The 982,069-nt window shown below is 41.2% G+C and overlaps 3 protein-coding genes across 8 annotated transcripts; 1 reads left to right on the forward strand and 2 right to left on the reverse strand.

Annotated features, from left to right (window-relative positions):
- Positions 1–2,920: 2,920 nt before the first annotated feature.
- On the reverse strand, positions 2,921–231,537 carry PATJ (PATJ crumbs cell polarity complex component). Of its 2 annotated transcripts, XM_084636472.1 has the most exons (46): positions 231,496–231,537; positions 227,708–227,821; positions 221,509–221,565; positions 221,254–221,420; positions 219,324–219,518; positions 217,588–217,727; positions 215,838–216,033; positions 214,151–214,279; positions 211,826–212,038; positions 208,156–208,255; positions 207,128–207,219; positions 204,729–204,870; positions 204,289–204,423; positions 186,489–186,565; positions 183,342–183,398; positions 180,890–181,024; positions 175,156–175,323; positions 170,576–170,710; positions 148,065–148,274; positions 145,586–145,699; positions 143,818–144,195; positions 142,111–142,201; positions 133,083–133,236; positions 131,951–132,022; positions 130,281–130,458; positions 128,571–128,681; positions 123,854–123,931; positions 116,654–116,762; positions 82,666–82,862; positions 72,599–72,690; positions 60,946–61,018; positions 57,014–57,106; positions 52,534–52,608; positions 51,913–52,030; positions 50,333–50,469; positions 34,222–34,305; positions 30,205–30,398; positions 28,195–28,342; positions 26,899–26,985; positions 21,629–21,746; positions 20,315–20,355; positions 19,747–19,869; positions 16,856–16,960; positions 10,744–10,850; positions 8,129–8,252; positions 2,921–5,387 (listed from the first exon to the last, which is right to left on the reverse strand). In XM_084636472.1, exons 3-46 carry the CDS (start codon positions 221,528–221,530, stop codon positions 5,241–5,243), a joined length of 5,661 nt encoding a protein of 1,886 aa, XP_084492598.1. In that variant the 5' UTR covers positions 221,531–221,565; positions 227,708–227,821; positions 231,496–231,537; the 3' UTR covers positions 2,921–5,240. The 2 variants fall into 2 exon arrangements, with proteins under 2 accessions (XP_084492598.1, XP_084492599.1); XM_084636473.1 differs by lacking the exon at positions 231,496–231,537 and having other exon boundaries at positions 20,315–20,352; positions 207,128–207,216; positions 227,708–227,883.
- A 282-nt stretch (positions 231,538–231,819) lies between these two features.
- On the forward strand, positions 231,820–268,146 carry TM2D1 (TM2 domain containing 1). 2 transcript variants are annotated; one of them, XR_014712717.1, is made up of 8 exons: positions 231,820–232,085; positions 233,402–233,475; positions 236,468–236,576; positions 240,852–240,943; positions 250,651–250,724; positions 258,564–258,703; positions 264,289–264,444; positions 266,963–268,146. XR_014712717.1 is itself a non-coding variant. In XM_084637131.1 (7 exons), the coding sequence occupies exons 1-6, from the start codon at positions 231,922–231,924 to the stop codon at positions 258,672–258,674; spliced, it is 624 nt and encodes a 207-aa protein (XP_084493257.1). In that variant the 5' UTR covers positions 231,821–231,921; the 3' UTR covers positions 258,675–258,703; positions 266,963–268,146. The 2 variants fall into 2 exon arrangements, 1 of the variants encoding a protein (XP_084493257.1); XM_084637131.1 differs by lacking the exon at positions 264,289–264,444 and having other exon boundaries at positions 231,821–232,085.
- Positions 268,147–321,005: 52,859 nt separating this feature from the next.
- Positions 321,006–785,572, reverse strand: NFIA (nuclear factor I A). 4 transcript variants are annotated; one of them, XM_084637843.1, is made up of 12 exons: positions 785,461–785,572; positions 630,627–631,158; positions 467,292–467,357; positions 432,336–432,410; positions 419,268–419,385; positions 416,243–416,370; positions 382,817–382,945; positions 367,468–367,646; positions 364,796–364,961; positions 356,016–356,107; positions 350,295–350,376; positions 321,006–328,650 (listed from the first exon to the last, which is right to left on the reverse strand). In XM_084637843.1, exons 1-11 carry the CDS (start codon positions 785,554–785,556, stop codon positions 350,320–350,322), a joined length of 1,638 nt encoding a protein of 545 aa, XP_084493969.1. In that variant the 5' UTR covers positions 785,557–785,572; the 3' UTR covers positions 321,006–328,650; positions 350,295–350,319. The 4 variants fall into 4 exon arrangements, with proteins under 4 accessions (XP_084493969.1, XP_084493972.1, XP_084493971.1 ...); XM_084637846.1 differs by lacking the exon at positions 785,461–785,572 and adding an exon at positions 642,373–642,492; XM_084637845.1 differs by lacking the exon at positions 785,461–785,572 and adding an exon at positions 637,274–637,808.
- Between the last annotated feature and the right edge of the window lie 196,497 nt (positions 785,573–982,069).

Here is a 982,069-nt window from a genome sequence, read left to right on the forward strand (position 1 = left end):
TTGCTCTCTGCCTTAATCTCTCTAACTACACTTAATTCTCAGGCAGAGTTGCTCCTAGGTGTTTGGGATCAGAGGCAGTGGTAGACCATTAGGGATCCTAAGCGGGAATATTTTGGGGGGTTCCTTTTGCTCCTCACCCAACCCTTAAAAATACTAATTGCATTATTTCCACAAAACAAAAAAGTATGCCAATGCAACACACAGTAATACACTCATTAAAAAGTCCATGTTCAATAAGAAGAACAGCATTTTGCAGGTACTGTAATACTAAATCAGGGCCATCTTGAGCTGCTTGGAACCCGAAGCAATTGTTTAGTCTGCTTGTGCCATCACTGTTTGGGATGACATTTTAGAAAGAGGGGGATGCCTCTGGGATGTTTGTGAACATTTCTGTTCACAGATTGTAAAGAACTGAGTTACAGTTAGAAAATACCCAGACTCCATGTAATTGATTCTCTTTCAGCAGGAAACCAACCTGCAAATACCCATCATCTGCTCTGACTGGCCAGAGGGGTGACTTTATGTTTGTGATTTCTAACATTTATTGCCTTTATTAAAGGATCTTGCCATTTGCCACTTACGTTATATAGTTCAAGCTAGCACCCTGCAAGGAGGATTTCCCACAATGTCAAAAGAACGTTTGGGCTTTACATTGTCATGCTATCGTTTATTTCCAACACACACCCTTTCACACAGTACATCTCAAACTGCAGTAAAGGAAATCTAAGATACTAAGAGAGAGTTTTGCAGGATTGGAAGGATGACTCTCATTCACAGAGCAAACAAAAGAGTTAATTTCCTTTTGGAACCTGGGGGGGGAGGGGGGAGGGAGGAAGGAATCATAAGTCTGTATGAGAATGATCTTCTCCAGCTCCACCCTGTGGCAGTTTGCTGAGGAGACTATGTAAGTGACCCCAGCTCTGATAAGAAATACAGTTTCTGTGTAAAGAAATAATCTGGTCTCTGTGTGTGTGTGTATTTTATTCTATCTAATGCACCCTAGATGAGTTGTACGGGTTTACACACACATTTTTATTGGTGTAACTATTTTGGAGGGATGTGCGATTTTTTTTAACCAATATAGTTGTACCAATAAAACCCTGCATGTGGAGGCAATTGTATTGATAATAAATGTGCCTCCCTGCATGGGAATAAACTATACTGATACTAAGCACTTTTATAGTAGTACACTGTGGCTCATACTGCTGCAACTATTTAGATTGTAAGTTTTTTGGGGCAGAGACTATCTTTTTATTCTGTGTTTGCATAATGCCTAGTTCAAAGGGGTCCCTGTCCATAACTGGGGCTCCTAGGCATTATCAAAGAGTTGTTAATATACCAGTATACTTAGAGCGGTAGAACTTGTGTGTTTAAAAAAGGTCTAAGACCGTGAAAAAGATCCTTGTTCCTTTTAAGCTTAGAGCATTACAATACACTGAAAAGGTCTTGTGTGTCTTTCTCTTAAATGATCTGGATATCACAGGATTGTCCATAATATCAGAGAACAAAATGTTCATAACGGAGAAGGAAAACAATAAGACTGTTTTAAATAGAGTATAAATGCAGCTAAATTAGGGATATGAAGTGTGAAACTGTGGAGAAAGATGATAATGGAATTATACACCAGTGCTCAGTGCAACTGTAAAAACGAATGTTTTATACATGTGTAATGTTAAATTAATTCATTCCAGTCCTTTCAGGCAAAGGTATATTAACTGCTCCATCTCAGCATAATCATACTACCTCAATAGGCTCTATATGTCACACTTCCATGGTGGTAATCACCATTTGATTAATTACGAGGTATTTAGTGGCATTACAGCTCTTCCTCAAGTAGAAGTATAATTTGACACAATCCTTTTATTATTCCCTGTTAACCTAGTGTCTGGAAGTAGACCTTAAACTAGTGTCCTGAGTGTGTGGTTGCAAGAACATCGTTTTATACTGAGCTGTGGGGTCAGAGAGGCATTGACAACTACAAAGGTGACAGAGCCCAAGATCTTTTGCTCCTTTGGGGCCTGGCAAGGACATAGCTCAAGCTGCCCTGGACTGGGGTGATAGAAATAGAAGGGAGAATTCCACCATTTATTTATAATACAGAGTCAGTCTCTTGCCCTTTTCTATGTGATGTTAGTCTAGAAAGTATAAATAGAATTACTGACTGCCCCTGGTTGTGTCACACAGATCACAGATTATTTACCATTCCTCCTACAACTCCTCTGGCTGCCTGGGGAAGCTATAGAGGGAACTGTGAATAAACCATGACCTTTATGAAAATAAAAGCCATGACAAATGAGGATCTTCAGTCCACAGCCATGGGTCTTTTGGAGAAGACCTCAGATTGGTTTGGGGCTGTGGGGAACAGTATCACCAAAAGCTTTTGCAAAATTCCTGCAACCAGGCTTCCTCCAGCCAAACTGGCTCTTTTGCTGAGCAACCACTTTGACCTCTGACATATCCTGCCACAATGGCCAACCTGTTCCCCATTCACACTTCCCTCCCTCCCAACTCTGTTAAGTACTCTGGATCCCAGTATTCCCAACCTGATTGCTTTTTTGGTGCTTCCCTGCTTAAAACTAATTGCTTAACACCCTAGAATAGTTTGCATCAGAGGAATTAGTGTTTTCAAGGAGTATGGATGTGCACAAGATAGCACATCCACACTCCCAAAGTTTCACTCCAAAAGCAATCTGATTGGCTGGGAGGGATGGACTCAGCTGCCTGTCAAAACATTCTCTGATCAGTCCCATAGGTACAGATGTTCATACCCCTACTGGAAAGTAAGTGAGGCTCATTACTGTCAATAGCAAACATTACACCCTGGGATAAAATTTAATATGGACTAGAAGCGAAATTCTTTAAAAGTACCAAAAAAAAAAAAGAAAAAAGAATGCACAACTTCTTAGTAACTGAATTTTATTTAGAATCTTTGGAAATAATAAAACATCTTGTTTGACTGATATACATAAACATATTATCAGTAAGTTTCATTGGTTTTTTCCCTTGCACAGAAGTAGATAATAATTTTAACAAACCAGAACACCTCGACCCAGACAAGTGTAATTGAAATTTAATTCTAGAATTGGTCCTTTAAATACTGTACTTCCCTTCCCCACATGTTCACTGGTTTATCAATTAGTTGCAATGCAATTTTTGGCAGTAACATACTCAGCACACAGAAAAAGTGCAAGTTACAAGAAGCAATAATATTATCTCAAATCTGAACAATGGGAAGTGCAAAATCTCAGCCCATAAATTCTATATTCTTTATATCAACCATATGTGCATAAGAGATGACAAATGGCCATGTAAAATTTAATAGACCAATGCTGCAATATTTTCAAGTATGCATGTAATGGTTATTTGATCAGAATAGTCATTAGATTTTGGTCATAACCTTGAAAAATTATTTTAACAAGGTGCATCTAAAAAGGTTTACGTAGGTGCATTTAGCTTCGACATACTTGAATGTTCTGGCAACCAAAGGTGGGTAGTTAAAAGTTCTTCAATTCGATACCTCTGGACATTTGATGTGCATCTATAAACAAGATTCCACTAACACTTCATATTAATAAATCAACCAGCACAATGGAAATGAAATCCATTTTAAAACATAAGTCTCTTTCAGGCACTATTTATGGAATACCCACAAAATATTCCAACAAGTTAATGCACTTTGTGATTTGTTATATTTAGAGATAATTTTTAAATGAGAAGGAAAACAACATTTTTAATAAGAGCTCATCATCTCTTCTATGCTTACTACTTTATCACTTGTAACCTCACTTCAATATACTTTTCTTTATACAGTCAGGAGAATATCACATTTTAGCTAAAACATACTGAAGAACAGTAATTATAGGATTTTGAAAAGAAGCCTGGTTTCATTTACCGATAGAAAGGTCTCTCACACAATTGATAATTAAATCAGCTGCCGATTTCAGTACTTTTCCTTGCTGTACCATCATCATCATTAAAAATTAGTCCTCTTAGCCCTACAACACACTGAGGTGCTTTCTGCAAGCCACCAGTTTCCACAAAGTCAGAAAGATTAAACTGCATGGACTTGCATTACCACTTATTTGCTTTACATGTTCACTTGCTAAATCTCTTCGTGGCATTGTACAAAACTAGGTTCTAGCAATCTGAAGCATAGGATACTGGATGGGTGGTTGTTTCTGATAAGTGAAGGTCCCTTTCCCATGCCAGCTGACACCATGCAGACTTCTGGAAACTTGCAAAATGGTTCAGTCTGCCTTCATTTAGCCCTCAGCACTAGGTCACAGCTTACGAGCTTTCACATTAGCTGAATTATAGTACCACATTATGGAGGCAAACTTTGGCCTTTTTAAGTCTAACTGTGGACACTAGTACTGCAATTCAGCACAATTACAAATGCATGTACTGAGCATCTTGGTCATTTCAGAACATTTCTTTTTCTATAAAAAATTAATTAGAACAGAATAAGACATCTTGCTCATGCCACATAAAGATCTTAAAAGACTGTCATGGAAATTTTAAGAGACCTGAAAAAACAGGCCTCCCCCCGCCCTTTTTTGTTTTGTTTTTGTTTTTAATGTTAAAGGCTGAAAATTGATTCATCACAATAATCCTCACTAACTGGCCTGGACCTATCCAGAGAGATAAATATGAAAAGTTAGCATTTGACTGTCAAACTTACTGTGCAGAGCACAAACACTTTCCCAGAGGAGAATCAGATATTTCATCACTTGGAACAGTGGTAATTTAATTATGTTGTTAATGTTTTTTGACATACTTGAAAGGACAATTAGCATAAGTAAATCATGAGTGAGATGACAAGTCACTTAGCATTTATTTCTGCTCATCAGATGAGATCAGATGATGATCTAAATTCTCTTTTGTGTGTGAGCGTTAATTTTCAGTTTCAGCAATTGTAACAGGGATTTCCTACTGATGGGGATAAACTGATGTTTAACTGAAGTAAAACACACACAGTTTATTGAAGTTTTCTAAGTTAACCTTGTTGAGAGGAAACAGAAGCCACAAGATATTAAAGAAGTAGAAAAATTACTGACCAATAAGCTTCATTTATAAGACTAAATGAAACCACAGATGTATGCTAGCCATACAGACAATAGGATTAGAATATATTAATCTTATCTGGAGTTTGTTTTTCATCTCACTCAGGACTGTACATTATTAAAGCAGCTCTACGATGTTTTAAAATAATTGCATTCATCTCCACGGTGCAATGAGATTCATGATAACACTGTTAATGTTACAGATCCTTTCTGGCATTTCAGAATAGCTACAGCTTGCTCATGAGTAACACCTTCCAAAGCTTCTCCATTAACTGCTAAAATCTGATCGCCACGCTTCAATCTGCCATCATCTGCAGCTGCTCCCTACAAACAACAAAAATGACCAAACAATTTGATATGACTTACTTCTAAATTATTTTTAAAAAATACAGCATGACACTGCTCAATAACATCAATTCTCTTTGTTACCAATTTTAAACCTCAACTCTTTCCTGCAGCCATGACTCAGTATCGTGCTGGTAAATGCTGATGGTATTTGGCAGAGACTTGATGCAAGTGGATGGGAGGGCACAGGGGATTTGCTGCTCTGTTTGTGCCCTTTTCTGGGACATCTGTTCCTCTTCAAGGAAAGGGTCAAGTCTTTGAAGCAGCAGGGCTGTACACTTCCTTTCTTCCTTAGTCTGGTGGCTAGAGCCATTGCAGTCCTCAGTGTAGTAATCTGGCTGGGAGCTCCTGAACCCCTTCTCCTTTAACGGGGCAGAGTCCTTTGAAGGACAGTGGGACCTTTCTAGGACTTTCTATCTTGTCATGGCTCTCTGCAGGGAGACCCTTGCCACTCACCACTTCTGAGTCTGAGCCACCCCTTAGGTAGAAGGGTCTAGCAATGCGTGGTTGAGTTGGAGCATGGCCCCACTTGGCCCTGGTTTCCTTGCTGGGATAAGGAGGTGGGCCACTGGATGAGGGCCTTGTGTGTGCTGTTAGGCTAGCTGCACAGGGTGTGTGCCACAAGGCTTGTTTCGCCTTAGAGGCCTGCTCTCCTCCAGTAACACCCTTAGGGTGAGGGTTTTTTGTCTGCTGGAGAGAGAAACAGCTGAAAGCTGAGAGATGGCTTGACTCTTATATGAGTGGGACGCAACTCAAAGTTACAGATCCCGATTCTCATTTACACAATGGCCCCATTCTACACACTCACTTTAAAGCCCTTTTACACTGCCAAAAGTAGTCTAGCAGGACCACCATGCAAATGAAAGCCAGGCCTTTACTGTTCTGTGTTCATCTGCTTATTGGGAAGAATCCTAACCCAAGCATCTGAACTGGTATAGAAGATCAAAGAGAAAAGTATTTATAGAAACCTGGAAGCTTTTAGTTTTATTTATTTATTTTTTGCTCAGTGCCAAGGGTGGACTTTATTTTCCCTCCAAAAAAACGTAGGTAAAGTTACATAAAACAGAGCAAAACACTGCAAGATGTTCCACTAAAACAACTAAATGTATTGCCGAAGGCATAAGGCTCCCAACGACATAAAAGGCAGGATGCATTATTATTATTATTGTGCAGTAGTTCGTGGATGCATCAAGGATGCATCAAGGTTCATGAATGCATTGATGGCTTTAGGACAGGAAAATGACACTAAACCCCAGGCCTTGTGCCAAAAGCTTATAAAGGCAGTCTGCTCTCCATCTGGGCTGCATCTGATGGGCCTTGGAATCAGTATAAAGCAAACCAGTGATTAGAAACATGCCTAGAGAGTCTATGCAAGAGGTTATTTGAAGGGAAAGACAAAAAGGCATTCTGAAATGTAAGTACTAGTCCCAAAGTCTTTTCTTCTATTGAAATTTGGATTCACCGAAGAGAAAAGCAATTCTAAGTGCCTGGAATACTCTACAAAATCACTGGCCTGAGATGTTTGCGGAACTCCCTAAGTATTTATGCAGCCTTACATCAGTCCCCTACCATTTTTTCTGTTCGGTCTCTTCCATTGAGACTGTACCATAAAAGTGACTTTATGCTAACACATCTTTCTGTTACCCATTCCGAATTCAATAGGGCTAGAATTGAATTGAGCCAGAATTCCAGATCTTTACACCAGTGAGTGATGGGGAAATTAGGATGGGGATCTGCACTTCATGGCTAGTCCCTATTTTTACGATAGGCCAAACCAAGATCTTGGATTCATGCATGCCATATCTTTAGGGAAGCTTGAAACCCAATGCAAATTCTGTGGTTCGGTCCACGTTTACACCTTAGCTGCAAGAAAGCAAGACTGTCATGCTGCAGGCAGGAATCATCCTCTTGAACGAGAGCAGAGCACAGGAGGTAAAACCCCCACAGCCACTTTCAGAGCTTTTGAAACTACACCTTTGAAAGTTAAAAAAGGAGAGAAGGGGGAGGCTGTGGTGGTGGTGAGCACTTCCCAAGGGGAAACAGGGAAGTTAAAAATTAATAAAGCCATAGGGCCTGATTCCCCATCACCCTGCCCCTTGTGAAGTCATCTACACCAGTGCAAAGTGTGAAACACTACTGTTGTGATGTGGTAGCATTTTATACCCAGTTTGCACTGGTGTAAGTGACCTCACAACATGCAGGGCAATGGAGAATCAGGCTGACAGCATCTTCCTCTTTCAGAGTCTTTTTTCTCATCCAAGTTGGCCACAACGTGGACGTGAGGGAGCGGCTGACCACAGAGACCTGAGTTTTACTTCTGGCTTTGCAACTAACTTTGTGACCTTAGCAAGATATTTAACCTCTCTGCAACTGTTTCCCCAATGTAAAATGCTACTTATACACTTGTGCACAGCACTTTGAGACCTACAGATAAATAATGCCTTATACAGACTACTTTAAAGACGTTTCCCAAATACATGGAGTAACATGTATTTGCTCAGATGAGGTCTCTCTTTCCACATGTCAGTATAATGAAACAGCAGCTTTTCCCTCATCCTTGCTAGCTGACAGTGAGCTTTGGGTCCAGGCAGTGATGATCAAATCACGCATACCCAGACAAATTGGACACAATTCTTTTGCATTAGACTTATCTGTTCCTAACGGTAGGGTTTTTCTAAAAGATATATGCAAAAAGGAGGAAAAAAAAAAAAAAAAGATACCTTGGCAAATATAGTCTTGACATAAATGGGCAGGTCTCCATGGGGACTTCCATATCCCCCCACAATACTAAAACCCAGGCCATCAGAACCTTTCTCCAAAGCAATAATCTTAGGCTGAGGAGCCCTGAAAAAACAATGAATACCACTTAGAAGAACAATATATATCCAGTGTGTGTCTTTTTGTAGAAGGAACACTTTCAAATAGATTCAGACTTTCAAAGAGATTCAAATGGACACCCATTTTCCTTTTAACTGTTTTTCATAAATTTCACATACCATGGCTCTGATCCCATGTTGGAATGCACTAGCATGGACCCATGAACCCAAGTAGAGTCCCATTGACTTCACTTTGTATATACTTATTTTAATAGGATTCAACAAAAGCACATTATCCCCCAATAGCAGATTGTGATTCAGGAGTAAGGCCCACACAGTTGCTATGTGTTTTTAAATACGATTTGCTTCCTGACAGGTCCATCTTCTGTCCCAGTTTAGGAGAAGTGAATTTGCAACATCATTTCATAGCAACACAACATTATCGTCTGACTTCAGAGGCAATGTTTCTAGTGGACAGAACATAACACCGGAAGCCAGAAATTCCTGAGTTCTAATTTCAGATCTATCACAGCCTTATAGCATGGACCAAAGAGTCACAAAGGCCCCAATTTCTAAAGTTACTCTGTGCCGGTTCAGAAGTCTACCAACCTGGAGCAACATGCAGTATTGGGGCCATAATCATTCAGATCTCAGTTTCCCCATATGAAAAATGGGATATTCTTCTTTCTCTCACTGGTGTTTTGAAGCATTATTAGTTCATGAGCACAAGGTAATTTACAGACATAACACACACTGTAAATAGTGCAGCTGAATAAATAGTTTACAATGAAAAATTTATTTGATGGATTTAGTTTTTCCACTTGCTTAATATCTGAGAAGCCAGTTTCTTAGACTGATTCACAGTTTGGAAAAATATTCAATATTTTTTTCTGTATCTGACTCTTTTTTTTTAAACTTTATGGACTGAGAGTATTTGATTTTTTGCTAATCTAAGTTGGTCAAATCAATCTGATTCGTGCTCTTTGACTGGAGAAGTGCACAAGCACTCAATGCAAATATTAGCACTTGCAAGCTTAAAATAGTTCCCACAACTTCTTAACTTCAAGTGAAAACTCCCTTTTTTCAAATATTTGTGAGCGTTCACATTGGCTGGATGTACATTCATGGAAAGAGAACACAAGAGAGGCATGGATGTTATTCATGCAACAATTTGAGATAATATTTGTGATTTTTTTTTGTTTTTCCAGTTAGCGCTAAGCATTATTATTATTGACTAAAGGAACAATACAATGAAAAAGCTAATGGAAGATGGAATCTCTTTAATATAAATGAATATCTTCAAGCTCAGCAAAATGCATGCAAATGCCAGTCTACCACATTTCTTGCTGTGCAAATGTTTTTCCCTTCCTGAAACCCACTTCTAAAGAAACTAGCAGCTTTGTATTTGTGGAAATAGCCTATTTGAGTCCATGTAGGTAATTTATTTACTAGAACTTAATTAATCTTGTAGAGTAGTGATACACTTCAGCTTTAGTGCAGCATGAGGTTTTCTAGCATCCCACTTGTAGTCTGTGTTCACAGAATGTTACTAGTGTCCCCAAACTGTCCTCAGTTTCTTAAAATAAAGAAATAAAAATCAAACAGCAAAAAAGAAGGGCAAAAGGAGCACAAAATGATAAAGGAAAGATTGGAAGGACCGAGGAAAGGTTGAAAGAGCTAAACACGTATAGCATGGCTAAATGTCTGCAACATAATCTTAATTATATCGTAGGGTGAAAAGAAATTAATCTGAATATCACGGAAAATGATCAGACAGCGAGCTCTACCGCAGAATAGTCTCCCAAGGAAAGGGTTGGGAGCTCAATAGCTTGGAATACTTAAATTTTAAGTATTTTCCTGCTAACTGGAGAAAGCACTAGAGAACATATGGTTGAGAACAATGCTGTGTGGTACAGGGATAGACTAAATGATCTTTGCAGGTCTTCTATCTCTAAATTTTGGTGAGTTTATGTAATAAGTGCAATTTGCAGAACATCTGTAATTTAGATATCTATGATTAGATGTTATTGATCTGTATCTGTAATATTCCTTTATGTTATTAAGGGGAAAAAGAGTCAAGGAACAAAGAAAAATAATTTTGTTGCACATTTTGCAACATTTAAATCAACCCTCCGCTTTCTGAAAACCTCTTCTTCTTTAATCCCCGAGATGGTGGATTATTTTGAATTGCAATTGTCATAACTCATTTCAAAGAGGAAGCTGCAAAACACATCAACTGGAAAATCTACGGAGATGTGCTTTTTGGAAATCTATCAAAAACAAAAGCATGAAGATTCACATTTGAATTACCAGATGAAGGCAGGTATGGTTCCAATCCTTGCCAGTAGAGGACAATAATGAGCATTTTAAAGGTGCTGAAAAATTAGTTGAAAAAGAAACGACAAGAGAAGAGAGCAAATACACTGTCCATGCCTGTGCGAGGGGAAGGGAAATGTTTGAGTATCCTTGAGGCAGTACTCTGAACTAGAATACTCCCACATCAAAGAGTGCATACTTACTCTGGATCTTCAGAATGACCATCAAGAGTAGGGGAGTTAAGATTACATCCAGCAGACATGCTCTCTAATTGGCTGGCTATGGCACTGATATTGGTGTCGGCTACAACCTGAAAGTCGGGATGCAAGAAAATGTCAGCAATGGGTCAGACTGCTAAACATCATCTTTACTTATTACAAAACAAACACTGAGTATGTTAAGAAAAATGGCTACTTTTTACAATCAAAACCTCAGATAAAATATTTAATTAATCTTTTAAGTCCTTTATAAATTGAACTCAAATTACATTCAAATCACGGAGAAATTTAAGAGGACCACCAATTTTCTGCCAGGATACAGCACAACACCTTTATTCTAATTTAAGGCCAGGTTATGGCTTCATACTATATTAAGTTTTGTACACGTTCCTGCATTGTGGGTGGAGAGAGGCCAGGTTCCAGGGTCAACAGCAGATGAAGGAACAGGGGGACATAATGGTGCCCCAGGGCTGGTAGGAAGGTCTAAGAGACACAAATGGGGCATGAGAGTGGGTACGAAGCAAAGGCTATCTAAACAAAGACCCTGATCACTGGTGAATCCCAGAGATACAAGCATCCATGAGGCTGAAACTCCTACTCCTGTAGAGCAAAATAACCCTAACCTTCCAAAGGACCAATCTGTTGGAAGCTACTGAATGGAGATCTCAGTTGTTCTTCCCATTCTTCCCCATATCTCTGGGTTTTTTGTTTATTTCTCGTTGGAGGGAGCAAATCTGGCCTTCATTTTAATCCTTCTGCCCCCACAAATTCTAACGTCTCCTTCTCACTCCACACCTTATATCTGGGTAATCTCACCCACAAACACAAATTCAACTACCATCTCTATGTGGACAATTCACAGATCCACCTCTCTACTACAGACCTGTTTCCTTCTGTCCAAACTAAAATCTCAGCCTCTCTCACTGACATCAGCTTGTGCATGTCTACCTATCAGCTCAAGCTCAACATGGCTAAAAGACTGCTCTTAATCTTGCCCTCCAACCCTTCCTGCTACCTCCTTTCTTAATCACCATGGACATCATTGCCTTTCCATCTGTCATTTAGTCTCATATCCTGGATGTCATCTTCAATTTGGACCTCTCTCTAGGCCTCACATCCAGATTATGGCTAGGTTTTACAGATTCTTTCTGCCTAACACCTTTAAGATATGGCTTTTTCCTATCCATCCACACAGTTAAACTCTTGGCCAGGCTTTCATCATCTCGTGTCTCCATTATTGCAACAAACACAATTTTGACCCGCTGATATCCATTTATGATCCTACTGCTGCAAAGATCATTTCCTAGTCTGTGTCACCCCCTCTTTGCATCCCTTCTCTAGTTGTCTCTTCTCTATCGTACCAAGCATAAGCAATTTTTCTTTGCTTTCAAGGTTCTTTATGACTTATCCCCATCCTACCTATCATCTCTCATTCGGTATCAAAAAATCAGCTCCTGCCTCCAGTCAGCCAATGATGTCAGCCTCCATGCCCCACCTGTTAAATTTTCAAACAAGCACCTTCGTGTTCTCTCCCATGCTGCCCTCATGCTTCGGACAAGCCTCCACAAAACAAATTATTCATTCTCCTGCAAAACCCTTCTTAAAACTTTACTTTGCTGTGAGGCCTACAAAAAACTTGACAACTGTGGGGCTGAAAGCCACCACCTGTCAAGCTGACCAATTTTGTTTCATTGTTTCCTTAGACTCCCTAGTCTGTCAGTATCTATCTGTTGTCTCTTATCTTACACTTAGATAGTAAGTCTTTGGGGAAGGGACTAGCTTTTTATTCTGTGTTCGTACAGTGCCTAGAACAATGGCATCCTCATCCATAACTGGTACTATGATAATACAAATAAATACAACCAACAACAATAGCAGCAAGTAAATTCAAATTGAAACAATCTACATCAACTTTTATTAAAGTTAGTTAAAAAGTTTGCTCACTGCACAAATAATTTGATAGCTAACTATTACTTGAACACACTGCCTAAGTTTTGCAAATCACATGGAAAAGACTCCTGCAACATGTAGGGACAACGGGATTAGTTAAAGACAAAGTGACCGTCTCCACTCGAGAATAATTTTTGGTTCCACAGAACGTTAGTTTTAGATCATTCTCTCTTTGCAGAAAACAAAATGAGGAACTGTTATGAAAGTGGTTTGGGAATCTTCTAAACATTTGTAGCTGCAAGCATGTACATTTCATTCAAATTGAGTGTGGAAAGTGGTTGCTCCCCAACTCCCTCCCTGTCTGGCCAGGCACACTGCTCCTGTTGATGCTCATATTACAACACAAGGAATTGCTGTTGACAGAGTGTCTTTAGATACATGCCAATGACAGGAGTATGCTGCGTAGCTATCATTCCTATTCATGGCCTCATTTTACCACAATTAACGCTCACTTTTGCTTCTCCATAAATGCAGCAGAGGGGAGCACATGGCTCATGGCAGGCAAAGGGACAGATTTTTGAAGTTCAGAAACCCACTCAATAAATAACCAGATCAAAGCTGATGCTCCATGATTCATTCATCAGTGATCAATACCTCCCTCTTCAAAAGGAGTGGATTTTTATGGCTACAAGGTAAGCACAATTTTTAACGTTTTCTAGTATTAGTAATTATGCAGAATATTTAAACAGAAATAAATGAGCTGTATTTTTCTGCTTCTACCTGAAAGCGTGTAAGTAGAGAACACACAGGAAGGAACTTAATACTTTAGATGAAACCAATGACATGAAAGGTGAAACGTAAGGTGAAGCTAAGTTCAAGGATGATTTACTTTCTCAATGAAACAAATTGAAGCATAGAAGGCTTCAACTCAATCCATTCTTTGAATTTCTCTGTTTATATGCCTTGTCTCCAATAAAGTATTTCCCCTTCTTTTCTAGACTCTGTCTGTATTCCTGCAACATATTCTACTTTCTGTGGGCCATGTAAAGGAGCCATGTAAAAATGTGGAGCTCAGAAATGCCTCTCTTCATTATCTAGTAAAGTCCACGCATTAGTGAACAGCTTTTGCTTTTCACTTCCCATGGGTGAACACTCTACTCCGTGATTCAGATGACTCCATGAGATAGCAAACCTGCTTCTCAGCCCCCTGGCCAGGTCAGAGGCAGGTAGCTGGAGCCAGACAGTGCAGGGCAGCTGTTGTGCTGGCTAATGGCATGGAACAGGTGTCCGTGGTGTTTCCCCGTCTCCTGCTGCTGGTGCCCGGGGGCTTCAGCTGCTCCTCAGCATCCAGCCCCCTTTCACTGCGTGTGCAGCCGATAAGAGCCGCCCGGGCAGGTGGAGCTGGCTCCAGGGCTGGCAGAGCCCTCAGGAAACAGAGATTTATAATTTTTGGTTGCACCCTCCCTCAACACAGACAGGCTCGGTGGGCTGCTGAGGTGACTCAGGGGGTGGAGGAGGCACTCCCCCCAGGGCACTGCCCCCCCTCCAAATAGAAATCAAAGTACATCTATGCCCAAGACCTTCCCTCTCCCTGGCGGCCGAAGCCTGGAACCCCACAGGGCTAAAACCCCAAGCTCCCCCTTACCTGGCAGCTGAAGCCCAGAGCCTTGAGGCTCCCCATCTGCTGGCCCTGGAGTTGTTAATAATACTGGGGGGGAGGAAGGGGGGCTCAAAGAAAAAGGTTGAGAACCCCTGTCCTAACCCATCAAACAGTGATTCTTAGTAAAATCATCAAGCAAAAACCAGAATGCCACAGTTTTAATGGGAATTTCATGTTCTAGGTTTCAGGCTCATAATTCATTCCCTTTGGGGTGGTCAGGGCAACGGCAGAAGTGCACATAGTTCAGAAGGTAGGAGCTGGAATAAATTTCTCTACAACAATATTCCAGTAGGGGGGAAAGTTGTCGTATTTCCTTGTTAAATAAAACCCGATGGCAAAATAAATCTATATTCACAAATCTGTGGCAGTAAGAATGTATCAGAGTTCAACAACCTTGTAAAAAGCTTATCTCATTACTACACCTGCAGAAAGCAGATTAATTTAAACTGAAGCATCAAAACAGCAAGAAGGGATGATTGTTCCCCCGAGAACCTAATCTTCCATTTGCAAACTCCTTTAACACCCTTCACAGGGCATCCCGATAATAAGCCTTTCCACCCCAGTGAACATAATTATCTGACCTTTCAGTGCAGTTTGCCATGAGGTGGTCTAACTTGATAATAAATACAATTACTTAATGACATGTCAGTCATGATTATCAGACTGATAGAACTATTCCACTTATATTGTTGTAATAAAAAAAGTATTAAAAAGTACCAATACTTAGCATTAATATAATCATTTCCTGATCATATTTACAGCTTCCACTAATATACCTGAATACTTTGTTTACCTGTCTAATTGTATTTTAAAATATAAAGCAATTTTTTTTTTAATTGTGGAAAAGGACTGCATTGTATTGAGAATAAAAATACAAAATGTGTAAGAGAAAGTAAGCAAATTCTAAGCTATCTAGCAGTTGTGAATGTGAGATGAAAAAACTTCAACTTCTGTATACTAGGACCATTTTCTAAAAAGAAATGCATATTACAAAAATGCTTTCTTTTAAAACTGAATATTTGACAATATGCTTCATTAGAAATCTTAATCTTTAAAAATACATAATGAGCTAGTATTTTTTGCACTCCATCTAATATCAGTACCATTTGGTCTTAAATCATTCTTCTTCATATTCTAATTTGTGAACAGAGTGGATATCAAAACAACAGTACTGATTGGCAGCAACAATATGAGAAACAAAAGAATTTAACACGCAAGATCTGTAGTTGGTGTAAATCCACGTAGCTCCAATTGACTTCAGCTGCAGAACGAGCTCAACTACCACCATGTCACCAGTCCAAGAACAAATATAAAAGAGAACAAGCTAGTCCAAAACACTAGGAAGAAACTGAATAATCCTGAACTCAGTTTTAAATGTTTATTTTAACTTTGTTGAACAAAATAAGAAGCGTAAAAATCTATTAAGATTTGCTTTGCCATAATATTAATAATATATTTTAGAGGGTTTTTTTTTAAAAAAACTTGGTTTCTAATTTTTATAGTAATTTTACGCATCAGCACTACTTTGAACCTCCTCTTTGGCGTTTATTTTCCCCATTTCTTTGTGTAAAGATTAAGCTGGGTTTGTTTGTTTTTTTGATCCCAGTAAAAAAAATAAAAATAGACCAGTAGTAAGTATAATAGTGGGGAACAATTAGACCACTAAATGACAGTATCTTTCCACCTTTCTGCTGATTTACAAACACTTAAGCAAACAACTGCACTTTCCTTTCAGTTTCAAGGTTGAATATTTAGCCTTATATCTAGCACAACTGGAGTAAGTTGCTTTAGATCCATTGAGTTCAATGGAGTTACTCTGATTTACATCATCTGAGGATCTGACCCAACAGATTAATTTGATGTCACTGCACTATTTATCACAAGCTCTCTTTTTGAAATTTTCTTTGTAGATTTTTGTATCCAGTATTTTCCGCTTGGCAGGATCAAGTTGTGTATATTGGAGACATAGAAGAGGGCTGCTGTAATTAAAAAAAAAAAACCTACACGTTCTTCAATAGTGTTTTTTCCCTTCCAAGATTACTCTTAATTGCCACATTTATCAGCTGTGTACCCAAGTGCTGTAGTTTGGTTGATAGTCAGTCCTACACACTAATATATTGAATTGAGATGTAATAATTTATACCAAACACAACTAGAGTTTTAGGTTTTTTTCACTTTCACGAACAAGGAAATTAACACTTTGGACAGCTCAGTCCCAGGCTAGCAGCACAAGAAAAGGAGTCATTCCATGTTTGTAGCTAACTTTGAAAAAAAGTGTTAGAAGCTAAAAGCTTTGTTGCTTTATCATGTGTAGCAACAAGTCGTTTTGTTCCCCATGTTATGCTTTTATATAATCACACTCACAGTCTGTATGGGTGGCAATAAAGAACTTTTGAATGAAAATAATAATTTATTGCTTTCATCCTGTATAATTCACATCAAGAAGCACCCCACTGCGCTGTGATGTCTTGTGCCAGTGATGCTTAGTCTTTTTTGAACACCACTTATCTACCCTATTGCAGCTGCATGTTCAATTTATCACCATACCTGCAGGATAATGCTCCCATAAGCATTCTTTAGGAGATTAACAGCATCAGCATGAGACAGCCCATCCAAAGGTTGCCCATTAATACTGACAATCCGATCTCCAACCTAAAAGTACAACAGTAATGGAAAATTACTAGCATTAAGGAAAATTAAATTTAAGGATGCTTAAAATTCCTTATGAACTTGGCACTGCACACTCATGCTTCTCATATACAGTATGCCTTTTGTGAGGATTCTGTATTTCCACTGATCATTCAGCATTCTTCAGAGGAAGGATAATGCACGTTCCTTAAAAATAACAGCCCAGATAAACAAAGAGGGGTCATACTTGCAAATGTAAGCAATAGACTAAGGAGAATGACATTAACAACCAACCATTTCCATTCCACATGGAAAGGCCACTTGCATGTCCACGTACACGGATAAGGAGAGGGGTGCGTGTGTGTGTTTTAACTCTAATATATGAAAGCAGACACTATCCATATTAATTCATAAATGAGTAAATATAGAAGCTTTGGAGTCTAATAAAAACATATGCTAGTGATATACCGGGCCTTAGCACCCTTGCAGAGTTCCATTAAGCACGGGTCTATGCTAGTGGATCTCATTGTAGGATCAGAGCCATGGCTTTCCTGTGAACATTACATATATTCTTCTTTCAAGTAGGTCATTTCCATAGATTATGATTCAGTTTCTAAGACCAGAAGGGGTCCTTGGATAGGTCTACACTGCAATTTAAAACCCACAGCTGGCCTGTGTCAGCTGACTTGGGCTTGCAGGGCTCAGGCTAAGAGGCTGTTCAATTTCAGTGTCGATATTAAGGCTCGCGCTGGAGCCTGGGCTCTGGGACCCCACAAGTGGGGAGGATCCCGGAGCCCAGGTTCCAGCCTGAGCCCAAATGCCAACACTGCAATTAAACAGCTCCTTAACCCAAGTTCCACAAGCCCAAGCAAGCTGACATGGGCCAGCCATAGGTATTTAACTGCAGTGTAGACATGTTACTGTGATCATTACTCCTCGGGGAATTCTGCACCACTGCATATGTGCAGAATTTTTTTTTCTGCGCATAAAATATATTCTGCCCCAGGAGTGCTGCAGTTCTGCCTTTCACACGCCAGAGGCTGTTGCCACAGCAGCCGGCTGTGTTCTTCACACCACCCTGCCCGTGGAGCCAGTGTAGGAGGCATAGGATATGTGTGTTGGGGGTGGGGAGGAGACACACAAACAGAGCCAGTGTAGGAGGCACAGGATGTGTGTGTGCTGGGAGGGTGGGCGCACAGACTGATGTTCAGAAGGGCTCGTGGGGGGGACAGATTGGGCAGGGCACAGGAGCTAGTGGGGTGACAGCATTGAGCCGGGGCTGAATAGGAGGTAGGGGTGCAGGGCCACATGAGGATGAGGGGGTAAAGGGATGCAGGGAGATGAGGGGGTAAATGGGTGAGGGGCACACAGGGACGGGGGCAGATGTGTCTGACTGAATGAATGGGAGAGGCTAAGGGGTCAGTCAGGGTCTGCACGGGGAGGCTCCCCAACTCCCTAACAATCCCCCACCCCAAACCGGTTTCATACTTCTCCCAACCACACCCAACAACCCTACAGGTTCACTCCTGGGCTCCTTCTCTCTCCCTCAGCTCCTCCATTACCCTTGACTCCCCCAAGCCTTTACGCTGCTTCTAAGGGGTGCAGTAAATACAGAAACGTATTGTAGTTTAAATGAATTACTTAAAGTTCTGTATTAATTTACACAGTAAGGAATCTATTTGTCAAAAAAAAAAAATTCCTGAATCTTTTTTTTTTTTTATATTATTACAGATATACTTGCTGACAGGTATTTTGAAATAAATTACCAAAATAATTATGCTTATATTGTGTTACTTTGACAAATAAAATATGCAGCATTTTGTAGAATTTTAAAATATTGTGCACAGAATTTTTAAATTTTCTGATGCAGAATTCCCGCAGGAGCAGATCATCTAGTCTGACCTCCTGTATAATAATGTAGGATTTCCCTGAAATAGTTATTTCAACTAGCGTATATCTTTTAGAAAAACATTCAGTCTTGATTTAAGAATTGCAAGTGATGGAGAATCCACCACAACTTTGAGAAGTTGTTCCAATGGTTAGTTATGCTTCATTGTTAAAAATTTACATCTTATTTCCAGTCTGAATTAGTCTAGCTTCAACTTCCAGCCATTGGATCTTGTTATATTTTTGTTTGATAGACTGAAGAGCCCATTACCTAATTTTAGTAGGTACTTATAGACTGCAATCATTCTAATAACGATAGTTATCCTGAAAGTCTACCCACTAATCGCGGGATGTTCAGCACAATAGTTCATCAAAAACTGAAACGTAATAGCAACAGTCTTTCGAATTTACCTTATAAAAGCCAAGTGGCAATAGGGAAAGTGTAATTTTATTTAGCTTTGGCACCTGAAAAAGTCAGTTTCAATTTAAAATCAGCTACTTGTTGCCAGAGTTTTTGTTTTGTATAAGATCTAAGGAGTGCCCCAACTGTTGTCCATGGACCACCTATGGCCTGTGAAGCAACTGACTCTGATCCTTGCAGAGCTGACTGGTCATGTAGTGCTGACTTTCCCCTCTGTTCCCAGCTACTAGACTGCAATAAGAGACTGTTGCAAATACATTTAAATACTTCCTTAATGTTACATTTTCACATAGACAATCAATGTAATTGTCACGGGAAGGTACTGCACTCAGCAGCAGTAGGCACAGGCTGTCTCTGATCACGAATGGGACAGGAGGGGGGTCTAAGTGCCTATCCAGGAGTGATCCACACTTACAAATGTTTGAGAACTCTCCTTCTAAATGAGCACCAGATAAAATAGTGACTAACAGAGGAGGCTATCTATAGTCCTCCTTCAACTTACTTTGAGCCTTTGGGTACGTGCTGCTACTCCACTGGCTTGAATCATGGCGATAAAGATTGGAACATCTCCTAATGGGCTTCCCTTCCCTCCTGCTATACTGATACCAAGGGCATCATTTGGTCCCTAAAAGGAAGAAACATATCATAACCATTCACAGTGTAACAATCTATAGCTCTGTGTGTGTGTGCGTGAGTGAGTATGTGTATGTCTATATATAGTCCCCATCTGCACTCAGTGATTCAAGACAACAGTTCTGTTAGGTGACAGCCTGGTCCTTTATATATTACTATGGGACTTACTATAACCAGCCACATTGTACTCATTGTACAGAGAACTATGCTCGGTAGCAGGTGTTTACAGGATAGGGTCCCAAGCCTGTAAAAGAAACAGATACCCAGGCAGGCTGGACATATTTAATTCAGTAACACCACCTCACATATACATCTATAAATAAAACCATAAAGTGCCAACACCAATTAAATAATAATGCAATTTTGCATGCCAAAAAGTAGTGAAAAATTAACAGCTTTCGTTGGAGACAACACCTTTCAGAAAATAACTCACTGACCCTCATTATCTCCACAGTTCTCAGGTCCATATCTACCCCTACTAAAAAAGAAACAAACAATTAGCTTCTGTAATTAAGAGATAACATAATTAAGAGATAACACTGTCAGGTGACAATGGTCTCTGGCTGACTAGCCAAAGTTATCACTGAGCAGAAGCAGAGCCCTTTTGGGCGCTGATCATGTGACAAGGACAGGATTTCTGTTTCACCAAGTGATAAACATGGATACAATCACTCTATTTGATAGATGCCATTGTGCAATCCACCGTACGCAGCAGTTGCTCACATAATCTATTGAATGGCAGTGTTTTGTTGGCCTAGGGAATATAGACCTATTGTGTGTTGCACTCAATTAAAGATCAGCTTATTATTCATAAATCACAGTGTCCCCACCACAAAGGGTACTGTATATGTCTGGTTTATGCCTGCTAAAGTTCTATTGATTTCCTTTTCTAATTTGTGCTGTATTAGTAAATAATAGACATCAAGTTAATCAGTCTGGCTGGCACAGATTCCTCGTGGCACACAACTAGCTACAGCGCAAGCTAAAAAGCACTAAAATTATATGAAAGAATTGGAGATCGTCTAGAAGCAAAAAATATGAAACTGGAGCTAAATGGCCTCAAAGTTTGAGTATTCAGATCCAGAGTTTTGACAGGTAAGTCTCTAGAAAGGATCTCTCAGTAACTGCTACTCTGAAACCTATCAGTAACTGTGTTGGCTTTAATTAAAATATATCAGATATATTTCTGAAGATCAATGGTATCAGTTTCTTTCAAGAATTAATGATTTTGGTTAATATATAGAAGTACTTTTCTCTACAGATTATATGTATATTATATTGCACATACATACAGTACAGAATGGTACTATGGGTTATAAAGGTTCTCTCAGCCTGAGTTTGGGATCGGCACACTGCTAATGAGTTGCAAAGATGGAAGTGAATTATAGAAGGCATGGCAAACAAATGGCAATATTTCAGGCCCTCTCAGGGATAGAGGTAAGTGATATTAACACAGGAAAGAATCTTGCCTATTCTGGACCTCAGGTTAGGGAAACTGGGGAGGAGAGTGGGAAGTCTATATTTAGAGAAGAAGGTAACATTTCTCTGGAAATTTACTTTAAAGTAATGGCATTTGCTGGAAGCTGCTCAGGGGGTTTGGAATGTCAGAATAAATCTTGTGGGAGATGGATAAGGAAACCAGATTCAGCTAATACAGGACTTTATTTTTAAACCAGCATAACAGAGGTTCGTATCTTTGAGGAATAACACACACACACCCCGTGATTTTGGCATCTCTCTCTAGTTTGTACCTGAATTTCTCTGAGATGCATCTGCCGACAGCCTCTTGGTGCTGACAAAGTTCTGTAAGGTAGTGATGACTGGAGCCAGTGCAGGATAAAAGTGACTATGCATGCTGTGTTGGTTCACCTGAAAATAAAGATAAAACCAGTAATTGTGGGGCAAATCAAATGCTATAGCCCCAGGTTTGTTCTTCTAGAAGTGAGGGCCCATCTGTACCAAAGAAGTGAAACTAGAGATAGGTTCGATGGCTTTCAGACTGGAGAGTTCCTGCATCCACAGGGCTCCTGTGCTGGAAATTCAGGCATCTATCTACTCCACATTCCTCTCCAAAGTGGTCTATCATCCCCGGTCATACACGCAATACTGGACTTAGTTATAAAGGGCCAGATTACATTTCTTAGATACACCTATGGTGGGGACCACCCAGACGCTGATCTGATCCTAGCCCCATAGAAGTGGGGATCAGACACCTCCATGGCACAGTTCCATTTGTCTCTGGGATTGCGTGTGAGGATGGATGAGAGGGATGGTGCATTTTCCACTGGCAGCCTGTGGGGATTCTGCAGGTGAGTTAGTACAGCCAGAGGGGACATCAGTTTTGATACCGAGCCTCTTTTGTGCTGGTGAATCCCCCCCTCAAAGGAGTGTTCCCATGGCTGCTGCAGGTAGGAAAAGCAACACAGTCATGCTGCTAGGGAGCTGTAGAAGGCTATAGCTCGGGGTGGCCACACTTGCTGACCCTTTGAGCTGCATACGATAATCTTCAGAAGTTCGAGAGCCAGGTGCACCTGCCGGGATGCAGGGCTTCAGCTCCACGGGGCATGCCGGCTGGGGTTTGCGGCTTCTGCCCTGAGGGAGGCACCTGTCAGGGCTTCAGCCCTGTTCCTGCTGAAACAGAAGCCCTGAGCTCCCCAACACCCAACTCTGGAAGGTGGAGAATGGGGGGGAGAAGAGGGGTGGGGCGCTCTGCAAGCCGCACTTCAATTGTAAAAGAGCCGCATGCGGCTCACAAGCCGCTGTTTGGCCACCCCTGCTATACCCACTGCAGAGGCTTCTGGATGTACGACCCTGTGCCCTTCCGCAGATCCCCAAGATTCAGAGATCTCCGAAGATCCATGAATTCTGGTGGCCAGATGCGACTACCTCTGTAGTGGAGCATGTTACATTTTGCTTCCACTCCACTGAAGGAATTTGGGGAAAAAAAATCTGTGGATTTTCATGGAATTTCCCTGCCTCAGGATTCTGCCAGAGGATTTTCTGTGGAAGGGATGGATTATGGGGCTCATGTTTGGGGACTACATAAAGAGTGCTCAGCTTCCATGTTGAACAAAAAGTTTCTAGCCCTGTGCCTTGCAAAGATAGCCAGGAAAATGCAAATATATATAGTCTGAATTAGGGACGTACGGAACAGCTGCAGGGCTCTAACTTCTGCAGCCGGACGCTGTGGGGTGGTGGGGACCAAAACCTCCTCTCTCCCCACAGACACTTTTTTCACGGTAGGAGTCAATGACGTTTGGATTGTATCCCACAAATCATCTTGCTGAACTTCTCCAAAATTCTCAGTCTGGCCCTGTGCACAAGCGGTTGGGGCAGGAATCGTAAATGCTTTCGGATGGGTGGGGAGTTATTTTGTGGGCCCATCTAAACTCTTAAACCTCATCAATCATAGATTCTCTTCCCTGGGACAACCTGCTGAGGGATTTGTTAGCTAAGGCTAGGATAAATCCACCCCAAGGCCTGGATTTGTATCCAGCGAGGGAGACTGTATTTTTTATGCTACTGCCAGTGGCTTTAATGAGCAACTCTCTAATCCATGGGACAGCCCTACTACCTGAGAGACCCTCTCATGTGGGTGTACTATATTAAAGAATTAGACTGTGAAAGCAGAAAGGAACAGCAAGGGGGCTGGACCAATAAGATTAAAGTTGAGTTTGGTGATGGTAGAGAGAAGCAGAGGATCATAAATGGATACTTTTATTTTGAGTACAGGTCCAATCCATGGGTATAGAAAAAGGACAGAATGAGATAGAAAAGTAAGTGGGACAAAGGGCACGCTTGTTGTTTGGATAACTGGAACTAGGTGAGTGACAAGCCATTTAATATACTATTCATTTCTATCCAAATCTAGGAACAGAGGGGTTCCAACCCGTGTGGATATTTTCTACAGCTTTTCATCCATCCCTACTTTAATCCCAGCGGCCAAGCTGCAGCCATGCTTGCTTTGCACCAAAGAAACATTTCTAGACAAATAGATTTTCAAGCCACAAAGTGCTAATAAAATTTCTGGGGAATCAGGATTAGTGTTCCTTAGAGCGTACGGAGAACTCATTAGCACAAGCTCTCTGCTCTCTGGAGAGCTCCATGGACTAGTCTGGAATAAAGCTCAGAAATAAATGCATGGGGTCAGACAAGTTTCTATTGAATAGTTCAGAGTGAGGCAAATCTTAGTTATGCAGTACAAACAAGGCACATATGCTTATGCAGTGAGAAGGGGACATGTACTGCAGAGTACCATTAAATGGAAACAAAAAAGAGTGATTAATGGATTGTCACCAAAAAATCTGTGTTTACCTATGGAATTACATTCATTGCTGTGTGGTTTTATAAAGCTACAACATCATCTGAAAATCTTTTCTTTATAGTACCACAATTTACAGTAACTGAAGAACTGTTTGCCCAATCACCAAATTTAAATGTTTCGACTATTGGGCTAACGTAGAACATTTTAAAAATGTTGATCCACATAGTGCTTAAAAAGTTAGAGCTTCAACTGATATAAATTGACAGAGAATACTTAAACTTTGGTGGATCTATGTGGAAAACTGAGTGGGAGCCAGGTTTTCAAAAATCATTTCTTAGTTCACATACCTCGGTATTTGCAATTGACCAGCTTGCAAAATCCAAGCTTTGAGGCACTTAGAAATTGCGCATGAAAAAAAGTACAAATGTTAAGGCCACTTTGAAAATTTAGCCCTGGATTTCAAGAATCTACTCATCATGCAATTATCAGAACTCAAATCAATTTTCACCCTACTTCCCCCAACTAATACATACTCTATAGGACAGACACTTTCAGTGTCAATAATAGTAATACTGACCAAAACATGGGCATCAAAAACCCCTAAATCCATATGTAGGCACCCAAATAAAAGGACCAGATTTTCACAGGTGTTGAGTACCTGCAGCTCCTATTGAGTTCAGTGGAATTTGCAAGTATTTCAGAGCACCTCTGAAAATGCCTAAATATGGATTTAGGATCCTAACTTTAGACACTGTGTCTGTATGAAAATGTGTCTGTATGGTTACACAATGATACAGCACTTCTCATCTGAGGAACTCAGAGTTTTACATACACCCCTGTCAGGTAAGTATGATCCTCATTTGGGTAAACTGAAACACAAAGATGTTAAATGAGGTTCCCAAGGTCTCAGACAACAACATGTTAGTGGCAGTTACAGGGGTGTGTTGTATACTGCTTAGAGTAGGGTGCTGGGTATCATGGGTTCTATTCCTGGAGGAGTTCCCACTGTGCTTTGCCACCATCATAATTCTATATATTAATTTTGGCTCAAAGCCTGGCAGAGAACTTCAGCCCTTCTTTCTTTGTAGGGAACAGAGGTTTTCAGGAACTCAGGGTAAAATCTTTCAAAAGAGCATAAGTCTCATTTTCAAATTGATCTAGCACTTAGGAGCTTAAGTCCCATTAACTTTCAGTAAGACTCAGATTCCTAAATGTCACTTTTGAAAATGGAACATAGGCTCCTAAGTGGTTATTGAACAAGTACAATTTTCAAATCATCTTCTCTCTTACCGACTTTGGAGATACATCCATCCAGATCCAGAACGAGGAGTAATGGTCTCAAGTTGCAGTGGGGGAGGTTTAGATTGGATATTAGGAAAAACTTTTTCACTAAGAGGGTGGTGAAACACTGGAATGCGTTACCTAGGGAGGTGGTAGAATCTCCTTCCTTAGAGGTTTTTAAGGTCAGGCTTGACAAAGCCCTGGCTGGGATGATTTAACTGGGAATTGGTCCTGCTTTGAGCAGGGGGTTGGACTAGATGACCTTCTGGGGTCCCTTCCAACCCTGGTATTCTATGATTCTATGATTTCTAGTTCTACCAAGAGGACCAGCAGAAGTTTTGTTTTGTAGGTCTCTCTAACCTTTCGCATCCACTCCAAGACTCCCCACAATCAACACTTGCTTTCTTGCTGACTGACCCTCATCCACTCCCAGTCTCAGTATTTTTCCCTTTTTCAGCTACACTCTTTAACAATTATGAAGCACAGACAGGCAGTACTGGCTTATTTTCCATGGATCAGATTTTGGGCAACTCCTGTGTGGCTTCACAAAGAGGGCAGAAGGCTGCAAAGAGCTCTCTCCTTTTTTCAGGAGATGATCAAGATCCTGCTAGGAAGCAGAGCCTTTGCTTTCTCCCAGCACACATGTGGGTGCTAGTTGCCTGAGAAAGTGTGGGGGTGAGGGGGTGGGCAAGTGTGGGTGAGTAGGAGGCAGTATGCTGCATCTTCAACAGCAATAATATGATCTCAAAGCATTGCCTGGGTGCCCCATGGAGAAATCTGATTTTCACAATGTAAATACTTTGGTGAGTGAGCCAGAGTTCCCAGAAGGAATCTCTGTTATGACCGTAAGTTTTCCTGGTCAAAACAGTATGATTCAGGTGAGACGGCATCCTATAATGCCACTCTCCACTATTGCACACAGATTTCAGTTTTGATGGCAACACCGTTCACAGTGCAAGTGCTAAAAAATTGGACTGGTTGAAAATTGAAGCATTTTCCTTTATTTTGGAAAAAATAAGTGAAGTAGAAAATTGTTCTGTATGTTCTTTGAGTGCAATATTTTGCACACAGCTCTGCTATTATGAGCTAGGCAAAGATACACTTTAGTGTCATAAAGTTATTTTGGGTTTACAAAAATAGCTACAGGAACATAGCATTCTGATTCTGGGGGGGAGGGCAGGTTTGGAAAAGTGATTAAATGTCTGTGGTATGCTCAAGCCAGAGACATGCTGAAAATGAAAGCACTGGCCCATTTCTCTTTTTACTTGCCCAATATTTAAGTGTAGGACACCTGATTTAAACATCTTGTAGACAGAGATTTACTTAAAACTACTGAAAAAGAACAGTACTGTATAATGATAATTTTAAAACAATAATCCACCTCCCAGCTTCCGTCAGCTGCTCCAGACAGACCCTCATCTACATTCCATGCAGAACGCAATGACTTTATTGTCTATTGATACAATTGTCACTAACCTCACTGCTTTGGGGTGTTTTCCTTGATGATAACCAAGAACCAGCTCTCAGTCTTCCAATCTCTAGGTGCACTAGCCCTTGAGCACACTTGGAATATAATAAAATATAATACATGGTATTTATACAGGGTTACAATATTTCAGCTTTCGGAGACTTACTCACATATATTTTCAGGCCACAATGTTGAAGAAACCATTGAATGTTGAAACCTAAAATCTAATTTTTTAGTCCATTTGTTTTATTTGAACAACATAAAAGGCATCCATCCCAGATTCTAGGGACTTCATAGAAAACCTATTGAAATCATTGACTTTCCATTGACTTAATGATCTTTGGTTCAGGCCCTCGATGCCCAGCCACCAATTACACACACAGTCCATAACAAAACCAGTAGCAAACCCCACCCCACATGCCCAACGGAAAACAATATATCAGCAGGAAAAATACCATAAAACAGAATAAATCTGAATTTAAGATAAGCAGATTCAGTTTAATAACACATCCTCATACCCTTGCTTGCTGATTCCTAGGTGGGCCAAATCTTTGCTCTCATGCAAAGCTTGAATAAAAACTTTGCACAGGGAACCTTCATGGGATCTTGAGGACAGAGTCCTCTCCTCCCAATGTAATTTCAGGTAGATGGCAGAGGTAGCAGGCTAATAATAATATTCCCTATGGCCAGAAATAGCATCCACAGTCTTCTGTCCCCTCCTATCTTAACACAGGCATTCTCTCCTTGGCCCATCCACAATGCCCTTTTCCACAGTCCCATGGAGAGTATTGTGCATTTGCAGCAAAGGAGGGGACAGAGTCTCCTTGAGCAGGCTTGTCCATGGCCTGGATGTATTTCTGGCCAGGATTTGTCCCCAAGTATTTTAGGGCAACAGCACCAACATGTTAGGAAAGCCTGGGCTAGAACAAATTTTACACTGCAATTCTATGGCTGCTAGGTTAGTGCAAGCAAAACCAAAAGCATCTCCTTCCAATTCAGTTCCACAATATTATGCCTCTCGGCTTTCATAACATTTTCCCATTGCTTGAAATAAATGGTTACATTCTCAAATAAATGCCTAAAGTAATATCTGTATCTTTATTTTGCTACTATGTACTACATAAATATACATGTAAAGCTAAAACTAAATGAATCTCTCAGTGTAATTTCCCTATCAAATTCCTATCTGTCTCGATAATCGGTTTCAGGTTGTCCTGGTTATGTGAAAATAGCACTCCAAGATAATTACCTTGTACACTGTCAGTAACTGCAGTTTTATATCTAAGAATGTATTATGCACTCACCTTGAGGATAGTGGCAACAACCTCTTGTGAGGCATGTCTCATATCCTCCCCATTAACAGACAAGATCTGATCTCCTTGTATTAATCTCCCATCCAGGTCTGCAGCTCCTCCTTTAACAATGTCAGAGACAAACACTCCACTTCCATTTCTGACAATACAAGAAGCATATGGCTAATTACACAATCCACTAGTCTCTGTGAGTGCAATTCAGATTACATGCATTTATGAGACATTAAAAGAAACTTGGGAGCTGAGAAACACTAATTTTAGTTTTGGGAGCTGAGAAAACTAATTTTAGATTACACCTGACCTTCTGAGGTGATCATAAGCTACAGATTTTAAACTCATTAAAATAGTAAACCATGCACTATTTCCCTTTCCCCTTGTGCTATTAGTTCTGGTGCGTACAATCTGTTCAGATAAGAAAAGCATATGCTACTGTAATATAAAAATACTGCCCAGAAACCAAGGCACAATCTGCTAAGGATAGAGTTAGACTATCTCTTGAGATGCTTGGTAAGAAGTGGCTTCACTACAGATTTTCTTTTTCTCACACAGGGCTAAATGCTCTCTCTTTTCTGCAGCCTTGGAGGGCCCCAAGGCACAGAGAAGAGCACAGAGCACTGCACACAGATTCTTGTAGCTTGAACATGAATTTGTCCACCCTGGGCAGCACAGAGCCCAGCTCTGTGGGATGTCCCATGTACCTGGACCGTAAGGCTTGCGAGAGCATGGTAGAGGTGGGTTAAAACACGAAGGGGACAAGACCAGTCGATCCACCAGCCACAGAACAAGGGAGAATTCCTTCCTCAGACCCTGAAGAACCCCTTGGTACTTAGCTCCGCTACTTCAGCTTGGTGTGGAGAAAGTAAAGGGCCAAAGAGAGGTGAATACTAACTTCCACTTAATGTATACACTATCTTTTATCCTGAAGGAACCTACTACTTGCTTCACAAACAAAATGGTATATTAATACTAACTATACACAGGGATAATTTAATCTACCACAGAAATTCAGCTAGCTCTGGAGGGAACTGCAACCACCACAGGAGCACTACTAGCAATACTATACAACAGTCTAGCATGAAGGCAGTTGTGGGGAGGACTGGAGAATACCACATCAGGTTGCAGGAAGCAGAATTAAATTACCCATATGAGAATCTGCTCACACCACCAGGGTTAAACATCTCCACTCTTGTGGAAACTGCCAGAGAATCTTTACTAACCACAAGCAGTTGGGATAATTACATGATGGGTCTGGGTTTTTTTTGGCAATAAGAAACAGCAGTTGCTGTGAGTTTTATACACAGAGACTGATCAATGACTTTGCTTGTGCTATAAGTTTTCTCTAGCGATAAAAGACTAATTTAATATACCACAGCTTTAGTATAAACAACTTTAAAAGAAATGCTTTAAAAATACATTAGTAAAAAGCCATGTTTACTTTTAAAACAGCTATTACTGACTGTACCCTTTCTGACTCCGCATTGTGTTCTGACTAGTATTTTATAGTTAATGATTGTAGAGCTCTCTAACTAATCCTCAAAACACTTCCAGGCAGTAGGTAGTACTACTATCCATATTTTAAAACTAGGAAAGCTAATCCAGGTAGGCTAGGATTTGCCAGCTGTCACAGACACAATCAAAGTTGGGAATAAAACACAAGAGCGCTTAACTCTCAGTCCTAATTTTGGTCACTAGACCAGACCCTTCACAGACTGATATTCTTAGTACTATTATGTTATGCTACAAAATGCCAAATGCCAAGGGAAACAACCAACAGCCTTGGGAATAGTGTTATTACATGACATACATGCCACTGTTCTTTCTAGAGGAGTCTACATCAAAACCCCAACTCTGAAAACCCCCAAGGAGAAGTTCAGATACCGACTTTTGTGGCTGGAGCCATTCTTTCAGTATTTCACACTCCATGTAACAGCTACAACTGTCTGCATGGCAAAATAAATTCTCATTTGGAATGCAGTTGTGGTAAAAAACAGAAGTTCTTACCGTTTTCCAACAATGCTTAGACCTAGTCCTCTGCCTGTTTTCTTTTGTAGATCCACATAGAAAATCTCCAAATTCTCTTCATCTTTATAATGAGCTTCATCTCTATAAACAACCAGTTGCACCTTTTGAGGTGTCTGTCTCAAGGCTGTGATAGCTTCTTCATGACTAGCATTCCTCAAATCAACGCCATTAACCTGGAATAACCATCAAACTGTTATTTTTCCTAATTACAGTTATTAATGAGCTTTTCATCCCACAGTATGTATTTATCCCTGTAACAGCTTTGTGTGGCAGGGAAGTATTCTTACTACATTTTACAGAGACGGAAAGTGAGGCACAGAGCAAGTAAATGACTTGCCCAAAGTCACACAGGAAGTCTGTGGCAGAGGCAGGAACTGGACCCAGCTCAGAAGGATAGCTCAGTGATTTGAGCATTGGCCTGCTAAACCCAGGGTTGTGAGTTCAATCCTTGAAGGGGCCATTTAGGGATCTGGGGCAAAAATTGGGGATTGGTCCTGCTTTGAGCAGGGATTGGACTAGATGACCTCCCGAGGTCCCTTCCAACTCTGATATTCTATGATTGCCTGGGTCCCAGTCTAGTGCCTTAACCACAACACCATCCATCCAGCTACTGTATTTTAGCCATTCTTACATTGCCCTATAGTTTACAAATTTGATATGGTTGATTATTGACCTTGTGTATTTCAGTTATGACAACCCTTTCTTGGAAAATATGGGTGCAATAACATCACAAAGAGTAAAGTGACAGAATTACCGCAGAATAATTCCCAACGTTATCTAAAACTTTTTAAGTAGGTTCTAACTTGAGGCTTGATCCCTCAGTCCTTACGCAGGTAAAATTCCTACTGACTAAAACTGACTGCAAGATATGTGGTATTCAGTGATTTGGTATTTGCAGATATCTCCCTTTTATTCACAGACGTGAATAAAGAAGCCAGCTAGTGAAAAGCAATGGAAAATTTAATTGACATTTTAGTTTGTCATCCTGAGCGGAGGTGACTGGAATAGCCCACTGTGGGAAAACTCATACTTGCAAATATCCATAGACAAAAACCCACCACCTACCACAACTTCAGGCCAAAATTTTCAAACTTGAGTGCCGAGGCACTACAACTTAGTGGCCTGATCTTTTGAGGTGCTGAGCACCATTTTCTGAGGACCGATACTCCTAAAAAATTATGCCACCAATTTACAGTGCTGAGCTTTACATATTCAACTGTGAGCTTTCCTACGATGCCTTGTACTGGGTCACCTCAACTTGAAGTGAGATGTACTCTTTATGATAACTCGGTCCTGGCCTCTCCTGGCCAGAAAGCTGTTAACTGGTGGCTTTGTAGTGTTCACTCTTGTCTATTGAACAATGGGGAGAGACAACCAAACTCAATTCATTTACATTCATAAAACTACTTCCACTCCTAGTATCAGAGGTGAAAGTGTTCTCTTTCTCCTCTGCACATTATACATTTCTGTTGCTTCTTTGCTGGTATGAATGCTTAGATTCCCCCGCAACATCACAATACTGAAGAAGAGGAAAAACTAAGAAAAAATTAAGTACTGGCTGGAAACTAGATCTTTTCTCATCTGTGGTAAGAGAGCATTATTTTCTAATTCTCATTAGTAGATTCACTAGCTTCAAATGTAAACTTACAAAAAAGTTAGGAAGTGACAATATCTTAGCTTTAAAGAAGTTGCTATTAGATGATTATTTTGCTTTGTTCCAATAGATGGCACACAAGACCACTACAGAAGCTCTCAGTTAAGCTTCTCGACCTAAGATTGAGCTTGAATGGTGCACTGGGTCTGAGCAAATTTAGAAGTACTCAGAAAGTACTGAAACTTGAAATTCTGATTCTAGATCTAGCCAAACCTAATATCTGTATCAATATCCTTTAAAGTAGGCTTTGCAAAATTCAATTTTTATTTTTGCATAATTTCAATGGATATCCATGTTTATTTTTAAATTTTTTAAAATAACATCAATTTAAATTTTCACAGTTGCACAAAATCATGAGTTTTAAGCATCCCCCCCCCATTTTTTTTTATCTATTTAAAATTTTCACAGATGCAGAAAATGTGGGGGAGGAGAGAAAGGGGGAGTGAAAGAGAGAAAATAATTATTTAATGACAGTAGACACTGAGATTCAAAGCGTTAAGGTTTTATACATGGTAATACACAAATTGTCATCATCACATGTCCAATTATACAAAGTAAATATCTTTAAATCAAACTCTAATAAATTCTCAAGCAGCTTTTTTGTTACTTTGCCTATTTGTAAATTTCGATTACCATCAATGGAAATATTCTTTCCTCGGTTTGTGTGTATATGGCAAAATTGACATTTACAGATAAAAATCTAATCCTTCCAAGCCTACTTTAAACCATCTTCAGATTATCCGCTCTGTGCATTCATTTACTTGTCATGTATTAAAAAATTCTAGTGTGTAAAAATTTCAAGGTTTAATAGGGAAGATGAAACAGTAATTGTATAAAGGTATACTACAGTAATTATAGAATGTAATACTAACACGTAAATACAATAGTGTATATTTTTTATAAGTTACTATGCAGGGGAAAAGGTTCTTTGTACTCCTAATCATACTGTAGTCATATATTAATCATAAAATACACTAAGTTCATTCATTCCAAATAGGATGCATACTTTTATGTATATGCTACACATCCCTATATTTTTCTTTACACAGCCATGTCTGCACATGTTGTACATTTGCCTCATTAGAGCAGCTTTAAAGGTTACAATTCATACAAACATTATGGCATACACACATTTGCACCTTCCTGCATGGTCAGTGAAGAATTTATTAACCTTCTCCATTTTTAATCACATGGTTAATAATCACATGTTGTTAAGACACAGTTGTTTATAAAATGAAAATAAATATAACCTTAACATAAAAAAATATTTTCTGTGCAAGAGTTGTAAAAACAACTCTAAGTGCCCTCACTATTTTTCTAACCCCATGCACTACAGCAAAATGGGTGTGCTGGGAATTTGTCCTGATCTGACAGTGAGACACTAAAAACAGCTGCACTAGAACCACCAGAGACTGACTCAAGTCTAATTTGCAGTCAACAACATCCCTTTCTTAACCCTCTCTAACCCTTTCCAACTGTCTCTAACAATTATGGTGTCAGTCTTTTTATTACGTTAAGTTACAAATAAAATTGTTCTGGTGACCACGTGCATACAGAACAACTAGGCAATCAAATTACTCTAATTATATAAGCAAAATACAAGCCTAAGGGTTTGACACCACAGATTAAGCTCCACAGGTCAGCCTGCATGAATAGTTTGGAATCACTCTGCAGTCATCCACTTATTTGCACAGTATCCTGCAAAGCTCAGCTTTTATGCCCATGTATAGTTACAGTTAGACAATACATTAAAAAATAAACTATAAACTCTCCATTTTTCTCAGTATAATGCTTTAAAAGGCTCTGGGGTCCAGAGAAAACATCAAGCTTATAAAAAGGGTAATAAAAACGGTACACATTTATAATTATGTTGATTATTGATGAAACATATACACTGACGATTATTAATCTGTTGAAGATGTTGTACTATTGCTGATCAGAATTACAAGGACATGCTCTACATATATATTGCAGAACATAAAAGCATAACAAAGGTACTAAGAGGTTACACTATAAAGCAGGCTTCTAAATAAAAGATTAAACAGATGATTCTTAACTATTGTACATTCGTACATGGCATTGATGTAACTCAAAACTATCTTGTCTGATAAAATGTAATATATTCTCAATCTGTAATTGGCAGTTTATAGCAGTTTGTGAAAAATTATTTCCTGGGATTTCTTACTGGAGAAAAAAAGCTTTATGAACATAGTGTAACTGGTTTCAGAGTGGTGTCTTCATTACAAGGATCAGAATCTAATAAATGGTTAGAGTGGTCCCCTGAAGAAAGCAATTTTGGATTAAATACAAAGTTATTTAAATAGGCTTCATAATTAATTTACCTCAAGAATCTGATCACCAGCCCAGAGTCGGCCATCTCTAGCTGCTGCCCCTTCTTCATAAACTTCATGTATAACTATAGCATCCTGTAGAAACAAAATTCTCTCCATTAATTCTCATCCATTGCAAAAGTTTCTTAAAATTATAGTTACTCATCCACATCACGCAGCAGATAATTGAGTACCACTATATTCAAAAGACAGCATTCCATGATTTAGTTGATGTGAAGACAAGTAAGGCTATGCTACAGATTTTTAATATGTGAGGATAAGAACATTATTACACCCATTCATCTGCTATCATCTACATTTTGGAGAAAAATATTTTGCTCACCACTTCAGAGTAGTACTTCTTACTAGGTTTCTATAATTTTTATCCATTGGCATCAGCACATATGAACTCTACCTGAACTGGTGCATTAATATCATTTACTTTTTTATGACATAATTTAAAACCAGACTTTTCTGAGTTATGAGTATTTTTAAGGGTTTGGCATAGATGCTTAACATTAGGCAGGAACTTGATGCCTTGTAGTGAATAAGGTTGGTTAGATCTGCAAGAAATGAAATCCAGAAGAAATGAACAATGGTAAATACTAGTTTATTACTGAGGTTGGAAACTGTTGGCCGTGGCAGATGTAGTTCAGGGAAGGTTTCAGTGATACACTCTTATTGCCAGCAGTAGATGTCCCCAAAGAAAAAGCATTACAAAGAGCATTTTCTTATTTTGCTAGTGCTTTCTTTTTGCATTGCTTCCTCTCACCCCCAACCGATAGGCCAATACCCCACTACAGTATGTCTTAAGCTGCAGTTCCGACAACTAGCCTCATCATCAAAAAGATGTGCCATTTTATAGTGTGTATATAAAACTTTTCTTCTTTCCTTGTCCTCTCCAAACACAAAACACTGAAACTCAAAGAATCATCGGCTGCAACAATGCAGCTGATAATCATGTGTAGTGATCTCAGATGGGAGGGTATGAGATACCCATCTCTCGAGTAGATGAGGCCTACAAAAATAGTTTCCAAGTCCCTTTATCGGCCCAACATATTGTAAACAAACAGTCTTTCTCCAAGCTTTGTAACAACAGGCTGTAAGGTAGCAAAGTGCAAACCCTGCTTTGCAGTCCCTTCCTGATTGCATATAAGCAGGAAACAGCTGCTGTTGGTAGCATATAAAGTGTGTTCATGTTTTTAAAAACATTTTTAGATGCTGCCTATGTACATCACTCATCTCAAGGTTACATGACAAGAGAAAAGTATCTTTGTGTGATACTTTATTGGCACACACACGTAGCGTAACCTGAACGGGAGGTGGGTGGGAAATCAAATGCCTTAAGGCTAATCCTGTGATAAAGAAAACATCCAGAAGCTTCCTCCATTTTAGTCTCACTACTGCTTGTTTTAATGATGTAGACCTGTATTTACAATGACTCTGCTCTTATTGAAGCACAGAATCATTATCAAACTCTGTTCTCTGATAAATATACACCATTTATCCAGAGCAAAGCTGGGAAGGAGGCTTTTCATCTTGCTGAAGCTCCTGGGATGATGCTGACAAACATCCTAATCTGAAGCTGGTCATGTGAGGAAAAGTCAGCAGAGTCTTGTGCGTCTGCAGTACACAGCAACAGGTTCATTTTTAGAGCTGGCTGGGAATTTTTCAAGGAACTTGTTTAAAAAAAAAGAAAAGAAAAAAAAATCAGAACATGAACCAAAACTATTTGCAGGGAAGGTCAGTTGAGACGTTCAGATTAATCATTTTTAAAAGGTCAAAATCAGACGATTGACCTGATCTGAAGGTGGTGTTGCTGTTGCTATTTTGAGATGTTTATTTCATGAACAGTTTCAAGATTGATTTTTTTTTTTTTGTCCTGAGTTAGGACAGAGAATTTTTTCAAAATACCAGCATTCTCAAGGGATGGGAAAACTGTTTCCCACCCAACTCTACTCAGACACAGAGGAGCAATAGTAGGGAGATTTACAGCAGATACACAGCACAAGATATGCAGTCTGGGCAGGGAGTTGAAACTCAGATTTCTAAATACAACTTTTCTTTTTACCATGCCATAGCACAGTACGAGCACTCACAATCCTAATCAGGATTATGCCTCAGTGCCCTAGGCATTGTACAAACACATGGATAAACACACTTTGTATCTGGAGAACTGATTTAAGGATTGGAGATAAACGTGTATAAAACATTGCCATTATCACAATTTTAAAAAAATACTTCATTAGAAACTTCGAATACTCAGGTTTCAGAGTAGCAGCTGTGTTAGTCTGTATCCGCAAACAGAAAAGGAGGACTTGTGGCACCTTAGAGACTAACCAATTTATTTGAGCATAAGCTTTCATGAGCTACAGCTCACTTCATCGGATGCATTCAGTGGAAAATACAGTAGGGAGATTTATATACACAGAGAACATGAAACAAAGGGTGTTACCATACAGACTGTAACAAGAGTGATCAGGTAAGGTGAGCTATTACCAGCAGGAGAGCGGGGGAGGGGTCAGGGAACCTTTTGTAGTGATAATCAAGGTGGGCCATTTCCAGCAGTTGACAAGAACGTGTGAGGAACTGGGGGATGGGGGGTGGTTATTCCACAGTTCCTCTAGTGTGAAGTACTTTCTGACTTTGATAATACTTGTTGTAGGGCGATGGTAGTGTTGTCTATACCTTAGTTTGCCTAACAATTTCCGTTGTAAGACCCTGTATTCAATTCCTTTTGTGTAGTTTGTGTGTGTGTGCGCGCGTGTTCAATCTAAGGGCAGCATTCACAGTTCCTCCTAAAACCAGCTAGCCCAGTCAGAGTTACCAACCTTCCCCAATATTATTGCATACAAATCTCCAGATATCTAAAAACACTACTGATATCACCCTCTTTCTTGAAGGCTTAGATTTAGGAAATGTCAAAAACTATTAGCCTTGAATCACTTACATTCATTATTTGAGAAAGCAGTGGGGTCGCCAATCGGTTTCTAACTGGTGTCCCTGCACGTTAGAACTTTAAGTGGGCTATATAGTCACAATTTATACTATAATAAAAAGAACACTGTTGTCATTGTTACACTTATTCTGATAAAGAACTTTCTAGATTTAAAAAAATGCATTCGACCTGCCAAAGTCTTATTTTTCTTACATAGTCTTAGCCAGATGATTTTCATCAGACTTGTCAAGTAGATGAAAACAACTTGAACCAATGGATTCTGATTGCACAGTCAAGATTTTAAAACAGCACTAAGGAAGAAAGTAAGAGACTGGTCTTACTTAACTTACAGTTCTAAACAAACAGTAATCATTCCTCCTATTGTTTCTGGGCTTGGTCCAAAGTATATTGAGCTCTATGGTAGTCTTCCATGGTCTTCAATGGACTTTGGATCAGGCCTTATCTGCACAGAGTATTCTATTATACTGTTTTGACCATACATGTAAAATGATCAAAACACATTTAAGTTACAGATAGGGATTGTCACTATTATAGCTAATATTTAAAAAGCTGTTTACATATTATATGCATGCTATATAGGTGTCTTACGTTCTGTCTTGGGCTTGTGCACGATCCTATTCTAGCCATCTAACAACTGAATGGCAATCTGTAATGATTCTCTTAATGTACAAAGACAGGTTTCAGAGTAGCAGCCGTGTTAGTCTGTATTCGCAAAAAGAAAAGGAGTACTAGTGGCACCTTAGAGACTAACCAATTTATTTGAGCATAAGCTTTCGTGAGCTACAGCTCACTTCTGTAGCTCACGAAAGCTTATGCTCAAATAAATTGGTTAGTCTCTAAGGTGCCACTAGTCCTCCTTTTCTTTCAATGTACAAAGATATCAGGGTTATCAACTATACTACACATCTTGTGGTCCCAAGAACAGAAGCCATGATCTATGGATACCAAAACAAAAACCACAGCTACCGAAGGAGAACATCTACCGAAGGAGAATGTCAACTTGCTCTTCGTCAGAGCTTTAAACGTCTGAGGGCCAGCCACCCGAAGGCACTATACTGCTGCAATGCATTTACTTTCTGATTGTGATTTCTTATATTTATAAAGGAACATATGTGATGATACACACATATTTTTGGTCTGCACTATTTTCTTCAAAACAATCTGCATTTTACTAGAACCACACTGTAAGGGAAGCATGTCACCCTATGTGTGAACAAAAATACTGAAGAGGAGCTCTGGATAAGCTCAAATGCTTGTCTCTTTCACCAACAGAAGTTGGTCCAATAAAAGGTATGACCTCATCCCTCTCATATCCTGGAACCAACACAACACTGCAAGCAACAAAAATACTATATATTTAGAGCCTGATTTTCAGAGCTAGTAAGCATCTGCAGCTCCCGTTGGCATTATGGGTGCTCAGCACTTACCCCTTTCAAAAAATTGAAAAGTTTTTTTTTAAATAACAAGAAGCTCAAAAATATATCAGGTAAAAGGTTCCTTAAAATAAGATTTTTTTTTTTGCTACAAAATACACACTGCTTTGGGGGGCGGGGGGGGAGAAGTGCCACTAGATGTTTTAATCATTGTGTATTTTGACAATGCATGCTCCATTAATCTCGGAACACTATACAAATCAGAAAGTGAAATACTATTTAATAGCTTTCATGTGTGATAGAAGGGTGCAGCGTACATGCCAGGATATGCAAACAGCAGTGCTCCATGTTAGACAGGAAATCTTTAGACTTCTGCCATTTTAAAAATCCATATTTATGGAACCAAGAGTAAAAGGTGATGGGAATATCTTGAAGCCAAGGGAAATTACAGCAAGAGAACGGTTACTTACTTTATAGTAATTGTGGTTCTTCAAGATGTGTTGTTCATAGATTTGACCCTTAGTCCGCATGTACACAAGATCAGATTCTCTTTGGCCACTGGTGTCTATTGGGACTGCACCAGTGCCCTGCATGCCTTCACGCCCACTCTACCTGAAGGCATAAAAAGTCAATGGGCCCAACCACCCCTCAGTTCTTTCTTCAGTGCAGAATCTCATAGGAATAGGACTCCATAGTGGTGGGGGAAGGGTTATGGATTCTGTCCTAGAAGAACCACAGTTATTGTAGGTAAGTTACCTTTCCATCTTCTTTCAGTGATTGGCCGCACAGATTCCACTCTTGATGACTAACAAGCGGTTGTCTATTTACTTGAACATGGGTAAGAGGAAGTCCTACTCGAATAGTGACTGCAGGACAGCCCTCCCAAAATTGGCATCTGATCTGGAAACCTATATGAGGGAATAGTGAGTGGTAAATGTGTGGCTCAATCTCCACATAGCTGCTCTACACATCTCAGATATGGGAATACTCCCTAGACAGGAGGCTGCCTGAGCTCTAACGCACTGAGGTCTAATATGGCTCGGGGGAATCTTTCCTGGATAATTCATAGCATATTCTTGTGAAGTCAAAGACCTGCTCGCATAACCTCTATGTGGATATAGGTTGCCTCTAGACTCTGGCAGCAAAGGTCATAAATAGCCTGTATGTATTCTTGAAGGATCTTGTTCTGTCTGGATAGAATGACCATGCTCTCATTACATCAAGTGTGTGAAGCTTTGCTTCACCCAAGGAAGAGTGAGATTTAGGAAAGAAAACCAGAAGGTGAATATGTTGGTTCATATGGTCAGTGAAGAGAGAACAATTGGTCAGAGATCCCCATATATCTGGGCCTGGAAGTCTAAAAACCAAAAATAGCACAGGCATCAGGGAATGAACATAGTTACCCACAGGCTGTCCTAGCTAATCTTTCAGAGAAGCTGTGTGACTGTGGAAAGATGGGTGAAATCAGCTTCCTAAACAGGAAAAGCTCTGATCTGGTGAGCCCACAGGCTCGAGAATCACAGACAATTGTGGGGCAATGTCACCAGCTGTTCTGACACAAGCCATCTACAGTTAGGCTTATCCCATCAGTGGTAGACCTGAAACTCTACGTTTGTGGGTTGAGACTCCAACAATCATTTGCTGAGAGCTAATGACAACTGAGTTAATCCCTTTGCAATATTTCTTTCCTCCTGCTCAGAAGGACAAGAAATGGCATTGTGACCACAAGCCTCTTCCCAATGCAAGTTGGCAGCAAGACCAGTCAAGACCTTTGTAAACGTTTGGAGGCAATGGGGAAGGAAAAAAACAAATGCAAGGATCATGAAACTAAAATGCACCCCACTAATAAATGACAGTCATCCTCTTTCAAAAGATTCAAAAGAAGTCACCTGGCAGGTAGGGAAATAAGAAGGGATTAATGGGGCAAGGTCTCCACAGAGAACTACAGCTTATGGAACCACTAGTTGAAGAAGCACAGCTCCAGGATTCTGCAGAAGCCTCAATCTGTGTCAGGTCCAGGAAACACTGGAAGTAAAATACCAGGCTCAGTTGGCTCAGAGGACTATGAGATATTGGGGTTCTGGAGGAGGGGTGAAAGGGAGGAACACCTCATTTCAGTCAGCCTGCTTGCTCAAGCTGAAGGATGGAGTTTTGGGGGAGATGCAAGGGAATGAGCCCTGCCTGCAAGAACTGAAGCAGAAAAGAGAGACCAAGCTGGCCAAGAACAAAAGAGGAAGTGAAGAATACTAAGGAAGAGAAGGAAGTGGAGAGAAGAAATCCTCCACTTCCAGAACCTTGGCCTAGACAAGGGAGGAGGCCTGAACTTCTGATGAAGAGGCTTCTTTTGCTGACACCAAATGGTCCTTGGTTACCTTGTCCAGATAGTCCCTGAAAAGCTTCATCCCCATAAAAGGGATGTCAGTTAATTGTGATTTGCCCTGTCTCCAATGTGTTGTTCTAGTCTCTGAGCCAGATATCTAGATGGACCACCAGCACAACCTCCATAAGATCTAGCCACCACTTTGGCACTATCAAGGGCATCATCACAGAGATAAAAAACATATTTGGCTTCTTTGTGTCTGAATCCTTTTTCCATTACCGCTTTCTATATTTTAGTTCTTTCTCTCCTAGTGAAGAGAGAGAGGAGGTGGCAGAGCTGGAGGGCTGAGACAGGTGATCCATGCCGCCACTATCAGAAGACAAAAGCTGAAAGGAAGTAGGTAGACTCCTGCTGATAAGGTTTGTCACTTATGGTAAGAGTTAACTCCTTGCTTCCCAAGAAGTGCAGTTACTTGCATTTCCCGCGGACAAACAATGGGAGAAAAGAGGTATACAACAAATACAACTGTATGGGATGAGAACAGGAAAATAAATGTCTAAAAATATATGATTAATGTTTGACACATTACTTACTATGTCTCAGATTTAAAGAACAATACTATAGAATTTCTTAACTCAGAGGTTTTTAAAATAAACTAATTCCCAGAGGCTCTCTTAAAGGCAGTATTTTATGTCTTACAACTTCTTGTTACTTAGTCACAAGTAGACTTTATTGATATAAAATATGTAATATGTGAAGTATTCTATATGAAATGGAGCATTTCCCAAAAGGGAACTATGGATAGTAAACTATACACATGATAATGTGAGCAATCTTTTGTTTAATATTCATAGTCTTATGAGGAAATACTTTTATTCTGATTTGATTAACTGATCGTACTGTTTGCCTAACCCAGAATAACACATTTCAAACAAATTCACTATGCAGTAAAGTATATTGCAGCCAATAAACATAGCTATTAAAGTTGATAAAGAGGGCAGGACCCTCCAATGATTAGTAGTACTACAGAATTACAGGCACATCCACTCACCCAAGGCAAGTAAAATATCATTAATTGTTTCATTATCATTAATCATCACAGTAAAGGGAGAGAAAACAGATTTTGTGCCTGACCTTATAAATCTGTCATTACACTTTTAAAAGCTGGTTCATGAATAACAATAGAAGCCAACTGGTTGCATGAAGGGTGTCAGTGAAGAATTTGGCCCCATATCAGGATTTTTCCATAATTTAAAATAAATCCAGCTGCTGGTTACTTGTAGGCAGAGGAAGTTACACCAAATAAACTTTGCTACATAGGAGTATTTGTTTCTAAATTCACAGATCTAAATGTAACCCAGAAGACAAAAGTTCAGCAAGAGCAACCAGAGGCTGATTAATAGTAAAATGCCTACCTCATGTAAGTAGTATATTTAACGTACCATGCTGTATGCAGAATCCTTTCCAGAACCCAGATGCTTTGCAATGTCTAACATTCACAAAGGATTAACAGATACCCAAAATGCAAAGCCAAAACACTACTGTAATAAAACAGGCAATATAATGTAAAACTGTATTACGGTGTTAACAAAAATATTTTTCGTTTCACAATACTGAAAAACTTTTCTACAAAAGGTCAAGAAAAAAATCTGTTTCCTATTTAAGTACAAACCCCTGCATGAAATGTTCACTTGCCAAGTTCCATTTAAAAAAAAAAAGGTTAACCCACAACTTCAATATGAATATAATTGTTCATGCTAAAATATAGATTTATTTTAAGGAAATGGATAATATTTGTATTACATGTTATGGGCCTCTATAGTTACATCTGGTCCATATTTATTCAAATTTTATTCAGCTTGCATAATATTTTTGCTTACAGTTATATTCATTAAGATCAGAAAAGCTTAAACTTGAAAATTCAATAGCACTATTCATTAACATTCCTTCAGTCTGCAGTCACAGACATTTGCAAACTCTTCTTTGATTTTGAAATAATAAAACTAAGGTAATAAGATGTTTAGTATAAAAATATATGACTTAAGTAAGAATGATAGAAAGAGCTATGAATCACATGCCAAAGCAAACCAAAGTTTTTGAAAATGTATACATGCTCACTTTAGCGGGAATAATAGAAGTGCAGGACCATGCACAAAATTTTAACACTCTCACTCTCATTTTTTTTAATTAAATTAAAATTGTGAAGGAAAATACCCAGGACACAATGTCTATCATAGGGTAGATCAGATGCATGAAAGTGTATGAGACATGAAGCCAAATGCCAAGTTGCTTCAGCTACCTGTGAAGCACAGCTATTCCTGAAGTCACTTTTGAGATGTCCTATTGCTTTTGAATAGCTTTAGCTTAAATTTGGTCATTGGTTTGTGTTCTTGAAAGTGACTGACCCTCTAAAGGCAGACACTTCTTGGCAAGATAGAGCTCTTGTGAAGGATACAGTTTACTAAGGCTATCAAGTATATGATCTGCAACACTTGTTTATTTTGACTCCTCTTTGTGATGACTTGTATGTAAGTTTTCTTGTTGTGGGTCAACATTCATTAGGAGCAAGGATGAACCCACCAATCTCATTTTTACATTATCCATTCAAGAAACCAATCCTATTCCCCAAGTCAAAGGCGTTAATGCAGCTTTTATCAAATTGCCTCGTATTTTATAAATTTGATGATAAGACTAACAACTCACAATTAATTCACTTATATGGGATACCTGTCCAATCTGCAATCTACACTGGCCCATCTGAACCATTTTACACAACTACACAATTAAGTTAGCCCACACCGAGGCAAAACTATCCAGAATGCTGAAGAATTTTCTAACTGCTTGAAACATCAAAGGCACTATCAACTTACAGTTTTCTATCTCCATTAGCATGTTCCTACAGAACCATATTTTAAAGTTAAAGTTTAGAGAAATTACATTAAGTTTAAACAAGGTTCTAACAATATTAAATGAGACTAGTATCTTATTTAAACACAGCTTTCAAAGTTTCTACCTACTGGCACAAAGATTAAAGCATCTACCGTATAATTCTATTTAATGATTACTGACAACCTTGACTACCTGTTGATTAGCAGTATACTTCATAGACTGAAAACTAAAAAGAATGAGATGAACTTATGTCTTCCTTCCCTGAGTGCACATCATTCGGCAAAGAGATGGAAACAAAGGGCCCGATAATTCTCGCATTTAAGTTAACAGTAAACATTCCCATTAACTTTAATGGTGCCCCCCAAAAGCACATAGTATTTAAGAAGTTTATGTAAATCCCAGAAGTATGATCACAGATACTTAATTCACACAGACTTAAAAAAAACAAACCACCTCATTGATGCATTAAGAATTCACAAAGGCCAAGAGGATGATGCCTTTATGACTACTTTTTGTTCCCAATTGCATTAGTTAATCTAAGGACTCGGAACAGGTCAACTCATGAGACTGATCAACATTTTTAGAAGTACTCTTTTCCACATATGATACAGTATCACAGTAGCATGCTTGTATATGTATATATTTGATATCCAGGTATAGCTATAACAACATCAGACAGAGCCAAGAGGCAAATATTTTACTGCCTACAAATCTCTAGTGTCATTAACCAGACCCAAACTTTCATTAGTAATAATAATTAGCACTTATAACTTTTTACTTTTAAATCACATCAAAAGCATTAATTCATGAAACAACCCAAGAGGTAGATATTATCCCCATCTTGGAGACAGGGAAAACTAGGTGTGAAAAGGGAGTAAGTGATTTCCTGAAAATCCACAGAACTTTCCAAGCCATAATTAGAAGTAACTTCTGGCTTCCAGTGTTCAAACTGCACCTATCAGTTAAGTATGACATTTTAGTTACACCCATCAGATGGCTATAAAAGCATGGTTCAGAAATTAAAATTAAATATTTTACCCTCAAAACCACATCGGCTTCTTCTCTTGGATAATTAAAAAAAAATTAAAACGTAAGATTTCTATAGCCATTTTTGTTTATAGTTTCATTCATTGTGTAATGGTACAAAGTGTTAATAGTCTAATATTTAGGAGCAATATATTACTACTATCCTCAGGGGAACAATAGTATTCTCTTCATCAGTAGAGTAACTCAACAAATGTATTCCATTAAAAATAAATTTTAGCACTAGCTCTTATTAGGGATTGTACAGAAAACCTCCAAAACTTCAACTGAGTGTAACCGATGTAGTCATTTGCAAACAGCCTGAAAAAATGGCTTTAAGAGGTGTGAACTTGCTTTCAAAGTGGTGTTGACCCTGAAACTTAATGATGCCAACTTAAAAGTCAACAGTGTTAACTATTTCACTGCTGAACATTTTAGCAGAAACATTTCTCACCACCGTAAACCAACCTAAGGCTTCTCAGGGTGCTAAAAGCCCTAAACGGTCCCCTACCTGGTACCAATCCCTGCAGCTTGACTTCTTTCCAACAAATTCTACAGTGAAGATACTGTATGCATTTTCAAGAGTGCTCCTCGGTAAATTGAGAATTAAAAATGTTGGGGCACCATAAAATTAAACTTAATACCAAATTTGATTAACAGAGTACCCTTTTGGTTGTGTTTTTCATTTTCATATTTAAATCCATAAAAATGCTCCATTTTTAAAACTTTATCTGAAGCTGTCACAGAACTTCCAGCCTCACACACCACAGAATCCAGGCCCTTTAACACAGAATTTAGGTTAATGTTGCTGTGGTGTATGGGGCCTTGAGTAGTTGCTATGTAATGCCAGGGGGGTTCCTAAGGTTCTTTTGTTGTTCTTTACTCCCACACCCTAAGCTAAAGGAGACTGTTTATATGACTTACTGGGAAGGAAAGGAGAAGCCTTACCACACTACTCTTACAGAATTCATTGCTGGCCAAATTCACACAGAGGCTTGCTGAATTTAACTGCTATAAAGGAAAGACCATGTGTTGAAGAGTTGCAATGTAAGATAAGTGGGAAAACCAGCCCTCAGAATGAAAAGAAATAACTACTCCTCCTTAAATGCCAGGAGAGCACCAAGAAGAGAAGACAGTCCCAGCAAAAATGCTGACAGACATTTCAATTTTTCCAAGGACAGTCCTGACTTCTCCAGATCTGTCCTCCCAATAATTACATTAGTTCTGCCTGGTGCACTCCTGCTTCCCCTTTGAGTGCAGCCAGAATACTCAATTACAATGCATTGACAAGTTTTTTTAAACAGAATATTAAGGTCTTCTTTTCAGTCGACTATATCTTAGTTAAGAAACTGCATTCTAATTTCCTGTGCAAATTAACCTCCCTGCAACATTCTGCCATATTTTTAATGCCTCTAGTTTGTGACTTTTGATGATATTCAAGGTTATAACTTAAAAGTCATAGAATGTGTTTCATTTTTAAGAGGTGCTTATTTTTGCAGGGCTGCCAGATTTACTGGCAGTATATCATAAACTTAAAGGAGCTTCAAAATAATTTTTAACTGGACATTTCTACTCCATGACTGTTCACTGTTGTGGTTCACTAGGGTTAACAGTAAAAAAAACAGAGCAGCAAATGAGTAATTAAACAAATAATTTTGGCTGCAAATGTATTTAAAAACATATTGGGCTAGGTCTTCGCGTTCTTACGCTACCTTTCTTTCTAGGTTAATTTAACAGCCCTAGCAAAAATACACTTCGTGGATCAGCTGTGATATTGGCACATCACAGTAATATTGTGAGCCAAGGTATATCACTCAAAAACCTATTCGTCACAACTCAATGACTACATAATTCCCCCCTCAAACGTTTCCACAAAGTTATCCACACACAAAACACATGGAGGATCAACTGTAACTCTGAAGGAAAGGAAAGCAGAAATATGTGTTACCATCTCATTTTCTGAGAGGGTGGTGCAGAGGGGAATTTTTCAGCCACTTCGATGTGAAAGGAAGTGCCATTTGCACAAGCCTGCTCTTGCTCTACCATTGCTTGCCTATCCCCATATAGAGTACATCTCTGGGACACCTACAATAGGTATCTCATTCCTACCTTCTACCTGTAGCATTTATACTCTAGGGATGAAAGACATCAACTCCCTATCTCTTTCAGACATGAGAGTGTACAGAGTAAATGGAGGCCTACAGGATAGTGCTCCTGTTCCCTTGCTCCCTGACCTCAAGAACTCCCATTGGCTGCATTTAAAAAATATATATTTTTAAAGTATCAAATACAACCATGTTGTGCAAGCCAGCTTCAAATTAACTGCCCTACACTATGGAAAACTATGGGCCATGGGCACAATTTCCTGTCACATAAATAGGACTGAAGTGGCTGCAGATATCTATGGCTCTGAGTATCAAATAACTCTCAAGTAGTGAAGCTACCAGTCAGTTATTTTGGCTTTACAAATATACAATTTACCCACCTATCCCACAGAATTGAAAGCAAAGGACGAAAAGAAGCATGGGACATACTAATTAGCTACCAGTAGTTCCACTCCTTTGTTCTCACCTTATATCCCACAGAGCCAGAGGGAGGAGGAGAAATTTTCCTAACAAACACAGATGGTATTTCCCTCCACCAGCTCCTGGTTTTGTTTTATTATTCTCTCAGTTTTCACCATCACACTACTAAACAATTATTATCTCTTTGCCCTAGTGACAAACATGGCATCAAAATACTGAGGCCCAGGTCACCTGATGGTGTAAATCAGCTCTATTAACTGAGCTAAGTAAAATAAACCTGCTGAAGATCTGGCCCCTTTAGGGCTACAATTTGTCTGTAGTTATGCATATGCATGTCCCACTGAAGCGAAGAGAGATTGTGTGCATGTAACTGAAGAAAGAATCTCGTAGGTCTCCACAGTAAATTAGCAGACCAGACTATGGTCTAATAAGAGCAACTTGTTTACTATGAAGTATTACGGCATGCTTTTGAATGCTCAAAATGAACAAGATGAAGACCAGCTAAGATTCATTTTGGCAGGTCCTGTAACTTAAAAAAGAAAGTCAGACATGTGTGAAAATTTACTTCATACAGATGAATTTCCCTATTGCTGGAAGCAAGTTGATAACTTTATAAATTGTTTTCTTTACAAATTTCTAGGTTGACACTTTAATAAATAATCTAACAAAACACAGAACCCAGTCTATAATAGCTACTGAAGTTACAGCACAGTGTTGTTTGTTTTTCTCCTGTTTGCCCCTCGGCAGAAACTTTATGTATTTCATTAGTATGAAATTTTCAGGAAAGATTTACAATGGATTATTTATGACAGGATGTCACTTGGAATTTGAAAACATTTAAATGAAGAAGCAGAGAGATGGCTCAATATAAAACCCCATATATGAATCCCCTGAGTTTTAGGGATCTTGATAAAATGGAACTTGGACATAAACTATCCCACACTTTTACAAAACCAAAACTGAACCAATGATGTTTGAAAAATTTGAACCAGCTCAACCCAGTTTTGCCGAACTCCACCTGAAGGAGAATCATTTATTGGAACCCTACACATTTTGGAGCTTCAGATAAATGGGACCAAAATTCTGAACTACTTCAGATCTGGGTTCTAATATTATAAAACCAAGACATGGCCTACACTTTATAAAACAAAATCACCCAGTTGTGCCGATCCATCTATCTCCCTCTCATTTATATTTTGCTTAAGATGCGATTTCCTCTGAAATGTTTCAAGTTGTACCTGCTGAGAGTAACAACAGACCTCACTGCTTAATGACGTATTACTATGTATTTTCTTGAATAATCGTATGTAAAGAGATTACAAAGCAACTCTATCAGCTTAACACACTTTATGGCAAAATTCAAGATGACTCAATGCTCAGGCAGACTGCAACAGAGAACTCTAGACTCAATTTGCTGACACTAAGAATTTCATGTTGACAGTCTGTTAAATTATAGTCTTGTATCTCTCCGAGAAAGAGTGAAGAACTAAAATAGCAAATCACCTAGCACAAAGAAGGAAAAGGTTTAGGCTAGCCAGGGGTGCACGTAAGTTAGGGGACTTACCGGTATTCCGAAGTCCTGAGCAGGGGCATGGCCTCAACCGGAAGAGGCGTGGCCTTAAATCCCCAGGCCCTTTAAATCTTGATTTAAAGGGCCCGGGGCTCCATCTGCAGTAGTGGCGGCTGGGAGCCCGGGGCCCTTTAAAACATCCTCGAGCTACCAGCTGCAGAGGTGGCTGAAAGCCCCAGGGCTCGCTGGCGATTTAAAAGGGCCCAGGGCTCCAGCTGCCGCTACCACAGTGGAGCCCCGGGCCCTTTAAATTACTGATGGGCCCTGGGGGCTCCTGGCTGCCAGCGCTGTCCCGGGGCTCTGGGCTCTGGCAGAGCTTTAAAAGTGCCTGGGGCTCCACTGTGGTAGCGGCTGCCAGAGCCCTGAGCCCTTTAAATCCCCTCCGGAGCCCTGCTGCCTGAGCCCTGGGGTAGCGACGGCTGGGCTCTGTCGGGAATTTAAAGGGTCCCAGGGCTCCAGCCGCTGCTACTGCTCCGGCCCTCTAAAATCCCTCCAAATCCCCGCTGCCGCTACCCCAGGGCTTGGGCAGCGGGGCTCAAGCGGGGATTTAAAGGGCCAGGGTGGTAGCAGTGGCTTGAGCTCCGGGGCCCTTTAAATCCCCGCCACCGCCCTGCCGCCACTACCCCAGGGCTTTAAATTGCCATCTGGGAAAGCCGGTCCCGGTACAGCGCACCAGCTCTTGCCGGTACGCCATACCAGAGCATACCAGCTTACTTTCACCTCTGAGGCTAGCTAACCTTTTGAACTTGCATATTGATGATATACTTTAATGGTGCTGAATACAATACAAATTGGGATGGTACTGACAAAAAAAAAATCGAACTTTTTAAGCAGCATGGCTAGAGGGGTAGACTAAACAAAGGAACACACACAAAAGTAATAAAGTTATCTTTGCCAATCTGTGTCCAGCCTTGGGTGGTGCTGACAGGGACTTAGTAGGTGTCCTGCTTAAACAGAGCACAAAATAAGCATTTATGTTTCTAAAGTATGTAGGTATTAGCACAAAGCGAAGCCATGACATTCATTTTGTGGTCCAGTCATGGACGTTTCAGATTAAATAATTTACAATTTCATTACTTTTTTAAAATGAGAGGGAGAAGGCTTATGTGTAAAATAAATAGAGCTCATTCTAGGAATAATAAAAGTGAGCAATGGGAACTCATCAAAACCTTTAATTTATATGGCTTAAATTGTAGAAAATGGGGTACATAGATAATTATGATGGTAATGGAAGATAGTGAAAATATATAGAACTGTCAATTTAAAAGGAAATAATGCATATTTAATCTTACATATCAGGCAAAACTACCAAATTTATTATGAAAGCAGCTGTATGCCATTCACAACACTGAATAATTTAGCAGAGGATTACTGGATATATGGTATTGCTTATTTCTAAATTTTCTTTTCCTTATTTTTTCTGCTTCTTAATTAAGGTAATGAATAATAGCTCAATAAACTCACAAGTGGAGTATCTTTCCCTCCAACAATGCTGAGACCAAGGCCTGATCGCCCCTTGGATATTTCTATAGTCATCTCTTGCCCAGGAACAATTGGGCATGTGGCTGGATCCACTGGCAACAGAGGTTGCAATACATTGCCTAAAAACATTAAAAGAAAAAGAAATTAGTCAGCAATATTAAATGTACATATAATTGATCTAATAAGGATGCACATTAGTAATTTAAGAGCAAAAACTTTCTAAACATCCCTACACAGTCATGTTGGAGGAATACTGTAAAGACAACATCTGAGCTTAGAACTAACTATTAGAATCTGAGTTTAGAACTATTAGAATCTGGTGTGAAATTGACTTCAGAATTGAGATGTGACTTGTGTGATTTTGATCAGTATGACAAAACATGTTGCATTTGGATGTGACAACGCAGTGTCACGACAATGAAACACAGGGAATTTTTCAAGCTTAAATTCAGGATTTTTTTTTTAATCAACTTGTCACTTAGAACTAGACATGGTTCATATGCACTGTTGAAACACTTTTGTTCTGCAGCTGCAAAAGGCAACTATCCAAAACAACAGTGGCCCAAGATATTTGTGACACAAGAGCACTTCTGATATTACTGATGACCATCCTTTTGGCAAACAAAAACTAAACGATCTATGATCAAGTTCTTGTAGTTATTAATTATTATTATTACTACAATGAAGAAAAAACCCTACTGTTTACCAATGGAACAGGAAATCAATATGGAAAGAAAAATTCCTTCAAACTTTTAAAAGAGTATTAAATAATGGTGAAAATGTTTCAAACCTTTTTATATTAAAAAAAATTGTTAAATTGTTGTAAGCAAGACATGAAAAGTAATTCTTCCGCTCTACTCTGTGCTGATTAGGCCTCAACTGGAGTATTGTGTTCAGTTCTGGGTGCCACATTTCAGGAAGGATGTGGACAAATTGGAGAGAGTCCAGAGAAGAGCAACAAAAATTATTAAAGGTCTAGAAAACATGACCTATGAAGAAAGACTGAAAAAATTGGTTTGTTTAGTCTGGAAAAGAGAAGACTGAGGGAGGACATGATAACAGTTTTCAAGTACATAAAAGGTTGTTACAAGGAGGAGGGAGAAAAATTGTTCTTAACCGCTGAAGATAGGACAAGAAGCAATGGTCTTAAATTGTAGCAAGGGACGTTTAGGTTGGACATTAGGAAAAACTTCCTGTCAGGGTGGTTAAGCACTGGAATAAATTGCCTAGGGAGGTTGTGGAATCTCCATCATTGGAGATTTTTAAGGGCAGGTTAGACAAACACTTATCAGGAATAGTCTAGATAATACTTAGTCCTGCCATGAGTGCAGGGGACTGGACTAGATGACCTTTTGAGGTCCCTTCCAGTCCTATGATTCTATGATTGACCCTTTGGAACATCAAAATAAAAAGAATAAAGCAAAACATGCCTAAGGAGGACTAAAACAATCCCAGTTATAGCAGGATATTATAGCTCATTTTGACAGTACTTGCTATGATATTACTGGGTAACTTTGCCATTAATGTAAGCTATCTTGCAGAAAGAAATAATTGGTTCTCACTGTGGCTGGTGAACTCTGTCTCTGGAGAAAGATAAGAAGGTGTTGGTGCCAAAGATATCTCATGTAAACTGATGGGTACTTTGGTTGAAGACTTTGATTGTTTTAACTGATTGAGGACCTGAAAGGAGAAATCAAAATAGTTCAGTTGTTAAAATAAAAAAATACAAAGGTAGCATGTGCTGTTCTGAAATCAGCTGTAGCTATCGATTAAAGCAAAGTATGAAAATCTTTACATTAATTGGATTAGCAATAGAACAATTCAGTTTAAGAATATTTAATATTTTTAAAAGAGCCAAATTGGGTAGGTTTGATACTGTAAATCCAGAAATGCCTGCAAAGAAAGTCTGATGGAATTTCATTTGGTATAAGAGACTTATCTGTGTGAGACAACATTCTGAATTTTTAAAAACAGGAAACTGTATTCTTAACACAGTCTTGCATGACTATTTCTACATATTTAAAGAGAAGGATGTTTTTAAACCATTCAGTGTTCAAATAGGAATTAATTCAATCTCTTCTTGGTTATAGAAGAACCCTAGTTACGTAAATTGTAATACAACAAAAATGTCTTCAATTGAACTCCCCTCCCTCAACCTCACCCTCAAATACAAACACACATACATTTTCTGGAAGTTGCTCCACCAAATCCTGCTGATCTACCATCAACGTCTGTTTGTCAGCTTTGTTTCTGACATCCTAAACAGGGAAAAGGGTAACTTTATTAAAAAAAAGAAGTCACATCAGCTTCTTAATTAAATTTCTTCAAAACCAGAGATATCAAGGCTCTAATTCTGTAATGTGATACTATTTACACATGACACACAATTACACTATGGAACTTCTTTGCTAGTTCATGATGCTGAAGCCAAGAATTTAGGAGGACTGAAAGAAGAACTGGACATTTACATGTAAAACAAGATTATCCAGGGCTATAAGTACTTAATTTAGATGCAATACAGAGGTTGGGGGGGGGGGGGGAAGAAAAGGGGATGAGCTTATGCCACATCTGTCTATTGTGGAGTCTCTTGCACCTTCCTCTAAAGCTTCTGGTACTAGTCTCTGTGGGAGACAGGTTACTGGATTAGATGGACCGTGTGTCTGGCAATTCACATGTTCCTATGTACCTCAGAAATTAGAGTTGGGTATTTGTCTAACTTTAAGCATAATGAGTAGTTTCATGGGATCTTGTGGTGATGAGACTCTATGGGCAATAGGGGAAATATTATGTTCTCAGCAATAAGACATCTTTTTCTTTTGGCCTTGACAGTCACCAATAGACTGGCAGCAGGAATCTCTGCTTAACTTGTCATCTAAAGAATGAGCCATTGAGCACAGACCTGCAATGTTAGCAAAGAGCAAAAAGTTCAAGATCCATACTGCTACTTGAACACATAATTTTCTGGCTCGGAGAAAAGCAACAACAGTTAAGGCACTTATAAAAATGAGTATTTATATAGCCAATATTATTGAAATCTCCAACACCCTTTATCAACTCCACATTCTAGAGTTATTTGCCATGATTCACCAAGCAATTTTCAAAATTTGGATTGTGATAAAGATCTTACACAGCTTACTGTCCAATCGGTCGCCACTATTTTTACAGCCTATTCTGTCCCTTGCTCTAGAGTCAGCATCATCTGAAACCACCAGGATGTTCCTGGTTAACCTAATAGCACTATATCCATCCTCCAAATCCATCTCCCTGTTCCTAATCTTTCACCTTCTCTTCAGTCTGACAACTCCATAGATAGATAGATGATACTGACTCTGGAGTGACTGGATTTACATTGGGGTGAGTTTAGACCATTGAGTGTGAGGTCATTACTGATATATATATATATTTATTATAATGACCTCACACTCAATGGTCTAAATTCATCCCAACATAAATCCAGTCACTTCATTGGATGTACACCAAACATATTCTGGATCAAGACTACATTGCCTAGTGGATAGAGCACTAGACTGGAACTCTGGAGACTTGGGTTCTAATCCTGGCTCTGGAAAGTCAATTCACCACTCTGTGCCTCAGTTTCCCCATCTGTAAAATGGCAATAATGATTCTGAGCTCCATTGTACAGTGCTTTGAGATCTGTGATAGAAAGTGGTATGTAAGAGCTAGGTATTATTATCATAAAAACAATCTTATCTTTCCCCTTAAATTCTTCTCTTCTTGCTCTCTGTCATTGTTGACACACTAACATCCTTCCTAGCACCTAAATTGTAATCTGAGTATCATATTGATGCCTTCTTTCCCCATATCTTTCCATTGTTTTCTTTGGACTCTTTCCCTCATTCATCCATTCCTGTGCACCCCTACTGCAAATGACTTAGTTCATGCTTTCATAACTTCCTGTCTTAATTACTACAACCTTGTCCTCTCTGGTTTCCCCAATTGCCAACTTTTCTGCTCCATTACATCCAAAATGCAGCTGCCAACATAATCTTCCTTTCCAATTGCTCCAGCTACATCTTCCCCCTGGCTCCTTTTTGGATCTCTACAATAGTTTCCACTCTGCTACATTAATCACATACTTCACCTCCTCATTTTCAAAGAATTCCAAAATGCCACCCCCAACTACATCTCTCGCCCTCATCTCCTGCACTGTAATCCACTCCCTAATATATGCCCAAGCTTTTCTCCTAACTGTTCATCTCTTTCACCCACTTCAGACTTTGTGTATTTTTTTCATATTAATCTGTATCTCAGTTTCCCAGCTGCAGTATACCAAATACGGCATGCAAAGTAACAAAAATTTGCTTTTACAGTTAGAATTCATGCATTAAAACTCCAGTTCATTTGTATTCCAGGGTGGTTTGGACAATTCAAATGCACATATTCAACCCATGAGTGCTTTGTCAATCAGGAATACAAACAAACCAATATTAGCTCGGTGGCTGATTTCAATGCTCGAATACTATATCAACTTCTGGTTCTTTGGAAAAAACTCAGTGGACTTCCAAGTATTTGTTGGTAATTTTCAAATATTTTCAAAAAACAAATAGGTTTGCAAGAACCAATGACTTTGTGAAGCAAAACAAAAACTCCTCCCCCAAAACAAACAAAAAAGCTCCATTTCCTTCAGTGAAAATACCTTACATAGATTATGCATAAATAGCATGTCTCAACTAATGCACTAGCTGAAGAACTATACTAAACTGTTGTGTGGGGTAGATGGTTGGGGGGTGGACAAAATAATTGTCCCAACAAATTTTATGTTTCTGTGGGTTAGTCACTCCTCAGCATACCTAGGATTTCTCGATTTTAACCTCTAACAGAGCCTTAGAAAGAAGATTAAGGCACAACCCCAGAAATTCTAGGTTTCTGATAACGTACAATCCTAACACATTAAACCACCAACATGTATCAATGCAGAGTTTGATATTTATTACAGCACACACTCTGACAGTGCCACATTAAACCAGAAGTTATGGATTTGATGCAGAAATTCTATAGCCTATGTTATGCAGGGGGACAGACTACATTATGATAATGGTCCTTTTGATTTTAAAAATCTATGAAGGTAGGATATACATGAGTGTGATTTATAGCCACAAGCTTTTTTCTGGGGCATGGAAGATATTGTCGACAAAAGTAGATGTGAATCCCTTGTTGCTGAGTATAGCTCAAGAGAGGGACCAGGGAGCTGCATACAACTGCTGTACCTCAATATAGAACAAATTGTATTTACATCTCAATCATATGAACAGGTGTAGGAAATCATATATACCTGCTTTTCCTCTCACTTAGATAAATCAGGAGTTACTCACTAAAACTCAATTGCACTACAACCGCGTGAAAACATAATGAGGCCCTGTGATGCTGGCAGACCAGGCACCAGCTCATGCCAAAGTCCCCAAGTCTCTGCTGAACTCTGATATCTTTGTAGCTGAAATCTGGCTCACTTGTGGGTTAATGTTGATAGGATAGGTATTAGAATTGTAAGAAAGTGTTTGGATTCTATTGAATGCTTGTGAGTTGCTGCATGCATTAATCTTATTTGTAATATCTGTGTTCCATATTGTAATGTAATTTTTGAAGGGATGTATTACGAGCCTCTATGACTGCATGAATCACCATACAGGAGAGGGCCATTAATTAGTGTGAAGAGAGAAGCTCCTTGTAAACCCATCCAGAAAGAGGAATCCCATTGATACCAGACTGGCTGTGGTTGGATCTTGGATCACGAAAGCTGATGCTCAAATAAATTGGTTAGTCTCTAAGGTGCCACAAGTACTCCTTTTCTTTTTGCGAATACAGACTAACACGGCTGCTACTCTGATCCTACATCTGGACTGAGGAATGGTCAACAAGAGTACTAAAGGCTCTTAGAGTTGTTCTGCAATCCTTCCCCCACTCACATGACTCATTTTCATCAACTGAATTTGCAACTGAGAGCATATGGCAGAAGAGGGATAAAAACACCAAACAAAAGGAACTAAGGATCTCTATGTTGGAGGGATTTTTGAGAAGCAAGGAGTTTCTTAGACATAAGGAAGAGATCCCCATCTGCTTTTTCTGGGTTAACCCTAATGGACAAATTGAGCTTGCTGGTTATAGAAGCCTCTATTTCCACTTAAAACTTAACTGATTCATGTGTCTATATTCACTTGCTTTAACCTTGTAAATAACTCTAGCTTCTTTTTCCCATTTAATACACCTTCATATAATTTATTATAGGAATGGCTACAAGCGTTGTCTTCCATGTGAGATCCAAGGTATTGGGAAAGTGACTGGTACTTTGAGACTAGGAGTAACATGAATATTGCTGTGATCCTTGGGTTTAAGGGCCATCTATCACAGTGATACCTCACCTTGGTGACAAGACAGACCGGAGTATACAATGGGACCGTCTGTGATTTTGTTTAAGGCTGTTAATACGGCTGAAGAGTTTGCACTTAATGCAGCTGGTTGGTAAAATTTAAGTTTAGGAGTCATGACCAGTCTGGGGTTTGTGCCCTGGTGTTTTAACAGTCTGCCCTGTCTCCCACGCTCTTGCACCACAGTTGGGAGTGTCACAAACCCATAATGTTAGCACTTTTCAAGCTTCGAATTTTGTGGATGACTAAAACACGTTTCTTTAAAGATAGCGTCACTTACCGTTTTGATACATTCATCATCAGTCAAGCTTTTCATGACAACTTCTGAGCTGCTATCTTCTTCACTGCTTGCATGTTCAGTGCCACTGTGATCCTGGTAGAGAGATTGTTTTAAAAAACAAAACATTACCCCTAAATAGCTCATGATAAAATTAGACAGCATTTATGTGATGTGATGCTTGTTTGAAATAAGGAAGAAGATCCACAATGAACCACCACTGATTAAAATCAGTGTTACAAATTTCAGAAGGCAGGTGCTGGTCTTTATTGGTCGAGGATGAATTTATATTAGGACCACCTCTTCTTACACATCACGAATACTGTAATTAGCATTCAGGGGACAACAACTCCGACATTACTGAGGATGAAGCTCATGAACCAGGAGGAAAAGGTGTTTTACTGAATGGTGCTCAGCTATAGAATTCCCTTCTGCAATAGGCGAAGATGAGCACGTTTTACTTCCTGTAGAGCACATGCAACACCCCCCCTTTGCACAGGGGAGGCAGTGATATAACAGATTAGGAGTTTTCTTCCTTTTTTAGAGGTCTCCCACCAAAAAGAGGCCATGGAACATAAAATGTTACCATAGTTGAAGCAGAGAAAATGGTCTTACCAGAATAATGCTGAAACTTAATTTTTGTATTTGGTGCATAGATATTATGGTGACTTGTGCTTTCCACATACACAGAGAGCATAATCATGACGGGGAAATGATGCAGAACATGTGTAAGAAAGGACTATTATGTTTAAAAAAAAAAAACATTCCAAATCAAGAGTATAGGCTAAAATTTCTACTTCTATTGTCTTTCCCTAGCAAACATGCGATATGTTTTTACCTGAGAATTGTATTCCTTTTACCCAGCTCCTGAAGATGAAGAGAGGTTTTTAGGGCTGTTTTCTCTCTCTTTTTTTTTTTTTTAACGTTCAAATGAATTCAAGTCATTGCTCTATATCCCAAGCATACACTTCCTTATAAAGCAAAATTGACTGTATATTACCAATCCAATTTCCTGCAAAGATCTTCACTAGCAGACTTCTTTACCAGGCTATTCTGAATTCTTGTTAGGCATTGAACAGGTAAAACGGGATTTATGCAAATGGCCATCTTGCGATCTGAAGAGGTAATCTACTTCTCTTCATACTTTAGGAGGCTCACTCCATTCGGTATTCACAAATAATGCCTCATCCCAGTGACAAAACATTATGTAAGAGGTGGCTTTATGATAATATTAAGGTTCTTGCAAACAAAGCTTCTATTAGACTTATACACTATATTTTGGTTTAACTAGCTCATTTGGTACCAGTACTATGTCTATTGTGGTCCTGTGCTATAGTTTCACAGAAATAAACATGTCCCCATGTTACAGGAGTGTTTACTAGTCAGCCATTTTTCTCATTAAACTACTTCAATCAAAATGAAGAGATCAACATTAATTCTGTTTAGCAATAGTATTTTGTAGTTATGTAGGCATCATGACATACTGCTAAATTACTACCTCACCCACCTTGTCTCTCCAGGCCTGTTTTATAAGAAAAAACAATTCTACAAGCCACACGTATTGTTAAACATCTACTTAGTGTCTCCTCTGAAAGTGCATAATATAGTCTACATTTCAAGATATGAACAATTAATTTACAGCATAAAGCCCTACATAATTATGACAACCATCTGAAGTATTTTTAAAGTGGTGTAAAAGGTCTGATGGATAGCCCTAGAAATGAAAATCCTGCATTTAGCCACAAAATAGGTAAAAAACGTCCCTTCACTGCATGTAACTTTACCCATCTCCTGGGTCTACCATTAAGGGTCAAATAGCAAAAGGGACAGAATTCTTTGGTTCCTGCAGAGTAGTAGATTTTGGTGATATGGACACTTGACCATGACAACCTGGAATGAGACTACCAAACCGAGCTACATGGGATATGGTACAACTATCACATGAAAACAACAACTTCTAGTCTGATGACTTAAATTAGATTGTAAATGGAGAACTAGAGGTAGAAGGCTCTATACCTATCACCAGTTCCTGAGCTATTCAACCATTCAAGCAAAATGACAAACCTTTCCCTCTCTCCCCTAAATGTACATTTGCAAAAAGCTGCTTCAAAATTTATATTGCCTTTCAGTGAAGATTTTTAAACATCAGGTCCATAGGAATGAACCCTTCAAGGGCAGGATAACAGGTAATACCATGAGGGTGCAAGAACACAGCAGCTGAAATTACTACTTGTCTTACCTTTACTATTTACCAACATAAGAAGGGAGGAGTTCTAGATATAGTGTAGGGGACAACAGAAGGTAAGGAGGTCATCACAAAATGACCAAGAAAACTTTAAAGTGAACCTAAAGGCTTGGTCCATAGAAACCGCAGACTAACAAGGATTCTGGCTGCATGGAACAGGACCCAATGGAGCATGAAGCTTCAGTTCAAAAAGAAATATTCTTCCTTTACAAAATAGATAAATGAAACCCAGGGTTTTAATTAAAGAGTTCCCCTGAAACAAAAGTTAATTAATGTGGCTTTCTGTACAGCATAATAGCACTTGAATTGCATCACGGATGTACAATAAATGGCCTTAAACATTACTGTAACTTGAAAACTGCAAAAAGCATGCTCCAGAACTTCCATCTAATATTTCAAAGCATGAGCTAAGGCTGCATGATTGTAATAATGCTTATTAAAATATCAAAAAGCAAATGTACCAACGACCAGAATTTAACAATTCAAGGCTAGACCAAGCCCCAATTGACTCATAAAACATGCTTTGCTTTATTAGCTCAAGAAGACATAGCATTAATAAGCAGCAGCAAGGCTAGCCATGTGCTATATCTACAAATAAGTACCATATTTCTCAGTTATATTATTATGAGGAGACATCAAATTGATAACGATGTGGTAACATTCCAGATTGCATTGCACAGTAAGCACAATGCATTCATAAAGTTCAAAAGGATAAAAAGAGTCACATTAGGGGTGATGCAACTACCATAATATAGAACAGCACTGTCACGCTGAGGAAGCTCCTACTGTTGGAGAACAATCAGAAACATCCATATGCTTTTAGTTGCATATTATGAATCTATACACTAAAACGCCATGTTAATACGCCAGATAAAGTAACATACTGTCATTTCCACTACAAAAATGTAGTCTATAGTATAGCCATAAATCGTACACATAGTCTAATAGATAGGTCACAGGATTGGGAGTCAGGAGACCTGGGTTCTATTCCTTGTCATGCCAAACTGACAAGTTATTTCACCAGGCTTGTTTCCCCTTACACTCTTGAGTATCTTGGCTATCTAGATTGAAAGCTGGGATGGTCTTTCGCCAGGTGACTGTATGTATGATGCTCAGTGCAATGGGGTCCTCAATCATTGTTGGGACCTACCTCTCTACCGTAATGCAAATAATAAATATGGAAATAGTTCTACTGCCTTCAGTGGGCATTCGCCAGGCCTTCAATATTTATTTTCTAAATTCAGCTACCTAGATTTACTCCTAATGCCTGTGAAAGAATCAAAACCTGGTGGGACGTCTTGGCCTTCACTTACAAGGTGTCTCCCTGTGTCTCTCCCACTGAAAATGACAATTTCTTCTCTGGGAGGACCCTGAGATTTCACTTGTGTTCCAGGCAACACCCCCCCACAAAACTTTCAACCCTCTCAGAAAATAATTGCGACAGGAGACAGCAAGGCTTTCGCTCAATGATTTATTTTCCTGCTGTATCACAGTAACTAAGACAATATCTTGTCACCTAGCACCATGCCAATTGTTTCATTTAAAAAACAAGGGGAAACACACGCATTTGGTCAAGTTCCCACCTGATGCATATTCGCTTTCAGGGATTAATCAGACAAGGTGTTTGAATGTATGTTGTACTAATTAGGATTAATCTAATTTAGTAAGCCCTAATCAAAAAACATCTTACCTCAATGGAAGACTGGGAGCTGTAAGGTAATGGGAAAGGAGTAACAGCCATTTGGTTAACTGCATCTTCATTTCTATGAAACATCAAAAAAGGCAGAATCACTTTATTACACATTCAGACACAAAGGCTAAACTATATTTTGAGTTCGTCCTTGCCTCATGTATTAGGATTCTTTTAGTACAGTTTATTAGTAAAATATTTATCCTATGTAAAAACATTAGGCGCCTAGAAAGGCACACTTTTCATTTCTGTTTGCATCCCTTATTAGTTAATATAGGATCATGGCATGTCACCTTGGAAATAAATTAATTTATGTTCAATAGGGTTTGAGCAATTCAATAGTATTAGAGAACAATAAATGGGAAATGAAAATACATCCTTTAAAAGGCGTTTTGCATGGGTATTTCTTTTCCTGCTCAAAAAAAGATTTCAAAATCTCTTCAGGAAAAGGCTCCTAGTATCTACCCATGGTATGTCTAATGCATTCACCTATCAGGCATATAGGTAACATTATTGTATCTACTACCTGTGTTAGTAAAGTAGCTTTTTCTTTTCAGTTCATATTTGCTATATACATTTCTGAAAATCTGAAACAAACTTAGCAAGATTTTAAGGAGAGGTGGGGAATCAGTTAATACAAAACACAAAATCCATTAGGTATTAATACATTGTTACTCAAAGATAATATTCAAATAATAATTTAAAGTATCTTTTTCCTCTTGGATGACTATGTGTTCCTAAAACGACTGATTACTTTGCAACTATCAAAGATGTTTTTATGGAAGGCTGACAGATATTCATGCTGCCTTGCTACAGGATGTCTTCGGTGACATTCAGAATTGGCTGATGAAATTAGGTAAACACCTTTGTGATCTTAATAAAACGTTACCAAGGAAACTGCAGCTATTATATTGTTTTAAAGAAGTATTTGACACACAGAAAAAAAAGGGAGACTTCAAGTTTTGCTTTAAAAAAAGCTGTACAAATGAAACAACAACAAAAATGTTTTTATTATTTATATTACAACAGTGCAGAGAGGCTCCAAATGAGATCAGGATCCCATTATGCTAGGTGCTCCATAACTGTAGCCTGTAAGCTCATTGGGACAGGGACTGTTTAAAAAGACAAGACAGATAAAAGGAAACATCATCATTCTCACTTTGCAGATGGATGATTGAGATTATGTGACATGACCAAGGTCACACAAGAAATCTGTGGTAGCTCCAGGAAGTGAACCCAGATCTCCCACGTTCCAGTGTCTTAGGCACAAGATTTTCTTTCCTTTAATTACTGGAATATGACATTAGACAAATGTTCATTATAAAATCACTTTTAGAGTGTAAATATCTGGAGGAAAAACCTGGGTATGGTTTGTCAATTATCCCTCAAAGGGTTAAACATGTAAATCCAGGATATCCCGATTACTCAGAAAGAAAGACAATGCTAGATCAACAACCTTCAGTAGAGCAGAAAGTAGCGAATGCAATCATAGGCATTTGAACGGATAAATCCTACATGCAAAGGTTGGTGAATTCATTTACTTTATCTTCAACCAAGCAGCCATAAAGTTCAAAAAAAAAAAAATGGTCTCTGTATTGATCATAATCCCTCACTCAGACTCTCTCAGCCTCTTCTTCTGGCCCTCCTCAAAGCTTCGCAGCACTCAGAAAATATGCTAACATCTGCGCTCCAATGACTAGCGTCACCAACCCATGCATGCAGGAGGCCATGCCAGAAATCTGAAGTAATTGAGCAGCATCACATTTTCTTTTCATCTTCACATCATGATTTCCAAGCATGTATTACTGTACCAGTACAGCATATTAGGCAAGGACATTTCTTCCTGCTTTTCTTTTCACAATGGTACACTGCAATTACATGGCAGTTCTCACATATGAGAATTAATCAGCAAATCTAAGATGTCTAAGAAACCTAGCAATTTTTGCCTACTATTAATTCACGTTATACAGACTTCCCCCCTCCCACCAGCAATGGACAAAGTCTTACATAAGCACTAACAACATGAAAGCTAGCATAACCTACAGCTCATGACGCAAAATGTATAGCCTGATGATAATGCATACATCTTAAAATCTTTGTGAGAAATGCTGTTATAATTCTAAAACATTGCTAAACATAAATCTTAATATCAATATTATAAAATTGTTTTTACTTAATTACATAAAAATAGTTTCTGCTGAACTTACAAACACCATCATCAGGTTTACAAATGTATGTCCTTTTAAACAGACGGTAATTTTTATTCCATATAATAAAAAATTACAATCATTCCTTGGGGGAAAAAACAGGGTTGCAAAAAGTCACAATTTGTAATCTATCCCTGTTGTAATTGTACAAATTCAAACACTTTAATACTTCAACAGAGACCGCTTCAAAGCAGATTCAAAGTGGGAGCATATTTTAAAATCACAGAGCTAATAATAAATTGCTTTTTGTACTCCACTCCCAGAAATTTCCTTGATTAAAACAGGAATTTTATTTAAAATTAAAATTAATTATCATCATCTTTTGATGTTGGAGCAGATGCTTAGCGGTTTGAGGATTGCGTTTGAATTACAGTGGCTGCAAGTGAAAATTCAGCACATTTGCCATCCGTTACTACGGTTACCGCTAAGAAACCTGTTCGAAGATACCACTTCATGCAAAATATTGCCCAACATCAACTTGTTCATAGATTTCCTGGAAGCATTTCATCAGGGTTGAGACAGTCCTTCATTTTTTTCAAGGTCAGAACAACTTTCATGCAATTTACACACTATGCTCATCTTGCCAATATAACCTTAAAAATAAATGTCTCTCCATTTTGCAAGGATGTTAAATGTCCCATAATTTTACACCACTGTCCTTATTCCAACTCTCCTCCACGGTTTGCGTAGGATACTGCGTGCATATTGTCCACCTGATTGTTGACTCACACCAAAGACGTGTCTGCCTTTCAGTGGTGTTGTATGTCTATATGATGTGAAGCACTCTAGGATGGAAGGCTCCCCAGGTTTTCACTTTAGTCAGAGATAAAAGAGTGCTGACTGATTATGTCAATAGCAGTCACTATCTCACAGTACTCAAGCAATAAGAAACTCAGTCAGTGTAAAGGGCCAAGGAAAGCAGGCTGAAGCCAATGCATAAGTGGCAGAAAGCTTGTGCTTTTGGCAAGGCTTGCTTACCCAGCTCTCTCCCACGTCTGTTTGAGCAAGTTACCATACCTCCCTCCTCTTCACCACACTAAGTATAAACCATTAGACATTCCTCTCCCTCCACTCCCTACCAGGAAACAATTTTTAAAATATATATATATATATTGCCCCTCTATAAGCCTGACCATTTCTGTCTAACAACTGTACCTCCAATAAGAAATGGATTACTTGTGGCACCTTAGAGACTAACCAATTTATTTGAGCATGAGCTTTCGTGAGCTACAGCTCACTTCATCGGATGCATACCGTGGAAACTGCAGCAGACTTTATATACACACAGAGAATATGAAACAATACCTCCTCCCACCCCACTGTCCTGCTGGTAATAGCTTATCTAAAGTGATCATCAAGTTGGGCCATTTCCAGCACAAATCCAGGTTTTCTCACCCTCCACCCCCCCACACAAATTCACTCTCCTGCTGGTGATAGCCCATCCAAAGTGACAACTCTCTACACAATGTGCATGATAATCAAGTTGGGCCATTTCCTGCACAAATCCAGGTTCTCTCACCCCCTCACCCCCCTCCCAAAAACCACACACACAAACTCACTATCCTGCTGGTAATAGCTCATCCAAAGTGACCACTCTCCCTACAATGTGCATGATAATCAAGGTGGGCCATTTCCAGCACAAATCCAGGTTCTCTCACCCCCCCACCTCCATACACACACAAACTCACTCTCCTGCTGGTAATAGCTCATCCAAACTGACCACTCTCCAAGTTTAAATCCAAGTTAAACCAGAACATCTGGAGGGGGAGGGGTAGGAAAAAACAAGGGGAAATAGGCTACCTTGCATAATGACTTAGCCACTCCCAGTCTCTATTTAAACCTAAATTAATAGTATCCAATTTGCAAATGAATTCCAATTCAGCAGTTTCTCGCTGGAGTCTGGATTTGAAGTTTTTTTGTTTTAAGTTAGCGACCTTCATGTCTGTGATTGCGTGACCAGAGAGATTGAAGTGTTCTCCGACTGGTTTATGAATGTTATAATTCTTGACATCTGATTTGTGTCCATTTTTTCTTTTACGTAGAGACTGTCCAGTTTGACCAATGTAAATCGCAGAGGGGCATTGCTGGCACATGATGGCATATATCACATTGGTGGATGTGCAGGTGAACAAGCCTCTGATAGTGTGGCTGATGTTATTAGGCCCTGTGATGGTGTCCCCTGAACAGATATGTGGGCACAGTTGGCAACGGGTTTTGTTGCAAGGATAAGTTCCTGGGTTAGTGGTTCTGTTGTGTGGTATGTGGTTGTTGGTGAGCATTTGTTTCAGGTTGCGGGGCTGTCTGTAGGCAAGGACTGGCCTGTCTCCCAAGATTTGTGAGAGTGTTGGGTCATCCTTTAGGATAGGTTGTAGATCCTTAATAATGCGTTGGAGGGGTTTTAGTTGGGGGCTGAAGGTGACGGCTAGTGGCGTTCTGTTATTTTCTTTGTTAGGCCTGTCCTGTAGTAGGTAACTTCTGGGAACTCTTCTGGCTCTATCAATCTGTTTCTTTACTTCCACAGGTGGGTATTGTAGTTGTAAGAAAGCTTGACAGAGATCTTGTAGGTGTTTGTCTCTGTCTGAGGAGTTGGAGCAAATGCGGTTGTATCGCAGAGCTTGGCTGTAGACGATGGATCGTGTGGTGTGGTCAGGGTGAAAGCTGGAGGCATGCAGGTAGGAATAGCGGTCAGTAGGTTTCCGGTATAGGGTGGTGTTTATGACTCTTTGCTATTATGCATCAGCTTGAAAGATTTTTTTCCTACTGACATTGGGAATGCTCTCATCTTTCCCCCTTTTTTTCAGTCTACACTTAACTAGCTGCTTATTTTATGACAACCATTTAAAATGAATATTTAATCTGGGCTGCAGAGTAGGCTGGGTCATTGCCATCTTAAAAATAAGAGAATGAATGTTTTAACTTCCTGGACATATGGACTTGCCCATATAGAAGTACCAAAACCGGGAGAAGCCTAGAAGGAAGTTTAAAAAATAATAATAATGGGAGAATGGGAGAATGTCAAACCTGGAAATAAAGTGTTTGGCATCAGCCCATTTTTGATCTTTTCTGGAAAGCAAAGCCCTACAGAACCTCCCAACAAAATACATTAAAATATTTTTGCTATCACAGTAAAATTTCCACTACTCTTCCAGATTACTGCCAAGTAACATTTCAAAATTTGTCTGGCAAACTGCACCCACTAGGGGGTAACGCTGGGTATTTCAAAAAAGCCTCAGGGAATTAGCTGCTTTATTCTCACTGAATTTCCAATGGGATTTGAGCACCTCTCTCTGCTGGGCTCCTTTGAAAATCCCAGCCAAGATAGTTATTGTTTCCAGTACTTGGGATTCACAAAGACAAGCCCCATTTGCCATATTAGCTAGAAAACAGCATTGCACTGCTACTCAGTATGGTACAATGTTATTTAACATAAACTAAAGGCAATGCTTGAATTGAGCTCTGCTTCCCAGAAAGATTATACTTTCTTTTTTACAATGCTCAGGTGATTTTTTTTTTTTTAAAAAACAAACAAACTATGTTTACAGGCTGAATTTCTTCCAGTTCATTATTGGAGAAAGCCAAGCAACAGCAACATGTGCTGAATCTAAATAAAAACCACAGTGATAATACAACTGTGAACTTTTCATATGCTATTACAAGTTTATATAACTAACTAACGAGGCTGTTGGGAAATAGCACTGCATTAAGGCCTGTGTTTTGGAGTTTGGCCAGAAACAGCTGTTTTAAATGACCACTGTCAACTTTATAGTGGAAAAGATCATAAATTGGCGTGAAAAACTTTCTAATACAATGGGACTTCTATGTTCCTCATTGCAATTACAGCAATTTGTCTCATCAGCAAAAGTTTCGGGAAAGGGCGGTAATGCAGTTTTTAACACTATCTGGAGGTGAGAAAGTATGAGACAAGTTTTTCACACTGCACTTTAGTTTTTGAGCTGGGATTTGTTTCTTGGTAGAAATGGAAAGGCTGAAGACACCTTGTATTTCTTCTATGGTCATGACTGGCTCATCCAACTCTATACATGCAATGAAATGTCCAAGCTCTTCATCTCATTTTACAACCCCTTCACTCTCACTCACTGGACCCTGGGGGATCCATTATGCCTCATATTTGTGGTTGGTTCTTTAGGTGATGTCAGCACCAGTGCACAGGGCTCTTCTTGCCATAGGGATTGCCAACTGCAGGGTTGGAGATGAGACTTCCCAGTGCTTTTAATGGTGGGCTAATTGAAAGCACGGTGCTAGATTCTTGTTGCTGAGAATGAATGGGGTGTAAAAGGAGATGAAGAGCTTGTTAGTTTCAGCAACTCTGGGTTGGCTATCCATAACCCAGTTCCACTGTAAGGAAAGCTCACAGCTAGGGACCACACTGGAAAGTCAAACACTATCCAGTATTGCTGCTTCTTCTATTACATTGGATGAATCGCTATTCTTGAGGCTGTTGATTCTCATCGCCTGTATAAATACCAATCTATAGGGTACCATGTGACAGCTAACTGGAGAACAGTTCATCTGCTTTGAAGTAGCTATTCTGTGCAACATAATGTTTGATCACTTCTGTTATTTGGTTCTGACTTTCTGGTACAATAAGGTAAGGTGGAGCTGTACCAGAAACTCCTTACAGGAGAAACTTTATAGATAAAATTCTTTGCTAGCTGTGAGTGGTTCATCCCCAGTTTTCAAATGTAATAAATGCAATGGCACTCTGCTCTCTCCAGATCTTTAATCAGAGGGACACAGCTGAAGTCATCCAAGCAGCAAACCCATCAGCACAGCTTGCAGTCACTAATATGGTCACCGCTTGCATTTTTAGCTGGAAAAGCTTTTGTATGTGCAGACAGAAAAGATGCATCGAGACTCAAGATGTCTATTGCTCTTCAATCCCAATATTGTAGCAAAGAGGTGTATGAGTTAGCTGTGTTTCAATATTTTAATTGAAATATTATGGGGAAGAGATTTAAGAAAAATCCTTTAAAAGAAGTGAGCAAACACAAGCTTCCAAAGCCCTGTTAAATTGAACCACTTCTGGGGCTGGCACAATTTGGAAGCTGTGTCATCACATGAAAAAATAATGGATATGCATACAAACTGAGACAAAAATCACATACCAAAGAGTTTATAGCAGAGGTGGGCAAACTATGGACATCTGGCCTGCGGGACCGTCTTGCCCAGCGCCTGAGCTCCCAGTCGGGGACGCTAGCCCCCAGCCCGGGAGGCTAGCTCCCAGCCCCTCCCCTGCCGTCCACCCTCCCCCGCAGCCTCAGATCACTGCGCCACCAGCGTTCTGGTCTGCCGCTCCTGCCAGGGAGCACGGCGGCATGGCTGCGAGCTCCTCCAGCTCTGAGCGGCATGGTATGGGAGCAGGGGGGTTGGATAAGGGGCAGGGGGTTCCGGGGGGCAGTCAGGAGACAGGGAGTGGAAGTTCGGGGAGGGGGGAGGTCAGGGGACTGGGAACGGAGGGAGGGGGAGGGTTGGATACATGTGGGAGTCCCAGGGGACCTGTCAGGGGTCAGGGGTGTGGCTAGGGGTCAGGGCAGTCGGAGAGGGGGGATTGGAGAGGGGGTGGGGTCCCGGGGAGGATGGGGGGGGTCCCAGGAGGGGGCAGTCAGGGGTTCTGAGGGGGGCGGGAAGTGGGGGGGGCAGATGGGGGTGGGGGCCAGGCTGTTTGGGGAAGCACAGCCTTCTCTACCTCTCTATACAGTTTTGCAACCCTGATGTGGCCCTCAGGCCAAAAAGTTTGCCCACCCCTGGTTTATAGTCTAAATAAGAAAAGATAAACAACCAAGTAGAAAGGGGAGGGACATGGGGATTTTTTTTTTTAAATGAGAAGGGGGTTTCAGGAGATACAATGACGATGTTTGGGCCCAGAATAGTTTACATTAAGTAGCTTATGGTTTCTCGTATAATACAATCTAACTAGACTTCAAGCTTGTATTTGTTTTTTGCAGGATTTTGAAACAAACTTTTGCAGTGTATTTGGTTTACTTACAGGATGAGTGTACAGCTAGATACAGTGAATTTGCGGTTGTTTTTTCCCCTCTTTTACTGCCTACTCATTGCAGCTGCTGCTCTGATTGCTAATAACACTTTCCCTTGGAGAGCCTTTCTTTCCATTAATATTTGAAAGGGTGCTCAGGTCAAGCAGACAGATACATCCATTGTCAATGCACCATAAAATAATGCAGACAGCAGTGACAAGATGCTTGTTCTGCTGAAGTCTAAAGACATTACATATATTTACAACTTGGAAAACAACTTTTAAAATGACACCTTCTCTCGCCCAAGAGACAGTAACAGGAACAAATTCAATGGCTACACCATTTCTAATTCAGTGTATGTAGTTGAGAAACTGTTATTTTTAAAAAGAAGCTCTTCTCATTCCAATGGATACATTCATAGATGATCAAAACTGGAAAAAAGGAAGATTTAGGCAAGCCCTTCTATTGCCTTTATAGATAAATATCTCTTAAATGTGATCCAAAACACATACTAGAAATTTTCATGTCCAAAGAGACTCCACAGCAAGTGAGCTACCTTTATTAGGAGCCTTGTGATATTTTTAATTACAGAAAGTTAAAAGAAAAGTGTGTCTGGTGGCAGACTGTGGCAGATTTTGCAAGCAATCTGCTCTTCAGAGAGACGGCCTGACAGCCTGCACTATATCTAGTTCTGGGGTTCAGTTTCGTGTGTTCTGCTTCAGCCTCTGGAGCTTTCACACCAGACACACATTCCACATGCAATTAACTTATGGAGAGTGAGTTGTTGTATGTGACATTTAATTTTCAATAGCTAGGGGAAGTAACACAAGAGCTGCAGGCAAAGTCATTAATCACCCCTGAATCCTCTGCACTGCCAAGTACGGCAACTCATTCTTCATTGCACTAACACAGCTCTTCCATTATATTTGTGTGTACTGTGCCTCACAGACAGATGTGTGAGTATAAACACACAAACACACACATGGTTATACATCAATAATAGGTATTTATGAATAAATTATATAAATTCTAGTATATGCCACACAAATATATATGGGTTAGAAGTCCATGTAACCAATTGGTATGGGCATAATTAAACGAGGCAAGCCACAACTAGACTACACACATTTGTCCTAAATTACTCATTCCTGAGTATTAAAGTGTATACAGCCAAAACTGTGTGCAAGGGACAGTCCTCACTCTAATGATACAAGCAGAAGCCCTCCCCCGTCCCCAAATTAGAACAATGGCAGCTCTAATTAGGCTGGGACTATGGTGGAGGAAGTTAGGATGTCTTAATACATTTACAGCCAAAATAATATAGAGAATGTTTTCCTGCTTAGAATAGAATAGAAGTACATCTGGTCAGAAATTTTCCAGTGGAACATGGCAAAAATGTTTGGTCCAGTGGCAAAAATCAAAAGGTTCCACAGGAAAGTGTTGATTCTGATAAATCTTTTGAGGGAAACCAAGCAGGTTTCACTGGTTTCCTAACAGCTTCTTCACACACCTCCCCAGTTCCTTGGCAACCTGGGCTCACTGGCTGCTGCAGAGCTGGGGAGGCTGGAGAGCTGGGACCAGAAATTTTTGAACAGTTCATCTTGGTCCTTCCAAAAAGAATTTTTTTGAAAATGTCCCTCCCAGTGAAAATCGCACATATCTCACTGTTTGATCTGATCTGGAATCCCCCCCCAAATGCAAGTGTTTCTGCAGGACAGAAATTTCAGTTCCTGAGCAGATCTAAAAATAAGAAATACACCCATCTTTGATCCTTAGGAACTGAAAGATACATGGTGCACTGCAGTATCTCATTCCCTCCCCACATAACCACCACAAAGGTGGCCTTTGTTCCCTCCTTGAGTCCATTTACCACATCCCTCTTTAAAAATGAGCCATTCCATCCAAAAAGCACTCTTAGAAGAAGTCACTTCCCATATGAAGCAAGAAGCCTCATACTCCCACCTGCCTACTCTCCCCAAGTGGCTCTCTCTTCAAGACTGAACTTTTCTGGGTTCCATGAAAAGTTCTCTTTATTTTTAACAGTAAGGTCAACTGCCTAACCCCTCCTGAGAGCTGACTGGAACTCATCGCAGACAGCCTAACCTGGTCTTTCCTCCCAGTGGCCAAACCCATCCTCCTCCAGTATCCCTTTGTGGCTTATATATATAAACCCTAGAAATTAGCCATTCTGCATAGGAACTGGTTAATTTTCTATGGGTTTGTCGCAGGCCAAGCCAAACCAGAGAGTCCTACAGAAGCTCAGGGAGTGATTTCAAGAGAAAGAAAACTCATCAGAGCATTTCCCTTCCCAACCAGGCCAGATTAAGACACAGGCATGTGAATATGCAACATAAACATTTGACAACATCAGAATCTTAGTATTAATTTTTTAATAATTTCTAGACCTGATAGCTGCAGAAGAAAGCATGAAACCATGAATGATGCAATGACGTCTGTGTCTGCAGGCAGCTTGAAACCATAGCTCTAAGAGGTGTGAACTGCCCCCTGCATCTCTCAGACTTCCACAAAGTTATTTTTAAGGAACTGCTGAGGCTGGTGACATCATCTGCAGTGACATCACCAGAGGGTGGAACCTCAGGAGGCGTGGGAAGTTGGTCAAGGTGACATTTGGAGAGTGGATCTTGAGGAGGGAGGTCTGAGAAGTCACAGGGAACAGGGAGTTGGAGGGTCAGACAGAAGGTCTGGATAGACTTGCCTGGAGAGGGTAGCTCACTTAAGAAGGGTTAGCAGAACTCTGAGGAGGAAACCTGAAGAGAGCTCAGCTTGGTATCCCTAGCCCCACATAGGTAGATTGAGGTGGGCTTTGGAGGGCAGAGTCTCAGAGGAAGTAACGGGCCCGCAGGTCCTGGCACAGTATGTATGTATATTTGTAAATAATTAAGACGCTCAAGGTAGAGTTACATAGACCTGATAAGATGAGCAGTTTCTGTGTATAAAACTATTTCTTTAAAGCTTCCAGTTCCATGTTAGATTATAGTTGTCCTTAGTGTAATAAATAAGATGCTTTGTTTTTACTAACTCTAAGACTAAATCGGATATGTGCTACTAAGTTATAAGTGATGCTACCTAATAATTTCCACATGCTAGAGTGTATTTCCAGTTCCTAGGGAGAAATGACTAAAACCTTTTAAAACTAAATCTAAGAGAGAAGGAGTGAATACTTGTTGTGCATAATGGTGGCAGCAAAAGGTACCAGATAAACAGTCTCTAAGCATCTCTGTCACCTGTTCACCAGAGGGTGAGCAGGCCATCACAGTTATCCTTGGAAAGAGATTTTAAACAACATTACAGAGATCTTCTCAACAATGCTCAGAAACGTGGTTAAGAAAAAGATTATCTTATTTCAAAGGGGCTCAGCATCTCTGAAAATGAGGCTATTAATGTAAAGGCTCAACTACAATTAGATGTTTTGATGAGAACTGGTCTTACCGTATGAAAACCAACTTGACCTTTGACGGAGCAGTCTTAATTATTGCAGAGGCATTTTGGTGGCTTCTTCCATACAATATCTGATTGTTTATCTGTTAAAAAGAATGGGGAAAAAAACTGGTTCATGTACAGATGTATTTAATTAAAACTAAAGCTAAATATGTATTGTTTTGAATTTAATTATAGTGGGTAATCCAACACTTCAAAGATGACGACAAGCTAAAAGGAAGCTCAAACGATAAAGAGAAATGAGGGGCGCATGAAATATAAATCCCATTGCCTATGAGGATATTAAAAATAGGCAAAGCAGCATCGCACATTACATTTTTACTTTACTTTCAGGAAGACACATCAGTATGCCGGAAGAGGTTTCAAGCACAAATGCACTGTGGTAAAATAGTATATGAAAAAGCAAACAGGAGAAAGTAAACAATGCTAACCTCTGTCAGTGTACTCACTTTTGATTTGGACAGTCCACGCTATTATCCTGCCATCAGTTCATGTGCAGGAAGAGGGGAAGGTTGTGATATTGAATTCAGAGGTAACACTTTATAATACTGATTTAGCTTTTCTATCATTTCTCTTATGGAAAAAATAGATATTGAATTTTTTTGAAGAATACCCTATTTTTCCATCATGACTTCAAGATAGACCATGAAGGTGTAGTTTTAAGACTGAGAAAAATGTTAATTTTCAACAGTTTAGTCACTCTTATTTTCAAAGCAATATATATATTTTTATATTGAGTTAATATTGCCAAGCTCAAAGTATTCCAGGAGAGCTGTAAAATGATTAACATATTGCATAATGCTTTATACAAGAAATTAGCAACCTCATACTTAATTAAGGTTTCAGAGTAACAGCCGTGTTAGTCTGTATTCGCAAAAAGAAAAGGAGTACTTGTGGCACCTTAGAGACTAACCAATTTATTTGAGCATGAGCTTTCGTGAGCTACAGCTCACTTCATCGGATGCATGCCGTGGAAACTGCAGACTTTATATATACACAGAGAATATGAAAAAATACCTCCTCCCACCCCACTGTCCTGCTGGTAATAGCTTATCTAAAGTGATCATCAGGTGGGCCATTTCCTGCACAAATCCAGGTTTTCTCACCCTCCACCCCCCCACACAAATTCACTCTCCTGCTGGTGATAGCCCATCCAAAGTGACAACTCTCTACACAATGTGCATGATAATCAAGTTGGGCCATTTCCTGCACAAATCCAGGTTCTCTCACCCCCTCACCCCCCTCCCAAAAACCACACACACAAACTCACTATCCTGCTGGTAATAGCTCATCCAAAGTGACCATTCTCCCTACAATGTGCATAATTAAGGTGGGCCATTTCCAGCACAAATCCAGGTTTTCTCACATCCCCCCCACCCCCATACACACACAAACTCACTCTCCTGCTGGTAATAGCTCATCCAAACTGACCACTCTCCAAGTTTAAATCCAAGTTAAACCAGAACATCTGTGGGAGGGAAGGAAAAAACAAGAGGAAATAGGCTACCTTGCATAATGACTTAGCCACTCCCAGTCTCTAGTTAAGCCTAAATTAATAGTATCCAATTTGCAAATGAATTCCAATTCAGCAGTTTCTCGCTGGAGTCTGGATTTGAAGTTTTTTTGTTTTAAGATAGCGACCTTCATGTCTGTGATTGCGTGACCAGAGAGATTGAAGTGTTCTCCGACTGGTTTATGAATGTTATAATTCTTGACATCTGATTTGTGTCCATTTATTCTTTTACGTAGAGACTGTCCAGTTTGACCAATGTACATGGCAGAGGGGCATTGCTGGCACATGATGGCATATATCACATTGGTGGATGTGCAGGTGAACAAGCCTCTGATAGTGTGGCTGATGTTATTAGGCCCTGTGATGGTGTCCCCTGAATAGATATGTGAGCACAATTGGCAACGGGTTTTGTTGCAAGGATAAGTTCCTGGGTTAGTGGTTCTGTTGTGTGGTATGTGGTTGTTGGTGAGTATTTGCTTCAGGTTGCGGGGCTGTCTGTAAGCAAGGACTGGCCTGTCTCCCAAGATTTGTGAGAGTGTTGGGTCATCCTTTAGGATAGGTTGTAGATCCTTAATAATGTGTTGGAGGGGTTTTAGTTGGGGGCTGAAGGTGACGGCTAGTGGCGTTCTGTTATTTTCTTTGTTAGGCCTGTCCTGTAGTAGGTAACTTCTGGGAACTCTTCTGGCTCTATCAATCTGTTTCTTTACTTCTGCAGGTGGGTATTGTAGTTGTTTGGCCAATACTAGCGGCTATTTCCATCACTCAATACAAATGAGACAGAATTCCTACACTGCTCAAACCTTTGTTAAATAAAGAAAATAAACAATGTCTGGTGTTCAGAGTCAAATGAATGATCCTTTATGGCAAGTTCTAAAAAAATTCAGCATGAGAAAAGTTATCTAAACACGACTTCTAACACAGCTTTTAACAGCTGATCCTAAACTATGGCCTACAGGTCAAGAGTGGTCAAGTTGCACTTGCTAGTCACATGGTGCTGACTCTTTTCTCCATCTGAGGACAACAAAAACCCACGATACATTTTAAAAGACATTCAGTTTTTGCTGTTGGGGTTATTTTCCAAGGAGGAATCAACAAGTGAATATTCTTCAAATGGTTAAAGTAATCCAGCAACAAATTGTATGGCAATCATATCCATATTTTACAAATACTCCTGCAAAATATATTCCTTATTTCCTCCCCAACCCCCACCCCTTCATTTCCTCACCACCTTTTTAAAAGTTTGATATTTGGGAGTGCCCAAATATATATATCTATTTGCATAGTAAGATCTGATTCTGCTTGCCTTGTATACTCCAGAGTCCCTCTGAGGTCAATAGCAGTTTGAGGTATACAGAACATGAAAGGATCAGGCACGAAGGAAATAACACTACCCTAAAGTTTGAAGAGCTTCAAAGTTATTATTATTTGCAATTACCATACAAGGAGATACAGTTCTAGAGGTGGTATCCTAAACTCAAAGGTAAAGTTTAAGAAATTGGCAAAAAGGGAATACTTCCACAAAGAGATTCAGAGTTCAAATTAGCATATTATTAACTTGTGATAAATTTGTCTTATGTTTTTTCTCAATTTAAAAGAAATTATTCACTAGGGATATTATATCTGTTTTACAAATAGTTTGGATTTAGTTGAATTGCCATCAATTTTTCTTAACTGCCTACTTAGATTAGAATTTGTATTTTTTACACTGGTTAAATTAATCCTACTTTGCAAATGTATCAGAGTCCAAAATTTAATTAGCTGGAGTTAGGTCCGTAAGTTACAATTATTTTAATTATACAAAAATGAAAATGTAGTCAAAGCAATATATTTCCCTTGAGGTTTTCAGCTATCCCATGTAGTTATTCTTCAGTGACAGCCTAAATTGATTGATTTTTTTTTTTTTTTTTTAAAGGAAAGGGTTTCTTTTGGAAAGAAAATTTATCATGTTAGCTGCTCAGATACCCCAGTGATGAAGGATTATAGAAAATCCTACAGAAATGGAACTGCAAGAGAATATCTAGAATTTCACGAGGGGCACCATTTTGAAATCTTTTCTTATTTTCAATGGGAGACATGTCAGCACCACAAAATACGTTAGGATATTTACTTTATTTTGTGGGAATCAAAACCCATAGACAGCTACTTGGAAACTATGTTTGATTTTCTGCATTACAGTTTGCTTATGTTAAATGTTTTCTTTTGCTGAGATGCTTAACAATAACTTCAGAAAGTTCCATTATCCCTTGAAAAAAAAAAGAAAGAAAAAGAGGAAAAGGAAAAGAAACTAAGTAGATATGAACATAATGACTCAGTGGGCTCTCTATAAGGGTTTTTTTTGTGTTTGTTTTTAAAAACATGTCTTCTTGAAAAGATCAGGACTTCACAGAGAGGGAAGAAATTATGTCATCACCTGGTTATGATGTTGTTATCAGGTCAGTAGGCACAGGTTTTTATTCTGTCACTAAGGCAATAGTTATGTTGTTTTATGACGTGCTTGCTGAGTCCAACCAGCATCCAGTACATAGCAACATACTATAGATTTGGGCAACTGAAGTTTTATCTGATGGTTTTATAAGCTTAAGTAGTATCTCGCATGTACTTGCTTAAATCTGTAAATGACATGGAAGTTTATAACCCAGAAAAAAAAAAAATCAGAGGAACTTCCGCCCCTCGTACTTTGATATAAAGAAGTGAAAAGACATTAAAAGTGGGTATTAATATAAGAATATTCTCTTTACCACATAGCTGTGATAGGAACTGTTGTAATAATTGGGCCTATAAATTTATCCTAACTGTAAGCGGTAAGTGAAAGTTTATAAGATGTCACAATAACATTAAACAATGAATATTATGTAAAAGGGAGATAAAATCTAGGTTAGACTGAAGAAAAAGGCCTAGTGATATAATTCAAGGACTGTGTTAAAATCATGCCTGGTAAACTCAAAATGGGTAGAACTGAAAATCAAACCAAAATTGGTGCATCAGAAATTAGGTCTAATTGATTGACAAAATAACGCGTTTCATCCATCATTCCCTTTTGGGGTCTTAAAAGGAATGATTTAAAAGAAAATCAAACAGCAGCAGAAGAATAAGCTGTCTACCAACAACCACTGCAGCAAGCTTTACCACCATGGCTCCCACTCCCACCATCTCCTGAGACTCCAACACTGTTTGGCCATTGTTGTTCTGATCCTGAGAGACTGGGCCAGAGAGAGGGACTCAGATGACATCACTACCTCCAATGGAACTGGCCAACCCCACTTTCTCCCAGACATCCTTTTTCCTCTTCACCTTACTTCTTCTCTTTTTCCCCTTTGTTTAATAAGTATCTGGCTTAGCCATCCATTAAAAAAAGTTTTTGTTTGCAACACAGCTGTAAGCCTGTGACCAGAAAGGCAACTAAAAGCAATGCCCAAAATAGCCCAATCACTGGAACAAGTTTGCCAGGTCTCAGAGTGGCTGATAAGACTGTGCTGTGTTGGAGTTTTTCCAGCAATGAAGCAGCAAGTGAGAGTCCACATCAGAGACAGAAGCTGCATTTTCTATCTTTGCTGTTCTTTTCTTTCCCCTTTTGTGTGTTTTTGTAGTGTTTCATTTTCTAGAAAGCAGGACTGGACTTCAGCAACAGCTCCAGCCCATTTCAACTAACTTATTCTCTTTCCCTCCAAAAGATCAACTATAACCATCTTTAATTCCATGTAAAAGACTGGTTTTTTCCTTCTAAAAACTCTCTATAGTTAAAGGTAAAAGGAACCTGTGGGAGGGGGCTCAGGGCACGGGCAGTGCAGGGTTGGAGTGCAGGGGGTGGGGCAGAGAGGGCTCCAGCTGTGGGTGTGGGTTCTGGGGTGGGGTCAGGGATGAGGGGATTGGGGTGCAGGAGGGGGCTCAGGGCTAGGGCAGAGGGTTGGGGGGGCTGAGGAGGCTCTGGCTGGGGTACAGGCTCTGGCTAGGGATGAGGAGTTTGGAGTCCAGGCTGGCCCAGGGCTCCGGTGGGGAGAGAGAACTCCCCCACAGGTGTCTTTCCCCACAACAGCATCTGGGCTGGGGGCGGAAATGGTGCCTCTCCCTGCCACAGCAGCTCCAGCGCAGCTGGGCTGGGGCTCCTCTCCCCGGTCACGGCAGCTCTGGCATGGCTGGGCCAGACTAGGGGAGGGGCCCCTCTCCCCGACAGCTTCAGAGCGGCTGGGCTGGGGGACCTGTGCGGCCCTAAATAGCCTGCTATGTGGCCATGCAGCTTACAGGGAACCTAGGTGATTTTTCCCCTCATATTTCTTGGGACACCTCTGGCATGGATGCCCAGCAGCAAGGAAGAAGGCTGTTGTCTTTAGGCACCTCTGTCATTTGTGGCAGAAGCTTGGAGATACATCGTGAATAAGGCAGGGGGGTGCAGGAAGAGAAAGCACGGTCTCTTGGTGAAGGCAACTGACTGCTGAACCAGAGAACTGATTCTGTCCCTGCCTCTGCCCAAAACTATCTGCATGATGCTCGGCAAGTCATTTAAACCGAACTTTTCACAGTTGTTCACGAACTGTGTGCCCTGCTTGAGACCTTGGGGTCAGATTTGCAGAAAACTTGGGCACTCAGAGCTGCAGCTGGAGTCGATGGGTGCTGTGCTTTGAACACATGAAGTGGTATATAAAGCTAAGTACCCTGAAAAAATCAGGTGCTAGTCGTCTCAAATCGGGCACGACAACAGTGGGCGTTTTTGATGGTACTCTCTCTCTCTGTGCCTCAGTTCCCCCATCTGTCACATGACGGGTAAAAGATATTTCCCTACCTGACAGGGGTGCTGTAAAGACAAATTCATTAATGGTTGTGAAGCATTCAGATACTGTAAGTGACAAGTGCCATAGCAAAGTCCATAAAAAAGCCCAGGAGGAAACTAACAATGTTTCCATAAATAGTATGGAATAAATAAGGCAGGAGGCCATGCACTGAACAATGAAGGTGTGACAAAATATTGAGCAGTTTCTCATTAAATGAGCCTTGTCCATGCTGTGCACTGAAAGAGGCATGGGTCCTATGGGAAAAATAGAATGTGAACATGTAATTAAAGACCACATCATAACACATACACACAATGGTGATTGAATGAAGATTGCACAGGGAATTTTAATTCTGGCATTTCCTAACTTTTGACTGCTTGACTTTGCAATCTTAATGTTCTTTAAATTATACTATACTATAAATTAAAGGTGGCATTTACTTATAGGCCTGTGGACATGGTTTGTTCTGTTACAGGACGGCACTTTCAGAAATGGTGAGCACTGGTCTACTCTTCCTCCACTGTAGAAATTGTGAATTCTTTCGCAGACTTCACTGGGAGCAGATTTAGGCCAATACCAAGTTCTTTTGCAACTTGCAACCATACAGCACATATGCAAATCCCAAACCCTCCAAAAATCTACTAAGTAACACTGAAAAATAAATATTTATAAAATTCACCAGAATTGAAACATGGCCCATCTCTCAAGGACAGTAGTACCTATGGTTAGAAGGATTATATGACACCGGGAATAATTTAGGAGCCAGGAGAAAACCTTAGAGGCTCCCCCTATCTGTGCAAGCATATTGGTGTAAAAGTCCTCCAAGGTTCAGTGAGCTAGCATACAAAACTACCCTGACCAGTGATCTCTGGGCAGCAAAACACCTACTCTATTTGTGGGTCCATTTTGTTTGGGCTGGTACACACCAGAGATTTATCAGTCTACTTCAACTCATCTTTAATTCTTTGTACATTTCAGAATCTACATTCCTGCCAAAGTACAAACTCCCATAATAAACAAACAATAACTTGCAATCTCATCATGCATTTCCATCTCTCAGACTTAAGTTTTAATGCTCATTCTAGTTTCCCCTGCTTCATCTGAGGAGGTCAAAGCATTTCACAAGCACTAATCATTTTAGCTTTGTAACACTCTTGTGTGGTAGGGAAGTATTATTACCCACCTTTTATAGATGGAGAAACTGAGGCACCAAGAAGTTGATGGAGATGAAAAAGACCACCCAGGAAGTCTGTGCCAGACCCACTAATAGAAACCATCTTTCCCCCAGTTCTTTGTCTGAACCACAAACCCACTGATATCAATGACAGTTCTGCCTGAGTTGAGAGTCAGTAAAGAATACAGGCGTGGGTAGTTACTAGACTTTAGCGAGCAAAGCCTAAAGTATTAGCTTTTCTTTAGGGCTCAAGAGTGAGAAAGGATGACAAATGGCCTTTTAACATTTCTGTAAAATGTAGCGGTCCCTGGAAAGTTATAACACAACAAATCCTGCATCTTGACAAGGGGTTAGATTAGATGACCCTTGCGGTCCCTTCTAACCCTATGATTCTATAGTCACTGAAGCATGGACCAACAGGAATTTGCAGGAAAGGGCAATTTGCCTGTCATTATTTCAGCAAGAGACAGAGTCTTTAAACACAATTTATCACCCTAACAGAGATAAATTTCATACAGTGATACTTTATTTCAAAACAAGCCTTTTACACTTCATGGGCATTGAAAACCTATAATTAGACACTGACAAATCTTTAGATAATTCTAAGTGTTCCCAAGGCATCTCCAGACAGTCAGACTTCTCCTTTTCAGGTTAAGAAATGAGAGAAAATATTCGGTACTCATACAACACAGAGACAGAATTGCTGAAAGACCCAACATCGCTTCCCACTGAGTCCAGTAGGTCAGTACACACCTACTCTTCAGTGAAAGCTTCTTCAGAAGAGAAACATCCACAGGGATGAATGATTTTTTCAAACCTGTAAAGCAGTTATGATGTGGGAACCACTGCAGGAATAGCAAAAGACCCTCAGTACTAAGTGCCACTCTGCAGTAGTCAAATATCAGGTCAAAAGGTTTAAAATGTGTTTCAAACAGGAAGATGAAAAGGGGTGGAGGCGAAAAGATGATGAAATGCTTTATTTGCTGATAGAATAACTTGGTCTGTGGGTTAGTTTGCACCAGACAGCAAGAAAGAGAAAGAAAGAAAGGAAAAAGAAAGAATGTTTTAAATTCTAACAACTGAGTAAAATGGATCACAATATGAAATTGTATTTTCTTATCAGTTGGAAAGGAAGGAAACCCTGACAACTACAAAAGGCAAGACTCATCTTATTTTATATGTAAACTGATTTTTTCCATGAAACAATATATGCAATACAAGGATAGCTGTGCTATTCTCTCACCTGCTTTTCAGTAGTCCCTCCGTAACCATAGTTTGTGAATATTCTGAAAGCACAGACTGCATTGACATCAGTTTTCATAAGCAAGTAGATATGTGATTTTTGTTCTTCACTGAAAACACATTTATCAATCATCCTATTCCTCTTATGTGACACCTGCATCACTGGAGGTTTGTAGACATGGTACCCCATTCTGTATGGTCCTCTGCTAATCCCTTTGTGGATTAATAGCTCTTTTGACACACCCAGGATATCATATCATCCATCCAAGACATACCTTTTCTGCCTCAAATTCTCCTGCCATCAACTTTCTCGGCCAGTGTCAATAAACACGCATCATCCGCTGAACCTCCTAAAATATGCCCGAAAATCAAAACTTTCTTTTCATAAGATCTCTAACTTTCGTTGAGTTCCAGTCATCTCCAATACTTTTTCATTGGTTACTGGTCTATCCATGATATTTGTAGAATTCTTCTACACCACCATAATTTGAAGGATTGTAGTTTCTTTATTATTGTTTGAAAGTCCATGTTTCACAGCCATAATTTAACACAGACCATATATAAGTTTTTAAACAGTCAGAAGTTACGTCCCTTTCTCAGGTCATGTCTACGCTACCCTCCGGATCGGCAGGTAGTGATCGATCTATCGGGGATCGATTTATCACGTCTAGTGTAGATGGATAAATCGATCCCCGATCGCTCTGCCGTCGACTCCAGAACTCCACCACGGCGAGAGGCGGAAGCGGAGTTGATGGGGGAGTGGCAGCCGTTGATCCCGCGCTGCGAGGACATGAAGTAAGTGATTCTAAGTCAATCTAAGATACGTTGACTTCAGCTACACTATTCTCATAGCTGAAGTTGCGTATCTTAGAACGATCCCCCCACCAGTGTAGACCAGGCCTCATTAGATGTTTATTCAAGAATTCACTCTTGCTATTCTGGTGCTGACCTCAATATTTGATTTTCCATCTTCTGTAATACTTCCTAAGTAGCAATAATTTCTCACTTGCTGTATGACTATGTTGTTCACTGGAATATCACAGGATCATTGGATACCACCATAGTTTTTATCTTGTCCACATTCAACTCTAACCCATATTCTTGGTCATATTCACATATAACCTCCACTAACTTCATCAGACCTTCTGAATCAGCCAACAGCATTGTCTCATCTGCATAGTGAATGTTACCCATTTTCCATTCATCTTAATACCTTCTTCTGTTTCTTTGTTCCTCAGCTGACATAAGTCACCACAGTTCCATGAACTGGCACCAAATCTTTATTTTGTATTTCATTACTAGGTTCACAGGCTTTCTTCCCTCTCGACACCAACCCTATCATATAGCCAAAGGAATCATTTACCTCTAAAAGTTCATCACCAATGTGCATTCTTCCATCTCTTCCTGCAGGTCCATCTGGATTGATGCCAACTATGAAAATGCTCATACGAGACCTGTCCTTGTTGCCAGCAAGGCTGAGTCCAAGCCCATTCGTATCTTTCTCAAGCTCAATAATGTGCAACTCCCCTGGCAGATCTGCATATCTTTGTCGGATCTTCTCTGAAAAATAGAATAAAACAAACACAAAATAAAATTATATGCAGCCGACTGTGAACACATCTAGGTACGCTACACATTACCTGACTCTCAGCATCACTATGGGTTTCTGGCATTTGGGGTTCCCAGCATGGAAATTAGAACATAAGAACGGCCATACTGGGTCAGACCAATGGTCCCTCTTGCCCAGTATCCTGTCTTCCGACAGTGGCCAATGCCAGATGCTTCAAAGGGAAGTGAACAGAACAGAGCAATTATCAAAGTGATCCATACCCTATTGTCCAGTCCCAGCATCTAGCAGTCAGGAACTTAGGGATACCCAGAGCATGGGGTTGCACCTGTGACAGTCTTAGCTAATAGCCATTGATGGAACTATCCTTCGTGAATTTATACAATTCGTTTTTGAACCCAGTTATGGTTTTGGCCTTCACAACATCCCCTGGCAACAAGTTCCACAGGTTGACTGTGCATTGTGTGAAGAACCAGTTACTTCCTTTTGTTAGCTTTAAACGGGTTGCCTATTAATTTCATTGGGTGACCCACAGTTCTTGTGTCATGTGAAGGGGTAAATAACGCTTCCTTATTCATTTTCTACACATTAGTCATGATTCTATAGACCTCCATGACATCCCCCATCAGTTGTCTCTTTTCCAAGCTGAAAAGTCCCAGTCTTTTAAATCTCTCCTCATATGGAAGCTGTTTCATACCCTTAATCATTTTTGTTGCCCTTCTCTGTATCTTTTCCATTTTTAATATAGCTTTAACCAGAACTGCATACAGTATTCAAAGTGTGGACGTACCATGGATTTATATAGTGGCATTATGTTGTTTACCATCCTATTAGCTATCTCTTTCCTCATAGTTCCTAACACGGTTAGCTTTTTTGACTGCTACTGCACATTGAGCAGATGTTTTCAGAGAACTATCCACAATGACTCCAAGATCTCTTTCTTAAGCGGTAACAGCTAATTTACAAAACATCATTTTGTATGTATAATTGCGATTATGTTTTCCAATATGCATTACTTTGCATTTATCAACATTCAATTTTATATGCCCAATCACACAGTTTTGTGAGATCCCTTTGTAATTCTTCAGTCTGTTTTGGACTCAACGATCTTGAGTAATTTTATATGGTCTGGAAACTTTGCCACCTCACTGTTTACCCATTTTTCCAGATCATTTACAAATATGATTAACAGAACTGGTCCCAATACAGATCCCTGGGGGACACTACTATTTACCTCTCTCCATTATGAAAACTGACCATTCATTTCTACCCTTTGTTTCCTGCCTTTTAACCAGTTACTGATCCATGAGAGGACCTTCCCTCTTACCCCAAGACTGCTTAGTTTGCTTAGAGCCTTTGGTGAAGGACCTTGTCCATGGCCTTTGGAAAGTCCAAGTACACTATATACACTGGATCACCCTTGTCCATATGTTTGTTGCCCCCCTCAGAGAACTTGTAATAGATTAGTGAGTCATGATTTCCCTTTACAAGAGCTGTGTTGACTTTTCCCCAACAAACTGTTTATCTATGCACCTGACAATTCTGTTCTTTGCTATAGTTTGAACCAGTTTGCCTGGTACTGAAGTTAGGCTTACCAGCCTGTAATTGACAGGATCGCTTCTGGAGCCTTCAAAAAAATTAGCGTCATATTAGCTATCCTCCAGTAATCTGGTAAAGAGGCTGATTTAAGTGATAGGTTACATACCACAGTTAGTAGTTCTGTACATCTGGTCCTGGTGACTTATGACTGTTTAATTTTTCAATTTGTTCCAAAACCTCTTTTATTGCCCTCAATATGAGACAGTTCCTAAAAAGAACAGCTCAGCTCTGGGAATCCCCCTCAAAGCCTCTGCAGTGAAGAGCAATGTAAAGAATTCATTTTGCTTCTCCACAATGGCCTTCTTTTCCTCGAGTGCTCCTTCAGCACCTCGATCGTTCAGTGGCCCCATTGATTGTTTGGCAGGCTTCCTGCTTCTGATATACTTAATATTTTTGCTGTTAGTTTTTGAGTCTTTTGCTAGTTGCTCTTCAAATTCTTTTTTGGCCTGCCTAATTATACTTTGACTTGCCAAAATTTATGCTTCTTTCTACTTTCCTCAGTAGGAGTTGACTTCCAATTTTTAAAGGATGCCTTTTTGCCTCTAATCACCTCTTTTAATGCTGTTGTTTAGCCATGGTGGTATTTTTTTGATCCTCTTACAATTTTTTTAAATTTGCGGTATATGTTTAATTTGAGCTTCTATTATGGGTTTTTTTTTAAAAAAAACAAGTTTCCATTCAGCTTGATGGAGCACTACAAAGCAAATTGTGACACTTTTAAAAATTAGTTGGAATGAAATGTTAGATTTATATAATTGAATGTGCTGGAGAAATTTTCTATTTACATTTTTCCAAAGGGAAAAATATGGGGTAGTTCTCTCAGACTAGCATATGGATTTCTACAACTTGTTCTTAGAAAGATAAGTCTCATAGCTTCTCATTGCTCTGTGCCATTTTGTTCCAAATTCAGCACAGTTTTTAAAGCCAGTTTCATATCATCATCTAATTCCAACACTTCAATGGCATCAAAAAAGGAAATTGAAGTAATTAACTGTGACTGGATATCACTTTTAAGAAGCACACGGTGAATGAGACTGATGCATTATCCGTTAAAAAGAGTAAAGGGGTAGAGGAGAGTATATGTACAACTGTGTCCCTGAGTCAGCACTTGGGCTAGATCAAATATCAGCTATTACCATTCTACTACAGGAAAAGGCACATTAGCAGTACAATTTAACTGTTACTGCATGTTTCCATGGCAACAGGAAGAGTAGTGGAGAGATAAAATAAAAAGTGAGTAAGAAAGAAAGAAAGCTAGCTTTCTCCATAGAAAGAAAAGGAGTACTTGTGGCACCGTAGAGACTAACCAATTTATTTGAGCATAAGCTTTCGTGAGCTACAGCTCACTTCATCGGATGCATACTGTGGAAACTGCAGAAGACATTATATACACACAGAGACCATGAAACAATACCTCCTCCCACCCCACTCTCCTGCTGGTAATAGCTTATCTAAAGTGATCACTCTCCTTACAATGTGGGGACACCATGTGGGTCCTTACAATCTCTCCTTACAATGTGGGGACACCATCACAGGGCCTAATAACATCAGCCACACTATCAGAGGCTCATTCACCTGCACATCCACCAATGTGATATATGCCATCATGTGCCTGCAATGCCCCTCTGCCATGTACATTGGGCAAACTGGACAGTCTCTATGTAAAAGAATAAATGGACACAAATCCGATGTCAAAAATTATAACATTCATTAACTAGTCGGAGAACACTTCAATCTCTCTGGTCATGCAATTACAGACATGAAGGTCGCTATCTTAAAACAAAAAAACTTCAGATCCAGACTCCACGAGAAACTGCTGAATTGGAATTCATTTGCAAATTGGATACTATTAATTTAGGCTTAAATACAGACTGGGAGTGGCTAAGTCATTATGCAAGGTAGCCTGTGTCCTCTTGTTTTTTCCTACCCCACCCCCAGATGTTCTGGTTTAACTTGGATTTAAACTTGGAGAGTGGTCAGTTTGGATGAGCTATTACCAGCAGGAGAGTGAGTTGAAGGGGAAAGGAGTCCAGGAGAGCTGGCTGTATTTCAAGGAATCCCTGTTGAGGTTACAGGGACAAACCATCCCAATGAGTCGAAAGAATAGTAAATATGGCAGGCGACCAGCTTGGCTTAATGGTGAAATCCTAGCGGATCTTAAACATAAAAAAGAAGCTTACAAGAAGTGGAAGGTTGGACATATGACCAGGGAAGAGTATAAAAATATTGCTCGGGCATGTAGGAATGTTATCAGGAGGGCCAAATCGCACCTGGAGCTGCAGCTAGCCAGAGATGTCAAGAGTAACAAGAAGGGTTTCTTCAGGTATGTTGGCAACAAGAAGAAAGCCAAGGAATGTGTGGGCCCCTTACTGAATGAGGGAGGCAACTTAGTGACAGAGGATGTGGAAAAAGCTAATGTACTCAATGCTTTTTTTGCCTCTGTTTTCACGAACAAGGTCAGCTCCCAGACTGCTGCGCTGGGCATCACAAAATGGGGAAGAGATGGCCAGCCCTCTGTGGAGATAGAGGTGGTTAGGGACTATTTAGAAAAGCTGGACGTGCACAAGTCCATGGGGCCGGACGAGTTGCATCCGAGAGTGCTGAAGGAATTGGCGGCTGTGATTGCAGAGCCATTGGCCATTATCTTTGAAAACTCGTGGCGAACCGGGGAAGTCCCGGATGACTGGAAAAAGGCTAATGTAGTGCCAATCTTTAAAAAAGGGAAGAAGGAGGATCCTGGGAACTACAGGCCAGTCAGCCTCACTTCAGTCCCTGGAAAAATCATGGAGCAGGTCCTCAAAGAATCAATCCTGAAGCACTTGCATGAGAGGAAAGTGATCAGGAACAGCCAGCATGGATTCACCAAGGGAAGGTCATGCCTGACTAATCTAATCGCCTTTTATGATGAGATTACTGGTTCTGTGGATGAAGGGAAAGCAGTGGATGTATTGTTTCTTGACTTTAGCAAAGCTTTTGACACGGTCTCCCACAGTATTCTTGTCAGCAAGTTAAGGAAGTATGGGCTGGATGAATGCACTACAAGGTGGGTAGAAAGCTGGCTAGATTGTCGGGCTCAACGGGTAGTGATCAATGGCTCCATATCTAGTTGGCAGCCGGTATCAAGTGGAGTACCCCAAGGGTCGGTCCTGGGGCCAGTTTTGTTCAATATCTTCATAAATGATCTGGAGGATGGTGTGGATTGCACTCTCAGCAAATTTGCGGATGATACTAAACTGGGAGGAGTGGTAGATACGCTGGAGGGGAGGGATAGGATACAGAAAGACCTAGACAAATTGGAGGATTGGGCCAAAAGAAATCTGATGAGGTTCAATAAGGATAAGTGCAGGGTCCTGCACTTAGGACGGAAGAACCCAATGCACAGCTACAGACTAGGGACCGAATGGCTAGGCAGCAGTTCTGCGGAAAAGGACCTAGGGGTGACAGTGGACGAGAAGCTGGATATGAGTCAGCAGTGTGCCCTTGTTGCCAAGAAGGCCAATGGCATTTTGGGATGTATAAGTAGGGGCATAGCGAGCAGATCGAGGGACGTGATCGTTCCCCTCTATTCGACATTGGTGAGGCCTCATCTGGAGTACTGTGTCCAGTTTTGGGCCCCACACTTCAAGAAGGATGTGGATAAATTGGAGAGAGTCCAGCAAAGGGCAACAAAAATGATTAGGGGACTGGAACACATGAGTTATGAGGAGAGGCTGAGGGATCTGGGATTGTTTAGCCTGCAGAAGAGAAGAATGAGGGGGGATTTGATAGCTGCTTTCAACTACCTGAAAGGGGGTTCCAAAGAGGATGGCTCTAGACTGTTCTCAATGGTAGCAGATGACAGAACGAGGAGTAATGGTCTCAAGTTGCAGTGGGGGAGGTTTAGATTGGATATTAGGAAAAACTTTTTCACTAAGAGGGTGGTGAAACACTGGAATGCGTTACCTAGGGAGGTGGTAGAATCTCCTTCCTTAGAGGTTTTTAAGGTCAGGCTTGACAAAGCCCTGGCTGGGATGATTTAACTGGGAATTGGTCCTGCTTGGAGCAGGGGGTTGGACTAGATGACCTTCTGGGGTCCCTTCCAACCCTGATATTCTATGATTCTATGAGTTTGTGTGTGTATGGGGGTGGGGGGGATGTGAGAGAACCTGGATTTGTGCAGGAAATAGCCCAACTTGATTGTCATGCACATTGTGTAAAGAGTTGTCACTTTGGATGGGCTATCACCAGCAGGAGAGTGGGGTGGGAGGAGGTATTGTTTCATATTTTCTGTGTATATATAAAGTCTGCTGCAGTTTCCACGGTATGCATCCGATGAAGTGAGCTGTAGCTCACGAAAGCTTATGCTCAAATAAATTGGTTAGTCTCTAAGGTGCCACAAGTACTCCTTTTCTTTTTTCTCCTTACAATGTGTATGATAATCAAGTTGGGCCATTTCCAGCACAAATCCAGGTTTTCTCACCCCCCCCCTTCCAAAAACCACACACACAAACTCACTCTTCATCGCCGATGAAGTGAGCTGTAGTTCACAAAAGTTTATGCTCAAATAAATTTGTTAGTCTCTAAGGTGCCACAAGTCCTCCTGTTCTTTTTGCGAACACGGCTGCTACTCTGAAAACTGTTTCAAATGATTGCTTCCTAAATAGATATGGTAAGTTCACGATGGGGCCAGCCCACACAAAGGAAGTGGGTGTATGTGGGTTTTTCACACAGCAACAGGGAGAGAAAAACATTTACAAAAGAAATAGTCTCTTTAATAGGAAATTTTTAACACTTCTGTGCTCCTTCCTGCAATGACCTATTATTGTCTTTACCATACCATATTTACTTCTACTCTGCTAAGTAACATTGTGGGGTTGACCTTTGAAGCACTATTTGGCCCTGCTGTTGGAACTTCGTAAATAACAATGATAAGCCACATAAAGTTTAGTTACTTTTTCCTTAGGGGTCTGGAGTCCGTACTAATAGGAGTAAAACATATTATTGTCATTTTAAAAAGTGAATAGGACTCTGAATAAGCAGAACCAAGAAAAAGGTGCTATTTTTATTTGTATATTCACTTCTCGGAGTCCAGCACTGCTTTTAAGTACAGTATGCTGCAGTTTCACGGTGCTGAGTAGAATATTTATAATTAAAGTACAATCTGCTTTAATGCATCAATTATTTTCAGTTCCGGAATAGAACTCCATACACAGGTATTGGTTTTATAAAGTCACTCCAGCAACAAATCTCTCCCCCCGCAGAGTCTGTGTACTCATGCACCGATTGGAGGGGCTATGCTATAACGTGTTCCTTCCATTCACTCTGTTAGAGTCTCAACTGAGTGAGCAGAGGGCCTGACTGCAGGCTGCCCTGGGCTCCTGCTTGGATATGCTGTATTCCGTGCCAGTGTTGTGGCTGCAAAATCAGAATGGGCCTTGCTGATTACTTATCAATTATACTTTTATAATCTTTATAATTCTATGTAAATAGTACAGAAGATTTTGATCATCCTCAAGGTCTACTGCTTCACAACTGATAGAATGAGGAAATCCAGCAGCTAGGGCACAGGGCTCCGGGTTAGGGAAATAGAGGTTGTATTCCCAGCTCTGTTCTGTGACCTTTTTGCTGCTCACTTATCCTCTCTGGCCTCAATTCTCCTAACTGTACAGTTGGTGTAGGAAGCCTCAACCCTTAGGTGAATTACGGAACTATTAATTAATTAGTGTTGATAAGGCACTTTGGTGTTGTATATTTATTTGTGTATTATCCAAAGGGTTTGTTTATTGTTATGAAATTCCTGACCAGGTTAAATAGATACTTTATTACTCTTGAATTCCAGTCGTGTGTCTTAACCACCAGTCCAGACAAAGCTTAGAATTAAGAGTTACTAATAATAGACTCTGCTGATATAACACTGAGCAACTGGTCTTCCTGCACCCTGTAACAGTGCAACTCATAACTTCAGCCTCAAGCTAGAGCATTTAAAGGAGTATTAAGGATCTGATTTTGTCACAGAGGTCACAGATACCGTGACTTCTTTGGCTTCAGCCTACCACAGCGGAGCTGGAACAGCTGTCGCCCCCCCCCACCCAAGAGGAGTAGCAGGGCTGGAGTTGTGGCCTGAGCAGTGGCTGGCGATCTGCCCCTACTGCTGGAGTAGTTGCTGCCAGAGCAGTGGACAGGGTCGGGTCAGTCTCCACCGGAGCAGATGCAATAGCTGCTGTCACAAGAGCAGCTGCCGGTTGGGGGCCCAGGGCTGGAGCCGTAGCCACTGCCTCAGAAGCAGTAGCCAGGGCCAGGTCAGCCCCCAGGGCTGGGAAGCAGCAGCAGCTGCCACCACAGGAGCAGACCCTGGGGCTGAATCAGCTCCCAGGGCTGCTGGATCAGCTCCCAGGGCCAGAGCAGGAGCAGCGGCTGGCTGACAGCAGTCAGCTGTTGCTACAAGAGCAGCGGCTAGGGTGGAGCAGTGGCCGGGCTTGGTCAATGCTGCAGGGTTGGAGCAGTCAGCCCCTGGTGGGTCTCCAGCAGTTAGCTCCCCACCCCACAGGGTGTTTTTAATAAAAGTCACGGACAGGTTGCAGGCTTTCGTGAATTTTTTTTTATTGCCCATGATCTGTCCATGGCCTTTATTAAAAATACCCGTGACAAAATCTTAACCTTAAGTATTATTGACAGGAGGAAGAGAGTGAGAACAGATTAGTCAAATTTCATCTTTCTTTTTAATGGTCAGGCTGAGACACACGTAACAATCAAAACCTATAATTTTCCATTTCATTTGCTAGTGCTAGCAGTCTGTATTTTTTTTAACAGGCTAATTTGTTTTGGAATTGGTGTTTGTGGAGGAATAGAGTTTAACAAATAAATTTTGTGAAGTGTATGGCAGATATCGGTGATCATGGGGTATAGTCTGTGAATCTAAGTGTGTAATTGGTGCATATCTTTATGATTGATTTAGGGGATCGGGGGATGATCCTACGAAGTACTGAGCACCCTCAACTCACATTGAACCAGTGGAAGTTGAGGGCAATTTTCCAGGATCAAACTCTATGGAGAAAGGTTTCAGAGTAACAGCCGTGTTAGTCTGTATTCGCAAAAAGAAAAGGAGTACTTGTGGCACCTTAGAGACTAACCAATTTATTTGAGCATAAGCTTTCATGAGCTACAGCTCACTTCATCGGATGCATACTGTGGAAACTGCAGAAGACATTATATACACAGAGACCATGAAACTATACCTCCTCCCACCCCACTCTCCTGCTGGTAATAGCTTATCTAAAGTGATCACTCTCCTTACAATGTGTATGATAATCAAGTTGGGCCATTTCCAGCACAAATCCAGGTTTTCTCACCCTTCCCCCCCGCAAACTCACTCTCCTGCTGGTAATAGCCCATCCAAAGTGACCACTCTCTTTACAATTTCAGAGTAACAGCTGTGTTAGTCTGTATTCGCAAAAAGAAAAGGAGTACTTGTGGCACCTTAGAGACTAACCAATTTATTTGAGCATGAGCTTTCGTGAGCTACAGCTCACTTCATCGGATGCATACCGTGGTTCCACGGTATGCATCCGGTGAAGTGAGCTGTAGCTCACGAAAGCTCATGCTCAAATAAATTGGTTAGTCTCTAAGGTGCCACAAGTACTCCTTTTCTCTTTACAATGTGTATGATAATCAAGGTAGGCCATTTCCAGCACAAATCCAGGTTTTCTCACACACACCCCTTTTTCCAAAAACCACACACACAAACTCACTCTCCTGCTGGTAATAGCTTATCCAAACTGACCACTCTCCTTACAATGTGTATGATAATCAAGGTGGGCTATTTCCAGCATAAATCCAAGTTTAACCAGAACGTCGGGGGGGTGGGGGGGGAGGAAAAAACAAGGGGAAATAGGCTACCTTGCATAATGACTTAGCCACTCCCAGTCTGTATTTAAGCCTTCATGTCTGTAATTGCACACAACAGAACCACTAACCCAGGAACTTATCCTTGCAACAAAGCCCGTTGCCAACTGTGCCCACATATCTATTCAGGGGACACCATCACAGGGCCTAATAACATCAGCCACACTATCAGAGGCTCGTTCACCTGCACATCCACCAATGTGATATATGCCATCATGTGCCAGCAATGCCCCTCTGCCATGTACATTGGTCAAACTGGACAGTCTCTACGTAAAAGAATAAATGGACACAAATCAGATGTCAAGAATTATAACATTCATAAACCAGTCGGAGAACACTTCAATCTCTCTGGTCACGCAATCACAGACATGAAGGTTGCTATCTTAAAACAAAAAAACTTCAAATCCAGACTCCAGCGAGAAACTGCTGAATTGGAATTCATTTGCAAATTGGATACTATTAATTTAGGCTTAAATACAGACTGGGAGTGGCTAAGTCATTATGCAAGGTAGCCTGTGTCCTCTTGTTTTTTCCTACCCCCCCCCCCCCAGATGTTCTGGTTTAACTTGGATTTAAACTTGAAGAGTGGTCAGTTTGGATGAGCTATTACCAGCAGGAGAGTGAGTTTGTGTGTGTATGGGGGTGGGGGGGATGTGAGAAAACCTGGATTTGTGCAGGTATTGTTTCATATTCTCTGTGTATATATAAAGTCTGCTGCAGTTTCCACGGTATGCATCCGATGAAGTGAGCTGTAGCTCACGAAAGCTTATGCTCTAATAAATTGGTTAGTCTCTAAGGTGCCACAAGTCCTCCTTTTCTTTTTGCGAATACAGACTAACACGGCTGCTACTCTGAAACCTGTGTATATAATGTCTTCTGCAGTTTCCACAGTATGCATACGATGAAGTGAGCTGTAGCTCACGAAAGCTTATGCTCAAATAAATTGGTTAGTCTCTAAGGTGCCACAAGTACTCCTTTCGTCTTAGCCTGGTAAGAGGGCACATGCATCACATACTGCTACAGTAAATGCAATTTTTATGCATGCATGTGTAAAAATACACACACACCCACACCATACTCTGTTTTGTTTTTAAAATTAAATCTCTGCTCAGCAGGGCATACTTACACTATTGGGGATAACAGGAAGTATTGGCTTTTACAAGCTCCACCTATTAACACTCCTTAAATACTCCTCAAAGGGCTGTCCTCTGTGCTAGGTGATTGTAGTGTAAATGCTGCCACACTATTCCCAGAGCTGTCATTATCCAGTCTGCATACAAATATCCTTTGGGTTTCTTCATGATTTCCTATAACATTCTGTTAGTATTCTCAGTTTGCCTCTTAATAAGACTCTCATAAGATCATTTATACAAGTATTTACCTAAACAAACATGCATCTAAGGCATCTTCTTTTTAATACATTTTTAGATGTCTTTTTCCTCCAGCTGGTATCACTTTTCAGTTCTCTGCCTAGCACTGGGGAGCCAGTTAGCATTTGCATTTGCAAGAATTCTATTATCTGCCTTCATTACCAGATACTTTACACAAGGCAATTATAATTCTGTGGTTATTGCATTACACACAAGGTATTAAGTTCTTTTTGTTTTGTCACTGTATGGAGTTGTTTCCACATTCCATGAACAATAAGCTTATCTAAACTTCAGCAGATGCATCTTACAAATAATATTTAGCCAGCTAGTGCAGCATCTACAGAGTTTTTTTCCCAATACATATTATATATACATATATATATATACACACACACACACACACAATTAAATAGGACCATAGCACCAACAAGTTCTTTACTAATCAATCCTGCAATAATATATCCCAGATATATTAGCAGATAATTATTGCATTTTAAACAGAAGCCTTGGAAATGGAAGACCATTGCTTTCAAACAATATGCCATTATGCTGTCACAATGCTTTCCTGCTCCACTAAATATTAGTACATTAAATGGGGAGAAATAAGAAAATAAATAGTAGGAGATATGGCTAGCCAATTACAACCCAAAGTACTTGAACTCTGGTGTTGTAATATTGCAACAAATACAGTGTATCATTATTTAAAGACAGCCATCATCCTGCAAGAAGACAAGAGATTGTTTAAAGTGTAAAGTTTCAAAGATATATGACAGGTTTCAGAGTAGCAGCCGTGTTAGTCTGTATTCGCAAAAAGAAAAGGAGGACTTGTGGCACCTTAGAGACTAACCAATTTATTAGAGCATAAGCTTTCGTGAGCTACAGCTCACTTCCTCAGATGCATATCGTGGAAACTGCAGCAGGCTTTATATATACACAGAGAATATGAAACAATACCTATTCCCACCCCACTGTCCTGCTGGTAATAGCTTATCTAAAGTGATTTCCAGCACAAATCCAGGTTTTCTCACCCTCCACCCCCCCACACAAATTCACTCTCCTGCTGGTGATAGCCCATCCAAAGTGACAACTCTTTACACAATGTGCATGACAATCAAGCTGGGCTATTTCCTGCATAAATCCAGGTTCTCACATCCCCCCCACCCCCATACACACACAAACTCACTCTCCTGCTGGTAATAGCTCATCCAAACTGACCACTCTTCAAGTTAAAATCCAAGTTAAACCAGAACATCTGGGGGGGGGGGGGGGTAGGAAAAAACAAGAGGAAACAGGCTACCTTGCATAATGACTTAGCCACTCCAAGTCTCTATTTAAGCCTAAATTAATAGTATCCAATTTGCAAATGAATTCCAATTCAGCAGTTTCTCGCTGGAGTCTGGATTTGAAGTTTTTTTGTTTTAAGATAGCGACCTTCATGTCTGTGATCGCGTGACCAGAGAGATTGAAGTGTTCTCCGACTGGTTTATGAATGTTACAATTCTTGACATCTGATTTGTGTCCATTTATTCTTTTACGTAGAGACTGTCCAGTTTGACCAATGTACATGGCAGAGGGGCATTGCTGGCACATGATGGCATATATCACATTGGTGGATGTGCAGGTGAACGAGCCTCTGATAGTGTGGCTGATGTTATTAGGCCCTGTGATGGTGTCCCCTGAATAGATATGTGGGCACAGTTGGCAACGGGCTTTGTTGCAAGGATAAGTTCCTGGGTTAGTGGTTCTGTTGTGTGGTATGTGGTTGTTGGTGAGTATTTGCTTCAGGTTGCGGGGCTGTCTGTAGGCAAGGACTGGCCTGTCTCCCAAGATTTGTGAGAGTGTTGGGTCATCCTTTAGGATAGGTTGTAGATCCTTAATAATGCGTTGGAGGGGTTTTAGTTGGGGGCTGAAGGTGACGGCTAGTGGCGTTCTGTTATTTTCTTTGTTAGGCCTGTCCTGTAGTAGGTAACTTCTGGGAACTCTTCTGGCTCTATCAATCTGTTTCTTTACTTCTGCAGGTGGGTATTGTAGTTGTAAGAAAGCTTGACAGAGATCTTGTAGGTGTTTGCCTCCAGCTTTCACCCTGACCACACCACACGATCCATCGTCTACAGCCAAGCTCTACGATACAACCGCATTTGCTCCAACCCCTCAGACAGAGACAAACACTAGCCGTCACCTTCAGCCCCCAACTAAAACCCCTCCAACGCATTATTAAGGATCTACAACCTATCCTAAAGGATGACCCAACACTCTCACAAATCTTGGGAGACAGGCCAGTCCTTGCCTACAGACAGCCCCTCAACCTGAAGCAAATACTCACCAACAACCACATACCACACAACAGAACCACTAACCCAGGAACTTATCCTTGCAACAAAGCCCGTTGCCAACTGTGCCCACATATCTATTCAGGGGACACCATCACAGGGCCTAATAACATCAGCCACACTATCAGAGGCTCGTTCACCTGCACATCCACCAATGTGATATATGCCATCATGTGCCAGCAATGCCCCTCTGCCATGTACATTGGTCAAACTGGACAGTCTCTACGTAAAAGAATAAATGGACACAAATCAGATGTCAAGAATTGTAACATTCATAAACCAGTCGGAGAACACTTCAATCTCTCTGGTCACGCGATCACAGACATGAAGGTCGCTATCTTAAAACAAAAAAACTTCAAATCCAGACTCCAGCGAGAAACTGCTGAATTGGAATTCATTTGCAAATTGGATACTATTAATTTAGGCTTAAATAGAGACTTGGAGTGGCTAAGTCATTATGCAAGGTAGCCTGTTTCCTCTTGTTTTTTCCTACCCCCCCTCCCCCAGATGTTCTGGTTTAACTTGGATTTTAACTTGAAGAGTGGTCAGTTTGGATGAGCTATTACCAGCAGGAGAGTGAGTTTGTGTGTGTATGGGGGTGGGGGGGATGTGAGAACCTGGATTTATGCAGGAAATAGCCCAGCTTGATTGTCATGCACATTGTGTAAAGAGTTGTCACTTTGGATGGGCTATCACCAGCAGGAGAGTGAATTTGTGTGGGGGGGTGGAGGGTGAGAAAACCTGGATTTGTGCTGGAAATCACTTTAGATAAGCTATTACCAGCAGGACAGTGGGGTGGGAATAGGTATTGTTTCATATTCTCTGTGTATATATAAAGCCTGCTGCAGTTTCCACGATATGCATCTGAGGAAGTGAGCTGTAGCTCACGAAAGCTTATGCTCTAATAAATTGGTTAGTCTCTAAGGTGCCACAAGTCCTCCTTTTCTTTTTAAAGATATATGACAGTCCCACAAGAGGTTCAGGGAGCTACTTCACAAATATTATAACTCTGAGCAGCTGGATCTACATCTCCAGTTAAATGAGCTGAAATTAGAAAGGTGGGAAGCTTGCCTCCTCCCCCGCACCCCCAAACACACCCACCAAAAATGTGTATTTTCCTGATATAAAAGAGAATCTATCTAGAAAGATGATGATGGAAGGGGAAGAAAAAAAAAGTTCTTGATGATTGAGCTACTAGCTAGATTTTATTTATTTGTTTTAGAAGGTGCTGAATCATGGCATGTGGGACAGAAGAGAAGGGGGGCCGTGTGCTGACAAATTACATTTTTATACAGAAGGTGATATTGCAATCTCTGAATCCCTGCTCCAGATAACTACTAACACCACATACTCTCTTTTGGAGACTCTCTCATGGCCTCATTTATCCCTCTGTATTTGTATCAAATCATACAAGACATTGTTACAGCCATAGTTTTTTCATGGATAGCTCTACTTGGGCTGCAATACTGCATTCATTGTTCTTCTTTCAGCATTGATCAACATCGGAATGCAGCTAGCGTACACAACATAGAACCAATCTCGCATATCAAACAACTAAATCCCTGCTTAGTTTCACTTTAAACATAAAAAAAAGAAAAGAAATGAAAGAGCAGGGAGTCCCTGGAATACTAACCCTAATGCTGTGAGGACAACATCTAATTTACTGATTACAATTTACAAGAGCCTAAATGAGCACATTAAAAAGGCCATAATTTAACAAACTGGGGCTCCAAATTCTCTTGACATTCAAACAATGAACACATTATACCATTGATCTTTCCACTAGCCGCACATTCAACTCCATGGAGGCAAAGAGCTCCATGAACCTTATCTCAAAAAGAACGCTGCTCATTGTGTTCAAAACCACTGAAGCTACTGATGGACAAAACAATTTCATTAATGTTTACTTAGATGTCATAAAACAAGACATTTGGAAAGGAAAATGAATGAGATTTAAAATAAAGCGTCAATATATTCAGAACCCATGGACTTAACTGGATACATCACCTATTGCCTTGTGGTCAGTCCCCACACCAAGTGACAGGAGAAGAGACACAGGGGCTAGCCATAACTGCAGCTCTTTCACAGAGTGTGAGGCTAGAGGCGATCATCTAGTCTGACCTCCTAACACAGACTATAAATTTCACCCAAATATGCCTATGATGAGGCCAATAACTTTGGTTTAACTGAAGTATTTTAGTTCTTAGGATACTAAACTGCTGTGTGCCACAGGCTGAGAACAGGAGAGACAGGGGAACCACCGGTGCCCAAGGCCTCTATCTGTATATCTACAGTGAGTTTTAAAACCTGCAGCAACAAGTCTTAGAGCCCAGGTTTACAGTCTCAGGCTCATGCTATGGTGCTAAAAACAGCAGTGCAGACATTGTATGTCAGAGGCTGGAGCTCAGTATCTAAAACCCAACCCCTTTGCCAGTCTACAGAGCCCGAGCATATTGACAGCTGTTTTTAGCATTGTAGTGCGAGTCTGAGTCTGTAGATAGAGGCTCTGAGACTCGCTGCTGTGGGTTTTAGAACTCAGAGCAGACATACCTTACAATGGCAGGGAATTAAGTGAGTTATGCCCAGATGATCCCAAGAGATGATTCATACCCCACGCTGCAGTGGAAGACGGACGCCCCCAAACACAAGGTCCCTGCCAATATGACCTGGGAGAAAATGCCTCCCCCAACCCAGATCTGGGGTCCCCTGAGCACAAGGGCTGGGTTAACATCCCACACAGGTACTAACCCCTCCAAAAAGTGCAGGGAGGAAGCCCCCTTCCCCTCCCCATCTTGCACTAACCAACACAGCTAGCTGGCTGAGAAGTGGGGTATAGTGTGCCCCACCAATGAGATGGTGCAGCAGCAGCCTCTCTGAAGCGCAATGGTCTCCTGCAGTTCCCTGGGACTGTGCAACTCCACACCACCCCCCTAGCCACGGCTCTGCTTCACTGGCACAAACTAAATTATTTACCTTCAAATACATTACTTCACTTTTCAAGTGTAACCTCAGCATTTCTATTAGCTGAAGTGTCTGACAAAGACTAATACTCATTCCCAACCCAAGCCTACCATAAAACAAGAAGCTCTCTCACTCTTATTTTTATATATGTATGTCCCAGAAGAGGTGAGAAATTATAGCATTATTTTTAAGTGTATGTGCGCACGCATGCGCACGTGTGTGTGTGAGAGAGCGAGAGCGACGGCATTATCTGTACAAAATGCCATCAATCTCTCATAAGAACGGAGGCAAGGAAATAAGTTTGTATGGCAACTTCCACCTTCTCTGTATATATCTTCTTACTATATGTTCCATTCTATGTATCAAATGAAGTGGGCTATAGCCCATGAAATCTTATGCTCTAATAAATGTGTTAGTCTCTAAGGTGCCACAAGTACTCCTGTTTTTTTAAAGGAAATAAATGTTGATTCCAAAAATGATCTGTGAAAATGTGATGATTTTACCTTGCAAATATAACTAGTCCAGTCATAAAGAAGAACTGTATAACAATATGCACTGAGCATTAATGCCAAAATATCCGTTAAGCTAACTTTCAGGCTTCTTTTGTACCTGTTTGTTTTTTGAGAGTTAATATTATTTGGGATCTTTATGGTCTGCCTTCCTTTCTCCTAACTGCTTCCCTCATCTCTGACTCCCACTCTTAGCTTTCCACCTTTCATGTCTTGTCAAATGCTTGAAATACCTTCTCATTTCCATGTGGCAGGTGCCTTCCATCTCCTTCAAATTTTTCCTTAAATCCCACTTCTCTTTTGCAGCATCTCATTACAAGAGATGGAAAAATGTTTTCTGCCAATATCCAATTCAATTCACAGATTCCAAGTCCAGCAGGGACCACTGTGATCATCTAGTCTAACCCATAACACAAGTCATAGAACTTCTCCAAAATAATTCCTAGAGGTATATCTTTTAGAAAAACATCCAATCTTGATCTAAAATGGTCAGTGATGGAGAATCCACCACAACTCTTGGTAAATTGTTCCAGTGGTTAATTACTCTCACTGTTAAAAATTTACACCTAGCCTGAATTTGGCTAGTTTCAGCTTCCAGACACTGGATCATGTTATACCTTTCACTACTAGACTGAAGAATCCACTATTAAATATTTGTTCCCCACATAGGTGCTAATAGACTGTAATCAAGTCATCCCATAACTTTTTCTTTGTTAAGATAAATAGATTGAGCTTCTTGAGTCAATCACTATAAGACATGCTTTTTAATCCTTTAATCATTCTTGTAGCTCTTCTCTGAACCATCTCCAATTTATCAAAATCCTTCCTGAATTGTGAGAATCAGAACTGGACCCAGTATTTAAGCAGCAGTTGCACGGGCACCAAAAACATAGGTAAAATAACCTCTTTACTCCTACTCAAGAATCCCCCATTTATGCACTCAAGGATCATATTAACCCTTTTGGCCACAACATTGCACGGGGAACTCATGCTCAGTTGAGTATCCACCCCACATTCCAAATCTCTTTCAGTGTCACTACTTCCCAGGATAGTCTCTCCCAACCTGTAAATATGACCTACATTCTTTGTTCCTAGATATATTCATTTACATTTAGCCATACTAAAACAGTGTTTGCTTGCACCCAAACAATAAATCTCTCTCTGTATTAGTGACATGCCCTCTTCATTATTTACCACTCCTCCAATTTTCATATCACTTGAAAACTTTATCAGTGATTATTTTGTTTTTTCTTCCAGGTGATTGACAAAAAAGAAAAAAGTTAAATTGCATAGAGCCAAAAAGTGATTCCTTGCAGGAAACAAGAAAAACACCCACTACATGAGGATTCCCTATTTATAATTACATTGAGAACTATCAATTAGCCTGCTTTTAACGCATTTAATATGTGCCATATTAATTTTATATCATTCCATTCTTTTAAAATCAAAATGTCATGCAATACCAAGTCAAATGCCTTATAGAAGTCAAAAGTTAGAGTGTTGATGTAATATACTTAATTAACCAAATCTGTAATCTAATAAAAAAAGATAAGTGAGTCTGATGGGATCGATTTCCATGTTTGTTTCCTCCTGTGGTGACTGCCTTCCTTAACTTTGATTGAATTTTACTATCACAAGTATTTACAGAAAACAATTTTTAATTGTATGCTATAGTATGCTTCCGTGAAGCATAGGACTTCTTTGCCTTTTGGCACTAGCAAGTGCCCTGGGTGCCCAGCCTAGGGCTGAAGGGGCTCCCTGGCCACTCTCACCCTTCTAGCACACCTGCACCAGGTTATCCATAGTTTAGTCCTTAAAACCTAGAAAGCCTTCTTCATCAGATCACTAAAACTGATGATAAACCAGATGTAAAGGTTTAATGCCATTCTTTCCTGCCTTAAGTTGTGACCGATTATCCTAGGAGCTGTTTTGAGAATAACATGATATAATTTTATAGTGTATAATTCATGTGTTCATCTCAGGACGCACAGTGGTGTCACATCGAGGGAAGTCCTGCAGTGAAAAGGTGTGGGTAAGTGGGCCCATTAGACTAGGAGATGCATGAAGCACTGATGACACCATGCCAGCAATACAAGCTGGTTGATGGTATAGAGGAGATGAGTTTTGAATACTAATTTCGAAGGGGGGAATTCACGATGTGAGGGAACTGGACAGACTGTTGCACGTAGCTGGTGAGGTGACAGTAAAAGATCAAGAATGGAGACGGGGAAGAAATGTGATTAGTCCAGAATTTGCTTCACAGAGATGGAGGTATGTGAAGGGATGAGCTTAAGGAGGCATATGGAGAATGGCTATGAAGGGCCTTGAGGAAGATGGAAAGGATTTTGTAATGGAGGGGGAGTTAGGCAAGGTCCTTTAGGATCAGGCACGAGGTGGTCTTTTTTTGTGGGCATGAGGGAGAAAGTGTATTGTGACATTCTAAATAGAGAGGCTGCAGCCAGGGGAAGGAAAGGGTGAATATGACTTGCGATGGCTGCTGATGGGGAAAAAGCAATGGCTGTCTGCACAAGGAGCAGCTAGCAGGAAAGCACATTCTCTGGTCCCTGCATGAGTGTTTACAGCAGCCAGTGAGCTCTCTCCCTTCTTCCCTTCCCACGCCATCATCTAGCAGCACTAGAATCCTGGAAATCCCAGAGTCTCTATTAGCTTCCTTAGAGGCAGAGGCCAGGGAGATAGATATTCCTCTTCCTGGGATTCTGATTCTGTCTCGGGTGTTACCTGAGCCATGCTCCCAGAACTGCCTCCAAGTAGGACTCGGAGCCAGGGTTAGGGGAAAAGTTAAAAATGATTCAATATTTATTAACTAATGTATTTTAAAGGAACAGATCCCCAGTTGGATGCTTAGAGTATGAATTGTAATGATTTAGAAAACAATATTGGTGTCAAAAATAGAGAACACCCACACTTAGAGTGATTGGTACACAGCCAGTCACTGGCAGAATAAGGAGCAGAACCCAAGAATCTTGACTTTAAAAATATGTTTTATTGGTATTTTCACACCCAGGAGCTCCAGTTATGGAGCTAGGCTCTGCACAGATACTTGTTTCTTCCTTTGTGCAGGCAGGAAAAGATTTTAACAAGAAATTATTATTACTTGTTTTGTGTCAGCAATGTGTTTTTCTCTGCCTAGTGCACAGTAATAAAGAGAGTCTCCAGTATTGCCGACACAAGTAATATTTGGTGTTTTTCTTCACACCCCAGCTACCAAAGTCAAAGGATTACATGGGAATCTTGGAATTTTTATTTATTTATTTAAAATTAATTTTCTAGTTTTTATGGTTGTGAGGAAAAGCTGGGACATCTGACCCATGTGTAATGTAAAGGTTCAAAAATCAGAAGGCAAAGCAAGAGGCCCACACTTATTCTTTTTTTAATCTCCTGATTTTTAAGGCCATCTCATGGTTTTTTGGGGCCTTACTCATAGTTTTTGGTAATAGTGACACTAAGTTGGCAATTGTGACTTTCTCCACAGAAGATCTTACACAAAGACAGATACTTAGAATACAGGACACACTGGAAAGTCCAGTGATGGGAAGAATTTCGTGTTTTTAAATTCCCTGGTAGGCCTTTTAGAAGAAGTGGGGAATTTTAAAGGGGACCGGAAGGATTTTATTTAAAATATACACTAAATAGCAGAAGCAGAGGTAGCTGCATCAGTCGGTTTGAAGGCTGGCCGGGGATGAACTTAGCAAAATATGACCCTGAATGGTTAATGGCACCACTGCAGTTGAGCTCAGAAATCAGGAGATAAACGTGTATAAGAATCATTTCCAAACTAAAATATATATTCAACTCATTCCCAACTTTCAAGCCTTTGTGTTCCATGTGTGCATTATGGTACCTTTGCAAGTAGCATCAAGTGTTAGATACAGCAAAAAACTTGCAGGAAAATACTCCAGAATGGTCAGATCTGCTTGCTCACCATTAGCTAGCCAGAAATGCTTCTTTAGGGGGGCCACAGTACCCACCCCCTCCTCTTCTAAGTGACTTGGACAGAGACTTCTAGATTATTTTTGCTTCTGTCTTGCAACCTTGGGTGGGTCAGCCAATGTTAAATTTTGCTTATCACATACACAACACATTTAGAAAGTGTTGTTCAAACATTAACTAATTAATTAGGCTGAAACTTGGTTTAAGCTGCTAAACCAGATTTTTTAAATTTAAAAATAATTCATTAAACAAATGTAGTTCTTATTAAATAACTCTGATTTTACATGTCTACATAGCCCTACACAGGGTTCTCAGGTGATAGTGAGACTAGCATTCTCCTTTTTCAGATTTCAGAGTAACAGCCGTGTTAGTCTGTATTTGCAAAAAGAAAAGGAGTACTTGTGGCATCTTAGAGATTAACCAATTTATTTGACCATAAGCTTTCGTGAGCTACAGCTCACTTCATCGGATGCATCCTTAGTCTCTAAGGTGCCACAAGTACTCCTTTTCCTTTTTCAGAGGTGCCAATAAGCAGTCTAGACTTTTAGCCCCTTTTCCTCAGCAGAGCTAGAGTCCACATGATGGGAACAATCGTGGCAGAGTTTCCTCTTCTGTGGCTTCAGAAGCCTCTGGTCTTTGCCTTGCTCTGCCATGATGAAGCAGGGGGAACAAACTGAAAGGCCATAGTAAGTGGTCCCTTTAGGGGAACAAGCCCCAGAAATTTCAGCTCTGTAGGGGACAACAGAAAATGAGAAACAACATATTGCTTATCCTTTCCTCCAGATCAGCTTTAAAACCTAGGATTGCAATGGATAAGTGAGAGGGTTGAACTGCCACTCTGTTTGCACCACTGGAAGGAGGAAATCTGGAGCATGGGGGGAAGGCACATAGCCCACAGTGTTGAAGAAAAGTCTGAGCTCCCTCTGGTATTTGCAGGAAGAGGAACACATCCCAATTTTTCCACATTAAGGAAGCATGGATGCCAAGCCAAAAAGCACCGCAAAGAATTAAGGCTTTCACAGCCATCTTTATTCAGTCCCACAGCACACCTCTTCTTCCATCAAATGAACAAGCAGTGTTTGAATACCAATTTAGAGAAGAGCTCTTGGATCTTACTGGTGAGATGAAATCCTAGCGGACAGTACACGTAGGTGCAAGCTAGAAAACCTTCATATAGCAAGAAGAACCTGGGGGAGAGGTTTTCTGTCCCATTTCTGGCTCCCTCCAAAAACCAGTGGACATGTGACTCCATGGCAGGAGTTGTGGAAAGGCATTCTGGAGCAGGACCTGGGGGTTCTGTTAGACTACCTACTTTTGCGTACATGCACCCTGACATGGCTATGCATCCTACAGATGTGCATCTATACAGATCATTCCTGAACCTTAGTAGAAAGGTTGCTGTCATCTATTACAAACATGCATAGTAACCTGACTGTTGCAATATATATATTTGGTACTATTTCAGATTGGCCCGAAAAGTTATAGATTTACAAATAGCAATGAATATTTTTGAATATTTTATATTGTAATATCTCTGGCTTTCTAAAGAACAATGTTAGGTATGTAAGGCTGCCAAATGAGCTGGGAATCTCTCAGAAGACTTGCTGTACTATAGAACAAAATCTTTGAATTTAGAGCAGGTAAAGCCTTCTAGTTTAGCCCCTGAATAATGTAGGATTGTCCTATACAGTGAGTTTTCTACTGCTCTGTCCAGTTACATATTCAACACCCAAAAAGACGGAGTCTCTGCCAACTTCTGTGGGAGGCTATCCCATGTCTAGATGCAATAAAACTGTGTGACGGGTGCTGCTGTACCCTTATTTCAAAATGCTGTTGCCTTTTGTGGGCTCAAGTGTCAACCTTAACATGATTTTAGAGTAGCTGTTTGTGTTTTCATGCAGGATTTTATCACAGGAAAAATGACTTCAGCACTGTTTGATTGCATTTAATCAACCAATGCCAGTATGACGTTCAACCAATTAGTGGGTTTTGTTTCTTTCTAATCTAGCTAAAACATCCTGCGTTATCAGCAGTGAGGCAGTAGGGAAGAAATATGCTGGAAGCTTTTGCCAATCCTCTGCACCAGAGTACAGAGCTCTGCAGGATTCTCAGCTGACCCTGAGACTCTCTATACTCAGCAGCCAGTATTTTACATGAATAACTGATTGGTAGATCAGAGTACCCAAAGGAGGTCACGTCTATGTAGGGGTGAGTGCTTTGATGCTTGTTAATATGAAATTTGAAAGGCAAATAAGTAGGCAGAAGTGAATTTCGCTCATAAGGAACAACTGCACAGCATAAGAGCACACCCTGTACAGCAAATTTTCCCTAGGCAGGCAAAAAAAAAATTTAAAAGATGCTTAATTTTTCATAGATAAGTAGGTGTTTTAGATAGGATCATAAATGTACTTAGCAGTTCACAAAAAACATAAACAGCAAATGTCTCTGCTCCTAAGGACTTAGATATGATATACAATATAGGTATACTGTAATTACAGCCTACTGATGACCCTTCAGGTGCTGGGCTTGAAGTGAGGATATAAGATGGTGGTGCTCTTCCAAGCTCTGCTCGAAAGTAAGCTCCATCTCCTTGAGATGCCATGCTGTATTTGGCTCCTTAGGCTTGCCTTTCTTTTTAGTGGGATTCAAATTCTAGACTTGGTTCTGTTCGGCTCCTTGGGCATGGCTCCTTAAGGGCCTTTGAGGGGGGGGAAATGATTGCTAATGCCATCCACTTACATGACCAAAATGAAATGGCATTCACAGTAGGTTGTGGAGATCCTTATTGTATGGTTCCCCCTTCTATCTTTTTACATGCTTTGATCAGCAATGAAATGCTTAAGTGTTGTCGCTTATCATCAAGCCTCTGAGTTACCACTTCATTCAGATGAATAGAGGCAGTTCTTCCCTCTCAGAGCTATTTCGGGTTCTTTGCAAACTTGGGTGAACATCACAGTATCAATTACTATTCCTGAGGGAATTCTGCACCAAAAAAATTAAAAATTCTGTGCACAATATTTTAAAATTCTGCAAAATTCTACAAATTTTATTTGACAATAAATGTGGAGGCTCCAGCATGGCAGTGGGGAGCACAGGCCACTCCCCTCCCAGGACATGGACTTGGTGGTGAGGTTGCACCCAACCCTGACACAGCACAAGGGCCAGCCCTGCCCCTCTGCACCAGGCATAAGCAGGCAGACTCAGCCCAGCAGGATCCAAGTGTAGAGGGGCTTATTGTTGGGGGGATCCAGGTGTGGGGTTCAAAGGGTTCTGTGTGGGGCAATCTGGGTGCGGGCAGCTCAGTGGGGGATCTGGGTGCACAGGGGTTCATTGGGAGGTTCTGGATGCAGGGGCAATGGGACTCTGTAGGGGCGGTCCTGGTGAAGGTGGTTGGGACTTGGCAGGGTGGTCTGGGTGTGGGGAGGATGGGGCTTGGTAGGGACAATCTGGGTGTGGGGGGCTCAGTGGGGAGGGCATCTGGGTGCTGGGGGAGTGGGGCTTGTTGGGATGGGAGTCTGGGTACAGCTGGTTGGGGCTCAGTGGATTGGAGGTCTGGGTGTGGGGGGCTCAATGGGGTGGTGCAGGTGAGGTAGGAGTATGATGGGCCTGCTTAATGGGAGAGCCCTAGCTGCTGCCTCTTCCCTCCCCCGTTCCTCTGTTCCCCATCCCATCCACCTTTCCCACCGCTTCTTCCCCACCCTCCTTGCCCTGCTTCACCGCAGGAACTCACCATTGTACAGAAAACAGAATAGCTTCTAGCACACAGAAGGACAGTGTGATCAACACTAGGACCTGGGAGGTGGTATCCAGCTGCAGAATCAAGAGAGCTAGAGTGGAACCCTCCTTCAGCCAAGCAGCTCTGCATTCTTAGAAATGGTGGGTGGGCAGTGGCACATGACCCCATGTGTCCCTCCACACTGTGCCTCTGTGTTGGGGGGGGGGGCTATGCCCTTCTTGCCCCCACCCCCAAATACACCCATGGATGTCTCCAAGTTCCCCTTGCCCCCACAGATTTTCCTCTCCACCAGCTGCGCTAGGCACTGGAAACCATGCTGGCATGTGACCGCTCTTGTGGCTTTCCTTTACTTCCCCGTCATTTTCTGCAGGGAAGCGGAGAGTTCTGTGAGGGGACATTAATTCTACATGCACAAAAAGAAAAGGAGTACTTGTGGCACCTTTAGAGACTAACAAATTTATTTGAGCATAAGCTTTTGTGAGCTACAGCACACTTCATCGGATACGGGAAGTGAGCTGTAGCTCACGAAAACTTATGCTCAAATAAATTTGTTAGTCTCTAAGGTGCCACAAGTACTCCTTTTCTTTTTGCGAATACAGACTAACACTCTGAAATCTACATGCACAGTGGCATAGAATTCCTCCAGGAGTAAGTTACATTCAGTTAAGATTAGGCAGGTTTTCTTTACAACCATCAGGGCTGATGACTTATTTGAAAAGAGGGGGTGGGGAGTTTAGATTCTGGACCACGTGATAGTAGTTTGCAAGGAAAGGGAATGCTATAATTCTGTATATTCCCTCTACCCCGACCACCTATTCAAGACACATGGAAACAGCATGTCTGGGAAGTAAATGCAATTCTGTTTGGGAGATATGAAGCAGAGCTGAACAAATAACAGTAAATAACATATTGAATGAAAGTGACTTCATTCTATTCACCAGTTGTCTGAAAACAGATTGTCACTTCTTGCAAATACTGTTTACTCTATGGCTGCCTGTTTGAAATTTGGAATCTGTAATCCAAGTTGTGTTGCTTAGTTGTGTTCAGTCACATAAGTCAAATTATATTGCTTTTTTTGTTGACTGGGTGGGTGTAACTATTGTAATCAGGTTTATAGTAGTTTCCATCCAATCTACCCCTGCACAAGGCCAAGAGAGGTTAAGATTCAGTTTGGGGAAAGAAGTAGCTTTTCCACATGTTGGGACTTAAATCCAATATCTAATGGCCCTGTAGGCCTCGGAACAGAAGCATTATACCAAGAGAAGGGAAGATTTTCTGTTTCCCAGGAGGACTCTGCTTTCACTTCTACTCTGTAAGACCCTGATGTAATGGTCCTTAAAACGGCAACATTTTTAGATTTAGATAAGCAACTTCAGCTAATTTTACAGGTTCTTATGGCTCTCCAAGCTGTGTATTTAGACTCATGGTAATTAATGCACTTGACTTTACAGGTCCAGGGATACAAAAAGTAATCTCAGTGGAAGTTTCAAAAGCTCTCCAAAACATTCCCATAATATTTTTCTATATGTATGGCATCTACAGAACAGGAAACTGTGTGCTACAAAAGGTTTTATTTTGACACTAGTTTGAGATGACCTATACAACTCACTCCTGGCTTTGTCATTATCAGTAATGCAGCCCTTACAAAATCAGGCTGCTCAAACCTTTACTATCCCACCCCCTCACATAGTCCATATGTTTATATACACATGTGCACACACATATGCTACCACCAAAAGCACAACAAATTGCCATGGTCTTCTAAGGTCCCCAGAAGCTCAATGATTTGATGACTTTACAGCCTTAGTAGTAATTTACTTTTGGTAGGAGCAAGGAGAGCAAATTTCAGCCTCCAGGCACTGATGAACTCACTCATGATGTCTAGCATTATACTAACAATTAGAGGCTCATTATATTTCTACAGTAGGATAGAAAATTGACTGCCCTCTGTTCCCACTGTGTTTCTTCTAATTCTAATTCTGTACTGCACTTAGATACTATGGAGACAGGTGCTTTAGAACTGCTGATCGATTAGAAAAACAGATGTCAATCTGTGTGATACATCATGGTCAAATTGCCAAGATGCAATTACTTTTCAACACGTATGTTGGCACTCCACAGGTATAAAAGCATACTTTAAAACAGTCAGTCATTGTGTTATGTATCTCAAATACCTATGACTAATAATTCTAGTTCAGCCTTTGGGTGTATTTCATAGCGGTACAAAGCTGAAGGAATATTGATGACTAGTTATTAAGAATTAGTATGTTGGATCAAGGGGGAAAATGCACATTACTGATATTCAAGAAAAATAATTTTGACTCTCTTGAAGAGATAAAGAAATTACGTTGGACTGCTGTCTCAATTATGGTCATGCTATGGGAAATTTAATAACTGATCTCTCTATAAAAAATATAGACATTAACATTTTTACTTTTCCTTCTTATAGAAGATTATTTGCACTTTGTATTCCTAATAGCTACTGCTTAAACCAAGTGTATCTGGAAGTTGGGCTTTACCTATTCTGGACCAGACATGCTGCATATCTCTCCCCCCCACAAGTAATATAGCATCATTTGTGATGGGTACAGCTGAAAGATGCTATCTAAAAATCAGCTGTTCAGTAATTTAGTCACATAGCTTCTTCCAGGTGTATTGATTCAATACTCATGCAAATACTTAAAAACCTCCTCTCTGTCCGATCATGCCACGTTTTTAATTGCAAGTCATTGCAGTGATACTGTGTTCTTCAGTGACAAAGTGAGAGAGATATCTACTAGTATAATCCTCTCTAAGTCCGTTTGTACAGCAATGCCTTTTGTATGCAGTTTTACAACACAAACCCTACTTTCGACAGTAATAAGTTAAGAGAAGTTAGGCATCTGCAGTATCTGAATAAGATCACATCAGGTTTCTCAACACCCTTACCATGTTTTGAAGAATTTAATATTCAAACCTTTAAGTACCAGGACAAAATATATTTCATGACAAATGCTTTAATACTCATACCTGGATACCTGGCTTGTGTCAGAAAAAATGATCAGACCTAACATCAAATGAGATTTGAGACAACAAAGATTAGATTACACTTCATTGCAATAGCTCTTGTTTGTCTACTACCAAGTTGCATTATTCCCATTCTGCTTCCTTATACAATGAAACTGCTGAATATTCAGTTTAGGTTTCCCCAGCAGCTTTTTATTCTACTCTAAAAATATTTACCTAACACATTTTTACCAGGCAAAGTGAAGAAAATTCAGCCATCTGTCTCTACATTACAAGAACAGTTATGAAAAATAGTAGATTATTCCATATAACAACAAGAAATTTAGTATTAGGAATTCTGATACTTTAGTTTAAAGCACTGACCTGCTGTTGTAAATTTTGCATGCTGGTGTCATGCATTCAAGTATATTATAACAGTGATTTACAATGAAACATAAGACAAATAATTTAAAGGTACTGAATTCACCTAAGAGTCTTACATAGTATATGTACATGCTCTCAGACGAGAAAAATGGTTTGTGCTACTATTCTCTTGCCTTTATGACTTAATTAGTTCTGAATGATCATTAAAATACCTAAAATGGCTTGCTAGCAATAACTACAATGCATACATATATATATACACATACATGAATCCTTACCTGGGAACCCCCCTTGTACCATTGCTGTACCAGCATGTACTTCAAGAGATCTGCATTCCTGACAAACATTCAATGCTGTAAGCAGCTCAAATCCTCATCATACACAGACTCAGTGCTCGTCTTTCTTCCAACGACCTTGGGCCTATTTTTCTGAGAATTTCTCCCTCCTTAAGGGCAATCTGTCCGTCTCTTTCTATTATGAGATGCAATCAGTTACACTAATTTCAAGCTACCCACAAGCTAACAGTTACATCTGTCAGCAGATTAAAGCTGCCTATAAAAGTACGCAGGGAGAAGCAAATCTCTGGTTTCCCACATCTGACCCACTGATGCTCTACGGCTGCTGTTTGTTGCACTGGTTTACCCTGCTAGCATTAAAAATGACATCTCTATCCCAAGAAACACATCTATTTAAAAAACATAACCATTTATGTTTTTCACAGCTAGTTACAGTTAATATTGTGTTTAATGAGCCACTCTTACTGCAGAGAGAGAGAAAGAGAGAGAGAAATAGTTAATGGCATTAATTATATCTGTGCATCCTTTTAGTGCAAATTACAGGGGTTATCAGTGAACTTTTGATAATCCAAGGGACCTGAATAAATGTGTCATCTTATAATTTTCTGTTACTAAACTGTGTTCTTGCATCATTTTTATATGCCAGACACAAAACCATCTTACCATTATTAGCATGCAAAAATTTTCAACTTCATCAGTGATTGTATTTTACCACCACTCTTAAACAGGCAGCATTGGTTTTATTGTAATGTGAATACTGAATTGAAACGTTAAAGAGATGTTAAATTTCTCATTTTGGTCATTTAAAAATGGTTAAAAGTCTTACAGGTTTATATGCATCCGATGAAGTGAGCTGTAGCTCACAAAAGCTTATGCTCAAATAAATTTGTTAGTCTCTAAGGTGCCACAAGTACTCCTTTTCTTTTTAGGTTTATAAGTGTAGTTTCTAAATGTAGTCATGTTAGGAATTTCCTATGCATTCTTTACTCCAAATGATGAATCTTTCTAATGAGTAATTCAGTTATTTTGTATCACCATTAATTCACTCATTTTTAACATACTCTAACCTTTCTTTGTAATATATATGCACAACACACACAGAGAAACCATCTGTTCAGTGGATTATACACATGTACATAGTAAAATTCCAGACACAAATGTTCCCAGTTACAATTTTACCAGTAATTCATTGAGAATGTAATTTCAATATTGCAGCACAACACCAAATTAAGAAAGTTTACGTGTATGATTCAAAAACATAAGAAAGAGGCAAGGGCGTGGACATCAGGGTCTGTATCCACATGTGGTACAAATGCTTGCAAGGATGCTCTAAATTATAAAGCAGTGCCCCTCTGGTCCTTTTATTAGGGGTGAGCTAGAAACCTACGTATTTTAGCTAATTACAAAGTCTGAATAAGAATAGAAAGAGAAGATTAGCAGTGTAGAGACACATTAAATAAGGATTAACATGCAGCTCAAAAATGAAAGTCAGCTTTATTTGTGTAATCCTGGCTATTTTGGATTATCTATGAAGACACACAAAGCTGAATACATTTGTTAGTACATTTAGCAAAATTAAAATTGTAAATATTAGAAATTGTTAATGTCTCAGCCTTTCATAAAGGTTTATATACTTATTTTTGCCTGGTCATATCTTTACACTCTTTGAAACCCTCATTGCTATTTGCTGTTGATTGTAGTGACATCTATTGGAGAGGCAGTGTTTGACTGCAGAAGCTTCCTCGTCTTAGTCTCGGAGTAAACATTTCTATATTTTGCAGCAGCAACGAAAATCACAGAGTCATAGAACTGGAAGGGACCTCGAGAGGTTATCTACTCCAGTCCCCTGCAAAGTGTGTCATGTTATTCTTCTTGTTTCACAATGCAGCCTCACCCAAAAGGACTTGACAATAAACTCTAAGCAACCAGATCCCCCACTAGCTTAATTGATTTATCAGTCAATTTACTCCTTAACACTTCTGACATTTTTTCAAACACAATTATTCAGTAATCTGATTATTCTAATATTTTAATGTTATTAATTCATGATGTTATTTATGGACTTCTTGGTTTCCTTTGTAATTTTATATTTTTGCACATTAAATGTACCGCATGTATTTGAACATTTTTTAAAGGTGTAGACCACATTTGATTTTATGAAAAAAGAATAAGCCATCACATCTCACCAGTTGGGATATTTCTGGGAACATTAGCTTTAGGGAAGCGTTTGGAGGCTCTAACTGAGATCAGAGCTTCATTGCGCTATCACCTGTAAAAACATATACAAAGAGACAGTCCCTGCCCTTAAGCGCTCCTAACTAACCTACAGCAAGAATCCTGCAACTAGCACCATGAAGCTAGACCCCTATCCCTTCACTCAACTCCACTGACTTCAAATTGTCTAAACAGACAAGGCAAAGGGAAGGAAGTATTATTATCTCCGCTTACTGATGGGGAACTGAGGTGCTGGGAGATGAAGTGACTTGCCCAAATGCACACAGAAAATCTGTGGCAGAGCCAGGAATTGAACTCAAGTATCCTGAGTCCTAGACCAGAGCTTGAATCACCATAAACCACTCTTTATAGTAAAAGAAAAACTATTTGTAAAAACCGATATGAATCAATCAGATCAATTTCATTCTCTAATTAAAACGGAGAACTTAATGAAAAATGCCTGTTGAAATGACAGGATTCTGAGCTCTTGCCAGAGTTAATGTCTGTCTGGTTTACGCCACTCATTCTTAATGTTTTTATTTTTGTATATATTTTAATTTGCTTTTTATAGGATAAATTATGATCCTCCAATGTGTGCATATAATTTAATTATAATGTCAAATGAAATTACATAGCTCCTAATGCCTATGGAAAACCGTGAGAAAAACTCTTACAAACTAATTAATTTTTTCCCCCTTCCACTCCCAACCCCTCATGTTAGTAATAAACTACAATAAGGTGTGCATTAGTGGTCTATCTGCAAATTCTTAGTGAAAAGAAAAAGGGTACTTGTGGCACCTTAGAGACTAACCAATTTATTTGAGCATAAGCTTTCGTGAGCTACAGCTCACTTCATCGGATGCTGTAGCTCACGAAAGCTCATGCTCAAATAAATTGGTTAGTCTCTAAGGTGCCACAAGTACTCCCTTTCTTTTTGCGAATACAGACTAACACGGCTGTTACTCTGAAATTCTTAGTGTACATTTCTGGCTTTCAGCCACCAAACCAGCACACCAATGCCTACTGATGTACACCCTGCCATGATTTATTGCTTGTGCAAATGGCTTCCTTTTATAGTATTTTAAAAAAATCTATTTGAAACCCACTGTTCAGGGGGCATGCAGGTTACTAACCTACTCCTCCACCATGGAAAAATCATTCCCAAGAGAAGAATAAAAAAACCTCCCACATACATTTTCTTTAATATTCTGAAAATAGTCATTAAAACACACCATTTTGAAATTTTTATTTCAGGCTGAAGACCATCCTGTCTTGCTGTCTTCTATCCCACATGAACCTGGTTGCACTTTCTAAAGCAGACTGTAGATACACTAAATTGAGAATGTCAATCCCAGCTTAAATGTTACAACCGAGAGTGAGGTAAAGGAGCGGTCTGGAGCTACACATTTGCCATGAAACACTTGGTTGGAACCTTGGCCTCATCAGGCAATGCTGGATCAAGGATCTTTTGTTGAGATTTACATCTGGTAACACCAGCTTCAGGATGGACTCTGCCTCAGTGAAGGGAGGCTGCATAGGCTGATAGATTAAGGACTGAATAGCTTGGTCTAAAGGCAGAAGGTCCATTTATCCTAAAACTGGAGAGAGCTAGGAGTCAAATGCTAGGCATTTCTCCTCCCTATACTGGGTACTCAAACAACTACAGCACCCTGCAATGCCTTTTTCCATTTTCAGCTGGCCCAGATGCTTCATCCAACCTGACAGATAAGGACCTAAGACACTTTTATAAAACTTCCAGGCTCATTTCTAGTAACACTCTGTACTTGGGATTGAAAGTAGGAACTTTGAAAAAGCTCCTAATGGTTCAACATATAGCAGCTCGCCAATTAAGCAACAGAGGTGGACTTAAACACATCACCCTGTGCTCCATGTACTATGGCTATAGCTACACGAGGGAGTTTACAGCGGTGCAGCTGTGCTGATGTAAGCTCTCTTGTGTAGCCACTCTGAGCCAACAGGAGAGAGCTCTGCCATTGACTTAATTAATCCAACCCCAACGAGTGGCTTTAACTACATCGGTGGGAGAAGCTCTCCCACCACATAGTGCTGTCCACACTGGCGCTTAGATCTGTCTCACTTATGTAGCTCAGGGGGTGGCTTATTCACACTCCTAAACAACATAAATTATACCAACGTAAGTGGTAATATAGACATAACCTTAGCTGGTTTCCCAGAGAATAACCAATCAAGATCCTCACCTCCAAAATCTTAATGGGACAGACCCAAAACCATCTTGAGGACTGTCTCAGCCTCTGATCAAGGCTAACAACAACAACTGTGCTTGAGAGGCAAAATAGCACTGCTAACAACAAGGATTAAATTCATAGGAGCTGGTCACAGAGCTTCCTCATCAGAGTCCTATGGCTTTGGAACTTCTATTCACAAGAACAAGACTTAGCCACAGACCTGACCACCTACAGGTCAAAAAGCAAAATGCATCTTTTTCCTCTGGCTTTCCCACAAACAAAACAAAACAAAAAATACCCATACCACCATACACAAGAATACATACAAGTACCAGTCTACAGTGACGGGGAGAGGAACAAGAGGAAAGGAAATCAACACTTGACTAGTTTTTGTAAGTTTCTGTTATCCTGGTGCTGAGTGTGATATAGATAATTCTCAAATTATCTCTTGTTGGTCACCTGAGAGTCACTCGTATTGGGTCATTACTTTCTGTTTATCTAAAGCTAGAGCCACTCAAATCAGGTCCTGAACCTCTAGGAAGCATTGCTGGGCACTCCTGAACAGACACAGTGTTCCAATTTATAGATGCCTGCACTTCCATGCTGATCAAAGCGTAAATCATTGTGAAATATCTGTAGAAAATTATAGCATCTCAGGGATTAAAGGTGCTATACAAAATAAGAGAGTTACCTTTCAAGGAGCCCATTGTGACAGACCTGATAGACGTCGCTTGCTCCTTTTGTTCCACCCAAGCCTCCTAATTACTCATTCTATGCATAGCTTTCTCTCACTCTCCCAGGTTTTACACTGGGGGGGGGGGGGGGGTTTGAGTGGGGGGGAGAGAGCCTCCCCTGCATTTTTTTTTTTTTTTTAAAGAAAGGTATAATGCCTGAACCGTGATGCCTAATTTAGGCTGCAAGCTCTTTGGGGCAGGGGCTGTGTACTGATGGTTCTCAAACTGATCTGCACAGCTGCTACTGTCACAATGCTGAAACATCTTATCTGCCTTCAAGCAGCGACACTCCCCTGCAAATTGTAGGTCAGCTTAGATCTTGTTCATTGCTTTTTGACCAACTGAACTAAAAATGAATCAAGCACCTCTCTGCACTCTGGCAAAGAGGGATGCTCTAGGGTTGCAGTTGGAAGGGCAGGAGCTTCCATCTTAAAAAGATCAGTCCACAGTAAAGAGAAGTTTGAGACCAGCTCTCCACATCATATGGAGCACTACTCACGCAGACGGAAATTAATCCATACACAGAATTTGTAACAACAATGTCACTGCTATGTAGCACCATCACACGGACAGATTATATTCCCTAAAGATACAATGTGCTTCTTAGATAAATGTGGTACTACTTACCCTCTATATAAAAATCCTCCTCCCCCACAGCATCCTCCTCTGACTGGAGTGTTTTGGGTGATTTATAAGGAGGCGGCAACTTCAGCGGAGGTGGTGCCCCCACTTTTCTCTGATGGATGAAAAACAAAATAAAGAGGTTTCAAACATTTTGCCACGTACCATATAAATTACTTTTCTTCTCCACACACTAAAAGGCCACCCCATGTACATACATACCCTTCAGTTTAATACATTTTCTTAAAATAATGCACTTTAACTCCTCTTTTTCAAAGACATTTTACAAATGAAAAATAATTTTCAGAGACTCTGAAGACAAAAAGAAATGAAAGAAAACATTAATAGGAAATGGACTGCACATTTACTTACTGGAACAACACTGGTATTTCATTGTAAACCTACTTAGTGGAGTACAACAAACATGTGACCATTAAGAAAGGGGTTAAAAACATAACATTAAATATTATCCCAGCATGGATTTTAAACCCTTTGTTCGTCTTCCATCACCATTTCCTGCTGCAGTTTAAAATCAAAAACACTTAGCAAGCAAAATCAGAATGGAACTTCTCATTGCTCCTAAAAGTAAAATATGACACTATTTCATCTATATTTTGGTTCCAATTAAAATATAATTTGAATTATAAATTACCTCACATAAATAAAGACAGTTCCTATAATGATGCATATAGCGACGCATATCAGGTATAAAAAGAGGACTCTGGAATCTAATGAAAACAGGAGCTGAAACATCCAAGCAACTGTTTTTATAGGTTCAAAATAATTGGAGCATGCTTTAGGTTAGCTACATGATTTCACTAAATTATGTTCAATTACATCCCCTACAATCACACCACTAATAGCAGGATGCACTTTAGCAAGTGAACAGTGAGTACAGTAGGCCATTAGAGCAACAAAAATGCCTGCAATGAATTTTTTTTTTTTTTTAAATCGCTGGGAATTACCATTTGGGAATCAAACATCAGATCTGAAATAATATTTTCCATTGCAGGACCTGCACGTAGATTCATAAAATATTTTACATCTAAATTTATGTTAAAATATTCTAATCATTAATATGCAATGGCATCTGAATACAAAATTGTAGGAGATAATAAAATATCATCCTGTCCGTTTAAAATTATTACAGCGGAGTGCTGCACTGAGGCCAGCAAAAGAGTAATAAATCAAATGAATTCCACCAATTTGTAGTAAGGGTGTCTAATGAGAGGATCTTAAGACAGCAACAGTTTCCCAAATGTACACAGCAAAAGAAAGCACACATACACACTCTAAAATAAAAACAGGACAAGAGGTCCACCAAGCGCCACTCATTTTCTGTATTCTAAATTCTTTAAAAGGTAGAAATGGAAAACTTGCACTGCACACTTCCAACTGCCTGTGACAAATCAGAACCATTATACTTTAGAGTCCACTTATTAGCTTTTTTTGTTCTTTATAATTTTTTATAAAGTTCTTTTTCAGCACTTTCAAGATCAATATTAAAGCCCCTCAGAGCCCCAGGTAAGCAAGGTGCCCTCTGTTTTCCTATCATATTAAGCTTACAGAACCTTTAAAAGGATTGTAATGGTCTTCATATCCAAAGCAGATCTTTACTGGTCAGGGCTTTAAAAAGGCTAACATCAGTTTGTTCCATCACTTCCTGATTTTTTGTAATCATCATCATGCATAGTCTGATCCAAAGCACGTTGACGTCAATTGGAATTTTTTTTAATTGGACTTCAGTGTGCTTTGGATCAGGTCCTCAAAAAGAGAGCATTTTGCCAATTCACTGACATCAACATACTTAATACAAAAATGTAAATAAACTTCAACCTCTTGGCTGTAGATTCCATTGTGTGAGTTGTGTGAAAGATTCACAATCGAATTTCGGCTATTCAAGAAAATGAAAGTCTATTTTCAAAAGCCAAGCAAAAAGCCCCTAACCCCGGAGTTTCCTGTAAAAGTGGTAAGATTTCATACCGGAGCAGTTCAGACAAGTTCAGAAATGTACCCATAGAAAGGAACAAAACATTTGTTGGGAAGAGTCATCAAAATTAGTATGGGACTTACCTGATTTTCTGTGGGGCTGTAGGATTTAGCTGGCAGTTCCAAGATTTAAAGAAAGGTTTTAAAAATTATGAACACTTTTTGTAACAGAAACAAAGTTAAAATAGCTTTAACCTGGTGTAACCTCTGATTTTGTATGCCATAAAGCCACCCTATTTCCTCAAATCCTACTCCAAACTCTCACTTCTTTCTAGCAATGATTCACACTCCTATTTCAACCTAATAAAATCTAAGTAAATTTGCTACTCCTTACATCTTGACCCAAAGTGGGATTTCAGAAAAGCTTGACAAAGGGCCTCAATAATTTTTTGAAAAGAGACAACATTAATGGTAGTTACATGGCACAAGCCCAAAAAGCAGCAGCATATAAAATGATAAAAATGTTTCTAAATTAGACACACTTTCAAACATGAATAAGAAAAAGCATCTCCATTTAGCATCCATTGCTATTTTGATTGTTGCAAGTTTAAATAATTGGGATTTTTTTGAATAGCAGAATTAGACTGCAAATTCTTCTGGGCCAGAGTTGTCAGATATTTCACGTTTGTATAGCACCTGATCTTAATTGTAAAGCACATACAACAATTCAGGATTTTGGACATTGGGATTTTGTTGATCACGTATTTCATCTTGTCCTGACAATGGGACTTCTTATGTGCATGCCTTGATCCAAAACCCTCTGAAACCAGTGGGAGTCTCGAAATTAAATTGGGTGGGCTTTTGATTAAGGCACACACACTATTCGTACTTTACCTCAGCAACAGCAAAGCTTAACATAATAACAGAAGTCACTAATTGCATTTTTTCCATTTTATGAACAGTCAGGGATCATATCTAATTTAACAGTACAGCCTCTACCAGCAGGTTCCTACAAGATAATTTAAACATTGACTTCTGAAGAAATTCCTAATGAGATTCCCACTTGTCTTGAACAGTGTCCTCAGACCACACTTGGTATTTCATTTGAATCGGGGGCATATTTATAGGTTGCAAAATAAGAAAGTTTCAATTCCAGGCATGGATTTGTAGTATGTATACGATCGATATAGCTCAAAGACAATAAATGAAATTCTGTTAAAACTATTCTTAGAACCAAAACCTTCCCATGTGCCACTCTCCTCTATGCTTCATTTGCTGACAGGGTCCTCATCAGCACTCATGTATTGTGTACTTTATCAGTTTTTAACCCAATCTCTCTCACCATCTCTCGGACATCATCCACTCACACTGGTACAAGGATCAGCTCTGTAAAGTAAAGACTTTCTGCCAGGATCTACAAGCTGGCGCTCATCGTCCACTGCCATATATGGAAAGCTCATTTCCCACATAGTAATGAGAAAGGGGCCTTCTCCGAATTGGCCTCTCCATGACAGCTTTCTGCCTGGTTTTCAAAGTGTTTTGTAAAACTGAAACTGCCTGCCTCCAGGAATGGGATGTACCAGCTGGCCATCATTAGCCAGACAATCTCACATCCCTCTCTTCACTTCCTACTTGTTCTCAAGAAATTATTCCCAGAGGCTCTTATTTTAGTCCTCTTCTCCATCACTTCACCCCAGATCATCTCATTGCTTAAAACCTGGATATAATTTTTACACAAATGACATGTACATTTATACCCTGGCTCACTCTCACTTCTTCTTGATAATCAGTTCCTTGCTTTTGCATAACATCCTGCTACTCTAAGCTCCTAAGAGCTAAGTCCTCTCCCTGAGTAAAAAATTATTTTCCATGCCTGCGATAACTCTCCTTAATTTTGCTCCTAAGGTCAGAAACAGTGGTGTCAGCCTCGACCCTGAATTTTCTTTTATTCCCACGTCTCCTTTATCTGTACATTCACCTCCAGAACACAGGCCAAATTAGACTTTGTTTTAAAACTGCCAATACTGAAATACTTATTTCATGCCTTAATCACTTGGTTAACTACGACTATTCTGTCCTTTATGTAGCTTCTAAATTTCAGGGAATTCAGAATACCTCAGCTAGACCATTCTCACGCTTCAGGCTACGAGATCATCACTCTTAATCTCTGTCATTTTCACTGGCTTCCTTCCTCTCTTCTTCCAGTATAAAAGTTTCTGTCCCAGTTTTCAGTTCAACTCCGCCCTATGCCCTCATGCCCCCAGATCTCTTTGACCACCAACCACTTGCTAAACACCTCCATTGTTGGTCGCCTTCTTGTCTCTTTCACACATCTCTCCCTGAACTGGGTGATGCTGGTTTACTTGTGCCATATATACACTCTTCTTTTCTCTGCCAAATCCCTACTTCTCTTCTCCTTCATCCCCAGAAAGGCCCAGTCATCCCTCACCCAAGTCACACAAGACTTTTTTCTTTTCCCCTTCTGTTTGTAGCTCCCAAGTTTCCAGTGTGTCCCCCAGTATCCCTCTGCCCACAAGATCTCCCAGAAACTTGCCCCAAAATGGCTCCCTTCACTTTAGCTCCCCTCCAAGAGCCCACTTGTCTCTTTCATTCCCTTATTGCCTCTCAAGGTCCTCCCATCTGCCCTCTTTGCTCTGGCTTTCCCACTCTCCCCAACCAAGTGCCCCTTTGGCCTCTGCCTCTCCCTAGGCTCAGCCTACGAGGCACCTCCCACTGAGCCTTTAGTTACTTGATGTAACAGACAAGAATACAAACTTTAAACCCCTTGAAAAGAGTTGAGTTGCAGTTCCCATTTCCTTCATAGGAGAAAAAAATTGCCCGAGCCTTTATAAAGTGACTAAAACGAACGCAGTTTGTGCAACTGCTTCCAGAAAACACACAATAATCTGGATTTTATTTAGAAAACTACACACCCAGCAGGATATGAAAGACAGCACAGTTCACAATTCTACATCTGCTCTGTCTGCAAGGCTTGATCCAAAACCCACTGAAGCAGGGGCGGCGGATATCATAGGCCAGGGAAGGCTAAGCCTTCCCTGTCCCCAGCCACACTTTGACCCCCCCGCCGATCCTGAAGCCGGTGGGGGATCAGCTCCAGCTGTGGCCTGGAGCTCGGTGAAGCTGGCGGGGGATCAGCTCCAGCTGTGGCCTGGAGCTCGGTGATCCGCTGGTGGTCAGGGGCTGGGCCAGGGCCCCAGGCCAGCCCGGGGTCAGCTTGGTCTGGCCCAAGGGTCAGGGTGGCCGGCTGGGGTTGGGGCAGCCGGTGTGGCCCGGAGTGGTGCATCTGGGGTGGCTCAGGCTGACCTGCGGTGGGCCGGCCAGTGTGGAGGGACTCGGGCGGGGGGGGGGGGGAGTTGTTTCAGGCATAAGGGGTGGGGCTGGCAGGCCGATATTCAGTGCATACCCAAGCACTGATACTTCAATGGCTGTCGGATCAGACCTACGGACAGGCTATAGAATCTATCCTGAAAAAGGAAGGCAAGGTGGAAGTTCACATAACTGTGTCTTGGACTCAGCAATTTGGGCTTCTAGAGCATCTAACTACACCACATATTTGAACTGACCCACCATTTCCAAGGCAAAAGCTATGTGGTGTACACAGCACAACTTTTATATTTCGTTTTCACATAAGAAACCGAAGCATTGTAAGCAGCTCTCATAAAGGCTATTTTAAAAATTATTATTTAACACATGTAAATCACTATAGAGTAGAACAAGCACCCGTGAGTAACAGAGGAAGTCCCCAGTAATTAAAAATAATGACCCAGATAAGAACAGCAGCTTTTCCAAGCTGGATATTTTGCTTTCAAACCTAGTTCTTTTCTGACACTTTGAAGACTAGAGTAGAAATATCCATGATTTCCCATAGGAATGCACGCTAATAATCCACTCATAGACATCTTTTTCTACTGAGACTGTCCCTGCTGAAGCACATTGTGTCTGCTTTGTGAATTAATGTTCAAAGCTAAAGAGAAGCTTACACACTTATTCATTGAAGCTGTTCTATATTCTACTCATCACATTACAGCACCCATAAAGGGTTACTTTTAACAGCTTTGAAAAAGGTTAGGCTCACTCATTGACTTTCTACTGTTTTAGTATTCAACACACTGGAATCCTAGAGATTAAAGGCAGCAAAATTGCAAGTGGATGTGCTTTTTAGATTACAAAGACCAAGAAAGGAGTATAGTAACTGCTTTATTTCACGTACTGCTAACTGCCATGAAACCTGTAGCTTCCTTGCTTTCCTGGGATAACGTGAAAACCTCCAGACGCTGAATCACTCTAAAGTAGCCTGCAAAACACTTTCTAAAGCAACAAGGCCTTTGAGTTTCCTTTCAACATTAGAGGATTGAACAAATTCAAGCACACATGGGTCAGCGTACGCAACCTAGCCATGCTGAACTGGCCAACATCCACAATAGTGCTATCCCTACACTGTTTCAGTTGCAAAGCCTTCTGGGTACATATGTCACAATCCCCAGCTTGGTTTCCAGAAGAATGCATTTGGGGAGATTTTGCAAGGCCACTGCTGCATTGCAGGACAGAGATAGGAAACCAGATGTACTGTTTTAGTATGTCTGCTACCACAGTCACTAAAATTAACCAATTGGTTAATTAACCAATTATTAAGTTTGCAGAAAGGTCCTTCATTCTAAGTGATTATTAGACCATTTGTAAACCAACTATAGATCACCTGGGACATTTCTGTTTGTGGACACAAAAAGCATTGTGCTAACTAGGGCAACCAAGTATGAAAATTTGGGCCGGTAGTTTTTACAAGGAAAAAAATCCAAAATTTTGAAAGCCAGGAAATTCAGAATTAAGGCTCCGTAAGCAATCTTAAATATATACCAGCATCCATTGTCTCAACAGAAACACATTACTCCCAACAGCATCAAATATGTGCAAAGACCCACATGATTAACCTTTTTTCAAGAAATTACACAGTTACTTTTACTATTATTCCACTTTACAGCTTGTGGCTGGCAGTTGCCATGACAGAAGCTGTAAAATGGGGATACTGATGCTTACTCATCTTCGTAAAGCACTTTGAAATCTATAGATAAAAGAGCTACAAAAGTGCTAAATTTTATTTATATTAAATATTACTCAATGTAGTTAACATACATAGAATTTTTGTAGCATTTTACCCCTTTTATTTAAGATAAAAAGCCTGGTATTCATTTATAAACTACATTGTTATATCATCTGACCCAGTAAAGCTTGGATATGATACACAAATGGAATAAATACCTTCTCATTTTTGTTTTTGCTTTCTGTGTCCTGATCTTTCTTGACTTTATTTATCTTAGACTGTACCACAGATACCACCTGCAAAACATAAGAAATAGACATGTACGTATTATAGATAGATATAGCTATAGTTGCACAGTCAAGCACTCATAAAATCGGAAATGCCAGAATTAGGGTTGACTTTCCAACCTGGATTCAGGCTTTGTTCTTATTTATTATGATACAGTCTTTAATTACATGACCACATACGGACACTTGCCTCATTCAGGCATAGTACAGAGCTGCCATGGGGAGAATAAGCATTGTGCAGAGTAGTGAAGTAGACTGCTGTGGTGTGTAGTGAAAGAGGCAGGAGACTACAGGAAGACAAAGAAAGTCACATACTTAACGCAGCTGAATGCTGCCTTTAAGAATTGGATTCTATCCCGCTCTTTGTTAAAGAGTGCCCTCTAAGCAAGTTACTTGAAACCAAACTTTTCACAAGTGATCACGAATTGTGAATTCCTCATTTTCTGGGTGCCTGATTTGCAGAAGTGCTGAGCACTCACAACTGCAAGCTAACAACAGGAGTTGTGCTTTGAATATATGAAGTGCTATCTAATGCTAAATACTCTGAAAAATCAGGTCCAATGTCTCAAATGGGCACCCAAAATTAGTACCATCATCTGTCTATCCGGCTCTATGAAATGGGGATAACACCACCCCCTCATCTCATAGGGTTTTTTTGACGATCAGTTAAGATTTGTGATGCACTCAGATACTATAGTGAGAAGCATGAGAGAAAAGCCAAAGAGGAAATTCAGAATGCTGTGTTAGGAGCAGGGTTTGAATGGTGGCAGTACGTTAGGCCACACACTGAACAATGAGGAGAAAAAAATATTGAACAGCTTCTCATTAAGTGAGCATCATCCATCCAGTGCACTAAATGAAGCAGGAGTCCTATGGAAAAACTAGTATGTGGTCATTTAATTAAAGACTGTATCATGATGCATATGCCCAAGGAGGCCAAATTAAGATTGCACTTTCTACCTTCTGATAACTTGACTTCACAACATTAATAATCTTCCCTTAACATAATGTGTGTGTGTGTGGTTTCTTAGGATTTTTTTTTAAATCGAATTTAAAAAACAGAAATTCCATCACGTGGCATCATATTGATGTCCACACGGGTCATCAGCAGGTTTGAAGCATTAGATCCACCACACAGATCTCTGCCACTTTAGCAAATGGAGTAACTAACAACAATAGTAAGTTGTCAATCTGCATGTAGACCAGCTCTAGTGTGGGATGAGACACTCTGCCAGTAGGTTTCATAGGTATTTGCTGACAGCAGAGAAATAGTGAGATTCATGACTCTTATGTTTCATTCCAGGATCTAGAGGGGAATATGCTCAGTGTCCTCTGCCCACTACCCCCAAGTTTGCCACTTTCTGCCCTGTCCTGTCCAACCTGTCCTTGCTCCAATCCTGTCTTCTACACCTGTGACTTCTTGTCCCAGTCCCTTTCTCCTCACCCTTGCCAGTTCCAGCCTCCACTCCTCAATCTTCTCATCGCAGCCTGTCTCCTTGCCTTGCCAGTTCCTACTCTCCCGTTCCAGACTCTGGGTCCCTGTGTCCTCCCTCTCCCAATGTGCCCAGTCCCACCCAACCTCCTTGCACAGCCAGTCCCAGTCCTCCACACACACCTTGTTCCTCATGACTGTCTCTCTCTCCCCCCCATTCCCAGGCCTCCAGGCACCCAGTCTCCACTAGTGCCCAGTCCCAACCTCTCTCTCTAGGCTCCTCATCTAATCTCAGAACTTTACCCCCTAGCCTCCAGCTCCTTTTTCCTATCTTCATTCTCAGAATGGCTGAACCATTTTGCCTAAAATTCACCATCATGAAAAAAAAAAAAAAAATCAGCCTGGCACAGACACCTGACATGGAACAATTCAGCCTGAGGAGTTAAGTTTAGCAAAAGTTATAAGCAACCGAAAACAGGGTCTTCTAAGGTCAAGTACTGGGCAACCTTAAAAATGTGGCAGGAGGCTCCCGGCTTCCCCACTCTGGCCTTCACCATTCTTAAGGCTGCCCAATACTTCCCCTTAGAAGACCTTGTTTTCTGTTGCTTATAAAACTTTGCCAAACTTAAACCATTTAGGCTGAAATTTGAATATATAAGAACAGATTCTCTCTCTTGCTCTTCTCATTATATATTCTTCAATATATTGTAGGGACCCTTAAATGAAATATAAGGGACTGGTCTTGAATTACTCAGAGCCGATTAACGTCCTTTAAATGGAACACCTCAAGCAAGAGAGTACCATGTTTTACTATATATATTGTAAAATGTTTGTTGACTAATGTAATTTGGAACACTTCATCTCTCAATAAGGTACATAATGGTATGTTATTCAAAACAACATGAGAATAGTATTTCACTGTGGCAACCGTTAAAAATGACACAGGAATATGAATACTATAGCATATATTTACAGAATGATTGGTATGACACATGGTGTACCATCCCAAAGCAGGCTGTAGAAATTACTACTAAAGCAGAGCAGGACAAATATCAGAGAGTGTTTTGAACGCCTGACAGGGAAGGAACTTCCTTACGTATAACCATACTATCTTAAATTCAAAACAAACACCTCTGAGACCCTGGCTATTGGCAGTAGAGACACCAACGTCAGGTGCAGTTGGCACCACTGAAACAAATGGATGTCTAAGCACCGGGGTGTGTACCTATACCACATTTGTGGTATTCCCTATACTGAGAATGAGAAATATTGCTAATACCACAGTAAGTTTAACTCCTGCAGATAGTACATGTCCAGCTATTTGAAGTGGCAATGTGCCTCCATCTTCTTCAGTACTGGTGAAGCAGCGTGGCCTCATGCTTAGGCCATGCAAAAGGAAGTAAGGAGTTCTGAGTTTCATTCCCAGCTCTGCTGCTGACTTGCTATGTGACCTGAGGTCATTTACTTCCCTCCAACTGCCGTAATAAATTCTAAGTTTGGGCGCCTCACCTTTGACACCAAGAACCTGATATTCAGAGGTGCTGAGCTTCCACAATTCCCACTGGTCAACGGGAGTTGCCAGCGCTCAGCCATGCTGAAAGTCAAATTCTCGGCACTCAGAAACAGAGGCACCCAAAATTATTAAGGGTCCCAGATTATCTTTATGCCTTTTCAGAGGCCATTTTCAGTTGCCTAGAAGGGTAAGGACAAGAGTCTCAGGAAAAGACTCCGTTTTCTTGACATGCTTCTCAGAAGGGGTCAAATATATAGACAGAAGTTATTGCGTTATCACAGCTATGCCCATTGTATGGTGCCTATGCTTTCTGCCACCACTGCTTGGACATTCTCCTTTCCCACTTTGATTGCTGCAGGTCATCACAGAACACAGAGATTCAATGGGGCTGTGAAGAAGGAGTGGACTTTTTGGTGCCAGATTGTCTACGGTATGGTTAGAGTTGTCAGAGAGACTCACCAGGTCAGGGGAGGGCAAACTACGGCCCGCAGGCCAGATCCGGCCCATCAGCGCTTTCAATCCAGCCCGCGGGATTGCCAGCCCCGTGGTGCAGCGAGCTTAAGGCAGGCTCCCTGCCTGCCCTGGCCCCACGCTGCTCTCAGAAGTGGTCGACACCACGTCCCTGCAGCCCCTGTAGAAGGGGAATGACAGAGGGCTCCAGGCACTGCCCTCACCTGCAGGCACCACCTCCCACAGCTCCCATTGACCAGGAATGGGGAACTTCAGCCAATGGGAGCTTCGGGGGTGTTACCCACAGGCAAGGGCAGCATGCAGCAGAGCCACCTGCCCCACCCCACACCCAGGAGCCAATGCTGGACATGCTGGCCGCTTCCGGGAGTGGCCCGGGGCCAGGGCAGGCAGGGAGCCGGTTTTAGGCCCGCTGCCACCTGGGAGCCGCTTGAGGTAAGCGGCGCCGGATTGGAGCCCACACCTCAAACCCCCCTTGCACCCCAACCCTTTGCCCTGAGCCCCTTTCTGAATACCGCACACCCTCCCACACCTCGCACTCCCTCCCACACGGCAGCCCCCTGCCTCAGCCCTACATTCATGGCCCTGCATACAATTTCCCCACCCAGATGTGGCCCTCGGGCCAAAAAGTTTGCCCACCTCTGCACTAGGTCTTCTGTTACATAGCCTTTTGGTGGCATGGAGTTGCCTGACTGGATATTCTGTATTTGCTCATGAATCACATGAGCTTCTGGGATGGTAAATTATAATTGTTGCCTCTTCTCACTGCCCAGAAGACAAGGAGATAGTTTTCTCTTTTGCCTGTATTTCCTAGTTTTTCCCCTCCCTCGGATAATTATTGCTGATGCTTGTAATTGTACTTTAAGCCTTTGGGGACACAGTTTTTATGGAGGATGCTATTCTACAATCAAGTTTCATTACATGATGTTTAAAAAAAACAAAACAGTTGGCTAATAGAGGAATATTTTTACAATACCAGGTAACACACAAGGGGGCGGATTCTAATTCAATTACCGTGGGGGTAAACGCTGCTGAGTCAACACAGTCAGTTGAATTTACATTGGAGTAATTTAGACCAGAATCTGTCCCAAGAAGTAACCATATGGTCTCTGACTGGAAACTGTGGTTATGGCCAAATCTTGCTGAAAGAAGTTTGGCCATGTTTCAAATAAAAGGCATATTAAAAGGGAATTAAGTTTTGAAAAAACAAAGGAAAGGAAAAAAGGGTAACTTACTCTTGGGGTACTAGACAAACTCTGAACAACAAAAACAACAGGATTTCCTGCATTCTTGATAGCTTCCACTGCTTCCTCGTGCGTGGCATTTTGTAAGTCTACTCCAGACACCTAACAAATGGAGTGTATCTTCATTATTAGACAATCTGTCTTTTTCATAAATTACTAAAAGAGATTTACATGCATTTATTGACAGTGAAGCTTAGCACATCAGAGGAAGTCAACAAAAGGTTTCATAGGGTAGAAAAATACTTTAAAAAACACTACATAAAGTATATTTCTTCAACACTTTGAGGAATAAGCAAGGCAAAGGTATAGTATTCAGGTGCTCACAATTAAAGGCACATGCTGTATTTTACCAAAGACTATTTTCAGATAAAATCAGAGAATGCTTGGTATCACACAAATGTTCAATTTACCTAAGCATAAGCTAGTTATGTTTTGAAGCAACTCTCAAAGCACATCACTTCTGGAAGGCAGCAGACACAAAAAGGACAGTCAGTTTTCTTACAGTGGAGCATTACAGACCTCTCATCCTCAGCTCCCAGAAAGGAGCACAGCAGAGTCAAGTTACCTTTGTTTGCCTGCAACCACAGAGCAATAGGACAGACCGCCAGGATCCTGACAGGAAAGAGAAGCTGGTGCTGCTCTTTATTCCTGTTAATTTAGTTGCATTTCCTTTATTGCTTTGGAGGACTGGAACTATGAGTTTAACCCTGGGGCCGGGCCCCCACTGCATTGAAAATCCGAGTTCCCTGAGGAGATGGCAAGCCAATGTGGGAAATAAACCAGGGAAGAAGCAACAGATCGGACCAGACAGACCTTAACTCCTTGTTACAAGGGTCTCTGGACTGGAACCCTGAGCAGAGGGAGGGACAGGGTTCCTCTACAGCCTCACTGGGAAGATTAGTGGGAAGTCCTCAGACAAAGGGCTGGGAGGATTTTTGAGCCTGGATATGGACTGTCAATCTGTTGTGAGGTCCTGGGACTCTTGGGTGACAACAGTGGTTTACCCAGAAAAGGGTAAGGCAAAAAATGACCTGGCCAGAGGCCAAGGCAAAAGGGGACCATCAGTGGACCTAGTCAGCAAGACTACAGAGAAAAAGCCCCACAATGCTCCACCTATCTTCAAGGCAGCGCATCAGACCTAGTGAATCACGTTGTCACAGTACTTTCAGGGGAGAGTGAAGAACCACAACATGGTATCCAACAAATTGCAACATGGTGTCCAATTATAATGGCACCTATGAAAATTACTGTCCCCTCTCAAAGAATGAGGCACCTGCCAACATGACGGACTCCAAAAGTAATATGTAACTAGCCTGTACAATGAATACTCTCTAAAAATGCCACAAAACTTGCATGAAGAATGAACCACTCAAATCATACAACTATTCCAGAATAACTTACATTCTTCAATTGAATGGCTCATGAAAAATGGTGTGAAAAGCAGGATTTCTATTTGTTTTATTTCAGAAAACATCACTTTTAAAATCAGTGCCTATTTAACTTCTCTGAAATAGTACAATAGGATGCTAACAGAAGCAATCGATAGTCAAGACCTTTTTAAAAAAAGAGATAGAACAATGCACTCTGAGGAGTAAAATCAAATTCACAATATATTCAATGCTTAATTCCCAGTTTTTTCTAGACCGCTCTCAAGCTATGCTCTCTTTTTAAAACATAAACAGGAAACTTATCTGCATTTACCTGAAGTATTTTATCCCCAGTTTTTAGGGCTTTTGTTCTTCCAACTGGGCTGTCTTCCAACACTTGTTTGATAAAGATACCTTTAAGTTCCTCTCCATTCTTTAGGCGCTTTATAATAGTTTGTCCACCAACAATACTGATTCCAAGAGACATGTGAGGTTCTCTGAAGACTTCAACACTGTAAAATGCAAGCAGTGCCACATAATTGTATAACTATTAACAGATTTAAATATATAATATTTAATATTCCAAGAATCTAACATAGTTTTTCAGGTTTCATCAATTTACTAGCAATAATGTTTAAAAGAAGCACCTGTTGCTAGTCTCCAGGTGAGCTCACAGTAAGAGCAATAAAAAAACCCACCTCATCAGTGAATAAATATAACCCAACAAAACTATCACCAAACCAACTTGCTTCCCCTCCTACAACCTTTCCCTTCAGAGAAAGTCTGTGTAAAAAATAGGTACCAAGACAAACAAAGTTGAGCTCTATCACTCAAAGCAAATTCTGGAGTGGCGGGCTTCTACTGAGAACAGATTGCACCAACCTGGCGATACTAATTTGTTAATATTAAGTGTTTCAATACAGAAAACTTCAATTGATATTCAGTTGGCTGAATGTACTAGTGAGAGGTCAAAAAGAATTCCTGCAACTATCTTAGAGTTGTTTGTCATATGTCTGAGGTAACATACATTAGGCTTCTACTTGTGCTGAAGTTTTAGGTTTGTATTATGCCTAACCCTGAATCACACCTTGTTACGTGACCTTTGTACTGCAGGCAGCCAATGTGTTTGAGACAGTACAAAATAAAGCTAAAGTAACCAATTCTTTCTGTAAGAGAAAACGCATCTGATCAATTGGCATATACATTTATCTGGAGGGCAGTTACCTTTCTCAAGGTAAATATTAAAGTATTCACAATTTCCACCGTATTTCAACGTCAGAAATCAAATAAACTGTTCTGATAATAAAACTGTTGTCATGCAACATTATGCAAATAGTTCAGAATTACACAATACTGTCAATTGTATTTTAAATTGCTTTATCTCTGTTCCCCCATTCCCTCTTCAAACTTGTCTCTCAAAACAAAGTGAAATAACCTTGACAAGGCCTTCTTAACTGACAAATGGCCTTTCTTTTGTTAAGGATATATAACATACACTGACTGGAAAGAGAGATATCTAAGGAATTATTTCACTTTGCTATCTAGTATGTAGATTAGAAATATTTTTAGGTAGCTTGAAAGTCAAACACTATTGGACCAAATTTTGTGTTAATTCAGAGTTATGCCACTAAGATTAGCAGAGTAACCCATGTACCTGACAGTGGAATTCTTATGTGTAACGTTTCAAACCAGTAGCGAAGAGCTGAACGAGAACTTTCAACTCAACTGCAACACAAAGCTGGCAGCTTTCTAAAATTAGCCATATACACAGAATATATAATCCTTCTCCACTGAACATCTGTTAACGTTTACAGTATTTAATAAAGCCCAGAGCATCTAACTACCTTAACACTATTCTAGAGCACTCTAAAATAAAAGGGCCATGAAAACAGTCACACATGTGTAAGAAAAGTCTACAGTAAGGAGTGTAATAACTCCTGGAGCCCCCAAGGCTTCAAATGTCTCTTAAACAAAAAAAAAAATAATGTAATTATATCAACATACTTTCGGGGTGGTCCCCAATGACTGAAGTTTGGAGTTTCTTCTCCTTCTCCTTCTTCTCGTTCAGGTAATTCACTAATTGGGAAAAAAAAAACAAAACACCATTGCATCCATGCGACACACACTCACACAGGCTTTGACACTTCTGCCATAGCACACAATACATTCTAGCATATTCATGTTTAAATAAAAAATGCTATACAGGAGACTAGATGCCCATACTTTAAAATATATATATATAGGTTCAAACACAGTTAAGGTTGCAACATAACCCAAATAAGGTGGGGGAAAAGCAAATTTAAAAACTTGTGTGTAATGGCTTAAACTTGTGCATCTTATTACTGGTTCTATAGGACTCTTTGGACTATAAACATTAGCTAATATGCTATAAATGACATGAATTGTGCACTACAAGCCACAAAAAGCAGTCTAGTCTACTGGCAAGTCAAACTCTTCCTAAAGCCAAATGAGATGTAACGTGAGCAGATCCTGAGCATGCCATTTTATCCCCAAGAGTGGGATGTAATTATATTGCTATACCACATGTGATTCATCTATTCAAAGAATAGCCCAGGCTTCCCCAACAGGAGATTCCACTTGCATGTCCCCAAGAGAAAGCAGCACTGGTAGGTGCTCCCACAGAACGAGAGCCCTCTCCACGCATTCTCTGCAGATGCAGAGGGCCCAAACTGCCACAGTTACACTGCAAAGGGGGAGCAGAATGGTGAAAGGTGGGGCAAAGACTCCACATGCACTGCAGCAGATTTCATTGCAACACCTCAGAGAGAAGGTTAGAGGCGGGTCAGGGGAAGGCCTAAGACATGGTCAACAGGTCTGATGAGACAGATCCACTGGCCAAAACCTCTACCAAGGAGAAGCGCAGGGGCTGTAGCCAACGTGATACAGATCTGTTAGTGCTCTGCAGCCTGGGTGGTGAGAGTTCAGGCCATTTGGCTACTGCAGAGATCACCTGCAAAATTCAGTTTACTCTAGCTTGTGCAAGGGTCAAAGATTTGACTTCTATGGATTAAAGTTACATTCAGTTCATCAAAACTTTCTGCTCCACTAATCAGCTAACTTAAAGCAAGAGGAAAATAGAAAAGAAGTAAGTGTAAATCATGCACTTCCTCCATACCTGGACAACACTGCTGCAAGCGGAGTAGAAATGACAGCTCTCCCAGTTTCCTGGTTCCTGGAAAGAATGTAATCCTCCATCTTTTGTTCATCCCTTTCAGCTGCTTCAAGGTAAACTAACTTATGTCTTTTTGAGTCATTCTGAAGCCTCGTACCTGAATGGTAAAATGGCTAGATGTAAAGGTCTCTATATCTATTGTCCTTTTCACTATTAACAGTGTCTAGAAAATACTATACTTGGAAGCATACCTCTCAACTGAGGCCCAAATGTGGAATGTAATGTGTGACTTGAATCATAGAAATGTAGGGCTGGAAGGAACCTGGAGAGGCCATCAAATCAGGGACGGCCCACAACATTTTGGCATCTGAGGTGGGGCGCTCAAATGACACCCCCATGTCCCCTTGCTTGGGCCAAAATTTTGAAAGGTCTAAATTCTGCCTTTTTCCTGTTCTACTCCTCTCATGGTACAGCTCTGCTACCTACCCCAATAAACGAGAACTAACAACTTAAAATGCCTTGTTCAAAAATTTTAAGTAACACTTTACTTTCAAACGCCTGAATAGCAAATGTAACTTTTCTTGTCTGCATAGTAAACATTGGCATTTTTATCTGTTTGAATAATCAAAGTGGTGCTTTCCGTGTCTTCTTGGTTGCAAAGATTTGAACTGCTTTCTGCTGAAGGTCCACAGTCTGGGCCAGTTCATGCTCTATTGAGACGGTTGCAAGGCTGACCAGCCTCTCCCATGTCATTGTGGAGTATAGATGTGTTTTTATTAACTTCAGCTTGGAAAAGTTGTGTTCTCCACTGGCAACTGTTACAGGAAGTGTTAGAAGTTTGCGCAGAGCAACAAAAGCTTTTGGAAAGAGGGCGGTCATCTTATTTGTGCACATATATTCCAGAACAGCCTTTGAAGTTGATCCTGCTGAAATGTATCTTGAAAGGGCTTTCAGTTCATCAGCTAAATCACTCGCATCAATATCACGCATGTCATCATGTGTCAACACTCTCTCTAGTGCCCTGCATTGCTGGCATAGGTCTTCAGGTATAGTGAGGAGTTTTGGAATATCATACAACATCCCAAATATACTGCTGTGTTCCTTGAGCTGCATGAACCGTTCTTCAACTGACTGTATTGCACAATCTAGCACCTGGTTAAAAAATTCAACTTCGAATTGTTGTTTCGGGTCTCTTATGGGATTATTCGTGCTTCGTAATGAAAATGTCGTCTTCTTCGGTGACTCTCGTATTCTTCAATGGTTGGGAAAATAGCTTCAGTGTGAAGTTCCTCTGCCAACTTCTGTGCACTCTTCAGAACGTTTTGAAATCCCTCATCTGACCGGTAAGACTGTAGGTATGACTTTGCTTTGTCCAGTTGTTCCATTCCTCCAGATATAGTCCTGGATCATCCAGACCTAAGAAACTAAACTCAGCAGCAGCTGTTTCTTGCACCTCCACCACACTCTTCTCTGATCTACACTTTTCTTCAGGAATGTGCATGGTTACATCCATTTGAGATGGAAATATGGATGCTGAAGTAGCTGCCAGGTCACCTGCACTCTGATTAACTGAAATATCAGGCATCTCCTCACCACTCACATCCTCACTGGGGCAGGAAGGCTCAGCATGAACATTTGTGTCTATGTATCTCAGGAGAGCTCCTTTCTGCTTAGATAGAAAAGCTTCCTTTGCTTTCTTTTTCTTTTTTTTTTTCTGAATGCTGCCCCAGAGGGGCGTTTTCTTTTTTCACTCATGACTGCTGTCCTGTGCCAGCTATAGGAGCTCTCAACACTCAGTTGAAGGGAACAAATAAGCAGGCTGGTAGCAGGGCCTGAGTGAGGACGATGATAGCATCATAGGGGTCTAACTGGCTCCTACTACTTCAGTTGACTGCCTGTTCTCCTCAGATGGGTTCAGGGAAGCAGCAGGAAACAGGAAGCTCCCTGAGAAGCTGGTGTTAATCAGTCCAGGCTCCTGGAGTGATAGAGAGGTACGTAAGAGGCTCCTCCTCCTCTCTCTCCCTGCAGCTCCTGCTGCTTTCTGTTATTCCCTCTCACCTTTTCTCCCTGCCTGTTATGTCTCTTGTGCCCTCCTTCCCCCAGCACAGCACTCCACCATCGCTGTGCATCTAGAGCAGAGAGAATACATATGCACCAGCAGCAGACACAATTTTCTACACTCTGGGTCCTAGTAGCTCCCCCTCCCCCCACAGTCTGGCATCTGAGGCGGCCGCCTCAGTTCACCTCATGGTAAGGCCAGCCCTGCATCAAATCCAGCCTCCCAGCATTTAGGCAGGACTAAGTAAACCTACAACATCCCTGACATGTGCTTTTCTAACCTGTTCTTAAAAACCTCCAATGATCGGAGTTCCACAACCTCCCTTGGAAGCCTCTTTCAGAGTTTAATTACCCTTTATAGTTCAAAAGTTTTTCCTAATAATCTAACCTAACCTCCCTTGATGCAGATTAAGCCTGTTACTTCTTATCCTACCTTCAGTGGCCATAGAGAACAATTGATCACTGTTCTCTTTATAATAGCCCTTAGCATATTTGAAAGCTATTGTCAGGTCCCACTGCAATCTTCTTTTCTCAAGGTTAAACATGCCTAGTTTTTTTTTTAACCTTTCCTCACAGGTCAGGTTTTGTAAACCTTTTACTGTTTTTGTTTTTTAACTCTCCTCTTGACTCTCTCCAATTAATCCACATCTTTCCAAAAGTATTGCACCCAAAATTGGACCCAGAATTCCAGCTGAGGCCTCCCCAGTGACGAGTGGAGTGGGACAATTACCCTGTGTTTTACATGACACTCCTGTGGATGATATTATCCTTTGTCAAAACTGCATCACATAGTTGGCTCATATTCAAATTGTGATCTACTAGAACCCTCAGATCCTGTGCAGCAATACTACTGCCTAGCCACTTATTCTCCATTTTGTAGATGTGCATTTGATTTTTCCTTCTTAAGTGAAGTACTTTGCATTTGCCTTTATTGAATATCATCTTGTTAATTTCAGAACAATTCTCTATAGTTTTGAATTCTAATTCTGTCCTCAAAAGTGCTTGCAAACACTCCTGGTTTAGCATCATCTGCAAGCTTGATAAGAATAATCTCTCCCTCATTATCCAAGTCACTAATGAAAATTCTGAATTAATATCAGACCCAGCACTGTCTGACCCCACTAAATATGCCCTTCCAGTTTGATAGCCAATCATTAATAACTACTCTGAGAACGGTCTTTCCATCAGTTGTGCACCACCTACAGCAATTTAATCTGGAGTACCTTTCCCTAGTTTGTTTATGAGAAGGTCATGTGAAAATGTGTCAAAAGCCCTATTAAAATCGAGATATAGCACATCTACAGCTTCCCACATATCCACAAGGCCAGTAACCTGGTCAAAGGAGGAAATTAGGTTGGTTTGGCATGATTTGTTCTTGACAAATTCACAATGGCTATTCCTTATAATCCTATTATCCTCTAGCTGCACACAAATTGATGATTAAATAATTTGTTCCAATATTTCTCCAGGTACCAAAGTTAGGCTGACTGGTCAACACCATGGGTCCTCTTTGTTCCACTTTTAAATACCAATACTATCTTTGCCCTTCTTCAAACCTGTGGGACCACACCCATCCTCCTGGAGTTCTCAAAGATAATTGCTAACTGTTGCAAGATTGCTTCAGATACTTCCTTAAGTACCCTAGAATTAATTTCATCAGGCCTGCTGACTTGAATACATTAACTTATCTAAATATTCTTTAACTAAGACTCAACAAGGGACACAGAACAACCATTCATGCAGGAAACTTAAAATGCTGCTGGGGACTCACTCCTGCTGCATAAATAATATAACCTCAGTTCAGCAATTCTATATTTCTGGTGTAAATAATTTTCAGAGACAACAGAGAATGCTAGAGGACTGAAATGAGAGCTGCTCCTTGCAATAGGATACATTGAGAAGTGAGCTTAGAAATACAGGCCTCCATCCTGCAAAGAGAACCATGCAGACAGATGCCTGTGCCTGCCTGGAATCCCACTGAAATCAAGGGAGATGTCATTCATTTTTCATTTCATAGGCTCTGTGTAAGAGCAAGAGAGTCTGTCCACACAGTTCTCTCTGCTGGAAAGGGGGGTGGCATAACAAAACAAAACAAAAATCAATCTCCTTCACCCAGCCACTGAGTGTTTTCCCAGACTGACCAATAAATTACTTACACTGATAGAAGACAGAGCAGTATTTTACCATCAATTTTAAGGAAAATCATGATTTTGGCCTTACAGAGACAACACAAATCATGGAATAGTGGTGAAAATAATTAAATGTCACCAGCTCAGTCCCAAAGATTAAATTATTAAGAAAATGCTATTTAAATTATTTTTTTAGGGAGCACCTTGAGCTTTTCAGGGTGTTCACTACCTCTCATTTTTCATGATCTGTGGCTATCCCTTGTCCTGACATGGTGGCTTAATGGAAACTGCCTGTAAAACATTAAGCCCTGCCAGTGGTGTCCATCACAATGTTATAATTTACTCTTCTGTTCATTCATTATCTACAAAGAGTACCAACTGGATCCTTATTTGGAAACTCCACCCATTTAGGGAATCATAGGACTGGAAGAGACCTCTCAAGGTATTCTAGTCCAGTCCCCTGCACTCATGGCGGGACTAAGTATTATCTAGACCATCCTTGACAGGTGTTTATCTAACCTGCTCTTAAAAATCTCCAACGATGGAGATTCCACAACCTCCCTGGGAAATTTATTCCAATATTTAACCACCCTGACAGTTAGGAAGCTTTTCCTAATGTCCGACCTAAACCGCCCTTGCTACAATTTAAGCCCATTGCTTCTTGTCCTATCCTCATTGGTTAAGGAGAACAGTTTTTCTCCCTCCTCCTTGTAATAACTTTTCATGTACTTGAAAACTGTTATCATGTCGTCTCTTCTTCAGACTAAACAAATCCAATTTTTTCAATCTTCCCTTATAGGTCATGTTTTCTAGACCTTTAATCATTTTTGTTGCTTTACTCTGGACTCTCTCCAAATTTGTCCACATCTTTCCTGAAATGTGGCATCCAGAACTGGCCACAATACTCCAGCTGAGGCCTAATCAGCGCGGAGTAGAGCAGAAGAATTTCTTCTTGCATTTTGTTTACAACACTCCTGCTAATACATCTCAAAATGATGTTGATTTTTTTTTTTTTGGCAACAGTGTACTGTTCACTCATATTTAGTTTGTGATCCAGTCTGACCCCAGTACTCCTTCCTAGACAGTCATTTCCCATTTTGTACGTGCGTAACTGATTGTTCCTTCCTAAATGGAGTACTTTGCATTTGTCCTGATTGAAATTCATCTTATTTATTTCAGATCATTTCCCCAGTTTGCCCAGATCATTTTGAATTTTAATCCTATCCTCCAAAGCATTTGCAACCCCTGCCAGTTTGGTGTCATTTGCAAACTTTAGAAGTGTACTCTCTATGCCAGGGGTTCTCAAACGTCATTACACCACAACCCCCTTCCAACAACAGTTACTTTTTGACCATGAGGGGGGAAGGGCCTCTGTCCATGCCTCGCCACCCCAGGGAAGGGGAGTGGGGGCAGAGCCCAAGCCCCACTGCCCCAGATGGGGATGGAGCTTGAGCCCCAGGTCCCGGCAAGTCTAATTCTGGCCCTGGCAACCCCATTCAAATGAGGTTGCGACCCAGTTTGGAGTCCCAACCCACTGTTTGAGAACTAGGGCTCTATGCCACTAGCTAAATCATTGATGAAGATATTGAACAGAATCAGATGCAGAACTCATCCCTGTGGGACCCCACTCAATACGCCATTCCAGCTTGACTGTGAACTGATAACTACTCTCTGGGAATGGTTTTCCAATGGTTTTCCATTTATGCACCCACCTTATAGTAGCTCCATCTAGGTTGTATTTCCCTAGTTTGTTTATGAGAAGGTCATGTGAGACAGTATCCGAAGCCTTACTAAAGTCAAGATATACCACATCTATCACTTCCCCCTATCCACAGGGCTTTTACCCTGTCAGAGAAAGCTATCAGGTTGCTTTGACACGATTTTTTCTTGACAAATCCATGCTGACTGTTACTTATCACCTCATGATCTTCTAGGTGTTTGCAAATTGATTGCTTAATTAATTGCTCCATTATTTTTCTAGGTACTGAAGCTAAGCTGACTGGTCTGTAATTGTCCAGGTTGTCCTTATTTCCCTTTTTTTCCTGATGGGCACTATGTTTGCCCTTTTCCAGTCCTCTGGAATCTCTCCCGTCTTCTATGACTTTTCAGAGATAAATCGCTAATGGCTCAGATATCTCCTCAGTCAGTTCCTTGAGTACTCTAGGCTGTATTTCATCAGGTCCTGGTGACTTGAAGACATCTAACTCCTCTAAGTAATTTTTAACTTGTTCTTTCCCTGTTTTAGCCTCTGATCCTACCTCATTTTCACTGGCATTCCCTATGTTAGACACTGAATCGCTACTAACCTTTTTTTTTTTTTTTTTTTTGGGGGGGGGGGGGCGCACAGGAGAAGGTCATTTAGCACTCCTGCCATTTCCACATTTTCTGTTATTGTCTCCCCCCTCTCATTGAGTAATCGGCCTATGTTGTCCTTGGTCTTCCTCTTGCTTCTAATATATTTGTAGAATATTTTCTTGTTACCCTTTATGTTTCTAGCTAGTTTAATCTTATTTTGTGCCTTGGCCTTTCTAATTTTGTCCTGACATACTGTGTTATTTGTTTATATTCATCCTTTGTAATTTGACCTAGTTTCCACTTTTTGTAGGACTCTTTTTGAGTTTCAGATCACTGAAGGTCTCCTGGTTAAGCAAGGGTGGACTCTGGCCATATTTCCTATCTTTCCTATGCTCTTGTACCCTTAATAATGTCTCTTCGAAAAACTACCAACTATCGAACTGTTTTTCCCCTTAGACTTGCTTGCCAGGAGATCTTACCTACCAACTCCCTGAGTTAGCTAAAGTCTGCCTTCTTAAAATCCATTATCTTTATTGTCAGGTTTCAGAGTAACAGCCGTGTTAGTCTGTATTCGCAAAAAGAAAAGGAGTACTTGTGGCACCTTAGAGACTAACCAATTTATTAGAGCATAAGCTTTCGTGAGCTACAGCTCACTTCCTCAGATGCATATCGTGGAAACTGCAGCAGGCTTTATATATACACAGAGAATATGAAACAATACCTCCTCCCACCCCACTGTCCTGCTGGTAATAGCTTATCTAAAGTGATCATCAGGTGGGCCATTTCCAGCACAAATCCAGGTTTTCTCACCCTCCACCCCCCCACACAAATTCACTCTCCTGCTGGTGATAGCCCATCCAAAGTGACAACTCTTTACACAATGTGCATGACAATCAAGTTGGGCTATTTCCTGCACAAATCCAGGTTTTCTCACATACATTGTGTAAAGAGTTGTCACTTTGGATGGGCTATCACCAGCAGGAGAGTGAATTTGTGTGGGGGGGGTGGAGGGTGAGAAAACCTGGATTTGTGCTGGAAATGGCCCACCTGATGATCACTTTAGATAAGCTATTACCAGCAGGACAGTGGGGTGGGAGGAGGTATTGGTTCATATTCTCTGTGTATATATAAAGCCTGCTGCAGTTTCCACGATATGCATCTGAGGAAGTGAGCTGTAGCTCACGAAAGCTTATGCTCTAATAAATTGGTTAGTCTCTAAGGTGCCACAAGTACTCCTTTTCTTTTTATCTTTATTGTGCTGTTTTCCCTCCTACCATTCCTTAGAAATAGGAACGCTACCATTTCATGATCACTTTCACCTAAGCTGCCTTCCACTTCCAAATTCTCAACCAGTTCCTCCCAAAGTTGCTCCCCTGGGACAAGGTAAGGTTTGCAGACCAGAACATTTGAGGATTCTCCAGAACTCTGAGGACCAGTGGATGCCCATCTAGGACCACATTCAGAAGATAAGAGAAACTAAAGGGATCATGTAGACTAGGCAGGGTAGTGAACACATCATGAGCTGCAGCTTTCTGAGCGGGGTACCTGCTGCAGAACTGGTGAACTTTGCATTTTTTGTGTTACACACAGGTCCACTGTTAGCACGCCCCAATGACTGGAGATCAGGTGGATGATGTCCTCTTTCAGAGACCATTCATAGAATTATAGAATATCAGGGTTGGAAGGGACCTCAGGAGATCATCTAGTCCAACCCCCTGCTCAAATCAGGACCAATCCCCAATTTTTGCCCTAGATCCCTAAATGGCCCCCTCAAGGATTGAACTCACAACCCTGGGTTTAGCAGGCCAATGCTCAAACCACTGAGCTATCCCTCCCCCCATTCTCCAGGGAACATCTTGGATCTATGACACCAGCCAGCTTTAACGTTTGGGGCTCAAACTGAGAGAAATGTCTACTCTTTCTGTCCAAACATTGAGAGTGTGAGATTGCACAAATATGATGGACAGCACCCCATCATAAAATTGTTAATGGCTCTTATTGACTACAATATTGCCAAATATAGGTTAACAAAAAATTAAAAAAAAACCTGAATGCAGATTTACTTGCAGTAAAAGTTGCTTCATTTCTGAGGTAGTGGTGAAGGTCCTTCACAACCAACAATGGAAAGTGATTTAGGGCCCAATCCTGCAAACACTTATGGAGTGTAAGTAGTTCCAATGGAGTCCTAACTATATAGGGGAAACTGACAACACAAGAGTCAAATGCACATAGCAGACATGCTAAAAACAACAACTGAGAAACAGTAGCATTATTTTCTCTGGTCTCTTTCAGCTACAGTCACTAAGGATTACTTACTTATTACTTACTTATAACAATAAGTAGGTAAATATTTTCAGAGAAACACATGGGATTTTGAAGTTGAGGGGATCCTTTTAAAGGAAGGCATCAAAGCCAGACCATCATCTTGAGAGAGTATGATTCATACTGTGGATACTACCTCGTTTGAAAGATATGAACAAAACTGTATTGCAAAATGAAAGTTAATTTTGTAAATGAGATCAATGCATAAAAAAAAGCCTTTTACAAACCTAAATCCAGTTTGCTTTTTGCTATGGACTCAGTCATTTCAATATCATCAAATATGGCTGTTTGGCAGTTGTTCTCCATTGTGGCTTCATACTTCATGGGAGAGAAAAGAGAAGTTAAAAATTAGACAGCATTGGCCTTGCCCCATAGAGTAGTATTTGACATAAACATTGATTTTACAGCATTCACATTTTTCATAACTACTTAACATTTTTTTGGATAATTATGAACTTAATTGCTCATTTAGGCAATATCAGTGGTGAGTGTGAACAATGTCAGGTGTGATTAAAATACAAAATGAACTTCATACTATGTACCTGTTTTGCAACCCAGAGAGGAAGCAAGGGGGTTTTCACCTGACACTTATGCGGAATAACCACAGTTGCATTTTGGCAACTTTACATAGAGAGCACAGGCCTACAAGAGATGAAAGACCAAACGTTCTATTCCCTGCTAAAACCTCTGTGGCCCTAAATAAGTCACTTAATATTTCTACCTCAATTTCTTCATCTGGAAACTGAGGATAAAATTGACTTGCATTGGCAAACTAGGTGCACGGAAAACTGGTTTCATCCCTTTCTTTTCAGGGGGATGCAGGAACAGAAAGCAAACTCAGAGGGGAAGAAATTCTCAGAGTATTAGAGGATGCAAAATTTTCATTCACATATTGTGCCCTATGCGGTCTCCCTCCCTCCCAGACCCAGTATTATCTGTCTGTCACAATCTCTTTCCCCCTCATCATTTCCTGTTGTACTGCTCCACTCGGTATCTTACAAAGCAGCTGCCCTCAGTGGAACTGACAAACATCCCGATCTCTAAGGCTTGTCTTCATTGCCACATTAGCTCAAGTTAGCCACTCAGTTATTGTCTCTCGAGCTAGAGTAGCTTAAGTAACAGCAGTCCCGCTGCAAAATAATTGAGCCGCACAGAGGGCTTGGATTAGCAGCACACAGTAGTTGAGTCCCCGCTGCTCTACTAGCTCCAGCATCAGCAGCACTCGAGCCTCAACCCATGCCCCCAACAGGCTGGCTAGCTAGCTTGAATTTAAAGCACCAATGAACTCGAGCTAGAGATGTGTGTGCTTGAACAGCAGCTGGGTTTTGGGGCAACACTCGAGCTATAGCTTGAGCTAACAATGCAGCACAGGCAGCCCTCAAGACATTCTGCGCTGGTGCGATAAGAGATCAGGATGACAGTCAGTTTCACGGACGTGCCGCAGCACTGCAGAAAAACAAGAGACAGAAGTTAGAAGATGGCAAGGAGAGCTTTGAATCTCCTGTGCTCCAATAAGAGATGACGGAAGACACACCTGCCAAGTTATATCAAAGACGCAGATCGAAGGGTCACCAAAGGGAGCCATCGTTAGTTCTGCAGCGTTAACAACATAGCAAATTATTTGCCAAATGGTGATCAATATTCAGCAAGAAAATACATTTTAAATTTGAGATTTTAAGAATGTGTTAAGTGCAAGAGAATAATGTCCATTGGTATCTACTTGATGTACTGAGAGATCTTGTCTAAATTATGTCAAAATCCACCTAACCATAAAAAACAAGAGTAAAAAAATCGTGATAGAAAACAAGTCCAAATCCTGCATCAGTATCTGCTAGCTGGTCTCCTACCCACTTCACTGAGACTCTGTAGAGTTACAAGGGAGCCATACTAGCTGATCCTGACGCAGGATTGAAACCCAGGGTAACATTTCTTACCATTTCTTCATCATCATACAGGTAATGTGGGGACTGCTTAGCATTTGTGCTAATAAGGGATCTTAAATCTGGTGTTTTAGTTGGCTCAAGTTGCTTCACCCATTCTCCAATCGAAACGAGGTTCTTCCCAGCAGGTGGAGTTGTGTCCTTTACATGTGATGAGGCATATGTAAAATAATCCGGGTCCACATCATACTCTTCATCCACTAACATTTCCCGCTCTTCACCAATTTCCTCTATTTTAGCCTTAAGGAATTCATGCATTTCCCAGGACTCCTTATGGTCTGTTTCATTCTGAGGTAGCAGAAACGGCATCCCCAAATCCAGAAGTGGTTCATCAACAAGTTCTTCTTGAAAGAGCGTTTCATCTCTAAAACCCTGCATAAAACATTACAGAGTATAGATTTGACATCGTGTTTCCTGCAAGCTCTCTTACAGTTGTGTTTTACGTCAGGCACATTTTAATATTACAACCACTGTTCTGTTTTTTAAATGAGTATCTGTTAGCTTTTACATTTTAGCAGAAGCAGCTAAACTGGAACTTTGAAACTTGCCCTGATTTACCATTTTTACAAAGACAGACATGACTTTTTTAAAACAATAAAGAAATGAAAGTTGGGAGCAACTCAACTATTCCTGGAGCTATAGGAAAAAGCAAGTCTGGGCGGAAGCTGGGGAATGGGAATTGTTAGACAGTATTTTTTTAAGAGCTGCAGGAAAAAGCCTAAATAAATCTAACAAAACATTCTGAGGATTTATCTGCCATCCCACTACGCAACGATGCATATCATCATCAGTTTAATCAGGAAGGCATCCCTTGCTTATTCCACACAATCCTTTAATTAAAAGGCCAACATCTCACCCTCCAGAGTCAGATCAATCCACTCATCTCACCAGCTGAAATACTAATCCAGTAAAGGGTGCCTGCCATTACCCTTTTTAGAGCTGCTTCTTTGAAGTGTGCCAACTTGACACAACAGCGATTAGATAGATTGGTGGGCTGAGGCAATAACTAACACTGGTGAGTGACCGACCAGTTTTGGTGGGGTTTTTTAAAAAACAAACAAACAACGAAACAATTTTACACACATTAGGTTCATTACAAGCCATGACAGCTAGAGAAGTGTTGCAGGAGAATTTGAGACTCTAGGGCCAGAAGTCAATACCTTTACTGCTATTAAGTAGTATGTTACTCCATGAGAAGCCCACTGAAGTCAAAATATGAAGTAAGGTCCTACTGTATCAAAGTGAAGGTATCAAACTCCAGCTCCTCATGTCCCTGAAGTCTGTGGCAAAGCAGGGACTCGCAGATCCTAGGTTAGCACCCCAACCATGGGATAACAAACAGCCTTTTCCTAAAGAAACCCTGCTTACACACCTTTCCCCCACCCTTGAATTAATAATTGATCACTATTAGCAGGAGATCTAACATTCTTACTTCATATCACCTTTCATATTCAAGATAAGACAATGCATCTTAACATAATGGGTTAGAAAATAAGGTAGCCCAGTATCTCTGTAGGCAAGGTGTCACATACACATTCAGCATTAGCTCACAAAAAGCCTTGAATCTTAGAATTTGTTTTAGAGAGGGATTGTTTACCAGAACACACAGCTCATCCCAGACTCCTGTTTTCCCACCAGACAGAATGAACCCTGGATTGACACCTCTCCTGAAGGACACTTGTTTTTGGAAGGTGAAAGGGGGCTTTTAGAATCTCAATTCCTTCTAAACTATTTTAACTAGAATGAAACAGCAGCCAAATACCTGTGGTGCCTCAAGCATTATTGATGAATTAATATCATTTACTGGAGATGCAGAGTTGTCTTTAATAGTGCTGGGATCCACAATGCAAAAGTTCTCCTCCTCTTTGCTTTCTCCCTATAAAGGCAGTTGAAGCATACGTTAGCATTAAAAACACCATCAGGAAGGTAAAAAAGCCCCAAATTCTTAAAATAAATAAATAAATAAAAAGGTGGGGCTGTTGGGGAGAGGGAGGAAAGGACCATGGAGAAGGAGAGAATGAGGAAGGGGAAGGAGAATAGAATTTGTTTTACTATATATTGAAAAGATAAAAAGATGGGTTTACATAAAAAATAAAATAAAAGTAGGGCTGTCAAGCAATTAAAAATAATTCTGATTAATTACACAATTTAAAAAATTGTGATTAATCGCACAATTAATCACACTGTTAAACAACAGAATACCATTTATTTAAATATTTTTGGATGTTTTCTACATTTTCAAATATATAGATTTCAATTACAACACAGAATATAAAGTGTATAGTGCTGATTTTATTACAAATATTTGCACTGTAAATAACAAAAGAAATTAGTATTTTTCAATTCACCTCATATGAATACTGTAGTGCAATCTCTTTATCATGAAAGTTGAACTTACAAATGTAGAATTATGTACAAAAAATAACTGCACTTAAGAATAAAACAATGTAAAACTTTAATGTCCACAAGTCCACTCAGTGCTACTTCTTGTTTAGCCAATTGCTCAGACAAATAAGTTTGTTTACATTTGCAGGAGATAAATGTTGCGCGCTTCTTGTTTACAATGTCACCCAAAATTGAGAACAGGTGTTCGCATGGCACTGTTGTAGCTGGCATTGCAAGATATTTATGAACCAGATGCGCTAAAGATTCATATGTCCCTTCATGCTTTGACCACATTCCAGAGAACATGAGTCCATGCTGATGATGGGTTCTACTCGATAACAATCCAAAGCAGTGTGGACAGATGCATGTTCATTTTCATCATCTGAGTCAGATGCCACCAGCACAAGGTTGATTTTTTTTTTTGGTGGTGGTTCGGGTGCTGTAGTTTCCACATTGGAGTGCTGCTCTTTTAAGACTTCTGAAAGCGTATTCCACACCTTGTCCCTCTCAGATTTTGGAAGGCACTTCAGATTTTTAAACCTTGGGGTCAAGTGTTGTAGCTGTCTTTAGAAATCTCACATGGGTACCCTCTTTGTGTTTTGTAAAGTCTACAGTGAAACAGTTCTTAAAATTAACAACATGTGCTGGGTCATCATCCGAGACTGCTATAACATGAAATATATGGCAGAATGCAGATAAAACAGAGCAGGAGACATACAATTCTCCCCCAAGGAGTTCAGTCACAAATTTAACTAACACATTTTTTTAACGAGCCTCATCAGCATGGAAGCATGTCCTCTGGAATGGTGGCCGAAGCACAAAAGGACATATGGATGTTTAGCATATCTGACATGTAAATACCTTGCAATGCCGGCTACAAAAGTGCCTTGTGAATGCCTGTTCTCAATTTCAGGTGACACTGTAAATAAGAAACGGGCAGCGTTATAAACAAACTTGTTTGTCTTAGTGATTGGCTGAACAAGAAGTAGGACTGAGTGGACTTGTAGGCTTAAAGTTTTACATTGTTTTGTTTTTGAGTGCAGTTATGTAACAAAAAATCTGTTTGTAAGTTGCACTTTCACAATAAAGAGATTGCATTACAGTACTTGTATGAAGTGAATTGAAAAATACTCTCTCTTTTGTTTGTCATTTTTACAGTACAAATATTTGTAATAAAAGTAATATAAAGTGAACACTGTACACTTTGTAGTCTGCATTATAACTGAAATCAATATATTTGAAAATGTAGAAAAACATCCAAAATATTTAATACATTTCAATTGGTATTCTATTGTTTACCAGAACAATTAAAACTGTGATTAATCACGATTAATTTTTTGAGTTAACTGTGATTAATAGACAGCCCTAACAAGAGACAAAGGGGAAAGAAGCTATATAAGGATATAGGCAAGTACATACTTTTTTTTTTTTTTTAAAAAATAGGAAAGAATTCAAAAACCTTGTTACATTCCTCTTTCAGGGCTTCTTTGTCTGTTTATACTGCAAGCACTTCATGGCCTCGGGTCTTATTATATGGCGCTACACAAATAAACTTAATTAATGAACAATAAAGCAGCGTTGTCAAGTCTGCTGTATGGTCCCAAATCCAAAAAGTATCCCTATTCAGGACAGTACTTATGTTCTTAACTTCAAGCATGTACTTATGTCCTACTGATTGGGGGCTTAAGCACATATTTTGAGTTAAACGTTTGCTTCAGTGATGTCTTGAATAGGGACGGACTTAAACAACATGCTTTGTTGAATTGGGGCTTATGTACACGTTACACTCGTATGTGTCACTGTTGTGACAACATAGAATAAATTAAAAAACATAGAATAAATAAGAAAGTCCTTACCACCAAAGGCTTGCAGATGCCAAGGCGAATAGTACCTGGGGGCACAGATTTCAACACTTCTACCGCCTCTGCTAGAGTGGCATTGTCCAAATATTTCTCATTTACAAAAACCAGGCGGTCGCCTGGTAACAGTTCACCCCCGCGTTCGGCTACTCCATCCACTACCAGGGAGCTGATCACAATGGCCGTTCTTGTTGGATCTAGGGGATCCTGAAAAAGCAGGCCCAACAAAACCCAATAAATGCATTGTGTTATTTATTTTGAATATACAAAAGAGTAACTAATCTTATGCTGGGGGGCTATCCCATAGGTTACAAACACACACAACAAAAGGACGGTCCATGAATATAACCACCCTAACAGCCTGAAAGACAGAGAGAGGAAAAAATGGGCACTGTAGCATGCTCAGAAGATTAACAAATCCAGGCTCTGGAGCAAGCTGATTTATGCCTTCCTAAAGCAGCTCTCTCAAGTGAAAGAGGGGACAGGCCAAACTGCAGATAGAAAAGCAGCGCTGACTCCTTCACAACCCCTCTGGTCCACCCTATTATGACCAAAAGTCAGACAATGTCCATGCATATGATTTTCAAGGCTTCATGTCAGTGAACATTATATTAAAAAAATCCTTACAATTTACAGAAGTGTTCAGGATTTAGCAGTTACATTTGCTCAGATTATTGTAATATAGAGCACTATACATTTACATGGTGCTTTACATACACAGAAAGACACTTACAGTGCTAAAAAACAAGACATAGGACTGTTTTAGGAGAGGATTTTTAATGAAGATAAGCAACTGCTTGAAAAGATGGGAAAGTTTAAAATATGAAAGATCACGTGCTTGATAGACCTACAGATTTTTCCATGATCATTGATTCATAAACTGGTTTGAGGGATGCTAATTCCTTTTAGGAATATTTTTCCAATTGTTTTTCCTTCTGATTTATGTCTAAATGTACCACTTCCGTCAAATGTCTACCCATTTGAAAATCCATCCTAATCCAATAAGATAAAATGACCAAAGATTTTAATCATTATATAGTAGCAGAAAACATACATTCAACACCTTTCATAATTGTTAAACCAGGCATCATTTATTTTAATATTGTGGCACACATTCGCTCTCTCTCTAGTGCTTGGAATACCCCTTATGTGCATGCATTGTGTCTAATATTACACAAACACATACTGGTTTTTCACAGGACCCAGCTCATTCAGTGCACAGGATGGATGCACAAGGAGGCAGAATTAAGACTGCACAGGCCATCATAAATTTGGCACTTCCTAACTTTTGACTGTTTGACTTTAAAGAATGTTCCTTTAACTTTGTTTTTATTCGTATATGGTTACACACACAAAAATCAAATCTTCCAAATCAACAATTTACTAGCTTTAAGGTGGTGGTGGGGGGGTTGCAACATCAGCAAAAGACTGAAATTAGAGATGAGTAAATCGGTTCAGGAGAAAAAAAAAAGGAATAGGCCTGAAGCTAAATCAGGTTAAGGTAAAACAAGTTAATTTCAGCCCATTGCAAGACTGACTCTGTTTTATACACTTCCCAAGTACTGGACACTCACTCCCTATACCAGTCCATTCCCTGCATGAACTGGGTCTGGTAATCAGGTCTAGCAATCTCTTTTCCAGGCTCTGATGCACTGCTCACTACATGGTTGCCTGCATGCTTCGACTACCCTATTACTTTTGCTCAGACCTGCACAGTGCACCTCTGACAAGAAGTCTTGGGGTAGAAAACCTTCTGTAGAGATTTGTGTCTGCATGTACGTGTGAACATGCACAGTTGTTTGTTTAAAATGCCAAGCCTCTGAGATTATGTAAAGACTTAATTACATGCCCCCAAGTTACATCTGACACTAGAGAGAAGGGGAATGGGGGAACCCATCAGATTCTCTAAAAACAAAGCGGCGGAATGAGAAGGATCTCCAGAATTGGGAGACTTGTATTCTGTAGAACCCGCAGTGGTTACTGCCCTGCCTGCCTCTAGTAAACAGACACAGCAAGCTTTGTGCACCCTTACTACCAAAGCCATGTTTGAACAGAAGAGCAGTGAAGACAATTTGATTAGAGCTGACCAGAGGACGACAATTCTGTTTTGTGGAAACTTTCAAAATGTGTTGTAGCTTATACTAGCAAAACTGCTCTTATACCAGTATAATTTTCACTGGTTCCCCAAACTGACTTAGGACTGGTCTACACTACAGAATTAGATGGAAGGAAGCAGCCTTAAGTCGACCTGTTAATGTTGGTGTCTACACTGCGAGGTCCTTTATGTCAGCCTAAGTCACCTCTGATGTCTACTTCTGTAATCCACATCTGCGAGAGGTGTAGCGCTTAGTTTGATTTTCATGGGCCGATTGTGAGGTAGTGCAGATGCAGCGTTGTGTAATTCGACTTAATTGGCCTCCAAGTGGTGTCCCACAATGCTCATCTGTGACCGCTTTGGAGATCATTCTCAACTTTGCTGCACTGCAGCCAGATATACAGAAAACAGCCCATCCCTGCTAAAGCCCCATGAACTTCTGATTTCCCATTTCCTGTTTGACCAGCACTAGGAGCGTGCCATCTTGAGCACAGCTGATCATGGAGACTACACACTCCAAACGCGCTCCAGCCTGTTCTGCACAAGAGACAGTGGATCTCATCGCTGTGTGGGGAGAAGAGTCTGTGCAGGCAGAGCTCCGATTCAGCAGAAGAAACACTGATATCTATGCAAAAATCGTTTGTGGAATGGGGGAGAAGGGCTACACAAGGGACACAACGCAGTGCCCTGTAAAAATAAAAGAACTTCGCCAAGTGTACCAGAAGGCAAGGGAGGCGAACAGTCGTTCTGGTGCTGAATCCCACACATGCTTGTTCTACAAGCAGCTGCATGCGATTCTTGAGGGTGACCCTACCAGCACCCCCACAAGCAATGTGGACACCTTACAGGTGTGAGAGTCTAGGAACAGCAAGGAGGATTATATGAGTGGATGAAGAGGAGGGGGAGGAGAAGAATGGGAGATGGGCAAGTGGTAGATCCATTCTCCCTGAGAGCCAGGAAATATTTTTAACCCTGGAGCCCTGTGGGTCGCAGGACATCATGGTGGCTGACCATGATGCCAGGGAAGGCACCTCTGGTGAGTATACAGTTACAATGAAAGTCCGGTTAAACTTTAACACACACACACACACACACGCGCGCGCGCACACGGTTTACATGCATGTTTACTGTGAAGAAAAAGTGAGGACTGCAGTTCTCTGCTCACAAGAGGCCACTCCAGCTACGCAGAGGGTGGCCCCCAGAAAAGACTGTTTATGTTGACAGGGATAGCCTGGGAATCCTCCATGGATATCTCTAGGAAACTTTCATGGAGGTACTCTGCAATCCTTTGCAGAAGGTTTCTGGGCAGGGCATTCTTGTTTCTTCCAACATGGTAGGACAGTTTCCCATGCAACTCCTTAATTAATGGCATCATTGCAGTACGCAGCATAAGGTCCGGGTCTATACCCAGACGCTTGCAGCATCTCCTTCCTTTCCACCTCTGTTACCCTCAGGAGACTGATATCATACAGAGTCGCCTAGGGGAAATGGGGGGAAGTTATCATTAAAAGTGCTCTTACACAGAAGAAAAAAAAAAAGAGCATGTAGACCCACCCCGCCCTCCCACATTCCGGATCACCAAATCACGCGGCCGCTAATGTGCCTTTACTGTGCTCGGCATAGGTCGGCAAGTAGTTTAAAGTAGCTGATGGGGACTGGGGCCCCACATGAAAGATTCTGCAATTTGGGAGTGAAAACATTCCCCCCCACCCTGTTCGTAAACAGCTTCCCGTGGTCCTATGGGGAAGGGCCATTGTTCGACTAGCTACCTGTGCTCCGGACGGGAGCCTGCCATAAACTTCATTAAAAGTGCGGTCACCCACAACCCGGGGGGGGCCTACTCACCATGGCTGGAGCAGCAAAACGGCACAGTGAACAATTATGGATTCTGATTATGTTATGGCTTGCATCAAGTGTAATAAGGGGGTTTTTTGTTTTGTTTTTTATGAAAACAGCTTTGCTATGGAAACATTTTATTAAGTACAATGGCACCTTTATTTTTTCCCCCCGAATGACAGCTGGAAATGTGTCCTTCGGCAGGTCAACACCTGAAAGCAGACTTTCAGTGATTAGAAGGAAGAGAACGAGAATGCAGGAGGATATGTTCACCGAGCTAATGAATGCCTCTGGGACAGCTGACACAGAGCTGAGAGCGTGGAGGATTTCACTGTCCGAGAAGTTAGACATGGACATGGAGAGCAGGAAACGAGAGCGTGCGGCACAGGATGAGATGCTTTGGATTATGAGGGACCAAGCTGATATGTTGAGGCATCTGGTTGAACTGCAGGAACAGAAGCAGGAGGGTAGAGTCCCTCTGCAGACCCTGGTGAACAGCCAGCCAGCATTGCCCGGCACAGAATCACCCTCCCCAAAGTGTTCCATGGGCAAAAAGTCCATTAGCCCTTTCATTTAACCGGGGGGGGGCCAGGGGGGGAAGGGAAGGGTACAAGGAACAGAAGGCACCCATTTACAGACCTTTCAGACAGCTGAAAATGCCTTTCCCGTTCCAACTTTACACCCCTTTTCCCCAAGGTTATCTTTTCTCTCTGTTCTCCCTCTTTACTTATGTTTGTTAAATAAAGCAAATGGATTCAAGAAATAAATCTTCTTTATTGAGTAGAAGCAGTGGGCTTGGGCGGGGGGTTGGCTTTACAGGGACAGTGATACAAGCCTGGTGAAGGTTTGGGAAAGCACAATACAGACAAGCAGCTCACATTACTGTGACTCATTGAACGACGCAGTACCCCTTGCTGTGCTCTTCTTATTGCTCTGGTGTCTGGCTGCTCAAAAATGGCTACCGTGCAATCGGTCTCAACTGCCCACCCCTGTGGAGAATTTCCCCCCCTTTTTTCCAGATATTATGGGGCATACAGCAGACAGCTATAATCTTGGGATTGTTCTCCTCACTAAGGTCCAACCTTGTTAGTAGGCTTCTCCAGTGCCCTTTCAAATGACCAAAGGCACATTCAACCACCATTCTGCACTTGCTGAGCCAACAGTTGAACCATTCCCTCCTGCTGTCCAGACAGCTGGTGTATGGCTTCATGAGCCATGGGAGCAAGGGGTAGGCTGGGTCCCCCAGGACAACTATAGGCATCTCAATGTCGTCAATGTTAATTTTGTGATCTGGAAAGAAAGTCCTGGATTGCAGCTTTTTGAACAGACTCGAGTTCCTAAAGATGCGCACATCATGCACCTTTCCTGACCATCCTACGCTGACGTCAGTGAAATGCCCCCTGTGATCCACCAGCGCTTGCAACACCATTGAAAAGTATCCCTTTTGGGTTATGAACTCTTTGGCAAGGTGGTCTGGTGCCAAGATGGGGATATGCGCGCCATCTATTGCCCCACTGCAATTAGGGAACCCCATCGCGGCAAAACCATCCACCATGTCCTGCACATTTCCGAGACTCACAACCCTTCATAGCAGAAATTGATTAATGGCCCTGCACACTTGGAGCACAGCAGCTCCCGAGGTTGATTTACCTACTCCAAATTGATTCCCCACTGACCAGTAACTGTCTGGCATTGCAAGCTTCCAAATAGCGATCTCCACTCACTTCTCCACTGTCAGAGCAGCTCTCATTTTTGTGTTGCTGAACTCCAGAGCAGGGGAAAGCTCTGCACAAAGTTCCTGGAAGGTGGCTTTCTGCATTCGAAAGTTCCGTGGCCACTGCTTGTCATCCCATACCTGCAAAATGATGCGGTCCCACTAGTCAGTGATTGTTTCCCAGGACCAGAAATGGTGCTCAACAGAGTACAGCTGCTCTGTGACTGCCAGCAGCAACCGTGAATTGTTTTTTTCAATGGCTTCCAGCAGGGCTGCTTGCAGGACATCGCTATGTTCCATGCGGTGGGCCCTACTTTGGCTCTGGAAATACTGCAGGAGAGGGCATGAGGTGTTTGAGATGCTCACAGCAAGAGTGCACAACTGAGCAGACGCCATGCTTCTGGGGTTATGGCATACGCACGGTGGTTTTAAGGTGCAAAAACCACTGCGTTGTTTGCTGTTGATGAGGGAGGGAGCACAGTGCATCATGGGATGTTGATGCAATGTTCCGATTCTCCCCGGTGACAATGTTTTGGTCCCATGAGACATTGCACAAACTTCCCAAATCACACTGCGGCAAGTTGCACTTTGGGATAGCTACCCACGATGCACTGCTTTGTGCATTGATACAGGTGCTGCTAGTGAGGATGCACTCATCGAGACAATGAGCATGGTGTGGCCAGGCAAAATCAACTTCATTAATTCAGGGGCTTGAGGTCGAATTAGATAAAGTCAACTTAATTCTGTAGTGTGGACAAGCCATTAGACTATACCAGCATAGCACAGCTTAGTTGGTGTAACTGCTTTTACACTAGGGTTTGGCTAGCACAGCTAAGTCAGGAAATCATGCTAGCAAAAGTTTCTTGGGGTGGTGAGGAAAAGAGAGTCTGGGTGAAGTTGGCAGTTAGGACCTGGGATGTGGGGGAGACAGGTTCAAATCCTTGCTCTGCAGAGATTTTCATCTCAGATCACTGATAGATGCAAAGCAGGGACTTGAACCTGAGGTTTCCCTTGTTCCAAGCAAGACTGTAACCACCAGCCTATAGTCCGAGTTTCTCTCTCTCTCCTTTTGATGAAGTCTTCATCGAAACCAAAATTTTTCAGCCTTGACAAGACAGCTTTTTTCAATTAAATTTCATTTAGTTGAAAATATACCAACCAACTTGTTCTGTTGCTAACATGGAAAAGGCCAGAGTCCCTGCACAATACTTTATATGGACTTTGTCAGGGTAACATTTCAAAAGTCAGGACTATTATTTTGCAATGTCTCACTTGCCCCCGCTGCAAGCTAAATAGCTGTACATATTAAACATCAGTGAATGAAACAAAAAAGAATTCGCATAAAAATCACTGATCAGGCAAATACAAAACAAGGGTCTCATTCTGCTCTAGGTTATAATTACGTTGATGTTTTCAAGCAGAGGGAGCTATTGTACAGGAAGAGAAGAGCAATGTAAACCACAATGACAGTGGCGTATCAGTCAGAAATCTAAGCAGTCCTCCAGACAAGCTGAATAATTTGTCACCAATAGCCATGCATCACAATGTGATGACCATAAGACGACTTGCCATAACAATTGCTTTCTGTGGTCTGAAGCTATTAAAAAAAAAAAAAAAAAGATTTACCTAGCAATAAATAAGCTGTATAATTGGGGAGGCTAGCTTTGGTCTAAAATCTTCGGACTGCATTTTTCTTTTCTTTTGAAAAGAAAAGTAAAGTGTTTAACGGAGACCCTCTCTTACTAATGACTTAACTCAAAGCTAATGATAACGACACCATGAAAGAACAATACTTGCTAACTCATTTGCTATCAGCATTTAACTCCTGTTCGTGTCTTGTAAAGCATGAATAAAAATTGACTTTAGAAACCTGGCAGCATGTTGACAACACTGTCTGCTAGAATCTTCTATGTAGTCACAGGAGCTGTGCAGGCAATGGCAGTGCAAGCTTCCTCCATACAGCCCTCCTAAGGTGCCCCTGTGCTCTGTACATCCTCTACATTCCTAGGTCAATTTGATCCATGGCCTCTCTACTGACACTAGCAATGAGAGTGCTAATCGTGATGGTGAGTTTTATATCTTGAATACTTATCTTCTAGACTGAGGCTATCAACTCATTTCATATAGGCCACCATTAAGCCGACAGATACAGGTGTATTTAGTCACTAGCAGCCATGTCTGGATTTCAGCTAGTGACTTCCAGGTAAAAGGTTCATTTACCTGGGAGGTAGGATGAGTGTGATTAAATTGGGGTTTTCCCCAGCCTGGGTTAAAATGTTATCCTGCTGGGAGAACTAAAAACAGATTAAGCCAAATTCACTCCCGTACAAGTCCCCTATCTAAAACTAGACACATATGTCTAAGGAAGCACTTCTAAAGTAAACGATAAAATTATTTATAAGCAAACAGGAAAAGCAAATTCATAGGTCTCGAGAGGAAAATGGTGGGGAGCTTCCATTACTATGATTTGGGACAAATTTATTTCCCTAGGGATCAAACAAGACAAAGGATCTGGCACATTTTACCATGTTTACAACTCAACAGACAAGAGGTGGCTGCACCTTCAAACATCCCTTTAGGAAACGGGGCCTGGTAGTTGTCTTTTTTCTTTTTTGATTTTTGCATTAGGCCTGACCTAGTACATATGAACTTGCACATAATGGTCACAATTTACTCAGATTTAAAACAAATGTGAAACATACTATGTCTAACCATAGTTTTTTTCCATTTTAAAACCCACAAACCTTTCCTTGAGCTTGGGTGTCATGTTTGCCTTGCCATTCTTAGAGCCTCATTTGTTCTGGATTCATTTAGCAGTGCCAAGAGTCAAAAAGAGGCCACTTGAATTGCTCTCTCTGGGGATCCTGGTTTTGAACTGCAAGAAGTCTCTTAAAAACCTGAGCTTGCTAGCTGCGGTTATAAACCCCATGAGCATATGTCAGCATAACCCCATGGGGCTGTGCTGATGGAGCTCATACTTTTAGTGAAGCTGAAGCAATAGTTACACATGCCATAGACACAGATGGTTTTCAACTAATCAGCCACCAAGTTTCTTTATACAAAAAACAATGTTGAAGTAAATGATCTACAAAACCTGCATCCAGCATGTTCATGGAAAACCAAATTGAATAGGGTGACCAGATGTCCCAGTTTTATAGGGACAGTCCTGATATTTGGGGCTTTTTCTTATATAGGCGCCTATTATCCTCCACCCCGTCCCTATTTTTCACACTTACTGTCTGGTCTCTCTAAAAATGATACTCATTGACTGATGCCTTTATTATTTTCAAAGCCTATGAAATTTCTGTGTTAACCAATAGAGGGCACTGAAGACCAGTGACAGCACCCACAATAACAGAGGAGTTTTAGGTTAATAACATGCATCCCATTCTGCTGGGCTATCAAATTCTGCAGAACACTTGTTAGGCAGAGGATGTGCATCAAAGTTTTGAATGCAACACCCTGTTAAGTATAGATTTAATGCTAACCGTACGAAGTCTCACGCAGAAAGAGTGTATGTGAAAATATACAACTACAGGTTTCAGAGTAGCAGCAGTGTTAGTCTGCATCCGATGAAATGAGCTGTAGCTCACAAAAGCTTATGCTCAAATAAATTTGTTAGTCTCTAAGGTGCCATAAGTCCTCCTTTTCTTTATACAACTACAGGTGACTGACAATTACTATACACTAATATTCTCTCTTAGTTTCAGAATGTATTAGCTTTGACACCACTTAAAATCTGAATAGGCTGGATCAACTTCCTTCAGCATTGCAACAAACTGTCTGCTGCCTCAAAAGAACTTACTTGTTAACGTATACCAAGAATATTACTGCATGGTAAACAGTCCCAAAAGAAACAGTTTTTCTGTACCAATTTTAAGTTATCTGAACAATTTTGCAACTAGCAATTTGTGTAGTGCAGGATTTGTAAGACAGAGCCAAGAGAAACATGTTACAGATCAGAGGATGTTAATTAGGTTACTGTGACATTACATTTTGCCTGGGATCACTTACAGTACTAATGTATATGAATTTTTTTTTAAACCTTCATTTTGTATCTTGAATACAATAAGGCTTAAAACCTCTCTCTGATATTCAAACTACAATCTTTCACCTCAACAGGTATAAAGTTAATCAAGTTTAACTAGTAATAACTGGGCTAAGGCAAGAAAAATATTGAACAGAAAAAGGAAACAGGATTCAATCAACATAAGCAGACAATTTGCTCAAATTTATTCTGTCCATTAATGCAAATCAGCTTGGCCTGCAATCACATGAAATATATATATATATATATATATATCAGACTGATCTCTGGTTAGTATATGAAAACCAGCTTTGTTACTAAACAAAAAACATCCCAGGTATTCAAAATTTAAAAGGAAAAATCAAACATATTATCAGACCTAAATCTCATGCAGAATTTGTCTATTTGAAAGTATGTTGACTTCTACTAGAAAAAGCACAAAACCAAATATGTAAATTGTTTCCCAGCATTATTTTTGTGAAAGTTTTTCCATATTCAAGAGATCTCCCAAAGACATCAATTTTGCTGTTTCTTCTGTTCTGTTATACGTAACCAAAACCTTGTTTGCCCCTTTGACCAAAATATTGAGAAACTGATCAGAATGTGACTAACTTAAAGCATCTTCAGCTTATTCACATCTCTCGCACACGATCACACGTACTGAGAAAATAACCTAATACACATGCTCTCACAAACTAAACACTGAGCAGTAGATAAATTATAACCCTCTTTAAGCCCCAAACAAAGAATAAGCAAACCATAGATAATAGTATGGGGAGGACTAACCGGTAATTTACCAAGGGCTTGATTTTGACTATCCCTAAAATGGCCAGGGATAGGAGGAAATCCCTTTCCTCACCCCTTTGTCCCTCTCCAGCGTAGCGGTGTTAGAGATGCTTATATCACGGCTTCACATCCAGTGCAGAGTTCAGCAAAAGAACGACCACTATTCCTTCTGCAAAGCTTCCTCAACATGCAGGCCATCAAACTAGTTAGAACTGGGGGAACAGAAGTAAGATGGACCCTGTTCAGGTGTAGGAATCTACCTACTTTCCCCTTGGAGCAAAGAGGAGAGCAGAGGAGAAATTGTGATGGGAGTCCCTTTCACTTCCCAGTACTCTCTGGGGCGAGTGCAATGCTAGTTTAAGCCTAACGGCCCAAATGATCAACGCCCTTTCACTGTAGCGGTCGTGTGAGGAGGGAAGTTAATTCTAAAAACAGTTACAGCTGCCCTAACTCTACAAGATGTCTTTCAGAATTCTGCCTCCTGGAAAGAGCTAAACTAGTTTGTTAGATCTGGCTATTTTCTATCATTGCGCGCTCCACCCTGCAGTCAATCACCAGCAAACTCAAGACTCTGGAGTTTTGTATTGGAATACAAAACGTTTAAGACCTGATTCTGCAACTCCTACTCATGATGAATTGAAGTCACTTACTCATGACTATTCAACACAAAAAGAACATATACCTTAGCAAGTGGGGAAACTACAGATTTATTAATATGTGAGACTAAAACAAAACCTAAGACACAGAAAAAAGTATTCAAATTGCAAGGCTGCATTTTTTTTTCGCTTCAGATGGAGGAAGGCAAAACTTGGGAAATAAAACACGGGTATTTATTGATCTGCAGTGAGGGAATAAAGCAAAAGAATTTCACAGCTGGCATTAATCAAAACTTCTGTTGTGAGAAATATCAGTGAAGAAACAGGAATTCAGAGAAGAAGAAAAAACAAAACACAGAAAAAGAGGAAAGATAGGTGGCAGAATGGGTTTTCTGCACTAGCCCTTCACTCCTGGTGGTCTGAAATCAACACTGTCTTCTACTGTAAGTGGAATGAACTTAATGGCCTTTACCCATTCATCCACTCAAACCACCACCGAGTTTGGTACAGACTAATTACCGCTCAGAAGTGGTTCATGTGCTGGAGAAGTAAGGATGTACCGTAGCTAGTTTGGACTGAAGCGCGCTGCACTTTCTGTAATGCCTTTGGGAAGTGGGCCTAGCTCTTGCAAAGTTCATAAGCCCCCCTTGACCCACTGTTTGTTTTCTATGGAGAAAACAAAAATAAAGGAACGCAATTTGTTGTGTTGTCGTCGAAAGTATTTCTTTGTGGGGAGCCAGGTACAAAAGGTATGACACTTTCCTTCATGAACAATTAGCTATTACTTGTTGAGGAACTAGTCTCGGAAGAGAAGCATTCCATATGGATGTGTACGAAGGATGGACGGGTTTATTCAGGTACACCAAGACCAGGCCTAAACTTCATCCTCATCTTTTTACAGTTTAAAAAAACATCCTGAGTTTTAGCCCCCCACTCACAATCCAACCTTGTCAGCTCCCTCTCACCAAGTACAATAAGCATTCTGCCCAATTTTTCCTCCTCTGCTTGAGGCTAGTTTCTGTCTCTCTTCCAGCCACCCCTTCAAAAACACATTTCCCAGCAACCTGCTCCCTCTACTCTAGTCAAGTTCTGTGCTATCCTCAAGCTCTCTCTACCTTCGGTGATATTCTGTATCCTTTGCTGGGGCTCAGCAGATCTGAAATTCTGGGCTGAAGCCAGCTATCCTCTTCTAATAGCATAAACTCTTAGGCTTCCCAGGATTCGGGGAGCACATTGGATGCTGACTCAAGAACAATCCAGACAAGATTCCAAGCTAATTGGAAACCAGCAGAGGGTACCAATCCCACCCCCAACACACACACAATTTAGACGGGCAAGGGAGAAAACGATAAATGGGGGGGGGGGGTGTCATGGAGGTAAAGGGGAAAATACAAATAGAGTCAATCAAAGCAATGGTTGCACATATCAGCTAGAAGCCCAGCATTAGCGTAGACAGCCTTAGTGCAGCTGAACAGCCAGCGGTCTTATTTCCAATCACATGAATGGACTTCATCAACATTCTACATTTGAGCACGACCCAGACTCAAACTGGGATCCTCAGAATTCTTAAGCAATAACTTCACTAAGTCAGCATTTCCCTGTGGGGCCCTCTCATGTACTTAGCAGTAACTTGCTGAGCTCTTCATTACTATTTATACAGCACCCAAAAGAGTGGTCGGTGTTTTACCAAAAAAAAAAAAAAAAAGAGAAAAGCTTCCTGCCCAGAGGAATTTGCCCTATAAATAGAAGGCAAGCAGTTGAACGTTAGTAAATGGGATGCAGTAAAGCAAGCAAAGATGTTTCGCTAGTTTCTAAAAAAAAAAAAAAACTCTGCCCACTGTCGCACTCATCATTACTCAGTGGAGCAGCAATAAATGGGAAGAATAGCACAGGGTAACAAATAATTTTAAAGATGGGTGTTAGAGGCACAAGGAATTCTAGGAAGGACTGCCATAGGACATAAGCAACAATCCTTCCCTTGAAATAGGGAGGGACTGTGAAATCTAAAGGGGATGTTGGAGACAGGACAAGACAGTTCAGAGATGAGGGTCTACATCAGACGTGGGCAAACTATGGCCTGCGGGTCACATCCGGCCTATGGGACCGTCCTGCCCGGCCCCTGAGCTCCTGGCCGGGGAGGTTCGCCTCCGGCCCCTCCCACGCTGTCCCCTCTCCCCCACAGGCACACCGCACGTGGGCAGCACTCTGGCTGGCCACTCCTACTGGGTAGTGTGGGGAGTGCGGCTGGCTCTGGCCAGGTGGCGCGGCTGCGAGCTCCTGCTGCTGGTAAGGGGGCAAGGAGCGGGAGGTCCTGAGGGACAGTCAGGGAGCAGAGGTTGGGGGGGGGCGGTCGGGGATGGGGAACAGGGAGGGTTGGGAGTGGGAGTCCAAGGGGGCCTGTCAGGGTGTGGATAGGGGTCGGGGGGGGGCAGTCAGGGGACAGGAAGCAGGGTGGGTTGGATAAGGGGGTGGGATCCTGGGGGCAATTAGGGGTGAGGGGTCTGTAGCCAGACAGCCAGCCCCCCCCCCCCTCAGACCAGCATTGCTGGAAACACAGGAGGAAGCAGGAACAGGGCACTTAACATATATTCCAGCACAGCCTTTGAAGCTGTGAAAGCACAGGTGTGCTGCTACAATGTGCCTCTGGGAGCAGATACAAGGATTAAGCTCACAGCAGGCAGAGGCCCTGTGACAGACATGGCTCTTAGCCCCAACTAAATAGCGTGATGCACACACACCAACATCCTAGGTGGGAAAATATTTACCCTGATAAAAGAAATGCCCAGTAGTCGAAACTTATTGTTTCTCTCCTTTGCAAGTGTAAACTACTCTTGCGAAAGCTGGCGTCACCCAGACAGACCAGCCTCAATTTGGCATAAGAAAGGAGAAAGAGAATAAAGGAGTACAGAGGTATAAGTAGGGGACCTACAGCACCATGATTTTTGAGTGCTTTTCACTATCTATCTGCTGGTCAGATAAGTGACAGCCTCCCAAGGCTTCTGCAGCTAAGAGGGTCCCTACGCCTTGTCCCTTATTCGTCTTTCCGCGGAATTGAGTGACCGATCCTGGCTTGGCACCGCTGGAATCGAGAGATGCAAGGAGGGTAAGAAGCACCCACACCTGATCTCCTATCTTTAGTGTACACATATTTTGAAATAGAGCTCTATATTTTGTTTTCTTTCTTTGGGATTGTGGCTTCAGTTTTGTAACTTGTTTGTGTGTGTAACATCTCTACATTTAAATAAGTAGGCACTAGCAATTTTGTAACCACATGATTAGAATCTAGCTTAATAAATTTTTGGTAACCATTTATGCATAAGCCTGACTTGTTTTCTCTGGTTTACTGTAAAGCAGCCAACACAATTAAAGAACCTCAGCTGTTTTGGCTCTAAAGCCTGGCCATTAGGTGAGAGTACTAAGAGCCTAGCGTTGAGTTGTGCCGCCTCCACGGGGCAAACTCTTGGGGCACCTGTCAGTCAATCCTGGCTGCCCGCTGCGAAGGAGCTCTGAGCTCTAGCAGTTAAAGTCACGGGTGTGGAGAGGCTCTTAGTGCTGCCATTGGGGCACCTGTCAGTCAGTATTGACTGCCCGCTGCGAAGGAGCTCTGAGCTCTAGCAGTTAAAGTCACGGGTGGTTAGGACCTTGGGGCATCCGTCAGCCTAGCCCGGGCTGCCCGCCGCGAAGGGACAGTGCGTCCTAGCGGTTAAAGTCACGGATGGTATAAACGGGCATAGCTGGCACCTCACCAAACATCCTTGGCCGTCGGCTAACAGGGTCCCAGGAGGGGGCGGTCAGGGGATTAGAAGCAAAGAGCGCTTGGATAGGGGATGAGGGTCCCGGGGGGGGGGGGCTGTCAGGGGGCAGGGCTGTGGATAGGGGTCGGGGCAGTCAGGGGACAGGGAGCAGGGGTCGTTGGATGAGTTGGGAGTTCTCAGGGGGGCAGTCGGGGGGCAGAAAGTGGGAGGGGGAGGATAGGAGGCGGGGGCCAGGCTGTTTGGGGAGGCACAGCCTTCCCCACCCAGCTTTCCATACAGTTGCGCAACCCCGATGTGGCCCTCGGGCCAAAACGTTTGCCCACCCCAGGTCTACATGCACCAGGACAGACTGAAAGAGGACTGTTGAGAGTGGGAGCTTTGGTGGAGTAAAGTGGTCTCGAGAAAAGGATGAGAACAGAATGGTAGTAGGAAGAATTGTAGAGAGACATAAAAGTGAGGACAAAGCATTTAAATATTGATGTAGAAGGCAGGGAAAGGATTAGAAGAGGTACCGGACATGGTCAGAATGGTAAATCCTGACTGGATTTCATGAGTTGCATCTTTTTTTGGGAGAAGGAGAAGATGCTGAGAAAACCTGGAGATGTTAAACTTTCAGGGACTTTTCTGAACCTTTTCAGGTTCACCTATCACCACTAACGTGTCCCAACACAGATACACATAGAAGTGAAACAGAACTTTAAGAGGTTGCTCGTTCACTGTGTCTGCTTTGAGCCATAAATGAGCTTCCACCTGATCACAGGCAGACTGCAGAACCTTTCTATAACCACCAACCATCCATACAGCTTTTTCTAGTCTCCCATCTATAATATTAGTTCCCCAGTATGGTAGCTTTTCATGACAAATTTTTTAGAAAACACTTCACTTTTTAACTACTGTTCAAGCTACAGTATTGACCCCTTAAATTCCCACCCTGTCCTTCAAGGTAGAGTGACTTCTACAGAATAATGATGATTTCCCATACATTTGAAAATAAAGACTCTTTCTTGCAGCAGACAAGAAATTCAAAAAGTGACCCAATCTGTATTTACTAGAGGAGGAGGGAAAGGTTTCTAACTTTTACTACAACTGTTTATTATTTTAGTTATTTCAAGGACTCTGAATGAACAGATGTTCCAGCCTAATGCCCAAGATCTCTCCAATTCAGGTATTTTACCTGGAAAACTGCCATGACAGTTCATAAAGCAAAAACTGCTAAAAAAACAAGACACATAATCAGAGCCAATTCATAGGATATGGCAGTCCCCTTTACAAATACTTCTGCTTTCTTCTTCTTCCTCCTGTAACATATCATGGGATTCTCTCCTAACTTCTCATTCTGGGAGAAATCAGAGCTACCATTTCCTAAACTTCACCTCAGTACATATCCAAGTCCTCTTAGGACTTCCTGCATCTCAGTTCCTTTTTAGTTTCTTTACAACAGCGAGCTTTTTCTGTCTATCCCATCTGGATCTCATGCTGATATATAAAGCCTCTGATCTGTTGAAGTAGCTTCTGGACTCCTGGTGTCTTTAGAACTGCTGTGATGAGTGACTTTCAAAACCTCAATACAAGTACCCTAGAACTCCATCAGGAATGTGTTCATTCCATTCATCCCCTTTTCAGTACTGAAAAGCAGTATTTAAGCAGAACTATGAGAGAATTTTCTCAATAGCTACATTCATGAACACACTATTAAGTATTATTTTTCAAATGAAGCAGCTTAATATGATTTAAGTGATGCAGAACTTTCCCATAGAGGGAAAGATGCAAATTCTCTGTCAGACAAGATCTTCAGCACAGTTGGCATTAAGGCTTACAGTACTTTGATGTTAATAAATATGGATGGGTTGTAGAGATGGAAGAAAAGCAGCCTTCATCAGATTTTCCAGTACCAAGCTGATAGCCATGGTACAACTGCTTTTTAATATAGCTGTATGACCATGCTTGCCAATAAGCCACTGGTTTCCATCACTTGAACAGGTGAAAGTGTGCTTCATGGGGATGTGAATATGCCTCTCAGTCCAAATTATGTTCAGTTCAAGGTGGCCTAAACCCAAAAAATTGTAAGAGGGCAAAGTGTTTAGCAAGAGGGATGTTATACAATGCTCCAGCCCAAATCAAACTGGTGAACACTCCAAGCAGTAAATGAATGGATTAGAGTGTCTCCTTTTAAAACTCTTGAGGCTTCTTTTGGAAATGATTATGCAATTTTTTTGTTTGTATTCTGCTATGCATTGTGCAACGGCACCTGCATTTGGCCCCAGTAGTCCCTGAGTTTCAGATGTGACTGAAGCAATACAAAGAGTACCTTGGAATCCTTGTGGATTAAAGATGCTGTGTAAATGCAAGCCCAGCTTTCTGCCAATATTCCTACACCCCCAGCGCTACTGTACCACCCCACCCCCATTCTAGCTGTAGTCACATATCAGATATTTTGAAGTACTGTGAATTCCAAATACAGGCAATTAAGCTCCATGTAAAGTCTGTTTAGCATCTTGTTTAATTTGATAAAGGCTCATCAGATCATTCAAGAGTCAGCTTCTGGTTAATACTATCGCACGAAATTTGCAGGACAACGGTCTGGTTCTTCCTATATTTCTGTAACACATCACTAACTGGGTATGGAATCTCTTTGCTCTGCTGGATTTGTGCTAAAAGCTATTTTTTCAGGCTGAATGGACCATCCTTCCTAGTATCTGGTTTCATCAGTCTTTAAATGTCTACATCTTGGGTGCTGAATTTCCTTCCTCCCTATATACCCCCACATGATCATACTCATTTTTATATAACAGTGTTTCCCCTTTTTCCAATTGAAACATCATTTTCTCTTGCCTTTTCCTTAAAAAGGAAAAAAAAATTATCACTACTACTAGCAATGTTGGCTATTCATCAAACATTTATATTTCCTCTGGTTGGGTGGGTGGTTTAGTCCTCTGGTTAAGCCAAACCTCCACCCCTTCTTTGTGATGGTCAAAGTTGCTAATAAGCAAAAACTTTCACATCCTATTGGCAGAGAACAATGTTAATGTACTCATGTATAGCATCTTACATCCTAAACAAGCCCAAAGCACTTTACAGATTAAACATCTGGATCACTCACCCACCACCACAATGTAGTTACCACTGAACATGTCAGCAATGCTACATAAAAGTTAGTTAGGAGATGGAGCAGAGTAACTTCTCCAAGTGAAATTACGGGGAAAATTAAGGGAGATAAAGAATATTACTCAACCTAGAAACTGACCAGGATACAAAAACTTTAGACCATGCCTTCCTTAACCAGAAAGTGGACAGGACTTGTGTTTTAAGATGGAATCTTCAGTAACACCATGCCCCTCAAGACTCCACTGAGATATAGGTTCACAGTCAACTCAGAAGGTGGCATGCTGCTTGTAGAATCTCCATCACCTACCACTGTATCTGGGGGTTTCCTTCAGAGGTATCCCATCCAAATTGTCCCTAAGAATGACCAGGCTTAAATTAAGAGATATGACTGATCTCAGCACTTTGTATTTTTACATCATCAGCATTATTATTCATTTTAAACAACCAAGTCTTGAGCAGGAGGCTGTTATTTAAAATAAACAGACCCCCTCAGGGAGGAATCTAGTGAAACATATCACACAATTTTAGGGGGTCCATCATGGGATCACCTGTTTCTTCAACACGGCATCTTGCCTGCAAGGTTAAGCTTAGTAGTTTTAAAACTTCTCTTTGCAATTTAGTAGATCTGGTGAATGCAAATAGATCTATTAAATTTAAGTGACCATGCAAAGCTGAAAATCCCAAGCTTAAAATTTACAGACAAATGTTCCATGCTAGCACAAAGGCTATGCCCCACTCTTCATGTAGTGATACCATATATTTCAGCAATAGATCCTTCCATGAGGAGCCTGTAATAATAAAAAAAAACCTCTGATTTTAAGTACTTAAGTTACTAAACACAAAAAAAGGAAAACAAAAAAAAATGTAGGGAAAAAGGTAGAAATATTATCGGTCACTCTTCATCAGTATATTTAATTTGTAATTAAAGTTATGTACATCAAGTATAAATTAGCTGATGTTACATTTATACATTTCTCGGAATATCTTTTAGATCACTTGGGATATGCTTATTTATTTTCTAGATGTAACATCATGAGAAGGATAGTCCATTAAAAATTAATATGCCAGAGTAATAATTTCACTCTCTCAGTTCTCAATTCCTATTCTCCACTGCTGAAAGTTTTTATTAGTATTGCTTTTCAGAAGCACGAATGGGCTTGTACTATGAAGTATCAGAAAAAACTTACACTGGGACACAACAGATCTTTCAGGACAATAGTTTAATAGGATTCAATGTCGGATTAAACATTTATGCGGATAATGAGAACACTCACAGTCTGTTTACACAGCAAAGAAAAACCTGCAGCTGGCCTGTGCCAGCTGACTCCGGGCTCGCTACAGGGGGTTGTTTCACTGCACTGTAGACTCCCACCCCGCAGGGTCATAGAGCCCGGGCTCCAGCCCAAGTCCAGAAGTCTACACAGCAATGAAACAGCCCCATAACCCAAGCCCTGTCAGCACAGGCCAGCCATGTGTTTTTCTTTGCTGTGTAGGCATATCCTCACAGTTATATCCGATAACATGCTGTACTGAAAACAGTGTAAAAATTACAAGCTGCCACTTTAAATCCTAAAGGTTTCCCTGGTCCTGCTTGCAGGTTAGGAGGCTCTGTAGGGGAGCATGCAATCAGGGTCTTTCAGAAGTCAGTCTGCAGAGAGACCACCTAGAGTAAGATATGGTGAGCCTGCTTTCATCTCTGTTTTTGGGTTCTTGTGTGTTATCATTCTGAATTCTAAGAAATAGTGTTATGTTGCAACCTTTCAGTGAAAGTATTTTAGGTTTTTAAACAAACTTCTCTATGTGTATGCCAGGAACATAACAGATAGGATAACAAAAATTGAGGAATAAACTCTCTTGCTTCAAGAAAAGGAGTACTAGTGGCACCTTAGAGATTAATCAATTTATTTGAACATAAGCTTTCGTGAGCTACAGCTCACTTCATCGGATGTTGCATCCGATGAAGTGAGCTGTAGCTCACGAAAGCTTATGCTCAAATCAACTGGTTAGTCTCTAAGGTGCCACTAATACTCCTTTTCTTTTTGTGAATACAGACTAACACGGCTGCTACTCTGAAACCTCTCTTGCTTCAGAGTATACACCAGCCATTCAAGGATGAGAGTCAGAAGAACACACACACCCCCAACTGCCCATCCCAAAGGGCAGGTAGTTCCATAAATGCTTACAATGGGGTTTTCTTGCACCTTTCCTAAAGCGTCTGGTAACGGCCACTATCACAGACTTCTGGTCCAATATGCCTATACATTAGAAGCTTACAGTTTAATACCTGAAACACTGAAAGTCACAGATATGGTCTTTGTTCTTCAACAAAATCACCTTTCCTTTGCCTTGCAAAAAATGAGTTTCACTCATTTGGATTTATCATCTAAATCACTCACAGTAAAAGATACTCAATTATCTCACAAATACCAAACTTTAAAATTAAGTTACCGGTCACCTAAATGGACACTATTTATGCACTTTAGGTATGAACAGTGAAAACACGTTGTAAGCCTTATAGTTGCCATTGTAAAGCTTGAATTTTTTTCCAGTAAAGCTTTAGAAGCAAACTACATGGAGCTGGACACTTACATTTTAAAAGCAGTATTAACTTACGAGGGGGAAGTTTAAAAGCATAAATGGGATTTTAGGCACCCAGTTTCCACTGATTTTCAGTGTGAGTTGTGCACCTGTCATTTGTGCTTTTCAAAATCACCCAATGCAAGGAGGTCTGGATAGTTTTCCAGTCGGCAAACTCAGCCCACTTCTTTCCATGCATGACTGAGGACTATTAATTGTTTTTTAAATGAAGCACTCTCGCTCTCTCAGAGCGAACTCCTCATGTACTGGGAAGAGCAACACAGCTTTACAGAACAGAACAGAATAGCCCAATATCTTGTAATTATAGAACTGAGATTAAGTGCATTACTGTTTATTTAATATTGATCTGAAAGTATTTAAATCTGCAGTGATCCAAATATTACTAATGTATTTACATTTGTGAATAAGTAAATAAAAAGCCTGTTATTAAAGCCTTCATTAATTCTGATTATATGGTAACTTAAAAGCAAACCAGCGTATTGCTGCTTTGTAGAGTCCCAGGGACTACCGAAAAGCTGGGACTGTAACACCGCATCTATCAGCAAAAATGAGTAACAGGATCTACTTTCACTAATCTTAAATCACACTGGCAAAATAGGGAATTAAAGTTTATGCATAATACTCCAAGTATTTTTATCTTCATCTGTTCCTGATTCATGTCTTATCGTATAAAATATAATTGATTTTTATATCACTTGACATTTATGTGCAATGATAGACTACATTTTTTTTCCTTCAACCACAATGTTTAGGCAGCGCTCAGATGTCTATGTTATTATGAAAAGCAATCCAGCAATTTTAATTCTTACGAGTCTGGTGCTTAGAAGTTTTAAAATATCACATTGACGGGTAACATTAGAAACGTCATCCTAACCTCAAAATTCTGACATTTTCTATATCTCTATTTAGGGCCAAATTCTTTACTAATGTAAATGGGCCCAGATTCAATGGAATTTTACCCAACTACACCAGCAGAGACTTTGGCTCTTAATTACTAAGGAGCTTTAGGATCATGTCTATGTAATCTGTTCTACAACTTTTTTTTTTTTTTAAAACATAAAAAATATTGGTTTTAAGACTAATTTGCTTTAAGCTATTATTGGGGTCCGAGATTCAGCTCCTCTTAATTAAGAAAAATAATGAAAAAATTCTGTGCCCCAAGTATGTTGGTCTAAAAATTTAAAGCAGTCAAGAGACAACATTATTTAATGTCTATACCCTATTCTTACACAACACATTAAATTAAAGCAATTTATTGCTTTAGTAGCAGAGGAGTTAAACTGGGTTTCACATGCTGCCCCATTTGTCCCCTCTGGCTTTATAACCTCACCATGGAAGTCAATCGTGGTGACCCTTGGTATCAATGGCCCTTAAGTTGGAAAATGAATAGTTGTGCTGTAAGGGTCTGATCCAAAGTCTACTGATCACAACAGGAGTCTTCCCATTGAATTTAACGGCCTTTGGATTCCGCCCTAAAGAACCAATGGTTATTTATTTGTATTACTGTGACACCTAGGAGCCCCTGTGCAAAGCACTGTACTAACAGACTCATCACAAATGTACTTTTAACTGAAGGAGGGAGGGGGGAACTTGACAAAACATTTAACAAATAGCAAAAAAATGTTGTGATACTAAATGCTTTCTCACTACTCAATTATTTATGAAGTAATTCCCAGTGATTCAGAGTACCCATAGCCTTTAGAGTATGATTAACTGCACTTTATTATATCCAGTAATTAGTCTGGCTTAAAACAATGTTCTACAGTATACTTTACATAGTTGGTCCAATGTAACAGAGAAAAATTTGGCCTCAAACTAACAAATAATTTCTCCCAGATTTCAAAGTCCAAGTGCCATGTCACTATAGTATTTTATAAATACATTACCAAATCATCATAATATTTACAGGAAATGTTGAGGCACAGTACAAGGGGAAAGAGAAGATCAGAGGTATTTTCAGTATTTATTGAAATATACAGTACAAGGAAAAGCATACCTGATAATCTAAAATGCTGAATCCTAAGCCTTTATAGTCTTTTTCCAGTTCAATAACTTTCACATCAGGAGACCATAATGCTAGTTCACCATCTCCTTCCTCTTCAGGATGAAGAAGGTCTACTTCTGGTTTCATCTGAAACATAAAATATCTGCTGCAAATACTATCCCTATTTTTAGTTCTGGATGGATGTTTATTCATTCAATATTCCTGTACATTAATGGTTCATCCAAGATGGACCTCATCTGAAATATTATATATCCTTTTTCTCTAATTCCATCCAGACTAAAGTCCTGATCTTGCAAACACTTATGCATTTACTACAGGAAGTCCCATTATGACAACTCCCAACAGCAAAGCTAAACATGTCCATCAGTGCCAAACACTGCACACAAATACTGAGATGTAACATTAAGGATTATTTCTAATTACCCCAATGGCACTAACCTTTTACACTTCAATGGACTTCGGCCATCCCATTAGATGCATAAAAGGAAAAAAAATTTCTCAACACAAGGATTTAACCACCACATAACGGAAAGCCCATGAAAAGACAGAAGGTCCTGAAAATTAAGTATTAGAACCTTAATCAATCCCAAATTGGAACTGAGTACATGACTTTGAAAAACTTTTTTTTTTTTTTTCATTTTTGCTTTAACATTTGAACTCTGGAAGAGAGAGAGAAAAACACAAATCCCTCTGAAAAATAACTGACTTCACAAGTATATTTCAAAAAGCTTTGAAAAAAAAAATCATTTCTTGTTGTCTAAGATAAAATACGGATTACAAATTTTACTGCTATTGCATCATTTGTTTTAGAGGGAAACAATATAGTAAATGTATAAGAAAAAAAGGAAGTCCACAGCCAAGTAGCATGATCTCTTCGAAGTCTGAATGGAAATTGTCATTAGGAAACTTGAGGACCTTCCATTATTAACATAGCAAATCATTTAATTTCAGCTCATTGTATAAGCATGCAGGTATCACAAAGGGATAAAGAAGCTATAATCCCAGACATAGCTTCTTGCTCCCTGGATCAGAAGAAAGTAGAACTACTGTGGAGGTGGATTTAAGGAGCAAGAGTGTCTTTGGGTCATTCAATCCATATCAACTGTTGGCAAATGCACTTAACTGGTGTCATATGGATAAAAAACGTTCAGTAAAAGGCAAAGTAAAGTAGTAAGGAAGAAGGAGTTCTACAGCAGTAGAAGGGACCATTCATAAATGGCACATGGCTCCTCTTTGTGCCTCCACTATCGAACAAAATATCCATAGCGCTGGCCAAACTATCCTCCTAGGAAGGCCATCCTACCAAGCGGAATCTAGATCAGGGAGAAGGGGCAACCAGGAGTAAATACATTTTATAATGGAACAATGTTACAAGATTCAACACTTAATTTGGGATTTTTAAAGGCTTCTACCATGAAAATAACTGCTATGCCTCCTGTTTTCCCAGCTTTGCATAAAATCTTGATTTGCAAGATGGAAGTAATCAGCTAATGGGAACAAGGCTTAGATTTAGTATAATTCAAAGCTCCTGCTCACCTATTAAGCTGAAGAATGATGTACGTGATGTACATAGCATGCTAGCTCAGTGATTTACATACCTTGTATTTATAGTACAATGAAGTTTTTAGCAACCTACCTGAGTAAACCACATTAAAGTTGCAAACATGAAATATCTTTCAATGAAAACACATTACCTAAAATACTGTCATAGCCAAGGAACATGAAAAAGTCAAAGCATCCCTCAAAATCCAGACACCACCTAGTCAAGAATAAATGACAACAATTTCAAGTGTTCCTGGGTCTCTGTTGAACACTTTGTGCTTTAGCCTTAAAGAGAAAAGTCACTAAATTAGTTAGATGTGTTATTGTTTAACGAAATGTAACTTTCACATGCAGATTCACGGTGTTCTATTTAAATTCCAGACTATCATTTCATTTCAACCCACCCAAAGACGTGGGCTATTCTGTCACTACTACACTAATTAAAGCCAAGTCCTGCTCTCATTGAGTTAATGAGTTTGGGACATCCACTACCAAAAGCTATTTTGGCACATTGTGTTTATGTAAGTAAAAGCACAAATGCCACAATGCTCCAAACTTTCCTACCCGATATCGTGTTCATACTTTAATAAGATGTTGAGAGCCCTAGGAAAGTCATACTGTGGTGTATAAGGAAGACAATGGTATCAGAACTGTATGTGTGGCTTGTTCAAACCATTATGTAGATGCAAGGTCAATACTCAGAACTTCTAGTGGTTAAACTGACAAACTATTGGTAAAGGTAGGAGTGTGTCAGGGATCAGCATTGAGCCCTTTCTTGTTTAACCTTGTCCTGGATATCCCCACAAGGACATACAGAAGGAGGCACCTTGGTGCATGTTGTTTGCAGATTATATCATTCTATACAGTGAGGAGAAAAATATTCTACAAGAGGATCTTGATAAATGGAGAGATGTATTGGAGAGACAGGGGCTCAAAATAAGCGGAGGAAAGAGAATATGGCATGTAATTTCAATTATATGAACACTGTAGAATTATCCTTCAAACTAGACACACAGTCAATACTGAAAATGCAAAGTTTCAAGTATCTGTGGGGTCCAGAACCTGAGAAAATAGAGGATTAAATTAGAGAGTGAGGACAATAAATGCTTGGCTCAAAAGGAGAGAGATAAGTAGTGTAGGGTGTGAAAGGAAGATATAAGTAAGCATAAAAGCTGAAGCCTGTAAAACTGTGGTCCATCCAGTTTTCAAGTACAGTGCTGAGCATTGGGTAACAAAGAAGAAACATGAGCAAATGATGTTGCACAGAATTACAAATTTGGAGATAGATGAGTGGCGTAAGCAAGAGAGACCAGGTGAGGAATGTGTATGCTCGAGAAATGCCCAGAGGAACACCCCTAAATGCAAAAAAAAAAAAAAAAAAAAAAAAAAAGTGAATAAAGAAGAGGCTCAAATGGCATAAGCATGTAAACCACAGTCCTGAAAACTGTACGAGACTCCAATATACCAAGACTGAATGAAAGAGAGAGAGGCCAGCCCAAGAAGTGGTAGGATAGCATAAAGGAAGACATGTTAGCATGTGGTGTGATAGAGCATATGTAGGGCCCTACCAAATTCACAGTCAGTTTTGGTCAATTTCACAGTCATGGGATTTTAAAAATAATAAAATGTCACTGTTACAGATACTTAAATTTCACAGTGTTGTAACAGTGGGGTTCACTGGATGGAGAACACTTTTGGGCTAGCCTTATGGGTGGGCGATCACCCAGGGGGCCATGGTTGAGGGCAGGTTTCCATGGTCACACACCCACATAGCCAGCCCAAAGACCTCTTTAATCCCTGAGTGCTGGACCCGGAGCCAGGGAGGGACAGGGGCTTGGGGCACCGTGGCTGAGGGCTCCTACCATAAGCCATGTTCCAGCTGCTGGTCCTGGCCGGGCTGGTGAGGGACAGGACTTCCTCTTCCCCTGCAGAGGCCCTTCCAAAGGTTGGTTCAGACCCACCTGCAGGAATCTCCCCTGGCTGCAGAAAGTTCTGCAGCTGCTGGCTGGGACCCCAGCTCTGAAGGCATCGCCGCTGCCAGCAGTGGTGCAGAAGTGAAGGTGGCATGCTATGGTATTGCCACCTTTACTTCTGCACTGCTGCTGCCTGTGGCACTGCCTTCAGAGCTGGGCGGCCGGCATCTGCCACTCTCCAACTGGCCAGCTCTGAAGGCAGCGCAGAAGTAAAGGTGGCAATGCTGTGACCTCCCTACAATAGCCTTGTGACCCTCCGTCAACTCCCTTTTGGGTTGGGGCCCCCAGTTAGAGAAATGTTGGTCTCCCCCGTGAAATCTGTATAGTATAGGATAAAAGTACACAAAAGACCAGATTTCACGGGGGAGACCAGATTTCACATGACGCGTTTTTCACAACCGTGAATTTGGTAGGGCCCTAAGCATATGGCACTGAACAGAACACCTTGGAGGGAGAGAACTCACAGAGCGGACACCATTTGATGGGATTAATGCAAGGAAGAAGAAAGAAAAGGATTCTGAGAGGTATTTGAGAAACCACAAATGACATCGGACACAGCAAAGTGATTTGAACAAATCAACAGCTTCTGACAAATCAAACAATCAGTGCTGAATCCTATCATCTGGTTATAGTATGATATCAGAGCTGTGTTGTTTATCTTACTGGGATTGGAAACACCAGCCAGGAAGCAGATGTTACCTTTCATGCTTCCAACAGCACCAAGCACACGGATAACCCTCAGGAAATAATACAGTGAGCTTTTGTTAAAGATTAGAAGTGATGACCCTACGTAAGTACAAAGTAAATCCCTCTTACTGAGCTGGTTTCTCACATCTTTTAACCTGCTTGGCATTTCCATGTGAAACAGTGATGAGATGTAAAGACCATTTTACAAGACAGTTGAGTACAAAGAGCTGGTGTACATACCCATGCAAATAGATTTCAGATGTTTTTAAAGAGCTGAAATTGGTTGAAGCAAACAAGAAGAAAGCCAACTGTCCTTTAGAAAGTTAGTGAACTTCTTTCCAACTGAGCTACACAATCTCTTATCACTACCTTTGGCTCCGGAGATGAAACCTCGATGGTGCTGAGCTCATCCACAAAGGATTCGCTGCCATCATCAAACAGGCGCCGACAACAAACCAGAGTGAACGGAGGCGGCACTTCTTTCAGAAAAGAAACTGCCTCACGGCGGGATTTTCCATAAAGCTGAACTCCATTTACCTAGGCAGAAAAGAGAAAACCACCGTTCAGATATTTAAAAGGATATTGATCTGGTTCTACAATAAAAACACTCTCTCATTTACTTTAAATCATTACACTATATGCAATAATTGTCCTCCCCAACTGTATATAAAGGTCTAATTTCACTGAGGGATTCCAGTGAAAGCTTGAGTGGTTTAGTTAATGTACCCCCTAAAATATACATAAATTACTCTAAGACTGTTATTCCATCTCTGGATTCTGGTGATTTTATTGTTATTACATAGTGGTGATCCACGTCTTCTGTTTTAATCAGCTTCCCTTCATTCATTTCCTGCCCTCTGGATTTCTAGGCCCAACACCTCCTACAGCAGGCATTTTGGTCTTAATCCCTTCACCATGGCAGTCATTCTTTCTGGGTTCCTTCCAGGTAAGTTATTCCCAGCCTCCCACAATGCACAGACAGGAAAACTGATTTCAGCAGTACTTGACTCTAGTTTAAAGTGCTTTTAGAAATTAGTCCTAATGTCAGAACGTTTTATTTATTAAGCACTTTTCAGTGCCTGTATAAACTGCTGGCTTGACAGCCCACATGACTGAAGTGCTCTTTTCATCAACAGGCATCCCACTGGCAAAGGCAATGCAAACTCCTGCCCACTGTCCCACCCATGTGCCTGAATTACATTCTACATGGGCTAGGTTGAGAGTGTTATTCATTCTCCATGTCCCAGTCAATCCATGGTTTCTCTGCCAAGTCTGCCAACAAGGATACCAGTTAGGATCAAAAGATGATGATAGTTTTGGTGACATAGGCACATGCCCTCTACGAGCTTCAATCTTCACATAAATCACCAAATAATCCTCAAATTCACATTCATGCTGAAGACAAAGTAAAGGTGATTGGAAATCCCAAAACATTCTGGGGAGGCAATTGGTGTGCTGGCATCAAAAAACTGAATTTGAGGAAATAGGTCACCAAAAATTCAAAATTTGGAAGATTTTGAGCAGTTCTAAATCAAATGCACCAAGTCCAAACTTCAACAACTGTTGCAGGCTTTAAAACTATAGTCAAATGAATGAAATGAGCTAGATCCTTGAGAGAATATACACAAATGCTTTACACAATAAAAAGAAAAAGCAATTACAATAAGCAATTCAGCAGAAAGTCCTGACAAGTTAAGCCTTATCATCCCATAACTTTAGCTGCTCAGTGATAATGGAAGACCGCAAGGCAATCGCTAATGATTTTTACAATCACAGATGGTGGTTATGTAAAATAATATTCCCTTCAAAGTGGCTTACTGCACTAATACTCTTTTTCCCCCTCTTTTTAAAGAAACATAAATATGAAGAGTTTCCACCCTCTCTCAGCTGAACAGTTGGTCGTGTTCACACATAAAGAAGGTATCTAGGTTTTACACTTGGTCGTATTGTAAAAATATTACATACACAAAGAATGCAGAATTTCACCAAGTGTCAATAGCCTGACAAAAAAACTCTGATTGTACAGCTACCAAGTAATGCATACATCTACTGAAGTCAAGATCTGCCCAATGTCATTTCCTATATCTCCATCCCTGTGGATGTGATTCAGGTTGGTTTGGTTAAGATTACATGCCCCATACCATATCATATACCTATCTTCCAGGGTCATCACTTTTCCTCAGATAAACACAAAGCAAAGGAGGAAGAATTGAGCTTATGTAGTTTAAATATGGATTATGCAGTTTAAGAACCCACCATTTTACTCTCAACTTTGTAACACAATTGAGGAGGTAATCTAGAGCAGCGTTTTTCAAACCGGGGTGGCGGTGGAGAGAGGCAAAGCCGAAGCTCAAGAGCTTCAGATCCAGGTGGAGTGCCTGTAACCTGAGCCCTGCCACCCAGGGCTGAAGCCCTCGGGCTTCAGCTTTGGCCCCAGGGGGTGGGGCTCAGACTTCAGCTTTGGCCTTGACAAGTCTAACGTCAGCCCTGGTAACCCCATTAAATCTGAGTCGTAACCCACTTTGGGGTCCCCGACCCAGTTTGAGAACCACTGATCTAGAGTTATACAGTCAGCAGAGCTTGTCAGAAATTTTCTCATAAAATATTTTTTGTTGGGAAATGCTGATTTACGAAACAGAAGCTTGCCACAGAAGCATCTCTGTTTCAACAAAACTTTAATCACAAAGGTTTCTCAGCTCAAGAGAGAGACAGACAGACATGCCTCAGAATAGTCAATGGCCCTGTGACTCAGCTGGGACACGGAAGACCCAGGTTCAAGTCCCTACTCTGCCTGATTCAGAGCAGGGACTTGAACCTGAGGCTCCCCTATCCCAGGTGAATGTCCTAACTATGAGGCAATGGAATCAATGTCTTTATCTCAGCCTAACGATTATTTATATGAAGCAGAACAATTTCAACAACAGGAGAGAGAGACGCACACACAGACCCGGGAGATATGACTACATTACAGCAGTGTACAGAGTACATTCGCTTCACGGCCAACCAACGCAGTGTAGCAGTAGGCAGTGTAGTAAGTAAAATGTAGACAGGAGGCACTGCTTAGGTGAATAGTGTGCTCTACGTGCCTGAACCTCCAGGGTATATACCCCATGTGGCTCTTTACACGCCTAAGCAGTGCCTCCCGCATCTGCACTGGCATTTTTAGCCGTGTAGTGTCCTGCTGCTAGAGCCTTTCCCCATTGCCTTCCCCAGCTGTATGGAGCTACATGTGTAATGCCTGTACTTTACATGCTGCCGTAAGCATAGGCATCGCCTAACTCTATGGTGCTGTTTGGCAAAAACACATGAGAAAGGCCTCGTTTTAGTTCCACCTCAGAACGAAACTGCAAGTCGAAACCTTGACATTTGTTGGGAACTGGAATTCTTGTTTTCCTGCCCTCTAAAATGGCAGATGTTTTCAGCGAGCTCCAGGAACTGTAATCCAGCATTGCAGTGACTGCTGAGCTATTAGGCTAAACCATTACTTAATTATTTAAACAGAAATATTGGTACAAAGTTGTTGGTTTTTTAAAATGCATTTGGAGTCCTAGTGTGGTGGGAAGTTATCATCTTTCAGCATTCTGTGATTGATGGACAAGGGCTACTCTATGCCCACCAGTAGACTTGGGGACTCCCTCTCTGCTCTCTTATAGCTGCTGGAGATCAATCTCTAAGCAGGAAGGGTGCCAGATGCCCCATCCACTGATCACTCCATACTAGCCATTCCACCAAATGACAATAATGGAGGTTTTAGGATTGGGAGAGTGACAAGGAGGCAACGGACACCATGAAAACAACATAAGAAAAATCCGTTAAAATAGAATTTTTAAAAAAATTTTTTTTTAAGTACTATGATTCCTATCATCATGCATCAAATAGACCTTTATAAATGTTTAAACTTGCTATACATTTAAAAATGTATCTCCCTCATTAATTATTAATTCAAACTACCTCCAGTTGTTATATCAGCACCTGTGTAATGCTGTTCGCTTTAGTTAAGGGCTGCCATAATTTCCATTACCAGCCCCTATTTAAGAGGATTTATAGCTTGGCTGTAAAAACATGCTCTAGGCTGAAACTTGGTATATATAGTTTTAACCCTAGAGCATGGTTTTGTTTCAGTTGTTTTTTAAGCTACAGAAGGGGGTTGGGGGGGAGGAGGGGAGTGGTTAAATATTATAAAATTCACTAGTGCTGGATATACTTGTGGACTTGTATAAATTGAAACAAGTTTTTCTTTATTATTTATACAATAAAATTTTTCCAGAGTGTTGGTTTTTTTGCTCTTAGTATTCACATTTTTGTTCAATGGCCAAGATATTTAAATAACACTTTCAACATTCCATTAACCCTGTCATGTGGAAATCCAGATTTCCTCTGTTAAGAAATAATAAAAGGACAGGTTTCAGAGTAACAGCCGTGTTAGTCTGTATTCACAAAAAGAAAAGGAGGACTTGTGGCACCTTAGAGACTAACCAATTTATTAGAGCATAAGCTTTCGTGAGCTACAGCTCACTTCATCAGATGCATATCGTGGAAACTGCAGCAGACTTTATATATACACAGAGAATATGAACCAATACCTCCTCCCACCCCACTGTCCTGCTGGTAATAGCTTATCTAAAGTGATCATCAGGTGGGCCATTTCCAGCACAAATCCAGGTTTTCTCACCCTCCACCCCCCCACACAAATTCACTCTCCTGCTGGTGATAGCCCATCCAAAGTGACAACTCTTTACACAATGTGCATGACAATCAAGTTGGGCTATTTCCTGCACAAATCCAGGTTTTCTCACATCCCCCCCACCCCCATACACACACAAACTCACTCTCCTGCTGGTAATAGCTCATCCAAACTGACCACTCTCCAAGTTTAAATCCAAGTTAAACCAGAACATCGGGGGGGGGGGGTAGGAAAAAACAAGAGGAAACAGGCTACCTTGCATAATGACTTAGCCACTCCCAGTCTCTATTTAAGCCTAAATTAATAGTATCCAATTTGCAAATGAATTCCAATTCAGCAGTTTCTCGCTGGAGTCTGGATTTGAAGTTTTTTTGTTTTAAGATAGCGACCTTCATGTCTGTGATTGTGTGACCAGAGAGATTGAAGTGTTCTCCGACTGGTTTATGAATGTTATAATTCTTGACATCTGATTTGTGTCCATTTATTCTTTTACGTAGAGACTGTCCAGTTTGACCAATGTACATGGCAGAGGGGCATTGCTGGCACATGATGGCATATATCACATTGGTGGATGTGCAGGTGAACGAGCCTCTGATAGCGTGGCTGATGTTAAAAGGACATGCATTAGATCTCAGTGATACAAGTAGACTTTTTGGTGCTAAAGGGTTGATAATGACCAAAACCCAGGCCACTTGAGCCCTGGACCTGAGATGAACTAATCTAGCAAAGGCCCTGATCCTTTTCTCAGGGAAGTCAGTGGGACTTTGTCCTTTGCTGCCTCTAGGAGCAGGTTCAGATTAAAAATGTCCAGTAAGGCTCAATTTAAGAAGTATATTACTCTCACCCCTAGTGAAGACCCACTAAATCGACCGCTGATCACTCTCCCATCAACTCCTGTACTCCACCGGATCGAGAAGTAAGGGGAGTCAACGGGAGAGCGTCTCCCGTCAACGCTGCATACTGTGGACCCTGTGGTAAGTAGATCTAAGCTACATCAATTTGAGTTACACTATTCACGTAACTCAAATTGCATAGCTTAGATCAATTTTTCCCTTTAGAGTAGACAAGGCCAAAGACTCTTAATTCAAGTACAATAGATAAAAAGTATGCCTATTACATAAACCTGACAAGACCCTTGGCAAGATAGAGCAGTATTATTTCCCCATTTACCAATGGCAAGACTAAGGCACAAAGCAATTTACTGACTTGTCCCTAATCTTACAGGAAGCCTGTGGCACAGCCAGAATAGTACAGAATCCAGCTTTTTTGACTCCTAACCCCATGCTCTTCCTACCCATTGATTGTTTAAAAGGTACTACTGTGCACACGCATTAGCCAGCCTAAAATGTCATAAAAGTATATTTTTAAAGAGGCTGAGCAGAAAGAACAACCCTTCATTTCTAGTTCTGTGGACTTTACCTCTAGAAGTTCATCCTCCAGTTGCAGTAGGCCAAGCGTAGCAATTGGACCATCTGGAGCAATTGAAGATATGTAGTGATGTCCATCAAATGTATCAAGTTCAACTCCTAATCTCAAAGTGTGGAGAGGCAATAGCTGCCAAAAAAATAAGCAGTGGCTATGTTTACAAACATGTATTTCTATATGTAACAAATGCATTTAAAACTTTCAATAACTGACCAATTCAGATTAAACTAGCTGCACATTAGCATGTTTAAATCCTAACTCTGACATAACTAGTGTTGCATCACACAAATTTTGCTAATTTTTCTATTCAATTAGATTGCTGTTTTTCCCTTGCACAGTCTGTCTTCTGGAAAAACGTACATCACTATCTTCTTCTCAATAATATCACCACAGTGATAAACTGGAAAAAAAAAAAAAAACCAAAACAGAGGAGAGGTGGATGTATAGGACCGCCCCCTAAAAATAGCACCTGACATCTATCCTCTGTCTAAAAGGGGGTTACTCTTCACTAAAGGCATGCCCAAAGAGGAAGATCCTACTCCTGAAAGCTTCAAGGTAAAGGCACCTGTATTCCCCCTCCATGGTTAATCAAGGACACGCACTTTAGGCTTACAGCTCCCAGTCATCACCTCTCTTAGGCAGAGACCCATGTCCCACGCCCTCCTGATCAGGGATTTTAAGGCTACATAGCTCCTTGCCTTCCACTGTGATATGCCCAGCAAGCCAAATTGCCTAAAAAGGCTAGTGTCTGTGCTTTGCTTTCTCGCCAAGGGCTACGGACAGTTTACTGCCCAAAGTAGTAAGTTACCATACAACTTCTAAGAGACCACATTTATTCATAAGGTAAAAGCATTACAGAGAAAACATTAAAAACAATAAAAGTTCTTACACACATGCTAAAAAAAATTTATAGGAGGTCACACCCAACTCCAGCCTAGAGCTCGGATAGGTTTTAGTCCTTCAAAACCAACCACTAGGTTTCCCCCTGGGTACTAGTTCATATCTGTCTTGCATCCAGAACCAAAATCCAGGCTGGGCAGATCTGCTATTTCTTTATACAGCTTGGCCCTTTGGTCTTGGCATTCTGTAACAGGTAATCAGCAGACAAGACCCTTTTCTCAGGGCATCTTCACAACTCTAGGTTTTTGCATAACCAGAGTTGGAGAATTTGCATTAACCTCTCCTGAGGTATTCCCCAGGAAATCCACTTAACACTTATTGTCCCAGAAGTCCATACTTGTCTTACATATTTTCAGTACAGTCTTTTGAACTTCCAGGTTTTATGTCAGTCACATCTCTCCCCCTAAAGAGATGACATACAATTCCAGCCCACAATAGTACATAAACTTAATAAAGTTTAATAAAATCTGTCGCAGGATCACAATCACTATTTTAGAGGAAGCCAATAAAACCTAAACACACAATCAGTCATCATCTCATTTATTGATGACATTTGTATCTGTCTTTGGGGCAGGGAACATCTCTCTGAAGTATCTTTGGCAAATAGTTGCTTTCACTTGTATCCATATTTCCACAAGGAATTTCATTGATTTTGAGCTGGCCATTTCTCTAGGGACAACCTTAATACCGTATTACTCTCTAGTAAAACTCCACATAGCAAATATCTGCGACCATTAGGAAAACTTTCTTAGCAGGCTAGCTGAGGCTCAATCCAGACAAGCTAGCAGGCTGTGAAGAAACAAAAGATAGCAGAGATAATATCTGTTCCCTTCATTCAGGAACTTTGCCTGCCTTCTATCACTCAAGTTTACAACTTGGTGGTCTTGCTGGTACCCCAGCTACTTCTGGACAGATGCCCATTTAGGCTCTGATACTGCAGTTAATGTGACTCCATACAGTAGTAAGAGTCCACACTTGCAAATCCCTTACAGCATTAGGACTTTACCTAACAAAAAGTTTCTCGTAGTCAGTGCGACACTCTGCTCCATAGTCTGCACTGGTTTCCAGGTATTATTCAAGGTGCCACTCTTGCCTCTCTCCAACTCCTATCCCAATAACTGGCATCAGCTAAAGCACTGAAGCCAGCAGCCCCCAGATTTAGAAGTAAGGGGCCCTAGATTCTTGAAAGTCATGCTCCCCACTTGCCCGACAGAGTCTGAGGAGATTTAGGACACTCTGCATGGCCTATTTTCCTATGTGGGGTTTTTTGGTTTTGGGTTTTAATTCTTTCAGAAAAGGTGTGTGAAGGAATTCAGACCCAGTATACATGAGCAGCATTGGCAGCAAGTGGCAGTATTTCATAGAATCATAGAATATCAGGGTTGGAAAGGACCTCAGGAGGTCATCTAGTCCAACCCCTGCTCAAAGCAGGAGAGATGAGCTAGAGCCAATGCTAGAACTCCCCCGTATTTCAGAAGTATTCATCTCTAAGGTTTTGGTTCATGCCCATCTCAAAAAAAAGAGAAAATGAAATAAGATTCCATACCTTTGAGTATTTCTGGAGCTCAGCATCATCTGTAATTGGCACGTCTACACGAACCACCTAAAAATTGAACACCATGACAAATAAATACTACTAGTACACAAACTTTATTGGTTTCAGAGTAACAGCCGTGTTAGTCTGTATTCGCAAAAAGAAAAGGAGGACTTGTGGCACCTTAGAGACTAACCAATTTATTAGAGCATAAGCTTTCGTGAGCTACAGCTCACTTCCTCAGATGCATATCGTGGAAACTGCAGCAGGCTTTATATATACACAGAGAATATGAAACAATACCTATTCCCACCCCACTGTCCTGCTGGTAATAGCTTATCTAAAGTGATTTCCAGCACAAATCCAGGTTTTCTCACCCTCCACCCCCCCACACAAATTCACTCTCCTGCTGGTGATAGCCCATCCAAAGTGACAACTCTTTACACAATGTGCATGACAATCAAGCTGGGCTATTTCCTGCATAAATCCAGGTTCTCACATCCCCCCCACCCCCATACACACACAAACTCACTCTCCTGCTGGTAATAGCTCATCCAAACTGACCACTCTTCAAGTTAAAATCCAAGTTAAACCAGAACATCTGGGGGGGGGGTAGGAAAAAACAAGAGGAAACAGGCTACCTTGCATAATGACTTAGCCACTCCAAGTCTCTATTTAAGCCTAAATTAATAGTATCCAATTTGCAAATGAATTCCAATTCAGCAGTTTCTCGCTGGAGTCTGGATTTGTAGTTTTTTTGTTTTAAGATAGCGACCTTCATGTCTGTGATTGCGTGACCAGAGAGATTGAAGTGTTCTCCGACTGGTTTATGAATGTTATAATTCTTGACATCTGATTTGTGTCCATTTATTCTTTTACGTAGAGACTGTCCAGTTTGACCAATGTACATGGCAGAGGGGCATTGCTGGCACATGATGGCATATATCACATTGGTGGATGTGCAGGTGAACGAGCCTCTGATAGTGTGGCTGATGTTATTAGGCCCTGTGATGGTGTCCCCTGAATAGATATGTGGGCACAGTTGGCAACGGGCTACAAACTACAAATCCAGACTCCAGCGAGAAACTGCTGAATTGGAATTCATTTGCAAATTGGATACTATTAATTTAGGCTTAAATAGAGACTTGGAGTGGCTAAGTCATTATGCAAGGTAGCCTGTTTCCTCTTGTTTTTTCCTACCCCCCCCCCCCCAGATGTTCTGGTTTAACTTGGATTTTAACTTGAAGAGTGGTCAGTTTGGATGAGCTATTACCAGCAGGAGAGTGAGTTTGTGTGTGTATGGGGGTGGGGGGGATGTGAGAACCTGGATTTATGCAGGAAATAGCCCAGCTTGATTGTCATGCACATTGTGTAAAGAGTTGTCACTTTGGATGGGCTATCACCAGCAGGAGAGTGAATTTGTGTGGGGGGGTGGAGGGTGAGAAAACCTGGATTTGTGCTGGAAATCACTTTAGATAAGCTATTACCAGCAGGACAGTGGGGTGGGAATAGGTATTGTTTCATATTCTCTGTGTATATATAAAGCCTGCTGCAGTTTCCACGATATGCATCTGAGGAAGTGAGCTGTAGCTCACGAAAGCTTATGCTCTAATAAATTGGTTAGTCTCTAAGGTGCCACAAGTCCTCCTTTTCTTTTTGTGAAACTTTATTGGAGTGCTGAATTATAGCAGAGGACTGATTATAAGAACAGCCGACAGTAAAATAAAGACAAGAAAATTATGCTTTTTAATTTTTATTGCACATCTTGGTCCATTTTGGCGCCTTAGAGTTATCACCACAAGATATCAAAATCAGAGACTGGATCTAAATCCCACACTCAGTAATCAGCCCCTCACCTCAGAAGGACTTGGTGGCTGTTAAAGTGATCAGAAAGAGCTCAATCCTTCAAACTCCTAGTAGTCCTACTGATTTAAATGGAGCTGTGTGTGGCAGTAAGGACTGTGTAAGGGTTTGCATTACCAGGCTCAAACCCAACTGTGCGTCATGGTAACATGAGGTGTTCCAAAATGGAGGAGAGGCATATGCAAAGGAAAAAAGCAAAGACTTTGAAAAAGGTGCTGGTCGACCATGACCTTCTATTATTCAGATGGGCCAAATTTAGACATTTTTACTGTCACAACCACATTTGCTACAATGGAAGGAAAATGTGGACCCCTGAGCTTCATGAACCAGCTTTACATCCCATACATATATTGGAAAATGGGATGGTGCTAAAGAAAGTAATGTCAGGCTCTGGCAGTGCAAGGATGGGGATATCTAGCAGTTGGCGTGAGTAACTAGATTTATTGAATCAAAACACAGCCTTATATGGACTTCAAAGTTCTTAAAGGAGCACTAATGGATTGCAGAGAAGGGAGCTCCTCAAGACACCTCTTAATGCTACTTTAAATCTTCCAACAAGACATTTGGAGTGATAGTTCTGCCAAACAGTAAAAATAAAAGAATCTCTGAATCAAGTGGACATGTTTTGCAAAGATAAACAGGTTTTTTTTTTTTAAAGACATCAGAAAAGGATGCTGGCTTGAATGTTTTATTTAAAAACGCACTCAGCTGGCACAGTCTTAAAAAGCAGTAATGAATGCAAAAAAACCTGGTCATTCCCCCTGTGATGATTCATATTTAGAAATGTAATCAATCTCTTCCTTGAAAATTCTCTAATAAGAGGTGAAGGAAAATCTAATGGGCAGTTAGCACCTCAAAGTTACCCCTAACCTGAACTACTTCCTTTTCTCCCAAATACAGCTGATAATAATTCTTCTCATAAAAATGTAAGATTCATTGTGAAACATACGACTCATATCCTGAGCCTTTTCTAAGCGTACAATAAAACAAACAGATCATTAAAACAATCATAAAAATGCCAAATATTTTAAGTGGCTGATACGTTACAAATTTAAAAATGAGGTTGATTTAAAAAGAATAAAAACATTACTCACACTTACGCAATAGTACAGACATAAACAGAACAAAAATGTGTTAATTATAACATCCCTATATTTCATCCTTGAATGTTCAGGGAAAACAAAAAATGCTACTCTACTGATCTGTTCCAACCCCTGAACAGCTTGTAAAGTTAAGCTCACCTCGCTGTAATTTAAAGAAACATAAATGAGTGTACTTTATTGAAGGATAACATACCATGACTTCATAATCAGATCCCAGCAGTTTTCCCCACTTGGATTTCAACTCCTTTTCTGGAGTGTCTGGGTCTCTTCCTAAAATATAAACGTGAATGTTAAATTTACTAAACCCTGCCAAGTACATTTACTTCAATAAAGATGCAGCTTAAATAAAAGATTACGGGGAATGATCAGAAGAATAAAAATACATTAATTTTGGTCTATCAAGCAGTGCGAATCAGAATAGACTTCTGCAAGAAAACAATACAAATGTCAGCTACCGCTGAAGTGAAATTTATTCATTTGAGAAGCATAAAAGGTGATGGTTACACTGATGAGATGTGAGTTCTGTACTGTTTAATACCGTAAATAAATCATTCTTTCAGGTTGCAAAGCAAATTTCACATGGCTTTATAAACATGCTGTTTAAACATTCACCACTACAGAGCAGTGGTGCCCCCCTCCCACACCAACCCCTTTTGAGAAGTAAACACCTGACAAGACATTGCCATTATCAAGGGACTACATCAGCACAATGCAGCGGCAGACTTTATTTATACATTTGGCAGGTATAAAGGCTTGTCTGGTTTAACTAGGCCAGTGAGTAACATGAGCTTTAATATAAGCTCCAGTTCTAAACCAGTCTTCCGTGGGAACTTGGCTATCTTGACATTTATATCTTTTCAGCTTTCTTACTTATGCAACCAAGGCAGTATTATAGTCATGTAAGACAATTTGACAGGGCTAGACAGCATAAAATGACTCGCTGCCCTGCATTTGACCTCATCCAGAAGCTCAGCACATATATAAAGTTCCTAGCCTAAATAATGTTGAGCTGGTAAGAGTCAAACTCTAAAGCAAAATTCCAATGAGCAGCAGCAACTGGAGAATGAATTTACTGAAAACTATTTTTAAATGGCCATAATATTATCACAAGTCTGGACAAATCACAGAACACTTGGTATCACTGACATGTCATCTTACCGGAATCCGAATGCAAATCACAGCAGCCCCTTTCAGTCTTTAAGCGTGTGCATGTCATGTTGAACGTTTTGTTAAACTGTTAAACAAAATACCTTAGGAGTTGGAAGCCTAACTCGCATCAAAAGTCAGGAGGAATTGGGTACCTTTGAAAATCTCCCCCTTCACTTTTCAATATTAGAGGATAGAACTAACAAATCAGACTTGCAACACAATCCTCATTACATCGCTTTATTACTTGGAATTGCAAGCTATTCAATTTTTTCAGTAACAGTGGAAGAATCAAACAGCAACAGTTAAAAACAAAGGCTCAGATTTATTTGCATTACAATGCAACACCCCAAGAGATCTGGTCTCTATGCTAATTATTTTTCCTCCCAATGTTGAGCCCCATGTAGCTTTTGATCCCTACCAACCACTTTCTGTCACACCAGATAGCCAAGTTTACCTCAGCTGCCTAACCAGAATTTCTCTGTACAGAACCAAGCAGTTCAGATTCCAATTTGAAGTCTCCATTGTACATATATATCTGACCACAGACTCAAGAGATACAAGCACAGAAGGATTTCAGGTCAGATTTAGTCAGATCATTGTTTCTTTATTGAACTATATCAAGAATTAAGCCTCCAATAGATTCTTTAGAGGTAGGCTTCTATAGTTACACTACAGATTCATCGAAGAACACACTGTCTTTTTTAACTGGGTCTACATTGAAGTCTCCTGAATTCATGAAATATGGGATAAATATTGTTCTCTTTAAGTATTACATTTAGGTTTCTGTCAATAGATGCTCATCTTTGGCCCCACTTTGCTTCATTATCAGGTACAGACTGATCATGTTTACCTCCCAGCTGCTTCAAGCATGAACCATAATTCCACAAACACAAAAATATACACTTACTATCATGCATCTTTTATCAAACAAATGCCTACCCTTCCCAATGTGCATGGACATCCAGACTCTCCCTCCAACTTAGAGGAATAGCAAGGAGTGTCATCAGAGTTCCTGCTCCAATCCACCCCCTAGGCCCCAGGCTGGGCCCCAGCATTCACCTGTGCCTCTGCTCTACTCTGTCCAGGTATTTTCCTATCCCAGTTCCAGTCATAAGAGGCTCAACCCTCTGGCAGAGCCCCAACTAGTTTGCCATTTCCAGGGTTGTCAATGAATAAAGAGAATTAACACAAATGAACTCTTCCACAACTGTGATAAAAGCTCTTTTTCTTCAGGAGCCCTTGTCAAGTTGTGGCCCCCCACTAAGTTGGCAGGCAAATACAGAATAATAGTGCTCTCAAAAAGTGAATCAGGCCCTCCCATCCTTCAGGGTGGGAATACGAGGCTGTGGCCATCCAAGTTGCTCCTGTCTTCTATCACCCCATCTCCACGAATGGAAGACTAAAGGTCTGTTCTCCTCCCTGTTCTGCCCTCAACTGAGGTGGGCTTCCCCATTTTGAGCTCTTCCTTCCATACCTGACATCTCTCACAGGTGTGGTGGGGTGGAGCCACCTGAGCCCACATCAGCTCATTAACCCTATAATGATGCCCAGTGTGGGGTTTGTATACCCCATCATACACCCTCCCCTTCAAGATGGCATCCAAGGAACCAGGCCAGCTGTCTATGCCCTCTGCCCCTCAGGAAAAACAAACAAAACAAAAACACCTTTTGGTGAGCCTTTCCAGCTCTATGCTGTACTTGAAAGGCATATGACTAGAGAGACAGGTACCAGCGCATAAGGCAGGGATTCGTGTCTTTCATTGCAATTAACCACCTCGAAGGGGCACCATCAGTGTCCAGCTTCAATGGGTTTCGCAGAATGTAATATCAGAGAGAATCCTCAGCCCATTTCACCACCAGACTTTCTTTTTCTATCACAAAGCACACTAGTTCCTGAGGGAATAGCTTGTGGCTAAAAAAATAATAGCATAGAATGTTTCTCTCCATTTACTTCTTGGGATATGATTGCCCCCAGGCCTACTTCTGACACACTGGTCTGCAAAATAAGTTCTTTCAAAAACAGAGCAGGCTGTTTTCTGTTTGGGATGAACTGGACAGGCTCTTTACACAAGTGGCCTTTCCATTTTTTGAATGCTTTTTTGCAGATGTCAGGCTATCAAAACTTCCCAGGGACAGCTGTCCTTAATCAGGTCCATGAGGGATGCCGCTATCAAGGAAAACCCTGGCACAAACCAGCAGTAATAACCTGCGACCCCTAAGCATCTCCAGACCTATTTTTTGCAGTCGAGTTTGGGCAGCTTTTAAGGCCTGGACTTTGTCTACAGTGATTGGACTTGACCTTTCCCCACAGGATATGCCAGTTAGATGATGTCATCCTTCCAATTTTACAAGTTGCTGGGTTTGTGGTTAGGGTGGCTTCCCACAGGGACGGGAGGACAGTGGCAACCAGTTGCAGGTGGGCCTCCCAGTCTCAGCCATAGATGACCACATCCTGTAAATAAACTGCATCATGTAAACCATCAGATCAGAGGACTTGGGTCATTGGAATGTCACTATGGACCCATGGAGGCCAAAGGGCATAGTCCTTAATGGATATAAACCAGAGCAGCAAAGGCAGTTTTCTCACATGATTCTGGTATGAGCCGGATCTGCTAGTATCCCTTGGTAAAATCTAATGCTGTACTATATTAAGTCTCACCCATCCGGATTAGTAGTTCATCCACTTGGGACATAGGATGTCTGTTGAATTCGGAGATTGCATTAACTTTTCTAAAAATCTATACAGAAACTGGATCGTGCCATCCAGCTTAGGGTCCAGCAGAACTGGGCATCATCAGTCACTGTGGGATTCTTCAGTGATCTCTAGCTCCAACCTGGTGCAGAGCTCCTCTTTCACTGCATTCCACAGTTTTTTTGGGAAGTGGCAGGGAGTTCTCCCAGATGCCTTGTCCCAGCTCTATCTGGACATGATGTTGAATGAAGTGAGTTCATCCTGACTGGGGTGAATCACCATCGGGAAGGCATTCAGAAGGTTTCTCCCTTGACCCTTTGCTGTGGATGGAAGTTGTGCCCCCATTAGTATTGAGTCAGGGTCCAGGAATGTGGACGTTTGGGGTCCCATTTCTGGCTCAGATGGATCAGAAGTGATAAACAAGCCCTCCCAGTCCCTCCAGGGCTTCAGGAGATTAATTTGGTAGATCTGCATTGTCTTCCTCTTGTCTGATTTCATATTTAACAGGCCCCGCTTCATGTACTACTTAATATGGATCTTACCGCTTAGTGAGCAGCTTGGATGTTGTGCTAGGGAGCAAAAGTACTTGGTCCCAAGTTTAAATACATATCCACATATCCATTTCTTTGTTAAAAGCTCACCATTGGCCCTGTTGAGAGAGATTGGCCAATTAAAGAGATTCTCTTTGGTGAAGAAGGCCCCCAGGATTTCAAGCCTCTCCTAGAGCTTTAGTATGTATTGTACAACATTCTCTGTTTTAGGAGCCCACTCGTCCCACATCTCATGGACAAAGTCTAAGATACCCCAGGTTGTCTCTTATATAAAAGAGTTCAAACAGGAAGAAATCTAGTAGATGACTGGGGTACCTCCCAACTGTCAAATAAAAAGGAGGGGGATCAGTTGATCCCAGTGTGTAGAGATGCAGTAATAAACTTCTTTAAAACATCCTTTTCAGGTCTGGTTGAACCAATTGACCAAACCATCAGTCTGCAGGCGATTGATGCACATTTGTAGGGTCTTTGTTTTTAATAGCTCACAAGCCTCCTTCAACAGATGGGACACAAAATTAGTGCCTCAGTTGGCTAGGATTTCTTTAGGCACACTGATGCGGGCAAAGACCATTAGCAGTTCTGCTGCAATAGTCTTTGCACTGGGGCAGTGCCATGGGACTGCTTTCAGATATCAGGTGGCATTATCAAGTCTAACCAGTATACATTTATATCCAGCTGCACTCTTTTCTAAGGGTCTGAGCAGATCCATCCTGATTCTCTCAAATGGGAGTGGGACGAGTGGGGCTTTGGCCACCCCTCTTTAGACCCAATGAGCTGTCACTTGAGACACGAGCTACAGACGTCTTTGACCTCTTGTTGATTTCCAGGCCAGTAGAAGCAGCCTAGAATCCTGGCCACAGTCTCCTCATGCTGAGGTGGCCTGCAGCGGAGGCAGCATGAACCAGCCACATGAGCTTGCACTGATGAGACTGGGCAACGAGGAACTGTGATCAAACTTCACCAGCCGCTCAGTCTCTCTCCTGATGATATAGTCGCTCAGCCCGGAGCGTAAATTGTGGGTACTGCTCTGCTCGATGTGGTCTATTACCTCTCTGTTGTCCACGGACAGCTGGTCATAGGCCTGGCTGAGGATCTCATCTTCCCTCTGATCTCTGGCCAAGTTGGTCCCTCTAGTTAGGATGCCCCCATCCTATTGGGGCACTGGCATCATTTCATCACTAAGTGGGGCTTCTGGGGGAGCATCCTCTTGTCCAGACACCCCAACTCCAGGGTGTAGCTCCTCACCTATAGCTAGCAACAGTCAGGAACCGGATCTCCTGAGTTAGCCTCTCTGGGCAATCCAGGGCTATTTTAACTCCGCTCAGTATCTCCGAGAAATACTCCCAATCTTGTCCTCAGATAATGGAGTAGGTCAGCATTGAGGCCAGCCCTGCTAACAGGGGCCTCATGTGTTCCCCTACAGTCAACTGCATCCTCACACTAGGATAGGGTTTAACCTCCCCATGGACACCTGGTAAGAAAATAATTCCCCCACCCCCGTCTCAGGGTTCAGGATCAGGTGGTCCCAAACCAGGGTCCGACTACACCCAGAATCTACCAAACTTGTCACCTCTGTCCTGATTATCCAGACACCGACAGTTTAACCAGAGTTAGCTTACAAACTCGTGGTCCCTTCTGGCTTTATAATATATGAATCTATGAACTCCCTTTTTCTGCTACAAAATTATGGCCTCAACCTGAAAAGCACTGAACATCTGAAACTCCCAGTAGAGTCACATATACACTTCTATGACCACCATGAATGCTCACTCAACATCTCTCAGGATCAGACTCTTAAATGCGTTCAGTTAACTGAAAATTAAGATCATTCCCCCATCCTTAAAACAATCCCGAAATTCACATGTCCTTATTTGATTTTTTGGGGCTCAGCCCATTAAAGAGAACTTCCTGAAAATTTAAAAGATTTTGGATCTAGAGGTTTGGTTCAAGCATATTAATTCCAATGCCTTCACTCAGTACCATGGGATTCCTTTTCCCCCCCCATTTCTTGGTCACTTCTCTGGGTTGGTTTTTCATAGTTTGTGGCACATGCTATATTATCTATATTAGACAAGGCCTCAGAAATGGAATTGCTTCCCAGCAATGGTTTGCATTAGCAGTAACATTCTATATCTTCAGAACTTTACCTCTTTACTCTCTGCTTTCATGTAAAAAGAAAAGGAGTACTAGTGGCATCTTAGAGACTAACCAATTTATTTGAGCATAAGCTTTCGTGAGCTACAGCTCACTTCATCGGATGTAGCTTTTCTTCCCCATCGTACTAGTATTACTAGTTACTTACTAGGTTTCCTGAAATACAACACTTTTTTTGAGGTGTGTTTACACTACAGAGACTTTACAGGCATAGCTCTGTTGGTATAACCCCGTAGAATAGACACAGCCTACACCGATGATAGGGGTTTTCCCATTGGTGTAGAAACACCACCTCCCCGACCAAAGTTAGCTATGTTGACAGAAGCATTCTTCTGTCAACACAGCTGCTCCTACACTGGAGGTAGGTTGACATAACTATGTCGATCAAGGGTGCGTTTTTTTCAGACCTCTGACCAATGTAACTATGCCAGCCTAACTTTTAAGTATAGGCTAAGATCTGGATCCCTGGAACTTTCAAATGCTGACCTCTTTCTTTGTCTTGCAGATCTTCTCTTCTCCCCTTCTCATATGCTCACTATGTAGCAATGTGTCCTGCACTTTGTAACTGTTGGATTAAAAATTTCTCAAACAGCATAGCTTTTTGATTTCTCCAATAGCTTTTTGCTCCCTAATGTTACATGCTGTTCTCTATCCACATTTGGATTCATAATTCTCTCCTCAGGTTTTATATACTGCTGCACAAAACAAGCAAGCACTCGTCCAGTCTTCACACTTACAGATGCAGCTGTATGTTAAATTGCCTCTCTAGTCTGATAGCAGAAAGTTTAAGGCCCCATGCACACTGTTTCCTGAACCATGTATCATGAGAGAGTTGTTTAAAAATGGTTTAGCGGGCCAGCATCACTATTTAATACCTCTTCAGGAAAATTTAATAAAAATGTAGCCCAATTGGGCCTAAAGGAAAATAGTTCGTGTTTTACACAACTCACCTTCTACATTAACTTTTAAAAGGCACTTCCAGAGTTTAGGCAGGGCCTTAAATTAGCAGTGTTTACTTTAGCACCATTACAATTAAGAGCCCGTCAGCATTTCCAAATTAGGCAGCCATTTTTGTAATTTAAACTGGCCATTAAATTCTGTTCCGGGCTGAAAGTTTAGAAATAGTGTTTCAGTCTGAACAAAGTTTCCAACTAAAATGGATGCTTTTAAATGTTAGGCAAGCAAAAGAGATACAAGGTTATGAAAAAGCATGTTGTAGCTGATAAATGTGAGTATCTTGAGCCTTTTTTCTTTTGTAAGGAAATTAAGTCCTACCAAGCAAGGACTCTTGATTAGGGGCTGTAGGATATTATATACCACAGAACGCTTTACCCAGTTTTAAAACCATTCCACTGTCATTAGTCTGTAGAAGTCCAAAGAGTAACAGTACTCAAACCCAGCATCACCAGACTAACTGCATTATCCTGCCTGAAACATCAATAAATGCCTACACTGCTTAAATTCCAGGACATTGAGCTGAGAGACTACAGATCAGCCTTTGTACAGAACAGAAGTACTTACTGAAAAGAAATGGATAAAGAGAGGCACTACCCCTGTTCAGTCTTCTATCTACAACTCGCGCTCTGGCTTCTCCCTCATGGATGTCCTGCCACCACCTCAAGCTTAGTATGGCAAAACCTGCACTCATCTTTCTTCAAATAAACCTCCCTCTCCCCTCCATTATTTTAGCAACTCTATCACCTTCCCTGTCCCTTGGCATCATCAACTCCTTTTCCTCTACATAAGTAGAGTCGCTAAATGCTCTTGTCTTTCCCTCCAGCATAACCAGAAATGCATCTATGCCTTTTCATTCCCACCGCTGAAAAACATCATGGTTTACTACCTCATGTCTTAAATACTGCAACCTCCTGTTCTCCAGCTCTCAAACCCATCCGAAATGCAACTGCAAAATATCCTACGATCATGCCTGCAGCCCAGCTCTTCGTCAAAGCCCTTCACAGCTTTCTTTAATCTTCCACACCATATGCCAGCATCATATGCCACCTTCAAAGCCCTAGAGTGGACTAGATCATACATCTGAGGGAAGGGAACAGAAGGAGACTGCCGATTAGAAGGCATGAGATGCACTGTCCTAGGGATGGGGGTTCCACGACCACTGCTCCCAAGGGAAGGGGGACTGAGCCATCTATCTTTTCCCGGTTGGGGCGGCAGAGAAGTCTGCTGCTTGCCAGGAGCTAGGATTCACAATGTGACGGAGAGACTGTTGAGACTCATCAAGCCCTCGGATTGCTACCCTTCCTGCTTCTCCACATGACCACCAATGATACTGCCAAGAAGGACCTTGAGCGGATCACTGCAGACTACGTGGCTCTGGGAAGAAAGATAAAAGAGTTTGAGGCGCAAGTGGTGTTCTCCTCCATCCTCCCCATGCAAGGAAAAGGTCTGGGTAGAGACTGTCGAATCGTGGAAGTCAACGAATGGCTACGCAGGTGGTGTCAGAGAGAAGGCTTTGGATTCTTTGACAAAGGGATGGTGTTCCAAGAAGGAGGAGTACTAGGCAGAGACGGGCTCCACCTAATGAAGAGAGGGAAGAGCATCTTCGCAAGCAGGCTGGCTAACCTAGCGAGGAGGGCTTTAAACTAGGTTCACCGGGGGAAGGAGACCAAAGCCCTGAGGTAAGTGGAGACGTGGGATACCAGGAGGAAGCACGAGCAGGAGAGCACAAGAGGGGAGGGCTCCTGCCTCATACTGAGAAAGAGGGACGATAAGCGAGTTATCTCAAGTGCCTATATACAAATGCAAGAAGCCTGGGAAACAAGCAGGGAGAACTGGAAGTCCTGGCATAGTCAAGGAATTATGATGTGACTGGAGTAACAGAGACTTTGTGGGATAACTCACATGACTGGAATACTGTCATGGATAGACAGTAAACTGTTCAGGAAGGACAGGCAGGGCAGAAAAGGTGGGGGAGTTGCATTGTATATAAGAGAGCAGTATGACTGCTCAGAGCTCCGGTATGAAACTGCAGAAAAACCTGAGAGTCTCTGGATTAAGTTTAGAAGTGTGAGCAACAAGGGTGATGTCATGGTGGGAGTCTGCTATAGATCACCAGACCAGGGGGATGAGGTGGACGAGGCTTTCTTCCGGCAACTAACGAAGTTACTAGATCGCAGGCTCTGGTTCTTATGGGAGACTTCAATCACCCTGATATCTACTGGGAGAGCAATACAGCTGCGCACAGACAATCCAGGAAGTTTCTGGAAAGTGTAGGGGACAATTCCCTGGTGCAAGTGCTGGAGGAACCAACTGGGGCAGAGCTCTTCTTGACCTGCTGCTCACAAACAGGGAAGAATTAGTAGGGGAAGCAAAAGTGGATGGGAACCTGGGAGGCAGTGACGAGGAGATGGTTGAGTTCAGGATCCTGACACAAGGAAGGAAGGAGAGCAGCAGGATACGGACCCTGGACTTCAGAAAAGCAGACTTTGACTCCCTCAGGGAATTGATGGGCAGGATCCCCTGGGAGAACAACATGAGGGGGAAAGGCATCCAGGAGAGCTGGCTGTATTTTAAAGAATCCTTATTGAGGTTACAGAGACAAACCATCCTGATGTGTACAAAGAATAGTAAATATGGCAGGCGTCCAGCTTGGCTTAACAGTGAAATCCTTGCTGATCTTAAACACAAAAAAGAAGCTTACAAGAAGCGGAAAATTGGACAAATGATCAGGGAAGAGTATAAAAATATTGCTCAGGCATGCAGGAGTGAAATCAGGAAGGCCAAATCACACTTGGAGTTGCAGCTAGCAAGAGATATTAAGAGTAACAAGAAGGGTTTCTTCAGGTATGTTAGCAAGAAGAAGAAAGTCAAGGAAAGCGTGGGCCCCTTACTGAATGAAGGGGGCAACCTAGTGACAGAGGATGTGGAAAAAGCTAATGTACTCAATGCTTTTTTTGCCTCTGTCTTCACGAACAAGGTCAGCTCCCAGACTACTGCACTGGGCAGCACAGCATGGGGAGGAGGTGACCAGCCCTCTGTGGAGAAAGAAGTGGTTTGGGACTATTTACAAAAGCTGGAGGAGCACAAGTCCATGGGGCCAGATGCGCTGCATCCGAGAGTGCTAAAGGAGTTGGCGGATGTGATTGCAGAGCCATTGGCCATTATCTTTGAAAACTCATGGCGATCGGGGGAGGTCCCGGACGACTGCAAAAAGGCTAATGTAGTGCCCATCTTTAAAAAAGGGAAGAAGGAGAATCCTGGGAACTACAGGCCAGTCAGCCTCACCTCAGTCCCTGGAAAAATCATGGAGCAGGTCTTCAAGGAATCAATTCTGAAGCACTTGGAGGAGAGGAAAGTGATCAGCAACAAGAAAAGGAGGACTTGTAGCACCTTAGAGACTAACCAATTTATTAGAGCATAAGCTTTCGTGAGCTACAGCTCACTTCCTCAGATGCATATCGTGGAAACTGCAGCAGGCTTTATATATACACAGAGAATATGAAACAATACCTATTCCCACCCCACTGTCCTGCTGGTAATAGCTTATCTAAAGTGATTTCCAGCACAAATCCAGGTTTTCTCACCCTCCACCCCCCCACACAAATTCACTCTCCTGCTGGTGATAGCCCATCCAAAGTGACAACTCTTTACACAATGTGCATGACAATCAAGCTGGGCTATTTCCTGCATAAATCCAGGTTCTCACATCCCCCCCACCCCCATACACACACAAACTCACTCTCCTGCTGGTAATAGCTCATCCAAACTGACCACTCTTCAAGTTAAAATCCAAGTTAAACCAGAACATCTGGGGGGGGGGGGTAGGAAAAAACAAGAGGAAACAGGCTACCTTGCATAATGACTTAGCCACTCCAAGTCTCTATTTAAGCCTAAATTAATAGTATCCAATTTGCAAATGAATTCCAATTCAGCAGTTTCTCGCTGGAGTCTGGATTTGAAGGTATTGTTTCATATTCTCTGTGTATATATAAAGCCTGCTGCAGTTTCCATGATATGCATCTGAGGAAGTGAGCTGTAGCTCACGAAAGCTTATGCTCTAATAAATTGGTTAGTCTCTAAGGTGCCACAAGTCCTCCTTTTCTTTTTGCGAATACAGACTAACACGGCTGTTACTCTGAAACCTGTCATTATGCAAGGCACTGCATTTAGCCGTATGGAGTGGAAATCTATCAACTGCATGAAAAAACTTGTACAGATACAGACAGACATCATCTTCCTTTCCAAATGCAAACAGATGGACATCGTACCAAAAGGACTGAAGGTAAAAAATCCATTACAATCTACATACCACACAGACTATGCTGACAACTTGTGCCACACGCTCTCAAAGAAACTGCGGAATCACCTGATCAACATCCTCTACAGCAAACAGGGAAAGATTAAGAATGAGCTCTCAAAAATGAATACTCTCATAAAAAACCAACCTTCCACACAAACTTCCTCGTGGCTGGATTTTACTAAAACTAGACAAGCCATTTACAACGCACACTTTGCTTCTCTACAAAAGAAAAAGGACACTAAACTTTCTAAACTACTACATGCTACAAGGGGCCACAGCAATGGTTCCCTCAACCCACCTAGCAATATTGTTAACCTATCCAACTATACTCTCAGCCCAGCAGAAGCAGCTGTTCTATCTCGGGGCCTCTCCTTCTGCCCCTCCGCCCCCACGAACATGATACAGTTCTGTGGTGACCTAGAATCCTATTTTCGACGTCTCCGACTCAAGGAATATTTCCAAAATACCTCTGAACAGCATACTAATCCACAGAGGTCTCCCTACCAACACTACAGAAAGAGGGATTCTAGGTGGACTCCTCCTGAAGGTCGAAACAGCAGACTGGACTTCTACATAGAGTGCTTCCGCCGACGTGCACGGGCTGAAATTGTGGAAAAGCAGCATCACTTGCCCCATAACCTCAGCCATGCGGAACGCAATGCCATCCACAGCCTCAGAAACAACTCTGACATCATAATCAAAAAGGCTGACAAAGGAGGTGCTGTTGTCATCATGAATAGGTCGGAATATGAACAAGAGGCTGCTCGGCAGCTCTCCAACACGAGTTTCTACAAGCCATTACCCTCTGATCCCACTGAGAGTTACCAAAAGCAACTACAGCATTTGCTCAAGAAACTTCCTGAAAAAGCACAAGATCAAATCCGCACAGACACACCCCTGGAACCCCGACCTGGGATATTCTATCTACTACCCAAGATCCATAAACCTGGAAATCCTGGGTGCCCCATCATCTCAGGCATTGGCACCCTGACAGCAGGATTGTCTGGCTATGTAGACTCCCTCCTCAGGCCCTACGCTACCAGCACTCCCAGCTACCTTCGAGACACCAGTGACTTCCTGAGGAAACTACAATCCATCGGTGATCTTCTTGATAACACCATCCTGGCCACTATGGATGTAGAAGCCTTCTACACCAACATTCCACACAAAGATGGACTACAAGCCGTCAAGAACACTATCCCCGATAATGTCACGGCTAACCTGGTGGCTGAACTTTGTGACTTTGTCCTTACCCATAACTACTTCACATTTGGGGACAATGTATACCTTCAGATCAGCGGCACTGCTATGGGTACCCGCATGGCCCCACAGTATGCCAACATTTTTATGGCTGATTTAGAACAACGCTTCCTCAGCTCTCGTCCCCTAAAGCCCCTACTCTACTTGCGCTATATTGATGACATCTTCATCATCTGGACCCATGGAAAAGAAGCCCTTGAGGAATTCCACCATGATTTCAACAATTTCCATCCCACCACCAACCTCAGCCTGGTCCAGTCCACACAAGAGATCCACTTCCTGGACACTACAGTGCTAATAAACAATGGTCACATAAACACCACCCTATACCGGAAACCTACTGACCGCTATTCCTACCTGCATGCCTCCAGCTTTCACCCTGACCACACCACACGATCCATCGTCTACAGCCAAGCTCTGCGATACAACCGCATTTGCTCCAACTCCTCAGACAGAGACAAACACCTACAAGATCTCTGTCAAGCTTTCTTACAACTACAATACCCACCTGCAGAAGTAAAGAAACAGATTGATAGAGCCAGAAGAGTTCCCAGAAGTTACCTACTACAGGACAGGCCTAACAAAGAAAATAACAGAACGCCACTAGCCGTCACCTTCAGCCCCCAACTAAAACCCCTCCAACGCATTATTAAGGATCTACAACCTATCCTAAAGGATGACCCAACACTCTCACAAATCTTGGGAGACAGGCCAGTCCTTGCCTACAGACAGCCCCGCAACCTGAAGCAAATACTCACCAACAACCACATACCACACAACAGAACCACTAACCCAGGAACTTATCCTTGCAACAAAGCCCGTTGCCAACTGTGCCCACATATCTATTCAGGGGACACCATCACAGGGCCTAATAACATCAGCCACACTATCAGAGGCTCGTTCACCTGCACATCCACCAATGTGATATATGCCATCATGTGCCAGCAATGCCCCTCTGCCATGTACATTGGTCAAACTGGACAGTCTCTACGTAAAAGAATAAATGGACACAAATCAGATGTCAAGAATTATAACATTCATAAACCAGTCGGAGAACACTTCAATCTCTCTGGTCACGCGATCACAGACACGAAGGTCGCTATCTTAAAACAAAAAAACTTCAAATCCAGACTCCAGCGAGAAACTGCTGAATTGGAATTCATTTGCAAATTGGATACTATTAATTTAGGCTTAAATAGAGACTTGGAGTGGCTAAGTCATTATGCAAGGTAGCCTGTTTCCTCTTGTTTTTTCCTACCCCCCCCCCCCAGATGTTCTGGTTTAACTTGGATTTTAACTTGAAGAGTGGTCAGTTTGGATGAGCTATTACCAGCAGGAGAGTGAGTTTGTGTGTGTATGGGGGTGGGGGGGATGTGAGAACCTGGATTTATGCAGGACATAGCCCAGCTTGATTGTCATGCACATTGTGTAAAGAGTTGTCACTTTGGATGGGCTATCACCAGCAGGAGAGTGAATTTGTGTGGGGGGGTGGAGGGTGAGAAAACCTGGATTTGTGCTGGAAATCACTTTAGATAAGCTATTACCAGCAGGACAGTGGGGTGGGAATAGGTATTGTTTCATATTCTCTGTGTATATATAAAGCCTGCTGCAGTTTCCACGATATGCATCTGAGGAAGTGAGCTGTAGCTCACGAAAGCTTATGCTCTAATAAATTGGTTAGTCTCTAAGGTGCCACAAGTCCTCCTTTTCTTTTTGCGAATACAGACTAACACGGCTGTTACTCTGAAACCTGATCAGCAACAGTCAGCATGGATTCACCAAGGGCAAGTCATGCCTGACTAATCTAATTGCCTTCTATGACGAGATAACTGGCTCTGTGGATGAGGGGAAAGTAGTGGAAGTGTTATTCCTTGACTTTAGCAAAGCTTTTGATACAGTCTCCTAGAGTATTCTTGCCAGCAAGTTAAAGAAGTATGGGCTGGATGAATGGACTACAAGGTGCATAGAAAGCTGGCTAGATTGTCAGGCTCAACGGGTAGTGATCAATGGCTCCATGTCTAGTTGGCAGCCGGTATCAAGTGAAGTGCCCCAAGGGTCGGTCCTGGGGCCAGTATCAATATCTTCATTAATGATCTGGAGGATGGTGTGGATTGCACCCTCAGCAAGTTTGCGGATGACACTAAACTGGGAGGAGAGGTAGATATGCTGGTGGGTAGGGATCGGATACAGAGGGACCTAGACAAATTGGAGGATTGGGCCAAAAGAAATCTGATGAGGTTCAACAAGGACAAGTGCAGAGTACTGCACTTAGGATGAAAGAATCCAATGCACCGCTACAGACTAGGGACCGAATGGCTCGGCAGCAGTCCTGCAGAAAAGGACCTAGGGGTTACAGTGGACGAGAAGCTGGATATGAGTCAACAGTGTGCCCTTGTTGCCAAGGCGGCCAATGGCATTTTGGGATGTACAAGTAGGGGCATTGCCAGCAGATTGAGAGACGTGATCGTTCCCCTCTATTCGATATTGGTGAGGCCTCATCTGGAGTACTGTGTCCAGTTTTGGGCCCCACAATACAAGAAGGATGTGGAAAAACTGGAAAACGTCCAGCAGAGGGCAACAAAAATTATTAGGGGACCAGAATACTTGACTTATGAGGAGAGGCTGAGGGATCTGGGATTGTTTAGTCTGCGGAAAGGAAGAATGAGGGGGGATTTGATAGCTGCTTTCAACTACCTGAAAGGGGGTTCCAAAGAGGATGGATCTAGACTGTTCTCAGTGGTAACAGATGACAGAATGAGGAGTAATGGTCTCAAGTTGCAGTGGGGGAGGTTTAGGTTGGATATTAGGAAAAAAATTTTCACTAGGAGGGTGGTGAAGCACGGGAATGCATTACCTAGGGAGGTGGTGGAATCTCCTTCCTTTGAAGTTTTTAAGGTCAGGCTTGACAAAGCCCTGGCTGGGATGATTTAGTTGGGGATTGGAGCTGCTTTGGGCAGGGGGTTGAACTAGAGGACCTCCTGAGGTCCCTTCCAACCCTGATATTCTATGATTCTACACAACTTTGCCTCCACATACTTCTCTGTCCAGCTTTTCCCCCCCACCCTCCCTTCACTGTCTTTCTCTGTTCTGCACAAGCTTCAGAATCAACCACTACACTTTGTTGCCTTCACCCTCACTCTTTGTGCCTTCTCTCACACAACTCTCTATGCCTGGCAACTCCTGACCTGTTCATGTGCCTTGTCCTTGACTCAAGAGAATTTCTTCCATGATAGGTAAAAACCCTCATATTTACCTCCAGTAAAAATATTTAGAAAGATTTACAATCCCCTCAAGACTTACATTACAAACCAAAAGGAAATTCATGATTTTATTCCTGTAACATTTGTCTTTTGTCCTTCATTCCAGTGTTTTCTACCATCACTTGCCATGAGCTCTGCATGGGAAAACCTCTATGCCCACACAGCACTCTACTGACTTCAGTTGGGGGGGGCGGGGGGAGGGCGCTTTACATTGTCTACTTGGTGTTTTGCATACAATTTTAGATTCAGAGACATTTTAAAAAAATATCAGAGTGAACATGCACCTGATTATGAACCTTTAGTGGGTGTTACTGAGAACCTCAGTCAAATTCTATCGATTTTACCATTTTTTCCTGTGAAACCAAGCAATGTTCCCTCTTTCAACTCACACTTTAATCATACATGTAAACATCAGTGAAATGCATTTAAAAAAAAAAAAGTTCCAATTCAAACACCCGTCACTATACTGATTAATTTTGGACCTAAATAGCCACAGCAGCATCATGTGTAATCGAGGACACATAGTATTGAACATCTGAATTATCATTTTTCTTCTCCATGTCCAGGTTGTCTTTAAAATGCAATTAAATTTACCAAAAATACAGGGATTTTGAGGATGAAAGATCCTATGATTTAAAAACACTTAATAATTCCTTCTGATCTTAAAATTTATTATGATAATCTAGTTTGATTTCTTTAACATAAGCAATATAATTTCACCCAGAAATTCCTGCACTGAAACCAATAACTTGCAGTGAAATAAGAGCATCTCTTTTAGAAAGACATGCAATTTTGATTTTAAAAAGACTTCAACGGATATAGAATCCACCCCATCCATTGGTAATCTGTTCCAATCATCAATTATCCTGACTTAACCAAACCCCGCCCCCAAATGCCTTATTTCTAGTTTAAAATTTATCTAGCTTTAACTTCCAGCCATGAGGTCACATTGTACCTTTGTCTGCTTGTTTAAAGTTCCCTGTAGCAATCCATGTCCCTTGCCTAGATAGTGATTTCCTACTTCATCTAGCAATCTCTTTTTAGTTAGACTGAAAATATCATTAAGCTCTTGGTCACCCATTCAAATTCAGCCCAAGTTAACAGTGACAAAAACGGATTGCCACTGTACATCTGTGGCTGGTCAGATATGAGATGACGTAGTCCTCGAATTCAGAGTGGGCAGGTATCCACATACCAAAAAGCAACAGCACAGCTGTTACCCTGAACAAGGAGATCAGGGACTGAATGTCTGTGGAGTCTGAACTCATCCCTAAAGGCAGGTCATGCAGATCAGAGTTGAGACACATTGACAGGATAGTCAAGGGAAGCTTGCACAGCCACAGTTTGCACACTATCACATCTGTGTCCATTCCAGAAAGGTGCCCAACATCTCTAAGAATCAGAGCCAAAGGTCTGTGATAGGGCTGTCCATCTGGCACCTTTCCCATGTACTTACAAAAAAAAAAAAATCTCTTGCAAGTAAATGAGAAAACACAGCAATTTTGGTTTTAGTTAAATAAAAAAGCACTGAAGAGTAGAAAATTAATATTGTTCAAGGAAAAGGAAGCCAAACGGTCACATCATTATGAAAATTAGGTTAAAGAAATGAATTTCAAGAAGTCAATAGATATACAGGAGAGGAGAGAAAAAACTACAAGGTGTTTTACCTACCTATTTTGTGTAGATTTTGCTTCTTTTCATTTTCAAAGTTATCTTTGTCCTCTTGATCCTCCTCAGTCTCACTATCCAAATTAGTTTCCGTCTCTACAGCTCCAGACAGGACTAAGCCTGGCATATTTGGCTGCACTGTAAAGATCCAAAAAAAAACTTTCAAGTCAGCCAGGTAGTACACAGGATACATGATATGATAACCAGTATCCACTAGCAGCTTCCTTGTTCAGTTTACAGGAACTTTGCTGTCAACTCTACTTCACTCCCCACACACCCTTCCACCCTACATCAAAGGGTCTGATTCTTTGCAGAAGATCCTTAAGCCCAAGATTTATGGTTGCTCAGCAGCTCATAGGAACAGGCCCTAAAGGTTTATTTTGGTCATTATAAATTGGAAGAAAAATTAAATAAACCAATGGCAAAGGGAGGGAAAGGACTACCTCGCTCTAAAGATCTTCCTGAAGAGAAAGAAGCATGAGGAGGTTTCTGTCGAAGCAAGGTAAGGTGCACCACCTGGCCAGTGCGCCGCAGCACCTCCACCACTTCTTGGTTGGAGCAATCCTGAACATTAATCCCATCAACCTAGTACAGAAACAGCAGATTATAGACATCAGATTATGGTCGAGTTCTAACATTCGCAGAGATATGTAAACCAACAGTGCAACTCATCTCTAACAGTTATACTAATGGCCCTCACAGACTGCAACGTTTGCAAAAGAAGAATTGCATTAACTCAGCTACTTCAAAATAATCAGATAAATGCCATCTTCAAAGTTTATTCTTAAAAAAAAATACAAAAGAAAACCATCTCCTTGATAGCAGCATGGGCAAATACAAAACAGCAATTTTACTAGATTTACAGAAATGTAAAATAAGTTTGCTTTTCAGCAGAGTTACTGTGTGCAGACAGCAACTCGCACACTACTGTGCATAGAGAGAGCTTCCTGGATGAGTTTGAAAGACTAACAGTCTGTTCAGATCATAGCATAAGTTTTCTGCCAACCTCTACCAAGCCTCCACACATAAATATGCAAACAACTATGTACGCAATCAGTGCATAGTGGTTTAAAAAAAAAAAAAAAAAAAAAGTGGGTAGACTCATCTAACCTGGACTCCACAGTCCCCAAATGAGAAGTGGGTAAGCTCTGTTGACCCTTGACTAGACTATGCACACAAAACTGCAGCTGTAAGTACAAGAGAGCACCAAATGAGGGAGAGGCCAGGCTGTGACAGTTTAGGCATTTTTCAGAGTAACAGCCATGTTAGTCTGTATTCGCAAAAAGAAAAGGAGTACTTGTGGCACCTTAGAGACTAACCAATTTATTTGAGCATAAGCTTTCGTGAGCTACAGCTCACTTCATCGGATGCATACTGTGGAAACTGCAGAAGACATTATATACACAGAGACCATGAAACAATACCTCCTCCCATCCCACTCTCCTGCTGGTAATAGCCCATCCAAACTGACCACTCTCCTTACAATGCGTATGATAATCAAGGTGGGCCATTTCCAGCACAAATCCAGGTCTTCTCACCCCCTCCCTCCCACAAACTCACTCTCCTGCTGGTAATAGCTCATCCAAACTGACCACTCTCCTTACAATGTGTATGATAATCAAGGTGGGCCATTTCCAGCATAAATCCATATCATGGTTCCTCCCCCACTCTGAACGCTAGGGTACAGATGTGGGGACCTGCATGAAAAAACCTCCTAAGCTTATCTTTACCAGCTTAGGTCAAAACTTCCCCAAGGTACAAAATATTCCACCTTCTGTGGTGGTAGCGGCCAATCCAAGGACAAAAGGTGGAATATTTTGTACCTTGGGGAAGTTTTGACCTAAGCTGGTAAAGATAAGCTTAGGAGGTTTTTTCATGCAGGTCCCCACATCTGTACCCTAGCGTTCAGAGTGGGGGAGGAACCTTGATATGGATTTATGCTGGAAATGGCCCACCTTGATTATCATACACATTGTAAGGAGAGTGATCACTTTAGATAAGCTATTACCAGCAGGAGAGTGGGGTGGGAGGAGGTATTGTTTCATGGTCTCTGTGTATATAATGTCTTCTGCAGTTTCCACAGTATGCATCCAATGAAGTGAGCTGTAGCTCACGAAAGCTTATGCTCAAATAAATTGGTTAGTCTCTAAGGTGCCACAAGTACTCCTTTTCAGTTTAGGCACTGTATCAGCAAAACATTTACTCCCAAATATTTTATATGCACTTTATAAAAGTCAGATCTCTCTTTTCATGTTAAGAAATCTTTATAGAGTTATTCCTACTTGTATTAGGAATGCAAAGTTAGCCATTTCATGTTAACATGGCCCTGACATTTATCTAACAGGTTTTAATTTTTTTCCACCTATAAAAAACAGGATTTTTTTTAATACCTGCGTTATAATATTTTGAGGACGTCAACCCAATGTTAAATTCTTATAGATGGGCATAAAGGACACAATTCTGTAAGGTCTCAAGCACCTTCAAATCCCACTAATTTTAACAGGAGCTGAAGATGCTCAGTACTTTAATCAGGCCCTAAGTCAAGATCCCTGCTCTAAGATGCTTCAATCCAAACATCTATCTTGTTTTATTATTTACCACTCTCTCTCATTTTTGGCAGTACATTAATAATCTAACCACTGCAAACCAGAGCTATAAGCTCAAATACTAATTCTTGCTGACAGTCATAAATTTGCCAGTGTTCCTCTCTTTTACAAACGGGATGTGCTTTAGCACTGAATGAATGAAGAACAAGCTCTAGTAGAGTGTGTTTTAAAAATCCAAATATATGTAAAATAACCACTAGTTCCAAAATTGGATCCAAATGAAATATTTTACTTACAGCAATAATTTTGTCCTGGACTTGTATAAGGCCACTGTGATCTGCAGCACTGCCAGGTATTATATTTTTCACAAAGATCCCTGAAGAATCTGCTTTAAAAAATAAAACAAAAACCAACGAATGAATAAATAAATGAAAGCACTAATTTGGGCCTTTTGTTAAGCACACATTTATTTAGAGCTTAAGAACCATGCACCTCTGGAGGCCTGGGACCACAAGTGGAATGAAGTTGCACCTCCTCGTAGTCACAAATGAGCATTGAAATCACAACACTCACATAATTAGTAGTTATTTAGGATTCAAAATCTGCACTCAAGATAAGAGCAGCAATGCAAGCCTCCTTATACTGCCCTACTTGATTCACCCTGCTCAGAAAAGGCATGTTAGGTCAGCTTCCATGCCTACACAGGCTTTGACCCACCAAATCACTTACATATGATGAATTTGACTTCAAGGGGAGTATTTATGCTTAGAAGTGAAGCATGTGCTTAAGTGCTTTGCTGGATAAAGGCCTCGCTCATCCTCTTACATTTAGTTTTAGCAATTCAATAATTTAAATCAGAGAAGTCCCTTGTGAAAAATCTCACACAAATGCACTTTTCTATTGTATAGATATATTCTGTAAGAGAGTATGTAGAAATCACAAAAAGCTTTCCTTCTTTCTCATGTGTAGAGTTGGACAAAAGCACTCTGTGAACCCATAATTACGTACAGATATTTTGGTGTGCTCCCAGAGCTCAGACACTAATGCAAAGTATGAAATAGCGGTCTGCTGAAAAAGGATCACCTTGTGAAGATGGCACACACATTAAACACTGTTGAGATGCTCACAGTCCTGCACTGGCAGAGAGATGAACTGGATAATCTAATAGGTCTTCAAATCTCAGACATCAAACTCATTAAAGAAATGAAAGTGCATGTTGAGCTATGTGGCGTGTATCAAAGACTTCAGCAAAAACATAAGGCCAGTCTGGGCATTTGATAAACCTCTGCTCTAGTCTTTCATAATCAGTCAGCATATAACTCACCTACATCAGATGTTCCAGTATATCCAACAATTGTTATACCAAGGCTTTGTCCATCTTTTTTTGTAAGCTCCACATCATAGGTATCAAAAAGAGTGTTAGCCTAGAAATAAAATATTATACAGTTTATAAAACTGAATTTCCACATTACAGTAAAAAAAAAAAGTTTGTTATATCACTAACATTTAAAATTACAGGCTAAGGGTTGAAGAAGTGACCAGTGATTTTGCTAGACCAACTACGGACACCTCAAAAGGGGTCTCACTTCCAGAGGACAGAAAATAAAGGTGTCAATTTGGGCACCCAAAATCACTAGCCACTTTTGAAAATCTTGGCTATATAATATATAGGATATCAGAAACAAGTATCTGTAAATACATAAAATATTCATATACAGCCCAGGGACCATGCTTATCTCAGTACCCACTGTCAGACAGTAAGTGCTTTGGAAAGTCTCTATTGGTTAATTTTTTCACCTATAAAAATAGGATTTTTTTTAAATGCCTGCATTACTAATATTTTGATGACGTCAACCCGATGTTAAATATTTAGAGATGGGAATAGAGAACTGCTTCAGGTACATGACACCATGCCAGTGGAAGAGAGAAAATACTTGGCTCTCAGTCCCCTGGCTTTATCAAAAATTATTTTTCTTGTAGACCCTATTAATGGAAAATATTTTGATTCCTTATAATCATTAAAGAAACCACACACTTGTTCTGTTTAGTGTAAAACGTGCTCATGAGCTCCTTCGGACAGAGATCATCACACTCCTATGTTTGGAAAGCACCAAACATACTGTGGATGCTACCGGAAAAAAACCACAATATGCACTTTTTGGTAATTATATCCAACAAACGCATATAGCACATTTTAAAATATGGTGTTCAAGACAAAGCTAGGTGTGCAAGACACCACTTTAATTTTATATCAATCATATGCATATCTACTTAATTACATTTAAGTGCAAGTTTGAAATGATTACTATCCTGATTTGGACTGGACCGGACCAGACCGCACAGAGAAGTGGAAGCTTCAAAGGACTTGTTTAGAACTTGAAGTGACAACAGGAAGTCAAAGCTACATTAAAAAAAAAATCACTTCCACTGAACACAAGTTAAAACATGGGAGTGGGGAGAAAATCTGGAGAATTTTTAAAAAAGCTGTACAGCTTAAAAAAAAGATAAGAAGATTCATCATAAAAAGGGAAACAAGAACAGAGAAGAATGGAATAGTACATAACTTGGCACTATCTTTTGGCTTCTGAATCATCTGTTCAATGTTTTCTTAACCACAATTAAATAAGGTATTCAGACACGATCTGATCCCAGGAGAAATTTATGGATTGGTCCCCTGAAGCTGGCCCTCACCATCCGCCGTTATGTATTTGCTCACTTGATCTTTGGTTGTTTCTCTCCACGCAGAGCCATTTTGACAGTACAAGACCTTTCCTTCAAAGGCAACACCACAAACCTTAGTGCCAGAGGCACTTTGCAGAATGACTGATGCCATTTCCTAATTCTGCAAAAATATTCATCTATGGCACGTTACTGGAAGTGGAGTAGTAGAATATGGATTTAACGGGTGGATTCTGGGAAATATAGACACACAATCCCAAACATAACAGCCCATTCCCGAGCTGTGGCTAAATTGGTAGGTTGTAGGTATATGCCTTGCACATGACTAACTGTATGAGATTTTCTGTTTCCTTATATACACAGAGTAGTGTGGATTTAGAAACTGTGGTAGAGAACTGAGGTAGCTTAATGCAAAACTAGTGGTTTAATATACAACAAACTAATGGGCAATTCAAGACATATTTCTGCTGATTTAAGCGGTAATCATAAAGCTGGAAAAATCTTGCCGTTGTAAAATTCTCAGCTAGTAAATGCTTTCTCAGAAGTCAGAGTAGAACGAGATTCTGGTAGTAAAAAATTGCTATCTTTCTTGTGCAGTAGATTCCTTGGTGCAAAGTGATTTTCGTGACCTGCCTTTAACAAGTACAATAAATGAAGCAGGGAAAAACACATTCAGATTAGCTACTGCTGTCAATTTCTGCAAAGACTAATCTATCAGCAAATTGACCAGATACTTCTTCAATCTAAATGCCTGGGTTCTGCCAACAAAGAATGCAATACATGTCATGACTAGCAATATCTGAGTTTATTTCTAGATATCTCAGAAACCTGAAAGACCCTGCAAAGCGGTGGAAAAAACAGTACAAAAACTAACAGCAAAAAGGAGGACATTTTAGAAAGCTTGCAGCAGCTAGAGCATGCAGGATTGCTGCAGCTTGATCTATGGAACACATATACTGCTGAACAAGTCAATCTGCAAGGTCAGTCTCTAACACAGGAGATGTGAAAATAATATATGCTAGGGGAGGAAAAGTTAAGGCTGTATATATAGTCTTGGAAAATGTGACAGAGCCAGCAAGTGATTCTACGTGGCTATATAGATTCTTTAGGAAATGCCTGTTTTCAGAGCACTACACATGTCCTGCTTTCAAGACACCAAGCTCAAAGAACTCAGGATGACATTTATTTAACCAATGTCTTCTTGGCTGCATTAGTATCTCCTGAAGGGGTGGAAAATTCGAGAGGGCAGACGAGAAGACAGGAGGAAGTAGGAACATTTCCATTCTCATCCACTTGAAATGTAGGCTCTTTCCATTCCCCAATCCTCTGCTATTACTGCAACCTCACTTCAGAGGAGAACTGAACTGGTTCCCCATTATAGCTCAACATCACCTATCTTCAGAGAGAAGGATCTCTCCAGAGAGAAGTGAGGTTCTCTCCCCCACCAGAAGCTAAGAGATGCCTTTGGAGCAACCTGGTCCAGTGGGAAAGAGTGCAAACATAGGTTGTGTTTTAAAGAACAGCTCCTCTCAGATTCCAAGTTATAATCAAGAACAAGAGAAGAAAGAAAAAGGCTACTCAGAGATTCCACACCTAAATCTAACTAGCGCATTAGTAGCAGATGGCGTACAAGCACAGCTTTGTTGATGTTTCCAGACTTACTGTACACTTAGTGTAGCATTTGTTGATTTTAATTACTCAAAACTGAAGAGGATGACTTCAAAAAAAAAAAAAAAAAACCCAAGCAACTTTGATATGACCGGGAGGAGATTTACTAAAACAAGATTCAAATATTTAAAATACATTTTCCATCAAAGTTGCGTAGACTAGGAAGATGTTACACTTATGTTTCATGAAGAGAAGCAGCTCACGGTGCTGAACAATTCTGTTCTGGTCACAGTGCATGCTGGATTTTAGGAAAGAAAAAGTCATTTTTTAAATCAGCTCAGATGAGCAAGAATGTAATAAGCTAGAAAGGAGATCTAAACGTTCCATTTATCAATAATGTTTATGATCCCGTTAAATCAAATCATTCACTTGGTAATAAATTCTGCAACACTGAAACTGCCCTGGTCATCCTGGCCCTGAGATAATAGGTATTTATAGCATACTGTAGAAGACTACAAAAGGCTCAACTGATGGCTAAAATAAGGATCATTTAATACTATGGTAGGATATTTGGAAGCTCAAATAACAAAATATGTTGCAGTCTGTCTGAAACTCTTTAGCACTTGTGAACGCTGTGCTCTCTCTTTCTGGCTGTAAGCCACAGCAGAACTTATTTGAAGAATTGTGAGGAAATGTCAGATACTTACACCCCTGTCTGGAGGAAAGGGTAATGCACCAACAGGCAAGCTCACAGGGGTTGGTGGGGTCACAGTAATCTCACATGCTGGATCTCTTGCAACCACCATCCTAACAGAATTCCCACAGTTCCTCAGCACTTGGGCAACTTGTTCGCTGATCATTCCTTGTACATTGGTTCCTCCAATCTGTAAGATGTGATCTCCTGTTCTAAGTCTCCCATCCTTCAAACATGGAACATTTAAAAAAAAAATTAATAACTGGACCAAAATTTTACATTGCAGAACTGAAACTGAGTAGTATATTTTCATGGGGCAGCTAGTGCATGAAAATATCATAAAAAATAATCAATGCTGCAAAACAAATAACGTAAGGAAATGCTAACACAATTAATCATTGCTTTTTCCACAGCAGTTAGCAGTTCTACAGCAAACTGATTTAAAAAAAAAAAAAAAAAAAAGTAAAACCATATTGCTCTTAATGGTACAATTAATCAGAAAAAGGTTAAATTTCATATTTACTGGGAAACAAATGCGGACACTGTTTTGTAACCCTGTAGTCTGAGATTTTCTCTGAGAACTATGCTATCCAATAGCAGAAAAGGATTTTAGGGATACAAAGCACAGCATTTTGATTTAGGGCTATTTGAAGAACCTGAACAGCTCAAATGTTAAAAACTCAACCCTGCAGGTCTTACTCACATGACTAGCCTTTACTCAAGTGACTAACTCCACTGAATGTAACAGAACTACACTTGTGACTAGTTTTGCTCATATTTATTTAAAAAAAAAGAAAAAAGAAAAAAAACCAAACAAAAAAAAAGGTTGGATTGAGACCCAATCTGTTATTTTTACTGTAAGAAAGAACCATACTAAACATACATAGGGCCATGTCCTCAGCTGGTGTAAATCTTCATATTCCTGTTGACTTAAGTACACTGATTTATACCAGCTGAGGACTTCGCCCATAATAACTAACATGCACATTAATACTGGTGTTACTTCATTGAGCTTTGGCATATACGTGCTCCATATTTCACATTTTTAACTGCATTGGTCCTCTTGTTCAATTGAAACTGATACAGCAATGTCTTAATTTACAGCTGTCATTGGAAGCCGAAATATTTTGTTCCTCACAGCGAAAGAGGTGTTTCACAGCAAGTGAAAATGTATTCATTACTTCAGACCGTTTTATAGAGGAGGCTCTCAAGCAACAGCTGACTTTTTCCATTCCAGCTCTTCAAATACCCAGTTTTCATCTCTGTTCTGAATTGGAGCATGTGCTATAACCTGCCTCTTGCCTTACATTAATATTTTAAAACGCAACATGTCTTTTTTGCACACCTAAGGTTATGGGCAGCAGTTAGTAACCAGTCATAGGTGAGCTCTCATTGAAATCCCAACCCTGTTAAATGCTTCAGTTGAGGGTAGTTAGTACTGGTCATGATTGGGTCTTTAAAGACTAAGACCCCAAGGCTGCAATCTGATCCAGACAGATGAATCCGTGCACCTGTGTAGGTATCACTGACTTCAGTGGGGCTCTGCGCAGGCCCAAGCCTCTTCACATAAAAATAAATAATCTTTATAAATAACCCATGCACTGGATCTTTGAACATATACTCATGCAACTGGGCTGGCCTTGGGGAAATGATGCCCTGGGTGAACTTGTATTTTGGCACCCCTGGCCCCTGCTGCCTCCCCTACCATCCCACATCAAGCCTGGCCTCCCCCAGCCATTCCAAGCTCCCTTCCGCAGCCTTGTACCCCAGGTCCATCCACTCCTTGCCTCATGACTATAGCACCCCCCTGACCATTGCACCCTGGGCGGTTGTCCACATCGCTCACTCATAAGGCCAGCCCTGCATGCAAGTAAGTGCCATTACTTTAGTGGGACAACCTGCATGATTAAAGATTACAGACATGAGAATGTGAGTTTGCAGAGTTGACCCCTGTAAAATTGTAACCAAATATATATATTCTATACAGAATCTGCATGTCTGTTAAGAGTAGCTGTCCCAGCACGGATGACTAATGGTTGAAATTTTATTGAATGCTAAATATAATGCTGGACAAGCTTTTAATGTTTCTGTCTGATCTGGAATGCAATAAAAGCCCTGCCATGCCGGAGAAGTAACTTAGCTCAGTCCAGTGTTGACTTTTTATCAGTCATCATACCTTGAACATGTATTTATTTCTATATACAATATATATATTGGCATTCAGTCTTTGATGCTATCAGACTCCTTTTGTTTACATATATTAGTTTATTTTAGAACTGTCAAAAGAAGTTATTGTACTTTAAAACCAAATAAGAAGTGACATAAAATAACAAGTTACCCGATCTGCTAATCCGCCTGGAACAACAGTCCTTACAACAACACCATTTGATTTTCCTCCTACAATTCCAAAACCTAATCCTGAGCCATCGTTAATCAGTTCAACTTCTTCAACATGGCCCCACTGAATCTGCAGTTAATAGAAGAGGGAAATTTTAATTTCAGTTAATAATCAGTATTTCCAGTTTTCATGTCTGCTGGGAATTATTAATAATCTTATTCAGAGCAATTTCCCCACATACAACTGGAGCCATATTGAGTCTTGGTCAGTCAGTCAATGGGTTTTGCCTAAATTTTGCTTTTTCACTTTCATAAGACACCATTCTTGACTACATAAAGGCAATTTTAGGATTTCTTACAATAGTAAAGACTACCATTTTAATTTCTGGAAAATCAAGTTTACTGCAACCCATAGGGAGGAAAAAAGTGAGAAGTCTGCATTCGCCTAGTTTTTGTTTAATATTTGACTAGTTTCCTACTTCTGTTATTTTACTTACATGCTGAATAGAGCTCCAGTACACTTTGTATGAATAGCACAATATACATTTTGCCATACTGAATTGGAAGCATCTCTCTAAGCTATTTTGCACTGCAACCTTGTGGCATACAAGACAATCTGAGAACTCCTCTGCCATATGATCACCTTACATAGACACCAAAATGAGGCAAAGCAGGCAGGTTTAAGACTTCTGTGAATAAAGGATTTATTAGCATACTGAAAATCTTGGCCAAGATCAGTTAAAAATCATAAAGGAAGTTTAAAGACCCCCCACAGAGAAACATATTTCTATTTTATTTTGTTAGTCTGTTTGGTGCAAATGCTTTAATGACAAAGCAGTTAAAATTTAATTCTTTAAAATTTTCAGAGCAATAAACAATATTGATTATCCACTAAAACCTTCAAATTTCACTAGCTCTACAATATTCATGAGGGAAGTAATTATCCAGTACAACAAAAATCCCTCTGAAAAAGATCTCCAGCAAAGCTTCCAATATAACAAATTAAGATCACAATATTGCAAACCCCATTCTCAAGCGTGTGTGGCCCTACTAAATTATCAGGACCTGTGAGATTACATAACCGAGTATACAATAAGCCCTCACGCTCAAGAAAGTTAGTGGGTTCACAATTAGTGGAGACTAGCAACATATGAACGTTGATATGAAAAACTGGCAAACTAACCATGCAATCAAGACGTTCCCCTCACAACGATGCATGTATGCGTCACTTTATTTAAATAAGACATTGCTTTGGGGAGTTAATCATATTCTGATCAGTGGAGACTGCTGAAAGTAAACACTGCCTACCCTCTTTTAAGTCATAATCAGAGTCCAATTGCCCAAGGTAAAATGTTTTGCATTAGGTAAATTTGTAAATTGCCCTACCCTGCCCCTCTGTAAGCAGGCTCCACTACTGAGAATGGGTCAACTGACTAAAGCATCAACAACAGATCCCTCACAAAAACCCCAATATCTACTTTACAACAAATTCACGCAGCTTTGCAATGGAATCATCATATTTAGGGCATGATAACTTTAAAATGAAATACCTGCATTCTTAGACACAATTAAAAAGCATACACAGTTAGCTGCTGTAAAACAAAAATAGTTAAAACTGTAAAAATCCTTTCATATGTTTAGAAAGCACTAACACCTTCCAAAAACTGATTTTTGACAGTATAACTCACAGTCTCAGGTGGATTTGTGTCACTTAAGACAGCAGAGGGTCCGCTGTTTCTTTGGACTGACTCTCTAGCAACAACCAGATGTAAAGATCCTGTGGATTGTTGGAGCAGTGCAATAGCCTGCTGATGGGAAATGCTCTTATCCAACGGGGTGCGGTTAATGGCCAGAATGTGGTCATTTTCCTTTAATCTTTGATCCCTTGATAAAAGATTAAAAGAATTTAAAAAAAAAAAAAGGATGTAACTACGTAACAGGATTTTGTCATCTAAACTGGAACATTCAGAATAAACCCTAATGCAATATTAAGTGAATTATATAAAAATGTTAATTTATTACATTGGCTCCACTAGCATACAAGTTATGTGTACACCACATTCTATTTAATAACCCAGACAAATTGGTTTTTGTTGCAACACTACTATGGTACATACGCTTGCTAGATCTTTCAGTGTGTTCCCACGGTAGGTGGGGTGATCAGTGGGTGTTTCATATATAGTTGTCTGTAGTATTCCATTGTTGAAGCTGATTTTGGTGTCCAGGAAGTTGATTCTCTAGAACAGGGGTTCTCAAACTGGGGGTCACGACCCCTCAGAGGGTCACAAGGCTATTACGTGGGGGAGGAGGGGTCGCTAGCTGTCAGCCTCCACCCCAAACCCCGCTTTGCAACCAGCATTTATAATGGTGTTAAATATATAAAAAGTGTTTTTAATTTATAAAGGGGGGGGGTCACACTCAGAGACATGCTATGTGAAAGGGGTCATCAGTGCAAAAGTTTGGAAACCTCTGCTCTAGAACACTCCCACACTAGCGAGTCGAATGGATGGGTCGTGATTATTGAAGTTGTGGTGGAAATCTGAGGGAGTTTAGATATTTTCATCCTCTGGACAGACCATCAGGCATATCACTGGTTTCGTAGTGCATCTCTCCAGAAATTCTTCTTCAAGGTGGCCAATGAAGAGATTGGTATATTGGAGCCATCCTAGTACCTTGACTATAGCCATGGTTTGGCAATGTGTTTGTTGTTGAATATTAAATTATGTGTGAGGATGAATTTGATGATGTGTTTGGGGTGGATATCTGAGGGTTGGCATTATCTTGTAAATATCTGAGGCAGGCAGCAATGCTGTCACTGTAAGGGATGTTGTGAATGTAGCGGAGTTTCTAGAGGAAGTTGGTTGTATCCTGGAGGAAGCTGGTCCTTTGTGTGGTGAGTGATTTGAAGATGGTTTCTATAAGTCTCAACATTCGTTCAGTAAGATGCTGTGGCCAGATAGGATGGGTCTGCCTGGGTTCCCTTGTTTATGTATCTTGGGAACCATGTAGAAGGTCTCTGGGGGATGAGGTTGTAGAGTATCTCCTGAGGTTGTTTGGGGAATGATTTCATGATCAGAAATCAACGTAATGATCAAGAATGTGGTTTCATCTGCTGTAGCTGTGACACTCTTGCGTTCATTTCCCAGACCAGAGAAGAGCTCTGTATAAGCTCAGAAAGCTTGCCCCTCTCTCTCTCTCTCCAAAAGAAGTTGGTCCAATAAAAGATATTACCTCACCCACCTTGTGTCTCTAATATCCTGGGACAACACATCTACAACAACACTGTGTACCCAAAATTATTAGTCATTTTTTAAATCTTAGCCGGTGTTTTTCTTGCAATTATTTTTTTTAAACATGCAAAATCATAATTTTGCTGCACTTCTGAAGGGGGATTTTTAAAAATAAAGGCTAATAAAACACAAATCTGCATATTCTTACCTGGCAGCTATGCTTCCTGGCTGGATTTCCTTGACAAAGATACCAGCTTCTCCCACGGTTTGATTTTTAAGGGCAATCACACTAAAACCAAGACCTCCAACAGATGGTTTTTCTATATCTATATATTCTATTTGCCTGCCCTAATAAAAAAATGTTAATTTGCAACAGTAGAATGATCTCGTTTAAAATTTATGAGTACAAGAAGAACTAGTCTCTCCCCTTCTTTAAAAAAAAAAAAATTCAGAATTTTGAACATATGTTACTTATATGAAAAATAAATAGGAGAGGTTTATAGAACAGAATGCAGTATATACAGGCTGCCCAAGGTTCTGAACCCTCAGGAAATTTAAGAGCGGCTTTCACACTTCATTCACATTATGAGATGAATTCCAAACTGGACAAAAAGTATGTACAAAATGCTGATTAATGCAGTTTATTTAGAATTTCTGGAAACATTGCATAACTAAAGCAAAGAACTGGTCTTTTGGCTGCTTTTTGCTTTAAAAAGGGTTAGTTTTTAGCTTGGCATTCAAAGGCTATGGTTTTTAAATACATATATTTTTCCCTCCAGTACAGAGTTTCTGGGTGCGTTTACTAGTATAAAATACCCATGAAAAAAATACTTTAATCACATCTGTTTTATTTAAAATAATGTTCAGTCTTTAACTCAACCAGTAAAAGATTTAGTTTGTAAAACACTACAGTTACATTAAGGTAGTCAATATTTAATATAGAAAGGAATGACTAATCAATTAACCCAACTGATGAAAATAATGCCCAGTTTTAAATGCATAGGATAGGCCCAGTCCTACATGGTTGGATCCCTGTGCCTGTACAATAATGGCTCTGCTACACTAATATGCTACACCAGGGGTGGCCAACCTATGGCTCCAGAGCCCCATGCGGCTCTTCAGAAGTTAATTGGCGGCTCCTTGTGTAGGCACCGACTCCGGGGCTGGAGCTACGGGCGCCAACTTTCCAATGTGTTGGGAGGTGCTCATTGCTCAACCCCTGGCTCTGCCACAGGTCCTGCCCCCACTCCACCCCTTCCCGCCCCTCCCCTGAGCCTGCTATTTCCTCGCTCCTCCCACTCCCCCTCCGAGCCTCCTCATGCCAAGAAACAGCTGATCGGGAGGTGTGAGGAGGGAGGGAAGCTCATGGGGGGCTGCTGACATATTACTGTGGCTCTTTGGCCAGGTACATCGGTAAATTCTCGCTGCTTCTCAGGGTCAGGTTGGCCACCCGTGCTACACCGTCTATGTTCATGAAGTTAGTATCAGTCTGATTAGGTTTTAAAATCAAGTTTTATTCAAATTAAATTAAGAGGTATATAAAATGTTTTTAATCACTTCTACTGTTTATACCTCTCCTATTCAGCAGCTAAAATTCAAAACTGAAATTTTTTCAGGAAACATCTCTTTCCCATGAAATTTCATCAATGGGGAAAATAATTATGGTTTTTGCCAACTGAAATTTTTCTGTTTTGGGGTATTGATTATAAGAAGAAAAAAAAGTCAAGTAAAATATTTTTCATTCTTGTCAAAGTTTTTCCACCAGGGGTGTGTGTGTGGAGGGAATCCCAACCAACTCTACTCTCTTACTGAGTTATAAGACACCACTCCCCAGGACACAGTACAGAAAGTTATGTTTGGCAATCTATTGCAACACAATGTATGCAAAAGAAATGACATTTGTTGAAAATAAGTTTAAACACACTGGCAATGACAGGACTTTACCTTTGCCATCCGTTGGATCATCATGTTTAATTCATCAGCTCCTAGTTTTGGAGTGAGTGGATCTACTCTGGGTCCAGATGAATTATAAGCCATATACACATTCCCATTAGCAATGGATCTGTCAGCATCAAATACTAGTAACCCTCTCTTAGTAAAATCAAAGTCCACTGAACGGTCTGAAGGCATGTAATTGAGCTGTTAAAAACAAGCAGAAATACTTAGTCAAATACCATCCTGCAGAAGTAAAAATCCAATATAAAAACAGATTTGCAGGTATAAGACTTTGTACAAAACCAGCCATATAAACAATTTATCAGGATTTTAAATCAGAATATTAATACCTAGTACGTACATCAGGATTGCCTAAACTATTTCACCAAATGTATGAAAGGACTAACAGGAACAGGCATGTACTAAGGGACAACATCTAATTTGTGCACAAAATAAAAACAGAAGGAAAAGAAAAAGAGGCAGAAAGAATGCTGAATCAGCTGGAGACAGAAGAAGAAATGCAGCATGACAGCAGCACTAGCCAAAACACAGTTCCTTTGGTATTAAAAAAGAATTAAAAAAAAAAAATACAATCCCTCCATGTTTCAGCTATTTTTTAAATGAAAAAATATTCTCTCGGTTTCCTTCCATTTCATTCTCCCTATATGTATTACATCCCTCTTTCTTGTCTTTTCCTGCTCTCCTGTTTTTCCCCTCTCCTCCCCAGGATCTAAACACATGTGGAAGGAGTGTCAAAATAGCCTTCAGACTACAGGTTAAATTTTCAAATGCACCTTGGTCACATAGGCCTAAGTCCCATGTTCAAAAGAGACTTCGGTACCTAAGGCCAGGTCTACACTTGGAAGGCTTTGCCAGTCTGTCTATAGCCTAGTGTGGACACAGTTTATAGTGGCAAAACTGAGCCAAATAAACTATACTGGCTTATCTGCCAGTATAACTATCCTGGCAAAAGCACAATTGCATCTACACAAGGGGCCTTTGCTGGCGCAGCTATGGCGGTCACAAATCACATCTCATCGTACTCCTGATCAATATAGCTATGCTAGTAATAGTTTGTAATATAGACCTGACTTAAGTCTCACTGAAAGTCAACAGGACTTATGCTAAGACACCTAGGCACTTCTGAAAATTTTATCCCGGGTCTCATGATCCTTCCTCTATTCAGTTATTTCAGTCAAAGTGTGTTACCGCTCAAGTGCTCAGGAAAGCCGAACAAACAGCAGAAGAGCCACTTGTGCTTTCTCCAGTTCACAGGCCACACATTTACCGTGTTCCCCCTGGTTGGGCCTGGTCCACAGGCAACAGATTGCACATGCTATAGTTGCTAGGAGCTGGAATTCAATATACAGCAACACCAGTCAACTAACAAATGCAGAGGCTTTCCCCTAGGAATTACAGATGTTGACATGCCAAGCAGGAGAAAGAGTTCTCTCATTCAGGAGTGTATTTAAAAGGAACCTGAACAAAATCAACTTGTTGAATACTGATTCTGAATATTCCAGAAACTGTGCCACAAACTGTGCTTGCCACAAACTGTGCTCCTAGATGTATTTGCATTTACAGGTAAAATTGTCTTCTACAGCCATATGGATAATGACAGAACACCTGCAGAGCTCACTGGCACCCAGGGCATGCAGAATTAATTCCTGATTTTAAAGTTCATGTGCCTGGTTCAACTAGCCCTATGACTTGAACTGGGTGTGTAGGTGAGCATGCCAGGCACTCGGATCCTCCAGTTATCGGAGCCATAGCCCGGTTAAATACCAACGTGGTGGAAAACAGAACATTCAATCACCCCACTCACAGTTTATAAAGCCAAATGGCAGCATCCCCAGTGACACACGCCTACATACCATAATTTAAATTCCTAAATAAATATAGCCAATAGAATAGCCAAAAAAGGTAACTTTCAACTTACTTGCTCCTTCAGTTGCTTGATGGACTGCTGAAGGGTCAGTATCTGATTAAACAAAGGGCTTCTGAGTGTGTTACATAAAATAGTCAGGTTTTCATTCTGTGAAGTCTCCCCTCTCTCTCGCAGTTTCATTTGCAGTCGATCAAGAATTTGTAGCACCTGCTGCTTATCTGATACATCCCAAAATAATACAGATTAGAATTCCGGCTCCCAATTCTCTCACTACTCAACAAAGATAATTATTCTTAAAACATCTACCTGCTGCAGGATTTTCAGGCATGGTGAATTGATCTCTTTGGAATCAGTCAGAATAATCTAGATGACATTAAAAATAAATAAATAAATAGACTTAGAAACCAAGTGTAAACTAAGTTATACCTTCCAGCAGATTGCTTAAGAGACAGAGTCAACTCAAAAAAAAAATTTTACTGTATCATTTCTATAAGTAACATGTAAGATTACTATAATCGATATTAGAGGATAAACTATTTTTTCATTGTGTTTACTTCACTTACAGTATTGTTTACTTTGTTACAATCAAATGCAGTCAGTTTCACTGCTACTTATAAATAGTCACCAAGTTTCCCTTTGTTGTTTGTTTGGGCTTTTCACAAAGCAAAAAGGACAAAAAAGATTTTTAAACACAGAAAAATGCAACTGTAAAAGACAGAACTTGACAGAGGAGATTGAAATACAGGTATGTCACAGCAAACTATTTTAAACTTGTTTTTAATTGACTACACTTTAAGCAGATGTCCTTTCAAAATACACAACTACTTTTTCCACTGTTATTTTAATTACTGAAATACTGGCAGACTCCTCATAGTTATGGGTCAATCCTACAATCCGATCATGTGGGTGCAACCTTACATCTGTGCGAAGCCCCTCCAAAATCAGTGGTGCTCCACCCAGGCAAAATATATTGTAGAATCAGGGTCTAAAATTGGTCTAGCTGATAAGGCATTGGGCTTGATAAGGAAATCTGAGTTCTATTCCCCGCTCTGCACCATGACCCTGCTGCGTGAACTTGAGCAAGTCACTTCACCTCTGTTTCCCCTTCTGTCCTTTGTCTTAGTTATTTAAATAAACTCTTTGGGGAGGAAAGGAGTACTTGTGGCACGTTAGAGACTAACCAATTTATTTGAACATAAGCTTTCATGAGCTACAGCTGGACCATCTCTTACTATGTGTATGTACAGTGCCTAACACAATGGGACTCCAAATTTGGTTGAGGCCTCTAGGTAGTACTGTAATAATAAATATTAGTGTTCGCAATATGTTTTGTGAGACGATAAAGCCCTAATGTGCATATCACCTTGCATTTACATAGGGCCTGGCATGCTGAGGGCCACCAAAGCAGTTTACCAACTTAAACAGATACACAGTATATGCCTGACTTTCCAACCCCCTATTATCCAAACCTCTGCAGTATCTGAATCCCCAAGGGAGACAAAGAAGGGATATGGCTAATGCAGAGGTCTGGATAATAGAGCAGAGACTCAGGGACACGGGGGAGGCCACCCTGCTACTGAATGGCTCCTGTGAGAGCACAGAGAGCCCTGTGCAGCCCCACTGTCACAAGAGCAAGTGAGCAAGGCCATGACATACAGTTGCCAACTTTCTAATTGCACAAAACCAAACACCCTTCTGTCACCCCTTCCCCAAGGCCCCGCTCCTGCCATACCCCTTGAGGCCCCGCCCACCTTTAACTCCAGCCCCCTAGGGTGTGGGCTCCAGGATGGGGCCAGAAATAAGGAGTTCAGAGTGCGGGAGGGGGCTCCAGCCTGGGGGTGCAGGCTCTGGGGTGGGGCTGGGGATGGGGATGAGGAGAGGGCTCAGGACGGGGGCAGAGGGTTGGGATGTGGGAGAGGGCGTGGGCTCCAGGAGGGAGTTAGTGCACAGGAGGGGGCTCAGGCAGGGGGTTGTGATGTGGGAGGGAGTGCAGGGTCTGGATGGGAGTTAGGGTGTGGGAGGGGGTTCTGAGCTGGGGCAGGAGGTTCAGGGTGTGGGCGGCGCTTACCTCAGGCAGCTCCAGGTCAGCATGTCCAGCCCCTACCTGGAGGCATGGCCAGGCAGCTCTGTGCGGTGCCCCCCCCCCAGCCCTTATTGGTCATGGTTCCCAGCCAATGGGAGCTGCAGAGCCAGCACTGGGGGCAGGGACAGTGCATGGCGCTTCCCTGATTGACCATCTGCCCAGGGGCTGCTGGGACATGCCAGCTGCTTCTGAGAGCTGCATGGACCCAGGGCAGGCAGACAGCCTGCCTTAGCCCTGCTGCGCCACCAACCAGACTTTTAATGGCTCAGTAAGCAGTGCTGACCGGAGCCGCCAGGATCCCTTTTCGACCACCGGTTCCAGTCAAAAACCGGACGCCTGGCAACCTTACTGTGACAGTGGAGCTGCAGAGGACTCCCTGCGCTGCCACTGGACCAGTGACACCTGATCCATGAAGGCGCAAGGTGCAAGGAAGGCTGCAGTCCTGGTGGGGCAGAGCAGAGTCCTGGCCAGGGGCCTCTGCCTCCCCCTACACCTTACGCCTGCAATAATTAGAGTGTAGGAGCAGTAGCACAGGGCTCCCTCTGCAGCCTGGATGTCAATCCTACAATCCGATCATGTGGGTGGAGTCCTTCTCGATTATCCAAACAAAACCCGGATCCCCCATGTTATCTGGGGATAATCAGGAGTATACTGTGTGAGGAATAAACAAGATTAATTCATTCAAAACCAGCCCCTCTGAGGAAAGGTTTGTGCCACTTTTGCAACAATCCCTCCCTAATTCCACGCTGGGCTTTGGTCCTGAATCAACTCAGAAGAAAATACAACAGACTGAAGCACCAAGACCACTCTCTCCTATATTCCAGGCCTGACCTTGCTTAGTTTGAAAATATCTTGTGAGGTTTATCAAACAGGGCAATTTTACCTGCCCCACACTCAAACACAATTCATAGGAGCTGCAAAACAATCCCATTGTGGAAGTAACTGGAAAACACCTTAAAGACAGCTCAAACACAGGAGCTGTCACACCACAAAATAAATTCACACCACAAAATAAATCCAATCTGGCAGGAAACCTGAAGACTCACTAAGGAAGCAGCACATATTCAAGAACCACCTCATCTAGAGGCTTGTGTTGATACTGTCTTGAAGGTGAATCATGTTTGTGTTGTAGTGGGTGGAAGGACAGTAGTGATGACATGGGGTAAGGATTCAAGAGAGAAGGATTCAAGCAGAAAAAATGGGAGTGTCCTTTTGGCTCCACCAAATAGGCAAAAGAGCCCAGGAGAAAAAGAATCAAATGAAAATTTCCACTTACAGCCTTTAACGGTTGACTGGAGCTGCTAAGAGCTATTGCAGAGGCAGCTACACACCAGTGGCAGTTGAAGTGATCCTCATGTACAGTCTGTCTGTCCCAGTCCTCTTTCCTCCCCATCCTATTCTCCTCACCTCGCTAGTTCTAGTCTCACCTCCTCAGGCTTTTCATCCTCAGCTCCTCACCTGTTCTAAATGCTAGTCTTCTTGCCCAACCATTCCCAGTTCTCTCTCTATCCCCCGACTCCTTTCCTCTGGTCTCCTCCTCTTTGCTTCCACCCCAGTTTCCACTGCAACTCCCATGCTCTCTAGCTTCCAATCCTAGGCTCTCCTACCAGGCTTCTTGTTCCATTTTATACTGCCCTTCCAAGCCATCCAGGGCTGAATTAACCATCACTGAGCCCTAGGAAACCACAGGGTTGCACCTCTGCTCATGTTGTCCCATGCCACCCAGGATGATGGAGCAGCCAGGCCAAATCTGAATGAATGCCATTGCAACCTGATGCACGGGGTCTCAGCACCACTCAGGTTTGGGCCCTAGGCACATGAGTAGCTTGCCTATGTGTTAATCTGGCCCTGGTTTTATCCCCTGCAATCCAGCTCTTGTCTCCTCTGTATTCTAATCAGAAAACTTCTCTTCACACTGCCTGGGCCCAGCAGGGTGCCTCTGAGAGCACAGAAGAGGCAGGTTCCCTGCTTTCGGCTCCAGGGCCAGTAGGATTTTTCAAACTTGGCCAGATTTGGGCAGTTTTTCATGGAGATAGCAAAAGATACATCCCTGATGCAAAATGGTCCGTTTATACACAAGCAAACAGTGTAGTTCAAGGGTTCTCAAACCTTTCCATGTTTTAAGTTATCTCTTGGGCACCTCGCCTCTGATTCGCAATTGAACAACGTCTATGCGGCAACTACAGCAATTGCTCACGTGGTTATGTAATATTAGGAACGTTTTCAGCATTTTTCAGTGCAATTTAGCAACTGGGAACAAGGAAGGGCAGTATCATGTGACCAGCCAGCTATCTGCAAACTGCCAGCAAACATTTCACAGAAGAATGCAAGGAGCTCATGGCATGTGCAATGCACTCAGGTCTGCAGGGTGTGACACTCCAATTTCAATTGCAGTAACATCCAAAATGTGTTAGGTACTGTCCAAACACAGATGGAGGCCAGGTCTATACTAACAAAAAGGTTCACCAGCATAGCAATACAGGCAAATCCTAGTGTGGACATAGCTTATATAGGCAAAAAAGTGCTTTTGACAGTATAGCTTATACCAGTTTAGCAAGTGAAATAAGTTACATCAGAAAAAGCCTTTTTATGCCTGCAGTTACACTAGGGCTTTTGCTAGTATATAAGTGTCACACAAAAAAGGTCACACCCCTAAACAACATTACTAGACTAGAAAAAGTTAAGACCTGGCAAAAATACAGTGTCCTGTCCCAAAGTGCATAGAATTTTCTGAACAACTCTGGAATCCTTCAGAAGGAAAGAAGCTATTTTATACAGCCCTGTGGCAGGATAATGTGTTACCTTACACAGTCCAGGAGCCCACACACCTAATCAGGAAAGAATTATGGCCTTAAAAAACAAGACTTTCATCAGGTTATTGTTTAAGACAAAAAGCATACTCAGTGGTGTACAATACACAAAAATATGGACAGTTCCTGCCACAAATTTATGGCTGTGTCTTCACAGCAGAACAGATGTGTTTTCTCCACCAAGATATCTATCTCAACGTAAAGTCCTAGTGGAGTCAAGGCACAGGTAGCTGTTACCTTGACTAGCTACAGTGAGTTAAAAATTACGGTGTATTGTCTCCACTAGGACTTTACATTAAGATAGATGTCTTGGTGGAAAAAAACATATCTCGTTTGCGTTGGAGATGAAGCCTATGTTTAAAGGCACATGGGGCCTGGTTTTCAGAAGTGCTGAGCACCAAAAACTCCAGCCAAATCCATGAGAGCCAGTGGCACTCAGCACCTATGAAAAATGTGAAAGAGAATACATGGAAAACTGGAGAGGTGCAGATAAAGGTTTTACTTTCTCCTCCCAATCCCCCCACAATAATCAAACTAATTTACCTCCGATGTAAAAATAAAGAGCCCGTTACATCCTGGCAGCTACATCTACTCACATGCAGCAGGAGCAGAGACTGGGGGGGAAAATGGGGAAGTATTGCCCCCCCAAACGAGAGCTGACACTTGGGAGGGGACAAAGGAACACGTGCCATCCATATCTTTGCCTTCCATTTAGCACAGAGGTTTTCAAACTCAGGGAGGGGATGTGTGGAGGAACACTCAGGGGGGTATGCGGTGACTTCAGGCAGCCCAGAACAGCCCCACATGGCAGGACTTGGAGAGAGTGGCCAGGTGTCTGATTTTCCACCAAAAAGGTGGTCGAAAAGGAAACCTGTCCAATCAAATCTACTGACTGAACACCCAAAGTCTGTTTTTTAAATATGATAAAGTTGGCAACCCTATCTCCAAACCCTGCCACACGGGGCTGGCCTGAGCTGCCTGGCACCACCACACCCCGCCAAACGTTCCTCCATGCCCCATCCCCAGTTTGAAAACCCCTGTGATAAATGGAAGGCAGAAATCTGGGGGTGGCACATGACCGCATGTGCCACCCACATGTCATTTCTGCCCCCATCAAACTAATCTTATGACAGAGACCTCTGATCATTTCCAGAGTGACAGAAAGTGATCAGCTCCCCATTTCCAAATCAAGCCGGTCTTGGACAGAGTATGGAGTTAAAACCAGAACCAGCTGGCCAAACCCCTTTGGAACCAGTGGGGCTGCTGTTGAAACGGGCCTTGAATCTGAACTGTCCCTGACTGGGAGTAGTTTAAAACTATATTGATTGTGGCTCTATAAAAAGTGCCTAGACCGACAGCTCAGCCCCTGGCTCATCGGGGCTTTGCAGAGCCAAAGCCAGTCCTGCCCGAGGTTCACTAGGTTTGGGGTGCTGTCCGGTGAGGATTAGTGAAACTCAAACTTTCAGGAAGTTCCTGACCTGCCCAGTCCCAGCCGCTGCTCATTCCCCCTCCTACCCTCGGGAGCATTAACCAGCGAGGAGGCAGGAAACGGACAAGGGGGGGGCGGGAGTCCCAGCCTGTGGGGAAGCCAAGCTGCCCCCGAGTGTAATACCTGGTCCGCAGAGGCGGGTTGCAAACGGCCTGGCTGCTCCCGGGTCGTCGTCTGCTCTGTGCTCTCACCTGGGCGGAAACGAGCGGCTGGATTTTGACCGCACCTCACCGTCACCTGCAACACAGGAAATCAGCCGGGCGAGCGCCGCGTACGCACATACCCACAGCGCTGCGGGCCGCGGGCGAGCTCCGTGCGGGGCTCGGCGCAGGGCAGGGGGACTCGGGGGGGAGGGAGGCAGGGAGAGAAATAGGGAAGGGCGGGGGGGCGGGAGAAAGGAGTGGAGGGAGGCAAGAGGGAAAGAAAGACAAGAAAAGCACAAATTATTCCCAAGCAAAGGGGATGATGGGGGATGGAGAAGCTGGGGGGAGTGAAAGAAATGGGTCCTTTCATTTCCACCATGTAAACATGTTCTTGAACTCATACCAGGGCTGGCCCTGCGGGGGAGTGGCCTTTAACTAGGGTCTCTCATTGCCCGAGTACCATATAGGCCCCTGATCCTGCTAACACTTACACGCAGGCTTAGCTTTACTACCATGCCTAGCCCCATTGGTTTCAATGCCACTGCTCGCCATAGCAAAAGTACAAAAGTCAACTCTTCTAATATTTGTTGGTTTTCTTAAAGCCCCAGCTCCTGGATTCAGGTGGTTAGAGAAGAATCTCAGCTTTCATTTAAAAATAAAAAAGACAAAAATAAGTAAATTTCTAGCCCTCATGGCTGTGGAGGAAAACTTTAAAATATGACCCAAATGCACCCTTAATAAAATGAATCCAAAGATTTTTTTTAAAAAAAAAAAATCTCATGAGTTTTAAGCCAATCACGTGATTTCTGGATGTTTGGAGTTGGCAATACCCTGAGCGCATGCAGGATTGGGGCCTTGGATGGAAGCTTTGTATTGTCCTTGAAACCATGGTATTTCAGTCTGTCCATGGACAGTCACTCAAAGTTGCCATTTGGAATTCAGGGGTTCACTGACTGTAATAAAAAGGAAATAGAAAGAGGACACAAAGCCAAGCAAAAAATTCAAAAGACTTTAGGCTGGTGATGTGTTTGACAAAGAACTTTCTGAGATACCTATAAACATAGCGCATAAAAATCTGGATGAAAAGAAAATGTAGTTTTAGAAGAGGCTGTTGGAAAGGGTCGATCAGATCTTCATAGCGCAACAAATCAGTGGCTAGCTAGGATTTCATGGCTGTCGTACCTGAAAGCTGCAGTTGCTTAGAACTTCACAACAGCAACATTGTTCGAACTCGCCTTGTCCTGCTTTAAAGGCACTAGCTCCTACCACTCCAACTAAAGAGGAATGGCCATTAGCCATCAGCAGTATAGGGACTTGGACACACAGTTGAGCCATTCTGATTCTACCCAGAGAGAGCAGTGACACACAAACATACTATATTATTATTATTGTTTGTATTATCTTAGTGCCTAAGACTCCCAGTCATACTGTGTTCCAAAATAAAATAAATCCAAAAATGACTCTTTACATTATTTATGGTTCAAAAATTGATCCCTAGTTCTTTTACATTCATGAAAATTCTCTAGTTAGCTGAGGCGAAGACAGGTAGATACCAGCAAGTATTACCATTCATCTTGGATGGTAAATAATCTCGAAGGGTAAAAATGTGACCCACTATTATAAAACCAAACTATTTTCAGAGGTGCTGACTGATAATTGAAGGCTTGACTTGTTTTCTTCAACACTACAAGAGATAAACTCTAGATGTATGTGAAATAAACTAAAAAAGAGGACAAGGTAGGTAATATGATGTTTGTATTTGAACAAGTACTTTGAAATAATTCTTTGCATTTCTATAGCAACTTTATCCAATTCAGCAGCTGAAAACTGATGCCGCACCCAATATGACATAGTTTGAAACAGCAAGATTCTTTTATGGTAGTGCAGTATATCGACCCTAGGGATTTGGACAGGTGCAGGTACATTGGTACAAGAATCCCCAGTGTGTAGATAAGTTCTGTATTTATTAAAATTTGTGAAGTACTCTGTGATCCTTGAATAGAAAAATGATGGCTAGAGATGACCCTGTTGGGATTTGGAATTTGTGGTTTCGGGGAGCCTGATGTCATGTCTACACTACAGTTATTCTAATGTTAAGAAACCCTTTTTAACACAGGTTTAAATGAGTTTGGTTAAGCACATGTCATTTTGGCCATTGTGGATTGGACATAACTGCACGGTAAACCACATTTTGTAATCTGGGTCATTTGCTTAATCTGTATTTCCGGATGTTGATTTTAAATTATTTTGAAAAAAATTGTATGGTGGGAAAACTAGTCTAGACAGGGCCTAGGTATTTACTGATGTTAATGTGTTTGTCATTTATAGTGATCAATAGGAAGCATTAGTTTTTTCTTTAACATTCTGAAAAGTAGAACACAATTTTGTACCTTTTTGTATAATACTTAGCTGCAGGAAAAGAATGTACCTTGTGGGGGTCAGCTAGAACCAATTATAACCTGCCTGACCTGTCATAGCACTAAAATGTCTAGCTGCATTTTATTTCTTCGGCTAAAAGAAGAACGGCTATACTGGGTCAAACTAAAGGTCCACCTAACTCAGTATCCTGTCTTCTGACAGTGGCCAATGCCAGGGAATGAACAGAACAGGTAATCATCAAGTGATCCATCCCCGGTCACCCATTCCCAGCTTCCGGCAAAAAGAGGCTAGGGACACCATCCCTGCCCATCTTGGCTAATAGCCATTGATGGACCTATCCTCCATAAATTTATTTAGTTCTTTTTTGAACCCTGTTATAGTCTTGGAGATTTTGCTTAAAATTAACCCCCAGTGTCCAGAAACCTCTCTCCCACCAATGAGCAATGTTTGGGTTGGAGGAAAATATGAGGCAGATACTCTTTTTGCTCCTCTCCATCCACAATCCTGCCAAAAATTAGAGACTTCTTTAAAAAATGACATTCTAAAAAACAAACCTCTAAAACAATAACAAATCACATTGGTGGTGGTGGGGGGGGGGGGGGTGTTTTTTATTTTTTGGCCTGCCCTCTGGTTGGTTGGTTTTCTTAACTTTCAGGGACTGGCTGCCTCTTCCCTGAATGACAGGTTTCAGAGTAGCAGCCGTGTTAGTCTGTATTTGCAAAAAGAAAAGGAGGACTTGTGGCACCTTAGAGACTAACCAATTTATTAGAGCATAAGCTTTCGTGAGCTACAGCTCACTTCCTCAGATGCATATCGTGGAAACTGCAGCAGGCTTTATATATACACAGAGAATATGAAACAGGTATTGTTTCATATTCTCTGTGTATATATAAAGCCTGCTGCAGTTTCCACGATATGCATCTGAGGAAGTGAGCTGTAGCTCACGAAAGCTTATGCTCTAATAAATTGGTTAGTCTCTAAGGTGCCACAAGTCCTCCTTTTCTTCTTCCCTGAATGCATCCGATGAAGTGAGCTGTAGCTCACAAAAGCTTATGCTCAAATAAATTTGTTAGTCTCTAAGGTCCCACTAGTACACCTTTTCTTCTTCCCTATGTATGTGATTTTCCCCCACCCACATATTTGTGTCTGAAATGCCCATTAAAAGGACGGAGAGAAAAACTCTCTGTTTGTAATTGAGGGGAACTTCATTTTATCTCTGCTAGTCCCTGGCCTGTGGTCAGCAGGGGATTCAAACCCACCTCCAGGGAGACTGCATCTAGAACACAGCACCTTGCCTCCTTGGCCAGCCTGAGAGCTCATCCCTGGGGGAAGGAGGATGGAGTTAATCTCCCTCCTGTCCCCAGCCGCCTTCCTTCTCATTCTCCCTACCTTGTCCCCAGCCCTTTCTCCCTCTCCAGCCTCTCCTCTCCCTTGTTATTCTTCCTCCAGCCTTCTAAGCGCTTCTGCTCCCCCGCCTGCCCATCCCTCCATGTTCCCACAATGCAAGGCGCTTGGGGGAACGGCAGCCGAGCTTCCTAACCATAGAGAGGAGGGGACGCCCTGAGTGAGGGCTCCCGAGCTTCCTATGCTTTAAATACAATGGGAACGCGGTGGCCATCTTGACTAGGGGCAGCCTGACTTCCACCGGTAGAGGAAACAGAGGCGGCTCGGCAACGGGCACCGCTTGCCTTCAGCGCCATTGACACTCTACGGCAGCCATCTTTGATGTGGGCAAAGTACTCCGCTGCCCACTGAGCCGTCCTTCCCCAGCGAGACAGCCTAGGGCTGAGGACGCGGCGGCCGGGCTTGGTTTCCATGATGGTGGCCGCCCGGCCGAGGCGACGGCTCCTGCTGTTGAGGAGGCGTCAAGCAGCAGCGGCAGCCCGGTTGCTGGGCATCCTGTGGCTGGCGTGTGTCGCCGCGGAGGGCGTTGCCGGCGGGGAGCCTCCGCTCAAGTGCGACGAGCTGAGGCTGGGGCAATATCCTGAGTCTGGCTGGGGGTGCGGTGGGGGGCTCGGTTACCATGGTGACGCCTGGTGTGTGTGTGTCTCTCTCTCTCTCTCTGTGGCTGCCCCCAGCCTGTGTCCCAGGGCCAGCCCCTGGTGCTCCGTCAAAGGGAGTGTGACGAGGCTTGTTAGTCGCCCCCATCCCATGGGATGCCCCCCCCCCCGGCTCTTCAGGCCACTCTGCGGCAACCGCAGCTGAGATCAGCCCCCATACTGGGTGTGGGGACAGAGCAAAGGGTGCAAGATCTTTGCTTGGGATGGTTTGCGTGTCTCTTCTCCCCGCCCCCATTAGTAGGGAAATTTCAGAGGCTCTCGATGGTGACAGTAGCTCAGGAGAGTGACTGAGCTGGTTAATGGGGAAGAGAGGGATTCTTTCCTGGGGTTTTGGGGGCTTTTTTTGGGGGGGGGTCTCCCTTCTGTTTTGTTAGTGTTAAAATCACCCGGGGTGATGGTTTTGCAGGACATAATTCATTTCCAAAATCTGGGAGGAAAGGGATCAGCCTGTAGTTTTGAATCTGCAGGCTGCAGTCGGTAGAAATATGGGGGTGACATATTCCTGTTGGGAAGCTATTGACTGTTTAAAGGGGGGGTCACATCTAGCTCCCACCCTCTCCCTCTAGTAAGGTAATTGTTGATAGTTTTTGACAATAGCTGACATTAATGAAGATCAAAAGTGGAAGGTAAGCGAGGAAAAGTTGACTTGCTATCCTGCTTTATTTGGCCCTTGGAGTTCAGTCTTTGGTAACATAAGTAGGAAGTTTTACAATTCAGTTCCTGTTCAGGATTAGTCTGATGTAGATGTGTAACAATTTATGTTTTTCAAACGATCACTTTACATTCTGTTGGGTGGTGTTGGTAGATGGAACCTGTTTTTAACCAAATACTTGACAGCAAATCAGTCATGAGTTGGTAGACTACTGGTGTGCATTGACACTCATCCTAAAAAATAAGGAAATAAAAGCTGGTTTTGAGGTGCTTCCCTTTTTTAATAGAGAAGGTTTATTTTATTCCTCTTATAAGAGTTAACAACTTATATTTCCCTCAGGTGTTATTGGTAACAGCACTCAATTGTGCAGCCTAGGGCCCTGTGTTTCTGTATTATAGCAAAGCAACAGCTCTGCTATAGTTAAGATTGTTTGTTTATTTTCAGAGCTGTATGAGACTAGGGGAAGGAAAACTGACTGAACTGAGAGCTCTCAAATCTTAGGTGAGTGAAGAGGGTGTAGTACATTGAGTTACAGAACAGTTAGAGTTTGGTACAAAAAATGGTTTTCCTTAATTATTTGAACATATATTTGTGAAGATCCCAGAATAGACAATATCACACAAGAACCACTGAATTGTACAAATCACACAGCATACGGTAAGGCTTTCAGAAGTCTAATATACATTCTGATCAAAGGAATTTATCAAGGAACATCTTCAACTAGTGCCCTTGTAGACCTGCAACTTGGTTATTTTGAAATGTAATACAATACTGTTATTGAATTCATTTTGTATGCAGTTCCATTGAAAGTATAGAGAACCTGTATGGGTTTATTTTGTTTTAAGTAGTGTTAAATAAAATGCTTAAAACACTGGCAGAAATCAGCAGAGCCAAGTCCAGTAGTTTGTTTAGTGTTTGGGTTGGTTTGTTTTTTTGGGGTGTGGAAGTTGGTTGGTTTCTGTAGATCTCTTTGACTTGGGATGTATATTCTCTAGGTTCCTACCTTTCATAAAAATTAAAACAAATGACCCCTCCCCTTAGATCTAGTATATATTTACTAAAAGAACAAACTTCAAAATAGAAGCACGTTGAAGACCTTCATGTTCTTCAGTTATGACTCCTTAAGGGAGCACTCGACTACAGGAGACTTTTGATGTTATTAAGCTATCTTTTTCTGGAGGTGACATATCTGTGTGTATTGGAGTTAAATTACCTGGTACTCACCTAAGTATCACCGGTAAAAATATTTAAATTAATCACTCTTTTCACTTAGAATAGTGTTCATCTTGTCAGATGTTCTCAGACTGAGTGACACAGTGGACTCTGACAGTTATAGACCTGGGCAAATAATGCAAAAAATGTTCTGGGAGCACTCAAATTTAAAACTGAATACACCTTGTCTGTGTTTGTACCCCTCTGGCATTCACTTTCCACAAATATTTGAGTGATAATTTTACTATCTCAGATGGCCACAGAAAGCTAATTTCAAGCTTACACTGTGGAGCATTCACAGATATAGTATTAAATATTGGGAGGGAGGGGGATTTCTCTTTACAGCAGAGGGACAATTCTTGATCAGCGCCCTGGCATACAGGAAACAAACTGGCAATACAAAGTTCTGCAAACCTGATTATCTTCTCTGCTCTGAAAGCTTCCATGCTCCATGTGCTCCTTCAAGCCCTGCTCCTGATTATAAGAGTGAACAGAAACAATACTATATGGCTTGAGACCAGTCACAACTAACAAGCTATTGAATAATTTACAGCTAATTCAGAGTAAATTTGAACAACAGAGAAACTCCAGGAAGTTGTTGTAAGCTCAGACATTTGGTTAACAGAAAGAGGCTAAATTAATTCATCAAGTAAATTGTTCTTTATGAATTATTTGCTCAGCTCTAAGAAAATCCCAGACTATTTATGTGCTCCCTTTTTCTTCTAAATGGACCCTGCAACATCTGTTATCTCTTCCTCCAGAGTAGCATCTCAATAAAAAGTTAAATCCATATGTGGCCATATAATCTAATTACATTGGGGTTGCCAGAAGCTCCAGACCCTATTCTGAAATACCATTTTAGGCCCCACCAATCCTGTGAACACAGATGCTTAACTTCAAGTTTTTGAGTAATCCCACTGAGCTGCAGGATTGGAGCCTTAGTGATGTCAACATTTTGGATGATAATCTGGGGCTTTTACCATTTGAATAAATTACTGCCCTGTTCTTTAAGTAGATCAGAAAACCACCTTCAACCTCTTTGTTTCTTAAACAAAAATACAACTTTGTATCTATCTATCTACCTACCTATGGTACTTATATGGCCCCCATCACGATAGTATCTGAGTGCCTCCCAATCTTTAATGTATTTATCTTCATAACACCCATGTGAGATAGAGTAGTACTGTTATCTCCATTTTACAGATAAGAAACTGAGGCATTGAGAGACGTAAGTGACTTGGCCACAGGATATTTGTGGCAGAGTAGGAATAGAACCTGAGTTTCCCACAGAGTGATGCCCATTACACATTCATGCAGAACCAGAACGGGTATAACATAGCATTCAAAAGTCCACCTTTGCCTCAGATTCCACCTACCAGACTTGCCTAATAACTTAGTTTTTAGTCCCAGTCCAATTTCTAGTGGCAATCTCAGAAAAAAGACTACACTATCTTCTTGCCCCTGGGGGCTATTGTTTGTCAGGCTGACATAAGTTACAAGTACTGAAAGTCAGAATTAAAATAAAGGAAAAAGACATGAAATGTTGACCTGCTTAACGCCTGATTTCAGCATTAGAAAGTGGCAAGTTGTGAACTCAGGTGGGGTTCTGCAAACTTTAGGAAACATCACTTTTCTAATTCTTAACCTTAGCAGTTATTACTTAAAATAAGAGAAACAGTATTTCTCTCTAGTTTGATGAGGAGAAACTGGCCAAATAAAATGCACTTAAGCAATTAGAATGCTTTACCATAGAGAGAAATAATACTTAAGTTGGCTGTGCTGGTTTCTGCTATTCCCACGGTAAAAGGAAAACTTTAAGGATCTAGAAATTGTAACATTTAGGTGAGTCATCTGATTTGTGTGTTTGCTTAACATTTATCCTGGGGGGGGGGGGGGAATTAATGCAAGACAGGTTATAGTATCTCTTTGAAAGACCCAGTCATTAGTGGGAATCTGCACTTCCATAGGTGCTGAGTTTGTAACCTGCCGGGGGGATGATCCACCCCACTCCACCCCTTCTCCCAAGGCCCCACCCTGCTTCTTCCCACCCCCGCTCCACCCCTTCCCCACCCAGTTCCGCCCCCTTCCCCAAGCATGCTGCACCCTTGCTCCCTCCCCCCCCAGTGCCTCTGACGCTGAGAAACAGCTGATCCGAGGCAGGCAATAGGCGCTGGGAGGGAGAGGGAGGTGCTGATCTGCAGGGCCCGCTGATGGGCAGGAGGCGCTGGGGGGAGGGGGAGGTTCTGGTAGGGGGGCTGCCACCATTTTTTCCCCATCGGTGGTCCAGCCCCAGAGAACCCGTGGAGTCGGTGCCTATGTGCACTTCAGTGCACAGGTTGAACTTATTTCTTTCACTTTGCATTTTTGGAATCTCAATGTGCACCGTGGTGCATGGCCTGTTATAGCTCAATTTAAATAATCTATATTGTGTCCTCAGTTCCATGTCATCCAGCACCAAATATTACTTGTAAGGATCACAGTGGCAATGAAAACAACTTTACTGGAAAGGAAGTTGGATTTTACAAACCTATTGCATGTCGTAATGTGTAAGTGAATTATTGTGCTTTGTAATATGTTTGCCTCAGTTTTTATGTTACTAATTTTAAATGGTGTAGCATGCGTTGGCAACAGGGAGGAGGGAAAAGGGAAAGATAGATGAATCTACTTCGTTTCAGTGTATTAGGTGAGAAGAATTAGTTATTAGAAACATTGTTTCACAAATGTTAAGTTAACTAGCATGGAACTTGAGAGATGTTCTAACAAAGCTGTTAAATTGCTTAAAGGCAAAATATATAATTATGTAAGCAAATCTACCTCTGTGCTAGATTTTTTTTCTTTGATATTGCTTCTGAGGGTATATCTACACTGCAGTCGAAGGTGTGATTTGCAGATCTGGTAGGCATACCCATGCTAGATTTAATTTATCTAACACACTGTAAATAGCAGTGAAGATGCAGTAGCATGGGCTTCAGCACAATCTAGTAATGTAAGTACACACCCAAGGGTACCAAGCCGGCTTGTTCAGCCCACTCTAAGGTACATGCGACTGTGTCTTTACTGCTATTTTTAGCATCCCAAATAGATTAAAGCTAGTACAGGCAGGCCTACCTGTGATGCAAATCACACCTTTGATTGCGGTGTAGCCATAGCCTAAGCCTTTGGTTCTATTAATAGCTACTGTGCTGAACAATTGTCCTGAAACAGAAATGCTTCTTGTCATGGAAAATGTGAACTTTAGGAGGACTGAAATCTTGTTCCAGCAGTCCTAAATATCCATTTTACAGGAACCAATTCTCACGTCTTCTCTTGAGTGACTTGATGTCTACAAACACACATTTTTTCATTCCAAAGGGCCTGATAGTCAGATCTGTGAAGATGACTCAACTGACTTAGTTCTACATACAGATTTTGAACAGTGCAGAGTGTTGTCTGGATTCTTTCTAAGCACTGCAATTATTATTTTTACTCTTCAGTATTGAACACTAATATGACAGTACACTTATCAATGTTCTTTGTTTCTCCTCTTTACTGGAATCCTGGAGGACTTTTCTTTATAAAGTTGGTCTTTTTTGTTGTCCAGCTGTAGAATCTTAGGAAATTGTAGTTCCAGCAATCCTAGCTGAATTTTGCCTACATCACTAGTGAGAAAGCCAGTTCCCTCTAATTTGATATTCTTATTATTCATCAGTTTGCTTATCTCAGCCACCTTCTTGCAAAATGTTAGTGTAGTGTAGCTCAGTCCGGTTCCACCGCTAATTTCTCTATACTTATTTTGCTGGACAGTCTAAACTCAACACACTGAAGGCCAACATACTATTTTAGCAAGCCACAGTAAACTGCTTGCATAGTAAATTGTGACCACCAGTTTCTATCAGAATTATTGCTCTCTGCCATATCTGTGATGGAAGCCAGAGAACAAGATGAAATCTAGCCTAATGCAGTAGAATTTGCTCCCCTCCTCCCTAACTGGAATATAAAGCAATTCCTAGGGTTGCTTTCACCTTGTTAGATTTTTCTAAATTAATATTATTCCCAGTATTGTGCTTGTTAAATTTTTATTGGGTTCACAACTGGGAACTAAAAATTCAAGAAATGAAATTGGAACAGTCCTCCTGTGCTACCTCTCGATTAGGCACTAAAAGCAATATTCTTCCCATGATTACTTAAAAGAATTTCCCTGGCTTCACCATTTCCATGACTGTTTATACAGGAGAAGCAGCTTTTAGCTGAGTTTTATTTAAAACTCTTGTAAATTTCAGCTATGGCTACAGGCAGAGTTTTGCATTCACTCTTGAAAAATGTCACAAAGCCATGTAGTGTGCTGTCATTTCTAGGAAGGGTAAATTCCTTAATATTCCCAACTTTCATAGGTGTAACAAGTTGTCAAGTCTATATACAGGTAGTTATAAAGAATATCTGCATAGTTAAAACCATTACCAGTCTTTTATAAGGCCATTTTTATCCCTTAAGTCATGGTAACATTATTCTGCACAGGTATCCTCATATTTGATACTACAACAGTAAACCTACCCATCACTCCAGGTGCTTTTCTGAGCTTTTCCAGTGCCTCATTTGAGTTTTGTTGGATAACTTGACTGTCCTCTACTAGAAAGAAGTGAACAGAATTTAAAACAAGAAAATTTTATTCATAAATAACTTTTTAAAGTGATGGAATTTTCACATTGATATTTATATAACATTTGTCACTTTCAAAGTGGGCAAACACCAGTGAGTTCTCTGAAGCAGTTAAGTATTGATATACCTTAAATATGGGATGGTGAAGAATCAGAGGCTGTGCCTTGCTCAAGGCCACAATTTAGGACTTGTCTACATGGTGTTTTAGTCTGCACAAGATGGGTGTAAATTTAATCCACACTAGCATGCTGTCCACTAACTGGCCCATGTGACCTTGGTAGCATGCACTAAAAGTTCAGTAGTGTCTATTAATCTACATGAATGTGCACTAGGGAATTTTTAGTGCATGCCAGCAGAGTCCACACAGGCCAGTTTAGTGCATGATATGCTAGTGGGCTAAAATTTTACTCCCCTCTGGTACTGACTAAAGCACCCTGTAGACAAACCCTAAGTAGCAGATCAATTATTAGAACTCAGAGCTAGAGTCTCAACAAGTATGTCAGTTCACTAGATAAAGCTGTCTCTCTGTGTTGCTGTTGAATAAAGTGGATACAGCTGCTTCGTGTGTATATGTAAACAGGCATACTTTGAACAAGTGACTTCCACAGTATCTCAAAGAAAAGCCTGTGAATTCTGCATTAGAGTGTTCCATCAGGAAAGGTTGGGAGTCTTTCCTTGTTTGCTCCCACATAAAATGGTTGTTTCCAAATCCAGGAGCGCTCTAAACTGGCATAGCATGTTCTTCTCTGGATAATGTACGTAGGCCCTGCACATGCTTAACTTTAGGCACTGTGAGTTCTGTTAGAGTCAGTAGGATTACTTGGGAAATGGGAAACATAGGCATAACTCTTTGGAGAACTGATAAAAGGCACTAGAAGTTCAAACCAAATGGTGTGATCTTTAAGAACAGCACTTGCTCATTATGAACGGAAGAGGATAACAGTTTTTTGAATGTGAAATAGGAGGGGAATGTGGATGTGGAAGGAGTAAAGATCTCAGTAGTGGGGCTAGTAAAGCCAGATAATAAGCAAAAATGTAAATATTTATTAAAGGTGTTTGCACCCCTTCTTGGCCACTGCCTTTGTGAAAATGAATATTTTATTCATGTATTTATCTAAGACTTTATTTTGGCCACTTTCACTAATTGCTGACACTTGGCCATGCAAGTGTCAGAATAGTGAATTATTGCATATTTTAAGGTTCTAATGACACTTGGTTCTGTTGCGCCTTTCCAAGGCTGGTTCTTCCCTAATGTGGCAATGGATGGCTCTGGGAGTGTTAATAGGAATAGCATCTCTAGGTTCAGTGATTAGCACTAAGCTCACTTCAAAAGTGACTGAAAGTTAGCAGTGGGCATGTCCACATCACTACAACAGTTAATACTAGGTAGCACTCTTTTTGGCAATCTCAGAAGAGAGTCCAGGGAGCCTTTCACTTCTGCTTGTTCCATATCTGTGTGAATAACTAAAGGACTTCCTCCATCTTTAGAGCTATCATTTTGACATCTTCTGCCGTCAGTACATTTTTATGTGGCCAACTTCTTTGTTCATTTGTGATGAATCTAAAAATAAATGTATCCTTATCTTAAATACTTGTCCTTTCTTATCTGACCCTTTCCTCATCCGAGGCTGCTCTCACAACTTTTCTAATGGGCCAGTGCTGACTTCTTCCCCAAATCTCATCCATGAATGCCTACCTTAGGTGACACCTCATCTAGCCCAGGACACTTCCTGTTTCACTGCTTGGCCCTGGAACTGACCCTGCCAAGCAAATTTGGTGCAATTCTGGGGCTTTTCAATAAATTGTGCCCCAGAATACACAAGTGGATAGGAAATACTCTAGAAAGCTAGGATTGTGTCAACAGCTGGCTCATATCTTGTTTGAACGAGAATAATAATCCACCTTAAGAAAAAGGATGGAAGTTCTGCTGGAGCCCAAGTACACTCCTGAGGTCCAAGTTACAGTGGATGTCTACACAGATAATAGTATTATACTAATTTTTTAATGTTGAATTATTGAAGACTGTGCTAAAATTGTGTAAGCTAAACAACACAAGTCTTCTCTTTCATAAAGGGAGACTTAATAGGTATGTCATTTGACTGTCATTTTTAATTGAATTATTCAGAATATACGCAACTTAATATCTTGTTTCAACCACAGTCATCTTTACTTATGTCTTTTGGCAGAAATGGTTACTCATACAAAGTGGCAGTGGCTCTGTCTTTATTTCTTGGATGGTTGGGAGCAGATAGATTTTATCTTGGGTATCCTGCCTTAGGTGAGTTTTTTTTTTCTTGTTTTGATTTTAAATAATAAAACATTAATTCTATATGATTGGAGTTTACACGCATACTTATGTCTTAACTACTGACCTCTGATTCTCACTGTTTTCAAATTTACTCACTAGTGTACTTATTTCACTTTGAAAGCAAAGCCTTTGCAATGAACTAATGTCCATGTTTTTACTGTTTAGAATGGCTCTGTGGCCAAATCCCGCCGTGATTTAAGTGGACATAACTCCTCTTGAACTTAGTAGTGACAAAGGGGAGGTGCTGTAGTTCAGGGGATAGGGCATGTGATTGAGAGTCAGCAAGCCTATGTTCTATTCTCAGCTTTACTGCCCTTCTATTGTATGAATTTGCGCTAATTACTTAACCTTTCTGAGCCGCACTCCCTCTGTTGTGGAATTGTTTGACATCTGTTGATGAGAAAATGTATGTTATGGTTAAGCATTAATTATGGGAATTGAGCTTGCTTACCCCAGGACTGACTTTGGACAATGCTGTTGAGAGAAGCAATGTGGCCTCTGCTCTTTTGTCCTTCATGATGGGGATCCCTGGGTAACAGTCCAAGTGCCTGTGACTAAAAAGGTGATCAGGGTAGTGTAATGATTTTAAGTTGTTTCAGTAAGTAATAGTCTCATTACAAAAATGTATACTGAGAAAATTTAGCTGTCAAAACCCAAGAAATATCAGTTATAATAATAAATGTTCTTCAATTCTATGCAGTCACTTAAAAAAAGTAGGTCTGAAAAGTCGCAGTAAACATTCCAATAACAATCTTAACTGATGCCTTATTTACTTTCACATAGTACAGGTCAACAATTTATACAACTTATAGCACGCTGTAGGAAATCAGTTATATAAAGGCTATGAATCAGTTACTGGTATTCTAAGTATTACATACTTTATATAGTAGAAGATATACTGTAGGAAGATGTGTGTAACAGAAATGGAGCTGCTCTGTAATTTATAAATATTGTTTATGCTGACCTGGTTGTTGGGATGTTTTCTGTGTGAATATATTGGTTGAGTTCAGTTGGGAGCTCGATGGAAAACCAGCAGAAAATAAAAGAATTGTTCAAGATAAATCACTTTCCCTCAACTCTCAAGGGCTGTTAAGAGACAGTGCTGCATAGGAAAAGGCCTGGGAACCAGAAGATCAAAAGACAGGGTTTAAAAGGAAGACTTCCACAAAGAGGGCAGTAGCTATTGGGGAGCCATTGGGGAGAACAGACTGACACACAGGACCTGCTGAGGAGTTGGAAGAATTTAGGCCATCAGGGGATATTAAGCCTTTGGGTAAGGTAGATGTGTTTGTAGGCTATTTTAAAATGCTTTGTTCCTACTGTTAAAATAAACAAATATTTTAATTTTAAGAAGGCTTTTTGTTCACTGGTTTCAGAGTAGCAGCCGTGTTAGTCTGTATTCGCAAAAAGAAAAGGAGTACTTGTGGCACCTTAGAGACTAACCGATTTATTTGAGCATAAGCTTTTTTGTTCACTGAATACCACTGGCCACAGAGTCCTGAAGGGAAGAACCACAGGTGCCAAACCCAGTTGGACCTACTGGGAAAGCATGGTTGATACACAGTTTGGGCCTTGGGCTGCAGCACCCTAAGAGCACAAGAACTACAGAACTCCACCCTGGGAGACATATAGGCATGGGACCTGTTACCTGTAGGAGTAACAGTGGGGGAGGTTTAGATTGGATATTAGGAAAAACTTTTTCACTAAGAGGGTGGTGAAACACTGGAATGCGTTACCTAGGGAGGTGGTAGAATCTCCTTCCTTAGAGGTTTTTAAGGTCAGGCTTGACAAAGCCCTGGCTGGGATGATTTAACTGGGAATTGGTCCTGCTTTGAGCAGGGGGTTGGACTAGATGACCTTCTGGGGTCCCTTCCAACCCTGATATTCTATGAGTGCACTCAGGGACCAGGAAAGGCAAAAGTGCTGCTAGCCCTGTAACGATAATAATGTTTTATCTAAATACCCATTTTAAATTCAAAACTGTGCTGAGTGTCTGAATAATATAATTAATGTTCTGCAATTAGAATGTGTGTGTAATAGAACTTGATATATATTCTTTGTAGTTCAATGCAAGTCAATTGCTATACATTAGCGATGTGTGTGCTGAAATGAGCTAAATGACTTGCACAATATAATGCTATATAAGCTATGTCTTGAGGGTCAAAGTTAAGATGGAATATCTGGTGTGAATTTTCCCATGTCTACATTTAAGAGAATGTGTGAATTTCTACAACGTCTTAGCAGATCATTTCCTTAAATCTTATTGCGTATGTTGTATTAACAGTTCTGGATATGTAACTTTTTAAATTAATAACTGTAGTGATCTTCATTTTCAGGTAATATTTTCTATTTCAAAATACATTGTAATAATTCTCTTTATTTCTATGAAAATGTCTATTTGATTTTTGTGCTTTCTACTAAGATATTTAAATTCCCAACCAAAATGTTGCCACCTTTAGGTGAAATTAGTTAAGAGACTGATTTTAGAAAATCTGTTTTAAGAGTTTCACTCTTGCAGTCATTTCAAATTATTTTTAAATTACTTGTTTCTAACTTTTTTGAAGATATTCAAAGTGTTTATAGATTGCTTTCCACTGGTTTTGAAAATGAAGTACTAGAAACAACCTATAGATTTCTGGACATGTATCTAAACACGTATAGATAAGTGTGTCATATCTAAATCTGCATGACCAGATCCTAATTCTACATGTACAAAACAAGTAAACATGAACACATGAACAGAACATGGGATCTGATCCTGCAAACACTTACCACTCAGGATAGTGCTTACTATTGTTAATTCTGTTTGAAGCTATTGGCTTTAATAGGACTTCCCATAGTGATAAAAATTACCTCAGATAGTGTTTGTCAGATTTATCCACAGGATGAAGAAAATGATGATGGCTTTTTAAGGTACACATAAATCCTATTCTGCTAGAATTACCTTCACTATATGTTAAGAAACTCTCTGTTTAAGCTTCATTAGTTTCTCAGTATGTTACAAACAGTTGCCTTTTTTGTATAACTCTAGATTGCATGATGTAATGGACTGGTGCAGCTAAATACACTAGTACTGCTTCAAGTGGGAGCTTTGAGTTTCTGCCTTCTCCCTGTTCTTATGGGTAATTCTGTGTTAACCCGTGTGGCCTTTTTTCCTGACATGTAATAATTTGCACATTTTTATTTTGCACATTTATATTTACATAAAAAGATTAGATCTTCTAAGATCCCTTTTTTAGAGGCAATTGGATAACTCTAGATGCCCATTTTCTGTAAAACCAATGTTCCAAAATTCAAATATTTTCTTATTTTATCAGTTGGACTTAGAATAAGGATGTGCATTACTTTTAGTGCAGATGTCTGAAAACTTTGCTTTGAATTCTTATATGTATTACACTTAAATTACCAATTGGACCTGAAATATAATTCAGATATTAGCCACAATTAAAAGATTTGCAAGTTAAGCTCTTATAAAGCTTGGAAGCTGTTCCCCTGTGAAAGGATAGAGAGGAGTGAAGCAAAAAGAATACTGGTAACTAATCACACAACTTCTTATAGAGAATTCTTGTGCTTTGTCAAACAAGGTACCTCTTAAATATTAAATGATCTGAATTCCTACAAATTACGTTTAGGAGCTGACTTGCAAAGCAGCAGATTACCTTAAAAATTAGTTGTTGTTTTTCTACTTTTACCACCATATATATTGTTGTTGAATTCATATTTTGAAAACTGTCATTCATAGACTATTCTTATGTGAAGCTGTGTAGTGCTTACTACTTTGTAAATGTGTTTATGTGGCACATTGCCTTTAAAGACAAGATACACACATTTTGCTCTGTATGATACTTTTAAAGCTAGAGCACACATCGATTTTCCTCACTGACCTTTCTACATACAAGAGATACCATTTTTTAACAAGATGGTATAAATCCTGACAATACAAAGGCGGACTATAAACCAGATTTTCTTGCTTCAAGGAACTGTCAGAATAGGATGTCACAAAATAATAGTCTCCTGTTGTTAGATAAATAGTATGGCAAAGGCTTTCACTCTAAGGTATTTCCTCTTTAATTGAGTGAATTTATTTCTCATGAAGATATGGAGAAAGAAAGCATTAGCTTTAGCCGGGCATTGTGAAAGCTTCCCCATGCAGCTCTGTTGATGCACCTTTCTTCTGAGTTGTAAGCCCCCTGCTATTTCCATCTTTGTTAGTCTGTTCTCAAGGGGACCCATGGTGCCATATAGTACCAATTCGTGTTTTGTTTTTGTGAGACCACCAAACTCAGTCTCACTTGGGATTTAAATTAGGATTTGAACTTTACTTGTAAACCTCCATATTTCCATTTGGCCATACAAACAAACAAACAAACAAGGCTTCAGACTAAAATTGCATAAGCCCTCATTCTGAAACTTTATTCTCCTCTCCCCAAACATGAGAATAATTCCGTTTAAGATGAGTATCAAAAAATCCAGACCTCTAACTTAACATTTTAGGTTTAAAACACAGTTTATTTTTTGGCAGTGAATAGCATTGACTACATCATTGTGAAGATCTAGTACAGAGTATACAACACCATACTGTTGAGACTTCTAAACATCTTGCAATCCTGCAACAATCCTTCATTTTTAATGAGCTATCAAAGGTTCTTTGCTCTTACCTCTGCAGGGGAAAAAATTTCGAGTTAACGTGTTTAATTGCAGTGTAGAGGCTTCGGCTGGAGCCCGGGCTCTGGGGTTCTGCAAGCCTGAGTCATCTGGCACAGGCCAGCCATGGGTTTTTAATTGCAGTGTAGACATACCTGTTGGGGCCAAGAAGTTGTATGGATAGCAGAAACATCTCAAGTTTTGTAAGGAAAGCAGGGTGGATTTGATTTAAATCAAATTGATTTAAATCATTATTTTAAAAGACTCGATTTAATCATGGATTTCTACATAAAAGTGCATTCTTGTTGGTTGTTATAACCATAATACATATTCTTCACAACTCAGAGATAGATGTAGGTTTCATTTTTAGAAGGAATACATTATACATTTTTAAAGTGATTTATTCTGAAAACTTTTCAGATTAGTTTTACAGCTGTATCAGAAAATGAATGATGCTTGGTCATTTCATTTACCAAAGGTAATTGAAGCAGATTGTTCATCTCCCAGTGACGTCAAAATATCTCCAATTCAACAGGTTAATCATTTAATATTTGGAGGATTTTCTTGCCATGTTGTATTAGGAGGACATCACCACCAGACAGACATTTAAATTATTTTATTTAACTAAAACAACGTTATGTATTCTGGATTTTTTTCTTCAACAGCAAAGATATAATATTTTGACAAAACAAGCATATGAATTTTTGAATTTAGCTAAACATTCAAGTTTTTTAAAATCAGGTTTGTTTTGTTTTTAACTAAAATAGTTAAACGAAATATTTAAAAACAAAAATTAAATCGACTGTCAGCCAGGTCAACATGAGAAACTTAAAACATTGGCTTCTGCAGCTAACCCCATCATCTTCACCTTCATTTTCCTGTTTGTTCATAATCTGGAAAAGAAAAATAAGCTTTCCTGCTTTTTCAGGTCCCAAACGATTTCTCAGTTTGGAGTGAATTAGTCCAAAGGAAGAGAAATATTCTTTCTACACAAGAAGAAGAAGCTACTGCTGTTAAAAGTGAGATTATCACTTCAACAGTCTCTGAATCCAAGTGCTTGTGTAACTTCCACCAGTTCACTGGTGTCACTTTCTTTAAAACATCATCAGCAAACATATATTTCTTGAATGGTTCTTATTCCCAAATTGGGTCTCTTCTAGTGAGAGAATGGTATGGTAGATCTCAAATCAGTGAAGGCTACACTCAGAGATCTGAAGACTTCTGGAATATGCTGCTCAAACAGTTTCACTTTTGTTTCTACTGCCTGTCCCTCCCTTCTCACATTTATCTCCAGACTTCTTCTCCTTGTCCAGATCTATTCCGCCCCAACAATCTTCTATTCATTGAACTTTTTGAAACTTTGCACTTTTAGAGAGAGGTAAGGGATTAACTCTGTGTACGCAAATTTGCAGAGGGACAATAGGGTTGAAGTCTGTTATTTCTCTCCTTTATATATTATTTATTTAAAAACATTTTTGCTGTTAACAAGCATGTTATCTCTGGAGACAGAAATCCACAGTTTGAGAACTGCAAAACTAAGCATCTCTGATGCTATCTTCTAGACTGATCACTGAGTCCCATTGAGTAGATAGAAAGATTAACCTAAATAATCTATACAGAAGTCCCTTGAACCCCATAAGATTGGGTCCCTAATCCATGAACTATTGGAACTTATTTACAAAACTTTTCTTAAACATTACATGAATATATTGTTTCATACTATAGAATTAGAATTTATAATCCCTATTTCATGATGAGATATCTTTGAGCTATAACATATCTTTATCTTTAGATAGGTTTTTTCCTCAAAAAGCATTTTATAAAAAAATCAGATATAAATTAAAAATATCTTTGTTTTTTTAATTTTTTTTTAAATCATTTATTTTTATCCACCCTGAAAGAAAGTAAATCTTTATGCTTTAGCCAACCTCTAACCAACTGGGTTAGGAAGAGACTTTCTCTGTAGGGCATCTTGCACCTTTTTCTGAAGCAGTTGGTGTTAGACACTGTTGGGCTACTGGACTAGTCTGATCATGTATGGCAATTCCTATGTTCTACAGGTGCTTTGCTTACAAGATGTTCTGAAACTCGGAGTACTTTCACATGCTCTTATCTCTTGCAATATGTCGATTAAAAAAATTAATTTACAGCTACAAATAAGTAACACTATTCACATGTAGAGGAAATAAGTGTAGTCCTGTTTCAGTCTTAGATTTCTTTTTAGACTCCAGCTAAAATACTTTCTCCTCTTCTGCACGTTAGTACGATCCCTATTAAATCTACACTTGCAATTTGAGAGGTGGGACAACAGGTCCAGCCAGAAACTGCTGCTCAGGCCCCAGCAAGGTTTCCATTTGCGATCCGTGGTTTACAAGACCAATGCTCTAACCCCTGAACTATGGAGCCAGGTCCTTGGTGCCCTCAGCATGGGTTGAAGGTTGATTCCAGTAGACGCATGGCTGGCATTGCATATCTTCCAAGAGCCTTGAGCATCTTACATTATCCAGAAGGGCAATAATCCCCAAAATTTCTCAGGTTCACAAAAATTCAGTTACCCTTGTGCTTTATGGTAGTCATCTTTTAAAAAGGTAATTGAGGATTTTTAGCTCCAAAGGCATCCACCCTAATTTTTCTGATATTTTTTCCTCACTTAGGATGGATTTAACTACAAGATCCCAGACTTTTTTACTACAGTAATCAAAGGCTCAAACCCTTAAAGCATCAAGACCTTTCCTGTAGAAAGTCTGAAGTTTGATTAGTGAATGGATTGTTGCAAAATTCTAACTCTTTACCAAGTGTCATTGTTGATATTCAGAATAGCTTGAAGATGGCTGGGGGATGGGCACTGGGGTTGCAGCATTTTATTTTAATATAAAATCAATACAGTGGCTTGCTTGTCAACTGTCAGTTTATTTGGGATCATCCATTCCCTGAAAGAAGCAGAACTAAAGAGTAAATAGTGCTGAAATATTTTGCAGAAATGTGATGAAAATTACAAACACCCATGCAGACAACTTCCCTCTGTTGTGTTTAGAGGGAGCACTGGTTCATCCAAACTACTGAATACAGATTAACAAGTTAGTTTGTTACATGGAAGGCTGGTTTGGAGTGCCTCCCCCTAAACTTAAATAACCCACAATTTTTGTGATATAATGGCCTGTTTTTTCCCCTCTACTCTTACAGTTATTTGGCCACTTCCACTGTTTGTTTATTTTTTCTTCCTCCTTTCTGTCTTTGCTTCCTTTCCTGCATTTCCTCCCCATACTCCCCAAAGCAAAAATTGGGCTCAATAAGTGTTTCTACAACCAATAATGGAGAATGAAAGTGACTAGAATGATAAAATCTTGCAGCTAATTCCATACATAAAGTGCTTACACACTTGGAGCTACTGTCTCTGATTCTGACGCCAGTACAGATGGTGGGGTGAAAGTGGCTTGTTGGGTCCCTAAAATGCCAACTCCCAGTGGGGTTCAGAATATGTATTGAGAGCATGACAAAAGATGGAAGAGTTATCCACGAATACTTTGGGTGGGGAATGCTCTAGTTGCAGAGATAATAAATTTGGTACTCTAGTATTTACCAGAGAAATTGGCGTGCCTCATTTTAGTCCTAACTCAGAACTGTTGTCCCCTGTTGCTGGCATTTGTTTCCTGGCTGTTGCCCTTATGTTTTTTGACACTACAGCCAATACTGATGTCAAAGCTTAAAATGTTTGGCTGCTGCAAGTCCCAGACACCAACCACTGAGAACAATTTGTTTTAAACATTTATGTATTTATAATTTTGTACATATAACATGACTTGTATGCTTCATTGATTGACACCATTTCATATTATAGAGTCATAGTGAAATTATTTTTGCTCCATTGGAAGGCCGGCCTGCTAAATGTTTTTCTTCCTCTTGGTCAAGAGTCACATTCTCATTATTAGGTTTCCATTTTTCAATTTTGTTAACAATATAGCTGTATGTATCCTGTATTTCCAGCATGTTGATTTCTGTTGCATCCAAAGTGTGCTGTGCATTTTACACGCAGGTATAAACTTGTTTTCGCTGCTGAAGACGGCACAGTTCTCCTCATACAATATCGTACAATTAACTTGATCTAGTTAAAGACAAACATTCCTTTTTACACTTTCTAATCTTGGATAAAATTTTCTGAAGAGCCTAAGTGACTTAGGAGACTGAGACACATTTTCAAAAGTAACTTATCCCCTTAAGCTTTATTGAAAGTCCTTGGGGTTTAAGTTTCTTAAGTCACTTTGATGCTTTTGAAATTTTTACAGTGTTCACATACAATGAAGTCTGTTCAATAAACTATTTAAGGCAACCTTCTGCTTCTAAAGACATCCTCTAAGTATCTCCACATTTTATTACAGTTCTGCCTCACCTTTAATGGAAAATCATCTCAGTGAAACAGTCATTTGTTAGTCATGTCCATGTATTCATTCTAAATGCAGTGGAATATGTCTGTAAGTTCCTAGAAAAGTATCTACATTGTTGGCAACCCCTTAAACATTAGTATTGTATACACTAGCAATGAGAACATTATTCAAACCCAGCATGTAATGCAGCAGCTGTTTCCAAAGTCTAATTAGTATGTTCTACAACTTGAGACAGTAGAAAGTGTTTCATGTTAAAATAAGTTTTGGAGCTCCAATGCGCAAAGATTTCTTTGTTCTTTCTTTTAAGATTAACTGTGCATCCAGCCAGAGAAAGGAAAAACTCAGTAATTTAAGTTGACACTAATGTGTTCATTCTCTTCCTTTTCTCAGAATTATGTCTGTTACACTCACTTTGTGTTTAAATCTTTTAAACTAAGCAAGTTTCTTTACAGGTTGGTGCATAAATGTAAAGAAAATGTAAAGACTTTCTGATAATTAATTAAAAGATTCTTGTGTTAATTTCACTCACATGCTAAAATGTCCCGGGGGGGTCAGATGGGGGAAATGCCTATGCACCTGGAAACTGTAAAGTACCATAAACTTTATAGAGAATTGCTTAAGGCTGTAATTAAGTTTTATTTTCCTTTCTAGGTTTGTTAAAGTTCTGCACTGTAGGGTTTTGTGGAATTGGTAGCCTAATTGATTTCATTCTCATTTCAATGCAGGTAAGTTGACACTTTCAAACTAGGATACAAATCCATTTTTTGTTTATTAGAAGTTTGATAAAGTCCAAAAAAGGGGCCAGTCTGTTTTTGGCTTCTTGAGAATTTTCTGACTATCTTACACATTAAAATCCAGGTCCTTATTTCTCAGTCATGATGTTGCAGAGGGTGCATCATAGGAAATAGATTTAAATATAAATAGATTTGACCTTAAAATAAATTGCCAACTAGATATTTCTTCCAGTCACTGCAGTGCAACCACCTCTAGTTGTAACCTGGAAGCTTTTTCACCACACAAAGCAACACTGCATATATGTGTTATGGCAGAGTGAAGACTGATGTATCTTATTAAAACTACTTGAGAACTTAAGCAGAATCTAGTTGTCCAGCACTGTAGTTTGGCCAGGTCACATGTGGCTTGGAGTGGTAAATACCACAGGATCTTATGACTGCTTCTATTTAGGATCCCTGGTTTAACACATCACCAGGAAGACGTGTGTAAATGCATTCAAGAGGGTGCAGGGATAAACCTAACTACCTAGGGTGAAAAGAAAAGGAGTACTTGTGGCACCTTAGAGACTAACCAATTTATTTGAGCATGAGCTTTCGTGAGCTATATCCGATGAAGTGAGCTGTAGCTCACGAAAGCTCATGCTCAAATAAATTGGTTAGTCTCTAAGGTGCCACAAGTACTCCTTTTCTTTTTGCGAATACAGACTAACACGGCTGTTACTCTTATACCTAGGGTGACATTTTCTAAAGCACTTAAGTGCCACAGCCCCACAGAAAGCCAATGGGGACTTAGGCACCTTTGAAGAAAATCTCCTCCTTTCCTTGACATGTATAGATTATCAGAAAAAAGAAAAGGAGTACTTGTGGCACCTTAGAGACAAACCAATTTATTTGAGCATAAGCTTTCATGAGCTACAGCTCACTTCATCGGATGCATTCAGTGGAAATTCACTAAATGCATCCAATGAAGTGAGCTGTAGCTCACAAAAGCTTATGCTAAAATAAATTGGTTAGTCTCTAAGGTTCCACAAGTACTCCTTTCTTTTTGTGAATACAGACTAACACAGCTGCTACTCTGAAACCATAGATTATCAGAGTTTCTTATTAAGATTAACCAGCCTCTGAAATGGTGACCAGTGGTGCTGCAGAAATCTGGATTCTAGTCAGTATTTCTTTGTACAAACACAGCAAGTTACTGGAGACCAGGAGAAAAGAGGCAGTGACAATGCCGAATAGTAAACACTAAAAATGTCCCAGGTAGTTTGTAAAGCGTGTGCATTTATTTCCTAAACTTCAGGAATCCAACCACATGCTTGCTTTGCAAACCAGAATGTGTTGGATGTTGTGTGCCATTTTAAAACTTAAAACAAATGGCTATATCCAGCACTTCTGTTCGCAAAACAGTATGTGGTAAGTATACATCTCCACAGTCATGGTCTGGCTACCCTGCTCCATTTTCATTTCTGCTTTGCTTCTTCTGGTTGGTGCTCTGCACGTTCGCCAGAGTGGAAAGGGAAATACTGTAGTGACTGGTGTTCTATAAACATCAGAAACAGACCTCCCCCTTTCAATCAAAAGGTGAGCTTAGAAGCAGCTTGGTCAGTGTTTCTAACACAAGACGATTGTAGAAGAGTGAGAAAGAAGAAGGCATAACACATGGGTTTTGCGCTGTGGTACACATGCATGTGATGTTCAACTTCTATATTTAATATTTTGAAATAAATAAAATTCAGTTGCAAGTTTACATATGAACAGCTGCTGGCCTACCCCATTACTTCAGGGACTGCAGGGTGGAGAAGGAGAAAGTTGATGTTGCTATTTTATCTATATTTGCAAAAAGATGACCTATGTTAATTGAGAGGGGTCTTTTTAGGATTACTGAAGATTAAGGCCTTCAACTGATATCTTGTGGCCTCACAAAGCGGCAAGAGTTTCTCTATTCCAGGATGGGTCTATTTAGAAGAATTTGTTTGGGTTTGGTTTTTTTTTTGGTTTTTTTTTGATTTCCAACTATCTTTTTTAAATCAGTCCCATCCGGAATAATTAAACTCAATTTTTTTTGTTCAATTTTTGCTTTTTGTACAGTTGGTAGTTTTACCTCAGTATGTGCTTTTTCTCATGAACACTTTCTTGAGGCAAATCATCAGTATCACAATGATGGAATCATGTACACTGGGGAGGAAGGTGAACAAAAATATAGTTAACTCTTGATCCTGGCCAAAGAGAATATTGTAACTTCTCTCTCCTGTGCTAAAATATACAGAATGTATTGTCAGTTGTAAACTTTCTTTACATCTTAATAGAAAGGCACAAATCCTCGCACCATCATACAACCTGTTTTGTAAGGCCACTATAAATTGTGGCCACAATAGGCTAAAATAACTTACCTTTATTTGATAGAATACTTATTCCGGTTGATCATAGACCTTTACATACACTTATTTCCCACACTGTTTAATTTATCTTGGCTCCTTCCACCCAAAACAATTCCTACTCCCCTATGGGGTAGCAACATTTTTTCTTTGGGCCATCATCTCAAACATTGTGTATGGACCAAATGGGAGAAGAAAGAACAGTTTGTCTGTGGTTCATGCTACTGTATTTGTAAAGAAAATTTAGAATAAACGTGCATATTCTTTTCTAATACAGACCTGCAAAAATAAAACCTGCAATGCTGAAGTTATTACCTTAGTAGCTATTGCTAAACTAATTGGACTGAACTAAAGCCCAACTGAGCTTTTGCTGTTTAACTTCATCACTGTAGCCACAAAGGCACATGTGCATTCTATGTCATTTATATTGTCTTCTGTGTTAAAGATTCTAAATCAGATGGTTGTATATGTACATTAAACCACTGTTCTTTAGCTGCCATGTTTGTATGACATTATGACATTCTAGTGTGCTGTCCAGACCAGTGAGGAGCTGTGTCGCCATCTGCCTTGCAACCAGGGATGCCTCATGATGTTTTGCCGCTGTAGTTCCCAACCTGAGCCCCTCACAAACAGCCAGCAGCAGGCTGGGCACACCCCGAGTGTCTGTGTATAGCTGCAGCCTGCCAGCATACTCCAGTCACACTCTGGTTTCCACTAACATTGGTTACCACTTATAGGGCAACCCCAACACACTCCCAGTCCCAATTTTTCCCGCAAAACACATATTCTGTACTGTCTAGCCCTCTCCTGGACAGTTCAGATATTTTAGGTCCATTGCCCCTCTAAGAGGATCAATATCCAGTAGTTTGCTATTTTAAATGGAAAAGCAGCGAAGAGTCCTGTGGCACCTTATAGACTAACAGATGTATTGGAGCATAAGCTTTCATGGGTGAATACCCACTTTGTCAGATGCATGTAGTGGAAACTTTCAAAGGCAGGTATAAATATGCAAGCAAGAATCAGGCTAGGGATAACGAGGTTAGTTCAATCAGGGAGGATGAGGCCCTCTTCTAGCAGTTGAGGTGTGAACACCAAGGGAGGAGAAACTGCGTTTGTTGTTGGCGAGCCATTCACAGTCTTTGTTTAATCCTGAGCTGAGAGTGTCAAATTTGCAAATGAACTGAAGGTCAGGAGTTTCTCTTTGAAGTCTGGTCCTGAAGTTTTTTTTGCTGCAGGATGGCTACCTTTAAATCTGCTATTGTGTGTCCAGGGAGATTTAAGTGTTCTCTTACAGGTTTTTATATATTGCCGTTCCTAATATCTGATTTGTGTCCATTTATCCTTTTACGTAAGGACTGTCCAGTTTGGCCAATGTACATAGCAGAGGGGTATTGCTGGCACATGATGGTGTATATTACATTGGTAGATGTGCAGGTGAATGAACCGGTGATGGTGTGGGTGATCAGGTTAGGTCCTGTGATGGTGTCGCTGGTGTAGATATGTGGGCAGAGTTGGCATCGAGGTTTGTTGCATGGATTGGTTCCTGAGTTAGAGTTACTATGGTGCAGTATGTCGTTGCTGGTGAGAATATGCTTCAGGTTGGCAGGTTGTTTGTAGGCGAGGACTGGCTTGCCTCCCAAGGCCTGTGAAAGTGAGAGATCGTTGTCCAGGATGGGTTGTAGATCACTGATGATGCATTGGAGAGGTTTTAGCTGAGGACTGTATGTGATGGCCAATGGAGTTCTGTTGGTTTCTTTCCTTTTAAATGGAGTTACCCATACAGTTCAATTTGAATGCAACACTGGATTAGATTTGATTAAAGAATAAAACAAGTTTATTTAACTACAAACAGAGTGAGTACAAGTATAAGGCCTTAAAGTCAGAAATGGTTACAGGAGAAATGAAGATAAAATGTTTTCTAGTGCTAAAACTTAACAATTTTACCTTGAACCAAGTCTAACTTGTTAACACATGCTCCCAGTAACATGGCTGACCAAATTCTCGGGCTAGGATCTGCTCCCAAAGTCAAAAGACTGTTTCTTTTGTCATCTTAGGTGAAGGAGAGATGAATAGGGAGAGAGAACTTGGGGTGGTTTTGGCCCTCACTTGTATAGGTCAATCACCCTTTGAAATGCATTTTCCTGAGGATTACCCCTAGATAAAGTTCACTCCTGCTGTGAGGATAGAGACAAGGAATCTTTGATGAAAGAGATTTCACGCTGTTGTTTGCTAAGATGCAGATCTGTTTGTTCCTGACCCCTTCCTTGCCAAAGATTGGCCACTTGACAGGTGATTGGCCATCAGTTTTGATGACACCTGGTAAGAAGTGTCACCTTGTCCTTTGTCTTTGAGATACAGGTTTACCCCCTTCCCAGATTTGTCTGATAAACATGCTTCAGTCATGATTTCAGCTTATATTCATAACTTTACATACAATGTTGCTATAGCCATTTCACCATGATATTATTGACAGTGAGTTATTAGTGATCCCTTTGTGACATTACCCAGAGTACAATCTGAACTGATGAACAGCTGTGTCCCCTCAATTCTTCAACCTGGGGTGCCTTTTACACTGCTTCGCCATGAGAGCTACCACTCCTGGTCTGCTCACATATAGCCTCCAGCATGTAAGTTACTCCCAGCTATGGAGTATGAGTGCTATAGCCAGTCACTCATGAATTACACTACAGAGTAACACCAGCAAATTCCCCATTAAAGACTTTCTCCCAGAAATGTATGTGTTGTACTGCCCAGCCCTCTCCTGGACAATACAAGCTCATATAAACTCCATCATTTTATTAATAGAAAATGATACTCATAAATCTTGTTATCTCAAATGGAGTTTCCCAAGCACACCAGTTTAGATAAAACAGTAAAACAAGCTTATTAACTACAGAAAGATAGATTTTAAGTGACTACAAGTAATGAGGCATAAAAGTCAGAATTGGTTACAAGAAAATAAAAGTAAAACACAACTACTGGCTAACTTAACAAGCTAGAGTGAATTCACAGCAAAGGTCTCTCTCACCACAAGTTCCAACAGTCTTGCTGGCTGAAACTCTTTCAGTCAGGATCCCTCCCCAGTCCTATGCTGCTTCCTTTGTTCTTCAAGTGCTGTTGATGCTGTGGGTAGAGATCCTTCTCTTCTTTGTCATCTCCAGCTAAAGTTCAGTAGATAAAAAGTCTGTGTGGATGGAAACTCCCAGCTGTTCCTTTGTGAAGATGTAGATTTTTTTTTATCCACACCCTCTTTCCTGCCAAAGAAAGGCAACTTAACCAGGCCCATTTGATCTTATTGATACCTGGCTGAGGCATTCACTAGCCTTTTGTCTCTGGAGAACCAGATTGTGACCTCTCTCCAGATTTGGAATATGTCTTAGTAACATCATATAGTAGTATCTTATAGCTTTACATACAACGTTGCCACATATATTTTACTAGAACAATAATGAACAGCAAATTACGAGTTTTCAAATGATACTCACAAGGCATGCTTTGTACAAGATTTATCATAGTCCTATAAAGGGGGTGAACATAGGGGTACAACCTTACAAGGCATAATTTGTACAAAGATTATTACTGTGGTGTGTAGGGTGTGAATATAGGGGTGCATTCAGTCATAGACATACTAGGGGCTGAACCTACTGTTTCTTCCCCAGTGCTAGTCGAAGCAAAACATGGAGCATTTGCTGCTTATTAGTGTTACCTGGCTGTAAATATTCAGTATGGGTTTTTGGCATGTAGTGCTTCTGCTCAGCAGCAGTTTTTACTTGCCTTTCTCCTTCTTCCCTCAGAACCCCCTCATAATTAGCTGTATGCACAGGGACACCATGAACTTTCCTGAAGGTGGTTAAATTCCATGTGTTTCTGAAGGAGATAAAGGCAATACCTGCTGGTCCATCAAGAAGGCATTAAAGGAGGATTGAAGGCAACTTGGTTTAGTTCTGCCATCTGAACTGATTTTTGTGGTGCAGAGAGAGTGGGGGGAAGCTTTGTAACATGTTAAGGGAAGAAATGGTGTTGCCTCATTGTCCTGCTTCTCAAAAGTCAGTTGAGACATCTCTCAACCTGTAACAACCACCATTCTGTAAGGGATTGCTCAAGAAAGCACCAAGTGGCAGGGGTGAATAGCTTGATACATAATTTTGTCACACAGTACACGTTGAATTTTACTTAATCAACTCTGTGGCATTCAAGCACCATCAAAATAGTCTAAAAATCTGAAAGACAACAATAATCAAATCAGATACAATGATGTTCCCACAAAGCAGAGAAACCTTCATCAGCAAAAGGGATCAGTTCTCAATTGGTGCAAAGAATGAAGGGTAGAGGGAGAGAAGGAGTGCCAAAAAGGTCAAGAATAAAGCAACTGAAGTAACTGGGCTTTGCACCATACTCTGAAAACAGCCAGCAAAGGATTGACATTCTAGGGCCTATTCTGTCTTTATTCAGGTTCTTATTCCATGTCCATCATCATGGAATCCAAATGTCCTCAATTATACAGAAGTGAAGCAATTTGCCTAAGATTACATGGTGGAAGAGCTAGCAAACTAATTAATTGTCTTGTGACTCCCAGCCCTCTGTCCTATTCAGTAGACCATGCTGCCTCCCTGTGGGCTAATTTTTTCACTTCTGGACATTATGCTTTCAAGGGAAGAAGATTCTGGGTTCATTCTCCTCCTTCCTTCTGATACTGTTCATGATTCAAAAATCAACTCCCATTAGCTACAACTGGTAGCCTTAGCACAAGAGAGGGCCAGGAATGGAACAAAATTCAATTCATAACTTTCAACGTGCAGGTGTTTTATAAAAGAATATATATTATGTTAGTGTTTTTCAGGGTTTTTAAATTATATATGCTCTAAAACTTTACCTTACGCCAGTAGCCTTGCCTCCCATCAGAGATAGGCACAGTTGAGGACAGTTCTTACCCTCACACCTCCCCCCTGCCAATTTTCTCTTCTTGTTCTTCATCTCCTTGGGCTTTCTACCTCCATTTATCAATTACAGAAAAATCCCAGAGAAGCTCTTCTTTGGCCCCATTCTTTACCAGTTTCACATTCCCAAAATAGCTGCCATCATCTCTTTCTTTCTCCCATCTATCCTCCCTTATTACTGAAATGGAGACATTTTCTGGGGCTCACCCATCTGTCAGAAAGATCTTCTAAAAGGCAGCCTGCTGTGGCTCAAATCCTGATAGGTTCAATCTAAGGCCAGAGTCTAGCAGCTCATTCACCACTGTAATTTGGTTGATTACAAGCCCTAGGGAAGTCTTGCTTCAAAGAGAATACTCACTAAAATGGTTAAACTGCAGCACAATTTCAAAATGAATCCAGTTTATATTTTGTAAATTGAGCATGATTAATTTTGTGAGGGACAAATTAACAATAATTGAGACATTAGCACAAAAAGTGTATACATTTTAATTAATATTGGAAAATCTTGTTTTTTTTTCTAGATTGTTGGACCTTCCGATGGCTCTAGTTACATTATAGATTACTACGGAGCAAGGCTTACCAGGCTGAGTATTACCAATGAGACGTTCAGAAAAACACAGATGTATCCTTAAGTCTGGCAGGAAGTATCATGTATACACAGGTGCATTTTGATTTATTGGATTCAGTAGTCCACTGAAATTCCTGATAACTGATTTATATTAATGACACTTTATTAGAACTATGTAACTGCCTATTAAATGTTGTGTATTGAAAAAAGCAGGTAAAGATATTAGAGAAATGTTATCAAGCGCAAGACTTCACATCAGAGGTACTCATTTTCCAAGTCTCTTCTGTGTGGCTGCTCCATTTCTGTGAACACGTAGCTCATGACTTCTAGGCTGCGCTACTTGTGAGTTATGCAGATATTCACAACGTGCTCTGTGATTGTTTTATCTTTCAATGTGAGTTAGTAACAGCTAATGGGATAAAAATTACTCTGGTTTCAGGCAAAGTATCTGGAGAGAAATTTTGGCACCGTTGAAGTCAGTGGGAGTTTTGGCATTGATTTCAGGAGGCCTAGGATATCACCCCTGTGTCTAAAACCTATGTCACTGTTTCCAGAATTGTAAGGCCTCTGTAACAGCTATGAAATGGACATCTTTATTTTTTTCAAAAGTCAGAAAAAAAAGACTTAAGAGCCTGATTTTAAAAAGATTGGTCCAAAATCTGTGAGGATTTATATAGTTTGCAATCCTATTAATTTAAAGAGGTTTTCCTTGAAGGTAAAGAACAAATTTCAGTGAGGTTGCCTGATTTGGCTCACAGTTTAATAATGATAATCAGCAGCTGGGGAAGGGATAGAAAAGTGTAATACCATAAATAGAACACCCTCATTCAACAGGCACAGTAGACATTATGCATCAAAGTTAGAATAAAACCTGTTTATTTTGCCTGTATTATACCTTCAGTCTCAAAAAAACCCCAAACTTGTTGACTTTCATGGTCAGATATCAACTTTATTATTCTTTTAACCATCATCTATGCTCCATCTTTTTCAAAACAGTTCTTACAAAACATATGTACCTACGTTTTAATGTACCTACATTCATATGTCAGAAGTACAAATTCTTTATACTACTTAAATAGAAGATGTAATAAAATATAGGTATGTGGATTGATCCCTCTAACCTACGCAATAAAGTCCTTAGCGCTCTTCTTTTATTTGGTCCTTGTTGACAAAGGCATCTTGTATTTTAATGAAACATATACCCTTGGCATCTCACCAAATGCTTTGTAACCAAACTTCCGTGTGACGTCCAAGATTTACCAAAAACAGGTCAGGAAAAGATTTACCAAAAATAGGTCATGAAAGATATAGTCAGAAGCTTCAGTGTTGATGTTTGATAGTCAATATCTTCATACTGTTTAATTTAAACATTCCCTTAACCATTTAGTAGATTTGAAACAAGCGAATTACAGAAAAACTGTTTTAATTTGGACCAGAAATCTACATTACATTGTCTTCACTATAACCTATTTCATAACATTTCTGGATTTTTTATTCATATACAACCTTCAAAACTATTTTAGTATTTCCTTATCAATGTTTTCTAAAGCGATTTATGAATTTTCCAAAGACCACTATTTCATAGAAAATTTGTGTCATTTCAGCTATTTAGTTTCCTTTTAACCTAAATTAAGGATAAGTATAAAAAACACCATGCGTAAACATAACCTTACTTTTAAGCAGTCAAGGTGTTATCAGTATATGCCACATGTAAGAAGAGTAAACCATGTATGAATTGGGCTAAAAATTATTTATATTGAGTACATTTTAAGAAAGGTACAGTTCAAGAACAGTTATTTAGCATGTCCAGACTACTTGCAACATTCCATTTTGTTGTCTTTTAAATGACGCTGAGGCTGATTTGTGCATGAAAACTTAAGGTGAATGAAAATTTGACATGTTGGCAAGTCCATCAGTTTATATAAAATGTTTGTACATGTCTTTATTACACCACTCCCAAGAGCAGAAAGTTTAGCAGGGAAGAGTATCTGTCAGTACAGAGGCACGTTGTGTGGAGACTCAGCATAAACAGGTACTATTTTAGGCCTGTCCACCTTGAAAGTGTTTTCATCCTTTATTCCCCCTCATATAACTGCAACAAAACATGGAGTGATTGTTTGTGTCTTTTTCATACTGCTCAGGATTGTGCGATTTTGCCGCCCATTTCATATTCCCTCTCCTCTACTTAAGAGCCTGTGTATGGTGGTGATGTTACACCCAAGGATGACTAGACAGCAAGGCCTTCAAAGTTCTGGCCAACTTTAATTTCTCTCTTCTCTTCAGATTATTTTCCTTTGACCCTTCTTCTTACTAACTGTGTCCCTCTCCTTCACATTCCTCTTCAAAATATGCTGCGTCTATGAAGCCTTTCAGAAGTTGACATTGTCACCGTGCCTCAGTGGGTCACAGCTGAGAATACCAAATTCAAGACAAACTGTTGAGAAATGGGGCAGACCCACCCCAAACTGGTGGTTATTCTTCCATAAGATATACCAAGCCAGTAACAAAAGTAAACTTTTGGTGAACAAGAAGTTAGAAATGCAGTTTCCTTAGGTATCCCAGCCTTTGTTTTACCACCCAGACACTAGACTTAATGATGAGTGGTTATTTAATATCAATTTAATCAAACAAAGGTTTCTTCCAATCCCAAGAGATCAGCCACATAGCCAGGTAAATGTAAAACTCAGATATTACCCAACAATCACACTGTTGCCAGTATGATGCAACATGCCTTTAGTATCTAATATCTAAAGTCTTATTTATAAAAGAAAAGAAAGATGAGAGAGTTCAAAGGAACATAAGAACAGCCATAAGAACAGCCATAATGGACTAAAAATCCATCTAGCACAGTATCCTGTCTTCCAACAGTGGCCAATGCCAGCTGCTTCAGAGGAAATGAACAGAACAGTTAATAATCAAGTGATCCATCCTGTTGCCCATTCTCAGCTTCTGGCAAACAGAGGCTAGAGACACTATCCCTGCCTATCCTTGCTAATACCCATTGATGGACCAGTCACCCATGAATTTATCGTGTTCTTTTTTTGAACCCTGTTACAGTCTTGGCCTTCACAACATTCTCTGGCAGAGTTCCACAGATTGACTGTGCGTTGTGTGAAGAAATACTTCCTTTTGTTTGTTTTAAAGCTGCTGCCTATTAATTTCATTTGGTGACCCTTAGTTCTTGTGTTATGAGGAGTAAATAACACTTCCTTATTTATTTACTTTCTCCACACCAGTCATGATGTTATAGACCTCTGTAATATCCCCCCTTAGTAGTCTCTTTTCCAAGTTGAAAGTCCCAGTCTTATTAATCTCTCCTCATATGGAAGTTATTCCATACCCCTAATCATTTTTGTTGCCGTGTAATTTTTCCAATTCCAATATAATTTTTTAAAATGGGGCAACCACATCTGCACGCAGTATTCAAGATGTGGGTGTACCATGGATTTATATAGAGTCAATGTAGTATTTTCTGTCTTCTTATCACATACATACAAGCATTGCAGAGTTCTTGTATCAGGTTTGAAGCAATGGTGGAATAAACTGCTGGCTTGTAAAGTCTCTGGTAACTTCCAAAAGATTGGACGCTCCTCATTCCATTGATTGGAATGCTCCTTTTAGTGTAAATCCACAGTCCAGAGATCAGAGCAGGAAAGAGGCAAAATGGAGTTGCTTCCAGGGTTTTTTATACCTTCTGCCATGTGAAAGGAACTTCCTTGTCCCAAACAAAGCCCTCAGTGCATTTTGTGGAAAAGTACAGGCACAAGATGGAGTCCAGAGTCAGATGAGCTAGTCACATGCCCTTGCATTCTTCAGTGAGTCATAGAAACGGCCATTACCCATATTCTGACTAAAACATGCACAGGAAGGCCCACCAGGCATGGATAAGCTTCTTCCATGGCCCACTGTGTTCATTAATAGGCCATCAACTTGAATGGTCCATTCACAATGTACTGGCTAGACTGGATGTAGACTACATGGTGGGTGTTACCCGAGGAGCAAACACATTTGAAATACTGGTACCTAGTCAATATTCTTAACTTTAGATACAAAGATGATACACGCATACAAACAGGATAATCACATTTGATAGGTTGTGACTTTTCCATTGATACTTTAATATGATATACTTCGTATAAGATTTGTATAACAGTGTTAGCAACAATGAGAAGCATGTCATATTTTAATCATACAATGTCACAGACATCACAAGAGCTAGTTACATATCTCCTCCAACTTTTGCCAGCACACCATTTTGTGTTTGAACCATCTTGTGCGGCTCAATACATGCATCCTCATGTGATTAGACTTCAGCTGTGTGGTCAATACTAATAATTGGAGAGGCTTAACTGAGCAGGCACATGATAATGACAAGATCACTAAAGAAGTAATGAGGTCTGCATTTTCATGCTGTTAGAGTCAGACACTGAATGTTTACCATAAGGACTGTAAAAACATCTTTGCAAGATGTAAATCCAAACCACTGAATTCATGACAAGTTATCTGCTGTGGTAGGCATCTAAGTGTTTATAATGATTTTCTGAATTGCTGAATGCCGTGGCATCCTCCCATAAGTCAAGCTGCTCACTCTATTGTTTCTCTAGTTTTGAGTGATCTTACTGTTTTAGAACAATCCTCTCAAAGGATTGGAACTCTTCCCTCAATAGTTGGTTTGCCTCTCTCTGTAGAGAAAGGCAATAAAAATCCTAATCATGTATCTAGATAGTTATTTTCCTGCCCCAACTCAACCACCAACACCACAGTATGTGACTGCTTCACAGACGTTCATTAACTTATCCTCTCAGCAGCCCTGTGAGGTGAAATATTACTGCTGTTTTACAGATGGGGAACTTAGGGTTAGAAAGCAACTACTTTGCTGAAGGTGTGGCAGAGCCAGGAATTGAACCCATATTACCTGAATGCCAGTCAGACCACAAGACCATGTATTCTCTATAAACATTGTCATTATTTCATTCTCTTTATCGTAAGGTTTTCTATCTACAGCAGTATTGAAGTGTAGTGTAGTACCTAGTCAAAGGAGTCACTTTGGGGCACATTGCATTGATTTGTACAGTGAGAAGGTGGGTGTATATAAATATATAAATTATTTTAAATTTTTATATAAAAATAGGGAATACATTGTGGTGTAGTTATATGGTTTTGTGTGTGAGTAGGACATGACTGCATTAGTTGTGCGCGTCAACCTGTATACCTCATCATCATAATATGCACATACCATTGTTTTCCAGGAAAACTGTTTTAAAAGCATTTTAAAGAGCAAACTCTCTGACTGCTATTGGACTGCAATGATTTAAATGGCAGGGGAAATAGCTAATGTCTCCTGATGCTGTTTTGTTGACTCTGCTGCTTTTTTCTCTCTCCACTTACTACTCAGAGATATCACTTCCCTGCTTTGATTTCTGTACCCGATAAAACCTTAAAATGCTAGGTTTTATTGTTTCCAAAGGTGTATTGTTGTAGCCTGCCAGTAAAACTGTTCAGATCTGCAGGAAGATCTTTGTGTTTTAAATGTTCTGTCACAGTTTTTGGAAAACATCTGTTGTGACCCCATCAACTATGGTTTCCTTTGTTCCTCAAGAGTATATTGGGTTATATTTGCTTACCCAGCTCTGTGTATTCAGTCTTCTCACGTGTTCCATCTTTTCATGTTTTTTTAGCTTCATTTAGCCCATTTCTGGATCCACTGCCCTTCCTGTTGCTTCTGCTGCAATTTCTATCACTGTTCTGTACACACAATGATGTTGGGAACATTACAGTTGTGTGCTTAAACATTCAATTGGGAAAATGTCAAAGATAAGGTTGCACAGGCAATGGTACGTTTCTGCTGTCTCATAGGCATATATTGTGACTGTAATTACATGATTTGATTATATTTCTCTACTATGCTGTAATACAGTTCTTTCCCTGAGATACATGTGTACAGTCTGGTAACTTTGAGTTCTTACACTCTCTTCATTGTTGTAAAGGTCCATCATATATTTATATGCACCTGTGAACTTAGGCTTTTTACACAAGCTCTTTTCTCTCACTAAAGGCATGTATCTTAATCAGCAGTCATGTACTAGATATATTCTTTTCAACCAGCAGTTGCAGGAGGCAGTTAACCACAAAAGTAACGTAGGCCCCATTCCATCAAAGCAAGTGCTTAATTCTAAGCGGGTGCTTTAGTGTTTTGTTAGATCAGGTTTTAGTCAGGAACTGCTGCTGTTCTCTCTGCCCCCACCCCAAAGCCAGTCTTTGTTACACTGTGATGCTTTCTAGTCCTACCAAACTAAGGCCACATCTACGCTACGCATTTTTTAATGACACAGCTGTGCCACTATAGCCGTGCTGCTAAAAGGCATGCGGCGTAGCCACTGTTTGTCGGCAGGAGAGAGCTCTCCCGCCAACAAAAAAGTTCCACTCACAACAAGCGGTGGTAGCTTTGTCAGCAGGAGAGCTGATGCACCGGTGCTTTTTGTTGTTTTTTGGGGTGGGGGGGTGTTTTTTCACTCCCCTGAATGACAAAACTTTTGTCGTTCAGGTTCCAGTGTAGACAAAACCTAAGTTGCTATCTTTCTTTGTAGTATTTTCCAAATGTTTAACCAGATATTAGAAGACCAATATGATCCATAATATTTCAAGGATGGTTTTATCAGGATTTTTTCACTTTAAAGCATATTTCCATCTATGTGTACATAACTCCCTATTCATTCATGCGTCAGCTGCCAAAAATACCTGTCTCTTGTGGACCTCCTTCCACAATTTCTGAAGGACTCTGGAAAAGTTGGACTTCTACAGAACTATATTAATTAGTATTAATTAGAGATGACCTGGCATCCAGTCAGGGAGTCCTTTACCTAAATGAAGTCAGGAGGACTGGGGCTGGATAGATGACTGCAACAAGCTTGGCTGCAGGTTCTAGACCTGTGGAATAAGGTACTGCAGAAGCTTGAGAGCATGATTTTTCTTTTTGCTTCCTGTAGGTGGAACCAAACCCCATAGCTGAATTCCTAGGTCTGCTGAAGCTGCTCTTTAGTACACAGGCAGACATTTAGCACTCCTGTTCTTTCTCGCACAACAAAGATTAACAGGAGTGTGAATGTGAGGTGAATTTGTGCCAGAACAGGATGCTGTTACCATTGTGTTGTCTCTGTGGACCTCAGGCTGTAACAAAGGAAAGGAAATGGAAAGATAAAAACAAATGCATTCTAAACCTGTTTACATGGTGTGAAAGGAAAACTTGGTTCCACAAATTCCATGGACAAGAAATTAAAATATATTGCACAGCATCTCTCCATCTTAACAGGAAAAAAATAGCACACTCCCAGCTTCTTCTAGGATTTTTTTATCTTTAGCCCCTGAACCTAATTAGATCTTGGACATGCCCATGCCCTGTTTTGATAGTTCTGTCTCTGTAGGTTTGAACGGTCTGTTCTCAAGATTGCATCTGCAGGCTGTAAGAAATGTAGCTAGCAGCCTCTGCAGATGCATACGACACACCAGGTCTGTAGCTGGTATAAGAATTATAAAGATCAGTTTCCATTACTGTAATTACTGTATAAATCCTCTCTTTAAGAGGATTATAACAGGCCTGTTTTTTAACCTTGCCTTGAGCTGAAATTTGGACCCAGTTTTGACGTGTGGCACACTAAGTTCTTTTTCTGTCTCCTCTTCTCTGCAACAGCTTGTTAGTCATTTTTTTCCTGGACTCTGTTCTGCGTTTAGAAGGCTTACATTGGTGGTTGCACTCTGTCACTGTACCTGGTCCTGACCCAAAGGCAAGACAAAGTGGGGTCCATATTTTGGTTAAATCTGGAAAGCACCATTTTCCCCTTTGGAAGCTGTAACTTTTTCTCTCTTACCCACCTGTGCTCCAAAACAGGTGTGTAAGAAGGCTGTGAGATGGATAATCCACAGAATGAAAGTGGAGGTTCCCAATCTTTTTTGGTCATTTGGATCAGCATAATAAACAAAGCTCTCAGCTGAATCAGTAGTGTATCCCTTTAAGTTGTACAGGATTGCATGAAATTGGGGTTTGAAGCAGCCCCAGCTCCCTGGCAGGGTAGAGTGCACACATCTGAAAAGGAGGTTAGCAGTGATGTGCTATTACTGAAACATGTAGGTTGGGGAACCACTGCTCTAAAAAGCCCTGGCACGCTTAGGATAGTTGTAGGCCAGGTGGCAGCTGTAACTTGTATTTATCAGACATATTATTTTAACAAGTACCAAAACACACAATGTTCATTTTGCTGTTCAGATTGACAGTGCTTTGGACATATTTTATGGCAAACATCTTGTACCAAAAATTGTTGGGAATGAAATGGTTACTATTTTCTGTTCTCTTTATAGACCTCTTTCAAACCCCTTGCATTTACTGAGAGGAAGACGTACGGAAAACATGTAATGGGAAGCCACTGTCTGCTAAGGACCTGACTGATACCAACGTCTGTGTGACTGACTGTCCCTGCATAGTCTGAAGAGAGCAGGACTACCCCACTGTATGGCAATAGCAGAAGCCGGGGAAAGGAGGAATCTTTATCTTTTAGGGCTGTCATTTCATGATCTCATCCATTGTAGCCCTATTAAGAGGATGATGTGCACTACTTTTCAGTTATTTTGTTAAATAAGCATGAGCAGTGAACATCATGCTAACAGACAATTCCTAGTATCTAATACAGTATCTTGAATTTAAAAGCATGTGGTAATGTAAGTGTATATCTGGGAAGTATGGGGGCTGGGAAGAAAAGTGACTGACTTGACATTCGCTGTCTTTCTCCCAGCTCCTTTGCAAAAGTAGGAACAGAATCAGAATAAAAAATGTTTGTTTTACAGCTGTACCAAGTTACAGCACACTCTCTCTCCTCCTTCCCACTTGCATCAAGTACATCCTGTACTTTTGGCAACATGTTGACTGGATATTTAAAAGCTGTGAACTGTTCTGAAAGTTTCACATACAGGGTTATGAGCCATGTGTGTTTGATCAAAATTCAATTACTGCACTGTACCATGCTTGGAAACCTATCATCCCAGGTTATGAAGTATGACGAAATAGGCTAATCTAATTGGTTCAGTATGGGAGCAGTATCAACCAAGCTTGTTATGATAAATAGCTTCCTGTGTTAAAGGTTCTCTAGAGCTTAAGTATCTTGGCTCACCTCCTTCCATAAAATAAGAATATTGTTCCCTGAGAACAGTTACATCACTGTCCCTCTTCTACAATCAGAATTAAGGGGTTGTAGAATTTTTCATTTTGCTACTCCTTGAAAATATAAACAATGGATGGATATCTGCCCCATTTCCCACCTCCCCACTTCTACCTCTTCTCCCCTCACTGCCCTCTCCCCTCCTCCAGCCAAGACTAGATCATCTTGCACTCACCCTGGTTGTTGGATCTGTTTTACTACTGTTTGAGACAATCCCAAAGAGGGCATTAAACTTGCCATGGGCTGGAGTTTGGGGGTTGTATGGTTTTGTATTTGGGGGAGTAGAGTTAAATGGTGAAGTATCTAATAAAACTGCCTTGTGACAATGAATTGTATATCTGTGGAAATGTTGCTATCCACTTGGAATTTTTATTTTAGTAGTACCAGTAGTTTAAGTCCATTGTGCAAGTGCTGAAATAAGAGTAGAGATGGGCTAGTGTTCTAAGCCAGGATTTATGATTGCTAAATGTGTCCCTGAAACAATGAGCTCAGTCCCATGAGAAGGCACTAGCTCCATGGTTTTAGCAGGCCCATCTTTGGCAATAACTGATGGTCTGTGATCCTGATGTCAGAGTAATAGACTGTGGCAAGGAATAGAACATGGAAAAATGGATCTTTATGCTCCCTGGCCACATGTGTGTTATCATGCACAGGGTGACGATTTGAGTGAGATTACAACTACTCATACTCTCAAATCCCCTTAGGACAAAATTATTGTCTGGTTGCTATTTTAGCTAAAGCAGAATACGGTCCGGATCTTTTTAAACACTGTTAATATTAGTGGGACTACTCCCATGAGTAAAGTTATTCTCATGCATAAGTGTTGGTAGGATCAGACCCTAGGTGAGTGAGTCTTGGGTGTTTTCCCCAAGAGTGCTTAAAACCTGATTAAATCTGCTTGGTGATTAATGTCCACTTACCACCTCTCTCATACCCCATTGCAATTTGGTTTTAAGCCTTGATCTCATTTTAGTTCACCATTTAAATGTCCTGCTTAACCTTCTGCTTACAAATGTACATAATGCTGAAGTCTGCATTTCCAGCGTGTATGAGATCTTCTGCAAATAATGGCATTTAATGATAAAAAGCAACAACTTTAGTCACCAGAAGATCAGCTGATGACTAAGTCCAGCAGTACAAAATTGGGGAGTTCAGAATTCACCACAATAGACGAATATTCGTGTCCACATAAGATAATAAATATGCCTTTCCTATGCTCCTTAGCACTTTGAAACCCAGATTGGACCAATTCTTTATTTTACAGTGTTTGTTTTCATTATTTTTCTATAAAAATGCAATTAGTCTAAAAATTGAGATTCAGTATAATTCTCCTCAAATATCTCAGATGAGAGTAATCCATTTTATCTTCATAAAGTTCCCACAAGAAATGCTCACAGAGATAGTAGCTTTAACTTCAAAAATAGAATGTGACTGTAGGCACTTATGCTAATCTCTTTTTTGGCAAATCAGCTTTTTTGTATTGGATCTCGCTTGATTGAATAGCACTGGAGCTGCCAGAGTAAATGCTATTATCAGTGTACAGTAATTAAGGAAATAGTCCTTGTCACTCTAACAGTGTCCAGGCTGTGTCTACCGTAACAAAGTTAATGGTAAAGAAATCTCTTTAAAGAGTAAGCTACTGGAGTGTGGTTACTTTTGACATGCGGTGAAACTATGCAGTGTTGAATTATAGGTTATAAGAAAATGTATAAAATAGGCCAATTGAAACCTAAATGCATGCTGAACTGTAATACATAATTACACAACAAATTAAACAGTTAACCTACTGACTCAGAGCCAGTTGATTGACTCTGAATCCCCATCCCCCCAAAAAAGAGACTCTTCTGTCATTCAGAAACCTCAAGACCTTTGCAGCACAGGGGAAAGCCAATGTAAATGGTGAACCATGCAGCATAGCAACAGAGTCAATACATCTGGGCCCTTTCTAACCAACTTGGGGAGTGAATTTAAGTATAGAGGACTCACTCCAATTAACAGCTTGCACCCAAATTCCCTCCCACTTAAAACTGCAGACTATTAGTCTAAGTGCTTCTACTGATCACACTTGTTGTGATTGGACATGGAGAGGGGCAGAGTCCCTAAGTAGTGAGGACAAACCATTTAGGACCTCCTAGATTAAAACCAGCCCCTTCAGTTGCACCTGTAAATAAAACTATGGCACAATAGTGTCATTCTCATTGTGAGAAATGCCACTTAGTACCTGAAGTTTCCAAGTGATCAGTGGAGCTCATTGCAGTAAGATACTATGGAGGCGACAAAGGCATTAATAACTATGACAAGGTCTGCATTTGTGAAGAAAGATTATCGTGTCTTGCCAGGTTGAAATACGTGCAGAAAATGCGAGGTTTAAGCAGGTTATAACCAGGCAAAGTGTTAATTTTAATCAAGAAGTGTGGTGGGAAACATTGTCCTGAGTATAAATACCTGCATTTCAAAAACCACCTCCCTCCCGCCCCCAAGTCTGTAGAGTAGTTCTACAAATTGATATAATGGGAAAGGAGAACAAGTCAGAACTATGCACCAAAGTCCAAAGGGTGGCTGCTAATGCAGTACACCGGTACCTGTAAGAAGCAGTAGAGTAGCCAAAGCTCATGTATGTCTTTTCTTTTTCTTGACCTCATATCTGTGTAACAGGTGTGTAGTAGTACATTTTTCACATGTTATTAAAACACCTAATAGCTTTATGTTTGGCTTCATTATCATCTGGAATTTTAACAATCTCTGCAGTGCTCCATTTTAATGCACTGACATTCTGAAGGCAGGGCATCATAACCTCTCCATTAAATATTTGACACAATGAAGCATCTTCTAAATAAAGTAACTCTGAGCCATCCAGTGTAGTTTAGGTGGTACTTTTAAAAAACAAAACTGGCAGAAATGTTTTGTGTGTATTCAGCACTCGTTTTGTTTCTCTGACTAGAAATAGACATAGGCCCCAATCCAGCAAAGCACATGATAAAGTTAAGCAGATACTTTAGTGATTTCATTGACTTAAGTAGACTACTACACTTAAGTGCTTTGCTGGATCACGGCCTGCGTTCTGTTGTATGCAGGTCACTGATGTTCTGTGCGTTGTTCCAAAAGGATTTTTTTTAAATGGGCCTATCTTGACATTTAGAACTGTATATTGGAATCTGAGGAAGGGGGTGCTGGTCAGAATTCAAAAAATTATAGCACACTAGTGAGGTTTTTTTAATTCAGACCTGCCAAATGCAAAGGCAGATGCTTTCTCATTCTCATGGGTACACATTCTACTTTGCTGTTTCAAGGACAAAGAAAATGCTTATCCAATTAGAAGAGGCATGAGATTGTGACATAACAGCTTTTCCCTTAAATAAAAAAAGTTGGAAAAAGAATTTTGACACTAAGTCATTAAGTGCTATTAAAATAATTAATACACCATAAATCTAAGCATACACATAGGTCATATTACAAGTTGTGCTGCTTTTGTCACTAAAGTTGCTATGAGACTACACATGATTCCAGCTCTACACAAGTTACTTGGCCAAATTGCATTTTAAAGGCCTTACTTTAAAAATGAGCTATATATAAAAGTGTATGCCAATTAAATGTGAAGCCAGACTCTGCTATATATGTAAATTTGATATCTTTATAAAGTTTACCTTGGATGATGTTAAATGTGATATCTTTATCAGATTCCCCTACAGACTGAGTGTTAATAGAGACAAGCAAGATTCTTTCTTTTCTGACTAGTTCTGTGGAGAGCATCAGCAAGAAGAAATAGTTTGCCCAAAATATTTCCAATTTTAAATCATATCAAGGTCATGGCTTTATGGTCTATGCATTTCAAATCTGAGACATAGGCACCTTGGAACCACAGACTCAGATCCCTAAGGTAGTATCCATGTAGTTTATTACAGAGTCTTAGAAAAGTAAAGCTAGAAGGGACCTCAAGAGGTTATGTAGTCCATCCCCTGTGTGCTGAGGCATGACTAAATATTCCTGAACCATCCCTGACAGGAGTTTGCCTAACCTGTTCTTAAAAGCCTCCAGTGACCAGGATTCCACAACCTCCCTTGGTAATCTGTTCCAGTACTTAACTATCCTTAACTAGTCAGAAAGATTTTCCTAATATCTAACCTAAATCTCCCTTGCTGCAGATTAATATGATTGCTTATTGTCCTACCTTCAGTGTGTTAACCAGGAACTCAGATCTTTCCTATGATTAACTGGATGTGCTCTAGGTTCCACACCTCAGAGTCTCTACCCATTAGACTTGTTCCCCAAACCTCATCTATCAACGGAGAGAAAATTAGGGTCAGGATTAACTATAAAGGAAACTGGTTTATTAAACAGTGACTCAAACAGGAAACAGTGACTTATAGGACCCCTAGCATACGGGTACATGTTGGCACAACAAACTGGCATAAAGTAAAGATCCCAAACCCATAAGGACAAAGGGGAATTTGGTACAGGTAAGGTACAGAGGTACACAGCATATTACACCAGGTTCAGAGGAATGGACCCATGACAGAGGACATCACAGATGGAATACATCAGGACACCAAGGTGAAGACACAGGAGTTTCGGATACAGGTAAGATAGGAATCAATCAGGAACTGATAGCTGGAACTATGGAGTTTTGGATCTTCTTCTTATGGTCTTCAGTAGAACCCTTGAAGTCTTGGCTGGGACATGTACTGCGCTGCCACCAGGAAGGACAGCCTTTCCTCTTGGGTGCAGCAGTCTTTTACGCTCTCCTGTTACTAGGCAGAACACAGGCCATGTGACCCTTGCTCTTTCCCGCCTTAGAGAGAAAAAGGCGTCAATTGTCTCAAGAAGAAGGTCACCAACATGATGGACAAACAACTCCTTGCAAATAAAATGGCAAAGTGCCTAAGCAAAATGGAACTTGTTGTTTTTCCCCTACAAGTGGACCTGGAGGACAGTTGATCACCATCTTCTTTATAACATCCCTTACCATATTTGAAGACTGTTATCAGGTCTCCCTGCAGTTTTCTTTTCTCAAGACTAAACATACCCCATTTTTGTAACCTTTCCTCATAAATTAGGTTTTTCTAACCTTAGGCCATTTTTGTAGCTCTCCTCTGGACTCTCTCGAGTGTGTCCACATCCTTCTTAAAGTGTGGTGCCCAAAATGAGACAATACCCCAGCTGAGGCCTCATCGGTGAGTAGAGTGAGACAATTCCCTCCCATGTCTTTACATATGAGACTTCTGTTAATACAACCCAGAATATTAGTCTTTTTTGCAACTGCATTCATTGTTGGCTCCTATTCAATTTATAATCCACTATAACACCTAGATCCTTTTCTGGCTAGCCAGTTATTCCTCATTTTGTAATTGTATGTTGATTTTTCCTTCCTCAGTGTAGTATAATTTTCACTTATCTTTACTGAATTTCGTCTTGTTGATTTCAGACCAACTCTCCAATTTATCAAGGTCTTTTTGAATTCTAACTCTGTTCTGCACAGTACTAACAACCCTTCCCAGTTTGGTGTCATCTACAAATTGTATAAGCCTATGCACCATTCCAATATACAATTCATTAATGAAAATGTTGACTAGTACCAAACTAAGGACAGAGCCCTGCAGGACCCCACTAGATATGTCCTCCCAGTTTGACAGCAAACCATTGATGATTACTCTTTGAGTATGTTTTTTCAACTAGTTGTGAGCCCACTTTATAGTAATTTCATCTAGATCTCATTAGCTTGATTATGAGAATATCGTGTAGTACAGTGTCAAAAGCTTTACTCAAGATAAGTCCCATGTATTGCTTCCTGCCTATCCACTAGGCCAGTAACCCTGTCAAAGGAGGAAATTAGGCTGAGTTGGCATGATTTGTTATTGACAAATCCATGCTGGCTCTTATGACCCTATTATCCTATATGTACTTACAAATTGATTGTATAATAATTTGTTCCAGTATCTTTCCAAGTATCTAAGCTAGGCTGACTGATTCCAAATGCCCCATGTCCTCTTAGTTCCTCTTTTTTGAAGACATACTATGTTTACCCTTCTCCAGTCTTCTGTGACCTCACCTGTCGTCCATGAGTTCTTGAAGATAATCACTAATGGTTCCAAGGTTGCTTCAAGTTCTTTAAGTACCCTGCTGAATTGAATACTTCTAACTTATCTAAATATTTTCTAACCTGTTCTTTCCTATTCTGGCTTGTGTTCCTTCCCCCTTGTTAATATTAATTGTGTTATGCAGCTAGTCACAATTAAATCTTTGAGTCAAGACTGAAGCAAAATAGGTATTAAATAGCTCTGCTTTCTTTGTGTCATGTGTTACTACCTCCTCTTACCTGCTAAGGAGCAGACTTAACGCTTTCCTTAGGGGTCTTTCAGCTGATTCTGTAAACAAAAAATCTCCTCTCTGTGTGGACAATAAAGGTTCTGTGGCTGTTTTTTTTTATTAGAAGAGGATAGTTCTTCCCATGGTTGTGCTGGGTAAGTTCAATGCCACAGTTATGAGAGAGGCCTCAAAAAATCAGGAGATTGGCTTAAAATTCATGCAGTTTTGAAAAATTATAATTCCAAGGTCTTGTTCTTTGCCTTTTGGGTTCTGAGCCTTCAGAGTGCATTTGGGTCATGTTTTCAAGCTTTTCTCTGAAAGCATAAGGGCTAAAACTTTACTTGTTCCTTCAAGTGAAAGCTGGGAGTCTCACGTAATCACATGACTCCAGAAACTGGAACTTTAAGAAGGACATTGTGTCATGAGACTCAAAATTATGAGAATTGGCGCCACTGGCAAGCCTCCCACCAGAAGATTTTGGGAGCACATGGCACCCAGCAACACCACGTTGTAGCACCTTTCATAGGCGCCCCTGTTGAGGGCATCAGTTCTAGACCTGGAGAGTTGTTTTATGGGGCTGGGGGTTGACTGGCTGTTTGGGGAGGTGTTGGAAAAGGGAGAGGGAATAACTGAATAGAGAGGTAGGTGATGAGTTGGCAATTGCCCAGCCCAGTCCTGAGGAACATCAGAGGGCATGGTCCATAGTAGATTAATGGGCTTTTGGTCCTCTAGTACCCTGATGTGTGCAGAGATGCAATCTGGGCTGGCAACGGAGAGAGGGTATCATGGCCTCCTGCTCTCGACCCCTGCCTGCTGTCGGCCAATGCATGTTTTGGATGTTTTCAAGCTTTGGTCCATTGCCTTTTAATCATTTATTGTGGCTGTATACATGAATCATGCTGCTGTCCTATTCTTTTTTATTTGTATCCGATAACATCCCACATGATTTCAACCCTGATACTACACTTCCCCAATTAGCTCTGAATGAAATCCACGCCTCTCTGCCTTCCCTAGTCCTCCTCAGCTGGGGGGGGGGGGGGAGGAGAGGGGGAGAGTCTACCCCTTGCTGGCTGCTAAATCTCTTCAAGAAAATTGGACTCTTCTCCAAAAAATTCAAAACTGTGTTCGATGATGCTATGCACTATTGCATGGCAGAGAGCCACAGTTTCACAAGCAACCTGCAAACTCTTGCATCATAGGCCAGCAGTGCTAGTGACTATCCACTAAGCCAATGTTCCTTCCCACAAGAGGAACTGCCATCTATGTGCACGCAATTCACCAGTAACCACTAAGGAATCTGGGCGAGGGCCTGCTACTAAAAAGCAGTGGTTGATGTGGAGTTACCGAGCTAAGCAACCACCCTCACCATTCAAATCCTTCCTAAAAACTCACTTCTCCTGTGCTGCCTTCACAAATTGTGTTAGGAAAGAAAACAACACTCAAACTCAGAGCTATCCAGGAGCAACTGAGTAAGGGGAGGAAGGATGGTCCAGCAGTTCTGGCACTAGCCTAGGACATGGAAAACTGGCTTCATGTCCCTGCTCTTCCACAGACTTCCTGCGTGACACTGGGCAAGTCACTTAGCTTCTCTGTGCCTCAGTTGCCAGTTGTAAATTGGGAACGAGACTCCTGTGAAGATTAAAGCTTGAGTGTGCTCAGACATTTGAGCGCCTACGATAGATTTAACCACATTATCTTGTTGTAACTCTTGCCACCTCCCCCCACCCTTTTGTTTGTTACCGTCTGTTGTCTTACGTCTACAAGTGAGACTGGAACTCCTTTGAGACAGGGCTGTGCCTGGTACCTTGTGCCTTGGAATATTTGGGGTACTCTATAAAAAAAAGTCATAGCAAATAATCTTAACTCCTTGACTGAGCAAAGTGAAAGCCCTCTTGGTGTAGGACTTGGAGAATGAAGGCAAGTGAGGACTGCTGTTAATGTTATTATTGCTTACTTCCTTATATAAATAACTGCCATGTGGATAGATGAGGTGTTGCTCAATCTCCCAATTCTTTGTTCCCTAGAGAATTTTAGTGAGTTATAAATCTCCTTAGCTGTTGACACTGAAAAAGCCTTTGGTGGTGTAGTGGCATATTTCTAGAAGGTAGAGAGGGTTTTGGAATGTTTTTCCATGTCTCTGATTAGTTCTTTAACAGTTACCATGGCGCAATTTGCTCCATACACATGCAACAGCTGTACTTTTCATCCTGCCATATAGCAGCTCTGCTCCTTGATGCATAAACCATGCAGCAGACTCATTGGTTCAGGAGGTTAAAAGTTATTAACTGAAAATCAATTGGAATAAAAGAGTCACATCTGCCGCAGAAACACAGTTCGCTCCCCCTGACAGACTGCCCCTGCACTGCAGGAAAACAAACTGCAACATTTGGGGAGAGCAGAGATAGCTGCAAAACTGTAACAACAGTGAGTGAGGCCGGATCTAATTAAATATTAAAGCTTTTGAGACAAAATGTCCAGTGACAAATAGTTCAACATGGAGCAAACAAACAGTTCCGTTGTTCACATGACTGTCCTCTGAGATCAGGTTGCTAGGCATTGCAGTGCAGCAGCTACAGGACAGACTGTACTTCTCAGAAGTATTTTTGTAATAAAAGTTTCTAGCGCTTACACAACCAAACTGACCACGTGGGTAAGCTTTGGAAGTCTTCTTCTGTTAGTTTCTTTCAGGAAAAAAAAAATCCCTAGCAATATACAATAAAAGAAAAATAATGAGAAACTAATTAATCATGTTGCCTTTCTATATTTCAATACAAAAGCCCTTGTTCTCTCTGAAAGCTGTCGGAACAGCATGCACTTGCTGCATTACGTAAGAAAATCTGTTATAAAGTAATTTAATTCTGGTTGACTCTCTGGGTAAAAACCTTTATTGTCTAGAGAATTATTAAAAATGTGTAACATGGACAATTTGACAGAGTATTAAATTTATTAAGAACTTTAAAAGTCTTTCCTTAATACACAAACTGCTTTCCATAGGGCAGTTATAAAGGCAGCTTGCAAGTTATTCACAGTCCACTAGATGGCAGCAGATTAACTCTTTGAATGCCAGAACATGCTATATTTACTAAAAAGGACATCCCTTTCTGAGTGGCATAAATGGGTGTTGGACTGTAGACACATTTTATTTATTGTATTTATCATTTGTGTTACCATAGTGCCTAGAAGCCCTAGCCATGGACCAGGACCCATTGTTTCTGCTTATAAAGGGAAAGTAATTAGTAGTTTCGGGTGCTTAATCTGAGATACCTTAAAGGGGCCTGATTTTCAGAGGGTGGGTGACTCATACTGGGCACCCAAAACTGAAGCACCCAAAGAATCACTAGTCGCTTTTGAAAATATGAGCCAAATATGATTCCCCTTTGCAATTTCTTATACATTACATTATAGTGCATCACAAACGGAATATGCGTCAACAATGTGATGCAACTGCAAAAAAAGGTTAACAACGTACTGGGGTTTATTAACAGGAATGTCATAAGTAAGACACGGGAGGTAAGTGTCCCACTCTCCTCGACACTAATCAGGCCTCAGCTGGAATATTGTGTCCAGTTCTGGGTGCCACACTTTAGAAAAGATGTTGGCGAATTGGAGAGAGTCCAGAGGAGAGCAACAAAAAAAATGTTTAAAAAACCTGACCTATGAGGAAAGGTTAAAAAAAAAAACTGGGCATGTTTTGTTTTGAGGAAAGAAGACCGAGGAGAGACCCGATAACAATTCTTCAAATATGTCAAGGGCTGCTGTTAAGAGGATAGTGATCAATTGTTCTCCATGTCCACTGAAGGTAAGTAATGAGATTAATCAGCAGCCAGGGAGATTTAGGGCAAATATTAGGAAAATCTTTCTAACTATAAGGGTAGTGAAGCTCTGGATTAGACTTCCAAGGGTGGTTGTGGAATCCCCATCAGAGTTTTTAAAAAGGGGTTGAACAAACACCTGTCCAGGCTGATCTAGGTTTATTTGATCCTGCCATAGCACAGGAGACTGGACTTCATCACTAGGCCCTTCCAGCCCTTCATTTCTATGAGCCTATGAAAATCACATTCCATTGCATGGATTAATGAGTGTTGGATCTTGTCAAGACTTGGAAAGGAGACCTCCAAGGAAACCTTGGATACTGTAGGAAGCAGAATTGATGACTCAATAATTAGCTATCTTTCTTTTGAGTCAGAACTGAACCAATCCTTCCAACATGGTGTCAGATGTCAAATGCTATCTGACAACATCATAACCAGTCAGGATGTTGCTGCAAAGATCATTTTCCTAGCCTGTGCTTTGACCATGTCACTTTCTATTTTTATCCCTCCATTGGCTGTCCTCCCTTTTCTATCGCATCAAACAAACTGTTTGTATTCATTTTCAAGCCCTCCCCCCCCCGCCTATCTATCACCATTCATTCACTAGCAAAATGTCAACTCCCTCCCTCCCAATGGCCCAGGATGTCAGCCTCCATTGCCCACTCCTTACATTTTTAAACAAGCACCTTTGCATTATCTCCCATGCTGCCCCGCAGGCTTGGGAGGTGGTCCCCCATAAACGTCCACAACCCTACCTCATTATCCTCCCTCACAACCCTCCTTAAAACTCCCCAGGGCCATGATGCTTACAAAAATTTGACAACAGCTACACAACTGGTGCACTGATACCACCGCCTTTCATGATGACCAATATTTTCTCATTGTTTCCTCGTACTCCCTGTCCATCTGTATCCATCTGTTTTCTCTTCTTATCTTAGACTTAGATTGTACATTCATGGGAGCAGGGACCATCTCTTGTTCTGTGTCTCTACAGCACCTAGCACAATGGGGTCCTTAGCGTGACCAAGGCACTTTGGTAAGACAAATAAAAAAACAGCAATAATCCTTCACATGAGACATACAACTAGCACCACGAATTTGTGGTAATTAAAGGTGTTACAATAATTTTTGCAAGAGTAGGTGCAAGGATCTAGCCCTAATGTCCTGGCCAGGTTGCAACAGTGCTTTTTATATCCCACTTAAATACATTTCCCTTGTAGTTTCATTTAAATTATTCTTCACTTCTGTGAGATCGCTGCATTTTATTGGCAGGGGAAATTAAACTTGTATATACAGTTTGCAAAGTACTACCCAACATGAGGAAGAATTGCAAAATTAAGGCCATAGAAAGATTCCCACTGACTTCAGTAGGCTCTGGATCCATCTCATAATAATAAGGCTATGTTTATATAGCACCTTCTAATCAAATCAAGATCTCTCTAATATTATGTATAGTTTATTTAGCCATTCAAAAAAAGAGCCCAAAATGCTTTTGACAAATTTCCACAGTCCTATGTGAGCTATGGCCTCTTATATATCTATCTTCCTATTCTCCCATGTTACTGTTTGCCCTCCTGAACTTTTGTGGACCCTCCACTAAAAGTAAGATTGTGAACGGATTAGGGTGGCCAGATCACAAGAGTAAAATATCAGGACACATGGGGGAGGGGAAGCCACAGGCACACTGCCCCAACCAGAGCCATGGGGTAGTGAGGTGCACAGCCCTAGGAAGCTACGAGGGGCTCATGATCCCAGTTTCAGCCCTGGCTGCGCTGCTGGCTCAGCCCAGCTGACAATCAGCTTACCTCCAACAGGAAGGGACACTCTGGCTGCACAGGGCCAGGCATCTGACCATGCCATCTATGCCCCATTGCCCCTAGCTGGCCCCTTCCCATCGCTCACCTCCTCACCTGAGGGCTGGGGCAGAGGGAAGAGGTGCAGGGGCGGGATCCAGGTGGCGCTTACCTGGGGCAGCTCCCGGGAAGCAGCCAGCGGGTCCCTCTGGCTTCTGGGGTCAGGGCAGCCAGGAGGTGTCTCCATGTGCTGCGCCTGCCACTAGAGCCAGCTCTGCAGCTCCCATTGGCCAGAACCGTGTCAATGGGAGCTGCGGGGGCAGGGCTTGCATGGCGTGGTCAGCGCTCAGAGCCCTCTGGCCGCCCCTGACTCTAGGAGGTGGGGGTGGGGTCTCGACAGCGCCTGGGACAGGGGTGAAGTCCTGGCGGCACTTGCTTGGGACAGCTCTGGGGAAGCAGCCGGCAGGTCCCTCTGGCTCCTAAGGTCAGGGGCTGCCAGGGGGCTCTGAGTGCTGCCCACATCCACAGGCCTCACACCCAGAGCTCCCACTGGCTGTGACGGAGCCAGCTCTGGTAGCAGCTGCAGCATGTGGACTGGAGACCCCCTGGCTGCCCCTGTGCCTAGGGGCCACAGGGTCCTGCTGGCCACTTCCCGAGAGCTGCACCGGAGCCTGCTAGCTAGGGTGACCAATCTACTCCAGCCCCGCACCAAAATATCGGGACAAATGGCATCCTGACCATACATTGGTTGGGACATGGACAAATAACTCAATATCAGGACAGTCCCGATTTTATCAGGACATCTGGTCACCCTAGAACCGCTGAACTAACTACAATGAATGTATGCTGATGTTTTGAGGGTCACCATCACCATAGTAACTGACCATTGTCTGTGGCATGCCCATATGGGGCTTGCTGTCTTAAGTCTTGGGGCTCATCTCCCCAAAAATATGTATTTTTCATTTATAACAACAACAGTCATGATTTTGTGAGGGACCAATAGAAAATGCATTGTGGACATCAGAAATTAAATTGCAAATTAATATTTTATTAAAATCGGCAGTTAAGAAGAGTGCACTCATCCCTTCTCAGGGGGTTGGGGGGACTAATGAACTGGGTTCATTTTTATTACCTAGAATGGCTATATTTAAATTGCCAAACAAATCTTCCTATTGGTAAGTAGGATTCCAGCATGAAACCCTAAACAAAGGGAAACCAACTGCACTTTTGTCTTGTCCATAAATATGGAAACAATTACTTTATTGTAGGAAGGGAAGCTGCATTCCCTCCAAACATCCCTTCAGTTCCAGCCTGGCTCCTAAGGATATATTAAAATGAATTATATAGGTCACTGGGTAAAACAAACAATATTTAGATCTGTACAAATAACAAAAGAAGTACTCTAACAAAATTTATAATACTTCAAGAAAACCAAGCAGTATGCTAGGAAAATGTCATGTGTCCTATAATTCTACCCTTAAGAACCTTGGTATGTTGCATACAGAACCTCATAGGGGTGTTGTGAGTCTTAATTAAGCAATGCAAAGTGCTTTGAGATCCTCTGATGAAAGGGGCTAACTGAGTGCAGATTACTTAGTTATTAGAGATGGGTCAAGCTCATCAAATACCAGGGGTCTTCAGCTATGAGGATTTGATTTCACCCATTATAGCCAGGGGCAGCTCTGGATCCAGATTCAGATTCTGATCTCCCCACTCCCCAATGTGGTTTTGGTTCAGACTCATCTCTAACCATTGTTTTACCTCACACCATTCACTAATCTCATGCCAGACCCCGTGCTCCTAAAATGAGATATATCAGTTTAGTATGACCAGGAAAAAATATTTCAAGAGACTCTTATTGAAAATGTTCCCCTTGCAATGCAATTGGGGAAGAGCTGGTTTGCTGGGGACAAATCACAGCTCTGCCAGTAAAATCAGTCTTTTGATGGTCACTTTAATATGCAGCCTTAGAGCAAACATAGGCCTTGCTGTGTGGTGTGCAAAGCAGCTATGCTGGAAGGAAGAAAGAAGGGGCTACCCAGGCTGTTCACTGCCAATTGGCATAGGCTGCCACAGTCCACACTGTAAAATTAAGCACAGTGATGTCACAAAAGGCAATGGAAGCACAGCTACTGCTCTTGCTCGCTGTCGAAACAAGGGGTGAAAGAGAAAAACTAGGATCCACAGGGTTAGAGGCCAAGACAGTTGTGAATCCCAGACTCCTTCTTTGTCTTTTCAGACCCTACTTCTTGCCCACTCCTTACTCTCAGTCTTCTTGCAGATCAAGGGGCAGTCAATGCACAACCTCCATGGCGCAAAAGAAGCGGCAGGGTTTTGGTATTACTTTGTTCCCTTCCAGGCATTCTTATGTAGGAGAGAAGCATAAGGGCATCAATTTGAAAACTACTAGGGGTTGAGCAGGTAGTGGCAGAACTAGGATTTATTCTGTAGCAATGGCTGGCGCTGTACTTGGGAGTTGTGTTAAGGCATGAGTATCACCTTGAACGAGCCTACCCATCCAGTGGCTGGACTAACAGGACTTCCTTCTACCTGGTACATGTAAGGTTTGGTTCACAATCAGATTATGTCAGATGGATCCATCAAATAGCTGGCAGCTTTGCTCCTGTCATCTATATTTTAGGCATTACCCTCTCGGCCTTATGAATCATTACATTGGCTCTGTTCTGTTGCAAACATGATAGTGACCCATAAGTCTCCAGATCCTCATCTGTGGTTCACTGCACTGTTGCGAAATAGCTAGTTAACAAGAGGGATATTTGCACTCTCAGGAATCTCATCCTCCTACAAGGGCTCATTTGCATATCTCTCCTTCAGGGGGCCTCAACAATCTGTAATTTGGGACCCATAGCTTTTTCTCTCATTCAGGAGAAAGCCTGTAGTTAAAGCTATTGCATGTTGAAACAAAACTTAACGTTGTTATAAGGCTGATGTTACACTACCACAAGACTAGCTAGCTTATTTGGCCTGATTGGCATGAAAGTACATTAGGGCTGTCATCAAGTTGCTCTTGAACTACTCAACCGCACACCTTCCTGACTACAGCTCCTCACGAAAGCTTATGGTCAAATAAATTGGTCAATCTCTAAGGTGCCACAAGTCCTCCTTTTCTTTTTGCGAATACAGACTAACACGGCTGCTACTCTGAAACCGGGCTTTATTTTGTGACGTGTCCAAGGAAAACCTGTGTCTCTGATTGGGCTAGCCACAAAGAAAATTGGCCTGTCCCCCATGATATTTTTTGTGTTTGATGTCCTGATCCAAGCCCATGTGTACTGACTAAGCATTGCCTTTGACCTCAGGCTGAAAATAAGAACTGGCCTAATGCCTGAGTTTCACTGTAGACAGCACCAAATGCTGCATGTCGTTCATCTGCCATATTTTAGCTGTAATTGCAACAGCAGCCTGAACTACCACACATTTTTATGTGCTGATATTTCATGACATTTTATGTACATAATCTGCATATGTTATTTTTAGAAAACTTGCTTCCTGGGACAGCCTCCTGCGCTATACATCTTGTTTCCAAGAACATGTGTTGTAATCAGGATCTTCAGCATTTTTCCTGTCACAATCATTCTTGAAATCATATAAGTCACACACAAAATTGGATCATTTTCTTTCTTTCCAAGACAGAAAAAAAGTTGAACAGGCCCAATTCTCATTTATCCTAAGGGCCTTTTAAACCACTCTGGCAGTGTAAAGGAGATTAGGACTAAATGTCAACAGTAAATCAGTCAGTGTTCCAATGATAAATATACAGAATTTCATTGTGGTCACATGGGAAGAGTTTGGAAACTGGAGATTGTCCATTAAGTCATCCACATCTGACAGTGGAACAAAACGGTTCTTATGTTGTCAGATGGAAAAATATGGAATTGTAATACAGCTATCTTTCCGAGGTACTTAGATGGCTTCCATTACTATCATATTTGAGCACCTTACAATAAATAGTTAATGTATTTATCCTCACAACCCCTGGTGAGGTAGGGAAATGCTACTGTCTACATTTTACAGATGGGGAACTGAGGCACAGAGAAGCTAAGTGGCTTTCCCAGGGTCACACAAAAAGTCTGTGGCAGAGAGGGGAACAGAGGTCTCCTGAATCCCTGACTAGTGCCCTAATCTCTGGACTATCCTTACTATCCATTTAGCTGCTTTTCAGGAGCTGCAGATTTGTGCTTCTGATTCCTTCCGCAGAGTGGACGGTAAAGTTTACTGATCAGCTTCAAACTTCAGTGCCATGAAGTTGTGATAGTGAATGACAAGACCAGGAAGGGCACCTGAAGAGCCAATCTGGTAAACTTTGGGCAGCCTAGACAATGCTTTTTTGAGCAGACTACAATGAGCTCTCCGGAAGATGCCCTGTGTATGTGTGTTTGTGATTAAATTCATACGGAGAAAGCAGATTTTTATAAACATCTAGCTACAATAGCCACAATCATGAACATAAGTTGCATACTAAGGACTTATTTCATTTAATACACAATGTCCTCCCTCCGCCCACCTCCATCCGTTCAATTACTATTCCCCAAATCCATCAGTTCATTTCTCCTCACTCAAATCCCTCCAGTCAATTCACTCCCTCAGAATCCATCTACTGTCTCCCCACCTGTTTCTAGTTAATTCCCTTTTCCCCAGCCTCACATCTGTCAATTCAATTCTTTCCTACTAACTCCATGTTTTATCCACTGGAGGACACTGTTGCTCACTCACCTGGAGCTGGGATGGGGGCCTTAAGGCTTGATGTTAAATGAAAGCTGGAGTTGGCTTGTTGGTGGTCACTAGGCTGAAGCCTGACCCAACCCACCTGCAGAGCACTGTCAGGTAACTTTGTGGGGCTAACCTTCCATTTATGGCTGGATAGTTAGGAACATCTTGTGGAGCCAGGGGAGTAATTCTGCCCCAACTAATTTGTGGGGGTAGCAAGGAGCTGGCTCAACAGATGTACTAATTTCAGAGTAACAGCTGTGTTAGTCTGTGTTCGCAAAAAGAAAAGGAGTACTTGTGGCACCTTAGAGACTAACCAATTTATTTGAGCATAAGCTTTCATGGGTAAAAACCCCACTTCTTCAGATGCATGGCATGAAAATTACAGCTGCAGACATAAATATACTGACACATGAAGAGAAGGGAGTTACCTCACAAGTGGAGAACCAATGTTGACAGGGCCAATTCAGTCAGGGGGGATGTAGTCCACTCCCAATAATAGATGAGGAGGTGTCAATTCCAGGACAGGCAAAGCTGCTTCTGTAATGAGCCAGACACTCCCAGTCCCTATTCAAGCCCAAATTAATGGTGTTAAATTTGCAAATTAATTTTAGTTCTGTTGTTTTTCTCTTTGAAGTCTGTTTCTGAAGTTTTTTTGTTCAAGTACAGCTATTTTCAAATCTGTTCTAGAATGTCCAGGGAGACTGAAGTGTTCTCCTACTGGCTTTTGTATGTTACCATTCCAGATGTCCAATTTGCATCCATTTATTCTTTTACATAGGGACTGTCCGGTTTGGCCAATGTACATGGCAAAGAGGCATTGCTGGCACATGATGGCATATATCACATTAGTAGACATGCAGGTGAATGAGCTCCTGATGGTGTGGCTGATGTGGTTGGGTCCTCTGCTGGTGTTGCTAGAGTAGATATGGGGACAGAGTAGGCAACGAGGTTTGCTACAGGGATAGGTTCCTGGGTTAGTGTTTCTGTGGTGTGGTGTGTAGTTGCTGGTGAGTATTTGCTTCAGGTTGGAGGGCTGTCTGTAAGCGAGGACTGGCCTGCCTCCCAAGATCTGGGAGAGTAAGGGATCGTTTTCCAGGATAGGGCCCTTCGAAAACATACCGGGCATCGACTGGCCACGCAAAAAGGGTCTGCAATTCAAAGCTCTCCATTAGCCTGGGCATGGATGAACAAACAAACACTAGATACTACATGTGATGTGCCGAATGTCCCCTGAGGATGAAAAGAAAAGGAGTACTTGTGGCACCTTAGAGACTAACCAATTTATTTGAACATAAGCTTTCGTGAGCTACAGCTCACTTCATTGGATGCATACTGTGGAAAGTGTAGAAGATCTTTTTATACACACAAAGCACGAAAAAATACCTTCCCCCACCCCACTCTCCTGCTGGTAATAGCTTATCTAAAGTGATTACTCTCCTTACAATGTGTATGTACTAATAACTTGCTTCACTGCCTGCACTCTGCATCCCACCTACCTTTCCTATGAGGATCCTCAGGTACATCCTACACATACATCATGACTTTCCACCTGCGACTCCGTGAGGGGCTGATTTTGAAAGCACAATACCATGTGCACAAAACTCCTAATGACAGTGCAAATCAGGAAGACACAGAACTGTGCCTTTCAAAAAACTGGCCCTGACAAGAGTCTGTGTGTATATAGGAAATGTGTGCTACTGGCTTTATCCCATTAAGTCATAATATTTACCAGTTCTTAGATTGCAATACTATGGTGACATTAATTTTTTTAAGTGAGATGTTTCCTTTGTAGCACCAATTACTATGTAACATATTGTGATACGCATATAAAAACATATGCAGTAACTAAAACTAATGTGTATTTTTATCATAATATTTTACATCATTTAAAAATATTAATTTGGTTTTCTGGGCCAGAGTCGCTGGTTTAGCTATGTTGCACTGAGTGGCGATGGGGCAAAAAGTGGCTTTTTGACACCACTTTTTCCATAGTTCAGTCCGGAGGAACCACTTGTGTTGCAATAATATGTTACTTTTTTTTTAATCACACCTTTTTAAAGGATCACCAACTGTTTTGGAAACTACAGCAAGTATACAGTATATATTCCCAAGAATCACTTCCTCCACCACTGAAAAACAGTCACTTCTGGAATGGAATATGGCAACTCTTGAAAAGTACAGAGCAACAACTAATAAGGAGTTAGGGGGGGAAACCCCAAATCATGGGGCCAGATCCTCAGCTGAAGTAAATCATCTTAATTCCATTGACTTCATTGGATCTATGCTTATTTATACCAGCTGGAGAACCCCCGCTGTAACCAACTTATATTGCAGATGGAATTGAGACAGACAGAATGTGAACACCTGGGATGAAATTTGGCCAAGATGTCAAGGGTAACACATACCAGGGGTATGGATAGTTAATAAATTTGACCTTTAATTAAAGGGATCTCTACAAACCAGAATTGATCAGGACCTCAGGATTTACATCTCATCTGAAAGACAGCACATCTCATTGCCCTTAAGCCCATGCTGAGGCATTGGCTCAATACTAACAGTTCAATCCTTGAGGGGGCCATTTAGGGATCTGGGGCAAAAATTGGGGATTGGCCCTGCTTTGAGCAGGGGGTTGGACTAGATGACCTCCTGAGGTCCCTTCCAATCCTGATATTCTATGATTCTAAGTGAGCTGTAGCTCACGAAAAAAGACTGCCCATGAGTCAATTCCTAATCTCTGTTGAACCTGGTTTTCCTTTTAGGCTTCCTCTCCAAGCATAGACAGCCATAGTACAGCTTAGCTTGTAAATGATACAAGCTGCTCAAACCATAAACTGACCAAACATAGATGCAAGCAAGGGTTGAACAGGGGGCTTCAGAAGTTTAGAGTGAAATCCTAGCTCCATTGAACTCAATGGGATTTTGTTGTTGACTTCAGTGAAGTCAGGATTTCACCACAAAGGTTTGATCCAAAACCCATTGCATTTTCTCCTAAAATATGGCTTTGGCTCATTTAATAAAACTGGTTCTCACTGACCCTAACAATTGCTAGAAAATCTCTGAATTCTTTAGGTTCCTAAAAATCTTATTGTACATGTCAAATCAGACAGAAAGAGTTTATAAAATACAATAGAATAAGTTATTACACATCTATTCTGTGTTATTTGGACTTCTTTGTCATGAGTGTGTAGATGACGGCTTGGTGGGAGATGAGTAATATGTTTCACAAACTTTTACCCAATTTGCTGTTGTTATATAATTGTATGGGTTGCATATTTTCCAGCCAGTAAAATTTCTGCCGCTATCTCATCCGTGACTGTAAAACTTAGCAACAGGTCGGAGATTTAAAAACTAAACAGGGGAACCTCAAGGAGGAGCACAGAGATTACTTCACCTCTATATTTGTCACTGGTGTGACTGCTGCTAGAATACCGGGTCCAGTTCTCCTGCCCACAGTTCCAGGATGCTGACAAATTGAAAAAGGGTCAGAGAAGAGCCATAAGAATGATTAAAGGATTAGAAAGTATGTCTTATAATGGTAGACTCAAAGAGCTCAGTCTATTTAGTTTAAGAAAGAGAAGGTAAAGGGGTGACTTGATTACAGTCCACAAGTATCTACATGGGAAATAAATATTTAATAGTGGACTCTTCAATCTAGCAGAGAAAGGGATAACACGATCCAATGGCTGAAAGCTGAATCTTCACAAATTCAGACTGGAAATAAGACATAAATTTGTAACAGTGAGAATAACTGATGACTGCAATAATTTACCGAGGGTTGTGATGGATTCTTCATCACTAACAATTTTTAAAGGAAGATTGGATGTTTTACTAAGAGATGTGCTCTAGGGATTATTTTGGGGATGCTCTGTGGCCTGTTTTATATGGGTCACACTAGATGATCACAGTGGTCCCTTCTGGCCTTGGAATCTATGAATCTTTTCTGTGAGAAGTACCTATAAGAAACTTAGGGGCCCTTCATTAGTCTTTATGCCTAGACACAGATGGGACCACAAGCTTTTCTGCCACCTTTGCCTAAATCGCTTGCTCAGTCTCATATTAGCACATACTATCAGATGAAATGCAACCTACTGGTACGTTTTCCTTCCATTTAGCTCATACAGCTTGGGGTAGGCCCTTTAGAGAGGCAACATGTAGGAGTCAATATACTGGACTTTTAGCCAGGAGACCCAAGTTCTATTACTGTCTCTTTTATTTACTCCCTGTTAGAACTTGAGTAAGACATATCACCTCTCTGCCTCAGAGTCCCTATCTGTAAAATGGGGCTAATAATGCTAGCCCAGCTTTGTAAAGCACTTTGATCTGTACAGAGGAAGTGCTAGGTATTGCTTTTGCACGCTCCTACATAGCAAAATGCAAGGTAAAATATTCCTCATTCTTTCCTGCCAGTGAATATTTGACAGTAAATGTGAACATTTCTTTTATATTAAATGTTTTAAACCCTGTAGGTTAGATTAAAAGCTCTTCTAGAGTGCTTACAGCCACAAAAAAAAACTCTCTTTTCAGCATTCTAATGAAGAAATAAAATAAATATTTGGTAACAAATATAGCATATGGTATTGTTTGCTACAAGGACAGGGGAAAACATTACTCCATAATGTGGCAAAAATGCTGCAGCTGTAATATCTCATTACAGTGTTTCACTTTATTTAATAAAATAAAATAGTATTGTTGTACTTAAAATTATTTCCCCCTCCCAAACCTGATATATGCTTTCAATGCCTCCTGCTGTAATAGCTTTAGATGGTGTGCATGTGATATGAGTTAGCTCTGGAATCTGTTTTCAATTCAGTCGTTTTAGATTGTATTTTTACAGCGATTCATTAGTCACAAAATGTTGACAAGTAGTTGTAAGTGTGCCATCTCTCTCATTGTTTATATGCAAGTGCAGCAACTAAAATGATTTATTTATGTTTTAATTAAAATTTGTGGATAGAGTAGTGATTTTTAGCAGTGCCATTTCTAATTTGTGGTCTCAAGAAAAAAATCAATAACCTTATACCATTTATATTTTTATCGTTACCTCAGGCATTTATAATGCAGCCCTGCCATTCACCTGCATTCTAACTCAGAGAAGAGCTACCCACTCAATATAAATCTTAAAAAGGCAAAGAGGGTCTATATTTTAGAGCCACTTCCATTCTGTTTAGCTAAGAGAGAGATGTAACGCCTTCAATTCTCATGTCAAGGCACATGTCTAAAATTAATATAACAAGTAAATTGATGTACTGTAAGTTTTACAACACCTGGCTGAATCTGTAACGGATACTTAGAATTTTAATAATTTAAGCACATTGATTTTCCCCCTTGAAATATGGTGCACAATGCTGAAAATATAACCCACAGGGTCTTTAGAAGTAACATGCAAAAAAGCTAAGTTTTTATGGGGAAAGAATGTGTTCTATTCATTGCAGGATCATAAATTGTGATTAAAAAGAGGCTGTGTCTATATGTTTAATTGTGTACACAGTGAAGTAACTACTTCATAAAGGTCCCTGTAAAAATCTAGATAAGGCAGAGAAAAGGAAGTGAATGTTCAGCTATTTGGTATTACAAGATATGACCCCTGGTACCTTTGCAAATCCTTTATTGCTTTGGAGGTGGAAGTCTTCACTTAGAACTATTTGGGAGTATTTTTAATCATTGCTTTTGAGCATTTCAGGAAGCCTGAGCTAAATGCATGTATGTTTTCTGGAAAACAAGGATGTCAGACTCTCAGGGGCAGAAAATTAATCGTTTGGACGAGATGTAAAACCAAGGTCCCAATCACTTGCACTCATGAAAGATTCCATGGCACTATTCACAAGGTAGGGATTTTAACTCTTGTGTCCTGATTAAATCCTGCAATATTCTGCCTCCCTAACTTCCTTCTATATTTGCAGCTGGATATGTTATTCCTTGATGCTTTCTCTAGACTAGTGAGTAGTGTTCTTGTGCACATAGCCCACTCCAGAGGTGTCTGTTTCAGACGTGGATGAAGTAGTCCCAATGCATACAGTACTTGCCTATGCCTATAAAAGCATTCTGGGATTCTTTGGAATGAAAGGTGCTGTATAAATGTCAGATGGTATTTGATCACTGATTTTTAGTTTCTCACCGCCTGGGATGGACTGGGAAAGCCACACTGAGCCCTGGAGAGTGACAAATCCAAGTGACTTTTGGGACATGGAGTTGTTGCTGGTAATGGCTCAGCACCAGCTGCAATTTAGTCTTCCCAGGTATTCTGAGCTTTAGTCAAGTAATATCCACTTTCCTCTTCACAGATATGGTCCCTTCTATTATAAATCATTCACAGCCACTCTGATCCTTCTGTTGGATAATATTCCACCGCACGTACAGATGTGCAGTATGTACATGGTACTTCCATGTCTCCAGTGCACATTATGCCCAAGGCTGAGTCATAAAAAGAAGCTTGTTGGTTAACTTGGTTGCGGCACCTTGAACATATAAGGAGATATGCTTTAAGTAGCATTGCCAACTCCCACAGTTTATCCCCCATGTCATGATATTTGATGTTGTGTTTAAATCCCCAGGTCCTGGAGACAAACTCAGATTTCATTTTTTAGAAAAAGTAAGATTTTAGCCCTCGTGGTTGCAGAGAAAAACAGAAAACCACGATCCAACTGCACCCTGAAGGCTCAGAAGCTGGAAGGCAAATAAAAGAGCTCTCCAATTTGTTTATTTTTTTTTAAATCTCATGATTTTTAAGGCAATTTCATGATTTTGGAGGACCTGCCGCAGGGCATTCGGGGTTGGCAATACTTGTTTAGCAGGCACAGATTCGAGAATGTTGTTACCTACATTTTTCTCCTTTTGCTATTTTACATCAAGCATCTCACCTAAACTGATTTCACACCAGTGTAATTCCACTGACTTCTGCAACGTAGTGCTTGGGGTGTCTGTCTCTTTCAAAGGCTGGCATCTCTGTGGCCTTGTTGCACGTCTCTGGCTATGCTGCAATAAAAGACCCACAGCATGGCCACAGCTGGCCTAGGTCAGCTGACTCAGACTCGCTGGGCTCAGGCTGCGGAGCTAAAAAGTGCAGTGTCGACATTTGGGCTTGGGCTGGAGCTGGGGCTACAAGACCCGCCCCCTTCTGGGAGGTCAGCCAATCCGGGCTCTGAGACTCGGTGACACAGATTTTTTATTGCAATGTAGATGTGCCATTTCAGCCTTTGTGAGAGTACAAGCAGTTCCTTCTAGGTAGCCAGGAAATACGCAGGGTGTCTCTCCTCCTCTGTGAGAGTTATACCTGATTGAACGTGTTGTTTGTTCCTAACCCTGGATATACAGTGTGTGATTCCTTCCTGGTCAATGGCCCTATATAGTTAAATTCTTCCCCAGAGGTATTTTCTGTGCAATTCTTTTGATTTCAGTGCGAGTGCTCCAGGTGTAAGTCAGTGTAGATTCTAGTCCAAATAAAACAGTCACCTGGACTGATGTAAATCCAGAATACCTCCAATGAAGTTGCTCAGGATTTGCTCTGGTTTAGCTGTGTCTAGCAGCATGTCACCTCTTTACTGTAATTGCAGTTTCCCCAAATCCACACGTTCAAAAAACATAAGTCAGGCTTCTAAAACAATGAGAGTAGCTTAAAACTCGTGATATTTTAAAAACAGTACATTTAGGCCCAGATCCTCAATTATACTTAGGTGCCTAACTCCCATTGATTTCAGTGGAAGTTAGACACCTAAGGATCAGGGCTAGGAGTTCTTTTTATTTTTATTTGGGTGTTGGAGCATTCCGGCTTCATATTTTCAAGCTTTTTCCCCGCAATCAGGAGAGCTAGAAAATTACTTTTTTTTTCAAAAATAAATGCTTAGATTCTCAGGGAACAACCTGATTCAAGCAGCTGGTGATTTTAGAAGAAAGCACAAATATAGTGAGCCTCATGATAAAATCCCAAGAGTTGACAACGCATTGTTCTTCTTGCTCTTGGTGCCTGGGATATTTGTTTACCTTCCATACCCTCATGAGACAGGCTAGTTGAAATAAAGGTTCATCACACACATAACAAAGCTCTATTTGTATTGTCTAAGCTTCTTGAGATGATTTATAATCTTGCCATAACAATGATCTTCTGGCTGAAAAAGCCAAACATTCCATTTTCACTGAGAGTAAGGGATTGGAAGATAATTCCCTGATAAACACTTATTTTTTTCTAAAAACCTAACAGCTGGATTTAGTCTTTTACTTAAAATAATTCAGTGTAAATGCCTAAGTGCAGTTATACATGTTTACATGTACTTGGCTGTGTTTCCCCCTTCCAAGGGAGCTAATAAATTCAGTTAGTCATCCAATCAGAGTATTGTTTCCGTTTTACTCATGGCACAACAATAACTCAGCTTCATGGTTCTTTCACACAAACTGTTCCCAGGATGACATGCTGTATACATTTTATAAATGCATATGTTCCAATGAAGGAGACACTCCTAGTGATGGGACTCTCACCGCTCCTTTTGGAGACTATAAGTCCACAGTTTAATTGATCTTAATAAAGACATATCCCCCTTACATTCAGCCCACATTTTTCTTTTGTGCAGTTTTATCTCATAGTTGTTTCCCTTGGACAGCCCTAAATAATTCCCCTCCTACTTATGGGCATAATTCCCTCATCTCACATGTCCAAATACTACTGATACCCCTGGAAGTTTTCTACAAAGATAAAGGGTAGAGTAGGGCATTTATTACAATTCTTCTGTGCACTCTCAGGCAGAGAAAGCCTCTTCCCAGCCTTACCACACCACTCATAAGTAGGTAAGAATTCTGATCCCCCTTAATGGAGGGAGAAAGTGAGGAAGAAAGACACAGTGACTTAATCAAGGCTATATAGCAAGTTATTGGGAGGCCAGGATTGAAACCCCAGTGGTCCTGGCGCCTAACCTTGTGTTAGCCCAGTAGGCCATACTGCCCTCACAAAAGTGTCATAGCCCACTGATGTGCAGAGAATTTATGTGCATAAATGCTATTACTGTTCACAATGGGGCCCTAATTTTGATTGTGGACTCTGGGAGCTACCACAATATAAAAAATAATAATTAGAAAAAGAATATTTCCAGGCTGACGAAACTTCACTGTGGGCAATTCAGTTGGCCCACTGAACACTGATGGATGCACTATTTAAATACACGTAAGACCTGTTTTATAATAGGATAGCCACATCTCAGGCCTTGTGTGAGTGCGCTGCTCAGGGGTGAACTTCACACAGGGCGTATGGGCTGCATGCTTGCCACATAATAACCCCACCAGCCTAATAGTTTGCATTTGCAGTGTACAGTCACTGCCATCTCTCTCTCAGGGTTTTATACTGCTGCCATACTATCTGAGTGCCCTCCATGTAAAATCAATAGCCATAGTACAATCCCCAGTAGACTTCATGGAGTTTCTGGTTCTTCTCAGAATTAAAACTCTGCTTGGACTAGAGTATTTGTTTTTGGCTTTTATTTTCCTTTTCTCTGTTGTTTGTGGTAAGGTTTAAGTGTAGACGGGTTGGGAATGTCATCCTTATGGTGGGAAGGAATCTAAATATTAATGGAAAATACTGGAATTTTTGCCAAACCTGTGTGACCTTGGGCGAGTCACTTAACCGCTCCGTGCCTCAGTTCCCCATCTGCAAAATGGGGGTAATAGCACTTCGCTACCTCACACGGGTGAGGTGAGGAGAAACACATTAAAATTGTGAAGCACTTTGAGACCTACTGATGAAAGACCATATAAGAAATAGGCATCATTATTACTTATTATTATTTATTATTAAAATACCCTTCCTTCTCTTCTCCTCACCTTTCCACTCCCTACCTGACTCCTTCAACCCCATGATGGAGATTTTAAGTTTGAGTACGTGCGGAGGTTTTTAGGATATCCTTTTCTGTACTTTGGGAAAATCGAACTACAGAGGTCAGTCTCCCCTTGGGAACCCCACCACATGACACCACTACTGTTCCATCCCACACAGGCTCATCTCAGCTGATGGCATGTGAGCACTGGCACACAGTTTTGCCATGAATCCAGAATGAAACCACAAAACCTACTTTGTGTCGCTCTACAGCTAAAAGTTGTACTTGCTGTTGGGTAAAACAAAAACAACAACAAGATTTTCCAACCACAAAATGTTTCTACCTGTTTCTACTATCAACAGTAGCACGTGCTCAGGGGTGCTGAGAGCCATTGAACCAAACTGTAAACCCTGGATATGATGGAAACCACTTCAAGCCAGGGGGTGTGGCAGCACCCCAGCACCCCTAGTTCCAGCACCTATGCATCTGCTATGCATTAAGCACTTTCTAAACATTCAAGGAGGGGCAATCACTGATCAAAGGCGCTTATTATCAAAGAATAGATGGGCAATAACTCAATTCACTGGAAGCAGCAGAGCAGAAAAGGTTCGGGTAAGGGCCTTCTGAATGAACTCAAGGAGGTTCTCCCATATGTTATACCACACCCTGGGGTGGGTTTAGATGTAAAACCACGAGCCTCACTTGCATGAGATAAATGACCCAACTCCACGAGGCAAGGCAGTAGCAGGCTCATCAACCTCTCCTTGTGGCCCAGCCACCATTAGAGGGTAACAGAGCACCACCTTGACTGGGTGTGGATTACACATGCATAGGCAGCTGTCTAGAAGAAAGCACAGAGGCGACTGTGTGCATTAACATTTCCTCTCTGACCTGAAACTATGAACTTCAGATGGCTTCATGCTGCAAGTTTTGCACAGCTCTACAAAACATCTAGCGCCTAGTAATCAACTCTGTACAACAATCACTTTGGGAAAGCCAAGCTCCTTGGGGCAGGCTCACTTTCTTAATGTGCTCTGCATAGTGCAGTGCTCTGTGCTTTACTGCATTGTATAAATAATTGCACTACTAATATGTGTCACTGTTCCTTATTTATGACTCTAAAAGGACACCAGCCAGGGAAAAAGGCAAGTGATGGTAGCCGCCAAGTTGGCAAAGCTTTAAGAACATGTCCCCCACGCACATTTCATAATAGTATACTTCACTTCCCAAGCAAGGGAACGCTAGAGTGACCAGATGTCCCGATTTTATAGACACAGTCCTGATTTTGGGGTCTTTTTCTTATATAGGCTCCTATTACCCCCCACCCCCTTTCCCGATTTTTCACACTTGCTGTCTGGTCACCCTTGGGAACGCACAGTCACTTCCGTTTGACGAATTCGTTGACTGTCTTGTTGTTCATGATGGAATTAATTGTTGCCTAGCGTCTCAACACTCACTGTGACGGGCTGGATCACAGAAACCCCCTCTGGGCCTGCCATCTGATGTGCTGAGTCCAGGGGTGAAAGTGGGCCGGTAGGGGCCGGAACTGTGTACCAGTAAGACCCTGCACTGGCCCATACCCAGCCCACATTAAAGCGTTGCCGTGGCAGCACTTTAATGTCCCTGCCTCTTTTGCCTCCCCTGTCGGTGGCCCTGCTGGTAGGGTCCGTACCGGCCGGGCCACCAACGGCGGGGGGGGGGCAGCAACGTTAAAGCGCAGCAGCGGCAAAGGACTGTCCTTAAAGCACTGCCGCTGCCCCTCCCCCCCGTCGGCGGCCCTGCCGGTAGGGTCCATCCCAGCAGGGCCGCCAACAGGGGAGGCAGAAGGGGTAGGGACATTAAAGCGCTGTGGCAGTGCTTTAATCTTGCTGCGCCCACCCCGTCGGCGGGGCCACGGCAAAGAACCCTGCAGCGCTTTAACGTTCCTGCCCTTTTTGGCCCCCCCCGGCCGCCAACGGGCGAGCGGAATCAAAGGGAGCAGCTGCCCTGGGGCCGGTGATTTAAAAGGTCCTGGGCCTCTGGACGCCGCTGCCGCTACGGCAGCAGCGGCGTCCGGAGCCCCGGGCCCTTTAAATCAACACGGGAGCCCTGGGCGGCAAGGGCCAGCCAGACTGGAAGGGCTGGCTGGGGGAGGCTGACCCCCCCAGCCCCGCCCCTTCCATCCGAGGCCCCGCCCCTTCCGGGGGCCAGAGCCGCCCCGCCCCTTACCGGTAAGTGGCCTCAGTTACTTTCACCCCTGACTGAGACTACCTCTGAGCCTGTTTTCCCTGGCAGCTTGGGACTTCAGTGCCCTACCTGGTTGTGCCAGACATGCTAGCCTGATACAAACACAGACCCAGGTCTGAACTACGTCCCCCAAAAGCTGCAGGCTTAACTGACAACAGCTTAAGCAGTGTTCCTGTCTCCAGCACTCAGATACCCAACTCCCAATGGGGTCCAAACCCCAAATAAATCTGTTTTACTCTGTATAAAACTTATACAGAGTAAACTCATAAATTGTTTGCCCTCTATAACACTGATAGAGAGATATGCACAGCTGTTTGACGCCCCCACCCCCACAGGTATTAATATATACTCTGGGTTAATTAATAAGTAAAAAGTGATTTTATTAAATATAAAAAGTAGGATTTAAATGGTTCCAAGCAATAACAGACTGATGTTATTATCCGATGAAGTGAGCTGTAGCTCACGAAAGCTTATGCTCTAATAAATTTGTTAGTCTCTAAGGTACCACAAGTCCTCCTTTTCTTTTTGCGGATACAGACTAACACAGCTGCTACTCTGAAAGACTGAGCAAAGTGAATTACCAAGCGAAATAAAACAAAACATGCAAGTCTAAACCTAATACAGTAAAAACTAAATGCAGGTAAATGTCACCCTCAGAGATGTTCCAATAAGCTTCTTTGACAGACTAGCCTGCTTCTAGTCTGGGCCCAATCCTTTCCCCTGGTACAGTCTTTGTTCCAGCTCAGGTGGTAACTAAGGGATTTCTCATGACTGCAGCCCCTTTTGTTCTGTTCCACCACCTTATATATCTTTTGCACAAGGTGGGAATCCTTTGTCCCTCTCTGGGCTCCCTCCCCTCCTTCTAAATGGAAAAGTACCAGGTTAAAGATGGATTCCAGTTCAGGTGCCATGATCACATGTCACTGTAAGACTTCATTACCCACTTGACAGCACACAGGTATACAGGAAGGCTTACAAGTAAACAGAGCCATCTACAGTCAATTGTCCTAGTTTCATAGATTCATAGATATCTAGGCCAGAAGGGACCATTATGATCATCTAGTCTGACCTCCTGCACAACGCAGGCCACAGAATTTCACCCACCACTCCTAAAAAAGACCTCACACCTATATCTGTGCTATTGAAGTCCTCAAATAGTTGATGGGACCCATCAAGATTCCAAACCAGCATTAATGGCCCACACTTCACATAATTACAATAGGCCCTCACAGTTATATTTCATATTTCTAGTTTCAGCTACAAGAGTGATACATTTATACAAATAGGATGACCACACTCAGTAGATTATAAGCTTTGTAATACCTTACAAGAAACCTTTTGTAGGAAGCATATTCCATTACATTATATTCACACTCATTAGCATATTTTCATAAAATCATATAGAGTGCAATGTCACACTCACTTCTTATAAGTTAAAATAAAAAACTAAAAGAGTAAAATGGTGCCACATCTTTGCAGTGTACATGTTAGAAGCCCCTCATGTTTCCTGACATCATGGCTCAGGTAAAAATTCCTGATATTACTTATGTAAATATGTATTAATTAAAGCCCCTTAGAAATGCAGAATATTGACCTAACAGGCCATAATGGCTCTTCTGGAGCAATTACAATCCATTAAACAGATTATATATTTAGGAAGTTATTTTTTCCGAGTGTGTATTATTGACCTGATGGTCGTCAACAGTTTCTTCAGAGCTGTTAGTGCCTACCTTGCAAAATCCTTCCTGCTTCCCAGATCACTGACGTGATGGATTGAAGTAACTCAGCAGTATCCTTAGATCTATGATAAAGACATGGCTGTTCTCTACCCTCATGGTAAATGTTCAATGCTGGTTGGCACGTTCACTGGGTATGCACCTGTCAACGCATACAGTGTCCACTGAATGGACTGATTCTACGATCCTTACTCAGATCGGGTAGTACTTTAATATGCAAGAAGACTCATTGGGACAGATCCTCAGCTGAGGTAAAGCACCATAGCGCTACTGACTTTGGTGGGGCTATTCATGTTTACACCAGTCATATGACCTCTCTTTCTAGAGTGATTTCTGGAAGAGCCCTCAGCTGAAGACCAACGTCTGAAGTTTTTACTTGCATCTTGCACAACTATTTGTCTTCGCTTAAGTGCCTTCCCTTTCCCTCAGTTACTTTTGATCTCATTCTGCCTGTCTGCTCTTCGGCAGTGTTGCCTAGTGGATAGAACATTTGACCGGAACTCAGGAAAATGGCTCTCTTGCTGGCTTCCTCTACAGGGTGAGATTGGGTAAGTCACTGCACCTCATCTGTAAAATAGGGCCAATGATACCGACACCCATTGACAAGAGTTTTGAGATTTATGAGTGAAATGTGCTATATAAGTGAGCAAGGGATTATTATATTTCACTTAAAAACACTGCAGGTCTCATAACGTCCCCATTTTGGAAGGGATATGAAATCCGTGCTTACGAGATATTTTTCCTCTTAGGGGGGTCCTTCTCATTTACTATCGCTAGAGAACTACATAGAAATCAGTCCAAACTCTATTTGCAGAGCTGTGTACAGAGCTCCCATTGAAATCAATGGGAATATTGTGTGCCCTTCCGAGGGTGGAATTGGGGCCATATCTTTTAAATATAGTCAGTAACTGCAACATATTTGCCTTTGATTATGAAACCATTATTACCAGAGTGTCTTTGCAGAGAGACCCAAAGAAAGTCCAGCCAACGGGAAATCAAGCAATTATCTACAGAAATAATAATTCTTCATTCATAGACCACAAAGTGCTGTGCAAAGCTGGCTCAGCATTATTATCCCCATTCTGCAGATGATGAAGAAACTGAGATGCAATAGGCTCCTGTGGGTTCTTCAAGGTCCATGGCTGAACCAGGAATATAAGCCAGGGGCAAAATCTTTGCCCCACTGAAGTTAATAGCAAAACTCCTCAATAGAGCCACTCTTCCGATTCCCAGTCTGATGTCCTTGGCACTGGAGTTGTGGTGCTCAACATTTTTCCATATGACCCCATATTACAACAGAAAAATTTGGGGACCAACCCTCCCTCTGCTGTTTCATAGATTCATGGATATTAAGGTCAGAAGGGACCATTATGATCATCTAGTCTGACCTCCTGCACAAGGCAGGCCACAGAATCTCACCCACCCACTCTGTTCCAACACCCCCTTCCTATCTAGCCATAAATAGAGGGCGGTTGCAACCCCTGTGGCCCTGTTCATGACCCCCAGGATGAGATGCACTGGAGCAATGTCTCTTCTTCCTCACAGATGAGTTTGCTGGAGTGAGGAAAGATGTTTGCTAGAAAGCCATAGGAGAATCAGTCAAAAACAAGTTTGGCTAAAAAAAACCAAGGGACTGACATCTGACTCTTCAACTTCTTGTGGAATTTGGGCTGTGTGACAGGCGTCGGTTGGTCCTCCGAGCCCCTAGGGGCGATGGAGAGCAATGGTCTCCGTGGCAGGCCTCGGCCCCACCTCCCGGGCGTTGGGGAATTAGCGGGAAGGTGTGCCGGCCAGAGTCACTAGCGCGCCCCTCAGGCAGGGGAGCGCCGGGTTAGGGGAACGCAGGCCCACCCAACTCCACTGCGTTCCAGCCCAGGGGCCTAACAGTGACGGGAGGCGAAGGTCCCGCCGCTGGGTCAGCAGGGCAGTCCGCTGTTGGGCCCTTGGGCTACTTCCTATCCAGCCTCTCTCAGGCGGGTCGCTCCGGTCCCTCCATCTCCTCCGGGTAGTCCGCTGCGGGCTGCCCTGGTTCCTCCAGGTATTCCGCTGCGGGCTCCCCCTCGGTATCGGACTCACGCTGGCCCGGGCTGTAGTCAGGCCCCTCCAGGTCCTCGGTGTATTCAGTGGCCGGCAGCCCTGGTTGCCACAGGCCTTCCCCCCGGTCAGGCTCCTCCTTGCCCAGGGCTTCGCCTGGGTCAGCAGCAGGATCACGAGGGAGCAGCCTGTGTCTGTCTCCCTCCCTGGTGCTCTCCTCACTGGGCAGAGAGCCCTGCCCTTTGTACTTCCTGTCCCACCCTTCCCCTTCCGGGGATTGGCAGAAGCTTGGCCTGGCCCCTTCCACTCAGGCTCAGAGGGTGGCTCTTTACCCTCTGGTTCGGAGGGGAGCCACCCTGGCTCCCTACAGGCTGACTATGTTGTAGCTGTCATAATCCTTACTTTAGACAAATGCAAACACTTCCTATCCCCTGACAGGTGTCAGATGCATAACAAAACCTTGTATTCAAGTAAACTCACTGATTTATTTTTTATATGGGCCTATTTGACAAATATGGATTGGGCTGCTAGGACAAAATTAAAACTAGGGTTAGTGAAACCCTGGCCCTACTGACTTCAGTGGAGTTGGAGTTTTACTCTAGAAGTCCAAGACTAATGCTCAAGTTGAATATATCTTGGAACTGTGCACAATTAGTCTGATTTCTATAAGAGTTATGGATCTGACTTCAATAACATTTACAATAAAACGAAGCTCTAACCTAGCAGCTTTCCTTTTGTTTTAGGCTCTCAAACATTTCAGTCTTTCTTTCCCTCTTTTTTTTGCTGCTGCTGTCAGGTATAATATGACATGTATGTGCCTTTTCCAAGGTTTATTTCATTTTGTCTATGCTCAGTCACAGATTCTGAAGTATAAAAACCAAGAATACTGTGCTGGAAATGGCCCACCTGATGATCACTTTAGATAAGCTATTACCAGCAGGACAGTGGGGTGGGAGGAGGTATTGTTTCATATTCTCTCTGTATATATAAAGTCTGCTGCAGTTTCCACGATATGCATCTGATGAAGTGAGCTGTAGCTCACGAAAGCTTATGCTCTAATAAATTGGTTAGTCTCTAAGGTGCCACAAGTACTCCTTTTCTTTTTGGCAGCTCTAAGGATATACGAGAAGCACTGTCTGGGAATGCAGGAATGTGGGATACATGTTGCAGTGTGTTCTATAACAAGATAATGCATGATCTACCATGCAAACATGATGGCATTGTACACAGAAAGAGAAGATTCATACTCAAGTTCAACAGCTGGAAGGGCACTGAGCTATAAATTACAGTATTGCCCCCTCCGCCTTCAACCCAGTAAATGTCTCTTTCCTTCTAAAGTTTCCTTGTCTTAAGGAAAAAATAAATGATTGTAGAGTCAGATGTTAGCACTGAGTAAGCGAGAGAGTGGAGCTAGTATTGAAGGACAGAAACACCATTTCAAAGTTAGAAAGCAAAAGACTATGGAATCCTCCTATTCTGAAATCCCACATACAATGAGAAGGGAAAGAATAGAAAATGAAGATCCCAGGATCCCTCAGAAGGCCTGAAATACAGTCAGACCCGGACAAGCAAACGATAGCAGAGTGGATGTGGCTGTTATTCATGGTCAATGAATCACAGGCTAACAATCACAACTACAACCTGAAAAAGTCAAGGGCATGGAACTTACTTATGTCCCAGGGCTGTAATAACTCGCCCACCCCATTGCAAATTTTACTATTCAATATGTGTTATTTATGCATTCTTCCAGGCAGGCACTTTTTGTCATTATATTTTATCATCTTTCCAGAGTACTCATGTTATGTGTGCAGTTGTGAATATACACTAGAGCACACAGAAGGCTAGGCTCAAGAGCACTGGAAAAAAAGCAATACTATATTCTTCCATCACGTGGACATTAATCAACAAGCTAATGCTTAGAGAGGGGAAATTACCATTTGTATACAGGTTTCAGAGGGGTAGCCGAGTTAGTCTGTATCAGTAAAAACAACGAGGAGTCCTTGTGGCACCTTAGACTAACGAATTTATTTGGGCATAAGCTTTCGTGGGATATAACCCACTTCATCAGATGCATGGTGCGGAAAATACAGTAAGCAGGTATAAATATACAGCACATGAAAAGGTGGGAGTTGCCTTACCAAGAAGGGGGTCAGTGCTAATGAGGCAAATTCAATTAGGGTGGATGTGGCCTCCAGGAAGTCAACTGTTGGGAATGGGCCACATCCACCCTAATTGAATTGGCCTCGTTAGCACTGACCCCCTTCTTGGTAAGGCAACTCCCGTCTTTTCATGTGCTGTATATTTATACCTGCTTACTGTATTTTCCACTCCATGCATCTGATGAAGTGGGTTATATCCCACAAAAGTTTATGCCCAAATAAATCCATTTGTATGCAGTCTCTTTAGGGAGATAAGTTACTAACTTTAAAATCTCTGCCACCACTGGACCTTGACCACTGACTTGACTGGTCAAATGCTACATGGGGACCAATGCAAATATTAGAGATTCAAAAATTCATATAGAAACTACTCATTGACTTTATAGTGATGTGCGGGGGGGTTTCAATAGGTGAGTGTGGGCATATTACCTGGGGGAAATAGATCTTTGGAGCTTTCATTCACAGCTCTGTAGGTCTCATCTACAGCTGCTTCATGCAATGGTGCTCGAAGGATAACAGAGATATAGCCAAGTGCGGGTGTCATCCGTTACCCAGCCTCCTGTTGTTTCCAGTGTCAGACTTTGGGAATAAAAATAATTGTATATCCGCATGTCATGTAGGATGATACCTCATTTTATGACGTACTGGGTAATGGTCTTCATGGAAGGGAAACAGCACTTTGGTTATTGATCTGTGACCTTGTGAACTTTAACTGATATCTGACACTGGCTACAGACACTTTGGTAAAGCTTGCTGTGGATAAGAAGTAGGAGCTAAGTAGCTTTTAATAATAAGGTAATTTAACTCTGATTTGCAATTAGAGCATCATTTGCAGCTGTTGAGGTGCATTCCATGTCAGTTTATGAAGCACCTGTTTGCCAAAGTGAGTGTGGATATAAAACATATTCAAAAAATAAGTCAATACTTTATGGGGACCAGGTAGCTGAGTACTAATAAAATACATAGCATGTCACCTCTAGTCTACTCATTCAAATCCTGCTAATTTCCATAGAGATTAAATATTTTCGGTAGATGTTGACTGTTTAGAGTCCTGTGTGAAATGAGTTGGTGGGCTCAGTTCAGTTCCTCTTGTCCTCTTTACAGCTGGCGCTAATGTTAGCAATGTTAGCAAAAAGGCCAAACAATGAATGGTCATGGAGCGTGAGCTACCATTTCAACCCTAAGCAGTGGTCCCTTCCAGATAAGGGTTAAAGCTCTATTTTTCACTGGTGGGTGGTGTGGAAAACTTGCATTGCCGCTATCACCTGTGCATTATTTATTCTATGCATTTCCTGAGCATACCCTAATAGAGCAGGAGAGCATCAGATGGCATTCCTTTAGAGACCCCATTTTTATATATCCCTCTTCTATATCTGTGTTAGTCTGCAAATATAATAGCAGTTCTAGTTCCAAAGCATTGTATCTGTATTAATTAATCCCCACAAGGGCCCTCTTAAAGATAAGTATTATTGTCTCCATGTACAGATGGGAAAACTGAGGAAAACAGACACTATGACTTACCCAAGGCCATACAGCAAGTCACTGGGAAGCCAGGATTGGAACGTCAGTGGTCCAGGCTCCTAATCTTGTGTTCAACCCATTAGACCCTCCCACAGGTGTCTATTAGCCCATTGATGTGCAGAGAATTTATGTGCATACATCCTATTACTATGAATGGGAGCAACATGCACATATTCCCCATTAATCAGCTCTCTGGATGCCTATGGTGTTTCCACGAATTATTGTCTAGGGCACAGCATTTATTTTCTGGTGACTTCATATTCCGACGTGATGAGCCCCATATGTTCAAACCTGTTGGCACCTCCCAACAGGATTAACAAATTACAATAAAATGTGTGACTTTTTCTAACAGAACCTTCGTGTGTACGGGTAATGCACACCCTTCCCAGATCCCATTACACCAGGGTTCATTGGGAGGTCACAAATAGGGGCAGCAGTGGTCCCATGTGGGGCTCTGTAACTTTTATAACCACTGTAAAAAGGAGTTTTTACACTTTCCTGGGGAAAACTGAGGTATTTTGTAGAGGTTTCACTGACGTAAGGTCAAACAAGATCTCTTGCCAAAAATACTATGGCCTGCCTTTCTACCAATCAGTGCATAAACATTCTGTGCTGCACTCTGTATTGTTGCATAACTGACAGACTATGGTAAACATTGGATTCAAGATACTTAGGCACAAAATAACAATTTTGTGGTTTCCAAGTGATGAAAACACTTTGCAAATAAAGCATTTGTCTCCTGAGAATTACACCATCTAATTTAATTTTCCCCTAAATCAAATAGTGTATTAATCCCCAATTGAAAACATGTTTCAGTTGCACAAACAATATTTAAATAATCTAATAGAGACATCTTTTATAAATATGTGTAAACAAATTCCACCGAAACTAATGAGGGGGCTATAAGTAATAGAAATGCCAAGTGCCAGTTAACCAGAAAAACTCAAACATCATAAATCTGTCTCCAGCTTTCTCATATATACTAATGGATGGGTACTCTGAGCCTAAATATTTAACAATCAATCACTCAAATACCTATCCTACACTATTAAATGTGTCCTTTTTAAATAAATGCAACATTTAGCTGAATTTCACATAAAACTTGCATATATTTCACCCGATAACAATAGGCACCCTTTTTGAAGACCATCCTTTTTAAGAAATAAAGTATTTAGCTAGCGGGGGAATTACATAAGCCATGTACCTATTAAAAATAACACACATTGTTTTTCCCTAATAGTGCTGACGGGTAAAATCTACCACAAACCATTATTTTCTACCATACAGTATTGTACACCCTGGCTCCAGTTCCTGGTGTTTATCAGGACCAGATTGGCAGCCTAGGCTGCTGAAATCCAACACGATATTGAACGAAACTGTGAATTATTTACATAGAATTCTGTGGCTCTTTGTGCCACCAGACTATATTATGTCTCTTGTTGTAATTTAAGCCCTTTTCGTTTGTGTCTCCTGAGAGAACTGAAGTACATGGAAGATGCTGGTGACTATCAGCCTTCACAGACTAGACCTTCAGTGTTTTGTTACGCATTAGAAGTATTACTATTTGAATTTAACCACTTTAAATAAGTAAAATGTAAGTAACCATTGACAGCTATGATTTACTCTCCCTTCTCAATTATTTGATTTAAAATCTGCATCCATCTGCTGATTTATTAAACTGTGTATGGTGCACAGGGATAACCAGAATTCTCCTTCTGTGAAGCACGGTAATGGATAGACACTTCTCATGCACTTAGGGAAGTTATAAGCTGACATGCTTATTTAGTACTTTCAACAGAGCTACATTTTTTAAAAATGTGCATTAAAATAATCTGTTATCAGTTGTCCTTTTACAATTTATAATTTGTTGTTTCCAGTGAAGAGCACAATATTTTCAACTGCTGCCTTTAAAATCCACAGCCAGGGACACCAGGTTTTAATGGGGCTGCTTCAATATGGCAAATCCTATGCTCCTTTCCACTATACCTGCTGTTTTCTTTACTTTCCCAGCTAGACGGTTTACTTCACAGGAAAAGGCTGAACCTTTTTTTCCGCAACAATGGCTCTTGTTTTTCACTGATCAACAGAAGGAGGCCAAGTATAGTATCTTGGGGGCAGATGGCACAGCCCTTAATTGGCTCCCCTTGCTCTCCTGTCTAGACCTGCTGAGACTGATTCTGTCCACATGGAGGAGGCCATGGGCAGATATTAATACTCCCTACTGGAGTAAGTGGACAGGAAAAGGAAGGAGAGTCCAACCTCTTCCTCTTCTTGCTAGCCAGGAACACAGCTTGTAGTAAACAACTCACTCCCGCTCTTGAGCAAGTGGGGAGCAGGGGACTCTCTGGTCTGCTCCTGGGGCAGTACAGTCATGCATTGACTCATGGCAGATTGTAAATTTTAACCTTTCCCTTTATGATTAGCTGTGAAAGATTTTACAATGCATGCTAGAGCTGGCAGTGATGCTCTTTGTCACAGTTGTTTTCATGATACGAGGCGGTTCCAACAGCCTTAATGCCACATTTCTTTTTTCTCTGGTGTGATGGGTTTAGGTCTCACCTTCAGCATTATTTTAAAACTTCAGGGCCCAGTTGAGGGGTCCGTACTCACAGCAGGATGAAATTCACTCCTCAAAACAGATCTGAAATGGGACTTAAGTGGGGCTTAGATCCATGTACTGCCTCTCTGCACTGGTGAAAAGAGTGGTGAACTTCACACGTTGTGGAGCACAGAAACTCATAGCAGTTTAATGGGGCGAGACTGATGTGGAGTGACAATTTTTCCAGATCACGTGAGACATCCCTGTGTCTAGCAAGGCATTTGGACTCTGCTTATCAATGAGTTTTTAGTTTGTTATTTATTATTTATGTTATACTAGTGCCTAACGGTCCCACATAAGAGTTTACATTCTAAATATCCAAGGTAGACAAAGTGGGGAGAAAGGAATTATTATTATCCCAATTTTACAGACAGGAAACTCAGGCAAAAAGAGATTAGAACACCAATGCAGCAGACTGCTTAAGAACATGCTTAGCTTTAAGCCTAGTGCTTAAGCCCTTCCCTATCTAGAAAAACATTTCAGCCCATGCTTTACTTTAAGCACATGCTCCCACTGGGACTCAATCAGGAATTCAGCCCATTTCTAATCAGTAAACCTGAGTAGACAATATATGCCTTAATCTCTGGTTTCTTTAAATCAAATCTGTGTCTGTCAGTTGTGGTCTAAAATTCGACCTGCTGTGAAATGGTTATTATCTGGGGTGAAAAGTCCTTGATCTCCTAAATGTTCATACAAACAAATGTAAAAAAAGCCATAATTTCATCCTCAGAATTGGGGGGGGGGGAGACCTCAAATAATAACACATTACAACTCAGTTCAGTGCAAGAGCTATTGCTGCTTCTCTGGAGTAGGCAACTATCATGCACTGTTCAGTGCATCTTCCTACGTACGTCATCTCAGTGCTGGTGCAGCAAAAGGAGAAGAAAACCAAGCAATATCCATTAGCTTCTGTTACATCAGCAATGCAGCAGACTACAAGGGTTGTCAAATGAAAAGAGACACGATTAGCAGGGGGAAAATGCATTGTATTTTCAAGTTCCTATGAGGGTAACAACATACAGCAGAAAGAAAAAAAAATTAAACTCTGTAAAACAAAGTAGTTGACAGCATCCCTTTCATTCTAATAAGGTTGGATAATGCAATCTGTGGACAGGTACTACAGAGCACGAATAACATTTATAGGAACATTTTCCAATTTCTTTCCAGCCTAAGGCAATAAGTTGCCATTCATTTCTTCAGAGATTAATCTTGCTTTGTCAAAAAGATGTAGATTAAGGGGCTTTGTTCATGAATGACTTTATATCCCATGTGAGTATGATTTTCATGAAAGTTACACAGGATATTGACTCCCCCAAACCTCACCCATGGAATGTCTCTGAGTACTGGTGACTGCAGGTTTATTCCTGGGGCACCTCTGACAGTTTACACCTGGCTCTTGGACTTCTGAATAAATATGTATTTTTGCTCTTTGGTTTGTTGACAATATTCACAGTCTAAATGGCAGGAGATGACAAGTATGTCTTGAAGAATCTTGGGAAGCCGTCAAGAGACCTGGGAAAGGAATAAATGTTACATGCACTGATCTAGTAAGGTGCTGAGTGTTCTTAACACCCTTTGACTTCAAAGAGATTTGTGAGTGCTTGGCCCCTTCACTGGAGGTTCTTAGAACTTTGTAAGGTTGGGCCCCCAGTGTGCATGTTTTGTCCAGTCACTCCTGTCATTCAAATCTGAACTCCTGTCATCTGGGGATTATTTTATGATTGGCAGTTGAGCACAAACAAATAAACAATTAATTAATGATTCGTAGACATACTCCCAAACGATCATATTACAGATCACACTCTAGAGGCCTGATTCACCACTGTGTTACTCCAATTTTATACCAGCATAACTCTACTGAAATCAACAGCATTACTGCATCATTAAATCAGAGTAATGCTGTAGTCATTCAAGCTGGAAGTCTTCTCTTGAAAATATTATTAAAATTATCTATACAGTGACCTCAGAACAATCAGACCACTTCAAATTGTGAGCTCATCAGATCAAGGTAACCAGTCACCCTGGGTCAGTACTTGGATGGAATGCCTCGATGGAATACTTGGGTGCTCTATGTATTGCTGTAGATATTGATGTCCGCAGGATTCAGTAGTGGAGAAATGCCCCAGCAGGGTGCCTCCACCCAATACAGGCAACCACTTAAAAGCTCATCATGTGTTATAACAGTAGGGTAGTAGCCCCAGTGTTTAACCACAATTCTAGAGCTAGTCAAAACATGGCACAATTTTTTGTGGAAATCTGACATTTTTGTAACCATGTCTACCAAATTATCACCTAGATAATGCCATTCTGCCATCCTCCATTTCTGCTGTAATTTTTATAGGCTGTGGTACATGTTATTCATGAGAGAGTGCTGTTGCTATGCATTGTTGAACAGGTGCCATATTTCATCCCAGACTGGCTTCCCTTCAATACAAGGCAAAGCATGTTGGAGTGGGGGGACATACCCTGGTGACAGATGATTTAAAAATGCCTGAGAGAAAAATTTGTATTATATCCTTCTTTGTAGACATTGTAAAGCCCCCTTGCATGAAAGGAGCTATAGCAATGCTAGAACATGATCATCATAAACACGTCTAAAAATAAAAGATCGCAACTTGCAAGATACGTGCTACAGGAAAATGACAACTCACCAAATATAACATCCACCTACTTACTTCTATTAAACAGGTGTATCATGAAATGGAGAGACAGAAGCCACCCAGATAATATTTATTCCACGAGCTTGTTACATTTAAAAAAGAAATCAAGAAAATAAACACTAATAACACAGTAGCACTGGTATCAGAGGGGTAGCCGTATCAGTCTGGATCTGTAAAAGCGGCAAAGAGTCCTGTGGCACCTAACAGACTAACAGACGTATTGGAGTATAAGCTTTCGTGGGTGAATACCCACTTCGTCAGATGCAGTAGCAGTAATATCTTCAGGCCAAGTACTGTAAATTCATAATCAACTGTGGCTTGATGTTTTGCCAGTCCCTTCGGCCATGCAAAAAGTTTATAGCTTCACATAGCCAACTGGCATGCAGGTTACCATGTGGTTCATCTCTATTCACAAAAGTCAAAGCCCAGCCCAGCAGTATGAGTTTTTCCTTGCAAAGCCTGTTTGACTTTTTGTTGCATTAACAGTCAGGTCACGTTTGGAGGTTGATGGTAAATATGGACTGTTTAGGTCTCAATATATCATGAGGCAGCAGAAAGCTGGGAAGGAGAGTAAGAGTTCGGAACAAATACAAATAGCTAAAAAAAAGTATCCAGCATGATTTGATTTGTCTAAGGCACTGCCATTTGTTGGGGCTGGTATGTGTTGGGTGCCTTTGGAAAATCCCAAATCCTTGTGTTGCGAGACAAAACATTTTCTGTTTGCAAAGATGATTCATCGGATTGAAAAAAAAAAAGGAAGGTTTTTGGATATAACTTGGACCACAGCAATGAATTGCTTTGGACTCTTGGAAGAAGAACAATAGATGGAAACAAATGCAAGATCAGCCAAGCTGGTGGGAGTGATGAGCCTTTCTTTAGTCACAAGCAAATCAGTCGTCAGTGGTTCTTAATTGTGCTGTCCTAGATTTTCCAGATGTTTGGAAAATTGGAAAATTAAACCAGTTGTACACCTTTACACAATCCTGCTCTGTTTTGTTAAAAGCCTACACATTTAAATGTATATACTCCTTCCATTCTCCCCTGGATAGTGCTTTGTGCTCTGGCCATGTTGGTAAATTCTGATGTAGATGCACATAATATGATGCTCCCTTTCCTTGTGTAGTGAAATCGTTAACAATATTGACATTTAAAATATCTTTGGCATCTGAGTTTGCACCTGTTGAAATGAGCAAGGCAGTTCACACCTCAGAACGATTGTTTCAGGCTCTCACCAAACTCAGATATCTCTGCATCACTTACACTCACATTATGTTATGAAAGTTTCCTTTGTCACCATAACAGCTACACACAGCCTTTAAAAAAATTAAAGCTGGAATTCTAAAGAGCAATGGAGAAGTCTGCCCATGTCCCATGAGCTAATCCTTCATGACTCTAAAAGGGGGTGCGCCTCCACTTTGGGTGAAAACACTGGCAGCCTAGAAGACCTTTTCCAAAACTATCTTATCGGATGCTTATTTTTTTCACTAGGTTTCCGGGATTTCCAACAATGAGCCTTTCCTTTGCTGGATCACCATTTAACTTCCCTCATTGCCAATACACTTTTTGCTAACCTCCCTCCTTCCATATCAAGGAAGCCTGCTTTTCCCCAGAAAAGACGATGAGGTGTGCAACCTATGCTGGGGCCAACAAGAGAGCAATGGGCAGCTAGGATTGTCATGGGAAGCAGGTGGCCAGGCTTATTGCTCTCACAAGCTCGGGGTCTCCTGTGCAATGTGCCTGAGCGCCATTAAACGTTGGGAAACAGGAGTGCTCAGTTCACCCTAAGGCCTGACACAAGAGGGGACATTTTTCAACATTAAAAGACATATCTGCAGTCCCACATCTTTTAAAACATTCAACCCAGCTCCTATAAAGGTGCTCAGAGTGCACCTGATGCCCGTGGAAAACTTTAAGAAGCTTTCTGCTTGGGAACATTTCTTTCAGTGGCATGTTAACAAGGTCTTTGTTTCTCAGCTATAGTTCCTCTTGTATTTTATTTTCCCACAGAAGCTATCGTCCTCTGTTTGCAAGCCTATTGTTCTTTCTGTGGGGCAATTCCAGTCCACTTGGGCAGAGTCACTGGGTTACATGTTGAAGAGATCAGAGGGACTGAGGGAGGACAGTGGCAGTCGAACTACTCCACAGCCACTGCGGTAACCCCAGGCCTGAAGGAGCACCAAGAGCCAGTGTCTTCCCTGCCCTTCACCCGGACACTCTGTATAACTGTGCGTCCACTGACCTAGCCACCCAAGATCACCTGCAGTTGTAATGCTGAGCCCGTGGCTGGATTGTTGGGCCTGAGCCTTGAGAAAAGCAGTCTTGCCCCTCTCATATCCATTCAGAATGCTGCTGCAAAGATCTGTCTCCTAGCCCATTGCTTTGACCATTTCACTCTCTCTCTGCAGCACTCCACTGACTCCCCTGTTCTGTCTGTGTTCACTTCCAAAGCCCTTCACAGCCTATCCCTGACCCCACTTAGTTGCTCTCATTCACTAGCAACCTATCCTCTCACCATGATGCCAGCCTCCATTACCCACTTGTTACATTTGCCAACCCCTTTGTGCTTTCCCCCCTGTGGCCCCTCACGCTTGGAAGGCACTCCCATAAACATCTGCAAAGCTACCTCATTATCCAGCTGCAAATCCTTCCTCACAATTCTCCTTTGCCATGATGGCTACAAAAAGCTTGACAACAGTTGCGCTGGTAGTGTCCCAAGACCACCACTGACCAAAACTGTCTCATTGTTTACTTGTGCCCCACCCTCATCTGTCTGTATTCCGCAATTGTCTCTTATCTAATAATTAGATTGCAAGCTCCTTGGGGGCAGGGACCATCTTTTTGTTATGTGTTTGTACAGCGCCTAGCACAATGGGGTCCTGGTCCATGACTAGGGCTCCTAGATGTGACAGTAGTAATAATAATCATCTTAAAGCATGAGCCTTTCCTCCTTGAGCTCAATGACCAAGCTCTGATGCCATAAACTGTAGCAGGCTCATCAACCTGTATATGTGGCCCAGACTCCAGTAGAGGAGGACAGAGCACCATAACAAGTGTGTGTTGGTTACATAATGCCAGCATGCAGGGAGCATCCACAGACTAGGATGGTATATTGTACAAGAATGGCAGATTCCCTAGTCCAACCCCAGCCCCAGGGGGAAACACACAAGTTCTGGTACACCCAGCTGCCTCTGTTGGTGGTAGGATTTACTTCTATAGCAACTACCTATCCTGCTACAGAGGATGATGACTGCAGGATGGGAATGATCACCTGGAGAGGATGGGCTCCTGAGAAGCAACAAGCCTGGGTGCATGCAAACATCTTAGTAATAAGGGGAAAGCAAACTTCAGAGAACTTATTTGGGAGAGGCTGTTACCAGAGATATTCTATCTAAATGCAACTTTTCTCCTCACATTTTCACCAGACCAGGTCCTCTTTAAGTAAGCCCCAGAGTGATGACAACTAGGGCCAACAGTTTCAGGCTTGAAGTTGGGCACCTAAAATCCATTTTAGACACCTCATTCTCAGCGAGCTGATTTTCAAAGGTGTTGAGTGCCTGCTGCTTCTTATTTCAGTGGAAGTGCTCGGTGCGCCTCTGAAAATCAGCCCTCTTCGTTGCCTGACTAGATTTAGCTGCCCACCCTGAAAATTCTGGCCAATGTTTAATATTAACAAACAGTGTCTAGTATCTTCTAACAACTCCCCTTCATCTGACACAGAATTGAGACGCCATGATCAAGATGGGCCTGATCTAAAGCCTACTGAAGTCAGTCAGACCCATGTCATCAACGGTATTTAGGCATCTTGCACCCGTGGATTTCTCTGGGTGATAGGTGCCTGAATACCTTTCAAGATCAGAGCCTTCCCACTGGCTTTGGAATATGCCTGCTTTGAGAAGGAAGACACCTTTCTCTGTTGATGCATTGTTATCCCAGAGTCAGGGCTGCAACCGCCACTATAAAGACTGGCTGTCCTTGCAAAAAAACACTTAAAAATCAAATTTCCTAGCTAAATGGCAGCAATGTAAATTTCACACACACTGCACATCATGGGATGGCCAAAAGGGATGTCACCATCTTCAGCCTTTTTAAAGTAAGCCTGTCTATGGTAACTACTGTGCCTGAATGGCTGCAACATATTAGGCTCTATAACGCAGTATGAAGAGCTGTGATCCATTCTGTGGCGTAAGGAAGGGGAGACATTGTAAAGCAGCCAGTGCAGGCCTAAAAGTATGGCCGCTTTGAGAACCGTAGTATAGTGTTCCTTCTGAGTTACTTCTCACATAGCCTCATCCGAATGTGCCCACAGGCCTGAATTTGAGTTACGATTACATAAATCTCCATCACAAATTTATTGCCATAATTTATCAGCTCGTGTTGCTGAATGGCCAAGTAGTTAATTTTAAAATGAAGTGGTGCTATTTTCATTAATACCCTTGTGCTAACTACCTATCAAAACACTCAGCGGCAATTAATACCATGTTGCTGAAGTATTGAACCAATAAATATTTCCAGTCATGGCTTGTCTTTGGCGGATAAAAGACATTAGACTAACCCACTGCCTTAATAATGCTTTCCCCTTCCTTTTCTTTCCATATCATCAGAAACATTTACATTTAAGGAAAAGATTAAATAGCTAGATCAGCCCATAACATGAATTTAAAAGGCTGTTGTTTCATGACATATAAGTAATCCCCTGAGGAGATCATTGTAATAACAATAAGCCTGAAAGAAGATTGAAAATTTCTGAAGATTATATATCATCAATACAAAAGCAATTTGGCATAGTCTGCATTAGAAAAGAGCCTAGATTGTCTAGAATATTGAAATTTGACATAAGTACACCGTAGACAACTTTCAGTTTGAAATTTCACTAGCCACTAACTCGCTAACAAATGCAACCTTATTGCAGGAGTGATATGTTTCAAGTTTGAATGTAACCTCCCATTCCTGTAGTTTTCAGAATATGCTTCTGTTATCGGTGAGAAACAGAAATGGTCTTAGAAAGTTCCTTTTGTTTACAGCAAATGCACATTAAACCCAATTTGCACATTGCAAAAACCTATGGCAATGAAAGAAGTTAAAATCTCTTCTTGTTTTTGTAAAGTTCAACCTGGATGAGGTCAATGGGGTTGAACTCCATGAAAAAATATGCTCGGTAAAAATATTCTTAGTGCCACTGCCGGTCTTAAATTCTTGGCTAAGTTTATTTTTTTACGACTTCCCAACAAACCTCTGTTTCAGCTACGATCTTTCAAACACTGTGCTGTAATATGCTGTGTGTGTTTGTGTGTGTGTAAAATCTATGCAGAGTAAAGTACATGTTTCGATGGGATACTGCTCATATAAATCTGCCTGTAAACAGGTTCTATTGTTTCTCTTAGTTTCAGCCAGATGTAGTAGCAGAATGTATTATGGAAATCTCTCCTCCGTGCATAGAAATACAAGAAAATTAGTTCTGGAGCCAAAGCCATGCTTGAATGTGCCGAGGACTGGCAGCTGCTTAGGAGTATTGGACTAGGACAACATTGGCTTAAACACAGCATGTCAGTATTTCAACTTACCATGTGAGCCTGTAATAGGGGCTGCACCACTAAATGGAACAGTAGAATGCTTAATTTTTACAGTCAATAGTATACACTATTACATATTGTCTTTACCTAAGGCCATTTGTGATTGTGGATAGTTTGCACTTGGCTAATATTTGCTGTTAATCAATGGGACGCCCCCCTCTACCCCCCGCAGTGCTATGTGTATTCTGTATCCTTCTAGTGTACCTTTCAATCCGAGTGGAGCCATTTTAGTCAGAATAATAATGTGCACCTCCCATTCAACGATATTGATGCACTTTACAAGCATTAATTTATCCCTGAAAGTAGACAAATCTTATAGTCACCATTCTGAGTGATGAGGAAATTGAGAGTGCAGAGAGGTTAAATGACTTGATCAAGTTCATGTACAGTGGTAGATCTCTGACTCTCCATCCTGTGACTTGTCCAAAAGAAATATCTTTGTGCCAAGACTGTTTCTACATATGGGCTTCCCCCCCACTAAGTTTCCATAGATGTTAAGGCCCGAAGGGACCATTATGGTCACCTAAACTGACCTGAATATCAGAGGCCATAGAACCAAACTCTGTAATTCCTGCAGCAAGGCCATAACTTGGCTAAAATTTCCCACCAGTGCTTTCACCACTTCAGCTCTACCAGTGGAAGCATGAATGTAAACAGGGCTCCATGTGGCTGTCAGCATTTTAAACATCCTGTCTTCTAAGCCTGCTGAGAGTAGGTCCACCAGATATGATGCAGTACCACCATTCGAGATACATTTCTTAGTGTAGATAATGCCTACAGCAGAACTGAACTGTCAAGGGAGCTTTACTTCTTTACTTTAGGGATCCAGTCATGACCTTTGGCATATTTACTGCACATCTTCCACATAGCTTAATGAGAGTATATCAATTCCTCTCAGTGTGTAAGATCCACAGTGGAGGAATACCAAGAATGTTGCTGCATTTTAACACCATTTCTATGGGAGAGTCCTTTTCCTACTCTCTACACACAAGACGTCAAGAGAACACCTGAATACATCCCTCATGAGACTTTTAGGCCCAGAGCCGTCAGGGGGCATTTTAATGACCAGCCCTTATGTCTATAAAACACATAAATTATCTTGTGATTCTGCATTTGGCCATTGCATTGTACACCATGCCCACACAGTGACCGAACTGTAGTGTTCCATGAACATTTTTCAGTTGCATATAGTGCTTTGCAAGGTTTTTCTACTCAGACTTAGATACTGTTAGGGCTCGCACCTACAAGGTATTGAACATCCTGGCTCTGATCCTGTAAAGCATTTATGCACTTGCTTAAAATTAAGCAAGTGAGTAAGCCCATGGAGTAATTGAGGCTCATGGGAATAGACACCTGTAGTGTGGTCTGCTGTGAGATGAACAATTGCCCCAGTGGATAACAGATTGTGACCCGTATTCTATAGTGTTTTTCTCTTCCCTGGGTGCACTGGTGAGGTTGGAACTGTGTGATCGCATGTGGGTGGAGATGCAAATTCGGCAGTGGAGTCTGTTCTGATGAGCACCAAAGCCCACTGGTCACTGGTTGAACTGCTCTGCATAGTAATCACGTTCCTGGCCTCACTGCAGTTGGCAGCATTGTAAGTGGTAGATGGGGTGGGCTTGTGTCTGATCCTCCTCTGGCTGGAGGGTTTGCTGAATTAGTTTTTGCTCTGTACAAACAAAGGGGATAACTGTAAGCTCTGCCTGTGCTAGACCCAGAAGACCAAAACTTAAGAATACTGCCTTTTCCAAGGGAAATATAGCTTGTTCAGGTCAGTGGCCTTCTTAAGGGCAATATCCAATGCTTCAAAGTTTCTTAACACTGAAGAGCATTTTAATAAAATGAGATCTAGATATACAAGACACAGCTGACCATGCTGAGCTCACACAGAACTTGGGTGTAAGCCACCTTTATATCTTCCCTGATTCTGGGACCAACTACTGATCTCTTCTTGGCCCCTACTTCATCCTCCTCCTCCTCCTTGACCTTTCTGCTTTTGGCACTGCTGATCATCTTGTCCTCCCTGTGCTTTCTCAATACCTTCCTCCCTTGGCTTTCTTCCAGTGCCTTTGACGTGTCCTTCAGAATCTTTTGCCAGAACCTCCACCTCTATCCTGTTATCTCTGTTTGACCCTAAGGCGCTTTCCTTTGCCCTAGCCTCACACATTTGGTTTCAGTTATGAGCGCTAGCCTGGTGACTCTGAAACCTACCTGGCCACTCTTGACTTGGCTTTTTCCACCCAGCACTGTGTCTCAGACTGGCTGACATCTCTTCACATCTCACTATTGAATTATATTCAAAATGGTCCAAATGTAATGCCTTACATCTCCCCCGCCTCCCCCAGTTCTCTGCCATTGTCGCCAACACCATCTTCTTCCCTAGCACACGGGCCCATAACTAGAGCTGATTGAAAGTTTTTTTGTTTGATACTTTTTTCCAATGGAAAAATATGGCCTCTTTTTTGAAAACGTTTGTAAGTGTAGCTCGTCAGGTTGGTGACATCCTTGAAGACACTACCACTGAATTAAAGAATGAATGATGCACAGGACCCCCCCCCACTTAATTGTCTCTTTTCTTTTGCCATTCTAGCTTTTCCAAAATGGCCTCAGCTTTGGCAAAGTTACAGAATTGCAAAGGGAAAAAAGTGAGAGCCCCCCCACCTCCCCAAAACCAAACCAAAACACCAAACAAAGCGACTCTGGACACCACTTACGTCATTGCTCTTAGTGGAGGAAAAGGGAACTAAAGTAGAGGCAGGGATAACGTTACAAATTTTGACTTTCAGAAGTAAAATCATTCCAAGCTGACCAGTTTCAAAAGTTTTTGAAAAAATAGGTAGTAAAAATTTTCAACAACCCCTCCAAAAAACCCACAGAAAATATTTCCATTTTGAACACTGTGACATGGAAACAATTGCACATTTTTCTACCAGCGACATCCCAAAACCCAGGTTATCGTGTGCTCTCCCTTGTCTCACACATACCAGCCAGGTCCAAATTCTGCTTCTTTTTCCTCCCAAACATTCCTAAGATTGTCCCTTTTCTTTCTATCACAACACTCAGGACTCTCATTCAGGTCCTCCTTATCTTGCATACTGAATATCTCTCCCGCTTCTCACTCCCCCTACTCTTTTCTTCTCACTACTTCAGTCAATACAAAATACCACCATTAAGAGCATCTTCCTTGTCTATTGGCTTGACCTTGTCACTGCCCTCTTTTAATCTCCCCTCTTCCATATCAGGTTCAACCATCTTGTCCTTGCCTCCAAGGTGCTTCAAAAATCTGAGCTTATTCAATCTCCCCTATTTTCACTCTCCATTCTACTCTGCCAAAAACACCAGCCTTTGCTTGTTGATTGTCTGCATCTCCAACAAACTTCTCAGCACTTGCCTCCATGACATGCTTACATATATGCTGGACTACAAGGTCACTTCCCTCTCCTCATCCCATTTATACCATGACCTAGATATACTATCCTTACAACTTTGCATTAGCAGGAGATGGCCAATTTGGACCATCTGGACAGGACACCATACTTCCTGGATGGTCCTCTTTTCTCTACTGGCCATCTGTGTGTTCAATGTGGGTTTTTTTGGATGTAAGCCCATCAGGACAGGGATCATGTCTTTTTTTGTGTTTGTACAGTCTGAGCATTATCAGAATCAAGAATAAATAATAGTGATAACACATGAAGAATGAGGGGGGATTTGATAGCTGCTTTCAACTACCTGAAAGGGGGTTCCAAAGAGGATGGCTCTAGACTGTTCTCAGTGGTAGCAGATGACAGAACAAGGAGCAATGGTCTCAAATTGCAGTGGGGGAGATTTAGGTTGGATATTAGGAAAAACTTTTTCACTAGGAGGGTGGTGAAACACTGGAATGCATTACCTAGGGAGGTGGTGGAATCTCCTTCCTTAGAAGTTTTTAAGGTCAGGCTTGACAAAGCCCTGGCTGGGATGATTTAATTGGGGATCGGTCCTGCTTTGAGCAGGGGGTTGGACTAGATGACCTCCTGAGGTCCCTTCCAACCCTGATATTCTATGATTCTATGACTCTATAAGAGGTAGGACAGTCAAGAAAGTGCAGTCAGACGTGCAAGGCAGTGAGTGAGTAGAGGAGGGCATGACCAAAAAGGAAAAAAAGAGTTAATGAGTAACATTAGTGAGAGCAATTTCAGTTGACCAGAGATAGAAGAAACCAGATTTCAAAGGGGTCAGGGATGAATATGGGGTCAAGAGAAACTTTTGCCTTTTGACATTTAATAAACTTTTTAAAAAATTTTATGTTAATTTTTTATATCTATTCATATATGTGTGTAAAAAGCGTGCTGGCGAAAGTACCACACTCTCATCATATCCATAGAGCAAATTCTACAGGGCCCATGGCAACACACGGTTCCTTACACTGCCCTGCCAATGTGTCTCAATTCTGACCTGTAGCAAGGGACCACCTCCAGGGATCGCATAGTATGTCTGTCTCTGTGGCCCATCACTGGCCTCACTGCTGAAACTGCCAGCAAACACCCCTGTTGTGGCTGGAGCCTTTTTTGATGCGGTTACCCATGCACAGGGAAATTAACTGAGACAGTGAACTCATTTAACCAAACACTACATATCTCTATTTATAGAAACTGAGTGAAGCTGGTATAAAAATAACCAAACATTCTGGATACAAATTGTATTTAAAAAATCAGGGGCTTTTTTTTTTTTGCTGTCAAAATTGAATTTTCTACAAGAAATTTTGAATTTTCAACCATGCTTTGTGTGTGGAAAATTCAAGGTCTGATAGAAAACCACCCCATAGAAAATGTTGCCCAGCTCTAAAAACAAGTATGTTTGTGTAGTGATGGATTTATAGAAATACTGAAATGTGGTCATTTGATTAGACCTACTTAGTAAAAATGTTGAAATAGACAGAAGAGAACATCTACCTGTGTTCCAATTGCTGTAACTGGTCTAACATATTGTAGGGCAGATTTTCTTGACTACCAGCAAAACCTTCCTAGCTTTTCCTGGGCTGAATCGACTTTATGAAGTGAATATAATTATCTTTTTACCGTTGATGAACTGGATTATTCAATTGTAAATGGTTACCACAGAGATTTCATAGCTTCCAACAGAGAGAGTTGGAGAAGGTCCCAAGTTCACCTTTAATTTAGGTGACTTTTCTGGGATTAGTGGAAGAGGAGAGTTTGCCCAGTTTGGACCTTTTTGGTGTATTTGTCAAGTTCTCACTCTCCACCCATTTATTTGTTTTTTTAACTTGAAAGGTAATTCTGTGTGATGCATTTGTTTCTAATAAAAAAAAAAAGATCTCTTACATGGTCATTCAGGAGGAAAATGGGATGCAAGGAGTTAATTCTATGCAAGTATTACTCAGGTATGTGCAAAAATCAAACTTGGAGGTGGGTGTGAGCTGGAGACAAAAATGTGTTAAAGTATTTTGAACAATAGATAGTTTATAAGTGAAATAACACATGGCCTTAACTAAAGGTGTAATTGGGTGGAATGGGCCTGATTCTCCTCTTGCACTTTGGTTTAATTCTTGTTGAATTTGAATGACTTCAGTGTAACTACTCTTGTCTAATACTGACGTGAGAGAAAAATCAAATCTAATGGGCACAAGTCCGCTTATAGGGTATGTCTACACAGCAAACAAAACCCCTCATCTGGCCTGTACCAACTTGGGCTCACAGGGCTTGCTGTGAGGGGCTGTATCATTGCTGTGTAGACTTTCCGGTTTGGGTTAGATCTCGGACTCTAGGACCCTATGGGATGGGAGGGTCCCAGTGCTTGGGCTCCAGCCCAAGCCCAGAAGTATGGACAGCAGTGAAACAGCCCCCACAGCCTGAGCCCTGTGAGCTCAAGTCTGCTGGCATGGGCCAGCCATGAATTTGTAGTTACTGTGTAGACATACCCTCAATTACCATGGTGCAAACCTGGAATAAATCCACTGACTTCAGCTGAATCCTAGGTGAGCTGGTGGGTCTTTTCTTCTTGCAGTAAATCAGTGAAGCAGCTCCAATTTTGACTGGATGAAATCAAGAGCAGAATTTGGCCCAGTGTTGCTGCACATGAAATGGATACAAGATGAGGGTACTAGAGAATGGTTACATCAAACATACTCCAGCTACAAAAATAGCCAAAGACTTTCATGCTCCTGTATACATTAAAATATATATATTTAAGAAAAAAGTACAAGAGCTTTGTGTGTGTAGAAAAACATTTATTAAAAAAAAATATTTCCCTCAAAACCACATAGAAGAATTCACATTACACCTGTATGTCTGTGTTGCTTTAGAAAGGTGCAGTGTATTTCAGAGGTAGCATGTATCTTCTATTATTACGATGCCAAACATAAGAGATGTACAACACGTCTAATCTAGTGGGATACTCAGCACAAACTTTTACCTAGAAGTGTTTGAGAAAGTACCTGCTACTCAACTGCAAACAGTTCCTTTTGTCACTGGTAAATTAAAAAAATGGTTAAATTATTTTAAAAACTGTCCCCTCTTTTTTAGACTGACTATATAGTTATTTTGAATCCATAATGTTTGTAAACAGGACACTCACAGAACTGAAAAGTATAGTTTTTTACATATTTATTTACGAGTCAATGCAACTGAAAGTCCACATGTCTGGGGACTAGCTAATGAAGTGGAACCAGATAAAAGGCATGAAGCTGGCCCGAAGAGCTCCGTTACATACCTCGATATTAAAGTCGTGTTTCAACAGGCAATAATTATGGTGGCCCCAGAAGCACACAAGGGCACAGCACAAAGTAAAGAACAACACCGTTTGTTAGCATTAGCAATTTTTTATTTTCCTTTTTTTGTTGCATAGGAAATGCAGTACTTGCTTCCAGTAATTGTATTGTAATGTGAGAAGGTGGTAGCACTAATGGTTGAATACAAGAGTTAAACTAATCCACACCAGCTCAAAAAACCTGCAGAGATTTAGTTGAATAAGAATGGATGCCCACAGTGATTCTCAACCAATTTCAATTCTTTTTCACAGAACACAGTAAAACTAAAATGGTAACTATGAGAGTCAATACAAGTATACGAGAGGTACAAGGGGCTCGACTCAAAACCATGAAGACAACATGGTATTAACACGGGTACTAAGTGATTTTCCAGCAGATCTTTCACACATCCATTAGAAGTGTTTTGTCCAGCAAACTGAAAATTAAAATGAGGAACTTGAGTGGACAAGGGTAAGAGGAGCTGGGCGAATGCTGAACTGTGGGAAGAAACCCAATACAGGTGCAGAATGGGGATTTCCCACTGATTGTATGTCCACAGCAAACAATTTTGTAAACCTCCATTGTATGGTATCGGTAACCATTATTTACCCTGCATTTCTACAGAAGTAACAAAACCAGTGGTAAAGGATGAGAGTTTACAGCTACCATACTCAACTCTAAAGCGAATCATTCACCTTATTTGCCTTTCTTCTTTCTAAAAAAATTATGAATTTGTAGAAAGGAGGAGGAGAGGGGAGATTTGGGTAAAGAATATTGTTTTATTCACTCATTGGCAAAGGTATAGACTAAGTGGAAAACAGTCTTCCTTAAAATCCACTGTAAAAAGTACCAAAGTTTACATTGTGAGTGTTTTCCTTTATGAATGGTCTCTGTAGAAATCAGAGGTAGCACACCTAGCATATTTTGCTATGGAACAGACTAATTCCTTTTGTAATCGAGGAACATCACACATAAATGCATAAAACCCATGTAATGGCCAGAGTGCAGTATAGGGCTGTCCTCTCCTCTACATTCCCCTTTCCTTTTAAAATTCTTGTGTATTTCAGGTATTGGACATGACATTCTGTCCCCTGCCATGGCCATCTTTTCTGATTGATTCTGCTCCTGTTATGGGGTGTGTAGCCCTCAGGGGACATAAAAGGCAGGCGGGTGCTTGTGCACAGGGAAAAGGGTCTTGCTGAAGCATATACTTAGAAAGAAAGTGTTCTCAGATTTGGATGAGAAAAGTACACCAAAATCCCGTGTTAATAGCAAATGGTCTTTTATGAATCAGGCCCAAAGTTTGTACAGAGTTTTGTTTGAAGGAAAAATATTGAAACTAAACAGCCACATGAGATTTTTCTTTTTTTTTCTTTTCTTTCTCTCTCTCTCTCTTTTTTTTAAGGATTTTTTCTTTTATATGAGGAGGTCTGATGTGAAAAAGGGTCAAGCATGGGTACCTGGTTAAACGCTGCTCATTAAGAAAGCGCTTTCGACATCAGCTAAGTCTCAGTTATGGGTTTGAGAACTATCCCTTAAATTTAAACTTTATACATATGTTCTCTTGGAATTCTTATGGTAGCTTTTGAGACAAAAATCTTACCAGGCACGGATTTCTGGTCTCAATACCCATGCCTGCCCTCTAGGAAAAAGAAAAAAAAAACCAACACAAGTAATACTGAATTTAAGTAAATGTATACCTCCAAAATACTGAAAACACCCCAAATCAAGAAAAGACAGAATTTGCGTTCTCAGTGAAATATTTTTAAACCTATCTGACACGAACCAAGTCAGAAAAAAAGACTAACATAACTTTGAGTAATATTCATACAGCTCACTAAGCATTATGGAATAGCATGCATTAATATTGTACGGTTATTTTACATCACCTATATCAGAAGGTTCTGACAGACAGCGAAGGCTACCGGTGTAGAAAAAATCTTACTTCAGAAGAGCAATATAATACAGATTTCACAGGCACTACATTTTAATATATCAGGTATTATGCTGGTTTTCTTATAATTCTCTCTGTCCTAAAGCTGGCATTATAACAATGACCAAAAAGGCAAGGATTTAAGTAAACGGAAAGTAGATACCAAAGTTGATATATTCTTTTTTTTTCAGACAGATTAGTGCATAGTTCTCATGCAGATAAACACTGCTATGCATTTACATTGTTGGAAAGCAGAGTGAATTGAGCCCAAGTTGTCACATTTTTGTAAATCATTTTGCCAGCCTGTAATAGCACCATGTAATGGATTTGCATTAAACATTAAATTGATTTCAGAATTGGTGACACAGTATTCACTACAGTTAAGTGCTATGGAATAGCTTCAATGTTACCTGCTATATATCAAAGCAATTTTCATCCCACTGCTTTTTTATTGGAAAAAATAAAAGGAAAATGTCCTCAATACTAATTAGACTATTGCACAGCCTTGGACTTGATGATGGCATAGCCGGGTTTACTGTCAAACAGTAATACATGCATTGACTTCAAGACAAAATTGGCATTGCAAGACTGATTTGATGAAAATCCTGCCTAGCAGGCAGCGTTCACTTCATGAGACCTTCCTTCAACAGATCTCATGAGATTTGTTTGTTTAGTTTTTAGGTGCCATTGAAGCTCTCCTTACATTATCATGCCGGTTGTGTTTTTAATTTTGTTCGATGGAGGCCTTCTAAAAAAAAAGAAAAGAAGAAGAAGATATTTCCAGAGACAAATGCAAAGTACAATATTAACTGACATTCTTTAAAAAAAAAAATCACCACAAGGAAAAAAAAAACTGTTTTAGGCTATGTATCTGGGTTTTTTTGTATTTTTTTGTACAGTAAATATTTTATAACACTGTTACTACAAAGCTGCAAAATATATGGAACAAAAAGAAATAGTGAAAGAAAAACAAAGTTAGAGGGATTTTGCATATTCCTGTGGGCTGACTGAATACTGTGGAGTTGAGGAAAGTTTGTGTTTCCTTTACCCTTCAACCTCAAGAGAGGAGGGATGAGCGGGAATAAAGAGCGGAGACAAAGTATGCCATGGCTGCCTAACTTTAGCCCGTAAGTTTTATGATAAAGGACAAGGAATAAAGAACGGCATTGCTGGGGTGCGCAGCACAACAAAAGCAAGTGGCCTAGTTCAAAAAAAGGAAAAGTGAGGAATGAACTAGTGAAAGGAATTTGTGACAAGCAATTTTTAAATCTTTAAATTTGTGGGGTGGGGGGAGGAGGGAGTTGAGTATGAGTCAGTATTTATGTCTGACAAAATTTCCAGAGAGTGGGTGGAGAGGGAATAGAAGTTGTTTGCATTATTTTTTAGCAAACTAATAAAACAATTTAAAAGGGGAAGGAAATGTAATCGGATTCTGAATTAGGGACCAACACTGTCCGCCTGGCTCTTGCATGTTTTCTTTATTGTAGGCTGCACACCCCAAGCAGCTGACTTGCTCAGAACTCCAGTCTTTGCTTTACTTTGAGGAATAAAAAACTGTTTGTTCTCCATACCTGAACAGAACTGAACTGCTGTGTTTTCTGCATGGTAATAAGGCGAACAAAAATTTAATTTAGTGTGTTTAATACTTTACAACCACTGTTGATTAACACCCTTGACCGCCTACTTAATGTTTTAAAGCCTTTAAAACATTTTTTTCTGCAACTCTGATCAGAATTCCCTAACTTTAGCGTCATCAAACTTAATGCGACAAAATACCTTCAAAAATACAGCATACCTGTACTGTCCATTTACAATGGTTCTTCAGTAGCCTATACTTCTCAAGCATAGGAATATGCTATACCATTGAGAGAAGAAAAATAACTGTATTTAAATACATACAAAACGGAAACAGGAAAGTTTTTAACTTAAATCCAGTTCCCAAAGGGAAAAAAAAGCAATTCTATGAACGCTGCCTTTATAACGAACAATCAGAAATTCCACTAAGCTAATTTGACAGAAATTTGTCCTCATTTAAACAACATTACAAAAGTCCTGCATTATAAAATAGGGTAGAATAAATCAGTGTACTCAATAAAACTATACAACATACAAATTACATATCTTCTGAGTGGGCAGTTTAATTCTCTCTCTTTGCAGCCATGACTACAACATGCTCACTAAAAACAACTAACTGCCCAAACTATTGCTTAAGTTTGTTTTGTTTAAAAAAGGGTGCAATTTTATTGTATATACAACCAATTTACTGGTAATACCTTGGCTTATAGCAAGGTTCTGACAAAATGTTTGTCTAGGCTTTTTTCCCTTCACTGTGAAGCACTGAAAGCTGCTATTTTTTAATTTTATTATTATTTTTTTTAGTGCACATATGTCTTAATAAAGTAATGCCCAGCTAAGTGCTATAGGGAAGGCAAAGGATGCTGGCTAGAGGATGTGATACCATATACTAACAATCACACAATACAACAGAGCAAAATGACTACTCAACCACTTATCAGACACATATGAAAATCCAAAACATTTTATTTTTTTCCTTAAATAGAGAATAACCAGTAAACAATTTTCAGAACTTGGAAGTTTAAAAACGTGCATATAAAAATGGGCATTATATACTTTTGTTGAATGTGGCTTGATTGCAGTCTGCTAATAAAAATGGGTGTGGGATCTGAAGAAAAAGGAAGTTTTTTTTTGTTTTTTTTTTAAGGCTTGCTTGTGAAAGGAACAATTGTAAAACAAAAATTGCTTGAAGCAGGGTTCAGCTTAGTGCTTCACAGTTTGACTGCTTCTCTAAGAAGAGCCCTTCCTGCATGTGCATTCAAAATCACATAAGTACAAAGACAAACACCTAAAACACACTGCGTCAAGTGCAGCACCAACTTTGGTCAAATAAAAAAAAATAAAAGAAAAATTAATAATTGCTAAGCTTTTCTACATGATATAAGCAGGTATTGCATATTTTCATATATCTGGGAAAAACAAAACAAAAGGAAGACTCCAAATAAAATGTAAAATGCAGCAACATCCAAAAATACTGATAATCTAGCATCTACAGATCTCAGAATAGCACTGCCACTGACCATACAGGACAATAAACACTACTCCTATCTGCGGAACAACTAACATTCTATTTAATTCTAGATGTTGAAACTGACAATGGCTGACATAAAAGTCACATTTACAAAAAGTGTCTCCAAATGCTTGACTAGGGAAAAACCCCTTTCAATATAGGAACATGTGCAACAATTCCACAAATAATCGCTATCCAGGGCAAGGCACATTGATATGGAATTTTTTGTTTTTTTTTTTGTTTCGTGCAAATTAAGAAAAAAAAAACAACATTGTTTCAGGGAAAAGATGAGGAGCAAAGTGTCTTCCCAAGAATTTCAGTTACTTGATTGTATAGGACAGTAGTAGAAACCCTTCTGAAGGGCCATACAAACATAGTTTAAAGGCAAGTGCCTGGAATAGGGATTACAATATTGTGTCTTAATGCACTCTACTTTACCCTACATTAACTATATAAAAATTAGTTACTAACACTAGAACATGCAGAGACTTTCTCTGATTAGCTGGACTTGCCAACCAGAACGTATATATATGTATAGTATAGGAAACCTTCTTAAAGTCACATGTGAAGCAAAGGGATGCTCCGCTGTCTGATAGGAAAAATCACTTGCACTCTTTTTTTTTATTTCTTCCTTTTTTTCCTTTTTTTTCTTTTTTTTTTTGTACATAAGATACAGGACGTTTGGGGTCCAAACTTTTTTTCTTTTTCAGCAAGTGCCCTTGCTTTGAACTGGCGTTAAGTTGTCACATCAGCATTCGTTTCTGTATTGTTTTCTTTGTAGTCCAGAAAAAGTACCAGTTCAGGGACACAAAGGTGTTTTAATTTCTGGACAGTTCTATGTGATTCCCAAGGTGTTTGAGAACTGATAAACCCTATATTGCCGGAAAGACGTAAAATTTGTCAGAATTGGCATAATCCATTATAGTGACTTTTAGCTTATAAAATTAACAGATATTATGATTTCATTTTAGTTATGTGCTTTGATAACAGAAAATGATTAATTAGCATTTAATGTAGTTAACATATTGTGGTAAAAGCACCATTAGTTTTTTTTTTTAATTTTCCTTCAGTTTTAAAGGGATACAAGTTTAACAATAAAAAACATAAAAAGCAAAAATAGCTCCCCTTTTTCTTGCAAGGCTGTTTTTTACCCCAATACTTTAGAGTCCTGGGGTGGAAGGACTTGGAAAACAAAAATAGAATTTTCAACAATCTCTATCTTACAAAGATATTTAGCTATCCAATGAAATTGCACTTTACTCAATTCAAAATTCGATTGTTTTGATTCCTGTCAGTTTCTGTCAAAACAGACCAACTTCCCCATTTCTGCATGAATTTTTGTGTAATTGTTGAAAATTGTTGAAAAAATGTTATGTAAGTGCAGCATTTCAAACTTTTTTCTTTTTTTTCCTTTTTTTCTTTTTTTAGTGAATAGTAGTAGTTTGATGTTTTAAATCACTCTGCAACTTGAGTGGAAAAAAACCTGTTGACAATGCTCATATTGTTCATGTTATGTATCTAACTGTAAAAAAAAAAAAAAAAAAAGACCAACAACAAAACAAAAAAACTGCATTTCCCCCCCGATCTGTTACAGAAAAACATGCCCCATGTCTGTCCTGTACGTTTATATATTGCAGAATTCACCTACTACAAAAGTTACAGTTTAAGTGTGTTTCATGATTTCTCAAGAAGTCTCACACCTGCATGGGAAAAAAAAAATCAATGAAAATGCTGTAAAACAGTTAGGCTCCATATGGAAAGTGTGTTACAACAGCGAGTCAGTAAGCAGCAGCAGAGGCTAGTTCTACCCAGTGTCACCTAATACTTACACTACCAATGAAACACTTCAAAAATTACAAAGCCCAACCATTTCCAGCACCATATGAGAAATCACAACAGTCCCGAAGGTGTCTAAAAAAATCTCAGAGAAGTTATGGCCTTTGCCATTGACCATAACATTTGCCATTTCCATGTACTACTTGTTTGCTGTCGGTAGCTGTTCATCTCTCCTTCCACTGACGTGAAGTAACTGCACGGTGTTGCTGCTGCTTCCATGTTACGGAGTTGGGAAGGAGTCAGGTGGTCTGTCCGGAGGGTGATGGGAAGCTGTGACTTTTATCCCAGGTACCAGGACTGCAAAACAGAGAGAAAACCTTTCAGTGGATTGCAATTCCAGATGTTTTGGAAGGAGCTGCAAATAGCACTGCGATCCTCATATTCGAAAGAGGGGGACAGAGTTTGAGGACTTGACAAACTGAGCTAATTGCACAGATTTGTTACCACTCACCCTTTCCTATGAACTTCAGTGTGGCTGATTTTAGCACTCCGAAGATGATATGGTCCTGACCCCAAGGAAAACCGAAGTGCCCCAGGCAGAGAAAGCAACTTTTTCCACAGGATCAGAATAAGCCCATTAGGGCCTGCATGGGCATCTCATTTACACTAGTGTAAGTCAAGAGTAGCTATACTAAAATCAATTTAGCTTTATTTTCACTGGGGTAAAATGGGTATAAGTGAGATTAGAACAGGGCTGGTGGAGTCACACCAGTGTAAAACAGATATGAGGAAGATCAGTATCAGATCCTGGGATTGTAAACTGAATGTGGATTTGCATGTGTACTGCTCTCTTGGGTATTAAAATAACAAGCAGTAACTATAGTTTAAGGTAAAAGAGCATAATGAGAAAGGCTCAGGTATGAGAGACTTGTTGCTGATAATCTACATTTTATATAAGCTCCTGTCATATCATATGAGATGCATAGTTGAACACATTCATACTGATGACAAATTTTACCACCTTCTTCCTCCAGCATTTCATGTGATTTATAGTACATCAGCCACAATATTATGTATTAATATTTATAGAGGCCCCTAAGGCAAGGACCAGGCTGGACTTCAAGATTATATGTTCTTGCCATGGTGGTAGGCTCTATAGAAACTGATAAACTAAATAATATGGTATGAGAAATGTTGTCAGTAATCACTTCATTAGCTAGCTCTTCCTTCATTCCCCTTTCTGAGCACAGACATACCATCCCCATATCTATTTCAACTATTGCATACGAATTTTGTATTCGTACTCAGACAGGCTGGGTAATTAAATGAAACAGTTTTCATACACACAGTTTATAAACAGAAAAAAAGTCTTCCAGGGTTCATGTAGCCACTGCTTATTATTTTATTTTAACAGCAGTGCCGAATCCTGCTCTCCTTATTGATTAAACAGTCCCATTGATTTTGATAGGGTTACGCACACAGATAAGGCAAGCAGGAATTGGCCCCCGGATGGTATCATAACGATCACAATTTTCAAGTTGTTCTGAACTTTACGTGTCTGTTTTACAATCATAATACAAATGTTATAGCTTTCAGAATGGTTTGAATGGACAAGGATGAGCTTTGTGAAAGTGCATAGCAGGGAGCAAAAGGGTTAAAATTCAGACTTGATCATTTCAATAGATAATAATCCTTTTATTGCAGAGGTCCAGTTGGCTACCATCAAGATTTGCCTGATTACACGGATAAACAGCAAAATGATAGTTATATACATTGGGGTAAGATTTACTGGCCTCGCAAGTAGACTTTTATTTCAAAAGCAGATTTTTAAAAAATACATGGCCTGTGTTTTCAGACGTGCGTTATTGTTAACCACTTGCTTTAAAGAACTCAGGAAGGCAAACTGCTCTGGCAAATACACATCAACACCTTCCACTCATTCAAAAAAGCAGTAATTGTGCAATATGTCCAGACCGCTGCTAAACTGGCATCATGATTAGGCCCCTCTCGTCTTTGGACATCTCATTTTTAATAGATCGGATTTTGATTATTGGGGTGCTAAAGTGGTCTGGAGTTTTAATTACTGAAGTGTAAGGAAACCAGTTTGAAACTCCTAATCTTCCTTCAGTGCAGTTAAATGCAGTATTTCTTTTAATGGTTCTTAGTGCACATTTTGGACAGCAGGGGGTGCACTTTTCTATACCACATTTCTCCCTGCTACTCACTGCATTACTAAAATATTCTGCAGTGCTTCTGCACTCCTCTTAAAAAGCAGAAAGTTTCTTCACACATCTTACTATTCAGTGTGTGCCTTGCAGACAAGGTTACCCCAGAGCAGCTCTGTAATCCTTCACTGAAATAGGCTTTATTGATTGCTCTGGTCTATTGTTCCCTTTTCAAGTCCCCCAAGTTCAAGTTCATCCTGGTGTTACATCATGTCTGGTTGCTCCTAGCAACCAGACAGACCCAGACGTGACTATCATTAGCAAGAAACACTCTGCTCTCCTCCCACCAACCTACCAGTGGCTCTGACGTAGCAGGCCCACTGCAAACACATTGAAGTATTTATTCTGCCTAATTTATGACCTACACAGCAAGAGAGACCCCCACTCCAAAAACTAACACTGTTGTATATTTAATTAATCTGTCTTTCTCTGGCACTTGGGAAAGTTAGACAAAGGTCTAATTATTGTGTTTCACTCCCCACACTTTTCTTTTGGGGCTGAATATTTGCATGGGAAAAGGAACTACAAGACTCAGTTCTGCTTCCCCCCCGCTCCCCCCCAAACCCCCTTTTTTTCCCTCCGCTGCCCTATTGACATTTCATGAAATACTTTAGCTGCTTAAGGGAATTAGAAAAAAAAATCTGATGTGAATGTAACTCCTTCTGAGTTGGTATTCTGTAACACAAATCAACTCATGACATGTTTAAATTTAAATGCTAACCACACACTCTGAGAGTTACTTTAAAGGTTAGTTTTTAATCAATAGAAGTTGCTGACTCTGAAGTTTTTAGCTGCGCAGTGCAGCTCTTGTGCCTTTGTCTGGCGTTAGGCTTTCAAACTTTTTTTTTCTTGAGATGATTTTACCAATGATTTGCAGACACAGAGTGCTATTGTGCTCTTGACTAGCAACATGTCAATAAAGGAGTAGAGTTACCATGCACTGGGGTGTCAATATGACTCCTGCAGACACAGTTCAATCTTAATAACAAGGAAAAACTTAATTAACTCTTTCAGTATTGAACTGAAACATATTTTTGTAAACTTGTGTCCAGTGACGTTGTAATCCAAATTACCTTCACATAAAAGCTCATTTTAAGAATAAGAAATTCAAATGACAAACACATCCACATGGCACTGGCTATTTTTGCAACTATTCTTTGATGAAATATTTTATATGCTGAGACAGCAGAATAGCAAGATTGAAACAATGCATTTTGTCATCAGATCCTGCACTGCTCTCAAGATACCATTTTAATTTATATTTTACAGCAGAAATACACATGCGTAATTATCCTGTTTTTCCTAGACAATTTTTTAATATTAAGAATCCACGTCCCCCAAACCTTACATATGAGCTTAAATCTTCTTGGATTATGTTTGAAGAGTTCAGTTATCCTTTTGACTCACCTAGGAAACTTCCACTGCAAAGGAGGAGCAGACCTCAACATATAAAATGAAAAATGCGTATGAAGCACATAACAGAATATGCAGCTCTGAGATCTGTGATTTGCAGTGTTCTCTGTATGATTAAAAGGCGCAGTGAAACAAGCAAACCCAAATCTATACGTATGGAATTTTTTGCTATTGCTCCCCAACATAATTTAAGCTTGACTATGCTTTCTGGCTACCGCCTACATTTCATCCTTCTTTCATGTCCTGCAAGCTAACCTACTGCATCCAGCTGGGGAACAAAAGTATTTCTTTTCTTAATTTTACATCTCCATTTAAATTGCATGCAATATCACAACCAGGATGAAGTTATCTTTGTGCATTTTACCAGAAAAGCAAACATTTAGCTTTGACCCATATTTATCTTTTTAAAAAAAACATACTGCAGTGGGGAGTTTAGAGTTAAATAAATCCACTGGCCCAAAAGGTCCTAGCTTAGTAAAATTACTGCTCTATAGTCAACAGTATTACTACAGTTCTGTATTGACCTACAGAGTATCTCACTGTCCTATTCTAGTGTTCAAGGTGAAACATCAAAAAGAATTCTGCAGTCCAGTACAAGATCTTAGCTTTCCTTTCTCCAGTCAAATGAAGAAGTAATCTCATCAGGTTGAAAAGTGCTGACTAAGGATTTAATAAAGTGCCTGCAGATGTGTGTCATCTCTAAGGTATTCAACTCATGTAATGCAAAACAGTTCCACACCGAATGTGCTTATAAAATTCCATTTAACCATTGCGGAGCTCTATTTTACTGTTCTCGGAGGAGTATTATCACACTTTTTTTTTCTAATTTACAGCACGATGAAAGTTGAAGCTTTACACTGCCAGTATCTTAGAATCCTCACACTAGTAAGGGGTTTTATGAACCATAAACAATATCTACTTGACTGAATCCTAAACAGGAAGACTGAAATGGCAATTACGTTTCTTTGATAGTGCCAGTCTATTTGTTTTTTATGCTATTCTGAAGATAGCACAGCCACAGACACAAAACCTTAAGCAACTTTTGGCACTTGTGTCCTTTGTACTGGAAAGAACAACTAGGAAACGCACTGGAAACTGGCATATTTACAAGAGAAAAGCAGACAGCACTTCACAGATTTCACTAACAGTTTTGCCTGGGTCAGAAATATAGAATCAGGCCCAAAGTTTATTAAAATCTTCTCAATACAGCCTTCCTATGTGATTTATTGAAATGTAACCATAAGCGTTTTCTGTGTGCTTTAAAACAAAACAAAACAAACAAAAACTTGTTAGGATTACTTCTACCTGAACATTTCCTGAAATAACAATGAGGCCTTTCACTTAAAGCAAAAAGTGGAGGTTGTAAAGCAGCAGTATCTGGTTTTCAAATTAAAAAGTTAAACAAAAGTCCTTGAGGGCAAAGTTTAACACTGCGGAAGGAGGTGGTTAATGTGGAATCCAGAACTGGGTGTGACAGTTGGCTTACTTCTCTAGGCTATGTAGGTTATTTGAGGACATTCACACATTTAAATCTCTGACTAACTCCACACACAGGAGATTTTTCTCCGCATAATCCATTTATGTCTAAGGCCTTGTCCACACTAGACCCATTTTTAAAAATTCCCACTGGTGGTAGGGACAGTTGAGTGTTGGTGTAAGCGAGCAACAATATTTTAACCAACGTGATGTCATTCCTCCTGTTGCTACCACTGGAAGAGCTGTGCTGGTGGGAATGTGTGAGGGAAAAAATGTCTAGCATCGATATAGCTTAAATGAAAATTATAGCCATATAAACTTGTCCCCCAAATGGGGAAGCTGTTTGGGTAGCAGTACTGAATCTTAGCTTCAAATGTCAAACAGTTGTGAAAATTCATCACAGTGCACTAGTTCTAGTGATTTTCTGGCACTGATTTAGAGCTCCCAGTAACACCCTCATTTAAAGTAGGGCATTTCAAACGAACAGGGCCAAAATCAGATGTTCTATGTGTAAGCAGTGTCAGGGTGAGCTCCACCCTGACATCTGGTGGTGAGGTGTGGCAAGTTGTGGAAAAGAACTTCAGGGGCCGATCTCATTTGCATAGGCACACCCACCCCGCCTAGAATGAGGCCATAGCTGCCCAAATGGTCACTTTGGCTGCTGTGGGATCCCCAGTGTCTCTGTTATTGGGGCAGGAAGAATAAATTGTTATTACCCTGATTATGGGAACTGTGCTTGGAACTGTACTTGGCCTTTTGTTATGATGGAGGGACTCACCATCAACTAAGTAGCACTCGCTAGGCAAGGGTCATGGGTTCCAAAACTCTCTGAATGGAGAGAGGTTGGGGACAAGTATTAATACTTGGTAGCATGGGCCCCTTGGTGAGGGCCTTATATGCTAATTGCACTTCCTCCTCTCTCCACTGTGGGATATCAGAGCTAATTTTGATTTCATTAGGAGTCTAGTTACAGGCTGCTGAGCTCACATTGGGCTAACAGTGCACCAGCACTGAGGCTCCTCTACTACAAGCTGAATTCAGCAAAGAGCTGAACTGGCTAAGAGCTGAAATCACTGAGCGTTCTGTTAAGTAGTGGGGGAGTCTGAAGATATAGTGTGGAGAAGTTTGCGGGACGGCTGGAGTGCCTTGTGGACAGGCTGGTAGAGCAGTTCATGGGACGGTGGGAGCTGTTTGTGGGCTGCGGAGCGGAGCTGAGCGAAGCAGTTCATGGGGCGGCTGGCGGAGCGGAGCGAAGGCCTATGGAGCTGTGGGGCAGTCAGCTTCAGATCATGTAAGGTGCCTTTTACCCCCACCCAGGTTGGGAGGTAAAGCTCTGCAGATAAACTTTTGAAATCTGGGGCTGCCCTGACCAGGGACAGAGACTTTTGGGTCATTGGACTTTTGGGACTTTGGGTGATTTGGGGTTGCTGGACTCAAGAACCAAAGGGAAAGGGCATGCCCCAATTTGCTTGGGGTGGGTTTTTTGCTCATGGGTTGTGTTATGAATCCTGTTGGTGGTGTTTCCCCAACATAATGCCACATTGTTTCTCTCTGTTATTAAAAGGCTTTTTGCTACACTCAGACTAGGTGCTTGCGAGAGGGGAAGTATTGCCTCTAGGAGGCGCCCAGCGGGGGTGGTATATATTTGTCCCAGGTCACTGGGTGGGGGCTCAAGCCGGTTTGCATTGTGTTATTGGAATGGATCCCCTAGATATTGAACCCGGCCCTTGTTGCTGCCAACTCTGACGGGCAGAAGGGTTACATATGAAACTTCAAAGGTGAACAACATTCCTCGTAAGCAGCTGAAGCTTCACTGAAGTTAATGTGGATGCAGCCGCTTTTTACCAGGCCTGGATTTGGCCCACTGGTTTCAACAGGGTTTCACCAGGCATATGGAGACCCACTGTGTCTAAACTGACAGGTGAATAGTAAAGACATTCTGAGGTCATTTTTGTGCCCATGGCAGTTATTTTTCTTAGTGCTGGGATTAATTATTCAGTGATTAAATGTTCCAAAAGTAAATACCAAAAGGGACAGAAACAGCATGTTGGTCATCCCCAAAGGGAAGTAAACAGAGTGAATCTTCTGGTTGTCCAGAGTCTAAGTACAGTATAGGCCGCCCACCAGCACAATCGTGTTTGCACAGACTCAAAAAGATAAAAATCCTCCCTGGAGGGGCATAACTCTCAGGCGAGGTGTACGGTAGCTCTGTATCCAAAAACTTTTGTGAGAATGCCAGCTGTGGCAAACTGTATTGAATTATGTGCAATAATTTTGTAATATGGACTTCTGGCGGCTGACTACTAAAAATGCATAGGAGTCCAAACCACTACTATCTTGGGACTAACAAACTTACTTCAGTTAAGAGTTCTGCTTGGTTCAAACCTCAGGTTGGGAATAACTAGTGCTTTTACCCCCTAAAGTCACCCTAGCCCCTCCAAAATCTTTTACAAACATACTAATGCAGTAACTGTTGCTGTTGTGCTAGACATCTGAACATTTCAGCTAGTGTCCCAGCTGGCCCCAGATGTTTCTTAAGCATAAAGCAATGTTCTGAGCTGTAGACCCCCTGCCTTCAGAACCTGAAGAACAGAGGATTAAAGGTTGACTGAACTGTGACATTCACATTTAGTCTGAATATAATACAGTAAAGACTTATCAATGGCAAACGTTTGAAATATAATCCAGCCAGCAGACCAGGCACTCTGAATATGATGTATAAATTATGTATGGTAACTTAAGATCTAAATTAGATCTACGAGAAGAAAAGGTTCCCCATTCCTTGACTCTAACTAAAAGAAAGTGATTGCACAATAAATCCATTTGTATTTTATTTTAGTTTTATTTTTGCTTTTCAAGGCAAGGGTTCTGTTTTATTTTATTTTGGTAACATTTTGTGAAACAGAGAGGTTTGACTTTTTTACCTCGTTTCTAAAAAGTTAAGAGAATGAGCCCTTTTATTTATTACTAAGTTGACTTTGAAATAGGCAAAGTAGGTCTTCTAAACTTCATGGCAAACAGTGAAAGCTGACCACGGCAATGCTAAACCGCAAACCAGTTTATAGGGGGGGCTGTGGGGGAAAGGAAGAAGAAGAAGGAGAAGAAGAAAAAAGTAGTCAAGCAAATGAGAGAGAAAGAGAGAGAGAAAGAAACAATCCCATTTTGGTTTTTGTTAGCGGGCGGCTAACTACATAGATCAGAGGCTTTTCAAAAAATAAAAACCCCCACTGTACACAAAGCACAGGAAAATGTAAGGAAAAAAGGAAAAAACTAAAAGCAGCTTAGAATGTGTTAACTCTGCCATTCTGTCAGCTTAAAGAGTATTTTATGCTTGATCAACAGCTCTCTTTTATTATGCTTTTCTTTCATTCATTCAAGACATCAAAGAATTGAACCACCAGTGTACCTGATCTACTAGAAGAACTTGTAAGGGTGTTCTAAAGAAATGGGGGTAGTGGGAGCCAGACACCCCTGCGGACAAGGCAGTTCAAAGAGAATATTTCAACAATGATTACATTTTGTAAATCTTTTTACGAAAGACAGCTTACTTCCTGCTTTTTCATGAAAAATAGATTCTATCCATTAAAGTGAGCCCACAGTATGAAAGTTACTTGAGATCTGAGGTACAGCAAGGGGATTAAGGCGAGCTGAGATCTTTCAGAGACTTCCAATGGGTTCTCTAATATTTGTTGCTACCATAAAGTTTTCTGATTGGAATACAAACAGACTTGCTGGTGGCGGCAGTGCAGCTAAGACATTTGAACAAACTTTAAACACGTTTTAAAAAATGATTTTGTAGTATTCCAAACAGTCCAGGCTAAAGTCATCTCAAATCTGCCAGACATCCCTAATCTAAAATACAGCACACAAAGCCAAGCCAGCTGTTTACTTTTCAAAGCCCATGGTGGTTTCTGCATTGGTAAACTTCAGACGCATAGAAGGGGATTCGAGCCATGCCACACCGCAGTGCCCTGTCATCTTTACATACAGTCATAGAACAAAAAAGGATGTTAAAGCAAACACTGAAGTATCTTGCACCAAAAGACCCTCTATGTGGACATCTCCTGCATTATTGCCAAAAGAAGCATTTTTTTCATCCATCCAGTTCAAACTTTCATTAAAAACACTGATTTAATGACTAAAAATGGTTTGGTTGTACTCAGAGATTACCAAAGCATGACCTACCAGACAAATATAGCCTGCAAGGTTCTACAACGTGGCCTGCAGCTGCCCTCATCTTTAATATAATTTGGCCCATTAATAATAGTTCAAGTAAGCAACACTCCACTTGAACTGAACAGAAACACTGCATGCTGGGTCCTGCAGATGGTGTCAACTGCACCGTTGTGTTAAAGATGCCAGCAACCCTGGAGTCTATGAGTTACACTTCTATTTTACATATATCAATTGTTGCAAGGAAAACCAAGAATCCAAAACACTAATTTTAGCAAAGAAGTGAATACATAATTAAAAAAAACATTTTGGATTAAAATGTAAATGTTTTTTAAATGCTATCAGCTTTACCAGTCACCTATAAATTTCCACAAGGCTTATTCTACCACAGATACAGTTAAAATTTACCAAAGAAGAATAGTAGTTTAACATTTATTTAGTTAAATCCTACCTATTTCCTTCCCCTTTTGTTATAAAACATATATCTAGATTTACATCTACCCATATTGATATAGAACAAACTCACAAAGGAGCACTATATATATTGTGATCACAAAACACAATATGATGTGATTTTATAACATTTCAATAGGAACAATTCCTGGTTCTAAGACCATTATGAGCTTATTGGCTTTTTAATCAAAATATCTTTGATTTTGCCCCTTAAAATTACTAAACACCCTCTTACATATTATATGAGGGATGTTCTGTAATCTTCTTCCAGTTTGATGCAGCAGGAATATATTTCCCAGTCACTTTGCACTCTACCCAAAATTAAATATGCAGGGAAGTGTGGGATAGAAATCTATTTCTCACTGGCCCCTCTCTCCCCCTCCCCCCTGACCCCTTAGTGCTGGTACAGTACTAACAGCAACATGGTTTCCTGTTATACAGAGCAATGCTTTCTGTCCACTTCTACGGGAACACATTTGCAAGTTCAAGTTCAGGTTTAAACTAAATAAAACGCTTCTCAGGCGTCTATAGCCAGCCCTCATTTACATGTGATCTCTCTGAACCTCTTCTGCGTTAGCTCGCTCTGTTTCCAGGGCCCACCGAAGGAATGTTTTACAGTTAGAGCCTGCAGTGCTTTCTCAGGCATTTTAGACTCAGAGGCCCAAGTTTCAAGCTGCAGTATTAAAAGTTTCCACAGAACTGCTGCAGAGAGAGGGAAGGAGGGAGGGAAAGAAGGGGAACAATATCTTCTTAATTATCTCTATACAGATCTACAGTTAAAGTATTACTTTTTAAAGGGACATAATTTACCGTGTTATAACAGCCAGCATGTACTTTCACCACACTGTAACCCTCTCTGTTCTTCATTGTACTCCCTGCTCTTGTTATTTTTTGCAAAATTCTTTGTTACCAGGCCCCCTATACTGTACGCACAGTTTTATTCAATTTAAGCCAGCCCCTGCAGTCCTGAGAGATGCAAAGCTCCCACTGAAGTCTGGGGAGCTTTGCCTATATCAGGACTACAGGAACAAAGTCCTTAAAATTCATGATTTATCTAAACTTCTTTACTTTTATTGCTTTAGACAATTAGAGGAAAACACACACACAAACCAAGTCAGGGCCTCCCAAGTTATATTTGTGGCTTGGCAGCCTAGAAACACACACACACATACTACAGATTTGCCTCTGGGACTCACTCCTCTGCTCAGTGCCAACTGGGAGCAATGATGGAGAATGAGATTATATTACTGAGCCAAGGAGAACGTGCAGAGTCCAGAGGTGGGGTGTGGAGGGAGAGACAGAAGTGTTTGAGGGGGCTGGCTACCCTCTGTCTGCCTGCACGTTGCTACAAAGACTCCGGGCTAGTCTACACTGGCAACGCTGAAGTGCTTGTGTGGTAGAATCTCCTTCCTTAGAGGTTTTTAAGGTCAGGCTTGACAAAGCCCTGGCTGGGATGATTTAACTGGGAATTGGTCCTGCTTCGAGCATGGGGTTGGACTAGATGACCTTCTGGGGTCCCTTCCAACCCTGATATTCTATGATTCTATGATTCTATGGTTGCGGTGCACTAAAAAACCCGCCTCAACGAGGAGCGTAGCTGCCAGCGCTGGGGCACTGTTTACACTGGTGCTTTACAGCACTGAAACTTGCTGCACTCAGGGGAGTGTTTTTTCACACCCCTGAGAGAGAAAGTTGCAGCACTTTTAATTGCCAGTGCAGGCAAGCCCTCAGCCTTTTGGCTTTGACAGTACTTAGGAGAAAGGCTAGTTATTGCCAATCTTCTGGAGAAAAGGGAGAGTGTCATGTGAGAGACAACCCAAGAGCTGTATCTGGGGGGGAAAAAAACTTGTAGTGTAAACTGGAAGGGAGGGTAAACCCCCTGCATCCCTATTAAAACTAGCACACAACGCAAATCCCTCTGAAAACCCTACAGTATCTCCTCTCTGGGACTGAATGTTCCAGTGGTGTGTGTGTGGTGTGCGTGTGATGAGAGGACAGGACGGGGGTGTTTATGTCTGATGACTGGACTCCATAATCTTAGAATATTTTTATATTGCAGTAGCATCCCAAGGCGCTGATCAGGATCAGGGCCTCGTTGTGCGAGGTGCTGTACAAACACATAGAAAGACATGGTATGTCTTAAAATCTTATGGTTATATCACCTAGCTGTGTGCACAACCAGAGCGTTAAAGAAGTATTGGGGTATTTTTTGCCCTGGATCTAGGCATTACTGATTTCTTGCAGGCATCACAGCAGATGTGGGTCATGAAGAGGGATTTGAATGAGCAGAGGGCTTGCAGACTACTTTAAAGAAGGAGTTCTGTGTGTAAGAGTAACATGGATGAGAGCACAAAGATGGTTGGAGGAAAAGCGAACAAATGAGCATAGTTGGCATCGCTGAGAGCTAAGGAGGCATGATCGTCGCAATAAGAGACAAAGCAGATAATCAGGGAAGAAGAGAGTTGTGAAGGATTTTGAAAATAAGGATACGAAGTTTGAACTTGATGCAGTAGGAAAAGGGAAAGCAGTGGATGGACTCAGGCAGGTCAGACGATCTTAGCCATTTCGTTTTATAAGGACTGGCAGAAGGACAATATGGGTGTCGGGGCATCCAGGGGAAGGAGGTTAAGTAATCAAGACATGAGATAACCTTGTACAAGTGTGGACAGAAAGAAAGGTTGGGTGTTAGAAATGTTAACGAGAGAAAAGCACAAGGATTTTGACATGATGTGGGTGCACTGGGCAAGGGAGAGGGAGGAGACAAAGATGACCATAAAGCCATAGGCCTGAGCAACAGAGAGGATGGTGACATTGTCAGTAGTGATAAAGAATGTTTAGTCTTCTCCAGACTAAACAAACCCAATTTTTTCAGTCTTTTCTCATAGGTCATGTTTTCTAGATCATTAATCATGTTTGTTGGTTTACTCTGGACTCTCTCCAATTTGTCCACATCTGTCCGAAATATGGTGCCCAGAACTGGACACAATACTTCAGCTGAAGCCTTATTACCACTAAGTAGAGTGGAAGAGTATCAGAGGGGTAGCCGTGTTAGTCTGGATCTGTAAAAGCGGCAAGGAGTCCTGTGGCACCTTATAGACTAACAAACATATTGGAGCATAAGCTTTCGTGGGTGAATACCCACTTCGTCAGATGCATGAGCAGAAGAATTACTTCTTGTGTCCTGAGGTCCCTTCCAACCCTAATATTCTATGATTATGATTCTATGAACACTCCTGCTAATACAGCCCAGAATGATGTTCGCTTTTTTTGTAACAGCGTTACACTGTTCACTCATATTTAGCTTGTTAGTCACTATAACCCCCAGGTCTCTTTCCACAGCACTCCTTCCTAGGCAGTCATTTCCCATTTTGTAAGTGTGCAACTGATTGTTCCTTCCTAAATGGAGTACTTTACATTTGTTCTTATTGAATTTCATCCTATTTACTTCAGAGCATTTCTCCAGTTTGTCCAGATCATTTTGAATTTTAACCCTAACCTCCAAAGCACTTGCAACCCCTCCCAGATTGGAATTGTCCGCAAACTTCGTAACTGTACTCTCTATGCCATTATCTAAATCATTGATGAAGATACTGAACAGAACCAGACCCAAGACCAATTCCTGCAGGACCCCACTTGATATGCTCTTCCAGATTGACTGTGAACCACTGGTAACTATTCTCAGGGAACAGTTTTCTAACTATTTATGCACCCACCTTACAGTAGCTCCATCAGAGCTATATTTACCTAGTTTTTTTAAGAGGTTATGCAAAATAGTATCAAAAGCTGTACTAAAGTCAAGATATACCACATCTACTGCTTCCCCTCGTCCACAAGGCTTGTTACCCTGTCAAAGAAAATTATTAGGCTGTTTTGACATGTTTTGTTCTTGACAAATCCATGTTGGCTATTATTTATCACCTTATCTTCTAGTTCAGGGGTGGGCAAACTAGCGGGATTGCCACCCCTATGGTGCCACGGGCCCCACACCGCTCCAGGAAACGGCCGGCACCACGTCCCTCTGGCCCCGGTGCTGCCCTTGCCTGCAGGTACCTCCCCCCCGCCTCTCCCATTGGCGAGGGAATTGGGAACAGCGGCCAATGGGAGCTTCAGGGGAGGTACTCGCAGGGGAGGGTAGCGCACAGAGCCCTCTGCCCCAGGGGCCGCAGGGACTGGTGCTGGCTGCTTCTGGGAGCAGCGCGGGGCCAGGGCAGGCAGGCAGGGAGCCTGCCCTGGCTCCGGTGTGTGCCGCTGCCACTCCAGAGGCGCTCCAGGTAAGTGGTACTGGGCCGGAGCCCGCACCCCTTACCGCTCCTGCACCTCAACCCCCTGTCCTGAGCCCCATGCCACACCCCAAACCCTGCCCTGAGCCCCCCCCCCACCCCACATCCTCCTGCACCCCAACCCCTTGCCCTGAGCCCCTTCCTGCACACTGCATCCCCTCCCACAGCGTGCACTCCCTCCCGCACCCCAAACCCCTGCCCCAGCCCTACATTCATGGCCTTGCATGAAATTTTCCCACCCAGATGTGGCCCTCGGGCCAAAAAGTTTGCCTGCCCCTGTTCTAGTTGTCTGCACATTGCTTGATTATTTGCTCCATTATCTTTCCAGGTATAGAAGTTAAGCTGAATGGTCTGTAATTCCTCGAGTTGTCCTTATTTCCCTTTTTATAGATTGGCACTATATTTGCCATCTTTCAGTCCTCTGGAATTTCTCCTGCCTTCCATGAGTTTTCGAAGATAATCGCTAAAGGCTCAAATATCTCCTCAGGAAGCTCCTTGAGTATTCTAGTATGCATTTCATCAGGCCCTCCCAACTTAAAGACATCTAACTTGTCTAAGTAATTTTTAACTGGTTCTTTCCCTATTTTAGCCTCAGATCCTACCTCATTTTCACTGGTGTTCACTATGTTAGATTCTGATCGCTACTAACCTTTTGGTGAAAATTGTAACAAAAAAGTCATTTAACACTTCTGACATGCTGTTACTGTCTTTCCCGCCTCATGGAGCAGTGAACAAAGCCTGTTATCTTGCTAGATTAAGTTTCAGACGTTTAAGTGCATATTTTTACTTTTATTTGCTTGTAACCATCATGATATTTATTTCTTTTACTTGGCATTACTTAGCGTATTTCTTACTGTTAATAAATCTGTTTTATTTTTACTATAAACCAACTCAGTGCTGTGCTTGAAGGGAAGGGTATACCTATCACAAGTAAGTTAATAAGATGTAATGTGTGTGGGTCTCTTTAATGGCTCCAGCAAAGTTTATTATTTCTCTGCGTGGTCCAGAAGAGGCCTGGACACTTCAGGACTGACTTTTGGGGGAATTTCAGGACAGGGGTGTCTTGGAGTCACCCTGCAAGTCGTAACCAAGGATGAAGGAAACCAGAGGGCTGCCATTGTGCTTATAGGAAGGTTGCTGGAGTCAAAGCTGCTGATCCAGGAATGAAGGGCTCCCAGGCACTCAGGGTGTGACATTCATGCTTATCTGCAGGCAGTCGGTGTCCAGGCTGTGAGCTACAGCAGCAGAGCATTTAAGGCACCCAGGGTTTCAGGGCAGACAGTGACATAACCACTCACTGATCTGGATTCCATCCCGGAACTCGACAACTGTATCCTGCTAAACTGAACAAACTACTCTGAGAAAAGTTCAAGGTCATGCACAATACCTAGGTTTAATTCCTGGGATCAGTGTTTTGCTCCCTGGGTCTGCTGAAACAGCAGTGGCAACATGCTCAGCCTTCAGAGATGGATGAAGGAACATCTCCTATTACACTGCAGAGACCATCTGGCCCAGCTAGACATGGTCAAATAAAGTCCAATGCAGCTCTCATTGGCCAACAAAGGTCACAGTGATACAGAATCTTGGTGACTGAGATGAGGAAAAAAACTATATTGAGGACTAAGGAGTAGGGAGTCTTCTCTTAAAGAATATGAAAGATGTTCAGTACATCCCCAGTCTTTGAATGAAGAAATACTGTATTAGATATGGCTGACTAACTGGGTTGGAATTTTGGCCCATGATAAGTGATTTTCAAACATATTATGATGTGCCAGTAAAACTAGTGGTAGATTTCAAGTCATTAAAAGTCAAAATATGACAGTTTCCTGATTCATTATCACAGTTTCATAATATTTGCGTATATAGCAGGGGAAATGGATTAATACTAATTATCAAGTTCAGTAATAACTAACTAAGCTATTTCAATTTACTTAATACTGTCAGAGAAAATAGACAAAATTCCCATGGTAAATGCTGAACTTTAAAGCAAAGGTTCCGCTTTGCTGGTTTTTGAATCACTGTATGTGCAGCTCCACAATGAAAAGACACTTTTTAACAGTAGCACCCTTGTACTCAATAAGCAGGCTCCTCACTTGTATTTGGAATCATAGCTCCTTATTTTAAATATTTCCTGCATTTACTCCTTACAGTAAAGAGCAAACAGTGCTGTGGGAGAATGAATTGGATCCTAATTTGGCTCATGCAATATCAACACAATCGTTAATATAGTTCCAACTGGAGACAATGGCATTACACAGGGGGCACAAAGTGCAGAACTTTAAGATAGTGGAGCTGCAGAGGTATAAGCGAGGAAAGAATTTAGCCTGCAGAATCTTTGTTTTTTTGGAGGAACCAGAAAGAACATAGCTTGATTTACAGACCCCAGGTTGAGCTTTCAAGTATGGTAAGTTAGAATAAAACATCTCTGTACTTATAAATGGAATACATTTTCTCTGGGATCTCTCAGAGATAATAAATATGGAGCCACATGATGCAATTTTTACAGAGACACTTTTCACAGTAGAGCTGCACTCTCAGTCTTTTCCTGCAAAGAAAATGGGAATTTTAACCTTTGTCTTAACTTCACTGTGAAAGATGGAAGTTATCCAGTCTGTGTCACACAATTATTCATAAGCAGAATATAATCATAGATGTTTTTTTTAAAAAAATCAAGAAATATTGTATAGCAGTTACCTAAACTAACTCCTACAGATGCACCTATTCCAGCTCCCACTACCATTGACTTCAATGAAGGAAAGACGGACTGATATCTTAGATTTATATAGCAACCTTTAACCCAAAAGACCACAAAGTGCTTTATATAAATTTTAAAAAACCATAGGCCAAATTAGCATGCAGATAAAGACAGAAAAAATATTGTGTGTGCAAACTGGATATGTAAGCACCTAACTCTATGCACTGCCTCTTATGTATGACATTCCTCTCTTCTGTCTTATGCACAATGTTGTAGCTAAATCAAAGTAGAGAATAATATAAGTAAATTTGTATACAGGGGCTGCATTTCACTGACGGATGAAGTGATTTCCATTTATCATATGTAATGAACAAAAAAAAAACATTCTATGGGCTTCTGAACATGTGCTTTTAAAACATTTGGTCACATCTATTAGCATGTGCAAACAGTGGTATTTGTACACAGTGTCAGAGCTTGTTCATGAAAATCAATATACCTGAAGATTTTGCATTTATAGTTTTACATGGATCTTGGAAGTTTGGATATTAATAATATTCATATTACATATTATAAAGTTAAGGTTACAAAATGTTTTCAGTTATAGCCCCTTTATTTCTTATGATCAGAATTTTCTCCCAAATTCACCTTTTTGGGGTAAATTTTTAAACTGTCCAAGAGTTGTCTCTGTACAATAGGGGAATTTTTTGGGAAAGTTTGAGGAAAATCCCTTCAGCTGATTCTGAGTTAGGTGAGAGTGAAATAATGGCATTTTTGCTATTTCAAAAACAAATTAAGCCAGCTAGAAACACTTTTTTTTCAACTGACCACTTCAAAAACAGCTGAAGTTTGAAACTTAGCAAGGTTTGAGCAGTCCACCCCAAACATCACCTAGTTATGACTTAACTAGTTGATTCAACCTAGTTGTGACTAGTTGAAAAATGCATGCTGAATATGTGCACTACAAAATGTCTTTAAGTTTGCAGGCATCACTTTCAGACACGAACACGGAACATGCATAAAACATGTTTAGTAGACCCAGATACTGCCCCCTCCTCCTGCACCCTCTTTACATTAACTTGGAATAATCTGGCTCTCTTGTCAGTGAAGTGCAGGGGTTTGGGAGTTGAGAAATTTACTGCCTTACCAAGGTGCCTCTTATCTGGCTTATGTTTATAAAATATATATTAAAGTATTGTTTTAGTCCATTCCTGTAGAATGCTATCCTGGTTGTTAAGGGCAGAGAATCTACCTGTAGAGGTGTCTCCCTCACTTCTTGGCCTCTCTGTTGAGACCACTAACAAAAGATGTCAGTTGAAGTAGTGATGGTTTTTGTGATGTTAACGTGTCCATTGAGAACTAGGCAGAGACCATGACCTTTAAATTTTGAACTTTACTGTATAGTATAGTGTGGTCCTAATCCTTGACTGTAGAATATTTAGTGAGGAATCGCTAAAATATTTATGCAGCAGATGGCAAAAATGTTAATGCTCCAGTAAAAGGAAAAGCCATGTAAGTGTTGACCTTTTCCATCCAGGTCATAAATGACACCTATTTGGTTTTGTCGGACCGTGTGGAATTTATAGAGCACATATAGGTATCAAATGTGAAAGCTGAACTACCATAAAATGTCCTTCAAAGGCAGTCATTTCCAAAACCCCTTGTAAAAAACCAGTAGGTGTCTTTTTAATGACATTATATGCACACAGTCTGTATATAGATTTTAAAGGCCTCCATTAGCCCTCTTTGTAAATCCCAATCACTTATTAAACAGCAGAACTTAAACAACTACTCCTAGCAAAATATATTTTACAGAAATCAGGCTAGGCATATAATTGTTACCATTACAGAGTTACAGTGACTTCTTGCCAGGGCTTTAGAATATTCTGAAGAGCTCCTCACTTCTTTTTTTTCGTGTGCTCCTCTCTGCTTGACTCCCAAATCAACAGTATTGACAGCATATTGTCAATCAGGGGAATGTGATTTAGTAGTACCCTAAAGCAGTCATGAAATAAGAGAAGGAATAGAAAACTTGCTCAAGTCCACACCACTGGAGTGAGATCAGTGTTTTCCATAATACTCTTGCTGTCACGTAGCACCCTAACTGTCACAATTAATAATGTAGAAGGAGCTGATTAACTTTAGTAAAGTGCTCTCTGCTAGGTAAACACATAAAGATCTATAGGGCAGAAAAAGGAAAGAAACAACAAAACATCATTTCTATTTTTTATGCGGACATGTTCTTGCTTTCTATTCTGCTCTTGTAACAATTACTATACTAGCCACTCTCACAAAGTCAATAAATCGATGTGGGACCTGATGCAGCAGTCAGGCAGACTAATTCAATGCACCATTAGCTGCAATGGAGGTTGGGGGTGGGTGGGCAGGAAATCAGCTAAGACAAATAAAAGCAGTAAGAGAGACATAACTGGAGTCTCACCTTATGATTTTGTGTGTGTGTGTGTGTGTGTGGTCTGTTTGACAAAATATGAAACTTTGCAAGTGGAAAGAGTTTGAGCAGCACACACTGTATTACCGAAGTCTCTGTAGTATTTCAGTCAGTCACAGGAATCTGCAATTCAATGAGGATCACCACCCCATTAAAGTTAACCCTGTCAGCTGTGTATCTGATGAAACAAACATTCACAAAGTGTGTTCTGAGGCATGGAACTTCTTTTGCACCAATTACTTTAAATCCTTTTGGATCATCTATCTGATTTGATGGCAACCCTCCCCACCCATCCTCCTCCCCAAAAAACAAACGAACAAAACACCACCCCTCTTCCTCCCCCCCTCAAACCTTTATTAGTTTTAAAAGTTGTTCTAGAAACCTGGGAGGCCTTTTCTATGCATTCTATGCCTAGTTCATATAGCACGCAACTATGAACACAGGAATTGTCATGCCTCATCAGACTAATGCTCTGTCTGATCCAGTATTATGTCTCTGACATTGGCTGGTATCTTATGCTTGTTCAGAGGAAGATGCAAGAATTCCTATAAAGGAGAATCATGTAATGACCCTTCCATATGGGGAAGTTTCTATCCAATTCCAGGCAATTTAAATCCATTTTAAATGGTTGGCTATTAAATCCGTTTTACAGAGAGAAATATGAGATATTTGTAAAGGACGCTTCCTGCTGCACATAAGACAGAAAACTGTGCTGGCTGTTTGCAGAGGTTCTTAGAAAGGAGAACGCAGGCCATTGTCACTGTGAAGGCTCTTCAATGAAAATGCACAAAACTGTTGCCTTTTAGAGTAATTGTTTAACTAAACAAAGTTTGCACAGCTTGTAGAGAATTATTCAGTAAGAAATTACAACTCCCGGTCTCATTCATCATATGTCTACATTTCCCAGCTCTTCCCCACCCACACACTTACTCCTCTTCCTTCTTCCCTGCTGTGGTGCATAAGTCACACCCATAAAAGCCAAAAGAAAGGGGTGCTTTCCAAACAAGCTTCCTGGTTGTTATAAATGGAGAGAAGGGGCAAGGCAGGGGAGGAGTATCGAGTTGAATGGCTTGGTTTGGGAAATCTGTCTACGTCTGTAGTAAATAATCATTTCATGGACACTGGAAGTGGATGCAGAGTACTGGACTCCGAAAGGGGCCAGCCTGGCATTCAAGGAGGAGGAAGAGGAGAAGGAAGAAAAGCACAGTAAAATATACTCCTGCTTGGGAGTTACCCAATCATTTCTGGACTGGTTTGGCTCATACCCATGCTGAGGATAGGGCCACATGATGGCACTGACAAGTCTTTCAGAAATCTCTATCCTTTTGGTGTAACAAGTGCTTCCGTCTCCGGAGGTATACCCTTCTGATCCTGCAGAGTGAAATGCCAATCCGTGCCTCTACGCAATTACACGGGTTCTGTGTGCTGAACTGACCAGGGAGGGTGCTGAAGGTGATGAAATTCACTCCCTATTCTGAGGCCCCTTTTGTATCCCCCACTCCACAAAGTGTTCTGGACTAGCACAGCTGCTGTGAAGGCCTGCACCACACTACACTGGGGGCTTGCAGCCACACAGCATTTGTGTAATCGCAGACAGCAGCCACACTGAGACCTCTACTGCAGCATGCATGCACACCACCCTTCTAGCCTTTGCCGGAGGAAGATCAGCTTGCCATGGAGGGATTTTTACTGGCCCCAATGAAAAGGACCCCTCCAGCCCAAGCAGTAATGGAGCACCTATAACGAAGGAGAACTCATGATTATGAAACTGCCTCTTCACATGATCAGCAGTTCCCTGTCATAGCTTGTTCTCTCTTTCCCTGGCTGGGCCTCATGGGAGCTCCAACAGAGCTACACCAGGAGTCCAGTGCTTGGGGCCCCATCAGGGCATTGGGGCCCAACTTGCTTAAAAGAGATCTATGGTGTATGTCTCTACACCCAGAGCTTCAGGAATGGTAGGTGAACCTCACTCCCTGTCGCTGGTGTGGGGGAAGCTCCCAGATCATTGGTTTGGAAGACGAATGGGCTCTGGAGAGGAGATTTCAAACAAGGGAATGTGCTTGCGAGACCTGGATGCTTTAAAATTCTATTGTGTAGCCAACCCTTTCACTCAAATTCTCACTCAGTGCAACTTCCGCGTTCCCCGCAATGGGCAGCATTTGGGAAATGGCACTGTGGGGCAGTGCAGCCCCTACTGAAAGGAGGTGTCCTCCCCCCACACCCCCCGTGGAATCAGGAGGCAGCCTCTATAATCAAGGAACTTCATAGCCAACACTTGTGGGCCAGCAGCTATAGAAGTTGCTTTGTGGCGTACACAGCTCTCAGCGGGCTGACTGGTGTAAAGACAGTTTCATACAATTAGGCTTCTCTCATCTCTCTCTGTGCGCCAACACAAGACCCACTTTCAGGCTGAAGGACAAGACTAACTTGGATATGAGTAGAGTCACCAGATATATATGAGCGATGGGCAAACAAATCTACGAATGCTACAATGCTGTACAAACAGGGTAGGCTTGAATTCGTGATGGTTCCGCTCAGGACCTAGGAAACTAAAAGAAGTGACATTTTTCCTAGTGCCTTTCATATCCTCTGAGTGCCTCTTGTTATGTAAAATTCACAAGCTGCTGCTACACTTTTTATGAACACAAACTGCTCTGTTCAGAAAAACCCGGTGCAGCTGGTAGCACTTTGCACTAATACGATGGAATCCTGAGCTCGGGAACCACCTTAAGCTCCCTGCTGGGAGGGCCAGCAGAAGCCACGCACATTACTGAGGTAATGCACAGCCTCAGGGAATAGGGGAGAGAAGAGGAAAAGGTGTGAGGAGGGAAAGCTTGTACCTCTCATTAGAGCCCAAGAGGGTTGCTAGTAAGCTTCATCAACATCAGCCATAGATAAGACTAGTCGTTGTACTCTCCCGTTCTGTAATGTCAAAAGAGTGAGACTGAAGTAGGAATCATGTAAGTAGCAAAATGGCTACTCCTCATAACATAAGTTACATGTTTTACTTGACAGAAACATTTTTGCAATGATTTCTTTTTCCATATCCTGCCAATGGAAATTGGATACAATACAGCCAGGTGGCATCAGCAGCAAGAATAACAGCTCTCTAGGAACTGCACTAGCTTTCTATACCTCCGGGTCCATTTCAAGGTGTTGACTTTGTTCTATAAAGTTCCATACAGTTAGGTCCTAGTTACCTGAAAGACTGCCTTTCTGCTCCCAATGAGCTGCCAGGCAGCTGAAGTCAGTTGGGTCACCTGTGCAACATTCCCTAGAAATAGATGACTGAATGTTATCACTGGAGAGCCATCTAGTCTACAATTTGCTTCTCTCGCTTGTCTGACAGAGCCCAACCTACAGGACACAGTGAAAGGCACATCTCTTTTCTCAGGCCTTTGCTTGAAGATGCTGCCAGTGAAAAATTACAGGGAAGTTTTTTCCTTTGGGGGGAGGAGGAGAGGGAAAAAGTCTTAGCTTTCTTCTTGTTAAGAGACAAAGGAATCATGCACTACGTTGTTAGAGCTGTAAGTGCACTTGAGTTAGAAGACAGGCAATGTTTTATAAAGATAAAATAAAGTTTTCTTAAAACAAATAATACAAAGGTATTCACTAGCATAGAAGAAACGGAGGATAATAGAAGACCTAAAAAAGCTATTTGCCCTAGTAATATAGCACAATACATACAACCCCTTCCCTGGGGGAGACCCCACCCTTAATTATCTTTAGGGAAGTGTAGCCCTCTTATAGAATTTTCTTCCCAGCATGCCTTTATAGCCCTTTAAATCTGGCAAAACCAAGCACATCTAGCCCTAAAGTTACCATTTTGTAAGTGACTGTTTTCTCTCTCTTTTTAGTAAGTACTTTTGCTCTGTTTTTTCTATCTTATTGCTGAGAAAAGGGTGCAACTTTCTTCTTTAGATAGATTTTATTTCCCTATGCTTTGGGTAAAAATGTGTGGTTTTTGCTATCATGACTATTATGCATATTCAAAAGGCCAGATTTTGCTCTCAGTTACCCCAGTTCAAATCCTGAGCAACTTCACCGTAGCTAATGGAGTTACTCTAGACTCATATCAGCAGAAGTGAGAGCAGAACCTTGGTTAATGTTTGTAGTCTGATTCTACTTTGGGAATTAGATTGTGCTCTCAGAGGAACAGATTTACCTTGATTCTATCCTCGAAGTGGTCTCCTCTTGAGTCAGTATCTGCTCCTATATTAACAAAGATCTGGAAGCTAACTTTAATCAAATGTAAAATGGAGTATGGAGATATCAGGCAGTAATTTTAAATTTAACTGGCGTCTTTCTTTGAAGTATTTTCTTAAGAGGAAATTTGGTGGCATTCTCTTCCCATAAACCAGCAAAGAAGCAGGGCATTTGAAATTCTGTCTTCTCAAAAGCTCCTTGACTAACTCCGGCCAGTTACCTGTTGTGTGAAGAACATTACTGTGTTTGCTGTACCAGGGCTTTTTACCAGTGTTCAACCGGCAAGGTTCATGCACTCCTACGCTCAGCTAGAGGTTAAATGGACTAGAAGTGGTGTGGATCAGGAAGTGATTCTGCCAGCTGAAATGCAACTTCTAATAAGCTGTCTGTTGTGGTGGCTGAAAAAACTTTGCATGGTAATCAAAGTTTAGCAGGCAAGGAGCTGCAGGAAACTGAATTTATATGGCTCCCAACCCATCAGAATGGAAAACAACATATATTTTTTTCAGCCAGCCTTACAGATTGACAAGCACTAGTTACAAAATAATGTGCCTGAGTCTACATATTGGTCCCAAAAAACAAGCTGCTCGATTGGGTTTGGTGTCACTAGATAGACTGATTATGCTGACCGCATGCTCTTTGCTTCATTATTTTCTGCAGCAAGAGAGAGAGACAGTATTTGTTTTATAGGAGTGTAGTAGCTTCCAGAAGGTTAGCCCCTGATTAATGTGATGGTATTTTCCATTTCCTCTGCCACTTTTCTTTTTACAAGACTATGCCAACACAAGAAATGTATCTGTTACTTAGTCATGCGGTAGCCGGACCAGCTTGCTTTTGAAATAGTAGACGATATATCCCAGGCATACTGTATTTCTGATTTGCATATGGCAAAGGCAGCGAGGCTGAAGATCTTGTATTGCTTACAAGTCAGGCAGCTAAAGTAAATAATTTATCAAGCGAAGGTTACAACACCTGTGCCTTTTTGTCATCAAATAAGGCCCAGGCCAATTAAAGTGATCCTTCTAATAGCCCAGATAGTAATTCAGTTTTAAATAGCCCTGCAAATGGGACCATACTGTGGTGAGCTGCTGGTGCAGAACAGGAATAGGTGGAGGGAGTGTTTCAAGATTTGCAAAATTGTTTGAACTGCTATAAACACCTCTCTTTTTGAAACTTCTAGTCTTCTCTGGGCTTCCACAAGAACACTTACTAAACCAGTTATTTGTCTGGTTCTTCTACCCCAGATCTGTCCTGGTGCAGTAGGTAATTCTACAACAACCTATGATGATGAAATATTCACTTTTCTATTTAAAATGTCTTCCTTAATGACTCACATTTAAGGACATTTGGAATTAGAACAGAGTGTTGACAGAAATGTCCGTTGCTGATTTTCGTAATGGCCACTAAAAAAGGCCTGTTCCTACTTTCTATTGTTTAAGAACAGGAAAAATAGTTCCCGTGCTAGGCCAACAACATTGTTGTTAGTTTGTCCACCATTTAATTTCCCTGCTGTATGAGCCCCTTGCACATCCAGGGATGTGAAATGTACGTTCTGCTAAACAGCACCTGCACATCTCTGTGGACATGTTCAATTCGTAGCAACTTTGAGATTGATGACTATGGGTATGTGGTCTATGACACAGTTAAACAGCTGCAACATGGAAAGAAAATATGGTGCTTTTGAAAAGTTGTCTCTAAAATTTGGTCATTTCTCAAAGTTTCTGTCTGGATCAGAACTTCCATGAAAGTTAGGAGTGTTCAAATCCAGGCTTTTGGTTTGGGCCTAGCTCTAGAATGGAGATGAACCATTAGAGTTAAATTAGGAGAAAATGGAGTTTCTAGAGTTATGCTGCAGCAAAAGTAACATTGAAGTTACTAGCTTGACACTCAGAAGTACTGAGTGTTTACCTCTCCCCCTGAACTCTCGCAGTTGTGAGTGTTGGCATCTCTCAACATCAGGCCATACAATTCTTAACCTGACTACTGAATGCACTGTAAAATTCCTGATGGGAAATAGCAACACCAACCACTTTCAATATATTAGTGTTTCATTTGTTTTTATTTTTATATTTTGAAAATATCCTAAGTGACGGATCTAATATCCTGCAAAAATTACATTATAACAGGGGATTTGTTTTGACAAGAAGAGCGTTAACTAAGTCCCTAACCATTAACTTCTCTGTATTTTCACCCCACTTCTCTGATTTAAAACATGGTTTACTTCAGAACTGCTATATTAATAATTTCAATTCACAGTGGGTTTTTATGGCAAATTATAAATCCAGTATCACAGTGGGTCATAATGGTTATGCTGATGTACCCTGAAGTACAGTAGCACAAAGGACGCAGCTGTAGTAAGAGAGACTGGCAGTCCCCTTATCTATAGCAGCATGTTTTGCCTTAATTTGGAGTTATGCTGGGGTATTGTCATTTGCTATCCAGTATTATACATAAGCACATACAATAGGGCCAGAACACTTTCCAATGGCTTCAATCATAACTTGCAGGGTTCAAAATTCACAGTCAACAAATGCAAAAAGCCTAGTTTTAAAATGCAAACAAGTTTGATATCTTACAGATTCAGATTTTGTTATATTCCACTATGTAACAATCTGCCAATCAGTCTTTTAGAAAAGCTATTGGAGCGTTCTCCAAAGAGTTTCAAGTTTCTTGGACCCTGAAGAAAAAAGCCAAATGCTTGAAAACTTTAACAGCTCACCTTAAAATTTTTCTATTTCCTTATTTCAATGTATTTCTGTTTGTTCTGATCCTTTCCAAAACCACAGGAGAAATGCTATGACTTAAATGGAGAGGCGTATGAAAACTTACCTTCTATATCGATTAAACAGGAGGCACTAAAAGGGAGGCCCAACACTTGAAAACTGGGACACAGGCTTCCCTTTACTAATGAACTAAAGAAATCAGAACTTGAAGAGTTAACACATACACCCCCTCCTCCCTCAGCTGCTAGTGTACTTTCTGTGACCCTGTTTAATGCAGGAAAGGTTTGAGATTCAAAATGTAGTTGAACCTGTGCTGTCGACACAGCTATAAACTAAAGCCCCTAACAAACGATACAAAAGGAACAGATAGCAAGAAAACATATTGTGCTCACAGGCATCTGGTCACAGCCCTATAAATGGACAATTTTCAGTAATAAGTTACACAGTCATATAACGCTGATAGCGCAGGCTTTGATCTCATCACAATGTGGATTCTGTCTTCATGCATGTTCTGAAAATGTAGCATGTAACATCCATGCATCTATATCCTTATTGTTCACATCTAAGACCTGTTTCAAATTGTACAGAAGGGGATAAAAAGTAAAACTTCACCCTAGCTAAATTATTACTTTTTAAAATCATCACAGCCAGTTCAAAACATATTAAAAATACTTCTTGATGTTGACCTTTAAAAGCATTGTAATGTAATCAGGCAATCATTTCAAACTACAAGCTGTAGTTGTCCTAGAACTTTAGTTCCTCTCGTTTTTATATTGCTTCATGAGAATGTGATATTAAACATTGCTTTAATTTTTTTCAACATCTGGCTAAAATTAACCACTAAAAAAACGGCCAACAACTATTTTCTTAATCAATACTAAGGATTTGATACAGCTTGGAAAAAGCGCATTTAAACCCTATCCTTCTAAAGAAATATTTGCTTGAGCTTCTGACTCAACTATAGCAAATCTCTGAATAGTCACCCCAACAACACTGCAGTGAAATACGGTGTTGGCTGCAAACAAGATGCTAGAGCTTTAAACTGTTGGTTCTTTGGTTTAACTTGCATTTTGACATCTGAAGCCAAATTTTCAAAGGCCCTCCCTTAACTAGGTCTTCATAGTAGTTATGAGCACATCAGTTTCCACATCTCTTGGGCCCCCCACCAAAAAAAAATCACCTGCATGCCCAAAAACCTGCATGCAAATGGCAAATTAGGAATTGGATCCTGTTCCTATTGAAATGACTTCAGTGGTGCAGGATTGGGCTGAAGGCCATAATTACCTGATTGGCTCATCTGGGCTTTTGCATGTGCAAATAGATGCACTTGCAAATATGTCAGATGCAATGAAGAAATTTGAAAATTTGGTCCTAGAGGAAAAATTGCACACTAGAAGCCAATGCCTTGGAAAGCAAGAGAGTTTGGAGGAATTATGGAAGAATTATTACCATATAAGCCAATAAAACACAACAGACAAACACAAATTGTGAGTGACATTTCATCGTTGTTACTGAGACCATGTGGGTGAATTGACAGTGGTGCGGAAATGCGGCTCACTTTGTAAGGAGACATTAAAATACACAGAAGAATAACAAGGTGCACTGCATACAGAGAAGTTGAAAGCTGCCCACCTGTGTCTGTTGAGGGATATTTACAAAGCTTGGATCCCGAGGTCCAACACTGACGAATCGGTTTGCGGGGGAGGTGCTGGGTGTCGAGTAGGCTGTGAAGGGAAGGGACACGTGCGTTGAGGAAGCAGCACTAGATCACACACAAACAACACCAAAACACAGTATCTCAGAGCCACCTAAGCAGATGTTTAACACAGAAATGTGCAAACGTTTTAGAGCAAGAGTTTGATTTTAGACACTGAGAAGGTTTGCTTTAATGGTGAATATATAGGCATGTACATAACTGGACTAAAGGAAAGTCATTCCTTTCAACATACTTAAATAAAATGATGTAATGCATCCAGAAGAAGATGTGCTCAGTTCATCTGAACCACTTTTGTCTTTGAGAGGGGCAGGTCTCTCGGTATAAGGCTGTACAACATATATCATAGATCCTGATCCTGCAAATGTGTTCCCAGGTATCTTCAGTCATATGAGGAATTCACATTGATCTCAATAAAGCTATTAATTTAAGTGAAGTTACTCATGGGTATGTTACCAGGATCAGGCCCTTATTTCATACCAGTAGAGCACAGTATACAGTTAAAGCCCTGATTTTCCCATTGCTGGAGTCTACATGCTCTAAAGTACTCATGTGATCTGTCTGACAAACTAAGATTCCCTTGGTAAAAAAATTATGGGTTGCAGTTTGGTTGGTAAGTGCAATCAGTCTCAAGGCTGAAGCTCTCTTTAAAAATTGGAATGGCTCCCGCAAAATGTAAAGCTATTAAGAGCAACACAAGCCAAGAACCCAGATTACTTCCAAACCTGAAGTACTTTAATGATTTTATTGCTGCTCTACATCTCTCCATTGCAACTGTCCAGAACTCAGGTCAATTCCAAAAACGTTCAGTTCTAAGTGTTCTGCTGCTTTGACAGCTGCACACACCATCTTCTTTTCTCAGTTTCCTGTGTATGCAGATCTAAATATGTACCTGAATAGTTATATATGTTTAAGGGCCAAGGCATGCACTGTGCTGAATAAAATCCATAACATGTGAAACAATCTAATTGGCAATCTAACTCCCCGATGAAGTGGTAAAAATGGCTGTAAATAGAAGGAAATACTGTGCCAAATTCCAGTGAAGCTAAGTATTGAAGTGACACCTCATATTGAGGAAAAATAAGGATAATTAAATATAAATAAAGATACTGAGTTATCAGTAAAGGTGAAACGCTACTGCCCTTTTTATAAAAGCAAAGTGTTTGGTGAAAGATAGACCTTTGGTTTGGAGACTACCATATACAGCATCCTACTTGTAAAGTCATGTCTTGCTACAAGGATCAGATGTCAATAGAATGATCTTTGAGGATATGTTATCAAAGTGATGCCATGACTAACGCATGCTTGAGGATGTCTTAAATATGGATTAGGTCCCAATCCTGTGAGAAATTGAACACTTTCAGTTCCCACTCCAACGGAATTTTAAAGTGCTAAGCACTTTTCAGAATGGTTGCTATGTTGAGTTTCTCCTCAGCCCAAAACTACTGTAAAAGCGTTGATAATATTCACACAAAACATGGCTGCCTTTCCATAATTTGCAGCAAAGATCTAACAGGAACTTAGTGCACTGTAGTGAGTTTCCGTATTTTTAAGATTATTTTTACAAGGTACTCACTCCTGGCATGTTACCAAGTATTTCTGAGTAATTACAACTAAACTACAAATGCAGGAATAAATGAACAAAATAGAATTTGTGATGCATACGCCTTACTTTTTCATGTGTGTTCACTTGGTAATTCAAAAAAAGCCAGTAATTCACAACGTGTGCCTGTCAGTAGTGTCAGCTATTGAGGCTCTTCTGAATGAGGCAATTTCTTTAGAAATCTATAAATTATCTTTGCTTTAACTTGCACTGCCTCTCTCCTTGTGATTTAACTGCAAGGGGATCTAACCCAGTAGTTCTCAACCAGAGGTATGTGTACCCCTGGGGGTACACAGAGGTCTTCCACGGGGTACATCAACACATCTACTTCTTTGCCTAGTTTTACAACAGGCTACACAAAAAGTACTAGCAAAGTCAGTACAAACTAAAATTTCATACAGACAATGGCAAATTAAGTAACACTCTGAGCACATGTCCAGTACAGGTACCTGATATGGACAGGATATGGTTTTTGGATATAGTGGACTGGAAAAGGATTTGAGGGAAAGCATCCCTTAAGGGAGCTGAGTAAGCGGGTTTTGGGACTCCTACAACTTGTACAGCAGGGAGATGACCTCCCTCATTTTCGTAGCCCCCTTTAAGGGAGCTGAGGAAGCAGGGTTTAGGGCTCCTACATCTGGAACAGTGAAGAACTGACACGCCCTGCCCCCGCTTCCTGCACTGTACAATTTATTGCAAGGTGCTCCCAGACATTTTAAGTGAATAAAGTTGCAGACTAATTAAACTACATCTATGGCCTCCTGTCTTTCTTCCAGCATGGATGGACAATGAGCAAATGGACCATTTAATTCTTTGGAGCAGGTGCCTCCAGGGAAACAAAGTTCATGAGTGAAGGGAAGAAACCCAGATTTACCTTCCATTTTTCAGCTATTGCATATCACTACATTGTTTTACTGTGGCAGAGCTCCACTGCAGAAAGACTTGTGTCTGCATTGTAATTCTCATGGTTTCAGGCATTGATGAACATAAGGTAAAGATTTAAGAGTGAGATGGGCATATAGCACAAGAAAAAACATTTCTTCGGCACTTCAGTAAACTACAGTGATGACTAGAGTGAACCCTGGCTTCAGGATTGCATGGCAGGCCATAGTACTATGTAGCATTATTTCCATTCCAAATAAGGCACAGGGATGCAATGACCATCACAAGATTTTGTGATAACTATAAAGTAAACTTCTGTAATGTTACAAATGCACTTGCTAAAAATTTAGATCAATGGGTAGCTATGAAGCTTTTGGAACTATTGTGCACTTTATATAAATGGCCAGTAAAGCTCCAAATTCTCACATTACTTGACTTACAAAAGTGTTCTAAAAGTTACTATATGTTGTTTAGGTACTGACAACCTCATATATATGTTTATTACATTTCAGAGTATAGTATGTATGCTAGCAGTGTTAGTCTTATCGTGCTTTCCATATAATTCCCTATTTTAATTATTTTTTGTCAGTTCAAACACCTTTCATGCCAAGGGATTCTAAGGCACTTCATAAACTATACACTGTATGCAGGAGTCACTTCAGCTGACCACCTCTGGGGTGGAATGTTTCTTCCTTTGGTGTAGAACCTGCAACTGCTTTTAACTCACTTCCTGAAAATGCTTAGATTTCAAGTTGGTGTCTCCTTAAGAGCAAACAGCAACTGTAAAAAAGTTTATAGCCGAAGAATACTGAAACTACAGGGAGCATCTAGGCGGTGAGAAAGTAATTCCTTAAGACGGAATTTCACCAGGACCCTGGAGCTAAGCTAACATCCATACTCTGGTGTGAAGTGCCATAGGACTTTTGAGGACCACAAGTGGTCAAGCTCCATTTTGTGTCTCATATAAAAAGCTGAATATTCAACAGCAGCAATCCCTATTACCATGCTGGAACACTAGTTTGGTAAAGGGAAAGATATCGGGTACAAAAGTGCCAGCTTACTGCATCCCTGAACCACTTCCTGCAATATTCTGGCTTTTCCTTAGAAATTTCCCATCCAAGTACAGTGTACAGTTCTTCCTGCTTGATACAGGAGGTTGGGTTGAGATATTCCTGGAGGTCCCATAATTTGGCACTTTTACTCTCCTCTTTTTAGGATAGGAACTAGGAAATCCCACTGGTTAGTTAAAGCTATATCAAATTATGTGTTTTAAATAGCTTCCTTTACAGTGGGATTTTCATACTTTATTTTACAGAAGGGGCAACCTGAGGCACAGAAAGGTAACAAGACTAGAATCTTTGTCTTCTGATGGTCAGTCCTGTGTTTTAACCATAAGATCATCCTTTCCTCCCTTCTCGGCAATTTGGGCCACATCCTGAGCTAATGTATATCTACAAACTTCCTCTGGAAGTTTACACCAGCTGAAACGCTGGCTCTTCGTGTTTGAACAAGAACATTTTCCTGCCTTGCCTGGCCTTGCTTCATCTGGAATCTGCTGTGGGGAATTTGTGACACCATAGTCTGTAGCCATGGAAATGAGCACGATACCAAAAATTTGCTATGATGCTTCACTTTAGGAACAAGCAAGAGCGAAAGCGCTGGCAGGGAAAGAACATTTGCTCACACAAGCCTCCAATATTTAGCCAAAATGGCAAGAAATAGCATGAAAGACAAGAGAAAACAACCAACAATGATATGAGTGTGATGTATTATAAGGCAGCACTTCCCAACTTTGCAGAAACCTTTTACCTATACTTTGCTGAAAGAAGTGTTGTCACATGAAAGAGTGTGCAGTCTACCTTTTGGTTGTGAATTAACAAGGATGACTGCCTGCTGACAAAGCAGAATTCCAGTCAGTGGTAGTCTGATACACGGTCAAGTGTCTCCTTGACAGACCAGGAAGAAAAATAGGCACATATGTCTGATCTGAATAGCTACACCATCTTATAAGCTATTTAGTGCTACATTGCACCCTTCTGGTGAGACAGATATGACGCCATATAGAAGAACATGCACACATACAATGCTTTGCATTGCAGGAGCGCCCTCCATCGGAGGATCTTAATGCACACTGCAACACCTACACATTCAGCAATGTTGGTCAGCGGTCACCACTGGGAGGGTACAGCACAGAGAGCTGAATAGGCTTGCTCAAGCGGCACACAGCAAATGTGTGGCAGAGTAAGAACTAGAACCCAAACCTCCTGATTGTCAGTCCCGTGCTTTAGCCACATAATTACTCTTCTCTTCCTGCTACCATTGCTGATTAATGTGAAAGCTTTTTTGTACAAAGGCACAAAAGCAATAAGTCTCTTGTGCTACAAATGGAACCGAAAAGGTTCTTCTCCCTGGGCACAGTTATGGCGCGTTAGGAAATAACTTTCATTTAAAAAGTCGTGTTTTTTAAAAATAATGGGGTAACAAGAGGGAAAAAATCTTAGACACTGCATGGGAATGAGGGTTTCTGCTGAGTCACCCTGGGCTCAGGTGCTAATCCCCTGGGGAATTATTGCTCAGTCAGTTGGTTCTACTAACCTAATAAACTCCAGTTCGTACCTAATGGAGGTGGTGTTTCTTTGGGCCACAGCAGGTCAATTCCAGGAACAGTAAGGCTTTGGAAAACAGCTTAGGGTGATGTTTGTGTTGTGTTGGTTTTGAGTTACCAATAAAACCAAATCCCCAGAAGGGGGAGAGATTGGATGCTAACTCAGGGTCTGTGTGTTATGTTAAGGATAAACTATTCTGCAGAAAAACCTGTGCTTGGAGGAAAAACTTACCTCCAGAAATCCTATGAGCGCCCATCTCCCTTGCATCTCCTCACCGATGGAGATACTACTCTTGCAAATGTGGTAAGACTTACAGTTGGAAATTCTGAGCCCGAGTCTGTGCATCCCATACCACAGCGCAGAGGTAAATACCCCAGTGTACCTCCATAGGGTTTTCCTTCCTTAAGCAGTGTGATATGGTCATGCTTTCCACAGAAAGTTAATCCCACTGTTGGAGAGTTTTACTGCTGCTCTGAGAATTGTTAACCACCATAATATTGTATTGTGGTCTTAAGTTCTACTTCCCAGGAGATCATGACATATTGAGCAGCTTCTTCTGGCCTCTTCACCCCCCTGGAGGGCTATATTCCAATGTCTATTAGAGCCTCAAAATGCACACTTCTGCAGAGGACTTTTTACCAGATCAAAGGAGGGAAACAGCATGAAACAAATTCCAATCCCCTTCACATATTTCCTTGGGGCCTTTATTCCTCTCCACACAGCAAAAGAGAGTCTGGCCAAATGCTAATATCACTCCTGTATAAGAACTTCCTCTTCCGTTCAGTAAATGACTTCCCTCATTATAATGCCATGGAGGGCAGACAGCCATATAAAAGGGATGCTTCCAGCACTGGTGCCTTGGAACTGTGTAACCATGGAAAACATCTTTTCATGTAGTTCTGGTTACTCTGTACTGGCTATTTGTACTCTAATAAACAACCCCTCCTCCACAATAGCAAAACACTTCTCAGCAAGGACTTCTTTCTATGGTATGTTACGTATTCTGAACTCAAGATACTGCCTAAGGATACAGATACCAGTGCACTTTGACAGTTTTTACACTTAGTTAAGGACCCCAATAAGCAACAAAGTCCACAGTATAATGGGAGCAAGGAACAGAGTAGGGTCCAGGAAATTACTGACTCTGAGTTGTAATGATGGACATTTTCGGATGTATGTCAGCAAAACTTTATAGCTATAATCTGGCTACCCGTCCTCCATTTTGAAGGACAGTTCTAAATTTGCAGAACATTATGTGACAAGATTGTCCAGCAAGACAAATATATGGAGAGTGGCCTATTCTGTGCTACTATGCTGTGGAAATCAATGACAATGGGAGGGTTCCTATGGATTAGAATAGTGCCATTTGAACTCTTCTGAGACTGTTAAAAATGGGTGTTCCCTAATGGAAAAGTCCTGGCACTTTATTTTGCTATACATGCTTCAACAGGCTCAGGTATGTATGTGATACATTTTTCTTTGGAAATCATTCCTGTAGTCCATATTTCCATAAAATGTGGACTTAAAATTGTATTACACACATCTTTAAAACTCAATTCACTCTTCTATTTAACATTCATGACTCTTATCAAACGGAAGGTGCATGCTTGAAAATGTACAGAAGTGGATGTTTAGATATCAGATTGACTAATTACCAACAGTAATTATTTTTCCTAATCTTTTGTTTAAATACCATTAACTAGCTGCTCTTGAGAAAACCTGGATTATATTGACAGCTCTTGGTTGAACATTCTTTGCCACAATGGGCCAGATCTCCTGGTAGTGTAAATCAGTGTAGCTCCACTGATTTCAGTGTAGGTAAGCCAATTTACATCAGCAGAGAATCTGGCCAAATACACATTTATTGTTTATAGACTCCAAAGATCACATAAAATAAACATTAAGGTAATTGTTAAAATGGTTTTAGATTTTTTTTTCTTTTAAATGGCACAAATTGCCCGTAACTTATGAGCTATAATTATAAATGATGGCATGTCTAGTATACTGACTTCATATTTTCCAACTCTAAAGACAGGGAAATACTGAGTTATTTCAAATACCACTCACCAGTGAGTAAATGTTAACCTTTTAGTGGCCCACTACTGAATCTTATTGAAGAGCAAGAAAGCATTAAGTTAACTGATACCTGACTTCAAAAGTGCTAAGACAAACAGGTTCATGATATAAAAAATGTTGGTCAGAAATAGCTAGAAAACGGGCGGGAGGGGGGAATTTCATTCTGACAGAAATTTTCTGAGCAGTACTAGCAACCATGATCTCTTGACACTTCTAAGTTACGGGCCTGTCTTAGCTTAAATCCCGTGTCTTAAATCTCACCCTCCCAACCTTTCTGTCACAATTATAATTCCCAAGCAAGCCTGAAATGCAAACAATCCTGTCCAGTTAAAGGATGCCATGAAAACACAAGAAATGTCAGGACCGTGCAATGCCCCATGGAACCCACCATGTCACAGCCACAATACTGGCCTCTGGTCTCTGAGGTGTGAATCACCTGAGTTGTGCCTGAAGCTTTAAGAACTTGGGCTTTATATTTGTTAAATAATACATGCCTCCTTGGACATCAAGCAGTGGCCACATGCAGCATTTAAATAATTTGAAAGCATCCCAAGCATTTGCTGTTTAGAGTACATTGATTTTTGGGCACTCTCCATCTAATCTATCTAATGTGCTTCCTCAGTGGCCATCTCTGAAATTGTAAACTCTCAAGGAGGCATTTGAAATAAAAGTGTTTATCATTCCAATAATGGCTTATTCTTGGACTTCATTCTGGATTCATTTAATTGGGGAACAAGTCCCCCTGCCATTAAAGTGCTGAAAACTTCCGCTTTGTTTTTCAGTGACAATTTGAGCATCGTTTCATTAAACCATTTGCAATTAACTCCCTGTATGCCCAAAATGTTTAAAGCTTCAAACCCAGCTGATGCACATTTGCTTCCTAGCAGAGTGAATCCAAAATGGTGGCTCCAATGTGCATGCAGGAATTTGTATATTTGACTTGTGGCTACAAAAAATACATGAGGGCTGTGTGGGTGGTGAAGAGAAAATTAATGCTCTCCCCCTCAGTAGAAAAAATACCACAAGCTACCTGCTCCAAATGCAGGGCCTGCCAGAGAGCTGGTCATAAGGGCAATGAGTCTGGGTTCATCTAGAAAGACTTATTCCCAAAGAAACTATAAAAGGATTGAGCTCCAGGGAGTCTGGCCTGGTCTGTACAAGAAGCAAGACCCTCTGTGTGGGTTTGCCCCTGAGTTCAATGTAGTGCTGTCTAGCGTTGGTCACGGGACACAAGTGGAAGGCCAGCAGCATAGCTTCTTCATGAAACTACAGAGCATCTTGAATGTCCCAGCTCCACCCCCATACATTAGCTGCTGGCCATGAGTTTTCCAGTGTGTAACTATGTGCAGTGCCAGCAGTATTTAGTTAAAATAACAAGCTGTGATTTTTGTCTATCTTATGCAATTGACAACTGTGAAATTAACTTGGGAAGCACAGTCTGCTCCTCCTGGTTGGTGAACAGAAGACACATGGTAGATGAAACAGCGTGAACCTTACTGAACTCTCTCTCCCTTGTTGCAGCCGTACTTACTTGGTGAAGTAGGAGAGGCGGCACCTCCTTCTGTCGATGTAGTTGGAGGTTTTGTGTCTGGCACGGGCAGAGGCACAGGCCTAGCCATTGGTGGTGGCGGCGGCGGTGGCAACATTGGGGTAGGAAGGAATGGATTGTGCACCTTGCCTTGGCTGCTGCCATTGGGCTGCCAAAAACAGAAGACAAAATTAGCTATTAGCAGCCTCCAGCAACAGAAGAGGCCAGTTTGAAATTCGGTGTAATGAATGCTTAATTTCTCAATGGTAAGTAAAAACAGGTCGGAATGAAAAATTGCCATTATCTGTTCGCCATTTACTTCACTGGGCTTTGTACCGCAACCCATCTCAAAATCTTGCAATAACTGTGAAAGACCTTTAAACCCATCTTTCATTTTTAAGCAAGAAATTCACCCTATTTACTGGGCCGAACTGTTTCTCCAAAGTTTGCAACTGGTCAGAATCACCCCGAACCAAATTATAATCTTGCACTGTGTAACCACTAAGTTACCTACAGTACAAGTTTAGGCAGAATTTTGTCTCCCATTGCACTTTCTATATTCATTCCTCTACTGTTCCCTTAGGATATCTGTGCCTGGGACGTTAAGTTTAAATTTCTTAAGAAACTGCTCATTAGTAGGAAAAGAGATAATTTTGGGGTGGTTTAAAAGTCAAGCAGATATCTTATTTCATGGGAAAAATAAGGTAATGTATTTTTAAGCAACCTGCACTCCTACATTCCCATAAAATTACCAATAGCACAGCTCCCATTTCAGCTGCCATTAGGTATCTGCTTAGAAACAATTGAGCTTATATCTGCTTTATTTTCAATATTAAAAAAGTACAGGTATTTTGTTCAGGATGTACATAATCAGAGGCAGGATGGTTCTGCATACTCAGCTATGCTATTTCAAGTGATTACTAGGAAAACTCCTGTCCATTAGTAAATAAGCTTTCAGCATCACAAAAACAAGGACTGGGTATGGAAAATCTCAATCTTAATGTAAAACTAGACTATTGAGAACCATACCAATTGATGGCAGTACCATTATAAAGAAAAAAGTAGGACAGTCTGTGAATCAGGTACTGTTTTAGTGACAGAAATGACAAGATCAGTTTTGACAGCACTCCACAAATTGATCCTAACTGCAGTTCTTCTAGCACTGAATGGCCACGTTTCCATTGATAAAAGCTCAGTTTTAAACACAGATACATATTCTGAATACTGCTGAGGAAAAATTGTACTTAAATCTCTGCTTAGGTTTCCACTAACAGGAATTATTTAGGACTAAGGGCCCAATCCTACAACCATTTACAGGCCTGATTCTCATTTACTCTAAAGCCACTTTAACGGCCGTGGCAATGTACGTGGGTGCAACTCAAATTTCCACTGACAGTGATGTAAAATGGCTCTAGTGTAAACAGAATTAGGCTTGTATATATATGTAACCGCATTAGTAGTACTGTTGCCTTCAGGAGTACAGTTACTCGTGTTTGTGGGGTTGAGGCCTTACTCAAAAGTAACTTTTCAGAGATGTTTTTCAACATACAGCACCTTTAATAAACTAATATATTCAGTAACACTTCTCAAATACTTTCTTGTCTTACAAGTAGGCCAATTTTCTACCAAGAAGACCTTTGCTGTATGTTCATTGTGAATGTGCTAACAGTTCATAACGCAGATGGTTTGAGCTAAACTAAGCAAATGAATACTCAAGGAAAAAGAAAAGCACTCTATTGATTTGTTGTCTAGACATAAATGTAACTGCTAACATATTGCAGACATTATTCAAAGCCCGTATTGGCTGAGATATGCACGATCAGGTATTTTGGTAAGAAAAAAGTATTCAAGACAACATAGCTTAATAAATAAAATTAATGCTAAGAATTACATTAATTCTGCAGGTTCATTAACAATTTCAACATTATGTATGTAAGAAAAGTAATAACAATTTTGACAATCATTATTCTGCTGATTGGACACAATTACATGCATTTTATTTCATAAAAGGTTCACAGCATTATTGTAGACACGATGTAAATAAAGTTTCATTTCTGTATTTGACTGGAATGTTGTTTCAATAAAGTGAAGAGGATGATTCACTTTAGTTGATTAAAAAATGAAAATGCTTATTTGAAGCATTGGAACACTGCTTAATTCTTCATAGAGATAAGGGGGAAAGATAACCGCATACAGAAATAACAAACTATAATAAACTGTACTTTTAACATCTTGGGTTCAAGTACTGGTCAACTTGATCTAAAGTGCGGTATGACAGTATTTTTTTTTTAAATGAACTTAGCTGATCTAAAACAGCTGTTTCTCACCCTCCCTTTTCTTGCTCTTCCCCCCGCCAACGCCAAAGGAATAATTAATAAAAATTATTTGGCCTTTGTATTTTGTTAAACCCAGTGGAACTAGGGTTCATATGTCTGAAGCTGAAGTATCGGTACAGGGATCCCAGAAGGTCATTGAACCACCAGCCCTTTCTGACTATCAAAGTACATTAATTACACCACAGTGTACGTTTGTTTTCCTGTAGTTAGTGCTTTTTCCCCCCCTTGTAGCAGCTATTTAAGGTGCTACATTCACATGTGTGACACACTGTTAAGATAATTCCATAGTTAGGTGACATCGGACAAACACTTCTGAAGAAATAAAAATGGCTTCCTTACATTGAGGAACCCCACCTGTCCAGCCTGCTGACCAGCATCCGGGCAGACAAGTTGGACAAACTCTTTCAAAGTCTCCTGAGGATGATAGCGGATTGCTGGGTGTGAGAAGTATGGCCCAGGCTGCTGAATAATGGGTGATGTTGGAAAATGAAGAGTCGATGGTGTTGCATGCGGACTTGCTATAGGAAAGAAAACAAAGAAGTTATATGGAGCAGATTTTTGCATTAGATGACAGTTCAAATCTATGCAGTTGAATTATATTATAGCTCTACTTTGTCTTTTTTTTTTAACGTACACTATTATTTATATATTTGATGTTCACAATTGCTATATCAGACCGCACTGCGTCCTACAGTCGCTTCAGAGACAATGCTGAGGGCAAATGGAGCCAAATATTTTAAAACAACTTTCTGTGTTTTTAGTGCACATTTATAAAGGAACCAGCGGTCCTTGATAAAAGTGACAACTATTCATTACCTTAAGAGCCTTTCTAATGAATGGAGCAATAAAAACTGTATTTGGGAGATTAGAGTTGATTTAATTGACATTTCATATAACTGATTTGCACATATGGATCTATTTTTATTTTGTACTATAAATGGTCATTGTTTTAATGATGCTCTTGTACCTCATATATGTCATTTTTTCACACCAGTTTGGAAACATTTTTAAGTAACACATTTTCATATAATGCTCACATACGAAGGGGCAAGCTCATTTTGCAAATGAAGTTCACAGCTCCCTTGTACAACTTTGAAATCAAATCCCAAACCAGCCCCTAAGCCACAATCAGGAATGATGTTTAAGGGAAGGTAAATTGGTGAATGTACACACCAAGGAGCCACACGAGAGAAGGGTAACAAGAAAAGCTACTAACAGGACAGTCAAGGTGTAAACTAAAAGAGCCCCTTTTGCAAATTTTGCTTTCAGTTTAATCCATGCAACACTACTGATCTCAACAGGATTGTAGAGGTGTAACTGAGGGCAGAAATATATCTCCTCTCCCCCATACTATAGAGCAGAGGTGGGCAAACTATGGCCCGCAGGACCGTCCTGCCCAGCCCTGGAGCTCCTGGCCCTGGAGGCTAGTCCCCGGCCCTTCCCCCACTGTTCCCTGTCCCACACAGTTATGCCGCCACGTGGGCCGCGGGGCTGCGAGCTCCTGTCACTCTGAGCGGTATGGTAAGGGGGTGGTGGCGGTGCATATGTGCAGTGGTGCAGGAGTTGGGTAGGGGGTCCCAGGGGGCAGTCAAGGGACAGGAAGCAGGGGGAGGTTGGATGGGGCGGAGGTTCTGGGGCGGTCAGGGAACAGGGGGGGTTGGATAGGGTGTGGGAGTCCCGGGAGGCCTGTCAGGGGGCAGGGGTCTGGATAGATCAGGGCAGTCAGGGGACAGGGAGCAGGAGGGGTTGGATAGGGAGTGGGATCCCAGGGGGTGGTTTGGGAAGGGGAGTCCCAGAAGGGGGCAATCAGGGGACAAGAAGCAGGGGGAGTTGGATGGGTCAGGGGTTCTGAGAGGGGCAGTCAGGGGGCGGGGGTGTGATGTTATTGACTTGAACTGGGACTGTATAGAACATTGTTGCAACCAAGGTCCTGTAGTGGCACCAAAACTTGTATAAAGGGGGTCAAATAAGGTATCTAAGACAAGGTGATGGTTTGCTGGTTAGGATTATTCTATCTGTTTGCATGTATCATTGTTGTATTTAAAAATATAAGTATTGGCTCTATACTGTCTGTATTCCAAACTTATGCTATGCTTCTGGGTGACACCCCAGACAAGTTGGTGTCAGCTCTGCCTAGCCTGCTTGATGACCCATTGAGGACCATCAGCTATACAAGTGACCCATTGAGAGAAGGCAGACACACCTTGTGACTCAGTAAGGTGTGTAGGAACCTGCCTAGGGACAGAACTCTGAGGTTTCTCCAGGCTATGTGCTGGACTGCTTGTCTTTGGAACAAAGAAAGAAAGACCACATGGCGAGAGAATATAAAAAGCTGCAGCAGCTCCTCCATCTTGTCTTCAGTCCTGCTTCTTATCTCTGGAGGAACTTTGCTGAACTGAAGCTTTGAACAAACGACTGAATGACCCATCCCAGCTGTGGATGTACTCCAGAGACTTGATTTGAGCCTGCAGTTTATTCTATCATTGCTGCAAGCCTGAACCAAGAACTTTGCCATTACTGTATGTAATTGATTCCATTTAACCAATTCTAGCTCTCATCTATATCTTTTTCCTTTTATAAATAAACCTTTAGATTTTAGATTCTAAAGGATTGGCAACAGCATGATTTGTGGGTAAGATCTGATTTGTATATTGACCTGGGTCTGGGGCTTGGTCCTTTGGGATCGGGAGAACCTTTTTTCTTTTACTGGGGTATTGGTTTTCCTAACCATTTGTCCCCATAACGAGGGGCACTGGTGGTGATACTGGGAAACTGGAGTGTCTAAGGGAATTGCTTGTGTGACTTGTGGTTAGCCAGTGGGGTAAAACCAAAGTCTTCTCCGTTTGGCTGGTTTGATTTGCCTTGGTGTGCACAGAAATCCCCGCCTTGGGCAGTAACTGCCCTGCTTTAAGCAATTTGTCCTGAATTGGCACTCTCAGTTGGGTCCCGCCAGAACCAGCCTTGTTACAGGAGGCCAGGCTGCTTGGGGGGCACAGCCTTCCCTACCCAGCCCTCCATACAGTTTCACAACCCGATGTGGCCCTCGGGCCAAAAAGTTTGCCCATCCCTGCTATAAAGGATACCTTTACCCAGCTCCTTGCCATGCAAGTTAGATGCTCCTAAGCTCATATCCATTTCCTCATTGTGTAACTAAAGCCACCATGTTACAGCACCTTGAATTTTGCTCCTTTTCTCATGAATAAGATTTTATCCTCTCTTCATAGAAATCTATCGGCTTCGTTGGGGTATTTTCTCTCATACTCAGGTTTACTTCTCACCCAAAACTAGTAATTATATCATTGTAGCTCCCTCACCCACCAGTTCTATTAAACTTCTATGGACTTCTGTGTCCATGTACCTCATTTGTAAACCACAAAGAATAGATTTGATAAAAGCCTTGGGAAGCATTCAGTATCTAGCTCAAATTCTTGCACTGGATTTGGAGTATGTTTAATACACGGGAAAAACCAAAGCACAGGCTCACTTAACAGTATATGGGAAAGGTTGAAGGGATGGAGAAGAATAAGCCAAAATCAAATAGGGCGGAAGTAAGCACTCGTTTCTCAATGATTGTTATAAAAGGACCTTAACTAAACAAAAGCTAATTTCTCTCCCTTCATGCATTGGCAGTTTGACTGCATGTTACTTTTCTTTATTATTAAATCTTTTCTGCTCATAAAAGTTCGTACAATCTTGGAGGCTTCAGCTGTTATCACTTACTGCTTGGGATTAGGAATAAAAGGTCCCCAACAGGTTTGTTTTTGCAGCATCCTACTGGACTATATTAGTGTTTCTCAAAGGGTGGAATGTGGGCCTCAGTGAAGTATTAGGAAGGGTTAGTTTATCAGCGCAAGGATCTAAACTAATTACAACGGTAATGTGCCAAGTACTTCTGTTTTAGATGTGTTAAAGTTTGAGAACTACTGGACCAGAAAGGACCCAGGAACTAGAGCCCAGGCCTGCAGAGCCTGAGGGGGCTGATATTCCCACTGTGCTACTAGGTGGTCATGCAGATGCATGGCCAGGGAGCATTGTGGAGAGTAGGTGCTGCAGGAAGTACTACTCACAAGACGCAGAATGACAGTACCCGCTCTCTAATTGGCCAAGTGCCCCTATTTAACCCCAGGAAGTTTTCTGGTCCACCACACAGACCTTGGTCTGCTGCTGATTTTGACCCTGCCTCCTGTCTCTTGATTCTAACCAGGTACTATCTCTGGTCTCCGACCCCAGCCTGACTCTGACCTGACTCTTGCTTGCGGAACCTGGCCTTGTGATGCCTCCTACTCCAGTCTGGCGACTCCTGTCCCTGGGGGCCAGACCTCAGCCCAGCTGGGACCTCTAGGCAAGACCGCCTAGGCCCCAATCCCTTACAGGGCCACTGCTCTGATCCTCTATGGTTGTTCCTATACTCAGGCCAATTCATGGGGGCAAAAAACAGGGTCTATAATGGATATGCCAAGAGACCTACCTCAGTAAGGAAGCCATTATTATGGAATTCTGTGTGCCTGAATGTGTAAATCCTCATGCACAGTTTTAATCAATCAGAGGACATGAAGTAAAACAGACATGGACTGTTCAAATTCAAGCTGATTTTTCCCCTCCTTTGCTCTCTTAAGGTATTTCAGAAAAGTCCATATTTTTCTGGTTTCTAGTTATCCTCGCTATTCCAGCTGACTCTTCATAAGTTCATTTAACTCAAATTCTCCCTCCCTCCTTCCCTCCCCACCCCATTTTTCATTTAACAAAATTTTAGACAATGATATGTATTCAGCTCTGCAATCTTGATGTTAGTTAATTGCCTCTTCCCTTTTCATTGAGCCATTGCAGATTTACACAGGTTGGACAGACACTTAGATTCTTTTCATTTTACTTGTTACTTTTGGCATCGACTCTTTAGACTGATTCCCAGTTCTGTGGGAGGATCCCAAGAAAAGCTGTCAGGAGAGCTGTGCGAATAGTAAAAACTAATCTCCCCTCAGGTGTAGCATGCTCTTAGCCAGTATTATATCCACACTCCTTCCTCCAGACACATGAAACACCACAGCTTAGTCTAGATGTTGCAAAAATTTACCATCTCAGCTGTTAAGCGGTAATAACCCAGTTGCAAAAACTGAACGTCTTAACTAGTATGTCTATTATATGTATGTATATTACTAGTATGCACTATTAAAAGAAAATGACACTCATTAGTCCACACAGCAACAAGAAACCAGCTAATAAACTGTACATGAAGTGAGAGGCTGCATACAAAGTCTCAGGAATTTGTATTCCCAAGTAAGACTTTTAACAGGTCAAAGATCTATGAAAACTCTCCACCAAACTCAGTGTATTGTATCAGTTGACAGCTTCTACTAGATACACCCAGCATTATCTAATAGCTAGAGTACAGGACTGGGAATCGGGAGACCCGGTTTCCAGTCCCGCCTCTGAAAAACACTCACTGTGTGACCTTGGGCAAGCCATTTCAGCTAAGATTTTCAAAAGTGTCCATTAAGGTGGTAAAAAACCAGGCCTGAAGAGTCTGAAGTTAGTCACTTGTAAGTAATGGACACATCTGAAAATGGCCTTAAATTCTCTCTGCCGCAGTTTCCCCATCTGTAAAAGGGGCTACTACTACTTACGTACTTCACAGAGGGTACAGTGAAGTTTAATCAGTGGTTGTTTGTGATCCAAAATCCTTAAATGGAAGACAACACAGAAGTACTTTTATTTTATGTATTTATTATTCAGAAGTCCCAAACTGCTTATTCAGGACTCTCCTTTAAACCTGAGAAATTCATATTTTATTATGGACTTTACCTACTCAGTGATACAAAAAATAAAAAAGAATGCCGGTTTGAAAGTGGGGGCTTCATTTCTACCTGCAGTAGGAATGCAGAGGTAGGAATCTTCAGTGTTAATAAATCTTGTGCCTGTCTGTGAGGGGGAATAACCCTCTTATCGCAAGGCAAGCGTGAATATTTCAAAGCACACATGACTCTAATTCCATTGACGCTCACCTGAATCATCCCAGTCTTTTTACTGAAGAAAATGAGATGATAATGTACGGTGGCCTGCAACAGATACACCAGTATTTTAAAACTACTATGGCTGGGCCAAGTAATTATGTGCTACAGCTGTTGCACGCTGTGCTCGCTTTTTCAGTGGTTTATGGGTTTTTAGTGCTACGCAGCATAAAAGTTAGAGGATTTTTTTCAGAACGCTGAATTCCAGTGTCGGATTATGAAGGCCAGTCTTGTCTGACTGTCTCCCTCCTTGATTTGTAGTAGCCAATAACAAACTAAATTACGAATAAAACAAGTCAGACTCATTGATTAGATTAGCATTTCACGTGTGTCAGGCAAATGAATAAAAGATTAAGTTGTAAATTGTATTCAGTTATATGATTAGATAATAAAGAATCAGTTAATTTGAAGCAGGATATAGTTTTATTTATATCACCCAACCCTTTCCTAGAACCCTGGGTGAAACTACAAACATACCAAAGCTGGACACTTCACTAGCTGATCTGTAAGACATTAAAGACAAGCCAAACAACTGTGCCGTAATGTGAAAAAATCATACACATTTTGCAGCGTCTGAACACCCAGCACAGATTAGCTGTAGCCAGCTAAAGCCAAACTGGGGTCCTTTCTCACGCTGGTGGGCACTTACTGCAGTAGTCCTAATGCAGTCAATGGGACTCCTCTGGTAATTGCTTGCCAGAGTGCAAAAGGACTTCATAATCTGACCGTCAGCAATGACATCGAATCCTCCCACCTCTCCCATCAAGGAATGAATGGTTCCCAGCGTATGGGACACAGACATACTGATCCACTTATATTTTCCCCTCCCATTCACCCTGACTTCTCACCAACCATCCTTCCAGCCAAGATGAATGGATGAAATTTCCTTCTTCATAATGCTGCTCCTTAAGTCTCCAACAGGGTCACTGTTTGACATGCAACATTCCTCACCTCCTACCCAGCAAATGATTTTTACCCCTCTCCCAAGCTCCCAGCCCAAGGAAGCAACAGACTGCGTACCCAAACCCAGTTCTTACAGATGGCAGTACAAAGCACACAGCCCTAGACCATCCGACTAGACAGATGGAATATTGGTTTCACTGGGGCACAACGCTGAAATAGCTATTGTATGAAGCGATAATTAAGTTTACTACTAGCTCATTAAACATTGATCATTCTTCCTAGCAACAGTAACACTATAATCACAACGAAACAAGCAGTATTGTGTATCAGCTTGTTTTTGACTTTACGACAATTAAGGAAGTATTTTAAAAAAGTCATTTATCTAGAAATGTTGTATTGCGGTTTGTTCCCGGAGACATTTCCTTTCAGGCTTTTAAGATGCCTTAACTCCCTGCATGATGTGAGCCTTCTCACGGCATTAAAGTGGTGCAAGTCCCAGTTCGAATTATGCAGGACGGATCCCACCCTTTGTACCCCTAAGGTCCTTATTCTCAAAACTGACCATATTAGAGTACTAACTGCCTAAGCCACCATGCCGGCTGACGTTGAAATGCTTTCAAACACCATGAAACAGCTGTGTTTATCGGAACGATGAAGAGTGACTTTTTAATAAGGAAAGCTGGCAATGATCCAGATTTGTTGAAGAGAACTTGCACTTCTGTGGAGAATACAATACAAGAGGTAAAGAAGAAGAGATTAAAACAATGACTTTAGAAAGCAGGGATTTTTGTGATGAAAGCACTTACCCAAAACAAGAAAATAAGTTGAGAAACTTGGGCTGGAGTTTTTAAAGGCACCTAAGGGAATTCATGAAGTCCCACTGAATTTCAATGGGAACTGCATGCCTAACATCCTTTGAAGATCTCAACTTTTCTTACTACCTTTTGGAAATGGTCTTGGGTGGCCAAACACAGGCTGCTGACTTTTTCAATGTGGCCTGGGGTTCCCCACACCTTTAATATAGAGATGCTGACCACAGAAACTACAGGTCTGTGTATACAGGCTATTCACTGAACCAGGTGGAAAGCCACTCAGATCATGATGGAAGATAGTACATTGCTGAGATCTGTCCTCATGGTGGAATTCATCCCTATGCAGCCCAGCACAAGACCAACACACTGCTGAAGTCCTGCATCATTCTGCAAAATAGAGGTTAAGTGGGCTGTCGATCTGGCTTGAGGATGAGTAAAATCAGGTAGCCCTTACAACAGACACTGGAAGCCCAATCTTGTTCTCGGTGAAACCATTGAGAGTTTTGCCTTCAGTCAGAACAGGAGCACATCCTTAGCTGATACTCATAAGAATGGCTGGGATTTGTGTGTCACTGATATTCTACCCTTGCATCAAGTAGGTAATTTTTAATTGTACCTTCAAAATACAACAAAATAGAGTTCACCCAACATACTTAGGCTGCAAGATCTTTGGAACAGGGACTGATGATAAATACAAATAATGATACAAATGATGTACAAACACCCAAGCATGATGGATGGAGGGTCTGATCCTGCTCCCATGGACATCGATAAAAGCAAGACTGGACACATAACGGCTTATGTTCAGAGATGTTGAGTTCTTCCATTTCTATTACTGAAGTCACATGGAGCTTTGGGCATTTAGCACTTTTGAAAACCAGACCCATAATGTCCTCAGTTCTGGGTTGGGTCCTGGTCCCTTTATGCTGGTCCTGCATAATAAAGTGTTGGAAACCATGTGCAACTTCCACTGGGAAATATTCATGGTGTAATTAAGATTTCCCAGTGGCATAGTACAGGCAGAAGGGCCTTGTGCCAATGCCCCCTGAGGGCCACAGCATAGGGTGTGTGCCTGGGGATTGTCTATGGGTGGGGCTGAAATATCCTGGGCTCTGGCTATTCTGAGCTGCTATATTTAAAGTCCTTAGTGTCAAATTGACCCCTAGCAAAGCCAGAAAGTAGGTCTAGACTGAAGTCCAGAATTGGGGCCAAGAATTAAGCTCTTGAAAACATAGTGACATTCTTCTACATATGCATGATAAGAAATACTGAAGGAATAGTTAAAAAGGTATAAAAACTGAAGAATGCCTCTACCTCCTAAACAAAACAAACTGTAGGCTTAACCAAAGATCTTTTCAATGGCCAAAAACTACCATGTAGTCAACAAACATGGGGTTTCCTACTTCAAAATCAAGCACTGGCAACTTTTGCATTTTTTTTTTTTTTGATAATCAAGATGTGTTTTCATATACAAAAGGAAAAACTACCACTGGGGAAAGGTGTAGTGGTTATTTCATAAAGAAATGCAGTTGCTAAGTTTACAAAAGAAATGTAAATTCTCTTTTCAGAAAAACCCTACAACCTTTATGTGTGTGATGATATAATTCTGCTTTGATACTAAAAAGGGCATGGTAATGTAATCTGTGACTTTGGAGTGATATATTGCTGTTAAGTTAATAGGACTCCACATTCCCATTTCTAATATCAGTGTTTCTCCCCCCTCTTTCATTCTGTAGATGGTAAGCTGATACTACATAAACATTGTTAAAGCTATAGTTCCACGCTACAGTAATTCACTTAACTTTAACATGATTTATGGTTCTGTCAATAGGGGAGGTTGAAAATCCTAAGCTCTGATGCTTAAACATGGGTTCCATACTTAAAGTAATAATGTGCTTTTTGTGTGTGTCTGAGGTTACAGAATTTAGCATAAAGCAGAGATAAAAATATTACAGTTCAATGCACTGTTAAAAGGAAAGTGTAACTTCATGGACACATCAAAGAAAGCTAAATATCAAATATTCAATCAGTGATAGAGCACGTAAAACGGTCCTTCAGCACCATATTTTTATCTTATTTTTTAGATTTGCATGACATCTTATAAGTATTTTTACACCCTCTCCCCTTTTTTAAATACTTTGGCTCAGTTAGATCAGCTCTCTTTGTCAGGATGAGTTTAAATCTAGGTCCACTTTGTTAATCACCCCCCATTATTCTCTCTGGCACTTCCCTCAAGGCATTTTGCTTCTTTAAGAGATTAAGCGACCAAGTCATCTTGTTGCTCTAACATGTCCTCACTGGAACAATGTATTAACACAATTCCTCTGCAAAAGAGCCCTCTTTAGAAGTTTGCTGCAGGGATGACAAATTAACCCAGCATGGTGTCCCACACATCTATCTCAGTACAAATTATTAGTGTAATAGAGCTTTTAGTTATGCATTTATCTGGTAATTATTGAACGGTTACACAAAACGAAGCTGAGCAATCATGGCCCTTTATGAGGCAATCTCAGTGGGTGGTCTTACAGTTAATTTAGGATAGTCGTCCTCTAAGCAGTTCACTCACACACAAATTAGCTAAACAGCCTGTTCCTTTAAATATTTCCTATGTCACAGGGTAACGCTTTACAATACAATAAAGGTAGAGTTTTAATTACACGGTTCCTGACTTTTGTTTAGTTGGAGTTTTAACCATTAGCAAGCCTCTCCCGTTTCAGCTGGGATGTTAGAGAAAGCAATATTTGGGTGGTGAATGCAATCATTACTAAACCCTGCCTTTGAAGTTCTCTGTTAGGAAACTGCTTTTCCTCTACCTTCCATATTATCTGAAGTAGGGCCAAACTCAAACACTTAACACATACGGTTGGCTACACACAGGAATAACCCCATTATTATTTTTAAATTGCCTCGGCAAGTTAGTATGTTGGTTACATGTCACTGTGTGAGCTAATCTGTGCTGGGCGTTCAGACTCCGCAAAATGTGTATGATTTTTTCACATTACGGCACAGTTGTTTGGCTTGTCTTTAATGTCTTACAGATCAGCTATTGAAGTGTCCAGCTTTGGTATGTTTGTAGTTTCACCCAGGGTTCTAGGAAAGGGTTGGGTGATATATGAGTCATCAGTGTGCCCTTGTTGCCAAGAAGGCTAACGGCATATTAGGCTGCATTAGTAGGAGCATTGCCAGCAGATCGACAGAAGTGATTATTCCCCTCTATTAGGTGCTGGTGAGGCCACATCTGGAGTACTGCATCCAGTTTTGGGCCCTCCACTACAGAATGGATGTGGACAAATTGGAGAGAGTCCAGCAGAGGGCAACAAAAATGATCAGGGGGCTGGGGCACATGACTTATGAGGAGAGGCTGAGGGAACTTGACTTGTTTAGTCTGCACAAGAGAAGAATCAGGCGGGATTTGATAGCAGCCTTCAACTACCTGAAGGAGGGTTCCAAAGAGGACGGAGCTCGGCTGTTCTCAGTGGTGGCAGATGACAGAACAAGGAGCAATGGTCTCAAGTTGCAGTGGGGGAGGTCTAGGTTGGATATTAGGAAACACTATTTCACTAGGAGGATGGTGAAGCACTGGAATGGGTTACCTAGAGAGGTGGTGGTATCGCCATCCTTAGAGGTTTTTAAGGCCCAGCTTGACAAAGCCCTGGCTGGGATGATTTAGTTGGTGTTGGTCCTGCTTTGAGCAGGGGGGTTGGACTAGGTGACCTCTTCCAACCCTAATCTTCTATGATTCTATGATATAGCATACAATAACCAGCACCCTGAGGGAACATCTAGGAGCAACTGGAGATATTCCTTTCTGGAATATATTATTCCACAATGGTATACGTCACTGTATAGCCCACTCCATTAAAGTCAGTCAGTACAAATTCACTAAGTGATTTGCTGCATGTTAGTTTAACGGGCAACCCACAGGCACAGTTTTGAAGCACAATGCCACACTTTGGTGACCACCCAACTCTCAGTGGAAATACTGTACTATGTGGGAAAACCACATTAAGACAACAGTAGGCACTCCCCTAGTGCCTTTTTTCCCTGCATTCCTCTCTTCTGCCCACGTATCCATTGCTTTGGGTTTCTCACTTTCTGTCACATCCCCTGTTCTTTGCGTTTATGTGCCTCCTTCATTTCTCTCCCTAATATACCATTCTTAGTACTCTTTCCTTCTTTTCTTTCTGCAGGATCTACACAGTCATAGTGTGAGAACTGATGTACATGTCAAGATGGGCTGTTGTATGAACCTCTCTAGGATTTCATGATCACGGTCAGTTTAACTTTGTAGCCAGCTCCAGGTGGTAAAGTCACTAAAGTGTAAGGAGCTTCTGGGGCATCAGTGCATTGCTACTATGTAATTATTGCCAATTATTTCAGTATTTTGCTGTCTGGTAAAGATTGCAAGCAGCCTGATGGCTAGGAAACAGGTTGGCTTTGCAATGCATAATAACTTTATTGGAACACACTGCCCATCGAAAATGTTACCCTCATGTAATGTGAGTATATTACTTCAGAAATAAAAATCTTGCTGCTTGAATTTTTAAGAATTTTCCATTTATTTGAAAGCTGATAGTCATGTCAAAACGTAAACCTAAGGCTATAGGCACTGCTGCCAACTGCCAGACATAATTCCTTAGTTTGAGACCTAAGTATCCTGCTTCAGAGAGGATCAAGGTTTGTGGAGTCAAGCCCAGAAAAACTGCCTTCACTAAGTGAGGATCCATGAATCAGTTTGGTAGCTTACCACTCAAGAAACCTGGAACTTTCTACCATCTGTTGGCTGTAGGGAACAGAAGGGACAGTCACTAAAGAACTAAAATCCTTGGGCCAGGACTCACTGCTCATCTGATTCTCTGGCCAGCACCGGATTCTGTCAGCTGGCCACTGCATAGGTGAGGTAAGAGCTGGCACCAGCATCAGCACAGAGGAGAAGCTGCCACACATGGCCCTCCATGGCGCAGCACAGCTGCTTGCTTCAGTCCATTCCAGGGGGATTTCCAACTGTTTCATTCAGTGGAACACTTCATAACAGACACATCCACTTTTGGACCAGCTTCCTAACCCTGACCCCCACAACAGCTTTGTTCTCACAAGGTTTCATTCTGCAGACTGCTAGGAAAGGCTCAGTGCATCCTTAGTCATTTCCAAACTAGGTACACTAGAACAGGGTTCCAAGGAATGCTTGGAAGGCTGTGAAAGCTGCAAGTGTGTGATGGAGAACTTAAAAGTAATGGACTGCCAACGGCATATCCCTTAAACATTCTACATACATTTCTTTGCTCTCTATTTTGCACATTGTGTGCAAACAATTTGTATTAGTATTAATGTGAAATGTTTGCGGTGCACACACACTCCCCCCTCAAAAGGAAAATAGATCCTTTTGTAATTGTTTGGCTGACTCAGGGGTTTATTCTGATTGTGACCTACTTATATACAACTTCTTTCTCACTGATTTTTCTCAGCAGCATGGAGACTGTTTAGTACACTGTATTCACCTCAAAGAAGACCCAAAATATTGTGCATGTCTGACCGCTGGCCACCAATACATGATATAAGAGAACTCATGGAGATTTCTCACCATACGAGGTGAATAGACAGTGTACACTACATTTTACTTGGCATTTTGCCACTAAGTTGTGTAACCTCCAATAACTAGTAATATATAATAATTGTTTGGAAAATATATCAATTCATATAATGAGGTTATTGCTCCCTAAGTGTCATCTTCTCATGCTTGAAAAGCTTCTCTCCTTCCTCCTCTGCTGCTGATTCTAATGTACACTTTGCAGGATTGAACAAAGGTCACAGTCTGGATTTGCAGATGGTAATATAGTAATCCACCTCAGAACAGAATAATTGTTGGAGAAGAGGAATAAAGACAGCCAGTGATCAGTGGAAATAGAGTCCTGGAAAGGAGCCGTCTATCCAATAAAGATTCCAGTTTGGAACATGACCCTTCCAGGTGATATTCTTAAAAGGACCTCAGATATTAACAGAGAGTGGGATTTCCTTGAAAATCCACAAAAATATGTTAGTGAGTGAGCCTCAAGTGGAACAAGACCTCACTGATTTATGCTGAAAAAAGCAGATTTTTGTTTAATACACTAGGAACTATGATACTTTTCTACAGAGTTAGTGCACACATTTTCTTCCAGCATTTAAAAATAAAATTGTGAAAGAGAATCATTATAATTTTAACTTTCAAATTCTGTGTACCCTTGTGAACAGTCTCCTCACACACCTGGCAGATTTCCTCAACTGCACACCAAATTTCTCAATAGATACTGTAGATACATTTGAACAAGACTTGTGTAGTGACACATTTTTGCTTAAAGCACATAAAAATGCAAAATACACAGAGTCTAAGTAAGAGTACAAATGGGCGCATATTGGTCTGGTATATCTTAAATTAAATAAAATGGGTGTAAGGTAAAATATAACTAAATACTGAATAGGATTTAGATTTCAGAGTAACAGCCGTGTTAGTCTGTATTCGCAAAAAGAAAAGGAGTACTTGTGGCACCTTAGAGACTAACCAATTTATTAGAGCATAAGCTTTCGTGAGCTACAGCTCACTTCATCGGATGCATATCGTGGAAACTGCAGCAGGCTTTATATATACACAGAGAATATGAAACAATACCTACTCCCACCCCACTGTCCTGCTGGATTTGTTAACCAACTAGCCAATAGTACAGAACTAAAGGGCAGAAAGTTTAAGAGTATTACAAGGTAGGAATTTAGAGTTAGCTGATGTGCAGCACACTGTTGTTAATGTAACTTTCATTTCATTCGTGCCTTTATTATCACCAATTATCAAGGTTTTTTAAAGATCTTACATGTTTGCCTGGTAGCTTAGTTCTCACAGGAAAAATAAATTCTTGTATGATTAACAGCCAACAGCTTGACTCCACTGATAGATCCAGTGTGTTTTAAATTTCTAAAACTACACAGAACCATTAAGCCTGATTCTAAACTCATACCAATTTTACACTGGTGAAATTCCATGGACTTATGCACCATCCCCTTACAGTATATAGGCAATAGAATTATTCCTGGTTACACCGATGTAAGTGATGACAATAAAGACACCTATAAAAAGGAAAATACAAAATGTGGACTTTTTTTTTCCAGGTATGAGTTGCTAGTAAGTCTTCCACACCTCACCAATTGAACAATAATTATTCTGAATAAAGCAAAACCCATGGCAGAAAGAACTGTTACAATTATTTCACTCACATTTTTATATTTTCACACAGAAAATTTGCTAAACGATTCATTCATTTGTGGACAGCACTGTGCACAAATGTGCTCTCTTTCTAACGTGAACTGTGTATCATATTTATTTTTTCTAGGTTTAATGTGGATATATCTTTCTAACAAATGTATAAGTACATGGAGACCCAGAGGACATATGTTTTATTTGAAAAGCCAGTCAGAAAATATTGTGAAGAAAACCAGCCAAAGTATTGTAGGAACCAATCTACAACTTCAAAGGAGTCCACTAATGAGGGCAGTTCTCCAGCACACTAATGCCAACAGCTTGAATACAAAATGACACGCAATGAAAACGGAGCATGTCGAAAGGAGATTAGCACAGTTTAGATGTTGAATGAGGAGTCCCCATCTTTAGCAGATAAATGAACTTATCGTATATATTGACATGGACAATACAAACACACAGCAAGTAACACGTTCTATAATTTTTCTGATGAAAAATAATGACTTCTCCCCACAAAAAACTTTGGAAAATGTTGAACAGTCACCAGAAACTTTAACAAATAGACCCCAGTAACCAAACACAGTTCTTAATAACTGAAACCTTCAGGCTACCGGCTTTGAAATAGCAAAACCTCTTATTGTGTGTGTCACAGGCTGATGGTAACTTTCAGTAGAAAATAATGCTGATTCAGGGTGTGGAGGCTAAAGTTTAAGCTGATTCAGGGCTCTTGGGTAAGGCCTCACCTCTGGGTCCTGTAATGACAGGTCGATGATGCTGTGTGAATGCCGTTCCAAGGGAGGAGGTCTGCGAAGGCGAGGGACTGCTGAAACCAGACTTCTCTGACTTCTTTAATGTGGTTGGCGATGGCATTCCTGGCAAGAATGATTGATAAGTGCAATTTAATAATGCTAGGTCATGGAACGACAGCCTATGCATTGTGAAAGTGAGTGCAGAAGCAGCTAAATAAACTTAAAGGACAAATAAAATTGAATACAACAAGCGGAAAGCTCACTTTTATTTATGATCTTTTTGGGGCAGGAGTGGCCATGGTTTGCTCTGAGTAATAAGTACTAAAATGCAGCCATATTTTTCTTTTAAATCTGAAGTACAGAGAAGATGCAGCTTTTTTGTTATTATTAATTATTATTTATTATTAAATCCTAACTATGCTTTATTTTTAGAAACCTGCAAGGGTTACAGCACTTGGATTTTAACCTGTTTTTAAATAGTTAACTCTGCTAGCTAACTCACACTATTTTATCAGATTATTGCACATGGATATTTTAAGTGTGCTGCAAGATCAATACACAAGGAGAGAAAGAGGGAATCTCACTCCAAACTCTGAATTTCCTTATCCCTCCACAGCTTAGTTCAGACTAGGTTATTTTAAAAGCATTTATTTGTGTGGTTATCTTTGCTTTATTTTTATTTTTTTTTTAAATGTGTGTGTGTATATATTAAAGTCACAATTATATAGTTTCAGAGCAGTTGCTATACCCATGAAATATAGCAGAGGCTTCCCATAGAAAACAGAACTGCCACTGGGGTGAAAACTATTTCTACTGACATTATGCTGACCTTCAGACTTGGTGCAGTGTTAATATGACCACTGGATTTATTCCTCCATGTGAGCTATTTTTGTTGATATCATTTCAACTCTGTGGGTCATTCAGCTCTGATGCAATATCAAAAATGTTAGTAGAATGCACGTTTTGCAATGGATTCACTAAAATCTGGGATGGTTAGTATGCTGTCTAGGCTAGGCTAGGTGGATATGCAGTATGATATATGTGTGTGTATATATGTATATAGTATGTGTGTGTAGGGGTCAATATCTATATTACTATAGACATAGACACAGACGCATTCAGATTGTCAACACTGTATTTATAGTATGTTTTCTGTATATCTATCTATTGACAGATATGCAGAAAAATTAATGTCAAGTTCTTTGGGCTACAGTTGAAATAGCACAAAAGAAAAATGATTGTTCTTAATAATGGTAGCTGTATAGTCCCCAAGACATTAATTTACAACACAAGGCAGTGTGCTTGTGCATTGTACACTGAAGGACTAGAGTAGGTGAAGTCCCAGTTTGAAGCAACTAGCGTTTGTTCAGAGACTGTTTTCTATCAAGAGTTTCCCTGGTGGTGGCTGTTTCTTCACAACAGGGAAAAGTTAACAACTTAATTTTAAAATACAAGTTTAGAATAGATGTATTTTTAAATTACAAGTTTAGAATAGATGGACTGTGGCATATCTATGGGATCAACTATTTTCTCATGACTTTCTGTAATTATGATAAAGTCTTTTTGATGGGGGAGGGACATGTGAAGCTGGGTTGAATTGTGATGCATTTGAATGAAGTATTAACAATTTTTCAGATGCAAAATGTCCCAAAGTAGCCTGCTAATTCACTGATCAAATGGCAAGGAGAACGAATATACATTGTGATGTCACAAAAAGGATGGAGCTTAATTAGGATTGCTAAAAATTTTGGCAGGTGCCATCTGGGCATGTTCAGAAGTGATGTTTCAATCACTTATAACTTTATTTGTAAATGTTTCCCTCCACAGTAAGCAAAGACTATTCCTCAATAAAAGCAATGGCTATGTCATAGTCCAAATGACAATTTCAAGTATTTTTCTATATCTCTGTATGTGTCCATCCATGTGTATCACATGTACACACAGTATAAACATGTGTGCATACTCAGTATACTGTGGGCCAGACTATCCTTGAATTTGCACAGATGTGCAAGAGAGGAGGGGGCATGTAATGAGCCATTCTCTCCAAAGTGGCTAGGGACAATCACAGTACTTATCCTAACGGGAGCACAGGAACTGCTCCCTTTGGGAAACGATGAAATCCAATCTGGGATTCCCTAAAGGGGACAGGACTATGACATCTCCTCTGCACTTGTCCACGGAGCTGGCTGGGTGCACTGGGGGAGCAGGCTGCATCACCTCACTGGAGGATGCAGCTCATGTACTTCCCTTGTGTGCTGGAGAGCTGAAGGGAGGTACTGAATACAGAGAAAGGGCTGAAATTCATCCTTAATTCACAGTACAGTATTGCTGTTTAATTAAAAAACATAGGGGAAACAAGCCCTATTCATGCTCAGAAATGAAAATTTCAAGGTAAGATAAGTTTAATTATTAAATGTTTATGTCCACTTTAAGAGCGCATCCTGTGTCTGCCTGCATGAGTGTACAAGGCCCCAGATGCAGTGGAAATGCTAGGTTTCTTCCGTGTAGTGAGGGCCAGGAACTGCAGAGGGCCTCAGTGGCAGATCTCTGCACTGGAATTCAGAGGAGGGAATGAGTGTGTTAGGGTTGTGGCAAGAACATGATCAGTGGGACTGTACTCAGAGCAGTTCTACTGGACCATAAACCCACGTACAGGTAGGAGCAGTGTTCCTCGTATCTTCCACTTTTCGCCATATCCTCTAGCAATGTGGTTATGAGGAAGACACTAAAACATTTTAGACAGCCCAAAAACTTTCTTCTGCTCTAGTGCTGTGAAACCGCTTAATTGATTTAAGCCAACTTTTGTTTAAAACAAAAATCTCTTCTGGGCTGAGAACATATGCACCAACCCAAAGCAAATTCATATGACTGAGTTAAAAACACCTAATGCTGAGGATTTAGAATGAAAAGGCCAAATGATCTTGAACTATGGCAGAGCTGAGTGGTGTCATTATCATATGGGAAAGGTTTTTATAAGACCAAAACAGCTGTAATGTACAAACAGAGCATCTACTATAAATTTAGTTATGAAATAACCAATGGATAGAAAAACAAATGTTGATGCTGGAATCATAATCATAATAATAATCATTTTAACCTATCATTGTTAAATGGTTTGGTTTTGAAACAACAGACACTATTGAATTTTTGATCTTGTTTTACTTTTGATGCTAAATTATTAGTTTATTATAAGGAATTGTATCCACCAGATCTCAAGGAAAAAACAGCTGCTTCACAGTTCATCGGAATATGTAAACAAGAATTTAATTATTTAACTTAAACTTGACTAAGAACAGAGCAGGGGATGAGCTGCCACCTCACTTCTGAGCATATTTTGTCCTTTAAGATGGAAGGGGTATGGCAGTAAGTTAGACAGTGCAAAGCAATTAGCATCATTCACATTTTATGGTGAGCTAGCATGGTGCTTTAGCAGCAAAATTCAAACATTCTATGAATGGGTTAATAAAAGAAGAAATACAGTCTGCATGCGAGAAAAAGGTTTCCAAGAACAAGCCAAAATATGTCCCATTCTTCTAAATTCATCACAGCCACGTGACATCATCCCTGAGACTGCCAGAAATGACTTTTTTTTTTTTTTTTTTGCAATTTAAAAAAAACCCCTCTCACTTAGCACCATATGTTTGGTTGATGTGCCTGATATATCCTGCATATTCTTTAGTCCATCCATTTCATATATTCATATTTTATTCTTTCACTAAGATCATATTTTTCAGTCCTGGTCAATCCTACTTTAGCTTCTTTCAGGAAAGCAAAAGCACATGGGACAGAAGTTTAATCATCCAGAAAAAAATGGCCCAGGTACTGCAACTCTTACTCAATCTCACTGACTTCAACTGGTGGTGTGGGTTCTCCACACCTCTAAAAATCAGGCCACTTATTTAATAGTACTTCCCTACCTCACAGGGATGCTGTGGAGATAATCAGATTAAAGACTGAAGTGTTCAGGTACTGTGGTAATAGATGCTATCGTTCAGCCTAAGATAGATAGATGACTAAATATGGATTCAGATGCCCAACTTATGGCACTCATGTTTGAGAACCATGGTCTGTTTTAAATTTCTTCCACTATATTCCTGATAGCATGGTGGTTTCAGCACACTAAAGACTAGACTTCCACATCAGGCACAGCTCTGAATTAAAGGGTCGTGCATAAGTCGTACTGGACCAGGCGGTATTGTGGAGTGCCAATGAGTTCCTCTTCCCTGTATGCTTGAGGGCAGCAGCAAATTACAATGTCCCCAAACCAGCTCATCTGTAAAGGCTGGCCAGTGAATAGGGAGGAGAGCCAAGTCTCCACCCATTCCTTGCCCCTTCCTACCCACATGCTGTGAGGAAGACGTAAACAAGCACTGCCTGAATGCAGGTCTGGGTGGCCCACGTGGGGTCTAAGGGTGGTTCTTACTCCCCCAGTAGCCATGCAGTCCAAATCACTGACGAGCCCTACATTTCTTGTTCAGAGTCACAGATTTCATAAAGACTGGGTCTGATTCTCCCTGACTGTTATGAGTGTAACTGAAAAGAGAAACAGGCCTACAGCACTTTCTTTCTCTTTCTTGGACAATTTTAACTGCAGAATAAATGGAAAAGCTAACTGATAAATAAAAAAGGAAAATTGAGGGATTTTGTACTATAAACCACAGGTGGAAATCTAAGTGGATACCTTAACTTATTGTACTGTTATTCTTGCGATTATATATACAAAAAGCCAAACATATGGGGCCTTAGCCTGCTCCCATTTATTAAAGGTTTTGTCACTCTCTTCAATGGGAGCAAGAGCAAGCCCATAATGGTGCTAAATAGAACAAGATGTGGTTTTTTGAAAGCAAATATTAATTTTTCACTGGTTTTTCAGTTAAAAAGAAGTTTAAGAACAGTACACATATAAACAGAAAATTCAGACAACAGAAATCTTGAAACTGTCCCCAGCAATATTTTCTCCAAAGAATTTGTTTTCGTTTTCAAAATTAAAGCGTTCTGAATTTTCATTGATTTGGCAATACCTAAACACAAAGCTATTTTGTTCATTCCAGATCATGCATCACATCCTTCTGCTCAATGCACAAACGCAAGCATAAATGGAATTCTGGTCCTTCAGTGCTTCTGGTTACTGGAGCCACTGAACTGATGATGAAGTCCCGCAGTAAGACCTTCGAAAACTCTGCACTTCGCAAACCTCCAACCCAAATTTAAACAATGAATGTACAGGAATATTTCACGTTCACCATCTTCTAAGGATCACTGGAGCATTGTGATATTTTTAATTCCTGTACCTCCTGATATTTGCCAGTACAAAAAGTGCACAAAAGGCTTCCCAAAGTATATCCAGAGAGTCTTAAAATGTCCATGTAAGAGACTGATGTTTATTAAATGAATTAGAGAAGGATATGTAAGAAATTCAGTTCACAAAAACCATTTACCATAGTAAATAGATACTTAGTAGCCTACTTTCCACACATTCTATGGGGTCATTCTCCTCTCACTTACATGGTATAAATTAGGAGTAACTACAGTGAAGAGTTACTTTAGTGCAAAAGGAGACTGATGCCCTCTCTCTTTCTAGATAGTTATATATCTAATGTGACATCCATCTAATTTCACTTTAGTATTGCCTTTAGGCCAGTACCTTCCTGATAATACACCACCACCATAACATATAATCTAAATCATAACACACAACTCAATAGCAAGTCAATCATATTTGTGTTAACTAATTTCCATCTGAAAATAAATATTAACCATGTAGATAGCTACCAAAACACTCCCAGTAGCTGTCTGACACGGGAATTTCATACGAAAAGATAAGTGTGCAATAGAGCCTTGAGCTTTAATAATACCTTGAGGTACTATAAAGAGGAATCTGGGAGGCTCAAATATTAATGGAGAGTGGACAAAAAAAAAGTTTGTTTCAAAATAAACGGTGATGCATGAAGGCAAGATGGCTGTTGAATGAAAGTTTATTAGTATCTGATATGTTGGAGGAATCATGTAAGGACTGTTCATTCTACTGAAAACGACCCCAGCAATGCCACTAAGATCAGTCAAAATTCTACAGAAGTGTTGGTCATGTAAATTGGTACGGGGAACCTTCAACTTGTCCTCCGGAGTTTCCTGTAATTTCCTCCTGAGTTTCCTGTATCAGTTTATTCTGGAGAGATCACTCAAATCTATCTATCTATCTATCTATCTATCTGTGCACTCATTAGCATTATACCAGAATGGCTCCCAAATATTTAAAATAATGAAACAATAGAGACATATTAACTCTTCAAAGACATAACAACTTCACTATGCCAAATATAGCAGTAAAACCTTTGTGCCAGTATTTGTTCCAAATAATTGTTAAAAAGAGATTGATTGATTAAAAATAAGGACTAGGATTTTCAAAAGAGCCTAAGGGAGTTAGATGCCCAACTTACACTGAAATTCAATGGGATTCAGACACTAAAGTCCTTTAGGTCCCTTTGAAAATCTTTGGCTAAGTTTTTCAAAGACCAGAAAATGAAAATCAAGACCAGATTCTTGTCCCACTAAAGATAATGAGGATCAAAATTTTTGCTGGAGTGAAATGATGCCGTTCCATTTACAACAGAGCGGCATCAGGTCATACCAGCAGAAAAGTTGGTCCAGAGAATTATGCAATTTGCAGCAGGAGTCTTACCATCAGTTTTCAAGCAGACAAGTACCCACTTAAATCAGTGAGGGGCTTTGCCGAAAAATCTGTGGTACAACATGGCTTACAGAAAGAAGAACCTGTTTGTTTGTGTGGACACATATGTAACATCGTCTGGACTGATTTACATCTGATATGCAAAGCTATCTTCCAGCTATGTTACTGAAGTGATCAGCGAGGTCACTAATAAGATATACGTCACATACTACAATTACTTTATAAAAGAATTTCATGAGAATTTTATATTTGAAAATTATGAGATGTTTCATGGATAGCATAAAAAATAAAAATTTCAACTAAATGTTAGCTTCGATGTTAGCTTCAAAGACCTTTACTATTGTACAGAAAAAAAATATAATAATCAAAAATGTCTTTTTAGACATCAAGCCGTTGAAATTCAAAATTAAGGTTGTTCTGCGGCAATGTTTTATGAGAGTTTTTCAGTATATTTTGTAGATTAGATATAGAAGTAGGCACAAACTGCAGCCATCCGTATGAGAATATACCTTTATGTGGGTGCTTTGGAGATGGAAAATCACTGGCTGTAAGGCAAAAAAATGCCATTGTAAATTCAAATGGCATTTACAAAGCCCTCTAAAAAATCTTTGCATATGATCACAGATGAGATATGATATTTTTGCAAGTAAAAGACCAAGAATAGATTTATGTTTCAGCTATATCTTCCCAAAATGCATATGGATGCTAAATTCCAAGTGACACTAAAAGGAAGTTTTAGTAACCAAAAACAATATGGAACAGAAAATCTGAATCTATTTTCTCAAACACCATTTGCTCCATATTTGTTGACCCTAATAGATCAAAACCATCCGTGGTCATATATTACAATGATGTCTACTAACCTCACAAACTATGAGATGGATAAGGGTAAACTATGCAGATTATTTAGAACTATGACCTTACCTATTGCATGATAATGTTTTAAATTGACTTTTACGATGACAAGAATAAATTCAATGTTAACATTACTTCTGAAGACTCCAATTCTATATACAACCATTTAACATATTGTTCAATTAATAAATAGACTGTACTTAACCAGGATTAAACATAAATCATAGCTATTGAAAAAGTCTTATTAAAACAGAGATATACTCGCAGGTCACATGATTTCTGCACAGTGTGGGGGTGAAGAGTTTATTCACTATTCCAAAGAAAGAAGTTACAGCAATCTGAACATGTGCAGGATATCAAATTGTGAAAATGGATTTACAGTCATACAGATCAAGAGTGCACCCAGGAAACTGTTACGTATTGGTATTCAGTAGTACTTACAAAGTATGATATAGATCACACCTTAATATTTTATCTTAAAAGTCACAGGATGGCAACAGCCATCTTCAGCTACATAATAAAGAAGGAATCTGTTGCTGACTGACAGCTGGTGAGTTCTTTTGTTTGAGAGACTAAGTTCCAAACTATACAGTGGTGCTCTTGTGATGGGAAGGACAATTTCATCATGATGCTGACATTGTAGGAGCCACAGGAAGATGTGGCAGTTTATAATGAGGAAAAAACAAGCACACTTCATTTTTAAAGTCCCCACTTCTCTGATAAAGAAGAGTCTGCTAGGTGAATTAAAAGAAATGTTTCTATGTTTGCAAATCCTCCAAAACTCTGGAGAGGGAGAGAGGAGCTCCCTGGAAGGATACGAAAGTTTCTATGTGGAGCATGTAGGAGTATGGAGGGTTTAATAAAAAAAGAAGCTGCACATTGTAAGGACCGGGGAGTGCAAGGGAACCCAAGGTTTATGGCAGTGGAATGGATCGTGAGAGAGAAGAGGCATTTTTGACAGTGAGTGCTTTTGAGTATCACTGAAGAGAACGATTTCTGTGAAAGAAATTCCCACAATAGCAGCATACACAGATCATAGCAAAGAGAATGCAGAACGTTTATCATGAATATTTTGAACTTAGTAGAAGACAGCAGCATACCCTGAGCATGATAGGAGTTTTCTCTTTCATCCTATGATGAAATCTGTGGGAGCCAGTTACTAGGAATAAAATCGTATACAATGGTTGTGTAAGCACGCCCACTGCATTTTTCTCTGAAGCCACTGTGATTCCTGAGAGATTCCAGTTTCAAAAAGGAAATTAAAAAGAGATGGGGTGGGGAAAATAGTTTTTAAATGTATTGCAGCCACAAAGATACCAGGTGAAGTCCTGGCCCTGATGAAGACAGTGGGAGTTTTGTCACTGACCAGGGTGGATAAAAATCAATGATTTTTTTTTTAAATAAAAAAAAATTGGATTTTTTAATTTAAATCGGATTTTTTTGATAAAGATAGTTTTAATTAAGATACATTATAGCTCAAAGATATCTCATCATGGAATAGGGATTATAAATTCTAATTCTATAGTATGAGACAATATATTCATGTAATGTTTAAGAAAAGTTTTGTAAATGAGTTCCAACAATTCATGGATTAGGGACCTAATCTTATGCAGTTCCAGGGGCTTCTGTATAGATTATTTAGGTTAATCTTTCTATCTACCCAATGGGACTCAGTGATCAGTCTAGAAGATAGCATCAGAGATGTTTAGTTTGCTGTTCTCAAACTATGGATTTGTGTCTTCAGAGATAACATGCTTGTTAATAGCAAAAATGTTTTTAAAGAAAATAAATATATAGAGGTGAGAAATAACAGGCCTTAACCCTATTGTCCCTCTGCAAACTTGTGTACACAGAGTCAATCCCTTACCTCTCTCTAAAAGTGCAAAGTTTCAAAAAGTTCAATGAATTGTTGTGGGCAGAATAGATCTGAACAAGGAGAAGAAGTCTGGAGATAAATGTGAGCAGGGAGGGACAGGCAGTAGAAACAAAAGTGAAACTGTTTGAGCAGCATATTCCAGAAGTCTTGAGGTCTTTCTGAGTGTAGCCTTCATTGATTTGAGATCGACCATACCCTTCCCTCACTAGAAGGGAAAACCTATAATAGCAGCAGGCCGTAAAAGAGACCCAGTTTGGGAATAAGAATTCAAGAAATATATGTTTGCTGATGATGATTTAAAGAAAGTCACACCACTGAACTGGTGGAAGTCACTTAAGCACTTGGATTCAGAGACTGTTGAAGTGATAATCTCACTTTTAACAGCAGTAGCTGCTTCTTCTTGTGTAGAAAGAATATTTTCTCCCTTTGGACTAATACATTCCAAATTGAGAAACTGTTTGAGACCTGAAAAAGCAGGAAAGCTTGTTTTTCTTTTCCGGATTATGAACAAACAGGAAAATGAAGGTGAAGACGACTGAGTTAGCTGCAGAAGTCAATGTTTTAAGTTTCTTATGTTGACCTGGCTGACATAGTCGATTTAATATTTTTTTTAATATTTCATTTAACTATTTTAAACAATTTTAACAAAAACAAACCTGATTTTAAAAAACGTGAATGTTTAACTAAATTCAAAAATTCATATTCTTGTTTTATTAAAATATTATGTTTTCTGTTGAAGAAAAAAATCCAGAATATATAATGTTGCTGTTTTAGTTAAATAAAACCATTTCAATGTCTGTCTGGTGATGTTCTCCTCCTAATACAGCATGGCAAGAAAATCCTCCAAATATTAATGATTAACCTGTTGAATTGGAGATAGTTCACCTCCCAATGACTTCATAAATATCTGCTTCAATTACCTTTGGTAAATGAAATAACGAAACAATCATTCATTTTCTGATATAGCTGTAAAACTAATCTGAAAAGTTTTCAAAATAAATCACTTTAAAAATGTATCGTGTGTACCTTCTAAAAATGAAACCTACATCTACCTTTAAGTTGTGAAGAATATGTATTAAGGTTATAACAACCAACAAGAATGCACTTTTACGTAGAAATCCATGATTAGATTGAGTCTTCCTGACTAGTGATTTAAATCAGGATTTAAATTATGATTGAAATCAATTTGATTTAAATCAAATCCACCTTGTCAATAGGGACAGGACTTCATGAGCTCTGGTCTATGTAGTGAGACAATATAAGAAACACTTACTACAATATCTCAGCCTGGTCTCACATACCAAATGATAGCAGCAACAGCGGTTTCTCTGGAAAGCACTATAAGAGTATCATGAGGGCTGAATACATCCACAAAAGTGCACAGGATAACAGCTAAAATTCAAAGCAAACTGCCAGGTACTTGGGGATGTTCCCAATAGGCAAGATAAGCTAGGCAAAAGTCACTGGAATTTTGCTCCACTATGGATCACAGCATTTTGCCCTGAAGCTGTTACATTTTATTTGAGAATCGGTTTAAACTTCACATGTAATAAGAAATACCCTTTTTTCCCCCTGTCCAGGTATTGCCAATAACTTCCTTTCATCTATTCTCCTGATATGAATAAATCCCATTACCGTGGTAAGGACCTGAATTAACAGGGGTGGAGTGAGGGAAAGTTTCTGGGTTCCTTAACTTGTGTAAAGCTGTAGAACCACAAAATATTGGCTGCTGGTCACGCTTCCACATCAAAGAAGTTGGATGCATTTAGGCTCCATCAAACTATAGCAGGGATCGGCAACCTTTGGCATGCAGCCCGCCAGGATAAGCCCCCTGGCGGGCCGAGCTGGTTTGTTTTCTTGCCACGTCCGCAGGTTCGGTTGATCGTGGCTCCTGTGGCCGCGGTTTGCCGCTCCAGGCCAATGGGGGCTGTGGGAAGCAGCGGCCAGCACATCCCTTGGCCCACGCCACTTTCCGCAGCCCCCATTGGCCTGGAGCGGCGAACCGCGGCCAGTGGGAGCCGCGATGGGCCGAACCTGCGGATGTGGCAGATAAACAAACCAGCCCAGCCCGCCAGGGGGCTTACCCTGGTGGACCATGTGCCAAAGGTTGCCAATCCCTGCCTGCTATAGCATAGAAGGCCGCAAAACAGCCCCTATAAACACATGTGAGAGAAGGAGCTCTTTACAGTAACTTTTTAAAGTAGTTTATGTAGGACCATTAGGAGGATGTATCTTGCCATTTGACTAAGTTGTTGCCCGGGTTTGGCATGGGACAGATTTTTTTATTGTTAGACACTATGGCAGATAGGAATATGAAGCCCCAGAAAATTGGTCCTGTGGAGCTACAAAATACGCCTACGCTGTTTTGGAGGGATTTTGTTTTATGGTCTTTATTTGAATATGCAGACCTGGGAATAGCCTTAGGTTGGTTGACTTTGCCACTTTTTGGAGTTATTCCCCAAGGTGTTTCCATTAACCACATCAGAAAGAAGGTTTGACATCTTGGTGCTGGCAGGTCTGATGCCCCTGCCACTAAATGCAAACGTATTTTACATTAGTGCTCAACACTGAAATATCCTGACTCTTGATGCCAGTGGGGTTAATAACTTTGAAACACAATGACTTTATGTGCAAAAGAGCATTCTGCACGTTTTCCTGCAGAAAGGAGGAGTCATCTGTGCTGAAGTGGTCTACATTTATACACGGGTTGGGTTTTTTTTTTGTTTTTAACAGGAATCTGGCTTCAGATTTCACAACGTAGTACAAGGCAGACAAAACATTTGATAAGAATAAAAAAGATAAACTGACTCCAGAGGGCAGTGACAGTCAATGGGAGGCTTTAGAGCACTACATGGCTCTTTGTAGATCTGCATGCAACTATTACGACATCCAAAAGTTTGACCAGTGATTCTGCTTTTTCTGCCTAAAGTAAGCAGAGTTCAAACACAGAGGCATTCCCTGTGCTATGAGAGTAGGAGGGGAGAGTGCTGAGCCAACATATCAGAGCTACTCCCTCCCTGTCCATCCAAATAGCTAGGAAGGAATTGTGGGTAAAGGCAAGAGGGAAAGAAAGGAGAAACACCTATTTCCTCCGCTCAGCAGCTGGGATAGTGAAAGCAGGAAAACTAGACTAGCACGGAGACCCACAACAGTATCCCAGTTAGGCTTCCTGAAATTCTGTTGTGATGTTGCATCGATATGCCATGACAACAATAGGTCAGCACTACACAAACACGGTGACGCAGTGTCAGAATGTCACACACTGATTATTTTGTGCCTTGCTCTGATTCCCCTTCATGATTTGGCTCTTCAGATCTTTGTGATTCAATGCAAACACACAGGATGCTTCCTCATTAATGTTAGTGGAAGTTACACACAAATCCCATATGTACCGATGGTAGAAGATTCCTTAAACTTCATGCCTATATATTTTAATGTTCTTTTTAAGTTGGAATTTCCAATTTAAGTTGTTTTAAAATTTGTAATCAAGTTTGTGCTAGATGGTAAATTTTACTTCATGTAAAAAAAAAATAATCAGAAGTATGTGCTTGTATCATCTTGTAATTTACTGATGGCACATTGTCTTTACAATTGTCAAAATGTACAACTCACATAATAAAGAGCCCCTGTTACTTTACTTAAAGCAAAAATTTAAAAAGCGATTGAAGAGTTTTACAGAGGACTGCAGAAATATAATTTTAAGCCTCTTAAAATGGTCTGGACTGTGAAATCAAGTAATGAACCCTAGAAAAGGTTCTGTCAGCTGGAATCAAAGCTGAGACTGTCAGCATTTTCTTCCAAACCTTATTATGGCAAAGCATTTGATTTTTCATCTCTGTACTCTGTTCATCCCAACAAATAAACCGGCTTGACCTCCACCTGTTACGTAGTGAAGCCTTGCTGTCATCTTTGACTAAATCCTATTCTTTCCCTTCAAAGCCTTCTGAGTCACTGTGAAGGTGGGAAGATACAGCTGTGCACTGATCCAAGTTGATACCAGTTCATAACCAGACGGCATTTCACAGCAGAAATGACAAGCAATGGGGAGAGGTGGGGAATGTAGTGCCGATAAATTCTGGAAGGTGGCAACATTTTTCATCATTTTAATGTTGAGATATTTCATAGAAAGAGGCTCTCTTTTGTGTGATGTTATGAGCTACAATTCAAGGCAAGAAACTTTCTGTTTATGCCACAACAATGAAACTACTGTTGTGCCATATATGAAGAGTCAAAGATACATCAACCTGTCAGACAGAATATAGCAAAGGCTATTTATGCTTCTTTGATATTCCTTAGGCTGAATATCTTAAATAGTTCAATAGCTCAAATATGTGTAGCTTTCGAGGCCTAGAAACAAATGGTTATATAATGTAACATTTGCTAATAAGAATATACATGTCGGCTCATCAAACAGCAAGAGACCCGAACAGGGAAAACTATGCAGCTATAGTCATTTCTTCAAATATTATATCTTCACAAAATAGCGTTAGAAGCTATCTAACACAATGACATATCAGGAAAAGCCATCTTGGATAAAGTTGGACTTTTTGTGATGATTAATGCTACATTCAACAAAGGAGACAGTGGTGTTCTAATTACGTTAAATACTTATCTTTTAGGGATTAGCAGGGTGTTTCTGCTCAATGTCACTCTTCCTGACAATGTAATGATAGATTCGTTTACTTACGAGCGCAATTAGTAAAAATTGTACTGTTTTCTTAACTGCCCTCATATCATGAAAATGTTTGATTAACACACTGTAGCTTATCTAGTACTCTAAGCAACATATTCTGCATATTCTCTCTCTCTGTTAAAAGAGCTAGATTACAGCTTTTAAAATTTTCACTCCACTCACACACTTGGCACAAATAAATGAAAATAATGTCATCCTGTGGTACTTTTTTTTTTACTTAAGCACAGCTTTTGGAACTTTTAATACCTAACAGAAGCATTCAGGTTTTTTACTGGAAACTATACACAGTCATCTCCCAAGTCTTTCAAATACAGAGAATCATGTTATCAACTCTTGATACCCATGCTACTATATCAACATACAAGGAACCACAAACTTCTAGAAGAATGTAAATAGCAAGAAAGGTTTATATAATGAACAATATAATCTTACAAACAAGAAAGAGCCATGATGTAACATTCTACCAATATATAATAGCTACCCGGTATTTACTAAACTACGGTCTCAGCATTCTTTGGAACACAGATTGAAATGAATGGACAAGAAAATTAAGTCAGCAACGTATGGTACAGATCATTTTAAAAACAGGACAATATAGCCTATAACTGTATATCTGTCAAAGCACCTCAAATCTTTAAATATGATCACATCAAAAGAATGGCTCCTGAGTTTAGTTCCCCTGAATATTCTTATGCTTATGTAGAAATGTGTACACTGGGGCAATAGTTCACCTAGAAATAAGGAGTTAAATGTAGATGCCATTTTCTTACAGCCCCTTCCTTCCTCACAAAATGGCAGCAAGCAGGTACTAAATACGACTCCTATCAGACAACCCACTATAGCATACCGTAGAAGTAAACAATACTTTTTTCTAATCAATTATAAGTGACTGTTGTCTGCTCTAGTGAGGGAACGACAGTGCAGCACACTGCCACATTTGGCACTCCAGATTAGTCATGGATTTAGGATTCCTATAGCTATGAGAGCATGTTATATGCCTGCAATTGTCTAGATACAAGTTTGACAAACACTATCCTTCTATCAATGTCGTTTTCCTCAGTAGCCAGCAGATTATCAACAGCTTTGTGATATTCCAGGTGTCAAAGAAGAATTAAAACTGGAACAATTGTACAAACAAAGGGACAAAAGATGGAATACATGTTTGTGAGCTCTGCATATCAATTTAATATGTGCAGCTGACAATGATGCAAATGTCCTCAAGAGAGGCAGTAAGATCTGTGCCCAAACATATACACCACAGTTAAAAAGATGGCAGAAAACAGAAGCAGTAGGATTCCCAGCCTAGGACACATGCCGTAGCAGACACAGCAGCCCAATGAAATGATCCACTAGTTGGAGAGAATTTTCGAAGCACCTGAGACAGAGTAGGGCCCCAAACAAGCCAGATGGTACTTTTAGCTGGCAGCAGAAAGTAGGACACAGCCAAAAACATTACAGCATTTCCCCAAGAGTCTGGCAAATCAATTCTTAACCATTTTTAAAGTGATGCAGTCAATCTAAAAATCACGTCTGTTTTCTTTTATCCTACTAGTTTTTACAAGTAATACACCTAAGATTACAGCAGCTGAAAGAGACGAGAGAAAAAATATTCTCTCAATCTTTTCAGTGTATTTACTTTGTGCATTAAAACAGCGCTTTGTATACAGTCAATGTCACTGTTTAGCCTGTATAGTCAGTGCCACTTTTTGTTCATGTGCGCCTTTCCCATAGCAACACAGAGGAAAACACTTTAAACATAGGAAAGTGCTATTGTAAAATCACAACTGTTGGCAGAGGGACTCAGTGGCATGTGCAGTGCTTAAGACTACTTTAAACTCCTAACTCCTGCTCATTTCCCCCCAGTTATTAGATTTCAAGACAATGGGTTTCTTTTCACAGGCCAACCAATTTATTTAAAACTTTTGTGTGAAGTTCACTGCTCGGTTGAGAACTTCCACAAGAAGTTTCAGCTGGAATTTTTGAAAAATATTTTTTTTAAATTCTCAAAATACCATACAAGCAGGGTGGCAGAACCCAGGACTCTGCGCAAAGAAGCAGGATGCTTCCAATGAGTCATCTTGATGTCCGATGACTGAACTCTGTATTGAGATTCAGAAGTACTTTCACTAAGTCACAGGAAGTTTAGATCAGGTGTGCCCAACTAGTTCTCAGTCTAAACGGCTGTGGTGTGTCTCTGAAGAAGGGATAACTAAGGATAGAGACAGAGAAAGCATGGAGTGGCCAATTACCACCACAAACCTACCACATGCACATCTAGGAACCGCCATGTGCAGGTGAAGGCTTAGGATGATGTTTGCATTTTGTTTGTTGTTCTTTAAGTTAACAATTAAGGCAAGACCCAGGATAGGGTTAAATTTGGACTATATCTAAAATACTTCTCTTCTGTTCAGAGCAGGATAATGCATTAATGATACGACTACAATCTGCTACAGACAAATGTGCACTTAGAACAGGATGTTTTATATGGAGTATAAAGAAAAGGTAATCTATACATATATACTTTTTCAAAATGTCCATTGGTTGCAAGAGCTCCTTACTTTTAAAATAAATGTCAGATTGCTCTCCACCTGCAACCCTTACTCACATGAGTAGTCCCACTGACTTCAGTGGTGCTATTCTTGTGAGTAAGGATTTGAAAGTTCAGTCTGATTTGGGTGGGTTTCCAGTGTTCTGGTATGTGTGTGCGGTAACTGAACGCTGTGTGTATGTATCTGAAGGAAGAAAATGGGCTTTTAATTTGTTAAATAATTACAGCTTCTGAGCAACAGGCCCTCCAATGGCATGTTTTTTGGTGTGTCACACCAAAAATATGGCAAGTGGTTTGGTGTAACAGAATAAGAGAAGTACTATTTTCATTATATATATAAAAAAGACATGATTTCCAGAGCTGAGCACCTATAACTCCCTCTGAAGTCAACAGGAGCTCTGGGTGCACTGAATCTTCTCTGTATTGTACGACAGAGGTACCACTGTTATTGCAATAACATTCCATCAGCTATGTGCTGCAGATCAGTGTCTATCACACCCATGTTGTATTGTGAGTTTGCATGGTGCTATAGGACAAAAGACAATGAATAGAGTTTAAAGGCTAAATGCTGCCTCCCCTGCTCTTGTTACAGAAAGTCCTAAATACAGTGGAACGGCTGAAGAGGGAAACTTGGCATTCCAGGGCTTGCACGGGTGCCCAGGATTAAACCCCCAGGAAGGGGTGCAATTGTGCCTAGCTGCTACTACAGCCCATATACTATTAAAATGGCAGTAGGCAGCTATGCCTCTATTCCACACTAAGCTGCCAGGTTGATAGGGAGGATTCATTCCTTTCCTATTTCCCTTAGATCACCATGGCCAAAGCCCATCAACCGGGTGGGCTGGGCAGCATTTAGGGCTATGGGTAGACGTGTAATATGAAGATTTGAGCATATGTGGATGAAATGTATGGGTTGTAAAGTCAGTGAGAGCTGAAGAAAAGAAAAAGAGCAACAGGCACCTGGATTGATTAATTTAGAAGGTCAGGGTTCATTTAACATGTAAACAACATACAAGGAACCAAGAGAGAGCTCAGAGAAGAAAAAAAGGGAGATGCTTCCTCTTCCCATTCCAGTATCCTTCCCTCTCCGTTTCCCCCTGCCCCCTTGCACATTTTTATTTTGAAACGTGTTTACTTTAAAATAAGGCTTGTTTTTCCCCTTTAAACAAAGATGAAAGTCTGTGTATGGGATACAGTAGCTGCACTGTGTGCCATGCAATATAGTGATGGTCGTACCGGTAATGGTAATAAACAGTGCACAGAGCAGAGCTTCTGCAAAAAAAGAAAGGGTGTGTGTTCCACCTCTCCAACTCTTCCCTGTCCCACACAATATTTACACAGCTGCGTTTTGTAAAATGTGTAGTTTTTCTCTCTCTTTTTTTTTTTTGGTAATCTATTTACCCAAGATAGCCCTACATCTGTTTTGTGGTGAGCTTCCTTCACAAAGTTTCACAGATGCTTTCACTGATGCAAAGGGAGGTCAAGAAACCTACTCAAGGATCCCACAGTCATTTGTTCTAACCACTAGACCACCCTGTGTTTCCCTTCCCCACCTCTGTAAATAAGAATATTCAGCTCATTTGAGCTCTGCTCTGTCTTTTTGGTAGCTTCTCTGTTTGGACGTGTAATGGGAACAAACTGTGAATATTTTCATTATCTATTTTATAAAATGCAGCTGCGCACAAAAAATGGAAACAGCATGCACTACGTGTTGGCAACTAAGCTAACTAAGATTTGCCACCTGCTCCAAAATACACCTAGTTCAGATCTCACAATCCTTCCATCCTAGTAACTGCCTGAGCAAGTGACTAAGACTTCCTCATGCCCTGATGGGCCAGTATACCTGAGCTCTTTTGGACCAGCATTCCATAGGACAATGCTCCTACCAAAAAACACCACCTCTGTCTCTTACCCATTCAGACCCAAAGACTGTTAGTAAAATGCAGCCCAGCTGTCAAGACAAACCACACTATGCAATCAGTCACATTCTGTACAAGCTGTACTTTTCAAATGGTCTTCAAGGGCAGATGCATTGCAGCAGTCCAATTTGGAGTTCGCAAAGCAGCAACATCAGTGACAAGTTCTGAATCAGCAAGAAATGGCCACAAATGTTCAGCTAAATTCAGAGGGAAGAGGGTGCTTTTGCCTAGTGGTGATGCCGTAAACCATCCACACAGTAATGGAATTGCAGTCCAAATCATCTCACTGTCTCCCCAACATGCATATCTGTTAAACGGAAGGGGGTGGCAGAATAAAACTCAGCCCTTAAAGAAATCTAAAGCCTAACTGGGTCCACAGACTGCTGCGGATGGATTTATGACACAGGTCCTGCACCAAGATGAGAGCAAAGGTGAGTCTTGTTTTCATCTTGGAGGAGGTAATGATTTAAACCTGATTAAAATATAATTTTCCACGCGCGCATCTGAAAACAAGACTCAGAATATTCCACTGGCGTGTAGAGCCAGAAGGCATCTCAGATGGTCCCATGGCTGTCATGATGCCGATGAGATCTATTGTCCACATGGATGTTGAAGTCATTCAGCATGATATGTCTTAGTGACCCAAGCACCAGGCCAGTCAGGAATTCAGTTTACATTGCAAATCTGAGGTGCAGCCCTCGTACCAGAATCATTCCCACTGTAATCTTATCCTGGGATTTATACACAGGTTGGCCACTCTCAAATGAACCCATGTTTGAAATGAAAAACCCCATACATTTTGGGGTGTAAAAAGCAGAGCTACAGCACTTCACTGATTGACCTTTCTTGGCTCATGCTGAACTGAGTACCTCTCTGAAGTGAATTAACAAAGGGCAGGTAAGCGCTACGAGATCTTTAGATGGACAATCCATATAAGAGTATTATTATTAAAACTGACCAGGCCATATTTAGACTGAATATCACCTGACATAGGTTGACAACACTCCTTGGAGAGATATGGAAACCCAATAATTTACGACTCTTTATATAAACGCAGGAATTCATTAAAAATATTACTGTACTGCAAAGAGATGGACTGGATGATCCAACAAGTTTTTCCATCTCTAACTGCTATGATTCTGGAGAGATAATTCCAACTGAATGGAATGTGGTCATAGGATAATGGTCTCTTGCTACACACATTGCATGAGAAAAGCTGAGCTGCTGATAATGTGATAATTCACTGTCACAACTACTGTTCATAATAGCAAACAAGTTAAACATTTTACCTGATGAATGTTATTGAAAAATATTGATGCTCAAAGCATCAATATTTCCCTGCTGCATTTTTACTGGCTTACATTTAGTTCTGGATCTTTTGTTGGCCTCAGCCAATCAGACTCTAACTTATCCATAAAAGAGCAGGTATGGAAAGGTTTTTGTTTTTTTTTAAACTCGTGTCGGTTAGTAACTCACTAGCCAGGCAGAAATCTCATTCTGATTGCCTGGCACAGAAACACATACACTTATCTGATAAAAGATCTATAAAGTGCTAACACAATCCTGTATCATGTAGCACCTGTGAGTAATAGATAGTGATATAAAAGACTTGATGCTAAGTGCTCCTACAAACACATGACACTTAAAGCAGCAGGAACTGTAAATTGCTGATATGATATTTCAGAAAAAAGTTGATAAGTAGTATTGCTCTTAGAATAAGTATTGCTTAAAGAAAAATCTTACAAAAATCTTGAAAGCCGTTGGGCAGCTTATATTGGGATACTGTTATTCAAACAGCAAGGATAAGGAGGCATTTGGATCCAAACGATATGAAAGCAAAAACCATTTAGGAAAGAAAAATTATTTATCTTACGGAAACTGGAGTTCTTCAAGATGTTCATATGTATTTCACTCTTGGTATGCACGTGTCCCATGCATTCAAGATTGGGATCTTTTGGCCAGTGGTGTGCATTGGGGCCATGCATGCACCCTGAATGTCATCAAAGTCTGTATCATGGACATCAAGGGCAGTGTGGGTCCAACAGCCATTCAGTTCCTTCGCCACTGCAGAATCCAGATGTTATAGGACTCCACAGTAGTGGGGAAGGAGGGCACAAGCGGTGACCTGATGTGGGTGGAGGCGGCCCAGAGGCAGACCCCCCTATTACATGGGTTTATCAAGTCTGTTCCGACGTTGGACTCTCAGGCCGTCAAGCTTTTGTGGTTGCGCAAGAACGGACCAAATGGTGAACGGTCTCTACGGCCAACTGGCTAAGCATTGAAGAAGAAGAAGACCTGATGTGAAAGTGTCTACTTCAACACAGACTGCAGCACAGCTCTGAAAAAAGAAACTTCATACTTCAATGCTTCCATGAGGGAATAATGCTTAGTAAAAAAAAAGAAAAAAGTCTGAGATGGAATCTGCAGAAGCTGCCTGAGCCCTAGTGGAATGAGCCCTAAACCGAGCTGGGGGATCTAAACTAGCTAAAACATCCCGATACTCACTTGGACAGTCTCTGTGCCGATATCGCTTGACCTTTCATTCTGTCAGCAAATGCTACAAATAGCCTTGAGAAAACTCTGGAGAGTTTGATTCTTTTAAAATGAAAGGATCAGGCTCTGAGAACATGTGAAGAGTGCTTAATGTGGCTTAAGGAAAAATACTGGTAAATGAATCATTTGGCTGAAGTGGAAATACATGAGGACCTTAGGCAAGAGCTTGGGATGGGTATGAGTAATACTTTATCCTTACAAAATACTATATAGGGAGGGTCTGCCATGAGAGTTTGCATTTCCCCAATTCTTCTGGCAGATGCGATTGCCATTAAAAGGCAACAGATAGGCGCATAGATAGCACAACACAAAACAGATTGCCAGGGGTTCCAATCGGGGGCCCATTAAACTTGGAGCACATTAAGAAGGAGCACATTGAGAAGGAGGAGTTTCCTTGACTGATGGAAAAATGTGCATAAGGCCCTTAAGAAATGTAACTACAGTCGGGGGAAATGTGTAGTTTTGAATGGGGTTGAAGTGGGAAGTGAGATATGCAGATATGTCTGCCAGGTGTACTTTACTAGGCATAATTAGAACTCTTTAGAGAGCACACATAATCCAAATTAGTTGTAATGGTGGTTGCTCACACCAAATCCCAAATGTCTTCCACTTAGCAGCCCAAGTTAGCCTGGTGGAATTCTTCTACTTTGAATGAAAATGATCTGGATATCTGAGGCACATGATCTTTCTAGGTCTCACATCTAACTAATAGTTCAAGCTGCCAGATAGAGGGAGACTGAATTCGGATGTAAAAATTCCTACTGTCCTGAGATATTAAGCCTGGTAGAAGAAGCAAGGGTCTTGGTGGAGAAACTGATAGGAGTATCTGATCTGGATACCAAAATTACCTTAGCCAGGCAGGTGCTATCACGATGACCGTGAATGTCCTGTCTGAACGTTCTGAGCACACTGGAAGTCAGAGAGATTGGAGGGTAAGCACATCTCATCCCTGGGGACCACTGAGTGAGGAATGCATCCAATAATGATCCCTGGGCTTACACCTCCTTTTTTAAAGCAGAATTTGAGAAATGTTTTGGGTTTGCAAATATTGATGGACGATCCTACTTGAGGAAGATGCATCTGACAACACAATACTTGATCATACTCATGGCATGACAAAAATTGTCTGGTCAGAGGGTCTGGTAGAATCATAGAAGATTAGGGTTGGAAGAGACCTCAGGAGGTCATCTAGTCCAATCCCCTGCTCAAAGCAGGACCAACACCAACTAAATCATCCCTGCCAAGGCTTTGTCAAGATAGGCCTTAAAAACCTCTAAGGATGGAGATTCCACCACCTTCCTAGGTAACCTATTCCAGTGCTTCACCACCCTCCTAGAGCCATCTGCAGATCTGGAAGATGTAGTTCTATGGGAAATATGTGATCCCGAACAAACCAGTTTCATCACTGAATTGCTTCCCAACATAAAGGAGACAATTGGGCTTCTCCCCTGCCTATTTGTAAAAAACATGATCATTTTCAGTCATAATTTGATTTGTCAGTCCCTGGATCATTGGTAGGAAAGCAACACAGGCTAGGCAAACTGCTCTGAATTCTAATACATTTACGTGTAGTTGAGTCTCCTCATGTGCCCATAGACTTTGTGCATGATGATGGTCCAGATGTGTTCCTTATCACAGAACAATCCATCCATAACTAAGGTCTTGGTTGGGAGTGATGGAGAGAAAGGTACTCCCTGCACACTTTCCATCAATTCAATGATGTGAGAAGGACTAGTAGAGGCATAGCCATCCCATGTCTGTACCGCAGGTACACCAATTTTAACTAACTCTGCTTTAAATGTAGATGTAGTCTGATACACTACACGATGAACGTGCAGGAGGCCACATGCCTGCAGAGACTTACACTAGTCCTCATGGTGGTATGCAGATCTTCTTTAAGTTGATTGATAAGGTTGGACATGGCCTCAAATCTGCCTTGGGGAAGGAAACCTCTGGCTGTTGTGGAGTCTAACATTATCCCTGTGAATTCTATCCTCTATGTAGGTGTTAACTGGGCCATCTCTGTGTTGATATTTAAGTTTAGGGTCATAAAGAGCTGGAGAATCCACCGAATGAAACTTTCCACCCACTGAGGCAATTTACTTTGGACGAGCCACTCATGTAGCTATGGGTAAACTATTATTTCCTGGTTTCTCAGACGGGTGGCAACAACTGCTAGGACCTTGGCGCTAGGTAGGTAGGTATTAATAATGGTAGGTAATATTAATAATGGTAATTAAAAAAGGGAGAGGAGTTATTTAAGTTAAGCACCAGTACGGACACAAGAACAAATGAATATAAACTAGCCATCAACAAGTTTAGGCATGAAATTAGATGAAGGTTTCTAACCACCAGAGGAGTGAAGTTCTGGAACAGCCTCCCAAAGGGAGCAGTGGGGGTAAAAAAACCTAACCGGCTTCAAGACTGAACTTGATAAGTTTATGGAGGAGACGGTATGATGAGACTGCCTACAATGGCATGTAGCCGATCTGTGACCACTAGCAGCAAATGTATCCAATGGGGAGGGCTCTGAGTTATTACAGATAATTCTTTCCCAGGTGACTGGCTGGAGGGTCTTGCCCACATGCTCAGGGTCTAACTGATCACCATATTTGGGGTCGGGAAGGAATTTGCCCTGGGTCAGACTGGCAGATACCTGGCTAGAGTTACCATTCTGAAGTGGAAGTAGAAGAAAGTATTGAGACCTTCTGTGATTTTAGGAAGTAATCAGAATAAAAACTCTTCCCCCTAAATTGCAGAGAAACTGCTTCTCTTGTGCTGAGAGACAGAAGTTACTCCACCGCCTGAGGAAACAGTCTCTCATCAGAGGGGTCCCTGAAAAGTGACGAGGAAAGGGGGTCAGAAGTAGGGATAGCACGGAACTGCAGAGAATATCTGACTGAGACTATCTCTGAAACCTAGGGGTTGGATGTTCTGAGGTTCCATGACTCCAGGAAAAAAGGAATTCCCAAACGGCAGGGAGAGCGCACTGTTTATGGAGCAACTCTTGACCATTTTGATGTAGCTGTAGTGTGGGAGTAGAATGTTGCAGAGGCTGAAGCACACAGCGTCCTTCTCGGAGGTACTGAGGCTCTCTGGTGTGAAAGGAACCTGATGACAGTCTGTCTGCTTGGTTCTTCCCTTTCCTTTTAGGAGCTGGTGCATAAACTCCAAGGGTTTCAACGGGGTCATGATGGACTATTATATGGAAAAGGGCCTGGGGGTGAGGGAGAAAGGTACCAGGACACATGCCTACTCTGATACCCACTAGGCAAGTATGAAGTCCTCGATTCATTTCTGACTAATAAGAGTGGAATATATGTGGATGAGCACTTGAAGAAGAACTAATGTGATCTAGCATGGGCTTTGTCATTTATTATGGTCTTAAGTAATAACTTAATTCCATGAGCTATTGTAACTGTACAATACGTATTTCACTCATGCAATAAAAACATTATGCTTTAATACTGTGTTGGTGCTGCTTTGCAGTGAATGAATTCCAGTGCAGTTTGGACTGCAATCCAGTCGCTTGCTTTTTCTCACATTTGAGGTCTTTGCACAGAGTCTCTGGTGGCAGAAAAACCACTGGGGGAGAGAAGGAGAATGGGCTACAGTGACACAAAACTACACAAACATCCTTTCAACAGGAGAGAAGTAGAACCCAGGGCCAACATGTGCTGTTCGAAGAGGGATTTGGTGTTGATTCAGTGCATCCCCTGTGGAACTTAAAACTGCATTCTCCCCATTAGACCCCCAAAGGAGTTCAGGCAGTGCAAACATCCTGACTCCCTCGGAGTCAATGCCCTTGTGGGGAACAGGGACCAGACTGACGCAGGTTGTTCTTCCCCATGCTGGCAAGGTTGATCATTAGAATACTGTGAGGATTACACTTTAATCAGCATTCCCACTCCCTAGTCTATAAATACAAGAAACTTGACTGAGAAATCTGAAATTGAAGTTGCTAATGTACAGTAAAGCACACCACAAAAATGCCTGATAAGGTACAATGGACGTCACATCTGTATTGCATTAGAGAACTCACTAGAAAAATGCACAAGTGGAATACAGTTGTATGCGTTTCAGCCTTACAGGGTGCATTTTGACCATGATGGAGCCAAAAACAGACGCTGCAAGCATTTTCTAGCAATTATGCCTTTAAACAAGTTTACAAAATATAGCTGAAACAGAACTGAACAAAAGCCAATGCCTGTATCCAAGTCCAAAGCCAGTTTGATATTCCCTGGGTTTCTTACCTAACATCATCTTTATCTTTTCTCTTGCCCTTCTTCTCAGTAACAAGAGTTATGTACTGAAAGTGCTAAGATAAAGTAATGGTAAGGAGAATACTGCAAAAGGTATTTGAAAAGCAGAAGAAATTTACAACATGTCTGCTTTGTTTTACTTCCCAAGCCTTCCTGTTGTGAAAGGAAATTCATCTTTTCTGGCAGACTCCAGTCTTCTTAGGCCTCAGAGCTCCACAGAAGCATTCAAGTGCAGGCAAATGGATATGGGACTCGACAAGTACACTACAAGGAACATGGAATTAATGTTGGTTTTTGCTTTGGCTGTCATGTCTGAAGCATAAATAAAGCACCACACACTTGCTTTTGAAAAGTACCCCAGATGTAATACACAGAGTGCTCTGTACCTTTCCTTGGGTGCACGCAGCCCAGAATGCAGTGGAAATGGCATGCTGACAATGGGTGGCGGGTGCAGACCCTGTGGTACGGCTCTGCACACAATTTGCTTGTCAAGGAGCTGAGAGCCAGTGCAGCCCTTTAAAGCAGAAGTGCAGGGGGGTGGGATTGTGGTTGGTCAATACTGGTGGGCTGCACAGAGCATAGATAAAGTCATCCAATGCCTTTGGAAAGCAGGGGGGTACTATCCCTCCCCATCGTCTGGAATAGCAGTCTCAGAGTAGCTTTGTGCTGCTTTCTGTAAGTTGGGAGCAAGGCTGTTCTGATCTCCAGTCATTTTGCAGGCATCCCCTGAGTCCACCCTCAAAGGACCCACTCACAGGTCCACCCACAGAAAAACAAGTCAGGAGGGACCACAAACAGCACCAATATAAAAAGAGCAAATGGGGAGAGAGGCAGGATAGCCAGCTGTGGCTAGCCCGAGGCAAACTTCTGTCCCCAGCACGCACCCCTTTCAGAAACGTTGTTAATTTAGTTATTTATTGCATCCTTTTGAATCTCCCCTTTCTACGTAAAAACTTTTAACCATTTACTTTCTCACTCTTGCATTTGTTCTTTTCTTTCTCTGGTCATTACACTATTTTTCCTTTTCTCTCATACGTATCTCATTATCTTAGCCTCTGTCTTTCTTCACTATCATGTTTTCTATATGATGTAATAATTGTTCTCTCCTTTCCCCCCCGCCATCTTTCTTTTTTCCACATTGTGTTCTCTTCCTCCTTCCAACTTTCAATCCTCTTGCTATCTTTTCTTCCCACTCTCTCATGACGCCCGTTCCAAATCTCTGTGACATCTCCCATTCTTAATCTTCTACCACACACACTCTGCTGCCTCTGCCGCCAAAAACTCTTTCTCTCCACACACAAGAACACATACACTCTCTCTTTCATTCTTTGCATCCCCAAACCTCTCTCATGCACATGCTGCTCCCTTCTCCTCAAAACTATTCAAATGCCCAAACACATGCAGATTCCCCCAGAAACTGCACACACATACAGGCTCCTTCTACTCCTAGATACAGGATAAGAAGCTGCGCCTAGGTGAGTCTCCTTGTTTAGTCTGGGGCTGTATTACCTTTTATGTGGATCTTCTGGGGAACTGGGTGTGGCCGCTGGTGGCTGCTGTCTTTAACACCTGTCTTTTCCCCAAAGGCACATTCAGGGAGATAGTCCCACACAGCTATCCAACCTTCCCCTTTCCTCAAGGGAAGTAATCAACCTGTTCCCATGTTGATCATGGACAGATCATCCAATAGAACAGGTTTTGATGGGATGTAAGAAAATCTTGCTGAACAAATCACTCTTATGCTACTGTCTGGCAACGCAGGCTAAACCCTCCACAGTGACCAGCCTCAGTTAATAGTATCAGAAATATTCACAGTAGCAACGGGCTCTGTTGTAAACATATTTTACCATTGTATACAGTATAATTGCTCTGGGCTTTGATGGGCTACATCAACTATTAAGATGGTTTCAGTGTTTAAGCTCCCTTTGCATATGTCAATCAGACGAATTAAACATTAAAACCCAAAGTGCTTATTATATATTAAAAACGTAGAATTTTTTTCACATCGTTTGTGGCATTAAATACAGTGGAGTCACATCATACACGCATTTAACTTACGCAAATTCAACTATACGCACTCGGCAGAAAAAAAGAAAAATAACAATTTAAATAGTGCGGGTGATTCCGCCCATCATTCCACTCAATGAGCGTATGCCCCGGAGTGAGCATGAGAAGGGAGACGTGAATCTGCTGTTCCCTCAGTCGGTCTCAGTTTCCGTGTGCCTCTCATAGTGTAAGCATCTCACCACGCTGAGTGTGATTCTAGTGTTTAAAGATACGTATTTTTCGTACAACATGGCCCCTAAACGCAAGCCAACTACTTCATCTGGTGCTCAACCAAAGAAACAGTGATCTCTTCCAACGCTGGAGGAAAAACTGGCTGTGTTGGACTTATTGAGAGACGCTATGTCGGTCTCCAACATGGCATGTAAATATGACCACATGAATCTAACATCCATGCCATCAAGATTCGAGAGAGAAATTTGTCAAGCCGTGGCATCAAGTGCTCCAATAACTGCTAAGGTGATGAGCCAGGTGTGTGATAAGACTTTAGTAAAGACTGAAAAGGCATTAAACTTACGGCTGGAAGACATGAACCGTAAACGTGTGCCTATCGATGGCAACATGTTGCAAGAAAAGGCTCTTAGCCTCTACGCACTCTTCAAACCTCCTGCCAAAGAGGGACAGCCTTCTGATGAGAAGGAATTCAAAGCCAGCCAAGGTTGGCTTAACAGTTTTAGGAACTGCTTCAACCTCAAAAACATGCAGACTACTGGTGAAGCTGCGTCTGCCAATGAAGAGGCAGCAAAAGCCTACCCCAAACAATTAAAGAAAATCATAGCAGAAAAGGGCTATGTTCCGGAACAAGTTTTTAATGCTGACGAGACTGGGCTCTTCTGGAAAAAAATGCCTAACCGCACTTGCATTTTGAAATAAGAAAGACAAGCCCCTGGCTTCAAAGCAGCTAGAGACCATGTGACTGTGTTTTTTTGTGGCAGTGAGGCTGGGCATATAATAAAGCCGGGCTTGCTAAACAGGGCTGCAAATCCCCGTACCCTAAAAGGCAAGAACAAAAATCTCCTGCCTGTGTTCTGGCAATCAAACAAAAAGGCTTGGGTGACAGCAGCATTATTTCTGGATTAGTTCCACAAGTGTTTCATTCCGGAGGTCAAGCGGTACCTCAAAGAGAAAGGCCTTGACTTTAAAGTGTTGCTGATCGTAGACAATGCTCCTGGCCAACCTGAGGCACTCCAGTTTGCGCATAACGACGTTGAAGTTGTCTTTCTCCTCCCAATACCACCTCCATCCTCCAACCTCTCAACCAAGGCGTGATTTGCTGTTTCAAGGCCTCGTACACGAGGCTCACGTTCTCACGGATACGTAGCGCTATGGATGCTGAACCCAATCTTAATGTGATGGGGTGTTGGAAATCCTTCAACTTTGCCGATTGCATCACTTATATTAAACAGGCAATAGATGCAATCAAGCCTGAAACAGTCAATGCATGTTGGTGAAACCTATGGAAAGAATGTGTGAATGATTTTAAGGGTTTCCCGACCATTGACAAAGAAGTGAAATGGATTGTTCAGGTGGCCAGGCAAGTGGGTGGTGATGGCTTTGTCGATATCTTTGAGGAAGAAATTGAAGAATTAATTGTGGGCCACAGAGAAACAATGACTAATGAAGAGTTAGAGGAACTGATAAAATCGTCTACAGAAGATGAGATGATGACAACTAACAGGAAGAGCCAGCAAGTTGGAATTTTCATAAAATTGCTGAAGTGTTCCAAGCAGCGAAACACTTCAATGATTTAATTTCTGAATACGATCCCTCTATGGAATGAAGCCTCAAAATCACACATAGTATTATGGATGATTTGAGACCACATCAAGAAATGTTTGAGCAGCTCAAGAGTCAACAGCGACAGTTGCTGATCCCCATGTTTTTCAAGAAAAAACAACCACCAGCAGATAAGCCTACGCAATCAACTTCTCAAGCTGAACCAGAGCCAACCACTTTGCCTACAACTCGCTCTCCATCACCCAAGCTCTCCGTCACCTCTGTCTCCTGGATCAACATCAAGCCCTGACAACCCCCCAGTAGTGTTGTCAGGGGAAGAGGAAGACTAATAATCGGAGAGTGTACAGCGCCCATCTTCATCATCTCATCGTTCATCATATGGGTGCTGTACTAATCATCATCGTCATCATTCATCATCGTCACACGACCATTGTCATAGTTGTCGTATCACCATTATCATCGTCATAGAGTAGCAAGAATATCCAGGATGAATGGTGAGTGTTTAGGTTTACTGTTTTTCTTTTTTATTCTTTCATTCTTCCGTCTCTCTTTCTCTCTCTATGTAATTAAAAATACTGTAAAATTATATTTTGCACATGTATTCTTTATTATATACTGTACATTACTGTATACATTATACATTTATACATATTACTGTTCAGAGTTGTACAGTATACGCAAAACCATGTACAGTATACTGTACTTATTCGCGATTTAAGGGATTTTCAAAGGTAATTTTGACTATACGTGATTTTCGCTTTATGCGCTGACTTCAGAACCTAACCCCCGGATAAGATGCGACTCCATTGTAGACAGTAAGGGTCTTATTTGGACAATATAGAGATCAGAAAGGATGTAACTGAAACAAGGCAAGGTTACTATTCTTTCAGGAGCAATATTCTGGCAATATACAAAGTAATAAGGGATGTTGATCCCATTTCTATATTTTTCAGTGGGCCAATACATTTTCTAGGCAGTTGCCCTGTTAAAGACTCATAAAGCATTCTGTAGTGGTTGAGATGAAAGCATTCATGTCAAACACGAAGGACCAAATGTTGATTTCAGAGCACGTGTGACTTACTATATATTATATATTAAAACAAAATATGATATAAGCTGTTGCTTTCTGATATACAGAGCTCTGATGGTGACTCTTGTTCTGCTGACAGACCACTCTTTTGATGGGTTTGTAGATGATTATAGTTTTTTGTCCTCCACTATTGAGGAGGTGGATCCTAAGTGCTCTCTTTGCTGGCTTCGTTTTCAGAGATGAGCCTGGTTTATGGATGGTCTGAAACAAATGAAGCGAGAGGGAGATGGCTAGAGAACCAGTGGTGGAAATCTTGCGCTGAGACTGACCAGCTGTAGCATAAATATTTCTTTTCAACTCCTATGCTATTGCTGTGCAGGAGGCAAAGAGACGATTATTTTTCTCCACCAGAGTATCCGCAACATCTAAGACAGCAGATTTGATCTGTGTGACAAAGAGTCTGGTACATCTGGATGGTTTCTGCTTGGTAGCTGGTCTGAGTCCCTCCTGTTGTGAGGAAATTGTTTGCTATTCTGCAGACAAGACTGATCAGATTAGGGATAGGCTGTTGCTTTTGTGGTGATTGAGCCTGGTCTTGAGGGAACAAAGGCCTTGTCTTCTCTGCTGGAGTTTCAGCCAGTAATACTCCCTGAGGTACTGGAAGTGTTGGGAGAACTTTGTCCTGCAACCTGTCATTTGGATTCACGTCCTTCCTTGCTGGGGAAGGCTAGTGAGGAAGCGCGGATCTCCTTATTTGTGGCGATTGTCAGCACCTTTTTTAGAGAGGGCAGGCTGCCTATTGTTTTGGAGGAAACAGGAGTGCAGCCTTTGCTCAAGAAGTCATCATGGTGTGCTGACAATCTTGCTAATTATCAACAAGTATCACATCTTTCCTTTCAAGGTAGGATTGTGGGAAGGTTGTGACAAGACAATTCTCACCATGTCTAGATGCCTGTGATCTCCTTGACCCTTGTCAATCTGGGTATTGACCTGGCTATGACACAAAGACTGCCCTGGTGCACTGGTCAGTGATCTCCTGGCGACGGATGAAAACCCGGATTCCATGCTGGTATCATTAGATCTATCAGCTGCCTTTAATATGGTTGATCATGAAGTGCTGCTGACTTGCCTGAGGACCTGTTGAGAATGCACCAGGCCACTTTTCAGTGTTTTGTTCTCTTCTCTCAGCAGACAGTTGTGGACAATAGCTTCTCTTCCTGAGGAGCTCGGTGGGGTGCTGCAGGGTGGCATTCTGTCACCTCTCTTGTTCAACATGCATAAAAGGCCACTAGGAACATTGTAAGGGGGCATGGGGCTCAGTGTTTTCAGTATGCCGATGACTCCCAACTGTATGTCTCTACCTTGTCTCATTTGGAACCATGCCATTCAGCACCTCAATCACTGTTTCAGAGCAAGCTGTCTGGAGCTCAACCCAGATCATACTGAGGTGATGAAGGTGGGTTGGGGGATGTCGCTGGAGAACTGGGAGGAGGTAATATCAACCCCTTCCACTGGAGCAGTATGTCTGCCATTAGTTGATAGTATTCACACCTTAGGAGTGATTCTATGGCCCATGCTGCTGTTTGACAATCATGTTACAGATATGACCCAGTTTGCGTCTAGCTAGGAGGTTGCAGCCTTTTCTTTCAGACAGAGACCTTGCCACTGTTATCTGTGCTTTCTGTCACCTCAAGATCAGACAACGACAATGCACTCTACATGGGGCTACACCTTAAAACTATTTGGAGACTGAAGCTGGTGTAGAATGCAGTGGCTTGCTTATTGAACAGGACATTTCACTGGGGGCTCATGGCCAGAGTGATCCAGGATCTGTGCTGGCTGCCCATGTGTCTCTGGGTGGAGTTTAAGGTGTTGGTTATCACCTATAAAACCCTACATGGCTTGGAGCTGGCCTACCTGAGGGACTGGACTCCATGCTATACTGCCACAGCTGTGGTTAACAGGAGCACTCAGACTGGATCCAGCTCATTATAAAAGAGAGGGGAGCTGTTGGCAGGATGTTCTGTCAGCTCTGAGACTCTGAAACTTGCTCCCTCCTGGTCTGAAATAGCAACACTTGGTGGCTTTCCAGGCATGCTGCAAAAGACATCTGTTTGATGTGCTTCTGGAGAAGGCTGTGGATATGCTTCAGAGATGATGAAGGTAGTAGGTGGCTGGCTGGCCAGCCAAATTCCTGCAGAACTGATTTTAATGGTGCTGAGGTATAATATAATTGTACGGCTGTATCATTAATTATGTTAGGGTGCCCAGACCTTTGGTTAGACATCTTTATTATTTTAAATCTAAGTAAAAAATATATTAAAATATACAAAACACAAAGGACCAATCCCTTAGGACCATATATTGATGACCTGGTAAAATGTTGGATAGTGAAAGACAAAAACATTTTGTTGGTACTCAATAAATTAGTATTAATAATAATTAGTAACAAAATCCCTATCTAGACCAGAGATCTGTGGCATTATTTTGCCTACTAAATGTCATCATACCAGGAAAATGTTTTTATTACTATTAAGTACCCAGATGATACCAAGCTAGGTGATCGAGAGACACTAAGTAAATAACACAAGCCAAGGAAAGTTCATCAGGAAAAGGCATGGCTTCTTCCTTAAAGTTCTTAACTCCAATGATATGTATTTCAGCATAGAGTCTCCAATCAAACTTCACACCACTATGGGTGAATACAACAGCAACTCATACCAAGTCTCTCAAAAACCCACTGCAGAGTAAACAAATGTTATATAATTCTTCAAAAGTCTTTCCATCTTATAGAGGTATGTGTTTTTTTTAAAAAAAAACAAAACAATATAAACAATGGCATTTTACAACAGAATGAAATGTGGTCCACAGCTGGGACAGGTGCTGTGTTTTGCCAAGCTGTTATCAGTGATATTCCACGATTGGATATGGACAATTTGACAGAGAAGGAGAGCATATCTTTTTCTGCATTATTCAAATACTTCAGATGCTTGGCCCAAATACAAAAGTGACACACTACAAAAACATTTGCAGCTGCAGGAGCAATCAAACTATTGCAATATTTTCATTAGACTGACCATTTCAGCACAAATCATAGGGGTTTTATTTATAGCCTTTCTATACAGTGTTCTCTTAGGATAACAAAACTGAAAAACTGGAGAAAATTTCCTATGACTCCTGAAAGCCGTGGCTTACCTGGCTCCACTTCATGCCATCCACTTGACTGACTGCCACTTCCTGGAGAGCGCCCTTGGCTTGTATAAAATGGCTCTTCACCAGGACTGTCCATTTCATCCTCCACAGATTTGAGGCGTTTTGTAGAGCTGAAACAGCAAAACATACAATACTGTATATGCTGAAAGGATACAAAGGTATTTCTCTATTGGTATATTTCTCGGTAGCATGAGAGGAGACCAACAGGGTTAAGTTTAGTGACATTGAAACTGACAGAGTTAAGGCATTGACTTGGGAGAGGTTCCTGTTCTATTCACTCTTCCCCACAAAGCTGAATCAATGTACCTCAGTCCTGATCTACTTTTTTCAGACTTGAGGCTGCCTTACACTAGAATTGTCAAACTTTCTGAACTGTGCCAAGCTCCATGCTGATTTTGTGACACACAACAACCTCCAATAAAGACTAAGCTGAGATCACCAAACTCATTCCAAACTGGAACCAAAGATATTTTAAAATTTAGATTTTCACAGGTGGAAGGCTAGGACCTTATGGAAAGCATGCTGAAGTCAACAGAACGACTCCCATTGACTTCAGTGGGTTTTGTACCATTAATTCACTGTGTCACCAGCTATCAAATAGTTAATATTAAACAGATATGGTACTGACAGGCAGACCCTCATTTAAACTACCTTGTTTTCTCCTTATCTTACTGTGAATTCCATATACTCCCTTCGTATGCATTTTTTATATTTTCAATGCTTTCTTTTCCTAAAGAAAAATCCAATGGCAGCAAACCCAGCTTCATGGTAACCCTACAATAATAAGCACATGAGTGATGGCAAAAGATGGAAAAGATATTTCAGTTTTACATTGTCACAGGTTATTTTAAACAAGAATAAAAATTTTACCCTGTATCTAATTTGTGCAATGCCTGATGTAGAACATAGTCTTTGGCTGCCGCCACACGTTTTTTAAAAAAAAGAACAAAAAGCTTGCTGACTAATGCCAACACTGAAAGGCTCCCACACAACACTTACCATATACAATACCTCCCCCACAATCCAACCCAGGCGAAAGGCTGAGAGATGGGAGAATCCTGACACTGTGCTCTGAAGGTCAACTGACACAAAGTGTGGCAGAGTGGTAGGGAAATGAATTCCAGTTCCAAGGGCCCACAATCTTGGCTAAGTTTGGAATAATGAGATGTACAGAATGCTCTAGAATATTATTGTGAATTTGTCCTAACACATTTTTCTAGAACTTATGTCTATTGCCAGCTCTTTATTCTGTGGGGTCAATTCCACCAGCAGTGTGTAAGGGATTCAAGAAAAGGCCTACCTGCCTAAATGTCCCATAGGTAAACAAGAATAGACTCCTTTGTGTATCAGGGATGTACTTCAATGGATATAAAACATTCCATTGGCATAATTCCCATTGAGCTAAATCTTCCAGCCTTCACTCAGGCTAGACTCACTTTAACTTCACCCTTAGTTCTGCCTGAGTAAGAGCTGCAGGGTTTGGGAGTTCTGTATGCAAAGCTGAAGGGAGACAATGTTTTATGGTATGTATGGAATGCAGGTTGTACCATAACTTATTTAAAAGAATCGGTATATGTCGTTGGGGAAATTCTATGTGTACAATACAATTACTGCCTGATAGAGCCACTGAGTCTGTGTATTTAAGGAATACTTTTTTTCTAACTGGGAACAACCTAATGAGAGAAAAACAAACATATTACCGAGTTATTAACTACTGGTGATGTTTATAATTAGCTCCTTATCAGTGCTAGCTATTTGCAGAAGAATAGAAGAGTGACAACTGAGCTTTTAAGTAACACTAATAACCTGCCTTTTTCACTCCTGGAGTCACAACAAAACTCTTCCTGGGAGTGATTCTAATGATGAGCACTGCACATACAGTATGCCAAACACATGTGCAAAAACTAACAGCACAAACTTTTAAATTGATTACTGCCACATGTAATGAGAACCGTATTTGCTAAGCTTCAGAATGCTGACTGAGCTCATGTGTACAGAATGTTCTTTCAATCACTGCGAACTATAAGCTAAAAGAAAAGGAGTACTTGTGGCTTAGAGACTAACAAATAAGCTAAAAGTTATTGCTAGGAGACTCTACATACTTTTGTAGAAAAAAAACCAGCTACATTCAAAAGATATGTTTTTTTTTAACGGTGTGCTTGCTTTTTGCAAAGCTGGTGGCGCTGCAGACTGAGATCAGAACCTAAAAGAACTCCAGGCAGAAGTTAGAATTTCTTGTCATGTCTTCGAAATAACTGATCATTTTGGCTGGCGGACAAACAAAAATCAGTCTGGTTCCTTAACAGTGTTCAAGATGGCAATGGTGACTAGGCTTATTTATAAATTCAATCTCATGTATGGTTAAAGTAAAAAGAGTAAAAAATATCCTTGTCTGCTAGTTTGCACCTAAGATATGCAATTGGACTTGACAGTAGCCTGCATCAAAGATTCAGTTGCTTCATTAAAACACAAAATTCTTAAAGCCACACCAAAATGTGAATGAATTAAAGCCAGGTCTTCAACACTATGTTAGTTTCACAGCTAACACTTTTATGTATACACAATACATGTAAGTTTTATCTAAAGTCTGGTGTCCAGTCTCTTTTCCTTCTATGCAATGCCGACAAGAAATATCTCCATGAAAAATACTCAGTGACATTATCATAGAAGGACATTATGTTTCATTATGGTCCTGATTCTCCTCTCACTTATACCAATGCAACTCTACTGATTTCAATGGAATTACCTGTGATTCTAAACAAGGTAAGTGAGAAAAGAATCAGGGCCTGTGTGTCTCTCTGCAGCTTTTTTCAAAGCTGGACTTTAAGTATAGAGCTTTAATATAGATTGAGATAGACACTCAGATTTGTGATTCTGAAAAGACTCACCATCCTGTCCCCACCAGAACACATCAAACAATGTAAGTACAAAACAATAATTTCCATATGAGCATTAATCGTAATCTGGGTTTCACAAGTAACCCAATAGCATACACATATCAAATTACCTGGTAGAGGATGTGCTAGGTAAAGACCTCCTCATTGCTCCTGGGCTCATGCTATAGTATGAAGAACTTTCCAAATCTGAGAGGGAGAAATTTGGGCCTGTTCCTGCAGCTATTGGTGCTAGGGAAACAAAAAAAATTAAAGTCAGTAAGTCATGTGAATAAGGACTCAATTATATATCAACGCCCAAAGTGAACTGACACTGTAATCAGGAACATTTTACCACTATATGATGTCCTCGGGGGCAGGAAGTGTCTTTTTTGGTATGTTTGTACAACGCCTTGCACAATGCAGTCCTGGTCCCCACCTAGGACTCCTAAGTACTCCAGTAATAAAAATAAATAATAATAATCATATAATATAATAAAGACATTCCTATTTTCTTTTCAGGTCAGTCTTTTCTGTACTGGCAATTCTCATTGTTTGCAGCAAGAATCTTGGATTCCTTTAAGAAACTGCTGCCATATTGTAATCTTCTTAATAACATCTCTTGGAACTTACTTCCTTATTAGGCACAGTGCTGAGTAGTGGACGTGTTGCGCCATCCCTACAGTATGCCTGGCCCAGTCTACGAGCTTCTGTAGACGGGGAAGGGGCACTGGTGCCACCTCTTCCCAAGACCTTTGGGAATGCTGTGTGCACCCAGATGTACATAGAGGCTACAGTCTCTATACTCCTGGAGCATAGGAGCTATGACTGACCAAGACCCCTAAGGGAAGTATGCCAGGGGCTGAGACCCCTTGTGTTCCTCTCTGGCTCTGTGCTGAGGCCAGAGACAATTTGCCTCATTATATTATTATCCAACAAACGTTTTCTATTGTTCTTTATTCCCACAAGCATGCATGGTTTTCTGTAAGGACCACCACTGCTATAACTCACCTGACTTTAATATGCTTGCCTAGAGTACTGTTTTTACACTAAGGTATTATGAGAGTTCCTTTTCCAAAAGTTTACAGGCATAGGGCTCTGAACTCCCATGTGTTGAGCAATATGGAACAAATGAGAATGTTTTAACTAATATAAAACTGATCCGGCAAGGTCTTCCTCAATGAAATCCACTGCATGTGATATGATACCATGCCCACTGTCACCATTCCAGTGCCCTGACCTTTACAGGACATTCTGTTTTATGGACCAAGATTGATTGTCTGTCCCATTCCACAATCTGATTAAAATTACCCTGTTGCCCAAGATAAATCTGTTTGGCACAGGATATATTATCTGAAAACTCTGATTCACAGGGATTTTCCTGGTGCCACACAATGATACTGAACCAAATTTACTCTTGTGTCAGTTGGAACAACTCTACTGAAATCAATAGACCTGTGCTTGCTCCTACCGGGGAGGAACTGAGCCCAATATTAAACACATGAAATATTTCACTCTTGTGGGCATCAGTGAGGAAATCAAGATTGGATGATTCAGGTACCTTGCACCAATAACCTGGCATACCAAGGGTGAAATACGGGACCAAATGAAGCCACTGGGAGTTCTGCCTTTGATTTCAATAGAGTCAGGATTTCACCCCAAGTTTTAGGGAAGAAGCACTGCTGGATTTGACAGATGAAGAATATAGCTTTGCAGCTGCCTCATTCTCCTCACAATTAAACTGGCAATCTAGGGCAAAGATCTTTTAAGAAAGTAGATCAACATTGAGACAGACTGGGAATGACATGGACAGCAAGTAACAGATTTTTAAAAGCGTAGGGTGGAAAGCACACAATGCTATTAAAACTTAAGAAAATCTGGAACGATCATTAAAAGGGATTAATTTGGGAAGTAATTTACGGCAAGAACACAAACTCCTTTGTTGTGTTCCTTTAACTAAAATATGTTTCCTGTGCACTGGCTGTATGAGAGGGCGGGCGTTTTTTTTAAAGAAAAATTAAATATAGTAAAACTCATTTTATTAAATTGTGCTTTCTGCTAGAGTTTCCTGACAGCAGCTAGAAGAGGCTGTAAAACCGACAAATTTGCATGGAAAAAAGAAACCAGTGTAAGTAATTTGTGTAAAAGGTAACATGGGCATGGACTGCTATAAGTCAGACACCCTGCAGATAGCAGACCGCTGCAGTATGAGCAGTTATGGGTTAGAAAAATGACCACACTGCAGTCAGTCTGACGTGAATGGAAATCAATCATACAGGTACTCTCTGCAGCATCTACTCCACAGTCTTCAGCAATTCCTTTGCCAAGCAGATTTGTGCTCTTTAAACCCCTTTGTTGATCAATTCCCCTGTACCCCAGACCTAACAAAGCCCAACTTAGTGGTTAATAATAATATTTTCCAAACAGGCACATAAAAAGGCAGGCACTAAATTAAAGCACCATTTCTTTTCAAGGGGCAATGAATTTCCCCGCTATTGTAAGTTTTACTGAGCAGTTTTATTTCAGATAGAGATGGAGGAAAATTTTGTGTTCAAAAACTGACTCTGCTCCCGTTCATCAGCCCCCAAAATCTAGCGCATTACTGGCCAAATTCTTGAATTTGCCTTACGTGAAACTAAAAAGTTCTTCCACTTCTCAACATGGTGCACGTAGCCTGAAAAGATGTGGAGTGGGATGGGGGTAAAGCTAGTAACATAAAAATTAGCCACAAGATAGAAAGGATTTAAATAGGTAACCTCTAGCTTCCTCCATATTTAACAGTAATAGGGTTTTCCTGCCAGGTCCTCGGACACCCTGCAGTACTGAGGGGAGCTGAGCTGAGAGGATTCAGGATGAAAGGTAAAAAGACAAGATCCATCCCTCTTAAACAATAAAATGGTCAAAGGACAGAACATTTATTAAAGCAGTTGAGTATTAAAAGCATTTAAAAGGTTCATGGCTGTGCCTTATTTAAAAGGCCTATGGCAGTTCTCACAATGACATTCATACTAGAGACAACCCAAGGTCACTAAACTTAGTAATGCTATAAGGGTAAACTTTCCATAAAGGGGAACTGTTCTGGAATCACACTCTGTGTAGTAGGAAGTTATCTTTCAATAAAGGGTATCTATGTTTTCTTTTCCCAGTTAGTTTGCTCTTCAAACAACATTTTACTGTAGACAAAGTGAGGAAAATTTCAGTGTACAGACCCCATCCAGAGGCTGGCGGAGAAGGGGTTAACTCTCTTTCTCTGGGTAGGGGGGATCCGTCTCTTCCTCTCTGGAATTTGGTTGAAGTGATTCATGCTTTATATCCCTGTTATAGACTTAGCTGAATCGAGTCACACCTCATAACACTTTACACTGGACTTTGGCAGAGGGAACTCTGTTGTGTTTTATTTGGACCTTCTATTTACTTTTCTGTTTTGCAACACAACATGTTGCAAAGGTGCATAAACTTAATCTAGCCTAGCCATGCAAACCCTTCCTTGCTCCAAATGGCCCCTCTCACTGCCTGAATACACCATCCCTCTTCTATTAGCCCTGAATACTGATGGAAAGACAGAATCCCACTTCTGTCTGTTTGTAGGATTCCCTATCAACACTCCAGCACCAGAGAGAAAACAGGATTAAAGAGCTCTAAATTGTGGCAAAACTCTGTCTAAATTGAGCTTCTTCATTTTAGCATATGATCATCCAACATGTGATCACTCTCCCCACCTGTACCTCAGCCCAACGTCCCAAAATAAGAACATGCTTTGGCACTGTCAGCATAAGTGTGGAGATCATTCTGTTCTATAATACAAAGCCAGCCCTTTATTACACCAAAGTATACATAAATTGAAAGTTAAGATTATACCAGCCACACTGAAAATATGCTGCTTTCCCCACCTAAGAGATGCTCCTCAGAAAAATGACACCAAAATAGCTCAAGAACACGTCCCAAGCAGGAGATATAGGTTGAAAATTTCAACTGAGCTTCCACACAATACACACCCCACCCACATGCCTGCATCAAGATGTCATTTGACACAGAGCTCTGACCCCAGTGAGGGAGGAGTAAAATGGTTTATTGGATAGAAATCTGGCCTTTCATTTAAAGCTTCGTTTGATTGATGTGTGCGGAGCCTGTAAGTGAACTAACTGATGCAGCCTCAGCTGATTTCAGCTGACAGGGTGGTCTCCATCACAAAACTCCTACGCACACAGGATACATTTCAATCACTCTGAAGGATCAGAATGAGGGTTAGAATGAGTTTGCCTGAAAGACTGGAACAACCCTCACTGTAGGCCGATCATTCCATGTTAAACTGGGGAGGCAAGCGGGGAGCTGCTTCTCTTTGACCACTTGCATGGTAGCTCTGCTCTGGATAAAGCGCAGCTCTGAGGAAAACTCCCACTGCTGCCAATCTATTCCCTTTGCTGCCAGTTTATTAGCTCAAATAGTCACCCGAAATGTCAAGAAAAATAACAGAAAAATTAGCAAAAAACCCTCTGACTTAATTCAATTTGAATATTTATTTTGGAAATTTACTGAATTAAAGTACAGGAAACCCACTAAATAAAACCAGCCAAGCTGGAAGTCGTCTTCCTTTTAAAATGGCACTGTCTTTTAGTTGTTAAGATATATTTAATTTCTCTTTTTTCATTTTTTATTTATTTATTTTTACAAAGATATTTGGGTAAAACTAGGATCAAGACATGTCTAACACTGCAGCAAAGTGACAATGTACATAAGGCTAAACGTATTATACCCCAGGAAGAAACATGACGTTTAACTAATACACTTCTTCATATACTGTGGCTTAACAACCAGAGGAAAACACACTATCTTTCTGACTCAGCGAGGAAAGGGTAGCTCGAATTTGTTGCATGGCCTTTGTCTCCTATGTACTGTACTGTTAGGTTCAAAGAGGTTTGCCGAATACCACTGATATGAAATGTGTGATGTTCATTTTAAAATTACTAGTACAGCTTGCTATTGACCATCTAATTATGCTGAGTTCCATTTATAAACATAGCTAACCACTAAGTTTATGGAGACTTTTTGTGCTGCTTTAATAGGATATTGATCGAGAGCAAGGTTTGAGTGGACTGCCATTGAATTGTGTAATGGCATACAAAAAGCAAGGTCACGGCAACTGTTCATTCTATGCCTGCAGTCTATTTTTTATTATATTCTTTTTTTCTCTCCCTCTTATACCCAATCCCAAATGCTAGGTTTGGGATAGCAATGCTTGGCTAAGGAATACAGAGTTATATTTTAAATGCTGTTTTTCATGCTGCTGACTTCTAACTATCTCAGCTACAGTATTGCTTAGTATAGCAGAAAACATACAGGCTATATCAAAGCTTTTGTAAGTGTGCTCTGCACTAGGGAGTTCTGTGGATCCTTCCCACTCTCCTACAGACTGCAAAAAAGCAGTGGACCCACGCTGCAGTTTCCGAGCTGCAGCAGCACCAACCCTTGTTTTTGCAAGGCGGCTGAGTGTAGGGCAATCTCCAGCAGATCCTGATGGTTATGGATCTGAAGGCCTTGCCATTCACAAAGAAGCTCTGTGTCATACAGAGAAAGTAGACCCCTCTGGTGGGCTCTGGACTCCAGCTATTGATACCCACTCTACCTTTGGGGGAATTACACTGCGGGATGGCCCTCTACCTCCAGAGGAATTGATGGGTGCAACAGGACTTTACCTATAATTTGTTTACATTATACCTCTTATTCTGAGTGGATAAGGACTGCTTGATAAAAGTACACTGGAAAGCTGTATTCCTTGGGTTATACCCGTCTCTTCCCTGCCCCGCCCCCTGCCCGCTCAGAGTAGTGGCAACTAATTTAATTTCTCCTTCACATTCCTCCCACAGTAACTACAGTGTCAGTTTTGTATCTTTCAACCGAGATGATTCTGCTTCAGTACTTCTAATCATCTGAGCTGGAATGTTACAGTTTTATTCAGCCTCTTGGGTGAGCGTGAGGAGACACATACACAAACACTACACACAAGAGATTATTTTCCTTTTATTGCCTTAAACAGCAATGATTATTTCATATAGTTACAGAATTATTGCACATTTCAAACACTAGGGTGCCACTTCATGCCAATCTCTTACATTCTGAGACCTCTTACATTCTGTTCCAGTTTCCTATTGCTAGAGCCCCCGAAATTCTATGCCACAGCAGCACCCATCTACGCGGCAAGAGTAAGGAGAATTCTGCAGCTGGTTTCACTTTAGCACTGCTACAGCAACCCCAAATCACAAAGAATGACTGCTTGAAAGTCTCAAACCCTAAGTATCCACTTTTAAACTGCATTAGTCCAGGATCCCTGCCTTTTCAAATTCCATGACCATAAAATCATTCACAGCCTGTGGAATTTACTTAATCCTTTCATGGGATCTAAGTGTCTAACACAGAAATGTGTGTGTATATGTGTGTGTGTGTGGTTTAACTGGCATATTAAAAGGGTTAAAAATCATCCCACTAACTCCATGAAAACCTGAACTAGCATTTTACAACTTTAAGTGTGGCATTCTCAATCCAGTGAGCAGGCAGGGTGCTTCGTACATCAGCACCAGGAATTATATAATTTCACCCAACAATGCAGTGCAAAACATGCGTAAATTTGATCTGCTTTTAGGGACCGCTCATTAAGCCCCAAATCCTTCCTTCACAGCCCAGCCTGTATATTTCAGCTGTCTGTGGGGGATATCAACACAGGAAGGAATCCAGATCAGGAGCATATGCAGGTTACTCAAATCTAATGGCTGCATTAGCCTCCTCTCCATGCCCTTTCCCTGGCCCCAAGCTCCCAGCCTGTCAATGTCTCCCATTCGCACTTCCAGGGTCCTGCTGAACAGGGAAATCCCATGGAGCAGGACTTTTGTGCCAAATGGGGTGAACAAATTCTGCACTGCCTCCCATATCTTGCCACCCTTTCACAGCAGGCACAGTCTACTGCCTTGGGGACCTCTGCACACATGAGGAAGGGGACAGAATTTAGGTCCAAATCCTCGAAGGTATATAGGAGCCTAGCTCCTATTGATTTCAATGGAAGGTAGACACCTACACACCTCTGAGGACCTCCTCATAAAGGATGATTTGAGGTGAGGGGTTTGTTTCGCTTGTGCAACAGCTGGCTGTTCCATCAATAAATCCTGTGCATTGCCTGGGATCTACAGGAGCTTAGGGCCCCCTGTGTCTCTCACCATCAACACAGGAGTCAACAGAGGTGCACTGGAGCCATGCTTGCCTGGCTTCCCTTCATCATGTCCCTAGGGCATTCTTAAAGGGGAGTTTCCCCAGCGCTGACCAAGGGATGGTCAAAATGTAGCCTCAGGCTTGAGGAAGAATAACTTGTATCTGTTCTGACATTCCTGCGTTTAACCCTCAGCCCAATCCTTCCCAATCATGGATGAACTTCTCTATGGAGGAGTCCCAGCAGAGTCTGGGGTATGTGGGTCAATGCTGATTTTCCCCAACCACAATAAAGGAATAATGGGGATCTGATCTGGCCTACTCACGTTGGATTATGAGTGGAGAAAGACCTCGCACCTAGTTTTAGCATACACAGAGTCACAGAAATGTAGGGCTGGAAGGGACCTCGAGAGGTCGTCTAGTCCAGCCCCCTGCACTGAGGCTAGATCATCCCTGACAGGTGTTTGTCTAACCTGTTCTGAAAAACCTCCAATGATGGGGGATTCCATGTTCAGTTTCTTAAAATTGGCAACACCTTTGTAGTAGCCTTTTTCATGCCTCTAAGCTCCCAGCCTGCCAGTCTCTCCCAATCTCACCTCCTATACCCAAGCACCCCCGCTTACTTTCTCCTGGTTTGTTTTTCCTATTTACCCAGCCTCTGGAAGACTGAGCAGCAGGCTAGTGATTCAGTGGTAAAGCCCATTGCCGTGGAACAGAAGAAAGCTACAGGTGTGCCTGCCACCAAGAGGGTCTATAATTCTTGTTCAGTGGCTCAGATAAACCTAAATAAATATTATCATGACTGAGACCTATAGAAATGAGAGATTAGATTAGATCAGTGGTGCTCAAACTTTGTACTGGTGACCCCTTTCACACAGCAAACCTCTGAGTGTGACTCCCCTTATAAATGAAAAACCACGGTTTTATATTTAACACGATTATAAATGCTGGAGGCAACATGGAGTTTGGGGGTGGAGGCTGACAGCTCGCGACCCCCATGTAATAACCTCGTGACTCCCTGAGGGATCATGACCCCCAGTTTGAGAACCCCCGGATTAGAAAAAGGTACAATGTTAATTCCAAACATTTGTTTCCAGGAAGCTGACTTTTTGCTTAGCTTTTTCACCTCCCCACTCAGACTTGTATGGCTGATATAACAGCACTTTATTTGAGCCTCTCTGTCACACTGACATCTGACAACCTTGTTTAATAAATATGGCACATTATTATTACCCAACAATACCTAATGAGGAAATGCTGGAAACACTATGTGCCTCATGTTAATTTTAGATGACAGAAGCTAACAACAGACAACTACTTAAAACTCAGGGAAAGCATGTGTTTCTATTATCAAATTGAAAAAAAAATCATGAAAACAATAATGTCAAAAGGTGTAAAAGAAACAAGGCCATTTAGAGCTACAGTTGACGCAGAAGCCAAAATCTGCTTCTTCTTACGTAGGTGTAAATCTAGAATAACCCCATTGACTTCAGTGCAATTATGCTGATGTAACAAAAAGCAAAATTTGGTCTTTCCGTCTCAGCATGAGCATTCCTGTAGCATACATACTGCACAGCAAGAGGGTCAGTGACAGAGTAGCAGTCGGCCCTTGAAAATTCACACACATTTAAACACATTTAGAAAATTAATATTATTGAAATGTTTTTAAAACAAGCATTGTTTCGATTTAGAGCTGTATACAAAATGTGAGCAGTACTGCTGCTCTGCATCATTCATCCCCAAAACAGCATTCGTCACAACAGGGATTCGGCTGAGAATCACGCAACTTTCTTCCAAGAACATGCTCCTGGATCTCTCTGCAGCCTCAAGATCATATATGGAATATGACCTTAAGTGAAGCTGTCATAGAGCATGCTCAGGAAATCAAAGAAGGGCCTCACCACAGCGGACGAGCTTCCTCAAGCAGGGTGGCTTTTAAAGTTGCAGTGGCTTTTTAGAGAAATAAATATATAGACTGGATTGAGTGTATCTTGATAATTCAAGCTGCCAAGTTCTAATAAAAAAATCCTGGTGAATCTGGATTAGTGCTCTGCAGGGGTTGAGCTCTCCAGTGCCAAAGCAATCTGTGGACTAGTCTGGAGTAAAGCCACAAGTATATTTAAATAGCCCAGCAAGGTTTATTCTGAATAGCGCAATCTATCAGGCAACCTTACATGTCAGTTTAGGCACAACTCATAGCAGTTAATCATGGATCCTTTATGCTAAATCATTCCCTGAATGTTGGCATGCAAATTCACACTGACATCAATGGGATTTTGTGGGTAGAATCCACACTAGACATATCCTACTATGTGGGCTTGTCAGATCTCATAAATGAAACAGGGTCAGGCCCGGTCAGTATGTGTATGAGGCACCTCCATAGAAAATCCAAGGTGCCACCAGAAGTAGTGTTGCTAAGCCCGCAGTTAGTATTCTTTCTTCTCAGTCAGTACTGAAGGGATATCCTAGTAAGTGCTGGGGCACTGTGTTTTCGCGGAGGTGCTATTGTGAAGACAGGATATAAAACTGAGGTCCTGGCTGCATAGTGTAAGGGGACTGTTGCCCCCTTACTAACATTCAGTGGGGGTGTTTTAGTTGCTAGCTCCCAGTACTAAAAAGGGGGAAGGGTCGATGGGGAATCAGGACCCTGAGACTGACAGCCCCCAGGAACAATGGGGAGAGGCCAATTCTCCAGGTCAGCCTGAATGACAGGGCAGGCAGGCTAATCAGGGAGTCAGGAGGCCAGGGAGGTCCTGTCCTCCGTCCTCCATGTGGGCTGGACTTGCCTGGGTCAGACAGAATGGGGCTGAGCTAAGGAGAAACCAGGGGCCCAAGCTGAGCTGGGGAGCAGAGCTGGGCCATATCCAGAGAGAGCAGACCCTGTCCTGGGAGCAGAGCTGCAGCCCCAAAGCCAGAGGCACAGCCCAGAGAGAGCAGACTTGCCCTGGGAAGAAAGCTGCAGCAACCAGAGCCAGAGGGGCCAGCAAAGCAGCCCAGGAAGCAGGTCAGTGCTGGGAGCAGAGTCACAGAAGCAGCCTGCAGAGCAGACCTGTCCTGGGAGCAGAGCTGTAGCAACCAGAGCCAGCGAAGCAGCCCACGGAGCTGGAGGCAGAGCAGCAGGAGTAGCAGCAGCGCAGAGACAGAGCGGTGGAGCTGGGGCTGGAGCAGTCCAGAGCTGGGTGCAATGAGCAGCTGGGAAGAGCGAGGGGGACCCTGGGCAGTGGGCCCAGCACAGGGAGATGCCTCAGCCAAGAGGCTCTGCAAGCCAGGCTTGGATCGTAACCCCGACAGGGTGGGGGTGACACTGGGAAGAAGTGTCCATCCCTGCAGCACAGCCAGGGCCTGAGAAGAGGCCTGGGACTTACAAGGAACAGACTGTGAACGGCCCTGACATTCCAGAGACCCCGTTTGTGATGTTCCCTGCCACAGAGCGGGGTGATGTGTTTCCTTTAACCTTTCCCATTTTCCCTTATTCTTTTTAAAATTAATTGTTGATTAAATAACTTGCATTTGCTTTAAATTGTATGTAATGGTCAGTGGGTCAGAGAAGTACCCAGTGCAGAGAGAGTACCCTGGAGTAGGGACACCCTAGCCCCTGTCCTAGATGACCACAGCAGGGTTGGGGGTAGATCCCCTCAGGAATCCTGGGCCCAGCCTTGTTGGGATTACGAGGACGCTGCCAGACAGGAGAGTGGAAGGGGAGTCCTCAAGGGCAGGGAGACCACTGGGTAAAGGAAATGGGAGCGAGGACTCAGATCCTTTCGCTAGCCCACTTCACCAGGGTAGTGCAGAAGCCAGGAAAGTTCCCCACAATAGTGGGACTATTCCCCCGCTTACAATAGGGTCCTTAAAGAGACTATGTCACTTTTTGCATGAGCAAGGAGTGCAAGCCCTTGTGTCCTGGATACATAACAATTGGATAATTTTATTTTACCTCCCAAAATTTCCTTGGTAACTCCAATGGATGCAATGCTGTATTTTCTACTCTACCTTCCTGTATGTTTCCAAGCAATTTGTAAAGGGTGCTGTGTACATTCTAGCGACAGGGAGGGTGAGCCTCATAAATACAATTCATAATATGTTTGTAAAATTTGTTAGACACTGGGATCTTTGGTAAAAAGATTTATTGTTGTTATTGTTGTTATGATAAAATGTAATGGAAGATTAATAAGCATGAAATATGCTGGCTCCTAAACTCAGTCCCAAACTCTCTGCTATGGAGATCGGAAGTCAGGAGTGGTGAACCTAGTTACTTTCTAGCAACTGCATCTTGCAAACACATGAACTGGGGTTGACAGAAACCAGAGACAGCTATGATGACTAGTGCTCCTCCAGTGAAGATAAGATTATGTTAAATGTGGGATGTTTTAGAGGGAGAAAGGGTGGATTCCCTTAGGACTTCAAGAGCCTTTCCCCTTTACACCAAATTAAAACATCATAAAATGGAGCTATTCACATACAGGAGGAGATAACTTAGCTATTCCCAACACTGTTTATGTTAAACATCAATTTAGTGCACTATAATAAAATAATGAAGCCAGGATTTTCAAAAATTGGTGCCAAACATTAGGCTCCCAAGTCCATATTTGGGCACCTAAATACAGCGGCCTGGTTTTCAAACATACTGTGCACCTAGAACTCCCTCTGGCTTCACATGTCCTTGAAACAGCTTTTCCACAGGTTATCTGAGAAGGAGAGCGAGGAGAATTGCTTGGCTAAGGTCAGGGTACTCTTTTCTTTCTCAGTCTCCCATGCATACCTCTCTGATGCCTACACATCTCCTCCCCAACCCCCACTTCTAGTTTTTCAATAGGAAGCCAATTCAGTGCTCTGACTAGAGTGCTCTGATGTGTGTGTGTGTGTGCGGGGGGGAGATAAAGTAGAAAAACAGGGTGACCTTTCCTACAGAAACCCCATGGTTTTGACTCAAAAACGTGGGTTCTCTCCTAAGGCTGTCCCTGCCAGGCAGGGCCCCGGAAAGGCCAAAAGTTGGACTTGCAGGGCATATAAACAAGCTTTTAAACTTCCATGCTGAGAACCTGCATGCCGTGTTTTATCTCTGAGCATATTAAAGCAGATAAGCTGCAAGGTTTATATTGTAAACACAGTCCAATTGTTAACTACTGCAGTGCTAACTGGTGCTACTGTAATGCTGCAACATAGTTCGTCCTAGCTACAAAAATCCACAGCACCCTAGCACCGAGGGGCTGGTCTAGCTGTAATCGAAACAGAGGCACAGCTTCAAGAGAGGCTGTCCATGCTCTCTCCTTGGACTGTCTGGGTTATGTCATAGAAAAATACAATCAATGCACCTTTGATCAATGGAATGGGGTGGTGACAGGTACTCTTAATTCACTGTTGTTAGTGAGTATTGACAAGCTGGTAATGATCATGCTGCGGTGTGTCACTCATGCTGTGGGCATTAGCATTCTTTAAAGGTCAAAAAACAAATCCTTTAAAAAGGCAGAATTCCATACAATGAAGGTAGAATGCAGGCCTCACACAGTTAAAGCTGTATGCATTTGAGTAAGTGAGCCTCTTAGGGCTAACACCGGTATAGCTGTCCACATTATTAGCAAGTTCACCAACCTAAGGGTGTTAAAACAGCAGCCACTTCTGTACATACACATACATGTATATACGAAACTGGTGTATACGTAATTCCTGGCTCTTGGGCAGAGACGATGTCATTTTAAAAGATTAAAATTCATCCCTTAAGCTTTGAACCTACAAACTGATCCACCTGGGCACCTACACAGAATCTTAATATCTTCAGTAGGGTGCCACACTGGTGTAAGGATCCATCGGTTTGCAGAATCAGGATTTTATCATTTATTTTTAAAATATTTCTATTATTTTAACTTTCCCACTTAATTTAAAATGTGGAACACAATTAGTCATGTGTGGAGTGGAGGTAGAAGAGGGGACAGTCAGTTTCTGGGGTGGGGGGAACAGGAGGAAATGATAGTTATAAGAAACACAGGAAACAACAACAAAAGGATACTTACTCTGTGAGACTCTGACCAGCTCAGTCACACTGAAAACACCTGATGTGACAAAACTGTCCTGGAAGCCCAAATGTCCTACAGAACAAATAGAATGAAAGAATTTTGATGAGCGTTAAGCATTTAATGACAGTATTCTCAAATACTTTAGTTTCATTTAGATTTAAACTGTGACACCTAATTTCCCACTTAGCACAAATTATTATTTATGGAGGTGGGTAACTAGTCATACAGCTATGTAGGCTATTTTATGGTTTGTATCTGGAGGTTAAGAAAGCTAACATGACACATCAGCAGGGAGTTTTCTAGATGTTAAAGCATCTCAACAGGAAATCTGAAACAAAAGATGGTTAATATATGGTTACCTTAAATGACCCCTAACGACTTAACAACTGAAATTAAAATACTGTACCTAGGAATCAGACAGGACAGCTAAATTCTATAATCGTTTTAAACATTATTCTCTAAAGAAACATCTGATCAGGATTATCTACCCATTCATTCAAACAAAACAAGATTTAAAGATGTACTCTTCATTTTCTGAGGTTACACTAGGGAAATCTTAAAATAGCAGCTTTTTTTTTTTAAAAAAACCAAACCTTTAAAATGAATGCCTTTCCCATAAAGAAGAAAAATTCTAGCATTTAAAACAAGCTTTGCAGAAGAAAAAATAAATCTCTGCATAAGAAAAGCATTAACTTTAAGCCTTGGAATTTCTTTGAGACAGGGTATATGTTTCCCTGCCTGTTTCATTTGTGTAAGGCATGACTCTACATTTTATATCAAAATGTTGTTACACTTCACATAATGGTATTTTCCTATTTCTCTGAAAACATGTCTATCACCAAATGTTAATTCAATTTCATGGGCATAATCAATTACAAAGCAAGCAGCTTTCAAACTCAAAACCAAGTGCAAGTAAGTGTACATAGCTGGATTTACAGTTCATACAGTACATATCAGGACTTCAGTTAGAGGTCTGGAGCTAGCAGGCCAGGCTGACCTCTTGCTTTTGAAATCAGGGTCAAGGGAGAAATCTCCGGATAAAGGGATTATTAAAAGAACTGTAAAGTCGTATTTGTTCACAGGATAAGTGGCATACCTTTTAAGGTTGTCCTACTTAAAGTCACTGATTCCAATGCACGCACACACATATTATTGAATGTTTTATAGGGGCACCATCTGCCTTACATAGTTAACTGTCTCTCAGATACAGTATTATATAATTATATTTATACAGTACACTATACACTACTGGAATTATAATTTTGTGTCTATATGTCCCTCTATGTGTGTGTTTGTATTACATATGTACACAAATATATTCACAAATCTGTCACGATCCAATAGTTTACAGCTAAATTACTCAAATGTACTTGATGTTAAAACGTAACCCAAATAAATCTCTCAATCTACTAGCATGAATTTTTTTGAATTTTTGAGGGAAAGAAACTTTGAATATTTTAAGGACAGGTTTCAGAGTAGCCGCTGTATTTGCAAAAAGAAAAGGAGTACTTGTGGCACCTTAGCTCAAATAAATTTGTTAGTCTCTAAGGTGCCACAAGTACTCCTTTTCTTTTTGAATATTTTAAGTGCATAAAATGCCAAAGTAGAAACTGAGTGGTTTTTTTTTTCATTTTCTCAACTAAAAAGTAGATTTCAGAAAATTTATGTGATTGTGCCTGGCTCAGTTTGCATTTTTCAATAATAAAGTTCATAATTGCATCATTTTTCTTTTTAAAAGTGGGTAATTAGTCTAATAGAATATGTTCATTGGCAATTTCCTGAGTATTTTTAATATGAGAGTCTACTTTTCATATACTGCAGCAGATTTGTTTACTGGATTAAAAGATCTATGAATTAAAAATAATTCTCTTAGGTCCTCACTTCAATGGGACCACTCAGACACCTAAAGTTAAGCACATGCTTAAGTGCTTTGCTGGATAAGGGCCAGAATGCTCAGTACATGGCACCATCAAGCCCTTGGTAGGTCTGATAACAATGGACTACACTGGTTCTGCCTGTTGTATCCACTGGCACCTTTGTTTGCCTGACAGGCTGTAACAAAGGAGATCCTATTGCAATAATGGTTAGGGTGTGATTTAAAAATACACAAAAGCAAGAACATTCACAATGAAGGTAAAACATTGGGCTCATTCTCAAAGTGTTAGTTCACTCGTGAGTGTGTGTGTGTGTGTGTGTTTAGAGGACTGTAGGTGCGATTGAACAATAGTGCAAAGCCTGACAAGATTTTCAGTCTTAATTGGTGAAAATAAATATTTATCGGTTGAGATTTTTTAATTGAATTATACATTCATACATGATTAGGAAATCGGGGCCCTTACTCACACCATTCAAATCCTGACTCATATGAGCTGTTCTCTTGCATAGGCCCTGATCCTGCAATCTGATCCATGCATGCATAGATACGTAGTGCCCCACTGAGTTTAGTGGACTCCGTGCAGGCCTAAAGTTCTGCCTACATGATTCCGATTGCAGAACTAGGGCTTAGGTTTCTAAAATTGTGATGATAAGTGCAACAAAAAAGAGGAAAAAATGAAGGGAGCTCACCAAACAAATGACAAAGGAATGGCCAGGACATAGTATAATTAACAAGAAAAGCTGTAAAAATGTAATTTTTTTGTGCCTGCTAAAAAAGGGCAAAATGGAAAAATGTCTTTCAGAGACACTGTATCAATTTGGCTGTTCCACTTAATTGTGAATAAGAAAAAAAATTAGGTAAAGTTATTAAGTAATTCCAAAAGCAGATGTTAGCATTAAAAGATCCTTAATTGAAAAGAGGATTAAACATCCTAAAGTCTGCAAGATTTATTTCTAATGCAGCGCTTTTCTGAAATATATGCAAAATTATACTTTTGTTAAATACCCCTAAGATAGGAAGTTGAAATTGCTGTACATGAACTGGTTATCTCTCCAGGTTTGTACCTCAATCATATTTGGGTAGTAAAGCTGGTGTTTAAAATGAGGAGTAGATAATCCTTATTCGATTTACCAAAAACTATTCATTCACTGAAGTTCTATGCATAAACTATGGCACTTGGACACCTAAGATAGGCCCTGATGCAGCAAAGCCCTAGAGCATACGCTTAACTGTAAGCATGTGCTTAAGAAAAGCACATGCTTAATTAAATGCTTCGCCAAATAGGGATGGGCTTACTCAAGTGCTTAAACTTAAACAGGTGCTTAAGTGCTTTCCTGAATCAAGGCTTTATGTCCAAAGCAACTCCCACTGAAATTAGTGGGAGTCTTTCCATTGATTTAAATCGGAGTTGGATCGGGGCATGAAAGAATAAACCCTAGGTTTCAGTACTTCGCTGTAAGTCAGATTTATGGGGATGATAATTTTTTTCTGGAGGAAGTAAGAAAATAATAAAGTTAGCTGAATAAGGTATATAATAATACCAATCAGTAAATAGGTTTCAGAGTAGCAGCCGTGTTAGTCTGTATTCGCAAAAAGAAAAGGAGTACTTGTGGCACCTTAGAGACTAACAAATTTATTTGAGCGTAAGCTTTCGTGAGCTACAGCTCACTTCATCGGATGCACAAAAGCTTATGCTCAAATAAATTTGTTAGTCTCTAAGGTGTTAGTCCTTTTCTTTTTGCGAATCAGTAAATAGTATCTTAGTACCTAGTACACTCTTGGTATTATACAAATAATATGCATACATAACACCACCACCACAGTAAAAGCAATTCACTTTAGCTTGATGGTGACAGTGTAATTATGTAAAATGTAATCCTATAAATTACATTTTCTTCATTTTGGGTTCAAACATTACCCCAATAATGTAGGAGCGAAAACAAGTCTACGTTTAAGGAACCAAATTCTGATCTTCCATCATGTGATGGGGCGTCCACCCCACAGAGGGTTGAAAGGGATTAAGGTGGCCAGGCAGGCCAATTAACTCCACCAGGTGCACCTGGAGGAGGAGCCAGGGAGCACACCACTAATTAGAAGTAGGTTCAGCGGGGCTGGAACAGGCAGGGCCAGTATAAAGCCCTGGAGCTGTGAGCATCAAGGAGGCTGTATGAAGGCAGGGAAGCAGGCTGCAGTTACTCCCTGTGCGGAAGGAGTTGGGAGCCTGGCCAGCCGAGAAGCCCAGGAAAACATCAACAAGGGGTCAGACTGTGTAGAGACCATGGCTACTTGTTATAGGGTCCCTGGGCTAGAACCTGGTGTAGAGAGCGTGCTTGGGTTCCCCTACCAGCCAATGGGGAGTGGCAAGGGCATTGGAGATGCCAGCCATCCAGAGGGTCTGGAAGGACTTTGAATTCTCCAGAAGGGGAGGACCTTAGTGACCTGGCCAGAGGGCCAAGCCATGAAGAGGAAATGGCAGATCTGAGAGTGAGTGGGGCCACACGGCGAGACAGGATGAGGCAAGACATCACCAGAGGGCGAGCATAAGCCTGGCGGAGCTAATTCCCAGGACGGCCAGCAGGAGGTGCTGCTAGCGATGAGTGAACCCCCTGACATACCAGTTATGTGCAAGTCCATTTCCACTGACCTTAACATAGTTTTCCAGTTTTACACTGGTGAATGTGAGATCAGAATTAAGCCTCAAGGTCTCATTCCATTTGCTCTGTGTTATTAAGTGAATTCATATAAAGATTGAGTCAATGGAGGCTTTGTGTGTACAAAAGCCAACTACATTGCCTTCCAATATTTAGTGTACATGGAGAGTCACCTTTGTATTCCTAATTAATGCCCAGGAAGGGAGTCTCAGATGTAGGAAGATTACAGATCAAGCACTTGCATTGTAGTTTGAGAAAATCACAACTGAAGCATTTACTTTTATCTGGAAATATAGTAAGCTCATCAGGTCACTGTTCCTTAACCACATACCAAAAAATGTTTTCATTGTACTAATGTTCAAAGTGTTACTGCTGTTTAAAAAGTTTCCCTTATATTATTAATTATTATTCTTATTATTTATTAAATGATTATATAGTGCCATAAGTGTATGTGGTGCTTTGCAAACAAAGCATGTTCTCTGTAATTTGAACAATAATATACCGTGAAAGAGTTAATCCGCTGAAGATGAAAAAGTCCAAATTCAGTTCTTTCACTTGCACTGGACAGTTTGACGACGTATTATAGTATTAATTTGAAGAAACAGCTTTCTGGGAAACTTTGATTCACTATCAGTATTTTGAAATTACGAAACAAGTTCCTATACTAGGACTGAAACAATTTATAAAGCCCTATTCATGTCAAGCATCTTACTGTACATAACCATCTTAAAACCTTAAAATAGTAATAATCAATTAGGGCTTCAAGCCTATTATCTTAACCAAATGCCTGACTAAAAAGGAAATCCCTCTCCACTCAAAGTGCAATTTGATTCCTCTTGGTTCTATCCTCCACCTAGATAACCCTCTGTTTCACAAAGTGTTGAGTAACTAATTAATATTGCTTAGAATATACACATCTGTACACCAGTGCAAGGAGCCCCGGTTACAAAATGGAGGAACTGGAACTACTGGTGCAGGAAGTGAAACCAGGTATCAGAGGGACAACGGAAACATGGTGGAACAGTAGTCATGCCTGGAGTACAGGCACTGAAGAGTTTGTGCTGTTCAGGAAAGACAGAAATAAAGGTAAAGGTGGTACAGAAGCATGTATATTAAGGATGAGGTAGGAAACTGTAAAGAAATTAGAAGTGATGGAATGGATAAAACAGAATCTGTATGGGTCAAAATCACTTTGGGGGAAGAAAGCTAGCACTGGTTCCACTGGGATTGTCCCTGGGTTATGCTACAGACCCCCCAGGATCTGATATGGATATGGATATATATCTCTTTAATATTCTAGTGAACTGAATACTACTGGGAATGTTGTGATTATGAGAGACTTTAATTTCCCATATACAGATTGGAGGACAAGTGCTATTTATAATAGTTGGGCCCAGATATTCCTGGATGTGATAGCTGACAGATTTCTTCACTAAATAATCACCGAACCAACGTGAAATGACGCAATTTTAGATTTACTATTGGTGAGTAATGAGGACCTCATAGAAGAAGTAGTTGTAGAGGACAACCTTGATTCAAGTTTCAGAGTAACAGCCGTGTTAGTCTGTATTCGCAAAAAGAAAAGGAGTACTTGTGGCACCTTAGAGACTAACCAATTTATTTGAGCATGAGCTTTCATGAGCTACAGCTCACTGCAGAGACTAACCAATTTATTTGAGCATGAGCTTTCGTGAGCTACAGCTCACTTCATCGGATGCAGTGAGCTGTAGCTCATGAAAGCTCATGCTCAAATAAATTGGTTAGTCTCTAAGGTGCCACAAGTACTCCTTTTCTTCTTGATTCAAGTGATCATGAGCGAATTCAGTATAAACTAAATGGAAGGATAAACAAAAATAGATCTGCAACTAGGATCCTTGATTTAAAAAGGGCACATTTTAAAAAATTAAGGGAATTAGTTAGGGAAGTGGACTGGACTGAAGAACTCAAGGATCTGAATGTGGAGGAGGCTTGGAATTACTTTAAATCAAAGTTGCAGAAAGCATCTGAAGCCTGCATCCCAAGGAAGGGGAAAAATTCGCAGGGAAGGATTGCAGACCAAACTGGATGTCCAAGCATCTAGGTTATTAAGAGAAAGCAGAAAGCCTACAAGATATGGAAGTTGTGATGGATTGGCTATGCCTTGGAGGTCAGAAGGGTAGGGAAAAAATGAGAACTGACAAAAGCCAAGCAGAATTAAGCCTCACAAAGGAAATTAAAACCAGTAGCAAAAGATTCTATAGCCATATAATTAAAAAAAAAAAAAAAGGAAAGAAAAAGTGGGACCACTAAGCACTGAATATGGGGTGGAGATTAAAAGTAATCGAGGCATGGCCCAACACCTACATGCATACTTTGCCTCCATTTTTAAAAAGGGTAATAAGGAGCTTAGGGGTAGTGTTAGGGTGGCTAATGGAAATGAGGATATGGAAGTAGAAATTACAGTATCTGAGGTGGAAGTCAAACTCAAAACAGTTTAACGGGACCAAGTCAGAGGGCCTAGATAATCTCCATCCAAGAATATTAAAGGAACTGGCACATGAAATTGCAAACCCAATAGCAAGGATTTTTAATGAATCTGTAAACTCGAGGGTTGTGCCCTATGGCTGGAGAATTGTTGATATAGCACTTATTTTTAAGAAAGGGAAAATAAGTGATCCAGGAAATTACAGGCCCATCAATTTGACCTCCATTGTATGCAAGGTCTTGGAACAAATTTTGAAAGCGAAAGTAGTTAAGGACATAGAGCAGGGATGTCCGAGCTGCATGCAGCTCTTTTACAGTTAAAGTGCAGCTCACGGAGTGCCTAGCCCCCCATTCTCTACCTACCAGACTGGGGAGCGGGGGAGCTCAGGGAATCTGCCCTGTAGCAGGGTGGTGGGGCTAGCGGCTTTGGCCCCGCAGGAGGCCCCTGCCAGGGCTCGGGGGTTTCATCAGGAGTGGGGCTGAAGCCACAAGCCCTGGCAGGCATACCCAGCTCTCCAACTTCTAAGAATTGTCGTATGCGCCTGTGGCTCAGAGGGTCAGTAAGTTTGGCCACCCCGACATAAAGGTAAACAGTAAACTGGGATAAAATACAACACAATACAAAAGGGAGATTGTGCCAGACTAACCCGATCTCTTTCTTTGAGCAGATAATTGATTTTTTTTTTATGCAATAGATCTAATCTACCTGGATAAGGCATTTGATACAGTTCCACATGGAAAATTATTAGTTAAATTGGAGAAGATGGGGATTAATGTGAGAACTGAAAGGTGGATAAAGAACTAATTAAAGAGGACACTACAACGGATCATACTGAAAGGTGAACAGTCAGGATGGAAGGAGTTTACTAGTGGAATTCCTCAGGGATCGGTCTTGGGACCAGTCTTGTTTATCATTTTCTTTAATGACCTTGGCACAAAAGGTGGGAATATACTAATAAAATTTTGGAGTGACTCAAAGTTGGGAGTTATTGCCAACACTGAGGAGGACCCGAATATCATAAAAGATCTGGACAACTTGAAAACTGGACTAAAAGAAATGGGATGAAATTTAATAGTGCAAAGTGCAAGGTCATAAATTTAGGGACTAACAATGAATATTTTTCCTATATGCTGAGGATGTATCAGATGGAAGTGACAGGAGGAGAAAGACCTGGGTGTCTTGGTTGATCACAGGGTGATTATGAGCCATCAATGTGATGTGGCTGTGAAAAAAACTAATGCACTCCTAGGATTTATCAGGTGAGTTATTTCCAGTAGAGATAGGGAAGTGTTATTACCATTATAAAAGGCACTGGTGAGCCCTCATCTGGAATTCTGTGTATAATTCTGGTCTCTCATGTTTAAGAAAGATGACTTCAAACTGGAATAGGTGCAGAGAAAGGCTACTAAGATGATCAGAAGGCACTCAAGAAGCTTGGCTTCTTTAGCCTAACCAAACGAAGGCTGAAGGGAGATAAGATTGCTCTCTATAAATACATCCAAGGGATAATGACCAGGGAGGGAAAGTAGTTATTTAAGTGCCAATGTTGACACAAGAACAAACTACAAACTAGCCATCAGCAAGTTCAGGTTCAAAATTAGAGGAAGGTTTCTAACCATCAGAAGAGTGAAGTTTTGGAACAGGCCTTCCAAGGAGAGTAGTCAGGTGAAAAAACCTAACTGGTTTCAAGAGTGAGCTTGATAATTTTCTGGAGGGGACGGTTTGATGAGATTGCCTGCAATGGCATGTGGCCCATCTGGGACTGCTAGTAGTAAATATCCCCAACGGCCAGAGATGGGACTATAGACAGGGAGGTCTCTGAGTTACTACAGAGAATTCTTCCCTACATGTCAGGCTGGTGGGTTGAGATGCTCAGGGTCCAGCTGATCACCATACATGAGGTTGGGAAGGAATTTCCCCCCAAGTCAGATTGGCAGAGACTCGAGGTTTTTCACCTTCCTCTGCAGTGTGGGGCATAGGTCACTTGCAGGTTTAAACTTGAGTAAATGATGGATTCTCTGTTATTTGAAGTCTTTAAATCATGATTTGAGGACTTCAGTAACTCAGCCAGAGTTTAGAGGTCTATTAAAGGAGTGGGTGGGTAAGGTTCTGTGGCCTGCTATGTACAGACTAGATTATCACAATGGTGCCTTATGGCCTTAAAGTCTGTGAGTTTATGAGTCTGTATCACCAACCACTGACACCTTGAAAGACAAAATAATTGAGAACTCTCCTCACCAGACTGCTCAGTGGATTAACTTTTATCTAACTGTATTGTGGTGTCAGGATAGGTGTGGTAGAACTTCGGCTTGATCCTCAGTCATGTTCTTTCTCGCAGCAAAAGCAAACAAATAAAAGGAAGGATAGAACATATATACATCAAGTGATATCTTCATATAAGGTGTTTATGCTCTGCAAGTCTTGTGGAGACTACACATCCCAGCATGCAATTCTCCACCTTCACCTGAATACCCTCTACAGTCAAGATGGACCACTGCATTCTGGGACCTGTAGTCTATATGGACCACAGTACTCTATGAAAAATAAAGGTGACTGTAATCCATTTTATTTTTTAACACTATAGTCTGCACTGGACCACTGCATGCAACTCTGGTTAATGCTAACCCGAGGGATCAATTTTATTTTTCCTCATACAAAATATGTTCTGTAAACCCATAAATTATAAACTTTAAAAGATGGCTCCATTAAATCTTTAAAATAAATGACTTTTTAAAAAAGAGTTCAAACTACAAATTAGCCATGATTTTAATTCTGATACAGAAATCTCATTTTTCCCCTTTTTCTACTTGCACCCTTCCAGCCCCAGCCTTGTTTTGGCTACAGTTACTTCTAAGTTTAATTTTATTGTCATAGCAATAATTAACCATGGTTATTTTATTACACAGTCAAATGACATATTTCCTTACAAAATAAATGCTAGGCCACAAGTCCCCTATGTCATTATTCTTTGAAGCTTGCCTACTCAGCTTTAGCACAGAGTTTTTAAGAAGCACCAGAAAATTCTTTGTGGAATGTAACAGAATGAATTAGACCGTCCAGGGCATGTCGTGTTAGTACAATAGAGGAACACTTTTAAGACTTTAAAGTCATGTAATACAATTCTAGGCTGGATCTTTCTTGTTGAAAAAAGTAGAATGGGAGTGACTGAAAGAGAAAAGGGCCAATATTTGACAACAGAAATCAGCATAACCTTTTAACAGCAGCAGTCATGGATGACTGCCCTTTGACCCTGAGAGATTATGTGGGATTTCAATGACAACAGCTGGAAGTGAGCATGTGTGAATAGAAAACACAGATCTGAGGCCTAATACAAAAGACTGCAGAATCCCTGCCCAGATCAGAGTGTTGATTAGAAATTGTTTCCTGGTCCTGGCTTAATAGAGTGTGATAATGAAAGTTTTGTTAACCCTTCACACGATGCAAAATCACTGATGAATTGTGGGGGATTTTCAACTCCAAAATTCCTGAATTGAACGGAAGAGAACAGTATGGTTCCATAAAACTTCTTGATATTGTGGGCCAAGCTGAAACACCCATACTCAAACTTGGTCTGTGCGGAGTCCCACTGGTTTAATGGGATTTGAGGGCTTGATCCAGCATCCACTGATGAGAGTGGAAGGATTCTCATGATGTTAATGGGCCCTACACTTGACAAAAGGTCCTATCCAATGTAAGGGTTTGCGAATTGAGTAATATTGGGGTTTCCTCACTGAGGCCTGTGAATTTGGCAACTCTGGTTGCAGCCAGTGTCATATTCCATAAGAGATGCAGGGGAGTTCATGGTGCTTGTAGTCTCTAGGAGCTCCAGTCATAGATCGAGACTTCTGGTGCTAAGCACTGTACAAATACAGAATGAAAAGACTGTCCCTGCCCCAAAGAGCTTACAGTCTGCCTGTAGAATGTGCTCAGTATTTCACAGGATCACTGCCCAATGAAAGACCTGCAAGTCCATGTTTAAGAACCTGTGAAGCCCTGCACCATGGAAACAAGACAGTTTGTCCTGGTGTTTTATTGCCTAAAATTATTACAGAGGTCATAGACACTTTTTCTCTAACTATTTAACAAATAGATACAATTTTTGTGATAATGAAAACTATTAAGAAAAATCACAATTTCAGTAAACAAATTCTCAACAGTTACTACTGTCTAGGGCCCTACATCTCGGAAAACAACAGATGTCTTAAATTAGCATATTTATCTGTTTCAGGTCTTCAATCCAAAAAGGAAATGTTAAAAAAAAAAGAGCAAATGTCATAAATGGTCATATTAATTTGGCAGCTGATGAGATAATATGCTCCTCAGACCCTTTCAAAGTAAATGAGATGAAATCTACATAAGGATAATCATTTTGGAATATTTATGGCATCTGACAATAAAGAGTAATAAAAAGAAAAGCCTCCCCCTTGCAAATAATAATATTAAGGAGTTATTTATCTTCATTTCTTATCTAGGTTGGTTACAACAACAACTGTGATCTCCTAGGTCTCTGCAGTGATATTACATATTCAGCTTTATTGTCCCAAGACTGGCTCAGTGACTGAGTGAACACAAAAAGGGACTATGAGGTAATCCTGGGCAGACTGATGAATAACTGCTTTTTTAAGTGGTTGGTGATGCCATGTGATGCCACAGAACACTCAGGATGCTTGGCACTGGTAAAATAGTACCTGTGTGCGGGTGGGCGAAATGGAAGAGAAGGGGTACTGTCACGTTCAGGCTGATGTCCCTGGTATGAAGAAATATGGCAAGGGTACTTTAACCCCATAGTCTCAAAAGAAGCTGCTGTTCCCTTTCAAGATGGGAAATGTCACTTAGTCTGTAACTCATGATATCATGTTTCATGTCAATTGATCATATTTTGGTTTTATGTTGATATTCCAGATACAGTTTGAAAACACTGGTTTCCACAAGTAACACCAGATCCTGCCAATTATTACTCATGTGAGTATTCCTCACTCACCATGGGCCCAATCTTGTTCTTACTAAAGTCAATGAGAATTTTGCCATTGACATCCACAGGTGCAGGGTTGGGCCCTCATGGCATCCTACTGACTTCAGTGTAACTATTCACATCCATGAATAAGAGTTTGCAGGATAAGGATCTGGAAATGTAGGCCATAAGAATAATATAAGGCCAAATTCTGGTTTAATTTAAACTGATGTTAATTCAGAGTAACTTCACTGATTTCACTACACCAACTCAGATCAGAACTGGACCTATATTATTGTTTGCATCAATATTACTGGGGGAATTACATTGGTAGGCACTGGGTGTACAAGACCAACATGAAAATAACCTGAAAGTTATTTAAAAATGGTTTGGAACATTTACATATTCAAAATAATCAAGAAGTGAAATAGGCACATTTGTTTCAACTCCTTGTTTATAGCACTGCAGCCCCTCCCTCCTTTAAATCTTCCTCTAACCATAGTGATGTTTATTGAATACCTGTCATTTCTCCAGCAGCATGTGCCAACAGCAGCTCACCAGTGCCAGGCTGCATGAAAACCCTTCTGTTTCCTATTCTCCAAGGGGCTCCATTAGATCAACTACTCACCATACCCAATACACTGAAACCCATAAATTTGCAAATACTGCAGTCAAAATTCTTAACAGAAAACTGCACCCATTTTGCCCAGCACAGCATACTGAAAAATCACACGGTGAGAAGCATTTCTCACCATGTGTAAACCGTCAATTTGATTTGAAATTAAAATTTTTGATTAACACGAGCATTTCTGAGCCTCTTGCTGGCAGCAGCCCTATTGCTGAAAAGTGACATGATTTGTGACACACATGCTGTACAGAAGTCCCATGCCAGTGATTGTTAAACCCATTTTCATTCTGCTTTAATACTGGTATGGCACTCAGGAAAAGAATATAAATATTCAGGGGGAAATGGAAGGGGGGGTGCTGTTAAATGCTAACGTTCTTTTTCTGGGTGGCAAAGCAGTATTAAAACAACATGGAAAATGGCATGGGGGTCCTATAAGCCACAAGTCCTGTCTCTTTTCAGCAATAGGGTCCATCAGCAGGAGGCTAAGAAAAGTCCATATTAAGTAGAAAACCTTATTTGAACTCTCCTTGACATTTCATTTCAGTGGGAGATGCTTTTTGCTAATAAATGCTGATGGGCTATACAGATGGGTGTAGCTTCATCCTAATTCCGCTGGCAACTCCAGCATCAAACCATGATCTCTCATGTGCCATAGGCATGATATTCTAGCTTCCATACTAGCCTATGCTATTTTCTCCTGTTTAGCTTGTTCTCCAATGATATAAATGCTGGATAGATGAATACTTAAAGCAGAAGAAACTTTTGTGATTATTAAGATTTTTGTGATTGTTAAGATTTTAAAACCCTGGAATCTGTTCTTGCAATCACTACAAATTAGTGAGGAAGATTTTCCTGAGTGTAACAATCTGTAAAGTGAGCATAAGAAAATTAGGACATTTGTGTTGACCTTTTTTTCAGGTCTTTGAAATTCTCATATAAAAGATAAAAGTACATTGGGGATTTTTGCAAACGTATGGCAGTGTTGCTACCGCTAGTGTCTGACTCATCTGTGACACCTGTATATTTTTCAGGGTAGAGGATTTTTTTCCAGTACTGTAGTGCTCTGAAGAAGTTTATCACTAAACAAGTGTCAATAAGATTCATTTTCGAGCAAAAAAGCAGCTTTGATTATTTCTACCCTCATTTCTCAACTCCAAACAGTGTCTCACATTGAACGCTCAGCTTTATTAGACTGTTTATTCCTGGTAAACATAGAGCAAATGCTACTTGGTAAAGTAATACAAACATTAGAAACATCTTGTAATTATTAAAAATAACAAACACTTTGACTGATGAATGAAATACTGGGATATTTCAGAAGTCCTGGGGAAAAGTTCCTGGGGCACTAGAAAACCACCGATGAAACCCTGACCCCATTTAAGACAACGGCCAAGCTCAGAATTTCACCCCATATGAAAAACCAGCACAGTAAAGATTTGATGAAACCATCACATATGGTCTCTATAGACATCTAGGTTCTTTTAAATAAAGCCTGTTTCTAAATATCTAGGTTACTGTGTTGCCTAAATATACAAATAAACCCAGGAATAGTGTAATTATTTTAGGACCTATAAAAAACCACCAAGTTTTATACTCCCTCATTTGGTGGTAGCTAACTATATTCCCATAGTTTATATCATCATAAACAACATGCTGCAGCGCTATATTGACACAATTGATAAGGTCTGGAGTTGGGTTACGGGAGTTCAGGACAGTGAGATCAGAAAAAATTAAGAGAAAATGAAAGCTGGTCCAAGGTTTTTTAAAATTAACAGTGAAGGAAACATACAGCTAACCCATTTGTTTACAATAGATGGCAGAATTTTTTCAGATAAATACAACGCGAGTGAGCAATCACCATACTTCAGGTGAAGCCAGGGCAGGAAACTCCTTCTGCTCCCAGTTAGTTTTATACTATTGGTACATACTCTTGGGTCTCATGAACTATTCCCGCTTCGCTTCTCTGCTTAAACCCATCTCCCTCAACACCAGTACTACAGTGAAATAAATGCTACTGTGACACCACAATGATAGACGTTTTAGAAATACCTGCAGTAGATTCAATAAAATTAAAAAGCACCTCTGGAAGATGGGCATTTGAAATGGAAACTAGGTCACATGGTCAGCCAACCCCACATCTCCCATTGCATTTCCACTTTATTCAACATGATTATTTATGTGTTATGTGCTGACATGGTGCACCACACTGTACAAAAGTGTCAAAACATTCACTGATAATAAAATCTATATGAAATATAGCGCTGGATTTATCTGCCGTTGTCACCAGTCCAGTCTTCAGAGTTGCCTTTCCAAAAGGCTAACATTACTGTCATACTCTTTACACTGATGATAATTATTCCTTATACTCTGAGAAGGGTGTCCCAAAGAACAATAGATTGCCTGTAGCAAACCACTTCCACCAGGCTTATATACCCATCTTCCTTGGAATACAACAAAAACCTTTCCCGTATAAGAATGACACACTCAACACTAAGGCTTAGTTCTACCCCTAAATCCTTACCAACTACCTCAAAATATAGGAACGTAATAAAATAACAAACAAAAATCCTACCCCAAGCCGAGTTCTGACCCTGGAAAAGGAGACATGCTAGAGATTCCATGAATTTCACTATGGACTTTGCTATTTCTATTGATGGAAGGCTGATAGTATTGTGCTGGGTGGCAGTATAAAACTGCCAGACCTCTATAAGCAAACAAAAAGGGACTTCATTCACAAGGCTCTTTACATTTCCCCCAATGAGTGTAGTTTAAAACAGAATCTCTTCATTAAACTTTATAGCCCAAAAATATCAGAATTTTTCTGGTCTTTCTTTGCCTGCATTATTGGAACCGAGAAATAAACGGGAAAAATAATGACTGGTGAATTTTTGGAAGATTTGGAGTTCAATTCTGAATGGATGAGATCCCAGCATTGCAGATTCTTATCTCAACTGTAACTGGAAAAGCGGAACCTCTTAGGTTTGCAACATCGGACAAGATATCTCATGAGAATGGGCTCTCAAATTATTTTGGTCCCCAGACACAAAAAAAAGAATAAAAAAAAGGAACTGACTTTTTGTTAAATTTTCAATACTGGATTGGTTTGGGTACAGTTTTGAATTTTTGGCAAAGAGTAATTTGATGCATAAGGGAGAAAGCTCTTACTGTATCCAAGCCAGCTTGCCCATCCCTAGAAAAACATTTTTCCACAAAATATGAGGATATGAATGGTTCTTTTTCTTGGAAGCTAAATTATCTAAGATGAAGATTCTTCCTATATGAGAGAAGGGGAAAATGGAACAAGGCAGATGTGCTGCCCTCTTTCCCATCCCAAAACAATTCACTCATCCAAGTCACACCTCTCCTAGCAAGTAAATGCATAGCTTTTTCCTTTCAGGATAGGTCACTTAACTTTAAATCCTGTTTTAAGCACAAGAGAATGGATGGGAGAGAGCTTGCCCTGACTATAGGGATTTAGAAGCCAATGTCAGGGATTATAATTTAACATATACCCTTGGTTGGGAGAGAATTTGTCTTTCCTCCATGCATCTTGTCACTCACATCATTCCGAAAGAGCTGATAGGTATTCTTATATTAATACCTGGCTGGTTCTTTATTTGAAACTTTAAAGGTTGTAAAAGCCAAATACTGCCAGATTATCCTTGGGTTCCTGTTCATCTGGTTCAGTTATGGGGTGGGATAATGATCTGTCACCAAAGTAAAATCATTACCCAGAAAATAATGCCATAATGTTTCTGCTGCCCATTTCACAGGAAGACATTCTTTCTCAATGATGCTGTGTCTCTGTTCTTGTGGGAACGGTTTATGGATTGCATCATAATGGTAATAATAATAACTTACATTTATATCGTGTACGGGATATTCTATATTTTTGCCTCCTGTCAAAGGACTGGTCCCAGTCCCACTTCAAATGCATCAGTCAGCACCATGACAGGCAAAGAGAAGTCTGGACTCTAATATACAGCCTGGACAGAGGTATGTTATAATCCTTAATGACTCGTTCAGAAGCAGGTGACCAAGTGACCTCATTCTTCCTAGTCTTTTCTTGAGATTAGTTAAGGGGACCTGCAAACTCAGAGAAATGGGGAATGAATCTCTGATGATAATCTGCCATCAATAAAGAGCACACCTCTTTCCTGGTCCCAGGGATGGAAGCTGCCTGACTTCTTATGCCTTGTTGATTTTCCGATGGATTAATCAGTTCCCCAGGTCTTGCTACTGGCTAGTGCACAGGTACCATGGTTAATTCTGCCTTGGCAATCTCAGAAGCCCCTCTGTGCAGATGTTCCCCCAACTGGCACTGTTCACACCATGCTGTTGTCTGAATAAACAGAACTGTAGGCTGTATACTTCTGAACCTTGTGGTGTTCCCCTATAACCCTAAAGCCTCACTACCTCACTCCCTTTCCATACATTCAAATTGCCACTGCAAAACCATGTTCTCCTGCAGCTCAGACGATATTCCTCCCCTGCTCAAACCCTTTCACTGGCTCACCTCCACATTTTTTACACCAGGGAAGAGTTTAGCCCCTTCTTGTGTTCTGTGCTCTCTTTATTGGTATAGGAATCATCATGAAAGCAAGTTCCTTGGTTTTCAAAGAGTTCAGGCTCAATTTACTCCAAGATTTCACGAGCAGAAACTTGAGTACAGGTGCTCAGCTAGAAAAAGCTAGCTTGCTCGGGGTCACCCTCTTGCTAACATGGTGAAAGATCAGAATTTCAGTCAGAAAAGCCGTGTCAATTTCTGATGAAGCAAGGATCCTTCTTTCATGCAATTATTTTTAAGAGTAAGGAACAAAAGAAGATAAATACCAAGAACCTGAGATTTTGGGCTAAATTCTCTGTGGGTGTAACTGTTATAAACAGGTTTCAGAGTAGCAGCCGTGTTAGTCTGTATCTGCAAAAAGAAAAGGAGGACTTGTGGCACCTCAGAGACTAACAAATTTATTTGAGCATAAGCTTCATCTGATGAAGTGAGCTGTAGCTCACAAACACTTATGCTCAAATAAATTTATTAGTCTCTAAGGTGCCACAAGTACTCCTTTTTTTTGTTGTTGTTATAAACTGTTCACAATAAAAATATCCCTCTCTTCTTGGCTTCAGCGGAGTAATGCAAGGAAAGAATTTGGCCCTTTGTTTCCAAATGGATGCTGTCAACACTCACCCAAGAAGCCTCTCTTTGCAGGAACAGGAAGCCCCTATGCAGGGAAAACTACATACACATGGGCACCAGCTGTAATTCTAAATGCCCACAGTAAATTTTTTTAGAGGGTGGTGTGGTTTTCTCAGCCCCTACACCTCCTCTGCCTGACTGAAGGCTGGTTCTACAAGCACCTTGCTGATTATGCAGGGGCAGAGGGCTGACAGGCAAAGTCCTAGGTGATCTAATGAGACTCTGCACCATGAAAATGTTATTTCTCACTCTACTACCCCCTCCCAGAGAGAGGCAGAAGGGAGGCCTGGGGCTAGGGCTGACTGGGGGTGAGGTGGGCAACATGACTGCAGGGGTGTTGCAAAGTCAGAGTGCCAGTGAGCTCAGTGGGAGAGAATGGAGCAGCTGAAAGGTTGGGCTGCTGAGCATATGTTTGTAGAGAGACAGAAGAAAAAATCTTTTGATTCCACGCAGCAGTCCTCTTTCCTGTCACTGGTGACAGGAGCATGGGCCAGAATCCCCACACCGCAGCATGTCTCTAGCAGAACACCTCCGTTTCTGAGAGAGGTGTGCCAGTATGTGTGTATAAGTGGGAGTACACAATGACTGGAGAAAGAGCGAGAGTCTCACTCGAAAATTAAAATATTTATTGGATCCTATGAAAATGGAATACAGAGGTGCTGTATATGAAAAATTGTAATCACATAATCTCCTGTTTACCAACAAGCGCATCAGCGACTAAAGATTTACCCTAACAAGTCACAGTGGGAAACTTTTCTCCTTTTAAATTTAATCTCTCCTGGTTTTGTTCTTCCACAGAAATATACCAGTTATCCAATCTGTGTTTCTGATCCACTTCTGTGATTCCTTACTGCAGTGCCTGGAGGTGAACTCTCTCAAGAATGCTAAGGCATTTTATAAATCATTTGGCATCGGCAGGATGGGGAGGGGGAAGGGGAACGGGATAGCATAGTTTACAGCACATACTCAGCAGTAACTCCCAACTCTCAAACTTCCGCATTTTCTTCAGGTGCTACAGTGGTAAAAAAAATTTAAGACACAAGAAGTGAAACATACACAGTAAGTAGCACATTTAATCAACCTGCACCTGTCGACCACCACCGAGCAAAAATTTGTCAGGAGACTATCACAACGCACAAGATGTTATAGGACTGAAGACGCTGCATCGAAAAAAGAGAGCAAGTGAATAGCACTAACTGCTATAAACAACTTGTAGTGCCATTTTAAAGTTAGGTAACAATGGCATAATAAAGAAATTTTGTTTACAAATGTGGCTTGATCACCTAACCTAACCTCATTGCCCTCCACTGGCTGTTACCTTGTTCCTGGGGAAATATTTGTGAACCATTGCAAATAAAAGTCTCTCTTTTTCTAAGAAATGGATCTGGTATTTTTCCATTTCAGTTACATTACAGTCAGGCTTCAGAGAGGACTTTGCCTCCTGCAGATCTAGGAATAATCACCCTAAACTTTCTCCATGTTACTTGTCTAGCATCTTCCATGTTAAGATTTCATTTCCAATGGCTGGACTGGGGGTTAGGTTGTCTTCCTTGGAAAAGATCCAACAGTAACGGTCTGCCTTCAGCAAAAAGGAATAAGGTTTATGGTCCCATTTTCAAAAACATACTCTGAAGTTGCACTGAAGTAGTTGCATCCACAGTTTTTCACACTCAAGTTTTTGCTTGTGCAAAAGCTCAGACTTCCATGCTCAGACTCTGTTTGTGCTCTACCTGATTAATCCATGCTAATACAGTTTGTGCAATCAAATCCAATATTTTGAATGTGCAAAAATGTGTACACAAAATTTGGGTCTCCTTTGAAAAGTCATCTTTTCTTTCCTACTGGGCAATACAATACAATCACACAGTCATGGTGCATGAGCCAATCTTTACAATATGTTATCAAAATAACTGAATAAAAGCAGATTCCACTTATAAAAGCAGGTTTAATTCATTCTCTTACTTCACCACATACCCTAACCATCTGGATATGTGAGATAATGACTTACATTTATATAGTGAATACATTGATTTAGGGTCCAATAGAATAACTCCCATTTACATTACTGGAGTTGGATCAGACTCTTAGCATGTGAGTGATCATGTCTCTTTTCAGTGGCTGGCCCAGCAGCCATAACAGCTTGCTATTTACAGCTAATCAATTATCCTTTAGCTCAAGTGGTAGAAGTCTGCATTTTTGATGTTGAAGAACCCAGGTTTGATTCCCTAATAAGGATCATGGAGTATGTAGGGGGGAAAAGGTACAGTTCATTACGAAGTATCAGCCCTGGAGGGACTTGAATTTCTGAGGACAACAGATGGCAAGAACAAGCTTGTTTTAACAGGGGAATGCATTCCCTAGTGGCTGCCTGAGAGATTGACAGCCTCCTACTCTCAGCTAATGAATTCTCCTCTAGCCTGAATGTTATGGGCCTCTGTTCGTCAAGCTGAAGGCCCCATGTTCCATCTCCCCACTATCAACCCTGGCATCTGTATGTTTGAGGCCTTGGTCTGTTATGGACAGCTCCTCCCATCCAGAAGGATGCAGCACTTTGTTAAACGCTTTACAAACAGAGTCTCAGATATGCACTTTTTATATCCACTGACCACAGTGTATATATGAAGACATTATTTGTCCCATAATGTGTTTTGCAGGTGTATAATAGAGGCATTGGGAGTTATGTGCGCATATCTGGGAGCAGAATTCTAGTCTGACATCCACAGGGTGGATCTTGCTTCTAGTATTCTGACCTTTGAGTGTAGAACTCCCATTGACCTCAACAATAGATATGCATTGCTGTAAGGAGGGAATAGTATCAGTCAAGCTTTGCTGTATGTATCTAAAAGCAGGGTATAGCCATACACGGCAACCATTCAATAGTGCATGATAACATGATAGATCAGTTTAGGACAGGATGGAGATACCCAGAGTTCAGAGCCCCAGGAGGACAAAGGATGACTCACAGAAGATTGGAAGGGAGAACAAAAGACAGAAAGAACAGGAGGAAGGCTGGAAAATCACACGAACACCAGGAAGAGGCAGGTATATGTGATAGGTGACTCCCTACTAAGAAGAACAAACAGGCCTGCCACCTGAGTTGATCTGGAGAACAGAAGGGTGTCCTGTCTGCCAGGAACTAAGATACGGGATGTAGACTTTTAGCTGAAGAGGATCCTAATGGAAACACGAAAGAATCCATTGATTGTCTTTCCTGTGGGAACAAATGACACTGCTAGATTCTCTCTGGAACACATCAAGGGAGACTATGCCAGGCAGGAGAAGATGCTTAAAGAAATGGAGGCTCAGGTGATCTTCAGTGCGATTCCACCTGTCCCTGAGGAGAACGAAGATGAGACAAGATTATGATGATGAACAGATGGCTCAGGCAGTCATGCTATAAGGAAGGCTTTGGGATGTTCAACAACAGAGAGGCATTCTTGAACAGACGACTGTTCTCATGGGATGGACTCCACTTGAGTTGGGAAGAAAATAGACTTCTGGGATGGAGGTTGGCACAACTGATTAAAAGAGCTTTAAACTAGGAACCTGGGTGAGACGGTTGGGAGATGCTCATGTAATCTCCATGCTTAATTCTGATATTAACCAGGAAGAAAATGAGGAAAGAGAGAATACAACAATGGAGAAGGGCACAACAGTGGGTAGCAGAGTAAGAGGAAAGATAGTGCCAATACCAATGAAGCTAACAGTTAGCTAGGTAATACTGGAAGTAGAATGACCATACCTAATGGGGTGAGGAATCCGGGCAAAGCCAAGAAGAAACAACTAACATGTACAACAATGCAAGGAGCTTGATTAACAATGTGGAGGAACTAGAATTACTGGTGCAGGAAGTGAAACCAGATATTATAGGGATAACAGAAACATGGTGGAATAGTAGTCATGATTAGAGTACACGTATTGAAGGGTAGGTACTGTAAAGGAAAGACAGAAATAAAGGTAAAGGTGGTACAGTAGCATTGTACATTAAGATGAGGCAGACTGTAAAGAAATTAGAAGTGATGGAATGGATAAAACAGAATCTGTTTGGGTCAAACTCACTTTGGGAAAGTAAGTAACCAGAGGTTTCACTAGGATAGTCCCTGGGTTATGCTACAGACCCCCTGGATCCAATATGGACAGACATCACTTTAATGTTTTTAATGAAATAAATACTTCCAGGAATTGTGTGATTATGGGAGACTTTAATTTCCCAGATACAGATTGAAGGACAAATGCTACTAATAATGGTAGGGCCCAGATTTTCCTGGATGTGATGGCTGATGGATTTCTTCATGAAACAGTGGCCAAACCAACAAAAGGTGATGCCATTCTAGATTTGGTATTGGTGAGTAGTGAGAACCTCATTAAAGAACTGGATGTAGGCAACAACTCTGGTTTGAGTGATCATGAGCTAATTCAGTATAAACTAAACAGAAGGATAAACAAAAATAGATATACAACTATGGGCCTCGATTTCAAAACGGCAAACTTAAAAAATTTAAGGGAATTCGTTAGGACTGGACTGAAAAACTCAAGGATCTGAATATGGAGGAGGCTTGGAATTACTTTAAGTCAAAGTGGTAGAAAACATTTGACGCCTGCATCCCAAGCCAGGGGAAAAATCTGTAGGGAAGGGTTGCAGACCAAACTGGATGAGCAACCATCTGAAATAGGTTATTAAGAGAAAGCGGAAAGCCAACAAGGAATGGAAGATGGAAGAATCAGCAAGGAAAGCTACGTCTTGGAGATCAGAAAGTGTGGGGGAAAAGTGAGAACTGTCAAAAGACAAGCAGAGTTGGACCTAGCAAAGAAAATTAAAACCAACAGTAAATGGTTCTATAGCCATATAAACAAAAAGAAAACAAGAAAAGAAGAAGTGGTACTGTTAAACACTGAGTATGGAGTGGAAATTAAAGATAACCTTGGCATGGCCCAACACCTAAACAAGTATTTTGCATCAGTTTTTGATACGGGCAATGAGGAGCTTAGCGGTAGTGGTAGGGTGGCTAACAGAAATGAGGATATGGAAGTAGAAATCACTGTATGTGAGGTGGAAGTCAAACTCAAACAGCTTAATGGGACAAATCAGGGGGGCCGATAATCTCCATCCAAGAATATTAAAGGAACTAGCACATGAAATTGCAAACCCAATAGCAAGGATTTTTAATGAATCCATAAATTTGGGGGTCATACCCTATGACTGGAGAATTGCAATCATAGTACATATTTTTAAGAAAGGAAAAATAAGTGATCTGGGAAACTACAGGCCCATTAGTTTGACCTCAATTGTATGCCAAGCCTTGGAACAAATTTTGAAAGAAAAAGTAGTCAAGCACATAGAGGTAAACAGTAACTGGGATAAAATACAACATGGTATTTACAAAAGGTAGATCGTGACAGACCAACCTGATCTCTTTCATTGTGAAGATAACTGATTATTTAGACAACTGAAATGCAATAGATTTAATCTCCCTGGATATAAGTAAGGCATTTGGTACAGTTCCACATGGGATATTATTAGTTAAATTGGAGAAGATGGGGATTAATGTGAGAACTGAAAAGTGGATAAGGAACTGGTTAAAGGGGAGACTACAACAGGTCATACTGAAAGTTCAACTGTCAGGCTGGAGGAAGGTTACTAGTGAAGTTCCTCAGGGATCAGCCTTATTTATCATTTTCTTTAATGACCTGGGCACAAATAGTGGGAGTGTGCTAATAACATTTGCAGATGACACAAAGTTGGAAGGTATTGCCAATGAGGAAGAGGACCAGAATATCATACAAGGAGATCTGGATGACCTTGAAATGTAGAGTAATAAAAATGGGATGACATTTAATTGTGCAAAGTACAAGGTCATGCACTTAGGACTAACAACAACATTTTTTGGTATAAACTGTGGATTTATCAGTTGAAAGCGACAGAGGAGGAGAAAGACCTGGGTGTATTGGTTGATCACAGGATGACTATGAGCCACTAATGTGACGCAGCTATGAAAAAGGCTAATGCAATCCTAGGATGCACCAGGCAAGGTACTTCCAGCAGAAACAGAGAAGAATTAGTACCATCATACAAAGCACTGCTAAGACATCTGCAATACCGTGTGCAATTCTGGTCTTCCATTTTTAAGAAAGATGGCTTCAAACTTGAACAGGTGCAGAGAAGGACTACTAGGATGATCAGAGGAATGGAAAACCTACCTTATGGGAGGAGACTCAAAGAGCTTGACTTGTTTTGCCTAACCAAATGAAAGCTAAGGTTAGCTCTCTATAAATACATCAGAGGGATAAATACCAGGGAGGGAGAGGAGTTATTTAAGTTAAGTGCCAGTGTTGACCCAAGAACAAATGGATATAAAGTGGCCATCAACAAGTTTAGGCTTGAAATTAGATGAAGGTTTCTAACCATCAGAGGAGTGAAGTTCTGGAACAGTCTTCCAAAGGGAGCAGTGGGGGCAAAAAACCTAACTGGCTTCAAGACTGAGCTTGATAAGTTTATGGAAGGGATGGTATGATGAGACTGCCTACAATGGCATGTAGCTAATCTGCAACTTCTAGTACCAAATATCTTCAATGACCAGTGATGGGACTATAGAAGCGGAAGACTCTGAGTTACTACAGAGAATTCTTACTCACATGTCTGGCTGTTCGGTCTTACCCAAATACTCAGGGTCCAACTGATTGCAATATTTGGAGTCAGTGAAGAATTTTCCCCTGGGGCATATTGGCAGAGATCCTGGCGGGTTATCACTTTCTTCTGCACTTCCTCTGTCACTTGCAGGTATAAATCAGAGTAAATGGTGGATTCTCTGGAACCTAAAGTCTTTAAATCGTGAACTGAGGACTTCAGTAACTCAGCCAGACGTTATGAATCCATTACAGGAGTGGGTGGGTGAGGTTCTGTGGCTTGCATTGTTCAGGAGGTCAGATTAGATCAGGGATCGGCAATCTTTGGCACGCAGCGCACCAGGGTAAGCCCCCTGGCGGGCCGGGCCAGTTTGTTTACCTGCCGCGTCCGCAGGTTTGGCCGATTGCAGCTCCGACTGGCTGCAGTTTACTGCTCAAGGCCAATGGGAGCTGCGGGAAGCAGCGAGGGTCTGGGCGCCACTTCCCGCAGCCCCCATTGGCCCGGAACAGCGAACCCCGGCCTGTGGGAGCTGCGATCGGCTGAACCTGTGGGCCACGTCCAAAGGTTGCCGATCTCTGGACTAGATGGTCACAATGGTCCCTTCTGGCCTTAAAGCCTATGGGAATGTGAGGAACACATTTTTCTATTCAAACTGTAATTAGCAAAACATCATATATTCTTATTTACATAAGAATTGGAGTCTACAAATGAACTAAACTGAGTGTGAAGAGATGAATCTAAAATAAGAGATTATATCCAAACCCCTCCAACTATAAGTGGATAACCTATACACTTTTTAAAGGTGGTTGTGACCCACTAAGCATTTCCAGTGGATGACCAGAAGCACAAGCATTAACAGTAATGTAGCTCCTTAATATAGGGTGTACTGCAAAGGATGAGTCAGATAATAGCAAGTTGCAATGTTTAAGTCAAAACTGTGGCTCTGATTTTTCATGGGAAACCATCCTGCACCTTCCCACTGCCTCAGGAACAGACTAAATGATTATCCATATGCCCACCTTAGAAAATAAAGAACATTTAGGAACCACTGTCTTAAGCACAGTAATGTAAGCCTTGGATCTGTGGCTTGCTTTATGACAAGGTTGCTCACACGACAATCACCCTCTTAGCACTTCTGAAGTCAATCGCAAGACTTTTTATAAGAGGAAGTGTAAAAAAGAATGCTAGGGAAGAAAGCAATATAAACATTTACACACACCTCTGTTAGTGGAATCCAGCTAAATGAATGTCAAGTAATGAATACTTCTGACAAATGACTGATTTCAGAGTCTGCTTTTATCTACAGATCCTGTATTTATAGTTCATGCCTTTTAAATTAATACATGAAAAAGGAATTAAACTGCTAATTATCATATTTCATTGCGGTTCATAACACTTTCATCAGACCTGTTAAATGATGGAGTCAGTTCAAGGGAGGAAGCTAAACCACACAAATTTATGTCAAGGGTATATCAGGCTGACAGGTTGGTAGCACAACTTGGGAGATTTGTGAGGAGTAAAAAGTTCACATTTTGGACCAAACCACGCTGGCTTGTGGGGTTTATTTATTTATTTTTATTATTGTATAAATATAAAGTAATTTTGCAGCAACCATAACTTACTCTCTGTCTTAAGTTACAGGCATATGGAAATTCTAACACCCAAAGACAAGATGGAGGGGTTTTACTTTTTGTGGGTTCCCCCCCACCTTGTTTTCAAACATTCTGGCCTTTTCCCTTAATAAGCCCTCCTCTCCACTTGGCAGAAAGTTTATATGAAAGCCAGAACCACAAGTAAACCCCCTTCCTAGTTGCCCGGTTTCTTGGTGAACTAGCGTGGTATCCTAGAGCATCACTCAGCTTGTGGTCTGCCCAGGTTGTGGCTGTTACGTTGATTAAATAAAACTCTCAGCTGTGAATTGAATAACAAGCGTTTCATGACAATTTTTGTGTTCAGCATACATGTTTTTTTGTGGTGAAAACTGGGAAATTTTCACAGCTCTAGCTCAGTTCTGAGGCCACTGAGTACTGGGAGCACTAAGGGGCGAGAATAGGCTGGTGTTAGAGTGGAAATACCTCTTACAGATGAATTACAACAAAGTGGAAGAGCTAAAGGTCCTGGTACTTCTCCCTGTATGCAAGTGCCTGGGGAGGAAGCAAAGAACGAGTGGAGACTTAGCTTTGCTCTGACTCTCTGGTGAGCAGAGTTGAGCTGGTGAGGGAGTGAGGGGCCTATGGTCCAGCAGCAGATCACACACACTCTGGGAACAAGGTAGGAAGCAAGGAAGGAATCCTGACTCTCTGAGGCAAGATTCCTTGTCAACAGGTGCTTCTGGGGTACCACACCTACAAGTTGCCCTCTACCCAGGGCAAGTGCTATCTGAATGCTATCTTGGGCTGTACAGATACATGCAGAACGGTATGGAAAATAGCAACTGAATATAAGTAAGTTTTTAAATGAGTTAGAGTAATTGCAACTTTATTTATACACCTTACCGACTGGAAAGATTCACCACCTTTTTGCTGTATGCACATATGCTGAAATAAAAACATGCACTCCTTTTCTTTGCAGAATTCAGACCAAGTGTAATGAACGTTTCATGTCTTTCAAGCACTGCTTTGTTATGCTATAAGCACTCATTTCATGCTTTGAATATTTCCTGTCAGACCTTCCTCGGATGATTTGGGGGGTGAGGGTGGGGGGGAGGGTTGGTCAGAATGCTTTGCTTGTGAAGGTTAATGGTTATAAGCAGTGAAAACTGAAGTCCTCCATCAATCCTCAAGTCTTAAATACTGCAGGTCACTGATGAGGCAAGATTCTCTACTTGGCCCTTGTAGTGGCTTCAGAACTGACCCTAATTAACTATCCCATATCATGTTAGCATTCTTCAAAGCTGCCAAAACAGGGTGTCCTCAACAGAGTGCCAGCTAATGATAAGTAGGCTAAATTGTGAGCAGAGATGTACCCATTAACACTGGAAATTAAAAAACCTGTGCAATAAAATCTGGACCACAAACTCATTTGACTTTGGACATGAATCCCTCTGAAAGTATGGCAATACAGGAGAAAGACAAGTGCTTTCTTTACTAGACTTTTTAGATACTTTTTGCATAAGGGCCAGGAAACTGGCTGGGAAATGGAGTTAAATACAGCAAGAGTTTAGGTTCTAGAGCATTACAATTAACATTCTATACATTTTGTTTTGTGTTAGAAATGAGAATCTGAGCTGCAATCTACTTGAAATGAAACAGCATGAAAAAATGCAGGACTCACAGCACACTTTTATAAATTTTGTGGCCAAGTATGGCAGCATATGTTTCTTTGGAACCATATGAAACATGGACTCTAAGGCTCACTACAGACAACTGATTCCATCTTTCCCATAAATAAATCATAGTGTAAACTGTAATGGGCATAAAATAGAATTTTCCCCAAATCAAATTTTCATTAGCTAATGTCTACGTCTAGACTGAAATGTCCTACTATAGTCACTCTGTAGAAAGGCACACTGAATGACTGCACCAAATCTCCACTTTACAGATCAAATTCTGCCATAAGTTTACAACCTGGCTTAAAGTCACCTGTGTAACCCCAGGGAAGCCAATGGGACTTAAAGGGGTGTGAGTCTGTGGACAATCTGGCCCAGAGTCTATACGCAGGTCTGTTCCAACAAGGTGAAATTATCATTGATCTTCTACTTTACCCGCAAGGTAGCAGATTCATTGTTGTGAGTCCTAAGCTTCTTTTGAAGTACTTACTGACGAGAAGTTAATTTCAGTTTGATCTCTGAGCTTGGGAAGATTTCTCAAATGCTACTTTATAGCAAGAGAAAAGCAGCTTTCCATATTCATACAAATCCAACCCAAATGAGTCTATAAACAACAAGAAGAACAACAACAAAGCTGCTTCTATTGTATCATGCCAAATGCAGCTATCATTGAAAGAAAAACTTCCTCTGCAGCCCCCAGGTATATCCTGGAAATGAGGTGCTTTACAAATGTTAGTAGGCTGACATGAAGCACTTTTTAACTGTATTAGTTTTCATTTCAACATGTGTTCAACTGAATTAGAGTAAAGTGGTATGAGACTGGGTTCAACATGTAAATGCCATAAGAGTGGCTTTTTGCTTTCATCAGTGTCTCTTTGGGATATTGATCTATGTTCTATGACACACAAAAAGGAAAAAAAGATGATAATCATGCACAGCAATGAAATTACTGCAGGTTTCATGAAAGGAGAAAAAAAGAGATGAAATACTGGAACAAGGACATCAAGAGGCAGAGCTTTTAAGAACACCCTTACCTCACTCAGTTAAAAAGAACAAAAAGCTTTTCTTCCATGTACTATACTGTAGCTAGAGTAAGGTCCTTCTAACAACATAACAGGTAAAAATGAAAGATGGTAACATTTTCAAGAGGGCCTAAGTGATGTAGGAGCCCAATAAGTGCCTCAGAACCTCAATGTCAATGACACTTAGGTTCCTAAGTGCTTATGTCACTTTTAACAATGGGACTTAGGCCAGGTCTACACTACAGACCTAAATCAGTATAACCACATTGCTCAGGGGTGTGAAAAATCCACACCCAGGAGTGACACAGTTATACTGACATAACTCCCCACACACATACACACACCAATGGAGACAGCGCTATGTTGTTGGGAGAGCTTCTCCTGCTGGCATAGCTACCGCCTTTCAGGGAGGTGGATTAACTACAGTGATGGGAGAAGCTCTCCCCCCATTGGTGTAGGAGTGACTTTACTAAAGCACTACAGCAGCTGTAGGGCTGTACATGAAGACAAGCCCTTTGGTTCCTAAGGCACTTTTGAAAATTGTACCCATCCAGATAAACTAGAGAGTAACAAACTCCTATTCTTCTTGTACTCCCTGAATTCAATACATTTTGGGCTCAGCTGTGTGCTTGCTGAGGCAAACTACTGATGCAGAGCCTTTGAAAGGTATAATGCCCCCAGGGCCATGCAAGAAGCAGTGTAAGGTGCTTCTTCCTATACCCGCTCTATGGATGCAACAAGCACCCCCTGCCAGTGAACCCTGGCTGCTGCATACAGAGACCCTTCCCTCACCCAGACATAGCCCTTCCACATAGCTCTGCACTCCCTTGCACCTACAGCCATATTATGTCTGTCTTGAGCAGCCTTCCTCAGGAAAGGGGGAAGGGAGTGCAGAGAGTTCCCTACATCCATCCCACCCCCACCTCAGCCACACACATTATGAGGGGCCACAATTTGTTCCATTGTGGTTTTAAGCACTGAAAAGTTGGTACATGGTATTTTTTTAAAAACGCGTTTCTTTCATGTTTAATACCCAAGACCAGCCCTACTTCAATGGCAATGTTTACAAGTTCAGTCTAATTACCTCAGGGTTGAAAAACGTGTTTGGTGAGTTGCTTCACATCATTGTTTGGTCTTTTTTAATGCTGTGAAGAACAAGATGCCTTTCATTACCTGCAGTGGTATGAAGATACTTGCAGCTCGAAGCAGGAAGAATGTGTTTGAATGAAAAAACATTTGATTTGGGCATTAAATATTTTATTTGTTAGATAAAAATCTCCCCTCTGTGGATTTTGTCTGAGCAATGTTTTATTCGGCACATGTTGGTAATCAGATGCCAGATTTTTTTTTCTTTTCTTCTTCTTTTTTTTTTTAAAAGGCACGGCCAACTAAAAGTTAGAAGAAAGCTAAAAATTAACAAATGAAAAGGAGAGTTAATGATCTGCTAATGGACAGCTATAGGCTCCGTCTCTTGCTGAGGCCGTTGAGAAGGACCTGAGGATACTTAGCCCACATGTGCTGCTTAGCCTCATGGCCCAGCACAAGAAGAGTGACAGTACATGTTGTGGCCCCAACGGACACTGCTACCAAAGTTCTCCGACCAGCAGCGCAGGGACGCCCACACACCTACCGTGGAGCAACCACAGGGACACTACTAGCAGAATAAACTGGAGGACTTGTGGCACCTTAGAGACTAACCAATTTATCTGAGCATGAGCTTTCGTGAGCTACATCCGATGAAGTGAGCTGTAGCTCACGAAAGCTTATGCTCAAATAAATTGGTTAGTCTCTAAGGTGCCACAAGTCCTCCTTTTCTTTTTGCGAATACAGACTAACACGGCTGTTACTCTGAAACCTAGAAGAATAAACTGTTTTCCTCTTTAACAAGTCCAGTCTCTTCACGAGTACCTTGCTGCTGAGAGCTATTCCAACCTCCTTTTCCAAAGGCAGTGGAAGGACGTGGTCAGAAGAAGTCAATCCACTGTTTGAGTTTCCTACTGAACAGACTCTACACCCATCACTTTTTCTTATTGATGAGTGCAGAGCACGTTTAACACTGGAGAGATTTCTTTCTGCTCCAGCTAGTCAGGCTGCGATATGTGCCTTGGATGAAGAGATCAACCAGCTCTGGATACAAACAGGAGGGAGCCAAGGACTAAATTTGGTGTTGGGAGACTCTTGATGTTTTTTTCTGCTCTCCTTCATATGCTTTGCCTTTTACCCATCTGAAGATGAGTCACATGATTTTCCCTTCTCTCCATTTTAAGCCCTCAATTTTCCTCTTTATCTGGTTAGGATTTAATCTGGGGATTTCCAGTGAAGACCAGGAAGAGGGTCCTGTGATGGCTACAATACACTTATGCATCTGAGGAAGTGAGCTGTAGCTCACGAAAGCTTAAGCTCTAATAAATTGGTTAGTCTCTAAGGTGCCACAAGTACTCCTTTTCTTTTTGCGAATACAGACTAACACGGCTGTTACTCTGAAACCTAACAATACACTTGTTCACCTCTTTGCTGGATCTCTTGAAAAAAGTTTCTTTCTTTGTGATTCTGTTAGTTGTAGTAGGGCTAACTACTAACTAATTCTGACTCTGATGTTCTATTGTTATTATTTTGTGTCTGTTTGACATTCTTTTGCTAGTAGGGTAAGCAGCTGCCTGAAGCTGTGTCTTAGCAAAGGCTAAAGAAAAGAAATGAGTGGCAAGGGCCATGTTGGGAGCAGTTGGCACAAATTTTTTTTCTATCTGCTGGCTCTGTCTGAGTGATAGCAACCATGAAACCCACTGGAGAAAATGGATGGCTCTAAATACAAGAGTAATTATTTGCATTAGCTTTAGTTTAGTGAAACTTAAATGGATGATTCTTCCTAAAGTAACTTACAGAATTTTAAACAATGAATTTAAACTTACTGTAGAAGACCTTGTTTTTCAGGGCTATATAGCTGACCCTTGTGAACCTACATTATTCAAGCTATGCAATATATATATGTATAATAAATAACTTTAGAATTTATGGAGTAGAACAGAAAGGATATTAACAGGCAAGCAGAGGGACTGTGCAACCCTCAGAAGGCTTTTAAAGATTTATTTTTTTAAATGAAGGAATGTGTGCATGTGAGGGGTAGTACTCTTAATTGATATACTTGTAGACTCCTTACAGAAATGCATGCAATATGATCCAAAATCTGTCCTCAATCTGGTTGCTTGGCTGTTGACTTCAGTGGGAGCAGAATTATCCCACTGCTATTTTCTTTGATTTTTAAGAAATTTCCCTCTCTGTGGGCACAATGCAACTGCTACTAAAATCAGTGGTGAGACTCCCCTTGACTCCAGAGGTATTTGGATCAGGGTCCATGGTAATGGTCTATGGCAAGTGTAGAACAACACAGTGAATATGATTTCCGTATGCACTTTTGTGTGTGCAGTTTTTCATTTTCTAAAGCCTGCAGTTTGGCTTTCATCCTGGCATTCAGCAGATCAGAACTGCAGGGCTATGTTGATGTCCATGCTGGGTCTGATACACCGCAAGCTGTGGACCGTGTGTGCACTGAGAATGAGCTCAACATCAACTTGGAGGGATCAGGCCTTTTAGACCCAACAGCATGTGCTAGTCTAGGGACGCTCCCACACAGACACTGCAAACTGCAACTAATCAGATACAAGGATTCTGATATAGTGGGGGAAAATACCCATTACTAAAACTGAGTAAGAATAATTTTCCTGATTATTTATTAAGGAAAAAAGTACTATTGACAAGTCACCAGTGACATTCCAATAATTCATTAATGTTTGTTTTACAAGAAGCATTAAGATTCCAGAACTGACATTTCTAGTTTTATTGGGGTTTGACACATTTTATATTATTCACTGTCATTGCGGCTTTTTGGGGTGGCAGTTGTGAAATGTGCTTCCTTAAGACTGAGCACTGCATAGTAAGGAGAACAGTTGTTGAGAAGCTGCAAAAGAATGTCAAACAGACACAAAATAATAACAATAGAACATCAGAGTCAGAATGATTCGGGGTGCCTAGCAAAGCGTAATTTAAAATGTGACATAATAAACAGAGGCAACATATTAAAAAAAAAATTCAGAACTGGCAGAACAGATTTCACAGTTTTGCCAATTCATCTCCAAAACTGGCAATCCTTTTGCAATAAATTATAATTGTTCTAAAACAGCACTGATAAGAGAAGCTAGACACCGTCATTCAATAGTCAGAAAAATGTTTTCAGACATTGTGGCTAGAGATGAGCAGAATAAAGGCCCTCAAATCTGAAACATTTCAAATTTCAGAGAGAGAGAAATAGTGACCCAGAATGCCAGACATCTCACCAAAACACCTGACATGATGAGATTTCTAGAGTGTGATGCTGAAATTTCCTGAGAAAAGCTCTTAAGATTTTGATATTATTGAATATAAACACTAGCCCTGATTCTGCCTTGAACTTGAACACTCAGCTCTAACTTTAAACTTTAATCCAAATGGAATCCAGATCTAAGCACCACCATTTTTGACTCATCCCTGTTTGTGACTTGTTTATTTACTAGTCAAGTATTCAGTATAAACATTCAAAACATTAAAGGAAACAGTGTTGTACCATAAAGAAGAGAGGCAGCAATAAAAGCACACCAAATCAAAAATCAATTTGATGGATTTGTTAAAGGGATATGAGAATTCTATCTTGTATGTTTAAAAATCCTATATGAGATAGATTTTAATGCCCCCATAAGTGTGAAAGGGGCTTTAGATTGTAAGCCCTACAGGGCAGACATTACAAGCCTCTTTTCTGTGTTTAGATAGCGTCCAGCACAATGGGGCCCCACTCTCAACTGGGGCCTCTGGGTGCTACTACAATATAAACACTTACTACTAATAATTATAAGTTCAATTTTTAAAAACATCAGAAAAAAATTCAGAATAACCAGGGATTGTCTCAGTTTCAATTATCTCCAATGTTGGATGTCACCATTTCTTGATTCCAAGCACTAATGAAAATAATTATCTGTAGTAACAGAAGGTACAGAATTTCAATTGCCAAGGAGGCCATAAGAGATGCTGGGCTGTTGTTTTTTGGGGTTTTTGGGGGGGGGGTGGGAAAAGAAGGGTATTGTTTTTACCTCAAGTTCCTCCCTTTGTAACTTCATCTATCTTTTCACATACAATCCCCTAGCTCAATTACTGACAGTAAATGCTTCTCTGGGCCCTTTTACAATGGAAGCCAGCCGTGATGTCCCTTCCATGGGTTCAATTTACTTCTACTTAGAAACTGTCCTACCTCAGAGAATACTAGTACCTGCTCACAGTGGTAACCTTTTGGTTTAGCCTTTCTCAATGGGACTTCTGTGCTTACGACTCCCTATTAAAACAATGCAGCAGTCTCGCTGCAGTATTCTTAAAATTCACGGCCATGTGGCTGCTTTCTAACAAGGTCAAATAGCTGTCTTCAGAAACAAGTTTTAGAAATAAAAGTAGAAAAAGAAGAAGCAAATTAAGATTTGAGTCTTACTGCATCTTTTCTCTCCATGTAATACTACCACCTTCACAGAATCACGCCAATGAAAATATAGACAGCTCTGAAAAAACTTTTATCACTCAAGAAGTGGTTAATAGTTTGAGTGGCTGCTGTGATCATAGATTTCCAGTCCTGCTTCGAGAGGGTCAATGCTTCAGCAGAGCGTCCTGTCAGTTTTATTGTGTGTACTTTTGGGTGAGGGGGGTATAGAGAAGTGGTTGCAGAAAAATTAGAGTATTTCAAAGTGACTGTTTTGTTTTGCAGGACAATTTGAAATCCTGCAATCTCAAATGATGAGCTGGACAGATACTGTGAGTCAGGCACTTCAGAGTGTTCCGTTATCATGAAAACATCAATAAACAAAACAACGTTAAAAGCACACAGATAAAAATGAAAGTAAGGCTGTAGGCACCCCCTAGGGGGTCATGACTCATGACCCATGGTTTGAAAGCCTCTGCTATAGTGAAATAAACCCCAGTGCTGCATGCAGCAGGCTCTATTACAGCATCCCCCTAATTAAAACAATTTTAATGGAATAAAGATCTCCCTCCTGGACTGTAGAGACGAATGCTACTCTAATTTTGTGAAACTGTGGCATTTAACTAGGAAGAAGATGCACCATTCATTTTCAGAGATCTCTAGTCAATTGTTCAAAGACTGAGTCTTTTTATACTACACATGTGCACTTACTGCTTGAAAATGAAAATCCTTGTAAACATGGTCTACTGTAATATTCCAAAGTAGCAGCAGGTAAGAACTTACCATTTTCTGGCTGGTCCTTAATATCAGCTTCACTTGGCTGGCTGGGACTTTCAGATTGACTTGAATCTGAAAAACATAAAATACAGCCAAAAATTACAGGGTCTGCTGTGGAAAGTAGATCACAGGCGCCAGACTTCCTTAAAAGGTTGAAAGTACAAGCTAAGGACAGGAATGTTGCACTAGGACATGACAATGCTAGGAGGCCAGTGCCCTGGTCGTATTTATGCTAGGAAGAAACTGTATCTTGTTTACAGCATTGTATGGGGTGTTCAGTCTGTGCATTAGCATAAATTAGGCTTAGAGAAATCTTCTCTTTAGAGGAAGCCTGATTTAAACTGCTTTTCTACATTTTTTTATAATGCATTTTGCATGTTGCATGCAAACCTGAGACTTAATCCAGAGTCAAAACATATTTTTAAATTGGCATACAACAGTAACTAACTATAAAACTAATGTTAACTAACATGTTCTGATTACTGTCTATATGTTACAGCAACAAGAAATTCACAATACAGATAGAAGACCTGATTCTCATCATGCTTTCACTGTGGGTACGTGGTGTAGCACACTGAAATAAATGGCATGACTCCCCATTTACAGTGGTGTAAAGTGAGATCAGATGCTGAACCAACAGCTTCAGAACATGCACCAATAATGAGTTCTACAGGTTCCTAGTTAAAATTCTCCAACTAACCTACTAATACATTTGCCTGAAACAATAAAATGACCCATAAGATCATTTCTGTTGACGTAGGTTTGTTAATCTACATTCATTTTCTTTTGTACTAAAAAGCTGTTTTTAGTTTAAAAATAATGATTTTTAGCAGAAGCTTTGGGTAAACAAGATTTTTGTTTCATAATTATTTTTAACTGTCTGCTCTTCAAATTGGAAAAAAATGCTTTATATGTGTAAAAAAATATTTTCTAAAGAAAAACTCAACCTCTTAACTAGGTTTTCTTAAGACCAACAGAAACATTACAGAGTTAAAAGAAATCACACTTTATCAGTTTGGAGTAAAAGAACAATTTGGGATCAATTTAAAAGTTAAAAAAAAGTTTTAACTCAAAACACACTTAAGGAATGAAACCATTGTTACTGTACTAAAAAAAAAATCTACATTTGTGATAAACCTATTTCCTCACTTCACCTTGACTGTGCAAGGTTTAGAAATAGCTGTCTGAAATTGGACTACATTTCAGTAAGAAGTCAATGCAAGATCAAAAGGTCATGACACTTAACTGTGATTAAATTGAAAATCTTACTTCTATTGCAATAGAGTGATAACACCACCCCTTCGTTTTCTTTGAGGTATTAATAGCACTGAAAGAAGCACCACTACTAGAGACCTGGGATCAAGCAATGCTAATTTATTGCTTTAAAAAGGCCCCTTGCTTTTAAGCAAATGAAGATTTTAATTACTACTGAGTTCTATATAGAAAATGCCAATTTTAAATATTTTTAAAAAAATTACCTGCTGACTGTATCTGTTAACTATCATGAAAAAGCTTAAAGGACAATTCCGTGTAAGTTAAACACTACATCTAATAAAAGGTGTGCGCAACATAATTTTCATAAAGTTTGTAATATAAACATTAAAAATGTTTAGTAAAGATAGCTCCAGGGTAGATATCTGTAGTTAAAATCAACGTGTAGTTCAGCTAAAAAACCTGACAATGTGATATCCCACAACACTACTATCTACCTCTAAGAACTATCTTCTCCTCCAGCTTCTACATGCATTACTTTAATCATTTCATAAAGGAAGTTTGGCAAAGATTTTAAATTTAAACTTTGCCGCTAACATTTTATTTTAAATATCAGCTTTGTGGGTTAGCATTACCTTATGCACCCTAAACGCAGATCCTGGATAGCAGATAGTCCATATAAGCCCATCCTCAACATTGCTATATTCTGGACACCATATTTTGACAGACGTTTAATGTTTTTGGTACCACAAAGGTCAAAAATTCAGTCAACATTCGAGGACTAACTCAACATATTTCATTTCATATGACATGCATTATGTTTCTTTTTTCCCCACCAAGCCATTGTTCAATCACTGTTTGACCTTTACAACTAAAATAATGTTAAAATGTAGTAGAAATATTTATTTTTAAAAAACAGACAGTGAAGAAATATGGAAATAAGATGAATAACTAAAAAAATATTTTAAAAGTCATTTAGACAGCAGCGGGAATGGCCGATCACTGGTACATGCAAGGATGCCAAGCTACGAGCTGGCACACTTCTGATACCCAGTGTGGTACCTTCGCTCTTCATCGATGCTCCATATCCTGTATTTGGCACAGAAACTCAGACTTTCTCTCTAGATTCTGAGACACAAAGAATGCATTTTTGTATATGTTTAGTGCCGCTCTCCAGATACTAGAATTAGTGGCAAGACAGACATTGAGCCCAGAACATTTGTTAGCATATTGAGTCTTGACTTTTTTTTTTCACATCTAGCTACAAATCCTATTTTTCTGCAACCCTCTCCTCATGTAAATAATACCCCAAAAAACTATAATTTTGCAAATGGGTGAAGGAAAATAAAATGCAGTAAAATGTGTTTTTAAAAATACGATGACACAGATCATCTAAGGCTCCCAAAAATACTAACTGGGCAAAAGTCTGCTCAGAATTGTCATGCAAGGTACCGTCTCATGGAAACCCCTGATAAGAACACTGAAGAAGGCACATAGCCAAAATGTTTCTATGCAGAATTTTGTTTCCCTGGTTTTATTCAGATGCTGCAGATGATCTGGCACATATAAATGTGCCACCACACAATTAAAGGATTGGCAAAATTCAGTGCCATTGTATTTTATAACCTTGTCGAGGACTACATAGTTTTTGTTCACAGCCCACCTCACTTTTTCCTGAGTTGGCAATAGCTCGCACTATTTTTCATTTTGATTTAGGAAACTTTAAACCCCCAGCTTTCTGAATGTTTCATGTTTTGTGGGTTCTGATATTGTGGGTGGGAAGTCAGTCCTGCTGAGTCAGTTAGCCAAACAGGTGACTAGAGAAATAAATTAATTTTTGTCCACACATATTAGATATAAATGAAAGATTGTTTTATAAGTATTTGCATGAAATCAATAAAATCACTGATTATAAAGCAGTTTAACAATGCATTTGACATTCTCTTCTCTGTGTATTTGATAGCTGCTTCACACAATACACTATATACACTTCATGCCTATTTTCTTTAGCAACGACATTGCCAGTTAAATTCTACCACCTGCAATAATTAGAGCCATTGAAAAACACACAAAACAAAATATACAGTAGATGGGAGGCCCTCTTGAATCCAGGGCCCCCTGCGGCAACGAGTTTCATTGGTGCCTGAAACTAGGGCTGGTAGGAAGCCAAAGAATCTGTATATTACAATAAAGTGCATGTTATTAAGAGGTGTATTTAAATGATTTCAGATGGAGTTGGAAACATCATAGTGAGGAAGCACTATTAAGATTCCTGATTTTTTCTAAATCCAGGAGTTTAGTTTTATGTTTAAGGAAGCTTAACCTTGAATAGCACAGCATTTTTTAGTTTAAAAAAAGCCCACCGGTAGAATTTTAACCCATAAGCAGCTAGAGTTAGCATGCATGAGAGTGTACTCGGGTTACTGGACTATTGGGGCTCAAATGGGGCTGAAATCAATAACCATTGTAGGAAAACAGAATAAAAGGAATTTTGAAGCTATATTTATTCTGTATCTCCACGAGCCAACTATTAGTGGGGGTGAAAAAAGACAAAATGGGCCAGATTTTCTGAAGCAGCCTCTGATATTGTGCCTGTATTTTCTGTGCCTCTTAGGATCAGGCCCTTAAAAACATGCCACCCCAATGCAACAGTGGGTGTTATATGGAAGAGCTGAGTCTGATCTTGAACTTGACCTCACACTGTGGATAGGCATGGTCCTTTAGCTCAAGCAGGAAGGATTTGTGCTTTCTGACGCTGATGGTCCTGGGTTTCATTCCCACTGTCAATTGTGGTGCCTTGTATGCATGTGACCACAGATTCACTACAGAGTAGAAAAAGAGCTTGTGGTGCTGCGTGTCACTGAACAGAAGTGATCCATTTTTTGACAACGATAAAACAGAAATATGAAAGGTTCACTGAAAACTCTGGGTTCTGGGTGGTAGCAACATCAACAGACTAACACTGCAGTCCTTACTTGTAGACAAGGAAGAAACAGACCTGAAGCAGAGGCACAGAGGTATCCTACTTCCTCACAGAAAATGACCATAGTTTTACCAACTGCTTGTGCAGTTTGATCATCAAAAATACACTTATCCACTTACCACTACTACACTACTTATAATTATGCTACCTTGGAGAGGCAGGACATTTTCTTGGAGAGGTACTGTACGGTAAACAGAAAATCTCCTATAACATTTTCATTCAGGACATGCAATGTTCTTCCTCTCAACGTTTCCTGTTTGAATCTAGGCCAAAGTGGTAGTGACCTTAAGCAACCTATCTTGGCTATCTGGTGTTTTATGTTAAATGAATTAGTGGGTGTCAGATTAATTCCTACCAAACTAGTGTCCATATCACAACTGAACCCTTGTTAGCGGTTTCATCAGAGAAGCCAGTGTGTGAATGGGCATGGAAATGTATCTACCCTCTAACTGGGAGAGGTGGTCCCTTCAAGATAGAGGAAAAGCACGTTGGTGGGGATCGATCAGGAAGACTGTATTAACACTGCCCACGCTGACCCTGTTCTGTGGATAAATAAATAGAGAGCTCCTTTCTTCAGTACTGCCAATCCACACCTTTCACAAGCACTAGAAAAGTGCAAAGTTAAATTTTCCATTCATGTAATGTTTTATGGGGAAAATATTGTATAATAAACTGACACTTTATTCACGTTTCAGAGTCTTATTTGTAATAAAATATTTATACGGCTGGGTTGTGTTTGTACAATACATTTTTCATCTATAATTTGGGGTACAGATTCCACCAAAGATTTATATATGTAAAAAAATCTAAATCATATCCCTTTATACACAAACATGTATGCTGAGTTTAAGGGATCAGTGATTTACAAGCAGAAACCAGAACAGGTATTGAGACTTTTTATACTTACTTTTACAAAATTTACTATAATTGTTATATATAGATAGATTTGGAAGGATTAGATTTTTCAGCAAATGTTGGTAAATGTCAATTTCACCTAACACACACACAAACTGACGAAAAAATATTTCCACTACTAATAATTAAAATTTGCAGATCAGCAAAGTAAGAAAAATGCTGCTTGAAAATTCATTAGCGTTTCATTGCAGAATATTTATTTTGTATATTTTGACATGTGGTGTTAACAAGTTGTGTTTTAAGTTTATAAGGCTTTAGTTTTTTTAATCTAAATGTGTACCGTCATCAAATAATTATTTTCTGACCCTTCTAATGTTTGACAACCTCCCACCACAGTGAAAATTTCGATAAATTAAAACGGAGGAAAAAAAGCTTATAACCCATCATCTTGTGCAACTGTGAAAATTTAAATTGATAAACGTTTAAAAAATGCTTAAAAGTAAACATTGTTCCACTGAAATTATAAAAAAATAAAAATCAAATTCTGCCATGCCTATTTATAATTATAGGGGTGTGTACTATTATTTATTTTAAATAAGACACTGATCTACATTTAAACTCTAGCCATCACCTTCAAGTCAACTATTTTATAAGGTGTTCCAAGTGCCCATGTGTCCTTATCATACACGTCTGCCTCACACATTTATATATCCATACCAGCCTTCTAGTTCTTATTTTATGCACCCCATATACAGTATGTTATGTCCTTTCAACTCATGCACAAGGGCTCTGCAGTGGTAAAATCACAGCAATGCCAGTCTGGTTTTTATAAGGAGAAGACTCTTAATTCCTATACACTGGGAAAGAGATTATCTTTGATAATGGAAATGTAAATCAAAGCTTGCTGCTGTTTATTCCAGACAGACATTTGTGTGTTAAGTCTGTTTATCAGGCAACACTTTGTCTAAGCCAGGAAGTAGTCAGCCTTTGTAACAAGATGTATGCAAATGATTTTCCCATGAGCCCTTGCCACAAAACTTTTGTGGCAAAAAACTCCTTATTACTTCACCAGTAAGACGTTACTAAGCTACCCTGTAAGTAGACTAGCGACAAAACAGCTAGCTAGACTATGCTGATGAGTTTGAATAAGACCAAAACATGTGCCCACAGTCTGTTGCTCTTTATTCTAAGCAGACTTTGTGTATTACATCTGTTTATCAAGCAACACTTTGTCTGAATAATCAGGCTTTGTAACAAGGTAGATGGAAGCAGAGATCCCAGAAACTCCAGAGCTAACTCGTCTGAGGCAAAAACTCCTCATTACTATCTTAGTCATAAGAAATGGGAGCAATACGTATAATAACTTGACTATAATGATAATAACACTCCAAAGCTGTAACAAAATGGTTTTCATTTTAAATCAACTTTGTTTGTTTTCATGAGTCCATCCATGAATGATTTACTGGTATCATGCGATAGCCCTAGAATGTGGGAAAACTGTGTATTCCCGTATTTGTTGGTTGACATTACAAACAAGCATTTGATTCACTTCTGTTTGTTTTTAAAACAGTTTACAGCCTTTTTGATTCCTGCTTATTGATTTATTTCTGGAACATTTTCTATGTATTTCTCTGCAGCAGCAAACATTAATTTTGACTTAATTCAAATTGTCATCAAAGGGTTCCTTAGGGAATCCCATAGCACACATTTTACATGTTATAATAAAATATTCTTAAAGTAAATACCATGCAACTGTTTGTTTTTTTAATTCCAAGAGACACAAAAATCCGTTACCCTAACCCAAAGCCCTTTTTCCTAGACAAAATAAACACTTTAGGACTTTACTTGTTTGTATTCTCCTCAGTGGTGCTGTATGCATCAGCAGCTAAAAACAAAGAAACTTTTAGCTGCTCAGACAAAATGCAGAAGCTCCCCAAACAACGAAGCAGGGCTGGGGGTGGGGAAGCATTCAGAAAGTCTGACAGTCCATTCAATATAGGGATGATGGCCATAATGCACCCAGGGTCCCCTTGCTAATTAAATATGCATTGGCACAGTTTTGATCGATGCAAGCCATGGATCAGATGACACACCTGCAAAATCTTGAGCCCAGTGCTCCCAGGAAAGGGAAAATACAGCCTGTCTCCTTATCTTTGTTTTCAAAGGCTCTCAATTTCTGTGCTTAGATATCTAATTTAATTCTCTCACCCCTCAGCAAACTGGATTAGGAAAGTCAATACTGCCTTTGTGCATCGACAGGAACACACAGCTTTCCTTTTATTCAATTTAGCCATGACCTTTAGACAAAGATAATGACAACTGTCTAAAAGTAAGGTAAGGCCCTACAGAGGGGGCCCCTTTGCTTTTTGTCATTCCACAGCTCTGGAACTCCCTGTCAGCCATGGGGCAAGCTGGAAACAATTTTTTGCAAATGTCAGCTCCTAACCAGTCCTTAAAAACCAAGGGGAGCTCGTACTCCATCCAGGCAACCATTTGATTGGCGTCCCACATCAGTGTCAGGACTATTGTCAGACACTCACCAGTCATTTCCCAAGAGGCAGAAATTAATCCTGAAGTAAACAATCACCCCAATAATACATTGAGCTGCTGTATGGGGAAGGAAGCGATGGTACTATTTATTCAATAGACTTTAGAAAAAAAAGTGAAATGGAAGAGTCAAGTAAATTCCATGGTTAACAAATAAATTTCTGGCCATGATATTTGGAAGATAATTTGGAATTTTAGGCCTAACAGTATATTGTGGAGAGAGTTGTACATATCTCCCAAAAACGTGCATTGAAGTGCTAGAGATCTGAGAAGAACCTGTCCATATATCTTCATAAGCCTGATCCAAAGTCAGTAGATTGCCGTTGATTTCATTGGGTTTGGATCAGGCCCTCTATTACGTGGACCCCTGTCTACAAGAACTGGACTGAGAGCACAAATTCATTTCATACAGTCTCCAAAAAGCCATCACCTTGTAATTAATTTTGGTAACTACTGACATGGGTCATATTTGAATTGATGATTTAGAGGTGAAAAAAATCCATATTCCCTAAGTAATCCAGCCCGACAAGAAAAGTGAGCTTTTATGATGTAAAATATTTAATTTTGCAGTATTTTTGGCTGCATTTAAAAATATACTTGGCATTTCCTAGATATGGACCATTATTTGTCTTATAAGCCTTTTTTACATAGGTTTGGAGAAAAATATTTGTAATGGGGAAAAAATCTGAGCAAAGTTGGATTTCTGAGTCTCTACAATCTTGGGAAATAAAAAAAATCAGAATAAATAAGAGCCAGGAGAAACTACTGCTGCCCTCATATCCCTGGGAAATACAAATTAACCAATATTTCAACATCATGAACCCCAAAATAAAAAAATTTTGAGCCTCAACCCTCGGATTCCTTTCTACAAAATTTGCCTACATCCCTCACAAACTGATTTACACTATTCATTTCTATACTTTTAAAGTGATTTAAATTAATTAGATCATTTCAGTTTTTTAGAGCGCTTCCATTTGTATCTATATGGGTTTCTAGACAGATGCAGTGCTCACTTATTTAAAATTAACTACAGTACAATAATTTTAAATTGCTTCACACTGTACTAATCTCAAGTGCTTTGAAATATTTGAACCACTCTATTTAGAAGCCATCAACGTTCTGAATATGTGCACCAATGATGAGTTTAAAACACTGAAGGGCTTCATTGATGATCCTAAAGTGTCGGTGAGCAGGGTTCTGGGCACGCTCAATATATAGGTATTTAAAACTATAGAGTAGTTCTACAACGTTTGTCTGAACCTCAATCCGTAATTAATTAAAGCTCATTTGAGCTATAACATTTCAAAATGTGTGAACTGATAAAAAATTTACAAAACTAGAAAAACACAATTATAAATAATGACACATTGAAACTATTATTAAAAATAAAATAATGTGCACTCATATAACATCTTCCATCCGAGGAACTCAAAAGCATTTTATTAGCATTAAGTTAAATTTCACAATACCTCTGTAAGGAAGGTGATTATTGTACCCATTTTATAGATGAATGACCTGAGGCATGGAGAGAGTAAGTGATTTATCTCCAGAGCTACAGTGTCTAAAAGATGGGAATAGAAGGCAAGAGGCCTGGCCCATAATATCTTACTCTAAACACCAGATATTGTTGCCTCTTATACATAGGCACCAAAACTATGGTATTGCCATGGTTAACCTAGAAAACTTCCAACTGTACTACATGGAAAAAGTGTGGTTTAAAAGCCTGCTACTAATGTCTGTCAGACTGAATCCTTTTAGTCTCCCTTAGGGCATGTCTACACTGCAATAAAACTCCCACAAGTCGCCCATGTCAGCTGACTCAGGCTCATGGGATTCAGGCTGCAGGGCTAGAAAAATACAATGTAGACATTCAGGCTCGGGCCGGAAACCAGGTTCTGGGACCCTTCCCTCTCATGGGGTCCCAGAGTCTGGGCTCCACTGAGAGCCTGAATGTCAACAATGCAATTTTATAGCCCTGTAGCCTGAACCTGCTGACACTGGCCAGCCATGGGTGCAAACATACCCCTAGGAGCCCTGTCGTCTGCCATCTTTTCCTTCATTTTTTGGAGGCAACTTCAAATCACTTCCACAAGACTCTTTGAACTGAAGCACCTTCCATATCAATATCTAATTAAATTATTAATCATAATAGTACATTTCTTTGTACTGTATTATATTATAGTGAAGATGATGTTTTCCCATGATGGCTTGGAGCAGATCCTGTAGGTTTGGTACAACTCTCTGAGCCTGACTCTAAACTCACCTACACAGGTTTTACACTGGTATAAACCGCACTGATTTCAATGGAGTCTATACCAGTGTATCTGAGAGGAGAACAGTGTCCACCATTTTCAGTATATGCGGAGACTCCACTGGGCTGCAGCAGTCACACACATCAATCTCTCCCCACCCCTACCCCTCCTTTTGCTATATATTTATTGTGACAGACCCACCCCTAAGGGATCCAAGTATGTTGTGTTTGCTAGGCTATTCATTCTGGTACCCGTTCTCATCTCTTATCCTCCCCGCCACCATGTAATAACTTGCAATGAGGCACAGTTCCTCTGGCCAAGATGCACAGCATTACAAGGTCACCTCAAAGTTGCTCTCTGGATTGCACTAAAGGGGTGGCAGGAAGAGCAATGCAGTTCTGCCCTCTATCTATAAAACAAACAAAAGCATGTACTGACTCCGGAGTTAGAATCTTTAGGCTGCTTCCAAAAGTTGGTCTTTTTTCCATGCACAGCTGCTGCTGCTAGGCTTGCCAACCCTCCAGGATTGTCCTGGACTCTCCAGGAACTAAAGATTAATTTTTAATTAAAGATTCTGTCATGTGATGAAACTTCCAGGAATATGTCCAACCAAAATTGGCAACCCTAGCTGTGGCACCATACCAGTCCAGCTGTTTCCCGGCACTAGCAACATAATGTATTTTTCAATCTGTGCATTCTGCTAAACTCATTCGTTTCCTAGACTCCACCCAAGACTTGACTGCTCTACGCAAAAGCAAGCAAACGAACAAAAAAAAAAAACCAACTACAGGAGAAAAGTTTTCAAAGAATATTCAAATGAGAACCTATATACCAAAGGGAATGAAAACATTTACAAACGGAGGAATCCGCTGAGGAATGGGCCCATTTGATATACTAAGGATTAGTATTTCAAATGAAGAAGAATAATGTCACAAATAAAAATAGGTGAGTTTAGTTAAGAATAAAAAGAAAGGTGAAATAAAATAATATTTCCAGAAGTTTTGGTCAATATAAGCTCAATACTGAGTTACAGTCAGCACCAATGTGAGCAAAGTTTAAGCCTAATTTTTTATTACGGATTCATAGTGGAAACTTAGTTTTCACAGCTCTCTTTCAATGGGATGTACCTGACACCTTGCCTCTTGGCTCTCATCTCAACTCCTTTTAAGTACATGTTTGGTTTTAGTGTCAATTTTTTCCCTCTGGTGGATGTCTTTTCCTTGTTCTTTGCACTTGAGGAGTTCAACGTGGCATCTGAAAAATTTCCATTTCAGATTTTCGTTAGCCTCATGTGAACTACGCCTCTCGAGCAAATATGGAAATATATGTAACTGAAAAACCTGCTTGCCACTTCTAAGCTCTCCTTCTTGCCAGACACCAGCTCTGCACCCCAAAGCCCATTTTCCTCTCTTCTAACATGCTTGCCTTTTGCAAATAATTTCAGAAATACTGCAGTCAGTCTGAAGCAATCTCCTAAAGTTAGGAGATTCTGTCTACCCAGAATACCCACCAGTTGCTGCTTTGCAGTTATGTTCCTGATCCCACAATATTGCAGATTGCAGCTTAAAAGAAACCTAAATTACCCTAAAAATCAGGGTGTGTTTTGCTGCATCAGTATCAAGTTGGCATCAACAAGACAGATTCAGTCAGTTAGGCACCCTAGCTGTACTGTGCTTCTGCAGAGTATATAAGCCAAACGGGCAGAAGACAAAGTTAAAACTAATAGAGAAGTGATATCCTGCAGAGTCTATACAGAACCATTGTGCCAAATTACACCAAAATCCAAGGTATGAGGGCTGTCAGCAAGGAAAGAATGGAGCAATATTTAAAGTGAACACCTCAGGGAACAACAGATCCTTGGAGATATGTGGAATAGTAGGGTGCGCTATGGGGGGAAAAATGAAGACAGGGAACTGAAAAAACACAGCATAGAAAAGAGTAAGCTTAAAGTGTTCACTCTGAAAATATTAATTACAATTCATTTTAACTTGCTTACATTGCTGAGTTTCAGAGTAACAGCTGTGTTAGTCTGTATTCGCAAAAAGAAAAGGAGTACTTGTGGCACCTTAGAGACTAACCAATTTATTTGAGCATAAGCTTTCGTGAGCTAGCTGTAGCTCACGAAAGCTTATGCTCAAATAAATTGGTTAGTCTCTAAGGTGCCACAAGTACTCCTTTTCTTTTTACATTGCTGAGAAACTAAAATTTGAGAAGGGAAAAACAGAAAAGCCAAGAACTCCTAAAATGGAGCACTGCACCGAGTAGACAAAATTTCAATCAAACTTTTAAAGATGTGCGTCTGATCTGTTGAACAGACAGCTTGACTTGATTACAATTTTAAGTTTCAGTTTCTATTTCTGTTTTTGGATTAAAAGAATCATAGTGTCAGAAATTTAAATATCGAATAGCAAAATCTTTTGTAGGTTTAGAAAGCATTCAGAAAAGCTGTCAAAAGAAAACGCTATTCTGTTGCCACCATCTGCTTTCTGGCACACTGAGGAAACTTTATTAACAGCAACATTTTCTTGCGTTAGACTATTCACTAATCAGTTTTGTTGTAAAATACGAAAAATAAAAAATTACCCTTTGCTTAGAAGGCAAATAGCCACTTTTCTGTGGGCTGGCTATACCTTATGCTGTGTCTGATAACATTTGCACATTAAGTTAAGGTTACCTTGCGGTTTTTCTCCCAAACTCATATCTTTAGTGTATTCAAAGCCGGCAAAAACTTTGCCTTGCTGAGACTAAAGAAAAAAACATCAAACATATGAAGTGTTAAAAATCGCTGAATAACTCAAAGGGAAAAAGATAATTTTGAAGGCGTTTTGGCTGAAATCTATTTGCCTTTGAATTGCATGAGTGTTTTAAAATGTTAAAAACACTGCAGAGTGACTAATGAATGTAAAAGAATGATAAAGAGTATGGCTCCAGTTATCAGTGGTATGCCTAAAACAAAATAATTTTGACCATTCTGTCATGCAAATATTGACTAAAATGTCATAAATAATGTCTGCGACAAAGATGATGGGAATCCTACAAGGGAGTATTTTGTGCAGCAGTACTTAATGTGCTATAGCATATGCCTCTTAGCATATATTACAGAGGTCGGGAACCTTCAGTTCGGGTAGTCGATAAATTAGCTAAGAGCAGCTAAAACTTCCCAGAGAAAATATCGTACAAATGCTTTTGGAAAATTAAATCCTTGCCAAATTTTAAATTGCAGTATTAGTTTGGAAATATCTTTGAAGTCATATTTGTAGGCTGGCTAGTCATGAAAAATCCAAAGCCTTCTCCAAAGAAACGAAGACAACCCATATTAAAGTGTAAATGACCCATTGGTCTATGATATTGGTAACAACATTTTCATATAGATTCACCTATTGCCAGGGCAAATGCCATCTCGGTGTCTTCACCACCGTGCGGTTAAAATAAACTAATCACAAACAGAACACTTCCATCATTACTCTTTGTAAGAACTAAAATATTAAAAGGACTTGGTCAAATATTTCTTAGTACCAATTTGGCCTCAGCTCCACATATGTAAAAGCCCAGTAAGTTCTGAAGGTAGAATTATAATTTAAGGCAGAATCATGTCAGAATGATCATAAGTGAATAATACACGTCTTCATGGAAAGCAGGTGCAGCGCTGGGCTACTTTCAAAATCTTAATATTTTGGACATTTTAATATTTTTGTTTTCAATAACATAGAAATATCTGCAAAAAGAAAAGGAGTACTTGTGGCACCTTAGAGACTAACACATTTACTTGAGCATAAGCTTTCGTGAGCTACAGCTCACTTCATCGGATGCATGCAGTGGAAAATACTGTGGGGAGATTTTATATACACAGAGAACATGAAACAATGGGTGTTACCATACACACTATAACGAGAGTGATCAGGTAAGGTGAGCTATTACCAGCAGGAGAGAAAAAAAACCTCTCTGGTCACTCGATTACAGACCTAAAAGTCGCAATTCTTCAACAAAAAAACTTCAAAAACAGACTCCAACGAGAGACTGCTGAATTGGAATTAATTTGAAAACTGGACACCATTATATTAGGTTTGAATAAAGACTGGGAGTGGATGTGTCATTACACAAAGTAAAACTATTTCCCAAAAATATGTTTATTTTTCCCCACTATTGTTCCTCACATGTTCTTGTCAACTGCTGGAAATGGCCCACCTTGATTATCACTACTAAAGTTTTTTTTTCTTTCCTGCTGGTAATAGCTCACCTTACCTGATCACTCTCGTTACAGTGTGTATGGTAACACCCATTGTTTCATGTTCTCTGTGTATATAAAATCTCCCCACTGTATTTTCCACAGTATGCATCCGATGAAGTGAGCTGTAGCTCACGAAAGCTTATGCTCAAATAAATTTGTTAGTCTCTAAAGTGCCACAAGTCCTCCTTTTCTTTTTGCGGATACAGACTAACACCACTGCTACTCTGAAATCTTGCATAAAAATATCTGGTCCCTGTCATGGATTCAATGCTTGCAAAATGTTTGCAATACTAACTTTTTAAAAGTTACACGCCCATAAAAAAAGGTCTGAAACTGGTAAGCTATATTAGGTGCAATCCTGCTTATACAGCAATAAATCAATTTTTTTTTGAAAATCTCTTTGAAATACCAAACTAAGACAAGTGGTTCAGACTACAGAGGTGTGAATAACATTGCGCATCAAAGTGCTGCACTGTAACTTCCCCATATGGGTCCCGTGGGAGCAAACTAAAAAGTTCCTTGTTCTCACTATAGTCCTGTTTGAAAAGGACTATGTTAACGCAAAGTAAGAACCTTTTAGTTCATGCCCACAGCGTCCACACAGGGGAGTTACAGATCAGCACTTTGGTGCACACCCCTGTTCACACCCTTGTAATCCCAATTGCAGGGCAGTGTAGACAAGCCCTAAGGCCCAGATGAAAACTTGTGCCCGAGGTTTCAAAAATTTAATTTCTGAGCAAATTTTCACAGAGATGACAAATAATGATATTTTAGATTTTTAATATGCCTTTCATGCAGCATCAAAGAACTTTACCAATACGAATTTGCAAAATATTTCAATGAGGTAGAAGTACTCTGAAATCTATTTCATCTTTCTCTAATCTGATCTATTGCATCTGTAAAATATCTGTCACTATGCAATCTAATTATAGTGAAACTCGGTAGGTTATGTGACTTGACCAAGGCCACTCACTAGATTTGTGGCAGAACTGACAATTGTGCTTGGGAGTCAAGAAACCCAATCCCCTCTTCTCACCACTAGAAAGTTGCTTTCTAGTAATAAATTTATAAACATAGGTTTATATACTACAAAGACCAGCAAACCCTTTACCATCATGAGATTTCTACAGTAAGGTAGTGCTAAGATGCTGTGGTACTCACAGAAATATCTGGGAACAGAGAGAAGATACAACAGCCGATCACTGTGATGGAAAGTACTCAGACACTATAGTGATTGTCACAGGATGGATCGATGGATAGATAGATCAATAAATAGATTGATAGATCAATCTGTGTGTGAGTGTGTGAAATAAAACATTTCTAAATAGTTTATATGAGCTGAGTACTCTTCATTTTTAAAATTTCTTGTGACCAGTTTTTAATAAAACTTCATTAACAAAGATTAAAAGGCTGAACACACATAGACACAGATACAAGTCAAAGAGGAAAGAGTTCTAATAGAGTTGCTGTGTCAACATTTTTTCCCGTAGAGGCAGAAATAGTGTGGAGGAGTGTCTTGCAGGAACTCAAAAAGTACAAGTTTCTACTGGTTATGGCTGTGGGTCAATCACAAAAGGACTGGAAGGATTGAGGATGAAGACTCTATTGGTTTTCAACATTAAGTTCTCAAAGCATGTTAATACATTACAGATGAGTATGCACCACAATTCACTCTTTGGGCCAAGTTTGGACTGATTTCAATGGAATAACACTAGGGATGAATTTAGCCCAGTATTTGCATAAAATTCCTTTTCTTATCATTCTTGCAATAAAGTCCTACATATATATTTTTTGGTGCTGTTCTGCTTTATCTACTAGAAGAAATGTCATCTTTATTTCTACATTCTGCTTTCTTTTTCATTTTAAAAAGGTGTATACTGTAGGAGTGTGCTCAGTACACATACTTTTGATAAAGCTAAACCCTGTTTTGAGATGTGCACTTTATAATCCTTTGTGCTTTTGCACCAGACAAACTATTGGACAGTGAAGAAAAACATTTTAGTTCCCCTGAAAATGTAACTGTTCCTTTTCAAACAATACAAAGCGCAAGATTTGGGACATATTGCTGACACAGCAACATCACTGACTCAAAGAAACTGTGGGAAATGTCAAATTTATGGTCCTATGGGTGACTGGTGGAAGGTCCCCCCTCCCACCTTCAGCAAGCCCCTGTCAAAAACAGAGCCTCTAGAAACTTTTTGGCTACATCCCAGGGAAGCAGAAGGAAGCTGTATCCCACACTTCCCTCGGGACCTAATGAAATATACAGCCTCTGGGCTTCTTTCAATTTGGTCTTTCAGATTGCTAAACCAGTGAAAGAAGGATCCTAGCTGTCACAAAGCTCACATGTTTGGGGTCACCTGCTGCTCAGGGGTTCTCATGCCAGTTGTTGACATAATAAGAACCCCTTATACTTTAATTACAATTCACAGTGTGCAAACTCTGCAATCTGCTTTAAGGCAGACTGTCTTTTAAATCAACACTAAATTATAGTACTGTTCGAGCAGAAATGGGATGGAAAATGTGTCCAGCTGACGGAATAATTGTATTCAAATATTTGTAATGCTGGGGGAAAGTAAGCAATATCTCCGGAAAAGCGCCACTGCATTGTCTATAATTCTTCAGAAACTAAAGCTAAATTAGATCTACTTATCCGGTATTCATACATTCATATAGACAATGCAAGCTAGACATTTTCATGTGATGGGATCCTACAATCGGTAATGCTCACAAGTAACAACTTTATGATCAGCTTGGGTTTCTCCCTCAGTCTGAAGCGAGATTAGACCTAGCAATGATGCTGGGATTTTCAAAGGAGCCTATGGGAGATAGGTGCCTAAGTCCAACTGAACTAACTCCCTTGGGCTGCGTCTAATTCCCTTGAGCTCTTTGAAAATCCTACCCCAAATAAACAACATGAACACAGGTTGGATTTAATCTAGAACTGGTAATTTATCCCAGTATAAAAATACATGGGATCTATTTTAAAATATCATTTTATTAGCTTGAGAAAGAGACCAGGGCCCTTCAGTTTCCCTGGCAGCTATCTCTATCCTAACAGTTATTTTTAATAAAGAGACAAGGTGGGTGAGGTAATATCTTTTATTGGACTGACTTCTGTTGGTGACAGACAAGCTTTCAAGCCAGACAGAGACAAGCTTTTGAGTTTGTCTCTTTCACCAACAGAAACTTGTCCAATAATAGATATCATCTCCCACACCTTGTCTCTCTAATATCCTGGGGCCTAAACAGCTACAACTACAATAAAGATGTGGTAAAACAACTGAACATAAATAAACTGTAATATCTAGGGGAGGAGTAAATGTTCTTCTTACATATGAGAAATTAGGATAATCCTAATTTCTCATATGTAAGAAGGGGGAAGGGATAGCTCAGTGGTTTGAGCATTGGCCTGCTAAACTCAGGGTTGTGAGTTCAATCCTTGAGGGGGGCCATTTAGGGATCTGGGGCAAAAATTGGGGATTGGCCCTGCTTTGAGCAGGGGGTTGGACTAAATGACCTCCTAAGGTCCCTTCCTACCCTGATATTAAAAAAGAAAAAAAAATTAACCTGTCTAAAAACGTTCCCAGCTCATTGCATTATTTAAACTTAACTGTTTTGGTCCATAAAAAATCTCACGGGAGGGGACAAAATCTGCTGGGAACTTGGCAAACAGAACTTCTGCATCTCTCTCCAAAAGGCATCTGATCTCAGGAAAGGGGCAGCAGGTGTGGGTTAGAAACCTCACTGACTTCAGATTCATGTGTGTGGATCCAAAAATACCCACGCAGGGAGAGAGACTCCTATGGTACCTCTCCACCTCTGACAGCATAGCTTCTAATGGCTGTGTCTCTACTCCTCTCTCAAAGGCACAATGAGAAGGTAATGTAGCAGCATTAAGAGCCTGACCCAACACCCACTTAAATCAATAAGGGCTCATCCACATGGTAAGCACTAGCTACTCTGCACTAACGCCTCGTGTGGACACTCCTACTGTACTGAGTGCCTTTGTTTGCATTTTTGAAAGTGTACAAAGCTAAACTGCCTCAGGATACTCTTAGTGTGCAGTAAGGGAGTTAGTGCAGAGTAACTAATGTGCTTTAAATTCACATCCTAGCCTACTGCACACAACTTTGCCATGCAGACAAGCCCAAAGAGTCTTTCCACTGACTTAAGAAGTGGATCAGGCCCCAAATGCTGAATTGACTTCCACTTGAAAACCTGCTGGGTCTCCAGCATGCTCCACTGGCTCCCCCCTGGCATGCCCCCTCCCAAGCAGCACAGCCATGACCTCCCCACTGTACCCACTGCACCCTCCTTCACTTCTCTTGGTTCCTGCTAGGTTTAACTCTCCATCACCCCAATCAAACTATTATTCAGTTATTCAGTGGCCTCAGATAAACTTGCAACATTTTACAATTAGCATTAGACTGTGCAGCAATTCAATGAAAATCTATAAAACAAACGTACAGTGTGCAGTCCTATGTATTATATATACACTTAGAACTGGATTTACAATTTAACCCACCTCTGTTGCACTGATATTTTTAGAATCCAAAAAATTTGAGTTGATTTATTTCAACCTAGTACCTCTACAATGTATTGTATCCTTGATATCTCACTGTAGGGAAAATAGTTGCCATTCATTTTTATATTCTAGCGCATGGAAAGACAGTATTAGACAGTGTGAGCACAAAGAAAACTTCAACGCATGAAACATAAGGATCTAAAAGTTATAGCTGTATCAAATGTTACAGATCAAACTATTTTAAGCCATCTATGGCCAAAGTCTGGTCCCACTGAAGATGATGGCAAGATTCCCATCAATTTCAGAAGGACTAGGATTGGCCTTTACTTAATGAATTATAGCCATAGATTGTAAAGTCCTTGGACAGGGACAATATTCATTGTATTATTATTTCCAGTAGTACCTAGAGGCCCCACTCATGATCAGGACTCCACTGTGCTATGTGCTCTACAGACTCACAACAAAAAACAGTCCTGGCACCAAAGAGTTTATTATAACTTGAAGCCCCCGTCCTGCAAAGACTTACGCATGTTCCTAACTTTTCAAAGTGTGAGCAGAACCTCTGGCTGTAAACGGACTACTCACAGTATGGAAAGTTAATCACATGTTCTTCTTTAATGATGCTTCTCAAGTTTAATTCATGTGATGCTCTCAGACAACCACAGAGCTAGAGTACTAATACTGGTTGAGATCTCAGACAAATGTATGTGAAATTTTGGGGGGCGGGGGGGTGTTTTGTTTTGCAGTTGGTGTCTCTCACATTTATCTCATCATTTGTTTTTTGCCCCTCAGAATGCTGGTGCTTGGCTTGCCTGGTGACTCAGTGAGTATCTAATCATATTTGTATTTACATGTTATTTCTCTTTCTTCCTCCTCCAACTAGGTTGGCACCAATGGGAGCTTTTCCAATGGGAGAAATTAATGTGTTGTGATATTGCAGCACAATGTGATTACATTTTATGGGACCCACGAGTTGTTTATTTTGCTGCAAATTATTAAAGCCCCCTAATGACACCACAGATTTACAGGACACAGGACCCTCCCGTCAAATATGGGAAAATTATGTGGGGGAAAAATGGCACAGGTGGCAACATACTTACATACAGTGTATGAAGGCACAAACCTAAAAAAGCAGCTGAAGAGCAAGGAAATATATCTAAAAAGCTACACAAAGTGTGGCGTGATTGATTAACTATGCACTACAGACAACAGACACAACCACTGCCAGCTAAATGGCACAGGTGCAACCTCAGGAATAGAACCTACTGCCTCTGGTTCCAAACACCATCAGCCTAGACCACAGGAGTTAATAAAGAATGTCCTCATGAAAGTTGTCCCAGCAGCAGCCTAACTGTAGCAGCCACCTGATCTGGATAGGCAGTGAGAATGTATCTCAATGCTACAAAGGCAAAGAACTTGGCTAATATTAGCGTATATGCCCCCCCGAGCATGCCCAGAAATGATTCTTCAATCGTGGAATAATCTTATTTTCTATTTTTCTTCCCAAACTTATAAAGCCTCACTAAGAACTATTCTAATAAAAAGTTTTGAATTTCAGCTTCTTTTGCTGTAGCCCTTTACAAAAATGTGGTTAGAATTTTTTGACAAGAGAAAAGTGTATTTTTTCTGCTATAAAATTACTCAAAATATATGGTTAAAGGAATTTTGCTCAAACTTTTCACAGTGGTGTACTTTCCAGCAAAGGCCGGGCAGAGAAAATTGCATACTTGAAATATGATGATGGTAAAAGAAGGGGTTATAATGGTAACTATTTTGCAAACTTAACTATATCTGTCACTATAGTAAGCATAAAGAAACACACACGATTACATGTATATTAAATCAAACTCTCTCTCTCTCTGTGTGGGTGAGTGTGGTGCGCACAATGTTTGGTTAAACCCATTTCATGTTCAAAAGAAAATTAAACCAAAGAATAAGTTATTAAAAGGAGCCTTTGAAGCAAAAAGCAATGATGTGTGAAAGACAGAACCAGAAGAGTTTATTTAAACACAGAGCACAGAAAACAGGGAAAACAGAAATTAGGAAATCAGAAGTCATGAAGGCACCCAGCAGCCTTTTCCTGGTACTAGAAATTCTTATATCTATGAATATTTTATCCAGATTTGACTACCTTTTTTAAGTTCTTCCTATCAAAATCCCAGACTCCTTCTTCAATAAACTCAGAAAAGTCATTACAAAATTTATCGGTGCTGGTGGAAGATATAAAATTAGTTGCATGTGGCTATAACAAATGAAGAATCCGAAAACTGTGTACCCTTCCATTTTTATTTTATTTTATTTGTATCTGTTTAGCAGCACAATTTCAATCTGCACGTGCCCCACAGCAATATTGGAGGGAAATGGAACAATCTGATTTCTATCTGATGAATCGCAAGATTTTTTTATTTACCACTCAAAAATATACATCAGACTCTGCTCTTAAAATTCACATCTTTCCCTTAATGGATCAATCTAGAAAAACACAGCCAGAGTTTTAAAATATTTTGTATTTCTTTCTCCTCTGACATCTATTCATAGCACCTCATTTTTTGAACGTGCTAAGAAATCAGAAGTTTTTCAAACTGGTTCAAATGAGGATTTTCTCCATTTATCCAATATCTATTAAGTCAATCCTAATGCTGACAAATATTGTTTAAAAATATAAAACCAGATTCACCGTTTACATTCCAGCAAAACTGCTGTGAACTTTGCTTAATGTGGCAAAGCAGCCGTGTGCACCAGTGACTCTGGCCCATCATTTTAACCAATTTTCTCTGTTCCAACACATCCAGATAATAAAAATTCTCCCTATGATTAAATCTATTAATCAGTCCTCCATACAAACTCAGATTCTTATTCTAAAATTTTAAAGACACCAAAAACAACTACTAAACTTTATGAATAACTCATCTTTACAATTACTTCATCTAAACGCCTACGCACAGAATCTTGGTAGAGTATTATTCTTATTTATAAACCAGGTATCTTCTGGCCTAAAGTTAACAAACACATTTAAGATCTCTGTTTCACCCACCTGTCACATACTGAGGGTAAATAAAATGGGGAGAGTGATTAATCCTACATGCTGGAGAAATTGTAATCTTACAGGTTTACTTGATCATTTTTGATGCGTCTGTCCCAAAATGGAAACCTCATGGTGGGATATAATCACACACCGTGGAAATTATGTCAAATGTATTTATATCCAATTTTTGGGTATAGACTCCAAATCTACGGATGAAGTTTGAACTGGTGTGCAGGGCTCACAAAGGCCCTCTGGACAACTTATTGATCAGAGGGATACATTGAGGACAGGCCAGAGAAAGGACAATGGGTCCCCCATTACACAGATCCAGTGGCCCTCTCTCCTCATACAAGTGGCTTGGAGAGACAGCAGCCAGTGACAAAGACTAAGGTGGGCACACAGGTCTGGTCCTGGGTAGCACACAATGGATTTTGTCCCCATGACCCTCATTCATCTTACTCACAAAAACTTGTCCAATAAAAGAAGAATGTCTGTTATCTATATACATATATAACTGTATGTTGGCCGAGCTAGGAGACTGATGCTGAAGGATAATAGCAGATTGCAGTGGGACAACTCAGTTAGTAAGGGTTAAACCTATAACTCAAAACTGGCCAATCCACAATAAATTAAGAGAATCTTACTCTCTTCCAATGGGCCAAATCCTGAATTCCTCACTTGGGTTTTCCTCAACCCTTTCTCAGGCAAGACACCCATTTTATTCTATTACAACCCACTGTGTGCAGCAGAGGTCAGGGAATGAGGGCACGGGGTGGGTGGAAAGTAGTGGATGTATGATGATGCAGGTGCACTAGTTACACACCCTAACATAAGGTGGCATAATCCAAGCAGAAGCTATTCACACACCTGAGGCTGCAGGATTCCTAGCCAATGATTCCTTCTCCACCAAATCTTACATGACCAGCCCACTGACACATCCAATTATTATTCCAATGATTATTATAATTTACTATTTGCATTGTGGTAGCACTCCAGGGTCCCGGTCCTGGGCCAGGATGCAACTGTGCTGGAAAAACACAAAACCAAAAGACAATCCCTGCCCCAAAGATATTACAATTTAGTAGTCATCCCTGGACAGGAACAGAGTCTTATTCCCTGACCACATATAAATCTCCAGTGCTCAAGATTGAACTCATAAATGAAAATGGAAAAATATAAAATGGTTCCATTTATTTCCATTCAATGGCATGAAGGAAAGAATGAATATATATATATATATATATATATATATATATATATATATATATATATATATATATATATCAGCCCAAAACATAAATGTTAATGAATGTATAAACCACTGAAAAATAGGATTTAGAATGGAAATACCACCTCAGTGTCAATCCTGCAACACTTTGATAAGGCATGTAATTTATTAACCCCTTTTCAGACATGGACAATGGAGGAGTGACATTTCTGAAGAGTGCGCAGCACTAAAGCTGAAAATAAAGAGTTACAAGGGAGTTGTTTGTATATATACTCTGTACAGATGGGAATGAAATCTCCCAGTGAATTCAATGGTAGCAGGATTGAACCCTTATTGCTTTTTACAGGCAGACTCCAACTGATTCCAATGCACTTTGGAGCAAGTTTGCAGTACCGTTAGCATTCACTAAACAGCAGAAAATCTAACCATGACATCACAAACCATAATTCTGTTTCTTATGCTTCTGGGGCAAAATTCTCCTCTCAGACTTGAATGGTGGATTGTGATTTAGCTTCTTCTCCCCCTATATGCATGGGACTCCCAAAAGAGTTCCAGACATGTAGGGACAGTACAGTTGAGTTGAGATCTGCCGTGAAGACTGGAGAGTAGAAATCTGCCCGGGGAGAATAACTTCTTTAAAGAGCACAGAAAACAATATATCCTGTGAACACTGGCATGCTTTAGCACACACACAGACTGGCAGACAAAGGATCAGCTTTTACAAATATTTTCTAATTAATCAGACCCGGGATCTTGAAGATGGAATTTTCTTTCCCCTCTTTTTACAGTTAATTTCTTTATCTATTATTCACTTGAGGAGACTCCATTGTACAATTATTTTATTATTTGTTATACAGAAAAATATATTTGTGAATGGCTCTATTATTTGGGGAATCGGCCTTCTGGTGCACAGAAAGTTTCTTTTCTAAACAGGAATTCATTCATTCTGCTACACCATTGTACATTTTATGACTTGGCATACAGAAAAAAATTCTTTTCTTTTTATTTCCTTCAGTGGTTCTATTATTTTAATAGTTTTAAAAGTAGCTTCCATTTTATTTATACTACATCAATTGCAATGGATCCACAATAAATCCAGACATTTTCCAAAATAGACCTTCATTAAATATTTTATATAAAAATCTTTTCAGATTTGGAACAATCCCCCAAAATATTTTCCACATCTCTTTCTACTTAAATAAATAATTGATTGAAATCATGAACATGAACTACATACTGTGCTTATAAGGTTGAATTAATAAAAAACTGAACTTTAAATAAGCCTCTGCTACAGTACCTGACTTCGGTGAAGAGTTTCAAGTGCAAATAATCAGAGGTTACTGCATACTGGGGAATTCGCCATCAGTCATTAATACCTTCACTTTACTTCTATAAGGTAAGCAATATATTTTTCACAAGATGATACAGCTTCAGTACTATAATCATGCTTTAAAAGTTTTTACTCATCTGAAAGTTTTTTTCCTGTACTATTAGTACTGTTGAGTATAAATACAGAAATTCTCTCTCAACTAGTAAAAATTTTCAGACCATTAGAAATATTGTCAGTGTGACCATTGTGCATAACAGAGGATATCATGTTGTGTTAAAATTCTTTGTCTCTAACTTGAGAATTATTAGTACAATACGTAGTAGGTAGTTTAAATCAGTATAACAGTGCAAATATATAAATATATGGGACACTTTTAATTCTTCCATAGCTGAAATCCTTCTGGACATTGCTAACAAATCCAGATGCAAAAGCAGTAAAAGAAAGGGCCTAAATTTAACGTTATGGTAAATCCAGAGTGTACCATTTTGTTATATTGGTTTCTTTGTGTGATACCTTTGAACCGCATCCCAGGAGTGCTGACTTTAGGAACGAGAGTAGGTGGAAGCTTTTGTACAATGTAACTTAAATTCAAGGTGCAAGATTCTGTACTATGGGCCAGATCTTCAGCTAGTATAAACTGGTGTAACTCCATCAAAAGTCAATGGAGCTATGCTGATTATCACCGACAAAGAATCTGATTCTATATTGGTACAGGCGTCTTTTAACTACAGCAGGTTTTAATTCTACCAACAGTGATACAAGCAATGGCACAGAAGTATTCTAGGTACATTTATGGGTGAAGCTGTCCATGCTAGAAACAATACTGGTTATCCATTAATTTCTGAAATGAAACTGAATTCCGTCATAATGGCTTAGATTTTGAGTAAAGCTGAGCATTTACCACATTGGAGAACATAATTTCTTTTCTTAAGAAAAAAGCATGAAGCTCAATAAAAGAAAACTATACCTGCTGGAAATTCTCACAAAAAAGATGTTAAAAGCAAGAATTTGCTTAAACATACAGAAAGATAGCAAATCTATTCCAGATATGAAACAGAGAACTACGCATATAAGAGCTCTTCACATTCAAACTCTGACATAGGAATATGAAGTAGGCATTAGAACAGTATAACTACATTTAAATAATATGAAAGGAGTAATACTGAGGTTCTCAAACTTTTCACAGTGTAAAGCATATTTCAATACAGAGATTGTACTGTGGACCAATCTGCACGTATTCTAATTTTCACAGGCTGCTATTCTTCCCCTTTGCAATCCTCCAACATCTCTGTGGAAACTGCAAATTAACATGGGAAATTAATGTTTACAGTGTTGTGCTGTAGTTGTGTTGGCCCCAGGATATTAGAGAGACAAGGTGGGGGAGGTAATATTTTTTATTGGACCAACTTCTGTTGGTGAAAGAGACAAGCTTTTGAGTTTATACTGAACTCTTTTTCAGGTCTGGAAAAGGTACTCAAAGGTGTTACAAATAAATACAAGGTGGAACAGATTTTTTGCATAAGTAGTTAACGCATATTTTAATGCATATTTTAAGAGACCACTGAAGGTGAAGTGGCCGGAGCATATTTAATATCTTTTAATGCTACTACCATGTGACTAATCTGTCAGCTGCTAGTCTAATTTAAATGTATAAAAATAAGATAATTCTGTTTTTAAAATTAAAATTTCATTTTGAAACCTACAAAGCCAAATTAATTCCCCAGAAAACTCCAACAAAGTCACTGAAGTTACACCAGGGAGCCATTTAGCCACTAGTCTCCAAATTATGGATGATTTTATCAGCTGTTCTCAGACTGTGGGCAGTAAGTACCCAGCTTGAATGTCCACAAGTAGCCGACAATGATAAAATGGTAGGACGAAGAATGTGCTCCTGAACAGAAACAGGTTACCTGCATGGGCTGCTGCAATGTGAAATTGACTAGGACTATATGATTTTTATCAGTTTCACTCCAACAAGACACTTCAGGTAAAGTGCTTCATTGCAGGAGCAACTCTGCTAAATTGTGCCTGGTAAAGGGAAAATCAGAAAGATGATAAGCAGGAAAGCTCAGCAAGAGAAGACAAAAATTATGGACAAACATAAAAAAGAGCAATATACAGGGGCAAAAGGACACACAAAGAAGAAACAAAAGGGTGCCAACTGGCAGAGAAAGATGGAGGAGGAAAGGCAAGACACTGGGTAAAAAGACAAGAGGGAGGAAAAAGAGGTAAGCATGAAGGGTTAAATTCATCCCTGTGCCAAGCTAACACAAACACAAGGCTTATGCACCACGGACATCCCAGTGAACCCCATAAGCCTGTGCTGTTTTATTCCTTCTGTATGAAACTCACCCCTGTGCAGAGCACAGGCTTCAATGAAACTTCACTGATACATAGGCCTTGTGCTGATCCTCTGCACAGGGAACAATTTCACATCAAAAGAGCAGAACAACATAACAAGTAGAGGCTGACACAGAAAGAAGAAATGAGGAAAGACAACTGATCTCCCAAAGTATTTACCCCTAATTCTAACATCCCCCCATATTATTCCAAAGTTTGTGTTGGCTCACAACATTTGTATTTTCTTAAATTTGTATTTTTAAATGTGTATTTAATTACTTATTTGGGGCAATTTTGTTTGATAGTGAGCCCTGAGAACTGGTTCTGGTTCTCAGATGGGTCCTAACCAGAAATGTCTTGAGAATCATAAAGCAACATGGGGGATATTAAGAGTCCTTCAGGAGCATGTGACATGTATGTGTTGCAATATGTATCAGAGTAGCAGCCGTGTTAGTCTGTATTCGCAAAAAGAAAAGGAGTACTTGTTAGCACCTTTGAGACTAACAAATTTATTTGAGCATAAGCTTTCGTGAGCTACAGCTCACTTCATCGGATGCAATATGTAGTATACTTTTAGGGTGGAGTTTTGGGGAGTTGGGTGCTAACTCCCTTTGAGTCCTTTAAAAATACCAGCATTAGTAAGTAGGTACTAAGCTGTCTAACTGCCTAGATCACACAGCATGAGTGTTTTGCTGATAAGGAAGGGAAAATCCATTTGAATAGTTAATGCTACAGTTATTTTTGAGGGTACCAACACTTTTTTTCACTCTAATTTTTCTTAACTGTTTACAGAAATTGCCTCATTACTTTCCTTATTGATACCAAAACACGGCAGTAATAAGAAAACCACAGATACTGTAATAAGTCATCTACCACATGTCTCATCTCATCCAACATCACCCGCTAGTAGTTACACACTTTACCTCTAGGATATCTGGGCCATCTCTACTTCTAGCATTTTATCTAGAATCAGGCAGAAACATCTCTCCTTCTATAGCCAGGAGGAGGAAGTTCTTGTGGTTAAAGCAAAGGCCAGTGAGTCAGATGAGTGGGTTCTGTTCCCAGCCCTGATGCATATTTACTACATGAACCTGGCCAAACCACTTCACCTCTCTGTGTCTCAGTTTTCACATTCGCAGAGGCAGTGTCAGGAGGCTTAACTAATTCTTGCTTGCAGAGCGCATTGAGGTATTTGGGTGCAAGGTACAAAGTGTTGTTATAACTCCTGTGCATTTGGGAACACAGAAAGCTTTGTCACTCCGTTGCAGAGAGCGTGATTCCCTGCTTCTGGGGGCAGGAGAAAGTCGTAAATAAGCCAAGCAACGGGCCAAAAAATGAGGGAAACTCAACAGGAGCAACTCATCCCTAATGCAACTAGTACAATGATTAAAAGAATGCACTATCACAGTGCCACTGAGAAGTGAACACTGGGAAACTTCTGAATTCCCTTGACCTTACTCCAACTTACTGAACTGCACTATATTAGCTAGAGCTGTCCTTTCATTTATAATTCATAGATGTATAATTAAATCTTGCACATTCACTTAAGAAAGCACAGTAGCTAAATCACTAACCCTTAAGCATGGTCTAACAGTGGCATTGGGGGAGTTAGCCACACTCTCTCACCTATGCTGGCAAACACATTACTCTGGCTGTGAAGAAAACCACATTGTGGGAAGGAAAGCCTACAAAAGAATGAAAACAGAAAGTGTCTAAGGCCTTGGCAGAAGGACACTAAATAAAATAGAGAGTGGTGACTCATTTTGGCAGTGAATCTACCTCAACCCCTTCAAAGGCTTTGGCAAGAGTCCTCGGAGGAGACCCCAGGCTTTTGCCAAGCCACAAAACACCACAATTATTATCGCAGCAGTCATCAACAAAACAGATTTTGTAAACTGACGTGTTGGCACATAGATTAAAGAAGCTATAAAAAGGAGGAACAGCTGTTTGGGTTGCCCTATGCAGAAAGTTACTATATAAAAAGTAATTTTATACATATCATATAGACGTACGCATGCGCACACACACATACAGAGTGTGTACGTGTAGAATATACAAACAAGTGTCACCAGTTCAAATTACAAAAAAGCAAACCAGACTCACTTTACAAAGCATAATATTAATTAGTGCCAAAAGTTTCTGAAGGATTTCATTCCATGAAAGATAAATTGACAGGTTTGTGACTAAGGGCCTGATTCTCCTCTCATTAATAACAGTTTTACAACACTGTAATTTTGTTAGCTACAATTAAGTTATTCCCCATGTACAACATAGTGAGATCAGAATCTACAACTAAGAATAGCTATTTTAAGCCATGCACAATGGACCGAATTCTTCCCTCATTTACATTTGTGTAAATCACTGGTGAAAAAATGATATTAAGTGAGAAGAGAATGAGGCCCAATGGTCATTTAGTGTAAATAATGACACATAGGAAGGAGTACCTGGAAAATCCTCGAATGGCCTGTACATTCATAATATTCAAATGTAATGGTTAACTTGTTAGGTATTTCCATAATATAGGTAGGCTTGAAAAGGTGGTATAAAAAACAAAAATTTAGCAACAGGAATTTAAAATCAAGCTCGTGGCCAATTATGTTTATCTAATATGTAAACACAAATTCAACAAACATACAGCAGAATAAACCCCAAAGTTGGTCAACAAAAAGATGATGTACAATTTTCACACTAGGGTGTACGTAGCTTTTAAATGTCTCATTACTTGTCTTCTAATTTAAAGCAGCTGAAGTACCGTTCTTTACATTTATACTTTTCTATTAGATTTCAGGGGGAATGGAAAGAGAAACAAGAGAGGGTGTTTTAATCTTGCTTTAAAAGATAGTGGTAAGTAAGGATTGTGGTATTCACTTATAGAATTCAATCGTGATTTGTTTTTTACGTTAGCAGGGAAGATGTAAAATGTTGTTCCTGAATTTGTACCGCTCCACATTTTTGACAATGTATAACATTAGAACAGACTGAAAACATGTATTAAAGAATGTGTTATATCACTCAGAACATTCACCTCCGCAACTAACTTCTATGTGCTCTTATTGCTATCTATTGGTTTTTTACAGGCCAAATATCTTAACGTGCATTCATGTTTTACACTGAAGGATTCGGAGTTCAAATTCCATCATTGCCAATAACAATTGGTACCCAGATGTACCGTTTGGACTTTGGGTAGTGATCGCTTTCAGAAAGAGAGCATGAATTTGAACTGAGGGTGTTTACCAACCCCAGGAAAATATAGAAAAGTACAAGGCTTTGGGAAACATCCTGGGCTTAAACACCCCAGTACTACCAGTGATAGCTGAAGGAACATTTGCAGTTCTATCAGTTCCCTCACCTAACTGGATTAGGCGTAGAGCAAAATGCATTTCAGGTGTTTTACAGTTTCTGCAGGAGAAATGACATGGCCTGTTGACTTGTAGGTCAGTGCTGGGAAAGGATAGACGGTTACAGTGGTGAGGTATCTGAGCTGATCAAAAAGTGCTAATCATTTTACTAGTTTAATACCTTCTCACTAGCTGACGCAAGGACCTGTTGCATCACAAATGGAGGATGATACTTGCCTCTCAGGATTTTTTATTAACTTTGTTTTCTTAATAGATGAAAATGTGCTGAGATAACCATGGTTGTTGAGAAGGGGGAAGCTATTTAGGAGGGAAGGGTAACTAAGGGATATAGGATCAGCCGGAATCTGTAAACCGAGAGCTTACAAATACAGTCCTTCTGAATACAGGTATTTTAAAGAAGGAAACACTGCACTGGCAACCTATGATTTTAAGTTAAAACCACTGCAGCTGTATAAATAAATAATGATAATCTATGACTTTTCAAAATGACATGTCCTTCCATTTTTTTTTTCATATTTATATGTATAATTCAAACATTCCAAACTAGTGCTGTATTTACAGCTTGTATGCGCAGGCAGGCCCTTAGCCCAGAATGCCCGGGATTTAAATAAAATCCAGATTTTCAGTTTTTTTAGATCATAATATTTTGCCTTATTATCTTATTCTCTGCTTTTTCTTTTTCTTTTTACAGCTATTTTAGGACTATATAATGTTTAACACAGCCATAAAATTAACTAACATGCCAGCAGAAGTAGTAAGTTTTACCTATCCAAGTATTCAAAAAGCATCCAAGCACACACTGTCTCCTGTGTAGCCTGGAGATCCCTGTTGAGTCGATGCCAAGTCCCTGAAAAGTTGGACACTACATCCGGTATTTACACTAAGCTAAAATTCTAATCAGCACTAACAGCAGTGTGTTTTAATTCACCCTTATGATTTTATTTCAATCTGCTAAGAAGCACAACTGCCAGAAAGCAACTGCTATAAACTTAAGTAAACAAATGCAAAAATAAAATAAATCTTAAACCTGTTGTATAAAGTTTGTACCACTTTAGATACATTACAAAAGAACATAGTCTGAAGTGTCAGTTAAAGCTGCTCTCTTCAGAGTTCTTTTAAAGTACTGTGCCTTCCATTTCATATTTACAACATGTTTGGTGCATTTTAGCCAAGGAAGGAAAACTCTTATGTTATTTTACACTGGCTATTTCACCCACGTCCTCTCCTAAATAGCTTTCTGCCAAGTATTGTGAAACAAGAACACAGTGACTACTTGAATCTTTGGATGACACTATAAATCGTAGTGCCAAAGGGGCTGGAGCCAAGTCCTGCATCTTCCTCATTTTGGGGGGGGGGAAGAAATCGACAGGAAAATTCTAAGAAGTTGGTCACCATTTTGGACCTGTTCTGTGTGTTCAGACCTTGGCAGCCATCTTACAGCTTGGCAACCATTTTGAGAATTTGCCTGGCAAGCTCTCAGAACTCGCTGACACTGTATAAACAGAATGCTGGTTAAATATAGCCCAAATTAAACAATACAATGTGATACCAGGTAAAATCGCCCTTAATAAATCCATCCGACAAAACAGTTTACTAGTAGATCTTTAAATAGTGAGTGACATTCTGATTTCCTTAGCAGAGAACACATTCCACTAAGGAAGTTCGGACTGCATGCTCCTTAACCCTTTAACAGGCTTTTCACTCAAAAACAAAGGCTCCAAGAGCAATTAGGAAACTAAACCTACAGGACACAAAAAACAGAACCACACCGACTTTCCAGAAACTAATATACAGTACAGTAGGCAATGCTGTTATTGTGGCTGTACAGTAATATGGGACAGATCAAGAATTACAAAATACAGAATACATTCTCCCTTTTGTTAATGTTTGATGAGGCCATGGAAACTCTAGCTGGAATCAAAGTACAGTATCCTTCTTTTTTTGGTTTAAAAAAAATCCATCTACAGAAAAATAAAGATTTGCAACAAGACTATATAAAATACCTCCAAGTAAACAAATGGCTTTATATAAAAGAAGCTACTTTCAAGGAGCAACAGTTTCTGTTTTCTTGTGAACTTTTTCATGTGCTTCTCTCCTGGAAAAAAAATGTTTGAAGTGGAAATGTATATTCAAGCAGCTGGTTATTTTAAAATAGGCATACTTTATTAACAGATTCTAATTTTGGTGAGACAAGGTGGGTGAGGTAACCATGTTTCATTTTGGTGTCATGTGTAAACAAAGACCTTTCTTCTTCGCACACCCCACAATATCAGTTTGTTTTCAGACCAATTGCCTCTCTCTTCGGCAGTGCCAAAATCTGAACCCCTGCTCTGTGCCCATGTGAGGAAAGGCACAGTTGTCACCACACACTTTAGCCCAGAATTAGGAAAATAATTTAACAGATAGATGCTTAAATCAAGAGCAGGACAGATTACCCCGAAGGGAATCATGTTAGTATTACTATTGGGGAAGGGGGGGGAATAGAGCAAGGCATTTTCACTGCAATTCTCTCGATGTTTTAAACAATCCTCTTATTGAACAAGTTCATTTTTCATATTTAATGTACTGTAAATATATTTAATAACTTTATGAGGAATTTGCAATGAGTGTTTTTACAGAACAAACAATACTAACTCCAGGACTGTTTTACACAAGTATAGTCTGCATGAGTTCTAACTCTGTAAGTCTATTTGAATAAAACTTAAAAGATAAGACACAGGTAAAATCCAACACTTGGAGTGCGTGAAAAGGCAAATATTTGAAGATACTAAACAGTATCCATGTATTAAAATAACATTTTGGGGAAGTATTCAATATTGAAAGACAAATGCCCATTGGAAATGCTTACCACACATATTACAGTCTGCTTCTTATCTTGAAATAATTTACAGTGGCATAGAAAAGATCAAGTTTATGCTCTATTAACATAAAGTATAAAGTTTAAGTTTTTTTTTTACCTTAAAGTCTGAATTAAATAATCACTGGAATTTTTATCCTCACTCTTTTCCCTTGCCCTTTTGAAATTTTAATTTAAGGGGGGGAAAGTTTAAAAAGCCAATTAATTAAATACAATTTTATAGCAAATGAAATAAATTAATTAAACCATAATTGAAATGACAACATTAAATATTAAAATATGCTGAAATGGATCAGAATAAAGTCTTGACACTGCCGGATATTTTTTATATTGAAGGACAGTATCTGCAGTTGCATGACGTCAGTTGTGCTAGAATAGTTCGGAATGCATTGATAAATTGCTCCATCGATTCTGTTCTGCTTCACTTACCATAATTATAGCACAGTAATGGATGACATGAGTGATATATTTTTTCTTTAAAGCAAAGCCAAGAGTTTGCCTGTTTCTTTATGAGATTAGACCAAATCCTTTCAATTAATATAGCATGATTGATATCTAAAAGTGTACTTGGGTAACATACTTGCTTCAAATGCATGTATTTAAAGATTATTGGCTAAATATTGAAATACAATTCAAACAGAATTTTCAATGCTTTAAATAAGAGTGTCATTTTGGTACTATGAAAGATGTTGTATTGTCACAATTTTCTAAGATCTTCCATTTTAAGTTTTCCATTCTCTCTTCCAACTAAAACCTAATTCTGCAATTATTATTCAAGCAAAAGTCCCACCAAAGTCAAGGGGACTATTCACTTGAATGAGGGTTTACAAGATCATGTACTCCCATGGAAGTCACTGGCAAAACTACTATTGACTTCAGTAGAAGATGGACTGGGAGGCCTAAATTATACTTTCCAAATATTTAAAGGCCATGTTATGCCCTTAGCTATTCAGGTGCAACTCCCATTGAAATCAATTCATGAGCTGTATGCATGGATCTGAGGAAAGAATTTGCTTCTTACAACGACTTTCGAGTCCAATCCTGCAAACCATTATTCATTGGATTACAGCAATGAGTAAACGGTTGGCAGGAATGTGTCCTTCATTTTGCACAGCATAAGAACATAGCAACTATCATGCTGGATCAGACTCATGGTCTATCTAGATCAGTATCCTGTCTCCAAAATTGGCTGGCACCAAAGGAAGCACCAGAGGAAGCCGCAAGAACCTGAACATGGCCAGATGAGTGGTTAGTTACATACCTCTCCCCCATGAAGGTCTCATCCTAATCAGTAATAGTTCAAGATTGGTTTAGCCCTGAAATATGAAGTTCTCTCTCCCTTCCAATACTTTTTTATTTGCATTAACAACTATAACGCAAGATATCCTTGTTATCCATATAAACATCCAACTTCTTTGAATCTTACAGATTATTTCATACAAACTGTATTTTAATATGCTTTAGGGAGATAACGAATGTGGTTACTTAGTTATGGTATAAAAACAGCAGAAGAAGAGAGAAATTAGTAGGTAAAAGCAAGGGAGAAAATACATGTTTGCAGATGAAATGAGATGAGAATAGAAGAGGCAGAAAGATACAGGACTACTATTCCAGAAGGCAAAGCCATATGAAGGAACTACAAAGGAGAAGACTCTTGCACTAATAATAGTCAGATTGTGTGAATGGACATAGAAAAGATTTGCATACTGTAGTACCTCTGTCAACTCAAACTGTCCTTAAGCTTGTTAGAGAGACAATGTGGGTTACATAATATCTTTTATTGGACCAGCGTGTGTCCAGAATTCTTCTTCAGGTCAGCCCAGATCTGAAGAAGAGTTCTGTGTAAGCTCAAAAGCTTGTCTCTCTCACCAACGGAAGTTGGTCCAATCAAAAGATATTACCTCACCTACGTTTTCTCTCTCTAATATCCTGGGACCAACATGGCTACACCAATTTTAAGCTTGTTAGACACATACCTCTTAATGAAAAAAGAAAATGTATGTTGTATGTATACACACAAGTAACAACAATTCTATTACATATTAGTTCAGCTACTCCTGACACACCTCTAGTGATGGAAAGAAACAATAATGTTTTCCTGAATGGATTATTTAATTAATAAGACTATTGTTCAACCTACATAATTATATTCTGAATATCTTTTTCAAGGAAATTAGGAAAATAAATGTTTCATGAAGTCTCACACTGGCTAGTTCACACAAAGTTTGGAATGTTTATTGAAAAACTGATTCTATTGACTTTAATACTGTCTCAAGTGAATTTTTTTCAATGTAAGTTTTAAAAAAGAGTATGATGCATTTCTGAACAACTTTTCACCCACAAAAAAACTGTAAATGGTGTAAAAATGATCTATACTTATAACTGCTGAACTCCTTTTCTTCTCGTATTACAAAGGCTGTCACTGGAAAGAAAATGTAACTTGGGACAATTGTGGCAGCTATCAAACCTCCTCTGACACCTTATAATGTCTGAAACCCAGACACCCAAGGTTTACATCAGAAAAAAACTCCATTATGTAGTGAACAACTCAAAACCTACTATCGACCACATTATTGATTTTTTGTGGGGAAACCAAGAAGGGAAAAGCACCAGAAAAGATAGGATTTCTTTTTTCCCCTCATCTCTAACTTAGTGGCTGCCAAACTCAGGTCTTCTCAGGCTTAAGCCATCAGACGTTTGTGTTGCAGCTAGCCAGGATGTCTGCCTAAGATAATTCAAGCTGAAGGCAGACAAATCTGCAGTGGGAGCTGATTAGCCACTGACTTCCAACGTGACCTGTCTCAGTCCCAAAAGAAGCTTCTTGACAGTAAGATATGGAGGCTACACAACAGCTGAAAAAAATATGGTTATCTTTTCAGATGGTATTTGAGGCCATCTGACTTTCATACTTCAGCAATTAAGACTGTCTTTTTCCAACTGGCAAGTTCTAACCCTGGCCTTCAGAAATATTTCAGCATGTATTGCAATAACATGTTTAAAATAGATTTAAAAAAAATTAATGTAGCTAATATGAAAGAGTTGAGAATTTAAACATACCAAATAACACACAGTATGCAAACAGACTCAATTATTTTAAAAGGCCAAACACTTTTTCATCCTCATTTCTTCATCAACAAAGTAAATGCACCCCATTGTCCATCCAAGCAACCCTTCTGGAGTTACTCCTGATTTACATCAGTGTAACCAATGGCAGCTTTGGCCAAATACTTTATGTGAAAATTGAAAAAGTAAAAGTTATCAGCTTGATTTTGTTCCTTCATAATTTAAGAACAAATATCCTAAGGTTTGTTGAGGCTTATTATACTCAGATCCTATGTAGCACGTTGGGTATTTAATTTGGAAATTGTATGGCCCTAGTTCAAAATCCAGGAAGGCTTCTGAGCCCCATGCATTTGCCTGCTGAATCTCAGCCACAGGGAAACATTATTTTTTCACTTACAAAGAGTATGGTCAGGGTGTAAGTCCTAATGCATATTTTACACTGGAAGTCACAATGTTAGCAAAGCCACTTTAAAAAACCTCAAAAGGTCTTGTGTAAAACTATGAGGAGTTTGTTGTCAAAAACCATAAGGGTCCTCTCCTGTTAAAAACGTGAATACACTGAACTACCAGTGCAGGGACCATAATTTGCTACATTTAATCCGCAATGTTAATGGATTTTGAGGTCAAATCTATTTTATGTATTTCATGACTTCCTGAGGTCCCTTCCAACTCTGATATTCTATGATTCTATGATTCTATGCCATGTATTCCAGTGTTCACCTTTGTGAAGCTCAGGCATTTTTACAGAGCTGTGTAGGAGCGAATAGGGCAGGGGGCCTTTGTGTCTTGAGTGGCTGGATCCAATCTTATGTGTGTTTTAACTTTCTTTTGTATGTATTACACTTTTTACAACTTTTCATTTTACATTCACTTTACAGCTGTATTTTCTTGTTAACACAGAGAGAGCTCTATTCACTCCCAGGTTCCTGATGATATGGTATGGCATGAGGGTATGTCTACACTGGCAAGTTTCTGCACCACAAGTTATACCACTTTTATTAAAAAGCTGGAATTAAACCGCTTTGCATGTGCAACACTGGAGCGCATCCACACCAGCAGCTCTTGCAACGGCAAAGACAGCAGTGCATTGTGGTAGCTACCCTACTGTGCACCTGGCCACAGGGTGCTTTGGGAAGGGTTTGCAATGCCTTATGGGGCAGGCACAGAGTCACATGATGCAGGTTTCCCAATGCCATTGTTCTATGGGCATCCTACTACCTTGCCAGCTGCTTTTCAACTGCCGTGGGAGGAAGGGGGAAGAGTGTGTGACAGGGAGTGTGTGTGTGTATGGAGGCGGGGAGAGAGACAGTGTGTTTGGGGGGGACAGACAGTGTGTCAGAATGCTGTCTTGTAAGTGCAGACAGCGGCAGGAAGCAACCAGTCCTGAGGCAGGGGGAAACCCCAACATCAGCCCCCGCCTCCCTCCCTGGGCTCTCTGCACAGCAATCTCTTTCTCTCTCTCTCTCACACACACACGCACACCTGCCTCTGTGTTCAACAGCACAAGCATTCCACGTTAATAGTTTGCTTTGTATCCCAGCACAGCACGCAACAGCTGTCAGAAACAGTGCTTTGAAAGGGGAGGGGCGCATGTCTCCAGGGCAGCCGAGTTCAAAACAACGAGCGGAGCGGTCACTTGAGGCATGATGGACCAGCTCCGGAGGCCAATTACAGCACAGAAAGCAATCAAGTGTCTACACTGGCAATAAAGCGCTGGAGCCTCTGCGCAAATAGCCTTACGACTCTCGTCAAGGTGGGTGTTTTGCAAGGCTGCAACTGAGGAGTTTCTGCGCTCAAAGTGGCCTGGCCGTGTGTACACGGCTGCAGTTTGAGCGCAGAAAGCTGCTTCAGTGTAGACAAGCCCTGAGTTGCCAACCTCCAGCAGCAGAAAGTCTGTCCCAAAGGGGGGCTGCCATACTGCAAGACACCCACAATTCTCACTCTAATAGAGGATACCAAGTTGATGAGTGCACCTCAGCAAGTGGGTGGCAGGGACAGCATCCATGAGGTGAGCATCTTTCACTGGAACACTGGATATTCCCAAGAAGTGCAATAGGGAAAACAATGCTTGCTCTCCTCAGGGAATGAATCGACCCTGGGGAACAGCTGCCTCTGGTGATACAAGAGAGTCAGGTTGCACTCCACTTCACCAATGAATCAAGTCCTAGGTCTTTGCTGAGATTTTTAACAACAAATACAAAATACAACCATATATTTTTTTAAACGAGACGACATCATTACATAAACACTGCCCACTGGCGTGGGTATTTTAGTGTATGATGGGACAGCAGGAGCCAGCACATAAATCTGAGGGCCAGGGTCAGTGCTTAAGCAGAGATTACTTCTAAGCTTCACTTACATGTTCTATTTTGGCCCAGCAAATTACAGTGTACTTTTGGAAAAGCAAATGGACTCCATTCACTCTTGCTGGCACAGAAGGGGGAGCAACATGTGACTTCCTGAGCCAGCAGGGGCCACTGCACAAGGAGGGGAATTCAGTTCCAGATGCAGACAGGCACTCCACCCTCCCTTAGGGGTTCCACTACGGCAATTAAGTCGCAGTTGAAGCTTCATAGAAGCCCAGCTGATAGAGGACACATTGACTCACTCAGTCTCCTGGGTCCCTGGCCTGCCCCTGGCCCTCACTCAGTCTCAGACACTCACTGGGACCCTGGTCCTCACTCAGTCTCCTGACACCCTACCCACCCAATGCCGTACTATTCCATGGCCTTTCAGAGAAGGGGGAGGTCCAACCAACTTGTACCACAACAGCTTTGTCCTAACCCATGGTCTACGTGGGCTTCTGCTGGAATAACCAGGGCTAAATATCCTTTTAATACAGTAGATTGCATACAGTAGATTGCTGTAGCAAGATCCAACTCTCTTTACTTTCTCTCACCTCCCCCAGTGTGATGATTTGTTTACTGAAGAATCCTAACTGTGTGCAGTAAGAGAGAAATGACCAAATTATGTGAAAATCTACCCTCATGGTCTGAAATATCCCACTGCCAAACTACAGTCCAACAGCTTAGATTCAAGAGAAAAAAATATGTAGGGCTAAATTTTCATAGGGGCCTCAACCTAGCAAGTAAAACTGTACCTGTAAGTTTACATTCCCAGATCTTTTACATGGACAAAAGCTGCAGATGCAATTTTAGAAGACACTTTCTAATATCTGTCCCATAAATTACTAACAAAAACATAAAGCTAATATAGACTAATAGAAGGTCCCACTCTGATCATACACTATGAGCCTGACCTTCTGTATAACACAGGCCATAGGATTTCCCAAAATTAATTAACAAAGTCTTGTTTGTAAAATCAGAATAATGTTATTAACAAGTTATCATAATGTTGTTACTGTAGGAATGAGATTTTACCTTAATATACAGAACTGATTATGGTTAGGAGCATGAAAACACTGTGATATGGGTTTAATTGTATTCCTTTTAAGATGTTCATTAACTTGTAATTATTATATAGGCAACATACAGTATTTAAAATATTTCTGTTAAAGATCACAAAATCATTTTACTGACAGACAGCCACTCAGTAAAATTAGGAAGTTATATTTGTACTCAATAGACACTGACAATTCCATTAAATCTATCATCTAGGAAAACATAATGGTGTTAATATCCAATACATATGTATATTGTTATTATCTTTGTTTGCCATTGGCAAAAGAAGATAAAATAATTTGTTTATGCAGTGGAATCGTATTGTTGATAATTTAAAAAGACAATGGGATTATACCAGTTGGAAAGCATCACAGTTGACCATAATTCAGAGATGACTATTAACCAGGTTATCTGAAAATATCTGAAAAGGAGGTATTTAGGGCCTGATGCAAAGCCCACTGTGGTCATTGGAAAGATTCTCAAGTTCTTATCGAATAGAAAATGACTTAACATAGTCAAAATCACAAGCATATGTTAATATTTTCCTTTTGGGCAATGGACATGTAACACAAGAAGCATTCCTTCTATGCCAGTGGATTCCAGACTATTTTCCTCAAAGTGCAGAAGATAACGTTTGTCATGAAATCACCTATTAGACTATTCATCAAAGAAGGAGCATGAACATATTTACTTCCTTTTCTTCACCATGGGCTGATGGACACTTGGATGGAAAACTGGAGAGAACCAAGTCTAAAGAAGGGCCCCCTTTAAGACTATGCCATGTGGTAACACCAGCAAGACTTTCCTACGTGGGCAGACATTAATGATCTCTTTGTCACATAGAAGTCTGTGGTGTTAAAAATACCATTATAATACCACTTTAAACTGAAGCTTCTTATTTCTAGAAATGATATACTCCAATCATGAACCATAACCAGAGCTGGGGCTTGCATGTTTGAACAACATACTGGTGCCACTGATAACTAATCCAACAGACAGCTGTATGTTCTTATCTCAAAGACTGACCAATATTCCTCTGAAAGAACTAACCATTGCTTAGAAAGGGTGTCTCTTACTGTAAAAAAATTATAGTTTATGATTAGCACTTCCAGCATGTCAGTTATCAGGTTTTGTTAAGACTAATGAGAACTTGAAAACTCAGAATATTATCAAGAAATTCATTGTTTTCCCGAGTAACTTCACTAATCATTGTATAAAGACATAACTAAAAGCAGCCACGTGTGTAAAGTGACTTGAAGCTAGAAAATACTTAAATATCACATGAGATTGATATTGTCCTTCAACACTGTGGGCATAATTATTCTGTGGCTTGCGAAGGCAAAAGCAAAGTGCGCCACACATCACCTAAAGCCTGTACAGGAACTGTGCTTAAGGGTGACAGTCACCTAATGGCCACAGAGTGGGGGGCTGGATTTCTCCAATTGACTTCAATAGGCTTTGGATCAGGCACACAGAGCCTTGAAGATGGAGTATATTTTACCCAGAAAAAACACATTACTGAAGATAAGGGTGAGAGGTATTTTACGAAATACATCTATATGTATAGTTGGTTGTAAACTAAGGCTACTGAGCAAATACCTAATATGGAAAGATTAGAACAGTTTAAATAGTTCAAATCGTGAATACACTGAATGTGGGGGTTGAAATTTGGATATATATATATATTAAGAAATCTTTTATGTATAACAATGTCTATGTTAGTAATAACAGCTTGGAAAGATTAATTTCATACCAAACGGGGCTTTGATCCTGCAAACACATACAGACATAAGTACTTCTATGCACAGTAGTGGTCCCAGCTAACCATATGTAAGTGTTTGCAGGAGTGGGCACAGGCCCTGATTCAGCAAAGCACTTAAGCTCCAGTTTATGTGCTTTACTGAAACAAGGCCCTAATATTTAAAAGCCTGAGAGTGCATTCTGCTGAGCACCCTCCAGTCCCATCGTCACCAGAAGGTACTCAGCACTCTGTAGTACTGAAGCCTACTAGTACGAGTCAAATCATATTCGACTTAATGTTCTAATAATGTATTCAATATATTTTTCCATCAATTAATTAAGCAATTATTCACAAATACATTTTTAATTATTCAACTAGCTCTATGGAGTTCTTCAAATAATTTTATTCGTTTTTTCAATCATGAATCAATTATTTGTCAAATATTTTTAATTATTTGGGCAGCTCTAGAAATTATACAGTTTGTTAATTATACTTAGGTTGTTATATAGGTTAGAAATAACTTTGATTGGGTCGTTATACTGATGGTCATAGAATTTTAATTGGCACTGATATAGTCCTATGTGAAAGTGACTGAAAGCTAATACAGAAAATATTGCCTTCCTAAAAATACAATTTTTAGTTTTTGTTTTACATTAAACTATTTGATTAGCACTTTTGATACATTTTCACATTCTGCGTTAAATTAATATTAATTTCTGTTTGCACTAGCTGTCTTGCTTTATTTTTTCTTTTCCATAATTTTCATTTTTAATTCCTTCATTTATCTTGGAATATTATTTAAATTAACAGATTTATAAAAGTCAGAAAGAGCCATACCGAAGACCAAGTCTCAAGGCAACACATTCAAACTTGTAAAGGAGCTGTCATTAAATAATAATTGTATGAGACTAATCCTATATTAGTATTTTTAAAAACATCCCTGCTCTTATCTTAGGATGGCATCATAACGATTATAGTTATAACACTGACTCCTATTTTGGACATAAACACCACACACCCTCTTCTAGAGCCAGACTCTCAGCTGACATAAACCAGCCTAGCTCTACTCAGTGGAGCCACGCTAATTTACATCAGCTCGGAGCTGATCAGGGCCTCAATCCTGGATTGAGATCGACATGGGCATACCCCTAAGATCATATAGAGATCAGTTCTGGATCGGAGCCCAAGTAATGCATCGGAGCCCAAGTAATGCATAATCCAGGTGATTTGGGATTTTGTCATTTCTTAAACCTCAGCGCCCAATATATTCATAACCACAGCAGAGGTGCTGCAGTAATGTTCACTCATTCAAGCAGAGCACAAAACCTCCGGTTAAAAATATCATAGGAGCTACTCAGTCTATGCTCAGTGACATTGGTATCACACCAGCCAGTGGATCTACTCCTGAATTACTCCAGCATAAACAAAGTCAGAATCAGGTCCATTGTCTGCTTTATGCAAAGACAGATTGTATCATGTGTTTTGCGCTCAACTAACCAGCCTCCTTTCAGAGTTCCCCTGAAGTAACAATCTGAATTTCACACCTGCTTATCAAGACTACTCCCCTTAATCGACTCTTCTGTTATCTGTCCTGGCTAGTATATATGTTAGCATTTGGTAGAAGGGAAGGGAAACACAACCTCTTCCCATACACAAGGGAAGAGTTGAAGTTTTGAACCATTGTGATGTAGTGCATCAATCAGATATGATTAACTGTTCCACATCAGTTCATGTCACAATGCTCTAATGATGTGTGGTGGTGGGGTGAAATTCAACACAACAGGACACATCCTCAGTGCACAGTTGCCTGGATTGAAACAGTCATGTCTGAAGGCAGTTCACTTCCCACTGATCTACCATTGTATGCTGTAAAATACTGGAAAAATAACTGAAGGGAGGAATTTACCAATTTGACAAAAGAAACGTTACTAGATTTAGAATCAAAAAAAGAAAAGGGTAACACTATTCATGAGGGGAATTCCTATTGCGTTAATCTGAAGTGAGTCAGTTATTAAATGGGATGTCTAAAATCTAGTGTCAAAACTTCTGGGTTGAAATCCTGGCCCCCTTGAGTTCAATAGTGCAGAATTCATTCCTCTTTACTATGTGATTTTCACCTAGGATCAGAAATGTTTTCTGAAAAGGCCCATACATTTAGGTTCCTCCCTCTTTACAGCTTACAGTGTGTTCTTCACATGCTAGTACAAGCAGGCTCTGAGCACATCTTTGTCTGTTTTGCCTTTCAGAGGCAACTTTTGCTTTCTTCCCTGTATGGGCTAAATTTTCAGGGCTGCCTCAATTTGGCCTCTTAAAGTGACAATGTCAACTTGAGCTTTTTAATTGTTAATAACTGAATAGTTAAATCAATTTTTTCTGATCAGTAGTATGTTCTGACTTTTTTTTAAAACAAAATCAGAGTTTCTCTGCTCCCCAGTTTATATTAGTAAGGGTCTGAAGCACACCACCACCAAACCTGTTTGGTGGTCCCAACTCTACTCCCCAGTCCCTCTCTTTTTGTGCACACACCTATGAACTGTAGCTGTAACTGGTAAAAATCCTTGCCGAACCTATGCCAGGGTGTACACCATCAACACCACCGTGAAACTCACTGATGCACAAGTACACAAAATAAACAATTTGCAAACCCAGGGAAAATGTTCTTCAGCCTTCTTCTGTTCTTGTCTTAGAGGTCACTTGTAGGTACAGAACTTTCAGGGCTGTTATTTCAATCTGACAGTGTCTCTTTAAAGTCTTTACAAAGTGGAGTGAAGGGGCACTGGATCCAGACTTACACCTATGCTCTCACCAGGAGACCCCATATGGGGAAGGCGGAGGAGCAAGAGCTACATAGATTGGAACAGAAATTGCTGAGGAGCTGCCCAGAACCTGCTGGATGTTGAGAGGTGAGTGGACCGGATTCCACCTGCAAGGTGGGAGGGTCCCAGAGTCTGGGCTCCACCCTGAGCCAAGAAGTTTACACAGCAATGAAACAGCCCCGGAGCCTGAGCCCTGTTTCTTTGCTTTGTATTCACACCCATAGTTCCCCTGACAAAGACTGGAAATAGGAATGCATATTATCCTTACAGGGGAGTCTGAGGTCACTTTGTGACTGTAACTGTCATTAGACAAAGGAAATCCGTTCCCTTTGTTTGTACTTGTGACCAGCATACTAGAACTTTGGGCGGGGGGAGGGGGGAGGAGGGAGGAGGAGAGAGGAAGGGAGGGAAGGGAGTAAAAAAGGAGAGTAGATTCAGTTTTTCAACCAAAGCCATGTGAATGAGAGCTTTGTTATTACCTGTAAGAAAGATTTCAGGTCCATTTTCCCCCTGAGACAAGCGTGGAACATTAACACTACTGGGAGTCCCATGTGTGCATGAAAAGGGAAACTGAGCCTATGTTCTTCCTAATATATGGATGGGAGTGCAGCTGACATGTAATAGACCCCTCCCTTTTGTAAATATGGATGGATGAAGGAGGGGGAATTTGGTCACAAGAAGGGGAAAGCATATGCAAAAGTGACAGAAGAATGAAGAACCTGTTCCATTCAGGATAGTATTGTATATTGCACCCACTTTGGCATGGCCATATTCTTCTCAGTCCTTTTTAACAGAAAATCTTCAGTGTGGGCTAGCCAAACTAATGTTTAGATATTTAACATCTTAAATATTATTCAAAGGGTATTATGATTCCTGTTTAAACAACTTCATTATGGGCAACCTTTAAAACTTCACTGCTTTGAGATCCTTGGATGAAAGAATTGTTATTTATGACCAAACTTTTTATCTGAAAAGAAAATCAGGTCCAAATAAATAAAATGAAAAAAGCATTATCTCTCTTTCATACACACACACCACAGGGAAATATTAGATAATAAACACTGACTGATAGAAGAACCATATGATTAAGGCAAGGTATTAGAGTGGTGCCTTAAATCTATTATTAAGATTAAATGTCACAGAAAGAGCACTGTAGACCGATACATTGTGGCTCACTGACTAAACAAATACTGTAGTAAAAAATGTGATGTATATATTTATGTAGGCATAGATGTAAGCAAATATATATTAGCACATTAGGCACAGAAGGGATCAATGAACATTTAAAGGCAAAACTTGTGAATTGTAAGTGTACCTTAAATACCTATATGATATCACCCCTTTTAAACCTTCGGTTTCACCACCTGTCTCCATTTCTGCACTTCTTCCTCCGTCCTAGCCACAGCTATCTACGCTGACAGCCACACCAGGCCAGGATAGCAAAGATGGGGTTGGCTTCAGCTGCATCTCACCTGACAGACAGTAAAACTCAATGGGACCCTTTCCCTATCACTGTATGTCTGTCTTTGTGCATTTGCAACCATGTCTTTCTCTACTAATAAACGACAAATCTGCAATATGTATCTTACAAGGAGAAGACAAATCAGAGTCCCAAAAATGTGTCAGCCGCCAAGGTTTTAGTATGAATTTTCACCAAAAATTACAATGCCACCCCCTCGCGCCAAAAGCAATGTGTCTCAACCCCTTTAGGGAGGAAGAGTGGGTCACTCAGCTCAACAGCAAGCCTTGGTGGATTACGCAGCAGAGCAGATGGGCTCCACATGTGATCTCAGCCAGTTTTCATCAGCTGGATGTTGGGAACAAAGCAAGGGTACAAGTGTTAGAGGGGACTAGAATAGCTTCTTGTCGCAATGACAGCAATGTGCAGTAGAACAGTGACAAACTTTCATCCTGAAACCCTTATACATGTACAGTTGCCTGGTTTGAGTTTAGCTACAGACTCAGTCCAGCTTCATTAAAGGCCTTATTTTTAAAAGGGCCTTAACTTTGGCTCCTTTTTGAACCTACAGTTTTATGCAAATAAACATCAGTTCTGTTTTTCCACTGGCAGATGATCTGTGGTGCAATCAGGTAGCTAGATGTCTACCCTGCTCTCATTTACTTCCACAAATAAAATATTTGCATGTATCTCTCTAAACTGAAACAGATATGTAACACATAGGCTTGATTGCACCCCCAACCCTCAAAATATAACAACAATTAGAAATGCATTAATTAAAAGCTATACAGAGAAGGAAAGTCTCCATGCTAAACTGCCAGAGCTGCTTTTTATTCAGGTAAAGGACAATTAATCTGTGGTGCATGACTATCACCTCAGATAGGCCATATTTAAAATTTTGCTGTTCCTTACACTAAAACTTCCCCTGCTGTGTTTACCGAGTTGAACATAATCTTTTTTCTCCATTAGTTTCAATATTTAGAATAACTTCACTGTATCTGAAATCACCTAGATGTTACAATGCTGCCACAAATACTGTACTAGTTTCAGGCTTTGTCCATGACACAGAATTTAACTAAAGGTTAATAGACTATTGAGGTACTTTTGGTTGCAAGTGAAATTTAATGAATAAACATTTCAATAAATTACCTCATATAATGCAACCACATGCTATTAATGCCCGAGTTACAATAAATGCTTCAGTTCTTTTAAATTTCGTGAAAATATTCAGTTAAGAGTTACCGTGGCAAACTATGTTAAACAAAATCTTGATAAACTATACTTATAAAACAGTGTTTCCCCAGACTTGGGAGTAAAACTGTGGCTTGTCAGTCTAAGTGTCTGTCTATGGCAGATGGGTAAAGGTTTCAGTCTGCTATCTCCAGACTCATCTTATGGCCCTGGTTCAACACTATTAAACTGCTCTCTAGACAAAAGAAGAGCTCGTTCAAAATGGGTGCTGTGAGCTGTCTGGTCAGTGTACCTGTACAGCCTGTCTGGATGCACATAAACTACTGGCATGGGAGAAACGGAATACACTTTGGAGATTTTTAGAGTTTCATAAGAGCTGAAAAAGCAGCAGTCTGAAGGTTAAAGCTGGCTAGTCAGAATGGCATAGTTGGCTGCATATATATCCAGGTGGCCTGGGCATATTGGCAAACAACTGGCAGTCTGCCCAATACATATGGCTTAGATTGCTTTGCTCTTCCCATGAAGCCTTCATAAACTCTTGAGCAAGCATTCATTTTAGAGCAAAGTGCATCCAAGTGTTAAATGCAATTTTTCCCCAAATTCAACCAACTTCACCTTTTTTTATTTTAAAGAAAGAAATGTTAAAATAAACCATTTCTCTTTTTTAAAATTTACTTTTAAATAAAGGTTTCCTCCCATGGCTTTTTCCTTCTTGAGTTGATCTGTCCTTACTTTTTAAACTCCTGAAAGTATCAAACATGCTAGCTTTTATTCACATACGAAACTAAAATCACTTCAAGGGAGAAACACACATCACAATATGCAAGAAGTTACCACAGCACAGTTCCTATTTACATAAAGGATCCAGGCATTTGAGGTGCACATTAACAAGTGTCTTCTGCCACTACCATCACCTATGAGCTAAGGGCAGATGTCCAGCTTTCATTCCAGTTTTCCTAGTTAGTAAAAAGAAAAGGAGGACTTGTGGCACCTTAGAGACGAACAAATTTATTAGAGCATAAGCTTTCGTGAGCTATAGCTCACTTCATCGGATGCATACAGTGGAAAATATAGTGGGGAGATTTCCACTGTATGCATCCAATGAAGTGAGCTGTAGCTCACGAAAGCTTATGCTCTAATACATTTGTTAGTCTCTAAGGTGCCAAAAGTCCTCCTTTTCTTTTTACGGATACAGACTAACACGGCTGCTGCTCTGAAACCTGTTCCTAGTTAGTGTAGCTTTAAGCAGGCACTTGTCTTTATTGAATATAATTTTATTTTTGAATATTCCCTTCACTTACAATTTAAAAAAGAAGTTCTATTGAAAATGAGCGTTCAAAAACTTCACTTGAGTGATCCATTAACACAAAAGCACCTGGTATGCATTACAACACAAACATCTGTTTAATCATGGGTGTTGAAGCACAGGTGCCTATACAATTCGTGGTGTAAATACTCCATTAAACATTCACAACAGCTTTGGGAAAAGCACTAAAGTACATGCTTAATTCTAAGCATGTGCTTACATCTCACAGGTCCATGAGCAAAAGTCCATGGCAAAGGTAAATTCCAGTCAAACTGAAGTCAATGGGACATACACATATATTTAAAGTTAGGTATATGCTCAAGTACTTTGCTGAACTTGGGTCTCAAATAGTAAAAGCCAAGTTGGACATGAAGAAACACCCTCCTCAGTTACAAAAAAAACATGAATTCTGACTATAGCTTGCTTGCCCTATTTCCATTAAAAATGCTTTTTGTGTCAAAAATAGGACACTGGAATATCTGAACAGTGATTTACGGTAATCTAAATCACAAAATTAATTTTACTTTGATGGACTTTAACCGCGGTTGCTCAGAATTAAAATATTGTTCAAAAAGGGAGCAAGCTTAACTCAGTTACATCTGGTTGATTGGATTTTTTTTTTTTTAAGGAGGTCCTTGCCATCTTGGAACATCTTACCCTAATCTAATCTCTCTGTGGTACATTTTTCTATAGCGTCCATCACTGTAGTATCTAAAATGATATTTTAATGTTTTCATTCAACAGGATGTCTTATTAAGAAGCCTTTGAAAGGCATATGTGTGGTCTAATAGTGTTAGCATGATCTAGTGATCTGAGCCTTATGCTATTAATCTGTGAGAGAATGGATGATTTTATAGCTAAAGCATTGGAATAGGACTCGGGAGATTTGGGTTTTAAATCCACAATTTGACACAGACTTTGTGTGTGCCCTTGGGTAAATCACTTAATCGCGGTGTGCCTTAGCTCTGTAAAATGGGGCTAATAATACTTCCTGTCTCCTATTCTTTGACTGCCTTGTCTATTTAGATGATAAAATCTTCAGGGCAGGAAATGTCTCTTACTGTGTATTTTTACAGTGCCAAGGCACAAAGCAGCCCTCATCTCAGTCAGGGCCCTAGGAGCTACCATAATATCGATAATGTATATTGATATAACCTCTCTGCCTCAGTTTCCCTAATTGTGACATGGCAATATTTGCCTGTTACACATGTATGTTGTGAAGATTAATTCATTACTTAGTGTTTGTAAAAGAACCTGGAAGATGAAGAAAGTGCTATATAAATGCCAAGTATTATTATTATGATCATCAGCAGTCAAGAGTAAGAATTAGGGGGAGAAAAGTGACTTTCCCAAAAATTGCATGCTGCGGGACAGAATGAGATGACCTTGGTGCCATCCTTTCCTTCATCTTCCTCATCTCCTTCCTCATTGGTAAGGAGAATCACTTAGAGTTTTATTAGAACATACCCATGCCAAGTTGGATAAGCTCCAGACAACTATGTCCTCTTGCAAGGGCAACATCTGAAGTATTCTCAGCAAACCAGGAGGGCCTAGATGGATCAAGGAAGGAGGTGGGACAAGCAGATCAGGGATTACTGTTTGTAAGATGCACTATTAGACAAGTCCTTTGACAGATGGAGAATTAAGAACTTTACCTTGGTAGAGTGGATTGCAGATTATGGAGAATCAAGCAAAGGCCAAACTTCTGTGTCTTGGATTTCTCTGCTGAGAAGCAAGGTGCATATACCACTGTATTTTGAAATAAAGCCTTGGCAAGAGTCCTCAATATTAATATGGAGGACAAATCCATTTCTCTTTATGTATCTTTATCATACAAGTAAAAAAGGAACAGTGGTGTGGATGAACCTGGCGGTATTCTGATGTGCTTTCAGCTAATAGAAAATAGATATGGGCCCAAACCAAACCCCAAATCAAATCACACCCAACCTTTGAGAATATTAAAAACCTGAATTCAGATCTGATTGGAATTTGCAAACAACCCCTGGACCAGATCCTCTCTGCAGTCAATGGAGCTATGCCAATGGAGCTACACCAATTTACATCAGCTAAGGATCCAGCTGTCTATCTTTAGAGTGGGTCAAATTAAACTCCTCCTAACAGCACTGAGTTTTGAGTTTTTTGAAATCTGGATCGACATCTGAATTTTGCACCTTGAACCCATGTGAGAGCGAGAGAGAGAGAGAGAGAGAGAGAGAGAGAGAGAGAGAGAAAGACTGTTGAGCTTCACAAGGAAAAAATCAAAATTTTCTCTTGATTCTCTAAGAAGGGAATAAAATTACCTGTCCCTAGATGTAAACACTAGTGGTCTGGTGAAACTCAGTGATTTAACCTGACTTCTGTTTTTGTTTGGGGATTTGTTTAAACTGAAAACTCAATGTGAAATTCAAGGTGTACAAGCCACATGAATCAAAATGAAAGAAAAAGTTTGCATGAGACAGAGCAAACCAAAACCATAGCACTGCACAGAGTTTAGGATTTTTTCTAAAGAAAATTGATATAGCCATGTTATACCCTACCAAACTGAGAGTCAGATAACTGACATCCAATATATTCTGAGACAATACAGGGAAAATTTCCTAGAAAAAAGACTGGCAGTCACTAAGAGGACCCAAGCAGTGAAGGTTCAAATGAGCCATTCTTGTTAGTAACTGTGCAAATGTCTTGAAAATAGTCTCTCAATTAATGTACTCCTTCTGTGGCTAAAAATATGGAGCTTGATCACCCCGAACTCCCAGTGAACTCAAAGGAAGCTGACGGCACCCAGCCCCTGGAAGGAGCCACTCAGCTTCTAACAGCAGCTCGATCTGTGTATATTTAATGTTGTTGGCAGATCAGTCATATAGTTGTATCAATGTTCATTTTTGAATTGTGTTAGAGTAGCTGTTTCCATTAGAATGTAGTGTGGATAACAAACTTCACAGTTCACTAGAGTTGCAAGTGTATGCCTTGGACTGTGGAACATTTTTGCTGCTAACCATCACCCTCTGTCTTCTTTTCCCTTTGGACTCTACAAGCTCCCGGCTTGGGTCCCAATGCTGCACACATGCTTAGCTTTACTACCATGACCAGCCCTACTCAAGGTAGTAAAGTTAAGCATGTCCATGTTTGCAGGATTGGGGCCTTGGAGACCATGGTGAATTGCACTTCATCCTTTTTTTACAACACTCCTAGTGTTCAGCTTCTCCATGTACTGTGAGCCAGAAGAGTTAAAACCAATTTATACCAGCTGAGGACGTAGCCCCGTGTTTTTAAAATCCTTTAATATATATAGAACTTCGTAAAAAAATTAATAATAAAAAATATATTTTTAAAATGTTCTAAAATAAACAAAATCTAGTTTAGTAAATACACAGATTTAAAACATATGGATCCAAATGATTCTTACTGTAAACACACAACATAATTTTTTATGGAATGCTCAGAACAAAAACTTTTTTAAAGATATATTTTTATTTAAATTTTGAAGTTATTTATTATAAATATTTTTCTCAAGGGAAAAAACACACATTTGTATAGCCATTAGAAGTATGTTTCATTTTATCCCTTGTGTAAAACGGCACATGAAAAGTGTATTTACAAAGGAAATACCAGTCCTGGAATTATTTACGTCATCACAGAGATGATAATAAATTAATGTATAGTTGTGTGTGTAAACACTTCATATGCACAAAATAAAGGGCCAGTTCCTCCATCTCTTACTCACACAAGCGGTAATATTGCATTCACTGACATTATTCATGGGAGTAATTTGGAAAGTAGGATTTGGCCAAATGTTCTCACATTACAGCGTTGTTTGCTAAAATTGGACTTTTTCCTAAAGACCAAATGAAAAAAGCCTTTAAACACATTTATTTAAAACCATTACCTAAAGGCAGTGGAAGTTGCAAGTTCTCAATTCCTACCAGGGTTGGGCCTTAAATGTTTTAGGGGCTGCTCCAGCACGTACTGAAATCAATGGAAGTTTGACCATTGACTGTTAAAAGCAGGATCTGGCCCTCGGAGCTCATCTACCTTTTCCTCTGAAATGAAGCAGTGTTCAGGAGGCCAAGGCTCCAGGCTTTTGGTAACATTCCCAAACATATGGGAAAGCATGGCTTTATAAAGCTGCATTTAACAGATGTTTAAAGAAAGACAACTAACAGATCCAAAATGTACTAATGAAGAAAAAAGACAATGTACATAAATTCAACTGCATGACTCTTTATAGCACTATCGATGCCCTGGAGCCAAAATGCAAATTAGTCCACTTATTTGCAATATGACACTCTCAATTTTATATTTAATATTTTAGATCATTACTAAAACCGATTTTCTTTTGAGATGATTTCTTCTGGCACCTAAATGAAAGAAGATTTACGCAGTATGAAGCACATTATACTTTGTCAGCTCATAGAGTAATAAAAAAAAAATCATGACTATCAATTACAGCTGAAAAAAGGTAACTGGAACAAACAAAACGGAACTGATTTTTGATACAAGTGTCCCAGAAATATCTTTGTTTGTGAATTTTAAAACTTTTTAGTATAAAATGTTTAGTTTAGATGGGTTTTGGAGCCCAAAGACAAACTGTTCAGGTTAGCAAACCAACAATGTCTGCTCATTTTGTCCCAATCTTTTCAGCTTAAATATCCACAATGTGCCATTATTACTGAATCATTATCTGCCTTTAGCTCTGACAACAGCATCATACGGGCTATGAAAGGCTCCTTTCTTCTCATGATTAGTCTGTAAAACATTTCCTCATCTTACAGTGCTTTTCAGCTTCCCAGAATGCATTGCTCAATTACAGTGCTGAAATTAACTGTATGCCACTCTTATTTATTGATAAAAGAATAATCAAGTGCTCCAGCACATTGCTTACTTTGGCCACAATTTTTATATCAAGTTTCAAGTAATGCATTTTTTAACTCTTTCAAGTCTTTTATAAACTCGTAACATTTACTGGGGCCCCAGGTCAATATTTTGTTGCTGTCTGCGTCAATATACCATAAAATATCATCATTTTGCTCCATGTAACCTTCTTGTAAATCAGCTCTGTGATAGTTGACGCTTTTAAATGAGTCTCAGAAAGGAAGGATTTCATTTGCTTTATATATAATAAGGGCCGACAGGGATCTACAGAAATCAAGCGCCGATAACTGTTATTCACTGAAAAAAACACATGCCTAACTTTTTTTTCCACTTGTCTTTTGAATTCGTATAAATCCCATACACATTTTGACAAATATAAATGGTTATACTAAATAAAGGCATTTCAATCAATATTTTAATTAGATTATTTTAGCTTTGTAAGTATAATTAGAATTTTCTTTTTACACTTACAAATGAGACCTATACTTAGTGTCTGCAGCATTCAGTGCAAAACACCCAGTATGAGTTTATGGTATTTATATGGAGAATATTTTGAAATCAGGATATGAAATCATGTTTTAATAGGCAAAACAACTACAGAAAAAGTGTTTTAAAAACAATGGGCCTGCTTCTATGAAGTTGATGGTAAATTTCCCGTGGACTTCAATGAAAACAGAATCGGGCCCTGAGCTTATTTCTCAGTTTTACTGAAGAAAGAAGAAAAAAAAGAAGAAATTTCTACTTGAACATTTAATTGTTCCATATGCTTAGTCGAACAGAAGAATGAAAGTAAATACACTTTTTAAACCTCAAAGATACTTGCTAATCTATGCATACATTAATCATTTATACCATATGATTATTGTTCAGTATTTGCGTAATAACAAATGGAAGGGTGTGGGGGTTATTGTTGGTTTCAGCAAACCACATTCTATTCAGGCAAAGCCAACTATTAAAGAAAGGCCTAACTTGCCAAACCAAGATAAATACATGCCATTATTATGATTACATAAAAGCCACTGCTCTCAGCATTACAATTTCTCTTATAATTGGCACTATTATAATTAAATGAATGCATATGTTTACAGTTCTTCTTTGAATGGTAAAGTGATTTAGCAATGATGGTGTCTCTAATTTCTTTTAACTGTACTGGCAGACAATCCGTGGTCTAAATACCACATTGCCACAATAAATTAGTTAAGCATCTAGTAAAGTCTCCATTGCTATTGAGTTTAAATGTATTGTAATAAAATAGCTAGTAACCACTTAATATGTACAGGTAGGAAAATATACAGCTATTCATATTATATGAGCAAATCAACTGCAAAAGGCTTTGCTGTAAAATACACGTATTTAAAAATATTAAAAAGTAAGTAGTCAAAGGTACACAAGTCCTGATTAGTGTTGCAACTTTGGTCAAATGTATAAGAGCATTGCTCCCAGGGAGGATTGCGTAATTTTGTATAACAGTCTAATTCAACGCAGTATATGTAAACTGTCAGTTAGTGTACACAAAAAGGTGTGACACACAATATGTATGTGTCCTAAGTATTCCAAGCATTCACCTGTACTGACTGATAGCCTATACATTATAGTAAACTTGGGCTAGAAAAGCTACCAATCAGCTTTTTTGAATAATGCATTTTTATTTCTATCTGCTTTGGCTTCTGTATTCACCGGAATATTCAAGAATCTGGTTACAAAAGTGAGAGTGAACAAGGAGTCAAATTATTTTAAAGCTCCCTGCGTTAGCACACATATCATTCATGGCAAATGAGAGGACAAGTGCTTCTGAAACTCTGTTATTATGATTAGACTCTCACAGCTGGAAACTTGAAAGCAGTTCTGTCATTTTCCAACTCCTACAAAGTATTGTTGGGATTTCCTACCTTCATTGTGCTTTGTTAGGTAGACTACCTGGAGTGCTGTAAAGAAGTCCTGTAATTAAATGTCACTCAGTAGGTTGACCAAACAGACCATAAATACACTGGAAAATTTGAATTCAATCATGACTGTTTCCTGATAGTTCTCTAATTCTTGACACTCAAGCTGGCATTAGAACACCACATTTAAGAACCCACAGATGTGCTGCTTTTGGTTCAAGATTTTGATATTGACACAAAAGTTCAGTGAAAAATCTGAACATGCTGAACCAGGACAAGAGATGATTGAAGGAAAAGATTAATGTAATTACAGACTGGTTGAGATGTGTGTTGCAAGCAAGATGGAGGATTTTTCATGGTTGTATACCAGCATATGGACAAACAGATCAGGGGATCAAAAAAATGCTAATTTTCCTGCAAAATCAAAGGGACCATATCACTGTAGCCTTTGTAAAATGTACCGAGATTTCTGACCATTAAGTGTAGACCACCTCTCGGGGTTCTTCACGGAAGGTTAGTTTTTTTTTTTAATTCTCTCTACTAAGCTTAGTCAGGTGTCAGAGTAGCAGCCGTGTTAGTGTGTATCCGCAAAAAGAAAAGGAGGACTTGTGGCACCTTAGAGACTAACAAATTTATTGGAGCATCAGCTTTCGTGAGCTACAGCTCACTTCATCAGATACATGCATCCGATGAAGTGAGCTGTAGCTCACGAAAGCTTTTGCTCAAATAAATTTGTTAGTCTCTAAGGTGCCACAAGTCCTCCTTTTCTTTTTATGCTTAGTCAGTAATTCTATTAAGGAAAAAAATACAATTGATTTATAAGGTTTGGGTTGAATAAATAAAACTGAAAATATTTGGGTAGACCTTGACTCCGTATTTTTTTACCAGATGGTTTATAAGGTATATATGTTGCCTGTATTGTTATTCTGGCTGTTGCCATGTATGTGGCAACATTTTCAGGTCCAGATTTTTCCAGATGTAGTAGTGATACAGTGAGGGATACAAGTCTGGACCCTGTCGGCACTGTGCCCAAATTACTCTCTACCATGAAAAAACACCCTACCATAAAGCCAATGAGTAAGAAGGTGGAGCTAATCCTTCTGGCAAAGGAAGAATCTACAGGCTTTTAAAAGTAGATATGATCATTTCTCTATATTGTGTGTTGTGAATGCCATTTTAACCATGCTACCAATTAGTTCACCCTTAGAAATATCTAATTTGTACAGATCTCCTGTCTTTCCTACACTTGAACTAACCTTTTCATACTTTTTTTTGCCATACTGATAAACCACATCTATAAGCTATGAAAGAGAGTAGCACTGAAAATCTATTCTAATGCTGTAAATTTAAAAAAAGACAAAAATCAAAAGTACCTGCTCAAGCACATTTAGAAAAATGGAGACAAAAAGCACAACCCACTGACTGGACACAGAGGACCAGAGCCCCAGCAGATGTAACCCTCCGCTTAGCTCCACTGATTTCAGTAGACTACATCATTTTACAGCAGCTGTGGATCCGGGTCAGACTATGTACACAGTATTAGCCCAGTGGAGGTCAGTGCTCCAGTTTATAGCTTGATCCTATAAGGTGCTGAGTGACTTCAGTTTCTATTGACTTCAGCACTTGGCAGGAGGCACTCAGCACCATGCAGGGTCAGGCTCTTTCTGAATTGCCCAATGAGGTATATAGGCTGATATTTCTACCCATTCCTAAAAGGTGTGAGTTTTCTTTCAGGTACGAAAATGGGAAAGTTAGTTCTAAGGAAAATAACAACCTATTTGGCCATAAGACCCCATGACTATGGTTGACAGGAATTCAAGATGTAGGCAGCTACAATAGCAGACTGGGCAGGCACAGAAGTAGAGCTCTTACAAAGCATATGGAGGTAGAATTACAGGGTCAGATTTACAAAAGCACCGTCCAAAGCAGATTCTACAATATTTTGGATTTAAAAATTGATGTATGCAAAAATTTGGCTGAAGACAAATCTACATGCAAAAGCTTAGATGCATGCAGTTTTAGAGGCTCGGTGGAGTTTACTTTGAAAATGTGTCCAGCAAAAGTTTAAGGTGTTTGATTATTAACATCTTCTCCTTTTATACCAGTCAGTTACAAAGTATGAGATCACCAGGTATTTTTGGTGGCCTCTCAATCATGTCAAAGATCATCAGACAAGCAGATGGTGTACATCTGGGCTTACCCAGCAGCAAGGAGAATATTCACTGGCACAGGTAGAATAATAAAGATTGAATTAAGTATACATCATTCATTTAGGACCTGTGGAACTGGATTATTCCTGTTGTTCTATTTACTTCTCTGAACCAGAATGATCTGGCCAGGAAAACAAAAGGAGGTATGTATCATCACAGGAAACTGGGCTAAGAAGCCTTGCAACATCTCGTGCACAAAGCTAACCTATTCCAATCCACTTTGCTGCCTAGGTTGATTCAGTGAGGAGTTGAGAACCAGGATGTTAATGAACCTGTTTTGCAGTGAGGCAATCACGAGGAACTTTTCTGGGATTTCAGTGGGAAACATGACAAGAGGCCAGGTTCTCAGAGGGCATAAATCAGTGTAACTCTATTCGCTTTCATGGAGCTGCATCAATTGACAACAGCTCAGCACCTGCCCCAACCTCTTTAACACCATTTAGATTTGTCTTGGCCACTAATTTATATAAACAACAAACTATGGGCCAAATTCTGCCTTCAAATACAGGCCTACAGCTCTCACTGGCTTCAAGAGCTGTTCTGCACACTTATGTAAGAGCAAAAGCTAGCCCTCAGTTTGGACTTTCATAAAACCACTGAAGTGTTTATTGGTTGGGTTGGTTTTTGTTTGCTTGTTTTTGTAGTAGTTTCAAAAAAAGTAGGAGGGGGAAATATCAATAGCAAGTACCTTCTGCTAGCTTGCTATGAAAATGAAAGGGGCTTGACTATATTGGATGAAATTCTGTTGATTTATTATTAACGCATATATTTAATTATGTTAAACAAGAAACGGATCTAACTTTAACCTTTCTTTTAATCGAAGGAGATCATCATGGGACAAAGCAAGGGTCAGCTCCTGCTCCCATGCAGTCTACAGGGATTGCGACATTGACTTCAACAGCAGGAGACCTGAGCTGTGAGCTAACATTGATAATATTGCACAAGTAGTGATTGCATGGAAACTTTCTCCCTTTAAATTTTCCATGGATGGTAGCTTGCTATGTATTCTTGTAAGTGCTATGTGCTATGAACATTTTCACATTTCCTTGTAAGATATTTAGGATCTGTCACAAAAAAATCAAAAAGACACAAATATTCTAACACTTTAAAAATATTGTTTGAAAAGGGTTTTCACAGAGTTAAGAAACTGAAGAATTCCTCGATTCACAAGTACAGGTACTTTAGTGAAAATGCCAGTTCCTGTGATCCTGCAATGCCAGACTTGTTGTAGTATTGCCTAGTGTTAACCAAAAATATTTGCTAGATTTTTTACAGGCATTGAAAAGCATTATCTTATTATTATTAATTATTATTGTTGTTGTTTATGGTTTATTATTAAAGTTGTTATTATAAGATCTAAGATTAAAGATTTTGCAGTTAGTAATATCTTTAGGTAATAAATCAAAGAGCCCTCACCACATTTACTACACAATATCAAATATCTAGGTGCCACATCGTGTAATCTATCTATCTTTCTTTCTTTCTTTCTGAAATGCTAAAATATCAGAGAGTTGATGACAGAGAAGAAATGTTAGTACTGTAATCATAAAAGTTTTAACCCTTATCTTTCATCATCTAACACTCATTTACTCTCAGGTGCCCCATTTTCCTTCTACAAAAATCTCCTGTACATACCAAGGTGATGAACACAGTATAAATTCCTGAATAGACTGATAAGATTTAATTAGATAGATACTTTTGTTCTACTATACTTCCAATGATAGATAGGATCATGCTACTTAAATAAACAGACCTATGAAAAGAACAGAAAACTCAAGACCTTTACATATGCTTTCCAAAACTGTGAATGTTTAACAAATTTCACTTTGCATGAAAAATAAAATAGCAAAAGGCTTGAATATACACATCTGCTTTATCAGTACATTAAAAAACATTCGCAGTATGTATGCTTTCATTTTTTTTACAATTATGGGTTACTTCCTCCCCAGTATTTTACTACTATACATTTATAGGCCACATTCAGCTACCCACTGAGTTAATACCTTACTCTGCAAACAGTTTTATTCATTTTAATGGGACTACTTGCAGCATAAGGTACTACTGAGTGGGCCAGATCCTGAGTTGTGTAAATTGGCATAGTTACTTTGCAGCTACACTGACTTACGCAGTTTGGGATCTGGCCTAATTAGGGTACGGGTGGTAGAACTGAAGTGTTTAGCAACAATCCTTTTCTGGGTATAAATAATAATAATAATGCTGCGAGTGACAGTAAATCTTTACACGTCCTGTCACCACTAGCCTCTAGATAAGACATTCATGAAGATTCTGGGGGTTTCAAAAAACATCACTGTACAACAGGAATGGCCAATATTTGTTCCCATTGATATCAAAAGGAGTTTTACTATTGACATCCTTTGGAGCCAGTGCAACCTCTACATGCAATTACTTAATTTAAGAAGGATAGGTGTACACTAGAAACAGTTTGCTAGTGTAACTATATCAGTACAGCTATACCTGCAAACCCTCTTTGCATAGATGAGGCTTATACCAGCAAACAAGTGCTTATACCAGTTCCCTGAGTAAAATAAACCATACGAGCAAAAGCTCTTTCAAGCTGGTATAACTGAGTCTGCACTAGGGCTTTCGCCAGTACAGAAATGTTGCAAAAAAAATCACACCCCTAATCAAAACTGCTTTACCTGCAAAGGTTTCTTGTGTAGATCTTGCCTCAGCTGATGTGCTCATCTACAAGATGCTGCTTGTTTTGCTTTTTCTTTGGAGTTATATTATTTTTTCTTCACTTGTTAATTATTTGCTCTACTTCAAAATGTTACACTTTCATAACTACAGTAAACTGAAGTCAATTAGAAAACCTTAGTTTTAATCTGCTCTTTAAAGTCCTGTGTGATATCACTTTTAAAAGATAACTCCACATAGTTATTATTATAATCTCAGAGATACCCAGAACTCAGCTCCCTATAATCAATAATTAGTGAAACTGTGGCTTAACACAATTTTCTATTTTCCCCAAAGCACATACAATCTTTTCAGATCAATTTGTAGATTACTACCCTAGAGCAAGATTACAATGTACACAAACATTTTTTCATATCACATTAACTCACTTAATTTGCACACAGATAAAAGGACTGATATTTTTATTTAATTTTATCAGTGTAGGGCCAGATCCTCAGCAGTTGTTAATTTACTCCAACTGAGGATCAGGCCTGAAATCTTTACAGTATTCTCATAAAAAAAGAATCCAAAAAAACTACAACAAAATAGCCCTACTGTCATCTGCTGGCAGTCCCATTACAGATATGATAGTGGCAGTTATTTATCCATCTAAGGCCCCAATTCTTAGCTGCACTGCAGCTGTTTTATGCCTCATCAGAGCTAAGCAGCCTTAACCTGGCAGATCCCAGGAAAGGGGAATCCCTGCTTGGCATAGAGCCATTACTTCTCCTCCTGGCTGCCAGACGGTGGGCATGGGCAAGGGAAAGGTCCCAGTGCCCTGGCAAATCTAGGCTGCCAGAACAGTCCTTTGGAAACATTGGCAGCCAAAGGAAATTAGAACAGTCTCTTACAAACTCATCCCTATTTTTGAGAAACCTCTTTAAGGTCTGGCCAATCCAGCGGGAACTCTTCTGGGCCCTGATCCATTTATTTTCCCATACTCTGGTATTTCACTGGTCAGAGATTCCCCAGAATGGCAGCACTTGCCAGACCACATGAGATTTGAAAGAACCTTCACAGGGGGCCCAGCAGAGTGGCTAACACAATTACTAGACCTTAAATCAAGATCTTCAATGTGAAACAGGGCTTGTAGAAGATGGGAGGCGGGGGGAGCAGGGTGAAACAAGAGTCTGAATGAGAAGGAAGGTATTGAAGATCCCTTGTGCAAGCCTTTAAAAAGGCTGGGGTTTGAGTCACAGAAGGGCAGTTTTACTATGAGTGAGAATGTGCTTATCCATTGCTAGGAACTACAGCAACACATATGAGGCCAGTCACTGCTTGCCTTACTCATGAGTGCTGCCCCATTTACGTCACTGGGCAACATTTAGACCAAGGCCCCTTTTCACCACTCTTAACAGTGTAAAGAGCCCTAAAAGCAGATATATAGTCCAGATGCACCTACTTTAAGGCCTCTTTACACATCAAGAGTTGTGTAAAAGGGCCTAAATGCAAATGAGAATCCAGGCCATCAGTGCCATTAGTAGCATGAATAAAGTGAGCTAATTTAATGATGCTCCCTATGATACAAAAAAATTCTAGCACCATGAATGAGATAGGAGAGTACTGTAATTTAAAAAAAAGTGTTGAATAAACAGATTTCCCAACCCCACTCCCTCCACTCTTTTAAATATATAATTCTTAGAATATTGCTACTTGGGGGGGGGGGGAGGGGAGACAACCTTTTTGTTATTCAGTGTTTATAACCGAACATTTTTGTGACAGAGGAGGAAGAAAGAATGGGACCTTTGAAAATACATGGGGACTATGAATCCAAAGGACACCAAGTCAGCGCCACAAAATTTTCATTTAACTGAAGAAGGATTCATATGAGTACCATCAGGGAAACACCTAAAGAGCCCTTCTGTGGACTGAATGGGGAGTTTATAAACATGTATTTCCTTAGACTCCTTGCATATGATAGTATTTTGAATTATGCTGTAGGTGTGAAATAGAAACATAAATTTGTTTATAACAAAATTATGGGATAGCCTGCACTGTATCCTGTTTTAAAAGTACACTTGGTATTCAAGGACCTTTCAGGAAGAAAATATTTATCGACCAACTGAAGCACATCATTTTAAATCATGAATATCTTAGTAATCAGCGAATAGCCCTCAAAGTGTTATGTGGCTACAAGTCACTGGCTATTAGACCAACAGTTAAATACAGTCAGCTGGGTAGTGACCATCTGATGACCAAAAGTGAAATGGCCAAAGTGAAATGAATTTGATGTTTGCAGTCTAGTGCCCAGTAGAGAGGTGTCTCAACAACAACAACAAAACCCCTTCCTCCATGAACAGCACTAACTTACACCCTTGGTGGCAATTTCAGTAAAGACCAAGCAATGAATGAGCATGAAGACTCACATACACAATGGGCACGACATGAGGCCCCTCCAATGCAAGTTTGTGGCATGTCTGGAGGTCTCTATATGGATACTTTTAGGATACATCCATTTTTAATCTTAATAAATCATGTTGGTGTCCCTTCAAATACATATTAATATGCCTCAGTTTGTTATAAGAGTCTCTTTCACCGTTTGCTACCGTGGAGTGGACATCCAATAACACGAGGAGACAAATCTCTCCAAGTCAACACAATGAGATGAGCTGATGCTTGGAAATAAAAAGAAAATTGCTCGCTCATGTGATTGGCAGATTGTTTCATCAGCACAAATTTATGTGCTTCCAGGAAATCTTTATGTTGTTTCATCTCCATTTCACCCTTCACAAAATTTGTTAAAATTCAGATTAAGTGACATGCCATGATTGTATGGAAGATCAATTTTTGATGTTTACATAGTTTATACACAAATGTGTACTATTTGCGATTTGCAGAGCCATTTTTATAAATGTCTTGACAGCACTTAAACTGAACTTTGTTACGTAGCCAAAAATTAAACTATTTTTCTTATTTCCCCCCAGATTTTAGTATGTTCTCTGATGCGGGAAATTGATTTACCATGTTAATTTTACACCTATGCAAATACTGGATTTCCAGTTTTTGAATATTCATATGATAAAGTTATACAGCGGACATATTTGCTTAAATATTAACATTACCAAAGTCACCATTATTGCTAATTAATAAACTTCAAATGGATTATTGAATGAATATTTTTGTCTTAACCATTTTAAAAACCTAGGCACACGATAGATACTAAGGGCCTAATTCATCACTGAATTACTACAGTGTTATGCCACTTTAACTCCAGAGTTACACTGGTGTAAAACTGGAGTAGCACAAGTCGTGAATAAGGCCCTAACACAAAAAATACAGTGCACACATTTTATTGTATAATTTATTGTTTTTTCCACTGAGCTAGCTATATTGCTTTATCCATTTGCGTGACAGGATACCTAGGAAACAGCTGAAAGAATTATTTGCAATTAATCTAAAACACACTGGATTAGAAATATGTAGACACAAAAAATTTTGTTAAGCAAATAACAGAGTAGCTATCCCTTAGTCAGTGTTCAGAAATTTAACCCCTTCATGTTAATCTACTGTGCATCTAATAATTCACTGAGTCAAACATTATGTACTCTGACCAATTCTTAATTTGCAGCCTTTATCTTGTGTGACCTCACATCCACTTTGTCAGTGTTCTACCCCCCTCCCTCATTCTGTCTCTATTTAATTGCATTTGTTATTACTACAAAAAATCAAAAAAGAGAACGACAGCACAAACGTGCACTTTAAACCCCCCAAAAAACAGGAAATTCAGAGTTAAGGCAGAAGCTCTGTACAAACGGCAATCCTTGTGCTGATGCATCCAAGGGGTTTCAAAAGAGCGTGATCTCACTTACCTCACACTGTACATGCTGCAAATAGGCATTTCAGAGTGAGCTACAGGCTGAGTCTGAGCCTTCACTTTGAATTTGTAAGCATTCATGAGTTTAAATAAAACAATGGACATTATTTACATATGTTTTTGTGTCTTATTATTAACAAGTGAGGTACAAAACTGACGTCTTGGCTGTCTGATTAGTTACTCCTTTTCAGCTGAAATTGCCATTTGCAGCCACTCAACATTTACTGTTTCTGAGAAGCTTTTCTGTCCAACCAGCTACAATCTGCAATATGTGAGACACAGCCGATAAAAGTTCAATGTGCAAACAGAAAGGGCCCAATCCAGTAAGGTGGGAATTTCAAAATCACCTATGGGAGTTTAGTGCCTAGCACAAAATGAAAATCAATGGGACCTGTATACCCTAAATGCTTTTAGGAAAGGAATACACAACATTCATTGTCTTTCTCCTTGTCTGCCATGACAATTGACCTCTCATAAATTCTTGCTGGCTGTTTCTAATCATGTTGTACTTCTCTAGGTGCAATCCTGCATTATTATTATTAATTATCATTATTACTTTGTATTTGGTAATGCCACGAATGTGGTAGGCACTGTACAAATACAAAAGAAAGCACAGCTCCTGTTGTAGCTCTCTTACTACCTATGGCCTTCATCACTATAGCATATGAGCATCACACAATAATTCATTAATTTATCCTCACAACATTCCTCTGAGAAATGGTAGGGTTACTATTTCCATTTTGTAGATGGGTAATTAAGGGACTTTCCAGAAGTCACACTGGAACGCTATAGCAGAGCTGGAAAGTGAACCCAGCTCTCCCCAGTCCAATGCCTTAACAACAGTGAGATGGAGGGCAGAGGAAAAACAAGCAAGTGCGGTGATGAGGTGGTGACTGGCCTCACCCACTTAATAAGAGTAGGTGGGTGGAGGAGTGGGCAGATGTATACATAGATAAACGGACAGATGGATAATCCCAAATTCCCCTACAACCATGCTGCTGAAGTTACTTGTAGGCATCCAATAGAGGTTGGTCATTGTGAGGAATGTGAATAAGCAGAAGGTGAGGGGCCTTGCACACCAGCTCAAGAAGAATGATCCATACATGGGGTGGCGTGGGAGAAGGCACAGACATTTACTAGAAGTGTGGACAAACACAGAGCTGAGGCTGGCATCACATACTAGTTCCTAATAAAAATTTCCCCATGACTGATGTTTCGTTACCCTTTGCCATTTCCCTAATGACTCCGATTTCTCTTGTTTTCAATAATGATCCATATATCCAAGTACAGAATGTGACCTGTCATCAAAAGACATTTAAAAATATTTCTTAAGACTTTATTTACTCTGTGATGGGAAACAAAATGAAGTTGTGAGGGGCTTAATGCAGGTTGCCCCAGCTGAAGATAAGTTGAGGGAGGCTAGGCTACATTGGTATGGATGTGTCCAGCAGAGACCTGAGAGTTACATTGGTGGGGTGGCCCTTGCAATGATGGTGCACAGAAAACAACCAAGGGGTAGGACATAGACTCGGTACACGAAGCAGATAACAGAGGACCTTAGAGAGACCAACTTGCATGACAGCCAGTCATGAGTTTTGGGAGAAACTGCTGACCCCAAATAGGGAAGTGACAACAATGAAGAAGAAGAGGAGTTTACTCGTTTCTATGTATCATTATCTCCATTTTACAGATGAGAAAACTGAGACACAGGCAGGTCCCCTGGACCACACAGTAAGACAGAAGTAGAACTGGGATAAAGCTCCTTCCTCCAACAGATAGTGCTTCAACATCAGACACTGCAATAGGCATTTAAATGTTATATTTAATATATGTGCAAGACTGGAATAGACTTTAGAAGCATAAGAAAAGTCATACTTAGGACACTTAATTTCCCCTCATTGTTATTAATAGTTATACTACATGAAAGTCAGCAGTACATTAGACGACATCATTGGTCACCAATGACAAGGTTTTTAATATTGCAGGACACAGTCAGTACGCATTTAAAAAAACCCAATGGGCCAGACTGTCAAATGGTGTGTATTACTGAAGTCCGTGGAGCTATATCTATTTACACCTGCTGTGGATCTGACCCTTATACTATAATACATATATATTAAAACAAAGGATGGTTATAATCACTGCTAAATAAATAGCATCTCTCTACTGTACGTTGGCACAATATCCATAAGAAGTCAGTTACTGAATCAGAATTAAGAGCAGGTTTCAGAGTAGCAGCCATGTTAGTCCAATGAAGTGAGCTGTAGCTCACGAAAGCTTATGCTCAAATAAATTTGATAGTCTCTAAGGTGCCACAAGTACTCCTTTTCTTTTTGAGAATTAAGAGCATATCTTTTGGCACTGGCTTGAAAAACTGACTATCCATAAAAATTGATCTAAATTCTCTCCTTCCCTGTGCAGATGCTTGAACACGGTATATCAGAAAGGCTGTGATAGGTTTTTTTTTAAAATGCAAAGTTCAGATGGTGTTTTTCCTTTCACATTTCGAGGAACTTGATCAGCTCTACAGACTGACTTGAGCAGTGTGAAAGCTCAGGGGAAAGCCAGGGGAAAACCATAAGTTTTGTGTGCTGGTTGCTCTACAAATAATAAGAAGAAATACTTTTTGCATAATTTGCCTAGCTATATAAAGAAATTGGCTATTGCAACTAAAAGGCAAACTTAGTTTTTCTACTTATGCTGGTCTGAAGTCCTGCTTTCACTGGAAGTATCACCCTGCAGGCTTGCTGGCGTGCCACGTACACCAGTCCCTTCTACTTGTCCGGTTAACATACCCTGGGTAGCACGAGCTTGAAGGCAAGTGCTGCCGGAGCTCCAAACACTAGACCTAATAGGCTCAGCACTTGCTGAGTGCCAACAAGCACTCTATCAACTGTCTCCAAAGGCCACACTCCTCCAAGGGCCGCCAGACACTCTGCTCTACTCCATCCTCACCCACCACCCTCCCAATGGCACAGGACTCTTCCCTTCCTCCTGACCTATCTAGCCAAAGCAAGTTCACACCGAGCAGATTCATCACACTGCCCCCTGCTGACCTATGATGGCTCAGCAGATTCATCACACAAGCCAGACCCTCTGCTTTGCTGGTAAACAGTCTGGGTTCCCCTTGGGGTCAGCACCAGAACAGTTTCTGAAACAACCACAAAAGTGTATTCTAAACCATAAAGCAAGTTCAGGTGTCAAGGGAAACCCATTTTCCCTGTGCCTACAACCTCTGGGCCAGTTACTCTCGCACTCCATATGCTCTCCTTACTAGACTGAGAACACAAAAACGTAGTCCAAATGGCAGAGTGAAGGGATGGAATTTTCTGTCGCTCTCACAGTTCCTTCCAAAACCTGCAGGTCCATAGGCTCATATCAGCTTAAAAGAAGTCAGGGTTAACTAACAAACTAACCTGTCACTTCTATCATATTTATTTGCAACCTACCTTGCTTTTCTCAGAGAGGCAGGAATTTAGATGGTATGTAGGATCACACAGGTACTTCCTCAGGGGAAGGTGTTAGCATCAGCACCCCTTCCACCTAAGGAGACCTCCCCCCACATAAGAAGGAAAAATAAAAGGGGATAGGGAGAAGAAGCTGGAAAAATCTTTGTTCCCCAGCATCTCAGTCTCAAAATGATCATTTGGAGTGTCTAATAGTGTGTGATCTTAACAGCCTACTTGAAACCTTGAGTGTGACACATTCGTGTCTTGGAGGATTTAGACATCCTCCCTTGGGTGGAAATCTGCAGAAAACCTTCTCAATACAAAACCCCCAATGGGTATTCACTCCCTGTGTCAGATACCCAATGAAGTCTAGCTGGTTGGATGAGGAGCCTAGCATGGTAGCTTGCTTGAACTGGGGGAGAGGTGCACCATAAAAGCTGTTGAAAACATTGTAAATTGTGTTGCATCAGCTCATGTATGGAGAGCAACGACAGGTCTTCTGCAACTGATGGGGAACATGGAGAAGGAAGTGAAAAAACAAAAAAAGAGTAAGTCCCTGAGTGAGAGGCTGTCTAGGTTGTGTCCCATTAGAAGAACGCTCTCTCTCCTTCCAAGCCTTAGACAGGCTGGACAGGACACTTTCTATCAGACAAGTTAAGACAAAAAGCTCTCACAAGCAATTTTTAAAAGTGTTTTTATTTCCTGATCCAGAACATAGAACTACTACTCAGAGTCAACTAAAACAAGTAACTTCTTTCAGCAGTGTCATTAGGGACAGGAAGTCCCACTCAGGTTCAGCTTTGAGGTGATGAGCTTGGTAGAAAGAAAGAGTTATCCCTTCAGTTGTACTGAGCTACCAGTAGCATGTTTCCACAGTAGGACTAGGATCAGTACTGAAGAGGCCTCTGCTATGCAGTGGGCTGAGAACGGTTTATTATGTGGACAGCAGAATAGATGTGGTTAAAAATTTAATCAGGATGACATGTGTTGTTGACATATGGCAACGCACTGCCACCTGGATTCAGAAACAGACCTGGGTTCTCAAGCTGTTGCTGGACAAGGCCAAGAATGTTGCTGAGGTGCTAGGTCAGGTTGGCTGGGAAGGGTTCTGCCAAGAATCACCGTAGTATTGCCTTCAGTAAAACAGCCTCCCTGCCTGCCCTTTCAGGTGAAGGAGTGCTAAGGTCTACAAAAGGTACAAGGAATAGTGATTAGGGAAGGTCAAAAAGGAGATAAGCTAAAAGTAACAACTATATGCCACGCTTCAGTCCTTACAATAATACACAATTGCTCACATTGTAACCACTCATTTTGTGGTCTTGTACAGCAAGAAATTACTTCGGCTCTTGGCGTGAGTGCTGCAGTTTTGTGAGAGTACTTTTGCCTGCCTCATAATCATCAGGCAAACACAACCTCTCCTGCCCCCAACCCCTCAACAAAATAAATAAATAAATAATGTCCCCACTAACCACCTGAGGCTCAATGTTAAGCATGTCACTGCCACTGCAAGTTAAACATGTATTTTACTCCACCCTTAGCGGAAATAAAAGAAAGACAAATAGAAAAAAAAAAAGGAAATGTAAACCACACTTCCGTAATTCAGATTAACAGATCAAGTTACCAATGCACCAAAAATGAATGAAAAAGAAAATTCCAAGACAATTCTGTAAGGCTTAAAAAGTCAAAGCAGGTAACATTTTTATACTACTAGAACTCCTCCAGGATTAAATGTTAGCTAGATTGGCCTTCCAGGAACAATAAGGTGTTTTATTCATTCAGTTTCTTTTTTCATTTTATCCATCCTTAATCTACCCATTTATCCTATTTGCATTATGCTCCCATCAATTGCTATGTGTCTGTTTGCTTTCAAACAAATCCACTGCCCATGGCTAAAACTATATCACTACTCAACAAACAACTCCACTATGAATTATTCCCTGGATTCTTGTTTGATATAGGGCCCAATCCTGAAAGATCTTAGTCCCTACAATTCCCATTGATCTGAATGCAAGTTGCAGGGTCTCGGTAATGCACGAGATTTGGTTCCAAATCAATATGTTGCTATGAAGTTTCATTACCCTAACTAAAGGCCAGATTCTGATACTCTCACTCACGTAGAGTAGCATTTTATTCCATAAGCAGTTGCAGTGTGTGAAATGCTGGCTCTCTTGAAGTCAGTAGCAAAACTCCCGTTGGTTTCAATGGGTCAGGATTTCACCCTGTGACTTCAATGGGGCTACTCATATAAGTCCTCACCTGCATGAGTAAAGCTTGCATAACCTAGCCCTAGATAAAGAATAATAATACGTCAAATTCTGCAATGCTTACTTGTCTTACTATGGGAGATACCGAGTATTCAAATGAGGGTTTTGTCTGAGTAAAGTGTAAATAAGGACTGGAAGATCTGACCCATTAGAAATAAAAATTATTTTGCAGCATTATAAACCCCCAAAAGGAAGATGGATGGTCCCATTATCTCCATCTAATTTTTTTAATGTTTTAAATCTCTACATTCAGTTCAAGAAGATGAATTTAAGATACAGCCATCACGAAGGTGGAAACTCAAAGACCAGCAATGCAATTAAGAGCTGATATATTTCAATACTTTTTCTCTTTCATAATAGGAATGTCTCTACTTTTAAGTTATGTTAAATAACTTATTATATAGGATATACTTTGTGTATTGCTTTCTATTATTAATATAAATATGAATGGATTTACATCACATTTTATTCTACTTCAAGTTCATTTTTGGAAAGCCACAAAACAAGCTGGAGATTAACATCAGTCATCCCAGACTTCAGACAACACTACTGCAAGCTGGGAAGTATAGATATTACAATTTATGTTCACCATTTGCAGAACTATTAGCTAGTTTGGACTGCAAATACATATTTTGTGCACAGCCACCCTAAAACCCCATAGTATAAAGTATTGTGCGTTAATATTAAATTTGCAATGTCTCTCTTGTAGATATTAATTTAAATGAAATAGTTAGCCCCAGTGCCGGGAAAACTGGATATTAAAATAAGTATTTTATTCCTCACTCAACATAAAGAAGAGAATTATTTCCTTGAAAAATATCACCCTGTTATGTTTAGGAAATATGTTAATAGAATTTGAAATTAAACCATATTCTCTGGCATGATATTATAATTACTCCTGGTAGATTTCTGCGCCATTGCACGGGCGTAGAATTCATGTTGTCCGTAGATTTCTTTGCTTCCTCACAGAAAAATAATTTCTGAGGGGAAGCAAAGGAAAGCTGCAAAAGCGGTCACTCGCTCCTCCCCAGCAGCAGGGAGCAGACGGCATAGACATAAATCTGCGCAGGGGAAGAGAGGGTTGCGCATGCGTACATGGAGAGATGTCAGTTGCCACCAGGGGGCAGGGCTGGGCATGCAAGCAAGAGAACGAGAGAGACTGTGTCACTCTGCTCGCTATTGTGGCATGCCCAGAGTGGAGGGGCAGGGCCTTGGGGTACTTGGAGGTACACATGAGACAGGCTCTGTCCCCAAAGGAAGAGCATAATGTAGCAGCCTGCCTGCTTAGTTGTTCCCATTGTTAGTGAATTGTTCCCACTGTTACTGAATCCCCCAGCAGCATAAAACAGGTGTAAAAGTTTTAAGGTTCCTTTACACTGCCAGAGTGGATAGGAGCAATATTGTAAATGACAGTGTGGCCTTATAAATGCTTATGGTGGCTTTAATGAGTAGAACTGGCCTAAATTTTTTAACTGAAAAATGTTCCTATTAAAATGTGCTCCATGAACTGTTTACCACTGACCTTTCTGGACATGGTCAGTAGCCAAGATAAACTGTGAGTTTGATACCCCAGCCCTTACTTGCTCATCAGTTGCCTATGATGTAATACTGAGCATACAGCTGCATATATTTGTTGACTAATAACTAAAAATAAAGGATTAAACCTAGCTACATTACTATTAGACAAAGGTGATTTGAGGATTTCCTCCTGTGCTCCCCATTCCCATTCTCCACCCATTGTATTGTAGTTTCATTAAATTATCAAAATAATTGAAACTGACATGATTATACTGTGTTATTTTGACAAAGAAAATATGGTGTATTTTTAATTTTTGGCACAGAATTTTTAAATTTTTGGTGCAGATTATTTGGGGGGGGGGACAGAATTCCCCCAGGGGTATATATTGTCATGAGTGCATTTCCAAAGAAAAGCCAGCATTAATCAGTGAGTCCAACATATAGTTGTTGTTATTAGTATTTATATTGCAGTAGTACCCATAGGGTAATACATGTACTTCACACAAACAGAAAGTTAGTCCCTATCCCAAAGAGTTAACAGTCTAAGGCTTCACTTCTGTAAAGATTTAAGCATACGCTTAACTTTATGCACTGTGAGTAGTCCTTTAGACTTCACTGAAATGGGACTCCTGACAATGTGTAAAGTTAAGCACATGCACAAGTCTTTGCAGGATCAGAGCCCGATAAGATTCACTAGTCCATCCCATTGACCCATGTACAGCCCTATTAACGCTGAGTGTAAAAACAAATGAAATTTTTGCAAATGATGAAAGAATTTTAGGTGAGTTGGAGTAGAGCTAATTTATAATAATTGTGTTTGGGTAAAGTGAGAATACACCTGCAATTCTGCTCAAAAGTGGGGGAGGTGGGAGTGGGTGATTTTTTAGAGATTCAGAAAAAAGCTTGATTTTCTTTTGTTTTTATTTTAAAGCTCACAAATTTATATTAACACATTTCTATTATACTGGGTTGTTGACAGAAATAAAAAAATTGTCTTAAGGCAACCACTTAGATGTATTATTTTTTCTCCGGGAAGCTTCAACCAAAGGTATCATATGGCCCATAAATATCACTTATCAAGGCATAACTACATCACCTTTCTCCCCAGATGTCCATACCTCTACTGATCCACTTTCCTCTTTCTTAACCTTCTATCCATCTTTCTATCGCCTCTTCTGGTTTTTCTCATCTCTCGCTGTTTCTCTCACTGTCCTACTACAGCTATTACTTAACCTTCAGGTACCCACTTAAGCAACCCTCCAAATAGCAATAATGATCACATAGAGTCAATAGCGTGGTATGTAATCACCTTGCCTACTGTGTTAATGTCAGTTATCTTTTGCTTATGTACATGACATTCTTCATCCTTCCACTACTTTAAGAGTGAATTACTGTTTGTTTGGCTTCGGCTATTGTTACTGCACCTGGGCTCATTTTCAATTCTTAAAATAAAGTAAAAATAAAAAGAGCCAGAACATGTTAAGAAATAAAAAACAGATGAGTAACGTAACACAACAGAGCTGACTCTCCTCTCACATCTGTGTGAACCAGAGGCAGTGCTACTGAAGTCAGCAGGGCTAGGCTGGTGTCAAACTTATGTAAATCAGGCTCAATGATCCATACACTACAGTAGAATGGCTTCAGTCTACTCCTTCTAATCGTCTTTACCCAGTTCATAGACTGTGAATATCACCCTTGTTGGAGTGGCTCAAGGTGGGCTCCCTTCCTATGATTTACTGATTTTTCTCATAGCTTAATTTTCTTTTAAAGTATGTTGAATGCTGTTGGCCAGATCCTTGGTTACATCTGAGGAGCACACAAAGCATGGCATGTGTTGCAAAAGGGATGTGTTGCAAAAGCTGACACAAGGCTTACCTTTGGCTCCCTGAACCTTAAGCTAGCTATGTGCCAAGCCAGTCACACAAGGTAAGTCAGGTTGCCTGGTGTAAGGCAGATCTAATTTACACTAGCTGCCAACGGCCTCACAGTCATGAAACAGCAGCCAGGGACAGTGTGGCTTAGGAAATTCCCTGCCACATCTTCAACACCGATAACAAGGAATACAGTGGCGTAGGACCCTCTGTGCCATTGGAGAATCCCCCTGAAGTGGAGTGATCCTCCCAGGGTCAGATACGCTGGATCTACAGCTAGATTCCACCACAAGTACAACACAAAGCAGCCACACCACACCACATAATTCAGCCCCATAATTCTGAACTGGTTTCATACTCAAGTATTTAAATGTTAAAATTAGTTTCCTCCCCCATAACATTTTTAATTGTTTCTGTAATGAGTGGAGAACAGCTTGATGGAACTGTAAATATTATAACAATGAGCTGAAATACTAAGAGCACACCTTATTCTGAAACTCCCCTTACTCCTTCTGACACATATATAGACATATATATTTAACATTGTATCATACCCTTGTCTGGTCTTGAAAAGCTAGCAGAAGCCTTGACTTTTTTTATATAGTTTTAGACCGTTAAAACTATAAAACCTCAATTAAATAAACTGCCAGAAGATTTTTGTTGTTGGCCCCAGAAAGATATAAAACTTGTACTGGGAAAAAATCTGGTTTTCACATGGAAAGCCCAAGCTTTAATTACTATTGCGGTCAATGTTACTGCACACCTGGGTGGCTGTAATCCTCATATCATTATTTTTTTATTTACTATTTATTTTGAAATATTATATTCTGTATTTGATACGGCACAAATATTAAAAATTAAATACTATCACAGTTCTCAAATAAGGTTCATTTTCCCCCAAGCAATGGACACACTGACCAACTTGTTTGTTCTTGATTTATTTTAGTCTGTAAGCTCTTTGGAGCAGGGACAGTAGAAAGATATAGTAAGTAATATAACAGGGCTTTAACCCTGATTGTGGCCTGTGGGTGCTAAATGGATTGCTAATGTAAATAAACAAGCAGCAAAATTCCTTAACCAAATAATAATAAAAAATAATGTCTTTTTTATAAGGCAAAAAAGAACACACTTACATTTGTTTTCCTTGAAGACCACCACTGAGATGTAACCTCAACAGTATGTATGAATTTATACTATTTCTCCTCTTTAGAGAGATTACCTGATGCCACCCCAAAAATGTCTTTCTTTTAGATCTTGGTGCTTTGATACCTCAGCAATACCTGCCTTAGAAATACATGAAATCGAGAAAGAGATACATCTAGAGAGAGCAATTAGAAGATAAGAATCAGCCCATGCTACAAAGGACCCTGATCAGTTTGGATATAGTGGTGGAAATCAGGCTGCCTTCATGCTTGTATGAGTGAGTAGGGGAATCAGGATAGAAAAGGCTGCCATCCACAGGTCTATGGAGAAACATGTGGTGGGGAGAGGGGCGGTGAGGATGTTTTCCAACCAAGTACAAACCCTTCCACCCTCCGTTTTCCATTGCATCAGAGTTAACTGGTAGGCATTACCTCTTGTACAGCCCATTTTCCTATGTGCTTATGGTCACAATTTACTGTTCCTTCTGAGTCAATACTAGAAAAGGGCCCAGTGGGATAGCAGGTGCTGTGCTGCTGGAGGATCTGCAAAACCAGGAGAGTCCTGACCAATTGTTGGCATTAAAAATCCGAGGTAAGTTTTGGTAAGAGTAATGGTGCTAACAATAGTGGTCTGGCCAAATTCTGACTCATGCAATTACAATCTGCAGACCTACAGTCCCCTTGAAGTTTCCACTGGTTGTGTTAGTTTTCATTTCCTATTGTGTTGTTATGCGCTGTTAAAGGGCTGCCATGTTCAACCCCGGAGACATCTGCATTTCGCTGATGAACGCAGTGATTCCTTAAACATCACTTATATCCTCAAAGGAGTGTTTTGAAGCTTAATTAATTATTTATTGTAAAGTACTTTGAAATTTGATGATGAAAGTTGCTACTGAAGCGCAAAATTAATAACAATATAGTTAAAGCTACTTATTTTAAGAGGAAAACCTGATTATTGCGCATATTAAAGTATAATACTTCTAAACATACGGACACTTTACTTAACATCAAATTAAGTGACACAACATGATAGAAAAGATTCTCCAAAAAATACTTTCTGTGCTAAATGTATTCACTCTAATAACCCTCACTTAACAGAATACAAATCTGGGCATTGCACTTAACTTGGTCTGTTGGGTTTTTTTTTAAGTGCTCAGATGATGTAAATGAAAAAAACAGGTGAGATGTTTGATGCTTCGATACAGGTCAGAGCTCTGAAGCAGAGCACAGAGGGTTAAAACATCACTGAGCACTACGGAACATGTTTGAGGAAAGTCTCACAAAAATTATGTTAACTCTTTCTTTCTCACCCCCCCATCCCCTTTATGTTCTTAATCGTGCGTTATCTTCAGTTTTTTACATCACTCTTATATTTAACTCCTTGTTCCACTGAAGCAGTATTTTAAATGTGCTAGTTCAGAGCTTCTGCTGTTGAAAAAAAAATTAAAAACTTTTGATGTTCAGTTCCTGTGAGCTCCTGCTCACTTTGAGCACTGTTCCTATTACACAATAATGTGTTATTTTGTTGAATTTTGGCATCAATCTAGCTTGTCTGGTCTGGAGCCAAAAAATTAGAGTGTGTCAGTCCACCAGTTCATCCGCAGAGAAGCTCTCTTCTCGCCCAGCGAGTGTTCTGTACTCTTGGATCAAGGCCAAGAAGGGAAATCCATTTTACATAAAGAATGCACACAGCTCAAGTGCTCAGAGACTTTTTACCTACTAAAATAACTTTATGGACAAATGCCAGTCTGCTAGACACATTCAGCAAAGAACATTTGGCATCAAAAACAAGGTAAAGTAATCTGTAGAGGTAACAAAGTTTTTAGGAACAAGGAAATGGCTGTAAGTGCATTCGTGGCATATCACATGATTTGGCACAGCCTGTACGATTGGCCGGAATTGCAGTAAATACAGCCGCCATGTAAGGAGCTGAAAGCTTCGCCCTTTGCTGAATTCTTAAAATGGCGGACTTGCAGCGCACCAAGAGAAGCAAGCCGAGACCCAGCCCCAGTTCTTCCCCCCCCTCTGCTGAAGTTTTTATAAACCTTACAGATTTGAGTAGAAACAGATTTCTCACAACTTGCTCTGCGTCTCAATTTCACAGTTCAGCATACACTCAGGCACTGTCAAAAGCTTGACAACGTTCCAGGGAAAATATTAACTGTAAACTTTCCAAGAGGAATTAAAGGAACAGAACTAACATCAGGCTGTCCCCTTTTAAAAATACATTTCAGCCAATGTTTTTAAATGTTTTAAAAGTTTATGCCACAGCATATACAGTTAAAGCTGAAAGACCCAAAATGTGGTCCCACTTCACCATGTCACAAATGTAATTAAAAAGGACACACATCCTCTTTGGCTAAAAAGCACACAGATCTGTCACTCGTTCTCCCAGGCCTGACCAGTTGAACACTGCATGCTCTGATGTATAAATATTTGCCTCTGGCTAAAGTTCAAGCAGCCCTGTGTGGCTGCCAGACACAACAGAAAACCAACATCCAAGTGAAAGTGTTTACTGCAGCGTTGGCCAAAGAAGCAACTGCCAGCAAACCATCAAGTCTGATTGGCCCAGTCCTGCAAGCGCTTATCATAAAGTACCTGGCCAGCTGCCATTGTGGTGCTCCCACCCTTTTCTTAATGGTTAATGTATTTAACACACCGTTTTGCCACAGTTTATACTTTTATAACCAATTCTGACCCATTTATCCTTGTCAGCCCTGGCAAGTTGAATGTGCCAAACTGAACATCCAGAGCCTTCCACACACCTTTGGAAATTAACCCTTTGTTAAATCAATAATGCCTACAACCACTGGCAATTTAACCACCCAGAAGTCTGTATTCTTTCTGCCAAACTCTGTTTCTGCAATTAAACTGTTAACTCGGATTTTAAAAGAAAGACCCCTGAAGCAGCTATTTACTGAGAGAACCAGTTGCCTCTAAGCACTGGTAAGACACAATAGAAAAGCAGGCATACATGGGTCTGTTTCTCAGAAACAAAATTTAATACATTTGAAAATATTCTCCCCTCACTGATGATGTAACACTGTAATACACAATTAAACATTTCTCCCCTATCCCCCCAAAAATAGAACATTATGGAAGTTTGTGCCATTCTAGGGCAACTAAAACCTCACAAGTGGTGGAAATAATGCAACCCAAGAATTAGCAGGTTGAGCTATTCAGATAACAACTAAGAGAAGGCAAGAAAAAAAAACAAAATAGAAAACAAATCTTGTAGAAACTCTGTATTGCTAAGCTGCTGGAGTCATGCTGTGGAACAAGTTAACACTGAATACATGACTATAGATAGGAGGAACAAAATCGACAGGAGCTTTCCAGTTAAAATCAGTGGAACCCTACAGGAGGCCTAACTGTGATTGAGATTGTTATCATCATTGTCCTCCTCAGAAATAACTTCCCAAAACACCAGTAATCATAGTGTTAAAATGTACTAAATGAATATGCAGGGGCCGTGCATATCTGACTTTTTGTTCATATTGTAATTGAAACAAGTTCTACTGTCACTGAATAAAAAAATCTATACTTTAGAAAAATGTGTCTCATTTTGAAAAGAAAGAAAGAAAGAAAGAAAGAAAGAAAGAAAGAAAGAAAGAAAGAAAGAAAGAAAGAAAGAAAGAAAGAAAGAAAGACCTTCAGTATTATGACACAATAATTTAACTGAAGTTATTGTTTTACAGATAGTTACTTCCAGTGCTCTCAGTAAAATACATATTAAAGTAATTGAAATGTTTGCAATGTGTTTTACACTGTACACATCAAAGTAGATTTTATGTAGCAAGTTATGTAACTTGTTATAGCTCTGACCTTGAAAAATCTTTAATCTTCTATTTCTTTCTTAGTCTAGGTTTAACAGTTGCAAATTCAAATTCACTGTAAAACCACACAAATAATCTATCATCTAATCCCATTTTCTACCCTGTTTCCTTAATATGAGTCTTAACAACTCTGCTTGCCCAGTCCAATCTCACTCTAAACCACAAATGGTCTGTGATGTCACTAGTGTCTATCTACTTTAGCCCTAAGAAGCCCAGCACTAATAGTATCAAGACTGGCTTCCAGGAGGCCCAAGTGAATCATGTGAAAGAGGATCACAGAGGAATGTTCTGTTCCCACTGCCAACAAGACAGAATTAACTCTGAGATGCTTCCTTCTGTTGCCCTGTTTGTTAGAAAGGTCAAGATGATTAGCTCTTGTATACTCAGTACCAACCATCAAAACAAAATACCCTGATCTATTTTAAACTGACCAGAATATATACAGGAAGGATAATTTCAGGTGAAGTAAACTGTCACCTTTAATTTAATGTATTACGTCCACTGCATAAGAGCACATTAACTTTTATTTTTTCAAGAAATAATATTACACCTTTTTTTAGCAAAATTGTCTTCTACTAGCTGTTAAAAAAAAGCACATGTACAAAAGAAAGATATCCTGATTTTAAGTCATTGTGTATTACATTGGCCAACTTCATTCATTGTTTCTGAGAACTGCATTTTTATCTAGCAGATCTATGTGGCAATAAATACATTGTTTATCACGTTTAAAAAAAATGTATTGGTCAGTTTGAAGTCCTAAGATCAGATACTAGATACACTCACATAATTAAAACTGTCCAAGGTGGTTTGATATGGTAGTTGTCTGTATTAGCAAAAGAAAGGGTACTTCCCAGTTCTTTATTGAGTATACATTTAAGAATGATCATAACGTCCTATTCAGTATGTTATCAAGAGGTTACAAAATGTTATACCCAGTCATATGTATCTAAAGGGTACTTTAAGATGTTCAAACAGTAATAAAACAAAACTAACAACATAAACATTCCATCCAATTTGTATCTTTTTGATTGGGCATCACTGCAAATATAGACTGAAGTAATCAAAATGCTAGAAATATAAATATTCCATTTAAAGCCACTGAATCCATCACTTTACTAGGAAAGGCTCAGCTATGTTATTTGCAATTCCCTCATTGCACAACAATGTACATTACTGTCTGTAAGCTCTAATTTGGCATGGCGCATCATTAATGACCTGAATGGTGGCTGTTTCACACATACATATTTAATTACAACAGCTGAACAAATTACATATTTATGCTTTATAAAGGGGATTGCCAGTCTAATTCATTTGCTATGCATGCAGGTACAGGGCTCCATCTGCAACAGCATCTGCACAACAAGAGCTAACAATTATCCATTGTACAGTGAGTGAGTGTATCTGGTGAAACCTGTAAGAGATGCAATCATATTAACCACTTCACTGCCTACAAATCATTATTTTCTCAATGGACCACTGTATTTTAAATAATTTATTATTAACAATAATAATACTTTGAATTTCAACAGTATCCCTCATCCAAAGACCTCTAAGTACTTTACATACAATAATTAATTAAGCCTTCCTTATACATCCCTTTGAAATGTGTAGTTATTATCCCAACTTTATAGGTAGGGAAACTGAGGTACGCAGAACTAAGAGGCCAGACTGTCAGATGGTGTAATAAGTGTTCCTCCACTGACTTCAATGGCAGTACACTGATTTACACCAGCTTCTCATCTGTCTCTAGGTGACTTGCCAAAAATGAGACAAGTCAATGAAAAAAGGAAATACAGCCAGATCTCCATACTCCCAATCTTGTAAGTTAAACCTCAATAAAGCCCACTGAATTCAAAGGAAAGACTCCAAATCATTTCACTGGGCCTCAAGTTATGTGCCACAACCTCAAGTCCTTATTCAGGCAAAACTCTGAGTTATTTAACAAGCTTTCCAAAATACTAGCAATTACCTCTAAAAACTAATGGAGAATTGGAGAGGTATCAGAATTATGGAGATAAGTAAATGTGGAACCAGTATTCCAAAAAGGAAGGAACAATGATCCTAGCAAGTACAGTCCAAACAAATATTCATAGGTTAAAAATATTGACAGAGCAAAATCACAGATCATCTGGAAGATAACTGAACTATCAGGATGATCAGTAAGTAGCATGGTTTTAAGGAACAATTTTTGACACAGTAGTTAACTTTCGTTTTTTTGTAAGGTTGCAAAATTAATAGAATAACAAAGTGCAATTGAGGTTATATATCTGGATTTTGATAAAGCACTTAGTACAAGGTCTCATAAAATCTTATGCACACTTAGTACAAGGTCTCATAAAATCTTATGCACATATTTTTTTTCATATTAGTGTGGATATGAATATTGTGGTAGGGACAAAGCTCATTACAACATGTGAAAATGATACATAGCAATATTCTGAGTTGGGTGGACATGTGGAAAACCTCAGGGAGAAGAGGTAAGAGGTGGTGAGTCCCATCTTATTTATCATGTGCATTAATGATATAAAAGAAGAATAAACAGTACATGAATGAAACTCACATATGATGCGAAAAGGGAAATCTTGGATGGACTCCCAGGACACCAAGGAAACAAGAGAAAAAGGCAAGAAGGGTTAGAAATATGGGTGGGAAATAACATGGGCAGAAAATGATATTCATCTCAGAAAAATACTTATGGAGGAAAACAATGAGAAACACAAATATTCCGTGGGAAGGAGAACCTAGAAAGCAATAACCACAAAATAGACCTAGGGATGATTGAAGAAAGAATATTACACATGACTTTGTAATGCAGTATGGCAGCACCAGCAAAGGCCAATGCAATTTTAGGCTGCATATGCAAAGTCATCACAACATGGAACATAGAGGTAACAGTCCTATGACTCTAATCCACCTAGCAGGAATTCTAGAAAGAGCAAGAAAAACCATTAGTGGACTGGAGGGATTGGGATTGATTACATTATGAAAAATGCAAAGCATTAGAATGTATAACTTGATTTTACGATAGGTGAGAGAGGACATCAAAACACAGTACAAATAATTGAGAGTATAAATGTCAGGGATGGTGATACAAGAGGATATAACTAGGAATAAAGGGATAAAATTAAGAATGGGGAAAAAATATGCTTGAAATTGGGAAAAACCTCCTGGCAGTGAGCTCTATTAGGTTATGGAACAGTCTCCCAAGGGATGTGGTAGAAGCCTCATTACTTGTGATATTTAGAAGTAGACTGGATCATCAATGTACTGTGGAGAACAATTGCCCACTAGCAGGACAACATGACCTAACAGGACTTTTCCATCTCTAAATTCTATAGCTTTGTGGGAATATTTAACACTGCCAGAACTTTCATATAGTCAATTTAATAAATGTAATGAGCAGCCTAAGATTAGTATTAGGGAATATCATTTCCACTTCAGTACCTGAAAAAGGAAGCAGTGGACGCAAACTAATCAATCGGGAAGTTTCCCATTATCATTTAAAGACTATATTTAGAAATAAATAGGTTTAAATAGGCTACTCGGCTAGAGGCAGTTGTAGGTCAACATGCTACATCAGGTACTGTAACTTGTCTTAAGTGCCTGCATACTCATTAAGTAAGAGGAAGTATGAAAGTATCCCTCAGGCCTCTGATGTAGCTGCAAATCTGTTCAGTGAAGAGCAGGCACCCGCTTTGGAGCTCTGGTACTACTGTGGCTTTGAAGCCCTCACTGAGATGTATGTTATGCACTACAGGATAACAGATCAATGGTCCTCCTTGGCTCTCCTCAGGCAACAAAGCAAAATTATGGGGCAGAAGCACAATATAAAAAAAAGTCCTTCTCTAGTGCAGTGGTTCCCATACTTGTTTCACCGCTTGTGCAGGGAAAGCCCCTGGCGGGCTGGGCTGGTTTGTTTACGTGCTGCGTCCGCCGATTCGGCCGATCGCGGCTCCCAGTGGCCGCGGTTCGCTGCTCCAGGCCAATGGGAGCTGCTGGAAGCGGCGGCCAGTACAACCCTCGGCCCGTACCACTTCCAGCAGCTCCCATTGGCCCAGAGCAGCGAACTGTGGCCACTGGGAGCCATAATCGGCCGAACCTGCAGACACGGCAGGTAAACAAACCAGCCCAGCCCGCCAGGGGCTTTCCCTGCACAAGCGGTGGAACAAGTTTGGGAACCACTGCTTTAGTGCAGTGAAATGGTAGGTTAGCCATTCCATATCTCTCCTTCCTGCAAAGGGAGAAATGGTGCCTCTGTAGCCCATAGGAAATGGCCCAGTATACCTGGAAACTCACGTCAGTAAATGATAGTGCGGAACTACACAGAATACTTTATGTAGTCCCCAGTCTCATATATGGGTAGACTCTTCACATGTCTTGCAGAAACGTGAACTCTCCCAGCAGAAGAAGTGTGAGGTTAGCCACAAATATGTTCAAGGATTTAAACTGCTCAATAAGAGTTTTTTTTAAAAGGAAACCTACCTTATGGAAATGGGCTTGACAATATTTATTTACATTAATTCTATTTTCTTATGCTCAGGCTGCAATGTACCTTTAATTAAACAAGAAAAATTAGGAGAGTGATCAAATCAATTTCTTCAAAATTATCCAGGTTAACATCCCACAAGATCAACTACTGAACCTACAAGTCCTGCCATAGTACCTCAAGTGACCTTGTCAACTTTGAAAGCTGGTCGACAATCCTCTTACTGCTCAGAAATGCTGTCCACAGTTTTAGAACAGTGCTAGATAAGGATGCCAGCAAGAATCTGCCTATCCTCATCTGCCTATATTCCCCTCTCACATTCTCTGTTATAAGAAGTCTAGAAAAACTCACAACAACTGACAGTGAACCCATGTATAAAGACAGAATGTCTTAAAAGAACGTTGGCCACTACTTGGATTAGGAAGGAAACCTTACAAAGCTGTCAAAGATGTTCTAGTAACAAGATAATGCTATTTCACTTCAATATGGAAAAAATCTGATACTGAAGTAGTCTTCAGTCCAGCAAGACAGTTGTTCCTCAGGTTGGCCTTTAATACTACAGGCAAAAAAGTGTCAAGAACTAAGTGCACCTATATTTTTGTTCCCACAATTAACTAATTACCTAAATGCTTCTAAAAACAGAGGAGAAAAAACCTGCAGGCTCCATCAGAACTGTGCCATCAGAACCAGAAGCCCAGTCGATGAGGCTGTTTTTAAAAAGTAGACCTTTATGTATATACACAATATGTGATGGGAAGTGCTTAGGATTCTGCATTTACAGTTTCTAAAAGGCCCATCTGCTTGTCCTGGAGTCATGTGAAAAGGCATTCTATTCATAGACATAATTCAACCTTTCTAATATATTTTGTTTTTCACTTCTTACTGGTGGTTTTTGTTTTGCTTTAATTGGTAGAAATATTTGCATAAAAATAAGGCATCAGTTCCTCAGCTGGTGTAAATCAGAATAATTTTATTAGAATCAGTGGAGCTATGATGATTTTCAGCAACTCAGGGACTGGTCCATGGGGGTTTAACTTTAAGAGCTCATTCGCTCAGCCAGTTTTTTACCCACTTGAAGCCATAATCCCCTATATGCAACATCACAATTAGTTACTGTAGAGATAATTGTGATGTCAGAAACAGGATTATAACTTCAAGTGATTAAAAAAGCAGCAGGAGTAGATGGGCTCCCCGGGAACAAATATCTGAAGTTTTGGGCTCTTGTCCCTCATGGCAAAAAAGAGGTAAAAGCAAAAAGATATAAAATATTAAAGGAGAATATTTCCCAAATATATATTTTTTCAGCATTTTCCAGGAGGCATTTACAGTTCTTTAAATAGCCATTTTCAAAGTCCACTGTTTGACACCCCCTCCCCAACCTTTTGGAGTGGGAGAGTATATCATTAGGTAGTCACACTCCGGAATGAAGATCTACAATTGTATTTTTTACATCACAGATGACTATTATGCTTTACATTGCTACTGAAATGGTAATAAATTTCCCACATACAAAGGCTTGATTTAAAAGCCAACAATGTGTACTGTTTTTGATGAATCATCTAAACAAGCTCACCAGCAATTCTAGGGGTGTCTAGAAAGAAAGAAAGAAAGTCGAGAGAATTAAATACCCTTCCACTCCCACACCCTATAAGCAGGTCCATATTAATGGATGGACTATGATGAGTTTCCAACATTTGCCAAGCCAAATGAGTTGAAAAATGAACCAGTTCTCTTAGGACTTCAGGTTTCCCTTGCATTTTGAAAAATTATGGTGTACATTTGTGCATGCTACTCCAACCAAGTTTATGAAAGTGGAGATTCTAGATACACAGGGTCAAAACGAGTGCTGTCTTTTCTGTTTCAGAGTAACAGCTGTGTTAGTCTGTATTCGCAAAAAGGAGTACTTGTGGCACCTTAGAGACTAACCAATTTATTTGAGCATAAGCTTTCGTGAGCTACAGCTCACTTCATCCGATGGTATCTAAGGTGCCACAAGTACTCCTTTTCTTTTTGTCTTTTCTCTGGACAACTATATCACACAGTTCCCTAAATTCCTGAGTGGAACACAAATGAATCACAGCTATAGCCAGTTGCTGGTCTACTGCATGGAACCACTGCACCTGAAATCAAGTCTGCTCTAAAAAAGCTCGCCAGCAATTCCGGAGTTGAGTCTGAGAAAGAAAGGAAGTCAAGCTGATATAGAATGCAAAAAACATAACTCACATCCACGATGTTAACAGCAAAAAACATAAGGAATATAAAGAGAGAGCTATTAGGCTATACACATTGTGATTAGCAGCAATATTTTACCAATGTAATGGGAAATCTTAGACTGATTTAGAGGCACCCTACTTAACATGCTGGTCCTTGCTAAACATTTCAGGGAAGCTATCAGCAGCAAGAAAGCATCTTAGCAACTATTTTGCTTTGTTCTGAAACCAATATGGCTGAAGTTTTAAATATTGCATATTTAAATAATGGATTTTAAAAATATATTAGCCTTAAAACAATCCACCACCAGCAGCATGTATCTGACCCATCTAAAACACACTTCTCTGTAGCAAGGATATATATGGGGCTTGGTTGTTTTTTGACTTGACAAACAAGTTGATGGCACAGCATTATTTCTAATAACTTCTAACGGCTCCTTCCTTTTTAGAAAGCAGAAATTCATTGCCAACACATGGCTCCCATTCACAAGAATATTTATGGTGCTGATAATTGAATTCCAGTCATGTGACTCAACAAGGCTAACTTTTTTTTTTTTAAGATCAAATGTAATTTCTAGACATCTATAAATTTCTTCACTCTCTCCTTAGAGAGGAAGCTCCCTGGAGCTCTGCGGATTCCCTCACTTTTATTTATCACCTCTCTCTTCTAAGCTATGAATGTCATAATTCTTCCTCGTAAAGAGCTGGACGCAGTTTCAATCAAAAACACTCCTTGCATCAACCAGAAGTCACTAAAGCGCAGCTAGAGTAACACAAGACACTCCCCACCACAGCCTTCAGGTCTGAGCACACTTTCTCCATAGCACTTACAACCCCTACTGACTTAAGCTTGACACTGAAGTCAGGACTCTTTAACTTTTACCCTTCATCACAACTGTGTTGCAATCTGACTGTCAGCTGTAGCTGACTTTTGACCACTGTTGCCTCTCCACCTCTGTGATTCAGCAGGGAGACTTTCTTAGCCCTCTAAACCAGACAAAGAAACACTTTCCTAAATGATGTTCCTTTTAACAATCTCCATTCAGTGGAGGAACAAAGACTAAGGGCCTAAAACAGAGCACACATCGGTGTATAATCTGTAGCAGCTCCACAAACTTCAATGCAGTTACTCTAGTGTAAAATCAGTGAGTGTGATCAGAATCAGGCTCTCGGTATGTGAGACAATCACGCTAGCATTAGCAATACCATTTATTACTTGCTCCAGTTCACAAATAATGTAAAAGCAATACAACTGGTTCTATCTATTATTCAGTCAAAGTTTCCTTACATTTCTGATTCAACAGGTAAACAAAGCTACCATTAGCCCAAGGCCAGTACAGTAGTAGAACAATGTCTCTTAACAAGCACAAAAATGCCTATTTTCCTGGTTCTTTAATGGCTTTTTCAAATAAATGGGTTCTGACTGTAAAAAAGCTATAACCTTTTAAAACGGCTGTCAAATAATTTTTAAGTATATTTTATTCTTTTTGCTCTGCTTTGTTAATGATAATTTATTAAAAACTTAAAATATTTTTTCAAACCATTTTTATGCTTAGCAATTTGGCAAATGAACACTATTTTTCTGTGCTTTGAACAGACCTTGAATTAATATGATTATTTTTGGTTCAACCAAATTGACTTTTATAGCGCTTTACTGCCTCTGAATATCTTTTTGTACTCCAGCACAGATTGTTGTTCTTTAATGTTTCTTCATTAAAAGAAATTCTACCATTTTGCTCAGCCTATCTGACTCCCAAAGCCAAAAAATATTTATGATCAGCATGAATAAACTGTGAAACATATATTCAGACACAGATAAAAAACTGGCACCTTTAAATGTAGTATCAGTGGCAGTCATCTTATTAAAAAGTCATAGTATATAGAAGTGTGAGAACCCCATACTAAATACCTGGGATGAAATACTGGTCCTATTGAATGGGAATACTTTAAAACTGAATTAACTGGGATTGTGGAGATGCAGGTTCTATTCTCCCTTATACCACTGCCTTGCTGTGAGATCCTCAGCAAGTCAATTTCACTGATCTGTGTCCCATATTTTCCATCTATAAAATAGGGACAATGTTACTTACCCACTTTTGCAAAACTTTTTGGCATCGCTAGGCAAAAAGTATTAAATATTGAGTGGCATTTTAAAAGTATAAAGTGTAATATAACTGATAAGTATCAATCATAAAAAAGACCTATAATATTTATACATTTAATATTTGCATAAATGTCATACAACTTCTTATTTAGGAGATTTTAGACTGCTGCTCTGAGCAAAATGACTGGCGTTTTAACTAGTTCTTCAGACCCAGACAAGCAGCACAAATTTGTGTGGTTTTTATAGATCCTACAAAAATAGTTGTTTAAAAAAAACATTTATTGGGAATAAAGTAGTAGATGGCCAAGTGCCCTCTTCTATCATTGCTGTCAGACCAGCTTTCCTCAGAGGAGCCCTGCATACCCCTTCCATGTAAATTGTGTCTCCCCGTTTGTCCATTTCATTGGAGCAATGACAATTTACACAGTTTGAGGAGCTGGCCCCAGAAGTTTGCTTTTACTACTTCTTCTTGGGTTTCTTTCTTCTTTGACTCAACTTTTCTTTCTTCCACCAAACAATGTGATACGTAAGGCCTTGTTTTCTAGATAAATAGAGAACTCACCACAAGCAAATTAGCCAAGTCCTGCTGCAAAAGGAAAACATTGATAAGTGGGTACAAAAAAAGATTCTCGACTACCGGCCACAATTAAACTTCTTTTTAGATTAATTATTACAGCCGAGTGCCCACACAATGAAAATATTGTCATGGTAGATACCACCAGGCCTTTGATTTTTAGAGGCCTGAGGTAAGCCTGGTTATTCCCGACCCGTCAAATCTTTCTGAGAAATGTCTGCAGTGCCCAGGCTGCAGGCAACAGCTTCTATTTAAATGGCAGCCTCAAAGAAACATAGCGAGCTAAAGTTTTTCACAATATTGTGAGTGCCTTTCTAAGACCAGCCTGCAGGTTTTGCAGTTGCCTGTGGCCAGTTCTGACTGTATCTTTGCTGAAGCTTAGCTCCTACTGCCCAACAAAAAAGCTGGACAAGTTTTGCGTTTCATTCTATTAGCTGCTGCAATGCAGTTGGAATAATTTACTTTTGTGTACTTAAACTGGTGTGTATGTGCTCATAACACAAGAACTAGGGGCCACCAAATGAAATGAATAGGCAGCAGGTTTAAAACAAACAATAGGAAGTATTTTTTCACACAACACAGTCAACCCATGGAACTCCTTACCAGAGGATGTTATGAAGGCCCAGGCTATAAAAGGGTTAAAAAAAGAACTAGTTAAATTCATGGAGGATAGGTCCATCAATGGCTATTAGCCACGATGGGCAGGGATGGTGTCCCTAGCCTCTGTTTGCCAGAAGCTGGGAATGGGTGAGAGGGGATGGATCACTTGATGACTACATGTTCTGTTCATTCCCTCTGGGGCACCTGGCATTGGCCACTGTCGGAAGACAGGACCCTGGGTTAGAAGGACCTTTGGTCTGACCCAGTGTGGCCACTTGTATGTTCTTATGTGAATTCAGCGATAGCGAGAGGTGCCAGATTGATCTACGGAACAAATAAAGCCTGGGGCAGGTGCAGTACAATTTTCCCCACACTGCTCCATCCATGTGCCTTAACCCTGACCTGGAAGAGCAATCCGTAGGGGTGAGGAAGGAGTTCAAAGGCCATGTTCATTTAGGGTGCAATTCACCTGTGTGCAGGACGTCAGAACAAGGCCTGTGCACCACCTGAACCACACTTAGACCCAGTTTCTTCCTCAGTCCTTTGTATCTGCCGACACTGTCAACCAGGCTGCCAGTTACTGCCAGTTTTGGTAGTTTTTTTGTGATATGTCCTCTACAACAAGATCATTTCACAAAGGCCATCACAGAGCCATCAGATGTCACAAGGCCAGGTCCTTAGCTTGTGTAAATCCGCATAACTCCATCGAAGCTGAGATTAGAAAGTGTGTGTTTTGTTCCAGAATTGGAACTTTGTACAAACAAAGAATAGTTTTAGCCTCATCCAAAAGAACTCCTATAACACACTAATAACCTGGACTAGATTTGAAACAGAGGTCTAGAGGTAAAAAGAATCTAGAGTTTATTACTAATCTCAAGATTCACTCCCTTAAATCAACCCTTTCTTTACTTTTCTTTTTATAAAAATCGCCTTGTAACAAGTTATGTTTCATAATAAAAATTAAACTTCACCATTAAAAAATACAATAGCACCCAGGAAACCTAAAATTAAAGTATCTTTCCTTACAAAGTTATTTTCTTAGAGGTGTGGAAAGTGATTTTATTGTGGATTTATTCAAGAGCTGAAGATATTCTTTATTTTTGTGCTCGTTTGTTATGGTGCATCAATCCACAGTACTACAGAGATATTCACACGCAAGCCACTGATATAATATATTGGGTCAATAACTAGTAACAATCCATAATAATAAGTAACAATGCACAATACAGATCCATGTAAAGGAAGTCATTTGCGCAATAAATTGTGCATTATAGAGATCAACCATTGTACAGATCAGTAGATCAAAGCATTGTACAAAACCGAGATATAGAAAAGAACATATCTGATCATCCAGTCCAGCTCTCTGCCAATGCAGAACATTTTCTAGTGCTTTTTCCGTTCTGTTTTTAAATGTCTCAGGCTAAGGGGCTTGCAACATTTATTTTGGGAGAATATTCCACTAATACATCTCACTGACAGTACATTTTTAGCCGTACCTCCACATACCATCCTATATAATTCTCTGCCCTTTCCTTGGTATTCACACCCTTCACATATCTGTAGACTACAGTCAGATCTTCTTTGGTCTTCTTTAGCTCACTTGAACTTATTTTGAATTTTTAGGGTCACACTGTGATATCCCTACAATAAATAGCACATTATTTCACAGCCCCATTGACTTCAAGGAGAGTACCTGTGGAGCAAGGAGATACTCAGTGTGAGTAAGGGGATCACAATCTGGCCCTTAATCTTCACTCATAAATCATATGACTAGCTCCCTGTTCCCCCAGTTTCTGCAGCTCTTTTCTGATTTTCCCAGAAGATGACAATATCTTTCTGAAGCACCCAGAACTGAATTCCTGGGGCAGTTAAAGCTGAGCCAAACAGAGGGAGTTTACAACTATCTTGACCCATGATGTGGTGCCTCAGAGTAAATGAACAGACTAAAATGACTTCATCACAACTTTTGGCAACATGACTCCTTTAAGATTCTGCTCCTCCCAAGGGTGTTCTCCATACCCCTTACTAGAACCCTGAGAAGGCAGTGTGACAAGCGATTTCAAGGAGGGGTAATGGTCAAGTCAGCTAATTATGGAGAAAGGATTTTCATAGTTTAACAAAAGTCAATCTTCGAGGAGATTAAAAACTGAGAGAAAACAAACATTCCTGACCCCTAAATATAGAGCAGTAGAACAGAACAGCATTTAATGGTTTGTAAATATAAACATAGAGCTACAGATCTGTTGCTTATTTCTACCATAATCCCTTTTCAAACTCAGTCTCCTAATGTATATGAGAAGTATTAATTTTTAAACCTATATAAGTTCTTGGAGACAATGCAGACTGACTTAATTATAATCAATAAAATTTACAGACAGTGATGCAACCCAGCAGAAATGCTCCTACCAAAAAGTACAGCACAAGATTACTCTACAGTTTCTCTGCTGCACTACAGTAATATGACCTTAATAAATATTTTATGATAGACAATGAATAACCAACTATCAAAATGGCAAGTTTTAATCACTAGGAAATAATAACTGAGCAAGTTTACTGAAGAAAACAGATGTATTCATAATAAGTAACTTAAAATGTACTGTTCTGGGTGCAGTCTAGTCACCTACGAAGACTGTTCTGTGAAGAAGACAAGGACTGCTCTAACTTCTGGCATGTCCAACCTATCACGTTGTAGATTGCACTGTGTGATATAATGGTTTTACTGGTGTACTCCAAAAGACAAATAATGGTCTTACTTTGGAAGCAATCTATCCAAATTCACCATTTCTCTTTTACGTCTCACAAAAATGTGCATAAAATGAAGAAGGTTATATTTCCCTACTGCATTCACCTATGAGGCAATAGCACTCCCGTGGCTGGCTATGCAAATCCTCTGCAAGTGTAAATCGATATACGGACTCCTTCGATGACCAGTGCATCTTTTTACCAATAAAACAGTAAGCTGGTAGAGACTTAGCAGAGATTGAAACTCTCAGTCTCCAATGTTCCAGAAGGTACACAGCATTTGCCAAAATTATAGAGCCAAATTCTTCTCTCATGTACACCAATGAAGCCTCGTTGCCTTTGATGCGGTCACACGGTATAACGGAGAACACAGTTTATAAGATGATCATTAGCATTTCTATGGTGCAGTCCAGCTTGGTGGTACAGTATAGTTAATTTTACAATTTCCATTTGGAGAATCTCCCCTTTGTCACTGGTAGATACAAAAATCAAAGGGATATGAACAGAACAACTTACTCTGTTTATCTTAGCTATTTATATGGCCCCTCTTACTATAACAATATATGAGCACGAAACAATCTTTTAAAGTATTTATCCTGAGAGGTAGTAAAGCACAATTATTTTCATTTTACAGATAGAGAACTAAGGCATGGAGAAACTAAGTGATTTGCCCATGGTTACATACGATATCAGTGGCAGAGGAATAATTAACATGGGACTCCTACAGCCCACAGTAGGGTCCTAAACACCAGACTGTCCTTCCCCTCTCTTAAGTCACACAGGAAGTCTGTGGCAGCACAGGGAACTGAATTCAGGAATTCCACACTAGCATCCTAACCATCCTTCCTCTCCTATTCAGTCTTGCTTCTCCATGCTAGTCCCATTTTCCCCTCTTAGGATAGGTCTACACTTCCGCTTAAGTCGATCTAACTTACGTTGCTCAAGGGTGTGAAAAAAACCCTCTCCTGCTGACATAGCTTCCGCCTCTCGCGGAGGTGGAGTAATTATGCTGAAGGGACAGCACTCTCCTGTCAGCACAGAGTGTCTTCGCCAGACGTGCTACAGTGGCGCAGCTGCATCCGTGCTGCTACGCTGATGTAGCGCTTCTAGTGAGACCTTCCCTTAGTGAGTGCACACTAATTTGCTCAGAAAAAGCATGATCTACAACCTGAGAGATGTGAGAAGGCTCACTTATTTTTGTGTGATAATATTTAGCACTCATAGAGCGGTCAGTATCTTCAGAGTCCTGTACAATGATTCCCTAATTAATCCTCACAGCACCTCTGTATGATGATTATTACAGACGGGGACACTGAGAGACAGAGGGTTAGCTGCCTTGCCCATTTTTGTGGCCCAAAGCCCAGGCTACTTCTTTATAACTGTGTTTTAAACTGTTCTGTATGAATGGATATTGCCTTCTGTCTGTGACTGATGATTTGCTGTTGACAGTATGAGTTTGATATCCATAAATATAAATGCTGAATAACTATTAAGTAAAGAAAAGAAGATATCTTCTTTTGTAAATATATTTCAGCTGGCATAGCAAATTACATGGATGCAAAAGTCACTCGTTTCCAAAGCTCCACACATTATCAGCCTGTATTATTCAATTTGAGGTTTTAATTTATAACATACTCCTGGTAATGTACTCCCAATACATTCCTCACTTCCCTTCTCTGTGAATGACAAAGGATGAAAGATCTTTACTGTATAAATATTTCATACTAAACCCTGGACTCTGTTTTATTTCTTCTATTGCCATTTTCCATATGCAAGCATTAGACACTGCCCTTCCCCCCCAAAAATTGCTGAGCTATGCATGAATGAGAGAGCATGTGTGTATGCAACCCCAGGGCATCAATAACCACCACTCAGCTGCCACAGCCAAGAGAGCTAGGGACCCTAACTTTAAAAATAAATTGAGGTCTTGACAGCAGAGACAAGGGTACTGGTGGGATTTTAGGCTGGGGACCTGTCATCTCCCCCCCACACCCAAGCACCCTGGTGGGATTCTTTGCCCCAATGCACCCCAAGTCCCCTCCCTGGTCATCTGGGAGGGCTAGATAACGAGCAGTCAGCCTGCAAGACCTGACCCTTGCCCTATATCTGGGGAGGACATGTGCATGATTAGTGCCTCTCTGATATGTTCCCTCCAGCACGGGTTAGGAGCAAGATTGAGGATTCCACCAAAACACAAGACAGATGTTAGCGGGGCTACCATGGCTGCTCCTCACATCTATTTAAGCTTATGAGCCTGCTGGGTTGGGTTGGTTTTGATACTCCATCCAGCTCACGTGTCAGATGCACAAGGACCTGGAATTTCGTCCTGGGTCTGAACTAGCTGGAGTGTGTATGTGTGAGTGTGTGTGGGCACAAGTACATTGGGGCAAAGAGAGTTAAAATATTCCTTTGCGTTTACTCCTCCATCCAATGATCTCAAAGGATTTTACTAATACTAAGGTAAGCCTCATACCACCCTGTGAGACTAGGAAGTTCCTTTTTACAGACAGGAAACCTGAGGCAGAAGGTGAGTTATTGCATAACTTGCCCTAGGTCCCATGGAAAGGCCCTGGCAGAGTTGGGAACAAACCGCACATCTCCTGACTTCTAATCCTGTGCATTAACCACAAGACCATCCTCCCTCCTAATCCAGAAAGAGAATCCTTTCCAAATGGTTAACTAATGAGGACCAAACTCCACCACCAGAACCTAACATTGGAAGTCATCTTGCCTAAGCTACTTTGTATCTTCCTCTGTTTATCAGTATTCTCCCTCATTACTAGTTACTAGTTGTCTCCCTTTCTATGGCCTAGGAACATAGTTATTTTATTACTGGATTTAAAACAGTTATATGTTACCTGACACATATACAGAGGAAATAATCTGGACTGAGTAAATTACCGTTATTATCAGTGTTGGTAATTCCACTGCAGCCATTTTCTTGACTGATGTATAGAACCCTATAAAATGAGTACACTGAGAAGAAGATGGAAAAAAACAAGATAGTGATCAAAGCATTCAATTAGTTACAGTATAATTCTACCAAGATGAAAAAGATCCAGATGCAATGCAACTTCTCTGGTGCAGCTAAAAGAGGTTAACAGAAAGTCTACCATTAGTTTTCCATTGTGCAACTACTAAACTAAGTGATGTACAAAAGGAATGAGTATCAGAGGTACTCAGGAAAATATCAACAGGAAGTGGAGACTGCTCTACAGGTGGAGGTATTTAAATAGTGTTTTAATAAACTAGAAATGCGTTACGGCTGTATTTCTCCACACGCAGAAAACATTGTAACAAAAGAGCAATTTTTCTAATGACAACAAAAGAAACCTTTCCTAACAGCACATCCAAGCCAGAATTAACAATGCTGTCTGGACCTACAGTTTCATTTTAAATAGCTTCTTAAACATTTTAACCTCCACTCTGTGTTTTCAGAGTCTTTGATGCAGAGCACCAAGAAAGCTGAATGCAGATGCATTTAATGAGCAGGTCATCTGAATTATGCTTTGACTCAGAGGAGCTCTAACTTCTCTTCCTCTGTGCAAGGTGACATCCTCCAGTCAGAGAGGGTCACAGAATAGACACGGGATGGCAGCTGATGGCATTTGTGGCAACCAAGCTGGCCAGGAGGCCACGGCTGGGGGAGGCAGTGTCTCAGAGGAGCATGAAGACTGAGCTTACTTAATCACATTATTAAGATACTAATCAACAATAGCACTTAGCACATGGAAATAGCCGGTTTACAATATCTAAAGAGAGCAATCTGTATATTAAGCCCAGGACATTACACTACAAGGAAATATGTAAATGTCATCATCTTAAAAGATAAAGACATGCACAGAGTGGGGTTTTTTTTAGTTAAAGGAAATGAGATGAATGAATAAAGCTGATCAAATGATTAATAGAATCCATGATCTTAATCAAATTATTTCCAAAGAAGAAAAGGCTGCTCTGTTAAGAGCTAGTTGTCTCCATTTCATTAAGAACAATGATATTCTAACAGACCAAGATTTACCCAGTACATTATTCAGAGCAGACATATTTTTATGTTTCCTGTCCCTGCAGCAAGACGAACAAAGTTGTTGGCGGTCTGCAGCACTAAAACCTTAGAAGTAGATGAAAACAACTTATAAACAACAGATTCTATTGCGACAATGGAGAGAAACCCCAAAACACAATGAAATGCAAACGTATGCTTGTTTCAAGATGTCTAAACTCCAACCACACAGCCATTCCACAAGGGAAAAACAATCTTATAAAAAGTTTTCACACCCTGCTGGGTTAAGAGACAGTGGATATTAATCCGATGCCTGCCATGCCAAGCTTCCTTTTTGTGGTCAGTGGAGAAGCTGTGTGGTTGGTCTCAAGCAGTCCAAAGTCTTTTTTTTTTTCTCCTGTGTTAAAACAAGAGAAAGTGGGTCGGTAACACAGTTAAGGAGAAACCACAGCCAGCCCTCTCTGCTGTTGCTTTCCCCCTAAATGTGGCCTACAGCTATTCGGCTTTCCAAAAAAAGGTTTAATTTAAACCATACACGGTGCTGCAAGCTGCCACGTTTCCAAACTCCACATTCCTTTCTAATCTGTGCACTTCAGAACTGACATATTCTGTTTGCAATGGTACCCAGACTAAATGCAATGAATAAATTATTGCTAACCAACTATCACTTGATTTGATAATAACAGATCTTTTTTTTCGCCCTCTCATCCTGGGGCTAATGTAGTTTTCTGAAATTTTATATTGCTTTTAAGGAACCAGATTCATTTTTTTAGTATCACAATCTGTTTTGAGAGATTTTTCACAAAGCAAGTGGTGCTTTTCCAGGACCTCGGGACAAAACCTCAGCTAGTGTAAATCGACAAAGCTCCACTGACTGCAGTAGAATGATGCTGATTTACACCATCTGAGAATCTGGCCCATCAGCTCCATTTCCACAAGCCCAGATGCACAGCAGTCCTTGTTTTTCATTCATTATGCAGCCACAAAATGTGCAACGCAGAAGAGCACTTATTTATTTGAAGTTAAGCAAGATCCTTTGGGGCAGTTCCTGCTCCCTTCTCCATGAGTGTGGAGAGTTCCATGGCAGCAGAACCAGTGAGGTTATCCAGCGGTGGGCAACCTGCAGGCCGCAGGCCACATGCAGCCCATCAGGGTAATCTGATTGCGGGCCGCGAGACATTTTGCTGACGTTGACCATCTGCAGGCACGGCCCCCCGCAGCTCCCAGTGGCTGCAGTTCGCCGTTCCCGGCCCATGGGAGCTGCGGGAAACGGCAGCCAGCAAGTCCCTTTGCGCAAGAGCCAAAGGATCCACAGCTATGCAGGTTCTCTAGCCTTCCCACAAAAAGAGGCTGCACACTAAGGAATATTAGGCTACAGTAGCCCTTCAAGAGTAACATCCAGACCTCTCATGCATTTCCACGGTGCCTGACTCAGAGACACGAGGCAAGCACTTGGGGCAGTTGCAGCCCACAGTGCATAAAATCTGCTGGTATATGTTGTCTGGGGGATGTGTTAATTTCTGCACCAACAATTTATTTGAATTTTATGCAGCTAGACTATATATAAACGTATGACCATCTTTTTGTTCTGTGTTTGTACAGCACCTAGTACAATGGAGTCTTGGTGCATGACTAGGGCTCCTATGCACTACAGTAATACAAATAATAAATAATAATAATTATGACATAACTAATTACTTACACTAATATAACCCGATCCTTCCAGGTGCCGAGCACCATCATCTCCCTCTGATGTCAAAATACTCTTATAGTATTATGACATATATATTAATATTACTATTTACTATATTCTCTAAAATCAAGCTGTCACCCTAGGATCTGTACGTAACTAAGTAACAATGGATTCTTTTTGTGTCACTGAAAAATTCCAAACTGGTACACTGCAGCCTATTTTGGCTATGTTTTCTGTCTAACCTAAAACCAACATACAATTACTGTTGTTACCTCGCAAAATTACAAAATCATGAGTCAGGCCTTCAAAATCACAATTTATTTTCTCCATAACCATGAGAGCTAAAATCTGTCTATTAAGAAAAAAGGAAGAGCTGAGATTCTCACATAATCACTCAATTCCTGGAGCTGGGACTTTAAGAGAAACACTAAATGTTGTGAGATTCACAATAAAATGGCAAGAGGTGACAACAGTGTGTGATGTCAGAAGTATGGCTGTATTTAAACACAGTGGGCCAGATCATTAGCTACTGTAAATTGGTACAGCTCCTCTGAAGTCATAGGCTCCTCTTCTGGCCGGAAGAGTTCAGTGTATGTTAATACAATGCACTAGCCAAGACACCAGATGAAGTTCTTTAGCATCAGCTCAGTGACTTGCGTGGAAATGGAAAGAACTTACAAATGAGGTCCAGTGCCATGATAAAGTAATATTTTTAGGGTTGGGATTTTCAAAAGAATGAAAGGGAGTTGGATGCCCAATGCCCACTGAATTTCAATGCGAGTGGGGTGCCTGACTTCCTTATACGCCTTTGAAAATCCCAGCCTACTTTAACAACCTTGATAGAGTCCTTTTAAAAAACTGGTATAGTATAAAAATTGGTACTGAATAAAATAACATATGGATGCAATACATGCCTTAGTAAGTCAGTGAAATATTCATATTTCATATGAGTCTGAGCCTGAGTTATTATTATTATTGTTCTTGTTGCTGCTGTTGCTGCCAGGAAGTCCAATAAGGCCTGAAGGATGAGCAAATGTCCATCATCTTCACTTGTCCAACTAGTAACCCCCTGTGATGGGGTGTACGAGGCCCTCTGAGGCCCCCCATGCCCCTACTGTTGCCAACCCTCCAGAACTTCCCTAGAGTCTCTGGGAATTAAAGATTAATCTTTAATTAAAGATTATGTCATGTGATGAAACCTCCAGAAATAAGTCCAACCAAATTGGCAATGCTACACACCCCGCCCCAGGAAAAAGGGCAGTAGAGGTGAGTCCTCCAAGCTGCCTAGCGCAGCTGCAGGGAAGCAACCAATCATCGATGCTGCAGGGACCAGCCAATCAGAGTGTTTCAGGCCCATATAAAGGAGCTGCAGTACCAGAGCAGAGTCAGTTGCTGCCTGGAGCTAGAGATGTGAGAATGGTGCTCCTGACTGTCTGCTGGGAGTCAGACAGAGCAGTTACTAGTGTATGTATGTAGCTGTATGTAGTTACTGGTGGAGCGAGGAAGGTCCTAGCTGGCTGCTGTGACTCAGACAGAAGAGTTACTGGCAGGGGCTGTGGGAAAGTGGCCCAGGGAAACACTAGCAATCAGTTAGAGGGATGCGGAATATGACTGCTACTTATAGGGTCCCTGGGTTGGGACCTGGAGTAGTGGGCAGGCCCTGGTTCTCCCCAATGGCCACAGGCAGAATGGCCTAACCCCAGAGAGGGGAGTTTAATTAAACCCTGAAGAAAGGAGTTAAAACAGACCCAGACAATGGGCTGAATACTAAACTTTGATACGTCCCCAGAAGGGAACTGAACTGATAGTGACTCAGCTGGAGAGCTGGAATCCTCAAGGCCCAGACAGGGTGAAGAGTCTCCAGGGAGGAAACCCTGCGGGCACTGCTCCATTCCAGACAGGGAAAGATACACATAAAGCCATGACCAATTGAGAGCACTGTGATAAGCTTCATTGGTCAGATAGAGGACTGAGCCCAGGGAGAGCTACAGGAAGACGTTACCAGGACTGTATCCCCCAGAAAGAATTTGTTTGTTTCTCATATGGACTGTGTGTGACTCGGCTGGAGGGCTGAGTCGCTAAAGACCTACTGGAATCAGAGAGACAGTGCAGGTAAATGCACTCAGTCAGCAGGCACCATTCACCTCGTTACACCACCATAATAGGATAATGTAGCCAAAAAATGGAAAGATAGCACAGCATCTAGCCACAGTACGTTGAATTTATTTTTGCATTTTGGCGAGTTGTCCCAAGAGAATTAATGTTTTTAAATGGCTGCATCTTTTTAGGGCAACTGGCTGTCCTTTGCTACAATATCAAGGACATGTGCATGTGAATTTCTGGAGATGGACCAATTTGCCTTAGCAATCTGAGAGGTGTATGTATGGCAACTTTATATGTTTAGGACTTTAAACATATTTTTAGAGTGAAATTCCCTTGTTTCACTCAAAGGAAACTCTACACTACACAACAATGATGAGGAAAAGGATTTCTCCCTTCATTGCAGCCATAATTGTCATTAACATGAATGGGAATTAATGCATATGGATCACTGAGAGAAGAATAAATCCCTAAGTATGTAACTTAACCCTGTAAAAAAGCAAGGCAATTCAGTGCAAAGGCTAAAACTAATCATACGGAGTTACTCTGGATTTAGACAGGGGTAACAGAACTGAATCAGACCATTGTGTTTAATTCCTCCTGCACAGATGGGGCAAAAGCCTGATGTTTGAACAGATGCACTGAGGGGCAAAAAGGGACAGGGGGCCATTTTCTCTGCTCCCCAGAAGAGGGGCAGAGCAGGCCAGAGGCCAAGTGCTCCCTGGAGCATTCAACAGAGGGATCCAGCTATTGCACCCAGTAATGAACCCAGTAGGAGCCCATTCTGCTCCTTTGTGGAGCAGCCGTAAGTAATGCAGCTCGAAAATACTTCACTCTGCTGTGTGCAGGCTGGATGGCCCAGGAACACTCCATTGGACTCTATGGAAGATCAGCCATTCCACTGTATGAAGATTCTTGTAATATATTATAGCTCAGAGAATACAGTCTTTGCCACAATGATATGCAATTTGGTATTGAAAGTGTCTATGAAAAATAAATACTGCACAATGTAAAAGTATAAAAACTCAACCATTTTAAAGCTGTGAATACTTGTGAATTTAAAATGCTACTTTCACTGTAATAATAAGCTGCTTGTTTGAGAGGTAAAAAAGCTTCAGAAACTCAAATGAGCATGTGTGTTGCCATAACTAAAAAGATGACCAATCAGTGTTTTTTTAAATACTATTTGGTAGCAGAAAAAATTGGTCCCATGCTGGGACTCTTTATGCCAAGTCTTAACCAGAGCAAAATTTCATGGCTGAGTTATAAACTCCTGAAAATAAGGGCTTATAATAGAAATGCTTACAGACCCTTAATTCTAGCAGCACTAGTGGGCACTGCTGTAATAAAGTCCACATATTTTCCCTTTGATCAGTATTTATAGAATGCATTGGAAATCATCTTATTTACAAGTGCATGCACACTCAACTAGGTGGAGATTTATACATCAAACAAAACAACAACAACAACAAAAAGGAAGTACAAAGTACACCGTTCAAAAACCAGGGGATTTACCTCCTGGTGTTCAAGCAGCATACCAACCAGAAGCTCCAGGCATTGACTAATGTTTTTACTCTTCCAGTTTGTATAAAAGGTTGAAGTTCAATCTGGTGCAGTGCAGCATTCCACAAGACCTGCTGCCTCTTTAGGCAGGCGATTAATCACATGATCGATAGACCATATGATTAGGCACTAATAGCTGATAGGAGGAGAGAATAAACAACCATAAATTCGCTTTGTACTGAGTAATCCAAGTGTAAGAGAGGTCAGATAATGGCCACATAAGGTCATGTTGCCTAAGGAGCCCATATGGGAAAGATGGAAGATACATACATTTTTAAATATGTTCAATTATTATTGTATTGCTGAGCAGGGCTATTCTGGCTAACGCACCTCTATTATTTTGGCATTATTAGGGGATATGGGCAGCTTCAATGCTCCAAATTAGTCATTATATTAAAAAATGAGAGCCCCTCCCACACACACAAAACTTTATTATGGCAATAATTTTGTACAAAACACTATCCTTGGTAGAATTTAGCAGTTCACAGGGTGATTCAGTTGATCAGCCTGTAAAAAGGTTCTTTAACAGAAATTAAATGAACATGGAAGCATTCAGAGTTTGGTTTGTTGTTGTTATTGTTGTGCTTTTTCTCTGTTGTCAAAGCACTAGGTGGACTGTTTAATTTCTCCTTTGCACATTACAGCTGGGAGTTCTGCTGCTCTTATGAACTCACACTATCAAGACTGGATGCTCAGCATAAAAGCTTGGTTTCAAAGGGTTATAAATCTCTGCCTCCTCCCCACCCCCGCCTTCTTCTTCCTTTTCTAAGGCTCTTCCCTTCCCCACACACAGCCTTCTCTGTCATAAAAAATGGTCTCTTCAGGACTCAGATTCAAGCCAGGCTTATGGCCTTTATTTTACAGTAAACATATCCTTTGTCTCTGTCAACAAGCTCCAGAAGAAACAAGAGTGGCTGGCTGGGAGGAAGAGGGGGGAGCTTCATCCATTCCATACAAAAGCAAGGAGTTTACAAATACTCCCTGTCAATTATTGGAATCAGGCACAATAAGTTATTTCCTATCATTTAAATAAAAACCTTACTGGTAAAAAAGTCACTGAATGCTGCCTTGGTAAGTGATGGCCAACAGTTGGACATCCTTTGTTGCCCACTGGCAGACTTTGCAAATCACTTTTATCTGCCAAATTATAAGTGCGACAACCACCATCCCTTATCTCTTTTGCTACTTCTGAAAAGCATTTGCCCCCCTTCTCAATGACATGACATTCTTGGGATGCAATCTTCTTTTGTTACTTCCTAGCGTTAATGATGGGTAAGACTGATCATGCCTAGTGAAGCTCTTCTGTCTGTTCTAATTTATCTGTATTCATATATAGAATGTTTAAATCAGGTCAGTGTGTCTTAAACTACTACATGAAGATGCTGTTCAACTCAGTCTGAAAATGAAGCTCTGCTTCCAATACCGTGTAAGCTCTTGACTTGCAAAGAGACTGTGGATTATGTGCTTGCACAATGTAGAGCAATTCAAAATCATTCAATTGCTGAAAGAACTGTACATGCCCTTGAGTTTGTGAGTGACCAGGAGTCTGACGATGTGTGGTGTAGTCCTATGTAAAATTACTGTCATTTTCCTAATTTATTTTTATTTTAAGAGACATTTCGAACACCTCACTGGGCCCCTTACCAGTCTTCAGCTGGAACCCACCTGATATGGAGTTCTGAACCATGCAGTCTTGAGGCTTGGTGAGGAAACAGTTCCTCCAGTTCTACCATGCACCATAGTTTAATGTCCTGCAACCTCTTCTCTTTTGGGGGAATCACTTCTACCTTTCCAAATAGGGATGCCAGCTTTTCATCTTGAAGGCCCCACATGCACAATAAATACAAAAAGGAAGGGCCCACAAATAATCTGGAGCCATCCAATTTTTGAATGGCTTAATACCAAACACAGACTAAACCTACATGAGTAGATCTTAAGCTTTTTGGCACAGGGATGATATCTTTATTTATTCTCTAGTGCACCAAACACACTTTTGGGAGCAGCATTGATAATAATAGCTAATGGTGATAATAATTAATATTTTGCTTTGAGCTAACAAGAACAATATGTTCTTTGTTTAAATTTTTTCATTATAAAACACTTTCTTTGTGAAACAATAATCTCTCTTCCTCCAGCCATGGGATACCAACACGTAAGTGCTCTATGCAGAAAACTCTCATTGACCAAGAACTACCTTGTTGAGCATAGCCTCAGGTTCTATGACTGAACAGAAGACTTCCTTCTAAGAAATAGCTAAAATGTAATAATTGAAATAAACAATACATTTCCCTCATATACTTGTTCGTCTTAGCATTATTTGTGTAATCATCAGCTATTTTTGCTGTGAAGTCAAAGCCACATGAAATCTACATAGCCATTTCATTGAAAAAAACATTTTATAGCCAACACTTATACTTACAAAATACTATCAGATCTAATTACATTTCAGTCCACTACTGCAATAGCTAACTTACCCAGCGCTGCATCTCTTGCCCTTTACTCAAAAACAATTTAAGCATTAAAAGTTTCTGAACCACCCTGAACAATTTCATTTTCATCATAAAGAAAAGCAAAGAATTAACTATGGCTATTAACAAAGAATAGGTTAAAAAAAAAGGGGATCTATATGACTGGACTGAATTCTACCTCGCTACAACTAATTTATCCATTCAGTTGTTGTTAAAAACTCATTTTGAAGTAAGTGATGGAATTTACATATGTGTACATAGCCCCGCCCTGTTTACACACACACACCCATGTTTAAAAGGGAAGGGAGTAGTTATTCTGCCATGTGAAATCTCAGATGCTCTTCAAGGATGCTAACATTTATTTAATTAATTTCCCTCCCCAACTTACACAATGGCCCTGTATTCAAAACCATGCATGAATAATTCAGATTTGAAAACCACATTATTACAAAAGATGTCAAATTCACACACTGTCAGCACTAATAAACTCCACAACCTGCTAAACCTGAGACACTGTCCCCCTTCCTCATCCCTCAGTTCACGCCCCCCCAAAGAAAGCCTTGGGCAAAACCAGCTAGATGTGCTGTGTGCCCTGAGTGTCAGCAAACTCAGCCTCTTGGGGCCAACAAGGGAGTAGGTTCCAGAGTTAAGGACCATCCTCTGAGAATGCCGGCTCCTACTACAAAGGAGGTATGCAGGACCCCCATTTGGTTGGGCTTTATAGACCAAAACCAGCACTTTATTATTATTTATTGTTACTGGAAGAACACCACAGGACTGGGAAGCTCATTATGCTGGGTGCTGTACAAAGGAAGTCACGCCCCCTTCCCTGAGTAGTTTCCAATCTAATTTAAGACACAGTACAAGTGAATGAGAAAACCACTCAGAAAATGAGGGTAATGGCAATTAAATCATATTGTTACATAAATAGTTACCGTAAAACTTTCTCTCTCTCTCCCTCTTTGTATATAACCAAAATGAGCTGCCCCTCTTTGCCTTTTATGATGAGATTACTGGTTCTGTGGATGAAGGGAAAGCAGTGGATGTATTGTTTCTTGACTTTAGCAAAGCTTTTGACACGGTCTCCCACAGTATTCTTGTCAGCAAGTTAAGGAAGTATGGGCTGGATGAATGCACTATAAGGTGGATAGAAAGCTGGCTAGATTGTCGGGCTCAACGGCTAGTGATCAATGGCTCCATGTCTAGTTGGCAGCCGGTATCGAGTGGAGTGCCCCAAGGGTCGGTCCTGGGGCCGGTTTTGTTCAATATCTTCATAAATGATCTGGAGGATGGTGTGGATTGCACTCTCAGCAAATTTGCGGATGATACTAAACTGGGAGGAGTGGTAGATACGCTGGAGGGGAGGGATAGGATACAGAAGGACCTAGACAAATTGGAGGATTGGGCCAAAAGAAATCTGATGAGGTTCAATAAGGATAAGTGCAGGGTCCTGCACTTAGGACGGAAGAACCCAATGCACAACTACAGACTAGGGACCGAATGGCTAGGCAGCAGTTCTGCGGAAAAGGACCTAGGGGTGACAGTGGACGAGAAGCTGGATATGAGTCAGCAGTGTGCCCTTGTTGCCAAGAAGGCCAATGGCATTTTGGGATGTATAAGTAGGGGCATAGCGAGCAGATCGAGGGACGTGATCGTTCCCCTCTATTCGACATTGGTGAGGCCTCATCTGGAGTACTGTGTCCAGTTTTGGGCCCCACACTTCAAGAAGGATGTGGATAAATTGGAGAGAGTCCAGCGAAGGGCAACAAAAATGATTAGGGGACTGGAACACATGACTTATGAGGAGAGGCTGAGGGAGCTGGGATTGTTTAGCCTGCAGAAGAGAAGAATGAGGGGGAATTTGATAGCTGCTTTCAACTACCTGAAAGGGGGTTCCAAAGAGGATGGCTCTAGACTGTTCTCAATGGTAGCAGATGACAGAACGAGGAGTAATGGTCTCAAGTTGCAGTCGGGGAGGTTTAGATTGGATATTAGGAAAAACTTTTTCACTAAGAGGGTGGTGAAACACTGGAATGCATTACCTAGGGAGGTGGTAGAATCTCCTTCCTTAGAGGTTTTTAAGGTCAGGCTTGACAAAGCCCTGGCTGGGATGATTTAACTGGGAATTGGTCCTGCTTTGAGCAGGGGGTTGGACTAGATGACCTTCTGGGGTCCCTTCCAACCCTGATATTCTATGATTCTATGATATAATCTAGCCATCACTGGTAGGCTAATTTCTTGCAGACTGTACAGCAGGTTTTGGGTAGACCTGCAGGAGGTGGGGAAAGTGACTTTAAGGACTGTACTAGAAATGAAGTGGAAGCCTGTGCACTTCGCAGCACACAGATGGAATATGCTCCATACAAGAAGTAGGTGGGCAACCACATCCCTCACTAGCTGAAGTTTCCAAGTGGTCTTCAGGCACATACCCAAATAGGGGCTTCACTGACATGCCAGCAAGGTTTTAATAAGAATGCAACAAGGCTAGTGATACTGGTATGGTGTCCTTTCATCTGATGATGCTCAAATGTATGATCAATGTTTCCTGCCGTGGAGGTGGAATTCATCAAAATAATCACATAGAAAACACTAGAAAACAAAATCTGTCCTGGCAAGGTGCTAAATGCTCCCTGCAAGGTTCTTACCATTCTTAGTTCACGCTGCAGCTAATGAGTAAAATGAGCGGAGCACCTTGCAGGATCAATCCCTATATACATATATTTGAGACAATGATTTTCCCGAACTGTTATCTGATGTCCTCTGCAGGACCCAGCACAAGATCATCCACCCTAGGTACCACTGTGAATGAAAGCAAACAGCAGAGGGAAATCATTACAGATGGTACAACTATTTATAAGGGGTGTGTGGAAAGCACCATTAATTCTCAGGTCCTTGTATTCCACTCGCATACCTGAGACATGCATTAATGGCCCAAAGCAGACTCTAACATGGTCTCCTCCTAAAGAATTACAACACCTGAAAGTATTTGGTTCGCTCACATTTAATATAAATTAAACAATTATTTCAAACAGAAGATAACACAATGCAGAATCCTTGGGCAAAATTCTCCCCAGAGATACTCATATGCAACTTCCACTGAAGTCAATGGGAATCACACCCACAAAAGGCTTTTGCACCAAGTCCCACCCAAAACAAGGCTTAAGTGAGACTGACATTCTGCAGGAGCTGAAGACAGATGAAGTATTTGGAGAGAGTATTGAGAACTGAGCTATTTGACAGAGGACAGGGCTTTTGTGCTGGCCTAATGTTGGACCTAATTAACATAGTTGTTGGACATAGTCAACCTTCCCGACACATTTAAGAGCATCGTGTAATCAAGTTCTGGGTTGTACTAGTTGGGTCCTTTAAGTCTTGGGAATAAGTGGAAGGTCTTGTGTTCTCAGTGTGGTGGTAGCATATAAACTAGTCACAGAGAGAGAGAGGAAGTCTTACCACAATGTGAACAAGTAAATGGTGTGCAATGTGAGAATTTCTATTATGATGCATCTGTGATCCTCAGAGGATCGATTCATGATTTCAGATTGTCAATACCCAGCTACGTTTAAGTTTTCACCACCCAATGCTCTCATTCTCCTCTACACACAGATGTTCTGGGGGAACCCTGCCAAAGGAAACGGGAGCGGAGGGAAGCCAGGCTGTTGTCAAGGATGAACCCCAGAGTTGGCATATGAGATCAGAGGCAGCTGCCCTCACAGATACATATGGTTAAATCACTTGTGCCTGAGGGCAGGCTGGATGGTAGGCAGCCAATCAGCTTAGAATGGGCAAAGATAATTAAATCATCTTATTGCTGGGCAGGCCACATTCAGAAGCTCCTTGGGCTGTATGTGACCCCTTGCTGTGGCCACGCATGAGCTAAGTCTTGCCTAGATGCTAGTACACAGTGAAGACAAATTCTACAGCTGAAGATCAGACATAGAGTATCTGGAAGCTCTGCTGAAGAATGAAGGGCACCTGTGGGAACTAAAGCGTGAAACGGTGCATTTAAGGTGCAGTGTGCCAGTATTCGTCACCAGAACATGCTCTTTCTTTCATTTCTTGAAGAAAACAACCCCCAAAAAACTATCGTTTACTACATTTCACCGACCTGCAATATGGCTAGAACTTCAGAACACTCCTCCTCAAGCTAAGTTTGTCTCACTGAAAATATGCTTCTTGTTAAAGAAACTACTTAAAATGTAGAAACTAAAATTAAGCAAAAATAGCAGACAGTATGTTCAGCTTCGAAATTTGCCTGTACTCAGCCAAGTATACCATAAACAGAAGGCAGAACTGAATATTTTTAACTTAGCAGCCCTTGGGTGATTAAAATTTGGGGCCAAAATAAACAATCTTTCTCTTCTCCCTGCAACAAAATATCTGACCAGGGTTTGGAGTCCCTTTTCATTTTTAAACTCGCATTTTAATTATTACTTGTTTGTTTTAGAATAGTGCCCAGAAGTCCCAAGCAGATTAGGACTCCATTGTGCTGAGCATTGTCTAAACACATAGGAAGACACAGCCCCTTGCCCTGAGTGGGTGTAAGAAACAAAAGGAGGGAGAGGGAGAAAAAGCACAAGGGTAACAATGAAAAGAGCATGTGGTTATACAGTAGTTATGTGAATAATCCGCAGGTTTAAAATCTTATTTTTTAAGTATAAGTATACAGTAGATATTAATGAGGTCAGTAAACCCTGCTCGCCACCTGCCTAGCCATTTATGGAGACAATTAACCATAGGCATTGCTGTAGAAATGGGAATTAGGTAGCATGAAGTATCTGAAAGCAGACAAGGTAGTGGCTTTATGGATTAGCTCAGGGAAGATGGTCCATGGAAGAAGGCAGTGAGATGCTTGCAGGAGAAGGGGACAAAGAGGCAATAAAGGCTGGAGGTGGAATCGTGGGGAAAGGAAAAGGGACACAATAGAATACAAATGCACATAAGTAGAGATGGGCTAAGTTGTGAATGGTTGTAAAAAGTTCAGACTAGAAGGCTGTATTGGATGCTGCGGAGAAGGGGGAGTCAGTGGACGCAGGGAAGGGATGATGTGGTCAGAACCTAGGCCAGGAAGACTATCTTAGTAGCAGTGTTTTGTGGGCACTGACCAGATTATCAGTTATATTACTTTAGTTTAGCATGTTTCCATGCACACTGTGTCAGCAGAAAGCATTTCTTATTATGGAAAGACAGTTGCATGTACAACAAACAAATAGCCTTTGACATGCCGGTTAATTACATCAGTTAGCTACTATCGCACATGCGTGAATGAAAAAACTTTGGCATACAAAATGGAATAGATCAAGAAGTCGAGATGCCTGATCCTGTAACTATTCCACTTACGCAGTCCCCATTAAATGCAGCGGCAGTCTGTAGTTATTCCCACATGGATTCCAACAGAATTAAATGGGATACCAGGCAGTAGGAATTGCACTTGCCGACATTATCATTTGTAGGATCAAGCCCTACATAATGTCAGCTATCAGTTTCAGTCTTGGGATAGTTTCATCTCAATGTAGAGGGGGGTAATACATTAGGAGCCTAATCCTGTACCCTGAAGTCAATGTGAGCTTTGCTGTTAACTTCAGTGGGTAAAGGGATCAAGTCCTAGTGCCCCCTATTTAGCAAGGCACTTAAATACATGCTTAAATTTAAGCACTTGCTTAAAGCATGTGATTTAAGGTAAGTGTGTGCTTAGTATTCTGCTGAATCACTGCCCATTTTATCCATTTTTCAGCACTCCGCCCCAGTAGATGCAAGGAAGGCTATGCTTCATGGAGGTTACCTAGCCCTCTGGCCCTGTTCCGACCCCTCCTTCAGTCACCCCCACTGATTCCCCATGTGCTCCCTTTCAGGAGCCCCCAAAGTGCTGGGTTCCATCCCTGAGTGGGCCGACTGCAACAATTCCACTACCAGGGACTCCACCTGGGCAGCTGCAGATGTAGGAGCTCAACCTGCGCCATAATTAATACATGAAGCCCCTCATGCATCAAGAAGATATGACCAACCCACACCTCAACCCCTTGGCACTTACACAGGACAAGTCGCTAGGGAAGAGCCTTACACCATGCACTCTATGCCCTGATAGATCTTTTCCATCTCTAACTTTTATGATTCTATACCTCTTTAAAAGTGTTGATTCTCCTGTGCCCCATATGTAGCTACTTACACCTGCACAAAGTGTGTACAAAATGCCACCATTCTTTTCTGGTAGTGTTTGAAGCCCACTTTCCATGTCCTTTGCAGTGTAAATGGCTTCACACAAAGTGCAAGGGAATGATGACCTTTATTTTTTATCTCATAAACTTAAATTCTCTTCTTTCAGCTACCTGGCCTCATTATTTCCGCCAAGCTCTTAAAACACTCCATGACTATCCATAAAGAAAGAGGGGGAAAAATTATCTCCAAAGACCATTTTCATTGCCAGTCAATAGCAGCACACGGAGCTAACCTCAGCCTTACTGCACTGACAGTTAAACGGCTTTTATGCTTCTATTTTCCACAAAGCTCTCACATAGTAATCCATTTAGTCATATTTTGACCAATAAAATGTATGAATAGCTAATCTAGTGGGCTAACTTTAAAATGATATGAGATCTTGCCTTATAATTACTTCCTCGGCTAAACAGCAAATTCCTATCAAATTCTAATCTTTCTATGGGTGCTGGAAAAATTTGTCTCCAACCATATAATGATCACCAACTCACTTGTTCCTTTGCATGACTGAGAAGGTGCCTTAACCCTGGTTTAGCATAAGGACTAAAATAATGCCAGACATTTGCTTAAAGAAAAGCTCCACCTATTTTGTTCAGCCCAGAAACCTTGACATTCAAAAGGTAAGGAGCACTTTTCTTTTTTTAACATGAATAAAAACTGTGTTGGAAAATAAAAGTTTTTTAATTAAAATGGGCCTTTCTCAGCTTGAAGTGGGTGGAAGGCCTCTTGTTAAAACTATTACATCATCTTTTACCTTGGCAGCATGGAATCGTCATGAAAGACTGTGAGCAAGTGTGGTTTGGCTCTGGCACTGGTTTAGCAATCATAAAAAGAACTGTAATGTTTACAAATTAAGGGCACGATTGTACTTGAAGGCTCAGTTCTGCTTTGGGCGGGAAAGTGGAAACACCAAGACACGTTCTCTCCAGGAGAGCACAATGCCAGGCCTCCTACAAGGAGCAGCCCCTATCTCTGCTTCTACTATGTTCCTGCAGAAGACGCAGCATCCAGCAGATGGCAGAAACTCCACTCCTGCCCCTCCTTCATAGTACTATTACCCACCCACATCATCCCACAGGGGTTACCTTGGGGAGGTCTTAAACCATTTGCTCCTACAGTCGCTTCCTACCTCCTGAAGCCTGAGTAATAGTACACAATTTTGGGATGCAACCCTGGACTCTCCCCATTTCCCTTTACATGGCAGTGTAACAAAGGCATTCAGTTGCAAAAGGAGTTTCATCAGGGTCTATGGGACCCTGATTGATCTCATCAGACTGCTTTCTGCTGTTTTCACACAGGACATTCTCTCCCTTGTACTGATTGGTTGTTCTCTCCAAATCCCTCCCTTCTTTCATCATTCCGAATAGCTAATCTCCTCCTAACTAAACCTCAACCTCGGGATTTAAATAATCCCCTAACCACCACCGCCTCCAAAAAATCAGGGTACTCACACTGCTGTCTGCTCATTCTGCATGTGCATTACACATCCTTCCCTTATCCTTTCTTGACTATTTATATTGTAAGATCTTTGGGGCGGGACTGTCTAGGTTTGCACTGCACCTACCACAATGGGGCCCCATTCTCAGTTATCCCCTAGGCACTACAACAATAAACACGATAAATGATAATAATAATGAACTACACATGGGGCAGTGGGACCTTAAATTGTAAATTTGTTGGGGCAGGGACAGTCTTCAATTCTGTATTCCTACAGTGCCCTGACTGAACCTAGGAAAGCAGATGTCTTCCTATCCACCAAGATCTTGACAATGCCCTCCTGCCCCTGCAACGTCTTCAGTCCCCCAGGCCTTTCTGGGAACATTTGTTTAGCCTCATGCAATCAGGCTACGATCAGAAGGAGGCTTGGAAAGCAGATTGTGCTAAACAGGACTTAAAAAGTAAGCATCTAGTGCCGGATCCCACACAGAAGGTTCCTGGGTTTGACCTTCCACAGTCATCTTGGTCAGCTCTGAACCAAATTCAAACCAAACCTGGTAGATGCAGATATCTAATGCACAATGGAAAATCAAGGGCTCCCCGGTGTGCAAATGTGGTTCCCCACAACAGACCTTCGAACATATCACTACCCACTGCCCAATTTATAAATATGAAGACGGCATCACTGCAACACATTCTGCTACTCCCGATGGAGCCATTTGGCTCCACCAGTGTCAGGTGAAATTGTAGTTGCTGCTCTACACCAGCCGTACGCAAGGAGAAGGGGACTCTAGGCACTACTGTGATAAATACATAATCATCGTAACGAATAATCCCAGAGACAATTTTTAAGATCTCTTTCTTAGCAGAAAGATAAAGTGGTAGCTGCCTGCAACTTGGGGGGGGGTATGGGAGAGGGGCTAGGCATAAGCGAAGACAAATTTCAACAACCAATAAAAAATGTAAAATTTTCTCTTAGTTCCATTTAAAATCCTCTTCACAGAATGAGACCCTAGACCAAACGCAACTCTGCAATGTCCTGTATTTAATTATAATTTACTGATTAACTGCTAGCCAGCAGCATCTATCACAACTGGGATCAAATTTCACTGTTTCCATTGTTTCTATCTCTGGATAAGCAATAAGACACTCCCAACACTAACAAATCATTTATTTACTTTAAACAGCCTTGGAGTTTACAATTTAGAGGCAGCCAAAATCCACCACATAGACCTACAGAGGGAAGCTGGAGTCCCTGAAAAATCTGTCAGGTTGAGCTAGAACACAGCCAGAAGCAAACACAATAAAAAAACAGTATAAAAAGCAGTGGATTATATCCCTTCAGCAGTCCTAATAAAGAAAGAGAGAGACAGAAAAAGCATAAACCACAGATTATGTCTGTTGGCTGTTTCGTTGATAAGCTCTGTTACAAGCACAATGCTAATGAGTATAAGGGACATCCTCTGGGTTGGGTGGCTGCTTGACCAGATTTTGTCGGCATGTGGCTGATTTCCTAACAACACTGCCAAACCAGTGGCATCATTCACTGTTAGAGCTTTTCCCTTCATCTCTTCTCCTCTCCACCTGGCTGTCCAAGGCTGTCCAATATTTCACTGAACCTGCATGAGTCAGCATTAACTGAAGGAAAGTACTGAAGAGAGAAAAAAAATGCAGTCACTTAAACTTTCCCTCACAAGTATTTCAGGGTCATCTTATAATGTGTGTGTGCACATCTCAGAGTGGGAGTGAGTTCCACAGTAACTCTTTTCTTATCTAGATCAACATCATATGATTATTTTTGTAATCGCTCCTGAAATCCATCGAGCTTCTGTGTTTGGCTCCTGGTGTTAATTTACTTCTCACTAAAAGTCTTACTGCCCCCCTTTATGCTCTCCAGACTCTTTATTAACCCTGCTATTGATTGCATTCCCAGGGCATCTACTGGGTTGCGTATAATTTGTCTAATTAAATGTAAAGAAGAGAGGTTTGGTGGAGCACCATTTCATCATTTCCCCTCTACTTCATGCTGTGGACTTTAATGAGGACCTAAAACACCATCTTAACTTGGCTTTAGTTTCAGCCCAGATGAGCTTTCCTTGTTAAGACAGTCTTCACTTGTCAGGAAAAATAGCTTTATTAAGGTCATGGAATGCAGAGAGTTTGATTAAAGCTAATCAAGAAAGAAAGCCAGATTGTGAATCAAGCTTTCATACAACATGTTTAACATAACTTAACCTAGCCTAGCCTATCTGCTAAACACAGATATAAATAAGATTAAGATACCAAAAAGAATGCATGGACAACACAGGCATATACAGTAACTTGTATACTGCAATGTATCCCTTTAATTCAACTGAAGCCACACTTTATATAAACAAGCAAACTTTTCAGTCCTTTTATGATTATTTCTTTTAACTAGCATTTTAAACTTTGGAAGATAAGATGTGCCTTGAGTTTGTTCAGACCAGCCTGTCTGTATGTCTGAAAATATGTAAGTGGTAATCACTGTTACAGAATGCACATATCATTGATTTGTTAATATGAAGGGTTTTTTAAATCTAAATAAAAATGGATTACTGTGTATAACATGTTTCTGACTGATTTAATATCAAGCGGGTGGTGTTCACACCACTTCACAATGCCCTTCTGACGTTTTTTAATACAGTTTTAGAAAGGTGGGGAAGATTTACAAAAAGCGTAGCGACATTTTTAAATCTGAAGACATTTCTCATCAAACAGGAGATAATCACTCTGTCTCCTTATCATTTTCATCTGTTGCATTTACTTTGGGTACAAGCACCACTGTAACTGAGGTTTCAGGGCCAATTTTTCCCTCAGACATCTCATATAAATGTAAAGTAATACAGTGTTTACTTCTTTCTTTCAGTTTCTATTCTGCCCACTATTTCCTACTTACGCACTGGTTTGTCCAAACACAAATACAGATTTCAGTGTATGCCGTTGCTAGAAATGAAAAGCTATTAAGTTAATATTATAATGGTAGAGTTATAATATATCTGTGCAGCACATGTAGTTTTATCGTTTTGTGATGTCAAGAAATATGAATAATGTTATTTGATTGGATCATTTGGAAAAGCTGGGAAAAGTATAAACAACAGCTGCATGCCGAGAAGGCTGCCCTGTCGGGCCCTGATTCAGCAGTCTACCGCTAGCCAGCAAAGCACTTCCGCATGTGCATAAATCCCAGTGACTTCAAAGCGTGCATGTGATTAAGTACTTTGAAAAACAGAGATGTATTTAAGCACATGCTTAGATGCTTAACTGAACCGGGACCTAAAGGCCTGTGACTGTGGGAGTTGGGGGCACTCCGCAACTTGCAAGATCGAACCCTTGAGCAGGGACGGGAAAGAGGAAGAGGCCACTGGAGCACTAAATCTGCACTGCTGTGCCAGTGCAATCCTCTAGAATAGATGAATGGAAGTTAGCAGTGGCTGACTCAGCTGGAGGTGGGTCTTCAGCAGCCGAAAGATGGCTTGCTACTTTTTACTAATTGAACTGGAGGTAATGGAACCCAAGAGCTATAGGGAAACAAGAGAGTTATACACACTGAGGTTTAAACAATCTGGTTTCAACTGTGAGAACAGACCAGCTCTAACATAAAAAGCCAGGATCCTTTTCTTCACTATGACAGGTTTCAGAGTAACAGCCGTGTTAGTCTGTATTCGCAAAAAGAAAAGGAGTACTTGTGGCACCTTAGAGACTAACCAATTTATTTGAGCATAAGCTTTCGTGAGCTACAGCTCACTTCATCGGATGCTGTAGCTCACGAAAGCTTATGCTCAAATAAATTGGTTAGTCTCTAAGGTGCCACAAGTACTCCTTTTCTTTCTTCACTATGGTTTCCTGTGTTAATTGTTTAATATAAAATTGTACAAATGAACTCTGCTAACTTTTTAATTACTACTTGTAAGTCACAGGGTCACTCTAACCGAAATGTCGGCAGCCTTTTTAAGGACTCAGGCAATAAACAGCAAGGTAACAGTTTTCAAAAGCACATGAGAATTTGAAAGGTTTTTGAGAGAGAAGAAACCCAGCATTATGGACAAGGCTTTTTAAGGATAATTTTCTCCAAAGAAGTTCAGGAACTCCAAACATATACAGGGGATATCCTGCTCAAGACAAGGCTTAAAAAAAAATCAAACACAGCCTAAACAAAAAAATTCAACTGCTCCCCAGCTCCAGCTCTGCTGCTCAGTGAAAGATAGACAGGAAATTAACAGCAGTGGCAAGGAGGTTCCTGCCAAGAGTGAATTCTGAAACAAAAGACCCTCTATTGTGTAAAAGAATCTGACATCTATACCCTTAGCTATATTCTAAACTCCTGGAGCCCTTTTATATGATCTATGAATTGTTAGATCTTTCCACATTTAAAATACCCTAGTTCCCACCCCCCGGGAAAAAAAAGAAACTGATCTGCAATTAGATCAGTTTTAACAACAGCAACATTATACTGTTAAATCTCTTACTCCCATTTTATCACACTATTGGCCTGTCTACACGGTGGGGTAATGTGCTCTACAAGAGTGTGATTTCTAAAGCTCACTAATGTGTTGCACATTAATTGGCCCATGTAGACCCCACTGTTGCACTTGAACATAGTGCTGTTTGAAACACTACTATGTTAAAGCGCACTAGGGAGCCTTTAGTGCACAACAGCAGGGGCTACCGTGGACCAATTAATGCACACACTTTCGTGTGCTTTAGAAAACATCCATCCTTGAAGAATGCACTACCCCGCTGTGTAGACAAGTCCTAAGTTACTAGCCCTGCCTGCCTTTAATGAAGTAAATGGGATTTTTGCCTTCATTCAGTGAATGCAGGAACAGGACCAGACCAAACAAATGGTTTAGGGTACCCAATCTTATTCATTACCAGCTTGGTTTTACCAAGAAACCATCCGTTAGAAAATGGATATTTGTGTATTTTTACATAATACATTGTAATTATCATGGTACTAAGACTACCCATCAGTGTCAATTAATTATATTTAACAAGGAAGGAATACAGAGTTACAGTCCCACACAAAATTATGTTCTTCAGCTATTTAAATAAGTGCAAGTAAAGAGAAGGAAAAGAACCAGTCGCTAAAGTATCAGCTGTGTAAGTTTTTTGGGAACATTCCAAAATCCTACATCTGCTTGGCAACAGCTCAGAAAGAGATATGGTTACTCTTTTAACAGTAACAGAGCTTTCCCAGGGTACAATATATGAAAAACAGCTTATTCTATAGCAGAGAAGGGCCAAGCAGATCTGCACAAATATATACTATTCCCTTGCTCTGCAATAAAAATCACTGTCACGTCACCGGACCCAGTTCGACAGCCATGCAGCAGTATCGCATCACGCGCTTAAACACACACGTGATCCACCTAAGGTTTTTTGCAACATAAACAACTTGAGGATTTGGAGATAAAATATTGAAGTTTGTGGTCCCAGAGTGGAGGGGGACATGAGGCTGATGTAACACTGTGTATTGAAGAAAGGCGTCAGCTATGTTTAAAATGGAGTTCTGCTATAAACATTAGGAGGCCTCTTCTCCCTTCTGCGCACATGCATGATTCCTATTTGCCATTGGCGGGAGATAAACGTTAAGTATCACCAGCAGAATAGAGCCCCTGGGCCTGATGCTAATCTACACTAAGGCCCCTCTACATTATTCTGTCAGTGTGAAAGTGACTTAAAGTGGGTATAATTATTTAAGGCACCTTTACACTTCCAGAGAGGCATAAAGGGTCATAGCGTAACTGAGAACTAGGCCCTCTCAATTCTGTCGGGGGAAATACAACATCTCTCCATCAATGAACAAAGTAATTACCACATTCGTTCACCACAAACAACAGATCTAAAGACACTGTTTTTAATTATACCATTAATTGATCTTTTTTTCGGCTGCTAATTAGAGAGATAACATCAGGGTTACTTTCCGAGCATTAGAAGACTTTTGCTTGCGTGGAGATACTTCTGCTATGGAAAACAGAGGGATTTAGCAGAGAAAGCAATCACTTTAGAAAAAGAAATGGTTTTACCACAGTTGGGTGCATTTTTATATTTTAATTAATCTTGTTTTAGTAAAAAAAAAAAAACCTTCATGTGATCTATTTTGTGATTATAGTTTTGGGCTGGAGTTAGAAAAATTCAGTGCCACTGTCAGGGGTAAGGGAGCAAGCGAAAAAGAAATAAACACAACAACATGAAGCTTACAGAACTTTAAGAGAAACTGAATTCATGCCTGGCACTCTACTTAAAGCTTGTGATAAAGGGATCTGCAAGATGTCTTTCCGTCACAGGTAGGGCTGTGAAGCTAGTCCACATAAAAGGGTTTGCATTTTTTTAACATGGTGGTTTTCAACCTTTTTTCATTTGCAGACCCCTTACAATTTTCAAATGGAGGTACGGACCCCTTTGGAAATCTTAGACAGTGGTCTGCAGACCATAGGTTGATAACCACTGGCTTAGCAGAAACAAACCCTCCTAAAAGCCAATCCTACTGTCTTTACACAGGCAAAACTCCCACTGGCTTCAACTGGAGCTTTGTAACTCAAGGACTGTATGACTGGGCACTCAAATAATATACAAGGGACTAGGGGGCCAGTTCCCCAGGTGATGTAAATCAGCGCAGCTTCACTAAAGTCAAGGATCTTTACAGTAACATCAGATGAACACAAGCCTAGATGTCGTTTTACAACTAGGTAAAAGTTCTTGTAGCTGCAGGATACTCTGCTGGCATTGCCTAGTGTGACCCATTTCTCAAATGATTACAGCTTGAGTCAGAAACCTGTTAAGACCCAATTAACAAAAAGGTTATGCATCAGTGATGCATGTTTTGTCCGGAACTTTAATTCCACTGTTTCTCCAAGTAAATTCTCTCTCTTTATTTTCTAGTCATTAAGTCTCCTCCCTTGGGTGCCAATGGTAGCTTTTCTATTGTGTTTTGAAAGAGTCTGCAGGCCAAAAAGTCAAAAGTAAAAGGGTGTTGTTACTAGTTGCTACTTCATGATGGGGAGAAGAAGAAAAACTCCAAAAAACAAAAAACCTTGCTGCTTTTGAAATACAGAACAAGTATCAACTAGGGAAGCATTTGGGAACCCTGACTGAGGAGGGTGAGCTGGCTGGTTTCTGGGAGGCTGCTCTGCTGTAACAGCCATGTTCTCACCAGTGCAAGACATCCTTATTCAGCCAGGTCTCTGCTGACAATAGGAGGCAGTGAGGGTGATTGTATTTGGCAGATGGGTGCTGCTGTTGGAGTTTTTGCAGTAGTGGGCATTTGGCTGCCCAAGTGGGTAGCCTGTTGTTTACTGTTTATGGATTTGTCAGTTTTAATTCTTGTGACACGTCCAGATGCTCTAGTATCCAGAGTCCTAAGTGTTTAGGAGATAAATAAATAATAAAATCCATTTTTTTTTAAAGGTGCTGCCTTTCAAAAGATATCGAGAAAGACAGAGAGAGAGAAACCTCAATTGTGCAAAAATAAATGCAAACATTTGACAGTAAATCAGTACCTATCAATAGTTACAAGGAGCGCCCTCACTATTTCCTTCTGGTATTGTAGCTACTTACCTACTTCACAGAGGTACTTAAGTCTGTTACTGTATCCTGTGCTATGACTGGTCAGAAGTGTTTCACCATTCCATAACGATACTGGAGTGTCCTCTCCTTCCCTAAAGATAGGCTCAACAATGTCCTCTGTGAACTATGAAGATGTGGAAACGACACATTTAACTCCTGCACAAAGTCCAAGTAAACAGGCCTTTCACAGGGGAGCTACATGCGTTGGGGGAACTGAATGGGGCCACGGGGTGTAGCACATTTGTCCATCCAGGCCATGGCACCTATATGGGATTAGTGTTCAGTGGCGCTAACCAGTTTGTATATCATGGCCACACTGTAGCCATTCCCCAATATACCATCTCCAGGCATGCTCCTGAAAAGTGGACCCTGTTTTTCTGATTCGACTCTTTGCAGACTGCCCCACCTCCCAGCACTGTAGAACTAAACCAGTTCCACATCTGTGAAGGGTGGAAAAGAATTTCACCCCAATACGAATTAATTTATGATGTGGACATTTGGGGCCATATTATGCCCCAAAGACACATTTCACAGTTCCTGTTTACGTCCATGGGAATCAGGGGCATGCATATTTGGTGGCAGACTTTGGTTCCTTTCTTTCTCTTTTCACTCTGAGACTTTTAAGGTTATTGAATTCTGCTCTTTAACAAGGTTACATGTACATCAAAAACTGAAGATGTTCACCAGGCATAGACATTTAGCAATTCCTTTCACTTGGTTATGTACTTTTCATTTTCGTTGTACTGTTGCAACTGTATTCTTCTTTTCCTATCCACTGAATAGTTCACTTCTTACTGAATCCATTCCTTCTTATTATGTGTAATGCTTCCGTAGGTCATTCCACTGTGTTTCAGAAAGTTTTCCACAGCCCCCTAAGTGTTTCCACATGACACCATATTCTACAGGTAACTTGAGTTAATGCCATTCCTTAAGCAAAACTCCCTGTAAAATTTTCCACTATCTCAGCAGTACTCTATGTGCTGTCATTAAAGCAAAACCCATATATATCTGAGCAGGATTCATGAGGATGTCAGATTGTTTGGCAAGTCCCAATTATGTTTTATATTTTGTTAAACTTCTTCACACAGGTTTCTTGCCTGCCCATTTACCATAGTGTTTTTACAACCAGAAATATACTTTTATGAAAAATAAACAGTGACAGCTTACAGTACACCACAGGACAGGAGTAGTGTGTTTAACTCCATTCTTGTTCATGCTGTCTTCTTACTTTGTTTTGGAATGGTAGCTGTTGAGTTTTGCCATTGATTTCAATGAAAGCAGGAGTGAACCCTAAATTACAAACATCTGGTCAATGTACCAGCTATGAAAAAAATTTCAGTCCTGCTATCAGCAAAATGGTGGTGACGCTTCATGCTCCTATGAAAAACTGTTTCAGTGCCTCAGCCCTGCATATGTACTATTGCACAATTACACAGCGGGTCTTTCTCTCTTTATCAATTGAGTATTCAATCTACACCCCAAATTCCAGCAATAAAACTGCAGAACGCGCATGGAGGAATTTCTTCTAATCTCTAAATATGATTGTATCATTACAAGCTACATGAACGGCATGCAGATTTGTGCTCAAATAGTTGTGTAGGGCTGATGGAGAATATTTCAGGCAGAGCTAGAATGTGTATTTTTGAAGTGACAGAACATTTTTTGGGGGGGGAACTTGTATTTTGTAAAAAGAGGACTATTATTACAGTGAATATAAAACATCTGGCTGGATTCTTCCCTCTCAGATAGGGGATCAAAGATGGCACCACAGACAAATTATGTCACAACTCTTCTGGTTTCAAAGAAATTCCTTTAAAAAGACCGTATAGATTCAAATATGGCAACTGTATGTTGCTTGGTCCTCCTTGCTTTGGAACACTACAGGCAATCAGAAAAAGCCAAATGCTGAACTGTAGTATTTTGTCTAGCATGCCCAATTGGCTTAAAGGGCTGTTTTGCCACTGGTTTAATTAATAAGCGATTTTATGATTGGTTAACTTTTTACCTTTTGCACTTCTATCTAGGAATAATGGTCAATTTTACACTAAACTGACATTGTTAGCCATTCCATTAGCTAGAATAAATAGCAAACTTTTAAAATAAAGAAGCTCACATGCACATTTTTGTTTAACTAAAAGATTTTCAAAATCCACATATATTTTAGAACTACAGAATTTTAAAAGTATCTATTACTACCAGACTTATCTTTAGGATTCCCCTGTTCCATAAAAAAGCAAAACAGTTTCCCTGCCCATTATCAAATTGCTTTTTAAAAAGCTGCTAAATGCTCTGCTCTGATTCAAAGGTTTTACACATCCAAATGCACCCCTAAACAGTTTTAATTCTCTTATTTCCCTGATCTATATTCCTGCTTTCCAGATAGACCATCCGCTTTACACCAATGCCAGCAACAGCTTGTGTATTTTTGTTTAAAACAAAGATGATGGATTAAATAGCATATGCAACGTGAGCAAAGAGGTTAAGGATAATACTCTTCAACTGAAATGCACTGCTAAGCAAGTCTGAGACATGTCTGTAGTTTAAAAAGTTGAAAAAATACAAATAAAGATGGAATTCTAGAATTCGCAGTCATTAGGGAAAGCATTTATTTATCTGACATGAGAATCCTCTCCAGCTAGAAAGGGTTAAAATTGTGCAAAGATATGATCATTCTCCAAATTATACAGACTAACTAACAATTATGTCATTTCACTCAAACATTCATTCACCCATCATGTGCCCAGATTAAACAGTAACACTTTGTTTTAAACATTCTGCTGAAATTAGCAAACCAGCATTTCCTTCACCTATATTTAAGCATTCGGCGCTGCTGAATGTAGCCTCATTTGAACCCAAATGAGTTCAACCAAGAGTTTGCCACTTTTATATAAAACAGAATCAAATGAACAGATATCAGGAATTTCCTTTTTGTACAGTGCTTATTTTTGTATGGTTATTAGACTTTGGCTGACAGCATTGTCTATGTACAGAGATATTTACAGAGGTATTTAGATTCTGGGATTTAAAAGCAACGAATTATGAATTAGAGAGGGGGCAGAGAGAGATGGAATTTATTTTATATGCTTGCTTATTTATACTAGGAAAAAAATGACAAAAAGGCTATTTTGAAGACAACATATAAAAAGAATCATGTATAAAAGAAAGCTGTAATGTGGTCACACTAATTTGGAACTATAATATAATCTAATGGGATCCTCATCATGAATAGCAGAATACAGATTTTGGGCTAGTAACCAGTTAGTGGTTGTCTTCTTTAAAAACAGGAACTAGCGACATAGGCTGTCTTCTTTCTTTTTTTAATACTACATGCCCCTTGGAAACAGAATATCAACCTATCAGAGAGACACAAATGAAACAAAAAATGTAAGCTCAGACATGCAGTGTGCACTGGCATAAACAAATTCTGCTGTTACTGTGCAGATTTTCCAGCTCACACAGCAATGGGAACACGTAAGATTAGAATCTGGGCCACTGAGATGCATCACAACCAGATAAGGTGGAGAAGTTTCATGATACCCATGTCTGGCATCAATGTTAAAATCTGTAGTGCTAGCAACACTTCCAAGACGCCAGTTTGCTGCCATCCATTTCATATGACAGGATAGAATATAAGGCAGATTGTGTATCTAATGAGCTACACATACTGTAGATCCAAGGCAAACTCTGGAATACATGTGGAGTTGTCTAAAACTCTAAAATATGGCCCTTATGGTGTCTTGACTGCCAAAACCACAATTAATTCAATCTTACTGCCACTAATCTCCTTGTATATTACATATGGTTGACATTCTTCTTTAACTCTAGTACTTTTTGCATATGTGCATACAAAAGTGCAGTGAGAGAGTACATGAACAGGCAGACAAACAAATAATAAGTTTTAATACAAAATGTCCCCATTAGTCACTAGAAAACCTACAACATTTAACAGAAGCAAGTAGAGTGTAGATAAACATTAGGACCCATGAACAGACAATAGCAGAACCTGGTCTATTCTGCATGCAGCATATTACATGCACTGTTATGTAAGAATGAACCAGATGGGCCTTTCTAATGCTATTTTCATACATTAAACTTAAAATTTAAAAAGCAAGACTTAATTGTAATTGATTCCTTTGTTCATTTGGCAGAGAAGTTCCTTTGCCATACTTTAGAATTTCATTCTAGATACTTTAACTTCTGTTGTATTTTTAGTAATTTTCCATATATATAAGAACATAGGAACTAAAGAATGGCCATACTGGGTCAGACCAATGGTCCATCTAGCCCAGTATCTTGTATTCCGACAGTGCCAGATGCTTCAGAGGGGATGAACAAAACCAGGCAATTTATCGAGTAATCCACCACATCATCCAGTCCCTGCATCAGGCACTCAGACAGTTCACAATGCCCAGAGCAGGGGGTTGCATCCCATACCATCTTGGTTAATAGACACTGATGGACTCATCCTCCATGAACTTATCTAATTCTTTTTGAACCTAGTTATGCTTTTGGCCCTCACAACATCCTCTGGCAACAAGTTCCATAGGTTGACTGTGCACTGTCTGACAAAGCACTTCCTTATGTTTGTTTTAAATTTGCTGCCTATTAATTTCATCGGGTGACCCGGCTTCTTGCGTTATGCAAAGGGGTCAATAACTCTTCCTTATTCACTGTCTCCATATGTCATACATACAAAGGGAAGGGTAAACACCTTTAAAACCCTCCTGGCCAGAGGAAAAACCCTTTCACCTGTAAAGGATTAAGAAGCTAAGACAACCTCGCTGGCACCTGACCAAAATGACCAATGAGGAGACAAGATACTTTCAAAGCTGGAGGGGGGGAAACAAAGGGTTCTCTCTGTCTGTGTTGTCTTTTGCTGGGACCAGAGCACGAATGCAGGTCAGAACTCCTGTAAATGGTTAATAAGCAATCTAGTTAGAGTCTGTTTTGTTTAAATGGCTGATAAAATAAGCTGTGCTGAAGGGAATGGATATTCCTGTTTTTGTTTCTTTTTGTAACTTAAGGTTTTGCTTGGAGGGATTCTCTATGTTTTGAATCTGATTACCCTGTAAAGTATTTACCATCCTGATTTTACAGAGGTGATTCTTTTACTTTTTCTTTCATTAAAATTCTTCTTTTAAGAACCTGATTGCTTTTTCATTGTTCAAGATCCAAGGGTTTGGTTCTGTGTTCACCTATGCAAACTGGTGAGGATTTTTATCAAGCCTTCCCCAGGAAAGGGGATGTAGGGCTTGGGGGGATTTTGTGGGGAAAGACGTTTCCAATTGGGCTCTTTCCCTGTTATTTTTGTTAGACGCTTGGTGGTGGTGGCAATAAGGTCCAGGGACAAAAAGTAAAATAGTTTGTACCTTGGGGAAGTTTTAATCTAAGCTGGTAAAAATAAGCTTAGGAGGGTTTTCCTGCAGGTCCCCACATCTGTACCCTAGAGTTCAGAGTGGGGAAGGAACCTTGACATGGTGGTAGAGGTGGGATTAACTTGAAATCATTTTGAGATCAATTTGAGATTTTTTGAACCAGAAGCACAGATTTTAAAAAAGGACATTTTTTTTTCCTTTGGGCTACTGGAAAGCAGGCTATAAGCTGAAAGCAGTTAGACTTTTTTTTGTTTCTGCTTGGGGGCCAGAGCAGAGACAAAAGGGAATTGTCTTTTGTGAGCTGGATTTTTGTCTACCTAAAGGCAGGGTAATTAACCTCCTGCAGGGAAATTCACAAGTCTTCACAGACCTGAAGAAGTGGGTTGTTGTTTTTTTTTTTAACCTAAGAGCAACTAGAGGGTTTTTTTGTCTATTTGCTTGGAGACAAAGGTATTAGTTTTTTGTTGTTGTTTTTAAGGATTTTTCTGTAGGCTGACAATCACTATCAGAGAATATCGGTATCCGGTTACAGCACAACCTATTTTTTTTTGACAAGCCAAGTTTTTTCTTTGTTTGTTTGTTTGTTTTATTTCTAACTCTCGGGTGTAAAGTTAGTTAAAAACACAGAGGCAAACATGACAGAGCCCAAGGCAGAAACAGCCAAAGAGGCTGCCCACAGGAGAGAACCGGAGGCAGCAAGAAAGGCAGAAAAAACCAAGAGGCTGCCCACAGGACAGCTATGGAGGCAGCGAAAGAGGCAGAAAAAACCAAGAGGCCGCCCACAAGAGAGCTATAGAGGCAGAAAAACACCAAGAGGCTGCTCACAGGAGAGCTACGGAGGCAGAGGAAAAAGAAATGGAGGAGAGGGAAAAAGAGAGGAAGCATGAACTGGAGTTGGAGAAGGTAAGGGCTCAGCGGAATCTACTGGATAACCCTAACCATCCTTCCCCAACAATCCACAAATGGGAGCGACTATGTCCACAGTATGATGAATCCAGTGATATTGCTGAATATTTTCTCACCTTTGAGAAACTGTGCACTCTCCATAAAATTCCTGAGGCTCACAAGATGACCACATTGGTTGCAAAATTGATTGGAAGAGCTCTGGACGTATTCAATAAGATGCCTATTGATGAGGCTTCTGACGATAATAAGTTCAAGGATTTGGTTTCAAAGCAATTTCAAATTACATCTGAAACATACAGAGTAAAATTTTGAACCCTTAAGAGAGGGCCTGGACTAAGTAATGTGGCTTATCTAAACCAGATGAAGAATCTGTTAAATAAATGGGTCCAAGGAAGGGGTGTCACTAGCTTTGACAGAATCTGTGATTTGATAGCTCAGGAGCAATTCCTGAATATGTCCAAGGAGGAAATAAAACAGTGTTTTTGGGATAAGGAAATGGACTCAGCAGAAAGTCTTGCTTCTTATGCTGATCGATACGAGCAGTCCCAGACCGCCAGAGAGGCGGGGCAAGCCGGAACAAAATGGGTGGAGGGAGGAGAGAGGAACAAGCCTGGTTGCAGTTGGAGCAGATACCAGAAGGGACACCCTCAGACCACACCCTACTACCGGGGGCAGCCCAAGGCCCCAACTACACACCAAGGAATACTCCAGACACCTTATCATCCTGACACACCGTTCTCCAGCAACCCACCTCGCCCCAGTGACCCATCAGTTGGACAATGTTTTAAACGTAACGAGCCGGGGCATGTGAAGGCCAACTGCCCCAAGAACCCCAACAGATTACAGTTCATTGCACCAGAATCACACCAGAGGTCCTCAGGCCCAGATACCTCCCAGATACCCTCAGAGCGGAGGGAAACTGTGAGTGTGGGCGGGAAGAACGTCACCGCCTGGAAGGACACCAGAGCACAAGTGTCGGCTATCCATGCTTCCTTAGTGGACCCCAATTTAATCGACCCAGAGATCCAAGTGACGATTCAACCCTTCAAGTCAAACTCTTTCAATTTGCCTACAGCCAAGTTGCCTGTCCAGTACAAGGGCTGGTCCGGAACGTGGACTTTTGCAGTCTATGATGATTATCCCATCCCCATGCTGTTGAGGGAAGACTTGGCCAATCATGTGAAGAAACCAAGAGGGTGGGAATGGTCACCCGCAGCCAGGCTAAGCAAGCCGTCACGCCTAGCTCTGTTCCGGAAACTTCTACCAGGACCCAGTCAGAGGTGATGGATCCGGACCCCATGCCAACGTCTGCAACAGCAGTACTGGATCCAGCCCCAGAGACCCAGACAGAGCCAGTCCCAGGACCGGAACCGGCAGAACAACCAACACCAGACCCATTGCCGGCACTGAATCCAGTACTTGCAACCCCAATACCAGAGGGCCCCACCAAACCCGAACCGGCAGCAGCCGATAACCCTACACAAGAGGCTCAGCCGGAGCCTGAAACACAACACAGTGCACCAGCGGAGAGTGGTTCACAGTCAATGGAAACAGCCCCATCCCCTACATCGTTTCCAGAGGGACCAAGCCTAGGTCCACAATCCAATGAGGAACTGATGTCTCCAGCATCAAAGGAACAGTTCCAGACTGAACAGGAAGCAGATGAAAGCCTCCAGAGAGTTTGGACAGCGGCATGGAGCAACCCACCGCCTCTCAGCTCTTCTAATCGATCCAAGTTTGTTGTAGAAAGAGGACTTTTATACAAGGAAACTCTTTCTGGTGGACACAAGGAAGACTGGCATCCTCAGAGACAGTTGGTAATTCCAACTAAGTACCCGGTCAAGCTCTTGAGCTTAGCCCACGATCATCCTAGTGGCCAGGCTGAGGTGAACACGACCAAAGACCATTTGGGGAGATCATTCCAATGGGAGGGAATGGGCAAGGATGTTTCTATCTATGTCCGGTCTTGTGAGGTATGCCAAAAAGAGTGGGAAAACCCAAGACCAGGTCAAAGCCCCTCTCCAGCCACTCCCCATCATTGAAGTTCCATTTCAGCGAGTTGCTGTGGATATTCTGGGTCCTTTTCCGAAAAAGACACGCAGAGGAAAGCAGTACATACTGACTTTCATGGATTTTGCCATCTGATGGCCGGAAGCAGTAGCTCTAAGCAACACCAGGGCTAAAAGTGTGTGTCAGGCACTAACAGACATTTTTGCCAGGGTAGGTTGGCCCTCCCACATCCTCACAGATGCAGGAACTAATTTCCTGGCAGGAACTATGGAAAGCCTTTGGGAAGCTCATGGGGGAATCACTTGGTTGCCACCCCTTACCATCATCAAACGAATAGCCTGGTGGAGAAATTTAATGGGACTTTGGGGGCCATAATACATAAATTCGTAAATGAGCACTCCAATGATTGGGACCTAGTGTTGCAGCAGTTGCTCTTTGCCTACAGAGCTGTACCACATCCCAGTTTAGGATTTTCACCATTTGAACTTGTATATGACCGCGAGGTTAAGGGCCCATTACAGCTGGTGAAGCAGCAATGGGCGGGGTTTACACCTTCCCCAGGAACTAACATTCTGGACTTTGTAACCAACCTACAAAACACCCTGCGAACCTCTTTACTCCTTGCTAAAGAAAACCTAAAGGATGCTCAAAAAGAGCAAAATGCCTGGTATGATAAACATGCCAGAGAGCGTTCCTTCAAATAGGGGACCAGGTCATGGTCTTAAAGGCACTCCCAGGCCCATAAAATGGAAGCCTCGTGGGAAGGGCCATTCACGGTCCAGGAGTACCTGGGAGCTGTTAATTATCTCATAGCATTCCCCACCTCCAACCGAAAGCCTAAGGTGTACCATATTAATTCTCTAAAGCCCTTTTATTCCAGAGAATTAAAGGTTTGTCAGTTTACAGCCCATGGAGGAGATGACGATGAGTGGCCTGAAGGTGTCTACGACAAAGGGAAAAGTGCTGGTGGCGTGGAAGAGGTGAACCTCTCTATGACCCTTGGGCGTATGCAGCGACAGCAGATCAAGGAGCTGTGCACTAGCTACGCGCCGACGTTCTCAGCCACCCCACGACTGACTGAACGGGCATACCACTCCATTGACACAGGTAATACTCACCCAATTAAAGTCCAACCTTACCGGGTGTCTCCTCAAGCTAAAACTGCTATAGAACTGTAGATCCAGGATATGCTACAGATGGGTGTAATCCGCCCCTCTGGCAGTGCATGGGCATCTCCAGTGGTTCTAGTTCCCAAAACAGATGGGGAGATATATTTTTGTGTGGACTACCGCAAGCTAAATGCTGCAACTCGCCCAGACAACTATCCAATGCCACGCACAGATGAACTGTTAGAGAAACTGGGATGGGCCCAGTTCATCTCTACCTTGGACTTAACCAAGGGGTACTGGCAGGTACCGCTAGATGAATCCGCCAAGGAAAGGTCAGCCTTCACCACACGTCAGGCTGTATGAATTTAATGTACTCCCTTTCGGGCTGCGGAATGCACCCGCCACATTCCAAAGACTTGTAGATGGTCTCCTAGCGGGATTAGGAGAATATGCAGTAACCTACCTTGACAATGTGGCCATATTTTCGGATTCCTGGGCACAACACCTGGAACTTACAAGAAGTGGAATATTGGACAAATGACCAGGGAAGAGTATAAAAATATTGCTCGGGCATGCAGGAGTGAAATCAGGAAGGCCAAATCACACTTGGAGGTGCAGCTATCAAGAGATGTTAAGAATAAGAAGAAGGGTTTCTTCAGGTATGTTAGCAACAAGAAGAAAGTCAAGGAAAGTGTGGGCCCCTTACTGAATGAGGCAGGCAACCTAGTGACAGAGGATGTACTCAATGTACTAATGTACTCAATGCTTTTTTTGCCTCTGTCTTCACGAACAAGGTCAGCTCCCAAACTCCTGAACTGGGCAGCACAGCATGGGGAGGAGGTGACCAGCCCTCTGTGAAGAAAGAAGACGTTTGGGACTATTCAGAAAAGCTGGATGAGCACAAGTCCATGGGGGGACTATTCAGAAAAGCTGGACGAGCACAAGTCCATGGGGCCGGATGTGCTGCATCCGAGAGTGCTAAAGGAGTTGACGGATGTGATTGCAGAGCCATTGGCCATTATCTTTGAAAACTCATGGTGATCGGGGGAAGTCCCGGACGACTGGAAAAAGACTAATGGAGTGCCCATCTTTAAAAAAGGGAAGAAGGAGGATCCAGAGAACTACAGGCCAGTCAGCCTCACCTCAGTCCCTGGAAAAATCATGGAGCAGGTCCTCAAGGAATCAATTCTGAAGCACTTAGAGGAGAGGAAAGTGATCAGCAACAGTCAGCATGGATTCACCAAGGGCAAGTCATGCCTGACTAATCTAATTGCCTTCTATGACGAGATAACTGGCTCTGTGGATGAGGGGAAAGCAGTGGATGTGTTGTTCCTTGACTTTAGAAAAGCTTTTGACACGGTCTCCCACAGTATTCTTGCCAGTAAGTTAAAGAAGTATGGGCTGGATGAATGGACTACAAGGTGGACAGAAAGCTGGCTAGATTGTCAGGCTCAACGGGTAGTGATCAATGGCTCCATGTCTAGTTGTCAGCCAGTTTCAAGTGGAGTGCCCCAAGGGTTGGTCCTCAGGCCGGTTTTGTTCAATATCTTCAGTAATGATCTGGAGGATGGTGTAGATTGCACCCTCAGCAAGTTTGAAGATTACACTAAACTGGGAGAAGAGGTAGATTCACTGGAGGGTACGGATAGGATACAGAGGGACCTACACAAATTAGAGGATTGGGCCAAAAGAAATCTGATGAGGTTCAACAAGGACAAGTGCAGAGTCCTGCACTTAGGATGGAAGAATCCCATGCACCGCTACAGATTAGGGACCGAATGGCTCGGCAGCAGTCCTGCAGAAAAGGACCTAGGGGTTACAGTGGACGAGAAGCTGGATATGAGTCAACAGTGTGCCCTTGTTGCCAAGAAGGCCAATGGCATTTTGGGATGTATAAGTAGGGGCATTGCCAGCACATCGAGGGATGTGATCGTTCCCCTCTATTCGACATTGGTGAAGCCTCATCTGGAGTACTGTGTCCAGTTTTGGGCCCCACACTACAAGAAGGATGTGGAAAAATTGGAAAACATCCAGCGGAGGGCAACAAAAATTATTAGAGTACTGGAACACATGACTGATGAGGAGAGACGGAGGGAACTGGGATTGTTTCATCTGCGGAAAAGAAGAATGAGGGGGGATTTGATAGCTGCTTTCAACTACCTGAAATGGGGTTCCAAAGAGGATGGATCTAGACTGTTCTCAGTGGTAGCAGATGACAGAACAAGGAGTAATGGTCTCAAGTTGCAGTGGGGGAGGTTTAGGTTGGATATTAGGAAAAACTTTTTCACTAGGAGGGTAGTGAAACACTAGAATGCATTACCTAGGGAGGTTGTGGAATCTCCTTCCTTAGAAGTTTTTAAGGTCAGGCTTGACAAAACCCTGGCTGGGATGATTTAGTTGGGGATTGGTCCTGCTTTGAGCAGGGGGTTGGACTAGAAGACCTTCTGAGTTCCCTTCGAACCCTGATATTCTATGATTCTATGAACATTTACAAAAAGTCTTTGAGCGCATAAGGGAGGCAGGACTAACTGTTAAGGCTAAGAAGTGTCAAGGAGGTCTAAACAGAGTGACTTACCTTGGACACCAGGTGGGTCAAGGAACGATCAACCCCCTACAGGCCAAAGTGGATACTATCCAAAAGTGGCCTGTCCCAAAGTCAAAGAAACAGGTCCAATCCTTCTTAGGCTTGGCCAGATATTACAGGCGATTTGTACCGCAATACAGCCAAATCATCGCCCTACTGACAGACCTAACCAAAAACAAACAGCCAAATGCCGTTCAGTGGACCGAAGAGTGTCAGAAGGCCTTTAATCAACACTCATGTCTGACCCTGTGCTAAGGGCCCCAGACTTTGACAAACTGTTCCTAGTAACCCCAGATGCGACCGAGCATGGTGTGGGAGCAGTTTTAATGCAGGAAGGACCGGATCAAGAATTCCACCCTGTAGTGTTTCTCAGCAAGAAGCTGTCTGAGAGGGAAAGCAACTGGTCAGTTAGTGAAAAAGAATGTTACACCATTGTCAACGCTCTGGCAAAGCTACGCCCATATGTTTATGGACGGTGTTTCCACCTGCAAACTGACCATGCTGCGCTACAGTGGCTTCATACTGCCACGGGAAATAACAAAAAACTTATTCGGTGGGGTTTAGCTCTCCAAGATTTTGATTTTGACATACAACACATCTCAGGAGCTTCTAACAAAGGGGCTGATGCACTCTCCCATGAAAGTTTCCCAGAATCAACTGGTTAAAATTGTCCTAGAGATGTGAAAAATATTGTTAGTCTTTATATACTTGGTAGTATATTTAGAGGTGCATGTGTCTTATTAACTCTGTTTTTTCCTAGAGCTCCAGGAAGAAATCACAGCCAGCGTTTCACCCTATCTGTGATTTGGGTGGCGTGTTATAAATATAAAGGGAAGGGTAAACACCTTTAAAACCCTCCTGGCCAAAGGAAAAACCCTTTCACCTGTAAAGGATTAAGAAGCTAAGACAACCTCGCTGGCACCTGACCAAAATGACCAATGAGGAGACAAGATACTTTCAAAGCTGGAGGGGGGGAAACAAAGGGTTCTCTCTGTCTGTGTTGTCTTTTGCTGGGACCAGAGCACGAATGCAGGTCAGAACTCCTGTAAAGGGTTAATAAGCAATCTAGTTAGAGTCTGTTTTGTTTAAATGGCTGATAAAATAAGCTGTGCTGAAGGGAATGGATATTCCTGTTTTTGTTTCTTTTTGTAACTTAAGGTTTTGCTTGGAGGGATTCTCTATGTTTTGAATCTGATTACCCTGTAAGGTATTTACCATCTTGATTTTACAGAGGTGATTCTTTTACTTTTTCTTTCATTAAAATTCTTCTTTTAAGAACCTGATTGCTTTTGCATTGTTCTTAAGATCCAAAGGTTTGGGTCTGTGTTCACCTACGCAAACTGGTGAGGATTTTTATCAAGCCTTCCCCAGGAAAGGGGGTGTAGGGCTTGGGGGGATTTGGGGGGGGAAAGACGTTTCCAATTGGGCTCTTTCCCTGTTATTTTTGTTAGACGCATGGTGGTGGCAGCAAAAGGTAAAATAGTTTGTACCTTGGGGAAGTTTTAACCTAAGCTGGTAAAAATAAGCTTAGGGGGGTTTTCATGCAGGTCCCCACATCTGTACCCTAGAGTTCAGAGTGGGGAAGGAACCTTAACACCATACCATTCAGGATTTTACAGACATCTATCATATCCCCCACTTAGTTGTCTCTTTCCTAAGCTAAACAATCCCAGTCTTTTTACTCTCTCCTCATATAGAAGCTGTACCGTATTTCTAGTCTTTTTTCTTTCCCCTTCTCTGCACTTTTGCCAATTCTAATGTATCTTTTTTGAGTCAGGGCAACAGGAACTGCATGCACTATTCAAGGCATGGGTGTACTATAGATTTATATAGTGGCATTATGATTTTTTCTGTCTTGCTATCTATTCTTTTCCTAATGATTCCCCACATTCTGTTTGCTTTTTTGACTGCCACTGCACACTAGGCAGATGTTTTCAGAGAACTCTCCACAATGACTCCAAAATCTCTTTCTTGAGTGGTAACAGCTAATTTAGACCCCATCATTTTGTATGTAGAGGTGGGATAATTTTTTCCATAATTTGCATTTATTAACACAGAAGTTCATCTGCCATTTTTTGCCCAGTGACCCACTTTTGTGAGATCCTGTCCACGCTTCTCCCCAGCTCCAAAGCATGTGCTGCCACGCCCAGTCTTTTGGAAGGAGTTTTATTTCCTTAACAGAGCTTAGCCAACAAATGGAACAACAGTCTTAACTCCTTCCTTGGCCTAGGCTTCAGGGCCACCCCTTCCACAGATCTCCGGCACTCCTGCTCCTGGCAGTTTCCAAATCTCAGTCAGCTCTGCTCCTTCCTTAAAGCAACAGCCCCAGGGTTGCTTCCCTGAGCCCCTGATCCCTTGCTCCACAGGCAGTAGCTCCACTCCTGTGTGGCTTTCCCTCCCCAGGGCACAGCCTGTCTCAGCCTATCCCCCAGCTGCCCTTTAGCAGCCCTTAATTGGCTCAGGTGCAGCCCAGCCCTCTTTAATTGGCTGGACTATGCTCAACTGGGCTTCGTCTTGTAGCATCTGCCAACTTTTCCATCTCACTGTTTACCCCTTTTTTCAGATCATTTATGAAGGTGTTGAACAGCACTAGTCCCAGTACAAAACCTTGCGGGACCCCCGCTATTTCCCTCTGTCCTCTGTGAAAACTGCAGTTCATTCATACCTTTTATTTCTTATCTTTTAACCCAGAGGTGGGCAAACTACGGCCCGCAGGCCACATCCGGCCCGCGGGACCATCCTGCCCGGCCCCTGAGCTCCCAGCCAGGGAGGCTCGCCCCCGGCCCCTCCCCCGCTGTTCCACCTCCCCCACAGCCTGAGCGCGCTGCTAGCGCTCTGACCCACCACTCTTGCTGGGTAGCGCAGCGGCATGGCTGGCTCCGGCATGGTAAGGGGGCGGGGAGTGGGAGGTCCCAGGGCAGCAGTCAGGGAAGGGGGAGCAGTTGGATGGGTCAGGGGTTCTGGGGGGGCAGTCAGGGGACAGGGAGCAGGGGGCGGCTGGATGGGGCAGAGGTTTGGGGGGGGCGGTCAGGGGACAGGGAACGGGGGGGTTGGATAGGATGTGGGAGTCCCAGGGGGCCTGTCAGGGGTTGGGGGTGTGGATAGGGGTTGGGACACTCAGGGGACAGGGAAGGTTGGATAGGGGGTGGGGTTCCAGAGGGCAGTTAGGGGCGGGGGTCCGAGGAGGGGGCGATCATAGCTGTGATTAGCTATTACCTCCTTTCTGGGAACTGTCTCATCCCGTTCTCATTTCCTTCCAAATGCCTAAGCTTTAAGTAACAAAAATAAAAATCTCAAGAGGACTCCAACAGGCTAAAAATCATATTTTACAGAAGCACTATCCCCAATCTGTGTTATTCTTAATAGTGTATGGCCAGATAATACCCCCCCAGATTGGTGCTGCCCCCAAGGCAGGATAGAGCCCTTAGTTACTTTTAATTACTTCTTTTAAATCTGACATTGAGATTTTACACAGGGCACTATTAATGGTTATCTGCTACACACTGAAGATAGGATTTCCAAAATAATGCTGAGTAATGGCCCAACTCTTCTCCCACTGAAGTCACTGGGAGTTTTAACATTGACTTCAGTGCAATCAGAGTTAGGCTAATACTGAGCACTTTGGAAAACCCAACCATTAAAGACTAACATTTTTTTAATTGTATGTTAGGTTAGGTTTGGTTTGGAATTAGGAGATTGCAAACAGAAGTAGCCAAACCAAAGAACTTGGTCTTATTACTACTTTTTAAACCTCTTATAGCTCAAAAACAGCCAGAGTTGTTGAAAACTAAAATTGCTAATAAAAAGTTGTTCTGTGGGGTGACTTTCTACGCGTGTTTCAGTGTAAAGTAAAATCTTACAGCATTTCTGAAACCCCTATAAAGTGGGGGGTTAATAACAGTGGTGTGAGACCCTCTCCCCTAAAACCGTAGCACTACTATAACATTTAAAAGACTTCCTTCCTAAAAGGACAGGTCATCGGCAAATGGCACAAGAAATCTCTTATTTACTTGCAAGTCCATTCAGAAAGCTGTCGGTGCTAATACGTACAGGTCTGTTTATCACTGAAAACTGCCACCTTAATGGGAAAGCTTAATGAAGACCAAGGGTAGTGTTACTCCAAATGTGTGAAGCTCTTTCCGAATGGCTGGACTGCTGAGGACCGAATGTCAGATTATTTTCTTTCATTTTTGAAAATACTATGTAGTTTTATAGTTTCTTAAATGTGATAAATGCTTTGCGTCTCAAATGAGGAAGTTCACAGCATTCACATTGGTAAGTATATTCTTCTTCCACCTATGTTTAGAAGGCCTCCCTTGCCTCATTTTTATTATTATTATTATTATTATTAAACATATAAATTAATAATTTATATTATGGCAGTGCTCAGAGGCCCTGTTGCACCAGGCACTGTACAAATATAGTCTGTGTCCCAGACTACCTGCAGTCTAAGTAGACAAGACAGACAAAGGGTGGGAGAAATAAAATAACATTATCTCCATTTTACAGATGGAGAACTGCACCACAAAGTTAGTTATATGACTTGCCCAAGGTCACACGAGAAGTCTGTGGCAAACTGGGAACTGAATGCAGACCTCTTGAGTCCCAGTTCAGTGTTTTAACCACTAGACCACCTTCTCTATCGGATATCTCTTTCAATATTCTTTTAAGTTTTCTGGATAGTCATATCCATGCACTTATTTTCAACTAAACTCATTGCAGCAAACTTCAGCATCTGTTGGTTAGATTTTGGTTTGTTTTTTTCTCTTCAGAAATAAACGTACTTGGAAAGAGAAGGAACAAAGCGTGAAGCTGCTAAATGCGCTAAAAAGTTAAGTTTCAGAGTAACAGCCGTGTTAGTCTGTATTCGCAAAAAGAAAAGGAGTACTTGTGGCACCTTAGAGACTAACCAATTTATTTGAACATGAGCTTTCGTGAGCTACAGCTCACTTCATCGGATGCATGTAGCTCACGAAAGCTCATGCTCAAATAAATTGGTTAGTCTCGAAGGTGCCACAAGTACTCCTTTTCTTTTTTTAAAAAGTTAAAAACACTGTTTTACAAAGATAGTCATAAAGTTATATGTGGTCAAAGCCATCTTGCATTGCTAAAAGGTAGGGAGGAAGAAAAATAACCACAGTTCTAAGGCATCACAACTTATCTGACAGAACTACAGTATATCTACTGTGGTTTTGTGGCCATCGTGAGTCCACTACTTTATAACGGAGGGTCAGAACCTACAGCTTATGTGGTTTCAATGAAAGCTGAGGGAGCTCAGCACTTCACAGGACGGGGCCCCATCTGCAAAGTTGTTAATTAAAGGGAAAATGTATTTTTTTAAAAAAAGATGACTGATGCAACTTCTTGGTGATTTTATCTTTACCGATCAATACCTAAAATGGATAAAAGAAACAGACATGCCATGAAAAGACAAAGTCAAAAAACCAAGAAATAACCCATGGTTTATTTTTACTTTTTAAAGACTACACTGTAATGTCTTTTCTCATATTTGGTTGCACCTTGCTCTGCAGACAGCCCCATGGATTCCAAAGGGACTTTATACGGGGTAACGGAATAACAATCTGTCCCTTAACTTTAATAAACTTAAACCATTGTTAAAAAAAAAAAACCTCAACCTTTAGAACTAATTAAATATCAGCAAGAGTCATTTCAGATATACTAATTATTTAAATTAATGAATGCCATCCAATCTACGCCAAATAAAAATGAGGAATGTAATGTAATGCCAATTCTTCTGATTAATGTGATCATAGCTTACATTTCTTTACAGTTTCCCTTAATGAAGGACAAACAGAAGTTTCTCCCCGCTAAACACTTTCCAGCTTCACTGTACTTTCTAGTGCTTTCCCTTGTAGTCTACATCTTTCATTCTGCTGAGCAACTATATTCACTTCTGTTACACAGCTATTAATTATCTAGCCTGGTGGCAAGGTGACTGTGCTTTGCCCTGCCAACCAGCGGAACAGATCTGAAAGTTTAGGAGTGTTAAAAGATTTAGGGCCCAGATAAGAGCTAGGTATAAATGTGCAACGCCGACTAGCCTCAGCAGGAATGACTGTGGAATAAAACTATCACAAAATATCACATGCTCATGTTTCAGATGTCTGAATCCATTTATCTAAAGGAGTCAGCTGCCAAACTGTGTTTCCCAGTCTTATCCAGAGTGTCTATATGTGGTAAGGAGTCCGGTGGCACCTTAAAGACTAACAGATTTATTTGAGCATAAGCTTTTGTGGGTAACAACCTCACTTCTTCAGATGCAGACGAAGAAGTGAGGTTTTTACCCACGAAAGCTTATGCTCAAATAAATCTGTTAGTCTTTAAGGTGCCGCCGGACTCCTTGTCATTTTTGTGGATACAGACTAACACGGCTACCCCCTGATATATGTGGTAGTTACTTATGGAGTCCCACCTGTATCAATGGAGGATTATATACATCCTCACTCATTTCTGAATGAGAAGGGCACAGATAATTTAGCATATCTGATATCCCAAGCATAACTCAGCTATAGTGGCAAATAAGTGGGTAACAGATTGGAATAAAAGCTTAAACATTTCACTTAATCTGAGAGCAACGATGCCTGTATAAATACATTTTCTTGGGATGCCCAAGGAGTAGATTGTAAGCGCAGTGTCCTAGAATGAGAAAATCAGCACTCAAGACTCAAGCCTTGTCCTCCACTCAGGGGCTGAGAACACAGTAAAAGCAGACTGGGGTGGGCAAAGGAGTCCCTTACTTTGCTGTCTAACGCATACAACTGGATCAGAAGTAGTGTTGACAGGCTCTTGCCGAGCCAGGGGAGTACAAACAAAAGAAGGGGGCAAATTCAATGGGTCCAAAGGTCCTCTGAAAAGCAAAAAAAAAAAAAGATGTGCTATCCTCTCCTTGTCACATTAGGAGATACTTATCCTCAATGTCACTGACCTGCACGCCTAGGGAGTGATGGTCAAAAATGTAGGAACTTGGGTACTTCCTGGCAAGCAGCATTTGAAATGTAATGGGACAGAAGTGAACAGTGACTTTTGTGGGAGATAAATCTGCCCACAGCATCCACCTGTGAATGCCCTTTCTATCTTATGCTTTATGCAGCTTCTTCTTTCAAGTGCCTTTAAGGAAGGCTCTAGATAAAGGAGCATAGTGCTCTGTCCTTAAAATGCTTTTCCACATTTTCCAGGAACTATGGAGAACTGGTTGAAAGCCCAATACCTAAAGTTAAATCTTCACATTTCTGGAACAGATGCCACAGTGACCAACTAACTCACACACTTCTATTCATTCCCTTTAAGCACTTTTCTCTTAAAGGCATGAAGGCATCTGGGGTCCATTCGGCCATCAACATGCAGGGATTTATGTACATTAGCTTTAATGGTAGTTAGGCACATACAGTAATTTTCCCTATGCTTCAAGAAGAAAAGAGACCCTTATGGATGAAAAGTTTGCTATTAAGAATTCCTAATTCAATGGAAACATTCTGTTTCTTTTCATTGCAATTTACTTCTAAGTGAAACTTCTTTGGGTGTGGGAAACCAGGATGCAGTCCAATTCAATTATGCAATCCTTGCCACCTGGTAAGCCTTATTTTGTAAAGAGTATCGTACTAGTACTGGCAGACTCATTCATGTTCAGAATGCAGGCTTTGTCAATTGTATAATTATTGTTTTATGAAAAAGAAGGTAGGGTATAAGTCAGCTACTCAATTATAATGCAATCTATGCAAGAGAATATGAAAATCTTATATATATAATGAACATATATACATATAAATAGCTGTACTAAATATTGGTCATATATTTAGTACCGCAATTTTATTATTATAAATTCATTATGGTCTCTAGCTTACAGAGCTTTCCAACAGAATTAAATGTAGAGTTTAAAACTAGTACAATATGTGATTTTATTCTGTCCTCCAGGCTGATGCAACTGATCAGCATCCTCATTCTCTTACAAAAACAAGTAATAATTTACATCTGGGGTCGGTCCACTGATTGGATGGGATGTTAAATCACTTTGATGCATAAAGATTTTCATTGGGAGAAACGCACATTCACTTTGTCTTAACTAATGAAGCTCTAACAACATAATAGAGCATATGAAAATTTGTAGGTAGCACTGCTGATTGGTACCACTTTCATTAGTGACTGGAAACACCTACAGCTGACATCTTATCAAAACTGCATGCCATCACTAGTAAATAACATTCCAGAATAAGTTATCTGCTCCTGGAGACTAATAAACTTTATCTGAGTCCAAAGACACCCAGACTTCACTTCTCTCTATTTCAATTTAAGAACAAACCACTTGAACATTTACTATAAATCTGAGGTTATTCAAATCAGTCTTTACATGTGTGCGGATGCTAACGAAAGGTGTAATATACAGGTTAATGATGGCATAGGTCACACAAATGCTACTTTCTGATGCAGAATAAACCGTTAATACTTTAGTTTCATAATATTCATAAAACTCTGTCACCACCTGATCTTTGTTTTGGTGAGTAAAACAGCAATAATCTCAAGCACCTTAATGCTGACATCTAGCCATTCTTTCCACAGTTACCCTACCTAGGCATACACCCAGGGTCTAAACACGAACAAAACCACCATAATATTTATACAAATTGCAATAATTATTTTTCATATAATCAGAGAAGATTAGGGTTGGAAGAGACCTCAGGAGGTCATCTAGTCCAACCCCCTGCTCAAAGCAGGACCAACCCCAACTAAATCATCCCAGCCAGGACTTTGTCATATATTAGCTACATAAAGATCTTGTAACTTGCCAGTGAACTTGCCTTAATGTAACCAAGGAAACAAGTACCTGAGGGAAAGACTCGCACTAAATCAGTCACTTTGGTTCAAGCCCTAACAATTCCCCTGCACTTTGCCAGGTAATAACCAAAAGTCATATGTGCAGCTGCAACGGTGCTAGTCAACTCCTTCCTGATCATGTCATTGGACAAGGTCTTTCTAACAGGCACCATCAAGATTTAGTTATAAGCCTAAAAGACCTTGAAGCCAAAGTACTGAAATGGGAAAGGTCAACTGTATTTCCACTGAATATAATGTTAAAACTTTATTTGCAGCAATTTTTGTTTGTACTTCTTCAGGTAACATATTTGGCACTATTAAACATAGTACAGCTAAATACACTGACATATTATTCCAAACCGGCACATGGTACAGAACTATTTAACTGCTGAAAGCCAGATGCATTCCTTAGTTTTCCCTGAGTTTATTAGGCTACAGCATCGGACCAAATGTTTACTGTGACCTTGGAAAGTCTGAAAACACTTGGAGTATCAAAAGAGGACCAGTCAACTCTGCTGTATGTGTACGACTTAAAGTGAGTGCTGAGAAAGGATAAAATGTCTCTCATCTGTGCAATTTTCAGTGCTATACTTTAGCCTCTTTACATTACTTTGCAAGCCCTCTTTCTGAGAAAACAGCTTTGAAACATATTAGATATGATCCTCCTCTTCCAACAATTTTATTCTAGTAGAGTGACTCTAGATGCGCACAAGTGTAAGTAAGAGAAGAATCAGCCCCACCAATCAGATAAGTTTTACTAACTGTGGAAAATGATGCTGAATCACTCTTTGACAGTTTTATGAACTGGATGTTTTGAAATGTTATATCCCATAAATAAAAGGGGCACATCCTATTACAAAAATATAAAGTATTAATTGATAGTATAACTTCAGTTTCTATTATAGCTGAGAGACATAATGAACCTGCCAATTTTTACTGCAAAGTGAAAACTCATTTCTCTATTTTGGACAAACAGGGTTAAGCTTCTTAAATAATTCTTTGTTGTTTTGACTTCAACAATTTATGCAAATGAGATGTTAATTAGGGTAATTGTAACTTAAATTATGCTTGTGTAAACCTCGCCATTGGTAGGAAAGTGTGGGAATCCAGACAACTGGTATTTAAAGCAGCTGTACTAACTCACTTCTGAAAGCAAAGCATACCAAGATCACTTTCATGTCTTTACAATTTGTTTTTATGAGGTGATAACATTTTTACAAATACCATCATTTTTGCTTTTTTATATTGTAAGTGACAGTCTGACATTTTACAACTGGCTTATTGAAAACAAGAATTGAACACTCTAGCTGTAACGGACATTAACTGCTGAATAGAGATTCAGATGCTAATGAGGTGAGAGGGGCTCCAGAAAGTTTTGATAAATGCTACACACACTCTAACTAGCAGTGAATGTGGGTTGACAAAGAACATCTACACCAGGGTTCAATAAAATGTAACCCTTTAAATTAATCATACTGGCAGTATTTAATAGAATGCACAACAATCTCCTTTCTGAAGGCTATAAAGCTGAAGAAATGCGAAGTTTCAACAAATGAATGTTCCCACATTTCCCTCTTCACACTGCTACCTTAATTTGAACTTGCACCACTGTTAAAAAAGGGTAGTTACTGTAAATAACAAAGTAGGTTTAATTGTATCTTTGAAAGCACTTTTTTCACATTTATTTGTCTAGATGCTACTGAGCAAACGCTCCTGAGCCCAAAACTTTATCATCAAAAAGCATAACCAATCATGCCAAAAGGAAAGTCTAAGAATACACAGTATGCAGCAAGAGGACCTTCAATCAACAATTTTCTGCTAGGCCTTTTTTCAGCCATACTTGGTTATTTTTTCCTCCCATAGGTTTTACTGAATTTTAAAAATAGCTGAAAGGAAAATACAACATGATTCTAAATCAAAATCCTACCCTGGACTAAAACCTGCACTCCTCACTCAGGCAAAAGCCCCATCAACTTCACTGAAATGTTGTCAAGGTAAGGACTGCAGGTTTGGGCTTTACGCACCCAGACTTCACAGTATAGTGATGTCAAAAGTTTCATGTAAGTTAACTTGTTGATTTATTTTTACTCTCCCAAGTCGTAAGTATCTAACATTCACAACTCAATCAGATTGATTACTGCGCATTAGCTTGTAGGATTCCAGGGGGTAAGATGGTTCAAAGGATCATCACATTTCTTAAACCAGTGCAATACACCAACATGTTATTTCTTCTTAAAGTGACAATCCCTAATATCCTTTTTGGTTTTAGCCAATTTTAATCTTGGCAGGAAGTGTAAATCTGTGTACTCAGCAGCATTACAGGCTTGCTGGCTGTCAAAATTTTGTCTCAGCCAATGCTTAAGCGGTATTCTTGTCATTTCACTGAGGTAAGATACTTCTCAGGCTGACATATAAAGTCTCCTAAAATAGTGAGTTATGCTGAAATGTAGACAAACTTACCCTACTAAGTGAATTTCAAATACTTTTTAAAACACATAACTATACAGTCTTATTCGATAATAATGACTGAGTTGTTAAATAAAACAGAACTAATTCAGCTCAAGCAATTTTATAGATCAATTTAGATATCAGAATAAATAAAACATGTATCTATGAATGAACACGGAAAAGAATTCCACGTACAGTATGTCTCTTACTGTTTCTATACCTTGTAAGCTTACTATAATAAGCACTTTCAAATTGAGTCACTCCTACCATTCACTCCTTTGAGACTGATTATTTAAACTGATATCTTTACCCTTCTGTAGGCATCAGTTATTATTCAACTTTTTGTGTGTTCAGAACTTCTACTTCTCAAAAAAGGAACAAGTCGAGAAATGTAGGCCGAGGTTTAAAAATGGCCATTTAGCCAAATTGCATACCTGTGCTGTGTCAGCTATATAGTAGATTCATCTCATTCCATTGGTCTAATGGATGGCAATTGAATTTAATTAGCAAAACTACTCTGACTTAGTCTCATACTGTGCTGAATGTAATGAAATCTTTCTCCTTTTTTTCCCCTTAAATAAAGAATGTCCTTAACTCCACTCTACTGTTAGAATATTAAAAGCTATATATGTTACACTTAAGGACAGAGTACTACCATTCCCTTTCACAAGACTTAAATTTAGTTATTGTATTACACCACATAAAATAATATAAAAGATACTTTGGTAGTTACACACAGTATAGATTCAATTACCACGATGGCACCATTAAAAGCACTTTTATAGTATGAATAAAATGCAAATCCTCTTTATGGATCAATACCAGAAGCATAATTCTAGACTTCATCCTGAGCAGGAAGTTAGCCTTAATAAATCATCTTTATATACTAAAAAAAGTACAAAAGATATTTCTTTGGAAGTATTTCTTTAAAACGTACATTACACTCAGACTGCCCTAGTTCTTTTTAACTATATAAGTACAGTCCTTCCAATGTTGCCTGGGCAAGGCTCCCTCTGAAATTGATGGGAGCCTAGCAAACGAAAAGACAGCAAGACTGGGGCCTATATATTTAAATACACCTTTAAGATGAGAACTAAGAACAAGAAAATGAACCAAGGCAATATTAAGCTGCACAATTCTGTGCATGCAACTCTGCCTTTATTTATCTAAATGTTGTGAATCTGACAAAAAGAAGTTTTCAGTAACTAAATAATCTCACCAAAATAACATGTAGAGAAAAAAAATTCTTCCAAATAGATTTTGAGAGACTATTACCACTAGGTCTAACTTTTGCCTGGCCAGGCACAGTGAGAGAAGTTCCTATGATTGATTATTGTGGTATCTCTGTATCTTTGACTTTGAACCATAACCTTTTTTAACGCACAATGACAGTTGGGACCTACCATTTGCCATCTGTAGAGATGGAGGGGGAGAAAAGGACTTAGCTTACATTAATCAACCAATTAAGAACAGACTTAAACAAAACACTAAAGCATAATAAAAACCTGACTGCTTAATAGCCTTGTACTTTTAATAGTTGCCTTCCTGCCCTCTGCTTCACAAGAGTAGCACTGTTCTATTTGAGCCTTAAAATACTTGTGGGGGGGGGGGATGGAACAGGGGACAGCAACTTGCAGGGGACAGCAACTGATTCTGCAAGCCATTTAGCAATCTGAAGTGAAGATGAGGGACCTCAGTATCTCGCAGGATCACACTCTCTGTGGAAAAAAGCTATGTTTGGAAACAGCAGCTGTAAATCATACTGATATAACAGGAGACCTGCCTCTCACCTTAATTACAATCATTACAGAATTTTGCTTATACATAAAATTAGTAACTAGTCAAAAGATACAAATCACTGCTTCAATAAGAATGTTTTCTTTCAAATCTCTCAGCACTGTCTAGGCATGTAATATATTTTGTCTCCACATTCTTCATCACACACAGTAGCACAACTGTACACACCGAACATGAGACTGGTCGCTGAGGGCCTAATTCTGCTCTCAGCTACACTGACATAGTTAGAGTAAATCAGTCAAGCCCAAGGTATTTGGAGCCAAATTCTGCTCTGAGTCACAATGATTTCAAACTGGGGTAAATCCATACCTCCAGAATTTACATCAGTGTAACTGAGAGCAGAATTAGGCCTCAGATGCTCAGACGCAGGTAAGTGGAGAGTTGAGCACTGTGGAGATAGTACGCTCTGTGGTGAAGGTGGAGGGTGACCCAACCTTCTCAATAGCAAACTTAGGGCAGGTCTACACCTAAAATGCTGCAGCAGCACAGCTGTAGCATTTCAGTGAAGACACCACTATGCCAACAGGAGAGCTTCTCCCATCAGCATAGTTAACCCATCTCCATGAGAGGCAGTAGCTATGTCAGTGGCAGACGCCCTCCCGTCAACACAGCGTTGTCTACACCAGGGGTTAGGTCGGTAGAACTGCATCGCTCAAGGATGTGGATTTTTCACATCTCTGAATGACGTAGTTATAGCAGTGTAAGTTTATAGTGTAGAGCTGGCCTTAAACCAATGGGAGAGAGGAGAGAGAGGGAACATCAGAGTCAAAAATAATGCAGTGTAATCTAATCTGGACTTGCAAGGTGTTTTGCTTTGATTTATATTTGGAAACAAGGATCAGCTAACATGTGGAACTCTTCATATTCACAGGGAAACATTTCGTGATGGAGAGATTAGTGAAGTGTCCTTATCCAGATCTAACACTAGTTAAAAAAAAAAGAGAGAGAGAGAGACAATTCTTTTGTTCCCAGACATTTTCAAGGCCAGGCATAAAGCTGACTGCTACAACGAGAAATATCTATAATCAATGAAAACTAGTTCTCTCCACTGTCTCTCTAGTACCCATCAAAGCAACTTTTAGTCACTGGAGCTTTAGGACTTCTGTACTCAGTGGAATGATACTACAGGGAAGCTGATTAATAACAAATATTGATAAAAAATAAAACATTTATATAAGAATGAATCATCTTTGAACCAAACCATTTTATATGTACCCAAATAATCCCCTTTAGCACATAATAAATTGTAAATAAAACTGGCTATTTTCTTTGTGGGAGGTAAAATAAATGTGTGGGATATCTGTTAAAAAGATAAATTACTCAAATTCTGCTCATTACAAAAATATACCATGCTCCTAAAATAAGTGCTTTTTTGTAATTATAATAACTGAAATTTGGAACAAACTTGCATGACTTGGCCAACATGATCTCTCTCTCACACACACACACCATCTGTAGTTCTTTTTTTATTACTTTATGTCTTTTTTTTAAAAAATAACATCTTACTTTTGGGAAATTATTGCATGGAAATCCAGGGTAATTTATCAAGCTGTCACACATTTTCCCCTTATCAAACCTTTCCTCCCTTTTAACATTCCAAGAAAATGCAGAGGGAAATTTGCTTGGTCACAAGAAGGATCTTTATTTGAACTTGATAAAACTTTACCAATGTGATTTCACAATTTCTTTATGAAATCATGTGATCCCGTATCAGGATAGTTAAGAATTACAAAAATAACAATAAACTAAGAGTTTTAGAAGATTTATTAATCTTCATGGTTCAGGGCATGAGGCAACCTCTAACTAATGGAGTGGGGAAATTGTTTTCCTTTATATTCCTCTGAATTAAAACATTAAATTAATAAAAGGAAAATCAGTGGGGGTTTTGCCACTGTCTTCAATAAAGTCAGGATTTCACCCAAAGAGACTGAAATATGTTGTCTACAGGGGAGAAGGCCTTGAGTTCAGATGGTTTCTATCTCTTCTTGAAAGGCTCAGTTTCCCTACAATCAGAGGGCTCTGACTGAAACAAAATATTCACATGCAAAGGCCTAACAGAACTATCAGAACCAATATGGTACAGGCACGAACTGAGCTAAGTGTCACATCCAATTCTATCAATGCAGCCCAACTTTTTATGTCTTTTACTCCTCTTGAGCAGAAGCTGAATCAGTCATGCCAAATTACACCACTCTGTGCATGTGACAGTTTTGTGCTGTAGACCCCACTAGAGACAAGGATAACACTATGAGACTCAAGGAATTATTTAAACTGAGGTCCTCAGAGGGGAAAGCCTAGATTTTAAAAAAATATTTTATTCAATAAGGAGGGGCAGGGCTTTTTCGAGAGGCTACACAGTTACAAAGAAACCAGTCCTTCTCTCAATGAAGTTCTGCTGTTTACTTCAGTGGGAGCAGGTTGGGCACCAAATAAATAGACATAGCAAGTTAACAGCTGGTAAACCATGAAATAAATGAAAAATTCTTCACATAGTAAAATGTCGACTTATACAAGGGCTACATACCTTTTTTTATTATCATATAAATATTTAGGGCCCAATCTTGCATTCTTTCCACATGGAAAACTCCTCTCCTTGCATGGGCCCCTCCTAAATTCTTTATCGGGACATAGGAATTGCCAGACTGGATCAGACAAATGGTTCATCTAGTCTAGCATCCTGGCTCTGACTGTGGCCAGTATCAGATGCTTCAGAGGAAGCAGAGGACGGTCCAGTGGTTAAGGTACTAGCCCAGGACCATACAAGTACCTTAGATATATAACTGTCCCAGTTTTGTGTATAAGAACATAAAGAATGCCCATATTGGGTCAGACCAATGGTCCTTTTAAACCAGTATCCTGTCTTTCGACAGTGGCCAGTGACAGCTGCTTCAGAGGGAGTGAAACGGAACTGGACAATTTACTGAATGATCCATTCCCTTTCATCCAGTCCCAGCTTCTAGCACTATTTTGCATTTTTTCCTTGTTCCTTGTCCCATTGTCATGTGCAGCCTAAGGTGACTCTAAAACAATTCCTCTTTATCCCACCTGTCAAGTCCGCATTTTGAACATGGCTATAAGTGCTGCAGGATCATTTATACTTCATTTGTCCTACCTGCAGAGGTGCAATTAGGATCTATATCAATAATGAATTGGACACTTGAGCCAGCATAACTGAAATTCAGCATCTCACTCCAAACTCACATTTTTAATCCCTATCTGTGACTTGAACTCATAGTACCAGAGATCAGGAAGTCAAAGCACTAAAGCTGATGCATTAGTATATTGAACTGGCTTGCTGGCAAGCAGCACAATTTAGGATGGATTCCAATTTAAAACACAAGCAATCAATTCCCAGGTGCTAGGCAGGGAGTCAGAGATGAGGGTATTCTAAAGCAACTTACTCCCAAGCAAAGAGAGAGGAAACAGAAGAGGAACAGAATGACATCATTGAGGCTCACAGTGTGGCTGGACAGTAAGTTTGTTTGTGGAAAAGCACAGCATTACTGAAGCCTATTTATTATTAAGGCAAGTGCTTTCATCTACTGATGGTATCTAGAAACAGTGAGCAGAAACACCAAGTAATGGATGAACAGGGGGAACTGAATGAGGACAAAAGCTATAATGATGTCAGTTGGGAACTACATGAGATGCTCAGGAAAACATCGTCCTGCCTAAGGTTAAAAATGTTAAGGGTTGTATTCAGCAGTACCCTTGAGTTGAGGCTTTCAGAACCTGGGTGGTTTTCTCTATTTTATGATACTGTGGCATATTCTGCCCTAAGCTCCACTGGCCATTGGTGGGGAAAGACCCTGATAACACACCTGGTTACATTTCGCTGAGCAAGGAAGGGCTGGATTTGGGGGAGCTGCACTTCCTGTATGGCAGAGGCCAGACCCACATACGCTTCCTGCGGAACTGCATATATGGATGTTTGCAGATGAGTCTAAAAGATCTGCCTCTGCGTGGCTTTTCCAGGCCTTCAATCCCCATCTGTAGAGGCATCTCTGTGGGATATCTGCCCTGTGGATCTCCCTAGATACTCAGGCTGGGTGCCAGGGACTGGATTTACCACAAGGTACAGAATCATTACGTGTTTTTAAATGAATGTAAAATGTCAAATGTTTTTCCCATCTCAGTGGAGTTTTTGAAATTATGACACCCCACAAGCTGAATCCAGTTTACTCTGTCATTCCCACTTCTTGAAAAACAAAGAAATCTGTTTTAGATTTCATGAAATTCGACGTGTTACTGTGACTAACTCGGACCCAATTTCATTTGGAGTACTGCAAAGTCTTTATGACAATCACATGCCACTGGAAATATAACAAAAATCATGTGCTTAATTATCTTCTTTAATAATTCCATGACATATAATTTATTAAGCAATGTCTTTAATTGTAATCAAAATCAGAACTACAAATATGCAAAGACAGTTGCACTTTCTGGCTAAATAGGAGGCAGAAAGCGAGCACTAATGATGCACCAACCAAAAATACACTACTTAGTAAGATCACCTCTACCCAAAAATACACTGCTTAGTAAGATCACCAATTTAATGATTTTTGTATTTCATTTACCAGCCATGTAGTCGTCATTCTCCTCCCTATCACCATCTGTACACACTTTCCCTATAGACCATCACAGCTGTCCTGTTTCTCACACACAGTACCTTTTATATTCTTCCCAACTGTTTTTAATAATTGTTCTGTGCATAGCACTGTACTTCCTTTGTTTTCTTTTTTTTTAATACAAAAAAGAGATATAATCCAAACAAACAGGTCATCACAGCAAACAGCATTTGGTAAAGGCAGACAATTAAAATATTAAATGACTCAATGTTCATTGATCTCCCTTCAAGTTGGACTGGCCCTAGAGTAGCCTAATGTAGGGCTAGAATTAAGAAAATAGTTCCTTAAAAAGCTGAAAAGTTAAAAGGTGAGTCACTAAAAATATATATTAGAATATGTAATGATGATGGATTTGTGAGAGAGCTCTGCCTCATCCCCCTTTAGGAAATTATTGTTACTAATAATAGATCTTGCTTTACACTTTTACAGTGCCATCTCAAAACACAATTACTGTGTCGGAAGGTATTACTGAAGCCATTTCACAGAGGTGCAAACAGAGACACAGAAAAATCTAGTGATCAGCCTCCCAGTGTGTCCTGACTTCCACTCCCTTGCTTTGACAGCTAAACTACCTTGACCGCTAATACTAACTACATCAAATGGATGTAGCTAGTATTAGCTAAACAACTGCTAAACAACCAGGGGCCACTAGATAATCGAGATGCTAAAGGAGCACTCAAGGACAATAAGGCCATTGCGGAGAAACTAAATGAATTCTTTGCATCAGTCTTCACTGATGAGGATGTAAGGGAAATTCCCAAACCTAAGCCACTCTTTTTAGGCGACAAATCTGAGAAACTGTCCCAGACTGAGATGTCATTAGAGGAGGTTTTGGAACAAACTGATAAACTAACAATAAGTCACCAGGACCAGATGGTATTCACCCAAGAGTTCTGAAGGAAATCAAATATGAAATTGCAGAACTACTAACTGTAGTTTGTAACCTATCATTTTAAATCAGCTTCTATACCAAATGACTGGAGGATAGCTAATGTGATGCCAATTTTTTAAAAGGGCTCCAGAGGTGATCCCGGCAATTACAGGCCAGTAAACTTGACTTCAGTACCGGGCAAACTGATTGAAACTATAGTAAAGAACAAACTTGTCAGACACACAGATGAATATAATTTGTTGTGCAAGAGTCAACATGGTTTTTGTAGAGGGAAATCATGCCTCACTAATCTAGCAGAATTATGGTGAGGCCTCATCTGGAGTACTGTGTCCAGTTTTGGGCCCCACACTTCAAGAAGGATGTGGATAAATTGGAGAGAGTCCAGCGAAGGGCAACAAAAATGATTAGGGGACTGGAACACATGAGTTATGAGGAGAGGCTGAGGGAGCTGGGATTGTTTAGCCTGCAGAAGAGAAGAATGAGGGGGGATTTGATAGCTGCTTTCAACTACCTGAAAGGGGGTTCCAAAGAGGATGGCTCTAGACTGTTCTCAATGGTAGCAGATGACAGAACGAGGAGTAATGGTCTCAAGTTGCAGTGGGGGAGGTTTAGATTGGATATTAGGAAAAACTTCTTCACTAAGAGGGTGGTGAAACACTGGAATGCGTTACCTAGGGAGGTGGTAGAATCTCCTTCCTTAGAGGTTTTTAAGGTCAGGCTTGACAAAGCCCTGGCTGGGATGATTTAACTGGGAATTGGTCCTGCTTTGAGCAGGGGGTTGGACTAGATGACCTTCTGGGGTCCCTTCCAACCCTGATATTCTATGATTCTATGATTCTATGATTTGAGGGGGTCAACAACCATGTGGACAAGGGGGGATACGGTGGATATACTGTACTTAGATTTTCAGAAAGCCTTTGACAAAGTCCCTCACCAAATGCTCTTAAGCAAAGTAAGTTTTCCTGGGATAAGAGGGAAGGTCCTCTCATGGATTGGTAACTGGTTAAAAGACAGGAAACGAAGGGTAGGAATAAATGGTCAGTTTTCAGAATGGAGAGAGGTAAATAGTGGTGTCCCTCAGGGGTCTGTACTGGGACCAGTCCTATTCAACATATTCATAAATGATCTGGAAATACAGTGAGGTGGCAAAATTTGCAGATGATACAAAACTACTCAAGATAGTTAAGTCCCAAGCAGACTGCGAAGAGCTACAAAAGATTCTCACAAAACTTGGTGACTGGGCAACAAAATGGCAGATGAAATTCAATGTGGATAAATGCAAAGTAATGCACATTAGAAAACATCATCCCAACTATTCATATAAAATTATGTGGTCTAAATTAGCTGTTACCACTCAAGAAAGAGATCTTGGAGTCACTGTGGATAGTTCTCTGAAAACATCCACTCAATGTGCAGCAACTGTCAAAAAAGCAAACAGAATGTTGGGAATCATTAAGAAAGGGATAGATAATAAAACAGAAAATATCACATTGCCTTTATATAAATCCATGGTATGCCCACATCTTGAATACTGCGTGCAGATGTGGTCGCCCCATCTCTAAAAGATATATTGGAACTGGAAAAGGTTCAGAAAAGGGCGACAGAAATTATTAGGGGTATGGAACCGGTTTCGTATGAGGAGAGACTAATAAAACTGGGAGTTTTGATCTTGGAAAAGAGATGACTAAGGAGGGACATGATAGAAGACTATAAAGTCATGACTGCTGTAGAAAAAGTAAATCAGTGTTATTTACTCCATCTTATAACACAAGAACTAGGAGTCACCAAATGAAATTAATAGGCAGCAGGTTTAAAACGAATAAGAGATAGTATTTTTTCACGCAACGCACAGTCAACCTGTAGAACTCCTTGCCAGAGGATGTTGTGAAGGCCAATATTATAACGAGGTTCAAAAAAGAACTAGATAAGTTCATGGAGGAAAGGTCCATCAATGGCTATTAGCCAGAATGGGCAGGATTGGTGTCCCGTGCCTCTGTTTGCCAGAAGCTGGGAATGGGCGTCAGGGGATGGATCACTTGATGATTGCCTGTTCTGTTCATTCCCTTTGGGGCCCCTGGCATTGGCCACTGTCAGAAGACAGGATATTGGGCTAGACGGTCCTTTGGTCTGATCCAATATAGCCGTTCATCTCAAAGGATCCAAGAGCATTTCACAGACTCGACACATATGGCATCCCTGAAATGCAACCATAAAACAAACAGTCACAGCACCTGAATGATGGAGGAATTCGGGCCCAGGACCCTGGAACAAATGTTTACTCTTGCAAAAGGCGCTGTGGTATTTTTATGTCCATGTAGAGTCATTATAGAGTCTCTCTTTCCTTATTTTTGTTATCATGAGAATCACTACAAAATAATAACCCAACTGAGTTGGGGAGGAGGTGTAAAAAGACCCACATGAAATAAAATTCATGGAACTCAATATAAGTAATTAAGGAGGAAGAGGGGCTGAGCTGGTTCTTCTGGGATTCGAACTAGTGATTCCATGGACTTTTAGGGTATGTCTATGCTGCAATTAGATACCTGCAGCTGGCCTGTGGCAGCTGACTCCAGCTTGGGCTAAGGGGCTGTTTAATTGCAGTGTAGACATTTGTGCTCGAGCTGCAGCCCAAACTCTGGGACCCCTCCCACTTCGCAGGGTTCTAGACCCCAGGCTCCAGCCCAAGTGCCGATATCTCAATTAAACAGCTCCTTACCCTGAGCCCCACAAGCCCAAGTCAGCTGGCACAGGCCAGCCACAGGTGTCTAACTGCAGTGCAGACATACCCTGAGTGATTCAGACCTGAAGCCTGGCCCACTAAAATGGTCCTATTAGAAAAAGAAAGAACATTTACCTTTCAGTAGAAAAAAAATAAATAAACCTTCAGCAGTGCTTAAGCCAAGAAACAGCTATGATAGAAAACCTTCAGGAAAAAGAGGAAACAGAGACTCTTCTGAAGAGCCACAGGAATCCAGGTACTGCAACATCTATTCAGTGGAACAATCTATTATGAACCTGCCATTGGAGATGATGCACAAGAATCAAACTTGCAACTTCTGGTAAGTGAGATGAAAGGGAATGTTCAGGTTATTAAAAAAAATAACAGAGGATGACTAAAAGTGGACATAAAAAATGTTCATGTTCCGACAGAGATTAGAGGGAGCTAAGCAATACGGGCAATAAAGGAATAAGTATTACAGATGACAGATCTGCGATCAGACTCTGGCAAATAGCAGAACTAAATTTGAAAGTGGACTGTCTCACAGAAACTTAAGACGATGGTCCTGAGATTTACAGGGTTATTCAAAAAAAGATTACTCTGAATTTTACTTTGCACTGGGTACGTTTTTACATGTAGATACTGTCCAGAGCACACCCAAGCATATTGTGAAGGGGATGTGCATGTATCATCCAACGGCTTGCACACATGTGCCAGGCATCAGCAGTGAAGAGTCCTTATTCAGAGCCCAGTCTGCATACAGAGTGATCTCTGTGCCCCTGTAGAACCTCAATGACTGCAATGGGACAGCACGGACATTGATGTCGGCCCACATGTTCAGGGTTTGAACAGGTATAGGGACAAATGCCTCAGAGTCAGGATTTAAGCACGATTGTGGGGAGCTTGCACTGTTACTGCCCTTGCTGTTCCTATTCTATGGAAAGAGGGTTTCAATCTCCAGGGTTGTCCATTTCACAGCATAAAAATTCACTTTTTAAATAAGAGGATATAATTATATCATATATTTAAAATAATTATTCCACTCTGTAAATAAATATTGAGATTGTGATCTGTAACATTTGAGCAGAATAGCTTTAGAACTTAAAATGGGTTCTGAGCATGTTATTTTGTCCAGGTATCACACTTACATACCCTTTGCCATGTCGCAGAGAATGTGCATCCTGAGGACATTCTTCTCAGACTGGGGTGAAAATCCCTAGAACAGCATCTGTCTCTATAACATGCATATTAATAAATGAGCCAACCACCATAGAATCTAGGTACTAATAAGCACTGGAGTTAGCTAAAGTGTCAGTTGATATCAGTGATCCATCTCCAAAGAGCAGTGACATCCTGACCATGAAAATACCACCTCCTACCTAGCCAGCCCTGTGGTCTTTCCAACTTATCTTACTTTTCAAAGGACATTTTTATCTCCAAGTATAAATTACCACCAACTGAAAAAAATTCAAAAGACCTTTACATAAACACTATGGAGCAGATCCTCAGTTGGTGTAAATCAGCACAGCTTCATTGAGGTCAATAAGTCAACTCTAATGTACAACTGTTGAGGATCTGACCTTATAAATGGTCAGAAGAGATTAAAACTAAACCCTCTACATTTGTACGAGACACTCACAATGCCTTAAAGTAATGTAGGAACTGACTTTCCAGCAAAGCAATCAATGAAAACTGGTTTGCCAGATATTTTTAATGAAGTCATTGTAACATGAAGAGAAGTCCTCATCACAGCACAATCTTTCCCCAACAGGGATTACAACAACAGCAATACTTTTGAACAGCATCCAGCTACAAAGAATTCATTCTTATAAGTTACTTGAAACTACTTTGCTTAAATAGTAAAATCTACCACTTAACAACAGCGATCCAACTGAATTAAATTGAAATTTCACCCTGTGTAATACCAGACAGAGATTTTGCTATAGCTCTTCCGTTCCAAACTAAAATTCTCTTGTCTACTGCTTTAGGCAAAAAGAGAACACCAAAATCCAGCAATCCTCTTTGGGATGAAATGTGACAAACATCATATTTCTGTCCTAAAACTTCTCTTAGATTTTTGCCTTCACAATAACATGTCAAGATCAGACTTTCCTTTTGATGCCTCTGCAGAGGTTCATCAGGTTTCTTTCAATGGTATAGAGTATATTTTCTAATCTGTGTATTGGCCTTAAGCAGAAATATTCAAGTGGTAGTTTGACCAGTCGTAATTTCAGTTACAAAGCTTAGAGCTGTAGTTCATAGCAACTGTATTCAACTGAAAAAAAAAATAAGCAAGCTACATGCATAAAGCTATCTCAACATTTCATGCCGCACTTAGTTTTTCATCAGGATCATCCTGCATTTTCTCCTTGCAGGCCCCTAACACGCTGTTCACAGTGCCTGCACTTCACAAACCTGAGCATGTCAACCTTCCATTCACAGAACTCCTCACTATCGGGAGTATCTCTATTGACTTCACTGGCCTTTAGATCAGGCCCCAAGAGTTCCCTTTGGCAGTTCCGCGCTTGGAGGGCTTGCCACATGAGATGGCAAATTCCCAAATTTGCAGATGCACTCTGTCCCAAGGAGTAATCTGTGCCAGGGCACTTTTCCCAATGTGATCTTTATGCATCCACTGCTTGAGTTAAGGGATACAATAGGGGAGGTCAATGGTTCTGATTAGAGAAGACACATAGGGTTACAAAAAATGGGTGCATAGCAGACATATTTTCAAATAATAATCAGTCCTTGCTTAGATACCAGTGTGACAGGCACATTATAAATATGATCGATGGATAGATGGAACCAAAGAACAAGAGTAACAGTAGCTACAAAAGTTAGCAAGTAACAGGGATGGCAGAGTCGAGGGATCTTGCTAATATCACACATGATTACAAGGCATACAGTGTCAGTTTTATAGCTCATAGAATGGTGTATCACTGACCATATTCATTCTTTTGCCTGTCTTAAGTCTCAACATGCCCAACTAAAAGAATCATGAGTAATAAAATAATAATACCTATCTCTTATATAGCACTTTTCACAAATAGATCTCAAGTAGGTCCAATATATGCTTTCCACACATACCACTCAGGCTCTCATCCTTACATGCAACACAGGCCCCTCATCTTGCAACTATTTTAACGGTTTAGGAATAACTAAACACCATGGAATAGGTGCTACTGTCAATGCATGAAGCTCTCAATAGCTTCAATGAGAGTTTTGAGAAGGAATGAACTAAAGAACTGGTTCCAACATGTGTATTTATGTAATAGCCATTATAAATGGCATGGGATAAAACTGACCTAACTTTTGTTAGGTTATACTGGTATGTCTATTCCATTTTATTTTGCCTCTTCAGAGTTCAACTGGAGGATACTGTTGGGCTCTGTTTTCCTATATGTAAAAACATGCCTCTGTGGTATTTTTAACCAGCGCCATCCAAGTTATTATGTCATCAACCACCAAATAACCCTTCATCATAATCGACTCACCTGTTTGAATAATCCTACTTTTTAAATCCACCAATCAAATGACAATTTTGTGACTCACTATAGATACATCTCGCCCAATAACGGGATCATGCTGAACCATCCAGTGATGTTCTGGCACACATGCAATAAAAACCATGGCAACAAAGACGAGAGCTTGCCAATGGCAGCTGCTGCACGCACACACAAAATTAAACTATATTCTTCTGAAAAGGGATATTATTATGGCATTTGTTTCCCTCCTCCCACCTCCCCCAGATCACAAAATAAAGGAGAAAATATCCAATATATACCAAACGCTGAAAGAGAGAGAGAGAGAGAGATTTCAGTGGAATTGTGATGGGGTGCAAGGATTCATGACGGAAAATCCAACTGGAGGGGTGTGGTTGGCTGCAAACATCAGCCTTGAATATTTTGTTCGCCGTAAGCAAGTAATAGTTAATGTGTGAATAAAATTGGGGGTGGAATATCATCAATAGACAAACAAGCATATTTTGACAAACGCTGGTCAATTTTCACAACAGTTTTGCAAGACTGATTTTCAATCTAAAGTACAAACGCACATGCATGCATCTTGTCTTGTGTATTATTGGCTGACAATTATCTTCACTTTCCTTCTCTTGTGAAGCACTATCTGATCCCTTGCATGCAGTTATGTAACTTGCAAGTTATCAGTCTCCTCACTTGTGAAGATAAACGCTGTATCAAACCTCTGACATCATGTGTTCGCCAAGCAATTATTTTTGATATCGTAAGAGTTATACAGGGTGCACAATAAAATTTAAAAGTAGAAAGCAAGGTTAATAAGATTATCGTGTCGGTAAAACAGATAATGAGTTTTGCAGTATATCTTCATATCTGCCCTCTGAAAACATAATTAAATGACTGAGATTTATATTTTAAAGGAATGCAGACATACTGTCTATATCATCCTGACCAAATATGCTAATTGCTTTCCACTCCAAAATCACACAGTTGTTTGGAGCTTTTCAGTCCCAGAGTGTGAAGAACTAAATTCAAATCTAGATTTTGAGTGACAGACATTTTTCAGTAAAGCCATGAAAACTTCAAAATAGCTCAGAATTAAATCTAACCTGATCTAAATTTTACTCAGCTCGTATCACTACCATATAAAGGCTTTATGAAGAAAGAGCACTCTCCCTGAGCCCAAGGCAGTGCCCAATTGGCCATTTTAAACCCTGCCATGGCACCTGATTGGTCAACCAGAATGGGCTGGAGATAGGGATGAAGATTATTTAGAAACTGGAGAGCATACTTCAGTCTCTTCAGACGGGGAAATTTTTTCCTTCACCCTCCCAACACATGGATCAGTTACACCTTATTGCCATGGCTGGATGCAGATTTGCCTCTGTGTTTGCTTTAGGTCTCCTTAGAGTTGCACCAGATTTTACTGTCTACCACGTATGGGATTAGGAAGGCATTTTCCCTCTTTGGTAAACTGACCCAAATCAGGGTCACCTTTCCATGGGATTCTTCCCTTCCCTCTTTTCTGGTATATGATCAGAACTAAACTTCATCCCCAAGGTCTGGTTAGGCGGTGCCCTCAGCAGTCCACATCAGGAGAGCTTTTGCAACACTCAACACTAAAGGTTATAGGATAATGTGTGGCAATTACAAGATCCCTGGCGGTGTGTAACATGTTTCTTGGCCCCAAAGGTGCTCACAGACAACAGCAGCATGGGGACAAGCCTCACACTGAACACAAGTATGGTGTGGCTGGTTCCTTTCATGAGTCTAAAGCTATGAGTGGGGCCTGCTATAGTTCTGTACTGAGTCCCAATGGCTGGTTGTCACAATGGCCCAAATGAGTTTAGATATTTACCTGGCAGGTTTAATTAACATTTCATTGAAGTTGCAGCCACAAGCCTTCACAATGTAACAAGATTGTCTGTCTTTATTTAGGGCTTCGATTGGAGGCATATGATGGCACGGGGCGGCATCCATTCTTAGTAAAGGATCCCATGAATCGTTTTTTCCCCTCAAATTTTAAGGATTCAAAGAGGTTTCTAAATATAGGGCTCAAAGGGCCAAATCTTCGGCCAGCCTTCACCAATGCACATGGAGAATATGAAGGAGCAGCCCATTTGCACAGGCAAAACCCAAGTTTATACATACAAAACAAAGCTCAAAGCAGTTTATACTGCACCATTCTCCATTTTACACATGCACTTGTGGGTTAAGTAAACACAAAATGGATGCATGTATAGATTGTATGGAGGATAGCTATAAATTTGACCCAAATAAATGTAATTTGCTTTAAAATAGCTAAATCCTGCCATGAGATATATGCATTACTCTCAGTGAGTTACATGAATGTATCTACAGACAGAATTGAGCTCAAATAGCCAAATTCATTGACTTATGTCAACAGAGTTACACAGTTATTAAATACTGCCCAAAGCATATAAATACATTATTTTTCTCTACACCAGTGGAGATTCCATTGCACTCTTGCTAGTGATGGGAGAATATGATCCACTGAACAGAATAATATAGTAAACACTAGAGCTGGTCAGAAAACTCTCTGACTCCTGGCAGAACCAATCAGCATTAACTTACTTGGGCAAAACTCCCCTTGAAATCAATGGCAGCTGCAGGTGCTCAGTGCTTTTGAAAATCAAGTCATTTAATTAGGAGTCCAGAGTATGAATGTGTGTGCTTAATCTTCAGCACCTCAGGTTTGAACATTTGGAAAACGTGTCTGGAGAATCTGGATCAAGCCAGCCAAAGCTTCAGATTGTAAACTTTTGGGGGCAGGAACCTCATCTACCTCTATGTTCGCACAGTGCCTAATACAACAGTGCTCTGAAACTGATCATGGACTCAGGGTGCTACCATAATACAAATAATTAACGAATACTCAAACAAATTAAATGAATCAAAGGGTATCTTTGTATCTATCTGGGATTAAAACTATCCCATGTATTTCACAAAGAACTCCATCTGCTTCAAGCTCTCTCTGTGATAAGTCACAGAGTCAACCATAGTGACTGCTACGGCAATGATAAAACAAGTGGTCCTGAATTTTTAATTTGCATATTTAAACTGTAATTACAATCCTCCAATTCATTTGAAATAATCCAGAATGGGTGATATAGCCGCAGCTGTGGCTAGCGAGGCTACGTGAACTGGAACCCCCTTGATACAGAACCCAAGAGCAGGGAGTTCTCCAGGAAGGATACTTTGGTCTGGAATTTATTCCTACCTATCCAGCTCTAAACAGCCCCAAACTGTTGATGTTTAGGACGTGCTGCGAAGAACATCTCTTTGCTAGAGCTCTGGGGAGGGTTGAGGGTGAGGGAGTTGATGGAGTTGGGTTTATTTTGCTGCTTTGAATTACTGGCTGGTTATGTTAATTTAATTTGGTTGTGCGTGTGTGGTTTCAGTACACTGCTGGGTGGTTATTCTTGTAAGGAATGTTCTTTGCAATAACTGTTTGAACGCACAGAGCCATGGATAGGCATCCCCTCCGTTACACTGAAATAAAAAAAAAACAAATAGTCATAATAATAAATATCGCCATTTCTGACGAATCAGAGTTTCCACTGCTTCTCTGCAGGGCTTGAAAGGCTGACATGCTGTTTTGGGTCCTCTAGAATCTGCTCTGAGGCCTCAACCAAATGAAACATTCAGCCCTGCTGTGTACAGCAGGGACCACAACAAAGATTGTGGTTTCTCCCACACTCGCCTTAAATAGATTTAAATTAATGCTATTCATCATTGGGTGGAAAAGAGGGAAATATAAAAATGCAGTAACTGTAGACAAGTCAAAACCCAGCCAGCAGCATTGGGTGACTTTCTTACCAACACACAAACCTCACAACTATAAAGTCACTAACCTCCATTCAAAGACTTCTCCTAATTTTTTACCCAGACTATCTACTGTCTCACTCCAGATCACTTCTGCTTGTAGAATAACACATGTAAATAATATTATGTTACTTACTTCAAAAATCACCTGGCAAATATCCTAGCCACATTAAAAGCATATTTAGCCAGTGTTTGTTTGGTTGTTGGTGGGGAAAGGAGAAAGCTAAACCACATGAGTGAACTGCCAATGGTTCATGATATAGCAAACAGTCACAAGCTTCTCTATAGCTAGGGTCAGAATTAACACAGCCACTTACCATCTCAGTTACAACAGCAGGGTGAAAGCAGTTGTCCCAACCTAAATCCTGCTTCTGTCAACTACTGTTTGCTCCCGCAAGGAGCAGAGACTGACTATTCCACTTTCCAAAAGAGAATTTTTTGATGGGCAAAGATATCTTTCTACACCATAGACTGTGTGTGTGTGTGTGTGCGTGCGTACATGTGTGTTTGTGATATAAAACTATGGTCATCGAAGAGATTTTAGTCTTTGTATTCTAAATCCAGTTGTGAGTACTTATGTTTTCTGCAGGCTTCTTAATGGGAGCCTTTTATGGGCTTGAAATTATACAAGATCTGATCATCTTTGATGGTGGAAACAGGTTGAGAGCACTACATCTCATATTACTTTTAACCCATAGATGTTTCTCTATGGCAAGAAGACCCATGAAAAACAAACATATAAATACTGAGACATTAAGAGATTTTCTGAATATTGATGTAGCCAGGTTCCTTTGGATCTGCACACCCAGCCCTGTCTGTGTGTGTGTGTGTATACACACACACACACACATACATATATACACATTTTTTCTGCATATCTAAGTATCAATGTAACTGCATGTTCTGAAGTAATGCATGTGTGTCATTAACATCCAACCTCACGTGTGAAACATTTAAGATTGCTTTTGACATACGCTGGACTTCAACAGTCATGTATTAAAAGTCAATTTCCAACAGTCTTATAGTGAGGATATGCTTAAAATATCTCCAGATATACATATAAATTGCACAGAGCATCACACATTGACTTCATGACAGATATGATGGTATGTTGAAATGTGGCCTTTTTAAAAATCATTAAACACTATTCTAATGAGCATTTGGTATGAATCTTGGGAGGAAAAAAAAAACCCTACTGATCTTACACCTGCTCTTTAGCAGTGGGAAGTGGGTTCTCAATCTGTTAACATGACCATCTGGCCAATCTGCATATCGTGGCTATCTGTATGATGGAATGGCAATAATGTAGCCAAAATAAAAACAAAATGCATCAAAAACTAACAGTGGATTCTGTCTTTTGATTTAAATTAAATAATAAATGCGGTCTCAGAGAAAACCAAGAAAGTACCCTAAGTAATTAAAAATGAGCTTTCACTACAACATAATTAAGGTAACAATATGGTGTATGTAATGTGGTAATCGGTAACACTTTACACAGTAAAACACTAGACTTTTGCAGAGCAGATACCAGGGGTTCAGGATGCTGCGACAGCTCTTTTCACGATGTACAGTATTGTTAGAACACCTTTCACATTACAGATACATACTGAACAACTGAAGCTATTAACAGGATTAATGCAGTAACAATCAATAACAATTGTACTAAAAGATGATGGCGCAAAGTGTTATGTACCTTTCTGACTTGGAACTAAAAGATACTTACACCGATATTCTAAATATATGCAAGTATGTTTCCTGTATGTGCATTATTTCAATTGATACTCCTTTATTATAGTGTAAGTATAAATATTAAAATGCCACCAATCATAGCATAAAATGTGTCTATTTTAAGTTTAGTCATGTGTACATACTATTGCATAGTAAATTATTCACAGAAGGTATTTCAATGCTAAGTAAACTTTCAGTTACACAAATATGTTAGACTTATTTCCACTTTGACTTCATTTTTAATATTATTAAAATCAGTAAAATGGTTTTATTGACATTAAAAAATCCCAGATTTATTAAAATTTAGCATTTTTAAATGTCTATCTTAAAGATTAAAAGATTCTAAGTGGCAAATTTCTAGCTAGCTTTAATTCTTGCCTAGAGTGGATAATGTCTGTCAAAAAATCAAGTATTGTGTTGTTATCACTTTGTGGCCTATAGATTACAACCTAGCTTTGTCCATTCAAGAAGTTTGTAAAAAAACTGACCTCTCAGAAAATTTAACTACTTCAGCTGCGAATCTTTTCTACAATCTGATCACATTAGCAGAAGTAACTCTGAAGCAGTAAAAAACTCAAGAAAGTTCTTGGTTGAGTGCTTACTAATGAACAAAGGTTAACTTTATCTAAAAGGTCAAATGCCTGGTGGCTAAGGTTATGACCTTAACAACTTAAATTGTGACCTTGCCACGTGCCTGGTTTATTGTAGACTCTGATACAGATCATCTGGTAAAGGACTGGTCATAAATTAGCTTTACTGTTACACTCCCACAAAGAAAACGGTTTGCCACAGTGTTTTCCAAGTTGTCATTTGATATATGTGCAGAATAAATGAAAATTAAAAAGCCAACCCAAGTTAAGGGTATGAGAATACTTTTCTTAAACAGGTTAAAAACTGCAAATTGGAGCCGATGCTCTACAGTTCAATACATTTTTGGTCACCTTCTAATTCAGAAAACACTGATATTCCTTGTTTTCTTACAAAAATGGCATGCAGCTTGTGTATTCACATACTTGAGCTTTCTTGTTCTTTATTTAGTTGTTCTTAAAAGAGAATAATTCATTTCTGTCACTGAATCTGCTTTGTCAGAAGCATTATTTAAATTTGGGCACATGTATTCTCTTATAGATGACAGTGTCCAACTAAAGAGAAAGCCTGGACTCAAAGCAATAATTATTGTACACTTTTAGATGGAAAGGAACATCTCACTGTTGAAATCATCTAGAACAAGGCATAGTGGAACAGAATTAATTTATTAAATAAATAAACAAATAAATATTAAAAAGAAGCAAGCATTATGGGTGAAAAGGCCACAATGGTTTTGGCACGTATCTGAAAGCACGTTTCAAAGTCTGCGCCTCCTGCCAATACTGGCAACTTCTCAAAACTTTTAAGGAGGTAAAAACATTGTTTAGTGTTTACAAATCTTCTGCACTATAGCAGATGCCTGTCAAATCAGCTACATGTAAGTTGACCAACCTACCTAATAATTGTGTTGGCAACTTCTTTGGAATAAATAACAGGTCTGTAAATCTCTGAAATCAAATCTGAAATATTCTGAGACAAAGGAAGCTTACTATTTTCTTTTGTCATTTTCCTGTTGCGCACACAGCATTAGCTGCCATTACTGCGGTTCTGTGAGCACCAATCACCATTGACTTGGCCAGTGTTCAGGTTTAACAAAGAATTCTGGGATACATCAGAGGAAAACACAAAGACGCAAAAGGTAGCCTGATCCATGATGCTTTCATTACATCTTTTTTAGACAAATACTACACTGCATGCTTCCTAAATATCATTTTATAACCATTTTGTCCCACCTTATGATTAGATTTACTAACCTCCTAGCACAAACTAGTGCAATAACAGTGTAATGCAATATATATAATCAGTAAACAACAGGTAAAATATTAAATTGTATAGTTAGTGTGAGAGGTTTACAGTTTAAAAGAGGCTATAAATGTAAATAAAGATTAAGTCTAATGTTTAAGTTCCTGTGGCAAAAGTTTAGTCCAAAGAACAGTAAGTGCAACTGCGGTCTGTTTGTTACCACTGTCATAATGATAAGATGGTATAAGATGGTATGCCGCTAATCAAAATATTATTAGACTCTTTAAATATCTAATGTGTGACTGCCATAACAGAAAAAAAACTATCACTTTAGGCCTCCTTATATTACATATGTACTTAGTTTGGCTGCTTGTCTCTCTCTCTGTCTCTCAACCATATTCTATCTAGACATATACAGAATGACAGACAAAAACGATAATGTGTGTTCAAGTTTTTAAGGTAGGAGGACACTGGTTTCTGCTGACAATTTACAGTGCTTTTCCGAAGCCTGCATTTAATTCATGAAACATAACACTAACTAAACAACATGAGTGCTAAACGTAAGTCTACACGAATTGGTCATTCCCATTTCTCTATACCGTGTAGTAAATAAATCACTCTTCCTGTAACAGTTGCCTACATTTTCTTCTCCAGAAATGTGAATTGATCAAATCACATCTAATTACAAAGTTTCACAGCTTAACTATGTAAAATACCACAATGTTAGCCAAAGGTGCCTTCTAACCATAGTGTATATCAATAAAGTTACTGAAGTGATACTATGTATCGCAACGAATACTGATTTATTGAAGACAACTTTCGGATAGTCAGCACTTTCTGTATCACCCAAAAAGAATGCTAGATAATAGATGTATTCTCTTCTTTTAGCAAGATTTATATTATTATTATTGTTATTATTATATATTTATTATGTTTCTATTGATAAGAGTCCACTGACTTCTCTTTGCCCCTCCCCCCCTCCGCCCCTACCCGGTTTCAACTCCCTTCAACCCCCAGTCTTAAATTACTGCTGTGAATGAAATCCAGTGAAACTAGTACGTATATATTAAAAGTCAACAAGCTCCAAAAACTTGGGCCTAATGTTTCATACACAGCAACTCTGTCAGAAACAAAATGATTGAAAAGAAATGCTACAGCATGTTATTTTATCCAGTTGACCTATTAGGTAGCCTCTGAATATACTAATATTCACAGGCAGGGTGTGGTCTGCATTGGAGTCAGAGACAAGATTGCGAATTTCATGACGTGTAAAAGCGTTTTCGCTCTCCTGAATGCAATATTGTCAAACAAGCCATCAGTTCTTAGTATCAGTCAGATTCTAAGTGTATTCATTTATTGTATGCAACTTCCACTTTTAACACTAACCTTACTTTCCTCATTTGATACTATAGGCCTTTATTTTAGCCACAATCCACACTGCACTGTTACATTTACATATTTGTGTGATTTCTTTGCTTTTCTTTCTGGGACCAATCCTGCAAGATGCTGAGCACCTTCACATATCACCCACATCAATACAAGCTGAAGGCACTGACTGGGTCTTGCATTGATCCTTACCACCACTGGGCTTTTGACATGTCTATTTCCCTGAATTTATTCCTTACACGACACAACACACATACAAAGCTAGTTTAAAAAAAGGTTTAGCTACCTTCTTTCTCTTACCAACATTAAAATAAGGTCCATTTTAAACAGGCCTCTAGATAGTTCTAAAAGACAGCCTTTAACATTTCCTGTACTAATATTAATGTCGGCCACTTCTGAAAGCAGTTTAGATGTGCCAAACGTTTGACTGCTGTTAGTATTGGAAAACTAACATATCTTGACACTACTATTTCCTAAAGGCAACAAAAAACGTGAGAACACCTGTTGATTCACAACTAGAGTATATTGGTGTAGATTCTCTTAGTTGTCAGGCCTGGAACTGGCGATAAACCATGCTGCCAACCACATTTACATGGAACATATTCTCCCAAGTTCAAACACTGACTCATACAGTCTCTGACTGGTCATAACACTCAACTCAGATGGTACAGCAGAGGACTGTAGATATACAGAAAGTTGGACAACTTTGTATAAATGCACTTACCTGCTGCGTGCACAAAGTATGCCAAATATAAATCGAGTTCCTTAACAGAAACTCCTATATGATGTGGCTGTACGCACAGCCCTGGGTTAGAGCACTGTGGGGACTTTACAAGGCGTTCGCCATCAGTACTTTCGAGCGGAATACCTTTAAATAAAATCACCATTACAAGGTCCAACCTCCAGACCTTATCTGCCTGGCGTAGGCAGTCAATTCTTCTCATCTTGCCCTTCTGGTCTGGATTGGAAAGAACACAACATGGAGGCTTTTTTCCTGTGACTGTGAGAACAAAATCCTCTCGGTACTCAGGCCTGATATCTTTCCGTAGCTTTGCCAGAAGTCTGGATGCCCATTTTTGTTTGACCTCAGGTTTTTCGCTCAGCAATTCGTCCTTCACTGCTCTCTCTTCCTCTTTTGACATGCGTTTTTCATGTTTTTTGAAGTATTTTCGTTTTCGGGCTTGCAAGTTGAACCATGTGTATGCAAATGCTCGGACGTGAGGCAGAAGTGCTTCGATGAAGGGATGAAATTCATCCTGGAAAAATGATAAAGAATTATACTGATGTCATGAAAACACAAACAAATCAGTCACAGAGTTCAAAACAACTCCTTAAAATACTACTTTAACACACAAGAAATTAATATCCTCTAGAAGTGAGAATTAAGTAATGACAATGTGTATATACTACGCAGTGCAGAAAACACAAGCACCTTTGTAATCTCAGACACAAATACTGTACATATTGTATATACACAGTCACACACATACTATACATACAGCTATACCTATCTATATATAAACTCTTTCTCAATATTATATCAGCCTAAAGAATATGACACTGCTATCACAGAGGGTAGAGACCAACTAAAATACACATAAGTGTGAGGAAGATTCTGTAACTATTACACTCAGTCCTAAAACTTAAAATCATTAAAAAATAAAATAAAATAAAAGTTTAAAAATAAGTGAGTGTAGTGACCTTAATCCATTTTCAAAGAATGCATATCTTACTTTGCTCTCTCCCTGACCCCACTGCTTGTGGTGTGGCCAGCATATGCCCGCCAATTTGGCAAATTCTAAACATTTGGATGCCAATCAATGTTTGTATGGGGAAGTCTGAAATACAGCAAAATTTTCCCTAAGACGTATTTGGAAATGGCAATCTGCAGTGTAATAAAATTTCAGTATAAGTGATTTTATAATATAGTAGAAGGTGCCTCTAATCTCTGTCTATTGCACCTCTAGAAATAGTAAATAATTTAACCAGTTTGCAGATTTCTCCAGCATGCCTAACAGTAAACAGTATTAAAAACTTAAACTCTACCCTTATAATTAAAAAAAAACTGTTTGGTTTATATGTAGCCTACCAAAAATAATAAATCTGATATTGTGCCATGGATACAAGACAAGTTCTGACAGCCTTCTATTTAAAAAAAAAAAAGAGAGAGAGAGATAGAGGGAAGCTTATACGTAAATATTAAGGCACAAAATCTTAGCATTTTGTTTTATTTTTGTTAATATATTTTAAAAGAATTTACCACATTTATAATACTTTTCTCCACCTGAAAACATTGCTTGCCTTCAGTAATAATATTTTAAGTTCACTCATCTTACTTGAGAGAGAAATATTCAGTATTGAAAAGTTTCTTGAACTTGAATAATATGTTGCAAGAAAGATCCATATATTCAACTTTTTAAATAAATAAATATACCTAAAAAGTACTACATAAATCAGACAGGGAGATCAAATTATGTTATAATTCATTATATTCTGCTTGTTATGTTTCTCTATGTAATACTGTTACAAGATGTTACACTATCTATAAAAAAGCATATACACTTTAAGGACCCAGTTCTGCAAACATGTATGCAAAGGACTAATTTCACTCATGAGGTCGATGGGACTGTTCCCATGAATGAAGTTACTCCCATTTGTGGGACTGGGCCCTGCGGGGCAAAAAAACAAAAACAAAAAAAAACACCATGAAACTGCACAAAGCTTCCTACAGCATGTTAAACTCCAATTTATGTCCATTCTTGCAAGGTAAAAGGGTTGTTTTTTTTCAGTTTAACGGAATTTCTTCACTTACATTCACATGTAGAGTATGTCACGTATCAAAATAATTTCATAACCTTAAAATAATATTGTTAGAATATACTTATTCTACAGCTCCAATGGCTTTTTTTATTTTCTTTTTTTAAATAGGCTTTGCTGCTCAAACAAATATAGGCAAAACCAAGAAATCAGTGGTAGGAACATTCTATTATCAAATTCCTGTTACAATTCAAGACCTTGTATTAGCTTTCTAAATGGCTTAATTGCATGTATTCTCTGTGGTTCCTAAAATTTAAATATTAAAATCGGTAAACAGCATTAGATCATTTATATCAGAAAAAAATGGAGATTGTTAGAAACTACAGAAAATGAGAGACAGATATTTCAATGCAGCACGACAGTGCAGGCGTCATTACAAATATGACTGATAACTAAAATATAATATGTAAAAATACAATAAATTACTTTGGTGAGTGACACTTTTCCCCCCTCTGTTGGAGAAGATCCTGGTTTCAAATTTCAGTAAAGTAAAAAAAAATAAATATTGCTGCCAGGTTTCAGCCAGTAGACTGAAAAAGTAAGAAGAGAAGGCAGCAAACATAACACGTGCAGCTGCACTTTCACAAATCAAAATGGGTTTAGAAGAAAAAAAGGTAAAAGCTGCAAGGCACCAGAAGCTATTAAAAATAACAAAAACACACTTCTGATCCTTAATGTTCTCCCCCACCCACCATTTTAGAAGAGCCGATAGTGCGAAAAGCCCTTCTGCAAAGTCAACCTTTATCTGCTAAGGTATACCCACAATTCATTGAAAAGACCTACATTGATATGGAGGATTGTTTTAAGCATTAATAAATTCTAAATACATCTTGATTTATCCAGAAATATTTAACTTTCTGCTTTCAACTGTACTTCTTATTGACTGATTCCATATGCCCATAACTTTTTTGGACCTAGGCTGGATACTATCTAAAATACAGTTCCTTTAGTCTGTCTTAAAGATGAGCTACAGAGAACCTGAAAGGAGGGCGGGGGGAAAGGAACAGGACGGGGATGACTATAAAAAAGCTCCGAACCATTATATGGCCAAAAGACCAGGATATAATTTTAAGCGGTTCTTTGTCTGTATTAAACTGCTACATGCTACACCACATATATATACACATAACATAATCATATAAATAGTCTAATGTGAGTTTTCAAAATGAGGTACTAAGCAAAAAGGTTAATTCAAGAACAGAAGACTGACAAACTAACTCATCCAGCATTTTGAAGTGTCTTCATAAACATATTCCCCTGTAAAATCAACCAACCTAAATCTCAGTGACAAGGTATTAGCAAAATATGAACAGGGATAAAGGAATCCACTATCAATCCAACCAAATTTGATGTTTTATTCTGCATAATAAAGTTATTTGTTTCAATGTTATAATGCTGAAAAACTTTCTGAAATGTAGCAATGCAAGAATGAGTATACATAAATGTGCAGGTCTGATCACATGATCACAGCAAACTATAAAAATTTAAAGAAAATAAGATTATTTTTGCCTTTTCTCAGTAAAAAAAATATTTCAAAAGTTTACTTTAAAGGCATAGTTATCTCCTTTAACAATTAAAGGTTACTCTAAAAAAAAAAAAGGCACCACTAATGTGTTTAATACGTTTTTTTTAAAAGACAGTGATAAACAGTAAGCTTTACCATAAAACTTTCTCACAGTTTGTCGATATAGTGCTTCAAAGTGCATTCTGCATCTAAAAGCTGGGCCTTAGAACTATATGTATATAAAAATTCTCACAAACTCTTAAAAAAACCTGTAAAATCTACTGACAAAAAAAGCCTTAAAATCCAGATCAGAGTAAAAGAAATAATGTAATGCTTTACAGTAATTGTTTTACACAATATATTTACGTGGATGTGTTTGAAAATAAGTCAGATATAGCAAGGGTAATATTTCTAAAATCCATGTTCCTAGAAATGTTTGGCTATAAATCTATAAAGAGAGGTACATGTGTGCCCAAAATATATTCTCGATATGCAGCAGGGAAGTGAAACAAATGCTGTGCATATTTTCCTTATAGATGATTCAAATCTCTATGTCAGGTACATAGTCATGCCATTTCAGTTGCGTTTCTTGGACTAATGTGCTTTATGACCATTTTTTAAAAATCCACTTTCTAATTTTTTGCCTCTAATACTGAGCCAACACTTTAAAAAGCATTTATTTCAAAACTTGTATAAATAAAAGGCTTATGTTAATTCTGACATGAAAAATATAAAACTACTTACGCCCTTATTAATGATTTTGCGTATGTTTTCTACATAAAATGACAAAACCACATAACTGTTCCGTTCTCAATGTCGAGTTTGTAAAGAGGGCTTTTGAATCCCTAAACTACTTTTCCAAATGTGCAACAAGAATGCAAGAATTCTGGAACAGAATGATACAATATTCAGCATTTTAAAATATCCCAAATTTGTCTTAAGTCTTCTTCTTAATGTCCCACTGGGCCTACTAAAACAGGATTACATGTGTGCCGTTTGAAAGGAGAATAGTATATGGCTGTTTCTATGAAAGTTATGTTATTACCAATCATCCAGGACAGGAAACAACAGACAATAGGTATTTCCAGTTCCATTAATAAACTGGCATAAATTTGACCAGAAAGGTACAGAGTTTGGAACGCCCCCCCCACCCTTCACCCGATCCATTTCACTTCTGCTCACAAGCCCATTCCATTCACCATATCTACCTTCTGCCTATGATCAACTGTAAGATTATTACCATGGTAAAGTTCCAACCTATAGTCACTTTGGATACTATAACCACAAATTCATTGATTTATGGAAGGAAAAAATAAAACTTTTAAAGCTATTCAGGCTACTTCTAAGAGCTATCCATTCCCATGATCCAGAGTCATTCTCCAGCACATAGCTCTCTCTCTTTCTGTGTGTATTTATATATATATATATATAAACATAAAATAATAGGAATAATGCTCTCAGAATCCAATATAGGAGGAAATAATCTCTGGTGTGAGTCCACCACAAAGTATTTCCTAGTTCAAACCATTATCTCCTGCTAATTGAAAGTGTACAATTTAATGTCTGCAACAACCTGGATTAAAAGGGAGGGAAGAAGGTACTTAATTGGCACTAAATAGAAACTATCATCCTTATGAATAACAGTCAGACTGGAAGGCATCTAAATCCCAGACAGGATTACAGAGCTATATGGAGGGGAGGGGACGCTTTGGAGAGAACAAAAATCACATCTCACTTCAGCTTTATGCCTTTTAATAGTGAAAAATAATATGAAAAATGCCAGCACGGGATCTGGAGCAGCAAAAGCGCAATCCATTGCCTCAGGAGGTATAGAGGGGGAGAGAGGGGCTGGGAAGAAAAGTTGCCCGAAGTCCTGAGCAGTTAAGTGTAGCTGGAGCACCAGGAGGTAGAGCAGCAGCTGTGAAAGGAAGAGACCGTCCGGAATGGAGGGCAAGTCTAGGGCTGGGCGTCAACACACAAGCTTAAACTCCAGAGATCCACGGAAATGCCGTGGGGAGGGAGACAGTATGTAGAGGGAAAAGGCATTTGAAATAATCATGTTAAAAAATAACACACAGGCAACTTTGCTGCCCTAAGGGCTCGAGCAACTTTGTAGAAAACACTGACGGAACTTGCAATCCAAACTTCCCCCACTTCCCAAACATCCAGGCAACTGTGACACCCGGGAAAGTGACAACGCGCGTCAAATTTCCAGGGAGGAGGACAGAGCTAGACTTTCTTGACCATCGGAGGCTGCATCTACAGATCTGTGCATGGGGTCCAACGTACAGAGCTGTGGATCTCTGCACGGCTGCAGTGTACTTCCAGGGATACAGATCTGTGCACGAGAGCACAATGTATGTACAGATGTAGATCTATGCAGGAGTGCAGCGCGTGCAGCTATACGTCTCTGCATGGGTACAAAGTGTATTTTATATATGATGGGCTATAGATCAAGGCAATGTATATAGCTGCAGATCTATGCGTAGGTGCAATGTTTATAGCTATAGGTCCAGGCATGGGTAACGTACAGAGATACTCACAGGCAAACCTTAACTGCATCTACGAACCATACCCTTACAAACAAAAGTGTGGACTTTCGGGAGGGAAATCAATGCAGACTATGCAATACCTTACGTCTTAAAATAGAACATGCAGCAGCTCTTAATGCTACACTTACAAAAAATGACCCTAAGCACATCTATGTTTTCATGCATTACTCGCATCGGAAGCACAAACGGTGAGTATTGATTGCAGATGACCAAGCATGTCCTGGGCTGCAACCCTGCTAAACACGTGCAGGTCGTCCCCCCAAAAATTGCATATGAGCAGAAAACCCCCACCACCAATATTAATTAAACCATTAATAAGTAGGCGCCATTAGCCATGTGCCTACACAAATGGCCGTGCAAGAAGAGGAATGCAACCTAATGGAAACAAAGTTACTTTCTTAAAGCTGTATTTCTCCCCCCCACCACCACCCACCATCCCCCCCAGCGCATACACACACACGCAAAACCAGCCCCAAATGCATCCAAACAGCTGCTTACCTGGGTGAGACAGAGAGGAGAATACATGACTGCTGTGGGGGTTTTTGTGGTTTGGAGGTGTGTGTGTGAGAGTGAGAGAGAGAGAGAGAGAGAGAGAGAGAGAAAGGGAGAGAGAGAGGAAAAGAGAGAGAGAGGGAGAGAGAAAGAGGGGGGAGAACCTAGCCTGCTTCTTGCTTTCACATTTCCAACTCTGCTAAACTGCAGCGAGCGCTGAGCAGCTCCATGAGCTGAACTTTAACCCCGCCTAGACTTTCCCTACACTACACACTATACATGTCTACTGTATCCAGGCGTTAAAGGCATAGCACACACTTCCCTCCCACCCCCAGCTTCCAGCAGCGCGCCCAGGCTCCAGGCTCCCCGGGAACCTGCCCGCGCGCCTCCTGCTCCGCTCTGCACCGCACCAAGAGCAGCAGCAGCTCGCTCGCTGCCTTGCCCGGGGGAGGGAGGGGAGGGGAGAGGGGCTGCAGTGCTGTGCTCGGCCAGCCCTCCCTATCCCCGATCCCCGCTCTCAGTGCATTACTGGGTAACGCAGTCAGGAGCAGTTACAGGCAGGACTCACGGGCGGCTATAGGCTACACAGGATGTGCTTCAGCAAACAAAACTACTTTTCCACAGTGCTATCCCCCCTCCCCACCACCACCACCACCCCCTCCCTGACTCCGTGCATCGCCTAAAGGACTGGGGGAACTTCACCGACCTCGTCAAGAAAGAGCGTGTACAGGCTACCGATTATATAGCCCCTAGATTGCGTCTGTAGCTCCACAGATGCAAAAGTCTGGGAACATTTGGGGGGCAGCTGCTCGCCTTGCAGACGCTCCTCTGAAGAGTGGGATATATTTAATTACGCATTGTAAATTCAAAACTTTTTTTTTCTTTTTGCAGGCATCGTGTTCATTAGCGGAGGTCTTGAAGTTTTGTTGGTTTTTTTTTACATGTGGAAGCTTCACAGATTTTTTTTCCTGGACTGTTGAGCCTAATGAATTATAACCCTGTAGTGGGTACAGTCCACTAGGGTTTTTGTTTTGTTTTTTAAGACCTACACACGTTAATACGGTTCAGGACCATAAATATTTTACCACCTGGAATGTCTTTTAAAGTTAAGTCCCTTGGGGGAGGGGGGAGATAAATGTGTTCAAAACTTTCCAAATCTCTCTAATACTTGGCATGTGAATGTCATTTTAAATAAATCACTGTAGGGCAAGGGATGCTTATTTTACTAAAAATGCTCAACCTGTGCTCTGCATTTACCCTGCTGCCCCCTCCCCAAGTAAAAGTAAAGCACTTAAAATAGAACCGAGCCTCCAGCCACTCATTTAGGCTATAACGTACTGTTTTGGCACAAGGAAGGGTTTGGTTTTTTGGGTTTGGAAACGTTCCAGTCAGCTAGCTTTTCTCGTTTATTGAGTCTTATATTTTCTCTCCGGTCTAACATCAGTATATCTCCTGGATGGAGTACTCCTCCTCTTCCTCTTCCCAATGAGCTGCATGCAGCCTGCAGACACTTACATATCCACAACCATTCATAACCTTCCGCCCCCCCCCCCCAAAAGGAAAGGAGACGCCACAAGACACACCGCATGCAGCGTGCAAAGCTTCTCATGTGGATAGGAGATGTAGGTACTGTATTTCAAACTGTAAACCCTTTTCACAACAAGTTCAGGGGTGTTAATCCCTGTGCCCATTGCTGTTAAAAGAAAAGGCTCTGTCAGAAAACCTGGTGTAAGAAAAGTAACAAAAATGCTCTTTCTCCAGCTGGAGACTTTTTCATGTCTGTTCCCTCGCTAGTACGTCACTACATTTGCTGACTGAAAAGAGGTGGTTGGTATTTAGCAGGGTGATATTTGATGGAAGTTCTCTACAAGCCTGTCTTTAACTGGAGATGTCCTGGACTAACTGAAAAATGAGCTGTTTTCACTCAGTGCTTTCCTTTGATAAAAGAAAAAGTGGCCTGGATCTGTTAGTCAAATAATGACAAGAAACACTTTCAGCTAAATATTTGCTGCTATATATCACTTCATTGCTCTGCAAGTTTCCTCGATAGAAGTTTCTGGCTGACAGCAAGACATGTGCCTGAGGCACAGAGAGCAGATATTGACCACAGCATGCCTTTTTAAAACAACAAAAACAACCCCCTCTTTTATTCCTTATTACAACTTTCTTTTGTTGCTATGTTTACATTGGCCTCTATTTAGAGCCCTGCGGCAAAAGCGAGGATACTTTTTAGTGATACACAGTAAGATCTATTTATAAAAAACAGCTTTGAGAATAAAGTGAGCCACTGGGGGTTAGTTTCTATTCTGGGGCCCGATCCTGTATTCCCTGTCCGACCCAAATAGAAGCGAGCGTGGAGTTCCATGAACTCCGGTTTAATGAACTCCACCGGCATCCTAGGTGCGCGAGGAATGCGGGATCGGGCCCCTAGCAGTCCTGTCGGTGCAGCAGGCAGCCTCGCTCCACGATTTCCAGCTTTTTGTGGTTAGCAATATTATCTTAAGTAACTTTTGGCGCCCTTCGTAAGACTTTTGGACGTGGGACGATTGTTTGCGCCCTCTAGGCAGAGGCTGCATCCAAGTTCAGCACCAAACCCCTTCACATCCGCGTTCTCCAATCCAGCACGCATTGTGCACGCTTAAACTCTAGGATCCTGAGCCTACAGAAAAGGTAGGAGAGGGGGGAGCTTTGCGCAGCGCTGGTCCCAGCTGGCTCAGAACCTCCTTTGGCCCAGTGAAAGTTCCAACGGGAACATTCAAACAAAGCAAGGGGAGGAGGTTTCCAAGAGAAATCACCGTCGGATGGTATATAAAGCTATTAAAAGACACGCAGGAGTTGGGGCGGGGAAGCATAATTAAAGCAAATGCCTTGATCATAACAAAATAAGCGAGGCACTAAAGCAAACCTGGAGATCGGCTGTTAGGAAGGAGGCATTGGAAATGGGGACTTCGATCATTTCTTTTGAAAGTGCTACAGGGTGCCTTGCGATGGGGCGTCTTTTAAAGAGAGAGAGAGAGAGAGAGACTTCTGCCATGATCCCTGCTATCCATATTCTTTCTGGCACTTTGCCCGGCATTGCATTTACAATGTTTTATTTGCAGAAACTTTACTTTGCCAGCGTTAGTGAAATCCTCTTAGATATATAAATTCCGTCAATAAGAGTTCACTTATACGTACATCTGAACTCTCTTTTATTTCGGAGGTACTTAATAGTGAGGCCGTATTACTATGATTTAGACTTGGGCGCCCAATGCGCACTGAAGTCAGAACTCGGCTAATACTGAGTCTCCCCACTCGCCCTCTTCCCCCTCCTTTATACACTTTCTTTACTTGTTAAAGCAACAATTTCTTTGCCAGTTCCCTTGAGGGGGAGGTTGGGTTTTGTCTTGTTTTTTCTTTCCAGCTTTGTTGCACTTTGGTTACTACAAGCCGCTTTCTGGGAATAAAACACTGGCTATTAAGGTCAAGATCACGGACCCTTGAAAGACAGTCTGCACACAACTAAGTGCAAGGTGTGAATTTTGTGACTCCAAAATCTGCCTTAAGTAGCACACGGGAAGACTTAGGGGTCAACTCCTAGGGAGCTATTTCCAAAGAGCTAAAAGAACGCATCCTATTTCTAGTTAAATTTCAAAGTACCTACACCGCTCAAGGGAAAGATGAGACGGATATTTTAAGTCAGTGCCTGCCAGCTACTGTCTCCAAGACAAGCTGTTGGAATAGGTTTCCACTGGACTTGTGTCAGGGACTTATATCCAGGGGACTACGGGCCCGACTCCAAGTTAGTGTGTTACTGATCTCCTCCTACATTAGCACCTTCCGCACAGGGAAGACTAGTAACAGGAAGAAACGTACAGATTCATCAGTCGCGGGTTACTTACATTCCTGATGGCAGCTTTAGCTCCGTCTCCCCCCACTCCACAGCCACCCACGCGCGCACCCCCCCCCCAACTTTATAAAACACCTGCCAGTCGCCTGTGAACAAATCCAAAACAGACCCCCTTCACCTCAATACACACTGCTCACCATTCAGTAACTAATGGGTTAAGAAAACCATAAACAACCATACAAAGGATTAACACGCGAGGGGAAGGCGCACGGCTTGTCTTCCAAAGCACTTTCTAAATCTTCTAAATTTTGGCCCCGTTTAACAGTTAATGCGCAAAGACATCTGCGGCCAGCGAAACAGTCTAGTGTAATCATCTAATATCCATTGTACACACATAGAGCGACAAAGTAACACACAACGCAGCGGAGGGGGGCCCTTCTCGACTTCCCATGAGAAATACGGACAGCTTTTTCTTTCACAAAAATGTCAACGGGAAGGGGGAGGGGTGGTCTAATCACCCTGGCATTCCTTTCATCTATTTGAACGTGCAAAAGGCAAAGCAAAGCACATGCAATTTGTTTTAAAACCACCCCTAACTCTGCATTTTGCTACACTAGCAGAAACACTTGTGTGTGTGTGTGTCTGTGCGCGCTTTGCTAAATCCGGAAGTTTGCAGCAGGTTTGACAGCTTGAAACTACACTGGCCCCTGCTGAGCTCCGAGAACTTTGAGGGGGGAGGAGGCCAACGCACTCTCAGCTTCCCGCCCGTTTGGGGTATTTCGAACGTTGCAACAGCCAAGCCGCTCTCTCATTGGACAGCGCTCTGGTCCATCATGGAGCTTTGCAACATTGATTAGAGAAGGCGTGTGTCAATTACACGCGAAGTCTAGACACTTCCTTTTGTGCTGGGTTGGCTGCCGATGCCAGACGTCTTTTTGCAGACCCGAGCACGTACATTTTTTTTTCTTTTTGGAACCGAGCAAGCGCTAGGAGGGGGAAAAAAATCTGTCAAGCTCAGCGGTTTTCTGAAATCCCTGGGAGAAAAAAAGAAGGAAACTCTAGTGCATATAGACACACACAAAACAAAACCCAACCACACACGGCTGCTATCTCCTGCACACAGAACACAGAAATACATTCAGCTACACATTATTTTTGGTAGCAAATCATTTACAATGAATGTATCGGCAACATCATAGCTATTAAGTATCGCGTTACGTACAGTATCTTTGTTTATAAAAATATGGAAATAGAAAGTTTAAGATGCACCACGTACCATTGCAATGTATAAAGAGTACGTGAGAAACTTTACAAGGCTGAGACGATTGGCTTCATTGGTTGACACTTTTTTCAATTTTTTTTTTAAATATCTAAAATAAACTTGGAACCGTTGAAAACCCGGAAGATAATAAAAAGCTGTAGCCAACTGCAGGCTGCTGGTTAGGTTTCGTTCTTTTTTTAAAAAAAAAAAAAAACAACTTTACTCCCAAATCAGAAGGATTTGCAATGCACTCTCACTCTCTCTCCTCTTTTTTGAAAGCCATCCAAGCCGGGCTGGCTGGGTTCTCAGAGTCTGTCTCTCCCCCTGGCTTTGCCTTGTGGGCTTTGGATTGTGTTAGACTTTGCAGAAGTTGCGATCGATTCGGCAGTCTCTCTCTCTCCCCCCGCCCCTCCCCGTGTTTATTTCCGCATTCACTCCAATTTGCATAGGAACCACGGACGCACAAGGAGGAGGCTGATGCACGCACGGGGCCCACCCTTGGCCAATGGCAGCTCCTGGATTTCCCATCAACGCGAGCTCCAGGATCCAGCTCGAGCTGCAGCCGCGCCCGGGACGGAGGGTCCACGTACAGTAGGCCCCAGCCCAGCAGCAGCAGCGGCAGGCGGGAGGAAGAGGAGCGGGGTATATCCGTACGCAGTGCAAGTTCTTTCTGCAGGCGGACATTGGGATGGGGTCTAAGGAGATGGTTTGCTGCGTGCTGTAGTGCGGGTGTCCGCCTCGCAGCGGATCCTTTCCCTTTAAAAGCAAAACAAACCCTACCGCTCTTTGCAAGTTACTTTAGTTCAAGGAGACTGGCCGGGAGGTCGGCAAAGCCATTTGCACTGGGTGGGGTAAAGTTCCTCTTAAATGCATTAAAACTGCTGAGTTCAGAAATCAAATGCAACCAAACAAAAGGATTCTAATTCGAACTGTGCCTGTCCTCCGAACTGTTGGGAAATCTGAAGGTGGGGGTGGGTTATCATTACAGTCGTGGATAACGGTAATAGCAGCCATCGAATTCCTGGCTGCAAAGTATTCAACTTCTGCAGCACCCCAAAAATAGGCCTGGTGTCACCCTTGCAAGTCCTTGTTTCTGTTAACTAGCTTTGGACACGTTTGCAGGATAACCCTGATATCTACAACTCCTAAAATACAATCTGCTAAACTTAATTTTAAACAAATCTCCAAAGAGGGCATGAGAAATAGAAAGCTACCAGTCAGTTGTGTGTAGCTTTGAATTACAGAACCACAAGGTTAGAAGGGATTGCAAAGGTCATCTAGCCTAACCCCCAAGGATCCTTGATGATGAAGAGGCTTGTGTAATTAACAGCAGACAGCAAAAGCATTGCATCATGTATTGGAAGCTTGAGATCTCTTGACGTTGCAACATCCACAAAAACCAAACAAGCAAACAGTTGATAATTTCTGGAATTTTATAATTATTTTAATAGTACAGTGTGGCCCTTTAGCTGAGTAAGGACTGCTGGGGTATCATGGTTACCCCCAAAATATTTAATACTATTAAGTGGATGAGATTAGAGCTTTAAAGATGGATGAAGTGAGCTGTAGCTCATGAAAGCGTATGCTCAAATAAATTGGTTAGTCTCTAAGGTGCCACTAGTACTCCTTTTCTTTTTGCGAATACAGACTATAGTGTTAACTAAAGTTGGTGAATAAAGATGGTAGCTATTGGTTAGCATAAACTTCTCTTATTTAGTGAGGGGCTTTTTTCAGATGGTTCCTATTAGCAGATCATCAAATGATGAAATATTGTCTGCAGATTAAATTAAACCATCTATGTTTTACCCGTGGCCGCTTGAGAGCTTTGTTAAAAGAAACATGACAAAGGATTGTCTGCTATGTTATCAAGAGTTATCAAAGAATACTCTCAATACATTTCAAGTGGCTAAAGAAGGATGCATTGCCACGCAGGTTTGGCCTGTCTGCCCTGAAGGAGATGAAGGGAGCATGGGCCAAGCCCTTGGTTTGACTCCATGCACCAGGCTGACCAGGCTGCAACTTGCTTTGTGGCTCTTTAAAACTGGGGGTGGGGGAGCGGGGGACTGTTCCCTCCCTGGTGGCCCTGAATGTTCTGCTTCAACTGGGATTGGGGCAAAGTGAGACTATCCCTCTCAAAACCGGGACTGTTGGAACGTCTGTAGATGGGCAGGTGTGTGATAATGACATTGGAGGTAGAACATGTTGAGTTTTTGGGAAGGAGGTGGGTCACATAAGGGGGAATTTAGACAGAAAACAATTAGGTTTTTATACAGCATGGCAATATTAACATAAAACTGTGATCATTAGAGGCCTGATCCTCCAATGTGCTGACTACCTTCTTCAAGGTTCTGAGCGTACTCAACTGCCATGGACACCCAACCTTCCTAGGTGCTGACCACCATCTGAGAAGCCCTGAACACTACTGACTCCCACTCACACCGAAGTCAATGGAAACTGAGGGCACTCAGCTCCTCTCAGAGTCAGGACTTTGGGGTCTGTTTGCAAGCCCACTGAAGTCAATAGAAAGCCTCCAATTGGGTTAAGATCAGTTCCTCAGAGACTTATATGCACTCTATAGAGCTAAATCCTCAGCACTTACTCTACAGCCCATAATTTGATGTGTACCATGAGGCATTTCTTATTCCAATAAAAATACTGTGTGTGGTGGAGGGAAGCTGTTAGATATTGACTGGGTTGGCATTACCCTTTCCCCCAGTTCTATCATTTGTTGCACAAAAGATACTTTAAAAAAGGCTGACAATACCCATCTACTATGATACTTTCTTGGTGTGTTCATTTCTATTCTTTTAGAAGAAGCTAAAAATAAGATCACAGTCTGTGAGCTCATTTGGGCACCATAGGCCCTGATCCCCAATCTGGGGATCTAGACACTGCTATAATATAAATTATAAAAATTTCTTATGAAAGTAGTATGTAACCCTTAAACAGCAGGAGAAGCCTGCAGAGACAGTAAACTGACAGGCTCAACTGTTTTAGATTAAATGAATGCACACATAGGTTTGATGGAAATCTGATGCCAAAATACTAATTTAAAATTACTTAATTCCTGTGAATAATAAATTTTCACATATGCAGCTTTCTAATTGCCTTGGATAAGTACATAGCGCCATCATCCTAGTACTGCATAATATTTAATGTATTCATCCTCACCACACCCCTGGAAGGTGGAGAAGTGCTATTATCTCCATTTTATAGATGGGGAACTAAAACTAAGATCCTCAAAGTTAGTTTAGGCTCCTACATCCCACTGAAGTGAAGTGACTTGTCCAAAGTCACACAAGAAGTCTGTGGTAGAGGAGGGAATTGAACATAGGTCTACTGAAGTCCTAGGCTAGTGTTCTAACCATTAGTCCCTCCTGCCATGATAAAGCTTTCCAGTTTACATTTTCACTAATCCAATCTTTGTTCTCCAGCATATTGGTGGGGAAAGTCCATTTTGCTCCTGGTTCTAGCTGATCACTGAAAAATTCTGCAGATTTTTCCAAATGAGTTTATACTTTTATGTATTGCAAGTTATACAGAAATAGCAATTTACAATCAGATGAGTTTAAACTAATGAAAGGAAGAAAACAGGAATCAGAGACAGAGATCCAGAATAATCATCATTTTCTTTCCTTATTTGATTGTAGTGTTTACAATTTAATAAATAGTGTTTCAGTTTAAATAGTACTTTGAAAACAGGATTTGTTGTGAAACCTACAACCTACAAAGTTCATAGTGAAAATGGTTTTGATTTAACAAGTTAAAGATGCATTACTGACAGACAATTATTATTATTACTTTTTTATTTGTATTACAGTAGCACCTAGTCAGAGATCAGAACCACGTGTTAGGCATTGTTCATATATGTACTAAAAACACAGTCCCTGCCCCGGTATGGTGCAAACCATCATCCTGCTTGTTAAACTACTAGGCCACAAACATTACGGGTAAAGTAACATACAGAAACTTTTTTTATTCAGACACACTGTATTATTCCATTTTCTCCTCTTTATCTAAGACCGACAGACATCTTTCTCAAGGGCAATAAATGACTCTGCAGTGGTACTGAGTGATTACAGTCTCTAGTTCTGATACAGCTTTCTTTCCAAATCAAGTTCAGCATAAATAATAGGTCTCATAATTTTGGACCTAATCCTGCACTCTTCAGTAGTCATTTTGCTCGAGTAAGGAGTGTAGGATCAGTCAAATTATGAAAATACAGTTATGAGATACCTACTATATATTTGTGTTCATGACAATATGCTTCCCAAACTTAATCAGTTTGTTTACTTTTGTTACTGTTTTGCTACCACATGACAACAAGCCCATTGAATAGTAGTATCTATCTATCAATCTATGAATACAGTGATTTGTCTTGTGTTCACTTACTACATACTGAATCTGACATTTAATAGCTGAGGTGAAAATATGGTTTAGAAGATGTTAATTGAATATAGTGGAATAAGATTAACACTCAGCAACTGCAGTATACTTTATAGAAAAGTTATGGAGTATAATGAAAGACTCCTCACAACTTATTTTGATACCACACGTAGAATGCTTTCCTCTATTGTCCAATGTTGAACTTTTTTTCTTTGTGAGCAACAAAGTTTAAAATTAAGACGAGTCAGATGATATTTCTCAAACTGCAATAATTAGTGATCTGTTTAAGTACTATGTTTGTTCCTTGTATTTTTCTTTATTACAAATAAGTCTGTAAAATACGAGCACTCTACTTTTCAGGCAAAATCTCTCCTAACTTTGTGCATGGGGGACGGTGATTGGGCATGAAGAATCTCGGCATGCTAACATCTGACCTTTCAGTATTATTGTTTCTGGTACTGTGTATGTTGAATGATGTCTGTCTGCAAATCACTCCAAGAACTAGAGAATGTATGAGGCCTTTATTTATCAAAATAGTGTAATCCATCATATGAGGTAAATGTCCAAATAAGGGGTAAGAATCTGTGTCAGTGGAAAGCTGATCACTTTCCTAAGATGTAAAGAGAACTTAAAAATCTAAGAGCACAAAAGTTTTGTCAATATCCTTCTGTATTTTTCTCTGTTATGTACTCCTTCAAGCCCAAATTAAATCTCCCCTAAATGTGAAAATATGCAAGTTGTAGAATTCACTCTAGGGAAGACAGAAACTTTTCTATGTCTCAAGTTTGACAAAATCCACTTTTTATTTTAAAACATTTTAACCAAGGAAGCGCTTGTGATTAAAATGTTAATACTGATCTTCAGCTTTGATTATTAAATTGAAATGTTTACTTGCTGCTTTTTGTGTGTATAGGGCTTCTGTCAGCATGTGCTCCAGCTGAAGCATTTTCTAGGTTTTCTAAACAAGTAAACTATATGATCAAGTTTAACTAGCGGGTTTTTTTGTTTGTTTGTTTGTTTTGCCTCCTGCTTCACTGTTCAGAAAGTCGAAAGGTTTTGTATAACAGCTAATAAATGCATTAGCTTCAGCATCAGGACATTTTTCAAGTCTTCATACTGTAATTCTGAGACCTGCTGCATTATGAGTATTGGCAATCTAGATCCCTAGTTATGGGCAACATGGGGTAAGGTAGGATCTTTCTGCACATGTTGTTTTATTTTGCTGAATATAAGATTTCTTCTGAAAAAAGTAAGTTTGTGGTTGTAGAGCTGTTGTAATCCATGATGTACTTACCTTCTGGAAACAGGCTGAAATAGCACTAGAAAAGGAGAGAATTTCTTCTATTCATCTTAAAGGGGTGTTAACTTCCATATCAAGTTGGGACAATTGCAGTGCTAACACTATTAGCAATGAGACACAATACAAACACACTGAAATGTGATTATAAAGGGACAAATGAATCCTGGTTTTGTTCATTTGTTTTTGGTTCTGTTTGTACTCCTGTATACAAACACACATCACAACAGGGGACCCAGTTATTCTGTGTAAATGCAGTGAACTTTTTTTTTTTTTGAAATGTAGCTTTTTCTAAAGCTCTGTTCACATCTTATGAAACAGGTGTATTGTTAGAATTTCAGTTTACCCAGTTTGCATAAATCAAATATAATTTTCCATTTAGAACATGGAAAAGCTCTGCCTGCAGATTCCCCACCCCCCTTGGCAGGAAATAAGCATTTCCCTACAGATGTATTTTTTTAATCCTCTTCAGATTTGGATTGTCCCTAACTGTAGAAACTCTAGTATCGAAACAGAGCTGCTCATTTGCAATTTGTTCTGCACTTAAACTCTCCTAATGCCACAAATAAACTTTGGGAAAGTTATATCACAGTAAACCGTGAGGTGTGGTTTAAAATTATATCTGCTACTGTATTATTAGGTCTCTGCCGACATTGCAATTATCATTTGAAGCTGGCAATACTATATTAGCTGTTTAGTCAGAGACAGAAATAGAGGCATGTATAAACACTCTGACATTTTTATGAATGGAAGGTATTTTTCGAGATTTTTTTTCCACTTTCTTGTTTGTCCCGTATACACCAGGACCTATATCTTCCAGAATCCTTGTATATGTCACTTTAATATTCAGACACAATCAATACAAAACGGAACATGAGTCATTGTTACCCCGTTCCACCGCCCCAGACAAATCGTATACTTCTTTTATTAGCTAGTCAATCCTCAATCTTAAGAAAAGTAAGTACCCAGAACCGTTGGCTTTTATTTGCACATACGGGAGGTAAACCCTCGGACTGCAGTAGCCGCCCTAGCATCTGCATCGCTGGAAATAACAGCAGCATACAACTGACATTGACCATGGTGCTAGACACTAGACACATCACAATTTTTATTCGACAATTGATTTCGCGGCAGGGATGGTTTTAACTCCTCCGAGTAAAGGCACAAAGAGCCAGAATAAAAATGATCACTACGAAAAAAACAAGCGTTGTATATTTCACACACACACACACGCCGCTTCCCCCTCTCTTGTACTCTCATTAATCGGTGGAGAAGGGGGGGGGGGAATAAATGGTGTTTAAAAAAAATCATAGTCTCATAACCTGCCAAGTCTGCCTTCCCAATTATTCATGAAGTCAGTGGTAGCCATTTTCATTTAAGGTACAGAAAAAGGAAGGGGGGGGGGCGAAAAAAAGGTCATGAGAAACCCCCCAAAACAAACAAAAGGAGCCGGAGGTAGAGCCGAATCCACATTCATCCAGTGATCGTTCTACAGTCAATTCATTTCGAATTGCTGCGCCGCACTGAGCTTGCGGGGGGGGGGGGGGGGATAATCAATCCGTGCTGTGCCCCGTCCTCCACCAGCCGCTGCTGCTGTTGATGCAGAGGTTAGCAGCTGCATCGTGGTGGTGTTGTGATTTTTTTTTTTTTTTTTGCCGCAGTCTACGTCCATCGTATAAACCAACACGCATTGAGATGAATAATGGCAGTACAGTACTGAAGACAGCCAAGCTGATTTATCACAGCGAATCATTCACTGCTCCAGCCCCAGCTCTCAATTATGCCACTTTACATCACTCACTGACACACACACACACAGAGAGAGAGAGATAAGATATTTGTGGCCAGATCTGAGCCAAACACAGCGAGAGAGAGAGAGAGAGAGAGAAAGAAAGAAAGAAAGAAAGAAAGAAAGAAAGAAAGAAAGAAAGAAAGAAAGAAAGAAAAATCCGGATTGTTGAATAGAGGGAAGTGGGAAATAAAAGACAAAAAAAGAGGCTCTTTCCCCCCTAGCGTGGACAAACGCTCTGTAATGCAGCGTGGAAGAAAATAAAGTCTGAACAAAACTAGACGGTGAGACAAGCACGTAGGAGAGGGTGAAACTGACGTTAACGCAGACTCCATGGGAATCTGGTCACTGGGAAGCAAAACACGCTCTCCTTTGCTCGCTCTCACACCGTTTCCAAAAGACACGCACTAGGACTGAGTTCCGACGAAACGTGGCTTTCAAAATATCCACACGCCGGACACGCTGCCGTTGAGGTTTCTTTGGAGAACGTCTGGTGGGGAAGAGAGACCAGGGAGGCATCTGCACGTAAGAGAGGCGAAAGGCAGCCTGCTTTATAATCTCGTATGCCAAGAATGAATTGCTAAACTTTCTTTAAAGGGTCTTGGGTTGTGATCAAAATGCGCTAGAGGGCTCCTGAAAGACGTATATGTATATAGCTATATCTATAGTGTCTTTCAGGACACACACACTAAATATATATATTATGGCTCCCAACCAATTCTACAATAGAGACGGATACTTGTCAAATTTATATATTTTTAGTCTGCCTTAATAGATGCATTAAAAAAATAACCAGAGCTAGCTGCCTCTAATAAGAGCTGTTGAGTCTTTCTGCAAAGCCTGCATCCGATGAAGTGAGCTGTAGCTCACGAAAGCTCATGCTCAAATAAATTGGTTAGTCTCTAAGGTGCCACAAGTCCTCCTTTTCTTTTTGCGAATACAGACTAACACGGCTGCTACTCTCAAACCTGCCAGTGTGGTTTTGCACAGCATTTATATTATGTATGTTACTATTCTTGGTTTATTAACTGGCTGTAAATCCCTGCAATTAACACAAAGCCCTTCAGGTAACGTCCAGACGGGGAGTTAGAATCGATAAAAGCAAGGACATTTGTAATCCGCGCTTCCGTCGTGTCACCCGCCCTCTGGTGACGAGGTATTACAATGATCTGAGGCCGGTGTGAAACGGAACACGGCACAGGGGCTCCACTCCTACCGAGGTAGGGCTGGTGAGTTACCTCCGGACCGAGTGGAAGCCTGAACGCAGAATGTTTTCACATGTTCAAGTTAGGCATTTAGCCCAACTAATGCAGTTTGCATGTTAATTCTAGATGCATTTTAATGGTAGCGAAAGACATGCTGAAAAGTGTTTGTAGCATTGCTATAAGCCGTAGAGACCCAATAAATCGTAGTATTTCCTTCCAAGGTCTACTAGGTCCATTCTTACTATTGTGACCCATAGCGGTGGATTAGTGATGTGAACGGAGTGCCATTTTGTCCTCTTATGTCGATCGAAGTTAGAAATATACACACACATTATGGGTGGGAGTTTCAAAAGTGGCTTTAGAACCACAGGTTTAATTGAAAGTCAATGATACTTGTTTTCCTAAGTCACAAAGACACTTTTGAAACTCCCTGTATGATAAGATAACCACACACACATTTTCTACTTTATAATGTTTACACACAAGTGATATAGGTATAACAAATACCCATGTTAAAATGGGGGGTTATATATAAACACCCAAAGGGACTAGCACACTGTATGGAGTAGTGGGATGCAAACATTTTCTCCTATTCAAAGCTTGTTAGTGAGAGACAAGAGGGAACAAGTGCCCCATCACAAAGCAAATCTTCAGATTTAGTTTCACTCCTTAAAAGTTAAAAAATGTGAACATAGCTTTAAACCTAATTTGTCATTTAAAAAACTTACTGGGCTCCAATCTTGGTACACTAAGCGAAAGTTGGCATTGTGTCCCATCACACCATGGCTCTAAAGACTACAGACATCTTGTCGCTGTAATATTAAACCTCTATGTAAGCTGTTACCTCTGGCCTTCAGCTGGGAAAATGGTACCACCTCACAGAGAAAATGTAGAGTTAAAAAAAAAAATGAAGAAGGTAAAAGAAAGCTACATTACTAGTCCAGTATTTACAACAGTGTATGCAATAAAGCTCTGGTTTTTTTTTTTCTTTGTAGAAATACCTCTCTCTCCAGGATGTAGGTATTTCACACTACAGTTGGCAAGGCTGGTGCTGAAGTCCCTCAGGTTAGTGAGCCTCAGCTGGCAGGGTTAGTACCCTTCAGCCACTAGACCCTTTAGCAATATAAAACTGAAGGTGAAGATCAAGTTTCCAACCATGCCAAAAAAAAACAAACAAAAAAAACCAGTCCCACCAAGACTGCAGGAAATTTGCAACTGCTGCAAGCACTATTGAAATGAAACCACATCACAGCATCCCTGTCATTAGCACAAATCAAAGCCGGGGCTGTTTTGTAGAGGGTGTGAGGCTGCAAGTAATGTAAGTCAGTTAGAAAGGAGGTGAGCGACTATATATCAACACTACTGAGGGAAAAAATCATGTATTCTCTCCCCCCTTAAAGGAGTGGGGGGGGAGAGAAAGATTAACAGGAGTCGGAGTTGACTCCAAGTCAGCAGGGACTCAGAGTGGGGGAAGCAGGGTCATAAAAGAAATCTCTGCCCCCCGCCCAACCCACCGAGAAGAGAGGGTTTCATCATTTGGCTTTTGATTTTGGTTGAAGGTGAGGGTGATGAGGCCTAGAGCTAGAACCTGTTCTCTCCACTGACTTACCTGGCTCACGACACAAGGCACCTCGGAGAACTTAAAATAATAAAACCAACACAGTAAGGCAAACTTGGCAGGCGGGCTTAGGCGAGCTTGTCCGCCCACAGGAGCGCTGAGGTGCCCAGGGTGGGTTTAAGAGGGATTTTGCTCTCCCCCAGGAGCGCAGACAAGCAAGAGTGAACACAGAGGAGGGCTGCCCATTGCCTGGCTCCTGCTCCTGGTGCTCTTGTGGGAGGCAAAGCTGACACTTCCCCTAAGAATAATCTCTCCTAGGACGTCCTATATCCAGACTAGCCTCCTACAAAAACCCAGGGACCATTTCCAATTCCCACTAGAAACCAGGCTCAGCTCCTGCTGCCCGGAAAAACCCAGGGTAGCTGAGCAGCCCGAGTTGGGGGGCAAAGCCCCTTGCCGCACACTCGTGGGTCATAACCAGCGTCCAGGGGGTTTCCAATGTATCCCGTAAAGCCTCTAGGAGCCAGACCCCCCGCACTGCGGCAAGGACTGCGGGGCCTTTTAAACAGCGCCCTCCAGCCCAGGGCGCTTCTCCCGCAGCCGGGAGGTGGCACTCCTGGCACGCCCTGGAGCGAGATCTACCCTGACTCCAACAGGCGTCTCTAGCCCCGCCAGGGCCCGATCCTGCTGCCATTAAAGCCTTCGGGGAGAGCAGGATGGGGCCCGGGAAGAGTCCGCCCCGAAAACGGGAGGGAGGGGGCAGGACTGAAGATCTGGACCTGTTATCACGTCCAGCAAAGCCGGCCAGTCACTGGCCCTCGCTGCAAGGAGCCAGCCGGCCACGCCGAGTAGCAAGGGACGGGTCAGGTTCCAGCTGTGCCAGACCAGAGCGCTGATGACAATGGCTGGGGGTTGGGGGCGCCTGATTCACCCAAGCGCAGGAGAATGAAACTTTCGGGAGTTTCGGTGTTGCAAGGCACACACGAGACACGGCCTGGATCCTGCAGGGCACTCCGCTCCCGAGCAAGGGCGGCAGAACCGGCCTCTGTCCCCCCCAGTCCTGGGGGGCGGGGCGGGGAGAGCCACCACAAGAGACTCCGGTTCACCCTGGCTTGAGGCTGGCCAGATCTGAATGGCTCTCCGTGTCGTCGTCCCCCCCGGTCTGTTTCATGTCAATAATTTAAGCATAAAAAGCCCCAACCCGTTTAGTTGGAGTCGTACAGAGGCGCTGAAGTCACTTGTACCCTTGGGCCAAAGGAGGACTTTATGAGCAATTATCATTTCACTGCTCGGGGCTCCGATTAGTAACTTTATGGCGTCTGTTATCTTTACGGGCGGGTTGGAACTTCAGTCCATTAACAGCGCCGCGGCGACCATCACATCCAGGGGCTTCAGCCCCGTCCCTTCCGCACAGCCCCCTCTCCAGGACAGAGAAGCCGTGGGCAAGCCTGGCACGGGGCAGACGCACCTCCGGGGCGCCCAGCACTGACCCCCACCTACGCTGGCCATTGCTTTGCTTTACGGGTCAGGACAAAAAACGTCAAGCAGATTTAATCATAACAAGTTATTCAATCTACACAGCTCGGGGGCCAGCGCCTACAAGGGCCCCTGACCTCATTCAAGGCAGGATCAGGCCCCGCTGCCTTTGCAGAGATTAGAGACCTCCTCCATACACTTCCTTTGGCTGGCATTCGTGCAGGATTGGGCCTCTGCCCCTGTCGCTGGTGATATTGAATCAATCCTAGTTCATCCCTATCTGCAGTTTACCACATGTGACAAACTGTTCACTGAAAAGCCACAACCAATCATTTCAGTTTAGGTGATTTTATTCAAAGGTCCTTTTTGTTTTACAGTGGCCTGTTAGTTCTTGGTCACGAATCCTTTCTAGGAAATATTGAGACACACTTTGATTTCATTGCTAGGCCACAGAGTTACTAGCTGTTTTTACTTTCCCCTGTCATGAAATGTGTGTGTTTATGGATCATTAGTTCCAGGCCAGAGTGACTTGCAACTATACACACGGTTTGTGAATGTTAAAAGTTCACCTTCTATATTTTGGCACAAAATACTCACAATATCCGACAGCAGGTCTATTATGAGAGAGTCACTCCCTGTCTTTTGGCTGGTGAAATGAAACTAACCTAGGGTGCAATTTTTAAAGTGCAAACTATTACCCAGCACCACTCCTGAGGGACTGGGAAACTGCTGCATACTGACTGCTTATCACAGTGCACAGGGTCTGATCCTGAGGCCAAACTGCAGAGAAGTCAAAGGAAGTTTTACTGGAGTAGACAGCAACATGAGGTCTGTAATCTGCATGTAATGATTCAAATGATACAGGAGGACTTACCTCAAAGGACATACAAATGGGTTTCATACATTACTGTCTAATTCGATTTAAAAAGTGGGATCAGAGGAAAGAACTGAGGTTCAGCCCCTTAGCCCCCAGACTTCCATTAGGCCGCAGAACAAAGTTGAAGCGCCCTGCCACTGGCTTTCTTGAAAAAGTTAACAGTGAGTTAAAAGACAGCTGGTGTTCACTGTTCTAATATTTTAACGTGTCCTTACAAGGTTTGGCAGAGTTTAGCCCAGTACTTTTAATAACGCTGCCTTTAATGGTTTAAATACCACGTGCAAAATATATTCAACCTACATCATGTAATTAAACCCATAAAATAATGATACACATTGGGGAGGCTGGCAGATAACTAGCTTTAGATGACAAGGATATTTTGCTAATATAACGTAACAACGTGGTGGGGGTTAATTCTTTAAGCAGCGTAACTGAAAGGCCCGGTCGAGCTCCCATTTACGGTAATGGCCACAATCCCCGTTGCTTTCAAGCGACCGACATGCGGGAGGCCCGGCCCTGGCGCTCAGCGTGAACGGGGTTGCACCTTTGCTGGGCTCGTTCCCACACAAAGACAGTCGCGGGGCAGAGCCTTCAGCAGCGCGCCCCCGGCTCGGCAGGCGGCACAGCCAGCGCTGCGGGTCCCCGGCGCTGGCGGCGAGCGGTCTGTGCGCCGAGCCTGGCAGGCCTGCAGAGGGGATCCCGGCCACCGGCTTGCCGCAGCAAGGGGCCCCGCGGCTCGCAAAGGGCCGTCCGACGCAGGGTGAGAACGGCTCCAGTCCGAGCGGGGAGGGGCGACCCGGCAAAACTCCCGCTGGCCGCAGGCTTTCAAAGGGCGTGAGCCCGCGGAGAAGAGTTCAGGGGCTCCAGATTTCTTTTCGGTCCTGGGGAGGTGCCTGGGGGCTGGAGCGGGCTCAGGCGGCCACAGGAGCCAGGGGAGACGCAGGCATCCCGCACTGTCCATTCATCGGCCGCCTCCCCCCTCCACGTGGAGCTGATCCCCTCTCTCCCTTTGCGTAGGTCTTGGTGCCCCCTCACCCTCATTCCGCAAAAGAAAAGTGGTAAAGGTTTTTGCCGGGCCCCATACGCTGTTTACTTCATCTGGGCAATACCCCAGGCCCCTCTCCCCAGCCCCCCCCCCCCATCTGCCTGGGGGAGTCCCGTGGAAACTAGTTAGCTTGCCGGCTAATGTGTCTTCAGCAAGCGGGGGGTGACTTCAGTGAATATGGCTTGAAGTTAAAACTTTCCTCCTTTTTAAAAAAAACAAACACCCCCCCCCCCGACCAGCCGGAGACCCCAAAGGCTGGGATTTTTCTATCTATTTCCGAAAATCAAGAGTGGTAACTAAGGATTTCTGTATTATTCTGAGTAGCTGGCTTGTGTGCAAGGCATTTGACTGTGCTCCCCTGAGTCATCCCTTGACATGGAGTGAGACGGTCAGCGCGCCACCTAGAGGCAATCCCGGGGTATCACACAGTCTGCAAAGCTCCTGTCTTAAGGCCTAATGCTTCCACACATGGGACGTGCTGCAGCTATGGCTCTTCCTCACAACGTGTTTCCACGGAACACCTCCCTCCCCTTTCCCTCGCAACTCCACTGCAGCGTAATCTTAAAGATTTTCACCTGCATATACAAACGCCAAGTGGAAAAATATGTTTGATCCCAAGGAGCCAAGCCTATCAGGCTTCTGTTTCATTCAAATAAACATTGCATAGGGGAAAGGCCCAGGCCAAGAGGCAAAATGTCTATGTAACACTACCTGGTACTTTGTGGAATGATGAATGTATATTTTGGCTCCAGTATGTAAGCAAGTCCCTCTTTGCATGGTAACAAGGGAACGGCCCAACAGAATAAAGTGGTGGAAAGAGAGGATCCAGAAGAAAAATCACCACAAACTTGCAAGTAACCCAACCCCAGCGGCAGCTGAAACCAGCCAACATCCCTGTCCCCAAAGCCACTGTTCCTAAAGTCCCAGTTTCATCACCCCCTAGTGGTGAATTTAGAAACAGCAGCCTCAGGGGAGCTTGGGGTCTGAGCGTTGTGATTGCAGTTGCTATGCTCAACAATGAAGGGTTTGATCAAATTATAACCGAGGCACTGATTCTAGGTCAGGTATCTTTATTCACCTGATTCTTTATGATCTTCACATCCAGGTGGCAATAAAGCACACCAGTTACATCTCCTCTGCTTTAAAGAAACCAAACTTTTATGTATGGCATATATATGGAATGAAAATATGATTATACAATGCTCCAGTCCTTCAGAGTATTACCATTTATTTCTTCAGCATTTGGACAACCACACAAATATGCATTATAATGTATTTGTACCTCCATATATTCCCTTGCATTGTTGTAATCTTACAGAAGTGCAATTTAATGAAATACTTCAGATTGTCTAAACAAAACCTCTTATTTTGTGTACAGTTCTGAGCTTAATTTGTGCGCATAGATCTGTGTGCGTTATCAGTGACCCATGCAAATGAGAAATTTACACATGCAACTACGGATACAGATAACAATGCCCATTTATCAATTAAGGATCTCATCATCATTATTTGTATTACTGTAGCATCTAGGCACCCTAATCATGGACCAAGACCCCATTGTGCTACACACTTTACAAACACAAAGAGATGGTTTCTGCCCCAAAGAACTTGCAACCTATGTATGCACCTAGAGGGACTGTCAGTCAAAATTAAAGACTGGCTTGAGACACTTTTGAAAATGTAGCCCTTACATTGGAGTAGATCTGCATAATCTGTACAGTGGTGGGCAGTATTTGGTGTACAAAACACTCCTTGGTGATTCCTAAAAATTGTAGTCCCCTGTACCAGTTTAGCAGACTAAGCCCTGGTCTACAGTGGGGGGGGGGGAAGAGGAGGGGGAATCGATCTCAGTTACGCAACTTCAGCTACGTGAATAACATAGCTGAAGTTGACGTACTTAGACCTACGCACAATGGTGTCTTCACTACAGTGAGTCGACTGCTGCTGCTCCCCTGTTGACTTCACCTGTGCCTCTTGCGGCGGTGGAGTGCAGGAGTCAACGGGAGAGTGCTCGATTTATCGCATCTAGACTAGATGCGATAAATTGCACCCTGTTGGATTGATCGCTCCTGCCGATCCAGGGGGTAGTGTAGACATCCTCATAGACTTCTGGCTGTTTCAGCAACTTTCTTGCCCTCCCTTTTGCTGCAGCAAGAAACCTCTTCCTATTCCCACCTCTATGACCCTCTAAAGGCCCAGTCCTGAAAAATTTACTCATATGAATCCACCCTCATACAAATAATCCCACTGCCTTCAATGGGATTATCTGAATCAGGCCCTTCAGTGGAGCTAATCTAACCCACCATGGAGCCTGGGTTGCTCCAAAAGGTATTCTGCTGCTCCGAACTGGCCCTAAACCAAATGGCAACGCAGGCGAGGAGCATCTTCAGTACCTGCTTCCATCTGTTAAACTTTTGTATACCTTACGGCACCCTGAGCCTGGCGCCCCCCCATTGCTGGCACCCCAGGTGGTCGGCCTGCTCCTAAATCACCCAGCCCTGCTGCTGCTCCAAATCCTTGAGTGCACCAGATCATCTGAGGCTGGGATTTAGAGTAGCCTAAGATCTGCTGTAGGTTTCAGCATGCAAAGGTAATTGAGAGGCAGGCAGCAGGGGAGCACAGGGGATCAGCCCAGAGTGTGGGCCCAGAATTTATCATTAAAGTAGGGAGGAGACTGTGGTGGGGAATGCTTAATCAGAATCAATGGGAAAAGCCCGAAGTAACTGTAGTGATACATGCACCAGTCCTTGAGAATAAGTGTTCTAGGATGTCTGGCAGGACACAGTCATTTTGCCCTGTAGTCATAGTTTTGGACATAGTTTAGTTTTAGCTAAATATAATATAAACCCTTATGAGAACACTGCAGTATTCTACATTAATGGCTTTAAACATTACAGTTCGCAATAGTGCTAAGGCAGTTTTTTTGACTATTGTCTTACAATCTTAGAGTACTGGGGTTTGTGAGTATGGATTTAGAATAAAATAAGGGAAGGTCATTGCATGGGTTTATGTAATGCATGTAAGGAAAGAAGACAACTCTCCACTCTCGAAAATAAAAGGACAACTATAAGCCAACAGAATATAACCAAGATGAAGTTCTCTAGTCCAATATGTAGATGCAGCATCTTTTCCACACATTTACCACTGCTTCCTTAAGCTTTGTTGTGTTGATAATATGTTGCTAGAGCCCAATTTTAATTATTCTAATTACTTGTCTGTTGGAAAGGGGAATGATCCTGTTGGAATTCATCTTAACTTTTGCAGACATGGATATTTACACGATTCAAAAGGATTTGGAGATGAGGGGGAGGGAGGGGAAAAAAGTAACATTCTCCTGAGAAAATGAATGACACATTTCTCACTACTAGCAACCCAACTTTTCCAAGGAAACCAGCAGCCCTCCTCATTCATCAGTGTCACTTTTCAATGGCTGCTCTGTTCGCAATGGATTTGTAATGACCAGAAAAATTCCAGTGACCTTCAATCAATGCTTCAGTCTTTCCCAAGACTGGTTTATGTTTATTTAAAGGAAGAGATGCTTTTTCTTGCAGAAAATAACAATATTTGTAAAGAAGAAATAAATTATTAATAAAATGAAGGGTAAGTGGGTGGTTTGGATGTTAGAGGACATACTGATCTAGGGAGATAGATCTTCAGATGGTATAAATTGGTGTAGCACCATTGACTTCACATGTCAGTTTAAATCAGGTGAGGATTTGGTCCAGCAAATCTTAACCTATGGGTCATATCTTGCTACACTTGCTCATCCTAACAGTCCTTAATTATCTGAGTAGCTCCATGGAAGTCAATGGGGCTACCTGTGTGAGAGTAAAAGTTGCAGGACCAAGCTCCCTGTCTGGATTTTCATTGTTAATCTGTTTTGTTCTGGGGATCAAACATATTGCACATTTCTGAATGTTAATTTTCCATTACTTTATATTTATCACCTGTTTCGTTTCATCAGTGGGCACTGTGGCTGAGTGAGTATTTGGCTCCACTTGGAAAAAACATTTCCAGTTATTTTCCAGATGGATATCATGGCACATGCATGAATGTGGGAAATATGCTTATATTTCTATAAACATTTTTATATTTCTCATATAACAGTATATACATTGTTATATATGAGAAAAGTGTTTATATATTATATAATAATCTCTGACTAACGGTAAAATGAACCACAGACCTGTCAACACTGATTTTCTAGAAGAGGCAAGTTCTGCACCTTTGTGTGTGTGCATAGATTTGTGTAATATTTTTGTTAGGTCTTCTGGGATCATTTCCCTCAGCCCCGTAGAAAAAATCTTTGAATGCAAAATCTCAGACATTCTGATCTGAAGTAACACTTTAAATCTATTCCGTACAAATATTTCATGTCAACTTCATTGCATGACTTATCTCTTAGGAGAAAAATTTTCCCACCCCAAACTATTATAATAATAAAATAATAATAATAAATAACCCTATCGACTCTGCAGTCCACTTTTCTTTTACCCATGTAATAAAATGGGACACTAGAGGGCGTCCTTTTAATGTAATTCAATAATTAAGTTCCGACTTGTGCAAACAGACACACAGAGCATAATTCTCATGCTGGGAATTTCAGGGGCTGTAATTGGAAGCATACCTTGCTGAGATGCTTTTTTCCCGCTCCTTGGATCTAAATTATTATTCATTGCGCCAAGCAATTAAGAGTATCCAGAACATAAGATGAGAAGCAATACTAAAAAAAAATGCATGCGAGATTTGATTTGCTAGAAGATTGACCACATTTCACAGCATGTCTGTGAACTATACACATGTGTGATACTAAACACCTTTCACAAAAGGAGGACTTTCTGAAACTGGGGTAGCAGGAACTAAACAATGAGACTGTCTGAATTACACTTTAGAATATAAGATCTGCAAAAGTATAGTGGAGAGTTGGCAGTGATTTATTGGTAGTGGGAGAAGCCAGGGAAATTCCCTCCTCTGAAAATCCATTCCCTGCCTCTGAACAGTCAAACCATCCCATCCAATGTAATTTCCCCCTCCTCATCTATATAATTTTTTTGTGGCTGGTATTTACAGATAAATGATAGTATTGTAATACTATCAGCACAGGCCTAAGGATCAGTGCCCTGATTCAGAAAGGTACTTCTGCATATGAAGAGTCCCTTGTTTATGGGGTCCTTAGGGTTCTATTCTGGTCTTTGCTATAGATTTCTTCTGTACTCAAGAAAGTCATTTAATCTTTCAGTGCCTCAGTTTACCTCCCAGGAGTGATGGGGGGATTAATTTGTTAATGATTATGAAGTACTCTGAGCCCCATATATATAGAAATAGCATGTATTATCATAACTCAGTATAATGGTCTCTTATTAATATTTATGATTTGTATTGTGGTCGTGCCAGGAGACCAGGACGCCATTGAGCTAGGCACTGTCCAGACATACAGAAAGAGACGGTGCCTTCCCCATAGCGCTTACAATCTAAGTTTAAGATGAGAGCCAACAGGTGGATACAACAAAGACAGATTAACAGGAGTGGAGAGAAACACAAGGTAACAACGAGGCAGTTTGCTACCTATTGCTGCGTACATGTCACTGCACACCAGCTGGCTAACCACTGTCAAGAGTTTTCACAGGTATCACAGCATAGGTGGGTTTCAAGACATCCTATCAGTTTGATCTCCATGTAAATTGTTCTGTTATTTCCCTTGATCCACAGCTTTGAGAGATTTGCCACTCTCTTAGGAGTTTCACAGATAAATCACAGAGGGTTAAATTCTGTTCACTAGCATGCGAGCAGGCATTTCCCACTGACTTCAATGAGACATTAGCATTGGTACTTGGAGGCGGAATTTGACCCTATGGTATAGAAGGAAAGAACATAAATTTAGTGGCCCCCTTTCTGAAAACTGATGTTCCTTAACATTTTGCAACAACATGTCTTTGGTCTTTGCTAAATTGAAAACGTGTAATTAATTTCCCAGCACTTGTGCAGAATACTTTAAAAGGGAAAAATGAAAGTCTTTTATTAAAATGAAGCATGATAGTATGCACCTGCCACTAATGTACTGTACACTGTGTCTTCCACTCATTATAGTGATGATTTGGGTTGAGATCAAGAGTCATATAGTGAAAATCACTTCAATACATGCCTGCTTATATGCATAAACTCCTGTGTACCAGATGGCAAAATATAATGACATCTTAAACAGCTAATTGCATAAACCTTGTAATGCAGATAATTGCTGAACCAAAGTACAAGTTAATAATTTCCCACTGTATTGCCTGTCTTGAGATTAATCCTCAAGGAAAGTTGTGACAATTCTAACACACTAAAGTTCACCAAGCAGTAATTAAAACTAGCACTTAAATCATTTGACTTTCAAACCCTTAATTATGATGCAGTAGAATCACTTTGTAGAAATCCAACATTTATGGATAGTTACATGATAGCTGATATTTCATGTTCCCTTTCGTGATGCATCTTATGTGGCTAGGCACGTTATTCTCCAGAAGAATATAGTAGTAATAATTTTGGCATTAATGGTCATTTAGAAACTTTAGTTAAACCAATGGCCAACAACAGAGGATATCATATCTAATAATGTAATTACATTTTTTACAGTGTACATATGGTCAATTTGGCTAGTGGTCAATTAGTCACTTGATGATATCTAATTGTGATGGCTGCCATTGTGGCTGACCCCAGGAATTGAACTTAAAGCTTGACTTTCTATAGCTTGAGCTAAAGAGCCTTAAGGTAGAGCTATTAATGGACTTACAGCCCCTGTTGACCAGACACAGAGAAAAACCTCTAACATCAACCCCGGGCAAAATAATGAAAAAGCTGATATAGGATTCAATGGATAAAGAATTAAAATACTATATAAGAATATAATTAATGTCAGTCAACATGGTTTTATGGAAAATAGATCTTGTCAAACAAATTTGATTTCACTCTGATGTGATTACAGGCTTGGTTGATAAAGGTAGCTGATAGATGTATATACTTAGACTTTTGTACAGCTTTTCACTTAGTATCACATGACATTCTGATTTTAAAAAACGAGTGCTAGACAATACCAACAGCCTACACGTTAAACGGATTCATAACTGGCTAACTGATAGATCTCAAAGAATAGTTGTCAATGGGAGCTTTTTTCAAAAGGGGATGTTTTTAGTGAGGCTCTGCATGGATCCGTACTAGGATCAATGCTATTCCACATTTTTATCAATGATCTGGAGGTAAATATAAAATCACTGCTGACTAAATTTGTAGATGACACAAACATTGACGGAATGGTAAATGATACGATTGCCCTGGCCCCATCATTAAATGACCTGAATGTCTTGGTAAGCTGGGTCCATTCAAACAAAAGGCATCTTAATACTGCCAAATGCAAAGGTAACAAGCAATGCAGGCCAGACCTTCAGAATGGGGGACTGTATTCTGGAAAGCAGTGACGCTGAAAAATATTTAGGGGGTCACAGTGAACAAGCAACTGAACATGAGCCCCCAGCATGATGCTGGGCTAAAAGGACTAATGTGATTCTTGGCTGTACAAAGAGGGGAGTAGTGAACAGGAGTAGGGAGGCAAGTTTACCCCTGTACACAGTGTTGGTGAGACCGATACTGGAATATTGTGTCACATTCCACTATCTACATTTTAAAAAGGGATGTTGAAAAATTGGAGAAAAGAGCCATCAAGGTCATTTGAGGGATGGAGAAAATGCCTTACAGTGAGACGTTCAAGAGTTTGATCTGGTTAGCTTATAAAAAGAAGACTGAGAGGTGATTTGATTACAGTGTATAAGTAACTAGCGGGGGAGAAAGTACCAGATACCAAGGAGCTCTTTAGTCTAGCAGAGAAACAAAACACAACAAGAACCCAATGGCTGGAAGCTGAAGCTGGACAAATTAAAATAGAAATTAGGCACAATGTTTTCAAACATTGAAGGTGATTAACCACTGATTAAACTACCCAATGGCAGTGGTGGATTCTCCATGTCTTATGTCTGGATAACTTTCTGGAAGATACGTTTTAGCCAAACGCAAATTATACTGGGTGAAATGTAATGGCCTGTGATATGCAGGAGGCCAGACTAGATGATTGAATGGTCCCTTCTGGCACGAAACACACATTCACATGTGAGTCACATGAACATGTGGGATTAGATGGTGATTTGGAATCTACAGCCATGCAGAGGAATAAGAGGGAGTAAGCACCACTCTGGCAGCCCTACATGAGCTACCTGCATGGTGGCTCCAGGCACGCAGGAGGAAGCAGGTGTTGCTAGAAATGTACTTCTAAAAAGCCCGAAACCTGTCATTCTGCACAAAAAGGAAAGCTGAGAAACTTGTCATGGAGGCCACATAAAGCCATCCAATGGGCCAGACCCACCCCACAGACAGAGTATCTGCCACCTCCATATTGGGCATTAGTACTGTTGTTTCTCCGGCAAGCAGCTGTGGATGTCCTCAGCTTTGCACGCCTGCTTCCCAGTGGAGGAGAAATCAGTGTCACACAGTCTGGGTACATTCTCTGTGTCTCTTGTTTTATTTACACAGATTCACCAAGACTAGAACAGAAGGGGTCACAAACAGCATGCAGGGCAATCCCAGGCATTGGGAATCTCAGCCCAACACCAACGCCCAGTTCCCAGGGAGCACCTATGTCTCCAGAATTAACTCTAATCAGAGCTCAAAGTCGAGAGCAAACTTTCCTGCTGCTCACACAGCTCCCTCTAACCAGGACCGCGCATAAGCACAACAATACATAGATTGTCTTCCCAAGACTAAAAACTTGCTTACATGCTAAGAAAAAGAACTTGGCATGTGTAACACCACCACCTGATGATGTCTGCCATAAACGTTCAATATAATCCCAGATGAAGAGTGTCATTTACTATATATCTAGCATCACTTCTTTAGAGGCCACAGTGTTCTTTGGGGATCTTCCACCCAAATTCTGACCAAGCTTAACCCCGCTTATTAAATCTGATGAGCTTACAGCCTGAAGTGGGAGGGCTGAGGGCTAAACTCAAAATATCTGACAACAAGCACAGATGTGATTTTCAAGATTACTTATTTTATGGCCTGTGTTCTGCAGGAGGTTAGATTAGAAGTTCAGCATGGTCCCGTCTTGCCTTAAAATCTGTAAATGTATTAACTTATGACATTTATCTCCCAGCTACGTGGTTGTGTTGTTTTTTAAAGTTTACAAGTAGATACAACACTAACAGAGTTCTGTCTTTATTAAATAAGTGTTTGAGAACCACAGGTCAGAGAACGGACTCAAACTGTACAAATAACAAATATATCTAGCATTCTATCAGGGCTAATCAACATCAACAGTTGTGCATAGGTGAAAACTTGACATTTCCTTGTGAATCAGACTTCTGATTATTTTCTGAGACAGTATCTTATCCAGCAGCACCTGGAGTTTATGGCTCAGATTCTGGCCTCTGTCTGTACGGAGTTCAACACAGTCTGGGCAGGGGCAAAGTTGGATTAGCCCCTCTCCTCAGATTGTGAGGCTAATAAACCACCAGGCTGGTTCTCGGTGACTGTGTGAGAGGACTGTTATTGAAGGTACATAATAGACTATATAAAGTATTTTGCGGTTGTCATGCAGGAGAATGGAGAGTTCTTGTAGAAGAAATTAGCAAGGGGAAGCAGTAAATGAAAAGCTTCCTTCCACAGCAACAAACATTTTGTTTAGATTTGTAATACAGATGCAAACACATATGAGATGCAGACATTTCGTTGATCTGATAGAAGTAAGCGCAGAGCATCTCTGGCAATATTATTCCATGCAGTTGCATTACACTAAATACGAGTTATGCATATTGGGAATTTATATTAAATAAAGATGGGCCAATCCAACAAGGACCTTGATGCAGCAAAGCAACTAAGTACTTGCTTAATGTTAAGGAGGTGAGTCGCCAGTCCCATTAAAGCCAATAGGACGACTCACCTGCTTCAAATTAAGCATGTGCTAGAGTGATTTGTTGGATCGCAGAATTTGTGAAAGTCCTTTTTGAATTTTTAAAAAATGATAACCCCAAGGTGAAGTGATATGACGAGTTATTTGAACTATAGGAGAGAATTACTTCTCCTTTTCTTTGAAAAGAAAGTGGACTGATGTAGGCAGGTGACTTTCCGGAAGTGGAAATCTAGAAGAGAAAACAAGAATATTCTATAAGACCTACCCTCTTCTGTTTGCAACATTCTCTTTTGCTTAAGAATTCTGGCTACTTACCATAATATCAGTGACACACTAAAGGTGTAGGACATCACTTTTTCACTGATAGGTTTTGACAAACTAGAATGAGGAAACATTACCCAAAGATCTATGCATTTTGTACTTTTATATGAATTTCCTTTTAAATCAGAAAAGGAGTACTTGTGGCACCTTAGAGACTAACCAATTTATTAGAGCATCTAAGGTGCCACAAGTCCTCCTTTTCTTTTTGCAAATACAGACTAACACGGCTGTTACTCTGAAACCTTTTAAATCAGAAGACTATGTCCCACTTCTGTTTTCCAAGAAGTGTTCAGTAACCATTGATTAATACTAATCCTTATAAATATCCATCAAATGAGAACATAGGTCTAAATTCTCCTACCTGGCTTCGGCTGAATGGACTTTCTCAATGGAGGAATCAAAGTTTTGTCGTCTTCTTCCCTCTTCTCCCTGGAGAGGTTTTCGGGTTGAAGAGTCAGACACGAGATTTTAGAGGTACAGAAATACTCTCCCCAAAGTAGCAGCGTACTGAAGTGTCCTTGCATCAGAGAACATCAGAAATAAATAGACAGATCAGACAGATTCTGGGAAGAGATTTGGCCTCCAAATTCTGTTGTCTATTGGGGGTGGGGCATTGTCCTGTAGTACTATGTAACTTGGGCAACAGAAGTGACACCAAGGGCCAGATCATCAGCTGGTGTAAATCAGTGTAGCTCCATTGATTTATACCAGCTGAAGACCTGGCTTTTGGTGTTGCTTTCTTTGCACAAGTTACCTTTGTTCTCTGACATTCCAAGACACTTACACATCAAAGCAGCAGCTCTCAAACTGCTCTTCTCTATCTTCACACTTAATTATATGTAGGTGCTGGCTAGAACATTAGTGGCAACAATATATAATTGTTTATTTCTTCATACACACTTCTAGCCAAAAGGAACACAGCAGCTCCTAAAGACTTTGGTTTAGCCTATATGCCTATGCTGCAGAATAATTAAATCCTTGGTTACTAGTCTGAAATACCATACTGTACAAAGCACAACTCACAAAATAAGAATTCTCACTATTATTCACATGAACTCTTTTGCCTTGGGTTGTTCCAGAAGAAATTGGTGCTAAGGATCTAGAGAGGAGCAAGGGGAGCTAGAAGGCAATGTTGAGGCACAGGATATACACGAATCTCCAAGTTCTGCTGATTCAGGTGGCTGAATTCCAGGATGGGATGGTAGAACAAGGAATGGAAACCAGGAGTTCCTGGTTCCAAATAGGCCACCTGATCTAACCCCTGGTTACATGTAACAGATGTGAATGTACTATCCATTCACCCACCCACATTTTTAGTATTAGAATGTATCACCATACTAAATAATCTCCCAACAACAATTACATCTCTCTCTTCCTTCTTTGGCACTAGGAGGCTGGTTTAGGAGTTGGGCTCTTAACATAAATGAATACAAAAGTCTGAGAGTGAGGGTATTGCTCTGGGAAAGCTTGAGCAAGGGGGTGGGTTTGTCATTTAGATTTCAATGTGGTGAGGCTGGGGATTATTCTTATTCCATCTGACAGTGAGTTCCACAGTCTTGATGCGTCTCTTTCATGGTCATGAGCCTACCCCATTGGTTAACTGTTTCATTGCCGTGGAATGTAACTGGTGGAAGATCCTGGGTCACAGAGACAAAGTGTCTCTCTCAGGTAGCTAAGTCTAATTACATGTAGTGCTTTGATTACCAGACAGAGATGTTGAACTGGACCCTGTGTTCACTGGAGGCCACCATAAAGAGCAGCCTATCAGGATAACATGTTCCTAGAGATTTTTGTTGCTGAGCAGATGGGCCAAGTCGTGCTCCAAAGAAGCTGGAAGTTCCTCAGGTAATGGGAAAGCTTCCTGGTCTTTAGCAAGTTTGTGGAGATTATACAGCTGCTGCTGACAACTGGGTAACTTCAAGAGCATCACGACCATCTGACAGGCAGATGCACCTATTTCATGTATAGTTCAGCATCCCTGTACCTGTGGAGAAATACCTATCAAGGCCCATCTTCAGTCATGTCTGTGCCTGGGTCTGTCACATCACGTCATGTCTGGGTGGGTCACCAAGCTCTTTTTGCTGTGTCCCCTATATCTGTTTAAAATACAGAATAATTCTTCTCACCAACAAGAAGAAACTAAACACAATGATTACCTTGGATGCTTCCAGCTTCCATAATTTTTCCTCTCCTGTCCCAAGCAGGTCAAACAGGCTCCTAGAACATGGCTCCTTTTAGGTATTGACACTAGCTAAGATTTTCAGATGTGACTAGGGATGTGGGAGGTGTTCAGCATGAGAATGGCGCCTGAGTGCAGGGGGGGGGTACTGAGCCTTCTTTAAAGTGCTTCACGTTGGGCACCCAAAATGGTGAGTCGCTTCTCAAAACCTTAGCCACAATTAATATTTTAAATAATGTTATTTCCCCCGAATTGCTTATGGAAAGGGTAGAATTCTAACTGGGAGCGAGGAACCGATTCTGAAGTGTCATTTTCCCCTCACACTGGATTGTCCAAAGTGGTGTTCAAAGGCCAAGGTTTATCCACAACGTTCTTTAAGATTCCTTTCCCCACTGGATTATTTTGTCTTGACAGTTGAAGCAGCCTTTGTATGATCACACTCTATTTTACGTAATTCCCATAGGGACTATTCATGTCTCCTTGAGTGCAAGCAGCTCCCATTAATGTCAGTGGGAGTTAACACATGAGCACGGACATGAGAATAGACCCCTTGCTGTGCACTTGAGTGGATGTTTTTGATGTGGATCCAGATCATTTGCGGCAAACATTGTTATTAGAAATCACTGAACTTAATGTGGCCACCTAACAGTTTCCCTCATACCTTCCTTTTTATTCCTTCATGTTTGGGTTGCAAAGGATAGTTTTGAGTAGTGAGGTAAATGCAGCATAAACACAAGCCGATTCAGGAATCGTTTCTCAGTAAGGGGGTGGCTTAATTATATGTAGTCTCCTCTGTCTGCCATGCAACATTATGCACTTCAGCCTCTTCACAAGAGGAAGGATGGTCTTGTGGTTAAAGCATAGGACTGGGACTCAGGAGCCGTGGGGTCTGCTTCCAGCTCTGTGACAGACTTCCTGGGCTACTGCAGATAAGCCCTTTAAGCAGAGATTTCCAAAGGGATTTTGATGCCCAGTTCCTATGAAAGTAAATTTGAAGCCTAGATAACTTTGAAAATCTCAGTTTTAATTTCTCTACGCGTCAGCTCCCCATCTGTGAAACGGAGATCGTAATGCTTCCCTACCTCAGCAGAGTGTTGTATGGATAAATACTTGGGAAGTGCTATGAGCATATGGTCATATACATAGAAAGATCCGTAACATGAGTCTTTCTTTTCCACACATGCTTAATGTCTGTGGAGGGTTGTCTAAAAGATATTTGTGTGCATACAAGTCAATAATGTAGTGAAGAATAAACTTTGTTCACAAAGTTGAAATCCAGAATCTATTCAGTAAAATAACTTCCTAAATTATCTCATTTAATCTGTATTTCCATTCCATTGCAGCTGGGGGACAGAGAAACATTACACCACAAACTTGACTATCTGATAACCATGTACAATGAGTTCCTGATCTCAGTTCAGTTCTTAGTGAACAGGCATCCACATCTGAATGAACTTGCCAAACGAGGACCTAGGTCTCACATAATTTATTTTGTTTATGTCTTCAGCCAACACAGGGGTTCTGAAAATTCATTGCACCGGGACCCCCTTCTGATAACAAAAATTAGTACACGACCCCAGGAGTGGGGACTGAAGCCTGAGCCCACCCAAGCCCCGCCATTCCCAATGGGAGGGCCATAGCCTGAGCCCCACTGCCCTGGGCAGGCAGGCCAAAGCCGAAGCCCAAGGGCTTCAGCCCCAGGTAGGGGGCCTGTAACCTGACCCCCCATCCCCGGGGGCAGTGGGGCTCAGGCTTCAGCGTTGGCTCTGGGACCCTGCAAGTCTAAGCCAGTCTAAGCGACCCCATTAAAACAAAGTTGCGACCCACTTTGGGGTCCCCACCTAGAGTTTGAGAACTGGTGAATTTACCGATTTTGTACTCATTGAACAATTCTCAGAGTATTTTGTAATGTACCATCAGGGGAGAAATTCACTGATTCATAGTTTTTGGGTGTATTGGGGCTATATGCAAAAGTAAATCAAGAGATCAGGAGACAACACTCTATTTTGTAGTACCCATCCTTCCAGATTGTAATCTACTAAATTTAAATCTGCACTTTCCATCTAACTCCAAGATACCAAATCGGATGCTGATTACATCAGCAGGGTGAACACACTGGTTGGCTCATGGACTCTCAAGATAAAAGACCATGTCTTTTCATTTTTCAGTCACTTACGCTCTGATCCTGTAAGCTGCTTTGTGTTGGCAGAACCTTGTACCCAGGCAGAACCCTAATGAAGGCAAGGGAGCTTTCAATGGGGACACTGGTCTACATACGTGGAGGAGCTGGCAGGATCAGACAGCCTTACAGAAGCATCTATATATCTCTCTATATACATATGGATAGCATCATATGACACTATTCGGATTGTTTAACCTTAGAAAGCACTGGTAAAACAATTTCATTAATTAAAACATCAGTGCCCTGGGTGCTTGTATACACTGTGTTTTGATTTTAATTCACGGAGCCTCACAGTCAGTTACACTGGTGCCAAATAAAAATGCTTCAGTGGAACTTTCCACAGATTAAGCTGTGTTTATACAAAGTTTTATACTGACATTACAACACATTTGATTAAAATGCAGAACAATTTCAGGTTGGATGTCATGTGGCTGTATGCAAGCATAAATTTAGCTGAGTCTGCAGATGCAACCATGCAGGTGTTTCTGTAATTTTGATTCAGTTGGGAAAATTGTCAATGTTCAGTGGCCCTCAAAATCACACATCCATCTGTGGTTCAGTTCATTGCAATAGAAGTTTCATAGGCACTTCACTAGGGATGGGTACTGAATTCCCAAGTAAAACATTTGTGAATTGGGTCAGACACTAGAATCAGGTAAATTCTGGGAGTAATGCAAGCATCAAGTATTTCAACTCAAGTCTATATTTATTAACTCTCAGATCTAAAGCTAGAGATAGGGTAAAAGAGGAATCATTTATCTGAACATCCCTTCTCCACAAAAGTAAACATTGAGATTTCTTATAAAATGGGATGTCTACACCATTCCTGATTTGGAATTTCCAAATACTAAACTAATCTGAGTTTGCTCACCTCCCTCTGAAACAGAGATGGGCCCTAACACAAACCTGCATCTGAACACTTACAAATTCAGAACCAAATTTTGCAGCTTGAGCCCATTATTAATTAATAAAATATAACTATTATTTTCTCTTTCTTTCTTTCTTTCTTTCTTTCTTTCTTTCTTTCTTTCTTTCTTTCTTTCTTTCTTTCTTTCTTTCTTTCTTTTCACAGCCACCAAAAGTATGCTAGCTAGTGCACTGGACAAGTGGAAAGACAAGATATCTGCCCCAACGAGTTTACATCCTTCGATGGAAGTCCATAGGACCACTCATATAACTAAAATTGTGCATGGACTTTAGTGCTTTGCTAGTCTGAAATATATTTTAAGGCAGGACAATACAAATGGGAGCAACAAACTGTAGATAGACAATAGGGAGGGCAAGGAAGTGGTTACAGCAGGTTCAGCAATGGTTACAGTGGTTTCACCTTCTAAAACTATATATTCAGTGCTCAGCTGCTTCAATGAGATATAACTACGCATGCAAATTGGAAAGTTCCACAAAAGTAGCCCAGTGCTAGGGATGCGTGAATTCAGGGACTGCTATGGTGCACTGCTGCTAACATTCTGAATATTACCTCACTGCACTGTTCTTTCCAGTTCATAGATCATTCTAATCTGAGAACATCTAGATCTTACCTACGATGTGAAGCAGGATGACATAACTTTTGGAAGAGCACAGACTTTACGTCATTGAAACTCAGGGAAGTAATCTAGCTAATGTTCAGGTTTTGTCTACAAAATTTCCACAGAGGTAACATGGTTTGGGAGAAAAAAAGAAAACAAAATCACAGACTTATTTCCTTTGTTACCTTGAGGATCATCATATTTACACATTTTGAAAGAATTAGCGAAGTAATTGGTGGAAAGTTTCTATGTTATGTTATTTTAGAAAATAAATGACCTAACTGGAATTTTATCCCTTAAAATATCATGTGGAAACAAGAAAAATCTGTCGTTCGTTGATTTCATAGAATATCAGGGTTGGAAGGGACCTCAAGAGATCATCTAGTCCAACCCCCTGCTCAAAGCAGGACCAATCCCCAATTTTTTGGTGCAGGTCCTTAAATGATGAAATAGTATAATTGAAATAAAAGACATTTGCATCAAATGTAAATGCAAGACAAATTTCCTAGTGAATTCACTTAAAAGGAGTTTTGGATACTTGTAAGTAATTACACTATTACATTCTCCAACTGATTTAATTCAGGCTAAGTAGCAACTACTGTATGTCCAAAAGATAATGAATTAAAGCAATGCTTTGGCATATCCCCTTTCTGCAATGTTAGCAGTCTCTCAAGTGGCTTAAAAATAGGCTTCAATAAAAGGACAGGAAAATATATGCAATTAAATTCAATCAATAAAGCTGTCCTGGACCAACATCCAAATTTTAAAAACAACTCCCACTGAATTATGAGAAACTCGTTTCTGATTGTAACTGGTGAGTTTCATTATGTATGCACCAAAATTGTGTGTCAATTTTAAAACGAGTTTAGAGAAACAAAAAGCAACTAACTTCTCCTTGTCCCCCACCACAACCCTCCCCCAGATCTAGATTTTTTTTTTCCACTTGCAAAAAATGTAGTGAGTGCTGGGGAACTGAAAAGACTGTTGCCCTGGTGTGGAGGCATCTCACTCTCTGACATTATATATATATATATAACTAAATGGAGGTAATTTACTGTCTGTGAAAGGTGTCACATAATGTAGAGGAAGGATGGTTCAATGGTTTGAGCACTACCCTAGGATTTGGGAGAAATGGGTTCAGGTTCTGCTCCACTACGGTCTTCCTGTGTGACCTTGGCTAAATCATTTAGCCTCTCTGTGCCTCAATTCCCTTCTGTAAAATGGGGATAATAGCACTTCCATACCTCACAAGGGTTTTGCGAGAATAAATACGTTACAAAGACTTTGAGGTCCTACAGTACATAGAAATGCTTTGGTAGACAGAAGTCCTCCAGAGAAAACATTTAACATTGCAGATTCTTCAAGCTTTGAGGGACTAATCTTAAAAATAATGGGGTAATCCTTGACTTGACTTGCAAATCCTTGACTTATTTGCTGTAAACACCAGGAAGGTGTCCCCAAATTTAGGGCTAGATTGTGGCGGCATTACCTGCCTTGAGGAGACCAGGAAGGGACTTATGACTCTAAGAGTCACAGTTTGTTCCTTGCTTTCATCTTACTTCAAGGGCCAGGGCACCAGTAGCAGAAAATGTCTCCCTCTTTTCTGGCTCATCTACATGGGCTAGTGAGCGGGAGGTGGACCAGGATTGCTCATTCCCACCCATGCCTGCCCACCTGTGCAGGAGGGAGAGTCTGTGTCCCTGGAAGTGACTCTCCTCACCCCTATGTTTTGACTTGCAGTCTGCCCATATGGGAGAATTCAGGGGGCACCTTATGCCCTCTTACCCCTCTACACAGCAGGAGAGGACAAGTGACAATCTTGTCCTGACTCCTTCTCCAAAATTATTCAACAACAAATTTCTGTGAACAGAGCTTGGTCTGTTTTGACTAGACACATAAGTCACATGTGGGGCCACGGGACCCTAGGTCATGTGCCCTAAGTCAGAGTGTTGGTGATGTAGAAGCTACTACCATGGACCTATACCACCAGAGGAGTCCACTACCCAGACAGCTCCCTCTAAGGCCAGATAAGATGACTTTAAAACTACTTTGTACTGCCAGAGTGGCACAAACCAGCCTTAATGAACTAGACTCAACTCTCTGTGTGGACCTGATTCATACTATTATTTGTCTTGCTGTAGTGCCTAGGAGCCCTAGTCATGGCCCAGGATCCCATTGTGTTATGCGCTGTACAAACACAGAACATGGTGACAGGCCCCTGCGCCAAAGAGTTTACAATCTAAAGTACCTCTCACATAGGGATTTTGTCCTCACAGATGCAGGTGCAGGATTGGGACCTTAAGTCTTTTAAATTTTGTAAGGTGCTCAGATCTGGAAATAGATTTTGCTGAAAGGCTGGCTTGAAACCAGCAAGGTTGGTCATTAAGGGCTTGTTACAAAAATGATTAAACTCTTCAATCTCACAGTAGAACATCAAAACTCACTGGTTTCATGACAGAACTCTGAGTTTTATCTGAAGTTTGAATTTTTGGGGTTAAATTGAACCTGAAACTCAAAGTGAAGCGAGACTGCTTGCAAAACTGTGTGATCTTGATACAGCTGTAGCAATTTCACTGAATTAGGCAAAGGCACTGAGTTAGTTACTTCCCATGCGTTGCAGGACAGTTCTGGGAACCACCATCACTAGCACAGCAGTGGGAGTTCTGGGGATGATCAGAGATCTTGGGATGTATATGGGCCCCCAATGTGAAAGAGAATCATTTTACAAAATTTAAGCACAGAGTAAGACAGATGCAAATAAAGAATTAGATGCAGAACCTACTGGAGCTAATGGGAAAACTTGCATTGACTTTGATGGGAGCACGATTGAATCCAAAATGTGAAGACTGAGTAACAGTATCTGAATCAGATTGGACGAAATTTCCTACGGGTCAGAAGGCTGACCTGCCTAGCAGGATTATTTCGCCCCCCCCTGCAAATTTCTGAAAACCCAAGTAACTGCTTAGTGACAACAGAACCACCAGCTTGTACAACCCCGAGCTCTACACATACAGAACACGACGCCCCAGCTTCTTTTATTCCCTTAGCAACAAAAGTTGGCACCTGTGATTGTTTGTTTTCAACGACTGACACCATGAGTTTGAACTTACATCTGTTTTGCTGAGTTATGGTAAAACAATCTTTGTAACTGCAAAAATGCTGGCCAGATCATTTCCAGCTTGCACGGCTTCTTATTTCATTTCACATTCCTCTCTGAAAATGAGAGAAACGGTGCACAAGAGGCACATGACAAGTCTGCTACGGGCTTGGGCTTGACAGCTTGACCTATTCCCCGCTATAAAACTTGCTTGTATAAAAGTTTTCCTAATGTCTTTTATAGTTCATCTGTGAAGGATTGTCCACCTGGTGCCTTATCACAGGCGCTGGAATGAGGCCAGGAGATGGCAACAATATGAACTGCTGCAGGGGATAACAAGGACTCTGTTATGACTGGGAACGTTTGCAGTACTATAAATAACTCTATCAATATTGTGATAATGGCACTTTAAAGAGGTCTATTTTACAAGTGTTGAATGTAAGAGAGACGGCAGCTGTGCTCATTAATTCTGAAGTATGCTCCTCTTCATGTACAATTTGCAGGTGTAACAATAGGAGCGTTGACTCAATGGAGGTCTAGATAATGTTTAGATTAAAAAAAAAAAGAAAAGGTCACAGTAGCATGATTACTTCCTAACAGGTCTTTATTATGTTTGGCAGAAGAAAAGCAAACGGTAGTTTAATTGAAAACAACATAAAGTAAAATAGAACTTTGTTACAGAATTTAGCTCTTCATAAATAGCTTCCCCTCCCCCAAAGGGCAAGTACCATAATTGACAGTGGTAGATCTTTTGATAATTAATTGCAGTAAATTATCACTTGGCACAAAAAAGGCATAATTCTAATCAATTTGCAACCTTTCCAGCATAACACTGAATTGAAAATGGCACTGCTGTAATTTTTTTTCAAGCTAATATGAACTGAAGTACAAACTACAATATGCTGCTTTCATATATTTTTGGTGTTCATAGTCAAATTCAGATCCTTGTGTTATTTCTGTGGGATCCCTGGGTCATATGGATGACCCGTTTGGACAAAAGATTCTGATTTAGCTTGAATTAATCTTCTGGAGAATGTGATAATATAAATAATTACAGAGATCCATGCAAAACAGCTTTCGTCGGAGCTGTTCTAGAATAGTAATGCCATGATTCAGAGATGTGATTAGAGAAGAGGAATGGGAATCTGGACTCCTGGATTCTAATTCCTGGTTTTTTCATTGACTAAACTTGAAGTGTAATCCAAAATCCCTTTTTATTCACTGTTTAATCCAGACCAGGATTTAGGGAGAGCCTATGTCAGGGGTGAGCAATAATTTTTGCGGTGGGGGGGGCACTCCACAAATTTTGGTAAGTCGTCACAGGCCGCACATTTTTACTATATTCATGGATGGGCTGCGGGGTCTGGGAGGGAGTTTGGGTGCAGGAGGGAGCTCTGGACTGGTGCAGAGTGTTGGGGTGCAGGAAAGGGTGAGGGGTGTGGGTTCTGGGAGGGAGTTTGGTGCAGGAGGGGGCTCTGGGCTGGGGCAGGGGATTGAGGTGCAGGAGGGGGTGCAGGGTCTGGGAGGGAGATTGGGTGCAGGAGGGGGTTCTGACATGGGGTAGGGGGTTGGGGTGCGGGAGGGGGTGTGAGGTGCAGGCTCTGGCCAGGAGGCGCTTACCACAGGGGTGCACAGAGATGTGCCAGCAGCAGATGGCTGCTTCTGGGAGTGGCGCGGGGCCACGGCAGGCAGGCAGCCTGCCTGAGTGTCCCACTGCACTGCGGCACTTTTAGCAGCCCAGATTTGGAGATCACGGACAGAAATGGGAAGAGGAGGCCGGACAGAAATGTTAGTCATGGTGGGCTGGAAATGCTGTATTTTGCCCACCCCTGGCCTATGTGGTGATGCTGGATAGGTCAGTATGTGCTTAATTAGAGCTAGGGAGATTTAGGTCCTTCAGGGTATGTCTACACTGCAATGTAAATCCAGGGTTTGAACTCAGTTTTAAAACCCCCTTCCTATTAACAAATAGTGTTAACCTGGGGATGGAGGGTCTGAACCTTAGTCTAGCCAGGACCCAGGGTTCAAACCCTATTGGTTTGTACTGTAGATGCAGCCCCACTGGACTCATGCTCTGGGAGACTGTCAAAAGTGCATCACAACACTATGGGCCAACTTTCTTTGTCCCCTGGACAGTCAAGTTTGGTGGATAATCAAGTTTTCCCACACTGCACCACAAATAGAGCTAGAGCGGCCACATTTCAAGAGGGCACTAGGAAGACTGGGATATGGTTGGTTGTACTCAGGTCTGCATACTGCAGTGTGGTTGCTGGAGACCCACGTTGAGGCCCTGGTTAGATAATTCTTTATTTAGAGTTGACAATCAGTGTAGACCCTCAAGTCTTAGGTTCTCAAACCCAGGGTCCACTGACTGGAGTTCCACTAAGTCTAGGCTTACATTGCACTGTAGACATACCCTCAGCCTCAGTAAAGCACCTTGTTAACTTATTACAAATGAGTCCTGTTCTTGCTCTACCACTGGGGATACTACAAAGCCCTCCCTCAACTCCCCCATAGCAATTGCAGATAAAAGCTACATGACAAGTTTCTAAGGCTCTTCATGGAGGCAGACCGTCTGAACTCCACAGCATAGCCAGCGAGTCTGAGAACAGCATAGATACGCTGAGCCACAACATCATTTGTTTCAGAGTAGCAGCCGTGTTAGTCTGTGTCCGCAAAAAGAAAAGGAGGACTTGTGGCACCTTAGAGACTAACAAATTTAACAATTTTAACAAATTTTAAATTTTAACAAATTTAACAAATTTATTTGAGCATAAGTTTTCGTGAGCTACAGCTCACTTCATCGGATGCATTCAGTGGAAAATACAGTGAGGAGATCTATATACACACAGAATATGAAACAATGGGTGTTAACGTACACACTGTAACGAGAGTGATCAGGTAAGGTGAGCTATTACCAGCAGGACAGCGGGGTGGCAGTGGGAGGGCACGGGGAAAACCTTTTGGAGTAATAATCAAGGTGGGCCATTTCCAGCAGTTGACAAGAGTCTGAGGAACAGCGGGGGAGGGGGGGAATAAACACAGGGAAATAGTTTTACTTTGTGTAATAACCCATCCACTCCCAGTCTTTATTCAAGCCTATCATTTGTGGGGCTGCAGCAGGCCACATAACCTATGCTGTCCAGCTGTATGAGTGCCTGTGGGTAAGGATGCCCTCCACCGCTATCAAACATCATACATAGATTCCATTGCAAAGCCCTCTTACCAGTGCTTTGTTCATGATATCAAGATTGAGGGCCTACTGTGTGACCTTGCAGAAGCTGCTTAAGCACACGGTGCCTTAGTTTTTCCTTGTGTTCACAGGAGATAATATTTACCTACTGTACATCTGCGCTGCAAGAATAAATTGACATTTGAAAAGTGCTTTGAGATCCTGGAATATGAGTTACTAAATAAGTGTTATTATGCATTACATCAGACCAGCTGTCAAAGATGAGGAGAAGTCTGTACTGAAATTGAGCTGAACAATTCTTCAGATCTGTGACCCCAGTTACATCCGTTTCTTCCTCCTTTGCTGATTACTGTTAGCCTTGATAATAATGATCTCAAAGACGATATTAGCAGCCTAACCTACACCATGATTTAATCCTGATTGCAACAGATCAAGGTTTGATTTAATTGCTCCACAATTAATTAGAAATAGAAACAAGGCATAAAAAAACCCGTTTCCGCTTTAAATCAAGTAACTGTTTACATTCAATTGGTGCTCATGTTAGAACAAATCATTAAGCTATAAAAGATTACATCTGGGCTAGAATTAAAGTCAAGCCGATTCATTAACCCAAATGGTGGCCCAGAGATTACTGACACGGTATTGCTGCTCTGGTGATCAAAGGATCAAGGGATACATGACGGATAGATGACCCTAATTGAAACAATCTCCACTGAATTTTGTAAATAGATGAACTTGAAAGGACTAAGAAGATATTCACTAACTTCTGTCAACACGGAAAATAAATTGGTTCGAGTAGCTTTGCTGTATAAATACCATAATGCAAAGTGAGGGGGGGAAGGATAATGGCTTTAAGCAGAACATAGAACAAGAATTTAATTTTTTTATTAAAATCGTGTAAGATCCTTATCCAAATTGCTGTCTGTTATAGTTGTTGAAAGGTGAAATTGAGAGCCGAAAACTTCATCATTACTGTCCCGCCAATGACCTCATCTCACCTGACCTATAGGGAGTATCTTCTCTTGAGGTTATCCAATAAATCTGTCCACATGCAAGGCCTGTCCCTAGAAAAACTTGTCAGTTGGGTTGAATTAGGTATGATAGTTTTATTATGTGAGCTACTGTTCACCAGGGATTGAGCAGAAATCACCAAACGTATTTCACTCAAGACTTCAAGATGAATTTGAACCTTGTTCCCAGCAGTGAAAGGCCAGATTTTTACCTCACTACACCTTCCAGGTTATTGGCCTTAAATGATGCATAAAGGAGAGATGCAGATGCCTAGTTCAGATACTATTAAGCTCAGTGAGTTTTGTTTGTGTTTCAAATTTTAATGAAGAGCAATAGGCTTAAGAATTAGAAGAGAACTGAGGCATGACTTCTTTTGAAAGGCTGGTATAGACATTAGTATAATTCTGGGTTTCAGAGTAACAACCGTGTTAGTCTGTATTCGCAAAAAGAAAGGGAGTACTCGTGGCACCTTAGAGACTAACCAGTTTATTTGAGCATGAGCTTTCGTGAGCTACAGCTCACTTCATCGGATGCATACCGTGGAAACTGCAGCAGACTTTATATACACACAGAGAATATGAAACAATACCTCCTCCCACCCCACTGTCCTGCTGGTAATAGCTTATCTAAAGTGATCATCAAGTTGGGCCATTTCCAGCACAAATCCAGGTTTTCTCACCCTCCACCCCCCCACACAAATTCACTCTCCTGCTGGTGATAGCCCATCCAAAGTGACAACTCTCTACACAATGTGCATGATAATCAAGTTGGGCCATTTCCTGCACAAATCCAGGTTCTCTCACCCCCTCACCCCCCTCCCAAAAACCACACACACAAACTCACTATCCTGCTGGTAATAGCTCATCCAAAGTGACCACTCTCCCTACAATGTGCATGATAATCAAGGTGGGCCATTTCCAGCACAAATCCAGGTTTTCTCACCCCCTACCCCCATACACACACAAACTCACTCTCCTGCTGGTAATAGCTCATCCAAACTGACCACTCTCCAAGTTTAAATCCAAGTTAAACCAGAACATCTGGGGGGGGGTAGGAAAAAACAAGAGGAAATAGGCTACCTTGCATAATGACTTAGCCACTCCCAGTCTCTATTTATACCTAAATTAATAGTATCCAATTTGCAAATGAATTCCAATTCAGCAGTTTCTCGCTGGAGTCTGGATTTGAAGTTTTTTTGTTTTAAGATAGCGACCTTCATGTCTGTGATTGCGTGACCAGAGAGATTGAAGTGTTCTCCGACTGGTTTATGAATGTTATAATTCTTGACATCTGATTTGTGTCCATTTAATTCTTTTATGTAGAGACTGTCCAGTTTGACCAATGTAAATGGCAGAGGGGCATTGCTGGCACATGATGGCATATATCACATTGGTGGATGTGCAGGTGAATGAGCCTCTGATAGTGTGGCTGATGTTATTAGGCCCTGTGATGGTGTCCCCTGAATAGATATGTGGGCACAGTTGGCAACGGGCTTTGTTGCAAGGATTTAAACTTGGAGAGTGGTCAGTTTGGATGAGCTATTACCAGCAGGAGAGTGAGTTTGTGTGTGTATGGGGGTGGGGGGGTGAGAAAACCTGGATTTGTGCTGGAAATGGCCCACCTTGATTATCATGCACATTGTGTAGAGAGTTGTCACTTTGGATGGGCTATCACCAGCAGGAGAGTGAATTTGTGTGTGGGGGGGTGGAGGGTGAGAAAACCTGGATTTGTACTGGAAATGGCCCAACTTGATGATCACTTTAGATAAGCTATTACCAGCAGGACAGTGGGGTGGGAGGAGGTATTGTTTCATATTCTCTGTGTGTATATAAAGTCTGCTGCAGTTTCCACGGTATGCATCCGATGAAGTGAGCTGTAGCTCATGAAAGCTCATGCTCAAATAAATTGGTTAGTCTCTAAGGTGCCACAAGTACTCCTTTTCTTTTTAGTATAATTCTGTATATCCATTTGTGGAAAATTAGGAGTAACTGAACATAAGAACTTCCTGAAGACAGGGACTGTAATTCTGGTTATGAAAGGGGAGGAATTGGATACAGATAACTAGTGATGGACAAACTTCAAAAGGATCCAGGCTTGTGCTTGGTTCGGATAAGCATCCACAAGCTTTGATGCATATCCAAAGCTTATCTGGACCTCCTGGGTCTGTAAATATTGGGATGGAAATCTTGCAAGAACAGGCTGTCTCAAGAGATTTTTCCTTCTGGTATTTTGGGCAAGTGTTTTCCAGTCATGCTGTAAATACAACAAAAAATAATGATGATAAATAATAGCACTTAAATGGTTATTGTTTGTAGACATGAAACACTAGGAAATTGCCCCTCTTGGAATGTTTTGTGTTTGGATCTCCAGATCTAGCCAGAACCAAAAGAGCAAATGACAATAACTGTGGAGAAAAAGTAACCCCCACACTTTTTTGAATCTCTAATAGCGATGTGATCAGTTTGATTTGGGGCAGCTTGAATTTTATCAGAATTGGTACAATAATTTCTAAAAGTAATATACTGTTAAAAATACTGTACAGGTTTAAGGTAAACAAGAACCAGATCCACATAAGAATAATGTTTTCTTAACAGAATGTGTGTGTGTGTGTGTGTGGGGGGAGGTGAGCTTCACCTCTGTGCTAATAGCAATGGAATTATAGCAATACAAGACGTGAATCCGGCCTAGAATTTATATTGATTTAAATTTTTTTCCAAACCAAACACACGTTTGGGAAGATTAATTTTTATTTTGCAAAAGTAACTTGTAGTTCTTCAAAGATACCAAGTAGATAAGGGCAGTGCAGTAGATTGTATCTGCTAAAACCATTTGATACGGTTTTATAATGGAGATTGTTGGGTTATTATAAACTGTAGTGGTACACAGAAAAACAGCTTGAATGATAGATATGTGGTTTGTGGGACTGGCAATGGGGTACAGAATCTCTCTTCTAGGACATAGTATGCTGTTCAGTGGCCTATGTGAGACGAACTAGTGGAATCAGTCCAGTTACTATTTGGAAATGTGACCCGGCCACAAAATTGAGATCCAAGTCCAGATATGATCTTCCTTAGAGTCCTCTCTATTTATCATATAAACAGCCACAACACACCCCACACCATATCCATTGGCCTCCTCAAATAGCAGAGAAACCAAGGATCAAATAAGTTTGAAGTCTATATGAACCTCTTGTCTCTCCACGTCAGTACTGGGGCACCTTGTCAGGGCAGCACTGGGTGCCTTGCATGGCTGTCACTTGCGCATGGGGCAAAGGAGCACAAAGAGCCTTTGCCAACTTTTGCACCTCTGAGGAAAAAGCAAGAGCAAGCACAGCGTGTGCACTCATAGGAGCAGAATTACTATATTGGGGTGGGGGAGGGGGCAGTGGAGAAAACAGGGCAATGGCCCTGCCCTCCTCTCACAGTGGCTGATGACCTGGTCCAGCTCTCAATGAAGTCAGTGGGAATGTTTCAATGGACTTCCCTGGGAGTTGGCTTGGACTCATGTGGAGCTGGCTAGGTGCAGAGATGGGAGCAGGCTGTGCTGTCCTAAGGAATGTTGCAAATTGCTTGCTCTCTGGACATCCCAGAAGGTGAGGAAGGGGCTCTGCCCGCATCATGCACAATCTTGACCCTTACTAGTAAGAAACACCTAGACTGACATACTAAGAAATGAAATCAACAATCTTGCTGTGCTCACATGGAATGTCAAGTATATGAACACATACAAATGCAGCCAACACATGAAACAAAAATCCCTACTCATATTCAGGAAGCAACAAATCAGGCCTGACTCCATGTAAATTATCATTGGCCATGTCCTCCTTTCTCTTTTCAGCTGCTCAGTAAGACACATTTTGGCATCTTTGTATTCAGAGAGGATATTAATTTTTTTAATCTTTGATAGTGCACATGAAAAAGAACTGACACATTAATATCCAGGGAAGTAAATTTGGATAAAAAAAGACAACCAGTTTTTTTTTCCATCTTGCTTGTTCCTCCTTAGCCAGGTCACAAAAAGTACGTATTTTCATTTCCAGAGATGCAGAGCACTGTCCTTTTTCCAAACTGTCTGTGTAATTCTTTCCTTACCAATAACAGATGTAAAGATTGTGATTAAAATTCTATATATAGCAGCAAAATTAAGCAAAGACATTAACAACACTGTAAATACTTAGCATTTTATACATACTTTGCAGTTCTCCAAGCATTCTGACAGTATTCTACAGATTGACATGCTGAGACACAGACAGCTTCAAGCCAACTCTTTCAATAAACATTGACAGGAACAAACAGGCATTTGAGCATCCAGTCAGGGGCTCAGGTAAAGCTGGGTGTTCAGGGATTTTTCAGAGCTGGCACTTGGCTGAATCCAAGTTGTCAGAATGGCCAGCAGTGTTTGTACTTCAAGGGAGCATGTTGGGAGTGAGCTTAGGGGATCAAAACCCAAACTGCAATTTCAGAAGCACCTACAGGCACTCCAGGGCTGGTCCAGGCGCTCAAAAGTTAGCTGTATCAGAGGCCCTGCCAGGCCAGGAGGCACGAATTAAGGTGCTCATAGTTGCAAACACTTGCTGGGTACTCTTCAGTTTTTGCATCATTAAAGTAGCCAGCACAAGAGGGAAGGCCCATCCCAATCCTCCTGCTCACATACATATGCACACAAGAGGCAAGAGTCAGGGAGAGAGAAAGGTACAAGGCAGATGTATGAGCAAAATATGCTGAGGGTTTACAGAATGTGTATGGGGGAAAAAGAGTCTGAGTCAGAAATAGGGAGTGGATAGGAAAGGTGGGGAGGAGGCAGTAGAAAGGATTGGGGAGAGGCGATTGGGAAGGGCAGCAATGGAAAAAGGTTATAATATAACTCCTGGCCATATTAGGTCTGTTATCATGGGGAGAGAAGGTGCCAGCTAAGGGAGGCTGAGGTTTGGAAGAGGAGTAAGCTCTGCTGACCGTAGGTGGTGATGGGATTCCCAGCTGTGATGTGCACTCAGAGTGATTCCTACTAGAGTCTTCTCTGAGAGAGCGTGGATGCAAGTAGCAAGAAACTCAAGTTTTCATTCAGTCAATCATTGGTAACCATTTCTCTAACCTAACCAATGTAATCCATTTGTTATTTCAGAGTTAGGCTACTGCAATGTGCTGTACCTCGAGCGAAACTTTGAAAGCCACCTAGAAACTTCAGCCAGCATGCAATGCATCCAACCCACCCACTTTGTAAGGTGGGCAATCTATAGCACATTATACCTTTGTTCCATACTCTACTCCAATTTTGTGGGCATCAAGATTTCATAGCTGTTCATATGCTGCACCCCATGACCACTGAAAACCTCTTGCCTGCAACAGGAGGAAAACCCAGATCCTGCTGTGCCAAAAAGCAAAGCCCTCTGTCAGCTGAGATAAAGGAGGGTTTCCATTACCTTTTGGCCTATGTAGGGCCTATGACACAACTGAGGATGTTTGACTACATCCAGGAGAGAACAGTGGCATGCATATGAACTACCCAGTTCATTGAAATGCCTTTCCAGCAAAATGTGGTCCTCTATCTAAAAAGCAATTCATCTCAGGAACATTGAGAATCATTCCTAAAGAAAACGTTTGTTCGTACAAGTCAGTTGGTCACTATATGCCTTTTAGATTTATATGTAATACGCTACACACTTCATGGTGTCATGTGCATCTGAGAAATGAGGTGTTAGCTAAAAATGGAATTACTTCATGACCTTTCATTAGATTTAGAAGGAGCATGTTCTTGTGGCTAAAGAAGAAAAAATGAGAGTCACAATATCTGTAGTCTGTTCCTGCCTCCGTCACAGACTCACTATATGACCTTGGGCAAGTCATTTAGTCTCTCTGTATCTGTTTTCTTAACTGTAAAATGGGGATGATAATACTCACTTTACCTTACAGGATATTTAAAAGGTATTTTGAGGATTAACTGTTGTCTGTGAAATCCTTTGAGATCCTGGGATGGATGACGTTATGTCAGTGTAAAGTGAAATCTTAAAATGAATTTAAGATTTGCAGTTACATAGACTGTATACCAGACAGAGTTGGGTCTATTGCCCACAGTACTTTACAGTGCTGAATGGAAACAGGCAACTTTAAAGTTATTTGCAAAAATTAACAGCATAATCTTTGTCTCTGGAGTCAGCTGTTCCTACACTACTGACACTGTATGTCCTAGCGCAGCTATGATGCGGAGACCCTAATATGTATGCAATCCTGCTTAAGTCTAAACTGAGCTTCCACTATCTATTCCACTTCCACTAGGAAAATTCTCTTTATTTCTGAATTTGCAGCTGTCCCAGCAGAGGAGAAAAATGGAGCCTGTTTTGCCTCCACAGCGTGAGCCAGACACACAAGGTTGCCGCAGGAACTGGCAGTCAACTCAGAAAAGGAGTCGGGTTTTTACACAGGTTGTGTTCAAGTACTCTGATCAATTGCCTGACTCTTCCAGCAGATGATGCTAAAGTGTGATTGTTTTGAGCAGCCTTAAGCAAAGAATGAGATATACGGGGAAATCTAATTAAATAATTCACTAGATAGTTTTCCTCCCAGTGCAGTAAGAGAGAGCTGTAATAAATACACTGAAAAAAATTGGGGCCCAGTCCTGCCTCTGTTGAAGTCAACAGCAGTTTTGGCACTGACTTTAAAACTAGCAGGGTCAGTCCCTTTGAATATTTCAAGAAACACACATTGTTTCAAACAAGCTGGCATGCTTACCTTAATATACTTGAGTGTTTTCACAACCGTTAGTTCAGAAATGCATCCTCAGCTTCGGAATATCTTGCCACGCTATTCTCCTGAATTTACTGTCGTCCGACAATCTCTGCCTAAATCAAAATGACTCGCTGACATTTTGTTAAGTTTGACCCTCAGTGCTACAACTCCATAGCTTTGCCTACATTTAATAACTGACAGGTTACTAGCACACTATTGGTGTGACTAGATCTCAGAGCACAAATCACTTAGAATGATATATTCCACACCAAGTGCATTTATTTTCTAGATACATTTTAAATGTACATGGCACCTAATAGTAGCAACAAAAGAAAGCATTTTGTTGAGCGATGTTCCCAGCATTTGGGGGAATATTCACATTTAGCTAAAGATTTGAGTCAATAACTGAAATGTGTTCTGAGCTGTGAAGTCTGCACCCCGAATTGGGTTGGGAGAGTGGGGTAGAGTTTGGAGTTTGTTTAATTGTATCAGTGTGCTTTTGTAGGCTTATAACACAGGCATTAAAAGATTCCCTCTGAAGTGAAGTTTTCAGTTCAAGGTCTCAGGCTGGGCAAACGTTTATTATCATTATAAATACTAAATAATCTCAGTATATTTTTAGTGAGAAAAATACACTAGTGTTCTTCAAGTTTTGATTTTTTTAATTTCTCTAGCAGAAAAAGGGTTTGGGATCTTTTAAAAACTAGTTAGTAGATTGTTTATCCACATTTACTAGGCTTTGGAATCTATATTATATACACATACAAATGCACACTTTTTGATTTTTAAGATCTAAAGTCCTTAGTAATTGAAAATGGTTGCATATGTGGGTATATACACATCCTAGGGCTATGTCTACACTACAGGGGTACAGCTACAGTGCTGCAGCTGTGTCACTGTAGCACCATAGTGTAGACGTGCTACAGCAATGGAAGGGGTTTTTCCATCATGGTGGTTAATCCACCCCTCCCAGAGTTGATAGCTAGGTTGGCAGACGAATTCTACACCAGGCCTTAGGTCAGCTTAACTCAGGGGTGTGAATCATACCCCTGAGGCATGTAGCTAGGTCAACCTAAGTTTTAGGTGTGGACCAGGCCTAAGACACACTAAGAAAGGTCCCTGCCCCAAAGAGCAAGGCAAGACAAAAGGTGGAATGGGAAAAGAAGCACAGTGAAGTTAAGCAAGTTGCCCAAGATCACACAGCAGATCTGTGACAGAGCCAGAACTAGAAGCCAGATCTCCAAATTCCCAGTCCTGTGCCACCTCCACTGGACCACACTGCCTCTGTGTGAATACACAGGTCTGTTTTAACGTATACTGATGCTGTATGATACAGAAGTTCCATTTATAAGTGTCTCTACAGATACATTACACACCATGTAATCAATCCAACAATAAGGTTTCTATGCTCCTGGCTGACACTTTCCACTATGTCAGAGATATGTGTAGTCTGGGACACTTGGAGGACGCACTGAGGAGCACCACATCTCTTTGCTCTTCCAGGCACTTCAGAAACACTCTCAGCATGGTGCATTAAAACCAAATTGCCTGGAAGCAACTTTTAGAAGCCCTTTTACTCTTTCAAACTACAGAGCTTTATTTTTTTTTTTAAAAGCGATACCACAAATGCCTCATTAAACCAACGCTGTTGTTCTTTTGACAACAACAAACAACGTCAAAAAAATTCAGAGTCAAGATGACCCACTGTCCTCTCAGCCTAAGCACTGCAAAGGTTGTCAAGTAAGTAGTCAATGTTTTGCACCACACGCTCCATAAGGGTACTGACATACTCAGTTAAGGGTGGAGTAACAGCCCAAACTCTGAACTTCACTCAATTTAAATCAGAAGCAGAACTTAATTGGAATGTTGTTTTTAGGAATTCATGTTCACGACGGTCCAAATTCTACTCTGACTTACACCATATGCAGCTCCTCTGAAGTCAAGGGATTTATACAGGCTGTAAGTCAGGATGGAATCTGATCTTCAAATACCATCCCCGCAGGCAGGGCTGTTCATTATTTTTTGAAGGGCATTCAAAAAAGGTGGGCCCCACTACACAACTTTGAAGGACATTCTTCCCGAACCTTGTCCACTTCTCTTTCACCCAGCTAAAATGAGGCCCATTAGAAGAGGAGCCAAGAATTACATACAGAACACATTTATTCCAATATATACGACCACTCATCCCTTTAAATCCATCCTCTTCCCTTTTCTTTCCCCCAAATCCATCCATTCTCTTCAATCTCCATCCCACTAAATCCTTCCAGCCAAACCCTTGGTGGCTCTTCCCAGCACAGACTGAGCAGCAGTTGCTCAGCTCCCTTGAAGTGGGCTCTTTTTCACAATTCAACTTGAAGAGCAGCTACGTCTTCCCTCTTGAACTTTGTCCTGGGGTGGCGAATGTTCTGATGCGGAATCCTCCCTACAGGTGGTGGCCTATGTGTCCCCTCTGTGCTGCCCGACTGCCAAGCAGAGGAGAAGTGGAATTTACACTCCGGCTGACAGGACTGATTTAGCAATTAGTTTTTGCTTCACTGGAAGCTAGAGGACTCAGAATGAACAAGACTCATGTATGTTGACCTGATATTCCATGGTGGCATGTCAGTCAATATTCTCTCCCTGAAGTACAAAAGAGACAGTTTTTTTCTATGGTGAAAGTTTCTTTTGGTCTGTTTATTTTCACATAGTTCATTTAGCATATCCCAGAAAATTAGATCAAATATCCCAGTCAGGTTGTGAACTACAGGGCTAGGGTCCATTTCTAAAAAAAAACATGAATGGCGAGAACTCCTTAAAAAGCCACAGAAAGATGAGAAAAGCCTGTTTCAAAGAGCTTTGCTCTGACAAAAACGCACATCAGATCTGAGTGAGGGAATCCTCCTACCCAACATGCACTTCTGGGCAAGCCTGTGACTCGTTATTACTGGGTACAGAGTGGAGCTGAGGAAATAACTGATTTTTTCAGTTCACTGGCAGTTCTGGGAGTGTGGGGGGGAGAGGGGGAGGGAGGGAGGGAGAATTTGGTTCAACATGAATGGAAAATGGCAAAACATTTCAGCAAATTGAAAAAAAAACCCACCAAATTTTGTTTTCAGGTCAAGCAAAACCAGGCAATAGGGTATTCTGGGGTGGGTCTCTCTCAATCTCACTGGAATAGTCAGTAGGCCAGCGAGTGAGTGAAAGTGACTCTACAGTCTAATGTCTAGGGCATGGAGATGAGAGACCCAAGTTCAAGTCCCTGCTCCAGTGACTATTTTTTTTATACACAGTGGAATAGCTTCAACAGGAGAGATTGAGAAAACCCACCCACAGATAGCCTATAGCTTACAGCAGAGGTGGGCAAACTACGGCCCGCGGGACCATCCTGCCCGGCCCCTGAGCTCCTGGCCTGGGAGGCTAGCCCCCGCCCCTCCCCTGCTGTGGCCCCTCCCCTGCAGCCACGCTGGGCAGTGGTTTGGGCAGCAGCGCTGCGTGTTCATGCAGGGCAGCGCAGCAGCGTGTCTGGCTCCGGTGCGGCTCCCAGACATGCTGCTCTGAGCGGCATGGTAAGGGGGCCGAGGCTGGGGGGTTGGATAAGGGGCAGGAGGTCCTGAGGGGCAGTCAGGGAGCAGGGAGCGGTTGGATAGGGGATGGGGTCCTGGGGGGGGTGGCGGTCAGGGGACGGGGAACAGGGGGTGGTTGGATAGGGCAGAGGTTCTGGGGGGACAGTTGGGGAACAGGGAGTGGTTAGATGGGGGTGGAGTCCCCGGGGGCGGTCAGGGGACAAGGAGCGGGGGGGTGGGAGTTGGATGGGTGGGGGGGTTCTGAGGGGGGCAGGAAGTGGGAGGGGGCAGATAGGGGCCAGGCTGTTTGGGGAGGCACAGCCTTCCCTACCTGGCCCTCCATACAGTTTCACACCCCGATGTGGCCCTCGGGCCAAAAAGTTTGCCCACCCCGGCCTAGAGGTTCAGGCACTCTCCTGCAACATGGGAGGCCCAACTTCAAATCCCTGCTCCACATCAGGCAGAGGGCAAAATTGAACCGAGGTCCCCCACATTGCAGGTGACTGTCCTAACCACTGGGTTAAAGATTATAAAGGAGATGGCTCTTCCTCCAGTTTGTTTTGTGAATGGTGCTTAATTCCCCTTGCAAATCAAGCCTGAAAAATGTTTTTTGTTTGTTTTTTTTTTTTGCCAAAACTATCTGGTGAACGTGTGTCAAATTCCCTAGTAGTTTTGGGTTGACTGAAATTGCATTTTTTGACAAATAAACCATTCATCCAAAAAATTTTGCCCAGGTCTAGTACACAGTGGAAGAGTAAGTGTTGTTCACTGTTCACCTACCACCAGGGTTTGGGGCCTGTAGATCAGCACTGTGAGTGAAGCCACTGGACCACACTCATTTGTGGGTGATACCTCTTTCCTTCTGATCGCCCACTATAGATGGGAATGCCAGTGTGCAGGGGGATGCAGTTGTATTTTTTGCTTCCTGGGATATCTAAGTAGTGGAAATGGCATTTCCACTAACTATGGACCTTCCACACCCATATAAAGTACTGACAGATCTGCAATCAAATCCTGTTTGCCCCATTCATGTGAGTAGTCCCACAGAAGTCAAAGGAACTTCTCACATGAGTAAAATGAGTAGGATTTGGCTTTTGGCCCTGAGTTTGAAGGAGAGGGTTAGTAATAGCATTGTTGTACAGAACATGAAAACATAACGTGATCTTCAAAACTCACTGGATACATTTTACTTAAATAGTATTGAAAGGAAGTCAAACAAACAAACAAATACAGCACTTCAAACCAAGCAAACTGGGGAAGCCAAAGACAGGGGATAAGAGTTGGCACAAATGGCGATTCAGATTAACTGGGCACTGGGAGGAAAAAGAGAGAAGGAATCAGGAGATGAAGCAAAGGGACATTTGCCCCTGCTGGTCAGATACAGAAAACAGAGCTAGGTGAAAAATGGGAAATTATATGGTGAAAATTTGTTTTAAAAAAAAAGTCTTAATTTTTTTTTTCAACCAAATCATGTTTTTTGACCAGCTCTAACTGAAAAGACATTGAAGCAGCACACTTTCACAAGGCCCAAGACTTCATGAAGTGGAGTCTAAAACAGTGTTTAATCAGAAAACGTATTGGTTCTGCACATATGGACCTTCTCAGGTACCACCATATCCCAGATGTCTGTGACCATTACTATGGAAAGGACCACTTGTTTCCACTTAGGAAGTTGGGAGGCTCTCTGCAGCCAGTATCAAGCGAGATCTTGGTTCATTCTTATTAGATAACCACTTCATGCATCTCGTATCAGTGTCATTTCAATATTCAAGGAGTGTTCTTTTGTTATATTTGTACAGTGCCTACCACAATGAGACCCCGATCTCAGATTAGGCCCCTAGGTGCTACATCAATAATAAATAAAATAGTTCAAGACTCTTTGCCATTGAGAAGTTAAGAAAAGAATAAAATAAATTTAAAAAGACATAATACATAATAAGAAAAGGAGTACTTGTGGCACCTTAGAGACTAACCAATTTATTTGAGCATGAGCTTTCGTGAGCTCAAATAAATTGGTTAGTCTCTAAGGTGCCACAAGTACTCCTTTTCTTTTTGCGAATACAGACTAACATGGCTGTTACTCTGAAACCTGTCATAATACATAATGTTTTTCATCCATAAATCTCAAAGTGCATTTTAAAGGACATAAATCCCTGTGAATTAAATCTCTTTAAATTAACCCAGACTATTTGTGTGTTTGAAGGACTGCATTTACATTTGAAACAAGGGCACCATTTCACTTCTCATTGTGCTGGATTTACAGCTGAGTATTTCTGCAGCTAACTCTTATTTGTAGAAGGCGGCATTTGTTGTGTTTTGCAATGCAAAAATTCTTTTAATTCCCTAACACTAGAACAATATTCCATTGAATTGCTCTGGTTTATAGAACTAGTTGCACAGATGTCCTCCTTTCCCAAGCCAGATGTACAGAAGGCTGCTTCCAGCTTAGCCCAAACTGGAACATGTTGACAGAATAACATAACTGAGACCAGACATATTGCATTTTACATTAGAGGTCACACAAAAAGTGCAGGCTGCATATAGCATGAACTGTTTTACATAAACATACATTTGGTTTAGCTTTAGTACATGGATTACTAAAAGAATGTTTGGGGAGAACACCAGTTAGAAAGATAAAACAACCGTTCAACAAATTATTCCAGAGCTTGTATGCTCTCATTAGAATGAGTGTGAGCTGCCACACTTTAAAAGGTGGTAAAAAGAAAAGTCCCAGGGAACCATATTTGTGCACGATATTTCATAAAGGTGGGAATAATTTTGTAGCTGTAACTAAAGATTTTCTGACACCTTTCTTTCACAGCTCAATGATTTTAATACAGCAATATTCTTACCTAACCAACACCTTTCGCCAGCAACAAGCTGAGAGTAATAATAAGAAAAATAAGAAATCAGTTCCAGAATGGTGGAAACTTGGTCTGTAGGTACCAAATTGGTTTCCAAAGGGTCAAATTCTGCCGTCCGTTACATCTACACAATCCCATGACTTCCCTCAAGAGGCCTGGGTCAATGTAACTGGTGGCAGAATTTGGCTCTAATGTTTAGCTGAGGAAGAACATGAGAGAAGCTAGAGAAATCAGAGGTTAAATATTTTGAAGAGATTCCTCATGAAAACTGAACACTACTTTTAAAATAGGAACTGAAGATAGACCAAGGAAGTGGTGCTGGGATCTGGATCCAGATTAGGTTTAGGCTATGGGTGAGACATCAAGGTCAAATCAGGGCTAGGGTTCATGTTCAATTAAGCCAAAATCTCAAGAGCGTCTCTTTGAGAGACAGCTTTGCCTAAAGCAGCAGAAATTTTGCATGGTATCTACTATGTTGAGATTTCAGCTGCATCTGGAACAGGATTCGAAAATAAGTCCTTTCAATTTTGGATCTGATCTAGTTACTTACAGCAGGCTCTTCACACAAGTCATTTAACTTCTTTGTGTCTCTGTTTCCTGACCTATGGTACTTATAGAGACCTTATCTGAGCACCTCACAATCTAATGTGTTTATCCTTCCAGCACCCCTGTGAGGTAATGAAGTACTGATCCCAATTTTATAGATGGGGAACTGAGGCACAGATGAGCTCAGTGACTTGCCCAATGTCACACCAGAAGTCTGTGATGTAGTAGGAAAATGAACCCAGGTCTCTGAAGTCCTAGGTTAATTCCCTAACTTCCTCTCTAAAAAATTCAGCATTAACACTAACTTCACAGGGATGTTTTGAGGCTTAATCAATCAATGCTCTTTGACTGAAAGATAATTGTAAACTATTACTATGAACAATTATATAATAGCAAACTTAATATATACACACTGGAGAGAAAGAATGTAATTAAGGAACTAGATCCCTTTCAAGCTACCAAATACACAGCGTGAGAGTCATTTATATTCAGAACAAAAGTGTCTTTATGGTATCCTTTAAATGATTCAGCATATGATCATAACTACCTCACTATGTGCTACATATATTTCAAATGGCTCTTTTCTATTCATACACAAAAATGCAGTAAGTTGAGAGACTGGAAAAATAAAAATGCTTTCAAAAAAGGTCTGTTTTGCTAATGCACTAAATACAATCTTCTTTGGCTTTTGCATAACTTTGAAATTATTTTTTTTCATGGACACAATCAGTCTGTGTAGAATTCTCTTATCTCTTACACTCTAATTACAGTATGAGCGAGATTTATGACTTGATAATTGTGTGAATGTTAGACTACAAAGTATCATTTTTGTTCTCTCCCAACCTTGACTGTGACCTTTGGGATTACAGACGTAGTGAAATGTGTGAGTTTTGTACAGTCGAACAGAGTAATGCAATCCTACAGCACTGATAAAGCAAAGCCTCAAATTTCTGTGACAGAGAGTACATTAAAGTGGCACATAAAAGAGTTGCAAAGAGGGTGGGTGCAGCAGTATGGGTTCATTTTGCAAACTTTTAAAAATATGCCCCGGTTTCCGTTAGACAACTTTAATGTATCCAAAGCAAAGTATTGAGCCCAAAGCGATAACAAATGAACAGCATACTTTTGAGTTTTTATCAGATCAGTTAAACAGACCATTTTCTCACCATGTTTTCTGAGAAGTCATAATTCAAAACAGAACTGTAGAACTTTGCATTAGGAGTATTTTGAAACAAAATGTGTATCTACATATTTGCATGTGTGCATATTTTATTGTCTATCATGACTACAATATTATATAGAACAGACACAGAGAGCATGGTCCTTTCTGGATAGGGTGCTGGATGGGTTCTTTTCCTGACTTGCCGCTGACCTACTCTGACACTATGGGCAAGTCACTTCACCTCCCAGTGCCTCAGTTTCCCTCCCCACTTTTTCTCTGTCATGTCTATTTGATTGTAAACTCTTTGCAGCATGGAGTGTCTCTTAATATATATTTCTACAGTGATTACCCCCAATGGGCCCCTAATTTCAGTCGGCGCATTTAGGTGTTACTATAATATATGTATATAATAACAAAAATAATGAAGATAAATAATAGGAATAGAGTTAGGACAATACTGACCATTTCCAAATGCCCCTCCCATAATTCACATTAGATAGTTAGGTGGGTGGGTGGATGATGTATATCAGAGGTGGGCAAACTACGGCCCGCAGGACCCTCCTACCCGGCCCCTGAGCTCCTTGTCCGGGAGGCTAGCCCCCAGCCACTCCCCTGCTGTTTCCCCTCCCCTGCAGCCTGAGCTCGCCATGCCACCGGAGCAACGCTCTGGGCAGTGGGGCTGCGAGCTCTTGCCGGACAGCACAGCTGCAGAGCCGCGGATTGACCCGGTGCTCTGTGCTGCGCGGTGGCGTGGCTGGCTCCAGCCAGGCGGCACGGCTGCCAGTCCTGGTGCTCTGGGAGACGTGGCTGTAGCTCTGCCAGCCACCGGTGCTCCAGGCAGCACGGTAATGGGGCAGGGAGCAGGGGGGGTTGGATAGAGGGCAGGGGAATTCCGGGTGGTGGTCAGGGTGTGGATAGGGGTCAGGGTGGTCAGAGGGCGGGGAACAGGGGGGTTGAATTGGGGCAGAGGTCCGGGGGGGCAGTCAGGAAGGAGTGGCGGGGTTGGATGGGGCGGGGGGGCAGTCAGGGAGAAGGGGTGGTTGGATGGGGCAGGAGTCCCGGGGCGGGGGGGCCGTCAGAGGGTGAGAAGCAGGGGAGGGGGTCATATAGGGGGTGGGTGCTAGGCCACGCCTGGCTATTTGGGGAGGCACAGTCTCCCCTAACTGGCCCTCCATACAATTTCGGAAACCCAATGTGGCCCTCAGGCCAAAAAGTTTGCCCGCCCCTCATGTATATTATAGGTCAAGTTTTCAAAAGCACTTAAAACACTCAAATGCAGGTTCCTTTGCTGAGAAGTGTGCCAGCTGACAGGAAAATCAGCATGCCAGTGGAGCTCTGCATGATACCATGGGCACTTTTTGAAATAAAAGCAATAGCCCTGATTCACCATTGTGTTACTCCAGTTTTACACCAGTGCAGCCATTTTGACTTAACATGTACTCTCTTGGAAGGAGATGTTTGCATCCCCTTTTCTAAAGGTGGAAACTTTTCCGTTCAAATCAATGGAGTTACACCAGTAGCGATTTATGCTCAAAGCTCCTAAAGCAGTTGCCTGGATTTCCTCCTCTCATGCAGGCAATTAAAGATGGCAGCCAAATCCCCTATCCCAGGATCTTCCACACTTTTAAAGTGACAGCATGGTCTAACACATTCACATCAAGAGGATCATACTGCTGAGAGGGAAAAATCTTTTCTGCCCTCAAATTGACTGCAACTATGATTCCACCTTTGGAAAAGGGGAGGGAGCGTCTCTTTCAAAGAGCACATAGCAGGAAAGTGGAGGTTCACAGAAGGAGTGTGGTGCAGCGGTAGAACAAGAGATTGAAAATCAGAACTGTTGAGTTTTTTTCTGCTTCAGCCATTGACTGAGCTTGGGAAGTCAAGTAACTTTTCTGTGCCCGAGTTTATCCATCAGTAAAACAGATATAATACCCATTTAGTATATGTCATGAGAATGTCCGGAGGCTGGCTGACTGAATACTGCTGATGAAGAATATCGAGATGAAAGGTACAGTATATAAATGACATATTGAAATCTGAGGTTTTAATTCAGGCCTATTTCTAATACTATATTAGTATTTACCTACATATAGCTACTATATATCCGAAGTATTATTGTGAAGGGCTTAATAGCCCAGAAGACTGGTAATGGGATATAGGGTCTTTCACGACTAAGATGCCAGTTCAAATATGGCCAAGGTTGTTAGTAGCAAAGTTTTTCCAACCTGAGGGCTGCTCAATGTCCTATGTGGAATGTGTTTGGTGGCTAACTGTACAGTGCTTACTGTCCACATCCCACAAAACACAACCATGAGGACCTGCAATTCTAATGGTTTTACAAGCAAGGTGGAGTTCCAGGGGAAGACCAGTGCCTAACTTACTGAACTAACCTTCCTGCATGCACAGTAATTCCTTTCAAAGGAATTCTTCTTTAGAATTAAGTGGGATCTGGTTTTGTTAAAGGTAGCAGCTGCTTAAAAAATTTAGTCCTCAAAGCTTCCTTTGTCCAGACAGTTATTAAAATGTGATTTTAAAAATGAGTGGGACCAAATTCTCCCAAAACAGCATATGAGTAATTCCTATTGAAATCAATCCTTGAAGGGGATAGAATAGAGCCCCATATGTATAATACTTGGCTCATGACAAAATCCAGATCCTAACCAGGACCTCTAGATACTACTTTGATATATACAACCATCACCAACATTTCCTTGATCAACAAGGGAGGGAATCAGCAAGGAAGAGGGAGAAGAAACAAATGAAAAGTTATTTTTCCTATTAAAGGACATTTTATTATTAGAGCTATTTTTGAAACTGCTTCAAGGGAATCAATGCATTAAGTAAACATAACATGAGAAGGAAATAGCAGTTGTTATATGCATGCATATACCTTGTACAACACTCGCAGAATAATGGTTTAGGTTACATGCACCTTGTTGAGCTAATTAGAGTTTAGGAAGCTATTGAAAAGGGAAATTATCTTGACATTTGCAATTTATCTGTGAAGCAGAGCCAGAAACTGAAGTTTCTAAAAATGAGGTTTCTTTGCCCACATGATGGTATAAAACAGAATAAAATGCAAAACAGGAAATCAGAATACACATGGAAAATAACTAAAAATACCATATTTAAAAATTAATTTGTAAACCATTATTCAGAAGCAAGAGCACAATTGTACAGCACACTATATGTCATGCATCTGCATGTGTTTCAAACCACACTTAAAAAGGTCAAATGTCTCTATACTGAGTTCATTATTGCAGAACCCAACAGAAAACTAAGCCATATAGTATGTATTTTTCATTGCATAGCTTTCAACTGGGTACACCGAAGACCACGCTCAATAAACCATGTTAGTTGTGTGGGTACATATGTAAGTTCTGGCCTAGGTTACGCTACATTGGCTCAAGGAAGCTAGGATTCTCTGAAAAATATCAATTTTGTTTCCCACAAAGTTCTAAAGTTCAGGTCCCTGTACTGTTACGCTTAATATATGTTTGACTGTAACCCTTTCAAGATGTTCTAAGGTCTCCCATGTCTGATCACCTTTTCAGTAATTTATTTTCCCCATGGCTGTTGCCTTGTCTGCTATGTTGTCCTTGTCTTGAGTCCTGGCTTATTCCTCTGCTCTCAGTAACTCTGTTTCCACAGCATTAATTTTTGCATCTAGATTGGCTTTCACATTTAAGGATTTTATCTAATTTTCAAAGGCAGCCAGCACACCTTGCATCCCATCTGTACTACTGGTGAGTTTTTCCAAGGGGACCTGGAGATTATCATCATCAATTATTTATGCTGTGGAAGCATTTAGAAGCCCCAATCACAGACCAGATCCCACAGTGGTTGGTGCTGTACAGAAGACCTCTCAGTGATGAGTCAGGTTTCTATGAAGATAAAAACGAAGAAACTGTGTGTGGCCTCTGTGTCTAGGTTTGTGAGGCTGTTTTTCTTTATGAGTTCAGTGCTGGATTGACAGCCCTGGATAATGAAAACCTACATTTGTGTACTCTGGGCCAGATTCTGATACATTTACTCATACTGTGTAAGAAACACTCCTGAAGTAGTCCCAGTACAACCAATGGGACTACTCAAAGAGTAAGGTATTACTCAGCATGCTTAAGGGTAGCACAATCTGGCCTAGAAGTAGTATTTAATGAGGATTCCACAACCTCCCTTGGAAACCTATTCTTGAGCTGAACTACCCATATAGTTAAAAAGATTTTCCTAATACCTAACCTAGATCTCCCTTGCTGCAGATTAAGCCTATTACTTCTTGTCCTCCTTCAGTGGACATGGAGAACAACTCATCACTGTCCTCTTATTAACAGCCCTTAACATATTTGAAGACTGTTCTCAGGTCCCCTCCTCAGTCTTCTTTCCTCAAGACTAAACATGCCCAGTTTTTTAACCTTTTCTCATAGAGCCGGTTTTCTAAACCTTCTACCATTTTTGTTGCTCTCTTCAGGACTCTCTCCAGTTTGTCCACATCTTTCCTAACATGTGGCACCCAGGACTGGATACAGTACTCCAGCTGAGGCCTCATCAACGGCGAGTAGAGCGGGACAATTACCTCCCATGTCTTACACATGGCACCCCAGAATGATATTAGCCTTTTTCGCAACAGCATCACGTTGCTGACTCAGATTCAGTGTGTGAACCACTCTCTTGCTCTTGGGTATGGCTTCTGCAGAACAACATTCTATAGATGCAGTTGTAGGACCAAAAGCCATTTCAAGGCCTCTTCTATGATGCTGTGGGTATCATCTTGATTCACTATACCCCTCAGATCCTTGTCAGCAGTCTTACCACTTAGTCAATTATTCCCCATTTTGTAGCTGTGCATTTTATTTTTCCTTCCTAAGTGTAGTACTTTGCACTTATCTTTTTTGAATTTCATCTTGTTGATTTCAGACCAATTCTCCAATTTGTCAAGGTCATTTTGAATTCTAATCCTGTCCTCCAAAGTGCTTGCAACTCTTCTAATCTTGGTGTCATCTGCAAGTTTTATAATCCTACTCTCCACTCCATTATTCAAGTCGTTAATGAAAATATTGACAAGTACTGGACCTGGGACTGACCCAGATACATCAGGCAAGAATTTTGTGGAAAGACTAATCTTTATTTTTAAAACTGCAAAAATCAATCACTTTGGGAGGAAGATTTAAAAAAAATTTTTTTTTTTTTTTACTAAATTTTGAATTAATTACAGAGGAATGGATGGCACTGGGCATGGAATGGCAGCTGAAACCTTTCAAACTTTTGGGATACTGGTTTGAATTTTGCCCAGGGGCCTGTTTCAATGCCCAAATAAGTCAATGAGAGTCTTTATTGATTTCAGTAACCACTGGATCAGGTACCAGCTCTCTTGTGACTGAAAGTTGTCACCATAAGACAGATTGCTCATTAGCTATGCAAAATGGATTAGTGGCCTCAACTAAACTGGATGGAGAATGAGCTACCTTTGCACCCCCCCAAAAAAAGTTGTTCCAAAAATGGAAAGGCAGTATTGAGGGAAGATTAATGTTGGTTTCTCTGTTATGCCTGTTGTGTAATTAAATGTTATGACTGGTTGAACAAAATAGTACAAAACAGAAAAAGACAAGAGTCCCTGAGCAAAAGATCCAATAATCTAAAGGGAGACCTTCAATCTCTTAGGGTTTTAACCAGTACTTAATTCTCTTAAAATACGTACATTTTAAAAAAATGTGAGCATAGGATTTCTGAGACATAAGAGGATAAGACTGAAACAGCATAATTATATAGCACTAAGATCAGATTAAGGGAAAACATGGAAAGTCCTGTACTGGAAAGAACATAAATACAGTATTTTGTTCTCTCACATTACAAGGAAAATGAGAGCTAGCCAAATTATGCAGATTTGTGCATTTGTTTGAAATCTGAGTGCCAGTAGAAAAATGGATAACATGGCTGAATTGAACAGCATTTTGCATTGTCACCTCAGACGACAGTTTAATTTTATGCCCACATGGCCATTACTGTCTATTACCATACTAATAAATGTTTATGAGATTATACTATATAAACTATAAAATTTTACATATTGTTAATTAACCTCAAGCACTGGAAAAAGAACTTCTGAAAACTTACTGCTTATATAACAAAGGAGAATAATACACTGGGAACTGTCCCATAGACAATGGGTCTATCTATGTAATCCATTGAAACAGACATGTTTCCTGTTACATTTCTCTGTGTGGAGGATATTTCAGATGCTTTTTTTCTTGAAACTGCAAAGCGCAGGTGGCAGTCACTTTTACTCTAGAGTATTTCAATTATAGCCTGCTTGTATTGAGAACTTGTAATTCAGATTTTTGTGCCATCTGTTGAACTTTCCTGTTCAAGTTACACCAGCTATATTTGCATAGTGTCTTACATCCAACAGAATCATGAAACACTTTACACACACTACATAAAGAGAACACTTCACCCACCAATGAGAAGCATCTCTCTTTAAGATGAACATGACACCTACTTAACAGCACACAGCAACAGGAGGAAGGATAAAGCACTGGACTGTAACTTAGGAAATTTGATCTCTATTCCAGGCTGCTCCTTGGTAGGTCACGTAACTGATCTGTGCCTCACTTTAGCAATCTGTAAAGTGAGGATAAATGTAATGGTGTTTGTGAAGTGCTGCTCAGACCTCACATATGTCAATAAGGAACATCATAGAAAAGCAATAAATGCTACTGAAGAGAGTAAGACAGGCAGTGAAGAATACATTTGGGAACTGCAGCAGGCATGCAATTGCAAGTGAGAGAGGAATTTTGGTTTGCATAACAGAATTATTTACAGGAGATGAAACAGCAGTGGTTAACACTTCTACACCTCAATCCTCTTTTAAAATAATACAGATGGGTCTGAACCTAAACTCCTGAGCTAGCCACCCCCAGACTTTAGGAATGTTTAAACTCTAATCTGGATCCAAGTTTTAAAAACAACAATATAATGAGGTTCAACCAAAACGATGGATCTGAATAATCTAAGTTTTACATAATCAATGTCTAGAACTAGGCCTGAGTTTTCTGGCTTGACCCGATGGTACTTTTTTTAAGAGGTTACTCTCAAATAATGTTCTTATGTATCAAGAATAATTTGATCCTCAAATCACAGGGGCACAAAAATCACCCTCCCTATTGATATTTCAGTTTCTTTTCACTCCTCTTAGATAATCTCAGGGTGAAGAAGACACTATTGTTTCAGGTTTGCCCCTTAAAGCTACATGAATAGTGACCTTCTCACATCTCTAACTATTCTTTTTCTATAACATGGAGTGTCTGCAACTTCAAGTAGCATTCTGCTTTCATTTGAGCTGTGCCTTGTCTGTGTCTTATTTACCACATGCCTTTTTGTAGAAGGTCTGATGTCTGTGTTGTGTTCTTATGTGCCTTAGTCTGTCAGATCATGACTACTCTCAGATATGTCAGTTTCAGTCACTGATGTACCAGACAGATGTTGTGTGGGAAATAACTTACACCTACACGGACAGGAGTGTTAGGACTGTACACGTGGCTGACATACCAACACCTCCCAGTTTGAGAGTGTATCTGGGCTTTTGACTCAGCCCTTTCTTTAATTCTGAGCTCTGCACTGAGTGTCTTCTGTAATATTTAAAATAAACATTTTAAAAATGATTTTTATTTACTTTTATATCTAGTTGGGGGGAAATGGATGTCAATATACCACAGGACTCCTGCTTCTTTTATCAACTAGTAATGTGGCTTTTTGCTTGGGGAGGGTGGAATTTGGCATGTCCTGTCTCTGAATACCGTACAGGGGCAGGAACAGCAGAGGGTGTGCGGGCTGTAGCTTTTGGACACGTTCAGTGTCAGGACCATCAGTTTGGCAGTTTTACCTCTGATTTTCCATGGATCCAACAGGTTATGTACACTATATCCACAGGCGGAAGTTTCTCTTTTTGAAAGTAGCCTGTATGCTACTTTCCCACGCAGGGCCAAAACCCAGGCCATTTCCATGTCTAGATCCACACTAAAGTATGCCCTTTGCAAGGAGTGAGGTAGCTTAGCTGTCCTTCAGGCAGAAATCTGTGCTACTATTACACTCCTTCTGCCCCAAAGATGATCCATTACTGGTGGATGGAAGTGATGCTTGTGTATACATCAGAAAAGCCAGAACACTGCCCTTTCTTGTTCAGTTGTATTAACTTGAGATATTTTGACTTGATGGGAAACAATGTACTTTCATGCATTTATTTTTCAAAAAGCAATCTCAGTGACTGTCCGCAATATACCTTCAGAAAACAAAGCCGAAGGTATTATAATTATTTAAAAATAAATTGGTGAGACTTCATTAAAGGGATTTCACGTTGGTTGGAAACAAACTATACAAAACAACAAAATGAAATATACTTTGAAGGATAGTCAGATGCAGGAGATAACTTTAACAAATAGTGTGGGGAAAAACAGGAAAAAAACCTTTTGAAGTCTTCAAATGAACCTTTTCAGAACAGTATGCAGGTAGAATCAATTGTCTAGATGATAACTAGCCCCATTTAGATGTTCTCTGAGAAGATTTTTGTTCAAATAGCTTTTCTGGACTGCAGATTCTATTTTCTGCTCACTATTTTACTTGCATCCATAGTAAAATATGAAATCTACCCTAAATGTCACCACACAACAGTCGATGATTAGGATATTGTTTAAAACATGATTGAATTGCCAGGGTACATTAAGTATTGCAATGTTTTAAGCAGAGAAAATAATTTAATGATGTGGTCTTTAGGATAGTTAATTAGCCTGGCATGTATGAAAGTGTAATACCACCACCTACTGTAAAAGCGAATGTTCTACACTTCAGAAGACTAATTTCTTTATGGCTTCACACTGAGTGGAAATTGTTAACCCTTTTTATAACAATTGTTTTTAGATAATATTTGTTTTAGGCACAGGACATCACAGATCCTGCCAACACTATCCAGAGGGTAAATCCCTACGTGCTGAAAATAATCACAATCTGGTTTAACATCCATAATAGAAACATGGCATGAAAAGGTTGTTTCAAGAGCATAGTACAAGTTATTTTTATAGCTACTACAGATTTTCATTGCTGGTAACCATTTAAATGAAATCTGTGGTGATATAAACTTAGTTCTTCGGAAACAGATTATGATGCCAAAGCAATATAATTACATTATCAGCCTGATTTATCCATCAGAAGGCAGAATGTAAATAATAGCTAGTGAATTACTCTGTCATTTCAGCAGAGGGTGGTTTCTCCAGGTCAAGGCACAGGAATGATTAGGATGGTCCTTCCCTGACTCCATTTTTCTGATAATTGATAACAAGGCTGAGCCTGTGAAACGCTCGGTGCCCTCAACTCCCTTGGGATCTGACGGCATTCAGCACCTCCTGGGGAGTGCTCAGCATCCGGCAGGATTGGCCCTTTTAGCCAAGATTTTAAAAAGTGACTAGCGATCTGGTGTGCTTCTATTTTTGGCCTACATTCTTGAGTCACCTTAAAGGGGCTTGATTTTCAGTAAGCAATGAGCACCAAACCTCTATCAGGCTCCTCTAAAGGAGTCTCAGGTTGGGCACACAAAATCACTTGTCCTTTCTGAAAATCTTACTCTTTACCTGAAAGCTTTGAGGTCTGTCTTTCTCATTCTCTTTAAAATGGGGTCTCTATTTTTTTAACTGACGAGGTCATTTTTTCCTTCCAAACTGAAACCAATAACATTCAGTAATTTCAGTTCTTTTGCCTACTTGTTTAACCCCAAGTCTTTGGGAGTCTCCTTTACCCTCACACCCCTTCCGATACTAGGGAACCAGTAGCACTCCCAGCTTTGCATATTGGTTTTGCAATTACCATGTGTTTCAACATTACAGTTCCCAATAAAATGAACTATGCCGGGGGTGGGTGGGGGGAGGGATGGGGAGCAGAGCGAAGAACAAGCAGTAACAATGTCAAATTTTCAGGGAACAAAGGGTGAAATCCTGGACCTACTGAAGTAACTGGGAGATTTGCCATCAACTTCAATGAGGGCCAGTATTTCACCCAGAGTATCTTTTTTCCTACGTCAGCTGTTAAAGGTGATTAGTGCAACAGAATTTTTTCCTTCCAGTCAAAGACTAGCTTTCTTGTTTTGCAAATGATGTGCAGTGCTGACAGCGACAGTTCCACTCCTGATTAAACAAATCCCTTAACAGACCAAGTCTTGTGCTGTTACACTCGCATGCATTATTGCACAGGAGGCCCACCGTATTTCAGCCACGATGATAGAGTGGGCAGCTCTCTGTCAGATCAATTATGTACAAGGCCCATCTTCTCTATGATTCCCTTGATTTTTCCTCCTGACAGTTCACCTTGTGCCCAACCTATTGTTCTCACTAATAAAAACCTGCAGACAAGAGCAAACCTAAGGCTGTTTTACCTCACCAGAACATGGCATAAAGTAACTCTTTCCTGTCAGATTCCTCTCTGCTTTTCAGACAAATTTATCTTCTTCAGTTCAGGGAATTTATTTATGTGGGCTGCAGGGTTGGTTAGTTTGTTTTCTCTATTAAGTAATGTCAGGAAAACAATGAACCTTCTCCAGTCCATTGGTTCACAACCACAGTACCGGTAGCAGTAACTGGTATGTCAGTTTGATGCTCTAGATTGCTCCCTACCCCCTTAATGCTGATCCTCTGTGCTGGGGTTCTGGAATTCTGCCACTGCCCACCTACAACTCAGCTGTATGCACTCTAAACTTCAGTGGAGACCGGCTTTCTCCAAATCTCAAGTTTTGCAAACAATCCTGAGATTGGTATTTAGCACAAGCTCTCTTGCAAGGTATAGCATACATTTGACTGGGAGGAAGCAGATGCTAATTAGGACATAAAGATTAGTCTGTTAAACTGGTGCAACTGGCCTGGAAGATTAAGGAACCATTTACAATCAATTCTGTTCCAATGTAGTTTTGGAAAAAAATGGGGAATTTAGCAAGCTAGGGTCAGCATTGGCCTGGACTGTCTGTGCCGTTGTTTCCTGGAATTATTCAAAACGGATTCCAGATGAGTGAAATGCTCAGTAAAATGTTAACTGAGCAACGTGGGTGAAAGAGTCTTCAGGGAAAGAGTGACTTAGAATCTTTTGGTTCAGCATTTCTCGTTCTGTGGGTCAAAGCCTTGACAGGGTCACCAAACTATAGACTTAGTGGTATAGAAGCTGGGGATAATGGGGAAAACTAGACAAGAGTTTATTTTAACTATTACTCTCTGGGGGTGGATGGCTCAGGGCACTGACTTTAGGTGAATGGACATCTCAGGCAATCTGCCATTAATAGAATTCCTGTGTGCTGAGGAAGCAACTACAAGAGTGCAAGTTTAATTCCTCTGAGCTCAGCTGTGTGCTAGAAAAATAACACAATGTCAAGCACATTCTTATTGGTAGAGAGAGAATCAAGGCCTGAGAGCATATATAATAAATAGAAGTAGTAACAAAGCCTACACATACATGGACAAATGTGAAACAAGCAGTGATTCACTAAGGGGAACTTCCTGGAGTCCCCTATTACAATTCTTCCCCGGAATGGAAGGGAAGGTTGAGGATGCTTTCTCTGTCCTTAATGGAATCACCCCCTCTCAGGATACTGATAAATCATCCATGCCAGACTTGAATAAAGACTGGGAGTTGATGGGTCATTACACAAAATAAAACTATTTCCCCATGTTTATCCCCCCCCAACCTCCACTGTTCCTCAGACATTCTTGTCAACTGCTGGAAATGGCCCACCTTGATTATCACTACAAAAGGTCTCCCCCCCCCCCCCCCGGTTTCCTGCTGGTAATAGCTCACCTTAAGTGATCACTCTCATTACAGTGTGTATGGTAACACCCATTGTTTCATGTTCTCTATGTATATAAATCTCCCCACTGTATTTTCCACTGAATGCATCCGATGAAGTGAGCTGTAACTCACGAAAGCTTATGCTCAAATAAATTGGTTAGTCTCTAAGGTGCCATAAGTACTCCTCTTCTTTTTGCGAATACAGACTACCACGGCTGCTACTCTGAAACCAGACTTATCCTTGTGTCTCATTAAAATACTTTGAAGAGAAAATATTTTGCCTTTGGAATAGATAAAATTGTCCAAAACAGATAGCATCCTCCAAAAGTACATGAGGAAAGAGAGTCCTCAATTCCCCAAGAAGGTCTATATACTCTGAACCCCACCTATTTCAAGTTACAATATGCTATACTATCCGTGTAGTCAGCGCACACTTCAGGAACAAAATAAAAACACTTCCAGCTAAGGCACTTGGCATGTTTTACAACTGCTGTTGCCTCCCTTCCCCTAGCATTTTTGAGTCATTGGGAAGATATATGAACATAGATCCTGTAGGCTTACTTCTTACTTACACCTTTCTTCTTTGTGAACATAAACACTGAAAGTAAGTTATGCCAGTGTACTCTGCTCCCAATTTTCATTAATTCTTTGAAAATAGAAATAGTATCAGTATTACCCTAATGATGCTCACAAATATATAGGCACAATTTCAACTTACTGTATGATGAACAAAACAAGTCTACTTGTGCACTGTGAGAAATATCTGGAATTGATATCAAAGAGTCCTCTGAGTCTGAAACTCATGTGTTTGGTCTTTCATTGGCCCTGAAATTGATGCAACCTGCATTAAATATAGTCAGAACAATTTAAGACGATTGACCAGTCTGCATCCACTCAAGGAACTTAAATGACAGGAGTAGGTTGGACGTTCCCTAGGCTCATGATAAGCAAGGACAGAAATAACTAACAGATCACTTTTTTTTTTTGGTTTAAGTTGAACTTCTGTTTTAATGCCTTGTCTTCCAACAAACTAACTTTCCCCCCTCACTTCTGCGATTCTCTGACATAAGGAACCTTAGAGAGACAATGTGGGTGAAGTAATCTCTTTTATTGGACCAACTTCTGTGGGTGAGCGAGACAAGTTTTCAGTGCGTGACATAATACGTTTTACTAAACCAACTTCTGTTGGGGAGAGACACGAACTTTCAAAAAAAGAAAGCTCATCTCTCTCACCAACGGAAGTTGGTCCAATAAAAGAGATTACTTCACCCACCTTGTCTTGCTAATATCCTGGGATTGACGCAGCTACAACAACAGCACATATAACAAAGGAACCTTGTCGGAGATAGGGAAGAAATTAAAACATTTTTTGACTTGCAGCACTTCAAGCTATTCAGAAGTGAGGATCCTGATAATCTGGATTTTCCACATTGTCTTTGCTCACTTCTCTCTGTTTTCCCTTTCCCTCTTTTTCCTTTACTTCAGTCTCACCAATTTGTCCCATCCCTTTTTGTAATGAGAACATTGACAGCAAATATCTTATGCGAATATTAAAATTGGGAAAGGTAAAGAGAAGGGCAAGAAAAATGATTAAGCATATGGAAGACATTCCATATGAGGAGAGATTAAAAAGACTGGGACTTTTCAGCTTGGAAAAGAGATGACTAAGGGGGGATAGGATATAGGTCTATAAAATTATGAATGGTGTGGAGACAGTAAGTGTTATTTACCCCTCCACATAACTCAAGAACCAGGGGTCACCCAATGAAATTAATAGGCAGGAGGTTTAAAACAAACAAACGGAAGTACTTCTTCACATAAAGCACAGTCAACCCGTGGAATGCGCTGCCAAGGGATGTTGTGAAGGCCAAAACTACAATGGGATTCAAAAAAGGATTAGATAAGTTCATGGAGGATAGGTCCATCAATGGCTATTAACCAACAGGGTCAGGAATGCAACCCCATCCTCTGGGGTATACCTTGGCTCTGACTGCCAGAAGCTGGGATAAGAGGGGATAGATCACTCGATGATTGCCTGTTCTGTTCATTCCCTCTGAAGCATCTGGTATTGGCCACTGTCAGAAGATAGAATACTGGGCTAGATGGCCAGGATACTGGTCTGACGTAGTATGGCGATTCTTACGTTCTTATGATATAACACACACACCACCCCAACATTCTAGGATTCGCTGCATTCAATTCTGTGATACACAAGGACTACGTGGGAAAGTGACAGACTTCCTCCATGGAAATTCATTTTAAATCCCACTAATTACAGAACATTGTCCTTTAAGAAAATGTTAGCATTTTCTATTTCTGATACACAAATTGATTCAACAGATAGATTGACCAATATAAAAAATTACAGCTTCAACAGTAAAGAAACCACTGCAAAAATGATTCCTAGTGTACACAAGTGCAATTACACAGTATATGACTTTCACAGCTAAGTGCTTCTCCCATCAATGAATCTAGGGAAGAACCTTTAAAAAAAATGTCCTGGAATGGGCAAGATTACATCTTTAAAGACACACAAGGTATCGAACAACAAAAAATAATCAATCTTTCCTCAGAGGAAAAGTTCAGCATTTCATCTGGTCCCTGATATTTAGGATTTTAATTAGTGATCATCTCATAATGATGACCCTGATGGAATGGTGATCTAAGTGTTGCTCAAAATGACCACAGACAACGTCAATCTTTAAATCCCATTATTTTCTTCCTGGAGATCCTTTTCATAAACACAGTTGGGAATTTTTGCCCCACGTTATAAGTTATAACCCCTTAGTATATTCCAATCTAAGGAAGAGCGTTCTTTCTTAACTCCTCCTCCCCTCTCCGAACAAACAAGATCCTGGAAAAGAATATTGTCCCTTTACCAGTCAGTGATTCCAACTAACAATTGAACTTCCTCTCAGAATTGCCTAATTGTGCCAGATCCTCCTTAGTTCCCAATTCTAACATGCACTGTTCTTCTGGTCTCTCACATACGCCTGGATCTCTCCCATTCCGGCAGGCGCACTGTGGATAGCAGAGGCCTAGGAACCTAGATTACTGGCAAACCTTCAAATCTGACAGCCCACCATCATGAAAAGCTGTGGGACAGATTAAGCAGTATTATGTAACCCACCAACAAAATCTTTGTTTGACTACATTAAAGACTATAAATGCAAAACCCACCCATGCAATACCTAAAAAGCTTGGAAATATTCAGTTCAGGGGAGCTTTTTTGACCTCCCCCACCCACTTCACGCCCACACATTATGGTAAGCAATATCACACATTCCACATCTACACACAAAACTCCTTTGCACTTCCAACATATAAAGGAACCATCACACACCCACCAAATTCTTCTGACTCACACTACTGGAAAACCTTAACTCTGACTTCAGCCAGATGGCAGCAGCTCCAGCTGCAGTAGAGGGAGCCCCAGAGCCATTTGGGCCCTTCCCTGGAGTCAGGGAGAGGAGCAGTCACCCTGAGAATAGCTCACCCAAGCACAACTAGTGGTTTGCAGTTCATGGTTGGTGACTGCCAGCAGAATGACAAGCATGTGTCTTCCACCTCTTAAGTCACCAGTTTGCATCCAGGACAGGGAACCAGTAAGAGTAAGCTTAACTGAAATAAGCCATTCAACCTGAAATAAGAGAGTGTCCCCGCAAGGGTTTGCACTGGTTTAACTGTTTAAATTCATATCCTAGGTCATACTGGTGCAGTTTCCTAAGAGACAAGGCCTGAGAGTTGTTATTCTCTGATGGCCAGTTGGAGATGATGTGAAAAGAGTCAGTGGCCACAGTTCAGGCCTCAGTGTTCAAAGCCACCACTACACTTGACTCTCACTGATACCCAGAGAGATGTTCTTTTTTATAGGATTGAGGTACCTTGAGAAAGAGTATGAGGGATATTTGCCTAGCCATATTCACTGATGATTTTTAAAAACAAACAACCCACCACCTTGTTTTCAGTAATTTTTCAAGCCACAAGGCAATTAACAATCACATTAATCCTGCACTACCTTCACAGGGACCCACTTACCCAAAACAATCTCACAAACCAAATAACGCAGCAGAACCTGAAGTCAGAACAACTTCAGTACATCAATAACTACAGGTTATAAATTGCAAAGCCCAGTAACAGCTTGCGACTCTCAATGCACTTCATGGAGGGTCAAAATAGGGGAGTTCAGAATGGGCAAAAGTCACTCATTGGTGGAGGACTCAAACAAGGCCTGAGCTGCTGAAGCACCACGGTGCCACTGTGTTGGGTGTGTGGGGAGGATGGGAGGCAAGAGGTTCTGTGGCAAAGAAATGGCCTTGATGCCAACTCACAGTATACTGCCACAGAGGGGAACACTGGGTCAGGGCTGGGAAAAGAGTGACTGGATTCAGGCTTTATCATAGGGATCCAGAAACCAAAGAGCCCTGCACAGGACAAATGAGGAAGGGTTCATGTGTAGGATTCCAGTTCCTCAAGCTTTATGAAGGATTTAACCAATAAGTAGGTCTGACCATCCCTCCCATAAAATGAGGAAGTGCTGAAACCAAAAGCTTTATTTCTTAGTAAATGGTAGGTAGAATTCTACTCTCAGTGACATGCTGAGAGACTTGAGTTACTCCATCAAAATCAGTGAAGGTAACCTGAATTTATAGAATATAGCTGAAAGCAGAATTGGGTCCCTTTGTTTTTATAAGCTGCATAAAACCTGCGCTCCCTGCATGAAAGAGGAGCAATGATGATACCAGATTCCATCATTTCAGGCAGGGTTTCATTGTTCAGCATGTAAACATACACAGTGCTGATTTTGGAAGGAACAGTCTCTCTGGGGGTTAACACCCAAGAGCAATTTGTATATTTGCTAAATCAACTGCTACAACTGGTAGCTATAAAAATCCAACAGCTACACAATCTACCTCTCACATAACTGGGACATTTCAGTACCTATTCTATGCTTTCAGACATTTTTTATTCTCCCTGAAGGTGACACTTCCTAGATAATGCCTGTGGTCATCTTATCTGATCTCCCGTACAACTCAGGCCATAGGACTTCCCTGAACTAATTCCTGTTTGAACTACAGCACATCTTTTAGAAAAATATGTCTAATTTTGATTTAAAATTAAGTATGTATCTGAAGCACTTGCATGTATCTAAAGAGTCCATGAGAGGAAAGAGAGTCTTCACTCTAATTCTCAAATATTTCAGTATCTCTCTTTCTCATGGCCGTCCACATTTTGAAATCAAAGTGAGGAAAAAAAGAAAAAAAACAAAAGGGAAAACTTTGGAGAAAAAACAAACAAACAATCTTGTTTCTGATACTTTGGTTTCAATAATTTAACAGGTCACATACTACTTTCTATTACTCACTTTCCTGTGCTAGCTCCATTCATCAGAGTAAGACTGGTCCATGACTAGATAGGTCAGCATTTTTTATTTCTCTTCAGCTGTCTCTAATGAAAAGCACGTGTGTCCAATAAATCTTGCCTTTTCCCTTATTGAACCAGTTGATGTTCATTACGGTGGTCTGTGCCTAGCTGGGTGGGAATCAATAAGATGATCCTTTTAATTGCCTTAATAGTCAACAAGCTATTTTTTATTTCAATCTCAAACCAGCACTCACTGAAATCAAATGCTTTATTTGGAATTACACACACAGACACACACACACACACACACTTGTCTAATAATGTGTGTATGTGGGCACATGTGATGCTTAATTAGCTAAATTCTGCAATATACTTTGAGATCCTCAGATTAATGTGCCATAGAGGTACCAGAGTTTATTATTTAGTGATTAGTAACCAATACACACATGGCTGGAGGGATTCTGAGTGGGAATTAGAAGATAGATCAGGGTCTGAAATACAATGGATGGAACTCCAGAACATTAGAGATTTTACCTTCAGGAAAAGGCTATGAGGCCCAATGTGCATGGCCTTAATCCTACTTTCCTCCCTTTTCCTCAAACCCAGTCCCATCTCTGCCCTCTTCAGAGATAAATCTTGGTATCTCCTGAATTTTATAGAGATTATGTTTTCTAAGCTGCACTTGCAAGATGTGTGTACTAGTAACTGCATATGGAAAACAGGTTCTGGCATGCACAGAGAGCAATTTAAATAGTTACCCATTTGTGACTCAATCCGGCATTCCATGCACAGTCAAAAATGTTAACCAATATCAAATGACATTTTGGATTCCCTAGGATTGTGGGATTGGGCTCTTTATATGCGGCAAATGCACATGCTGTATATGCAATTATTGGCGTATGCCTCTTTTTGGGGCACAGATTAAGCCTAAATATTAAAATATAATTATTTTCATCTTTTATTTGCTTTTTCTCTTTCCTTACTTGTGAGTGTGAGAGCAGGGGGGTAGGGGAAAAAATCAGAGGAAACAATGATAAGGACTATTATTTATGAACTGTCATCACAAATGAACTCTTCCCATTTTTACTCAGGTGAAGTTCTAGTGACTTCAATGGGACTACTCATGTGAGTAAGGATGCATGAGTGAGATTTGAAGGATGAGGCCTAGAAATTGCAGTCATGCATTACATTTCTGTATAGTATTTATTCTATCACTGATTCAGAGTAGTGAGATTGTAAGGATGAAATCCTGACCTTATTGCAGTAAATGGCAAAATTCCCACTTACTTTAATGGGGCGAGAATTTTGCCCTAAATATCAGTTAGAGCAGACTGATAATGAGACACACAGAACTTTTCTTGTTAAAATTATCAAACTTGGTTAGGGGCGGGGGGGGGGGTGGAGGGGAAGGGAATGAAAAAAAAAGACAAACTCCAAGTGCATCACAGTGCAGCCGTTTGAACATCTTTCAACTGTGCCTCCTGTTACGTAACATTGAGATGTGTTTGGGCTGCAACTTGACACTACCCCTTTTCCCCCTCAAACAGAGCTTTTTCTCATAAAATTCACTCAAGCATTTCTTCTCAAGTTCTTCATACACATTTCACAAGAAAAAAGAAATCATTCATATCTAACAAAGAGAGTCTCGGATTCTTTAGATATTTTCCATTATAAGCTTTTGGCACCATTATTACCCATAGCTCAAGTTACTTTTCTGATCCCCCTTCTTTCATCTGGTAAAAAATGGATTATTTCATTATTAGCCTGGAACCATTTCTGTTCACAGAGATCAGGTCTGTATATGAACAATGCCTTCTCCGGTATAATACTGAAAATCCTGGGACTGTTATAAAATTTGCTCTGGACACAAACTCGTGTAGTGTGATCAGCATAGTGGCATACTTTCTGAAAAGGCATCTTGCATTTAAAAGATGCCCTGCTCTGAATTATATTGAAGTTAATGTTTTGTACACTGTTTGTGGAAGGTCTAAACAAACATTACTCCTATATATAAATATGTATGAAGGAAAATAGTTACAAGAAGTTGGCAATTTAAATCTTTACCAACTCACTTGACACATTTGGTGACAACAGTTGGATGGAATACCCACAGACGTGACTTTGTGACTGGATATTTCCTTGCCCCCCACCTACACACACACACACATTTTACCATATACCATGCTGCACAGTTTGGTGCTGTTCTTATAAGAAATCTGCTAGTGCATCAGAAGAAGTACAGTGATTGGACCAAACCAAAATCCCAGATCCAAACAAACTCATACTATGGACCAGTGTGGATGAAGATGAAAATTTTGCTGCTTGCCCCCACCTCTATAATGAGCCCAGCCAAACAGCTCCTAACACTCCAAACATTGGGGACATTTGAATCCAGATATGCATCTAGATTTTGAAGCTCAGTGCAATCTCTAGAGAGATGATAGTAGATGAAAAGCAGGAGTTGAAAGGTCAGTGCTTTCGAACCAGTGGAATTAAATAAAATTTAATTTGATTCTTTTGAATTCCTTTGTTTTCTTCGCTGATTGTATTGCTGGCGAGAGAGATAGGATGTGTCCATCTAGATTTCTAGGTTGTAAAATGGCTCCCACCCAATGTAGTATCCAAGTATTTCACAATCACTAATGAATTCAATCTCAAAATACCATATCAAGTAGGGTAGTGTTATCCCTCATTTTACAGTTGAGGAATTGAAGCATGGAGAAATTGAGTGACTTGACCAAGGTCACTTAGAAAATCTGTGGCTGAGCCATGAATCTAGATCTCTCAAGTCCCAGCACAGTGCCTTAACCACAAGATCATCCTTTTGCCTCCCCATGAGTGATAACAATGGAGACAGAAATCCACTTTCTGCAGAATAGGCAGCACCAGTTTTAAACTTCCACCCAACTGCCTTGCAAATGTACCTATCTGCTCAAAATGAACTATCCTGTCATGCCTTAAAAGGTTTTGTTCTGTTTTGTTTTTTTGAGAAGGACACCTGTCCTCTGACTAAACCCACCAATTCATTTTGCAAAGGCCACCAAATAATCTTTAGCTGGTAACAATTCCCGGTAACTAGCAACATGGGCGGAAACAGAACAGATGATTTATGGAGATGAGAACTCTCTTTCCCCTTCCCAATACTCTGAAACAAAAACTTGAATTCTGTATGTCTTTCCTCCATTTGCTGGTTAATTGAAGTGTCTTTTCTAGTTAGACTACATCAGAATATTGTTTAATATTAAGCAGAAAACAGTCTAAATACATAGGACCCTGAGTTAATTGCTTGGCTTCATACAGGAGCTAGTAGAATTTCACAATTTTTTTTCTTTTTTAAAAATTTATTGTATAGTGACCTATTTGCCACTGTGGTCAATTTAATTAATTTCATCCCAGTATTTCTCACTACATCACCTCCTTAGTCAGCCCTTTCTGTGCATAGTGTTTCCACCCTCCTTCAAACAAGGTTGAGAAAATCCACAGCAACACAGAGAGAGAGAGAGAGAGCGCGCGCGAGCGAGCTTACAACTGTAAGGGACTTGGTTCTGATTCTAATCAAAATAGAATTTAGCAGGAATCCTCCATAACACTGAATTACGGTGAAGAGGAGAGAATACCAGCTTTGTGGGATATAGGCCCTCCCAGACTCTTTGTCCTCCATGGTAATGTCCCAATCATTGTGAAGTGCTCCCAAATGCGCAAGGACTATTTAAGCTTTGTCAATGCCATCCTCCAAAAATCACTCCTCATAAATGTTTCATATCTTTCCTCTGTGATGCACAGGCCCCAAACATTCAGCTGTGAGGGTGTTTATATTTGTGGAACTCTCTTGAACATTTGCTGTGGATTTCAAACAGCTGCTACACTGAAGCACTGGGAATAGTAAGATCATGAATATTCAGGTGAAGCCACTGGAATGAACAGCCGTTAATAGAATAAATGCCTAAACAGTTGTGTAAGGCTTATTAAGACCTATTGGGGCTGAGATAATAAATTCCCACTTTGACATGTTGCAACTACTGTAGTTTAAACATTTTGGACCACTTCTTCAGAACTGAAGGAAAAAATTATGTTAGTTCTATGTGATAACACAATGAAACACCTGGTAGGCTTGGCACTTGTATTAGATTTTGGCAGAGATGTTTTAACATGCTAGTTCATCGTCACTTAAAATTATGGCACTGTTTACTGTGTTAGTTGTCAAGGTTATCCAAATTACATACAAAGAGAGACTCAAAATGTCCCGAATGAGCACAGATATTTTGCTAGAGAACATTTTTTTCCTAGCTCCCCTTCAAGTTTACAAACTGTCAATCTACTCTGCATCAAAGCAGGAACGTGGATGAAACTCCACATGCAGAAAGAGAAACTAAATCTGAACCAGTTCAAAAAGTGATGTATGCAAAATTGTCTTATTCTGTTCTGCAAACCCAGCCAAGTCCTGGAAATCTATATCTAATAGACTAACTTCATATGCAAAGAGCTGGCAGATCAAAAGCTGACCTCCTCAGTACAGGGATGCCTGGAGGTTAAAAAATATCCACAAAAGTACTGGATTTGCTAAGCCATTCAATATGAAGAAAGAAAAGGAGGACTTGTGGCACCTTAAAGACTAACAAATTTATTTGAGCATAAGCTTTCGTGAGCTACAGCTCACCTCACGAAAGCTCATGCTCAAATAAATTTGTTAGTCTTTAAGGTGCCACAAGTCCTCCTTTTCTTTTTGCGGATACAGACTAACATGGCTGCTACTCTGAAACCTGTCAATATGAAGAGTGGTTAATCATTGTAGAACTGTCTTCAACTTCTGAATTTTAGCTGTCATGTTACATTATGGTGTGCCATATTGCTTAGTTCTGGCATACTATGCCACACAACATAAAAACAGGATGCAATGGAACTCTTGCAGGTTAAAATTTAAAGGCAAACTCAGTAATATTTGATCAGTTACCTGCTGTCAGTTCAGATAAAGGGAACTTGGTCTAAAATAAATGTAGTTCACTTTTTAGAGGCTAACTTGCATATGGAAGTACAGTGCAGTATTTGATCCTGCAGTGCTTGTGAAACGACGAGTGCTTTTACTTTTAAAAATTGATCTCTTTAGCTCCTTCTAAATGCTCCGAAGAAAAATGATCAAATTGGGTCCTTATTTGCTGATTATTTTTGGTTCCATGGGGATTCTAGCCAGGGATTTCAAGAGCAAACCACAGATTAGATTGCACAGAATCACAGAACTGGAAGGGACCTTGAGAGGTCATCTAGTCCAGTCCCCTGCACTTGTGGCAGGACTAAGTATTATCTAGACCATCCCTGACAGGTGTTTGTCTAACCTGCTCTTAAAAATCTCCAATGATGAAGACTCCACAACCTCCCTAGGCAATTTATTCCAGTGCTTAACCACCCTGACAGTTAGGAAGTTTTTCCTAATATCCAACCTAAACCTCCCTTGCTGCAATTTAAGCCCATTGCTTCTTGTCCTATCCTCAGAGGTTAAGAAAAACAATTTTTCTTCTTCCTCCTCCTTGCAACAACCTTTTACATACTTGAAAACTGTTGTCATGTCCCCTCTCAGTCTTCTCTTTTCCAGACTAAACAAACCCAATTTTTTCAATCTTTTCTCATAGGTCATGTTTTTTAGACCTTTAATAATTTTTGTTGCTCTTCGCTGGACTCTCTCGAATTTGCCCACATCCTTCCTGAAATATGGCGCCCAGAACTGGACACAATACTCCAGTTGAGGCCTAATCAGCGCGGAGTAGAGTGGAAGAATTACTTCTTGTGTCTTGCTTACAACACTTCTGCTAATACATCCCAGAATTATGTTCGCTTTTTTTGCAACAGCATTACACTGTTGACTCATATTTAGCTTGTGGTCCACTATGATTCCCAGATCCCTTTCCGCAGTACTCCTTCCTAGGCAGTCATTTCCCATTTTGTATGTGTGCAACTGATTGTTCCTTCCTAAGTGGAGTACTTTGCATTTGTCCTCATTGAATTTCATCCTATTTACTTCAGACCATTTCACCAGTTTGTCCAGATCATTTTGAATTTTAATCCTACCCTCCAAAGCACTTGCAACCCCTCCCAGCTTGGTATCATCCACAAATTTTATAAGTGTACTCTGTATGCCATTATCTAAATCACTGATATGCGAAAGAAATACTCAGTTCCACTGAATCTGAATAAAAATGATTTTAAGGACATTGTACTTTTTATGGCCCTTCCTTAGGCGGAGATCAGCTTTCCAATCTAGTTGCATGAATGATTTCAAATGTGTCGACTGCCCTAATGCATTCGGCATACAGTATAAATCAGCAAATCTGCTCCAAAGCCAGTGAGGATGAAATAAAAGAAAATAAAATCTCAATAGTTCCCTCCAACTCCTTTACATTTTTCTGTGACTGGTTATCAGTATAAGAACCAAATCTGTTTTGGAAACTTGTGTGTCACGATTGCACTTCTGGAGGAAAGAGCAGATGGAATAAATTAATTAGTCAAAGCACACTTAAATGGAAAGGCATTGCTTTGTGTGAGTGGCCAAAGGGTAGAAAGAATATAAAAGGGACAAGGTAACAGAAGTGCCTCAGGAGCTCTTGCTTACGAGAATTGCACCCTATTTAAGGTTTTAAACAGCATAAAGGGTTTCTGCTCCTATTAAAAAGTAGGTCAGAAGGTGTTTGATTGGCAGACGATTTTTTTCCCTAATGACTGATTAGCAACTGTTCTTTTCAACTTGTTAAAAGTGGAAGCTCAATTTAAAAAAACATTTTTTCTTTCCATGTGCTATTGATAGAGTTTATACAGACATTTATACTGACAGAACAAGGAGCAATGGTCTCAAGTTGCAGTGCGGGACTTCTAGGTTGGATATTAGGAAAAACTATTTCACTAGGAGGGTGGTGAAGCACTGGAATGGGTTACTTGGGGGGGGGGTGTAGAATCTCCATCCTTAGAGGTTTTTAAGGCCCGGCTTGACAAAGCCCTGGTTGGGATGGTTTAGTTGGGACTGGTCCTGCTTTGAGCAGGGGGTTGGACTAGATGACCTTTTGAGGTCTCTTCGAACCCTAATCTTCAATGATTCTATGATTTGCCTATAATGATTTCAGCTGGCTGTTGCCTGGATGGGAAAGAAGACAAATTTTCCTGCTGCTAGTGCCTATTAGTGTGTGCTCCTGGCCATCAGCAAGTGCCTGGCTGATATGATGCAAGATCATCTGGCTCTAATTTTCCAAACCCATGGGCCGGTGTTCATTTCATCACCTCCCCATTTCTCCTTCTTGGCATTCTTAGGAGAAGAAATCTTGCAACTACATCTCTGATTCAAAATTTATGATCTGCATTGGGAGTCCAGGATACAGAGGTCACTGGTGAGACACTGAGCACCACTTTAACTTAACCGTTGTTTACTCTCATTAAACCACCCTACATGACAAAACCCAAAGTTGGTAACCAATGATTTACACAGCATCATGCCCAGGTTACAGTAACCGTAGTGCAGCTATTCTGATTTCAAGCATAGCACTTTGCATTGTGCATGGTCCGTTGGAATGTTTGCTCTCTCCAGCTTGATTTGGATTGTTCTCCAATAGAATTAAACTGTAGATTTTTTATTTTTAATTCCACAGCAAGCAACTTTTAGAGAACACCAGTTTTACTGGCGCATCCATTTTTTTAATGACGTACTTAAGCAAATGAGAGCAGGAGGCTGGGAGCCATGAGAGTTTTTCACATATCTGCAACCACCATTGACTCCGAAAAGATTTTCTAGCTGTGGCTAGGAGGAAGACTTAAATCTATCCCACATGCGTCTCATTGGTGATTTGGTGTCTGAAACAAGAGGGATGGTCCCATCCATGTACTGACACACAAGGATGTTTGCTGAGGCGAAAACTGCTTGCTTAGCCTCCAGTCAGAGGAAATTTGCTGGAAGTGAAGCAGGTCAGAGTGGGGTAAGGGAAGAAAATGGGGCTTAATAAAGGTAATTCCTTCTGGTTTTTCCTATTACTGGCAGAGAAGCAGGATTCCTACAAATAATCACTAAGGGCTAGATAGTCACTTGGACTACACAGAATCATAGATTCCAAGGCCAGAATCATCTGGTGTGATCATCTGGTCTGATGTCCTGCATATATCATAGAACCACCACAAAATAATTTCAAGAGCATCTCTTTTTGAAAAATATTGATTTTAAAATAGCCAATGATGGTGACTCCACTGTGACCCTTGGTAAATTGTTCCAATTGTTAATTAGTCTCACTGTCAAAAATTTATACCTTACTTCAGTTTGAATTTGTCTAACTGCAACTTCCAGCCATTGGTCTACCTTTCTCTGTTAGACTGAAGAACCCATTATTAAATATTTGCTCCCCATGTGGATACATATAGACTGGACCGAAGTCACCCATTAACCTTCTCATAAGCTCTTTGAGTCTATCACTAGAGGGCGTGTTTTCTAATCCTTTAATTATTCTCTTCTCTTCCTCTTCAATTTACCACCGTTCTTCTTGAATAATGGGTACCAGAACCGGACAAAGTATTCCAGCAGCACTCACACCGGTAAAATAACCTCTTTATTCCTGTGGGACCCCACTGGAAACAGACCCAGGCACGGGCAGGAGAGTGAGCACCCCTCTACACACAGCTGCCTGGGACACCTGAATCTTGCCTCTGTGCATCAAGGAGGAAGCCTGCACTACCACATATGCTTACTTCATACCTGGGGCAACTGGTTGACCATTCACCTCATCTCTCCAGAGCCCTGATGCTGTGCCCCTACTCTATAGCCAGCATATAAGGTAAGGTAGGGGAGTGTGCAGGGCTGTAATTTGCGGCTGGTATAGGCCAGCTGGAAGTTAATATCTAGAAGGAGGGAACTGTGTCCCAGAGAGGTATTGATGAGTCCCTTAGGCTACTCCTGGAGTGGAAGGTGTCACTTCCTCAGCACCCCTTGCTCAGGACGGTGCTCAACAGCGCGACCTAGTCTTAAGCAGGGCCAGAAAGATGCTGTTTGAATGTGCCACTGACAGAGCCGTTGGCAAACAACAGAGCAAACTAGCAGCTGAGGGAAAACAGAAGAGATTTTATGGATCAATTTCAGCAGGATTGTTTTGTTTTCAAATAGCTCAGCAAGGTTAGGTCAAGGTTGGTTTAAAAAAAAATCCACCTTAAGACTCAGTGTCCCTTTGTTATAGTTCAGAACAAAAGGAAAAGAATGGAAGTTAAAGATAAAGAAAAAAAAATGGCTTTCCTGGTTATCCCACAGCAATTGTGGGCACTAAAAAAATGGAACAAATCTCACAATGCAGAAAACAGTGGGCTTACAGGAAAGAAGTACAGTTTGTGGGCTATATTCTCAGCAAGACTGATGGGGAAAAATGAAAGAATAAATCATCAGAGATCTATTTAGAGGTGCAATATTCAAAAGATCATAGAAACAGCACTCAGATAGTAACGATCATTAATAGATAATAAACTCTGACTTTTTTGGGTGTGTACGTTTAAATAAAACATTAACAAACAGAGCAAAGCTCTCAGCTACATTAAACCCTAATCTAGTCACCCTCTTTATAACACTCCCGCCTTTTTTATAACACTCAAAACACTTGCACCAATAAAGGGCGTGTGATTTTGTATGATTGAATATGATCATTTATATCACTGCTATACTGCTAATACAATTGCAAAAAATCTTGTACAAAGTGTATCATGTAAGGCAGAGGTGGGCAAACTATGGCCCATGGGCCACATCCGGCCTGCGGGACCCTCCTACTTGGCCCCTGAGCTCCTGGCCCGGGAGGCTCACCCCTGATCCCTCCCCCGCTGTGCTCCCTCCCCCGCAGCCTTACTGTGCCATGCTGCCGGTGTAGTGTATTAAACTGCCCTGCATAGGAATGTGCTATTGGTAGCAGTGACAGAGAGCAATTTACTACACTACAGTGGCACAAAGCTCGGGGTGGCTGGGCAACACTCTGGGCGGGGCGGTTGCAGTGCTGCCAGCCACCAGTGCTCTGTGCTGCACGGTAAGGGGGCAGGGAGCGGGGGGGGGGGGGGGATTGGGTTGGATAGAGGGCAGGGGAGTTCGGGGGGGTGGTCAGGGAGTGGCGGTGTGGATGGGGTCGGGGTGGTCAGAGGGTAGGAAATGGGGGGGGTGGTTGAACGGGGGCAGGGGTCCCGGGGGGGGGTGGGGGTTAGTCAGGAAGGAGGGGGGTTGGATGGGGCGGTGGGGGGCACTCAGAGGCAGGAGTTCCAGGGGCGGTCAGGGGACAGGGAGCAGTGTGTGTGTGTGTGTGTGTGTGTGTGGATGAGGCAGAGGTTCTGAGGGGCCCGTCAGGGAACAGGGAGGGGTTGGATGGGGCAGAAGTCCCAGGGAGGGGAGCTGTCAGGGGGCAAGAAGCAAGGGGGGCAGATGGGGGCCGAGGCACAGCCTGGCACAGCCTCCCCTAACCAGCCCTCCATACAATTTCCGAAACCGAGTGTGACACCGAGGCCAAAAAGTTTTCCCGCCCCCTATATAAGGTGTCAATAGTAAATTACAATCCATCAAGTATGATTATCCTGGTTAAATCCACATATCACGTTTGTATCTAAAGTTATGAACTGGTATCATAAACATGTGTTGTATTTCTGGGTGACACCCTCATAGATAGATTTACATCAGGGCTAGCCAGCTATGTGTTGGTGGCCTATTAAGGACACTCATCTCTCACAACTGGCCATTGAAGAATCTCAGCCTGTCCAAAAGGCCTTTCCTGTGGATGTCTCAGAGAGTGAGGAGCCAATGGCCACCCCCTGTGATTTAGCAAAACATGTAGGGGCATTTGATATGCTCACATGACCCTGGACTCCATCTTGGGCCAGTAACTTTCATACACAGGGACTGTGGGCTTTGTTTGGGGCAGTAAATTTCATGCACATGGCAGAGGATATACAAGATAGCTGAGATGTTTCCATTTTGCCTCTTTCCTGCTCTAATTCTCTGGACTGTGGATTTACAACTAAAAGGAGTATCTTGAACTATGGACTGAGGACCTGCCAATCTTTTGGAAGTTATCAGACAGACTTTTGCAACCCAGCACACTATTTCATCACTGCTACAAACCTGATATAAGGACTTCACAATCATTTGTACATATATGATCTATTAACCATTTTGACTCTCTTTGTTCTTTTATTAATAGATCTTTAGTTAGTTTACTAAGGATTGACTGACCGTGTGATATTTGGTAAGATCCGAGATATATATTGACCTGGAGGTAAGTGTCTGATCCTTTGGGATTAATACAAACCTCATATATGTGAACTGGGTTTTCAGTAACCTCTCACTATATTAGAACTCTTTGTCTGGAATGCCTAAGGGGGACTGTGTTTGGCTTCTGGTTAACCAGTGTGGTACTGTAGAAGCTCTTTTGTTACTGGCTTGGTGAATCTAATTATAGAATAAACCACCAGTCTGGGGGATTGTCTGCCCGGTTTCTTGCAGCCTGAGGGTGGCATTCTCAGTGTGGTTCCTCCCAGGCACCCGGTCACAGGTGTTATAAAAAGGGTGATGTACAGTTACCAGGACAGTATAAACTAGAGAAGCGCCTATGTTACAAAATCTAGATCCTTGACTGGGAACTTCCTAAAGCCTAATGGTTAGAATCTGGGGTTTTGATGTGGCCTCATTATAAATAAAGGTCACCATCAAAATGCAGATCTGTACGGGGTGTTAAGATGAAGGGTATGGGCCCATGTATAGAATTAATGAATCAGCTATGAAGCCCAGGCTTGAAATATTGTGGGACTTTTTTTTTTTTTTTGGGTAGTTTGGGGCAGTGGGATTAGAAGCAATGCTAAACCCTTCAGTCCTGATTTTTATGTTTTATATAATAGGGGAATTCATGGCAGCCGCAGGACTTTCTGAAGTGGGTTCCCTGGGCAGTACCTGGTTCACTGGAAGGTGATACCAGGAGTTCAGACAGGAAAATAACTGATTTTTCAGTTCACTGGCAGTTCTGAAATTTTTTAAAAATTTTCGTTTAGTTTGGGTTAAAAATAAAACCAAAAGTGTAGGGACTTTTCGGTGAATCAAAAAAGTCAACAAAAATTTCATTTTAGATCAACTGAAGCATTACATTTCCAGGCATTTTTTAAAAATAAAAGCAATGGAAATGAAGGGCTAGGTTCACAACACCGGAAAAGGAGAAGGAGCTGGTGGTGTCCCCCGTTACACCCAATATCCCATGGTTGGGGTGCTCTCAATCTCTCCTGTTAAAGCAGTTCCATTTTGTATGAAATACTTGAACAATCAGTGGGCCAGAGAGAGAGCAAGAGGACTCTACACAGGCTGATCATTAGGGTATTCAGCTGGGACAGGGAAGATCCAGTTTGTAGTCTCTGTTCCAATGATTAGCTTCACCAGGAGAGATTCAGAGAAACTTAATACCTAACAGCCTGGTGGTAAGGGGACTCACCTGGGTAAAAGGAGATCTGGGTTACACCCGCTCCAGAGCAGGGACTTGAACCCATGTCTTTCACATCCCAGATGAGTGCCCTAGCCATGGAACTCTCAAGAATAAGGGCAACAGCCCCATCACCTATTTTATGAATAGTGCCTAAGTTCCTTTGTGAGTCAAACCTGATTTTTAATTTCTCTCTCTTTTTTGGTCCTGAAACTATTTGGCAAATTTATTGCCATAGTTATAGTTGGCTCAAAATGGCATTTTTCAGCAAATAAACTATTCATCTGAAAATTTGCCCAGATCTAGTCAGGAGTGCGGAGAGAAAGTAAGAGCAGTATGGGCTGGAGTAGCAATAGTGGGCAGGGAATGAGGGGCAGTCAGCTACCCTTTGTGTAGAATCTGCTTGTTTAGGGTGGCCGGCCTGATGGTGGAGCCGCCTGAGATGGAGAAGAAAAGACAGTGCTATATAGCTCCTGACATAGGGGCTCCTTTCTGACACTCTTCACTCAGAGTCAGTAGTAAAGCTATATCTCAGCATGGCATGAAATACTGTTGGAGAGGTCTTCTTTGAGAAGCACCCAGTGGTGAACAGCTGGCCATCATACCATGTTGTCCTCCGAGTCTGTCACCACTCACAAACTAAGTGGGGTTGGGCCAATACCTGAATGAGCACTCTCCCTGGGTCAACCAGATGTGGGAAATAATGGTGGTGATTCAACAGGTCATCCTCTTGCTTCAGAGTATATATTCAACACAAGCACCCTGGAGTCAAACAGCTACTGATGGAGGTGTCATCTTTTGAAAGATGGAACTTGACAGTTTCTAATCATTAAAGTTCCTATGGCACTTGTTGCAAGAGTAAGTAGTGCAGTGGCCAAAGACCGCAAATTCCAATTCACCAGCATCATCCACCAGCACGCGTGCATGTGCACTAAAGTCACTAGAGTTGCACTTGTTCATATCTCTGTATTTTGCCACTGGTCCTGGGAAGGAATTGTATTTGGAGCCCAGTCAGAAGTGTATCTGGAAACAGCTGATTTTGGACTAATTCTGCCATTTTAGGTCAACATCTCACAAGATTAGTTTGAGAGATTCTGACAGCACATCTGAACCCTACCTCTGATTTGGCCTCACATGAAACCTACTCTAAATATGAGTTAGCGAAGTCCAAGAAAATGAATGGGTTACACATTCCTGCTTATGACCCCAACTCCAATTACATGATGTTGCAACTTGCAATTTACATACAGCCTCAAAATCAAACAAGTGCAGAGCACGCACCAAACCTAGTCTTATAATTGAGTAAGAAAGACCCATTCAGGTGGGTGCTGTGCTGTAATTATACAGGGTGCCATGGCACACAGTGCCTTGGGCTGATAGAGAATGAATGGGGAGCAGAGGCACTAATTTAATTTAAAAATGGGAAGGAAAGTTTCTATGAAAGAAACTGCATCTAGTAAAGAAAAAGGGCAGTGAACCCCAGAGAGGAAAGCATGTTGTTTAAAGGGTAGCTTTGAAAGGTAAAAGCATCAGTATCTAACAATCTTTCTTGGAAATAATGGGCCAGAACTTTGCGAATGGCCAAGCTATGTTCACTGCAGGACCTGAGATAGAGGAATAGACTGGGGGCAGGGAGGTGGCCCTGTTTCTACTGCCCAAATCCTGGAGGTGGCTGAGGGCCATTTTGTCACTTACCATAACTTAGAGGAGTCCAAGGGCTGCTCTGTTACACTGGCAGTAATGGTCCTCTAGAAATAGTTCCACTGTCTGGGGTCTCCAGAGTTCAAGATGCTCTAGCCATGCATCCTCTTGTCCCTGATATGCCAGCAAACTCACACAGTATGATTAAGGTAAGGCTAGGCAATTTTTTTTATGATTAATGATGGTTTATTTCAGCCTTTGATTTCCAGTGTAGGTGTGGTGGGGTGGTTAGTGCTACTTGTTTGATTTATTTATATTAGGCAGGGGGTGGAGGAAGGGTTCATATATCCATGGTCACACGCACAGTCTGAGCTGCTTTGGTAAAAAAGCACATACTTCATTTGCATTCAAACTGCATCTCTGGTTCCTATCTCTCAGTAATGCTTGAATAGATTGTAGTGTATACAAACCTGGCAATCACTCCAGACTAAACTGACAATAGTAGGGAAAACACTGTTTAATTCTTCTATTTTATTTTTATTTTTGTCTTGGAAATAATAAAATTATTCCTTGCCATTCACGTTCTTTCAGGAAATTACAATTGACAAAAGTAAAGTAGTTTGGTTGTTATTTATTGATTCCCAGCTAAATTCACAGAGTCCTGCTTAGGAATCAATGCCCTCCAAACTGCATTTGTTTTAAGCTTCCAGCCTCCTCTAGACAAGAGTTTTTTGGGTTTTTTTGCAGGCACAAAAGCACTTTAGTCAGCACAAATTTGAAGGTAGAACAAGACCCAGTAACAGCATATCTCAAGCTGCTATCAATTTTCCACCAGTAAAACACTCCAGGACATGAAGTCCTTTGTCTATTTTCAGAAGCCAGTGACATTACATGAACAACTACAACATTATAGTATGTTCCGCACTGTTTCTAACCATAACCTTAAAAAAAAAAAAAGAAAAAAGAAAAAGATGGCTTGGAATATTGCCAGGGCATAAGGATTTCAATTCTGAAGAAATCCAGCAACCAATTACCCTAAATTCAACATTTTCTTGTACTATAAGTTTTAAATCTATTCTAATCAAATAGGAGAACTCATTCTCCTCATTTTGCTATGCTGTTTGTTACTCATAGGCCTCCACAAGTCTGTTTGTTTTTTAAAAAATGAAAGATTGCATTTGCTGTATGTATGAAAAATGGTCGAATCATACATTTCAGAAAACTAGAACAATGTACAACAGGCTAATTGTGATCCAAAATTCAATTTTCAAACCTTTAATTGCTGCCATTTCAAAGGTAATATTCTATCTGAATTGCCATACCGAGATGGTTGCAATTATGTAAAACGAAACTAGGCTTGTTGGAAACTGGGAAAGTCATCTTGTTAAACAGATGATGGCCAGCCTTTATAACAGTTGATTGCAAAAGGATGCAACCACTTTGCTTATATTTCCTATTTTAATCAGTCCCCTCTGCCTGTGTACCCAATTTATACCACCACACATGGAAGTTTATACCATTCGGGTATTTGTTCCTTGAATCCCCTTTTAGGGCAAGACTGCCTAATATGCAATCTATCCTATAAGAGGCATGGTGGAAAAAAGGCATAGCACTGAAATGTGATGGTGCAGCATGTTCAGCTCCTTGCCATCTTAAAAAGGATGGCAAGATAGGTGCACACCCCCTGCTCATGAGGGAGCTGGGGGAGAAATTGTACTCCTAATGCACAACCCCCCCTAATGCTCCTCAGGATATGGTGCAGTTTTACACTGCCTTGAACCAAGGATCTAATGTTAGCATCCAGCCTCTAATGCCAATCTTGTCAGCAAGTTAAAAATACCCACGCCACCACCAAATGACAAGGATGAAATAACTTCCCATATTTGTTGGCAGCACAACTTTTAAAAATACGATTGTGGCCACGGGTAAGCACCTCATTCCCAACTAAAATAAGAAGGTGGGTTGTAGCATCTGGCTAGATCTTGCACGGACAGTTATCAGACAAAGTGGCAATGGGAAAGGTGCACAACCTTTCTGTTTGCTGAAGGCTGAAGCAAAAGCAAAAGAAAACTTACAGCCTTCTAAAGGTGACACTGGATGCTGATGAAACAAGAACACAGGCAGCTTTTCTATTGCAACCAAGAGATACAGGGGGCCTCTTTCAATATAATTGTAACACCTGCATTACTTGGCACATTGGATGCAAAAACACAGTCAATAACGACTAGGAGGTTATTACTAGTACTATTATTATTGGCCTTATGTAGAATACAGTAATCGGACAGAGAAAGGCATAACAAGAACCAATGGCTGAAAGTTAAAGCTGTACAAATTCAAATTAGAAATAAGGCAAATGTTTTTAACAGTGAGGGTGATTAACCATTGGAATAAGGGGGTGATTGATTCTTCATCTCTTGTAGTCTTCAAATCAAGACTGAGTGCCTTTGTGCAAGGTATGCTTTAGTCAAGCACAAGCTACTGGGCTCAATAGAGGAATAACTGGATGAAAGTCTATGGCCTGTGTTGTACAGGAAGTGGATCTAATGGTCTCTTCTGGCCTTAAAAAAAAACCCTGAACAAACAAAAAAAAAAGTATGTATTTGTCTTTCTTGGAAACCTCTCTTCAAAGTAACTCTATGCCCCATTACCTGGACCTATTCAAAATGTATAAAGAACACAAAAATGGTTTCCTCTAAAATTTGCCAAGGTTCCAGTACCAAATTTTCATCAACATTATTCTTCATGAATTGTATTAGGATCGGGGCCCCTTTATGTTAGGCACTGTATAAAGCCACTGAATAGACAGTTGCAAGCCCAAAGAGCTTACAGTCCAAGTATAAGATGAGATACAAGGCAACTGCCAAATGATCAGGACCAGTTTAATAAGCAACACTCACAGCACACCAGCTGTAGCCTTCTTGCTTGTGCCTGTTGATTAAATGAGTGCACCAGTCCTGAAATCTGGAAGAGAAGGATGGGTAACTCATAGACTTTAAGGCCAAAAGGGCCCATCATGATCATTTAGTCTGACCTCCTGCACATAGCTGGCCAAAGAATCTCACCCACTCCTATAATAGATCCCTAAGTCTACTGAAGTCCTCAAATCATGGTTTAAAGACTTTAAGTTACAAAGAATTCACCACTTACACTAATGTAAATCTGCAAGTGACTCATGACCCATGCTTCAGAGGAAAGCGAAACTCCCCCAGGGTGTCTGCCAATCTGACCTGGGGAAAAATTCCTTCCCAACCCCAAATGTGGCAATCAGTTAGACCGTGAGCAAGTGGGCAAGATCCCCCAGGCAGATACCTGGGAAAGAATTCTCTGTAGTAACTCAGAGCCCTCCCCATCTACTGGCCTGTCTCCAGCAGCTTGGGATTTTTGCTACTGGCGGTTGCTGATGGGACTGCCTACAATGGCATGTGGCCTATCATACCACCCCATCCATGAACTTATCAAGCTCAGTCTTGAGGCCAGTTGGGTTTTCCCCCACTGTTCCCCTTGGAAGGCTGTTCCAGAACTTCACTCTTCTCATGGTTAGAAACCTTTGTCGAATTTCAAGCCTAAACTTGTTGATGGTAACTGCACATGCAAATACCAGTTTCCATTCCCTAATTAACATGTGTACATACAATTATCCATGTTATATATGATTGTTGTGGACACACAAAATGGATGCCCTCAGAAATTTTGGAGGCCTGCTAAAAGGTTGGCCCCATTTGATCAGGATATTCTGTGAGATATGTGAAATCTATATACTATACTGTAGTTTGGGGGTATTTGCTGAGAAGAATGAATAATTTAGAGGTAAATAGGGATCAGAACTGAAAAGGTTGTAACAAACGTAGTAGGAATCTTTTACACAGTGAATACTTTCTACACAATTAACTTTAAATAAGAGAATGAACCCACTTATTTGCTAGTATGTATAGCTTTATCACCCCTGTAATCTGCAGGCCTTATCCAAAGCCTACTGATATCATGGAAAGACTCCCTGGCCCAGATTTTTAAAGGGTTTTGAAGGTCAGTGGAACTTAGGCTCGTAAGTGCTAAATCATTTTTGAAAATGAGACTTAGGTGTTACTAAGCGGAGCAATGCCTAAATACCTTTCAAAATCTGGGCCCATGTGACTATGGATTGGTATTTCAATACCATGAAGTGTCAGCTCAATGCCAGCTTTGGATTAGAATGAAAGGCTTTTGACTAGCTGAATCGGTACTGATTAGATTTGTACAACAGCGACCAGTTTAACCTTCACAAATATTACACTGCATAAACGGATAGTCACTAATTTGATCAACAGTATAATTTTGCTGTTTGTCTGCGAACACAGCATTGCATAGAAAGAAGAGTTTTCCATATAAGAAAAACAGAACAGCTATTTGACAAATATTCAAAGCAAACAATATAATTTAACTTTGTTGCAAACTTGTGAAAATGAGAGCAATTTATGGTTTTGTGGATAAATCAGGGAGGCACTCTAGCAATGATTCAGACTGAAATTAACACTGGTACAGAGAAAGCCTCAGAAACATTCAGGATCTGTTCTCTTTGACGTTTGTATTTTAACTAGGACTGTCAATTAATCGCATGCATTAACTGTGAGTGACGCAAAACAAATTAGCTAGATTTAAAAAAATAGTCACAATTAATTGCAGTTTTAATTGCACTGTTAAACAGAATGCCAATTTAAGTTATAAATATTTTTGGATGTTCTTCTACATTTTTAAATATATTGATTTCAATTACAACACAATACAAAATATACAGTGTTCACTTTATATAATCAAAAATAGTAATAAATATTTTCAGTGTAAAAAAGTTAAACAAAATAGTATTTTTCAATTCACCTCATACAAGTCCACTCAGTCCTACTTCTTGTTCAGCCAATTGCTAGGACAAACAAGTTTGTTTTCATTTATAGGAGATAATTCTGCCTGCTTTTTATGTACAATGTCACCTGAAAGTGAGACCAGGCATTCGCATGGCACTCTTGTAGCCAGCGTTGCAAGGTATTTACGTGCCAGATGTGTTAAACATTCATATACCTCTTCATGCTTTGACTTGTAGGCTATAAAGTTTTACATAGTTTTGTTTTTAGTGGAGTTATGTAAAAAAATAATTTGTAAGTTGAAATTTCACGTTAAAGAGATTGCACTCGTTTAATTAATTGTGATTTTAACCATTTGACAGCCTACCAAAAATATATAATACATTTAAATTGGTATTCTATTATTGTTTAACAGTGATTAAAAATGAAATTAATCACAACTATTTTTTTAATCTCACGATTAATTGAGATTTATTTTTTTTAAACATTGAACAGTCCTAATTCTAACAGAAACATTTCCATGTCCTTTGCAGTCAATTACGTTACTACATCAGAGCCTGGGCCTGGTTCTGGAGAACTGGCATGAACCTGTATCAATACAAACCTTACTTATAAATTTACAGAGATTAAACCATGGGAAACCTATGTTTATTTGACCTATGTTTATTTATTACCTTGTAATAAGGTCACGATCTGTGGTTTTATGTGAAACTGTTCTCTCTGCAAAATTCATGCACCTCTTTATAAATCAGCCTTGGAATTGCTCCCAATTTGCTCTGGGGAGGAGTGTTCACCAGAAATGAAAACACATTGTGGAACCAACATTAATATCGGACTCTGTCCCAGACTTCTCTGAAATAGAAATTGAAGGCCAGGTAAACAGGTGTAGCTCAGCCCTCTATGACAAATTTCATCTAGATTAGCAAGGTTTGTGGTCATGTAACCAGTTGAAGCACTTAACTACAGAGTGATCAATAAGCAAAGATTATGATGATGCTGTTTATCTGGTATAAAAAGAAAATGAGCCAAAATTCAGCATCTTTAAATACAGTGAGAAAACAGAGCATTATTCAATTTGTTTTCAAAAGCATTAAGAAATCTTTGGGGTATGAATGTCATGGGATTTGAACGTTTTATCTTTGCTCTTTGTAAGCGGGGGAATAGTCCTGCTATTGTGGGGAACTTTCCTCGCTTCTGCACTACCCCGACGAAGTGGGCTAGTGAAAGGATCTGAGTCCTTGCTCCCACTTCCTTTACCCAGTGGTTCCCCTACCCTTGAGGGCTCCGCTTCCACTCTCCTGTCTAGCAGAGTCCTTGTAATCCCAACAAGGCTGGGTCCAGGATTCCTGGGGGGCTCGACCCCCAACCCTGCTGCAGTCACCTAGGACAGGGGCTAGGGTGTCCCCACTCTGGGGTACTCTCTCTGCACTGGGCACTTCTCTGACCCACTGACCATTACATACAATTTAAAGCAAATGCAAGTTATTTAATCAATTATTTTTAGAAAGAATAAGGAAAAATGGAAAAGGTTAAAGGAAATACATCACCCTGCTCTGTGGCAGGGAACATCACAAACTGTCTCTGGAATGTCAGGGCAGTTCAGTCTGTTCCTTGTAAGTCCCAGGCCTCCTTCTCAGGCCCTGGCTGTGCTGCAGGGATGCTGTGGGTTGGACACTCGCTCTGGTGATGGCCACACGCTCTCAGGCTCTAAGTGGTAGGACCCTTTTCCCCAGTGTCATCCCCGCCCTTTCATGGTTACGATCCAAGCCTGGCTTGCAGAGCCTCTTGGCTGAGGAGTCTCCCTGTGCTGGGCCCGCTGCCCAGGGTCCCCCTCGCTCTCCCCAGCTCCTCACCGCACCCAGCTCCGGACTGCTCCAGCTCCACCAATCTGTCTCAGCACTGCTGCTGCTCTGCCTCCAGCTCCGTGGGCTGCTTCGCTGGCTCTGGTTGCTACAGCTCTGCTCCCAGGACAGGTCTGCTCTGCAGGCTGCTTCTGTGACTCTGCTCCCAGCACTGACCTGCTTCATGGGCTGCTTTGCTGGCCCCTCTGGCTCTGGTTGCTGCAGCTTTCTTCCCAGGGCAAGTCTGCTCTCTCTGGGCTGTGCCTCTGGCTTTGGGGCTGCAGCTCTGCTCCCAGGACAGCGTCTGCTCTCTCTGGGTGGCTTTTCTGGTCCTGGCACAGCTCTGCTCCCCAGCTTAGCTTGGGGCCCTGCTTTCTCCTTAGCCCCACTCTGTTTGACCCAGCCAATTCCAGCTCACAGGGAGGATGGGACCTCCCTGGCCTCCTAACTCCCTGATAAGCCTGCCCACCCTGTCATTCAGGCTGACCTGGAGAATTGGCCTCTCCCCATTGTTCCTGGGGGCTGTCAGTCTCAGGGTCCTGATTCCCCATCAACCCTTCCCCCTTTTTAGTATTGGGAGTTAGCAACTAAAACACCCCCACTGAATGTTAGTAAGGGGGCAACAGGCCCCTTACATCTTCTACTGCAGCAGAGTTCCTGATGGTGCTGGGGAGCCCTTTCTATTCTCAGTGCTTTTGGTCCTGATGTCACTTAAAGATGAGACAGCTCAGTCTATGCCAAGGCATTCCTGATTTAGACATATTCTTGTAAATGGACTGGGATTGCCTAAACTCATGGCACATGTCCACGTCTGACTTAGATTATTAGGTCTCTTGCTTTGTCCAGTCTAACTCAGTTTCACAAAGGGTAGTTTTCTTCACTGCGTGTAAGGTATTTTGCTATACTGTTGCTCATTTTCTTCAGGCCCAGACTGCAAGTTTGTCACTCACTATAAATTGTAACAGAAATATACAAAGCTTATCCAGTGGCATGTTATGTGAGATATATTACTGTACTTGAACACTATGAAAGATTGTCATCACCTAATCATTTCTATGCAAGTGACCTCTCTGTATACAGTATCCATATAAAGATGCACGAGAGTGGGTGAATGGAGCTATCCTGGTTCATACCAGCTGATGGCCTGGCCTTTAATTTAAAAACATTAGTACAAATATCTAAGGCAGTGTCATCGCTAGTCTTTGAATTTTTGTCACCAGAATGAATTTTTTTTCAGGAAGTTTATTAACTTTACCACACGGTATTGTGTTTTACTATTTTGATCCATTAGCAATTCCACTCACCGTCCCCTATACAAAGAAAGATACAAAACATAAAAGAAAAATGAAAGGGCTACCAAAGATGCATGGAACAGTCTGACATTACCGTTCTCATGACAAATGCAGAGCTGAGAAGAGGAAATGACATGTAGTGAAGATGCCACTAATAAAAATTGCAAGAAGAATGAAAAATAATCCATTGCACTTATACAGTTGGAGGATCTCAAGGCATTATTATCCCATTTTATAGATGGGGAAAAGACACAGATCGGGCAAGTGAATTGCCCAAGATAACACAGCAAGTCAGTGTCTGAGTTGGGAGCAGCACTCAGGGTTAAATTACTTACCAGAGGACACTTATGAAGTCAGTAGCAGAGCTGGGGATAGAACCCAGCTGTCCTCACCATCAGTCCCCTGCTCTAACTACTGTATATTCTGCAGCACAATCCTAGACATCCATGTCAAGGTCTTGAAACTACATTCAAGCCTCATTGGTATAGTGCCTGTTGACCATTATATATGGTGTTGTCACTGCACAAAATCCACAGCAATGAGGAATTTCCTTCCTTTTAGGACAAAAAAGTTCAAAATCACCATTATAAACATAATTAAGGTACCTGAAACAGATATTTCTACTTGCAATGTAAATTGCATCATGGCTCTAAGATGAACATGTTGCATTCATTTAGTGGATATTTGTAATGCTATGTTATCTTTAGCACAAATCTGCTATACAACAGATCTCAGCAACTTGAAACAAAAGTATCCTTTAAAAAAAAAATCACATGATAGCATCCTTCATGCCTGGCCCTGTTGTGATTTTACACTGAGGGTGCATTTTAATTGATGAAATGTGCTACACAGCACAATCTGAAAAAGTAACAACCTTTAGTTACCATTTGGAGATGTGATGGAAGTGCCAGAAGTTAAATTCTTACGACTAAATGAAATAACAGAAGCTCCCTATCCTTTCTTGAAGACGCTCATTAGTTTTAACTTTTATCACATTCTGTTTGCCATGGATTCCATCCAAGAATGACGGATGTAACTTATTAAGCAAGTGATAATTTCAAAACTCCAAGTGTCACTACTCTGTGTGGAAGCATAGTTACCTTGAGTAGGCTCAGAGGTTTCACTACCACTGCTTTAAAGCTAGCATTATCACAGAGGGAATGATTACAGGGGAAAGAATGTTCCAAACAGTGTGAAAGATGCAAGTCAGGCATCTGAATGGACATATAAATAAGTCATGAATGTTTGAGAAATAGTCTGGTAGTTGGATGCTTCAGCACACACAGGAAACCAAGTAAAACAGGGCATTGGTGTCTGGGAGGCAATGGAACAAGAGGCTTCTCTTAAATTCAGGCCCAACAATGACCTCTCAGACACCACAAAGCTTCTTCATGCCAAGGGACTGATCTACAACTTTTCTGATCATGTGCCCAAAACTGCAATCTTTACACATGCAAGTAGCCCCATTGACTGCACTAGGAGTACTCACATGAGTAAGGATTGCAGGAACGGACTCTTGTGCCTCACCATAAATGCACGCGACAACGAGGTGGGAATTATATAGTCCAATAAGATCTGAGCTTTTCAGATCAAGAAACAAACAAACCAGTCCACATGATCCCTCATCATCTTTACCTCAAAAACACCCTTAGTGTCTTAAGTGCCACACTCCCTACTTTTTCAAATATTTATCCATCTCCAGTGGACATTTCATCTAACCATATTCACTTGTACTTCCTGCCAGCTTCTGACATTGTAAATGGGGTCGTATAAAATAAGAACCAAGACAAAACCATATTTCAAATTGAACCTATCCCCTTCCCACCCACTCCCTTTCCTGTATGTGCACGCACATGCACCCAATTACTTTCCCTCATGCCTCAGCTTTGCTGGTTTTGCCCAGAAGCAGAAATACCATTAGAAAAAGCTACCTTTGTGCTCTGTCTAGCTTAGAGAAAACCAGATTTCTAAAACAGAGGGATCTAGATAAAATTACTAGTTGCTTATTGACTTGAACAGAAATTCTTTACCTTTTGAGGTTCCCTCACCACTAGTTGTGAACTTGTTTCATATTCCAATTGAAAAAAAAAGGGGGGGCACAGAAGAGGGGATCCAATCTAGAATATCAGTGCTAAACCTCATTAATTTGTGAAGAGGGTTTTTGGATTCAAATCCCAGTATCTGTTTGGATCTGGTTTTGAATCCAACTGAAAGGGACCCCATTTTTAAAATCTACTCTGGCTGCAGCTCAAAGTAGTGGAAACCTTTCAGTGGGTCTCACAAGACTATGATTGTCTGCTGATATTTCATAAGAACAGCTTGTAAGAGTTTGGCAGCACCAAATATGAGCCTGGGCTTATGTTTGATTCACACAAGAAACTGAACTCTGAATTCTAGACTAAACCACATCCAAATATCACCTCCTTGGCCCATCTTAATTCCATTTTGTGCACAGAAAATTCAGGCTGAATTGCTTCAACTTCAGTCCATGGCCTCTTCTCTTTCCCTTCTCTCTCCAATTTAGTTACTTTCAAACATCTAACAGGCAAATATTTTTTGCTAGATCTCCTTATGAGTAGTTCCTTCCACAGCCCTCTATGGTTAAGGGTCAGCCCATATTTCCTATGGTTGCACTTAGGTGGCTGTCACAGGTTTGGAGATCTTTATGCACTCATTTAAAACAAAGCAGAGACCCAGACTGAAGAAAGAAAACAATGTTTTCCAGGAGTCAGATATTCTGTGACTATAGCTACATGGCTGAGCTGGGGAGTTCTCTCAGGAACAGCTTAATGGTATTTCTTCAAAGATGACAAAAACTTATTTCAGCTTACATGTTTAACAGTATCCACCACAATGGCTAATAAACAGCCTCTATTCCCACTAGTATACCATAAAGGTGTTTAAAATTCCTACCATTCTTTAGAACGGTATGTGTGCAATCTTCAGACAATTCTCAGCCTTTGCTTTTGTTAGCACTTTGAGACTCGCTTTTCCCCCTATAATCTATCCAGTTCCCCATTTCTTTGTTTGACCTCTTAAGACACCCACCTTGAAGCCTTTTCCTTACCCTTGATGCACTTTTGCATCACCTTGTTTATCATTCTACTATGTGTATTTATTGCGAGAGCAGCGGGGCATGCCTATCCTTGGTGGATGCAGTCATTCTTCATTGAGCACTTTGTTGTCTCTATTTCTTCTGCCTTCTGTGCTGTATTTCACCCACCACTGCTGGCAGTCCTCGAATGTATGCTTTACCGGAAGTCTACATGTTCGTTCATCTCCCTTTTTGGTCTCACTTTCATCTTAATTAGACATGTGATTAGATTATGATTATTCTTGTTTGTGAGCTTCCATGCACATTCATTCCACAGTCACTCCATTACTCAGTACTAAGTCAAGATTTGCTTTGTAGGGGGCAAACTTTGCCTTCCCTTACAGCCATCAGCACATGCGTGCAACTGAGGACTCTAGATTTCTTTTGTTGATTTAGGGGGCAAAAACTGGAGGTGCTTGACATGCCTACATAAAGGTCAAAAGAAGTTTAAAAGTATCATGTCTGCTGTATGGGGATCAAAAACTGGGCTGGAACCTCACAAAATCACGTCTTGCAAGATTTCGAGCACTTTCTGCTTCTGGTTGGGCAGGAAAAACTATCCTCAACGTCAGTCCACAGCATCTTCATTATATTTTCTTGGATTCATAGATTTTAAGTCCAGAAAAGACCCATTGGATCAGCTGGTCTAACATCCTGTACATAACACTGCCCTGAGAATTTTATTAGTCCTGTATTGAGCCTAATAACCTGTGCTTGACTAGAGTATATTCCATATTGCAGCATTTCTGCCTTTACGTCTAGCATAAACATAAAAATGCAAAGTTACAGGACACCAAAATCTAATGGTCTGGAAAAGGTAGTTAGTGTTATTTGCATTACTGTAGCTCTGCATGCTGTCCAAATGCATAGTGAGAACTTATCCCAAAAGAACTTACAATGTCAAAACTTTTTCAAATTTCAATTAGTTTCAGGCTAACTTTTTGGCTCTGCTGTAGGATCTTATTTAACCTGAATCAGTTTGCCCATCTCTAATGCTCCTGGGATGTTCTGGTCTATAGCACGGAAACCCTTCAATGTAGTGCATGTTGTTGAAATATTGCTAAATCCTGACTTGAAGGATAAAGCATTTATCTTTATAGCAGGGTATGAAAAGGTAATTACTATACATTTTGTAAGTTTCTGGGCCTAAACTTACAACACATTAAAGTAGACACTGGTGCTTATTAAGGCCATAATAAAAGAGGAAGCTAATAGTTTATACTTCAAAACATTTTATACACCTTGATTAATCTTCACAACATGTGAAAGTACTTAAGTATTATTCCCATTTCGCAGATGACACAATGGAGACAGAGGTTTAAGGGCCTGTTGCATCTCCCATTGAAGTTGTAAGCAGGGTCTGAATGAAGTTTCCTCTGATATCCGGTGACAAATTGGGGGAAGAGACTTCAGGAGCAGACCATATTTGCATAGTCTCAGCTACTCTGCCTAGGTGCTCAGCAGACAGAGCTGCTTTGCCAAAGTGATCAATTTTGGCTGGTTTTGGGTTACAATTCACTTGAGTAGGGACAATGTTCACTCTGATATATTTTGCTTTCTACAACCAACTCTCTGTACAACTTTTCTTGAGTGATGTACCCGAATACTTGGATGCAAATATCTAAACTGTACTGTTAAATTTATTCACCTAAATTTGGGTTATTGCTGATTATATACTATATGTATCTTATGACTTTTAAATCTAACTTTGTCTGTTGAACATCTGGGCATAGTGCTTAGATTATCCACAAATACACTCTTTTCTTAACCTGTGTATTATATAATTGTTTAACATTAGCTTTAATGAAAATTTTAAATTTGAATGCAGGGTAATGAAATGTTACCCTTATTGCATGAGTAAAGGGCAGCAGAACTGTACTTAGCATATCCTGATCAAGGGAGTCATCCTAAATTGAACCTCACTTGATAAAAAGGGGGAAGAGATGCCAAATCCCAGTGGAAGTCAGAGGGGGTGGGGACAGGTGTTCCTACCTGCTGGCATACCCTGCTTAAAAAAAGCCCTAGACACCACTTGACTCTCTCCTCTCTAGTGTTTAAAGGCAAGCTAATTGGACAGTGATTGCTGGAGCTGAAGTCACCAATGAGCCATCTCAAAGCTAAGCCTTAGAACTGATGTGGGGACAGTGTTGCAGGGAAAGACAACGCAGAAGCTACACTAGCAATAAGGTTCCCCGTGAATCACTAAGCACTAGAATCACCAAGACCTGGGTGAAGTGGTGGAACGTTGATAAATGCAAGGTAATGCACAATGGAAAACATAATCCCAATTATACATACAAAATGATGGGGTCTAAATTAGCTGTTACCACTCAAGAAAGAGATCTTGGAGTCATTGTGGATAGTTCTCTGAAACATCCACTCAGTGTGCAGCAGCAGTCAAAAAAAGCTTACAGAATGCCAAGAACCATTAGGAAAGGGATAGATAAGACAGAATATATCATAATGCTACTATATAAATCCATGGTATGCCTACACCTTGAATACTGTGTGCAGTTCTGGTTGCCCCATCTCAGAAAAGATGTTAGAATTGGAGAAGGTACAGAAAAGGGCAACAAAAGTTATTAGGGGCATGGAACAGCATCCATGTGAGGAGAGATTAAAGAGACTGGAACTTTTCAACTTGAAAACAGAGAGCTAGGGGGTGTAGCAAGGCAAGACTCACCAGTGCAGCGCCTCCTGTCAGTCATCCTGGGAATTAGCTCTCCAGCTCTGGAGCACCTTCTGCTGGGCAATGTCCCACTTGTCTCAGGCCCCTGTGTCCCTCCCAGACCCCAGTGCCCCTTACCTCAGGGTTCTGCCCTCTGCAGAACCCCCAGTCTCTGCGTCTCTTCTCCCCAGAGAACCCCCAATCCTTTATCCCCACCCTGCCTCAGTGGCAACTACCAGTCATCATCTAGTCCCCACGCACTGGGGCAGACTGCAGTCTGTAATCCACTCATCACTAGCAAGTGGGGTTTGGACCTGCTGCCTTTCCCTGCAGCCCAGTACCTGCTTTGGCCTTTCTATTAGGCCGCAGCTTGGGAGGTTGCCAGGCCTGAGCTCCCCAGCTCAGCTTGCCCCTTCCCCAGCACTGCTCCGTTCCCTGAGTCCCACACAGCCAAGTCAGTCTCCCTCCAAGGCTAGAGAGAGACTCACTTGACTCCTGTCCAGCAGCCCTTTTATAGGGCCAGCTGCAGCCTGACTGGGGTGTGGCCCCAACTGTGGCTGCTTCCCCAATCAGCCAAGCCTATTGGCTCCCCGGGGCAGCCCTTTCCCAGGGCTGTTTTAACCCCTTCCGGGCCGGAGCGGGTGACCACCCCGCTACAGGGGGATATACAAAAGTCTATAAAATCATGACCGGTGTGGAGAAAGTAATTGTTATTTACTCCTTCACATAACACATGAACCAAGGGTCACCCACTGAAATTAATAGGCAGAAAGTTTAAAACACACAAAAAGGAAGTACTACCTCACACAACGCAGTCAGCCTGCGGAACGTATTGCCAGGGGATGTTGTGAAGGCCAACACTATAATGGGGTTAAAAAAAAAACTAGATAAGTTCATGGAGGATAGGTCCATCAATGGCTATTTGCCAAGAGGGTCAGGAATGCCACCCCATGCTCTGGGTGTCCTAAGCCTCTGATTGCCAGAAGCTGGGAGTGGACAACAGGGGATGGATCACTTGCTAATTGCCATGTTCTGTTAATTCCCTCTGAAGCACCTGGCATTGGCCCCTGTTAGAAGACAGGACACTGGGTTAGTTGGACCATTAGTTTGACCCAGTGTGGCCGTTCTTATGTTCTTAAGCAGCCAGCAACAGCAGAGAAAACAACAGTGGCAGCAAGGAGCAGCAGCAGCAGCCACAAGCCATTTACTGAAATGGCCGCAGCAGCAGAGGCCTGGCTCAGCGCTCCACCCCCTTTCAAGGAGCAGGAGGTGAACCCATGTGAACACACCTCTGAACTCTGGGTCCTCACTGACCGAGGACAACCAAATGTGAGTGGGGAGGAGTGGTGGGAAAGAGGAATGGCATGTTAAAGTGATATTCGTTCATTGGACTTTCACACCACAAGGTGGGAAATTGAGGCCAAGGACACTGTCTAACGTACCGTGGGGTGGGAGTTTGTTTACGGTTATATGGTTTCAAATCACAGTTGTGGTGTTTTCCCAAATTAATGCTGGGTGCCCTTTCCCTTTTAACAAAAATTTTCCTTTAGCTATACACAGAATCAGTGTATACACAGCTCGCGAGTGGGGAAGTATTGCCTCTTAGGGCTGGTCTACACTACCGCGGTAAGTCGACCTAAGCTATGCTACTTCAATTATTTGAATAACGTAACTGAAGCTGATGTAGCTTAGGTTGAGTTAATGCAGTGTCTACACAGCGCTGTGTCAACGGGAGACGCTCTCCCACCGACTTACCTTACACTTCTCAGGGAGCTAGAGTACCGAAGTCAATGGTAGAGTGCTCTGCGATTGATTTAGTGTGTCTTCACTAGACCCGCTAAATCGACACCACTGCATCAATCGCAGCAGTGCCAATCTACCAGTAAGTGTAGACATGGCCTCAGAGGCACCCAGGGTTGAGTTTGGTCTTCCCAAATTAGTGGGTGGGGGCTCAAGCTGGTTCTGTTTTATCTCATTAAGAGAAACCCCTAGATATTGGACCCTGGCCCTTGTTGCCGACACCACCTGGCAGAAGGGTTACAAAGTCAATAGAAAAACTCACATTGACTTCCACAGGAGTTGGGCCAGAATCTGTGCCCAAGGTTGCACAAGAAGTCTTTTTCTGAGTTGGGATTTGATTTTAAGAGTTTCTGTCTCTCAGCCCACTAGAGCATTCTGCATTCCTTCCGCATTCCTTTACCTTGCCAGAGATCCTGTTCTCTTTGGAAATCACATTTGTTCTGGGTCTGTAATTGGCTAAAAGAAATGGATGAAAAAGACTCGACAGAAGATGACTATGACTTGGACTCTGATGCTGACATTAGTCACAATGTTGTGTGTGTGTATTTAAGACTGACAGACCCTGGTTGTCGGTGGGTGGGATCGAACCTGGGACCTCTGGCAGCTAAATGCATGAGCCTCTACTGTATGAGCTAAAAGCCACATGGCCCTTAGCTAAGGCTGTAGCAGACTCATTAATCTCTAAGCGACCTCGGTGCCACGAGAAGGGGCAGAATACCACACCCCAGGAGGTGGGTGGGTTACATACTTCCCCTAGCTAAGAAAGCACGTCCTGAACTTCAGAGACTTCCCAGTTGACATCCCGGACGAGCCCTCACTTTTAACACCGACAGACTCCAGTTATTGGCAGGCAGGATCAAACCTGGGACCTTGGGAGCTAAATGTATGAGCCTCTACTGCATGAGCTAAAAGCCACATGGCCTTTAGTATCAGAGAGGTAGCTGTGTTAGTCTGTACCCACAAAAACAACAAGGAGTCCAGTGCCACATTAAACTAACAGATTTATTTGGGCATAAGCTTTTGTGGGTAAAAAACCAATTCTTTAGATGCATGGAGTGAAAATTATAGATACAGGTATATATATACTGGGACATGAAGAGAAGGGAGTTACCTTAGAAGTGGAGAACCAGTGATGACAAGGCCAATTCAGTCAGGGTGGATGTGGTCCACTCCCAATAATTGATGAAGAGGTGTCAATACCAAGAGAGGGAAAATTGTTTTTGTCGTGAGCCAGCCACTCCCAGTCCCTATTCAAGCCCAAATAAATGGTGTTAAGTTTGCAAATGAAGTGTAGCTCTGCAGTTTCTCTCTGAAGTCTGTTTTTGAAGTTTTTTTGTTGAAGGATGGCTACTTTTAAATCTGTTGAATTTCCAGGGAGACTGAAGTGTTCTCCCACTGGCTTTTGTATGTTACCATTCCTGATGTCTGATTTGTGTCCATTTATTCTTTTACATCGAGACAGTCCGCTTTGGCCAATGTACATGGCAGAGGGGCATTGCTGGCACATGATGGCATATATCACATTAGTAGATGTGCAGGTGAACAAGCCCCTGATGGTGTGGCTGATGTGGTTGGGTCCTATGATGGTGTTGCTAAAGTAGATATGGGGACAGAGTAGGCAACAGGGTTTGTTACAGGGACTGGTTCCTGGATTAGTGTTGCTGTGCTGTGGTGTGTAGTCGCTGGTGAGTATTTGTTTCAGTTTGGGGGGCTGTCTGTAAGCGAGGACTGGCCTGCTTCCAAGGTCTTTGAGAGTGAGCTATCTTCGAGACACCACCAACTTCCTGAGGAAATTACAATGCATTGGTGATCTTCCTGAAAACACCATCCTGGCCACCATGGATGTAGAAGCTCTTTACACCAATATTCCACAGGAGGATGGACTACAAGCTGTCAGGAACAGTATCCCTGATGAGGCTACAGCACACCTGGTGGTTGAGCTTTGTAACCTTGTCCTCACCCACAACCATTTCAGATTTGGCGACAACTTATACGTTCAAGTCAGAGGCCCTGCTATGGGTACCTGCATGGCCCCACAGTATGCCAACATTTTTATGGCTGACTTAGAACAATGCTTCCTCAGCTCTTGTCCCCTAGCACCCCTCCTCTACTTGCGCTACATTGATGACATCTTCATCATATGGACCCATGAAAAAGAAGCCCTTGAAGAATTCCACCTGGATTTCAACAATTTCCACCCCAACAACAATCTCAGCCTGGACCAGTTCACACAAGAGATCCATTTCCTGGACACTATAGTGCAAATAAGTGATGGTCACATAAACATCACCCTATACCAGAAACCTACTGACCGCTACTCTTACCTACATGTCTCCAGCTTCCATCCAGGACACATCACACGATCCATTGTCTACAACCAAGCCCTAAGATACAACCACATTTGCTCCAATCTCTCAGACAGAGACAAACACCTACAAGTTCTTCATCAAGCATTCTTAAAACTAAAATACCTACCTTGAGAAGTGAGGAAACAGATTGACAGAGCGAGACGGGTACCCAGAAGTCACCTACTACAGGACAGGCCCAACAAGGAAAATAACAGAACACCACTGGCCATCACGTACAGCCCCCACCTAAAACCTCTCCAGCACATCATCAACGATCTATAACCTCTCCTGGAAAACGATCCCTCACTCTCACAGGCTTGGGAAGCAGGCCATGTTATCACATAACCCACACAAGAAGATTGTGGATGTCTGTCTCCTCTAGTGGTGGGTGTACAGAAGTTGTTAATGAATATACGACTGTTGTGAGCTATGGGAATTAGTTCTTAAACTCAAGCAGTAAGCCATGCTTTTAGTGTGAGAGCTGCTGGATTCAATTCCCACTCTTCCCAAACACCGTCACTTACATGAAAAAAATGTATATTTGCTAGGCAGATATCTATCCGATGACAAAATATCTATTTACTGGCAGACAAGAATGTTTGGCATTATTAAGCCTTATCCAGCCAAAACTTTCACTTTGTATGATAAATCTTATATATATATATATATAATGACTCCTGTCATGTCAGGTCTCATACCCTTACATTGAAAGTTTATTTCCACTTTAACAGAAATAGACTTTGGAAAGTCTGGACCAGGAACCAACAAGAGAAAGGAAATTCTGTGTTAACACTAATGCTGTCTCTAAGATCACCTACTGTTCAGAGACCAGGGCATTAAAACCAAGCTTCCTGATTTTTGTTAGTTTTAAATCAGACCTATAGTGTTGTTTTAATGCTCTAGGGGTGTGAATTTAAAATGGCCTCTAAGTGTGGAAAGAGATTTTTTTTTTTTTAAAAAGAGCTCAAACAACATTTTAAAGAGTGAAAAACAAGGAATATGAGCAAATATTTGTGAACATTTTTTGATGGCTGCAAGCGGAACAAATCCTGGGATATTTTAGAATTGTCATGGGGCCAAATCCTGTTTCCTTTACTCATATGACAAAGTCTCATTCAAGTTAATTGCTTGATGCTACTTTTGTAAATAAAAGAGAGCAAAATTTAGGTCACGGTTTATGGAAAATAATATGAACAATTTTTTTTCAGCAGGAGAAGCCAAACATGTATTGATTTGACCTATCTATGAAATACCCTTAGGCACTAGGTACCCTTAGGCACTAGGTACCCTTAGGGCTAGGATTTAGACTGAGCTTAATGCCTTGAATATGGGGCAGAGGTAGCTCAGTGGGTTGAGCATTGGCCTGCTTAACCCAGGATTTTTGGGGGGAGGGATAGCTCAGTGGTTTGAGCATTGGCCTGCTAAACCCAGGGTTGTGAGTTCAATCCTTGAAGGGGCCATTTAGGGATCTGGGGCAAAAATTGGGGATTGGTCCTGCTTTAAGCAGGGGGTTGGACTAGATGACCTCCTGAGGTCCCTTTCAACCCTGATATTCTATGACTCTATGGGGCACCATGTAGCTACACTGTCCCAAGAGGAGCCCTCATAAGGAACTGTGCCCTGGAGTATGTCTACACCTGCTACTGGGAGAGTGCTTTCCAGTTTAGGTGTAGACACACACATGCTAACTCTGCTCAAGGTAGTGCACTAAAATAGCTGTGTAGCTGGGAGTAGCTTGGGTGGCGGTTTGGGTTAGCTACCAGAGGGGGGTCCCAGCAGGTTTGTACTCAAGAGGCTAGCCTGAACTGCTGCCCATACTACCCAGAGCTACACTGCTATTTTTAGTGGGCTAGCTCGAGCAGAGCTAGCATTTCTGTCTACCCAAGCTGGGAAGCATGCTCCCAGCTAGGGTTGCCAACTTTCTAATTTCACAAAACTGAACACCCTAGCCCTGCCTCTTCCCTGAGGCTCTGCCCCTTCCCCGAGGTCCCGGCCTCCGTTCACTACATTCCCCCTCCCTCGGTGGCTCGCTCTCCCCCACCCTCACTCACTTTCACTGGGCTGAGGCAGGGGTTTGGGGTGTGGGAGAGGGTGAGGGTGAGGGCTCTAAATGAGGGTGAGGGCTCTGGGGTGGGGCCAGAAATGAGGGGTTCAGGGTGTGGGAGGGGGCTCCAGGTGGGGCAGGGGGTTGGGGTGGGGGTTGCGGTGCAGGAGGGGGTGCGGGCTGTGGGCTGGGGCCGGGGATGAGGGGTTTCAGTGCAGGAGGGGGCTCCAGGTTTTGGGGGGGGACACAGAGATGGGGCAAGGGGTTGGGGCATGGGCTTACCTCAGGTGGTTTCCGGTCGGCAGTGCGGTGGAGCCAAGGCAGGCTAGTCCCTACCTGTCGTGGGGCACCATGCTGAGTCCCGGAAGTAGCCAGCAGGTCTGGCACCTAGGTGGTGGTGGTGTGGGGGGCAGCAGGCTCTGTGCGCTGCTCTCGCCCGCAGGAACCATCCCCCCAGATCCTATTGGCCGTGGTTCCCAGCCAATGGGAGTGCGGAGCCGGTGCTCGGGGTGGGGGCAGCACGCGGAGCCCTGTGGCCCCACCGCCTAGGAGCCGGACCTGCTGGCCGCTTCCAGGGTGCAGTGCAGTGCCAGGACAGGTAGGGACTAGCCTGCCTTGGCTCCGCAGCACTGCCGACCAGACTTTTAATGGCCTGGTTGGCTGTGCTGACCGGAGCCGCCAGGGTCTCTTTTTGACTCGGTGTTCCGGTCAAAAACTGGACACTTGGTCACTGTACTCCCAGCTGCAGCAAAGACATACCCTTAGAGTTACATTTCTCCTGTTCCCTCTTGCTTCTGGTCTGGAGTCATTTGTTACAGCCCTTCACTAGTTACGGCACATGCTCCTTACCCCCTCGCATCTGCTCAGCTCCTCTGGCTACACATAGAAGGCTCCATCCAGCCCCTTTCCACTCATCTACTTGGTGCAGGAGAATTGGGTCCTCAGTCTGTTCTTGACCCCAGGCCTGAGCCAAGATGCCTGGAAGCTGTGCAGAGGAAGGGAGGGATAGCTCAGTGGTTTGAGCATTGGCCTGCTAAACCCAGGGTTGTGAGTTCAATTCTTGAGGGGGCCATTTAGGGATCTGGGGCAAAAATTGGGGATTGGCCCTGCTTTGAACAGGGGGTTGGACTAGATGACCTCCTGAGGTCCCTTCCAACTCTGGATTCTATGATTCTATGAGGGAAGGGATGAGGCAGCAGGAAGATGAGGAGTGTGCTTACTCCTTCCTCTAAACTGCCAAGTAACGGCTAGGGACAATTTAGCTTCCATAGCATTTTCACAGATTTTAGGCCACAAGGGACCATCATAATCATCTAGTTCAGTGGTTCTCAAAGCTGGTCCGCTGCTTGTTCAGGGAAAGCCCCCTGGCGGGCCAGGCCAGTTTGTTTACCTGCCGTGTCCACAGGTTCAGCCGATTGCAGGTCCTACTGGCCGTGGTTCACTGCTCCAGGCCAATAGGGGCTGCAGAAAGTGGCACGGGCCGAGGGATGTGCTGGCTGCCCTTCCCGCAGCCCCCATTGGCCTAGAACGGTGAACTGCGGCCAGTGGGAGCCGTGATCGGCTGAACCTGTGGACGTGGCAGGTAAACAAACTGGCCGGGACCGCCAGGGGGCTTTCCCTGAACAAGCGGCGGATTGGCTTTGAGAACCACTGATCTAATTGACCTCACAGATTTTAAGGAGGGATTTGATAATGATGAAACCATGTGAAACCTACTGTTTCTACAGAATTTAAAAGCCATTCTAGAGAATTTAACAGAGAATTATATCCCTGCTAAAGAATTCTCTCTCCTGTAGAATTCAGTATTAAATTCCAGAGGCCTTCTGCACCAGGGCTGTATGCTAAATCCACTGTGCCTTTAGCTGTAGCAGGTCATTGTCTGATCCATTCTACTGTGTTAATAAGACATAATAAATCCAGCAACACTGAGGAAAATTAAAAAGCGTGAAGAACTTTATTACTGATTTTGTATGTGCAGCTACAAGCAAATTGTTTGTAGCTTTTATTGATCAGAGAAGGCTGAGTAAGAGGTATTGTAGGACACATAAGGGGGAAATAATCAAAGCATAAAATTAATATACCAGTCACAGTATCTGAAATCTAAGAGGAATGAAAGATGTGTAAATAAAGTACTCCAGAGAAATGAAACTCCATGGCAGTGACTATCAAATTATTTACAACATAGCACAAACATCAATGAAAGCATTTTCCCCATTCAGACATTTAATAAATCCAGTCTATAATCATTGCTTTAAAGAATTAATTATGGCAGCAAAAGCCACATTTCACCAACTGACTCTGAAATGAAAGGTCAGCAGGAGCTTAATCTCCTCTGTAGGGGGAGCGCTGCTTTTTGAAATTTTACTCTGGTACATGGTGTAAGAAATTTGAGAGACATTTGCTAAGAAGGAAAGAAAAGGCAGCACCAGTCTGTGCACAGAATGGCTAAAACTGGAGTGTTTAATATATAGCTGGGATCCAGACACGCAATGATACAAGATGTCCTATAATAAATTCTGCTCCCACATCAATTCTGCCTCTCCGATCCCCTCAGTTCTGCCCTTCCCCACCCCTGCCTCACCTCTGTTCCTCCTGTGTATCCCGAGGGTCCTCCTCTCCCATTCCCAAGCCTGAGGGAATGGCAGGGAGGCCCCTTCTTGCAGGAGGGGAGGTGAAAGGAGCAGAGTCTTTCATCCAACTGCTCACAGGAGGAGTAGGGAAAGAGGGAGTGGAGAAACCCTGAACTGTTGGGCTCTTTCTGCTTCCTCCCTCTCCCCTCATAGACTTTAAGGCCAGAAGGGACCATCATGATTAAGATTAAGATTTTGTCATGCGTATTTTTAGTAAAAGTCATGGACAGGTCACGGGCCATAAACAAAAATTCAAAGAAGCACACACCCCTGTCTGTGTTTACTATTAGCCATATTTACTAAAAAAACCCTGGGGGAAGGGGAGAACTAATGGTCTGAGCCCCACTGCTGGGGGCTGGCTGCCACTCCAGCTCTGCCACTGCAGTGGGTGCGGAAGTCATGGAGGTCAGAATCTGTGACCTCTGTGACAAAATTGTATCCTTAATCATGAACCGCCAGTCTGACCTCCTGCACATCGCAGGCCACAGAATCTCAACCACCCACTCCTGTAATAGGACTGTACCCTCTGGCTGAGTTACTGACATCCTCAAATCTTGATTTAAAGACTTAAAGTTACAGAGAATTCACATTTACTCTACTTGAAACCAGCAAGTGACCTATGCCCCACGCTGCAGAGAAAGGCAAAAAAGAAAAAACAAAACAACCCCCTCCCCAAAAAAACAACAAAAAAAAACCCACCCCAAGCTCCAGGGTCTCTGCCAATTTGACCTGGGGAAAAATTCCTTCTTCTCTCCCAAACATGGCAATCAGTTAGACCCTGAACATGTGGGTGAGACCCACAGGCCAGACAATGGGGAAAGAATTCTCTGTAGTAACTCAGTCTTCCCCATCTAGCATCCCATCGCTGGCTGCTGGAGAGATTTGCTAATAGCAGTCACAGTTGGGCCATATTGCATTGTAGGCAACCTCATCATAACATCCCCTCCATAAACTTATCAAGCTAAGTCTTGAAACAAGTTAAGTTTTTTGCCCCCACTGTTCCCCTTGGGAGGCTGTTCCAGAACTTCACTCCTCTGATGGTTAGAACCCTTCATCTAATTTCAAGCCTAAACTTCTTGATGGCCAGTTCATATCCATTTGTTCTTGTGCCAGCATTGGCACTTAACTTAAATAACTTCCCTCCCTCCCTGGTGTTTATCCCCCTGATGTATTTATAGAGAGTGATCATACCTCCCCTTAGCTTTTGTTTTGTTAGGCTAAACAAGACAAGCTCCTTAAGTCTCCTCTTGTAAGGTAGGTTCTCCATTCCTCTGATCATCCTAGCAGCCCTTTTCTGCAACTGTTCCAATTTGAATTCACCTTTCTTAAATATGGGAGACCAGAATTGCACACACTATTCCAGATGAGGTCTCACCAGTGCCTTGTACAATGGTGTAATGGGATGTCTGCCCCACACACAAGGCCGGAAGGGGTAAATTACGCCAATTAACCTATAGGCTGCACCTGAAGGAAAGCCAGGGAGTGCTAAGGCCTAACTTGCTGATGAAGCCCAGCTGGGGGAGAAGCTGAGCTGGAATTATAAAGCCAGGAATCTGGCAACAGAAGGGGGGTGCAGAGAAGTAGTCTGCAGTCACTCACCAGGAGAAGGCAGGTGTGATCAGGGCTACAGAGGCAGGTAGCCTATGATTACTTCCTGGAAGGAGGGAGTTTGGGCTGGCAAATCCAGAGGAGTGGGAGCCAGAAGGTATGGAAGAGGCTCAGAAAAAGGCAGCAAGGTCCAGGAAGGAACAGACCTTGGCTTCTGACTAGAGGGTCTCTGAGCTGGAACCCAGAGTAGAGAGCGAGCCTGGGTTTTCCTACAAGCCACTGAGGGAATGGCACCTGAGGCAGTGAATGGGAAGACTACCTGAGACTGCTGGCGAGAAGAGACTTTGACTCACCTCTAGAAAGGGGAAAAAATGGAGTGATCGGGCCGGAGGCCCAAGTCACAAAGAGGAGGCTACAGTTCCTGGAATGAGGCAGATTCTGCAGAAAGAGGAAGAGACAGAGTGCGACCGCCAGAAGGGGCGTCAGCCTGGTAGAGCTAATCCCAGAATGGTTAGGAAGCGGCGCCCTCCAGCCTTGAGTAGAGCGCCCTCGTCACAAATGGTAATAATGATTTCTTGGCTCTCCTGGAAATACCTCACCTCCTGTGATAATAGTGTCAGCTCCTGTGGGAAACAGGGAGAACTTTGCTTGTTTCCTGCAGCAGCCTTGATTGGCTGCTCTTCCCCCAGGAGGTGGGCAGGTACCTGCAGGGAACTTCAGGAGACAGAGTATTCCCCTGCTGCCAGCAATTGACTAGTCTGGTTCTGCCCCCAAGTTGCAAGCAGGCTGAAGTACCTGTTGCAAGGGATCTGGGGAATCTGAGCACAAAGAAGAATTTAATGTAATCACAGGACTCTAGGAGCTGGAGCTTTAGGAGAAACACCAAATATTGGGAGAGTTGATGATACTGGACTATGACAAAAATAGATTACCTGTAAGAAGATAACATTGTGAGGACACTGAATATGGAAAGACAGCGGCATTAAGAAATGGATCAGATGAAGAATGGAGCTATGTGCTGAACCTAGTAGTCTGAAGACATCGGTATATATTTATTTACAGCAGTTAAGAAAGGAAAGGGCTATGTTTTTCATTATTTATATCACTGTAACACCTACAGTCTATTAGGTGCTGTCCAGATACATATAAAGACACCGCCTCTGTCCCAAAGGGCAATGCGTTCTGTGTAACCTTACACTCTGATATCAATATCTTGTGCAACGCAGTCTTGAAAATAGATGAAATCCCATTATTTGAGAGAGTCTGAATATACAAGGAGTACAGTTTCAAAGGGAAAAGTATTTACAAGATTAAACTTCAGATGGGTTTCTTATGTCCCATCTCAGAGTGTGAGAATCTTTTTGGTGTTTTCTACAGGGATGTCCATTGATAAACGGTAAGATCACAACCAATCTCAGTGAAACATCAATCACTGCAGCACTGACTGCAGACACTGTAGCTGAAACTATACAGCACAATACCACAGTGCAGTCTGTGCTGGACTGAAAGTGATTTCACCTCCCATGCCATATTAAATACAAGCAACCCATTACAAAAGAAGCCCTGAAATGTTCTGTCATTACACAGGGATTTTGAAAATTGATCCTGTCAGATCTGGTGAACACTTATCCACACAAACTCCAGCTTTCTCAAATTTGAAAAGCTGGTCTGCTAACTAGCTTGCTCTTCACGTTGCTACTGTAAAAAAACAGCAATGATTTAATGCAAGAAGTTATTTTAAGACCATCATATCATAGCATGAAGTCATCAGTGTCTATATCTTCTTGTGGGATAATCCTGTTACACACTGTTCTAAAATGAGATTATTCTGTATCAAAGGACAATCTTTTCAGCCTCTTTCTGCCTGAAACTGTAAACGGCTTCAAGCTAAGCATCAGAAAATCTTACAAGGTGTTGAGATCTGTATCCACAAGATTTCATTTGATATACAGTATCTATATTATGTGTTCTATAAATATACAGGGAGACATAGTCCCTGCCCCAAGAAGCTCACAGTTTAATACTCAATATAGATATAACAAACATCAGATACACAGGCTGAAGGCCCTACTTAGGCAGATTTGTATACATATTTATCAGGCCAGATCACTGTAACAGCTGTGCATTCATGGATTTACCTTCATAACATCCTATGCAGTATTATTATGGACACAGAAAATGAGGTACAGAGAGATTAAGGGACTTCCCCAAGGCCATACAAGAAGTTTCTGATAAAGTCAGGAACTGAATCCAGATTACCTGAGTCCCAAACTATTTCCTTAGCCAAGAGACAGTCCTTCCTAGCCCCCCCCTTTCCCATCTTCAATTATCACTGAAAGAAGAAGTGCTTTACGGAGGGATTTGACTGTACCATTCTTTTTAGTTTAAATAGGATTACTAAAACATTTTAAAAAACAATTCTCAAATTAGAGAGGTCTTCCAGAAGGAATAAAGATGTCTTCACAGAATTTTTCTTTGGAAAGGCAATTAGCTCGAGTTCAGGAGAGAGACCTCATTACAGGCCTTGTCTAAATTTTCAAAATTAGGACCTCTATTCCCCAACAGGTAAAGCTTTACTGCTGGTGGCACTGGTAGGGGCTGCAGTGGAGGCAGGACTATTTTTACCACCATGACATCAAACTAAACTGGTCTCTTCAAATCCATCTTGTAATTACAACCCTGACACACACATTTTCCATCTGTGCCTGTTCCTACTACAGTCTGTTTGGAGACCTTTCATGCAGCGTCTATATATATTTCCTCCAAAGCACTTATTTTAGCTGGCAGCATGCAAAACACTAGCATTCTAAGGGTTAATAGTGCTACTCATTTTTTCAGGTCAAAACATACCCACCACAAGAGCTCTCAAGTCAGAAGTTTTTTCCAGAAGTATGTTGGATTGGTTTTCTTCTTTACAGACAAAAACCCTGCTTCTTTAAATGTGGACAATTCTAATTCTTTCATCAGAATACTTTAAACATGTATATTCTAGATTGAATTTTTATTAGGATTATTAATTGCATTGCAGTGGCTCCTAGGAGCCTCAGTCATGAACAGGATCCCAGCATGCTGTACAAACACAGAACAAAAAGATGATCCCTCTTCCAAAGAGATGCTCTAGAGGAGAAAATGGGAGAGAGCAGCAGTACTGAGGCATAGCAATATTCAAAGAAGCAATTTATTTTCACGGACATAAAAATCTAAGGTTTTTATATAGTGCCTCTCACTGTGATGGCAAAGTGCCGATAATTCCCACCTCATTCTCACCTTTGTCTTCAAAATTTGCTACCTGGTTACTTATTAAGCATTTCCCCCAATTGTGGGAGAACACCCATTTACCACAAATTGTTTTCTTTAATAACAGTGAGCAAATATTTCACTGCAGATTTTGCACCCTGATGTAAACAAAATCTTAGATTCAGTAATAGTTTAAAGTCAATAATACCATACTAATGACCAGATTTGAGACCCTCACTGATATTTGCAGAGACAAAAACAAAACAAAACAGTACACTACTGTGTTAAATGTAAACTACTAAAAAAATAAAGAGGAAGTTTAAAAAAAAGATTTGACATGGTAAGGAAACTGTTTCTGTGCTTGTCATTTAAATTAAGATGGTTAAAAGCAGCATTTTTCTTCTGCATAGAAAGTTTCAAAGCTGTATTAAGTAAATGTTCAGTTGTAAACTTGAACAACCTCCATTCCCGAGGTGTTTGTAACTCTGAGGTACTACTGTATTCCAATCAGGGCCAGCTCCAGGCACCAGCAAACCAAGCAGGTGCCCATGGCGGCAAATGTAAAGGGGCGGCAGGAGGTCAGGCTCTGGGGCGGCAATCCGCCCTCGGCGGCTGCGGGAATTCGGCAGCGGCTCTGTCACAGTGCGTTTCACACTCGGCGGCAATTCGGCAGAGGGGACATGACTCTTCTTCGGTTGCTGGTGGCAATTTGGCAGCCGCACCATCACTCCGCCTCTGTGTTCGGCGGCAAGGATTTTTGTTTTGTTTTTCTTGCCACTTGGGGCGGCAAAAACGCTGGAGCTGGTCTTGATTCCAATGATCTCTTCCACTTTAAATGTTCCTTCAAAGGAGAGACAACTCATTTCCTTGGGAAACTACATACATCTACTGTAATGCTATTTTTCATTGCACGTAAGTAATCAGAGATTTCCTACTCCTGTATTGCAGGTTTAATATATAAACTGGGAAAGTACAGACTATATTGCTTGGCACAATCCAGCAGAGTCTCACCTGTGAGAACACAGTATGAATTCAACCTTTGGCTGCATATATTAAACCACAATCTGCACTGAAGTGATGTATAGATTAGATACAAACCCACAAAACCAAGCCCTTTAAGAGGAGTTTGGGCTAGTAAAAAGCTCTGGCTCTAGCTCACCCAATTCATTGTGTACAGGAAAAGCACATCACCACGAATGAATAGCCAAGGGTTTCGGGTGGCCACTATGCCAGGTAGGGAAAGTGTCTGACTGCTGGGGTGGAACACATGCCTGGCTTGAGCCCCCAATGAACCCTCCTGAAATAAATCCCCTGAGCCTGCTCTCCTGGCATCAGCTTCACACTGCTGCTGGTGCCTGACCCATTCTATCAGGCAATAAAAGAACAATTTTAAGCCAGGAGGTGGGACCCCCAGTGAAGTGAAGTGGAAAGAATATGATATTCTCCACTCAGAGGAGTGAGGGAGGGCTTCTGCTACTTGGTAGAGGGTGCCAAGGGAGGAGCCAGATGGAAAGCACAGAAGGCTGTGCCTAGTGGGGAAGAGAGAGAAGGGTTAAGGGCCTGAAAATGAGTGCAGAGCACAGATGACCAGTATATTCCTTCTCACATTTTTCTAAGATTAAACTTGCTTTTGCGTTTTAGAGTAATATTTAAATGTCACTGTCACTTTAGAATATCCTCCTCATACACAAAGCACCTTTGGAACAAATTGATAAACTAAACAGTAATAAGACTCTAGGATCTGATGGTGTTCACCCAAGAGTTCTGAAGGAACTCAAATGTGAAATTGCAGGACTATTAACTGTCATCTGTAACCGATCATTTAAATCAGCTTCTGTACCAAATGACTGGAGGACAGCTAATGTGATGCCAATTTTTAAAAGGGCTCCAGAGGTGACTCTGGCAACTACAGGCCAGTAAGCCTCACTTCAGTACCGGGCAAACTGGTTGAAACTATCGTAAAGAACAAAATTGTCAGACACATAGATGAACAGAATTTGTTGGGAAATAGTCAACTTGGTTTTTGTAAAGGGAAATCATGCCTCACCAATCTACTAGAATTCTTTGAGGGGGGTCAACAAGCATGCGGACAAAGGAGATCCAGTGTATTTAGATTTTCAGAAAGCCTTTGACAAGGTCCCTCTCCAAAGGCTCTTAAGCAAAATAAGCAGTCATGGGATAAGAGGAAAGGTTCTCTCATGGATTGGTAACTGGTTAAAAGACAGGAAACAAAGGGTAGGAATAAATGGTCAGTTTTCAGAATGGAGAGAGGTAAATAGTGGTGTCCCCCAGGGATCTGTACTGGGCCCAGTCCTATTTGACATATTCATAAACAATCTGGAAAAAGGGGTAAACAGTGAGGTGGCAAAATTTGCTGATGATACAAAACTACTTAGGATAGTTAAGTCCCAGGCAGACTGCAAAGAGCTACAAAAGGATCTCACAAAACTGAGTGACTGGGCAACAAAATGGCAAATTAAATTTAATGTTGATAAATGCACGGTAATGCACATTGGAAAGCATAATCTTAACGATATATATACAATGATGGGGTCTAAATTAGCTGTTACCATTCAAGAAAGAGATCTTGGAGTCATTGTGGATAGTTCTCCGAAATCATCCACTCAATTTGCAGCAGCAGTCAAAAAAGCAAACAGAATGTTGGGAATCATCAAGAGGGATAGATAATAAGACAGAAAATATCATATTGCCTCTATATAAATCCATGGTATGCCCACACCTTGAATACTGCATGCAGATGTGGTCTCCCCATCTCAAAAAAGATATATTGGAGTTGGAAAAGGTTCAGAAAAGGGAAACAAAAATGATTAGGGGTATGGAACGGCTTCCGTATGAGGAGAGATTAATAAGACTGGGACTTTTCAGCTTGGAAAAGAGGCGACTAAGGGGGGATATAATAGAGGTCTATAAAATCATGAGTGGTATAGAGAAAGTAAATAAGGAAGTGTTATTTACTCCTTCTCATAATACAAGAACAAGGGGCCACCAAACGAAATTAATAGGTAGCAGGTTTAAAACAAACACAAGAAAGTATTTTTTCACGCAACGCACTGTCAACCTCTGGAACTCCTTGCTAGAGGGTTTTGTGAAGGCCAATATTATAACGGGGTTCAAAAGTGAGCTAGATAGATTTATGAAAGATAGGTCCATCAATGGCTATTAGCCAGGATGAGCAGGAATGTTTGCCAGAAACTGGGATTGGGTGACAAGGCATGGATCACTTGATGATAATCTGTCTGTTCATTCCCTTTGGGGCACCTGTCATTGGTCACGGTCAGAGAACAGGATACTGGGCTTGATGGACCTTTGGTCTGACCCAGTATGGCAGTTCTTATGTTCTGATATTCCTTAATATCATCCATGGTGAATGCCGAGGACTTCATTTCTATAACCTCAAAATATCAACAAGTCTCAGCACGTGAACAGAAGTGGAATTTACGCTAATTTGCCCTTTGATTTGCATTGTTGTATGCAGTGTTGTTGTAGCTGTGTTGGTCCCAGGATATTAAAGAGACAAGGTGGATGAGATATCTTTTACTGGACCAATTTCTGCTTGTGAGAGAGACAACCTAAAGAAGAGCTCTGTGTAAGCTCTAAAGTTTCTCTCTCTCACTAACAGAAGTTGGTCCAATAAAAGATATTAACTCACCCACTTTGTCTCTTTGATTTTTACACATTTCTGCAAGAGGCTTTACTGGTGGGAGAGGTTATCAGAGACATGCTTCTGGTCAATATTTAACCCAGATTTACTGTTGGTTCATATGTGGTCTCCACTTGTTCTGTTCCATGGAGTGTGCTTCAGTTTAGTTTCTAGATGTTAGCCAGGATCTCAAGCCACTTCTTTACTGGCTGTAGCACAAATCAACCACATACACTGGGGAGTACATTTTCTGAAATGCACTTGTTTTGGTTTTCCCAATGATGATTCAGTCAGAGGGTGTTCTCTTGTTCTGGACATTGAAATTAAACACTACAAAACATGTATTTGTATAGGAGAGATTGATGGCTAACAGGAAGTTCTGAACAACTATGAGTCTTTAGTATTCTGTAATGAACATGAACCTCTTTGATACCTTTTCCACCTGTGTAATAGTGAGAGGAAAGAAGCTGTCTGTAAGAATCATTACCTGTACAAACTCATTCATATATTTACCACTTGGGACAAACGAAGGGCCAAAATACATGCCCAGCAATTATACAGCTACATAGGCTCACGCACAGGTTAGTCCACATCAGGTTGGCTTCAACTGACTCTTGCTATATTGGCACCAGTTCCACCTGTGTCAGATGGCAACAAAGAAAGCAACTTATCCATGTGGCTAACTCCACCAAACAGTGGCCCAGCCACTCCCCATTTTGGAAAAAAAAATCTTATCACAAACAATAACCCCTTTCAATGTGGGATAGAAAAATGCTTTACAAAAGTCAAACTCTGTGCCCTAATTTTTATACCAGGGGATACTTCCAACATCTCTATAAACAGCCTGCCACTGTGTACAGGTCATTGGTGACTACACAAGAATCAGCCATAGCTCCCAGGGGATTTGTGCTGACTAATACTGAATCCTATCCCTGATCTTTGCCAGCTCTACTGGGTCCCTGGAAGAGGAACATCTCAAGAATGGGCTAGGTATTCCTCCCTCCATAGCTTATCTCAATGGAGGGAAGCAGATGAACCTCCTTGCTAATTCAGCTAAAAAGGCAAAGAGGCCACCTGCTCTAAAAACAAACCAATTAAGGGTGAAGAAAGATCTTGGCAAAGTGCGCGAACAGAAGTCAGGTTATAAGGGGATTTCCATTGTTTTGCATTTGTGCTACATCTGTGCAAAATGGGTGTAAAAGCCCTCCCGTTCTGATGTGTAGCCAAGTGCGTATGAAATGCTACCACAGGATGCAAGGCGGTAGAGAATCATATTCCTGGTTTTGCCAGAAGCTACTGTATAAACTTGGTTTCAGAGTAACAGCCGTGTTAGTCTGTATTCGCAAAAAGAAAAGGAGTACTTGTGGCACCTTAGAGACTAACCAATTTATTTGAGCATAAGCTTTCGTGAGCTACAGCTCACTTCATCGGATGCATACTGTGGAAAGTGTAGAAGATCAATCAATTAACCTCATTTTTCCTATCTATAAAATAGAAATAGTGGTTCTCCCCTGTCAAATGGATGCAGGACTCTAATTCATTACTCTTTGCAAAATGCATTGAGAGCCTCAGATAAACAGTTTTGTAGAAATTAAAAGCATCATTATTGTAAAGTAAAATATGGAAAGGCCTCTCACTGAAGGAAGACAGACAGCTAGACAGGACCACCAACTCTGAGAAGTTCCAAGTGCTTAGAAGAGATACTGAGGACTAGCTAAATAAGGCTTTACTGTAACTTTTTGATTTTGACTATGGCCTTTGTTAACACTAAGAAGGGAAAATACAGCTGGTTACTCTGGACTGAACTGCATTGTATTTTGAGTCACCAATAGATAAAGAAAAACCCTTTAGGGTTTCTGAGTTTATTTCCTTACAAAGTATGTCTGTCCAGCTGCAGTGACTCCGGGCCTTCCATAATATTAAGAGATTCAAGAGCATTTAGGAAGCATTCATACACTCCTGGAGATTTCTTTGTTGACTGATTGTTGGCCAAGCGAACAGTACAGACTCCTCACTCTAAACTGAAATACAGCTGCATGTGAAAAATCTTGTATGCAGACTTCCATCTGAGACTCTTAGGGCTGAAAGAGAAGTCCTGAAAACAAAGGTTCCTATTAGACATACCTGCAGAGACTTAGGCCTTGTCTACACTACAAAATTAGGTCAATTTTATAAAAGTCAATTTTTAGAAACCGATTTTATACAGTCGATTGCGTATGTCCACACTAAGAGCATTAAGTCATCGGAATGCGTCCTCACTACCGTGGCTAGCATTGACTTACAGAGTGGTGCACTGTGGGTAGCTGTCCCACAGTTCCCGCAGTCTCCGCTGCACATTGGAATTCTGGGTTAAGCTCCCAATGCCTGACGGAGCAAAAACATTGTCGCAGGTGGTTTTGGGTACAAGTCCCCCTCCTTTCCTCCCTCCATGAAAGCAATGGCAGACAATCGTTTCGCGCCTTTTTTCCTGGGTTACCCATGCAGATGCCATACCACCATGGAGCCCGCTCAGCTCACCGTCACCATACGTCTCCTGGGTGCTGCTGGCAGATGCAGTTCTGCATTGCTACACAGCAGGAGCTCCTTGCCTTCGCGGCAGACGGTGCAGTAGGACTGATAGCCGTCGTATGTCTCCTGGGTGCTCCTGGCAGACCTCGGTGAGGTCGATCGGGGCGCCTGGACAGACATGGCTATCCTCCTCTTAGAGCACCGAATGGGAGCCAGAGACTCCAGGTCATTCTCGTCTTTAAGTTTCATTTCATGGAGTTTCAGTCCTGCCTGGAATATCATGTGAGCTGGAGGCTTCTGCCTCAGGCTGCTCTCCCAGCCGGCAGCACTGTGTGGTCGCACCTACCCCAGCCTACCCCTTGCTCCCATGGCTCCTGAAGCCTGGACAGTAGTAAGGAGCACTTCAACTATAGGCTGAGCAAGTGGCGAATGGTGGTAGAATGGGGTAGAACATTCCCATTGTTATTGCTGCTTGCTGTATGCTCCATAATATCTGTGAGAGTAAGGGGAAGACGTTTATGACGGGGTGGGAGGTTGAGGCAAATCGCCTGGCGTCTGATTTTGAGCAGCCAGATACCAGGGCGATTAGAAGAGCACAGCAAGGCGCGCTGTGCATCAGAGAGGCTTTGAAAACCAGTTTCATGACTGGCCAGGCTTCGGTGTGACCGTTGTGTGTGTTTCTCCTTGATGCAAACCCGCCCCCTTTGTTGATTTTAATTCCCTGTAAGCCAACCACCCTCCCCCCTTCAAAATAAAGTAACTATTGTTTTGAAACCATGCATTCTTTCTTCATTAATTTTAAAAAAAGAAGAGATAACAGACAAGGTAGTCCTGGTGGGTGGGGGGGGGGGAGGAGGGAAGGACAAGCCCACATGGCTTATTGTAGCCATACTAAAAATCAAACTGTTTGAATGACAGCCTTCTGTTGCTTGGGCCATCCTCTGGAGTGGAGTGGCTAGGTGCCCGGAGCTTCCTCTGCCACATTCTTGGGCGTCTGGGTGAGGAGGCTATGGAACATGGTGAGGAGGGTAGGTGGTTATAAAGTGGATGCAGCGGGGGTCTGTGCACTTGTTGGCTTTCCTGCAGCTCCAACAGATGCTTCATCATGTCCGTTTGCTCCCCCATTAGCCTCACCATTGCGTCCTACCTCTGCTCTTCGCGCTCGCTTAATTCTTTCCTGCCACTGAATGCCTCCATGCATTAAGCTGTGCCCTATCAGTGCGGGAGGACAAACATGTCATCGCGAGTGCGTTTTTTTTCGCCTTCTAATCTGCGATAACCTCAGGTACAGAGATGATAGGGGGAGCGTAGAAACATTCTACGCTCTACGATTCTGGGGGGACTGCATTGTCACCTGTGCTGCTGAGTTCGCCGCGCTGACCAAACAGCAAATGAAATTCAAAAGTTCCAGGGGCTTTTCCTGTGTACCTGGCTAGTGCATCGGAGTTCAAAGTGTTGTCCAGAGCGGTCACAATGGAGCGGTCACAATGGATAGCACAATGGAGGCCAATACCATCGATTTGCGTCCGCACTACCCCAAATTCAACCCAGCAAGGTTGATTTTAGCGCTACTCCCGTCATCAGGGAGGAGTACAGAAGTCGATTTTAAGAGCTCTTTAGGTCGACGGAACGGGGTTGGTTGTGTAGACGCCGTCCTTTTTAAATCGACCTAACGCGGCTAACCTCGACCTAACCCCGTAATGTAGACCAGGCCTTAGAGTAGTGTGAAGAAGATTGTACTAAAATTAGTTTAGTTACCGTAACCACATTGTCCCATACGGATAGTTTGGCAAAATGCTGTAAGCTGCTTTCTACTATTTGCTCATGCCCAGAGGGGACAGTATCACAGGAGGGAGCTACAATTTGGAACTATCTTGTTTTGTGCTGCTGCTTTGTAGTGTATCTGCCAAATGTTGCAGGTACAGAAAAACAATGGTAGGGTGACCAGATAGCAACCGTGAAAAAACGGAACAGGCGTGGGTGGTAATAGGAGCCTATATAAGAAAAAGTCCCAAAAAACGGGACTGTCCCTTTAAAAATGGGATATCTGGTTACTCTAAACAATAGTGAAAGCACCCTTACAATGTTTTCATATCACAAATCTGCCTCACAGAATCCAGCAAAGCTCACTCGGAACTGTGGTCTCTTCTCACTGAGAAATCTAACAGGGAAATGACTGAATTTCTCAGGAGCCGTAGCATTTTGGGGGCAGGCTTGTGAAGTGATTTTTTGCTACAACCCCACTCTATTTCAAACAGATCAGACTCCTGTTTGTGGAGGACGGGGAGAGATGAGCTAGATGATTCTTCAGTGTTGTCAACTCCACGTGTTCCAAAAAACGTGAGCCAGACCCCCTAAAAAACATGAGGCTGGCCTAATAATCATGAGTTTTTAAAAATAAAATTTGGATTCTCTTTCTCTGCCATCTGGTTTTTGAGCCCTTAGGGTACACTCAGGCCACATTTTTCAGGCTTTTCTCTGCAACCGTAAGGGTTATAAACTTACTTTAAAAACATAAAATCTGAAATTCTCACAGTCACGTCTCCAACATCAGGGGCTTTAAGTAAAACATCAAGTATCATGGGACTCACTATAAAATTGCGAGAGTTGGCAACACTGCCTTTCCAATCTGATTCATTTTATGTAAATAAAAGTGTGTGTGTGTCAGATGCTTGTTCCTTTCATCTTTAGTGATCAATTTACATTTTCAAGGATTTTTGCAAGATGTATGGCTAGAAATTTACCTTTAAAAACCCTGAAAATTGAGATTTCCCTTTCCATTTTTAATTTCCTACAATCAGACGTCGCAGTCGTGGCAGACTCCACCTGGCTCAGAAGCGGACTATGAAATTACCTCCCAGTGATGTTCCATGTCCAGATTGAGGGCACTGGAAGTCTGTAGGAACAAATGTGTATCCCAGCTGCTTTTATTACCCTGCCTTGTGGATACATAGAGAGCTTCATTCCATAGCACCACCACTTTGCTGGTCTCTGACATCCCAGATATTTACAGTGACATTATACATGGAGGTTCCTAAATATGTACTTCAACAATAAGTCAATGGACGTGTTTATTTTCATGGACATTTGGGAGCTATTTTAAAAAAGGCATACTATGAATTTTCTCCACTTTCTCCCTGATCTAAATAAGAGAAAGGAAAAAAAAACCCACCACAAAGGGATTTTTGTTACAACAGAGTGTTAAAATCTACGTTAAGCCAGGTTACATTCAAAGTAATAGCAATTTATTTCTTCACAGAGCATGGTTTCCTTTTAATTTGAGAGCACAGACTTATATCTCCATGATGCTGAGCACAGCAAGGGCTGGCTCACAGTACAGCTCCATAACAAGATTTTAGACACATAAATACCCCTGCCCCCCAAATCCCCCCAACAGATAATTCACTGAGCTCCCAGGAGTCAAAGAAATGACAGCACTAATAAAAAAGGAGCTATTAATAGGGAAGCTATATGAAGTGCACATTAAATGAAGCTTATTTAAACATGCTTTGGTTTAATTAGATTTAGTTTGGCCACCTAAAAAAAAAATCATAACTTGTGCTGGGCTTTTGCTTCTGTTCCCTGCTGTGAGCCCACCTGTTTCTGTCAGCCTCAGTGTCCTGACAGTCGTAAAAATTCTGGGTTAGCTTGGCTGGCTGCAGCAGGTCATGCTAAGAAAACCTCCTCAACGAATCATCTGGGGGCGGGGTGGGAAGGGAGGCAGGCAGTTTTGTTTGAAGGCATGACTGGCTTCCAAGTCCAAGATCCACCATGCTAAGAAATCAGACAGTGAAACAAACACCACAGATACGTAGCATTTCTGCCATTGCCAGTTATAGTTTTATGGTGCATGTGCTGTAGTAGGGCTAATAATTCAAGCCGCATTTTTTTCCAGACATTGCGGGAATTCCTCAACGTGAATCTTTGAAAGCAAAACACAAAAATAAAAATTAAAAAAAAGTAGCGCACGCACACACAGGATCTACCAGGAGAAATTGTCTTATTGGTTCTATTTGTTTTTGAGATGCCTCTCCTTGGAAATGTACAGGAAAGTTACCCCCCCCCTTGGAACAGTTTATGTCTCAGAAAAGTATCTGGGCAGGACAATGTTCATTATCAGACAAAGACCTGAATACCAAGTAAGCAGCATTCTCAGCGATCCAGTCTGCCTTTGGTGGTGAGATTTGGGCAGTTACGAGATTTCTGAGTCATACACTAGGAATGGAGTAAATAAGAATATTTTTATATAAACAAATCCAGGATCTGCTAAAGTTGTTGTTCACTGGCAAAGGAAAATAAAGACAATTCAGAATCAGAGGTGAGTCAAAGAAAAAATATGTCCAACAAGACAAGGCGGCCCAGACAATTAATCAGATGCCAAAACATGTGACAGACCCAGAGGCAACTCCAAAACAACCAACCCAACTGCCTGTGGAGTCTGCCAAGAAGCCAGATGCTACTGCTTAAAAATATCTTCTACTGCTTGGCATCTGCATTATCTGACTGCCATCAAAACAGGAGGAAAAGGAAGAGAGGTATGGCATGGGGGTAGGGCAGGTAATAATGTTTTTAATATTTTTAATTCAAAACTACTTGTGACTGTACTTTTACAATCCCTCATTATATCACAGGAAAACCAAACCAAACGGTAGACATACACACCAGGAAGGGAAAGTATATGGCGTCTAAGACAAAGAAGACAGTTATTTAACAGGAAAATCTAACACTTCTAAGTTTCATTGTGTGGCAGGCTCTTTTTAGCATGAAAGAGGCCAGCTACTAGAACTAGCTGAGTATCACAATGAAAGCATTCGCTCAGATTTGAAAATGAATTCTCTCTTTTGATACGCCCCTGCTTCTTTTATGACAGCTTTCCACCACAACTCTAATTACCAAATTTGAGTTCCACGAATGCACAGCAAGGGGGGGTCGGGGAGGGGAAATGTTCCTTCCAAGCCCCTTGCCAGAGCCCTGGCACGCAGGCAATTACATGAGTCAAACAACGATCTGACCACAACCTTCAAGAACAGGGCCGTGCCGGGGAAAGATTTAAATTTAAAAGCATGCACCCAGCCAACTAATGTGACAGTAGCCTGTTGACTCCAGGAGTGATTCCTTGGGCAAGGGTTATATTTCCCAAAAAAGGTTAAAATTCCCTTAATACTCCTCTCACTACTTCTCCCTGAGACATTCAAAAGCCTAGAGGCTTCTTCAAGCTCTCCTCTCAGTTATGGCCCCAATCCTGCAAAATCTTAGGCACACATTTAGCCTTACGCAGTATCAGAAGCCCCATTGGCTTTAATGGGAGTACTCACCTGAGTACTTTAATGTTACCTACTGTAAGTTTTTGCTGGATCAGGACCTATATGAGGTATGTTCATTCAATGATGGAACAGAAAAAATTCCATGTGACATGACTATTCCCAACTAACCAGCACAGGTTTGGTTTTGACCACTTGTGTTTAAGTGTTCACGTTCAATTCACCGAGTAAAAAACGCCCCCAACTCCCAATCTACACACACACACAATTCCAGCAATTTCAAACAAACAAATTCAAGAAAATGCTCGGAGGCAGAAAAAGGGGCTAAATGCAAAGAGTAAATTAGCTTCTGCAAACTATTTTGACACCTCTAAACTACTGAATGTTTTACTACATTCCTCCCTGTGTATTGGGGAGGGAGGGATAATTGTGTTGTGTAGAAGTACTATTACTGTTATTCATAAAGCATTTATTATTTCATGTACATTCTGGTTGCTCTGCAGTGACTCTAAACATCTCTAGTAATATTAATTTACTGAATACACCTCTGGACAGTTTGTTGTTGATTTATTTATTTTTTAACATTGGAGACCTAAGTTTATTCCTTGATAAGAAGAAAAACAAAGAAACAGTTAGATACCCAGTGCTATTTCTGTTATAGGCAGGACTGTAATATAAGTATTGTATTTTATTATTATTAATATTCCCTAGCTCTTATATAGAGTTCTCCTGCTGGTAATAGCTCACCTTACCTGATCACTCTTGTTACAGTGTGTATGGTAACACCCATTGTTTCATGTACTCTGTGTATATAAAATCTCCCACTGTATTTTCCACTGAATGCATCCGATGAAGTGAGCTGTAGCTCACGAAAGCTTATGCTCAAATAAATTTGTTAGTCTCTAAGGTGCCACAAGTACTCCCTTTCTTTTTGCCATATAAGAATGTGTCTTTCTAAATATTGGATTTGGAAAAGATTTTTTTTCAGTGGGGTTTGATTAGAGCAGGGGACTGGGAGTCAGGTCTCTTGCATTCTGTTCATGGCTCTGCCACTAAATTGACTCTATGACCTTAAAAACAACGAGGAGTCCTTGTGGTACCTTAGAGACTAACACACTTATTTGTGCATAAGCTTTCGTGGGATATAACCCACTGATGAAGGTGCCACAAGGACTCCTCCTGGTTTTTACTGATATAGACTACCCCTCTGAAACCTGTATGACCTTGGTTTCTGCATCTGTAGAATCCATATAATACTTACCTCACAGCAATGCTGCAAGCAGAACTGGGTGTGGAAAGCAAAGCTTCTTTGCGTATCAGAAGCTGAACCAGATTCAGAGCAGCTCAGTATTTCTGTTTGGCTTATTATCAAGAAAAACCTAAGTGATAAAATTCAAACTCAGTTTCCTGGGGATTGGGCTCAGTAATCATGACCCAATTTACCCCCTGTCTAAACTTCATTAAATTTCTGTGTTGACAGACTTACTCTTATATGGTTTTAAAATTAACTATTACAGATAAGGAAAAATTATTATTATTAAACTAAAAGTGATTTCTGCTGAGAAAAGTAATGCCTTATTTTTAGCATGAGCCAGATACATATCCTCCTTCTTAGTTGCCAGGTCGTACAACGTTGGGTTATTAGTTAGTAGGGTTTTAAATGCCAAATACACCTGACTCTGACTCACTAGCTAAACAAACCCCATCACAAGAATCCTAGTCCTCATTGTGATAACTTCAGTGCATTCAAGAGAACATGGTATCAAAAGTGGAGTAGGGCTTGGGAAAATTAGGACCTGATTCAAAGCCCATTTAAGTCAAGAGGGACTCCCATTGACTTTGACAGGCTTTGGATCAGGCCCTACGTGAAAAGTCTGGCTTGTTTGCACACCTCTCAGCGTGTGGTGAGACCTAATTCAGTAATGTTTGTAAAGTGCACTGCAAAAGGGCAAAGTTTTATGAAGGCAGGTCAGTGGGAGGCATGGGAAGTCTGGGCTCACAGCCCCATGCTCCTTCCCCCCAAGCTATTTGGTGTATGCTGAACTGCCGCCACCTCCTTTACACTGAATTTTCACACTCCTCACTGAAAGTCTGCATTACATGCAGAAAGTTTTAGACCGGGAGGTGTATCATGTTTGCAGTATAATTTAATTAAAAAAAAAATCACAAGGACTGCCTGGCATTTTCTCAAACTAACAAACTTGTTTAAATGTAATTGAAAATAACTTACAGTGACTAACATTTTACCTGATTCTGGTACTGAGACTGTAAGAACTTTGCACGTGTATGTACATTGACAGATAGCAAAGGACTTTTCTGTGCCCCTTCACGGCACACACAAATGTCTGTTAAAGACAAATATTTAAAAACAAGAGCTGGACTAAGAGGGTTAACTTTCACTCCGTCTAATCTGGCAAACATTAGATACACCCACCAGAAATCATTTTATTTTGTGTAATTTAATAGCAGACTTATTGTAGCATCACAGTTTGTGACATACTGAAACAAATCAGTGTGGCTTTTTTTCTTTTTTTTTAAGTTCAGGACTGATATAAAGCAGTATTTCACAAGTTAAAGGGAACAAAGACAGAGAAAGATTCCTACATTCCTTTTGCTGTTCTCTTATTTTCATCCTCTGCTACAAAGTTTTGTTGCCTGCTTACAGATATGATACAGACTTCGATCCATATGCAAATATCACCTTTCCTTCCCTGTCCCCTACACCTGTTACGATTGATCTGGTCTCACACTGTCAGATCCTCAGTTGGGAAAAATCAGTCTAATTCGTTGGCTTTACACTTGCCAAGGATCTGTCCCAGGATATCAGTGAGAAATCATAAAAACTGGACTTTACACATCCCTTTGAGGGTTACATGCCAGAATATGGCCTCAGCAAGCAATCTGAGAATTTACAAAGGTTTATCAACTTTTTCCTTCCTGCCTCCTCCACTAAACAGGGTGGGGAACAAGAGGAAGAATGCGAGAGACAGAGGAAGACTAGATACTACATGAAATAAAACAGAATGGCCACAAATGACCTTCACAATACGGGTTTTGCAATTTTGGGTGGATTAGAAGAAAGTGATGATGGCTTTGAAATGAGCTTTTGGATAAAGCGTGGAAAACTCTAATCATTGCAAATCTACTTCTTATGAGAAAAATTCTTTACAGTGCGCCACAGCTTTGAAGCATAAATGTCTCGATTTCTTTCCTCCTCCTAAAAAGCTTATTTTGCTTTCACTAATTCTACTCTTCTTACAAAAACCCAATAGTTGTTTTCTTCCCCCCTCCGCCTTTTAATTTAAGGAAGCTTATTGTTTTTCAAAATTGTGACGCCGTTAGAGGGCCTTTTGCATCTACTTTAGGATTCATAGAGTTAATAGGAGGGAGAAGGGGGAAAAAAAAAACCCCTCACTTGCATTAAGCCTGAAGCCTGTCACCTTTTCTTGGCAATTACACTGCTAATGGCTGGGTCCCAAGCAAAGTGGCAAAGAATATCTCTTCTCACGTTCCCAACTCACAGTGCATTCCCAAATACCAGATGGTGTTTTTGGAATCCATTTCACTATGTTTGATATGACAATACTTTTGTATAATGTTAAATTATATATAACTATTTCAAATAACTGATATTGGAACAATGCAAGAAATGGAATATTAGACACAAGGAGGAACTGTAGAAACTGAAGACAAGCGGTTCTCCTCTCCTCCTATTGTATGCCACATCTCTCGGATTTTCGTGTAATTTGAACAAAAGAGGAAATAAGAGTGGTTCTACAGGCTGTAACTCTTGCAATGGTGTTATGTAAAGCTGGTGTTGTTTCCCATTCTAGAATCTGGTGCACAACTCAGGAAACTTGCCAGCTATACAGGAGGCTTGTGAAAGATCATAAATAGTGCAGAGAGAGAGCAGAAAAAAAAGTCGTAAACAAGCAAATTCCATGTATTTTCTTTTCCAGGATACTTTTTTTTTTAGACTTTGGAAAAAGCGGGGGCTAGAAATTCAGTTGGTGAACATCAGTGTGGCTCCAGGGACTTCAAAGGAGCTATGCCAGTTAACACCAACTGAGTTAAAATGACTAGGATCTATGTGCTAAATCATCTGTACATCTCATTATGACTGATTGTGATCTTTCTTGCACCAGTAAATATCTGGAATAACTCAGCTGTAGTCACTGGAATCACAATGGTTGGAAAATATCCATCAGAATCAGGCCTGTTGACTTGACCCCCGACACAGGAGTCATATTTTTTTGTCCCACGGCTGAACTAGATAACACACTCCAGATATTTACAGGGAAAACAAACAGAAGTCAAACACTGAGGGAGACCAAGATTTTCCTTGCAACTGGTCACAATAAAGATGTTTGTTGAAGAAACGATACAGGGAAACAAAATGAACCATGAGAAAAAAGTATATAGAATTCCACGTGTAATGCTGCCATTTTCTTTTCAAAACCCCACAAGGGAACACTGGTTACACTCTAAATGGCTTCTAAACTTAATTTTTAAGTTTTTTATTTTTTGTTACGCGAAAGCAGAATGAAACCAAGTCCTAACTAGCAGCTTCATTTTGTTAAATCTCAGTTTCAGCTCACAGCACATTATGAAAATCAGTTTTACAAAGCTCTCAGGATAAACGGTTGACAACAAACACGCTTTCTCAACCCTAACTATAACATGAATTGTGAAGTTGTACGGATATGACTTCACCAGAGATCTGCTTGGTTCAGTTGATTTATTTGTTGCATATGCTACTAACCTATGAGGCAGATAATCAAAATGAGGGTTTCAGTTATATGGTTATGCCTGAGTGACTTACTACATTAGTACTTACATTACATTTTATCCCACAAATAAAGATCTTCCCCCCTTGAATACTTCTACTGATCGCATAGAGCAAAGATTATCATCCCCTAAAAGGATCATAGAGATCCAGAGACTACTACATAATTAACAATAACTTGTAGTAATGCAATTTAAGAGTCCCTTTAATGGGCAGAGATGGCAGAATGCATAGCCCATCTTTCTTTGTCATCCTAGAAAAGGGGCCCCATGCAGAGCTGCTGGTTGCTGAGTGATGCTTTGTAGGCTGTACCAGACAGTTGCACAGTACCAGCTGCATTGGCAGGTAGCCGAAGTGCAAAGAGATAGCTGCCAAACTATGCTATACAAAGGAAGCAGTGCCAGAGAGAAAGGGACCTTTGCATAAAATGACCTTTGACCTTTAAGCCAGCATGGATCCCATATTCATCACTTCCAGACAATTGCATCTTTCATTCCACCACAAACTATAATTAGAAAGGGCCTATTTGTGATCGCGATTGTTAGTTTATAGTTCCCAGAGACTGGATTATTTAATCTTTTGTTTCAATGGTGGCAATATTTTTCCTAACCCTTTATAGTGGGACCCAAGTGATTATCTAGCAAAAAATATTTGTTTCATTGTATACCTAGAGACTGATTACACAGATAAAATTTGGGGGGGGAGAAGAAAAATCAGGGTCACATCAAAATGATTTAAGTAATGTCATTTTAATGTGAATTTCTCAATTTGCAGCAGGAAAGAGGCCAGTAAACAATGCATATGTATTAATGTACAATGATACAATGTATCAAATGTATTAATTTTAATCAAACTTTTATACCTTTTTCAATTTTAATAGCAAAGATTTTGTCTCAATAGCTGTGACTGAGAAACTAGGGGTGTCAGATGCATCATTTTCAGACTACTGCAGCTTTAACTACAGGTGTGTGGTTTTTTTTTTTTTTTTGAATGAATAAATTTTACTACATGTGCAAATAAGAGGGCCATTGTTCAAAAACAAACCAAGGTAACACAAAAATATAAACTGCTATTCAAGACAATATACTAATGAGAAACCAACTAATGGCAAAAAGAATAGGTGCTATTTAGACACTAAGAAAATAAAAGCAGCAGAAAGGTATTTAGGCCTGGATCCTGCAAGCACTTTTGTGCTTAACTTTGCATGTGTGGGCAGCCTCATTGAAGTCAGTGGAAGTACTCACTTGAGTAACAGTAAGCACTGTATGAGTGTTTGCAGGACTGGGGCCTGAATAAATAGGATTTCGGTCACAAAAGCTGCATTTCTTTACAGTACAGTACAGACAGCTGCACTTTGATATTTCTTTAAGCAATATTGAAAGTTACTGGAACAATCAAGTGGATAGAGGATGTCACATCTGTGAATAAAATCCTCAATAGCAGCTTTCCATAGTTTTCAGAACAGGGTCAGTGGGGCGGAGATAAAATGCTAGAAAGAACTCAGATTGGTCACTGGAAAAGGAAATATGTTTAAGAGATTTGGGCTTCTACAAAGCTTCCCTGAAAACCCTTTTTTCATTTGATCCTTATCCCCTTATCTTTTGGGAATGTTCCTGTTATAAACATACAGCTAAAGGTAGCATAAAATCCCTCCTTTAACTGTAAAGGGTTAAGATGCTCAGATAACCTGGTTGGCACCTGACCAAAAGGACCAATAAGGGGAGAAGATACTTCAAATCTGTGGGGGAAGGTTTTTGGTTTGGGTTTTGTGTGTTCTCTCCGGAGACAAAGAGAGAGACCAAGCAAGTAATCCAGCTCCTACTGAATGATACATCTAAACTTAAAAAATAGTAAGTAATAGCAAGGAAATGCATTAGAGTATCTTTTGTTTTAGCTTGTGAATTTTTTTTATGATAAGAGGGAGGTTTATTTATGTTTTTTGTAACTTTGAAGTTTTGCCTAGAGGGGAATCCTCTATGTTTTAAATCTTATTACCCTGTAAAATGACCTTCCATCCTGATTTTACACAGGTGTTTCTTTTACTTTTTTTTCTTTATAATAAAGTTTTGTTTTTTAAGACTCCGATTGGTTTTTAGTGTTCTAAAAACCCAAGGGTCTGGTCTGTACTCACCTTGTTTACCTATCTGGTTGGTAGATTATTCTCAAGCCTCCCCAGGAAAGGGGGTGATGAGGCTTGGGGGAATATTTTGGGGAAACAGGAACTCCAAGTGGTCCTTTTCCTGAATCTTTGTCTAACTCAGTACTCGTCCAAGGACAGGGAAGGATTTGTGCCTTGGGGAAGTTTTTAACCTATAGCTGGTAGAAATAAGCTTAGGGGGTCTTTCATGTAGGTCCCCACATCTGTACCCTAGAGTGTCGGAGTGGGGAGGAAACCCTAACAGTTCCTTTGAAAGGGGAAAAAAACAAACACCTATACCTGAAGGCTAGCTTTATTGTGCTGCACCTGACTTCTGGCTCACATGCAAGACAGTCTGTTCTTTATTTTCACTCTGTATGAAGCTAATAGAATTTGCAGTTGATTAACCTCAAATCTGGAGTAATGATCCAGTCTGGGACTGCAGCTACTTGTACTTCTTAACTGAGTAAGACAGCAACAAATATAATGGCACAAAGGTAAAGATACAGGCTAGATGAGTAAATGTCAGAGGTGCATATAGGGAGCTAACATAGCGAAAAGTGACTATAAAAAAAGACCCTTCCCAAACTCCAATACTGAGAAAAATCAGTCACAAAATAGTATTACAAAATGAGTGTATGGTTATACTCATTTTATTTTATTCTGCAAGAGACACTCAAACTACAGTATTTTCCATTTTACGTACACCTCATTCCATACTTTGGTAGGAAAAAGTGCTCAGTTATCATCTAAAAACAGCCACTGTAGATGCTATGGGGAGGTATAGTGCATCAAAACTCCTTTTCATAACTACATTTGTGCATAAAGGAGGAGGGGCCCTTTTTAGATCAACCCCAAAAACCAAAAGTTCAAAGGTCACTTGTCACCAACTGGGGAAATGCATAGAATTATACTGTGAAAAAATGTTGTGCTCACTTCTTATCCCATGTCAGGCATGAAATATGGCAGCTGAATTGCAGCAGTTTTTAAAAATAAGAAATAAATAGTTCACACCATTTTTTTTTAATGGGTTTGTTTCTATTTTTGTTTCCACAAATTGTTTGAAGCATCAATGAATGGGATTACATAAATGTGCACCAAACTGCAGAGCTCATTTAGTTTAGCAAGTGTTTCTCACGTCTTCATTGACTCAACAATGTTACTTTTGAATCATGTCAACATTCCTCCTCTTCTGCCTCATGACTAATACAGTGATACAAGCCATTTCACTTCAGACATTTTCAGATCTTTACAAATCTTTTCCCCTGGTTTTACCACCTGGTTTCTAATTAAAACCAAGCAGAGAAAGCACCTTGCACAGATGCAAATCCTGCATATGCAGGCCGACAGACTCTGATGCAAAAGGTAGAGTGCAACTTCCCTTCTAAAGTATCAACAGTAAGAGAGCCTTACGGAATAAAATAATAGTTGAGGAGAAAACAACTGGGACAAACTGAACTTGGTCATGAATTCCAACATTGCTCATGGGATAAATAAACCTTCATTCAATGCAATGAAAATATAAAATTGCACAGTGACTGCCATGCAAAGCCATTCATTTCAGCCAATATATGAATAACTGAATTGATTAATAATTACAGACTTTGCTAATACTATTCTAATATCAATCTTATATAGAGACACACACAAGTAAATAGGTATAGTATATACTGAATATCTTTTTAAAGTACATATTTGTTTCTTCATGAGCGTAAGTCAAAGATTAATCCAATAATTATTCTTTTTAAATGAAAGCCTAGCGATCCCATCAATTTACAAAACTGTCCTGTTTTATTTAGAATAGTGACACACACATTCTGAGCAGAAAGAAAAATGCACAAAGCATTTTTTGTCTGGAGGCATGTGGTAAGCATGCCTATCATTTTAGGCTTTTTAAATCAAGTTTTACTACAGTATCTTCATGTAACTTTTGAGAATGATAATTCAGTGAACAACTCATATTGTTTTAACTTGTGCTAAGAGTGAAAGAAGCATATGCTATATGAGTAACCTATAGCATTTGGCTTATAGGCCAAATAAAATAAAATCTGCAATAAATACACAGTAAAAACTGAGACAATCATGAGACAAACTGAGACTACATAACCATTTAGGTCTTTTCCATGTTTAACTTCTGTAATTGTATGAAAACATTAAGTATATTCTCTCTCATACACAAAATGTGTCATTTATAGCACCCTTCATCAGATGATCTAGAAGCCCTTCACAAACATTAATTAAGCCTTAAAACACCCCCCACGAAGATAAGTTTTATTATCCCTATTGTTCAGATGGGGAAGCTGAGGCATGGAGAGGTTAAAGTGGTAAATCTAGAGGAATTCCACTGAAGTCAATAGAATTACACTGTGTCGCCATTTGTGAGAACGCACACACATAATAAAACCTCTTATATAGCACTTTTCATCGGTATATCTCAAAGCACTTCACAATCTAAAATTTTAATCCTCACACCATCCCTGTGAGGTAGGGAAGTGCTATTATCCCTATTTTACAAATGGAGAACTCAGGCATGGAACGGCTATGTGACTTGCCCACGGTCATACAGGAAATCTGTGGTGGAGCAGGGAATTGAACCCCCACGTCCTAGGCTAGTGTCCCAACCACCTACAACTTGCAGATGCAAACTTCATCTTTCTAAAATGTGCTCATGCTCATTAGACAGTCTTATACCTGCTCGTACACACACGTTAGAGTTTACATTCACAAAACTCACTGGGACTAAGGGGCTTTTCACGGGCAGGCCAACACACGCTTGGACAGGTGTTTCAATCCAAGGCACACGAGCAGATGTTTACCTCAAATTTAAGCTTCCTGTCACCATGCTCAAGACTCTATAGCTCTGCCCCTCCCCACTTACCCTTCCTGGTCAAACTTCATTGCCTCCACTCTGCCCATATTCTTACCTTCATCTACATGCTTACCACTGCCACCTCCATGCCTGCTTCCACACAGCCTGTTTTTGCACAATATGACCTCCCTGACCCTATCGCCAAATCCTTTATCCTGTCCACATTTAAGGTTCTCATACAGTCCCACTTCTGCTGTGCCACCTACAGTGAACTGAGCTGATTCTTGAATTTCTGGAAAATGGCTGGTAGACCACGGGGAATTCCATAAAACAAATAACTAGAAGATTGCACACTCTTTCTTATGTAGGCCAAACTGTATATCTAATGGGAGACATTTTCCTTTCACTTGCTCCAGCTGAAATCAGGCTTTTCCAGTTTTCTAATTTTCACCAAAAGCAATAGGGCTCTGCCCAGCAAAGCTTATATCACTCCCTGAAAATGCTGGAATGGATCAGATGTGGTGTTCAAAAATTCTCTCATTATGGACAGACTGACAAACAGAGAAAAGCCACAGAGTTATGTGAGTGGCCTCTCTTTTCTCAGTCAATAAAAGAGCTCCCTGGCTTCAATTTGTGGATTGGCCCCAGTATAGAGACTTCACACCAGTGAGCTCCTCATCTTCAATTTCAAGCCCTTTCAAACCCTCACGTGTGAGTGTGAAGCAAGAAGTTAACTCCTGCTGTAAACCAATGTCATTCAACTGTGTGGTGCTCCAGAGGGTGGAGGACCAAGGAGCTTGGCAGTCTGATTGTTAGAGGCCTGGATTTTTAGTAGAAAATAAGTTGACCTAGAAGTAATGTGGAGTAAGAGATGAAAGGTTGCCCTTATCCTCACCCCCTATCACCAAAGTGCAGCAAGTGTGATCTCCTGACCATCAGTCACCACAATGACAGAAAAGGGAGCCTCTAGCTCGAATCCTTTCTCTCTACCTGCCAGGGAAAGTCGTTGAATCACTGGGCTTTCATTGGCCATTTTCTTTGTCTTCTTCAGCTTTGTTCTTCTATAGCAGAAATCAATGGCAGGGATAAGCACCTCTCACTGGCAGACAGGTCTGAGGTTTTCACCATGGGGCAACCCCACTAATTTACGACTATACCGCTTTTGTTTCCTTGCTAGTCACCTGGAGAATGGACATCCCCATATTTCCACATGGAATAGCACTATAGAATTGAATATGGATGAGAACAACAGGGATCTACAGAAATGTAGTAGGATTCTATAGCAATTACTATAAAATCCTACGGGATTTACTAAAGACTGAGGTCTTTTCTATAGGTTTTTAAAACCACCCTAGAGAATCCAAGAGCAGAAATAGAACTTTCTATTAAATTATATAAGATAGTCAAAAATACTCATAGAAAAGTTATTCTCTATTAAATTCTTTGGGAACTGTTCATACAGATTTGAACATAAGGGAATTTCTTGTGTGTGCTCGAAGTCTACAGCAATCATTGTCTTGATCACATATGGCAGAATGTGAGTAGTCATACTCTGCCTTTATAAATGATGAATTTACCTTACCATGGTTGCTGAAGGGATAGTTTCAAATCACAATAGGGAACGGCCTCCACAGTGCCACTGGGTGTGTGTAGTACATGTGAGCCAACAGCAGCAGAGGTGAATGTGGATTGTGTCAGAATCCCGCAGTAGGGACATGTAGGATAATCTGCCTTACATATACATCTCATCCGGTTCTCTACTCATTAGAGACTGGCATTGTGGAGATGGGAATTTTTTAAGAATATTGATAGGAAAAGAAGAGAGAGGAAGCAAAAAGTCCTCTTGTGATGCTCATGTGTACCTTGATTTATAAGAGCTGCAAACACCTATTAGCAACAGCAAAAGTTAAAAGTCATTTTTGATTTAGCTGTATCTGTATATTGCTTTTGAAAGCTTGCTGCTGTCAACTGCGGTAGCTCAGACACCTTGGTAATCCATCCATCTTTAAACCTCTGTCTTAAGTACCCCTTCCTTCATTTTTTCCCCTTTCAAACCTATGTTTTCAGACAGAAAGATAAAGGAAAACTTTTGGTAAAATTTACTATAGGCAAACTGTGTGTACATCACACATGCATGTGCTCTCTGTTCCTAAGAGTAAGCATGTAAACAAATGGTCAAAGCAAGGTTTCAGAAATCAGATAGCCCGGTTTCTCTTCTTACCTTTGCAATTGGTCTGTGTGTGACCCTGGCCGAGTCAGTTTAACTAACTCCCCTTCGGTAAAATAGGTACATTGCTGGTGATCTTCCTCACATGGGTGATGTGAGACTTAATGAATATTTGTAAATGCTCTGAGATCCTCAGAGTCTAAGCACTATGGAAGTGCATAAGGCCAGTTTCTACTCTCATTTAAACTAGTGTAACTCTGAAGTCAACGGAGTTGCTCCAGATGTGCATCAATGAAAATGACATCAGAATTTGGCCCCTTGCACTGTGATAGTGATTTCTCTCTATCATACTGGAATCTGAAATTCTGTAAGTCACGGCTATCAAAATGAGAGTGTGTGCACGTATGCACATGTAGAAATAATTTATTCAAAAAGCCCTTGGTGAAAGTGTCTGGAAGTAAACTACCTCAGACAAGGTTTAGGATTTGGGGTAATTAAAAGTGCTGAGTGATGCCAAGATGAACGAGCAAAGAGTTTTTCAGCTTTCTAGCCAGCAATGACGGGAAGACAATAAAAAAATCATTTTGTCTTCAATAGCAGCTTTCATTTGAGTATCTCAAAGTGCTTTACACATTTTAAATTAAGCTTTCACAGCATCCCTGGGAGGTAGTTGTTGGATGTAGCAGGATCACCACGGAAATGCAGCTACGTCAACGATGGAACACAGCAGTTGCTTAACACGGAACAGCAACTCTACACAATAGTTTGGGTCAGGAAGTGAAGAAGACTACTGTATTCAGTTGACAGTCCAGGTAGGCAGGATATAATTAACCCAGCTAGAACCTGGTTAGGACACCAGGATGCTGAGTGATGGCTCTTAAAATTCTTGACTGGCTGGCTTCCAGTCACCTGGGAAAGAGCCTGTTCTGAACAAGGACTTTTTAGTGGAGTTCACCCCTCCCCAACTTCATTTGTCAGATGGCGATCAATCTGGGCTCACTAAGAAGCTCCGCTTCTGGGAATAGAGCAGCACAGTATGCCTAATGAGGCATTCCATAGCGGTCAGAGAAGAACTGTTTCCTTCTCCAAATCTATGTTAACTTCCCTGCACCGTGGTATCAGACCCTCCGTGGCGCTGCAGCCTTGGAGTTCTTTATTTAAAGCAAATATTTCAAAAGTATATTTAAGCAAAATATTAACAGAAAAAACTTCTCTTTTAAACTCAGTGCTTTTTACTAATATGGAACCAATATTAGTATTTAAGAATGAGAAAATAATTGTGAAAATGCATTGATGTCCTCAATAACCAGTTGCATACTTGAACAAATCTGTATCTTACCAAAACATTTTCCTTGCTGCATATGCATGCAAACTTGTTATTGCAGGGTTGCCCCTGCAGGCTGGGCAATGCTCATTGTTGTAGGGGTTTGAGCATGAGTACTTAGCTCTAGGCACTGCACTTTTGTTTGAAGAGAATTCCTTGGAGAATTAGGGTGTGGTTTTTTGTTTTGTTTCGATTTTAAAGAAACATATAAGGTATGCTTGTTACAGAGTTATACAGGTAGTTTAGGCCAAATTTACGGTTATACTAACCTTGAAAATATAACACCTTTGCTTCACATTTGCTTTACACATACATTTTAGGCCACATACTGCATTTAGTTACAACTGTGTTAATAAGGCAGAATTCCTCTGAATTCAATTGGAAATGTACCTGAGTGCAAAATTTGGCTCATTTTCTCCATCTCTTTCTGGGCAAAATAATTTCTACTTTACATACCACAGATATAAATTGTGGAAGCACTTTGCTAGGGGCTGAATCTTACCATAAATCTTTTTGAACCAAACTCCCATTGATTTAAGTAAGAAGTGTGCTCTGATCAATGGCAAACTATGCCCTGATGTATTTTGAGTAGTCCTGTTTTAGCCATAGTCAATGAAGCTACATACAGCCTTCAATTTTTACCCAGCTCTGACTGACAGCCTTAATCCATGTGTGCAATTCTACTTGAGTTTTGAAATAAATATGGGCTGATTGTGTGGATCGAGGGCAGCATGTTTTCCTTTGAAAGCAAAGACTTTGTAATTATTGGTAGTAAAAGTCTGCAAAACATGTGGCATCTGTACTATACCACACTCTAACAAATCTCTAGCTGTATTGTTAAGTTTGTGTTTGGCAGCCCTCTGGAAAATATATGTTTATATGTTACAAATGGTTTGAATTCCACTCCATTAGCCAATATATCTGTTTTCTCTCTTCTATGAATTCGTATATCACTCAATTACTTTTCAGTAATCTAGTAAATGGAAATCAGATCTGTGACTTTTATTATGGTAAATTTTTGTTCACAGCTTTGGGGCATCTGTACAGTGCCTGGCACTGTGGGGTCCCAATCTGGTTGGCCTCATTTATTATGTAGGACTGATTCTTCACCAATGAGGTCAAGGGGAGTTTTGCCATTGATTTCAATGGAAGCAGGATCAGGGCCTCAGTGTTTGTGCATGCATTTGCCTATATGAAGAACTTAAATTTTCAAATGAGCTTTGTAATTGCTAATAGATGCAAAGTCCACCAAGACTCCCAGTAAAGCTAAAGGGAGTTGTACCTTCGTAAAGATTTTGGCCAAAGATATTAGTGAACTAAATCATGTTTTCCCCAGTCTGAGGCACTGATTTACAGTTAGAATATTTTATCTGCTTTAAAGGACCTTGTGCAGTTATGAACATTTAGCACTATTCATCTTTAAAGTGAATTGCAAAACTTTTATCCTCACATCTTAAAAAATAAATAAGTGCCATTAGGAAAATAAATAAATACAGATCTGGACACTGACGGAGAGAGATGAGGTGAGTTGCTGACAGCCACAGTGGAAATCATTCAGTATTAGAGTTAAACCTCATAGATCCCTTACTCTCAGTTCTGTGCTTACACCAATAAACTTTCCATTCTCCTCTCTATGCAAATTAAATGATAGTTCATAGTATTTTCTGTTTCATTAGAGAGAGATTCAGAATCTTTCATATTCTTATTGAAACAGATCCATCTTTACCAACTAAGCCTTTTAAAAATATACTTTCCTTCCACTTCTGTTTTCACCTGTTCTCAGTATCAATCATGGTGTCCGGCTGGAGGACTCAACCCCACACGTCTCGGAAGCAGCCAAAAAGCACCATGTACATCGGCGGTTCCCAACCATTCCTGGCAACTCTTCTAGTTTCTCAGTCTAAAGTTCTAATCCTGCAGAGATTTATACACATGCTTAATTTTAAACATGAGTAGTCCCACTGCCTTTGTAAGTAAGCCCCTGCAGGATCACAGTCGCAGACCTACCGTTACCAGACAGTGCCCATTTCCTCCCACTCAGCTGCGTGCTCTAATCTTCACTGGCATTTGGGATCCCAGTTTAATATAGTATTTAGTGTACAAGGATGGTGGACAGTGGTAGCACAGAGAGGCGCAAAGTCCATCACAGATTAAGTTTAGAGCTACTATTAGATATCCTCCACAAGAGAGAGATCCTACCCCCTTTCCCCCCCGCTACATTATTATTTGCTATTTTCATGTATTACAGTAAACTTGGTAATAGAGGGCCATGATCATCTCTAGAGTAATTCTACTGAAGTCAATGGAGCAGATGGGTTTGCCTATAAAGTTAAGAAGAAATGCTTCCTCTCCATATCCCTGTCTGTTATCAATGGCTCTGTGAAGTGTTCTCACCTGGCAAGCTATGAACTAAACCATCACACTTGAGATTCCTGGCGCAGTTGGTAGTACTAGGAATCAGAGTTAAGTCTTCCAGATAAATTGGCTTTTCTCACTATCCCTCCCTTAGGATGTTGCCTGGCTATACCATTATGTTACAGTGAACCTGAATGTTTCTGAGGGGGAAAGGGTTGAATAAGGGTTAATGTGATGCATTCTCCTCTTACCAAAATAACGTCATTCTTTCCTCCCGGAAAGTATTTCATTATCTGCTGCTTGGTTGTTTACATGCTAAAGTTCATTTAATACATCTATATTACATACATCAACATTATGAAATTGAATGAACTCTCAGATCTAAGGATGAAGATACTGATACAGACTTGATGATGTTTTAAGACTACTGGATGTCAATGTTGCACAGATCTATTGACTTAGTGTCACTAACAGCCTCTTTCCCCCATTTTGCTGCTTTTTAACAAAAAATAAAATTCAAACAAACAGAAGTAATGACACATTGTAGAAATTGTCCTGCTGAGTTTGTCATCCAGTGTAAGTTACTGAGTGCTGATAGTAAAGGAAGTTCAACCAGACAGTTTAATCCTCCAATTTCCTGTCTTCTAATCAGGCACTAACTCCTTTGGCTTTAAATTAGAAACATTCCTGACAATATTCAGGACAGGTGATGGAAAAAGAGAACAGAAAATAAAGGAGGACAAATTCATATACATTAAAGAAACAGCAGTTGAATAACAAAAAACCAAGAGACTTTCAAGTAGCTGAAGTATATCTAATGATGCATTGTATGCATGTAAGCAAATTATTATTGCATAAGTTACATGTTGGTAATCGTCTGAAAACACTAACGGGGCAGGCATTTTTAAAAAAATAGTATTTTAAATATATTTCTGCAGCTGCTGAAGAGTTTACAACTACATAGAAATTACTTTACAAAACTGTGTAAGGAAAATCTTTAATACAATATTATTTTGTTTCCATTTTGTTATTTTCATAATGGCATGCCAAGGATAAGTATTAATATATGTAAATCTTTTGCTATTTAGTAAACTCTCTGCAGGAGGCTAAAATTAGGAAAGCCAAGTACAGCTCAACAGCATGTTAGGGTAGTTAGAATCCATTTAACACATATAACAAGCAGTTATAGGCTTTTACGCGGACAGATATTTTTTCATCTTTAAAGAATGATTGGGTTTCCAGATAATAAATGTTTTATTTCATCTCATTAAATATGTTACTGTTTACATTCCCCACTGTGGTAATACTTTACATTGAGGATTTTACGCATTCTTAATTTACTAATTGCTACTAATTTTGACCATTTTTATGCTTTAGCTGCTGCAGAGATTACCTGAACAATTTTAATCACTTGCACAGAAAATTGTGCGTAAAGGCATGAAAGAAAAATATTTTCAAGAGCTGCAGAGCAAAGAACTGATGTTTTAAAAACATTTAAGTTAGTAAAATGACCACTTTCAGATGATTCCAGCATGTTCATTACATGAATTGGGTTTTTTAAAATTGTATTTGTAATATGGTAGCACCTAAAGAAATAAAAGGAGATACTGAAATACGTTATTTTTAGTTGTACATAAAAAACCCTGTAATTAATTTTGGAATATTACTGGAGTTGAAGGATCCATTTTAACTGTCACAATGACAATAGTTTGCATGTTAAGTCTTACATGTGCTCCACTGAAATGGCTTTTTATTTATTAATAAGGCATCTTTCTAGAGAAGTTTGGAAGAGGACAATGGTTTGTGTTTTAATACAATTTTGACTATAAAATTATAGATAATGGGTCAAACTTTGCTCTCAGCCACACAGGTGACTAAATCTGGAGCCACTCCATTCATTTCAATGCAGTGACTATAGATTTACACGGATGTAAACCGAGAGTAAGTTTGGCTCAGTATCTTTACACAGTATAGTTACATATTGTAAATGAGAATTTTCCCCATATATAGAGTTAGGTATATGTTCATTTAAAAATCACAGACAAAGGAACTATACAGGTGGCTCCCTCATTAAATGCACCAACATCATACCATACCAACTTGCTAGGATATGCGAGTTTTTGAAAACAAAATGTTTATAAAACAAGTACAGCAATTTCTATTTGTTACAAACAAGACTGCAAAAACAGTGGAACTTTTGTCTGATTAATATTTTGTAGTGTCTTTCAGACAGCATCAAATTTAAATAAAAAGTTCCATTATCATTTTTCCAATATGTTCATTTACACAATTTTTTCCAACTTCTGATATATTGCATGTTGTTTAAGAGATTTGAAAAGGGGGGGGAGGGGCGAAATCAAAAGAAATTCTGTAAACTTTTGTGAACGTTTTCAACCAGAGATGTCACAACACAGTAAAGCTAAACTAATATCTATTTCTGGATTTGCATGATTAAAGCATAAGAGAAGTGGATCGGATTTCAAAAGATTTGCTGTGACAAATGTAATTATTCTTAAAATATACCCATGCTATAAACCTTACTTAAATACTTTGAAGCATTTATAACTCAGGTTAAAACAAAAACTTTACATTTTTTGTTTTACTAGGACAAAAGATACATTTCATTAGCCAGTCCATGTGCTGGCTACAGAGAACATACTAGCCGCAGTATAGAAAAGTGCATTTATTAGAGATGCATTAATATAGCCTTATTTATGACAGAAGATAATGTCAGCATCAGAACTCCATATGATAAAGCCTCCATTTCTTTTTAAAAATGCAGGCTGCTTTACCCAAAGATAAAATCTATTCATTTTTACTAATCATCCCATCAACCAATCGCCATTATCTCCAGCTATCTAGCTATAAACATAATGTAGACTGGAGTGAAAGAGCGTGAGGTTGAGAGACAGATTACTACACGCAGCTTTTTATAAAGCATTTTCTTTCATTATAACAGGTCTTTTCATCATAAGGACACAGAACCTTTAAAGTTGGTCATAATACTTCAATACAGTAGATGACTGTGGCTTAAAATCTTGTTCAGAACCTGCTCCAGAAAGAAAACAAACTCACTCATTTGATACACAAATTGTTTTCAATTCATTAAAAAGCAAAATTGCATATCCCAGTGCTGGCAGCTGAGTCCGTATGGATGGAAGGGGTATTCACTCATCTCTTTGTATGCTGGCAGTACCCAAACTGAAGTTTAGCACTATGCAGCAGAGATTGTTGTGCAGCCAGAAGATGCATGAGGTAATTTTAAAAGCTTTATTTGCCTTTAGAACATTAAAATCTGCTTTGTAGCTTACTTTTGATTAAACAATTGTAGCAACTCTGAGGAGGTTTTGGAGTAAAAATAACTAATACATCTGTACTTTTGATTATACTAGACATTATAGACTCAGATGGTATACTAAAACTGTTATTCTCCCATCAATAATTGAAATCTCATCTTAAAATTATTTGTAACTAACATATCTATTGTACAAGTTCTTGAATTATTCATTTCAGTTAAAATAAAGTCTCTTTCATGTAGCCCAACTTCTTTTTAAACAGACTGTTTTATGGGGTTCTTTGGGTTTTTTTTCTTGTTTGTTCATTTAGAAAATAAATGGTGTGACCTGTTCACATTTAAGAAGAATTTTCTGCAATGTTTAATCTAAACAACAGCATGTGTGGTTGTAAAACTGTTTATTTTTAGTCAAGTGCATTACTAAATGTTTCGAGCATTTTTACATATTATATTCACAGCAGTAAAACATCTGTGAAATAATTGTGAATGAAAAGCAACTTTCCAGGAATACTTTCCAAAGGGAGATAATAGTTGTCTAACTGAATTTGAAGATACTTATGAAAAAATAAACACTGACACCCTGTCATAAAAGAAGGTGATAAACAATAAAACAGGAACACTAATAAAATAGACAAGTGAATTAGAATAAGCTTAAATTACAGTGTGACATCAAGTGCCTAGTTAAAATATGCCGTTTACAACTTTGCTTCGAAAATGATAGCTGAGAATCAATAGGGTTATTTACTGGAGTTTTACAAGCTTAAAAAAAAAAATCAAATGAATAGTCAACAGTTACTGAACATGCAAACATTCCATTTTTTCCTCCCCTTTCCCTCCCATTTTCTCTGGCAGAAAGTCTAATTGGAAAATCAGTAGTATAAGTAAAGTGGTTATTCTTCCACTATTATAATTAACCAAAAGCTTCATGTAATGTTTCACGGCAAGCACTGGTAAACCTCTAATGGATGGCTAAGAAATTAAACGTTAAAACAAAACACTAAAAACACAAAAACAAAACAACCCCCACAAAAGCCTGAACACCTTTAAACACAAGCCACATGATACACACAATGGCCACCACCAAGGAGCAGAATAAAAACCTTCCGTATCTCACTTTTAAAAGTCTTTCAAGTCCTCAGAGGTCTTAAACTTTCCAAATGATATCAAAAGTGGTACAGGGAGATGAGGGGGAGGGAAACCCCCCTACTTGTTTCAGCGTATCATACAATGAAACTGATCATGCCTTGTTTTGTAATTCCACTCGCCAGTCCTTTTTTAACTGATATCTATGTGAAATGAGCTGAGGTTCACGGTCCAGTTAGGAACGGATAATACATTCATTGTCCTGGCAGCGAACTTTTTCTCTCACTGGAAGAATTCACGCTTGCCTCAAGAATAATAATTACAGAAAACTAAAAATGCACTGCTAACGAATTAATCCCTAACGGACAACACGCTAACGAGGGCAGTAATGATTTGAGGACTCTCTTCATCACAACAGGACTTGCATCTTCTGCTACAATGGGCTATTGTGCATCCTCCTAACTCACTATACCTCTTATAGATTCAAGATGTCAAAGGTTGTCTGGCCCGACTGACCATGACATGCTAGTTAACTCGTTCTGCGGAGCTCACTGGAACTTTATTAAAACTTTAATTGTGCCCAAACGCAGCTCGAGCCAGATTATGTGGGATCTATAACACATAGCTCGGGATCATAACAGAATGGTAACCTGTTCTAACGTAAACAAATGGAGGGAAAAGTTAGATTGGGGTCTCAGATGAAAGTCAACGCTTTGCAAAACACACTTCTCTCACACGTGATGATTTTACACTGTGTCATAAATGTACCATCCCAGAGTTTTACTGTAATCAGGTTGTTCTGTAATGTATTGAACTTCCCCCCTCCCCTCTACAGAAAATATTGCATGGCAAAAATACACATACACATACATGCCATATTTGAAAAGCAGCAGATAAAAGTAAAACAAAGCTGAGAGCCTGAGGGAGCTGCCTGAGACAAGTTACTCTGCACCAGGCTTTTTCAAACTACTTCTCCGTGTACTTTTTAAAAGAGAATTGAATAAGCTTCCCTGTGGAAACTGTAGTTCACATTAACGGTCTCTTGTTACAGAGAGGAAAGCATACAAGTGGGACAAGAGTGAGGCTGCTCCATGGAAGAGTGTGAAAAAAATCAAATGTTAATTTGATAAATGTGAGGTCTGGGACATTTTGTCAAAGAGGGAGGGAAAGCAGAAAAGGGAGGAAAAAAAAAAAGCAGCCCTGCTGCCAACTCACCATCCACCAAGTTCTGGCCGAGATGTCGTAGCAGAGCTGCCATTTGATGGAGCCGTCGGAGGTTTTCCCTGCCATTATGCTGTCAGCAAGCTTCATCTGATGCTAACTCACGGGAGATAAGACACCTAATTGAGAAAACATTTGCACTGGCATGTTGGGCAACATGTAGCCCGGTCCATACCATATGGAATCATGGGTAAAAAAAAAAATCTCCTTGACAATGAACCAATCTCTCACAGACCCAGTGGCAAGGTGAAGTAGAGATGAAAAGTCATCTGCTCCTAGCACTGTCCTCTCCCTTCTCTCCCCCCCTCTTTTTTTTAAAAAATAAGAACCCACTGCTCAACATCAAAGAGAGGCGGTCAGAATTAGGGTTTCATCACTCATAATTTTGGTCTACAAGGTTTTTCCTCCCCCCCCTCTTCTTTTTAAGAAGAATAAAGAGATTTAATAGGACAAAGGCAGGTAGTGGACTGCGGAGGGAGATCGCCACAGGCTATTAGCCTAAAATTTCTGCTTGACAGATGGAACTGCTTAGAGACTATCATGCAATGTTTGGGCTTTTTTTTTTTTTTTTAAAGAGTTTCAGTCTCATTCAGTATCTGTTTATCGCAGCTACTTTTCCCATGAACATGACCGGGAGGGGTAAGTGAGGGAACAACCTACTGAATGTTTTCAATTTCTTTTTTCTTGCTGATTTTTTTAATAGTTATGGACATAATCATTTTAGTAACAAAAAGCAAAACAAATGTATAGACTGCCTAAGTGTATTCCCCGCCCCAGTGATTGATAGAGCTTTCCAAAGGAATCAAATACGCTCTTTCATTTTTTTTTAAAAAAGGGAAAGATTTGGCTCCATCCTTATTTTCAGATACTAGAGAATGTTGTTTAAATGAATGACTTTCCATATGTAGATCAGATGGCTAAAGGACTACCCAAGAGCTAATCAAACAATTCTTTTTTCAATACAGTTTCTCCACCTTTTCATTCTTTAAACTTGTTTTTCATGTAACATTTTATAATATCGTTTGGTAACAACCATAGCAGTCATGTATGTTTGTTTTTCTCCACTGCAAAACTTCTCTATGCATCAGTGTTCTCATTAACACACAACTTTTATTCGAGGAAACAATACCCTAACATGGAAAGAGGACATCACAAAAAAACAGTTTTGAAAAGTTATGAAATGCTGACATTAAACAATATCCTCCTTTCTTGGAAAATAAAATAAAAGATAATCATAGAATTGAAATATGGAGGAGGTAAATTATCTCAGTGCATTATGAAACCAGGAAGTAAATTTTCACTTTTATTACGATAGAATATTAAATAGGCACTGAATGGTTTACATTTAAATCAGACCATTTTATAATATCAGGAGACAGATGTACAATACATAACCACCATTATAAAATAATAGGGCACTGCAATCTATACAGTAGTTTTTTCCCTCATGTGCTCCAAGAGTGAATTTGTAAACTTGCAGCCGATTGCCAGTGCTATTTCGAACCTCTATTAAACTATGACTGATAAAGTCATTCAAAGACAGCTGTACAAGTCTTTTCACTATTTAGACACAAGGGGAAAATGTATTAAGAATCTCCACTCTAGATTAAACAATATCCATTTAGTTTAGATCAAAAGCAAAGAGTTTGCGGGCACATAATTTTTCAGATTGTTCTGCATGCTAATGATGGTTTAACTATTTGGCTACAGCAAAATACCCTTCCAGATTATATAGTTTACAAAATAGTTATTCACTATGGTATAGAATTTCTTTCATTCAGTTTGAACTATACCTTGAGATTTTTGTGATTTGAGAGATGACAAACGTTTAAGGTAACCCTGAACTGCTCTATTACAACAACAAGAACTGTTCTTTATTTTCCCTCTTCCTGATGCCAACCGTAACAATATGTTTGGACAGAATTAAAATATATATAAACATATTGTCTGTACAGCATCCCAATGTGCTTCACCAGTCCAGATTGCAGGTACAGTATCAACTTTATTTACAGGAAAAGGTCTGACTAGTATGGGAAGTGTTAAGTTGTAGTCAGAGTCCAGGAAGAAAATGGACACTCTGCCAGGAACTGTCCCTGCACTGGCCAGCCAAAACATTTACTGTGTTGTGTTACTTCAGCTTAGTTAATGCTACTCCTCATTGCTTAGTGGAAGCATTCTCTCAAAATAATCATGCAAAATATAAAATAAAATGATTAAGCAACTGTCAACCTTTGAACCAATGTCAGATTCAATTTCATTCTGCCTTCTCTTCTACATCTCTCAAATCAAACATCCTACTCACCCTTCTTATTATTAATTTATTATTACAAAGCCAGACTTGCTTTGTGTCTTTCCATTAAAAAATTCTGACAAAACTTATATTCCTGCCTATGTCATTTTACGTGTCCTGATGTGGTTATAGATCAGCTGACAATGTTTGCCTATATTCCTATAATAACCACTGCTTAGGTCTTCCTAAGCCTAAAAGAGACTTTTCTTTACAATATTAAATAGAAAGACATCAAATAAACAGTCATTTAAAAAAAGGATACAGATTTCAGTTTATGAATGACAGAAGCATGAAATCATTTTCTTCCAAACGGTACAGTAGTTTTGAAAGACATGATAATTGTTGTGGGATAGTAGTGTTTTAAATCCCAAACAATTAAGTGCAGTTAAGTTCACTTTTTTTTTTAATGAGGATGGCAGTGGTGGATCTATTAGCCTAGAGCAATTACTCCTATCGTAAGTGGGCTGTTAATATTAAAACAAGATTAAATACATGTTAAATATTGCAATTATTGTGGAAAATAAAATTATTTGGTGAGCATAATGGGGAGCAAATCAAGCATTTAACATGATCCAGGAAATGTTACTCCAAACAATTACATTTGTTTTATGCAATTTTTCCCTTTGATTGCTGGCAGATGCCGTTTTGGAAACCAACATCTAAATAGTTTTCCTTCAATCAGAAAAAAAGCCACACAGAAGAAAATGGCTACATGTTTTGAATTTAACTCTTGTCAATAGCATTCTGCACAACACTGCATGTGAATGGTATAAGGACAAAATGATGCCTTCAGAACAACAATAAACCACAAAGAGGTTTGCTACTAACCTAGACTTGTTCTGCAGGGAGAAAAACTAAGTGCTATACATACATTTGTAGGGACACAGTGGCAAAATAAAAGTACTGGTGATTCATGACTGATATTTCGTGTTGGAAATTGACTAGATGTTTGTATCTGTGGCTACAGAACTACTGTTTTGTTTTCTAACAGCTTTAGGCCTCAAGCAATGGATTGAGGTACTTGCCAACCACTTTCTGGCTTCCTACTGGAGATGTAGCCAACTATCCAAAGATAATTTGCTTAATTGTTGAGCAGAGGTACAGCAAAAACAGCATGAGTATTTCCTGTGTATCTACCCTCTCCAGTGCATTCTGATGAGGTCCTTGCTACTATCAAGAGCACAACACCAGGAAAGAATGCTAAAACAGGCTAACAAAGTACATTGATTCAGATGAATATCTCAAGCTGGTATATATCCTATTGGAAATTGACTGCATGAGAACATTATAAATTTTGCTTCATTGGGCAGTTTCTCTCAGCATTGGTTTCTAATATCCACACTGGTAAAAGCAGCTAGGTAGTATCATTCCAGATGCATGCAGCTCCCAGTAATAGATACTTACTTCAATGTATATACTAGATTATCTACTTATTTTATATGGTCTCTATTGCCCATTAACCCTTTATCTATTTTCTCATATCCCTTTAGCTGCAATTAGTTGGAAGCTTTAATTCTAAACAGAGTGCAACAGCATAATTTTACAATTAGTTGATTTTTGGACAAGCCCTGAACTCATGCAAAGTCGCTGACATCAAGTGTATGTTCTAGCTTTTGGAAATCCTACGATCCTGGCTTCAGTCAACAGGCTCTGCTGTAGCTAAAGGCATAAACATGGAGTGATGCAGCATGGGGCCAGTGTTTCTGCAACTAAATGGATCCACTGGCCAAAATGAGTGCAACAGTTGAAGATCTTCCCGGAGACTTCGGGATGCTGTAAAGCTGCCTAGGGGCAGCTCATTTGTACCCTCCCGCAGGGATGAGGGAGAGGATTCTTCCCCAGCTACTGACGGGTCTCTTTTTACTCTGTGTGTACAGTACTTGTAATTTTACTCAGTGCATACAACCCGTTAGCTGTAATTCTTCCTCTCCACCATCACTCATTTTCTTGTCACCCAGATTTTCCTCCTGCCAAATCCTCAAGTGGAGTCATAATCCTCTGTTTCTGACACAATCTGTTACTATGGAGACTAGATTGATGTCAGAGATGCAGCATTATGACTTATGACATCAGTATCAAGTTAGAGGAGAGAGAGAAGAGAGGGAAAATCTTGTTTCAACATTTTAAAACATTAAAAAAATATATCCCCCCAATGCGTTAAGAAGTGTAAGCAGATTTATTGTTAACGCTGACATAACTGAACATCTTCTGTAATATACCAGGTCTCATTCTAAGGCCCCAATTCAGCAAAGCACTTAAGCACATACATGAAATTAAGAACATGTTATAGGTCCCATTGTAGCACTTGCTTAAGTGCTTTGCTGAATCAGGGCCCAAATCACAGCCAATTAAATTATTGGAAAAGTGCTAATTCCAATGCCTTAGGATCCAGTCCTGCAAACATGTATTATCAGGCATGATATTTTCTACTGTGAGTCGCCTCGCTAAGGTCAGTGGGACTACTTGATGCAGGAGGAAAGACAGAAAATATTAAAAAGTGTAAAAAATTAAGACATTTTCCCCAACATGCAAACAAGTTATATGAGGCTAAAAATACAGTATTTAGGTAATGAAAAGAGAGAATATTCCAAATACTCACACCAGTTTTACTCTCACCTTGCTATGGATTTTTTCCTCCTAACATGAAATACCATTAAAAAATCTAAAAACCTATATTTTTGTGTTGTAATCCTTTACATATAACTCTTTGGGGAGGAATTACAAGCCCAGTATTTCATTTATCTTGTGAAATATTTATTTTGCTTGTGATGTTAGAGGACATCCAAAAGACTTCTGCTTCTCTTCTGTAACCCTAGCAAAGGATTCAATCCACTGTATAACTCTCATAAGGAGATTCAGAACTTGTATGAAAGGAGCATAAGAAAACTAAAAGGTTAATATATTCTAACTAGATGTTGGGTATAGAATGTCAGATCTGTCAAATTTCATTACAGTTTGCTGCTCAATGAAAAAGATTTGATTTCTTTTGCCACTGTCCTACTATGTTCAAGTCACACAGTGCCAGCAGCAACCAGCCAACGACCACAGGCTGGCACTGAGCAGGCCTGAGTGGGAAGCCAGCCGCAAGGACCATCTGTTTCCGATTTCTAACTAAGCCAAGATGTGCAGTGAAGTGCATTCCATTCACTGAGCCAGCCTTCTCCCTGCTCAAGTTATTAGTGTTACAAGTGAAATTATCTTTTCTAAACAGCAGGGGAGCTATAATCCCTATGGAACAAAACTTTAAAAAAAAAAAAAAAAGAAGGAAACGAAAGGAAAAAAATACAGTCAGAAATACTTCTTAAAGTTGTAGAAAAAGATTGCTTGTACATTTAATTACAATCTTCATGGAGTTTATTATTTTAAAGCATGTTTTGTTAAGCATGATAACCGCTAAGGCGAGAGTGTATATGTTGGTTCATCTGGTGTAATTGAATAAACTAATCAAATATCTTTAGAATGTTATTTGTGAATAAAGTTAAAAGTGACAAGATGAATGTAAAAGTAAACCTCTTTAAGGTTAAATGCCTTGAAAAGCATCATAGATTTTAAAATATAATTTAAAGTGTGAGTGCCTAAACAAGGCTAATTACATCTAGTTACACTGTTTCAAGATGTAATTTATATTTAACCTCTAAGGAAAAGAAGAGGTCTTGGCATAGTAATTATGTAGATTTAAGAGTATGCTAAAGACATAGCTGTCTGTGGAATAAGCCCCTGTCATAGGATATTGGTCTCCTACTAGTACATAAATGCCAGGTGAAACCAAAAGATTTACTGGAATCAAAAAACATTGGAGGTGAAACTGAGAAGTTTATTTTCAAAGTGGGAAACATTTATCCTTTGACACCATTCCATTCCAGTGATTTTATTTCTAATATACCGTGTGATTAATGATGTGGCTACTGTCATTGTGTCTGATGAACATTGGCAGAGTTGTGGAACAGTTGGTCTCTTTACTATTATTGGACATCTCGGTAAATTGGCATATATAGGATGAACTTGTTTCATGCGTCAGCCAACTGGAAATCACCTCATTCATAAGAGCACAATTTTATTATTCTACTGCACAGTCCATACAATGCAAAGCTGGATTGTGAATGGCTTAAATATTGTCCTAACTTTGACAAGTTAGCAGTCTAACCATTTGAATGACTGGTGCTATTTTCATTAGGTAATAGGTGTATTATGAAAACCAAGTTGGAAGTAATTAAGGAAATAAATGATGGGCATTAATATGTGGATCATTAACATTCCCTTTGCACAGGCAAGTCACTGGCTAGGCCTTTGCTCAAGACACATTCTCTAACACAGTGTCCTTCCTCAATGTTTTAGTTGGTACAGTTGGGCAATTGCTTGTTGTCACTCTGGGGTGTCACTGGGTGGCTCCCACTGCTCAGCTTGTCACCTCTCCTTTTCAGTGTGTTGGAAAGGCCATTAGGGGGACGGAGAGATCGCTGTGACATCAGTAGGTAGGCCCATGGTACTCATCTCTGTCTCTCCACTGGCCTCATATTTTAGATGTTCACTATTATCTCAATTTCTGGCTGAGGTAAGAGTTGTTCACAAATGGCTGGGAAGGAAGACATAATGACTGTTAGCCAGGGGAAGCATTTGGAGGAGCAGCCCAATGCCTTTCGCCAAAAATAGCTCACAGTCTGTGTCTCCTACTGGACCCATCAATGCCCTTGGATTCTCAAGCAACAGTGCTAGCTCATGATGCCTTTTACCACCTACAGCTGAACAGAAGGCTGCAACTCCTCCTCCCTAATATGAGACTTCTGTAGTGCTCTCTGCTGAGGGCTATTCTTAAAGACCACTCAGTATTTAAGACCGACGTAACAACGAACATCAACTTATTTCAAAGAGCAATGCCCCAAGAGCAGATAAAATATAATCAAAACAACTAGTACAATGAATCATTATGGATTTACAGTGCCCACAGTGCCATGAGACAAATATGGATGCAGACTGACCAACTTAGTTGCCTACATTCACTTGCAATTCTTGAGCAGAGTAGAAGTAAATCCATTTTTGTTTTGATTTTAGAAACCAATTCTCTAATATTAGCTATTGCTCCTGTTTGCCAGCTCAGTTGTCTGTTAAATGCTTTTCTATTTCTTTTGCTGCATCTCCAAAGGGAATGTTGATCTCATCCTCTTGATGATACCACCTGAATGGCAGTCAATGTGCTGAGCAGCATAGGTATATACTTAGACAAGGATTCACATACCCAAGTGCTTTGAAAAGGATTGAGCTGCATGTAAACTTTGTAAGCAAGTCTGGGATAATCCATTTAAGTGGCTCTGGATTATTGAACATTATACAGCAAGATAATGCATGGCTAACCTCAGGATATATGAACAGAACATATAAACCTCTTGTTTAATCCACACCACTGGAATTAAAGGAAAAACACATCTTTGAAAGTCGGTCTCTGAGCACAGTGTATTCAAAGGGTCCTAGAAGATAGGGCCAAATTTTCTGCTGGCATGACTCCAATGGGGACTACGATGGTCTAAGCTATTTTCACTGCAGAGCACTCTCCCCCTTTTGAAGCCGGTTCACTGTAAATCTCTTTTCAGATTGTCAAAGTTATTAAGCAAAAAATTCCTCTGGAGCTGAAATTTTCCATGCTTAGTCCCAGCCTGGAAGTTATTTATATTTTTGGTGGAAAATATCTGCAAGTCTTCACAGGTTTGAGTTGATTTTTAAAAAAAAGTAAAGAAAAAGGAAAAAGTTTCAACTTGCCAAGTTTATAAATTATTTTATAACTTTAGAACTACTAAAATCAATTTTCTTCAAACTTGGCTGAAACTAAAAATCAAATCAAGATGTAAACTTGATGTACTATAACTTACTATACCGCATGGAAGGTTGTTCAAGATCTTCCAGTTTGCAGATATTAGATCTTGTATTAATTGATCATTTATAGTAATAACACAAGACACCATGCATTAGAACATAAGATCAAGGAGACAGAGTTACAGTTAGGCTTTCCACCACAAGTCTGTGTTTCCTGAATTGTGAGAACACTCGCCTTTGCATGGAATAATGAACAGTGTTACAATTGGAACACAGAGATGTTTAAAAGCTTAGATCTTCTTTAGTCAAAAGACCATGAACAGATTCAGAAAAACGAGTGAAGGGAGATATACATTACATGTCCTGGTGCTAAGTAAGCCTCTTTCCAGTGGAGGAATCCACCATGAGAGAGGTTAGATGGTTTTTCCATCCCCATTCTCCCATGGGGTTTTTGCTGAGATGGGTTGTACCCATAACTCCAACTGGGACGTCTCTGGAGCTCTCCCAATGGGTGCTGCTGAAAGGAGGTGCTAAACCAGTGCAGTCTCCAGACACCTTGTTTAGAACCCCATCCTGGCCAGTGCTGCCCACTTTTTAAGCTGGCCTGACATCTAAGGCTATGACTACACAGCAAAGAAAAGCCCATGGCTGGCCCATGCCAGCCAACTTGAGCTTGTTGGGCTCAGATGGTGACTGTTGTACTGCTGGGTAGAATTCCATGCTTGGGCTAGAGCCCAGGCTCTGGAGGATCTGAAAGCTCGAGCTGCAGCCCGAGCCCAGAAGTCTGACCAGCAATGAAACAGCGCTGCAGCCCAAGCCCTGTGAGCCCAAGTTGGCTGGCACAGGCCAGCCATGGGTTTTAATTTGCTGTGTAGACATACTGTGACAGGCCCTTTGGTGCAAGGGTGGTTGTGGCCACTTTACCCCACTGAAATTTTGTCCCTCAATATATTTTCTCCAAGGCTCTGTGCCAGCAGAAGACAGGGTAAATCCTGGAGTGAATTTAGTCCTTTGTTTTATCTTTCTAGACACACAGTATGGAGTATCTGTAAAGTGAACTCGCTTCTGTGGCTGAAATTGGATGTCCTCTGCGCTGAACAGGTCCTGAAACCATTTCTGATTGGCTTTGAAGCCTGTGCTGTAGACATGGCTGGAATGTATATCTAGATTAACAGCGGCTGCTTTGACGCTTCAAGCAAAAACATAAGCAGAGTCATTGTAGTCAACAATGCTCCTGAGAAAGTGTTTTAAAGTACAAAGTAAAGTAGTACTGGATTTATGTGTTGACCATAACCCTTATTTAAATGTCAATACATGGATTGGGTAAATTTCTCTTGTTAGCTGGAAACCTCAGAATGAAACAGAAATATTCTGGTAAACCACAAGCTTGTTCTTAGACTATACAGGGTTACATTTCCACTCCTGTGGCATGTACAGACTATTTCCTCACTCGGTCTCTGAATAGTCTAAGCAAAGATGAATGCTATAAATAGGGGTTTGCGGTGTTGTAGTTGTGTTGGTCCTAGGATATTAGAGAGACAAGGTGAGCGAGGTAATATCTTTTATTAGTCTAACTTCTCTTGGTGACAGAGACACGCTTTCAAGTGGCACAGAGCTGCTAATGTGTGGCTCTCAAGGTTCTACGCTGTGGCCTTTGAAGGTGATTGTACTGAGAAGAGATGGGGCCTGGCATTATAAATTTAAAGTGTGGTCCCTGAGTTGCACCCAGCAACTTCTAAAACTGAAGTGTCTGAATTGGCTCCCTTCACTATAGGGAGCAGGCTGGGGGCTTGCCCACTGGGCTGCAGAAGCCCCAGGGGCAGCTGGACAGATGCTGGACTGGCTCTGACTGAGCCTGGGACAGTGCCTTGCAAAGGGTGGGTCCTCTCCTCCAGGCATCAAAAAAAGGAGGAAAAGCTCACAACCAACAACCAGTTTCATCTCCCTGAGTCTGAGCTGGAGAGGGCAGAGCTCCAGCTGGTGACAGCTGGCTATGGTGCCAAGGAACTATACACTATCTAGGGACAGTTTGAGCACCACTCCTCTCCCAACCACTGAAACACCCCCTGTGCCAAGGGCTTCATGGAGGGAGGTGTAAGAGCCAGCTTTGCTAGTTCCATGTCCACTTGGGTCTTCCCTGCACCAGGGGAATCCCCAGCAGGGGTTGTGTTTGATTTCTGCTCCCCTTGAGCAGTGCAAAGGAAGCAAATCAGGGCATAACATCTGCCCCCAAGAGCTGATTGCGATTCCTTGACATTTTAGAAATAATATGTTCATCTCTCAGGCTGAAAAGGCTGGACAGCACTGCTGAAGAGTTACAGATTGCTTTCTTCCTTCTGTTCCTCAGAAAGATTCTTTATTCTCTCCTACTAGAACTGTGGTCCTGTGTCTTGCCAAGCTATTCCAGGCAGGGAAAGTGCTGGTCTCTATACTTGTGTAGCATTTTGTTGATTTGTGACACAATAGGAGTGTTTTCTGCAAGACCATTCAAACAATTGCTTTGTGTGGCTCAATTCTTCCTAAAGCCTGTGCTGTTAACTAACTCAATTCAGTTCCAATACCAGATTGCCTAGAGAGGCCACCGATGGCCTAATAAATCTGTTGCCTATTTCTTCAATGTAAGCCACTTACCAGTACCAACAATTAGCAGACAACGTAAAATAGCTTACCTTCAGGGCAATATGGTAGGACAATGGCTGGGTAATTAAACTGGGTGACATTTCAAACCTACACAAAATGGCTTGATTGAAGTCTTCCATTTCAATTTGCCAGATGGGCCTGCGCTGTGGGAACCCTATCCTTGAAGTACAGGTAAAAACTTATCAAGAATAGCTTGTGATACAAACCCAAGAGCAAGGGGAAAGACCTTACCATATTGGGAAGGAGTCATCTAAGAAGATTACCCCATCCCAAGAAGGCAAACAGAGGAAGCTGAGTTTGGACTACATCACATATTATCAGATTTTTGCTGAACCTCATGGGCAACTGCACTCATGCATACACACAGAAAGCAATATCCATGGTTTACATACCCCTAGTTAAAAGTCAGCCCACAGAAATGATAGCAGAGCTATAAAGCACCTCCTAAATGCAAAACATATATTATGAAAAAACATACAGATGATGAAAAAATAAACCAATAGAAAAGGACCAAGAGCTAAAAGAGAATATCTCATTAAGCCATTGGGATGCTATTCAAGTTCAGCACTAAAATAAAGTAGCAGGGATGTGATAAGCCAGGAATAAGATACGCTGAGAGAACTATGCAGGAGAAGCTGCACAATATCTGTCTATTGTATGCATTAGTATCAGTAGTGCTAATAGGCCCTCATATTAATAAGCACTAATAACTGTCCCCTTATTCTTTCAAAACCCAAATAATTATTAAGCTGATGCTAAAATAGAGACAGTAGAGGAACTGGTACACCTTAAGCTTGTCAATGTTGGACAGAATTTTACATAGGATAAAATCATTTTACTTAGCTTGCATTGTAACAGATTCTGGGAAAGACCTATAGAGAACCCGAAGAGCTCTGAATTAAATTCTCACTTTAAAAAGTATGCAAAATGGTGTTAAAAATAATAATTTTAGAAAATAAGTCCAGGCAGCATAGTATAAATCAGGTGAGCCTGGCTGCAGGTCAGTTAAGGGATAGACAAGATAATGTGGCTAAAACAACAGCTGATTTAGTCCTGTAATCCAGTGGCTCTCACCCTTTCCAGGAGTACTCCTGTACCCCTTTCAGTAGTCTGATTTGTCTTGAGTACCCCCAAGTTTCACCTCACTTAAAAACTGGTTGCTTACAACATTGGACATAAAAATACAAGTGTCACAGCATGCTATTAATGAAAAATTGCTTATTTTCTCATTTTTACCATAGAATTATAAATCACGTGGAATATAAATATTGTACTTACATTAAGTGTAGAGTATACAGAGCAGTATAAACAAATTGTCTGTATGAAATTTTAGTTTGTATTGACTTTGCTAGTGCTTTTTATGTAGTCTATCATAAAACTAGGCAAATATCTAGATGAGTTGATGTACTTCCTGAAAGTCCTCTGTGTACCCCAAGGGATACACATATCTCTGGTTGAGAACCACTGCTCTAATCAACCCATGATCCAACCCCTTTTTGATGTCCAAAAAAGTCTAATTTTTAATTTTTTGCACTTGTGCACTGGTGCTTCCAATTTTGTTCACAGACAGAACTAGACAGTGCTAAGACAGAAGACAGAGGCATCTATTCGGTTGCTCAATTTTTCAAATAGTTAGCCTATAGTTCGATAAGCTGCCCAGCTTCTGGGTGCTTATCTGAACTTTGGGTTTCACCGATTTAATCTTCATGCAACTTTAGCCCCTGAAATAAGGCACTCATTTTATCACTACTGTAAACAGAGAATGCAATATGAATAACTGGTGCCATTTTATCTTGAGATGGGAAATAAAGCACTAGCATGCCTATACCCCACAAATAATTCACATATACAGGGCCAGATTCTCAGTCTTGGAAGGGGAAAAAAAAGTGTGTGAGCCAAAATATGGATGGTTAAACTTCACTGAGGCGTTGTGATCCTATGAATTAAATGTTAAGTTCACAAAATAAATTCAGCAAAAAGAACGAGTACTTGTGGCACCTTAGACACTAACAAATTCATTTGAGCATAAGCTTTCATGGGCTAAAACCCACTTCATCAGATGCATGCAATGGAAAATACAGTAGGAAGATATATATATATATACACACACACAGAGAACATGAAAAAATGGGTGTTGCCATACACACTATAATGAGAGTGATCAATTAAGGTGGGCTATTATCAGCAGGAGAAAAAAACCTTTTGTAGTGATAATCAGGATGGCCCATTTCCAACAGTTGACTACTGTTACTCTCACCTTCTTGTTAACTGTTGGAAATGGGCCATCCTGATTATCACTACAAAAGGTTTTTTTTCTCCTGCTGATAATAGCTCACTTTAATTGATCACTCACTTTATAGTGTGTATGGCAACACCCATTTTTCATGTTCTCTGTGTATATCTAATCTATCTATCTTCCTACTGTATTTTCCACTGCATGCATCCGATGAAGTGGTTTTTAGCTCACGAAAGCTCATGCTCTAATAAATTGGTTAGTCTCTAAGGTGCCACAAGTACTCCTTTTCTTTTTGCGAATACAGACTAACACGGCTGTTACTCTGAAACTTGTTCTTTTTGCTGATTCAGACTAACACGGCTACCGCTCTGAAAATAAATTCAAGTTCATAAACTTCTCCCTGCTGTAATTTAATCCACTATTTCATAGAATCATAGACTATGAGGGTTGGAAAGGACCTCAGGGGGTCATCTAGTCCAACCCCCTGCTCAAAGCAGGGCCAATCCCCAATTTTTGCCCCAGATCCCTCAATGGCCCCCTCAAGGATTGAACTCACAACCCTGGGTTTAGCAGGCCAATGGTCAAACCACTGAGCTATCCCTCCCCCCATCCATTTAAATGGATTTAATTTAATTAATTAATTTAATTAATGTAATTTAATCCACTATCCAAGGCAATGTATTTTGGTATAGCGACAGGGAAGCCTGGGCTGAAGTACTCGAAACAGAAGAACTGTTTTCAAAAGCTAGACTGGCAGAAATAGGTGCCCACTCTATGGCATGCATATTATATATAGTTGTGTGCACACACAGAGACAGAATGCATTGTTTTATTAGAATTTTGCTCTCCTCTCTGATTCTCTCTCAGTGGTTGCACCTATGTAAAGCATAAGCCCTGTAACATTTGAGTTGAACTTTCAGACCCACAATATTTGAGAAGATTGCAAATTAGGCAAAACGAGTTCCCCTGTTCCTCATTTTATCCTTTCATAAATGTAGATGAGTACTTTTGAAGCACACAGGGTCAATCAATACTGAGTTTATTTTGATCAGTGTGACTCATTTTGGCTTAAAAAACATAGAATAGGTTCCTTCTTGTAATTGCTTTACCTGACTGTGTACTGATTGTCTTCCTAAACGGGAACAGCATTATTTGGAGCACATTTATGTTTGTTCTGGAAGACCAGGGCTCCAATGGATAATCCAAAAGATTATTCCACAGTGGATTATCCCAGACAATACTTATAAAAAATGTCACACAACACAAATATGTGCCAAGAGTCTGTTATTGGAAACGATGCCTAGGACCGTGTAATATTAAAGAACAGAGCAAAGAATTATGCACGAGGGAGTGTAAAAGGCTTGAATAGTCTTTGACCATACACTGGTGTGAAATTTCCAGTAAACCTAATTAAAAATTAAAGTGAAAAAGCAGGAATTCTATCATGTGGCATCATATTGATACCCACATGGGTCATGAGCAGGGTTGGAACTTTAGATTCTCCATACAGACCTCTGCCTCTTGAGCCAATCCTAACTGATAGCATAGTAGGTTGTCATCTTCTGTGTGGACCAGCACTAGGGGAGGATGGGACAATTTGCCAGTGGGTTTCAGATGTTTGCTGACAGCAGAGGAATGGGGTAACTCAGGAATCTTTGGTTCCGTTCCCTGCTCTGAAGAGGAATGTGCTTCCGTGGGCAGAAGATTCCCCACAAGCATGATCCCTTCTGCCCCATTCCCATCAACCTGCCCCTGCCCCAGTCCTGTTTCTTTCCCACCCCTGACTCCTCATCCCAGTCCCATTCTCCTCAGCTAGACAGACATTCCTAATCACTGCTGTTCAGGTTTCTCATCCCAGATCCAATCTCCTTGCCCAGTTCCCTCAGCTTCTTATCCAAGCTCTGTCTCTCACCCCTAGCCGCCGGCTCCCGATCTTCTCCCACCTCTACTCATAGTATCCCTCTCCCCTGCCTCCAGGAGCCTTTTCCCAATGTAATCTGCTTGATTCCCCGCCCTCTGCCCAAGGTTCAGCTTTGGTCCCCTCTGCAGTCCCTCACTGCCTTCTCTGTGCTGCCTGGGCCCAGGAGGGAGGGCATCAAAGTGCCAGTGAGGCAGACTCCCTGCTTTCAGTTTCAGTGCCCGGACCTGTCCCATCCCACAGGAGCCCAGAGGTGCAGTTGCTGGGAAAGTCCTGCTCAGCCCCAGACTGGAGCATGCCCTGTGCAGATGGAATCTTCTGGGAATTTAGCTGTGAAACTCTAGAAAATCTCTACTGAAATCTACTGATTGTGCGCAAATGGCCATTTTTCAAAGGCTTATCAGTTGGCCAAGTTTGATCAAATTTTCCTGGGGACAGCAAAAGGGCACATCGCTGAAACAAAGAACGCTCCGCTGCCAAATTTCCATGATGTGCCAGATCTTCCTTTAAAAAAAAAAAAAAAGGTTGCCAGAAGTACTGAACAATTTTCCCTGATGTTGTTCTCAGAAACAGCTGAATTTTTTGCTGTTTTGCTGAATTTTTTCAAGAAATTCAACCTGAGGCAGATACCCAGGATAGAAAATTTCAGCCCAAACACTTAAAGTTTAGCAAAGTTAAAAGCTCCAGAAAATAGGATCTTATAATGGGAAGTGCCAGGCAACCTTAATAATAGGCTACCAGTCCCACCAACAATAGTCCAATATTAACATTAAGGTTGTGCAATTCATCACACAAAAGTAAAAAGATACCTAAGTTAAAAAAGCACATCCTCAACTCCCCTATTCTGTGCGTTATATGATACAGTCTTTAATATATTATACAATTGTATGCTTGTGACATTATCTGATTAAACTGACCATATAGATCATTGTTGCAACCACTGTTTTATATTTGCAACAAGTCTTGTACAAAATGTGGCATGTAAGATGTCTATGAAAAGGTTATGATTTGCTGGTTATGATTATGCTATCTGTATGCATGTATCATTTTTGTATTTGAAGTTATGAATACTGGCTCTATACCTGGATTTCAAAATGTTTGCTCCTGGGTAATGCCCACCAGGTAGTCAGCCTGCACATCTTGGAGAGACTATTCAAATTAAGTGGCTCATCAAGAAACACTAAACTGACAATGGACCATTGGAGACGCCCATCTACACTGAATGGACTATCCTGCAAACCTACTCTCTGAGGTATAGATAATGATTTCCTGCTGTGACTAAGCAAAATTATGCAAGGACTTGTGACATCATCTTGTTACAGTACTTTTCCACAGTACGACCAATGGGATCCCTCCACATGGCAGAAGATATAAAAGGTCCTGGAAATCCCTCCATTTTGCCTCTTTTCTGCTCCAGCATCTTTCCTGCCCAAACCTCTGGACTATGAATTTATACTAATGGGAGCATTCTAACCAATGGACTGAGGACCTACCAATGATTTGGAAGCAACCAAAGACTTATCAAGCCAGCAGTTTATTCTATCACTGCTACAAGCCTGAACTAAGAACTTTGTAATTATTGTATGGATTTGATTCCTTTAACCAATTTTAACTCTCATCTTTCTTTCTTTCTTGGAATAAACCTTTAGATTTTAGATACTAAAGTATGGCAACGGCATGATTTTTGGGTAAAATCTGAGTTATATATTGACCTGAGTATGTGGCTGGTCCTTTGGGATCAGAAGAAGCTTTTATTTGAAGAGATTGGTTTTAAAGAACCACTCATCTTTATAGCCAATGTTTTTGGTGGTGATACAAGGACTGGTATGTCTAAGGAAACTGCTGTTATGACTTCCTGTTAGCCAGTGTGGCGAGACAGAGGTTTATTTTTGTTGCTGGTCTGGTATATCCTATGGGGGATTAGCCACCAGTCTTGTGGTGTATCTGCCCTATTTCTTAGCAGTTTGTCCTGAATTTGGCACCCTCAGTTGTGACCCACCAAGGCACAGTTACAACCCTGTACCTGTACTTTTGCACTATTCTCGTTCATAATTCTTCACAAAGGTTGCAATCAGCTTCTATTACAAAGCTGTATTTTAGATCCCCTATAACTTTGGTTTGGGAAATTCATTTTGTCTGAAAATTGCCAGATTTCCTCTGAAGACCAAGGAAAATATTTCTGAAAGTTTGAGAACACTAACCACAGAAGTTAGCTCCAACTTGCCAGTGTGTACACAAAACTTTGTCCATAACTTTTTTACATGCAGCTTAACTATAGTCAATGCTGCAAGTATAATGCTTGGCTGGTACACACTGTAATATTATGTAGTAGAAAATGCAGAAATTTGTGGCATCTTAATCAGTGAAATACATATCTCACTTGATTTTTAGGAACAGCATGCCACTTAGACCAGTCTGAAATACTGCTTGTTTGTGGCCTTACACAGCAGGCCCAGATTAACCAATGTGCACTAGGAGCACTTCCACAGAGCTCCATTTCAGTGGGGGCCCCTGACTATTGTGGGGAGGAGAAACAAAGCCAAAAACATACAGGAGCAAAACAGACCAGGGCCAGGAAGGCAGCAGGGCAGAACAGTGGGAAGGCTCTGTCTGCATGCTGTGGCGAGAACTAATGGTCAGGAGCAGGAAGTCAGGCCAGCCCCATAGGACAGGCATTGCTTTGGGTTGAGTGAGAAACGGACTCACTCTCCAACCCCCTCCCCAGGGCCTCCCACCCTCCAGGGTCAGGACCTGACTCCTCTCTCCCTCAGGGTTAAGGAAGGTGTGGGGGGCACCTCAATTACTATAGCACACAGGGCCCAAAAATTCTTTAATCCAGCACTAATGCTCAGCATAAAAAGCCATTACGTCACTCGCCACCATTGTTCATGAAGTTTTCATGATAGCTATGAACAGAAGGTATGAGGTTTGCTGTAACCCAGGCACAGAATAAGAGAACAGAAGCCTTCTCAACAAGCTGGACCACCACTCTGGAACCCACTCCCCAAGGAGCCCTACCTTTGTGTAAGGAACCAGAATGGAGGAAAATTAGATAGCACACTCCACAGTAGCAGCCCATGGTGAAACCACGGGCAGCATGCAGAACTGCAAGACGTCCTGAATACTTAGCAAGGAGAACAGAGAACTAATTACTGTTTGGATCATCTCATTTCTTTACCTCTCCCACTCCCATTCTACATTCACATACTGCCCTGAATTTATGATTAGAGTCTTTACCCTTTCGTCTCCTCCTCTAGATCCAGTTCTGCCATAACCTCTGGAAGAAATGAAACAATGCTTAATGGCAACTGGAGTAATTCAGTTTTTATTTAATTGAATTTTTTGTAATTACATAAAGTATAGGAACACGTGTATGCAGTTGACTGTCTCCTTCTCAGCCACCCTCTGTATGCTGCTTATTTTCTTAGACTGTTTATTCTTTGGAAGTGGAACTTTTTGTCTACTTCTGTTTGTACAGCACCTAGCACAACACGGCCATGACCTTAAAACCAGTGATGGTAAGGGAAACATTGATGCATGAAGGGCCAAATTTAGCCCAATCTGATCTCAAAGACCCGGTGAACTATTGTTCAGAGCATAACAGCTGATTCATTTAACCACACAAATACTGTACTACCAGTATTTAAACCGTAAAGCACTTAGTGATTCTTTGAGTATGCAAAGCACCATTATGAAATCAATTTCTATTCTGGTTTCTATAACCTAACCACTTAAAGCCTTAATTTTCTGCAATTAATTGTCATATTTTCTGACTTCTTAAAAATGGGACAAGCTTCCACCTCAACCCTAATCTCAGGCTTTTCTGAGCTAAACTATTTAATTATTGCAAAGCACATTCACAGTCCCAGCAGCCCTTGACAAGCTCCCTTACATATTTTCGAGTTTAATGTATTTATATTATTGGTTCAAATTGCACTTGCTTGAGAATCTGCTGCCTGTTGTTCCAAGATCTGAATGCGTGAGGCTTTTGGTTTGAGTGAGTGATATTCCATTTCACTGCAAATAAACAAACAACAGAATAACCAGCAGGAAGTCGTGCCTGTTTGGTGAGCAGGGCTCAATCTCAGCTGGGAACAGGCAACGCAGCATCATTTTCACTCCAGCACAAAGTGCCTATTCTTGACGGCTCGCCGAAAGGAAGCAGAAGCAGAGTGACTCCTAGCAAAGCACATCTGCAAGGCTGTATTTCACAGGAAGTAATGCAGCTCCTCTGCAGATAAGTTTCACTGAAGAACAAAGAATGATTTTGTTCAATGCTTCAAGAGTGAGGCATTGAAACCTGGACCTAGCTTTTCAGTTCCTGAAAACAAGACTCAGAGAACTAAAACTAACTCCCCCCTTCCTCAAATTAAGCACTATGGCTTTCAAATCAGCCTCCACTTTCCATGTGAGGACAGCTTAAAAAATGCCCATTGATCTCCATCCCTGTTGATATGTTTTATTAGACTATTTTGCCAAATATGCATAAATTAGCACATTTGAGATAAACAGCAGAGCAATAATAGCTAAACCAGTTGTGCAAAACTTAGCCCCCAATGCAGATCTGCCGAAAAGGTGAGGGGACAAAATATTTACAAGATCCCCCCGCCCCCCCCCCCCCGACTTACGCAATCGTTCCGTTCCGGAAAGACTTGCGTAACTCGAATTTTGCGTAAGTCGGAAACATATACCCGTACGTTACACAAAAATTTCCACAACTTGAAAATCCTATTTCTGGCTTATGGAACTTTTTCCGTAAGTGCAAATTTACGTAAGTTGGGTCTTGTGTAACCCTGGGCGCGTCTGTATGACTAAGAACAAGATAAGAGGCATAATAATGGAATAGCAGACAGTATTGTCATTGATTGCAAAGATATTCTGATCTTAAATCTTTCCTGTATGCCATAAACTTCAGAGGCATACTATCCACCACAGTTGGTTTTCTAGCAGCTAAACATTTAACATGAGATAATGAGGTGTGTTTCTGAATGATACAAGCAGCATTTATTCAGGAGTTAGATGTACTTGGGAGCCAAAAACATGACCATATTAAAAACAAACAGCAGAGCAAAGATTACCCTCTTGCCCCATCTTTTAGCTTCTGCAGCACATTCTGATAAATGCAGAAGAAAGAGGCTGTCAAATACTCTGTTATAGTTTAATTTTCTATTTAATCTCAATTGTTTGCAATGCCCTTGCCCTCCTTTAAAGGCTGGAAAATATAATTCCTTTCTCTATCAATTTTGTACTTTCCCTCTCAGCAAAGAGTGACTGAATCACACCCCACAGCTTTTCTCCAAGTGCCTTCTATAACATTTTTAAGGAGATTGGGGTGGGGGGAGTTTTGGGGAAAATATTAAAATAAGAATCTTCACACAAAATTTGAATGGAACCTAAAAGGTTAAAAAAAAAAAGTCAGCTGTCCCCTCCTCCAACCCCCAATTTCTGTAGTGCACCCTTTCATTAAACAATAGTACAATATTTTTACAGTGAAGTTCTCTGTCACTCAAACTATGGTCTTCTAGAGGAATACATTTTTCTTATAAGGATTTTGGCATTTCCTAGTTCCAGCTAGGAAAAGAATTTCTGAGATTTCATGAGAATGGTCTGCAGGGGGAGGTCACAGAATTTAAATCGTGTCTCTATGGCAACTTCATGATGAACCTTCTAACATATCTTTTTCCTTGATGTCCCCACCTCTGATCCAGAATCAGTTATGGATTGGAAGGCAAGCTGAAAGACAGTGTGTTTACACTGGCTCTGGTTTCAAGGGTTGGAAACCACACTGGATGGATGTGGTTGCTCCCTGACTTGGCAGTTGGAGGCCATACTGGAAGGTTGTGCATTTACTCTGGCTTGGGTGTCTAAAGACTGGAAGTTGTGTTGATGGTTGCTCAGATTCACTGGTGGGGGAGAAAAAAAGAAAAGAAAATTCCAGACTGGGGATTGTAGTTTATTTCCTTTCTCTTGAGATCACTGGGGGAAATGAGCCTCTGAAGGGTGGCTTTTGGTAAGATCTTTCCTTAAATCTTAAGACTGATAAGGTTTTGTAACAGAAAATTACAAATTAAATTAACAATTGTAACAGAATTGTTCTTATAAACAAAGAAGACCCCCTTAACATCATTATATATATCATAATAACATTGTACTGTGTGTGTATTCTCTTATATTTTATTCCATACATTGTTTACACACCCTGTTAATAATCCTGTGTGTTACCTCTAATAGTTTGTGTTCAATGTATTAATAAAACTTGTTTTCATCAATTTCCCTCCTCACATTTTGTTGATAACCCGAATAACAGTAATTAAACAGGGAAGAAGTCTAAAGTTAGCACCCATGAAATATGCTCTTGTAATATCTTGTAACATCTTAGAGGGATCAGGGAAACAACTCTGAGTCCTGAGATCACACACAAGCGAAATAAGGGTTAATTTGATGGCATCGTATCTAATGATTACCCTCTAATAATCAATGGCTACAGTCTTTTGTTCCAGTAAGATTTGGGCCAACAGATGTCATTGCGACAGTGAGAAAGGCTGTCCATGTAGCTTTTCTAGCCTGGAAATAGGAAGTACAGGAAAATCTAAACAAACAGTCCTTCCCCCCCCCCGCCCTCCCCCCAATTTCCAGCCTAGTTCTGAAAAAAAAAGAAATCAGCAACTTCTGATTGCACTGGCTGTGGTTACCCTTGCTCTGGGATTAGCCCTTCAGCATTAACATTTTGGGGTGATTTCTCCAGCCAAAGCTCTGAAACATTTGCGATTCTCTCATCACTAATTTTAAACCAATTCTCACACAGCATGAGCAGAGGAAAAATGAAAAGAACCTTATCAATCAGCTTTCTCCAAAATTAGGAATAAACTAGAAGCTACTGGACCTTAGGGAGACTTCCTTGAGCCACACTAACTGAAGTCAGCAACTGAAGTCCAGAAAATTGATCCCAACATGACCAACTTTTGCAACTTGAGTTCCAAAATTAGGCACCTAACTGGTCTGATTTCCAGAGGTGCCAGGCCTGTACATGGAGTTCTCAACTGCACTGTTGAATGTTCTTCGTTCTTGCCCACTGCATTGCACTTGCCCCACTGCTGGAGTTCAGGGTTCTTGCCCCACTGCACTGTGTCCCAAATAGGTGTGGCAGGGGTGGCATGCTCCTGCTGTTGCAGCACTTCCGGGCCCCTTACTTCTTTCCAGCAGCTCCCCATACTGTTATGGAACAGGAAGGGATGTGGGAAGGAAGGAAGGAGCTGCCAATAGATTTTGGTCTGAGGGGGGAACTGAGCTCATACATTATTTGGGAAGGGGAAGCCCGGGGAGAGGTGCGTAAGCCAACTCAGAGTTGCTGTGCTTTTTATGAGGTCACCTCCCCTGCCACGGATAAGATGTTGGTTCACCTGAGCAACTCCTTCCCTCTACTCCCTTCCCCCATCTGAAATCTGCTTCTCTGCTTGCCTGTCACGCTTCTCAGTGCTCCCTGAAGGTGAGAAACCAGAGGCCTGCAACTAAAATAGAACATGCTGTTAAGAATCCTTGAGCCCCAGCAGAGCAGGGGCCCAGCTGCAGCAGCCCTGAGGCAGGGGATGGAAGGAGCAGCCACTATTAATTGTCGGGGCTCATTAATTGCAGGGCTGGTGGCATTAATGGTGTGTGTGGTGGAGGAGAGAACTGGCATGAACTGTGTTTGTGGGAGGCATGAACTGTATTTGGGGCTGTCAAAACAGGGATCCTTCTCCCTTTGCCCCAAAGTGCCCCACAAGCTGACAGGGCAGGGGTCCTGTTCCTACCTCCATAATATCCTCAGCAGGGACCCATGCCAAGCCAGACTCCAAATGACCAAAACACAGAACACATGTTCCATTACATGTCAAGCTACAGGCAAAAGATTACGATGTTTTTCCAATGATAAAGCCTGTTTTTTAAGGATCGTCTCCCACCGTGGGATACAAATAAATCTGTTCTACAATCTGTAAGAGCTGCCCCACACCCCCAAATACACAGTTGAGCTGTCATAAATTGACAACAGGTTTATTTATTTCCCACAGTGAAAGAATATTCTTAAAAAGAGGTTCTACAATTAAAAGCTTTATAATCTGTCAATTATAAAGTGACACACAAAAAAATATGGATGCTCCACATTTTTATCACAAGTCACACATTTGCAAGTTTCAGTGCCAAGGGTCATGCCTGTGTCTCTCACTGACTTTCCAAGATTGAAAATGTTGGTCAACATGTACTCTTACTGCAGTCATTGCTTGACTTTGGGTAATACTAAGCTGTATCCAGACTTAGGCCTGTCAGAAACAAAGGTTCTCCCATTTCTTCCTCTACAAGCCAGTTTAATATTCTTTCCTGTAGCCAGGGATATGATCTCTAATCATTGGAAAGATTAATCAGCATCACCATATGCAGATTGACTTGCTACATTTTCTAGCACAATTCTTATGGACACAATTACATATGCCAAAGACCAGAAACACCATATGCTCTTTAGCAGACATGGTCTTGGGTCCTCTGCATTCTCTCAATTGTCTCTATTATTCTCTCAGACTACATAGTGCACAGAATAGAGTGCCCTAAAAAATTTACACATATGCAAAACGGACATGAATACATGAAAATGTTGTATATTGTTGACTTATTCAGAGCCCATGATGGGCTGTGTTTCTGTGATATTCTGAACTATAAATCAAATGCACAGACAGGATAGTGTTTGAATTAACCAAAATAACCTACTCAAATTTCCAGCAGTAGATATTTTTGATACCATAGGCTAGACACACAGAGAAGAAGAAGAAATATTTCCAGCACAAAAAGCATTCCTAAACTCACCACTGAAGTCCATGGAACCAAACATCTTCCCCAATCAATACTTCTTTATAGAAAAGTCCTGTACAATAAGGAAGAAAACAACAGGTTCTATAGAAATTATTCTGAAGAGACCAATAAATTGAACAGAGACTGATATTCTTAATATAGGGGATTTTAACCCACACTTAGAATTCTCTGGCAGGGATTTAATTCTGTGAAATCCCATTGGATAGTTCAAAACTACATAGAAATCTTATTATTTTCTATACAGGCTAGACTGAGGCTTAAAAGCCACAACCCTGAACCAGGGGCAACACAATTCTTCACTGCCTTAGGAGGACACGAGAGACAACCCCTCTAAGAAAAGCACAATTCAGTTGTTAGTCCCTACATAGGAGGGTTGTGGCAGAAGCACAAGCAGCTCCATATTTTAGAACAGAGGTGGGCAAACTACGGCCCGTGGGCCACATCTGGCCAGCAGGACTGTCCTGCCCAGCCCTTGAGCTCCTGGCCGGGGAGCCTAGCCCCCCCTGCAGCCTCAGCTCGCCACGCTGCCAGCACTCTGGATAGCGGGGCTGCGAGCTCCTGCCGGGCAGCGCGGCTGCGAGAGCTGCCGGCCTGCCCCGGTGTTCTAGACTGCGCGGCGGCATGTCTGGCTCTGGCCAGGCGGCGCAGCTGCCAGTCCTGGTGCTCTGAGCAGCATGGTAAGGGGATGGAGAGCGGGGGGGTTAGATAAGGGGCAGGGGTCACAGGGGACAGGGAGCGGTTGGATAGTCATGGGAGTCCCGGCGGGCCTGTCGGTGGGGTGTGTAGATAGGGGACTGGGCAGTCAGGGCACAGGAAGGGTTGGATAGGGGGTGGGGTCCCGGGGGGCGGCCTTAGGGGCAGGGGGTCCCAGGAGGGGGCAGTCAGGGGACAAGGAGCAGGGGTGTTGGATGGGTTGGGGATTCTGAGGGGGGCAGTCATGGGGTGGAAAGTGGGAGAGGAAAGATAAGGGGAGGGGGTCAGGCTGTTTGGGGAGGCACAGCCTTCTCTACCTGGCCCTCCATATAGTTTTGGAACCGCGATGTGGCTCTTAAGTTTTGGAACCCCAAAAAGTTTGCCCACCCCTGAATTAGAAGCCTCTTCCATATGGGCTTCAAAGTCCATCTCTCCCTCCCCCAGAGTCACTGCTCACAGTCTATAGAGGTTTCCCATCAGGGATTCAAATATGCTAATGACCAGAAGCCCAAAGGTCCAAACCACGCAAATCAGCCATGGACATTTATTTGAAGCATCACAGTATTCACCCTCATCTTTAAATTCGTAACTCTTTCTTTCATGTGCATTTTCAAAAAGAAAAAAATGTATTTCACATCCCCAGTACTATTGACTATAACACAGATATTAGCAGCTAGTTTCACATCAGCATTGCACTCCCAACATCTGCCCTGGAAGCAACAGACATATTGCCTTCTCGACAAACTTCCACACCTCATGTGTCCTGAGGAAGGGGCAGCCTTTGCAGGCCTTGAACTCAATGAAGCTCAGAGACTGCTCTCTCCCTGCACTACAACAGTGTAATCCACCTCCAGAGAGGCCCCGCTCCCTGGTGCAGGAAGCAGGTCTGGCACAGCAGCAGACATATGCTGCAAGCCCTGAAGGCCAGTAGCTGTGGGCACACTCCCTTACTGTAGGCTGAATTGAATTAAGCATAATCTCGTCCTCAGTTATTACTACACAGTATTGAGTGTGCCAAAGCTGTCTGCCACTAAGAGAAGTGCTGGAGTGGGGGTATGCATCCGATGAAGTGAGCTGTAGCTCATGAAAGCTCATGCTCAAATAAATTGGTTAGTCTCTAAGGTGCCACAAGTCCTCCTTTTCTTTTTGCGAATACAGACTAACACGGCTGTTACTCTGAAAACTGCAAAGGTTAACTCAGGACTTGCAGTGCACTGTTTTACCTGGAGAAGTATTTCCCTAAAGAGGAAATCATCCCCCATAAGCTGGATCCTCTGGAGAGCCAGCAACAGAGGGTGCTTGCCCAAGGAAGCCTTCATTTTGAATCACCTGGGGCTCTGGGCCTGCTTGTGATTTAGAGGCGCACACAGTGCCAACTAGTGGCCAAAATGAAGTGTGGCCAAGTCTTGTGGACTCAGTTGGGAAACTTCACTAGCAGATACAGTTTCATGATCTTGTCTTGTTCATTTTTTCTGCTTTCTCTTCCCTTCATGATTAGACAGCATTGGCATCTCCTTATCCCCACAGCAAGCTAAGAGGGCCTGTTGTTTTTAATGGATTTTAAAGGGGAAAAAAAATAGAAAAATGTCAAGCTAGTGAGTGGGGTGGAGGAAAGGGAGTCAGGGATCTTTAAAATTGATTTCCACGTCAAGCAGTTCAGGACTCCTTAAATCCCAGAGCAAAACTGAGATTGAGTGCCCCTGCGATGTGTATTTCTGGTAGTAATACTTGAGCCTATGAATGATGTAGTAAAGTGATCACTATCCGCTTAATTGGGATTCCAGAACACAATACTAGGGGATGGAGACATGCTCTGCCACTTTCTGTTTGTTAGTGTGCGTTCCCCCTACATAGAGTTTGTTGTGCTGTACTTGAATCCAGCAGCAAGTTCTCAGCCTGCACTTGTGTGAGTAGAATGCTATTTATTGTTGCACTGGGCAGCACCTTTAAAAAAAAAAAAAGAAGGCACCTTTGAAAAGCACTATTTTGAAGGGGGACTTTCCACCCTGACTGGCCTTTGTTACATGCTACAGCCCTTTGAGGGTGAGGTTACAGAAAAAGTTATTCATCTGCGTTGTTAAGACTACCCTTTTCTAATCCTTCTGGGCACATTTTCCTCTTTGCATTTTGTATCTTTAGCCCATATTGTGGTTCATATTTGGGCTCTGATAATTAGTCAGGTATACCGTGGATATCTTAATAGCAATGCTATTTTTTACTTTTCAATCCCAATGCTGCCCAGGGAATCAGACTTGTGTTCCCAAGGGAGGACTTTAGCTATATATACAGAATTTGCTCTCATTTGCACCAGTATAAATACTTAACTTCAAAGCAGATCATCTGGATTTACAGTGGTATGACTGTGAGCAGAATTTGGCCCCTAACTTTTGTACTTCATGGAATTTTATTAATATTTTTCTGAGAAGTACTTTGTTAATTTTATATTGTTAGAAATAGAATTGTAAAACATTAACAGCCTTCCACCTGATTTTTCTCTTATGTGGGTTATTATGAGTTTATCTTCCGTTCAGCTATACTGAATTTTAAATTGTTGGCATTGGCTTCTGTAGCGTTGGCAACGATCATTGTTTTCCTCCAGTTATGTTAATAAAGAAGGAGGACGAAAGAAGGATTTCTGGGCTTTTAAATAAGAACATTCTGAGCAACAGTGTCCTGACTTTGCCCACTGAGATGCGTTGGCAATTCATTTGTTATTTGCACCCAAAGTGATTCTGCTTCAGAAGCATTACTTCATGCAGTGTAATCACAAAACCTCTGCTAAATCCACTGTCTTAGTTCTACTGAGCTATGGCATACAAGTGCTAAAAACTAATCACAAAGGCCAAACAGGATTGTCAAGGTGTTCTTGGCTGAAGTACAATCAAATCTTTATTGCAGCAGCACAAATAGTTCTGCTGCCATAACTAAAGCTGTGTCAGCACTTCTGTCATGAGCTCTTATTTTCAGGGGTTTATATTAACCTGGATACTGAATTTCACTCCGGACTGCAGAGCTTTGCTGAGGAACACATTTATTTAATTAGTCTGAATAAAAACAAAAAAACCCCTATTCATCTGAGTAGAGAATTATTACTCTATTACATTTAATTCTCGGAAGAAGCAAACTCCATGTCAGTTGTTAATCAAAAGCAGTATGTCACCATAGGATCTTATATTTTTACTCTACTAAATGAAGTGGTTTTGCAATACCCCAAATGAAATCAAGGAATGAGAAGGTTCTTAACAAAAGCCTGCAACCTTCTGTCCCAGCAAAGCAAACACTACCCATCTGAAAGTTTTAAGGGCCAAATTCTGCAATCTGCTGTGTGCTTTCAACTCCCATGGACGTCTATAGGAGCTTTGTTATTCATTTCAGTAGTACCAGGATATGGAAGCATTCAGCATCTCCTGCCTAAAATGGGTACCAGGGACATCACAGAACAAGAATTCCAAAGAGAACAAAAGCTCCTCTTTTAAACAGAGATGGGCGTGGGCCTAACTCCAGCTTTTTAGTTCAGGCTTATCTCCTCTCCCAACGAATATATACTGCACAGATGCAGAAAAATATGGCAGGGTTACTCAATCTTTTCCATCCATGACTACAGTAGTGTATAGGAATAGAGTAGAGGCAATCACTATCTATTGAAAGGGGTACCACCCTATTCCTATATACTTCAAGCCCCCCCACCCCCCCCCAGCCACTTAAAATCAATCTCTTCAGTTTCCTCTCAGAAAGCCTCTAAGTGAAACTTCAAAGGCAGTTCCAGGTCCTTCAGCTTATATAACATGAATAACAGTGAAATGGACCCTTAATGATTAATGGTTTATGGGGTATTTCTGGCATCTGAGATGGATCTGATCATTAAGTAACTGAGTGAATTTGTCTGAATGGATGCTCAGACACAGGCAATGAGGAGTATCATACCACCTCTCTCCCAGATGCCCATCCAGAGGATATGGCTGGGAAAAAGAGAATCCTGCTTTCCTCAGCTGCCAGAATATCCTATTGGTGCTCTTGACAGTGAACACAAAATTAAAATGGCCCCAGAATCAAGGGAGAGCAAATAGTAATTAAGGATGTGACTTAAATCCACATTCTTTGGATTTGCACGGATTCACAGAATTAGGTTCATATAGCCTACACAAAACAAAAAGACAATTGTATTATGAAAAGTTGCTTTCGTGATATGTGGGGCCTTTCTGAAATGGTATTTTTGACCTGTACCAAAAATCACTCAAGAAAGCCTGGTTCTGAGAGTTTTTCAGTCAATTTTTCCAGCTTTAATTGGATTGGATAACTTGGATAAGGAACTGTTATGAGTTAGGTTAAACCTTGTTATGGGTTGAGTTAAGATCTCATTGAAACTGATGAGCGTGAATGCAGTGTTCATTTAAGATAGCTGTAAGAGATAGTTAAGGAGCCACACCTAAAACAAGGCCTGATGTCCGAAAAGAAGCACCACGTGGGTTGAGGTTTCTACATATTGTTCTCACAAGGTGGAGGTATGTGTCTGTGGGCATGGGAAAGACTAGGTGCGGCATGGAGGGATAGGTGAGAAACTGAGAGGCAAAGGAGGAAAGCTAAGGTGCTGCCAATAAGAATGGTGTGGCCTTGGGAGAAGACTAGAGAGAGAGAGGTTAAGTTCTGGGTTGGGGTACTGGCTGAAAGAATGTGGGGCTGAAAGCTAAGAAACTATTCCTTTTGTTTTTGGTTTCTTCTGCCTTCAGAGAAACATGACTTTGTACATTCCTTGTAAATGAACAAGATTGCATCCAAGAAAATACCAGACTCTATCATCAATTTCTACTTCCAACTGGAACAACCTACAAGGTCCTGAACTTTCATTAGCCAGTTCAATTGAAAAGGGGTAACAATACAGGTAGGTATTCAAACTGATTTGAGTCTGTCTGAACCAACCAACTGAAGCTTTGTACATTTGAATCACTAGATAAAATTAAAACAGTGCTGGAGAGTATATTACTCTGAGTTGGAGATGGGCACACTATTACTTCTCTATTGAGTATCATAAAAAAACTTTAAGTTTCAGAAGAGAAATGGGAAAAGTTTGGGTTGGAACTTTTTTTTATTGAAAAGAAAATAGTGCAATTGGCATGAAAGACACCTAGGCAATTTATTCGTTAAAAATATTTCTCCTGACCCTTTGGAAATGCCTCCCTCTATTTTTAGTAAGGATTCTTTTCAGAAGAACTTTGATTTAAAAAAAAAAAAGAGTAAAAATTGCTTGATAGCTAAATGCCCCTCTAATGACCAGAGCTAATAAGGAAAATGGTTCTAACATTTCTGTCTCTGATAATGGGTCCCTTGTTTTAATCTTAGAGGCATAAATGAAACATATATTCAATGATGCATTCCCCTGACTAAATCACCTGTAAGATTGCATTTTGTATTTGAGAACTATTTTGCAACATCTGTTCCCAGAATATGATGCCACTGCTGCTTTGATGTGGTTAAGTAATTTTTGCACAATCATGTAATAGATTAAATTATACTTAGTCTTCCTTGAAATGTTTTTGATGAAGGCTGAATGCTGGGGTTACTTAGAACCGTTCACTCCAACTGAAGCCAATGGAGTTGAAGGCACTCACCACCTTGTAAGAAATGCTCAGCTTGTTGCAGAATCAGGCCCCCTGTGTGCAGCCCCCTGTCTGCTCTGTACAATTTTAGCATTCGTACATCTTTGTTCCAAGAGCTATGAGCTGGAATATCAAACAATGAAGATTTCTTTTCCTTCCTTGGCTGCCTTTAGAACATGTAATAAAAGTGACTGCTCTGATTGCCCTAACGTAATATTCCAAGAAGTAGGTGCAGGCTTACAGGCAAAAAGGTTTACGAGCTCTAACCTGCTCTCGTTAAAATCAGCAGCAAACTTCCCCTTCTCTTTGGTGATGTGGGAAGGAGGCTTGAGTTGGAAAATGAGCCTGGAATGATTGCTTATCTCTTTACATTTAAATTAGTGTGTAACGATGGGATTAAACAATCAACAAAACACACATTAAGCAGATATTTGCATTAAAATGTCTTCATTAGCTGGTCCATTTTGGGGAAAAAGTATTGTCTGTCTGGTATCTCTCACTTTAAAATACAGCAGAACATGCATAGCCTGGTCACACAAAGCTTTTATCAAATTAACAATCTTTGCTGGAATTCCATATGGTCTCAGGATGGTTGGCATTGTTTTAGCTGATATGATTTCCACCATGATTTTGCCCCTAGTGTAGATTGAGATGATCTCTGTTTAATACATATTAGCTGGTTGACATTAAGTCTAGCTGGGGGAGCCTAGGTTTAAGCACAATCAGCATGTGTTAACCTGTGTCTAGACTAGGGTCAAAATCATGGTATGTTAGCTAACAAGATGTCAACCACAACCTCTTTGCCCAATCTAGACAAGGCTAACACATAGGAGGAATCATGTTTTAGGTCTCCTGGGTTAGCATAGTCCTTTTTAATTTGCCCTGGTTTGTGTGAGTTCACCCCAGTTAAGTTTTTTCTTTAAGTTGTTTTGCTTTGAATTAAACTAAAACCTCAAAGCAAAACTTATTCCAGCTGAAACTGCAACCATATGAAACCCTGAGATGGCTGAGGTTTTTCTAAAATTTGGCCTAAGCTCAAATCATAACTCTTGCCCTGGTTGGCAAATATGCTCAGAGTTTCTGGTTTGTAACAAAATTAGAAGCTAAGTGAGTTCTGCCTGGTTTCAGACTTTGTTCTAGAAGCATTAAATACCCACAGTAGCAAATTCTTTTCCAGTAAGGGCATGAACTTCCTTCCATTGAAGTTAATAGTAGAGTTCCCACTGACTTCAACCGACAAAAGATCAGACCCTAAATATTTAAATCCCAACACTTTCTAAAATGAATTCAGAAATCCTCTGTATAAGAGGAATCTTTTAGCCTGTCCCTTATATAAGATAACATATCCTATGTCAGAGTGTTCTATCTGTGGCCCACTGTTCTAATCTGATGTTTTGTTTGGAAAATTGGAGATTGAGTCATGAATTAATTTACTTTTAGCATAATTCACCCAGAAGACTTCCGAACAATTAGTACTCTGCTCTGAAGGACAAAATTACTTTGACAAAGTTATGCCCCTGGGCTACTCAATGATGTGTGCAGTGTTGGAGATTTTCAGTATATGCCTAGAATTGACAGAGATTCGATAAATAGGGATATCCCTTAGGATTCATTTATGTGATAACTTTACTTTTGTTGGCATGGTAATATGTTGTCTTTTAACCCAATTTAAGGAGGAGCTGGCTCCAGCTTTAGTCCTCATTGTTTTGGATATCAAGTTGGAATCAAGATTATTTTGACAAATAACAAGCCTAGTATGACTTCTACCTGCTCTATAAATATTGATGACTTTAATACATTTTTGTACATATGCTGCTTAAAGGTATACTTCCATATCTTGAACCAGGCTGCTTGACTTGAATGGACTTCATCTGGATTTTGCTCTGGTATAAGTGAGATCAGAATCAGGCCCAGTGCATCTGGAAGGTTAGGGATGTTGGGATGCCATTAGGAGTGTGTGTCAGGGCACTTGCCATTACCGGTGGGTAGGAAGTCAGAAGGCTTTCATCAATAGAAAGAGAGGCAGGGATGTTTAGAGTCCCACAGTTAATCTTTCAGGGTGTAGGTGGTCAAATAGGACATTGGAGGAGGAGGCTGTGGGTTTGTGCTATGAAGGGCTCTGACAAAAGAGGGAACTGTGAGGCACAGGGCCTTGCCTGCCACATGGCAACTTGACCTAGGCTTAGGACTGTCCATCCAGCCACTATGATTCCTTTGGTGTTATCAGCTACTCTGACTGCCATAGCTAGTGGTCCCAAGAATAAAAGAGATTGCTTCTGGGTGCCTCTATGTGAGTAAAAATATTTTGATGGCTGTATTTATATATAAATTATATAGATATAACTTTGTACAGCCCCCTGCTCCTGAATTGCCACCCAGGATCTGGTCTATAATGTATTCTTTGAGAAGCAGAGAAAGGAACTTCAGCTGTGTAAATAAGTTGCTCCACTGAGCTCTGAATGCCAGCCCTGTCCTCACTATCAGTACAATAATCCCTTGCTAATGTCTGGGAGACCCACTGTAAATTAATGATTTTTTTAAATATGTATTTTAGAAAGTAGGTGAATGAACATGATTACAAAAAAATCAAGGACAGTTGATAGTAAAGGAAGAGTTGTAAAATTTGAAGAAAATAATATGATTCTTCGCCAAAGAGCTGTGTTAAGAAGTAGGGTGGAGTTGCTGGGGTTTTGGGTAAAATATCAAGCTGGTTGGGAAGTCATGTTTTCAGTTTTCAAGTTTTTCAAGGGTTTCCCACCCCTACAACTGGAATGTTTTTGGCATATAGGGAATTTTTCTCAAATCTTCATTTTTGTTGCAAAAGTCATTTTCCATTGAAAAACTGTTGCAACTGAAAATTTTTGACCAGCTATAGTAAAAATCATTTGGTTTGTAGCTCAGTGAAGGGAGAATTAGAATAGCTACTAATATTTCATTTTTATTTTTCCTAGATTTGAAGTAGGGCCTTTTTGCTCTCTGTGACATATCTAGTATTAAGTATTATCAGTACCCATCCCTATTTATGCAGAAGAGTAAAGACATTACATTCAATATATTCAGCAAAAGAAGGAACATAGAGGTGATCAAATCTGCTCTGCTAAAGTTATTTGCACTGTGCATTGCCTGATAAATAATATCCACTTCAGAGCTGAGTGTGTGCTAGCAAAGGTTAATGGTCTTGCTGATGTATTGTTACTTTAGTAGTGGTGGAAACTCAGTTTGCTGGCATTGAAATCAGACAAGAGCCTGAATGCTGTTTGACCCTAGCAACAGAATATTGGCAGCAGAGAGCTTTAACTCTGCTGCCCAAAGTACATTGCAAAATTACTCTAAGAACAGACATGAATACTATTGTGCTACGCACTTGCCAGTTCTACAAGGAAGCATGGTTTATGTAACCACTGTCCAAATAAAACAATTTTATTTCCTACAGTTTCTTTTTCACTGTCAAGTTTTAAGAAGCGTGGTGCATGCATATTCTCACACAGCTAGTGGAGCTTTGAACTCTTTTGCAGAAGTATGAATAAAAATACGGAGAATTATTGGGATGCAATAGTGCAACCAACAGAGTCAGAAGATATCAGCACACAATAAATTATATATAGTTAGCGACATTAGTGACACAAGTTGGTACTTATCAAAATGTAGGACTATGGGTGATGGTATTGACTCTTATTAGAAGTGAATACTTTGAATGTGCTCTAACACTTCTGCTTCTTTTTACAGGGGGTGGACAATAAATAGCCAATCTAAATCTTATGCAAAATAGCCTGAGTTGAAAAAAGAGCCATAAATTGAGCATGCAAGAGTGAACGTAATAAGAACCACTTCCACCCACATAAGTAAACAATGTGCTGCTTTGCATTGATGAAACTATACCAGGCCCCACATACGTGCAACACACATCCACTGTGGAAGTTGAGATTGGAAAAGGCTAATACAACTGCACAGCAAGGATGATCTAGTATATGGATTTGGATTAGGAGGCAAAACCATAGATCACTCAGGAGTCCAGGGATGGATCAAAATCTCAGCTGTTGTAAATCAGCACAGCTTCACTGGCTTCAAGGAGCCATGTGAATTTATACCAGCTAAGGATCTGACCCTTTAAGTTATTTTTTCTCTGCTTGGATGGGGGACTAAGGAAAACCCAGGCACTGCAGGAAGAGTTCAGTAGGTGGTGGCATTTTGCTTTTTAGTCAGTCAGTACAAAGGTGATAAGAGCTGTAGAAATACTTGGAAACGAATGCTGAACCAGTGCCCTAATATAATGACATATAATAGGGACCTATGCCCACTAGCTGGCAGGTGTCTATGCAAAAGACATCTTTCTCTTGCAATTTATTTTCTCCCCCAATCGTCAAGACTGAAGTGGCTCAGAGGTTTAGTTGGGCTAAATACCCAAAACCTGGAGGCTGGTCCAAACTTTACTCATATAAAACTGGGCTGGAAATATGATAACTGTCTTTCCTTGTGGGAACTCTGGGTGGACAGAAGCCCCTAAAAACAGCCTGTCTCATAGCTTCCCCCCTACCCCCTGCATCTAGTTCAGGCCTGGCTGAAACCTGGCAGTACAATGGCCATTAAAGCTTATGAGAAAATAAAGATTAACCAGACATTTGTGGTCCACAGAAGAGTTTGTCTGGTTCTGTTTCCCTGTTGGGTGAAGCTTCAGGTCAATTCTTATTCTAGCCAAACGGCTTTGTTCATCCTTCGCTCTCTTGTGCCTTATCTGGAATTCAGCTGTACCTGTAGCAGCAACTGAATAGCCATGTGAGTTGACACAAATCTAGCCCTGTGTTCTAAGTTCATCTTGCTAATGCACCCAGAGCCCTCTAAACCCCATGTCCCCAAAATGAAAGGTAATAAGCTTAATTAATTGACAGGCTTTAAGAAAACAAGTTCATGGACAAGATGAACTATACATTCAGGCGGGGATTATAACCCTCTCAAGGCCATTGGAAAGGGCACAGGCCATGTGGGATAATGTCAGTCTCTTGGAGGTCCATGCTAATAGCAGTCCCATGGTTGGTAATGAACTCTGGAGTGAGAGGAAGGTAACATTTTTGGACATTGTCTGGGCAAAGAGCTGAACTCAAAAAGTGCTTGTGAACAGGGGTAAGGAGAGGATAAATTCAACTAAAAAAACTTGAGCAGTTTATTGATAGAGCTGTGCGAAAATTTAGAGCTTAGATGGAGAGTGAGAGTTAGGAGTCAAAGTTCCATACCGTTGTGTGGTGAAAACATACAATCTTCTGTGGCTTTTGCAGTCACAGTGACATGAGCCGAAGCACATATGGCTACAGTAAAAGCAGATGAGATGTTTGGACTAGTTAATAAGGCATTAAAATAGATAATATGGCAGGGACAAATCTTGTAAGAAGAGTGTAAGAGATTTATTTTCATGGTGGAGGAATTTGCAAATAACTGAAGAATCCAGCAGTGCTCTAGCTACCTTTTCTTCAAAGGTTTCAGAGGGGCAGCCATGTTAGTCTGTATCAGCAAAAACAACAAGGAGTCCTTGTGGCACCTTAGAGACTAACAAATTTATTTGGACATAAGCTTTCGTGGGCTAAAGCCCACTTCATCAGATGCATGGAGTGAAAAATACAGTAAGCAGTGTGTGTGTGTATGTATATGAAAAGCACATGAAAAGATGGGAGTTACTGTACCAAGTGGGGGGGCGTCAGTGCTAATGAGGCCAATTCAATTAAGGAGGACGTGGCCTATTCTCAACAGTTGACAAGAAGGGGTGAATATCAAGAGAGGGGAAAATTACTTTTTGTAGTGACCCATCCACTCCCAATCTTTATTCAGGGCAAATTTGATGGTGTCCAGTTTGAAAATTAATTCCAGTTCTGAAGTTTCTTGTTCAAGTCTGTTTTTGAAGTTTTTTTGTTGTTGCAGGATTGCCACTTTTAAGTCTGTTTTTGAGTGTCCAGGGAGATTGAAGTGCTCTCCTACTGGTTTTTGAATGTTACAATTCTTGATGTTTGATTTGTGTCCATTTATTCTTTTGCATAGAGACAGTCCGGTTTGGCCAATGTACATGGCATAAGGGCATTGCTGGCACATGATGGCATATATCACATTGGTAGATGTGCAGGTGAACAAGCCCCTTATGGTGTGGCTGATGTAGTTAGGTCCTATGATGGTGTCCCTTGAATAGATATGTGGACAGAGTTGGCAACGGGGTTTGTTGCAGGGATTGGTTCCTGGGTTAGTGTTTTTGTTGTGTGATGTGTAGTTGCTGGTAAGTATTTGCTTCAGGTTGGGGGGCTGTCTGTAAGCGAGGACTGGCCTGTCTCCCAAAGTCTGTGAGAGTGAGGGATCGTGCTTCAGGATAGGTTGTAGATCCTTGACAGATTGACAGAGCCAGAATGGTACTCAGAAGTCACCTACTACAGGACAGACCCAACAAAGAAGTAACAAAACGCCACTAGCCGCCACCTTCAGCCCCCAACTAAAACCTCTACAATGCATCATCAAGGATCTACAACCTATCCTGAAGGATGATCCCTTATTAGTGCTGTTACGAATTATGCTCAAGACCTCAAAGGGCTTTTTTCAGTTACAACCGTGCTGTTCTCCAGTTCATTGTTATAGTATATGAGAATTAATGCTCTATTTTTAATTGTTTAATTCCCCACCTCAGTCTTATTTGTTTACTCTTCTTTATATTGACTTGAATAAGTAACTCATGCTCTTAGGCTATTTCAAGACATTCGGAATTGCACTGACTTCTTCGTATCATAAGCAAATGTTATCACCTTTATATGAGAAGAATCTTATGGCAAAGGTCTGTCCTAATAATACTGAGGGACACAACACTCCTCCCTATCTGAAGCTGTTTTCTTTCATATGCATCCCCTGTTTTTCATATCTAGACCCCTTCTTTATCCATTCAGGCAGCTCACTGTGGAATATTTTAGTGTTTTGTGGATACATCTTTTGTGAGAATCTATACCAATTGTCCCCCAAAAGTTCCTGTAATCAGTAATTCTATTAGTCCTGTAGGCAAAGTAGCTCCATCACTTAAGCATTCCATCATTTCTCGAGAATAATGGTGCTAAGAACAGCTTTGTCCTACCTATATCAGCCGATAAACCATTCCAACACCACTTCAAGAGTTGCTCCATGATCATCTTCAGCAAAGTGTCAATTCCCTTCTGTTGAAATAGCTTTTGGGGCTCTGTAACCTTTCACTTACCTTATTTACATAGTGTGCCAATTTTGTATAGTGGTTAAAGCACAGGCATCTCTTGGGAGGCAGGGGACCTGGATAATACTCGCTTTACAAAGGTCAATAATGTTGAGATTTTTGGATAAAAAGGTGCTTTATAAACCCTAGATGTTGTTCTGATCCCTCATTTGCTTGAAACATTTGTATGGCAAATTGATTTTAACCTCGTTCAATTCATTTCCCATGTTAAGTCTTTATGGGTTGAGCATGGACCAGTGATGTTCACGGTGGTATTGGAGGTACTGAGAATAAGTCATGCCACAGCCTGTACTTTTGACTCATGCATTCCTTGATTGATGAAAGCTGGTGGGAAAGAAGTTAGTCCATTGCCAGTGAAGATTGTCTACACATTCTATAGGAAGGGCAGAGGACTGGCTTCTGTGAAGGAATGGCATTACTGAACAATATAATTTAATGCTGGCAATCTGTTTATCTACCATACAGTGTCTCATCTACCATTTCTGGTTAAGATGACTTAAAAGGATGTGGCGAGACAGCTGTTGTAGCACCTGGATGCCTCAGATCTCCTGGAGCCTTATCAACCTTGGTACAAATCTGGGTACAGCCAAGAGATGATGTCTAGTGGCATATGATCTCCCTCTTGGTAATGGATGAAGTTCAGGGTAAAATTCGGGTCCCATTTAAGTCAATGAGAGGTTTGTCATTGACTTCAGTTGGGCCAGGATTTCATCCTGGGTGTCTATGCTGATATTGTTAGGATTATCAATGGCCTTTGGTAGTGTTGATCATGAGAGGTCATTCGTTTGCACACCAACCCTATCAGGAGTAGATGGGGCTGCTGTTTTAGTTTGTTTTTTAAAGAGTATTTTTGTGGTTTGCTTTGCTCTTGGAGGCTAATGTATTTAAAAAGAAATAATACCCAAACAATAAGACACGGTGGTTCAAATTCTTTGCTCAGTTATAATTGTTCAGCTGAGTAACTTCATTTGGGTTGCACAGGTGTAAATGATGTAGAATTTGTCCTGATGTGTGTGTCTATTGTATGCAGATCCAAGAACTCTCAGAATGAATTATCCTTGTATGAAAATCACATTATGTAAATGACATTACAAATGACATATAACTTGCTGAAAGTTCTTTAAAGAAAATTGTATCTCTAGCGATAGCAGCTCAGAACTTCAGAGCTTGCACCCTGCACTCCTGTATACTGCGATTCTGCTACAGAAATCCATAATGATAACTGAAACTGGTGTCAGTCAGAGCCAGAGGAAACGGCATGAGATTCTGATTTGTAAATATCACTGGACCACTCCAAAGTGGTCTCATTTCTGGCTCTGCCTCAAGCACCATTTGAAGGGCTAATTCTGTTTCATTTCTCTCTGTTTTCAGCTATTTAGCATAATTAATTTGATCAGCCCAGCGAAAGGAATGCTGCTTTCTTTCATGCCACAATGATGTAATTTCTTTGACCCTTATTTTTATCACACTGAGGTGGTGGGGGTGGGGGGGGGCAGTTAGTGCTGCTAGTAGAATACTCACTCACTGTTTCTGTTAGCAGGTATGTGGGCTAAACACCTGCCATGCTAGGCTGATAACCCACTAGGACTAGTATTTACTTCTTAAACAAGAGAGAGATCAACATGCCTCGCAGTGTGACGTGTGTTAGATTATCTCACTGCAGCAGGTAACTAACACCATGTGATGTAATGGAAGCTGATATAAACTTGGAAAGCATAAGTGTTAAAAATTGAATGGCATCCATAATATGGAAATGTCACTTTTTCTCAGAACCTTGTGCATACTGATAGGTGGCATCTCCGTGGGTAACTATGGAACAGGGGCAAGTGTGGCTAGATACAATCCAAATCTTTGCTTAAATTTGAAACTAACTTAAACTCAAAATGTTAAGGTTCCAAGAAGTTCTGATCACTAGAGTGCTATAAGAAAAGGAGGACTTGTGGCACCTTAGAGACTAACCAATTTATTTGAGCATAAGCTTTCGTGAGCTACAGCTGCATCCAATGAAGTGAGCTGTAGCTCACGAAAGCTTATGCTCAAATAAATTGGTTAGTCTCTAAGGTGCCACAAGTCCTCCTTTTCTTTTTGCAGATACAGACTAACACGGCTGCTACTTAGCCCTGGTCTACACTAGGACTTTAGGTCGAATTTAGCAACGTTAAATCGATTTAAACCTGCACCCGTCCACACAGTGAAGCCCTTTATTTCGACTTAAAGGGCTCTTAAAATCGATTTCCTTACTCCACCCCTGACAAGTGGATTAGCGCTTAAATCGACGTTCCCAGCTCGAATTTGGGGTACTGTGGACACAATTCGATGGTATTGGCCTCCGGGAGCTATCCCAGAGTGCTCCATTCTGACCGCTCTGGACAGCACTCTCAACTCAGATGCACTGGCCAGGTAGACAGGAAAAGAACCGCGAACTTTTGAATCTCATTTCCTGTTTGGCCAGCGTGGCAAGCTGCAGGTGACCATGCAGAGCTCATCAGCACAGGTGACCATGATGGAGTCCCAGAATCGCAAAAGAGCTCCAGCATGGACCGAACGGGAGGTACGGGATCTGATCGCTGTTTGGGGAGAGGAATCTGTGCTATCAGAACTCCGTTCCAGTTTTCGAAATGCCAAAACCTTTGTCAAAATCTCCCAGGGCATGAAGGACAGAGGCCATAACAGGGACCCGAAGCAGTGCCGCGTGAAACTGAAGGAGCTGAGGCAAGCCTACCAGAAAACCAGAGAGGCGAACAGCCGCTCTGGGTCAGAGCCCCAAACATGCCGCTTCTATGATGAGCTGCATGCCATTTTAGGGGGTTCAGCCACCACTACCCCAGCCGTGTTGTTTGACTCCTTCAATGGAGATGGAGGCAATACGGAAGCAGGTTTTGGGGACGAAGAAGATGATGATGAGGAGGAGGTTGTAGATAGCTCACAGCAAGCAAGCGGAGAAACCGGTTTTCCCGACAGCCAGGAACTGTTTCTCACCCTAGACCTGGAGCCAGTACCCCCCGAACCCACCCAAGGCTGCCTCCTGGACCCAGCAGGCGGAGAAGGGACCTCTGGTGAGTGTACCTTTTAAAATGCTATACATGGTTTAAAAGCAAGCATGTGAAAGGATTACTTTGCCCTGGCATTTGCGGTTCTCCTAGATGTAGTCCTAAAGCCTTTGCAAAAGGTTTCTGGGGAGGGCAGCCTTATTTCGTCCTTCATGGTAGGACACTTTATCACTCCAGGCCAGTAACACATACTCGGGAATCACTGTAGAACAAAGCATTGCAGTGTATGTTTGCTGGCATTCAACCAAAATCCGTTCTTTCTCTCTCTGTGTTATCCTCAGGAGAGTGAGATATAATTCATGGTCACCTGGTTGAAATAGGGTGCTTTTCTTCAGGGACACTCAGTATAGCCCATTCCTGCTGGGCTGTTTGCCTGTGGCTGAACAGAAATGTTCCCCGCTGTTAGCCACAGGGAGGGGGGAAGGTTGAGGGGGTAGTCACGCGGTGGGAGGAGGCAAAATGCGACCTTGTAACGAAAGCACATGTGCTATGTATGTAATGTTAACAGCAAGGTTTACCCTGAAAGAGTGTAGCGACTGTTTTATAAAATGTGTCTTTTTAAATACCGCTGTCCCTTTTTTTTTCTCCACCAGCTGGATGTGTTTCAATGATCACAGGATCTTCTCCTTCCCAGAGGCTAGTGAAGCTTAGAAAGAAAAAAAAACGCACTCGAGATGAAATGTTCTCCGAGCTAATGCTGTCCTCCCACACTGACAGAGCACAGACGAATGCGTGGAGGCAAATAATGTCAGAGTGCAGGAAAGCACAAAATGACCGGGAGGAGAGGTGGAGGGCTGAAGAGAGTAAGTGGCGGGCTGAAGAGAGTAAGTGGCGGGCTGAAGACAGGGCTGAAGCTCAAATGTGGCGGCAGCGTGATGAGAGGAGGCAGGATTCAATGCTGAGGCTGCTGCAGGACCAAACAAGAATGCTCCAGTGTATGGTTGAGCTGCAGCAAAGGCAGCTGGAGCACAGACTGCCACTGCTGCCCCTCTGTAACCAACCGCCCTCCTCCCCAAGTTCCATAGCCTCCACACCCAGACGCCCAAGAACGCGGTGGGGGGGCCTCCGGCCAACCAGCCACTCCACAACAGAGGATTGCCCAAAAAAAAGAAGGCTGTCATTCAATAAATTTTAAAGTTGTAAACTTTTAAAGTGCTGTGCTTAAAGTGCTGTGTGGCATTTTCCTTCCCTCCTCCACCACCCCTCCTGGGATACCTTGGTAGTCATCTCCCTATTTGTGTGATGAATGAATAACGAATGCATGACTGTGAAGCAGCAATGACTTTATTGCCTCTGCAAGCGGTGATTAAAGGGAGGAGGGGAGGGTGGTTAGCTTACAGGGAAGTAGAGTGAACCAAGGGGCGGGGGGTTTCATCAAGGAGAAACAAACAGAACTTTCACACTGTAGCCTGGCCAGTCATGAAACTGGTTTTCAAAGCTTCTCTGATGCGTACCGCGCCCTCCTGAGCTCTTCTAACCGCCCTGGTGTCTGGCTGCGCGTAACCAGCAGCCAGGCGATTTGCCTCAATCTCCCACCCCGCCATAAACGTCTCCCCCTTACTCTCACAGATATTGTGGAGCACACAGCAAGCAGTAATAACAGTGGGAATATTGGTTTCGCTGAGGTCTAAGCGAGTCAATAAACTGCGCCAGCGCGCCTTTAAATGTCCAAATGCACATTCTACCACCATTCTGCACTTGCTCAGCCTGTAGTTGAACAGCTCCTGACTACTGTCCAGGCTGCCTGTGTACAGCTTCATGAGCCATGGCATTAAGGGGTAGGCTGGGTCCCCAAGGATACATATAGGCATTTCAACATCCCCAACAGTTATTTTCTGGTCTGGGAAGAAAGTCCCTTCCTGCAGCTTTTGAAACAGACCAGAGTTCCTGAAGATGCGAGCGTCATGCACCTTTCCCGGCCATCCCACGTTGATGTTGGTGAAACGTCCCTTGTGATCCACCAGAGCTTGCAGCACTATCGAAAAGTACCCCTTGCGGTTTATGTACTCGGCGGCTTGGTGCTCCGGTGCCAAGATAGGGATATGGGTTCCGTCTATAGCCCCACCACAGTTAGGGAATCCCATTGCAGCAAAGCCATCCACTATGACCTGCACATTTCCCAGGGTCACTACCCTTGATATCAGCATATCTTTGATTGCGTGAGCTACTTGCATCACAGCAGCCCCCACGGTAGATTTGCCCACTCCAAATTGATTCCCAACTGACCGGTAGCTGTCTGGCGTTGCAAGCTTCCACAGGGCTATCGCCACTCACTTCTCAACTGTGAGGGCTGCTCTCATCCTGGTATTCATGCGCTTCAGGGCAGGGGAAAGCAAGTCACAAAGTTCCATGAAAGTGCCCTTACGCATGCGAAAGTTTCGCAGCCACTGGGAATCGTCCCAGACCTGCAACACTATGCGGTCCCACCAGTCTGTGCTTGTTTCCCGAGCCCAGAATCGGCGTTCCACAGCATGAACCTGCCCCATTAGCACCATGATGCATGCATTGGCAGGGCCCATGCTTTCAGAGAAATCTGTGTCCATGTCCTGATCACTCACGGGACCGCGCTGACGTCGCCTCCTCGCCCGGTATCGCGTTGCCATGTTCTGGTGCTGCATATACTGCTGGATAATGCGTGTGGTGGTTGATGTGCTCCTAATTGCCAAAATGAGCTCAGCGGCCTCCATGCTTGCCTTGGTATGGCGTCCGCACAGAAAGAAGGCGCGGAACGATTGTCTGCCGTTGCTCTGACGGAGGGAGGGGTGACTGACGACACGGCTTACAGGGTTGGCTTCAGGGAGCTAAAATCAACAAAGGGTGTGCCTGTACATCAAGGAGTATTTCAGGCAGGACTGCACGGAGGGTTCCAATAAGAAATGGTGCACCAAAGTTATCGTTGTTATTGGAACAAGGAGGTTAGCCTGGCCTCTGATTGATACATGGCTAGATTAACCTCGCTGCGCCTTCTCTGTGACTGACTGCAGTGTGATCTAGACAGGGGAGGAGGAAAATGAGTACAAAACAAATCTGGTCTATTTCTTGTTCTGACCCACTCCATCTATCCTTTACATCTTTGGCTGGCAGCAGACAAAAAAGGCGCGAAATGATTGTCTGCCCTTGCTTTCACGGGGGGAGGGAGGGTGGGAACGGGGTCCTGACGATATGTACCCAGAACCACCCGCGACAATGTTTTAGCCCCATCAGGCATTGGGATATCAACCCAGAATTCCAATGGGCAGCGGAGACTGCGGGAACTGTGGGATAGCTACCCACAGTGCAACGCTCCAGAAGTCGACGCTTGCCTCGGTACTGTGGAAGCGCTCCGCCGAGTTAATGCACTTAATGCACTTAGAGCATTTTCTGTGGGGACACACACACTCGAATATATAAAACCGATTTCAAAAAAACCGACTTCTATAAATTCGACCTAATTTCGTAGTGTAGACATACCCTTAGAGTACTATTGGTTCCTTTAGATAAGTCCCAGTTGTGTCCTGTGTGTGGTGTGGATTTTTTTGTTTTTAACACGGACAGTGATTAGCATTTTCCTCACCATGGCCCTAATTCAGCAAGACACTTAAGCATGTGCTTACCTCAAAGCATGCGAGAAGACAGTGGGGCTAACGTGCTTAAGCACCTTGATGATTCAGGGTCTGTGTGCCTGATTTTGTACTCTTGGCATCCGTGGTACAGGATTAGGCCCTCTATACCTTATCGTCTCTATTCTGAGAACTGCACTCACTTCCAGTAGGCATCTGCAGCCTAGGGAGACATTCCGAGGACAATGGGCAGGATTTTCAACAGTGCCTACGGGAGACAGGCATCCAGCTCCCCCTGTAAGTCAATGGGACGTAGGTGCCCAGGAGGTTTTTTTGGCATTTTTGAAAATCCCACCTGATATTGTTTCATTCTCCCACATTAGAATCCTAGCCCCAGCTGCTCTGAGGAGTGAGATGTCTAATTGCACGCTCGACCTGAGCCAAACTTTTTGACATTGCTGCACAGTGAGTCAGGATCAACCACTCCTGTGTCTTTATCTTCCATGTGACACGTAGGGCCGTATACCAAATTCAGCAGAACCACCAAGATGTGTAGGCACATCAACCCATAAGGCCACCTTGCTGTAACCCTTGTCCCCCTTACTCCATCCTCTCCCTCCTTTAAGTCACCCTCATTCTTTCTTTCAAATGTAACAATGAGGCTGTAAGCTCACTGGGGCAGAGACTGTGTTATTTCTTTCTCTGAAGCACCTTGTGCACTTTTGGGTGCTATACAATTATAATAGACTCGACAGACCCATGGTCCCCACAATAGGAGGCCTGGCATTGATTACACGAACACAAAGTTACAGATAAAGCCATTCAGGCTTGCAAATGTGTCCATCTTCCTCAGTTTGACTCATTCAATCTTCCCTCATTCTTTTTTTTTTATAGCCATGTTATGATGATAATTGGGTTTATGTTCAAAGTGAAGTCATTTTGTAAGACATAGAGCTCAGGGTAATACTTTCATTTTTATTTTACGGGCTCTTATTTGTTTTGTTTACAATTATCAGCGCCTGCCGAGGCTTCTCTAGAGAGCCTTTTTTTAAGAAGCAGGTGCATATTCGGCTTATGTAATGGATTTGCAGATATTTGGCCATAAATAGATAGTGTTAAATGCTGCTGTAAAAATGAGATAAATGTTTATTACTCAAAAGGTTAATAAAGAATCCACCTGGGACCCTTTAGAAAAGAACTAATCCCTTTTAAGCCTGCATGAAACCAGTGACAGTTGTGCAAGATTCACAAGCAAATTGCTTGCCTAAAAGATCCTAAAAGCACAATAAAATAAATAAATAAAAATTCCCAGGCTGCATACAGAGTAAATGGTGTGCAAAGCATTCGGGAGATAGGTGCCATTTATTATCTAATGTAAGCACTTAGTACTGGCATCTGTTTACAAATTTCCACACTGAGCATTAGGCAAGCCCCATGTAGGGTTTTGCTTTCATTTCAAGCCCTGTTATGAAACAGTATGATTTTAACACTGTACACCTCCGGGGAAGAGCGGAGGGGGAAGACTTCTGAAACAATCAACAAATAATACAAAACGTCAGTCAGAAACGAAGGCAGCACATGCCAAGGCAGCAGGCGATTACTTTATATATTTTTACGGAACGTATGGGTTCTAACCTGTCACCGTGATGGCTTAAAAGGTTTGACATTTTGCTTCCTTTACCCTTTCTGTGGTGTATGGAAATAATGTATAATGGTCTGGATGGAAATATAGAATTTATTTTCATAAGTTCATGGATGATGTCATAGCTTTCAGATCTGACAATTTTCCACAAATAAGTGCAAATAACTTCCATATTTTTACCTAGTCCAATGTTTTTATATAACATAAACTCCTTTAAGTTTGTTACGTTTTACCATTTACTTGGCCTCTCACATCTGGCCACCTGTTTTAGTTTCCCTGAGGGAGGTGCAATTTTCAGACCCCCCTCCCAAATGCTTCCCTTGTGTCCTCCCAACACTTTCCAACATCCACTCTCCTCTGCACACATCACTCAAGTCTGTTAGTTGTAACTCTCCTTTCCCCTAGCAGTTAATATATCTAGCAACAGCTTCTCTCAGACTGTGGCCAAATTTGTCCCTGGTGTTCAGTAGCCTCATGGTGTAAGAAATGAAGCCAAGTGTTCTGTTTCTACATATCAAGGCTGTTACATATCCTTTCTACACACTATCCATGGAATTACACCCAGGATTAAGTTGGCCCTCTGAGCTTTTACAACCTGGATGTCAGCGCCCCCTTCTGGCTGGTTGCTATAATGTTGTGATGAATCTTCTAAATACGTTACCCGAAAGGAGCTTAGATATGACAGGACAGGTGATATGGGAATCACCAAGAGAGATGGATTGGCTCTTCTTCATGTGGCAGCCCATTTCCCCTATCCTCTACACAACTTGTGTTTTCTTCTGGGGGCAGTCTTCTTCTTTTCAATCAAGAAGCTTCTTCAGGAAGCACAGTCTACTCCTAGGTGAGATCAAGATGTACTAATACATCTAGTACAAAGGAAGCAATCCCCTCGCTGCTGAACCCACTGATCTGACTGCTTTAAAATTTAAAGGCATTCCAAGGGCTTTCTTGAAATTTGGACCCCCCGAGTAAAATGTGTTATGGGTTAGCAGAAGCCAATTTTGTATAGGAAATCAATGAGCTTGTCTACACTGGTATTTTACTGCTGTAGCAAAGACTACTGCTCGAGATTTGGACTTTTACTCATGATGCTGCAGCCTAATGCATAGTAACTGAGCTGCTTTAATGCTTACACCATCATCTTTTGAGATGGATGGTTGCCATCTAGGTGTTCAGTGATTAAAAGTTGAAAGTGAATAAGTATCTGTTTTTTTTAAAGATATGCAAAACTTCAATCAATAATTTTGATTTAAACTGTACTTTAGAGATGGGTTTGAGCTAAGAATTTCTGACCTCAATCTGAACTTTCCCTAAATTCAGGATTTTCAGATTTGGATTATTAATAATGGCCTGCTGTAGATGGAGACATATGAGCCACAGAGTTCAGCTCCCAACTTTTCCTATAATTCGGTGGAGGGTGGAGCTAGTCTCCATCTCTGATGTAACTTTTTCAGGAAAGTACTTAAAGTCTAGATATGGAAATCCATTTTCTGAGAGTAGAGTGGGCAATGCAATGTGGCCCCAAATAATTGGGAAGTCATTTTATCTCTATCATGCTGACACAAAACAGAGAGAGATGTTGGTTGGCTCACCGTTAAGCACAAAGCACTTCTTTCTTGATTACTGGGATGGACTCTTGTACTGGATCAAATTCTGCCCTTATGTAACCCTTCTGCCAGGCCAAGTTGATAGCAGCAAGGGCCGGGTTCAGTACACAGGGGTTCCCTCTCATCAAAGCAAATGCAAAACTGGCTCGAGCCCCCACCCAGTGACCTGGGAAAATCTTACACACCCCCTGGGCGCCTCAAAGAGGCAATACTTCCCCTCTCACAAGCACAGAGTCTCGGTATAGTAGAGAATCTTTAATAACATGAGGTAAACGACATCAGCATTAAATTGGGGAAACACCACAACTAGTGTTCATTAACCAAACCATGAGCAAAGACCCACCCCAGCAAATTGGGCCACATCCTTTCCCTCGGGTTCTTGAGTTCCAGAACCCAAACGTCTCTTGAGTCCAGCAATCCACAGATCACCCAAAGTCCAAAAAATCCAGCCCCAGAGTTCAAAAGTTCATCTGCATAGTGTTACTCCCCAGTCTGGCTAAAATGTGCCTGTGTGTGGGGGAAAGAGGTAAGGGGCACCTTACGTGACCTGAAGCTGACTGCCCCACCGGGCTCTGCTCCGCTCCGCTGTCTCACGACCGGCTCCGCTCTGCACAGCTCGCCGTCTCACGAACGCTCCACTCCGCTGTCTCACGAACAGCTCTGCTCTGCACAGCTCGCTGTCTCACGAACAGCTCCGCTCTGCACAGCTCACCTCGCCATCTCACAAACACTCTGCCAGCCTATTCATGAACAGCACCACTGCACTCTAGATCTTCTGGCTCCCCACTACTTGACACAGTGCTCAGTGATTTCAGCTCATAGTAGTGGGAGCCTTAGTGCTGGTGCACCATAAGGCGAAAGTGAATCCAGCACAGTACCTGTAGCAAGACTCTTAATAGACCCAAAATTAGCTCTGACATTCCACAGTGGAGAGAGACAGAGGTGCAATTGGTGTTTCAGGCCCTCACAAAGGGGCCCACACCACCAGGTACTAATACATGTCTCAAACCTCTCTCAATTTACAGAGTTTTGGAACCCATGTCCCTTGCCTAACGAGTGCTACTTAGTTGATGGTGAGTCCCTCCATCATAACAAAAGGCCAATTACAGTTCCAAGCACAGTTCCCATAATCAGGGTAATAACAATTTATTCTTCCCCCCCCAATAACAGAGACAGTGGGGATCCCACAACAGCCAAAGTGACCATTTGGGCAGTTATGGCCTCATTCTAGGCGGGGTGGGTGTGCCTATGCAAATGAGATCAGCCCCTGAAGTTCTTTTCCACAACTTGCCACACCTCACCACCAGATATCAGAGTGGAGCTCATCCTGACTCTGCTTACACTTATATTCATGTGTCCAGGCACTGTTTTAGGATACAGGCAATCTGGCTTCAGTGTGACCTTGGTCAAGTCATTTAATCTCTTTGCCTCAGTTCCTCATCTGTAAAAAGGGAAAAATAATTTCCTACTGTACATGGATGTCATGAGGATAATTCTTTAATGTTTGTAAGACACTCAGATACTCTGGTGAAGGAAGTTCACAGAAGGATCTAACCAGATAGACAGCTGAGGGCAGAATTTGGCCTACTACTGTCTGTGACTTTACTCAACTCCTTGTATCTGTGCATTCTTCCCTTTTCCTACAAATTCTTCCCAAGAATTATCTCCAATTCATTTACAGAGTGCACATGAAATGTATTTAATATTTTTCACCATTTTATATCTCACTTCTTTGTGATGTCCATCCTCTCCTATTTATTATAATTGAGATCTCCCAACAATTCCAGAGTTTGACCCCCTCCCAAAAAAAGGAGAGAGAGAGAATGAACCTTGAGTTGTTTGTTTTGCTAAATTCACAGAGCTTCAAGATATAATTGCTCCTTTAGGCACACATACTTCACCTTTTGTCCCCATGACAGGACTTCGGAATGTCTGGCTTATTCTACGTAGCAATGGCAGACCCTTTGCTAAAAGCATGTACTAAAGGTCCTGAGGTATCACAGCATATCAGAAGTTTATACCAAATGTTTCAATCCCCTCCCCCCAACTTCATGATATTTTAAATGAGTACACAACTTCAATTAACCCTGCCTTTGTGTGTACCCAGGCTTAGAGGCCTGCACTGATAGAATAGCCTGACTCCATGTGAAGATTGACAAGCTATTAATTAGGACAGCAAGCCTGTCACAACCTCTAAGTCTCACTGTCACTACCACTCGTTCCTTAGTAAGACGTATTGTTGCCTAATGTGGGGATTAAGTCTCACTTCCAAAATAGAAGCTTCAGTTATGGCAGTAGATTGAAAATGACTCCATTTGTATTTTTGTAGCCTGTTGGCCTGCATTTCTAACTTTTAATTCTACGGGTGAAGTCCTGGCCCATCGAAGACAATGGGAGTTTTGCCATGGACTTCAGCGGGGCCAGAATTTCACTGTGCATGTTCTAATGGGAATCCTAAGAAAGCTGATTATCAAGTACAACAGAGCAGAAACATCTTAAAAAAATATGATCCTTGGTTGGCTCAAAAACACAGTGGAGAGGGCAGCAGTAGTAGACCGAAAGCCAAGCCTTATTCTAGATCTTGTTCTATAGGCATGTGGGCTAGGGTTATCACAGAGGGGACATTCACAGCATCCAAGGTGAGAGTAATCTTAACTTTACCTTCTCTAGTAGCTAATAGACCTGAAGGAGGCTGCCTCCAGTGCAGGATAAATGCAGCAATCAAGGATGCTGCTAAAAGAAAGGGGAGATAGGATGATAGAAGAAGGAAAAAGGTGGCCGAGACTGAAGAGTGGAATTGTGGGGATTCCCAGTCATACTGAATGTTAGTCTAAAACTATTGCCTTGCCACCAAGGTCTTTGTGAGTGCACAAGCACTGAATGTCATAATAGTGGATATGATGAAGTTGCATTTTCCCTTCTTGATCAGCACAACGAAGAAAACCAGTTCACTGATGTTAATGTTTATATCGTTCCCAGTATAATATTGATATTCACTTTTGACACCAGATTCTCATTTATGCTAAGGCCACTTTACACTACTGTAACATCCAGAGGAGGCATTGTTTAACCCGTGATGTCTCTCTGTGAGTGGAACAGAGATCCTATTGAGAAGGTGTTCCAGTAAAGCACCTGAATCCCTTCTGTCCTCCATCTCAGTTCAGATATAGTGTTACTGTGTATTCTAACATTTTGCATTGTATCTGTGTGGAAGGAAGAGTGTGACAAGCAATTGTGCCTGCATGTGGGAATTTCAAACATTATACACGAATATTGCGTTAAATTAAAAATGTGCACGTCAGGCTGTCTGGAGTGGCTCACGGCAGTGAGTGCCAACTTCAGGGCAGACTGTCAAGAAGCAGAGCACAACCCCCAAACTGATTGTGTGTACTATAAGTAGATTTCACCAACCAGTTATCAAGTGTGAACTCCTCAAGCACTATAACAGCCTTAACATGGAGTCCCCTGGTACTCCAGCCTATCTTGCCACCCAGGCAAGCCTGCCTTTGTGATAAATGGTCCCTTAGACCAAAAACCACAACACTATTCAGGTTACTCCCAGTCCTCAAAGGACCAGTCACTTGTCCCAGGTTAACTGTACCTTAGATCTCTTGCCAAAGACAAGGCTTGTAGCCAATCATGTAATGAACTAAAGATTTATTAACAAGGAAAAAGAAATGAGAGTTACTTACAAGGTTAAAGCAAGTAAAGACACTCACACAAATGAGTTACAGTGTTAGCTTTCAAAAAGGTAATAGATGCTGCTGTAATATGCAGGCTTTGTATGTCCTTTAGGGCTAAGTAGTTTGGAGATCCCTTGCTTATGCTTAGAAATATTGTCCTCTCCAAATTCCAAGCAGCACAATGACAATTTTTCTTGCCCGGGACTTTCATCCCCTTCCCCCACAGCTCAAACTGATGCGCATGTTTCCAGTTCATGGGTATGGGAGGGAGTAATCAACAAAGTATTTTGTCCACTGAGATTCCACAGTGATTTGCCTGATGTCTATAGGCCTTCTTTTGTTGGGCAGGAGATGACACCTCTTGTGGTAAACTAGTATTTCACACTTGGTAATGCTTCTCTCCTGACGAAGCAAACACCTTTATATTTACAAAGCAAACACTTAAATATTACCTTATAGCATTAGGGTACGGATATTATGAGATTAATGCATGCAGCAACTTAGAAGCATTTCATAAAGTCTAAACACATTCTTATAAATATAACATCTATTTTAACAATGCTGAGACAGAGGTGAGTCAGACTGGTTCCCAGCTATACATTAATCAGTGTTCAATGAGACCTAGGGGCCTTGGCATGAGCTGGCACCTGATCTGCCAGCATCACAGTGCACATGTAAGCTTCGTTGCCCTTGTTGGGCATCTCAGAGAGTAGCCATGCTTAAAAGCTATATACCAGCATGGCCATATTGGAAAAGGGGGTGAGGAAGATGCGGCTGTTCTTGCAACTCTGGCAGTTCACAGAAAGTTGAATTAATTGGACTAGACTCTTTTCTGGATCACACAGACAGGCCTCACCCAATGTCATATGAGTCTCTGTGTGAGGTCCTAGCATTCTCTGTACTGTGAAAACAATACTCCATTTAAGACTCGTGCTTCGACAGAGGAGATAAGGCCCCCTCTGTGATGGCTAGTGGTGTTTACTCACAGAGGAATGTGTGTTTTCAAAAAACAGAAAGCAGAAATCAATTAATAGGGGGATTTTAGACAATACAGAGTAAACTGTTCTTGCACTGCCCAGTCTATCATTTCAGATCTCAGTGCATTTCTCAATAAAGCTATTGATATACAAATTGTTTTCTCAATAGAACCTCTGCTTCAACAGAAAGGATTATATCAGGATTTCCAAGGGTTCTGGTGCCCATAGATATAATACCGTTAGCATTGGTATTGTATGTGGAAAATCAGACAAGCAACACCAGGAATTGCCATTGAGAATGTGCATCTAATTGCACACCAGCCTGCTGTGAAAATGAATGTTATACAGTGGGCTCAAAGTGATAGCTTTGGTCCTAATTGTAACTTAGAAAAAAAAATGATATTTCAAATTCTTTTTGAGTATACATTTCTTTGACACATCTAATCACTCTGGAATCAGGAGAGAGCCGCTTGGTCAGACAGGATGAATTGTTTAATGGTTAGGGCTCTCCCCTAGGACTTGGGAGCTGCAGGTTCAGTTCCCTGTGCCGTCACTGACTTTTTGTGTGACCTTGGGCAAGTCACTTAGCAGTTCCCTATCTGTAAAATGAGGCGAATGGTACTTCCCTACCTCACAAGGGCATGGGGAGGATAAATATATTGTGAGGCGCTCCAATACTACTGTGATGGGGGCCTAAGATAGGCTTTATAATGGGATACAGAGCCTTTTCTTCCTTTGAGTCACCCATTTGTTGGAAGAGCCTTGTTCCAAAATGATCTAAATATTTTACTACCTGACTGCTTTTTTTGTGGCTTTTGTGTAGGTTTACACTTATGGTGGTGTGTAAAGTACATTCCTTGTTGCATGCCCTGATAGCACAGATATAAATAGAGGTGTAGGTGAGGAAGCATGGCTTAGGTGAGTAGAGTGGCCTACACACCTGAACCCGAGGATATGTACCCTGCATGGCTCTCTCCACGCCCAAGTCATGCTTCCCATGTCTACGCTGCTATTTTTAGCAGTGTCATGTCCTGCTGCTTCCCCACTGATAGAGCCTTTCCCTGATGCCTCCCTCCTGCCAAAGTCTTTCACTACCACGTGTAAGTACACACTGTAATGTGTGGACACAGTACTGCCTTTCACTGTGGCATGTAGCTATATGTACCCTATATAACGCTGCAAGTGTAGACAACGTCTATGTGAAATGAGTTAGTGGTCTCAGATCAAATTCTTAGTGGACAGTAGTTTGCATCACAAATCCACCATTGTGCATAAGGGCCTCCAGCTAACATGCCATTAGCAGCCTCTGCAGAGAGATCAAGGACGAGGGCTAGCCCTAGATCAAATGCACCTCAGGTGAGGAGAGTCTTCGGCGCCTCCCCCCATTTGTTAAACTTCTGAATACCTTATTTTTTATTGCATTTGTAGCCCAATTCATGACTTTGCATGATTTGCATGCATGATTCATCCCTGTTATATAAGATGATAAATTTACATGCTAGGATCTGTAAATCTATATTTATGCATGCCATATATAAGCGTATAGAAGTGTTTTAATTTTAAGAATATCTGAAATGTACTAACATCAAGAAATTGAATTGTGCATCAACACTGGGTGGACCACTATTAAATAGTGTTACAGTAAGTGACAACCTTAGAATGTTAACTTTAAGTCCTTTAGTTCAAATGGTCGCTTTTCTCGCCCTTGTGAACTGAAGCACCGCATCAGAGAGATCCAAAGACTGGCCAATGGCATTTTCAAGCAATAAAATAGCAAGCAATGTCAGTCTCTCATCGACCATGGTCGATCAAAGGTATGTTTTAATGAGTCTGAGCTTTGAAAAGCTGCGCTCACCACTCGTGACTGTGACCAGAGTGTGAGCAGAATCTTCAAAGCTATCCACACATTAGGAAAAGTGTCCTTTAGCTCTGCATCATGAATTAATTGGAGAACTTGGAGTGGAGAGTGCTTCCTGTGTTGCAAAATGTGACAGATATTGTTCAGTTCAACATTGGGTCTTTATCATTGACGTCTGAACATTTCCTCTGTGTCAGCCTCTGGTGAAGGTCTGTACAATTGTTCAAGAGAGTTTTCCTCTCCACTGGCATCTTATTAAGGTCATAAAACTCCCCATGTCTTTTCGTGTTGCTTCATTTGTCCATACCTTTTTTCGATTGACACTCGAGCAGTGTCAACGAGTGAGCAAAAAAAATTCCTCTTGAATCTTTCTTCCGAGCTTCCCATCACCTCATCTTTGCCCTTGTAACCAAACTGTTTCTTCTTCCGATGGATTCAAGTTTCCTTGAAGACAGGATCAACTCCTAAGTTTTCTGCCGTTTCTTCTGCAGCAGAGATGGCATCTTCAAATCCATTGTCTCTGTAGGACACAATGAAATCAAGGCAGCTTCTCATCAAAGTAGTGGTTGTGACTGAGTTTGTAATGCTATTCTCACAAAGTTTACTCGGAACAGGATATCATGCCAAACCACAACTGAGACTAGAAATTTTCTTTTGCATAGATGGGGTTGCGTAGATAGGGGTTTGAGAGATATTTCTGGTGTCTCATTAAATATGCCTTTTATTAGTCACTACTTACACTCTTCAAGTCTTTAAAACACAAGTATACTTTCACAATTACACTAAATCAAGGTTCGCAGTATCACAGCTGGGCTCTCACTTCGTTCAAATATCTCACTGACTGGCGACGCCCTGCCCCTTCCCCCCCCCCTGTGAGGGCATTGCTGATAACACTTTAGGAGGTTGAAGGAAAATGTAGTTCTCAGAAAGCCTGAAAGGTTTCCATGAGATTCTACAGAGGTCCAGAACATTCTAGGAGGTTAGTGAAAAATGAATCCACATACAGAATACCTGAAACATTTTACTTCAAACATTCAATTTTCCCTTTTGTCACTAACAACAAAAACAGTCCATGAGCCCGGTACCCCCAGCAGTCGCCTGGGTTGGCCGCTCCTAAATCCAGCCCTGTCAAAGACTGCATGGATATGGAGACTGTACAACTGTATATTCTACCCTTAGAAGCATTCTAGGTTGAAACACTTTTGCAAGGCAGTGTAGGGAGACTACTGCTCATGGCCAGGCTGTTCCATTGTTAAATATGGGGCTTCGTTCTTCGGTCATTCCAGATCTTTCAGAAACATGAGATTTTTTTTGCCTGATACTTTAGTCATTGTTTTATCACTCTTCATCCTCTTTGAGCAGTAATACTTACTGGAAATCCTATTAAATGTTAGCCAAAACCATTACAATTTGATATAATAGGAAATAATTAGGACTTGATTGATAGAGAAGTAAACAAACCTTGACGGATTCAGACATAAGCAGTTATGTCACAGCTAGAGCTGTGCCATATCCTCACTCAATCTAGTAAAGCAATTGACTGACAATTAATGCAGAACAACTTTATTACATACACAGTAAATTCTGTAGATATTCAAAGTGAGGCTGTTCACTGACGAGTAATTCTGTAAGGGGTTTCAATCATATACTTTGGCTGATCAGATCTCACTTTAAAAGTACAAAGGTGTTTTTTCCTCCCCTAACTGCCAGCCCTGCAATCTCAGTCTGGGGTCTGAAAGTCAAGCTGGGTTCTTTCCTTCTCATGCATCATCCCAAATAATAGAGATTCTGCAGGTCATATTAGGCCCTCAGTTACACCTGTGCAGCGCCATTATTCATCAAGAGGACAGCACAGGCAGGAGCGTGGGCATAATTTAAGGTCAGTGGAACTGCAAAGCTGTACCAAAGGCCTAATTTGGCGAGTGGATCTTTGTTAGCAGTGATGATATGTGTGAATGAATTAACTCAGTTTGGCTTTTAGATTGCAAGCTGAGTTTGCAGGACTAAGCAAATTTCTTACGGAATCAGTGTAACACAATACACATGGAACTTCAGAATGCCTTCTTTTTTTAAACAGATTTACTTTTCAGAGTAAATCTGCACCTTAAAGTGTTCCCAAGTTCTAAGTTTTCACAGCGAATTGAAATAAATGAAGTGTTCCTGATGAAATATCAGCGATTTCTGGATGGAGAATATGGCATTAAATATATAGAGTGAAGGAAGAAGTGGTTTTCTTGCCTGGAATGGAATGCAGGACTGACAGTAGCCACTTAACAGCATGTTCCAATTACAGCATTTAAATATAATTGCATATTCTGTTAATCTGGGTCAGGATGGAATCATTTAATATGATTATGGAGCTTCTTTTTAATTTTACGAGTAATGTGAGTATAGCTGAGCATATTGGAAAAAGTTCAGTTCCAGGTCTTAATATCCACTCTAATTCTATCCATCAATTATGCTACAGCAAAGAGTTCAAATAAAGGTCTGGGGATCTAGAGGATGTAGCTACCTTTATTGAAGTACTTTTACTGTAAATACGTATATGGGTCAGGAGACAGCTGATCATTTGGTCCTGTTTTTTATGAGTCTGCTGCTATTAGAATAGACCTTTGTGTATAAAGATTTAGACATGCCATGGAATCTTATTAGAAACACAAACTGTAAAAAGTGAAAAAATTTTTAATTATGTTTTGACCTCTGCAAAAATGGTCATCTGTTCTTGCTGTAATAGTTGAGTGCATTTTTGTGTTACGCATAGCAGTTATAGAAGACGACTACTCAAAGGATCTCAAAGTTCTTAATATACACGGGGGATGATCTTGCTTTCCTTGTGTACCCAAAGCTCCCACAGCCATCAGTGGAGTTTAGGTGCTCATGGAATGCAGCCTTATGTCCATTAATTAAATCTCACAATGCAGTGTAGGTGAGGATTATCCTCATTCTAAAAATGGGTCAACTGAGGCACTAAGAGCTAATTGGTTCTATCAAGATCATGCAGTGAGTCAGTGGCAGAACCAGGAATAGGATTCCTAGAGTCTAACCTCTAGCCCCTTGTTATACTGATGCTAGTGAATGAAGATTTAAAATTCCAAGCAACCTATAAACCATTTGTGACAAAGTTCCTGCTCTACCTTGGTGGGTCTTGTGCTTATTGGCGGATTTGCTCTCCTTGGAGCTTCACGGCAGCCCTCAGCTTGGCCGTTTTTCTGAACCCACAGTCCAGGTTGACTCCTGTGTCTGACCAGGAGTTGGGAGGATTTGGGGGGAACCCGGGTCTGCCCTCTACTCCGGGTTCCAGCCCAGGGCCCTGTGGAATGCAGCTGTCTAGAGTGCCTCCTGGAACAGCTGTGTGACAGCTACAACTCCCTGGGCTACTTCCCCATGGCCTCCTCCCAACACCTTCTTTATCCTCACATAGGACCTTCCTCCTGGTGTCTGATGATGCTTGTACACCTCAGTCCTCCAACAGTCCGTGTTCTCACTCTCAGCGCCTAGTGCCTCTTGCTCCCAGCTCCTCACATGCACACCACAAACTGAAGTGAGCTCCTTTTTAAAACCCAGGTGTCCTGATTAGCCTGCCTTACTTGATTCTAGCACCTTCTTGATTGGCTGCAGGTGTTCTAATCAGCCTGTCTTAATTGTCTCTAGAAGGTTCCTGATTGTTCTGGACCCTTCCCTGTTAAGGAGCCGGAATCGTTCTTCACTCGCTCCTGAGCTATTTGCTTTCCTTTCTTTCCTAAAGCCCCCCGGCCCGGATTTTTCACACTTTTCCTTTTGCTTAGTTTCCCCCCCCGCGTTTGGGCCGGACGCTTTGTTTTTTTGGTTTTGTTTTTTCCCGTTTTTTTGAGCTGCGTCAGTGTGCTGGCCGGTCGCCAGCACCCCCCCCCCCCCCGATGCCTGCTTTTGGACTTTGCTCCTTGCTTATTTGAAACCCCTGGAGGAGGGGGGGAGGACTGCCAACCTGCTGTCCGGGGAGGGGAGTGGACCCCCCCAGATCCAGCTGTTTTGTTTTTTGCCTGGACCTTTTCCGAGAGCCTTGGGACAGAGCCAACAGCTGTAGCAGACGCCAGAGGCCGGAGTACTCCCGGGCAGCTATGAATCATCGTGGAGAGAGGCCGTAAGACTGAGGGATTTCTTTTGAATTTCTACCCTCGGGGGGGGGAGTTGACTGCATTTCAGCTGCGCCTGCGGCGGCACAGGGGTGTAGCAGGGAGCTACCCCCAGATCCATCGGTGCCCCCAACTCCCCCACCACTATTACAACTATCACGGCCCCCGCTGCTTCGTCCCTGCTGGCAATCTGCCATCTGCCTTCGGATCCAGCTGTTTGCTTTGGACTTCGCCTTTTGGCCCAGGCATAATAACCAACCAAGCGAGACTCTTTGGACACTTGTGGTGGGTTGTCCTCCCCCCCCCCCCCGGATTGTTTACCCCATAGCCTACCCCTACTACCGGACCCCGATTTTTGCCCCCCCCCCCTCCCAGTGTCTCCCTGTCTCTCCCTGCTCACAATGGCAGAGAAGGAGGGACGCAAGGCCCCTCCACCGAAATTGGTTGCCCCTTCCCCATCTACCCTCCTGCCCACCCCTCAAGATTTCCCCACCGCCTCCATTGTTAGAACCCCTGCCACCGCCCCCGCTGGGGCATCGGCAGTGGGAGGCACCGGGGCGATTACTACTGCTGCTCTGGTTCCTGCCCCACTAGATTCTAGGAACCCCCCCCCAGTTAGACGGAAAAATCGAAGCGGGCCAAAAGGGAAGGGCCCTGCTAATGCCGCTGGACCCTCCGTGGCAGAGGCCGCCCCCACCACAGTGGCCTCGTCATCGATCGCGGCACCCCTCCCAGCTGTTCCCTCCACCAGCTCTGCGACCATCCCTCCCCCGGCCCCCAGGACGTATGCCCGGGTGGCGACAGGCCCCCCCTCACCTGCCGCCTCCTCATCTCGCCCTCCCACTGCCTCCGCTGCCATTACTAGTAGTCGGGGCCCTCTTCCCGCCCTGACCAGGAAGCACGGTGTCCGTTGCCTCCTAGTACCCGCCTCGCCCCACGTGGAGGCATACGTGCAGGCGTTGGCGAAAGTGGTAGGACCCATGGCCATTGTGGCGGCCTCCAAGATGTATGGGAAGGTCGTTCTCTTTCTGGCCTCGGAGACTGCCGCCCAGGAGGCGGTGGAGAAGGGCCTAGTGGTGGGGGGGGTGTTTCTCCCCCTAGAACCGCTAGAAGATCTGGGCGTTCGCTTCGTCCTCACCTCCGTTCCTCCCTTTTTACCTAATGTTGCCCTGTTACCTGCTCTTTCTGCCCTGGGGAAGCTTGTTTCTGTTATTAGCCCTCTCCCGTTAGGCTGCAAGGACCCCGCCCTCCGTCACATCCTATCGTTCCGCCGGCAAGTGCAGATTTTACTGCCGGCGGGGGTGCGTGACGGAGAGGCGCTCGAGGGGTCCTTCCTAGTTCCCTACCAGGGAGCCCGCTATAGGGTCTTTTATTCCACCGGAGAGGCCCGGTGCTACCTCTGCCGCTCGGCAGGGCATGTCCGCAGGGACTGCCCTTTGGCCCGGGGGAGAGGGGCACCTGAGACCCCCGAGACCCGGCGGGATATCGGCCCTGTTGTTGCCGACACCCCTGGCCACCCGGCACCCGACACCACCCCCCCTCCCACCCGATCCACCGCTGCCCCCGTCCGGGCCCAAGAGGCACCCCTCCAACAACGCCCGGGCGACCACGGGAGTCCCACTCTTGCCGTAACCACCTCGGCAGAGCCTATGGAGGGGGGTGTGGCAAAGCTTTTACCGGGTGCAGGAGAGGGCTCGCCCCAAGGAGAACCCCCCGCCCCTAATGCTGCCTTACCGCTACCCCCCCAAACCCCTGAACCTCTGCCTCCGCGCCCCGCTCCGTCCCCTGCTACTCAACCCCCGGACGACGCCATGGAGGGCTGGACTGTAGTCCAGGGGAAGCGAGGCAAGCGGAGGGCTCGAGCTCCGCTGCATTCATCTGACGCGGAAGCCCCCCGGAAGACCAGGAAGGGAGGTACCGACCCTGAGCCTCCCGCCTCGGCCACGAGTGAGATCCATTCGCTGGTGTCGGGAGGTGAAGATAGACCAGCATTGGAGGGTGGAATCCCCCCTCCGCGGGGGACCCTCCCCTCCGAAGCCCCGGGGGAAGCCCCTTCTAACCAGATATCACCTGAATTCCCAACGAACCCCGACGTGACCGCCGAGGCGGGCCCTAGCGGAGAGGCCCCTGGGGTGGTGGGAGTTGGCCTCTCCTCTGTGTATGCAGAGATTGAAGCCCTGGATTTGACCCCGGTCACCCAGGGAGGGGATGATTTACTGCCGGCCGGCCTCGATTTGGGCAATCTCACCCCAGGCCCCCTCTCCCCATGCCCTTTCCCCCTGACTGCCTTTCCGGGTGAGCACCCCACGGAAAGTGGTTTACCGCCTGGGGCCATGGCTGCCACGACCACCCCGGAGCCAGTACCTAGCATTCCTCGGAGCCCCCTCCCTTGCCCCTTCACCCCCGACCCTGCTCGGGAGGCGCCTTCTTTTCGCTGTGCGCCTCCTGAAGCCCAGGGCCTTACCTCTGCCCCTGCCCCCACCCCTATTCCGGTTCAGTCTCCCTCCTCCTGCAAGGCTACCGCCGCCCCTGGGGTTATTTCTTTTCCGCCTTTTGCAGATTCCCCCCAGGGAGCAGTCTTTATGTTTTCTAGTTGCGACTCCCCAGGAGTTGCACCTTTCCCCCTGCCATCCCCGCCCGCCCCAAGGCACGAGATGGAGTTAATAACCCCAGCCTGTCAGACACCCCGTCGGCGGTCCGCACCCTGCCTACCCGCCTTAGCGGACCACGAAGCTGCATCAAAAGCCCCACCAGGGACTGCTCTGGGAGTTGTAACCCTACCCCCCCATGAGCTGCAGCATGCATTACGGGAGTTCTTGAAACAATGCCGTGGTGCCCGCGATAGGGCACAGCTGGCTCTCCAGCAATGGGGGGACTTTGATCGACTCCTTCGGGCCGCGAGAGCCCTTATGAGGGAGGGTAGAGGGCAAGGGAAGGGCGGTGCCGCGGCCTACGAGCGGGCCCGCAGCTTCCGGAAAGAGTTACTTACTCACGGGATGGGACACGGGTTGCTACGCGACCCGCCGGGGGCCATGAGTACCCCCACCCCTGAGAACTCCCCACCCCCCCAGCCCTCCGCATGACACCTCTCATCATTGTAACCCTGAACACCAGGGGCTGTAGGATGGCTCTCCGCAGGTCCCAGGTGCTCTCCTACCTTCGGGAGGGGAGGTACTCTGTGGTTTTCCTGCAGGAGACCCACACGGACCCAACCGCCGAGGATAGGTGGCGGCTGGAATGGGGGGACGGGGTATACTTTAGCCACTGCACGGCTTGGCAAGCTGGAGTGGCGACCCTGTTCTCCCCCACCCTGCGGCCCGAGGTGCTCGGAGTCACTGAGGCCGTGCCGGGCCACTTGTTGCACCTCCGAGTTCGTTTGGAGGGGCTCGTGGTCAATTTTGTTAATATCTATGCCCCGCAAGTGAGCTCACAGCGGCCGCAATTTTACCAGCAGGTGTCCGAATTTCTCGACACCCTGGATTCACACGAGTGCCTGATCCTGGGAGGGGACTTTAACACCACCCTCGAGGAACGGGACCGCTCGGGGGCCGAGCCGAGCCCGGCCGCCGCGACCATTCTTCGAGACATAGTCGACTATCACTCCCTAGTGGACGTCTGGCGTGACCATCACCCAGATGATATTTCCACGTTTACCTTCGTTCGGGTGGAGGCCCGTCGGTCGCACCGCTCTCGGTTAGACCGTATTTATCTATCCCGTCTCCATCTTTCACAGGCCCACTCCTCCACCATTCGGCCGGCCCCTTTTTCTGACCATCATTTGGTTGCCGTCACGGTCTCCCTCCGTGCAGAGGGACCGGGGCCGGCTTACTGGCACTTTAATAACAGCCTGTTGGAGGACGAGAGCTTTGTGATGTCCTTCCGGGAGTTTTGGCTGGCCTGGCGGGAGCAGTGGCGTGCCTTTCCCTCGGTGCGGCGATGGTGGGATTTAGGGAAGGTGCGTGCCAAGCTCTTCTGCCGCAACTACACTCGGGGCACCAGCCGACGGAGAAATGCGGCGATAGAGCAGTTGGAACGGGAGGTCTTAGAGCTGGAGAGGCGCCTGGCCGCCAGCCCCGGGGACCCGTCCCTCTGCGGAGCGTGCCGGGAGAAGCGGGAGGAACTTCGAGCCCTCGAGGACCACCGGGCCCGAGGTGCCTTTGTCCGGTCCCGCATCCGCCTCCTTCAGGAGATGGATCGCGGCTCCCGCTTCTTCTACGCCCTGGAGAAAACGAGGGGGGCCAAAAAACACGTCACCTGCCTTCTAGCGGAAGACGGCACCCCCCTCACGGATCCGGAGGAGATGTGTGGGAGGGCCCGTGACTTCTACGCAAACCTTTTCTCCCCGGATCCGACCGATCCTGGCGCTTGCGGGGTGCTCTGGGAGGAACTCCCCACGGTCAGCGTGGGCGACCGAGACCGGCTAGAGCTGCCTCTCACCCTGGCCGAGTTCTCGGAAGCCCTCCGTCGCATGCCCACCAATAAATCTCCGGGCATGGACGGGCTGACCGTGGAGTTTTACCGCGCGTTCTGGGACATCCTTGGCCCAGACCTAGTCACTGTCTGGGCTGAGTCCTTGCAGGGCGGGGTCCTCCCTCTCTCATGCAGACGAGCGGTGCTCGCCTTGCTGCCGAAGAAGGGGGACCTCCGCGACTTACGAAACTGGCGTCCCCTCTCACTCCTTAGCACGGATTATAAAATCGTAGCGAAAGCAATCTCGCTGCGGCTAGGGTCCGTGATGGCGGACGTGATTCACCCAGACCAGACCTATACTGTCCCGGGTCGCAGCATTTTTGACAACCTCTTTTTAGTCCGAGACCTTTTGGAACTCGGGCGGAGAGACAGTCTGTCGTTCGCCCTCCTGTCTCTCGATCAGGAGAAGGCGTTCGATAGGGTAGATCATGGGTACCTCCTGAGCACCCTGCGAGCATTTGGATTCGGACCTCAGTTTGTGAGTTTTCTCCGGGTGCTGTACGCCTCCGCGGAGTGTCTGGTTAGGCTCAACTGGACCCTGACCGAACCGGTCAGCTTCGGGCGAGGGGTGCGGCAGGGGTGTCCCCTCTCAGGCCAGCTGTACGCTCTGGCGATCGAGCCTTTCCTCTGTCTCCTCCGCAGGAGGTTGACGGGGTTGGTGCTGCGGGAGCCGGAGCTGCGGCTGGTCCTGTCGGCGTACGCCGATGACGTCCTCCTCGTGGTCCAGGACCCGGGCGACTTGGCGCGAGTGGAGGCATGCCAAGCCATCTTTTCGGCAGCCTCCTCCGCCCGAGTCAACTGGGTCAAGAGCTCTGGCTTGGCGGTGGGGGGCTGGCGGCAGGTAAGCCCCCTCCCACCCGCGCTTCAGACCATCCGGTGGAGTGCCGGCCCTCTGCTCTATCTCGGCGTTTACCTTTCTGCCACGCACCCTTCTCCGCCGGAGAACTGGCAAAATTTGGAAGGCGGCGTGATTGAGCGGATCAGGAAATGGACGAGGCTACTCCGATGTCTCTCCCTTCGGGGGAGAGCACTGGTGCTTAACCAACTAGTCCTGTCCACGCTCTGGTACCGGCTCAACACCCTAGCCCCGGCCCCGGGTTTCCTGTCCCACCTCCGGAGATTGATTCTGGAGTTCTTTTGGTCAGGATTGCACTGGGCCCCTGTCGGGGTTCTCCACTTGCCCCTGAAGGAAGGAGGGCAGGGCCTGAAGTGTCTGTACACTCAGGTCCGCGTTTTCCGCCTCCAGGCCCTGCAGAGGCTCCTTTATAGTGTAGGTAGTTCGCCGTGGAGCATATTGGCGCATGCCTTTTTACGCCGCTTCCATGGGCTCCGCTATGACCGACAGCTCTTTTATCTTTGCCCGAGAGGTTTTCCGCGAGACCTCTCCGGGCTGCCGGATTTCTACCAGGACCTCCTCCGGGCCTGGAAACTGTTTTCAACGACCAGGTCCGTGGCGGCCATCGTGGGGGCAGATCTCCTCACGGAGCCCCTGCTACACAACCCCCAACTTTGTGTGCAGGCGGCGGAGTCCCGCACGGTGCGCCAGAGGTTGGTCCTGGCGGGAGTTACGAGGGTCGGGGACCTCCTGGACTACGACCGGGGGGACTGGCTGGATCCCCTGACGCTCGCTCGACGCATGGGGCTCTCCAGCCTTCGCACCCCCCGGCGCGTGCTTCAGGAGGTGGAGGCCGCTCTGACCCCCGCCGCTCGGGCTTATGTTAGCCGAGCCTTGTGCGAGGGCGCGCCCCGCCCATCCCTTACCCCAGGCCCGCCGGACCTTTCCATCGGGCCCCTACTCTGTCGATCCCAACACACCCCTCATCCTTTCACTGCGAGCCGGCTGCATGAACTGCAACCGGTCGGTTTTCAAGTTGCATCACGGAAATATCTATATACACTCACGCTCCATACCCTTCATGCCCGCACCCTGGTGTCCCGCCCCGATACAAAGTGGCGAGATCTCTTACCACCTTTGGAGGGTGAGCAACCTCGGTGGGCCAGCCTGTACTCCACCTTGGTCCCGAGGCCCGTCGGGGACATCAGTTGGCGGCTCCTTCACGGGGCTGTGAGCACGGGCGTGTTTTTGACACGTTTTACCTCCCTTCCGGAGACTTGCCCTTTTTGCAACGTGAGGGAAACCCTGGCGCACGTCTATTTAGAGTGTGCCAGATTGCAGCCTCTTTTTCAGCTCCTCACAAATATTCTTTTGCGCTTTTGGCTTCATTTTTCTCCCCACCTCTTTATCTATACACTCCCCATCCGTGGCCCCACCAAGTCGCGGGATCTCCTGGTTAGCCTCCTCCTAGCCTTGGCTAAAACAGCCATTTATAAGACCAGAGAGCGGAGGTTGGCTCATGAGGCGTCCTGCGATTGTGAGGCCGTTTTCCGACTCTCAGTACATTCACGTATCCGGGCGGAGTTCCTCTGGGCAGCGTCCACCGACTCCCTTGACACCTTCGAGGAGCGGTGGGCGCTGTCCGGGGTTCTCTGCTCGGTGACCCCGTCCGGTTCCCTCCGTCTGACCCTCTGATTGAGGGAAAGAGCGAGAGCCGCCAGTCACAGCCGTTAGTTGCTGTGAATACCATCATTACTGTCTTCTAGGAGGGGTCCTATAATACATGGGTGTACCCCCCTCCCTCCCAACCACCCACCCCGCAGCCGTGCCCATCTTGTCGGGCACTCTCAGGAGAGGGAGGGTCGGTGACCCTGGGCGCGGCACTAGGTAACTCGAGAGGGTGGAAGACCACGAGTGTCGAGGAAGCCCCCCCGCTCTAGGCCACCAGGTAACTCAGGAGGGTGGAAGACCACGAGTGTCGAGGAAGCCCCCCCGCTCTGGGCCTGGGCTAACCTGAACACCTCTCCCTCCTGAAAGCTGTTGTGTTATACCTTTTGATTGCGTTGTTTTGTTGCTAAGTTTTTTTTTATCCCTTTGTATTCTTTGTAACTGTTACAAATAAATTTCCTTTCTGTTTCAAAAAAACCTTCCCTGTTGGGAAACGAAACGTCCTTTGCTTGCTCCTCAGCTATCTGCTTTCTATTCTTTCCTAAAGCCCCCTGGCCTGGATTTTTCTTACTTTTTGAACCTGCCTTAGTCCTCCCCCAACCGGGCCAGACGCTTTTTTTGTTTTGTTTTGATTTTTTGTTTTTTTTCCCGTCTACGTGCTGGTCGGCCCTCAGCTTGCCGCCAGCACCCGCCCCCCCACGCCTGCTTTTGGGTGCAGCTATTTGCCTCAGCTGAGCCCCCCAGAGGAGGGGGGGGGAAGATTGCCGATTTTGCTGTCCGGAGGGGGGAGTGGAAACTCCCAGACCCAGCCGTTTTGCTGGCAGCTCGGACTTTACAACATTCTCAGCATGCCGGAAGCCTTGGAACACAGCCAACACAGCTGGAGAAGAAGATTTCAGAAGACAGGAGAAATAATCCAGGGAAGCTATAAATCATCGTGAAGGGGGCCGTAAAACTGAGTAATTTTTTGAATTATACTCTCATGGGGGGGAGTTTGACTGTGGTTTATTTGCGTTTGTGGCGGCACAGGGGGTGTGGCACGGAGCCCGCCCTGATCCATCGGTGCCCCTAACCCCCCCCACCATTACTACAACTGTCACGGCCCCCCCGCCGTTCGTCCCTGCTGGCAACCTGCCATCTCCCTTCGGATCCAGCTGCCCGCTTTGCCTTTCAGACCGGACATAACAGCCGACCAACCGAGACTCTTTGGACAAACGTGTGTGGGTCTGCACCCCCCCACCCCCCGGATTGCTTATCCCACAGCTTGCCCCTATTACTGGACCCCGATTTTGTTCCCCCCCCAGTCCAACTCCCTTGGCATTCCACCCCCCCGCCTGCAGCCCAGCGGGGAGGAGCGGTTACTTTGCTTTCCCCCTCCCTCCTCCTCCTTCCGGTGTCTCTCTGTCTCTCCCAATGGCGGGGACTGAGAGGGGCGAGGCCCCTCCAACAAAATCAGTTGTCCCTCCCCCACCTCCCCCCCTGCCCGACCCCCAAGGTCCTCCCCCACCACTATTGTTAAGATACTTGCTACCCCCCCCGCTGGGGCACCGGCAGCAGGAGGCACCGGGGTGATCACTGCTGCTGCTGCGCCCACCGCCCCCCAGATTCTAGGAAACCCCCCCTAGCTGGCCGGAAGGGCCAGGGCGGGATGAAAGGAAAGGGCCCCGCTAAAACCACTATGCCCTCCATGGCAGGGGCTGCCCCCACCGCTGTGGCCTCGTCATCAACCGTGGCGCCCCTCCCTGCGTTTCCCTCCACCAGCTCTGTGATTGTCCCTCCCCCGGCCCCCAGGACGTATGCCTGGGCGGCAGCGAGCTCCCCCCTGCCTGCCGCCTCGTCATCTCGCCCCCCCCGCCTCCGCCACCATCACCAGCGGCCGGGGCCCTTTCCCCACCTTGACCAGAAAGCACGGCGTCTGTTGCCTCCTGGTGCCCACCTCGCCCCACGTGGAGACATACGTGCAGGCGTTGGCGAAGGTGGTAGGACCCACGGCTATTGTGGCGGCCTCCAAGATGTATGGGAAGGTCATTTTTTTCTTAGCTTCGGAGGCTGCCGCCCAGGAGGCGGTGGAGAGGGGCCTGGCGGTAGGGGGGGTGTTTGTCCCCCTAGAGCCACTAGAAGACCTGGGCGTTTGCCTAGTCCTCACCTCCATCCCTCCCTTTCTACCCAGTGTTGCCCAGTTACCTGCTCTCTCCACTCTGGGGAAACTTGTCTCTGTCATCAGCCCTCTCCCGTTGGGCTGCAAGGACCCCACCCTCCGTCACGTCCTTTCGTTCCGCCGGCAAGTGCAGCTTCTACCACCGGCAGGGGCGCGTGACGAAGAGGCGCTCGAGGGGTCTTTCCTAGTCCCCTACCAGGGAGCCCGCTATCGGGTCTTTTATTCTACCGGAGAGGCCCGGTGCTACCTCTGCCGCTCAGCGGGGCATGTCCGCAGAGACTGCCCTTTGGCCCGAGGGGGAGGGGCACCCGAAACCCCCGAGACGCAGCAGGACATCGGCCCCGTCGCTGCCGACGCCCCTGGCTGCCCGGCACCTGAAACCAACCCTCCTCCTACTCGACCCATCGCTGCTCCCATCCGGGCCCAAGAGATACCTTCCCTACAACGCCCGGGCGAGCAAGGGAGTTCCACCCTTGCTATTACCAATCCAGCAGAGCCTATGGAGGAGGGTGTGGCAAGGATATTACCGGGTATAGGAGAGGGCTCGCCCCAAGGAGGACCCCCCGCCCACCATGCTGCCTCACCGTTACCCCCCCAAACCCCTGAACCATCGCCTCCGCCCCCCGACATGACCCCTGCTAACCAACCCCCAGATGACGCTATGGAGGGCTGGACCCTAGTCCAGGGGAAGTGAGGCAAGCGGAAGGCTCGAGCTCCGCTGCATCCATCCGACGCGGAAGCCCCCCGGAAGACCAGGAAAGGAGGCACTGATATCGAGCCTCCTGCCATGGCCACGAGTGAGATCCATCCGCTGGTGTCGGGAGGGGAAGACGGACTGGCATTGGAGGGCAGAATCCCCCCTCCATGGGAGACCCTCCCCTCCGAGACTCCTGAGGACGCCCCTTCTGCCTGGATGGCACCCGAACCCCCCGCGGACCCCGAGGCGACCATTGAGGCGGGCCCTAGAGGAGAGGCCCCCGGGGTAGCAGGAGCTGGCCTCTCCCCCGTGTATGCGGAGATTGAGGCCCTAGATTTGACCCTGGTCACCCAGGGAGAGGATGATCTACTGCCGGCTGCCCTCGAGCTGGGCAACCTTACCCCAGCCCCCCTTTCCCCATGCTCCCTCCCCCTAATTGCCTTCCCGGGCGAGCACCCTGCAGAAGGTGGTCCACCACCTGATGCCATGGCCGCTAAGACCACCATGGAACCAGTGCCTAGCATTATTGAGAGCCCCCTCCCTTACCCCTTATCACTTGACTCTGCTCAGGAGGCACTTTCCTTTAGCTGCTTGCCTCCTGAACCCCAGAGCCTTACCCCTGCCCCTGCACCCACCCCTGTCCCTGCCCAAGTCCCCTCCTCCTGCAATGCTAATGCCGCCCCTGGGGTTATTTCCTTCCCGCCTTTCGCAGATTCCCCCCAGGGAGCAGTCTTTGCACTTTCTAGTCGCGACCCATTAGGAGTTGCAATTTTTTCCCTGCCATCCCCCTCCACCCCAAGGCGTGAAATGAATTTAATAACCCCAGCCTGTCAGATGCCCCGTCGGTGGTCCGCACCCTGTCTACCTGCCTTAGCGGACCACGAGGCTGCATTAAGAGCCCCACCAGGGAATACCCTGGAAATTGTAACCCCACCCCCCCATGAGCTGCGGCATGCACTACGGAAGTTCCTAGAACACACCAGTGGCGCCCGCAATAGGGCACAGCTGGCTCTTCAGCTATGGGGGGACTTTGACCAAATCCTCCAGGCCACAAGGGCCCTTATAAAGGAGGGCAGGGGGCAAGGAAGGTGCGGTGCTGCGGCCTACGAGCGAGCCCGCGGCTTCCGACACGATCTACTCATCCACGGGATGGGTCACGGGTTGCTGCGCAACCCGCCGGGGGCCCTGAACAGCCCCGCCAACAAGAAACCCCCACCCTCCCAGCCCTCCGCATGACGCCTCTTATTATTGCGACCCTGAATACCAGGGGCTGTAGGATGGCTCTCCGCAGGTCCCAGATGCTCTCTTACCTTCAGGAAGGGGGGTACTCTGTAGTTTTCCTGCAGGAGACCCATACGGACCCCGCCGCTGAGGACAGGTGGCGGCTGGAGTGGGGGGACGGGGTATACTTTAGCCACTTCGCGACTTGGCAAGCTGGAGTGGTGACCCTGTTCTCCCCCAACCTACGGCCCGAGGTGCTAAGGGGTCACTGAGGCCGTGCCGGGCCACCTGCTGCACCTTCGAGTCCATATGGAGGGGCTCGTGGTCAATCTTGTTAACATCTATGCCCCGCAAATGAGCTCCAGGCGGCCACAATTCTATCAGCGGGTGTCCGACTTTCTCGGCTCCCTGGATTCGCACGAGTGCCTGGTCCTGGGAGGGGACTTTAACACCACCCTCAAGGAACGGGACCACTCAGGGGCCGAGCTGAGCCCGGCCGCCGCGAATATTCTCTGAGGGATAGTTGAACATCACTCCCTAGTGGACGTCTGGCGTGACCATCACCCAGATGACACTCCCACGTTCACCTTTGTCCGGGTGGAGGCCCATCGGTCACACCACTCTCGGTTGGACCGTATTTACTTATCCCGTTTCCATCTTTCACAGGCCCACTCCTCCGCCATTCGGCCGGCCCCATTCTCCGATCATCATTTAGTCACCGTAATGGTCTCCCTCCGTGCAGAGAGACCGGGGCCGGCCTATTGGCATTTTAATAACAGCCTGTTGGAGGACGAGAGCTTCGTGACGTCCTTCCGGGAGTTTTGGCTGGCCTGGCGAGAGCAGTGGCGTGCCTTTCCCTCGGTGCGGCGATGGTGGGATCTCGGGAAGGTGCGCGCCAAGCTCTTCTGCCGTGACTACACTCGGGGCACCAGCCAACGGCGAACTGCGGCAATAGAGCAGTTGGAATGGGAGGTCTTAGAGATGGAGAGGCGCCTGGCCGCCAGTCCCGAGGACCCGTCCCTCTGCGGAGCGTGCTGGGAGAAGCGGGAGGAGCTCCGGGCCCTCGAGGACCACTGGGCCCGAGGTGCCTTCATTCGGTCCCGCATCCGCCTCCTTCGGGAGATGGACCGCGGCTCCCGCTTCTTCTATGCCCTGGAGAAAACGAGGGGGGCCAAGAAACACGTCACCTGCCTTCTTGCGGAAGACGGCACCCCCCTCACGGATCCGGGGGAGATGTGTGGGAGGGCCCGTGACTTCTATACAAGCCTTTTCTCCCCGGATCTGACCGATCCTGGCACTTGCGGGGTGCTCTGGGAGGAACTCCCCACGGTCAGCGTGGGCAACCGAGACCGACTAGAGCTGCCTCTCACCCTGGCCGAGTTCTCGGAAGCCCTCCATCGCATGCCCACCAATAAATCTCCGGGCATGGACGGGCTGACCGTGGAGTTTTACCGCACGTTCTGGGACATCCTCGGCCCAGACCTAGTCACCGTCTGGGCTGAGTCCTTGCAGAGCGGGGTCCTCCCTCTGTCGTGCAGACGAGCGGTGCTCGCCTTGCTGCCGAAGAAGGGGGACCTCCGCGATTTACGAAACTGGCGTCCCGTCTCACTCCTTAGCACGGATTACAAAATCGTAGCGAAAGCAATCTCGCTGCGGCTAGGGTCCGTGATGGCGGACGTGATCCACCCAGCCGGTATCAAGTGGAGTACCCCAAGGGTCGGTCCTGGGGCCGGTTTTGTTCAATATCTTCATAAATGATCTGGAGGATGGTGTGGATTGCACTCTCAGCAAATTTGCGGATGATACTAAACTGGGAGGAGTGGTAGATACGCTGGAGGGGAGGGATAGGATACAGAAAGACCTAGACAAATTGGAGGATTGGGCCAAAAGAAATCTGATGAGGTTCAATAAGGATAAGTGCAGGGTCCTGCACTTAGGACGGAAGAACCCAATGCACAGCTACAGACTAGGGACCGAATGGCTAGGCAGCAGTTCTGCGGAAAAGGACCTAGGGGTGACAGTGGACGAGAAGCTGGATATGAGTCAGCAGTGTGCCCTTGTTGCCAAGAAGGCCAATGGCATTTTGGGATGTATAAGTAGGGGCATAGCGAGCAGATCGAGGGACGTTATCGTTCCCCTCTATTCGACATTGGTGAGGCCTCATCTGGAGTACTGTGTCCAGTTTTGGGCCCCACACTTCAAGAAGGATGTGGATAAATTGGAGAGAGTCCAGCGAAGGGCAACAAAAATGATTAGGGGACTGGAACACATGAGTTATGAGGAGAGGCTGAGGGAGCTGGGATTGTTTAGCCTGCAGAAGAGAAGAATGAGGGGGGATTTGATAGCTGCTTTCAACTACCTGAAAGGGGGTTCCAAAGAGGATGGCTCTAGACTGTTCTCAATGGTAGCAGATGACAGAACGAGGAGTAATGGTCTCAAGTTGCAGTGTGGGAGGTTTAGATTGGATATTAGGAAAAACTTTTTCACTAAGAGGGTGGTGAAACACTGGAATGTGTTACCTAGGGAGGTGGTAGAATCTCCTTCCTTAGAGGTTTTTAAGGTCAGGCTTGACAAAGCCCTGGCTGGGATGATTTAACTGGGAATTGGTCCTGCTTTGAGCAGGGGGTTGGACTAGATGACCTTCTGGGGTCTCTTCCAACCCTGATATTCTATGATTCTATGACCAGCCCTATACTGTCCTGGGACGCAGCATTTTTGACAACCTCTTTCTAGTCCGAGACCTTTTGGAACTCGAGCGGAGAGATGGTCTGTCGTTCTCCCTCCTGTCTCCTGATCAGGAGAAGGCGTTCGATAGAGTAGACCATGGGTACCTCCTGAGCACTCTGCAGGTGTTTCGATTCGGACCTCAGTTTGTGAGTTTTCTCTGGGTGCTGTATGCCTCCGCGGAGTGTTTGGTTAGGCTCAACTGGACCCTGACTGAACCGGTCAGCTTCGGGCGAGGAGTGCGGCAGGGGTGCCCCCTCTCGGGCCAGTTGTACGCTCTGGAGATCGAGCCCTTCCTCTGTCTCCTCCGCAGGAGGATGACAGGGTTGGTGCTGCGGGAGCCGGAGCTGCGACTGGTCCTGTCGGCGTACGCCGATGACGTACTCCTCGTGGTCCAGAACCCGGGCGACTTGGCGCGAGTGGAGGCATGCCAGGCCATCTATTCAGCAGCCTCCTCCGCCCGAGTCAACTGGGTCAAGAGCTCTGGCTTGGCGGTGGGGGACTGGTGGCAGGTGAGCTCCCTCCCACCCACGCTTCAGACCATCCGGTGGAGTGCAGGTCCACTGCTCTATCTCGGCGTTTACCTTTCCGCCACGCACCCTTCCCCACCGGAGAACTGGCAAAATTTAGAGGGCGGGGTGATAGAGCGGATCCGGAGATGGACAAGGCTACTCCGATGTCTCTCCCTCCGAGGGAGAGCACTGGTGCTTAACCAACTAGTTCTGTCCACGCTCTGGTACCAGCTCAACACCCTGGCCCCGGTCCCGGCCCCGGGTTTCCTGACCCACCTCCGGAGATTGATTCTAGAGTTCTTCTGGTCAGGAATGCACTGGGCCCCTGTTGGAGTTCTTCATCTACCCCTGAAGGAAGGAGGGCAGGGCCTGAAGTGTCTGTACACTCAGGTCCGCGTTTTCCGCCTCCAGGCCCTGCAGAGGCTCTTTTATAGTGCACGTAGTTCGGCGTGGAGCATACTGGCGCACGCCTTCCTGCGCCGCCTCCAAGGGCTCCGATACGACCGACAGCTCTTTTATCTTTCTCCGAGGGGTTTTCCGCGAGACCTCTCCGGGCTGCCGGTCTTCTACCAGGACCTCCTCCGGTCCTGGAAACTGTTTCTAACGACCAGGTCCGTGGCGGCCACCGTGGGAGCAGATCTCCTCACGGAGCCCCTACTACACAACCCCCAGCTCCGTGTGCAGGTGGCGGAGTCCCGCTCGGTGCGCCAGAGGTTGGTCCTGGTGGAAGTCACGAGGGTCGGAGACCTCCTGGACTACGACCGGAGAGACTGGCTGGATCCCCTGATGCTCGCTCGGCGCATGGGGCTCTCCAGCCCCCGTACCCCCCGGCGCGTACTTCAGGAGGCGAAGGCCGCCTTGACCCCTGCTGCTCGGGCTTATGTCAACCGAGCCTTGCGTGAGGGCGCACCCCCACATCCTCCACCCCAGGCCTGCCGGACCTTTCCATTGGGCCCCTACCCCGTAGATCCCAACGAACCCCTCACCCTTTCACTGCAAGCCGGCTGCATGAACTGCAGCCGGTCAGTTTTCAAATTGCACCACGGAAATATTTATACACACTCACGCTTCATACCCTTCACGCCCACACCCTGGTGTCCTGCCCCGATACAAAGTGGCGGGACCTCCTGCCACCTTTGGAGGGTGAGCAACCTCGATGGGCCAGCCTGTATTCCACCTTGGTCCTGAGGCCCGTCGGGGACATCAGTTGGCGGCTCCTTCACGGAGCTGTGAGCATGGGCGTGTTTCTGACACGGTTTACCCCCATCCCGGATACTTGCCCTTTTTGTAATGTGAGGGAAACCCTGGCGCACGTATATTTAGAGTGTGCTAGATTGCAGCCCCTTTTCCGGCTCCTCACAAATATTTTATTGCGCTTCTGGCTTCATTTCTCCCCTCAACTTTTTATCTATACACTTCCCATCCGTGGCCCCACAAAGTCGCGGGATCTCCTGGTCAACCTCCTCCTAGCCTTGGCTAAAACAGCCATTTATAAAACCAGAGAGAGGAAGTTGGCCCATGAAACGTCCTGCGATTGTGGGGCCTTTTTCCGATCCTCAGTACATTCACGTATCCGGGCGGAGTTCCTCTGGGCGGCGTCCACCGACTCCCTTGATGCTTTCGAGGAGCGGTGGGCGCTGTCCGGGGTTCTCTGCTCGGTGACCCCGTCTGGTTCCCTCCGTCTGACCCTTTGATTGAGGGGAAGAGCGAGAGACGCCAGCCCCAGCCATTGCCGCTGTGGATACCATTATTACCGTCATCTAGGAGGGGTCCTATAATACATGGGTGTCTGCCCCCCCACCCCTAAACCGCCCACCCCGCAGCCGTGCCCATCTTGCCGGGCACTCTCAGGAGAGGGAGGATCGGTGACACTGAGCACGGCACTAGGTAACTCGAGGGGGTGGAAGACCACGAGTGTCGAGGAAGCCCCCCCGCTCTAGGCCACCAGGTAACTCAGGAGGGTGGAAGACCACGAGTGTCAAGGAAGCCCCCCCGCTCTGGGCCCAGGCTAGCCTGAACACTTCTCCCTCCTGAAAGCTGCTGTGTTATACCTTCTGTTTGCGTTGTTTTGTTGCATAGTTGTTTTGTTTCCTTTGGTAATTTTGTAAGTGTTACCAATAAACTTCTTTTCTGTTTCAAAAAAAAAAACCAAAAAAAAAACACCAAAAACCTTTCCTGTTACCTTACCCAGGGAAAAGGGACCTACTTAGCCTGGGGCTAATAGAAGGCAGATATATTACTCTCTTCTAGCCATTTGGCCCAACCCTGTCACACATTATACATTTTGTTTGTTGCCTTTCATCGTGAAGATCCTACAGATGCTTTCCAAACTTTATATATAAACAGGAATTACTTCTCCCACTGCAGAAATGCAGCCACCTCTACTGTGGAATACATTAGTGTTTTTTTTAATTGGTGATCAAAAATCATTATCCAACACTTTAAATCATGAAGTAAAGAAAGCCACATCCAATTCAAAATACAGAGTAGAATTACAGATAGACTGTAATTACCAAAACAATGAGCTGAACATTTCAACTCTTGTGAAAAGTGCCACGAGATGTTTTACATGTCATATTAAAAACAGCACCACCACCGCTCCTAGTACCAGGCTGGGTCTTGGGTTGATTTAACTCTACAGCAACAGTGTCACTTACTGAATCACCAGATATTCCTTGGAGGTTTTCTGTCCAAACATTGACATGGTCTGGCTCTATTTAACTTGCAAGATCAGACAGGATTGCAGCCAAACTTATATGGTTGCATATTTTCTTAGCCCTGTGATTAGCTATCATGAGAAACAAACGGGTTTCAGATAGCCAACAATATGCCTTTTAAAATAAAAATTCTCTCTTTTATGGCATTTTATTTATGGCATTTTATTTCATTTAGTCAGTGACATTCTGTTTCTGGTCAGTAATCGGTAATTTTCAATATGTGAAGTTTCCTGTAAATTCACTCCTGGGAAGGAGGCATTTGTTTTGGGGGCTCCACCCCAAATGTCAGTTTTGAGAGGGGTCTTCTCAAGCAAGAGAACTGCCATGCCTACTAGCCATAGACAACATTCCAAACAGCACCCACATGCTTCTAGCTGCTCCCCCAACTGCCCCTCAAGCATCCCTTCCAAACTGCAGAGGGGGTAGCAAAACTCCAGCACTGTATCTGTACTTGTTATGCTTTGTGGTGTGGGTATGGGCAGATGCAAAGTTGACCAGCTCCTTCCCAGTCAGCCAGTCACCCGTGGTCAGGCCAGCAGTGTTTATGTTTTGAGTAAGAAATTGGGGCAAGGCCAGTGGCATGTCATTCCCCCCACTGCCATACAAATGTAAACCAAGAATAACTACATTCGTGTCCATATAGGGACAGGCATGTGAAACTGTTGGCAGATCACAATCGGGCCCAGATTACAATGGTGGTGCTTTACACTCACTTTGCATCTCCTTTGCTAAATGCTACACAAGGTGCAAGGCAGAAGAGATTGGACCTATTGCCTTTGGAAGTCATGCATCCAAATGCAGATGAAAACCTAAGAGCCACCACTGGCAAATATGTAGCCAGGGATTCTCAAACCTTTCCATTTCATTATCCTTTTTTTCTCATAGAGGACACTTCAGGCTCTACCTCCTGCCTAACTGGGATTTGGCTGGAATCCCACTCCTATTCAGCAAGGACAAGGTATTTGAGACCTCAAACTGAGAACTGCTGCAGGCAATCTTTTTGATGGAAATTAGAAATATCAGGCTCAGCAAATGGGGAAGAACATTAGAGGAATCCCCGCTGGAATTAGGTGTTAAGGAGTTTGTCTTGGGCGGTGGGTGTCTGGAATACTGCCACTCCTTAGATTCTCTTGAAATGATTATTTTAAAAAGATGATGACCATGCATGGGTTTAAGTAGAAGGTATCTCTTCCTGGGAATATAAAGTACTGCTTAGAAGACAGTGAAATCCTCTGCCTTGCCACGCAGTCAAGGAGGTGTACGATAGTTCTAAAGGAGCTGTGTAAAGTTATTTTATGTCATGACCCTATGTTACTGCAGGCACCTATGCTAATGCAGATGTACAGACACCCTGAGGATAGGCAAGACTGTATGGTGTTCAAGCCTGCCAAGAAAGTCAGCTGACAGCCCTTTCTCACAATAAAGGAGGAATGTACCCATTCTGCTACATTCCAATTATTATTCCCTGATTCTGTCACATTGCCATGGAGATTTGACAATACAGAACTTCATGAGCTCTTCAGGTCAGCTATTGTTAGATTTCAACCACAATCTGAAACACAGTTGCAAAATTGGGCCCATTTCTGATTTTGAAGGTGACTAAAATTATATGGGAAGATTCACATCCATCCTCTGGAAACATGAGGTTGTTAGGCCTAGATTCTGTGATCTAGTCATTTTACACTTGGAGCAGGGAAGCGTAAAGGTGGTGTTATGTTGTTTTTTCCTGACGCTGGGCTGGCCTCCCACATAAGCCTTAGGACTATTCTAATTTATGTCTGTTTGTCCACAAGTGGCTATTCTGCAGCTGGGGATCACCAGGGCATAAGGGCACCTTGAGCAAAATCCTTTCCCCTAAGAATATCCCCAACATTGGAAGCCAAGAGGGAGTGTAATGTAAGGTAGACAGGTTACATTGGCTCGACTCACTAACTGGGAACTTCCCCTCCAGGGGAATTGATGGGTTTCCAGCTGTTTTGTATTGCCAAGTTTGGGATCTGTGTGTTTGCTTTTGTATACCCCAGAGTGCCTCCTGACTTCTAAGATCAATTTGATGCACAAAGGGCCAACCATCAGACAAAAAACAGAATAGCTAAATACGTTTTTTAGTGTACACACATACTTTTTACCATTCCTCCGGCCTTCTCATGTTGATTTTTTAATGATGACTCTGCTTTGCCAGTGTTCTCTTCTGAACAGGAGCCACAGAACAGCTGGGATAACCATAGAAATCAGGGTAGAGCAGCTATCAGAGGAGTTAACTAGTGAATTCTGGACTTTGCTAGGAGACATTTTCCATGTCACTGTGCATTTGTCATGGAATCTGTCTCATCACATGGTGAAGCTGAGTCTTGGCCATTCTGCTCCCGAGCTGGGTCTGTTGGCACTTTGCAGCTGCCATAATCTCTGCAGCTACTGCACTTTGGCTGCCTTTCCTCAAATGACATTCTTTTGATGTCATGTATGCTGTGGCACCAGCATGCAGGGCTAATTTCAGTTTTGGGGTAAGTGGGTAGAATGCGGGTTGAATGGCATTGTACCTGCTTACAATAGGGATGGATTTTGCCCGTGTCTTAACAGGCATCTATGAAAAACAGGTACAATCATCTGCTTTCATCCAGGAACTGTGGAAATGAGAAAGAGGGCCTGGCTGTGCTCAGGAGTAATGGCACGGGAGTAAGTACAGTGCAGTGATTAGTGATTTATTCAGTGCAGTTCATTATCCAAGTAATGAATCCAGTCCTTTGTCTAATGTAGAAATTTTGCCTGAACTCTTTAAGGATTTGACTTTCCCCACTGAGAGCCTTTACATTTTCTTATTATTGTTTCAAGTTCCTTAATCTCAGTTTGCAAACTTCCTCCCCTCCATTTCTCTCTACAACTGATATTTTCTAACTAACTTCCATATTCCTTTTCCTTATAATTGATTATTTCTTGCACTTCCTGCCTGATCCCCTACTGTTTTAGCTTCCTTCAGCTCCTGGTGTATCATCCATGCTAGGTGGTACCCACCACTCTTGGCCATCCCATAATTTCTATGGCTATTTGAATGAGTATACAATTCCTACTAGAACTGGATGGGGGCTGAAGTGAAAAAGTCATTTTGTTCTGCTTGTTTCAAACCTGTCACCACTAGACACAAGAAAACACACCGAAGATGGAGATGTTTGGTTTTAACCAATCCCCTCAAGCATTGTCTTCCTGTATAAGCAGAAATCTTTTTCAGTACTATTAGTAATTTTCATCTAGCATGTTTGAACTAACCTCATCAGCTTGATATAACTATATCTCTTTCCACAGTACAGTAGGGACAACTACAAAAACGCAATACATCTTAAAGCAATTTTTTCTCTAAACTTTACCAGACATTGTCTGGTTTAATTTATTTTTATGGCCGGTTCCTTAGCTTCTGGCAAGGCAAGTATTTAAAAAATGAACATATGTTGCATAAAATGACAATGCATTTAAATTAGGCGCAAATTACTTTATTTTGACATACATTCCCAGCATAACCCTCTTTCTGTAGAACAAAACCATTGTTAACAATTTCTTATTTCACTGTTAACTCTGAGTGTCCGTGTCTGTTAAAATGCAATTATATTTTATAAGTCATTCATTGCCTGAAAATTGGAGTAGCAGCTATTAACCGCTTACCCACATGGAGCTCTTTCTTCTAACTGAATGGAGTTATCAGATTAGTGCTCAGCGTATCGATATTTCAGTTCCTTGACTTAAGGAGCAACTTGAAATAGCTCCAGAATCAGACTGACATGATGATGAGGAGTGCTGTCTGATGGGTAGAGCAGGTAACAGGGAGTCGGGACTCCCAAATTCTAATCTTGTGGCTGATGCTGGTTTACTGCATGTCCTTGTAGTTTACCCATGTGTAAAATAGGTACTAATTACTTGCCTCGTGGAAGGGTTATATGAAGATTCATTTGTTGAAGACGTAAAGCCCCATGCAAGGGGGGTATGTTATTGGGGGTATGTTATTGTTGGTATGGAGCAGTGCAAAAAAAGTACTTTTGGGACAGTGCTTCCCAATAGCCTTTCTTAGTATGTTTTTGTTCTTAAAAACTGAAAGTGAAGGCGAGGAGACAGAATCAGAACTGCCTAAAATGTCAAATCTTGGGAGTGCAGCTTGGAGCTTCCTATGAAAGGGCTGAAATCCGTTGGAGCAGCATGTTAGTTAACAACAATCAGATTCAGGATTGTTCTGCTGAAATGTTCTTGCTGGCAACCAAACATTGTAACTTTTGTCAATGTACCATGAAGCTGGATTGGAGGGTGACAAGAGCAGAAGATTGGAGAGCAAGCAGCAGATGTGAATGCAGAAACATGAAGCCAACACAAAATGCTGCTTCTGTTTATGGAGGGGAGGTGGTGATTATGACATTAATAAACATTCCCTCATGAATGGCAGAAGCTATGAAGAGCCTCAATATCTATTTGCCCGTAGTTATGCATACACCACATCTTCTGTATAACACTATCATTGTTACAACTAATAAAAAGAGTTTATAATTGTGGTCCATGACCCGAAAGCCAAGATAATGAATAGTAGCATGCCATAGAGAGACCTTATAACAAAGGTGGAATGTACCCAAATACAATATTCCAGTCCAAAGTTAATGCATTTTAAATATAGAATAGAATATTTTAGCCCTGCTATTAGAAATATGTTTTTGCCAGAGTGTAATTAAGCACACACCCAATCCAATTAGATAAACAGGGTAAAAGCATTCCTGACAGCAATGGCCAGAGAAGCACTTTACCCCAGAATCATGCCAGCCTTGTATACATTGGACAATTATCTGTTAGACTGGGTAAGACAGTCACCTTTGGGCATGTCAGGGTTAACTCTTTATTCCTTTTTTGGGGTCTTCCTTTCTTCTCTCATGCTCCCAGTCTTTGTCATTTCCAAGAGTGAAGGGCTTAGCCTCAATGTGGTTCTAAGATACCATAGTGATTTAGTTGGGGATTGGTCCTGCTTTGAGCAGGGGGTTGGACTAGATGACCTCCTGCGGTCCCTTCCAACCCTGATATTCTATGATTAGAGTTCGGAAATACCTAACAGTGGCCCTGATCCAAAGCTCAATGAAATTAATGGGAGTCTTTGCAGTGACTTCTGTAGGTTGGGTTAGGGATGCAGGTAGTTTCACATCAGGGATGATTTGTCAATTTAACAAAGGATGTATGAAACCCTAAAGTGTTCCCTTTAACTAGTCATAACTTAATTTTCTATTTTCAGAATGAATTGAGAAGAACACTTTGGTTCCCTTGTGCTGAATGGTTACAAACTAGTTTGAGTAGCTGGAGTGTTAAAGGCTTATGGGAAACATGGCTAACAACTATATTCAACACTGTATACCCATGCGGGAAAAGAGGAGGCTCCTTTAAAGCTCTGCTGTACTGCTCCACTTGCATTGCTTAGTGTCTGGATACACTAGACTAAGTTGCTTAATGTAATGTGATGTTATGTCATTGAATGTAACCAATCATAACCATATGGTCCATAAAGTAACTTGTGAAACAGTCTTACTTTACCCTGGGAATAGAGCCTGCTCACTTTGTATCCCTAAAAATCTTATTTCAGAACTGCTCACAAATAGTACAAGAGAGCAGTACTGAAACTGGGTGCCTGTCTAACAGTCTGATGGAAACCTCACTTTATAGCAGTTCAGCTATAAAATGAACTCATAAGGGCAGAGATACAGAACTTCTGTATTATGCTGATTGCTATCTTCAAAAGTTTCCCAGTGCAGATTTCTTATTTGAAAGAACCATAAAATACCATAACTTGTTATATTAAACTGGACACCATAAAAACAATTAAATTATTCTGGTTATTCCTCCGGGGGAAAAATACTAGTCCAGGAAGGCAATTTATCCCACCCATCTATCCTAAGGATAAAATCATCTGCTTGGAGTGTTCCTAATTTATTTCTCTTTAGCGGCAGTTCCTGCCTTTGACGGCAAGCTTGCTTGCATTCCTGTGGAATTTAGTTTAATCAGATTACAAGTACAAAAAGACTTCCAAAATATTTTAAATATTCACAATCATAGAATCCCTGTATGTCCTACAATGGCGATTTGTAGGCCATTGGCACCTTTCATTATGTACACAAAAAGCCCACAGATGTTTCTGTATTTGTAACTTTTGCTAGCAGTTGTATGTTACACAGCAGCTAACAGAGATGGGTCTTAACTGCAACAGCTACTTCAATATCTTGGGTTGATTTAGATCCAGGAGTTTGGTTTAGCAGATGACAGAGAGCGAGGGGCAAGTTGCTGAAGTTTGGATGTGGATCAGAACTTCCCCAAGGCTAAAGTATGCTCCGATCCATGGTTTTCATTTGAACCTGTCTCTAATATCTAACCTGTCTTTAGTTTGGAATATGAATTGGCATGGTAGGATGTTAAGAACGAATTTCTATGGAAGCAGCATCAGGCCATGGTGTACAATAGATTAGCTCTTTTTCCTAGGTCTGTAAGTATGACAAGAATTCACAACATTTAATTGATATAAGCAGATATGAGAATACAATACAATACAAAAATTTTGTTCGACATTGTGAATTATACCTATTCAATTAATATTTAAAAAGAAATAGAATAGAATGATAAACAAGAAATGACTAGCTTAATCAGCTGATTAATTAGGTAAAATTATGGTATTCGGCCATCAGCATTGCTATTTAAAAATAACTTAACTGTGTTGTTTTGATTAAAGTTGCATGAAAAAATGCAAACTCTGGTGCTTAAATCTCTTAATAAAAATCAAGTTTACTATCAGATACACCCTTTCCCACTTGCCTTTGAACTAAATTGTGTGGGTCAGGAACCACTGGCTGGGTAAATAAATCAAAGGGAGATATTCCTGACAAATGTACAGAAGCTATACTATATATTCCATCTCAGAATCCTATAATTAAAAAGAGTAGTCTAAATACAACTGTTATATCAACTATAAGATGACTTTATTAGATGTATAGTTTTTTATGATCTATTAGGTTAAAAGGAGGCATCCATAAAGACCTATACCTCTGCTAAGGGTATATATTTAGAGAGATAGAACTCTATTTTGTCACTAAGATTTATGCCTTTAACAAAAGAATATTTGACATCAATAATAAATATCTATATAACCTTCCTTCAGGGGGGTTGCTAGTCTATACCTTCTTGTGCAAGTTTTCTGTTCTTAGTCCGTTTCAGGTGTTTTCCCCGAGACTGAACATCCATCTTTTCATTGATGTTATGCTTCTCACACTGTATTTCAGCTAGTAGAGCCTTATGTAACTCTATATACTGCTTTCTTGTAAGTTTATTCATTTAGGGCCTACTCCCAATAACATCAATCCGAATTTTGCTATTGACTTCTGTGGCATGTTTCATGAAAGGAGGAGGTGACTAATCAGGTTATTTACAGCCCAATGTGCTCACTCCTGCCAGGTGCTGAGCATCTTCAGAAAGTGCTGAGTGCCCTCAAGACTTAATTTATTACAGTAGAGGGGACCAATAAAATTTTCACAGCAGGCTTTGGATTCTTACTCAGACCTGATACTACAAGGTGATATTGGGGAAGGTGGGAAGGAAAAGAAGATGGGAGGGACTATTTACTGTAAGAAGTGTTGCTGGGTCCTCAGGATGGCATGTTTTATTACCACTCAATTTCTTTATGAACAGAACCTTGGCTTGGGCACCTGAAAAGTGAGCCATCAAAAATTACCAGTCAGTTTTGAAAGTCGTGACCTTGATATTTTAAATCTGAAAATTCAATCAGTGACCCAAAACAATACACCAAACTGGCAATACATGGTTTGTTGTTTCCTGGATATCTATTGTGTATATACATGATTCCTATTGAGGCTAGTAGGCTTCATCAAGGAATGAATAGATCCCCTCAGCACTGACTGAAGACAGAGGTGACACAAGTCCTAAAAATATAGATTGCTTTCTAATTTTGTGAGACCTGCACCTTTTAGGATGTCTGGCACAATGAAGATTATTCCCATAAACATCTTCATGAATTGCATATGTTCTTAACATACGTTTAGGCACAGACTAAACATTCATCAACCCGTCCTTATATTTTTTCCTGAGAACTCCCCCTCCCCCAGCTTGTGAAAAACAAAGTCATTTCCCAAATGAAATAATCTATCTTCTTAAACTAAGAAAATAGAAGCTTCTGACAACTGTACATCATTATGGTATTTATACTACATATAATAATCCCAACATCTGTTTCTCTGTCAGTTTTCCAAACCCTAACCTACTAATAACATGATGGGCTGATGGTAAAATCAACTGTTTTGCTAGATGAATCTTGCTGATTGATTAGAAGGCAATGTGGGTTGTGCTGTAGCCTTTGTGACAATGTGAAACGAAGGTAGAAAAATTAGAGAAGCCCCCTTCTCTCATCCAAAAACCCCAACCAAAACAGTGTCATATATCCTCAGTAAGAAGAAACTAATAGTAAACTCTATAACATGATTGCAGTATGGTAATTTATTAGAATAGACTTGAGGAGTTACACTGTTTTTGACCATTACACCATTTACAAGGTGATCCCTTGCTGATTTTGAAGGCATGGCTGGTCCAACATGGTGCTGTTTTCTTTCTCTGAGTGAATCTAATGCTCTGAAAGATGAAGGCTTGACGTTTTTAGGACTTGCGTCACATCTGCCTTCAGTCAGTAGAACAAAGCCCTCTATTTACCCACAAAAGAGAAGGGTCTGATCCAAAGTCCACAGAAGTCAATGTGAATCTTTCCATTGCCTTCACTGAATATTGGCTCAGGCCCTTATAGCAGAGACTGAGTGCAAATTACCCCTATGCTGTCCAGGAGGTGAGTTTTGAACTGGCTTGCTGCTTCATTTGTGAAAGAGGAACTTCACCTGTGTCTCCCGCTTTCCACTGAAATGAGGAATGCTGGTTTGAGGTCACCATTTTATTTTATTTACTGTTGCCAAGAGACAGAGGCCATTGATCAAACCCTTTTATGTGTTGCCTGTTGGGATGCAATCCAGACCACTGGGTGCCTCACAATTGCTGTAGCCCCCAACCTGGGCTACCGCCAAACAGCATGCAGGTCACACCCTGAGTGTCTGTCGGTGTATCACTGCAGCTCTGGTTCAGCCACTCTGACCCCAGCAGCCTGTCAGGAACTCACCAGCTACACTGTAACAGCAGCCTGGGTTACTACCTGCAGGATGACCCCCACCTGCTCCCAGTCCCAAATTTCCCCCCAAAACAGGTGTTCTGCTCCGTCCATCCCTCTCCTAGACAGTTTAGATATTAGAGGTCCGTTGCTGATGTAATGGGTCAATAGACAACAATCTGCTACTTTAATTGAAGTTAGCAAACAATTCAGTTTAAACACAACAGTGGATTAATTTAGATTACAAATTAAAACTAGTTTATTTAACTATGGAAAGAGAGATTTTAAGTGAGTTCAAGTATAAGGTGTTAAAAGGATCCCTCCCTTTGTCAGTCCAAGTGTGTCATAAGAATTAATACCCCTAAGACTTGTTAATTCTGTGATTAGAATTACATCACTGAGTAATACACAGATGGAATGATCCAACCTAACAATTAAAGGGAATAAGCAGATTCTGATACAGAAGCTAAACATATACAGCTCCATCCTGCTGGAGCTGAATGAATCTAATGCTGTTCTCAAATGGATGGTTTGAATGACTTATACAGATGTGTAACTGACAGATTAAATGCATTGAATAATGTGGAGGGGGGGGATAGGGGGGATTTACACAAGTACCAGAACCTCAAAATGGACATCTCTGCAAAGAAATACTGTTACTGAACATGAAAAATTCAGACATATCTATGGCCTTTTCAACACTTAAATGGGTTTCCCAGTATAGATATACCCATAGAGGGATACCAGCAAACTCCTCTCGGGAGGTGCAGTTTATACTAGCGGAAGAGTTCTTTTGCTGTCATAACTGTGTGTATACTAGGGCTTTTGCTGATATAGTTATAGTGGCTAAGGGAATGGGGTTTTTTTTGTTTGTTTCACCTTCATAACAGGCATAGATACACTGGTAAAACTTCCTAGTGTAGACCATGCCTACATCTTCCCTGTACTCCGCGTGCTTTCCCTTCATTTCAGGACCCAGTCAACTTCCTTGTTTTTAGTAAATGCCATAGAGCTGCTCCCCACAGATCTTAGGCTGACATATGGCTTCAGATACAACCCTGTTGCTCTAGTGATGGGAGTAGTGGTGGCTCAGCTCCAGCTCAGTGGAGTTTGGCCCAGTATGTCATCTTCCCTGTCATCTCTGCTCACCTAGTGTCTGCCTCCTTCTACCCAGTCCTCCACTATTGGTACAAAAGCCATCTGGAGCAGTCTGACTCCTCCTCACTGACTTGCCATCTCTCTTCAAACCTCATTTTAAATTGTACCTTTCCCCCAGCTGCTAATGTTTCCTAAGTGTCTGTAACTGGCCTTATGAATGCATGCTGTAATTGAGTCACTGCACAGTGTCATTTTGCCACTGGTTTCTGTGCCATGCACTGTTTTGTACTATAGCATATAATCCTGAAAAGCATTTTAGGATACAGGTTGTATGAAACATCATACAAAAAATAAGGTTGTTTTTTTTAATGATAGGATTACAAATGTCAAAACATGCCTTTGAATTGGCTAAACATAGAATTATTTAACAAAATTTTACTATAAAACCCTCCTTAGTTACAATAAGGCATGCCAAGGCTCAAATTATCAAATGATAATTTACACCTAGGTGCTTTGACAGCACATGGCCTTTGGCCTTCTGCCTAACAACACAATAGGCATAAATTATTACCAAGTGATTCTCACCCTGTCATATCTTATTGCTTAATTAATTTGTCTAAAATAGCTTTCCATAGGAACTTATGGCAAATGGATTTCATTTCATGTACTTAACACGAGGGTCAGCACCTACCTTTCACTGTCAGGGAAAATGAAACACATTCAGCTCTCTGTTTACTTTTTACAGAACCCCATAAACATTCTCTCCCTCTACAATGGTATTTCAATGGAGGTTCACATTTTATAATGCCTTCTCTTAGCTGAGTTCTTCGACTGCTTATGCTGTGGCTGCATGAAAAAATGTGATGTAATGTAACTATTTATGCAGAGAAAGGGAGATCTCTCAAGGATATTGAAGGTAAATGCAAACTACAGTACATGTGGATGCTGTATAAGACACCTGGAAGACCAAACATCTCTCTGTTTTATTAATTTGGTCAGCAGAGTGGAAACATCTTACCAACCTAACAGTTAATTGACTCGTTTGTTTTGATTTAATCGCCCTGTTCAAAGCAACCAGGTCATGTTCCAAAGCCCAATGAGAGCAATGAGGACTGCCATTGACTTCACTGAGCTTTGAATTGTAGCAATTCTAAGACACCTGCTACTTTAAATGTAATGTGTTAACATTTGATTTATAATTGTAAGTCATAAATGTTACTCTCTGTCTTGATGATTGTCAATGTGTTCACTAATGCATGTTATAAAAAAAAATCTAAAATCTAAACTTTCACTTTTAAAGAAAAAATTTGCACTGTGGGGAGAGGGGAAACCTCGAACACATGAACTGAGAGAAAACTGATGCAATGTGCCTTCCTGAGTGTGTAGGTTGCCTGAAACAATAGGTCTCAGAGGTGAAAACAGTCCCATTCATCTCAATGAATAACTCTAAAACCTGAAGATGAAAATATGTCAACATTGTTTAACTATTCCACTGTTGGTTATTTAAGCAGAAATATCCACCTGATATATAACAACTGGATCTGAGGACAAAGCTGCATTGACATTGCAAGGATTAAATCTCTTGTGTAGGAATGATATAGTGTGTATCTTTCATAACTATCAAGCCCCAAATCTCTTTAACTTTCCAATTTATTTTAAGGCTAGAGACAGTCCCTAGAATAGTAAAGCATTCTGCCAAGAGAAGAACTCACCAGTCTTATTGTGTTGACAGTCAATATTTTCCAAGGACTCAAGTGTTGTGTGAAGAGACATAAGGGAACTATAAGAACCATTCAACTATTCAGTTTAATAACTACCCCTCATCATTTCCCTGCAGCTCTTTACTCAGGGTTAACCTCTATTGTAGTGATGGCAACAGAGCTGAGAAGCAAGTAGGTTACCTCTGTACAGTGCAGGGCAATTGAAAAGCTGGAGGGAGAGGTGCAAGCAGTGCTATTTTTCTGTTAATAAATAATCCATGATGAGATCATGACTTTCCTCAAACTTTGTCAGATGTCTGAATAATTCTTGTTCATGAACCATTGCAAATAGTGGAACCATTTTGCTTCGGCACATAGATCATGTTTCTGTTCCTTGAGTGGCAGACCATAACTCAGGTTTCTGGTGAAAGTAAGTAGGTAGCCAAATAAAATGTGCTTTCCAGAAATCTTCTGGAAAGTTCACTTAAAATTCTGTTTTGGCAAACATTCCAGCTAATAAACTCATCTGCAGGAATAGTATGGACAAAAAAAGGGGTGCATCTAAGAGAAAAGTGAAATAGCCTAAATAGCTAAAAAGTCACCGAAATGCTTGAAGCTTTCACTCACCTTTGCTGTACAAAGGGTACCACCTTATGCCTGGCGCGGTGATGATGATATGCGTACACCCTAGGAACTAGATGGATACCACCCTCTCTCTCGCTCCATATATATATAATATATATATTAGGGCTGTTGATTAATTGCAGTTAACTCACGTGATTAACTAAAAAGAATGAATCGCAATTACAAAAATTCATTGTGATTAATCACAGTTTTAATCACACTGTTAAACAATAGAATACCAATTGAAATTTATTAAATATATTTGGATGCTTTTCTACATTTTCAGATATATTGATTTCAGTTACAACACAGAATACAAAGTGCACAGTGCTCACTTTCTGTTTTTATTTTTGATTATCATTTTTAGAGTGCTAATATTTGTAATCAAAACAAATAGTATTTTTCAATTTGCCTCATACAAGTACTGTCGTGCCACCTCTTTATTGTGAAAGTGCAATTTACAAATGCAGATTTTTTTGTTACATAACTGCACTCAAAAACAAAACAATGTATAACTTTAGAGCCTACAATCCTCTCAGTCTTACTTCTTGTTCAGCCAGTTGCTCAGACAAAGAAGTTTGTTTACATTTACTGGAGATAATGCTGGCTGCTTCAAATTTACAATGTCACCTGAAAGGCGTTCACATGGCACTTTTGTAGCCAGCATTGGAAGGTATTTATGTGCCAGATATGCTAAACATTCATATGCCCCTTCATGCTTCAGCCACTATTGGAGAGGACATGCTTCCACGCTGATGCTGCTCATTAAAAAAAATAATGCATTAATTAAATTTGTGACTGGACTCCTTGGTGTGTGTGTGTGTGTGTGTGTGTGTGTGTGTGTGGTGGGGAATTGTATGTGTCCTGCTTTGTTTTACCTGCATTCTGCCATATATTTCATGTTATAGCAGTCTTGGATGATGACCCCGCACATACTGTTCATTTTAAGAACATTTTCACTGTAGATTTCACAAAATGCAAAGAAAGTACCAATGTGAGATTTTTAAAGATAGCTAGAGCATTCGACCCATGGTTTAAGAATCTGAAGTGCCTTCCAAAATCTGAGAGGGACGAGGTGTGAAGAATGCTTTTGGAAGTCTTAAAAGAGCTACACTCCAATGTGGAAACTACAGAACCCGAACCACCAAAAATAAAACCAACCTTCTGCTTGTGGCATCTGACTCAGATGATGAAAATGAACATGCGTCGGAACGCACTGCTTTGGATTGTTATGAAGCAGAACCCATCATCAGCATGGATGCATGTTCTCTGGAATGGTGGTTGAAGCATGAAGGGACATATGAATATTTAGCGCATCTGGCACGTAAATATCTTGCAATGCCAGCTACAACAGTGCCATGCAAATGCCTGTTCTCACTTTCAAGTAACATTGTAAATAAGAAGTGGCCAGCATTATCTCCCATAAATGTAAACAAACTTGATTGTCTGAGCAATTGGCTGGACAAGAAGTAGGACTGAGTGGACTTATAGGTTCTAAAGTTTTACATTGTTTTATTTTTGCCTGGAGATATTTTTGTACATAATTCTACATTTGTAAGTTCAATTTTTGTGATAAAGAGATTGCACTACAGTCCTTGTATGAGGTGAATTGAAAAATACCATTTATTTTGCTTTCTACAGTGCAAATATTTGTAATAACAAATAAATATAAAGTGATCACTGCACACTTTGTATTTAAATCAATCTATTTGAAAATGTAGAAAACATCCAAATATATGTAAATAAATGGTATTCTATTATGTTTAACAGCATGATTACTTTTTTTAATCACTTGACAGCCCCAGTTAATAATTTGTAATTCAAGAAAATATAGTGGTGTTAGGAATACAAAAATCAGAAAAGGCTGCATTCCACTGCCAACAGTCTCCGTTTATTAAATTCTTTTTTTTTGTTTTGAAATAATATTCGTCAGAGGTATTGAACTTTAATTTTAAAATAAACTTCTGGAAACTGTAGAAGTCTACATAATTTAGTTGACAGCTAGAAATGGCACCTCTGATAATGGTAACCCAGAAAATGTCAGTGGAGAGCTTGAGTATTTTTGCAAGAAAATATAATTTGTTTCCTTTAATACAGTTTCCATGGTGAGAACATTTTATAAGAGAAGCCAATTCATTAGCAGGAATATATAAAATTGTGACTCCTTTACAGTAACATTTGTCAGTCAAAACCCATTTTAATTAACATTTTAGAATATTTTCTTCTTGTATCTGGTCATGTATCTGGTCAATAATATATGGGGTTAACCTCTTTCTGCCACTCTGGGACCAAGAGACTGAAGGTCGCACTATGATTTCATATATCCCATTGTAACTCTGGAGTAATTCCACTGATGACCTTCCCTCTTTCTAAGTAAGTTGATAGCATAACTATTAAAGAGTTACTGGACGTGATTTTTTATTACCTTGTACCTTGTGTAGTCATTTGCACCTGTGCAAAATGAGGGTGAAGTACTACCAGATCAGGATAGTAGTGTTTTTCTCTTACTTTGCGCAAGGGTAAAAGGGTACATACGGTGCAAAGCAGTGGAGAATCAGGCCTACTATGTGGTAAAGTGGTTTGAAGGTACAGGTGCTGTACTAGTACGAAGTGTTATCACTCCTGATTTCACTCAACACCAATATGAGGGTTTATAAAACCCATTTATAATTTTTCTAACAGTAAAGGGGCACATACTGTTTAGGAAGGGTATGACACACAGGAATGCTAGAGGATGACCTTTATTGCCTGGCCCTAGTTGCATCACATGGATCAAAAACATTAAGTGACCCCAGGATTTGCAGTATAAGATCCTGACTTTCAGTGGACTTTTTCAGTGAAAAATGTGACCATTTCTGCAGCAAGATGCTGATCTTTCCTCCACCACAGTGGCTCCACGTGCTGAAAGATGCGACCGTGACTCACCATGTAGCTACAGAGTCTGGAAGCATTCTGAGCAGTAGTTGGCAGTTAGGGGTCATGCATGATTCCCTTGAGCCTTGCACTGCACAGGCTGAGGGAGTAAACACACTATCCTGTAATACTTCTTACAGCTGCCTCCCGGAGTATTCGCTGGACCAACGTCGCCATCTCTCCCATGTGTGACTAGTATAGACAAAGTTCTAAAGAGTTCATAGGTAGTTTTACCAGCTAGATAGAGAATAGACTCTAAAGTCTGAGTTTCAGATTTGTTGTTTACTGTTTTGTCAAAGGTTTTGCTGGGGTTGGATTACTTCATGCCTCGCCAAGCTAGTGGGTTCATCTACAAAAACTGGGTGTGGGGGTGCCACCTACTGCTCATAATGATTCCCTGGCTGCGTGGCTAAGTACACAACTCCTTCAGTGTGGCTCTGTAGAGCTAATACAGGAGGATAACAAGATTTACTATTGCCAGATGGTCCCATTTTATAACAATCCAAGCTAACATTTCAAATCTTTTACCAGTGGTAAATGCCTTTGCATTTATCACTATCTTCCGAACCCGGTCCACAGTGCTCAAGCAGGGGAATCCCATCTATGCATCTCAACTATTCACCATCATGGATAATTTTTTTTCTTGCAACATGCAGGCAATTCCTATAGTGACCAGTTCTGCTGAACTTCAGAGGTGATTTGAGAGGGGCACAACAGATCCTTGTTTGCTGCTGTAGACTTTTTTAAAAATACGTAGCTAATCTACCCTTGTATTTTGCATCCGGGATGGCCAGAGAATTGCCTGGCTAGCCAATTAAGAGACACTTCTCATGGACCATCCCGAATCTGTCCTCTGTGATCACGGGCAATAAAGTCTTGATGAAAGATTGTCTCTTTTCCTCATGTTTGTTTTAAACTTTAAAAAAGCAGAGAGTCATCTAAGCCCCTATGCAGCTTCCTGGAAACTGGCTTGCTATGTCAATCCACTGAACACGGGCTGGCTTGCTCCTCCCATCCTCAAGGCAGTAATGTGAATGATCTCTCTCTACAGGCAAGTTCTGCTACAAGAAAAAGCTCTTGATTGTTGGCTTTATTTATTCTTGGCTTCCAATAAATGCATTGAATCTACATCATTAATGTAAGGTACTTAATGCATTTCTTTGAACTATGTGGTTTTGGCTCTTGCAAGAATATGCCTCACTTCTGCCTACTTTACAGAGTTTACTTAACATGAAGTATAATATGCTTAATTTCTCAGTAAAATAAGTGATTTTGCTATTCACCAATACTGGTCTTGGGTTTTCTTTAACGATGCCCAAGTGGCAGTTAATTATTTTTCTTTCCAAAGACACATGGGCCCAGATCCTCAAAGATATTTAGTCACCTAACTCCTACTGATTTCAGGGAAAGTAAGCACCTAATATCTTGGAGGATCTGGGCCATGGTACTTGCTTTTCATGAGGATAAAGTCAACCAAAGAAAGGAAGGAAAAAGGAAAGAATCCATCAAAGATGACGTGGCTGCACAAATACTACTGAGGGCAAAATCTTTCACCGTGGAAATATGGCACAGCCAGAATGAGCACAATTTGCCTTCAGATTTCAGGACGAGTTTACAGGCCGGGAGTAAGAAAAAAATGTCATTTAACTTGTGCAAAGTAGAATTGGAATATTTGAGAGAGAATAACAGGGAGCCCCACCATGCTATGTTTACAGTCAGAGTAGCATCACCCTTTAAGATGAATGGAATGTAGGTGGTTTATTTCCTAGATCATAGCCAGGACTATTTCACAACTCAGGGGGAAGGCTTGCAAAAGAAATTACTCAAGAAGCATGTCCTAAGTGTGACAAGATTGGCTCAGCCTGACCTCTGTTATGCACCAAGAATGGCCTGACCTTGTGTCATAAATATAAAGGGAAGGGTAAACCCCTTTGAAATCCCTCCTGGCCAGGGGAAAGCTCCTCTCACCTGTAAAGGGTTAAGAAGCTAAAGGTAACCTCGCTGGCACCTGACCAAAATGACCAATGAGGAGACAAGATATTTTCAAAAGCTGGGAGGAGGGAGAGAAACAAAGGGTCTGTGTCTGTCTGTAGTCGTCTTGGCCGGGGACAGAACAGGAATGGAGTCTTAGAACTTTTAGTAAGTAATCTAGCTAGGTATGTGTTAGATTATGATTTCTTTAAATGGCTGAGAAAAGAATTGTGCTGAATAGAATAACTATTTCTGTCTGTGTATCTTTTTTGTAACTTAAGGTTTTGCCGAGAGGGGTTCTCTATGTTTTTGAATCTAATTACCCTGTAAGATATCTACCATCCTGATTTTACAGGGGGGATTTCTTTATTTCTATTTACTTCTATTTTTTTATTAAAAGTCTTCTTGTAAAACACTGAATGCTTTTTCATTGTTCTCAGATCCAAGGGTTTGGGTCTGTGGTCACCTATGCAAATTGGTGAGGCTTTTTATCCAACATTTCCCAGGAAAGGGGGAGTGCAAGTGTTGGAAGGATTGTTCATTGTTCTTAAGATCCAAGGGTCTGGGTCTGTAGTCACCTAGGCAAATTGGTGAGGCTTTTTACCAAACCTTGTCCAGGAAGTGGGGTGCAAGGTTTTGGGAAGTATTTTGGGGGGAAGGACGCGTCCAAACAGCTCTTCCCCAGTAACCAGTATTAGTTTGGTGGTGGTAGCGGACATTCCAAGGATAACGGGGGTAATATTTTGTACCTTGGGGAAGTTTTGACCTAAGCTGGTAAAGATAAGCTTAGGAGGTTTTTCATGCAGGTCCCCACATCTGTACCCTAGAGTTCAGAGTGGGGGAGGAACCTTGACACCTTGTCACTGCAACTTTGAACTAGGAGATTTGTTAAGTGTCCATGGTAGGCATTTCCCCTGCTCTTTGATGTTTTTTCTCATCAGAGTTAAGAAACTGTTCAGATAACAGAAGATGAAGAGAGACCTTTTGGTCCAAGTTTTCAAAGGGCTCTGTGTTGTGATTGCACAATTTGCATGTCAGCTGTCCGCATGTGAAAAACCCATCTGTGCTCTCGCAAAGCTGGAGTTTTGAACCTATGCTCATTGTCTGAAAGCACATAAACAAATACTTATTTGCTAGTGCAAATATGGTCAATGAAGTCAAAACAGCAGTTGAATGTGTCCCTCTGAGGGCAGAATTTAGCCTTTAATCTTTAACAATAATGTCTAACATTTATATAAAAGCTTTCCATTTTCCAAGTACTGTGCAAACGAACCAATAGACTCTCTCACCATCTCCTTTTGGTGGATATTATCATCACTATTTTACAAGAGGGACTACTGAGACATGGAAAAATTAGAAGACTTCCCCAGGACCAAAGAGGAGGAGTTGGTAGAGCCAGGATTAGAATTTGGGAGTTCCTGGATTCATAATCTAGACTGTCAGAAAAAATGACAAAGAAATATGTGTGGAGAGGCAAACAGAGGAATGGTGGATGATAATTCTGTCATGGCTCTACGTGAGGTGGCTCAGCAGTTAACAGCCTTGACATGAGCAAAAGAGGATTTTTGTATTCCTGTTGAAGACCATCCCACAATCTCCTGTTGCTAGTCTGTGAAGTCAATCAATGTATTGTGATGCAGACTATATTGACTTGTTGCAGAAGACTACAGTACATTGCAGTGAGAGTGAAATGTTCCCTGAGCTTCATTCTAATGCACACTTAGACTTTATCTACACTACCAATTTATGTCAGTATAACTATGTTGTTCAGGGGTGTGAAGAATCCACACCCTTGAGCGATTGTTGTTTACACTGACCTAACCCCAAGTGTAGACAGTGCAGTGTCAACAACAGGTCTTCCCTGTTGACATAGCTACCTCCTCTTGGCGAGGTGGAGTATCGACACTGACAGGAGAAGCTCTCCCGTTGGCGTACGTCACATCTTCACAAAGGCCTTGTCTACACTACGGGGGGAAATTGATCTAAGTTAAGCAACTTCAGCTACGTGTATAACATAGCTGAAGTTGACGTACTTAGATCTACTTACCACGGGGTCCACACTACGCGATGTCGACTGGAGACACTCTCCCGTCGGCTCCCCTTGCGCTTCTTGTTCAGGTGGAGTACAGGAGTTGATGGGAGAGTGATCTGCCATTGATTTAGTGGATCTTCACTAGTCCGTCTAAATCGACCACCGATGCATCGATTGCCGCACGTCGAACCGCCGGTAAGTGTAGACAAGGCCTAAGTGCTAGATGGATGCAGCTGCGCCACTGCAGTGCTGTAAGCATAGACAAGCCCTCAGTTAGGGCCTAACCTAAGCCTCCCTGAAGACAGTGGGAGGATTCAAGGGGCTGCGAAGCTACAGTCTAGCTCCATGCAAGCATATAAATATACAAATAATCTGTGGGGTTTTTAGCACGCACGAGAGAGAGAGAGAGAGAGAAAGAACTCATTTTCACAGGTATCTAATTCCTGTGCAAAGCCTGTGATGGAAAAGTGCTCCATCGCTTTATTTTATTATTCAAATTCTTAACATGCTAGCTATTATACTGTACCTTTCTCAGTACCTGCCATTATATTTGAAGTAAAATCCGGGAACACTTTTTACACAAAGCCTTCTCAAAAGTTCAGAATAAAACATTCTCATTTGAAATGCGAGTGTAACCCTTGAAAAGAAAAAGCACCCGTATCCCTTCAGTTTGCTGTTCATCCACTTGAAGTGATAATACTGCTATTATCATCACAGTAGACACGAACTTAGTATAATTAACTGAAAAAGGGCGCCCCTTAGGATCCTAGGCATTTGATCCTGCAACATACTCAGCTGCTTATCCACGCTGCTGAGTCCCTTCAACTTGCATTGACTTCAGTGGCAGATGTGGGCTCTCAGCACTTAGCAGGCGGTGCTTAGCATTTCCAGGATCGGGCCCTTAAATGGTGACAGCAGGGTTATCATTGCCTTCTGTTTCAGGGAGCTGCTGTTTCATAAATTGTAATGTTCTTAAAAAAATAAAGTAGCAGTAGGGCAGTAATGTTAGACAAAAACATTTCCTTTAAAATAAACCACTGCAAAAGATGTTTACCCACCTTCTTTTTGTCCTTATTTGTCATCTTAAAACAGTACATCTGGCAACACAAGGCTACAGCAGCTAAAAGCTTGGTAGGCATTTAGGAAATAAAAATTCTGTTTATTTTCTCCAGTGCTGTAAAGGGTGTAAAGTATATTCTCCAGCAGAACTATGCACATTATCCTTCAGTAAGTGTCACTGTACTTATGTTTTGCTGACAGATTCTATAATGCACTTCCCTAGGTTTATAATGTCATAAGCACAGAGGAGGAGCATATTACTTCAACAATATGTTCACTCAGAAACGGTTTTTTTCTAAAGAATTACAACTAATGCTAAGAATCTTACCAGGAAGGGTACTTTTACTTATTTTATCCTGTATTTACAGAATGTAGCTACCCCCCCTCCCCCATCACTCACTATGTGTGTCATCTTCCGATAGAAATAGGAACCATATGGGTACAGAAGTGGGTTCCCTGAGCCCTAGGGTGCCTTTAGCCAGTTCACTTGAAATCTAGAGTCTGTCCTGTCCTATCACCCAGGAGCAATAGAACATTTGTTCCCTGAAGGCCCGGCGCGCTGCCAGCAGCAGGTGGTAGGCTGTCCTCCGGGATGAAGGCAGCAGGCATGGGCATTGATGTGTGCCTATGACAAGATGTTGCAAATCTGCTCTCATAGCGACAGTGACAGCATCTGGGACCGTGTTGTGAGTCACCATTCTGCAACCATTAAAAACCAGTTGCCATCCCTTTCATAATAATAAATTAAAATATCACTCTAAATTGTGTTGGTTTCATGAAAGAAAAAACCCCACCCCAAATGTGCACACTCACAAACAGTGCCAGCCCATATGTTATCAGATAGATTGTCTATAAAATGAATAGTGTTGTTGGTAGTTACACAGAAGATTTATGGCTATTTTTCAAAATGCACTTTGAAAGTTTCTTATGGAAAAACACAATCGAGACAGAAGTATTTAAGAAAAAATAAAAATGATAGTGTCTAGGAACACACCTCTCTTTACATTAGTCCATTCTTTGTTCGTAGAAAATTGAAACACTGACCCAATCAAGGCACTGTTCCTGCGAACACTTGTTCTCATGCTTAATTTTATTCCCATGAGCCAATGGGACGACTCAGATGTTTGGAGCTAAGCATTTTGCAAGCATCAGATACTACATTAGTATCTGCTTCTCTTTGATTTGTGTATTGGGAAACAATAAAAGATTGGTGGTAGCTGTCTGATTTCAAAGTGTCTGGCTTTGAAAATATTTGTAGGCAGTTGCATGGATATTGTTTCCACAGAGATCATGTTTTTCCAGACAGTTTGCATTGGATTTGAGTATGGCTAAAAGACAACCCCCCTTCCACCCCACCCCCAAAACACCAAACCATACAACAAAAAAATAGAAGAATGTTGTCTCTTGATTTCATTGGTACACCGCTACCCCGATATAATGCGACCTGATATAACACAAACTCGGATCTAACGCGGTAAAGCAGCGCTCTCTTGGGGACGGGGCTGCATGCTCCGGCGGATCAGCAGGTCAGCATGTCTGGCTCCAGCACACTGCTCTGAGTAGTATGTTAAGGGTGCTGGGCTGGGCTCGAGGGGTTGGATAAGGGGCAGAGGGTCTTGGGGGGGGCGGTCAGAGGACAGGGAGCAGGGGGGGTTGGATGGTTCGGAGGTTCTGGGGGCGGGGCGGTCAGGGGATGGGGAACGGGGGCGTTGGATAGGGCGTGGGAGTCCCGGGGGGCCTGTCAGGGGGCAGGGGTGTGGAAAGGGGTCAGGGCAGTCAGGGGATTGGGAGCGGGCGGGGATTGGATGGGTCGGGAGTTCTGAGGGGTCAGTCAGGGGGCGGGAAGTGACTATTAATAACGGAAATGCTCGAGGCCAAAGCAAGTTTGATATAACATGGTTTCACCTATAATGCGGGAAGACTTTTTGGTTCCCGAGGACCGCGTTAAATCGGGGTAGAGGTGTATCTGTTTTCAGCTTTGTAGCCATACAAATCCCAGACCTTTCTTCTTATTGACTTTTGTTAAATATACGGCATACGACTGGAGAAATAAATGATTGGGACTTCCCTTGACTAGTAATTCTTTGTTAGCAGAGCTGTTGCGCTGATATTTTGGGTGAAATCCTGAGCCTACTGAAGTCCGTAGCCAAACTCCTATTGACTTTAGCAGCACTTGGATCTCCTCCGTAGATCCTTGCCCCAGGGTCCCCAGCCTGAGCACTTATGGGTAGGCTACAATGCAATATAAGGATCAAATTGAGAATACTGAAGGTAGACTCGATCTGTGGAGGTTGGAGAAAGAGGTGCATTGTGCCTACAGACAGGATATCCCTCCACCCCAATGATGGGGTGAACATATTTACCAGTGGACCCTTGCTGCACTTTGTGAAGAGGCGAAGTACAGATAGGATTAGATGTTTGTCAGTAAAGTGTAGATTTCACAGTACACACATAGACGGACAAAAAGATATAACAATAATAACAAATTTACAGATAGGGAAAGTGAGAAAAATGTTGCTTGAGAACATGAGCATGTATTAGAGTAAAAATCCAGTTATTTAGACATTTGAATTAGGCTTGTTACAAACAGACTGGCAAACTAATAGTAAAAACAGGTATGATTTCTTGATTTAAGGATATTTACTGTTATGGACCAGGATGTAAGTAGCCTGGCCTAGTGGTCAGAGTCATATAGTGGGCGGAGCAGGTGATGGGAATGGAGGCCAGGGTCAGCACCAGAGTCGATTTCTGATTACCAGAGTCGGGGGTCAAGCCAGAGTCAGAGCCAGAAATCAAAGCTGGATGTCAGAGCTGGACTCAGATGCCAAATACCAGAGGCCTGGGTCAGAAGTCGGAGCCAGGAGTCAGAACCAGGACTGGTAACCACTGGTCAGAAGCAAGGCATAAGGGCAAGAATCAGAGGCGAGGCAAGGATCAGGCACAGAGCAGGAGCACAGCGGGAACTAGGAATGAAGGCAGAGGCAAGGCAGGAGCCATGAGCAGGTCAGGTGCACAGCAGATATCAGGAACAGGGTTGGGTGCAGAATGCGGTCACAGGTTGGGTCCAATGCAGCAGCAATAGAGAACCATCTAGTTACTCAGACGACTTCCTGTGCTTCCTGCTGGCTTAAATAGCATCCAATTGGTGGAGCCGGGCAACTGTCCAATCAGGGCTCCTGTGGTTGAGGCTGTAGTCCTGTTAGCTCCTCAGCCTGCCATGTTTCAGCAGGCGTCAGGTGGTGGCAGGATGCGATGGCTGTCTAGGAACTCACAAGCCTGGATTCCAGACCTGTGACATCACATTTACTTTGTATATTTTGAGATGTGATGTTGACTATTTTTTTAACCATTATAAAGCTTTAAATTTTGAATCGCAGCATCTACTGACGTTAAATAATTGTCTGAATCCCTCAGAGTTTCCTGCAATTGTGAGAATTTAAATGGATAAAAATAATGGCGGGGGGGGGGGGAAGCCACTAAAACCCATAATTTGGGGCAACTGTGAAAATGTAAATAAATAAAAATCTAAACAAATTAGCCTTCTTGGCAACAAAGGCACACTGTTGACTCATTTTCAGCTTCTCGTCCTCTGTAATCCCCAGGTCCTTTTCTGCAGAATTGCCGCTTAGCCAGACAATCCCCAGCCTGGAGTGGTGCATGAGATTCTTCCGTCCTAAGTGAAGGACTCTGCACTTGTCTTTGTTGAACCTCATCAGCTTTCTTTTGGCCAAATCCTCCAGTTTTTCTTGGTCACTCTGGAGCCTATCCCTACCCTCCAGCATATCTACTTCTCCCACCAGCTTAGTGTCATTTGCTAACTTACTGAGGGTGCAATCCAACTCATCATCCAGATCATTAATGAAGATGTTGAACAAAACCGGCCCCAGGACTGACCCCTGGGGCACTCCACCTGATACCAGCTGCCAACTAGACATTGAGCGGTTGATTACTACCCTTTGAGCCTGATGATCTAGCCAGCTTTCTATCCAACTTACAGTCCATTCATCCAATCCATACTTCTTTAACTTGCTGGCAAAAATACTGTGGGAGACCGTATCAAAAGCTTTGCTAAAGTCAAGGTATATCACGTCCACTGCTTTCCCCATATTCACAGAGCCAGTTATCTCATCATAGAAGGCAATCAGGTTAGTCAGGCATGACTTGCCCTGGGTGAATCCACGCTGACTGTTCCTGATCGCCTTCCTTTCCTCCATGTGCTTCAAAATGGACTCCTCAAGGACCTGCTCCATGATTTTTCCAGGGACTGAGACGAGACTAACTGGTCTGTAGTTCTCCAGATTCTCCTTCTTCACTTTTTTAAAGATGGGCACTATATTTGACTTTTTCCAATTGTTTGAGACCTCCCCCGATCACCTTGAGTTTTCAGAGATAATGGCCAATGGCTCTGCAATCACATCAGCCAACTCCCTCAGCACCCTTAGAGGCATTGCATTCGGACCCATGGATTTGTGCATGTTCAGCTTTTCTAAATAGTTCTTAACCTGTTTCACCACTGAGGGCTGCTCACCTCCTCCCCATACTGTGCTGCCCAGTGCAGCAGTCTGGGAGCTGACCTTGTCTGTGAAGACTGAGGCAAAAAAAGCATTGAGTACTTCAGCTTTTTCCACATCTTGTGTCACTAGGTTGCCTCCCCCATTCAGTAAGGGTCCCACACTTTCCCTGACCTTTCTTTGTTGCCTATAGAAACATACCCATAGAAATGCTTCTTGTTACCCTTCACATCCCTTGCTAGCTGCAACTCCAGCTTCCTGATTACACCCCTGCATGCTTGAGCAATATCTTTATACTCTTCCCTAGTCATTTGTCCAAGTTGTCACTTCTTGTAAGCTTCCTTTTTGTATTTAAGCTCACTGAAGATTTCTCTGTTAAGCCAAACTAGTCGCCTTCCATATTTGCTATTCTTTTTGCACATCTGCCTAATTCTGCTCCCTTTGAAGTCAGCAGTAAAACTTCCACAGACCTCAATGGGAGCTGAGATAGGCTAAGATCTGAGTGCTTTTGAAAATCTCACCCAATGTCATTTTGCTTTCTGTGTATGGGGAACATAGCACCACCAATACACCTGCAATGAGCCATTTATAATTTGCCATCTAACTCCAAGGAAGAGTAAATAACTAGAAAAATAATTAATGTCTTACATATAACAATTAATTAACAACCACATAGAAAGCAGCCATTTAATGTGTGATGCAAAATAGGAATGGAAGAACCTGCTTCCCCAGGGAGCAATAGGAATCAGAGTTTCAAAGTTGCTGGAAGGTAAATTCTATAATTATATATATCATCTATATCTATATCTATATATCTGGGGCTGTCTGCCAAAGTTGGGAGGTTTGTTAATGTTTTGTATCTCGCCTATTCCATCCAATCGTATAACTTACACCTTTGAAACTTGATTTGCAGTTCTTTCTACACTGCATCATAAAAAGGCCTTTGGGGTGAGAAGCATCATTAATGATTTGTTTTACTTTAGTGCCTAGACTGGAACCACCCTGTGCAATTTTTTTAATAAGAGATGGTTTCTGGCCTAAATGGACAAGGCAGACAAAAGGTGGGAGGAGGAACAGAGGCACAAAGAAATGAAGTGACTTCCCCAAGTACACACAGTGGGTCGGTGCCAGAGCTAGAAACAAAACCCATCCTGAGAGGTGCAGCGTACCAGCCACACCCATTGAGCTCGGCTGGAGCTGCTGGGGATCAGCACCTCTCAGATCCAGGCCCTTGCAAATATCATTACAGTTTCCCTTTAATCTCATGCGTCATTTGCACACACCATGCCTTTGTTAGACCAGATTTTCAAAGCTAGATATGTGCAATGGTATCTGAAGGCAACTCAATTTTAAACCCTAGCCTGTTCTGTTCAGCTTAGAAAATAAATGCTCCCTCCCATCCCAAAGTGAAAAATACAAACACTCAGAGTAAATTGACAAGGAAAAAGATGAATGGTTTATTGAGAATTTTAATAAACAAACCCCATACTATGCCTGTTTGATGGATCAGCTGTGGGTCTGCTGTTTTTTAAAATGTCTCGACTGTAAATCAGCAGCATGCGGAATTAAAATGGAAAACAAAAACATGTCATTGAAAGAACAATCTGTGCTAGTGTAAATGGTCACGGTGGCCACCACCATACCACACTTTAAAATGTACCAGGTGCAAGCTTTACTGGTCTGTTACAGAGTGATGCTTTGCTAGAGTTGCCAATTTTGGTTGGATATATTCCTGGAGGCTTCATCACAGGACATAATCTTTAATTAAAGATTAATCTTTAATTTCTGGAGACTCCAGGACAATCCTATGCTTTTCATGAACTGGAGTGAGACACACTCGGATGGTTTTTGCTTAGTTTTGGGTCCTGCCATTGATATCAAAGTAAGGTGAACTTGTAGATCTAAAGCCCAGTGTTTTCCTCTCCCAGTGGATGCTGTTTCTTGCACAGCATGATACAATCTCACAATATCACCATGTCCTTGAAAGACAATAGCCCCAAATTAATGGACCTTAATCTCTCAGCCCCCTTGGACCTTAATCTCTCGGCTCCCTCAGTTCCCTATCTGTAAAATGGGAATAATAGCACCTCAACTCCCCATAGTGTTGTGAAAATAAATTAATTAATGTTTGTGATGCACTCAGACACAATTGTGATGAGAACCACAGAAAAGTCCATGAAGAAATTAATAATTCTGTCTTCAGAGCAGTTTTAATAGTGTACAGTATGTAAGGTCTAGGACCACACACTGAACGAAGAGCATAAATAGCTGTTCATTAAGTGACCACCATCAATCTTGAGTACTGAATGAGACTGGTCCTGTGGAAAAAAATAGCATGTGACCATGGTGCGTATGCATGAGAGGGCTGAATTAAGGTCGCACACGCAACCTTAAATTGGTCATTTCCTAGTTTTTGAATGTGAGACTTTGAAATATCGATAATATTCTTTTAATACAGTTTTTGTGCATGTGATAGCTATATAGGACGTATTTTTCCCAACTGGCTCTGATGTTACACCCTGTCACACTGGCATTTTCACTATCAGTTCAAAATAGGAAGAGGGAGGACTTGGGGAAAGGGTGTGCAAATTCAGAAGAGTGGCTCTATGAGGGAGCCATGCTCACTCACTTACAGTTGAAAGTTAATTTGGATTTAAGGTAGGGTGTGAATGTAAAGTGCAATAGCTATTCCTGAATAGCTCCAGGGGTAGACAACTTATTCAGAAGCGGAGAGCAGTGAGTGGCATGATGACGCAGCACACTCAACTCCAAAGGGAGGGCACAAACGAGATCCCCTGCAGAATGAGGGGAAGGAGCATGGGTTATAAGCCAGCATTAATACAGCAGGTTTATACTGTAGTTGTGTGCAATTGCAGGGGTTGGGTCTTGCCAGCAAAAAAAATGGAAACCACAAAAAGAAATGGAGATTAAAAGGAGAAGGGATGAAAATGGTAAACAAACGGCAGAAACAAATGGACAGTTTATACTCCATGCTAAAAGCAAAATTTGAAGAAAGTTTGAAAAAGTCAGCAAACAAGTTAAAGTTGCTTGGCAGGCATCCACAGACCTGACAAGATAAAACGGCCCCTGGCTAGTTGACAACATTGTGACAACAATCTTTGTGTAAGAACCTGCACGTGAAAAACTTTGTCTGTGTTTTAAGCCAGTGGTTTTAATCTTTTCCCTACCTGTCTCATGCACCCGTGTTACAATAGAAAAATATTTCAGGACCCCGTCTCATGCAGCTCTAAAGAATGGGAGTGTGGCTGTGAGACCCTATGTATTTAAGCAAAGCCACATCCCTCAGCAGCAGCAATGCAGTCTTAGTTCAGTTCAGATTTGTGTCTTTTTGGTCTGCAAGGTTCCAGTACCACAGAACAATTGAAACTGTGGCTGTCAGGATACCTACGCTGTTTTATTTAAAACTGTCAGAGGAAGCTTTGCAGAACATGGGCTAGGGAAGATTCTAGGCATAAGGTCTATACTGAAGCAAAGAGAGAGAAAGTAGCTTTATGAATAATACAATTTCCTTTCTTGCAATGAAGTTCTTTTTTTTGGTGTTATTAGATAGTGATACTTTCTATGGTTCTTTGCCACTGTCAAATGAAAGTAGCTTATGCATAGGTAGTTTCGCCTTTAGGATAGATTTTATTTTCCCTGATCTCCTCGGGATTCTAGAAAACTAGAATTATAAGCAATTCAGGCAGAAGTTATTGTATATACTCCTACAAGCTGACTTCAACGAGAGTTTTGCCTGAATTAATGTTTACTGAGTAAGGACACAATGATTGGGCCCATAAATCATTCTTTTTCTAAAAGGACAAATTTAAGTAAAACAACAGTAGAATTGTATAATTTTGCTAAAAAGGAAACACTTGATACTATAATTCTTTTATGTATCCTTCCACTTGCTTTTTAAAAGGGCTGGATCTGGTCCCCATCCAGCAAAACAGTTAAGCATGTGCTTAACTTTAAAGATGTGAGTAATCCCATGGACTGAACTTGAAAAAATTGACTTCAGTGGGACAATTATTATTCTTAAAGTTAAGCACATGCTTAATAATACCTAACTCTTATGTAGCACTTTCCAGGCATAGATTTCAAAGTGTTTAACAAGTAAGTGTCAGTATCCTCAGAGTGCTTAAGTGACTTGGCCAAAGTCACTGTTTGCTGAAGAGGTCAGAGCACTCCTCGCTTGGCAGAATGAAGCCCAGAAAGCTGTGGACAGTACACACAGTAAAATCAGTGTGCCTCATTAAGAAGAAAACACACAGTGGCCCAATTGCCTTCAGTAGCTAATGATGTGACTGTCACAGTTCAGGGTAATTGCACCTATATTCCCCCTCCATGATCCCTTGAGGGCACCCATTCTTAGTTCCTGGCTCCTGAGCCATCACCTCTCTTGCGGGGGACACTTAGTTCCTACTGAACCTGCTATGGCTTGGAGGTGCTGCAAGGAAGATGAAAATCTCTTTGGGTCTTAGCCAATTGGCCTTCTGGCAGAAAAAAATCCTTCCTTACCCTCAAAGGGGTAATCAGTTAGACACACAGCATTTACCAGATCAGACTCCCATTACTCGTACAGGGTGAGGCTGCTGGAATGGAGCCAGAAGAGGCTCCACATGTCCCGAGCTCCCAGTTAAATCCCTGGAGCTGGGGGATGCAGGCCAATCAACACTCTTCCCCGTAACTAGCCAATGTGTACTGGAGATTCCGGGGACGGGGGGAGGTACCTGGTGTTCCTCCTCCATTGTCTCCCTCCCTCACTGGTGATGGCCGAGGAACCAGGAACCAAGAGTGGGTGCTGTCAAGGAACTATGGAGGGGTAATATAGATGTGATTGCCCTGAATTGTGACAGCCACATCATGAGTTACTCTAAGGCAATTGTGCCACTGTGTGTTCTCTTCTTAATGAGGACACAGATTTCACCGAACGTATTGTCCATAGCTTTCTGGGCTTCATCCTAGAAGGTGTAGAGCGCTCTGGCCTCTTCAGCAAATTTACCTAGCTGAGGTACTCAGCTCAGATGTTTGTTCATCATAATTTGCAGCCAGTTTCCAGTGTGGTTAAAAGGATAAAATGAACAGTTGCCAGAGGTAAAAGACCCGGGATTTTTGCTGGTGGACCTTGCGCTCATGGGATAGGGTGAGACCTTGGTTTCTCAAGGATATTGAAGGAAATTGCTATGTGTATCCCAGGGGCCATGCGGGAAATCAAAATCTGCCTCCTGGCCATATTTCTTTGACTGGCAGGAGGGGAAGAATGCCACAGAAGTGATGCTCTCAGCTCCTGTGGGACACACAACTTTGTGATGCTAGATGATTCTAATGGTCCCTTCTGGTCTAAAACTTACAGACCTGATTCTTATTTACATTAAGGGCCCTTTATACTCTTCTGACAATGTAAAGGGGCAGTAAGTGGGTATAAGTTACACAGTGGAAATAGGTCTTAGTGTAAATTAGAATCAGGGCCTACTAATGCCACCATACCATTATAGCCCTTACTGAATTATTCGGTGGCTGAGATAGATACTGCCCAGCCTGTCTTAAATGGTACAATATGTTTTTAATGGGGAAACAAACCTATATACAAATTTCTATGAAATGCCGATCTACATCAATTGTTTGCTGTTATCGTAATGGGAATTCTTGCTTCTGTGTAAACTCAGGTGTCTTATTTATGCTAGCAAATTGCTAGGATTGTTAAGGGTTGTAAGCTTAGGACAAGATGTCAGCTGGTGTAAATCAGTCCCACTCTGCTGATGTCAATGGGCTAGGCTGATTTACACCATCTGAGGATCTGACCCTGCAATCTGTAGTGCGTTGGGTAAGTACGGCTTACTGTGTTCTTTTCATATACCTGCCTCATAGACTCTGGCCCAGAGCACTACAAGATGCTGTAGAAAAATATATCTTGAATATATATGCTGCTGTATGACGGAGGGCCCTGGTAAAGTTGGATTATCTGTCCAATCTTCTGTGGGTTCCTTTGTCTACCAGCCTGGGGTTTCTCTAGGTTGCCTACCTGTTATGAGTGCTCTGTTCCGTGTCTTTAGGCAACTGGTCTGTGCCCTGTTAGTCACAATCCTCCACCCCAACCAACCACTGTGTTTTGGACTCAGGTCTGTGTTATCTTTCACTTCTTCCATTTCAGAATCCTATCTCTTTGTACAACATCCCAGAATGACTAAGATTTAAGATATACTTCTTGGCACATCTGAGACACTTTCTATGACCCTCTAATCCTAGCCCCACAGGATGTGATTGTAGTTAGGGGACCTTTCATTAAAGAATTATTCATGTAAAATCCCATAGTTGTGAGAGTCCAGAACATGAGTCAGACCTGCCACTGCATGGCCATTCTGAAACTCCCCACCCCCTTTCATGTTGTAATTACCATATTATTTAGACTACAAAACAGCTCTCTCCTTTCTTCACTGTGGTATGCTTGTCATTTTCTGGTGATTTCACCCCCTACTTTATAGTGCATGCCACATAGGGGTTGAAATTTAGCAATTGAGGGGGAAAAGGTGAATTGCTAATATCTGTCTTTCCACTCTCTGCTGAATGAAAAGCCAAGCAGAAACGCTACTTGTGTCTGGTGCATTCTAAGCAGTGAAATCTGCACACAACCCATGTAATCATGAATAGCTTTTTAACAGAGCCCTCCATCCTTACCAGAGATTTTAGAGGTGTTATTAAAAATAAATCTCACATGTCCCTGCTGTGCAATCAGCCCGATGCTCCAGCCCAACAGAGCACAGCCTTTTGGTCACACTTGTATTCTATCAGTGGACATTGTATTATATGTACTGGAAGCATCTATTAGAAAATCAAGATTACTTTTCTTTCTAATCTCTCATATGCTAGTGACAAGAGCTATATGAATAGTGGGTCTGCTTGGTTCACAGTGGCCACAGCAAACAAAAATTACAACTTTATCACTTAGGAAACTGACTATTTTTAAGGGTTTGAAGGAATCGTGAAGATGGCACTAGTCCAGAGGTGGGCAAATTTTTTGGCCTGAGGGCCACCTGTAGGTATGGAAATTGTATGGCGGGCCATGAATGCTCACAAAATTGGGGGTTGGTGTGCAGGAGGGTGTGAGGGCTCCAGCGGGGGGTGTGGTCTCTGGGGTGGCAGAAATGAGGAGTTCAGAGTGCAGGAGGGGGCTCCAGGCTGGGGTAGGGGGTTGGGGTGCGGGGGTGAGGGGGAGTGCAGGCTTCAGCTGGGGGTGCAGGCTCTGGGGTGGGGCTGGGGATGAGGGGTTTGGGGTGCCAGAGGGTGCTCCAGGCTGGGACTGAGGGGTTCGGAGGATAGGAGGGGGATCAGGGAGGGGCAGCGGGTTGGGGCGCAGGGCATCAGTGGTGCAGGCACCGGGCGGCGCTTACCTCAAGCAGCTCCCAGAAGCAGCAGCATGTCCCCACTCTGGCTCCTATGCATAGGTGCGGCCAGGCAGCTCTGCATGCTGCCCCCTCCGCACCTGCCATCTCTGCAGCTCCCGTTGGCTGCGGCGCTTGGGGAGGGGGGCAGCGTGTGGAGTCTCCAGCTACCCCTATGCGTAGGAACCAGAGGAGGGACATGCCACTGCTTCTGGGAGCCGCATGGAGCGGGGCAAGCTTCCTATCCCGCTCCCCAGCTGGAGTGCCAGAGTGGGGCAAACCCCAGACCCTGCTTGCCGGCGGGAGCTTGAGGGCCAGATTAAAATGTCTGGAGGGCCAGACGCAGCCCCTGGGCTGTAGTTTGTCCATCCCTGCACTAGTCCATGTGTTGGGAAGATGTCACAGGCTGAGCTGCCCCTTTAAGGGCATTGGGTTTAGCCCCATCTCTGCCTAGTTACCTGGAGTCAGTGATGGATGTGGATTTGGGCCAGCAATTGGTTCAGGGATCAGGAACATGTGATAGCCCCGAGCAGGACTTACGATAAGAGGGAGATCTGCAGGAAGCAGGAAGACTCCTGCAGGGGTTCCATGGTCATGGAGGACTGGGGCAGAAGCTTTCAGAAGATGATGTTTGAGGAAATGCCAGGCAGCAGGACCTACATTTTGGGAAGACCCCTCTGAACCCATCCAGGGGCTGAAGAAACTATGGCATTGGGGAAAGGCTTGTTTTGATTTAACAGTAGAACTGTGACGTTGCTTCTATAAATCACACTCCAAGATGGGGTGCCATGTGGCTTACATGAGAGCCTGGATGAAGTTAGTGGGAAGTCCAGGAAGGAAAAACTGAGATAGTGGCACAGTCTGATGCAGAATCAGGTAAGACTGGAATACAGAAGAGTTTCTGGGAATGGATCAAGGCTCTTGTCAACAATAAGACTCTATTTCCTTTCTTTTCGACCCTACCTCACCCCCTCCTGAAGGCTTCTCAGAACCATGCAGTACAGCCAGTTGGAAACCCAGTAGTTGAGAGATGGGTCTACTGGGCGGATTCTGAACAGGAGAGAGGAGCAGATGACATGGCAGAGTGTAGTGTAGTTAGTAGTCCCTTCCCAGACTGCTCAGGCCAGGCCAGGCCACAGGGACACAGTGTTTGGCAATCGGAGGCAGCACAGGCTGCATCAGTCTGGGAGCTGGTGAGCTAGAGAGAACTACAATGAACCTACCAACTCTAGCATTTTTCCTGTGGTATATGGGATTTTAGACTCTAAGGAGACAAGGGTCTGTGGGGAAAATCCCATTTGATTGACTGTTCTTCCACCACTCCCCCACCTTCTGGGGAAGAACAGCCAATGAGAGCTGCTCAACATACTGAGTGACAGTGGCCCATGTGATGTGGAAACCCTCCTTGTCAAAGGGAAGCATAGTCCACAGTAGGGGTGATGCTTCCCTAGGGCCGCCACCAGCACAGCTCAGTCTGCAGGCATAGCCGTGGCCTGACTGGTGGATGATGAGATACCGCTCTTCTCCTCAAGGCCCATCGCCTTTGTTGACTGGAGGAACTGTGGCCCCTTTAAGATATAGCAGCCCATTAAGGCCCCCACTTCACAGACTCCTAAGGTAAAGGGGAGCTCAGCTGGGATGGGAGAAAGGGAGCATGGGGGGCAATAGCACATCAGTTTGAGGGGTTTATGGGGATAGCACCATGGGAGCACTGGCGATTTTGAAGGGGGATCCACAGAGAGCCAACTGCAGGGGTTTCTTGCCCAGGTTAAAGGGACACAAGAATAAAATCGGGGAGGCAGGGGTCTGAGGTGTTGACTTGCAGGAGTAGGACTTCTAAGCATCAGAAGCTCTACCCTTCTCCTTGGCTCTGCTTATGTCTGTACTTTCCCCATCTCTCTTTTTGCCTGGGGGTTGGCTCGGTGGAGTCAACTGTTGAACTGCTCCTAGGGTTGATGAGATTGTGCAGAGAGTGGATGTGAGTGTTTGTATGAGGGCTGGGTGGAGAACAGTGGGATGGGAGGGTGTGGGTAGAGGAGGACTCAGAGTGGGTCCTGGCTAGGAATGAATGTGAGAAGCAGGGAGCAGTCTCGATGCACGTTGATGAAGATTGATGCAAACTAGAATCTAGCTTTGTGGGGTTTCATGGTGGCAGGTATGCTCTAGGGTCTGTGTTCAGCAGATTCTATAACTAATACCTATATATTCATTACAACTGCACTTGATCTCTGCTTCAAGAGTTGCTGTGAGAAGGAACAGGCAATGGACAGGGGAAGAGTCAGGCTGGGGTCGTTTAGAAGGGTATGAAGTAGTAATAGGGAGCTGAAAGGAGTGCATACTTCTTACGGTATGTCTACACTGGAAAAATAGCGTGTACTTAACTTGGGCCAGGATAACAGTGAATACAGGGCACCATGGCTTTTAACTTCGGTTAGCAGCTCAAGTACAACCCCAATCTTTCCTAGCATATGCCTACACTGCAGCGGAGAGTGAGCCTGGCAGCTCAGAATGTCAGATGCGTGTTAGTGGGGCTCAAGCTACTGTGGATAAAAATAGCAGTATGGCTATTGCAGCTTAGTAGACATGCTCCTATAGGCCTTAACTCAAGCTGCTAACTGGAGTTAAAAGCGGAATGGCCATGTCTTCACTGCTATTTTAACCCAAGCTAGCTAATGCAGTTTAGCTAACCCAAGGTAAGAACACCCTCTTTTTTAATGTAGACCCACTGCCTAAGGCTAACAGGGACTGACCAGAGCTGGAGGATATAAGGGAGAGCTGAGGACGCTCATCCTCATTGCCATCTGCAGAGGAGGAATTCTAAGCCATCCAAGAGTTAAAATACTACATTTGGATTTGCCCAAAATGGATATTATGTTTGCCATTTCTCTATTTCTGTCATGTAACAATCTGTCGTTTCTTCACCCTATTCTGGATAATGGGCTAGTAAAATCAATTATGCTGCTTATTTGTTTCCTCTATGGACATTATGTTTAGCTAAAGAATAAGAGTTAGGAGTTTAATAAGCCATAAAAATGAAAGTCTTTGCTGAAATAAAAACAGGCTGACATATTTTGCATTCATGTGCCTGACACTGAAGGGTAAGATCATTCAACTGTGGGGTTTTCTTTTCTCAATTTCCACAACACTTATCATAATTCATTCAGAAAAGTGTTTAGAAAATAGGGATATAATTAATCTATTGATCTAGTTTTCCATTATGTTTTCACAGGTGAAAAATGCCCTTTTGATGCAATTGTTTAAAGCTACAAAAAAAATCCAACTTACTTTTAATTATACATAAGTAGGCAGGGATAAAAAAAAATGAAGCGATGATCTATTGACTTGTAGCGTAAATGTCACATCACTCTTAATATCTAAAGGGTAATTAATTGCAATTGATTCTTTTTGTTAGCTGGACAAGAGTTCTTTCTGGAAGTAATAGCAACTGTATATAATTACTGTCTTTCCAAATCTTATCAATAAAATCAATGGGAGTTAGGTGTCTAGGTGCTCTTGAAAATCCAACTAGGCAGCAATGTTCCTCATTTAGGCACTTAAATACTTCTAAAAGTCTGGCCCTTCACCCTTCTATGACTTCATTGCCCATCTGTAAAATGGGGCATCACAACACTGTCTTACCTTACAGGGATGTGGGGAGAAAAGTCTACTCAAGATTACCATTGTATCTGAATACTTCACAATTGGGCCCATATATGTATCTACAATAGATGCAAGAAAGTCTACATTAGGCAGTTATGGAATAACCTACTCTCAAGGAAGTTTCTTCCTAATTTTCCTTAAACAAAGCTGGCTTTTGTCCTAAAACATAAGGGATTATATCCCTTCCATGTAACATTATATCCCTTACAAAAAAAGTGGGGTGTTCTCTGTATGTGACAGCTGCCTTACATTTCCTTGAACTAGGAACACTCTTGCTGCTTCTGTTTTCCCTTGCTCTCCTGGTGACTGGACAGTTTTTCTGCTTTGGCCTCCTGCCCCAAGCAAAAAAGTCTTCCCCGTCTAGGATAAACAAAAGAATAAAACAAAAAACACACCTATCCCCATGCGCTTCCCCTTGTATCAGGGTGACCAATCCTTACTGTAAGGCTAAGTGTAGTTCTTCACATGGTTCCTAAACAGCATGGTTCCTTCAGCCCTCCACAGTAAAATCTTGGCCCCTCAATTACAGGGATTTTTCAGCACCACCGTTAGGTGACAGTTAGGCTGGCCAATCACCCATGCCCAGAATACTGGACATTCTGGTACACACACAATGCCGATGAGGTAATTCCACACAGCAGATGCCATTTTGAAGGGTGTGCTGCTCCATCCCTGCCAGCATGTGAGGTCATGCCGGCAGGGGCGGAGGGGCAAGTTCTTCAAAATGGCATCTCCCGTCCCATATTGGACAAAACCCCGTCTGGTTTTGTCTCAGTACCAGACGGGCACAAACCACCCACAAAGAAGATTGTTTGGTTTAAAACTGGATGAATGGCCTTCCCAGTGACATCAGCCGTCCCTCAATTCTGGGCTCTGGGGCTGGGACCCTAAATCACAGCCAATGTTTCATGTACCGGGTAATAACAGAGGAGGAATGTTTCTACAACTAAACTGTCTCTTTTATTAAGAACTATTTACAGAGGTGCCGCCTCTGCAGCTAGCATTCTAGCCATGTGCACACAGACTGACTTCCTGGTGCTTCCTCCAAACTCTTCCTTCTGCAACCTATGCTCCTTCCTCCAAGTTCCATGAAGGTTACTACAGGCAGAGGTCTGCCTGCCACAAAGACCAAATGGACCTGTACATGCTTCCCAGTCCTTATTCCCAGCGCTACTTCCTACAGTAATCCACTTTGTCTGGGCCTTCTTCCCAGTTTGTTCCCCACAGTACTTCACTGAATCTGTAATACTCACTTGTAGAAATCAAAGGGTGTTTTGGAACACTGCAAGTAACAACTCCAGCTAGGGTGACCATATGCCCCAATTTTATAGGGACAGTCCCAATAGTTGAGACTTTGTCTTATATAGGTTTCAGAGTAACAGCCGTGTTAGTCTGTATTCGCAAAGAGAAAAGGAGTACTTGTGGCACCTTAGAGACTAACCAATTTATTTGAGCATGAGCTTTCGTGAGCTACAGCTCACTTCATCGGATGCATACCGTGGAAACTGCAGAAGACATTATATACACACAGAAACCATGAAACAATACCTCCTCCCACCCCACTGTCCTGCTGGTAATAGCTTATCTAAAGTGATCATCAAGTTGGGCCATTTCCAGCACAAATCCAGGTTTTCTCACCCTCCACCCCCCCCCCCCCCCACAAACTCACTCTCCTGCTGGTAATAGCCCATCCAAAGTGACCACTCTCTTCACAATGTGTATGATAATCAAGGTGGGCCATTTCCAGCACAAATCCAGGTTTTCTCACCCCCCACCCCCATACACACACAAACTCACTCTCCTGCTGGTAATAGCTCATCCAAAGTGACCACTCTCCCTACAATGTGCATGGTAATCAAGGTGGGCCATGTCCAGCACAAATCCAGGCTTTCTCACCCCCCCCACCCCCCGGAACACACACACACACACACACACACAGAAACTCACTCTCCTGCTGGTAATAGCTCATCCAAACTGACCACTCTCCAAGTTTAAATCCAAGTTTAACCAGAACGTCTGGGGGGGGGGGTAGGAAAAAACAAGAGGAAATAGGCTACCTTGCATAATGACTTAGCCACTCCCAGTCTCTATTTAAACCTAAATTAATAGTATCCAATTTGCAAATGAATTCCAATTCAGCAGTTTCTCGCTGGAGTCTGGATTTGAAGTTTTTTTGTTGTAAGATAGCGACCTTCATGTCTGTGATTGCGTGACCAGAGAGATTGAAGTGTTCTCCGACTGGTTTATGAATGTTACAATTCTTGACATCTGATTTGTGTCCATTTATTTTTTTACGTAGAGACTGTCCAGTTTGACCAATGTACATGGCAGAGGGGCATTGCTGGCACATGATGGCATATATCACATTGGTGGATGTGCAGGTGAACGAGCCTCTGATAGTGTGGCTGATGTTATTAGGCCCTGTGATGGTGTCCCCTGAATAGATATGTGGGCACAGTTGGCAACGGGCTTTGTTGCAAGGATAGGTTCCTATTACGAGCAGGAGAGTGAGTTTGTGTGTGTGTGTGGGGGGGGGGGGCCCTGTTTCTCAGCCTGTAGTAATATGACCCCTCTGGGGACTACAGCTCCCTGAATCCTTTGCCTTAAAAAGATCTGGGCTTTGTAAATAGATTGACTGGACCTGGGTCTTCCCAGGCTGTCTGAAATGTGTACAATCCTTTTTCTGAATTCTGCTGGACTCTTGGCATCAATAATACTTTGTGGCAATGAGTTCCACAGAACAAATGTGAACAGTGTGAAAAATTTTGATCAGTTTTAAATTTGCTGCCCTTTCAGTTTCATTTCCTTCCCTTGTTCTTGCATTATGAGACCATTTGGACTCTTCTATTCAGCCTATTCACTTTGATGTAAAAAAAAAAATCTTGCACATAATCTGTATGTAAACAAAACATGTTAAAACTAGAAAAAAAATCTTGGATATCTTTATAGTTTTATCTCTTTAGAGTCAGCCATCTTTTCCTTTAAAGATACTGTAACTCTTTCCTCACCTAATATAAATAATGTAAATAATGTATCTATTTTGCAATGATAAATATTCATATTTCATTTGAACCAGACAGTGGTTGTCTAGATTAAATTAAACTGCCTTGGATTCAATAGCTGACAATCTCTTCATGCCAAATATGGAATCTAAGCAATACTTTATTTACAACATATAACTATACACCTGGGGAGGGAAGGAAGTGACTCTTTTCCAAACGTTAATACATTTGTCTTGTGACTGTAGTTTCTTTAGATACTGCTACAAGCAAATGCATTTCTCATTTCTGAAACAGGCTACCTGAGTGCTAAAGGGAAGAGTACATTTTACATACTTTCTAGGCATAGATTACTATGTCAGAATCACTTCTTGCTTTTAGAGTTCTGTTCCAAGTGAGCTGTATTCCTGCCTCGATGTGGAAATTATTTTGTCAGTTTTTTGTAGTTTCTCAGGTCTTTGGAACAAATTTCCAGTGAGAAAAGAGCTATGAAATAGCAGGACTGGGGAAAAAAAACAAACAGAAATATCATTAAGGGCAATTTTTGGCCATTATTCTCCTCTAGGCTGCATTTTCAGTAGCTCAAAATCCTTGTCATCTGTGAGAAGCAGAAAACGTGTAAGGATGGAGCAGATGAGAATATGGGCAGTGGGACAGTTTGAGGCATTTCACTTTGAACATTCAAAGGTCTGGCAAGATGCCTCTTCCCATTCCCATTGCATTGTGTGGTAAGGGATGTGGGGCGGGGTGGGGGGGGTCAAATTCCCGATTTTGTTTGTGTTCTCCCTGTCCCCCAACCTTGAAAAATAAGTTCCAGGAGTGAGCTGAGAGACTTTTTTGTTGTTGCTTTTACTGCAGAAACTGAAATAAACATGCCCATGAGTCTGTCCTGGACAGCCTTTGACAATTCAGGAAAATCCAGAAGGCAAAATGAGACCAGTCTCATGAAATCACAGGTGGAATCAGCAGGCCTTTAAAATTCTCAGGCAATGAAATCAGCAGAACAGGGTTAAGAGGTTACTGTAAATAGGTGCGTAAGGCCCTGTCCTCACTAGGAGAAAAGGTGTTTTGGGTTTTTTTGACCCATGTTAAAACCCTAGTGAAAACAAGGCAGTTTTAACTCATGTTATCTAGTCAAGGTAAACCCTAGCAGTGGAGCCTAAGGTTTACCTTGATTAGTTAACATGAGTTAGAACTACAACTGCCTTGTCTTCACTAAGATTTTAACATGGGTTAGCAATATACTTTCCCCCCCACCTACAGAAGACACAGCCCAAGAATATGGAAGTGGGCAACCTGATTACCTCTACCAGAAGATGAAAATGAAACCATGTGTTGGGGTTAGGGTGCTGGTGGTGGGGATGCTGGAGGAGAAATCAATAATCTCAGGAAGATGAGAGATTGGAGCTGGTCATCTGGGGAGCACCTGTGCTTCTCCCCAAAAAGGCCTGCCAAAGCAGACACAGCCTGACCAAAAGCCCATTGAAGTAAATGGAAGTCTTTCTGTTGACTGCAGTGGACTTTGAAGTGGGCCTGTAAAGTGATTTTTTTTTCTCCAGTTCACTGGTAGATAATTTGGGAGTCTATGCCAGGGACTGGCAAACTTCAGCACGCAGCCCAGCAGGGAAATCCGCTGACAGGCCAGGGCGGTTTGTTTACCTGCAGCGTCCGCAGGTTCGGCTGATCGCAGCTCCCACTGGCCACAGTTTGCCATTCCAGGCCAATGGGGGCTGCAGGAAATGGTATGGGCAGAGGGATGTGCTGGCCGCCGCTTCCCACAGCCCGCATTGGCCTGGAACGGTGAACCGCGGCCAGTGGGAGCTGTGATTGGCCAAACCTGTGGATGCTGCAGGTAAACAAACCGTTTCGGCCTGTCAGTGGATTTCCCTGATGGGCCACGTGCCAAAGGTTGCTGATCCCTGGTCTATGCTCTTCATTGAACTTTCACAACCCCCCAAAAAGGATTGGGCTAAGGCTTAGGGTAGGAGCATGTGGGGATAGGTATGGGGCAAAGGTTGGAATAGAGGTGTTCCAAGGGTAAGCTTTGATATTCAATTATCCAGTTTGCCAACCCCTGCTTCACAAACCACAGACACAGTGATACTGATCTTACAGAAGCAGGTAAAAAAAAAAAAAGTGTCTTCTGGCTTCTGGTTCATTTCTCTGTTGTGTTTGATTCAAGGATGAAGACAGCCAATGGAAACATTCTTCTCTTGCATACTCATCATGAAACATTTGCAGGTGGGCCACTGGAATTATAGCCAGGAATCTCTGCCTTGTGTTGTTTCCCCATTTGCAGTTTTCTCCATCTGCTCATTTATTTTCCTGCTTGTGTTCCTCTCCCTCTCTCTGTCTCCATCTCCCCCTGCTCATTTGTATAAGTAGAAATATCCTTCCCTCTGGCAACTGTGTAATATGCTTTTTCTTTTATGTATATATTTGGCTTGCAAATTGATAGCTTAGAAGCAGGGGGAAGACAGAGAAGCAGTCATCATTTTCCAGCGGATTCTCCACATGACTTGGACTAAAATCATGCAGATTTTGCTCACATTAAAAAAGGCTTAGGCCCTGGCATAATGCACTCTAAATATGCAGTAATGCAGGTTTATTCTCTGCAGGTTGTGTGGGTGATTAGACTTGGGGGCAGAGAGCTACAATGCACAGTAACTCCAGGTGCACTTACCACTTAATTTGTGCTCAGCAGGGATAGTGACTGGTTGAGCATGTAGACCAGAGGTAGTCTGCAAAATACATGGCTACCACTTGGTCATTAAAAGAGGAGGATGCATTTGTTTATGCCATGCAAATTGTATGGTATAATATAGTTATATCTAACAATTGCTGAGAAGAAATTAAAGCCTAACCTATGCCTTCCTTCTGGTTTGCGAAAGCATTGGGCCTGATTTTCTCCTCCGGGGCTATGGCTACACTTGGAGCTAGGAGTGTGACTCCCAGCTTGTTAGACATACTTGAGCTAGCTCCCATCCACCTAGCCCGCTAAAAATAGTAGTGTAGCTAGAGTAGCACAGGCCCTGGCAAGCAGTGGGATGGGCTAGCTGTGTCTTGTATGTGCTCCCAGGATTCAGGCACGTCTGTACTTGACTTGGTTAGCCCACGCTACTGTGAGTATTTTTGTGTGCTAGCACAAGTATGTCTACACAAGCTGGGAATCACACCCCTACCTCTAATGTAGGCCCTTAAACTTGGGTAAATCAGGAGTAACTCCACTGAAGGCAAAGGAGTCCTATTGGCTTTACACCACTATAAAACGAGAATCAGGCCGTGTCACCAGGTTGTCCGCCTTCTCTGTGCCCCCTTGCCTGCCTCAGTTTCCCCATTTGGACGGTTCAGATAAACTTCACTTCAGGCTTTTTTCTTGGTCAAAAAAAAAAATCTCTCCTTGCTTAATATGAAACAAACTGTAAATAAAATGCAACCTCCCAAAACAAAATAAATTCATAAGTTTGTACAACCCAAAGTTTCTCTTCCATCTCACTTCCTGGAGAGGTTTGCTGTCCCTCCCCTGCTTGGTCAGGGTCTCTCCCAGGTCTCCTGCCTAGAGAGCTTTCCTCACTTTCTGCAGACCTTCTGCCCTTCACTTCAACTCCAGCTCCTTACACTGGAATCATCTGATTCCATCTGAGGTGGGGCTCATCCTGTAATCAGTGGTGGCATAGCCCCAGGCTCCCCCACCCATGGGGCAAGCCATCCTCTTACATGCCTGTTACCTTTAAGATTAGTATCCCATCTTGAAATAAATAAGTAAATACCTGATCTGCAGTACTGAGAGGAACTATAGGCAGTGGATAGAGCACTGGACAGGGAATCAGCACTGGGCACAGGGGATCTGGGATGAAATTCTGACTCTGCCAAAGTAAATAATAGTTTTGCTCTTGACTTTAATTCTGAGCCAGGATATCACTCCTGGATTCTATTCCAGTCTATTGTCACTGACCTGCCATGTAACCTTTGGCAAAATATGTCACCTTTCTGGGCTGCTGTTTCCTCTCTCTGTCCTGTCTGTTTATAGAATAAGTGTTTACAGGGCCAAACACAATGGGTCCCCAGTCTCAGGTGGGACCACTCAGTGTAACAGTAATGTAAATAATGAATGCTAATAATTGTATGGGCTTGGGAGGAAGTGAAGACAGGGAGAGAGAGAAATATTTTTCCCATTCTTGTCAGCTTTTTTGTTGTTCTATTTCCTATTCACAGAAAGCATACAGTACTGATTAATGGAGAATTTCTGGCTCCAGTTCAGTATCTGGCTTCAGTACATTTGCTATTTGATATCTGAGATACGTACAACATGTTCACAGTGAATTCTCCAACTGAAAACAGTAGAGTTCAAACCAAGTCAATTAATTCACAGAATGAATGGATTCAAGCCCAGAATCTTGTGCCTTGTGGAGGCCTCTTTGAGTCTCCTGCCAAAAGATATCAGTTTATAAATGCAGTAAACGTAACTATTTGATAGTTATAGCTCTTACAGCCTTATGTGATTTTTTCCCTTGTTATGGCTGATCTCTGATAATTGAGTTACATTTTGCAGACATTTCATGCATTCTCTCTCCCTCTCTGTGCATTTCCCCCCCCCCCCCCCGGCACTATAGCTCAGCTAGTGCTTTAGACAGTTTCACATTTCCTTTCTCTTTGTTGCCTTGGATATTCTGCAGAAGTAAGGCATAACAAAGCAGTATCCCAAATCCATGTTCCCATCCAGGCTACTTCTTGAATCTGCTTGAGTTGCTTTCGCATGTGGGTGAGCTCAGCTTATCTGGGGAAAAAAATGTTGGTGAATTGGTGTCTTCATATATGTTTGTACCGCCCCTAGCATAATAGGGCTCCTGCTACAAGATTCAGTTATAATAAATATCATCCAGAAAGCAGCACCTCCATCAAATTGGTGTCCCCTATTGCTAATCTGAGACATTGAATTCTGTTTAGCTGCTCAAAGAGAAGCACCATTGACTGCAGCAGCTACACTTGCCTCTTTGTTGGAAATCTTCCATTCAAATACTGAGCCAGTTTGGCTTGTGAAAGCGGGTGGAGTCACAGCAAGGGTTGGCATAACGCTAGGTATGTAAGTCTTAGCATTTTGGTCCATTACCATGGTATAATCAACGAGGAAAGATTGCTGAGGAAATAACTGTCGGAACTTTAAATCATTTCACATTGTAAACTGATGAACTGCCTGGATCCTACAGTAGTTCAACTGCTTTGAGTTTATTTAACTTAAATCACAGCTAGAAAATCAGCTCATCGCTATTTTTACAACCGCAAAGAAACCCTGCCAGCAGTGATCAAGAAGGCAAAGGGTTGAAACAGTAAAGATTGAAAATAATGAAATGTCAGCATTGCTCTCGTACCAACTGCTATCCCTAACAATTCAATGAAGAGTCAAGAGTGACCATGTTAAATATCCTGGAATATCAGTTCAAAAATCCAGATGACTGGGCCTTGCTCTGGTAGAACCTTGAGCAATCACTTTGAAGGACTATGACTAATGCTGCTAGTTTACTGTGAGAAATCCAGTACTGTTGAAGCCATTTTTGCAGTCATCTCTAGCTTTATAATGTTTATTAAGCTCAATTAGAGTTGGGTCAATGGGGGCGGGGAAGGGAAGTTTCGTATTTAAATAATTGTGAACCTGCATACATAGTATTGATAATTCTTTTTTATTGGTTTTCCTCAAACATTCATACCAGTGATTATTTTGGTGACAAGTATACTTGTGGAATGTGAGAGTCTAACAAATATCAGTGGAAACACAGTGGGCACACAGAGAACGTTCTCAAATGTTTTTCCTGGTAGATTAGAGATTACCTGTTTGAGCTGCTATCCCTTATTCTTGTATTGGGGACTATCAGGGGAACTAGTAATATCTTATGACAGGTTTCAGAGTAGCAGCCGTGTTAGTCTGTATTCGCAAAAAGAAAAGGAGGACTTGTGGCACCTTAGAGACTAACCAATTTATTAGAGCATAAGCTTTCGTGAGCTACAGCTCACTTCCTCAGATGCATCACTACAAATAAAATAAAATGCAAAAGACAAGTTCTTTAAACAACGCCCTCTGTTTATGTTCATTAGAAGCTTCATACAGAGTTTGTGCAGCTCTTTGGGAATCTGTGACTTCCATCCTCCAGTTTAGAAGAGTTTCAGTTAACCAATCAGGGAGCAGAAACAATATCCAGTGATGTTGGCATCTAACCACACCCCCCGAAAAGCGAGCAGCTGAGGGTGTGGAAACAAATGTTTAGTGACCAACCCACGGAGTGATGTGTGTTTGCTTATCTAAAGCACTTAATCCCTTCACACAGTCTTACCACTATGGGGGAGAGAGCTTTCTCTTGTCCACTGTCTACAACCCCCTTCCAAGCCATTGCCTCTCCACCCATTGTCAAATCTCATCTGAAAACCTTTGAGGGAAGAGGTGCTAAGTAAAAAGAGGATAGGATATTGTTATAGATGCTTTTGAGAGTTTCAGGGCTAAAGACTTGTATAGTGAGTTGAGATTATGTCCCCCAAACATGCAAATTTCCTGCTGAATAAACTCAGACTCTGGGCTAGATTCTGACTTCAAGCACAGCTTTGAGCAAGGAGGGGTGTGCAAATTGTTTTGCTCCAAGAGCATCCTGGTGAGGCTTTTGACTCAGACCACCACTTGAGTCTCAGTTCCCCCCTGCTTCCTCCTTGCCTTGGGGGAGAAGGGTGATAATTTACCACTTGCCCATGCTAGCTGTAAATTATTCCCCCTTCTAAACACACACTCTGGCTTTGCCGCTCCGGCTAGAGAGCAGGAGGTGGAGAAAGGGCTCAATCCATTCTCCAACTCTTCCACCTGCCCCAAGTGGGGGAGTAACTAAGTGTATACCCCACTTACTCCTACACATTGGGACACAAGGTCTGGATTGCTTGTGCAGAGGTGTAAGGACAGGATTCTTACTCCAGATGTGTAGCCCAAGTCACAATCTATCCCTTTGAAAAATTTCCTTCCCTTTTCACTTGGGCTGCACAGTACTGTAGCCTGCTCCATATTCTTCCTCCTGCTTTTTTCCCCCAAGAAAGTTATCTCCTCCCTGCTAGCCTAGCTCAGAGTAATCTGTCTGGTTTATAGTTACAAAGTATTGCACTAAGCCATCCTTATCAGTAAGTCACCAGTCCATATAGTTAAAATTATAACATAAAGGTTAATGTTTAAATAGATTTTTTTTTTGCTGGAGGCATTTGTGTTATTTAAATGAACTCAGACAGCCCAAGTCAGTCCTTCTGACATTCCAAACCCTTCAATAGTCAATGCTCGCTGGCATGCGGCCACTCACTTCTGCATTTGGCCGTAACTAAGTCCATTGAAACGTATCAGCTCCTTAGAATTATGTGCCTGAATGTAAGATTACCATGAAGAAAACTACAAAATAGTCTGCTACAATGTGGTGATCATTTATGTGCATCTCTTTTTGTTTGCATTGTAAGGGGATTTTCCAACATGCAGTGAATTCCCGGTTTTCTATGGCAAGATTTAGGCTGGTTTATGGAATGCAGTATAACTATTGTCACTACACATTGGCAGGATATTATTCCAGCAACTCTAGAGATCATATCAGGGTCTGAGTGGAAGTCACTGTGTTTACAGAGACATTGGGTACTAAGTTAAAGGGCTTGTTTGGAGGAAATAAAACCTTAATTTAATCATCATAATGATGATAACATACAGCTTTTAATGGTATTAATTCCTGTTTACATTACTTATGGTGTTGGTCTAAGCTGCATGTGCCAGTTAGACATAATTACTATTTTATTATTTTTTCCATAGTTAAGTGGAGCATTTTAGCACAGCTGAACGGCTGCAAGCCTTGGTGGAACAAATCTATTAGTGGTATGGCTTGAAACAATACACAAAAGAGCCATGTGTGTGGTCTGCTCTACATGCTTTTCACTTCCTTATGTTAAACAATAAATCTCTGAGTCAGCTCAAACTCGGAGACTAACATCCAATGAGAGCTGCATTTTATCTTTTATTCATTGGCAGGAACATAGCTGTAGGAGGTATTCAAATCACACTTTTATTTAAACAAACACAGCTGGATCACAGCCTCTTAATATAGCAATTCTCTAATGAAAAATAACAACATAGTATTTATCTCTTTTCTTTTGTGCGGCTCTCAATTTGCTAAAATTAGGCAGACTTCAATCCCGTGCAAAATTGGCATTTTTTCATGACCAGAGCTCATAGCAACTAACTGCAAAATTATAATGGGAATGTAATTATAGTAGGGCATGTGAAATACACATCCTTTGGCGCTGTAAGCTATATGGGGTTATACAATTATATTTTAATAACATTTATCTTAAAGTCAGACAGCTGATTTCATTTATTCAACTTGAGCTCACCAGTTATATGCCTTGTCAGAGTAGTGCAGTGGTACAAGAAATCAGGGTTCCCCCAAGAAGGATCACTCATGCATGCTGCATTTTGCACACATCTATTGTCCTTTTTACTTTTCTAGGTATAGCAAAGCAAATGACCTGGGCTAGCATTTCTTTGGGTGCCTGTATTCTTCTTTGTTACAACTTGTGACTGCACTATCAGTTTCTTTTTGGATACTATTTTATTACAACAGTTAGTAATTAATTTCAGAAGAATATAACAAGGTAAAAATAGCTGAGTCTCCTGGCCATATGTTTAGTGGGATTTTGAAAATAAAAATAAACCACCATCTATAGAGATCATATTTGTTCATTAAAATATTTCATGCCAACTTCTGGATTGTCACACCAGAGCAACTGCATTGAAGTCAATGGTACCAGCGTAACTCAGAGCAGTGTTTAGCTCTCTTTATGTTTAACAGAAATACCTAATTTTTTCTGGGCGCGTGGTAAATGTAGGTGTGAGATTATTATTATTAGTTTACACCACTGAAGTAGAATGCAATGGGCTGGCAGTATTTGCTGGAAAACACCATATGAGAACATAATATCTTTCCAACAGGATTGTCAAGTGTGTCAGAACTGCAGGTAACTTGTTACCCTCTCCAGATGTCGAGAGTGGCTGAGAAAGAGGGCTGAGGGTGGAGGCCTCAGAGGGGAAACCTGGGAGCAGCCAAGCCTGGAGTGAAGGCTGGGGTTGGAGTTTGTGTTTCATTATGAGTTCCTTGTGGTGAAATTCAGCCCTGTGCAAAGAGCCAGCACAAGGCATATGTACCACTGAATTCCCAGGTATGCCCTATTTTGAATAAAACTATGTGAATTAAATCAAACCCAGAAAGTCAGTACATTTTAGACCCACTATAGCTTGTGTGAGCTGTGTTTGGAGTTGGCATGTGAGACCCGCCTGCTCACAAGGAGGGACTCAATAGTTCCTCCCGTTTCTGCAGCATGAATAGGAAGGAAATGGTTCTGTTATCGGAGAGGCGTGCTGGCTGCTATAGCATTTTCTGACAGTGAACTCTGCTAGCCAAGTTTTGATGCTTTCTTGTAATCCAAAAGCAAATCTGTGGCCCAGGAAGCACACATGCCACTTGTTTCTTAGGCCATGTCTATACTACGCAGCTAAATTGGCGCCGTTGCAGTTGATCGATTTAGCGGGTCTGGTGAAGACTGAATAAGTAGATGGGAGAGCGCTCTCCCATCGACTTCAGTACTCCACCTCAATGAGAGGCTGAATCTATATCACCAGGAGGGCTTCTTCCACTGACATTGCATAGTGTGGACACTGCGTTAAGTCGACGTAAACGAAGTCAACTTAAATTACGTAACTTACATTGACTTAACCCTCTAGAGTAGACAAGGCCTTATATCCATCATCTCAGTCTTTCCACCCAAGTTAATTAATTATTTTTTAGAAAGTTGTGACTAGTGGCCATTTAACTAATATCTCTGAGAAATACTTTGCCAAATAATGACATGGGTTGTTATATTCCTTTCAGGTCATCCCATGTAACTCAGAAATAGGCTAAATGCAGAATGGTACTTGGGTCTCCTTTCCCCTCTGTCATCTTCTTCCTTCCTCACCATTCATTTTAATAGAGGGGCATACCATGGACAGTTTGAGATGAAAACTCAACTCTCCCCAATTTTAAGGGTGTTGAGATCCAGGATTAGCTGTGACCCATTATAAACCCTTTCTACGCTAGGAAAATGCCCTGTTGTTGATGAGGGTATCAGCAGTGGCTTTCTCTGCCCCTATCAACCTTCTCTCCAAATATACACAGCTGATGAAACAGTAGAGCTGCCAGTATAGATAGAGCCAAAGAGTTTTCAACATCCATTACAGAAAACTGGTGTCTAGCACACTTTTCTTAATGGGCGCTGAAAACAGGTTGGTTCTAGCTTTAGCAGCAGCCACGTTGTTTTCAACACTGATTTGAGAGGTGGCCAGTATGGTACTGGAACTGTATCTGGCACCCATTGTGAAGAAAGACATTTTACTACCATACACATATCCAAAAGGATGCAAGCCAGATGCAAACTCCCCCAAACTTCAGGGATCCCTAGGATCTATTGGTTTGTATTGGGCACACTTTTAAAATTTTTTTTATTCATAAGCCAGGATGCCTATAAACAATGAGCCAATAAAAAGTAACTTTCAAATGCAAACTTTAATTGAACCATATGTTTCTGTATTCATGCCTAACTTGAGTACAGTAACCACACAATCTGATTGTTAGAAACCTTGACTTTCCACCTAGTTATACCCACATGCTACATCACATCTAGAATTAGATCCAGCCTTCATGGGCAGACTGTTATGCCTACTTGCCATTCTATTGATATCAGTGGGGCTCTGAATGGCCACAAGTACCTGCTGACTTGAATCTGATTGAAGGATGCTGGCCCTAGATTATAAAATCTTTCTGATAGCTACCTTGTCTTTTTGTTTGTGTTGTAAAGTACTCTGCGTGTTTCTGAGTGGTGGTTAAAAATAATAAATAATGTACGCTGGTCACTGCAAGAGCTGAAGGGGCATTCTACCTGTCTATGAATACACTGCTGTGGGGGGAAAGAGGTCAGAGAATCATCAGTAAGGGAGAAGAGCTATTTAAACTAAAGGACAATGTTGGCACAAGAACAAATGGATATAAACTGGCCATGAATATATTTAGGTTAGAAATTAGAAGAAGAATTCTAGCAGAGAAAGGTATAAACACAATCTCCGGGCTGGAAGCTGAAGCTGGACAAATTCAGACTGGAAATAAGATGTACTTTTTTTTTTTTAAATCAGAGAGAGTAATTAACCATTGGAACAATTTGCCAATGGTCTTTGTGGATTCTCCATCAGTGACCATTTTAAATCAAGATTGGAAGGTTTTTTTGGGAAAACATATGCTCTAGAAATTATTTTGGGGAAGTTCTATGTTATACAGGAGGTCAGACTAGATAGATTATCACAATGGTCCCTTCTGGCCTTTGGAATCTATGAACCACTGAAGGAGTGAGGTTTTGGAACAAACCTCCAATAGGACAGGTGAGAGTAGACAACCTAACTGGTTTTAAGATGGAGCTTAATAAATTTATCAATGGGATTATAACAGCATTGCCTGCAATAGCAGGGGACTGGACTTGATGACCTGGGTTCCCCTTCAAGTCCTATCTATCATTTAATAAACACTTCTCATTTCCTTAAATGAGTATGGCTTAAATATGCAAATGTCTTATCTGTTATGAAATGACCTAATGGAACTGGAGTTATGCACCACTATGTAACTGAGAGGTGATATTTTATGTGTAAGAAAAAGGGAAATGTTATCTAAGCAAGCAAGTCCTGTGTTTTCAAAGTTAGTTACATTTAGCTGACAGGTTTCAGACTAGCAGCCGTGTTAGTCTGTATTCGCAAAAAGAAAAGGAGGACTTGTGGCACCTTAGAGGCTAACAAATTTATTTGAGCATAAGCTTTCGTGAGCTACAGCTGTAGCTCACGAAAGCTTATGCTCAAATAAATTTGTTAGTGTCTAAGGTGCCACAAGTCCTCCTTTTCATTTAGCTGACAATTATTTGGTCACAAATATTACTTTGAACTTGAACTGCTAAATACAAATGTTTTGGAAAGTTAACAGGATTATACCAGTTCACTCGCCATTCAAGAAGACATTAGATACCCCTGTGCTGCAATACTATGGGGTGTGAAGCTGAAATGATAAATCAGGTATTAAAGGTGGAAAGAAAGTGAAAACCGGAAAGATAACGTAAGGATGAAAGGACCTCAAATACCTTTAAAAATAGCAACATACTGCTTCCCTGCGGAGCATCTTCACTCTACTGATGAAGAAATGAAGGAAGTCACCTAACATTTCTCAAGGACGCAAAGTTCTATGAGCTGTGGCCAAAATAAGAATAAAACACAGGCTGCCTCAATCCTAGTTTTGTGAGTTACCCAGAGGGTTAAAGTCCTATTGAATCTGAACCTACTTTTACCTTTGTTGACCATACCTGTATCCATGTTGTTCACAGCAGGAAAAAATTACCAGTGTCCTGCAGGTGAACTCAGATTATCTGAAGCTCTTGAAGGATTCAGAAACCACTAGATAATAACTGAAGAACTAAGAGCTTCAGCCTTGCAGAGTATATTGGCTCCTCGGAGGAGAAGCTGAGCTCTCGCTCTACTCCTGTGAAGCTTAAGAGCATTCCAAGAGCGGGCTTCAAACTTGCAGAGCTTGTGAGACCTTTGGGGATCAAACCAACCTTCTGTTAACCCAAAGTCTTGTCTTACAGGAGGTCTTTTAATGAAGATTTACCTGCCTTGCATACAGGAAGAGGAGAGGACTTTCAGAGACTGGAAGGTATCTCAGAGATTAGTTCTTCTATGTGACTGGATGAAAAAGGGTCTCTCTTATTGATCAGCCTGTGATTCTAAAATCCTATCAGTATGGTTTTATAGCATTTAGTTTTCTTCTCTTTCCCTCCTCTAAATCTTCACTAATTTTCTCTAGTAGGGTGCCTATCTACTATCAAACTGGTGCCATTTAGCCAGCCCAGTTGTTTTTATCATAATCCTGCAAAAAACCTGTGAGAAAGTAGGAAAGAAATCTTGAGAACCACCTTTGACCCCCTTAGTACTGTGTAGGTTTATGAGGCCATTTGTGAAGGTGTGGAATACAAATGATAGCAGGTGAGCAAACTGGATACTTAAGGGAAGGCATTTGACAAAGAAGGCTACTCTTCCAGGGACTGTCCACCCACAACTGAAGGCGAAAAAACAAATAAATTAACCTTGGCATTGACCTTGAGGAATGAAGTTCCGTCAGAATAACTTATTTTTCTGGATGCCTCGTAGATCATCAAAATGACAAGTAACTTGTCTGGGCACAGTGACAATTTGTAGATTTGGTCTATGGGTGTGGAGTTTCACTGAACACAGCTCTCATGAATTCAGATGTATGCTGTTTGTGTCTAATTCCACCCTGGTCTACTCTAATATTATAGATGGGCAAAGGGTCAAAAGCGCAGATGGGATAAACTGCCCAGCAGTTCCAGATGTTTATCCAAACTATTCAGAACCCTTTGGGGTGTGCTACACTGCTGCAGAGATATTTCACGAGAACAAGGTATCTTACAGCAGGCCTGATACTTCCTGTTTCTGATCTTACAAAGAGAAATCTTTCTGAAGTGTTGCTTTAGCCCTTCAGGAAGTGTGGGGTGGGGATAGGGAGGGAACGTGGGGGTAGAAGTCGGAGTGAGAGGGGGAAGCCAGCCAAACTCTTTCACACCTCAAAAAAAAGGTCTCATTTTGGGTTTGGTTCTTAGAGTGGGTGAATGGTTCACCCATTCCTGTCTAATATGCTAATCTGAAGAGAGGTATTCCCAATTCACTGCTTCAATGGTTTCATTTGAATTTGTGTTGGAAAAGCTGAATGAGCATTAATTTGCTGAAACAATGCTTTGTGATCATAGAGTTTCCACTGAAATTGCTAAACCATAGAATTTAATGTACATTCCAGGAGGCTTGAAATTCCACCCTCCTGCAGGGGGGATTCCACTGAAGAAAAACTGCATTCTTGTTCAAACCAAAAAATACCATCACAACAAAAATATACTCCCAAGCAGGGCTGGTGGACCTTTTTAGGGCTCTGGGCCTGTTTGTATATTTGGTTATGTTTGGCAGAGTCAGCTTAAATACGAGATCTGTATTTAAGTTAGGAGGAAAAGAAACTCCACGGGCCAAACACCAGTCACTCTTGGGCTTGTTGAACTTATTGGCATGCAAATGTTGTCTTGGCTGATTTGCTATCCAGCATCAGACAAAGAGGGAAAGAAACTGTCAGCACTTCTACTGCAGTAAACAGTAGCTAGAGTCTTGCCTGTAGATGTAGGTCATGATGGACCAAATGGAGTGTCTTTGAAGTGTTGGAAGAATTTTTGATATTTCTGTTCATGTGTATTTGAAAAATCAGAGGTAGGCAAAAATATTTTCCTTTGTTAATCATTTTCAATGTCAATGTAGTTTGCTACTGGGCTAGGTGTAGATCCAGTCCTGGAGACAGGTAGAGCACTGACATGGAAAGGTAAATTGTAAAAACTAAAAAGGAGGATTGTAGATTCTCCTGCTGTAGCAAGAGAACGACCATTTGTGTTTTATATATATATTTTTTAAATTTACAAAAAAAGCACAAAATATGATTATTAGATACCCTTGAAACCATTGATTTCAGCTCAGAAGGTAGATGGAGCTGCATGGGGTCCCAACAGAAGGAATTATTATTCTGAAATACATCTTTCATAATGTCTCTGCATGCACCTGCATAAATCAGTTTTTAAAAACCAGGCACCATTAGTTCACATACTACTACGTATTACATCAATTAAATCTAACAAGACTCAATCGTACAATCAGGTGTGGGCTGAGATTACACCCTCCTGAGTCAATAGACAAGGTTTTCATTGTGATCTGAAGACCAAGAGACCCGGGATTTGTCGTCTCTCCCTTAGGTACACTTTACCCCTAGATAGAAAACCAGGCAGCATATCAATTGACCTCCACAGTGGTGGCAGTGTACAGAGAGAGAGGAGGTTCTTTGGGTGCTGTACTTAGGACACAAACCACCCAGAGCTTCAAATAAATATCAACGCTTTCATTGGCACCTGAAGAGCTAATAGGGAACCACTGTGTTCTTAAAGCACTGATCCCTGTAATCCATCCTGGAAATTATAAAGCTATAGATGTACATGGCAAGGTCCATTGAGAGAGATGGTGGGTGTAATCTTTGCACTGGAGGGGGAAAAAAAGAGTTCTTCTGGACACTGGGGTCACATGGGACTTTAGGAGTAACAGGGGATCCAGAAGCGCCCATAAACAGAGGACTCTAACTAGGGCCTGGGATCAAGCGTGGGGACAGGCACCATCCCTTTCATGCTCTCTAAGGCCTAGATTTTCAGCCCTCAGCCTTAACTTGTGCACACAAATTGGGGGTTCATAAACTTGCACCAGGTAATACCTGTGTTGAATTAACATCTATACATCCCCTTTAAATAGTCTAGCACTAGCTGAGGTTCACATATTAACATTTGTGCCTGCAAAGCCATGGGTGTCCATGGGGTTGGCGAGTGACAAGGACACCTGCATGCATGAATGCAGTAACATTTTTACTAGGAGTCTGCAAATGTTAGTTTGTACAAGTAAGTGCAGGTCAGGTGGAGGCCTGGTCAAAATTGTACCCCGGATTGCTTCTCCTAGCTGTCATGTCTGACAGGGATCATTAAGCAATAATTGCAGAGGTTGGTGGGTGCAATTTGATCACCTCTGTTCAATTAAATATTGGAATTTTAAGAAGCAGGCTCCTGGGAGCCCTTCTCTACTGCATCGTAGGAGGAAGAGCTTCAGTTTTAATCCTGCTGATGAACATGAGCTCCTGGAAGGATTAGAGTTTCCAGCCAGATCTCATGTCTCTCATTCTCTCTGGAGTAGTTACATTGCTATTTTCAAGCAAGATTTCTGATGCCCTCCCCCAACCCCTCTTCTGTTCATCAAAATCAACATAAGGCTAATTTTGATAGAGTGCCCCAAGCAACTTGTCAAAAATTTTAAAATCAAGTTTATGATGTATTATGTCACCATGCACAAGCCATTTGAAAAAGACTTATTTGATAAACCCTTTATAGATTTTCCAGATTACTAGTATGGTCTCTCCCAGCCTGGGTAGGATCTACTGACCTCAGTTACTTGCATGATTTTTACATAAGACAACATGTTACTTTTCGAAATGATTAAAATTTTACAGGGTACTATTAACTAATAAAGAGCTAGATTATGACTTTAGGCACAGCCTTGAACAAGGGGTGATGTGTAAGCTGAATCACCCCTGAAGAGACAGTGACTTAGACATGCCTCTCCTGCTTCTACCTATAACAGCAGTAATTTACTACCTGCTCAGACTGGCTCAGTTACTCTGGCCAGTATGTAGCAAGGGTAGAGCCAAGGCTCTGCACATCTTCTCCTGGGATGGGATAAGCGAGCAAGTAACCAAAGTCTAGGTAGCATCACTTTGTACTAAAGTTATAATGCTGTTGCACTAGACCTGAAACTTGTCCAGTTATTACATAGTTACATTGTTAGGTTTCAGAGTTAACACAACACCTAGATTAATGGGGGGGGGGGGCAGTTCATGACCCTTAGAGCTATGGTTTCTATCTGCAGATCTGAGAGACAGCACTGCCTCAGTTCACATTTGGAAAGTTACTTTCACAACCCTAAGAGCTAATATAATTTTTTAAAATAAAAGTTTACTTTCCTCAGCAACTGACGAAGTCCCCAGAGCACTCTTAGTAAAGGCTAAGGTTCCACTTGGTAGTGGGCTCAGGCTCCTGAGCAGAACAAATAGGAGAACAGAAGAAAAAAAGGATTTTTTTTTAAAAAGAAGACTCTTACGTTTAGGTCACTTAAATCTAGATCTAGGAAGGTACTAGATACAAATAACTCTTCTTGGAAGAAAAGAAATGATGGGAAAGAGGAAAAAGGAACTGTCTCTTTTCTTCCTATTCCCTTAGATCTATTCCTTTTCCAGACCCCATTTTCAAAATTAACAGCCAACATAAAATAAAAAGAGAGCTACAGAGCCAAAGTAGGTAGGTAGAAATGCACCACTTAGCTTCCAATAGGCTGCTAATGAATCTAGCCAAAAGCTCCAAGACCTAATTAGGACCTATCATGTTGGAACACAGCAGCCACCTCCCCCCAGCAAATATAACTGCTTTGTTAACTATCATCAGAGAATAGCTTTTTAAAAATAGTACCTTCTTTCTCAACAGTTCTGCTCCTTCACTTACTGACATCAATAGATAGAGGTTTATATTTGTTTCACTTCCTGTTATCACTAAGGAACCATCACAGCTAAGGGAGTGTATACTGGGGTCTATTCCAGAATGTGCATCATCCACAGAAGGCCTAAGTAACAATGTAAATTGAGTGGCAGTTGCTGCTACCAGCTTTGCTGGAGCTCATTGGCCAGCCAAACAATAGCTGGAGCAAAAGTTGGGGAATCATCCCTCATGCCCACCTGTCTCTTACTCTCATGCACATATCCCCACTAACCTACATGATACAGGATCATAAAAGGCACAATCTGAATGCAATATTAATCAGCCTGCTTATGCTCTTCCCCCAAAACACCAGATTCTCTCTCCTAGCAGTGAGGGCGGGGGGGAATCTTGTGCTTTATAAGGAGTAAATTGCACTACTACACACACTATACTCAATAGTACTGCTGTGGTAACATAGGCAGCTCCGAGAGGAAGGGGGAAGTGAGAGCTATTGGCACTGGTTGGATAGGGAAGCAAAGAATTGACCCTACAAAGCACGATAACCCCCCACGCTTGTACCAGTGAGGAGACCTGTTAAAGAGGGAAGACAGAGAAGAGGGAAAGGGGAGTGTGTGTGTTGGGGGGGAAGTGACTGGAGAGTGTATGGAGGATATGCCATGTAATATTTAAATTATGAAGCTTCTACTACCTCATTTTATTGCCCCTAATCTGTAAGCATAGGAGATGGGATTCCTTCACAGACCCCAAAATGAAAAAAAAACCCTAAAGAGAACAATTTACAATGCTACTGACAGATCCTCAGCCCCTGAAGGTGCCAGCTGGAATGGCCGTAATCCTGGGATTATTTAAAATTTCAAAAGGAGGTCTGAAAAAGGTCATTTCAATGAATATTAGCATAGAAATCTGCCCAGGAATTGGGAATGAAGAGGTTTAAGGGAGAAGAGAAATGCCTATGGCAAAATAGGATGTGATAGAAACGATGTGTCAGCTATCAAAGGCACTGAAAGAGAGCTGAAAATGGCAGTAGGAATACATTAATAAAATGTGAAAACAACACCTTGAGGTGTTTGGTATGTTCCATCCTTCATGTCTATTGGAGAGACAGAGAGAAGAAAAGAGAGCATGGAAAATTCCCCAACTTTGCAGAGAGTTCTCCAAGAATTTTAATATGTACCATACTATGGGGTCATGGCTATCTAGGTTTGAATACTATGCTGTGATGCGGTATATAAAGCCCACACTGGTTCACTATGGATAAACAGGACCCTGAGCCCAGTTAAATCACTGGGTAGCACCTGGAGGGGTGTTTGGCCTGGATGATGATCAGTCACAGCTGGGTCTTCATGAAGGCAGGCGCACTAGGTGGGAAGAGACCTAAGTGAGAGTTAGCTGGGAGTGTCTTCTGTTGAGTTATTGGCTGTGGGAAGATTGCAGCCAGAACTAGAGGGGCTAGAGCCTATGAGGCCATGCTCTGAAATAAGAGTAAGAACAAACTTAGTAGGCAAGAGCTGAGTCCCTGCAAAAAGCCTAGAGGAAGGCAGGTGGGTGTGGGTCTGGGAAAGGAAGCCCAGAAAGCTCAAGGTACCAGGAAAGGCCCTAGAGGCAGAGAAACCCTGTGTATAGATAGTTACATGGTCATTCTCATTGCAGTGGATCCAAAAGAAGGTGGAGCTGAGACTGAGAAAGTTCTGAGATTGCAGGACATAAGGGGTTTTCGCCATAGCAAACCCAAGATAGGATTTAGTAAAGTACTGGGAATTAAGTGAGACTAGAAGTACTTGAGCTGAAATTTTCTTGAGTGGCCTATGTTGAAGATCTTGGATGAGGCCCTCTGGGTCTTAGAAACCCCCAGGAAAAGGGGCTGAAGAACTGAAACTCTGAGTGTTGTTTTAGGACTTAGGCCTGAAGATCCCTGGAGAGGGTGGACACTGTTAAGTTCCTAGCAAACATAGGGGGAAGTCAGATTAAAAACATAAATACCCTTGCTGGCAGGTTGCAGTGTAACGTTACTTTATTTTTTAGGGTTCACCACTTCTACACATATCCATCTCCTGTACTCAGTAGCTGGTGCTATTTTTTTCATTTATTAACATTTTCGATTGCTGCATGTGTTCCTATGTAAGTTTAACTTATTGTTTAGTCATAGTCAAAACTTCTATACACTGTATCAGTGAACCTGTCTGTCTACAGCATGACTGTCTGCTAACCTTGCAATCACAAGGGCTAGAAACTTCCTGTTTGTGAGGTGTTTTTTTTTTTTTTTTAAGTGAAAGATGAAGTTCTGATGTAATCAGATGACTCCAGGACCTGGGGCCCTGTGGATGGCCCTAGAATGCCTTTGCCTTAATGAGCCCTGATCATTTCACCTGGGACAATATCCTTGTTTGTTTTCTCCTGATAACAGCCTTGAGCAAGACAGTTAACTTCTGAGGTCAAAGTACCTTTAAGAAAAGCAGCTCCAGAGAGTAGTAGAAGCTTCTATTTTTATATTTATACTATGTCTGCATCTCCCAGTATTCAGTTGAGCGGGAGAGGTTAATGGACAGATTTTAATTTTCCTAGGGGAAAACCAACCTAGCCCGCAATCACAAGGCAACTCTGCAACCCCTCCCCCCAACTTTAACAGCCTCTTACAGGCTCGAGAGAAAAAACATATAGATAGAAAATGATGTTATCAATCTTAACTTAGATTGCAGAAGTGGGAACAATGCTGGACACAAACGTTTAACATTAAATATCCAGTGTATTGTGGTGATAATGCAAATCTTTAGACCCATTTAAAAAATACTATCAGATTAAATTGTTTTTCTGGCAAATCCATTAAAAAAGGAAAAAAAAAAAAGGCCAGGTGGGAACCCTAGTTGCAAATATGAGCGTTCTGACAGTTGGCCGTGGTGCAAATGTTGCCATTCTAGCCGTGTAGAAAAATGGTGGATGAGCTCAATTACATTCAGTTCTCACAATCCTGTTTTCATGTTAGTGTTTGTGAGAATATCAGCTTTCCCACACAACTATGCACAAGGCAAAATTTCATACTTTTTTGCAAAGCTCTAATAAACAATTGCTTGGTGTCTGAGCTGCAATCTGACCCTCTTCCTGCAATAAGATTGTGAGGGCTTTGCTTGTTGTCAATGAGCCTGTCATGGTTTTCAACATGTTTCTTTACAAGAATTTTGATTCCAGTGATCAGCTTCTAAACCTGCCATAAGGAAGTGTATTTTCACACTAGTCTAGTGTACTACTTGTTTTCAAACTCTCTGGGACAGAGAAATACACCAGATTTTTGGCAGCACAAGGCTTAAAAATCAGCACCAACTTATCTATTGAACATCTCAAATGGGTAAAGAAAAGGGCAGATTTCATTGGAGGTCAGTAAACAATGAACATCTGCCTTGCCAATCTTCTCCTTTTCTACAGTTATGTGCAGTCCTAAAAATCTTTCAGACATATGTTGAGCAGAGTTTCAAAGCACCAGAGCCTCCTGCTTCTGCTGATATTTTGGCCAGTACTTAACTCTTTGTTGTCCAGCCAGGATTTTTTTTAGCTGTAATAGATCAGTGAGCAGAGTTAGCAAAGTCTTTGGTCCCACACCGGTACTTAAGCCCCTGTCAGATTGCTAGCACAGGAGACTGAATTCTCTTAGATCCTCAGGGCAGATGAAACACGGACAGCAAATCTACTTCTTACTGAGGATGAAAGTCTAATTTATATATTTACTGGTGTTCTTCTGCACCCATCATTGTCATATCTTTGTACTTGACAATTAAATACAGCAAATGTTAGCGTGCTCATTATAGCCAGTCCCCCTTGAACTGCCCCAAGTGGCCATAATAATTCCACAATGGTCTTTAGTCAAGCAAATGTTTGACCTAAAAGATGCCTTGCACTACACCCTAAAGCTCAGCTGTGCTGCATCCTATTAGTAGCACTGTTCCTTGAAAGTCAAGTTCGGTCAGGCTACCATACAGAAGTGAGTCACCAGTTGTGGACCCTCCACCTAAAATGCCAGCCTGCAGTCCTTCCATGCATGCTCCATGAACATATTTAACATACTCGTGCTGACCCACTACATCAAAGGAGTTCTGCATGAGGTGAAGCTTGTGAGTGATCTACAGTTGTAGACAAAAGTAGAACCTACTGCTGTTCTCCAACCTGGAGGCCTCAGCTGTACTGATAATTAAGTGTTGGTCACACTTTGGTGCTTAAGATAACACAGGCCTAATTATGATTTCATACCAATGAAACAGGTTGCACTGGCTTTATTTGATTAAAAACGTTTGCTTCCAATAACTTTCTGCTAACACGTGCACTCTCAGCCTTCCTAAACAGTGAGCAAGCTCGTTTTACAACACTTTGATGCAGATTTTATCTCACCACCAATGAAAAGTTCAGAAATGCAATAAATGGCAATACACAAAATACGTTTACCGCTAGGTTCTTCTGCCTTATAATGTTCTCCAACTTGGCAAAAAGCATTACACATCCTTTGCACAGATAACCATTGAATTTATATTGCCAATGAGATACACAGAGGTATATGTTGAAGTTAGCCTACTTAGTTCTCAAAAGATTATTGCCTGCCTATTGCTGTGTTCAGAAACTAAAACTGGTTTTGTTATGCATTCAAGGGTATAGGTCCCGAGCCAATTCTCACTAAAGTCAATGGGAGCCTTTCTGGTGACTGTAATGGGAGTTAATAATACTTGTAGTGATTAATGTAGGGATTTTCAAAAGCTTGCATGGGCATAAGTGACTTCTTATATGCTCCAGCTGGGGTTTGGTGCATGTTTGGGTGACCAGGGGATTTTCAGAACAGCTTGTTAGTCATGCCCAAGTTCCCTGAGAAATTTAGGTTGAGTGCTCTGAGAGGGTGGGTCTGGGGCATGATTAAAGGGCTTGCCCTAGCTTAGAAAAGCATAGAATCATAGACTTTAAGGTCAGAAGGGACCATTATGATCATCTAGTCTGACCTCCTGCACAACGCAGGCCACAGAATGTCACCCACCCACTCCTGTAACAAACCCCTAACCTATGTCTGAGCTATAAATCCTCAAATTGTGGTTTAAAGACTTCAAGGTGCAGAGAATCCTCCATCAAGTGACCAGTGCCCCACGCTGCAGAGGAAGGCGAAAAACCCACAGAGCCTCTGGCAATCTTCCCTGGAGGAAAATTCTTTCCCGACCCCAAATATGGCGATCAGCGAAACCCTGAGCATGTGGGCAAGATTCACCAGCCAGACACCCAGGAAAGAATTCTCTGTAGTAACTCAGATCCCACGCCATCTAACATCCCATCACAGGCCACTGGGCATATTTACCGTTTAATGAAAGAGGCACCAATACCTTCCTACAAGTGTCTTACTCTTGAGCCAAGGAGGGCCTTCCCTGACCTCACAGAGGGTGTATAAGCTCTCAATCAAGAGCATTTAAAACAGAAACAAAAAACAGCCATCCCTCCCTCCCCACAAAAAACAGAACCCTTCAACAACCAATAAACTTTGCTTAAATCAGCCTGGTGAATTTTTAGTTAGGCTTTGTCTACAAACACATTTTGGTTTAACAAAAGGATTGCTTTGAAATCAGTTTAGTGAAAGCCATGCGGGTTTGTGTGTAGACACATTTATTTTAATTTAAGGGTGGCTTATTTTGGGTTAAGAAACTAGAGGTCATTCAGGTTTCAGAGTAGCAGCCGTGTTAGTCTGTAGTCGGAAAAAGAAAAGGAGTACTTGTGGCACCTTAGAGACTAACAGGAATTCTGTAAGGCTGTCCACTTTCCCGCACTATAGCTGAGGAAGCACTCATACCCCTGAGGTCTCCCAAGGCAATTTGGTTTAATGGAAACTGAAATAAGTGTCACCAAGCAGAACCAGTGCTGGTTTAACTCAATTAGTTAAATTGGTGCAAGTCTCTGTGACACCATGGCCTTAGACTTGAAAGTGGACAGTTCTGGGGGCTCCAGTTGAATTGGTATCAGCATCAAGGATTTTGTGTTTAAAGCTGAGGAAATTGCAGTAGGAGCCAGAACATCTGAACTCAATTTGACACCGATTCATCCAAACATCCTCTCCTCCCCTGATTCATGACAGTGGATGGATATGAGAAAATACTAGTCTCCTTCTGGCTTGGCTTTGTTTAATGCTTCTAGAACTTAAAAATTCCCCCTCCCTCCCCCCGACACTGAAATAAACAAAACCCAATGAGACTCAAAGTTAAAGTCTGTTTTTTCTCTAAAGAGCTGTCTGCAATCAGGGGTTCGCAGCTTGGGTCTAGAATCTTGAGGAAGACTCTGGAACCCAGAGTTTAGAAAGGCAGAAAGTCCAGTGACCCGGGAGTAAAGTGGGCTTGGAGGCAGAGCTGGGCTGAGAGCTCCAGGGAGGGGCTTACCCTGCAGGAGGGAGTAGTGAGAGTTCCCTGGTTGAGCATTGGAGGCAGATCAGGCTGGTAAATGTGATATGAGGGAAGACAATTGGGGGTCATCTACAAACTTCCGCAAGCCTGAGAGTCAGGGCTGAAGGCTGAGAGCAGGAGAGGGAGAGGCCTGCTGTCTCTCTGAGCCAGAGAGGGTTGAAGGCTGGGAAATGATGTCGTGAATTTTCAAGCAAGAACTGGAACCTTACCTGGGAAGGAAACAGGACAGAAAACTCTCCAGCTAGAGGGGCTAGGGTGGGGTGTGGTGAGAGATGCTGGAGCTATTCTTGGTGATGGACTGTTGGAACAAATGTGGTATTTGAACCATGCTGGGGAAACTGGTTTATGGTAGTGGGACATTTGATGATAAATTAATCCTGAAAAAAAGGGTCATCTATATACTCTGAAGGTTGTACTGAGTTTATCTGAAGGCTCAAGAAGAAAACTGAGGCAAGGGGCCATTTGCAGGGTTTCCTGGAGGCCATAAGAGGGTGCCCGGGAGGATGCCACATATTTACAATGGCCCTGTGCCTCTACCCAATTCCTTGAGATCCATACAGATCCTGAGGAATCCAGCAGTCACACTGCATCTGCATGCCAGGGATCTCTATTATTATTAGCGAATGCACAAGTAGTACTGTAAAGATGAAGAAAAAGTTCAAAGTATAAAATATAAAGTAGGGAGCTAAAAAAAAATACATAAGAAAAGAATGTCCAAAGGGCTTAGGTAGGCATTGCACGTTTTAGCCATTCAGTCGCCTTGGGGTCAGCAGCATGGAGTCTGAAAAGTTCTCCTGATAGACTAGCAGCTATTTAATAGGTGTGTAGCCTCAAATCCACCAGAGCTATAGAGAGGGCTGTTCCTGAGTTCACAGGTGTGGTCATTTGCTGCCCAGCTCACCACTCCTTCTGTGAAACGGTGAGCTTGCACCAAAGATAACGTGGCAGCTTGAAGCCAGGCAGTTTGTCATCAGGCTGAATAATGAGGAAGGTGTGTCTTAGAGCGGGAGCAGCTTATTCCCAATCTGCTTGCCACCATGTGGCAGCATCTGATGTAGAGATGGTTGATAACATGGTCCAGATTGGTCTTCTGCTGGCGAGGTGCTTCCCATATATCTTTGAAATGCAGCAGTTGTGGCATCTCCTGGGTTTTGTGAAGGAGATTTTTTTGCTGCAATATAATGCCTGATGTTTGGGAGACAATAGTAGAGAGGACTTGTAGCCACTTGGTGTTTGTTTTATCTCAGAGCCCCTGTTATTGTTCTCATTGTTTGGTTCAGTTATACATCAACTAGCTTTGCATGGGAAGAATTTAACCACATTGGAATACAGTATTCTCCAACTGAGTAGCAGAGAAATAGCCCTGAGTTGCAAAGTCTCTGTGCATTAGCTCCCCAAGTTGAGCCCTCAAGTTACTCCTAAATATACTGCCTTTGTATCATGTGCCTGTTGTTCTTCTTCCACGAAGATCATGAGCTCTCATAAAGTGTTGGCATTTTTTAGATGAAAGCATGACAACGTTGTCTTTGACACACTGGACTTACGTCTCCACTTCTTGCAGTAGCCACTAATGGCTGCCATATCATGGTTCAGGTTGTCTTCAATCTTTTGAAGTCCCTGTCTCTTGGAACTAGGTAGATGTCATCAGCGTACTTGAATGATGTTGATGTTGGAAGCAGATTATTCATAAATACATTGAAAAATATTTGGAGCAAGAATGGATCCCTGAGTCAGTCTGTTCTTCTGGGTCCTCTGTGTGTTCCGTTTATTGATTAGCATTGCTTGGAATTGTCTATTTTGAAGCATCATTTTTGTAACCATAACAACACATCAAGGTACATCTTTGACATCTTGACCAGCAGGCTAGTGTGCAAGATGGTACCATGTAATACAGTCAAGAAACACAGCCACTGTTGGATACCATTGTCTATATAAGTAGTAAGAGCAAAAATTGGGTTGCAAGTGCTCCTGTTAGATCTGAAGTCTGCCTGATCATCACTTAGAGCCTGCTCTACTATGGACATGATTCTTTGCCGAATTAATTGGTCCAGAAGTTTCTAAGCACAGCTCAGAAGTGATATCAAATGGTAGCTAGCTGAAAGAGATTGATCTTTTCCTGGTTCTAATAGCTGTCCCCATAGCTTTCTGCCACATCTTAGGCATCTTGTTCTCTTGGATGACATGGAAAATAATTGACAGATATTTTATGCTTTTCTTACTGACACGAAGTAGCATTTCTGCTGAAATCTTGTCATGGCTGCCTGGTTTCATGTGGCTCCATGCTCTCTCCACTTTCTCAGTGCAGAAAGGTTGGAAAATGCCTTCCTGAGTGTGAGGTGGGGCCAGTCTGTATCTGCACCATTCCCTCTTCACTGATTCCTCAAAAGGCTTATCCCTCTTGGCTTTTGCTGTGTTAGTTAAGTCTGTGGTGATGCTGTTCAGGACACTTTACACTGATGTGTGGTGGTTATCGGTGGTTCCGGTGCTACTCCAAGCTTCCTTATGAGTGACCATACTTTCCTGCTAGACCTTGTCACATCCATATTTTGATGTAACTTCTTTCCAGTGTTCCCTGAGATGAAAGTTGAGGCTGTCAATGAGGTGGTTTGCTGTCTCCAAGTCACCAGATTCTTCGTACTTCTTCAAAAGTTCTGCACAGTCCTCATCTAAGCAGGGTATATAAGTCTTCTGATAGTCATGTGAGATGGATTGAGTGGCTGCTTTGAAGATTGCTTTGGAGAAGCAAGGGTAAACGTTTTCTACAGAGGTATTATATGGTATGCACACTCTATACATCGGTAAGCTCTAAGTGTGTTTCCAGTCTGCTCTTCTATAGTTCCACTGCAGTCTAGGGATAGTGGTTGTTATGGGGATTGTCATTTCTCTCCAAGTAAGAATAGGGTAATGCTGGCTGTGCAGGAAGTTTCCAAGGGCTCTGCAGAAGGCTGGTAACATTCGGCACCTTGCAGAGGTAGCTCAACTGACGTTAGGAGACTAGCCCTGCTTCTACCCTGCAAAGAAAAAGGTGACTCATGGAAGGGATATAGGTCACTTGCAGAAGCCTAGTCTATGAGATCCAGTCATAGACTATTAGGGCTGGAAGGGACCTCAGGAGGTCATCTAGTCCAACCCCCTGCTCAAAGCAGGACCAATCCCCAATTTTTGGCCCAGATCCCAAATGTCCCCCTTAAGGATTGAACTCACAACCCTGGGTTTAACAGGCCAATGCTCAAACCACTGAGCTATCCCTCCCCCTAGTCCATTTTTGTTAAATTCTCTATAGCCCAGGAGGTGTGATGGCTACTGAAGTTCCCACCATAGATGGATGGATGTTAAAGTGCTGGTAAGGGTAGGGTGTTCCAGGCTTCATCAGGAGGTTTATAAACCTTCCCGACTTCAAGCTGCCCACTTCTGAGCTTTGCCCAGCAGGAGCAATTAGGATGCCATAAATAGGGCAGCAATTGAAAGGATTTTGTTTGTGTGTGTTACAGTGAATTAGGTATATGCATTCCTTCCTCCTCTCCCATGTTCCATTAAAACAGTTCAGGCTCCAGTGCTTGGTGTTATCAGGACAACTACCCTGGTCCTCAAAGAGTTGGCTTTTATGGATAGGGCTGGCAGTGCTTTTCAGTGACTTGGCTTGAGTCACTGGTGTGACTTAATATACAAGAGGCTGTTTTAGGAGATACATTCAGTCTAACGTTGTTATAATTGAATAATGTTGCAAATTTGTTGGACACTCAACCCGTTCCAGACTTAACTGGTTATTAATTCTGAAAGTATTAAATGTGGGACATGATGAATGTCCATGTCAATGTTGAATTGTATCTGCCTTTTATTCCAGCAGCGTCCAGGGACAAAACACTCTTGTATGACTCTTATAGTCTATGCATTTTTAAAAACACAGAATAAAAAGTCTTGGCTGTGGTCCAGTCACCAGAGTGATATTTGTTCCATGAATATTTCTTTGGCCACTACTTGCTGTTGATCCTTCTGGTATTTTTCAGTTTCTTGAGTTTTTACATCTTATAATTGAGACATCTTCTTTTTTTTAATTAAAAAAAACCATATCAGACTTTAGCTGCTTCCAATAAAAAGTCCTACATCCTACTGATAAAGCTATTTATACTGATATCAGAAACCTTCACAAGGATCTAAACTCTGGTGGTAAGGAGGAGGTAGCGTCAAAGAGTGTGATCAAAAGTCATTTATCCATCAACTCTTATGGGGCTACACTTACTCAGGCAGAGTAGCATTTACTCATGCACAGAATTTCACAGATGTATAAGAGCCAGATTCTGCCATGGTTATGTCGATCAGTAGCTTACTCTGCAGGTAGCCCCAGCGAATTTGAAGGCTACTTTAAAATGTTGCATCAGGATCAGAGGGCTAGTTGCAGTGGAAGTAACTACTCAGCCTGTGTATGAGTGTCAGAAACTGGCTCAAAGGGACTACCTGCACAAGTAAGTGATACTCAGCTCCAGCACGGGTTGCAGAATCTGCCCCACGATAAAGAGTGCAATAACATCTAACTAGTTGTAAAATACGAGGAGTTCAAAAAAGATCTTGAGTCCATGCTATCAGTGTTACTTGTGAAATTAATGATATTTGGACAAGTGAAGAGAGAATTTGGTTTTTATAAAACACGCACTCTTTGAAGGTGTTTGAATTCTTGATTACCTTTTATGTTTCATATGGAACATGCATACACAATACAGGGAGGTGGCAAAGAGGCTTGCTCAGTTTGAAGTGGAGAAGGAAAAAGGTACAAGCAAAATAATGGAACTTTAGCTTTTACATGTAACTTGCTCCAATAATGGTAGAGAAAGGACTTTAGAGCTCACTCTCCAAGAGTGAAAGGAGCTTTGACTTTGGCTTGGTATGGGAAAAATCCTGAGGAGGCCATCGGTGTAGCGGATTTAATTTCTCTGCAATAGATAATTTTTTTTAAAAAGTGTTTTGTACACAACTTCCTACAGGCCGGATTCTGATATCCATTCTCATGTTGAATAGCACCTTACTACCAGAGTCATTTATTTCAAGGTTTCTGCTCATAAATTTATTTATTTATTTATTTATTCTGAGGCCAGAAGGGATCATTATGATCTTGTCTGACCACATGCATAATGCAGGCCATAGCTTATCGCCCAGTAATTCCTGCATTGAGCCTGTTTTCTTGTGGTTGAACTAGCACATATCTTTTAGAAAGTCATCCTGATTTGACTGAAAGATTTCAAGCAAAAGAAAATAAATCACATCTCAGTAAGTTGTCCCAACGCCTCATTGCCTTCATTATTAAAAACAGAAAAATAAAAATGCTCTTGGAGTGAAGTACTATTCAGTATGAATGAGGGTATCAGAACTGGTCTTAAAGGCCAACTTCTTGCAGCCCTGACTCCTGAGTAATGTGGGGTGGTACTGTAGAAGATCCCACACTGCAGTTTGCCCAGGAATGTAAGGATATCATCAAATCCTTCCCCAAACAACTCCAGTCTCTTTAATCCTGCTGAGTGGCACATACACATACAGTACCACTGTTATCAATGAAACTGCTCAGAGGAGTACTATTGATCATGAAAAAGGGCTGCAGAACTGAGTGTAGTAACAGACTATTATTGCCCTAGAGGGACCAAAAGAAACATTAGACAACAGAAAGACATTTAAGAGCCTAGTGATTTTTTTTTTAATGATCTGTAACCCAAAAAGCAGTTTGCATAAATCTGTTTGAAGTTTGAAGAAAAAATTTCCTTTGCCTTCAGAGTAAAAATGACAATTTTAGATCAAATCAGTTTTGCTAGCCAAACTTTAAGGGGACTAAAAATTTACCTTATAATGGAAGCCGATTGCAACCTCAACTACAGTATCAGAGAGCCTGTTTTCTCCATAAAATGTAGTTTCTCCCTGGAATTTCAAAATTCTGAGTGTCCTCAAGTGAGTTTTCTACTCATAGGTAATGTTCACTTTTACTTCAGGAGAATTTGCCTATATTAAAGGCTTATAATAGTTTGTGAGGAGTAGAGTCAGTCAGTCAAATACTTACCTCATGCCAATGACAGATTCAGCTTCTGAAGTTAGACAATTTCAGACTTAGGTTCCGTTTTTTAACAGTGAGGGTAATTAACCATTGGATTTTCCATCGGTTGTAGTCTTTAAGTTAAAACTGGGTATCTTTTTAAAAAATATGCTCTAACTCAAAAGAAAAATGTTAGGTTTGATGTAGGAGTTACTGGGTGAAATTCCATGGCCTGTGTTATGCAGGAGGTCAGACTAGATGATTATCAGGGCCCCTCCTGACCTTAAAAGCTATGAGTTTTCATTCACACTAACACAGCTGTTGTTTTTCAGTGTATCACATTTACTGTAAATTGGTATCTTAAGGATATTGTCAGTTTTATTTACTGAATAGCAAGGCTCATCTTTCTCTTCCACATCTGAATAAACTTTCAAAAGCTCGAAACCAAGAGTTACAACAGAGCCAACCATAACTCATACACTTGTAGCGGGTGATACCACCTATGCTCATCTGAATCCATGCAAAATAATCTGGTTCCCAGTGTCCTTAATTGTGGAGAAGGGTGGATATTCCTTCAGTGATTTAAGCATTAGGAATAAAAGTATGAGCTTGCAATGGGGCAGAAGAGCCCTGCACTGGCCAGGGGTTGGGGAGACTAACAGGCTCTCTGATGGGAATGAGAGGGTTAAGGAGAGCCTGTGGACCCCTCCCTCCACTACATCTGCAGCCAGTGTTAGGCATGGAGAGAATAGCTAAAAGGAAACCTAGCCCAGTTCAGAGCAGGAAGGAGAGCAGAGCTTTGCTACTTCCTCAGTGAGGGAAAGGACAAGGGAAACTTGGCTCCAGGCTAGAGCCTAGGGGAACTTGCTACTGGTGTGAACCCTTTGGTGGATGGGATGACGTAGGCCCCGGGAAAACTGTCAGAAAGAGGCAAGTCTGGAGCCAATGGTCAAGCGTCCTCATGAAGATCCCATGAATGAACCTGATTCTGATTATTTCCTTTTTGTTTTGGAATCTGACTCTTTGGAAGGGGAAGGACTGGAGTGTGTCTTAGCCAGATACTGAGACAGCGAATTTATGGGCTGGTGTCTGCAGACCCACAGCGGAGGTGAGTCATGCCCTCATGGGCCACAAGGGGGTGTTGCCTGGACAACCCGGCAACAGAGCTTGTCGTACAGGAGTCGTTGCCACCGACGGACCTTTGCATTGTGTGAAAGTTATGGATGACTTCCCCCTCAAAATGTGGCTGCTGCTAGCTGGATAGCTAAAACCATTAATTCGGCTTGCCGGACATGCATGGCTATATCCTACTGCTGATTATCTGAAAAACATGCCAAATGCCAGTACATATATGTATGGCAGGTTGGCATGGGCACCTATTTACAAGGGAGGTCTACATCACGCTTCCCCTACCACCCTAATTGTTTTCTTATTTCAAATTCATACTCCTATGAATGAGGGTTTGTCCAAGAATCCTTGGACAAGATTTCCTCTCCTCCATGCTGTTGTGCAGCATACTGGGCATTAGTTGTCCACAAGGTGGCTGCCCTTTCATGCCAGAGATAAAATGGCTTTACTCATCACTAAACGCTTTTTGATATTGCACAGTGTGTAAAGTGCCTTGTGGTCTTTAGGGATCCAAAATATCAAACGAACATAAGAGATGACTACAATATGGATCCAGTTCAGCAACCTCTGTTCACAATGAGTAGCAGTTGCCTATTTGAATAGCTCCATTGAAGTCAGTTGGGCTACTAGGTTAAGTAAATACTACCCATCATGAGTAAGGATTGCAGAATCAGGTTCTAAATTTACTATAGGGAGCATTGACAACTGCCTACTATCTTGGTAATGGTAATTTTTCTGTACTGTAGCCAGAACCCGAAAGTTTCAGGAGCAAACCCTTTCCTGTCTGTTTTGTTATTGTCAAAGTTGGGCCAAATACAACCTATACGGTAACAATTTATAAATGTCTAAGGAGATGTTTTGAAAAGAACCAGGTGCAAGTATACTAGTCGTCACTCCAGCTCAGTCTTTCTCCAGCACTCTAACCCTATACTTTAGTCACTACTGACAGGTAGAGGGCAAATTTGCATAATGAACTGTTTAAATATTCAGTTTTATCAAAGCTTCAAGGCATTATTTGTCCTCAGCATCTTCCATAGCTAGTGACCCTATCTAAATCAACATCATTTGTCAAATCAAATTAGGCTTGTTGTTAATTTCAGACAGTGATGTTCATCTTTTTGATGCTTTCAAACAACTCTGAGGTAAATCCCTGTGACATAATGCTACTTAGATATGCTAAATGAGTCACTTGTTCAATGCTGCAATTGTCAGAAAAATATGAAACTTAGCTCTAAGGTAAATATTGTTGGGTCACTTGAAATGTATGCAAATTTGACATTTCTTTACTGATTAGCATATCCACACATCAAAGTTTTCTATATATCACTTCAGATATTTTTGATTTAGGAGAGGTAAGGTCAGTGGCACTTGGCATACTCTTTACTTTATATCAGACAAGATAAGAAACTAAAGCCTTCTTGGGGGAAACTTTCTAGCTGAAATCTTATTTTGTCTAAGCTGAGAACATTTTCTTGCAAATGGCTAGAAGAGGGTGAGGGAAAGTACCAGAAATGATGATTCTTCAACGTAAAACTAGTAAAGGAGCATACATTGGCTTTCCAGTGCAGTGGTCCCCAAATTGTGACGTGCCCCCTTAGGTGGGTGTGGAGGAACATTCAGAGTGGTGTGGTGGGGCCCAGGGAAGCCCTCACAGGGGGCCGGGAGCACCACCCACCCCTACTCTGCCCCCAACCACAGCTTCAGCTCCTGGCCCCGACTGCGACTCCACTCCTGGTCCCGGTCCTGACTCTGGCCCTGGCTACACTCCTGGCCACAGTTGCAGCTTCGGCTCCCGGTCCCACCCCTGAACCACAGCTCCTCAGGTACGGGTGCAGACAGATTCCATTATGGGTAAGGGGGGGCACGACATAAAAACTTTGGGTGCCACTGCTCTAGTGAATCCTCAAAAGGAATGTTGAAAAGCAGGGAATTGTACAATCCGGCTCAAAAAACCTTCAAAGTTTCTCTTACTCTATAACATATAATTTTCTAAATGGCAGCAAATCTATATTCATATCCCCTTAATACTGGTCCAGATATCTGATGCCTTTGAAGTGAATCTTAACTACTTACTAAGGAACAGAAGTTAGATACATTTGTTTCCATTAAAAATGGCATATTAATGACCATTTGTGTCTTCACTGTATATAGTGAGAATTTTGTGTGAACTAAAATCTGCAGGATGAGTCCAAAAGTCTGTTAGGATTTGATGGAGCAAAATACTTACTCATTTGAGTAACTTTACTTAATGAGTTGTCCCACAGATACCAATGTGACTAGTCACCTGAGTGAAGTTATTCATGGGATTTGCAGAATTTGTCCCTTAGGGACCATCATTAATTTGATAGGAAACTCTGTGGATTGTTTTATCCTATAAGTCCCTTGCTTATTCTTTATGGCAGTGATAAATCTTACTCCTTTAGAATTACAGGTTGCTGCTTAAACATTCACAGAAAGGACTATTTTCCTCAACAGTTCATACTCCTTTGGAATTCTATCTCAATAGCTGAACAGAGCGACATCAATACAGGCGATGACGTACGCAGCAAACATGAGGTATGTGCTAAAAATTCAGATGAACATCTTGATAAGAATTAAACACAGCATGCACTCACAGTAACTGGTTTTATTTTGTTTCAGTGCAATAACTCAGTCGTGCAGATTTTTCTTTCAAATATAGCAGAAGCGCCTCCTTTGCAGCATGCTCTGAATTCCAGCACAATTTTGTTTAAAAAATAACAAACATTTTTCAAATTATTGGAGCAGAAAAAAGTGTCAGACACTGCTAACATATGTTTATTTTTCTTTTCCCTCCTATCACTGAAACGTGGCCAAACAGCGTTCCCCCTCCCTTTACATTTCTTATATATATATATATTTACTCTTCCACTGAGACCTTGCATGCTAAATTCTAGGAATGATTGAATGGATGACTTATTAGATCCCATAAAATAAGGAATGCAAATGCTGATGGATCCATTATTACTGCAGGGCACATAGCACCACTACAATAAATTAGTAGTTGATTGATGATAAATCAATAATGGCTTTTATCTTCTAAGTAAAAGATATTTTAATCTCCCCTCCCTTCCCATCTTTGATGGCATGGTGTAAAATTGGGAAACTGAACACACATTCTTAAGGCAAGATTTAAAAAAAACTCCTTTGGTGCAAGATTCACATTTGCAAGCTGCCCATGCTTCCCATATTGGCAATGATTTTGACAAATGTAAAAAAGTCACTAATATTTTGACACTTTCACTGCCCAACTATGATACCAGCTGGCTGTGAATTCAGTTATTCATTGTTCTGCTGTATTTTAAAGACTGGTCCAGAGCCAATGTACTGGACCAGCTCCATTCATTCATTTTCAAGATTGAAGTTTCAGCTAACTGTAATGGCCATTTTTCAAATAGATCTGGAAACCTCTTCCAATTTAACAGGATCATACAAATTACAAGAGGTCAAATGTGCGTTCAGATTTCAAGCTATTCTCTCGAAGGGAAATATATTTTTTATTCAATATAGAAATAGCTATTCTTCACATAATTTAGGAACACAGAGTTCCTTTTTGTGCCACTTTTTTTTGGGGAGGTCTGGCCAACACATTCTCCACAATAAAACAAGCAAAGAAAAAGTGTGGTTTCTGTTGATTAGATGTATATAAAATAAAACTAATGTAATTTCCCCCCCCAACCTCTGAAAAGAAAAATCACCTGCCATGTGCTCAGTGCAGCCCTTATTCACACTCATTCAATAGCTACTTTAAAAGAAACTAAACAAAAACTTACACATTTGGCTCCAGGTAAACAAACAGAACTTTAAAACAGACTTAGGTGGAACTCCCCTCGGTCCTCAGTGCAGCTGCAGTACTTATCAGAACTACAGGATGTTCTTTTCTGCTTAAAAATCTTGGAGAGGGGTAAAGGTTCAAATTTAACAGTCCCTTTTGCAAATACCCCTTTTAAAAAAAATAAAAATGTGCTTACTTAGTAAGTCTTCTTTATTATGCCTGCTAACGTTTTACAATATTTTCCAAAGCCAGTAACCATATTCATCCCTCTGGCTTGTAACTCACTGATTAAAAAGCAGATTGCCAGCAGTCATCTGCTATTGTCTAGCTTCTTAAATTCTGTTTCTGGTTTAATTTACTTGATTGTCCCATGCACTATTCATGAGTTCTATAATATTCCAAACTTTAATTTCAACAGATTAATTCTTTCTAATTATTCAACATATGAACCTGCACATGAGAATTCTACTGTATGCACCGTCCTGAGGCACAGAATGCAATGTCGAATCGTTTTCTGATTTCAAGTGGAAAACAAACTAATTATGTGGAAATATGATAATATATTGTGCTGCAGGGACCAGCCCTTTGTCTGTTTAGAAATGTTTACTTACAATCGGCTCCCTGTGTTATTTCTTCCAGGAGGAGCTGCCCTTTCTTAATGCATAAACATTATTGACTGGTCCATGATTCTTTACTTCAAGTAAAGTCAATTTACATAATTTTATATTACTTCCGTCTGGTGAAAACAAACAAGACATCCTAGGAAAGTAATAATTGAGCTAGCTGTACCAATCATGTGGAAAGATAAGATGCATAAGGCCTTGAAAATGGAGGGCTACTTATTTTTCTGTTGTTTCCCTTGGCTTTCCTTTACCATCATGCAATTTTACTCTCTTTCTATTTGATTTTATGAGTATCAGCATCCAGTGCTGCCTCATGTCATGATACACACCATCGGAAATAAACTAGGCCTGATCTATCAGCCAGTTACTCTGGTTTTATGACAATGTAACTCCAGTGAAAGCAATGGGTTTACAATGGTGTAACTAAGTGGCAAATCAGGGATATTGGGCCAGTTCTCAATGGAGCGGTGCAACTTATACCATTGAGGACCAGGCTGTTTAAATGTTAGGGATTTTCTGTCTCACAAAAAATTGAAATTTTTTTCATCCTCGATCGGGACAAAGAGCCAAAATTTCCAAAAATGTTCATGAAACAAAATTCTGAAAAAAAGCCCTGGACCAGGTGAAAAAGCACAACTAGTTGGTGACTCCTAGGTAGATGGCCTGGGGAGTGAGAACAGCAGGGATAGAGAAGCTCCTGAAGGAGTCCCTGAGTCAGAGCACTAGCTGAGAGAGGTGAGGGAAAAGCTCATGTTGGGCAGAGGAGCTATTTTATTTTGGTGTTTTGCCTAAGTTTTCAATTAAACCAATAAATTGTGCCCAGAGGCAAGGGCCAGAAGCAGACTCTGGTGGGGGATGGATCCTTCCTGGGCTGGTGAGCTAGGCTGCTGGCATACAGTGACCATTTGTGAAGTAAGGTAATTAGTCAGTGTGAGTTGGCGGGGACAGAATCTGGCCCATACATGGTCTCCTTCACAAGTGCTGTCTTCCCAGTATTGTGCCTTACACATTAATTTTTTGGGCCACACTTTAGAGAAACTTTTGCTCTATACCTGCAGTAACTTCCCCTCTACAAAAAGAACAGGAGTACTTGTGGCACCTTAGAGACTAACAAATTTATTTGAGCATAAGCTTTCGTGGGCTACAGCCCACTTCATCGGATGCATGCAGTGGAAAATACAGTAGGACAATTTTATATACATAGAGAACATGAAACAATGGGTGTTATCATACACACTATAACGAGAGTGATCAGTTAAGGTGAGCTATTACCAGCAGCAGAGGGGGGAAAAAAACCCGAAAACCTTTTGTAGTGATAATCAAGATGGGCCATTTCTAGCAGTTGACAAGAACGTGTGAGGAACAGTAAGGGGGAAAAATAAACATGGGGTTATAGTTTTACTTTGTGTAATGACACATCCACTCCCAGTCTTTATTCAAGTCTAATTTAATTGTGTCCAGTTTGCAAATTAATTCCAATTCAGCAGTCTCTCACTGAAGTCTGTTTTTGAAGTTTTTTGTTGTACTATTGCGACTTTTAGGTGTGTAATCGAGTGACCAGAGAGATTGAAGTGTTCTCCGACTGCTTTTTGAATGTTATAGTTCTTTACTTCTGATTTGTGTCCATTTCATAGAATCATAGAATCATAGAATATCAGGGTTGGAAGGGACCCCAGAAGGTCATCTAGTCCAACTCCCTGCTCAAAGCAGGACCAATTCCCAGTTAAATCATCCCAGCCAGGGCTTTGTCAAGCCTGACCTTAAAAACCTCTAAGGAAGGAGATTCTACCACCTCCCTAGGTAACGCATTCCAGTGTTTCACCACCCTCTTAGTGAAAAAGTTTTTCCTAATATCCAATCTAAACCTTCCCCACTGCAACTTGAGACCATTACTCCTCGTTCTGTCATCTGCTACCACTGAGAACAGTCTAGAGCCATCCTCTTTGGAACCCCCTTTCAGGTAGTTGAAAGCAGCTATCAAATCCCCCCTCATTCTTCTCTTCTGCAGGCTAAACAATCCCAGCTCCCTCAGCCTCTCCTCATAACTCATGTGTTCCAGTCCCCTAATCATTTATTCTTCTACATAGAGATTGTCCGGTTTGGCCAATGTACATGGCAGAGGGGCATTGCTGGCACATGATGGCATATATTACATTGGTAGATGTGCAGGTGAACGAGCCTCTGATAGTGTGTCTGATGTGATTAGGCCCTATAATGGTGTCCCCGAATAGATATGTGGACAGAGTTGGCAATGGGCTTTGTTGCAAGGATAGGTTCCTGGGTTAGTGTTTTTGTTGTGTGGTTGCTGTTGAGTATTTGCTTCAGGTTGGGGGGAGCTGTCTGTAAGCAAGGACTGGCCTGTCTCCCAAGATCTGTGAGAGTGATGGGTCATCCTTCAGGATAGTCTGTAGATCCTTGATGAAGTGCTGGAGAGGTTTTAGTTGGGGGTTGAAGGTGACGGCTAGTGGCGTTCTGTTACTTTCTTTGTTGGGCCTGTCCTGTAGTAGGTGACTTCTGGGTACTCTTCTGGCTCTGTCAATCTGTTTCTTCACTTCAGCAGGTGGGTATTGTCATTGTAAGAATGCTTGAGAGAGATGTTGTAGGTGTTTGTCTCTGTCTGAGGGGTTGGAGCAAATGCGATTGTATCGTAGAGCTTGGCTGTAGACAATGGATCGTGTGGTGTGGTCTGGATGAAAGCTGGAGGCGTGTAGGTAGGCATAGCGGGCAGTAGGTTTCTGGTATAGGGTGGTGTTTATGTGACCATTGCTTATTAGCACTGTAGTGTCCAGGAAGTGGATCTCTTGTGTGGACTGGTCCAGGCTGAGGTTGATGGTGGGATGGAAATTGTTGAAATCATGGTGGAATCCCTCAAGGGCTTCTTTTCCATGGGTCTAGATGATGTAGATGTCATCAATGTAGCGCAAGTAGAGTAGGGGCATTAGGGGATGAGAGCTGAGGAAGCGTTGTTCTAAGTCAGCCATAAAAATGTTGGCATACTGTGGGGCCATGCGGGTACCCATAGCAGTGCCGCTGATTTCAAGATATACATTGTCCCCAAATGTGAAATAGTTAAGGGTGAGGACAAAGTCACAAAGTTCAGCCATCAGGTTTGCCGTGACATTATCGAGGATACTGTTCCTTACGGCTTGTAGTCCACCTTTGTGTGGAATGTTGGCGTAGAGGGCTTCTTCATCCATAGTGGCCAGGATGATGTTTTCAGGAAGTTCACCGATGGACTGTAGTTTCCTCAGGAAGTCAGTGGTGTCTCAAAGATAGCTAGGAGTGCTGGTAGCATAGGGCCTGAGGAGGGAGTCTACATAGCCAGACAATCCTGCTGTCAGGGTGCCAATGGCTGAGATGATGGGGCGTCCAGGATTTCCAGGTTTATGGATCTTGGGTAGAAGATAGAATACCCCTGGTTGGGGTTCTAGGGGTGTGTCTGTGTGGATTTGCTCTTGTGCTTTTTCAGGGAGCTTCTTCAGCAGATGGTGTAGTTTCTTATGGTAACCCTCAGTGGGATCAGAGGGTAATGGCTTGTAGAATGTGGTGTTGGAGATCTGCCTAGCAGCCTCTTGTTCATATTCTGAGCTATTCATGATGACGATAGCACCTCCTTTGTCAGCCTTATTATTTGTCATCTAATAACAAAATCAGTCAGCCTTTTTGATTATTATGTCAGAGTTGTTTCTGAGGCTGTGGATGGCATTGTGTTCTGCATGGCTGAATAGAGTGCTTCTGCTGAGTGCACGGGCTGAAATTGTGGAAAAGCAGCATCACTTGCCCCATAACCTCAGCCGTACAGAACACAACACCATCCACAGCCTCAAAATATTACAATAAAAAAACTTCAAAAACAGACTTCAATGAGAGACTGCTGAATTGGAATTAATTTGCAAACTGGACACAATTAAATTAGGCTTGAATAAAGACTGGGAGTGGATGTGTCATTACACAAAGTAAAACTATAACCCCATGTTTATTTTTCCCCCTTACTGTTCCTCACACGTTCTTGTCAACTGCTAGAAATGGCCCATCTTGATTATCACTACAAAAGGTTTTCGGGGTTTTTTCCCCCCTCTTCTGCTGGTAATAGCTCACCTTAACTGATCACTTTCGTTATAATGTGTATAATAACACCCATTGTTTCACGTTCTCTGTGTATATAAAATTGTCCTACTGTATTTCTACTGCATGCATCCGATGAAGCAGGCTGTAGCTCACGAAAGCGTATGCTCAATTAAATTTGTTAGTCTCTAAGGTGCCACAAGTACTCCTGTTCTTTTTGCGGATACAGACTAACACGGCTGCTACTCTGAAATCTATTCCCCTCTACAGTTCTGCACTCTGTTTTGCACTGCAGAGTTCTGCTACTTCCTGACTTTTCCGTCTACTCTCTTTTTGAAATACACTGGGTAGTTGTGTGTGATCATGTGTTCCTTCAGTGGCTAACATTGCTGTCTATAACACCTTGCTACTTGCTCATGCCCAGTATTTTGATGCTGAATGTGCCAGGTTCAACCCTACAGACAACCGTAGCATGTGTGTGTGTGACAATGGTTCATTGTGCAATGACTATTGTAGGGCATCACCTTTTAAAAGAACTAATTATTCCTGAAGTAGGGAGGAATCAAGTGGGAGAGTCAAGTCTATAGACCACTATTAAAGGGTCCACAAACAAGACCTGGGAGTCTTAAAAGGTGGTACAGTTAAAGATGGGCTAGTGAGGTTAATAACATTTATTTTATATTTTGAATTTGGTTTTTATATGAATCAGACATTTACCATTTAGAAAAACCTATGGGGAATATCTGAGTTGTGTAAAGGTGAATGCTCTTTTGCTGAAAGTGATCAGTGCATGAGGAAGAGATGGGAATTTATTGAGCAGGCATCCATTGTTTTCTTTCTTTCAAGTTCAAACTTGCACAGTAGCCCACCCTTCTGCTCGGAAACAAGGATTGCGCTAAAACTTGCTTGCAAGGCTGTTTCAGAGCATCTCTCTGAGGCTCTTAATGCTTTTTAAATAATTGAAGTTTAAACATCATTTGAACTCAGCCCACTGTTTTCTCTCTGCTGCACCAATACTGAGCATGCTGGAAAAGCAACAAAAGAAAATACAGAAAAAAGGAATCTGTTTTTCTGATCCCTGGATGCTCTACTCTTTCTGTTATGGCCTGCAGCCATACCACTCGCTGTAGGCTGTGAGCTCATCTGATCTTAAACTAAGCCGTGTCAGATCAGGTCAGTACTTGTCTGAGATACGTCCCTGAAAAATCCAGGTGTTGTAGGAAGGGAAGTTGTGAGTAAATGTAGCGCTTTTTACTTACATTCAGTACTGAACCAGTGCCCTTAGTCGGGTGTTAGGGAGCAATGTGCTGATGGCAGATGGGACTGTAAAACAGACATTCTCATTGGAGTTACGAGAAATTGTTTGAATGAAACGGTACCATTTCCGCTGAGAAATTCACAAAGATTATTCTGTTGGCAAAGGAAGATTAAACCCATTTTGGGGGAATGAACATTGTTTTAGATGTTTGACATAAATCCATCTCAGTCAGCATATTTTATTAGTCAATATTTATATTATAGTAGCACATAGAGGCCCTGATCAGGATTGGGGTTGGCAAGGACCCCTTGTGCTAGGTGTGTACAAACACATAGAAAAATACAATCCTTGTCCTAAAGAGCATATAATCTAAGAAGTCAAATGATGGAGATAGGGAGTCCATCAAATCATATGTAAAAAATTATATTCATGTATGTCAAGGTTCCTCCCCCACTCTGAACTCTAGGGTACAGATGTGGGGACCTGCATGAAAAACCTCCTAAGCTTATCTTTACCAGCTTAGGTCAAAACTTCCCCAAGGTACAAAATATTCCACCCGTTGTCCTTGGACTGGCCGCTACCACCACCAAACTAATACTGGTTACTGGGGAAGAGCTGTTTGGATGCGTCCTTCCCCACAAAATATTTCCCAAAACCTTGCACCCCACTTCCTGGACAAGGTTTGGTAAAAAGCCTCACCAATTTGCCTAGGTGACTACAGACCCAGACCCTTGGATCTTAAGAACAATGAACAATCCTCCCAACACTTGCACCCCCCCTTTCCTGGGAAATGTTGGATAAAAAGCCTCACCAATTTGCATAGGTGACCACAGACCCAAATCCTTGGATCTGAGAACAATGAAAAAGCATTCAGTTTTCTTACAAGAAGACTTTTAATAAAAATAGAAGTAAATAGAAATAAAGAAATCCCCCCTGTAAAATCAGGATGGTAGATATCTTGCAGGGTAATTAGATTCAAAAACATAGAGAACCCCTCTAGGCAAAACCTTAAGTTACAAAAAAGATACACAGACAGAAATAGTTATTCTATTCAGCACAATTCTTTTCTCAGCCATTTAAAGAAATCATAATCTAACACATACCTAGCTAGATTACTTACTAAAAGTTCTAAGACTCCATTCCTGGTCTATCCCCGGTAAAGACCAGCATATAGACAGACACACAGACCCTTTGTTTCTCTCCCTCCTCCCAGCTTTTGAAAGTATCTTGTCTCCTCATTGGTCATTTTGGTCAGGTGCCAGCGAGGTTACCTTTAGCTTCTTAACCCTTTACAGGTGAGAGGAGCTTTCCCCTGGCCAGGAAGGATTTCAAAGGGGTTTACCCTTCCCTTTATATTTATGACAATGTATATTTGTTAATAGAAAAAAATTACACAGATAAATTAAGTTCCTATCTATGGTACCATTACCATAACATCTGAGCACTTCACATCTTAAATGTATTTATTCTCACAATACCCCTGTGGGGTAGAGAAGTGCTATTATCCCCATGTTATGGATGGGGAATTGAGGCACAGAATGATTAAGTGATGTGCCTAAGTTCATACAGGAAGCTTGTGGTAGGCCAGCACTAGACTTGACTAGACTTCAGTAGACTTGAACCCAGCACTCCCAAATTCTAGGCTAATACCCTCACCGGAGGACTGTCCTTCCTCTCCTAAACTACTCTTCTAATCTTCCCTCTGTCTAGCCATCATGAATTGACTGATTTCCTTAGGCATGTTTTCACTGGGAAACATGCATTCATTTTTGCAGAAATCCAGAAATGATGATTGTCAGTGAATAGATAGAAAATGAAAAAAATCATACAGAAATATTCAAAAAAATGTAGATTTTTTTCCAGTGCGGTTTTACTAAGATAAAATATTGCTATAGTGGGGATCACCAGATGGCACTGTTTAACATAGTTATTTTTCATAGTGTACAAGCACTATTTCAGTCTTTGGAGAAATCTGCATTGTTGTTAGTTTTATGATAGTTACTTTTTGAGAAAGCTGTTGCAAACAGCAGAAAAGTTTGCTGTCTGCCTTAATCTCTCTAAATAGAGTCAGAATTGCTCCCTGGGATCCAGTCATTCATGTTCTGCTTGAGTTTCCTGAAAGAGGGGATTGCCAGTGGAACCCACATGCTTTATACTGCAGCGTTTGTTTTTTTGCCACCCAAACAAAGGGAGAAAAGCAGTGGGGAGAAGACATGGATTTTAGTTAGAATACTGTGTTTCTGCACACCTGCTGAGCTGGGCAGGGCATCTCAGCTACAAAGGCCCAGAAACATCTAGAAGTAGTGTGTGTCAGCCGCTATTTCTGAAGCTCTATAGGAAGTTTTTGCTTAAAGGAAGCAGGTTTTGTAGATCCTGTATAAAGTCATCACTTCAGAGCTGAGTCAATCAGAGCTTGGAGGTGTGAGAGGTGAATTCATAAATATATGTGTTAAAGACAGCCCTGAGGACTTAGTGGCTGATTGACAGAGGACCAAGAGATGTGTCTGCTGTGGGGGCTGGGTTCCAGGGTGAGTGCGATTCCAACTTTATGTACGAAGGAAGCCGCCCAGGAGGAAAATGTTTGGTCCCCCGTGGTGTGTTTTATGAACATAGAGTGCGAGCTGGGAGGGGAGAATTTGTGACTCCTAGAGATTACAGAATCTGTGGAATTTATATTCAGCTATTAGCTAATTACTTTAAACTAAGATTTTGTCCCAGTTAAAGCGAGAATGGGGCAGAGCTCAGAGAGGTGAGGGCTTGTAAAGTCTTACCAGAGCTTGTAGGGAAAACATAGTGCCCTATAGAGTGAAAGCCTTAGATAAATCCAGGGAATGGATATTTTGTATGTTCCCAATACCTGTACCACTTTAGATACAGGAAACAGATTTCCTGTCACACCGGCAACTGAGGCGACTTGTCGTCTATTAACCCAAGGGCTGGAATGCTGCTAACTGCAAGGGCCCCCAGGCTCTGAAGTGTTTGGAAAGGAGAAAAGCTGTCATTCTTCTAAAGCTCAGAAGTGACACACTGATGTCACACAGTACATATTATGGTCACATTGTAGTGACTGAGAAATCCCTTCCAGAAGAAGATGAAAGGGGAATGTGTGTACTAAAGTATAGAAGTGTAAATGTTCTGTTGAACCCTTGTATTTAAATATATGAAACAGCAACAAAGTGGGGAAGTTATGTATATGAAGACCCCAGTAGGGATACTATCTAATATCTTTTGTTTAAAAACTATTCAGAAGTATTCCAAATACCATTTACAATGGGCTGTGTGTTAAATGTTTGTTTACTAAAAATGGTCTGATGCTGTCTCTGTGATGCTGACGGGGCACCATTGTTCACAATTAGATTCAGGGTTTTACATACAATAGTTCTAAGGTTTAACATTTTTTGAGAAGACATAAGTCCTGTCCATCTGAGAAGAGTTAAGCTGAAGTGCAGGAAAAAGGGGAGTGTAATAGTGTCAGCACACCCTTCCCCATTATACCTGCATGCTATTTGACCACCTCTGCTCAAGGACTAGTGAATATAGTCTAAGTAAAACAAGTTACATTAAGAAATATCTAGACCCTGCATCACTGATTTTTTTCCCTTTCCCCCTCCAACAGGAAAACAACCTACAAAACCCTGAAATTGGCTACTGTGTGGCAAGAGGTTGACAGTATTCTTCACACCATAAATTGTTGTGGGGTGGCATTGTGTGACAATGAGTTAAGAATGTAAGAATGGCCACATTGGGTTAGACCAAAGGTCCATTTAGCTCAATATCCTGTCTTCCAACTGTGGCCAATGCCAGATGCCTGAGAGGGAATGAACAGAATAGTGATCCATTCCCTGTTGCCCATTCCCAGCTTCTGGCAAATGGAAGCTAGGGACACCATTGCTGCCCATCCTGGCTAATAGCCATTGAATTACTGCTGTCAGTAGTAGGTGAAGCAGTACTATGTAGTGTGTGAAGTGCTGTGGTATCCCTATGGATGGAAAATGCTATAACAAGGGTGATTTAGACCAGTGTAGAGTTCAGCATGCTTGTGTTACATAAACTGAAACCTTGTCAGTGGCTATGAACTCATTCACTAGCTTGCTTGGAGGTTTGGCTTTCTGGGTTTCTTACTTTCCAGTGGAATCTCTTCTTTCCCCACAGTTGCTCCTTCCCCCAAAACCATTCCTTCCTTTACCTAACCTGGCTTCTTCTCCACCTCTGTGAACTTGGGCTGATTTCAGATGGATTCTGGATTTTATCTGTATGTTTGCACAGACCTAGTGCTATATAATGGCAAGTTAATATTATTACTGTTCTTTCGTGCAATGAATTTTGCAGTCATTTGTTAATAGTTTTGGAGTGGAGAGCTGGGGGAAAACCATTCACCATACAGCCAGCCATAGCTAAAGTGAGTAGGGGAGAAAGGAAGAGGAGCAGAACCATGTTATCTATGTGCTAAAGGGATTTAAAATGAAAAAAAAAACATTTAACAAGTGAACAAAAATATACTAGTTGTGGCAGGAGAGAGGCAGGGAAATATATTATTTGAATAGGTACCAAACAAAGACAGTCACAAAGCAGCTCGCTTATCAGAATAGCAAAGAGAAGTACAGTTTTGGCTGTACACAAGATGTGGGCTCTTTTCTGCCTTTGAACAAATGTTCTAGTTTAAAAAGGGGATTGGAAAAGGAATAAGTAGGTGCTGTGCGTATATGCATATAATGTATGTGTCCTTGAAATGGTAACAGATCAGCTGTTTGTAACTTGTGACTGACTTAAACACAGAATTGTGAAATAATAAGAAATCATATGTATTTATAAAGCACCCATTACCTTAAAAAAACCATGAACAAGGGTCTCTTGGCATACACTACAAGCTGTTTTAAAGCATTCATATAATATTAGCAAAGGCAACATGACGACTTAGTGATCTCTTCTTTCCCTGAAGTATATAACTCCTTTTAACTTTAATGGAAGCTCTCATGGATGAGAGAATGGAGTGATCTCCAAGAGGATGGAGACAGTTTTCTAGTGGGAAGGTGGAGAGAAAGGCCTTGATGTTGTGTTTTGATCCTTGTGGATGGAGCCTTACACCTGTGCAGAATCCCAAGGAAGTGGGATCAGATTTCAGTATTGGGGACTGAAGAGGGATAGTGGTGCTAGATTCAGCATTGCATGCTGGAAATTGTAGTCTTTTGCGTTCAGAAATACTAACAGGAGGCAGGAAGTGTAACTAGTTGCATGTCATGGTGGGATCAAAGGCTGCTGCAACTGCGTCTAGAGCCGCATGATCATTGTCTTAATAAAATACCTTGTTGGATTTTACTCTTTTGGTCTCAGCCTCCACTATTCCACGAAATTGGTGATGAGACTGATTCTCCTGCACCTAAATCCACCTGCACCCTTTCATCAAAGCTCAGGGGAGACTCCAATTGCTTTTAATGTTTGGATTAGAGTGTTTGAGAACTATGTCCTTGCAATTAAGAGCGGAGAACTTTCTGAACCAAGAAAATGTGTCCTCCTTATTCACTGCCTTGGTACAGAAGGGCAGCATATATTCTACACTCTTCCCCCTTCTGGAAGATGAATATGATACTGCACTGTCTGCATTAAAGAATTTTGTGCCTAAAGTAAATGTGGTAGCAGAACACTATAAATTCCACCAGTACGAATAGAAGCTAGGGGAGTCGACAGATCAGAATATTGCAGCTTTGAGAGAACTGATTGTCAAGTGATTTTGGCAACACAGCCGGTGAAATTATTCGAGATCAGATTTTGGAGCAAACAGTTGTGCCCCATATTACATAATGCCTACTGTTTGAAAGGATATGACATTACAAAAAGCCATAATCATTGCTAATCACATAGAGTCAGCTATGGCAGAGGTGAAAATAGTGAGTCCAGATATAGCAGGTGCGATCCAAGCCATGGAACCACTGCAGAGGTGGACTACAACAAAGCAGTTGAAACGTTACAAAGGCCATGCAAATGAGAAGTCACAGGTCCAGCGACTTCCAAACACGCAAGGAAAAGTATGTTAGCGCTGTGGATCTACACAACATACCGCAAACTGCAGAGCATGTCCTACAAAAGCAGTTCAGCGCAATCATTGTGAGAAGACTAAACATTTTGTTAAGGTATGCTGAAGCAACCAGCCTAATCAACAAACAAGTGCAATTACTGTGCCGGAGGCTACTGTTTTGAAAGTGGACGGAAGCAGCTCTACACGCGTTACGGATAAAAGAACGTGTACTGTTCACATATCTGCTACAGCAAGAGGGAAGCCCTAGGCAGTGGAATTCATATTGGATGCTGGCTCAGCAATTTCTCTATTACTTGATTCAATTTATTTGTAATACTTTGGGTGGGTGCCACCTACTGAAGCAAGCTTACACCTAGTGTACTACTTGATGAACCGCATTCCTGTGCTTGGTTGCATACCTGTAACTGTGATTGTTGATTCATACTGCATACTGGTAGAATTCTTATTGTGCACAGGGGTACTCCTATCTTAGACAGAGATTTGTTTGCAGGTCGTCAATGGGTGCATTGCTTCTGCTCCAACAGGGCACCACTACATCACAAACTCCAATCTCTGTGCTTAACAAGGATAGTACAGAGCCCCTTGGCTATGCATTTGGATTTGTTCACAGAATTAAACTTTGACCTAATATGACACCCGTATGACAGACATTGCTCATCTATTGTTCTCAGTCAGGGATTATCACAAGAGCTTAAAAAACAAATACCAAATGGTATTATTGAAGTCATTGCATCATCTGAATGGGTGTCACTGATGGTGGTGATGAAGAATTCATCTTTGCATAGACTTAAGGGAGCTGAATAAAGGCGTTCTGATTAACAGCCAGCTATTCCCACATACAAAAGAAGTGTTCATGGAACTTCATGGTGCAAAAGTGTTTTCTATCTTTAATCTACAGAGTGCATATCCCCAACTTGTGCTACAGGAGGACAGCAGAGATTTTGTAGCGTTTATTATGCATATGGGCTATTCCAATTTAAATGTGTACCATACAGATTTGCATCAGCACCCAGCACTTTCCAAAGAATGATGTTAGTGATTCTCAGGAACCAACCTGGAATCCAGAGTTATTTGGGTGATGATGTTGTGTTCATGACGTGTCCTGAGGAACACAGAAAAATCTTCACTGTATACTATGCCGCATCAGAACAACAGGGCTGAAACTGAATTTGGCCAAATGCCAGTTCAGATGGCTATAAAAATGCGTTACTTGGCAGTTGCGTCACAAGACAGTGTTGATGCATGTGCCACCATTACAGCCTCTTCTTCCAGATGCAGCATGGCAAAAACTTGCCATTGATATTAGAGGTCCATTTGACCATGCCCCAAGTGACTATTGCTATCACTTGATCAACTACTTCAGTAAATGGTTGGAAGTGACGTTTATACCTCAGGTTAGTTCTGTTATGGTGATCAAGTTCTTGCTGATGTCTTTAGCAAGAAACGGAACTTGAAAGAATCAGTATCAGACACCAGAATGCAATTAACCTCACTGGGATCTGAAACTTTTCTGGCAGAGAGGAACATTAGACATAGAAGATCATCCATGTATGACCCTCAAGCTTATGGAGAAATTGAATGATTCAACAGAAGTTTGACTCTACAGATAGCTATGTTGGAGAGAAAAGCGTGGAGGACCTTCGTTACAAATTTCTTACAAATCTACAGGGCTATGGGCCGTGCCGCAAATGTAAAGGTCACCTCCTGAATGATTACATAGCAGAGAAATGCATACTAAATTAAACATTGCTGGATTACTGGGAGCTGCATTTGATATATCCATGCAGTTGGATATAAGAAAAATATTCAACAGAAACAACAAAAATATATAGCATATACAGATAAATGTTCTTTTATCTAAAATTTGAATGTGGCTCATTTGTAAGAGTACAAAAACCTGGAATCTTACAAAAAAGAGAACCCAGGTTCATGTCTCCACTGAAAACTGCTGCAAAAAAAGGACCGTACACTTACAAACTGTCAGATGGTTGAGTATGGAACTTTATTCATCTCACACCTACTTACCAAGAACAAAGCAGAGATGTTTCAGACCGTCTAACTGATCCCAATGATTTTACTTTGCCACTGACAATACAGGATAACTGACAGGATGTTGGGGCCTGATTGACGTGCCATAGAGCCAGATGGCCACCTGTAGGGACTGGAGACGGAGTTATGTAATTATTAAAGGGAAATGGGATTAGTTCCTCCTTATAATTAGAATTCTAATTATAGTTACATAATGTTGCTTTTTAGTTACCGTCAGGGGCTACTGCTGCAGCAACTGGTTCTGGAGCTACACAATTGTTGTCTTAATAAAAACCCATGTTGATAGTTTTTACTTTTTTAGTCTCGCCTCCACTACTCCACAAGAAGCCAGTCCGAATGACTACTAGATAAAATAAGGAACCATTCCTAGATACAAGCGTCTCTATGTTTTTGATAATATGGCTGAGTGCAGACTGTTCATCAAATGTTTTATTCTTTCCGGCAGGAAAAGTAGGGTGTTTTTTTTTTAATGGACAAAAACGCAACTAATTGTGCCTTTTGTCTATAATTTAAGATTTTTCTATATCTGATTATTTTCCTTTGCAAAACTTAAATCATGTATCTACTGTACATGTCTAGAGATTTATATGGAGCTTGTCATCATGGTATCTGAGTACCTTACAGAACTAAAAAACAGTTCATCCTTGCTCTGACTCTTCCTTCGAACACCTGTTGTGCATTAAAGTAAAATCTATAATAGGGAAAGTGGCAAGTATATCGATATAGAAAATACACATTCTTCTAAAGAAGGAGACATGAGTAAAAGAAGCCTTAGCACAGCAGTGACATCTATTTACATGGGGGTTGCATGCACCTGTTCATTAGGCAATAACAAATGCTTACCATGGTGGTAGCTGCATCACACGGTACATATGCTGCTTCTGACATACATAACACCTCTTTAAGGAAACACATGGCCCCATATGTCACAAGAACTTGTTTACATTCTGCAATACAGTAAGGAAAAATATGTTTCATAATAAATGTTTTCATACTTTTTGTGTATGAGGAGAGAAAGGGAGTTTTACATCCTGGCTGTCAGCCTTAACATGCTTTTGTATTGTTCATGTTCAGAGGTGTTTGGTTTTCGGTTAAAAGAATCCAAACTAACCCCCTCAGATCCTAGCATCCCCAAACTTCATGACATTTTGGATCTGAACTGTGGGGATTTTGTGCCCAAGTCCATGGAACAGACAAGGATTTTTAGAGGAAGTAAATTTGTGTGGGTGGAAATCTGTGTATTTAATTATTTTAGTTTTTATTGAAGCTCAGCACTTTAACAAAAGGTAAATCACGTAACATATAAAATGTCACTACATACACTGTCCTCACAACTCCTTTTAATATTGTATTGATATTGCCCACCACAGTAATAATGTCCCTGTATCTAACCATCTCATAGCCTCAGGTCACCCACTAACCATGAGCTGTAGAGAAAAAGAGCCTTGCACTATGTTCACAAGGTTAACATATCCAGATCCCCTGAGTCATGCTAAAATGAACTATTGTAAGGCTTTAGGCAACTGGTGATGGGGTTTGGTTCAGATAAGTCTCCTTACATAGTTTGGAGCCTTATAAAACCACTTTTAAGGTCTTCTTCCTCTGATCATACGTCATGAATGGATTCAAAACAGAAGAGAATGAGCCTATAGGACATAATTAATGAAGGCTCTGGAGCTGAGGACTAGATTCCTGTGTTCTAGGCCCAGCTATGCCACTAACTTCCTGTATGAATTTGAGCAAATTGCATTCAACTTTCCCCTCTCTGTTTACCCATCTGTAAAATGGGTGTAGTAGTTGCCTACATCATAGGGGTGTTATGAAACATAGTGGTTATAAAGCTCTTTGAAAACCTTTGATGAAAAAGACTATTTAAATATTAAAATAATTATCAAGTAACCAAAAATGGGTTAAAAAACAATACTTAATGCAATGTCTTCTTGCTTATAAAGGGCACAACATTTAGTTGTGTGAGCTACTTTCCTGGCACTTACACAGGCTCATGTGGTATATGCTCAGGAATGAGTTTGCTCTTGGGTGTACATATCAGTAAGCAAAAGACGTTACTGGTCATCTATATAAGATGAATGTCCCCAGCAACTTTGTCTATCAGGCTGCTTGGACTTTCCATTCCAGGCAGTCTGCTTTTGTGTAGTCTAGACTGGAGATCTAACACAAAACAACCATCCTTTAAACAAATAAAGTGGGGAGTTGTGCAGAAAGGCCATGTCTACGCTACCGGCTAAATTGGCACCACTGTGATCAATGCAGCAGTTTTGATTTAGTGGGTCTGGTGAGGACACGCTAAGTCAATGGGAGAGCGCTCTCCTGTTGATGTTTGTACTCCACCTCTCCCAGAGGTGGAAGCTATGTAGGCAGGACAGCGTCTCCCGCTTACATAGTGAGGTGTAGACAGGGCAGTCCCTAGCCATTTTGATGCCCTATGCAGCCCCCATGCGGGGGTGCTGTGAGGAGCTCCAGGCCTCTGCGGGGGAGGGGGAGCTGGCTCCAGGCCTCTGTGGGGGGACGGGGATGGGCGCTGGCCACTTCCTGCAGGAAGTGGAGTGACCTGGCCTTAGCCTGCTCTGCTCCCCTGGCTCCCAGGCTTGGGGAACCGCCCCCCAGCACTCGCCGGCAGCATGGCTGGGAGCCAGAGGAGCAGAGCAGGTTGGGGCCAGGTTGCTCTATTTACCACTGCCAGTGAGTGCAGGGAGCCCGACCCCTGCTGCTGTCCTCAGGGGAAGGGCTGGCTGGAGTGGGGGGTGGGGGTGGGGCTGGGCCAGAGCAGGGGCAGGAAGAGGCAGGGCAGGGGTGGAGCTGGGGTGGGGGCTTTGGGGAAGGGGTGGAGTGGGGGCGGGGCTGGGGCAGAGCAGGGGTGGGAAGAGGCGGGGCTGGGGTTGGAGGCCATGGGGAAGAGGCGGAGCAGGGGCTGGAGTAGCATGCAGCTGTATACTTTGCATGTGGGTAGGGACGGCCCTGGGTGTAGATACCACTGTAAGTTGACCTAAGTTACAAAAACTTCAGTTCCATATCTTACGTAACTGAGCTAGCGTAACTCAGAATGACTGACAGCGTTAGTGTAGGCCAGCCCAAACAATGAACTTGATTCACTCCATGAGTTGATCAAAACCTTGTGGTGATTTCTCTTCGATTCGCTTCCTATTCCAGCGGACTGCTTTGAAGTCCTGGCAATAATAAAGCTACTCGAGGCAAAGAAGAGCTCTGAGGATCTGGGCCATAGTGATTATGAAGTATTTTGGGTTCTTTGAACCACAGGCATTATGGAAGTGCAAATGAATATTTAATTGGAAAATTGAGTGATCATGGCTGGAGTCAGTGTGGGCACTTACTGGTTCCTAAGTCATTTCATCATGCCCCAGCCATTAGGTATAACACTAAATTAATTCATAGCTTATGGGATGAAGATCAAAAGAGCCTTTGTTTGTCTTTGTAAAATCAATTCTCATTGCTTTGTATAACTTCCACTGGATGGCGAAGGATGAAGTTGCTATCTTGAATAATGAGCTGCTGTTGAAGAACTACTGTTGATTATTGTAATTCCCTGTATCTGTGTGTGAAACTCCCAATGTTAAAAAAGGTGCAATTCGTTCAGAGCACAGCATCCTGTTAGCAGCAACTCATGCTACCGAGAGATGTTACCCTGACGTTACTCCATTCTCTTCACATTCACTGCACTGAATGTTGATTAAATTCAAGATTTCAGTTCTCATCTTTGAAGACCCATGTTACCTGAGGGATTGTCTCACCCATGTTATCATGGCCTCCCATGACAGCAATAATCCAGGGAGACAACAGGACTGCCAACCTCAGAGCGAAACCCATGGGTGCAGGAGGTGGAGCTTTCTCAGTGCCTAGCCCACAAGCCTGGGACTCACTCCCAGGTAAGATCAGAGCATCTGTGATTCTCAGCACCTACAGAGCAAAAAATGAAAACACCAGGTATTCCTACAGTCTCACTACAAAAATAAGAGCCAGACTAGGGTGACCAGACAGCAAATGTGAAAAATCGGGACGGGGATTGGGGGTAATAGGAGCCTATATAAGAAAAAGACCCCAAAATCGGGACTGTCCCTACAAAATCAGGACATCTGGTCACCCTAAGCCAGACAAAAAACAAAGCTGAGTCCTGCTGTCTGAATCACAGAGAAAGAGAAATATAATGTGGCATGCTTAATAACTCAGGAAAACACTTAGGCCCCAGTTCAAGAAAGTAAATACGCATGTTTAATTCTTATTACCTTCAATGGGATTTAAGCACATGGTTAAAGTTGAGTCCCTTGCTGAATTGGGCCTTAGATGGTGGTATAAGCATCGTATAGAAACCTAGTTGGATGGAAATCAATATTAGGTATTTTTAGGCTTTGCAGCGCTATGCTTCATTTATGAATAACTCCCTGATCTTTAAAAATATCCATGTAATTTACAAAAATACTATGGGTTTTGTCACTGACATAAATTCTGATCAGCAGAGGAATTACAGCTAGGGTTCTTTTTCTTCTCTTATTAAAGATTGTTCTTCGATCCAAAGGAGACGTTCTGATGTTTTTTTCATCTCAGTCCAAATTCCAAAAACTTTTTCTCCTTAAAGAATGAGCCCCAGGACTGCATTTGCATTTATAAAGAGCGTGTGAGGAAAAAACAGACTTCCTACATCATGTTTGGACTTAGGATTCATGGGTAGGTAGCTTTTATTTTAATATATATTTGACACGAGTGTATTATTCATTATAGCTCCATGAATAGAGCCCTTTATATCTTATTTTATTTTGTACCTGGCACACATTTTATTACATAATAGAGTACTGTATCTTGGTGCTTATTAATATCTTCTAAAAGAGGGTGAAGTTTTCACTGTCTTCAACTGTGTAAGGCGGGGGTGGGAGGGGAGGCAGGGGGAATCTCTTTCCAGGTACCTTTTAATGTGGTATTTATTGTTACCACGTTTTGGGCTCTTGTCTATTAAATGTGCTACTGAAGACTGGAATGAAGTCACTTACATATTAATTTGCTCTGTGAACTCTATTAAAGTACTAATGTTCATTTACTTAGGTGTCTTGCTTAGAGCAGGGTGCTGAAAAACTTTATGAATGGGAGAATGGCATCATTTAAAAAAAATAACTTTAAGTCCCTACGGAAGATCTGTTCCCTGGCATTCTGAAAGCAGCATACAATGTTCCACTGGTCTGAAGCCAACCTATTTTGATTTATGCTTTTTAAAATGTAAGAAACAATATGATAAAAACATACACAAACTTGGCATCAGGCTTAAATAATCATTTTTTCCTGCAATGTCTGATTTGGGTCATAAAAAAAAAATCTGAAAGATGACACAAATTTTATTTTGCTATCATATTCTGTGAGTGGTGTCCAAGAAATATTGTTTCATCAATGCAGGGAACCAGAACTTGCTAATACCAGAGCCAAGGAAAATTTCTGAAAATTGTTATTGTAATGTTTCAGAGTAACAGCCGTGTCAGTGTGTACTCGCAAAAAGAAAAGGAGTACTTGTGGCACCTTAGAGACTAACCAATTTATTTGAGCATAAGCTTTTGTAGCTCACGAAAGCGTATGCTCAAATAAATTGGTTAGTCTCTAAGGTGCCACAAGTACTCCTTTTCTTTTTGTTATTGTAATGTTTACCTAGTGAGATCATTTTTTTCCCTGATGAAGCACAGGTGCAAAATCTAAATACACTGGTTCCAGTAGTACAATTTTCTAACCATTGCCTTTCTTTGCAGGCCTAGCAAACTTAGCCTACTATTAACAGGATACCAAGGAACCCTCTGACTCTCATTTTCTTCGCTCCACCATGACAAAAAAATCCAAAATCTTTCTGCTCTTGTAGAATTTGTATATTGTCTGGTCATATATTTTTTTCAAGGCCCATTCAACCTATACGATAGCATCTGCTGGGACTGGGGAAGCAGACATGCAGAATCCTCGCAAATGGAAATGCCAGGGATGGATCAGATACCAGATGGTATGAATGTTAACTCTTAATAGGGCTAGGACGTTCTTTTGCCTTCATAAGAAGGAAGGCAGCACCCTCTAGTACTGAGCCTTTGCCACCACTATGATGACAGGAACTGCCAAACATAAATCAGAGTGATAACAGCCTCTGTTGGGGATTCAGACCCACATTTTCCAGCATGGAAGGTAAAATCTTTTCTTGGTTCTTAATTCAATCACATACCCAACTGGCAATCTTGCATATCAAAATGGGAACCCTGGGAGGCTGCTGGAATATGCAGATCAACAGAAGCTAATTAGCATTTACTCGCAGCCATCCTTAACTGATTGGCAGCACAGCTGTGGGGACCAAACAAAACATGCTGAGTTGCATATTTGTAAGGCCACCTGCCACTTGGTGAAATCTAAAATTGTGTAAACTACCACTTCATAATAACTCAGTGACCTTAATTTTGAAGTAATACTGAATGGGCATATTTGGCTAAGTGTATAATTAGTGCTTATTTCACCTGACATGCAGTTCAGCAATAGACTGTGCAGCAATACCTTTTTAATTTGACATGTTGATGTCTTAATTAAGATTGACAACTTGTTAGAGAGGTGCTGTATTTCCAGTGCAGGCTGATATGTACCCATTAGCACTGACTTCACTACCAATATGAAACAATGCACTTTTATGGCTTTATACACATCCCAGCCATTCAAGGTGGAACAAGCAAACACTGAAAGAAAAAAGTCTATTTCCTGTATATGTTTATGTAAGTACTTTATTGCCTTACACTCAGAATATAAATTGGGAGAGGATGGGGGAGGAAGAGAGAGATATGGGGAAACCCCAGAAAATTAAAACATCAAGAAGCATGACAAAGAAAATAGAGGAGAAAGGCGTGTGTAGACAGAAGGAATTTCTGCATTGTGGTCTTATTTGGAACATGATGCTGAAGTGAAAATTATAACAATGATATATCCTAGGTTGTTTAGAGAAGAATGGTATCTTTCATGGGTAGGCAAAAAAGCAGGTTTGTAGACAGGTTGCCTCATCCCCTATCTGGGAAACAGGGCTATCCATGTTTCAAGATGCTCATACTGAAGCAAAACAAAGAAGGTGAGAAAGAGCCAATATGTCTGCATGTGATTAGCCAAATTTTTGACTGGTGTAAGTTGGTACAATTCCATTGGCTTCAGTATGCTGGCTTATACCAACAGAGAATTTGGTCTTAAATTCAGAGTAGACCAAGGAGGGTTGAAAGGGGAGGTATAAATATATACAACAATGTCTGGAAGATTGTGGAGAGATAACATTTCATTCAGAACTGTTAATCTTAATGAAAATAAATTGACCATAGTAAAAATTATAATGTATAGTTTAGGCCACCTGAAAGAGCCAACAACATGATGGTGAACAATAGAGGAGACAGGTCTAAAAGACTTAATAAGAAAGCCAGTGAATCGTGAAAAATAGCTGTTTGGAAACAAGGCATGCTTTCCTTGGAGACAGTACTTAACCAGTGTCACAGTGTGGGGGTAGAGTGCTGTGCTACTGAAGGCCCTAAATAGAACAGAACTGGAATCATAACCACCTGTGGCCATTAATGGCCACAGATCTTTCGCAACTTGAATTTCAGTAGGCTACGTGCAGTTTGCATATTAATTGTGTTCCGTTTATTTAAATCCTCCCCCATAGTTTCAGTGGGATGCACTATTCTTCACTCCTTAAACCTCAACAGTTATACAGCATCTTTGCTCGCTGGTTTGCAGTCGTCATGCTCTGCACCAGGTTGGCTGCAGTTCGGTGAGGGTGGTGGTGAAGTTATTTCTGTGCATTCCATTAAAAAAGGACTTTGGGAATGGAGGTGCAATGAGAGATGCAAAGTGACCTGGCTGTATGAACGAACCCTGCATCCTTCTTTCTTGTAGTTTAAGTTTGAACGTTTGACCCTTGAGCTGACAGTTGTTCCTGAGGAATATAACAAGATATTGAGACAGCAGTTTCCCCGCAAGCAGCAGATGCAGCAGCAGGAGCAATCAGATGCACATAAGAATGATATGGCATGCTGTAGCAGTTAGTTGCCTTTCATAATATCCTTGTGATATGTACATTTATAGGTATTGGGGTTTTTTGTGTGTGGGGGGCATGCAAGACATTTCACGGTTACAAAAATATTGTGCATTTCTGATATTGCACATGAACAGGTAACCATTTACCAGAAAATACCAAAATACCTTGGTGATTTTCATAAATCATAGAGGAAAAGGACTTTTTAGGTCATTATCTCCCTGCCACTGTATGAGTTACTCCTATGAGCCCCTTGATAATGTTTGTTCTGAGCGCTCCTCAATTGTCAGTATCTTCCTGGTAAAGTGGTACCCACAGTTGAAAGCTATAGGGAGAGGGAATTAACTTCCTGCTCTGTGACGTGCGCTTTCTACAGCCATATTGCATTTCAAACCCATGCTTCATAGGTTCACTCAGTAATTATTTCCCAGGTTGCTCCCTCCTACACTGAGTGTTTGTGTTTGTAGAATATTTTACTCCAGATCTATCACACTGCATTTTGGTTTTTACACTCTGCTTCTAAGCACCTCCAAAGCCCTTTGCATTATTTCTCTTTGCTGAATGATGTTTGTAGGTCCTCCCAGAAAAATAGATTTGTGAATTTCATTAGTGTGCTGTTCTGTCCATCCTCTCTCATTATGATATTATATCAAACTAGACATGGCACCAGTCCCTGCTGTTTCCCATGACTATATAGGTAAGCATCACCTCCATTTTAAAAACTCTGAAACTCAAGTTCAGACCAGCAAGTGACTTCTCTCAGAGACACTGTGGTTTAGTGGCACAGGCGTTGGCTTCAGTGTGAAGAGGCCTGTGTTCTAGTCAGATTCTGAACGTACCTTTTAACCTTTCTGAGCTTCAGTTTCTGACTCTGTAAATGGCAGTGATTACACAGATTCACTTCAAAAGTAAATAATAATTGTAAGGTGCAAAGTATCGTGCCTAAAGGCCTTACCTGAGACTCAGGTCTCATTGTGTCAAACACTAGACATAGAGAAACAGGCAGTCTCTGTCATGAAGTGCTTAGTTGGGGGGCAGAATTTCCAAGCCACAAAGGCAAGTTAGGCACTCAACTTCTATTAAATAGACAAGACAAACAAAGGGTGGGCGAGAGGAAATATTATAATCCCTCCCAGTGTCCCCAGTCCAGCCTGCAAGATGGACTGCCTAGACCCACAGACTTCCAGGTCCTTGGCTCAGGGCCAGCAGGACATGCAGGCTACCATAGAGTTGGGCAAACCTGGGCTCCCTAACTCCTGGGCTAGCTGACTGCTTGCGGGGGTGGGAGTGTGGGCGATGCCCTGGAACATCCAAAGTCTCTGGCTTCTTTGAAGCTCACCAGTAGGTAGGGATGCAGAAACAGGGCTTCAGGGCTGACAGAGCTGGGGGCATGGACGCCCTGAGAGCAGTAGCTGTGAGGACACACTTTCCATTAATGATGAAAATAAGTCAATTCACAGAGGACTGCATGCTGGATTTTCATTTAATGGCAAGTATCCATCCCTTAGAACTAACTGAGATCCCAGGAGTTACAGGATGGTTCATGCATCAGGCAGACTATGGCAAATATCTTCATGAGGATTTATTCTGACCTGTGATGATGCCATTGATTGTTGATGTAATGGTTCCAGTTTAAAGTACTGGGTAATGTCAATGGGAAACCTTTTTCGCTAAAGATTTTGCTTCTTTTTTTCTACCATGTAAAATAACAAAAAAGACTAATCTTAAAAATGTTCTTAATGACTGTAACCAAAATATTAACAGTAGTAAACAAGAATACATTTGCTCATAACTTGTCATATCAGTGTAATAAATTAAGCCAGGAACACATTAACATTTGACAGCTTAAACAATGCAGGAAAAAATACAAACCTCACAGGGACTACGTGAAGCATGTTGGCAGTTTAACAGACATTTTGAGATGCAGATACATATATCAACCTCTCTGAATTTAGTCTTGATAACTCCTTTTCCAGTGTGTGCCAAAACACTGCCATCCAAAGACTAATGAGTTCCAGATTTGTTTATCTATGGTGGCTAAGGCAGATTCATGAGCCCCCTGAACCCATTTTACAGCAGTCATGTGATTTTTATCATACAACAGCAGAGACAGAAATTTCTCTCTAAATTAATGAATATAGAACGTATAAAAAGATCTTATAAGAAAGATTGGCCTGGCCAAAGGACCATATCAAACCTGTTTCGGAGGACTCAGCTGAATGAGTAGTCCTGCACAATTTAATATTTTTTAAGTTTCATCCTTGTTTCTGTTCATGTTCTGATGTATGGTAACAAATATTAGAAGTAAATCTTGTAACCAGAACCACGTGAGCTGATGTGTAGCATCAAGATGGCGTGATGTGCAAGCCACAGATTCATACATATGGATTTCTTTCTTTAACTTTTTGCATTATGTAAATCCTAGGACAAGTAGAGTGTTTACAAAGAAATATTGTGCCCTTACTCCAAATAAGTAAAACTCCCTCCCTTTATATTTCCTCTTTTGGACTTCTGCTGCTTTGTTTCTGCTTTTATTGTTTTTCTGTTATGATTTTATGAATGAGTATTTATAATTCTCTGCTAAGATCTGCTCACTTTTGCTGGTGGTGGGGATTCTGTGAATAAATGTCACCATGCTTAATAGATTGCATTTTGTATAGATTTTTGCAATGCAGCAAAGTAATGGAGTCTAGCAGTTTCCTGTTTCAGGTTCCAGTTGATTAAGGTCAGAAGGGACCATTGTGATCATCTAGTCTGACCTCCTGCAAACTGCAGGTCACAGAACCTCACCCACCCACTCCTGTAATAGACCATAACCTCTGATTGAGTTACTGAAGTCCTCACATTATAATTTAAAGACTTCAAGGTACAGAGAATCCACCATTTACACTGGTTTAAACCTGCAAGTGACCCATGCTGCAGAGGAAAGTAAAAATCCCCTCGGGCAGTGTTTCCCAAACTTGTTCCACTGCTTGTGCAGGGAAAGCCCCTGGTGGGCTGGGCCGGTTTGTTTACCTGCCGCGTCCGCAGGTTCAGCCGATCACGGCTCCCATTGGCCGCGGTTTGCTGTGCCCGGCCAATGGGGGCTGCGGGAAGTGGCGTGGGCCGAGGGACGCACTGGGCACCACTTCCCGCAACCCCCATTGGCCTGGAGTGGCGAACCACGGCCAGTGGAAGCCGCAATCGGCCGAACCTGTGGATGCGGCAGGTAAACAAACCAGCCTGGCCCACCAGGGGCTTTCCCTGAACAAGCAGCGTCCCAAGTTTGGGAAACACTGCCCTAGGGTCTTTGCCAATTTGACCCAGGGGAAAAGTCCTCTATGGATTGATTTTTTTTTGTTCAGTGTTTTGAAGATAGCTAGCCAGACACTTGGGCCTTCTATGGCTGCTTTCCATCTCTTTGAAAGCACAACATGAATGCAAAGTTGGCTTAAACAGCCAGTGGAGGAGTCTGTCAGTGTGCGAGGGTTCCTGGATGGGTGATAGTCATTGTAGGAGCTCTTCCATATTGCCCCTTCCAGTTGGAGGAAAAACAGGGAGTGGGTAGGGCACTTCTGAGCACTAACAATCTCTGGTTGCAAGAATGGCCCCTGGGGCTGGCAATGGGGCATAAACTGGAACAGCGCTGAGGTGGTTCTACCTTATGTCAGGGCCAAGCCTAGTCCTGGCCAAGACTGGAGGTTTGTGAAGTCACATTTCCTCCTCTGCCCTGAACTCCTGTGCTCAGTGCAGCTTGGACATAACCCAGTGTTGAGACGGTAAACTGGAGAACAGCCCTAAGTATTACTAATATTATAGCAGGTCCTATGGCCAAATAACCCTCTTGCTTTCTAGAGTCCCAAAATGATATGTTTGCATTGAAATTTGGTGTAAAACATTAGATCATGATGTGTTTCTTTTTGCCTTAGCAGGTGCACTTGAATCAACTAATCTATTAGAGTTTGAAATACCACTGGAGTCATACCGCAGCCAGCTGTTTGTTGTAAGTAATATTTTTCCAATGTTTCTTTGTACAATAGTTATTTGATTATGGTCTAGTAGCATTCTTCAGATCTGCAGCGTCAAAATGTTAATAATAAAACTATGAAGACCTTTTCTAAACAAAATCCCAACTCAAGAACAATAAAATCTAAACCCAGCCAAAACAATCTCAGATTTTCTTCAGAAATCTGACTCCAGATCATTTCCTTCCAGTGTTTCGTGCAGCAGTGGGAAGTTGAGGCATTTATGGATACAAAGAGGCTTTGTGGGGGTCTTCTAATTATTTGAAAACATAATAAATCATCTGGATAGTTGGATAGAATTCTTGTTCTCTTGACACTTGGCAAAACAGACTTGAGTCCTGTTCATTGCTACCTCTCTAGGCTAGAAATTCTGCCTTTGCTGCACCCATGCTACCCAGGTGAAATGAAGCAGTGGTCAGATTTGGCTCACAGCAATGCACTGGACTCCAGTCTAGTTAGGTTAGCCACTGTTGTAAGACAGGCCTGAACATCCGCTAATTGATTTTTAAATTGATTACAATGTCCAGCTGTATTGGGTTTCACTAATCCTGGCTATCTTCCTTATTTACTATGTGTATTACAGTAATGTCTATAGGCCCCAGCTGAGATTGTCCTAAGCACTGTACAAATACAAAATGACAGGCATGCCGCGAAGAGTTAACTATGTAAACAGAAAAAGCAGGTGTGGGACGAGGGGAGAGGAAGGATTATTATCTTTGTATTAAATGGGGAACTGAATCAGATAAGAGGGATTGCATGACTCATCCACAGTGCTAGCAGGCATCTGTGACAGAGGCAGGGATTGAACCCTGAGCCCCACTTCAAGGCTTTAATAACAAGTTAAGGGCTTTTAAGGGTACTTTTCCCATATGTATGTCAGGGAGGCTGAAAGCAGCCTCTTAATTCTCTTAACAAACATTAAGATTTGCCATATCAGATCAGACCTAAGCTTTCTGTTAAGTGTGATATCGTTCCATCAGCAATAACTTGTAATGTTTTAGTAGAAACCAAACCTCCACGTATTTTGTACCTTCTGACATATTCATTATAATTTCTTTCTCGAACACTTGGACTTGGATCACACTACTCAATATTTTTATATATCTATATATGTGTTTTTGAAGCTGCTGGGTTTGGGTTATATCTTTTCCATATGCCCAACCCACACAATCCCACCAACACTTTCACACACTAGTCAAACACTCTATATTTGTGTGAAACTCACTGGAGGAAAAAAACCCAACCTATTATTACTATTAATAAAAACTAGTTTCCCATCAGAATTATTAGTATTTTCTTTAACACCACAAAATGGATCCAGTGCATTTGGATGTCTAACTTTTTCTCCATTGACTCAATGTAGATTTATGAATTATAATCAGAATTACCCCATTTCTACCACTGCCTGCCCTTTTTTCTTTTGATTTGATAAAGCTCCCTTTACAAAACTTAATCACTTTCTGTATAAGAAATTCCCTAATACATTTTTTATTCTGTTGTTAATGGGAAATGACGTTCTGAAAGTTGATATCCATTGTGACACCAGGTGTTAAGACAGAGAAGTAGGGAACAAAAGCACTGACTACATGAAGAAGTCTAATAATAGACAATTTGCTCACCTGGCACTGGGTGCATTAGCATTTGAGATGAGCTCATTGTTGTTTGGCAATCAGCTTTTTGCTAGCCCTAGGGATATAAGTATGGAAAATCCAGGTTGTGGAAATAAGGGCTTGCTAATTTTAGCATTACATTATACATTATATGATAGAATTAGAAAGCTACACATTGGCATTTTTTAAAAGAGGAGAGACATGGGATTGTAATTGTTTAGGAAAGTAATTAATAAAGAGACAATCATTATATATATATATTTATACATGTAAGCTTTTTTGGCAAGATTTTATATATATATATATATATATATATATATATATATATATATATATATATATATATATATATATATATATATATATATATATATATATATATGTTTCTAATTTTTTATGTATAATATATAAAATCTTGCCAAAAAAACTTACATGTATAAACATTTTAGATAGCTTTACAACTGGGCAAGCTGTTCAGGGCAAGCTTGCACTCTGAAGAGCAGCAAAAGCTCTCCCAGGCTCATTGATAATGCAGCCGTTAACCTGGGAAGCTCACCAGGAAAAGCAGAGTTATTCAGAGTGTTCTAAATTGAATCAGTGCTCCATCAAGGTGTTCATACTCCACTGTGCAATGTAGTCACCAGGGCTTCAGAAACCACTGACAATAGTGAGAACACTTCCACCAGTTGCATCACAATATAGCTCAGGGAATAAGTAGTTTTGAGGGATTGAGGCTTTATGCAGCAGCGCGATTAGGAAAAGGGGGAGCATGTATTAAGTACCAGGAAACACTCTTAAGCAACAGTTATTTGGTTGCAGACACTGCCTTGAGTGTTGTTTGAGCCTCCTCCTTAGATGGTGAGGTGAGGACATACCAGAAAGGAAAATCTGAATGGGGGGAAGCAGGAGCTGGTGTTTGGCTGGGCAGTTTCTGGGGCTCTTGATGCATTGGCAGTTGGAGTATGAGGGGGAAAGAGAGGGTAACACAGCTGAGCATCACCCATCCACTTCCTGTCTCTAAACAAATCCTACTCCTGCAGCCAGCTTCCCTTCGGTGGAGGAAGAGGGGAAGAAGTCACACCAGCTCCTTCCAGAAAAGAGAGAAATGCATGTTTATACTTGGTATTTTAAAAAAGTGTTTAAAATCTTCTATAATTCAGCAAATTGCACTAATTATTTCATGTTTCTAATTTTTTTAATGTCAACACGCATTCTCCATTCTAGTGAAGTGGATGATAGCTTTTATAGGAATGGAGATGGGAGTTCTAAAAGTGTTCCCCTACTCACTTCTATAAGCTGTGCCCGCAATTTTGTTTCACTTGCTATGAGGTTATGAATATCTATGTATTTATTTCCTGTAGCTATAATGTCAGACCTATGATGACAACCACCAGATTTGGTGAGCTACCGCTCCTGTCTTGTTGTATGTTAACTCCTGATAAAATCCAATATTTATTTTACAAAGACAGTCCAACTTTACAACTCAGTTTTTAATCAAAACTTTTAATGTCTCAGGTTTATAGGTGCAATTACTGGGAAGTAACAATCTTCTATACAATTCTACCTAAGTTTTATCACATTTGTCATGTGCCGTGGTCCTGGACTACCATGTGTACATTGGGATTAAACCCAAACTATGAGTGTATTGATGTTTGAGTGTTAGTGAACATGTGTTCTTCAGAAAGTCACATCTCCTAATAACAAAAAAATGAAAGTCTGTCAATCATGTTTGAGTCAAACAGGGCTAGTCTAACTTCCATGCAATCACTCAACTGCCAGATTTGTTGTCATGAGCATTCACAACAGAAATCTGATTCTAAGAGTTACACTTATCCAATGAAGGAACAGAGACACACCATGTGTCAATGTATGTACAGTAAAAACACATCGAGATCAGATACCAAATGCTTGTAACGAATGGCTTGCAGTTGAGCTATTGACCAAAAATTATTCGTGATAGTTCTTCACTGTACCACATTTTGAATAACAAATACATTGGAGAAATTAATAATCTATTGGTGTTCAAGTCACAAATAGATAACGAGCTGAAATTTGTTGAATAGGGCCCTAATCCTCCAATGATGACCCTTATGCGGGCATGGAGCTCCATTGAAGTCAATGCCCACCGGCATGTCATTGCAGGCTTGGGTTCAAATAATTAGTTGCTCAATATTAGACAACTTTTTAATCTTCCATTAATTCTTTCTGTATAAATGCCAGTTGGAATTCAGAGTGATGGTATCTCAAGAGAGATTAACGCAGAACAGCAGATCAGGTTGCTTTTCCATGCAAAACTCCTCTCTCATATCCCAACCCTACAGAATGTTATTGTAGTTACATAATATACAGATAACCAAGTGCTTTAAAATGCTAATTAAAATATATGATGCCTATCTCTTAGGTTATGTTATTTTGTTTATGATGGAATAGAATGGGAAAGCAGAGTTATCCATTCTCATGATCAGCAGAATGTTCTTTTTTTCCTGTTCTTATCCAAGTAATATATCTCTCCAATCAAAGGAAGTCAATCCATCTAAGCAGCATAATTTCTAACAGAAGCTTTTACTAAAGACAAGGATTCTTTTTTTGTCCACTTTCCCACCATAGATTGTGAATGGATTGGAGGATAAAACTATCCTAAAACAATACATGCTAAGCCCTTTGGGTTTCTCCATTTGAAAACATGTATTGGAATTGTGATACCCTGTAATGCTTGCAACCCTGCTCACTGTGAGCAGAAATACATTCCCATTAATCAAAGGAAAAGCTGAGTAAAGTGGTATGACATGCAGTCCCATTCAAGAAAATTAAAAGGCAGTATGATTATTAAAAGGCAGTTCTGCTAAATGTTTTCTGATGGAGGGAGAATTGGGACACACTATACAGTGTCCAGTGACTTTGCCAAAAATATGACACCAGGAGACACAATAAATGAATGTATAAATAGGAATTTGTTCCGAAGGGGGTAGTCATAAATCACTAAGCAAGGTGCAAAACATTTCCTTTTTGGTGGTGCTTAAAATGTGATCTACCTTCAATTAAAAAAAATCAGATTTTTCTTTTTTAGTTGCATTAAAATGATATCAAAACTGGAAGCATAATTTTCCCCCTGGGTGAAGTGCTATGCAGGATGTAATACTCCACACTAAACATCAGCCCAGATAACAAGCTTTGCAAAGAGGAGAGATTTGTTGAAGAGTGCAAACCAGCAGTTTGTTGGAGTAAGAGGTTATTAATCATATAACATTTAGGAATCTCTGAGATGATGAAGTTCTGGCCTTGTACCAGCGATGCACTTTAATAAATTGGATTGCATCAATAGGAATAGTTACGGTGCTTGTTTAAGTTCCTGGGGCTGGGGGAGGAGTCCTATGTCTCTTCATCACTGTTTAGATCTAGAAAAACTTTTTCCTTCATGAAGCAATTGGTTTTAAAACTAGAGCTGGTCTTATAATTTGTGGACATCAGTCTGGAGAATTGGGCCCTTCCTTCTCTTTATGACTCATGTGGCTCTGCTGTCTGTTCTCCCTCTGAAGGGTTAATCCATCATATTGAGTGATCAGGGGGTTCCCTTTGTTTCCTGAGGGGGCTTCTCCATCAGTAGTTGCATGAGGCTAGGAAGCTGCAGTAACAACTACTTAGAAGCTGAAGTCAGGAAAGTTTGAAATGGATGGAATATGTAAATTAACAGGCAGTAAGTAACCACTGGAATTTATCAGGGGAGGTTGATGGATTCTCCATCACTTTGAGTCTTTGGAATAACATAAGATACCTTTCCAAAAGATGTGATCAAGCTCAACCATTAGTTATTGGGCTAGATGCAGTAATCACTGGGTGAGTCTGTGGCCTGTTCTACACAGGAAGTTAAATTAGATGATCATAATGGTCTCTTCTGGCCTTAAAAGCTGTTAACACCCCCATCCACAGGCCCCTTCACAGCCTACCCCATCTCCCCTATCATGCGGATGCTGGTCTTGAGCTCCCCAGTGCCAGCTTCTTCCATAAATGTCAACCTTGCTTTCTTCTTTCATGCTTCTGTTAATCCACAAAGCCACAACACACTCTCTCCTTTAAATCCCTCCTCAGATCCAACTTGTATTGCGACAGCTCCAAGAAATCAGCCATTCAGTTGTGGCTAGGTTGAGGGACAGGCATGGCTGATGATATGTATCTATGATTTTTGCAATGACTAATGCAATATTAGTTTTATGACCCTCAACTGCCCATTCCCCTTCCTTCCTTATTGTTTGTCAAGCTCACTTTTGTCCTGTTTCAAATTAGATTGTAAATTCATCTAGGGATGGACTGTGACCTGCCATCTCTTGGTACAGTTCCTAACACCATGGGGCTCAAATCCTAATTTAGGCCTTTGGACTCTACCACAATGCCCCAGGGTCACCATAGACTCAGCCTTGGTAGGGAAGGAGCAGTAACATATTGGAGTGTCCCGTTAGGCCACAAAGAATCCTCCTAAGCCATGCAGGGGCATGGAAGGAGCATCACCCAGTCCTCTCATCCCTGCCCTGTCACTGGGGTCAAGTAATTGTAGTGGAGACGCCCCTCCCCCACCTGACAACTCAGGAGGATTTGAGATGAAGGGAGCAAGGCCTCCTGACTCTCCTACAGGACTAGGAGAGAATGAGGCCACACAAATGGCAGACAAAGTCCCTCAATCCTTTCACAAGTCCATGAGTGAGAGGAGGAGGAAGACGGTTTTAGGAGGGGAGGTGCTGCTAGTGCCTCCCTAGGCTGGGAGGAAGAAGAAGAGCAGTGGTGTCATGGAGACCAGTTTCCCAGTCCTGTCACCCTTCCACAAGCCCAAGAGGAGGTAACAGGGGCCTGGTGTAGGACCAAGAGGGAGAAGAGGAGCCCCTTTCTTGGTTCTGGCTCAGAAGTGCTTGTTATAAGCAGCTGTCCCAATAGGGGCTCAGTGACTACTGTAGGGTAATTTTTAACTTAAAAATGGGAAATTGATTCAAAATAAATTTGTAGAGTGTTCATTACGACTGAGCTGCAATTCAAGTTTCACACAGGAGTGGGCTTTTACAGCTGATTTACAATTTCCTGTTGTCAGGGATTTAATATCGGAAAGGCAGACTCAACACATAGGTCACAGGCATATTATTCTGAGACCAAATTGTTAGTTGCCTCACTGGGTCCCTAAACCGATAATATTTACTATGTGATTCAGTCACTAAAGATGCTTAGAAAATGTTGGTGACTGTACAGATCTGAAACATTTGAAGTTAATCTCTCATTCTCATCCAGCACAGGTGATTCAGTCCCATCTCAGCTGCAGATGAGAAGTTAGCCTGGTTGATGAGCTGGCTGGTGGAAGGACATCAGGGAGAGAGGCCAAGATTTCCAAAAGCGATAGTGGAAGTAGAAACAGTTGCAGGGTTGGGAGCTTACAGGGTATTTTTGTTCAATGTGGCCCTCAGATTGACCAACACCTGGTAATAAACAATTACTGACAATGTTGCCATTCTGCTGTTCCTTCATATTGTGTTTTGAATCTATATGACATAGGAAAAATAACCAAATGTGTTGTCAAACTTTTCTCCTGCTGATGCTGGTAGAACTGTGCATATAATCAGTGCTCCAGGCACTGAACAAATAACACCTTTGGCTCAGCAGCTAACTCTTCTGTGCAGGTATGTGAATCTCATCCAATCCTGACGTGTCTTCTGCCTCATTAATATCTGTATGGTTGACCTGCTTCCTTGCTGGAGATCATTCCATCAGTAACTAATCAGCTTTCCAATGACAGGTTAGTCACTCTATAAAATAAAGAAATCTGTCACCATCGTTTCCTTCCTCTCTCTCCATTCTGTGTACTACACACCTTCATCCACACCATTAAACCTCATTAAATAAGCATCTGTGAAAGAATGGATGCAGTGCATTTTATGCTATATTTCCAATAAATGAAGAGTTTTTTCCCCCCAATTATTCACCCAGTTTAAAGCTGGGCAAATAATAGGGGAAAATAATTCAAAATATTTTGTTTGAAAAACGTTGCCTGTATATTCATGAACACTCACAAATTATTTGTCCAGCTCTATAAACAACATTAAGAAATAAAAATAGTCATAGAAGATAGAAAAGGAACATTCCTGTTCACTCCAAGACCCCTCAAAGAGAAGTGTTATCTAACTGATGGTAGTTCATCAAATAGCTATAACTAAAACAGAGAATATCAATATGAAAATTCTGGAACTAACAAGACAGGCTCTGTGTCACTGCTCTTTATTGCTTACCAGTCCCATCCCTTGTTTGTACATTACAGGCCAAGCTCCGTAGGCAATTGCAGACCCTATGCTCAGAAGACTGCTCCTTCCTCCAATGCTAATCTGCTTAAAATGGGTCTGGAGTATGGGAACAGCCCTACATTTCCCCCTCCCTCCACAGTGGCCCATGGAGCTGGCTGTGTATGTTAAAGGGAGCACACTTCATCATCCCAAGGGATGATGCAGATTGTGCCTTCCCCTGGGAATTCTGGAAGGTGTCATGACTCCTAATGTGCTCTCTTGTCATAGTTTTGGCCCTGTTTCCCTCCCCACCTGACAGGCTCTGGCTAAATGGTCTGCAAGCCATCCCTGTATAGCTTGAGCTTTTTTTGGGGGGGTGGGGGCAGGGGCATTGTTTTCAGACCTGCCCGTAAAGTGTCTACCTATTATAGAGGTGTTATCAAAATGAATAATCCATAATCATTATGCATTCAATCTTCTGCCAATACAGGACTGTTCCATACAATACATTGTCTAGTATTTTATTCCGTCTAATTTTGTGTGCCAAGTCAAAGGATTTCTTCCACTTTCCTCGAGAGAATCTTCTACAGCCTAATACATCTCAATGTCAGAAAGGTTTTCATGATATTCCATTTTAGTGTTCCTTGTCTATCTCATCCCATTAATCCCAGTGTGCCACTTTGAACATTTTCTCTCTGCATCCCCAAATGCCTTTAAGTCCACTTTATTATGCTAATGGATAAACAAGAATATGGCTGTGTGCTTTGCCTGCCTTCGTTTGAATCTTGCATTGAGCTTTAATTAACAGGATTTAAACCAATTATTTTGGCAGCTGTTTCCTTGTCCAGAAATCCAGCTCTCTCGTTGTATAGCTTTTTCAGAGAAAGGGAGTTACTAATCCTTCAGAAGTTGCCAGGGATTCGCTCCATTGCATCTCAGGATGAGTGAAATGACTTGTCTAACATTAGAATCCCCTCTGTACCCTTGTCTCAAGTTTAAATGGAACTCTTTGGGTTTTTTTAGAGTAACATTTTACCTTGTTATCTTTATAGTCTCATCTGTCTTTGTACTTCTGGGTTCTGTCTGGGAGTAGAAGTTAGAGCTGCAAAATCTGGTCCTGATCCTATAAATTTTACTCATGCATGTGGTTAACTTTATGTGTACTAGTAAAAAGAAAAGGAGGACTTGTGGCACCTTAGAGACTAACCAATTTATTAGAGCATAAGCTTTCGTGAGCTACAGCTCACTTCATCAGATGCATATCGTGGAAACTGCAGCAGACTTTATATATACACAGAGAATATGAAACAATACCTCCTCCCACCCCACTGTCCTGCTGGTAATAGCTTATCTAAAGTGATCATCAGGTGGGCCATTTCCAGCACAAATCCAGGTTTTCTCACCCTCCACCCCCCCACACAAATTCACTCTCCTGCTGGTGATAGCCCATCCAAAGTGACAACTCTTTACACAATGTGCATGACAATCAAGTTGGGCCATTTCCTGCACAAATCCAGGTTTTCTCACATCTAAGAGTAAAGAGTTGTCACTTTGGATGGGCTATCACCAGCAGGAGAGTGAATTTGTGTGTGGGGGGTGGAGGGTGAGAAAACCTGGATTTGTGCTGGAAATGGCCCACCTGATGATCACTTTAGATAAGCTATTACCAGCAGGACAGTGGGGTGGGAGGAGGTATTGGTTCATATTCTCTGTGTGTATATAAAGTCTGCTGCAGTTTCCACGGCATGCATCCGATGAAGTGAGCTGTAGCTCACGAAAGCTCATGCTCCAATAAATTGGTTAGTCTCTAAGGTGCCACGAGTCCTCCTTTTCTTTTTGCGAATACAGACTAACACGGCTGCTACTCTGAAACCTGTGTACTAGTAGTTTCATTGCAGTAAATACAGCTACCCGTGTATATTAAGTGAAGTACGTGTGTTTCCAAGGCATTGAGTCTACAGAGGGAAGACCTGTCTTTGCAGTATACCCCAGTCTGATCTAAATCAGAAAACACTGGAAAGGAGGACTTGTGGCACCTTAGAGACTAACCCATTTATTTGAGTATGAGCTTTCGTGAGCTACAGCTCCCTTCCTCGGATGCATGCAAGAAAACACTGGGAATCTCACGAGAAAGACTTTTGCGTGAGGTTTCAGTATGCGCAGTCTGATGTTGGATGGCAATCTTCTGAACCGTTTGACGTTTCCCAATCTCTATGGCTTATAATAGCCAGGGATGTTTACTTTATTCTCCATCATATTTGTTCTTTTTTGTTGCACCTTCAAGAAAGTAAATTGTGGTGGAGTATTTAGCTTTGTTGCCCCAGTAGCTCTCCTAATAGTTTAGCCTGAAACCAGAGTTACCCATCTGTGATCCATTACCCATCCATTACCCATCCACCCAGAGTTACCCATCCAGTGATCCAGAGTTACCCATCTGTGACCCATTACCCATCCATTACCCATCCACCCAGAGTTACCCATCCAGTGATCCAGAGTTACCCATCTGTGACCCATTACCCATCCATTACCCATCCACCCAGAGTTACCCATCTAGTGATCCAGAGTTACCCATCTGTGACCCATTACCCATCCATTACCCATCCACCCAGAGTTACCCATCCAGTGATCCAGAGTTACCCATCTGTGACCCATTACCCATCCATTACCCATCCACCCAGAGTTACCCATCCAGTGATCCAGAGTTACCCATCTGTGATCCATTACCCATCCATTACCCATCCACCCAGAGTTACCCATCCAGTGATCCAGAGTTACCCATCTGTGACCCAGTTCCTCAGGACGAGTTAACCTCTTTAACCCTTCAAAGGAACTGTCTCAAGCAGCGAGGGCATCAGCTATACTCAAACTTTCTGTTTATAGGTCACGACAGTTTGGCTCTCGGGTTCAACATATGGCATCCACAGACCTATATAAACAAGCTGTCTCTGTGGTGGTGTCTTATGAAAGACACACAATGGATAAAATGAAGTCCTCTTCTCAGAAGGGTTCAGTTCATCTCTGTTTTGAACTGGCTGAATGATTATTTAGCCACCTTTTCCTGTTCAAAATTTTAATGTCTTCATTATTCCAAATCGTAACTATATGTAGATAGATTTTTATGTGGCTATTTGAGCTACGGATTGTTTGTAACTGAAGTATAATTATTGGTGTCCTCAGTCACATGGTGTTGGTTTTTGTTCTGCAGCTGGGTGACCAGTTTCAATCGGATTATACTAGTTCTTCTTCTGCTCAAAACAAATTTCTTTTTTGCCATGAAACAAAATTTCTTTTCTTGATTAAAAAATATCTTGGCAACAGGTCTGAAGTCTGACTTGTGTAAACATTTTTGAGAAACAAACAGCGACCTGAATATTCATGATGAGTGAATAATAAACTAGTTTCTAAATCAGTGAACTATTCACAAGCAGTTTATTTCCGGTGTTTTCCCATCAGAAATATTCAGGTACAATTAAAATAATTGAGAGGTGCAGTGAATTAGGCACTAAAGTTTGAATACCTTATAAGTTGTTTTCAGTGAGTGCATCATCTGTTTTTAAACCTGTAGCAAAGAACCATAGAATGCTCTTGTACCATACTGCTGCAGTTGTACTCAGTGGAGTCACTCAAAATAAAAACTTTCTCATTACAGGGCAGTCAACAGAACATTCTGCAAATATGCCTTGGCTCTGGCATTTGTCCCTCTGCCTCCTTCGTATGAAACAGTCCAAATCTACAGATTTTTCTGGGCGTGTTATAAAAAAAAATAACGTACAGTTTTAGAGGAAGGCTGATGGTATGGGATTTTGACTTGGGTGGAATGGGGTATAATGAGTTGCTTTATTTACTGGCTGGTCAAGTTAATTTGCTTTATTGTGCAGGCGAATTGTTTTGCTGCACTCATTCCAACTGAATTGTAAATTTAGCTAATTGCCATGGCACCTAGAGCTTGTGTGTATGCCTCCCCCGCCAAATTAATACCTATAATGTTTTAAAGCATTGTTTCCTCAGCTGGTGACTGGAATATGAAACGGAACAGAAATAAAACTTCTCATTTCACACAGAGCAGAACATTAGCCAGAGCAGAACTTTAATATACTGACGCAGTTTATCCCAAGGGCTGTGCCATGAGAGGATCTTTGCCTTTGATCTCTGAGCTTCACATGGGTAAAGTGAACTCTGCATGGGGAGTTAGGGAAACCCTTCCTGACAGGGACTATCAATTCCTCTTTTAAAAGGACAGTATATAAAACACCACTGCTATCAAAAACCAGTTAGATTTGTTTTGAAGCTGATCGCTGTAGGGCCAGTTTCTCACACAGGTGTAAATCAGGAATATCTCCTTTAAAGCCAATGTAGCTATACTCATGTAAAACCGGTGTGAGGTCAGCACTTGGCCCATTGTGTAAAGATACCCTGAGGGAGCTAGAGCTGGTTTTCTTAGACTAAAGGGCCTGGCTCCACTGATGGGGCCTGGACAGTGTCTGACTAGGGCCTGAGAGCTTGTCTGTCTTTTTTTATTTGCAATCTTGATGTTAAGAAAATGCAATTGGCTGCTGGGATTTTCTAGGAAATTCCCTGTGTGCTTGTTCTAGCTCCAACACGTCTCTCTCTCTCTCTCGTGTATCCAGCAGGGCTGCAGGGACCGACCAGGTCTCTCCTCCAGTCCCTCCTCGCACGGCTGCCAGAAGCCATTATGATGCTGGCACTGTGGGCAGAAAGACTCTCCCATACTCCACTTTCAGTGCTCTCCAAAGTGTGGCGATGATGAGGGAGGTGAAGGAAGTGGCTGACTTTGCTGGGGGTGTGTGTGAGAGCAAGAAACCGAGTTCGGGAACAGACGGAAGGATAGGGGCTCTGAAGGTCACCCCTTCAGCCCCTCCTTCCCCGTCAGTGTCTGGTAGGTTCCAGTGTTGGTCAGTTTTACTACATCAGTGTAAGCAGTGTGCTCTAGTTTATCGAGTACTGGACTGGGACTCTGCTCCAACATTCCCTCTAATTTTTGACAGGCCGTGTGCGCAAAAAAATTCTTCTGTGCAAATTGTTGTGCTTCTGTGCAAATTTTTGCGCAAGCGGTGTTTTGGATTTGTGTGTGTGCGCACACGCGCACAGCTTAGAGGGAACAGTGCTCTGCTCTATCCTGTTCTTCTCTTTCCTTCTTCCTGTGTGGCCTCGAATCAGTCCTTCTACCACTCTCTTTCCCCGCCTGTCCTTTGTCTATTTGCATTATGAGCTCTTTAGGGCCTAGACTGTCTCTCACTATGTGGTGTGGCCTTTGTTTCATTGGGGGTTATTATAATAGCTACAATTCATAATAATTATGCACACACAAACATACTTGTCTATCTCATTGAAATGTGTCATGGCAAGACTATTATCAATGCATATACTTTATCATTTTAGTAAGACTTGATATACATTGTCTTGGGAACATGTGACGTTTGGGCCTATTCTCTTTTGCTTTGATAAAAGTGGGGTCCGATTGTAAAATGGGAATGACTGGGCTACAGGGCAGTCCTCAGGGGAAAGTGTTACACAGTTTCACCGAAAACAGCTCATCGCCAATTTTTCTTTGGCATGTTTTTGAGACCACACTATAAACTGTCACAGAAAATGCTATGGAATTCTATAGAATATTTTTTTAAACTGTTCTACCTGGCTTAGCATTTGCTGTTCAACTGTCTAGGTTTTTAGTGTAATTTCAATAGAACCCTGTCATATTTCCTCAAACCACATCAGTTTGATTTTTTTAAATTCTGTTGGTAAATCTCAGTAGAAAGATTTGACATGTTTCCCTACAAATTTGTAGTGCAGCCTGAGATTTTAACCTCCATGGCTTTGCGTTCAGGAGATCAGTGGATACCCTATTTGTCACTACTCTTTAATTACCAGGGAACCTCTAATCCAGGCCACAAATTCCTCACTGCCTGTACTTCTTTTTTCTTCAGAATGCGTATCCAATAGCAACCAATGGCTTTTCCTATTTTCTCACTTGGAATCTGTTTTGGGGGCTTGGAATTGCTATCTAACTGAATCACTAACATCTGTGACTACGGGGCAGCTTGAGTGGGAATAGTTAGAGGGTTAGACAGATTTCCTGCATTTTAAGGCTCTTTTCCTCCGAAGAGATTGCTTTGGGACAATTACATTTAATGCCTATTTCTTTCTTTCTTTTTTTCTTTCTCTCTCTCCCCCCCCCCCCACTTCCACCCCCCGAGTTGTTTGGTTTCAAGAAGTAAAGTGACTTTAAGGAACCATACCAGCATTTTGAAAAGTTTCAGTTTCAAACACATGAAAAGAAAAGTCTGAAGGGATTCCTAGAGCTGTATTGCAGCTTGCAGGTATGGCTTTGATTTTCCTTTTGGCAGGCTTTTGCCATTCACTCTTTCATTGCCCTTCCAAGAAACACTGCTGGGTGCCTAAAGACCACTATGCTTTTTACATTTGGCAAGAGCAGATAACACTAATGCTACAGTTTGTGCTTTGAAAGATTAGAAGCAATATTTATTCCTTACAGGACTTTCAGACTTCCTCAAGCTAATTTGAAATCCATTTTAGAAAATGTTTAAATACTAATACTGTATTTTTTAAAAAATTCAGTATGTACTGCAACTGTTATTTGAAGCAAAGGGGGGTAAATTAAAGCAAGAACAGTTTTAAAAAACTTATTAAATGCTTTGTGCAGCTTTCTCTGTGTTATGGAAAGGAATGTCCTGTCCTAGAATAACTGGTGTCTTTACAATATGTCTGTGAAAGTTCTGGCAAGGAATGATCATGCTTTAAGATTGCAGATTTTATTGTTTAGAATTTTTTTTTAAATTTTTTTGGTGACAAGTGACCTCATTACTAGTTCAGTACACAACAAAAGTATCGTTCTCCTGGTTTATGAGACTGCTGTTAAATTATTCATACAGCTAATGAGAAATCTGAATTTTCATGCAAACTGATGGCAGTTTTAAAGACTTGCATCACTTAGTCAACGTTTCTCCCACACCTGCATGCTTAAGGCAATCAGGTGTTTAAAATTACACACACACATTTACCCAGCTCCCCTGCAAGTGATGTTCTTAACAATGGAGTCCTATGGATATTTTGTGTGTGTGTGTGTGTGAATTTCCCCCCTAAACTAATTAGTGTAAGGGGAAAGGGGAATCTAACAGGACTCTGTTAATTAGCAGCAGGGTATCACATCCCTTGTCTTATATTAATTTTCAATGATAAGGTCCAGATGCATTATTATCTTGGTGTTATGTGAATGTTAGGATTTAAGGTCTTTTAATTCCTCCCCCCCCATTCTGCTATGGGCCTGATGTTACTTTAGAAAGAGTCTCTATCAGAACATCTCAAAGTAAAGGAAGCTGTTGCTGGAGCTAAGAACTACATGAACTGAAAGGGCTGATGATGTCTATATTACATGTGCTCCTGTGAAAAAATCAAGCCCCCTAGCTAGTGGGGAAAGAAAGGTCACTGGAGCTAAAGAAACAACGGACTCAGTGTCTTAATTCTAAAGGAAATGAGCCCTTTGGAGATGAGAAGGATTTTCTGATATAGTGCAGTGAAAGGCATGTAATGAAGAAAATAAGCTTTTCCTACGATGTTGGAGAATAAAGCAGAGAACCAGAAGGATTGGGGGTTGAAAGGCAAATGAGATTTGCAGTTACTTTTGTCTTTTAATTTGCACATGCTATAGATAAGATGTTGGGGGTGATTATTGTTTGCTATTTATATTACCATAGCACCTACAAGCCCCAGTTATGGACCAGAACCCCCTGGGCTAGGCGTTGTACAAACAGACAAAAAAAGGCAGTCCCTGCCCCAAATACTTTACAGTCTAAGCATGAGACAATAACAGGTAAATACAGATAGACGAGGACAACGAAGGAACAATGAGACAATCGGCACAATAGGCAGTGATCTCAGCAGACCAGCAGCCTAACTGTTGTCAAGTTTTTTTGTAGGAATTACAGCAAAGGAGAGTTTGAAGGAGGAGGAAAAGGTATCTTTGTGGAATGTTTATGGAGAGCTTCTCCCAAGCATGTGGAGATGTATGGGAGAAATCATAAAGGTGCTTATTTGAAAATTTATCAAGGGGGTGATGGAAGCTGGTATCATGGACCCGATGGGAGATGGGAGTCGATCACTCAATAGTGAATGAGAGATGATAGGTAGTTAATGTTTAATGATTAATGCTATGTCATTCTCCTTGTATCTCATTCATACTGCAATTAAAAAAAACACCAATAGGCACGTGAAATATTACAAATAAGATTCCTGGTGCATATGTCATTCTCATGTAGTAAAGAGTTCGCCCACCAAGGTGTGAGACCTAGAAAACTCTTGCCATTTATAACATCTTCAGATTTCCTTCTCAAACTGCCACCTTGCCAATATTCCAGTGTGAGAGAGATGATGTAGAAGGCCTATGGTCTCAAAAAATGTGAGCATTTTAGAAGATGTGAGTCTACAGAAGATGTGAGCCTTTTACAGCTCCTAGCTGCAGGAGCTGGTCCTTTAGACCAAGCTATACAAGTTTGTGGTTTTAGTTCTGGATGTCCCTTGTTCAGTCCTTGATGTCGATCAAGATGATGGTGATCATACTAGATTAGCAGGAGGGCTCATTGGTGTTAGGCAAGAGATAAAGAAGACCAGCTATAGCTGGAGGAACTTCACACCATAGTAGTGTGGAAGTAGAAGGATGGGGAAATCATAGTAGTGTATACATAACATACTTCTATGCAAAATTACTATATCATACAGCAAACAACAAAAATAACCATTTTTCAAAACTAAGTCACTCTTGGCGCAAATTGCAAAATACGAATAGCAAAATACGTTTCTTGGTTCAGTCCTTTAATAGACACACACAGCAAAGGTTGGGACATCAGAAATAAATTAAGAAAGGGCAAATTTGAAAATAGGTATTGGGGCTGATAATTTTTTCTTTCTTCTCTTTTACCTGTTTAGACCCCAGTTCTGCACTTAATCATGTGCTTAACTCCCACTGCAGTCAGTGCTTAAGAACTTTGCTGAAATTTAGGGCTTTAGCTTTTTGGCTTAGGGCCTGACTCTTGCTTTATGCTTGTATGTTGGCTAACACAATGAGGCCACAATCTTGATGGGACTTCTAAATGCTCCACGGATAAAAGACTGCAACCTAATTACAGTAAACATAGGCGAAAGGGTGAGTGACTGCTCAAATGTGAAATCAAAAACCAAACAGGAACGGTTCCTTGGTATCCACTCCCAGTCAGTAGTCACAGGTGCCCCCAGGACACTACCACCTTTCAGATAAGAATGTCCCCATCGCTCCAGCCCCAGAGTAGATCATAGACCTGAAAAGTTCCCAGTATTGGGTCCAGAGGAAGAGGGGAACTGGTACATCAAAGGCAGCTTCCTCTCCCTGCCCCATGCCACTTCCTCATATAGAGAGTCTTCCCCCTGTGTAGAACTAGCAGGGTAATGAAATTTTATGCTGATAGTTTATCATGAGTTTTAAAAATGATCAGGATTTTTAAAATTTTCAAACATAGCTCACTTTTTTAGAATGTTAAGATTTATTCCTTTGAGGACTACTCAGCATGTGTTGCACAAACTACTTATGGCACTAATAAGTCAATGTGTTACCAAGATGTTTAGCCATTATAATTGCAGCCACATGTCCTTTTTATAAATAGTCCAGACTTAATTGTATCAGTTTTCAGAAGGATTTATGTGGACCTCTTTAATTCAAAATTAGTACATGCACAAATGAAGTGCAAACTATTTTCTAGCACTGAATCTAGTACTGCTCAGGAGAATAAAGGTATAGCAACACATTCCAAATCTGATACAACAAGCAATTGGCCTAGTTTGTAATATATAAGTTAAGAAAATTAGTCTTTACTGGTTTTAAAAATGTAGGGGAAAACTCAGTAAATAAACTATAAGTTGAACTAAAACCCCCTCCCATTAAAGCAAACTAAATTGTACAAATATCTGTATATTATTATAATTAATAAATTGAAGGATGGGGAAATCATACATCTGTCTTGCTATTTAATAAATGCTGAAAGTTGTTAATATATTATGTGTGTGTGTTACCGAGTACATCTATGTATAATGTGTAAATATGTAATGTTGAGAAAACACTAAAGCTACTTCTACCCTACACACCAGTGTTGGCGGCCTGTAGTTTATTGAAGCCAAGCTGCAGTGAAAAGCAAATTGCATCCATACTATGCTGTGTAGCTACACCTGTCAGTGAAACATTCCGGCAGAGGTGAAATGTTTCAGCAGTTCCCCACTGCCAGAGCCTCTCACTGTGGCTATCTATGCTGGTGGAGGGGGTGTTAAGTGCATATGTACACACATGCTGCTGAAAGAAGTGTGCATTGTAGACATACCTTAAGGTATTTTAGTGTGTTTTTAAAAACATAAGTTAATTTAAGAACATAAGAATGGTCACATGGGTCAGACTAGTGGTCCATCTATCCCAGTATCCTGTCCTCCGGCAGTAGCCAATGCCAGATGCCTCAAAGGGAATGAACAGAAGAGGGCAATCATCAAGCAATCGATCTCCTATTGTCCAGTCCCAGCATCTGGTAGTCAGAGGATTAGGGGCACCCAGAGTATGAGGTTGCATCTCTGACCATCTTGGCTAATAGCCGTTGGTGGACCTATCCTCCATGAACTTATCTAATCCTTTTTTTAATCCAGTTATGGTTTTGGCCTTCACAATATCCACAGCAATGAGTTCCACAGGTTGATTGTGCATTGTGTAAAGAAGTACTTCCTTTTGTTTGTTTTAAACCTGCTGCCTATTAATTTCCTTGGGTGACCCCTAGTTCTTGTGCTATGTGAAGGAGTCAGTAACACTTCCTCATTCATTTTCTCTGCATCCGTCATGATTTTATAGACCTCTCTCATATCCCCCTTCAGTCGTCTCTTTTCCAAGCTGAACAGTCTCAGTCTTTTTAATCTCTCCTCAGGTGGAAGCTGTTCCATACCTTTAATCATTTTTGTTGTCCTTCTCTTTACCTTTTCCAATTCTAATATATTTTTTTTGAGAGGGGGGTGACCAAAACTGCACACAATATTCAAAATGTGGGTGTACCATGGATTTATATAGTGGCATTATATTTTCTGTCTTATTATCTATCCCTTTCCTAATGGTTCCTAACATTGTCTTAGCTTTTTTGACTGCTGCTGCACATTGAACAGATGTTTTCAGAGAACTATCCACAATGGCTCCAAAATCTCTTTCTTGAGTGGTAACAGCTAATTTTGACCCCATCATTTTGTATGTATAGCAAGGATTATGTTTTTCAATATGCATTACTTTGTATTTAGTAACTTTGAATTTCATCTGCCATTTTGTTGCCCAGTCACCCTGTTTAATGAGATCCCTTTGTATCTCTTAGTAAAGTCCAAAGCAGACTAAGATCTTGAATAATTTTGTATCATCTGCAAACTTGCCTCGCTGTTTGCCCCCTTTTCCAGATCATTTATGAATATGTTTAACAGCACTGGTCCCAGTACAGATCCCTGGGGAACACTGCTATTTGCCTCTCTCTGTTCTGAAAACTGACTATTTTTCCTACCCTTTGTTTCCTGTCCTTTAACCAATTTCTGATCCATGAGAGGATCTTATTCCATGACTGCTTATTTTGCTTAAGAGCCTTTGGTGAGGGATCTTGTCAAAGGTCTTCTGAAAGTCCAAGTACTCTACATCCACTGGATCACCTTTGTCCACATGTTCGCGGACCCCCCCTCAAAGAATTCTAATAGATTGGTGAGGCATGATTTCCCTTTACAAAAGCAGTGTTGACTTTTCCCCAACAAATTGTGTTCATCTATGTGTCTGATAATTCTGTTCTTTATTATAGTTTCAACCAACTTGCCTGGTACTGAAGTTAGGCTTACTGGCCTGTAGTCGCCAGGATCATCTCTGGAGCCTTTTTTAAAAAAATATTGACATCACATTAGCTATCCTCCATCTGGTATGGAAGCTGGTATAGGTTACATACCATAGTTAGTAGATCTGCAATTTCGTATTTGAGTTCCTTCAGAACTCTTAGGTGCATACCATCTGGTCCTGGTGACTTATTACTGTTTATCTGATTTATAATAATCACTTTGAAGTTTGAAATTCACTTGACTTCAGTGGGATTACCCACATGCTTAAAAGTAAGCACATGCATAAATCTTTGAGAGATTGGGATCTAAAAGCCTAATCCTGAATATATTGGATGAAATCCTGGCTCTGTTAAAGTTGATGGAAAAATTCCCATTGATTTGAATAGGGCCAGAATATCACTGATTTACTATTGAGAGTAATGCTTACTACAGTGAGTAATCTCATTGATTTCAATGGGTGTACTCATGGTACCTAATGGGTGGAAGCCAGGAAAAAGCCTTATGCATCACTTAAGTGATGAAAGTAGGACTTAAATGGGATTTAATCAGTGCATAGACTTGTTCTGTCCCTCTGCCTGGGGATGAATTTCAGTCATGCACTTTCCACAGACCTAACTTTTCCTCTGTTGAATAGAAAAATAATTTCCTTTAGTAGAGACTTCTTAATGGAAGCATGTACAGCTGAAATGAAGGGACACTGCCAACTTTGACGGCCTTTTTTTTAACTGAAGACTCAAAACACACATTAAATTAAATACAACTTCCTTGTAAGCTTCCATATTTGTATGATAGATCTTGGTGTGAACTAAAAAACAGGCTTTTGTTAATAAAATACATGAACACAGAAAACAGACTTTGTTAAAACTCCACAGCTCTGAGATTTAATTGTTCGAAAAAAAATTTCTTTGCACTTACCAGTGGGCCACAGTTTCGAATGTGATCTCTGAATTGCTCATATAATTACCCAATGTACATATGCGAAAATGTGCTTTGAACATGCCAAAATTTGCATGGTGCAAAATTGCAGGCATGAATTTCAGTCTGGATGGAGGATGTCACAAAATGATGCAGCATGGAGGGTATCTTCCATTTCCTTCTGTTTAGGACTTCAGTAATTCATGCCTTTGTAATCTCAAGACTACATTACTATAATTTTTGCTTTGTGGTGCTGCACATAGAAGCTTCAATTGGTTTAGAATTTGGTGACTCATTTCTTGAATGGAGGTGGGTACTAAAGAGCATATAACATCAATGCTCTTTACTCTGCACATGTGTTGTTTTCAAGTTCAGTTCAAGGTGGTGTTATGATGTGTGAACTCCCATGTCTGAGAGAGCCTATTAAAATGGTTATGATCTGCTGTACCACTCCTGCTGGCAGTTCCAACATTTGAACACTCAGAAAATGGCAGTAGGGTGTTCTCCTTAGAAAGCCTAACATTTCTCCGGTGGATCACAAAAGCCAGAAGTTACTGATCTTTGGGGCACAACATAAGATATCTTGTCAAGCTTTGAGTGGCCCCCTGAATTATTTTGGGATCAGGATATGAACATTTATTTAGAGATCCTTTTTAGAATTTTATGAATTTCAGCTTGTAAATCAAAGAAAGGATGCCCCAATGGCTAAGGCAATTAGCACTGTTTATATGGTATCTCTTTGTCACTCTATTTGTCTTTAAGTTACTTGACCCACACAGTCATGTCAGTAATGCTTAAGAATAGAACCAAGGAGGCTTGAGTCCTAGACTGATGCTATAACCACTGGCTCACGCTACAAGTAACAAAGCTTAGCACTTATCTAGGACTTTTAAGCACTTCACGAAAAATGGTTCTTTTGCATTATTAGCCCCACTTTGTATGGAGGCACATGACACAGATGGACTGTTTGGAATGTACTCAGAATGAAGATGGGAACTGAAGTGTAGTATTCTTAGAGCTGTCTACATGGGGACACTCCGTGAAGTTAATCCAAATTAACGAAAAGATGTGATTTACAACTGGATTAGTTAAGCTGCATTAAACTCCTATGTGAACATACTCATCTGACACTGAAGTGGTCTCAGTTTAGTTTAGCTTTGTTAATTAAGGCATACCAAATTAAGGCCACTTCAGGTCTGAATGAGAGTCTCCACACAGGAGTTTAATGCAGTTTAATTAATTCACATCTTTTAGTTAATTTGGGTTAACTTTACTGAGTATCCCCATGTCGACAAGCCCCACCTACAAATAGGGAGCATTCTTAAAAGCTAGGATACGCTTATCTAAAGGACTATAATAAATTCAATGGGTGAGCTGTTACTTTTATAGTGGACTAGTTTGGCCACATTTGGGGTGAAATTCACCCCGTGCAGAGGGTTTATGTAC

This window comes from Lepidochelys olivacea (assembly GCF_965140295.1).
Source record: "Lepidochelys olivacea isolate rLepOli2 genome assembly, chromosome: 8".
NCBI classification, from domain to species: Eukaryota; Metazoa; Chordata; order Testudines; family Cheloniidae; genus Lepidochelys; species Lepidochelys olivacea.

Coding starts and splice junctions, on each gene's coding strand:
- TM2D1 (XM_084637131.1), top strand. CDS start 231,922: ATGATGGTGGCCGCCCGGCCGAGGCGACGGCTCCTGCTGTTGAGGAGG. Junction 232,086..233,401: donor GACGAGCTGAGGCTGGGGCA/ATATCCTGAGTC, acceptor AATTATTTGAAC/ATATATTTGTGAAGATCCCA. Junction 250,725..258,563: donor TCATTCTCATTTCAATGCAG/GTAAGTTGACAC, acceptor TTTTTTTTCTAG/ATTGTTGGACCTTCCGATGG.
- NFIA (XM_084637843.1), bottom strand. CDS start 785,556: ATGAAGCTTGCTGACAGCATAATGGCAGGGAAAACCTCCGACGGCTCC. Junction 416,371..419,267: donor CCTAGCACATCCTCTACCAG/GTAATTTGATAT, acceptor TTGCTGTTTCAG/CTCTACAAAACGCCTCAAAT. Junction 364,962..367,467: donor GACAGGTGGGGTTCCTCAAT/GTAAGGAAGCCA, acceptor TGTTTTTGGCAG/CCCAATGGCAGCAGCCAAGG.
- PATJ (XM_084636472.1), bottom strand. CDS start 221,530: ATGCCTGAAAATCCTGCAGCAG. Junction 26,986..28,194: donor TTGTTGCCACTATCCTCAAG/GTGAGTGCATAA, acceptor TTATATTCCAAG/TGTGCTCAAGGGCTAGTGCA. Junction 21,747..26,898: donor AAACACCCCAAAGCAGTGAG/GTTAGTGACAAT, acceptor CTTTATTTTCAG/GTGAACCAACACAGCATGCA.